The sequence below is a fragment of the Solenopsis invicta genome, chromosome 5, assembly GCF_016802725.1.
Source record: "Solenopsis invicta isolate M01_SB chromosome 5, UNIL_Sinv_3.0, whole genome shotgun sequence".
In the NCBI taxonomy this organism is placed as follows: Eukaryota; Metazoa; Arthropoda; class Insecta; order Hymenoptera; family Formicidae; genus Solenopsis; species Solenopsis invicta.
The window spans coordinates 21,063,839-22,050,157 of record NC_052668.1 but is presented as its reverse complement, the minus strand read 5'-3'; the positions used below and the strand labels follow the sequence as shown (position 1 = coordinate 22,050,157).

Sequence of the window (986,319 nt, the reverse complement as noted above, 5' to 3'; positions counted from 1 at the left end):
AAAATTCTAAACAGGTACATATTTTCTGATCAACTTTAATTATACATTTCCTTGATGTCACAATGGTTAGCACGATTAGAGAAGAAGGTGGTATGACCCTTGTAAGCTACTACAATGTAATTATAATAATAATGATCACTTGCATCTCCCGTTATAGGGGACGAATTCTAGTGATTATGGAATTTTAGTTTATTAGCCCACCGTTCATACAGATGTGCTATTTATATTTATTTTAATTCTAATACTAATCTATAGTTTACGTTATATATATTATAAATTTTCCATATTACGACTAATATATGCGAAACAGTTACGAGTACATACATATATTTGCATATATTGCGCGATATTTTCTTTTTATTTTGAATGAATATATAATTTTATAACTATTTTTAAAAAATAATTTTTTGAGTTTATTTTTACAAAAAGAGAGGCACATTACCATTTTCGTTTCTCTCCGACTCATTATGCCCAATAAATTTATATTTTTATAAATAATATTAGAAATAATAAATATTTCATAAGTTTGAGTCTAAAATTAAATAACACATTGACGAATATGGTCGTCAAGTTTTCAATCTAAAATAATATCGATTGATCAGGTCACGATCGCTTACCGGGATCGCTGCGGGATTTAATGCTCACCATTTAAGAATCTTCCTAGGGATCGAAGTAATTTTCTCAGAACTCTACGAAAGCGCCATCGGAATTAAATCGAAAACGGTCCGGTCCGTTGCTTTGACAAATGAATCGGCACTAATTACCGATACGACTGTCTTGTACACGGGATTATATCCTGAGATGCACCAGCAAGATTAATAGCGTTTCCGCGATGTAATTTGGAAAAAAAAAGAAAACTATAAAGAATGAATGTATGCATAGGAAAAGAGTATGAATATCGAACTGCATAAATCCAACATTTTTCGCGAAGAGCAGTTTGTCCCTCAAACTTTATGAGATAAGTGATAAAGGAATGACTTTCCATTTTTTTGTCGGACGCGAAGGATTACTCCAGAAATATAACTAAAACACCGATATTAGTCTTACAGTCGATATGATGCCTGACTGGCATCTTAATTGTATTTTACAACATTCGTTGATATTACGTCGGACCTTTATCGTTTATCGAATCATTAGTGGATAACTTTTCCTCTTCATTTCCACGATATGATAGTTCTAGTAGAGTTACGCCCTTTTACCTCAACTTTTCGATTACAGCTCGTCAATTACAAGTCTGCGAGTTACCGGATCGCTTGTCGGAACACGAACGTGCACGCACACGCGCACAAAATATCCGCCAACCGATTAACTGCAAAACGCAAACAGCGTGCGATTAATCGCAATTCGACGGCGACGTCAAAGCGACGAAACGGATAGATCGCGACGAAACGCTTCTACTATTCGCCGCAATCGAGACAATACAGCGTTGCAGCACGACAATTGGAATTGCAAAATGTAGAATCGACCCGGCTATATACACTTCCCTCCTTTCTCCCTTTGTCTCTGCAGCTTCGTGTAAGCTCGTCTTCCCATCTGTGCGTTGCGCCTCTGGTCCTCTCCTTTCCGACTCCCCTCATTGAATCCGGGCTTCTATCGATTCTTTATCTCTCGTAAAGAAAGGGAAAAGTGGAGGAGAAGTACGAATGGGAAAAGAGCACAACGATTCTTCAGACTGACTGACTGACTGTTTCCTTCAGGATTTGTGGTGTCTGCATTCACCCTGGGAAGAGGGTGGAAGAAACGGCAGCGGCATACGACGGAGTAGATTCGAGGAGACAGACGTACCGCGCCGGAGAACGGAAGTATTTTGTGTCGATCGCCGGATGTCTTCGCCGTTTGAGGACGACTTTCGACATTTTTCGGTAACGAACGACTGCGCGTTTACGCGCCGTAGTTCTTTCGATTCCGAATGCCAATATGACCGTCTCGCAATCGACGTTGCATTTTGCATGACGCACCGTGCACAATTTATCATTTATCTTTTTGATCTTAAAGATGTGTTACACCCATTTTGAAAATGATGAAAAAATTACAGATTGTTCTATATTGTATTTGAAAATAATACAAAAAATTTATCAATTTTCTGTTTGAATCAAAAATTATTTCAATAGAAAATAAAAATGTACTGTAACAAAAATGTAAAAAAAAACTTAATTTTTAATAAGAAATAAAATAAACAATCTATAAAAAATATCACATTAAATAAAAATATGTTATTTACACAACTGTCATATGCATGTAGTTTATTTAAAATATAAATATTAACACATTTCTAATTTTAATTTATTTCAAAGATTATACGCATAACACATCTTTAGTTATACTTGTTCATATTATTAACAGCGACGATGTTTCTATGCCAGATCGTAATAACGAAACTGTTAAATGTTAAGAGTTAAAAAGCTTCAAATAGATAAAAGACACAGTGGTCTTCCAGTCAACATCAATTTTACTCTGTTTCAGATTCAATAATAAAAATTACATTATTTATTTCTGCTATAAGAACAAAGAATTTTATACGTAACGAAATACCAATATACCACTTTTATAAAGAAATTGAGAAGAATATTCGCTATTCTCGAATATGTCAAGAATAGTCGATTAGCAAAGGGATGGTGGCTCGCCCAAAGGGATGCCGGTGGATTGTGGCATTTTGACGCCTCGTAAAACGCGATTTTATTCGCGACCGAACAAATTGAAACATAAGCCGCTCGTAAGAGGGTCCCTATCTATGGTGCGCGCCCTTCCGTCCTCCAATCCCCGCTCTGCCCATTCGTTTTCCCTTACACGTATTTCTCCCAGATATTTTACAGCGCCGAGTGAAAACGACAAGAACAAGGTTGCGGCGTTCACGCAAGCTTGGGTTATCCATACCGACGCCATTTCGCGAGATGCCGATGTCGTCGATGTGAATTTATCTCTTGCCATGCCTTTTACTATGCCTCGACTGCGTCGTGAAAATTTATTTTTTTTTCTTCCTGCTAAGCGTATAATAATGCCAGAAGAAAGCGCTTAGAAGAAAATACTTTGCCTTTATTCAAATATTTTGCATTCTTTGTAACGATCAATATTAAAGTTTTGCTTTGTCTCGTTATTCTTTGGTTTTTTTTTTTTTAGGTCGCATCCCCATATTTATAGACTTCACTTGTGGTACTATGTAATAAGAATTCATTATGCGAATGAACGAGCGAATGAAGGAGTGAGCAAACAGAAATTGAAAAAGTGGAAAGCTGAAATAGATAGAGAGGAGAAGAGAGAAACAGAAGTAAAGAATATGCTTGTACAAATAGAGAATGTGCTTTTACAAATAGGGAATGTGTGTTTTTACAAATAGAGATTTTAATTTAAAATTTTTGTAATAAAATTTATCGTCAATTTGCAAATTAGTAAAAGCGATTACGCTATATTTTAAGACTTGTGTAAATGTTTTAAGTTATTTTATAACGTCCAATCCGATGGGTTTTTTCTGTGATATATAACAAATTGGGAGTGTTATGAGCATAAATCTCTCTCTATTCGACAATTTTTAAATTATAATAATAGATTATGTAATAAGGGAGCTAGCGTAAGGAAATGAGTAATGTCACATTGATTTTTGTTCAATTCCGAAATTTTTATCATATTATTTAAGCGCATAAAAAAAAATACGAGTATAGGGAGAATCGATGATAGCTGACAACAACGATAACAGGAAGTTGGGTGCGAGATGGGGAGCAGAAGAAAGCGCGCGCCCCAGCACGTACAAACGACGTTACTCGCAGAGTCGGCGAGAAGTCGCCAAATAGCGGGGCACAATTAAGAGAGACGCCCGCCTCGTGAATTAAAAGCGTCAGCCCGCTAAAAGATCAAGAATTCCCTTGTGTTTCCCGCCGTCTTTCTTTTTTTATCCATCGTCTCGCCCGTCTCCACTTTCAGCCTCCGACCCGTTTCGCGCTCAGCCTTCGCGCGGTCTTCCTCGAGCGAGCACCGCCACCTTCCAACAGCCGAAGGGTGAGAGGAGTCTAGGACTGAAAAGAGAGTCCACGAAGCCGGAATGAGGGTGCACTATCAGGGTGGAAGATGAGGAGAGGAGGAGGGGGAGAAAGTTAGGTAGAACGGGCGGCATTCTCATCTTAAGTCTCCTCTTCCTTCTCATTCACAGATTGAAGAGGCCTTTATGACAGGGTACCCCTTTACGGTACGGTTTCGTTGCTATTATACCGTGCATCGGCCGTTCGTTGAGGCGGGAACGGGAGAGAAGAGGGCGCAAGTTGCAACGAGACCGTATATGGTTTTCGGCCTCAAGAAAATGGGCGTTTAGAGGTAGGGATAGAAAGGCAAAAAGCTGTAATACGAAGTAGGCGAAAGAGGGCCGGAGAAGAAGGGTACGAAAGGAGCGAGGGAGGACTGTGCTTTGGACCGCGGACTATTGTCGGGATAATGAAGCCAAGGCGAGATTTCTCCCTTTTCAGCCGCGCGCGGAGAAACGATATCTCGAATGACTGATTATGCGATCCCTTTGGCTGTCTGGGCCGCACGTAGTGCATCGCCGCGAAGTCACGTTGTTACGGGAGACTGGAGGAGAGCCCTCGGATGAGACCTCGGCGTAGTGATCAGTATCGCGCGTAGGGGCTCCTCTTTGAGGGCGAGTTAATTACTGAATTGATTACGGCGAGTGTATTGTGAAGCAGCGGCTGTAACGTGCAATTAGGATAACGAGTACTATTCCGCTGATTTTAATAGGTGGCGGTAGTCACGCGTGTGTTGTTAAGATTACAACTATCTATTTCATTCGCATTAACGCTTAAATCAAGGGATATCGTTTATGTGCAAAGATTATTATGTTGCACTTTACTATAAATATATCTTTTTTTTTTCAAGAAATACGACGTAAAACACGCTATCGTCTCAAAATATACTACGGAACCAGCGGGAAATTTTCTATATACGTTAAAAAATTCGCCAACGAGATATACCGTTCTTCTGAGCGGTAAGCCAAGGTTAAACGCATTGCCATCAGTTTCCCCGGTTTGCGTAAATCACGCCGGGGGACAGTATTAAAAATATACGTAAGTGAAGGAAAAATATATTACTGCGGACCCCTCTTCCATCCTGGTCCCAGCAACGCGGCGTGGCTGAAGGGAAAAGCCTCGCTCAGCCCAAGAAGGATGAGGGGGGAGGGGGAGGGAAGATAGGGGAGGAAGTGGGAAACCGTTGAAACATCGCGGGGGTCTTATTACGCGTGTTGCGCGGTCGAGTTTCACCTATCGCGGACCGTACACTCTCGCATATTTTAAGCCGGCCATTTTTCAGCATTTGCGCTATACGTCTACGTCGAATTTGCATGAGCCAACGATTCGGGACTTGTTCCGGCCAACTTTTGGTGTGTCTCTGTGCGACGCTGCCCGAAAAGCCCCTCGCGGCCGCTTTCTGATGATCGACCGACTACTCTAAACGAGGACTACGGTATCTAGCTACGTGCATACATCTCACACAATTAATAATTTTTTTTATCCTATTCGTCTGTTGATGGAATTAATACTACAAAGAAAAAGAAGCACAGATGGAAACCACAAGCATTGAACGAAACGTAAAACAATTTTATGAAAAGAAAAATATTTTGTGCTTCATATACAGTTTGTCATAGTTTTTATTATAGACTTAATTATATCTCGCGTACGTAATTAATTGGTACTTATTAAATTAAAAAATGCAGTTTTACTTTTTTTATACGCAAGAGTGTTTAATCCTTATGTAATAATTTCACGCGTATACTATCTAATATTATTTACAATCGAATCTTTTCCAATTAATCACAGTGCCACTCGATACGTTTCTAACGAAGGAAATTGAGGTAATATCACTTGGAGAAAATCGCGAAACAAACGTTCCGATATTATCGGCAGACGCGTCGTTTACGGCGGGAGGTCTGCAACGACGCGGCGAACGGGGAAACGATAAATTGTGCAGGATCGCACGTGACATTAAGGTAACACGGTTCCGTGGCAGTCGGAGTTGGTGGACCAGTTGAGAGACACTGGTCTAATCCTAATGCGCGCCGTCTTATTTATGCAGCAGCGCCGTTTCGCACCGCAACGCTGAAGACCTTAACGGCTTTCAATTTCCGTTGGCCATCAATATTATTTAGTTTAGTTTGGACCACCCTCTCGCACACGGGATACCCCGCCGCCCCGTCGGCATGCTCCTCACGCCTCTGCCAAGGAAATTACTTGTCCTCTCCCTCCTTTTCCTCGCGCCGGATCCACTGGCTCCTTTCGCATCCCCTTACCTCCCTTTTCCTCTTACCGTGCAACTCCCACTCGCGATCGCACCGAGTCCTGCACTGTCCTTCATATCTCATGACTCGATATCCCTCGCATCGCCCTGGTTAATAATGGTGAAAAAAGAAAGTTTCATCGGTGAAAGCAGATTTGTCTTCTAGTTTATGCCAAAGGGACGCTTTATTCTCACCAATTCGATTTTTAAAAAGATAAATCTTGTCGTTCTTACGTTGAATTTGAGTAACGTCGAACGATCCTCGCATCAATCAATCTGGCAAGATTCTTAGAAACTGAGATGAATATGAAAAATAATCGTCGAGATATCCGAATTGCGATGTTATTTATATTTTTCATATTATTCTAATAATCAACGCGAAGTGCAATGTTATTAAAAAATTAATGAGACCACTTGTGGACTAAGAAATTTAGTCGGAAAGCGAGAGCTTTTCCGCTGGATATAATTCCTGCCGGGTACTTTCATGGATATTGAATAATATAGTGCTGGTATTAAATAATATCTTTCTTCGTCAAAATGATCCGTATTGGCATAACTAATCCCTATCTTACGGCGCATTATCAGGATTATGCACGTATTATTAATATCCGACAGTAATAGCGAGCGTGTCGCGGAACATATTCCATTAGGTTAAACACTCAAATCCGATAGCTCCCCATCTGGACAGGGGCAAATGCACTTTCTCGCGACTCTACACAATACCCCGCTGCATCCGCATTTCGCCTCGCTGCCCCCCTTCTCTCCGCTTGGTTGCCGATAAAATGGAATTACAAACCAATTCGGTTGGTACGGCCCGCGGTAGAACGAAACGTTTTGCAAGTTCCCACGAAACACGATCGCTTCGGTCGCCCGCCGCCGATTCTGATGTTCCTCTCGTGTGCTACTCTTTCTCGTTCCGCCTCCTCTTTCTATCTTTTGCCATTTCCCTGGCGAGCTACAATATGTGCGTATACTGTTTGCGGTGCGATAAGTAGAACTATTTTCTGTCCATATGTTGGCTACGTGTGTACACAGCCTGCATGAAAGTTTCATCGTAGAGTTATTACGATTAGTCGGAAGAAGGAAAAGGAAAACGCAATCATCTGATGTCAAGCTAAAAAAGTAAAATATCTTCAAAATCGTATAAACGTATGAAGAGAGAACTAAAGAGACAATTAAGTTTCAATCCATCTCGAAATAAAATCTTTTAAGATATAAAGAGTATGAAAAATTTTTAGTAAAATTAAAAAATTTATAACATGAAAATAAACATTGAGAAAAAAGTTATTACTTGAAAGTTGACTAAATTTTCAATTTAATTAAATTTTTTATAGTTCAACTGTTTATATATTTAACTTATAAAGTATTTGTACTTCAATTTAAGAATTTATATGTTTAACTTAACTACATATTTTATTTAAATATGTAAGTACTTGAACTGAAGAAATTCAATCAAGTTGAAAAATTTAGTCAAGTTACCAGCTATTTTTTCTCTTGAGTGTATATACATATGTGTTATATGTCTGTGATATAAGATATATATCACATGTCTCTTATTTACGAGAGATTTTCCTTTTTTCCTTTTTCTTGCTAGATAATATGATGCACACAATGTCTTTATCAATTCCGTTAAACTGAGAAATTTCTGTCTCTACTAGGTTCTCGTTGTTTATTTACATTCGATCGTTCGATTTCTAAACCTGTCGCTCGTAATTCACTGTAACAGGATCCTGAAGCAATTACCCCAAGTTCGAGAGGGGCAGAATACTGATAAGACTTTACGCGCAAAACTTGAACATATAATCTTACAAAGACTCCTAGTTCAAGACAAAACTATGACATAACTATGATAAAACTGAATTACTAGAGAGAAAGAAAGAGAGAGATTTTTTTTCATAAAGGTCTCAATGTTGCATGGAAAATTTTGTATAAAGAAAAATACAAATATTTCAATTAATATTTAAGCAAAATAAATGTGTCGCGAGTGTGTCAAAAAGAAACAAGTGTAAAAATATATTTATAATTTTAAAAAATGTCATAAAATAAAATAACAAAATTTGTTGGCTTGATCTCTACTAAATGAGGATAAAGCTTTTGTTCAATATTTTTCTTTCTGGCACAAAGATTTTTAAGATTCCTTTATTATAAACAATATCAGCTTTGTTAAACGCGATTCTTCGAAGTAATTTTGTTAGAGAAAAACGCGAAATTCATTAAGAACGGCATGACCGCGCACGTTGTTCGGTTATAACAGCATTCATAACAATTTCGCCGAAAAAGGCGCTGTAATTTAATAATCCCCGATTTGGCCGGGATTATACTGGCAAGCAAGAAGAGAACAGGTGCGTCCAAGGCGGCGATGAGCGGGCCGCTTTCCCAGCCGGATTTTTCCGCAATCTGCTTTCGTCGGACCCAGCAAGGGAAAGATGCAGGCCGCATCTCGCTCTCTCGAAGATACTTTCCTCAAACCGATACTGCAAAGACAATAGCATACTCTCTGCGGTGCCGTGATTAAAACAAGTGGGCTAGCCGAATGGCGGCGAGAGGACGGTGGAAAGAAAAAGGGGGTGATGAAAAGCGGGATAGAGAAAGCTGCTCCGTCTTCTCGCGAAGCTGGCAAGGATTGGAAACAGGCGAATCGCGTAGACAGAATTAGAATTATTTTAATAATTAGGCTTTCCAATCTTGTATTTTAATAATTATGTTCATAAAAATTGCACTTATATCGCGCCTGCGATAATTCGAATATCAACGAACGGCAAGAAAATATAGAAATAACTCGTGAAACTGTTCTAAATTTCTGAGATGATTTAATTGGACATCGATTGAGTATTCGCAAATAAATCTAGAGGTATCCATAATATATACTTAGAAATTATTACAAATTCGTTTATTATTAAATCGTTATTTGTAGAGCAACGGAATAATTTCATAAGTAATTATTTTAAGAAAACAGGTAAATTATTTATTATAATTATCATATAATTATCTTTGATTTCATTTGAAAAACAGAATCGCAATTCATCAGTTAAAATCAATATCCCAATAATAATCGGACATGTAGAACTAAGAATGAATTTTTATCAAGATTTACGATATAAAATGATCTAATTTTATTAACGTTAATTTTTACAATATTTACAATGACCTACTTGGAAATATTTTAAAGTATTTAAAGAGATTACAATTAAATTTTAATACTACAAGAAAGATCATTTAAGATTAACGGTAATAAGTGTAAATGCCTGGATATCGGTCACTGGGACATTTATCTTACTCTACTTATTTCTCTACTTTTTCATTTTTCTCATTTACCTCGATTTATCTTAAAATATATTTTTCAGTAATTAAGATAAGACTGTGATATGTATAATACAATTAAAATCGAGAAAATGCCAACGAGCAGCCATAATAAAATCTTACTCGAGTTCTTGCTACTCATTTATTATTTGATATTTATATGCATATACACGGAATGAAAGAAAGTCCAGGTTTAAATGCAGAGGCAATATTTTTTGCAATATTTTGGGAAAGAAAAAGTCTTATTATTGCCATAATAAATATTTGTTAATATTAAGTGTTATTAAATTGATTATCAATTTAATAATGTAATGTTACTATTCTGGTTCTGTTTAAAAATTGCGTTGAGGATCGAAAGTAACGGTAGGCAGTTTGAAGAACTAGAAAATGTATATAAAAATGTATAAGTAATATTATTGTACACCAAGTTTCTGCTATGCTCCGTTCGTGTTAGCCTTTTCTCGATATTAATTGCATTATATATTTTCCCATAAACTCTCCGTATTTCCATTTACATTTCTGAAATTAAATTCCATTAAGCGCGTGTTCAATTCTTATCAATTGTCATTAATGTACTTATAAATGGACTGAATCCAATCGGGCGTAGTAATCAACTGCCGAACATAGCCGGATACACTGCTGGTGCAACATTGACTGGATAACCTGCGCGTCCCCTGCATCCCCTGTGCCTAACACCGCTTGGTCCGTCCGCCCCATCTCCGCCCAACCCCTTTATTATTCCGTTATATGTGTAGATGGTGTACGAGATACCGCATGATCGAATCACGGAGCAGTTCGGACACGATAACCTAATGAACGGACTGAATAATGATCAGGCGACGATTATGCGCTGTCTATTAAATTGATTCGTCCTGCTCTGCGCACTGCCCTGCCAAAAGGAAGGACGACGACGACGACAACGACAAGCAGCGCGCACCGTTAGTCCTTAACGAGCTCTACACAGCAGGATTACGGTGGGAAATCCAATTTGTCTCTTTTAATCCCGTGACCCAGCGCCTCTTTTACTTACCGACAGCAAAGAGTACGGAACGTACGCTGTCCTCGAGGACTCGAGAAATCGCTTTTGTATTTAATTCGTCGTAGCTCTCTGATTCACCTCCTTGACGTGTGAGCGCGGCACGAAAACGACAAAATAAATTTGCCGTTTTTGTCCGAGATGACCGGCAAAAAGACACGTTTGACAATATCGGATTCGAGGATGAAAATAACGCGGTTAAGTACTCGTCGTATAACGTCGCGACGGGCTGCAGAGAATAATTCCCTTATCTATTTTTCGCGCATAACCATTTTCCGGCTTCTCTCAATTAGGCCGGTTAAACGAGGATAGAAAACTAGCGACGTACTCTTCCGGGAATGACGGTAGTATGACGCTGGTCTCCCGCGACCAACGAAAGGCGCAAGTTGTTTCGAGAAGGCATTCTACCGAGGGTCTTAAGTCCGACTTACACGATATCTTTCCCGTACACTCACGGTGCCACTGCATTTTATCCTGCGATACCGTCCTCGTTATTGCAAGTATCTATTAAAATCGTTACAATAGAGCGGCGAAGAGCTGCATTCCACGGTTCTTTCGCGGAAAAGAAGCACGGCGGTGAGTCTTCTTTTTATATATAAACGCGATTATGTGCTTTTATTGCGCATTATATAGATCTACGTAAGAAGCTTGTCGATGCGAAAACGATATAATCCGAAAACGACGATCACGTATGTTAGTTGCTTTAGAATGTGGAAACCTTCTAAAAATGCATGAAATGTAGTTTTTTGACCGAGCAGATCCGATAGCAGGCTCTCGATGGAAAATCAATTATAGCAATCCTGTCCTCTGGGAAAACATTTTATTTATAACGATATTTATTCTAGATAACCTTTTTATTGTATTATATTTTTTGCAAAATTTGAAATATTTTCGTAGTTGCCATCATTGTTGTTTGTCAATAGTTATTTTCTCAATTTCAAAATTTCTTTTCTTTTAAACTATTAATATCTCAATTTCATTGAAATATATATAAAATAACAAAAATCTTTATGAAACATAAATAATATATTATTCTAGAAACAATAACTACAATTCTGTGTTGCGAGTTCTATTTCTGGGATAGCATTTTGTGACAAATTTCGTTTAAATTGATTAAATAACATAAAAAATATTTGGACAATAGACAAATAGATAGAAGGGTTGAAATTGAGAAATAAGAAAAACATCCTAAAGAAATGCAAATTTGGTGTACCGGTATATCCTTTCATTTCCTAATCTTTTCTTCATTACGTAATTTAGAGAACAAATGGTATATAATACCGCATGCTTTTTCAACGTCTGCCGATTCACTTCTCGCGGACGCGGACTAACGGACGGCGGGTTCCAAATTTCCGGACAGCAATTCGTGCAACGGAATTATTTGTGATCTAAGTCGAGGACTTGAACTTCACTGCCCCGAGGCTTCATCGTCCCGGACCGGGCATTTCCGATTTTGATGACAGTCGAAGACAAAGACAATTTTCCACTGAACCCATACATTTACGTGAAATCGCTATACAAATCCGTTTATAAGATTTAATTTCCTCGCGAGAAAATTCGCGTGAAGAATCAGTGTAAAAGAGAGTTTTGACCTTTTGGATATGTGATTTTTTTGTCTCTTATTACAGTGTATCGACACTAACAGATATCACGGTGAATTAAGTATTGAAAAGATAACTATGAAAAAAGTTGATATGATTTGAATCATTTACAGTGATATTTTGTGTCAGTAAAAATAAATCTAGACGAAGAATATTTGTGTCGTGATTATATATACGCGCAGACTATATATACGTTTCAGAGAATAAAAAAGTAGCAAATCAAAATAATACTACCTAATACTATATTCATAGTCCTTTCCTAAGATCGGTTTCTTTCAAGACTATAATACGTTAATACGAATCTGTAATAATTATTCATGATATCTTAAATATAAGAACAAACTATTATCGACCTATCAGAAACATTTGTGATGCATTTAAGAAATTTTTAATATCTTTTACAGCATCTATTATTTTTTTTTTCTTTCCAACACTCACACTATAACCGCATGCAATATTCTAAAATTTACTTTTGCTAATACAAATTAGTAACTACAACTCAAATGGTACTACTTTTTTATAACTATTGATCTCACCTTTACAACAGTAATTTACTGAAAGTATTAACACACTGTAATAAGAGCAATATTATTTCTTTTTTAAAAAGGTCAAAACCTTTGCACTTATCCAATGTTAAACGAAAAGCACGGACAGCAACGCAAATACCATTAACATTGCAATTACATTCCTTCGTTACGTTGCGTTATAGCGTACTCTCCCCCTTTTATGCTGTCGGCATGCATCTCGCAACCTCCGACAATCACTTCGTGCAACGCCGATCGCCATAACGCCCAACTCTTTGCAGCTTCACTTCTCTCAGTTTCTTCCTCTCTTTCTCTCTCTCTCTCTCTCTCTTTGGAAGCGGCGAAGTTCTCGCGTGCCGGAAATTGAAAGTCCGCGACGTGACATCCGGAACGGTAGGTCTTCCGCGACCTCCACAGAAATTTCATATTAACGATTTGAGGGGAAAGGAAGCCGCGCGACTTTATAGACACACCTTCACATTCTTGAATCTCTTTTTCTCTCTTCTTTCTTCCGTCGATGTTCCCTTTTTTTTCTCGCCGCGCATTTCGCGGAGCCGCGCCGCGCCGCGACCCGTCTCCTCTCCGAGACGACACGTCGAGTTTCCCATTAAATTTCCCCTGTCCTTCCCCATTCCTTCCCTCACCCACCACTGTCGATTCGTGCTATCTCGCGGCAACGATCCGCACGTTATAATCGATTCGGCCTGATTTCGGTTAACTGCCGTCATCCAGAGTTTGGCGGCGCGTCCGAACCCCCGCGAGTAAGCCGCGCCGTAGTTGTGTCAGCCATCAAACCCCCCCGTCGCGTTATCCAGCCCACGGAGATGAGAGACGAAGCGTGCGTTTCATCACCGTACTGAAATTATCTCTCGGATTTTCGTCGTTTCTGTACCCATAATATTGTTTAGTGAGCTAAATCGAGTTAACTGGCCTTAAATTAGTTATTTGTCTGTGAACATTTAAATTTGTGCGTTTATTCTATGGGAATAAAATAATAATTACATTTAAAGAGAACTAATATCAAACGGTATTTAAAATTTTAGCTTGTCCTAAAAACATTAAAGAAATGTAAGAATATATATACATAACGATTGCGCAATTCTTCCTATCTCAGGTCATTTATTAATTGTCTGTTATCAAGATTGAATATAACGGCAAGTCCAGAGACAAGTGGCTCTATTTAATACTAAAACGCAGCGCAATTTTCGTATTACGTCCCTCGACCGCTCGCCAGCTCGGCATTAACTCTGCCTGTATGCTGCGGGTGTCTCGCGAGTAACGACTTATGTATGCTCTCGCAGGGAGTAGTGTGTGCATCTGTGTGTCGCGCAAGGGATGAAGGGAGTGAAGGGGGAGTTGAGAGCTGATTGCGTCCGGCCGAGATGATTGCTTTTCGCGTGACTATGCCGACGCATACAGACGCGCGCGTGCTCGCAAACATCGACGTACGTACGTGCGCGTGCGTATTCACACGCACGTGGATCGCGCGCGTGTATTCGCGAGCGATTACCTTCGTGCGAGTGAGCGCACACCATACAGGACGGCGAGGGGGATGTTTCAATATTCCGACAGTTTATTCGTCTGGATCGCTGGACATTCGCTGGACATCGGCTACCAGCGGAAAATCACTTCGATTTTAGTTAACACACCGCCGTTATACGCGCGAAATAACGCGGAATAGTCAGCCGTGTGCTAGCTGCGTGCGCCGCGACCTTTCGTAGCTTTTCCTCGAGTACCAGTGACTTTTAATTTCGAAGATGAGAGAGGAAAAAGTGACGAATCCTTGGTCATGCGACTATGATTATCGTCGCCGAATTATTCAAGGAGATACCTAAAATCAATATTAAAAATTGAAAATCAATAAAATGACAACTTTTCAAAGATTATTTTTTAAACACTTTGATCTTATTTTAATCTTTAAAACGCCGCCACTTTACCAATTTCTAATTTTTAATATTGATTCTAAATTAGTCGATGCACAATCTAATATCATACAATTGCTGCACAACGTAAATAAAAAAAAAAACGAAATTTTTCAATTTAAATGTTGTAAATTATAAAATTTTGTAATATAATTTTTAAATTCAATTTTGGCTGACGATTTGGTTTACTGATTGTAGAAGAATAAAAATATCATTAGCTCTTCACTCAATGTATTCTTATGAAAATTTTCTCTTCTTTGCAGACAACTCAAAAATTATAATTCGTTATTGTTGTGAAAGAGCGAGATATGAAGCAAGAGAATGTATATAACACTCGAGTTTTTTTTTGTCAGCAGACACAAAAGATCACTAGAAGATAGTCAGAACGTTCCTTTAATCTTTATTACCGTATTTTTCCGAAATATAATGACGATTTGCGTAATATATCGAAAAATAAGCGTTGATGGTTATCGTTTCTCGAAACTCGTCTGATTTCTTTCCAATAAAACTGTTTTTTACTTCCGCGTTTCTTGTCTCGACAGCTATTGTCAATTCGCCACGGCTCCGAGATTCATTCGCGACAGCTGACATGCAGCATCGCTCTAAATGAGCTCCCAGTACACGCCTTGGAGACAATCGCGGACGAGTTCGACGTCGCGGATAAGACGTTGCATATCCTGACGTCGCCTGAAATTGATCCTAATCCGCCTGTTCAGTCTCGCTTCCGTCTGCCGGCTCTCCCAAGGTACTTAACGCCAGGACGAAGAAGGATCACGCGCGAGAGAGGAGGGTAGAGAAGAAGTGCGAGGAGGAAAAAAGGAGAGACCATTCAATGGAGAGAAGCGGAGAAAGAGGTTGCGTTTCTCCAACGAGAGGCACTTATATTCGGAGGAGCATCCGGCGCGCGAGCGGTGTCCCGTGCATTATGCATGATACGACGGTGCTTAATGTTCGTTCAAATCATCCCCTGCTCCGCGTTCCATCAACTCCCCGGACTGCGCGATTCCGAATTTTGCCAGGCCGCGTGGACCAGGAAAATGCTAATTGAAGCGTCACCGCAATTACTTTTGAAGACTCTCTTGAAAATCTGTTATTAACTTCCGCCGTTCAGAAAGGGAAAAAGTTTGTCGACCAATCGCTGCTGTGTCCATGGGATTTTAATCGCATACTCGTTTCACTTCCAACAGAAGTCGAAATCTACCGGATAACGTTCCCAACTTCCAATTGTGCGTGAACAGAGGAAATGTTCCGTCAAAGATTTGCGAGGGTTGCATCTTTTATATATTGAAGATGCTGCTGTCGATTTCTATTTTAATTTTGAAAGAATTTATACATTCTTTCCTTTTATTATTCTCTTGAAGAGAAAAATTGGCGCATTTATTTGGTAAGCGCAAAATTGCTAAGTACAGTATAAGAAGTACAAGATATTTCTAAATCCAGCGTTACATTAAGGATTATGAAAATATACGAGTTATATTGCGATTACAGTTGTTACGAGTGCAATCCCTCGTCGTATCGAAATTCCTTCGGAAAAGTCGTTCGCCATTTGCGCGAAATTGTCACGAAACTGTCACTGCAAAATATATAGGACGATAGCAGTTTCCTATATGCTCCGCGGAATATCGCGGATCGCCATTGCGAACCATGCTGGTACCATATATTTTTATCTTGGACGCAAATCGCCGGTTGTCATGGAAATCTACCGCGGCCTGAATATCGATATCAACGCACGTCAACGACGTCGACGAAGTAGAATGAGCCGTCGATTTTAGATTGCGCCTAAATCGCAATCTAAAATCTTCGTGCGTTCATCAGAAATACGCATCGAAACGTGCAGAGATTACCGTGCAAAAAAAAAAATCGTTTATCAACGTAGAACGCATATATCTGGGAATTAATGAAACTAAAGCCTTTTCCCGTATGCGTCGATTTTGTTAGCTCGCAACACTCTTCTTTCCTCGATACGTCGCGACACGCCATAACTTATTTCGTAAAACTTTACCCGTGCGTCTGACTTGATTTACTTCTACTCGTCCTGCTATTTCGAGCACGCTTAGAAATTGCAATGCGTCTTGCACCCATTTCGCGACAGTCACGACTCGATATGTAGGAAATGAAGTGTCCGACCACTCGTATCCGCGTTCCCTATCTCTCTCTCCCTCTCTATTTCTCTCTGGCGCGACTTGTAAAATTCCAGGATGTTCGGGCGGCGAGTAAGTTACACGACGGCCCGCGTACGAAACGAACGAATTAATTATTCATGCACGTCCGACGTCCGACGTCCGAACCAGCGCGCCAGGCCGCGCGCCGCCGTCGTCATTTCGCAGCGGCAGTGCGCGAATCCGGCGCACCGACGTTGTTTAGCATGACTATAGCGCAGCGAGTCATACCTCTGGTACATAAGGAGAACACATTTGCGCCCGCAGACCCGCGGCCGCGCACCCTTTGTACGAACCGTGTCGACGGACGCGCGCGTAATGGCTGTAATTAATGCGACACGCGTCCAATCGAAACACTGCGCGTCGACGTGCCGTGACAACGTCTCTTTTGGAATCCACTCGGTCCCGTTTCCGGCACCTCAATGCGATTGGAGACGCAAGATACGAAATTCAGTGACATGACGCTCGATAGGGGATAGAATCCAATTTTCTAAGATATTTTAAGAAAATATATATATATATATATAATGCACAGTGAATAAACAAAATATCGCGAAAGAGTATCGTGTGTTTTCTCTCGTTTGTAAATTTCTTCAAAACTTTTGTCTGGCAAAATATTGAAACGAGGTGGCTTTGTTAGCGAGCTTAATAAGCTACGACCGATTGCGACGACAAGCATATAAAATAAATTACGTTCCGTCTACCATTGCATGTAACGTCAAGAATATGTATTTACATTTGCATTATTATTACGTTCCAGCAATGGACATGACTATGGGCACTGCCACAACGTTGAAGACGACAAAAAAAAACCCTCGAAACAAAAACTGGGTCAACAACTACATGCAAATCTGCTTTGCATTATTCTCATTTTAGTATCTATTAGCAGGACTTGGCGGAACATCTGCAAAGTTATTCCAAAACTCGTGGACAACATTTAATATTAATTAAATCTTCATTAAATTAATACTGATATTTTGGATTTTTAATTGAGAAACTAAAATAAACATTTTTATGAAATATTATTCTTTTCGGCTCAATACGTAAAGAACATTTCGGTTTAATCTATTTTGCAAATCTCTGTATAAATGTTGATAATTAAATATTTAATTTGTTAATTTTGTCAAAGGTTTAGCTTTTATATCCTTGGGCAAATTTCTACAACTGTTAGTCTCAGTTTGAAAATTATTCCAGCAAGAATAAGGAAATGGAGATGGAATATGCGTGGTAGATCGGCGATCTCTCAGGCCATCTCACGTTCTTCATTTTGCCGCGGATTAAACCACGCTCGGTATCGCGAGATTAAGCGTATGCAGGCGTCCCGGGCTAACTTTACGAGAATCGTTATGGATCAGGTAGGGGACGTGAGCGAGAGTTCCGAAGCAGAGCGGAAGTTTCGACGTTAAATGTTTTTTTAACTCGTATTACTTACAGCGAGAGCTCGGCCGCGCGCCCATCCGCTTGCGCGCGTACCGCGGTACACGTTAAAAGCGGAAAAGTAATAAAGTCAACTTATAAATATTAAAGTTCCCAGTCGCTTCTGCCGTTTCTTCCGAATACTTAATGCCCAAGCGAAATGAGACGCGATATACATCGCGTGCGGTTTCATCGCTCTTTTTTTTACGAATATAACAAATACTCGAATACATTTCTTGATATTTCTCAGAAGCTCATTCCGATATATTCTTGTCTCTCAGGAGAGTAATGCGGGTGTACAAATGCACGAAGCTAACTGTCCGGATACGGGAAATTTTATTTTAAGCTACAAGAAATATAATTTTTTAGGAAAAATTCAATTGGAAGTGAAAACCTTTGCCGGTGATACATTTCAAGAGTATACTTTTAATTTGTAGTATAAAATTAGGTCCCATTATCTTGTGTGTCCAAGCTAAATTAGTTTCGTGACTGTATATAAAGTTATCTTGTTTATTTAATATTGTTTCACAATTTCACCATCTTTTACACACATTTTCAGACTCAAGTCGGAGAAAAAAAAATAGAGCTAAAATAGAATTGGCGCTTTGATGTAATTTTATTTTTATATTTTTATTTATATATAACTTAACCAATACTTAAAATATTTAACTTTTACTCTTCAATTCGATCTTATTAATGTAACGGATCAAGAAATTTTTACAGTTTCATAAGTTTGTTTTCGATGGAAATATATAACACGAATTTTCACTTTCAATCAAATTTTCCTTAAAAAATTATAAAATATCTGGTGAATTCGTAGCATAAAATAAAATAAATATCCCAATATCCTAATATCCGAACAACTAATTTCGTGATTGATCCTATTTACGCAAATTCTGTTACGATATTACATATAATTGAATAGAAAATAAAGTCTTATCATTAAACAAGAAATTTTCTTTGACAAGGAAACTTTTTTGTCACAAATAACACATTTCGATGCGATAAATCGGAAGTGCTGATGTAGACGGGCGGACTGGTCTGGCAGAATTAACGAGAGCAGCGAGGATCGCCGCCTAGATTTCTCGCGTTCGAAAAACCGCGACGAACCCTCACCTTACAAGATCCCATCGATCATCCTCGCCAGGATTCCGGAAGTTACGAAGCGGCGGGGGCACGGCTCGCTCGTTCGGGAATGCCGAACCGTGCAACGCGATACGGCCGGACGCATTTTAAGTAGCGTAACCGTATCGGTGTCCGATCAGAATCGCGTTTCTCGCGCCGTTCTCTCCTTCGCGAACGCCGACCTGAGCTCTTCCTCACCGAGTCACGTTTTTATTTTCTCGCCCGACGCCAGACGCGCAATTGGATAATCAATAACAAAATGCTAATTTTAGTGTTTCAAAAATCTGGACGCATTTATCGGATGATCAGTTATTTTAGCTTATAAGTTGACGTTTTCTTTTGTTTTTTGCTAGTAAATTCTCGTAATATATTCTCGATTGCAAAACATAACCGAGGCCAAACGTAAATAATATTATTAGGATAAATTTAGTTTTTCGATGATTATATCCTATAGCTTAACAATCACATCCTTTTTAAATTTTATTATACAGAATATTACTTTTTAATAAAAAAAAATTATAAATATACTTGTACGTGCATTTAGACACACGCAAAACGAAACTAATTCTATATAATCTCTAATTCTTTGTAGTCTTCTTTTTACGTCTTTATAATTTTATATTCTTTTTTTTTTTAAGTTTAACAATTGAAACTTTATATTTGACTTTCTCGCAAGATATCACCGTTGCGCTTTTCTTCAGATGAATTTCGCAATTGTATCAACTGCAGTCCGCTGATCGTAAATCGTACTGCTGACTCGCGTCTTACTAGATCCCACTTCTTTCACTTCAACCCGCACAGGAAGCCGCAGGATGATCTTCTACGGTTCCACAGCGTATTCCGATGCGATTTCGATATTCGGTAAACAATGGAAGCCTAGCGTCAGACCACTAAGTACGATTTCTATCTGTATCTATCTGACGAAAGAGGAATGGGTGCTCGAAGAGCAGGGAGTAACGGAGAGAACGCGACGGTGGAGCGTTAACAGCGAAAGCAGCAGGAGGCATCGGGAGAGAATCCTTATCCCTCTTATCCTCGCACTTGCGCTGTTTCCATTACGAATCCGGTAGCGAGGATTACCTAACTGAGGAAATTCATCCGAGCGAAAAGAAGAGAGCAGCCTCAGCTTGACCGGCAGACCGATCGATTAGTGGAATAAAACTTCGACGCGATGTGAGAGCCATCGCGCGAATGTAAGATTCTCGAGGCAGTTATGCCAACGAATGGAATTTTCTCATTTTTATAATAACGACAGATCTTTTGATCAATTTCGATTATCTTTTAGCAAAGGTAATGTCGAATGGTATCAATAAAGTGATATCAATCCTTGGCTTATAAATAATTGAAGGAAAAGTTCTTTTAATTAAACTTTGAAGAATTAAATGGTTAATAAAATTACATTTTTGAATTAATTTCAAGGGAAATTGAAGAGAATTTTAAATAGAGATACGCTTACAAAAGTATATGTTGACCAAAATTAAGAAAAATGCAACAAAGTTGGCAGTTTCATAAAAAATAAAAAAAAATCGATTTCACCAAAGAAGAATCGTTAAGAAGACATTTAGTAATTTTGAGTTCTATCTGTATACAATCAAGTACTTTTAGAAATAATGCCATTTCATAGATTAATTCCATAAATTTAGTCTTTGTTATATCTATTGTAATTTCTATTGTCTAACAGCATGATGAAAACTTAACTTCCGCACGCCATTAATTACGCTACTGATAATTGGAAAATTCAATTTGGAAAACGCAATAATTACAATATATGAGCTGTACGTTTAATTTGGTTGCTAAAGTATATATGGTAATTGGCAATCACCGCGTGCATCGATGAGATTTAGAAATAATGTATCGACAATAATATTAAAAATAAGAGAAAGATAATTGTCGCCGGTAATACCTGCCGCGTAAGTTTCAAAATTGTCGTGTAAAGTTGAACGGGGACGATCGTCCATTGCCATGGACGGGAATATTCCGCGGGAATCTTCGACGGAACGATACCGGGACAAGGAAATGTTTCGAGTGGCAAGAGGAAACGTAGACGGAGCACGTCAAAGAGTTATTGGTAATTGCGCCGGCCTTTCTCGGACCATTGCCCCTGATAGCTTCATACTTTACGAAATCGAATGGGAGACCGCATTCGTGTATGTGTACGTGTCTGGCTCCTCTTATATACTGCCCCACTAAAATCTTAGCCCGAACAATAGATAATAGAAGGAATACCGTCGCGGCCAGTACGGAGATGGATCGTCTGCCGCGATATTTAGCTACCTAGCTGACCGTCGTCGCTCTCTTTCCAGACGTACCATTTATAAATTACTCTCAAATGCCTGAGAACCGCTTTGGATTATCAGCGCAACGTCGCCGAAATAGGAAAAAAAAAAAAAAAAAAACAGCTCGTCGACTCATACTAAAATACATAAGGAGTTGTCGCGAAGAAGATTATAGAAACTTATAGTACTCGTTCCAAGTTCCACCGCAGTCTAAGAAACTTTTTTCGATCGTTACTCGGTGAATATTTTTTTCTCTTTTCCTCGTTTCATCGAGAGAACGATCGCAGTTTTCGCATTCGCATTGTTCGCACCTCCCCGTTATCCGTTGTCGCAATTAAGCACGACGACGAAATATGGCGTTCCATCTCGTCCGGTAGCCCGTGACGCAACTGCCGGAACGGGATGGAATTTTTCCCGACTGGACATGGGATGCGGAGCTGTCGCAGTCTTCCCCTGTTGCTTTCCATCTCGTTGGGTCTGGTACGTACGTGAATACACTAAATAATTAGCGAGAAGCATGCGGGTTTCGAGCTGGCAGTTAAGCAGGTCGGTAGGTTACGTAGCAATTTTAAGCGACGACAACGTAAGGACGACGACGACGACGATGGGACGTAGAAAGACGGGAAAGCAGAGCGCAGTGTATACCGAGGATAAGAACCTCTGGCTCCCGCGCTTCCCTCCCAGTAAGTAGATGCTTGTCAGCGGAAACTTAATTAAATATCCAAAGTGGATGCCGGAATTACTACAATTAGTATGACGGTTCTCCTAACCCGTCCCTTATTACCCGGCTAGTCCCGTCCGACCCGTTCGCCGTATTACTACTTAATGTCTAATAAACGTCACGCCAACTCGTCAAGTCGTATGTTATTTCTTCTTTTTCCCCCCACCCCCTCCCCCATCTTCCTGCGCAGTTTCTTCGTTCACGTCGCGACGACGCGCGACGCGTAGGAATTTCGGTGAATATCACGGAGGATGAGCGGGCAGTGAAACTTGGCTAATAGTCGTCATCGTGGCCATTCCTGGCTTTCACGACCGCCAATATCCGCCGATAACTGCCCGTTTAACAAGCAAGCTGAAAAAGGGGGAAGAATGGAGAAAGCGACAGTCGGATATTCAGGAACGTGAAAACTCCGACAAACTCCAGCACAGCGGAAGAACAATGTCTCGCTTAATTGAATCGGTGATTTTAAAAACGCGTCTAGATCTAAAATATCAGCTTCATAGAATTCTCATTTTAATTTCAGCCGCGTGGAGGTTATCGTTTCAAGAATATGAGAACAAACAGTTCTCTTTCACGATCGTTACGATTGCGCGTAACAATGCATTGTAAAATTGAAATTACAATTTGTGTAATGCCGTCTCTGTGATCGAATAATGATTGGCCAGATAAATGTATTCACTGGAAAATCGAGTTTATCGAACATCGAAATAAATTCATAAAGTGCGATGGGAAATGCCGATATAAATATTCATAATAATTCGCATTTAATCCGATACGTATAGCAATCCATTTCGAACCTCCGTATACAAAACGATCATTAGTATCACTTAGCGGTAAATAAAGGTGTATATATCGCGGTTACATTGTAATCTACCGACTTGCAATAACTCCGAATAATAATTTCATAAAAATGCAGCGGTGAAATTGCGATGCATTGTTTGGCGGTTGTGTTTATAACTTTCAATATTAATGTACACGATGAAAGTTTTATCTCCAAGTAATTTTTATTAGAATCGAAGAGGAAGATGGAAAAATCGAGCGGCTTTTGTCTCGTCCGTGACATTTCTCTGCCGATTTAATTGCGGAGAGAAAATTGCCAAGACGAGTACAGGAAAGAGCGAGTTATAAGAGTAATTTATTATCGATGAGCAAACGACGATGTGCCGAAACGATCCCGACGATATTGACAAACGGCTAGAATTTCGCGTTCCGACGTACGCTAATCGATCATTGATATCTCACGCTTCGCGTAATTCGTTCCTTGATTTAAATAAACTTACGTGTCCGCGACGACCGACGATCCCAGATCTCGCTCAAAGACCTAACTTATTTCCGACCTGACCGACTGGCCGAGTGAAAAGTGTTCGGCGATTTGGCACGTTCGCCCACCAATAAATCCTGCTCAAAACATCGATGTAATTCGGATTAGGTTTTCGCACCCCGCATCTCACCCGGACGATTTTCGAATCGGACACCAGTTCGGGCTTAATTCTCGAAACAGTCGTGTCTAGTAATGGGCGTCCAAAATCATTATTTAAAAACTTTCAAAAGATTTAAAATTCATATATTGATTTAAAAGAAAAAATAGAAGAAAAAAGTATTTGAATATTTAGAAACTCATGAAAAAGTTTTGCTTATTTAAATAGTATTATCTTAGAAAAAATTAGAATATATTGAAATTTTTATATTAAAATGGTTGTCTATATCTATATTTATAAAATAAAAAAAAAATTGAAATAATGCAGTAAAGTTTAAAGAGAGAGAGAAACAGAGAAAGAGAAAAAGTAAAACACAAGAATAATATATACACTTAGAGAAAAAATTACTAAATTTTATTAAATATTTGTTTGAATAGTTGCAATAATAATGATAATTGAATTAATAATTCTTACATTAAATAAATAGTTATTTACATTTAGTGCATATTTCATTTCGCACACAAATATTTAATTTTAACTATTCAAATATTTATCAAATATTTAATTTCAGCTATTCAAATATTTATTAAAATTTAGTAATTTTTTATCTCGGTGTATAATAAAAAAATCTTTAATTTCGCGATTTCCAAACATTTTTTAAATTTCGAATAATATTAATTTAACATATGGAATTTTTTTAATGTTTGAAGAGTATTCCTTCACCACATCATCACCTATGCCTCGAAAAAATAGATATATTTATGCAATAGATATATGTATACACGCGCAAATAAAATTGTTAATGACAAATTACTTTTACAAGGCGTTAAATAAGAAAAAGAATGTCTATTTCTAAATTTAGAAATAAGATAAAATGGACAAATGGTCACAAACGAAAAAATAAAAACGATCAGGCGAATGGCGAAAATAACGAGAAAGTTGATACGCGATGGGGTATATGCTACTAGTACCTATTTGGAAACGTAGAGGGTGGATGGGAGAAACAGTTTACAACAGAATATTGTCCCGTGTAATCCGCTCTCCAATATTTCATCAACTTTTCTATTTCTTTTTTTTCCGCGCGGCTTTCTTCGGAAAGGACAAACGTAGGGCCGTCTTTTTCTTACTGTGCAAAAAGTCCAAAGACGTTTCCTTTTTTCTCTTCCTCAATTTTTCTATTATATATAGCGGAAAATAATTGAATTCAATCCGATTACTAATACAGTGTAATAATATCAAAAGTATATTTGACTATATTTTACAGTAATTGGCGTGTATTAAAGATCCATTTCATTTCTCGTCGATGCAACAAGGCATTGCCATCTCGAGATATTGTCAACATAGTTCTCGATGTAAATTATTCCCTTCAAAAAAAAAAAGTCAAAGCGAGACTTTTTTTTACTAATACCTAAAGATCTCGATCTCAATTCCTTTTCCTTTTTGTCGTATTTTATCACTGCTTAAAATCTAACGCTAGCAAAAACCTCATGTAATATGCAAAGGACCGAGAGGGAAACTTAGGCGTGACGGTGTGTTTTCATTACCACCATCTCGGAACGCAGCCGCATGGTAAGGAATTAAAAAATTTAGTACAATCCGCCGCGAGCTATCGCGCGGAAGTCGAGCACCTCCGGTTTGATGGTGGAGGGAAACACGAAAACTGGCGCGCGGCACGGGAGAGAAAAAAATTCGCCGCGTAATTCTGGCATTCGCGGCATAAATGTTACATCTCGCCGGCGAAGTGACTCAGCATCCTGCAAACATCCTCGCGCAGAACGACGTATTTGCGCGACCTATAGCGCTGTAAACGAGCGGCTGTGTGTTGCAATCGAGTGCGATATGAAACTAAATTTCGAAAAAGCTTCGCGCACGATGAGTTAATTGTGTCAACGTGCGTTCGTGTTTTTCCGCGCGTGTTCGTAACAAGGTTCGGCTAATTAATAGAGGGTTGCGAGGATAATTGCCTATTAGCCGAAGCCAATGCCAAATTGGTGTTTTAAATTAAACGTCACGGTCCATCAAAGAAAAGCAAATCGATCGCGACGTGATGGGCAGCTAAAGATTATGTTATATTTAAGAGACGCGCGTGTATTCTCGTCGCGCGCGGACGTTGGCCACAGCGTTGGCCGTTATCGAGTTACGTTGTTCGTAACCCAATTCCATTCGACTTAATTAAAAGCACTATTCTACATCGCATCCTTTATTTATATACGTCGATAGACGTACGTTAAAATTACAAAAAGCGTGAAAACGAGATAGAAATAGACGAGAGAGACTGGCGGAAAAAATAACCGCGAGTAATCCCGCTGATTGTGGTGCCGGAGATATTGTCATAGTTCCCGTGTATTAGAGTGATCTACCGTAAAACGTCCGGCTCGCGACCAGATATTAAACGTCGCTATTAGTCGAGGTAATGAATTTTAAGGGAGATGAGCGGCCGTGCCCATGCAGCCACTCGCTCACCCTCTTCCTCCCTCGCACGTTCCGGGTACTCGACATAAAGGATTGCCCCCGCGAAATTATTTCCTTTATAAATCAGAGGCCATACGTTTCGGCGTCATCCCACCTTATCCCGCCCCGTGCAGACGCCTTCTATTCCGCCTCTCTCGCTTGCAACGTCTCCATGCACCAGGGCCGACAAGAGGGGAGAGAAGTGGTTGAGGTTTATTAACGATATCTTCATGGATGGAAAATTTTGCATCCTTAAGAAAGCTGAAAGAGGAAATTGGAATCCTTCTTTTTTTTATAACAAATTGCTTAGAGATTCGCCCGTAACAATGTGGTTTAACGCTGCTCTAAAGTAATTTAGATGCCTTTTTTCTGGCTGTGCTGCGAGTGAGAGATCGCAACGGAGAGGAAAAGAAAAACATCGCGAGTTTTCAAACCGCGGCTGCGGGCGTTGAAACTTTTTTTTTTGGCTTATGAAATAATGAAAAACCAAATCATTTTCGAGGCTCCTAATTTCCGCGGAAGCTCAGACCGTAATGTATCGCGGCACACTTTGACCTTGGCACCGACAGCTGCGAGTGCCAAGCTGCGTGGAAGATGGGAACAAGGAAGAGAGACACAAGCAAACCGGCGCTACCGCGGTAGGAGAGATCGGCTTGATTTGGCACCAGAATAGTGGGCGCTAGTGGGGATGTAGTAATTTGTCGGCTCGGGGAAGGCGGCTGGCTCCCAGCTGATAACAGGAGCTGGTCCATTCTCCTCTGATTCGACCTCGCGTTACCACGCGTCCTACGACCGATTCTCCCCCGTTCGCTGACGACGACCTCCGCCGTGTCTGTAGTCTCACACCGAGGTACGTCGAGAATCCAGGATAAGATCCTTTTCTCGCGAGCCACGTGAGACGCGCCGTGCCGCGCCGGAGAGACGTCTGGCGAAATGTGTAAGACAGCGGTGAGGGTAGCGGGAGAAAGGAGCTCGGCAAAGGGAAAAGAAGAGTCGCCGGCAGGATTTTCCATAATCGGGCATATTCCCCGGCGTTTACGAGCGACGATAACCCCGGGAAGCCACTTTCTCCGTGGCTCCGCTTTTTATGAAACCTCGTTCGCAGTGTGCTCCCGAAAGGAATTATCATCGTCGTTTGACTAACTCTACTAAATCCGGCGCACACCACTCGAACGGCGGTACGAGAAAAATACATTTGCATTAAATTCGCGGTTTTACTTTCGTTCGTAAAAATGCGTCATTGGTAAGACGTTTCCATTGAATTTCGACAATAACTAATTTCTCAGGTGGAATACAATCGTGGACCCCGGGGGCTGCGGAATATTAATTAATATCAGTCCCTCGACGAGACGTAGGGTGTAGAGAATTATTTCAATCACGAACTACGTGACGGAAGTCATCTTAATTCGAGAAGAATGTACTCGGGCCGAGTTGAGATTCTTGGGCCTGCTGATTGGTTCTGGCAAACAAAGTTAGCTGCCTAATCTTGTTTCCCCGTGCTCCGACTGGTTCTCAAATTCATTCTGCCAGGCTGCATGCGCGTGTATCGGTGTGCGGGCGAGTGAGCGTACACACGGACAGTGTTTCCCAATCAGTTTAGCATTAGCGCGGAAAAGTTCTAATTACTCCGTGTGCGGCGAATAACCATTAGTTCCGCGCGTTTAAAAATTTTTTCACGCCCGCGCTCTCCGCGCCGTTCGCCCGGTGGAATTTCGAGTGCGTACCCACGTAGGTACTGTACGAGCGACGAAATAATTACACATAACCCGATTACACCGCCGAAGTTTGTGTGCTCATTCGGACATTTAGTGTTTAACGTGCCTGTGCGATGATTTAAAGATTTTTGCTTCATTCCGCGGGAACGTTTCTCGTATTTCGAGCGGAATCCATTTCAGGCATTTTCTCTATCAAAGTGATAAAGTGGATATAAATTCTCAATGGCCAAGATTCTGCGTATAACATAAATAATACACTTTATATTAAACAACGGTTTTACGATCACTACTGCCTTTTCCGGGAGAACTTTTCAGCCCGGAAAAGTTCTTCCGGAAATTTTGGAAAGAAATTTTTTCCTCGCCGTATTTTTTCGAGTTTTTCTTTTAAGATAAAAAAATGTCACCTTTATCGTTTTCTACGAAAATGTTTTAAGATTTTTTTCACATTTAAGAGCTCTAATAATTAATTCATCAATAAATCCGCTGTTATTTTCACAGTATCATATTTTTTCATATCTTTCGAAAAAAATGGAAAAATGGATTTTTTTCCTGCATTTTATTTTTCCAGAAAATTAAGAATACATTTACTAATTAAGACTACATTTACTAGTGTTACTTTATTATAACAGAAGTTTTTGTACTTTTTTGTCTTTCAGAAAAAAACGGAAAAAATTGTTTTTTCTATAATTTTATTTTTCTAGAAAATTAAGAATAATCACTATATGAATATATATAAAAAACAAAGAAAATTTTGAAGTGTTTACATTACGTAATCTAAATTATTACAAAATCTAATCTAATAATATCTAATAAATTCATAACTATCTTTTATTTAAAAATAACGTTGCAAAATTTGTAATTATTATCATGATTAAAATATTAAGCCTCCATTGAAAGAAAAATAAGGCATCTTGCTGTTTGCTTTGGAGAAGCCGCATTGACAAAGACGCCAGATTAATCAGGCTTTCCCAATAGTCTGCTTCGTGACGTTTCTTAAGACGCGACGAAATATCCTGTAAGACGCCATTCGACGGGGCCATTCGCGAAGAAGGCGCCGGCTGATTATCGCACCCCAGTCTGGAATAGTAGCAGGCAAGGAGCTTGCAATATGCCTGACGTATGAGCGCGAGTTAAATTAAAGTTTGCCGGCAACGCGGAGGAAACAGGCCGCGGCGCCTTGTTTCAAAGCGCAGCGTTAACTGAAAGCCCAAAGTAATCTCACGTACCGATCCCATCGTGGCTCGTGCCACGGTTTAAACGTTGCGGCGCGGAAAGACGTTATCCGCGATTTTTCTTCTAACAAAGAGCAATTCCGTTCCGCAATTAATTGCCGTCGCGCGCGTCCGTTTCAAACTGCGACCCGCGCTTTAACGGCGCTGATCGTATCTTGTCTTATTTTATACGTATAAGCGGCAGAGAAATTTACTCGGATTGCACACTCAAGTTATATCATCTACGGGCAAACATAGCCGGTAAGCGGCGACGTGCAATTCATATTTTACAACGCGTATACGCTTCAGTACTTGCATGAACATCTTTGTAATAGAATCCTTTGACAAAGTAATAGATAAAGCGTGAGTTGTGTCGAGAAGACGTCAGTGTCTCGCTTTCAACATGCGTTTAAATTAATCTTCAATTAAAGGGCTTTCTCTATTTCAGCGTGCAAAAACAAAGCTGTTTTTACGAACTTTTTTTTAACTACGTACGCGACGGATCAATTTCAAGTTTTGCATATATCTTTAACGATGTGTAAAATAAAAATTGGGAAAAAACATATTAATTTATTTAAAATATATAAAATCATGACAAAGACATTTCTGAGAAAACTGTGAACACGATATTAAAAACTGGACTTAGCATCTTTAGTAAATGTCTATTTATAGGTGATGAATCTTTAAAATTGCTTTACGTACAATTTTCAATCATTTTTTCGCTGTGATAAAAGCAATTTTTTTACATTTATAATGTTAACTTTGAACCGACACCATTTTATTGATAATTTTTCCGTAAAACCTGTCCAAGATAAATATATGTCAAAGATATATGCCACAATAAACGTCATTCGATTCAATATCAATTCAAAGCAGATTTTATTAGAAGCATCTTCATTACCTTTCATTCCCATTTGAATTTTATACATTGTTGAACATATGTAAAATAAGCGTATAAACTTTGAAATCGATCCATCGCGTAGTTAAAAAAAAAAAATAGTCACATTTATGCACGTAGGAATAGAAAAGGCCCCTAATATTTCATTTTCGCAATATTTTATTTTCAGAGAATTAAAACAAACATATGAAATTAAGCTAGACTCTCTTGTATGGGGCGGAAAATAGTTTTTATAAAATTTATTAGTATACGTACAGATTCACCACGACTTTCCCAACTTTATTAGCCTCATCGCTGCACCAATGAATATTTCGTAAACCACGCTACACAGTACACATTTATAAGCTTATGACATTACGGGGTTTCTAATCAGAATTTATATTTCGAAAACATGAAACTTGCATTTCCGGCCGATGTGCAATTATTCCCCCGTCCGCGCGGCGGAAAACACGTGTAATTTTCCACCGAGTTTCTCCGCTATCATTGTCACGCCGACTAACTTTACACGCGTCGACGACCCGCTGTCAGAGTAGCGAGATATCAGACGGTCTGATATCCGACACTGCTTAGACATTCGCTCCTCAAATATTCCTAGGATTTCCGCACTGCTCGGGTCGAGTGACGTCTACACGGCGTGTATGCACGTGAACCTACGCACACGAACTTGCGAATACGCTTCCGGAAACACGAAACATGTCGTACAAACCTGTCCATTAATGGGCTTCCTAATGACGCACTTTTGTACGCCTATTTCGTCATTCTGCAATTACAAGATCAAATTAATTTTATTGTGCAAATATTGATTCACAGACGCCGCTAATTGCATGAAGATATCGTTCGCGTCCCATTAAATATGGCTAATTTAAACAAGTACTCTATCATCTCATGGAAGAAAAAACAATTTTAAAAATCGAAGGCTCGATCAGAGGAGGGAGAGACAATCTTATGAAAGTGAGGGACGAAAAAAGAATTAATGCGCTAGTGTTGAGAAATAGCATTAAGAAAAAGGGGGGACGTTTCGATCGAAATTTAATATTTCGACAATTCTGCGAAACGAGTTCCAAGCGTCATTAATGAACACCATTGTCCACGGCTACCAGTGGCGCAGAATGCGCACGTATACGCATTCTCCTGACTGTCAACTCACTTCCTGCGGGCGCAGAGAGCTTTTTAGCGAACTGTCAAACTCCGCCGAACCACGAATTACTCGTTCCAACACATCCAATGTACTCTCACGCGGAGTGCGGCACAGAGATCAAAGATTCCGGAATTCCGCGGGCACGGACTCGAAACATCGATCCTGGACCACGAAGTACTGAGAGATCGTTGACCGATCGAACTGCCAATCGGGTAGATTCGTGTTCAACAACCAGTAATGTCGAATAATTCGTTAGTGGGCTTTGTCGACAAGATTTTTGCGAAAACATTTCGCCGATCCCGATGATGTTCTTCACATACTTGCATCCACTTCTCGCAAATGTAGAAATAAAATTTTATGAAACTCAAATAATTGTTTTACAATTATCATTTTACAAACAGAATGCGTAGTTTTAAAGCATTAATTCCTTCCAATTATAATGACGAAATTGTAATTTGATAATGGATCGCTTTTGGAAAGAATTCCAATCGCACTTAAATTTGCGAAATCAAATCCACGTTTATTAGATCGGCATATATTTGGGGAAAAAGATCTGAATGAATTATATAATGTTTGAAGATAAAAGAAGATAAAAGTTTTTCATTATTTCAATATTGATTTTACACTTTTCCGATGAAATGTTTTATTAAATTTTCCGACATAGATATGCAAGCAATTTTTTTTTTTCGAAGAACAGCGCAGCACAAGTAATTATTTTTACCCAATTATCCCCTTCGTCGAATACGAGGTGCATCGGGTCATCCGAACGGAAGACTGGCGACAGCTGAGACAACGGAAATAAGATCGCAACCACACCGGTACCTCGTCCCGTCGTTAGGTCAACGTACCATAGTGCGAACGTTAGTGTGCTACTCCTCGCGTAAGTTATGTACGTAATTACGTACGTAACTTATTGTTAGCGCAATGCGTCTATTTATTGCAAAATACACACGTGCGCGGGCGCATTGGAAGTTTCCGAGCTTCCTCGCTCGCCGCAAGCGAGCGCAATTTGTGCTGCAGCTTATTGGCCGGCAGTTAATACTGAAGTTGCGTAACTACGCCCGTTGCGAAAAGGTGTCCCTTTCGCTTCTAAAATAATCACTTTGAAATGTATTCTCTTTGCTGCCCTCTAGTTTTCTTCCGCTTATTTTTGCTAAACTAGAAAATCATATTTTTACAATAACATTACATTATGTTTTTTTCCAAAAATAAATTTATTATAGAAATCTAATTATCCGAGAAAGATTCACACATTTAATAGAGTAAAAGTCTGGCGAAAAACTGATGTAAGTCGATACATTTATTAATGTATATTAAATTATATAAAAATTATAATTGCATGAAATAATATAATATAATAATATAAAAATGTATATTAAATCAAATTACATAAATATGTCATTCCTGCGAAGGGAAGAATTGTAGAATTGAAATAGTGAAGACATCTTGTGGGACATCCGTCAAATTTTGAGTCCCACAAACGTGTGAACGTCTTTTTCAGATTCATATTTAGCATTTCGATATTATCCACGATAGATACAAATTCGATCATCCATTATATTGGAAACGACGATTACATCCAGAGAACGAAAAGAAACCCGAATGTAAAATGAACGTCAGTCGATGGTACAGAGCCTGACCAACGGGTACGTGTTCGCGATCAATACAAGCTTCAGAAGGGAAGTACTACCATCTTCTCGTGATACCTGGAAGCTCGTCATGAGACTGATATATCTGCGGTATTTGTGCTATGCTCCGAATTGTTTGATCGATAACGAAATTAAATACCTTTAGTAGTCCATATCGGCAATCACAGGATGCCGCGAACACAATCGCGGCTTAATTAAATATAAAAAAATTACATTATTTTTAACAAACTCATCGATCTACTACGCGAGGGTGTAAAATATCATAAAATTGTTAAAAATGTCTCATCCATCAAAAGTGAAGCAGCCCAGACATCGCTATTTCATGCAAAAGCTACGTATTGTCGAGGGAACAAAGTACGTTGATTAATATACAAATAATAGAAATAATACAAAAATAAAATTAATATAAAAATATCATACACGTTTTTTAGAAAGATATTTTTCAAACATTATATAAATTTTACTGTTAATATTATTTCGCTTATTAATTTATTATATTAATGCATTCATTCTTTTAATTTGTATCTCACAGAAAATATTTTTTAAATAAATCTCTATTATATTCCATCAAATTATTACTATTATAAATTAATATATAATTTGTCGTATATAATATATAACCTTACTTTAGATGGGAACGTCCTTTTCCTAAATCAAAGGAGTATTGGAAGAAATTTTGCGACGATGAAGAAAAAAGGTTGATTAGAGTAAGAAATTCCTTTCCAAAATCATCTCATCTTCCTATAATTCCTGTTTTGCGCGATTTTGAAACAAATTTTCGAGATATCGTAGATTTTAATGCTTCTTCCGTTCCTCAAGGCTTAGATAAGAACGTACTTCTCGTAGATCCTAAATCCCCAGACGTTTCTTTAACAAGAGACGACGAAAGTGGTCTCCCAAACGTAAGAGAACCAATAGTTAAGATCTCTCCTCCCACGCCATTAAAAAAATCACCGAAAAATGACGCAGTCATGAACGCTAGAACGAACGCAGGGGAACAACACGCGCTTTTTGCTATTCAGAATAAATCTACGATCAAAAAAGTGGATTCGCATAAAGAATCGGAGTCCCTTGATGTTCCTTTCAAAAATTCTATCACACCACATGACGGATCGAGAGATGGAAGGGTGTATTCAAAGAAGACGTGTCCCTTTCACAGGCACGAACCCGCGGTGAAAATTTTCGACGACGATATCGAAAGATATTTGACGGAAGACCCGAGAGCAAGCGTGTCGTCGGGAGAGAAATTGAACAAATTGCCGCATATGCAGGATGCATCTAAATATGACAAAGATAAGAACAGAGTAACTTCTGTCAAGAGCAAGAAGATTATTAAAAGGGTTATTGTTCCACAAAAGGAGTCGGAATATCACTCGAATAATGTTACTGATTTAGCTACAAGTGAAATTGTAGAAGTTGAACCTAAAGATAAGAAAAATGATACGTTAGATAAGCAGTACAATTTAAAATCTGACGTTCGTATATCAAAATTTAAATTTTCTCTCGGAGGAAAATCGATGAAGAAAAGAACGATCATGAAAGATGCACTGAAAACCACATTATCGTTTCAGCCCCAAGATATAGTTAAAGCAACATCCGACAAAGTAATAAATACATCGTTGAATGTAGAGGCTCCTGAAATTCAGGAAAAGTTCAATGAATCAAAATGACGAAATACGGTGCCTCATCATCTTCAAATGCAATTGGAGCAGACGGTCGATAACAGAACGCGGGAATTCTTGAATTATTCGCAACGATGCGCGTATAAGGCATTGAAGCGCTTGACGCTTAACAAAAATCTGAATTTCAAACCCGAAGTGTGGGAGGAAACGTCGTCGGTGAGATCGCGCGCTTCCACCGACAGATCAATAGTAGATACAGACAAGTCAGACGTGGCCGAGAGCGAGAGTCCTGAATCCGGGACCCGCAGCCCAGAATTTCCTTTCTTCCGCGAAATGCAAAGGAGATTAAGAGAAACGTGGGCTGTAAGTATCGGAGAGCAGAGCGTTAAATATAAGCGGTTGAAATCGGGCTCCGGCAAATCCTCTATCGTTCCTGCGAAATCATTGGCGAAGTCCGCCTTCAGCACGAAGTTCGTTAAATACGAAACCTGGAAGAACCAGTCGGCGAACCTCCTAGACGCCATTCCTAGGGTGTCGTGCTTTCGACGCAGAAACCGCGACAGATGTTTATCCTGCATGCATAAATCCCTGCACAAGACGAACGAAACCGAAGTTGTGTCCTCGCGAGCGGCATTGCCAACGGAAATTGATGCGAAAGACGACAGCGAATCGTCCAGTTCCGGCGGACTTTCGGCGGAATTTCGTGAGGAATTGCGAAAGATATTGTATTCCCAGGAAGAGGAAACTCTGAGGTATCCGAAAGTGATTGAAGATGCGTCGAGCAAATCAACATCACCGTCGCTTCAAGTGGAACGAGAAGACATGGAGATTTCGATAAAGATCGATCCAAATCAATCCAAGGGTAAGACACCGAAACCCACTGAAAGCCTGATATCCAAAGATCCGAAGAGGTTAAAAACCACTCCCAGCTTGATTTCGATATCGTCGGATATCGAACGATCAAAAATTTCATCCTCGGAGGCGCATACCTCCGACGAGGAGACGTCATCCCCCCTGGCGCTAGACAATGATCCGTCCCAATACAAAAATATGGCACCTTGCCACCTGCCCACTGTCTTGCTACCCAGCATGGAACCTTTCAGGGTTCTGAGACACAGGAAACCAACTACCATGGAGTCGCGAATCGCGCTCATGGAGAGCGCGGTGTTGACGAAGGAGAAATCCGACGACGAATATTACGACAACGTGAAAACTGCGGACACAACGAAGGAAAGGCCGCCATCGAAAACGACCGGCGACCGGTCGAAAACTGAAAAGACTGGCGTAGGGAAGGATACGAGCTCGAAGACCCCGAGAACCCTCTTGAAAATTAAGTCGCAGCAACAACTGATATCGCCAATCATAGAATCTGCCCAAAAGGGCGAATTGAAGAGAGGATACAGTTGCGCGAGCATCAAGGATTTATTGAAGGATTCTACGAGACGTACGTTCGAGACTTCTCGAAGCGAGGAGGAAGGTGGACGAGGAAAGGTAATCCTCTCGGAGGAGATAGATTCCGCGAAAGGGTCGACTTCCTTCGATTCTGCGAAAGTAGAGGGGCGCGCGGACCTACCGCTGTTGACGATCGCCGAAGTCTCGCAATTTTTAGAGAAAGCGAATCGCGGAGATGTGACGACCGCGAGCATGTTAGAGAGCTTGGCAGACGAGTTCTCTTCGCGGGTGATAAAACAACACGATGCTAGCACGGCAACGGCAAAAAAACGCGCTAAGCTAGCCGCGAGATTAACGAAGTTGCTGGCGGAGTCGAAACGTTATTTGAACCCCGATAAATTCCCAGCTGACCTTATTTTCTCCGCGAAACAGCCTCCAGCTTGCAATTCCCGACTGCTGAGACGTATCCTACCGCTCGATTCCTACAATCTTGTCGCCCCATTATTGGGCATGTCGCCCTGGTACCCGAAAAGAGCTGTACGAAAAGTAGATCTCGCGACCGAGGTGCATTACGAAACGGAAGAAAAGGAAGAAGAAAAAGAAGAAGAAGAGACGGAAGGCGAGATTTCCTTCGATTTGATTGTACGTACGTTTTACGCAAATGCCAGATATTCTGCAATAAATGCTATAATAAATGTACTTTTTTTTTAATGGACTTGGTAATTTTTTAATTTTTAGCATTATAAGGGAGAATTGCTGAAAGGATATTGATCGCCTAAATTCTTATTAATTTCATATTTTTATAAAATATCGTACATTTATTGTATATATAAATTTGCAATTATTATAAAGATTAAATCGATATTTTTATAAAATTAATTAAGTTTTCTAAATCGTATTTTTACAAATTTTATTACAATAAATTATATTAATGTAAAAATGAGTGTGATAATAGTAAACTAATAATTTGATACATAAAAATGAATAAAAATATGTCGATTGCAAAAATAAATTCAAGCCAGTTGCCAGTTTTATTTGACGTCTTCATCTTTTCTCATTTTTTATTGTTATTTATTAATTATTAAATATTTAACTCTTTCTCTCATAAATTATTAATAAAATAAATATTAATTAATGATTTTTTATATTTTTAACCATTTACAATCATAAATTTGATGCCTTCAAAGGTGATACGATTTAGAAGACCCATAAATATGATTTAGATGTAAGGTTTTTCAAATCATATCTTTTGCAGCATGCTTGTAAAGAGCTTTTAACAAATTAATTTGTTGATAAGTCAAATATTGTTATAGAAACATAAACATTAAGTTACAATTTCCAATATTTATTTGCGTACAGTATACCAAATGAAAAATATAATAAAAAATAACTTAAGTATGCATTTGACAACTCTCCCTTATATTTTCAAGGTAATTTTAATTAAATTTCTTTTAATTAAAATTAACTCAATAAAAATTACATTCTCGCTACGTTATATATTTTTTATGTTAAATAAATTGATTATATAAGTCGAGAATAGAAATATAAGACTCTCATTTAATACTATGAATTTTATCGTTGCTCGGAGACAGTCCGCTTTGTCCGTTCGAGAGTTATTAGTTGAGAGTAAGCTTTTATACGCCCGCAGGTGCATCCCCCGACGACCAAAGACATTTCGACGAGCGGAGATGAACATAAAGTAGGTCAAGCCAGATCGAATCCTTATGCTCTCTTTTTGAGGAAACCGCGACGCAAGGTACGATAACGCGAAATAATATTATCGGCCCCGCGCGCCTCCCTATAACTCCATGCAACGAAAGCCATTTCTTATAATACCGAAGAAACCCACCGATCGTCGCAGGTTGTCACTTGGCGTCCTTTAACGGCAGTCGACCTCAAAGGCTACGATCCCGAGGCCACTCTTGAGATGAGGGCCAGAAATATTACGGACAGGATATGCCGTGACTTCTGTGAGTGGTTACGCAGTTTAGGCGACTCCGACAAAGTCATAGACGAGGAGGTCCTCGGAGATATGTTCGAAATTGACTTTACGGGCGAGGCTAGCAGGACGATGGAGGTACAGATAGTAACAAAGTGCACGGGCGCACAGAGTATCGCGGCTCTCGTAAATGCATTCACGCGGGCGCACGCGATAGTCCTATAACAGCGTAACCTCATAATGCGATGCATGATGTAACAACGGTAGCACGCACTTTGAGCGGTGAACCGCACAACGCGGGATTTGAATTATAACTTCAGCGCGATACTAGAAGGCTAGCCCGTTTGTGTGTGCGCGTTTGCGTCTCGTAAATAAAACTCATCGAAGTTTCTCGTGAAAAAAAAATGTTATTAATGTTATTTTTTGTTCCAAAGAGAAAACTGCAATATTCACAGTTAAATTAATGACAGAAATCTGATTATTATAAGATCTTATTTTTGCAATCTGAATATGTCCGAGAGCGATGCATACATATACATACACACGCGTACAGATAACAATTTTATTACTAAGAAAAGCAATTACCCAATTTATTTACTTTTTCTTCTAATAACCATTGATCATCTTTAACAAAGATTTTCTTGATAATTGGATTAAAACACATTCGTAACAAATTTTAGAAAAACTCGTTATCATATGCTCAAAAAAGAATTTATACTCTTTTGAAGAATATTATACAATTGTATCGAAGAAAAATTAAAATAAGAAGCAAAATTGAATATTTATTTTAATATAATATTTTTAATCGGAAAATTAAATTATTAGGACTTGGAATATATTTTGAATAAATTTAATGTTTACGATAAACTTATGAAAGATTTGCGGGTATATGAACTCATGAAATATTTATAATTATGATAATATTTACTTAATTCAAGTAATTTACAGTATGTGTTTTTCTGTGTGTATTTTAAGTAAATATTACTTGTTTCAAATAATTAATTAATAGACTATTATCAAGAACATATTTTGTGTAAATATACCCGTTACTCAAAAATCGAAAATTAAAAATTGATGGCTTTTCTTAGCACAAGAATGACTTTTCCGCGTGCTGAAATTTATAGCAAAAACTTTTTTTTATGAAAAACATTCGATTGTGTTTGCGAAATAGATGTCGATAAGGGAAATGCCAATGGTGCCTAACGAAGTAGCGGCAGCGAGACAATGTCCTGGCGCAGGTGAACTCGCTATGACCAGGAAGCATCTGATCAAAGATGCCAAAGCCGAGAGCAAGCCAGTCAAAACAATGGCGTTTGGCAGCGCGATACCCTGGAAGCTTCAATTTGTACCGCCCAGAAATCGGGTTAGACAGAGATGGCTGCAATGCGAAAACGTGATGTCGGATCTAGAGACGATGGACGTAGTCTGGAAGGGTATAACGCACTTGGAGAGCGTCAGGGCTTTCGCAAAATGGTTCAGCGAACATTCAAAAGTGAGCTTGCCCTCAGCAGCAATTTTTATGCTAAACAATTGTCTTCTTTATCTCGTCATTATATTTTCAGGCTACGCTGCCGGATGCGCTAATGATCGCAATGACCACCGATTCCGCGAAACACGCCGTGGATGACGAGATTCACGAGGCGTATCAGGAAACGAATGTCGAGCAAATTGGCGGCTTTAAGGTCGGCAGCACCCATCAGAGTTTCGTCTCGTCGATGAGTAATTAACAGAAACAGGAGAGATCGGTGCGTGGAAAGAAATTGTCGATGAACCCTCAAAGTTTCGCCATCGCGCCTACGCACACTGGCGCCAAATACGTTGGTGTAACCGATACGACCGCATGATGACACGGCGCAGAACGCCCATTTCCTGTATGCGGCGAACGGTTAACCTCCGTGTTGCCGCCGTGGACGCTTCAATCGCGAACAATTCCCGGGGAAATTTCGACAAACGTTCAATTACCAGACCTAATTTTCTGCTAATGATCGTCGCGTTTCGCGCCCGTCCGGCGTAACGTAGAAATCAAGAATTTCTCGCCGGTGCTTTCCTACCTCGAATTAAAATGTATGGATCATTAAAAGGCGCGAACGGTTACCGGCCCATCATTCCTGATTTGGTGTGTAGATTGGATTAACAGCCCGATTTCTCTCTCTCTCTCTCTCTCTCTCTCTCTCTCTCTCTCTCTCTCTCTCTCTCTCTCTCTCACGCGCTACATATACACGCGCACATACGCACGACAAATTAATTCATTGGCAACGTGGCGCACCGACTAATACTGTATTTCGCTGCTCCAATTATCGATCACTCAAGTTTCATTGCACTGAACTCCATTAAGTACGCGCATGTAATAACTGTAATGTTAATAATGCCATTTCCGTTTATTAATAATAATCTCTTATCAATATGTAACAGACAAGTAATCCGCGAAATATATGTTTTTTTTCACGCTGGAAACAAAAGTTATACGGCGCTTGACACCTTCGATACTTTTCGATTTCGATTAACGAGCCGTTGGTAACGAACGCCATTGCAAACATAGGTAATAATATAAAGTGATCCTATAAAAAGAAGGAATAAAATGACAATGGTGAATAAAAAGCGGGTGGATACCTGGAGCTGAACCATAGAGCCGACGATCTCGCATCGACGAGTTGTCTAGCGAAATAACGCAAACGAGCCGATGAAATATTGGAAACGTATCACGGACGCCGGATGTCCTGACAGTGCTTCTGCTTACGACAGAAAATGCGCCTTAGACCCGCGGCAACGGCGGCAACGAGGAGAAAAAAAAACGAGAGAGCGAGAGAGACGGGGAGATGGAAGAAAAAGCAAAAGCTTGCCTCGTTCGCGATACATCTTCCTTGTTGCGACGTATCTTCCCGCCATAATTTCCTTCTCGTTTTTCCGCGGAATACCGCGATTCAAATTATATCGCGTCAACGAGCGAAGAGTCATTACGAGGCAACGAGGCATCATCAGAGAGTGACATCGTGGCTAAAATCGTGGTTGGAGTTTTAGCCTCAGAGATACGGGTCGGTAAACGAGAGAGTGAGACAGAAAGAGAAAAAGAGAGAGAGAGAGAAAAGAGTAGAAAGAGTCCAGATGCAAGAGAGCGCCGCGCCGGTCTGGACGGGTTCGCCGCGCGCTTCGAATCCGGTTCTTCTCTGTTTGCCTTTAATATTTGTCTAACTTTTTCCCCTCTGCATGTAACGCTGCATCCCTGCATGAAACGCGAAGTATTATTCACGCACACGTATTCGCTAAATATTTGCACGCCCGATGGCACTTATACGGCATACTAAAAATAAAAATAAACGCGATTAACCCGTTTTCCTCAGACGCTTTGTTTGTCCGCGGACTACTTTTCCCAAATAGGATTTTTTAATGCAGACATTGCTCAAGTAATCTTTAACTCGCAGCATTAATTACATGAAAATAGCTGGTTAAAAAAATACAAAGTTCATTAAAGATTGATAGATTACATTAATGTAATCGTTTCATGTTAACTATTAATATATTATTTTTAATTATTATATGTTATTTCGACAGTAAGTTTTTTTTACAGAGCAACAAATCTGGGAAGAAACACCTGATTTGTCGAGAGACAGATATTAGCGTATTTTTCGCTCGTAATAACAAAAACTGTTCAGTCGCCCCGATACTAACGAGGATACTGCTGAAAAATCTCGAACTTGAAAGATACATCCCTTATTGTCTCCTTTTTTTTTTAACCCCTTTCCGAGAGAGAACTGTCTGGTGAGTCACGAACTTTACGAGAAAAAAAGAGAACGAGGGAAAAAGGGCTTTTAAAAAGGAGACAGAAAGGGAATCGGAAGCGCGCCGGTACGTACCGGCGAGTAGAGCTCGACGGAGGGAGGAGAAAGAGGGGGCGAAGAGAGAGTTTAGAGTCATCATTGGCCATTGGCCATCCGTTTCGCTCCACTTGCGACGAAGGATCCCGCTCGACCGAGAAATTTAACAAGGCGCACGCTCTCGACTGACAATAGCCAACTTTCCTGTGACCCCCGCGCGTACCCGGATTTTAATTACTTCAATTTGAACCCCGAGCCCCGCGACGAATACTCCGGCCGCCGAATCTCACGATTTTTCTGTCGGACCGATGGACTCCGTCCGCCGCGAAAATAGAATACGCGATGGACGGTGTTAGACAAAACTGAATTAATCCACCGCACACAGGCGCTGGTTTTCATACGAACGCTGCGCGCGGACCGAGCCTCCCGTTGTTTCACGATTCAGCGATGCGTGCAAAATCATATCGCGCATATATTGTAAACTGCGAGTTAGATCGGTGGATTTTATCACGCACCAGTAATCTCTCGCTCGAGTCTTTCGATCGCGCGCTACCCGCCGTTACTTCCACTAGTTTCGATCACTATTGTCTGATATTACCGATCGTTTATAAATTAAAGTTAAGCCTGCACAACTCGACTTATTCGTCGAGATCGGGGAATATCGGTGCGCAATCGTACCTTGCTGCAATTTTCCCTCGACCGTCCCCCGCCTACGCGCCGTGCGCCTTTTATTGCGTAATACACCGTGAATGTAAAGTAAGATGCGGCCGCTCGCACGCTCGGTGATTATCGTTATCGTTATTGTGCGGCGCACCCTTGGAAAAAAAAGGGAAAAAAACGACACCGGAAGCGACATTTTGGTCACTTTATTCAGTAGCGTTGCACATTCGACAGCGGGCGAGCGACGCGCTCCCGATACCGAGGGAATCCTAAGCGCGTGAGTAATCGAATCGATCGACGCCGTCTGTTTTCTTCCTCTGTCTCCCGTAAAAATACTGGGCACGATTCGGATTCATCTCGCTTTATCCTTGGATTTTTCAGGCGCGTGCGAATATTTCACGAATTCTTTAATTTTTCATACCCACGTATCTTTGTGTAATGACCACTTGATGTAAACTTCTGTTAAAGAGAAGTCCATTTGAGATTAATAGCAAAAAGTAAGACATTTTTATTTAAACATCATCTATCACTCTCAGCTTCAGAGTCTCAAAGTCCCGAAAGTTTCGTTCTGGATCTTAACGAAGTTAAGAATAAAATAAACGACGGAGAAATAGGAAAAGGTTAAATCTAAGGTAATTTCCCGAATGTTAACTGTATTAGTACGTTCCGAAAAGACAATCGGCGAGCTGCGAGATGCATAAAATTAATCGAAATTAACAAAAGAGTGTTCGTAAAATTTAGCAGAGGCAAAGGAGGAAGATGTGGCGAGTCTACGCGATATTCCGCACGCGCATACATTCGTCATAGATACGGAGCTGCAGGGCGATTCGCTTCGTTACCTGCGTCCAATGTACGACAGAGAGTAAAACACACAGTCACATGCACACTCATTCACACAAATCAGACGAGGAGCGCTTCCTGCCGGCTATTCGTGCTCGTTCGATCTATTGTCATAAAGTTTTGCGATGGTGTGCGCGTCGTCAGTGCGGCACCTACGTAAACGTACGACTACAGCGGTGGAGTAACGAATGAGCGCGCGATAATCCATAGAAGCTATCAAATTGAAACCGCAATGCCCACTGCTCATGCTTCTATGACGCGTGGCCTTTTTTCCGTGTTTCTATACATTCCTAATTAAAATTATAAATTTGCTTCTCGTGCCCTTATTGATCTAGAAATACAACGCGCGACGTTATGAGATTCAATTTTCCAGATCCAACAAATTGAATTTTCGGAGGCATTCAAATCTCCGCTGTGGTGAGATTACGATTCTTTTTCCTCCGGGCGCTATGTCTACTAAATTGTTAAGATGCATAGTAGATGATATGAGAACGCGCAAATTAAGCAGAAGATAGATGAAATTTGTGCGAAGCGAAGTAAGCAGTTACGTAAGTGGTACAAGATAAATGAACCTGCAATTTTTCAGACTTTAATTTATTAAATAAATATGCTTTGTACATATCGTTACGTGTATTTTTCAAAACTTGTAGCGATTTTCATTTATATTAATTTCGAAGTAGAGGAGCCAACATTTTCAAAAAATCGCTATTGATCGAGGTGTCTTAGTGATATACATAAGTAATTATCCTATTTAATATATAATCGTTTAAGATCCATTTGCACCGATGCAACTTAATTTTAAACTTGTCTTAACTTGCTCTCTATCTCTTTCTAGTTCAATTAGAATTAGAAAAAGATAGAAAGTTAAACTGAGTGTAAAGTTAAGCGACATTAGTGTAAATCACTTACTAAATCTGTTGAATAATTTTGTCGTGTCAAGGGAAAAAGCAGCAGCGGTGCGGCGGCGCTTGCCATGATTTACCATCGAATTCGGGGAACTTTGCGCGACGCGATTTCGTGCGGAGGATTACCGCTCGTAATGGACTTCGTTCAACATCCGGTCGCATCCGGAAGGCCGCGCCCGTCACGGTTGCCCTCGATGTCGTTACATCAACCGAGCGGCGCGACGAGGAGCACGATTCTTCTGTTTCGCTCGTGCGTCACGTAGTATTATTGTTAAAACTATGCTGCGCCGATGGCAACTACATGTGATTCACCGCGCGGCAGTCTAACAATGTCCTTTGACCTGGTGAGATTCCAGTAAACAGTGGGTGCGAACGAATAAAATTCGAACCGCACTTCGAAACGGAAAGACACCGATCGATTCGCGGAGTGAAGAACTTCCAATTGTTAATACTAATTTTAGCTAACGACATGTGCTCCGAGTGTTCTGTGTACCGATACCTTGCCAGATTTGTGCGCGTATTTTTATCGCGTTCGAGAAGTAATTTAAACCACGTTAATCGCGCGTAGACGAGCTTGAAATCGATCTTGTAATGTTCATATCTCGTTAATGCGACGTGGCCGACGACGTAATTTCTATATCCACGTCCTTTATACGGTTCGGTACAGATGCATAATCTGAATAACCGAAGCAACAGCGCACTGTAATGTGAAGGCAGTGAGCTGTTCCTCGAGTGTGTGTGTGTGTGTATGTATGTGTGCGAGAATGGACATTCAAGTCTTGCAAGCCGCAGCACCGCAAATGCACGTTTCTCCAACTGTTAAGCTCGTCGAGACGCACAGAGAAACTTTACGACGAAGCTATTCGAACGACGGCGAGGACACGTGACCGAGGAGCCTCATCCATTGAACGTAAGCAGAGCAATTAGACTGCAATGAGAGAAAAGGCGCGAGGGAAAAGCATAAAAAATGATTTCTCGAGTCTTCCAGCCGGTTTAACCAAACCCTCCACAGTATTTTAGCCCTTTTGTCACTTCATAGTCTCAGCTGCAGCATGATAATAAGCATTGACATCGTTCAATATCTAGCATGTGTATCGTTTCAACTAATGGCTTTTAAGACGTTTAGATCACGCATTTTTTTTTTGTTATTACAGTTTTCAAGCGTTTACGTATAAGATTAATGATTTTCATCGACTCCCATTTCGTCAAACAATTTGAAATAAGTTTTTTCTAAACCGATATTTTATTGAAACATGCGTTTCCTTTTTAACAAGTTTTTATTTTTGTATATTGACTGTTTCTTGGTAACTGGTGATTCAAAGTTTCAGAATATGTAATTCCATTTAGACTCAAACGGAAATGATTTTGTTATCTGTGCACATCGCGATTTGCTAAAATTTCAGTTTAGTTAGAGCGATCGTTGTTGGCGCGACGATTAATGTTACTATCGAATTAACCTTGGGTTAAGCCGTCGTGTAAATGGAATTGCGAGACGACCGAGCGAATTACCCGGTCGCCTCTAGGGCGGATATTACGCTGCACCGAATTATCGATTGTGAATTCAAAAAGCGGGCGCGCAATCGAGGGGAGTCTGAAGCACGGTGGCTTCCACGTACCATCGAATACTTCGAAAACTTATTACGAACGAAGTCCCAATTAAACTTCCTCCGTGATTACTTCTCTATAGGCAAGCGGTTACAAGAGCCCGCGAAGTCTGCTAAGTATGCAAGACTCTCGATGCAAGGCCTGTGATCTAATTGCGGAGAATTAAAATTGCAAACGTTGACAAATATTTCAAATGTCAGACTGATTTGTTAATTATTTACGAATATTGGTCCAGCTCTCTGCATAAGTTTGTTTGTAACTGCTTGCGTTGTATTATAGACGATTTATATAACGATCAGAAATTGTGATGGCATTTCTATCAAATAATTTAATATCAGTATTAATTTAAAAGAACTTTCTCGATTAAGTCATTTAAATTAATTTCGACATTCTTCTTGTTATAAATAATTATCGTCATTTCTTGCGTATGAAGTACGAGAAAGTCTCAGCAAAGTACGAGGTCGGTTTATAAATAAACTTGGCTTCGTAGAGCCGGATTACATTGTAATATCGTGTCATGCGAGTCGCCGTGGACCGCAAGCGTCTCAGTTGTCCAGTCGTAGGAAAGCTGGATAACGTGGCGCACGGTCCTAGCTCTCTTGTTCCTGTTCGATCCTTCCAGGACTCCGCGAGGTACTTCTCCGCCTGTTTCGTATTGGAATGCGGGTGTTACGGAGAATCCATAGGGAACTCGTACCGTCTGCAGGAGCGGTAGCAACGCGAACAGGCGTCATCGCAGAGAAGGCCGCAAAGTGTATTTACATATCGAGCCTTGGTCAAAGCCTTTACTTTGCGCGGCCGCTCGCCATGCACCCGAGACATTCGCAACACCTAGAGCTCTTATTCAACCGAATTCAGAATGAGCTCGTCCCGCTCGACGCATCACGATGCCAGAATCACCGCAATAATAGTTATCAAGTCAAATTTGCAACGTGTTCTCGATTTCTTCATTAAAATTGTGATACGAAAGTAGAGAAGAGAATCAAAAAATCCAATTTAAAAGGATAGTTGGTGATATGCGATCATTTTTCTTGAAAATACATTTAAAATGTTCGAAAAAATTTTACTAATTTTAAAATAAAAGGCTTGTAATATATTATAAAAGTCGAAAAATAGCATTGAATTGATTAATGATTCATTTATGAGTAAATTAGTTACAGCTCGTGTGTTTTTTCACATTCCTATTAAAGCAAAACAAACTTATGCAGAGAGCTAGACCAATATTCGTAAATAATTAACAAATCAATCTGATATTTGAAATATTTGTCAACGTTTGCAATTTTAATTCTCCGCAATTAGATCACAGGCCTTGCATACTTCGTGTAATTTAAACAAAAACAAATAATTTAAATACAGCCAAATATTATTTCTAACAAATACATAATCGAAACTATTATCTATGTCAATATAAAGAAATATCTAAGTTTTATTTGGCTTGAGTATTATATAAAGTAATCGACTTTACATAAATGTAGAAAAACTTAAAAAATGTATTTATCTCAATTTATTTCTTTATAGCAAAGTAACACTGTTATTATATATGAAAAGATATATGTACGTATATATATAATTTTCAAAGGAGACATTTTTTTAATCGATATTCATATAGCTGACGTCGAGTTTTTCAAAACACTACAATAAAATTCTTTTTAATTAAGTAATTTTTGAGACATGAATTGACGAAGTTCAGGACGCGGGCATGAGCATTATCCAAGGTGTATCGTGAAAGTAGCTGGGTCGGATTTGCACCTCTTGCGTATATGTGTATGTATCACACACACGCGCGCGCGCGCACACAAACGCACACACAGAGATAAGGACCTCACGGTTCGTCATTTCCATAGTATTTAATGACTTCAAATCCTGAGATTCCCGGTGGTACCTGAACTTTGTCAATTCATATCTCGGAAATTACACGGATTTGCTGAAATCGTACAACTTTGTATGATGCATTTTTTTTCTCAACCTTGATTTTACCGGTTTGATACTTTTTCTTCCTCACCCTGTATATTGCTTAAAACCACATCATTCTACTACAAAACTGACGCATACAACAAAATGGAACTTCACCTCGCAGAAATTGGTTTCTCGGCGAGTTTCTAGTGTATCGGAAAATTTTATATTTTTCCCTTTCTATCCCGAGCTATCTATCGGCCGTCGTCACAGTCTCCTTTCTCGAATTTCACATGCATCCTCGACGATCGATTACTCGTCGTGGTGCATTTAACGAGCGGCAACAAAATTGTGATGATAACGTTTGCATTTAGACGGGTAAGAGAAGCCTCGGTAGCCTCGGCAAACGGCGCGTCGACGAGAGTGTGCGGCCCCCGGCACACATTTTTCGCCATTTTCGAAAGCTATAAGCCCGTGGGGTCGGATCAGGGTAAGCATCCCGCGGCGAAAGCCGTGCTTGAACCGGCTCTCTGACAGGCGAAGGGGGGTAATTGCGCGTCGGTGCTGACTTATAGCTTCTAAATCAGTGTCGGCCGGATTCATCCCTTGTGCCATCGCCTCGTGCCAAACAGCCTTTGCGAAACTTTCGGGATAAAATGATGGTCGGTTTCACCGCCGCTCGATTACGTGTCCACCGGACATGCCCACCGATGAGGACGTTGATCGATTTATCGCCAAAAATAATAGGACAGGTCGTACGATCGTCATAAGCGTTAAAATTTCAGAGATACCTAACTACATACTGTATAATAGCATTTCTCCTTTTAGCAAATCAGAAAGATCAAGGCGAGATATCAATCACTCGATCAAATGTATCAATTTATCTCACAAGTCAGATCGTTTTCTTTCATCTGATTTTCAGCGCCCTATCAAAGTCACTGATATCGCAAAACCTTTCGTTACAAAACTCTAATAAGCGATTGCTATCCAACATCCCGCTGATCCGCAAAGATATCCGGGACTATCGTGTTCCATCTGTGGTCGAAGGCGTCGACAGCCATTAAGCCGACCTCGTTGGCAAACAATTAGCCAAGTTTCGATCGTACTCGCTTTCCATCGCGAGCGCGCCGCGAATCTCTCGCGAGAAAGCGAGCCCGAGCGCTTTCGGCGCTCAAGTGGGTGAACTTTATTAAACGATATTTCTCTAATTATCTCCGCGCCAAGCCGTGCAAGGCGCGAGCCTCCACCGTGTAGTTGCCACCATGTTTACGGCGTGTGCTAGGGGGGAGGGGAGGGCGCGTCTCGAAACTGTAAACATTAAAAAGGATCGCGAGGCGCTGAAGTTAGCACCTTCCTAGTTTGCCTCCGCCTTATCCACTTCCTTCTTTTTCCTTTTCCCATCTCCTTCCTCTCTCGCGAAACTGAGGAACTTCCAAGACCCATTTCGAGGAAAAACTTGGAAAATTAAACGCCACGAGGCTGCACCGTCCGTATCGTCCAACGTCGAGGAAAAAAGCAGTGGCAAAACGCTTAATAGTAACGCAGCAAGGCGCCGCTGATTCCTAAGAATTGCGCTCGTGATAATCGTGCATACGTCTCGCGATACAATTCTAATAGTACGGCGCGGTTAACTTTTTAATTGGAAAGAGCATGGAATAAACCATCTGAGAACGACGCCGTCTAATTTTACGAGCACACCTTTCCTGCGAATCGCGCTTTTTCGCTAGAGCCTAGAAGACCCTGCCAGATAACGCGGGGTACATGATATCAAATTGGACTTTTTACTACTTTCCGACAGCATTGAGAACGCGGTAAACGTTGAATTATCAGGCTTTCATCAGAATCGCTGCGAGTCGCTAATCAACTGGCTAAAATCGCGTGATTTAAATAAGTTCATGGTTGAGCCTACCTTGTCGTTATTACATACAAGCCCCGGCACAATCGCGAATGGAAATAGGACGGAATAAAATTAGCGAATGCTCTTCCGAATGCCCAAGTAATTACGTATAATTTATATTACTCACCATTGGTATGCAAATCACCCATACCGCGTGCATGCCCATTATGCCACCTGCCGCGTCAACTTCAATTCTATCGCTTTCAGTTCCTCGCGTCGCTTTCTTTTTTCTCCGCCATCGCGTTGCATTCGAGTTCAGGAATTGTAAGATTGTCTCTGTAAAAAAAAAGTAAAATTTTTGCATCTATATCATAATATATATTTAGCAGTGTTTAAGTTGCGTCGCCGTATCATATGATCCATTTAACATTTAATACATTATATGAAAGAAACTTTTTTGTATAGCGTGACTTTAGCCCGATAGACTTTTTTAATATTTGATGCTATTCGAGAAAAATGCCTGGCTTTAACGATAACTGGCTTGCGATACAGGGAAAGATCCGAAAAAAGTGCTATTAAAAAATTGTTACCTAAAATTGATTAACTGACTCAACAGATAGTTGCATCAAATTATACTTGATATATGATTTAAATAAAGATTAAAAAAATATGATTACAACTAATAACGAATTATTTGCGGTACATTATTTCTAGCAAATATATAATCATAGAATGTCATGTACACTATTCCATTAATACGAAATGAATATTTAAATTTTATTTAGTTTGGACTGGTTGCTAAATATTGCCATAATTAAGGTTCGCCTAAGACAAGTAGACTGCAAATTCGTCAAAGAATCTACCGTTAAAAGGGAAAGGCGGCGAACTTGGGAGAGGACAGGAGCCCGTTATACAACAACGCGAGACACGACACACGACGAGCGACGAGACAGAGAGAACGAGAAAGGATGCTGACGGTAGGACGGAGAGGCGACAGCTTAGATACGGCTGAATTGGTCAGTGGCGTCAGTCTTTTGATCTAAACTAAAATACAAGCCCGAAACAACGGCCAAAGCAAATCTGCTCAAAGTGCCTGCCCTCTTCAAAGTACTTGGTTTCGTCTATCTCGCTTCGCCCCGCGCGATGGCATACCCCAATGACCAATTATCTTTGTATCTTTGCCGATGACAAGCGAACCGCGAGTAAACTGTCAACGGGGGGGAAAGGGTTTAGTACGTGTCGGTCTATCGGATAAGGGGGTTGGTACATCGACTCCCTCCTTCTTTCTCTTTTCCTTTCCCTCTCTCGTTATCTCTCTCGCTTTCTCTCGTCTCTTTTATTCTCCGTCGTTATTTTACCCCTCTCCCTATCCCCCTTCTCTCTCTCCCCTGCAACCACCTCTCGCACGTTACGGCTCGTGCGCGTCCTCTTTTTTTTTTTCCTCTTTTCGCATTCCTAATTTCATTTTCATCGGTCGTCGGTTCTGAGCGCGCGCGCGTTTTGTCGCGCGGATCAGCTGAAACAATGGTTTGCCTCGCGGCGAATTAAATCGAAAGCGAATTAAATCTTTCTGCCACCCTGCGCCGCTCCATCGCCTCGCGCTGTGACTCCTCGTCTTCGACAGAGGTACTTTGAACGTCGAATTTGGGACGAGACTTTAATTGAAGTCCCGCGTGTCTGTTTAATTATACTTCGTTTAATTATTTTTCTTGCGTTGTATACGAAACGCAGATTGTTTTATTATCACTACGACACTCTTAGTATTGTTTAATGGTCTTGTCTATTCTTTTAGAAGAATGTCAAGTACATTAAAGACTACATAATTTAATACTAAATTCGTTTAAAAATATGAATAGCATTTCAGGATTAAATGAAATATTAATATACAAGATAATATTTCGTATAAAATAAATTAGCTTCATAAATCGTTCTTCATATTGCTATTACACATTAGATACTTGAAAATATTCTGTTTTTTTAGGAAAATAAGATGCCGATCAATTCTATTAACGTTGAAAACAATAATACGAATGCAACATTATTGGACCGACGACCATTTGAATATGTATCTTTATCCTCGTTAAAGACGGCCGTCGTTATTTTCGTCGATGAAACAATGGCAGTCTAATGCCACGCAGGAGAGAAACCCTCTCGTACTACCGCGATATGGCTTTAATTCGTGACATCTTATTCGACCGTCTGACGAATCCACTGGTCGTTTGATGTTCACGACCAGCTTCAATATAGTAGCCGGTCAACTGCCGGGTATCCATACACCTCTTCTAAGGGCTTTCGTTCTGATAATGATTAACAAGACGGAAATTAACAAAGAACAGATTGGATCCGTTTAACGCCATTCTCGTTACCCTTTGTCTGGAAATGCTCTACTTACAAATACTTCTGTAATTGCTCGCATCCTTCTGTAGTGTCTATTCAACCTTAAAGTACACTTCGTAATTCTCTCTTGTTACCTCATAGCTTTTTTTAGCAAATTCCATTACCGAGGTATTAGAACGTTTTATCCCGACTTCATTTTTTTATTTCTTATCTTTAATTAGACGAAGTCACCAGGAGATTTGATGCGTGCTAAGTAGCGAAACAAGCTAAGATTCTCTTTAGATAAATTTTTTATAATTCCTTAAATAGCACGATTATTTTGAATTAGTTCTTTTAAATTGCTTTTTTAATCATGCCTTCGTACCTGATTATGCAGCTAAAAAGAATCTTTTATTTTTTAACAATTTCTTCGTTAAATTTCATAGGACGATCAATCATCTCTCTCTCTCTCTCTCTCTCTATCAAAATTGTATAATTTATTTTACCAGCGGCAACGGGTTGATTTATAGGCTAATATTTGATTTTGAGAGGCACAAAAACAATTAAGAAATCAGAATTAAAGCAAAGTGGTATAAGCGTTATTCTACAATCTACATTACTTCCGCAAAATGTAATGTGTTCTAGACAAACTGCGAAATGCGAGAACGGGCCGTTGAACGTTGGACATTAGTATAACGTCGACATGCTTATGGACCCTTAATGTTGCCTTTCATTTAATGTATCCCGTCCAAGACCTAATCCCGTGGTAATAATCCACGTATCCTGCTGCTCGCGTACACAAATCTGTGCAGTAAACCGGGTCAATGACGTGATTCACATTTGTTAGCAGCGGGATAGAATTCACCCTTAGGTGTGTATATATGTACATACTTCTTAACAATGAAACTCCTTGGCTTTAATCAGCGACGATAGAATAGCGATATAATGTTGATAGAAACATTGTACGTACCTGCATCGTTTTAACTGAAATTTAGGCTTCGTATTATTTTACTGCCAAACTTACTGTCGTTTTTAAAATCAATATGAAAAAATAGTAAGCTAATAATTTTATATTTATTCTAAGAATATCATTAAAAAATGGGTATATATATATTTTATAGAAAATTATTCTATTAAAAGTTGTATTCTTATAAAAAACGCATCATACAAAGAGTTAGAAAAAAAAGTTCTAGGGGCAGAACGGTCGCGTAGGTGTGTAAGACGAAGTAAAAAAATAATTCTCGACTTTATCGATGCATTGGCTCTCGTGAATTTTTTACGGAACAAAGTTTCGCGTCAAGGATCGGGCCGTTTCCGTTCGACGGGACTTTGCCACGTTAATTCCGCAGGACGTTACATTAATTCCAAATTGGTTTCGGCCGAGCGGAGATCCTCAGCGTCGCGCCAGGCACGAAGGATCACCGATCCACGGAATACCCGGCTTAGTTCCATCGTAATTACAGGCCAGAACGGGGCTTAGCCTGTCCTTATTTATACGCAAGCTAGGACGCGACGCGACGCGCACGCTGATACTTAATTCCGCTGTTCCCGTACGCCTCATATGCGTTTCTTATTAACTACACGCCGGCGGGCAGTTATTGTTCTCATCTCCGATCAATCCCGCAAGCGATCAAGACTCATTCAAGTGCATCCAATATGTTTGATTAGAGGAAATTGGAAACAATGCGATGTATTCAGATTTTAATGATACACTGCTAAAGGTACAAAAAAAAAACGAGTTGTAATAAGAAGTCATCATGAGAATTTTTATTATATCATATATGATATTAAGAATTTAATCTTTCGAAAGTAAGCAACGACCGGTTAAGATTTAAACTTAATTAAAGTGGCTTTAAGTTCTTTTAAGTTTTCCCCGTTTAAGAAAGTTAAATCCTGAGGAAAATTATATGATCGACTGCTCGAGAATCTGACAAAGTCTACCTGCCATAAGATGTTGTCAAACAAATTTTTCAGGAGTACATCTATCCCTCTTTATCTCCGACGAACAGGGAAGCGAATACACGTTCATTATAGCAGTGAAAGAAGTTTGGGAAATTCCGAGCGCGACTAAGAGAAGCGCTTATAAGAGCGAGTAAGAGTGTCGGAGGATAGGTGGGGGTGTCTTAAGCACCACGTCGCTATATTTAGGACGCATCCTTATCTCCGACGACCCTTCTAACCGCAGTTTTGAATCGCGGCGCGCGCGCCGGCGCTAAGCGCTGGTCTATGTCGGTGGTGATTCCGCGGCGAGAAGGGGTTGCACTTTGTGAGATAGACGTAGATGGCGAATGAGGGGAAACTGAGAACGAGAGAGAGAGAGAGAGAGAGAGAGAGAGAGAGAGAGAGAGAGAGATGCCGTAGAAACGAGAGAAAGCAGAGACTCGGCGAACGATGGGATAACCCCGTGAGTGGTCAAAGGCGTCGGAGCGAGACGGCTGGCGGTCGCGACGAGGGGGATGAAATAGCTCACGGGAGCTAAAGGTGTCGTAATGAAGCTCTGCGAGGATGAAGGATAAAGTGAGATGGCGAATAAATGGAAGGGGTGGCAGGGAGAACGACAAGGACAGAGTATAGATCATCGGTAGGAAAAAGACGGAGAATCAGTCTCCGGGGAAGGAAAGGGGAGAGAAAGAGAGAGATAGAAAAAGAAAAAGATGTAGGACGACGCCGTGAGAGAAAAAAGGAAAGGACGCCGAGGGTTGGAAGGAAAATAGAGAAGGATTGTCACGCTCGCCATTCTGGTGGGGATGAAGGTGGTGGGGTGACGTAGAGCAGTGCGAAATAGGGGGGAGAGAGAGAGAAAGAGAGAGAGCAAAAGGTGAGAACGAAGATAGAACGGAGGTAGCGAGGAGGGGTTGAAACGCGTAGGGACACAGAGCCATAAGAGGGTTGATGGCGGCCGGGGTTGGCCCCAGTAGCACAGTCGCGCGCCAAACTCCCGTAAGAAAGCACGTAACCGGTGGTTCGAACGCTCTCTCGCGCAACCCGCACCTCATGTCGACGGACGGATTTCTTTTTTTTTTTTTCAACGACGACGGGTTCGAAGGTTCATGCCGCTAACCCGCCACCTCCATCACTGCGCACCTTCGCGCCCACATCCGAGGAAGTTGATACTACCTGTGACTATCGTTGGGGCCGGTGACTCAGGACACAACCGGGTTTTTTTTTCTTCTGAAAAGACTAAAGTCTCATCGTGGGACGCTCGAGACGATCGAAGTGGAAGGATGGATTTAACAGGTAAACAGCAATCTATTATTAGATGTTAGACACTTGTAAACAAAGACATCAACCTCGGATGGCTGATGGAACACTGTGACACAGCTGCTGAGAACCTTTATCTGGTTGTCAGCTGACTGATGAGTGTAATTTTCGGATTCGATCTGTCGGTTGTGTAAACATATTTGTTTCAGTAATACTTTTATTTGTACGAGGTATATACTTTTAATGTTAATTATTTCGCCTAAGGAAAGAGAAATTATTGCGAAATATTTAACAACAATTTAATTAAGGAATGGAAATTATACGAGCTTTTTACACGCGCGCACGTTACACGATACACTTCATCAAAAGAGATATTGTAATAAATTCATACCTATCCGAAAGATAGTTTGTATTCGGATTGGTAAAGATTAGATTTATATTTGATAAAAAACGAAGTAAAAAATGTACTAACGAATAGTTATTGATTAGTAATAGATTTACCAACCAATATTTGGTAGAATATTTTTTTTTTTATAAAACGGTCTTCCGGTTTGAAAAAACGTTGCCGAGAGAATCAGTGCGCTCGCCATTAGAAGTTGAGCACGAAACAATCGTGCTCACCGCGTATTTCGTGTTGTCGGCGATGTTTATATCCATATTCATTTTGCGTTGCATTTTGCGTTACTAGCGCCTGACATAATGCAAAAGTTTTTGAACAGCGCCAGATGCGACTCCGTCTACGAGCGGGAAAAACGCGCCCAGCATTTCCTTCACGCTTGTGTGTCGTTCGTTACTGAGAAAGTAGTCTAATTTACCAGAGTGTCTCGTCCGACACAAATTCTGGGAAATCTATCCCCAGCGGCATCCTCGCAACGACGAATGCACAAATGCTTTCTGATTAGCGGAAACTTTCGAAAATCCCATCCCAAAATCTATTTCAATCTTAAGCAGCATTTCGATGCGGTGAGACATAATATTGCATCGTAAAATAAAGCTTCGCCAATCGCGATATAACAATGCGAACGAACTTCTATGCATTGCTGTGACTTAAAATAATTACAAATTCAATAATAAAAAAAAATAATGGTTGAAATTGACTTGATTTTTATCAATCATTATATATATTTAATTGAAAGCACACACGCATATATATATATATATATATATATATATATATATGTGTGTGTGTGTGTGTGTATGCGTGTGTTTTTCAAAACTATACACCTGAATCGTTCTGAAAGAATCGATTTATAATAGCTTGAAAAAACGGATATTAAAATTTCTTTGCGTTAATACGAAAAATTTAGTATTTCATACAATTAATAATAGCTGCTCGAACCTTTATGACGATGATTGCGATTGTGTCAATCGAATCACGCGATAGCGCTATGGCTCGATCTCGTCCATTATCGCGAAACAAAGTAGCCGAGCGAGCTCATTATGTTGCGCGCTGATCGGACGTGTTGCACAAGTGCGACCCAACGCAATATTGTGCCGGGCTGGCAGCGGGTACACGACAATTTGCCTGACGATTCATCGTTTAAGCGTCGTGAGATTAACGCGCTGCACGTGCTGGCAAACGCTGCAAAATTGAATCTTCACAGCACGTTGCAGACTTCTCTCTTCTCGCGCCCTCTCCTTCTCTCTCTCTCTCTCTCTCTCTCTCTCTCTCTCTCTCTCTCTCTCTTTCTTCCATCGACGCAGCTTTAATGTTACTGCTCTTCGACGTGGCAGAGAGATAAACGCATAAACCCTGTGACGGTGACGTCAACGAAAATATGTACGCGTCGATACTTTCGAGCGGCGAGTCTTTGGGACCGTCAGGTGCATCCTTACGCGTGATATATGACGGGGATCATCAAGGGTTCGTCACCGCTACATGTTAACGTACCGTTAAAGCGATTAAGTGCCAATTACGTTCTTACCGCGGCGAAATTACGTGACATGGTTAAACTTCTAATTCGATAAGTGGCAGTTAACTGCGCTCGAGCTGTGTCTGGTGCGCTTCGACGACTGGATGCATTCACTGCTCGTTGTTTGCATCGTACATTCCGTTTGAGTATTTAGCAGCAATCTCTCGAGAGAGTAAGATATCTCTTTCCATGATTACGTAGAAAAACCGAAAAATCGGTCTACGAAGAAATATCATATGTTACAAACGGAAAGATTTAATTGACGCAAAATTCACAAAATTAAGTGATTACGTAAAATTTAACGATCAAAATCATGTACATCAATATAGCAAAATATGTAATGTTTAAGATATTTTTCCCAAATTATGTTAAAACAGTTTTCTCTAAAGTTTTGTATTTATGTTTTTAGAAATGTATTTATTCATTATATTGCTTCATGAATAAATATATTTATTCATGAAGTAATATGATACTTAATAATTTTATAAGTCTCGTGCATTTTATACGTTTGAACTTAATAACTAAGAGATTCAATATTTAAAAAGAGAACGAGTATATCTATGTATATTTGCGCGCGTATGTGTGTGTGTGTGTGTGTGTGTGTGTGTGTGTAAATTTTCTTCTTGAATTACTTCTTTCTCGGTTGGTGCAGCTGTATCTCCATTGTAGATACGACGCTTCTACCCTTCTTTGTTTCTACATTGTTGGTTTTAAGACGTGTCCCATCGTCGCCGTAAAAGTACTCTTAAACTCGGCACAATTTATTTCACCTTATCTCTCTCTCTCCACCTAACTACATCCTCACTCGCGTATCTCGTGCGAGCAACTTTATGTAAAATCATCTACTATCCATATTGCCATTATTTTTCTTTCACCTGCTTAATTACATTTGTAAATTTTCCGTACCGTTTTGCAATTCAACACTTTTTCTCAATCTTCACGCGATCAATGTTTCCTTCAAAAATTATAGTAAGTTATTGCGAAGAACTTGTTAATTGCAGATGCAATAATCTCACGATCGTGTTTCAATTTGTCCCGAATATCCTCGTAATTTATACGCAATTTGTGCTCAACCCTCATGCGCATGATGTAGCATGATGTTTATCGAGCTCTCGAGCAATCTCAAGTTTATCTGATATACAGGGTGTTCCAAATGTCGCGCGTTTTTCTGTTGAAACAGATCACTTTTTAAATTCATATCAAAAAGAATTTTTCGACGAGAAATATTTTATTCAAGAGCATAATAAAAAAAAATTCGTGAACATTCATTGAATATTTACACACTCTCACGCAGGTAGCTTTGAAATTATTTGGAAGCTAATTGAGAGCGACGTTACTGATATCTCGACGCACACGGTAAATAGCCATAAGCGATGGCGGGAGCAAAAAAAAAGGAAAAGGGATAGGAAGAAAAAAAAACGAGCGCAGATATAAGGACGCGGAGAGGACGAGACCGACCTCCGGTAATTTTCATTCCGGAACGAGACAGCGCCGAGGCTCTGAGAGGCTGAAACGTCGTTTAAGGAAATCTTGCCTTAAGTCGAGAGAGGCGTAGCGTTTAACGCAATTGAAGCTCATTTAAAAATCCCATCAAAAATGTACTCGGAAATATCTGCGTGTCCCTGCCACCCTCTCGTGAGGATCATGAACCACCTCCCCCTCCTCCTCCCTGCTACAACTATACCGCCCCCTTACTTAAACCACCCCCGGGGCTATTTCTGCGGCACTGCCGCTTCTACCTTACTATCCACCCTCTTCTTGATCGTCACCCTCGCAGCTACTACCCTTCTCTTCTCAAATACGCGCGTGCGCGCGCGCTTACATACAGCGCAAACGCTTCAGTAGACTTCTTCTTTCTCTCGCTTTCGTCATTCCTTCCCTCGAGCGTCTGACGAACCTTGGAGAGCTCGAAAGAGAAACAGAGTCGGGGGAGCTGTCTGATTGGATTGTAAGCTCGATTTACACTACTTTCGGTTCTCCAGACTTCTTCCTCTCCTTCTCTCTCTCTCTCTCTCTCTCTCTCTCTCTCTCTCTCTCTCTCTCTCGTGAACGCTAGTCGACACGGTCCATCTACGTACCAATTTCGCCAACCGGGGCGTTTTAGGAAGTTAGTGGACGAGCGCGACGCGCCGGGCAATAAAATAACGCTGACGGTGACCGAGTTATAAAGGGACAAGTTACGCGAAAGCTAAATAACGTTTGCTTAACAAACGTTTTTATTTCTCATATTGGGGTTGGAATTTTGCGCGATGCATGTAACGTAGCATTCGCCAAACGGAAAAGTTTGTTGCAAATTTTACATGTAGCTGCAATCAAATCTTTTGCAATTTCAAGATTTATATATAAAAACTAGATGCGAATATTCATGAAGAAAGATGTGAAAAAAGAGAGAAATGCAGTTAGGAATCGTTATACGTGTAAATGCATGTAAAAAAATGTCGTGGAGAAACCTTAGCAACTTTTGGAGAATTAATGCTGGGCCACGATGAGCATTACATCGCAATCAGAGCCATTACGTTTAAAGATACTGCATATTTGCGAGAACAGCGATTAAAACCGCGCGCAGGCCTTCGGCGAAACTTGAACGAATCGCGGCGCGATGGTATCGACAGAAGTATCGACAACTTCGCGCATTCGCGGACATCCGTCGCGCCGTCACAACGTCGCACGGAGTTGAATGACTCGATGATTGCAAAGCATCCAGAAAATTTGTTTTCGCAGTTAATGAAGCACCGCCGTTAACGAACCCATTGTTCACAAGCGGAGTTTTGTTTCTTCGTCCTCGTCCCGATTATACGCTTCGCATTATTCACCGTTAGCGATTAAATGGCAGCTTCGCAACTTACTCATTAACGTGTAAAAGTAGTATAGCTTGCGTGTAACGCAAGATGAAACTCATCCCATAAAAAGATACTTTGGCCCAAAACAGTACTTTGATAAACACCAACGAATATTTACTGAAAATTGTCTGGTATTTGTAGGTGCGAATTAACCTTTTTCAAAAAAAAAAAATCGCAAATTATATTTAGGAAGTATGTCAGACGTGATTATATCGGCAATATCTTGTTTCGCAATCCATTTGCAATTCAAAACTATCCTTTGTCACGTAAATTAACTTTGCAATATTAATTTTATTTAATTTTTATCGCTCATCATCGTATAACTCAAAAAATATTGTAGTTTGAGAAAATAGATTCTGATGATGTTTAACGAAATTGAGATGAGTATAATAATCATAAATTGCTGCTAAACCAAAGCTTAAACTAGTGAGGGAAATGAAAAGAGGAATTGTATCTATTTTCGATTCAATGAGGCTATTATTTAGAATGTAACAATTTTATGTATCTCGATTGTACGGTCAAACAAATATTGCAGCGAATATACCAGTGCAATACTCCCACGTTATAATGTGGGAAAGGCGCTAGCTTTAACAGTAATTATTTTCTAACCACCTGTTCTACTCGTGTTACTTCACCCAGCCAAATTATCTCCTTCGCATCTCACGTAACGGAATAAAACACGATAAGAACTAAATAAAAAAAAGAGCGTTAAATTAAATCTCGACTGTGCAATATGAAGACGTAAATGTGAGTTAACTTGAAAATTTGTTGTAACGCGTTGCTGCGAATCGATTAAGGAATTATATTTGAAGGATTACAATTGTAATAAAATAAAATAGCCACAGTACTTTGTCGATAATCGATCTAAATTGACTATTGACTTTTATCCAAATTAATTTTAAATCTAAATTTTTATATACGAGCACGTGTACGCTACGAACAGTGTTCTTTATCGCTCGCTGCTCATATTTCATCTTATGCTTCATTGCATTTCGGAGCTAATGTAGGCGGGTACAAGGCACAGCGATTATCCACAAGTAGTCAATGGCCGACTTTACACCGGCACGGCGTAGTTCGTACCAGGCGGGGTTTAATATCGCCGAGCTGGCTCGCTTGCGGCGATGTTGTCACTTCTGCAGGCTTCTACCCGGCTGGCAAGTATCTTAATCTTTAATTATCGCCCCTCACCGTTCTTAATTACGCCGTAATTGTAGTTAGATAGCGTATCAGTGTCCTGCGGAAAAAGTTTGACGGCGGACGCCCGTCGATGATGTCGGCGTGAACGACGTCAATTCCAAGACGTCCAATTATCAGGGACTGATTATCGGGCCGGTGAATATATAGGAAAGAGCTAAGGAGGTGAAAGAGGGAGTAGACGATACGGATAGAAAGAGAAATGAGAATGAACGAGCCTCGCCCTCTTCCTGCAGTGAATCTCGCGCAAGGTAGTCGTCGAGTTAATCATCTCACACGGGAAAAAGATCTTCAGATTTTTTAATAACATTTCTCTTAATAATGTTTCCTGACTATGTCACTCGATACTTGAGTTGTTTTTTATGTGAGAGATTTTTATCGCGTAACGTACACGTGGCAATGCCTAAAAGTTCACGATTCTCAGTTACTTGAATATCTTTTATACCTTTACAGAAATGATTATACAGTAATTATTAATTATTTTGAATAATAAAAGCACTGTGTTTAGTGCTTTCAATGCTTAAAATATATACTTCTCATTTTTACTCAATATAAGTAAAATTTAGTGACAAAAATAAGAAATAAATGAAAAATGAGTAATATAGACAAAAATTTAACAGATTATATCTCTTTTTCGTGAGTGCTGATAACACTGAACAAAATCAAGTACAAAAAATTTTCATTTTTTTATTAATTTATAAAGCTATTAATAATGTAATTGTACAATTTTATACTAATTTTTTTTCCTAATGGAAAATTCAAAGAAAAAATATTTTACATTCATTGTATATACATATTTACAATTACTATATAAAGACTAGATATTTTTATAAAATCTATCAAGTTTCCTAAATCACAAATTTTATTATAATAAATAACATTGATGTAAAATTGCTAAATGATAATAGTAAAATTAACCATTGATGTGAATAAAAATGTTAATTACAAAAATAAATTCAAGTCGGATTTATCTCGACACTGTTATGTTCTATTATTGTCATTATAGTGTTAATTACTCATTTTTGTCCCTTTTTCGATAACTAAGAGGATAAATATTAGTTAATAATTTCTTAAATTTACTTTTGTTATTTTAATTTATAAATTCAATACTTTTAAAGGCGATACGATTTAAGAGACCTACAAATACGATTTAAACGACTGCTTGCTTAAAATATCTTTGCAACATATTGCAAAAAAACTTAATAAATTAATTTGTTATTGATGAAAGTTTATCATTATAGTAATGGGTACCTGAAATATCGAGCAATTCCGATAGACAACGGTTGTCCCTGGTGTGAACGTAATTACAACCAAGACAAGAAGGGTACATGGTGACAGCTTACATGTAAATTGCTGCTTAGAGCGTCGATCGTGCCCAACTTTCTATCTTGCCGGCTAGATTAGAAAAAGTAAGGAGCCTCTTACGCGCTTGACTGGTCACGAGTCACCGTGAAGAAAAGGGGATTGAAGGGGAAGAAGAGAGGCTGGAGATGGTTCGCAGGCGTAAAAGAGGATGCAACGAGAGGCCGAGCTTCGAGGTAAATAAGGCGAACAAAGAAAGGGAGAGCGACAAAGAGAGGAGGGTACATAGAGCGAACGAGAATGGAGGACGGCTCGAAGCACGCTAATTCGTTGCCGGGCCGATAATCAAGCGGAATAACGATCGATCTCGCAGCCACTCCACCTAATCTTGCGCGTCTGTCGAAATAAGGAGGGATAGAGCAACGAGAGGGCAACGAGCGGCCTTTCTGCGCACTAACGTTCGTAATTAGTACCCTGTCGTCCGCACGGAGCGTGAAATAACACGCGTAAAATATAATCGCGCCCTCATCGAATACGTAAAACGGATACAGAGTAGTAATCCTGATTCTTGCAGCGTTTCTTAATAATTAAACGTGAATTATATTCATGAATTATATATTAGATGAGCGACAGATCTAAATCTAAAGATAAACTTTTATAAAGTAAAAATCTTATATGTCGCGTTTGAGGAGGAACGTCACTTGACGATTTTGCAAACATTTCTTTAACTGAATACCGACTACGGAGGAGCTGGCGAGACTCCAAGCTGATACGCATGGGTGAATACATAACGTGGCGGAAGAGACGCGTGTTATTGATGTGAACATTCGAATAAATCACAGCATTTAAAAACAGAGTGTTCACTTCTTTATCGGGTCTATCACATTTCTACAAAATTTCTACAAAAGTTCAGCGAATGTGAAAAATCCTTTTTGTGCTAAAAAAATAGAATAAATAGTTTATTCTAGCGTGAATATATTTGAATGTAGTATATGTTCGAGTGTTAGATTATATAAATAAAAAAACAAAAAATTGCGCAACATATCAATTTTTTCGTCTAACGTCAAGTGTGAAATTTCAGTGATTCACAGAAAATAAATTTAAAAATGCCGATAAAAACACAACGTACTCGAAAACAATCTCGATACACGTATCTCAAAGGTATCTCTGATAAAATATCTTTGAAACTTTTATGTTTAATAAAAGACATTGTTCCAAAGACACACGATCTTCACAAGCCCTTTTAAAAAGACATCGGAAAGTTATCTTTTACAAGACATTTTTAAAGCCTGTATAGCTAATCACATAATCAATTCCAATATTTATTGATTAAAATATGGCATAACCAATTTAGATATCATGCAATCTATTCACTATCAGATGTAAAATCTAGCAATCATTTTTATCATTTCGTCAAAATGATACAATGAAGATAACGTTTTGTAAAAAAACTCACAAACAGAAAAGAAGATTATACTTAACAAATCAGTATAGTTTAATATTTACTTGACTTTTCTAAAATCGAAAAAAAATTATTTTTGTATAATACGTTTTTAACATAATAATATTATAAACGTATAATATTTTTTTTAAAATAAGTAATATATATTGCTTCCTTGATAATAATTCCTTATAAAGAATCCTGATGGCATGCATGAGCGTATTCAACGACATTTCACTGGCAGGACAAATCTAATCTATTTAGACATTCTAGACTATCAAGACTTACGACTGTTTCGACGTAACGTATAGTTCTGTAATAAGAACTTACGAGGACGTTGCTTGGCGTGAAATATCCAGCGAAGAGATCGGGAGAGAAAATATCGGACCTATATAGCTATAGCCAATGAACTCTCAGCGACTCGTGGAGCGTCTGTGCGTATAGGCAGCAATCCTATCTACTCGCATACGTCTACTTTCGTTTACGTATTTTCCTTTCCTGCCTGTAAGGCAGGGGATTGAGGACGTTGTGAAAGGAATCGGTGAAGAGCAGAGGGGTCGCCGCCGCCACCGACGATGACGACGACGACGACGACGACGACGACGACGACGACGACGACGACGACGACGACGACGACGACGACGACGAATCGCGTTCGGATGCGGGATGCTGCAACGCTGAATTCAACCGGGTTGATTGATTTCATGGGAAAAATTCCGCGCCAATATGCACACGTATATCTCCTTGCCCGGGGAGAGGAGGTCGAGCCCGTTCGCGTAGCGACGCGAGATTTCGCTGATTCATCCTTGTAATTGTGCAAAATCAAATTGTATAGAAGCGGACTGAGTCGTTCTCGATTAACCAGCATCTATCTCATGATTAACAGATCTCCTTAAGCGCGCGCATAACGCGTAATTATGTATGGAAAACGGTGCGATCGCTCTTCGCCGTTTATCAAATAATCCTTTTTCCATCGACATTCCGACGAGATCGCTTTCATAACGAGTATTAACATTCCATCGTGAAATCGGAGGGATTATAATGCGTAGATGCCACGTGCGCGAAATGAAATAATTTGCAATAAAAGCGCGGACTGTCTCGACGACTCGTCGCTAGTTCACGGTAATCTCTCGCTCTCGCATGGCAGAGAATTTCCCTCCACGTGGCACCTGGGTCAAAGGTCAGCCGGTATGCAAACAGAAATTACCGCGTGGCTAGCATAATCGGATGAGATCAGAGAAGCACGCGTAGCACGCGTCAACAGTCTCGTTTTCTTCATTTCAGCCTCAATTGATCTCCATACAATCACATTCTCCTTTCTTAACGAACCGTGTTGATCTATTGATATAAATAAAAAAGATTTTTCTAATATTTATATGAGTCTGTTGGCGTATATCAAGATTTACTGTTTTATTTAATTCCTTAATATCACATCATTAAATTTTGTATTATATATATTGCATACTAAATTAAACAAAATTCATTAAAATTATTTTATTAATAGCGCATATCAAATTTACTATTTTATTTAATTTTAACATTATTATTAAAATGTGTAATACGTATTACATATTAAATTAACCAGAATGTATTAAAATTATTTTATTAAGAGCGCATATCAAGCGTATACGAATTCCAAGATTATTATCACTTATTTTTTACATTATATCGTAAAAATTTATATCTGCTATGCATTTACTGAATCAACCAAAATTCATTAAAAAATTATTTTATTAAATACTTGACTAGATTTTTTTTTCATTAACGAATAGTACAAAAACACGGAATAAGAGCGATAATCGTTGAATAAATAATTATTAATAATTTTCCAAATAGTTTGCGACAATTGCACGGATATTTGAAAGTGACAGAGCCAGTTGAAAATATGCCGACCACCGGCAGTATCCGTAATGAGGGTTTTAAAGGCGAATGAAATCGCCGACACTAACACTTAAGCTTCTAAAAAATTAAATTCTCTCGTAATGTGTAATGGCGAGCATCGTGGAAAACAGCCGGTGATAAAATTAGAGGCAAAGCCTCTCGAACGCTTGTAAAATTTTATTTTATTCGCCAGCCAGCAATTCAACTCGGACTATTCCTCCAGCTGTGTCTTGCTTGTAACATTCCCTATAAGCGTCCTCCTTTGCCATTCCGGTGCGTAGAATCCATGGAAACCGAGGAGTGTAAACACTCTTAAATAATAATTATCTACATCTATGATGTAAATCACGAACCCCTTTTTATGAAGGGGATTGATAACGCATACATTTGTAGGCAATTACAAATCGGCTTAATGTCATAATTTATAACAAAATATAGCAAACTATAATAAAGAAGTGTAATTAATCTTTCTTCAACGGAGAGATAAATTTCCCTAGAATAAAAATAATTACTAAGGAGTACAGTAAGATACATGAAATTGGCTTCAATTTGCTATTACCGCGGGGTTATTCGCTAGTAATTATGCTGCAGATAATGCATAATTAAAGCCTTTTTCCCCTCTAATGTAACTTTATTATCCCCGTATATCTCGTATGTGGAGTACAAAGAGAGTGAAATCTTCTAAATCTTTCAGACCACAATTTTCTTGTCTAGGAATACCGAAGCGTATCATCGCGTGCGCTCGGATCTTGTTTCTCGAGGAGAGAAACGAAACGATCCGATTTCACCCCACGTATAGGAAACCGATTGTGACTAGAATTGAAATAGAACGTCGCGAAAAGAGGCGGGAGGCGTTCTGTGACGTCGCGTCTTCGATTACGCCGTATGAGAGAAGATTTCCGGGGCCCGTACTACGTATCCAAGGCGTCGTTAGGGGAGTTAAGGGGGTAGCGGGCCACGTTAGCACGTTCACCTTCGCGCGAGGCTCAAATCCCTTACGACCGAAATCACGTCCGTGCGACGCGCGTGCATGCGGAGAGACGATGCATCGGTCTGCGCGCACGCTCACGCGGATTGCGGTCGGAGCGTTGCATAGACGCACCCCCTCTGCTCGCAACCCTTCCTCGTTCCACCGCTTTCTCACCATAGCGACCGCTCGAATACGTCTTCGCGCTAACGTGCACGGGACGTGCCCGTCGTCGGCGTACGTGAAACCGGAATCGCATTCACGTAAATACTCGGCAGTATAACGGGTGCGCGTATAAAGGAGAGCGTATATATGAGATATGAACGGAGTAAAAGCAGAGAGAAAGAGAGAGAGGGAAAGAGAGAGAGAGGCTGTAGATAGCAGGGTAATAGCGAGGAACCATCCGGCAGAAAATCTCTTCCGCTGAATATAGTTCGAGAGGGTATAGTAGACAGGGAGAGAGGGTGAGCATAATATAATGGATATACGCGCGAGCTATCACGCAATGCATACTAAGCTCTTCTGACCGTTCGCAAGTTGCTACGACCTTCGGTGCCGCTTTTTCCAGCCTCTTTCGCCTCGGATTAAGCCGCCGCGTCGCGCTGCGCCGCAGGTCGGATTGTCTTTCAGTTTTGTCGGGATCATCTTTGCGAGACACGTCGGGAAGACGTTTCTCCTCTTGTTCTTGCGACGATTCAGCTTTCTCCATTGCGGACAATCGCCGAGCACGAATCGTGAAATTGCATGCGGTGGTGGTGACGTTTTACCGGTATAATTTCGCGATATATAAATGTCAAGCAACTTTTAATGAGATGCGCCGACATCGTATATTTTATTAACCTTTGAAAGCTAAAGCGATACGCATCCTGCGAAATGGGAGATTACTCGCTCGTCGATAACATTCGCAATTTTATTGTAATCACTAAAGCATATCTCGTACATCGCGAGAATTTTAATATTTCGCGTCATGAAAAGTTAATCTGGTGTAATCACTCTACAGGCATCATCTACGCAAAATAAATACATATTATATATAATTGTAATAGAGATAAAAGGAAGTTGTCCGAAGTGTGCTGCGGTAAATCAATTAAATTAAAATAAAAAGATTTCAGTTTTAAAACTCGCTGAAAATAATAAATTGAAACTTACTAAATCTAGAATTTACGCAACATTGGTAATAATCGATGGAATGAAAAATCGTGGAAACGTTATTCAATCGTATGAATATCGCGACACGGCTGGCAGACTATAATACGCTAAATTTGTCGAATTGTCATTTGCGCATCGTCGCGTCACCCGGGCCCATTCTTTTGTCTATCGTTCGCGTTGTCTATCGAACGTTTCGTGCAATGGTATCGTTATCGCTCGTATCCAATTTCGCGATCCAACCGAAACGATGGATCATTAGGCACGAATTCGACCGTCGAGCCATAAGCAATTAACTACGTCACCCGTTAAGTACAGTCAGTTGGATAAATGTATTTTTGCCATATTTGTTGTAGCGAAAAAATGTTTTTTGTAATCATTATTATCTTTTCGTGCAAAGCGTAAATAAAAAATGATTTTAAAAATTTAGCTTCAGTGGTAAAGGTGAAATGGAGTATTTTATGAAAAATAATATGTTTCGTCACAAAACGAAGAATAATACAATTGATTAAAAGAATACGGATAATCAACGGATCAACGTCCGCTCAATGCACATAAAAAATATGGGTTAAAATTGACGAAAAGCCACCAGAAAGAGACGCTCTCATGGGCTTAAAATTAACCATGAAAACTGTAATGAATTAAATAATTACGCGCATTATCATAGCTGTTAATTTATGCGAAAATAATCCATAGGATAAAACTGTATTTGCTCGTGATAACATCGATAAATATTCATGAATCTTTGAGAATTATTCAAATCTGAAACAGGACGCTATTAACATTAATGCCGGTTACTCATAACCGTCTCCACGAGGAAAGAGCGTTGTCGAATCATTATTCTACCTCATTATCACTCTTAAATTCTTTACAGAGTTCCATGACAAAGTAACGCGAAGTCTGCTTGTTAATTCAATGGAAAATTATTTTTGCATTATATAATACTTTATACTATTGTGTTCACAAAATCGAACGTACTAGTAAAAAATAATAATAATAATAAAACATCACGATAAGTATCTCAATCACGACTCGTATTACATTTTGTTGAAAAAATTATCATTGAAATGCGATTGTATTAATTTGCTCGTATCTTTATAAAAATTTCTGAACGGTACCACGCCCTAAATTCAGAAAAATTAATCATGTCGAAAAAGGTGAATATATTCCATATTTTATTCTACTGTGCTTTCCATCCAGTCGACATCGCATAACTTGCAAACGGCGACCGCGTTTGCGAATTCGTCGAATACCGTCGATAAATTCGCGCGGCACACCGGAAAGCTGTAAATTCGATAAATGCCGCACGCTCTCGCAGGCCGACCAAAGCCGCGGCTCGGTCACCCAGTTCATTCGAAAAAATTAACGCTTAAGCCCGGCCGGATAAAACGCCGCTGAACGACCATTGATCCCCGTAAGCTCTTCAGTCGTGCTCCCTGATATCCGGCGCGGAATCGCGTGTGTATGCGGCGAGATTACACCCACGTCCATGCTACGTGCTCGCCACTTGGACGGGGTGGATCCTGACACGACGGACACGCGTACAGAGCGATTTAAAAAAAGAATCGAAAAATGCAGAGGATACGAACGAAAAATGACTAATTAATGCAGTTTCATATATTTCTACAGAAATATATAGATAATAATTAAAATTATTTCTCACACAGAGCCAGTTAGATATAAACTACGATACGTCATAACGAACAATATCTCATTTGAGATTGAACGCACACTTCTTGTGCATTCACATCAGTCGCTTAATTTAATCGAATCAATAAGCTTACATAGATCAGCTTACGTATAATCGGCTTCCAAACATGAATTGCTTAAGGCTGATTTGCGAATCTACGTTAACTTGACATTTTCCCCAAGTCCTATATGTTAAATTTTAAAATCTTGAATCATATTTTTGGATTATTCTGTATACGCGATCGGTAATTTCCGCGTCTCTCTTTATTCCAGGGCCGTGATCCCTGTACGATCGCGTACATTCTCGTTATCGGCGTGATATTTCAGTTAGCGAACAGTACGAAAGCGCTCTTGCAGGTGCAAAGCAAAAATCGAACGCAATCGTATAAATTTCGCGGCCATAAAGAAAGATTCGTTTGTGCGCGCTTAACGGTTTTAAATCGCGGCAGTTAACCGGGATTGCCACGTAAAACTAGGAAGTATGTTGTCGTTGATGGCTTTTATCGGGACATTGTTATCGATGATTGTCATCGAGCGGGAAAGAGAGGATTGCAAAAAAGATTCGTTTAGTGATTTTAAACGGAAACTCAGAAACAAATTGAATTTTTAAGAAATATGTACATATAATTTACATCGATAATGTCGCGAATTATTATTTCTGCCTGACTCGTATTCGCTGCCTTATTTTTCGTTATTGACTATAATTTCTGATAACGACAATAATCACATCATCGTTAAATCTCTGCTGAAAATAAATTATATAAAATTTGTAAAATTTATGCTCTCTCTTTCTCTCTATTTATCTATCTATCTCTCTCTCTCTCTCTCTCTCCCTCCTTCTCTCCCTGTCTTATTAATAAACGTGACATAATGTTGTGAATAATTATTCAAAGAAATTGATTCTCGAAACTGACTCATTGTCAATCTGATTGAGATTTTACTATAGTATTCTTCCTAATAACAAGGAACAAAGGCACAGTAGCTCGGATTAGAAATGTTCTACTGATGTCTATTGTGATGCAGGACAATAGATTAAGAGCAAAAAATACGGGGAGTTATCAGTATCGAGGCAAGAGGAATACATGATTGTTCCACGGCTCGATAATAAGACGGAACGTGCGATTGGCAAGGGATTTAATGCGAAAGAAATTCACCGATCAAAAGAACGTCCGATATTCTCTTTTAATGTCGCGGAAGAACGCTCTGAATCCAGCATGCCTTCTCTCCTTCTCTCTCTCTCTCTCTCTCTTGCTTCCTCTATCTCTCTCTTTTTCTTCCTCCTCTTTCCTCCTGTCTCGGTCTTTTTCTGTTTCGCTGTTCCGAATGCCCGATGTAGCCTACGCATAATTAAAGTCGTCGCGAACTTAGATTGGCGAGAATTGCGCATCCACTCTTTGGTGAGCGCGCGAGGAAATTGGTGCTTGCAGCTCCAGAGAAACTTCGGCGGGCTCTTTAATTGGGAGAGACGCTGCGCGAGATACCGGAAATGGAAATCGACCTTGAGAGCCGCGGATATGCTTAAAATTTCGTTAAAGCGCTGAAAGGAAAACCGCAGCTTCGCGTTTCGTCAGCCGCGTCGGAATCCATTTCTCGATCACTTCCAAGGATAATGTTCTCTTTCCACGTAAGACGGATTAACGAAGACCGATGGACAGATCGAGTTCTTGCAAGTCCATGTTTTTACCTACTGGGCACAGTATACTATATGGATCTATCTTTTATTTCTAATTTAACTTTCGGAAAATGTACACGATATCTTTTTCAAAGAAAAAAAAATTATTATATATCGATCATGAATTGAAAATATTAAAAGTAAAAAATTATTTTTAATAACGATATAAAATGTCATCCAATAATTCAGTGGAATTTCGAATAAAGGCAGCAACGTAGAAAATTATTGCACGTAGGTGCACTTTTCCAAGAAGAGTTTAATGAGCTCTTTTTGCAGCATTCCAACCCGAATCGACGGCAGTCGGGTACGCGTATTTTCGTTTAGATATAATAATTGAGTGAACGTGACGGGAATCTCTTCTCGGACGCTACGTATTATAGTGAGAACGATTTCCGTGAACGAGGACTTTTTAGCGGGACATTAACAGGAGAGGTGAATACGATTCGTCGATAGAAGGGGGACGGGAAAACGGGTAAAAAGCCGCAGGGGTAACTTCCACGGGATGGAAATAGCAGCACAGGCAGTGGAAGACGGCGGAGAATGTCGCACCTACGACTTCTAGAATCGTAAAATTTGAAATTGCCCCGGGGGCCATTTGCATGCCGCGTTTTGAGGGGACGGTTTGCCGCAAATTTATTCGTCCTCTCTCGTTTCGTGCCCCCATTTTTACCAGTCCTCCTTTTCCTACTTTCGGTCTTCGCACTGGTTTGCAAATAGAATGGGCTCAGTACTTTTAGAGAAACGGAAATGACCCTGAATTCAGAATCTATGAAGCAGACGAGAAGTTTGATTATCATGTATGAGTTCATAAATTTTAAAAAATTCATATCACACGTGTCTTTATTCATACACAAAAAAAGATAATTTTGTTAGGCAAAAATTTATAGAATAATAAAATGTACAAAATTTATAATATCTCTCTATGAAAAATATGTTTCATTAAATTATTTGTTATAAAAATTTTTGTATTAATTTTTGCTAAAGTAAATTTTGGACGAAGATAAGCTTTAATATCACGTTACGCGCGTGCATGTTGCTACAAGTTGTTTTAACGCAACGTTTGAGTTAAACGCGCGCACATTTCGCGGTCTAATTTTAATGTTTGTCAAGAAACACTAAACGCAACGTAATGATGCATTATTCTGCTACGTTAGACGTATAAGATCGCGGCTATGCGACGCGGTGAGTCTAAGTGGAAATTATTTTACGCTTAACAGACTCATTTCGTCAGCGAAGCTGCGATCCGTGAAATTCATCCTTCAAACGAGAGCCTTCACTCGTTTTCCTTACGTTACACTGACGCTGAATTATTCCCCAAATAGAAAGACGTTGCATCTATATTTTGTACACACAGAGAAAGAGTTTGGTGGGAAAAAGAAACAAAGAAAAGAACAAGTGACTTTTTGAGAACGAGGAACAAGAAAAGCGGGTCACGTCGATCGAGCAACATATGAGGAAACGGCGCGCATAGATATCATACGAGAATCGACAATATCACCTCGCGCCTTCGGCTGTTTTCTTATCTATAGAGCCGATCTGCAGGTGCAAGCGGCAGCAATCGCTTGAAAAGCCGATAGGAAGTTGCCACTATCGGCGACAACGACTACCGCCCATCGGCTGTACGATACGTGCCTTTATTGCCGTTAGATAACTCGTTTGAGACTTGCTTGGAGGATTGTTAGCGATCGTGCACGGCAATCTTTACGCTCGGACCGCGAGGCGAAAGCTTCAACCGTATCAATCTTATCGATTGCGATTTGAAACGAGATGTTGCCATTATATCTATGATCTCCTAATTATTGTATTAATATTTTTATTAGTATTAAATGTTTTAAATATATTATCTCGCAAATAGTCACTTGGCTTTCTTTAATAAACGATCACCTGGGGTGAATTTTACATTCCAATTAAAAGTCACTGCTTATACTAACTACAATTGTATATTATTGTTCCATAATTTATTAATATCTAAGGATTTTATGCATTTAGCTTTAATTAATATTTTCTTTCTCTGAGAAAGGGAAAAATTAAGAGTTTAGTTAATAAAACGTTTTTATATCGCGAATTTTTATTGGAATTGTAAAGAATTCGTAAAGAATTATTAGAAAAATAAATATATTATATAATAATATTTTATAGCAATTTAAAATAAGATTAAGAATATTTTGGGTGACTATTTTCAAGATAAAAAGTAAGGAGAAATGAAACAAAACAAATTCTCGATCAGTAACGAAAATTATTGTACTAAGTTTTATTTATTTATTTATTTATTTTGCTGCTGGAGTATAAAATCAGCCCAGGTGATTACTCCCAGGTTATAAATGAGCAATAGATACGCGATATGATAAAGTGATCTGATATGATAAACTGATCATGATTGACTGGTTTTTCTGCTTAAGACGGAATACGCTATAGTATAAGGATTGGCCAGAGTCGCAGTATCTGTCTGAAAATGATTTATACTATTGCGGTCAGCTTAATCCCAGACTTATTCTATATAATATCGATGAACTCGAAAAGGAATTTCGCGAGAGAAAATGGAAGATGTATCTTTTTCTGTAAGTTAAACGCATCAGGATATCTAAATTCATTACCGCTTGTTTCGCGAAGTTTAATTGAATCGCGGAGACGCGGCGGGGGGGTTCTCCGTAAATCCAAAGACAATGGCAGGTAAGGACATTAATACAAGATCTCCCCGCGAGGAACGAAGGAGATAAAGATTGCGAAGTCAGGAAATTAATAAGTGTCTATGCAAATATTTCACGCGCGCGCGGGCAAACCGCTTCTCGCGATTCGGTAATTAAATTTCTAGAGAAAGAGAAAACTGACGTCGAACGGCAGAAAGAGAGAAAGAGAGAGAGAGCAGCCTTCTTACTTAGAAGAAAGAATTATCAACGAGTTTTCGGAATGAAAGTTTCATGCGTAATTTGCGTGCGATAAAATCGCAACAATGATCGCATTGCGAATTTAGGAAAGCCAGAAATATTAATTCCGCGCAGTGGAAAACGTCATCCCGTTGCTTCTGCGACCTCTGCAATTATCCGAGCTCGATGTTTAAATTGCGAAAGTTGAGCGATACTCGCGACCCAAGTTCATTACGATTTTTCACAAAACTCGCAATCAGGTAAATAACTCGATTTCGACCGGCGCAAACTCTTATTGCCCGCGCCATACGATGCGAGTTCTCTTTAGCGTGGCTAACAGGAGTGAGAGATGAAATTACGAATTTATCGATTTAGTAGTTCAAAAACCGGTGGGTAAGACACATTCGCGCGTTTCGCAAGCTCGCCAAAACTGTAAAAAAAACTGGAAAAAAAAGACAGCGATAGAAAAAAGAACATCTCACTTTTCTGCGAAAATCAAGAAAATTTGTCAAATTCTTTTTCCTCGAGATGCATCTCTTTTGTATGCTCGATTTCTATTTTTGTACACAATGGCAAAATGTAATTAAAATACATATCAATCGCGATTTCTATCTCCCGATCAGATTTGTGACAGTCAATCTGACTGAATGATGTAGCCCGACTCAATCCAGAAGTGACAAAACCATTCATAGAAATTGAATACGTCAAGAGTGATACTGGTTAAACTTGCAATTTGATTTCTTCGTACACGCACATTCTACAAGGTTTCTTGAAAATGGAGCACATCTAGAGATATTCTCCATCAATTCTGAATAATTCGATTTCTTCGAGCGTTTCGCTCTACTTTTTATCGAGAATAACTGAGAGACAACAGCGCGATTAAAAAGTGAGGTCGCAATGCGAGTCAACGTCACTTCTTGAATTTGCGGCATGCCGCGCGAGTGTGTGAATTACTGGATACGTGTCGGTGGAGAACAATGACATTAGAACGTAAGGGAGAAGACGAGGGAAGGCTGTCAGATAGTAAAGCCACGATAGCCAGACCGACTCACTATGAGAGAGAACCTGTTACTCAATATATATATTATACATACACATACAAACATATATATTCTCTCTCTCTCTCCACCACTCTCCTCTCCCCCCTCTTTCTCTCTCTTTGCATATAACGCACCCCGTGTGCACAATGCAAGCGATTGCTTGCGACACAAATGCATGGCGTGCATACGTTCTCACTCGCTCGTTCGCTCGTGCACGAGCGAAGCGAGCACAGCGCGAAACGTCGAGCATAGCACGCTCGAATCGTATCTCAAACGGAAGGCGCGCAACGTGCATTGTTTCGCCCGAGCGGCAACGCCTGACGTCGCCGCGACGACATTTCCTTCGCACTTTAAACACCCGCATTGCTCTCTCTCTCTCTCTCTCTCCCCCCCTCTCTCCTTCCCCTTCTCTGGGTTTGCCTCTTCATTCCGGGTATACAGGGTGTTCTCGAGCGTCTGTTCTTCTTTTTTTCAAGAGTACCGAGAGCAAAGAATATCGATATCGGGTAAAATTTGAGTCATTGTAGGAACTCAAAAAATTTAGGTGAATTTTTTCATAGAAAAGGGTTCATAGAAAAGAAATGAAATCTTAACTTTCTTCTATGAACAATTCATTTAACATTACAAAGGCAATTTTCACGAAAAAAATATTTTTTAAACAAAATATATTTTCTTTTTTATCAAAACTCGTTTTTAAAATTACGTTATAATCTTGCTTAAAAAAGTAACAATTTTTACGATAATCAGTGAATATCTAAGTATACAACACATTTCCAATATATAAGTAAAAATGAAATATTTTCGATTCGTCGGGCGAAGCTATGAGTAGCCTAGTAACGAGTTTTCATTAAAAAAAAATTTCTTACACCTGGCGTTAACAGCAATAGCGACAGCAATATCCAAAGACTCAACTCGAAGCCGACGTCTCTCTTTACTTCCTGTTTGCCAGGGCCGGTCACCCCTTCCCGCCGTTTCGCAGCGTAATTTTATTTCTCCGATTTTAAGCGACGCTCGAGGCCCTAATTTCGTTAAATGAGTTGTTTGCTAACTCGGTTAAATTCGTGAGCAGCCAGCCAACCAGCCAGCCAGCCAAGCCAGCCAGCGAGCGAGCTATCTAGGCAGGAGGCAGCAGTCTAGCAGTCAGACAGGCATGCAGCTCTTCCCGGTCGGTCGTCGGTCGACCGACCAACCAGCACCGAACCGGTCGACGGGGTCTCGCACGGGTAATGGTTTGACATGGTTATTGACGTTTCAGGCCGAAATCTAATTATTTGATATACGTGCTTGTCTGCCGTCACTGCGGCATACAGATACGTCAACCATCAACGGTGCTCCTCCCGTTGACCCTCTCTTTCTCTCGCTCACCATCTCCCTGTCGTCACTCTCGCTAGCACTACCCGCTTCCTACGGCTAGTACATGCGGTCATAGCTGCACATGAGCAACAAATTGCCCAAGATGTACCAACACGCTGTTGCTAGATAATTAAGTTACAAATCATGAAGAATTCAAGAAAAATGCTTTTGCTAAACGCAAAAGATGTGGTTTAGATAAATTTTTATTACTTCTCTTTATTACTCACAAGGTGAATTTTTGAGAATCCCACACGTATCAGGTGTAAAATTTTTTCCACAACTTATGTTTTAATAAATTCTAGTGATAATGACAACCCTCTAACAATATATTCGAAAATCGATACACCCTCACGAGAGTCTGAAAAACTTTCACCTAAACACGACGCCGACAAACACTCGAATAGAGCCTATATATTAAGCACGACCAAAGTACAGTTAGTTAGCATCTGATCACAAGAGCGGTCGGTTGCACTACTCCATAACAGCGTTACGTTATAGGCTGGCTCGCAATACGCTTCCCTATCTATCGCTCCTTCTCCGTATACCCTTCCGCTTCCTCTCGACTCGTCTGCAAGGGTGAATCTCGAGGTAACCAACTATTGGGTAGCGACGGTAGTTCGGTATACGTGCACTATATGGCTTTCGCGCGCGCACTACGCGACAGTGTACTTAACATAATTACAGGATGCCGTAGCATTGTTCCACATCACGATGCCTTCGGGACAAACGATAATAAAGGTCGAACTTTGGTCACCAAACCAACCACCGATTTCCGGTTTAATTTACCTGCCTGCGATCGGCACGTTGCCTTTTCCCCTCCCCCTCTTTACACATACACACGCAATCTTTCTGTCCCCTACGCTTCCCCCCCCCCCTCTCTCTAAACAAAAGGTTAATGACCTAATCTTCTAAATCATCAAAATGAGATAGTCCATACATTCACAGCATTTATTTAATGCTAATTAAAACGAATTTTGCTTTATGCTCAAGGAAATTCTTCGGTCTTTTCATAATATAAGAACTTGTTCAAATTTTGAGAATAAGTTTATAATGAATATGTAGACATTCATTTTGTTCATATTTTTTGACCATAAGTCTCATTAAACTTGAAAACGTAATTTTCTACAATAGCATTGAATCTCATGAAAAGAAGAATTTTAAGTAATTTAAGAGCAAACAAAATTAAGAGTTTTGAAAAAATTTCTATTCATAAGAAAGAATAAAGTCTAAAGAACATTTCGGAATTAAAAAGATAAAGTTTTACCATATCACTTTTGCGTAAATATATAATAGAACAAATGTTCATAAATTATATAATTCTTTTTAAACATGACGTCACGCTAGTGAAAATATAATAAAACGATGCTAGTTACTCTATATAACTGTTTAAATCATTATTAAAAATAATTCTTCTTTAATTCAACTTTTTGCACGTCGATATTTATGTTAGAAAGATATTTAAATAATAAGTTATATAATTTTTATTGCTTAAATATACCGTTCGTTATTATTTTGAAAATAGCGATGCTTCTTTATTAAAATATATTATGAATGAAAAAACCTGCGACTCCTCTTCATTTTTTTTTAAGCTGGAGAAACTTTAAATACCACAACAACTGATTTTGTTAGTTTTGATTCCGAAATCAGAATTAGACGGCGAGTTTCGCGAGAGCGATGTATAAAGTTCGCATCTATTCGACACGAAATAAATCAATAGCGGAACTTTAGCTGTCCTTTATTCCAAAGTCGTTCATTACTACGATATACTTAGGTGCGCATCGTCATAGCCTAAGTTCGCAAATGAAGCACAAAGCCGCTGTCTCTTTGACGTCCCCACCTCTGTCTCTTTCTTTTATAATTTTAATCGTTATAACAGCAGATAATGTTTCGAACGAAAGACAGGTCGGCTCTTTACAGGCAGACGAACAGGTTCGCTCGAAATCGATCGCGCTTTTCATCGGCGATCCGGGAGATGAACCGGTCTTCGTCAAAGGACTTCGGGGAAGCGATCGGCCGGATTTTCAGGGAATATCGCGGCAACCTGGATCCATGGCGTCAGCTTTACGCGTATGGAAGTTTAACTGGTTAATGCAACGAAAAAAAAGAGAGCAAAAGAGAGAGAGAGGGAGAGAACGGGGAAGAAAGGGACGATGTACTTTACCGGGTGTCTCTTTCACTCCGACTCGCAACGCTATATTCCTCCACCGTTCTACGCTGACGTTTTTTCTCCCCCCCCCTCCGATATTTTGTCGTCTACTAATAGGAAGACCTGTCAATTGCGCTTTTCACAAAGCTCTCGTTCGGCGCTTATACAAAGAGCTTTTCCGCGGCGAAAGAGCGCGGATGCGCGCGACGCGGCGCGGCGCGTCGCGACGCGTCGCATGCACGCGTTTCCACACGCGTGCTTGCACATTGCATAGGCAGGAAGGACACCCGCGACATGTACACAAATACGCTCATGTTTGTACATATGCATGTGTACACACGTGAAAAAATACGCACGTACGGACACGCGCTCACGCGCAATAGCTCGTGATACAGGGATGGACTTTACGCTCTGATCGCCGCGTGTACCCATGCCCGCCTCCACAGGTCGTCTTTCAGGGAAGTAACATCGTAATTTCATTAGGTATCCCACTCACTGGCTCAGTCGCTCCCTTGTCCCTCTCCCTCTCTCTATCTCTCTTGTGTGCAACGTGCAAACAATGCTTGCCAATCTCTCTCTCTCTCTCTCTTTCTCTCTTGCCTTCCACTCTTTCCCCGAACCATCCCCGTGACCGTCATCGTCGTCATCGTCGCCGGCGACTAGCCTTACCCGTAAGCCAAGCTCGATAACGGACGACGAATAAATCGGGTGCACGTATCGAGTGCGCTTATTAACTCGGTTAACGCGGACGATTAGCGGTTGCTGACGGAATATTTAGCGGACGCAGCTTACAATAATTTCATGTCGCACGTTGCACTCTCGTAATATCATCGTAAGCGCTGATTAAACGCGAGCCGGCCGTAACGATCGCGATGCGATACGGCGACCGCGGTAATTTCGCTGGGAGTATTACGAGCGCAGTAATGGAATCGATAATAATTACACGGCCGTGAGAGCAGCGCAACGCGCCGTTGTCCTCCGGAGAGAGAGCCTTCTTTCAAAGGCTGCCCCATCAGCTTTATCCCTCGGATTGGCGGATTGCACGTGCAGGATGTTAAAACCGAACCGTGATTTCTTTTATACGGGACAGCCCATTTTTACCGGATTAACCGTTAACGGCAAAATCTTTGACGAATTCCGTACTTGTTTATTCCTTAGTGTTGAAGGAAATTAAAAAAGAAACCGATAAAAATGTTGGATGTGCAGGAAGGTTTGATTAAAATTAAATTGTATTACTTTTGAAACTATGTGAAAAGGAAGGTACGCCGTGTCTCTGCAATTAAATCGAATCTAAATAATTACGCGGAGTGTCAACAACTATACCTCATCATCTGCGCTACATTTCTGATCCGATTTTCAGTGTCACAAGCACGTATCAATCTCTCATATATAATGAGATGTTATTCAACTTGTATAATATCAACGTAATAATTCGTAATTCATGTATAAAAAAGAAACGCTGTTAACCTCAAGAGCGGAACATCTGTCACGGCTTTAAATTCATAAAGCATCAGATTATTTTTTCCTGCATCAGCTCCTTCTATATTTCCTCATCTATTCTTAAAACAAGATTATGCTGCAAATTCAATGCTCGCATTTTAATATTAGCTTCCTCGAATTATATATTTTATCATATTAGTTTTCGCAGTAGCAATTCTGTAAAGAAGTTCTCTGCTACACGAGAAATAATTTTGCCTCGCGACACTTTGACACATATCATGCTAAAATTTTTATAACACATGCAGGAAGGTAATATTTATGTCGACAAAATTCTGAATAAGTAAAAATGAAATAAAGATATAATGCAATTTGTTAACCATTGCACCGCTCGGGAATCAATGTGGAAGAAGCATCGGAAGCATCAGGAAGAGGACCAAGTATGGACGCAGACGTCCGGGTTTCGTGACAGGCGAGCCGTTTATAAAACTTGGTTCGTTGTCGACGAAACCTGCACGATCTGCAACCACCTCGGCGATGTGCCAGCGGCGCGTGCATCGCGATGGAGATGCCTCGGATTCTCTCACTCGCGCGTGTGTCGGAAATAACACATGACGCTGAAAACCGCGGGAGCTCAAACAAAATCGTAACGCGTGAAACGCATCGACGCGCGCGTCCGTCATGCGAAGCGGCGCAAATAATACACCATATCGCGAATAAAATGAAGCGGAATACGCGCGAGCATCATGTAAAAGCACGATTCCCTGTGTGCATATATAGGGAAAAATATGGAACGTGGATTAACAAAAGGGAAACGAAAGGCGTAATGAATATTCTCTCGAAATGAAAGAATATACAATTAAGGATAACACATTATTTAGAATACAATCGAAAACAATTTTTCTTTCGCAATGCAACATTCTTTTAACGAGATTGTTATTCATTTTCGACATAAAACTGCACATGGCCGCAATATTCCTTAATAATTAACTTTACGCGTATTACGTTTCTTTACGTCCTTTCCGTAAATATATAAATTACAGTGTACTTGGAACAGATAAAAAGAGAGAGAGAGAGAGAACGTCTCTTTCCAGGATAATAGGATAACGTGGCTATAAAAATCATAGCTTCGTAACATCGACAAGCAGATTTTTAGCTATTTTCGTCTACAATCGGCGAGTACCATTCCGTTCTATTTTGATTAGGAAACGAATTTTATACTTTTTAATATAGTAATTAAATACAAGATAAGTATTTCCCAAGATTGTAACGTACTATACGATATTCCATTATTATTCCATTATTATTCCACTAAACGCTTTATGTGACTCGTAACTTGTTCGATAATACCCCTTTAGAGAGCCCCCGAGAATCCTGATTTTAGGATCTCGAGAACAGATTAATACACGCAGCTTCTTCTCGAAACTGGGTAAGCTCTTAAATTAAATAAATGTTAACTCTTGTTACTGAGCCAAACTTATTGAATTAAAAAGGGGCGCGCAAGCCAAAACGCTGCTTTAAGCAAAATGCATTTCAAGTTTTTATTTTATCTTATAGAATACTTAGGGAGAGAGAGCCACAACTTCATTAACTATTAACAGAGTTTTAGTGGCCCCTCCAGGTATGCTCTAAGATAAAATAAGAACTTGAAATTTATTTTCTTCAAAAAATAATGTTTACGCTCCTTTTTCACAATCGCCGTTGTAGTATATATACATATATATACATATATGCTCATTTGAATTCTAAAATCGATCAAAATTTTTGGCGCAAGTGGGAGACTCTCGTCAAAGATCGCCGCGAATCCCGCAGGATCCTCGACGGTCGGCTCTCGTTAGTTCGTACGACGTAGCAAACGTAGGCGAAACGGATGTTCAAGAAGGGCGGAGCAGCTGATCTAACGAAGTAGCGGGAGGATCACTCGAGGTCTGCTTAGGGGTTTCCTTAACTTGAGATTAACTCGAGGTTAATTCACTTAGGAGGACTTGGCCCAGGCACTGCTCCGGGCTGCTATTAAGTATTACTACTCGGATTAGTATTACCAGTTTACTCGAGTCGTGCCACACGATGCCGCCGCAACGCACCCGCACCGTGTCGTGTGCACCGATCTGCATGCGCTCACGCATATATACAGGAATTTACGCGCGTAACGTTAACATGCCTCGAAGAGTACACCTATAACATTTTCCCCTTTCATTTCCCCTCCCCCTCTCTCTCTTTCTCTCTCTCTCTCCCTCGAAAATGGCTCCCGAGACTATCGTATTTCCCTTAATGATATACTCCGCGTGAGAGACGACTTTTCGGGATTTCACGCGACGCCGCTGTTTTACGGCAAACGCCAAGATAAAGCGGTGTTGCTGTAAAGCGATGCAGTTGCGCGTGGCGTTTCTACAACGCTCAAGGCATTATCGTAGATTGCGTCTTCCTGCTACCTCCAGTGTTGTTCAGTTGGTATGTAGAACAACAACGTCAACTTGTGAGCCGGCAATTATAAAAGGTTTCAGCGAGACGGACCCTGTTTGAACTTCCAACATGCGATTCTTCTTGCCCTTTTTACGCCCAGTTCTTGTATTACGAATATAGAGGTACCCTCAAGTATTTATATGAGTATTTTTATTAATATGAAATATTTATTCATGCTGCTTCTCATAATTCCTACACTTGTTCTTCCTTTGTAGGATTTTAGCATTATGTTATAGCAAGATAGTTTTTTTCAGTATGAAAGAAAAGCGAGATTATGTTATTTGCTTTGTATTGTAAAGAGATATTTCGTAATAAAATTCTGTCGTCAGATGGTATAAACATTTATGTGCTATTCAACCGTATAATTCATATATTTTATTAATTTATTAATTTATTAATCTTGGCCGTAACACGCTTTTTCTTGCGATAAAAGCCCGTCACTATCCATGGACAACTTAAACACTTTGTCCTTTGCACACACAATTTCGCAAAATTTTCTACGTCGACTACCTTTACCTTGTTTATATAGGGATAAAAAATATATTAATATAAAATTTTTACTTACGGTCTACATTTGATAAATACTTATATCTCTGCAAGGTCCGAATATTAAAATATGTTCTAGTACTAAAATCGTTTTCTTTCTCTTGTAAAAAAATTTTAAAAATTCAGTAAAATTCTATTCTAGAAGAAGCTTACTTTTTAAGCCATTTAATTTATGCCATTAATAAGAAAGCTTACGTATCTTCTTATATTCATGTACAATTCCGCAATAAAGATTGCAAAAAGCATTTATATCACCATGATAATAAAATTTTCTAGAAATAAATCGCCACTGTACCTGCAAGCGCCTTAAACAACCTTCGCTCAAGAATTCTGTAATATTTTACGTTCCCTACTTCCTTCTTTCTCTACTCGTTACTCGCATACTCGTCTACCTTGACGCAGGCGTTTTTCCCTTCTCGTCATTTCTGTTCGTTTCTCGACTGCGTTAATTAGAAACGCGTCACGTATTAACCATTAACGGCGGCGACAGACACAGGAGTCTTTTTCGCACGAACCGGCGACATTTGACGGCCGAAATGGCCATCGCTTGGTTACGAGAACTATCGGAAATCATAACGTATCGCCGCGTACACGGCATAATAACGAGGGCCGGTTCGTAATGACAATTGTCTATTACCTGTGGATGGACGAGCGTGACCCCATCCGTAGCGATGGCTACAATATTGCGCCAAGTATGAGATTTTTGAGCAAAGAGTCGATGCAACATTAATCTCTGACCAACACTAGAAATAAAATAATAGCATATATGTCACACGCTATACAAATACAAGTGTCCACGTTCAAAAGATAACGAAACAAAAATGGATTGAATCCTAAATTTATCAAGTCTATAAATTTTATAGACAATACAACTTGAAATAGAGTTTATAAAATGTGGATTCGATGCATTTTTTTTTTGCTCTTTGACCATGCCCCCTTTCGATCGAGCATCCATATTCGGTTTGCTCGAAAATTGCGAGCAAGCATTGATTCGAGGGCCATCACTACTCTGTCTCTATCTCTCTCTCTCTCTTGCTCTCTAGGTGGCTCTTCCGCACGGACGCCGTTCAATACTCACGTATGAATAGCGATGCGAAATCGGACAGCGCCGCGCAAATTCACGATGCACGCCCGGGACTCGTTTAAACGCATCACAAATGGCATGCACCTGCCCAACGAAATCGCCGTGCCAAATAGCGGCCGAGAATTTTTGCGCGCCAACGGCGCCGGTCACTCTCGTGCGTCACAAAGCGCGATCATTTTGACATAAAAACGGAGCAAAAGCGTCAAAATCGTCACAAGTAACCTGATATCGTCAAAGATCGGTACCTATATTATCCGCACTTTGTTTAATGGAACTTTACGGAATTTTAGAGCAATTTATATTTGATTTTTATTTCGGTAGAATGGTGAGGCACTATTTATTCATCAGTAAAAAATTTTTCAATTAAACAGAAGGAGCAAAAGTAGGTAATGTATGTTCTTACTGCATTCCGTATACATTTTCATAAAATGTTTTACGTATAGAAAACATTAGTATCAAATCAAAAGAATATGTCTCATATGTAAGCTAAAATGTATAAAATCTTTAGAATTTTCTTAATAGTTTTAAATTTCAGCAAAATATTTTATATTTTTGTTTAGATATTGCAATAGCCATTTAAGCACAGTATGATTCTTTTGCTAACAATGGTATTAAAAAGTCCTAATTTTTAGTTTAAATATATTATTTTCTTTCGATACATTTTTCCTCTTAATTTATAAAAATTATTAAATAATTATTAAATAATTAAATAAATTATTAAATAAAAATGATTATATTTTTCTTAATAAAGTTATATAAAATTTCTTCATTGTATATTTTTGTTTATATGCGACAACAATTGTTAGTTTTATACAAATCTTTTTCTATATAGAAATTTTTATTTGATTGCAAATGTATTATTTGAAATAAAACTGATGAAAGATTAACTCTTTACAAATGTATGAATGTATCAACTAAATGATTTCACAGCTGTCGAGCGTGCAAAATAAAAAATGTCAGTTGCATTAATTATATCTCTTGTATTAAATATAACAGATTAAATTTGTCTAGATATACATCACAGTAAATAAAATCGAAAGAATAATAAAGAGACGTACGTGAAATATATATAATGTACAATACATATATGTATGTATTTAACCAAATTTACATATAACAGTAGCTTATTTCAATTGTAACATCGCAATTTTCAACGTGTTGTTTCACGAGAGATAAATTCACGTTGCGACAGCGTAAAATTGGGATCATATTTTGTCTCCCGTATCTCGCTTACCAGCGAGAAATAATCAGCGATAATTAAGTTGAATTCCTGAACGCTCTATTATAATCCAAGTTATAAACTGAGAATTAATACCTGAATTAGTGATCGATCAGAAGCGAGAGCAGATTCCGTATATAATCGAACGAAAGACCTTTACTTCTTTCAATTCCCGTTACAAACCGAAAGCGACATCGGCAACGGAAAAAAGGGATCAACGCGGTTCCAGTAGGATGATCAACCGAGAAAAAAAGAGGATCTAACGAGAAAACGAGCAGCGGCGGTAGCGGTGGCAGCGGGTAAGAGCGGCGCGGCGGGCAGATTTCAATTACAAACAGGAACGTATCGCAAAATGGTGGACACTGGGCATAGTATTAAAAGCCGAGCGGACTTGGCTTTTCGGCGCGAACCCCGAGAAGAGAGGAAAAGAATCGGAGTGAGAGAGGACGAACCGCTCTCTTGCATCACTCGCGTTGGCTAGCATTCATCCGTTTCCATTGAGTCGACCTGGGCCGCCGTGCAGCTCTCGCACAATGCCGGGCACTCGCTATTGCGCGCGCGAGAGACCTATTATTTCATCAGCTCGTCCCTTTTCTTCGATCCGCGTATCCGATATATCCGCTCTCCCCCCGCCACGGTATTCCGACCACCCGCCTCGTTTCCCGATCTTCGTCCGACCGTCGATCTTTTTCCTCCTCTTTTCGCATTGCCTACGTCTCTTCGCCTCGTATTTCGCGTTATTAAGGATCATCCTGGACCGCCGACGTCGCCGTTGCAATACGCCCGAGTGAACCGGATCGATTTTCGGCTCGAGACGACGGCAAAATGCACCTGCATCTGCATCTCGCTCGAAGTAAGAGATCAACTTCTATTCTGAGTCACGTTTCCATTCACATTTCACTTTATATTTGGATTTTATCGATATTTATATTTAGAGAGAGAGAGAGAGAGAGAGAGAGAGAGAGAGAGAAACAATCGCACAATTGTGAAAAGTGCAACTACAATCTTATAGTTTCTCTACACACAGAAAAACAATATTAGCATCAAATTTAATTCAATCAAATGGAACCTAATATATTCTATTTAACAATCAATGTTTCATATATAAACAAGAATATATGTTATTTTATAAAACGATTATATGTATAAATGTTGTATATATGTATTTAAAAAATTCTAATTCTTGGTTTAAAAATATTGTATTTTTTTCTATCTGTTACTTTTTTCCTCTAGACAGGAAATTATTAATAATATTTTTCTTGATAAAACTAAATAAAATTTCTTCATAAGCTAATTCAGGTAAATTACGTCTGTTCAACAGTATGTAATCTCATTAAAAAAATAAAGATATTTTTAAAAACATTTTTTTCCATGTACAGCTTCCTCCTATATTAATACTTTACTTTAGACATAAGTATTAATATCCTTAACTCGCCATCCGTGGAACTTTCGAAGCAAAAGAATTCCGTTACTTATTTAATATGAATGAATTCTGCGACGATTCGCGACCCTATCTAATTCTTTGCTCATAAGACTTTCAAAGACGTTCTTATCTTCTCTTCGTCTGCATATTTTATTTTTATTCTTATTGTATACCGCACATTACGCTTACGCTTACTAATCAATTTTCTTTATCTCTTGTCTCCAGGTCAAACAATACTGGCACAGTGACGTTGCAAATTTAGATAAATTTTCTATGTATTACAAAATAAGCAAACCTATTGTGTTTCCTCTCTGTTTAGTTCTATCTCTCAACTTCCTCGTCTCTCTTATGTACACACGTACGCCAACAGGAAGCTGTGATAGCTCTTGACAAGCACGTGACGTTTGCGGCCGTCCCGCTGCCGAGCATGTAATTATCGCATACCGCGTAGGCAGCTAGTTGCATTGCTATCGGCTGTTCTTACTCCCAATGCATTAAGAGTAGTTCGATTGTATTAGAACGCCTGAAATTAAATGTATCTTTTTGGTGTGCCGGCGTATCATCTGAGATTTAACGAATTTTGTAACAAAGTCATAATCACAGTCGCTAAAATATGATATTAGCAATAACAACTTTAATAAAAATCTCCGATTAAATCCACCGTAATATATAATTTAATTAAATGACACACTTTTCATGTATGTATTGTGATAAAAATGTAACTAATCAACAAATGAAATTGTAATTTTTTTATTTTGTTATGCGCGTTTCAGGAAAAGTTTACTGCACCTTTCAATAATGCCGACATGTATGACACAGAATTTATTAAACATATTTTCAAGTTACACTTTACAAAAATAAATAAATATTCGCTACATGTGCGAGAGGTGTATTTTAAAATAAATATTGAATTGATTCGCTAATATTGAAGTCAGATATCTTTAATGTTCCAAGCGCTTCCAATAAATAAAGCCAAAATATTCGAATAACTCCACGATCCTGCGCGCGTGGATCGCGCGCGTAGGTCGTATTAAAAAAATAGTACGATCTCACAGGCTAGGCTTTCGGGGCTGGCTAATCCAGCAATAACGACGCAATAGCGCTCGCAAACGATCTCACATCCGGCCGACTCTTTCCGCATTGGAGAACTTAATTGCACCGTGAGCAGATCGAGAGAAATGCTGGACGTGAACTCGTTCTGTGGTACTCGTGCGGAATCGCGTATTGTCTCCCGACCAGCCCTTCAAGCTCGCTTCGTCGCCCACACGCCTCGTCGGTGCGACACCCCGTACCATCCGCCCCTCACATGTGCGCCGTCCACGGTAACGAACCATCTCGCCATCACCATCACCGACCAGCACCAGCACCAGCACCAGCACCAGCAATGACCGGCTTTACCTCTCACGCGCGCGACAGTAACGTCGTTGTGTGAAAGCCGCTCCTGATCATTCGCGCGTGCTATATTATTTTTACCTCGGCAACTAGAGCGGCGAAACACGTAGCGTTATCAAACAACGGCTTTGTCTAACTTTAATTGAAAATATTGGAATAAATTTTCCAATAGACGTTGCCGATGAAACCACCGCCACCGTCGCTACCGCCACCGCCGTCACCGCGAGCGCATGGCCACCCACCCGACGTAGAGTGAATGGATGACTGAATCGCGCGGGGAAGGATAGAGAATACCGGGGGAGAGAACGAGGGCCCCCGATCAGCATGGAATACCGAGAGATGGGTAGGTAGGTAGGTAAATAGCCCTTTTGCGGGACGAGTTTATATGATGTGGGATTGTGTTGTTCAAAAACGGGACCGCGTGGCCCGTCAACCATTTTTGGACCGATTGATGTCGTGCCGACGCGGCGACGCGGCGACGCCCCGCGCCCGTACCTTCATTCGAATGCGTCAGGTAGATCATGACAGAATCACTGATGCCATAAATGAAATGAACACGTATATACACGGACATTGGTCGCGGTGACAATCGTCGCGTGTTAATGTGTGCGTGTCGAGATAAACGATGAAATCGGTCAGACCGCGAGCGAGCGACGCTAACGCCCGCTGATAATTAATACACGTCTCCGCGTATGTCGCCAAGATCTAATTATCTGGGAAAGGTCGCACTGAAAGAAGGAATATCTTAATACAACAAAATGTTTTACGTTAAATAAAATTTTATAATATTTATAATACCTGCAATCAAGATAAAACATTTTTTAATTAAATATTTATCTTATTTTATTTGTGTAAATAAAATAAAGAAATAATTTTTAATCAAGTATTTTTTTTCTTGCAGTTTCTAGAAAATATTTACTATTAGATAATTTCTAGATAATTAAATCTTTTAATCTAAGAAAACAATTTAATTAAGTTTAATAATATTATTAGCTTATTTGTAAAATTATTAGTTAAATGTAAAAAATATAATATAAAATTAAATTACACTAAAGTAATATGTCCACTTATTTAAAAGTAAATAGCTTTACTTAAACTATTTACAGAATGAACAAATGCCTACATCAAAATACCATACATAATTTTAGGAAAATGTATTTTTTCTTTTATTTCATTTTTCCCCTCAGTGCAACAATCGCATGATAATTTAAGATCGTATAGCCATACCTCTCTCAAGAACAGCAAGTAAATGGGAATAACTTAATAGGTCGTAAGATATAATAAACAGTATATAAAATAAATTACATTATTAACAAACATAAATAATTGAGAAGCTGTACGTAACTGTCATAATTAGATTCTAGTGCTAATTTCTTGTATAATTTTATATATTATAAAATCACCACTTTTATATATATTTTTTTTAAGTACGTGAAACTGTGCGCCAAATAAATTTTCAGATTTAAAACAGTTTCCAAGTTGGGTGTGTATAACATTTTATATAAACATTTTATATTCTTTTCTTTAAGTATCTTTTTTTAATTTATTACGATAAGATAGAAGGGAGAAAGATTATTAAATTGACATAAATAAGGTATTATATTTACCCCAAGGTTGCTCCGCTGGGACCCGATGCCTTCTCCTCTCAGTTCCACTTTGCACTCGCGAAACACTCGCGTTAAATACATTGAAAATGCGCCCGTGGACTAATTAAATATGAGAATCTTTCGCGCAAGCACACTGCGACACTGCCGGTTTATAAGACCCATGATAAAACTTCCAATTCAGAAGGAGTTCCGTGGATCCAACGCCTCGAGTCGACGAGCAGGACACATGCGTACCTGCCTCGAAGAAGGATCAAAAGCTACGCGGAAGAAAACGAAATCAATGCCATTGAATCCGACGCCTCTTGTCTCGCGAAAATCACGTTTAAAATTGACTCAGTCATACGCAGCCAGCGTAAGGTAATTCACCCAGGTAATTCACAAGGGTGCAATACCACAAGCGACGTTACAAGGCTGAGGTGACGAGAGAAGAAGGTACTCATTGCCGATGTCTAACATTCTAGACGAATCAGGAAATGCGATCCAGCCTCTCGACACGAGCGGGACCGCCAAGACTGAGCCTGACCAAATGTCAGATTAAACGTGATTCACACGCTTTAGAATGGTGGACGGCGCGGTGGGATCAAGTAAAACGGGCGAATCCAAGTCGACCGATCCAAATTCTTATCGCTTAGGACCGAACCGATCGTCAGAGACAAAGCGTGTAACCCTCATATCAACATGCCATAACGCAGCCCGGTATTTCCTCGTGCACGGGCACTCGGAATGAGACGTCGCGATGTGCCGTAGCCACTATGCGCAACGTCTCAATGAAGAAATGTCTCGTGTTCAAGTCAAGTAGCGAGGGTGCGATTCCAGGCCCTCGAATTAGGATTTTATCAAATGGGAGTTATAAAAAGTTCATTAGTCCGATACTTAAACGACACTCCCGAAACAAACGCGCGACGCGACGAACCGGCTGCGGTTCGTTTATTTTATTATAAATCGGCGACGATTGGCTTCCTCTCGTCAATGAATTTTTACTTCGAGAAATATCTGTAAAATACGATTAAAATATCCGTTAAATAGGCCAAGTATATTATACACCCTTTACGTTATAAATATTATAAATATGATAATACATAATTAATCCTTGTAAACGTAATTTTGAAATTTACAGTACAACTCTGCCACAAACAAATTTATGCAAATATAATTTTGCAATTACGACATTACCTATGACTATTTCGCGTTTCAAAAACTACAAGTAGTGATCGATAGCTGAAGTAAAAAATGATCGCCATCATTGCTGAGTACTACCATGTACTTTTCGATCATACAATCTCGAAATACACATTAAAAAAAAAAAATTTTACTTAACAAAAAAAATTATTTACTTGGTGAGTCTTAATAGCTTATTTATAATACTTGCAAGTTAAAAACTTTTTATTGAAATATTTATGAAAGTAAAATAAGGAAATAATTTTTAATCAAGTTTTTTTTTCTTGCAGTTCTAGAAAATATTTACTATTAGATAATTTTTATATTCAAGATATTACAAAAACAATTAAATTTTTTGATCTAAAAAAACAATTAAATTAAGTTTAATAATATTATTAACTTAGTTAAATAATGTAAAATAATTATTTCTATGTAAAAAATGTAATAATACAAAATTATATACTTAAGGTAATATGTCTATTTATTTAAAAGTAAATATTTTTACTTAAACAAAACAAACAAATGCTTCTATCAAAATATATGGTTCTAAGAATGTATTTTTTTCATTAAAAAAATTTTTTCCTCAGTGCAGCTATTTTTCACGAACCCTTGGCTGGCCGAACAGCCGTCACGTCCGTCGGAGATCTAACCCGTGGTAATCTAGCTGATGATAAACGGTTGTTGTGCAAAATACGTCAATCCGACGCGATGGCCACTTGTATGGTGAGGGAAATAATTTATATCGCAACAAAGCACGTAAAAATTATGAAAATTTTAAAAGAAATATTACATTAGCTTTAATAAACGTTATTTCTATTAAACTGGACGATGATGAATGAAAGGTATAGTGGCAGCTAAATTTTTTTAATTAAAAATCAACAAAATTTTTTTCTGATCGAAGATTAAAAGATAATCGTCATTCATCAAGTTGCAAAGACAAACAAATTTTAAAAAGTTATTTAATTAAAGTTAGAAACATTTCCTTTTCTATTATAAAATCAATATGATGAATGAAGAAATAAAACCAATCACACTAGTCATCTACTATTCGACACAGGTGACAGAGACTCATCGACGGATTGCAGTGGGCGAAATGACAGATTGGAGAGCAGACCGGAAGCGAGTTCACCGCTCATTTGCGTCAGGATGAAGCCATGCTCAACCCCGATTTCTGCGCCTCCCCGTCTGTCTCTTCTTCCCTTCCAAACCCTCATCCCTCGCGTGCCCCCGCCGTTAACCAGCCCCACTCGATGCCTGGGGCCCGTCGCCGCCGACAGTCGCTTCTTCCCGGGGGCGGGACCAGGCAGAACCGGAAGTGCCCGGATATGAGTTTCCGGCGCGGACAATTTGCAACGCGAAATTGAATGATCGACTTCGATAACCGTCCCAGGGCTGTTCCTACCCAGCAACCGGCTACGCGTATTCCAGGACGGCGCCGTCGCCGTTATGTTGAAAACGAATCGTCGGGCCGCCTCGCCATTACTGCGATTCGTTATCGTCATTACCGGCATCGACGGTGCGTGTGCCGGTCGCTACGGGGGAGGAAGAAAGAGAGCGTGTGGCCAACGGTAATTGTTGCAGTCGCAGTGAATGTCAACGCGGAGGTCTTCTTTTAAACTGGACCGGATCAAGCAATAATAATCGAAAATATACAAAGATAAGTTTGTAATAATTAATAAAAGATTTTCCTGTGAAATGTCTAAATATTTATTTAGATATATGTAAATCTGAAAATAATTTTATTGTCAAAACTTTTTGCAGTTTTGCTTTCATTACACTAGAACGTCTTGCATAATTATTTTGTTACCAATAAAATTAACTTTAAATCTGTATGTAGCTAAATATTTTCGATACTTCAGCGTAATTGTTCATTTCGTCTCACTAGTAATAATAAATACATCATAAAAAAACAAACGGACTACAATAATTAATAGTACACACAGTTAGGTATAGAAATTCGGAATAGATTTAGACTCTCTATCGTCAACTCTATGTTCGATTTCAACTCATTCAATCAATTAATTCTTGTTAATTTCTGCCTATATTTCTCGATATTTATATCTACCATCAATTGAGCGCGATTTTATTAACATTATTGTTACCCGTGTTTAACGGGATTATAGTAATAACGATCAACCATGTTACGCCTCGCAAACCGGTCATGCTTCAGGCAAAGTCAACCTGCGTGTCATCAACGGCGCGTCCACCAGCATGATACAATCGATAATGGCGATTAATAATACGGATATCGCGATTATAATTAGCAGAATCATACGGGCAACGCAACAGGAGGGGGACTCGTCGTTTAGCGCGACAATAAATTTTCGCCGTTATCCGCGTCGGCGATTTGATCGACGTAAATTTCGTCGCAATTAAACGCGCTGCGCGAAACCGCATTTTGACCGAGGTGTCTCTATATATTCAACAATCGCTGCATTGTTTTGTAATATTTCAGCTCGAGGCAGTCCAGAGCGGAACGCCAACGCAGACGGTAATAGCTTGCTTTGATATACGTACAAACTGTGTAACACTTTTTTTCAACGTTGAAGCACCCACGATTTCCGCGCGATTAAAGTGACTGCGATTTGCATTCACAAATGATTTTTTACAAACTAGCTAAATAAAATAGAGAGATGTTAAAATATTCCTTCTCTGCAATATTCCCTACATGGAGGAAAATATTATTCTCGTGCTCAGAAAAGCGATTATTCAATTTTTACTTTTCTTCTTTTACATAACGATTATCTTTGTAAAAAATATCTTGATAACAGTCTGAAAATACTCATCACATTTACATAAAACATATAATATTTTTATTTTAAATAAACTTCTGCGTAACCATAGAAAAATACAAAACATTGTAAATTACTTGAATTAATAAATATTATTTATTTTACAAATTTATCATAAGTTTACCATAGGCATAAAATTTATTCAAAATGCATCTTGAATCCTAGTAACTTTGTATTTATTCAAGAAAATTAAGTCAAAACAAAAATTTGATTTGTTCATTATTCTAACTTTTCTTTCATGCAATTTAATAATATTCTTTGAAAAAGTATAAAGTCCTTTTTACAATATGTAATAAGTTTTTCTAAAATTTAAGACAAGTATATTTTAAGACAATTATCAAAAAAATATTCTTTGTCACAGATAATTTGAAGAAAAAAACAAGTTGAGTAATCGCTTTTCTTAACAGTAGAATTCATATTTTTCTGTGGGTATGTGCAATTATCCATAATCACGAGACTTCGTATAATCATTTCAATTTTCATATTGATTTCCAATGATTATCGTGATGATAGTTCCAAGATATTTCAAGACAATTTTTGCCGCGAATAAAACTGCATGTACTTCCATATGACCGAATTTTTCGGTGTTGCATCGAGCGTGTGTTTCTGGGGAGCAAGCACAAGTGAATAAAAGAAAACTTATCTCTCTCTGTATCTCTCTCTCTCTCTCTCTCTCTCTCTCTCTCTTTCACAAAGGGACATTCGCGCAACGGGCTTTTGTACGATTCGTATCGTCAGTGGTAGTTGGTAGCTGCCTGCAGCTTGCAACGCCATTACCGCCTTGCCTTGCCGGCGACAGAACTGAACTCGAGTGGCACATTATGACTGTTTCTGTCGACTGACGCACCGATAGCGTCACCAGTTTCCACGATTCGTTCAACATAATTCAAACAAAAGTTCCCGAAGTTACGGCCGTTGTGTACTGCAGTCGGCGTCATATGTACCTACGTCGAATCAATGCGCGGGGAATTACAATCCAACGAGGTGAAGGTAAAAGGAAGAGACGCGGTCTGTACTGCGACAAAGATGTTGCTTGGAAGCGATGCTTTAATGTCATCTAAGCGTTATATAAGCTTCATCTGTTTGTTTGATTAGATCTTGCACACAAAGATCTGTAAGATACGTATTTGTTTATCAATCGTTCCGATCTTTTCAACGAAGAAATAACGTGGCGCAATAAATATTAAATTATTTTCAAAATTGATTATTGCGATTATAGAAGAAAGATTATCCAGCACTGCTACTCGCGTTGATAAGAATCAGTTATAATCGATACGTTTGTCGATATCGGAGTGCGCGTTCTTGTTCTGGAGATCAAGAATTTAATTTCCTTTTCTAGCCGCATGTTAAATTGGTAACAAACTGTTCTCGATCCATTTGAACGTGTTCAGCGCGAAACAAACGTGAAGAGGAAAACGGAGAGAAAGAGAAAGAGAAAGAAAGATCGATCAATCACTTCTCGCGTGGAGAAGAAGGTAAAGAGCAATGCGCAAAACGGTACGAATGAATTCTCGGATCTCTAGCGACCTTTTTGCTCTCGTTTCATGCGAGGAGAAGGCAGAGAGATTGACTCCAGCAGAATCGCTTTCTTATAGACGATTAAGCGAGCGAGGTGGGCGGGCGTTTCGCTCTGCCACCGTAAGAAAGAAAGTTTTGCGCGTCAGCCTGCTAAAAATTCAAACGCGCGAATTTCCCCGGGAATAAATTTCCAAGTTTCCCGGCTGAGAACAGCCGAGCAAATACATCGTGCCGAGCTTACCCGGCGCGTCGCCCGTGCAGTCAGCCAGCGCGCGGTCCAACTGGAAAGTTTGGCGCATTGTCGGCGAATAAACGGAAACGATTGTTGTGCGCGACGCTCGCGGAGGGATGGAAGGCTGAAACTTTGCGGACGCGCGCGATGCGCATTTATTGGTACTCGCGATTGGCAACGAATGCGTCTCATCATGCGAGGTGACGTAAGTCAGAATAGCGTGGGAGGCGCGAAATAAAAAGGCGCTTTAACGGAATAACTCATTCAGAAAAAGAGAACGCGAAAACATCGTACAGCACGAAGCAACGAGATACTTCGAATAACAACGAGGAAAGATTATTATGCTTATTCTTATGAGGTATAACGTGCTCTTCAACATTGACATGTAAGAAAAATAAATCGATATCATTGAAATATTCTGTACAAAGAAGTCTCGTTTGATACAAATCGAACAATAAGTAATGTTAATATTTTTATAAAATTATTCTCATAAATATCTAAAGATTATTACAAAAACAGAGATTTTTTAAAAGATAAAAATTTCGTATATACAAATTGATAACCGTCTATCGATTTGAACCCTGATAAATATAATATTCTAACTGCCGCAATAAATATACTAGAAATTATTTGCAAAATTTTGATTAAAGGAAGATCAAAGCAGCCCGTCATGGGACTACAATCGGATATACGTGCATGTGACTGCATGTGGAAACATTACAGCACTTGGTCAATCATGAATTGGATGTGCTTTACGTGAGACTGCTTGTCGTAGTCGGAATAGCTATACCAGTCACGACCAGTCTTAACCACAGAATACCAGTTGCTTCGAATCAGATCACTCGCAACATTGATGGACCGTACGTACATCTCCCGTTTGCATGTCTCATTGTCTCTGTATACCTTCCCCATATTCGTAATGAAGGGACAAACTGAAGTCGACTTATGCTAATTCCTTGCGTGACTGCAAATTAGAGAGTGAAAGTGGAAGTGTTCAACTAAACGTCAATTGTAATGTTCTAAAACTTCTACATCAGAACGTAAAAAATAGATTCCATTTTATATTTTGCGTGTGTGGTATGTACGATGCGATATGATAATTTAAATCATTTTTTTTAAGATTCGAATTATGTAATAATTTAATAATTGTAAAAAATCTCCCTTATACATGTAACAAAATTATTGATAATTACTGATTAGGATGTATTATATAGTACAGTAAGTGAATTGTAAAAAAAGATGAATAAATAATACTAATACATAATAAACATAAATCTTTTCTCTTAATTATACTTAATAAAAAAGATAAATTTAGTGTTGACTTTATTATTTGATAGTGTTATTTGATAATAGTATTTGGTGTATGTTACAAGACATTTATTTTTAAAGAAATACATTCTATGTATGTAACACTTAAATACTTATGAATTGTAAAAGATTCCGATTATTCTATTTCTGTTATCGTTAATCGGATTCTGTTACTTATGCTTACGACCCGATTTCATTTTATTATGTAGCTCATACATATGTGCTTATATAATAATTAATGTTAAAATAATCATAGATAAAAGCCGCCTTATAAAGCACATCATTATGTGCAATATCCTAATGCCTCTCAAAATAATATAATTTCAATTTAATTGGAGTTTAATGAGACTAAACATATGTTAAGGAAGATATAAATTTTATTTTCTATCAATTTATAGTGTAAATAAATGTAAAAGTGCTCTTTCTTTTTTTTATCAATGATGATTTCATATTGTCACATTTGCTTTACAAATGTAAATTCTGTATAAACACATATACTGTTTATAATAATTATATTAACTGATTATACTGATATTTAGACTGATTAATTATATTATCCAAATATATTATCAATGATTAGAAACTACGAAGCAGACAGTATATAAATGTGTTAAATATAATGTATCATTGCAGGAAACATGATTAAAAATTCTACTGTAAGTCCCCTCTCATAATAAATAATGTAACTTTATCGGTAGTAACCTAAATAAGAAGCTATTGCCTTGAATTTGAATGTATGTATTATATTTACAATATAATACATAAATACCAGCCAACGTTCAATCTCGTTCAGTTGCATTCACTCTCGCAAGACACGTCTCTATTAATACAGTTCACGTATTATTGTTCACATATTGTATATATAATTAATTAAACGTTACGCAAAAATGAAACATTTCTTGCTTATTATACCAATTCTATTGATGGCAACTATGAGTTTCTGTGCCAAAATGCATCTGGAGCATGAATGGAAATATTATGAGCTTCTTTGGGAAAGTCCGCAGCACAAAGAGGAAGCGATAAAGTCCGGCAAATACAACGTTAGCGCAGCCTTTTTTTACGATGTAGATAAAGCAGATGGTAAATTGACATTATTCAAAGATTCTAATTTTTTTATAAAAATATGGATACTTTTTACACGAAAGCTTACTAGTATGGTACTAAACGTTATTATGCTCCAAATTTATTGTAATATATTATAATATATTAACAAGACATGTATTTCTAATAACAGAAATTGCGGTTTTTAAATTCTTATAGACGGTAGAATATTTATTACTGCGGTGAGAGACGAGGGTGTACCGGTTGGTTTATTGACAGTAACCGAGAAACGAGGAGAGAGTGGTCCACTTTTGCGTCCCTATCCCGATTGGTCTTGGTATAAAGATGATTGCAAGGGTATTACAGGTGGCGTTTACAATATAGAAGTAAGTATCTTTATCTTTCCAAAGAGAATTATACATTTGATTGTTACGTTAAGATAATAATATGTTAGAGAATATGCCATTATGTGTTAAGCTCACAATAATTATCTGTGAAATTACAATAAAACATAAAATATTTGCATTTTTTAATTATCACAGATTAAATGCAATCATCTGTTCCTTGTGGATGATGGTAGAATTGGATTTGAGCGAGTATGTACACCGCGACTAATGATCTTCGATTTATCAACTAACAAATTGGTTAAACGTGTTATTATCCCATTTGAAATTGCGTATAACAAAACTACCTATGGATTGTTATCTTCAGTTGCCGTTTTGGCTTCACATTGCCAAAATATAAAGGATGAAGCAGTTGTTAGTATAACTTGTAATTAAAGTTAATATATTCTTTTAAATTTAAGAAAATTATTTAGCTAGTAAAAGAGAGACAGAAAGTAAAATTCAAAAACTATTTTAAATATGTATGGTGCACTTTCCGTATTCATGTGAATATTATGTTATATTCCATTTTTCAAATGGATAGGCAACTATAATATTGTATTAATCGCAACTCAGGTATTCATGGCAGACGTGGAAGGTGCTGGTTTAATAGTATATAACGGACGTACTTCTAAGATGTGTAGAGTCGAATCTGATCTTATGAAAATGCCGCCTGACCCTACTTTCGAACTAACAAACGAGACTTATCTTTTGGCGGACACTATCCATGGTTTGGCAATTATTGATACAGGCAAGTACTTTTCTTTCAAGATTATTTATCATGCTTATTACATCATACAGCAGGTTTGCGGATTTTAATTCTAACTTCAGACTCTATAAACTTATTTGCGTCTATCATATTGCAATGATATCTAAAATATTTTTATTGTTTTTCTTATACCCCAAGCAGAACAGGTAGTCATCACGACGTCAAAATAATGTCAAAGTGACTACAACATGATCATTAAAAGTCACTTTTCAATCAATTACGATTCATTTTGATGTCATTTTGACACAATTGTGAATCACTTTGATGTCATTTTGACTTGTTGTTCTGCATGGGACTTGATCATAATTTACGTATACATATGCTTCATGTGTTTGTTTATATAAACAAACACATGAAGCATATGTATACGTAAATTATATATATTTGTTTGTTTATATATATGATGACGATTACGCATAAAAGCGTAAAAAACTTTTACAACTTATATGTAATTTCTAATTTCTGCGGTTATTAACACTTCAATAATTGTTTTAGATTTATATTATGCTCGTTTGTCTGGAAACGCAATACACAAGGTAGATTTTCAGAAGCTAATAGAATGCTCACCACAAGACATTAATCAAGCTAATAAAGAAACTCAATCGCAACTAATAAAAGGTCCGACAACAATGTTAGCGTCTGACAGATGTGCGCTATTTTTTACGGATATAACAAAGACATCTATTATGTGTATAGACGCTAAGAAATTTAACACCATAAAGGAGGTGAGATAACTGAATGTAATTATACTCTGCGTATTAGATTATTTTACAAAATATTTTGGACTTAATAAGCGATTGCTGTTAATGGCAATGCTTAGCATTTTATTATCATAAATGACATTGGTTTTTAGGAAGTTATTGTATATGATCCAAAATTGGAATTTGCAAGTGGGCTGAAGGTCAGACATGGTGAATTATTGGTTTTAACAAACCGATATCATATACATTTAGTTGATAAATTAAATTTAAACGAAATAAACTTCCGTTTTCTTTCAATACCTATTACGGAGATACAAAAGAACACAAATTGCTATTCTTCTTGCAAGAATTAAGGTATCATCATATTTGACTTTTTATAATACTTATATATATTTTGACATATATTGCAATATATGTAATAAAAAAAAAAAATTAAGATATGTATGTCTAATTTTGCAGTTATGTAGCAGGAAATTCTACACATCTGTAGAACCTTTTAAATATATTTCAAATCTACTTTAGAATAATTATAATTTGAGAATAAATTTTCTTAAAATTTCTGTAAACACAGTACGTGATATAATTATTAAGATAAATATAAATAAATATGTTATAAACATTGAATGTTTTATAATAATCAAATAAAATAATTAAGCACAGAATCTAACAGTTGAGCTGCAAGAACGAATCTTGTAAAGATAATATCCACCCAATTCGGCTTAATATTATATTAATTTTGTTACTAATATAACAATCATAATCCTATAACATTTGAACTTTCACTAATATTTTAATATAAAGAATTAAAAATAAGGAAATTTAAATAAAAGAAGAAATAGTTAAATATGAATTTATGTAGTTATAAATCTCATTATGTAAAACATTTTTTCTTCGCATTATCATCAAAATACGATAGAGATGGTAGTATTAACATCTACGAAAAAGGAGTTTACTACGAAATCTCTATAGATATCCTCGTCTTTTGAAATAGATATAGATATTTACCTGTCCGTCTGCGTACGATTTATTTATGCTGATTGTTTCATGCTCGACGGCACTGTCTCGAGCACGATTTTATTTAGCAACGATTTTACTCTTAATGTTGAGCTTAAAGTATCTACATCGACAAATAAAAATTACGAGCGTTTTCGCGCTTAATTTATCTTAGCGTATATTCGCAACAAAACAATAAAAGTTCAGACTTGTATATATATATCTCATAGTCTGTTCGAAAATGGATTTGGTTACTAGTAAAAATAATGCAGTTGGTAGAAATAAAAATTACTGGCGTTGCGTTTCGTTTCTTCCATCAGTAAAATCAATAGATGATCCCAAATAGTCCGAAACGTTATAAATATTTTTAGATTAAAAATTGCGGACATTTTAACGTTATCGCAAGCTTGTAGTAACATTGCAGAAATCTTTTGTAACTTCCGTAAAACATTACAATGTTTTAATATAAGATTTATGCAATATTTCTTCAATCTTTTAGTGCTGGGTTACAAGTTATGATTCGAGCTTTCACTTTTTATAACAAATGTTATTTTAATAATTAATATTATTGCATTACTTAAACTGGCAGTAACCAAATTTATTTTCGAACAGAAGGATAATCGAAGAATAATAGTGAACTGCTGTATTTAAACAAATTACTCAATTAATTTACTCACACACTTATTGCTGCTGCTACTGCTGTATTTCCTTTCCTGTTGATTCTGAAAATATAATAAAAATAAATTATTCATAATTATAAAGAATTTTCGTAATAATTATTTATAGAATAACCCATATTTCTCTATTCTACAATCGACGTACTTGAAAAATTTGTCGTACGACAGAACCAGCCTAACACGAATGGATAAGATGCAAAACACGTAAGAATTGGTGAGAATTCAACTTGTCGCGAAGCAATAGGTGCTAACAAACGTGATTGTTTCTACGCATCATGCTACATAAACAACTTGCGTGTTACTACAATCGTCCGCAAGTGGTGAATATAACTTTCGACAGCGTATACATGCGCTTGAAAATCGCGAAAAGTACGGCACGCCCGGCCAAACAACAAATATAGCGGGACAAGGAGAAACCGAGCGTCCATCCGGCGTGTCACATCAGCCGAGACAGCGACGAGAGTCGTCCGAATGCACACGTGAACATGTTGCGTAGAACACGAAACACTCACTGCCGATTGAAAATCTTGTATCTAACACGATCGCACGACGACTAGGGGCGTTTCATTTAGCATTCCATTATCCGAATGAAGTATCCCAGCGAATACGTGCGCGCGAAATCTTGACGAAGCCACGCGACAATCACATGATGCCTGCGCTTCGTAAACGAATGCGATCACTTCTACATACGACATTGTGTATCGGAGTAACCGTCCGTTGTCACATCGGCACTATCGTATAAATACACAATCGGAACTCGAGATGTAAGTACGAGAAGTGCGAAACCGACACGTCGCATATACAGACACAGGTAACAATGGCGGTGATGCCTGCACCAGCAGTAGCTCGGCGACTGTTGCCGAGCGGCGGCGGAGATAGTCGAGCGGCCGAGTCGTCGCGGTACCTGTTTTACGAGGAGTGGGGAGACGGCCCAGACTGCGCGCACGTGTTCGCTGTCTGACCACGCGACCTTGCGCGGTCAACGACCCGAGGGGCATTTAAATGACGGCGTGCACGCGCACGTCGGGAATGCGGAGACTTTCTCTACTTCGCGCGAGACTACCGCGTCTCTTGATCAATGACTTTGAGAGAGACTTACTTGCATCGTATTACATTACTTTCGTGACTTATTTACAAAGTTGAGTAATTAAAAAATTAAAAGTTAAATAATAAACTTAGTTAATTTTAAATGATTTAATTTTTAACTTTAATCAGTTATTTTTGAAAGACATGAACTTCAATTTATTAATTTTTTTATCTAAATTAAAAATTTGTTTATTTAAAAAAATTACAAAAAAAAATTTTTGAAAAAAGGACAAACGAAGAAAAGAAAGAGTTTAAAGTAAAGAATAAAAGAAAAACAATAGAAAAGCAAATATATACAAAAGAATGATATAAATTTTTAATAAGCTAGATTAAATATAATTTTTTCAAATTTTAATATAAAAAGAAATAAAGATCTATTTAATAAAACATTTTCTTTTCTGTGTTTTAGTAAAAATCATGTAATAGATGGATAAATATTATAAAACGGTTAAAAAAACAGAATAAGTATTAGATTTTATTGTAAAAGAATTAAATACACCACCACTTGTGTTTTATTTAAAAAATAAAGATATTATCATTCCGATTAATTTATTAAAATAATATCACAGTTTTTTATGAAGTAAAGCTACAACTATTTGGGTTTTAGAATAGAAAAATTCTTAAATCAATATACAAAAATACTGTTACTTGAACTTCATTTGTTAAAAGTTGTGCAATAATGTTATATATTTCAAAGAATAATATATCCTTTTTGTAATTAACGCAATTAAAAAATTTCAAACATTTTTTTAACAATACATAACACTTAGAGTAAATTAGATTAAATAATTCTGTGATATCATTATTTTTTTTGAGAATTTATACGTAACTTTAGTTAAAAAAAAAATATTTTTCAAAGTTCACATTTTCTTCAAATTCTAATTACACAGTCTTTGAAAAAAAACAACTTAAAAATTATGCAAACGACATCACTATTATTGTAAAGCACTTAACAATGGGCTTTGAATCTGCAGCGAATTCTGTAATCAAATGCATACACAGAAAAAAATTGCTATTGAATTCACAAGACAAACTTGGAAATATTTTGTTAACGCAATATTAATAAATTTAATATTAATAAGACAAAAAATTAAAAGTAGAGACAGTTACTAATATAGATTACTAATATAGAAGGAATAAAAGAGCGCATTCCACTTGATGCTCGCAAAGCTCTTGGAATCATTCTTGCTGTTCATCGAACATTAAACAAGAACAAATGACACACGCGAGGGTTGCGAGTTTAACGAAGCAGATGGCTTTTGTCTGAGATCGGATGCGGTGGTATTTGGCGTTAGCTCACTGGTATTTACTTGATTGCAAATTGGGGCGGAAATAGCCTGTTCAGGACGATTATACTGCGTGCTCTGGGCAGTTTCTGGTTACGGCTCAGATACACTTCATATTCTTGAACGGTAAGAATTGACAAGATCCAATCGGAGCTCGTAATTTGCTCTATTGTGTATTTGTATCATTGTGTATTCAAATCTTCGCGAATAATAACTAGCGGGCAAAGTTTTTCACAATTAAATGGAAAATAACAAAACCTACATAATGAAGAATCAATATATACAATAATCTTCGGCATAAAAATATGTCAAATATGAAACCGACATTTAATCATACTAATTACTAATATGAATAATAGTAAAATTTTATTATTAATTAAACGGCATTTTATTAGACTCTACTCATTTACAGGATTGAAACTTAATTTGATATAAAATACCTACATTTCCGTTATCATAATGCGTCGCAAATTTTTTAGTTAAAGATAAATTCGAAATATATACATGAACAAGTTCTAAAAAGCTGATCATCTAATATGTTGATGATTTTAAGTCGTACCTTCCATTCAAACTAAATTAAACTGTGCGCCAAGATCACTTCAATTATCGATAAAAACTGAAACAGCGATTGCAATAAAGCGATCTTATGTCGCAACGATCGAGTACAGACGTAGACGGCGCACGCGTTTAATTATTACCATTATTATCCGGCTAATTTGAGTTCGATCGCGTGATAACGACCACTTTGAACGACCAGCTTGCGAGTGTTCGCCATGCTACCCTATGCAAGTCAAGGACGGCTGATTGTTACGTAGGTGGAGAATAATGGGCGGACGAGCATCATCGAAGCGGCAATTACATTCCGATAATCAATAAGCTTTTAATTCCGGCAAGCCTCGATTAACCATGCCCGGTATTTATCGAAGTCGAACGTGATATTTATCGGAGTGCGACGCTGATATTTATTGAGATCGCGACCGCCGTGTTTGTCAACGGACCGATGCGATGGTTCCCGGCCGACGTGTTTGAATCGAAGTCGTTCGACCATCGTCATCGAAATTATTCCGGCGCGTAAGTGATGCGAACTTTTAATCGTCGATATAGTATCAGTATTGATTGACAACGGGAATTGTTTGCTGCAGTAAAATTTTGTATGAACACCGCCCCGAGACAAAGATACGAAATTTCTTGTGCCAATGAACATGAAGAAGTCGGTTCGCGCTGACAACTTGTACAATTTACTATTAAATAATCTTCTATTTTTACACCGAGAAATATGTTTCAGTAATATTACAGCTAGATTGATTCCTACAATTATTTGTACCGTCATTAAATCATAATTCGGCTCAGTAGTAAAAATATAAATCATCATTGAATACGATAGATTCTACACGTGTCTGCTTCAGGATTGAACTTAGCGAGAATGGAAAAATAGAAGATTACGCGATGGCCATAAACGGCAGCTCGCGAAATTGATGGAGATACGTACTTTTATCGACATACTCGAAAAAGACAGACAGCTACAACGCTGAAGCGGGCCGGCCCTCGACAGTTTGATACGGTTTACGGTAAACACATTTCGGTGGCAATCACGTCATGGGGCAAGCAACCAGCAAGCAAGCAAGCAAGCAAGCAAGCAAGACTAGTTGAGCCGAAGAGTACGTGATGCTTCCTAGGTTGGGGAAGGTGCGCGAGTGGTCGCTGAAGAGCTCTTAGCCGACCCTTTGTTGTCCCTGCCATCCCCACTTCTATCATCACGCAAGGGACGACAGTGGGGCTGGTATGGGGGTTAAAGGGTGCCCTCGCTCTTGGCCAAAGGCCTCTGATTTACTTAGCCTATGGAGTGCTCTCTCGGAGACTCGCCCGCGCCAAGAATACCGTGTACCGAGTGTCCGGCGACCATCGTACGATACTTTAATAACGTATGTTAAAGATTAATTGAAAAATTCTAATACACAATTATCAATAGCATAATGAATTTTCGAATTAAGCGATCAAAGTTCGCCAAAACGACATTACGTAAAATACATGTATATCTTTAACAGATAATTTCTATTTAAAATCGTTTTCTACTTATCTATTTTTATCAAACGTACTCTAAATGTAAAATATTTGTTATTATTTATTCTCGTTATATATAAATTTTCTATAAATTTCAAGTAATTTGTGCACTTCGTAATTAATATTCTGTTGCATAATGATACACCAAAATATGCCAATGAATGATCAAATCGGTCAATGATGCATTGATAATAAGCTCTATTTTATGAGCTTTTGTATGTATATGTTCTTGTACGCACAATAAATCGGACTGATGATTATACATATTCCAAATAAATATTTTGAATAATATCCCATCCCATTCATTTGAACTAATCAATGTAATTATATATATATATATTTTAAATTTTATTGTGTGTGTGTGTGTGTGTGTGTGTGTATATATATGTATATGTATTTATTTCATTTTTATTGCTTCCGAAAAGAAAATCAGAAAGAATAAAATTGCGTGATTTTAATAAATCGATAATTACGATTTTAATAACTGAAGGAAATGAGATTAAATTGTCGCAAAAGATGCGGGAACTTAATCTCGTTTGCTCAATTTATGAGAATCATAGAATTTTATTCCCTCTGAAATATGCAAAAAAAATAACAATAATAAATTAATTTATATATTTTTCAATCAATATTTCTAAAATAAATTTTATTTCTTAAATAAACAATATGTTTTAATATGTTTTTATAATTGCTATAAAAATACGTATAAATATATTTTTACAATTATTATAAGAATATATTCTTATAATAATTATAAAAATATATGTATAAATGTATAATATAAATTATTATTATTAGAGAATATATTAAAAAAAAAAATAATTAATTATGAATTATAAATTTTGATTATGTAATTTTTATCCAAAATTAGATTTGCGTAAAATAACTTTAATATAAATAAAAGTAAAATGCAAAAATAATAATTGCCAGATTAATTAATTTATCGATATCCATGTAAGGTTTTTAGCACAAGAACATCAGTAACGTTACGTTAAGTATTGATTTTAACTTTCAATATGTACATAACAATACAAAAAAAGTTGTAACGTAACGTTTAACATGTTCCAATTTTTTTATGCGTTAACATAAGTACTGTTCAAGTACTTTGACATAAGTTTATTGTTACATATATAGATTTAGGTTTAAAATCAGTATTTAACGCATTTTGGGTATTTTTATGCAAAGAGTTGCAGATAAATGAATAATCAAAAAGACAAAATAAGTTAATAAAATAATAAGCAGCAAAAATTGGAGATATAAATAAATACGATATAAATGTAATTATATAAATGGCATAAGCAAAGTAAATTTCACAATTTTAATTCGGTTAACAATGTGGCAATATAATGTTTCGAGATATATTAAAAGGAAGCTCTGCTGACGGCAACAAGAAATTCGTCACAAGAAGGCAAAGGAGAGCAGGAGGCAAAGAGACCAGACAATCCTTTCACGCGGTAAGAAACCTTGTGAGAGCGGAAAAGAATATCACCGAGTCAGTCGGCGCCCTTTGTTTTTCTCGCGCATCTAACGAGGATTTACCGCTGTTACAACTACCCACGTTCTCGGCAGCCGCTACCATCACCGGCACAGCATCGGTGTGAAGATCTCTCGATGCCGAGGAAAAACGCGGGGTATCTCGGTTCCGGCAGGAGTCGTGAGGATAAAGCAACGACGCTGTCTCCCGCAGGAACCAATTTAGGTACGCGCTTGTGGACAGATTTAAATCAAATCAGCCTCACCGCTATATTCGCGAAAATTAATCCGTGACGAGCTGCCCTCTGAGTCTTCTTCTTGGAAGAAAAATAATGTCATTGCAAAAATTCTTAATTTTACAAGATATATATATATATATATATATATATCTTGTAAAATGAAGTCTATATATATATATATATATACATATATATATATATAGTGTGTGTGTGTGTGTGTGTGTGTGTGTGTGTGTGTGTGTGTGTGTGTGTGTGTGTGTGTGTGGAGGGGGGGGGGTGTGGTTAAATCGTTACCATGTACTATTTTTTTTTATTTAATGACGTTTAATGGTAAGTTAGTGCTTTCCGATAAAGAATTAAAAGTAGTAGTTTGTAATGAAAATAAAGGGCTACAAATTCAATTATCTTTTTCTATTTTATTTTAGTAAAGCAAAATACGAAAGAGACAATAGTAACAACCGCGAATCACACAACGTCGAAATATTATTGTTATTTTATTATTTATATTTTTTCAAATTTAACGAGCCTCATTTTTAGAGATGCCTCTATCTATGAGACAATCCGTGTCCATCTACTTATTGACATATATCTCTTTCAATTTTTTATTATCTAACTATTTCATCTAATTGCTCGCAGGATTTTTCTAACCGTAACAATCGTCAAAAGTAACGTGCGGCCAAGGGAGAAATCTCTCGATTTATCGTCGCACTCATCCCTGAGATGCATCGACAATCTTGGCTGATTCGAAAGTCTGCGGTGCAAGAGAAAGAACAAGTAGAAAAGGACGACGGCGATCACGGTCTGGCGCAAGGCGACGAGGCGAAGGAAGCCTTGATATATCCGCCAAACACAAGGGGCCCGAACACCTTGGCGGGATTTATCGGGACTACGGATAATGGATGGCTTCGTGTAGCTACCGAGGACGCTGCTTTTTTAAATAATACAACACAGAACGTTGAAAAATTCCTGACTTTCGCAATAATCGCGGTTACCCGAATAAATGACGGGGACGTATATAATGAAGATTACTGAAAAACCATCAGTTTCGTTTGTTATATTGTTGTGAACGTTACAAATAATTTTGTAAATCTTGTTCCAATCATGCTGCTACGATAAAAGATGAAATATTGTTGTCAGACCAAACTTTAAAATCCTGCTCAAAATTACTTGAAAAGTTTACAACAACAATATGCAGAACGGCTAAGGAACTTTACAATTTTCGTTAATGTATCATATTTCTAATTAATAGTAAGCGTACAATGCGCAGAAATGTGTTTTTAATCTCAAGATAAAAAAATTTGCTTATATAATATATGGATTACTCCACATACCTTCTGTCTCAACTGAATATATGAAATCAAAAGAGGACACGACTATTTTAACGTAAAGATATCAAAGAGCGTAGTTACGACAATAACGACGAAACTCAAAGGATTTCGGCGACTCGGGCTTCAGGTGTAGCACAGTGACGACAGCTTAACAGCCTTAACCAGCTTTCCAGAGTAAATTTACCTCTGAAAAGTAGATTTACACTAAGATTTAAGGGAAAGCAGGAACGGCCGGCATCGGGGCGGATGAACCGCGAGACAAAAACCGCGGAAGCACCGTCGTCGGATTGGATCCACCGCGGGAATGTATTTAATTCGATTGGCCTTTGCCGCCTCTGCCGCCGTCGCCGCCGCCGCGACCGCCGTCAGACTTGTAGCAAGGAGGGCGAGAAGAGCGGGCTTTTATCGAGGAGGGGTGAGAGAACCTCTGTTTCCGCCGGAAATGAGGCCCTCGCTACCATCCCGCGTCGCCCCGCGCCAACGACCTACTCTCATCCCTATCAACCTTTCCTCTCTACTCTTCCTCCCGCCTTCCTCGTCGCTGTCGTCCTTCCTCGCTGTCGTCGTCGAGGATGAAAATCGTATTTATATCCCATCTCTCGCGCGCCCAGGTAAATATTACGAGCGAATGTACGCACCTGCCGCTACGAGCTATGACAAGCGAGATTCACGACGCCGAAAAATCGACGCTCTCGTCGTAACGCTACTCTCAACATGCCGACTCTGGCCACGCTTAGATATTTTTACCATACACTCGAATTTCGAGCATAGCAACGAGAAATTGAATTGGGTAAGAACAGAAATTATTCCGGTTTAATTGCCACAAGAGAGGTGGGTTAGTAAAAAATTTACAATTAAAAATTAGTAATGAGTTTAAAAAGTAATTAAATATTTTGAGGTGAGTTTTGCTGTTGCGTCATAATATGAAGACCGACTTTTATTACAAACTGAAAAAACTTCGTTCGTATAGCTAGATACTTCGGATTTGATTAGGCGCTATTTTAACCCACATTGCATAATGAAGATGTATAAGGTAGACAATTATTTCACTTACAGTGATATCTTAGAAAGTGTAACGATGAGGACATTTATGGATTAAAACCCTTTGTCTTGGATCGGAATTATTGTAAATATGCTGACAATTTTTTGCATATATGTATTTTTTTTTAATTTAATTTTTCTTTACTTCTTTCTGTTGTATCCTAGATAACGCATGTTCGTTTCATATACGTTTTATAAATGTATATAGTTTTATAAAGGACCAATATAAAACGTCATATCAGAAGTTTCTGAAACCATAATTCATGAAATGTAGTTTTTATGCTCCTACACAGTTATATAAGGTTTTATTTTTTCTATTGTAAATAATATATAATTTAATAAACGTTTCTATAAATGGTTTCTTAAATGTATTTTTGCTATAAAAGAAACGTTTTATTTAATGTTTTTCGAGTGGACGTTTTAACTCATAAAAAACATTTTCAGAAATCGGTTATAAAACGTTACGGACAAACGCTTATAAAATATTTTTGAAACGTGTATGAGCTACCTAGAATTTTCGTGACATCTGAAGAATTCGTGCGATTAGATCAATTCTAACAGGTAATTCCATGACACGGTGTACACGAAAATATTGCTGCATCTTCTCGAAAGCCCGTTCACAGAGAGGCGCATTTCATTTCTCATTATAAATGCAAATTAATTTGAACTCTGACATAAAGTAATATAAAATCCGTTCAATGATCCGATCGACCGGACCACCCACGGGTTCTTCTCCGTTACATGCGCTCCTTCCTCGAGAAAGTGAGGACTAAGGGTGAGCTCCCCTCCGATTTTCTTCCCTCACCCGACTATTCATAAGCTATCTTAGAACTGCTGCTTTTCTCTTTTATTTTTTTTGTTTTTATCCCACGCACGAATCCTCGAATAAGGCGGCCGGATCTAGAACCAGACGGCAGAGAATCGAGGTGGAAGAGGCTTACCGTTGCTCTCTCTAGGCGGATGCTCTCCCACCCCTGACCATCCTGCGAGATGTAATTTTCGCTGTATGCCGAGATTAGAAGCCAGTTCGTCGGGGCTACCCCCTGTTCCGCCCGCCTGATAAGTATTGCCTGCCCTGTGCCACTCTCCTGCTGAATGCCCTAGAACTGGAAAAGGGATTCGAGAGATGATCTCGGTACGATCGATCGGCCTTACGATATGACGTCACGAACGACGATGGGTGCCCGTTATATCTCGTTAAGGAGTTACGTATCCACATAGGTGCGGATTTGCGGAATCGCCTTGGACATAATGAAGATCTACTACGACGAACTATGTTAAATAAATGTCATTGCTATTAATACGTCTTAAGGCGAACTATATTATAAGCGCCGTATGATGTCTCGTTTAAACAAAGCCGCGAATAACGGAGGGTATAATTCAACATGGGATTAATTCAACATTGTAAAATATTGATTCGCGTAAGAAATTGATAAGAATTCTTTTCAAGGCGGTTAGAATTTAAGCTATCGGATGAAGAAGAGTATGCGTTTGTGTGGGTGATGAGATATGATTCATAGATAAAAAAAAAAGTACTACTTTTACCCCACACACTCTCTTCGTATTCACTTCGTCCTTGCGATAAAATAGGACGAAACTTTTGCTAGACGAAATCTCTGAAAGATCGGATAATCGGATTAATCGAAATTACGGTTAAAATAATCTATTATAAAAAAGAATTGGTACGGTATTGAGACGAGCTACAATGTTTCAAAATATAACTTCAATAAAAAGTATTAAGACTTACAAAGAATTATTCGCATAAAAAAGTAATGTAATGTTTCCAAGAAATTATTTTTTTTAATGATTATGGGATAATGCGGATAAATCATACCGTAATCATTTATTTTATAAAGCTTAGGATCTATAAATTACATACTTAATATAATTTAATGAAAATTTGAATTAATTTACATCTGCTAGTGAATTAAATTTTATCTGACAATTTTGTTGAGAACATACAAAAAACTTGATACATTTAACTATGCATCTTTCGTTACATTCCTATTTTCACCTATAAACTCGTCGTTTTTCTGTAAGGATTATTTCTGTGTAAGGATTGTTATATCTTCTGTATGGAAAAATAATCTTTCATTTTGAATGCTCTGAATAGCTGAACAAATAGAAATTTGACGTGTACAGTTGAGTATATCCAATTAATGGCCATATCTGTAAATAGAAAAATGATAAAATTGTTACACATTCATATTATTTAATTCTTTTAGAAACTCAAAATTAAATGTAAACTTTATTAAAAATCTGCTTACAAATCTTATTTAAATTTAATATTAATTTTTGGTATTTAAAAAATTAAAAAAATAACATAACAGAAGTTGTATCAACAAAAGTTTAAAGAAATATATAGTAAATTGTGGGAAGAAAATTCATAGGGTTATAGTAAAGAATTTTTAAAAAAATATAGAAAAAAAGAGATAAAAAAGTTAAAGAAAAAAAAGATAAAGGAAAAAAATAAAAACATAGGATAAGAAATCTTTAATGGAATGGAAATGTGATAAAAAAATATAACTTGGAGGTATAAATGTTTAAGATCGTTAGATAAATATGAATAAGTAGCACTGCTATTTAATTATTGTATCAAAAAGAGTGAAATATGGACTGTTTTTGAGAGAAAAAGTGAAAAAAGTAACTTTTCCAATCAATAAAATAGTAATTAAATAACCAATGAAATTTTTTATACAAATTTTTAAAATCAGGCAATTTTGTAAATTTATTCTTATTTTCTTTGAAATCTTTAGATAGCTTAAGATGGCAAATTCTTAAGTACTACAAAATTGTCTTTGAGCTAGTCACAAAAGATCAAGTACGTTCTTTTGCATATTTAGCAATTGTTTTTATTTTTTTCTGATAACAAATTAGATTTTATATCTTTCGGCGATTTAGCATTCTGTTCATGGTGCAAAATAATCAGATGTCGAAACATCAGATCAGTATCCAGGAAGCAAAAAGCAATTGTTATAAAACAAAGTACAAAAATATGAAAAAATAAAACATTTATATTTTACAAATTTTATGTCAGTACAGGAAAAGTCACTATAGGGAACTTATTTTGAATGTAATAATTTTTCAGTGACTTATAAAAAAAAAGTGATTTAAGTGACTAAATGGCAGCTCTATAAATAAGCAAATAAAATAAGAAAATATATGAATGGATTCGTACAGTTAAGAATTATAAAGTGAGTAAATCTTAGAAAAAGCTAAAGTAAATAAATTCTGTTCTAATAAACAAAAATGTACTTACTTCTGAAATTCCCATTCACGATTATCAAGTGGACAGACTTGTCGAGTTTTCAGCCAACGTGAGATACAGTGAAAGTGAAAGGCGTGCTGAGGACAAAACGGTACAGTTATAATAAAATCTAAATAAAAACTTAATAGTATTTGTTATCAAAATACTGATATCAATCTTACATTACATACACCCCAGGCTACTGTGCATTCCTCACTGGTAGCAGACGCCTGGTTCGCTTGACACTCAATGCAGAGATCCATGATATGATTACGACAAATAGCGCAATTGTCCACAACAATATCTGAAAGGTGTATGCAAGAAATTGCATTAGATAGCGTTTCGCTGTACTTACTACTACAAAATGTTTCAGAGCTCGTACAGTTACGATGCTCAATCGTGCTTCTTACCCCAGGCCCATAGTGCCACTGCGTTCCACTGAAACGAACGTGATCACGTTTAATCCAGTGAAAAATAATAATAGGGTACAACGTGGAGCCGAGCGAAATGACAAAGCGTAAACGAGGTTAGGAATTACATTTGCACGTCGCACGGCATCCACGAGTATAGTCGGTCACGCGGTGACTCGCATACGTATCTTTACGCTTACCTTCTTCACCTCGAAACGCTTCTTCTCACCTTTCCCGCTGCTGGAGGTTGGCAGATCGCACTCGTCATCGTCGATCTCCATGGTCGTTGCCATTCTTTAATTTTAAAGCGTCGGACAGAGTCGGATGGAAACAGACCGAGTGGCGCTGCCAGACGCGCGAGATTCTTTACCGGCAACGGCAAGAATCCTCCGAAGGTCAATTCGACCAACAGAATTATTATCGTTCGCGCGTCGGCGCGTCTCGGCGGAAATTTGTATTTGCCCGACGAGTAGTTTGAGAAAAAAGAAAAACGCGATTGGCGCGTCGATGCATTCGCAATCCGTACCCCATCTACACACAGTTGCACGTACATACATACCCCTCGTAATCCTCGGAAACGAGGCCTTTATGATTTCCTTCCAGCTTCCCAATTTCACACGAGATCAAAATATCTTGTTCGAATATACATAAATCCGTCATGCTCGAGAATAATTCGCGGCGCAATCAAGACTCGGATTCAAATTTTATGTGACGAAATTGAAATAATAATGAGCGTCGAAATACGCGCGCCATACCTACATACACACACAGACAAACACACAACACACACACACACACACACACACACACACACAAATGCGTGCGTGTTTTCACGCAAATATTTGATTTTACTTGCAAGTATCTGCAAGAGGCAATATGAAAAACAAGTTATCGATGCCTTCTCGCCGCATTAAAAGTATTTATTGACAACAATGCGTTAATTTGCGACAATTGTGACTCCACTTACCGGAGCCCAGAAAGTTCTTGGCGCCAAGTCCCGGCCGATCCGGTCCGCTCTCGTCGCTCGAAAGATTCGTCGAGCTCGATCACAAAAAGCGAGGGCGATTATACGACACGACGATTGCCCGACATTCATTCGACACTTCCGATACGAATCTATGCGCGGCACTCGCTTTTCAGCGAGAAAATTGTACGAAAGTTGCGGACAAACGCGGGTTCGCCGCGTCCCGGCGCGTAGTAGGCACGAAGTGACGCGCATGACGTAGCAATATGGCGGCGGTTTGCGCAGGCGCAACTGTCGCAGCGCGAAACGACAGCAATCGCGACGAGAAAATAATGCTCGAGTAACATCCTCATTTCGCTCGTTCTCTGATCATTGATTTCATTCTAATGCAAATTAGTTTTAGTCTCTTTAATTTGTCCTTTACCTTCTTCCTGTTCTAAGAATGTTCGAGGAAAGTAAAGAGATTTATACAATTGATCTACATCGATAGAAACGAACAGGACGACGACAGAAAGATCGAAAACGGGAGACTCACATTTTAGGAGTCACGAGTTAGATCGAGATCCAAGACGCGTACTTACAATGTATGTGTACAATGCACATTCGTATTGAGTGAGAACCAGCGCGAACTGACGTTTCGCAAGGCGGCATTTCTCTCTGGCTCCCGCGCTCCTTTCGCCATCCGAGAACGTACGCGCACGCGCTTTTTCGCAATCGCGTGACCGTAGCCAGCAGTGGTCTGACGGGATGACGGGAGTACGGGAGGGAAGACGAGTAGTTGGCACTGTTGGCAGTACTGGCCGGCAAGAAAATGGCGTCACAGTTCCGCGAGAGTATACACGGGCGAGGAACGTGCTTTCACGGCGTCACTAACGCGTCGCGCCTAACATGTAAATAATATACGACAGATCACATACGGTCGTGCTAACGCGAGTTCGTCTTGCTCTCGCTGTGTCGACGCCCTACCGCTTCACTTCGATGAGATTTCGGTGATACGTTTCTAGCTGCGTGTCCGCAATGGCCGACGACTCCGCTCCTCAACCGAAGAGGCGCCAATTGGTAAACAAAGAACGCGCGCGAATCCGGCGTCGGTGCCGCCGACGTCGACGCCGCGTCGAGTGATTACTAATTCTTGAACCGGTAGCATCCACGTGTTGCCTCATCACCACGTGTACCATCTTACAGCGCGAGCGAACCAGGAAGCTGTACACGGACGACTGGACCATAGGCGACGAAGAGATCGAGGGCCGCAGGACGTTCCAGCTTGACGAGAAGATCGAAGGCAAGAAGTACGACCTGAGCAATTTCAGCGGCCTCTTTCGCGAGATGACTGGGCCAGAGCTGAATATGACGTTTCTGCAGAAGCATGGTCTGACAATACCACTGCTGTTCAAGGATAAGTCTGGTCTGGGCTTGCGAGTGCCCAGCTCTAATTTCTCCGTCAACGATGTCAGAACCTGCGTTGGTAAGTTTCAGGTATGGAAGCGAAAGATGTTCGATATGATGATAATAATATTTGTATGTTAGGTTCTAAAAGAATACTGGATGTTATGGACGTTAATACTCAAAAAAATGAAGATATGAGCATGAAGGAGTGGCAGAAGTATTACGAAGATCCCAACAAGGAACGCTTGTTGAATGTGATCTCATTAGAATTTAGTCATACCAAGCTAGAGAACTATGTACAATCGCCCTCGCTGGTGCGACAAGTCGATTGGGTGGACGTTGTATGGCCGAGGCATCTGAAGGATTCCCAAGTAGAATCTACCAATCTTTTAGAAGATATGATGTATCCGAAAGTACAAAAGTACTGCTTAATGTCAGTAAAAGGTTGCTATACTGACTTCCATGTTGATTTTGGTGGTACCAGTGTGTGGTATCATATTCTTCGTGGTGGCAAAATCTTTTGGCTGATTCCACCCACTGAGAGAAACTTGAATCTCTATCAAGAGTGGGTGTTGAGTGGCAAACAGTCGGATGTATTTTTTGGAGATATGGTAGACAGATGTGGTAGGATAAGTCTAACGGCTGGTATGACTTTATTCATACCAACTGGTTGGATACATGCTGTATACACTCCTCAGGACTCTTTGGTCTTTGGTGGCAATTTCCTTCATAGTTTTGGTATAGAGAAGCAATTGAAAGTGGCGCAAGTAGAGGAGCATACAAAAGTACCACAGAAATTCCGATATCCATTCTTTACAGAAATGTTATGGTAAGAATGAATATTGTATTTTGTATTATTACATATAATGCTGCTTTGTACATTGTAAAAGTTTGTGTACTTCCGCAGGTATGTCCTCGAAAGATATGTGCATGTGCTTTTGGGTAGAAGTCACTTGGATATATCTGAATCACAGCGGCAACACTTAGTCCCACAACATCACCAGCATGTACATATCACGCAACTCGAGTTACATGGCTTAAAATCTATAGTAATGTATCTACATTCATTGCCGTCGACGAAGAAGAATGTCCCGGACTTGATACGCGATCCAATTGCCCTCATTCACGACGTTCGAACTTTGGCGGAGCAACATAGACTCGATGATTCAGAAGCAGCTGTAACTGGAAATCCTGTATTACCACCACCACCACCTTTAAGCATCGTCGAAAGGGTATCTATCATTCATTGCATCAAATCGAAACAGATACTTTTGAATATCCCTTATCTAATTTTTTTTTACTCTATAATTTCTTTTTTTTAGGAACGCATGAGAGCAACGAGAAAAAGTTTTGCAAAAATGAGACATCTCTCAGACAAATCCGAAAGAGCATTTCCACGCAGAAGACGCACTAGATGCAAGAAATGTGAGGCTTGCACTAGACAGGATTGTCGGGAATGTGTGTTTTGCCAAGATATGGTCAAGTTTGGAGGTAGTGGTCGTGCTAAGCAAACATGTCTTATGCGCCAATGTCTCAGACCAATGCTTCCTGTTACCTCAGCGTGTAAAGTCTGTCATTTGGATGGCTGGCAACAACCGCCTGCACCATTGACGGGTATGTACTATTTACAGTCAAAATACTTTCATAATTTAAAAAAAATGTAATTAAAAATATAGTAATTTAGAAAAATTTATAAACATACATATTTCTGAATCACTATATTTTGAGAATCTCATTTATTTTTTATTTACTATTGTATTATTACAATATAATTTTATATTGGCAGATTAAAAAAATTTTATATTTTAAATCTTTATAATTTTTATCTTTGATTTAGGCAACTGTTTACTTGATGCTATAGACACTTTGAAGCATTCTTTAATTGGTCAATTTGTAAAATTCTTTGGTCTGATTAGTCATTGAAACGCTTTGAAGCATTTGTAATATCAAGTGGACTACAGCCTTAAATTATATATGTATCTTTTTTTCTTTATAAATTAAATGTTTGAATAATTGCAGGTAAAACCTTTCCTTCAGGACCATCTACTTTGATGGAATGTTCAATTTGTTTCGACATTGTACATCCAGCATGTATAGGTCTGAACTCCAGTGAGATTACGGTGAATGATGATTTACCAAATAGTTGGGAATGTCCACAATGTTGCGAACGAGGTAGAAACTTAGATTATCGACCACGTCAGCAAAGAGGGCGTACACGAAAATTATCGGTATCCAGCGCAGCTTCCTCAGCACCGACCACGGATTCCGAGCGGGCTATGACACCAAGTAAACGATCGAGGCTCGATCCCAACGAGGTAAATAAGTTTTTTTTATAAAGAAATTAGAAATCTTATGTCTATAGTAGAATAATATTTGTGTATTTTTACGCTAGAATCTCTAGATAGCATAAACCGCGTTGTACAGAGTGATGCTGTTTACATTTCACGTGCTTTCGTTTTGGTCAGGCGTGGAACGATTCGCCCGGGGAGCCAGCCGAAGGTGAACAGAGAATGACTCAGCAGCGCACCCAGTTAGCTATGCAATTGATTGCCTCGAGCAGTAGGTCTTTAGTAAGGCCACAAGTAGTGGTTAGACCGGCGCCACCGCCGCCTATTCAAGAAATGGACGGCGAATGTCCAGATGAACAAAATCTTGTTTACAACCAAACAGCGATGCTTGCAGTATTCCGATTTCTTAACATGAAAGATCTGCTTAATTGTGCCTTGGTTTGCCGCACCTGGGCGAGATACAGTATAGATCCCAGTCTGTGGAAGAAACTTGACATGTCGCATTATAATCTTCGTTCCTTACACTTGACGGTTATTATCCGACGACAACCCGAATATCTTTCATTGGACTGGACCAATATCAATAAGATGCAGCTCGCTTGGCTGCTCAGTAGGCTGCCGCAGTTACGAACGTTATCTCTTCAGGGTTGTAGTTGGGCCAGCGTTCGTGCTTTGAAGAGTTGCAGTTGTCCGCCTCTAGAAAAACTAAATCTAAGTTATGTTACTTCTTTCAATGACGTTGTTTTGCAAGAAATTTTGGACTCGCCAACGGATTCGAGGCCCGGCCTTATCGACAAAACATCACGATTGAAACATCTAAAAAATCTATCTCTAGCCGGATGTGATCTCACGGATCGAGGAGTGAGATACGTAGTCCAGAATCTGTCGGATCTTGAAACCTTGGACCTTTCCTCAATCGGCAGGCTCACCGACTCCGGAGTGGCGCATCTCACGTCATTGCCAAATCTAACGTCGCTGAATCTAGCGAACTGTAAGTTGCTCACCGAAACGTCTCTTGATCATCTGTCGAGATGTAAAGTGCTAAAACGTCTTGATCTGCGGCACACAAGTGCTCATGTATCAACGCAAGCAGTCATTAAATTTGCTGCTAAAAGCGAGCATAACTTGCATGTGACGGACGTTAAGTTGGTGGAAGAAAAGAAGAAGATCAAAACTGAATGCATGGATACGTGAAAGAGCATGGCGCTCATATGCGAACTATTGTTCAGTGCAATCCGGTTATCGTTGCGTAAGAATACCGTTTGCAAAGAATTAGAGGCATAATAGTACACCATGTTACGATCAGCGATTATTTATTTTACACGAAAAACTACAGGCATCATCTTTATAATGCAACAGAAAGGACCTGATTAGCATAGAATTTCTCATCAGGTAATACTTATTTTTATCGACATAAGATTAAATGCAATTTTGACAAGAACGATTCCTTCGCAACTTAGATTTCTTACTATTCTTTTCACTTTTCTTGTGGATACTTATATTTTTGATTATGATTTACACATACGTATAAACATACTTTGTTTATATATTTTTCAAAATCACTGAATGTCACTTAAAAAAATACTTTTATTTATTTTGAATAACTGTCTTTACAACAATATCGAAAGAAAGTGTTTATTATTATTTAATGCAATATTAAAATTTGTTGTAAATCTTTGTAACTGAAGTACAAATTTAAATTTCCGTTAAATTAATCAAGAATGTAATTCTGTCACTTTTAAAATTTAATTCAGGAAATTGGTAACTGTGAATTTAACAATAAGGACATTGATAGTTTTCGGAATATGTATTCTCGTGCATATGCACATATGTTATAATTAATATATATATTTACGTAGACTTCTGTATATGCATATATTAATCATGTGCATATACAGATGTATATATAAATAGATATCTTTGTTTATATTTTGCATCATATTCATTCTACGTAATCAAATCTTAAAATTTTACTATAAAATAATGTTGTAAAAAAGATAGTGTTTCTTGAGCCATATTATTTCTTTTGTACTTTATTTTATAATATTTAATGACTTTTAAGATATTTCACTTTTGTCTTTCCTTTACTTAGTGTAGCAGGTCAGGTTGCAAAGGTGATATATACTAAATTTGGACAGGTGTACAAAAATGGATGGCATGTAAGAATTTTGTTAGATCATTATTAGAAACAGTATTTTTTTCTATAGGTTGTGAAAATATAAATTATGCTCGAAAGTATTTCGCACGAATATCTGAACAAATCTCGACCGAGAAGTCATCACAAAAACGATGTCTACTGAATTACACACATACACGTTTATACATGTTATGCGCAGGCATGCATCAAAATATACCGAAATCGACTGTATTGTTGTGTAACATTAATTCGGTGATTTTATGTGATAATCGAAGATAGCATGTACATGCTTTAAATTTTTACTTCCAATCTAATTGCATCTCGTGATCTATGCAAACCAATGTATATAATACTTGCTTTTTATGTATATGCAGTTTTAGTTACATCCTTTTTTTTCTGTATCCTCTTTAAGTGTTCCACTTACAATTTCAAGTAAAAACAACAAAAATGATAAGTGACGATATTGACTTAAGTGCCGTCGTGTATTTCATCAAATTGTGCGTTTCTCTCACTACGTTTCAGCGCATTGAACAACAAATTTATTGGAATCATGCGTATTATGTATTTGTTTCATATTTTAAAGAAGACATGTTGTGGCAATAACCGTTCTCACAAACTTTGCATGTTGCTATTCTTGCGCTGAAGACATTGTCACGAGAAAAAGTCACGTTCTTTTCTTTTTTCTACATCACAGAAATTTTCGTCAATAATTTAACATAAAACAAATCGCCACGATGTAACACTTTGTATAGTACATGTAATCCATGGAGAGCAATAGCGATCTCTAATTCCCAAATATAATTTTGATTTGTAAAAGTCGATTAATTTTCTCCCTTCCTAAGCGATTAATTTTTCCAATTTCAATTCTATAATTTTAAATTGTATAATTAAAAATAAAAATAAAATTTTTCGCTCGAAGAGTTCTATTACCGAAAAGAATGTATGTTCGATTCGTTTTATTTTCATGAAAGAATTTTCCAAGTGTATAAATTTGTTTTGTTTAAATTATCGCGTATGCGAATTTATGAAAGATATACGTATTAGATAATTTAAGATCTAAGATATTTGAATATACCGCGTCGAGCTTTAAAATTTTTATCGATTGAAGCGCCACAGTTTCGTCCGCTATCTTCAGATCATTAAAAGGCGCGGAGCGAGTCGCGGTTTACGGGTAAGTAACAGCAAGTCGCGATCAAGAACTATTGTTAATAAAACGTTCGTTTCACGGAATGCACGAAAACTTTTATTATACTGAATATTAAATTTTATGTCATTCTCTTTTCCGCCTCTGTATTTTCCAACAAATCGTCGCGCGTTGCGCATCGCATAGTTACTCCTACTTTTCATGCATGCGTTGACACGTATGAAAACAAGCTCTGATTAAACGCGGTTAAACGCGCGCGTTTGAGAAAAACGCATTTGATTGGCGTAATTTGTAGAGATGCATGTTTGTAACGCGCGCTGTCAACGCATGCAAGAAAATTGAGATTGAGGGTCTTGATTCGGCATCCTAACCTAACCTTAGCTTGACTCGCGTCGTGTTGCGCGGTAAATCGGAGTGAAGTTGCCGACTTGAAGTTGTCGTCGTCGAAACTTTTGGTCGTTAATGGACATTGTGGAAAGTGTGGAGATGCAGCGGAGCGACGTGACCTCGAATCACGACACGTTTAATTGGGAAATGCGTAATTCGTTCTGTAGCCATTACATTTCGGTAATTAACACGTAGAGAGTGTATGTTTTCGCGTGTGAGGAGCAGCGGCGAAGGATTCAGAGAGGAAAAGCCGGTCTGGAAGGCATCCGGGCAATGATGGCAATGGTGGAACGACATAGCGATCGGGCAATCATGGTTAGTGATCTATCATTTATTTATTTACTCGCGTGATAGTACTCGCTAATCGCTCGATGAGACACACTCATACCGCGTATCTCATCGATCGTGTCAGTAGCAGGATTCTGTAATTCGATAAGACAGTCCGGTATCGTTACATTGTCGTTAGGCAGTTTTTCTAGCATAATGTCTATGCACCGATAGTATAACGATATCGATACTGTCGTTAAGAGTTACAAAATTTTGCTGTAGTGCTGTCTATAATCACAGTAAGAATAGATTATGTGTATCTTCAGTACGTCAGGTACTGAAAAAATCAATTAGCAAAGTATAAAGCAGTTGCCAAATGTCTTTCTTTGTTTCATGCACTTGCCCCCCCCCCTCTCTCTCTCTCTTTCTCTCTCTTTCTCTCTCCCTTTCTCTCTGTTTTATTGTTAACTGTTTTCAAGTCTTGCGTTTTACACTTGATTTATTCTTACTGTCTATGGTTAAGATTTGTAGTTTTGAATTTGTGAAATTAAAATATATTGATGTTTATTCTTATTGTCATTCCCCTAATTCTCACTATTTTTTTGCAGCCCACAGTCCATGACGGTCAGTCTGAAGGATGAGATTAGTCTGAGATTGTTAAAAAATGTTCAGGTGTATCATTCATAATCTCTGATGGATAACGTAGAAAATTATTAACAGATTGGATCAAAGTTGAATAATGACTAGTTAAATAATTGAACATTAATAACTTTCAGTTAAATTAACTTAGTTAATTTTGAATTATTTCATTTTTAACTTTAACTTATTTTAGTTACTTATTTTTGAAATACAAATTTTAATTTATTAACTTTTTTTCTTAAGTTAAAAACTTATCTGTGTAAAAAAAATGTAAAAGAAAAGGCACATTTTGACATAAAAATCAGTATTTCTTTGTTATTTTATATAAACTTAATTTCTAAATAAAATATTTTTGTCTGATGATTTATGTTAGAATTGTTTTAAATAATCTAATTTGAAAACATCACGAATTTTCAATTTAATACGAACAATACTTTTCAAACATAATTTGTAGTTTAACTTAAGTTAATCTGATAACTTAACATAACTTTTAATTGAGTTAGTTTTTTCGTTTATGTAACTTTATTGCAACTACATTAATTTTATAAGCCATAACTTTAACCTCATTTAGTTAAACAATATATAATAATATATAAATATGTTACCCTACACCTAGCTCTGAATATAATTTATACTATTATTAAGATATATTGTTTTTATAGATATTGTAATAAATTTATATAAAGTGATTCAATTATATATGTGCATATATTTAAAACATACTTATAAAATTTAACTTTTATACATATTAGATATACTCATAAAGTTTTTATATTATATGTATTAAGAATAATATGTTACAATACTAGTAAAATAATATATTTTTAAACAATGAACGATTTGTATCAAAAATTTTTAATTATCTCAGACTAATCTTGTTTTTAAGAATAAACATAGATAAATTTTTGGTTGAGAATTTATGTATTGCATTTAAATATTAGAAATTATATTAATATTTAGTTTATGTAACAAAATCAAATTTGTACATTTTTGTTTCAATAGAATAATAACATGTGATAAAGAAAAAGAAAGATAAAGGGTGAAAGAAGCAAAATGTCCCAAAAATTCACTTAGATCAATTATTTGTGGTTGTGTACTTAAAATTTACTCAGACTCATCCAACGTGGATAAAATCTTCTCTGAAATAAAAAAGGCATCTTTTAAGTTACATGTAACGATAAAGATGTAACGTACAGAGTAATATTTTCTATGCTTCGCATAGTCCACGTAGTTTATGATGCTCTGCATGGAAAACATTTTTGCTAGCACAATGTATTTTCGTAGCAAATCTTTGTAAGGTTTAAAAAAGTTTACTGGAGAAATAAGAGATGTTTGAAAAATATTTTCATGAAAGCAAGTTTTAAGACAATTCAAAGATAAAAATCAAATTTTCCTTGTAAAATTTTTCCCGCTTTCTTTATATTCATTTACATTGATAATGATTTGTCTTATGAAACGCATAACGTACATTAACGGCACTAATAATAATTGCGAAATTTTATTTTTCTAAAGATTTATTTATATAATAGTTTTAACATACTTTAGTTTTATTATTTTTATATATATTTTTATTTATATTCCTATAAATTTCGAATGAAAAGTGGTCGCAGTATACTTATCCAAAAATACAGCTGCGATATCTTTAATTGCCATCGAAATATAACTGTATAACATAATTAAAAACAATTTTTTATTCCATCTCGTGAATGTTCTAAAGTTGATGTTCTTTCTTGTGTGAGTGTATGCGATTTATTTATTATTCAGTGATTTCTTAACTACACGTTTCTTTCGTTTCCATTGTATCTTATTGTAGCAAAAATCGACATTGACATAAATCATACATATAATCTGATGAAAAATAATAGATCCTATACTTAATAATTGACAGTCAAACTCGTTCATTCAAAGCGCTGAAAAACGCTAAAATTTCTTAGTTTACATCTTGAATTTGTTTATCATTATATGTAGATTATTTATTACACTTCCTTAATAACTTATTACGAGAATCGCGTTCAATAATAATTTATTAAAAAATATTATATTTGTAATATAACATACAATTGTCTATATTTCAATATATGATATTCATATGCGTAATGCATATTTGTATACGATACAATCTCTGCATGTAGAAACAAGATTTGTTCTCTGTAGCTGCACTGAAATGTATTAAAACTTTCTTCTTCTCACTCTTTCGTCAAATTTTAAATATATATTTATTTCATTTTAAGTCTAGAGAGTGTGCATTAGTTCAGCCACAAAAAACAGATCTATATTCTTCGTTTATGCTGTATTTAGTCTAACCTAGTTCGGCTAAGACAGAATCAAGATCCTCCTGCAGGCTGATACTATCCTCTCGCTGCTTTACCAGGGTGTCTTTAATTCTATCTACTTGCGCCTTCAGCAAGTAGTTGCCTTTTTTCAGAGCTGCCAGTCGTCCTTCGTGCTTCTTCACTCGTTTCTAAAAAGAAGTGGATTATGTTCAAGAACATAATTAAAAATTTGAATTTATATTTTCGTTTGCAGTGACAACTCACTTGCAAAATATTTTTGCGTTTCTCGATAGGCGCTTGATCGTCGTCAGACTCGGAGTCCTCTTCCTCCGATTCTTCAGACTCCGACTCTTCCTCAGTCTCCGTCTCTTCCTCTTCTTCTTCTTCCTCTTCCTCCACTTCTTCTTCTTCGTCGTCGTCAGTATCTCCCATCAGTTTTGCCATTTTATCCACTTGTTTCTGTAGTTGCTTGTATTTTTTCTTTTCTTCTACCAGTAATTTCTGTTGCTGTTTGATCTGCTCCTTCAGCGCGTGCCTCTCTTTCCTGGCGTTCACAGCCTTGTCCCTGTTCAGTCGATTTTTTATATGTTATTTATTGATACGATTTTATATGTTATTTATTGTATTATTGATACGATTACTTATTGCGATTTGAATGGATTTCAAAGACCTAGCACTCACTTGAAATTCTTAATTTTTGTAATAAGAAGTTTGATCTCTCTTTGCGCGCGTTTCTCCGCTCCGGCTTTAGGATCGTCTTCCTCTTCTGAGCTCTCCTCTTCCTCCTCGCTCGTGCTGTGAACATCTTGTTTGTCTATACTCTTTTGCGTCGCAATCCTGGCTATGTCCTTCGCGCTTGGACAACCAGCCAGTGCCATTCCTGAAACATTGTACCATCCCATGTCTTCCCAATCCTCTGCTAACTCCACTATTGGCTCAGTATCAATTGGCGTAAGCTCTTCTTCTAATAAGCAAAGCAAAGAAAAGCAAAGCAAAGAAACGTGATTAGTACAAGCGTTAATAGTGCTAGTAAAAATAATTGAAAAAGAAAATAGTAATATAAATATTAATTTAAAGGATATATCTACAAAAAATATTATTTGAAATGAGTATTTTGTGTAATCAAAATGTAAATGGTATTTAACATTTATATATATATTTATTTGAAATAAGATTTTTATTTTATATATGTCAGAACAAGTTTTTCCTATTTCCTATTATTTATTTACTATTTTCTATTTATCTATTTATAGTAAATAAATAATAAAAAATAGAGAAAATTTAATTATCCATGACATCGAAATGTAAAATAAATATCTTATTTTAAATAAATCTGTGTATAAATGTAAAATAGTATTTTTCTTTTATATTTACAACACAAAATATAAATATTTATTTCGAATCGTAATTTTCATAGATATATTCTTTAAATAAATATTTCTGTTGAATCTATTTCAATTTTTTCCAGCTCTGTTTGATGCGAACCAAAAAAATAGATATGATTTGCAAAGCATAAGAACATTTTTGACATTTTGCTTAAAAAGCAATTAAATTTAAGACGATTAGGGAAAAGATAAGAACGCAGATAAGAACGCCATTAATATCAGAATCATCAGCTTTCAGCGAAGCAAACATTCTTAATTACGCACCAGCTTTCATACGCTTTTCCAGCGCTGCATACATTCTTTTCATTTCTTCCAACTCGTTTTTCATTTTATCTCTTTCTTCGGCGGCAGTGGCGAATTCTTTCTCCGCTTTTTCTGCATCCTTTCTCGCTTGCTGCACTTCCTTTCTCAAAGATTCCGTGAGTTTCTCGTCCTGTTGCTTACTTTCCTGAGTATTCTTTTGTAACTTTAAACGTTCCACTTCTGTCTCGAGATTCAAAACTCTTGCCTGCACATGAAATTATCCCATAAGAAATTGTCTAGCTACTTCTTTAATCTTTTAATCTTTTCGCCATCCAAGTAGATTAATTGTTTTTATATAAGATTATGAATGGCTTCAAGTTGGATAAAGTCTCGGATAAAGTTGACATATAAATTATTAAAAGTTTCTTCCAAAATATGAAATATCTAGTTTCAGTCTTGTTACCTGCAATCGTTTATTGTCTCGTTCCAAGGCTTCTTTGTTTCTAAGTTCTATCGCGAGCATCTGCTTGGTACTTTGCAAATCATCCCTAACGGCATCAATGTCATCCATTTCGTCCTGAATGGTAATGTCATCGACGGGAGCTTCCTCAGCTTTCTGAATCTGTTCTTCAATGGTCATTTGTCGTCGGAATTTTCTCAATCCCTCCAGCATCGGCTTCGAGCGATCATTCGTCTTTACGTTCTTGAGCTTCACACCCACCTGGATCTGTTTCAGCAGCTGATTGTGCATATTCGACTTTTCTGATTCGAATACGAAGTGGGCCTTGCCTGGAGAGAGACAATCAATCAGCATAAAAACACATGTGTTATTACCACTCCATTGCGTTGTTTTAATAGAGAATACGAAGTGTTTACACGAAATATTTAATATATTATCTTATAGCAACAAAGAAGAAATCAGTTTTTAAATCGTAACATAACACAAGAATATAATTTTATTATTTTATATTGCATACGCGTTAGAAATTCAAAAAGGGCGGTCTCAAAGATAGAAATAAATCGTAAAATTGAATTTTTTTATTTATCCTAATAACTGAATCGTTGGACACTTAATCCTGAAAGTTGAAAAAATGGCTACTGGTCTAATGATTATTGTCTTACTTTTTTTGAAATTTATTTGTGTCTAAAGGACAAGTAAATGTAAGAGACACTTCGCTCAGTAGAACATTTCGTTTGATGAACGTGTCACGTGGAATTGTATGAGAAACTTAATTGATACTTAACGTTTTTTTTTATCGACGCACGTATTTTTAACTAGTACGAGTTACCGCCTCTGAATGACGTTCTCGTTTCCCGTCGAGGATGTTGATTCGACGAATGAAAGATCCTGATCGCTGCTCGCTCGCGTAACAAGGGAGAAAGAGGAGGACGGGATATTGATAAACCCATTGAGAAACATGAAGACACCAGTTAATTCAACGGCAATCAATTAACAGTTTAATTAGTCCAACAGTTTAACAATGGACGATGGCCAAACGATGGCTTGTCTATCGACGGGGGTAGAGGTGATTTAGGGACATTGAGGGGAGGGGGCGATAGCGACAGAACAATACTGCTGGCTATTTGCGCTACAAATGAGACGCGGCAGGACGTATTATGTTAATCGAAATTTCTGCTTGCGCATTCGAACGATTGTACTACGTCGCCGATGTCCCTTCAAACGATCACACGAAAAGAGAAAAGTTGAGGAAGAGGAGAAGCACAGTCAGTTTTTCTTTACGACGATTTCTCTTCTTAAAGAGAGGACACTTTCTATAAGGGAGGAAGATACGGTCCCGTAGGCACCCGACGGGGATCGAAGAGATTTCGACGATCACCTGCTGGATCGGCCGTGACCTTGTTCACCCTCTCGATCAGGGGTGCACTCCGGTCGTTACACTTGACGTGCTTGAGCGTCTTGCCGCTCTCGACCTCTTTCATCATGCAAGCCCAATCCGGCCGTTTCCTCGGCCTAGATTTCAATATCTCCAACTTCTGCATTTGGTTATCGTTGAGAGTTGGCAGGTCCTTGAGGATCGTACGACTGGGTGGTGGTGGCGGTGGTCGCGGAGGTGGCGGTGGTGGAAAGTTCGCTCGCGATGAACTCTTCGATAAAGTTGGTGCACCTTAACATACAGAAGGTTCTCGTTATTTAGGGAAAGTGTATACGGCACTATGATTAATAAGAGTCATTATTTATGTCTAAAATAGGGTGCGTAGAAATATCATTTTAATAGGCAAAATTAAGGGATTTTTCACTGATTAAAAATTGTTTCTTTTTTTTTTAGTTTTGCTTATTCCACAAGTATATTTCAAGTTTTATTAAAAAGGAAGACTTTGCGAATTAGTGTCATATTTAACTCTCTCAGTATTTGTGATGCTTCATAAATTTATATTATTGCATTTCGTGTTTTATTTATGTCGCTATTGTCTGATTTGTTTCTAATGAAATTGGAATAAATTTTATCTTGCTTTGCTTCATAAGGTTGTTCTAAATTTCGTAATATCTACAATATCTGATTATTCTATTATTTTATTGATAAATATCCATCACCCAAATAGTTTTTGTTTTAGTAACAATCTGAGAATCAAGAGAGTTCAATATTCAGTGATATCATCCAATGTCTGAGAGGATTAAATATTTGATTGCGAATGATGTAATCTAAGGGAATGGCAATCATTGCTTCTCGTACCTGTGGTGCTCTCACTCTTCGAGAGTGGTATAATGTCACCCCGTGATCGAGATCTATCGATGCGGATCTGTCGTTCGAGCTGCGGCTTCGAACTTGGCTCCTGTCGTCCATTCTCGCGCGGCTTCGCTGGCACCGGTCGGCCACTCGGGATCTTTTCATTATTCGGCTGCTTTGGTATTATCGTGATTTTGCTTTGTTTACGCGGTCCATCTGACGAAGGTGCTGCCGGTTCCGCGGGTTTTGGTACACTCTGTTGGATCGAAAAAAGGGAATACTTGTTTGATTGTAGCGTTAACACGAGTGCAATGAGAACGTTTATTTTAATTTATGTAGCCAATGGTAACTTAACATATTGATTAATCTTAGAAATCGTCATGTGTATACGTATAGATAATAATACACACGTCTAATTTGTATCTATATGATAATAATTATATTTTTTTTTTACAAATTTATATTTTATTCATTACTGATTTTTGTCTTCAAAGATACATTTCTTATTTTATTCCTATTCTATTTATTACACATTTCAATATCTTTCATTAAATTATTAAAATTATATTAAATGGTTTTATTTTTCATTCCATTAACAAGAACTCCGTCACAATTTAACGAATCGAGTTTACGTTTTTGCGGTTACCGACAGCGATGTCTTTTCTCGATTCACAGTTTACGTCACAGTTTTTGTCACATTCTCGCGACGCAAATCAATTTCTCGCGCTTTTTATTTCAATGTGTTTTTTCTAGGATTGCGTTACGTCGAGAAGAGTACGAAAGAATAATCGCACGTCTCACTTAAAGTAGTCTTAATAGAAAATATAGAAAAAAAAAGAATCGTTCTCCTTCCATTCCTCTTCTCTTGATTGTACAAGACAGAAAGGGAGAAGAGAGAGAGAGAGAGAGAAAGCCAAAGAAATTTCTTGGCAAGTCTCGAAGAGTTCGTTTCGCCAACTTTAAATAATCCGCATTGAATTTCGCACTTGAGACGTCACGTTATCCAGTTTTGATCGTCATTAACGTGGAGTTTCCACTTTTTGAAATAAGTGGCTGTCGTAAAATCGCCATTCAACTTTCCGGCTACTCTCGACCACTTCAGACTTTTTGCCATATTTCCTTGTTTTTGTAAGAATTATTCGCCCGAAAATATTACTCATCCGCGAAATCTCTTTCAACATATATTCGTAACGTTGCGTACGCGATTTTCATGCTTCATGCAAAATCGCGATATAAACGCGTTAAGAAACTGGCGGAAGACGCAGCTGGCAAGCCATTTGAAATAGAAACGCGTGTTCTTTAAATAATCGTGACCCAGAGGCTTATATGCGGGCACGCGTACGACGGATCTCACTTTCCTTCTCGTTGGAAAAACGAAATCGCAATTGACAAACACGTGCGGAATGTCCGAAGACTTTAACGAACGGTCATGAACTACTTGCAGCGTACTACGATTTTTCAAATAATAGTTTTTATTCTGTTGTAATTGCAATGATTTGATCAACTGCAATTGATAAATGCAATAAGGTGCAATATTGATAAGTTTAAATTTATATCTATTTATTAAATTTCTGATTAAAACGTTTAACGATATTATTATGAGTAAATGCTAATGAAACAAAAGTAGATGGTGATTTAAAATTAAATAAAGAATTATTAAATCTCAGAATTGAATAAAGAATTGAAAAAGGCGATCTGAAAACTTGCGGTTAATTCTATATTTTACTACTATCACTCGCGCGATGGAAAGATTTAATAAATAATTATGCAATTAGCGTAACGAAATGTAATTGAATTAATGATGGTTAATAATGAATCTGTGATCTGAATTTAATTTGTTGTGTTGATAATTTAAACATGCACGAAACGATTAACAATGTAACGATATAATGTTGAGTCACGCAAAATCTTTGGACGCCATCGCGATTTCAAGCATTGCGTATTTCGCAGATCACGAAATATCAATCTCATAATTTGAACCGTCGCCAGAAGATTGAAAGTAATCACTTGAAAATTTTTCCACGCATAATGCACTGTAAAAAAATAAATAAATGCTGCTGTAGTTGCAGGTGTGTGTGGTTTTCTAATTTGCTTTTATAAAATATCTTCTCTCTAAATCTGATAGAGTGAAGCATTAATCTAAAAGAGTGAAAATTGAGTCTGTGCCATTTTCGAGTAATTTATCATTCTAATAAGAGTATTTACTTCTATAGAGTGAAAATTGAGCCTGCGCAAATTTTCAAGTGATTTTACACTGCGAGATTTAGAGAACTATGAAAGTTTCTAAGTAATTTCATAACGGAAGGGTTTCTTCTTTAACTTGCATCGATTTAATCATTTGAGAGAATTAATTGCATTTCGATTAATTTATGGCTATTTTTGTAACGATGATGCAAAAAGGATGCTTATTGTACAGACTATTGTTCAGACTATTGTTCAATTTTATTGTAAAAAGAATGCATGAGTTTGTAAAACGCGGACTATCAAAGTGCACTGTTTGCATACAACAGAACGTGTGAAACTTCGTGCCACCCGAAATGTTTATCGCGCTTACACGTTGCAAGACACCCACGCCAGCTATTAATATCACGGTCAGTACAGCGAAGTCCGCTGACTTTGAAACCCAATATCTGAATGGAAAAAGACTGCGAAAGCGTGGCCAGCTTCTACCTTGGCTGGAAACAAAGCGTGTTATACGATTTCGACGCAAATAAAAGCCATAATTTTCGCGTTTGAATAAATCTGTTGCCTTCTTCAATCAAATGGCGCGGTAAAATTAATTTTTGTTTTGTAACTTAAACAAATGCGTAGAATCATTTAATATTGCTAACTGTTAGTTTAAAAATAATATTATTTGATCATAAAGTTATCGTTATTTAAAAATAAGAATGTAGAGAAAAATCGTTGAATTATTTAGTAATCGCTTTAATTGCAATATGATAAATTTTTTATAAATTTACTCGCTAGAAACAATTTATTGGCAAGAAGCGTATTTAATATTTATAGCTACAAGAAATATACTTATTGTGATAAAAGTTGAAAAATTTTTTTAAGAAAATTGTATAATTTATTATCTTGCAAAGTAAAATGAAGGATTATCTTACGGATAATTTCTCGTCTTTTATTGCTTCAATTTTTGAGCAAGTTGAAGAAGTTTCTTTATTTCCAAAAATCTATCTCAAAAATGTTTCCGAAGAATCACCAAAATACAATTCGATATTTTATAACAAAGCTATTTTATCATCTTTAAAATAAGAGGGAGGTCTCTCTTGGAACACCCTACTTTGCAAAAAGAAAAAGACAATTTTGGCAAATCACGGCATTGATTTCTTCGAAAATCTCCACCCACCTTCAAGGTGACTTGGGCGAAGGCCGGAACTTCATCAGTCTTCGGTTTAGAGTCCCTGCGGGAGTTGAGGGTCCAGGGAGCGGTGGGCATGGGTAACGGGTTCGGGCCATCCTTGACCCACGGCGGTCGAAAGGTGGTCCTCTGCGGTGGCTGACCACCGGCGCCAGGCATCCTCGCTCAACGTCCTCTCTCACTCCGATAGGGAATAATCCTGCTCCTACTCCACCCTCAAAAACAACGCTCGAAATGTGTCGATCTCGTACGATCGATCGTGCTCGCTTGTATTAACCGATGATTCGTCGCCCGCGGGAAAAACGCAACGGCCCTCGTTGTTCTTCGACGACGATCTTTCCGAGGACGTGCGCGGTGCGCCACTGACGAACTCCTGGACCGATAGGAGGACCGCGATAGGTGGGGACCACGCGTGGGCGAGATCTCTGGCGCGACCCACTTCTCGCAAGAGTGTCTTCTTGGGATCAGGAGTTTCCGATCGTGACTGCACCCTCCCGGAGAAAGATCCTCGATCGTTGACGTGCAGCACCGCGACGCCGATCGACTGCCGCGTTCTCGCGTCTCTCTTACTCGTTCTCTCGTTCAGCTAGAGAGACGACTGCGGATCACAGAGGGTCGAGAATTTTTGCGCGAGTTCGGGAAAGATGGAGACCTGGACCGCGCAACAGGCGGACTGCACCTCCCTAATCGTACGATATTTCCGTCCATGTGACGTCATCGAGAGACGCGAGCCCGAAATAGAAAGACGATTCTCTCCTCCTCTAGGATGCTCTCGGTGACACGTTCGAGGTCTCCACCGCCTCCGCTTCTCGTCGTCAATGTTCTACGACGCATTCCACGTCTGTTTACGATGCAACCGCCGATCATGACTTACTACGAAGGTCGATTGATCTTCACGGTCAGTCAAGTCCTGGTTCCTAATTCTAAAAGCACCTTGAACAGGTGAAATTTGTTTTAATGGAGGAGAACTTTAATAGAAGAAAATTTTTCGATATGTATTTTAATCAAGGTTGTAAAATGTATGCGAGGAGCCAAAAGAACAGTTACTATGCAAAATAGCAATGCAAAAAGTAATAATTTTTATGTACATATTATTAATTTATGTAATCGTTATTGATCACGTCCAAAATTAATTATATTTATTTTTTTTAATTTATTAGACATATGAAATGAAATCGTGCGACTACCAGGCTATACAGAAAGATTATTAATGTGGCATCTCTCTCTCTCTCTCTCTCTCTTATAAAAATTTAACAAGAATTAAATTGTTATTGCAATGTTATCGTTTAAAAAACACATTTTATTTCGTAATTTAATACAAACGTAATAGCTCTGACTATAATTGAAATCTGTTTCATTTTATCAATGCCGTTTATAATCACAATTTTATCACTCATTGTCAGAAGAAGTTTGTCTTAAACCCAAGTTCTATTTCTCGCCATTTAGATATCTATTCTTGAGAGAGGATTGTACGTGCTCTTATTAATAGTTCTGAATCATGTATCACCAGAGTATTGACTCTAAAGTAATTACGTATTGTGTTTCGGAGATATTTTTGACAAAAGTACAGTTATGGGAAGTCTGACTTGTAATTTAAAAATAGATTTTTAACATTAAAGAATTATTTAATATTCTTCTTTATTACGTTATTTTTATTTTCTGTATAGTAATATACAAGACAATTTTTTATATTCCATAGTTATTTACATGCAACACGCAGAGCAATCCTTTGTTAACCTTTTTTAAATACAATGTGAACGATAAATGTTGATGATGTTGAAAATTGTTCTTAATTCTTTAAATAATTTTTTACAATTTTTTATAATTTTTATTTAGTTTATTTAACTTTTTAAACAATTTCGTAAATTTTTATGAATTTTATATAAATTGTAATAGACATATTAAAAAAATTTATATTTTTTCTAGAATTCTTTATATGTGTAAAGTCTGAAATATTTTAAAATATCTAATTATATAATTTCTGAGAAAAAAGTTATAAAATCTAAAACAATTTGAAGTATTTTCAAAAATCTTTATAAAAAATTTTTTAATTTATTAGATTTTAGAAGAAATTATTTTTATCAAAAGAATCAATGACCTATACAGTTATGTAGACTTAACAAACTCAGGATCAATTAAATATTATTAATTCTTGTACTAAAGTCGTACAAATATAAATTGTAAACAATTAATATGACAATTTGTATACAAAATTCGAAAAATTTCTTCTTTTCTTTTTTAATCAACAAATAGTTTGGATAGAGGTTAATTCAAAATATTGCGACTTTATCTTTTATTTAATAAACGTTATTTAATAAACATTTTAAGGTTTTAAAAAGATATGTCGTAAAAAATGTGGAGCAAGAACGTTGTTTCGAAATTATCGTAAAATGATAAGATCATTTTTTACGCACTAAAATTAAGCTCTCTTAGTTTCGAATGTTAACACAAGATTGCGTTACCAGTTTCATGTCGACAGGTAGAGAACAATGGAGAGTGAAACGTGCACGATCGAGAGAAAGACTAGTAATATTTCTTAAATAATAATTTAAGTCCTAAAAAATTAACTTTTTTTGTGAATTATCGGAAAGTTTAAATTTCATCTTAATATATTATAGTATAAAAATTTATATTTTTATATTTAAAAGCTTTATATAATCTTTTATTTACAATCCCAGTTAGCAATGTTTTTTTAAATATTTTTTAAATATTTATTCTTCATTATAACATTTTTTTTTTATATTTAACAAATACTTAAAAAAAAACATTGTCTGCTGATTGAGATGTTTTAATTGTCCACGAATGAACAACTTTGATTTTTCTGCAATCTTGTATAACATTGAATTTAAATTAACGCTATGTATCATCATTATTATATTATAATCATTCAATCTAACTATTATGCGATAAATGCAATTTAACACATTATTTTCCGTTGCAGTTTTTATTTTGTAAAATAAAAATTTTATTGTATTTCACGAAATCTTTCGGATGTAGCGAAATAAGTAGTCGAAATCGTGCCGCATTCGTAAGTGGAAAAAAAGACGGGGCTCCCTTGTTCGCAAAAACGCGTGCAAAGTCGTCAAAGTGAATTAGAATTCTATTATTATCGTCATTATCGCTGGCCCGAAAGTCCCAATTAGGCAGCAAGGGTTCTCCGGGCTCTTTCCTGGAGAAGAGAGGGGACAAAGAATTTCCGAGGAATTTGCGGCGGGTACGGCTAGGTGGTCGCTATTAATCCTCGCGCGTACGCGGTGACAACCACCGAATTAGTCGGGCGATCTGTCAAAAAGTGCATTTCCGTGGGCGGGCGTGCATTATATCCGCTGTCTCGAACGAGAACACATGGCGTTCCGGGCATTCACACGCACGCATTCACGAACGCATTTCCACCGCAAGATGAGAAAAGCGTGCGTATTTCGATTTCGCACTTATCAAAATGAAAAATTCAGATACAAAAAACGTTCTATTGGAAATTGTCATATATTAAAATCTAAGAAAGCAAACTTATTACCTCCTTAAATAATAATTTATTTACTGGAAAAAATGTTGATAATGAAAATAAGTGATTCTGTCAACGAACGGAATCAATGATTAATTTTTTTCAGAATTTTTTTTTCCGTTTCTCTCTTCTTTTTCTTTTAATTTACACATTTCCACATTATTTGAGAATACAATATTTTATCTTTGAACTGTTTTCGGTTTTTTTTTAGCAGTGTAATATCTTTTTACTCAAAGTTCCACAGAGATAATGCGTCTAACTGGCGCATTTTTCGGAGAAATAAAAGCAGTTATTTTCAATTGTATAAAAGCTAAAAAAAAAATAAACGAAACCGTTTGTTTGTATCAGGTCTGTCCAAGTTTTTGCTCGTGAGCAAAATGCCTTCCCTCTACGTCAACGTGAATGAATTGAAGAATAAACCAAAGCAAAGAGAGAGAGAGAGAGATGCTGTGAGGCTCCACCCATACAGGCACGTGTACGTTGTATCATCCGCTGCGGGCAATTGTATCAGAAGTGTTAGCGATTCTGGAACGAGGTAAGAGGCTCCTCCGCTTGATGAAGCTGGAGAGAAGTCTAGTTTATGTTACATATCTTAGATTTCTACGCTATGTATTTCACAGTAGTGCATCCTTTGCTTTATTTTGTCTTATCCCATTTTTACTATTAGAATTGCTTATATCGTGACCCTTTCTTGATTATCGCAAGCTCCCTCTTCTTCCATCTTGCGATATATAATATCTACAAAAGTCCAACTTGCGCCGCGAGACACATGCTCCGTAATATGTACATCGCGAGAGAGTTGCGTGCCCGCTACATTACTCCGGCTGATTCTTTCAAGGCAACGTGCACGAATGTTAGCGTAAGAACCGCGAGGAACGTCCCGTGGCTCTCGTCTCGTCCTTATTCGCGCACTCGGGGTCGTTAAATTTTTTACTCGATTCGGACTCTCGCGGGCTCGCCACGCTCTAGGGACACGCGAGGAGAATATCTCCTTAAGAAAATATCCCGTAGTAGAAAAAATTTCGCCATTCGCTGATTTTTGAGCCCGTCGCTTTATTCCTCGAAAAACGATGCCTTTGCATTTCATGAACGTCGATACGACACATTTGCAAATTACTCTTCTTTAGATATTTTGAATGATACACAATCCTATTTATAAGGGTTGATATTTTTTATCTTCTTTGACTACGCAATTTCTTCGCGAATGAATTGTCCCAATAGTCAACGTGCAAAGCGCCAAATTAATCATTCAAAATAATAATTTAACTCACTTTTTAAAGAACTTACGAAAATTAGAAATTAATTTCAAATTTAATGTTAACTTGGAAGAGATCAGTCTCTTTATTACATACTGTTATATGCTATCTATACTTTATACATACCATTTGTACTTTAAAGAGATTAGTTACTTTATTACATACTTTTATATACCTTTACATATTTCCTTCTAAAAAAGTTTCATATACAAAAAGTGGATTTGATCACTGCCACATCTCACGCGAACGACTTTTACTCAATGTCACGTCGAACGCGCTGTCCCAAAAGTTTCCAGACTTGCGGGAAATTTTTCACGGGAGGGTCTCACGTTACAATCTTCTCGGGAATCGCATTGCCTAGCACTGGCCCGCGAATGCCATAGCCGGCATTTTCAACCCTGAATGTGCACACGTCGCGGTGGAGGAAGGAGTGGAGAAGGAGACGGAGGAAAAGGGCGGCACTCGTAATACATACGTGCATCGTGCGTGCAATGGCCCGTAAAAGCTGACTGGCTGCTCGGCACCCGAGAGAAGAGGGATGCAGTCACGCCAGCTATGTTAATTAAACGCGTTTCTAGCCCCCGCATAGGAAACCGAAGAAAAAAGAAGGAGCCGCGGAAGGAGGAAGAGGAGGAGGAGGAGGAGGAGGAGGAGAAGGAAGAAGACGAATAGAAGCAGGGAGGAGACGGCAGCAAAGGAGCAAAGGAAGAGAGTGCCGGGCTAATAACACGTCCCGTACGACGAACGCACGCCACACGCCCGTCTCTTCTTCTGCTACTTCTTCTTCTTCTCTTCTTCTTCTTCTTCTGCCTCTTGTTCACGCATTGGGGCCGCGCGTCTTTTTGCCGCGGGGGGAATCGAGCGACGCCCGAAAGAATTGAGAGCATGCAGACCGACGGACGACGAGAGCGTCTGAGAAACTTTGTAGGAACTGAAGTGAAGGCAAATTGGAGTATTAATTATCCCGGCGAGAGCGTGTATGGGAAGTCGATTTGCTCTCGCTCTCGCGCGCGACGGACAGAGATTGCGTCTTGACGTCTTCAAAGGGTTGGAAGCTGCCGGCCGCGGCGGCCTTCCCTCGTTCTCGGTTGGGAGGAGTTCTCTGGCAGGGCGGTCTGAACGATCTCGTCCACACGACGTTGACGACGACGACGACGACGACGACGACGACGATGACGACGACGAAGACGACGACCAGCGGGATAATCGCGGTGGCCGGTGGATAAGTTGGCCGGAGCAGAAACTCAAACTGGAAAGAGCATCAGCCGTTTCCAGCGAGATACCGGCCTTTCTTCCGCCGTAAAGCGGAGCGTGTTAATTGCGCATGGTAATTGCCGAGCGACGGGGCGGCTCGTTTGCTATGTGTGGGGTATGTAAGCCCTGATCGAAATTAGCAGGTTCTTAACCGAAAGCGCTGGTAACGTAAGTAACGAGACTAGGCGGGGCAACTGGATATCATGCGATTTCGCTGGTTGCGAAGGAACAGGAAGATGCCTTCTCTGCAGAGAGCGAAAACTTCAGCGACTCGTCAAGCTACTCTCTTCAATGTCGGAAGTCGCTGTCGTTCTTTTGTTTTTGGCGATCTCGCGAATCTTCCTTTGTCCCAAGTCAGACTTGCGCCGCCGCCGCCGCCGCCGCCGCGCCGCGTCGCACGCCGGAAACGGGCGTCCGAATCATCAATTTATTATAACGAGGCGCGTTCGTAGACATTTGTCAGAATATTACGCCGCGCTGTGGTCGTCGGCAATGCGCCACGGCGGTAATAATTCTCGACCTGAGGGCAAACGCGGGGACGCCTCGTTCGTTCGTTCGTTCGTTCGCCGCGAAACAAGTTTTTCGGTAATTTCGCCGGCCGGCTGTCCGCTCGCTGTCCGTCTTTGCTCGCCGCTCTGACAGCGTCCCGTTGCGGATAATCACTTCCTGGGCCTAATGGCCTACAGTAGAAAAAAAGGACCATCCGAAAAACTTGTCGATTGTCCGCGAGAAATTAATCAATATCGCCGCTAATCGCGAACATTCCTGCGATTTGTCAGCACGCTAAAGTCGGCTGTCGCGAACTAATGGCTCTGATGGAGAAATCAGTATTTTTATGAAAAAAAAACCGGAATGTTTTTTCTTTTTGAGAATTTCTAAATCTATTTTTATGATAAACTAATTTAGCGTCTCAGATGCCGAGTTAACTGTAGCGCTAGGATAAAATTGTAGAAATTTTGTCATGTTCGTTAAAACTATCTTAATTTGAAATCTTTTTGTGTGTTTAACGTTTAGAATTAGATTGCGAAACTTCCTCCCCTTTTTCGCATCAAGACCGGATTGTCGAACTTCTCATTGTCAATGTCGGAATTAGATGGCTAAACTTCCTTTGACGATACTCGCCGAAGTTTCATTCCAACAACGTCGGTGTTTTTCCTTCGTATCGTAAAGTTGTATTAACGATTTCCGAAGTTCCCTTGTCGCACAAAAAAAATCGAGAGCGGCTCGAAAGGGCGGTCGAAAGTCGTGCCGTCGACAAATTAGCCGGCAAAGAGCTGCTGGTCATAAGAGGTATCGAGGGGTCGCGGGTACGCCTGTCGTCGTCGATGTCGTTTCAGGGAAACGCACGTGGATCACGAGGGTCGGGGAAAGGAAGCGACAGAGTGCATATGTCCGACGAGAACACTTAATCATCCGGGGAATTTTTCCGTCGACAACTGATTACCCGCTCGAGCCGAATGGCTGATTAACACGTTTTAACGTGCTCTCCCTTCCTCGTGAAAACGATCTGGTCGCGTCGGAAGCCGTCGTCACTTCCGTGACGAACCACGTTATTTTTATCGTGAGCGTGTATTAGTGATGCACGGAAGGCCATAGTTGCCATGTCGTTAGTATGCTTTTAAACTGAATAAGGATATCGGGGAAACTTTTAAGTAGGAAAGGCTCCGTGGGGATTTTAACATGATTCAATCAATAATTAAATCGCTTTAATTAAAATAAGATCAAACGAATCTATTGACATAAGTAATATTTTCAATTTGGAAACTGAATACATTAAAAGTGCTGTGTGTATGAAAAAAATACGCATACAATAAAATTATGCGTATAACTTGGGTATTAATTTTTAGATTAAAAGTTAGCACGTAATGTTTATTTTTAAAAATCAAGATTTATATTCCATTACTTTGATAAGAAAATGGTCTTGGCAAATTTAGACACTTTTTATTCCGTACAGTGGTTAATATGTGAGATCACGGAGTGATGATATCGTGTATCGCACGTGGCTGATCGTTTTTGTCACCCTTTCGCAGCGAACGGTCTTATTACGGGCGCCATTAAATTTCACGCAATTATAAATAATAAATTACAGTATATCGACGCTCACGTTGATAGATGAGGATCCGGCAAAACGACGTATTACAATCAACGTATATTTATTATGCCATAATTAACCGGAAATTGTCGTTACGTTATTAACTAAATAATAATGATGTATCGCGCGACAAATAGATGAAGTGAAACGGCGTCGCGTTATTACAATTATCATTTTACATCGCGTTTCTTTATCTTTTTTTTTGTGCAATTGGAAGCCCGACCGGTAACGACTTGTCCGCAATTTTACAGGCGATACAACGTGTCTAAACAGATCCGTTTCGGAATTCGCGAAACTCGCTAGCGCGATTGCGGCGAAATGATAAATCTTCGTATGTACGGAAATTTCGCGCGCCAGAATTTCCGCCGAAAATTTATTCCTTTCGTTATCGCAGAGTCTCGCGACGGCCTTGAAACGACGATATCACATATCTTTTCGCGCAACCCGCAGATAAATGCCGGCGTCCACGCGACAGCGCAATAATAATTCCGCTAATAAAAAAAGAAAAAGAAAATGGAAGGCAGACAGACGAATGAAACGCGTTACGTTAAACTGGCCCTTTAGATTTATCGATAGCCGTTAATGCTGAATAATACAAAATTATAGGTACATCCGCATTGTTAAGTAATTTTTTTAGTTTTTATCTTACACATTTATTAAAGATCTTAACATATTAATAACATTCTATCGCGTATGCACATCGGAAAGCAATACTTTCTTAAGAATAATGATGAATAATTTATTCACAGAGAATTTGTCCACGGAAAGACATCCTTTTCCCTTTGTTAAGTCGTATTTGGATCACATGATCTTCGAACGGAATAAGTTCGTGCTTTACGATGCCTGAAATAAAGGGCGGCTCTCGATATTCCAGTTGAATGATAATTTTGCAAAAACCGACTTTACCTTAGTAAGCTCAATAATTAGTATTCCGCCTCGCCTAACAATTACAGCGCATTGGCATCGCCGGCGGTTCACTTTCTGACTTCGCGAAGACAGAAGCACGAAGAATATCGCATTTTTTGCGGGCGTGAAGCGATTTTCTCACGATATTCATGTCGAGAGAGATAATTAAACCGTGTCTTTGGGAACCGGCACGAGACGCGGAATTGGCGGTGCACGCAAGGCGATTTTCGCGAGATAGTTTTGCGGTCAGCCTGGTCGCGGTCTTTGAGATTCTAATGCTCTTTGAGTCTTTTTTTTTTTGCTGCTATGCGTTTACCTAGAAATCCATCGTAAGATCCCGCTGCATATTACCTTACGTAACACTTCGGTGAAGGTAGTTGCTCATTGCATATGGATATAAAAATGTAGAAATGTATTAAAAACAAGGGAGAGTAAAATAAAGAACAATAAATATGTGAACATATTTGACGAGAAGCTAAAGTAATAAAAAAAGAAAACTGAATGAAAAGTAGTAATTAAGATGAGGAAGTGAAAGAAAACTTACTTGAAAACTATATCTATTATATAATAACATCGAAACCTAGAAAAGTATAATATATTGATGTACATGCAAATTTTTAAAAATCGAAATTGAGACGGATTTTATATTTTAATTATTTTTAAAAATTGCATTTACAAAAATATTTTCTAATATTTCTATTTAGAATTGATCAATTTAAATTATTTCATGACTATATACATAAAATATTTAAGAACTTGTCAACATTTTTCTTTAACATTTTTAACGTCAATACGTAATCTCGTAATGTCATCCACTGTCTTTGAATACAATCGAATCTTTCCGACTTGAATTAGTTGGTGCGATTGAAATATTATCGTATACTAATGAGAGAGTTTTCCACAAAACGTGGTATCATCGATTAAAAGGGGCCGTTATTAAAATAACTTTTATGGAATTATAATTAACCCGTGGTTTGTACAGTATTGGATGTGGCAATAATTATAGGCTGGACCGCATGATTAATCGCCGCAGGTGCAATAATTTATTGTCCCGATTACTACTACTTCTGCTATTTCAATATTAACATCTTCTTTATTCAGTGATCGCGGTAAACGATAATTAAATATTCGGTTTTTTTAAACTTAGCTTAGCTAAGCTAAAGAAGCTTAGACGTTTGAACTTAAACTTATAAATATAGGAAAAAAGTCGTATAAATATGAATATAAAAATAATAAAAGCGTTCTAAACAAATGCGCATGGTGGCCAGCTTTGATAAAATATCTGAAATTAAAAAGTAAGCAGTTTTTATTACTTACACTTGTCATTATCCGCTTATGAAGGAAATTTTTTTTTAACTTTATTTGTCGCGAAACTGCATGCATTCAAATTTGAAAATTACATTTTTTTTTAAACATTTTGTTCTTTGATATAACTTCAAAAAAATTAAAAATTGGGAAAAGTTTCAGTTATTAGAAATATTGCTTCAAAATTGTTTTTTTAAATTAATTAAATGTAACAATAAAACCACGTTTGAATTGTAGCTTATTATTTTGAAAACTAATGTTTTGAAAAAAACGCATTCAAAGTTTAACAACATTTTTTCAATATAATTTTGCAGTTTACTTTTTTTAAATAAATATTTATATTATCAAAACAGAAACACGTCATCTATTTCTTTGAATAGAATTTTTACACACGATGTTGAAAAACATTTTTTTTTTTTTTTTTCTAGGATCCTATATCCTTTTAATAGAAAATATTTTAATATCTTCGGGCACGCGGTACAATTACGCAGAAATCACATGTATCATATTGATGCGTATTATCTGTAAAGAATTCTCTTTAGCAGATGATTACTCGTGTATATTACTAGGATAAAAGAACTTCTCTCCGAAGTAACTATATATTTGTTCCAACTTCGCTCAATTCTCATCTTCCCTTTCGCGCGCCATAAACACCCACAAGTTATGAAACAATTTTGCGGGGCTCTCTTCGGAATTTTCACGAAACGCAAGCTTGAATCTCGTCGTCGCCGGAAAAGCTTCCTCTCTCCTTCTCCCTTACCCTTCCCTCTGTCTCTTTCTCTCCGCACATCTCGCACGCGAGGACAATTTTAAATATTCCCGTAAAATATCCTTCCGACATTTCGCCCCGATTAAATCCCGTATTCCACGCGCGCGGGCGCAAAGCGATCTAAAAAAAAAACAAAGAAAAAAGAGTGAAGGAGAGAGAGGGGGGGGGGGGAAGAGAAAAAATGAGAAGAGAGAAAAACGAGAGAAAAGTTTTCCCGGGACCTCAATCTCCCTCAAATCCGCACAAAGAGAGCGCAGAGCGGCAGTGCCCGTCGTGCAAATGGCGACTCCGAATTCCCGCGCGCGCTCTCTCAAAGAAAATATATTTATAAAATTCATGCGCCCACGTCGGCGATTCGCGCGCGCTCCGGTTAATCGGTTTCCCGAGGACGTTGATCAATTTCGCCTAGAAAGAAGGCGAGGGATGGAGGAACGAAAGAGGGGGAGGGAGAAAGAGAGAGGAAAGGGCTCTTGCTCTCTCTCTCGAACGAACGAACGAGAGAAAACTTTCCTCTCTCCATCCACGGCCCTTCATCATCGCCTACCCTTTTTTCTTTTCCTCCTTCTGCCACCCTCTATCCGTCGTTCTACACCCATCCCGCGTCCGCCTCTTTCTTTCTTTTTTTTCAAGTCGTCGAAAAAAATGCGCCCTTCGGGCTTAAAGCTCTCGTGGCTTCCGCCGTTTCGATAGATAGAAAGAGAGAGAGAGAGAGAGAGAGAGAGAGAGACGTCGTTTTTCTCTCTTCGCGCTCTCGCCCTTTCTCCCTCTTACCTTTTTTCTTTTTAAGACACGCGAGGCAAAGCTAAGTGCTCGAAAGCTCGAAACCATCTTTCGTCCGCGAGTATTGCGCCCGTACACGCGTAAACAAACGCGCTCTCGATGGATCCGAGCGGCGCGTAGATTCTCTTCTCTCGAATCTCTCATTTTTTTTTTTTTTATTTCTTTCTCTCTTGCCCCGCGCCTCCTCAACCTGTTATGTGGAAAAATAAGTGCACGCAGCAGCACCTAGGCACCCAGAAGAGAGCCCTACGCTCCTCCGGGCGCGCTCCGGCATCTCTCGCCGCGTGTCTCTCCGGTCCTCCTCGCTTTTCCCTTTCTCCCTACACATCCCGCTATCTTCGTTCTTCTGCACCCCCTTATCCACCGTCCCTCTTTCGCTTTCGTGGCGCGCGCGCGCGCGCGCCCGCGCGAGCACACGGGCATGCGACGTGTCTGCGTGCACGTACATTAGGTACCTGAGCGCGTATATATGGGTACCTATCTATAGGTACCAAATGGTAAATGAGAGGGTAGACGCGAGGTCCGGACGCCCGCAGCTAGCGGCGACCCAAAGCTTCGTCTACCGCGGGGCTGTATGTGCCACCGCACGTACCGGGTGGCCGAGAAACGTCGGCATTTTTTTCCACTGGGCGCCGGCAGCGCGAGATACGGCGGGTCGGAGGGAAGAGGGGCATAGGGCGGTTAGAGTCGGCGAGTGGTTACGGCAAGGCCGAAACGCCCTGCAAACGTGAATTCCGTGAGTGCAGCAATTGTGTGTGCGCCAGAGACGGAGTTGCGGCGGCGGTAGAACGACGACGCGCCACGAAATTGAGTTGTTGGATAATACTGATGAACGGCGATCCCGATGTGCGTTAATGATGCGCAGTTGGAATGTTCTCACGTCGATGTGCACGGATACGTGAGATTCGTCGCCGCGTCGCCGCGTCGCTTGGTCCGTAGATCAGACAAAAAATTGCAAAACGAACGGCGCGGAAGAAGAATCGAAAGCGGGGGGCTTAACGGTAAATGGAAAAGAAAAAAATCGACTTATTGAAAAAAAAAGAACGTGCTCTGAAATATCGTTTATTTCAGAATCCTTGTCGTGCAATCAGTCGTGCTCTCACTTCGGAAGCTCGTATTTCTATTGCTTTTCTGCCGGACATGTAACAATGCTAGAGGGAAGTTGAGCTTCTCTCAAATTCTTACTTAATTAGAATTATATAATCTCTGTTCTGTGTTATTGTAATCATAAATTTCGCAATTATCCCATGGTACAGTTACTGCAGTAATGTATTAATTACCTTAGTCAAAGTAACGTTGAAAGCGCTAACATTATCGAAATGCATTAACGCGTTTATCAAATTCCAATATACTCATCGTCGTTCACGTCGCACGAGCGAAATTAATAACAATCGAGGCGTGCATATAAAATCCATAAAACTTTTTCCTGCGCATGCAGTTCGCATCTCGTCGACATCTACGTAATCCAGCGAATCGTTTTGCGAATCGAGTCGAACGTGCGTCGCTACATCCGCAAGACACACAGAGAGTTACAACTGGAAAATTTCGTAGAAAATCCCGGCTTCCGGTCATCGCACGGGACGCGGTCGCGCGGTTATGAAATCGTTAAGCCACAATACCCGATATTGGAGCAACTATTTGCAGTATTTACCGCGCGATGCCGAGCGGACGCATCCAGGATGCAGCGCGGGACACGGATGCACAACGCGTGCGTTCCGCGTGCGCAAATTGGCAATTGGCGCGGCGGCGCGCGCGAGAGAGAGCTCTCGCTCCCGCGCGGAAGCCTACGTTAAAACAAACAAACAGGCGCGCGGGTGGAAAGGAGAGAGGCGAAATGAAAGGCGAGCAATTTTCGCGAAATCGCAAACGGCCCGCGCGCGCGGCCAGAGATGAAAAATTTTCTATATCGCCAACTATTATCGTCGCTTTAGCCGCATTCACGGCCGGCGCGCGTTTTCAATCGCACCGCCCGCTGGCCCGTTGAGTGCATTTTGTTCACAATTCCGCGAACGGGGCTGGGGGTGGAAAAGTGCATCGAGGGCACAGGGCACAGGGAGAGGAGGAGGAGGAGGAGGAGGAGGGGAGCGTGGAGAGATAGAAAAATTGCTACGGCCCGCGCGAAATTTCATATTTTCCCGCCGTACGATGGGCGATAATTCAGAGGCGTACCGAGAGGTGCATCGCGCGATAACGCGTACGCGATAACTCGAGGAAAATGGGGTAGAAACTGCGTTCCCGGGGAAAAAAAGGTCACGCTCGCGCGTACGCCGTATACGGGGTGAGCTCCGAAAATCGCACACCGGGGGACGCGACCGTGTAATTAAATGCGTCCGAGCGAACCGCGAACGTAATCGAACGACCGTCCTGGGAGTCTGTATTACATAAAATGATTCATTTGTATTTATATACGCTTTCGGCGTATATATTTTCCTTAAAAGGGCCCTCATTACGATTTCGATTAAGTCCGCGGCGGATAATCGGCGGCAGATACGCGAAAACCAGTTTAATCGCCTTTTTTGTGCTCGCTACGTACGAAATCGCTGACTTCATTTAATCCGCGTGATTCAATGTAATTACAACAAAGCAGCGGTGCAAAATGCCCTACGATCTTTCAAAGTTATGCCTTGGCCAGCGAAAGACGATTCTCCATACAAAATATTCTCGCAGTGATACAAAAAAGAATGGCAATGCTGTTTAATTTATTTTGTAACATCACCGAATCTTGTAACGTCGCAAGAATGTTGAGATTTAATTTTTCTGTTCATCACACAGTAAAAAATTTATGGATAACATATTATTTCCAAGTAACTGGCTGATTCACGCAACATTACGTTTCATTTTCTTTGAAAATTTCGTATATCTACCGTGTATCTTCAAGAGAATATTCCTGAAATAAGAAAGTATACCCTTTTGCTCTTTCTTTTATCTTTCCATTCCTATTTACCATTACCCTTTCTTTCTTGCGAGTTTGCCTCCAATTTCCTTTGCTTCTTCGTTGAAGAAATGTTTATATCGCGCCACTACCCTCGCGTTAGCTTCACTGCCGCGGGAGTAGCGATGGCGACGACGACGATGCTCTCGTTTCGCAGAGGGCAATCTCCGCGAGAAACCGTACACAATTTTTTTTCGGTCGGTGGAAACCCTGGAAAATCCAGGCGCGAAGAAATCCCGCTGGCTGTCGCCATTTTGCACGCACGTGCGACTAGAGGGCTTTTCGCCCGGTAACGAATGAGGCCGTAGCCGAAGCTGTAAGGCGCAATCTGGCCGGCCGATCTTTCGCGCACTGCGGGATCAGAGCCTGGTGATTCGAATTGATTAACTTCCTCTCTTTCCCGCTCCTACTCCCTCTTTCTCTCCCCTGGCCCTCTCGCTCTCTTTCTCTTTCTCTGTCCTCCCTTTTCAACCTTTTCCCTTCGCCCCAGGTGTAGAACAATAGTTCGTGAGGAAAACGCCACCGCCACGTTTCCACGCGCGAATCGTAATTTCTCCGTGCTACGGGACGATTCGATTTGCATTTCGATACCCGGTCGCAGAGATAAAAAGCGACGGACCGGCTGCCGTTGCTGCTCGTGCACGTCGTTTAGTATCGCCGGTCCGCAATCTCCGTGTCCTCGCGTTCGTTAAATAAATGAAGATTGCGTTCATGTGAGACGCCACGTATTAAATTATGACGCTGCGAACCCCGGTTGCGGTTGCGACCGTAAACCGTGAGGCATTTTAGCCGTCTTCGATTGCGACTGCTCGTGGGCCTGAATCCAATGGTTCCGAGATGCTTGCCGGATTGTTTATAGGAATAACAACTTATCGATTACACCGAGAAGTAACGCAAAACTCTCTAAATACCTCGCGCAGAGAACTTTTTAGGATCAAATTAGAATTCAACCGATTTCTCAAAAAATATAGATTCTGGTTTGGAAATCTATGAAGATTCAAATGAGAAATATAACTTTTTGTAAATTCTAATTGAGAAAATCTAGATCCCATTAACTTTTTCCAGCGTTTTTTTTTTAAATACTTTATTATTTTTTGATTTTTATTTTATATTGGGATTGAGCAAAACATTGATACGTGTAACAAATATATACACTTGTAAAGTATAAATATTAAATATTAAAAATGTTTCATATCTTACTCAATTAATTCTAATATAAAAAATTTTAATACTGAAAGTGTGTGTTTCTTCTTTTTATAAGAAATATTTTCTTCAATTATCATGGCACAATTTGGAGAACGACATGCCACGTTATATGTGTATATACTACAGGTCTTGCTTTAGTCAAATCCGGAGCACGAGTAAGTGCATTCACCATCCCCGTCATTACGTTCGCGTGCTGGAAGTAAGCGGGGTTTAGGACGCGTATGTATTCCGCTCACCTATATATATTCCCACATTAGAATAATGTTCGCGAATGGTCGCTAAGAAAAACGTTAACGCGCGATAAACGTTAGAATATATACCCCACATTAACCAACTGTGTAAGTTATTGCTCTACTAAATAATAAATTCAAGCGACCTGGCAGTTTCAATCGTACGAAAGCGCGATTTACGATGAAGTTTGCGCGGCGCTAGTCGGCTAAACACCCTGGAGACGCGTCTCGCGACCGTACTTCATAAAGCGGCTGCGGGATTACGAGTTAGGAGACCGCCGTGTAACGAGAACTATCGACTACTTTCCCCGCCGTCGCCGTCGCCGTCGCCGCGTCGTTCTCGTTACGCCTCCTCGCGCGACGAGAACGTAAAATATCTCGTCCCGCAATCTTGTCGCGGACGGCCAATCAATTTGCTTGCGGCACGCAGACGGACGGACGAACGAGACCGGGGCCGTGCCGCAATTTGTCGACGACGGGGTGTCGGGATCGACACCTGTTACGATCCTACTTACCGGGGATATTAAGTAGCGTGATGCACGTAGGTCGTAAAACCGTAGGCTCGACCGATGGAATCGCCCTCGACGATCGCCGATAAACAGTCGGTCGAAGGAAAGGCGAATCGTAATTAAAATCGAGCCCGCAATCTGCGATAGGCGCCGCGATACAAATCCAATCGGATCGGATCGGATTGAATTGGATCGGTGGTGGTCGAAATGCCATTTCGTGTCGCGCGACACCTGTCCGACTGTCAGGTTTTTTGTTGTTCGCCGCACACGCGGGACAAAGCGCGGCTGCGGCATGCTCGCGTGTCGTCTTCCGGCATCGCGGCGCGAAGCATCGCGAGCCACCTGAGAACTCTCATTACGCACGCTGCGAATTCGCTGAAAACTCCTCGACGACGGTGACGGACGATTCTCCGTGTGTCGCCACGCGGAAGCAACTCCTTTTCGAGTTTGGACGGTGTGTGATTTAAATCCTTTAGAAACTCCGGCGACAATGACGAAAATGCGTGCCTTTGACACGTGACATAAATTACGTCGGTACAACCGGTGTATTTCGAGTTTGTGCGATTAGAAAATCAAAAATTTATGTCTTGCAATAAACGTATCATAAGTGTTAATAAAATGTAGGCTGTGTTAATGTTCTATTGTATTGTTCTACAGAAAATTATAGAAAAATAAAATATAAAGATACGTAGGACGTAAGGAAAATTTATAGAGAATATATTAAGAATAAAACAAAGACCAAAGACCATATCACTGTCATTCAATGGTTTGCAAGTTGCATTGAAAATCTGCGAAATATTAGATCAAGCTAAGATTAGATAAAGCCTACGTAAAATGTAATTGCAGAGAGTTGAATTTACTTAAACAATGACTTATCTACATCTAATTACATTCTCTTATTAATATATCGACATTTTTTACAATGACGTTATCGCGACATCTCTTTTCTCTCCTTTTAAATAGCGTGGATAAAATGTTTAAATTCTCTGAGCGGTTTTTAAATTAAATTCCTATAAAACCATTTGGAAATCCAAATGACGGTCAAAGGCGCTAAAAATTACGTACAGGCGGAGTGCACGAGTGGTAATAAAGACGATCGAAGTTTCAATGCTGTCTCGTGCGTTAATTAAAAGCGCGAACAAAGCGCGGACCACCCGTTACATCCTTTTGTTTACGATCGCCTCTGCGAAATCGCGTGCTTTATCAATGGCCGAATATTATTCGTCCCTATTATCGTTCGTCGTTAATTCCCCATCGCGGCGGACCTGTCGTGGCAGCGAATTCATAAAAAGATATACGCGCCCGATTTTCCATCAGCGATTTTTGCTTTACGGCCGGCCCGCGCTGTTATCGGACGCCACGAACAATAACACCCCGTAAATAATTGCTAAAAACTGATAGCGTCCGGAACTTGCTCGCGTAGGCGTAAAATGGTGCCTTTTCCGGATGTTCCTATCTTTATCATTAAACGAGCAGTCAAAAATATCTGTGAAGAAAGTGAAATAATATTTTGTTACTCGCGTGTTCCACGTTTAGCGACGTGTGACGCTCTGACTTTTAATAATTCGCATGCGAGAAAATATTTGATGCATTTATAAATTGAGTGCAATTGCGAATTACTGGTATATTTTCACGTGGAACAGATACCTTCATCACACACCAAATCAAACTTATAAAAATTCCATTTTCTTCCGGCGAAAAGGCATTTATCTCTCGCTGAGCAGAACGCAGATCGTCGGTTGACACGCGCGGTGGCATGTGGCACTTTTCTCCGGTCTGCACGTTCCCATGTCCTTAAAACTGGCGTGCTGGCGACATTAAACGGCGCATGATTTATGTGGCAAGCCTAATATTCCGTGGCTCGACAGCCACGCGTTTACCTGCGAGGCAACGGACGGACCCAAGCACCTGTTATCGGTCGTTCAGTATCACTCGATACGATATATTATCAAATCTTGTCCCGTGACCGGAGGTGGTCGAAATGCCATTTCAGAATGGACGACAATTACGAGCCGCGTTATAGTGCTCGGCCAGTGCGAGCCAACGTGTAAATCAAACATAGGGTGTTGCGATACGTACGCGCGTACATTGTATTATACCGTTTATCGCTATTCCCTGCGGTCGAGCATCCGAGAATTATCGTGGATCATTCAATACGTTGCCAAAATTCTCCAAGGCCCTTACACTTTGAGGAAGAAATCATCGTTCGCGTTTCGTATTCTTTACGAGTTACAGCTAGTAAAATACGAACGCGATCGCATGATGCTTAACGTTTTTTTTCTCGTTCGAGCATGTAAAGTAATGTGAAAGGTACCGTTATTAAAGTTCGAGTATGATTGGATAACAATCGATATCAGATTATCATTAAAATTAGAGCGATCGATATAGAGAAATGACGATTCCTTCCTTCTATTTCTAACTCGCAAACTAGCATTCGTTGTTCTCCTTCGTATTGATATATTAATAGAGAATGCAGCAACCGTAAAGTTCGCGGTATCGACTGCACACGCCAATCGTGAAATTTCGCGATGGGAGATCTTGCCTTCGAGATTAAATGAACAGGTAATTTCGGAAAAGAATCCAAGTCGCATGAAACAGTACAATTTTTAAGCATAAAATTACCTCTCATTAAGACATCGCCCAATTGATAAACATCAAAAAGCATTGATATTTTCACTAAATGCCTCGCAAGATCATTTGATATTAATGGATTACGCTACGTGGAAATGTGTACAACTGACAGAAAAATTGTACATAAGAAGGCAATTTTTTCGATTTCACGCGTGCAAGAAATTTTATCTCGAATCTCCGATATTTATTGATCGTTCTGCCAATGTTAGGTGATTCGTAAAGCTTATTCCACTTTGAGGCAAAGTCAGTCGACGTTGCGGTATCGACGGGCATAGGGCATCTCGAGGGAATGTCCGCTCGCGCTAATTTGCGCTCGCTGGGCGCTCAGGTGCTCGTACAGGTGATCGAGTTTCGCGAATCTCGGCTCTGGACACCCGTTATAGCACGACCCGTGTTCCCGTCCACGAACACAGCCGCGCCAGGCCGCGGGACTATATCGGTGTAAGAACGGTCGGTCGATGGGATGAGAGAGAGAGAATCGTCGTCCGGACCCGACGTCTACCCACCGAGTTGATAGGTTGTTCGAGCGAGAGAGCACGAAGGGCGAAAGAGCGAGACGGACGGCAAGCGTGGAGAGGATACGAGACGCAGAAACGACACGGAAGAAGTGCAAGAGAGACGGCGGGAGAGGCGGTCGAGCGGCGAGATAGAATTAGAAGAGGACGTCGACAGACTTCGCCCGGTCGTTGGCGGAGGATGAAGCGAGAAGGGAGGAAAAAGGGAGTACGAGAGAGGGTGGAACCGGGCGCGAACGAAGCGAAGAAGCGCGAGTGCGAGCGAGAGGAAATGCGCGTGGATGCGTTGCGTGCGTATATACGCGTACACGCGTGCACACGCGCGTACAAATGTGCATTCGCGGGTGTGCGTGTGCGTGTGCGTGTGCGTGTGCGTGTACCACACTGCGGGTTGGAGGAGGTGGAGCGAATAAGAGAGAACCGTGTTTCGTTTCGTTCGGCTTCGGCTCGCGGCCTCGGCCCTTTCGTGCTCTCGTCACGAAACCCTGAAGAAGAAGAAGAAGAAGAAGAAGAAGACAACGACGAAGGAGGAGAAGAAGAAGACGAGAGAGGAGGATATCTCTCGCGTACGCGCCGGAAGAAAGAGAAGAAAACCACTGTGGAGGGACGGGCCTTCACGTAGAAATCGTCCTACCGTGCCCTGCTACTACCTGCGATCCCGCGGTGAATCCGCCTTCCTTCCAGGATCCCTTCCTTCCTTCCTTCCTTCCTTCCTGACGCGCTTCTTCCTTCTTCGGTTACCATTCCCTCGTTCTTCTCTTTCACCATCTTCGTCATCTCCTTGCTCTTCGACTTCTTTCACTTCGTTCCTTTTACAAGCGCGAGTCTTTCGAATCTTTCTTTCCTGACGCGTTTCTTTTCACGAAAATCCTAGTCTTTTTCATGGCTGAGAACAGATATAGTTAAAAGGTAACCCCCTTAATTCCGGTGTCTTCCTTTCAAAGTATTGGAAACCGAATTGATTGTGGAAAACTGTCCTGCGTTGTGAGAACACTTGCGGAAAAGTAGAAAAAAAGACTATCTTCCTCGAACGAAAAAGCGTAGCAATACGTGATGTATAACAAATCTACTCGCATAAAAAATGTCTGCATATAGAATTTCTATTATTTTTATATATATTTGTAATCAGTAGATAAAAATTTTAAAACCAATTATTAAATAGTCGCGAATATCAACTTCTTGATATAACTTCGTGAATATTAACTTCTTTTGCGTAATAATCGTATAAAGACACTTTTTTAACTCTTCCTTTTCTAGCTGAGCTATGAATTTCTTTTGATTTCGAGTTTCCGATAAGTATCTTACTTTGTGCTCTTCATTTTTCTTAAATTCTTACTCGTATCTTTTTTTTTTCTTTCTTTCCCCACGGATCACGAGTGGATAATTCTTCTATCCAACAACACAAAACTCGCTCGTTTGTTCCTTTATGGGTGTATTTAGCGTGAAGTTACGCTCTGCTAGAGACTTAATACGTTGCGGGGAAAGCGCAAAACTTCGCGGACTGTTCCCGACAGATCTGCCTTTGGTCGCGGCCTTTTGAGGCGGTTCTTCTTACGAAATCGCAGCCGCGTAGCGTTCTCCGTCTTTGATTTCAGCACGCGCTTCTTAGTTCGCTGCGAGATAAAATGAAAGGCAGCACATTACAAGAAGCAGTCGCAAGAAGCTACAATAACTTGCTGGATTTTTTAAGCTAGGAACTAGTTAGCTTCTGTTTACGAGACACGCGTTGTAATATTATCGTTTACGGCAAAATCAACTTTTACTCTTGACTACATATGATTCCGAAATCTTGCGAAAACGACTATGTAAAAATGTACGCGATTCTCGAAAAAAAAAGAAAAAAATGTTGAGACTTCTATAGATGCATACATTCTCTTTTTACTTTATCTTTATCTCGCAGTTTCTTCTCCCTCGACGATCGTTCTCCGACTTTGCGATATCGAAGAACAATGCGATTCGATGTGCGAACTTTACTATTGTCCCTTCTTTTTCTATATTCGCTTTTACTCGCGATCACAACCCCGCCGTTGTATTTTCGTCTGTCGCTCAGACGTTCTGTTACTATTTAGGAGTTCATTGCTCCGCTTTTCGCAATTGCCTTCTGCCCCTCTTTCACCCTTTGCCTCTCATCATTTTCAGTCTCTATCGATTTCGATACTCCAGTCGAGGACTATTCCATAATTTAGTGTATCGGAAACTGTGCAACAGAATTTTGACACACGCGGTTAAAAATTTCGACGATTTTTCTCTGTATATTTTGATTAAAATGAAAATTAAAATATTGGAGAGAGAAGGATACTTTTTATTTCCAAAAAATTACATTGCGTCATAGAATACAACGACTGTAGTTGTTTATATAATGCCTGGAAAATTGTGATATTGCCCAAGATCTTCTGAGATACGGTCATCATCCATGCTGAAGTTGCGATCGCATTTTTTGTAGGTATCTTATAAAATATCTCTAATACAAAAAACCTTTTTAGCTCGTGATCAACTTGGCAAATTTCCGTACTAGTCAGACAAGCGTCATCCTCGCACGTATCCTGGCAGATCCGCGCGCGATTGGATGTCCCGTTAATCCCTCACCCTTTCTTTTCCCTCGTCTTTTTGTCCTTTTTCTTTACATAAACGCGTTTCGTGCCTGTCGCCCAAAACGCCCCGTTACGTTCCACAAACGAAGCTCGTTCGCATGACGGCGCGGCTTAAGTTTCGCGTTACACGGCGGCGGCCTATCAAGATCAGAAAAATCGATCAGTCTATGAGAACGCTTCCAACTGCGAATTAAAATTGGCCGCCGTCCTTTTTGCTATAACGAAGAGAAGAGAAGAAAGGAGAAGAGAAATATATACAGGTTGTGTCAGTACATTATGGTAGTAGAATTTGAAAACAATTTGAAAATTGAACATTGACTTTTATTATTAAAAAAGTCTCCGACATCAACTACGTCAATTTAAAATTGAAAGTTGTTCGAAAATACGTCTTATGATTTATTTTATTGAAGCTTAATGCGTTAAGATTAAGACTTGAATTTTCAATGTTGAATAACTTTGCGAATTTGATTCAAATTTGAACAAAGAAAGGGTTCTCAAAGTAAAATCACCATATATTTTATGTACACCTTTACTCAGTATGTACACGCGATAGTAAAAAAAAATCACGAGTAAAAATCTTTTTCATGGTTGAGCGAAGCAGTAGATCAAGATTGGACGGCAATAATATACTAATAATAAGCTATATCTTAGTAATTGTCACTTTATCAGTTTAGGAAACACATTGATCGACAGTAATTCGATTCGATAGTAATTCAATCAGAAGCGTATAGGATATCTCGTGAACGTCAAAAGTACTTATTGTAATCCACTTTTTCTTAAAGGCTTGTCGTACGTTTTAGAAATAAGAGGGAATCAATTACCGATGCGGGAATAATTAATCCAAACGTACCTAGCAAGCATAATCGTTCTGCAAATCCATCTTCTCGTTTCTCAAATTCCAAAAGCCTTGTTGCGCTGTCGTAATCCGATCGATTCAATTCATACTGTGCCATTTCGCGCATTTCGTACAAACGCTATGTGCATGTCAATCGACACTCCGGAAAACAAAAACGAAGAAAAAAATACCCTTTACTCTTTGCTCCCCGCCGGGGAAGGGAGGGAAGGCGAGCTGACGAAAAAAAGAGATGTGCGACGGGAAACAAAACTACCACGGGGGGGTGAGAGAGCGAGAGATCGCTCGGGATCGATCAAACAAATCGATCTAACGATCCACGGAGTGTATACGGCTTCGCATACTTCTCTTCGTTAATTGCCTTTTTTTCAACGCCGCGTTTAGGGAGTCGGCCTAAAGAGACGAAGAAGAAAGAGACCCAGCCAGAGGTACGAGGAGCAAGAGAACGGGAGGAACAGGGGGGGGGGGGACAAGGCGCAGGTTCGAAGGAGGGCAGGGCGAGATCGGCTGCTCGAGAAATAGTTTACGGCGCTCCCCGATCGAAGGGAATCGCGTGAAATCGAATTCGTACGCACGTACGACACGCAGGAACGCAAAAGGGTGAGAAGGGCGACGGGTGAGAGGCGGCGGAGGTGGAAAAAATAGAGAAAAGGAATACGGGAGAGAAAGAGCGAAGAGGAGAGAGGGGGGGGGGAGGGAAAGGTGTATTCGAGCGATCGTCAGAGCACGATCCGCGTTGCTTTGAGAACGGCGATCGTCGGCAGCGCGATGACGGGGCTGCTTCTGATACCCGGCGAAAAATAAATGGCGCGCCGCCGCCGCTAGCGAGCTGGCGTGATAAGCGCGACGAGGTGATCCGATCTCGCGCAACGTGTCGGCTCGATCGCGACATTTCCGCGTTATTTCACGGCGTGGGAATTTAACGTTTGAAATACGAGGCAGGGAATAATGTTTAATACAACGAATAGCGTTCGAGAAGAAAAATCACTCTGTCATTCACATTATTTGTTGGAAAAATAATTCAGACGAGATCAAGTATAACGTTGTAATCTCTCGTGTAATCTTTGAAAGCTACGCGTTGTTTATATAGATGTATTTTAAGGTATAAAACGCATTGAATTATGCACATTTTTCTATTTTGATTCTAATAATAATTATCAAATACAGATGTTTTTTTTCGACGATTTAAATTTTATTTACGGAGACAGTTGCGTTAGAGAAAATGAACGCAAGCGAAAATGCTGTAGTTGCAATCACATGACAATGTGAGAGGTAAGAGATTCAGGAGGAATGAAATAACGATCTCTTTCTAAAGTTTTCGACAGAGAGTTTCGATGAAGAGCTTCCTGTCTCCAATCCTCGATTTTCGAGAGCGATCGAAAACGCGTCAAACGATCAGAGAGAAGCGATTTTCTCCCTCCCTCGCTCTGTCTCTGGATTTCGCCGTCGTTTTGTCCGCGTCGACGGCATGTCGTTAGGACGTCGATCGACAGTTACAACGGTGACGAACCTGTCAATGCAGAGAGCAAATAAACATCTGGAAATGTGGGGATTTGAAACTGGAACGCGATGTGCGAACGGAGCGAAAATCAGGAAAACGCAAACATCAAACGAAACTGAATATCCCTGAAGCTCCTGAAAAATGAGCTCGACATAAAAATTAGGACAAATATTAGGCATATGCTCGGTTAATTTTACAAAATTACTCGACGAGCAAAATTACAAAGTATTTTAATATATACGTTATAATTTCACTATTTTCATGTGAATAATATTAACGTTGAATTTTAAATTATTTAACATCTAAATAAAGACAGACAATTTACAAATATTATTTTATATTTATACTTGCTTAGTTATTAAAAATGTGTACTACATTTGTTTGACTATAATAATTATTATCATTTTGCAAATAACAATATATGTAAATTGTGACCAAGTTGCGTTATTCAACAGTCCATTAAATGAAAATTTGTATAAATTTTGTGAGGCGTGGATTCCGCAGGCAATTTTATACGGTGTCACGAACTGAAGCAATATTTCCCGTTTGTGTTCACGCTCGCGTCATCGCCGTGAATGCTATTTTTTTCAAACTATTGCATTGTCTTCGACAATGGTGTAATCGAAGCTCGTAGTGCAATAATTCGGAGAATATTAGATAAACAGCGCTTGTTTACCCCGCGAAGAAAACTCGAAAACGTTATGCGAAAATATGTAATCTCGGCTGGATTTTGTTCTGGAGCCTGGAGCATTTTCATCGTGCGCGATTGCGTCCATGTTGATTTTCCAAGAAATGCGTTGCTGCAGCATTTCGTTCTCTCTTTCTCTTTCTTTCTCTCTCTCTCGCGCGCGCCCACGCCCGCGATCGCGTATGTCAGCGGCAGCGCCTGGATTTTTCAACCAGGCCGGAAAATATTTTTACTTGACGAATGCGCGGGGTAGCGGATATCTAGCAATTTACGACTTTGAACGATCGCTCCTGATCGACATTCGGCTCGAGTACGCCGCATCGCTCGTCTGTCTCTGTACAAATTCGACTATCCAGATCGCCAGAGAGATTTCTTCATAGCGTGTGACACTGCGATTAAGCGTTATCACAAAAAATATGAGACAAGGCAATTTTTATAATATATATTTTACGAGTTGTAAGTTTGCTATTTATTTATTAAAATTCATCATAGCAATAATTTCTGAATAACAGCAGAGCCAAAAAAACTCGTTATGTTTTTTCTATTATCTCTCAATTTTGCTCACGAGATCTTACAAGTAGGCGAGAGTTGCTAAATGATCGCCTATAAATTGTATTTCATTCATATTTTATTTATTTGTACTTAATATGAGCAACATTTTAGTAACAAAAATATGAAATATTTGGTCAGTGTAACCAAAAATAATTTTACTTTTTTTAAATATTTATTAGTAATTATAAAGTTTAGTAAAATTTACAAGATATTTAGAAAAGTAAAATTATTTTTTTATTATAATAACCCATATTTAATACACATTATTTCACTCAACATTTGGTAGCTACTACCAAACTCTTTTTCAGTGCAAGTATCTGAAACATTAGCTACAATTTCCAATGTTCATTTGCGTATAAATTAATATTAAAATATGGGAAATATAATAAAAAGTAGCTTACGTAGCACGCATCTGGAAACTCCCCTTTAATTGCGGTCCCTTTCACGACAAGCATCTCTTACATTTTCGCAATGACCTTCCACGCATCGATGTCTCGTCGATCTTTCGATCTCGGGGAAATGCAATCAGCGGAGTATCCACATAAGAGGAAAATCGTAAAGGTCGTTGTTATAATACGCCGCCTTCTCTCAGTCCTGAATTTTTTTTCTTTCATTTTCTTTACCAATTGCCAACATTGCGTAAGACGGTCGTTCGGGAAGTCAGAGGCGGCGAGAAGCGATAACGACAATCGTCAGCTCGGACTCGTATGCCGGAAAGAAAAGAAAGAGAGAGAAAGGGAGACGGCCTCTCCCACAAAAATCAACGCGGTGGATGCCGCGGCCCGAAGATATCGCGGGCCTTTAGATCCTGTAAAAGTCAAATGGAATTTGCGATTTTCTCCTCACGACGGCTCGCACTTTAATTGCACCGAACAGTCGCTAATTGCATCGAATTTATCGCATGGCGTATTGATATCCGCGCACGAGAGGTCGTCAAGGAGGGCGAGCCCAGGTGCGATGAATGAAATCCGCGACCGGGTGAATGAAGGCACGACATTAGCGCGGCGGCGATCGCAGAAATTCGGTTTTACGCGACGATCGTAAACGCGTCGATGCAACGTCGGACTTTACAGCTCCGAAGGACCAACGCGGTAAAATTTAATGTACGCACCGAAACATTAACGGCGCGAATTGCGAATCTAAATTTATTAATTGGACGTCGGCTCTTTGTCTTGTGTACACACACGCGAGGGGCGGAATAATTAAAAGCTCGTCAACGAAAATTAAAGAGTTTCAGCGTAAATGTTGAAGCTACGAGAAAAAGAGAGAATTCCCGACGTTTGATTCGTCGGGGAGGCGCATCTTTCGGCTGGTAAGGCAAATATTTTAACGGCGGAAGCGCCCTGTATACCCGCTAACTCGCTACGCGAGTATCAAAGCAACACATTTATAGAATCGCATTTTCCGAGGCAAAAAAAAAAGAAACGATTTATTAACAGTCGTGCGCCATTCGAAAGCACTCCGCGAATGCGGTGCCTGTTAGTTTCTAGAAAACGATACTCGCGTTCAAAGGGGTATTTGCGCTTAATTTAAAATCGCGGGGCCGCAATATCGGCAATTAGCGGCGACTACTTTTGACCCCAAAGAGAGTCGCGAATTCAGTTACCGCGTAAATTCCACGTTCGTGCGATATGAAAATCAACGACGAAACAAGAATCGCGTGTATATTTTATATTATATGGCAAAAAGCGCTTTTGCACTATGCGAAATTTGATTCGCTCGATAACCTTTTTTGGACACGCATCAACTCCTAAACTATACACTCCGTCCGGTTAAATATAAATTCGGTTGTTTTTTTTTTTTTTTTTTGGTTTTTCCGTGCTTTTCAAATTTATAGAATTATCCGTCCGTTCGTTTATCCATCTACGAATTGCGCCTCTATTATTTTCCTATATTATATACACTACAATAACGCGTTGCGAAAATAGTTCTGTTCGCGTTTGGAAAATGGATTATCCGAATGAAGATTACGATTACGTATCGTACTCCATCGCGCTACTAATCTACCTCAACGTAGTCGACGTTCTCTTCCTGAGCAAAAATGAGCTGGCTCGGGGTCAAGGGTCAAGCACGAATCGGCAACTACCTGTAATCAGTAGTATGCGCTTTGCGCTCCGATTACGGGAGACACGGCGTTCGTGCGAAAGTAATATCCACTTCCTGACCGCGGACGATTGATTTCCGGTATTGCGTAAGGCAACGGTTATATTGGCGATCCTGAGAGAGAGAGAGAGGGAGAGACACAGAGAGAGACAGAAGGCAAGGCAAGATATAATGATAATTGTTATCTTTGGGTCAGACCACCGGGTCAGGTACGACTATATCTTTACATGTACAAGATTTATCTTTAGGTTGTAGACGAAAGATCATGTGGAACTACTTACTGTGCATTTTATTTTTATTAAAAAAATATTTTTATTCGAAAATTGATTGTTTATGAGATGAAACTAATCATTGCTAAACTCGTTTTTATTAATTGCATTTGCATCAATTGTCGTTTACGAGTTCCTTGAAGGAATATTCGACTAGACAGAGAGAAGAGGAAAATATTTGCGAAATTCGCGAGTTATCCGACGGCGTTAAAACCGTTCGATGATTTTCTTAGGAATGCCGACGATCGTTTCCGCTTTCCGTCGCCAGTAAACGGCGATTCTCCTTTCTGTACGTTTTTTTCTTCTGTTTCTTTTACGATGAAATATTCCGCTGATTGCTACACGGTAGGCATATTTTGAATTTTCCATATCTAAGCTTGAAGAAAATTAGACAGTAATTTTGCTGGAGAACGGTGTGCGAGGAAGAAAAAGAGAGAAAAAGAGAGAAAGAGAACAAGTAGAATTTATCTTGCAAGACTAAGTTCTATCCGCACATGATACATAATTACATCCGGTTGGTAATCCATCATAAAAAATTGATCCAAAATACCGAGTTGCCTAATCACGCATATTTTCCTAGTATTATACAGAAAACTTTACTGTAGGGTGACTCGAACTATTGCGCTAACGCATATCTAATTATGCTAATGGTTTCTCAAACCGTACACGGAAAGAACAGTTTTGTTAAAGTATTTAAAAATTTAATTGAATACAAATTGGTTCTGAAAATAATTTTGTTGTAAATCATCAAAATAATTATGTAGGACGCTCCAGCTGATTGCTAGAATGTCAAAATTTTTTGCTCATCATGCTTGAGTTCCATAATTAATTCGATAATTTAACATAATTTTTACTTTTAGATCTGTATCTGAAACTGAATTTTTATATACTTCAACAAAACTATTGTTTTTGTGTAAATGTTCTCTGTTCACTTTTGCTCAAACGTTAGAAATCATTTGTTATGAATTCTATTTGCAATTAATTAGACAATCTGGTATTCAATTGTAATCTGGACTCAAGTATAAGAAAACTAATCGTAATATGAGTAATACTGTATCATCACGTGGATTTCTGTGTTAGCCGATACGTATTGATCTATTTAATTCTAAATTCGTAATAGAAATGTTAAGATGCGAGCGACGCAGAGCGGAGAATAATCCGAGACGAGAGAAAGAGAGGGGGAGGGGAGAGGAAGACGCGAGCTGCGATAATGAGACAGATATATCGTAATTGGCAGCGATTTCGTTGGCAACTCCGCTCGACGCCTTCGTCTGGGACGGATTATGGAGATGCGCTCCGCGGATCCGCTCCACAAATAATTGCAATTACTCTACGGAATCGACGTAATCCCGCCGCGTTGTTTCTCGCACTCCGCGCTTCGCACGCCGCGATTTAATGGTTTGCGCACACATTAAGATTCAATCTTCGCGGCTAGAATTAGCGCGTGTATCGCGACGCGGTGGATTTCTCGCGCGGGATTGCAAATTTTCAAGGTTCCTTGGCGTAAGCTAAACGGCAAATTTGTTGACACGCAGTCATTAAGCATTCCCGCAAGATACGGTTAAGACATCTGCTTTGCTAAGAGGCGAGATTTTCGAGACATCAATAATCGTACGACTTATTCCTGGAAACGGGAATTTCTCGTTCCAAGGAGAAAAATAAAAAAAAACTACCCTATTTTATTTATTGAGCGAATGTAGCATATTGAAAAAAAGAGTTTTGTAATAATAATTGTTCCATATAATATTATAGTTATTAAGCTTTAATGAAATAATTTCAATTTAATGTTTTGTTAATATAATTAAATATTTAATATCATTTAATAATAATTTAGTAATCGATTAGTTATTATTATCTTTGGTTATTTTAATATAATCACTAAATATTTAATTATATTTATAATTAATTAAACATTTAATTAAAATGATTATCACCAAAACTTAATTATTACCAACTCTTTTTTTTCAGTTCAGTCGCATACAAGCCTTTATTGCCCCGTCGGAAATTCGCTCACCGACGAAGAAGGTTCATCGACGTTGAATCTCTCGTTTCGACTCTCTTCCGATCAGATTTTCTCAACGAGCGCATAACAATCGCGCGCGGGCGCGCACTGATTAGAATTACTCCGGATCCGGAATACATTCCCATTCCCGTTCGCCGATTGTTTCGCGATGCAACCGATTTGAGCGCGCGGGATTTTTCCGGCTCGCATAAATCCTCCGTGGAGCTTAATAGTTTACGCGGCCATTAGATGATCCGATCAGATCTCGCGCGTCGCGAATTAACACGCGTATCGCGTTGTGCCCGTAATTGTCTAGGCGCGATAAAGGACGGCCAGGCGTCGTAATTAATTTTCTATCCCGGTGTTTTGCCGCCTTTTATTAGGCCGCGGTGTAAAAAGGGCCACTGTGACGTCGCGCGCATGATTTGTGATCTCATCAATGCGTGCAAATGATACCCGCATCCTTGCGATATTAATTGATGGCGGCTTCTTATTTGCTCTTTCCAGTCCCGCATTCCGGCCCGCTGTTTTCCAAACAGCAAGCAAGGTGCCCATTATGTTTGCAATGTATGTTAAATTCTTCATTCCAAAGGTGGACGCCAATATTCGCAATTCTTCCATTAATGGGAAATGAATTCGAGTATTGAATAGAAGAATTAATCATTGAAATTAATATGCGAAAGAGTAAGGAGGAAATTAGCTTCGAAAAAACTAAAAGCACAAAATTATCAACGAGGTAAAATTCAGAAAATTGAAAAAAACGAAAACTTTTCGAAGAAAGGGTAGAGCGAGCTATATAATTGTAATTGTACGCACAATTAAAATATAATAAAACTCGCAAATTTAATAACGAAATGGATATCTATCTTTCAAATGTATGAAATTTAATATATTTTAACGTAGAGACATTTCAACCGAGGTCGTGCGAGCACGGACAATAAAAAATATAATGTACGTCTCTCAGGACCGCGTTGCCGAATTACAATTTAGCGATGATCCATAATTAATATGATGATTGCTCGATTCGCCAACGCTAACACCGTGCTTGGCGATTTCCAACTTCCCGTGCTACCCGTGTTACCCGTTTCTATTTGCTCTATTAATTGATAAGGATCTCGTTTCCGCGCTTTCCGGTCGGATTCGCCGGCAAGAATGCTACTAATTGAGCAGTCTCCGTTGCGCGTTGCGCGATCGCGATTACGCCGAATCGGAATAATTTCCATCCCGTAGTTAATCGCGACCAGCTTCACGCGCCGCGGCTTCTTTCGATCGTCGAAACGCATCTGCATAATGCCGCGCGTCGCTCTTCCAGCGAGTGCATCCGCGATGCGGCTCGAGCGCGCTCGCGGTGCCGCTCCAGTTCCTTTCGTTCCCGATACGTCTCGCACGTCCCGTGTGAGAATATAAAGATTCCTCGCGTGAAAGAAAGAAAAACAACAATTTATTAAGAAAAACTAATTAACTTCTTCATTATTATAATCTTAATTGTTTTTTTTCTTTTTTTTCTATTAAAACAAAATCAGAGATTGTTACAGTCATTTATTATCAAACTTCACGCAGAGAGATGCACCTTGGGCACTGCCGAGGTTAATCGTGCATGTAAAGAACACAAGTTTTCCCAGATGCATGCGCTAATGGATGGGGCATCCTTCGTACCGCTCTCGCTGCACTCGTGTGCAGCGCATAGTAGACACGGATGCTCGCGCGCGGCGGCGGCGGCGGCGGCGGCGGCGGCGGCGGCGGCGGCGGCGGCCAGCAACCACGAAGCTCTGCTTCCAAGTGATCGGGAAGGGTGATAATGATCGTGACCAATTTGTTTTCCGCGTGAAACGCCTTCGAGATACAACGTTGCTGCAATTATGATAATGACGTTACGGTAAAAAGCACGACGGACGGACGGACGGACGCGTGATTTATCGCGCTAAGCGTTCACTTCTCCGCCGCGGATCGAATCTCGCGTTCTGGTAAGGGCGCGATCTGTTGCGCGATTCACCCTTCTTCTTCTCCTCCTCCTCCCTTCGCCGACCCGCACGATTCGCGCGAGATCGCCGCTTTTCTGTGGCGATTAGGCAATAGAACCCTCGCGCAACTGACAAATCGGATTCGTGCCCTTTCGGCTTCTTCCTTCTGTGTTACAATGCAAGCAGCGGCGGTCGGTTGCTTCAGATCGTTGTTGCACGAAGCATTGTCTGTCTCTGAAATTCTCGATGAAAATATTCGCTGTTGCTCTTACAATATTGGATAGTCCAAGTTGTATTCTATGTCTGTACCTAGAGGAGAATTGCCAAATGCGACACTATCCAAGTCATTTTTTATTATATTTCTCATTTGATTTAAGCATTAAGTAAATGGAAAGTGCAGCTTGATGTTTCAAATATCTGTTGCTACTTGTACATTAAATCTTTCATCAATAACAAATTAATTTATTATAAATCTTTTTGCAAGCAAAAAATGCAACCTAGTCTCCTAGGCGTATCACCTTTAAAAGTATCGAATTTATGAACAAAAATAATTAAAAGTATAAGAAATCATAGTAATAATAGTTATTTTATTGATTTCATAATCAAATATTTAATAATTTAGAAATAATAATGAAAAGAGATTGAGGCTTGAATTGAATAAAACAGGCTTGAGTTTATTTCTACAACTGTGAGAATATTTAACTTTTAATCGTATCAGTTATTTTAATTTTTTTATCACTTGTCAGTTTTACATCAATATCACTTATTGTAATGAAATTTATGATGGTGTGATTTGGGAAACTTTATAGATTTTATAAAAATGTCAATTTAGTCTTTGTAATAATTGCAAATATGTAATACAGGGAATGTAAAATATTCTACAATAAACTTTTTTTGATGAAAATATAAAAATTCAGAATAAAATTGCACAATTATTATGAATTGCATAAATTGATTAAAAATTAATATCAGTTATATCAAATTTTTTAAAGGTCGTTAGCACGCACAAAACAAGATGTAACTTGTTAAATTTTTGTTCTATATTACTCATTTCTCATTTGCTTCATATTTTTGTCATTAAATGTTGCTTATATTAATTAAAAGTGCAAAATATTAATGAGATACTATTTAGGCGACCGGTATGCATTCAACATTTTTCCCGTACTTTTATAAATTAAAAGTACAGGACTACTGTAAATATCATTATTAAAAACATGTAATAATTTCTTATTTAAATTAATGAACCATCGTTTAACAACTCAATAATTTTTTAGTGTTGAAATGTAGATATTTACAATATCGTGTTGTGAATTTTTTTGTAAATGTTTTTATTTATTCTATACCTTTAATTGATTCCTTTAGTTTATTCCGTACATCGTAAATATATGTAAGTACGTGTTCCCTCTTTGTATGCGAGATATTATTCAAGAAGTTATATTAATTAATAAATTCGGCGCAGATGTAACACGAGATTACGATATCTTAGGCGAGCATCAATTAGCAGCTGGCTTTTATTCGATGTGAGAGTTTTACGATTCTGCTTGCGAATCTACGCCATTTTATCGCGCGTGCGAGAAGGTGAGGATAAAGAATATTGCATATATTTCACGGAGCTCTGGCTCTCTTTGTGGCCGCGCCACGGCCGGATCGCCGCCGTTCCCCATACTAGTGCGTTACCAAACGATAATTATTGCAGCGTGGTGATAGTCACACGAGACGCGGTCGAGCTTAATCCTTTCTCTCGTACGAACGTACCTTCCCTTCGTTTTTAGCGTGTGAGCGTACTGGTTCGGAGCCAATACTATCGTTATTTCGAATCATAATTGAAAATCTCATCTCAATAAAAGATTAAAAACTAATGTATTTGAATTGTATAATATGCGTTTAGAATCAAACGAAAGATTTCACAGAGAGAATTCCTAGAAGAATCGATGGATACGTGGAGATAAAAAAAAACTTTTCTAAAATGAGTAACTTTCGTAACTTAAGTCTAAACGTGACAAATAATCAAATATGGTTGATTATAATTATAATATGTGAGCAATGTTATATAATATCTAAATAAAAACGACTAGCTAGATCCATTTTTAATTCCCTTCCCCTCGGGAAACGAGAGTGGCAAACTGTCGACGTGTCGTTCAGATTATTTCAACGCCGTCGCGACAAGTGCGTTAATCGCTGTTTTAACGCATCTCAAATGTTTGTAACGTGAAATATCGCTTTGTCGCTTGCTGCCAAAGGGCTTGGCTATAGAGTCGGGCTTTAATGATCGCAAACGCTTTATGTATGCGGCGTCGCACCGAGCTCTATGCAAACGATTTTCGATGACTTCACAGCAATATCACGAAATCCGCGAACTCGCCATGCCCTTCTCCACCCTCCTGAGTTTACGCAAAAATTAACCAAACAGCGCTCAAAGGCCGAAGGCACAGTTAATTTCGACACAATATTGAATAAAAATATGTCGGGCAACGTTTTCACAAATTGATGTAAAAAATGAAGGAAAAGAGGGAAAACCGTTAAATTTTGAACTTTGCGAAACGCACATTTAAATGAGCACGATTAGTCAATATATAATATAATATTAACCTATTAAATCTCAGGAGGTTGTTATGCGCTTTTCTGTTTTAAATTCTTGCAACTCGGATTCTAATCAAAATTTTTAGACACCAATTGATAGTTAAAGCTAAAAAGAGTTATTCTTTTTGAAAATTTAGTCGGCAATGAGATAAGATCTGAAAAAAAATATGTAAAAGTTAAAAGAGGAGATAAAAAAAAGAGACCCCCTAACTTTTTATTAACCACTATTCAACAAACAAATGATTTTGACTATCTTCTGGAGTAGAATTTGATATAATCTGTAGACTATTCAAATAATAATTATCCTATTCAAAAAATAGGCAAAATTATTTGTTAAATATTTAACATAGGTTGAGAAAAGTCGGTCTCTTACTATTGTATCTTTACTTAACATTTTTTCCTCCATTATCGCTGACTAGATTTTCAGAAAGACCAACTCTTTTTACTTCTTATTTAAAGATCAATTGCGGCCTTGATTTTGAAGACCCGAGTTATAAGCGTAGCTTTCTTTTCCCTATTTGTTCGCGACATTTCGCAACGGCGAAATGTCGCGAATTTCGGGTATTTTTGTCATCTTATTTTTCATCTAGTTTTGGACGAAAGTTAACGAGGTCGTCACGTAACTCGGTCGTCGTCGCGTTATTCCGTCGTCGTGCCACTGCAAAATGCGCCGAACAAAGGAGGCGCAAGGTAGTTATTACGTGACCGATGGCGCGATACGCCTTGTTGCGATGCCAAATTACGCTTAATGATTTCAATGATCGCGCCGCGTTGAGGTGCATTCCCGGCATTTGCATACGTTCCACACGCAATCGCAACCTAACCTCAGTTCTAGAAAAGGAGAGCGACAAATTTCCTGAAAGAGTAACAGTCTCACATCAAGCAACTTATGTCAGAAGACAGCAACAAATGTACATTCCTTATAAACGAGCGAAAAAGATGAATGACGGTAAGAAAAGCACATGTTCTTCTTGCGATTAGATTACCGAATGCGCAAAGAACGGCAATTAATCATATTCAGTCGAGTATCGATCAAAGGATAAACTTTCCATGAGACATCGTAACTTCATCGTGAAAATCTTTCGCTCTTATGTATAATTTTTCTGTGATTCTTTCTCTCCAAGAGAGAAAGAGAGGAGAATCGTTCCAAGGTTACGGCATATTATGACGTCGGATATCTCTATGGGTTTTCTGCGGCGATTCACGAAAGAAAGCACCGCCGTTCAGAAACACGATGATCGCCATTACTCACGATCAAGCTCTCCCGATCCGGATCGTTCGCTGTTCTCCTACCGGCGGAAACGCACTCGGCGTTCTATTTCAATTCGACGTCATCGTAGCAACAAGTGCATCGTGGCGCCATTAGATCCGTCTCCCTTGCGTGCATAGATATATAAAATATCGCTTCGTAACCACCGTGAATGCGGCTCTCGAGCCGGGAGGGCGTTAATGATCGTGACCAATTTGTTCTCTGCCGTGAAACGCTTTCCCGCGGTGACTACGCCGGAATTTTTGTTCCTGCCGCTGTTTCGCGGTCGCGTTCCTCGTATGCATGTGCAATCCGTGACGAGCGATGAACCAAATCATGCCTCTCTACCGAAAACGCTCGCTGAAAACAGCATCCTAAATTTTACCCGAGATAAAAGAAGTTACCTGTTTTATACGATACATTTATATATATATTTGTATTATAGTTTGTAATTATTTAGAAAGCATTTGTATAGTAATTATTACAGGAAAAGGTAATGGCGATTGCCATGTCGCGGTACCATCGTGCAGTCAGTGTCGCCATGAATCTCGTTTTACAAAGGGACGGGCGACGACGACGGGAAATAAAGAAATTCGACGGAAGCCGGAACATCTTCTTCTCGTGATCTACGACGGGCCGGGCGACACGTGGACAGAAGCCGGCACGAATTCCGGATGCACCTCTCGGGACGGGCGACACACCTAAGCGCGTCGTTCAGATTCTAATCTCGAGGCCATCCCGGGGCACTCGTCTTACTCACAGGCACCGCGACAGTGCATCCTTCGGCTCTGGACTCCGGACCCTGCCTTGCCCACCTCTACGTACTGGGTGGGCCGGTTGACAGTTTTATTACGACGTAGTAGCTTACTTCCCTGTAAATCATCATTTTTTCGCTCGCGCTCGCGCGGCGGCACGTCGAGACGCGTTTTACAACGCGATTTTTTTTTCCGTCCCATCGACGCCGCGACGTCGAATTTAAAAAAAAAAAAACGAGAGCGCGCGATTTATGGACAGCAATTCGCGTCGCGAATTGCGTTCCTGTTATGGAGATGAAAGAGTTCGCGAGTACTCGCGGTAGAATTGCAATTTTCACGAGACAGAAACGTCCTGACAGAAGCAAACACGCCCCTCCCGTTAACTATTTACAATCGCTTTTAAGCAACAGCTTGTATTTTTTTAAATATATGAAAATTTTAATTGAATCCCTTGTAGAGAAGAAAAATTAGAAAAGGAGAAAAGTGAGAAAAGAGAGAACCGATATCAAAAGCACCGTTTCTGAAATGACCGATTCATTAATGTCACTCGACAATATCTAGCCGACAAATTTTCAATAACGAACGAGCGAGTGAACCTCGCTGGCTTCCGTTACGTTTGATTTGTTAGTTGGGCATCGGAGCACCGGAAGCGTTAATTCCCAGGCTGGAAGCGTTGATGTCATAATTTTTCAACGAACATACACACACACACACACACACTTTCTCTCTCTTTCTCTCTTCTCTTCCTCTTTCTCCCGCGAGAAGGGCAGTTTGCACTTCCTGAATGCGTCCAGGGCGGCTACCATCCATCCGTTCGACCTCCAGCGATCCTTTTTGCACCGGTAATAGGTGCGAAATTATATCCTTTCAAACGGCGAGGCTGTCCCTCGGCTCACCCCGTATAATTTTCTGAGGACGAATCATCGTCGCTTCGCATTCCACTTTATCTCTCTCGCTCCCCTTCGCTTCTTTTTACGCTCATTTCCTTCTCTCCGCAACTGCATCGTGGGAGATGTGTGCATCCCGCGAGATAAAGGGAAACGTGTTCCCGCTATCTTAACGAATCCTTTCCGCGGCGATAAATTACAGTAAACGTCGCACGCGCCGAAAGCGCGCGCGATCCTTCGATGACTGCCGGGCTTGAACGATAAATTTACACGCGGGAACATTTCGCTCGTCGCCAAAAAAATTCCGTCGAGATATAAAGTGCCGAAATATAAAATATAATATAAGTTATATAAAAGAAATAATAAGCGCTCACGGAGCACGAAGGCAAACAAACTCACGACCGATAGCATAACTCGCATAACTCGGTTTACGCGCGTCGTAATCGTGAATCATCTATGTTATTGATTCCTCGGGATGCTATAACGAAGCTTTAATATTCGACCCTTGGCGATTTGTATTAACCCTTTCGGTAGTTGTGCCTGCCGCGTATCAACTCTCAACGATGGTTTGATGAAAGTTTAATCGGTGCTTTCGAAATCTCTCTCCATGATGCTAGATAATACGGTACGAATTGAGACCCGCGAGAAACGTGTGTTAAACCGTTTTGCTATGTTTTTTTTTTTTTTTTGCAAACAATTTAAGTTCCGCGAAGCATTTTCTGTGTCGAGATTTTGATTTAAATAACAAATTCAATATCATAAAAGTATTCTACTTCTGTAATTACAATTTCATCTCCATTGAAAATCCATTCGAATTGCAGCTTGCTGGAAAAAAAAAGAGGAAACAAATTTTCCTCCCGTGCGTTAAAATTTTTTTTCTATTTTATGTAGAACTTTCATTCGGAGTTTTGATTGCCACATCAATATTTGCCCGAAAAATTTGTGAAAATGATAATGGCTGATCCGAAAGGTAGCGTAAGGGAAAAAGCGGCCTGGCGGGTTAATCATCGCATGTTAAACACAATTAAATGAATTTCGGTCACGCGGGTTCTTCCTCCGCTGAAAAGTAGTCGACGTCCGCGTATATCGGTGCGTCCATAAAAGTTAAGAATTCCTCATCAGCGTTACAGAGGCGCATCCATAAAGATAACCGTGATGAATACCGGGGCACTTTGTTTCTTATCTTCGCGTTGCGCGCCCGCTAGGAAGTAACACCTGTAAAATACGTTTAGCGCGCGTTCAAAGATACAACGCGAGATAGGAGAACGAGAAGGAGGATGGGGGACCGGTACCTCCGATAACCGGTAGTATTGCTTTTCCGTTTCTGAGACAAGGATGAGCATGGCGTCGATTTTGCCGATCGATTCGAGAACTCGAGAAACGGAAGTAAATTCAATCCAGCCAGGCAGGTGTCAACAATCGTTTCAGAATGATTACCGTCCTTTAGATATCTCCCGAGCAAAGGATACAGAATCGTTATTTTTCGAATTCTTTCTAATTGGATTAGAGTCAGTCTTTCTTTACTGCGAACCCAAGGTAGCAAGGACAATATTTTTTGCGTTTTTCTTAATTTAATCTGGAAATAGAAGAAGTTTCCAGGCTATTCCTCGAAAGCTATGTTTTATAATCCATTATGTGGGTCACATCTCTAAATATTATCAAAAATATAAAAATTGTATAAAGTGTTCTATTATTATGTTAGTGTTCGTATAAAATTTAAACACAATTTTTTTTATTGATTTAAGAGTTATTTAATTTTTGTTTTTATGTGAAATCACGTTTTGTAGTACTTGATCGTAAATTTGATGAGAAAATAGCATTACGAATTTGATCAAATTTTTTACATATACTAATAAAGCTTTATTAAATATTTATGCAAAAGTTCAATTGGATCCACTTATCCGTTTAAAAATTATTTACCTAAAATTGCAATATAATATGATCACTTATATTGCATCGGTTGAATTATTCACTTTGTTCTTTACAGGATGTTTGCGATCAAAATTTATCATCGTTAATCAGGAACAAAAAGGATAAACCTGAGAAGACTGGAGTTTTTAAATTTTGATAACTTCTAGCTGTTTGAGCCAAAACTTCCTTAAAGACTTAAGCTTTGCTTTAACTCACAATAAGTATTAAATAATATATCACTCCTCTTAACTTTATGGGAGCGTAGAGATAGGATTTTCCATTAAAAATTGCCGAAAGTGCATAGATATTCGTCGCGTTTGACTAATCTTGCACATAAAATCGCAAAATCGCTGTAACAGCGATAATAAAAAATAAGAATAAATAAAAGATGTAGTATCGGCCAGTAACTCGTATACGACGTAGTCCCACGTCGCGTATCGACGTAGCCACGTCGTTGCGAGCGTATCTGATAATGCAAATTGCATTTTTACAATCTCTCCCCCCGGCGCTGACGTAATCCGGCGTGCAACCGCGGAAAGAGCCCGTCTCGGCGCTCGTCAGCCCGGAATTTGCCTCTTCGGAGTGCCGACGAGAGAGCCGCCGTGAGACGCGTGTAATCGAGGATTATTTATGGTGCGCGGCGCGTACAGAAAATCTCCGTATCCCGTTGTTTTCTACGAGCGTTATTCTTTACGTTCTCTCCCGACACGCGAATGGCAGCGCGTTACTATTTCAGCCAGAGCGACGCTACAAGTTGATAAAAACGAGAATACGAGACATATCGATACGGCGATAATAATTAATGCGATAACAAAAGTTATCATAAATAAGCGACAGAAGTGTCGTAAAAAGCTGCATCTCAAAAAATGAAGCAGCAGTAAATCTCATTCTGCTTATAAGCTTAGACAGATGATAACAAAAATATATAGTTTTAAAAAAATATAAAAAATATATATGTAAAATTAACGAGGGGGAGGGGGGAATATTATTGTACAATAATCATATTATCCACAATAAAAAAATAATAGAATTGTAAAAAGAAAATAATAACTTTTATCGGAACGGAAGCGTAGGTACATACGTGTTTCTTTAAGTGAGAATTTTTAAATGAAATTCTAATTTTGTTAATTAGAAATGACAGAGCTAGAGTTCAATCGAGTGTATCAGCCTTTTCCATTAACGCGGCGAATAAAAATAACGTTGTGCAACCGGCCCTTATTCCCTCGAACCTTCATCGGGGCGTCAGTCGCGGGATCGTCGTCGTCATCGTCGTCGTCATCGTCGTCGTCATCGTCGTTGTCGGGTCACCAGGCCCCGCGGTAAAAAGCCGCCCCTCGTTTTCTTTCTTCCTCCCTCTCCTGACGCGCGCGTCTCTCGATTTGCCTCGAGTCAAAAGTTACGGACGAACTGACGGACAGGTGACGCAGACGGATGCCGCTCATTTGTCTCGCTTCGAGTGGAGCGAGCGAGATCGTTGGGTAGGGATCGCGGCACGGAAGGAGGCGCGGGGAACGCAGAAAAAAAGAGAGAAAGAGAGAAGGGGAGAGAAAGGGAAAGACAAAGACAAAGAGGAAGAGAAAGAAAGGGGGAGAGAGACGGGACTAAGGGCGGTCGTAGGGAGAGCCGCGTGACCGAGGAGGACGGGAGGAGAGTTTTCGGACGAAGGGGACTCCCCGTCGCGCCGGGGCCTCCCGCTGGCGGCGGTCAATTTGCTGCTCCTTTTTTTCTTATCCGCTCCTTTCTCTCTCCCGCCCCTCCTCAAGGTCCTCTTCTACCTCTCTTTTTCTTCCATTGCGCCAAACTCCCAGCCGCGAGAATCTTCTCTTTCTTCGTTCGTCTTTCTTCCATCGTTTCTTTATTTCCCGTCTGATCTCTCGCCTTCGTGCACTTTCATTCTCTCTCTCTCTCTCTCTCTCTCTCTCTCTTTCAAGAGTTTTTGTTTCTCACTCTTCCAAGTCACAGGTTTTTATTATGCGGCCGATCTTTTTTTCCTCCGAGCGAAACGCGCGACGCGTAATCGCGCCACGCGCAACGATCGCAGCTGGGATTGACGCGGTTCTCGCTCTGGGAACTGACCAGGTCAACTTTTTGGCGAAATTGAGTTGTACGTACCCGCCGATGTAATCTGCGATAAGAGCCGGGCCCTGCCGAGCAAAATTAGGTCAAATCTGCTTTCCGTGTGGCGGCGGATGGACGTTGCATTTTCGGACGTAACGTTTCCATTAGATTTACGTCCGGTTATTTAAAATGCAACTTTTCTTTATTTCTCGAACGTTTGCGCGGAACCAAACGAGCGTTTAAAAGTTATTCTCGTAACGAGTCGTTTCAGAGATTTATGCGATCGACTCGAATAGATGGGGAGGAGCAGCCCCAATCGATAGCCTCTCGATATCGAATGTACGGGGGCCGTCCATGTGATTTTCAAGCGTTTCCTTCCGAAATTCCGTGGGGACTGCTATCGATTACCAGAGGTAAAGTGAATTTTAAACGTAACCAACATGTTGCGATTATGTTGTGATTATTATAATTAGCGCGGCTTGTTATCTCTTTGATCGCAACGGGGAACGCAACGTACATTTAAAATGCTTATACGTATACTCCGTATCGTCGTATACGCGGTTTCCGCCGTGACGCTGCGCCGCAACACGCGCGATGCAACGCGGTGCCGTCGCTGTCTGCGAAATGTACGCCGTTTTCTATACGTCTCTTCTTCTTTTTCTCTTTTTTTTTTGTTTTTTTTTTTTGTTTCGTGTGAACCTCTACATTCGTAATTGCGGAATTTCCGACTCGGCCGACTCGTCTGTACGTATCGATCGCGCTTCCTGCGCTTTTTCATTTATGCTAGTTCAATTTTAAAAGGCGCGTATCGCAGGGAAAAAATAAATCTGAAACATTTTAATATCGAAAAACCTCTCTCTCTCTCTTTCCCTCTCTCTCTCTCCCTTGCAATTAAATCTTGAATTATATTTGTTTTTTTCAAAATACAATAAAGTGGAACTTGAATTAAAAATAAAACGTATTAGATTGTTTCTTTATCTATTAGATTAATTAGACGAACGTGTCGCTATTAATAGCCCGTGTTTTGAAACTAAATCACACGAGGAGTAAAAATACACTTTTTATAGCTTTACTTTTAACAGCCGTAAAATTGGATGGATAGCGTGTGAAAGTCGCGGTTAAACGAGAAATAACAATTTTTAGTATATCTTCGATCTTCCTCTCGAAATATAAGTTCGTCCTCCCGCCGCGCGCCGCCACGCCGACGAACATGTTTCGCGTTCTTACAAAGCGACGACGAACGAGAACGGTCCGATAAGCTACGAAGCGCACTTTTCCTCCTGCGAGAAACCGCATCGCCGCCGTAATGTCCTTAATCCAGGGATGCAGTTTCCACGTTGCATCTCTTTTTCCGGGCGCGGAATGAGGCGAGGCATCCGCCGAACCTCGTTCCCGTTATGACGCCGGTATACGGCGTCGCTTTATTGTCGCCGGCTTTTCAAAGGAATCCAGTCTCGCCGATAACGCGTTCTTCCTCATGGCGCGGAAGTTTCCATCTCCCCGCCCCGTCGGTGTTCGAGAAGCTGAAAAATCCCCGGGAAACACCGAGACCGGGAAAGCTGTGCTGGACCACAGCTGGCTGAGACCACTGGATTCTCTCTCGGTGGCGCTTCTGCATTACGAAACGCGTCGGCGTTTCCGCATTACGGAGGCGTAACGCAAAACGACGTGTTTGATATTAACTCCCGCAGTGATTTGTCCTTATCGCGGAATGAAGGTGTTATCTCGCGACACAAGACCGTGAACAACGCTTTCTATGTAACCCTCCAATTGTGAGATGCTATCTGGTAGCGCTATCTAATTTTGTGATAAAGTTATCGTTTCAATCGGATTCACATTTCAACTAACTAGACAAGATATCTATTTCTACCGTTTCTCAATAGAATCTTAATTAAACTATTAAATACTAATCTGAACGTATATGTTTTACTACAACTTTGAGTTATCTAATTCACTATAAAAATTGCAATTTGCTTTATACATGTATATATTAAAAATGATAGATAATTTATATATATAATAAAAAAATATTAATTGTTTATATATTAAAAAAACACAAAATTAAAGTATTACATGATGCATAAAATATACATAAACTGAAAACATGATAAAATATCAATTTCGATAAAACACAATCAGATATAAGAGCTGATTGAAGATGATTACTGAATTATGTGCTAAGTGACATGGAAAAGGTAACAAATCTGATATTTATAAACCAAAACCGCGATAGTGTCATATAGATATTTTCTTTCTTTACTGTACAATCATATCTAATTGTAATTCAAATGTTTTAAGCAGGAGGATGTTGTCGATATCACGTTCGAAAGATGTACGAATAGTTGCATACAACGTTCTTTTTCCAAACGTGAAGATGCATCGAGTCTCGATAGCATTTCCCGAAAGATACTTGGCTTTTAAATCTATTCAGCTAGGCATCATTTTATTAAGCATAATCTCGATAATTGCAATATTGACAGAAACTTCGTCGGGACTCTTACGTTCTCCGCGACTTTTTAGTCTTTTCCGCGTTTGAATATTTTTATGATAGTCACTTAAAAAAATGATAGATTAATGTTTCATAAAAATGAATTAAATGTTTGAGAAAATACTTGTTTTACGAGGCTCCTAATTAGATACGAGAATTACGTAATTCGTCATTTCTTGGTTTTTCCGATCTCGTCGCCGCTTGTTTTCTTGCGATCCTCGCGGCTGCTCGCGGCATCCCCCGTTGGCCGTGTATCGCGATCGAGATTTTACGCCGCGCCGCCCCTCTAGGAGGCGGAACAAGGCGCATCGCATCGCATCGCATCGCGGCGGCGTATCGCCGCACCGGCGCTATTCCGGCTATTACGCTCGCTTGCCGGCAAATCTTCCTTTTTCGCGCGATCAACGCGGCTACTCGCACGTGAAATCGCTCGTATAGCGAGCCGACACAATACCTCTCGATTCCCGCCGTGCGTCGCAGAAAAGGAAGGCGTCCGCCGCCTTGCCGGCCTCCTTTCCTCTCTGGCAAACGTTATTTCTGCCATTATGTTTACTCACACTTTACTCCTCCTCCTCCTCCTCCGACCTCGTCGCCACACCGGCCGCCTCCCGCTTCCTCGCGCGGTTACGCCGTGGAGGAGGCGTTACGTACAATCCCGTTTTCTCGAATACACGCGCGACCAGGAAGCTCGTTCTCGAGATCTCGTCGTACGCGAACGGGTTCTCGATTCTTCGCGGTCCGTCAGGATGCCCCTCTGTTACGCGGGACGAGCTTGGGACTGTGTACCCAGCGGTTGCGCAGCGCCGTGTCCTTCGACGATATATCGAGGACCGGCGACTTTAGGAAAGGAGGCGCGTTTTCGCGACTTAAAAAAATGGCGATAACAAATCGCGGTAATTAATTCTTGGATTGAATCTTCGAATTAACCGATAACTATCTGAAAAGTCAGGAAATTGAACGGCGTAAGCTAGTACCGCCCTGTACACTTGGTGATACATCAATGCATCGAGTCGCTCTCGCAGCTCTTTCGATCGAGTGCGCGAGCGGGTGTGTTCGTGTAAAGTTAAATTCGAATCGGATGCGCGGGGGCCGTCGGACATAACGTACGCAGATTAGCGTCCGATGATACCGGCGATAATTAATCGGCGTTCTTCCGCGAACAGCGTCGCGCGCGAGCGGCGATCTCGCGTCCCGCCATTTCTTAACATCGGAATTAATAAGCTTCATTATCCGCCACGCTGCCGGTAATTAATTTTCGCCTGTAATTGATATTGGAACGATCGTGCTACCGCGTGTGTCCGTTCATGACGCGTAACTGGGCCTTTTACCATACGGATAATTGTATCCCACCTTTGCGACGCGGCGCCGTGCAAAGACTTTTGCAATGTAATACAATTTTTTCTGCTCAATTTTTGAGTTTTTTTTTGTAATTAATCCAGCAGACGGGGAATGAACGTTGTTGCACATTATACGTCGTTTATATAAGAGATAAGAATGATCTGAATTATATTTTCGTCCCATCAAATATCCGTTGATTTGATCAAATTCATTGGTTAATGTAAGTTTGGCGCAAATATATCATGGAGTTTTCAATTTAATTATTGCTACTGCCACACGAATCTAATTATTGCAAATTATTATCGTGCGTCGATAATGTTATTCATTAATGAGCCAGTAATGCTGATAATTGATTTTATTCGCCAATTACTGCATAAAAGTATTCCTTCCTGTATGCACATTGCCGCCCGTTGTGTGACGCGACGTATTATTTATCATGTAATAACAAAGCTGGTTAGTTTCTAATAATATCAACATCGAGTTAATTAATTACGCGACGATTCGAGCCTAATAAATTTTATAGGTGCGTTTTTATTCGCTTCTTCTTAATGTCCCGGTTAGATTTTTTAATATTTCTCTTAACATCTACCCGGCACTCCTTAATCCTCTTTATGATATATAATTCTAGATGTTTTATAGCAAACCTTTTAAATAATAAGTAATTAAATTTGTATAATACTACGATAACAAATTGAATTTGTGTAATTTACATCATAAGACGATTTTATATAATTTTGGAAATTAATTCGAAAATTAATTTGACGTTAAAATCAGAATGTTAATATTTTACATGACATTTCTGGAAGTGATTAAACCGTCGCGGATTAAATCTCCTAACAAGCATCAATGGTAGTTGATGTCTCAGCTTCTTTAGAGATTGGTGTATCGCTCAATTCTCTTATCGCTCTTCCGCCCCTTTACGTTCAAGAAATTGACAATTCCATGTACCTTGCCTCTTGCGTCCGCTGTTTCTCATCTTTCTGCCTTTTTCTCGTGTTTCACGTCCTTCGGTCCGGCAGCGGCCCCGAGGTCCAAGGGAAGCCCGAGAGACGAGACCTCTCTCTTTCTCTCTCTCGTACTCCTTCTTTCTCACTTGCCGCGACTCCCTCGCTCATCCTCTCTTTTTCTCGCAGGCCAAAGACTTATGGATATCCATAGCAACGAAGTCAAAGCCATTAATAACTCCGGTGGGAACGCCTATCCTCATCTCGTGCCTTTTCTTTTAAAGTCGAGCGTGTGCAACAAACGCTCGTCTCGCTCGAGAGAGAAAGAAAAAAGAGAGAGAAACGCTGAGAAAGAGAGAGAAAGAGAAAGAAGAGAAGGACGAGTACGAGATGTACGGTAAAAGAGAGGAGCAGGAGGAGGAGGAGGACGACCGAGGAAGCGAGGGAGAGAATGAAAGACCGAGAGAGAGAGAGAAAAAAGAGAGAAACAGAGCGAAAGAAGAGAGAGAGAGGAGCCGCGGAACAGGTAGATACGCACCGCGGAATATATTGGAATACCTGAGAAATTTAGTGGCGGGGCACTAAATTTCACCGCCGTGACTTTGCAGGAGGCGATGCTCGCCGCAGGGCGGGAGCCACCGGGCGAAAAATCGTCCCCTCCCCCCCCTCTCTCTTTCCCTTCTGCTCCCCCTTGCCGTCCGCCTTCCGCCCCTGCGGCTACGTGCCCCGCCGGAGATATCGCCCCTTTAGCACCTGCGGCGACGCTGCTCTCGATGAGCAAGAGCCGCATATTGTGCCCCCGTGAAAGCGAAGGAAATATTAATTATCTCGATGCGAAGTAAGCTTGTATCATTCACCATCTAAGCTCGATTCTCAATATATCTAATTCGTTCTACGTCATCGTCCATAGATGGATTTCACGGGACACTATATGTATTATTTATATAAAATTGATAATATATACAATCACAAAGCTAATTGTCCGGACACAGGATGTGGATGTTTATCTTATGCGCTACAAATTTATCAAATATTATAATTTTTTTAGAGAAAACTCAATTGGAAGGATGAAAACCCTTGCCAGTGAGAAATTTTCATCAAAAGCAAACTTGTATTCGCTGACCTGTTATTAACAAAATCAAATTGAAGAATGTATTTACGTCCTTTAAATAAAATGCAACGACGCATCTTCCGTTTTATCTCGATCTTTGTTTTTATTCAAATCTGAATATGTGTGTAAAGATGATAAACTTGTAGCGGAATAATAAACAAAATAAATTTTAATTAAATATACGCATATAATAATTAACATAATTAAATACACGCATTGCGAATGCGCAGGATGAATGAGGGTACGTGACATAAAAATTCAAGATTTTCAACCGCGTCAGAATGATTACGACTGCAGGGATCATTTCTACCTATCTGAAACGATAGCGGGTTTTCAATCCACACGGAAATGAAATTACTGTAATTCCGTCATTTGTAGTTGCTTCAAAGTCGGGAGGGATTTGACATTACCCCCGATGCTGCAATTGCGGTGTGTCTTGCCGTGCACGGTAATGTACGCGTCGCCGGCGTCTATGGTGTGCCGTTAATCGGAAAAGTAATCATAATCAGGCGGGTTGCATAGCTCGTTGCATCGGCGGCGCTGCCCTCATCAGCGAAGCGCAGCGAACGAGTAGCATGCGCATTCCATCGCGCGCCCGTAATTTAGCTCCGGCGAAAATATCATTTCTCCACCCTGCACCCTTCACCACCTCCTCCACCTCCACCTTCCGTGCTCGTCATGCCTCCCTTCTCGGTCTTAGCTTCGTAACGAAAGAAAGAAAGAACGGCACGAGCGAGGAAAAAAATGAGAAATACGCCATCAGCTCCTTCGTTCATTCGTTCATTCCGGCGAACGTTTCCACCCTTCCGCTCCCGCCGCCACGCAACGCAAGTCGGCGCTCCGTTCCGCGCGCGCGAAAAAAAAGCGACGGAGGGAAAAAAAACGAGGAAAGTAATCAACGGCAGGCCGAACGACAGCCGCGTTTGCGACTCGGAAACGACGTCGGCACGGGGGCGAATTTTCATGAAAGCGTTTTCGCTCCGCGCGAAATGAGAGCGCGGGAAAGAGAGCGCGGCGCAGAAACGGGCAAGGAGGAGGAGGGTGGTGGACGCAGCCGACCAGCAACGGAGGTGGACGGCGGATGAAGGGCGGGCGGATAGGGGTGGGTGGTAACGCGGGCGCGCTTGCACTCGATTACGCATTCGATAGACGTTGATTATCGACAAAACACGTCGATTCGACAACACCTGACGATGACGAGCGCACGCGTGCACACGCTGCGCGTACGCGTAGCTGGATGCGTGTACTGGTGCACAGGGGATGGAGGGGGTAGAGTTCGCGATGGACATAAAGTCGCGCGCTGAAGGGATCCAATATACAGTACTATTCATAAGTTACACGCTCGATCAGCGATGAGAGAGAAGCTGGGATAAATATGAGAAAGAATACATAGTTGAAAAATTCTGTGGAAAATCCACCTATATCGTTCGTTCCAAACGGTCCACTGAAATTTTTGCTTAATTTAACGCAAGATGAATATGTCAAAAAGTAAAACAAATATGCGAAAGATTAATACGAAAAATGCAACACTTTGACACAATGCGGAAACAAATTGCGGAAGCACATTTTTTTCCACAGTAAAATTAATGTTATGTTAAATTGACTAGGTACATAAAAAATTCATCGTGAAAACTTTAATAAGAATCAGTGTTAACAAACACGAAATGTTTTTTATTCTGTGTGATAATAGAAGGACTTTCTATCTAAATTATGACTTCGAGATTTAATGAGGAAAGCGATTTTTTTTCTAACGAGATACATGAGTAATTATTATGAAAAAACGGATGATCTTTGTGTTACATCTTTCTCAAATCAAGTTATTTTGATAGAACATGGAAAGATGGGAAATCCAACATTTCTATTTTTCAGGATTCAATGCCGATCGTTCTCCTAGAATCGGTATTCAATTACGAGGCGCGGTCAAGTTGCATTAATGCAACGGGAGATATAAAAAATTATGCGGCCGACGTACGGAACTTTTTGATGCGGTAGGGATTGAACGGCGCGTCACGAAATAAAAGTTGGACGGAGGTAGATAAAAGTCGAAGTATTTCAGTATCATTACCGAAAAGGGCGGTGTCGGCAAGCCGGCTGGGAATTTATGAAGGCCGGCGTGTACGGGCGCGCGTGTACCTGTCCGCGCGTAAAACGATGTATTCACGACGTCGCCGCGTGTTGTAATCCGTAGGAGAAGGCTTGGGTAGGTCCGTTACGACGAGATTATCGTTCGACTGGAATTGTAACTTTCAATGAATCGTAAACATAGTCGGCCGCTCAAGACTAGTGCCGCGCACGAATGTTCCGAGAGCGTCCAACACGATGACGAAGAACTATGTTGAATTACCGATAGTAATAATCTCTTATCATTCCCCGTTATTTTGGTCGAATCGCCACCTCGAACAGCAATATTTTTGGCGAGAATATTGTGTTTGAATAACATATAAAACTAAAAAATGTATCGTATAAACTACATCATATCTTTATTTTTTGCGATTTCTTATTGTTTTTACTTTGATCCTAATATTGCTCGCCTCCTGATTTTTAGTGCATTCTGTCTTCTACTTAACTTTAATCAAATTCGTTGATTATGTATTGAATTAATAATAAGGTCACTATACTAATCAATCAACGAATAGAAATAATTTAGTATATTGTAATACATTTTAAAAAATGATACTTTAATCAAATCTGTACCAAAATTAAATAATTGATAAAAAATATCAATTAATTTGCAATTAATTATTTTGAAGTTTTATTAATTTAGTATTTTGTCTTAAACAGTCATTTATTATTCAGCAACTGGTGCAGTGATCTTATCATTATTGTTATTATTATTTTCAGAGTTTACACATAATTCTTTTATTTTCAAAGTAACTCTATCAGCTTTTATTTATTATCTATCCAAAAATATTAATTTATTTGCTCACTAAAATGAAAGCTATCAAGAGAAACGGCTTCATTAACGAAACTGTATATGTTACCTACGATTTATATTGAGGAATCGTCGGTCGCTTCTCGACGATTCCTCGAGAGCGTTGCCGTGACGGAGTAGCCGAGACCGACGATGTTATTCAAATACGGGAGATTACGCGATCCTCAATCCAGGCGCGCGACGTGGTACCTACCTACCTACCTACCTATCTATCTACCTACTCGACGCGCGCGAGAGAGGTGATCGTAACGGAATATAAAAGCCGCGTGTATTTGTTACTGTACGATCCACGGGCGCCGATTGCCGATAAGACACGTCAATACGGCGATCAGGGAGACGGCTCGTGAGGGAGAGCCGGAGGTGGGCGTTCGTGCGTGGGCGTTCATGCGTGCAGCCGCCAGTCGACGGATGAAGTCGACACTGAGAGGGATAAAACCGCGCGCGAGGGCAGGTACGCCACTTCATTTCGCGTATACACGGAATTCTCGTAATTATCCTCTCGATACCCGACACACAAAGAACACGCGAGTCGCTCCTCTGCCTTCGGAAGAGATGGGAGAAAATCGTGAACGTAAAGCTTGTGACTTCTCACGTTGCGTGTCGATCGAACGCTGTTATGATCAACGTTGTTTCCCTCGTTATTTTTCAATTGCAGTATTAATTATTCTTAGTCACTTTTTAATCATTAAACTTCTGACATTATTTCTCAAGTGTTTCTATTAATTTTATTATTAATTATTAGGGTGTATTATTTTATCTCAAGCTATACCGAATTTTTATCGAATGCCGAAGATTCAATGCGATGGGATCGACGTTCGAGGGAGGGACCACCGTCGATTCGTTTTTCATACATAATTCTTTCAGGGACCTCCTCGATACTCGGAATGGACATTAATCTCTCCATCGACGGAAGCTTCGGGAAACCCTTTCTCCGACCTTGACACGACGTCTATAAATAAAATCTATCGCCGTTAATTAATTCGCAGTACAGCCGCACGGGGCGATCGGTGGAAGAGCCGCTCGGCCTTGATCTGCCCGATCGAGAGAAAAGAGATAGAAAGAAAGAAAGAAAAAGAAAAGAGAGAGATAGAGAGAAACCTCACATATCTAAAATTTAATAATGCAATTCACTGTGCCATCAATACTCTCAAAATAATGAAGCTCGGAAGAATTTAAACTATGCGTATAATATAAAAGATTAGGTACGTCCGTTTGTGGCATTAATAGCGCATATGCCTCTTGTGATAAAAAACGCGGGAGTTTCTTTATAAAGTGGAGCATTGATTCGTCTCAAAGTGAAATGAAGAGTCATGGGAGACCCGGCGTTGATCTAATCGTGCACATCTCGAGATGAGTTAGTTGCCGCCGGATCCATTACAAACTAGACTACTCATTCTCCGTTAATTAATAGAACCGAATTCGAAGAACGGTTTCCGACTCTTTTCTAGAGCAAACACATAAATTTCTTCGAGAAAAAAGTTTGAAAAATATACTCGAATACTTTCTAGGTTTATTGCCTCTCTCTAATAATAATTATATTAAAAAATAGACGCGTCACATTGAAAACATTTTTCTATTATTAAGAAAATATATTATTTTAGTATGATTTCCTATATTTAAAAAAAAATTAGTAAGTATAAAATAATTTCCTCCATAAACTTACGAAATATTTCTTGAAATCGACAAAATGATGCTAAAATAAATATATTTACTTAGTAATAAAATTTTTTTTCAATATATTTTTTCAATGTAGATATTTCCTAAGGAAATAATTGCGAAGTACGCTACTTTCTTAAGTTTTTCTCGTCTACTCGTAAATCTCTTCGCCGTTTGAAGATTTGCACGACGAGATCGCGGAACGAAGGAAGGGAAGCGGAACGCAGAATCGCAGCTGGACTGTCGTCGCGTAGATTGACGAAACGGCATAGTACATCGCACACGGCGTGGGTGTCGATGCATCGCGGGGGGTCGATGCAGGGGTGACTCGAATCCTGCTTTTTACAGGGTGTCCGAACAGCTTGTCGTTGCGCTCGTTGCCCCACCTCCACGTGCGTACGGGGACTCCAGCAGGTTGCCCGTGAGATCCCCCACGGCTTTCGGTCGCTTTGTTCTCGCGTCACCCGCTTCGTCCTTCCGATTATTAGGACCCGGTCTTAACCGCGTGATACCTGTTACGCGCAGGAGTATTAATTCTCGAATGGATCACGCAGGCGGTTGTCCTCTAATCCGATAATCTTGAAGTAGCGGCGTCGAGCTTTCAATCCCGGAACTGTCAGGCTTTCCTCGGTCAGGCTTTCCTCGATTACGCGTGCTCTTATTGTTAGAGAAATTTTTTTTTTTTGCGAATGCGTCGTGAACGAAAAATAGTGTTCGTTGTCATTATGTTAGATTTGTGATTATACAGACGTGCACACTCTTAATCGTGATAATAAGAAAACCCAGGGATATTTTTCAACCGACATGAGTCGCCATTCTTTCAGAATTAAATTCTGTCAGGTGAAGGAATTCTTTTCCCGGGAAGCCGTCCGCGGAAATCTCGAGAGATCGGCGAGGAGATCCGTGTTCATCTCGCGCTTGCAGAGATCTCTCGCGGGACGATTCTCCGCGATCGGTTAATACAATCCCGCTTGTCGCCTGGAGCTTCAGCACACTGCATTCGCAGGAGAGCTCCCTTTATCCCTCTCCGTCTTCCCTCTGCCAATCTCTCGTGCTGGCTCGCGAAACAGCGGGAACAAAACGGAAGAAAGAAAGAGAAGAAGGAGAAGTAAAAGACAAGAGGAAAGAAACGCGCGCAACGTTCTCCATTGCAATTTCGATTTCATTAAAAAATGGAGATGGAGCTTCCAGATGAAGGAACGGGAACGAGAACGAACAGAGGAAAAGGAGATAGGAGGGGGCAGAGAGGGCAGTGGGGTTAGGAATGAATGAAGGACCGGGAAGGGCGGAAGGTGGCGGCGTGTACGAGGAAAGAAAGGAGGCAAGAAAAGGTACGACTGTCGATGGGGCCACATCCGCGCGAACAGAGAAGAAATGGAGTAGGAGAGGGGGACGCAACGCAGCAGCAACAGCAGCAGCAGCACCACCAGCAGCAGCAGCATCAACGGCGGCAGCAGCGGAATACACTACTCGGCCGAGTAGGGTCCTAGGAGGCAGCGTGTGTCGTGTGGCGTGGCCTATCGTGTGTAAAGGTAGCCGGTCGTCGTCGAAAGAGCCCGCAGAAGAAGAAGAAGAGGGCTCAGAGGCCAACTGATCATCGCATGCATTTAAATTGGTTCATTAAAGCCCCCACGGTCCACCCTCCTCCCCCTCGCTTCTCTCCTCAGCCGGCTGCGTCCTCCCCTTCCCCATCTCGTCCCGGTTCTGTTCGCCATCCCGCGCGCTCCCCGTCTCTCCCGCACCATCCACCAGCCACCGTAGAACGACCCTATGGAAAGCCGCAACACGCCGCACCGGTGCGGTGCTCTGCGCTCGTTGCGTGTACACTGGCCGCGCATCCAGCGTCCAATTGCGTGCACTCACACACACACACACACACACACACTCTCTCTCTCTCTCTCTCTCTCTCTCTCTCTCTCTCTTACACACACACGCACACTGGATGTAGCGGGTGACATCCTACTTATCACGCCGACACCGGAGCGGAAGATGCCGCGCGTGAGACATGTTCCGGACTAAGGAAAGTTGCCACGCGCGTCGGATCGCCGTCCCCGACCAATTACGATCCTCGTTCTCCTCTTCACGGAGACAGAACTGTGGAAATTTGATTCTTATCGGGATAACCAGCTGTTGGACGTCTTCGTGGGGGACAGAGAACGTGAATACAAAACCGCGCGCCTTGCGAGAATTAATCGGAGATATATATATATTTAACGACGGTACACGGAAAGGACAATTTTGCTGAAATACTCATCTAAAAATAATTATGCTGAACCATTAAAAATTGTATATTGGATATTATGTTTAAGCTGGTTGCTAAAATGTTAAAATTTTTTGCAGCAGTATCATCGTGCTTGAACGTCTTACATAATTATTTCGATAGTCCAACATAAAATCATTTTCTGATCTGCATCTAGCTAAATTTTTAGACAGTACGAAACAAAATTGTTTTTTCCGTATAGACGAATAAATAATGGAGACGAGAATACTATAAATGACCGTCGCTTAAAATAGTCGTAGCTTCTTCTCCTATCTCGCAAACAGATTGGATTTACGCATAATTTAAAGGAATGAAGAATCCACGATGAAAATAAACACGCGCGAAGTTCTCGTTTCTCTCAATTTCATTCCCTCCGTCGCAATGAGCTCGCCATAAGTGTCTCTATGTGACCGCCGCGTTTCACACGGTGGATCGCGGATCGATCCGCGGCGAGAAATCGCGCGTCTCGCTCCATCTCGGCCGACCGCCGTGCCGTTATCACGCCCGCCTTTTTGTCCCGCGCGGTTAAAACGCGGCGGTTTACAAATTGCGCGGCGAAGATAGAGGGACGGTCGATTACGTTTCCAATATCCTAGATCCCGGCGGGCAAATTGACGGGAAGATTAACGCGGGATTCCGCTGAAGTCGCTGCCTGGCTTGAACCCGTCATTAGATCGCCTCTGCTTCCCCTACTCTCGTAGCCGGACCCGAGATTCCTTAATGCTAACTGTAAAGATCGGAATTCATCTTTCGAAAAACACAGATTTACATATTTGGTAGAAATAAACATATATAATTTATATATCCTTGATAATCAAATAGGAAATCGATAATAACACAAATCATTCTCCAGCTTTTTAATTTTTTGAAAGTGTTTGGGATAATAATAGTTAATGTATTATTTTTCTGATGACTTATACTAATTAGATACGTGTTTTCTCAAAAGTAAAATAAACTAATTTTTATTTCCGTAATGGCAAGTACAATGTTTTCCTTTTTTTTATAAATTGCTGATTCTGATTTTGATCTTTAAAAAATTTGAATTTATCAGAAAAGTATTAAAATTAAATATATAAGAAACTAATTGTGAGAACAGTATGCTTGAAAGTGTAGAATTACTATAAAATAAAATGTAAAATGAACAATATTATTAAAATGAACAATATTATGAAAATTGATCGATATGTGAGCAATACAAATTAGTAAGTGAAGAAGGTCTTATTTTCAAAAAGAATCTTGGTACTTACACATATTTTTTGCGCAAATCTTACAAAATATTCAGTAGTAAAGTATCACGATAAAATACTCAAGGAGGAAGTCCTTAAAAAACGTAATGGACAACAATGCTCTTAGAGTGCTGTAGTCAGGATTTAAAACAGTTCTCATTGATAATGTCGTTTTTTTAGATATTAATAATTTTTTTTATTTTTTTATCTTTTTTTTATCAGTAGAGAACATGAACGATTAGAGATGACAGCATTATCATGTTTTATCAGCCGGAACTCGAATTAATACATTCGTAAAGCTGAATAATAATTTACCGTACTAGATGTTTGATAACTTCATATGCTGATTTTAATATTTTCCCGACAGATTGAATTTTTTTAAAGGTCAGAGTCGGATTCAGTTCAAAAATAACAAAAATAAAAAAAAAACAAAACCATTTTTACTTGTCACTCCGGGGGCAAAAATCGGCCCATTTTACCCACCGTCCTTTTTTCTGCAGTAACGAAGAGTGGTGAGATCGAACGAGAGCGAATCCTCGCGAACGAATGTTCGATGACGCGAAAACTGCCTCGAACGACGAGATTTATTTTCGCTTGTGTACAAACCTGGGAATCCGCGATCGAAAGGTTAATGCACCCCCGCGGTACGCGTCTGATTACCCACTGGAAATGTGCGTGCATGCATCATGCGTGCGTGCGCGCATGTATCACGCGCGGCACGTGCGCTTTCCACGCGTGTGTGCGCACGTGCCCGCCGGTGGTTAATTTTTTAAAAGCGCATCGGTAAAATCGGAACGAGCGTTGAAAAATGTAACGTCCGCTAAAAGAGCCGATTCTAAATAACCATCGTCATCGCCTTGCATACAAAATGCATTAACAATCTGCGCCACGTATCATTTATTGAGAGAGCTTCTGTGCGTACACTTTTTTTTATTTCAGTAAAGATAATTGTAATGTTTGTTTTTATTATCATTGTTTCCTATAATCAATGTTCGCAGAGAAATGAATTGAAAAAAGAATTAGCTACAATTAATATAACTTACCATTGGAAACGTATAATCCTTTTGATTGAGAAGATCAGAAATATTTTTTATGAAAAAAAAAATGTTAAAACAGTTTCAATTTTTCATATTTTCCTACTTTACTCTTCAGCTTTACTTGATAAATGTAACAAACACTTTTGCAAATTTAACAAAAAAATATAATGTATGGAAATTGTTATTTAAAATTCTATAATTCCTAATAATAACGTTTCGATAATCTGATCTTACTCTTTCAGTCTTAACATTTATTCCTGAGTTAAAAATAATTAAATCTTAATATAAATTTAAGATATGTAATGTTTACAACTCTCAGACACAATTCCATTAATCACTTTTGCACCCAGATTTAGAAACTCTCGAGGGGGGAAGGGGGGAAGAGGAGGGAAGGGAGGATGAGGAACACCAACAGTTCCGGGACATCTTGTGTTAAGCTCGCTTACGCCGAGGGGACGCGAACGTGCATATTTCATGCGCCATACAAGTTCGCGCGAACGTGTTCACGAATACGTCGGCGCGCTCGGCGCATGCACAAAAACGAGAGCCTAGACGCGCGGGGTCCCCCCCTCTTGTCGGTCAACGATTGCTCCGCGGCCGCAATTTGTTAAAGGTGGTTAAGGACGAGCGTTCTTGCACGTCCCTGTGCGCGTAGTCTGCCTGCCCGCAGAGCGGCCGGCCGGCCCAGCTTCCCCATTAAGATTCCTCGTGGATCACCGGAACTTCGGCTCCGTCTCTTCTTTGCCGTGTGGTGCTGGACGCGCGTGGTCGGGCGCGCGTACATCCCGCGTGTGCGCCGGCACCTAGATGCTCCTTGAAGGGCGATTACCGCCCGAATTGGCCCCCTTGATCCAGCCAAGGTCGGGTATAATTCGAGCGCATTAGCGTCCATTCTCGTTCCGACGATAGCCCCATGAAATTCCGCGATCGACAGCGTACTCTATTGATCGAGAGCCTGAAATGGATTAACATAAAAAATGTTTATATCAATTCGTCAGTTCGTGGTATCTTCAACGGGACTTTGTCCGGTTCTCGCAGATTTATTGAACCTCTCGACGTCAAAATTATCGACTTGAATCTCTGAATAAATAAGATATTTGTCTACGATTATATATTTATATTCTGTCATTATCGGATCTTGAATATGAATGTCTTTTCTGATAGTTGAATGAATTATTCCAATCGTACAAACAAATCTTGTACCAGTACGACTACAAAAAAAGTTGATAACGAAGTCGCGTTTTTCTTTTTCTTTTTCTTTTTTTGTTACACTTACCAGAACACCATGACCGAATTCATGTTTTCGCCTCATTAATCAATGTCTCCTTTCAGCGTAAATCCTTTCGATCCTTACCATGCAAATGTAGGCATCCCGTATAAGTATCGACGAGTAAAAATACCGGCAACGTTCCAATGTGGGCAGTTCGACTGCCGCTTAAAGAGCGATTACGTTGAAATCGGCCGTTCGATCGAGGCGAGGTTCAAGAGTTTCGGCAAATTAAGATCGAAGGAAGATCGATCCTGCGAGCGTGGACGCTCGAGGAGAAGAACGACGAGAAATTGAAATTTATGCGAGCGTTAAGCATTATAAATCACTTCTATGAAGAGAAAGAAAGAGAAAAACGACGAGATCGGCGTGCGTTTGTGTTAATGCAACTCGACGGAATTGTGTTAGCGGGCCCACGCGATCGGCATGATTAATCGTGTCATTCATCTTCGTCACGTGCGGCTAATGATAACATTATCATATTACGGGAAATTCAATTTATCGAATTGTAAGGTAGAGTCGCGCGATGGCAAGGTGTTAGACGGCAGACAGGGGACAGAGGGGGAAATAGCAAGCACCGAGAGGTGCACGATGATGAAGACTTCACAGGGGGGCACAGCCATTATCCTCGTCGATCTCTCGAAATCGTGCGAGAGTCACTAGAGCTGAATCAACATAGATTACGCGAAGAAAGGAAATAGTAAGATAGAGAGAAGCTTTCGCAGTCGCATACAATATACCAAGTTCCAGAGAAAGATCTTTTAATTAATTTGGTGTCGATTGAAAAAACTCGATATAATTAAATTCAATTTAAAGTTATTTGAATTTTGAAAGTGGATCTCCTTTAATAAAATTATATCACTATTCTTATTTTTGTACTGGAAAAGATTTGTTACATTTTAAATATCATAGTATATGAATGAATTGAATCGAATTAATTTATTTTTATATATGATAATAATCCATGTAATAATTATAAATAATTGTCTATATAAATAATATTATTTTTTTCTGTACTGAATACGAAATATCGATTTTTGTATTTTGTAAAATCTAAAGAATTTTATCTAAAGGATTATTGAAGAAACACGTGTTACTAATAAGATACAGATTTACAAGTTGGCACTTAATGCTAATAACCAATAAAAGATAGATAAATGGAAATCGTCAAATTATCCTATGCTAACAATTGGCCGGCATTCGTCTTGTGAAAAAAATGTTTAACGCAGTTATTGAAGTAAAATATTGACGTTGCGTAACAAGAACGCGGTAACGCTCGCAATGATGGCAACATGATGGACGTAACCGGTAATAGAAAATGTATAACCGCTATCATACTGAATAATAAAAACAAATAGGATTCTCCCGAAGGGATGTATCTCGATACAATCTGGAAAAATGCTCTCGGCTTAAATACGCGGAACTTTCGTCGGACTAATCTACGTTAAAACGTTGCTGATATTCGGGTAAGATAGCTCTAAAAAATACAATTATTTTTACCTCTGTTTTTCCAGGGATAAAATTAGTGGTATTTTTTTTTTAACCATTTTTCTCGCGCGTAAAAATAAGACGCGATTTCAAGCGCACCAGACGATAATTAGCGGCAGATAACGATAGTCGTATTGCACGGCGTTGTCACGGCGTTGATAGTAACTGCTGCATTACTGTTGCTGACAATTATAGATAAAAAAGAATGATAAATAAAATTACCGAACTGCTATGTAACACGTTGCACAGTAAAGAAGTTAAAAAAAAATCTGTCACCAAGTTGAATGCAAATCGAAATTACGGTGACCCTATAAATTCATTATGTTCTTAAAATTACAAGGAGAGTTTCGTAATTCTCATTTCCGAAAAATTTATTTTCTAAATATATTCTGGATCTCATTATGCCAGAGCGAAAGATGTTTTTATGGAATAATAATAGCCTACGTTTTATATAATTTCACAAAATAAATTAGCCCGAGATATTTTTTCTCTACGGAAAATTGACGATTTGATAAATATTTATTAATTTTTAAACACGTACATTTTGGCTACATTTTTAGGCAGTCTTGTGATTCGCTTCTTTAAAGAGCACACGCGATTATCTTATAATGAGTTAGATGATTGAGAAATTAGTTTGCGTGTCGTATCACGAAGTTTCTGAAAAAATATAATCGTGAAAGTTTGAAATTACAATTTTTACAATTTCTTTCCAACTAAAGTTAATATCTAGAATATATATGTAAAATACAGTTTCTCAATCTCAATACTTAATGTTCACGTCTATCGCTCTGACACCTCTTCAGCCTTCCTCCGGCAAAGATGCAACGCCTAATCGTCCAATTCCAGATACCGGACGGCCCCAAACCCTTCGACAAAATTCTTTACAAATCGCGCGAGGTGTCACGCCATGAAACGATCGCGTTACGAGCGTGGAGGGTGGTTACGAGGAGGCGAGGGAACGAGGGCGATGGACAAGGAAACTTTTCCGAAGAGACAGGCCGCGTGACCATGAGCACGCGCGCCCGTTGCCGTCGCTCGCTCGGGCTGTCCGTCATGCCAAGCCCCAGTAGTTACCGTCACGCGGCCGGCCCTGCAATCATCCCCCGGGTCGTTTCCCGGTCCGCACTAACCTCCCTGTCTACCCCCGTCCCGAGCAACCCCTGACTAATCCTGTTCCCTTTGGACTGACGTATAGGTGAGCACGCGATGTACGACGTTTGCACCGAGCAGCACGTGGGAAACGCGAAGTGTGCATCCCCTTCCTTCTTCTCTCTGGCTCTCTCTCTCTCTCTTTCTCTCTCATTCTGCTTTCCTGTCTTTTTCTCGCTCTCATCCACCGCGTCGGAGTCGAGCCTCCCTCGCAACCCTCGGCCTCCTTCGTCACGGGCGCGCAGGGCGAAACATCAACGATCAAGCCAACCATCCTGAACGAACAAGCGGGGGCGGCCAACCCTCGCGGCAGAGAGACGCATGTAACTGCTGCGAGCTGGCCAAGTGTCGGATCGGGGGGTGAACCCGTCCTGGCGGTGGCGTGGTTGGATGCGTGCACGGGACAGCACGCATTCCGCAAGGAAGGAGGGGAGAGGGCGAGAGGGGAAAATATCCGAATTCGGTCTTACAGTGTTTGTCGATGGCCCTTCGGCGCGTTACAGCCACCCTCCCCCCTAAGCGCATGATGGTGCGACGGCGCGGAAGCTCGGTGGAGACTTTGATCGCCTGGATCAAGTGGCTTCTGGTGTTTGTCTAAGAATAATACCCTCTCGTTCTCGTTGAAATTTGTGTTGCGATTGTAACGCGATCGCGTATTCGTTCATGGGGAGGACACGGGGGGAAAGTCGAGATCGGGAGGATAATCGAACGGGAGATTAGGGGATGGAACTCCCGTTATCGTAGATCCGACTGATACCAATAGAGTTAAGGGATTGCGTCTTTTTTTTGCAAAATCGGACTTTATTTGTTTGACGTAAAAAAAAATAACGGAATTTAATGCTGAGCAAGAAAAAGAAATGTGATTGCAGGAGGTGATTATAACTTGTTGTTGGAACGTGCGTATTTCTTAGCACGCGTGAAAAAAGGTATAGATTATATTTTTTTAGACTCTCGCAAAACAGGGAGATCGAAGGGATCGATAGTCACATCTATTCAGGTCGATTTGTTTTACTCCAACAAGTGGCCGCGCGTATCGATCGCGAGAGCGCAATTCCACGCTCGATCGGCTGGTTAGACGACTATATCTCGTCGTTCGAGTTTCGTCGAAGCTCTTGATTACGCCACGAACGCGATCGTTTCCGTGGCGGGGCGCGTACGAAAATATTGATAAACGCCGGTCTGATCGAGGGGAATTGGTAAAAGGGAGAAGAAGATATTTGTGGGTCGATCGACCGGCCGTGGGAGGACGGGAGGACGGGAGAAGAGCGATGCCGTGAGGAGGAGGTAAAGGGAGCTCTGCGCGCGGGACCCCTGCCGAGCAGTTTTGTACCCGGGAGAGGGCACCGCGCCCGAAAAGGGGAACCCCTGTAGTGATAATTAGGGGGCCAAGCGAGTGTTTCTGGTCCCGGTGAGGGTCCTTGAAGTTTCGCCGCCACGACCTCGAAAAAAGGAGCGGCGGATCGCCAGTCATCGTGTTTCACCACCGACGTCCGCCTGCTCCTCTTCCCCGTAACTCCCTCCCCTCTTCCCCCTCGCCGTCTCGCCTCCTTCTACGTTGTATATCGGGGGTGGAACCGACGCGAGAACATCAATTTTTCAGTGCCCCGTCCGACGTATGCCTCTTTCCCTCCTTCTCCTTCTCCTTCTCCTCCTCCTCCTCCTCCTCCTCTTCCTTCTTCGAGATCCTTCGCGTCCGTGGGATTTCCTAGGTCATGGCTCTGTCATCTGGTGCCCGACGGATGATCGTTCCCTTCTCTCCCCATCCTGCCTCAACCCCGGTCGATCACTAGGATCTTCGATCATGGTGCTTTCCGCGCCTTTGGGCCCGGCACACGCCGAGGACGACTACCCTTCTTTTCTTCGAGCGTACCATCTGTCCCCCGATGCCGACCGAGAGGTTGAGACAGGGTTTGTGGCAATTTTCACAGCCATAAGTATAATTATAAATTATGTTTAAAAGTATACGCGGTGTAGATAACTCAGCAGAGATATAGCAATTTACATTTAATGCCTAAAATCACTATGAATCGAGAAATAATTAATTTAATGCGAAACTTATAGAAAAAGTCAATCTTTCGACTATTAACTTAATGTCATTATGATTGTTTAATTGATTGCGATGTTAATTTTAATCAACCAATCCTCTGTCTTCTTATAAGAAGAGCAACTGTGCTCTAATTTGCATATTTAAAATTATGAAATTATATATGTGAACTGGGTAAAGAAACAATAAAAGTCTCTTCTTTTCAAAGCTTGCTTTTTACAGATTTTATATATAAATATTGATTCCTGTCACAAACGTGATGCGAAGCGTTTCTGTATGTATGTTTTATATAACGCGGTTAATCAAAGCATTGTTCTGTTATGTATCCCTTCAAAATCAACAATCCGCACGTTTTATAACCTCGGAGCTAGATTACCCTCTTCGTGCGCAGATCTGCCGAAACGTACGCGCAATTTAATGGCTCACGATCCATTTAATGCGAGAGGGGCCGATATAAAATCGCGAAATGTGGGGAGCCGAGGACTTAGGCGAGGTAATCAAACGAGTGGTAGCTCGATTCCTAATCCTGGTAATAAATACCCCGTGAAGAAGTCGAACGAAGAAAACTTGAGATCTCTTGTGAAACGCTCGACTCTCCGTTTGTGAAAAATTGCCTACGTGTTTGTCGTAGCAGTGAACTCTCAATCTTCAATTCGTGAAATTAATCGCGATCTATATGGTGGTCGTCAAACGAAATTTAATAATCAAATCTAGGATAGCTGTCCCAATTAACTGTCGCTTGCTTTTAAATTTTATAATTTTTAAAATGTATGTAATAAATATGCCTTTTATTGTTATTCAAGTAAAAACTTTAACAGACGAAATAAGAGCATTAAGCGCGCAAATTGATCGATTATTTAAATAAATGCGAGAAATAAAAATATAAACTATACATTGAATCTATTATCAGTGAATGTAAATATTCTAAATATTGCCGCCTCGATTACTATCGTACCTAGCATTGCTTCCCTATTTACTGCCACGCCTTTACTTATGTTTAATATAATAGTCACAGTTTAATATTAAAACATTTTTAATACATGACGCTCTCATACTTTATATTCTAATACTATAATTGACAAAAATGGCAGTAATTGGAATAATTATCCTAGTATTCTACTAACAAATTAATACCGTCCGTCGTGGATTTTTTGAAGCTCAGAGCACTCCTTGAATGATGACGACTTTATTTATAATATATTTTTATATTATACGCACGGAGGCTCTTAATCATTTATCAAATCATTCTGACACGGTGTGGTCTCCAAGGGGACATGCAGGTGCGATATGCCTTCGATTGTTGCGGCAGTCAAACTGTTAAGAATTACCTTATCGCCTTCGCGATCCTCCCCCCGTATGGAGAGAGGGGGTGCAGAAGGATGTCCGTATACCGGCTCGCCGCCACCTGTCCGACGTCACGCGGACACTGTCTGTCGATCACGCAGACGGTCTGTCTTGTCCGGTGCCCTCCGCAACACAGCCGACGGACAGTTCCACTTGATTAACCGAGACTCATGCGTGCGACGCCGTTGGCCCCAACGTGCGCGATCGAAGCTGTCGCGCACGAATTACACGCGGCAGAACAGAATATGCGGAATAGAATCTCATTGCGATCTCCGCTGTCGTAAAAGTTTCTCTTCATCTTCTCACTGTTTTTCAATGAGATGCATTAGACGTGAGTTCATCACTAAATTTAATTCGTCGTGCGCTTCGCCATTATTTTTTCACTATAATTGCAGCGAGTGCATTTCATAAATGTTTTAATAATGATTTATGTTATTAAAAATGTTTTAATAACGATTATTTTTAATCGAATTTAAAGAATTTTTTCTATTGGATAGTGTCATATATATTTGAAATATTAATTAAATAATACGAGTAAGTAGATAAATTATTGTAAAAAGGTTTACTAAAAGTTTATTAAAAATCCAATTAATATTTATTTATAGAAATTTTGTTTTAGTTTTCTTAAAAACTATGGAAATATATAATAAAAAGAAGTAATTACTAAACTTGTAAGAACATAATTGAATGTATAAAATTATATCTCCAGCTGATATTAGAATCTTATAAATTTAATAAGCTTGTATATAAATAATATATAAATTGCACATGTGTGTCAAGAAAGAATTAATTTTCTCTGTTTAATTTTTTTAATCTCTTTCACTACACGTACATATAATTCCTCTTTCCTATTTATTTATATATTTCTAAAAAGCAAAAATTTTGAAATAACGTTTCCATAACACGGTTATATGTTGCTGCATGATAAACGCGTGTCGTACGACGAAAGAATCTCAAACTGATGGTAGCCGGTCAAAGCCACCAGCGTCCGCAAATCGCATGCACTATTATTGCCACCGAAATGCGGCAGCACACCGCGCCTGCCGCATTGTCCGGTCGTCGAGTTTTACGCTCGTTTGCCGGTGTCCGGTGCCACTGATGCGCACCGGGTGTCATGAAAGCGACGGGTCCCGGATCGCAATCCTGCGGTCGAATTGGCGGTAACGTCGTAAGAAACGATGATCCCGAGTGAAAAGAGTTAAACTACGATAGATATTGATCATCGCGCAATTGGATAATTCGTTAAAGATGACATCTTAAGGACGAGTTGATCAGCTAATTAATTCAGCTAGAATTTTGATTATTCGATCTCTATTAAGATTACCTTGAAAAAAAGAGTTTGGTAATAATAATCAAGCTTTGGTAAAATAATTTCAATGAAATGTTTGATTAATATAACCAAATATTTAATAATTATATTAATGGTAATCAATCGGTTACTAAATGTTATCAAATATTTGGTTGCATTGACTAAATATTTAATTTGAATACTTCACCAAAGCTTAGAAACTATCATCTAGGCTTGATTATTGTTACCAAACTATTTTTTTTTCAATGTTTTGATCAATCTATCACGTGCCCAAGTTATGAGCCAACTACGATAACATATTTTCGTAAAATGATCTCAAGCAGAGAACTGATCGCTCTCATGATAAAGTTATTTTGCTGCGAATTCCTCGTCGACGAGGAGAACGGCTTCACGATTTCGATTTCTGCGGGGACCACCACGACGACTATGAAGACGCCGACGGAATCTGGCGGACGCTCGAAGTTTGGAAATTCGTGGGGAGCGATCAGTCACCAGTCGGCGAGATAAATCTGACTCATAAGTTACCGAGGGGGGGTTTACGCCGAGTCCGTGGGCCCGAGGGGTGAACCTATCTACGAGGGGAGGTTCAGGGAGAGGAACGAGAGACAGCCTCGATGTAGCCCGTATCAAGATCTCTTTGCATCTCCGCCGTGCGAAGAGAGGGTGGGCAGGGAACCGAGGAGAGGGACAGAGGGAGGACCACGGGGGTGCTTATCTCTACGTTATTCCCGAAGGGCGAACCCCGTCAGCCTGGGACCCGGCAGATAACGTTCCCCCGCTTCGCGCTATACCCCCGGCCTATACTGGGTGTCGAAGTTGTCGAATTGACTGCACACTCCGACGCGACGCACTCTCGGTAAGAATGTTAAAGTCGCGCGGATGGAGTTGGGGATGCTTAAAGGGGTGCTATCGTAGGCGCGAGAACGCGTTTTGATATGTCGTTCGCGGCCGAAACGACAATTCGTTTATGAGAGGATACAGTTCTCGTCGCTTGATCAATAAGCTTAAATGTGTAATTCTTAAAAAAAAAAACATGTCTGATTTGCAAGCAATGTCCGATTTTAGTATCACAATTAAATATATTTAATTTATTTCATATGTAAGTGGCCAAAAAAATTATGTCTAATAAATAATTTTATATATCAGTTTGATTGAATAATGCAGGTACTTCTTGAAGCATCCAATGATTAGTAATCTGACATTTAATTTAAATGAATTTTATATTAATCGATTTTACTCGAATAAAAAAGACGCGGCTCTTTTCCTTGTGATTATATTCTAATATATAAATATTTTTGGAAGTATTATATATAAAATGGTGGGAAATTCTGCACACGATCATCCTTTCAATCTTCTCGCTGCCACAAGCGTCGTATGAGACGATGTATCCCCGACTTCCGTCATCAAAGACGGATCTTCTCCGCCTCGACGGGGCTACCCAGTATAGATGATCGAGTTTCATTTCTCCGGCGGGACCTGCGCTGCTGGTCGCGCTAAGATAAGCCTCCCTCGCGTCGTCTCTTTTTCTCCCGCATCGTGTCGCGGCTCAGAAGGGTCGTAAGCGCGGGCGCGTGTCAGGGCGTATGTATTCGTGTGCACCGAGACAGAGGGATGGATCGAGTGGGGTGGCCGGTCGTTCGTGAAATAAGCTCCGCGGGGTTTTGGTGGTCGCGCTTTGGGGCGGCTTAGGGCCGCGCACACTCGCCCCGAGTCGAAACGACTGACTGCCGGTCGTCCACCCCCACCCTCGCCTAACCCAGAACGCACCCCCGAAAGGGCCCCCGCGAGCCCAGCTGCCGATGACGTTTCCACGTGGGTACCCGCGAGGCTCGCGTGTTTTCGACGTCGCTCCGATGATTTCGCTCTCTCGCTGCTCTCTCTCTCCCTCTTCCTCTCTCTTTCTATCTCTTTCTCTCTTGAACCGCCCTCTTCTTCTTTTGCCATCCCTCCAGTTCGCTACGGCCGAATTCCGCAATCGCGAATCACGATTACGTCAGTCTCTTGGAAATGAACTGTATAGAGAGCAACGGTAGTAGTTTAATGCGATTGGTAATGATTTGAGAAATTTGTACGATTTTTACTATGACGATGATTAAAAATGTTACTCATTCTTTAACGATTTTGGAAAATATATTTGTAAATATGTACATAAATTTTCTGAAACTTCTCTCGACAATAATTGAGATGAATAAGTTTCTCAGCTTGTCTATTTCAGTGTGAAATTTATATTATTTACGTATTCTTTTTGTACACTACTTTATGCTATATTTATTTGTTACATGTACATAAAATTATGTTATTATCATTTAGTATTTCAACTAGAGCAAAATAGCTATCGCATTTTATATTTCATGTACGTTGATCTTGGGAAATAGTATCTGATTTTATAATACATGTTATTTTGTTCTTGCCGTGCATTTTTACAATTTATATTTCAAGCTTATTTTGTTATTGTTCAGGCCATATTTGTTCCCCTGCCTCTTTAAATATCAAACTTTTAGAGCATTTTTATCTATGTAAACACGCAGTCACATTTGTCGCAAGAGAGAGACTCAGTTTGAACGATTAATCATACGCTCTTGTCTCAAAGCTCCAAGTCCGCATCTTTCTCCTTCTCTGTCTTCTTATGCGATCCTACGCGATATTTCACTCGCCCTGAGGAAGCTATTGCGCGGCATTGATGCCGTAGCGAGACGAGAGGGCCTGTCGATCCGCTTTGACTGCGCATTATCGCGCACCGATCGATTACGCGCCCGTTCCGAGATTCCCGGCTCGATAGTGAACGAACGAACGAACTTACGGTAGCATCACCTCGGGGGCCCGCTCCGTTTGGAATCACCATAAGTGGGGTCCGAGACACGAGACAGTCCGGGGACTCACGACCCCGCGGGGGTCCGCGATACCCCAGATACGTATCGACACCCGCTCGTTCATGGATGGCGCGAGTCGCATGTCGTCCCGAGAGACCCGTTCGACAAGATATGGCCGCGCAGGATCATAACCCAGGTCCATCATATAAACGACTATCGGCCTAGCGGCGGCGGCGGCGGCGGCGGCAGCCTAAGTGGTTTCCGGCTTTTTTCGATTTATAATCGACGGGAGACGATTACCGAGAGAAGGTAGCGTTCCGGGGCCGGTCCTGGGCGCCTACTGTTGGACCTTACCACTGGCCCCGAGGGGATGTTTGATTATTACCCGGCTGCTCTTTCCTGTATACCGCTCCCCCCTCCCCCCTCTTTCTCTCTCTTTCTCTGTTTCTCCCCAGCGATGATCTTTATGGATCAGACATCGGCCGGTAAATTAGCACCTCTTGGAAACCAAGGACAGTCACGAAAAAAATTGCGAATGGATAGCGCTTCAGGAAGTAACGCTCCGGGGATGCCGACAGGACGAAAGCCGCCGACGAAACTTAAACGATAATCCCTTAATATAACATCCTTCTTAACGTTATCCCTCATCGTGTGTCTTATTATAACAGCGAGATAACTTCTTTTGCAAACGTGTATATTATCGTATATCGTGATAATCGTAACAGTTGATATATACAAATTGGGGTAAGTATTATGCACAAGATAATGGACAATTATTGATCATTATTGTCATTATATTTATTTCAAAATAAAAATTTTGCAAAAAGTAAAAGTTTTCGTGCAAACTGCAAGATATCTCTACAATTCCTTTCCTATACTTAATTCTGTTTGATAAAATTTTATATAAAATAAGACATCGTATTTTACGAAAGAGTAAAAAATTTTGATTTAATCACTCTGTAAAATCGTCAATCTTAAAATCTTAGTAGTAAATTTCTTATATTCGGGATTAAATGCTGCAACGTAGCTTCGTACTCTTTGCCACAAGTACGATAACTTCTCGTTGCAAAGAACTCGTATACGTATGAAGGGTTAACGTACTCGGTGATCTCTCTGGCGGATTGCAGTGTCGGCGAAATTCACGCATCGCATGATTTTCTTGGTAAGGCAAGACGGTCGATCGGGGCCCATCCTCGGTCCCGGCCCCGGCGCAAGGTGTGGTTCGCCGCGACGTAACCGGCGTATAAACGCCGCACGGTTTCGGACGTAAGTGGTTTCCGGCTTTTTCGGTTTATAATCGGCCAGCGATTACCGAAGTAGCGTCCCGGGACCGGTCCCCGGGTGCCTACTGTTGAGTTGTCCCCCTTTGACCCTCTTCGTCCCTCACCTCCTCTCATCGCTGGGCACACCTCGCCGCGAGGGGATGCGCGATCGGAGGGATAGCTCTACAGGGCCCTTCAACCACGATCAGATATACTTACGTGGGCAGGCAAACGCTCACCTGATCCCTTATCTCACCTGATGCTATATCGACGCGGCGACACTTCCGACAGGATGCGCTTCTCTGACTAATCGAGGGCGATGAGGAGAAAAAATTGCCCGGGTGTGTCCGAGATGCTTGGCTACCAGCTACGCGGAAGTACCCCCCAGCGTGCACGCGAGATCGTTCTGCTTTGACAATTGGCTTCCTCGGATTTATTAAAATTTTTCGATAGAGAGAGAAAGATAGAAAATTCGTTACACATACAAAAATATTATTAATTTTATATAATATATATTTAGTTATATATTTTATATATACTATACACAGGGAATCTGATAGTTTGGCAGATATATCGAAATTTAATTTACTCTTTCAAGGATTATTGATAATTTAGTCAACGATCAGAGAGCGAAAGTCGAACATTAAAGTTGTGATATTTCAAAAAGTACGATCATTGAATGTCTCGCGGCGTAAACGGGAAGATTCGCATTTCAAGAGTTCGCAAGAGTTCTATCTATATCGTAACTTTTCTAAAGTGCGCGACATATCGTTTCTATCACATTGCCAAAGTGACAAGACTAATGGAGAGAGTTCCGGCATTTCGCGAGAACTCTCCATCGAAAAATACGGATGCTCGTAAGCGTATCGAGTTCCTCAACATTGTAGCCTCTGAAAAATTCTACCTATCACTTTGAAGAGGCCTGTATCGGCTACCCGCGCCCACCGCCGGGTGGCCGTGTAGGTGTACGCAAAGGTAGAAAGAGAGAGCCCTCGCGCTCGCGCGGCATGGGTAAGAGAGAACGACCACGGGTAGGGTGGTTTAATCACGGGGGCTATCACAATCCCTAAGTGGGCTTCCTGCCCGCTTCGGAATTATAGATAATGTCAGATAATAATAACACACCCTGTAGGGGCAGGCCCCGGAGCCCACCAGAGGCAATAAGTATAAGGTAACCTGAGGTGGAAAGAGGGCGGCGGGACGAGGGACGAGGAGGGGCGAGGGAGCCAACTTGGTCGGTGGTGATGGTGGTGGTGGCGACGGCGGCATTGCTGGTGGTGGTGGTGGTGGTATTAGTAGGAGGATAAGTATAGGCTGTGCGAGAGAAGCCAAGTGGGTTGAGGTGGACAGAGGTGGACGTAGGAGGACGTCGAGGAGGGAAGAGGAGGAAGAGAAGAAAGAGAGAGAGAGAGAAAGAGAGTTCGCTTCTTCTTCAGGGTTAGCCTTCTGGTAGAAGCTGGGAGTCGGGAGTCGGGCCCAGCAGTCTGGAGGCCCCATACGTGCCGGGCCACGGGGTCATCCGGGACCCCCGTTTCCCAGCCCCACCCTCTGCGCGCGCTCCCCCGACCTCCGTCCCGTCCGTCGCGCCCCCCATTACTTTTTCTTGCTTCTCGCTCCGCACACCTTCGGCGACCCCGCCACCTTCGCAACGCGGGATATCGCATAACACGGTGTTCCCTCTGCTTCTCTTTCTTCTTCTTCTTCTTCTTCTTCTTCTTCTTGATGTACAGCGTTCCCTCTTCTCTTTCTCGTTGAACGATCGACGATCCGGCGCGACGCGGCTCTTCTTCAAGTTTCCCGTCCACAGAAACGCGCGCCGAGGTGCGATCGCGAAGGTTTTGACAGTTCTCTTCGGGGTTTCTTTAAGGCGGAGGGACGGGAAGGAGCAGCTAGGTGAGAGACAGGTGAGATTTTCAAGGAGATAATCGCCGCGCTCGTTGCCTCCGCGATGTGCATGCGAGACACAATGTGGACGTTCTTGTTGGATCGAGTCTGCGCGAATACCGGCGCCGATGAGCAAACCGGCTGGGAATCTTCAATCGCGATAGCATAACGCAATGCGAACGCATTTTACGCCAGCTTCACAGCCCTAACGGCAATTTTATCCCATCGTCTTCATTTTATATGATTAGTATGTTTGAAAATTATGAAACTTTATTGACTGCTTTATACTTTTTATAATACTAAGTTACACAAAATGTAAATATAAAATTCATATTGTAATTCTTTTCCATACGTACAAACATTCTCTTTCTAAAATTTTATAATCAGAAAAATCTGTCGATACGATTTAATGACAGCTAGATATGTTTCTTCTTCACGTACCGCTTTTCTCGGCGCACTCTTATTTATCGTTCTAACATGTTCGGCCGCAATTATCATCATGGCACAGCTTTTGAATAGTGTTTTTCGTATTAATCGATGTTCCAGAGACTCACGCAATCCAAGGCCCACTCTCGTTTTTGCTCCGCTGACTTTCGAGTGCCGCGCTCGACCCTCCAATCGGCCCGCTGCTCCACCCTTCTTGTCCCTCTTGAGAAACGCCATCAAAACACTTTACATCCCCGACGCCAGTCAGAGACGCTGTATTAATTAGCGCGCAGAAACGCGATTAGACCGTGGCGTTACGCCGCCCTCCACACACTTCGTTCTGCATGAGCATGTGTACGAGTATATGTGCATCCATCCCTCGACGCGTAACGCGCGCAGTAACCCCCGCCATAAAGTGGCGATATGATATTCACCAGCCGACACCCTGGTTCGGGACACCCACTTTTCCGCGGACACCTGTTCGTCCCTCCGACTCGAATTCTATCTTCTCACTCTTTCTCTATCTCTTTCTCTTTCTCGCTTAACCCCCTCTCGTGTATCGTATTTTAAGCGAGTTACAGCCCCCCCGAAAGAGACGGACAGCACTGCGCGAGAAGGAGCCCCATGCGGTGACCCTTTCACCCTCTTCCGTCACGCGTGCCTCTGTCGGAATACAACAGAGGTCTGGGCGGTATGAAAAACGCCGACATAGGGGGTTACACAGATGGGGGGCGTAGCTCCGCGACGATTTCCTACCCCGCGTAAGTGCCGGTGTCTTCTTTACGTCGGCGTACCCGTCGTTACACCGTTTTGTGCGTGCTACCCCCTGACACGGGAGAGTGAGAGGGGGCGTGGTACGAAATTATAACGACGGCCGGTGCAACGGCGGGTAATCGCCGCGGAATCGATGTTACATCCGTGAATGAGGGTGCTAATATTGCTCGGTCTATTGTGACGATTATTACCGCTGAAAATTGGCCCATTGTCGTTTACGTCCGCAGTAAGCACCATTTTTCGGCCTTTCAATACGCTAAAATTTGCTACAACTTTGCAAACGCATCTAATGAGCAAGAGAAGAAATTAGAAGCTTGTATAAATGTTTTAGAAATCTGTGAATGCGTATCTTTAATCGTATTTCATTTCTGTATGTAGACATTTTACGTATTATTTATTATCATTTATGTAATTGCAAGTTCCATTCCGATATCTGTAACCAGAAAGTTAAGTATCAATTTCTTACTTAAATCTAGTTGTGCGAAAAAAATTCTTAGAGAAAGATATATATTGAGAGTTCCACCATTTTTATATATAGTACCAATTATTGAATTTTAATTCCAGACTTTGGATTCTTTTCAAATACTTATAATATTGTATCATTAGTTTTTGGAAAATACTGTTTCATGTCATTAATTGAAGGTTTTCTGAACATACATGAATCATAATCATACTTTAATGTTTGCAATTTTTATATATTCTGACACTTATGATCTTTCATGGTAACAATTAAATAGTAATCTTTCTGATGAACGGACATTCGTCGATCGTTACTGTTATCGGGATATTCTTCCAACAGCGACAAGAGTCGGCGACGCTCGACGGCAATCTCTGCCAAACCACGTTAATCCCCCCATAAGACCCGCTAACACAATTAGGACAACGCGAAACACAATTACCCTCGACGGAGGCACCCCGTGTAGCCAAGCATCCCAGAATTACGAATCGAGAGAGAGAGAGAGAGAGAGAGAGAGAGGGAGAGGAAGGGATAAACGCGCGTTTGCTCGCCACTCTGTCCTGCAATTTCAAACTCTCTTTCAGACGGTCCCCGAATTTACGTCCAGTTATTGGACGCGAACTGGTTTGCCAATGATACGCGCGTCTGACCAGACGATCTAAATCCACTTGCCACTTGCACTCGCGCAAATCGTAACATTAAATGAATTTTTAAATGAGCTTTAAACCTCCATATGTATCTATAACTGCTAAAACCGTCTTGTATATCGCAATGCAGCTCGGATTATAATTAATAAAATAAATGGGATAAAAACGTGATTGGCAGAGAGATGGTTAGATTAATGCTCTTTGACAAAATTAAAAATATATTTCTGTTCGCGCCCCCGAAAATATACGATCATCCTCGTCACTCTTGGGTCGCGGGAAACAGAAGAAATCCATCAAGCGCAATCTAGAGATCGCTGGGTCGTCGAGATTTTCCTGTATTCGGGCTCGAGCAGCCCTAAGGGCAGCGGGTCCGATCGAGAAATCGCGCCGTCATCGCCGATGGACCGTGACGGTAGTACCTGTTGTTAATAAAAACACGAGGTCAAACGCACTGTAACGGGCGTCGTCGTCGCCGGCGCCGCCGCTGCCGCCGCCGCCGCCGCCGCCGCCGTTCGACGAGCGAGTCGGGGGTTGGGGGTTGTGATTCCAGCGGAGTGTACTCTGTCATGCGCCAGGTGCTGGCGGGATCGTCCGCGGGGGCGGGCGTAACGGTGGTGGTGCGGATGCTACGGAAACTTCTAACGGGTGTTCGGAACGGCGGCTCGCCGTTCCCTCGTGGGTGATCCTTTGAATCGTGAAAATAAAACATTGACGAACGCTCGCGGCTGATACAAGGTTCGGATACATACACACACGCCGGTTTTTTGATCACCACCTCCGGCACCCCGCCGCCCCCGACGCGACGTTAAAACACCTGAGCGATCCTGCGAAAATTGGAAGTTAATCCGACTGAGTGCGAGTACGAGAATGCTAATTATGAAACGAGATGTCTCAAGAAAGGGTAACTATTATGAATTTAAAGGTGGATGGAAATGTTTAAGATATTCTTATGTTAAAATAAGGGTCTAAAGGGTTTTCTAAAGGCTTAAAGAGTCTTTTGAGCTAAGAAAAACATCTTAAAAGATTAGAATGTCTCTTGCGCATTTGAAAAACGTCTTAAAGCATTATGTTGTCCTCTTAGAAGTTTATAAGAGATTTAGAATGTCCTTCAGCTATTTGTTTCGTCTGAAATTTGTGATATTCAGATACGGAAAGTATTTGAGGTTTAAAAGGATACTTAATGAACGACAGGACAATAGTGGTAAAGTAGTAAATACTTGGTTGACCAAGTGTGGAAGGTGATAAAACGCAATGTGTTATGTCACGATGATAAAAATCAGATCGCCGCAGGAACACCTTTTATCGAAAAACACGGACACGCCGCGAAAGTTTGAATATTCAAGCTTGGCGTTTGAGCGCAAGCATGCGACGGGGGACGCGTTCGCGGGGGTCGAAGGTTACGTGAAAGACGGCGATGAGGAAGGGTGCAACGCGCGGGGGTGGTCGGTCGAGATTGCGTGCGTTTACAAAGCAAATGGCTTGAAAATAACCGAGCGGCGTGCCCCGTGGGCACCACGGGGAGAAAACGCTCGTCGGGTGCACAAGGGTGGTCCGAGGGTAAAGCTGAGAGCGAGAAAGCGAAGAAGAAAAAGAGGAGAAATAAAACTAAACGAGCGAAAGAGAGGCAGCAGAGAAGAACGAAGAGAGGCCTCGGAGAGAAAGAGAGAAAGCGACGTGTTGTACGACAGGGAGAATCGAAGCCATCCCCCGATAGCAGAGAATCGAGAAGAGGCCCGAGACGCGAGAGGGCGAAAGAGAAAGAGAGAGAGAGAGAGAGAGAGAGAGAGAGAGAGAGAGAATTGTGCGCGGGGAAGAGGTGGGTATAATCGATGCGGACATGTGCAGTTCCCTCGGGGGTAGCAACCCCTAACTCGCCAAACCTATTTATACAACAATGCCCGGTACAATCCCCCTTCCCCCTGTAAACCACCCTCACGTGGACCGCCGTGGCTGCTGTTGCTGCACACTCCACCGCCCCTGCGCGTACACTCGCCCCTCTTTCCCCGTTCCTCCCGCCGCCTTCGAGCCTTCTCTGTTGCCTTCGGTTTATAATCAACCCCTCTTTTTGCCTTTCCCGCTCGCACTCGCTCACGGCTCTCGCTCGCGCGAACGTCGGCCAACCCCTCGACACGAGCGGTTTATCTTGGGGCCCGTGCGAGACCGGAGCTGGTATTTTAAATAGCAAATACTTATCTCGTCGACGAGGGGCGGGCAGGCGCCTTGATAAGCGGGTCGAGAGGGTGCAAGCGCGTATGGGACGATTAAGGGTGGGAATCGCCAAGAAGCTGAGAGATATTCCTTGAATGCGCAGAGCAGAGACATGGATGACAGTCTTGACGTCATTTTTATTTACATGAAGACGCGTGAATGTTTTCCGATTTATCGCCCTTTCAATCGCGCGAGATAACTTGATTTCTGACAATATATATTATTCCTTTTAACATTAGTAATGTTATTAATATTCAATATCGTCGCTATTATATTATGAATATGATTACAATTCAGTGTTATTATTGTGTTACTGTTATTACCAATTGAATACAATTATTGTCGCAAGCATTATTCGCCTTCAAAATGAATTGTTCATGGCAATTTTGCGCGATAAATGTAAATTGTAATAATAAATTTAAATTCAAAAATATCTAAAAAAAAATGATGTGATTATTCCTTTCTTAATACTTAATACTTTGTTGATCAATTCAATTAATTCCTTTGCTCATCTGCGAAAGAATGAGTTTGCGTAGATGCGAATGCATCTCCGAAAATGGAGCTCTGAGCTGTTCCAGAAAATCACGGAAAAATGTACTGTGTTCTAAAGGCAAAATGATAAAGGCGAGCGATATGTGCATTTGCATGCATGTATGGTAATAAGAATGCTACAAGGGCCACCGCGTTTGTGTGAAGCAGCCATATGCATGTATGTATGCATACATGTATGCATTCCGTATACAAGGCGGCACGACACTTCTGATAACGCAAGATAATGTGCAAGAGGGTAAAAATTCATCGAAAAGAAGAACGGAAAGGGGGTGCTATTATCAGGCTTCGTTGAATTGTTGAACTGTATCTTTGATCTGTGACATGAATGAGAAAATCTTTTGTAAAAAGCATTTTGGTCTAATGTAATCATGATTATTTCTAAAAAAAGACTAACACAAATATTGATTTTTTTACATATAAATAATAATAATAATAAGTGGTTTGATATATTAATCGCATGATTGGGTACGAAATTAAAAGTCTACTTCGTCGACAACGTCCGCATTCATATGCCTACGTTAAGATTGTTCCAATTTCCTTATTTCGTGCGTGACGACTCGAATTCTTCTCGAGTAATTTTCGAGACGTTTCTGAACTTTTCAAGAAACCCGAAAATCCCTTTAAGACACGGAGATCTTCAACGTCACTTCAACGATGACGCGTGAAGCCGACAGCCAGCGACGAGCATAAACACGCGGTCGGAATACCTTTGTCTACGTCCACGCTTATCCCGAGAGAGAATAAGAGAGAGAGAGAGAGAGAGAGAGAGAGAGAGAGAGACAGACAGACAGACAGACAGAAAAAATACACTGCGCATATATAGAGAAAGGCACGTTCGCTTTCGCGTTCACGAGAACATGTCACACGTGTAGGCTTAATCCAAGGTAGAAAAGAACGAACTATCGGCCATTGCGACGCGTAAGACAGCGAGCAGCTTGGACGGCTTGTGGGACGTACAGGTAATCCGGATTTTGGATTAGCCTAAGCCCAGACGAAACACCAGGAGGTCGTCCATCCGTTCGCCTGCCTGGACAGACTTCTGGTCTGTCCGTACCCCTCCTTCCCCCCTCGAGTGTTCGCTCGAAGGCAGACGGAAATAAGTACGAGCATCGTGTCACGAGCATTTCTCCTCTTCGTTCCCGATGACAACGTTGCCTCTCGACGTCTCCATTGTGCCGTTCGTCTCGCGTCTGTTGCGGATCGACATCATTCGACTAGCCGTATATCAGCCGAATTTGTAAAGAATCCCAAAAGACGCACGAGCCAAGGAGTCAGGGATTTTTCCACTGGAGATGAAAAAATTTTATACGTAGGACGTACGGACTCATGGAGGAATAAAACTATCGCGATCGTGCGATCGTTGAATCTGTGACGTTTACATCTTCGAGGATGTAATCTCAATTTTTTATAAAGAATCATAGAATTTGCGAAAGGTTCACGAATGACAATATTGAGCACGAGAAATTCGTAAAAAATATTCTTATAAGAAAAATCCCAAGATTCCTATGAAGTATATAATAAAAAATGTAACAATGACATTTTAATAAGTGTGCAGTATGAAGATTGCTAGCCATTAATTTGTAAATATTGAAGACAAATTAAATATGAAATTAAATTTCGATTAATTAAAAAAAATTAAATATGTACAATACGTAAAATAATGCGCATATAGACTCTTGTACGTTAATTTCAATTGGTAAAATCCCTTCCAATGCAGCAAAAAATTGACGAATAAAGAGATGCGTACGTTTAATTATGTGAGTCCTGCTAGAGTCAATAAATAAACTGTGCCTGTGCGATTTCGAAACTAAACAGTTTGTATCAAAGCAACAGTCTAAATCGATCGAATCGCGTAATCAAACAACTGCTATTTCAAAGCGAACGTTTCAGGGAAGAACTTGAAGAACGAAGAGATTCGCGGCCGGTGCTTCGACGATCGGAGGGGTTGGTCCCGGGGGTCAATTCGAAGCTTTGTCGCGTTAATTCGTGCTTGCGAAGGCGCCCGCGGTAAGCGGGGCGTGATTTGTATGGCCTCCTTGCATAATGATGACAGACGGGGGACTTGTTTTGCGACACGTGCGCAGACACGTGAGCGAGTCGGCGGAGCGCGTTGGACTGTGACACGTCGGCGCTTGGCCCTTGGCCCTTGGAACCACCACCCCTTGGGAACCCTTCTTCATCGTCCTGCTCTACATATCTCCTCGAATGTCTCTCCGACGGCTAGATACGCATCGATGAATGTATAGCCAGTATTATCGATGATAAAGATAACGTTCGCGTCGTCGTAAAAATTACTCTCTACGAGACTGGCTCTAAATATAAAATAATTTCCAGACGATGATTCTGCAATTTGCATATTATACACGGAAAGAACGATTTTGCTAAAGCATCTCAAAAATTTAGCTGATCTGAAAACAATGTTGTTAGATAAAAATAATTATGTAGTTTAACCGATTGCAAGAATATTAAAATCTTTTGCAGCATTGCTCATCATACTCGACGTCCTTCATAATTATTTTAATGGATCAACAAAATTATTTTTAGAGCTGTATTTATTATATAATTAAATTTTTAGATACTTTAACAAAATTTTGTTTCTGTATTGAAATCTGGAAAGTATCATTTTAGAAAAAAAGAAATAACTAAAAGAAGAAATAAATAAAAAAAATGCAAAGAAGAAAGAATTTGCCGATATAGTTTCACACTGTCATGACAAACGTTAATTCTCACATGGTTGCCAAAAATTAAATTAATTCAAGACGTTTTATTGTGTTGCTCGTGTAATTAAACAAAATGCAATATGGATATCAAGCCGTTACATGCTTAAGTAGCACAAAAAGAACTCTATCTTTCATTTTCTTCCATAATGATTCAAATTCTGAAATTGTGACGGCTAATAATCAATACCCGATAATCGCAACGAAATTCTGCGAAACTTAATCAAATTTTTATCCTATTGATTTATTTGTTCAATATATAAGTGCGTAAGAATGTCGATCGGCTTGCCTTAGCGTTCTCGTTTTCTTACTCCGTGTAAACGAGGGTAATAGAAGAACACAAGGATATGCGAGGGCCGGGGGTGCGAACCCCCCGGGACGGTTTGTCCCTGCAGGACTCCCACGGGAGACTGTAGGAGTTCCTGGGGCACGGAGGCGGTCCGCACATCTGTCGAATCTCCCGGGATATATCTCGCGGAAGACGCGCAGGACGTATTACACGGAACACCGACGCTGACGCCTCCGTCGTCATCGTTACATGTCGCATGTGCTCGATTCTCCGACTAGATTACATCCCAAACTTTCGCCACATGGACAGAAAAGGAGTGGCATTCAAAAATTCTTCGGAGGGAACAAAGTACTTTTAATGACGTTAAATTATTTCGCGAAAGCATATGTCGAAAAAAAAGACAGAATTGTAGCTCAGCTCTCTGTAGATATTTAAGTATAATAATGCGTACCGAAGAGAAATTAAATTCGATATTATGCTTGTTTTAAAAAGGGTTTCCTAAAAACAACGGAAAAAGAAATGAAATTGAATATCTTACTTACGTTCCTTAAAAACATTTTAGAAAAAAAAAATAGAAATGAGAGACAACTGACTTCGATATAACAACTCATTTCATGAAGGTTTTTTTTAATCAAGTTACAAATTTTCTAAAAAATCAATTCGTTAAAATAAACAAAAAGAAATTAAAGATTTCTGGATTCTTAACGAAATTCCTAAAGAAAAAATATTTCAGAAAAGAAAAATAATAAGAAATAACTGAAGTTTGATAGAATAACTTTTCTCATGAAATTTGCAGTATTAACTACAAATTTTCCGGAAAAATCGGTTCGTTAAAATAAGCAGGAAGGATCCCTAGATTCTTAACGAAATTCCTGTCGGCGCCCCTGCTCTAAACGAAACCTCGTTACTGTTCGTGCACAGCCGTAAACTGCGACATGGGACTACCACCGACTCTGTGCACACACTTAGCGGGTGCACTTGCAACAAGCACCAGGGGTAGGTTCCTGTGTATACACGATGTGTACGCGAAACACATGGGGACATGCACGCGACGGCATCGTTGGCGGCCCCAGCGGGACCGTGTCGAGGATACAGCGCGGAGAACGTCCGTCCGACCCCCGCGGGGCCGCAGAAACACATCAAAATCGAATTCACCAGATGTCCAGGCCGATGCGAGGCGCACCCTTCTCTTTCCCTTTTCTCGGGACACGAGGATGTCGCACTCGCTAACGACGTTCGGGGCAACGTCGGTCGCAGATGCGTTTACGACCAACGATTTGGGGAAGGAAAAGGATTCGACTCACCACCTGAGCTCATCTGCAAGGGCATCTTTCACTGACAAGAAAAAGAAAAGGAAAAAGACGCAGATGAAAGTAACCGAGAAGTTGACGTCGATATTTAGTTGTAATATTGATAATTAATCTAATTATTGGAGTATTTAATAATTAATGATGATACAAAAATAATTTGCTTTGTGGATTAATAGAGTCTAAAATCCCAAAATTTTTCAGTTAAAAATATAAATGATTTTACTAATTAGTTTTTTGCAAAATCTTTTTAGATAATTTATTAATATTTATATTTTTTCTTTCTTCAGATTACTTTTAAAAAAAAACTATTAATGCGTTTAAATCTTTTAAAAATATATTGTTTAAAAATATATTTTTATGAGAGAGAGAAAGAGGAAGATTTGTAAAATTCAATTAAATTACATTCGATATTAAGTATCGATTCAATAAAATTTCTTATTGTGATAAAAGAGAACGGAAAAAGAATTGTATAGAAATTATTTTTAAAAAAACATAAATCGCGACGTGTAGAATAAGAAATGGTAGAATGTAAATGCCGTATTTAACGAAATTTCAGCGGAATTTCAGCGATGGATTTGCAAGCGGGATGTGGCGTCGTTGTTGTAATTCTGTTACGTCATCATATGCGGCGAACGTGTACCTGCTTTTCGCTTTGAATTTTTTCGCGCACGTCATTCCGGTATTTAGCCGGATTGCCTTTTGAATAAGTCCAACGCGCTTTTTGACGAGCGAAAAAAGCGCACGCTGTGCGAGCCGGCCGACACGACGTACGTATGTACGCATACATTTAGCGTGGCGTAACGTAATGCAGCATAATGTGGCACACTTGATTGGCGGCATATAAACGCGACAACTGCACGCGAAAGCTGCGCTCAAAAGCGTATGCAAATATACGCAAGAAATCTGACACAATTTGTAAACTGCACGCCTCTCTCGAATTACCCGCGGAAGAATTGATTTCAGTTTAAAATGGAGAGCCGTCGCAAAATTTCTCGGATCACACCGCGGTTTGAAACTCTCTTCGCGCACGATGGATTGAAACCTTTTCAAACGGACGAGTCATCTCTGCTACTTGATACCTACGATCATTTTGCCGCTTGACAACCAATAATTTCTTCGTCTCGCTAAAGGAGCTATCTGACGCCGCGCGCTACTAACAGGTATGATAAACTGTCTTCGGCGACTTTCTCGGTTCCCCCCCGATACGTGTGTCGAATCCGCGACGAGGTATCGCGTCGCAACTCATTAGGATAATGCTACTGGAATCGTCGTGACGACAGTAACACGCCGAACGACGTCTGTCGACGATGATAATGCATATACGGAAATCGAAGACGGTGACACGCGCGGTTAATAAAAAAACGTAAATCATCACTTACCTCGTAACTTCCGTCATTGGGTGATTTTTCGCGGTCGTTCTACCTTATCTATATCTGATCGCTGTTACACAGATACGTTTTTCTAATTAGCATAAATTGGAACATCCGTTGCGTCAATAATGTTGCCAATCTTCATCTCGAGTGCGATCAAAATTAACTATTGGTGCGACAGGCCTTAAATAGAAAAGATTGGGCCCATTAGATCTTATGAGTAATTCGATTACGCTACGAACGATATTTTCATACACCGAAAAAATTGTATTTTGTTCTTGAGACTAAAAGGACTAAACTTTGCAAACTCTGTTAACAAACATTTTTAATGGATAAGGATACATTCTTTTTTACAATGTTCTTTGATACTAAAAATATTGTTTTTTTTTTGTTAACAAACTTCTGGACAATGACATTTTATGCAGACTATGTTTTATTTGTAATAATTATAATTTGACATAGACAGTGTAATGTTTAATGTTCAAAATCTTAAACATCGTGATATTTTATAATTCTTATTAATTTGTTTTCCAATAAGAAGTTCAAGAAAATCTTTCTGGTGCCTACTTTAGAAGAGACTATTATAAATGTAAGAGAAAATTCTTACAATTTTTTCGGTATAAGGATCAGTCGAAAACAAACATTTACACGAATTCATTGTATTTCAATTCTTTAATTATCTAATTCTTTTTCGTAATTTGCAATTGAGGCAGAATTAATTCAATTACCGGATGGATTACTGTTTCTGTTTACGAAAGAAATAAGGAGGAATTATATGCTTACGCGATGCACCAAATTGTTCATCGCCAAGCAAACAACTAGACATACTCCTCCGTCCTACGAAACGTCACTCGTCCAGCCGAAGGAAAAGCGTCGCGCGGTGGTCAGAAGGAAATGAAATGCACAGCTTCGCATACGGAAATACGAGGTGGTTTATTATAATAGTATTTATAATCGTTATGCGTCGCGGCGGCGCATCTCTTTCCCGATCTGCCTTACTCTCGGTGTTGTGCGTCACGTCACAATACATATACATATATATATATATTTTTTTTTTTACTTCCGGTTCGTAGAGTAAGTCCAGCCGTCTCGCGCAAATCGGCACGCGCGCATTTCAGCAAAGAGAGAGAATAGAATGTGTTTTCTGCGTGTTCCTCGTGTGTATTTACATCGATCTCGCCGCTCTTAACAGATACAAATTACACGTTTCCTATTTATATTTATACTTTAATGATAATATTAGTACAGCGTGTCTCCAAGTGTGTGGATACGTGTATCCGTGTATCTGTTCGTATGCACGTGTGACGTTGCGTGTTAATGTGTATGTACGTGTCTAGCGACCGGTGTACGCGTGTCTTTATCAGGTGTACAACAGCAGATATCTACAGGGTGTCTCCAAAGTAACGTCGAGAAAAGAAATAATAATCAACAGGGAGGGGTACAATATTACACGATAGGGGCCTCTTCGAATTTTATACACAATAATAATAATAATCAATAATTAATAATATTAATAATAATAATAATGAAAATAGTAACGTCGGCGTCGCGGCGCCGAGGTGCGTAATCAATAGAGATAATGAGCGTCGATCGTGCGTCGACGACGATAATCGTGAATCGATAATCACGCACGGATAAACGCTTCGTGTCTGTATCTTACATAAGTGGTATTGCGAGTCGATATTTCACGACGACTCGCAATCGCGATCGCAATGCGAAACGGAAAGGATGGGAGGGACAGGACGAAAAGAAACGGAAAAAACCCGAGGGTGGGAAGGAAAGCAACGAAGCGCCGAGCCTTCCGTCGCCCTCCGGACTCGAAATCGCTGTAGCCGCAGCCGCCGCAGCCGCCGCCGCCGCCGGTTCCTCGCTCTCGCTCTCGCGCTTCGGCGGCGCGCTCTCGCGATCCCGTTTCGGTTTTAGGCGCGCGGGCGGAATTGTTATTATCATAAAAGGGACGTTAATTAAAACTCGTACTACCAGGCGAGCCCTTCGCTCTGCATCTGGTGCGGCTCCAGGAACCCGCCGCCCGCGACGCCGCCGCCACCGCCGCCGCCGCCACCCGGGCCGCCGCCGTTTCCGCCGCCGCCGCCGCTCGGATTACCTTGCCCTCCACCTGGGAACAAGTGAACGCGCACGGCGTCGATGCCAATTAAGATTTAAATCCCACAACGCATAGCGCAGCGCGACGCGACGCGACGGACCCAGCCGGCGGCCGGAAGTCCCGTGAAAGTCTCAGCGAGACAATCCGCCGCTGGCGGTTTATAAATATTAACGCGATATCTGATAGCCGCGCTATACTTTATATGTTTCGTCCTTGTTGCATCTTTTAAATAAAAACTTCACAACTGCCCTCCAACTGTCACCGGTTTTTCTCTTTGTCTTATTTATAGCACGCATGCCACATTCGCCATATTAAAGGCAGTAGATGAAAGTCTCGGTTAACTCTACATGAGTAGCGATAAAATTTCTAAGTAACTCAGTCATAGAAAAGTTTGAATTATTCCGGGTTGGAAAGTGAAGAGTCTTGAATATTTCGATATTTTCGAAAATTTTGAACATCCAGAAAGTCTCGACACTCAAATTACAGGTATCCTACTTACGACGGGGTTACATTCTGAGACTTTGCTCATAAATCGAATTGATCATAAGTCAAATAGCATTTATTTTATATAAATAACGTATACAAAATAATTGTTTCATTATTAAAAACAATTATAATATTCTATTTAGGAAATGACAAGAAAAAAATTTTTTATTGTAATTTTTAATGTAATATTTGATATAATAAAATCAATATTTAACTTAAACACAGATTAACATAAACAAATGATTAAAAAACCATTAAAAAAAAATGTAACTCTTAATATAATATTTAATGTATTATAAAATTAATAAAGTAAGAATAATAGTAAGAATAAATTAATCATTTGGATCATTAGTTAACAAGTGCTTAATCAGCTTCGTTATAATCTACTAGTTTATTTTTAGTCAACAGCATGCTAGTCGAAAATTCGTAAATCGAGGAGATCGTAACAAAAGGATATCTGTAATCCGATGCGATTTGATATATGTTGAATTCATCGATAATTTTGAAATTTAAATGTTATCGTTATCCCATTATCCTTTATTGATATTTATACGTGTGTATTACGTAACATTTGCTGCCATATATTTTAACGAGTACGATAAGAGTGTTTGCGTTGCAAAATTCTCAAACTTGGCTTCGGACTGCCAGAAGCTACGTAAGTTACGTTAAACATGCTGCTTTATAAGTACCATAGTTAATCGCTATCTGCACTTTCCTCAACGAATTAATAACGCGCGTGTATGTGACTTGATTGATACGCCGGTGACAGCCGTATAAGACGCATATGCGTATCTGACGCGCGTTGAAAAAAAAAATGGTGAATTTCAGTCTTAGACGTATCGCGAAAGGTCACGCCATTTGATTGCCAGATCTCAATTATCCGTATGACAGGCTCAGAAGGAAATGACATTCACGCTGCCGTATACTTTGTTGCAGAAAATCCTAACCGGCTAGAAATCCCTGGCGCGTCTTTCGTGTGCACGAAATAGCATTGCGACGGTGTGCGAATGATAGCGCGGCGATGCCGCACGATAAAAATGATACCGCGTGCGAAAGGTTAACAGCAACGTATAATTTTCATTTCAACGTGAAACATTTGAATGGCGTGAAACAGTTTCAATTCGATACCGCGAGCTTAAAGCGCTCCTAATTAACACGACACGGCATGTTCGATATAACAGAGATGTGTATAATAAATCGTCACGAATAATCGTCACGAAACGGTCGAAGTGAACGTTATGTAATCTCTCTTTCCCGGCCATCGTTGATTTCTACTGCCGAAAATCAAATTGAGAAAAATAATTTACACAGATATGAAAATGTAATTGTATAGAAAAAAGGACGATATATCACAAGAAAGTAAAGTGTAGAACCGATGAAAAAAGTTATCCGACGTCTTTAAACGACTTGTGCGGAATATTATTCTTTGGTGCGAGAAGCAGGTCGATCTCCTTCAGGCGCTCACGAGTTAATGGTTGCCGCCGGATCGCGAAAATAACGTTAATAAATCGGCGCGAGCGTAAACATAAAGTCCGCTCGCGGGCAGACCCGAGGTAGATCGGCGATCGCGATTCGGCCGATTTTCGGCGGTAATGGTTACGGAGGGGATATTTCCCTCTTACCTGAAGGTGCCAGGAACTCTCCGGGGCTGCCGCCGGTGGGCGCAGGGGGCCCCTGCCCGGGGGCCCCGTGAGAAATTCCGGAGGGCCGCCCCCCGCGCCCGGAGGTGGGTATTCCCCTGCCACCGCCACTGCGGCTGCCATGCCCGCTAAACTGGCCGGGTCCAGGCCTGTCAGAAACAGATTACGTACTGCTCTCAGAGGGGATCTCGTATCCGCTCGGCCATCTCCGAAACCGGCTGTCATAATTATCGCGGGGGCCTACCTACTTGATTCGAGGTTTATTATAATTACGCGAGATTCCGGGACTAGGCTCTCCGGGCCCAGACTTTCGGTAGAGATCGCCTGTGTTTTTTTTTTTTTTTTTTTTTTTTAAAGTTTTTATACTATCGAGACAAAAGTCAATTAATAAAACAGTGGAATTTTACATGGAAATTTGATTGCGAGCAAGAAGCTATGAAAGATCAATTAAAAACTTGTGCAACGAGAGAGACTTTGACATCTCCCAAGTTTTCGCGATTCTACCTGTTTCAAATACACAAGTCTAGAGTTTATTTTATTCCTAACAGGCTGAAAGGCTATATCGATAATAACGACAACGGTAATCATTCGTGATGGCAGAAAATTCACCTGGATTTCCCGTACCGGCAAAATGCGGTCCATGCGGATGCGGGGGCGGATGCGCGCCGAAGAACTCGTGATGGAAGGCCACCGGGCCGCCGTAGCCGAATTCGAACTTGTCCGGGCCGAAATACGGGAAACCGGGCGGTGGTCCGTCCTCGCCACCGAGGGCGCCCGGGTTCAGGTTCAGCGGGAATCCGCGCATCTTGCGCGAGCCCCCGAAGAAGGGGTTCCTGCCCATCGACGTCAGCTGCTTCAGCCTGCGCTCCTTGCTCCTCTTGTTTTGAAACCAGACCTGAAAGCAGCGAGAGGGCAGACCGGCCGCTTCTTTAATCGCTGAATTATTTAACGATGGTCTTCCTCTTCTTTCGATTTTGTACACGGTTGTCTTACAGCTATAAATTACTCTAAGAATAGGTATTAATATGATAGATTTTCTAACATTGTAAAAAAATATCGGCAGGTTTCTTTTATCTCGTTTTCCGTTTCTTACATTTCGTTAATGCTTATGTTAACCCGTAAATGTGTAGCATTCTGAGATGTGGGCCTCAGAATGCTACGTGATATATCTTACATCATTTTATTCTTCCTTTTACATTCTGGGACACGAGAAAACCGTGGTAAACAATTTTTTTTTATTGGTGTTACATCGTGAATTAACCGCGGCGGTGTTGTCGTGAAATTATTTCCCAGTAAATAATATGACGTCGTCGTGCCGAGTGAATTATTCTCCGGCAAATGGTTTGTCGACGCGGTTTTTTTCCGACTTGTTCGCGACGCCGAAGGATTTCTGAGCGCTGCCTCGCTCTTAACGGCGATTCAGATGCCAGTCGTATAAAAGCGTCGCCGATAGCACGAATCACGATTTTCTTCATAAGCTAAAGAATTTGCTTACGAGTAGCAAAACTCGTAACAAAAACTAACAATAAGAGAGAGGAAGAGTAAATTATTATTCCTATAACAATATTAAATTATTATAATTATTTCATTATTATTATTCAATTATCGACTCCTACATTAAAGATTTTTCCAAGTGCAGCAAGTATAAAATCGTTCTCTTCATTTTATTATGTTTTAACTACAAAACACGGAAATTTTATTTCGGATTTCATTACATCATTCATTACATCAAAATAATTAATTAAATGATAGTGCGATCAGATTCGTGAAGAAACTTTTCGTTGAAGGGAAAATAAATAGATATCGTATAATGGAGAAACAAAAGAAATTTCCCACCTGTATGACTCTCATGGGCAAGCCGGTCTCTTTCGCCAACTGTTCCCTGATGTGCCTGGTGGGCTTCGGGGTCGACGAAAAGGCCGTTTTCAGGATCTCCAATTGTTTCGCCTTTATAGTGGTCCGCGGGCCGCGTCGCTTCGAGCCGGCGCTGCCATCGCCGCTGCCACCGCCGGCGCCGCCGTCTGGGCTCTTGTTTTCCGTCTGACTGTCCCTCGTTTCGGGATCGCCGTCCAGGGAACCTTCAACCGATCGAAGCCGAGTTGCCGCGTCACAATCGTACGATCACCTGGGGCCTATCTCGCGACGAACTCGAGCCGACTCGAGCGGGCTGCTAGCGAAATTGCTCGCTGCGAGAGAAGTTCGTGTCTTTCGCGATAGCGAGTTTCATGTCCGTCCTTTAAATACAATGGCAAGGAACCTAATTCTCGAGAAGATAAAGACACAACTTTTCTGAGACGGTTCGATTCGTTTTCTATTTTTCAAAAAAAAAAAAAAAAAAACACTCGAATCAAATTGCGTCGGAAACCAAAATCAACAACACAGAAAAAAATACTTTTACTGAAGTTCTAAAAATTTAGTTAGATCTGCAAATAGAATATTGTCGAGCCATCAAAATAATTATGTAGGAGACTTTAATTCATTGCTGAAACAAAATTTTTTGCAGCCTTGCTTATTACGTTTGATTATCTACTTAATTGTTTCGACGGTCCAACAAAATTATTTTTAAACCTTTGTCTAGTTATTTTTAGCAGATACTGCGGCGAAAGACCATTCTTTCCGCGTAAGCAAAGAACAAATCGTTTCTTTTTTAAATTATATAGTTTTAACTGTGTAATATAAATAGAATAAATTTTTTTGCAAAATAGATTGATAGATAAAGTAAAAATAAATCGCACTAGGTCGATAATCGTTAGACTTAAGTTTGATTTAGATCGAAATAATGGCTCCTTAATTTGCCCTGTATCTTCTGTATCCTCAAACCCTCAATTTTTAACGGAGACGACGCTGTCATTCGTACACGATTTATAGAGACAAGCTGTGAAGGTATCAGCGTCTGGGTATCAGCGTCTGGAAAAAAAGGCTGACACAATATTTTCAGCGTTACGCCGCACGTTTGTTATTACCCAGTCGTCGATGGCCGAGGGATACAGTCGGTTTCTTAATCCCGAACTATGCGTATCCGCTGACGCGTGACTCGTCGGTAACCCAGAAATGACTTGTCATCCTCAGACACGAGTCATCATTGCGTTACGGGAGTTTCTAAGCGACGCCCGTCGAGTTGCGATCTCTCGTACCGCAACATTGAAGTTAAATTTGAAAAAAAAACGCATTGTCGATCGGGAGGATTGGAAGTCTATCGCACGTACACGCACCTACCGGGTGTCTTTATGAATTTCACCAAAGACGACGTCTGTTTCAATAGCGACACAGTTGCTTATGTCGTTGAAAAACGTTATAAAATTTCAACAACACGCGTATTGTCAATCTTTATGTTACACATAATTCACGATCTATCAAATTTTAATCCAATTTGAATGAAAAAATGTAAGAACCAATCAAAATTGGCAGAACCAATGGATACTTCAGCGCGATTTCAGCGCGAATAGCTTTTCGACGAACGCGCGCGGAGGAATATAAATTGATCGAAGTAATCGTGGCTAAGAGAAGCCACGCGGTAGGTCTGGGACACCCCGTGTATCCCGGTATCTTCATCGGCCGGATCGAGGTAACAACAATCGGAGCCAATCCCCCGGAAGCGATGCGAAACCCCCATCGGATTATCGTGGCTGCTGCCGCGCGCGCACGCTGAAAGCCGTACCCCGCACATCGCGCGCACTGCTAGCATACACGCACGCATACGCACGCGTATATAAGTCCTCGGCTCTGTGCACGATAATCTATATACGTTATACGTATATATGTATACCGGGTAGGTCTTAACCGCGGGACAAAGAAAATGTTTGGACAGTGTCACACCGCACAACGGGGGCCCACCCCTCGTGAAGACGCCCGTGATCGTGGGGCCAACGAGGCGCTGGTTGTGCTGGTTGTGCTGGTTGTACGAGAGCCCGTGCGAGGGTGAGGCTAGGTGGTGTATGGCTAAAGGACCGATTGTTGTGCGCGCGATAAAAGAGCAGGAGCGATATAATGGCTCGAGACGGCTCCCGGCGACTGGCGACGCCCTCGGCAATTCGTGACGTCGCGACGCCGCGAATTCGTGCTCGCGGGGTCTCCAAGACGACATGGCTCGAAGGGTAGCCCGATCAAGCCGCTAATCGATTGCTCTTGATCGAGTTTCGCGTTGTACCGTGTCGGCTAACTTATGGCGCGTGTGAATATATAGTCTTGATTCGTTTGCTGCAATTCGCTGACATGTAAGCGCACGTATATGTAATACATATGGAATGTCTAATCACTATAATCGAGATGACAGCTTAGATATTTCATGCATGCACTTTGCCCTTTATGCTTGGCTGCGCGATATTGACTTTCGTTTACGATCCCTCATTACTTTTCTTTTTGCGAGATTAATCTTTCGTCTTTCGCGTTTGACGTAATAAAGACGTTCTCTTGTTCTACTCAGAAGGTAGTTTGCGCTGCGTAAAACTGTCTATATCATAAAAATATGTATCTTCACTCTACCATTAATATTTATACCGCTTACATATATTACTTGCAAATGCGACTAAAGAGATTAAAAAGAACTTCACACAAGTTATTCGCAGAAAAATATTTACAGCACCTATCGGGTAATCAAAAGAATTTATTTTTTTTTATTCAAAAACTAATAGAATTTTACTTTGTTTATTAAAATAATAGAATTTTCTCCAATGGCTTTCTGACTCACCGGAATAATCGATTTAACTTAATACAAGATTCTTTATACATTCTATCGCATCAAGATAATTCTCATGAATAATATTTTTTCCAAGAGAGAATTGCGCGAGAGAGAACGTCTTTGTCTACTGAGCGTATCGCTGCCGCCGTGATTTCATTGTTTTATCTTAAACCAGGACTTACCTTGATCCTCGGAGTCCTCCTGCTTGCAGGGATCGCCACCGAGAGGTAGTTCGCCGCCGTGGCCGACGGTCTGGTCGCCGGGACCACCCGCACCAATGTTGTGGGTCCCGAGATGAGCGCCGCGAACGGCCGAGTCGTGATGGTGATGGTGGGCACTACCGTCTTCGTCCTCGTCTTCCGATCCCGAGCCCATCAGCGAGTCTCCGCCTGCCGACAGGTTGGACGGTTCTGCTCGTGAACGACGCGAGACACCGGCCTTTTTAATAACATCGACCAACGAACCGCCGATTTCGGAAGGAACGATTGCGACAGCTTTCACATGTAAGGGAAAAAAGAGATTAGTGGCAGCAGCAAGAATCTGCGTGTGATAACTGAATCTTGGCTGTATACAGACTGAAATTTAGATACCACGAGCAGATTCTTGCTGCTGCAACTAATCCTTTTTTTTTCATGTGCATATCGCGACTCGCTCATTTGCACAGAAGCGGAACAAGATACTTTAAACAATAATAAAGTTGCATACGCTGTTAAATAAAAAGATCAAATGTAAACCAATTCTTTGGGTTAAATAACAGTTTGTTAATTTTAACTTCCATGTATATCGAAATTAATTTCAAAACAAATAGTTAAGAGAACCTTATATAATTAACCCATTTCTGTGGTTGAACTGCTTAGTACTTAAAGTAAACAGCGTTTACATTAATGTGTATACATTTAGTAAATAATAGATTAAATGTGAGTCAAATTTGATAATTCTTGAGAGTTAAATTGTTTAACTCTCTTCATTGTTTTAGTTAAATGACAATAGCAATGGTGATGTATAGGAATAATTGAATATAATTCAATATTACGAATTTAACAGTGCATTGTGTAGTTATATATTTAGATAAAAATATTCAAAGTTATAACTTGTGAGATGTCAAAGAAAATATATTTCCAATTTTATTTGCTAATCATAAAGAAATCGTTCATACCGCTTCCATGCAATTATGAAATTGTTCGAAATCAGCGACTGAATTTTCAACATGCAGGAATAAATTACAGATTATCGTGGTATGGATATTATTGATATTCAAACGTAAATAGTTTGATTTAAGTAATTTTTAATTGACGCTCTGCTGGCGCTCTCGCTTGAAAGAAGAGAGATTGCCGACGGCGAAGGAAACATCTGTACGAGATGTTTAAAGAAGAGTCGAATATCCATCGATATCGCGATCGATATTGACATTTGCGTGTAACGTAATTAAAAATGAGTTACTTGCACATACTGACGCAATTGTCCTGCGGTTTATCAAGAGTCTGAAATTGATCAAAAAATACTTGCGTTCCATTAACAAGAAGAATGCCTAGTAACGTCGTAATAAATTAACGCTGCGCGTTCAAAACCTTTAAGAAACAAATTCAAACAATTACGTACTCTTTTTCCGTTATAATTTAATTAGTGCAGCTACCTCAATTGCTAAGTACGTGGTTGCGAGCGGCAAATGGCGCTTTTAAAAGTCGGCTTTTGCCTTCCACATTTAATAACGGCGTTGCGCACGAAATACTCCCCGCGCAATATATTTTACGACCGGGAACCGCCGAAAAAATGGTGTCTCCGAATATTAATCGTCTCTACGAGCATAATTACCGTGCTCTCTCTCGTCTCGCGCGCCGCGCCGCCGAGAGGGAGAACGATGGCAGCGGATTCGACAACCGGCAAATGGCCGAGCGGATGGCAGAGATTAATGTTGAAAAAGTGTCGGGCATCAAGACGGTCATGTCGCTTAATCATCGGCTCGAAATCATCCTGAAGGCTCGCGTCAACATTCTGCCCCCAGTTGCGCGTCGAATTCGTTCTCCACGCGATGAAGATTTCGAGCAGCGTGCCTCCATACCTGCTTCTATTGTTCCCGCCGGTTATCGATAATCAGTAGTTGAGGGGACGGTGGTAAAAAATAAGCGGTGTAAAAGACAGTACGGCAGGTACGAAAGATATATATAATGACTCAATGCACATAACTCGACTAAATATGGATCTATTTAAACCAAGAATAGTTACTCTATATACATATATATTTTTTTTTTGCGTAAACGATCACTTACGAGGTTCTTACACTCCAATTAGTTTCAACAGATTGATAATATAAATGTATGAGTTAGAACTTGTTTCTATTGTCTCACATTGGGTCTCGGAATCTTCGAATGAAAGATTATAGATATGGATTTTGGATTGGTAAAAAAATGTGATGTAAAGTTAATTTTTTCGACACCGGGGGTGTAAAAAAACAGCCTAAATGACTATTCTCAGATTAAATGAACTTGTATAGACCATGCGAAGAGAACGCTTCCTTGTTTCACTTTTACCTTCAGCAATATTACTGCTCTTATTTTGTTCTTTGTGTATAATAATACATTTTATTTTCTACTTTGTTCTCTACTTTTTACACTATTCCTGTTTTGCGATGGCTAATCCTTTTCCGCGAAATCGGGCTATAAAGCGCGCCGGAACCGCCCACGAAAAATCATAGAATCCTTCCGCGAAGGCGGCTTCTCGAAGTTGACATTTGACGCGGCTTTACGGATTCGTTCCTGCATCCGCAGGTATGCGCTCAGGAAAATATATCCCTCGTGAGGCCGCCGCGCCGTCGACAACAACGTCGACGGCGATGACGACGATGCTTCGCGCGAAACTCATCGACAGCGAACCGGCGCGGTGGGCCGAATCGGTCGCGGCCGAGGCGTAAATCATTTCGCGGCGCTCTCCCGCGCTCTCGGCGGCTGTCCCACGACATTGTCTCACGTACAGCGAACGCACAACGGGCTCCCCGAGATCCCCGAGAGAAAAAGACGGCCGGGCGAAGAGAGAGAAGAAAACGGGTTGTCGGTGCGTTTTGCGGTTTCGGCTACGTCGGCAACGGAACGACAAAAGGTTCGCCCCCTGCCTAACGACCTTTCGGTTTTCGTTTCACGGCTTATATACGAGTGGGGCCCTCGTGAAACCGAGCCGGCCAGCCGTCTCTCTCGCGCCTTCGTCTCCATTTCTCTCTGTCTCCCTTCTCGGCCGGTGGTTCACGGTGGCATACGCGCCACGCTGTTTTCACAGCTTGCCGCTTTCTCTCTCTCGTTCGGGGTAGAAACTCCCGTGAAAAACCTGCCCTCTCCGCCCCGCCCTCCTCTCATCCCGCCGGTCCCTCCTTTTTTTTTTTTAAGCTGATCCTGACTCCATGAAATCCGTGGCGGCGTGCGCGTTGAACTGTGACCCCCTCGAGCTCGCCGCTCGAAAAAATAAATCCCGAAATTCTGAGCCACTCGAGAAATGGGTTCCGCCATGGTCTTTGTATAGGAACGCTCGAATTTAAAGGGATATTGATGCCATGTACGTATTTGCATTGCATTAACCGCGTATAAGGAATGTCGATATTTTGTCAATTGTATCTTTCTTGAGATTGCTCATACGTATTTCCAAATATGTTTTGCAACGCGCGCGGATATCCCTTCCGCTTCAATCGGCGTCGAAGCGTCGGCTTGCCGATTCTCCGATAACTCCGACGAACGGGCTGCTTCTTGACTTCGGAATCGGCGAGCGGCGGGCCGCGCGATAATTTATGACGGCCTCTCTTTCTCGCGAGCGGCGGATAAAATTATTTATCGGCGACGGGAACGGAAACGACGGAGGCGATCGTAAAACGCGCTCGCGCGAGATCGGACGGGGGACCCAACGACGGGGAAGACAAGGGGGTCGAGCGCGAGGAGGAGCTGTCGCGATAATACGCCCTACCCTTCTCCGGACAGCGGCGCCGCGTTCCGGTGACAGCGGCGTGGAGATCGATATAATGGAAGGCGATTGTGCGTTGACTTTGTTTGCACACCGAGCCGAGTGTGTGCCAAACGCGATTTCGCGCGAATTTTCGAGCCGCGATCGATCGCCGCGTGCCGCTGACAGCCACGTGCCACGTCGAAATCGCGACGTAGCAGAGCTGGCGCGACGTATTTAGGCCGTGCCGCTGAAGACTGAAACTTTAATATGCCTTTAATACGTCGATGTTTCTAAAATATTCGCTTTTCTCACTCGATTTTATCGGGAAAGGCGGGCATTTTGTCGACTCGGACAAAATAACTTGGACATCTCGGAGATGTCTCTAATTATAGTGCTACAATTGTCCTAACGATTTTAGAGTATCAAATAACCTTTTTATTGGATTCGTTAAAGTACCGGTAAATCTATATCCAATATATAGCCACATCAATAAATATCCATACCCGATACAAGAAATACGAGAGCACGTTAAGAGGTTACAGAACTCATGAAAAGAATGACTCTGAAGTATCTAAAAATTTAATTGAATGCAAATCTGAAAATATAATTTTGTTGGACCATCAAAATAATTTGTAAAGAACGTCCAACGTATAACGAGCAATGCCACAAAAAAATATTGGCATTCTAGCAATTGGTTTAAATGTCTTGCATAATTATGTTTTAATGATCTATAACAAAATTCTTTTCAGATCTGTATCCAACTGAATTTGTAGATACTTTAGCAAAACCGTTCTTTCCCTATAGCGAATTAAAAAATAGGATATTCTTCAACGTCATGTAAAACTTAATTAAAGAGATTTATCCATTTAAATCTTATCTAACTTTTTGGTATTGAAAAATATCCTGTTTTTCGATTCGCTAGGTTCTGTAATTCCTTAATCTGTGTGTACATGTCTAACTTAAAATAAGTAAATAAAATAAATAATATGATTGTCAAATTTCACGCATGCATAAGAAATGGATAATTCTTGAAATAATTATATTATCGATCATCGCGATCATATTATCAGTGATTAGAAGCAGGATGAAATTATTCTCGATATCGATTGGCATACGAACACGGATTTCCTCTGGGTATCGCTTAAATTTAAATCCCGCGACGAATCGATCTGTAAACGGAGCGGACAGTATACACAGACGAACTGTGACACTTTAAAGTACCTCTCCTCTTCGTAGACTAACTTTACTCTCTCGATTCTGTTTGCTGTTTCGATCGTACAATTATTTATTAACTTCGCTATCGATAACAGAAGAACCTAATTATTTGACATCGCTGCAATTTAATCTTCTGCGCGAATTTATTATGCAAACCTAACGTGGTTTTTAACGCAAGATTTAAATATGTTCAAATAAAGGAAAGTAATAATATGATTGCGTCGAGATAATATTGTTATGCGAAGTGACTGAAGGTAATGACGAAAGAGTTGTTTTAGCGGCTTACCGTGGTGACCGTGCACGTGATGCGTGTCCGGCAGCGGTTTGCCCGACAGGTAGTCCTGCTTGCAAACGAATTTGTTGTCGTCCAGGACGTAGAGCTCCTCGCCGGTGCTCATCTGCTTCCGACACACCAGGCAGGTGAAGCAATTCAGGTGGAAAACCTTGTCCCTCGCTTTCCTCACAAGGTCCTGCGGGTTTATCCCTTGGAGACAGCCGCCGCACTTGGTGCCGTATCGCCTAGAAGGACATAATACAGATTTATCGCTGGTGAGCCGATGAAAAGGCGGATAATGAGCGCGTGGGTACCCCAAGTGCCGAAGAACTTGCTCTTGCACCGTAAAAAGATACAAATATCCATTGGAAAAAAAAACATGTTCACTTTAATTCTCTTAAAATCTAAATATAGATTTATTCGCGTTACATACTCCGATCTCTTACTCACTCCAACGCGCTCCAATATGTTTGCGACAAACGTGGAACGCGTTGGAGTGAGTAGGAATATATTGGAGCACACGACCAAACCTTATATAAATGGCAAATCTACATTGGCCCGTATCATAATAAAAATAAACGTGCACACAAAGGAAAATCTCGTTTGGAGAATATCTTTATTTTCGAAATGTTAAATATTGAAATAAAATGACATTAAATAGACGTAATTGGCTTACATGAATTTAATTTGTATAGTTTTATCGAGAAAAATATATATCCTTATTCGGTAATAATTTTCATGAATTGAAAAAATAGCGGAAAGAAAATAATATCTTGATGAACTGAGAATTTTCTAATATTATCAAAACAATCATATTGTGTCTTTAGATGACTATTATAATATTGACACAAAAATATAATCTTTTGCTGATATATTTTAAGATTATCAAATTCTTTAAAGAAGATTAAATTATATACAAGCGACGTTATCCTTGTTTCATACGTAAGAATATAATTTCTTGCTTATACATGAAACAATGATTGTTAAATAACATATATTAGTTTTAATTTGATACTGTTTTTTTTTTCACGCTTAACCATGAGGCTGAAACGTCGTCGCTTGTCCGATGTCAGCTGCGAGTTCACGTTTAATGGCGAAATTTCCGTGGGGGAGGAAAATTTCCGCATTTCTAAACTATAGCTAGACTATAGGTAATCCTATTTAATTTTCCAATTTTTCTTCAAAACTTGTCGAAGTTTCAGAGAGACTTCTTACATGATTGTTAAGAAAGGTTGGTATTAAACACGAAAGGTGTTGAGAGGGAAGTTAATCACAAACATACCTCTGATTCCGCGATTTTTTCGCACTTCCCTTTTTTTCGCGAAGGCGTGATCTATCCCGCGACGTTGTAATTTCGTCGTGGCGCGTTAACGCGAACCCCTAATCATTAAACCGCAAGTATCGCCACGCAACGTGTTATTATCACACGTACGACGCGGCTCTCGATGATTTTTCCCGAGGGAAGGAGGGTGCCATGGATCATATTTCACAGGTCGATAACAGACCTCTCGCGGAAAATAGCGAGGCACAATCTTTTTTTAATCTGCAATTTGCTCCGCAAAACTTCGAAGCATTGTACACCGAAATTATTTTGACGTCGTCCACGGGAAAAATTGGCACACGCCGCGCTCGATAAACGCCTTCGACTGTCCAAGTTGACCGTAGAACGACTACGCTCATAGAATGTGAAAGTTACAAGTTCTGTTTGTAACTCAGTCGGACCGCAAACGTCGATGAAAGAAATACAACGCTTTTAAAGAGATGGCGGTTTAATGTTCCGATCCGGCATAAAGAGCCGGGGCCCTACCGTGTCGTAAAAACGCACCGCCGGTCCGCCCGATATTTTTTTTCCTCCTCGTCGAATCGTTAAGAGCCTTGCTTTTTTTCAGACGCCTTACCGATCTCTCGTTAAACGTTCTTCTACTTCGTCGTTACGTCATCGAAAACTTAAATCATACAAGTGTTATCATAACTGTTGTACAAAGGAGTCTCTCAAAAGTTGCAAAATTATATATAAATTATATATAAATCATATTAAAAAAATTGTATTGAAGTTATAATAAAAGATTAACTAACATTCAGTGCACTAATCAAAAAATGTAAAAATAAATTGGAGAATTAGGAAAGAGGTTATAAATACGTACTGATTACCTACGTCATTAGTATTTTATATTTTCATTTAATGTAAGCAACAATTTAGTGACAAAAATATGAAATAAATGAGAGAGTAATGCAAACAAAAATTTGACAGATTATGTCTTGTTTTGTATTAACAAAAGTTTAAAGGTCTGATGTTAACTTTTTTTTTAATTTGTGTAGCTGATAATATAATTTTATATTAATTTTTTATATTTTAGTAAAAAAATGTAGTATACATATTATAATATTTTACATTCATACATAATACATATTTACAATATAATTATGAAAATGAAATCAATACTTTTATAAACTCTATCAAGTTTTCTAAATAGTAACACCAATTTTATTGTAATATGTGATAATGTATGACAGAAAAAAATATTAATTTATATGAATAAAAATGTCACTTGCAAAAATAAATTCGAGCCAATTTATTTCGACGTCCTTATCTTTTTATTATTATAATTTATTAATTATCAAATATATGATCCTCTTTTTCGATAAATTATTAATAAATATTAATTGATTTTTTATATTTTAAATTATTTTAATTCATAAATTCGATATTTTCAAAGGCGATACGATTCAAAACCCATAGGTACAATTGAAACGGTTGCCCAAATCATATCTTTTGTAGCATATTACAAAAAAAAACTTTTAATAAATTATAATCTGTGAAAGATTAAATATTATAATAATAAGTACCTGAAACATCAAGTTACAATTTCCAATATTTATTTGCGTACAAATCAATACATCAAAATGGAAAATATAATAAAAAAATATTTTAAATGGAGTACGCATCCTCTTTCTTTGTATAATAGAATATTAGACAATATACATAGCTATATATGCATATATATATAAATTAAAATTCTAAATTAAATTTAATAAAATCACATATCACATAAAATTTAAAATTTATAGTTATTAAAAATATAATTGTACACATGAAATACTGAAATTATAAGATGCGATAAACACTGAAATTATAAGATTACAAGAAAAAATAGGCACATTTTACCACTTTTCTGATTGATGCGTTTTTTAATCGAACCGAAACAATCGTCAAATCGACATAGGTATCTTTTTGTGACTGTATCATTACGGTGGCAGAAGCTACACTCTTCTAACTGGCAATCCGGATCGATCTAACTATAGCAATCACGCAATTAATTATAGCAATTAGCCGGGACCCTTAGGGCTGGCGTGTTCCGAGGAGCGGACGTCTCAATCGATTCCCCCCCCTCCCCCCTCCCTATCCCGTCGTTACGCCAACAATAAACAAGTTAAACGCGGATGGCAGATCGCCGGAGAGATCACGAAATCGGTTGCTTATTAGCAATTCGGTAGGCGATACTTATCGATCAGTAGCTTTCGATACTTAGTAATCTACGCCATTAACAGCATCAATCAAAGGAGCTGAGATTAAAAAGCATAAGAGTATTATTTTACGAATATATAAATGTTCAAATTATCTTTTAAATATTTTATTCATATTCTCTCGTTTTATTATTACTCGTTTTATTAAACAATTTATTTTATTTTGTATTTATATTTTTCTGTTTAAAAATAATTTTTTCTGTGAAAAATAACTTTATTATTATTATTATTATTATTTGTAGCTCCGATTTTAAATCCAATCTCTTTTGTTAATTTAATTTAATGTCCACTCCACAAATGGCTACTAAAATTTCAATGCTATCAATTTCTCGCAATCACTAGTTTACAAACGTTAAAATGCATCTGGAAAACGGAAACAAAGGAACAAATATGAAACCGCAGCGTATTGTTGATATTAATCGCTAATTTTTTTTTTTTTTCTTTTAACTTGGATTTCTCATTCAGCAATGTTATTATCGCGCAATCGACCATAAAAAGTACGTACTACTCGTAAAGCACATAGAAATAGGAGGCGCAACGCCGGGGAGCCGTGACCCGGACGCCGCTTGAGAGTCATTGTTAGCCTAATTGTTCTCAGCGTACCTGACGGTCGCGGCGCGTTCGCGCCTAGGAGCGGTGTACATCGACGTTTGAGCGTTTGAGCGCACAATAAATCCCGTGGAATCTCCCTTTATTGACTGCTGCCGGGTGCCGTATCAAGCGACCCAATTCGCCGCGCTTTATTACCAAGTGGACGCGTGACGTCCGACGGGAATGCAAGTGCAGGACGTCTCGCGACGCGCCGCGCCGTTGAGGAAGAAAGGAAACAAAAAAAAAGGGGGGAAGAGAAACGCTTGCTGCGCAACGACGCGACGTTACATTTACGCTTCGTATTTACCGACGACGCGACAACAACGTCGTTAATCGATATTAAACAAATTCATGAACCGCTTGAATTGTTAATGTAAATTGCCCCGCTAATTGTTAACCTTTCAACGCACCTCTAATCCTTGAATGTATTGTTCGAACTCGCGAACGTGCGAACATCGCGACACGCGTGTGATTTAACTCTAGAGTGCCATTATGAGTGAATTTTCACCCAGGTGCTAATTCAAGTTCAATACAGTTTTCGTTATTAAAATGTTCATAGTTTAAAATAAGATTTAATCAGATTTTTTTATACACTGAGAAACAGTGTTGGTTCAGTTATTCTAACACCTTGCAACTTATAAGGTAGAAAAAATCTAAAATAAATTCTTAAAAGTGTAAAAAAAGGCTCTTAATTGTGTGGGTGAATTTTCACCCAGAGTAGTATTAATGTCAGAAAAATATGAGTAGCACTCGAGCTTAAATTAATGGGAAGACTTCCATCTCGCGTAAGCAAAGGAGAAAAGAAGATTGAGCACGGAGAGAGATAAAAATTTTTGTAACTCGTTACACGACAACTAACGTGCGTTGTGAAAATCGTGTGTGACATTGACTCCGAAAGTGTATCGGATGACTAATTTGCCTTTAATGGAAATTAAATATTTCAGCTAATAGAGGCGGGAATGCGCTATACGATGCAAACAATAAATTAAACTACGGCCGCTAAACGAATTAATTATTACAACGTTTCGCGAATGGCGAATTGTGATAGTAAAATAAACGCGTTTCATCACGAGCGTGTCTCTCGTTCGCGATTTTTTTTCCTTTTTTCCGCGTGTCACGTTTACACGCATGCGATCCTAATGAGTTTTCCCGGGATTCGTTTCGATATTAATTATCATCGCGCCGCCGTGTCTCGCGTAAATCCGTAATTCGACACCATCGCCATTTAACAGACGGATAGATCTCAAATGCGCGTGAAGCCGCATTGACGGATCGGCAATTATTCATCACGCTCGTCGCACCCAAGAACTTGACGCAACGCGCGCAGCTTCTTTCTCTAATCCGCTTCGCATACCGCGAGCGTTCCCGTGAGGTTTCCCACCGCAGCCTTTAACCGCCTCTGAAATATTTTACGTCCCGCGGTTGACGTGCATCTCGCGAAAAAGAAGACTGAGAATGGAAAAGAAAGACGGAGAGAAGGAGAGAGAGAGAGAGAGAGAGAGAGAGAGAGAGAAAGTCGCGCACGGAAAATGCGCCGTGTAGCTCAAAGAGATACGGCTCTCTCTTTCTCCTGCCTAGGTGGAGCCCGGTTGCTCGCACACGGCCGGTGAATATCAAAGGTTGCTGCACGTGTCCGCGGCAACATTGTGTTCGCGTATTGCGCCGCGACTTGCCTACGTCGGGGCTTCGTCGTCCATCGTGCTCGAGCACTCCAACTCTCTCCTCTCGTGGGCAAGATGGATATCTCTCGTAAAAGTACGCATTCGAACGCTGATCGAGATTACCTCTCATAAAGACGTGTGTATATAAATGGAATAAGTAAATGTGGGACGAGGAAAGCGTCGCTTTGATTAACGCCTTGAGCTCTTCCTTATCCATAGAGTATATCAATCATGAAAAGGAAAAAGAAAATAGAGAGGAAAATGCTTCCTCTTGCCCTCTTTGTCTTATAAGGTGAAAAGGGAATTATTATCTTAAAATTGCGTCAGGCTGAACTAATGCAAAACAAATAACTACTAGCATGGTGTTATCGTTATCGGAGCGCGAGCGATGCGATTGTACGGCTTGACGGCCCCACATCCTTCTGCAGGAAACAGTGGCACGCAAAAAGTCGCCGATTATCGTCATTGTTGCGTAATACTTTTCGCGTCTAACATTTCGCGACCCGCATTCGCGTTCAGACTAGTTATCGTGATATCGAGTAAACGATAGGCGTCATTCATCAATAAATTCCATCCTTCAATTAAAAATGCTACACTCCGATTACTTTCGGCATTGATATACATTTCTGCAGATAACTAGGAAATGTAAAACAATATAAAACAAAATGACAATTTAAATGCATACTTAGTGTTGAACCGTAACATTAAAAAAAAAAAAAAAAAACCAGAAACTCAAAAGTCAATTTTAAAGTTTCTTTCGCTGAAAGAAAAGTATTTAGTATTTGTGATAATAGAATGGTAAAATAATTATGGTTAGAAGCTCCATTTTTAGAGTTATTACTGTTGTAATGTTAACAGTAACAATGACAAAAGAAATGACTGCAATCACGATAATTTGAATGTAGTTGGCACCAAAGATGACTACAATTTATGATAATTTCATAAATCAAAATTACTTAATTCAACATTTAATCATAGTGACAAATATCACAAATACTTTTCAGTATTCTCTTATCATTTAAGTTTTTATCGAGCGGAGTTTCCTACTTAAAAAAAGAAAAAAAATTATTAAAAATTTACTTTAAACGCACGATTTTTTTTTACTTTGATACAATTATTTTTATAAAAAATTCTTATGGGCATTTCACACCGCGAGTTTATTGGCGGATTCCTACAGAAACCGACCTTGCGATCGATCGCGATCCGTCGATAGCCGATCCCGTTCGATAACAAGAACGGGCAGTTTTCCACAGCAGAAGCCGAGGGAGTGGCCCTTATCGATCAACTCGGATGTCGGATCGCGTGATTGCGAGACGCCGCTCGGCGAGAGCGTCCTGTAATCAGCCGGTCGGCGCGCTTTTTCTCGCCGAACTATCCATCAAGCTGTCCGAATTAACGCTCACGGTCCGGACAACGAAACTATCATCGCGGAAGCTGCGCCGGAGGTGATCTCGGAGGTGCTTTCGACGACGAGGCTAACGACGAGGACGAGGACAATAACGGCCATTGCTACGTCCACAGCTCAGCATCCCTAATTACAGGGATTATTTAATTGATCATAGTAATTAGTCGCGACCGTGCCGACTTCTGCAGGTGCAGCTGCGCCTGGCATTGTACCCTGAGGGGCATCTCTATACTGAATCTTTGTCTCCCTTCTTTCTTTTCTCTCCCAGGAGAAGGTCTTCGTTGGAAAGGAAAAAAAAAATGTTTCAGAAAAGAAGGCCGTAAAAATCATTAATAGAAAGGCTTACGTGGTCCCACGCGTGTCGAGGGGAGGAACGAAACTCGGGGGCGGGAAAGGGTGGAAGCGGGACGAAAGGGGGAATCGGGAGGCTCCCTTTTAAGAAGGAGAGCGTAAAGAGCCGCGTCTGGAATTCCGGCGTGGAGCAAGAAATATAGGACAGGCGGGTCTGGACGGGAAAAAAAGAAAGGGGGTGGGCCCGGGGCGCGATTTGCCACGGACCCGAGAGAGCGGGTACGCGCGTGTGTCCGTGTGATATCGCGGACAGACGGACGAACGGTACGCGTCCCACGGGTACGCCATGGACGAGCCTGGGACGGATGTTCGAGAGGGACCCCTTGTTATTCGCCTCTCTCGCAACGTGGGGAATTACTTCGATCGAAGTCACGAAAGGGGCGCAGCAGGTACCAACGGATGCACTTTGCTCTCGAAAACGATATTAAAAGATACCGTTTAATTGACTAATAATTTTATCAAGCATTAATTTCAGAGATACTTTTATATAAATTCGGTTACTTGATCAAAAATGACGTTTTATGTAACGATCAGGCCAGGTAACAAAATATAAATATTGAGTATAAATGTCACTTAAAATTTTAATAATTTACATCTGTTGTTGACAATGAGAACTTTTGTTTATTATTTTTTTGTTTTTTTTTTATTTTTTATACATGATATCAAAAGAAAGAAAAAGATAAATATTTAAATACAATATAATATTGCTCGTTTTTGCCGCAATAACGGCCTCAACAATTATAAATTTTGAGTTGTCTACAAAGAAAACAGAATTCCAATGAGAATAAAATGGACACAAAGAACTAGTGATGTTTTTATTTTTTTTTTTTAATTAGTAAACCAAATCGTTATACCATAATCATATTAAAAAATTATGTTACAAAATTTTAATTCAAAACATTTAAACTGGAAAATTTTATTTTTTAAGCTATATATATTGTTGTCAAATAAATAAGGCGACATACTTAAATTACATTTTTAATATATAGATATTACAAAAATAATATTTTTTAGTAGGACATGCAGATCTTTCTTTCTTTCTTTCTTTTTCAGTGTACACTGTGCCCATTAAAAAAGAAACTTTCACGCTAAAAAATAAAATAGAAAAACTATTACAAAACTTTAAATCTCCCCAGTACTCCACTTGAACTTGACAAAATTTGCTAAGCAGAAGAATGCATCGTTTAGAAATGAGTCGCTCTTGTCTGTTCTTAGCAAATCTCAATGTCTAAAGTACAATGCCTCTCATGTCTTCCTAATACGTTTTCCCTTTTATATTCTCCTCCATTTTTTTTCTCGCGCGTTACAACCGTGCGAAGATTAGCTCTGTCGTGGGCAAGCCGGTTTAACTCGGCGGCGGCGGCGACTCGAACGCAACGCGGATAATCTTCTGCAAATATAAGAGCGCGGGGAAATAAAAGCGCGTTCGCGGGCAGTGCATACATAACGCGCGGGACATTTCGCCGCGTCGCGCCGCGGGCGCCGATATTTCAAGATACGATATTTTTCGTTTTTCTTCCTTCTATTTTCTTTTTCCCCCCCCCCTCGTTTTCCCTTTCTCCCCTCTCTTTCCCCTTAATCTCCCTTTGCCGTACGCTATCTAACATACGACAGCAGCAGCGGGAAAAAGGGATCACCGGGGGGGACAGCACGATATAAATTTGCTCGACAACGCGGAACAGACAAGTAACCCTTCCACGTGTAAAGTAAGATCCTTCCTCTCGGTCCCTCTTTCTTTTTTCCCCTTGTCTCCTTTTTTCCATTCCTTTTAATTCTTATCATTGCTCGATTTATAATTGGTACGTGGCGTTCCTCTTCTTTCGACTCGAGATATTTATTACTACACGATTTTTAAATGTATTTTTTCCTCTTTGCGTGACGGTATTAAATCGTCGCTGTGATTTTCTATAAAAATCTTGCTTCTTACGTTACGTAATTTAGATATGCATGAATCTTATTAACCTTTATCAAACTTCTTTCACGAACTCGTGCGTTGTCGCCTTGAGTCTAGCTTTAAGACAAAGTCGTACGCTTGCAATTATATTAAGTTGTCAGCTACGTTGTACTTACTTAGTGCATAATCCTCCTTAACGCGGATTTAATCCAGAGGTGAAATAAATCTCACTATCTATTTATGCTCATTATCTTAGATGCTTACGTTTAATTTACTCGTTTAATCCACTCATTATTATATGTATAATTTGTGAAATTACGTAAATTATCTATTTTCTGAATCAAATTGGGAGTAAATACGAGAGTAAGCGGGTAAAAGCATTATTCTTTACTTTATATATTACATTTATTACACCTAACATTTTTTTTATATACCGTCGCACTTTCTAATCACTCTATTCTAGTTAAAAAGAGAAGATTTTGAATTATTGAAAGAGTTTTTATGCAGCTTCTCTGCGATTACATTGAAGAAAGAATTTTATGTAATAATAATCAAGTCTGCAGATGATAGTTATTAAGCTTTCATAAAATAACTTCAATGTAACGTTCCGTTAATAGAATGAAATATTTAGTAATATTTAGTAACCGTTTGGTTTACTATTATCATTATGTTGAATTACTATTAATATAATTAACTAAATATTTGGTTATATTAACTGAACTTTTATCTAATGTTATTTCACCAAAGCTCGATTACTATTGCTAAAATTTTTTCAGTGTATACATCGCAACGTCGCTTCTGTGTTGAAATTATGAACAAATCATCGCGATATTTCCGTCGTCCCCAGCGATTTTCTGCCGCTGATCTCGCGTCGATGTCCTTGCAACACCGAGGATTATTCGCGGCACGAGCGGACTCTAATTAACTGCATCCAATTAGCGTGCGGCGCTCTTCCGCGGCGCGGCGCGGCGTTTTCTTCTTCGGGAAGTGTTTCCCGTAATCGCGGCCACGGGGTTCAAGGTAATGATTGCCGCCGCTGACACCTCCGTTTAAAGCGACCGTAACTCATCGTTGAATTTTCGCCGGTTGAATCCGCGAGATAACTCGCGTACCTGCTTATCGCGCGATCGTGTCTCCTCCGACGATCGCGCGGATATTAATCCGTGAGATATCGGCGATTGCGACCGCGACCGCGCGTCAGAGTACTCGCAGCGGTCGCCGCACATTTGCGTGTAAAAGAGAATGGAAAATAAAAGTTGCCCCGCAACGCGCTGCACAGATCTGGTTTCTACAAATAAGAACGCTATCTTGCGTCGGAATGAAGATAATGTCATTCAAATGGTGCGACAGGTTTGTAGCTTCCTCCGTCGCAAAAGTTACGGTGGAATACATATATTTGCAACTACGCGCGTTACGTATTAGAAAGGAGACAAAAAAAGTTAAATGGCATTCACTTTATCACGTAAAATTACGCAAATATCTCGTAGCGTTCATTTTCTCGGGGCGTGTCGCAGAATTTGTTTACCTCGGATATACCCTAATATTAACACGAGATCAAGGTAAATGATGAGATTAATTCCTACTCCCTGCTACGGGGCTACGTGTAATAGAAAGAATACAATAAATTGCATTAGTTACACGCAGATAAGAAAAATAAAACATTAACGCGCGCGGGAGAGTGTCACTCACGCAACAGCGTCCCTGAAATTCTCACCGGACGTAATTCGCGTTTCTCGTCTGTTTGCACGCATAAAAATGCCTCGCATTCATACATAATCCCTCCGCGTTGTGGTACAGCGAAATGTGGCTCGTGTGTCTCGTTTTAACGGGGCGCGTAACGCGGTGAAAAAAAGGGGGAAAGAAACGAGGGCCTCCGCATAAAATTCAAGAGGCGGAGGCGATAAAGGGTCGCCCTGAATTTAGGCCATTCCTCTCCCGTGCCTTCCCGCCTTCGTATAACCGCTTTTTCTTTTCTTCCCCTTTCTTCTTCTTTTTTTTCCTCTCGATGTCGTCCACTGTCGCATCTCTCTCTCGGCATATAATCGCGGTAACGGATTGCATTTAGCTTTATTATAGTCCTGTCAATTATATATCATTATTTCACCGTTTTTCAACCGGCTCGTTATAGGAGTATAGTAAATGGATTCAAATCGTCCCGTCACTCTCGTCCCTTCGATTCTATCGGCCCTTTCTCTCTTTCTCTCTCTCTCTCTATCTTTACCGTGATTTTATTCCGCTGCATCGCCAAGCCGGTCGTCTCCCGATTATATAGTATTACTTAAACGTTACTTCGGTTTAAGAATTCGTTACCGGGACATTCCGGGAGTGGATTCAAGTTGTCTTTACTATGCCGCTTTTTCCTTCACCTCGTAAAAATGCGATTGGTACCATCGGACTAGCTGTCGCTAACGCGACGCTTTACAGCTAGTAAAACCGCTGTAACTTTCCTCTAGTTGGAAACTTATTACTATTACATTAGTTTCCTCCGCAAGAATCTCTAACAATGTCTTATTCCGCATTGCCGCATAATTATCTAAATTACGCGCAACGCGCCCTCGAAGCCGCGCTGGGACAATACTGAGAACGACTCAATCTTATTCGTACGCGTGATTAATCATTCTCTCAGCTGTTTATAAATGAGCGCGAGCGATTCTTGTTAATCGCGAATAAGAGGGCCCGGCGTGACGCAAGAGAGTCGGTAGTTGGTAAAAACGTTCGCGCACACACAAGCGGGTATACGGCATCGCGATGCTATTGCCAGCGGGCCTTCCTGGAAGGGAAACGGGGGCCCTGAAGAACTGCACCTTCCCTTCCTTCCTCTTCCCACCGATGTTCGCCAACCCTGCGACCCGCGCCGGCCCCGTCACGCCCAACAAACTTCTCCTACGACTCGTAGCGGGCGTCACGCCGCATTTATAATGTTTCCACGTTCGAGTTTCGATGGGTCCACTCCCGCGGAGCCGAGAGTCGAGTGGAAGGACAATGGGCCTGCCACGTCGGCGCCCTTTGCCATGAAAAGCCGCGTCGACGTGTGATCCTTCAATTATCCGACGAAATATCGATATCCGCGCGACCGTGATTTAATATTAAGCAATTTGGAAGGGAAAAAATTCTTGCGAGGAAGATATGAGAAATAAAGAAAGGGAGGAACAGAGGAGAAAGGTCTGAAACTTTGAGATTCTCGGCTTTTTTTTTATCTGCGAGTTTTATTTCGTTCTCATAAAATTCTATCAATCGCCCAGAAGTGAAATCCTTTCATGGGAACGAAATAACTTTTTATAAATAAACAAAATTCAAGTGAAAGAGACAATTTCTAAATTTACTATTGACAACCAAGAGTTTGCGAATTAAGAGGCAGCACTTTTTATGTTTCTTCAATTCGCTGCGAAATCTTCAATTCGCTGCGAAATAATATTCGCGAAAAAAAAGGCTTTTCGTCTTCATTTCACTCGCACGTATCGCTCCCAGTGTTACGCAGAACTGTTGCGAGATCGAGTAACGATTCGCACGCATGTCGCGCGAGGAAAAAAAAAGGGATTCGCAAGTCGCGCCTCAAGTTGCGTCCGTCCCATCGCGTAATTTAGCACCCTCGTAAAACACTAATATCGCCTGCGCAATATTTCCGTCGGTTACCGTCGACGCCGTTACGTAAAGTAACTTCGTGTCCTCGAGGCAAACTGGACCCGCGAGTTTACCCGTCGTATACTTTTCATTCGATCGACATGTGTGCGCGTTGCTTCGTTAGCGGAAAAAAATATATGTTAATTGCGACAGCGCGGCGTCGCGCACAACGCAACATTGTAGCGCACACGACGATCCATGTAACGATCGAGGCAATTATCGGCGGCGATGATGATACCGTAGACCGTCGGCATGTCAATGAGTTATCAATGGCGAGTTCGCGACTCTTTATTTATTACTGTCGCAGACCAGTCGAGCTCGATAATATCTCACCTAAATCAGATTAACTATCAGATTACGTCAAGAGCTAATATAAATAAGTTTAAGGAAACGCGCTATTCGTGAGAGATTGAAAAAGGAAAAAAGTATGAGTAGCTTTTAAAACAATCAGGAATCCACAAATATTATTATCTGAATTTTTGTAGATGCACAATCAGATCAATCACGTTGTTCTAAAAAAAAAATCTGTTCTAATGAAACAATTAAGAAGAGAGATATTAACGAGGTGCAACGAAAAGCGACTAAAGTATGTATATTTCCTTATTCTCAAACACAGATTATAACAGTTTACATTGTGCGGACTTTACAACTGTAACTTCAATCCGAAATAACCTGAATGGGGGGGGGAGATACCGTTAACGAAGCACAACGATAAATCTACGAAATCTGAAGAAGAGGCTGAAAATCCAATACGAAACGCGTAATTTAGCTTTCATAAATAGCTCACGACTGACTTGCCGAGTGCCACAGGTAGAAATCGATAACGTCCGTGAAGCAGCGCCGTCTTGCGCAACCCTGTCGTCGGCCATTGAATTATTCATTCATTAATTTTCGGTAGCTGTCTGCGACAGAGAATCAACGAGCGAGCGACACTCGCCAGTCTGTTCCTTGTACAAAGTCCCGGACCATCGCCGCGCCACGCCGCGCCGCGCCGCCGTCGCCGCCGTCGCCGCCCGGCCGCACATGGATGACACGGTGTGGCGGGATCCGCCGATAATGTTTTCATCAGCATTTTGGCCGTTCGGGAATGGCGGACCGTATTTTAAGGCAATAATTTTCGACGCGGTCGATGGCCCGGTCGGCCGCGCGGCGCGGCGGCGGCGTCGAAACGGGGACATCGGCCCTTTTGATCGTATCCCGAAGAGGCCCGTCGAGGGCCACGCCACGGGGCCATTATCGACCTTTAAGGACCTTGCTGCGACTCGTGGAGACCGGTTACCATAACCGCACGTATAACCGCCTCGCTACGCCGGGAGGAGGACCTCCCGGAGGTGTTATAGAATTCCCCGAGCGCGGCCTCGGGCCGCGGTCGAACGTATTTTTTCCCGCTTCAACGTTACCGTCCTTGACGGTAGAGCATCTCGCTCTTGCACCCCGACGATGCTCGTTAAATGGACTCGACTCGGTGATTCGAACATCCCATTCGAATTAGAATTTCGTGCAGAGCGGAGATAAGGAGAGATGGGAAGAGAAGGGGAGGGAGATTTCGTCGTGATCTCAACTAAACGACACATTTCTCAACTAAACGACACATTTTCGCATATTAAAACGAACAGCTGCCTCTGTTTTAGAGAGTGACTTCGACCAAAATCTGATTGACTTAAGCGCCGATTAACACGTCAAGCAATGCTTACATCTTGTATTATTGACACAATTATCAGTTTTTTATTGTTGTTTGATACACTGAAAAAATGTTTCTTATATCCAAATCATTTCCTTGATTTAAATAAATATTAGTATAAAATAATTAATTTTTAAACCTGGGAAATATTTTTTTACTCAAGAAAACGATGTTAAAATAAATCTGTTTATTTGAACAAATTAACACAATTTTTTCTCAGTTTAGGTATATGAAAGAGAAGATTGAATTAGAAGCGGCATATTGTGTAGTCAAAAATTTTATTAATTAATTGTCGATTAAGCTAATCGGAATTTGGTCAAAACCTAAATCATTTCCTACATCAATTGCATTTAAACGCGTACTTCGATTAGCTGAGTCTAATTCATAAATCGCACAGCTTCCGTCGTGTTCGCGCCGAATTGGCGATGGAAAGACGCAGGGAATCGCGGTGGCCTGCAGTCGCCACGCGTTTTTTTTCCATCGCGGCGTCGATCAGCTGATGAATTTTTCATCGCGCCGGGAGATGCAAAGTAGCTGCCTCGTAAAGTATACAACACGTTCGTTATATATTCGTACGCTCGCTACTACGAACATATCGGAGGCGCGCTCCTCCTTCACCGACCTCTGCGCGTCGTTCCGCGGTACGGTTCCTGGCGCGGTTCCCGCTGGTCACAAAGGGGATCGTTCATCACTTCCAGAAGTCACGAAAGAAGCGGAGTACCTCTCCTCTCTGCGGGACCGCGTCCGGGAACGCGGCGATTTTGTTTGCAAACGATCCGCGCGGTCCGGCTACCGCAGGAAAGTACCGCCGCGAAATTGAATTCGCCACAGCGCGGTGCGGCGAACTCGCCATTTTTCGCCTTGACTAATCGATACGGTGATATCATAGTTCGCCACCCACGTGGAACGGCGAGGATGCGACAGATCTATGGCGGCGTGGCGTCGCGAATAATGAAGGTTGCGGCAACGTTGATTTTTTTTTTCTTTTAGTTATAAACGACTGGGAAAACTAATTATGTTTTGCTCTGCGGATCTACCGTAACGATAATTTGCAGCATCGTTTTAATCGATTTAAAGATTCAAGTTCACAAATTCAGCTCCAAATTTATGCTGTTAACTATGCAATATTGCACAGTTGTGTTTACTTTCCACACGTAAATATAAAAATGTAAATTTGGTACAGTTTTTTATTTATGTATAAATAAAAACATTGTTCATTGATATATATCACTAAGGAACCTTCGAAACAAAATTTTTTTAATGAGATATCGATAGATTATTAGCAAAATCAAAGCAATCAAAACAATTTTTTTAATAACAATAAGACGATGCGACTTCTAGAGAATTAATAACGACAACATTAATGATGTTAATAATATATCACTGATAATACTTACAATCAAATATGAAATACGCATAATAAGAAATAGTAGTAATTTATCACACAACGTAATATGTTTCGATGTGTGTTAGGAATATGTTAATCGTGTAATTTTTCACAAAATTACAAATGCACAAAAGGAAGAAAACGTTTGAGGAGAATGTCCGCAGTCGTGAAATTGTTTGCAACGATGTATCGAGTTATTATTCCTTGGCTAGTTTTACAGCGCGAGACGGGTGTAGGAATAAAGCAACCGCCGAAAACGACGTCGAAAGCAATTTGCTCTACGGGTGTTTGAATTAATCACCGACCATGCTGCCGAGTCGTTTGAATCGCTTCTATGCGCGACGATCATTAATTCAAATCACTAGGTTGAACTACTTTTCCTTCCGGCGAACTTCCGACAACACGAGAGAAGCTTAAGAACCTCCCGAGTGTGATTCGACTTTTGACTTAAAGCAAGTCGCTGATAATCCCCATTTTGGAAATTTCCTTTCTCGTACTACGACGTGTCGCATGTAAGATCCACCGGGGACTCATCGTCGGGCATGTCTCGTGTTTTTCCAAGATAGGCAAAAACGAAAACACGCGTCGCATAGCAAGTTTACAAGTTTTCGTTGCTCGCTTATTCATGACAGCGTATATCTGCGTGCATCGCCATGCAAAAACAAATAGTCGATTTTTTTTTAACTCGGCGTTACTAAAGTGGAGTTTATTAAAATCCGGCTAAGAGCTCGAATCAAATATATGAAATAAACTTTTAAAAATAGTTGAAATTAAATTTAATTCTCGGACCCAAATTGTAAAATTGACATAATTCTCTCGAAAGTTATTTTAAAACTTCTTTTATTACAATAACAGCAATTGTAAAAATAATGCTATGTTTATCACTTAACCGCACCTTTGTTTTCTAGGCCATCACTACACAATAGGTCGTTCGTATCCGTCGTTAATTTTCGTCATTTTTACCAGTATATATGATAAATAATATCGAATGACTTTTTTTATATATACTTTAACATCTCTAGAAATTTAAGTATTATTGATCAATGGAGCTCAATTTGTGTATGATCGAGTGTTTAAAAAAATTGTATATAAATGTTGTAATTATTTACAGTTGTGCGACAAGATATTTCAAAGAAAAGAAATGCGCAGAACAATTGTCCGGAGGTGTGTGTATGTGTATGTGTGTGCGTTAAGTGTTAGAGTACCTAGGATTTGTCATACTCCGGCTTAGTAACGCCGGGTTAAGATCAGACCGAGCGAGACGGCGCCCGCGTTGTTCGACGAGAAAGCGCCAAGGCCTACACTCCGCGAGAGATCCCTTTTTCTCGAATCGCGCCGAACCGTCGCTTAATCACGCAAAAACACCGACGGCTGATCTTTCCCGCGTGATTCATCGTCAATAGATCGTAAACAAGAAGGCGGCTAGAAGATCGGGGAAGGTGCTGGCGAACGGCGAGGAACTCACCGCTCGGTAACGCGAACTTTCGCGGTAGTTTGAGAGAAACGAAAAGGAAAAGGCGCGGGGCACTTTGAAATTTTTATCATTGTACCAATGCAATTGTAAATATATTAGGTACGCTATACGCATTAATTATTGAGCTACGCATACATCGACACTTTATTACGGTGTGTTTCTGATCCTAGTAACTAGCACACAGGGAGACTAGTCACACGTAGTCGATCTATATTCGGTCTATATTGACGCATCTATATTCATTGATGCATATGTATACATACAGATTATTATGAACGAGAGCTCTAATTATATGTTCGATATTTAATAATAGTGCTCGATAATAATAATTTCCTATGCCGGTTAATTAACTTCTAATAATCATTCATTTAGATCATCTTAAAGAGCGTTGGCGCTTTGCAAGAGCAAGTTCCTTAAATGGAATATTGAGATGATTCTATTAAGCATCAATTAATTTTTCCTCCGCAGTATTAACAATTTTCATTTATCTGACTAATGAACGGTGATATTTATTAGAAAATTTGATCAACGTGTTTCACTCGGTAATATCAATTATCGTGAAACTTTACTCTTTCTAAGATAACTGGCTCTCGGTATTATAGCGACGAGTCAGAAGGATAGGATTGGAAGCGCGCGCATACACGTACACAGATAACACGTACCTGAAGAAGTCGTTCCTGCAGAAGAGCTTCGCCTCCCTGGAGAAGCACTTGTCCTGCAACGCGGCTCTGCAGTCGAAACAGCGCACGCACTCGACGTGCCATGCACGGTCCAAAACGTTCAGCAGGTACTGATCCATTATCGGTTTCTCGCATCCTGCACATGACAGGAGCATCGCCAGACCGCGTCTCCCTGTTGAAATTAAAAGAGAACACATTACGCACCTCCGTCTCCATTGGAACCCCGAGGATCTTACGACATGACGTTCAGTCCCGCGGTACAAGTTCGTTCAATATGTATCTCGCTCTTTTAAACTATCTGCTCTTTTTCTCTTTCCCTCCCCCGCCCTCCTCGTCTTTCCAAGATGAAACGCGCGAATCTTTTTGCGCTTCGTCAAACGACTCGATCTGATACATCCAATTCGAGAATTTTCAATTGAAATTTGATGAAATATTAACGGCACGGTTATTAATGCACGCGTAGTGGACACAAACGTTACGTCATTGGTTCCGGGCAAAGCTTAAATTAATATTGGTTCTGCACGCAATGGTGAACATTTCGCTGTAAATATGCGCTACGCATTCCGCGTAACATAACGCCGGCTTTACGCGATTTAATGTAATCGCGGATGCATCGCGAGGTTCAAATCACGGTGAGCGCGTTTCAGTACGTACCCGAGAATATATTCTCTTTCTTTTACGTTTCTAGTACATCCGATGCAACATTCCGCTCTTTAGTAGTGCCGAAAGAATGAAATATCGTTGGCGCTCACGCAACGTTAAATCCGTCTTTCGCGACACGCGTTATTTTATTTATAAATACTAATTTCCGGCTGGTTTCAAAACTCCCGTCGAATAATTATCACAATGGGAACTCGATCGGAATTACGCACGAAATTATCCGCAATGAGTCGAATTAAAATCACATGCAGATACGCAAAGTAAGCGCACGTGGCGATGATTTGTTGTAAAAAAAAAAAATGAGAGAGAAATGGCTTATTAATCGCGCTGAGAGCATTGATCGAAATGTTCGGAAGCCTTTCGAGCGTGGCGTTTTATTTAGAAAGAAGATTAAGCGCTTTCATTGTAAGAGCGCGCGTGCATAACGAGGCGTGCATTGTGCTAGGCTTTTTTGTATATTCGACGGTTAAATCGCCGTACGATCTGGTTGACACAGTCCAGACCGGTGTAAAAATACAACAATGCGACATAATCGCCGTACTAATCACGTAAAGCAGCAACTAATCCGATCCGCGGAAAAAATTCCCGTTTTTACGGGCTGATAAGATTGATGACGAAAGTTGCGTGTTTCTTTTAAGTGTTTCACAGATTCTCTAATTAATTCGGAGCGAACGATTCTTTGAAGGAATCTTGGCAACATATCGCGCATTTTCTTCGCAAATTGCATCAATCTTAGATGGGCAGATATATATCATTTTCATTTCTTTTTGACGCGTTACCGAGAATTGAATACAATTGTGTTTTTTTGTAACTCGTAATTAAAATTTAACTTGAAATATGTAATTTTTAAACAAAGGCAAATAGAGAGAGTTAGCAACTGCAGATGTATGATAATCCTCGAAAGTTTTGCAAACAACGAAATATTTAAATCGTTTCTTAACCTATGATAATACAAACATTGCTACATGTAAATTATGAACCATACATTGTTGAATATAGATAATCGCAATTACCACATCATAATAACAACATTTGGCATTGCGATGATATCTGCATTAGCCAATGCGTACGTGAGCCAAATTTAAGTTTTTCTAAAAACACACAATTTTATTTTACTTATATTATTCTTATATATCGACTATAATATATGATTTACATATAATACTAAACTTATTATTTTACACACATATAATATTCTTTGTGTATTATTTCATATGAATATTTGTCAAGAAATGAAAATAAAATATATCTTAATTTCCCTGAGATACACTTAATATATCTCATTTAAAGATTTTATTAATATCGTAAAATCAATTTTTAGCTTAGCTACAAATACATCGTTAATGATTGAAAATTAAACGTTGACGATTAATGAGCTATAAATAATAAATTGTAGCTAATCAATAAAAAATTGGATAAACACGAGAATTGATTTCGTTAAACAAGTCTTTAAATTCATCAATGGAGCGCACATTTTCAGCCGCAACCCTGTGTATACATCATTCATTGTTATATAACAGTAACGATTAAACATATCAAAAATTTCCGAGCGCTAACTGAGGTTTCAATTACTACCGGGCATCGTTCAGTAATTTAAGCACGGCCATTTGAACAATGTAAAATATCGCGGTTAAAATGTTTACGTTACGATCGTCGAATGGTCAGTTGAAATTTTACCGTTCTGGAGTGCGCTGCGATTGCCTAGCTAACGACGTTCCCTCTAATTCGTAAGAAAGAGGATGCAGGTGAGGTGAGGGGAATTTCGAGCATCGCGACGGGATACCGCGACCATAAATTTCGCGGCGCTTAAACAAAAAGCCGCGGATTATTGCATCGATGAATTTAACGATCGTGCTTCGGCATTTATAGTTGCGCAATTTTTCATCTGACTAATTTCGCGGCCGCTTTTTCACGCGCCTTTTGCGACCAGGCCCCACAGCGAATAATTATAATTCGTCGTTAATTAACATTCGCGAACGAGACTGCTCTTTCACCCTGTGCACTCTCCTATCTTTCCTTCCCTCTCTCTCTCTCTCTCTCTCTCTCTCTCTTTCTCTATACATTTTTTCCTCTCTTTTTCTTTCACTCTGCCATTATCCCTTTTCCTTTTCTTCCCTCCGTTCGCCCTCTCGCCGTTTTTATCGCCATCATTGAGACCCACGGAATTCACCCTTCTCTTCCTTTTTTTCCGTAGTTTCCGCCAATGGGCGGAGTCCCTCTGCCTGGCTGGCAGGGTTGTCAACCTAGCAACCCTCCTCCCACCCTTAAGATCTGACCTTGCGCATCTCATCCCTCTCGCGGAAGGGCGAGAAAGGCGAGGGTGGTATAGAACGGCATCGACGTAGCCCGTGAACGTTCGCAAGTTAACTTCGAGATCGTAAACTATTCCGTGTAATCGACTCGCATGCGCCCCGCCGCCAATGCCTGAAGCTAGCTACCTCTTGACTTGATACAACAAAAACGAATCACCTGGTGGATGTGGCGCAAATCTTAACATTAACGAAAAGCATTTAAAATCACTTATGTATTCAACTATTGATATGATGAATAATTTCACTATTATTGTAATATCTTCTAATTTCTTTCTCTCAAGTTATTCCATTTTATATATATTTGAAAATGATAATTATTAATCTCAGCAAAGACCACACTAAAAATATCTACAAAAAAAAAATAAAATTATTAATATTCACTGAACTTGTTTATCAAGTATCTTGGATGCACGATATTCTATAATATTTCTTATGAAATAATTCACCGAATTTATTTTATGCGTCGATATAGATTTAAAAAGTTTAAAAATTTCTATTATTAAAGGACATTAGAGAAAATCAAAACAGAGGATTTATCAATCACACATGATATGTGTCGCTGCATAAAATTCTAATATAGCAATTAAGATTAAAATACGTTTCCAGATTAATGACATATATTTAACGTAAAGCTGACGTTAGTTTTTTAAATTGTTGCGGCGATTATAGTCATTTAAAGGTATTTTTACAAAAAGAAATTATTGCCGTACGCTCAAGCAGTAAATTGTTATCTAATCACGAAATCAATAACATAAATTAAGGTAACGCGTTTAGGAAACTAATCTCGCGTATAAATACCACGTAGAATTCCGATATTATCGCGTAACGACTTAAATGCTTGAATAACGGTTTTAACGAATATGAGACACACACACAGGGTGTTCACGTGTCACACATCAGTGCCGATTAAAGTAAACTACTCAAACGATACCCAGACAGCACGCATAATTCAAAATTGGAACATAAGACGATTTAAAGACATCTTGGAGATGTCTTTTAGCTTGATATGGTTTAAAGACATCTTTAAGTCGGTATTTAAAAATGTCTAATGCCTCGATTTTGGTGCTGTCTGGATACTGTGTCTTCGACAGAAGCATTAGAAATACTTAAAATAATCCTTAATAATTTTTCTCTTTGACACGTAAATGAAGCCTTAATTTTATGTCTATAATATCTACATATATATATATATACAAGTTTACAGCGTAAAAAAATAATAATCGCAAGATATTTTTAGCTCTTATTCTTACGTTAGTTTGATTGCGAAAAAAAAGGTTTGTAAAATTATTCTCAGTTTTATCAAAATATTTATTCATCCACTAAGTATCGAAATGTCTGTCACTTATGCGATCGCCGATTCCAGTTAGACAACTAACTTCTCGTGTGATTGCCTTTAGTCGGAAAAAATGAGAGACAGGAAACCGTAAGAGAGACCTAGTTAGTTGAATCGCATAAACCAGATTAGGATTAGCGGGACGTGAGACGAAAACCCTGTTAATCCAGCGACATCGGATTACTTAATCCGATTTTTTCTGGCTGGACGTCACTGCTCGCGTCATGCCGGATCTTATTTTGTTCCGTCGGAGGAGACTTTATCGAGATGTCTTTAACATAAATGCCGGAGCAATGACGTAATGGTAAAAAAAATGCCAGAAAATCTTTAATTTAATATTAATGACTAATGCTTCATCACAAGAACATTTAAAAAAATGCTAATCAAAGTTTCTTCTTCATTTGAATGTAAAATATATGAATAAATGAGGCTCAATACGATTATAAATAGCATGATAATATAAGAAGCATCGCGAAATAGGAAGAAGTATCAATGAAAATTTGTATTATTCATGAAGAAATTCTCGATTCTATTTATATCTACATCTCTAATTCTATGTGTTATTCTATTAATTGTATTTATATTTTTAATTCTTACACGCACTTAAAGACAAAGGCCCACACGCTAAACTCACTTTATCAATAAATGCGTATATTTATTTCTGAGAGATGCCATACTATATGTAACGTAAACTGCTAAAGATGCACTTATCGATAAAAATGAGTTGAAAATATAGACCATTATCTCAAGATGAGCTCTTACATAAATGGAAATCAATTTTTCAATGTAATTTTTGACTGATTTAGAGCCGAAACTGACGCTGAAGCAGCGAGAAATCGTTTATGTTTATTCTTATGTACTATATATATATATATATATATATATATGTATGTATGTATGTATGTATGTATGTATGTATGTATGTATGTATGTATGTATAATAAAAACCGTATGTATGTACGTATATACATGTGTATATAAGAGCAACCCCATTTCGACATGCGCGTTCTCATCCCCAGACTCGCAGTTGTCGACGACGCGGAGGGGATGAAGCAGGAGAACGAATTTCAGCGAATTACCTTAATCAGTCTAAGATCGCCTACGTCAGGTGCACCCAGTTTCGGCAAACCACCATCGCGGCGAAAATTACTATTTTCCGAGAGTCGCGCCGGCGGCGAATCGATTCGCCAACTTCGGTGAATCTGAATCGGAGGGACTGGTGGAAAGAGAAAAAGAAGAGAGAAAAATGGAACACTCTCTCAAGAAAATCTTAAGAAGATAGGGCTTCAAAAGTTATCTCGTTAATTGTGTTTAATTAAGGCTAATTTCAGAGATCACATGAATTTTTTGTGACCTACGATAAGAGACATATTTCTCAATGACTTTGCCACAACTGTAAACTGGGTAATCAGTATTTTCCGTTTTCTTTTTAATGAAATGGACGATGAATTAACTCAACAAAAAGAATTGGTTTTATCCAGAGTTTGCGTAACACTGATATAGAAAACAAAATATTTTGAAAAGAATTCTGGAAATATAGAACCGTGTAATAATTTTTGTGTGATCTCCGCGCGCGATAATATAATTCATCAACTCAAATTTATATTTAAACTTACTGATCGATTGGTGCAACTTTTAGCACTTTTAGCACTTCATCTATTTATGTTTCTCATAAATTCTTTTAAGATATATAAAAAGAATAAAGATGATAATGAAAAGAATATTGATTTTCCAAACTATAGACTTTTGTTAATTGCAGAAAAAAGAAAATTGAATATTTTGCGTAATGTACGATAATATTCAATGTTTCTTATTTTAACGCTGCTTATATTACACTATTGTATTCTGAATAGTATTATTATTTATTATGAGTAACGTGTAATTGTGCTGAAAATTTCTCTTAAGAAAAATAATTAATCAAACGTACGTTTTCCATAGTAGGCGCGTGTTTCCGGTTTCGTGTAACAGCTTTGAACTAATTACGCCCGATCATACTCACTTTTACTACTAGATTATTATCCGAGTAATCCGAGCGTTTATTTAAAAGTATGAATAAAACTTTTGCGTGTCACATACAAAATTACACTCGCTCGCTTTCGCACATGTGACAGACTTCACCAAGGCAGGATTTAAATACATTAACATACCTTAAAAAGTTTCCAGCCCTCCCCTGTACCTTGCGAACAACTTCGACGCAAGTCTATCGCGGCGTAAGCGTGTAAAGACACTTCCCCACGTCATTTCGACCCGCGCAATTGCGACGTAGCGAGCGGGAAAAAAAAGTGCGTCGCTCCTTCGATCGCAGCATAGATTTGCATGCATAACGTCGCGCGAATGTATTCTCTATTGAGCGGTTCATTGACTCGTGATCTATTCGTGCGTGCAGCTTCTCACGCGTGACGTTTCTTTCGCAGAGAGGGAGAGAGAGAGAGAGAGAGAGAGAGAGAGAAAGGGAGATGCACGCCCTTCGTTGCGAGATTGATCGAAATGGCACGGCGCTCCCGCGAATGCGGCAACGCGCGAAAATGAGCGGAAAAATCGTTCGCAAAAGTTTCGCATACAGCAACAGGTACTTTGCAGCAACGCGCCTTACCGAGAACTCTCGCGAAGAAACCGGCGGCGACTCGCACAAAAAGTGGTCTTAACTAATAGAGCACTGCGGTTCTAGAAAATACGGTCGAATTTGTTGATGTTGAATCAAGAAAAAAAATACTTTTCAACTTGTAAATTTCAACATTACCACTCAAGTTATATGTATACGCAAGTTTCGAGTTATATTAATTTAAATGTAAATGGAACATACAAATGAAATATGAGGATTAAACTAATAAATTCCAATTATATAAGAAGTAAAATGTCGCTCTTAATTATCGTTCCTCTTTTTTTCTTTCGAGAAAAAAATCTTGGAGACTCGAATCGATTGTCAATCCAAATGTTACGCGTTCCAAAGATATACTTCGGCATCAACAAGGTTGATCCTGTTTCGCGCGTCGCGCGTATCCTGCACGGTTCTCTGGTGCATTAGGCATGACATTGGTCCGACGTTGCGCTATAAGGGATACGTTACTTCGGAATCCATTCTATTTTACGCGAGATGTGCACTACTCGTACAAAAAAGTTGCATGACACGCCTGCGTAAAATAAGTATCGGGAATACGGGAACGATAAGATGAAATGGGGAGTAAAGAATGATCACACTCACGTTTTGCACGCCTTACGATCGTTTTAGAATGCTCAACGCGAACGTTCTCTCATATAGAATTTATAAAATAATATTGATATTTCTCTCGAATTTGTATAAAATATTCGTAACAAGAAAGTATACATATTAGCTATCGATTTTCAAACTATCATATCGGGAATTCTCTCGGTTCACATTTGACGTTCTAAGACAGATGTTTTTGCAACTTCTAACTCATCAACAACCACTATCTATTCTCCACGATGGAAAACGGAAACATTAAGAACATTCCGTCGACCACGTCGTGATTGCGTGTCTGCGTATCGCGATTGCAACCGTATGAGATTTTCATATATCAGAGAGCAGCAGCATTCCCACACGGTATTCTATCGGTAACTATGCGTCGACACTTACTCTTTGACTTTCAAATCTAGGTCCAATTAATCTGCCAACAGGGCAGCGCGCGCGTTATACGTGAAAGCGATGTCGCGCGCGACGTGGGCCATTCGCGGGGCCCGAGGGTACAGTGACTAGTAGATAAACGACGTTCGCATGCTTCTTACCTATGTTACAAGCCTGGGTGACGGGCAGGGGTGCGCAGCAACGCCCGCCAAGGGCCGTGACTCTTATCCGGGGGGTACCAACCCCCGGGGCCCCCTCCCCGCCCCCGGCGCCCCCGTAGCCCTCCACCTCCCCAGCCGCGACCGCGGCCACCCCTGCCCCCACTCCCTCGCCGGGCCCGGGACCACCACCAGGCCCACCTTCGACGGGCCCGTATCGGCCGAACGGTCCCGAGGGCCCCAGTGCACCCACTTTTACTGCGTTGTTATCCCAACGGCCGTTAAATCGCACTTCTCACACTTTCCCCCCCAATGCCAGTAATGCCAGCGTTTACTCTTAACTTGCTTCCTCTCGTCACTCACTGCAAAATTTCCGCCGCGCTTGTTCCGCGCGCGCTGTCCTTGCACTCCTCGCAGCGCGGCACTCTCCGTAACTCGTCTGTTGGTACTCGTCCTGTTGTACACAAAGACAGGGTTGTCAACCTCGGACGGCGCGCGCGTTCTCTCAGCTGTCGTTCTGAGAGCGCCCTGTCGTCCTCATTGCGACCCGAGCCCCGCTTGCTCACCCGTTTGATCTCTTTAACGTCTCTTCCGGAGCAATCTAGAATACCAACGTTCGTTCACTCACAATCTCGCCCGAGGTACATGCATCTTACACGCGGTCATGACGCCGCTCGTTCCAAATATCGCGTCTCAAGCGTACGATGACGCGATGACCGATCTCGGTCCAACGGACCCTTTTCTTTTTACGGATTGCCTCTTTGTTCGGAATAATTCAGCATACAGAAAGGACTCTCGGAACTTGGTCCATGTGCATCGAACAATCTCTCTTTCGAATCTCGCACAACCTCGCGGTAGATCCTCCCGTTTCGTCGACCGTGCCGGCGAATCGACCCCCGAAGATGAGAGAATAGCGGCGGCGGCGACGGCGGCGGCGTCGTGCTTTCGTCGCGTTTGTTTCCTGCGCTCCCAGGGTGATCCCAGGGTGTTCGTCGTGGCGACTTCTGGATCGGTGCGCGAGCCGCTGACCAATGACGCTTTCTTTCTTTTTCTTTTTCGCTCGGCCTGTCTATCTCTCGAGGGGGGACCAGAGATGCCGGCGCACGGCGCGCGATACGTCACGTCACGGCAGCGGCGGAGCGAACACGACGATGACGCGAGCACGCTCGCCTCGAGTTCGCCAGCCAACTGGCTGCACCTGCGGTGTCTGCGAGCGTCCCCCTCTTCGTCTCACCCGAAGTTCCACCAGACTCGCGCAACCGACGTGGAGCTGCAGCTACGCCCATTGGCCACGACCACCGTGGCAAACGTGGTACGGTGGTGTTGGATTGGCCAGCAACGGGAGACACGGGCGTAGCCAAGCCGGAGCGCCGCCAGACATGGCCGTGGAATGGCTGCGGAGCAGCGTTCGCTTGCGAGAGGCGCTTCCGTCGTTGCTACTGCTGCTTCTGCCGCCGTCGCTGCCGCTGGCTGGCTGCTGTTGTTACTGGAAATAGGCTGGTGGTGCTGCCGCCGCCGCCGACGCCACCGCCGACGCCGCCGCCACCGCCGTCGCCGCCACCGCCGTAGCCGCTTGCTTCTCTTCGTCTGACACGCTATCGATCCTGCGGCGTCGCGGGAGACGAGAGGGTAGACCGCCTCGCGAAATGCCACAGGTTTCAGGGAATCTTTACCTTTCGCGCCCGCGAAGTGTGTTCCTCCTCCACCATCACCACCACCTCCTCCTCCTCCTCCTTCTCCTCTTCCCAACCCGCTCTTCGCCTGCCGCGCCACGCCGCACTTCCACCTTGCCATTCTATCTGCTCCTCTGCATCTCTACGTACCTGTCTCTCTTTCTCTCTCTCTCTCTCTCTCTCTCTCTCTCTCTCTCTCTCTCTCTCTCTCTCTCTCTCTCTCTCTCTCTAGATACCGTTCATTGTCTTCTTCCTCTATCGCCCTTTCGCATATGAACATCTACGGCTAATTCCTTTCTCTTCCTCTTTTATCTTCTATCATCACAGATGATTCTCTTTTCCTCTGTTTTCTGTAGCTACCCTATCTATATCACCTTTTAATTTATCTTTCTCTCCCCGTCGCAATGTCGTTATTTCCCTTCGAAATGGGGCGAGCACATGAGATCTCTTCGTTTGCTTGTCGTTGTTGATGACTCGACGTGATATTGTTATCAACGATATTCTCATCTTTCTGTCTTTTGCATCAACCCTCTTAATTTCTTTTCGCCTCTTTTCACTTTCTTCCACGTTACTCCTGCATGCGATCCGCCTTTATTTCTTCCTTTTATCAGCTCATCATCCTTTCTTCCTCTCTTCCCATCCCTCCCTCCTCGCTTCTTTATTCTCCTCTGCCTGTCGATCGTACCTGTTCTTTCGTATACCGCCTTACTCCTGCTTCCTTCATCGTCATCCACAAGCTTTCTTTTCTTTTTTTTGCCCTGCCTTCTGTGCCTCTACCCCGTCATCATTTCTTCTTCTTTTCTCTTTGTCTTCTTTCATCGGTCTGTATCTCTTCCTCAGTTTCTCTTCTTTCTATACATCGTTTTGCGTATCTCCTAGTCGTCGTTCTCTCTTCTGTGCATCCTCCATCTTGTTCTATCTTCTTTCTCTCACAATCGAAAAGAGGGTAGAACAAGATAGAACCTTCTCTCTGTCCTTTCTTAGCCTCCTTTATCCTCCTCTGTATTTCCATTCTCTATTTTCATATTATTTCGATATCTCTCTGTCCTGTTCTATCTTTCCTCATCTTCTTTTACTGCACACGCGCTAGTACGTTCGTGAAATACAGCGTGTTATCGCAGGGTACGAGTACCTAACTGACACGCGCTCCTTTCTATCGATTAAAGGACTCCACGTGCCATTAACCGAGTGGCCGAATGCTGCTGCTACTGCTGCTGCGACAGTCTCGCTTCGCGGACCGAGTCATTGATTGAAGTGTGATGAGTGAACGTGTTTGTCTTATCTCGGAAAATATTTAACGATGAAATATTCAAATTCTATATTTAAGTAGATTAAAACTTTAATCTTAGTTTCTTAGATTTAATCGTTTATCAAAAGGAGAGAGAGAATTTTCACGCGTTAATATATTTATTTGTTTATAGTCTCATTAATTTTGCAAAGAAACTTAGCTTGAAAAAAAATTAAGAAAAAGTTCAGAAAAACTTAAAACAACTTCAGGACATCGCGAGACACCCGTTACAGAACATCGCGAAGGATATTTCACACGAATCGGAGATAAAACCTGCGCACATCGTCGTCGCCTCGCTCGCGCCCACGTTTCTTCCTCCTAATCAGGATCAACGACGGCGGTCCTTAATGGGCTCTCTATCGTACGACCGTAATTCGCCGTAATTAGCCGTAAAAAGAAGCGGCCTCTATAAATTATATTGTTGCGCTCAGTTAGGCTTATTATGAGGGTCGAGGGCGACGGGCTACTGAAAAGCTAATGCGAGATTATTACGGACTCCCGTGAAAAATCGCCCGTTGGTTAGAGGTGTCAATTTGTAACGCGGCGGGAATCAAAACATCGTCACGTTGTCATTTTTTTGTTGGACCGGAAGTTGGCTGGTAACGCCGATCAGAGGCTCGAAGATGTACGAAGACATTCACCCCTCTCCCTACTTTCTTCCCCCCTAGATGCAAGCTGACAGAATTCAGGATTTAACATACGTCTTCTTAATGTCAGTCGATTCAACTTCGCGGTAACAGCGGGTGGTTGCGCTCAGAGAGATTGTATCGTAATTAAAAAACGCCTCACCGAAGGCGGCAATGGATTTAACTACTTCCTGATTCTCGGGAGACTTATAGTAGAGCAGGTTGCGGTCTCTCTCTCTCTCTCTCTCTTTCTCTCTCAAAAAAAACCACATTAAAAAATATTACATTATGCGACACTACCGCAAGTTTGCAGCAACATATGTCACGTTACCGCTGCGAATATTTTCGCCGCAGTATTGCTGATTGCGTTACGCAATTTCTCCGAAGCCGCACACTTGAATATCGCTGTTCGATTATCACAATCTCGCAACGAAAACGTTTCCGCAACATTTTCTGTTCTTACGATTTTTCCATGCCGCAATAAGGGATGAAGTTTTTACGCAATTCGTGCGTCGATCCAAATAAACGGTTATTATAGTGGCCAAACGATAATTAGTGTAATCTAATAGAGAAAAAGACGGGAAAGGAGAGGAACAATCAGTGAAAGAAAGAAAAGAAAAAACGGCGGAGGCGCGTTTTCGACCGTTCATGGCCGTGCTCTAAGACGCGGGGCCGTAACCGACTATTTATTGCGGAGATTATCACGGGCTTCTGTCCATTCGAGATGATATTTACGGCCCCACCGTGTTCGCGGGCGTACGAACGAACGAACGACTTCATTGCAATTGCGCAGCCGGAGGGTATTTATGGTAAGGGCTGCGTTATTAGCGCGGCTAAAACTTTACTGGCCGGAGCTGCTGCAGGCCGGCTCATTTACGGCCGCGCGGCGCCCGTAATCGCATAGTTAGAATTATATGATTACGAGCCGGCACGGTGTGCGTTATCGTCGATAGCCATTGAAATTCTTCAGGCGCCCGGCCCCGCGTAATTCCGCGCGAGCGCGAGGAAGGGAAGGGTACAAAAGAAAGATAGAGAGAGAGAGAGAGAGAGGGGAAGAGTAGGGAGGGCAGAGGCGAAGTTAATTATTAATTGTCGAACGCGCGACGTGTCGTTAGGCAAGTGCAAGTAGCACGACCATATGCGCCTAAGAATCGCGCTATTAACGTCATGAGGCGCGAGATGCTTTGCAGCTGAAGGCGGAAATCGTTTGTAGAAAGAAAAGTTCCTTTAAGTGTCGACGAAACAAATAAAATGTGCATGTATATGATCGAAGAGGTGATAGAAATAATTACGTGTGTGACATGGTTGCAAAGCAATATTGTTTTTTTACTAACTTTAAAATTATATGAAATTAGAATTGAAATAATTTTAAAAGTACACAAAATTACATTTTAAAATAAATTCTTTTTAAAGAACAACTTCTTAAAATAAATTTAGAAATTTAAGTATAATACAATTGAAATATGTGTTTTTGTTAATGTAACAAAAATAAACGTTTCAAAAATATTAATTTAACAATTTTTTTTAAAGAATATAAATTTTTTAAATAAATTTTAAGATCAATTTGCAATATAATTTAACTGCATTCGTGTGGCTGATATGACAAAAACAATAAATATTTTAAAAATTATTGCACACAAAATTTATTATAAAAATTTCATGACAGTTAACGAATTTTTAAGCCGCTTAATCACAAGCTATAATTCTAACATTTTGTTTTTTTACGAGAAATGATTGATACTCATTCTTTTATAAAAATAAAAATATATAAAAGCATTTAAATAAATTCTATAATAAAAATTTTATGCCAAACAAGTACAAGAAGTTAACTTTTTTCAGGAAACAAAAAACTTCTCAGTTTCAAACTGTTTATTATATTAATTAATATTTTAAGGGCCTAAAAACAAGTAAAAAACCTTTGTATTTATTTGATTCTTGTAGAAAAAATTTTATTATTTATTTATATTTATATTTTCCGTTTTTCTGTTTGATTTTTCAGTTAGCAAAATTGTTCACGATGTGACGTTACTAATAGAGAATGATTTGGTGTCATTCAGATAAAAAATATTAACGAGTGAGTTTGATTTTTATAAAAAAAACCTTTGAATTATTTCTATCATTTTTTCGATCATCAAATTTTAATGGTAAATTTCGCCACAAGACATAGAAAACATTTTCACATCAAAGCATTTAACACACTAAGAAAAATGTTTTGTTGTACAACAAATAATTTGCTTAAAATATATATTATATAATTTATAATTGGTTAAAATATATATCATATAATTTATATTTGGTTAAAATATATCGAACAAAACTATTTATTTAATATAAACAAAATTTTGTTGTATAAAATAAAATATTTAGTCGTAGTTAAAAAATGCCTGAATTAAATTGTCGTTACTAATGGCACTAAATTTTTTTTCCAATTGCACGTAATCATATTCTTAAAGTTCTTTCTTAAGAAAGACACTAATGAACTCACGCAATTAAAACTCACGAGTAAAATAATTTCAAACTACATAAAATTAAATTTTAAAATAAATTCAATATTTTCTTTAAAAAGAATTACTTCTTAAAATAAATTTAAGATTTTAATTTAAGCACATTTGGTTGATGTAACAAAAATAATAAATATTTCAAGAGTGTTAAATTAACAATTATTTTAAAGAATATAATTTTTTAAAATAAATTTCAGATTAATTTAATAATGTAATTTAATTGTTTTCGCGCTTTTGATATGACAAAGACAATATTTCATAATTATTACATGCAGAATTATAAAAGATTCGTGACAGTTAATTGATTTTTAACCTGCTTAATCGCGAGCTAATTCTAATACTTTATCAGCGAATAAATCAATATTCGCTTAAGATTAATTTCCTTACGATCAATCGCGCGTGAAATTCATATCAATCGCTCGTGTCACTTTTACTCAAAGATTACTTTCCTAAAGCATAGATATCACGGAGATAAACGGAGCGCGTTTAATATCAGTAACGAATAACGAATAAAATAAGTTAGAAATCACTCACCATTCGCGAGAGCTTCGTCGTCGTCCGGTGTCTCCTCAAGATACTCCTCCATCTCCTCCTCATCTCTCGTCCTTCCGTTGTCGCTCCTCCTCCTTTCTCGCCCTCCCATTGTCGCTCCTCCATGGCGATTACAGAACACTAGCACTGACACTCGCGAAAACGCGATCAGAACGGCATTCTCGAGGCGTTGATAGAGAATACGGTATACACAACATTCACAGCGCGGGGGAGGAACGCGCGGGAAAAACACGGACGTGCTATTCGAGACACTCGCGACATCTCTCAAATCAGCTAGCGAATCTCGTGCGAATCACGGTTTCCAAAGTTCGAAACTCGCGCGGCCAACTTCACTCTATTGCACGGCCAACTATACCCTCGCCTCACCGCGTTTCTTGCCTTTTGGAGCGATAGACGTTATATATGCTCGAATGTTTCGGGGTGAGTGAGATCGGGGCGATTGACATCACGATGAGAAACGCGACAAATGCGACCGCGACGAGCGAGCGTCCGGGGGACACGGTGCTCGCGAGCGTAACCTCTATCCTCTATCCGTCAGCCCTCTGTTGTCAATCGACCCTCGGCACGGCCGAGATCACTCATTGAATCGATGCCGCGATACACGCCGATACACTCACTCCATTATTTGCACTAGATCGAGACGCGGAGCTACTGATCCGAGGCGCCGCGACATTGCTCGATCTCGGAGCAAATCCGTTCCATACCGGCGACGTTTCGTCCGACAGAAAAATTCCAGAGTGACATCGGCAACTTCACTCTGCTTCACATTGTCGTGCGACACGATGCGGATCGATTCGACATCTAATTGCGACTAATTCGAAAGCGCACGATCGATATTCAATATCGTTACGTACCTTTTAACGCGCAAATCCGGCGAGATAAGAGTATTATTGACAAATCTCGAAGCCCCGTATCGCTTCTCGTTATTCTTCGTCATTCCGATTCGCGTACCATTCCACGCTTTCGAGAGATAATAAAAGAGAAAAGAGTTGCGACCAAGCCCCGGCTTGGAACAACGTTCGAGGCGCGCGCGATGTATATCCGGGAGCAGAGGCGTTAAAAAAGCAATTAAACATCGCGATGAGACGATAATGCGCGACTCTCTCCATCCCATTCCGCTCGAGTGTCCCCCGTTCTCCTCGTCCTTCCAATTCTCGTCCCGAGTTGGCAAATTGCGATGGGCGATACCTGCTTCGAGAACAATTCCGACGGCGGTCGATCGTCGAACCGACGGTCTCTAATCGTGACGAATGCAATGGAGAAAACGATCATGTTTCGCGGTCCGCTGTCCGAAAGCAAACGATGGGATACGCACGGAGCGACACACACTGCCACCTGTCCGCTCGAAGGCGCGCGCTCGAGTGATAGCGCGGTAACCTTGAGTAGGTTGCGCACTACGCACGACGCGCCGCGCGGATAAAAACAAACACCCGCCGTCGTGCGTACGTATTTCAGCCTTGAATTCGAAGAAGTAACACCTCAAAAAACATGTACAATATTTAATATGCTGTTTAGGCGCAGATGCTCGAGCGATCGGATGGCTATGTGTATCGTCTCGCAGGCAACAAGTTGATGTTGCTTATCGTCATCTTTTAACATCAAAATTATTTTAACATTTTTGACGATTTTTGACAAGATTTACGAAATTTATTGAAAAATTTATCGTCAATAAATAATACATAAATTTCAAATTTTCTTTTAATTGCGAATTAATTTAATATGTATAAGTAAAAAAAAAAAAACAGCGTCAATTCTTCTATCGGCAAATAAAAAGAAGAGTTTAGAAGAATTCTAGAACGAGAATTATGTGAATATGTTCGAATCTATTTTATAGATTCGAAAGAAATTTTGAAAAATAATTTCAAAATATTACTAAGATATCGTGGATACAACAAAATAGAGAATAAAATCTTTTGAATTCCCATAGAATTGATTCCGTCGATTTCGCGCGTTAAAAATTCATGAAAAGGATACGTGTGAATATCTAGCGTCACTTATTCTTTGTGGAAAATTCATTCGTTATCTACGATCGAAGATTGCACTCTAGAGGAAAACACTTAGTCGGTGCCATTGATGTCTTAATGCGGAACTCGTTCGAATCGCTGTTAAAAAATATACATTGATTATAATCGCGTTTATCGTGAGCACAGACCTCAGATTTAACCGCGATAGTGAGGAAAATTGTGTGGTAGACAGGGTAGACGGGCAGATAATGATCTCGTAATCGGCAATGCTTGTGTATAATTATGACGCCGCCACATGATGCGGTATCATTTTTTGCGCGATACATTTTCATGAAATGGGTGTTACCCTACATCGCGCCGTTATTATTAAGCCGCTGCCGCCGTGGAAGCCGCATAGAACCTTTCGCCGTGCATAACTTACGAAACCATTTCTTCACCTCGCGGAATCGTCTAAATTCCTCCAATATCACGACGATAAACTCTTTCACAGACATAGTTATTTCTCTTGCAAATTTATCTTCATGTGAAAAACGCGCAGAAGATTAGCCTGTATTTTTTGTTAAATATAATAAAATGAAAAAATATATTATTGAAAATACTTAATTGGAAATGTAACGATGCATTAAAGCGAGGGCGATTATGCACGGTCAAGCGACGATTACGAGAAATAATGTTGGGAATGTTAAATCAGTAATTTTATTCAACAGCTTAACAATCGCGGCATGAAAGCCAGCTAAAAATCTTAATGCACATACAGCTGTACAATATAATGTAGCTGTATAATATGTACATTATAACAAAAATATTTAACATTTTTGCAATAAAATATTCTAAGTGCATTATGTTGTACTATCTTGGAATATATCTGGCAGTACTGTATTGTTTCTAAACTAAGAGAGGTCGCATAAATATGTTTCTTTGGGACAATTTGGTTTTTTACCAAGTTTAGCTTGTTTTAAATTTAATATCTTAAGTATTTTTCACAGAGTTTATTTCATATTTTAGAATCCTTATCTCGTATGTATGTCCTTATCTTGTATTACAAAAAAGTAAAAAAACTTTCGGGCGTCAATTTGATTATCAACATACATTAAATAGTCCTTAGTTAAAAGACACATCAAAATACGGTTATATTCTTCTATCAGTATTAGTTATAAGGTCTTTCAATTATTTTGTGTAAAAAATAGAATAAATTCTTCAATATATTATAGTGTGCTTAAGTACGACCTCTCTCAGGTATGCACTATAATCGATTAACTATGTATCATTATTCATGTTTTATACCACATAGAGGTCCTTTTGGATGGTACCCTGTCCATTTTCTATAAGTAACATCCATTGCTCCCTCCACGGCATGATCTATAGGATGTATTATGAAAGGAATGGATGCTAAACCGATAAGCGTGGGGATCCAAGGCTTTTTCCAGGCCACTCTTGTACTTTTTCTCTGCGCGAATTGAACCGCCGCGCAAATCCTATTTATGGTAAAACCAGGAATTATCACCGACGCGAATGCCTGCCATAACATCGTGTCTGACGTGGACAATAAGACGTTCTTGGTTTTCTGTGGGCTAACGTCCGACTGTAACAATCAAAATTATTAAACAGCCAATTATTTCTGTTTTGTTAAATTAAAAATTACCTGGTAGACCTTTACACCCTTGTGCACCGTGTCCGCGAGAACGTATCCGCTCGACAATGCATAACTGAACCATACAATGGACTTTGGTACGAGACTTCTGAATGCTTCTCCAACCTCGTTCGCATAACCTAAAAAAGAATTGCATCTCGTTATAAAAGAATCCTCTTACATATGAAATTCTTTTCAAAATATCATCTGACTTTGTTAATTGCTATTTTATTAATTGCTTTAAAAATAAAATATATTTTTGTGATGCATAACTTTGGTATCGTTCGGAATCGTAAAATAAGAAAAGTATGACAGAAAATTTCAATAACAACACTCGACGATTCTCTTGCCATTACCTAAATATCTTACATAAGTGTCCCGATACAGATCCACTTCTCCCTGGTTGTTCATCATCCAAGAATTTTTGATTTTCCGACTATCTCTCGGACGATGACATAACCTGCACAGCAGACGACACTTCGCGACGTCTAGTATCGAAGAAACTTTTAGCGCAGATGTCAGCGCAGAATATAAAAGATCTATAAAATCTTCTTCTTACTCTTATCTAAGCATTTAGGAACTCTTAAAAGTAACGTTATTTACACGTTGAGGGAAAAATTGGAGTAGAAATACCATTCCAAAAACAGATCGCTAACAACGCTAAACAGCCTGGGAGATTTCGAGAGGTCGATAAGCTCGTGCTTGCAGTTCGATGCATCTATCGATTCATTGATTTTATATCGATATATTGATTTTTCGAGAAACTTAATTATTATTTTTATATTAATTCTACTTTAATTATAATTTTAATTTTTGCCCAACATTTGAATTAATTGTCCTATCTCCTCTTTTTAATTAACCTCTACTTTTGTCAGGCATGACGTCAACTGCAGATAATAATTGCGATTGCGTAATTTTTTAAAAATATTCGATATCCTATAACAATAAACCATAAAATTTAAATATAAAATTACTAATTAACATTTTTAATTAACGAGATTGACAAAATAATGTGCACGTATATGATTATCTTGGTCGTCTCGGAGTTAATATATTAAATTGTTTCTTGCGTTTTCCATTCATCTCACCCTATTTCCATGGTTTCCCTTTCTCCCTCGCTAAGCATCTCCCTCGGTTTCTTCTCGTGTCGCTTGCAAAATGCCGAAAACGGCGACTGCTCAGACCGTACGTCCAGTTAACGCAACCTAACCTCAAACTTGATCGCTCCACGAGTGACGGGAACGTCGCGTTCTTGCTCGCGAGCGATAACTTGAGCGTTATCGGCGATATGGCGGTAGTTCCTCGATAGCTCGCGTCGACAAAGCACACGGAGACTTCCGCGAGATGATAGCCGATCTGGAGTACGCGCGGCTGTATCTCAGTCTGCAGTTCAACGAGGCAGTCTGCTGGTGGTGTTACTACATCCGCGAGATCTCGTGGCAACTGCTGATTGCCCTGCTGGCTTATCTCTGCGTTTGTATTTTCCTCTATGCGGTCCTCAAACGAGTGAACCACGCCGCCTGGCACCTGCCAGGACCGCCCGGCAAGCTCCTCCTGGTCACTGCTCATCCGGATGACGAGGTGATGTTCTTCGGGCCGCTGGTTTACTGGATGGCTCGCTCCAAGGCCAGCGAGATCTACCTGCTGTGCTTATCCATGGGTACATGTCAATAACAGGCCCTTGTCATCCAGGATCGTCGTAGTGACAATCCAGAGTAATCGACAGGAATAAACCAGGCTAGACATTATGCTGTGTCTATTGATGTTTACCAGTGTGCTTGCAGGTGGGGACAGAAAGAGGATAGAAGAGCTATGGGCGTGTACAAAGGTGCTGGGAGTTCCAGAGGCTAATGTTACAATCATTATGTAAGTGTGTCTTACATTACTTGTAAACACTCACACGTGTGTGTTGAATTGTTTAAATATTTTTCTTTTAAAGACTATCATACAAGAAAAGGATTTTCTCTTATAATTTATCTTCAAAATTATGGTGATCGTGATACATGAACTTCAAAGAATTTTACTGTCAATAAAATTTAGTAAAATTTTACTAAAATTTAATTAAGCTATTTTATAATATACTTTAGTTAAATTTTACTAAAATCTAACTAAATTTTATAATATAATTTAGTTAGATTTTACTAAAATATGGACAACATAAATTTCGAAAAATTATTCTAAAATCCATGTTATTCCATGATTTTGAAGATAAATTACACAAAGAAAATTTTCTTTGTGTAAAATCACTTTATTCTAATGGCATATTTAACACGAGTATACTCGTCTAATTTTTACAAGGAAAAATTGGACAATTTTATTCACATGTTAAATATGAGATAAAGATATGATAATATAGAGGTAACTATTTTCTACATATAATATAGTTGAGTGAATGAATTTGTAGGAGCGGCGAGTTGCCAGACGATCAGAGCGTGCAATGGCCAACAGAAACGGTTGCGGAGATCATCTTGCAGTACATAGAAATGTATAAGATTAATGCCGTCGTGACGTTCGATAAATACGGAGTGAGCCGGCACAAGAATCATATCTCCTTATATTTCGCGATCGCCGCATTGTGTATAGAGAAAAAAGTACCTTCTTGTCAGTATCGTTCTCACTTAATTGGCAATACAAATATAGCAGGCTTGTGTAATGTAAGTCTAATCGCGTTCCAGATTGCAAGCTGTATGTGTTAGAGTCCGTTAATATAATCAGGAAGTACATTCAACTCTTAGATTTACCCGTCAGCCTACTCTCGGCCTCGTACTGGTATCTGGTGACGTACGAGCAGAAGCGAACGATCAAAGTAAATCGGAATATTCTCTACCTCGTTATAATTAACTCTCCAGAGCTAACAATAGGTCTACTGGACCTCTCGTTCATTATAAATCTTAAATTCTTATTATTACAATAAATTTAATATTTAATGTTTTTATATACTAAACTATGTCATTTTAGTTCTTTGAAATTAGTTTTTTAAATCATCTTTTAGCCAACACAAATTAAATAAGCCTCATGGATCCAGCGTCAATAACTGTATTATAGATTTTGACGTCAGCTCCAGAGGGTTAATCTTTTAACGTAAATTTCTTTCTTGATACGTATTAATTTTTCTTTTACAGAGTGCCATGACCGCGCATAAGTCCCAGTATGTCTGGTTTCGAAAATTGTATATGATCTTTTCGCGATACACGTTCATCAACACTCTTCAGGAAGTTAGCGCCCTCGACCTGGAGCTGGACCTCCAGTTCGACGAAGACTGAATCTTGATTATGACGAACAAAAAATTGTACAAAATATGTAATTAATGATCAATGTATATACTTTGTCTACTGTGTTAATATAAATTACATAAAATGAAAACTGCGTACTAAAGCTACTCTAGCTAACTATTATGAAAACTTTATGAAATATATATGCAGATACTTTATATAAGAGGGAAATATTTTTTTATTCATTAATGTAATAGAATATACATCGTAATTACTTTCGAACGAGAACGCGGCACGGCGCAATAAATCAGATTTCTCTCCTTAAAAACAGAAAATATACACTGCGTGCCGTTTTATCCTTCTCTATTGTATACAACCTTTTAAAGCTGCATATAAAATTCAAATTGTCATTTGATATGTATATAATTTTACTCATCTAAGGTGTGTATAATAAACTAGAATTACTATTGGTAAAAAAGATCGTATTTCTAATTTAAGTTGCGGGACCCGCAAGGTTTTTCACCCGGTAATCGCACATATGAAAATCAATGGTCATTGTCAAATCATTTGAGCAAGTGATAATATGTGGTGAGTCAAAGCTCGTGATTGTACGCATATTTTTTTTGTGCCACAATGTATTATATAAATTGTAGATTTTTGTTTAGAGTAAAAATTCATTTTTTTTCTACTTTGGCACAAGTAACGTGCATAGAAGAATGTACAACTTCCGTTCCCTTTTCTAGTACTTGATAGGAGAATTTTACTATTCGGAAAAATATATTGCTCTTTTCACAACAAGTCGATACTATACATATACGCAAGTAATAGAGCATCTACGAATATACAGATATTATTCTTTCATAAGCACAATATTACGTTTGCAATATTCAATTTCCACGGAAAGCTGCTTAATGTGAAAAATGAGCTTTTCTCTTATAATTGCACATGAATATTTCTTAGTAAGCATATCGGGAAAATATTCAACTAAAAATTCAATTAACAATCATATTTTAACAATTGTGATATATAAATATGCGATCGTTGTTCGTTTGATTTCTTTATATATCCTAGTTAATAGTTATCTCTTTTCTATTCTATAATTATTTTCCCAGCGTGCTTTAAACGTCCATAATGTAACGAAAATATATGCTTGATAGCCTAGCATGTAAACTATATGTATATATATACGTATATAAAAGAAATCTCTTTTGTAAAAAATCTATCTCAGTTGAAGATATTGTACATGGTACATAGTCCGAGAATTAGAGCCCTAATACCGAAAGATTAGATCGGCAAATAATCTAAAGAGTCGTGAACACTCGCATATAATTATGGCGCGCAATACAGTATGCGCGTGTGCGTACATTGAAAAGTGAAATAAAACAATACTTCCGAGTAAAGAAAAATCTTTGTGCGTTGGAATCTCGCGCATTTTGAATATGCACGTTGACTACATTTCAAATAAAAATACTTATGAGTACGAGTTTATGGAATGATATTGTCGTAAATGCATAACTTACGTCTTGTAGACAAAAATTTCGCGAATGATCTCGATTTGGATCGAGCAATTCACATTGAAGATGAAAATCTCACGACAAAATTCTTATGTGCTTCAATAAACACTTTTTTTTATATAAAACGAAGTAGAAATGCTTACATACGATTACAGTCGTAGATAAAAATGGACGGCATAGAGTTGGTTCCCGCAAGATCCTCGAATCAGTAGACTACCGTAACGGCGCTAGACACACCGCGATGAGCAGAATACCGAATTTAGGTACATAGAGAAGAGGAAGTGATATCCGGAAGAGATATCCAATCGGGTGTAAGGACGATCCACGTGGACAGGTGTGGACGATAGGCTTCCTTACAGGGGATTCATAGTGAAGATCTCGCGGGCCGTGTCCTAGAACCTGTCTTTACCGCGATGAGAGCCAAGAGTACCCATTCCCGGCTGAGGAGAATCTGGATCGGTCGCGTCCTGCAGATACTGTAGCTCTTGCAACTCTTGGAACTTTTCGTGATCTCGTATATGTGCGTAGTTAGCGGATAAGCACATTAGATAGTGTATCAAGCTTAGAATCACGAGTACGCTCCCCGCGGTCGCCAAAATGAACATCACCTCGGCCTTTTCCACGAAATCCTTACAAAAGAGCTTGACTTCCTGGGGTCCGCATACTTTCATATCCTCTATTCGTGTGTTGTTTGGAAACATGAAGCCTGAAACGACACGAATTCGCTTGCTCTTTATCAATTCTAAGTTTTACACAATAACAAATATTTAATAAAAATATATTCAATGCAATATGAATAAAAATATATCGTAAATACATATATAATATTAATACAAATACAGTATAACAAATTAAAACAGACTAGCCATTTTATGATTTTTAAATACAAAGAAAAAATATACAAATTTAAATATAATAATCTATTTCAATTCCAATATGTTTATATCGACCAGCATGTGTCATTATCAATCAGCACATGTAAAATCTTACCAAATTGAGTAAAATCAATGCAGTCGTCAAGAGATTGGACTCAAGAGATTGGACACGTGGATTGCTGCACAAATTCCAAAATATGGTGAATATTAGTGTGGTAATAACCAGGAATGCAAATATCAAAAGCCAAGCTATTTGCAGGATGTAGATGATAGTCATAAACTGGAAATAAAAAGGATGTACATATGAATATAATTTAAATAATTTGAGGGTGGCATAGATATTTTGCCACTAAATAGGAAATATTAAAAAATTTTACATTTTAAATACTTACAACAGCACAGGAGATACGTCCACCCACTCGGGATCTCCATGCACGGTAAACTTTGTGCCTTGTAGCACCAGTTGCAAGACAACCGACACACAAAATCATAAATCCTAAAGCTGCCATACAAGCACCAATTGATGCAAACACCAGCTGCACTGTTCCCAACCATCCAAGACGCAAATGAAACACCTACATTGATCATGTCACATGAGATTTACAAAATCTTCAAATTTGAGAAAAAGTATCAAGCTGCCATGTGATTTACCTGATCCATCATGAGAGAACACAGCAGTGCACCTCTATACATAGTTCCACAGAAGATTCCAACTCCCACGCAGCACATAATGGTTGCAATGAGAGTTGCATACGGCACTCTGGCCATACAATCGTTGCACATGTTCCCTAAACAACAGAATTCCCTTAATTTGTCATTTTGTCATAAGGTATTGTATCCATTTATATATTTTAAAAATAATCACATTATAATTAAAATCTAGATGATACAGTCACGATGTTATATTGTATCACAGTAAATTGTACATATAGATAACTATTGAGATTAATTATAACAGAATTCATCATAATGAGAAGTAAAGCTTGATTTTATTGCATCTACATTTGTTACAAGACTGTGTACCATTTATCATGACATTCCAATGGCATTCTCAGACACTTACTGCAGCTTCGTTCTTTCAAATTTAAACCGTGTAGACTACGCTCGGAAAACCTGTCTAAACTAGCGTTGCTTCCTAAATTTCCGCGTAGCGGCAGACTCTCCCTAGCCTGGCGAAGCTCGCGTAATCTCGTCATAATTACGGGAGCAACACCAAACGATCCGATAGTAACAATAAATGAAGAGCGCGTGGCGAAAGCTGGGCGTTCGGCCAATGACTAAACCATAGCCACCAGCGATCCAGCGATGACTAATCACTTATCTACAGCTCAGCGAGATAACGTGCGACATGCGTCTAAGTATACTCGCTAACGATTCGCGAGTCGTTCATTCATAAACTCGCTAGTGCAAACGTGCCGCTAAGACGCCTTCGACGGAGATAATTAGCGCGTGGCGTTTACTGTTGTCGACTCCTTCGCTTGCATGCGAGCGTCATCCGTCTCTTAATGAAGCTCAACAAGCCGCCTTCGAACTCGTTTGCTGGATCAATTATAATAATTTACAATATTTACATCGTATCGGAATTAGCTCAGTGTTCGTCAATTGGTTTATTTATTTACCGTCAAACGCGCCAAACCTCGCTTAACTCCAATGTTTACAACCGTACAACGCCGTTGTTATGACGCCCACGCGTCGATAACGAAAATCCTAAACCGGATCACGTGCATCACACGATCACGTTAATTTGCAATGGAAGGACGAAAAGGAAGATTTTTGTTGATTAGCGCGACGAACTTACCCATGTTCGCGTCACTTGCTTAGGTTAGCAGAAAGGATGCAGGATGGGCAGCGCCCGTGCGCGTCGTGGAATCCGTAATTACAGCTGCCGTCTCTCACTAATTATCACACGTCCCACGGCCGCGGCAACGAAGGATATCCCACTAATCCCACTTAACGCTCGCAATTGCTGGGCGCAAGACAGAGAAGGCGAATCGAACTGGGGGATTCCAGCGAGTTCTTGTTCCACTAGCTATATATTTGTCCGTATGCTTGCAGAATCGCGATCTCTGTGTTCGCCGAGTACTGTCGCTGGCTTGTTTACCATCTGTCAAAGTCACTTCGGGAGACGGCGCACCGATGAACTGCGCGATCGATCACCTGCGAAGGGTCCTTGGCTTCATAAACGATCCTCTTGCACTTCGACGATCTTATCAATTTTATCACGTACGCGCGTGTGAGCGTTGGATCTCACGGGGAACTTCCACAGGGTATTATCGACAAGAGACGACTCAACATGGCGCGCGTCCGTTACGTTCTGTACGGTGAATGGGATCGTTGCTCCCGCGACGAACGTAGGGCGCGCCGTAGTAAGCGCTCGTCAAATCCGTCATTCCCTTCAATGGAGCGGGGGCTCGGTGGGAGCAACGGTGACCGGCTATGACCCCGATTCGATCGAGGAGTCGCAGTAAGAATAAACGCGCTTAAAGGCGATCGAAGCTCATATTCTTTAACAATTTGACTTGATGATTAAATTTCAGGACGAAAGGATTGCAGGAAGATACAGGAAAAGGAGGGACCTGCTGTAATATTCTTTGAAAATTGAAATTGTCTATTTTCATGGTTACTTAGTTTATTACAAATTCGTTTCTTATTACTGTTCGGCGAGACGAAACAGCGAGACGAAAAATTATATGATTTAAAAATATTAATAATCTTTTATAAATAAAAATAACAATATACCTGTATAATTAATTTGTCACTTTGAGAATTAGGAGATACTGGATTCCACAGAATGCTTCTTTATATATTGCAAATAATGGAAAAATTCTCAATTTAAATCCACTCTTACAAGAATTATTCTCAAAAATTTTCCTTATATACATGTATTTGTATCAACAATTGCTTCTCGTCTTCTTTCTATAAAAATAAATATCGAATTTAAAAAATATCTTGTTCCTCTTCGTTCATTATTTAGCTTTCTCTATCTTTTGTTTTGAATAATTGAATGTTAAAACACTGTGACTTGCATCAGCGACGAGCGACGAGCGACGAGCATACCAAAGATAAGAATATAACTTCTTTATTTTGTTATTTATATACTTAGAAACTATTCATAAAGTTCAAATTTGTATAAGCTATCTATAAATATGTTATTTTATAAATTTATAGCAAGCTTACAGTCCATAGGCAAGAGTAATTTCTTGTACAAAATATTCTGTGTTTTTATGCAGAGCTACCGAATGCCTTTGGGCGTTTTATCCACATAATGCTCGAGAACCATCGGCAATTGTCGGAGCTTTGTCTTTAGGTCTGATTTCTCCAATGTCTGCTGATGATACTTGTTATATTGTGTAACGGTACCGTATTTAGTCTCGTACGTGATGTCACAGGAGTTACAACTTTGCGGATTTCGTATCTATAATAAATTGCAATTGTCGATAAAAAACGATGTCGAACAATTGATTAATAAACTATCGTCAATAATCAATTGTGTAAAGTTAAATTGACAATAACTAAATAAATAAACTCAATTAATAAACTATATTGAGGCAGTAACTTACAGTTATGACGGATTTATCTATGTATTTGATCCTAATATCGCCAGATGGCAATTCTTCAACCGAGTCAATTTTGGTTAATTCTGGTACTTTATTCGAATTATGCATGGAATTTATCTTGCGCGATCTGGAAGTTATTGTCGAGATGACGGAATACATATCGCCGAATGATGGCATCTGAAACCAAAATTTTAATTAATTCAGCAAAACGGAATAATTAGATATTCACTTCGCTACTTACGATTGGGGAACCATTTGTCATATGCGAGACGTTTTCTTTCCCCTGAAAGGGAGAATCATTCAAGGCCGTATTGGGCCGTCGTCCGATTATTGCGGGAAAGTAAGAACACTCAGTGACTGTCTCCAAACTCGTTAGAGCAGATTCCAATAATGAGCAATATTTATAACATTTTGAGTAATCCTCGTAATATTTCTCGAGGTACGACGGAAGTTTATCTTGCGTAAATGTGGCATTGTCATCGATGATCTTCACAACACCGTTCACTCGGATAACCTGAAAAGTATGGAAACATAAAAACTAAATATAAAATACAAACGTTAAATGGAATAGAAAATTTAAATATTGGACGTTAAATTATAAAGTATAAGAATCACGATATTGCGTTCACTTTTTTAGCTTGAGAATATTTTATGTCATACATAACTATAGTTTTTATTTTATCACATATACATAATGCAGAAAAATTAGCAATAGAACATTACCTTTATTCCCTTATTATTGTAAAAACTGACTTCACAATCAGGGTCCGGACCGTTTTCCATGAATAGGCATTTCGAGCTTTGAGTATACAACGTCAACTTCGGGGTTTTCGCTTGAACTAATTTCACGAAACGGGAGGCATACATATATTTCTGATGATGGTACGACGGCAAATTCTCATACGAATACATATTATCGGCACCTCCACTAGGCAATGGGAGAGGTTGCGAGCCAATCTCCACAGTCGTCGTCGGTTTGTACAGAATAATTCGCTGACCATCGCCTGATATTCTACACACCTCGCTTATCTGTTTCTATAATATAAAGAGTAGATATTTTTACGTTTTTACATTTATTATATTAATACTTTATTAAGCCATATTTTTTTATAGAATAATGCAATATTTATATTATAAATTTTGTATCACTCTTCTCTACATACCGTGCTGTTTCTCCGTTTGAGAAACTCAAGGCACACTTCTCCGTTATTTAGAATGGTGAGAATCACGTTCTTCGTTGTGTGTCTGGTAGGCTGTAGTCTGTTGGAATTTAAGGGTGATACTGATAGCTTCGTATTCTTCTGAGTTCTTTCTGCGCTGCGATTCTCTACGTTTTCCTTCTTTGGCTTTTCCACTATTTTCGGTTTCTTGGAGTTGTAAGCATTATAATTGCTATACTGTTCGCTCTGCGAGAACGCTCTATCACGTGGCAGCGGAATGCTCAAAGAATCCTCCTTTGGGCGACAATTGTATTTTGCACTATGGTTCGAGATCATTTTTACAACAGAATTAGATAACGGTTCGCTTCTCACGCTGATCATAGGTATTTTTTTGACCGATTTTCTTTCCTCCGATTGAGATCTTATTTTAGGCTGATGACCACATGATGACAATGTTCTACCAAGTCCAGAATCCATCATGCCATTGGTAAATTGAATTTTGCTTGCACCGTTTCTTTCCTTGAATAAAGGAAACATGAAAAAAAAAAACCCGCTAAGTCCTAATTATTCACAAATCAATCAGATTTTTTTATTCATTATTAATGACTAATATATTTAAATGTTACTTAATGTTAGCTATTACATCTCAAATGCATACAGTCACTTACATTACGTAATCTATTTTTTTCTATGAATGGATGTTTATCAATGTCCGACAAGTGTATTCTGTCTTTCGGATTCTTCTTCAGTAATTTATCTATTAAATCCTTTGCATTGTCTGATAGATGAGATGGTATTTCATAGTCGTCCATGACCACTCGAGTAAGAGTGCCCTTAACCCCGTTAGTCTCAAATGGTGGCTTGCCCACTAATAAAGTATACAACATACATCCCAAGCTCCATACATCTGCTTCTGGCCCATGCGGCGATCTTATAGCAATCTGCAGATTTTCACGGAATGTGAATTTCATGATTCCGCGTATGATATCATGCTCTGTACAATATTTAAGATACTTACTTCGGGCGAAATAAAGTTTGGCGTGCCGCACATAGTCAAATGTTTTTCATCTGGTTTAGTCGACTGTGTGGCTAAGCCAAAATCTGCTATTTTCTGTGACCACAAAAATTAAACTAAAGTAAAAAAAAAACAAATCTTTTATCTTATAAAGATTAGTAAACATCTACATTTTTGGATAAAATATATATGTCAATAATAAAAACCAATATTTTCCAGAAAAAATGATAAAAATGTATCTTTTCTATTAAAAATGATAAAATAAAGAGAAAACAAGAAGTGTCAATTAAATGAGCCATTGAAAGAATTTTCCAATTTAAACTTTACCCAAAATAAAATCCATGATAGATTAGAAACTGAATTTACACAGTAAATAGTTCTTCGTTACAAGATATTAAATGATAAACATGTAACAGCTTTATATTGGTCAAAATTTTTAATTCTTATTGTTACATTCTGTTTATTAAACTAAAAATTAATAAACTTATAATAAATTATAAAACTTAGTAACATTTATATCTCCAGCTTTTTTTAAAAAATATGTATATTTTACATATTAATTTGAATTAAAAGGTTTTATTTTTATAACTTTATTATTATTATTATTATTAATTTGTTATGGTTGGTTTAATTTTTCTTTAAACTTTAAATCAGTAAAATTAGTAAGATTTACCTTTAATTTACTTTTAAAAAAAACTTTTTTAATTAAAGAAAAAAATTTTTTACACAAAATTATATATTTTAGTATTACATATTAGTTATTTTTATAATTCCTGTCAATTCATTTCAATAGGTAAAGATTAAGAAAACAATGAACATTGAAATCTACTATGTTTTTCCCACCCATTGAAATATTTTCTAGGTTTTTTCAACTTTTTTATAAGAATATTTTTCTACATACCACCTGCATATTTTTGGTTAAGAGTACATTGGACAGTGATAAATCTCTGTGAACTATGTTGTGGAAACGGAGATGAAGCAAACCCTGCACTACTTGTTTGATTATGTAAGCAGCTGAAAGAGCACAATTTCGTCATGACTAACTAGAAATTTATAACTTTATCATTTCTCATGTATATCAATATACCTTCTTCCTCAGATAGAGTGCCATGTGCTTGGAGATAGTGCAGAAGGTCTCCATTGTCACATAATTCTAAGACTAGGTACACATAGTGGTCATCTTCGAACCATGTGTACGCCTCTAAGATAGTTGGATGTTTCAATTGTGTGTGTATCTTTATCTCCGCAGTAACTCTATCCTCCATCTTAGCATAATGCATTAATTCCTTGTTTATCTATAGAAATAAATAGGCATTGAAAGAACGAGATATAAATATTGTTCATTTTGGAAGGAGAAGCTTCACAATAAATTGTGCGCCTCTATAATATAACATAATCCAAATATAGATTCAAGCAAAATGTTGCAATCTCAAGAATTGACATTGGCCCAATTTCTTTTACCCAATACTTCGAATCTTATCGAGATTGATCAACAACTACGTGTTCGTGTTTTACACAAGGATCATATTTAAAATGCAAGTGCTCTCAGCAGCAATACAACTGGAGCGATGGACATCTCTTGACTCCAAGAAAGGACAGATAAGAAAATTACCATTTTGATCGCGATTTCCATGTTGTTGTGGCGACATTTCGCCAGGTAGACCATTCCGTAGGCACCCTTACCCAATACACCCAGCACTTCATAACCCTGGGGAAACAAAATAGATGTGGTTTACGGAGTACTCGCGCGTTGCCATGGGACGGTGGCAGCGCAAACGGGCGTAAATTCAAAAAGCTAACCTTAATGTACTTGCTGAAGCCGGCCGAGATGACACAGGGTACCGCATTACGGTGCGGTCGACCGACCGCGGTCGATCGTCGATTACCATCGGTATCGCGACTATAATCTTGCCTTATGCGAAATTCGCCAGTGACGGCATCCGTGGACATGATCTCGTACAGGAAACCGTAAACAACAGCATAATGCCGCGCGCCATATGCAATATCGCCAACTGTCACAAGTGTTGCGTCTCGCGCGTACGCGGTGTAAATGTAATGCACCTAGTACAGTAGGTGCAAGTAGGTGCCATTACATGCCGTTTGTTTTCTGTTCCTGCACTCCCTGAATTAGTGTGCACTTAAAGTGAAATAGATATATATTTGAAAGTTAGTGAAAACAAGAAGGAAATGTTCCAGTGCAGTCTAGTGCAGGAATAGAAAACAAGCCTTTATTATCAGTTGAACTTCATCTATTTCATATTTTAATTTACTTTTATCTTTTGATTTTTAATTGAAAGTAATTATAATTTGGGACATACTTTAAACATAAAATAATAATTTGCATTATAATGCGAAGAATTAAAAGAGCAAAATTAAAAGGGCGCGGGATATGTAATGTCGGCACCATTGTCGCGTGAAGTTGCGCAAGACGAAGCCGTTTCTCGCCAACTTTACGTTTTACAAAACGCAGCGAATGCGGGACGGACGCGGGACGGACCAGCTCTAGAAAAGATATCACAATTCGTTTAATAGGTGAACGAAACTTAAATATTGACTTGGCTTAAATATTTACTACCAGACTAATAAGTGCGTAGTATAGATTCGATGCTTGCGTATCAATAATTCGTGAAAACGCGTATCTCGTAATTGGTCGATCGCAGAGCGCGCGTATCATTGACAACGCGATATTATCGTATTGCTAGTAACGCGAAGAGCGCGTAGCTATTTATCTACAATACGCATATTCTAATCTAAATTAAAAGCGAAATATATATGCGCGGCTGCGGCGCGAGCGCGCGGCGTCGATCTTAATGTGTAAAATTAATTTTGCGGGAAACGATCTGAAGCTGGAACGCCATCTTGATTCTCGTTTACATGTTTGATTCCAGAGCGCGATGGATGTGGAATGACAGATCGGAACTCGGAACCGGAGCGATGAGTAGCGTCGTGATTTGTTTAACAAGTAAGAGAAACAAATATATTGTGAAATACATCAATGCTCATGCATTGGCGACCCATAAAAACGCGTATATCATAGCAATCAATGTACCAAAAGTGCATTGCGCAAATAATTAATTGACAACGCGACGATCATATTATCGGAGTAATGCACGCGGATATCTATTTTTTAATATCTTTTAATGTTAATCTTTTACGCTTCTAAGATGTGACATACGAAATAGTAATATCAACGTCAAAAGAGACGACGTATATTATTTGTCGCAAGATACGCGGATAATGCATTAATGTAAAATTAAGAGCGGGATGCGTAGCGTTGGTCTGAAATGGACCGTGTGGGAGCCGTTTGCGGCATCTTGAGTCCATTCCTGTTTTATTTGCAGAACGCGGCGGACCGGGCAGACTTGGCGGACTTGGCGGACCGAGCGGACCGAGCGGACCGAGCGGACCGGGCGGACCGGGCGAACGCAACGAACCGGGCGGACGCATGCAGCACGAATCGAAACAGGAGCGAGCGGAGCGGCGTCGCTACTCGTTTAACAGGTAAATTCAGTCTCGCTCTCGCATCAATATCTATTGCGAGTTTAATCATCACATAATAGAAATTCTGTAGCCATACCGGTGATACGTACAAACGCGTATTTCGCGATGATTACTCGATTGAAGGTACGTGTATCGCGCTACCTGTTAAATTGATAACGACGATTATATGTATGATTGGATTGCAAGTAAGGCGCGCGGATGTCGAGCTAATATTAATACGCTTCTATAAATGTATAATACGAAATAATAATTGTCATAAACGACAAAGTATATTTGCTACTTGAGACGCGGACCAATGCATAGATGTGAAGTTGAAAGCGGAATAACGTCACAAATGTGGCGTCGCTATGAAGTTGTCCCGCGCGGGAAATAAAGCCGCTTCGTCATCTTAATTGCATTTACTTTTTATTTGCAGAACGAGGCATACGCAAAAAGGATCAACTCCGGAACAAATGGCGTCACGATTTATCTAATTAAGCAAACGATTCATTTAACAATAAGTATGCAAAGTTTACATTAACCATGCATTTATTTTTAAACAACACTTAATTATGGCATAAAACATAGATTCGATACTTGTTTGTGATTCTTGTATTTTAGTAATTTATTTTTATTAAAACTTTATACTTTTGTTACATATCTGTTAAAATTATAAATAAAAAACGATACTTGCATGCAAAAATAATTTTCCCATATATTTATTTTCAATATTATTTTTATTTGAATATTTTTTAATATTTGAATATTTTTTTGTGTTGCAGATCGTATGTATTACAATTCCATTATTGGACATTGTGAGACCATAATCTGAAGAGAAGATTTGACAACTTAGAAATAAATCAGATTGAGGGAGATATCGGGAATCTGTGGAGCAACCTTTTGCGGTAAGCATTACTACTTACATACGTAATATTAATTATTTTTTTCCATTTCTTTAGACATTTTGTTTTACATTTTTAAAAATAATAATTACAGAAAAAAATATTTTAATATAAAACGTCATAAATTTATTTTTATGAAGTTATTCTTTTTAAAAATGTATAATTATAATATTTTAATTTAAAAACGATTAAAAAATTCTATGCATGTAAGAATTATCTTTTGAATCGTTGTTTTGAGAACTACTTTAATAAGGATTATATTTATATGTTACAGATTTATCGTAGTGACGTATGTGTGATAATTCCACTGTTGCGCATCGATTGGTGAGTGATAAAAAAAAATTTACAAATGAGGTAACGAAATTACGAAATATAGTAAGTCACTTTACTTTTTAATAATATTAAAGAAATGTTTTCTACTAAAAATGTTCTTTGAAAAAAATTATGAGTTTAAATAAATAAAATAATTTCCGGACATAATAGTAATTCCATGAATTAAAATTATAGACGCGACATAATAAAAATACGGAATTATTTTTATGTCAATGTATATATTATTATAACTTTAATTCATGGATTTATTATTACGTCGCGATATAATTTTACTTCATCGAATTATTATTATATCGTGCCATAATAAAATTGAACTAAAATTATATCAAGGCATAATAATAATTTGACAAATTAAAACTATATCACAACGATATTAAAGTCGACATAAAAATAATGTTGTATTTCTATTACGTTGCGTCCATTATTTTAATTCGTGAAATTATTATGTCCAGACATAATAAAAATTCGTAATTTTTGTTGTAGCCATAAAAATAATTCTGTCAAGACATAATTTTAATTAGATAAATTAAAATTATGTTATAACGTAATAATGATTCCATTTATTAAAATTATGTAGTGATATAATAATAGTTCCATAAATTAAAATTATGGCGAGACATAATAATAATTCTAAATTATTATTATGTAGTGATATAATTTTAATTGGATAAATTAAAATTATGTTGAGACATTAATAATTTCGTGAATAATAATTACTTTAGAACATAATATTAAATTTAAATTTTTATCGTGATTCACACATAATTAATGAATAAAAATCATGTGTATATCATAATGACGAATTGAATAATATTGAATTGAAAAAAATATAAAACTTTAGTATATACAGAATACGTTTCTGCAATATTTTGCAGAAACGTATATAAAAAAATTAACGCAAAAATACAATTTGTTATGCTCATTTTAAATAATCATAATATGATTATTTAAAATTAAAAGGTTGTTTGCCTGTTTCATTTGGAACTCATGTTAGTGAATACATGAATTACCTACAGAAGATTTATGCTGAGCAATATATAAATTGTAATCTGACAGGTTATTCATATTTCTTATTAGAATACATTAGAAATGCAAACAAAAAAATATAACAAGTATTGTAAGTTTTGTAAAGGACTATAATGGACCTGTATGTACACAATAAGATATTTTATACAGGTTTTGTTAATATAATTAAATTATTTTTTTTAATGTAAACAAGAATATAAAATTTTCTTGAAAGAATATTTTTTCTTTATGTAAGCAAATTATGTCTGTTTATAAATTATTCCAAAAAGATTTTATATACTCGCATATATAAAAAATAATTAATTTTCTATTTAACACTAATATTTTTTGTGTGAGTGCGTTTTGATGAAACTAACAGAATTTCTTATTATTATAATAAAACTTGATATCATTATAATCAGAACGTTTGATAGACTTTACTATAAACTTTGCAAATAATCCTTGTAATTCCTACAATATTTCTGATTCATATATTTTTCAACAAACGTATTGGTTGACTCTATCAGATTTTTAAACAACGTAACAAAACTTTATTTTTTCAGTGTATTTATATTTCTATTTCGTCTTTTTCGTGGTATGCGTACAAGACAGTGCTACTTATCGAAAATAATTTTCGCATTTGCATGGACACATGTGCAATTACGGTATACGATTCAATATTAGAGATCGTTGCAATGTGCACTCTGTCTTCTCGTCACGTTATCAGTTCAAGACCCTGTCTCATTGGACTTAGCGTTCAACCGGCCGATCAGCTGGATTAACCATGATTTTTTGAGCTTGTCGCGGGTTGACAAAAGCACCCCAGAAAGTGCGTCTCCTTTAAGTGACTTGCTGCCGGCGACTATGGCTTGTAAGATACAAGTGTCGTGCGAATCGTGGTTAAGAAAGCTTAGTCGACGTTAGACGTGCGTTAAACGTAACGTAAAAGGCAGAATTCATTCGCAACGGACCCACTATCGATCTCGTATCTATCGCGTTCAAATTGCTGAATTGTTATTTCGTTAATTGCGTAATTAGCAATGTCTCTTGCAGATGCCTCGAGAAGATGCTTGCAGCGCTACAAAATGATTTTTTCAATGCAGAAATTTTTTTTATCTTTATGTATAATTTTTATTTCTATTTTAAGTTTTCATGATAAATGCGCTGCACTAGACATTGTGATTCGTCCAGAAAATAATTTTCGCGTTCGATTGAACACATCTGAAATTATGGGGTACAATTCGGTATCGGAGATCGATGCAATGTGCACTCTGACTTTTCGTTATGTTATCGGTTCAGTGAGACCATGTCTCATTGAACTTACCGTCTAACCGGCCGATCAGCTGGATTAACCACGATTTGTGAGCATGTTGCGGGTTGACAAAAGCACCCCAGAAAGTGCGTCTCCTTTAAGTGACTTGCTGCCGGCGACTATGGCTTGTAAGATACAAGTGTCGTGCGAATCGTGGTTAAGAAAGCTTAGTCGACGTTAGATGTACGTTAAATGTGATTTGGAAAGCAAAACATATTTGCAACGAACTCACTGTCGATCCCGTATCTAACGCGTTTAAATTACTAAATCGTTTTTTTGCGAATTGCGTTACAAGCAATGTCTTTTTCACGTGTCACGAAGAAGATACTTGTAAAGATATAAAATAATTTTTCTAATGTTGAACTTTATCTGTGGAAAAGGGGTCTTGTTGCATCATTTAGAAATTTAGTAGATTCAATCAATATATCTGTTCAAAGACAAGACGAATCAGAAGTGTTGTAAGAATTACCAATTTATAGTTAAATCTATCAAACGTTTAGATTATAATAATCAAAGTTCTATTATAATAACCAGAAATTCTGCTTCTGGTAATTTACTAGAAGAGTGGCCCACTATTCCCCCACTACCGTTTGCCGCTTGACGATCGAGCCGACGATCACGCGGCTGGCGCTCTGCATCAGGAGCGTCTCTGAGTGAAAAATACGCTGGTAGCGTACTATTTGAGTAATTTGTCATAAAAAATTTTCCTTTTTACATAATTTTTATAAATAAAAATTTCTATTATTTACATATATATTTTTTGTAAAAATATAAATGATAATAATATACGATAATTAGAATTAAGATAAGTTTTTACAACAAATTTTTCGAATGGTACGCTACTAGCGTATTTTTTACTCAGAGACGCTCCTGATGCAGAGCGCCTGCCGCGTGATCGACGACTCGACAGTCGAGCGGCGAGCGGCAGTGGGGGGACAGTGGGCGTCGCTTCAAGAATCGGCTCGAAATGAGCAACTAACTCCGAGCAACTATCAAACGTTTAGATTATAATAATCAAAGTTCTATTATAATAACCAGAAATTCTGCTTCTGGTAATTTACTAGAAGCACTCACTCATACAAGTTTTTTCAATATAATCAGATTATTTTTAACATATTAATTATATTATCAAACATGTTTTTTGTAATTTTCTTTTTTTGGAATATATATTTCCTTGATAAACATATTAGAAATTTTTTATTTTTAAAAATTTTAAATTTAATCGTAATTGATTTGTCATTAGTCGAATTATCTGGTTGATATGATGACAACTAGAATAGATTTGGCCGAAATTAATGAAAAATAAGATCAATCTGGCTGGGGCCGGAGTGCGGAGAGGAAGAAAGAAATAATTTATTAAAAGTGGTCGACTCCGACTAAAGGTTTAAGTAACTTCATTTAAATACATTCATATCTCACTCTTCTTCCATATTTATACGTATTAGTACATAATTAGAAACGGAATTGTAATCGTGTAGAAAATTGTATCATGATTAGGATACATTTTTCTTCATACAAAGTATTATGTTCTAATTATAATTATTTTGACTTCATACAAATCTCTTTTTAAATACATCCTCTTAATTAATTTTTTATTTGCTTCAGTGAACTTTCCATGTATGTACAACACTCGTCGACGATTTAAAAGAAAATAAGCGAACCGTAACCGGTTCGTCGCGTCGCGCGTTTGTTTCGGGAGTGCCGTTTAAAGTAATTGGATTTAATTAATCCACGGGCGCAATTTTAGTGTATTTAACGCGAGTGTTCCGCGAGTGCAACGAAACGAGGAGGTTCAATAACTCGGATTTGAGAGGAGGAGGAGGCCTAGGAGGCATCGTGCGTTGGCGTACTTTTGGTTAGTTATTTATTTTTTATATATTATTTAACAAAGAGTAATTTTTTTTATAAAACTACAAGATCTTATACTTCATAAAATAATTCTTTTTAATTATATATTTTTCTCTATTAATATCTATTTAACGTAGAAATAAAATTCAATGAACCAGATAATTGTTATTTAAAATATTAACCATTTAGAGCGCTGCTGTAACTTTTTTTATACTTGTATGTTACAGATTAATATTGCAGGATCTGAGAGGAGGAGGAGGCCTGGGATAGGCATCCGGCCTCAGCGGAGCAACCTTGGGGTAAATATAATTTTTTATTTATAAAAAATTTCTAGTTTTTTTCTTTCTATTTCAATTTTATTCCAACAAATTAAAAATAAAAGAACTTAATGAAAAGCTTTATAAAATTTTATATTGATTATTTTGAGCACAGTTTTAATTATCTTTTATGTATTTGTGTGTTACAGTATCATCGCAGCTTCGTGGCTGATTAACTCCGCTCGTTGCGCATCGGGTGGGTGAGTCAAAAATTAAATTCTATTTTAATAGGTCTATGAAATTTATATTTTAGATATACACAGGAACAATAGCTTTTATAACTGAAACAATTTTCTGTGTAATCTATGGAAAGATTTTTCCGTATAGAAACCTTGTAATTATACGTATTGTTATATATATTAAACTGTATTATATATTATATGTATAATTATATATATTATTTTATCCGTGTTATAAATTATTTCAATACTGTGTAAATATCTTGCGATAACGGATGCTCAAGGAACAGGACACTGAATTTAAGAGTTTGGTAATAGTTGCCAAATGATGGATGAAATAAAATGAAATAATTAAATATTTGGTAATAATGTACTATAAAAATAATTTTACTTTTCCAAATATTTGTAAATTTTAAATTTTATAATACTTGCTAAATATTCAGAAATGTAAAATTATTTTTGCGTATATTAATCAAATATTTAATTTGTATTATTACATTGAATACTTGGTAGCTATTACCAAACTCTTTTTTCAGCGTGTCATCTTGCGATCATAATTTTTATGAGTGAGTGCATCGAATTTTCATAAGTGAGTGCATCGAATTTTGATAATTTGTGATTAGGAAGAGGCCTGTCAGGCATCGGGCATTTATGAAACAATCTTGAGGTGAGTTAAATTATTTGCAACATACATAGATGACGTATGTTTTTTTTATATTTTGTGTATTATATATTTTTAACGCATAATATTAATTACAGGTATTGTAAAAATGACAAAAAATGTAAAAGGCATATAAGTAATCAATAAAAAGAAGTACACTGATTGAAATTGGCTAGAGTGGCCTGTGCAGGATAATTTATTTTTACTAAAATAAGTCTTATTTGAATTTTTTAATTGAAAATATACATACTGACAGAAGAGAGTAAACAATGACATTATATTATGATAATTGAAGAAATGGCATTTCGATACATTTTGACAACTTGTGAGGAGGAAAAAAGTTTAATGTGTTCAAAGTAGGAGAAAGCGTAGAGACCTAGGAGACTTACATTTTCAAACGGAGCAACTTTGAGGTGAATATAAAATATCTTGTATACCTGCGTATTATTAATAAGTCTTGTTTATTTATTCGAATTGTTTTATTTCGATAAACTTGAAATAATTAGAGATGAGTTTTAAAATTTTACAAAAATTTATTTTTATAATGTTCTTTTTCGGAAAATATATGATTATATTAGGAAATATTTATTTTTAAAAAAGAAATTAAAAAATTTGATATGCCGTTATCTTAACCAGTAATTAATTCCAGAATTATCTAAAACGACTAATCGTACAATTTGCAAATCTTTCTTCCATCAATAACAAAAAAATAATAATTGTATATGTTATAATTAATAACATAGAATATATGTCTAACAAGTTATTCATTGATAGAGTCAATTGGAGTTTAGTTAGAATCTTCATCCACGAAGAATCACAGAAACAATGTACTTTAGGGCAACTTTGACAAAATTACTTTGATAATAATTTTGATAAAACTAATTAACAAAATAACATGTATGACTTGTTAAGTTAATCATATATCACTTTGGTTAAACGTACTTTGGACAAAATCATCTTTAAACGAAGAATCAGGAATGGGCGATCAAATTCAGATTAATTTGTTTTCTCCGCGTGTTTTTACATTTCTCGAGCGGTTTATCTCAAGACCATTTTGTTGTATTGTGTTTTTCTTTTTGGAAACAATTTGCATGAAGAAGTGCATAATTGTAATTAAAAGTGCCGAAAGTATGGCTCCGCTGAAGGCCTTTTCTCTCCCTCCGTAAAGAAAAACAATAGTATTTATTTCCTTTCAATTAAGTTAACTAAAACAGGTTTTTAACAATTTGAAGCCGACGAGTTCCAGCGTGCGACACTCTTAACGCGCTCTTACGCACGAAGACGAAGCCTTCTTATAGGATTTCGTCGTAGTCAGCTATCTTATCGGACAGACGGAACCTCCGACCTCTGCGCAACACAGAAAGCATCGGGAGACCTTTAACATCCGATTCTCTCCCTCGTCGTTCGGCCATTCGTCGGTCAGTCAGCAACGGAAACACTTATTTAGCCGCACGCAGTGGACGCTGCACGCTCCTTCTCTCTCCACCTCCATCTTCGTCTCCAATCAAGCCGCCGATCCGCATCCCAGGTTTATCGCCCGGGTGGTTATCGCCGGATATTTTCGCTGCAAGAGATAAAGTTCAACCGTCGCGGCAAGATCTCCATAGATCGCATTTCCGTATAATTTAAGATCTCTCTCAGTGAAACTTTCAAGCATCGGAGGTGACGATAGAAGCCACGAGAACAAGAAATCGGGCAGAGTACAGTGATCGGTGCAAAGATCATTTATCGTGAAAGTTCTTTCTTCCGGTGGTGATTCTCCCGTGAAGATATACTGCCAGGATCGCATATCAGCGAATTTCTGGCGAAACAACAAGGCGAACTTCGACAGATGCACGTCGAGGAATGAGGACCAATCTGTGGTAGAAGCAATCTCGCAAATTCCGGAAGCGAATAAGGGTTGCTTGCCCCCCGGAAACCATGACTGCCAAGGCGATACTACTTCTTGCGCTTGCATGCGCGATAACTGCTGTGCAAGGAGGTAATTATCGATAATTTCCGGCGCTTATGTATTATGCTGTGTACATGTTTATTGCGACGTCCGGTGTTTCATTAATTTGCGCGTAATCGTTACTGAACGACGATGCCCTTTATGACTTCACCAAGGTTTTATTGGACTCGCATTGTAGGAAAATGCTCTCAAAGCGGTCAATGGAAAATGGAAAATGATCCAATTATATGTGTAAAATATTGAGTGACGCTTTACGTTAAAATTTAAATCAATAGAAAAGGAATTTGAATGTACATTATGATTTAATTTAGTTAAGAGCGCTTGAAAATGTATTTATAATTTTCTGTTCGAACAAACGATCCAATTTTAAAAAATTTTAATGAAATTTATTTATTGTTATCAAAATTTATTTATTAAAGTATTTAAAATTGTTTAATATAATATCGTCTAGCTTTGATCAAAGTGTTATTTTTCGAATATTGTAATTTAATGATTTACTTAAAGGAATATAGCGCTTAAAAATGTATTTTTGTTCTTCTCAAACAAATGATGCAATTTTAAAAGATAATAATCAAATTTATTTATTATCAAAATTTATTTATTAAAAAATTTAGGATTGTTTAATAATTTATATTATTTTATTTTTTTGAATAAAATTTAATACAAAAAAATAATTAATATAATGTAGCGTAAGAATAGATATGTGCCAGATGTTTAACATGTGTGTGACTTTTTTTTCGATTTTTTGTTTCCACAGAGATTGCCAAGGACCCATCGCAGTGCGGCCGAACAAAATGCAGGGGTAGGTAATATTTTTAAGCGGATACATTTCACACTGGCACAATTCGACACATTCAGCTATCGTATTTCCATGAGCTTGAGTTACAATCTCTGGAAGGTTGCTGTTTATCCCATGCGTATGAAAGGAGAAACGAAGATCCATTTCATTTTGCACCGACTCACAGTTTTTTTTTTTTTTTTTTTTGTAAAGTCGTTAACGTAGCATTTTTAAGCAACGCATTTTTACATTTTTTTTTTACGTGAATATTCATTTCAAAGAAAAATAATGTACTTTGCACTTTAGTATCCGCAAACCGATTATTTTACGCATCTAAACGTATAAATATTTTGTTAATTATATGAACATTGAAGCAAATTTTCTAATATAAATGATCTATTTTAAGTAATAAAATAGCATTGTAGATTAAATATTCAATAAATTAATTAATACATTATTATTTACATATTATTGATACCCGATATATTATTTATATTATAAAATTTATTATTTGTTATGACTGTAAAATGTTTGTGCTTTAAACCATATCTTTTTACAACTGCATCTGTCAATACTGTTTTTCTTAATAATTTCCTCGTAATTGCTTATCTTTGCAAGCATGCATTTTAAGAATAAATGTCAGAATCCTTCACCTCGATAGACGCACGTACTACGACATAATTCTTGCAATTCATTCACTTTATGCAATAAAAGGAAATAGAAATACATGTATACACATAGAAGGAAATGGTTATTAAGAAAACAGATTATTGATAAATGTGATTGCGCGCGCGTAGAAAGATATTTTTTGAAACACATTTTATTAATAATTTAATTATAGCAAACAATAAATAAATTAATTAATTAATTGTCTTTTAGAGATATTAATATTTATTTTTCTATAATATTTTTTTCTACATGTTTTAATTAACGTTATTACATTTCTATTAAGTTAATCAAATAAGAAGTATTTTATGCGTATTCTAAAGTAAAATAATCACGATACTAAAGTTTAAAAAATGACAATAAATAAAATTTCTCTCCATTTTTTACTTTTTTTCATAGAAAAATTAGTTTTATATTTAATTCAAGAAATTGTTATGTAATATATTGCGCATAAAGAAATGTATTCTATACAATTATTAATAATATTGCGGACACGATATTATTTATCAATATTCCTTTCAGTTCCGTCGGAAAGAAAATTCAAATATCACGAAGATGTTCACTATGTGTATAAGTATTCCGTGGATTTGAGTACGAATCTGGGTTATCATCAGGTGTCGTCTCGTCATTCAAAAAATGATTCAGCTCTGCACATTGACGCTACCCTGTCCGTACATTTCAACAATCCTTGCGAGGGTACTTTAAGAATTCTAAATGCCAGTATCAGCCACGATCGTAGTACGTACAATCCCGAGTTTCCGGATCGCGCTGGCTCCGAGTTCAAGGCCAGCCTCGAGCGTTACACACTGACGTTCACCTTTGACGATGGGCTGATCCATGAACTATGTCCGGATCGGCGTGAGCCGGTCTGGGCATTAAATATCAAACGGGGTGTTCTCTCGATGCTGCAGAACACCATGCGGCGTTTTGACGTGGATCATCGTGGTGACGAGGTAGATGTTTACGGTATCTGCGAAACCAATTATCACTTGTATGAGGCCAAGAAAACCAGTTTGATCGTCAAGAAAAGCAAATACCTGGCTGATTGTCAAAAAGGTCCCAAATACTTTTCCATCGTACAGTCGAATCCTTATCAAAGTCCGCGAAAACAACACCGAGAACATGGGTTATTCCATTCGCGCAGTGATTGCGAGATTACGATCGATCATAATGTCTATGAGAAAGTAGTCTGTGACGAGATGCGAATACTTCAACCGCTCTCCAATGGCAATGAAGCCGGCGCCAGAACGGACTCTCGGGCAATCCTTCAGCTGGTTCAAGAAACGACGGAGAGTTTCAGTCACGAATTCGAAGAGGATGAAGATAATGATGATGAGGAAAAAGATGAGGATAACTTCGTGCAAAGTGCATCTCGCATAAAAAGGACCACGTTGTTGTACGACCACGCGAAGACTTTGAAGACTATGCACGGCGAGTTGCGCACCTCCAGAGACTTACTAAAACATATGTGCAGGCTTGGGAGTACCGACGAGTTGCAGCAGAGATATTCTGAAATATTTACTAATTTCATCCAATCGGCTCGCTTCCTGGATTATCCCTCGTTGTCACAGCTATTCAACAGAGCTAACAGCATTTGCAAAAATGGAAAAAAGCACATTGTCGCAGCACTGCCATATTTAAACAGTAACGCTGCGGTAAAGGTGATGAATGATCTGATAATCAAGAAATACGTCAATGAGGCGACCATCAACGATTGGATCATTACTTTCGCTCTGTTTCCACAACCAGATCAGGAAACCATCAAGGCTCTTTCAAATCTACTGGATTTCCAGCATCAAATTCCTCACGTTCAGTTTATTCTTAGCTACTCTACGATCATTCATACGTACTGCAAAAACAACGATGCCGATTGCATTGATTTGGAGGAGGTAAACGTGCTTCTATCGCATCTTGAACAGAAAATTTCACAAGGTTGCGAACCGAGTTTTCACTCTTCTGATACAATAAAAGAAACGCTCGAAGCTTTGAAAGCAATTGGTAACATGGGACTTGAAACAAAAAGCTTGCGAAGAGAACTGAAGAAATGCATCGACGACACTGGAGGATTCTTACCTATGGAAGCTCGCATCGCAGCCGTCGATGCTTATCGTAGGCTGCCGTCCTGCGAAGAGACTCGGGATGAATTCTTCCTCGATTATTACCGTAATACAACGTTAGACACGGAGATCCGTATTGCCTCTTACTTACAGGTGATGCGTTGCCCCGATTACAACGTTATCAAGACTATTAAGCACACTCTTAAAGTAGAAGAAGTCAATCAAGTTGGTTCTTTCGTATGGAGTCATTTGACAAATCTTTACAACTCTGCCTCGCCTACTAGAGTCGAGATCCAAAGTCTGCTGACGGATCGGGACATTGGCAACAAGTTCAACAGCGACGTTAGAAAGTTCTCGCGTAATTACGAGAACTCCTTTTACTCCGAGGAGTACAATGTTGGCGTGAATTATCAAACGAATCTGATCTTCTCGCCGAAATCATATGTGCCACGATCGCTCACTTTCAATGTGACCGCCGATCTCCTCGGGCAATCTGTGAATCTATTTGAGATCACCGCACGAATGGAAGGCTTCGAATATTACGCGGAGAATCTCTTTGGACCGGATGGCATTTACAGAAACGAACGAATTTCGAATTATCTACAGAATTTTCTCAGACGTTTTAGATCGGCATCGGAGAATGAGAATTATTGGGATGGTGTGAAACGGTTACCGAATGTTATCGACAACAATTTCGATCATCCAAAATTAAGTCTCGGTTACAAGATATTTGGAAACGAATTATTATTTATGATGTTGGACGGTGACAAACAGGTGAGGACTGCACTGGCGAATTTCAATCCTGTGCAGAGAATAAATGAGTTTCTAGCTATGCAGGAGATTCTCTATGAGAAAACCGGGATGTTTTTGGATTCTTCTTATGTAGTACCAATGGGGTCCGGTCTGCCAATTCGTTTGGACCTTGCCGGTTCCGCGGCTTGCTACTTCAAGATATCAAAAATGCTTAACAATGCTCGATTTTCCGATAACCAATTTCAACTCACTGCTAACATCGCTTCCAGTATAAGTGTTGATATGATGAGCACAATGACGGTGGATGCTTTTTATAAATCCGCCGGACTCAAGCTACGAACAAACCTTTATTCTTCTGGAACAATGCAGCTTCATTTGAATCTGAACAGCACCCGTTTAGTGCACGTGAGTCTGGGTTTACCGAACCGCAAGATAGAATTGTTCTCATTAGTCTCGGATGTTGCTCTCGTCAAAAGCAACGGTGGCAATGTTCAAGAGAAACCATTGGGTATCTTGGTAGCCGATCAGAAGAATTCGCGATATCCTGTAATTGTGCCCCAGAATATTGTCAGCAACACTACCTGCAGCTGGGCCGCCTTAGATAGATTAATAGGCTTAAAAATGTGCACCGATTATCAATTTACAAACGTGACTAGGGATCCCGATGCGCCTTATTTCATTTTGAATGGTCTCACGCTTTTCAAAGTTTCCTTGATCAAAGCCGATCCAACCGCAAAAAATTACGTGTTGGAGTATAGCTGGAACAACACCGAGGTATAAAAAAATTCTAACAATTTTTTATTTAATATTTGCGTGTAATTTATTTGTAATAATAATTATGATAATTGAATAATGACGATATTTAATAAAAATTACAATAAAATCGTGATTCTTCGAATATTAAAACATGAAGAAATAAATATTTTTATGACTTTTTTAAACTTTTTTTTTTTAGAAATATAACACGCTTAAATTAATGTTCGACACACCTGGCTCACAGGTGAACAGGGAGATAAGTGCTGTTATCATTTTTGACATAATAAATAATAACGTTTCTGCTTTATTTCATTCGGCTGGTAATTCTCTAATTGCTAAAGGTTAGTGTTTTCTAAATAAATATCTAATTTTCTAAAATAATGAATTGAGGAAGATATTATCATAACATCTATATGTTTTCAGGTGCATATAAACGTACCGAAGATGAGATTTTTATGGATATAGGTTTTGATATTAATGGCACGAAGCACTTAGACGCCAGTCTGGGTTACTCAAGAAAGAAATTCAATCATGGTTATACTTATTATCCTACAGCTCATTTAACTATCAACAATGAACGAGTTGCTGCTCTTTCAGGTATTTCGTTGTATAAGATTTTATTAAATATTAAGCAATTAAAATTGTACACTTATCTAATTTTTTCAAATGTTTTTTTTTTAAATAATCTAATTTTTTCTTTATCATCTTTACATTTTTAAAAATTATAAAATTTTAATTTGCATAATAACATGTAATAATATACTACAATTACATATATTATAAAAAAATTTAGAGAAAATATTTAAATAATTGGAATTGCTAGGTGCCGTTAGAAATGCACAGAAGAACAATATCTCCCAGTTCGACATAGATATGACCTTCCAAACGAAGCGAGTCTGGAGCAAATTGGTTGGTTATATCGTCAGACGTAACAACAGTCTGGCCGGCGATTTTCAGCTGGACTATCAGTTGCAACGTATGCCGAAGAAAGAGACTCTTCACTTGGAGGTTTCGCTGTCCAATCGCTCATCGAAGACGCTAACGCATAAGGCCGCCGAAATAAAATTGCATTCTAGCGCTTATCCGCAACTTAACAATGTAATAAGCGCCTGGTATCAACAAGCGCTCGGTCACTTGGAACTTCATGCCGAAGTGAATTCCAATCCGCATCTTAAGGATGACCGACACAAACTTACGGCGCAACTTATTGTCTCCTATTCGAAGATGTACTTCCAGAATCAAGGCACAAAGGTATCTGCACTGGTATCCATCACCAAACCAATCCAAAATTTGGACCTCAGGATGGGAGTCAATCACCATGTCGTTGGACCCGAATCGAAGACTAATTTGCTCATAAAATACGCTCCAGGTAAGATGAAAAGTCCACATATATAAACAAAATCTTTTCGGCTATAAGAAAAATTCTAGAGATTCTATATTTACAGGCAAGGAGATTAGTTTGTTCGTTAACATCATTATGCCGCGTGGTTTGTTATTCTCTTTGGAAGGTCACACGAACCTGACAATTCCGAACTTTAACTCGATGCTGATCAATGCGCGCATCAATGAACGTTCGCGAAATGAATACGACCTAGATTTCTCCGGAACATGGTTCAGCGGTCACAACATGACTGCGCGTGGCGCTTATACAGATCGATCCGTAGCTGTTATTGTTAATCATCATTTGAAGATGATCGTTAAATCGCCGAGCTTAGTCAGTCCGATTTTGTTTAATTGCCATTTGTATCAGAATCATAGCGATTTCAAAGTCAGTCTATACGCCGAGCAGTTGGACTATGATAAGTACGCCTTTGTACTGAACCACACGGCTTTATCACCAACCAGCTTGATGTCTTACGTGGAAGCGAGATATCGCGGTAACATGTACTCGGCGATGACGCACGTCGACACCATGCGAGAAATTCGCGTAGAGCTACATCTGGACAAATGGCGGGACGTGCATCTGACCCTGAGCGGAATCAACAAAGAAAATCAGAAGGAGTTTGCGGCAGAAATCAAGTGGGACGCTAATAGAGATCCTGCCTTAAAGTTTGGCACGATGTTGCAGCTGAACAGAATGTATCTGATGAATGCAACTTCTCCTGGAATCAAGCGAAGTGCGATGATAACGTTGACCTATCCGGGTCGATTGGTAACAGGTTCTTGTGACTTGATTGTACGCAGTCCACATATTTATCTAGTGGATGTTATCCTGGACTGGGGTATGGAGAATGCGATTAAGGCGTCGATCGGCGCCGACTACGTCGTGCATTCGGAAATGATAACGGTCAAGTTGGAATCGCAATTATTGACGCCTTTTGAAAACTGGAAGAAGACTGCTTTAAATGCAAAGTAAACATGGTTATAATATATGAATTATTTTATATACGCATCAATAAAATATTCAAAAACTGTTGCATTAAGAATAAATAAAAATGTAATAAAATCAATAATAATAATAAAAATAATCATTGTTTTTAACAATAATGAAATAATGTAAAAAATATTCCAATCTTTTGCCTTCAGATATCTGCAACTGTCAAACGAGATCCTAGCCAGTAGCAGCGCTCATTGGAAGGACTCTCAGCATGTGTTGGCGGAGTTTCATGCTAAAGCGAGTGAGCACAAGGATCTGAACGAATGGGCAGCAAACTGCGGCTTAATCAGCACCGTTCACTCCAACTCATGGATAACCGTAAATGTTACCCATAAATTACGCTCGCAAACGGTAGACACACATTTGTTGATTAAATACAATCCTGACAAGACAATCGACGCGCGTAGTATCTGGCATTTAGACAAGCAATCGGACGATGTGTTCAATCTGACCGGAAATATGCATTTGCATTCACCCTTGATAAATTACCAGAAGAGTGAACTTAAATGCCAACTGCGCCTCATGACCAACTGGAAATTCTTTGGTGCGGCCAATTTTGATCTGGATAAACGCAAATACACCGGTCAATTGATTGGCGATCTCGTACACTGGAAGGAGTCCAAGGTAGAATTTAATGTTACTACGCCGCTAGAGAAGTTTGCCTTTGTTCGTGGCAGATTCGGCATGTCGGAAAGTAATCATCATGTGGTGGCGGAAATCGTCACCCCAAGTGGTCCTATAGGCGTTGAGGGATTGTGCCAAATTTTTACTGCTATTCATGACTTCAACGTCAAATTCATGCTGGCGACGCCTCTCGAAGTGCTGCAAAAGGCGCTGGTGGTGGCCAAGCTGAATAGGCGCGAGGCCGACTTTAGGATCGCCTACAATAACATCACGGCTGGCTTTCTCGGCACTTGGCACTATCATAATATCACCGATTTCGATTACAGCTACATAGTGTTCACGCCTCTCGACGGTCTGCAAGAATGCGGCGTGATCACAAGGCTGATCGTAACGCACACGGAGCCGGCGCATATGTTGAGCGTAGATACAGAATTCACGGTAACATTGGCGAAGCTTAAACTCGGCATTAAGGCTAAGGGTGGACCAAAACCACCGCCTGTTAAAATACCACTAAAACCGGGGATTATAAGTTCCACCGAATCGTTAGAAGAGGAAGAAGAGTATGAAGAGGAGGAGGACATGGAAGAGGACGATGGTCTCTATTGGCGAGGAGAAGTGCAGGCAATTTTAACAATTTTAATTTTAACAATTTATGAAAATAAAAACTTGCAACAATCTTATTTTAAGAACTTAAAATTTAAATTAAATACTATTAATTATATAAAAATTTTAATATTAATTTACGATTAAATCGAGAGAAATTAACATTAATTAATTTTAACTTAGAATATATATTTATTCTCTTAAAATATACTTTTAATTAAATGCATGAATACATTTGTTTATTTGTAGATATCGGCCGCAGTAGTGGCAGATATATCAGCTGAGTTGGATATCGATACTGAAGATGATACTTATAAAATATTAGGCATATTACAATTTCCACCCGAAAAAATCGTCATAGACGACAACTTTTTCATGGAAGATATGTTTCATATAAAGAATGATCTACATATTGATCTAACGTTTAGCAATATTAGAGAAATAACAGCGCTAAACGCATTTGTCGTCGATATGGAAAATCTCAACTACCTCATGGACATGAATGTAAACGTCAGAACAAAAGCTAATAAATGGTTCGAGGTAATCTTTTCAATTTAGTATTATTTTGATTTTTTATAACTAATAAAGTGGAAAAAAAATTTATTAAGCGCATAAAATTTTACGCAGACTGGATTTCGCGGCAATTATACGCATCGAGGTAATGGGAAAACTCGAAAGATACATTTTGTGAAATTCGACATAAAGACACCTTTAGAATTTCTCAAAGACATTCGTACTGACGCAATCGTAGCGTTTGAGGGCAATATGCACAGGAGTACACTTATGATTCGTGGAAATCAATTGATCTTGGATGCACACGGAAGTATAAAGGTGACTCTTGCATGATTTTTAAAATTTATAAATAAGTATTTGCAAACATCAAAATAAAAAATTTTACTTTTTTTTCGAATAGGTGGAGCAGGCTTTGTTCGACGGAATGATTTCGATGGCGATCGATTCGCCTGTTATAAAAATACCTAAAACCATGATTGCCGCAAAAAAGGATTTCACCGGAGATAGAAAGCAAATTAACTTTAATGCAAAAATGGAAAAACCTGTATCTAAACATGTAAATTATCAATATTTATTTGTAATTTGTAATTAAAATACAAATATAATAATTATTTTTTATTTATTTTATAGTTGATTTGATTTTTATAAAGATTAAACTAATACTAATTAAATAGAATTAAATTAAAATCTAAGCTGTTACTTTTTCAGATATCTTTTGAATCTGGTTGGCAAGTAGACGACCATCTTGTAAAAGCTTCCGCGAAACTGCAAAGCTGGATAAAAGCTCTAGAATTTTTGGAGACTGACATTCTCTATAGCAACGCGATTCTCATAAATAATACTGCCAAATTAAATGTACACGTGACGCATCTCGGCAATCGAGAGTATCAGTTGACTGGAAACTTAAACAACGGCAAGATCGATGGCGATCTATACACGCCACTGTCGGAGAAACCTCATTTTCAGTTTCACGGTGACTTAAGACAGGTCAACGAATCCATCTATGATGTCAGAGGAGAGTTGAAAGACGAGCTACAAGCGAAATCTTACGATCTCAGCTCTATCATCTTTATGCAAGATAATACTATCAATTCAGTGGATGTGAAAGCAGAACCGAAAAGCGCGAACACCAATCGATTGATTTTGAGACTGAAGAGAAAGAGATATGGTCTTCTATTAGATGTTGATGGTGGTTTATTCAACAGTAGCCTCGATGCAGAGGTAATCAACCATTTGAATTGGCACGTGAGAGCACGCACAGATATCCAGAAGACTAATGTAGAAGTAGATACCTATAAGCTGAACACTTTTATGAGCGTGCAAACAAATGGCAACATTACTTTATATATTCGTGCTGAGACACCCTGGAACGACAGCAGAATCCTGATGGTGAAAGGCAACATGACGTTAACCAATTTGAGTGGCGATGTCCGGCTGGATCAACGATTGAACGACGATCGATGTCACGGAAGCATGCAATGGAAGTTGATCTACATGGAGGATATGCTTGTAAAACTGATCACAGGATACGATACTACGGACCTAGGTAAGAAGGAGTTGTCCACTCAAATGTTTTACAAGAATCCCGGCCGGTTATTCAGGAACATCGACGCGGGCTTCGGTCTCGATATTGATCGAAAGGCGTGGGAATTTGAAACAAACGCGACCATTGGTTTTCGCAATCAGCAAAACATCGATGCGGTGTTCATCATAAAGTTGCCGCCCCCGAATAAGGATGATCATCGATTCCTGATCAGCTATCACACTAATAAAGAGATGCAGGATATTTCTTATGTAGTGGGCTACAATACCGTGCTGTCGAAGAGTAATTACGCTTCCGACGGATCGGTTTGTATATTTTTAATATTAATAGGCAATGAAATTAATCCACAAATATTGCACAAACTTATAATAAGTTAAATTTCAGATTCGAATGGCTACGCGCGACATTAATGGACATTTCCGGCTGACTTGGGGATTATCGTCTATGGCATCTCTCAACAATCTTTTCAATATAACTTTTGATAAGAAAGAGATCATGTTCAAATATTCTCTATTTACGCCTTTAATCCCGCAAGAAGAAACGGTCGTGCTTTTCTTCAACTACAACGCTAATTCCGATAAACAAAATTTGATTAACGCCGATCTTTATTACCCCTCAAGACGGCAGATTGGTACTGCAAGGATATCTTATGAAAGTCTGATTAATGTCAATGGAACTGTTAACACTACGATACCTATGGAACATTTTACATATGTTGGCTGTAATTTTATCGTACTTACCACTCTGTAAGTGAATTTATTATGTGATAAGCAAAATTACAAAAAAAGAAATTAATTTTATCACATAATATTTAAAAATCAAAACTTGTTCATTAATATCAATTATCCTCTTTTAAGAATTTTATTTGTCACAAAAATTTTGCGACATAAAGAAAATATCATTTATATAATTTTTAAGAATGTTTCTTTTATTTTCGTAATGTCTTAACTTCTTTTTTTATATGCAGGAAACAGAATAAAAGATTTGTCGAATTCTTTTGGCCCAACAATACGGCTTTGTTGAACTCCGATTACAATTATCATAGCGAACGATTGGATTCGAATCTAGAAGGCGTTTTGCACGTAGAAGTTCCTTTGCAAGCTCGTCACATTGGTATTTTGAACTACGGCTATAAAAAACGTCCGCAAGTTATTACTGGCCATTCGACCTTAATGTACAATAACCAAAAGGTGCTGGACGCTCAATATAACTCAAAGAGTGAGTCCCGAGCTGGTTTCGACAAGGATAGTATTCAGATCACAGTGGAGAACATTTACAAGCCCATAGGCATTGTCTACGTGAATCAGTTCGAATACAGTGCTGGAAACGAGGGTACGAACTATCCTACTGTGGAGTTCAAACAGGTTAACATCTACCGACTGGACAACAGCTCGGCGTTCAACATCGCTGGCGAGTCCAGAATCCGGACTACCCATACCGGCCAAAATATCCACTTCAAAGCGATGCATTTAAACAAGACGGTTCAGTTGAAGACAGACTATCAGATTTTGTCCGGCGAGTTTGATCAGAACACTTGGCTAAGTCTAGCTGAGGATGCCTGGGTATCATATCACGTGAACATTCTGAACAAGACTACTGAGGACGTGGACAATCAATTTCTTATCCTCAGTATCTCTTACCCGCGACGAAACTTCACCCTAGGCGGCTCCTACAGGATTGCCAATAATGAGATGAACTCCGAAGCGAATTTACAATGGGAACGTGACGACGAGAAGTTGAGGAGTATTGGCGCGGCTTTTGATTGGATGAATATCACTGATACGTCACTGGAGATTGAACAACAAGCTATACTGAGTTTTTATCATCCGACCTTCAAGAAGAACGTTACGTTAAAAGGTGTATTAATGAAAAAAGATTACAGAGATCTGCTAAATGTCGCTTTCACAGCGGATTATTCCAATAATGAGGATAAATTATTGACGTTGTCCGCGTTGCTCAGGGACGAGAGCGACGAATTGAACAAAAAGTATTTTTATAAGATAGCCGGCAAGCACATTAGTACTAAATTGGATCTCGATATTGAAGGATTTGTTCATAGAGAAGGATACGTGCTGCTCGAAACCGTGAATCACGCTCAATACACACGCGGTTACATGCCGAGTGAAACTGGAGAACTTATTGGTCGAATTGACCGAAAATCAAGGGAAATAATCTATCGACGAGTGAACAATGACGCTATTAAATATTTCGCGATTGGCTATTATCCTTCATCTTCTCGATACATCATAAATGGTAGCGTTATCAATACACCGGAACTTAATGCAACTGGCATTTTCTTCTTGGACACGGATGAGGAACTCACTTGGATGATGGTGAATTACACACCCGGTAAATATTACAACATAAAAACTTTCAAGAAAATTAGTAATCTGTCAAAACAAAATATTAAAAATTGTTAAGATTAAAATTGATACTAAATATATTGAAAAAATTGGAAAATTTAAACTATTTTTAATCCAATATGTGTTTTTTGTTTGAATTTATTTTATAAAAAGTTTACGAGCATTTAAAATAAATTTTATGGATTTTTTTTTTATTGCTTCTGTTCTCGGTGTGGTAAGATATTTAAAAAATTAAATTGATAGAATTTTGTCTTCAACTTTTCTTTGATTTTTTAGCTTGATTTATTTTTTTATTTTCAATATTTTCCATTTTATAGATGCGACAGTGAGTTTAAGAATGCACGGCAACATTCCGGATGCTCGAAACGCCATATTTAATATTTGGAGAACCTACGATGACGACTTAAAAATTTCAGATGTTTCTTTCTATTTAAAATTGAATCACTCAAGGCTCGTTACTTCAACTTTACGATGGCGGCCTGAACTTAAAAACGATATTTTTGTAAGACAAATTCATTGAAGACATTCGTTTAATTTAATTATTTATAATTTCAATTTATAATAATAACAGTAATTATCTCATGATTTTGATAGATCACTGTAAAAACGACTTTTAACGACATGTCCGAAAGCGTGGATAAAGATATTGAATATTGGAAGCATTATGTAAAGAACGAAGTAAGAAGTATTATCTTGGATGTGTGGGAGAATGCTCAAGAGGATATCTCGGAATTCCTTGACGATTGGAAGTAAGTAAACTAAAACTAAAAATATTTTATATTTAATACTTATATTATCAGATATATCAGAAAAATATTAATAAAAACAATTGATATAAATAAAATAATGTTATATAATACAATGAAAAAGTATTAAAATATGTGGTAAATATATTATTATTTTTATTATTTAATATTATATAATGTGATGAATTTATATAAAATGTTACGTATATTTTTAATTTTTTTTCTCTGTTCTTTTTAGTGATTTAAAAATTCTCGAGCATGATTTTGAAGATCTTAAAATATATTTGAACGATTCCTACAATGCAAATGATTTTTACATCAAAGATATCGTTGGTTTCGGTATATACGTCATTGATGAATTATCTCTGCGACATCATATTGAATCCCTTCCTAATATCTTCAATGAAATCTGGGAAATAATGGGCGAGTCTGGCCAAGCTCTACGAAATTCGTTGGTTTGGTTGATTGAGACCATCAAGAATGCTTACAATAAGTTATCCGAGATTACAGCTGCTGTGCTGAGAGGCGATTCATTGTCGCAGGTAGCGAGTACAATCGAGAACTTGATCGAAAAGTACGACATATTCATCAAAGACCTGCATGTGTCTTTCATCAAATATATTGAAAATCTCTGGGACACAATTTTCTCATCTATCTCAGACCAATGGTATAGCTTTTTGAAGTTAGTGGAACCTCTATTTATTCGCTTTGTCCATTATGTCGAGACGCTCGTCTGGAAGGCAAGCAAGGAGATGCTGGACTTCTTGTACGACCGTAAGCAAGAGCTCATCGCGTCGCCGTATTTCGATCGCTTCACTAATTTTACCCATGACATCGATAAGGTCTACCGCGATATCAAGGCGAATGATATAGTGACAAATGTGCACAAATATTCAGGGTTGATGATACAGTTTGTAAAGGAGCGCTACTTCGCCTTCGTGCCATTCGGCAAGGAGCTCAAAGATGTCGTGGATGAGATCGTGTTGGAATTGAAAGAGCTCAGGAAACTGCCATCAATTAACTACGCCATGGAGAAGTTTGAACAACTGTATAACAGAATTGGCTATTTCTGCGACTACTTCGAGGTCAAGCTCAAAATAGAGAGTTTCATCCGGTTAGTGCACTCCAAGATGATGGACATTAGTCAAACAGCGCTGGAAGCTGAGAGCCGCTACAGGGAAGCTAAAACCATGTTCATCTTCGATCCTAATGAGGGCTTGATGTGCTTGGAGCAGAAATTACCCATGTCTTGGCACGCCTTCAATCAGACGCCCGAGATCCATGAGATACCGGAGATCAGAGCGATCGCGAATGTTAGGACGTACTTCGTCATCTCGAACACTACTTTCTGGAGTCTTTACTATCAGTACAAGCCATACTCGGAGTTATCGAATTGGTTACCGCCATTTAAAGGTTTGTTTTATAGCCACGGAAGTTCAACAATATTAAAGTTTAGATATAATGTTAAATCAATAAAATTTTAATCACATGAATCTCCGTGAAAAAACGCCACTTCCTTTTTGCTATTTTCATATGCTACGTACATACGTGTGCTACAAAAGATTATTTTTAACAAACGATTCTTACCGTTTTAGCGCAAGCCATGATTATTGGCTCTCAACATTACATTACCTTCGATGGACATTACTTTGACTTTGCTGGAACTTGTACCTATTTGTTAGCAAAGGATTTCGTACACGACACTTTCGCAGTTTTGGTGAAATATGATCAACAAGCCGAGGAAGTTACCCACAAGATTATTGTGCTAATAGGAAACAACGCTATTGAGTTGGATCTCTTTAACGATGTCAGTATTTAATATTTTAATTTATTTTATTGCATGCTAAAAATTAAATCGTTTCAATTAGTTTAAAACTAATTTGAAACATAATTTGCCATAATACATAGAAAATAGCAATATAAAATCTATGAAGTTTATTATTACATTTAATAGCATAATTTATTATTTTAATAATAATACAAAATATTAATTACATCAAATGCTATATGTTATCTAGACGATGAAGCTAATCTCTCAGAAATCAGCGGACGTCACGAGCAATCTGCAGCTGCCAATTGAATTGGATAACAGCACATATGTTTATCAAGTGGAGAACGTGGTGATGGTAGAGCGCAAAAACAACCAATTCCGACTGGAGTGTAACCTTAAGTTTAATCTGTGCACCTTGGAATTATCAGGCTGGTATTATGGGAAGACGGCTGGTCTACTCGGCACGATGAGCAATGAGCAATTTGACGACACTCTAGGATCAAACAAGTTGATTCTTAAGGACACTGGCAGCTTTGCTCATAGCTGGTCCATCGACGAGAACTGTGTCGACACAACGAACTACATCAGTAGGACTGAACAAGAAGACGACACAATATACACGCTCTGCGACGAACTGTTCGTGAATAAAAGCTCAGAATTTGGAGTCTGTTTTAGCGTAATCGATCCAACCAAGTACGTTGATATGTGCCTGAGTAGCCTCACTGAAACCGAGGTGTGCACGGTGGCGATGTCATACATGCAAATGTGCATGTTCCGCGACACTTATCTACGAATACCCGATCGGTGTACCACGTGTGCCATGATAAATGGCAGTCAAGTGTCCGAGGGTCATTTCGAGCGGCTGGAGGGCGATAAAGTGCCACGATCGGCCGATGTGGTGTTCATCGTTGAGGCGAAGAGCTGTAATCGCGACATGAAGCTAAACCTCAGCATGGAGTTGCTGATCACGCAACTCAGTAAGGAGTTGGACGATCAAGGTCTCACGGGTAACCGATGGTCCCTAGTAGCGTTCGGTGGCGACGGAGTGTATGATAGACCAAGAAGTATAGTCCTCGATGGACAGGTCTTCACGAAGAATGTGCCACGCTTTGTTGATTACTTTGATTATGTGCCGATCGGCAGCGGTAGCCAAGATATCTTCGAAGCAATCGGTTTTGCTTCGCGGCTCGTCTTCAGGGCTGGTGTGTCGAAGACCTTCATATTAATACCGTGTTCGCATTGCGAACCGGAAAACCAGACGGTAATCTTAACTCTAAGTTTCATGAGATTTAAGTAATTCTTGAATTATTTAATAATTTCCTCTGATTAATCTTTCACCTTAGCTGGAGTATTCCGTATTACACCAAGTACTACTGGAGCACGACATCACTCTGCACATACTGATGGACGGCGATTTTGAGTTCGAGAAGGAGAAGATCAGTAAGATTTTCTATGGTTTAGACGCGGCCAAATCATACACGAAGAAAGATTCCCGTGTCTTGATCGGTGACGTCGATTTAAGAAGGCAGGCTAAGCTCTCAAAGAACGTGCTAAGCTACTGCACGCCGCTGTCCCTGGAGACGAATGGCACGATATTCAGCGGAAACAAGTTACGTCTTGAGAAATCTGCCTCGATCAAAAAGTTCGCGAGTGTTTTCTCTAAGAGAATCGCTCTCACAGCCGAGCCGAATAAATGCCAATTCTGCGAGTGCACTGCCGACAATAACGGCGTCACGCAGATGGAATGCATGCCATGTATATACCCGACGCCCGTGCATGTGGATTACGTGAGCGTATGTATCATACACGATCTAGAAATATCGAACAAAAAATGTTTGAAAAAATTAAAAAAACCCAAGATATTCTTACGATATATCATGCAGCCATCTGCAATTATCTAGTATATGTTTAATTGAACTATCTCTTTTGCAGGAAACTTTTGAACTCAACGAGTCGCTCTCGATGATGCCACAGTTAGATGATGTAGATTACGGCCAAATCGATATAGAGAACGACTGAAATATAATTAAGGAAACGCCGCACAGTTAGATAATACTAGATGTTAAATAACTCGCTGGTATTAGCCGTATTTATTTATACCTTATAATATAGGTAATATACCTACCTCCCTTTCCAATCCAAAATTTATTTTACAATAAATTGGAATATGAACCTGGTTTATATTAAGAATATCCATTAAAAATATATTTAAAAAAATGAATTTGCACAGTTCTGTGTGCATTATTTCTAAATAACAATTAGAAATTTGATGCCAAATAGATCTTATATTTCATATTCTACGATCACAATTCTTTTACATATAACAATTAAAAAATATGGCTTATGGCAAATCATATTTTAATATGTTGTAAAATATGTTAAAATAAAGCATATGCTATAAAATGAAATATAATATCATGATCGTTGAATATTAAATATTAATGTATAAATTATTTCTAAAGTCAAATTCATAAATTTCATAATAATTGCTGGGATATGAATAGGAATATGTGTAAGGTGGTAAAAATGGTATAATCACCATATAAAAGCACAACACAGGGTCGATATACAAAACTTTTTTGTCTATATATATTATCTGTATATAATGTCTGATACTTATATATATAAAAATTTAATGCAAACCGGGAAATGGCAATTGATTCGCGTTACAATTTCCACGTCTTGAAACACATTTACATTTTATTCCAGAGTGGAACACATGGCGAGTATATCTAAACCCTCTTCGTGAAATCCTTCAATATAACAAAGGAATAAACTCTATAACGCATAAAGTAATTGAAAAAACTTAATAGCCGACGCGGGAACGAAACGTAGGAGACCGCGTTTTTCAAAAACTTTCGATATGGCCGTGATAGATTGAACGTCACAATGCATATTAGTGACGGCGAGACGGAAGAAGAGAACTGACAACGCGATAGCGCGCCCGGCCTCTCAGTTTGGCCACTATAATAACATCAACCTGATCCGTCTGAAAGTGGTCACCTGGTCGTTGTGTCGTGTGCCTGTAGATGATTCGGCGCGTCGGCAAACGTAAATTTCAATTTGTACGCCTCGGCCACCAGCACGCCTATCTCCGAATCCGTCCAGTTTTGCGTGGGCAGGTTTTGTAGCATTAACATCAGCCCCTGCAATCGATTAAAAAATAAAAATTGATCGAGCTTTATCTACAAAATAATAGAGTAAAATTAACGGATATAAATTACTTGAAAATCGGGTTGCAAGAGCAAGTGTCTCCTCCAACGAAGAAGAAAGGCCGCGCATACGTAGAGCTGAAACGAGGCAAATCTGTCGGATTCTGCCAAATACGTGTCCCATAGTCGGATGGTACAATGAAGCGGGATTTCCCTGGTCAACAAATTGTTCATCCACCGAAAGGAGAATTGTAGATAATCTACCCCATGCTGATGCAAATGTTGATGCAACGGCGCTGAAAACGTTACAATAATACGTTGAAGGAAACAGAAAAAATTGATAAACATTTTGTACTAGTACATGTAACAAAATATTCACCATCAATCCTTTGTATCAGCTCCTTCAACTGATTCACTTTATGTTGGATTCCCAACTGAGCAAATATGTAGTTGTCCTGTATACCGTCTAAAAATTTAGATAGGCACCAAAAGCTGTCTGCCTCGATAATGTCGCGTTGCTCCTTCGACAATGACGCCACGTCGTAATTTTCAAGATCTTGCCAAGCTTGTATTGGCACTGCCTCTTGTAGAAAGACCAAGAAGAAAGGTGTCACGAGATCATTCATACCCTACAACAATAGATATACGAATTAATGAATGATACATGAATAATCGCGTAACAAGCTGGATAAAAGATATGCAATTCTATGCTAGAATACCTGGACATAACCAGACGCAGGATGCCTAATAGCCCAAATGTACAGTATTCTCTCGAATATCAGTTGCACTGTCGTCTGCTGGAACAGTGAGATAAGAGGTGACATTCTAGGAATATCGATATGGATCTGACGATACGTATCCTGGAAACCCTCATCACGCTCGACATCATAATACTGCTTGACCAAGTTCCAATAATCCAATCGTTTGCGTTCCAGTGCGGGTTGTCTGCGTTCTAAATTAGCCGGCAAGTATTCCTGCAATGTTATAAACATAGTCGCTTAACCTTTTGCAGTGGTATTTTACCAGGTTTGATTAATACAGTACGTTTATCTTATCTACTTACAGACAATAACCGCCAAGTGACGGAACGCAATTTCGCAGGCACACCTGACCACGATAACTGTCTCAACTCATCTAGATTCAGCACGGATGCTTCCAAAAGTAATTGAAATTTGTCCACTTTACTCTCACCATCTGAACAGATTTACACAAGATTTTTAAATTTCATATTTTAAAGATTTCTGTGAAACGTGTAACAAATAAATACATACCCTGCTCCTTTGAAGGTATAAAAAATTTATTGGGAGCATTTGCCTGTCTCAGCGGCTGTGGTCTACCAGGAAATTGCGTAGGTTTATGTTGAGGTGATACGCTATGTTTCAAATCTGTGTCTTCACCCGAGTGCTGGCTGTTAATCATCTGCGAGTGCAAATTCACGTTGCGTAAATGCAACGGTTGCACTGCCAGCCTCTGAAGGGCTTCTGCCTTTTTCTCCTCGGGGATAATTTCCTGCTGGACCACCTTGGCGTTCGTTTGAGATGGCTGTAAACACTTATTGCCAGATCTGTGACTGTTGATAACGCTAAGGGCTGCTGAGTGACTGACCCTCTTTGATATCTTTACATCCGAGACTGTACAGAATTCATCGTCCCCCGAATCCCATGCATCGTCCACGCTCTCCTGAAAGTCTTGGAAGGAAGTGGAGCCTCCACTTCCACCTGTACTGCTACTGCTGTTAGCAGTACCAGTTAAATTGCCAGATCCAATTGCAGTGGAATTAAACTTGCCATGTCTAACGTCTTGCTTCAGGCTTGGCCTTTGAAGAGATCTCGATTAGTAAGTCAAACCTCAAGTATATAAAAAGCAACATCGTAAGGGAAGTACATACCTCCCTGGTACAGCCCGTGTATTTTTCTTCCAGAAAGACTGATGAGTTGAAATGGCCTGATGGTATCCTTGATTTTCCATAGTGGAAGGAGACCAAGTTAACTCGTACCTGGTAGTCTTTCAATGTGGTTGCTGCAGCATGGATTACTCCTCATACCATTGCAACAATTGTTGAAGATCTATAAGAATCAACAATAGGATTATAACCTTCTTTGTAACATTGCAAGCATCATTGCATCAGAATTTGCATAACAAAATGATGCATATTAGGAAGCACAAGAGTATGTATAATTATAAATTTAATAATTATAATTGTATCAACTATCATATTTTCCAACATAGGCGTTGAACTCACAAACTCAATCTCTGAGGGGTCAAAGAGTGGTACGATTAATTTTACAATCTTGCTAAATTCGCTACACACGTGACGTCGAGCGTAACGTCAAGCGATGTTGTGTCAACGCCTAAACAACTATAATAGCGGTAGGGATGGAGAGAAGTGGAACGGAAGGAGAGGACGGATTCTCCGGAGTAACAGGCGCATCGTCGTAACATATGATTCCCCGATGCACCGACGAGGACGCGCCCGAGTCCGACGCGCCGCGGTTCGTTCCAACAATCGAATCGCACGAACGCACTCCGCGGCGTCGACGGGGGCACACACGTCTACGTGCTGCGCAGAGCAAGAACCTCCAACCGTAGCTGGCCCGTTCACTGGTCGAGGTTATGTTGCGTAAGCCGCGTCAGAATCGGCCGCGCGAGCCGCGGCCGTTGGAAGAGGAGGAGAAGCGTTCCTACATTTCCCGTGCTAGTTGACGATCCCGCGAGGTAAACCGAAGCCAGCAGTCTGGTTTTTCAGCTGGCCACGTCGTCGCGACGACGACGTCGTCGTTGTCGTCGTCAGTTCCGTTGTCGTTGTCACGATAAACTGCGATCTTGCCGGCGCGCGATCGTCGCGTTCCTCGCTCTTCCTCTTTCCGTTGCACGCGCGTCCAGGACGAGGACGCTCCCAAGACGCCGCGATCGGCGCGCGGCGACTCTGCTCGCTCGGGCGAGCAGGTACGCGATTTTGACGTTCGAGTCACGCGAGCGCTGCCGCCACGAGCCGCGGTCTTTCTTTTTGTGCCATTTGTCAGAGCCTCGACCCGTCGGAAAGCGGAGGAACATGCGTTCGAAAGCGAGAGAGACGGAGAGAGAGAAAGAGAGAGAAAACCGTAAGAATGTGCCAAAGGCATTGTCTCATGCCAGGTATTCTCACTGTTATCTCACTATTTATACTTTATCTCTTTTGCGGTTGCACTGATGACGACGCAGCAATAAACTCAATTCAAAATGTTAATGGATGCGTAAGTGCATTTTTGTTCCGTAAAAGATGCATTTACACATAATGCGATGGATTAATCAATGACTTTAAAAACTCATTTATAATTGCTACGTACAACTTTATTTTTTAATTTTTTCTTGTATAAATAAAAAAATATAATAATTTTGTATAATCCTGACCATGTAAAAAATTTGGTTCTGAATTTTTATATGAATTGCAGTATTTTTCAGAAATGATAAGAACGTGTACATTTTTTTCTTAAAATTTTTCATATGTGTGATTTCTGAAATATATTCTAATGTTCTGCGTACAGTAGAAGAATATTAGATATTAGGAATAGTAATTAAAATTCTAGAATCAATTTTCAGTAATAAACATTAAACGTAACGCACAATGGATACGAATAAAACTTAAGACATTTAAATATGTCGTGCAAAATACAATATAATTTATAATTTATCTATGTATTTATTGAGGAAACAGATTCTAAAATTTTAATTCCTATTTCTATATAATATTTAATATTCCTCTATTGTGTATAGGGTCTAAGATTTCTTCATCTTATAATTTTTAAGAAGTATTTGAACTTTTTCACATATTTTATGAAACCTCATCAAAAATTATAAAATAAGAAATCTCTTTATATTTCAGAATTTTATATATATATATTTGAAGAATTCTAAAAAAGAGATATAGATTTTCTCAACATTTCCGAAAAGTGCTTTAATTTGTATAAAAAAATCTAAAAAACTTTATAAAAAGTTAAAAATGATTTTGAAATTTTAAAAAATTCTGAAAAGTTTCATCAGAGAAAATCTGTAAAATAAAAAAACTGGCATCCGATATGTTACATAGAAATATAAAATAATTTTTGAAAAAAATCTATTGATAGATTTTTGGCAGCTAAAAAATGTACCGTTATTTAAAGAATCATTTTATACTTATATTAAACAGATAACTTAGTTTATTGTATATTTTACAAATTTTAGGATTGTTATATTTTTAAAAGAAAACTAAAAAGTAAAGCTGTACGTCAATATATTTTATCATTTTCATAAATGTCGTATAAACAACCCATACAGCACAGAACTTGCAACAATATTGTTGCAACGTTGCAGCAATGTTACAATGTTACAGCAATGTTGCAACAATATTTCTGCAGTTTTCTGTGCTGTATGGGAAGTATCGTAAGCTAGCAAAGCCTTAAAAATGCAATGGAATACGATAGTAGACCGATTGTAGAAATCGAGCAGAACTTCTATACCGTTTCGATGACATAAATTTTATTTAATTAATTCATTTTACGACCACAAACTGGCAGACTCTGGCTTTTGTTAGAGATCTGCTATCGGCAGATTCTGTCGCCAGAACACAATGTAGTATCCTGGAATCTTCCAGCTAACTCGCATCGTGTAAGCACATCGAGTTTACAAGTCAGCATTTTTGCTGAAAAACATCCTTCAAATCTCGAGTATTTTCTTATACACTGAATCGTTTTCTCATGAATCGTTTTCTCAAAGACAAGTCGCAGTATATTGATCATATCCGCTTCATGTGTTGTATAATAAATTACAATTAATATAATTTTATTATATAATTAAAATAAAATATTAATATAATTTTATTATAAATATTCTCGCGAGAATACTTAATTTTTTTTTAAAGATATACATATTTATCAAGATCACGATCAGCGCGTGCACTATGAAAACTTTATTAATAATGTAATTATTTTTATAATTACATTTTTATTGGAAAATTATACGGAAAAAAGATCAGTTGCAACGGCAAGCTTTGTGTAATAGTTATTCACAATCAGTAGTAGACTAAAATTAGCTACTACACCCACATGTAGATTCTTGCTGCTGTAATTAATTGCAACTAATATTTTTCTGTGTACGTGGAATTAAAATGAGTGAGAAGATGGAATAGAAGTAAAAGAAGGATTATCTTGAATGACAAGTTTCTATTAATCACGAATTAATGAAAGAATCTCATAATCAGTGTAACATGTATATAATATGCAATTACAAAAGGCAATATGTAAAACACAATATACTATGTAAATGCAATGTATAATGCAAAGAACGTTAATGACGTAAAGTTGCAAATAACATTCGCGCATTCGAATCAGACTATTATTAGAATTGCATCGAACGTCATATTGGAACGTTTCGTAATACTTTGCTATTAATAATCATATAATTGGAATGGCTCATTATAAAATCGTGAAAATTTTCCTTTATTTATAATCGTACGATCAAGTTATTCGTTGCTGATCTTACTTAATAATCTTTTTTTCTCCAATGAGTTTGCAAAGTATTTTGTAATCCTACTCGTTGGTTCGATAGATTCAACTTTCGTTTTTTTCCGCCATGGCAGAATAACTATGAAGATTGTGAGAAGTGTGAGACAGTATAGTCTATTGTGTTTTTTGTTGAAATTTTTTTTTATAGAAACGCACATCCTCATAAATTTTCTGTGCAAAAAGTTCACTTGGGGCACATTTATTTTTAATATCAGCAGTTTTTATTTGTTATTGGAGTCTTATTTTTTATATCGGATTTTTTTTTATTGGACATTGGGATATTGATTTATTGATTGATAATGATTGTTTTGTAATGATTATTTATTGATTTATTAATTTTAGACTTATCATCAAACATTGAATATTATCTATATAAAATATATTTGAGGTAAATCTATCTTTGATTTTATTAAATCATTTTTTGAATTTCCAGACGCTTTCTCCTGACACTCTTATTTTTTTAAGTCTATAAGATGCAACGTAATCACGTTTGATGTCCTCTGTTTAATATTCTTTAGGGGAGATTATTTTCCGACTGGTGGCCATTATCTCTAATAATGTTGGAGACATTTTTCTTTAAATATGAAGCAGTTTGAGATAAAAATTACTTAAAAAAAGAGAACGTTTGTGATATAGATTAATAATAAAATATTCTCTACGTAAATAACATATAATTTGTTACTATGTTTTCTAGTATGTATATTTAAGAAATCTTAAGAAATCGCTGTAGTTTTCAATTAATTTAGCTTTTTTTTTAGACGCTTCTGGCATATGTTTTTTCAGAAAACATTTGATTAATGATATTGAACGTTGGTTTTAATTTTTTGTATTAGTCATGCAACAGACGTGTTCGAACTAATGATCGTTAGTGTGATTATCGATGCGTATCTAATTTTGAAAGAAGAAAAGGGGGAATAAAAACATCGAAGTTTAATCAAAGTCTCTAGTCTAAAAAATTTACTTATTTTTGAGAATTTTTTAAAGGAAAACTGTTGCACATATTTCCTACGTTTTTACACATCTGCATATTTTTACTAAATATTTACAAATTTTATTATGACTAAATGCTTATTGGTTTTTATGTTACATAAATTTGAAGACAAACACATTTATCAAGTTGGCTGATGTGATTTCTCAGAGATTATAACCAACATTATTGACTTCAACATTTATATATATGTAAAATACACGTCTGTATGTTATATAAAATAAAATTATTGCGATATCCTCTATAAAAGTTTTGAGATAATTAGATAAGAAAAAAATTAATCTTATCATGTTTTAAAAACTGTTAAGAAATGATAGAAATGATAGACAGTTTTTCTATAGTGGGTCAAATGTGGGACTGAAACGAATTACTATAAAATCATGTAAAATTTCAATAAAGTTTAAATCTGTTTCTATCTCTCTAAAATCTTTGGAGTGGAATCCCACTCTAAAAGTGTGAAAATCCTGCCAGTCTTGATAAAGAGTGGCAGAATTTTCACACTTTTAGAGTGGAATTCCACTCTTTTAGATGAAATTCCACTCCAAAAAATTTAGAGAGATCATTTTCTATCATTTTTTGTTTTTTTTTTAACAGAATATTTGTAATTATTGTTTATACATGTTAAATTCAAATTGATTTTGTTACAAAATTGGTACTTGTTTTTTAATACATCGTCAATTTAATAATTTGCAATATTTTTTATTTATCTCAGTTTATGCTTACATTGATGTATTTTACATATGCGCAAAAATTTATAATTTGATAATTTTCTTAATAATTTGTGAGAAATCGTGCTAGTTTGAAAAATTGACGTATATTATAAAAACTAATAAATATTTAACCATACAAAAATTTGTAGATATTTATTAAATATGTACCAGTATTATAGATATGTAAAAACGTAGAAAAATATATGCAGCAGTTTACTTTTTAAAAATTCCCAATAATAGGCAAATTTTTTTGCTCTGTGGATTGGAATAATCAGAATCTTAATCAGAGTTTAATCAAATAAAGATTAGTTTTTTTTTTTTTTTTCACGTCAGATAATAAATTCTCTGTTCATCGCGTACGTTTCGAGAGAACTCCGAGTGCGTCAATAAAATTTGAAAGCATCATTTTTTAATTTAACTCTAGCGCTTTTGTTACGATCCTGGACGCCCGCGCGTGGTCACGTGTCGCCGCTGCCGCCACCGCCGCCGACGAGTACGATGACGAGGACGACTCCGTCGCTGTCAGTGGTGCACGCGACTGCACGCGACGTGCTCGTCGTTACTCGGCCGGCGTTACTCAGCTCGATAATCGACCGCTTCTCGCGGTTCGGGGCAGCCGTGCATCAGCATTCACCCGCGCGTCTCCACGTGATCCTATATCTGGAGCAGCTCCGCGGATGACGCGGGATGGTGACAGCCAGGACGGTGTAGCCCACCTATTCCATTCGGCCTACCCCGTTTCCGTTTCACGGCGACGATCGATTTTCATTACTGCATCCACCCGCGCCCTACGCCTAACGCGCGCACAACTCTCGCCGTTTTTAACGAGGCAGGCAGGCAAGTAGAGGCGGTACATACGCATTATGCTCTATTTTCGGATGAATTATTGATGGAGATCGACCCGCTGTGATTACGCGTATGTACGCGTATTGCGCCCGAGCTCGCAGATCGTTAAGCGAGAATCAAAGATCAGAAGGGAGGGTTGTTGTCGGTCTCGACACGTTTCCCGAGATAATTAATCTGACTATTATCTTGAAAGAGACAAATATGAGTTTATGATAGCTGAATTTATCGTCGGTTTAACGCCACAATGTTGTCCACATTTCGGCAAAAATACTTCTGAAACGCACACATCGAAGTTGCATTCTAGATGGATGGACGAAAATAGACATATCTTTTAAGATATTAACTTGCTGAGTTTCTTGTTACTGTGAATAATAACGGTCGCGAAATATATTATTTACGAAACTGAAGATTTCGATTAAATTTCTTGCAATATCTTGCCAAAAGTCAGTTTGTTATTATCTCGTACGCGTAAATAAAGTAGCAAGAAACAAATATCGCACTGAGAGAAAAAAATATTGCATTTATCATAATTTAATTATAAGTTACAATCGTTTTTGTTGTTAATTATATATTTATAGTTGTTTTAATCACGCAAATTATGATTATTAGTTATACTACGTAAATAATAAGAGAATTTTTAAAAAATAGTTGTATTTACTATAATTGTGATTGAATTTACTATGTAAAAATATTTATTTTACTTTTATCATCCATATTTTGATATTTTATTATATATATAATACTTGAAACTATTATAATTTATAAATATTTTTTATAGAACACTAAACAACAGGTTATTATTATTATTAACATTATATAGCAATAATAACTATAAAAATGAAGCTCTTAATCATAATTATTTTATCATGTTGTTACAATCATACATTTCAAAAACTATTTTTCTCAGTGCGAAAGCTATTTCAGAAATTTTAAAAAATTAGTCATTTAATTTTCTGAAGAGATTAGAGATAAACGTATCTTATACATTGTTTCTTTGTTTTATTTCATTTTTTACGATTAGACAATCTTGGTTTTTTTCGCGCTGTAGATGCAAAAGAAGTCTAGAGGTTTTTTCTTCCTTGTATTATTAAATATTGATTCACATATCTATATCGATAAATTTAATTTCCAACGCGAAATATACAAATCTCGTTTGAAAGAGAGAAGAACAATTTACCGACTTAATCGCGATTTACTTTATTCTCATTGTTTACTCTTGACGAGTAAACGCAATCTTATCATAATCTTATCGAGCCGGGTAGTAGTGATTACCACGTGCTCGCGTGTCGCAGTATATCTGCTTCGAAAGTCGTCTTGAGAAGATACTTTTTACCGGATACTCGTCTCGTGCCATCGTGAACTTCGCGTCCGCGAAACGTCCGCGAAATTCAACGAGTGCGCGCGCTTTCTCTGTCCACCTCCTCCGCCGCTGTCTTCTCTCCACTCCGCTGTGTGCGCGGGTTTAGGAAATGTAGGTCTAGCCTGCCTATACTTTCTTCGTGGCAGTCTACTTTCCACGTGCGGTAGGTCCGAAATCACTTCTCGCCGGCCTCGTCTCAGAAAGGCCTCCTTGTCGCGATTTCGCGAGGCCGTCTTCGCGATCCGGAGCCGTCCTCGGCGTTATCCCTCTTCGAGTGAGTTTCCACGTCCGGAGACGACTCAGCTGCGCCAGGGTGCAGCGGAAAGAGCCTATCGTTCAGTTAGAAGGTCCGCGTCTTTTCACGAAAACCCAAGGACCAGGATAGTTTACGAGTGGAGGTGGAACTGCGTATAAAGTGAACTGTAAAGTGTCATTCGTTCTCGTCTGCTCGTCGCTCTCGAGGAGCTACGACGTTTTATTTTTGTGGGAGATTCTTTAAAGAAAAAATATCCATGGTCTTCTTTTCTTCTAGCATTCTATCGGAACTTTTGTCCGCAAGTTTTCTCCCCTGACGCTTGCGGGGCTTCGCAGCCCCATTTCGATTCGCGGCCGCCGCGGCGGAGTGAAATTGGTGAACAGAATCTGAGGAGGAAGAGAAGGGGGGGAGGGGAGGGAGGAAAGAGCAAGAGGATAAGAAAGTTAAATTGTTTATTATGCGCTAGAATTGAGACGAACTTTCCGTCCGAGGCGATTTCTTTAGTAGAAGATAATTGACGATAATCCCCGTAGCGACAAATGCAAATCGAACGGACGTCATACGCGACGGGGCCGTCTAAAATATATATCTATTCTGCGAATACATTAAAAATTTTAAATTAAAAATATTGTAGAGCGTAGGAGCGTCGCGGGACTAAGAGTTCCGTTTTGCGGAAACCCTTTGCACGCGATCGTGTAACGCAGGCAATGCATTTCTTCATGTTTGTTTCTCTCATGATCTGTAATCATCCGTATAATTACAATCACTACTGTTTGCTAATTACCGGATGTTACTTTTGTCGTAACGTCGTTCATTAGATCAAACAGGCATTTAATAACAACGATGTTTTTGAATGACATGAGCGTTCGTGTTCGCGAAGAGAATGTTCTACAAGCTCTCTACACTAGATTCTACACTAGGCAGCAAACTTTACTTTATCTGCGTTTACCATATATTATCAGTTGATTATATTATCAGTGTTTAGGTCGAGAATCCTTAAAACAGGAAATTATTTTTTAACAGGCGCATCCACGACACCTTCTTGGCGGATCATTAACTTCGTGACTTTCTAAATGTAATTTAAAATCGATTTGCAACTTTCTAAATGTAATATTTTTCACAATGTTTTTTCATCAGCTCCATTCTTTGAGATTTCTCTTAATATGAAACTAGGACACGTTTCTGTAATTTATTTTAAAGTAGTATAACGAACGGTATACCAACTTAATAATTTTCAATATATGATACATGTATATTAATATGTCAATTTAACATAAATCGGTATATTAATATGTATTAACATAGAAATATAATTAAATTAAGTGTTTTATAAAATATCTTATAAACTATTGATTTTTTGATAAATTAATATTTTTATATGTAAAATAATTAGAGGAATTATTTTATGTAAAAAAATCATATAATTTTATTTAAAAAATTGAAATGTTTTTCATACAATCTTGAAAAATTGATTTTTTTTGAAGCTTGATTTTACCATTATTTGTCTTTCTTTAAATCATACAACTTTTATTTGGAATATTTTTTCATAAAAAAACTACTTTTTTTGAGTTATTTGCGATTTTCATATTACGCAAATTAGCCTGTATTGGTATAGATATAGATGTATTGAATTATAAAACAATTTTTACAAATATAGGAATTTTTACAAAGTTATATTATTTGCAGAACAGTTTCCTAACATCAGTTGAAAATGTCGGACGTTGATGGCGATGACGAGGTAGATATTTATTTATGTCTATTAATTTTTTTTCTTTTTTACTTACAAAATTGCATTACATATTTAATATTCAATTTTTTGCATTTCAGTTTCAAGATGCTCAGGAATCATTACCACAGTACGTATACGTACTATAAAACTTGCTTTAATCATTTAATGAATCATTTTATTTGGACAGTAATTGCTACACTTTTTTTGCGGTATTATCTCATATCTCAAATACTTTTTTTAATCTTGTTACTGAGAAGGAAAAAAATTACTTCTTATTATTATTTAAAAAATAAGATTATCAAGAACTATCATTGTCACAATGCATGTCATAATTATTTGCATACTATTTTACATTAATCATTTTTTTTACGCTGCAAACTCATTAAAACGAAAATTTTTGCTTCAGACTCGCGTCTATGGATTTGGATACAGCGATAATGGAAGCGAAAAAGGCGATTCACTGTTTTTTTAACAACGATTTTGATGAGGCGAAAAAGATCATGGAGCCATGGGCGGACAGCAGCATGTACCATTCGCTGGGGACTAGCGTATTTGCGTTTTTAGAGGCGATCCTTACATTTGAACAAGTATTTCAATCATTTATTTCTCCAGTCGCGCTTCGGCGTTTTTTTTTAAGTCGGACAAGAATAGAGTTCTAAAGGTGGTATATTACGTCAGAAAGGATGAGAAAATACCGGTAAATTACGGTAATTTTTCGTATTATTTTTCCGAGAATTTATGAGAATTTATAAAAGTTTGTAATTTCTATAAAATAAAAATAATTTTCCGTTTTCAAATTGTTTTAATGTTTTTATATAGACATATAGTGAATGTTAGATTAATCATCGTAAATTTGATGGTTTATAGTGTTTGATATCGTGGTGGGAATGGGAATATTACTACATACTGCGTTAAGTCCCTAAATTTTGCAAATTTTTCTTACGTGGTAGCATTAATCATACCATAGCAGTAGGAGTTAGCAGTACTCGGTGTAGTTGTAAAACGACGCTTCAAGGGCAATACTAGTCACTAGTTTGTAGCGTTTTTCAAAATGCCGAAACGAAAAAGCATTGTGTGGAAATTTTTTAAAGTAATAGAAAAAGACAAGTGTCTTACAAGTCGTTTGACGACTGAAAGAGCTGGAAAAATGACATACATCTCATTTAATTTGAAATTGGAATTATCGAAAAAAAGTTTTCAAAGAGAAAAACAAAAAAGAATTATGTTTATTACTCCGTGGGATGATAAGGAATTTGGTCTTCAGGCAGAAGAGTTAGAAGCCGAATATGCTGAAGATGAAGAAGAGTATAACTTTGAAGATTTGTCTGACAGTTCTGAAGTTGAAAACTAAAACAGTCTATTCTTATTAAGATTTTACGTTAGAGAAAGAATAGCTATTAATTACTGATAGTTAAAAGAGACCAAAGCAGAGATTAACACTTTGTCATTTATGTAGCTTTAGCTAAGTATAGTTTATCTACTTAGCTCTATTTGTTCGAAAAGTTATTTAGATTTTAACTTATTAATTTAATCGAAAATCAAATAAACTTTTAAATTAATTTAATAGCTTAAATTAATAAGTACTTCTTGCTAATGTAAAATCTTGATAAGAATAAACTTTTATTTTTCAGGAGTCTTATTTGATTTCCGATTAGATTGATAAATTTATAATAATTAACGATATTAATTTTCTGACAGATCAAAACAGTGTGATACAATATGTGATGCTAAAGCAGAGATTACTTTGTTATTTATGTAGCTTTAGCTAAGTATAATTTATCTACTTAGCTCTATTTGTTCGAAAAGTTATTCAGATTTTAACTTATCAGTTTAATCGAAAATTAAATAAATTTTTTAATTAATTTAATAGCTTAAATTAATAGTTATTTTTTTGCTAATGTAAAATCTTTATAAGATTGGACTGTTTTAGTTTTCAAGAGTTTTATTTGATTTTCGATTAGATTGATAAATTTATAATAATTAACGGTATTAATTTTTTGACAAATCAAAACAGTGTGATACATTATGTGATACCAAAGCAGAGATTAATACTTTGTCATTTATGTAGCTTTAGCTAAGTATACTAAAAATAAATTAAATAAATAAAATTAGATTTAAAAATAAATAAAATTATGCAGTTAATTTTAATTTATAACACTTTTATGTTTTTTTATTTAATTATTAAATTTACATATTGTTTTAAGTGAATAAACAACAAATAAACATTGATAATGAATCTTCTCATAAATTTTCGTAAATTTTCGTACTAACGGTATAATACGGGAATATTCTTTGATATCTTCTCCGATTTTATTTTACCGAGAATTTTTAAACTCTAGACAAGAACTGCATGAAATCTTCTTTAACAATTGTATGTTTACAGAAACACATAGAAAAGGCGTCGGAAATGTTAAAGCAGTGTATGAACGTGTGCTCCAAACACCGAAAGCATACCACTATTACGCAGAACATCGGAAAAATAGTCAAGAGGATTAACTATGACACTTACACGAATGGTAATGTGATGCATATATATATATATATATATATATATATACACGTGCAAAACGGCATGCGATATCTTTGTTGCATATCTAATGAATATTATATAACAAAAAATGACATCAAATTTATTATATAATAGTTTTCAATGACAAGGTTTTCATAGAAAGATTCTTATTGATATGTATTATGATATATATTAATCTATATACATATCTCAGACTTTGAGTGATAACAATTAACAGTAAGCTCTTATATAACACACACTAATTACCTTTTTATTAATAAAATTTAATAATTTAACATATAAATGTTAATAGATTTTTTGCTATTGTAAATTTAAATATTAGTAAAACTGTTGTCAAAACATTTTACAAGATGCAATTTTATAGCAACTGATTAACCTGAATGTAGCCAAATAGCTTTTACGTAAAATATCGCGCATGAAAGGAATGACCGAGGATTGATCTTGCAGAGGAAGTGCATGCGGAACTCTGTTATGCCGAGTCGCTCCTTTTAAAATCGATGCTCACGTTTGTGGAGGACGAGACTCTGGTCAGCTTTGTCAAGGCAGGACTGAAAATTCGTACCTGTTTTCTATCGTACAAGTAAATAAGTCACAGCAGACTCTCGTCGGCCTTTTTTCAGTTCCTCAAACAATTCACGATTGTTTGTCTCTCGTAGGGAATGTATGACGATCTTGAAAAGCCGGAAGTGGGGAAATGATATTCACAAAGTGCATTTTGAAAGCGGCGTTCGCATGGGTATTGGCGCATTCAATTTGGTATATACTTATTTATTACTACAAAAAATATTACCGCATATAATTATTAAATTGCATTTTGTTCCAGATGATCTCACTATTACCGGCGCGTGTTATTAAATTGTTAGAATTTATTGGATTTTCTGGTGATAAGGTATAATTACAGATTATATGCTACTTCTAAATCGGAATTGGTGACTTGGAGGGGCGAGGGGGGGGGGAGGACTTTCACTGATTAGTATATTATCACTGAAAAACAGTAAATGTACCATTGAATAATATAGTTATAAGCATAGTACTGAAATTACTATTAACTGTCTTTCAAAATAAATGATACACTGATTTTGATTTAGTGAGATAATTATATATTATATATTAAGAATACATAGTGCGTGTAAAGTTTTATGTATTAACTTGTTAGGAATACGGTCTAACGGAATTGAAAGAGGGCTTCAACGAGAGGAGAGGCTTGCGGCAAGTCCTGTGTGTGATGATTCTGTGTGTGATGATTCTGCTAGCCTACAATTTGATAGTCACCTTTGTACTGAGTCACTCAGATGGTGATCTGGTCTGGTGTGAACAGGTGTTGGAACAAGAGTTGAGCGTCTATCCGAACGGCGTATGGTTCCTGTTCTTCAAGGGAAGATTGGAACTTACGCGAGGTAACTTTGAAGAATGCATAGATTGGTATATAAAGTCATGGAAGAGTCAGAACGTTTGGCCACAATTCCATCATCTCTGTTATTGGGAAATGATGTGGACGCACTGCATTATGCAGCAGTGGAGCAAGGCTGCTACGTACGCCACGTTGCTAGTAAACGAGTCCAATTGGTCGCGTACCGTTTACGTATATCAGAAGGCCGCGATTTTGATTATGCAGAAACCATCGCTCTGGAGCGAGGAGAAACAGATGGTCGACAATCTGATGATGCAGGCGCCGACCTACAAGCAGCGCATCGCTGGCAAATCATTGCCGATGGAAAAGTTTGTGATCAAAAAGGCAGAGCGTTACTTTACACAAAAGAAGAGCCTAGTTGTTCCTATATTTGAGCTTATGTATGTGTGGAATCTGTTCAGGATAATAGGCAAACGGCAAGACGTGATATTAAATATATTCAAGAGGATAGAAGAGGAGGAGAGGGAACTCAAAAAAGCCTCGTATGTTTTTTCACGATTCAAATTTTTATTATGACAGCATTAATCAATAAGATTGTAATACAGATATAATCTGATAAGCAGGTTTCTGCAATCAACATGTATTTTGTTAACAAATTCTATTATATTTTTGTTAACATTTTGTTAACAAAATTTGTAGAAGGTACTTTGCAAAATTTATTTTCGACATATTTTTAGCTATTTGGAAATCTTACAATTATCTTAAATAAAAATGCAATGTTAGTCATAATTTTTTCTTCTGTTATATATGTATAATGAAAATGTGTAATATATTATATAGGAAAAGTGATTATGACACGGATAATGAAGCACTCCTGTTGCTACTGAAAGGTGCCTGTCTACGACAAATGCAGCATCCTTTACTGGCGGAAGAATGTCTGCGGCGCGTTTTACAATTGGAAAAGTCCATCAAGGAGGATACGTATTTACTTCCTTATGCTACTGTGGAATTGGCGTTATTGGCACGAGATCAAGGCGATATTCAGTTAGCTATAGGCTTTTTGGAAGATGCCAAGTTAGTTTAAATATTACGTTACATATTTAATATTGTTAGTTTTTATATTGAAGTTTAATTGCGTATAAATTTCAGAAAAAACTACACGGGCTACTTATTAGAATCTAGATTGCACTTCAGAATACATTCGGATTTGATGGTACTAACCGACAAGAAAATCAACAATCACACGATGAAGAAGCACGATCATCAGCTACAAACGGCTATTACTGCCAATAATAGCGTCATTATCGCGGGTCCAAGTGCCGACGAAATTAAGACATAGGAACGTCGTAAAGCTTATCGGAGATCTACTTATCCTAACTTACATAGATACCTTCCTAATATCGTCCTTTTGTATTTTCCTATGTCATATTGTACATATGACGAGGACTCTTTTTGCGAAAACGGACCGGACGATTTTTTTTATAACTTCTCTTTATGAAATATCTTTAATGGCCTTGTCTGTAACTTTCGTCTGGTTTCGTTTTCTGTAGAGTCCAAGGATTTCACTAGATCTCTGTCGAAGATTAGGCACATTTTTTAGCGCTTGATATTAATGTATAAATTATTTTCTTTAACGAGAAGATTGGTGAGATAGTAATATATAAAAATAATATTTTGTAGCGACTATAATGTTGATACATATAAATTATGTCTTGTGCGGAAAAAATAAGAATGTAAGGCTCTTGTGAAATTTTACAAGGATCAGCATTTTGTAGCGATTAGTTACCTAATATACATAAAATGGATTATTATGTACATAAATTATTTCCTTTACAGAAGATCGGCAACGTTCCAATGTGATCTGTGATTGTTCTATTGTAATTGATGAAAGATTATTATAAATAATCTTGTTATGAGTCTGTAAATACATGAACGCGGTCGGAGATTGTGTGAACGAAAAAATAAAATGGAATCAGAGTAATATTATTCTTCCGAGTAATTTTTTTAAATTATATTTTATTTATTTTTTGAAACAGGAATTAAATTATGTTTGAGATAAAAAAATTAAATTGTAAAATAAATTATTTAAGTTATTAAAAAATTATATATATTTATAATATATGATACAAATTATTTTAAAGTCTATTATGCATTTTTATTATAGATAATTGTAATATACATATGTACAATTATCTTATACATACTATTAATTATATTTTATGTATACATGTATATGTATACAATGATCCCAGATTGTATGGTTTTCTGACGCATGTCTAATAATAACAGCACAGTAGCGTATATGTGATTCGGAAAAATTTAATATTGTTCCACTCCTCACAGGAATAGAATGGGAAATATCAAAAAATATTGTACAAACATTTTTATAAAATAAATAAGACAAGTTATTGATAATATAACGATTCGAGTTTATTAATTCTTTGCGTTTGCAGCCGATATATCTTACGTGAATCTTATACTTCCAACTTTTCCTAATACAATATAAAAATAATACAATATACAAATATATTTTATACAAAGCGTTTAACACGTTTTATACATTTAATTGTAATTATTAATAATGATTATAATTATAATTACTATTATTAGTACAAATAAAAATAAAATTGCAATAGGTCTTATAAAATGTGTTTTAGATGAAATTTAAGCACAAGTTTATGTTCAGGCAGCATGTGGTGGATGTGGCACCTAGTTGGTTGTGAGCAATTATAAATATATCGTAATTATACAGCGTAATTTTCATAATTTGAAAATTCCAATAAAAGTCTTCACATCCTAGGGATTTTATCCAACAGTATTTTATTACCAGAAAGTTTCCCCAAGACGTAAAGGTTATGTCAAATTCGCGTGCACGATGTGAAGTGATGTAAATTACGCAGAAAACTCATGATAATTGCAGTTATTGCAGTTAAACGTGCTTCGTTCTGAGAGAAAAAAAGGCAGCACAATGTCTTTACGTTCATGTAAGATTTCATTTATGTTGACGTTAGTTTGCTAATATATTAGTAATGATTTAAACTATGCTCTTGTAATCTTTATCTTCCGTTTTGTCTCGTGAATTTTATTTACACCAAATGCTGAATACTGAATGCAATTTTTTGCAATTAATAACAATGAATATAAATTAACATACAAGATGATATTTTATTATGATTTTTTACTGTAAAAATGACTTGAAATTGACTTTATTTGGTAATTAACTTGTCAAGTATTTTATTAATATTTTATTAATGTGGGTAGATGTATTAATTTGTTCTTGTTTGACGTATGAAAAAGAAAATTAGATTAAAATCAATGAATTGTACAATTAGGAACTTTGCTGTTCTAACAAAAATAATTCTGCCAATTAAATCTATCACAGCCGATTTCAAGCTGAGTTTGGTCAAAGATCTTTAAAAGTTTAGCAAATGTACTGATTGCAGATTTACTTTTGAGGGGAATTTGCAAAACACATGGCAGAAAATTTGGCACAGCTGTCAAGGTGAAAGATGAACAAGCTGCTCAAGTGTGTTCATTTCGTACAACAGAAAGCAATCCAGTTAATCACAATGCAGATCACATTGCTAGATTCTATTCAATGCCAACGGACATTCAGCAGCAACTTTTTTTGCACAGTGGTTTCCCTCGTTTATTTGCAAAGCAAGTCACCACTTTCCAAGAATGTGCAATATTAATCAGACAACCTGCTATTGAAATTATATCTTACCTTGGTCAAGCAGATTATACAAGACCAGTCAATAAATATGTGTTATGTATCCTTTTCAAATGGAAAGTACCCCTTTGTTTTATATTGCAATATTATAAAACCATCCTATTTTTTCAATGCTTGATTTTATTGCTTATACATGGTTTTTATCATTTTCTCAAAATTTTTACATTAATGGGGACACCTTTCAGAAATACTGAGAAAGTCTACATTTTTTCTTAGCATTTTTTCATATAATTATGAAGTAACTTTTGATGAAATATTCTAAGATTTTTTAAATTTCTCATCCTATAATTTCTAAAAAGGTACTTAAAATTTTTTTTAATTTTATAAGATTTTCTCAGGAATTAAAGATGGAGAAATTTAAAAAATCTTAGGATATTTCTTATACATGAAGAACTTACATATGATGAACGTATGTATGAAAAATTTTTAAAAAGGCAAAGTTTCTAATATTTTATAAAAGTGTTTTAATTCATATAAACAATTTGAACAAATTTTATAATAAGAAGTTATAAAACTATACCAATTTTTTTTAAAAAAAGATGAAAAATTTTAAGAAAAGTTTTTGCCAAGAATTTTTATGTTAAAAAAGTATTGATATTTTTATATATAAAGAAATCCTTAACGATATTAAATAGATGGGAAAAATGGAACAGGAAAAAGTATTATATTGAGTCACATATTACATTATGCCCTCGTACAGAAATATGTACTTGTTCACGTACATTGGGGTATGCTATATTTTTATATAAATGATGTAGTATTTTTTATTTCAGCGTCATAATTGTTCTAATTGTCGTTTGTTCCTCAGCTGCACATTGGTTCAAAGACATGAAGGAAGTAGCGAATTCTGTATTATCCCCAGGCTGTATGGATCTGCCAATTGACGCTGGAATGTGGTTGAAACATTTCAAGACTCAAAACTCAAATTTACTTTCACAATTAGATGTATGTGTATCCCGAGACATTATTTTGCCAGCTGTATCTAATGTGCGCTTGCTTTGCAGCTCAAAACAACTAAGGATTATACATGGAATCAACGCGAAATGACCTCTCAAGGTACTCCTATCTTAGAATTCATCGATTTTGGCATAAACCGCATGAAGTATGCTTGTGGCGTGGTGGACGCATTGATACGGGAACTGAAACTCGCCAGTACAGCAGGAAAGTGCAAGACAATGGTCGTAATTGATGGATTTAACGCGTTTACTTCGAATCATACGCGCATATATGATGACAACAAGGTGATGGTTTTGCCTAAGCAAGTCACGCTGGCGAGACCGTTCCTTGATTTAACGAAAGACGATTGGTGTAATGGTGCAGTTGTATTAACAGTAGACGCAAGGGCGAATAAGGTATGCATAACTTGTTTTACATGATTAGGCGATTATTTTATCCGAATAAAATTAAATCTAATTATTTGGATTCAGAGAAGAAAACAGTACTGTTTTACATTAAAAATCAGGAATTTTCAGCGTGGATTGGTAATAGGAAAAATATCTTATTTTTAGGAACGACGAGAATCCCATCTTCCCAGATATTTGCTTGGCAAAGAGGGTTTTGAGCATTTGGATCCCTTCATACCTGTTTTAGTTGAAAATTACAACATCGCGGAATTCGACAGTATGATAGAATACTATAAGGATCGCAAATGGATTAGAAATATCACACCCAGTGGTCAAAAAGAATTAGAATTAATATCAAATAAAAATCCATTGGCCTTGTTGGAGCAATGTAAATTCATGTAAAATTGAACATTGAAATATTTATAATAAAATTTTGAAGCTCTTAGCACTTTTCACTTTTTATTAAGGTTATTTGGTTATTGAAAATAATTTATTTTCAATCGCAAAATTTTTTAAATAATTTTTTTTTTATTAATAAGGTAATTTTAAAGTGTTAAAAAAACCATTGCTTTCGATGTTTCATGCTGCTTTATTAAAAGGTCATACATAATAATAACAAAAATAATAATCCACACACCAAAATATGTTCTAACGTCTTATGTTGATAACATTAAGAATATAGATATAATATATGTTACATGAACAGTAATTATCTTTTGTAAGATAATATAGTATAAGTTGAAAATATAAAGTTAGGTACAATACAGATATAATGAAGTATTATTGATACGCGATTTGTTAAGAATAAATTTAAAGTTCAAATTTTAAAAACAAAATTATAGAACATGCAAAATAAAATCAGCATATTAAAAAAGACATACAAGATGAGTCTAATAAAAAGTTCACCATGTTTTTCTCGGCAATGATTAGAGAAAAGGGGAAAGAATGGTAGGACATTGAAGTAATTTAGCTTTTTTTACTCTTGTCCAAATATCTTCCAAAAAATATCATAGAAAGAATAAAAAAAACATATTTCGCGAAACAATGATTTAAAAATTAGAAGAAGCCTAAATAAGCTTCATGAAGATTACATGCATAGATCAACACGACAAATATTTTAAACATTGTAATAATAAAAAAAGTTTCAAATTTTTAGTTCAATTTTTTGGGTTTATCGACATTAGTTGAATTAAATGAACTTTTTATTATATTTACCCTTGTATAATTAATAATAATTACAAACTATTATATAAACTATTGAAAGCATAGACGATGTTATTTTACTGTTTTTTTACATAAACTATTATTAACTAAAGTTTTAGCCCCATTCTCTTAATAACGGCGTACCACCGGATGTATTATATCCAGTGCTTTATCGATGTCACCATTTTGTGTAACTAATAGATGGGTGAGCCATGAACCATCGTTAGAGAATCCCATTGCCATCATCGCTTCTACGGCTCGTTGGATCTTAGGATTTGGATGATACACCTCGTGTCTTTCTTCAGGTAAGGATGGATAGATTTTCTGATTTGACGGCGTTTTCTCTGGTTCTGCCATGGGTGCTGTCGGTACAGATGGTGTAGTCTGCAAGATGAGGTATTCTGAATACGTGATACGTACACACATGCATAAAAGATTCAGAATGTATGAAGTTGCCACTATACTATACTATTAACATAATGATGCTACCTCTTAAACTAAATAGATTTCAATCCTGTCAGAATTAAAAGTGTTTTTTGATATTGGTAAAGAAAGTGAACTCTATCAGCTCTTCAAATTCTGAATCCTTTATAAGATCTGGTACATGTCAAATTATTATAAATATAAATTCTTAATTATAACCTAAATCCCAATTTCTTAATATTGTGCTTAGAAAGCAACATTTATGACTACATATATTTTAAATTTAATTTAATATCATGATATTTTTAATTATATTTTATTAATTCTGCTTATTCTAGTTATCTACTGTTTATTTTACATATATGAGGAGCATACCTGCTTAGGCGTTGTTCCACTTCCATTCAAGGAGGAGGAAGTAGATGAAGCGCGGCTGATATCGGGACTTTCACGTTGTATCATTGTCCATTCCTCAGCTTCGGCTGCTTGTTCAGCAGAGGTTGTTGCAACAGCGGCCGATTCCTTTTGTATCGATGCATTATCTGTTGAAGGAACAGCTGCAGGACTTACAGAATCGTCACGCAGCTTCTTTCCTTCACCGGGAAATTTCTTAGTGGAGTCCTCCGAAGACGCGCGGGGCTCAGGTTTTTGCGTGCTAGTCTTCTGCGTGTTTTCTGCGGGCTTCTTAGTGGAATCGTTATCGGCCATCACGGTGACGTTGATACCAAGTGGATCCAGGAACTGCGAGATGTTGGCGATGTTGTCCTCGACGATCTTTAACAATTGTGAGAAAGAGTGCCTGGTTGCTTCCTGCTGAGAATCCTCCGTTGCCTCGGTCGCCGCCTCTGCAGATGGTTCTCTGTGTTGCTCCTTAGTCCGCTTCTGCTCGTGACTTTCGTCTGACGGAGCAGTAAACATATCTATTATGCAATTCTCCACTAAGTTTACGACAGATGGATCAAAAAGGCCAAATTTACCATCTGCGCTGAACGCCGGACAGCCACTTCGCTTACTCTTGTGGTGGTATTTACGCTCTTCCTCTTTGTAATGCTGCGCCGACTTCTTCATGAACTTGCGCACGTGGTGAGCAAGACGGCGGCCATGGTAGCTCGACCACTCGATCGGCTGTGTCATGCGGACCATGTAATGCTCCGGATGATTGCCGAGCGACATACAATCATTGCATAAATCATAATCTGGACATTCCATGCACTTGAAACGAAAACCATGGATATCCTTGTCACATACGTCACATACCACACCAGGATGCAGTATTTTTTCTATCTTTGACATGTCCAATGCTTCTCGTTCTGACAGCGGGGAGATGTATAGTTTGTAGATATCTTTGTGCCCCATCTCCTGCAATGCAATCTCCAATTCTTCGTTTGTAGATATGGTAATGGCCTCATTTTCATCATCTATCAATAAAAAAAGATGAGTTGAATATAAGATAAACAGCAAGCATTTTGCTAACAAACAATAGTCACTGTGTTATAATAACTTTATTCCTTTACATCCTTTGTAAGATAATGCTGTAAAATATATATTCATAAGACCTTGACTGTGCAAAAATTAATATATTAAAACTTGTTCGAGATGTTCTTTGGACTCAATTTGTATGGTAAAACAAACAGAAAAAATAAACTATATATTAAACTATATTTAAACAATATCAAATATCCTGTGTTAAATTTTAAAACCTTTTTGGAATCAAATACATTAAATGCAAATTGACCTTAACAATAAGTCTATTCTTTTCAGGTAAACTCACATTTTATCCTTTCTCTTTCTTTTCACTAAAAAAAAGGAAAAATGAACCATGCAAGAGAAGTTCATTAAAAAAAAACAAAAAAAAACAGGTATAATTGTTGTGAGCACATTTGTAGATAGCAGTAATATCTTTTGCTTTTTAAATAAAACTATTAAACTGTTAAAGATAACAAAACACAAATGTCTTTGTCTTCGAAGAAATATGGTTATCGAATTAGATGACCAGAAGTTTTTTTTGTTTACTTTATTTGTATATGTCCAAATTGGAGGTAGAATCGGCAAAATAGGAAAAATCATCTAAATCAATATGATCTAGATTAATATGCGTTAAATGTTAGTTAGCTGACAAATACAACGCACAACGTCGAGTGTTAGATAATGTGCATTTGATAAATGTTGATCGCTGATGTTAAGTGAATCATGTTGACGCACGTTCTCATAGACACAAAAAACTTACCTTTCCAGGTGATGAGGAAATTCTTGCTTCGCAGGCTCGGAAAGATGGTTTGCAATTTCTCGCGCAGATACACGAAATTCGTCGCGACGTCAGCGTCGACGCCGAATCTGCGCACTTCCGTATGGTTCCATGGTGCAGGATTCTCATTTACTAGATACACCTTGAAGCTCAGCTTCGCCATTGTCACTTCGATTTAAAAACGTTGAAATGGAGAGAGAACGTTCTCGAAGAAACTTCGATCGAAATATCGCCGTGTGCGATCGCTTTTTCCTCTCTTTCCGCTTTCTCGTCTGACCTTACCACCTCATGAATCGCACGTCGTTTGTCGAGACGACGCTGCGGTCGCTGGCTTTTATATGCAATCGATAATCCACTGAAAGCGGAAAACGTTCGCAGCGCTACGCGCATCTAGACGCCGGAGTCATTTCCGGTGACCTCACCACGCGCGCTAATTCTTGATCCTTCTATCGTCTTGTTTCTCGAAATTTCTTTCATTTTTTTCTCCGTGACGGAGATCCGAAATTCGGACATGTCGGTGAACAAAAGTTTTTCTCCGGAAACTCGACGATTTTGGGACGAGAAAGGAATTTTCTAGCCGGACGGATTCGAACGGTGGAAGTTAGCGAGAACACCGCCATTTGAATGAGTTTGCCTATTTTGACAGACAGCAACCACGTGACGTGACGGTACTCATATTGTATACGATGATTCATAGCGTCGTTTCGTTGTGTTATATCGCAATTGCGTCATGAAACATAATATGACTTGAACAAGTTTTTTCAAGTTAAACTAACAGATGTATAAAATTCAACGTTTTATTACTTTATTGTTTAAGGAATATTTTTCGCACTTGAGGATGTGTAAAACAATTGAATCAGTCCCATCTCTGATTGATAAAAATTTACGCATTATCGATTTTTAAGAATTTTTGGTTTTGCATTAAAAATGATTGTAACAATAAACAATGCGTATAATAATTTGATTAATAATTTAATAGTATTTTTTTCAAAACTGTAGGATGGCAGATTAAAAATATACTTTATAATTAATTTTATAATGTACATTTTGTTTAATTGTTATATTTACACGAGAAACAAAACAATTTTGCTAAAGTATCGAAAAATTTAGTTGGATATAAATCTGAAAATAATTTTGTTAGACTATTAAAATAATTACGAAGAAATTTAAGTATAATGAGCAGTGCTACAAAAAGTTTTAACTTAATTAATTTAAATGAGCTTTAACTTCAACTAATTGTTTTTAAAACTTATACACTTTAATTTATTAACTTTTTTCTTAAATTAAAAATTAGTTTATGTAAAAAATAAAAATTCTCATATAAAAAACACTATACTTATTTTATTTCATACTTAATTTACAAATAAAATAATAATTAATTTGATAACCTATATATTGTTTAATTAGAGTAATCTAATATAAAAAAATTATGTCTTATTTATCTAATACAAACAATACTTTTTAGAATTAACTTTTAATATAACTTACGTTAATTAATTTTATCTTAACGCAAATTTAACTAAATTACTTTTTTATTCATGCAACTTTTAACGTAACTAAATTTTGTAAATTATTAACTTTAATTTAATTTACTTAAACAAATATTAATTTATTTAACTCTCTTTCTGGAAATAATACTAAAAGATAAACAGTATTAAACAGTAATAATTTAATATTTTTAAAAAAGGTCACTCACATAATACACATATTTAAATAATGGTTCACATAATGAAACATTATGCGTATATAATGTTTTATTATAACCAATTTCTTTTTTCTTGTTTAATGTATTTATTAATAATTTCTAATATCGTTTATTTTTATGCATTTCTTATTTTAGTATATCTATTCGGTACTATAGCTTATTCTCTGTACACATTTATTGCTATAAACTGGATAGACAGCTTTTCAGAGAAGTATTGCAACAGACAATTCCAGAAGCGTCTAGAAATGTCTGGAAAGTAACGGAAAAGTGCGCATTCATTCGCTACGATTTTGTGGAGTGACGCGCGCACGACTCATGTTTTCTAGATCAATCCAGAAGCTTCTTTTTCCACATCCCAGAACTGAACTTGTTGCATGGCTCATCCTTTCTCTTTTATTTTTCACATTAGAGAGAAAAAGAGAAAGGATAAATCGTGCGAGGAGTTCAGTTCTAGGATGTAAAGAAAGAACAAACCGTGTATTACTTTATAACTGTACGTGGACGACAGATGTCGCGTTTATGTAACTTTTGTTGCACATTCGCGTTATTATGAATAACGAGGTAACGATAAAGCGAAAGCCATCGCATTATTCCGCATAGTTATAAATAAATGCACCGTGACTAAAGAAGACTTTGCTGGGATGCCGCATTGCGTTGCATCATCTCTCTTTCGACGAAAACTTCAAAATAATTGCATTTTTTAAATATCTTTCGTGAAAGAAGAAGTAAAACGAAGGTAGCGGCGTAGTAAAGGTAGTTACTGATAGAAAAAATTTCCAATGTTTAAAAATCATAGTTTATAATTACTTATAAATATAAAAATAAAAGCACTTACGTAAGAAAAGAGTAACGCAAGCGCTTACGAGTTAAGCAAAGCTATTAATTTATTATTTTAAAAATAATATAAATACGTAGCTAAAACTAAAGAAGCGTCTACAACGTAATTGTTACGATGCTGCGATGGACCAATCAGAAAAGAAAAAAAACCATTCTCTTTTTTTGTTCGGTCCCTCGCAGCGTAACATCGTAACGATCGCATTGTAGGCGCTGTCTAATTGATTTATAAATTGAAATTATTTAAAAAGTTAGCTTTTAGACTTTGACTCGGAAAATATTAGAAAACGTCAATAAAAGTAATGGTATTATAATTCTTGCGAATGACGTTGTTAATAGTTTATTCCCTTGCATTGATATCATAATTAAGTAAATCCACAATGTTGTAGAACCAACGAATTGTTTGTCCAATTGTCGCTGAATCATTTATGCCATGATGATTACTAGGCGAATTTGATGATGATAGCCAGCTCTCCCTGGTCGCGATCGATGAATCATGTCACAGGCATAAACTTCGAAAGTAATCGAAGCGCTGTCCAGAAAGCAATTGTACAAACAGATGTGACAGATGTATATAAACACATTATCAGCCTAATGTCACTCTCTGTATTTTTCTTGAATGTTTTTATAATTGATTATAGCGTAAAAATATTGTTTATATTGTAAAAATATTGCGCAACATTTCTGATGATTTATTTAATTTATTTTGTTTTTTTATTTACTTTTCAAAATCTGAAATTGTGAGACTAGACATATTAACTAGATTAGATACTACATATATTAGGTATATTATCAGATTTATGTAAAGATACGAAGAATGTATATAAATTTTAAACAAATTTTGTATAGATCTAATACATAAATATATTTTAAATATATAAACTCTCTTTTATTTTCCCGGCAAATTGCAAAATTATTTTTTTGAAATAGATGGGAAATTAGACATTTTATACATATATAATACATACTTATAATATATTACGTAAAATATCTGATTTGATCTAGTTTGAGAAAATGATTACTATTATTTTTAGAGGAAATAAAGGAAAGTAAAAAATTGTACTGTGTCCATCAACCGCACTCAATAATGTTCACTCTGACAAACGCATGTTTAAGATGCGATCTGCCGATCGTTTCTAATCGTAATTTTCTAATGGTGCTGATATCAGTCGGTGCATATACGCTCTCGGAATATACATTTGACGCCGCATTATAAATTTAAATGTGCATTTTCCGCATGGACGTATCCAGGGTCGAATATATAGAACGTCGATATTTTAATATTCATCGATGACTTGTAAAATAAATAATTTTAGTAGAAATCTGGTGTTGTATTTATATTCACTTTTGTATCAAATGACGCAATGCACATCTTATCTCAGAATTAATTGTACTTATCTCAATATCTCTAGGCTTATTCATCGTTTGATATAAATACTTTTAGAATATTTAATGAAAAGATATTCCTACTGTATTTACTGTGACGTTAATAACCAAAGAGGATTACATCTCAATTAACTGAGTATTTTTTCAGATCTTATATTAATTATTATTCAATATAAATATTTTTAAGAGGATATTGTTGATTAGTTTAACATAGTGTAAGGAGAAGGAAGACGATTAAAGGAGATTATCTAAGAGTCTGATCGGTCACATTGATTATACGTCGCAAAAGCCTCAATTACGCTATCTAAAGCGCTCGATATACACCTGTACGTTCCTGCATTTACTCTGTATTACTCGACAGACGTTTGTCCTGCTTAGCGGGAATTTCAGCGGTTTAGTTGGTCTCTTCGGACTATCGTGCTCTAAACCCTCAACCAATTTTCCAGCAGTGACGAAATGAGATTAACGCTCTGTTCGGTATGCTCGATGCTTTTTATTCTTCTTGGCACTTCAGCAGAGATTCGCGTCAACGTTGACGTTTTCGTCGACGTCATACTGGGCGTTCGGAAATTTTATTCTGCTGCGTCCGTTTTATTTGCCCATCCTGGTGACAAGTGCGGAAATTACGGTGGTCAGTTCAAAGTATTTTCCAATTTTGTGTAATTTAAATTTGATTAATTTAAAAAGCAATTATACGAATTAGTGCTTTGCTAATTTGAGTATTAAAGGATTATACAGCAAGTCTGTTTCTTTTTTTGAAAAATTTGATGAAATTTTCAAAGTTTTAAATATCCATATAATTGAGCTGATTTTGCAAAATTCTTATTGCAGATTTGCAAATCACGCATTTGATACACGCGAGCTCTCGCTTGCTGGCCCGACACTACATAATGACTGCGGACTTGCGCTTCAATAAATTACGGATGTCACTCAGGTACTACCGTCAAATAGTCCAGCCCGTCACCGTCGTTATTCTGCCCGACTTCGAGGCCTACCTAGAATTCGCCGAGGCCACTAAGACCTATCCCATGTCCTTTCCGGTGTGGTTCATGTTATTTCTCTACACCCCGGACAACAGCACCCACGACCACTGTCACAAGCCGATCGGTAATCCCTTCAATTTGGCGTTCGACACGCAGATGCTGGTGTTGTGTCACAATGATGCAATCCTACGGGAATGGTACTCTGTCAAGGGCGAAACCGTAAAAATCTTTGACCTGGCGGAATGGAGAGGCGACGAGGGATTCATTCCTCTGACGAATCTGTCCCTCTACGATCGGAGGAAAGACATGGAAGGAATTGTTCTACGAGCGGTCTCGGTCAAGGTACTTAATTAAACTTGATATATTCTTCTCTATATGTGATAGCGCAATTGCGTTGTTATAACAGAAATCCGCTATTTCAAAATTCTTAATAAAATTAATAACCGTGAAACAAATTTTCTGTTTATTATTCTATTTATTATTATAATTAATCGATATTAAGCATTTTCAGGATTTGTCGATTTCGACGAAGTTTGGTCGGAATTACGTGGCTACTATGTATGGAAAAGTATTGGAGGAGCTTACGTGCTCTCTTAACTTCACCTTGAAGATTGTTACGGAACTGAATGAGCATGGTCTGTGGAATAAGGAGAATCGCAGCTGGTCTGGAGTGATGGGCGAGATCGTATCGGGTCGTGCGGATCTCGGTATAGCCGATATGTCGATGACGAGTTTTCGGGTACGCTTCGTCGATTTCACGCTGCCATTGATCATATCTAGAAACACTCTGTACATCAAGCAGCCGGGAATATGTGGTGTCAAGTGGCTCGGTTATTTTCAGGTAATATGATTGATTAACATTAAAATTATGAGTTTATCCTTATCTCCGCTTCGAAAATAATAGGTGAGGGTTGCCTAATGCGTCAGCCACTTAAATTATACAACCTCAATTTTTTTCTGATTACCAAATATAAACAACGGCTAATGTTGAAGGTACGAGATAAATGAGCAATGAGAAATATAGACAAAAAACTTTCATACCACTTAAATTGTACCTTTTATGATATATTACATCGTGAAAAAGCTTATAACAAATTAACTTGGCAAATAAAGTTAAACATATAATAGTAAATATTTGAAATATCAAACTATAAGACAATTTCCAATATTAAAATTGATTTAATATTGAATTGTGCCATACTTTGCGTGCAAATTAATATTAAATAAGAAATATAAAATATTTCGAGTAATACTTTATGTGGCAACTTCTCCCAATGTATCGGAATAGTTTCTTTTTAAACTTATTGTTAGTAAGCTCGATTTGATTTGAACCAGAACTTATTTTTGAACTTGTACAACAGACTTTTAATTTGTGCACCTGGGCTACGATTATCACCCTGATAGCAATCGCGCCGCTTCTTTTAACTTTCATGAAAATGTATCGTGAATCTCGGAGCACCGATCTGATGGATCTGATCTCTGAGAATTTCATCTGCATTTGGGGTATCTTCTGCCAGCAGGCGCTTATAGGTATTAATATAAATTCTACAATTTTTGAAGCAATTTTAATTAAATATTCGGCTAATAAAATATTTCTAAGGTATCTTAGGACTACTCTCTTCGCTTTTCAGGAAGAGACTGAAATAAATTTTAATTAAATTAAGAGTTAAGTTTGACATTGGACTCTATTTTCCTCTTTCTCAAAAGTTGATCAAAGTTTTAATTAAATTCTTTCCTCCAGAGTTTCCGAAACGTACGTCACTGCGCGTTGCGTATTTTACGATATTCTTGACGGCGGTGCTGATAACTGCTCACTATTCGGCGGCGTTGGTTTGTTTCCTAACGGCGTGCATTCGTGTCCTGCCTTTTCAGACGCTGGAGGAATTCGTCGACGATGGTAGATATAAATTAATCGTTCCACGCGGCAGTTCTGACTACGACATAATCTCCGTAAGTTTATCCAACGATCAAGAAGCCCGACTTTCACTTTTGTTCGTACACCTTTTGAGCGATCGAAGTTATATCATAATTCGTTGCATTCGGTAATATGGGATTACGATCACGTTTAATATAATATCTACCGGTTTCGATAAACATAGATAATTTATGTTATACAAGAACTTATTATATTTTTAGTTTCAGACAAAATACGAGGCGTCGACGAAACTTTTCTCAGTAAAATTGATGAAATTGATGAAGGACGAATCGGAACTGCCGACAAATTTAATCGATGGCTTTATTCAAGTACAATTGACAATTTACATTTTTACGTACAATATCAAGACAAGTGCAATACGCAATCAATTTTAATAATATAGCTGCCTAATTTTTTATTTCCATGAAATTACTAAATTTTTATTAATCCATGCTTGAAAAATTCTTTATATAATCAGTTATATACTACGTCTTCAGGTATGTACAGAGAGAAAGGTTGCTTATATGGTGCTGGGCGCTTTGAAAAAAAGTGTAGAAATGGAGATACCATGCAAATTGTCGAGCATCCACACCGAGAGAATGGACAATTTAGGAATGATTCTGTCTAAACGCAACCCGTACACGGACGTGATAAATTATCAGTAGGTATCACGAAACGATTGTCCTTTCTGCATCGGACTTTTTCTGATTGATAAAAATGTCTTACCAGTTTACAGAAATTTTTTATCAACGGTATGATGATGCGTCTGAAGGATACGAGATTTTTGTCGCGATCAATTGAAAGCAAGACTTACGAGCCGGTCCGTTTGGTTAACGTCATCCCAATTTTGGCAATTCTTGGTGGAGGTATTATTATAAGTATCGCGGTGCTGATTATAGAAAATATTCATTATCGATCGAAAAAAAAGGCACAGAAAGTCTTCTATCCTTCCAGAAAAATATTTATTACAAAATATAATTATTGAGATAAAACTTACAATTTAATTTAACTTTAATTGAACTGTTGATTAAAGTGACTTATTCGTGCGTGCGTGTGTGTATGTGTATATATAAGCTTGTAGATTTGTAATTAATTATTATTGATATTTAAAGTTTTCTTTACTCTAATTACAATATATCTGTAATTTTTAAACGTTGCAATAAATGTATTTACAGAGTATTATTAATTTTAAAGTTTAAGCATAATAATTATATATAAATTATATTGTGAATTATATTTATATAATTACATGGCGTGCTGACATAAAATAAAAATTGAAAAATTTTTTTTAGCGAGAGAAAAGGCTAGAACTACTTTTCAAAACCGTTTTATAGTTTTATTTGCTGAAAAACATTTTTTTTGTTAAACATTTTTCAAAATATTTGATATAAGAAATTAAATAATTATCGAGAATATAATAGCCAAGAAACGCTTTTTATCTGTTCTATGTTTTTTTGCATAATCAAACTTGCTCTTGTTTTTATGCATCAAGCTGAAAACTAAGACACATCGACATATTTGAAATAGCAGCATCGTGGGTGATAAGTAATGTCGGCTACGGGAAGCTTAACGATGGCAAATAATTCATCGATTTGTCGGATGATTCGCCGATAAAAATTGTACCGTCGCGTATCTCTATGTAATTTGTAATAATGCTGCGCGCGGCCACATCACCCGGTGACACTTTTTCGCCCCCAAGATCATGGGATTTGATAAATCCCCGTTCGCGATGATCGCCTTTCAGTCACGCGTTCGCACCCTCTTGAATCGCAGTACTCTCATTCTTTCCTTTGATCTTCAGCCACGTTTTTCTATAAAGGATTCCGCGACACATTATTATGTTTAGTAAAATTTGGAAATTAAGATATATTTGTTGTTTTTCTTCATTCTCTGTTTCTTTTTTACTTTAATACAAGAATTAAATTTTTGATCCAAATTAATTTATCAACTGTGTTCAACTGCACAAAATAGATTTGTGTTTTTTTTGTTTTTTTTACAGTAATCGTTTATACTAATGTTTGTTTTCAACTGTGCTTTGCGCAATGAAATATATGGCGGCGCGATCAATCACGATACTCTTCCTCGTATTGAGTATCAAACCGACAAAAGGAATAGACATTAATTATTTCCGACTGATCAACGACGTCCACAGATATTATCGCACGTCATGTATTATTTTTGTGCGGTCAAGCAATTACGGTAAGTACTAGGAATAATTTCCGGCTATCGTCCCATACATCGCATTTTTAGTCAACCTGATGAAAAGAAAGTTTCCGCGAATTTTTGAATAAATATTGAATCAAAATTTCACGTGCAAATTTTAGTTCTATTATTTAATATTAAAGATGCTTGCGGATAGCAAAGTTAAATTATAATTAATGATTATTATTTGGTGAAATAATTATATATATATATATATATATATATATATACAAAATACGTTATTAAATAATACGATATTAAATAATTCAATATCATTTAATTGAAAAAATAGTTATTGTGCTTTAATTAAATTAAATTATAAAATATTATATTAATTATGACAACATTTTATATCAATTTTACATTAATATTGTTTTTAATTATTTTCTTTAACTTCAGCGACATATATGTACATTTAATTTTTTAAATCTTAATATTGCTGCTAAATGAATAATACAAAAAAATTTACAATAGTATTTTCAATTTTTTAAAATTCTTTTCTGTATTATTGTGAATTTAAGTTAAATAAAATGTAACTAAATAATAAACTAAATTAATTTCTTTTAACTTTAAAAATTTTTAAAATCCTTCAAGAAATTAAATATGAATAACATAGTTATGGTCTAGAGAACATTTAATGGCAATAATAAGTGAGTGAAATGTAATATTATTTTCAATGGAAATTATCACAGATTTGAACATGACGACACTGGTGCACACGTGGTCTCGCGAATTCTCACGGCAGCGAGTCATGACCGTGACTATAACTTTCTCGGACTTGACGAGTAAGTATAATGAATACCAGGAAAATGTTACACGGCCGTTGTTCGTCGTTCTCCTCGACACCACGGAGACTATGGGCGAATTTGTTGAGACTACAAGAAGCATAAAACCCATGTCCTTCCCTATCTGGCTTGTTGTGTTCCTTCAACGTTCTGGAAATCCTCTCGAGAAGTATTGCAGACATCCTACCGATAACGTATTCAACGTAAACTTCAGCACCCAAATGCTGGTCCTTTGCTACGATCATCCAATCTTGGTCGAGTGGTACGCTATTCGCGATAATCGCACCAGAACATTTGATCTGGCCACGTGGTCTCCCGATAGAGGTCTGATTTTGAAGACGCGAAAGAACCTCTACGCCAGGAGGAGCGATATGTTCGGCGACGTTGTACGTGTGATATCTGTGAACGTAAGTTTTTATCTTTCTCGAGAGCTCCTCCGTGCGTTACTCTAACGTACGAATCAGAGCATAAGCTACGATTTTGTAGGAAATAGTTTCCTTAAAAAAAAGTCGCCTTGCAGTTCGTTATGAAATCAATGTTAAAACTTAATGATGATAAGCTTGTAAACATAGACGTCAATTGACTTGACAATTCTGTTAACAAATGCTCGAAGAACTCGCCTCTAGTCTCACTGAAGAACGGTACGATGAGCGGGTTTCTCGGTTTGCTGCTGATAGAACTCAGCAAAGTAATGAACTTTACGGTGAAAATTCTGGATCCGGTGGATGGATTCGGCTGGTGGAATCGGCAAAAAAATGGTTGGACAGGTGCGATCGGCCAATTGATAGCCGACGAAGCTGATGTCGGTGTCTCTGCGTTTACAATGACGACTAGCAGATTAAAGGTCGTTGACTTTACGATTCCATTGATACGCTCGCATTACCGTCTCTATTTTAAGCAACCCGTTACTACCTACGTCCAATGGTCCTTGTACATAAAGGTAATAATGATGTTTGGGAATGATATACGTATATTAATTAGTTATAATTATACTATATAAAAACTATACGCAAACTAATTATCTAAAATTTTGTAAATAAATAGTTGATTTCTTCCACTGATAAAATCTAGGTATTTAGCTCCGGAATTTGGATATCAATAGCATTGATAATAATAATCGCTTCTATTATATTGACTGTTATGAAGACAAAAGGATTCTCGTTATCCTTAATATGCGAAAATTATATTAATGTTTGGGGCATTTATTGTCAGCAGGGTTTGCCAGGTAATCTTTACTAGATATTTAATATTTATCTAGTATAATTTTTCCGTATTTTATTAATGACGCAATTAATGTATTAACCTATGTTGTACATGTTAACACCTCTATTATATATTTTGCACTAGAATATAATGCACAATGTACATTACATATATATATATATTTTTTTATATGATTACAGTTTTTCCTAAAGAGTCACCAATGAGATTGGCTGTTCTCTCAATTTACGTTTCGTCGATAATAATGCTGTCCGTCTACTCCGCATCGTTTATCAGTTACTTAGCTCTTTGCACGCCCAAATTGCCTTTTTCCACTCTGCAGGGTTACGTTGAGGATGGCTCATACAAATTAATCGTTCTGCAAAACAGCGCTGAGTACGATGTCCCTAGCGTGAGTAAATTGTTATTTAAAGCTTAGAAATTACTTTGCGCAACAGCGACTTATCAGTCGCAAAAATTTCGGTTGAAGATAACAATCTCGCAATTGTATAACTGAGGAAAATTTTAAAAGTATTAAACAAAAATCTTAGTAATTTAGTAATTTTGTTTAGAAAATTAGGTATTTTTTAACTTAACTTTATTTATTGAAACTATGTTACTTCTTAAGTTTTTTAATATGTAAGTATTATTGGCAATAGTTTATAAAAAGATATTTTGTCTATATAATTAAAAAAAAAAATTTTTTTTTAATTTTCTTAAATTTTACAGCGTGTCAAGGATCCTGTATTCATTAAAATGTATGATTTACTTGAAAACAGGAAGAATTTACCTTTATCATTGTCGGAGGGATTTAAACAAGTTAGCAATACTTAATTAATTATTGGCATTAATTTCATTAATTAATTAAATTGATTCATGTCAATTCTCATGCAGATCTGCGAACGGACGGATTTGGCATTTTACACGACGGAGGTGTTCAAGGAGGCTATAAACATTTATATACAATGTAGGGTTGTATATATTGATACTGGAAGAATAGATAATATGGCGATAACTCTAACAAAAGGAAATCCTTACACTAATTTCATGAATTATCAGTAAGTCCCCCTTAAAAATACACATTTATATACTTATAAAGAGAAATATTTAATGTGTGTATATATATATATATATATATATATATATATATATATATATATATATATATATATACATTCTTTATATTAAATGTTTGATACTTATAAGTGTGGAGCGTTTATTATTGTTAATCTGTAAGAATACAATTTTTGAGGTAAAATTTTTTTTCTATTTTTATAAGCTTATGACAATTTTATTAAATTTTAATATTATTGAAATGATTAAACTTAAAAGAAAATTGTGCATTACATTTAGACTGAATCACTTAATTATGACTACGTTTTTCATTTCAAGAACATTTTAAACTTAAATATTTTTAAACATCTTTTATATTTTTCAGCTTGCGGCGATTTCAACTTAATGGCATTATGAGCAAGTTGAAGGAAAAATATCTTATAAGAAGTGATCCTCCGCGTAAGGTAATATTCGGAAACGTCGAATTGAGCGATGTAATGTCAATTTTGACGGTAGTGATAGGTAGTATGATTCTCGCACTATTTATCTTGATAATCGAGAAAGTGTATTATTCATTTAAAACTCGATCTGTAAGTACCAAACTGTCCATTAAAAAGTTTAATTATAGTCTCAACATAAAGAACAAATTGCAAAAGGAAAACAATGATAAAAAACTATTTCAAGAATTTAATAATAGACCGATTGGATATTGGCCATAATAAAAAATCTTTTGCAAATGTTAGGTTTTGGATATTCGAGAATTGTTTGTAAAACAGTACTTGTAACATACAATTATTTATTTTCTTAGAATTATTACTGTATTTTTTCTACAAATCTTTAAAAAGATATCATGCCAGAACACGTTTATATTACGTCATTTTATACACAGAGCTTTGTCTGGGCTGTCTCAACCACCTCTTCAATTGCGATCTTAAATTATGACTAATAAATATTAAATAAGTATCCTCTGACTTGTATCAAATATACTCTCCAGATAAGAATAAATGTATTAGTCACTGAAAATAAATAGTCTGATTTTTAGTGAATAATCTGATATACTTATAACTATATCATTCAGTGACATACCGTCTTTTGATGACAATACTTTGATTTGGTCAATGAAATCGTTTTCTTAATCGAATACACTGAAAAACAATGAATAGTCACTGATGATTACAGTTATAAGTACAACATTGCAAACTAGTAAGATTTTATTGATACAGATATAGACAGTATTGTATAAAGAATTGCATTATATTATAATAAATTTATTTCCTTATGTTACCAAGTTGTATGCTGTAAAACATAAATTCATGAAAAAATCGACTACATAAGAACTAATATACTAAAATTTGTTTTAGATACTTATGCTCGATTTTCATTTAGTAAAAAGAAAAATAAAGAATAGATTGTATTCAGAATTATAATAAAATATCCTGTATTAAATTTTAAAACCTTTCTGATCGTCAGTTTAAATTGTAATAAATGCTTAATAATTTATCATTAATTATTATATATTTCTAGACATTTGTAACAGGTTTTGATTGTTGAATAATTAAACTGTTTATGATACCAAATACGCAGATATCTTTGTCTTCAATGCACTGCAAATAAGAATAAAAGAAAGTATGTAGAATAGCTGTATTTAACGAAGAATTCTGAATTCGATTTCTTTTGCTATTTAAAACATTAAACATATTATTAGTTGGCAAGAGATAATCGCACATCCTCAAGCTTTGAGTATAACATACAAGATCTTTGATAATATAGAACCTTTTGATAAATAATACATTGATTGCTGACAACAGCAAACCTTGTTATTATGTTCTCCGAGGAGAAAATGAAAAACAACATGGATTATAAACTAGATACTCGGATCCGATAAATTCCTATTCGCGATGATCATCCTTCAGTCACCCGTTCGCACCCTTCAGTCGTGGTACTCTCACATTTTTTCCATTAACCCTCAGGCAGTGATAACAATGTTTTTTATTTTAAAAAATTCTGCAAATCATAGTTAGAATTTTTAGTAGGATGTGCAAATTAGAATAACGATTGGATTGTGTCTCTCTATTCCACTTGTTACAATTTACATAACAGATAATTCTTTGTACACAATTTATCGATTATTTATCGTAACAATAATTCAACGGGACGAAGTAGATATTTATTTTATATACAATAATATTTTACTTGCGTTCCTGCTTGCACTCTGCGCTTTGTGAAATGAAGTACATGACATCGCAATCGATCGCAGTACTTTTCCTCATGCTGAGCAGCAAACTGTTGACAGAGGGAATAGACATTAACAATTATTTCCGACTGATCAACGATGTTCACAGATACTATCGCACGACGCGTATTATTTTTGTGATATCTAGCAAATATGGTAAGTATAGAAAATAGTTTCCAGCAATCCTTTCTCATATAGCACCAATTAGTTTCTGACGAAAAGAAAGTTACCGATAACTTTTAAACAAATGTTGAATAATTTTACGTGTAAATTATTTTAGGTCTAAACGATATTATTTAATGTTAAAGGTATTTGTGAATAGTAAAGTTAAATTGAAAATTATTGATTATTATGGTTTAAAAATAATTTAATAATATTAACACATTATTAATGCAATATTATATAAAAAAATAAATAATTACTTATTTATTACTTATTGGGATTTTAACTATGGCGACCTCAATAAAGATATTTCAAGTCTATGTTCATACTACACACTCATATTTGAGAGTGTAGTATGAACATAGACATATATGGAATATCCTCATTAGAGCGGCTATAGTTAAAATTCCAATAATGAAATAATTTTATGCAGATATCAATTAATTATTTAACTTTACAGATATACGTACATATTCAGTTCTTAATACATTCTAATATTGCTATTAAGTAAATGATGAATAAATTTATCACAAAATTTTCAATTTTTAAAAATTCTTTTTTTAATTTTATTTTGTAAATTTAAATAAAAAGTATTAACTAAAATATAAGAAAAAAAATATCAAATCACTTTTAACATTAAAAATTCATCCATCAAGAAATTACATATTCATCTCATTTATGATTTAGAGAATATCTAATAGTGACGACACAAATTCTAAGTGAAATGCCGTGGATATCACAGATTTGAACATGACGACACTGGTGCACACGTGGACCCGAAAATTCTCACAGCACCGAGTTATGACTGTGACTAGAACTTTATCGGATCTGATGAGCGAGTACAAGGGGTACCAGCAGAACATCACGCGGCCGTTGTTCGTCATTCTTCTCGACACCGAGCAGACTATGATCGAGTTTAGCGTGACCACGAAGACCATAAAACCTATATCTTTCCCCTTCTGGCTCGTTATATTTCTTCAGCATCTTGGAAATAATCCTCTCGAAGAGTACTGCAGACATCCTACTGATAATGTATTTAACGTGGATTTTGGCACTCAGATGTTGGTCCTGTGCTACGATCGCCCAAACCTGGTCGAATGGTATGCCATTCGTGATAATCGCACCAGAACATTCGATCTAGCCACATGGACTCCCGACAAAGGTCTAATCTTGAAGACGCTGGAGAACGTTTACGCCAGGAGAAGCGACATGTTCGGCGACGTTATACGCGTGGGATCAGTAACCGTAAGTTTTAGTTTTTCTCAATCACCGTCATGAACTATTCTAACGTTGTAAAAAGCCAGAAATGGTCGTGAGCGACGACTTTTTAAGAAATAGTCGTTGCTCGCAAATTGTCATAATATTAGAATTTAGCGATGATCAATAAAAATAGATATAGACGAAAATTAACGTGAGATTTTTGTTAATAAATCCTCAAAGACGTCCCCGCTGGTCACACATAAGAATGATGGTACGCTCGGCGGATATCTTGGTACGCTGCTGACACAACTCAGCAAAGAGATGAATTTCACGGTAAAGTTTTTGAATCCGGTTGAGGCATTTGGCTGGTTGAATGAAGAGGGGACAGCTTGGACAGGTGTGATCGGCCAATTAATGGCTGATGAAGTTGATCTCGGCGTATCCGCGTTTACGAGGACAACCCGCAGACAAAATGTCGTCGACTTCACGATACCATTGACACGCTCGCATTATCGTCTCTATTATAAGGAGGTTAAAATTAACGAAGTGAACTGGTCCACGTACTTTAGGGTAATAATGACTTTTATTATTGGTGTATATCAAATATATAGTGTTAAATGTATTAATATTAGATATATTAAACTAATATTAAGTATAATGTTACGTATTTATTAAATTTGTATAATTATAAAATTATGAAAATTTAGAATTACACAAAGACTTTAAAGGCCAGTAAAACTATGCTGTACAAAAATACTTAATTCTGTATCTATACATATAATAAAATTAAAAATAAAATTATTAAAAATAAAATTAATATGTAAATTTTTTTAAGTTTGTTTAAATATATCTTTTTCTAAGAAAAGAAATAGCGTTAAGCTATTGTATTGTTAAGTTATTATGTAATTAAAGATTCCGTGCGCAAATAACAAAATTCATATAATAAATTATAATAAATAACTTTTTTCATCCACAATAAATTTTCTAGGCATTCAGCTTTGAAGTTTGGATATCATTAGTAATAATAATAGTTATCGCTACAATTATGTTGACTATTATGAAGGCAAAGGAGTTCTCGATAAATTTAATATTCGAAAACTATATTAAGGTTTGGGGAATTTATTGTCAACAGAGTCTGCCAGGTAAAGTTTACAATAGATGCTTAATATTTTATATAGCATAATTTTTCCATACTGTTAACTGCATACTGACTTTTTATGCAATTAATGCTTCAATATATGTCATATATGCTAAAATGTATATATTTGATTCTAGAATATAACGCATGTACATATTTTTTATGCGATCACAGGATTTCCTAAAGATTCACCAATGAGGTTGGCTTTTCTCTCGATTTATGCTTCATCAATAGTAACTTTGTCCATGTATTCTGCCTCTGCGATCAGCTATATCACGCTGTCTACTACGCACAAATCGCTTTTTACTACTTTGGAAGGTTTCGTTAAGGATGGTTCTTATAAATTTCTCGTATTGCTAAACAGCGCTGAATACGACCTTCCTAGTGTGAGTCTGCTTTAGAAAGTCTAGAAATTACATTGAGCAATTTATTAGTTGTAAAAATTTTAAATAAAAGTTTTATTGCGAATAATGCAGCCTCGCAATTATATTGCATGAAATTTTGAAATCATTTCACAATGTAAATAAATCTTAATAATTTAATAATCTAGTGTAAAGAACTTGAAAATAATTTTAAATATTAGAGAAGTTAATTTTATATTTGTTTCTATACTTTGAAAATATTTTATATTTTCATAATCAAAATATCACCGACAAGAGTTTATAAAGAATATATTCTATCCTGATTATATAATTAGAAAGAAATTTTATTATTCATCTTTTTATTTATCTTTTTCAAATTTTGCAGCGTACTAAGGACCCCGTGTTCATTAAACTGTATACATTAAAGGATGATAGAAAGAATTTACCAGCAACATTGTATGAAGGATTCGAACAAGTTAGCAATTTTAGATGATTATTAAAATTAACGGGATTAATTTAAATAAGTTGATTCACGTTATTCTTATGCAGATCTGCAGACGACCAAATGTCGCATTTTATACGACGATTTTGAACACAGCTTCCTTGGATCTTAATCTGAAATGTACGATAGGATATATTGGCTCTGGAAGAATCGATAATATGGGACTAATGCTACAGAAAGGTAGTCCGTACACTAGGTTCATAAATTATCAGTAAGTTTCAAGAATATATATTTATATAATTATAAAGAGATATGCTTCATTATTTAATGTAAATTTATTATTAAAGTAATATATACTTGTCATAAACTTTACTATTAAGTTGTTTCATGCTTGTAAATGTCGAGCGTTTATTACTGCATATCTTAAATTGACAAATTTTATTAATATTGTTAATGTGCAAAATTTATTTTTTAATAACTTTTAAGTTAAAAATTCTACATTTTGTCTTATATTTATAAGAATACGACAATGTCATTAATTTTTAATAATGTCAAAATTTTTAAATACAAAAAATGATGTATTTTTGTTGAATTACTTACAGTTACTTTTATTTTTTCAAGAATAAATTTTTAATATGTTTCATATTTTTTAGATTGCGGCGATTTAACCTTAATGGTGTTATGAACAAGTTGAAAAATGAATATATGTCACCAAATGTTCCTTTCAGTGGGACTGTTTTCGAAAATGTCAGTCTTGTAGACGTAACGCCGATTTTGACCATAGTGTTAGGAAGTATGATCCTAGCACTATTTATCTTGATATTCGAAAAAATATATAATTCGTTTAAAACTCGACTTGAAAAGAAGTTGTTTAGAGACATTAAAAAATTTAATAATACTGTCAACATAAGGAATAAATTGCAAAAGAGAAACAGTGATCTAAATCCAATACTTAAAAAATTTGATTATAGTAGACCGTTTGGATATTTGCCATAACAAAAAGAAAAGAACTGCTTTGAATGTTAAGTATATACAAAGACGTAAAATAATATCTACGATATATAATCACGTTTATAAATTTATGTATTAAGTGTAATAAAACATTTTAAGATTTATCACGTTGTTTTGGAAAAAAACAAATATTTTATAGAATTTTATAAAATTTATATTTATATTAGATAACAATTTAATAAATAGCGGAAATTTGATTACGTAATTTTCGTGTCTCCCGAAATCTCCGACAAAACGTCAGAGTTATCCGAATAACATATTTCTTGGGAGGTCTTTGCATGTGCATAAAACTAGGAGTTGCCATCCTTTTTGTTATGCATCTCACACCCGCTTTTCACTTTTCCACGCATTCGTGCTGACGTTCTCATTGTATGACGATTGAGATCTGTGTAAAACTAATATACTGAAATTTGTTTTAGATATTTTTATGCTCGATGCCCATTTAGTAAAAAGGAAAAACAAAGAATAGATTATTATTGTATATGCTATGTTAAATTTTAAAGACTTTTTGATCATCAATTTTAAATCACAGTAAGAGTTCAATAATTTATTATTATACATATTTATAGACAGTTGTAACAGGTTTTGTTTCTTGAATAATTGAACTGTTAACAAGGCATGTACGTAGATATAATTTTTATCTTTAATGCACTGCAAATAAAAACTAAAAAGGTATGTATAAAAAACTGTATGTATAATTGTTTAAGAAAGAGTTCTGAATTTGATTTTTTTTCTGTTATTAAATACATTAAATATGTTATTAGTTGCGAAAGATAATCGCACATCTTTATTCTTTGGATATAATGTACAAGATCTTTGATGATACACAAGCATTTCATAAACAATATCGATTTCTGACGTCAGCAAACCGTTATTATGCTCTTCGAGGAGAAAATGATAAATAACATGGATTACAAACTAGATCGTCGGATCCGATAAATTTCTATTCGCGATGATCGTCCTTCAGTCATTCGTTCGTATCGTTCAATCGTGGTACTTTCACGTTATTTCCATTAAACTTCAAGCGCCGAGCCACGTTTTTCATTTTAAAGGATTCAACGATTCATTGTTATCTTTAGTAAGATTTGCTTAGGATACTGATTCGATTGTGTTTGTTTATTTTTATTTGTTTCATAAGGAAAAATTCCTTGCACATAATTTTCATTTATTATGTACGCAACGATATTCATCTAGATAAAATAGATATTTATGTTTTAGTATGTAGTTTTTAAAGCTGAAAAAAAACCATTTTTTTCTTAATCTTTAGTGGATTTTCTTGGTAAATTTTTCAAATACATTTTGCTTTATCCGAAAAAATCTGCGGAAAAATTAAAAAACTCTGATTTTTTTCGAGCTTTTAAAACTAGGTATATTTTTTATACAGTTATAATTGTTTACTCAAGTTTTTGCTTTTGTTTTGCGCTTCGTGAAATGAAATGTATGATATCGCGATCGATCACAATACTTTTCCTCGTGTTGAGCACCAAATCGCTGACAGAAGGAATAGACATCAACAATTATTTCCTACTGATCAACGATGTTCACAGATATTATCGCACATCGTGTATTATTTTCGTGAGATCTGACAAATACGGTAAGTATAGAAAATAATTTCCGGCAATTCTTTCTCATATTGTATCAGTTAGCTTGTTATTAGCTTGTGAAAATAACGTTTCCACTAATTTTCCAACAAATATTGAGTAATTTTATTTGCAAATTATTTTAGTCTTACATGATATTATTTAACGTTAAAGATATATATATATATATATATATATATATATGTCTATGTATATATATATATATATATATATATATATATATGTCTTGTATATGCATAGGTTTAATTTTTTAAACATTCTGTGATTGCTGCTTAATAATAAGATGAATAAATTAATCACAGACTTTTCAATTTTGTAGAATTTCTTTTTCTTGTGAATTTGAGAAAGTAAATTGAATGAAATGTAAAAAGCAATTGAATCATTTTTTTAACTTTAAAAATTCATCCTTTAAGAAATTATTTTTTTATCTCATTTGCGGTTTAGACAATATTTAATATTAACAACATAAATTTTAAATAAAATGCCGTGTTTAATATGAATATCACAGATTTGAACATGACGGCACCGGTGTATACGTGGTCTTACAAACTCTCACAGCAGCGAGTCATGACTGCAACCAGAACTTTCTCGGACTTGACGAGCGAGTACGATAGGTACCAGAAGAATATCACGCGGCCGTTGTTCGTCGTTCTTCTCGATACCGAAGAGACCATGATCGAGTTTAGCGTGACCACGAAGACCATAAAACCTATGTCTTTTCCCTTCTGGCTCGTTATGTTTCTTCAGTTTCCTGGAAATCCTCTCGAAAAGTACTGCAAACACCCTACCAATAATGTATTCAACGTGGACTTCGGTACCCAGATGCTAGTCCTGTGCTACGATCGCCCAAATTTGATCGAGTGGTACGCCATTCGTGATAATCGTACCAGAACGTTCGATCTAGCTACGTGGTCTCCCGACACAGGTATGATTTTGAGGACGCTGGAGCATATCTACGTCAGGAGAAGCGACATGTTCGGCGACGTAATGCGCGTGGGGTCAGTAAGCGTAAGTTTTTACGATTATTGTCATACTCTGACGTTGCAAATTAGAAATAATTATAAGCAATATTTGAAAAAATAATTGCTTCGTAAGTTATCATGATATTAGATTTTAACGATGGTTAATAAGTAAATTAACTTGAATTTTGTTAATAAATGTTCGAAGAACTCACCACTGATCTCGCACGAGAATCATACGCTTGGCGGAATGTTTGGTGCGCTGCTGACTGGTGCGCTGCTGACAGAACTTAGCAAAGTGATGAATTTTACGGTAAAAGTTCTGGATCCATTAGAGGGATTTGGCGCGTTGAATGAGCACAGGACAGGTTGGACAGGTGTAGTTGGTCAAATACTAACCAACGAAGCCGATTTTGGCGTCTCCTCGTTTACGAGGACAATCGAGAGACAAGATGTCGTTGACTTTACGGTAACATTGATACGGTCGAAGTACTACCTCTTTTATAAGCAGGCAGATATCGATGACGTGACCTGGTCCACGTACTTTAGAGTAATCATTTTCATTATTAATGTATATTAATTAGCATTAAGTGTATTAATTTTAGGTATATATTAAAATTGTATAATCTATAATTATAAAATTGCAAACACTTGAAACTACATTAAGGATTTTAAAGCTCAATAAGACTATATTATATATTAAGAGAAAAAATTTACTAAATTTTAATATATATGTTTGAATAATACTGAAACATTATTTATTTACCCAAATTTTTACTTTATAAGAAAAAGTTATTACTTGAATTAAATTAGTGTTTTTTATACTAAATAATTTTATATTTATACATTTAGTAAATATTTCATTAAGATTATTGTAATAAATATTTATTAAAATTTATTAATTTTTTTCTCACTGCATAAAGACTCAATTCTGTACTTGCATATATAATAAAATTAAAAATAATTATCTAAGATTATTTTAATACATATTTTTTTCAGAAGAAAAACATTAAGATAATTTACGTAATTAAAAACTCCGCACGCGTATAACAAAGCTCAATAGAATAAATAGCTTTTATCTTATACTATGTATTTTCTAGACATTCAGCTTTGAAGTGTGGATATCAATAGTAATATTAATAATAATCGCTACAATTATTTTGACTATTATGAAGACAAAGCGATTTTCGACGACTTCAATATTCGAAAACTATACTAAAGTTTGGGGCATTTATTGTCAGCAGAGTCTACCAGGTAACGTTTACTATAGATACTTAATATTTATCTGACACATCTTTTCCATATTGTTAGTGACGTTTGATGTAATTAATGTATCAATATATATTATATATGCTAACATATATACATATTTGTTTCTAAAGCCTAACGCATGTATATTTATTTTATGCGATCACAGATTTTCCCAAAGAGTCACCAATGAGATTGGTTTTTCTTTCGGTCTATGTTTCATCGATAACAGCTATGGCCATGTATTCCGCTTCGGTAATCAGCTCTCTCGCGACTTCTACGCCTAAATTGCTTTTTTCTTCTATGGAAGATTTCGTTAACGATGGTTCTTACAAATTTCTCGTAGCGTTAAACAGCGCCGAGTACGAACTTCCTAAAGTGAGTTCGAATTTTTTAAAACCTAAAAATTACGTTGCACAATTTATTATTTGTAAAAATTTTAAATAAAATTTTTATTGTGAATAAAAATAGTCTCGCCATTATATGTAATTGACAAGATTTTGAAAGCATTACATAATGTAAACAAACCTTAGTAATTTAATAATTTTATTTAAAGAATTTGACAATAATTTTAAACTAGAAAACTTAATTTTATCTGTTTCTCAAATATTTTATATCATTATAACACAAATATTATTGGTAAGAGCTTATAAAAAGCATAATCTATTCCGATTATATTTTTCATAACTGAAAAGAAAAAACAATTTTTTTATTTATCTTTTTCAAATTTTACAGAATACCAAGGATGCCGTGTTCATTAAACTGTATACATTAAGGGATAAAAAAAAGTATTTACCTTCGTCGTTGTTGGAAGGACTTAAACAAGTTAGCAATTTCACATAATTTATAAAATCAATTGCATTGATTTAAGTTGTTTTATGTCATTCTTCTATAGATATGCAATCGAGAACGCGTGGCGTTTTACACAACGGAGTTTCACAAAGAATCTTTGCATTATAAAATGCAATGTACGACAGGACGTGTTTCTACTGGAAGATATTCTAATATAGGATTTATATTAGCAAAAGGAAGTCCTTACACTAGTTTTATAAATTATCAGTAAGTCCCAAGTATACATATTTATAATATAATAAAGAGATATGCTTTATTATCCTATGTAAATTTATTATTAAAGAGACGATATCATATTTTTTAGTATTAAAGGGCTGCTGAAGTGACACATCTTCAGCATCCCTTTAAGTTGTTTGATGCTTGTAACTGTCAAATATTTATTACTAAATATTGTAAATCGATTGATTTGATTAATATCCTAAATGCGTAAAAATGTAACTTTTTAGTCATTTTTAACTTAAAATTCCATGTTTTGTCTTATATTTATAAGAATATGACAAGAATATTATTATTTTAAATCTTGTTGAAATTATGAAATTACAAAAAATTGTGTATTCAGATTGAATCACTTACGATTACTTTTATTTTCAAGAATAAATACTTTGAATATCTTTCACATTTTTTAGCCTTCGGCGATTTAGAGTTCAAGGTGTTATCAGCAAGTTGAAGAATGAACATATGCGAGCAAATGTTCCTCTAAGTGAGACTATTTTCGAAAATGTTAATTTGCAAGCAGTAGCGCCAATTTTGACCATAGTGATAGGAAGTATGATCCTAGCACTATTTATCTTGATAATCGAGAAACTGTATTATTCGTTTAAAACTCGATCTGAAAACAACAAACTGTTCATTAAAAAATTTAGTAATAATCTCAAAGTAAAGAATAAATTTCAAAAGAGTAACATTGATTTAAATCTAATGCTTAAAGAATTTTATTATAATAGACCATTTGGATATTTGCCATAACAAAAAAAAAAGAATTGCTTTGAATGTTAGGTATATACAAGAACGTAAAATAATATTTGCGATATGTAATCACGTTTATTAATTTATTTAGTATTTTCTTACATATCATTAAATTGCTCACAGATCTTTGTATGGGCTGTTTCAATTACCTTTTAAATTCTGGATAATAAATATTGAACAGATTTTGGTTTCACGATCTATTAATAATAAATGCAAGTTGAATAGTTGCTATTGACACACTAACAACACTCTGACTTGTATTTATTATACCGTATGTATTATGTAAAAAAGGTTTTTATTATATTATAATAGCTTTATTTTCTTATATTATAATACTAAATTGTATACTGTAAAACATAAATTCATAAGATGTTTGATTGTAAGAACTAATATATTGGAATTTGTTTTAAATGCTTTTATGCTCGAGTCCCATTTAGTAAAAAGGAAAAAAAAGTAAATAGATTGTGTATAGGATTATTATCGAATACGCTATGTTAAATTTTAAAGCCTTTCCGATCATCAATTTAAATTGCATTGAAAGCTTAATAATTTATTATTAACCATTATACATTTATAGACAGTTGTAACAGGTTTTGCTTCTTGAATAATTAAACTGTTCATGATAAACGAGGCATATACACAGACATCTTTGTCTTCAATAAACAGCAAATAAAAGAATAAAAGAAAATATGTAGAAAATTTAAGCATGTGAGTAGTTGAAGAAAAAATCTGAATTTGATTTCTTTTTGCTATTAAATATGTTAAACGTGTTATTAGTTGGCAAAAGATAATCGCACATTCTCATGCTTTGAATAAAGCATAATACACAAGATTTTTGATATAGTATTAGTCTTTGAATAATAATATCGATTGCTGTTAACAGCAAACCTTGTCATGTTTTCCAAGGAGAAAATAATATACAACATGGATTACGAACTAAATCGTCGGAGCCAATTAATTCTCATTCGCGATGCTTGCACTTCAGTCATCCGTTAGTATTCTTCCATCATCAAGCCACGTTTTTCATTTTAAAGGATTCTGCGATTTATTGTTATTTTTAGTAAGATTTGCCATTTAGACTGATTCGATTGTGTCTGTCCATTCTCACATGTTTCACAAGGGATAATTTCTTGTACATAATTTATTATTAATTATTTACGTAACAATGTCCATCTTGACGAAACAAATATTTATGTTTCAGTATAGTTTTAAAAGCTTGGAAAAATCGTATTTCTCTCATTTTTTTCTGTGGAATTTCTTGATTGTATATAAATTTTTTCAATAAATTTTGTTTTATTGAAAAGTAATCAAGAAAATCTGCTGCAAAATTGAGAAGCTTCAATTTTTTTCGAACTTTTAAAACTATATTTTTAATACAGTAATAGTTTACCTGAGTTCCTGCTTTCATTCTGAGCTTTGTGAAATGAAGTACATGACACCACGATTGATCGCAATACTCTTCGTGCTGAGCAGTAAACCGCTTACAGACGGAATAGACATCAACAATTATTTCCGACTGATCAACGACGTTCACAGATACTATCGCACGTCGTGTATTATTTTCGTGAGATCTAGCAAATACGGTAAGTATAGAATATAGTTTCCGGCAATCCTTTCTCATATTGCACTAGTTAATTTGTTATTATAGCTAGCGCAAAGAAAGTGTTTATGCTAACTTTCAAACAAATATTAATTTCATTTGCAAATTATTTTAGTACTACAAGATATTATTTAATGTTAAAGATATCTGCCGACAGTAAAGTTAAATTATAAATTATAAATTAATGATTACTGTGTTTAAAAATGGTTGAATAATTATTAACAACACGTTATAAAATAATTCAATATTTTTTTATTGAAAAATAAATAATTATGTGTTATTAAATTTATAATAGAATCATTTTATACAGATACTATTTAATTATATGCTTTAACTTCAGAGATGTACATATATGTTCAGTTTTTAAAATTCTAATATTGCTACTAAGTTATATGATGAATAAATTCATCATAAAATTTTTAATTTTGTAAAATTCTTTTCTTTGTTTTATTTTGTAGATTTAAATAAAAAGTACTGAATAAAATGTTTAAAAAAGCACTAAATTACTTCTAACTTTAAAAATTTCTCCTATAAGAAATTATTTTTTTATCTTATTTGCGGTTTAGACAATATTTAATATTAACAACACAAATTTTAAGTGAAATGCCGTGTTTGATATGGATATCACAGATTTGAACATGACGACACTGGTGCACACGTGGTCCCGAAAATTCTCACAGCAACGAGTCATGACTGTGACCAGAACTTTCTTGGATTTGATGAACGAGTACAAGGGGTACCAGCAGACTGTCACGCGACCGTTGTTCGTCGTTCTCCTCGACATCGAGGAGACCATGAGCGAGTTTGCTATGATCACGAAGACCATAAAACCTATATCTTTCCCCTTCTGGCTCGTTATGTTTCTTCAGTATCCTGGAAATCCCCTCGAGAAATATTGCAGATATCCTAGCAATAATATATTTAACGTGGATTTTGGCACTCAGATGCTGGTCCTCTGTTACGACTGCTCAAACCTAGTCGAATGGTACGCCATTCACGATAATCGAACCAGAACGTTCGATCTAGCTACATGGTCTTCCGATAAAGGTCTGATTTTGAGGACGCTAGAGAATTTCTACGGCAGAAGAAGCAACATGTTTGGCGACGTTATACGTGTGGCGTCAGTAAGCGTAAGTTCGTGCTTTTCTCGATCACTGTCGTGAGTTAATCTAACGTTACAAAAAATCAGAAAAGTTTGTGAGCGATGATCTTTTAAAAAAGAGTCGTCTTGCAAATTGTCACGATATTAGAATTTAGTGATGATCAATAGATAGATGCAATAGGCGTAGATTAACGTGACATTTTTGTTGATACATGCTCGAAGAAGTGGTCGCCATTGGTCTCACATGAGAATAGTATGCTCGGGGGATATCTTGGTATGTTGCTGACAGAACTCAGCAAAGAGATGAATTTTACGGTAAAGCTTTTGGATCCGGAGAAGGCATTTGGCTGGTTTAATGAACAACGGACAGGTTGGACAGGTGTGATCAACCAATTAATTGTTAACGAAGCTGATCTCGGCGTCTCCTCGTTTACGTTGAAACACCGCAGACTAAATGTCGTCGACTTCACGTTACCATTGATACGGTCGACATATCGCCTTTATTTTAAACAACCCGATATCGATGACGTGAACTGGTCCATGTACTTCATGGTAATAATGATCTTTATAATTGATGTATATTAAAGAGCATCAAGTGTATTAATATTAGGTTAATGTATGTTAAAGTTGTACAATTTTATACAGTTACGAAAATTTCTTCTCTTTATCTTTATCTTTTTCCGTATTTAAAAACTCCTTTCTTCTTTCTCCTATTATTTTTTATTATTTTATTTCTTTTCTTTTTTATATTCAACGTTTTATAATATCTATCCGTCTATTACATGTGATTTTTCCTGAAAGACAAGAAAAAAAAAAATATTTTATTAAATAATCTCCCTAAAAGTTATAGCGATAGTCTCGCGCAGCGAAAGAAACTCCGCTCACCCAAGGCGCGCGTGCACGCCGGTTAAAAGCCCCTACTCGGGTCTTTGACCGCACGTGATCACGTGAGACAGGCGCACGTGCTTGCCGTCTGGGCCGCCTCCCCACTCTTCGTCGGCCGAGGATAGTGGGGAGGCGGCCCAGACGGAACGCACGTGCCTGTCTGACGGGGCCGTGCTGCGGTCAATAACCCGAGTGGGAAGGCTTTAAACGGCATGCACGCGGCTAAGCGGAGTCTCTCACTGCGCGAGACTAGCACAACTTTCAGAGAAAACTTGCATCACACCGCGTTACAAATTCTTGTAACTTTATAATTTTATAATTATAAAATTATTACAATTTATTATTACAATTTATTTATTATTACAATTTGCACAAAAATTTTAAAGACTAGTAAAACTATGCTAAACAAAGATTTAGTTCTATACGTGCACATATAATAAAATTAGAAGTAAAATTATTTAAGTTTATTTAAATATATCTTTTTCTGAAAAGAGAGAAGTAGCGTTAAAATTATTTACGTAGATTTTGTACACGGATAACGCAATTTATTACAATAAATAACTTCTTACTTTCTTTGATAAATTTTCTAGGCATTCAGCTTCGAAGTTTGGATATCATTAATAATATTAATAATTATTGCTACAATTATGTTGACTATTATGCAGACAAAGAAATTCTCGATAAATTTAATATTTGAAAACTATATTAAAGTTTGGGGGATTTATTGCCAGCAGAGTCTGCCAGGTAACTATAGATACTTAATATTTATGTAGTATAATTTTTCCCATATTGTTTTATACAGTTATATATGCTAAAATATGTATATTTGGCTTTAAAACCTAACGCATGTATATATATATATTTTATACAATTACAGGATTTCCTAAAGAGTCACCAATAAGAATGGCTTTTCTTTCGATTTATGTTTCATCGATAATAACTATGGCTATATATTCTGCCTCGGTGATCAGCTATTTAACGACTTCTACGCAAAAATTGGTTTTTTCCACTTTGGATGAATTTGTTGTGGATGGCTCTTTCAAATTTCTCGTATTGCTAAACAGCGCGGAGTACGATCTTCCTAGTGTGAGTCTGCTTTAAAGACTAAAAAAATTACGTTGAGCAATTTATCAATTGTAAAAATTTTAATTGAAAGTTTGAATAAGCGAATAAAGACAGTCTCGTAGTTATAGTTTATAAAATTTTGAAATTATTACACAATGTAAATAAATGTTAGCAATTTTATTTATAGAATTTGGAAATAATTTTAAACATTAGAGAAGATAATTTTATCTGTTTCTATAGTTCTTAAATATTTTATATTCTTATAACGCAAATATTACTTTCGCTAGAGTTTATAAAGTTTACACATATTCTATTTTGATAATATTATTGGAAAAATTGTGTATTTATTTTTTTCAAATTTTACAGAATATTAAAGACCCCTTGTTTATTAAACTGTATACATTAAGAGATGAAAGGAAGAATTTACCAGCAACATTGTCGGAAGGATTCAAACAAGTAAGCAATATTACATAATTAATGAAATCATTGGCATTAATTTAAATAAATCGGTTGACGTCATTCTTATGCAGATCTGCGAACGACAAAATGTGGCGTTTTACACCTCAAAGTTGAACAAAGAGTCTTCTCAACTTAATCTGCAATGTACGATAGGATATGTTAATTCTGGAAGAATCGAGGATATTGCACTAATACTACCAAAAGGAAGTCCTTACACTAGGTTCATAAATTATCAGTAAGTCTTAAGTATACATATTTATATACTTTTAAGACGGAATGTTTCATTATTTAATGTAAATTTATTATTAATCCTTTGTTCGAAAATAAGTTTGATTATTAAAAGTAAAAATAATGCAATTGGTAGAAGTGAAAATTACTGACGTTGCGTTTAGTTTCTTCCAACAGTAAAGTCAATAGACGATCTCGAATAGTTCGAAACGTCATAAAGATTTTCAGGTTCAAAATTGCGGACATTTAAACGTTACCGCAAGCTTGTAGTAACATTGTAGAAATCTTTTATAACTTTCATACAATATTACAATGTTTCAATGTAATGTTTATGCAACGTTTTTTTAATTTTTCAATGCTGGCTTATGACTCTAACCTTCACTTTTTATAACAAATGTTATATTAATGATTAATATTATTAAAATATGGATTTTTTTATTTTAACCTTTTTCCCTTCTTTTTTCCTTTCTTCTCTTCATCTTCACCTTTTTTCCATATTTAAAAACTGTTTTCTTCCTTTTTCTTTCACTTTTTATTATTTTATTTCTTTTTTTTATATCCAACGTTTTTATAATGTCTATTACATGTGGCTTTTCCTGGGTGACAGAAAAGAAAATAATATTTTATTAAATAAATTTTTATTTCCATATCAAAATTTTAAAATATTACACCTAATCCAGCGATTATTAATAAATTGTAATAATTTTTTTAAAAAAAGAAAAAATGAAGGGAAAGAATTTAAAATGAAAAAAATCTATATTTTAATAATATATTTATAAGTATGTAACAATGTCATTAATTTTTAATAGTGTTGAAATTCTGAAATACAAAAAAATGCTACATTACGCTCAGATTGCATCACTTACGATTACTTTATTTTTTCAAGTACAAATACTTTAAATATCTTTCATATTTTTTAGCTTGCGGCGATTTAGGTTTAATGGTATTCTGAGCAAATTGGAGAATGAATATATACCAAGAAATGTTCCTCTGCGTCAGACTATTTACAAAAATGTGAATTTGCAAGCAGTAACGCCGATTTTAACAATAGTAATATCTAGTATGATTCTCGCATTATTTATCTTGATAATTGAAAAATTGCATTATTTATTTAAAACTCGATCCAAAAACAATGAACTGTTCAATCAAACATTTAGCCATAATCTCGACATAAAGAATAAATTGCAAATAATAAACAAAGATTTAAATCTAAATTTAAAGAATTTTATTATAATAAACAGATTGGATATTGACCATAATGAGAAAAAAAACTGCTTTGAATGCTAGATATATACAAACAAAACAATACGTTATCACGTTTATCAATTCATGTGTAATTTTAAGATATATTATAGCATGTTGTTTTGGAAGAAAACAAATATTTTATGCAATTTTAATTTATATTAGATTACAATTTAATAAATAGCGAGAGTTTGATAACGCAATTTTTGAAATGCTCAAAAAATTATAAAAAATTATAAAAACGATATTCAGATGTGTATGCAGGCACGAATTAGGCTTTGTGTCTCCCAAAAAACGTCAGAGTTATCTGAATAACATATTTCCTGATAGATCTTTGGAGGTGCATAGAAGTAGTTGTTCTTTTGTTATGTATCACATACCCGCTTTTTATTCTTCACGTAGTCTTACCTAGGTTTTCATTGTTCTACGACTTAAAGGTCTCAATAAACAATAGCCAATAAACGTCGATGCATTTTACTGGAAAATTGAAATAACTTTTCTTGTACCTATACCTACAACCTCTTAGCTGTGATTCCTTAGTAATAAGGATGATCTTTCGTGGCTCCAATAAAATAAATCTGGTATTTCTCGCTGCAAATTGCTTTTTTCATCGAATATTTTATCGCTATGTTAAATTTTAAAACCTTGTTAATCATCAATTTGAACCGCAGTGAAAGCTTAATAATATATCATTAATCATTATATATTTATAGACAGTTGTAACAGGTTGTTTCTTGAATAATTAAACTGTTCATAATAACGAGACATACACGTAGATGCCTTTATCTTCAATGCACTGTATAAAATATAAAACAAAATATATAAAAAAAATTAATTAATCAGTGTTTAAAAAAGTGTTCTGAATTCGATAATTTTCTGCTATTAAATATTTTAATAATGTTATTAAATGGTAAAAGATAATCACACATTTTCTTGTTTTGGATATAACATACAAGATCTTTGATAATATATAAACGATGATATAAATAATATTGATTGCTGACGTCAGCAAACCTCGTTATTGTGTTCTCTGAAGAAAAAATGATAAACAACATGAATTACGAACTAGATTCTCGGATCCGATAAATTCCCATTCGTGATGATCATCCGTCAGTCTGTTCGTATTCTTGAATAGTGGTACTCTTAGATTTTGATCAATTTTTAGGCGTCGTATCACTTTTTCCATTTTAAAGGATTCTGTGATTTATTGTTATTTTTAGTAAACTTTGCCACTTAAGACATACTGATTCAATTGCGTCTGTTCATTCTCGTCTTTTTCAATTTACATAAATGATAGTTCTTTGCACCAAATTTATCATTAATTATTTACGTAACGATACCCATTTGAACAAAACAGATATTTATATTTTAGTTTTAAAATCTTAGAAAAATCGTTTTTTTTTCAATTTTTCCATAAATTTTTTTAGTTATACTTGAATTACTCCAATAAATTTTGAAAAATTGAAAAGTTCCAAATTTTCCGAGTTTTTAAAACTATATTTTTTATACGGTAATAGTTTATTTGAGTTCTTGCTTTCATTCTGTGCTTTTTGAAATGAAATACTTGACATTACAATCGATCGCAATAATCTTTTTCGTGTTGTGCACCAAACCGTTGACAGAGGGAGTAGATATCAACAATTATTTTCGACTGATCACCGACGTTCACAGATATTATCTCACCTCGTGTGTTATTTTTGTGAGATCTGACATATATGGTAAGTATAGGGAATAGTTTCCGGCAGTCTCCTTTTTCATATTGCATTAGTTAACTTATTATCTAGCAAAAAGAAGGTTTCTGCTAACTTTCAAACAAATATTGAGTAATTTTACGTGCAAATTATTTTAGTATCTACGTTATACTAGTATTTAACGTTAAAGATATCTGCGAATAGTAAAGTTAAATTAAAAATTACTGTGGTTTAAAAAAGGTTGAATAATTATTAATAACGTTAATAAATAATTACAGAGAAAGAACAATTTTGCTGAAGTGCTGATTTAAAAATAATTATATTGAATCAATGCAAAAAATTGCATTAAATATTTAATATGTTTTTCTAATATTTTATTGATCTATTATACAATGCCACAGATTTGAACATGAAGACATTAATACATACATGGTCTCGCAAACTCTCACAGCAACGAGTCATGACTGTGACCAGAACGTTCTCAGATTTGACAAACGAGTACAACGGGTACGTGAACAATGTCACGCGGCCGTTGTTCGTCGTCTTCCTCGACACCGTGGAGACCATGAGGGAGTTTAGCGCGATCACAGAGACCATAAAACCTATGTCTTTCCCCTTCTGGCTCGTTATGTTTCTTCAGCATTCTCTCGAAAAGTATTGCAAACGTCCTACTGATAATGTATTCAACGTGGACTTTGGCACTCAGATGCTGGTCCTGTGCTATGATCGTCCAAACCTGGCCGAATGGTATGCCATTCGCCACAATATCACCAGAACGTTCGATTTAGCCACATGGTCTTCCGACAGAGGTTTGATCTTGAAGACGTCAGACAACTTCTTTGCCAGGAGAAGCGACATGTTCGGCGGCGTAATGCGCGTGGGGTCAGTAAGAGTAAGTTTTTGTTTTTACGATCACCATCACGAGCTAACATTGTAAAAAATAAAAAAAAATTGTGAGCAACAATCTCTTAAAAAGTAATCGTTTCACAAATTTTTATGATATTGTATTTTAACACTAGAACGATGGCCGCGGTCAAAATGACCGTTTGTTTTTTGTATTAACTTTATAATTAATCTATGGTTTGTAGAATCTAATTTTGTGATTGTGCATGAAGTTTACTTATATAAAAGTTAAAAAAAAGAAACTGATTAATTATAAAGGAACTAAGTAACATGATTTTTTCAATTGCACGTTTTTCGTGAGAAATTGTACTGTAGTTCTAGTGTTAAAGATAACCAATAGGTAGATGTAAGCGTAGATTAACGTGATAATTCTGTTTATAAATGCTCGAAGAACTCGCCACTGGTCTCGTATGAGAATGGTATGCTCGGTGGATTTCTTGGTGCGCTGCTGATAGAACTTAGCAAAGTGATGAATTTCACGATAAAGCTTGTGGATCCAGTGGAGACATTTGGCGCGTTGAATGAAAAGACGGCAGTCTGGACAGGTGTCATTGGTCAACTAATAGCTGACGAAGCTGATCTCGGCGTATCCGCGTTTACGAGGACAACCCAAAGACAAGGTTTCGTCGACTTTACCATATCATTGACACGATCAAAATACTACCTCTATTTTAAGCAGTCTGATAAGAAGGATGTGGACTGGGCCATGTCTTTTAAAGTAATAATAATCTTTATTATTGGTTTATATTAATTAGCATTAAAATTATACAATAATCTGTAACTATAAAATGAAATCAAAGGCTTTAAGGACTAATAAGATTGTGCTATAAAGTGACTATATTATACTTGTTTATATCATAAAATTAAAAAAGTTATTTAAAATTATTTATGTATATCTTTATTTGAGAAGAAAAGTAGTGTTAAGATAATTTACGTAACTAAAGACTCCGCATGCGCGTGTAACAAAATTCAATATAATAAATAACTTCTTTCTGTCACTTATATATCTTCTAGGCATTTAGCTTTGAAGTATGGATATCAATAGTAATATTAAAAATAATCGCTACAATTATATTGACTATTATGAAGACGAAGGGATTCTCGATAAATTTAATATTCGAAAACTATATTAATGTTTGGGGCATTTTGTGCCAGCAGAGTCTACCAGGTAACGTTTCTCACATAATAAATATTTATCTTTTATAATTTATAAATTTTGTCAGTGACGTTTCATGCAATTAATGCATTAATATATGTCATATATACTAACATATGTAGTATTTGGCTCTCTGTAGAATATAACGCATATTTGTATATGTATAATGTTTTATACGATCATAGTATTGCCCAAAGAAATACCAATGAGATTGGCTTTTTTATCGTTGTGTATTACATCGATAGTAACTGTGGCTATGTATTCCGCTTCGGTGATTAGCTATCTCACGAGTTCTATGCCCGAATTGCGTTTTACCTCTTTGGAACATTTCGTTAAAGATAGCTCTTACAAATTTCTCGTACTGCAAAACGGCGCTGAGCTCGAGCTTTCTAGTGTAAGTCCGTTATTACTTAATGCTTAGAAATTACATTGCATAATTTATTAGTTGTAAAAATTAAATTGGAATTTTGATCGTGAATAAAAACGATCTCGCGATTATAGTCTATGAAGTTTTGAAATCGTTATATGATGTAAACAAATCTTGGTAATTTAGTAATTTTGTTTAGAGAATTTGGAAATATATATATATATATATAATTTTAAACATTAAAAAACTTAATTTGATCTGCTTTTATAGTTCTCAAATATTTTATATCTTTATAACGCAAATATTACTAGTGATAATTTATAAGGAATATAATTTTTTATATTTTCTAATTTATTATATTTATAAGTCTGATTATATGAGTAGAAAAAAAAACAATGACTTTTTATTTATCTTTCAAATTTTGCAGCACGTTACGGACTCTGTATTTATTAAACTATATGCATTAAGGGACGTTGAACATCGCTTGCCTGCAACATTGTCGGAAGGATTTAAACAAGTTAGCAGTTTTATGTAATTAATGTAATTAACGGTATAAAATTAAGTTAATTTACGTTATTTTTATATGCAGATCTGTGAGCGAGAGAAGGTGGCGTTTTACACGACGGAATTGAACCGAATATCTTTGAATAATGAAATACAATGTACGATCGGATATATCAGTTCTGGAAGAATCGATAATATGGCACTAATGCTAGCGAAAGGAAGTCCTTACACCAAGTTTATAAATTATCAGTAAGTCTCACATATACATATTTATACTTATAAAAATATATGTTTTATTATTGAAGGTAAATTTATTAGAGGAAAGACGGCGGTCGTGGAATATATCTGGGATGGTTGAACATCATGATAGCTTTAATTCGCATTGAATTCTAATAGCAAACGTTAACATTTATTTTTTATACAGTCTATTTAGACATTGTACGATGGTCATTAGTTTTTCCGCAATTTCCTCCTTTCCTCTGTTAAAAGACTGTGTCATATTCTTTACTATTAAGTTGTTTGATGTTTGTAACTTTCAAATGTTTATTATTGCATATTGTAAATCGATGAATTTTATTAATATTGTTAATGCGTGAGATTAATAATTTTTAAGTTAAAAATTTGTGTTTTACTTATAAAGATTCGACAATATCATTAATTTTTAATATTGAAATTATGAAATCACAAAGAAATGATACATTACATTTAGATTGAATTATTTACAATTACTTCATTGTTTAAGGACAAGTATTTTAAATATCTTCCACATTTTTTAGCCTTCGGCGATTTAAAGTCCAAGGTGTTATGAGCAAGTTGAAGAATGAATATTTGCCAAAAAATATTCCTCATCACGATACTATTTTTGTTAAAGTCAGTTTGTTCGAGGTAACGCCGATTTTGACGATAGTGGCAGGTAGTATGATGGTCGCACTATTTATCTTAATAATCGAAAAAGTGTATTATTCGTTTAAAACTCGATCTAAAAACAACAAACTGTTTATTAAAAAATTTAGTCATAATCTTGACGTAAAGAATAAATGTCAAAGGAAAAATAATGATCTAAATCAAATATTTAAAGAATTTTATTATAATAGACCATTTGGATATTGGCCATAACACAGAAAAAAAGAACTGCTTTGAATGCTAGGTATATACAAAGACGTAAAACAGTATTTGCAATATGTAATAAAAGTTATTAATCTATTTAGCAAGTATAATAAAATATTTTAAAATTTATCTTACTGTTTTGGAAAAAAACAAATATTTCATAGAATTTATATTAGATTATAATTTGTATTAATATAATATAAATTATAATAAATAGCGGGAATTTAATAACGTAATTTTTAAAAAGCTCCAAAAATCATAAAATAGTTAGATTAATGGAATTTCACGTCTCTCGAAACTTTCGAAAAATTGTCAGAGTTATCTGAATAACATGTTTTGCTGGTAGATTCTTGAAGATGCATAAATGTGGGAATCGTTACTCCATTTGGTATGCATCAAATCTTTGCTTTTCATTCTTCCATGTATTCTTGCCGATGTTCTCATTGTTTGATGATTGAAACTTCCAACGAACGATAGTCAATAAACGATGCATTCAACTGGGATACAGTTACTTGCCTTCTGTACCTATTTCTGCAACCTCTGGCCGAATGTGATTTCCTCGTAATCGGGACGATCTTTTGTGTTTCCTGTAAGATATACTTGCCAATTCTACCATTTGTTTTCTCTTATTCAACATAGTTTTTTGATAACTCTGATGATTTTTCGTGAAATACATATTACAACATTTGTCTAACTTTTTTTGAAGGCATTCTATTCTTTTAAGAATTTTGATCATCTTTTTAAGAGGACGTAATAAAATTCACGCTGTCTCTGTTATATAATCTAATATTATAAATATATTATAATTGTACTTCTTTACAATTCTTATATAGGATTCAGGAATATATTGTAATCGCTATAAAATAATATCGTAGATACTCAATTTTTTATTATGTAGGATTGTTTGACCAAAAGAGCGAATTTCTTTTAATATTTACTTTTTATATTTTAAATATTAGTCCATTATTTTTACACAGCTTTTTAGATACTTGATATTATTAGTTGTATTATTGTAATATATAATAATTATTTACATAACTATAAATAAAATATAATTATTAATTATAAATACAATTTATAATTGTGATATTTATAAATTGTTATTTAACATTATTACCTTCAACTTATGTCTACAAAAATGATTGTTTCATCTATTATATTAGATTTACTAACTTTGATAATAATAGTGTCTATATTATCGGTAAGCGGAAGTTCGCATCCGCAGCTTGCAGTTTCTTGCAGCAGTCGATTCGATACGCACTCAGGTGGCATCGCCGGCGGGCGCAACGGATGCGAGCAAGCACGCGCTTACATTTCCGCTTTATGTTTGACCGGAAGTGACCTTTGCCTCATTAGAAAAACCTGCATGCACCCATCAATCTCGACAATCGTCCCATACATGGCGTACTATCGGTTCAGTATACGTACAATATATCTACATCGTATACGTATGTACATCATGAGCCGCCTTTACCGTTGTACCAAAGCTAGCAACGACGGCGTTGATTATCCATTACGGAAATGAACGCATCTTCGCGAGTACCACCAATCAGCGACAAATTAAACGCGATTTTCACGCAATGGTTATAGCGTGACAACAGTCGGGAGATTGCTTCTTCTATTACTGCACTGGCCTCATTAGGTTGTAATTATGTGGGAAAGAATTAAAAAATTTATAGGTCTTCTTTTAGTGTCGAAATACATGACAAAGTCTTAAAAAGAAGCGTTTTCTTCTTTCAGACGCGGTTTGCAATGCAAACGTGTAAACCACAATGATCGCGACCGTAAGAAGAACCGTAGCGGTTACGCAACACACAACGAAAAATACAGCTTACCGATAATAAATATTTATATTTTATTTTACTTTGTCATGAATTCAATCATTTGTTTTCTTTTCACTCTTTCAATTTATTTTTTCTTTCTTCACTAATTCAATTTCTAATTTTCTTTTTAAAGCAAAAGGAAATATGGAAACTTTGCTATTTCCTTGGTGCATTTCCGGAGAAACGATTTGATGAAATAAAAAGAAGCATTCGGTAGCTGAATGGGACGCGACTGCACTGCGAGACGATTTAATGATGCATCTTCGCGCGGACGGCCTCGAAATGCACTTCGCGATTGTCTATTATCGCTCGCAAGGATCGATGTGTCTGTCGTTCTAGGAGGAAAACAAGAATCTTCGACTGGCCTCTCTCTTGTCGCACATGATAGTCATTGTTGGCGCGTTGTGTCATCTGTGGGCTTGTCCAGAACGCCATTACATCTCTCGTCTTACGACGAAAGAGCGAATTACACAGAGAGAGCCGATCGTAACAATAACAATAATTGCGATCCAGGAAACAATAACGTTCGGTAACGATGATTGTTGTTGGAGAAAACAATGCTGGTGATGATGATGATGACAACGGGTGAGGTCTCGCCCGAGAAATGAAGCCATAAAATCGTACAATAACTCTTTCCTTTGTTATTCGTATCGGTAGTATCTATTCATTGCAAGTGGTTTAGAGAGAGTTTTTACGTTACACAGATAAATAAATTTTTTATTTATTTACATAAATAAATAATAATCTTTAAGATAAATGATATTTAAATACATTAATATATCATATAAACTAATAAATATATTTATAAAAAACTTTATGAGTTATCGTAGAATTATATTAAAACTACAGCTTATTACTACTACAGGCTTATTTGATAGCAGAATTAAAAGAGTTTTTGTCGAAATTAAATAAAATAAAAACCCTTATCATTGACGTATGATATATGATAGCAAACTATTGCAATATTTTATCTGGAATATAGTATTACTTGAATAACGATTTAATGACTTTTTTATGGAAATTATATGTATTTGTTATGCGCTCAAATAATTTCAAAGTATAATATTTCCAAGGTAGCCCGGTGCTAACTATGACAATAGCATTTCTACCTTAACGAAGAGAGTAATTTGCATCCGGCAAGATCGGAAACTCGATGACTTCTTAAGTAAATTCACTGAAACCTCTTCGGCCACTGCGAAGCTCATTAACACGTATCCGAGAGCGTAGGAAGATGTTAACTATGTGCTATATCATTCGTTCTTATGCGACACTGCCATCAATTGATGGTTTTTAGAAGAAGCAGCGATCAGCGCGACGAATAAAATCCAATAAAATCGTAAGTCGTTGTCCCCGATATGTCGGGAGACTGTGATCGGGGAACCATCTAATCGTTCTATTATTAGATATAAAGGAGCGTCTGATAACTTGATTAGTCTTTTGAAGATACTCTATAAGCGTATCAATTTTTCTTTTCATCAATCTCATGAGCCAAATGGTACGGTTAGTAGGTCGTAAATAATTGACGTAATGTATGCTGTTACGCGGCAGAAAAGCAATATAATTAGTTCATATTTATGATGAAGGTATTATGCAGTCATTAATTATATAAAATATTTGATACCGCAATATAACTAATATTAAACTAATAACATTGAACTGTAGTAATGTTATTAATTTGTAGATTAAACGTTATATGTTAACATATGTACGTATTATATAAATATCATTGGTAATTGTAGGTTCGACGTAACTAGTGTATTCTCGTACGTATTTTTTTCCAACATTTTTGATTTAAATTATATCGAGAAAAAAAAACGAGCGTTTAATTTCTATTTAGTTCGCAGATTGCGCCACACAATTCTGTTTTCTTGATTAATCGATTAATATACGTTTATATATGTATACGTTTACTCGCTGTTTTCGTGAAACTCTTCATTTGTCACGAAGGACGTGATGGTCATTCGACGCTCTATTCAATGTCAGAATCGAAAGAGCTGCGGACGTATCGCTCGATCAGCATAGTAATCCAAGTACCATTGCGAAACGCTCGTAAAAGCGCTTAATTGCCGTGGCACGTTTTTATCCAAAATAGGCGATCATCAAGACCCTCGACGCATACAACAGGCTATTTTTTTTTCTTTATCTCTGAAGGACGTACCGGAAAGACTCCTCTCTTTCTCTCGCTCACCCGTTATATTCCATGTCGCCGTTTATACTTGCAATTTTTATTTTTATTTGATGTAATCAACATTTTTCGCGATTAATGTTGCCTTTCACGTTTCTTTATCATTCTCACAGGCACTTTACATTGACGGAGAAATAAATCCGCTCGAATCTCCGTCTCATTTCCCTTCTCTCTCTCTTTCTCTCTCATCAACGTTGGCGGAGGCGACCCACGTATACCGGGTGTCGCGTGGGTGTGGACCACGTACGTATGTGTTCGCACGCACAGTGGGGGCATGATGCCGATGTGGTGCCCCACCGCCGTCGCTGCCGTGGCGGAATGGAATGGAAAGGAAAAGAGCTGTACCTACTGCTGCCTATCCGCCTGCCGTAGACACGATTATGTTTCGTGTCTGACGAACCCATTCAGTGCTTCTCACGGCACGGGGGCACATGGTGCGGTCGCGGGCCGCAAACGGTCTCTCCGCGAATGGTGCATGCACGCGAGCCGCGCGACCAAGGAGTGCAACGAGTTCCGAAAGATAAGCCCCATCGAGGAGGTCGAAGGATAAAGTGGACGGACGAGAGTTGAGCGGTTCAGTGAGAAGAGTAACATTAAATTGTAAAAAAATAGGAGACGAAAAGACATTGAAAGCGTGTTATTTAATTTTTTGAAAGGATTAAGCTTGTCAACGAGATCAAAGAGATATGCCGAAGTACACGTTGTAAAGTGCAATAATATATAAAAAATTACAACAAAATTTATAGAAAACCGGAAAATTAAAAAAAAAGTGAGATTATACTGTAGTAAAATAGAAATAGTAACAAAATGAGACAAAGAGACTAAACGAGCAGGTGTCGCGCAAGATAAGTGTGCGTCATTCTTTTTAATAAAATTCTGATCTGAAGATAGCAAAGGCGGAAAAAAGCAGCGCATATTCGGGAGAGAAGACGCGGGAGGAGAAACTGCGCCGCGGCGATCCTCGTGCGAGCGCAGTCCGCGCGCACTTTCGGAGAGAGAGAGATTCGGCGCGTGTCCGGCGCGATGTGAAAAGCCAGCCGGTTCCGTGCTAATTATGACAGCGCGCGATGCGCGTGAAACGTTCTTGTCGATAAAGTTCTGCAAGGCCCCCGTGCCCGAGAGTCCCGTCGATTCCGTGCTCTCTTCTTCCGGCCGCGCGTGCTGAAAGTCCTTAAATAGTGCTATCGCGTATCCAAACGTCCGAGCCCAGGGAGATAAGAGAAGAGGAAGAGAACTGCAGTCGCGCGCGGCGAAGCGCGATCCGCGTTCCCGGAGGCCGAGCCAGCGAAAATTGGCGACTCACGATCTTAGGATCGCTCGGCTGTCGTGAAGGTAATTAAACCTAATTAGCGAAATTTTAGTCGGAACTAATTGTATTATTACGGAGGAGGAAGCGCATTCCCGGGCGTCGGTAGTTTGCATTTCGTGCGGATCGTTTATCATGAATGGAGGAGAAGCTAATTGTCGAAAGAGAGTAAATTTATGCGCTATCGGCGCGGTGCATCGGTGCATCGGTGCTTTTTTTTTCTTTTGCAGCGCGTTCGAAGCCCAAGCAGTTAACGAACGAGAAAGAAGCTGGCGCGGATGCATACGAAAACAAATAAAATTCGATGCGGTAATTCGCGCCGGAGAAAGCATAGCAATCGAATGGAAATTGAACGTAACGCAGCGACGGATTCTGCATAATTCGAAGGAGAAGGTGAAACGAACGAAGCGGTCAGATAGCGCGTAACGTTTAGATAGGAATTCGAAAGTCACTTAGAGATTTCCGAATCAATCGGCGATCCGCGGATTCACCGATCTCACGAACGTTGTAACGATTTGCTCGCGCTCCGTTATGGGCAAGAGGAAAAAAGATACGGTAACAAATTAGTGGTTAAGGACGAGATTACAGACAAGGTAAAAAGCGCGCGGACTTGTAAATCAGTCAGTTCTTACTCACGGAAGTCGGACCGCGGCGGCTTCCGAAGCGTGGAGCAGTCGACGCGCGGTGGTGCGCGCTGTAAAATAGCATAGAGATGCGATCAGAAACTTTAATTGAACCGTTATGATCGTTCCCGTCGCCGACGTGGAAAGTTACGCAATCCCGTAGCCTTAGGCCCCGAGGCTGACGATAATTATTTCGTGTGTAAATCGCAAAGTACTGTCACGCGAGATATAAATTGTGCGTCATTTTTTTTATCGCCGGAAAGATAAGTCGCAACGTTACGCGAAACGTCGCTCTTTCGACGTGATCGAAACAATCAGTGATAAATCAAGGTAAATTTAAAGAAAGAATGGCTCACGTGAGATTTTTAATTAGCGAGAGTCTCATCGCCTTGCGGTTCACGTGGTATACAGTGGTCTTTAAACAGGCAACGGCGCGAGTTGCGTTACACACGGGCGAATTACGTTTAATTCGATTACATCACTCCCCCGTAAGAAGCGGTCTTCGGCAGTCGGAGGATCGTAAATGTCGGGGGCAGAGCGCGAGGCGCGCTTTACACGACTTTCTGGGACTGGATCGCCGTTGCTGTTGCACGACTAACCGACGCAGAATGCAGCGGCGACGGGAACGGTTCGCTGTCGGTTCTCATCCACTTACGCGAAATTGGATCACTCCGCGGTCCGTTCGGAATGGCTATAATTCGCGGAGGAAGTCGATCCGCTAAGTTTCACACGGAGATTGACGGAGAGATGCGATTCGCATTATGCCGCGCGCCGACGTAATCAAAGTGCGACGTCCGAGTGGAAGGGAACAGCTCCGCGTGCGCAATCATTAGACACGGCAGTTAAATATAGACATCTCGGGAAATTACTCTCTCGGTTAGGTGTACGAGAATCGAGAAAAAAGCACACGCTGTCATCTCCCTGTTGTAAACGAGCGGGGACAAATGGGCCGCCGCGTGCACGCTTCCTCGGCTCAAATAAAAACGTTATTACCGGTACTAATAATAGGAAACATCTTTTTTATGGATATAGCATCTGGGTGTACATAATAAATTGTTTAGGAAGTTAAGTCGCAGGAAATTAATTTATGCTACAAATTTATTAAATATTACAATTTTTTAGGGAGCGCTCGATTGGAAGTAAAAATCCTTGGCAGTGATGCACCTCCATCAAATGCTTTGTAGCATTAAATAAACTTAACTTCCAATGTTTCGTGTGTCCGGAAATTAGTTTTGTGACTGTACACACTGTTAAACTCGTGTCAGACTATGCATTGAAGATTAAGGATTGCGAATTGGAGACTGGAATTCAACCAATCGGAACGAAATCGATAAAAAATAAAATTATCTGATTGGTAAGACTCTAATCTTCAATCCTCAATCTCCAATGCATAGTCTGATACAGACTTTACGTAACTTGTTTTTTTTTTCTGCATTTATCAGCATCGTTCCTTTTAATCTATGCATTCTTCCGTCATTCCGAAGTTAGAGAGTCCCTCGCGCGCCTTATACAGAGAGCGAGGTGAAATTGGGTCAGCGTTTTGCGTTAACGCAACTGAGTCTTATTTGAATTACCAACGTTGAGATAATTCTTTATTCCAACTTATTCACGGATCGATCCACTTAGACGTGATGGCGGGCAACGCCGCCGCCTCGGCCTACTCGATTAACAAAGAGCGGCGAGAATGGGAGCAACGTACTGCCATTACGCGTGGAAAGCCGTAAAATGATCCGCTCGTGATGGCGTACTAATGGAAAATGCATGAATTTTCTTGTGTTGCAGATCTAACGAGAGAGAGAGACCGGCGGCCGCGACCGCGAGTTACAGCTAGCAGGATTTTCCCGTTATCGAAGAATCAACGCGGAAAACGAAGAGAAAAAGGGGCGATTCGTCCGACGAGATTTTGTGAATCTCACGGTTTCCTGGAGCTAATCTCACGAGCCGAATCGCACGCATAAATAAAATAGGTAAATTCGAGCGAATCACTCACCTTTTCTCCATTTCTTTCTTTCTATCGCTCGGAATGCTGCCGGAAGTGTAAAAGCGTCTACGTGCGCGATGGACGATTTCGAATTTTGCTCGGCCGAGTCTCGAGCACGCGGGAAACGACGTTTATTCCGTTACTAACGTACGAGGTTTACGCGTTTATTCGCTTCTTCGTAGGAGCGAGCGAGTCTGACGCGGCGTGACTGATTCGCGGATTTAGGCGCATCGACGGCGATGATGATCGTTTGGTCAGTTAAAGTGAACGTGACTGCCGCGGATAAGTGCCAATGTGGTCCGTAGATAGCGAATAAAATGAAATTCTGCATCGTATTTCCTTTCACGTTAGCAATCAAATTGTATATGTACAATTTTCGTGTGAGAGTAGAACGTAAACCAAATAGTCAGTCTTCGTGAAGAAAGAAAGCAAATTTTGAAATAAATCTTTTCTGTTGTTATTCATTACATTATCTTTTGTAAGCGTGACTTGAAAGTTACGTACTTATATCTATATTTTTTAATCTTAATAATTCAATTAATGTTTTCTAGGTAGCACGATCTCTTTATAAGCAAGAAAAATCCGGTTACAGAGAAGTAAGAAAGAAAGAAATTATTGACATTTTTATTAATGTTACGCAAAATTGTTTAATGAAGAAAAGTGCCGCAAATTCTATGGAAAAAAGAACAAATCTTAATTTTAATTTTTTTGTTTTATCTCACGTATTATTTTATTTTAGAAGGGTAATAAAAATAGTATGAATTTACACACACACGCGCACCTGCAAAATTGATTACAATGATTAAATAATTATATCGCCGATTAGTCATTCGAAAAATAAATTTCTGGATCTAAAATAACTTTGTCGGGATCGTCTAGGATTAACGATCAGCTGGTAGTCACGCTTGTCGCTAATTAATAATGAATTCAAGACAAGTCCAACGGTACACCTGGCTGGTATTCAACCTGAATTACGAGGCATACTATCCCTAATTATGTCCGTTATCGTGAAACGTTTCGGAAAGTTTCGCGCTTTTGTTTTCTTCGTTAACTCATGCGATTTATCATAATAGAATCTAATTATACCTAGCGGGACCGTGTGCTCGCCGGTGAGCTGCAAGTATTTCATTACCATACGTAAGTATCGTGTCATGTAACAGGTACGCGGAGAACCGCAGATTTTATCATTTCAAATTAACGGTCCGTTAGACGTTAACTTTACGGCATTGACAATTGCGGTAAAGAACATCGCAAGTCGCGGACTAGTTTTCGCTCGCGGGCCTGAAGCTCGCGTAGCGTGCAAAGACAAAACATCTAGCCATTGCATCATGGAGCTTATATCACGTTGACGACGGTAATTGCATAGTAATTGTCGATTTAATCGATCTATCTCGATCGCAGGAGGCATCGCGCGGAGCCGATCGCTCCCGCTGGCCATTTATGGGCTCTTGAGAAAAAGAGAGAAAGAGAGAGACACCCAACTGTCAACCCTCGATCTCTGCACACACCATCGAATGATTCTCGATCCCTACGCGCGGTTGCGATTAGAATGCAACCGTGTTCGACACAGCTTGGACGACCGCAGCGTGCAACTCCCACACGCGCGCAGAGACGAGCGCTAGTTGCGCGAGTTGCAAAATGTGCGCGGCCGGGTGTCGCTGCCCACATGCGTTGCGTTGCGTTGCGTGGCATAACACCCACATGAAACGCAGCTACCACGGTAATCCTCCGGAAAACCGTGACACGTTCCCATTGATTATAGACTGGCATATTTTTTTTAACAAAAAAAAGAAATCTTAGCGACTCGTTGTGCGCGTGCATTTCCTGAGGAAACGTTACGTCGTTCAAGACAGCAATTTTCATTCAGCGTGGTCGGCGATATTTGAACGTTCACGGAACGACCTTGCGAGAGCTGGAGCCGACGCACGTTTGCGCGGCAGGTTTGCGGTAAAAGCCGCCCGGTGTTCTCTCATCGCACCGTATAAGTCTGCCGCGAGGATCGAACGGCGGGTGTTGTGCAAAGTAAATTAACAAACGAGACTCAAAAATCGGACGGTCTTGCGAATCAAATTAACTCACCGGCGTCGATACGCGTGAATGCGGCAGGTAGCAAAAACCAACATTTTTTTCTTTTCTCTCTTTATTAAAGAAGAGAAAAAAAGAGTTTTGGAAAGCGTTGTGGTGTTTCGCAAAGGTTGTGTAACATTGTAAGATATAAAACAACGCTTTAATAAAACGTTTTATAAAATCTAAAAAAAAAAATATTTTTAAGCAATACACAATTTTGTATTGTTAAAAAAAAACGAGAGAAAAGAAGAGAAGAAGGTCGCAAAGAGAAAAGCGAATTTGCCGGACACTGAATGAATGTATTCATTAATTCCTAACGAGTTATTATTTTGTCATTCTGGAATTAGGATAGTTTAGCCATTTTGGAATTTATTACAAGTGCATTAATTCAAAAAATGTAAAAGACAAGATTAAGTCTGTAAGCGAACGAATGTTCGTCTTTGAGCTCGTTTCGCGATAGAAAATTTTGCTCGAACGACTAGAATTACATCAACGTGTCCGGTCGGGCGTGAGCTTTGTTCCATAACGGCATTAAAGTTTCACCGCTATAATTTGCATAGATTAACGTCGATGTGAGGGCCATTATTAATTCCATGGTGGCGGGCTAAATCATTGCGTATCGATCAACGAACAGGGCTATCATACAGAGAGCGGCGGATCGTTTCGTACGACTTTCCGCTTTTATAGCTCTATTTGGCTCTTCCGTTACCTACCCAATAATTAACAATCTTGCTGACAGAGATTTGATTTTAGTTGCCTTGAGAGTTATTATTATAATCTTAATGGTACATTTTAATAGTGCGTTTTGTTCACGTAATAATAATCTTGACGTAGTTAAGTCTTTTCCCGTAATCGTATCTTTTATACGTTTTGAGATAACGTTTATATTTGGTGAAAGATAATATTGAGTTCTCGCTCCGTCTTTGTGAAGATAATCGTTTTGAAATCGATAGAGTCAATCGAGATATATATAATTTAAGAATCTCGTTGTATATTATTATATTGCATTAGTCTTGTTGAAAATGTTTTTCCGCCAGCTCTTGATATCCTTTATGCATTTTGCAATATTTCGATAATATACATATACATATAAATACAAATGCATATATTTTGAAATTTATATATGTATAAATATTATTTTCTTAGATATACAGAGAAAAAATGAGTTTACTAATTTAGCTAAGCATAGGTCTAAAAATAATTTTGTTGGATCATCAAAATAATTATAGAGAACTCTCAAGCATCAAGAACAATGCAGTAAAATGTTCTGACACTCTAGCAATCAGCTTGAGCATTCTACATAATTGTTTTAATGGTTTAACAAAATTACCTTCAGACCTGTATCCAGCTAAATTTTTAGTGAAACCGTCCTTGTAGTTATTCTATATTTTTAAGTTACACAATGTTAAATTTCAGTACTCATTTGATATTTAAATTTTCAGATAAACAACAATCTTTTTGGATAATCTTCACTCTTACCGGTGACGAAAAGAAACGATTAAAATAGACGAGGAAAAGATGGTGTATCGAGGCAGTTTGCAGACGGACGATCCCAGGGATGCACCGAGATTGGTTCGGGTGTCTCCTCTACGCAGCAGCAGATCCGCCAATCCCAGCCCGAATTCGCGGGTTGTCACGTCCGTCAAGGGCCCGAATTACAACAACTCGTTCGTGACGCCGATTGACGCCAGTCGGGCGCGTATAATCGAGGAGAGGCGATTAGGACGGGAGCGGGATATCGAGTCGGTCGAGAAGGTAATCATGAGGACTACCGGCATGAAGATCGGCGCACCCAAGCTGCGCAACATCAGTCAGATCCGCGAGACTGTCTTCTTGGATCAATCGCTCACGCCGATCGACAAGATCGGCAAATCAGACTCGAAGAATCGACCGCGTAGCGTTGCTACGGGTCTCGAGGATGGCAGCGTCAGGATATCGAGGACTCATAACTCTCTGCTGGCGGACCTGAAGGATTTGGAGAGGCTGAGGAACACTCCACCAACGCAACGGAATCATAGAGGTCCTTCACAGAGACCGGAATTACTGCTGTCAATCTCGAACAAGAGGAATGACGCGCCGACCTCGGCCAAAATCCGATCAGATATCTTTAAGATCCAGCAGATGTTCCACCAGCAGATGTTCCACTCAACGGATTCTTCGTCCAGGACAACAAGCAAGAACAGCAATGACAGAAAGCTCAAGAGCGATTCGGAGAGAGAGCCAAAGAAACCAGGCACAGAGATCAATAGAACCCGGTTGCTGGCGCAGAAACTTTTAGAGGCGTCCAGAAGTAATCGGGAGTCGTTGAAGGATCGATACAACAATCCGAAGAACGTGTCTAACAAGATGTCGAGTAAGAACGGAAAAGCGTCGAATAAAATTCTCCAAGAGATTCCGGAGAAAACTCTAAGAGGCAAGCAAAAGCAGAAGGAAGAAGCGAATTCGGAGGATCATCCGCGTCCTCCCGCTCGCAGAAGAAGAAACTCAAAGAATTGGGGTTGGAAGGACACAGGTTACTCCACGGATGGAAGTAACCCGCGCTACGAGTCGGAGAGCCGAGATGATCGTGATTTTGATCGCAGGGAGGACTTGTCGAACGGAGGAGCAAGTGCGGAAGAGAATTCTAAAGCAACTTCTAATCTGGAAAGACCGGATATTCTGGATGGACTCTTGAGAGAGTCCGATCAACAGCTGGCAAACCTGAAGAGCGATCTTGGCGAGAGGGAACGCTCACGCAGTCACTGGCGAGGATTCGTGCAATCTATGAGACTACACGACGTGGAGCTTCATTCTGATAGCGAAGACCAGCGGAAAGGTGAGTTCGAGCTAATCCTGTGCATCTCGCGTGTGAGCAAAATATACAAGTAATGGAAGGTAGACGATGTATAACAACAAAGGAAAGCGTTTAGAAATAAACTGCACAGATTGAATAGCCAAAAATGCGAAGCAAACGCTTGTTAAAAAATTTATTTTTTTTAATTTATAGATTTATTTAGCTCGCTGCAATAAGTTGCGCGTAATTTTGACTGAAAATACATTTAAAGCATGATAAATTAAAGTGTGAAAGATAATTTATCAAATTTCTCTTTTTATCAGTTTTATATAATTTATAACGGCTTCAGAGCTTTAAAGAGGACATAGCAAAGGATGTTTACTCGGTTACACGGTATTGTCCCGCATTTCCTGGATTCTGTCTTTATCTCACGTTCAACGTAAAGCTTGTTGAAGTTTATCGGCTTAATGCCCGCAGGCCGTTAAATGTTTGACGTACCGTTTGAAGGAAAGGGGCGCGTTTTATAAGCCAGCAGATTTAATTAGCGACGTTTGTCGAGGTGTTTAAAATGCCAAGTACAACTGGCATTTTCATTGATCCCTCAGGGACCGTGGCACCCCTATTTTTAAACCCTCCCTCACGCACGCACGCTTGTTCGTATTACTACCGCAGGTCAGGGTAGTGTGTCCCCAATATAGAGTGTGTGCATGTTCCCCTGACATATGTCACTATATATGGATTTAACAGACGCATGGAGTGTCTCTTCTCTGGTACCGCAGTGAAAGTTCCGAGCTGATGACGGTCCTGATCTTTTCCAGCACTCGGTTGTGTATAGAATACCCCTGGGGAGCCTGTACTTATGCAAATGGCGATATAAGATCGAACCTTATGCCCCTCGAACACGAGATTTACGACTCGAAATATCATTGCATTTATTCACTCGTTACGCATAAATAATCTTACCTTTATCTGTGATTTTTTTTTTAAGTTAAAGATGAATAGGAGAAAGAAGACGTAGGATCAATTGGATTTTAATTTATGATAAGAACCTCGTTGATATTTAAAAATGACAAAATTAATTAGATAAGCCGAAAGTTACCTCAAATCGTCCGATTTGATTAGATTAGAAATTAGTGTTGCTTTCCATCTACGGTCTACGACACCGATTGCTTGATTCGGTAAATGCCGAAAGTGTCGGTATGTTCTCACGGGTAATACTTCCAGGAAATTTTCTGGTTCTTCGTATGTGAATGCGTGCGGAATGACGCTGCCGTCACCTTTAGTTATGCGCAACATATAAAAAGGTATTCCAACGTAGCAGCGTACCTTGCACCGCTCTTTTATCCTAGCTAAGCATTCTTATCTGCGACTTATCATCTTACATGTAGACTCACTATATCTCCGCTTGCATACGTCCCCGCCCGTACGTATGACTCAAGAATGTTGATACACGGCGTAATTCTCAAACAGGAAAGTTGATTGATATTTACGTTTACGAAATAAAATAAGATAAAGGGAATTAATTTAGATTTAACTGAAAATTAACGGTCAAATCTATAAGCTTTATTTGCGAATATTTAATCTTACTCAACAAGAAATTGTACGGAAAGAAGATGTGTTTCTTTCAAAGTCTCCATGACGTGTTTTCATTTTACTTAAAAGATATTTTATTTTTTTTTTTGGTACTACGTTAAATAAAAATAATCTTAATCGAGCGTATAAAATATTTACTGTACAAATGTAGCTTTTCCTTCTTCGAGCGACGTCGCGAAGAATTTGCGTTGTGTTGGCAAAATAGATATCGTTATGCTGACCGTACATAATCTGCGTGCAATGTGCGCGAAGCCGACGTTCTCTGTTTCTTTAGCAAAGGTTCGTGAAGCAACGCCTCGGAAAAAATTCCTGAATCAAAGGATCTCGGGTCGTCGGTGGCCGCGTAAGGGTTAATCCTTTCGCGTCGCGGTGAAATACCGCGTTTACGCTTGAGCCTTACACCCATGCCCGGCTGACTGCCACGCTCGAATACCTGGCTGTAAGCGTAATGCCGCGCTTTCGTACCGAAAGCCAGAAGAGGGGCAGGTTTCTCCCTCGCGTCGCGATAATTCGCATTCTCACGCCGCCGCGAAAGTTTTCATACGTAAAACGAGGAGAGAACGCGCACAATTAATGATCTGATGACACGCAATCATTTTTATCCGTCAGTCTCAGCGAGATTCGCGATTCGATTGTATAAACATTGGGAAGTGCGAACAATTTCTGAGACCAAAAATCAAATAAAATTATTCTTTTGCAAAATAAATGAAATTATTTTTTAATGACGTACGTGTAAAACTAGTAATAATTTTTTTTTGACAAAAATCTGAAAAAATTAATTAGACCACAGCTACATCGACTTGAATTAATTTGCAGCAATTAAATTATATAAAGGTGCAAAAAGTAAGTTTGATTACGTTATAACGTCGCGTCGTTTCTTCATTGATTTTATAAGCAAACAATTATTTTCTGATACCGATCAGCGCAAATATAGATTATCCGATATTACGAGACTAAGCGGCTTTACACGCCTATGCAATAATTTTTTTACAACACGCTTAATATCACGCTAATCTCGTGTAAATCTCCCAGCGACGGCACGCGAAGGCGGTAGAACCAATCCCGGCGATCATGAGAGAGCGGAAAGGTCGTATATAACAAATTCTAGACACAATAGGGCGCATCGACGACAACCGCGATCGATATCGCCGTACGATGCATCGTAACCGAATTCTTTTTCACACGCACGCACGCATGCACGCGGTAGCACGCATTTCCCTTATACAGGGTGCTCTAAAATCCTTGATCTAAATTTTAACGGAAAGTTGAATCTTTTTCTCTGCACAAATTTGATAAAATTATTTGTAGCGAGTTTTCAACACTTGACATAAAATATTTTACTAATTAAACTTGATTACAATTTTAATAAAACTAAGTTTATATAAATTTTTGAATAAAATTACCTGAATTTTTTATTCTCTAAAAAAAATTTTATTAGATAAGAAGCGTGATTGTTTTCTCGTTTATTATAATTGTTCGACAAATTTTCATACCTCAACAATTCTATTAAGAAAAAATTTTGAATTTATTATTAAGTCAATTATTAAATATAAAATTAAAAATTATGTTTTTCATATTAACTCTACAGTTTATTGTTCAACATTTACATATTCTACAGCAACTTTTAAGTTATTTTTTATTTAATTTATTTTCAGTTTTTATTTCTCTATACAAAAGTGTAAGTTTCAGTGAGATCCTGAGGGAAAAAAATTTAGCTTCGAGGAAATGAGTTCTCGTTCTCTATTTCTTTTCTCGCATCTTAGTTTGTAAAATATCGATTCCCATTCAGCCGAGAAAAAGCTGACTCCAGATTCCTTGAGAGATTCGTCTGTATTAGAGGACCGACACCCCGTATAGGCCCTGGCGGCCCTTGCCCTTGAGTCTACGCCCTAATATTGATCCGGAGCATCCCCCACCACGATGGGTCACATTGGTACGATCCCCCCTTTTTCCATGACCCCGTCGTTGGGGGCCGTTGGTCTTCCATACATCGTTTCTGATGCGCTACATCGGCAGTGTAAACGTGACTGTCAAACCGTTAACACTTTGCAGACCGATCAATCGATAGTGTCGTTCGTTCAACGCGGGTCTCCTCGTTTTCCTTCTCCTTTTTCCCTCCTCCTTCTCCTCATCCTCAGCTTCCTCCGCCTTCTCTTGCAACCCGTCGCAATGCCGCCCTATGTAACGAAATATCTCAGTGCGGATGCGACCACGCGGTAGGATACACGCGCTCCGTTGCTGCCGGCGGATATGGTGCTTTGCGACGTCTGTGACAGCAAAGGTGAGGGCGATTTCTTTTTATTTATTTTAATGAGGAGGAGGGTGGTCCTGGAAGGTAAGAGGGTGAAATATTGTTAGAGAGGAGACTCTTTTTCTATGGTCTTTAGCTTGGTGACCTTGGAATTCTGAGTTACTCCTTGGGGGCGAATGCGTTCAAAAATTTTAAGTTTTGTTGGGGATGACTGTTGAGGTTTCAGAGGAAATTTGCGATGAGAATAATAGACTAATATTCTATTCTTTCATAGTTATTAAGTGATGATTTAATTTGTTTGTCGATTCATAGGGAAAAAATAATTTTGTTAAAATGTTTAAAAATTTAATTACGAATATAGATATAAAAATAATTTTATTTGACTATCAAAATAATTATGTAGAACCTTCAAATCAATTGCTAGAATGCTATAACTTTTTGCAGCATTGCTCATAATGTACGTTTCTCATAATTATTTTAATAATCCAACAAAATTATTTTCAGTTCTATATTCAAGTAAATTTTTAGATACTTTAACAAAATCATTCTTTTCATGTATCATTAATTAAAGTTAAATTATTTTTTAAGAAAAATGTATCAATTTTTTTTATAACTGATTGGCATTTTTATTCTCGAGAAAAATGTAAACTTTGGAAATCTCGGATTTTAATTAATTACTTTATAATCATTACATTTCACGTGGGAATTGTCGTGAAAATTCTGTAAAAAATCTCAAGTCAATTCAAATTAATAAATTTGATGATCTTGAAGTAAAAAAATCTTCAAGATGTTATAGAGATAAATTAATGCAAACTTGTTTTTCGCGATTATATTAATTGATGTCATTACCGAAGCATGCGTTATCAGATTTCCAAGGAAAGTGTCGGCGTCGTTCATTTTGCTTTGCGAAGAAATTCAGCAAACAAAGAGAAAGCTCTCGACGCCGGGGGTTAACAGGAAGTTGCGGAACCCTTGTTGGAAACGCGGAATTTCCGCAGTGCGGGTGAGGAAATATATAACCGATCGCGTGACTCGCACGACGTGCGGACTTGACCCTTGACACATGGAAAGGTGAGATTTTACGACCTTATGCAACGCCACCGCGAAGATAATTTTGCGCGAGATGGCAGATGATCTTCTATTAAATATGGCGTCGCGAGAACGGATCCGTAAATATTTCATAGTTAATTAGGCGCACTTGACGAGATGAATTATATTTAACATAATCCTGCTTCTCATATACAGGGTGGCGTGTGGGAAAACGGCTCGAGTTTAATGTCGACGTTGGAGATTACTGCCTTTTAATAATAAAAATTATTAAAGGGTTAGTATACTTTTGCGTTTAGCAAAAATGTAACAAAGTGCAAGAATTTGAGAATTCTGCATGTAATTTGAATTATCAGTTAGATTTTTATTTGTTTGCCAAAAATTTATTAAATAGAGAAGGATGATTGATCTTTCTCATCTAATATAATTTGAAAATCTTAACAATATAAACAGAAAAATTTTTGATTTATCAAATCAACTGTTACTAAATTTAATATTGAATACTGCGACTTCCATGTTATGCATGTAGTTTATCATTCATAGTTACAGTAATAGCAGTAATAATAATAATTTACGACGTAATTTAAATCTTAAAAAAATGAAAATCCAAATATACATTTGCCGGTTTTTATTTATTTTATAACGCGACGACGAGATATGAATGGAGGATGTAAATCGCGACTGAGATGATTTATAATCCGCGTGATAAGGCCTTTCATGATCATTATACTAATCGATACTGATTTGCTGTGCTGTTTGCCCATCCATTTGTAAGCAGTATGCACCGGCAAAGGTGAGAGAAATCTGCGATGCTCGCGTGGTAAATGCCTGACATTTTCATCCTGTCGCGCATGAATAAACATGGGACCGTTTTCTCGAAAGTGAACACTGCTGACTCTGATTTGTCATCTTAAAAAAGCGGTCCGATTTCTCCATGAATGTCACAATTAATAATCGGTATTAATTAGTACATATCCCACTCTTTGCTTATTTCACTAAAATTCTGATTATAGGATTATTTCTATGCTCGTTGAAATTTTGCAGTAGACTCTACTGCAACTCTTTAAAGAATTAAACTTCCGTACGTTCCTCTGCGATCAATGATCCGTTTAATGTCCCACGCTCTTTGGAACCGACCGCGTTTAACGAGGCTTCGGGAGTGTCGCGATCGAGAACAATGCCGTTCGGCAGCGCAGCGAAAGTTTCTATTTACGGGCACACGGTGTACGGACATGTCGCACGTACCGTGGACCGTAGGATGACTGTGCGTCATGCCGAGAGGAGTCAGATTAAAACGGCAGACTAAGCGGCTCTGGAGATTACGAGGGCCGGTCGGACTCGGCGTAAACAAGCCTTGTTATGTGCTTAATTACGGGCACTCTGGGACACGCATGGGCATGCGTGCACGTTGAGAGAACCTTCGTTTTGCCTCACTCCAAATGTCCAAGTGTCCTTCATATACTCTGGGATATGTTTACGGAATGGTGTACTTAACGTAAAATTTACGTCGCATACATTTTCAAAACAGTCGGCAGACGAGTCGCTTCTCCTTTCTGCGTCTTACTGCATTTTTCGAGTTATCGTAGTTCATTAAGCTTCTCGAATTGCAGCGCAAAACTCGGAGGCCATTCGGTGACTTTTGCTCGACTGGCCGTGATAACATCCCCGATACTCGCACCCCTGTTTATACTTAATAAGAGATAATGCCGAGTTAATCAATATAATGCGGGCTTTGTGCGCGCCTTTGGCATCGCGTAAAATTATGCGGAGGAATCGCGATACGTATCCACCGTTTCCGCTCTCGTATTCAGCGTGACCTATTTTAATATGAAATATTTAATAACTGGCAAGCGAGGAGAAATAAGACGCGAAAATCTTTTTAATAACTTGTAGGTCTTACTCCCTTTTATTTATTTTATTAGAGAAGAGCAATTGGTTATTAATAGTTTGAATCGTACTTATGTTAATATTTGTTAAATCATATCGCTTCTGAAGATATTAAATTTATGAATTAAAATTAATAAAAAATATAAGGAATCGTTAATTAATATTTATTTTAATAATAGTTTATCAAAGAAAAGATGAAATAATTAATAATTAAATTGATCGACAATTAAAATTAATTTTTTTTTAAATGTCAGCACGTGCAAAATGTTAAATTTTTGTCTATATTACTCATTTATTATTTCACATTTTTATCATTAAATGTTGATAAAACATTGACGAAGTATGATTTGTATGATAAGTGATCAATACACATTTAATAATTTTTCTCCATTACGCAGCACATAGCTTAGGTAAATGAACAAGATAAAAAAAATAAATATAAAATATTTACCAGGCAATAAAATAATGATGATTGTAATGAGACATTTAGCGCAATATTGAATAACAGAGGAAGTTTGTTGGACAGATTTTATGCAGCAGACAGGCGCCTGCTTATCGCAGCTTGCATTCAACGCGAGAAAAAATTTTTATCGAAAGAAAAGTTGTATGCAATGTTGTACTATACATCTCTCGCTGTATGATTCGGATAACATCCTCTTTGCCATTAAAATTTAATTGCACGCATAATGAGCAGCTCGACGGTCGTGCAAATAATGGCGCGCGGTATTAACACTGACGATTTTAATCGTTGGAAATTAGAGAGATTGCGTAATCTCCTTGCGACATATCTGCCGGCAATTAAAAATTAGAGGCGAGAGCACCTCCCTGAGGCTCCCTGCTGTCTCGCACGTGTGCCGCTGGAAATTACCGTTATTACGCCGCTGAGATGAAACGCAACGGACAGTTTGATCATGGCACCTTGAATCAATATGCGTATGCATGTAATTCGTCGCGTGTCACATGTGCTTGTTACTCCAGATCACTCCAGATCTTATTTTACTCTCGCGCTTCCGTGAAAAAATATTTTTTTTTACAGAGGAGCATTCTTCTTTTTCGCACTTTATACGCGTCTTCTGTAATAATTTCATGGGAAGAGAAAGCCGAATGTCTTTTCCCACAGAAGCACCGAAAGTTTGCCTTCCGAATCGCGAGAATCATGGGCTTTGGAGTATCGCCGAATTACATCGCAGACTGACAAATTGCCGCGGTGGCGATGTAATCCGATCGACGCGGCGGTCGGACGGTACCAAATTATTACTTGCGCGGTTCCCGCGCGGCTGTGCGACCGCGACATAATGGCGAGATTCCCGGAAGACGCGGTGCATCGGATGGCATTTTCATGGGAAACGAGAGAAAGAGAGAGAAAGAATGAGAGAAGAAGGTCGACATTTGCTTTTATTCGCGTCGCGGGAGTCGTGCGTGACAATTCGCAGCGCTGCGCGTGATGACATTAGGCCGGTGGTGAAGCTTCGTGGTGTTGCCAAGACGTTGTTGGTCACGCGATAGTGCCGGAGATGATAGTTCCTCGGGTTAAACGACACGCCTCGAATCGAACCCGCGAGAGAAAGGCAGAAGTTTCGGATTACTTGACCGCCTGGTTTAACCTTAGAGACTGTTCCTCGTTCGGCCTTATTAATGAAACCGAAACGATCTCTCTCTTCTCTCCGTTGCCTGAGGGAGGCAAGTCTGGACGGTTTGATGAAGCCATCAGTTTCCACGAGCTTCTCTTTCGTATTATGCGAAATCGTGTGAAAATTTGATTCTCCACGCTTTGGACAACTGTGGAGTTTGAAAATTGAATAATAAAAAACCTTTTCTAATAATCTTTTGTTTAGGAATGAAATTAATTTAGTAGAAGCATTTTTTGCAAGGTCACTATAATTTGAGCAAAGACTGCTAATGATGAAGAATTTTTTTAATTACAGGAAGCTTATAATTAATTTTGTTAGCAATTCGTACATATTACATTAAAATAATTTTTATACTAATTTAATTTATCTAATTGAAAAAAAATAATTTTTGTAAAAAACAACGATATAAATAAACTGCATCAATTTATGCGTTTTTTCGGTTCTCAGGCCTCAGTGTTTATTTGTACAGGAAGTTTGCGGTTTCTTTGAGCCACTTGTACTTGGGAGATATTCGCGGTTAGCGGAATGGACCGGAAGCTCGAACGGTAGTTATCCGGCTGATTGAAATTCGGCGTAAAGATAGAACTTCCTGTCTGAATGATCTTTTTCTTGGTCAGCGAACGTTGACACCACTGCTCAATTAATGTTCGCATGACCATTTAAGCAACGCGGCATTTAGTGAGCTATATTAACAGTGGAAGAAGTATCATTTTCTTAATATTTTAGTGTCAACGTGTATTTAGAATTTGCATTAACATTTCGAATTTGTATTTATCAACGTATATTTGGAAGGCATATACTAAATTCTAATATAATTATATCAATATTAATTTATTACACAAAGAAAATACTGTAGTAAAAATTACAATAACATTTTTGCTATTCAGAAAAATATAATGTTTAATTTTATGTCATAAAACTTGAAAATCACAATATCACATTATTACTAATGCTACACTGAGAAAAAAATACTTAAAAATTTATTTGTTGGATATAATATTTATTTCATTGAAATAAATCTATATTTAAATACAATGAAATAAAATTTTATTTAGATAAATTGTATAATAAGAAAAATGTGATACATTTTACAGAAATTTTGTCATCATGCTCATAAATTTTTTTAACTTATTTCTTTTAATATTAAAAAATAAATATCAAAGTAACATTTACTTCCTGATATTTCGTTTTTTTTTCTCACTCTCATAAACTCATAGAGAATGTACGAAAATTTATTGCGAATATTATTGTTCCAACTAAATTCAAATTTAGAAAATAAACATATATTTAAATGCAATCTAAATTTTGAGACATATTTTTTTTGTGCATGTGAACAGTACAGCTGTTAAATATTAGTATTTAACAATTTGATAATTTCAGTTTTGCGACAGAGTAACTTGTGACGACGCAGTAACACAGGTACCTGAAAGCGTTAGTTTCAATAGAATGTCGCTACAATGGAGACGATGGTGAACACCCGTCAAAAGTCATTCACGTCACGCTGTGCTCGTACCCATAATTCGTTTACATTTTGCTAAGTGCGTTCGCATTCTCTCACGTATCTCAACGGAGAATACCTGCCTGGATATAAAAGCTAAGGCGTTGAACGTAATTTATTTTCCGCGCCATAATATCGCGAATCCCTCGGTTTCCTTGTTCGCCACCGCGATCTTTTTTTTGTCCATTCATGGACGCGCGTTCCTATAGTTGGTGGAAATCTTACGAGGCCGGTAGTTTCTACTTCTTTACATTTCGACGAGTTTACTGACTCACACAGAGCTTCTCTGACGCGCATTTGCTTCATCTTTGCAGAACACTTACCTAGACTTCTTCGTCTTCCTGTTCGCTTCCATCTTCAATTGGTCTACCATGTTTAATCGTTTACTTTAATCTATTCATTCACTCTATTTGCAATTGCACCTGTGGATGCATATCCCGCTTTTGCATAAGTGATTTTTGCTATAAATAGATTTTACGTTATTCTTTTTGGTTTTCATCTTCAACACTTCTTGGCTTACAAAATGTTTGCGCGCGCAGTTACTCTTCCAATACTTGAAAATTTTCACATTTTGTTCGGAAAAAGAACACGATTTATTATCGATCTTCAGAGACTCGATTTTACTTCCCTAAAAGAAATAAAAGGGTTTCTTTTAACGTATCAGTACGTTTCTGCATTTACAAATACCGAAGACAGCAAATGATCGTAACGGTAATCCTTCGAGAACGGATGTTAGATATTTTTTCTTGCCCACATAAATATCATGCGTGAGTGTTTATGTACGGCCTCGAGCTGAACGAACGCGATATGATACAACGCAGATACATGAAAACGATTTCGTCGATATGTCTAGCGGAAATGCGAAACATTGCCTTACGGCAACTGCCATTCGCTGTCACGTCATCGTCGATCTCAATCGCGTCGTTAAAGACACGCCGGAACAACTGCCGGCACGGCAATGTTTTTTTTGTCGCTTCCCATTAGATACGATGCATTTTTACCAATCCAATAAAAATTAACACGTCTGTGACTTTTAAATTGCAATGATCTAAAAAGATTAGATCAGGTGTGCCCAATATTTTACCATCAAATAAAGTTGATATTATTTTTCTGTCGCTATCAATTTTTAAAACGTATATTAAAATGAGATTTTGTGAAAGACCACGCATTCGCAAATTTAAATTGATCCAATCACGCTGAAATGACGACAATGTACATACACATACACAGGAGGCGCGTAATCGCGGTTGCAGCGGCGACGCCGAGGTTGAGAACTCGCATAATTGGAGTCAACGATGCGTACCGCGCGGCCTCGGCCATTGTCTGCGTACAGTTACTCGATTATACCGCGGACACGTTCCGAACAATTCGCACCGTCGACAAAAGTGCGCCGCTGAAATGTCGCGGTGTCGCGGACAATGGGGCCGGGCGGTGCGCTTGGTAATATTACGCGATGAAAGTTATTGGAGAAGTACCGTCTGAAAAGATGACAATATCTACACTCTTCCCACTTCTCCCGCGACGACGGCAATAGGAGATTTGCATGAGAATAAGAAGAAGAAGATTTGTATAAGTCATTGCGTTGCGCAAAGAAGCTCAACGCTGACGATGGAGGAGACAGACGGTTGAATTAAAACGGATTCATAGAGATTTATTTATATTACGATTTTGGAGGGATTAAAAATTCTATCTTATGCAAATGGACTCTCTCTCCTGTTATTTTAAATCTGTTGTAATATAAGGGAATCTTACCGATTCACGGTTGCTTAACTTAACGTTGCGCTTCTGAACCGCGAAAGCCATAAATTTAGTTTCGCCAAAACTTTCCGACGTTCGATGAGAGCTGATGCGATATTTGCTATAACTAAATTAGATAATTTGATATCTTTTCGATATCGGTGATAGTTTTACTAAAAACTATTTTATGCATATGTTCTTCGACATGCTGATAATACAACGGGCGGTTCGCCATGCGTAGTTTGTTGGTGATAACGATTTTGTCAACGTTAGCCATATGGCGAAGTAAATTGCATCTCACATTAGCGCTACGTGTAAAAGGTAAACTTAAAGTGAATTAAAATGAAATAAAACTAAGGCAAGATAAATAAAGTCAATTATTATTTTAATATAACGTAATTGATCTATGAAGATCAATTATAAATCTCAATACACATGAAAGTTGAAAATAACAAAATTGACTCGAGGAATTGGTTTAAAGTTGATTGTTTAATATTTGAAATAAAATAGTGTAATCATGAAACGATTAGAACATTGAAGAATTTTATTATAATTTTAATAAAAAATTTATTATATGTTTTTAGTGAAATTTTTCGAAGTTTATGTCGTTACATAATGATCCTGACTTTGATAATAAATTCTAAGAAGAAATTCTCTCTTTGTACGCCGTGTATTAGTATCACACGTCGTTAAAGACTAATCTACAATGCGTTCCTTGCTTCCTGTCTCTTGCTCTTTGCTGTTGCCTTTTTCTCTCTTCGCGCACTATTTTATCAAGAACCGTGTTTCTTGTCACGTGTTTCTTGTCTCTTTCGGAGTTCGTTAACTTCTATCTGGTCAATATCGATAAAGCAGTGCTCGAAGTGGCAACATTGAGCACATTGTAGATTAGCATTAAATGCCTGTCAATTGCAGTTCAAACGTCATTAGGGTTACGGGGTGCGGCATGCCTCTCCTACCAGTCTTGGAGCTTGTTTTCGATATGCAGCGAGCGCAATTCCCGCTGATTCAGCCGTTTCCTTCCACTCGTACGCAATCCCGCGATGAACCTGCGCGCGACACGCGATATCATTATCAGCAACGCGGAGCAACGCACCGACGACTCCGCGACGCGTCATTGACCTTGCTCGAAATAAGAATAGCTCGGTACAGCCACGAGCGGATTATGCCACGCTTTTCCGTGCAGACGCGAGCTTGCGGAGAGCGAGAGGGAAAGTGAGCTTCGTTACGTTGCCGTCGTCGGCGGGTGGTGACGCAACGCTGTCGTGACCGTGAGGGATGAATTTAACCAGTCGAGGCACGAACGTGAAACGAAAGGTCCCTTGGACGTGAGCCATCTGTCCCCGTCATCTCGCTTTTGTAATAAGGAACGCTATTAACATCGTAATACAAAGGAACTCACGTCCAACGCTAACTGCGAACTCCGTTCGTCCCTGTAATTATTTTATAACATCCTTACAACTGAATTAAGGAACGGCGTTGCATGATAGAAATGAAAATTGTAATTTCCGTCGACTTGACGACGACTTTAAATTAATACTTGCCGCGCCTTGCTGTCTTTCAGTAAGTACTGTCTCGCGAATTCTCTTCCTCTGCACTTTGAAATTATCGCCATCTTCGCACAATTATTGAAATTATCTCTATTGTGTCGGATCAATGCCTTAGACTTTTTTTTTTATATTCGTCGAGAAGAATTGAAAGCGAAATCGAAGCAAGATTGCCACGGAATTCGGCACTGCCCTCTCTTCCACTTAAAGAGAACTGGTTCAATTTCCCTTTCAAAGAACCTCGATCTCCTAACTTCGTTTAATATACTAAACTGGATGAAAGAGCGACGAATCTCGTTTCGAATCAGCATGGGGCACTCCCTTCGCTTAGGATTTTGAAGGCTCGCGTGCGCAGGCCTCCTCTCTCCGCATTTCTCATGCGTGCCTTTCTGGAATTGGTCGTGACCGAGCGGAGCTACTTATACGGGGTACCGTTTACGCATTCCTCTCGCGTTGGTCTACTCTACGCGCCGCAACTGTGTACCCTACGGGCCCCGTCCTGTTCCCGTCACCGCGCGCGCGCGCGTGTCTCCGTCTTCCTTCCTTCACTCGAGAGGGAAACGCTTTTTCGACTCTTTTTCTGCGCGCTGACGTGTACTAGAAGAATGCTCGGGTTCCCGCAAATGCCGTCACGTTGCTTTATGCAAGTCAAACTTGACAATAACGTCGGTTTTATCGCGATCAAGCGACTCCTTTTTGCGCTGAGCTACCCGATCGTTTAATTGCGTGGTAACGTTTAATCGATAGGTCTGGTGATTTAATCGCCGTTGTATAACAATGTTTTTTGTCGTCGTCTAAGTTCAGGGTGAGGCGCGAGGCGAGTAAAATAATAATACTCCGCGATGTTAAACGTCGAGTTTCCGGGACAAGTGAAGTGGAAAGCCGGGAATTAAAGACAGCTCGCAGAGGTGCTCACGAGTGCTTACACCAGTTCTTATATACAAAAATTCTACGACATTTTAATTTGCAAAATGCTCTCTTTAGTTTGTCTCTTATTTCTCTTAAAACTCCAGAAAAATAAAAGTTTATTACGTCATTCCCAAAGCGCTCGCGTTTAAGAATTTTTTCGTAGTTCTCAAATCACGAAACTGAACGCCACTTAAACATTTCTTCGTTTCATCAAATTTTCACGTTGCCGTGCAATTATTTTTATGGCAACATTTTTGTAAAGCGTAGAATAAATTTCCATCGTCCATTGTGGATAAAAAGTGTCTATATTAATTTAAATATGACGGAGGCAAACTATCCTCGTTTCAGAATCGCGAAACCAAGTGGCTTTCGCCTTTGCCGTTTCAATGGCAGCGCAAATTCCCATCGAGGGCGGCCACTTACTTCGAACGCACCACAGGGGCCAGGGCCCGTCGGGGCCCCCCGAGACACAATGAGCAATAGAAGAAACATTCTCCTGACTTGACCTCACGCATGGCGTGTCACTTAAGTCACGCATACGCACGTAGCTCGTGCTCGCTGGCGTGTGCACATGCTGGCTGCGTATATATGCGTGTACGCGTACTTGCGTGCGCGCCTCTTTAAAGTGCGTTTATCGTCGCCCGCCGACAGCTCGCCGTCCACGTTTATTTATTTATGTACGAGCACGTATGTAAGTTGATAAAATGGAGCACCGTCCGTGCGCGATAATCTTCTGCAGTAAGATTGATAATGTCGGTGAATGATCTTCAGACGAACAAAATGATACTTGAGAACCGAGTTTTAATTTAAGAGAGAGAGAGAAAGAGAGAGAGAGAGAGAGAGAGAGAGAGAAATATTTGAAGAAAGTGACATTATAAATATTGCTTGTTTAAGAAATAAAAAACTTTGTTAATTAAAGTCTCACAATTTTGATATCTAGATTTTTTGGCGTAATTAAATGAGAGAATAAAAAACAATACTAACTCGTCCATAATTAATTTTATTATCTTATCTCTTCCGTCAGTTATTTTTACATGCAGATATTTCAAGCTCACAAGGAGAAGAGAACGTGGAAGAAGCATGTGTGTGCGAATGTGCTGGCGTAATAAGAGTGGAAAGAGGGCCGAAGAGATTGGCTGAAGAAAATTTAGTCATTCTTTAGTGTAATTGGCTTTTGATACCGATTATTACCGTTCGACAGTTGTTGCGCCTCTCAGAACTTCTGTGTGTGCGTCTACTTTCATGCAAATTCATGCATGGAAGACACGCTCACACTGTTGCGAAGAATAATGTGTCCCATCCTGACCATGAGGCATACGAGTGCAACGGCGCGTAGGGTGTGCACGCAGCCGTGATGTACATTAATAGGCGCGTACATGCGTGTGCGTGTATAAATTTGTGTGTGTGTATGCACGTTGTGCGTGGACGACACACGTGCTCGTAAGTCCCTGAGCGAAAGAGACCGCTCGTATTCTGACGCACACCAAGGAGCTCCCACAATCAGTACACGATCCGTCTGCAGTTTGTACACGATGGTCCGTTAACAAAAGGACCATCGTGCCTTCCCTTCAAATGAGATTCCCATTTGCTTCTCCGAGATTTATACAAATATTTTTTAAACTCATCAACGTGCGCAACATTTGGTAATTATATAAACCTGATGTAAATTATTATAAAAAAATTTGTCTCATAATTAAATTTGTTTGAAATTAAATGAGAAATAACATTTTGTAATTTACTTAAAGTTTTAATCGTAACTTGCAACGATTCTTAGATTCAGTCGTTCGTATTCAAAATCTCTGTGCTCCGATTTTATATTTAGAAACAATTATTTTTAACAATGCGTGATACAGAAAAAGATACATGTTACAGACAATGCATCATAGATAATGTTAGTAAAGTGTAAATTCTTAGTATTAAAAAATTATAATTTCGACTTTTTTTTATTTTTTGAAGTATATGAATCTAGGTATATGCATATAACTTGATTTAAAAAATGCTGTAACATTTTAATAAAATAAAAATTACTAAAATAAAATAAATAAATAATAATTTATAAAAAAATTTTCAATTTGGATCAGCTGAAAGGCAATACTTTTGTTCGGTATCACCAAGTATGTACAGGTAAGAGAGCCGCGCACGTGTGGTGTGCACGCCGGTACACGCACACGCATATGACGCCTAACGTACGACAACGTGAACGTGAAGCCCGAGAGGGCCTTTCAGTCCATGTCGAGACTGCGCGCAGTATAGACCCCGCGATTTCCGAAACGGAGACTCGGTTGTCAAAGGCGATCAAAGAAGCGCAGTGGCGCGCGATCACGAGGATTCGTCTCGCGTCGCCGAAGGATCGAAGGACGATCGATGACCCTGGACATCGATCCCGCGGTACGCTCGGTCGGTGACCAATCAGTGATTTTTCTGCCGAGTCGAGATGTTGGCATGCGTCATCGACTTTTTCTACTTCTACGCCGAATTGCTGCGCTTGGAGTTGCAAGTGACGATACGGCCAAACGAGTACAAACTTTCTGTGAGAAAGGAAGTTACTTTATAAAAGAATAATGCCAAGGAGGAAAAAAGAATAATCGTGATAAATCTAGTGCTGGTACCGGAAAATAATTTTACATTCTGTAAAGACGCTATCCATTTGAATTTGCACTGAATCCCAAAATTAAATCTAAATTTGGAAAAATCTTTACAAATGTTATTTATTACGAGGAAAAATTATTTGGACGAAACTCGTAGGATTTGCTCCTCTAAAGGATGCTGTCGAGACAGGGGAGATTTAAATTTCCGACGACGGGATTCGATTCCCCATAGTCTACGACTTCCTCATAGATCGATACTGATTTGCATGGTGCTTCGTGGATGCCAGCAAACGTTAATTACGTTTCCCTCCGCAAGGAACCTTCATTAACGGAACTGTCTTGTACCGGAATGAAATTGTCTTATCGATCCTGCATTAGATTATCCTGGAGACAAAGACGTTGGAACAATCAGTGTGACAGTGATAGTGTGAATCAAATGAAATGTAATTAAGAGACCCGCGAAGAGAAACTTCCAAGGGTCTGCCAAAGGATGTACAAGACATTCAATAGTATCTCCATTTTTTCTAGAAAAAAAATATAATATGGACAAGATATTCCATCTTTTTTTGTAAAATTTGCCAAGAGCGATGTCAAGCACTTTACCTTCAACGCTACATCAGTTCTTGAAACATTTCAGGGTTACACAAAGTTCAAGTGACACATCAGGCCAAACTACGTCCACTCTGTGTAAAGTGTTCCAGGAATGCTTGTAGTTGAAATAAAACTCCGAAAGATATCCACTTCTTCGCGAGAGCTTCTCAGGGATCTCCGATTGGAGGAGTTTTTTCACTTTGATATCCAGTGTCATAAAACACCTTGAAGGCGATATAAAAATTTGGTAGCGGCGTCGAAGCCGATGTCATAATCTTTCATCGTGCGTGGTGAGCTGACGCTAACGAAGCAGCCAATTAGGCGTCCCACCGGTGTGCATGGTTTTGTATATATATGCATACTTAAATATATACATAAGGTAGCCGAAAGAGTGGGTATCGGCGAGCGCAACGTCCGCTCGGCGCGGCACAGCGCGGAAAAAAGGCCTCGTAAAATCGGGCGCATCCGGAGATACGAGAAGTGAAAGTGCGTTTTGCACAAGATGATGGTAACCCCGTCCACGGGATAACGGCAAACAGCAGCAGGTGTCAGTGTATCGCTGCGACGAGCACCGGCGTCATCGTTGACGGTCGGAGCGGTCGCGCAAACTGGATTTTAATAGCCGCGTTAATTTTCGAATCCCACCACACACTCGGCTGGACGGAAAGAGCTCGTCATTGTCCTTAAATAATTCATGACACCGTGACGGTGCGTGCGACTGCGCGCGCGAGACGCGCGTTATGCTCCGGTTTTCTTCAAGGCCGTGGATACGTCGAGGGTGCGGAAGAAGGAAGTGGGGTTTATCCCCGCGGAACTGATGTTGCTTCGCGCTTGGTCTCGTCGTCTTCCGGCCACGTGGACGCTGCGGGGAGGACATGGAAACTATATTGAATTGTAATTACACAGAATTGGATTATACTGTAGCTCGCAACGAGAGGTGTAATTGACTCGATGGAATGTGCGCGCCGGAATGAGGAATTGACGTTTGGAGACGCCGTAATTAGCGTGACGAGGGTACAGCGCGTGACAGAGATGCCTTTAAGTCACTTTCTTTCTCGACGGTTCCTTGAAAATTTAATGCGTTCATGAGTTGACATGATAGGCATTTAAGTTTCCTCGTCAAGAGCGGTAGAAAACTTGCAATTCGTGAAATTCTTGTTTAAAAAGGAGAAAGATTTTAATAACTATTTCTTTGTTTGTCGTGCACTGAGAAAAAAAAAGTTGTTAACTTGATTAAAATTTTCAACTTGATTTTTTTCAATTAAAGTATTTATGTATTTAAATTAAATATATAAATGCTTAAATAAAAGTTCAAGTATTTTATGTATTTGAATTAAATACATAAATACTTGAACTGAAAAAATTTAATCACGTTGAAAATTTTAATCAAATTACAACTATTTTTCTCAGTGTGGCAGATTTGGACAATTTTTTTATTAGTGGAAGTTAATAATATTCACGTATAATGATACGAACAACGTGATAAAAAATTTTTTTGAGATAAACATTATTATTTTTTACTTATAATTACAAATAAAGAAGATAAAAAGAAGAAAAAACAAACTCTTCTGTTTCCCAGCCATAAGAGGCTTCAGAAGAAAAAAGTTCCTTTCATTCTTTATAAGCGTGGTCGGTCGTGCTGGAAAATAATAAAATGCATTTTGCGACTACGTTGCTGCAATAAAAAATCGAATTGAATGGAATGTGATGGCGAGAAAAAAACTTCTTAACGATGAGCATAATTATTCCACGGTTATTATTCCTGAAAAGAAATAAAGAAGGAAAAAAATGCACCCTTTCGCTCTTCCTATAAGCTTTTTAAAAAAAGAATTCTCGTTCTCTATAAGAATGGTTACGTATGGTCGTGCTGGAACGTCAAATAAAAATAAAATTAAATTAAATGAAGAAAAAATTTTGTGATTACATTGCTGTAATAAAAGATCGAATTTGTATGAAATGTCATAGCCGAAACACAGTAGCGTTATCACTTAGTTGAATCGCTGTTATTTTATTTTGGAGCAGCAGCGATTCAAATATCTACGATCAGCACACTTTGTATTTGTGCACGAGTCATCGTACGCGTAGCGTTGTTTTGCTCTCGATAATGTCCTATCGTTACCGTTACACCCATGCACGCCGTGACGCGCCTTTTCGTCAGTCCCGGACTCGTTATCTGTGCGTAAATAGAAAGATGTCGTGCCACCTCGCAGGGAAGAGATAAGTGTTTCCGGTCGTTAAAGCCTGACGGCCGGGAAGCGGAACGGTGTGTTTTTCTTCCTTCTTTTTTCTTTATTTTTTTTTAGAAACGATATGCCCGGGAGTTTTCGATGTAGCGAGGACCAACGGCGCCAAGAGACGCATTCCGAGTTCTATTTTTTTCGTTTCTTTTTTTAGACCTGAACCTGTGGAATAAGAGTATCAGTCAGCGCTGGCGGAAGCTGCGGCGAAGATGCTCCGTGCAGGAGTCGTCGGAACCGCAGGAGGCGCTGATACAGGGTGGCGGGACTCACGGTGTCATACACGCGGTGAGATCAACGCCGGCAAGCAGAGAAGCCTCGCCGGCCGCGAAGAGTCTTCAAGGCGATGGTAACTCGCCGAAGAAACTGCTGCAAACTAGTTCTCTGAGGTTGCCAGGTGAGCTTGAATTGACCTGAAACAAAATCCTCATAATGTCCATTAAAGCCACTTATTTATGATAAATATAATAATTAAACAAATTGAAGTTAGTAACTGAAAGTTAAACTGAACATTAAAATAAATATATTTTAGCTTTTTGGCATATAAGAGCCATTATGTCAAATATTTATACATTGCACATATATTTTATAGCCAAATTTGCTTGCAGGCACGACGAAGGGCATCGCCGATATCCAGCACGTGCTTCGTAGTAAGTTCAGCAAGATAAACGCTGGCATCAGGAAGCGAAAAGCACTAAGCGTGACAGAAGTGTTCCCCCCGCAAAAAGACAATGCCTCGAATTTCTACGTGCCGAGTCCACTCACCTCGTCTTCCAGCCAGCCTTTCGAGGACGGTCGTTACGATTCGAGTGAGCCCACGTCTCTGCCACCGTACCCCTATCACGATAACTTGGAGACCCTGGCGGAGAGCAGCATTCCGAACTCACCCCATTGCAACGGCAATAGCTTCGCTTACTCCCAGGACGGCTACGAGCAGAAAGACCTCTACGAGAATGTGATGTTCCCGAGGTCCTCGCCGTCTTCCTGTTCAAGAACTCGGCCTCCTCTCCAACGCAGCAATTCGGAAAATCGCGAGGCCAGTGTGCACGATCACTGTTACGAGAACGTGCGCTTTCAACGAGCCGGTGCTCAACGAGACGATCTAGCTTCGGGAAGCCCGTACGCGGGTAGACACTTGGCCAGGAGCAACTCCGAGACCAGGGACCACTCGTACGAGAACGTACAATTCCTGAATGCGAAGATTAGGAACCAGTCGGAGCCGTCGTTCGAGGAGATACACATACCCAGAGTGACGCCCAGAAAGAGATCCATCGACTTTAAGGTCGGCGGACAGGTGAATAATTATTCAGGCGAAGCCACGTTGAGCTCCGGTAGTGGTAACAAGGAAGATGCGCCGGTCAGTCTGGGTACGGAGAGAAGTTCTAGCAAGAGAAACCCGAGGAGGCTTAATAGCAGAAGCGTAGCGAATATTCCTAGCTCTTCAGGCGCAAACTTGAAGACTTGGCAAGTGAGTAAATGCTAATGAAAGAAAGGATTTCTATTGAAGCTTCACTAGCGTCTAATTTGAATTGCCGTGAAGATTTGATTAAGAAACTAAAATAGCGATTAAAATAGTTAACGAAGAGTTTAAGAGTTAGTCAGATGTTCGAAATCAAATATATCTTGAGTATTATTATAATTTGACATACGTTTGCAAATTTTGCTGCGGTTTCAGTACAATGCAAACTTTCTTTCAGGGTACTCAAGACGCCGACGAAGGTTTGAACACGGACTCAGAGCTCGAGGACATTGATGAGGCAGCCGAGGGAGAAGAATCGCGTTTTTGTACCTTGCCAAGACCTACTAAGAGTGGCGCATCCTTTACGATACTGACAGCCAGATTTCTCAAGGGTCCTGGGCACAAGGGACTCGGCTTCAGTATCGTCGGCGGTACCGACAGTCCTCGCGGAAATATGGGGATCTATGTGAAAACCGTATTTCCTAATGGCCAAGCTGCTGACTTAGGCACTGTTAAAGAAGGTAAAGCTTATATCTGACAAGTTAATCTCATGAATCTTCAAATCTCTAAACCTTTTTTTTAATTTTAGTAATCCAAGAAAAAAAATCTTTTCCATACAACAATCTCTTTTCTCTGAATCTCTTCCTCCTTTTTTGAACGATATTTGAAATAATTATTAATTAAAAAATGAAATAATTGTTAATTCTTTTATGTAAACTGATTATTAATCAAATTAAGTTATCAATAGATTTTTATTATTTGAATGCAAACTCTAAAAATTAATTTATGAATAATAATCATTTGATGCTTTCAAATAAAATGCAGATATATTTAAAAATTACTTGTTAAAGGCTTCTGTGATGATTTCTAAAAATTGCTTTACAATAGTTTTTTTATTGTATTATAATATTTATTATTACATCACCATTTTTCCAATTAACATATACATATACATGTACATTTCACGAAATATATATTTTTCATATATTTCATAAATTTGTTGTAATTGCAGGGGACGAAATTTTGTCAATAAATTCGAAACCTCTTCACGGTATGACTCACGCCGAAGCGATCGCTGAATTTAAATCCGTGAAGGCCGGGGATGTTGTCCTACATGTGGGACGTCGAATAAACAAGAAGAAGAAAGAAACTTTAACCCTGGCACCGGTTAATACCTCCGTCCCGAGGCAACCAGTCACGTGAATTTGTGTAAAAAAACGTCGCAATGATTCCGTTGCTGAAGTTTTACGAATCTTTCACCCTTTGAAGAACATTTATAATGTAGCAATATCGATCATTATTGCTGGCAATAATACGCGAAAAGTTGTGACAAACTGTGGCGTGATTTACCTTCTTAAGCTTTGTGAAACAAAATTGCATCAAACTTGTATCTTAGATTTTAATGTTGTATCTCGCTTTCGTTTTATTTCGCTAAAAGCGAGGTAAAGTTGTGTAAGCGCAAAATTTCGTACATGGACGATTTATGTGGATTATAGAGTCGATAAATTCTTTTAACAAGTATTTGAAGTAAGTACTATATGTTTTTAAATGCTTTCTTATAGCATTTTTTTACATTTTTCTTTTTTTTTTGCTATTTCAGATACGAAAATTGAACAGAAAATTGCAACCAAATCCGACTACTTTTCTATATAATTCAATTATATATTTATTGGAAGAAATGCAGCTAAAAAAAAAAATGCAAAGTAATGTTTGTCTCATGAATAAGAATGATATTTAAAGGCGAAATGATAAATTTATTTGCACGTATTTTCAACTACAATAAATTTTGACAAATTTATAAAAATTTTTCACCCACGTTTATACATATCTGAAATTAAAAACTTAGATGAGGAAAACGGAATGCTCTTACAATTGCGAGATTTTCGTTTTACCTTTTCGATATATGTATAAGGATGATAAAAAAAAAAAGATTAGATGCTCTTTATTAATATATCTACATGTGAAAAGGGCGAGTTGGGAAAAACAAAGTCTCACTTTCACTTGACAAACATAATCAAATGGTGAGGCAAATGCTGTCGAATCAAAACGCGTTTTAATTGTACGATCAATCTACTCGGTATATTAAGCATTAATATTTATCGATAAACTCATAATCATTGTCTAACGTTATCTATTAGGAACATCGATATAATGAAGGATCATTGAAGCTTTCGATTAAATCGCATCTTCTCATGTTTACTTATACATAAAGATGGAAAATAGATGAATTAAATGTACCGAGACAAATTCGGCTGCTAACGAAACACAATACAACGCAACGAAGTCCTCCAATTAGCAATTAACAGACGATTTATTTTTGTAAAGCGAACAAAAACGTTTCGCGATTTTTGTACAGTTAATGACGAACGAAGCGATGTTTATTAATGTGTGTATGCCGAATCAACGAAGTGAACGGAATCGAACGTGTGTCAATTGCACGATGGAGATTATCTCTAATGAGTCAAGTAATACATCTAATGAAATCGTAAAAATCTGACTTCCAAGGGAAATGCAGGACTAATTAAAAGTGACAAAAGAACAATTAAATTTTTGCTGAATGTTTTATCAAATAACCAAGAACAACAGTAATAAAGTAACTTTTTTTTATATCCAATTGTTATATCAGTTTTTTGTTATTACAATAACAAAAAAATAATTTTATAATACTAATAATAATTTTACAATAATTCAGTATGCTTAATGAAATCTTGCCTTTTGTCATTTTTATCTATTCTGAAATTTTCTTTACGCAGGCCCGTGCAATTAGGCATACGACAGGAAACCCAAAGCCCGAACTTTATTGCAGAGTTAGAGAAGGAATTATTTTTTAACTGTAGACTAACGAAGATCGTCCAAAGATGAAGCCCAAAAAATATTTTTACTACAAAGGCGAAAACATTGCATAGAGAAAGCGCATATCTATATATTATACATATAGTATATATATATTTTGATCGAGCAAGAGACGAGTTTACTTTAAAAGGGAAGTAACATTATTAGTATCTAGTCGATTTGTAATATTTTCGTTTTTGAGAGCCCATTCTATAGTCACAATGAGAGAAAAACGAGAGAAGAAATTTTTTATACATACATATAGCTATATACATGGTGATAAACACACATGATTATATATTTCTTATATCGATTTTTCAAGGTGTAATAAATTGTATAATCGATCGGTAGATTAATGATTAGAATTTAGGACCGCCGCGCTAATTCGACAAAGGTAATGTACGCTCCGCACAATAAAACATTTTTAAATTAAATTGGAGTATTAATTCCAGGGAAATTCCTTCTGTTTGTTAAATCTTGTGATTTTACTCTATGATATTAAATAAATAATATACAAATATAATAATATTTGCTTCTTGGAAATGTATATTTATGTAAATCTCATGTATGTAAATTTATGAAGAAATTTAATTATAACAATATTAAAATGAAATTAAAATGCCATACAAAAAATTTAAGGTCCCTTCACTCTCCAGAGTTGTGTTAAAAATTTTTAAAAAGATTTGTATTTTAAAAAGAAGGGTTATATGAGAATTGAAATATGTGAGAAACCTTCAAAAAATTTTCAAAGTTATTAGAAAAATATGTTCGATAATAAGAAATAAATGGCATGGAAAAGTGCCAGGTATGTCTTACCGGAGCCACAAAGGATCGCCTTCATTGTTGTCCATTGAGAACTTCGAGCAATGTGAACACTGGTAGGAATGCGGTGGAAGGGCGTAAAACGGAAGTTCAATACGTGCCAAATGGATTGGTAAATTCCATTTCTGGAATATCTTCAAGTATCTCCAGGCAAAAATATTATCTGACACGCATTATCATATTTATATAAAATATAATATTTATATAAAATATATACATAAATATAAAGCATATAAAATTACAAATAGAATTCTGTTTTGAAATCCGACGCAAATTGTAGATTTAAAGCAAGTTTGAAATTCTTTTGCAAAAATAAAAATTGTAATGTAAGTTGCATGTAAGAGCAGAGTGAAGAAAACTTTCAGAAAGCATATCTATTTTATTTACTGTTCCAAGTTATGCCTCCTAAAATTTTTGTTTACGCATCTGTCACTTTCTCCTTACATTCGACTTTCGCTCTGATTTTCATTTTTTGCCAGAATTAAGATGTGTTGAAAAATAATTATTAATTAAATTGTTGAGGATTTTATGTATAATTATATACTCACTGATTGTGAGTCTGTTATTTATATATTGTGATATGCGTCTAGAAAATTAACAGACAGTTAATCGTTGGATTATTCCACTACTTGATGACATAATCATTGCAGGATTTTAGATATTATCAAACAATTAAACACAACAATGTATGCACAATTATGTTATGGATAGTACTAAAACGATATAATTACGGAGGAGGGAGGGTGAGCGGAAGTATTAATTTTACATTAGCCATTAGCCTGTTGGAGTTTGCAAGACCTCGTTATGATATCTATCTCGATGAATATAATATAATTATTAGCTACAAATTTATCTCTAATTTCATATTAATATGAGCTTATTTTATTATATTGCTTTCTTGCTGAAATCATGCTGAACTCTGTCAGAAATTCTCTTAAATTAAAATTTTGAATAAAATTTTTATTAGGCTAATGCAAAATTAATTATTGTAAATGTTAAAATGTTTATAACTGCAATGGTCAAGAGTACTTAAAACACAAATAAATATATACATAAAAATATATTTAAATATTTTAAATACATTTTCATTTCAAAATGATTTGTTTCTAAAAATCTTCACAAATTGTTCGAAAATTCTTAATAAACGATTTTACTTTTCGTGTTTCAGCGCATTGAACTTTGGCTGCTAGCTTTGCAATAAGTTTGCCAATATTATACTAAATCTCCGTAATAATAAGTAAAAAGCTTAAAAATTCCTGATTTTAGAAATGTTGAAATACAATTTTGGTAAAAATTTTTTCAACGATATTTAGAGTATTTTGAAGTGTCTGCATTGTGATGTTCAATGCGCTGAAAGTAAACGCTCGAAATGCGAATTTTTTACAAGTGCAAAGACAAATAATTAATGTAAATTAATTACTCGGCTATTGTCTGAGTATTACGTAAGGCGTGTCTTAGAGACCGCGTTGCGTAATTAAATAAGGTATATGCGCGTAAGGCTGCGGCAAGGAGCGGCAATCAACGCTTGCTTTAATAATATGTGGCTGAAATACCGTCACTTTAATTGAGCCGCAATTGCGTCGCAATTGTTGCGATTGCGCAATTAAATGGTACCCTATTCGACGTGGCAGGATAAACGCTTACGACTTCCGAGATGAAGAATATAGGAATTCCTGACACTCGGCTCGCTCATTTTGCTCGTAGCTCAAATTCTTCACGGCCACAATTTTATAAATTTACAATCGTTTCCTACCGCTTTAAGTTAAAATACGTCGCTATCGCTTCAAATTAAAACATGTTGCGATACTAATCTTGCGATAGACATTCTTTGTTAAGACGATGCAATTATACAAATCTAAAACGAAAGACGTCCTGCGAGCGGCTAAAAAAAACTAATGATGCTTTAACGAATTCTTTAGACGTCTTTCAGACACGTTTCGAACGTACATATTGCTTGCTACTAAATTGACTAGGCTATTTATCTGTAAGAGGTTCGTGGCACGTTTTATGGAAAAAAACGTGAAATATGTGCTAGAACTGCTCATCATGCTGCTTCGTAATCATCACACTTGTAGCTCACAGCCGGTTACGTATGCTCGCAGAAACAGACAACAATGTCACTCTGTTGTGGAATTATCGTTCAACAAATGTATATTTGCGATCTGAGTATTTCCCTCTTTGTATCTCGCTCCTTGGCATCATTTTATCATTTCTCGCTCGGTTTTGCGAGCCACTTTGAGTTATATAACGCCTAGAAGCGAGGTGTTCAAATTGTTTTGACAAGCGCAAAGCACCCAATTCTCTTATCCCGTAATAAGAAAATTAGGGATTGTTAAAAGTTTTTTACACTACGTGTGTATGTGTTGGTATGCATGCGATGACTTTAGTTCTATATTTCAAATTTACCTTTCACTTATCCGTAGCAGTATGGATACTTAATTGAGTATATAAAGAAGAACGCTAACGCCAGGAGCAACGATCCGCTTAGATCACCCAGTGCTGTCAAATACGGGATCGCCGAATTGTCGGGATCGATTTTGTACCTCCACATCGCGTGAATAATTATATGCGCGATGTACAACAGAATCATCACCTGAAAAAAAGAAATCCTCGTTATGCTTTTGTTTCCGTACACCTCAAAATCGAAATACAATTATTTGTAGTTGACTTACTTGTACTATGGAAACAACTATATAAGAGATTACGAAATATGCATTTAGCGTGCAATGGCCCGGGTTTAAAGCATCGGCTATAAAGACGAAGATCAGTTGACCGGGGAACACCAGACTGACGAGCAATCTTGCAGTCTTCGCGTATGGCGCTGTTTGTAAAAAAAAGCTTTAGATATATCAAACATTTTCCAGCATTAAAAATTTCTATATAAGCAATTTCAAGAAAAAAGATTCTTTAATATCTTTATTACTATTAAAAAAAATGTATTTTTCTTTCTACTTAAACAAGAAAACATATGTGTAGATGAGATAAGAAAATTCCAGTACAAGAACATAAATATAAAATGTCAATATAGATACAGATAAGTTTCGACGAAAATTGAAAAAATTTTGAAATAGTAATTTTGAAGAATATTTTTCTAATAGATCATAGAGTACTTTCTTCTGCATGGAATTATACGTACATCCAGCGAACAGCGCGGCCCACGGAGTCACCCAAATTTTGCCGTGCGGCGGCAGAATTCCTATGATAGAAGACTGGTGCAACATGGTTGACATTCGAGACGATTGCACCGATACTAAATTACCGCCAATTCCGTTAATGACCGGTTGAAAGACTTCGGATCCTTTGTAAGAATCAATCATGCTCTCGAGGACTAATCCACCCACACTAAAGACAACGTAGTAGTAAAAATAAATAAAATTTTTAAGTAAAAGGAAATAAAACACTTAAGCGAAATAATAAACAGATTATAATTTAACAATGATATATTGTAATTAAAAAATAAAATTAAAAATTAATAAAATAAATTAATAATATAATTGCTTAAGAAAGGAATTGAATATTCACAGGTAAACAACTTGGTCAATTGGATAAAGTCCTTTGAAAAATTGTAAAGCCAAAGTAAAATGCCATTTCTGCTACTAACCCACTGATCAGAAGGGCAGACAGGATAGGCACCCAACCGGACTTCAATACGTTTCTCGTGTATTTGTTCTTCAATACGATTACAATCCAAATTGGTAAAAGAATTATGAACCCTGCGAAAACGACGTACAGTATCCAGTCTTGTGTGTTTACTATTCTAATGTAGAATTCTGATGCAATGGTGGAGAGAATACTGATGGACACAACATCGCCGATAGAGGCGGCCAGAGGAGTCGCCACGTTGTCCGGATTCATTTTGTATCGATGGGATAACATGATCACGGCGATCATGACGAAGTCTGCGGAGAAGAGACAATTTTGTTAACAATTTTAAATTTTACTTATCAAAACATTTTAGTACATCTGTAATACTTAAGTCAATTAAGAATGGACTAATTAAGAAAATGTACGTTACGGTTAAATATCAAATTTAACAATTTAGGAATTAGAAAAAAATCAAGAAATAAGAAAATTATAATAAAATGAAAAGAACCACTCTAGTTTAAAGATTTAGTTTATAATAAACCTTAACAACATTATAAATATATAGAGAAAGAAGGAGGGGAGAGAATTTATATGAATGTTGAATTATTCTTGCAGTTAGTGATACTACATCTGTTGTAATAACATATTTAACGATTGCATGATTACAGAATCCGATGCTCTACATGCTAATGAAATATTCATTTTATATATTAGAAATGGAAATTAAAGATACATTGTAATACATTGTAAATGGAAATTAAAGATACATTTTAATACGTTGTAATTGATAATCATTTCAAGCTTACAATGTTATGACTAGAAAAATGGAACATTGATAATAGGCAACATAAATTAAAAATGTAGAACACAATAATACACAAATGCATATAATTTTTTATTAAAAGCAAAAAAATTTTTGCAACAATGAAAAGATCCGTGATACTAAGAAAGAAACAGATCTTTCTATATGAACAACGCCTGTATAAAAAAAGTCTCTCTATCAAGCATATCTTTATCATTTATGATTAGTTATCGCTGATAATATCTATTAATACAATGATTGAATCTGCGACAGCAGTCGTTATTAATGCTAATTGCTGATAAATACATAGTTACCTCAAAAGGGAGTGTCGATTCGTGGGAGCTTAGCGCATAAAGGCGTGCATTAGCTGGTTTAGTGTTTAATGAGCATATCGACAAGAGGATGATCTTACCCAAGATAAAACAAGAGCTGGTCGCTGTGCACATACACGAGACCGCTAGCAGCAACGCGTGCTCCCATTCGAAATCATTCCCATTGAGCTGGCCTACCGCCATGCCGAAAATTGACAGACAGATGGCCGCGACGATCGCCTGAACCTGCACCAAGGCGATGTTCCCGACGATCATCTTGATGATCTCCCGTCGGCTGGTCATGTTGCCCAAGTTCGCTTGGGTTGACAGCCGTGACGCCAAACACATATCGAGATTACCTTTCAGACCCTGCAGCGCCGTAGTCAGGATCATTAGTTGAGGGACTTTTAAAAAAGCGGGCATGGTCTGAAATCAGATATTAATAAATTAGAATGTATATAAATTATAATATATCAAAGTAAATGTTATCATTACTTTGATCGCCGTGTAAAATCAAAGAATGGATTAGAAAGAAGAAAGAATGTTATACTGATTGACGGGTAAGCATGCATTGCGATAAGATTATAGAAACAAAAGCTATTTTTTTTTTACATTTATAAGCACTTATACAATACTTTCAATTTTGTCTCTTGGCAGAGTTTAAAAAAGTTTATCTGACTCTATTTACAGAAAAAGCTTATCGGCTCTTGCAGGATAAAACGTGACAAAAGCGTGGCACTATTAATTTGAATTAAAGAAAGAAGTAATTAGAATTACAAAAGTTTGAGACACACGGTATATAATTAATGTGTTATTCATTATTATCATGACACATATTGTTAACGAGTTAATTCATCGCATCCGGACTTTTTAAAGAAGTTTTGAGATATCATATATAATCCGCGATAAGAATTGATTATTTTGCTTTCATGTGATCGAATGATCGAGGATAAATTGTTCGACAAAATGTATACCTGTAATCTCCATCTTAAATCTACGTGAGGTCGATATTAAAAATGTGAACGACACTCGAGTGTTTATGTAATCGGGTCGGTGTAGTATTAAGAGTACGATACCGTATCATATCAATAAAACGCATTCGGTAAATATTGAGCATTAATGTCGACATCGTCTTTGATAGTAGCAAATTATTTTTCCATCTTCGGACAAGAATAAATATTTTCACAAAAATATATGTAGCGTAAGAAAAAGACGGAGAGGAAAAGGATAAAGAAATGGACTTTAGTCTCTCTTCCACAATACGGGAAGTTTACTTTGGGGAGAACCCTTACCTTCGCAGTAGTAAGGACGCGACCTGCGCCGATGGTGCCTAGACCAGCGATGAGGAATGGTAACGACACCTGCATGATCGTGTGATACCATTTTTCATTTATGATAACCTTGTCGTCTTTGTGGTCGTTTGGGTCCTTACGACGTTCCGCATCGGGATCCAGGATAGCGTCGTCCGATGAAATCGTGACTACGGAACTGGATAGCGAACCCTTTCCGTTTAATCCGTCGGGCGTGTCTTTTTGGTCCATCTTGTCAATGCCGGATGTCTTCAAGCCGGCTGTTGACGTATCGGTACATGTTAAAAGAATCCCACTCAACAGTTGGAGAATATTCAAGCGGAGGTCGCAATCTCTCTCTCTTTCTCTCTCTCAATCAATGTTCTAAATAATCGGATCACGCTAAAATTGAGATACGAATAAATAAATTTGTCGATCGAATTTGTCGATATGTTTACGATAATTACTGGCTGCGAGATTTGAATGCCGATCGCGTAAGCTTTCTTTGAAAAAATTGTACCACGCATTCTTTAAACTGTCGGTCGCATAACTCTTTTCTGTGATTGAGCTAGCGCAATTAAGACTCACTCGGTTAATTCTACATGAGCTTTAGAAGAGAAGGAAGATTTGGCTCACTGACGGTCGGTCTCCTGGTGATTGTCAACATTCTCGCGCGTCATCTTTGTGTAAACAAACTCGTGCTCCGCAAAGGTACGTAAACGACGCAAGGTGATTACTGAACTGAACGTCTCTTCTCTCTGCGTCGACACTATAAACCGGCGCTAATTCATGGTACTCTGGATTCCGACGGTTGTGAAACAGTCAGCGGGTAGAAATCATCAGCAAACTACCGCTCCGTAATCGTTATAATCGTCAGTCTGTGCCGATCTTTCCCCACCATATCCGCGAGCGATTTGTCACACCGTGACGACGATTAGTTTGTTCTCTTCCTGTAGGTACGAAATAGGCGCGAATTTCACGATGCGGAGCGACATGGACGGACAATAATGTCATCAATTACACTGTCGGAATTTGCCTCAATCCAAACAGCACCGGATAAATTCCCTTGTAGCAAGAGACACGGCAATGTCGTAGCGCAAGTATATTTTATTGAGATAATTCGTTCTCTCGTATTTGGTTGTTTATTAATGGACAAAATGTTAAATGCTCTTCGTCGCGTCAAACAATTTCGTGCGTCATGTAAGTTTTACGCTGACGCGACGTCGTGTTTAGTCTGCATGAATATGCAACTATTTTCAGTCGAAGGCCGCAATCCAATTTGGTGACTAATTATTATTTTATTGCTTATACAACTTTTACGCAACGGCAAGTAGATAAGAATGGAAATGTGGCAGTAGTGAGAAGGTCATGTAAAAATTGATAAATAAATTTCAAGTTACAAAAAAACTATTGGCCTTGTAACAAAATTCATTTAACTTGCATTGCTTCAATAATATATATATTTTTTACTCTAAATTTACTTTTATTTTTGCCTCGCCTATTATTTGCATGCTCGAGTGTCAGCTAATAAAAAATTTCGAGCTGTCATGAAAAATCGAAACTCTTTTAATTCTATTCAAATAAATTCAAACTTCAATGTCACAGACATACGCGGATGCAGTTTTTATCTTTACTCGCGGCGATCGAAACTGATCGATACTGTTATTGACGTAAGAATTTATGTTGCTGTAATACTCAATAATGTATGATATCTAAGCCGAATGCTTTTTCTATGCAAATTTTTCAACTTCCTTCAGTCTTCCTTCGTTAACGTCGTGGAAGACTTTCCAGATTAGCATTTAATCGCATAAAAAAATCAACCGTGCAAGGATAAGTGCGCGTACACGCTCATTCTCGTTCCGAGTTAATCTCGCAACTTTTCTTACCAGCGACTTTCTGCACGATGACAGGCTCCGGGTTGATGTCCACGCCCAATTTCTTATCAGTCATGTTTATGTTGTCGAATTTCAGCGAATAGTTTGACATTGATAGACGGGATATAGTGAAAGCTTGATCCTTGATTTTTCCAACGTCATTCGCCGGGTGCGAGACGTTGTCATTGCTACTTCTCCTATTGTCATCTGGTGGCGTGAGACCGATGCCGTTCACCATCGTCGGCTCAATCTCCGAGTCCGGAAAAGCGACCATATCTGAAAGCCAATGGTTCAAGTAAATGGAAGCCTTATTCTGATCTATATTCGAGATATTTGCAAAATTCTCGATACAATTTGAAACGCCGAAAATCATATACTTAAATGGAGAAAACATAATAGTTTCCGAAAAAAGCAATTAATTTAATATGTATTTGCAATAAAACTTGAAGCTTGAAAATTGGTGAAAATTAATGGATAATAATGTAGTGGCTAGATACATTACAAAGTTAGAAGAAGTTTGCCAAAATTGTATATCATCTCACTTAAAAATTCACACTTTGTAGCTGAATTGCAGAAAAGATAAATGGCGTAGATTTTCATAATAATATGCAATGATCACAATACTGTTGGAACTAAGTAAATAGAATTAAAGTTTTCTTGTCGCTCTTGTCTGTAGATTAGATAAACAAAGTTCTACGAAAAAGTTTAGTCTCATAAATCTCATCGCGACGTTGCCTAGACACAACTTTAGCTATCTTAATATAAATGATTGTTGTGTATTTTATTATATTTTATTATGACATAAAGAATTTAAAAATATTTTTCAATTTGATTTATAAGCCAACGTGATGCAATTTCGGCAACCTTCTCTTAAAATTACATTACACTCTCATTTTTTTTTTTCCATCGCAAGTGTTCATTCTCAGCGCTTCATTTATCTTCGATAAATATGCAAAGGCTGTGCCTGACGCCAGTAACATGACAATTATTTTACAAATAGAAATTTTACTTTAAAGTAAAAGGAGATACATTTAAAAGAGCTCGATTAAAGAAACAAGTATTGCGATTTAATTTATAATTTTTACAGTTGCAAAACACGAGACAAAATTGCTCGTAATTTTGAACATGACTAAATTTGAAAATTCCATGAAGATTTTTCAATATTATTTCTCTTTTTTTGATGCGTTCGTGTTGCAGTAAAACCTATCATAAAATGAGGAAAGATTTAAGGGAAGACCCCGCGCAAAGTACACATGCACCTACCGAATTCGCTGCTGGCCCACGGTGTTACAATAGCCCGTTCGGCAGACCTTAGGATCAACCTGCGACAATCTCACGTCGGATCTGCCTGTTTCCGCAATCTTCGACCTACAACAACTAAAAATACACAATGGCACGTTATAGATCATCTAGGCTATCTGAAAAATTGTTTGTCGTCATTGTCAGGTAATCAAATGATTTGCGCGCGTTATCGTGAACTCGCATACTAGCGATTTTAACACCGTTATCTCACCGACGGCTTATCGCGGCTATTGAAGCCACCGCAATTGCATATCTAGTCGAGACCATCGCGCTTATCGGGGGGGGAAGAAGAGGTAGAAGAAAGGAAGTGACTAACGACGGGGGTCGTAAAATATAAAAGTGCGAGGACTAGAGAAATGAGAGGAGGTCAGGAATCCGAGAATCATGATTACACAAGCGCATCGTTCGCGCGCATTCTTCGGAAATGTGAACTAGATACCGCGAGATTTTCGAATCCGCTTGAATCCGATCCGCGGTTTTCGCGAGCGGAAACCCGAGAACTCGTGCGCTCGCCGCGGAACACTTACGAACGTATAAAATCTATTTATAAAACGATAGGATATAAACCTAATTGTTTGCCGATGCCGTAATTTGTAATCAACTAGAACTGTTCGCCAGACAGAAGCAATCGATACCTAATCATGACTAACAGTTTAGCGTGTGTGCTTTCGCACAATATGAGTTGTGAGTCGTCCGTAAAAATAGTCGCAAGCGTACCGTTATGACGCGTTTCTACCTGTTCAAAGTTATTAGACCCTGCAACATTTAAGTGCTTTTAAATTAAGAATCTTGTAAAGAATTCTAATAAGTAACAAGAGCAATTACTCTTTGTCAATCGGCCAAGTTTCTTTGCCTGTAATTTTTGAATTTTAAATTCATAAGTCTATATGTGCTCGCGATTAATATAATTATTGAAAGATAATTTTAGTAAAAATAACATATTTCTTTTTCCATGTTTTAAAGAGTTTAAAAAAAAATTACATACGCACATCACGTATCAATTTTTTTTGCTTTAATTTTATTATTTTCACATATTTTTTAATAAAGAATAAAAAATTCTATTAAACAGCCAAAGCAATTATTATTTATTTATCTACAATCAAAGTTTCTTTGCTTGTAATCTTTAAATTTTAATTTTTCTTAAATATAATGTGTTGAATTTTAATTTTTCTCAAATATAAGCACGCGACTGATTATTATAATTGTTTAAAAAAGATGAGCAACTTTATTAAAAATAACAGTTTTTTCCAGATACTATAATTTTAAGGAAATTACATCAAATTTCTTCTGCTCTACTTTACATTTCATTTCTTTCATACATTTTTAAATAAATATAGAAAGAGTCTGGAGCAGCACTTTTAACGGAACGCTTCACCTAACTAAACGCATCTTTCTTTATCAGGTCATATTTGTCGATGATTAAAGTAGCTGAAATAGCTTTTGAAATATCCTTAAGTTGTATTATTGATATCAGAGTTCATCTGTGGTAATTGATAGCGATAATCGTAAACGGTCAAGTCGTTGCTCCGACCAACGGGCTCGTCGGTGTTCCTGACACTTCGTGTAATGCAATATGCAGAATCAGCGGGAGCGTCGCGACTTAATCTGATCGCACGTTTGGGGTGATAGATGCAACTGAAGCTCTCTCGCGTCGCGACTTGATCTGATCGCACGTGTCGCGGGAACTAAATTACGCGTACGCCTCTTGTTACAAAATGTCTACAAAGGACTTTGAGATGTTTGATTCACAAAAATTGGAGATAGGTTCGATTTACATCTCGCAAAGTAAATCGCGCTAACCGATTTAGCGATTTATCAAATTTCGGAAAAATCAAAGCTCGAAGGAGATAAATATAATAATAGATGGGAGAAATAGTAGAGATAACGAAAGAAACAATAATTAATATTTAAGCAATAATTATTAAGAGATAATTTAATTTTTCCGCGTTACACACATATCTGTCAAATTTAATTTAATGAACAAAATAAATAAATGACGGTCATCATTTAATGTTGATAGATAGCGTATAACGTTAATTATGTCCGCTAACTATAATTTAATAACGGAGAAAATAAGTAATTGATGATTATTAAATTAAGTTTGATAGATTGCTGCCTCTAATATTATTTATTTTAATACGTATGTGTGCTCTCTTGTAATTTTTTATCTACGATTATTTCTTTTGTACAATGAATTAAATTAGATGTAAATTAATAATTACAGTGACAGTGACTTAAATTCTGCGCTTAATCATGCGTTTTGATATCTCGGAATATGTAATTATCGAATATTTCACAAACATTATTTCATGTCAAAAAATATTTTTCATGATATGATATTATATTAAAATTTTATCCAATCTAGTACTCATGAAAAAGCAAACGATATTCGTAAACAGATAAATCCTTCTACTTCAGACTTTGTTCCAGATAATTGCTTGTATCGTACGAGATAATCATTTTTGAAATTTGCGGAGCAGTTCCTCCATCTTGTCATGGCATTAATATTAATTCTTCTTGAAGTCATTGATATTAATTATGTCACCGCGTTCATTTAAAAAAGCTCTAAATATTAATTTGCAAATTAGACATTACTTCATTATTCTTTATCAGTCGCTGTCAAGAATTATCGCAACTATTAATTTTTATATCTGTTTCGAACAATACTTTAAAAGCATGCCACAGTTATTTTTACAATTCTTTGTTCGTTTTATATTTATTTTAAATCTGCTATTTTTTTGTATTAAAGTGTATCAATAATTCAATTGCTTAGTTTTTGCGGTACACGAAGATGCTTTCAGATACTTTCGCGGGTGCTTTTTTTCCACCGCGCGAGAGTTAATTTCTACCTTTCAGAGTGAAAGTACAAAAATCTTCCTTACACTTATCAATAATCAACAGCCCATTTATCTGACTGTCGAGACTTTGTGAAAATTCAACAACAAAGCTCTTAGGATTACACCTACATTGCTGATAAAAAAAGGCAAGATTAATCTTGATATCGTGTTACTTACGTAGAAAGCTCACATCGAATTTGCGCCAGCGTGTCGAAGTTCACCGATGGACCTCTCGTTCCTGGAGAGTCCGTTGACGTTGAAGACGGTACCAGTTTGGACGACGGTCTCAGTACCGATTTGCGAGCGAATGTCCCACGACCCCCAAGCTCTACTCGCGTTTTTCCGCGAGAATCGCGTGAAGTCGCTCGCGACAAGTTCGAGTACTCTGTTGGGATTTCCAGTGTTGTTAAGTATCTTGCGCCACTAGACCAGAATGAGTCCGGTTCTCGAGCGCGTTTGATTTTCGGAGCGTACAAAGGTGTCCGCGTATCGCGCGCGGTTCAGCTTGACTGATAAAAGGAAGCCGCAGCTCGATTGTCAGTACTCCTACTCGTCTTCGTCGGGCGCTCGTGCGTCTACCTCGTCGTGACGACGTATGCACGTGCGCTATCTCGTAGGCGGTAGGTGGGAGCTCGAGGAAATTCTAAGGCGGATCGTGTGTGCTTAAAAATTGATCGTAAGCGACTCGGAAATTCATCGGACTTCCCCGCCTGACCTTCGATACTGACAATTCGATTCCGGGTTTGATTCGCGTTACACGACAGTCAAGTGTTATTAGGAATTACGGGATATACGAGATGTTAGACTGCAGGAATTCCTTTACGTAATTCAACAAAATTCGCGAATTACACTTTTTTTTCTGAGAAAAAAGATAAATTCAATAAATGTATAATGAATATTTAATGTTGTTTGCAAAGCGTCTTATCATGTACTATAAAACTTTCGTTATCGAGATAGCGATAGTGCACTTTTTACTTTACTTCGTCACGTCTATAGTTATTCATGTTATTCAAAACTTTACATTAGACGGCATTCATTTTTTACAAATATTTTTAAAAGTTTAGAGAGAATCGATTATGGCCGTTGTGGCAATCTCAGTGATGAAATAAAATTTTCTTAAACTGTAAGACATATGGCGTTTTAGTGTTTGCACAGTAGAAAGCATTGAAAGGGTTATCCTTGAAGTAATCTATCAATCAAATGTCGGTGACAGTTTACTCGCAAAATTTATTAGCTTTTTTCCTCTTGAGAAAATAATTTTGAGTTATTAACGTGAATTTCATAAAAATGATTAAAAATTGGTACAAATAATATTACAATATAAAAAAAGAGTACCTAGAATTAGTCCAATCATGCACAAAAAGAATTACTATCAAATCAACGATTCATGGTTTCATATATATAAGCAAGCATGTAACATCTTCTTGGAAGAATTTATAATCTTAAACGTATAATTTGCTTACATGAAGAAATAAAATTATTATGTCTGTTTAAGGTTATAAATGCTTCCAAGATTTTATATTTTGCTTATACATATGTAAAACAATAAATTATTAATTTAATATTAATTTTTTTCTGTGTGGGTATCTCGCGTCTGATTATTTGCCCATTTATTTAAAGTGATTTAAATAATTTCCGAAAATTTATTATACTTTCAAAAACAAATGCTTATGATACTTTTTAAAGAAAAAAAAAAGTAGTATAATTACATTTTTAAAAAGACTTTTCTATTTTCTCTGTGAAATTTTCCTCATTTTTCAATAATAGATAGATTGATAATGACTAAGTCTAAAATGCAATTTTTCATAATTTAATGGAAATTAAAATAGAAGGAAACTGGTTGCCGTACATTCTCTTAATAAACTAAAGACTCATACACATTAACAAAGTATAAATGTAATAAATTAACTGAATAAACGGTGATCATTTTTCTGCTATTCATCAATATGAGTAATATGAAGTCAGATTTAATATCAAGACGTCAGTCTCGCACTATTATTCAGTCAATCACCTAATGCAAATCGCTCATTGGTATTCCTTCCATTGAGAATCTTATTCTTAAAAATACGGACATATGTATACTATATGTGAGATCTTTAAATTTGGCAGGTATTTGACCTTCAAGGCATTTTGCAGAAAGATCCTTATTCTAGACCTTCGGTCTCCGAAAGCAAGGATTTTCTACAACAAAAATGGACAGAATAAACAGACCGTCGACGACTTGCGTGTTTGACATGCCCGAATCGCGTGTCTTCAATTATCTTTGGCAGTCGATATCGAATGCGGAGCGCGTAAAACTTTTATTGTCTTGCGACAACAAGCGGCGTTGATGATTATTACTTAAGTGACGTAAGCGATACTGCATGGCGCGGTTTGCGTCACGGAGAATTGTTAATCAAGTTTTAGGATATTTATTACAAAATGTCCGTCATAGTGCGCTACGAAAAATGAGTCATAAATCGATCTGTGCACTATTATGCACGCAACTTGATGTAATATTTTTAACAATATAAAACAAGTACATAGAATAGAAGTACTGACCTCGGTCTTGACTAAGCTTCACGACGACGTGCTTGAGGAGGTTGAAATTACAAGCAGAATTTACCTGAGGTGTAGCTGCTACGAGCGACGAGCGAGAACTGAATCTGTTTGAATCTGAGTCTAAGACAAGCTTAGTTTCTTGAGCAGCAAGGGATTTTCTTTTAACAACAAAATTCTCTGTAGGCATGACAAAACAAATATTGTATTAGTTAAGGTATTTGTGACTAAAAGTTACAAGTTTCAAAAGAAAAAAAGAATAGTCAAACACAATAGCCGAAAAAGAACAAAAAAAAATGTAATTGATGTATAACGTAGAATCTATTATCGGATTGGAAATTTTATTTGTCAGCAACGTTCTGAGAAAGATTAAAGTGATGAACTTTATTCTATTTCCTAGAAGATAATTTTTCTTATTTTTACGTTCTTTTCCTTGTTTAATAAATTTTTGATTCTTTGAAAGTATGTTATCTGTTGAATCTTGATAAGTAAGTTAGAATAAAAAAAGAAAGAATTAACTTTAAACAAATTAAAATTTATTAATAATTATATTAATATCAAAGTTAGACTTAATAATAAAGAAATTTTTAAATTAGAAAAATTTTCAAGATTTAAAAAAAATCTTGTACTTGTTGAAAATTATTAATATTAAACAAAATAAACTTTTTTTTTGTTGTAAAAATTTATGCATTTAAAATAATTTTAATGGATTTTTGAACCATAATTATTTCTTCTATTATATAATAACATTTCAAAGTATACTTTCTAAAGAAAAAGCAGACTTTTTTCAAAAAGTGTTCGAAGAATATGTCTCTTTGTGTTTTAGACATCTTTTTTCCTTTTAAATTATATAAATTTCATTGAAAAAGTCATACAATTAGCGTAATATATAATATTGAATAGAGCAAAAGAGGGCCTTTTCTCAGGTCAAATATGTACGCCAAAGGAAAAAACCATTTCCTTCAAGTCATCAGGTAAAATAATTATTTTCTTTGGATACAAAAAGACATAGAGCACAATTGCATTCCATGCATCATTTTACGTATACACTCGCATATTGTTATAATATAATGATTGTATTCTATGTACATTTCAAAAATTAAAAATTGAAAATTGAAACTATATAATGGAATTAAAATAAAGAAAAGTTTTTAAGAAGAATTTTTAGAAAATTTGTAGACTGAAAATGTTTCCTTATGAAAACTTCAAAAAGATTAAAATATTAAATGAAAGACACGCACAAATTGCAAACAAAACGTGCTATAAATAATAATAAATCAATGAGAATTATTACGTTGAATATTGAGGCATGTGACAAGCACGTCACCTCGTACTTATGTTTAACGTTAACTTTAAGTCCGCTATTAATCAAATGATATATACGAACTTAATTCTTCCGCGCGTATGTCCCATGAATATTGTATTGTCTGCGACGTCGGCTACGCGTTTGGCAAACCGAACACGCAAACGCGGTTTTACGCAAGATTCACGGTTTCTTCGTGACCGTCAAAACTGGGGAAACACCTCCGGGCATCGCAGGTCGATTATAAATCGTTTCTAATTATACGCCGACGATTACGCGTGCTCTGTCGTCATCCGGAGGCAGCGACGCCACTTTGGGTCGCGAATGGTCATTAATAACAATTGCACTTGTTGAGTTTAGACTAGTAATTTTGATTGATAACTATATAACTTGACCGGAATCAAGAAACGTTTTGAGAAAAAACACTTTGTATTGCGATGTAATTGTAAATCTTTTTTTTTGTGAAAAATAACATATTATTTAAAATTCTTAGTTAATGATAATCTTGGTATTGGCATCATTTATAATAATAAACTTTAATTATTATTAAATTTTAATAATTATTGTTATTAGAGTATAATTCTGTTTTAACTTCTCTCTCGTTTAAGAAAATATCTTAATTTCATTGTTCAAGGAAATATGTATGCGTCAGAAGAAAATACGTTTTCTTTTGACATATATTTCTTTGAACAATGAGAGAGTAATAAAGTCGTTTTGTATTTCTTTTGTTCTGCATATCTGAATAATAAACTTTTTCCACTAATAATAACCTATAAAATTATTTTCAGTTGTCTATAAATTAGTGAAGCTTAGTTTTATAGTAAAGTAACTCTAATATAGAAATGTTCTTTCTTCAAATTGAAAAGTATGATGAATATGGAAAGTACAACAAGATGTTCGTAAACATTTAGAATTAATATGAATGGTAGTTTTGCTCGTAAATATAATATATAGTAATATATAGTAATAAATAATTGAGATAAGATCTACATATACGCGATGAAATAAGAACTTCTGTTTTTTCTTGATTAAAAAAAATTTTTCTTAAAGAGGAAGTTTCCTTAATAATTACTCAATTACATTCTTCGAGATCACATTCGGTGATGAATGTACGTACATAATGCAGTTAAAAAGTAATTTGTAATCATTATCTCCACGAATGTTTCGACTTATATATTAGATGATATCGCATGTGCGTGTATTCGTAATGAGCTGCGCTGAACACTTGTCATACGGATTTATTCGATTCGTTACGAATGTTAAGCTATTTCATTAATCTGAATTTACTGGTATTATAATTATTGAAATGTTATTAATCGTAAGATAACATGGATGATGTTGCGTTATCTAAACTCTACAAAATCACCATTGACTCAATATTATTTTTATCGCGAGTCTTGCCAATCGTTGACGACATTGTCAAATACCGCGGCGAAGACTTTTTAGCTAAATGAATTTTTCATATCGAGTCTTCATTCGCTACGATAAACTATTGTGAAAGTAACGAGTTTACTAACTGAGATTGTGTACCGGTATCGATCCGCGGCTGCGATTGCAACACGACTCCGATATCCGTCTGGAGAATGCATCCTCTCACACGCTTCGTCGTGACGTGCATTCGCATGTCGCGGAGAATATTTTTTTCGTCTAGTATGCCGAATACATGGTTAATGAAACACGATAAGCGTGAGACTTGAGACGCACGAATTGTAGTTGTTGGTCGACGACATTAAACTTACTGGTGCTGTAGAACCGATTAATCCGTGAACAAATAACAATAAACCGCGAGCTAGCTGGCAACACTCGTTCGAAAGAATATGATTTAAGCTACATTTTAAAACACAAGAATTTATGATCAATGGATCCTACATTTATGTAGACATTCACAATGTTGCAAGTTTTGTCTAATAATTATTAAATCCTTAAAATTTTGAAAACGTTTTCTAATAATCATTATATTTACAAAATTTAAAAAATTTTTTCTTTTAATGAGAAATTTCTTGGTACATCAAATTTTAATATAAGCTTTTAGTATTAAAAATTTAATTACTTTGTTACAACATTCTTTAGCCTTCTGCAAAAAAAAAAATATTAAAAATTCTTTTGTATCAGAAAGACTGTAATTGGTAATAAGAGCAAATTTCGTGGATACTTGCAAATAATTGCGATTTCATTAAACAGTAAACGTCTTGCTTGTATATTTTGATATGAATTCTCCGAATATATTACTATTAGGCGTAAAAAATTATGTTTCGCAACATTTTGAAATCGCTGTCGATGATTTGCATATGTATACACGACTTATGATATACTTTACAATCGTATTTACCAAAGGAAAATGAGCCTGGGATATTTATTGGATTTACAGCCGTCTAGAATGTGCGATAAAGCAGTTGTAAAATTTGTTTACATTGTATAGCATTCGGTGTGGCAAGCTACATAAATGAGAAGCGTGATATGTACAGCTTTCGCAACAGTAATATAAAAGATTTTCAACGACGATAAACGTCGATAACGCGACAAGAGTTAGGCTCATTAATTATCCAAATATCACCCTAATTATTAATACAAATACGCGTTTTGTTAATTTCAAGTGTGTCGTGGTAGTTGATAATGTCTTTTCTAAATAATGTCACGCAGTTAAATTACATAATGATGTCACATTCCTATATTTTATCTCGGAAATATCGTAGATACTCGAAATTCTACAGCTTTCAGATAATACGTTGCATTTGGATAATAATCACAACGGAAATTACACGATGATAAGATTCTTAAAAGAAAGTACGTGCGCGCTCTGGTGCGCGTCTTCCGTCCGTCTCATTTCATTTCACCGATGCGAAACGATAATAAAAGTCGAAGTACAGTCGTTCCACAAAAATATAAACGTATAAATGTACGGATACAAATACAAAGCTAAACGTCATTACCATTGTGTTAACTCTCGGGATGTGACGCATGCGATTCCCCTGTTTATTTTCCGCTCGTTTTTCCAGTGGAACAACAAGCAACTTTGATTTCTCACGATGGATATCGAAAGAGATACGCGTCGCGACGCGCCTTCTCGCTGGAAGCACATCCAGTCGCGGTTAGGTCGGATATAATATTAGGTCAAAGGCTCGAGATGAAGATCAACCGGCAGGTGGTCACGTATTTATTTTACGATTGCGTAAATAATTACAGCGAGGCTTGCGTCCCGGGACTTTTCGCGGGAACTCCTCCAACGTTCGATCTCGTGATCAGCTCGGCAATTTTTCCTGATATCTAATAACAACAATGCCATCGATTTCTGCGACTATTTGTTGTATAACGTCATTGTGTCTGCTGCATTTTGTGTGTGCGCGTACGTAATCTAATTTTGCAAAAACATTTATCTCTCTGTTTATTTCTTTGTTTGCGTGCGGTAACGAGCGAATTCGACGTATCGGGCATGTTTTCCATCGCGCGCGGGTTTGCAGTTCGACGCACAAGATCGGAATTCTTCGCGCGTCATTGTGCCATTGATAAGATTCCTGGACTGAAGTAACGCGACCTGAAATGTACATGGGAAATGCTCCGGTGGAAATAAAACGCGTATCGTTTGAGGAAATTACGATTGTCGCTTTGACGACTCTCATAAGATAAATAAATAAATAAATAAATAAAATTTTATATTTCTCCTTTTAAATTAAAAAATATCTTCTCATAGACCCACAATATTTATTCTTTTAAACAGAGTATTACGTTATTGTATATTAATTATCTGAGCAATACACAATTAGAGTCATAACATTTTCCAAAATTCGTAATCAGTAAAAATTAATTTTTGTGTTAAATTATAGTTTCATGTAATTTATTTTGTGCAGAAGAAAACTACGACAGCGTTTTCTGTAAAAGGTCTGCCATGAGCGCAGTTTCCAAGATTATTATATAAAACAGGAAATGGTCTTCTATCGCGCGTTGCATCAAAGATTTAGAAAGGTATATAAAAAATGTAATTGTGTTTTGTTATGTAGGAGGTATAGGAGAGGAGATTATATTATTTGATTTTTATCATTAGCTATACAACATGGTAAAAATTGATCGTAATTATGACGCAATTGATTTGTCGATTAATATCTTTTTCCACCATTGTTACTTGTCAGTTTTATCAGGCGTGTGATTTATCGTTATTTTTATCGATATTCTTCTACTTTAATGTAGAGAAGTGCCATTTTATTTGATAACTGTTTACGTGCGTAGTATTATCATTTAGGTTAAACAAATTGTTATAATACAACAAATAATAATAACGAAACTTTATTTTCAGGAACACTCGCTGAAAACTCAATTTATTACACAAAATTCTGTCATGTTAATAGATCTATGTCATTTTTCTTTTAAATTCAGTATTTTTAGTAGTTGTCTTCTCGTTATTTTACATTTATTTTTTTCACTGCGATTCTTAATCTCCAGAATATGTATTCGAATTTCTTTTCAACATTTCTTGTAAAAATATGTTGGGGGGAGGATGAAAGAACAACAAGCTTAATGTTTGTTAGACTATATTATTGGACGTGTCCAACTATTCTCGGCTAACAAATAATATTTATCGACGAACAATCTCTATGAACTTACAATGTAATTTTGATTTTGAATATTTTGATTTTGAATTTCTCCTTCTCCTACGCCACTTTCTTTTCCCTCTCACACACTTTGTACCCTCAGTCGCTCGTCGGCGATCAGGCCAACGGGCCGCCCTCGAAAAAAATGCACGTGCACGAAGGAGAGAGATATACATATAAGTAAGGTGCAGAGATGCACGCGAAAGGAATTACCTCTATGACGAAATCGTCGTCACGATCGTACGTGAATTTCAAAAATATCTCTCGATCGAAGGTAAAAATACTTTTTTTGACACCAAAGCACAGCACACTCTCCGTCCATATCACATATCTAATTTGTGTAAAAGAAATAGCGGCCGTCGTTTTACGTATTAAATTTATTTACGTATCAAATATCTTGGTCTATATATCTCTCTATCGATTTGGCTTTTCAATTAAAATACTACATATGTCAAGTACAAATAGATTTGTATACGAGTTAAGGTTTCGAGTGACTGATATACAGTCTTTTACACAAATCAGTTACAGAAGACGCGTGCACTCTCTCGCAATAGTTTTTTTCATTCTAATTAATTTAATCATACACACATCATATTACTCTCAGTTCTTCATATATATATTTATATATTTATCTTTATATATATATATATATATATATATATATATATATATATATATATATATATATATATATATATATATATATATCTCACAGATATAGATACACAATAATTCTTAACCTCAGTTAGATCGTACTAAACTTACCGTTTGCCACTTCCTGAAAATATCAAAACGAAAACGTCATAGAGAATACGGTATAAACACTATAATTATATTATCGCATAAATATTTATAAATATATACGGTAGATGAAAGCATTATAATAGGAACGTTCGTTTTGCTGCTGCTGCTTCTTAACGCTAAATTACACTTAAGGTGGGAGGGGGGTGACGATTACCGTAATGAATCGATCGATATTGTTTACGAAACTCTCGTGTCACGTACAAAAGCTAACGTACGATATATCTGCGTGAGTCTTATCGATCTAAAACGTTGGCAGAATATTTGAAAACTAATTCGTCCTCGAGAAGAACTTTGGCAAAAATATACGACAGGACCCGTTAATGATGTGATTCGTCGTCCTTCGCAAAGATAGACACGCAATGTTGACGTCAATTCAACATTATAATGAAAATGAATTAAAATGATTACCCGATTGTTTTACGTTCCAAAATTATTAATGGAAAGTCCAAATGAAGAATCTAGAAAGATTTGCGTTCTAATCGTCACGAAAAGCGCTATGGCATCTGTTCTAGTTTGATTATGTTCATCACACATTTGCGTAGCAGTAAGTATTAGATAATACATGTTAAATCTTCGATGTACATTTATGCTTTTTTGACAACCAGACAAAATGATGTTCTGCAGTCGAAAGATAAGGCGGAAATTACTCGTCACACAGTTTCATCGTGCGATTACAGTCTTTTGATTTTATGCTTTTCGGTAAGTTTACACTTGTCAGTAGTGTAGCATTGCGTACACCTCGCAATAGCTATAGCCTGTAAAGTAATATAGAAAATTATGGTGACTCTTCTCGGCGGGTTTATGTACATATCCTAATTCACACACTCTGGTAAATATTTAATAATTCGTCGCGTGTAAGTATGTGTGTGTGTGTGTGTGTGTGTGTGTGTGTGTGTAGTATGTGTGTGTGTGTGTGTGTGTGTGTGTGTTCAACCCGATATCATCACACTTGTACTTTTTTCTTTGTTTACCCAGTAGACAAGTTTAATTATGCTATTCTCGTGGTCGGTCAAGGAAAGGAGGACCCTGAATCGTGATGCTTACGATCATATTAATTTATAAGTACCTATCGCCCTGTCGACTAGATTTCTCCTTGCGGTATCGCCCCGTCGATTTAATCTAATTTTGATTATCCTCGAAACTTACACATTGTACATGTACATGCGTTACGTATTACGTGTCTTAACTCTATATTATCCTCTTAAAATAATGCTTAATTTTACAACGTCGCGCACCGCGCACATGTACGACCGCGTCTGTATCGAATTGATAAGCGAAAGAAAAAAAAACACAGATTTTTAAAAAGTTAAGACAAATATCGCTTATAAAAGAAATGTTTAATTCTGAGATATTAAAATATTTTTACTCGTGTTACCGTTTCTGAAATACTTGAAAATATTTCAGTTTTATAATCGGTGTTTAGATTTAAAACATTTTAAGTACTTGAAAAACAAACAGAAATAAAACATTTTAACATCTTAAAGTTAAACACTTCTCTTTCGAGTGTTTCTAGGAATAGCACGTGAGACAAAATTAACGTAAGATCATATATATTTATGACCGTAGATATTTTACTATTTTTCAATCTCCACGTTTCTCGCTCCAAGTGTATTTTGCAATGAAATATTCAAGCAATTTTTATCTTCTCGACAGAACAATTAATTTTTATTCGAAATTGTTACGTAAAAAACAGTAATATCGTTTCGACAATACTACGCTTCTTTCGCTCACCAATTGAATGAGGTGTATCGATGTGTGCGCGCGCGAATAGGATACGGTTGGTCCAGTTCTATCCAACGTTGTTCGACGTAACGAGTCTACTTCGACCGGACTAACCTGACGTGTCGCTCGATAAAGCTCAATTTAGGAACCTAGGCGTTTACAATGTAATAGGAACTGAATTTTCTTCGCGCGACGCGAACCTTCGTCGCCGTCGTCGTCGATGCGCAAGGTCATCTTTGATAAACGCCCGCGATAACCGCGACGTTTCTTCACGCGAGCGCTCCACGCGCGTCATCTCCGCAGATGTCTGAGTAAAGATAAATTTGTAAAAATTCATTGCTGAGGTAGCCACGCGATTCCTGAGGACTGGTATTCCGTAGTTACGTCATCCGAACGTTATTACAATATCAGCAACATCTATACGGGGTGTTGAAGATAGTGGTTAGGAAATTTCCAAAGGCGCTCGTCTCAAGAAATCAAAGGAAGCAACAAAAATCAACTTATCGTTTTCTCGCGTTTCGATGACGTAATTTATTTTGCAGGAAAATTACTGCAAAATTATTATTTTATAAATTACTGAATCTTGTAAATTGATTTCTTGTAAAAGCAAAAATTGATGTAATTAAGATGATTTGAGGATACTCGCTCTCAAAAAACAAGTGTCTAATTTTAAAACATTAAAATTTAATTTTGCGTCTCCGTTTTCAAATACTTAAAAATGTTTTAGTTTCCAATGATGTTTAAAACACAAAAACGTTTAAAAAGTAATAAAACTAAAATTTAACAGTTTAAATATTTTAGTGTTTTAAACTCAAATACTATTTAAAGTTAAAATATTTTTAAAAAGCGGAGACAAAAATAAAACATTTTAATATCCTGGAATGAAACATTTCTTATTTGAGTATACAGCAGTTACGGCTATTTCAACTCAAAATTTAAATATTACTGCATTGTAAAATTTATTAAGCAATTTTTTCTTATTATTCTGGATATTTCGTGTGCGTACTGCAATAATTGGCGCTTGTAATTACGCTCCCATGGTCATTATTGTCTTAAGCTCATTGAAGTTTGAAGTAATTGCATATTCGAGTTTTCCGAGCTATTAATGGAAACAATCGATTAATTGTCGTTAATAAGCATCGTCTTACTACGAATCATTTAAGAAAAAAAACGAGAATAAAACGCAACTAAAGAAAACGTGTTAAATAAATTACCATCACTTCGCTCGGTGTCGTTCTTTGGGTGATTTTAATAATTATGCATTATTTACATGCATTGCTTTTTTATAATAAATACAGCTCAAGTTGATATGAGATAGTGATCATTATCGATATATAATATTTTGTCGATTTTTACTCATAAACGAGTTAAAATTCTTTTCTAAAAAAATTTTTTCTCTGTTATATACAAAAATATATTAATATTATTTTATTTTAATGTTTTTAATTTTAATGTTACTCAACAATTTTAAATTTATCCACAAAAGCTGAGAAATTTTTATTAATTTAAATTTATATCCGTATTTATATCCGTTTTTATATCTGTATGATAAATGATAATTATTTTTTAGAAAATCAAAATGTACTTTCGACCTTCATCGAATTAAGATTCCATTAAGATAAAAAATTAATCAAGATAAATATTGAATTAATTAAAAAAAATCGTTTCCGATTTATCTCGGTTTATCTCTCGATAAAAATTTACGATACATATATTCGCGCAATGAAATCTCAAACAAATTTCCACCCTCCGCAAGTTTCCCAAAGTTTAACTCTCGCCATTATATTACTTTTTCTTCTTTAAAAAGAAGAGCTAAAAAACGCGACACGTGTCACACAAGGGCCCGCCCCTGGAGTCTCTATGTTCCTCTCACGTGGCTCAACCCTAATTTTACGAATTCCGCGGTGTTTTATAAACTTTTTTTTTAACGCCAGTTCTTCACGATCGACGCGTTTCACCCATCTGGCATCGTCAGTCGTTGCGAAAGGGGCCGTGCAGACCTAACAATAGCGAATACACGCTAAGCCGACGGCGGTGCAAGATGGGGAGATAGAGAAGCGAAATCTTATAAAGGATTTCCAAAATATTGTGTAAATCGGCTAGGAGGGGAGGGGGGAGGGAGACGTGCCAGCTGAAAATTTGGGGTGAAATCCGTTGAAATGGGGAAAACGCGTACGCGCACCCGGCACGTGGACACAGCGCTAAATAAATAAAGGGTTGTGTGCGCGAGGCATATTCACCTCCCTTGCCATTGAGGGTGCATACAGACGCACGACCGCACAATGCTCCCGTTTTCAACCCTTCGATTCCCGTTTCGCGGATTCTCCGCTTTCACCCTTCTCGTGAAATCGCTCGGCTGGAAACGCGGTGGTGCGACTCGCGACGCGAGTTCGAGAAATCGTGAAAGGGTTCCTCCACGCCACGCCGGGACAACTGTTTTTGATTCTTTTCTTCTCACTTTTTTTTGCATGATATCGAAGGGTTTGCTTGGTAAATCGCGGTACAGCATTCACGAAGTATCGACGTCCCCGCTTCACTATTGTTCTGAATTTACGATGGATCGCGTCAAACTTATTCGACGATGAATTCGGAGTTAAGGATCAATGTTTCAGCTAAACATTTACTATACAAAAGTTATCGAAATTTAAAAACCGCTTCTAAGATTTATTTTTTACAACAACAAAACATTTTAATATACTTTCTCATCAAATTTGCAAATAAATATAAAAAGCTTTTTCATCATAAAAAACAAAAGCAAACAGAACATTAAATAACTTTTAAACCACCAAAGGAATTGTGCTCAAATTTTACGTACATAGTCAAACGTAGTAATAGAACAATCTTTAAACTTTTTATATTTTTGGCGATGCTTGAGATGTGACATTATAATATATATTCATAAGGTTGAATTGCCGGACAGAATTGAAATATGAACGCGGATTTTAATCGTCTTTTTTATACTTTAAATATACAGTTTTATTTGATCGTTAATCATAATGTATTTTATAAATCAGAAATCTAAAAATAATTCTTTCTTCAGATTGTAAAGTCTAATCAGTTAATGATTTTGGATTACGAAATTGATTACGATAATTATTTTCGATACGATTATTTATTCTCAAGGATAACGATATCGTACACGGTTGTTTGCGATAATTTTTTCGTTTACGCAATTAAGATTTCATAGTCCGTTGAATTTAATAACAAACGTTGAAACGACTCAATATTTATCATTGTCCGTTCTTAATTAATTATCGCTCAATTGTAAAAATACCACTAATTGCAAACTGATTACCAGAAATTAATTGAATAAAGAATCGAGCAACAGAATGCGAAATCTACACAAGAAACGCGAAAGTGACGAAATTATGGATTTCATCTCTGCATGAATAGAGTCTATTGAAAAAAATAAATTGTGTCTTAGAAATGCTATAAATTTGTTACGAGGCATGCGACGTAAACAGTATTGATTAATTGCTTTCAGTTTCCTTGAAACTGTTATAAATAACTTCGATGCTGGATTTTCTTCTTCAAATTAGATCTTGCGTCTTCAATCGCGAGGTTTTTACGAGGTTCTTTTCTCCGCGGGGAAAAGCATTTCATCGACCTTCGTTTCTAATTGTGTGGATTTCTTTGATCGTCCAAAACGTCGATTGCGGCCGCGGAGAAGTTTCAGAACGGAGAAAAGGATGCGGATACGACAGCGGGGGTGGACAGCCGTCGCGATGGTGGTGGTGATGGTTATAACGGCGGTGGTGAAATTATTACTGGAGAATAAAATTTCTTTGGCGAAAGGCGATAGGGAAGGAACGTGAACGCGGAGGGGTAGGATTGCGAAACGGCCAGTCCAAGTAGGAGCGAAGGGCGGAATTGAGAGGGGGAGGCTTTGATAATTGCAATCCACTTCCTCGGGATATAAGCTGCGGTGGTTGATGAGGTAAGGGAAACAGGATGGATCGTATTGGATAAATGAAGGGGCGAATGGTTCGATACCTTTTTCTGAAATTTGCTTTGGATCTTGGTTTGGCGGTCCTTTTGTAAATAAATGACGAGGAAACAAAACGATCACGATTATTGTATTCGACGAGGGTAGAACGCGGCATGGGAAACGAAAGACGGAATGGCGGTCGTCTGAAAGTAAGCTGGAGAGCGGCTTGTAAATTTTAAGATTCGAGTTTTAGAGAAGCGCATCTCGCGCTGTAGAAACTTGCTTGTTTTTTTCAATATAATCAGGGTGTGTCAAAATCTTTAATGTTGAAAGTAGGAATTAATATACAAATGTGTTTAACGACCAAGATATACATTAAAATTTGACTCTAATGAAATTTTTTCAAATACTTTTATAATTTTTGTATAATATGAATCATTATAATAACTGAATTAAATATTTTATATTAAAAATATTTTAACAAAGTGAACGTATTTAACCCTTGCAAATGTTATACCTTTAGGAATATGATTCATTCCTTCTCGCCGAAAGGTAAAGCGAGATCCGGTAAGATCAGTGAGATCCACGAATCAACATCCTCGAGTTTTTTATCGCGCGATAACGAACGATAACGAAATACTCTCCATCTTTTGTCTACACGGGCAAAGAACGTCACCCTCGAGCAACGTTTCCTCCGTCATTTTCGGGGCTCTTGGAAACCGCAAGATATTATTGATTTTTATACACATCCCCGTCACACTAAGGACGTCGACGTGTGTGTCCGTGGGTGGACATCCGTTTTTCGAGCGTGTGCACGCGCGTACGTCTGTGTGTTTACGTAGAGACGCAGGGGTGGGCTAGGGCCTGTGTGTCATTTACTCATCGGTCGGTCGTCGCTCGGTGCGAGAGGGACGACGAGTCCTTCCGCCTTCCCTTTTCAAACCGACTCGACTCCACCATCAAGCGAAAGGAAAACTTTTATGTGGCGCAAGCGCCTTCGTCTCCCATCGACTTTGTGTGTTTCCTTCTGATTGAAAACCGTCGTACCCGCTTTTCCTTTCGTTCGTCCTTTCCGTTCGATAGCTCTCTGCTATCGGAACGGAAAATAATGTCCGTCGTTGATTATAGACTATGAAATTCTCAATAAGCAATTTTTGATATTAAACAATAATTTTTCCTTTTTTTTACACTTTGAATAAAGCATAGCTCAAATGTTATACAATTACAGAGCAGAACATAATACGTTTATTTAAATTTTAAAATTAGCGATGAGTGTGTAATTGATTTTTTTTTCATATACCATATATTGGAATTTTTCTTAATGACATACATATTCTTCAAATATGTAACATTTTCTAAATGATTTCATTATTAAAAATATTTAATGCGACATAATTAAAACCTTGTTGTTTTAACTTTCTATTTAATTTGTGTAAAACAAGGTAAAAAAGTTACATTCAATAAATACTATTTTTTTCTCTGTTGAAACTTCCACTTTCAAATGAACAAAAAATACTCCGAGGGGCGCGTGTAATTTGTCAAATTTAACTTGTTTGAGATATCATTTGTCACTGGTGGTAAAAAGGCACCCTAGGAACGACACCCTTAAAAAACAAAAACCGATGAGTTGGCGGCAGTCTAACAGCCGCCCATCAAACTCTGAATCGGGTAACTTGATATCTTAAAACGAGCGTGTGAAGCCGATGTAATTCTGGTGAGTTCGAATTTCGATGCTTCGATAGAGATACGAGAATAATCTCTGTATTTATTGGTGAAACAAACACCGTTCTTAACATGAAATACGTTCTCCCCCGGTTGCAGTATCGATAATTGCTGAAATCATAAACAAAAAAATTGTGCAGATCGACTAAAAGTATGAAACATATTGCACGAAGGACGAAAAAAATAAAGCGAGGGAACGAAAATGAAAGAAAGACGAAAATAAATTTTTATTCATAAGTTTTCTTCGATCACACGTATATAAATAAATAATTGCGAGAACTCGGGCGCGCGTGTACTTAAAAAAAAATATAAAATAACAAAAATAATATGTGTCTTTTATCGTTTCACGCAGTCTTATATATATATAAAAAAAAAATATGCGATTGGTCTAACGACAAAAATCGATTATGCTGGTAATCGAGATTAATGTCGTCTTGATTACATCGTGTGACTAGATCAGGTATAGGAATTTGTAAATCGCTTCCAAAATGACTAGACATGCTAATTAATTCCCCTAATTTCACGAAATATACATTCTATATCGTATGCACTTGTCAAAAGCGCGTACGATAGTACGTCCCCGTTGTTATCGTACACGGATTACACGGTGTACACTTAGGTGTATACGTAAATTCATGCTCGTATCGTTCACATACGAAATACACTTAACCTACGACCTTCTTAATTTAATTAATAATATATATATTAATGAACAATATATATATATATATATATACTTTGCATAATTTTGTTTGGTTTACGGGTAAAATTTTGATTTTGCGCTCAATTACGTTACGAAGGCAATGCTGATTTTGGGCATGCGAGCCGTTAAGATTTCTCTCGGAACTTTATTATAATCTCCCCTCTTACTCTCTTTGGTTTCGACATGCGTCGACATTCGTGGTTAACTGATACAATTAGCGATCGTCCGGAACTCCAAATTGTAAGACATATTGTAGGTTGAGAAAAAAGTTAATTGGATATCAATATCGATGTGAATGAAACTAATTTTCAGTTTCCCATAACGATGAGTAATTGTTTTGAACAAATAAGACTTTGGTGCTCGATAAAGAGGACGATAGTCATATTTCCATTCGAGAGAATTCAACATTACACAGTGAAATTTTTTAAATTAAACCATATCCTTAAAAATGATAAAAGTAATATTTGTCTAATAATCATCCTTGTCGTCAGATTGTTTGGCATTCAATGATATTTCGATCTGTCAAATATATCTGAATTTTTCTCTGATATTTTATATCCGATGACCGTTGTGCCTCTCGCATCGAAAAGCGCCAAAGAAGAATTACTTCGTATCCGTCACGATCGCTTGACTTCCCCGACGTCGTCCGGATTTTGTCATTCATCCCTCTGCGCGTGCCCTCTCCTCCTTTCGAATAATTAAATTCGGCATCCCCGGCGCGTAACGCGTTATGCGCACGGGCCATTAAGTGCACAATACGCGTATCTGCATCGGACACAATTAAGAGCGGGGTCGAGGTAGAGCCGTTTTGCATGGACGTACGCGTTTCGCGTGTCACCGCGCGCGTCGCGCACGTGGGGTAAGAAAAATAGACGAACCCAGGGCAAAGCGGGGGTAGGAGCGCGAAGGGTGGGACGCCGTGTTCTTCCCTCACCCCATCCCGGGTCGTTTCGTTCTCGAAAGTTTTTCGGAAAAATCCCCGCCAAGGTCGCGACCTCTTTCCTCCTCTCTGACCTTCTCGCCAGAGGGGGGGACCAGATGGTGGTGGCCCATTTTGTCCGGGCCCGTCTCGCCGGCACGACAATGCCGGCTAAAAATTCGTTTTTCCCCAACGAAATTCGCTCCTTCTCCCTCCGTCCAGCGACCGCTTCCACTTCTTCCTTTTCCATTTTTCTCTCTTTCTCTCTCTCTCTGTCCCTCTCATTCCTACTCCCTCGATGGATTTGCGTAATGGCCGATTGCCTCTCTCCTCCCCTAAGTCATATTAATGCACGCGTGTGCGCATACTAATTCAGACGAATTTTCGGCAATGCCCGGCATCGATGTATGCGTGTGCTCCGTTAAATGACGCGGTTCTCGAATTTCAGCTGCGTGCGCGCGCGCGGGGAAAACTTTTATGGCCCCTGAGACAAAAACCGGCTCGTGCCATGGAAATCGTCCCGGAATAAATCATTGCCGTCTCTGACAGCGCCGAATTCGCATTACCAGAACGCGACGAGCGCCGAATGTCGCATTTCAGTGGGAAGCGATCCGTGTTATTTATCGCTTTGCATGTTACTTCTTGACAGCAGTCGGAGCGATCTCCTTTTACGGAGCGTAATTTATATTTTCGCATGTGTTTTTCCGTCAACCTAAATTTTTAGCATTTTATCACGCAATTGCAAAGTCAATTATCATACCGATAATTCATTAATTAAACACGTAGTTTTGCATTTGTCCAATTTCTTAAAATATGTATAAGTATAATTATTTCCGAAAATACATGTAAATTAATTCACATTTGATTCTGAGTCTAATCACAAAATATCTCCTTTTCGTCATGCTGCACCACGATTTTATGCTATACTTGTTTTTAGGAGATTTTTCCAAATTAGTTAAATAGCGGATAAAATCTGCTAAAATTTTGTCTCTGACAATTTTTTGGAAAAAAATATTTGCACTCCAAATATTGCTCGGTAAGTAAAGAGAGCGTGATTGCACTGAGTAAGCAGAGTTATTATTTTACGATAGAGCAAGGGCAGCGCGTCGCGTGGGCGGAAATGCATCGTGCATGTTTGTTCATCGTGGAGGGATGGGCACACCGGTGTGCTACGTGAAACGCGTTTGGGAAGCTAGGCAATTCAGAACGGCTGCACGCCCAGCTATCGAGAGTGTGGTCATTGCGGCAACAGCTGTTCTTTCGAGCAATTCTTTCGATCGAACTCGAGCGTTGACGAAGAAATCGTTGAAAATTTTGCGCAATATTCGTATGAATATTCTATTGAGATTCATGTCAATTTTTTATCGATCGCAATTTGCATTTTCATTTATTTAATCTTTACGACAATCTCTAAGCCAGTATTTAAATATTTCAATCGTTTCCTCTTTTTCTTCCTGGAAACTTTTTAGAGGGGCACGATACTGTAAAATTATCTTTAAAACCACATTAAACTTTATATTTTGCGTCATGTAACAGTCATGTCTATAATGGATTTCGTGATAAATATTTATGGCACATTTCCGTGAAATAATTCCGCAGCTATTCGCGACTCAAGGAAAAGACTCGCAATTGCGACGTTACTTGGGGAAGAGATCGGCTATTACACGTCACGATCGAGAGAGACAGTACACCTGACAGAAACCACATTTATTATAATCGTAACAGATCGGCCCGTCCATACATTTTTGGATATATATCTTATCGAGACCTGCGTGGTAACGAGGAAGTTCGCGGGTAACGCGTTTTCTCAAGCTGCAAAGGCACGAGGTTCGAAACAGCTTTCAAGGAGGAACTTTTATTTCGGACTGGACGTGTCCGCGGCATTTACCGACTAGGCTAGGTAACTCTTAGTTAAATAATCCGAGTGTGCTATATAGTTTTCGTATGTAGCTCATACTTCTATAAATCGGGGGGGGGGGAGCGTTCGTCGAATATTCGAATAGATCGAGCTTGGTCGTTTCGCGACCCCGTCGCCCAAGACGGTCGGGCGAGGAAGGGGCCGATCGTTATATTGATATATCCGCGGTATATTTATGAGACGCGCATTATATCTCATTATAAGTTAAAAATTATTTAAAGTCTATGTAATGCGTTGGCTGTGTATACGATTGTACTTTTTGTTGCGGGTTATACTGTGTCCACCCCTGAGTTGGTTGGCGATTCTCTCTCTCGGCACATTGATACCCCATTACCTCCGTTATCGTTTTTGTCATGCCCTCGTCCTCTTGGCTGCACACGTCGCGACGATAATTAGCGTTAGGTCACGTCTAATTAGCGCCGCCAGACGGTCTCTCGGAGTCTAGCGTATTCTATTTGTGTATGATAAATATCTCTCTAAATTTTCCCTATCTCTGAGAAAACTCTCTTCTTATTCACGTAAATATACAATATATATTTATATATAAAATATTGACTAGAACCGTCGCGAAAGAAAAAGTCGAAAAAGTCGAAAAGACGGTGAATGGATTTAGTGCCAATCGAATGCTCGCTCTTATCTTGCGTAATTTTTTTTTTCTTTTTGGTTCACTTGTGCGGAAGCAAAATCGATGCTAAAGCAAGAGAAATAAACGAAATAAAATGCGGAGCAAAGAGAGTAGAAGCTTCTTGATATCAAGGAGCCTATCGCGTTTAAAATAGGAACTTTGTCGATCACCCGTTCGTGTTTTAATTAGTTACGATTAAGTATTTACAAGAGTATATAACGAGTATGTTCCCTATGTATATACTTAGAACAATAATAACAATCTCGTTTTGTTATTTTTCTCGGAGGTTTTCCCTTCCGAAGGAGATCGTTTCGGTTAGCTAAATTCGTCGCCTTCGAGAACTATTTCAAAATAAAATACGTGTAAACGAGTCCCACTCCTTGTTGCTTCAGAACGATCTCCTTGTGTTTCGAGCATGCAAGTTAGTAATGTATTAGAAAATATGTGAAGCAATCTTGCGTCCCGGCGAGCTGTTTGAGACGAAATACCACCAGGTGGGATTATTCTTTTGCAAAGATAATATTGTAATTGAAATACGCGGATTTTAAATCGATTAATGCCTAAGAAAATAATTTAAAAACTTCCTTCTATTTATAATAATTACTTTCTCAAACATTGAATGGCTTTAAAATCATTTTTCACGTGATACAAAATTAGCTTCAAAGAAAAAGAATAATCTCGTCTGTCCGGTATCGTGTCAATTCGACTATTTTGATCTTGTTTTATTAATTTGCAACATGGAACCGGAGGACTCACTTAATCAATAATAGGAAAACCTGTAAAAATCGCTAGAGATACGTAAAAATTAGTGGAACGTCAAAGTATTATAATGCAAATAACACTTGCCGTCTGGCTGCTCGTCTTACATGATAAATAGGAACCGATACCACGTGCTCGGGTCGCAGATGCAGATGCTGCCGCTCTCCCAAGATGCTGACGCGAGGTAATATGATCGCGATTTAAACTCAGGCGGGGGTGAGAGTGAAGGAGGCGGTGAGGACATTGCTGATTCTGGACTTGACCGGCAAGTAGACCAGAGCCGGCGCGAATCTCTTCGCCGAACTAGACTCGGCGCCCATCTGCATCAAATCCTGCTCCTCGATCAGGAACGGCTGCATGATAGTCTTGTCGGGATTCGAATTCATATCCTGCGGCATCGCGTAACAGGCCGGCATCTTCTGCTTGTTCGCCACGTCTTTCAAGGTCTTGCTGAGCTCGGCGATCACGCTTTCCGTCGGATCGCCTATCGTTTTATGATCCTTCCGCACGTGCTTCTTGATGCGATTCAGATTCGTCGTTGCGTAGCCGCACTGGGCGCACTTGTACACGCCCTGAGGTGTCACCTGCACCGCGGTGTCATCCTGCCGCTGGTTTTTTGCAGGTTCAATAACATTTCGATCGGTTTGAGGACTGTATCCCACACAATCTTCTTTTGTATCCAAATCAGTTCTTTCCTTGACGTCGCTCGCCTTAACGTCAATGTCCGATCTAAAATTATTCATGAGAGGATGATGGAACTGCGACAACAGAGAGGGAATTTGATGCTTGGCGAGTAGATGTTGATTAAGCAGCTCCGGCTGATGGAAGTCGTGCGAGCATATTGGGCATTGCAACGCTCGATCCCCCTCGAGATTCTCTTGAGGATTCACGTGGGATCGTTCGTGAAGAAAGAGAAAAGGTAGCACAGGCGTCGTAAAGTTGCAATAACCGCAGCGATAGTTCTTTAATTGATGCTCCTCGGATGAGGAACCAAGAAGATTGGACAGCATCTGATTTCCCAAGCTCGTGTAATCGACAGGCTTGACCTGATGGGTGACTTCGAACCCATTGGGAATTTTTAGGTTTGATGTTTGCTGCGTGTTCTTCGTCGAAGCGATGCTTCTGCCGCTGGTTCTGGACGTCGCTTGATACTGCTGCTCCATTTCGCGCCATTTGTCGATCCCTGCTTTGCCGTGGTCGCCCATCAGGTGAGCCTTCAGCCACTTGATGCTGCGGAACCTTCGACTGCAGATCGGACATACCTCGGTGAAATGAGTAAAGTATCTATGACTGAGATCACCCAATTGCTCCGGTTTCAGCGTCGAGTCCTCGGCATTGGGAACGTCATAGGATTCTTGCTTGTTCGACGCCGATCCCGACGACGTGTTCTCGTCGACAATCCCATGGGTGTTGTGCTTGTGGACTCGCAGAAAATATTTGCTGCACAGCTCTTTATTGCAGATGTTGCAGATGACTCCGCCAATCTGCGCGCCGTTCTCGATCTCGATGCCGTGCATCCGCTGCATGTGCGTCTTCATGAAGTACTTGTTGCACAGCTCCTTGTTGCAAATCTCACAGTAGCTCGACGTGGGGGTCAGTGACGACACCTTCTTCTCTGTCATCGTCGTCGTTTGGCCGCTCGGAGTCTGACTGGTCGGCGTCGAACTGGCGGAAGAGGCGATTACCGTTGGCGGAAGTGTCGGCAGAGTAATAGCGGTGGACACGATGGGTTGATGCTCCTCGCTAATGTGTCTCCTCAGGGCGTCTTGACTAGGATAATCCTTCTCACAGAGAGTGCAGAAAACGGTCGAAATAACCGTGGGTGACTTCTGTGGCGACGACGTGGTTTCATCACCGACGACACCGTGTTCGGTTGCCATGTGAACGCGCAGGGCCGACCTCGAATCGCATTCTCTACTACAGACGGCGCAGGATAATCCCTTACCAGAATCCAGGCCATTCAGTTGCATAATCATCGTCTGCAGCTTCTGAAGGTCCTCTGATATCGTGTCAGTGCGCTGATCAGAGTTATTCAGATCGTATTCTTGTTTCGGCGACCCGCGTTCTTCACTTTCGTGCAACTTCCTGCAATGCGCTTGATACAGGTCAATCGTTTGGAAACGAATATCGCAGGATTTGCACTCGTACTCCTCGCCGCTGCGATCGTTGGATTCCGTCCCGGTGGCGGCTTCAGACACGATCAAGTTTAACGGACTTGTTTGCACCTGGTGCCAAGTGGTGACGGCTGTGCCAGGATTGCTGGGCGATCTCTCAGTGTCCTGCACGACGATGCCGTGCCGTTTCATTTTATGCGTGCGCAGAAAATATTTGTTACAGTACTCCTTGCAGCATATCTCGCAGAACGCCTCGGGATTCAAAACTCCCAGGCGGCGTAGAAGGTCGGCGCTGAAACCGGAATCGCGCGCTTGCTGGATAGATTGGGGCGATAGGTGCCTCGGGGCCGGCATAAAGGTCGCATCCTCCTGTTCGACGCCGTATTCCTGCTTCATGAACGCCTCCATACCGCTGGGGCTGTCGCGCGGCGTCACTCGATCATCCTCACTTTGCGACACAGAGATCTGCTGACCGTCTAACTGCTGATCTATCGGCGAGTCGTTGTGCGTTTTTGGTTTATGCTTCTTCGCGGAATCTTCGTTGCGGAAACGCTTCTGCGGCGGAGTCGAGGGCGACTCCAGTTTTACGCTCGCGTTACCTGCATGAAAATTTGTGACAGCAAACACGTTGCCGCCGGAGATATTGAGAGATTCCGTGGTTGGCGTCGGCGAGTCAACATAGATCCCGTGTTTGTTGGCCTTGTGCGTCTTCAGGAAGTATTTGTTGCAAAACTCTTTGTTGCACATGTCACAATACGCGTCCGGATTGAAGATCTTGACCGGCACAGGACCAAGGGAGGATCTAGGGAGCTGAGGATCGGCAAGGGGAAAATTTGGCAAGGGTAGGTACTGCGCGAGGGTGCCCGGAAAAGTCGAGAGCGCCTGAAGGTGATTGGTCATCGTGACGATCTGATTGACCGGGCCCGACCACGATTCATCGCTCTGCGGCTGCATCTGCGTCTGCGATTGCACGTGCTGCTGGCTGCTGGACGCCAGCCACGTGGACGCGAAGTTCTTAACGCTTAAAAGGCTAACAGGACTTTCGTTAGTCGGGTCCAGCTGCTGCGCCGGCTCTACCTTGATAGAGACAGCTGGCGTCACCTGACTCGCGCCACCGTGCTCGCCGTCCACGTGGACATTGAGCGTCTCGCCGCTGTCGAAGAGCCGGCCGCAGTGCTGGCAACGGAACTCGTTGTTCAGATTCTCGTCTTTCGATGACGGCGAGTGGTGATGGTGATGGTGGTAGTGGTGGTGGTGTTGTTGGTGGTGATGGTCGTTGCTCAGCAACGGCGATCGCGACGACGGCTTACCTTCGAGGTCCTCGTCCTCACGCTTGTCCTCGCGCGCATCCTCGTGCAAGCCCGCGAGGCCAGACGAGACTCTTACCGGGGTGGTCTGTTTCCGACGCTTTTTCGGCCCGGCGTCAGCGGAATCACTGCGAACGCGCTTCCAGACGTCGCGTTCGCCGCAGCTCGAACCGTCGCTGTCCAGCTCCGTCATCTCCGCCGCCGTCGTGGGCTCGTACGACGATGTCATGCTCGATGACATCTCGGTAGATCTCACGCGACCAGCCCGTTCTTCCTCAGATGTTGCCCGTCTATCAAAAAACAGATAAATTTTTCGCGTTTAAAAAATTATAAAAAACGATCTTGATAAAGTTTTTTTTTGTGAAACAAACTCATGAAACTAACAGTTTTCTATAAAGCTTGTCTTTTACCTCTTTCTTCAACGTAGCTTCGAAATAAATACGGATGAGAATTATTTTGATGTAATATATATCAAAAATAGACAACCATAACGGCCTGTGTGTAATTATTATTATACGTTTTGAATTTTGTATAAAATAATTGTGAAATATTCTTATATTTGCGTATTATTCTTTTAATCGTTGGAAGTTTCATTTTTATAGGTATTATTACTGTAAGATTAATAATAATCTTATATTTATAGCTCTATCAATTATGAAAAAATTTAATATAAATTATAATAATTTTAAATATCAATAGTAATATTTTAAGATATTAATAATAAAAATAAAATAAATATTTTTTATGCAGTAAATGCAATCATAATTGTAAATAATACAACTATTTTTTTATATTTGTTTACTATTTACGTACTAGGTAATAATAACTAAAAACTATAATTTACATGGTTGAAGCAACGATAAAGATAGTACCGAAAATGAGTATGAATTATAGTTAAATTATAATTGCAACCATTTTTTCAGTGCGCAAGACTTAAAATTTGTACATACAATCTACATGTTTATAAAAAAGTTTGTCAATCCTTAAGTTAGATCTTTTATTATTATCTCTTTTAATAATTTAATTAACGCTCAGGCCTGAGAAAGCGTTATACAAAGGATGATTTTCAAGATAAATATAAATTCTCCGAATGTTGTCTCGCGAGCGCGGAAAATTGGGAATGTTTGTCAAAGCGAACATTAATTCGGCAGGCAGAGCATAATGATTTCGACCGATCTGAAGGGAGACGGTAGAGTTGGGCCGGCTAACGAGCACTTCGTACCGCTGGAAGACGCACGCAAAACTTGACAAACGAGACATGGTGAACGAGACACCCTCGCTCGCGCGCGATGGACATGCGGTCTCGAAAAAGGGAGACGCGGGATATCGGACGAGAGGAAGGGGACATGGTGGACACCCTCTCATGACTCATATTATACGTCCACCCCACGTATTCGGGGAATTCGGAGGATAGTACGAATATGCATTTCAGAATGCGCGGTGTAATTACTAATTCAGGATGACAGCCTTGTATCGCGAATGTAAGTGGACGGTACACGGTCAGTGAACCCTGAACGATATTCTGCCATTGTGTCCGGCCGTGCGTGATACACGCGTGAGAAAGATCGCGTGAGCGGTGCGTGCACAAGTTCGAAAACATTTCAACGCAATGATTCTTATGCTTAGGCTCCCTGTTATCGCGATTGCCGATGTTGCGAAGGGAAAGAAAATTGCTGCAGAAGTTTGTCGACTATCTACTGCGATTCAGGGATTCGTATTTGACGCTTATTATAAACATGATTTTATTTTATTTTATTAAGTATCATGTTTTTAATATTTATTAAATAGTGCAAACTATAAAACAAATTAATTAATAATTTTACAATGTTGGTCCGGCCTTTTATTTGTCCGTTCGTCTGCAAGATTTCTCAGAAACAGTTTAACTTTTTCAAATTTTGCTTTCGATCAATAAATACTGAAGAATCTTATAGCTTCATCGAAACAAAACATGCGTCAAATCACATAAATAGCTCAAAGATCAAAGTCAATAAAAATTTTTTAATAGAGTTTTTCCAATTATTAAAGTTCGCTATACTATTTTCTGCATTCGTTGCAAATGGTTCATTGTATAATATGATTGGAGAGACTAATAATAATAAAGGTATGTTAATTAGAATAATTATATCAAAGTCCACTGATAAGGTGTTTTCAAATATCTGCGAATATTTGCGCGAAGAACTTTTGCGTGATCTATGCTTTTAACATCCGGGATTTTATGAAATATCAGAATGACGAATGCAATTAACACTTCGTGAAGTTCTCACCCGTAGGATACACAGGTCCTCGTGTTTCAAACGTCTTCGTTTCATGACCGATGAGCCGTAGAAATTGCTCCCGTGTTGAAATGTGATACTCCAAAAAGCACACGTGTCGAATCACGGGTAGCCTTGTCACACATTTCTCGCGACTGCAAAAACTTCGCGACACTTCGTAAAATTCAAAAGATGGCACAGTCCACGACAGGGCAACCGCCTCGCCTTCTGGCCGTTATTGGCACGTGGCGTCACCGAGGGTGAGTGAACTGCGTGAACCTCGGATGCCGTTGGTCAGCCTCACCCTCTTCGGCGGAGATATTTCCATTTTCGCGTCGTCGCCGAGCTCTCTCTTTCGCGAGAATGAAGAGATCGAAGTCGCCGTTCGAAATTTCCTCATTCGGTATTGAACTTCGTCGGATCGATGAGATTCGCAAAGAGATGAGAAATTCGTGATAACGGAACTGACGACAAGATAATGTTAAAACACGAGAGCACAAAGAAGAAACGAAGAAAAAATGACAATTTGAAATGTGGCTTCTAATCGAGAGATCAGGTATTCGCGTGCCTGACCTCTGAGGCCCTCGTCAGCTTTGAATTCTACCACGTTACTGTTAGGTATAGGCACGGTGGCCTACGAAGGGTCCGTCACTGTTTTCATGTCCCTACTACCTTCGGAGACCGCGATACAAATCTCCCCACCCCGCTCCATCATCCCCGTATTTTGCTTCATTCTGCGGATAAATAATTTCCGGATTTAGTCCTGAGTGTGACGAACGCGTTCACGTGGAAGTGATATTTAAAAAAAATTCAATTTTGCGTCATTTTTACCTTTTGCGCGATATCAACGAGCTTTAAATAATTTTGTCACACTTAATCGTAATATTTATATGCGCGCGCCCGTACGCGACCGACTAGATAAATATATTTAATCATAATATATTTAATCATTGGGCAAAATTATATGCCTAATAAAATTTTCATAAGTTTTATACCTTCCGTCTGTACGCTTTTGAGCTACGTTGATTATTATTCAATAATAAAAATTTTATGACAAAACTGATAAATGTAATATGACATAATTAAATTGACAATCAATTTAATATTACTAGTTATTAAAGATATTAAAGTAATATACGACAATATTTACATCGTAAATCGTATATTAAAGTACTATATGGTATCTTGAATTATTATACGAGATTTTTGTATACTGTAATATTTTCTTTTATAGAAAATCGAAAGTTGTTTTCCTGAGAATTTAGTTGGGCGCAATTTTCCTCGTGACACTTAAATATCTGACATTTAATTTAATAACTTCGTGTTGCGTAGGTGTTATGAAATAGGTAAGTTTACTTTCATCGGAACGTATTAAACTTCGCTAAATCGAACGAGTAGAGATTGCGAAGCTTGTACAGACGTTTCGTGATAAAAGATTTATCATCGGTAAGAAATTATATCGCCATATAGCACATCAGATAAATACGGAGATTTTTACGCTTTGATAAAGATTCGTGCTAATAATATATAATATAATACTATATTTAACGCACGTTTTATCGTCTCTTACTATTATTAGAAATTTGTAATAAAAATTCTTTGTGATATTGGATGTAGAGATAAAACCGATAATAAATCACGTTCTCACATCACATTTTAAATGGAGATGTTTCTTTTGCTGACGCAGAGATGTGCAAGCAGAAATATGTTCCTTCCGGTTCTATCCGGCGCGTGTATCGTCTTACAACTTGCATGTAAGAAGAATTGCTTATTGATGCCGAATGAGAGATGTGCTATTCGTAAACCGAAGATACTTTGTTTTAACAGGTGATTTGAGAACGTAATTTAGCAATAATTCAAGCGATTGTTAGTTCAATTAACAATTGAAGTTAATATACAATAGTAGATTAAAAAATGTTCGAGAACAATTCAAATTATATATTTATAATATATATTCTTATCACATAACTCTCTAAATTAAATGATTTGCTAAGTTCGTAATTTTGTATATAACTAAAATTTGTTTTTGTATTTTTAATATTGGTGTAAACTGCATAATTTTTAAAATTTATTCTACTTGAAAGATATTGATAATTTCTGTTATACTATTATATTTTCTCTTTTTTATTACAATTTTATTATAATTACATGTAAATATGCTTAATTGCTTATACTAGTTAGTTATTATTTTTGGCAATTATACTATAAAATGCAACTTTTTTAGAAAATACGTTTTAAATATTTAAAAAGCAACGATTACCTCACAAAGTTGTTTTTCGCTCTCGGTTCGTCTAAAAAGAACAGCGGTTATTATTCGCAGTGTGTGCATGTGCGCGTGTCGACGGAAATTGGATTATGCGAGGGTTGTACAGCAATTGCTGACGCACGTCATAGCGAGAGATAGGTATAGAGGTAGAGAACGGGACAGACCGAGGGTTCCGCGAAACCCGCGTGTTTCTCTATGCAACCTTTGACAGATTTTCCAAAAATACGCGTAAATACGCCCGTATGTTCGCGCAAGGGCAGGAAGCTCCGACATTGTGGAAACTCACTGTCGAAATCGGATGAATGATAGAGAGGGGTGGTGATCCGATCCGGCGGGGTAGTTCGCCGTTTGCGAAAGGGTGTTGGCGAAAAACACATGCCAGAAGCGCGAACAGAGAGATGGATAGTATCGTTATTTATTACGGGCTCCGGGATAGGATTTTTCTAAGCGTCAAGAGAGAGAGAGAATTAAGATGAAACGAGACTTATTGTAATATTGTTACACCTCGTTCGTCAGATTTTCTTTGACTCGTGTGGGTGGCGCGCGCGAACGTGTGGGTGTTGAACGACAAACAACGTTGCACCCCCGCGAAATAATAGATGAACGTCAAGGGTATTTTCGTAGGGCGCTTTCGTTATAGCTTGACCGACAAAATTCATCGGCGGGTTAATAATTCTAATAAAGTACGAAGTGACTTGACGCGCGCAATTCGAGCGAGTAACGACACGTCGCGTTACCAATTTGTATTAAAATAAAAGAGGTAAAGAATCTTATACATTGAAATATGTCAAACTCGCTATTACCGTGTGTCACGGTCTGACATTTATCGCTCCATTTTTAAACCATAAAATTTAATGATCATCAATATATTACATAAATATACAGTATCGGTAAACACAATTCTTTTACGATAATATGCGTTGCTGATTTAATTGTGATTTGCGAGAAACTAAATGTCAGCATCTTTTTGATACGTGTCATATTTAAAACAGAATAATAATCTCTAATACATTTCAACCTTACATCTTCCAAAATTTGATTTGTACCATTTCAAAGGGAGATAATTAACTCATACGACAAAAAGTTGTCCGATGTCATTTGTATAAAGCCTGATTAAAACAAGCGTGAAAGCAGGTCGACGAAAGCAAGCGAGAGACGGCAAATCAATCGAACCTAAGGCGAAGCAATAAAAGCCCGGGGACATCAAACGGATCCAGATAGAGAGCGAGAAAGAGAGAGATAGAGAGAGAGAAAGAGAACAGAATCAATAGCGGGTATGGACAGTGAATTATGAAAGCATCGTGGCTCTCTTTCGCAAAAAAGTCGAAAGAAAAGCTCGCGCGAACTTTTCGCGTCGATTGGCCCGGTGCTCGAGCGGGCACGCATGTCCTTATATGCGGTGCGTGTGCGTGCGTGCCGCGTGGGCGTGTGCGGATACACGCGGCTCCTGCGTTTATGTGTGATTTCAGTAGAGGCCTATTGATCGAGCGGCGAACTTCGGCGGTTCGCACACGCGCATAAGTCTTCCCGTAAACAAGACAAATATCATCGCGCCAGTCCCTGAAAATCCACCCGCCCATCCACCCGCGCACCTACCCTTCGACGTCCTGAAACGTGCGTTTGACGCGATTCGTCGCTGGTCTCTCTCTCTCTCTTTCTCTCGAGCCTCGAACGGATCGACTTTGGCTGCCGCCGAAATGTCAATGTAAACGATTACGGAGGATTTGATGCCATAAAATAAAATATATGGCCTTCGCTTTTAGTAGTTTTCTAACTGCGATTCTTATACAAATGAATAAATGATAACTTTCACATTGGATTGAAAAGTTTAGTGTATCAAGAGAATTCGCACACAAATTATGTTCAAAATCCATTTTATTTATATCCTTGACTTTTCTTCTCGTATAAGAAACTGTTATATCACGATATAATTTATGTTCAAGCGGCAAAATGTAATATTGATAAATTATATGTGTATGCTGTAGTGAAATTATAAATAATTTTTCATAAATTTCAACGATTTTATATCTCACGTTCTTTATCTAAATATTTTTATACATTATTCACAAACACATAGCAGCGTTTGAATTAAGAACAAAATTTTTTTTTTATATATTAACTTCCGTTTATATATTAACAATCGTTGAATATAGACATAAATATAAATTCGTGATTTTGTAAAACAGATTTCTCATCGATCAAAATATATTTAAGCTTATACGTGTAAGATAAGAAAATCACAAAGAGCAAACCGTCTTAAATTGCAGAGTGTATCGAGGAGCTAAGCGTGGCGGTTAGCTCACTCGGCGGGAGCTCGCACACGAATCTGTTACACGGTATGGTAAAAGGTGTGATTCGCATAAAGGTGGGGATCGCGGAAGGTTGGATCTGCGCAATGCGTGTCGCCGGATGAACCACGTGGAGTATTCACATGCAAAAGACGTCGCGGCGAGGAATACACTCGGTCGGTCGGTCGGTCGGCACTCTTAGTTCACCCCGAAAGGGGAGCGGTGCAGTGTCGTTTTGCGCATTCGACAGATCGGAGGACCTGTTCCGAAGAATCTGGAAATACGGGAACGTTGAGTTTAAGTCTCGCGTCGGTCAGTAACGAGGCGATCCGATCGAGCGCAAAAATCCTTTTCCAGAGTAAAGAGGAATTTTATCGTGTCACCTTGTTTTATCGCATCACCTTGTTTTTATCGCGCCGCCTTTCCCGATTATAGTAATTCTACGCGTGACGGACGACTAAACTTTTTAAATTGCCAATAGATTACCGCGCGCGCCGTAGCGATAGAATCTATCATTTGAGTGTTGAACGGTTCCGGGAGAAACGTTCAATTAGATAAAAATCTCAACGTTTACACGAAGAGATTTAGATCTTTCAGATTACTATTTGATTTTCGAATATTTTTCGACCGAATAATTTTTTTGAACAGTTTGACTTTAACATTTTTTGGCAAAGGGCTGCTTCGTTTATTTACGAGCGTCAGTGAGCGCGGCAAGAACTAAAATCAGCGAAACTGTATCCGGTCTTTTGACGTACATACATACGTGGCGTCGCGAAACAGCTGAACGTAATCGTTGATATGATAATTCCGATGATTGCCACGACGAAAGATTGCACTCACCCTGATCAGCAGCGCGATGCGTGGACGTAAAACCATCCCAGAAAATCACGGCTCGTCGACGATCCCTCGTTATTATCCATTTGTTAAGCACCGACGAGGCGTCTGGACGTGCGTGCCGGCGGTAACGCGACGATAACACCACTTTGTTCACCGCGCACTGGAAAGCTGTGAGGAGGAGGGTGGAATAATGGCAGATCGCGCGCTGTGCCGATGGCGAGGTGACGATAATTAAGGAGCAAAACGGAAAAAAGAAGAAGAAAGATATATCATGGCGGCGCGCGACGATACGGGGTAGAAGAAGAATCGCCCGCGGCCTCGGCTACTTACTATTGTTTTGACCATCGTGCCACGATGGCGGCCATACTTGATATGAGAAAGTATCCCCCACATTGTCCGCGACCATCCACTAATTCCCCCATACACCCCCGCGCTGATTCAACCCTCCAGCCCGCCGTAGCCGCCGCACCCCCGTCTCCGCGTTCCACAATTCAACGTCCTTCCCTCACGGAGTTACCCCTCTGCTTGCCTGCCTGCCCGCCACCCCCGCGTTTCCTTTCAAAGTCAGGGCCGACGCCTTTCTACGAACGGATAGGCTCCCTTCTTTCTCGTTTCACCGACTCTCAAATTTTCTCTTACTTCGTACATATATTCGTTGTCGAACAATATGATCTTCTCCCTCACTTTGCAAAATATTTTCAGGAAGAAATTTCGAAATAAATGAGAAATTGGAAAATAATTAATGTTTCTTTAGCGGACAAGACAAATGTATTTTCCAGCAAGAAAATATCTTTCTATTGTTCCCATCAAAAATTGTAGGCTTTCCAATTGACTAAGATGATATTAAAATGTATTACAAATCGATTTGGTATGCATGAGAAATATTTTATGTATGAAGAGAAGAAAAGCAGAAGCAAACGAGAATATAATACAGCTACACATTACGTATGAGACACGCTCCATCTTATCTCCGCGGCACATGTGTTATATCTCGTGTAGAGGAAAGTAACAAAAGTCATTAGTGGTAAAAAAAAGCTCGGGGACTTGGATAACGGCCAGCCATCACTGTCGCGGAGCTCCTTCGTCAAGGCACTTCCTCCTCTTCCGAAGTTACGCACCTGCACACACGTGTGCTGAAAAAAACACGCGCGCGCACACGCACGCACACGCACACAGCCGTAAGAAACATCGTCCTCGCGACCCAGCACGAGCAGTCTTTTACCCCAGTTCACAGTTCCCCTCGGGTAACACTGAGGTCTTTTGAGGGGACGGAAGGGCGGGGGTGTCGGAGCGAAAGGGAAAGGGGATTTGCGGGGCGGAGAGGCGGGAGAGGAGAGGAAACGGCGACGAAGAGGAGAGAAAGGCAGAAAAGGGGGATGAAAGGAAAGAGAGGCGGGTGTGTGGGGTGGCACTTTTACTGGTCACTTGGAATTCGCTGCTCCCACCACCGATGGCATTAGAATCCCCTTCCCTCTCGTCCGCGCTTTCACCCTCTACCCCGTGTCCCCCTTTCGACCGTGGTTCTGGTCCCGTGTCACCCCGCCTAGAGGCTCCAACTGTCCACCCTCGCGCGGCAAATTAGTTTAGCCTCACGAACAAGTTCGAGCCAGCCCGAACCTCCTCTCAGGACCTTCCTCCACAAAGAAAACGACACACAGGCTCTTCCTTAAAACGTCCGAGCCTACGGAAAAGTGGCTTTTTCCCGTGACGGACCGCTCTCGATATCGATTATCGCGTATCGTTTGCGCCTGAATTCCGCTTCGAACGAAATTGTATTATTTATTATTGATAATTTCATTTTTATTGAATAAAATTGCTGATACGAATGTGGGCAATCAAATACGCATGTAAACATAAATTTAATGATCTAAAGAAATAGGAAGAGGTTCCAAAGTTTTTAGTTTGAAGCCTCTTCCTATTACTTTATATCATTAAGTTTACGTTTACATTTATATTCGAATTTCTTTAGTTAAAAAATGTTTTGTCAGCCAGAAGCGAGCCGACTAGCAAATATGTGCAATGATAATAATAAAAGAATTAAAAGATACATAAAGAACGGTAGTGGAATTATAAATGACGTAAAGCAGGACACCGATAATACCTTTGTACGATGTGGATCAAAAACCACTATACCTTCGTTCAAGAATGCATAATTTAAGAGACAAATTGAGGCAGTTGGGCGCAAACGTCCATGCGTACGGGGGGCGTTCCGCATCTGCGGTCACGCACTTGTCACGCGATTCTACATACAGTATTGATAACGATAATGAAGCTGGTGGTTTGCATCGGTTCCTGCAAATTAATGGCATTACGCGACCACTACCGGGACCTAGCCCGATAATTTTCATGAGGTATCTGAGTGATAATCCATGAGGGCCTATGCCGGTGCATGTATTCCCATCAACTATCGTTTCCCTTTAAAATGCAACAGAATTGTATCTAACGATTAGATTAATTCATTTGGCATCTATAAGTAAAAGCACCAACTGTTCGTATAGTGCTCATATAATTAATTGCATTAATGGAAAGACTCTACATTTAATTTTAATTAGATCTTTATTTGAAAGCTTGGTGATGCAAGAAGTTACTTATGGTTTTTAGTATTATATTGCGATACGGAAAAAATACGATTTTTTTAAGTATTTAAAGTTTAGCTAGATACAGAGTTAAAAATAATGTTGTTGGTCAATCAAAATAATTATTTAGGACGCTTTAACATGATGAGCAATGCTGCAAAAAAATGTTGACATTGCAGCAACTACTTTGAGTGTTCTACATAATTATTTTGATGATTAAAATTATTTTTAAGTCTGTATTTAGCTAAATTTTTAGAGACTTAATAAAACCATTCTTTTTGTGTATATTTTAAATATTTAATTAAAATAGTTGTAAAAATTTTGTCATAATTGTACTTTTATTAAGAATTAATTTTTTCTATCAGAATTTAAGATATTATATGTCACGTAAGTTAAAAAAAATTCCCTCATGTGAAGTTTGGTAGAGACGCACGAGTGAGGAGACCTTTCATAGTTTTTGCTTCCTTCGGATGATCGAATTATGCGGTAAAAAAGTGGACGAGTAGCCGTGTCGCATGACTACGTGTCATACGGATGATTGCGGAATAAGCGGCTGTCCGTGGAAAAAATAAGGGCTCCCTCCCTTCGAAATGCAATATGGCAAGAATGCAAAAACTGGATTTCGAAAATCCAAGAATTCACGTTTGATTTTAAAAGGAAGAAAAAGAATGTATAAATTTCAACTTTTTTAACGTTACACTTCGACTTTTCTTTTAATTTCTTTTAAATTGTGTTATTACTTTACGCAGTAATCAAAGAATGGAAATAAGTAACAAGTAACGCCGTTACTCATTAATACCATTGCTCTTTTATAATAACGATTTGATAATGACGTTACATTTTTTTATACACTGAGAAAAAGAAGTTGTTATATTGATTCAATTTCTTTAATTCAAGTATTTATGTATTTAACTCAAATACATTAAAATATTTGAATTTTAATTTAAACATTTTTATATTTAATTTGAACTTCGATTTAGTTAGCTTAAATACATAAATACTTGAAATGAAGAAATTTAAGCAACTTAAAAATTTTAATCAAGTTAACTTTTTTCTCAGTGTAATAGTAATGGTAAGACCAGGGTTGGAATAAGTCACTTTTGACAATCACTTATTAACATTATTTAGTGTTACTCATTAAAAAATATTAATTTGTAACTTTATTCGTTACAAAGCAAATTACTTTTTTCAACGAGTAACGCACAACAACAAGTGTTTATCAAAAATGACTATTCCAATTTTGGTGTTACAATTAATTATCGTTATAAAAAATTATAACTATCAAATCGTTATTATAAAAAGATAAAAATCGCGATGATTCATTACTTGTAACTCATTTCCCATCCCTGGCAGTATTTATCACGCATGATTTTACATGTAACATAATTTATTATTATAATTATTTTACCTCAAAAAGATTACCGGAGCAGCACAATTTTAGCGAAGATAACGTGGATCATTAAGTGAATGAAATTTTCCAAAGATACGATGACGCGCGTACGTGTACATTTCGAGCGTCGTGATAACATTATACGTCACAATACGTTCGTAAAATTCCGTCGGTCCCCCACAGCGAAATAGACACAACTTCCGAGTTGCCATAAACGCCCGTTTATCATCGCAACGCGCCGAACGATGTTTCATCCTGAGGTCGCGCTATTCTCTTCGACACCGAGTTTGATTTCACGCTTTGTCGTTCATGATACGATAACACTTTTGGGGATACCCTGCGTTCTATCGGACGATCGCCACGCGATGACCGATGCACACCAGTGGGCAGATGCCGGACATCGGCAGCCGGTCGTTTGAAAAAAAAAAATCGGGCAAAAAGTTGAATTTTTCGATTGTCCGTAGTATAAAAGGCAAGCACGAAAAGCATCACCGTGAAACATAATCGCCAAAACGTCCCGGATCAATTCGGTATTATTAGCTCGAGCCGAAGGAGGGTCGTCCATTACTGGACAGCTGGACAATGGTCGCTCCGCGGCCGATTTTTATCCCTCGCTCCGCAACTTCCCGTTTTCCGCCCTGGAAAGCGCCCTCGTTCCAATATTCATTCGACGCGGCACCGATACTTCAATTCGTTCTCACTTAGATAAAAGTTTCGCGGTTTTATTCTTATTTATCGCCACGCCTTCGAGACGGAGTCTCGTCGAGAAGACGACAGAAAATAACAGCTTGATTGGAAAGTTCCATTCTAAAGTGCGAACGTTCGATGCACCGTTTGGATTATTTATTGCGATAATCTGTAATGACTCACATTTGATTTAAAACGTGAATGCGTTTTTATTTCTCCGCAGAGTATCGATCTGCAGTGATACACACGGAAAGAGCAATTTTGTTGCAACACAGATCTAAAAATAATTATGTTTAATAACGTTGAAAATAATTATGCTAAATAATTATATTAAACTATTTAAAAAATTGTATGTTTAACTTGATAACTAGAATATCAAAACTATTTGCAGCAACATTATCATGTTTGGGTCCTACAAAATTATTTTGATGGCCCAATATAAAATTATTTTCTGATATTTATCTAATCATATTTTTAGATGCTACAGTAAAATTGTTCTTTCCATGTAGAGAAAATAACATGTGTATTATAGAAAAGCGTATTCCGTGTAGTGAATGTAGCGCACAGAGTTGTGCGTCTGCTTTTCGTGCCAAAGACCTGGATTCAATTTTGATTGTTCAGAAACATCTGATTTTTTATTCTCTTGCTACCTCTCAGAAGACAATGGCAAATTACCAAGAGTATCTTGTCATGAGAATCCTTCTAAATTAGGCCGTTCAAAACCGGCGATTTAACTGTAGGTCCCATATATACTTATATGTATATAACTAATTGCAATTTCATCATTATAATCATTGATATACAAATAGAATGATAATTATTGTTTTAATTCTTCGTTCGGCTTACAAGCAATACTTTTATTTTAAAGGTAAATATAAATAACAAATAATTTTTTTTAAGATCAAACTTTTAACAAATTAATTTTAGTGGTGCATCTCAGAAGCAAAATTATTATTTGTTACATTCAGTTAAAAGCTTATATAAACGTATTATAAATGTAAAAATGTATATAAAATATATTAAGTATTAATAATTTTGTATTTTGTATTTTGTTAAATATTAAAAACTGAGACAGATCACGTTTATTTTATTTACTTTATAATATCGGAAAGAAATATCGGAAAAAAGAAAAAAGAAAATTTTGAATTTAAAGCTAACTGTTGAACATTTTATTAACTCATTGGTATCCTTCTTTGCTTTTATCTACAAAAGATTAATGACGAAATTTTATTATCTAAAGCCATAATTAATTACCAAATACTGTATTTAATAAGCAATTATTTAAAACATTGTACCCTCTATAACTAATTATTTTTTACATGTAATACGAAAGAAGTCTAAGAGCAGTTGTGATGTAAACTTTAAATTTGGAGCGTTTCTATATGTCTGTAAAATATGGACATTGAACTACGTAGACAATGTTTGTAAATCCTATAGGTAATGCCTATAATTTTGTGGATAAACTAAAAATATACAATTATTAAAAAATAAAAAAGTATAAAATGTAATAAAAATACTTTTAATAAAATTTAATATAATTTAAATAATAGCCACTGTTCAAGAAATCTGAATCTTTCATGATCCATTCATTATTATTTAGATTACATGAATGATAAATAGTTTAGATTGTACACATGAAATGTGAATTATTTATATTTTACGCGTAAACATAAATCCTGTACCTAAGAGGCCACAGCAGTGATTTACCTATAACTTTACTTTGAAGCGCCTCTATGGCATCAACATGTAGATATTAAACTACGTAGTCCAATGCCTTTGAAATCCTTAGGTAAAGTCCACGATTCTGTGGTTCTTCTCCGCGTTATAACCAGGTGCAAGGTTGTGCCATAAATTTCAAGATTACACTTACATGGATTTATGGCAAACTATTATACCTTTTAATAGCATAAAAGAAATGTTTTCTAATATAAATGTTAAAAAAAAATAAATTGTTTCAAAAGAATTATAAGTTTAAATAAATAAATAATGTTTGAACATAATAGTAATTTCATGGATTAAAATTATAAACGCAACATAATAAAACTACGGAATTATTTTTACATCAATACATAATTTTAATTTAAGGAATTATTATTACGTCGCAACATAAATTTTATTTGTCGAATTATTTTTATGGCTTGATACAATTTTAATTCATTTAATTATTATTATGTCGTAACATAATAAAAATAATTCAGAATTTTTATTATGTCCTGACATAATTTTAATTCGTCAAATTATTATTATGTCTGGACATAATTTTAATTATTTATTTGAAGTCATAAGTTTTTTAAAATTATTTTCTTAATATTTATGTTAGAACATTTTTTTATGCTATTAAAAAATAAAATGGCTTGTCATAATTATTTACACTGAGAGGAAAAATTCTTAAATTTAAATAAATATTTATTTTATGTATTTAAATAATTATTCGTATAAATCATTTGCCTCTTTTTTTCTAAATATTAAATTTCGTAAGTTCTTCTTATAAACTTTAATTAAATAAATATGTTATTAGTACTATTTAAATAATTTATTTTATTATTCAAACCAGTAATATTTACAAAAAAATAATTTCACATGTTTGAAGCAAATAAGTTATTTAAATAGTATAAAAAAAAACATATTAATTTAATTTTAGTAATTTTTTTCTCTGAGCATTGTTTACATTATGTTACACGAATCATGTAGACAGTATAAACAGTATAAATTATTATAAACTGGATAATATATTACAGAAAAAGTACTTAAACTATAAAAATATTATTTTACCTGACTTTAGTATTGATACAATAAAATATATAATTAATATACATATAATTAAAATTAATAAAATATATTTTTTATTATTTCTAAAAATATCTGAATCTAAATCTTCTACAATTTTCTATAAATTGATCTATGATTAATTATTGCTTACGCAGATGATACGTAAAACACAGTTTACGTTGTGTACACGTAATGTAGATTATTCGTTTTTATTGTAAATTATTTTTGAAATGACCAACCAAGAATTAAGTGGATTAGATAGACAAAAACGAACAATAAATCTGACAAACAACTTTGTCTATTTAACCTACCTTACTCCTGGACTATCTACGAATTTATACATATTGTCAGGATTTGTGAGCATTGAGCTATGTAGTATTTAATAAAATAATATATTTACCGAGCTGCTGCTTCATGGATGGCGTCCTTTCACCGGTAATCTGCTAACATTTCGTTGCCGTTTGTCATTCTGCTGTTTCCGACCCGCACATTGAATTACGACACACTGCGCTCGATACTTTATTCGGTATTACCGACATTATGCGGATATCGCGAGACGCGTGCAAAAGTTCAATTTATTGCGATGCAACAGATACTAATATATTACGCGAAGAAGCACTTTATGAATACGATTATTTCAACGCAACTTAAGTCGATCGTTCGTTATCGACACCGTCTCGACACCGTGCATAATTTACACTTGAAAAATGCGAAAAACAAGGAGCGCCTGACCAGAGATAGATTTAAATAAATTTGCCGCGGCAAGAAGAAAATGGCCGACTCGTGACGTCATGTGACGTCATCTGATACAGCGAGACAGCGACGAAAAGCATTCGAATAAACGTTCACGTAGACGCAACAGACGAAGACAAAATGACGCGTTTTTCCTCGAGAACATTCTATTAAATACAAGCTATCTATATCGACGATTAGCGGCGTCTCATTTAATTCGCGACATTTTACTGCGCGAATTAAGCCACCCTCCTTTCGGAATATTCACGGAATACGCGCGCGGAAAAGCTCGACTCGGAACGATACGACGAAGACACCGCGCTTTTGGCGAAGATCATTTTTACACACAACGCAATCACTCGCGTATAAAGACAGTACCGTTCATTATCATATTTGATACTTGAGCGATCGTATTTTACGTATAATTCTAGCGCGAAACACGCAGGAGGAAGCAGCGGACAAGTGGCGGTCGCAAAACAAGCGTGGTGGCAGCAGCTACTACGCACAGTACGCACTACGCGGCGTACGTGACGGTGCTAGCGGCGACGGCGCTCGGCCGTCTCCGCCGCTGCTCGGCAGCGTTCGGCCGGCACCGCTCGACGAGCCGGGCTCAGCTGCTGTCGCCGCCGCCATATTGCCTCACATTCTACCGGCGAGCGGCTGGACGCCACGTGCTCCTCGCGTGTTTCGAGTGCTCGTATTGTGCGGAAATACGATCGCGAGCGTACCGAATGTGCGTCGTAGCGAACAGTATCGTCGTGATGCGTGAGTGAGTAGCAGTGTTGCGTGTACCAACGACCTTCCGCCTTTGCAAAACGCGCCGCGAGCTTGTCGTGTCGCTTCGAGTTTTGGCGCGCGCGTATTCGCCGGTAAGAACGCGCAGTAGAATATCGCGAACGTCGAATGTGAGACGCTACCAATCGTTGTGTGATATCAGCTCGGTGGAACATTCTCGAACGGGAGAACGAGCCGTCTCGTCTTCGCCCATGTATCTACGCGAACGGGTAGTCGGCCGGCTCTCGTTGTCCCGGGCTTTTCACATGACGTCACGTGACGTCACGCCAGTTTTTCCTTGCAATACATTTACTTACATGCATCGCTGGTCGGGCGTAACGTACGTTTCGCGTTTTTCGAGTGTAAATTGTACATAAATACGATGTCGGGAGTAACGGACAGTCGCCTTAACGTTCAAATTGCGGTGTGACGCGTAGAAATGATCGTACTTGTAAGACGTTTCCACATGGGATATGTCAGTACCTGTTGCGTCGCAATAACTTGCACATTCGCACGCGTACGTGTACACGCGGCATCCGCGTGATGTCAACAGTGCCGGATAAACATTGAACGATCATCGTGTCGTCATTTAATATTCGGTCTTGAGAATGAGCTGGGAGTAATAGACAATCGCTTTAACGCGCGAATTGTGGCGTAACGCGTAGAAATAATCGTTCTTGTAAGACGCTTTCTCGTGGAATACCTGTTGCGTCGCGATAATTTACATTTTTGCACGCGTTCGTGTTCATGCGATATCTGCGTGATGACAAAGTGCCGAATCGGACAATCGTCGCGCGTGTCGTCATTTAATGTGCGCAGAGTAGCAGAATGACGAATGACAACGAGATGACGGCAGAATTCCACGAGAAAGCGGCAGAATTCCACGAGAAGGCGGCATCCATGGAGCAGCAACTCGGTAAGTTTATTATTTTATTAATTATTACTTGAGGTGCATTCTTATACGCAGCACGCTGTGACAACAAAGATTTCACGTGATTTGCACTTCACCTCTTCTCTTTTTCTATGTTTCATAGTAAGGGAAGGAAGATGAACCGTGAATCACGTGATACATTTACTGTCGCAGCGTGCCGCATATGAAAAAGTTACCTTGAGTCAATGTTGTAAATCTTGTGATAATCCAGAAGTGAGGCGAGTTAAACAGACAAAGGTGTCTGTCAGATTTATTGTTCGTCTTTGTTTATCTAAACCATCTCGCTTCTGGTTGATGACTCCAGATATAATGTATGAATAGTCTTATTTTACGTGTATACAACTTACAATGTATTTTACATGTCTATCTAACAATAAGCAAGAGTCAATCGTCCAGTTCAAAAGATTCAGAGGCCATAAAAAATAGTAAAAATTATATATTTTTTTAAACATATATTTTTACAAATACTAAAATCAGATGTATTATTTTTATAATTTATTTACTTTTTCTCTATACTGCGTTATTCAATTTATGATTTACATTGCTTAGATTGTATAAAAGGTTGGTATAAACAATTCATAAACAATCCATTTAGACATAATTTTTCTTCAAATTTACTACGACATAATATTCCGTTTGATCATAGCACGAAAGAAAATTAATTACGAAATTGTGAGCATTATCTACAGATTTTGTAAACAATCTCTGAGCTTTTGACCATTTCTATCGTCGGTAACGTAGGACACGCGAGTACTTATCTATTGATACGATCTGCCGATAACAGCTTGCCGAGGTCGCTACTGGCGTCAGTTCATTCCGGCCGGCGTCAGTTCAAGATTCGCGTCGCGACAATTTTCGAACGTTACAAAACTCGCTTAACCTTCCGTTTTTCCATTCGAGTGGCAGCTTCGATCGTTTAAACGAGCGATACATCACGAACGGCAAGCCCTTCGGCCCTTCGGCCCTCCGGTCTTGAGGTAAGAGCCCTTCCTCTTTTCCTTTCTTCGCTTCGAGTGAATCGCATAGCAATGGCGTCTGGCGCGGGCGCGCGCGAGCTCTTCAATAAAAGGGACAAGAGCGGGACGCGGAAAATAGCGTTACTTGATCCAGTTACGATCGTAAGGCGATTCTTGAATAGTCAAGGGCCCGGGAGCGTCAGACGCGCGCATACAAAAGGCGCGCACACACACATACGTACGCACACACTCTCGCACGCGCGCGGCGCGACGATGACTCCCTTTGTGTCGAGAGCGACGCGAGGCACAAAAAAGCGGGCTTTCATAGACGCGCTAAAATATTCATTGTCTGAAAATGGGCGTTTGTCAGAGAGAGTGTGTACAGCCTTTGCCGGCGCGTCTTCTTTCTCTCTTCTCTTTCTCTCCCTCAAGAGCACCTCAAAACATGGTTCTGAGACGCGCGAAGGTGCCCCGTTATATCCCAAGGCGCGGAGTCCGTTTCCGAGGAAAGAGAGACGCGAAAAGAAGTCAGTTAGTTCTCGCACAGTCGCCCCAGAAATTCAATATCTTATTACTCGAACAGCGTAATGAGCAGAATGAGCCTTCACCCGCTTTTCTCCTTTCTCTTCTTAAATCCCCTCACCGTTGTCGCAATCGTGCAGTCGATAACCGTGATAATCCACGCGGCCCGCGATGAGCCTGATATCGTCCGATTCTCCCCCCGTTCGTTCGATGAGAGAACTTTTCTAATAATAAAGTCCGCGGGAATCTCTCGTATCGGACGATTAGACGGGGCTTCGTGGAGTCGCGAAGTTTCCGCGGTGTGCCCCGCTTCCGTTCTTCTCTTCCGCCGTATTAGTATTCTTCTCCGTCAGTTTGCCGTGTCACTCGCGGAAGTTTCTAATATCCCTCGTATTATCGCATCCCCTCCCACCCCTCGCGCTTCTATCCCCGTTCGTGGATTCTTTAAGTCGATTCGAAAACTATTAACTCGCCGCCTTTCTCTCTCTCTCTCTCTCTCTCTCTCTCTCTTTCTCTCTTTCTTTCTCATTCCCGCTTTTCCAATATCGAATAGAATACAGATTTTTCCATAAAGAATTTCAGAGATAGGGTAATTGTTTCAATTACTGCCAGCGTCCCAATTATCGCTGCTCTCAATTGTAGTATTAGAATATTTATTATCTTATATTTTTATTTCTTTCGTTACATTTAAATAATCAGTTTTCAAGCTTGTTACTATTATTTTATCTTAACATTATATCTTAACATTTTTATTTCGATTAAAATGAAAAAAATATTTAAAAAATAAAAAAAATAAGCATATCTAATGTGTGTAATATGTGCTTAAGGCGGAAATAATTGAAATGTTTACCTTAGAGTATAAAATTTGAAATATAACAAAACATGATATTGCATCTTTCTTCTCTATATAAATGTCTTCAAAGAATTTTTTCATTTATGCTTATATATTCTACTCTGTTCAATTACGAGGGATCAGCAAGCGTACTGATTTATTTGTTATTAAATTATATAGTCACGAATATAAATTATATAATTATATACAGAAATTGTTGGTATTGATCCAGAAATGACATGTCCATTCAGCATATCGTTCTCTCATCCATATGCGATATGCGGTTGAATAACCTACATGGATTTTGTTCCACATACGCAACACTTTGTATATTTCATTAGTAGATGCTTGGTAATCGTGTTAATTATTGGCGAGATTACGACAGAATGAAACGAGCTGCTGGTCCTTTGCCAGCGCACCGACAGAGCCGCGACAGCGTAACATTTCTCTCGGTTCATTAATGTAATTGAGAGGGTATCGCGAAATAATTGCGCGCGACCAGGTTTCGCGGAATTAAATATATTTCATTCTCCGATTAATCAGCGAAGTTGAAATGTTTCGCCGCTCGCGGGTATTGTACGCGAGCCACGCGTTTCGCCATTAAAACGCGTAACGAAATTGAATAGACGTACTACTGACCGCATTAATACAATTATAAAGCAATCGCCGTTACGAGAGCGCGATCTAAGCTGAAATGAAACGGAGTAAAATATGGAAACGCGGCCCGGAGGCAATGCAATTTTAATCACCCGCCGGTGAAACGAAACCACATTAAAAACGACTGGCCAACTCGTTGCATTAGCGAAAAAAAAAGTTTCGATGTGTTCTCGGTATTTTCAGAAACGAACAAGCGAAAGGTAGACTTTTATATCAGTCAGACTTTTCTCCAACATTATTATTTTTTTTTTTAAATAAAAATACATTTACACAAATTATATTTATTATTTAAATGTATATAAATTCGAGATTTTGATTTTCTGTCTCTTCTCTCTTCTTTTTCTCTTGACATTTATGGATAAATTGAAAATAAGAAAAATCAAAAATACATTCCTTATTGTTTCCTCTGATATTTCGCGTGGTGAATGTCAGGGTCGGCAAGAATCTCTTTGGATCGCGCGCAATTGTGTCGGGGATAGCCCTAGGGCGTAGCGGGATCGAAAAGGGTAACGTCTCGGTTGTATCGCGGTGCATCCCGCTGGGTCGTCGCTTCCTTGCGATGGGGCACGTTGTCTCCTTCGGAGAATATGGATATTATGCATGAATAAGGACGGAAGTACCCTCCTGTGCGTCCCCATCTCGCGCCTAACCCTCTCAGTTGGCTAATTCGGGGATATGTGCCCCTCTGGCGCAGTCGGCTGGCTGCACCTGAAAATCTGCATGCGCAAGCACGGCGACCTACGTGTTTGCGAACGTGCGGAGTGTTCGATAACGGTGGTGAGCTGCTGGCCCCGCAGAATTTTTTATTCTACTAGCACGTACTATAGCGTATTTAGAAAAGCGGGGGCTTGCCGGAAGCAATGAGTGTTTGAGTCCCTCTTTTAAAACTTTTCAAGTAGATTGATCGTGAAAAGATTCAAGTTGTTTCGAATATTAATAATCTCTCGAAATGCAGGATTTTTTAAGTCTTGAGAAATTCTTTGAAGTGTTTTAAATTTTTTAAGAGTCTAGTCTTGAAAGTTTGTCCTTTGAATGTTTGAAAATTAAAATTTAACATATTAAAAAAATAGTATTATTTTTTAGGTGTAAAATCGAATTTGATTTAAAATCGTAAGAAAAAATGATATGAAATAAATTAGATTAGGGGAGAGTTACTACATGCATATCGGTCGTTTCATCTAATTAATATTTTTACTTGATAAAAAAATATAGAAAATTAAAATATACAAAAAAAAAACATTTGATAAAAATATAAATGAGAACTGAATAATAGACAAAAATTTAGAAGATTACATCTTATTTTGCATATGTTAACATTAAAAAAATTAGATGTCAACTAATTAATTTCTGATTAGTTTATATAGCTGATAATAATATTGAATTTTTATATTTTCTTAAAAGAAGATTCAAATTATTTTACATTTATTGCATATACGCAATTTATTATAAAAATGATAAAAATGAAATATTAAATCAATATTTTTACAACATTTATCAAGTTTCCTTTGTATCACCACGAATTTTATTACAATAAATGGCATTAATATAAGGATGAGTTAACAGTAAAATTAAAATATGAATAAAAATGTGTCAATTGCAAAAATAAATTTTATCCAGTTTTATTTCGCTGTCCTTATCTTTTCATTTTAGTGCTATTTAATTATTAAATATTGAACCCTTTTTCGATAATAAATTATCAATAGAATAAGTATTAACGATTTTTTTTATATTTTTAATTATAAGTTAAAATAATTTATTTTAATTTATAATTTTGAAGATACGATTTAGGAAACCTACAGAATACAATTTAAACGACCGGTTGCTTACATCGTAATTTTTGCAACATATTGAAAAAAGACTTATAATAAATTTACTTGTTATTTGTGAAAGATTAAACATTGTATAAATAATTATTTTGTACTTATTAGATATATTTAAAATTTGCTAAAATTTTTAATATTTATTTGCATATAAATCAGTATACCAAATGGAAAATATTATGAAAAATAATATAATAAAAATAACGTAAGTGACGTGCATTTAGCAACTCTCCTATTTTTAAGACGTTCCAAACTTTTTTGTGTAATTTTTAATATTTTAATATTTAAAGACTTTCAAGAAGTTTGAAATTCTCAAGAGAGATTTTCGAAGAGAGATCTTCAGAAGATTTTTGATTTTTCATAATATTCGAAACAATTCTAAATTTTTATAGTACATTTGAAATATATTCAACGTATTAGATCTCATCATCATTCATTAACTTCTTCTGGACTGCGTTCCAGTATAACGTTCGTCGTGATACGCATCTAAAAAAGGCTCGACTACGACCAAAGTTGGTTAACGTTAACCAGTCGAATCTTCTTTTTCTTGGTACTCTGCCGGTCCAGATAACGGCGTAACGTAAACTGGTCTCGGCTCGATGGAGACTTGCAACGTTATCGATGCTACGTAGCATAAGTAGCATTGCGGGATTTAATATCGCGCTCTGAGTCTCGCGCTCCGATACGCCGATCGAATATTTATCGAATGAGCACGGTAAAAGTAAGTACGTTTGAAATAGCGATTCGATGGAGATCGCGTATCGTATCGCGAGTCGAAACGATGTAACTCCACTTCTCGATACACTTCTCATCGCGTAAGAAACAACATCAAAGCGGAATTGACGTTTTTATTGGGTTAGCGATACTTGAATTGGATTTCATCTGGATAAAATCCTCGTCGGCCTGTTCTCTTGTCCTCCTCGCGATCGGAAATCCGTTCGGGCGCGCCTACATCGCGTAAACATTCCGCTTCGACGACGTCGGCCGTACTAAAACGCCGATACGCCGTGGACTTGCGTTTCTGCAGTGGACGCAGCACAGCGGGGATGCACCATCCGCGTGCATCGACCGGCTATTTTTTCGGGAGTATCGGTCGCGCTCGCGAATCGAAACCGTCGTCCGAAACCGGCGCGGTTCGCGCAGATGGAATCGATTTCCGATTCGGACGAGACTTCTCTCTATGATGAACTATGAGCGACCGTAGGGTCGTAAAGGTAGAAAATGATAACGAAAGAGAAAGAGCGAGAGAAGGGATGAGGGTGTACGATGACAACGTACTGGTTGAGGAACGAGGAACTGGAACACCGAGGGTGAATCCAACACCAGATTCACGTGGCGTGCGTACCGCTATTCAGAATCATGCGGCATGGCTCGTAAATGGAATAATCAGTGACACGAGGGAACATAGAATACGTTGTTGTCCTGGTTCTCTCCCGCACCATCTCTCGCGTCCTTCTCTTCTTCTACTTCGTCTTCTCTCTCTCTCTCTCTCTCTCTCTCTCTCTCTCGCTGCTGCCTCTCCTCACCCTGTCTGAAAACGGTGTCGTGTCCGTTGTTGCTCCCTATGGAACCGTGCTCTCACTTTTCTCCCCTCCCCCTCTCTCTCTCTCTCTTTCTCTCTCCTGTTCCTCGTGACAATTCGCGCAGGTGTAGCGATGAATAATCAGTGACTCGATGCGTCTCGAAGTCGCGAAGTTAACTATTGAAAACGGGGAACAATGATAGTCGAAATTACCATTTCATTGTGATAGGAAACATCGATATTTTGAAGTGTAATTTAAATACCCATCTCCCCGAATCCTTTCCTTCATTTGTACAAGAAACACAAGTTGCTTTCACACACATTACTGTTAATTTTATAGCTGACAAGCTATGAATATTTATAATCTTCCAATGCTTAGAACTATTCTGAGATTCAAAGATATTATGTTTTTATTTCAACTTTGATTTTTGCAATTGTACGTTCTTTCAAAACTGTGTAATTATTGTTTATTGGCATTTAAAGATAGAAAATTATATATTTGACTGCGTGTACAAGATTGAAAACTAAATGATATGGACAAATTAGGAATGCAAACGTTGAAAGTATATCTTTGATTTTATTTCGAACAGATGTTATTTTACGATAAATTTTTTTGATCTTTTTCGATTGCAAAGGTACTTGTTTCTAAACTTATGATAGATGATGACATCTTATGAAATTCTCCAGAAAATATTTGCTTGGAAAAAGTATATTAAAGAATTTCTGATTGAGAGAGGAAAATAAATTCAGTAATAACATCTTGTGATACTTTCAATATGTACGATCCATCGATTATTAAAGTAGGTAGCCATTAATGTCCAAGTAAGCTCATACGCGTGTATTAGATTCGAAAGATTTTAATGGAAAATGTCGCGTTCGGAAGGATTAGCCGTCAAATCCCTTCGGGAATATCCTTTCAAAGAAGGCGCGACACATTGGCCGTAAACGATCCTTAATTAGGTCGTCTCTATTATGTTAATAGGATTTATGCCTGCAGTAGTGAGAGTCTCCGCTGGAGAGTTAATCTCCGGACTCGTGTAGGTCAACTATGGCAGCCACCGTGATCCACGAGGACTCTCGATCAAGAATAATGCGCGACAGGAAGGCGCGCTCGCGAGATGGAAATGGAAAATTCCCACGGCTCGTCGATACGGGGACGAGCAGAGGGGAGAGACAGCAGAAGAAGGGACGACCTTCCCCGAGGGAAGGGTGGAACTCTGAGACGTAAATTGCAAATGTTCCGGAGAACTGGATAATCGGATAATCAGCCAGACTGTTCCGTCTCCTCTCTTCGCTCCGCATCGCGTCGCCGCCATTTCCAATACTCCGCTTTTCTCGAGACATCGGCCAATTGAGTCGGGATGAGTTACGGCGGGATAAAAGTCAACGCTACTTTCGGTAAGTGGCTTGTTGCTGTTCTGACAATACGTCACATTTACCTCCTGTATTGTTTAAATCAACAATTTTTGCTTTTGAGTAGAATCCCCGCGCTTTGTATCTCATATAAATTAGAGAAATACATTTTGTAAAAATATGTCGCTGTACGTGAAACAGTGATGTAAGCGTTTAATCTAATAGCTCTGATAGAAAGATACTCGAGGATACACCTGCACTGCTGAAAGTCAAACAGTCGTACTTTACTTGAGTCGATTTCACTTGCTGCGTATTATACCGTCGTTACATAGAATTTAATTAAATTATCGTATAACGCGAGAAGTGCAAGAGCTCACATTATTCGAATATTATTACGTCGCGGAAATTCGATCGCATGTAAGATCATGAACGTCGCGGTTAGATTTACTCGCGTGCGTGTTGAAGGTTTTCACAAGAATTTCTATCGTCAAAAATCTCTTTTCCGCGATTATATTCGTGAAGTGCCAAGGCAGGCAAGTTGTACAGTCTTTATTTTGCGGTCTGCTATCCATCTTCGTGAATCGCGTCGCGTGTGTGCAAAGTACAAGCAACGGGAGAGGCTGTTATGTCACGGGGATGTTGCAGCAGACAGTGAGTGATATAAATTGCAATACTCTTATTCTCTTATCATTTATTATTTTATTGAAGTATTTATTATGATAGTCACAAAATTATATTAAACAATTGGTACTTTTCCAAGAAAATTAATCTCACAGTTGCTTATACAATAAACTTTAGTACAAATGTCGGAGAATATTGATATTGATGTTTGATAATAATAATAATTCCAAAATAATTATCTTTTTCTCGAGATTTTAGCTCTGAAAACAATGCTTGATAAATCTTTAGAGAAGCAATTTCTTTCTTAACAGACTTACTTTCGGTGCTATGGAGCGCAAGAATTTTAAATAAAAAAAGAAAACTCAATATTTTGCAATGCAATACACAGAAGAGTAAAAGGATAGTTTGTTATAGTACGCGAGCGTTTTATAGGTACAATTAAAAGGATCGTAAATCCGCAGATAACAATTATTATGTTTCATGCACCCACGCAAAATCTTTCCCTCTCTCTCTCGTCTTCTCTTCGTTTTCGCAACAATTAATTGGAAATCGCGTTCGAGCAACCTCTATCCTTTATTTCGCAAATATTCACCTCGTTAATAACAGGCAATCCTTTTTTCTCTTCGTGAATTTTACTGTTATTTTGTTTTTACAACGATAAACTCTACGGGCAAAATGTGAAAATAACCGGCGATGTTTTTCGGTAATAATCGGCAGTACAAGAAAAGTCGGTGAGGAAGTTATAAAACCGTTCGATTGCAGTTCGACTTTTTCGTACGTGGAACAGATATCGTTCTATTATTGAGCCGGTATGTCTCATAGTTTGCGATGTTCAATATCGTGGGCCGCAGACCGCAGGCCGCAAACCGAGAATCCAGGGGAGAATTCGCGCAATGGGTGTACTCGCAGGGGTACTGCTGATTGGTTTGGACCGGCTCGCGCATTTAAATTTGATCGAACGCGCTTCATTTCCATCCGGACAGAAAGATAGAGGTGGGGAAAACCGAGCGCCCGAGTATCTTCACCGAGGAGCTTATCTTGCCCGGTTTCCGCGCCGTCGATAATGTTTGACTTTGATTTCATCTGAAATTACTTCGCGACTTTGCCACCATATATTGACCTGTGTTGGCACTTTACTTGCAGCGCGCAAACTTGCGATCTCGGTGCTCATTGTTAAGGCGTTAAATGAAAAGAGTTTTTTTTTTTTTAGATTACTTCTCGAATTAACATCATTGAGAAATGAACCAATTGATAGACGATAAACGATATTTCTCTAAATTCATCTGCTTTCTGAAATTATTTGTTTAGTACAACCTGTGTGTGCAAAGTGATTCAATGTCACGTATTGCTCTTATCTTTTCATCTTATCTTCCCTTACGTCACGCGCGAACGCATTTTGGATCGCGGGTGCACGACAAACGGTAAAGGTACGATCGAATGGCAACTGATAACTCGTAGTCATTAGTGATAACAACTTTGGGCACGACGAATCGTTCTGCATCGCAGAACTGTCTGCAACTGTCAACTGCACTGTTCGAGATAAACTTTTGCCCGTCTACCTCCGGCCAATGAACTTCTTCTCGCGCGTTTTCCTCGCGCTTTTTTTGTCATCTTTTTATCAAAACCTTACTGAAAAAGACTGTCGCTGTAGTCTCTCATTGTATTTTCTCACACATAATTTTTTACGTATAAGCTTTAAAAAAAAACCGATGTTTATGCATTTTACTTAGGAAAATTATGAAGTTGACGTAAAATTATTAGAGGTTTGTGTACATACATATTTTATTTTTCATTATTCAGATGTTTCAGAGAGAGAGAGAGAGAGAGAGAGAGAGAGAGAGAGAGAGAGAGAGAGAGAGAGAGAGAGAGAGTGTGTGTGTGTGTGTTTGTTTAACGTTCGATCGATAAATTGTTCCTCGAATAAATTACATACTGGAGAAGCTTTGGTAATTTTGCATCAATGGGTGACTCATTGTAGATGAAAATTGAAAATTGATTAAATTGAAACTGTTTAGTCTTTCACCATTTAATTACAAATTTGCACATGTCACGTTTCAGTATTATTAAGAAACACAAAAGGTTTATGAAATTTAAAAACAATATTTTGCGAAATTAAAGTAAAATTGCACCGTGAGCACTTGTTCGCATCTAAAGAGAAATTTTTTTTTTCAATCCCTTGTCAAAGAACTCTGATTTTTCTAACTTTAATACAAAACTTGATGATGAGAATTTTTTTTACATCTTAGTTCTCGAGTCGAATTAGTTTGATATACTTTTGAAATTATATTTAATATTAAATTGAGTGTCAAGTAATTTTATCAAACTAAATATCATAAATATACATAACTTTTTAACTTTTTACTTTCTAGAACTTTGCACTGGATAAAAGTTGAAACGTTGAGAAGTAAATGTTACTTATGGTATTTTATTTAATATTTATCGCTTATAAAGATTTGACTGTGACAACGGAATGTACATTTCTATGAAATATTTATTTCATTTTTCTTATTAATTAGTTTATTTGCAAGGAATAAAATTTCATTTTGCCGTATTTAAATAAAGATTTATTTTGGTGAAATAAACATTACAAATAAATTTTTAAGTATCACTTTTTAGTGTGTCAAGTTTCATAGAACCATAATGTTTCTACCTACTAACGTTTTCCATATTAATTAAACTAATGTTTAATTAGAGGTCCCACGTTTTATCAAGTTTTATATTAAAGATTATAATTTATATTATTACCGTCGAAGATATCTCGAATTCGCCGCGGTCGCTATCCTTATCTGCGCGAGGAAGCGGGTCGCAAATTTGCATCCGAAACTCGCGCGGCCTCGTAAGGGTTGATGCACCGTTAGACAAAACATCATCGTCCTCGTTGCGCAATACAAGCGCTATGGGAAGATGTACGCGGAGATGCGTGAGCTGATGCGGCCGGGGGTAGTCGCACGGAAGCCCTTTGTTCGCCGAGATATCTCGCCGGCTCTCTCGTCTTTTCGCCATCCGATGCATTCGCCGGAGCGTGGTCATAGTATGCAAATGATTACGGCTGCCGCGTTTATTAGGGCTGCCATAAATCCTGGCCGAAGTAGAGGAGGTGGTTGTTGCCGTCGCCGCTGCCGCCGCCACCGCCGTCGTCGTCGTCGACGTCGTCTTCTCGCTACGACGAGGGTTTGACTGCGGCAGCGGCAGTTCCTCTCAAAGGACGAGCTCTAATGTCACGCAGACGGAAGGGTCCTGAAGGTATGACGGCATGCAGACGGCGAGGATGTCTCTGCGTCAGAATGCGACGTTTACTAATACCCGAATATTAATAAACAAAACTTCAAATTAATTAATCTTGCTACGCGTACACTCGCAACAGACTGGTTTGTCTCACGAAAAGTTTTGTTAGGATCTAAATAATTCTACAGAATAAAGAGATAAGTCTTTTTTTTTTAATTAAAAAGAAAAGACCGGAACGAATAAGCGCCAGGACGTTTGAGATAATCTCATGAATATTCTGGTAATTTGTTTTATTTTGCGTGTTTTATATGCAAAATAACTAAAAGCATCGCGTTGTTTATTACTTGCTACTTGAAAATAATCGTGTTTTGTAAATGTATCGTGTGACAGAGAAAAAATAATATTAAATTTTTTCAAAGGAATCTCAGATTAATGCGGAAAAAAATTTTATTTTCGTTGTTTTTGCGATTTTATAATATTTATGATTAAACTTAATTATTGTTTTTCCGTTTTTGAAGTTTTAGTTGAAAAATTGATTTATTGAAAAATTGATTGAACGAGGAATAAGAATTCTTCGAGTTCATTTTTAAATAACAAATTCCGAAATTGCGATAATTAAATTTTAAAATAATTAAGAAAGAATATCAAAGCTAAGTTCACGTAGGTAATCAAAGTAAGAAACGTTACTTCATTGCATCCTGCACCCGCGTGACATACATATACCGATTTAACGAGACTATCAAAATTATTTGGTTCGTCCGTTCGTTTAATCGTAATAAAGAAACGAGCGAGATACAATCTTCACAATTATGGATGGGAGTGCTACAAAGGAAGTGCTCGAGCTTCCGTTAGTAAACTGCATGAACTATGTAACTTTGCGCGGAAACAACATCGCTGCGATCGCCTCCGGTCAAGCCTCCAATTACATTGTGTAATTGGATAGTAAGGGAATGGCTACATCGAGCAACTACCGTTTCGAATGATCACGTCGCGCTTTGTACGATTAATTGTTATTGGAACGAGTAAAAATAATTGGGTACAGGAACGTGCTATTCTTGATACTTGATGGAGAAGACTTAAGTTGGTCTTACGTCCTTTCGCCTCGTATCTAATTAAAAGAATTCTTACTAGTGGCAAACAATACTTCTGGGAAAAAAAATAACGTGTCTGTTTTGCGCTAGCTAAAAAATATAATTATTACAATTATTTGTAGATTGCGCACATACTTTTTCCTATTCTATTTATCGTTCAAGTTCATCAAAAATTGTTAAAACAAGAGTATATTTCCTGTTCCGTGGAAAAGATGTTGCACGAAGACGAGCTTACGCTCTAAAGACATCAGACCTTTTTATCTGCATCTCCGTCTCTCGTTCTCGCTTTTCTTTTATTTCTTTTACGCTATTCTCCATCTCGTCCACCCTCGCCACCCTGCCGTCGACGGTTTCTAGGTGTCTCCGTTGCGGCCAACCGTCGGAATCGCTTCTTTTGCTCTTTTCCTCGTCGCGCGATATCGTTTTCTTTGTCGTGCTTTCTTTTTCTCTCTCTCTTTCTCTCTGTCTTTTTTCCGTGTTTTTTCCCCTTTTTCCGCATCCGGTCCGCTTCAGACAATTGGACGCGGTCCTCCGGAGAGAAACGGATAACGATCGGTTGGATTCCGCGATAATTGCTGAAGACTTCGCTTCCACTTTGCAGATGCAGACAGACTACGATTCCGCGGCCGAACGAATGCATTTTAATCCCGCGGTCCTCGGAGATTCGCTTGCTGATTCGATCCCCGGATTTTCTCGATGTTTATTGTTTTCACATCGATACCCGCACGGATTTCTACCGTTGTTCGCGAACATCTTATTCTTCTTTTTAGAATTACAACAGACATCCAAAGTCCAATCTTCAATTTGTTTTAAATTATAAAATTTACGCACAGATGAAAGATTATAAACGTGTGGAATAATATTATTTAATTAAATATTTAATATAAGCAGTAATTGGATCAAATGGAACAGGGAAAATATCGCCTAATCTGTAATAGTGATGAGAATACTCGTAATTTTTGTTTTACATTTTTCTAAAAATTATGAACACGCAAAATTCTTAATCGGATTCATATAGGCAATACTCAATTTTTTTTCTGCATTACTTGCGTGATCAAAATTGCACGGCTTTATTTATCATTCCCGGAGGAAGCATACCGCTAAAATTACTCGTGCTTGGACGGATTAATGACGCACCTCAAATACGTTATATTCGCTCCCGCCAATTTCGGCCCCAATCAACATCAATCTGATGGATTTCGCACCAGTCATATTTTAGTTTCCATCACTGAGCTCGCAGAATATTTCATTTTAATTGCACACGTCAAATATTCCAGTTTGTTTCTTACTTTGGAAACAAGTATATTTTAAATCAAAGAGAGTCTTGCAGTTTTGAAAGGAAAATATGAGGCGTGCAACAAATTTCGCTGTGCAAAATGCAAATTTATTATGAAAACTCGCTAGAGTCGAAAACGGGGATCAATGTAGCGTTTCTCTCGCCCTGCGCAAAGAGAGAGCTTGATTTGACTGTAATGTTTAACATTGCTTATTAGTATCGCGCAAATACACTTTATCCCGCTATAATTTCGTCGTATTGACATTCGCGAGTGAAATTATAAATTACACCGTGGAAAAGAGCTATTAAAATCCCGCGAGAGAGAAGCGAATCGGTGGGCGTGTTTAAGGCGGACAAGCGCGACGGTGTTCGCGTCCGTGCAATTACCGCGCGCGCTAATGACGTTTTTAATATTCCCGGCCGCGTTAATTGCCGGCATTTCTCGTTGATGCGAGCGCGGAGAGATACCGCCGTTATCCAAAGAGTACGGAAATCCCGGAAACGTGTCGCCGGTCGAATCCCGCGGTAATGCGAAGTAACCGTTCCGAATGGAGTCGGTTAGGGATTTACGGCTCGCTTTATGGAGAAAGTTCGGTGCACGAACGTATAGACTCCAAGGGATCATTATGACTGTTTACGCCCCTCGGGCGTAACGGCACGATTCGGCGTTTGGAATTGCGTACGCGTTGTGCATTTTATCGTGCCAGTGTTATTAAATGCTTTTGCAATCACGTAAACGGATACGCGGACGGATACGACTACGGGGTTGCGGGAGGGGTGGCGAATGAGAAGGGTGACAAAGAGTTTCGTGAGCTCGTTAAATTGCTATTGGAGTGACGCGCGGTCGGCTTTATTTGTCGCCTCGTAGCGTTACGGAAACATAATCGAAACTGACACACTCGCGATTGCGCGTTTAAATAATCTCGGGGCCGGGGTTATCGGTCGCAACGCAACGCAACGCAACGCAACGCAACGCAATGCAACGCAACGCGCACTCCGTCCACTTCATCCCCCGTCGGCCAGCGTTACCGGGTAATTATTGTAGGTCGGTACAGCGCCCGGTTAATTACAGAGCGACACACCTACGCTCGTGCGCATGCGAGCGAGCCATCTGATACGTATGACGAGAAACGAAATCACTCGGCCGGATTTCGCAGCCTTCGGATTCTATCGGAACGGTCTTTCATCTCCTCTTGAAGGGCTGCGGCGAGAAGTCGTAGTATCTCGAAAAGATTTCTTTACCTTCGGAAACTGGAAACTAGAAATATTACTTTATTCAAAAGTTAAATAATTAATATTTAAGAATGTCCATTTTTATGTAAAGAGAAGCTGTGGATAAAAGGAAATAACACATTAGACCACCGCGATGTAGGTTTAGTCTCGTTTCTTCTGTTCTAAAATTAAAAATTTTACGTTCCGCCGTTCTTTGTTTTACGGCAGCGCGCTAACATTACGTCTTTCCCGCTGCATATTTTAATTAGATTCTGAGGTGGTCTGGTTTACGCGCGCCAGTGTCGCTTGAATATTCCATACCGCTGGGTCATCGGCTCGCGCAATATGGCCTCCATTGCCTGATAATTATTAGGGAGGGCTTCAGCCCTCGACGCCCCTTTGTAGGTGCGAGGCGCTCGCTTGGACGAAATAGGGCCGTAAAGGGGCTGTTCTCGTTGAGATGGGAGCGAGCAGGAGAGAAATTTCGCGCGTGTACGAGCTCTCCTTGGTGGCTAGATGTTTAAGGTCACTGGAGATCAACTTTAGCGTACGGGAATTGCTGGCAAATTTTTACAGTGCTGTGATATATTCCATTAAAATTGTTATTAATTTGTGTAGCAGCAATGTTGCCTGAAAGATAAAATTATGCGTATAACATTTTGAACGACAAAATTATGAAAGCTATTCGTAAAATCACCATCATACAAATACAGTCGTAATTGCATGAAAAATTGACATTTTCCTTTTAACTTGCGGGATTAGAAACGCATAAGGCGAGTACATTAAATAGCTCGCGAAGGAAATTAAATTTTTGTCTTGCGAAAAACTCGGAGCAATTATTTTTTTTCTCCCGAAGTGCAATATTCATGCAATTGTGTGATATAATTACTTACACAGAATTTGCGCGCTCGGACAGTTTGCGTGTTCGTTCCGGACAATTGCAAAGAGGTCGTAATAAATGTCGAGTACTCCGGTAGATAATAGCTCACGTTGTACAAAAAGAAAGAAGAATTTAAATAATTTTATTTCACCTCGCACACACGGTATAATATTTTAAAAAATTGGATCGAAAATTCTCGTCGTAATGCACGAATGGTTAATAATTATCGTTAATCAGATATTGATTTGCGCGGTATTTAATGCAAATATTTAATATTGTAATTATTCTTCGCGAGAAACATATTACGCTGCGGTAATAATTTTCACGAAGAAAAGTTGTTAAATTTTGCAAATAATCACAGAGGAAAATATAGTAATTCTTCCTCTCTCTCTTTACTTTTGCTTCCTCAAACTCTTACTGAATCTGCAGTTTGCTAATTAAGACGGAATAAAATCATCGAAAGATAGACAACTAAATGGAGCAGATATGAAGGAAGCTTAGAAACTCAGGAACCATCGGTGCGAAATAATCGTGTAATATATAATATTTGAAGACGTTGCCACAACTTTGCATTTTGCTCTAAGAATCCTCGTTTATCTCTTTTTGCTTTTGTTTTTGTCTCTATCTCTTTATTATTTTCTTATATTATCATATTGTCGTCCTTATATTAAAATTATTTTTTTAATATAAGTAAAATATACATGGAATATTAAAATTATATTTAGATGAAACGTTTATATAAATTTGCGGAAAGTTTTAAAATAATTTTTCAATATGTCCTAAATATTAATATTATAGACAAAAAATGGGTTGCAGCTAAATTATAATAATTCTTTCAAGAAGAATTGCTTCTTAGCATTAAAACACACGTTTTAAATGCGTTTAATTAAAATTACAATACTTTGTCTTACGAAGGAAGAGGATAGGAAATAATATTCGTGTCAGTAGTTCTCTACTTTTGGGGCAGTGAAATTAATACAGACCCCAGTAGACAGTAAAGGGTAAAGTCAAATTCCCGTGGATGGCGGTGCGAATTCGGCACGAAACGAAGAGCGTGGAGTGCTAGCAGCAACGGCAGAGGTTGACCGAAGAGAGGAGAGTCGCAATGGAGAATGAGAGCGACGAAGAGGAAAGGAAGCGGTGGATGGGTGGCTGCAGCCCATCGGAGGGAGGAGGAGGAGGAGGAGGAGGAGGCAAATGGAGGGGGAGGGGGATGAAGAGGGCAGAATTTCGCGCGTGCTCGGCTTCATCCCTCTCGATTGCCGCCACCGCCGCTGCCGCCGCCGCCACCGCTGGATGCTGAGGGTAGCTGGACCGCGCGCGTAAGGTGTCAGTTCTGCGCGCGATCTCCTCCCTGAAGGTGTCAACCTGCTCGCGATCTTCTCCAACGTGTTCGCCCGAGTGGTCACGCACGCTCCCCCGCGAGTCTTCTCACCTCTTCCAATCGTCCTCTCGTCCGCTCTTCCGTCTCGTTTTCTCCCCGCGGTTTGACGACGAGCTGTTGTGAAACGAAGCTCTCAGTGAAAAGCTCCGAGGGTCCCCTTCTGGACGCGGGCAGGGAAAGGCACACGTTTGAGTCTGACACGTGACACGCTTTTGCTGGCGACTATCATGCTGGCCGGGATCTTCGAGGGCAACAATGTACGTGAAAAATCACGCTCGCGCTTAGGAAGTTTAGTCGCGTGCGTGCTGTATTTTCTCTCTTGGCAATGTGCACGCAGCCGTGGAATCGGGGAGAGAGAGAAAGAGAGCGACGTTAGTGGTCGTGTCTATCAAGAAGAGAGAAACAAGATTGTCGGATATGCAGCATTAATACCAGAATACACGAGATCGTCATTTAAATTGTTCAGTGCTTTTTAACAAATTTTGAAGTTTGCACCTCTGTAAACAAATAATTGCAAGTAATATTGATCTTGCGAGTTATAAGAGAAAAATATTTTTTGGACGATGAAGATATACATGAAGATATTTTATGATCTTCAATGAGAAGATATTCGTTGAGGATATTTTTTTTTTTTTTGTAAGTCGACGTTAGAATAATCTGATGAAATTAAAATGCAAGCTATTTTAGATATTCTGGTATTAATTATAAAGATCTTAACAGCAGTTTACATTGTTAAAGCAAGGAATACGTTATATACGCATGTTATTTACGCATGTTAATATCTAAAGTCTCAGTTGCTTGCTAAAACAATTAGTTATTCTTCGATTATCGCATCTCAATATCTTATCAAGCGCGAATTATAGCATTTAACGTTTCGCATTTCGTTCAAATGTTACTCGGTCCTTATTCCGTCGATCTTTCACAAAGCACGAGGGTGAGGGAGAATTGTGCTCGTGATGTCGATAATTGCACATTATGGTAGCAGGTGTTATGACATATCGATATGTCTATATGTTCTATTTCGCATTACAGATTCTGTGCCCGTGATGTTATAATATTACTGACGCTGTCTATTTCATATTTCTCCTTTTTGTCATGTTTAATAACGCAAATGAAGGCATGAGATTTTTCCCCACGTTTGTTATCCTCCCCGAATACTTTTTTGATTAAATTTTTCACACATACTTTTCCTGCGCATATCTTTGCACACCTGCCTACGCATTCATTATTTCTGACCCTAAGGTCTCGTTTTTTTAGCATCATTCATTCATGTTATTTTCAAAAAAAACTAAAAATATGATCTCGCCAATTCTTTATTTAAATTGCATCGGGGAATTGCACTTAATTTAAATTAATCTCAATTGCATTTGTATCATTTCTTAATTATAAAGGTGTCAAAATTGAAAATAAAGTTTACTTTTTAATTTAGTATCAACTATGACTACGGCAACAGCGTATATTCAATCGTGTTATTCATATGAGACGCATAATTAAATCATGTCAAGTGCAAGATGTGAATACGATTCTTACAAGTATAGGTATTTCAATGACACTCGCACGTTATGCATCAGCATGCTCGACGAGCACATTTCGCGTTCATAACTGTGTTTCTTTCTTATTATCATATTAACCAAGCGTATTTTTTCTAAGAAAACGTGGATTCCGGTGTTATACAATACTTTGAAAAAGCCGGCGGAAAAGTCTCGTTGCGCTAACATGCGGATTAAACATTTGCTCTTTGCGCGTCGGGATATTCCACGTTAATAATGCAACGCGAATGAACATCGTTAGCGAATTTATTCTACGACGTGCTCGAATAAAGAGAATTATCGTAGGCAGATACGGCGGGTCGTATATCGCCGAGGCAGGCTCCTCAGGTGGCGATAATTCATCAGACTCGAGTAACTTGACCGCTCTCTTTGCGAATGATTAATTAATGTCAGAGGCAGCGCTCGCTCTCGTTCTCAATTTTCTCTCCTCTCTATCAGCCGTCGCGATGGCTGTTCGATAATTTTTATTATTCCAGCCGGCACTATTTCGCGATTTATGCCATGTCGATCTCACGGTCAGAACTTCAAAATACGGGGAAAAAGTAATAAATCGCTTTTATCTTCATCATGCTGTGGCGGATCGAAAAAAGCTTTCGAAGGATTGTAAAAAAAGCTAATAAAAAATTAATCGGCTACTTTTATTATTTCAGAGACGTGACGTTTACGAATTATGACACTGAAATATATAATTGCACAGTATTTTATAAAAATTCATTTTCTTTTCCATAGTATATGTATATACATATGTATGTATATATATATATATATATATATATATATATATATATATATATATATGTATGAGAATGGAATAGCAGTGGTTTTAGTGGTTCGCCACTAGAATTTATATGTTCTTCAATCAAATAAATTAATACAATTTATTGTATGACAACAGCGCTGTCAGTCAGTCGTTTAAATTACTTTTTGTCATCTTTTTTTGTCAAGTTATCAAAAAGTTATTATCATCCAAATTTGGTCACTCTATTGGATAACTTTTTTCTTGAATTGATTTTTTTTGTAAAATATAAACGTTCTATTTTATTATTGTTGCTCGTTTGATAACATTTTATTTGGGTTCACAATGTTTCAGTATCTGATTATTTTACACGGCAATTGAAAACTAGACCCTTGCAGCTGATATAAAATTTATTACGCTGCCGCAAAAAAAATGCAAAGAAAGCAATTGCTAAACGTACAAAAAATGTTTGGTTTTTTGCGATTAGCTTGGAGTAGAGTTTATTGTCACTAAATACTCAATTTTTCGCTAATCGTGGACACTTTATCATACTAAAAAGATATTTCTAAGCGTAACTTTTATTTAATTTTTAATTTCTTTTGTTCTCACAAAAATAAATTTATTTATTTTTATGTGGCCGAATATTTTGACGACTTTCCAGCTGCAAACATAAACATTTATTTAGTTATTGAGTCTTTTTATTTTAATAAAACTATGTATTTTATTTAATGAAATTCCGAGGTACTCGCATTGTATGTTCAAACTTCTGTTCTTCCCTTATTATAAACTTCGAAATACTATGAAAAGAATATGTAAGGATATTAAAAAATAAATCTAGGAAAAATAAGTTATTTTTTTTGCTTAAAAAATTTGATTAAAATTTTTTAATTATTTTGATGCCTGAAATTACTTTTTTGTCATTTTTTTTTTTATCAAGAAATAGTCACTATTTCACTTTTTTTGACCCGATAGCAGTGCTATCGGGTCAAAAAACTAGATAGCAGTGCTTCTGTACGTAATTACAAATTAATTACATTAAGTCTGGCGATCACTTAGCGATTACCTCACATTTTTATTCTTGCAATTTCTTTTTAAATAACACGTCTTTCTAGTGAGATTAACAGCTTTCACACTCGACAGCTGGGAGTTGTCTGTTAATGGTTACCTTGAAAGTTGAGTTATCTATCAATAATCTCTACCATCCATCCTCCACTTCGACTTTTCGCGATTTATTAAAGGTATCGTTCGTACTTCGCTCGTATTTCGTTTTTACGTTCAGCGTCGATATCGCCTTTCGGCGGTTATTTACCTTCAAAAAGAGCGTAGCCTGCGGAACCACCCTTCCGGTTTTTACGCTTGGAGAGGTCTTTGCTTTGGCCCCTTTGTTTCTTACCTCGTGTCTCTGAATAAAACACACACGCGTATGGGATGAAAATGAGCTCGCCCGAGTCTACAGTCCGTTTACTGCGCCAAAAACTGGAACGAACTCAATAACCTGGTTTAAGCATCTCGTCGGCCGCGAGTACGTAACTACTCGAGTGACGTTTTACTGGGACAGAGAAACATTTTAGCGTGCGTTTGATGTTGCCCTATGGAGAGAGAATTATTAATATAAACAATTCAAAGAGAAGTCTGCGCTACCAGATCTGCTGGACCACATTGTTCGCGGAAACTAATCTTGTCTTGAAATTCTTGTTTTTCTCCGTGTTATCTCTGTTAAGGGTAAATTCATCTTTTAACGTAGTAAATGCAGTTATATGAAACGCCGTTATCGGATTTGTGGGTAAATTCCTTATTACAAAGATTCTATTCAATTATGTCGAGACGTTCCAATTTCTAAAACTTTACAATAATCTGTGTCTTTTAAATAACCTCATTACGAATACACTTCAATTACAAAAATTGAACTTTTAGTCTCGCGACGATTTGAAATAATAACAGAGATCGTATTTTTTACCCAACGATACAGAAAAATCATAAAATACACAAGTTTATACGCGCTGGTGCACCGCCATATTCGTTCCAGTTTGTGCTACGGTAAACTGGAGTTAGAGTCTAAATGAAATCGCTCCGAATTTTCGTGTTTTTTTTTCTATCTGGCAGGAATGACTTGAACGCAAAATAAGCGTTAAAAATATCAAAAAACATTGTCGTCAACATATTATAATTAATGGCAATTTAGTTTATATTTCGAGCAATTTTTAAAATTTATCTTTCTTAAAATTTGAAAAAAGCTTTTGGGTAAATATAATTAGCAGTAAGACAGCAGTAGCAATTTGAATAGTTTATTTTAAATCCTTTTGCGTACATAAATTACATTTTATTTAATATAAAGAACATTTTATTTAATTTGAATAATATGGTTATTTTTTTAAGAATTTATATTAAATATTTTATGGGTCTAGACTAGATGATTGTACATTATGTGTACTATAAATATAATTTATGCAAACATACGTGTGTAAGCATGCACAAATAAAATAAAAAAAAATTGTATTTTATAATATTATTATTGTGTTAACTCGGCTGATTTATATTGTCCGACAGTTATTGTCGTTTTAAGAAAATCTTTGCGAAAGTCTCATATGTCGACAAATCGATGAAAATATCGTCAATTGCAGCAGATGAAATTTCGCGTAATTCTCGAAATTTTTCGTAGGATAAGCATGACAGTCTTGCTGTAACATTTCCCGGTAACATTTCGGCATATGTGCGCTCCCGCTCGCAAAGCCTGTAAAGTACTTTTTGTTTATCGCTGTTATACAGGGATATATAGCTTCGCGCAAGCGTTCGAGGTATTTTTTCATTAAACGCGAATTTGACTCAAACAGAAACGCACAGATGGTCCGCGCGAACGCGGAAATAACATTTTGCGGCCCGTGCGGTGCGGCTTCGCGCAAGGAAATCGAATTGCGAGAGCTCGGAAGGGATTCCGTTAGCTGTTTTTCAGCGGCCAAAAAAAAAATTAGAGGACGCGGTGGCGGTTCTGTTCGCGTTAATTGCTTTAACCGGTTCGCGTTTCCCGCAATTGACGGCCTCGCAATTCGCGCTTATTATATCCGCGACTCTCCTGCCTTCTGACGCGCGATACGCATGCGTCAGCTTTTCAATTCTTTTGACTTTCGCGTTCCATTGTTTTCTGCAAAATTGATCAATTTGAATGAGAGGACAAGGCATCGTTATCCGCGCGCGGGTATATCAAATACGGAGGGAATCCAATTTAGGTAAATGAGAATGAAATATCACTCGTCCGAATAAATTCGATCAAAAGTAGCGCGGCATTCTGTATGGCTCTCCAGATAAATTCTTTTGAGATCGATCGGACAAAGCCACGTTACATCGAAACTTGGCGATTTCACCTTTATCCCCGGCGTGGAAATCAGTTTCATTTAACGTAGCGAACGTCAGAGAGTCTCGCAGCGCGTTTTATTTGAGAACTTTATCGACGGATTGACCGGATTCTCCGATTCTACGAAAAGAGGAAATTTCTTATGCGTCTCTTCTCGCGTGGAAATAAGGATCCGAAGCGATTCCCGCGTATCGGGATTCTACTTTCAAACACGTAAACTCGGTCTTTCTTCGTCGTTGACTCGAGCCGCGGTGAAACGTTATTCCGCTCTCGCGAGAAGGGAAAATACCGCGTTGAATGACCTTAATCGGACCATAAATACATAACGCCGTTAAACGCGTTGTCGTCCAATCCTTTTGCATGATATTCTAATCGGATCCGCGATCGTAAAAGGAGCGGAAAATGCATTGCGAGAGAAAGCGGAAGATCGCGTAAAATTGATTGACCTTTCAGCATTCCGCGGATGCCGGCAACTTATAAAACTTCTTAACCAGCCACTCGAAGAAAGAGTTTTCTCGTCGCTCCTTTTTTACCGTCCGCCCCCATAAGAAATGGAGAAAGCAAGAGAAACTCTCTCTCGCTCCCCTTTTCTCTCCATTTTCGTTCCTCTTCGTCTCCCTCTTGCCGCGCGTTTCCGTTTCCCCTTGTTTCACTAGACCCAACCGTCGCCCCGTATCCGCTTCCGTTGAATTTTACTACGGAAAGTTTGTGCGGATCTCACGGAGCAGAGTATGAATAATCCAAGAAATTATACCATGAGATCCAACTGAGGATCCATCGAACGTTGCTCCGCGAGGGCACTCCACGCTTTAACGATTACCTTACGCAAACTACGATTGACAAATAAAAATTAATGGAATCCCAAGTGTAAATTTACGTAACCTGGTTATATTTTTAAAAATATCTGTATTTATTAATGAGAGAGAGAGAGAGAGAGAGAGAGAGAGAGAGAGAGAGAGAGCTGCTTTTATATCTCTTTCGCGTTATGAACCTTAGCTTAAATTCAAAAGGCTCTTGAGACTAGTACAGACTTTTAGGAGCTAAGCTATTTAAGATCGCGACACGTTACGCGTAAGGATTAAACGTTGGCGAAAGCTCGAGCCCTCCTTGCTGATGACACCCTAAAATTTAAGCGCCGTGGTATTCTGGAACAAGGATAGCTTCTCTTTGACAGCGAACATTAGAACAAGAGTATCTAACTACGTTGCTAAATTGTATCAGAAGGCCGCGTTAATAGCATAATGGAATATCCTGGTAGTGCGCGTTTCGCAATGGATGTCCGAATAACTTCTCCATGAATATCCAAGGTATCCGTTTATCGATCCCGCGGCGCAACTCTTCCTTCGTCACGTCCCTTAAAAAATTCCTCTCAGGCGCGCGTAATTACCGCCGGACTCGTTAACACGCGAATCAGGAGAATCCATGAAAAAAAGTGCTCGCAATAGGATATCCATTAATACCCGACGAGAGATCTGTCGCGCGGATTAAAAGCGAGCCGCTTGCGCAGATGGACGAGAGATTTGTCGAGAGCGTGCTAGACAGATCGATGTTACATTCTCGACGCGAAACAGAGAGAAAGAGAAAGAGAGGCGGGAAAGGGGGGAAAGTGGAAGCGAGAAGGGGGAGAGAGAGAGAGAGAATCTTTTTAAAAAGGGGGGGGATGGATACGTCAAACGAATAGTTTATTAGAATATAGGTCGCGCGGAATTACACGACGCGCGTATTTTGCTGCTCGCGCCCGGCTGTGCCGAGCCCGGGGCGAATTCCTCGCATGTACGCGCGCGCATAACTAACGCGTTTCAATTGGGGTCGTGCAAAAAGGACGGGCACGTGGGCGTGCGCGTTTTTCATACGCCACGTGTAACAACGCCGCTATATCATGAAGCGGTATCGTAGAAGCGTGTACATCATCTCACGGCGCATGCCGCAATTTATGAAAGGAGTTTCTTTATTGAACAGAACAGTAAAGTCTTTTCATGGGCGAACATCACCTTCGTAATTTCCGATTCTTCCTCGGAAATGACCTGGCCTCGATTCTTTGGAATTATGTGTTTGGTAATAGAACTGAGGAAAAAGGCTGAAATATTCGAAATATTCGAAAACTGTTACTCGTGACGTTTTCTCCAATATTTATTGGTTATAAAAAAATTTAATTACAATGACGAAATATACATTTCTGCGAAATATACTATTTTTTTATTAATTGTTTTATTTGCTAGGAATAAAATTTTATTTCACCGTATTTAAATGAAGATCTATTTCAGTGAAATATTCCACAAATAAATTTTTAAATATCTTTTTCTCAATACTAGAGAATTTGTTTTTATTATATAGATAAAACTTTGACGTTTGATGATATAAAGAAATAAAGAATGCCTTTAAAGTCTCAATTTTAATTTCAATCATGTAAATTCTGTGAATCTGAGTTGGTGAATTTAAGATTAATTTTTCTCTCGAAGGAAATGAGAATTCTTATTTATTGTAATTATTTAATCTCGGCATAAAATATACTCGCAAGTGATTTAATATTTACTTGCTAAATTTATTTGATTCAAATATAAATTATATTCTGCAAAAGAGGTATGAAATAAGTTTGAAAACAATTTTTGGTTCAATTTTAAATTGCTGAAACGTTCGAATTTAAATTTGGCGCGAGTGGGATGCAATCAACATTTTGTTGAAGAAAAGATGACTACAAATTTGTGTAAAACTCGTGGATGAAAGGAATGATGATGCATTGAAAGCGCATTTAATCCAGCGATCGATTATTACGGCGTGCAAATTTCCTGAGAAATGTAATTTCGTTGCAATTTTTGCGAAATTTGCGGTCGTCGGTTGCAATGACACAACCGTGTCTACGGGATTTTACGTATATATGTACAACTACAGGATTACGTATCCGCTTTACATTAATTACGCAACTCAATCTCGGGGATTTAATTTGTTTTCAATTTATTCCCGCTTTCTCCCTTTCTCTCTCTTGCTCTTCTTTAAGAGCACAATTGAGGAGAGCGAATCTCTCTCTTTCTCTCTCTTGATAGAAGAGGTTTATCTCGTTCCACGTTTAAACCCTTTTTTTTAGCCCATCGCAATATATTTTTTATCTCTCACTTGTACGCAAACGTTAAATTATACGCATTCAATTTTCTTACTAATAGTTTGTGCGGTGCTCTGTAGAACACGATTTAAGTCTGCAGTTGAAATTATTGAAATTCTTGAAGGATTCTTCAAATACAGTCCATTCTAGTCACGGATCACAAACATGAATTTTAGATTTATTTTTAATATATAAATTTGACATGGAATGGGGTTAATTCCGGGCGAGTGCGAGCGCGGTATAATTGCATAGGGTCACGCGGCCGGGACGTATTCAACGCGAACGCGTTTCGTAACTGGTCGTTCCCACGCTGCGGTACCGGCCGCGGATCGATACATCGAAACGGTCATATCCGACTCCATAATTCAGCGCGTTTATTACGTAATCCTTTAATTCACGCCGATATAAATTAGAATAAGCCGCTCGACGGGGCGGAGGCTGTCCGAGTGGATCTTCGTGTCCGGGGATATCTGCGTGCGTAACGATTCGAGCGTGCGATAGCGCGCTCGCAGGAGCGTGATTTATCGCACGGCGAAGGAGACGGCGATAATTCTTTGGCCGGCCTGACGCGCGCGATCCGTGCATACGAATTCGACGTGCGCTCATCACGTTTGATAAGCTTCCGGAGATATAATTCATTCGCTTGTCGCAGACGTGCGTCCCCATCTGAAATCTGTTAAAGCTACGCTCCGTCCCTCTCTCTTCATCGCTCGTTACGCAACAGTCGAGGCTTAAAGCCGAATTGCGTCAGCGTGAACAATTTAAATCTGGCTGAATAATTCAATGTAATTAAGATCATTGTCGAGTGACATTTGCATTTGCAAACAGGAAAAGATTTAATCCCAATTAACGTTAATTGACGTCAGTGCCACTTTTCCTGGAAATCAAATTCTATATATTTTATAAAATAAACTGTGATATATCATATATTGCAAATTATTGAGGAAAGTTGTTACAATCTTAGAGTTGAAACATGGTAGAAACCGCGGCGTGGGATGTATCTTTGCAGAAACATGTTAAAAATAGATTGGGAAAGAAATATATCTGTACTTTCAAACTTCTCCTCTGAGAATCACGCACCAACAAAGTTTACTTTTGGAAAACTCCAAGGACCTAATTACACCTTAAATATCTTTCACCTGAACATTCTCATCGTTTTCTCGTGTCTTTATTTCTTCGAGTTTCAGAGGCATAACTAACAAATTTTCTTTATAAAACTTTCAAGAAATTTCATAAATTTCGGATTTGTGGTAAAAACCAATAAACTTGTGGAAATAAATATTAAAATCATTCCATTATTCTTATATTACTTAAAATTATTATTAATTAAAGAAGCTTTTTAACTCTCGTTTTATATGTTATGAATTTTATCGAACGATAACTTTTGTTGTATGGCAAAATCCTTTGATAACCGTGACTTTAACCTCATTATCCATTTTTAATTGTCTCTAACAATTGTCTATTGATTTAAATATTTTTTAAGCATTTTATCATTGCGATTATGCGGGGAGAAATGACGTTGTAAAGAGCGGGAGCGGCGAAAGCGTATGCTTCTCTTGCTTCGCGTGCATAAACCGCCTTAATGCACCTATCGTGAGAGTGTATCATCGCTCTCTGCAAATGACATCTCCACCATTCATCGTTCCTTATCCGTGTTTTGTCCATTGTGCCGTCGCGCGCAACAAAAGCGCTTTAACGATTTAATAGAGAGAAAGAGAGAGAGAGAGAAAGAAAGGGAGACTCCTTTTGCTCTACTCGCGATTTTCCGTGGCCGCTGGACCTCGAAACTTGCTCGCCACTTCTCCACGTAGATTCTTCCTTGCCGTCTCTTCATCGCACGCGAATTACACCGGTAAAAGTAAATAACCACGCGCCGATTGTAATTATCATACGTTAATTACAATTCTAATGGCGATGCGAATACATTTCATCATCTCTATCTCTCTCCATCCCATCCGACTCTTTCTTTACATCGAAAGGCACCGCGTTGCATTAATTAACGCGCTACCATTTATTGTAATATCTGTATGCGCTGTATAGTGCAGTGACGTCACTTTGAAACACGATATCCACCTTTGAAACCGTATATTGCGTTCGCTCGTAATTGTACCGACAATGAGCGCGCGCGTTCTGAAACTCGGTAATCGATTAGCGCAAACGCGTTTCTCTGTGCATGCGGATGTACGCGCGCGCGCGTATGCGTACGTGTGCGCTGCTGGCACAAGTTTGTACGTCAGATCGGAAATACAGGTGAATTAATCACGAATAGTAATGAATTTTCATGGCAAACGGCTGAATTTTTTCCGGGCGTTAATTTCGCGCGTCGCGGAGGAAATCGCGAAACGTGATGACCATTTAGAAATATCGGGCGTTACTCGAGCTCTGAATTTTTTTTCCATTAGAGGTGTACTCGTATCTTTCATCATCGACGAACATTATTATTGCGCGACGAAAACCCTCTCGCGCGTTTCTTCGTCGCTTTATTTTCGACGTCGAAACTTCTTAATTCCATAATTAATCTTCCATTAACTCGAGACCCGCACGAATCCTTCGACGCTTTTAGCGCCTCGTCGATTATCGAACGATCCCCTCCTGGCCTCTGTCGGGACATTTTGCCACGTATTCAATAAGAGCGGCATTCGAGATGGGTTAAAAGTAACCCTCCCCTCCTCTCCCCCCGTCCTGCATCCACCTCGCGCGCATAAACCGCCTTAATGCACCCTCGGTAGCAGGCCATTACACCACGCATCCCCGCGTTCTCTCCTACCCCCGCTTTTCGGTTGCATAGCACTCGCGCATGCACACGGTATGCACGCAACCATCTAGACACACATGCCAGCCTCCCTGTACACGTATAAACCACCACCTCCTGCACTTTACGCATATTTACGCCGTATCGACCAGGTAGTGGTAGTAGGTGAAATTTACACTACCGTGGCTGATACATTATTTCCACGAGCATTAACGCGCCGACATTATTGCACTCTCCCCAACCTCACTCCGTTTCAACCCGACTCGTGGTCCTATCCTTCCCTCCTCTCGAACCGACCGTCGGGAATTGCTCGACTTCCCCCGACAATGGATCATCATGTCTTCGTACGTGTCGGTGAAAGGAAAAAATTCGCCCGCTAGCAAGGCTGCGAAAGCTTGAATATCGCTTCTCGAGGATGTATGCTGCCGCTTGTCCTTTGTCGTCGGAGATCGCGCTTTAGAATAGCTCGTTTTCATCGTACAATCCGTTCCCCGTGACGAGCAGCTAGCGATATTGCGCTCGCGGCCAATGTATTCCCGTGAAATATGAAGAAAATTATTTTCTTGGATAATCAGTTGCGACCATCGTGGTGATTTTTATGCTAAACTTGACAGAAATAGGAAAGTAAATTTACGTTGTAACGAAAAAAGATGTAAGGAAAAAATATGTATGCGGGAATATGCATAAGAAGAGAATGTAAAATTTTTATTTTTTCCATTAGGAACGAAATATATTTTTCCGATCGTGTTATTTTCCGCAATATCCCACACAAACTATTCTTTTCGGATTCCCCGTTTTTAATATATAATATCTTTCATGTGTGTATGTATGTTTGCATTGTTGCATATACTCATATATCGCAGGAAAATTAGTTATTAAAAAGCACGGAGATTTTTAAGCCATTAATTCGCGACAAGTGAGAACTTTAACGATTCCCAATCTCGGGATTGCGTATATTCGCGTCCACTAATTATTTATCCTGTCTCTTTTTCTCTTATACGGTGATATTCGTTCGACAGGCAAATTCCGATACCCCGAGATCCCTCCTTTCCGGCGTGAGAGACGGTGGAATGAATTTTCACTCTGCAATGTTGATGGCTGTGGAACATACGTCGATACCTTTTATTGGCGCCTGCTTCTCGTGTCGTCACCCACTCATATTTTTCCCGAGCAATGTATGTTCTCTTTTGCTCACGCTTCGTCTCTTTTTCCTCTGAAAATTCAACACCGAACTCTATGTAACTGGGGACGTTTTAACTGCCGATAGTGCCTACAAAGATATTGTGATCTGAGACAATATTTACCGGATAGATATGCGAAAACACGTGATAAAATCAAAATTAACAGAAATTTAATCAAGTACAACGTTGTGCTAAATTTAAAAGTCCACATGTTGAAACCGTTTGTCGAATACATCAAAATCTATATATAAATTTATTCTTTAACAAATTAAATACCAATATTTGCTAGACGCGCATTGTTTCTTTACAATCCAAAGAAATCTTCTGTAACTTTCAGCATTGAGAAATTTTTTTCTTCAAAACATGAAAAAAATTACTATCAAAATTTATCGTCGTTATTTTAATATTTCTGACATGGCGCAAAGTGAGAACTGTAAGAATGCTTCGGAGGCCTTCTTGTAAGTTTTGAAATGGTTTTGAACATGACCGGCATCCTCGAACAGATCGGGCGATCTATTTTTGTATTTGATCTATGCTCATCAGTATGCATGCATGTTGCAAGTTGCGACCACTTACAGACATCGAACAGTCGCAAGTAGTTTCGGAACTTTACTCGCGCGATCGGGCACACCCCCGATATTGGAATTCATAAATAATTCCGAAAGCTGCGGCGACTGTATACTGAGCTCTTCTATCCGATGTGAAACGCCGAGGGGAGAAGATATCGCTTCGGTGCATCTCGTTCGCGTAATTTGAATACAGTAAGGCCTTCGACATTGCCATCGCCCGCGTGAGAAACATCAGGTTGCAATTTCTTTTTAGAAAATGCTCATTTCTTAGAAAACAGTATTATAAATAATAAAGAGAGCCATATTGTGTTACTTATGATACATTTCGTAAAATTAAATTCGAATATTTTAGACAGATATGTCAAATACACGTCGTGTTTATCGTAAATTTTATAAAAATTATGAACATTTTGTTGGAGCGTAATAATAATATTCGTAATATTTAATCTATTAAACGCCAATTCCTTAAGGATTACAAATTTATCATGAGAACACAATTGTTTAGAAAATACACAAAATTATTTAAATGAATATTAAATTCTGATTTTTCAGAGAGCAGCATGAAATGAAATTATTTTCTCTAGATGTTATATTATGAGATTTCCATGCTTTAAAAAATTATTTACTTCCGCAACTTTTCGATTCCATATTCTTCCGTGGAAACATTTGCTACCAACTGCGTGAAAACTTTCGAGCACCTGTTATTACAGTTTCATAGATTCGATAAAACAAGATAAAAAATTTATTCCATAAAGAAGATCATTGTTTAAAATAAGTTTGTGAGGCACGGGTACTTCGATATTGCGTGTGTAACTCGAAACGGCTACACGACTCGCGTAACTGGCGTACTTAACTACGGCGCGTTAACTTCATTGCTGTTACTTCTAAAATTTCATTCCGAAGTTTCACGACTCGACACGACGAAGCTTACGGAAATCGTAACAATTGCCCAACGCCTTACACGGAGAAAAGTTCATTTGAAGCTCTCTCGGAATAATTAGTAATATTTTCGTCTATCATTACGAAAAATTATTTTAAATACGATAATTTATACTATATTAAAAACAGTCGATTTTCTTCACTGTGTATCCTTCGTGTAATAATATTACGACATTTCTTATGACGAAAGTTTTATTCGAAAAAATCTTAACTCATCGCGCGATGAAGACGTACTGCTTGCCGTTTTCTCATTGCGGTGTATCTCCTTATACATGATTGTACGATTTTTAAAAAATTTTTTATTTTTTTTTTCATTGGAGTGTTTTCGAAGATCTTTTAAAATGCACGTTTAAATGGCTGATGGCCAAACCTACAGTGTATTATGCGAGTCGATAATTAATCACGCTGTTTTCGCAGTAGATTACGAATTTCTCGATGCAGAGCGTTTGCAAGAGTGTACTTTATATCCATGCGCTTATTTTTAGTTAAGACATCTGGCAAGTGTAGAGAAAAGATATTCTTTCTATCTGTTTCATCTTCCTCTTTACATACATGCACGGCATTGAACAGCGTAGTGCGCCATATATACTTTGCAAGTTTCCTCCAAGTTTCGCAATTCTCGTGCGATTTTATCCCTTTCTCGGAATATTAACAAAAAAACTTGGCAAAGCTGCGAAGCAATTTACGAGCACAACGAGAGATTTTTTATTTCTCTTTTCCCCCGATTTTTTTTTTATTTTCTTGAGCGAAGCGATAAAAGCGAGAACTCCCGATGGAGTGGTCGAAACGCAATTTTTGCAGAACTTTGGTCCTTTCTGCGCAAACTTTTGGCGCTGATACTTTTTCAAATCGATTGAATTACGGAGGAGTACCTTCCATCGAAGTATTTCAATGCGCTCTTTAAAAAGCGCATTAAAGGATCACAAAGTTGGGCACTCCGCCGTTTAGCCCATGAGATTCTATAAGAATAAGAATAAGAATCGCAAACTTTCGCCGATGAAATATTGGACAGCGATATATACAGCGGCGATATTCAATAATATTATCAGGTATTACGTTACGTGAAAACCAATTGTCGAAAAATTGGCTGGAAGCTTTATAATAAAAATGTCAGAAATAATATGTCATATTTTTAGACAGTAACATATCGTATTTATTATAATTTCGTTATTGTGTATTTTTATCAATATATTTATTTCTCAAAGCATTTCGCACGATAATATTTTTTTTAAGTTTTACAGTTTTTTAAATTTTATATTTTTATAGTTTTATATTTTTAAATTTTATATTTTTAAATTTTATATTTTGTATAAAGTTTAGTGTTTTAATTTTATAAAATTTTTCAGTTTTTTTTATACTTTTCTATTTTAGTAATTAGGGATATAGTTTTTCCGCACAGATTTCTGCTGTTAATCGCAATCTTCATCGCGAGTTTCCAAATCTGGGTACCGCGAGGCATTTTCGTGTCTAATCAATAATCGAAAATATTTATCGGACATTCGCGTCGGATAACTTCTCTACGGAATCGTTTAAAATGCGATTCGCGGCGAATTTCCTTGCCTACGAGCAACCGCCTATTTTTTACCGATCGACTGCAAAACTGACTGTGGTTCCCCGAGGACACGCGACGACGTTTCCGTATTTTTAGGACAATTCAACGACGAGGGCTATAAAATGAAACGGCGTGAATTTCTCAGGAATGGCCGTGAGGGTTTCGTCGCTTTTATCACCACCGATAATCTCTCTTTCTCTCTCTTGTATAATACAGGGTTGGGCAGAGGAACCTGACACATTTTAATAACCACTTGCGCGGCCGCTATTAATCGGAAGAGGTTGAAACTCCGGGAGAATAAACTAGACACTTGAAGGTTTTTTTTTGTTTATTTACCACAAATTATATCGGCTAAATGATGGCCGTTACAAGCAATACAATTTTCGAGGCGTTTTTCGAAATTATCATACACTTTTTTCAACATCGCTGGCTTTATTTCTGCAATTTCTCTCCGAATATTGGCTCTCAGCTGGTCCAAGGTTCGAGGTTTGTTAGCGTAGACACGTTGCTTCAAATAGCCCCACAAAAAGAAGTCGCACACTGAGAGATCGGGCGAACGTGGTGGCCATGGAAACTCAGTGTTGCTTAATCGAGCTGCATAGTCGGTATATTTCAATTCCTGGGTTATGAGAATTTTGTAGGGATGAAAATTTATCGCTTTCAACATTCTGCTAAACGATCGACGAGACATTCCGAGAGCTTGAGCATGTTTACCGGCAGAACGGCGTGGACTTCGTTGCAAAGAGGTGCGAACGCGTGTCTCATTTTCAGGGGTTCTTACCGTTCTTGGTTGCCCTGGAGGCTTTTGTTTCGTGGCTGTGGCTGTTTGTCGGAAGTTTTTGACCCACAGATTCACAGAATTATGAGAGGGAACCGGATCTCGTGGACGAAGAGAATATTCAATACGAAAATCGCGAATTGCTTGAACGTAGGACTGAGTTATGAAAAAACGCTCGCAAACGAACGCGCGTTGTTGCGGCGGCCACTTCTCCATACTGGAACTGTACTGATATGTAAACATAAACCTTCAACCATCTATTTTTCGCTCCCGGAGTTACAGCGCCCTCTTTTCACTTGGAGGGGAATAACGATTTTTTAAAATGTGTCAGGTTTTTCTGCCCAACCCTGTATATCTCTTTCTCTCTCACTTGTCTCTCTCCTTTGCAAAAAAAATATATCTTCCTCCATGAAGAGACGCAAGCAAGTTTTCCTTCGCCCTTTAACACGAGCACGTATAGAAGTTGATCCACTTAGGACATGAAACATGATTATAGCGGAAATTAGGGTAGCTACGTAGGACGCCACCAGGAATAAATTGGACAAGTTGGGAGGATATAGGATTTCTCTCATATTTTTCCTACCAAGAGTAAAGTAATAAATTAACTATTGATGCTTTCTCATTTTTGATTGAATTTTTTAATTTTATTTGTTACCGAATGAAATAACTATGACTAATTTGAAGACTTACAATTTTTACGAGAATTCATTAGTTACAAGATTAATGAAGCTTCCTTTAATACTGAAGTTTTACGAGAATATAAGATTACTCTTATCATGTTTTATAGAACCCGAATCACAAGTTTTTATGAGGTAATTACAGGATGATTAAATATACTAAATTATTATATCTGTGTATTACATAAAACTTTTTAAACATTGGGATATTTTCTTTTAGTATCATAGATTGGCTCACACGTATGAGAAATATTATATATGTAATTTAATTAAAATGTCTATAAAAATTTTGGTTAAAATTGAGTTTGAAAATTCTATTACATGTAATTGGATTAATTTCTGGAGAGTTCAGGCGTGCTGCCGGGATGAAATTTCTCATTTGTCACTCGCGATATTAAGTCAAAATTGAAGGCCCGTTTCGAGGAGCACTCGATCAAAGCGACATATAACGTGTTGCTAAGTTTCTCCTCGCGTTTTAAATTTGCGCGTTGTCGCTCCATCGCGCGGGCGATCCATCATCTTCTTGTCGGCGAAAACTCGAGCTCGCGACTAATACGAAGCAACCGTCCTCCCTGTTTCGCTATCCCATTTCGCACCAAGAGTAATGCGCATACCCGATGAAACCAACAGTAGCCATAACTTCGCTGCCGCGAGACTGACTGAGAGCCAAATAAATGACTAAATATTCCACGCGGCTTGAGAAGCGCACGCTCGTCGGTCAAAATCAGACGGGGTTCAGAGAATGCAAATGCGATATAAATCAGAACGTAATATGATACGCGGAATATGAATGTAATATGATTATTATCATATGTCTACGTGATTAGATACAAGGAAAAAAATGGAGATGTCTTCTGAACGAATTTTTACTAAATCACGTTTATTTATCTTTTGCGGTCACAACAATGACATGTTTAAATTATTTTATTCCGGGAATAGTCATTCATTTTTTTTTACATTAATTACTTTGAGTTTTATATTCCATTTCTATACTCCAAAAGCCATTGTCGTTATTAAATATGTTATTAAATACATACTGTATATTATTAATATAAATGGTTTATTTTTATTATATAAATATAAAATTTACATATATGAAGTACTTTTTAATAAAAATAAACATTTAAAAAACAAACTTTTCTTATTGTATGAACAAAAGTATCAATAGCTTATAATACTTTTTCAGTAAATCTCATTCAAACTCACAGTTATTTCGAATTTATAATATAAACTTGTTTTTATTTTTATTATATTATAAATTTTTGTATTATAAATTTTTAATAAAATCATACTAATTGACTTTGATTGATTTTATACCGTAAAGGATCACCTAAGGTGATTTCTATATCCTAGTTTTTAACAAATTGGTATTAAAAATGTATAGCTTATTTTTTTGTACAAATTGAGTCTTGAAATCTTCGAATAAAAGACAAATACAGATTTTGAATTAGTATAAAAAATGTGTTGTGACATGAATTTTATTTTTTCTGACATTTAAACACATTACTTCAAGTGACTATTTTCGGGCTGACGATCGTATATTTTGCATCTACTGTTTTAGTGCATTTTCTGTACTTGTACTTTGACACAACTTTAATTACTTTATTATTTTATTGTCAAGTATTTTTGAGTTATACTCTGTATATTCGCAAAGGACGTGCATGACGCGGCAGTCAATTCACGTTTCACAGACGATCATTCGCCTGATGCCAACCCGCGTTCCAATATCCGAGCTATAATTTTAATGAAATTCCTGGGAACATATAGCGGTCTCCGAATTTCAATCTTTTATATAATAAAAAAAAAGAAAAAAAACGGGTCACCTCTTCAAGCGGGCGGAGAATGCCTCACGATGCTGCTGATATTTTAGTTTTCCTCGGTCCAGGAACGCGGTCAAAGTGGCGCTCACTGGAAAAAAAAAACGAAATATCCCGAAACAGAAAATAGCGCTCGCTGGAAGGAAGTGTACGGATAAAAATTCCCGGAGGATAATAGGAATTTTTCGCCGAGATAAACGCGCGTCGCGTGTTCGAAGCGGAGCTTATGCAATCGAAGCGCACCGTCAGTATTCATATGGAAACGCAAAACGGAGCAAAACTGAGGCCAAGCCGTAATCCATTCGAAATCGATAGTTTAATAATCCTGCTTCGCACTGAAATCTGCAGCATATCTCTGAATCGTGTAATGTTCGACGCCTTTTTAAATTTGGAGCAAAGCGTAAATAAATTAGTTAAATTCGGACAGATTTGAATTTCAATTATCTTAACGATGCAAATTTTCTGCAAAAAGGAACGACACTAATTTAAATTAATCAGTTGTGAACCGCACCAACGCCGTGTTAATTGCGAGAATGCAATTTCAATTTGGGCTATCATTAGTACGTATTGACTCGCTGCATTTAGTAGAATTACGCATTAATAATTTACTATTATGTAGACAACAACAACAGCAACTGCAAAGTAACGAATATCTAGCCGACTGCTTATTGTTACACGCACAGTCATTTAATAGCAATTTCGTAGCAGGCAGGTGCTCGTTTAATTCGCGCATTTACGATTAATTCTGTCGAGATAATGGTCCCAGTTCCTTTCTCCCGTCTCCCTCCCCGAGACGAGGTAATTACTTTAGTGTATTTGCCATGCCCCGATGTATGAGAATATTTCGCCATGTTCTAGAACGTATATATGATTCGCGCGTTAATTAATATCCCTTCGCGAACCGCGGGCGTTGCAAGATTTATAGCTCGCGAGGTGTAGCAGAAATTTTCCTGACGCGCGGAATGAAATGTGGAATTACTATGCCAAGGGCCTTAGTACGCCGTTTACGCTAGCTATGGCGGGAATATGAGAGAGGCGGTACAGAACTCTCACGGCGCGCGGCGGCAGCTGGTGCCCGCGAAAGTTCCACACGTTTCGGCGGCGTCATGGGATTTTTGCTTGTTCATGTCCGCCTGATGAATTAAGATCCCGCCAGCAATAATTTCTCAAAGGCTTCTTTCCGTCTCAAGAACGTTGCCGGTAAAGGAACGGAGAATGTCTCGTATTACGGTTGCATATTATTTAAATAATACTCGATATAATAGTACTCTGAACTCCACGAATATCGTATTGCGCTGTAAAACGAGAAGAATTAAAAAGCGAAATTATGATCGATGTTGCAAGTATATTTAACCATTAGAAGATTGAAGGTCTATATAGAAAAATACCAATTCTACTGCAGACAAGCGGTTACTCAATTATTTTTATTTTTTTTAGTAAGTTATTTTTAACAAAGAATATTTCCTCGATAATTATTTTAAAATATAATTTAAAAAATTTATATATATTTTTTTAAATTATATTTTTTTGAAGAATGTAAAATTGTAACGAAAAAAATCTGAATAATAAGTAAATCGAATTTTTATTTTAATTTGAAATTTTTTGGTATAAAGTATTAAATTACTAAGATTTAGAATATATTTTGAATAAATTTTATGCTTATGAAATTGTGATTGATTTGCGGATATATAAACTTATGAAATATTTAAAGTAATATTTACTTTTTTATCCACAGTAATTTACAGTATATATTTTTTTTCTATGAACTTTTCTACTTACACAAAAATTTATTTGAAGTAAATGAAGTATGCAGTTTAAGTATATTAAATATTAAGAAAACTATTCTTTGTAAAGATATCCATTACGAAAAGAAGAAAAACTAAAATTTGAATAATCGCTTTTTTCAACAGGAGAATGATTTTTCTACGTGTACTGTTTCTATTACTGAAGACAGAAAGTTGATGTGTACGCTGAAATAATTATCCATTATACTTTCTTAATGTACTCATTATTATTGACTTGCACTACTGATCCGACTAACGGTTAGAAGAGACAATAAAATCCTCGTCATTTATCTTCGGAGTGTCTGCCGCATTCTCGGAGACACAGACGGTCTTAGCAACCGTTCTAATCCTCGTAATTTCTTATTACGATGCAAAGGTCCAATATTGTGCCCGCGTCGTAAGACACCTCGGAGCGATGGTAGGGCACGTGAGAGAAAAAGCATCGTCTGCGCGAAGGGAGGACGTGGATAGATGAATGAGCGTGGTGGCGAAGAAGGAGCCAAGGGAGCGCGAAGAGGAACCCGGGAATAAGAACTCGCAAGGGGTGGCGAGCGAGTCGTCGCGCCCGGCGCGCCCGTTGGAAGAATACACTCTTGATGCCGGTGATGATGGTGGTGGCGTCGTCGGGATGGGATAAAACCATCACCGTCGTCTTTTTTCGTTGTTGTTGTCGCCGCGGCGCGTTTCCTCCGCTTCCATTAAACCGACCAGTATTAATTCCACCGTCGCGACAGCGAGTGAATACACCTGTGCGAGACACCGAGACCTTTGCACCTGGCTTAATGCGGCCGGATAAAAACGTATATCTTTGACTATACTCGCGCTAATGATCCGCGTTGCATACCATTTTTTTTTTTCGTCGCTCGCAAATACGCGCAAAAGCACGTTCGAACTCTGAAAATTCCTTCAGCTTTTTATTTAACTAACGTTGTATACCTGTTTGCAAACTTACTTCATGCTACTACAAATTGCTCATGCAGAATTACCGAGAAATGTTTTAATAGCACAGATAGCATATTAGAAAGTTCGGAATTAACTTTGCAGCTCTCTCCACATTGGGTATTTCCCCTCGTGATTATTCCTCATCTCAAAATTCACCGAGTACACTCAACAATTAAAATATTTTCTCACATTAGCGAAATGTCATCGTAGGTAATTTTATTTCGCTCATTCGTCTAACCGTGTTTCAACCCCCCTATGTTTTCAGTAGTACATTAACCTTGCGCGGGTCGCGTGCTGCCGCGTAGATATAATCTCGCGACAATTTGGACTGAGCCGAAAGTTATAAAACAAGTCGTAAATCCGCGAATTCGCTGCGGCTTATGAGGGCGGAATCTGCATCTGGCTCGTGGCACGGAAATGCTGTATTATTCATGCGAATAATCTCACAAAGGAGATACGTGAGGGCGGGCACCCGCGCAAATCGGAACGCACCAAGCAGTCGATATTTTCGCGATTATTCGTTCGACGTGCGCGCATGCCGCAATTTGATTCATCGCACCTAAGGCCGATCCTTATAGAATATTCTCCGAATCCCCCCGGGCGTGAGCAAGTGATTTAGTAAGGCGAGTTTACGGTGCCGTTTTGTTACCGCTGCCGCGTGAATTATACACGAGTCGGACTCCTCGCATTCGGGCACGTATACACCTAATTCCCCATCCACGTTACCGCGCCTTTAAACATGAACGCCGCCGCGGCGTTACGTTTAATATCGCGTTACGCGCTTACGCAAACCGTAACGCGTTAATTAGTTTTGTAGCTCGCGCGTAGAACGCTGCGAAACTGTATCGGAGTTGGATTCTGCACCCTCCCTAGATAATATCGCAGAATCTTGAGAAGCTTACGGCACATTTTTAAGGATGCGTGCGTTATATTTTAAAGCACTATTAAACATATATAAATATTTTCTAGATTGTTCTATTATTATGTTTGAGTATCCTTGTGAAATTTGAGCTGAGATTCTCTTATTGATTTAAAATTTATTTAATTTTTTTGTTCATGTGTGTGTGTGTGTGTGTGTGCTCTTAAGAGAGATTCTTGCGATTCTAAAATCGTATTTTGTAATATTTATTTGTCATTATTGTCATTTTTGATTAAAAAAACCTATAAGTGCTTGTAGTTTTTAAATTTTCAACTTTTAGTATTGTGTAATCAGAATATTCTTTATTCGACTTTTCGACCTAATTAATTCAATCGTTACCAACAAAAAAATGTCTTATTTTTTAAAAATAAACTATAACATAAATAAAGAAGAATATTTGCATTTTTGCTTTTTAAAATTTAAAGTTAATTAACTGCTGTAATCAAATATCACTTGATCATATTTGGGATGTGCAGATCGACTGTACTATTTTTTCCTTCTTTATCGTATTCTATTCAAGAGCGTGTCTTTGATCGAGTATCTTCGACAGCTTCGACATTTTGCTTGGAAATAACTGGGTCATAGGCCCTGTGTGTATTATTAAGTCCAATTCGATTCGATCGATTTTTCTTCGTCTGTTTTTTCGCTTGTCCGATTTTCGCGTCTTGCCGTGAGGAAATGGTACGTCGGACACTCGATATCTCGTTCGTAAACTTAATTGTGAGCGGGAATTGCTTTTTGGTGGTCTGTTTCATCGATGATGTTCGGATAAGAACATTTTCACGCAACAGAGAAGACTCGCTTGGTTTTTTCTAGACAAGAACCAACCTTTAGGATATATTTTTTGAATTTTTTTCTTTATTCAGGAATTTAAAATTTTAAATTATTCTTTTGCGTTGGTAACTCTAAGAATGTTCAAGTTATTTTAGAACATATATATCTCGACTAGCAAGCACAAAGGATTAACTTAAATAAAAGTCTTTTTGAGTTAATTTTCTTTTCTTTTAGAAAAATATTCTTGTATTTTGACAGACTCTAAGCGAGTTATTTATTAAGAGTTATTCTTTTTCTGTATTTTACGTAGATGAGAATAAACAATTTCATTCTATTTTTCTTATAATGTTATTACTTCCATGTCACATTAATGAAAATATTATATCATTGATCTTAATGAGATAATATTAACGAGTTACGTTTAATCGATAATATAAAGAAACTTAAGAGCAAAAAAAATAATTCAGATATTTTTACTCTGAAAAACGTTTATTTTATTTTATTTTTTTTTAATTAATACTTTTTCTTCCTACATTGAGTGGGATACAAGTGCCGCCCTTTATACCTGTCTCGCGAGGTGTATGAGTAGAAGCTCGAAAAATATTCAGCAAAGAAATAACCGGAGACGAACAGCGGCAGAAGAACTACATCTTCGCGTTCGTTCGTGTATACACGCGAACGAAGTGCATACAGGCTGTATAGGTCATCCTTTGGCTTTGCCGTGATGCAACCGCGGCGCCGTGAAGCGAATCGAATGCTCCAGATTCGGTCTCTTTGAATGAAGTCCGTAAAGGACATGGTAAAAAACGCGAGCATTTTTATCTCTATAAAAAGAACGTTGCTCAATATGCAGGGATGAACACCTTGGCATCGAGTAACTCGCACTTTTACGATCGCAGATCGGCGTTCTGTTCAACGGTTATCGATATGTCTTACGTAAACTTTACCTCCCTGCTGACGCTTACATTCAGAATTTCTTTATTTTCTTTCGCAGCGATTGAAACCATATGCTTCAGCATAGGATTTTATAAATTTTTGTGCGAATTAACATTTCTCAATGCATGAAAATTTGATTTTTTCGTTATCTTTTTGCAGAAAGAAGAATTTAAATTTCTTACGAATTTTATTTCCCACTGATGTATTCTTCAGATGCTTCAAAAATATTTAAAGAATTTTTATATAAATTAGTTTTCAAGTTTAAATTTTTCTATTTTATCATCTGATTATTAATATTATAATATATTTGTATAATATATTATAATATATAAGAAAAATCGACAAATAATAATAATAAAAGTATTATATTGCACTTTATTTTACGATGGATGAAAAAAAGTAATCTTTATAATTGGAAAGATTGTAGAATGTGTAGAAGCTTTAATTATCTTTTTTCTGATAAAGAGATATCGAAAGTTCAATTTCTTGACTTGAACGCCAAAATCAAGTGTTTAACCGTTATCTTGTATTAACATTAAGAAAAATCCCTATATTAATTTGCGAATCCTTAAATTCAGCGAGGCCTGTTCAAGGACCTCGGCGAGGTCGAGGACCTCCGCGGCTCGCGTCGAATGGCAAAAAGCGCGCGCGCAAATGCGAGAGGGCATTTCCGATACTCCAAGCAGCAAGCTGGCGTAGCACGCATGTTTCACGATTATGTACGTCGCTCGACGTGCACCGTCTGGGAGGACTTTCATTGAGCGGACAAGCCCCCAGGCACAGATTTGAGAGGGAGGAAAAAAAAATTGTCGATACGGGGCGTAGAGGATTGGCATGCAAGTGGAATGGGGTTGGCTGGTATCGAGGGTGAAAGGGGACTGGTACGAGGACGAGGTTGGACGTGGAACGGGCAGTCTGCCAGGAAAGTGGACGGGGGTTGAGGAGAAATCGAAAGGTAGGATGGGGCTCGCACAGCGAGGACGGGGACAGACAACGGTTTTGTGTTGAAAGGTGAGAGGAAGAGATCTAGAGAGAGAGAGAGAGAGAGAGAAAGAGAGAGAAAGAGCGAGAGGAAAAGGGAAGTGGGAAGGCAGGGATCGGAGTTGGCTCCGGGATAGCGGGATAGCGGGATAGCGGACGGGTTGATTGATTGGGCACGCTTGTATTGTTTCAGGAGGAAGCTGAATCGACGTAACGCTCCACGCCAGGATGGCCGGTTGGCCGTTCAGCACCGCGCTGCTGTTCAGCATCCTCATCCTTGTTCGCGGTAAGTAAGAACATGAGAGGGCTGTGTCTCTAGTGCTGAGCGAATCCAATTGGATGGGCCGTGCCTATGCAAATGATCCGGTTGCCGTCTCGCGTGCGCTCGTTACGATGGTAATTCAGCCGCGCTCTTTAAAAATCAATTTCTTTAGCTTTAAATCGCTCGGGTTTACCATCGGGTTCGGCTTTGACGGTTAAATTTAATGAATCCTTGAAATGCGAGATGGTAACCTACGGTGGAAGGACTCGCAATGCTCTCGCTGGTAATTAATATAGAACGTACTCTATCTCAAATGTTGCGCGAGGTAGAAGACGACGTTGCGGTGCCACAGTAATTTGACAATTGGTATCATCAATTATTTTGCAGTTGAAATAAAAAGTTTATTACGTTGTCTTGGAAATACGTGCTTTTCCAAATATTTGACAGAAATGGTGGAATTGTTATAAAATTTGAGTAATATAGTAAGTTACAAAGCATTGCATCAGGAATTACGCGTTCTCTTCTCTACGACAGCGAGCGTGACACGGCTATTAGATCGCACATAAAGTTTAACAGTGTCATATGATTGCATACACGCACGCGCGCGTGACAATGCGAGGTATGCTGTACGTGTAATCTACGTCGCGAATGCGCATACAGCTGCTTTCGCGTGGAAATAAACGCGTCGGCCTATTACTTGCGTTCTACAATTCAAATGCATGCGTTCGCAACGTGTCCTCTACATTCTGTAACGAGATTCGACTAATTTGCGATTACATTCGCGAGCGTTCTCCACATCGTAGAAATAAACGCGAAGCATGTTATGTAAAATGTCCGATGAGAAATGCAGACTCCGAAATTGTTATTATTTATGAGATATTATTGCAAGGAAAGAATGGTTGAAGTGTATCTAAAAAATTAGTTGAATACAGATCTGAAAATAATTATTGTCAGCATACCATTAAAATAATTATGTAGGATGTACAAGCTAGTCGCTAGAGTGTCAACATTTTTCACAGCACTGGTCATCACGAGCGTCTCACATAATTATTTTAATAAAATTATCTTTTGATGTGTATCTAGCTAAATTTTTAAATATTTCAGCAGAAATACTTCCGTTCTTTCCGTAGACTCCGAATATTGTTAAACTCTTGTTAAATTACAAATCATGAATTACGTGGACCAGGCGTATTTCTGGTAGAAAAACAGATAAAAATTTGCATTAGGCAGAGCTACACGATGTGTGAAATTTCTCTTTTTTTTTCCTTTTTTTTTCACAAAAACGGTAGAAAAGTATATCTATAATTTTAACGTTACTGTAGATAGAAAGTGGACTTATATTTAAAAAATTTGAAAATATTTTATATCAAATCAAAATCATGCAAGAATATTGATTTTTTTTTTAACGTTGACTACCTGCGACGCATTCGAGTTTTTCGCGACAGTGAATCCACTGTAATTAGTCGCGATGCGAATCGTGGTTTCGCGCAAACGATTCGCACAGGCCGATCGTATTTTTTACTCGATTTTTGTGGCCGGCCGCGTAACGGCTCGCTTTACAGGCGCTTACAGGCGTATTCGTTACCTTCCAAACACACAATGCCGTCCTCCCTTTCGACACGAGCACGGTTACCGGGTGCGGCCGCGAAATCTCTCGTTTTGCGGGGGTGCCCCGAAGTGTCCCGGGGTGTCCGATTGATTTTCTGCCACTTCGCAGTCTCTCGCTCGCTCGATGTCGAGCCCGGCTCGAAAGCGCGTGACGAAAGCGGATCCGCCGCGCGGCGCGGCATCCGCTTAAATTATGGCCCCAACGGCAGTTTCGTTTATTCCGGAATCCATTATCCCGCTGGAGCAACGGGGCAACTTTCAGGCGCAATTTGTAACCCTACCCCCCACCATACAGTTACTTCTCGCTCGCGCGCTTTGTAATCGAGAGGGTGCCGCGCGCGCACACGTCGTTTCCAACATCGTCCAACTTTAGCCATTAATAACTTTCCTTTTCGTCGAATTTCCTGATCGTTAAACTGGCACATCCGCCCGGCAGCTTCGTCGATCATCAGTGACGGCAAGGACCGTTCTCGGGGAAGTTGCGCGTCTTTGGGATCGAAGACGACAACGTCAATGTGCTTCCTTGGATGTTACACTCGCTTCCACGTCGCGATATAATCGAACGCTTCTAACTTAGTTTCTTAATGTCTTATAATCTTGCCGAGATAAATTAACGGGATGTTGAATGGATAGAATTGCATTAATGATTTATTTTTTAATTTAATAACACTCGCTGAATTAAAATGTTATAGATTTGTATTTCATTTATATTTAGCTATTTAGATATTACTGCATTTGAAAATAAATGATAATAAATCTGATTGGGGAAAATTGGGGTTTAAAGTAAGAAGGATAAGTTGTAACAAAGATATAAGAGCATAAAAAAAGAAGTTTGTTACGGCGATTATTACGAATTTTCATCTTTTATGCTTTCATATTTTGTTCATAATATTTATTTTATATAGATGTTGCAACTTATCCCTGTTACTTTTAATCCCGGTCTCCCCCAATCTGAGCTTAATTGAGCTATAGACAGAAAACTCATTTTCGTCGGGACGTTCATTTCTGTATTAATTGCATTACGTTGCAATTATGTCAGGGAAAAATGTCAACCGGCTGCATCGGGCTCGCATTTTCGCGCTGCACCTTTGCGACACGGCGTTCCCGATTACTTCGGCCTCCGGTAACGTTCCTGTCACTCGTAATAGCGCGCTCGACTTTATTTATTGCGCTCCTATAAACGTCCCGAGCGGCATTAAACCGCCAATAAATTCAGCGTGTTTCATCGAATGACGATCCGACGTCGCGTTCGACAGGGTCGCAGATGTCCTCGTAGTTGCGCGCAGTGTCCCGCGATGCACCGGTTATTCATTACATTTCTCGCTTATCGGCAGCTTCCAAATCTCACGTTTTATTTTGTATTAAATCTAGATTTAACTATTACGACCTGGATAATCCGAAAAGACACTTTAGAAAAAAAAGAATTGCTAAGATTCAGAGAAATAAATTTCCACATTTTAAATTTACTAGAGATTCACAAATTACAGCTAAACATTTAAGCAAAATTTTTCAAGATGCTTTCTTTTTATTAATCTAAACTTGAAGTTAAATAAAGTGCAACTGCAAGACTGTTGCTATTTTTCTTGACTTTTTGATTTTATAATTCAATAGATTTATTATTGTCGATTTCATCTGATTTATTCAATGAAGTTGTTCAAAGTGATGTTACAATCTGTGATTTAGTGATAAGTAGCAGCATTTCTCTCTTGAAAATTTCGTGTTACTTCATACCTCTCAATTACACTGTTCTTTCATTGACGATCGAACAGCAAGCATTTATTTTATTCTTCAGGTTTTGCGATATTATTCTCAGACGCGAAGAATCTGCAAAAATTTTAGAATTTGCGCCTTGTATCTGTATTAGTTGAATCGTAAAGTCTGTCTTCCAATTCTTTGCATTTTCGCCACCCTCGCTCACCGAGTCTATTCGCCGCATTGTCATTCTTTGCAGGTATGCATGCATACCATCTGACGAGGAATATGTGAAATAAGAGACGATCAGTGAGAAGAAAAGAAAGGATGGTGAACGGAGGCGTAAGCAATTTCCGAAAGAAGAATAGTAGAAAAAAAAGCGACAGACGGGGAGAAAGAGAGAACAAAGAGAAATGAGATGGAAGAGCACGGTGTGATTTGGCAGGTAGTCGCAGTTCGATCAAGGGGATGAAGGATACGTAGAAATGGGAAAAGAGAAAGAACGGAACCGGGGAGCAGAGACGCGAAAAAAGACGGGCAGGCGAGAGGGAGGGTGGGATGAGGAGAAACGTTTGGCCGTGTCGTGAAACTGCGGTGTTAGGTGGCGATGTTCTGTGGCTCGAGCCAAAGTTGGAAGCGAAGGTGGCGGCGGCGGCGGCGGTGGTGGTGGTGGTGGTGGTGGTGGTGGTGGTGAAGACGGGCAGATCGGGGATACGAGACCGCTTTCTTAAAGATGCGAGTCGGAGCGCACTTGTTGCGCCGCGAAGTGGAGGGCGAGGAGAAGGTCGACTGCGAGGGCCGTGGAAAGAAACGACCATCGTGAGGGGGCGGCGCGGGACTCACCGGGGTTGTGGGACGAGGGAAAGATAGCCGGGGTGGTGGCGAAAGGTTGGAGCGGAGAAAGGAATGAGTACGAATCGAATTGATTCTCTTTCACGGGCCGGCATTACTTTCCTTTACTGCCGTCCGACTCCTGACCGGGTAGCTTGCGGCCACCCCTTTCGCCTTTCCAACCTTGCGTTATTTATTTACCGGCCGTCGTGTACGTGGAAGCCCGTAAAAGACGATATGTCCTGCTTTGATATTCGACATTCACTTACGTCGATTCACTTGCGCTTCTTCTTCGTTTTTTCTGATCATTTTGAGATGCTGAAAGCACTTCTCTCGATATCGGTTGAGAGTATTGAGTACCGATATCACAAAGGTAACTCTGATAGAGGATTTCTTATTGGGATTCCTCGCGGAACATCTTTAGGGCCTCAATCGACGCTCAAACGAGCAATAACGATCACCCTGTATCGTCGATGCGGAATATCGTTCGGAGTAAAAGACGATAATGGCGACACGAAGATTCTCCGAGTGACGTTTATAGACTTTCGATCGTTTTAACACCTGAGAACTGCCAATTACGTTAATATCGATCGACTGTGATTGGTTTTTTTACTGCTCAAGTTTTTTTTTTATGTGCCTCATGGTTCCTTAGAATTCAAAGTTGGCATTATATGTCCATATTGTATTACTTTACGAATTGTGACGATGCAACGAATATCACGAGATGTGGAATACATTGCTTCCTAGAACAATTGAGATTTGTAATTGTCACATCATGACAATCTCACAGTTAACGACTCGCGAGCACATCAATGCATTGATCATTTATCGAAATTATATTTCGCGTTTTTCTTCTATGAAGTCTTAAAACAGTATTTAAAATGCATGTAATTAATTATTATTTCCACGAGTAATTGTTGTACAAACGTCACGAAGAAACGGTGGTGAAAGAAAGCAAGAGACTTGCTTGGAGAGCAAGAGAAGGAACCTAGGCGGTATCGAACGGGAGCGGAGCAATTGCGCGATGAATAACTTATTCTTTATTCATTTTTTACCGGTGGAATTATTCGTTTGAATTAATTTATTTTAAAAGATATGGAAATATCAAGGAAGGAAAATTTCTTTATGATACGAATAACAGAGTAGAATTTATATCGAGTTTAAAAAATAAAAAAATATACATAAATTGGTAGATATGTGAGCATATCATCATTCTATATGATAGATGAACTTTAATTGCTTTACAACTAAAAAGCTATTGCGATTTTCACATTTTTATATCAGAATTTTTTATTTGATTCCTCCAACACACTATTAAAGAATTAAAGTATCGTAATTCTTCGAAATATCAAATATAATAATTAATAACGCAAACATTTTTTTTAATAATTTTTTTTCTTTTAATAAAAAAGTGTGATGATATTAATGACGTGTGAAAAAATGTTTAAGTTTCGAACACGATTGAAATAACCACGCGATCGAAAAGGGAGAATAATTTGAGGATGAAAATGTTTGACCCATTTTTATATAATTGATACTTATTTCATTCATTACGGTGTAATATGCAAACGCGATATGTGTAAACATCGTTAGCGGATAACGATTAATATTTTATAATTATCGGAATTCTCAATTCCCTATACAAATTCCAATGTGATTTGGCTTGATTGACTAACATTCCAGATTAAGAACTTATTTTGCATGCAGCGTAATTATTTTTTCTTTCTAACTTGCGTTTTATTTGTAATTTATAGTCATAATGATAATTGACTGTTTTATAACGATATGCTTTTTTTTACGATTTATATATTTTTTAATTTGCCAGAATAGAACCAAGATATTCGACATTACTATGTCGCAAATACAGTTTGAAAATCTATAATTTATAATAATTTATTTAATTCCAAAAGTTCTTAAACGACATTTAGTAATTAAATTTTTAATTTATTCCCGATAAAATTTTGTCTGTTTATCAAGTACTTATTAATATGCATTCTACCTACTTTCGTATACGTTTTAGAAATATATTTGGCCGATTTATCATGTTTGGATAGATCAAATAAATCAGTAGTCTGATAGTCTATTTTCTTTAGTGACAGAACCATTAACTATTAAAAGTATTAAAATTAATTACAAATTGGATATTTTAAGATACTAAATATTTTAATTGCTGAAATATTTAATGTTTATAAGTAAAATTAAAATATGCTCCGATACATAAAACCGTCAAAGTAAAATAATAAAAAATGAAATTATTCCTATAAATAAAAATAAATATTTCTATATTATCTTATGCTGTAGAATTGCAAAGCGACATGGCAATCTTAAGGCGTTGAAACGAACCTTGCCTTTTCTAGTCAGTTGAATTCGTGCTTTCAACGTTATTAATCGCGCGGCGGAATTGAGAGGGCAGTTACTTGCGGTAGTAGCGGTCCATTGAACCTTCGGCTCGAGAGAATTCACCACGTTACTTATTTATCAGACACGTACGTGTCTCCGTGTGCGCGTACATGTGCGCGAAGCACACTTCCGTGCGTTTAAAGAACCGTGCGGACGAGAATCGCCTCGTGGGAAAAAGGCACTTTCCGCGCGGCCAAGATAGAATCAGGGAGTCGCGGCGATTGGATTGGAGCCTCGACGAAAAACTTATTGGGATTCCTTGCGGATATAAAGGCTCTATGGGAGTCCTCCGTCAAAGGCTCGACGGGAGATTGATCGATAGCTCCGGTCTCGCACCGATATTAACCTTCGCTCTCGAAATTATTCGTTTTATCCGACCGCGCGCGAATCTTTATTCGACGATATTACATATTACTCCGCGTCGTGAATATTAATTTCACGCGATGTTGCACCGCGCGCGTAATTACGGAAGCGGAGTCGCAAATATAGCTGACTAAATGCACACGATGACATTTTTCGCAACATGGGGGCGAAAATAAATTAGGTCGTTGAACACGAGTGCGATTTTCCGGTTAATATATCCTTTTCCTCTTTTTTCCCTGGAAATTAATTAAATTTAATTAATATTAAATATCAGAACTTTTATGGCACACATTTTGTTTCATAAATAGATATTATCTTAATTAGCATTGCAGTTATAGCCGCATTTATTGCGGCCTGATTATGTTACTTAATTAATTCGGCCATTCTTTTATCTTTTTTTTTACATTCTATATTATGCATTTTTAATTACGAATTCCTTGTTTTAATTAAATTAATATTAAAGTGTAATAGGAAATATTTTCGGAGAGAAAGAAATCCATCTTACATCGAGAAAAAGAAACGAAACGCTCCGCTTCAGATGACAAGATTTCGTTGCCTCATGGTGGAAGTCGAATGCGACAAGAGCGTGGAAAAAGCGATGACATTTTGGAAACGACGTTGAGACAGTCAGTTGATTTCCGTTCGGCCGACATACGATCAGAATCGACGTTTCTCCCATCGCGAGGGGAGGGTAATCTATCTGATAGCGAAACCGGCGCGGCCATAAATATCGTAGCAAGCGGAGCGCCTCGATTTTCCTTCTCGTAAATATGCGACTACGTCCGCGTGAAAAATCTCACCGAGAGAACGCTCTCTCGGGTTTTATCTTTCCTCACCCGCCGCCGCTTATACCGTAGTTTCTTTGCTTCTCTTTCGTAACATCGCGCATCGCCTACCCACAGCCCTTTGCTCGCGAATGTAATAGTGCTTCTCTGTGTCTGTTATCAAACACGCAGACGAACCTTATGCATCGAGCCTCCATTATATTACGCGTAAGATAAAATCAGATTATATTTTTTTATTTCGATTATAGACTAGACTCGATGAACATTCTTAATGACTCAATTATTGCTGGGTATATCTCGATAAACGCCGTGTTTTTCTACATTTTTTGTGGAAATGAAAAAAAAATAAATGAAAAAATTATATTGCAGTTACGCACGCGTAATTTTGTGTGTCGATCTAGCAAAATACATACATTTTATTTATTTTATCTTATTTTTGCACGATTTATTTTTGAATACGGGAAATACATTTCGCGATTTTATATCGCGGGACGGACGTCATATTTGGTTTTGCGATATTTTACATATGCCAAGAGCACTCGACATGGAATTATTGCGTTACGCATTTTTAACGTAAAGGGATGTTCCGTGAGCGAGCGCACCCCTGGATGCGTTATCGTCAATTTCGTGGCGCCCTATAGGGCTGCAGATTGTGGCTTCGTCTATAATGCGACGGCGGACGCGTCGCAAATTAGAATGACGCGGAGCTTGCGCACTACGTACATCACGGGAGAAATTCGCGGTGACACTTTATTGATTTCAAGATTATCGCGGTTCTGCCGGTGGTGGCACATGACTTTGTCGATGAGAGGATGAGAAAGAGGAGCAGAAGGAATAGGAAGAGGAGGTGGAGGAGGAGAAGTCGATTCGGGTGAGAAAAAGTAGAGGAGGACGACGGTGACGGTGAGGTTGACTGAGGATATTGTATCCGCGAGTTCGTAATTGCAACTCTCTTCTCCATGCGATATCTGCAGGGATTTCCATTTGCGCGAGAAACGTCAATCGCGAGATGTATTATTATGCGTCGCGAAAGTTTATCGACTCCGTGCAAACGATCCTCCGCTTCCGTCATCGATTGTCCTTTCTTTGCGCCGTCAATTCCGATCATGTTTGTGTCTACTGGCACGATAGAATTAGCTTAAAATATGCAGATTAAAGCACCATTTTTTAAAATTATCCTGTTCCCATATTTTTAATTTAATTTTTGGTGAAACAGGTGGCGTATGATATATACTCCAAGATATAAATTTTTCTAACTTTTTATTTTTAAAAATTAAAGAGTTTATTTTGTTTTATTTTTATATCTCAAGGGACAAGAATCGACGTTATGAATAGTGGAACAGCTGTCGTACTAAATTATACTTATGGCGGAGTATAATTTAGTAGAAAGGGTAACATGGGGTTTGAGATATCCCACATGGTTTGTCATGTTGACTTTTTCCACCTGGTTTGTATAAGATTAATTGAGATGAAATAATCGTTTAATATAAGGCATTTAAATTTTAGATGGCATGTATTTAAATTAAAAAAAAAAAATTAAATTTAAAAAAAAATTTTAAATATTACAATCTTTTCGCAAATTTTTTACAATATTTTTGCAAATAATTATTGCTCATGTTTAGCTGCCGATTATTCTTCTTTTAAGCGTAATGGATAAAATAAAGTTTAAAATTTATTTAAATGTTATTTTATATAAATATATACAATTAAACAATTGGATCGAAACGATTGGAATTCATTTTGAATAGTTCCGTAACACATATTCAGATAGATATTTATTTAGGTCTGACATCCTTTTATTAAATTTGCCATATTACAATTAATAATAACTAATCCAGATAGTTACTAATAATTGCTAATTGACATTGAAAAATGAGAGCGTTCTGCTATAACATAAATCTCATGCAAACGCCGGCTGGCAGCTGAAAATATGTTCTCCAATATCAATGCATCGCTTCCGCCGTCAAAACTAATAATGTTTACGAACTCATACATGCAGACAGAAAAGATTAATATTCCCAGTTCTCTCTCTCTCTCTCTCTCTCTCTCTCTCTCTCTCTCTCTCTACGCTCGTCCACGTCAAATGTTGTTACAAATTGCACGGCGACTATTTATTCGTCCAAAATGCATGTAGCTTGGAAAATACATTGTGTTCTATCACACGCGAATTTTTCCATCTTAGACAATGTATTTGCATGTGCACTGTTTGCGGAGAGTTATCATATGTTTCAGCGGAATGAGATAATATGAAAGTATGAAGTGCAGCAATGTGTACATTAACAACCGCATAGTGAATCTGTTGAACGTGCAATTTAATACTGTGCGAAACGGTATCCATTCCGAATTACTTGTGTGTGAACAATCGTTACAATCGATTATGTATTTATCTCGAAATAATCGAATTACAAAAACAAATCACATTCTCAAATTTACATATAATCTCATTCCTACAAACAATTTTCCGATTGAAATGAATAATGGTTTATCGGGATTGATTTAGGTCGTACAGATTTAATTTGGACGACATTAGCCTGCACGAATGCAGTAGCCTTGCGTACCGGTACGCTCCGCGTCTTCACGTCACGTCCCGATCGATCGGGACAAACAAAGCCGCTCGCGATCCGTTATTCGACGATTTCTCACGATAACGGACGGTCTATCCCGCTTTATCCGGACCTTCCGGCCGGGGTGAACTTTCATAAAAGAATTCAAATTAGCCGACCACGTCGGAATTTAACTATCCCCCGGGTCGGCGGGGCTGGCTGATGAAATTTTCGCTTCGGAGTATTGAACCCGCGTGCACCGCTCTCTCCTCTGTTCGTCCGCTCTTCTCTCGGTCGATCGAAGTCGACGTGTGCCTTATTTTTATACTATCGATCTAGCCCGCTTTGACGTCGGACCTTGCATTATTCAGCGTTTCCTTCTCAGCTCGCGAGCTTTCGTTCTCGTCGTACATACACAGGACGTTAAACACACAGGATGGTACTCTCGCCTTAATCCCGACCGTGCACGTCACCCGTCTCGACTACTTGCACCACCGACACGGTATTAATTATTTCAGTAAATTGCGTTCCGCGAGACGGTCGATTTTTCCACGGATAATCCGGCAAATAGAATTTGATGTCCTTTATTTTTCGCAGGATTGGCGCGAAGACTATTTCTCTCCCTTACGCGCAATCTATTAATCCCGAGATCCGACGAAGAGAAGAACAGATAAACTCAATCGTGTGCTGAAAAAAGAGTTTGGTAATAGCTATCAAATGTTGAGTGAAATAATACCAATTAAATAATTCGTTAATATAATCAAAAATAATTTTACTCACTCAATATATTTTTTAATAGTACCAAACATAATAATATAACCATGCGTTTATACCAAAATAATGTGCGCTTCGTAATTAATTTATTTTTGTCTTGCTGCAATGATAACATTTCTGAATATGCAATGTTGCATAATCCTATTTTCAGTTGAAAATATTTTTATACATCTCAGTACGCGGATTTACATTAACGTTAAATATAATTAATTATTACGTAGAACCTGTTTGGGGCTCGTTAGTCTATTTTAATCCTATTATATTAATGTATAATATATTAATATATTAATCTATTTTATACACGACTAATGATGAGATAATCAAATATTATCAATTTTGTGACTGTAAGCGTGGATATACTTTTACCGAGTGCACTAAAGAAATGCAGGCAGGATATCTTTAGGATATGGCGATGACGAACCGCGTTTGCACGTGACACGTACTTGCACGTTCTTTCTCGCGTAAAACGTAGGTAAACGTATCGCATGCAACATGTGCACCCGATGGCTGATAAACATGTCACGCCATTCAGTGTCAGAATTATCTAGATCGCGGCTGATACTTATACTTTCTGTGCACTATTGTATTCGGGACGTTTTCGCAATACATTTTAAGAACGCGTTTTCTTCGGAAAACTCTAAACGAAGTTTGTAACGTAATCTCTTGATTTGTCCTAAATATAAATCACTTTTCTGACGAGTCCCAAAATCGTGAACTTGTTTACGATCATATTTGAAAGATTATGTAATAGAGAGTTACATGAGAAATTGCATTTCATTTCAATGCGGCTTTCCTCACGAGAGTCCTTTGAAAATGCATTTCCCAGGGAAATCTCAGCTTGTAGACGCGCGTTGATTATCGCCGCATCGTGGCGCGTTTGCTCTGCCTTGCACAAAGTGTTAGGTAAACAAGTTCGTATCGTGCCCTTGTTTCTCGCTGACGTCGGATGAGATGCCGCGGACAAGTATTGCGGATAAAGCGCGAAACCTACCGTGTTAACTGCGCGACAGTTTCAACGGTGAATATTATTTCGTTTACATAATATGAATTTTGTTGGTTTTACCTGATAAACACTCTATTCCGTGGCGAAAAACGATTGCGAATCATATTCCCACAACGAATTTCCGCGCGATGCACACTCTCCCGAATTAATTATGATTATATTTCTGTAACGTGGAGCATTCCCAAGTGATTGCAACTTCAATTGCAACTTCGCTGCTTTATCTCTATCAAATGCCCGCGTCGGTGTTGCTCGCTGTATCGCTGGATGCATCAATATTGATTAGCGTCGACCATGATTAATTAAATTTGCGCTCGATGTCTGTGCTACGAGTGGATCCAGTGGAGAAGAGAATTCTAAATCCAGTCGATCGATGCACATATAAGAACGTATACAAGAAAGTCCATATAGAGTTTTTTTTTTATCTCTGTACAAGTATATCACACTGTTATTAAGTGAACATTAATGAGCAAAAAAAATTATACATTATTATAAAAAGTGTTAATCTTTTATATTGCTTCTGTATATGACTGTACTGTATCGTTTCTGATAACTTTTTTATTTGCGTTTTCTGAAAGTTTATATGTATATAGAATTTTTCTATTATTCATTGTTATATCAGAAATTGCAGTTAGAAAATCGATTAACTTTTATAAATTTGTTACTGGCAAGAAAATTGTTCATAAAATTCTCTACGAAGGTCGGTTTAATTCTTTTTATATACTTTTTTTTATTAAATTTTTATATTAAGTTCTCATTTTTAAAACATAGAAAGAAGAGTACATCTGCTCCCTCGCAGCACATATACTTCTATATTTAAACACGTTGATCTCTTCGGCCGAATGTTAAGCCGATAAATTTTCTCGACAGCCTCTCCTAACCACATGCGGGACGCGTCGGTATCAATGCATAAATGGAATGCTATTCCGGCGTCAATTGCCGGATTCGTGATCTTCGCAAAGCGGGCGACACTTAACGAAAGCGCTGCTGAAAGGAGCGACGATAAATGACTGGTGCGCGGTCGCATTTTTGCCAGGTTAAAAGTAAAAATCGAGCGGCTCTTTTACCACTCGCGTTCCCGTTTTCTCTATTTAAAGGAGGATCCCTGAGATCAAAGGAAATCAAAGGTATATACACTTACTTTCGTGCTCATAGGAAGAACACGTTTCTACGATTTGCAGCAATCGATTCTCTTTTCATTTTTTTCTTTACCGACACATTGCACAGCTTTTCCGAAAGGAAAAACTGTTTATTATTCTTTGACGAAATAAACATTACTTCTTTTGTTAATTGATTCATTTGTCCAACTTGCTGAAACGCGCGTAATTATCGAGAAACATGGAACGCAGAGAATATTCTGAACAATATTCGTTTTATCCGGTCTTTCATGAGGGAAACCTTTCCGCGTGTTTATCGTCGGTGGCGTAAATAGTGGATTATTCCCGTTTGGACTACTCTCGTAATTACGAATCGCTTTTGCGAATGGTGCAGCTTCGAAATATGCACTTTAACAAATTACAAAATATTTGTGTAATTTTGCAAACTGATGCAATGCACGCAGCGGACTCGATGCGTTCTTAATTTCAATGCGAAAAGAGAGAGATCCGTTTCATTTCAATCATCGTTTTCGTTAATCTCGAGGTCTTTGCAAGCACAGTGTCGACGTATTTCTTTTTCAAACCCAATGAAAGAGAGAGAGAGAGAGAGAGAGAGAGAGAGAATATCAAGCGCCGCCGCTGTGTGCCGCTTTAAAACTTTTAGAGAGAACGTTCTCTCTTTAGTGCGCCCGGCCGAGATTTCCGGGCGTGAATTTACATAAACGTGCCGCTCAATTTAGCGACTGCCAACGGAAACGGATAAAAAACAATACTCGCGAAGTTATCCTACGCACAACGCACGTTGGCAAAGCGTTGGCAAAGTTCTTTTATTTTTAACCCTCAGAACTGCATCGTAAATTGCACGTCAGAAATCTCTCTGTTACATGGCTAAAGTGTTGGGAGTAAAAAAAAAAAGGTTTGACTGTATCGCGCTGTGACATTTGCTTGCTTTCAGAATTTTTAAAAATGTCTCGGTATTACACATGTATTCAGAAAACGAAGCAATTAGTATTTAATCTTCCTTCTCACATATTTTACATGGTATATGTACGTTACAAGATAGATATAAATTTGTTAAACGCTTGTCTTGCAATATATTTTTATTGAAAGTTCTTTCCAATTAATAAAACGATATCTACGAAAAAAAAAAGAAAACAAGTCTGCACTAACAAAACAAGTTTACAGGACGTTTTATGTGAGGACTCTGAGGAAAATATTGCCGGCGATGAGAAATACGGTAATATGACTTATTCAGGTCGGCCGATATTTCTGTTAATTCGTAATAATTGCCGCTCCAATTACCGTGCCGATCATGCTACATTGTATAGAATATTGAAGATGCGTCGTATATAGCACCACGTCGAACAGTTCCTCGGTATTGTTCACGGCGCGAAATTATTGGAAACGAGCTGAAGTATACACGGCTGCGCCATTAAACCTTCACGACGTAACAAAGACGATTGTAGTAAGCTCATATCGTTACGACGTGCATGATGAATGAATTACACGTCCGTATAACGTAACGTATACATTAATTATTCATTTCCGTTCCAATAATTTGGTATTGCAGCATACGTTCAGCAAGTCAGATTGATTTTCCTCAATACGTTTCCTGTGCATAAAGTCGCGTATTTGACAATGTTTTTCTTACTTAAAAATCACAGTGGTATTCCAAGTAGTTAAGGTAAATGCTTAGTAATCGGACATTTTGTAATACGGTATTAAAATTGTTGAATTTTTTAAGGATTTACGATATAAAGTATTTTAATTATACAATTAATTGAAATCTAAAAAGTTTTTGTTAACCTACAAAAAAAATTTAAAAAAAAATTTTAATTGTTCCGAAAGTAATAAAAAACTTATAAAGCATCTGAATGAACCAATATCCGGACAATCTAAAATTCTTAATGCTTATTGCGTCTCGTATTAAATATTTGTTCTCATATTGTTTATAAAAAAAATATCTTAACAAATACACAATATTTTGTAAAAGAATTTAAAAACATAAAAATATAAACGCTGATCTAATTGTATAAAAACATTTTTTTTTTATTTTTATAATATTTAAAATATCTTTAAGTATTCAAAAAATACAATTAAATTTTAATGTTATAAAAAACATTTAAGATTAATAAAAATAATTTCTGTATAAGTGTCCGGATATAGAAACATGTTCGATCACTGAGACATATTACCTTACTGATTCTTATAATCATTCGTTCCTCTTATCATCTATTTCATTTTAGTTCATAGCAATTAATGATAGTACGTTATGTCGCTAATACATGAGTTATGTAGAAATCGCAAACGAAATGTTACACCTGCTTTCTTGTAATTAGGCTGAATTTCTCGCAGACTTCGACAAATTCCGTCGGGTGTAAAATCGTTATTGAAAGATTCGCGACGTCGATGATCGTCGGGGCGCCATTGCGCTAAATTCTCAATCGAGTTACGATCTCTCCAAACGAGACCGGCAGGAAATCGAGTTACACAGTCGGGTATGGTGCGGCATCGCAGAGTCGAAAACTTCGCCGGCGTTCTCAGCGTTCTCGGCGTCTCGTCGTCGTCGTCGTCGGCGTCGCGACGACGTCGTCGCGTTCACCCCGGATGTTACCACCGTCGTTCTCTCGAGGTCTTCGGCGGCGGAGTTTCGACTTTTGACACGTTCCGTACGTAGCGAATGCTACGTGTCTCCTTTAACTTCGTCGGTGCGTCGGTGTGCAGTGCCCGTTCGCGGCATGCTTGTTAACCAGTTAAAGCCATTGTGACCGAGCACGAGACGTCGCGAATTGGTTGCACGGCGGCGCCTAAGAGACGCATCCGGTAATGTCCTAGAACGTCGCGACGTCGCCGAGCATCATCGTCAATTTGTTCAGTAAGTTTCCGAAGCACACACAAGTTGCGCGAACAGCATTGCCAAATTTTCAAAATACTTGGTTGGAAAAGAGAGAAATCTGGGAGTTATATTACGTGGAGAGTAAAAGGGGTTTTAATCTAGCAGCAATAAAAAATTGATGAAAAACAATAAGAAGTATACTTATTTAATCAAAAATATATTAAATCAATAAACATGTATATACATTATTTGTTTAATTATTCAGAGAATTGTAGTAATGTTGCAAGTAGTTACAAACTGTCGTAATCAGCCATTTTACTTTGTGACCTAACAAACTTCGATACAGAATTACGTGTGTGTGTGTTACATCGTCACGCAAATGTGTATTTGTATATAAGTATATAATTTTGTATAGAAATACATTTTATAATATTATTATACTATACAAATTATTATTTATTTGATAACTCAGAAAAATAGTAGCATCGTAAGTAGTTAAAGACATCAGTGGTCAGCTATTTCTTTTCACCTAGTAAACTTTGTTATAGAACCAAGAGTAATTATCACGTAAACGATTTTGAAGATAGGTATTTTTTTTTTAACAATACAGCGTGTTATGATAAAAAATAATATACCACAAATATACTATTATTATATACATGCATTTTTATATTTTCTATATAATTAATAGGCTTTTTTGAATATAAAATAATGCAGTGCTCTTTGAAAAGCGAAATGAAAGTAAAACTTTAATCTCATCAGAATATCTAATCTTGTATCGCTTGAATGCAATACGGAGTTTTTAACTCGCCGTTACCTTCTTTGTTCTCTCAAAAACTTCTTTAATTGAATAACTACTATCCCAATTCACGATTCGATATAAATTCTTTCTTTCTCACGGTCTCTTTCTTCTTTATAGAAACAATAACATTTTATTAAGGGCAACTTTCTACTCTTACGTCGCATGAAATTAAAATACCACTCCAAACTCGTTACTTTCCGGAAGTTTCGCGATATTGATTAAAACGATCTACAAAGAAACAGTCTGAAATCGATTATCTTTGTGCAAAGAAGTTTCTTTAAATATTCGTTTAAACATTTCTCTATTTTGCTTATTAATCCCGAAGCGCAATTAATCTTCAATTATTATAATAGAAGTGATGGCACAAAGAAAAAAAAAGAATATTGAAATGACTGTGCGACATGATATTCAAATTGCCATCTAATTTAACAGCATAATTAGATGGAAGGAAAATGAGGAAAAGTCTTAAAAAGAAAGATAACTTAATGAAACATTTTTAGTTTGTAGCTTGTTTTATTAATTAGCATTTTATGTGATATTTTATTTCATGAATAATTTATGAAGTTACATCGATTCTGTAAAGTTTCCAGTTTCATAAAATATCGTGCCGTCAACAATCGAGCCCTTGATCACGATCGATGGATTGTCAAGCCTGTCTGAAGGATTCATTCTTAACCCTTTGCTTCTATAGAACTACTTTTTTTTTTATACGCCCGCAGTTAACTTGAGACTGGTCGACACTTCTCTCCGAGTCGACGGTAGAGGTCGATGGGCGAGATGAAACGCGTCGGGAACAACGAGGGCCCGGAGGGCCTCTGAAAAAAAAGGGTGATTATATCTAGGAAAGAAGGGCGGGGTGCACAAGCTTTATCAGCATCAACCCCAGTAGGGTGAGCTTGAGAATTCTCCCATGGCGTAGAGTCGATGATTAACAAGACCCGGCTGTCGAGTCACTTGGGTCGACCGCTATCGTCGTTCTCGTCATCATCGTTTCGACCTTCTCCGGTTAACGCCGAGGGTTAATTGTTAACGAGAAAAGTTCGCATTTACGAATGCGAGTGTGTCTCAATACTATCAATGACTACAGGCGGACTAGCAGACGGGCAAAGACCGTCGTCGTCTCTTTCCGTTTTTGCAGTTCGATCGACCACGTTAATAAACGTCACGAGTCGAGCTATCAGCGCTGACCGTCTCTCGACTCTTTACGAGCTCCCTTCTGGTCCACCCTCCTCCCCCCCAGACTGGTATCGACTCACGTATTGTTCGTCACGCGGTATTCGTCCCCATACACTGCCACTCCGCCATCGGTACTCGAAGCGATCTCTCTTCGCGATGTTGTTGGTTACAGCACGAACAATCGAGTCTCTCCTCTCTGTCTCTCTCTTCATTTTTACTATTTGCACGTCGATTTACGTGATCCGTTTCACGTGCCGTTTCTCTATTTTTCTTTTTTTTAATTTCTCTTTCGAAATAACTAACGCTTTATTACGCTTATCAGAAATGTGTTATAGTTTAAAAATTTGACATTTATCATGAATTTATTATAGCCAGAAATAGGTAAAAAAAGTATAAAAATACTGAATTGGCGATAATCTGTAATGTTGACATTTAGGTTACATACGTATCTTTTTTATTTTTGTTTTTATATTGATAATGGATTTTTTTTTTTACATTTTCTGTAGGTGATTTTTTTAAATACGATAAATTTCTATCTTTTTCTACCTCTTTCCTGTTTTCCTCTTCTGTTTGTCTGTCGCTCTTGCTGTCAACCGACGATGTTTTGACGTTTGTTTTGAAATTGTTACTAATTGGAACGCCATGAAGTTTTTTCGCACATCGGTTCTTGTTGTTACCAGAATTGTACCAAATGTTAAAAAAATAATTATCTGCGACGCGACGGCGACGGGCAGATGACTTTTATTGAAATTTTCATTACTGAAACTAGCAAAGCGCACTTTCCTTAAAATAATCGCAATTGCAACCCGTGTGACTTTCTCAAAATTCAAACATTCGACTTAATGCTGTCAACTTAATATGATAATTGACCTGTTAATTAGAAACATAATATTTGAAATTTAACAAAAGTTGGAAATCATTGTCGGTTAAATTATAGAATGAACGACATATCATCCGTTATCTATATTTTCTTCTTTTTCGATATCGGAAAATGTTACGGGTAGTGTATATATCTCGCGAGAGTATTTTCTTGGAACAGGAAAGGGGAGAATAATCCGAGCGTATCCTTCCAGAACGAGAATGTCCTGAAAATATCTTGATCGATATTCTGGAAATGTTCTCCACAAGGGGCAAAATATTCTAAGAATATCTTGCAACAGCGCAAGATATATTCCCAGACTACACTTCAAGAATATTTTTTGTGTAACATGATATCCCCAAGAGAATAGGATGGCGTTATGTCTTGCTAATTATAAGAGACCTTTATGAAGCTGTACATCGTTGCGTGATTTGTCTCTTGGCGTGTGTGCGCGGTAGGTTGGCGTTTAATTACAAATAATTAACCTGATTCTACAATTAGCCGTTGGTATGCGCGAACGGCTGTTCGCGTTTCGCTCGTTCGGCTACGCTTTTCACGCGACATGAGAATTAACCGCTCGGCTAACGAGTAGATTTGGTTCTACCTGTACTGAGAATGTTCGCGAAAGAGAGAGGACGGAAGGGGCACGAGGAGTGGAGGAACTCCGGGTTGCGCTAAGAGTATAAGTGTACGTGGGAGTACGTGGGACGGGATGCCGGAGGATTCCGCAGCGCTCCTCATTTCTGCCACTGTCGAGAGAGGGTTGAGTTTCCTATGGTTTAATTGGGCGCGAAATCATTTCCGATGCAATACGCGCGCGGACGCAGCCGCGATGTCGAGTAATCACCGTAAAAGCTCGGCTTTCCTTCTCTCCAACTCCTCTCTCTCTCTCTCTCTCTCTCTCTCTCTCGCTGTCTCTCTCTTTCTCTCCATTCTCTCATCATCTACTTGCTCTACCACGATCTCCCCCTTTAGCCTTACTCTCTCGTTGAATAGAAGAAACCACCGAGCTTCCAATCATTGCGTATACTATCGCGGTCGAGTGTGCATCTGTCGATGTTGCGCATTCCAATCGATGATGCATTCGAGATGCATTCAGTGTGATTAAAACGGTTACTCGACTACAAAGGGCGGCGTTATTATTTTTGACGGTGCGATGTTAACTGTTAACAGTTGAAAATGTATTACATTCTCAAACTATACGATTTAAAATGATAGATACAGTAAAAATATAAAAATGATATTTTTTTTAATTTGATTTAATAGTTTTGATTTTTACATTAATATTTTTTAAATTAAGCTAAAATTTCTTTAGGGGAACTGTACGTAATTTGCAATAAACTTTGCTTTGATAGGATTTTGGAAATTCAATTAATTTCGCGTTCGATTATTGCAGATTTTTTTATTTTCCATCGCATAAGAAACGATAATTACGTTATACACGCGATTTAATTCGAATAACCGCCAATAATTTCGCATAATTGCCGCCAGCGAAATGGTGCGGCATTAATTTTAATACTGATTAAGCTGTATACACATACAAGTGTCGTCCGTTCTCCGTGGATTCGCTGTTTCGGCAATTACGTCGCATTTACATGCGGAAATTGGCGAGGCGTTCTTTTATTTGCTCCATCACGACATCGCCCCGATATAATGCAGTCCGTTGTCATCGTAACGCATCGCGTAATGCGAGCTTAAACGCGCGTAAACACGCGCAGCGCGATGCGTTCGATGAGACTGCACCGGATACCCCACCCCGCCCGTGACGGCCACAGAGCGGAAATGCGCCAATCGCGCGCCATCATCGTCGGGCTTTGGATTTCCGATATTCCGTAATTTCCGAATGGTGGCCGCGCCAGCAGCCGTAGGTAGGCGCCATTAAAGCCGCGTCCTAGTACATGCACTGGATGCAAAATTAATTACGGTTAAATGCGCACTGGATCGTTATTTCGACCAAATGAAAACGCGGCGCACCACGATTTTGCCGAAAATGTCACGACCATTCTTTTTCGTAAATCGTACCGCGGAGAGACGAACATTATATTATAATTAACACGCTCTTTTGCAACGTTGAGTTTCTCGATTAACTCGAAATATTCTTTTGCTAGGGCCAAAATTAAATCATTTTTGTCTGTGACATAATTTTCTTCATATTTTTATGAAATAAAGGACACATCTCGTAGTGACATTCTTAAAATTAAAAATTATGTTTATAAACGCAAACTATAATTTTTTCTGTCAAGCATCTCTATTAATCGTTCTGTCAATATAACAACAAAGTTTTTTTTATTAAGTTTAAGTTCTCGAAAGATTAATTTTAAATCTGTTTATTACACAATTTTTAGATTTATGTTTATAAATTCTTCATACATTTCGAAAAATTTAGTAGCATTAAATATTACATGTTTCAAGTTTTAGTTCAACCACATTTTATTATATTTAGGGGTACCTTAATATTCGGGGTATCAATCAATTGAGTATCAATCGAGCCAGACAAAATTGCATTGTCTCCACGGGGGCATTCTAATCGTGTTCTATCGCTGCCGCTCTGGACACAGAGAATTACAGTCATCCCGAACTCTATCGAACACGAGCATGTCGAAATGTATCTGCATATATATGTATTGGCACACACTATTCCCGCCCTTTAATCATCGGCGTTAACATCGCGACAGTCTCTCGAGTTTGCCGTGCGAACGACGACGCTCGTCCATCGCGTATCGCGATAACACCCATGCGATGGAACGCGATCCCACGCGGTGATACGCGGGACGCGCGATATATCAGGGTGCTTGAAATCGGAAGTCGGGAGCGTGGGTGGATGGGTAGCCGTGAGTAAGCGTGATTACAACGGTGGCGCGGGTGTATCGTGATGCTTTGCCCCTGGTAACCTAGGCGGACATTGCGCGCACGGTTTGTAGTCTCTACGCGAGCTGTCCGACATTCTAACGTAGCGTTAACAGCTTTGTATTTCATAGTTGAAAGGCTGACTGGCGTCGCCGTCGGACTCCGATAGCCGAGCGCGACCGGTCAGAAGTCACCTTCTTCGAAGTTCATCTTAGAGTGCTCCGCGATGCACTTGCAACTAGGAAGAAAGAAATAGAGATAGAGAGAGAGAGAGAGAGAGCATCATAGAAAAGGATATAAAAATAGATAACATGTAAAAATTATCCCTTTTTGAGTATTAAATCAGCATGCCATTGAAGATTAATTTTGAGTGCATATTATATTTGACTTTAATATGATAGAGAATACACAATTTGCCTTGGATGAAAATTTGAAATATCGAAATGCTATTTGCACCTCTTTCAGGGAAAATGTCGAAGCACGCGATGAATACAATTCGCGTTTATATCACTTGGTGTTGCAGAATGTAAAATAAAATATAAAGTAGGACGTGCTAAATTTACGAGAGACCGAAAATGTCCTAACTATTACATCCGCGATCTTACTAATAATTTTATGAAAAGTATTAATTCTGTTGCGGGAATTTGATTTCCTCATTTTATTATTTCATTAATATTCTATTTTCTTCTGGTTTATAGGGGACATTGTTTCAATTGCGCGATCGATTACTGTCTCGGTTATTTTCGCTCGAAGTGCATTCGAGGTGCCTTGCCTCAACACCGTTGTTCGGATTGATTATGTCATTTGCCCAGGTCGTTCGCCCCATTTGTCTTGGTTATACGAGTTCGTTCGAACGAACAAATGAACGGCAGGAAAATAGCTCGCCGGCCGGGCTGAATCGTCGCGTAAAGCGGCGCGTTGCGTCTGTCGTTATCAGCAGTCGACTGCAATCATCTCGCGAAGAGCGGCTTGCGCAGCTGCTACCCTCTATTCGGAGTCTTCTTTATGCGCGCAATTTACTCTAAGCAAATTAACATTGATCCACATCCGCGCGTTCAACTTTTGTTCATTCGAGTACTCGATTTTTGCGAGGGAGTAGGTTATTAAAGGGTTGTTTGCGACTGTCAACGCATCGTGTGTATACAATAAATTAACTATTCATGAAACTATTCATTTTCATAATAATTTCGATTGTTTGTTGTTATAATAGCACCGAACTGTATAGTTTCAGGAATAGTTAATTTAATAGATTCTATTTAAACAACGCAATAATAATAATTTAACATTTATTTAAACAACGCAATAATAATAATTTAACATTTATTTAAATGATGCAATGATAAAAATTTTTAATATCACATATTTTTAAAAATAATTAAGACACGAAGTCGTCTAAGAGTCACACGAATACAGTGCATACTATTGTGATAACATAAAATCAAAATTTTTGAGAATGGATAGTTTTATGAGTAGTTAATTTAGTATATTGTATATACTTAAATATTAATGATAAAAAGTTTAATGTCATATGTGTTTAGAAATGATTAAGATACGAGATCGTCTAAAAGCCATACAATGTGGAATAAATTTGAAGCCGTTACTGCTGTTACCGCGGCGAATGGTATCGTGCGAAAATCCAATTAACCTACATGCACCTCGTAAAAGTATATATCGGAGCGGCATGCCGCCCTGCCCGAGGCGATGCGTTTTTATTTGTGCGTATTTCATTCGAAGAGCGTATTATTTCGTGATGAAAATTCATTCACCGCGCGAGTTAATCCTTTTGCACCTAGCGCGGATGACGAGCGTATTTTTTCGTCATTTGCAAATACGCAAACGTGTAGTTTTGCAGTCACTCAGCGTTGTTGCCTCCAGTTCATGCGATACGTTTCAGATTATGATTTCAGTTATTTAGCACATCATCGTGAAAAATAGAAAATAATCAAGGTGTTTTTTTTCGAATTTTCCACAATGTAATAGAGCCCGTAAAAAATTCAAATTTTTATTTTTGAACAAAGCTATGAAAAAAATTAAATCAGATTTGATTGGTGTAATGAAATTAGGGGAGAGTTATCGAATTTGTACCAATTTTTTATTATATATACTATTTGGTATTGATTTGTATGCAAATGAACCTTAGAAACTGTAGCTTGATGTTTCATGTATAGTCGTGAGCTAAAAGGTAGCAACACATTTTTTTTTATGGTAGATGGTTTGATGCTTAATTGGTTGGATCCACAGGTAAGAACCAATGACGTTCGCCGTTTAATGAGCAAGTCTACATTTCAAAAACAATCGAAGAAAATGTGTTGCAACCTTTTAGCTCACGACTATACCTATTACTGCTCACTACATGTTTAATCTTTCACCAATAACAAATTAATTTATAATAAGTCTTTTCACAATATATTGCATTAAAATTGTTAATAATATAACAAATCTTTAATAAATTCTTATTAATAATTAATTAAAAAGAAGATTATAAATTTAATAACTGATAAATAATAATGAGAAGGTAAAAATGTCGAAATAAAATTAACATAAATTTATTTTTGTAATATTGACATTTTTATTTATATTAGTTATTGGTTTCATTATTATTATCAGCCTTATATTAATATTATTATTTTTGGTTAATTAATATTGTTGATTGTAATAACATTTGTAGTACAATTTAAGGGAACTTGAATGATTTCAAAAAAATGTCGATTTAATCTTTATAAGAATTATATATATGTAATATACAATGAAAATATGAAATATTCTACAATAAACCTTCTTTTATGAAAGTATAAAAATTTAAAATAAAATTCCACGATTATATACATTATTAGTTACGTAAATTAATAAAAAATTATTATCAGTTGTATCTGACTTTATTGTTATTGCGAACAGACTGTTAAATTTTTATCTATTTTATTAATTTATAACTTTTCATTTATTTTATATTTTTGTTACTATATGTTGTTTATATTAAAAATATAAAATATTGATGAGAGGCAGGATTTCAACAACTCTCCCTTAATAAAGTGGCGGGACGTAAAGTGAGAAAACCGATAAACGTGCTACCGAAGAAATTCTGTGGATCGTTCCTAGAAGAATTAATTTCATATCGCATTTTAACGTCGATCCATCATTGGCGATTGCCACTAAACGAAACGTCGGCGTCTTCGTGCGGCGCGAAAATGCGAGCGTGAGTAAACGGACGTCACGAACGTGACTCGACTTGGCCGCTAAATTATGTCACGTCGTCGACGATCGGAGCGGCATAAATTTCTGTCGCGCGCTGAAACGCGCGGCGAAAACGGTCGCGGAAACGAGGGGCTGGGAGAAAACGCGTTTGTAAAATATACCTTAAATAAGAATACTTATTCTCGTTATATCTATCCCCCGTTGCGCGGAGACCCGCGCGCAAAGGTTCACTCGCGCGTGAAATCTCCTTCTCGGCCGGTGCGGCGAGAGTGAAACGTCATTTGCTTCGCCGCGAGATTTATAAGAACCGTGTAATCAACGAGCAGGTAGCCGTTTCCGGGAATCTCGCGCTCCGCCGATGCGCGTTTAATCGTCGAAATTAAATCTTCACCGCGGACGAACTTGGCGAGTTCAACTTCACGCGCGCGACAGAGAGAGAGAGAGGAAAAGAGAGAGGGAGAGAGAGAACGTGAAAATTACAGCGGGAGTATACCTCTCTTGGGGGTTACAACGAGGGGATAAGCGACGTAACTGGGCGTTTAACTCACTCGGTAGCGTTCGATAAAAAAAAAAGGGGAAAAAGAGAGATGAAAAAAGGAAGAGTAAAAAATAAGAGTAAAAAAAAGGGAAAAAAGTGTAACGCGACATGAATGCGTAATCTAGAGCGTGTACGGATCCGCGAAGGTATAATAACCGAGCCGTCACCCAATTTATCCCGTAGAGCTCGATACGAGATTGGAATGGCTTCGCGGGAGAAAAGGTGATAGAGGATAGGAAAAAAAAAGAATCGGCAAATACTCGCGATGCCGATGCATGTGGTCTTTTTCCGAGTGACTCCGGTGCAGTCTTTTTTTTTGCACACCTGGAGCACCCCTCCATCCGCGCGCTTAAGAGTTGGCGTTTTAAATGGATCCGCCACCGATGGTTTTACGCGTCTCCGTTGTCTATGTGGAAATAATTGCGATCGGCTTTGACAACCGGTCGAATGCGAACGACAGGTAGATATCCTCCGAACGTGTACGTACTATGAGTGCGCAATGAAAGAAAGGCGGCCGACAGATTGTCGCAGACAGCGAACGAAATTTAAGAGTTACTCCGGGACAAAATGGAAAAATAACGCTGCATTCGTCGATTCGTGTGAAATGTCCGCCTAGGATATATAACTCCAATTACTCCCGCTATTTCAATTGTAGAATAAAAAGTATGACAGCGTTATATATTAAAAATGTTTTAATGTTAAACTAAGACTATTATATAAACATAAGTAAATGATAGTACACGAAAACGATAAATAGGAAAGTAATATTAGATGCAGTGACATGCAGTAACGAGGGAAGGAAAAAGGGACAGCTTTCAGAATATTGATTACAATAATAAGTTCATACTTTGCATTTTTAATTTTTTTATTATATATTTATAATATATTATTTAAAATAATTTTAGCTCATGTTGCTTTTATTTTGTGTATATTAAAATTTTTACTTGAATGAAAATGAAGAAGAATGTTTATTATATATTTAAAGAGCTACAAAAATAAGCATATTAACTGCTTCTATATACTTAAACGTCAGTAATTGGGATACTTCCTCTTGTGCATTTATTGATTGATGCGAAATGCAACATGTCACGAGAGAGAGAGAGAGAGAGAGAGAGAGAGAGAGAGAGAGAGAGAGAGAGAGAGAGAGAGAGTAGTATGTACATACACGTTACATGTACTTGTTCTTATGCGGTGTCTCGGCAAAGCTACGTCTAACAATCGCTATCGACCAAAACGCGGAGAATGTACTGCGCGAGTGAGATGTACACACGAATGTGAGATGTAGCGATACATCGGGATAAACGCGGTTTTCCGTGCGTGGAAGCCTCTATACGCTCGTACGTAGGCATACATGTACTCTCTCGGATTCACCCGCACATAAATACCCACACCAGTCGATGCCCCGCAGCCGATATGTAGGTGTATTATTTCGCCGGGGCATCAGGCACCGTTCCTGTTCCAGACACGAAATTAAAGCGATCGATCGCCGTTGCACCGGATGCACCATGCTGGAAGATATCCGCGCCGATCGGCCCAAATTGACGAGCAATTGACGATTTATCCGCAAATCTCTCGATGCAAATTGATTCTATTTTGCGACCAAAATTGCCAAGGAGCGCATTACGTATCGCGCGTTTTAGTCTGTCGCGAATACCTATATTTTTACACTTTTCTCAAAAATTTTTCGTTGGTTATTTTACGGGAAATTTTAAATGGCAATTTTGGTCCGGGCAATAATATATCTGACATAATACTAAATATAAATAATTTTTCTACTCTTTATTATCAATTAATTAATAACATCGTGAATATTAATAATTTAAATGTAATATGTATTACGCGTTTAATTAGAGCTCCGTGGTGAATTCACATTTACCATGTATAATTATATAAAACTCTTTTCTTGTTAAAAGAGATTGAAACTTGCCATGAATAATGCAAGGAAGGTTTAATAAAATGCTTAATTACTTTAGAGTCGATTATTTTTTTTTAATCTCTAAAAAACGAATTTTATGTATAATTTTAAATATTAATGCAAATTTCTATAATAATATGATGCCACAAATTATCATGTCGTACAATATATGTAAGGATTACACGTTTCTAGTGCACTCGGCTTGAAAATGATCAGCTACCGGTATTATCGTGATATACTCGTACGCGAAAATCAATACAGTTTTCCAGAGGAATGAATTTCCTGCGGCAGATACACAGCGAGATAGAGAGAAAGGGAAGGAGAAAGAGAGAGAGAGAGAGAGAGAGAGAAATTGTTCCATCGAAAGTCCGATTATATGTGATTCGAGGGCAAAATGGCAACAATAATTGGTGACGCATAACATTATGCGCCCGTTATATCGTATCGCGCCGCACGAAAATTCAAAATTTAATCGAGAAACGTGTGGTATAAGCGTTTGTTGCCGCCGTGGTCTTTAAAAGGAAATAATCATCGCACGTTGTAATTAAAATTACGTAGGTATTATTTCTACAATTAAAATTATTTCGTTGCCTGTATATGCAAATTTAGTGGGACATAAAATTTGCTTCTATAATTGTATGAACTATATTATTTTTTCGTGACTCAAAAAATGAATTTTGTTTATAATTAATTAAAAAATATATATTAGTTACGTGCTGCGTAAAATTAACGTTTTTTGTTGCTATAAAGGTGGGCTGGCGGGTAGTTTTATGCGTCGACGAGCGCGCTGCGAATTATTTCGGCGATATATCGTAGATAAATCGGAAATGAAAATGCATTCGGTTCGACAACAATGAGACGAGGAGAGATTGTAACGTATGGTGAACGCACTTTGTAACATTCCTGTAAACGAATGAAAATCATTCTGCCGCATTTTACACATTGCGAATGAAAGAGTGCGCGTCGACAGCTCTCGTTAGCCATTTCTCCTGTTCGTGCGTTCTATTTAAGAACAATTGATATTTACGCCAATTAACGTGAAAGGCGAATTAACGAGCTGAACGTAACAAAAATATTGCTAACAACAATATCCATGCTCGTATTTTGCTCACTCATTTGGACAAATTATTAGACGAAAGAGACTGATAATTAATCCGTAGTTGGATGAATGTTGAAATACCGTTATATGAGTGTCAGAATATAAAGGAGAGTTGTTGAATGCTGGTCGTCTAAATCGATTACTAACCTCGTCAATATTTTATATTTTTACTTTATATAAGCAACATTTATTGACAAAATACGAAGATGAGAAATGAATAACGTACTTACATATATAAAATTTCAACAGATTTCGTGCTCTTGTTTTGTGAATGCTAACAATAATAAAAAAATTCAGGTACAACTAATATTAATTTTTGATCAATTTATTTAGCCGACAATCATGCAATTTTATACTGAATTTTTATATTTTCATAAAAGATTTATTGTAGAATATTTTAGATTTATTGTATACATTTTACAGTTATATATTAAAAATTAAATGAAAAATAATTAAGTTATGAATATTTTTATTTATAACAAATGCAAGAATGTATTTTCACTTTTATTTCAATGTTTTTATCTTTTATTATTGTTATGTATTAATTATTAAATATTTGATTTAAATCGTATTTTTGCAGCATGTTGCCAAAAAACGTATAATATATTAATTTCTTATTGTCGAAAAATTAAACTTTATTGCTACATGTTCTACATGTAATACATCAGGCTATAATTTATTTGCGTACAAGTCGGTACCAAATGGGAAATACAATAAAAAGCATTTTAAGTAGTACGCATTTGGCAACTTTCTCCTATTCTAAAATCAGCGTACTCCACAGGAAAGTTTTTTCAGATAAAAAAGTATCGTACGTTTATCCAGTATGTACCCTATTATAATTCTCATGACAAGCGACAAAGTCTCATTCTATCAATCACAACGACGGCGTTTGAATTCGCGCTGTGTTTTTCAATGCGACGCGGTGCATTTAGTAACCGGCTGGTTATTGTTTCTCAGCCGCCAGTTCGACGGCTCGTGCTGCGCCCTTATAGCAGTAATAGGGTTTCGGCGTGACGCTGAATTTTCATGAAACCGCCGCGGATCGTGTCCGGTGTGGAATAACGTGCGGCGCCGGCTTTTCCGAGTGAAGCGGGAATAAATTTTCGCGATTTGGACACAGAGAACAGTGCGGCGCGGCGCGGCGGGCTCTAGCACAATATGCGGACGCTTCCTCCGAATATGAGAGCACCGAACCGGCAAAACGACCGATCGGACTAAAACGAATTCGCGATTCAACCGGAATACATCGCCGCGGCCATTCAAAGTCGTTCTTCGCGAATTAATCGAGGCCCGCGCATGTGAATGTGAAATTGTTCGCATCTTTATGACTGAACGACAGACGAGAAGTCGCACGATAGAATGTTTCAGAATAAAATGCAGGAATTCTTTTTAACACTGTACATACATAATATAATTAAAATTTCACATGTGTATTGAAATAATTAATAATATTTCTAAAGGATATTTAAACATGCACAATTTAGAATTTGTTAAAGAATAAATTATTGCCGTGTGCATATAGATCATATCATAATATTGACGTCAATAATAATTATCTAACGAATATCTTTCCACGTATCTGGGATTACTATTAAGCTCGATCACACGATAACGAAACTAATCCGATGAAAAGGATAATTGCCATCGATTGCGATGATTATGAAAGGCGGTCAATCTGGGATTTTATCACAAAGTATAATGTTGGCGTAGGATAATCAATCTGCGCTCGCGTCGAATAATTATCCGCTCGCGTGTTGCCACGATATCGATTCTTTTGAATTTCAATTAAGCGCGCGCAGAGAGACGTGGAGGGTCCTCTCACGAGCCTGTCATTCTGCGGTCGATGACTGGCAAAATGAGAGTGCAATCGCGAGTCCTTTATGACAAAGACATAAAAGTCGCGGAAAAAAAGTTGATCTCTGTGATCGTCACCGATGATCATCGGTATACCGACAAATCAAGGCCACTCGAAAGGAGGTATGGGAAAAAAGAGGGAACAAAAGTTCCTCGCTAAAACGAGTGCCTGTATATAGTGCTCTTTATGACGAGATCCGTCCAAGTTTCATCGACGGAAGTTTACCGTTCAATTCATTGATGCACTTAACTTCAATTTTGAGTCTTTAAGAATCACGATTTGATTCGGTCAATGGAATAGAGTAAACGAGTAATGTAGCAAGAAATAGTGATGGATGATAAACAATTGGAGAATATGCATATATATAAATTATAAGAGAGAGAGAGAGAGAGAGAGAGAGAGGAAAATTAATTTTTATAATAATTTTTTATAAACTTAAAGCAGGAGAAATTGGAGGAAAGAAGTTTTGCTGAAGTATCTGAAAACTTAGTTAGATATAAATTAAAAAATAATTTTGTTGGACTATCAAAATAATGAGCAAGGCTGCAATAAGTTCTGACGTTCTAGCATCAATTTGAGTTTCCTAGAAAAAGTATTTTTCAAATCTATGTGTATCCAACTAATTTTTTAGCTGCTTCAGCAAAAAGATTGTCCGAAGGGATTGAGAAGGTGAAGCGTGGAGGCTGTCGCCAATCGATATAGGGCCAGCAGGGCACACGGTCGCCCTAATGAGCAAGCATGCGTGTAGGAGACGTGACTCAGTCCCAGGGGACTGCGTTAATTCCGGGAGACCTGATTAATCGTAAACAGGACTATCGTGCAAATAGGCGCGAGATAACCCGGCCGTTCCGCGTCCCACCTATCTGCCGGCATGTCCTCTCACGCGCTCCATAATGCATCCTGATGGTGGTGGACGCTTCGATCGGCCCCATTCCTAGATACGGAGTTAAGTCCATGGAGCATGAGAGAGAGAGAGAGAGAGAGAGAGAGAGAGAGAGAGAGCAACGGCAAAGCGGTGCAGTAGGATCCTATCGATTTAATTACGATCGATCCATCAAGCCCAGGATATTCTCCTGTACCGATGGTGGCACGAAACGGCCGAGCGGTCGCATCGTCGGCGGCTTGCCCTAAATCTCGAAAATGTACGTCTCGTGATCGCACCGCACGATCGCCGCGCGCGCCAGTTTCGCCGGTAGAACGCGACAATGATATTTCCGATTTTCTTTGGATAAAAGGGAATATTTCAAGCGAAATGATTTCATCGTACAAAGCATGAAAAAAATCGAGGACGAAAAAATACGTTATATTTTTGTAGCGCGCGGAAAAATATTTGCGGTATATTTATACGAGATAAAATAATATTTGCGTTTCTTTTACGCATTAAAGAAAAATATTTGCGATATTTCTGTACAACTGCAAGATATTAGAAGCGTATGTGCATTCTTAACAGACAGATATTGCCGAGTGCATTCATCGTACAATCGCGTCTGTTTGAGACAACGAGCAATCCGCCAAACAAATGCACGACTCGTAATTACATAATGGATTTTCTCTAGCCAGTGTATAACGTTCAGTGCATCATAATACGGGGCCTCGTTTACGATGATAAATTGCGTAACGGCGCGGCGGTTGCGCATCGCGCTGCATCCCCAGGAAGTTTATGGATGACCGAGTTGCATCACCCGGCTGTATCGCGACGTAAATGTATCGTGACGTCGACGATGGAAAATGTCTCGATGCGTCGAGAACAAGTTTACGTCGTATCGCTCTATCAACAATTTACAGGGGTCATTGAGAAAAGTCTTGTGTGCCCCTGTCCTTGGAAAACTCCCCTTTCCTTGTATCGTTCCTCGTTTCGTGGCAAAGAGAAAGAGAGCGAACGCGCGCGCAAGCCGACTATTAAATTGCAAAATAACTGACCGTGCTATCGAGATGATAGAAAAAAATAGAGAATGTGAAAGTTGGACAGAGGAAGAGAGAGGGGGGGGGGTAGAGGTAGGAACAATTTAAAGGCGATAGTATGATTTGCTCGCACACGGCGGTGGCGGCGGCGGCGGCTCCATCGTTCATTGAGCAACGACTCTATCGATATCGGTTTTTATTCTCTTTTTGCGTGCCATATCTATCCGAGGGAAACTGCTCGAACATTTTGTATTTTATCCCAGACATCCACGTGGAATTCCGTGGAGAGAATCTTTATCGCGCGAGAGAGAGGAAGAAGTGAAAATTCTTTTGTCAATTGACGTCGAATGATCCTTATAACGCGCGCTTAGTGCGTTTTATTGCGTTTCCAGCTGGGATTTCGAAGGCGGAGAGTATGACATTTCGAAAAATCACCTCCTTGGACGACGGCTTTATTGGACATTGGGGGAGAAAGACACCTTTGTGCTGTTTTATCACGTCAAGTGACGTACATGTAAAACGAGACTGTTCTTCGTACGCTTGACGCTATTACTCTCTGCCTTTCGACGATGCAATTTGGAAGCTGTCGTCTGATGGGATCTCAGGGCAAAGTCTGATTTTTATGCACTTATTACTTTCACGCTCATCACTTTCGGGAAAATCGGGCGCAAGTACCGATGGCGAATGGTCGACTGCATCAAATCGAAGTTTATTTTCCTTTCCAATTTTTATCGTGTATTTTTTCACGCTTGGTCGAATAAATCGATTGACGTAAAAACTATGTATAAGAGCAAGGATTAAAAATACTCGGGGCGCAATAGGAGATTGTTGTCTTTATGAACAATACGTTGCAAACGATATTTATTTTAAATTGATTTTATGCATTTTTTGTAGTCGATCGTTTAAGCAAGAACATTTTTTTTCTCGCTTCTTTTTTATTTTTTATCTTTACGTATTGATCTTTAGCTTTTTATATTTATATTTACGTTGTTCTTTTTCCTACCAGAGCGATACGTTTTTTGATGCGATGTTTCGGCCTTTACCGCGCTCATCGCCGCACTATTCCGCGTTATTCATTCATTCGGGATAAAGTCCGACGCGCGGTGGGTAACGAAAAAAATATCGCGCCGCGCTGTACACGTTTTCACATCGCGCGAGCGTAGCCGAGTAATAGCGGTAGCTGAGTTTTGCAAATAGGCGGCAGCGTAATATCGCGCGTAGATAAAAAACGCCCTCGACTCGCGCTGCATTAAATTCACGTGATAAGGAAACAGGGAGAAGGAAAAGAAAAAGGAGAGCGCGCGATGAAGAAATTCACCCTACGCGCCGTGGTCGCCCTTTTAATTGTATTTGGCGCAATTAACGACGCGCCGCAACGCGTAACGAACTATACATTCGCTGCACGGATGGTCGCGAATGCGCATTCACGCCTGGCTCTCTCCGTCCTTCCCGTTCTCCGGGAATATATTGTATTCCGTCCAGCGATTGAAAATAATTTATAATTATGGCTACGGTTACACGGCGCAAATGCCAATTAGAGTGCGAAACGAGAAACACGGATGCATTTTCGGCGTGATAACGCCTGCAAAATGTCCATCATTGAATTTCACCATCGACACTGGATTTCACTCTAAATGCACTCTTGCGATAATAACTTTAATTCGCGTGTAATATTTTCGATGTAATACACGGGCACTCGACGACCGTATGATTTAATAATCGAATTTTTTCGGTTTTTCCAATGAGAATATTATATATGTTATATATGTATATATATATAGACATGTTAGATATTGACTAGATTACAGTAATCAAATTTAAAAAGATTATTTTGATTCTTGTCAACGCAACGATGCATTTTTTCGTCAGATGTCGAGCTGCTTATCTCGCGTGATTCCCGAAGCTTTTAGGACGTCATAAAAAATTTCCAGTCGATTTGCATTTACGTATCAGAACTCTTGTTCGTCCGCTCGCATAGCTCGATTAGAATTATTGATTCCAATAAGCGGAAGCGTCTGCGATAAAGCCAGATAAGTCAGAGGAATTCTCTTCGAGTTACGAACGCATAATAACTAGCCGATCGGAAGTAATTGCCATCTGGGACGCGTCGGTCCGAAGTTATCAGGAATACCAATGAATGCGGAAGTTTATCAGCGAACGCGATTATTAAATCGACACTTCGGAGAAAATATCTTCTTGATCTGAATAATTTTCATTTATCTTTCCCTTCTCTTATCTTTCATCCGATCTTCTTACCAGAAGTCGATACTGTAATCGAAAGTCCTCTTTCTAGGGGCATTGATTCAAGAACACTTTGAATATCGTCTTTTATGCCAGTCCAGTAATTATCTCTTAAATGTTCAGTATAATACTTGAGCAGTGGGACACCCTCTATTTGTATATCTGTATCTTTCTCTCTCATATCTAAGTCACAATGATCTGTTTCCTACGCTTGGGGGAATTCAACCCGACTATTTAATAAATTATCTCCTCTTTCTCTAGCTTCCTCTTATTTCCTTTACGGCGGCTTTTATCGCGAGTTCATTCAGTGCTGCTATAAGTAATGAATTTCTTTCGAGTTACACAACCCTTCCGCCTGCTCTATTCTTTCTCCTCCCCATGATGCACACCGACATGCCCATCTTGCGGTTTTTTTCGCACCACTGCTGCTTTCGCGGATCGATTTTCCATTGTATCGCGGCATAGAAATATTCCCAAAGTGCTTCGCGTACAGCCATAGAGCATTATGCTAATTTGACATGTTAGCGCCATGGATGGCGACGAATAAACGTTGTGGCTTGAAAGATAAGATCGTAGATTTTTATTCGCGTCTGAATAAAAATTTTTTAGAATAGAATTTAAAACATCTAAACATTTGGAAGAATTGAGCCGAGTCATTTTATATATTATTTCTGATAGTTTTATTATGATTCTTTAAATGTGTTTTTATTTGCTGCATTGATACATATTTTGCGAATGCGAATTTAAAGCTTAGAAACGTTAAGCGACAGGCGAAAGGATTCGTTCAAGAAACAGGTTAGTAAAGCATTAATCGGGCGGATTAACTCCGCTAAGAGGGGAGATTAAGAAAGTTACTCCCGGCAGCGAAAGAACTTAAAGCCACTATTTGCTGCTAAGCAGTTTACGGAAGAACGGTCCGACGATGTCGTCAAACGGTTCCTCTTCTGCACAACGCGCACAACTTTTTCTGTTCTTCTCTCTTTCTCTCTCTCTCTCTCTCTCTCTCTCTCTCTCTCTTTCTCTCTCTCTTCCTCAGAGACATTCCGCTCTTAGAACAAAGAACTCTAAGAGAGGATCAGCCGCATTGTGTGTCTTTTCGCCAACTTTGAGACGATTTTCCGAAGCGTTCGGCAGATGCTATCTCCTCGTACTCGTGTTCGTCAATAAGCGTTTTGTAGAATATTTATTTTTTTCTTACTTTCAAATTCTCTTTTTTTCTCGCATACAAGATTTAAGAAATATTTAAAAAGTGTTAATTATAATTTAAAATTAATTTGAGATTTCTTTGAGATTAGCCATAAAATGTATCTCTCTACTCTATAACAATAATTTATTTTATTGTATTGATAGAATCGCGTGTCAGTCCGATAAGATAAAGCTTCATGTTTCGGACGATAGACCAAATTCCGTTTGGTTCACGAAACTTGCCTTTGTCGCAACAGTTATCTCGATTTACTGCGGTTGACATCGCAACGTCGAACTTGTCGAAAAACTTTGGAACTCGCTTGATCGTAACGTGAAGCGCAAACGACAAATAGGAGGGCATCAAGTTAACTAACGATCATCGAAGACACTTGGATCACTGTTGAGATCCAACTTTACTACGCATGTGTCTATACACCTTTCATTTGTGCGCAAATATACATATAAAGTTGTTGGGTAATTCACGATCTAATTCGAAAATATAATTTTCTCTGTAGAACATGGCTACCTTTACTTTTTCAGTGCTGTATATATTTGCAACGTTCATTTTCCACGCTTAAATGTTTCAGTAAATTAGAAATCTGTGCAGTTTAGTTGAACTTGGAAATTGAAAATGGAAGTCTTGGTTAGCATTGATCACTGAAATACATCACCAAAGAAACTAAACGTGGAAAACAATTTTTTTTTTAATATAATAAATTTTTTATTAGAAAAATTTTTAAGTAAAATCAGTAAAAAAAAGTTTTCTTTTAATGTCTATTACAATGTAGCCTCTAGACAATAAGTTTAACAATTGATAATTTCAAGACATTGATGATTTTGTAAATTTTTATTATTATAAAGTAAAAGCCGAATTGAAAGCTAATTCGAAGCGACAAAATTCACTTTACGTGAAAAAAAAATCGTATAATAAATCGCGTCGTGATGGTATTTATTTCACCAGCAGTAAGGCAAAATGCGAGACTAAAGTCGGACAGCGTGCGATTCGTGGGATTTGCGTCCGTCACGGATATGTACTGACCGCGAATACCATATCCCGTGGGAAGCTTAGGAACCATTTAGCATAGTTTCCAAAGGGGAAGGATTTCAAAATGATTGACAGATCGCGCAAACGGGCCTTTGCTAAACCGCAACGTTTCGGGCTCGCGCTCTTGCGTAAAGGAGGGGTTCGCCGAAATACGCGCGTGCATTCCTCCGGGTATCGTGATCTATTTGCTTCGAGTTTCGCGATATTATAAATCGATTTAGTATGATAATGCGACTCGTACGCGCGCCAATATTCTCGTGTGCGTACGTCAAGTGTGATGGTGATTGGGTGGATGAAGGATAGAAAGCAACGGATTAATTTGCCTGGAATACACTTCTACCTGTTCTCCTTCTGCTCTCTCTCTCTCTCTCTCTCTCCCTCTTCTCTTGTCGCCTTCTCTGTATATCTCATGCCTCGCTTCTTCGTAGGTCTTCCTTTTTCTCCGGTATACCTCTCTCTCCCTTTGACATTCCTCCTTCGACCTGGGAGGAGAAGCACTCGCAGTCATTTTCTCCATTTTGCGATTCGATTTCCGCCGATATTGCTGCCGTCTCGCTAGATTCTTCTATTCGGTCGGATGAAGACGCTGCCGAGGGAGATATGTTCGCTCGCGATGGAGAAAAAGAGAGAGAAAGAGATGAAGGGAATCAATGGAATCGAGACGGAAAATTGGTACGTTTGGTACGAGAGAGGAGAGAAAGAGAGGAAGCTAGATGCAGGATGGATGCGAGAAACGCGCGAATGCGCTGGTGCACGGGGGTAGAGACGGATGAACGAGCGGACAGACGTATAACGAAACCATCGAGGCGACGTCGACTAATTTCATCGCCGACGTCGTCTCCTTTTTGTTTGCGTTTTTTGCACCGACTCCGATCGTGGCGCTCGAACGAATATGCGGTGCATACATGCATGCAGCGTCTCGTGCAAACGAAGCCACCTGCTTTATGTGATCCGCGTAAGACGTAAAGCGTCGTTATCATACCCCGTAGCATATTTTATTGGAGGCTAACTTGATTAATTTTTAATTCGCGCCTGATCATGTCACACGCGAAATTGAGTACTTACACAGAAAAATTCTCGTTCTAAGAAAAGCGATTACAATTTTAATTTTCTTTTTTTAATAATGCTTATTTTTACAAATGTTTTCTTAATATATTCTGGACGTAAGATATTGTTCATTTACTTGAAAGTAACATTTATTTAAATCGAACTTCCGTGTACACGCAGAAAAATATATATACGCACAGAAAGAACGGTTTTGTTAAAGTTTCTAAAAATGTAAATGGATGCAGATCTGAAAATAATTTCGTTGGACCATCAAAATAACTATAAAGAATTTAAACATGATGAGTAATGCCACAATTGGATATTCTTGTAACTAGCTTGAGCATCCTGTCATAACTATTTTGATGATCTGAATTATTTTCAGATTTGTAATTTTTAGATACTTCAGCAAAACCGTTCTTTTTGTGCAGAATCACTTCAATTAAGTAAATATTACTTAATTGAAATGATTGAAGTGAATAAACGTTATTTCTTTTACAAATATTTGCAAATCTGTCGAGTTCATCATAAGCATCAAATTCATTCAGAAAATATTGTGAATCTTAGTAATTTAATATTTTAATGATATTTTAAACAATAATATATCTACAAGACTGTAAAGTGTATTTAAATCAGGAAATCAACGTCAAGTGAATCAATGATTTATATTTTAGTATCACAAAGCAAAGTAATAGTATGTAAATGTAATTTAGTATTTTTTCAAAAAGAATGGTGTTTCATATTAAGAATGTCGTCCATTAAGCGTTTTCCAATGCATATATTTTCCATATCGGATTTTTTATTCGGTTACATGCACATCAAAACATTTTCCTTAGAATAACAGAATGTTACATTTAAACAGTAAACAAATAATAATAAGATTAATTGTACAAAAATACGAAGAATCCGTGATACAAATCCGTTTTACTTGTCCATTAAAGTCAGACATTTATTTTAAACGCAATATTCGAAGCCGATATTTATTTCACGTGTATCGGGGAATATCGGAATTTGTTATATACCGAGTAACGGATAAAATGGAGTGTATGCAGTCGGTGGTTGCATACCTCTTGTAATTGTTTTAGCGTGTCTGCGTCCTAAATTTCAGAGGAGTATCGGAATTTTAATACAGTCGTGGCGATGTTAATAAACGCGCGAGGCAATCTTCCACGTGGACTTTTCATGAGGCAACATCTGCTGCGGTTTTACCCGAATTTGCTGAAATTATTTTACTAAATACGGGTTGCGTTACGGCATTTGTATTTGAAGCGACGGGGACAAATTTCAATTAGAAACAAAATGAGAAAAGAATTTCAGAAATTTGATATATGTTGCGATATCAATATGTTACGTATATTGACTATTATTGGTATAACGGGACATGGAATTTTCGTAAAAATACACACGTAAATTAATGTAATTGAACGTGGCGTCAAATGTCGCGAAATATTAAATTTTCATAAGAATAGAAGACACTACCCTTAAAATAAAATTAATTGATTCCGTTTCTATAAATCAAATCCGCAGTTCTTTATCAGTAGCTATTCTTTGTTCGTAACGAATGTGACTTTCTACGTATGACGTGTTATCTATACACATATATCAGCGAGATATTCAAGCGAGATCTTCAAGCTCGAGGGAATAACTAGATTTTACGCGAAGCGGCCGATCTTTTTCCGCGACGATACGTCTCGCTCGTTCGTCCGGCTGTTCGTACAGGAGACAAAAATCGGCCAACCGCATCGCCGGCTGGCCGATTTTCCGGTATCGAAAAATCACGGACGCTCGCGTTTTTTTTTCACTCGGCGCGCGGCGTCGCCGTATTGTTTTTATGAAGTGATGCAGGCTGCTGCTGGATTTGACGAGATTGGAACGAAACCCGTCACGCCGAAGTCGATGGCTCCGCCGTGGATTGATCCGCCTCACGGCTCTATTCGACAGTTTACTGCTGCGTGTTCGTGTATTTATGTGCATGTGCTGATGCGTGTTTACGTACGTACGTGTGTATGCGTATACATCAATCGGTTGGACCAATCGGACCTCTCGGTGCAACGGGGTCGCAGTGCGATTGGTATTGTGCGCCATAACCGAGGGTGAAATTAACCGTGATTCCAGATCAAACGCTCCTAAACTCTAAGCGCGCGCCGAAATCCGAATCGGTGACATCGCCGATCTGCAATGCGGCCTCGACTGCGAGTTCATATACATATGTATATACAGAGCGAAGGGTATATAACGTACAACACGTACGCAGGCACAAAGGGCGAAATCGGTTCGTCCTACAATCTGAGAAGCTCCGCGTAAGCGTAACTCAAGTCTAAGAGTTGCAATATTGGAAAAGTTGTGCCGATTAAGGTTTTCAATCTTGAAAAAAAAAATGAAATGGGCTTTCAATTGTTTTCATATGTGAACGTAAACGTTGAAATATCAGGCGTAATAACATAAATCTTCGACAAGGAACGTCGCGTCGATAAGTCGATCGAGAAGACCATAATTTCCAGTTTCACGTGGAGTTTGAAGATGTTGCTTTATGGAATATTGAAACTCTCTTTCCATTCGATATGTGAAAATATAACAAAGCACATATTTCTCTGCGGATCTGAGAAGTGTGTTCCGAAGGAATATTTCGTTCGGATATAGGTACGTACGTAGCGGAGGTGCACGAAGGAAGAAAAACAAGCTAATTCGTTCTTGCGGAGAAACTTTCATTTAATTGTTGGGAATTACACGGGAGGGAATAGCGTAATCAGATTTGTCAGCATTTACATTGCGGCAAATGATATCGCGAGAGATTCACACTCCTTTACATAATATTGAATTATTCACCATGTGGAAAGTTCTATACCAGTAGAACGAACGCGGGATATTCCCTTGGGGCGAGTATCCAAGATAATCGCGCCTGCCATAATGTATATTGTACGATGTTTTTGCTGGCAGCCCTTTGATTATTATTGCCGTTAGTTAAACTTTAGTTTAATTCCAGCTATGATCGACGATCCGTGTTTAGTTGAATTTTGATCGGTGATTGCCCAGCGATGCAAGTTTATCTAAAGATCACTGGAGTTGAACAGCGTAACTATATATAAATCGCATTATCGATCTCGAAGTCGATATTAAGTAATACTCATTAATATTGACAGATTCTAGCTGCAGGAAATTAATGTCTTGATGTGGATACTCGTATCTATGCATATTTCATTGTGTTTCCGCGAGTTTAGACCGTAATAATATGTGTATAATTAGGAGTGTAATGTAATAATTATAGGAGTATAATAATAGTTTAGTTTTTCTATTGTGATTAAGTTTGTTCATTGATAGGAACGTTACCGAGATAAAGAAATGATAAGGGAGCAAATGGCGTATACGCATTCGAATGGCTCTAACTTTAATATTTCTATTGTCAGATTTGCAAATTGTTGATCTTTTTATTGCATAAAGCTTTGTTTATTTATATGGTGTTTATTTTCTTTTGTTAACGCAATATATTTCAAATTATCAAATTTTATCTTTTATGTATAATCCATTTTTCTGGATTATATTTCGATGTATGTTTTATGCCGTATATGAATGCGATGTGTCAAACTCTTGATACTGAAAAATGGGCCGTGTATTCAGTGAAATCATATTATTATTTACTGCTATTTACATTTATATTTTATATGAAAAGCCAGTTTTTTATTTAAATGTGTTCTATTATTATAAATTCTTTTTTTAAATAATTCTCTTAATTAATGCATCTGCAATGGCGCGAAAAAGAAGTGTTTAATTTTAAAACATTAAAATAATTTATTTTTGTGTCCATTTTTTAAAACATTTTAATATGTTTAAATATTCTAAATCGAACAATGAAAATGTTAAATATAAGTGAAGGAAACGCCAGTAGCAGATTGGATTTATCTGGTCTAATAATAATTTTGCATGAATAATACAATTCCAAACATTTTTCTAATGAGTTGTTCAAAGTGATATTTTTGATTAAGGTGATATTTTTTGCAATAAAATTTTTTATAATATTCTGTAAGGTGCATTAGCATTAATTTGCTAATTTAATTTATGATATTACATATTCTGGTTCAAGCTTTATTTCAAGACCGATAAATAATTAATTGATGCGCAATTTGCTCGGAATTGCAAAATTATTATTAAGATATTTTGATCGATATTAGTGCTTCTTTAATTTATGTTTAAAAATGTTGTAATTATACATTAATTATACATTAATTAAATCTAACTGACATTTAGATTTGAAACATCTTAAAATATTTAAAACAGTAGAGATAAAACATTGTAATATCTAAAATATTTCTTTTTTGAGTTTGATTTAATCGCAATGCGAAAACTTGCAATGACACCTTGCAAAAGCTCGACACGAAAACATGCGCGAAACCGAAGCTTGCGCAAATTACTGCGCAGTTCCTTAAGTCAACATTCCGTAGCTGCAGCTTAAATTTAAGCCGTGCCCGGCGACTATAGCATCTTAATTACAATTTAACGCCCCTTAATTTACCAGCAGCGAGGTTTGCCCCATGCCGCACAGTTTCTCCGACCGAACGCTTCTGCAAACAGTTCATTGCAGATCTAGAAATAATATCGCGATGCTATATAACGCTAGATAAGAAATTCTGATTACTCAGACTTTCCGTGACTTAATCCACGTTGCTGAAGCTGTGCTTAATCACACTTCCAGATTTTATCTCGGCGCTTGTTTCGTTTAGACACCAACTATATAGCGTATTTTAAAGAGAAAGGAATAATCGTAAACTTCATATTCTTAATTTAGAAGTAATAAAGAAAATTATATATTTTTGTGGAAATATTGTTTGTAACAGTAATGTTATGACTAATATGCGTGTATCTACTATTCATCTACAGCAAAATGAGTTTGATTTGAATATTTTAGAAAATATTAAAAATTAATTAATATCTTTTTAAGAGAGATTATAAATTATTTTTAATAATTATTAAATGATTATAATGACTAGCGATCAATTCTTATAAACAATATATTTATAGATTAATTGTGGCTAATTCTAGATAAATTTTACAAATATTTCTTAAAATGAAAGAAAAAATTACGTAAATGAAATTAGCATACGTATGAAAGATACATTCATGGAGAAAATTTAATTTTAAATTATTTAAATTATTTATTAACTAAAGTTTTCTAAAATATATCTTATCACATTTAAAATACCTTTCGCGCGCGCGTAAGAACTCTTCAAATAAAATTAACGTACCAGAAAACTACTTAAATCGCGGAATCATCAATTCCTCGATTCTGCGAAACGTTTGCATTTGTGAAACCGTCGGTCGTCATTCCAGAACGACCCTGTTGAGAACGATCCGTCTTAGCCGATATATCAGATCGAAAGGCGCCGACGACAACGCGACGACGACGACGACGACGACGACGACGACGACGACGACGACGACGACAATGACGTTGACGCGCGCGATAAGAACCGGATAAGAAAGGGCGACCGAGAGAGAGAAGATGGATAGATAGATAGCCAGCGCGTCTGACGACGACGACGACAGTCCCTTAATTCGTCACCGACGGTTCCGTCAGTACCGTGATAATGCGCCGGAGGCTGATGTACCTTCGTTGAACAGTGGGTGAGGACGCGCATCTGTAATTAATCAGAGAAGCGACGTCGAGAATGCAGGGCAGAGCAACCACCCTCGCGGCGACCATCCCGGCGGCGCGGCGGCGACGGTGGCTGTAACGTTTACACAGTCAACGCGGTTCTATGCAACCGGATGCATATCCGCACCTGCACCTGCAGTGCGGTGTAGACGTTGTATCGTACGACAGGGAAACCGGATATGTATGTATGTACTGGCTGGGGCTGATGTCCCGGAAAAGAGGGAGCTCCGAGCATAATTGCACATCGGCATACATGCACGGAGCGTACATGCAACCCGCGTGACGACGTCTCGTTACCGCGTGAACAATGCGTGCGTCCGTATCGTCCGTCGCACGAGGTAAACCATGATCTTTACATTTGCAAAGAGACCACGAAGGCATAGTTACTTTAATTAAGAATTGATGATAAACTTAATCGCGATAAGCGTGCATATATAAAGTACAACGGGTAGAACTAATTTTAACCGCGATATACGCAGAAATGTATTCTAATAAAAAAAGCAATTATTCAATTTTTAGTTTTCCTTCTTTTCTTTTTTTAAGTCACAGCTATTTTTACGAAGAATGTTTTCTCCAAGTCAATTCAAATATATGTACATTTATTATTTACTTTAAATAATTTTTTTGTGCATACTCTATAAATTACTTGAATTAAGTAAATATCATTTATTTCACAAATGTTTTATAAGTTTATCGTAAGCATTAAATTTATTCAAAACATCTTAGCATAATTTAATAAATCTTTAATCAAAAATATTAAATAAAAGTAAAACTTTGATTAGCATATTAATCTAACTTTCTTTTATGCCTACAATTTTATAATAGTCTTTGAAGAAGACTTATAAATTCTTTCTTTAAATATATAATGAGCTTTTCTAAAATTTGTGTTAAGTACATTTTAAGATTATTATTAAAAAATGATTCTTTGTTAAAGAGAAGCGTTACTAGAAGGAAGAAAGTACATTGACTAATTGCTTTTCTTAGCAGTAGCATTGATGTTTTTTCGTGTGCACTGCGAAAGAAAGACACAACTGAATGTTTTATATTCTGGGTGTTTTATTCACAATAACCTCATCAAGGAGATTTATGGTGATCTTTTTATCATACATTTTTTTGTTAAACTCATAATTATCTATAGTCTGCAAAGTATGAGCTATTAAAGCCATAAGCGCAGGCCGGAGATGTAAGATGCATCACAGGACGGTGCACGTGACTACGGCGTGTAAATGATGCTACAGCGTAATTACAATGTATATGGGGAAGAAACTTTCTCGCACCCGGAACTCAAACTTTCACAGTGAGCACATAATGTACAGCCTGCAGAAAATTACCCGTCTTCTTCTTTGCTCAAATTATGTGATAAATCGAGTCTAGTCACAGCTTAAATGGAATCTTTCATTATTAGCGAATAATTGACACGCAGGCACACATATTAGACGAATCTTATTCCTTTTAATGATACTTCTACCAAAATTAATTAATTTCTATTTCATTGTAAAGAGAAAAAAGTTAATGATTAGAATATCTATGAGAATGCTCGATACATATATTTTTTTATTTAAAGATAGAACCTTTACGTGAACTTAGTCGTCACTAATTAACATTTCACGATTAAACGATGATCATTAACCAGCAGCGCGAACTCTATGATTAATTAACTCTTGTTTATCCGATGTATATGCTTGTTCGCGAGGGCACGTGCACAACGGAATTGAATACAGCGGCTATCTCGCGCGTACACCTGGGAGGCGAAAAGGGAACGAGATGGGAGTGCAAGTGCATCTAAATGCGGGGAGACCGTACGCATCCAAACGCACCATCTACGGCGCGTCGATGTGTACTCATTTGTGCGACAATTCTCGAAGCACTCTCGCGGCGGCACCGAGCGCAGTCGTAATTATATCGCCAAGTAAATTGCACGCAATTCGCGTTAAACGTTAACATCGCGACGTATTACGGCGGTATGTGCAATCGGAGTGTACCAGACGTCGCAACTTTTAGCTCCGCTGATTACCTTTAAAACTTACGCTTCGCGATAATTTCACCTCGAGTATCTTACTTGTGTTTCGCAATAATTTTGGCTCAAATATTCAATCGAGCTTAACGACTGGATGAAGACATTAATAATAAAATTTCACGTACGATTCATAAATAATTGCATCGTTGAGCAACTGCTCTGAAATTCCGATGATCAATTTGCCGCAACGCTTCAATGTTGAATTAACGATTCTGGCGTTAACATAATGAAAACCATGTCTACCTTAGGTCGAACATGGTATGTATTGAGGCCGAAGTGGTCGAAGGCGAGGCCGACATAGTACGTAGCCGAATGAAAATGGAGTGGATAATGCGTGCCCATCGCGCACCGACGGTGTTCCGAGAGCAACTGTAACACCGCGATATAATGCACCGCACCGCGAGGGTCATTAGGTCAGATGCATAAACGCGGATGGCTTTCAATTCGCCCGGCTAATGGCCGAGCCGAAGATCACCACGCGAAGAGCTCGAGAGCAAGGAGAGTGGCCTTTCTACAAATTATACGCAATTCCGAATCAGCAGAATTGGGATGAATGTTTATTGCGACTGGTGATTATTATTAGTTTACGTCAACGATCAACATTTATTCGTATTTTGAATCAATATGTTTCCGTAATTAAATGGCATTACCAGCAGCGCATTGATTTGTTTGCCATGACGTACGTACATAGTTTACGTAAAACGTTAAAAATATTTGTTCATTATTATTAATTTCCCATTAGTGCAGAATAGCGCTTGGATCGTGTTAGAAATGGAATTGGGGGCATAAACGGCGCGGGCATTCGATTATTGTTGCGCTCGTTTATTTTCCCGCTGCACGATTCTCGCGTAAATGTAAATGCGAGATTGCCCAACGTCACGTGAGAGCATCGAACGCGGTACGGGCGGACGGTGGGCGGCGGCAGGGTGGTCCGTGGGGGTGAGCTGGAGCGTGCGAAATTGCGTATATGTAAATGCGGTGCACATAACAATGGTGCATTATTGTATGCCGATGCGGTGGGTTGCGTCGCTCTCGGCGGACGCGGCCAACGTCCAATGCGCATCTAATGCGTCGAGATGCGCGGACAGTGACGAAAATATTTCATTTCCAAACTGCATTGTTCGCTCGTTTCAGCCTGACTTTCAAAGATAACGTGATCACGAAATAACTTTGTATCTCTGTACACAAAACACTTGAGAAATTTTAATCTTTTGTGGTCCAAAGCACAATTTCACGAATGACCGAAGATTAAGTATTTTATTCTCAACTTTATCTATAAATTAAGATATTTGTGAAAATTCTAAAAATATAGTTTGCTGATTGCAGTCGGCACAGGGATGTTTGAAGAATTATTCAAAAGGTAAAATGGGCCGATTTTTGTCCCAGAAAGCAAGTATAAACGATACGTTTCTTTTTTTTTGTATTTTTGAACTGCCAAATCTAATTTTGACCTTTAATACATTTTAATTTGACAGAAAAGTATTATAATTTATTAAAATCTTTGACAAAGATGGCCCATTTTATTCATTGTTCTTTCTAAATTTTCTAAGCTAACTCAATACAACAGCCGAGTCCAGCTCCACATATAGAATTGCAAAAAAAATCAATAAAAGGAAACGCCCGGCCGATATTTCTATATATCGCATCTATATTCAGAAAATGATAAAGTAATTTGCGGGTTTGTCATAGGATCGATTGCAAGGTACACGTACGCAGAGAAGCGCAGTCGAACGATTACAGAGAGGGTCGCAGATGCCGCGGTTTAATCCGCCGGCTTAATTGGATTTTTATTCGTGTCGGAGCCGTTCTCTAAACCGATGGCAATTTTCAGAGCGCGGAAATGGAATTCATTATGATCGAGCGAATCGCGTTCCTCCTTTGTCGGTTGCGCAGTCAGAGTCGCGAAATGTACGCAGCTGGTGCATGCACGATGGTACACAACTTGTACATACATAATCGTAACTCGTACACGTTGAACGTCCTCGAATAGGTAGCCATCGGCTCTCAAGCGCGCGACAACGAGGAAGACCAAGATGGTTAAAGCAAGCATGGAATGGCGCGCGCTCGAATTACGGTGTTTCAGATGACTCGCAAAGACGGAATAGAGACCGTTAAACTCGGCAAACATTGCATTGCTCTGTCGCGGTCTCTACCCCCGTCTGTCGTTTACAAAAATGTCGCCCAGGACAATGGAAGGAAACGTTTGTACTCCGGATATTTAGTTGCGCAAACGTTACGTCAGTCGGATTATATCATATTTCCCGCTTGCTTGCGGCAGTTCTTTGATGTTTGCTTGTGAAAGGAAGTTATGCGCTTTCTCGGGGTGTTCTTCCAAACTGTTTCACATGACATACATTCGTACAGTGCAACGCAGGACGGTATTTTTCTGAACGCGAAGAGCGATTAACACTTTTCTTAATAATTTTGCATTTTCTTTATTTTCTTTGTGCGTCAACATAATTTAAGGTATTATAATCAATTATAATAAAATATTGAAATAAAATAACAAATTGGAATTTTGTATAAAGCCATTGGCAGCAATCAAGTTTTTTTTTAATTTAAAAATTTATTTAATTACCCGGTTGTAAAAGTTGCACGATTATTTTTCACTCGTAATTAATTATAATTTCATCAAGTAAAATGACAAGACGCGTAATAAAGTTCTTGCATGTTCTATATTACACGTAAAATTTACATGCCGTGCAAATAATTTCTTGAAGCTGCAACCGCATGCGACGGCGATGTTCAGGTGTGAATACGCGTTTTCAGCGGAGTTAGGATGACGCGCGACTAGCGATTCCCACGCAAATTTCCCCTCTAACGAAGCAAAAGTTCGTTAGCATCGACTGCAGGCTACCACCGAGTGAGTGTCGCTCGCTACGCATAGTAGGAAGCCGCTCGCATCCGAGAGACGAGGGCGCGTCATCCGGTATCGTTGCAGGGATGCAAAAGACAAGAGCGGTAACCGTGAGGGGGAGAGAAGGGACAGGAGATGCGAGATGGCGCGTGTATAAACGCGACATAGAGACGATGTGCCGGTGCATAGCTATAAGCCGGGATGGAGCAGGTGCATCGGGGGTTGTAGAACGCAGGAAGCGCCGTGCATAAACGTTTGGCCCTGCCTGTATGCGTACGTGTACACGTGTACGCGTATACGTGACGTACTGTATCGGGGTGCTGCGCGCCATGTATCGCGACGTTCTCTAGGCAAAACGACGTCCAGGTTATCAAACTACCGTTCATGCATAATGCACTGATCTCCGCAGGTACCTCCTGCGCTCTCTTTCCCTTTCTCTCCGCGTATCTCCTGGCCTCTATCTCGTTTAATCCCCCCTCCCCCCTCTCTCTCTCCTTTCTCCTCACTTCGAGCGAAGTCCTCGTCGATCGTCAGAAAACAAGGTTCCCGAGTTCCGGGGACAAAGCTGCGGAAGTGCTGGCATCAGCTGCGGCGGAGATCCTCTATCAGATTTCCTCCGCTGCACTGAGCGAACGGGCGGTAAAGAAGGGAGGAATAGGAAAATGCAGCGATCGTGCAAGACGAAGTAGGGTACACTTGCATGCGTTGTCAAACACGTATACACGTGCATGAGCATTTTACTGACGGTGGGAGAAACGGCCGAATCGAGTAACAATTTCCAATCGAATTTCTCTTCTCCGCGTATATATTTACAAGTGATAAAATAATTGATACGGTACTCAGAATGATATAAGAAAATCTATTTTGTGTTAAAACTAAATTGATTTAGCTGAACAATTTTATTTTTGTGTTGATTATTGTAATATCTTTTTGTTATTATTTAATTATTGTAAGTATTTATCATAAAGGTGATTTTAATTTGACAGTATTTACAATCTGCTACTAAACTTATGATACAAGAATAATTGATTTTATTACGAATGTTTTTATTTTTGTGTTAATTATTATAATGCCTTTTTGTTATTATTTAATCATTGTAGGTATTTGTCGTAAAGATGATTTTAAGTTTACAGTATTTACAATCTGCTACTAAACTCAAGATACAAGAATAATTTGTTTTATTACGAATTCATTAGAGAATCAATTTATGATTCTCTTTATTTATTCTCTCTTTATTTATTAATGCCTTTATTTATTAATAATCGTTTATTAATGCGATTATATCGGCGGTATAATTTCTTCTAAAACATTTATAGGAGATATGAGAAATTTCTCATAACTGTTATATTTCCCAGAACCGCAAATTTCTCTAATTTAATGCAAATTGAAGTAATACATTTAATTTAATTTACGTGCGCGTCCAGATTTGTTGATGATACTGCGCGAGAGAGATACTGTCACAAACGGGTTAATAACTTCGTTATGTTATCTTCCAACTGGATATGCTCTCATTCGACGGGGCAGGAAACCGAAGATAGAAATGAGAGAGTGAAAGAGGACACGCGGTAGGTGTGCGCACCGTCGAGCGCGATATACGTTTTATTGCCGATGAAAAGACGGCTTGCCCGAATCCGTAGTAGTAACTGGAGCGATCAATCCGTTAGATCCCTCTTCCACGGCATTTTTATTCTCGATACCTGTGAAAGAGAGAGAGAGAGGAGTCTTTTCGTCCGGATTCGACGACCCGCAATCCCGTGCCTTTTAACATTATATGAAAATCGGATAATTTCGTCCTTTTTCTCTGTTTCTTTTTTTTTTATCGTACCGACATCATCTCATCTCTCGAGAGAATCGATGTCTCTTATAATTGAGCCGCAATCTCATTTCCTACTTGTCGATACACCGAATAATTTTCAAGCGAAGTTTGTTTTCTTGATATTTTCAGATTCTTCAAATTCTAAAATTTATATTAATTCAAATAAAATTTTTCCGGAAAATTACTTTTAATACTTGAAATTTTTAGTTTTGCCCATTTATGTTTTTATAATAATTCGAAATAGACTCTCACAGGAAAGAATAAATGTTTGCGTCTAAAAGTAGAAAATAATTTTTCTAAACAATTGTTTGTATATTCTTTATGTCGCAATGTCTTGTAACGGAGGATGAACGGATAGATATCAAATATACGTGATTCGATATTCGATGCAGACGGAGAACGACTGAATCGACATTATTGCTGCATCTCGAATGGATGGTTTTCTCGAGCGTATGCTTTTTAAAATCGTGGCATCGTCTCAGTACATTTTCCACCGTAATGCCCATATTCTACGCATTTTCTACGCGATGTATCGCGTGCCTTTTGCGTATTTTACAATCTAAACTCCTTACTCTGAATACGTCCTGAATGTTGCATAAACCATCGTATCTCAACTTCGTGGCGGAACATTTCTCTCGTCTTTTGAGCCGCGTAAAAATTGGCAGAGATTTATGGGAAATTGTTTTCCCGCTGCGCGCCACGCGAAATGTGCCTGCCACTGTTCCGAAAACTATGCGGGATTATTCCCGCAGCGAGAGAAAACGATTTAGATGCGCATTCCTCCGCGAAAGTAAGATTTCGCGACTGCAAGACGGCAAACTTGAAAAGTTCAATGTACTAAATGTACCCTAGTCTTTAAGCGTCAGATTGAAGTTTCGAAGAAGAAAAATGAAGTTTGTTCGAATTTAAAAATGAATACTTTCATTTGTATTAGATTGTTGCGAAATGTTTGCGCTTTTTCACTTTTGTTAAAGTCCATCTGTATTAAATAAAGCCAGAAAATTAAAGAAAAAGAGACTTTGAAATGGGATTGCAAAATTCCTCTCTAAATGGAAAGAAATAGTATACCGAAGCAATTTTCCCTCAATTCTATTGAAATTTTATTTTCAACTCTATCTGACAAATGTGGCAAATATTTTGCATCGGTTTAATATTTTGTTTACTTCAAAACACATCGCGTCTCCAACATTTTGCTTGTAACTCGCAGATAGTTTTTAATATCTCTCAATACTTGAGAGAAATCATTCCACATATTTTGGACAAGATTAAAACTAAAATTAGCAGCGTCAAAGGAATTTCTATTTACATTTCGTTTGTACGAGGAAAATCGTTTTTTTTTCTCAACGTTTCATTTTTCCTGTTTCAGGACGGGGAGTGGTGCTGGACAGCCAAGGGCCGGTGCTGGTCTCAGAGCCGCGCTCGAGCGTGGAGTTCTCGAACGACACCGGGGCAATGATCCACTGCTCGGCCCACGGCAGTCCCTCGCCGAGGATCGACTGGCTGATGGGCGACGGCTCGCCGGTCCTGCCGATACCGAACATCCGTGAGATGCTGGTGAATGGCTCTATGTACTTTCTGCCGTTCGGCGCGGAGAGCTACCGGCACGACGTACACTCGGCCGTCTATCGGTGCCAGGCGTCGAATAGCGTCGGCAAGGTGCTCGGCCGTGAAATCACGGTGAAGGCCGGTAAGAGAGAAAGCGTCTCCTTTATTTCTCCCTCTCGATCCCATCTCACCGTGCTCCTCGGTCTCTCGGTCTCTTCCGGCCGATTGAACCTTCACCATCCTTTAAAGCCCCGCTTCGCCGTACGTACGACGACGGAAAAAAGACGAGGCGGACTATTGCGCGACCGATAGCGTGGCATGCAATTTTGCGAGCTTCACGTACGACCTTGCATTTTTGCTCGAGTCAAGAATCACTAATTTTACACGAAACGATTTTGCTCGAATATAAAAAAAATTGATGCAAATATCTGAAAACAATTTCGTTGGATCATTGAAATAATTACGCAGAACGTAATAACCAATTTAAGAGTTTATCAAAATTATTTTCAAATTTCGATCTAGCTACAAATTTTTAAATAATCAAAAACCAATAATTTTGTGTAATTATTTTGTCATTATAAACCTAAACCTTTATCAGCATATAGTCAAATTTAATTTTTAATAAATAGTTTGGTTATTATATATTAATTTTTACTCAATTTTAATTATTTTTTTACCTGTCTCTTTAGTAAAGAGTGCTCCGACTTTAAATTTGTCGATAATAAAATTAAGAAACACTCCAGATAATGGCAAAATGAATATTTGAACAATCACATAATTATATTCGTGTCGCCGCTTCAATAGACGTGAAACACACGGTCTGCGCCAAGTAATGTGGTGAAAATAATGGGATCCATTGGGGCCCCTCGACGTGTTAAAATTACACGCGACTTCCCTGAAAAGTTGCGACGGACATATAACTCCTCAGAAGCACGAAAGTTTCACGCTCTATAAACATGCCGCAATTTGAAAATTCTAGATTTGTTTCAGTAGTAAATAATACACAAGCGCGAGAGTTGTTCGCGCTTCAAGATGTCTCAAGATGTGCCGGATATTTTTATCCTTCCGTATCTGTCGCGAGGCGCTAAACCGACATTTCCGCCAGAATCTCAAACTGTTCAGATTTGACAAATTAAAATATATTTCTATGAGATTAAGTTAACAATCTATTTATTGCAATTCTGCTCATTTATTTGCATTTACACTGTAAAAACGTTACAACTATTATGGTAGGTAATTTTGCGATCCATTGTTTAAGTATATTTATACATGTAAAAATAAAGTTACATCTTATAAATATAATTATTTATCTTATCTTTTTTACAATAATTAATTTGCAAAAGTGGATTTAGAATTAAAGCTAAATTTATAGACATATTTACATAATAATTTGCCAACTAATAACAATTTTTTTTAAGCTATGTGTACGAACGTAAAAATGCAAATCATATATGTACGATACTACCATTGTGTAATATTACAAAAATTTGTATACATTTACATAAAAACTGAAAAATATGCTACTGTTATCATAATTTTTTATCTAATATGAAGACATATTTGTATAATTAAAGGTAAAATTACTAATTTTTGTAAAAATACACAATTTTATGCATTTCCACTGTAAAGTGTAATTTTTACATATTATATGTAATTTCCTTTTTTACATTGTATTGATGCAATAAACATTATAGTCATGAAAAATATCGCACATATCGTTGAAATATCACGTACGGTTTAAATTCTTTCAACGTTGACCGAAATTTCCGCAATTTTCAAGCATGACAACAATTGATTGGTGCGCGTTTCGCCGTCGTAAAAATTCGTTATCTAAAATCTCATTGAACGCTTACTTCTCGGATGTATTTAATGTCAATCCCGAGACGGTAGAGCAATGGTAATTCGTTGCAAAGTTGAAAGTTCAACGATCAATTTTGCGCGTTTCGAATGCCACACGAGGTACACGCCGGCGGAAAATCAACAGTCTTTGGCATTATCAGATCGTGCCGTCCCCTTTCCGGGGAGGTTCCCGCCTCCGCCTCCGTTAAACGCAATCGACCGTTCTCCGGAATGACGTTTTAAACCCACGACTCCAGACGCCGGAGGGTGGCAAGAATGATCGCGCGCTCGGGCAGAGCCAAGCCAACTACATTTATCGCGGAGCGGCGGCCCTCCTCTTTTCCACTCGCTTTTCCCCCCCATCTGCCGTCGCCGCCGTGGTAAATGGATGGCACTAAACTCACGCTCGCTTATAGCTAACAACCTTGCGCCAAGATCAAGACTCGCGACTTGTCGCCAAAGTACGTAGGATGCATTTATGCACGTGTAGAGATTGCCCCGAAAATGATGTAAGAAATGGAAGCTGCGGTCCAGCGAGAGAGAGAGAGAGAGAGAAGGGATAAAAACAAATTTGCTAATGTATTAAAACAAGCCAGCAATTATTACAGTTTTGTAATGTTAATTAACGAGATGAGAAACACGAACCTTTTTCCTCTCTTCGTAAACTCGCGCAAAACAATCATAATTTTTAGCCGTTAATTGCACTTAGTGGGACACACACACATACACCCCCACACACACACACATTTGTAATTTTTATAACTGCGTATAATATTTTACAGCCGCGCACGTTACGCGGTTTTTGATAGTTTCACGGCGTAATTCTTCTTAATTAGCCGCGCGAAATTTATCGCCGAGCGTAAGTAGAAACAGACCGCCGCACCGTATATTTCGTTCGGACACGAAACGAGAACTCCTGGGTGGAGAAAATCCAGCGCGCTGAGATATCGAACGAATTTCGCGGATGAAAGATTGGGCGCGTCAGTAATTTTACGAGGAATGTATCGACCGATCGACACGTTCCCCGGGCCGTCCAATGTACGTCGCGCGTGACAAACGATCGCGCGATTTCTTCGCCTCCCGGTTTGCTGTTAAGAATCGCACTTGGCCCCGCTGAGAATCGCTTATCGCATTTAGCGGGTCGCGAATCGGAAATTTTCTATCTGTCGAGAGGAAATTCCTCTGGGAATTGAAGGAGTAGATTATTCGTTGTGGAAGATTGGACGACGACGCGAAAATCGTGAAAATATCGTACAAGTTGCGAAGGGCGCTAATTGCCGAAACTGCCTGAGTAAGAAGCCGCCAGTATTTAAGAGAACAATGAGAGCGGCGGGAAATAAAGTGCCGAGCTGCAATGTTAATAATGCGCCTTTTAGCGTTAATGTGTCTCGCTGGTCTTCTTTAAAAATGTTAATTAACGATAGAATGCTGAAAGCTTAGTTGGTAGTAAACAGCACGAGTGATAAGCGCAATGTACACCCACATCACGTGTCTCTGGCGAAAATTACGCCCGTCCATTATCGAATATCAAATTTTTAGGAATAATGATATTAATGAGAAAAATTCTTTCTCTGATAATTAAATATTTTCGCTGCAGTGTTATATCGTTTATCAATTTATACTGTTGATTATACTTGTAATTGAATTTCAACTAATAATTAACTGCTTGAAGATTATTAATTTCTACCATTTATAAATTTAAATGCATTATTTAAATTAAAAAAATATGTATATTCGAATTAGTATTATTTAAAGTAAGAGCTTGTTTATTCAATTTGTCTTTAAATTCGCAATTCACCGATGATTTCGGAAATGGGTAAATTTTGCCGATGGGGAATTCGATTCTACTTTTGTCAAAGAACAGGAGGTATTATTAATCATGCGGACAGCAGAAACGGCGGTTGTCTTCCGATCCCGGAAGCTCGACCCGGGAGAGGAATATTCATCACTCGAATCCGACGTTGCTTATAGAACAGCTCCGATATATCGTCGCGCGAAACACACCACTCCTACCATCTCCTTAAACCATCATATCCGTGCCTCCGCTTCCTCATCTCCGTGTCCGCGCCTCTGCCGAGAGATTAACATGCATCGCGATCGTTGACACGACGGGAGAGATCCGTCACTATACAGAGTAAATTTTGGAGGGAGAGCTCGCTCGCTATTCGCATCGCCGAAATTTCTCGGGATTGAAAGGACGAATCTCGAACGAAACAAAACGCCGTGAAGTTGTTGCGCGTCGAAGGGAGGAGGATCTCTCTTCCGGGACCGTTCTTTTCCATTTTTCCGGCGGTATTATTCTCGCGAATACGACATCCCGTTTCATGACGATATAACCTTTTCCCTTCTGCTCCTTTTCTTTCCCTTTCCCTCTCTCTCTCTCTTTCTTCGCTATATTTTTTCATTGTCCCGAGCGCTTTTGTCGCGTACTGCGACATGGCGGTCCATCTCTTGCTCTCTCCTGCCATTCCCCCCCCCTCCCCCTTTCCGGCATTTATTCCACGCTCAAGCGGCCATAACTATTCTTTTTTCAGTGGTACGCCAGAAGTACGAGGTACAAGTGCGAGACGCTTACGTCTTGGCGGGTAACACAGGGGTGCTCAGGTGCGAGATACCAGCCTTCGTCAAGGAGTACGTCGCGGTCACATCCTGGCTGAAAGACTCGGCCTTTAACATTTACCCGTCCGCGGAGAGCGGTGAGTGCAATTACTACTAGTCGCCCGCCTTACATGAGAGCGAAATATCATGTCAATCCGGGCTACACACATTTCCCGGATATAACGATGGTTGTCGTATTTTCAGCGAAAAATCGAAGTTGAAACTCGATTTCCTTCCGCGTTGCTTTCTGATGTTTTTCAACTCATTGATCATGTCGTAGCGTTATCTTGGGTTCCTAGAAACGACTTCTACCTTCGTCTATTTTAGGATATTGTTTTTTATATACGAGAAATTTATTATCTCTCATAGAATTATCTTGAATTTCTAAAAATAATTTTTATTTTTGTGTGTTCTTTTTTTTGTTTTTATCTTTTTTTTTAGCAAAGTAATGAGTTTTATTCGGAAAGAATTATTTTACTGAAGTATCTCAAAAAAAAATAACTGGATCTGAAAATACTTTTATCTGAATTAGATCATCAAAGTAATTACGAAAGACATTTCTAATGAATGATGCAGCAAATTCAACATTTTAGTAATCAACTTGGTCTGATAAATATTTTAACGAGATTTGACAAAATTATCTTTAGATATCTATTCAGTTAAATTATTTTTAGATATTTTAGTAAAACCTTTTCGTATTTTCACAAAATTTTGATGTCACTGCGTTCTTCTTTTCTTCGAAACGCTCGTTAGAAGCAATCTATTTTTATCAAATAATTATGAATCTTCGAGCACAACAATGTGCTAGATAGAAATTCAAGTAGCAAATATGAGAAAGCAGGCGAACTCTTCCCTTTATTTGCACGGGTCACGTGTACCGAACGGTAGACAGAACACACGTGAGATCGCTATGCGTTACGTCGGTCCAATTATCACTCGAGTTAATTAGAATCCGAGAGTGCGATTCGAGAGTCCACGTACACACACACACACACACATATCACTACGAATATTCTCGCTGTCCTATGCGAATCTCGAATGGATAAATTGCAACATTATGAAACACCGGTACCGCAGATGGGTACGTAACGTTGTATAGAGAGTAGCGGAGGATGGCGATAAAACGCGTTGCATTTCTTTTTTAGAAATGGCTTTTTTTATGCCACTCGTCTTACCTAATAGCTCTCGATGGGGTTCCGCGTTTGCTGCACACGTGAACGACATTCCTTGAAACTGAAACTCTGTAGTTCGTTCGCTCATAAACTTTTACTTCGTAAAGCCTTAGGCTGATTGAATTGTCATGTTGCATTGAAACGTCGAAGGTAATTGGACACGCGATAGCGTGTGTATGTAAATAAATTTAGTATCTGCGGGATAATTTGCAATAATTATAATATCCTGTTGATAATTAAATTTTTGAAAATAGATTTTATGAACGTTAAAGAACGAATTATAGACTTAAAATAAAGCTACTACAGTTAAGCCATAATGGCTTAAAATACTAGTTATCTATAGGATTATAGTTATTTTTATTTGCTATCATGATTTCCAGTTTATGTCATCTTTCTTGAGAACGAAACTCGCAATTTATCGTGCAAAACGCACGAATTTTCTTGAAACGAATTCAACCGCTTTTACAATTTTGTCCCTGAGGTCACCGAGAAGTCAAGTGCCTGATGCACAGTAAAAACTTTTCTAAATTCGTTTTCTCGCGTCATAATGGAAGCATTGTGTCCTCGCTATCGCGCGAGATCTTGTGCCGACTCGGTCGTGGAAGAACGAGGACGACGACGACGACGACGAAACGTGACGCATTGTTGTCGTGTTTCGATCGTTACTACGTGGCTTTTTAAATCACCACGTGCGTGGCATAAACGCGAAAGTCTCTTCATCTCTTTAGTTCTACTCTCCCGCCCTCGTCGAAAAATTTGCCTCGAATTCACCGACGCGTATTCCCTCCTCCGCGATAAATTACAGCCCGGCGAATAAACGAAGAACTTTCTCGCACCGGCACGCCCGACCTGTTCGATGCCCCGCGTACCGAAAGTTTTCCGAGTGATTCGTTTTCCATTTAGAGGCAGGTACCTCTGCGCGCGCCTTTAGAACCTCGTCTTTCCCGCTTCCCAGATTGGATTTTCCTCTCTCCGGACTGCGCGAGACGCGAATCGCGTTTGATTTAATCCGAGGATTTGTCGCCTGCCCGACAAACGTAAGGAACGGTTCGCTTATGAAGTTTAATCGTCTTCGGAAACAGTCGCGCGAGCTCGCGTTTGCACTCGCTTTAGATTTACTCTCCGTAAGGGAATAAGGCGCTCACCGCTCTTCCGCGAAATACTCTGTACCAATGTAAGCTGCCTCGGGATAAACGTGAGAAATTTTCGCTGAACGGATTCTGTGATTAAATCGACGGATCATTTGTCTATTTTTATTTTCGATCAAAATTATTCAGCTTTTCGAAGAATAATTATGAATTGTAATTATGCGATCAACATTTTCGGGCATGCTAAAATTATTTTAACATAATAATTACGGAAAATTAAGAGAGAGTTACCATATATACGTTCCACTCAAGTTATTATTTATTATATTTGCCATTTGATATTATAATAATTTGTACGTAAATGAATGTTGGAAATTATAGCTTGATATTTCAAGTACCAATGTAAATGATACTATAATATTTAACCTTCCACCAACAATTAATTTATTATAAGCTTTTGTAACGTGCTACGAAAGATACAATTTAAGTCACCGGTCACCTAAATCATTCACGAGTTTTTTAATAATTTTCTAATCATACAACCTTAAGAAATATTGACTTTATAAATTAAAATAATTAAAGGTACAATGAATTAATAATTAATATTTATCTTATTAATATTTGACCGAAAAAAGGATCAAATATTTAATAATTAGTAAATAATAATGTAAAGGTAAGGACGTAAGAAAAAAAAACTGACTTGAAGTTATTATAAAAAAAAAATATAACTTGTTAAATAAATTAAGTAACCATATTATTCATTTCGTATTTATTTCATATTTTTATCATGAAATGTTGCTTATGTTGAGTAAAAATATAAAATATTGATGAGATATGATTTAGGCGACTGGGGAATATGCACATTCAGCAACTCTCCCCTAATAATTAATTTGAGACTGTTAAACTTGGCGTTATCGTGACCAGGGGTTTTGACTCTCCGACTTGGAAACTTGCAAACTTTTCAAAGACAGGAGATATATGACAAAGATATCTTTTTATCTGTAGTAGAAAGTTTACTCTTAATTCCGGAGCCAAAGAGATATATGACGGGTATATATGTAGGTAAAAAATCTTTTAGACATACCGCACTCGTTCGTTGCACAGAGCACAGTCGTTTATGGAGAGTGTAACCGAGCAGCACAGATCATTCTCTTGAAACACTCCGCTCGGTTATTAGTTTCACGTAAGCCGCGAGCGACGCATACCGGGTGTATCGACGTTTCGGGAGTCGACATGAAGTGCCGGTGGATGACTACCCGGATGCAGCCAACTCCAACACGAAATGTTCCACCGCAATGCAAATTAGCTCGGGCTACTTGTCTATGGAAACGTCGAACTATCCTTGCCGCAGCAGCCGCTCCGACGTCTCGCTCATTTGTCTGCGACCACTTCGCAAATGCGCATTCAGTAGTAGCATGCGAGAAAGGTCAGACGGGAGCGCAAACTCCGCCTTTACATATTTCGCCGTAATAATTATTGGTATGGAATATTGCAATGCTAATTGTCGCAGGAACGTTAAGTAATTGCGCTGTCGTAATGTTATCAGGTATCATGGCATGATAATTTAATGGAAATGGGGAAATGGAGATCTCGATGATCTCGATTTTTTTACTTTACGGATGATAGATTCTATTTACATTGAATCGCATTTTGCAATTAGATTTGCAATTAGATTTGGCGCTGTCATTTCGCATTTCACGATTATGCGATTCCGTAGTAGATTTTGTAGCGTGTAATCTGTATCGTAATTATCAGTCCGGAAAGTTGAAGTATAATGCAAATTCTTTTATGACGCTGACGCTGACTATCGCCGACGGAAATCCCGAACCGCGCTGCACCGCGGTGTCCATGTTATGACACCATTATTATCTTTTCTTTTTTTTACCCCTTTTTACCTCGGGCACGTTTTTTTATTTGCCCATGGTTTGCTCCATTTAATAAATACACATCCATTATATCTTTTTGCAAAATTTTGGAAGGACAAAATGCATATTTTACAAATAATGCATTCTCTCTTTGAAAAAAAAAACTTTTATTATACTTTACTAATTTGCTTTGACACACTAGCAAAATGATTTTTAAACAAATGATGTAGTGAATAGCAACGATGTTATATTATACAGAAATTTTGTTGCAATAAGTTCTACTTAATTATTTAATTTTTGTTTCATTTATGTTGGAGATTTTCTCTTGCATGTGATTAATATTTTTTTTTGTGTTAATTCTTAAGTTTAAATTATGAAGCGCGGATGTTTAGTAGAGGTGAAAATTTGCCAAAAGTATATGTTTCCACGTTCACGAAGAGAGTTTTTCCGCTTTGCATTACGGTACGTCCTTTTCCTATAAAAGCGCTATCTTAAGCAGCTTTTGTTTTTCATTCTTTTTATTCTTATTCCCATCTCTCTTCGTTCATTATATTTAATTTCGTGTTTTTCCTGCGATTATTTTTCGTACTAATAACTCAGATATTTTTACCAGCATAAGAATGTGTTTGCAATTACACATTTATTTATGTATATGTTATCTGCTCAGTGAAAGAACGTGTTTATTTATCTGAATGCCATTTAAAATATAACTAATTATCGTTTGCTTATCTAACTGTAAAGTAAACTTTTTTTCCGTAATTATTTTTTGCTTGTCCCTAAATGTGCATTTTTTTAACGATCAAATTAATTTATCGTACATGTAAATTTATAACGGGATGAATCGGTTAATTATTCTTTTTTATTCGTGAGATATTATTCTCTTCCAGCAAGATACACGATATCATTGCACGAGAGAGCATCCGACACAAGTACCATCGATAAGCGTCTAAATTTTTCATATGTAAGCGGTAGGGACGACGATGCCTCTTTCTGCACGAGGATAAGCTTGCAAAAGATAGCTGAATAATACGTATAGTGAGAACAGCCGTGCTTTCGTTCACTAGTCCTTTCATCGCGTCCTGAAATCCCCTTTCAAGTAAAGCAAAAGTAATCATCTTGGATTTTTCATCAAGTAAAAGCGCGAGACTAAACTCGTGAATTTTAAAGTCAACTTTTACTTCTTTTTCAGGGCTGGATATTTAAACGGAATAAGCTACGAATTCGGCATGTATGGTTTATTAAAAATTTAGTTTATATTGTAAGTTTGGGGTCATTTATGTCAAGCGGGATACAGCGCGAATAATTTTATCTGCGTACATTCTGACATCTCTCGCCTCATTCTCTAAATAATTTGTTTAAAACACTGACGTATACATACGATATTAGCGCTCGACAGGATATTTCTTTGCGTTGTTAATCGTAATTACGAAAAGTTAACACCGCCATTTGGAACTTCATCGCCATCGTACGCTTGAAAAATTAATCTGGCGAAACGCAATTTGACAACGTCTCCGTTTTAACCTCCGTAAAACGAAAGTTTGCGTACTTTGTCCCGGCGAACTTAAGTGAAGTCGCAATAAGTCGCGGACGCGGGAGGCAAAGTAGCGCACTTACCAGCATTCCGTGAAGTCATGAAAGAATTGTGCTTGCACCGCACTAGAAAGCATAACGAAAAATACCTTAACGTCCGCGCAAATAAATGGTGCAACATAATTTTCTTTAATCACCATTTCCGCGCTCTTAATGGTTCTCAAGTCCCACTCTGTGACTCGTTTTTGCAAAGAGACTAACGTTTTCTTGGTGAAAATTTCTACGCGTGAATATAAATTAAACATAAATACGCGCGTAATCGGTGACTTTCTAATGTTTCTGATTTGCTGTCTCACATTTAGTCTTACACGCAACGAATAACAAAGCCGCTTTATTGACAATGATTGCTGCAGTAATGCAATTCTCGCGGACTCGAGGTCGATTTACCGCAGTTCCCGCGAGTGACGAACGACGCACGTGGGAACGGAACGAACTTTCCTTAAAAATCCGCGGATTCGTGTTTCGCACACGACACTCCAGAGAGAATCCACTCGCGGCCGGAATAAATCCAGCGCGCGAGATATATTTCGGTAATAATCGGCGTATACATAAATCATCCGCGCGCTCAGGCCGACGCCATCACGAAGGAAATTGTAATTCTCGTCTTGTGTTGCATTCTCATTCGTCGAAGCATTTCAACCTCTTCATTTCGCTTTTAATTTACATTTTTTAGACAGTTCTAAACAAATTTTTTAATTAAAAAATAAGAGTGATAATTAAGAGATGGAAATTTTCACGTTAAAATAAGACATAGATGTACGCGTAGGAAAAAGTTTTGGTGATAAAATTTGAGAGTTTTTAATGCGATTTATTATTTATACGGGATCTAACAGCATATTATGTTACGTATAAAGCAGAAGATGCAGTAGCCATTAACCAGCATTATCCCGCCGGATATTAGAGCAACGCAAATGGGCATAAGTTCTGATACGCTTGTTGATTAAACTTGCATTTAAGCTGATTAACACTCAACAGGGTTATCTGCTCTGGTATGAGAGATATATCGAATAGACACATTACGTCACTGCATATATATTGGTTCGAAAGCAGATTACGTTTAATATTACACACGATTGCGGATAATGCATTTTGTATTTGGATTATTTCTCTCGAACTTAGAAATATCAATACATACATATATATATATATATATATATATATATATATACTACTGTGTCCAAAAAGTAAGGTGACATTGCATTTATTTCGAAAATTCTTTATTTATTCTTGCAAATCAATTTCGTCCCCTTCAAAGTAATCCCCCCTGATATAATACACTTATTCCAACGGATTTTCCAATCTTCGAAACAGTTGTAATAATCGATTTCAGGAATGGCCTTTAGCTCCTTCTTCGCAGCGGCTTGAATCTCTTCTATCGACTCGAAACGGTGATTCGTGATTTTTTAACCAAAAACTCGACTAATATCGTTCCACAACCACCGTATTCACCTGATTTGGCTCCATGCGACTTCTGGCTATTCAGCAAACTCAAGCAAGTCGATAGAAGAGATTCAAGCCGCTGCGAAGAAGGAGCTAAAGGCCATTCCTGAAATCGATTATTACAACTGTTTCGAAGATTGGAAAATCCGTTGGAATAAGTGTATTATATCAGGGGGGGATTACTTTGAAGGGGACGAAATTGATTTGTAAGAATAAATAAAGAATTTTCGAAATAAATGCAATGTCACCTTACTTTTTGGACACAGTAGTATATATATAACTAATTATAATGTTAAAATATAATTTATGTAAAATATGTTAATAGGTGTAATCATATAGTCTCAATTTATATATCTTATAATTAAATTTATATATTTTACGTCTGTAATTATAATAATAACTTATATCTCAAAAATCTCTTATTTATTCATGCACATAAAATTTTATTAAAAATATTGGATAAAATATATATAGAAATACGGTTGACCACATGTGGGTGTAAACTTTAATTAATTTATTCGACGCATAGGAAATTTCACATATATTGGTAATTCGCGGTTTTCATGGGCACAATCTCGCTTGTGGCGTGCATTCGTCGTTCCTCAGTTTTACGGTGAAGCCGTATCTCTCTATTACATCGTATACATTTTCCAGATTCGCTGTCGAGAGGAATCTCATGTTTTCCGCACGCCAATTAGATCATAGGCAATGCGTTTGCTTTCTGTTTTGCTCTCAATCTTTAGATTTATTATACGCCAGCATACTGGCATTCACTCGACGTCTATTCGGTCGTGTATTATTCCAAAAATATTCGTTACGGTGATAGCGGCTAAATCGTTGCGCCATCAACCAAATAGACGACGCTCGGCTATTGCTGGCGTTTCGTAGAGAGCCCGCGGCGGTCCGTCGCGATTTGCGAACTCCCAAACATGATCCATTACGTTTATTAGTGCAAGATTGTGCTTGCACATGAATCTCGTAGCTGTATTAAAGTCTCCCTCAGGAATAACAGAGATTTCTCTCATAGCAATTTCTCTTCTCCCTTTGTCTTTAAATGTTGATAAATTTCCTTGTTAATTAATATTGATTATGAAATTACCTAAATTTTGATTGTGTGTCTACATGAATTTTACTAATGACAAAATTAAATTTTGTATAGCTTTAGCATTTTGAGAAATTGCATAATAAATAGATCAAGTAGATATTAATAATTCTATGGATTAATGCGACAACGAGGAATATAATGCAGTTACAGAAATAAACGTAAAATTTTACTACCTTTGTTTATTGATAGTACTTTTTAATCGTTTAATAGAAAGATTGGTTAATGACAAAATTGCATCAAGTATTACATGTTTTACTGTTTGTCTTGAAATTCATTATTTTCTCTGCTTACCGAATGAATAAGTAGTTTATACCTACGTTTAGTCAGCCAATAATTATAGAGAAAATTAAACATTTCAACATATTTTAATATTAATAGAATATCTTTTTTTTTTATAAATCGCCGAGAGATTAAAACATAATTGCAAATTCTAATTAGTACAATAATGAACTTTTCATATACTTTATAATATAAAAATAACATTAATTAAAATTGAATTTTAACAAACGTTTTATCGAAAAACGAAGCGCAACTAAAGTTAATTTTATATTAAATTCTGTCAAAGTGAAAACTATCAGAAATAAAGCAGGTACATGACATGATCTAATTACGTATTTGATCATTGGCCAGAATCGATTATTAACAAGCTCGAGATAAATTTTAACCCATATGACCTATGGGTACTTTGAACCCCGCTTAAGCATGCCAAGTATTTCTCGTGCCCGACGGCACGATTGCCGTGCATAATCATTCCGGGGCGGCGCACAATGAGCGGACAAAACGCCGAAGAATCCCTCGCGCTCGAGTTATTTTTATTACGATCGATTCATTGCTCTCTCGTCCCTTTCCTTTTATCATGGTCGCCCATCCATTTCTCTTACCCCTTTCCCTCTCATGCGGCGGCAATACGGCCGGCATTCATCGTCGTATGCAGCCGGCGGGCGCCGGCGGTATGCACCGCCATTGCGCCGCGCGAGCCGATCTTAAGGTAACCAGACTTACGTGCATTCCTACTCGCACCTCTCTGTTCCCTCTTCTCCATCCAACGCATTTCAACGGCTGGAATTCCGCGCAATTTACCCCGTTATAAACGTGTATGCGCGGCGAGGATGTTCGCGGCGCCAACAACGAAATATTGACATTGCCGGCGTGGCGCGGCGCGGATACGGACGCATCGGCGAAAAATGCACTCGTTTGAACGTCGTAGATATGATGGACGCGGTAAGAGGAAGGGACGAGGGAGAAACTGGCGGGCATGATGGGCGAGACTGTGAGATATTTTCGCGCGATGCATTTTTCCACGGAGTCACGCGTGCACGCGGCCGACATGCTTACGGACGCGGAAAACGCCGGCGCGCCGTCGTGATATACGTACGTACAACACCCGTCTCCCTGGGCGCGGCTGCGGAAAAAAGCTAGTAATCGCGACCGCAGTGAATTTCCGGCCCGAGGGGAAAAAGAATCATTGGACGCGACTCTCATTTACCGCATTTCCGTCCGCTGGATTTCTAAATTGTGTCGTGCGATGCGAGTAGTACATCCGCGGATCGCTTGGCTTCCTAAACGAACGCGACACATAGAAGATGCGAAATTTCGCGGATACGAAATCTCTCTCCATCGAGTCGCCGAAGCGTATTTTTTAACACAGAGACCGAGTCATCTTCCTTCTCGCGTGAGAAATTTCAACCGAAAAATATTTCCGGTATGATTTGACGTAAAAAACTGAAACGTTCCGAAAAGTTTCAGAGGTTTCAAGCAGCAATAATTAACGCAGAAACCTTGCACATTAATGGAAAGCTATGTAACGTTTACGTATGAGATCGTTGATAAGCTGCATATCACAGTGTAACTCACGTGAATTTTAATAAAGATGATAAATTGCTCATATCTCCAGAACGACTTTATTTACGAAGGCAAATAAAAAAAAAAAAAACTGAAGAACGGTGTAATATAAATTTTATTTATCGCAAAAAATATTACGCAAGCAAAATGTGCATCGGGACTCTCCGCATTCCGCGCATTGTTTAGCGAGGAAATTTAAAATTTTCCAATAACGAAGTGTTCTTCATGTTACTCGCTTTGATTAATTCCCATAATGCGGAATGTCAAGTGCGTGGAATAGGTTGAACGAGGAAATGGAGTGGCCCGTTGGTACGATTGTCATTTCGAGAAAGATAACTGAAAACTCTTCGTGGCCGAAGAGCTTTCGGAGAATTGGCCTTTCACGGTATAGGCCCATTAAATTCCTACAGGGTTTGATTAACGTTCATTCAATGTCGAGCATTCAACGTTGGCGCACCTGAATCCAAGTCCGACGTGTTCTATCGACCGTTCAATCATCTGACAGGAAATTAATTCATTATGATCTCTCTCTCTCTTTCTCTCTCTCTCTTTCTTTCTCCTTCCCCCCGTCTCTTTCTCTCTTTTTATTTATTTATCTCTTTTTTTGCGCTGTATCGTGTTATATCTTTAATTTTTCATTAATACATATCGCGAACAGTGAACGAAATTTCGCTATATTAATTGCGATTAATATAGCGCACGTGTAATTACGCACAATTGGTCGATTGTTATTGCGTTTGTATTATGCTATATTTGATGCTTTTGCACAGTTCGATAACAAACATGTTTTTCGCGTATCTAGAATTCTCTGGAAAAAAAAAAAACTTTACTTTGCATTCTCTGTGAGATCAATGTGTTTTAAAATATAAATTTTATCGCAAAAATCGAACGTTTTGTACGGGGAATGTTGTTAATTAACGACTGTTAAGATAAAAAAAATTGTCATTCTATATTTTCAATAAACTTTTTTATATGTAAATTTTGCGTCTAAATCGAGGATGACTCGTAATAATTCTATTCTATGAATACACAATAAACACATGTGTTTTTCAGATTATTGATTTGAACAACAAGTTATTGACTGCGTTTATATTTTGCCAATACGTTCATATTTTATAAACCTGTACCATTTGTGTATTTATTAAATATGGCGGACAGCTGCATTAAGAGATGGAAACTGGAAGAGAGGATGAGGGAGAGAAAATATACTTCCATTTTGCATACATTCATTTTGTGTACGCGGAGTTTTAATTATTAATTTATTATTGAAATTTTCATTAATGCAGTAATATAAAAGATTACTCGGCTTCTTACAGTCTGTATTGAAAACGGCATGAACAACTCGTAATCTCTACGTCAAAATTATTATTAATAAGTTAAATTACTAATAAATTAAAACTCGTGATTGAGTGTCTTTGTAATTTCAATAGAAAATTTAATAGTGTTACGCTTTTAATAGAGAGAGAGAGAGAGAGAGAGAGAGAGAGAGAAACATCAGAATGCCTATTTAAAATCTCTTTAAATAATTTTTCGAAGCTTTATCCTCGGGGATACAATGGGAGGCACGAGCGCGTGCAACAAGGATCGTCAGTGGAATTCACTCGAGAGGCGTTAATCTTTTTTTTTTTTAACGGCGCATCCACCGTTTTAAGCCACCGAGTGTTCTAACGGGCACGCTCTCGCCGTCCAGCGGTTACGCTCGAATTTTTACGAGTATTGATTCTCACTCGCGCCGATACTTTTCCTTTTTGCGTTCCAACGCGTCGAGCGTGGCCCTGCTGCTGATCGTTCGTTTTACACACAGGGACGCTCGCACGGAGACTGCCCCTTTATTACGAGGGATCTAGTTGCGGGAATCATTTTCTCCGCTGGCTACTATTGTTTCTCGCGACGCAATTTTTATAGTCGACCGCTTCCGCGCGCGAAATTCGCTCGCGCACTTTTCCATTAAAGAAATTTCCATATTAATGGAAGTCCAACGGAGACGACAGCCGCGAATACGGAAGGGAGAACGAGAAAGCGGTCCGTCGAGTCAATGAAAAATGCGTCACACTGAGTGTTTCGTGGAGTTCATGTCACATGTTAGTGGTGAGCAGGTCGAGATGAATTTGAAAATAATTTTTCCTCCGTCGCCGTTTCCGAATTTATGCGAATACTCGTCTCATTTTTTAAATTTAATGTACACACGCACTAGTATATAATTATTCTAATACAATACACCAGTTTAATTGTACGAAATACATAGTGTCTGAATTTATAGTAGAATTATCTGCAGTAATGTAATTCTGCCTCATCTTTTTTTTTTTTAATTTGATGTCTTGTGCAAAATCGTACGAAATGTGATCAATCATCTAATTTTTGCTTATTGCTGGTGATATTTTTGTGCGATTTTTCCACAAAGAGAAATCTTTTGCTTCACATATATCAGCGAAATTATAGACGAACACTGCAGACAAAATGTTGTGTTCTTCCGAGCGATATCACTGACATCGTCGCTGTTTCTGCTTGCAGGCGAAAAGCACCATATGCTGCCCACCGGAGAACTGCTCATCTTCTCGGTGACTCCCGCCGATGCTCACTCGACGTACCGATGCCGCACTGTACATCACGTTACCGGTGACACCGTAGAAAGTTCCTCGTACGCCCGGCTTGTGGTTACCGGTAAGTCCTCGTAGGACGTTCGTGAGTCCATCAACTCGAATCTCTTCGAGTGGAAGTACGGGAATCCTCTCTCGATTCCAAGCGAGCTTCGAGATTGCCCAAGTTGAGAAAAGGAAGATTCCAAGTTAACGATAAGCATGTAAAGGGCTGTCTGAATAATAAGACATTAATTATGCAGTAATTAACATGCCGAAGGTGTAACGGTAGCAATTTTTAGGAATACTTTGATAAGGGTGCCAATTAATTTTTTGAGAACGGTAGCTGTTTAACAAAGTAATTCATGAAAGCCTTTTTCTAAAGTTTTTCAGCGTAGCAGAATTTTCTGAATCAGATTTTTTTTTAATTCTATTCACCGTGCAGGTCCATTATTTTTAATTTTTTATTTTTAACTTCAGATTCGAGGCATTATCAAGTTATCCTGTAGGCCAAGTTACGTGAAAATTGAACGAACAGTTTACAAAATAAAATCCAAACGGGCGCGCCCGTCCTCCAAAGGGTTAAAAGAAATTTCAATATTGATCTTCCTTATTTTCGCACAGCGCAATGCAGAGCCTCGTTGCTATTCGTTTTTAGACAAGTTTTTCTACATCTATACACAGCATGTTTTTTATTCACAAAATTTAATATTTTGAAATATTTTTTGGCGTATTAATTTTGATATTTCAAATCTAACATTTTTCTCTCGAAAATACTAAAAAGATGTAAATGCGCGTCTTTCGCAGCGCTCACGGCCCATGCATAAACATTCCCTCAGTGATCTCTTACATCTCACTAATCCCTTATGCCCGTTACGTTTCACGTGTTCAGGGCAAAACGTTCTGGCGGCATAATTGTGATCCACCCTGTACGTGAGCGGCCGTTCATCCGTAGCATTTCTCGGGGATGCCCAGCCGCGGGGTATCTCTCGCGTTTTGTGCATCTACTTAACTAAACACGTTTATGCAACGACTCTCTCTCTCTCTCTCTCTCTCTCTCTCTCTCTTTCTTGCACGCTTGCTTCTGCGCACACAGCGTGATGCATTGTTGCGCATTTCCCGCACACCGCCAACCTCCGACTAGATCGGCCTCCTCTTCGGCCTCCGGTCGCACGTGGCGCTTTCTTCATGAATAAATCATGAGTGTCCGAAATGCTAATGGCCGAAATGTCCGCCGACGATATTTCTGCCGACCGTTTGAGCCAAGTGCTCCGACATTGCCGAAAATACGTTCGGTATTTGAAGGGACAACGGCGGGCTGCACCTGCGATGTCGCATGCGAACAGATTCGAGAAAATCGTCTAATTTTCATCGAATTTATTAGATATTCCTTTCATGGAAATATTGATCTTAATACGGAAATTTCTTCTCTCCTCAGTTTATCCGACAATTTTATTGAACCGTATCTTTTCAACGTTATTTAAATATTTCTTTTTTTTTTTAATTTATCTTTGCAATTTTTCGCAAACTGAAGAGCTCACTCAAATCACTGTTTACATCTTATAAAAATATAACGTTAGAAAAGATTTTGCCTTAGTCATAATTAATTTGACAAGAGTGACTCTCGTCGCTTATCTTCTTTATTCAGCCTTAGCCTTTGCGGTATACCGTGTTTATAGAAACCGTTCCGGGTAATGGCACAAAGGATGTCTGACGATCTTGTCACGGGAAACTCGGTAATTTCGATCGGTGCTATAACGGACGATCTCGTCACGAGAACTCGATAGTTTCGCTGGCGCGCCTCACTCAGTGCGCCATGGAGATGCTAACTGATAAGGTATAAAATGGGTCGAACGCGGATGAGAACTACGGAACAATAGGAAGCTAATGATGAGAGTGCGCCGTCTTGTCTATTTTGATCGTACGCGCTAAAGCTGATAAGATGGCGAAGGAAACGTCGGATGAGCATATTGTTCGCTTCCTATCGACATCACTCGCTATTAAATTAACGCTTTGTGCGAACTTGAGAGGTATCACGGACGCGAGTTGTACAAAATTCCGGGGATGCACAAAGTGTCGGTAATTCTCTTTCACTAAGTATCCTTAGTTCTTAAGTATCCTAGAAACTTCAATTATTTCATCGTAATCTTATAAAATACGAAATTGTCATGTCGCTGATTAAGAAGCGAAATTGACAAGTTAATAGTTATTCAAGGAGATGAATTTATTATTTAGCTTATTAGGTATCCTTCTACTTAGGAGTTTTTGGTCGATATGCTGTTAACTAGTACATTATAATTATGCATTCGTTATCCAAATTAAGTGTTAATTTTGTAATAGCAAATATTATATTGAAAACGAGAAAATTTTGTTTCGTTTAATTTTTTAAGTAGAAGTCTATAATGTCGTTTTAGTAACAAAATAATTACTTTACTTAGTATATAATGTACCAACAATATATATCAAAATGATATTTAACTTACGATCGAAATCTCAGAAAGTAACTTTGTATTATAAGAAGGATATCCATATATCGTTAACACGATTGAACAATCGAAAGCAAACAATACTTTCTATATCGTATCCATGATAAAAAATAAGTTTTCCGTGAGCACGTAAAAGCTATCAGTGAGAAATTGATGGCAAATCGACGCGGCCGCGACGAAAGAGCCTTAGCGGCGCTTAGTTGAGTCAGTTCCTTGTTTTCGCGGTTCAGCGTCCTCCCGCCTCTTTTTGCTATCACCTACAACGCCATTATTCGCCCCCGTATTTTTCGCGCGACCTCTCGCCGCTCTTTCTTCTTCCCTCCGTTGCTTTTCGTGCCAGCGACACGTCCGAGTTATAACACTTCGCCGCCGCATTTTAGAGAAGCGCAGCCTTTTAGGCGAGGCGCGGTGGCATCCATTAAAAAAAAGCTGGGAGGCAGCTGGTGCGCGCGAATCGCGGATCATTTAGAACTAAAATTTTTAAGGCCACGCAAAAAGCGTCGCCTGAAATGCCGTCGATCACGCGAAGTGATATCGATATCCCTCCACAATTTTTAAGCTTACCTTGTCGTGGAAGAAAATTAGTCTACGAGAGCACCCGAGACTGTTTGCGAGACGATTGTTTGCCAAACGGATGGATGGAATTTAATATCCAGTCTTCGCCAACATCCGATACTTTACAATGCTTCCGCCGCGTAGCTTTTTCGCCAAAGTGAACTAACACACGGAAATATTTACCTTTCGTTGTGCGTCGAAGAAGAATAAAATTTTCGCATGCGAGAAATTTTGAAAGCCCATCTATACTCGCGTGTCTCGCAAGAGAATTAACTGCGAGGACCTAAAAGTTTATTTGAAATTTATTTTAGAGATTTTAGGAAATCTCTAAAATAAAGAGGTTTAATTCTTTTTTTCTGCAAACTTTGATATACTATATTGGAACAGAAGTAGAGTTGTTTAAGTAAAGTTCAAACACAATGTTTACTTTTGTACATAAATTTATGTAATCGCAACATATATATGCCGCCACAAATTTTTATCTCAACTCAATATTATTAAGAGCCGGAATTTTCTCGTCGGTTTTACGTTAATTTTCAGTTAACAAGATTATTTGACACACGGCCAACCAGGGGAGAATACCTAACATCTAATTTAACACGACTCGGGAAAATCGCGTGCGAAAAAAGACACCATTTGGCATCCGGACATACATTAATTAAGATCGCTGGAATTTCTCCAACGCTCTCAGTTCAGCTTTCAGACCAAAAGCTCGTCCAAACCAAAAAACCGTAGCAAACTTTTTTCCGTAGCGAGAACGCATCGCGAGGATTGCCAGACTTTACGAAGAGCACTGAAAGTTAAATTTACGGTGAATTCTCATTAAGCAGACGAGGCGTGCGTTCTCGTAACTGGGAAAGCGCACCGGAAGGTATCTAACTATCGACGATAATAATGTCAGGGCTAGATCTCCGCCGAAAGTTGGTCGGCAAGATAGAGCAAGAGTCATATCGAGATAGTCGACGGCTCCTTTATGGCTGCGATTCGCATCGCAGTGGAACAAGTCGAGGACAGGTCGGACGTTAAACCGAGCGTTAAATTAGTTCGACGGCCGAATAGTTCCCGGTGAGTTTAGCATCTTCGCCGCCTTCGGTCGGCGAGGTGATCTCGTTCTCTCGAGGGCGTCTTTTTGCATCGATAGGGAAAGAGATAGACGGGCGGAGAGGGTGAGAGAGGGAGAAGGAGAAAGAACACGAGAGAGAACTTGGTACGCTGCGCGCCGCGACGTCGAATCGACGCTTTTCTCCAACTTGGGGATGGGAGAGACACCAGCCAAAATCCCGTGTGCAATTCACATTGCGGTCCCGAATAGTCCGCCGCTGGGGGTACGCGAAACTTGCGCGATTCCCTTTTATTTACGACCTGGCTCCGTGCGGAATATTCGGAAAAATTTCGCGAACCAAGTAAGCGCGTCGTGAACAGACGACAAGCTTCTGGAGCATAAGTTCCGCGTGATGAACAATGTCGAGACTTGGGCTTTGTTTGAGGGAAAAACAGAAGAATTTATCAAGTTTTGCAGTGACACAATAAAAAACATACACGTGTGTTAAATAATATTAATTAAATAATATACAGCCAAGAGTAGAAAAAAATAATCTAAAATTATAACTCTCTTGTCTCTCCCATAAAAAAGAAAAAAACATGTACATGCATCTATATATTTATTTTTATAAAAATATTTTAATTAAAATGTCTGTACATTATATTTTGACGTGTTAGTTATCGCGTAATTCTTGGTAATCAAAAGCGTACGTATGAAAGGTACGATGTAATAACACAAACAAGAAAGATGTGTATATATACGTACATATGTATATACGTATATATATGTATATATCTAGGGATTTTATACAGTAAATTTATAATGCAATTTTGTTCATCGGATTTGGACCCTGATCCGTTTAGTTGCAAAATTTATTTTGACATTTTAACGATTTTTTTTTATGACGAATTCTAGATAAATTGTTGTTTTGACAAAAATCAAACATCCAGTTAATCTCGGTTGAATGCACGCGGCAATTAGTATTAAAACTAGTCTCGAAACTGAAGCGTCGGTAATTCTTGTATGGTTTTAAATTTTTTATTATCAAATTGTGAATGTATATTCTTGTACTTCTTTTTGATTATTTAAATATTTATTATTTAAGTATTATGTAACACATGTTATACAGCGGTTGTGGTCAATGTTGAATTAGTTCTCTTAAATTTAAATTGGATAAAATAATATCAAATCAAGACACGAATGGACAATCATTTAATTTAGTTAGATTGAATTTGATTGAAATTTTTATGAAAATTTGGTTTGAAAACATGAAGCTTAAAAGTGTAGTTAAAAAATATCGCAGCATTTATAGCGATGAAAGTAGGCAATGCTGCGTATCATTCTTTTGCAAAATTGTTTGGCGTTTAAGTGCCTGAAAAACATCTTTCTGAAGAGTTTTAATTAAATTTTTTCCCTTAAGTCCGCATATAATCCAGCTGAGTTAAACGCCATTCAGAGAAGTCTTCATTACGTTCTACGGTGAGGAGGACGTTTCTCGAACGCTCTGCTTTCCCTCCCTTTTTTTACAACTCGCTATCGCCGCGTTTTACAAAACTCAGCGTGGACGGGGTATCGCTTTACTTTGGCGTCTGTCTGTCTGCCTGCTTGTCCGTCCGTCTGTTGGCGCGAATTCCGCCGAGTCGCGACTTCCTAACTTCCGGCTAATTAAACTTTCGTTGCTCGATATTAAATTCTGCCGATGTTGCTCTCGAAACGCGATGAATCGAGAGCGCCGTCTTTGCATCGTTCGTCTTTCCTCCTTCTTCTCTCGCTTCTTCTTCTTCTCTCTCCTTTCTTTCCGCGGAAAACGCATTTGAAAATTTACCCTCGCTTCTCTTACCCACGTTCTCCATTTCCCCCGAGTGACCCACGAACTCGCGGAAATTCGCGGAACAACTTGGAGGATGGGCTTTTATTGGACCTCCGTGGCTTCTCGCCGGTCAATGGCGGCGGGGTCGGCGAGGAAACGGGAGGAATAAAGGGGGTGAGAGGGTGAGAGAAAGAAGAGCGTACCCAGCGGAGGTCGCCTTATTGGCGGGGATGGCGGAAGAAACACGACGAAAACGCTAAGTGCAATCCGCAGAGCCGCCGATGCAACCGCGCGCGCTGTGTGCAGCAACGTCGGCAAGAAACAATGCAGCCGTCACAGCTCCGCGCCCTTATCGAGCTACCGCCAACCATCCAACCCCGATATCTTTGGTAGATCTCCACGTTGGCATACCAAAGTAGTAGTTTCCGCCACTGCGGTTATAAGGAATCCCCCACGTGCTGCCATCACATTACAATAAAGTTCTCTTATTAAACTTTAAGTATAAGGAAATCTTAGATTTTATCATGATACGGAGTTGAAATTCTCACTTTTCGTATATTATTCGTGGCGTCTTGCATTATTCATAAAAAGTTTGATCAAATTTGCAATTATGGATGCACTAGATTTTATACAGGGAATAGACAAAATAATGTGTGAACACCCAAAGAGAAATATATATTTTGTTATCAAGAGACAATATTCCATTGGTAACTATTCAAGCATTGTAGTACAAATTATTTTGAACAAGGATAAAATTTATTAAGAACAAAAGGTACACTGAGAAAAAAAATGCTGTAATGTGAATTAAAACGGAGTTTGATTCAATTAAACGTCGAATTACGGGCTGTCATATATATAATATGTAGTTTATACAAGTAAAATTTATTCAATTATATTTGTTGTCTTTACTTTTAATCTTTTTGTTTCATTAATACTGTTATTAAATTAACAAAATATTTCTAATTGGATTGATGTTGAATCAACAGCATTTTTTCTCTGTGTAGATTAATTTTTTATGAATAGAATAAGTAGTATATTTTTTTTATAGGTGTTTACATTATTTTGTTCATTTTCTGTATACTAAGAGGCCGTGGGAAAAGTCTTTGATCGCGTGAAACGATTTATTCCGATTTAAAGGAAAATATCAATGTTACATCTGGCGTTCGCTGTCGTGTGCCTGTCGCTCATTTAAGCGCATTGGCGAGATCGCGGCGGAGGATTTGGCAACGAAAGAGATAGATAAAGATAGAAGGAGAGAGAGAGAGAGAGAGAGAGAGAGAGAGCGCGCGCGCTCTCTCGCGAGCTTTACGTATTCTGCCTTTTCTTCTCGTATTTACCTTCGCGTATTACACACGCGCGTGCGACGACGTCGTCGTAAAGCCGGCATAATTCAATGCAAACAGCAAGAGGCAGAAACGCTCGAAAATACAACGTCGCGCGCAACGCTGAAGAGCGAAAGTATACGCGCGAGCAAACTGCATAAACGGTGACAATTATTTTCGCAAACAACACAGCGCGCGGACTTGCGCGCGAATAGAAATAAAGGATGTAATTCTGGGAACGCTTGTTAAATTCGGTGCGTACCACGCTTACACGTGAGGGAGGAAATCGGTGTTTCCACGCCTCTATTTAACTGTGATTCACTTTATCTCGCATTTTATTTTCCTTTACTCTCGGATCGTGGACACACCGAGGCATATCGCGTTTTTATTCCGATCGCTCAGCCGTTTTCGCTAATCTGTAACCGGCTGTGTAACGTACTCCGATAATTTCTCAATTTTGCAACGGGCAAAGAACGAACGGATTCTCTTTCCCAGAATTATCGCGAATAAAGTATTTCGCATTAGCGGAATAAGTTTCGAGCTGTGCACGTTAAATTATATTGGTTTTTTAGCGTAATGCCGCGACCGCCGCCGCCGCCGCTGCTGCCGCCGCCGTCGTCGTCGTCGTCGTTGTCGTATCGTGTGCCGTACAATAGCGCCGCGGGGCCAAAGTCATAATTAAGTTTCTCTTTTTGTGTTCAGGGCAAGTTACTCGTTCCCGCTCTTTCGCGTAATATACGTCTAGAAATGAATTATCGGGCCATCCGGGCGACCGGGCGCAATTTAATGCAAAGACAGCGCTATCACGCTGTCCCGCGGCTAATCAATTGCGGCGTAAAGATAATAATTTAATCGAGCAAGTAACGAGTGGTATTATTTCGCTCGCCCTGTGAACCGGCGATTAAAATTGTTCGTTCGCTTTTATATGGAAAATTCGCGCTAGACCCTAGCTCCAAAGGAATCCGAAACACTCGCCGATAAATTATCGCTCTGACGTCGACTTTTTTGTAAAATAATTTATCCGTGACGTAACGCGGGGCAATGTATGGCTTTGTCCGACAGTAGAGATTTTGAGCGGAATGACATTTTTCGCGACTATAAATTGTTAATGGAATGGTGATTTTACTGCAAATATGCGTTAAAATATGCAAGTATAGTACAGCGACGAAAAAAATGATTATTGAACCGGCGATTCGGAAGGTTCCACAGGCAAATATTACGAGTATTTTTACACTTTAAATTTTAATATCTGATATATTTCATGAAACGTGAAAAATTCTTTTTAATGTAGGAATTGTTGGTATCGAGGATTGCGACGGAAATATTAATTGGATCGATACTTGATAAGCGCTTGAAAATTTCGCTTTTATTCGAGAATCACTCGACTCCTTTCCGTGGATAACCAAATTTTGCGGAATACTTTGGTTGAAATTCGGTGGCTGAAAATGACTCTGGTCACAGAACCCCGACTAACTCGAGTAGCTCTTATTCCAGGATATAAATCGCTGTTATTATCTCGAGCAATATCGCGACGGCGACGCGTATACGTGCGCCTCCGGGCGCAAATTGCACGCGGCGGGTATCGCGTCGTGACCCGAATTCCGAAGCAATCAGCAGGATGACATTAAATTATATATGCGTACCATGGACTACGGAGCGTCCGGGACTTAGGTGGTGTAATATGGTTATGCCGATAATGCATGCGCGATTAATTCCATGAGTGTCCCTTATCTACATAAATTATTAAACTTACCTTAAGCTAAAATTACTTTAAAGATTCGAATCGCCTGACATCTGACACTGCTCGGCGCTTTTGAAATTCGCAAGCGTCACCTGAGGCCATTTTGTATTAACTTAACTAAATTTCCGACTATAATCTTTGTTCCCAGCGCTGTGTTTCAGACTTACGGAAAAAAATCTCTGTGTCTCTTACTCGAGATTAATTACGAAAATCGCTTCAAATCTACGGCCTAATTAGTCACGATTTGTATCTTCGAGATAGGAAAGGAGAAGGTTGCTTAGCAGCAAAATGAAATTGGTAAGGAAAAAAACGCGAAATTTGTGAGAAATTCGTTCTATAATGCGCGATAAGAGACCTCGCACGGTTAATTAGCGTCAACTTTATTATGGCGAGGTCGTTTGTTCTGGACAAATACACGAGCGCGAATCAGAGGGAGCAGAACTGCCAACACTATTTGAATTTCGCTTTGACGACGATACACACGCGCCGGGTGTATATTTAATAGAGTCTTAATTGGAGTCACCGGCTCGAGAGCTTTAATTGGACATCGCGTGCGATGAGAAAGCGAGAGCGAGAGAGACAGAGAACATGGGACATACTAACCGTTCTGTGGTTTCTGCATACTCTCTCTCTCTCCCTCTCTCTTTCTCTCTCCCTCTCTCTTTTTCTCTCTTCCCCTGTCTCTTTTTGTCTCTCTTTTCAATTCACTCTTTTATCTATACAATCGAAAAACAGGCCGCATGATTTTTTTCCGATCCGAAATGTGTGCAGAACTTGATTTTGCGTTACGTAATCGATAAATGACGACTCAAAGATGTTCCAAACGTGTGTTTAAATGTGATAGTTATTAATCCACGAAATAATGCTCCTGAAACGGTATACTACTCCAAATCTATCTGGTTTAGTTCTTGATCTTTTTTGTGCGTGTTCTATACATTTTTATACATTTTTTTATACATTAAAAAAAATAACTTGTCTCCAAAATTATACGAAAAATTTGCATAAAACATCTCATTGCCTTTATCATAAAAAAAAATGTATATAACATGCGTTTTACTTTATTTAATTATATGCAACATACAAACATCGCCATTTGTGCAGTTGACGAATTTTCTATAAAAATAGCTTCTCTGTTATTGAGCCGCTATTTTAATTACAAAAGTCTGCACCATGTATTAAATTTAATATAATATATACAATTATATTTTGTAATATATATATTATTCATAATCTTATTGACGTTTGATCGTCAAACTAAAATCATTTGCAAGTAAACCAAGTGACTTTGCATTATATCGTTTGTAAAATTACTCGTGACTCGACGATATTTCTCTTTGACATTTACATGTCGTTGGTGTATGATAGAGTGTGTCATTAATCGACATCTGTTGATGAACTTCGGTAATGGAGAGTCTGGGATAAAATTCGCTTTTAAAATCGCCGAATCATGTCGCAGTAGCATTCTTTTTGTTCCGCGTTAACGAGAACGCTGACATGTTTGAAGTGTAAGGCAGGCGCACGTTGCATACCATATAATAAAAAGTTGCCGACATGTTGAGACGACGTATGCACCAACCGATGTGGCATTTTGCTGTCATGCATGCCGAAAATGAAAGCTTTTCGAGTTTTCTGTCGTGCCGAGAATTCGCATGTTAAACATTTTCAACGATCAAGGGAGATGACGTTGTCAAAGAAAAGAAGCGTACGCAAAACAATGCAGAATGTTAATTATAAAAATGATAAAAATTATACTTTTTATTTGTCTCCCTTTTCAGAAATATTTGCATATTATAATTGTATATTGTGCAAGATTTGCCGAGCACTATAAAGATATATATTAAAGCATGGAAAATACTCTCCGCATTTACTCTCGGAATTTTCGAGGATTTGTCAGGGAACTTTCATCGCCGGACGCGTGCAGCAAATGTAGTTGTGACACTTGCAACAGCGCGCCTCGAGGCCATATTTTTTTGTTTGCACGAGCGAGGACGACGACGACGGCGGCGGCGGTGGCGGCGACGACGACGACGACGATGCCGGCGACAGCGACAACGTTGACGTCGAGGGGCGTAAGTCGGGATGTAAATAGCGTAAAAACTTTTCGACGTGCATATGCACGAAATACCGGTGCACCGAACAAGGATATGAACAAGGGTGTGGTGGCAGTGGTGTTGTGCAGGAATATGGCAACTCGAATTGCACAGTGCTATAGAGAGAACAGAAAGCAAGAGAGCGAGCGAGAGAGAATAAACGTGAGAGAGAAGGGGACGTTGGATTGGAGAGGGTGTATGCACCAAAGAGGAGCACGAGAGGGATGGAGGGAGAGAGAGAGAGAGAGAGAGAAAGAGATACAGAGGGTGCAAGATCGAGCGAGACAAGTCGCGGGGGCGAGAGCGAGAGCGAGATAGAGGTACCGCGACGATCAATACGCCATCAGCTTAAATTACAATAATAACGCCGGCCAGACAAAGCGCCATTATAAAATAGTGCGGCCGTAAAAGGCCGCGGCGTCGCGCTGTCCGAGACTGGTCCAGGGATAAACCCTCGTCTCGGGGAGGATAGAGAAGGAAGGGTGAAAAAGGGAGAAACGCTTAATCGTTGCTAAGAGGAGAAATAAAACGCTCGTTATTCGGCGGGCTGTACCCACTTACCAACCCTCTCCGTGTTCACGCGAGCTGACGCTCGTTTCGTCGTCGTCATCGTCGTCATCGTCGTCAATATTGCTTTCTCTTCGTCCGGGACGCCGCCGGTAAATTCGACCTCTTCGCGGCTGGACAAAATTGCCTTCGACATTGTCATCGACTTGATGGAGCTCGGTTTATTGATTCTATTAGCCGCGATAAAACCGCGCGCTCTGAAATTTACACGCGGATTTCACTGAATACGACGCGCGCATGCTGTTACCACGTGAAAGAGGGGGATTTACATTCATTTCCTGAGTGTCTCTCTTTCTCCGCATTTTCGAGAGATTGCGCTGGATTTCGGGATATCGATGGTTTTGTCTATTAAAAAGAAAAGTGAACTTTCGCACACATTTTCGATGCGTTACTGTATTTTAATTTTTAACTTCTTGTGCCGGCGCCGCGTGAACCCTCTAATGGCCAGTGTTGCACATTTGCAACGTTCATTTTCGACGCATAAATATAAAAATGTATCAGTGAGCTCGGGATCTATACATTTTAATTATTAAAAATTGAAAATGAAAGTGTACGTAACATCGATCACTGAAATATAACCGAAAAAGCTAAGCGTCGGAAAAAATCGAAATAAAAAAAAATAAAATAAAATATCGATAAACTTTTTTTACTTGCAAGATATTTTAAAATCAGTCAAAAATGTTTTGCGACAATAAAAGACAATGCGTGATCTAGAGAGTTAATTACAACATACGGATTTAACTGAAATAAATTGTTAAAGATTGTTCTTACAAATAAACGCACAAATAGAGGCACAGTTCAGAAAGATGAATATCCGATCGCGGAATACCATTAAAAATGTCTAAAGCTTCAGAATGGCATTAAAATGGCAAGATTAATAGCGGCAAGAAGTATCGGATTTGAAACTTTCAGGGAAGTTTCGCTTTGGGAAAAGTGCGGGACAATGTTCCGCGATTTTTACGTTATGTACATTAAAAAGTTAACGCGGGGATCTCTGTCTGCTCAACCAACTCCGCGGAGATTTCTTTCTTAACGACTTCCCGGGAAGGGCACGTATATCGTAAAATATCCCGCGGAGAATCGTCCGGAACGAAATCAGCGGGAGAAGCGCGTTTTCAGAACCTTAAATTTCCGCGATCCCGCGTTCTCTCTCGTCTAAGAGAACGGAGAACGCGCATCGCGCGAGCGCACGCTTGTTGACTAATAATTCATTAACACTCACACAACAGTGTATGAGTCCATAATAATTTGCATACGTTGAATTTCGTTAGGTAAATACACGCGCTGGTTAACATGCATTAATAATGCGCACGGCCGATAATCGGATATTTCTGAAAATTTGCTGCATTATTAATACGACCGCGTACATACGTCTAAATTGTGGTTTATCGCGTGTGCGTATGTCATCAATTTAAATATATTTGAATATCAGCGAAAAAAGCGTACCCTCCACTTTACAGAAAGCCTCGTAGTCACGGGCAGGTGTGCGATTAATATTACTGTAATATCGGCGTTATCGTACCGTTATCGAACATGAAAATTTAGTCATTATTCGAATTTATTTAAAGGCTTGTAAATTAAGATATATTATCAATCCTTCGACTCTCGGCATGATATCGCGCAATTTCACAATTTTCGTATATTCTCGCCATTGTAACGGACAACAATGGAAAATCCTAATTACACAGAAAATTAGCTTCGAGCACTGCCGAAGCTCGTCGGTCTTGCTCATCGCCGTAGTAAATTAGCATGTTATTATTAAGTATAAGCGTATTAGAGAATCTAGTCAAAAGCTTACATAAGCTCACGGTTTACGTTCGGAAGAAGACTATCTTTATTGTGCATACGCGATATAATTCGAGGCACGTGTGAAGCTCGAATCTATCACATTATGAAAATGAAACTTTTCTCAATCCGGTTCTTCCTTTCTTCCTGTTTCAGAGCACCGAAACTCGTCGCCGCCGCGATTCAACGAGCGGGTGAATCCTGGTCCGATCCGTACCGGCGAGACAATCGTGCTGTCGTGCATCTCGCAGGGTAACCCGCCACCAACGTACCTCTGGTTCCGCGAATCCGTCTCGGGCACAACGATGGTCTTCAATTCGGAGAGGATACACGCGCGTGCCGGCGTTCTGGTGCTGCAGCCGGCCCGGGCCGAGGACGCCGGCAGATACGTCTGCCACGCGAACAACACCGCCGGTTCCGAGCGAGTCGAGCTGGAAGTCACCATCATAAGCAGCCTTTCCATCCATCTGGCGCCTCAACAGGTTCGTCATTCAACCTTTTCTTTTTCTTTTTTTCCCTCTCTCGACCGGAACAACGACGCTTTCATGCGGACGACCTAATTCACATATCTATTCGCGTACGTCTTATCGTCTTTTCCATTTTGTTTTTTCTCTTGCTCTTTCAGGCGAGAGAATAGAAATATCAGTCGCTCAGTTTCTATCTCGATCTAAAAACTTGATAAAATTGACCGACTATTGACAATTTTGATAGTCAATTTAAGTCAACATTTTGGTTAAAAATTTTTACATTTATACAAAAAACCAGTTTTGTTTAAGTATTTAAAAATTAAGATAGATACAGATCTAAAAATTTCGAATTAAAATAATTACGTATAGTATAACACTCCAAGCGTGTAATGAGCAACAAGTTTTAAGATTCTAATCACCAGCTTGATCCTACATAATTATTTTGTGGTTCTAACAAAATTATTATATTTGTATCTAGAGTTAATTTCTCATAGGGAATTTTAAAACTGTTCACTCTGTATATTACAAGTATTTATTAAAACAAATTTAGTACTTTTTATATTTTTTTAGAATGATAACAATTTTCTCTGAATTCTTTATATTGGAAATATTTTTCTCTCTTTGAAATACGGATGACACTATAGAAAAGTTTATCTTAAGCTTTAGTTTTATGGTATTAGGAAATATTTAAAATACCTTAAAACTGAAAAATTGTGAAACATCGAGCACAAGTTTAAAATGAATTTAACGCGAGAAATTGACAGACAAAGCCATAGCAAAGTGAGAAAGAATTTTAGCGCAACTTTTAATGCTTCGGGGATAAAACACAAAGATTGGCTGGTTTAACAGCAAAAATATTGCTTTCATGTGAATGCTCGAAAGCTGAAGTTTCTAAATGTGCGTAGATTTTACTTTGTTGCGCTTTACACATAATTACGCAACAAAATACAAATTGTAGTTTATATTAACAGGCATGCAAATTAACTCTAGTCTCTTTCGAGGCGTAAAATGGTACGCAAACACTCGCAACGGAGCGACGTTTGAGCTTCGCTTTCCCAAATAATGTTCGAATCTAAGTTTTGATTGTTATAGCGCGCACCTTTGTTCAGCGTAATCGCAATAGAATATAGCCAGCTATTTCGATTTGAGCAAAGTTAAACCCAAGTTCATCCCGTTAGTCCGAACGAGATAGTGGACTTTGGACAATCTCCAGATAATTGGGTCGAACATCAACGTTACATCACAGTTCCTCCATCCATCTTGCGCCAGTGTCGGTTTACATGCATTTCCTCTCTCCCGAGTTTCACAAACAAATGTAATCTTTCTTCTTTTCTTTTTTTATATACTACATTACGCGGTCGCGTTTTGGCTGCGTCTAAGATTTCATCTCGTACCATCACCGTGACACCAACTTCGCAAGCATTTATACGATCTGGTTTTGCAATAACTATTTATCATCTTGACTGTTGCAATAATCCGAAATAGACTTCTATTCTGGAATGAATCATGCTGGATTGCAAAGCGGATAAGAGCGAAGAGAATTATCGTCATACATTTTCGGGGCTCATGAATAAAATCCATTTCATCCCGCTGAAGCCTTAAATCCAAGTAATTTTATCGATCTCTTCGGAATCGATGCAAAATCCGCTTGCGCTATCTCTTCCATTTAAGATTCGTCGTCAGGAGGTAAATAAATGACAATCATTATTCCGGCTGTCATCGCGCATGACGGTCTACGCTTGGCTTCCCATTGAATGGATTAAGAATTTCGAGGCGACGCTTCTCGACGATATCGACGATAATCTTTTCCGTTCATGTAGCGCACGGTTTCCTTCGCCCTCGTCCCTCTCCGTTTCTTCAACTTTTCCGAACTAGCAGCTCCTCTTGAATGCGTTGTCGCAAATGACTCGGGCGTTTCTATTGTCCGCTCTTTTCCCTCGATCTCCGATCCAGGTCGACAATTGTCGCCAGTTTCCCCGAGGGGAAGGGGGGCGTGAGGAGGCGCGGTCAGAATCTGCATTTTACTTATCGCCATTTGGCAAGATTTCGCGAAATTTACTTTTACCTCGAAATTTTCACGCTCCGACGTTGACGACGGCATTTAGGAACTAAATCGGTATTTATCTTGAAAATGCAGCAAGTTCTATCGAATTGCACTATAAGCACTTACCTTGCCAGTTACGATCACGCTTCTTGAGAGACTTTAAAATCCGATTGAACAGTCATTTAAGAGAACACGCGTTTTCATAAGTTCAAAAATCATTTTCAGAATTCAGCGATATTATTATATATTTTACAATAATTTAACTTTTAGTTAAAATTTTCACGAAAAAAACTGTCTTCTTAATATAAGAAATAACTATCGTCCATAAATATTGCATTGAAAAAATAATTTTCACTTCCTATTGTTTCGATTCTTATTATGAAAACATTGCACGAAATATTTGCGAAAACATTTTGAGCAACTTTTGACGCCGCATTTTGATTCCGCTCTTAGATCAGGGGTCGATATAATTGCCAATATCTTGGCACGAGCTAATCTTGATATCGTTGGAAAGCTAAGATTCTAGCACTTTCAACGAGTTCAACGCCGCTTATCTTGGACAATTGATTTCCGAGATATCGTCGATTAATTACGAAAATAAAATTAATTTTGCCCTTCAGGATCTCTGTCCTGAGACGAGATTTTAATCGAGATCACGAGCGGACGTAATCGACAATATCTCCGCATAAAAAAATCGCAGGGAGATAATCTTGATCTCGTTCAAAAGCCGAAACTTTGGCGTTTCGAATGAGTATAAGATCGCTTATCTCGGATGACTAGTTCGCGAGATGTTGGCGATGATAATAAAACTTAAATCAAATTTGCTTCAATCTCGAATAAAAGTAGAATATTGTTTTAATTAATTATATTATTGCTTTACGCCAAATTTTATTTTTGTATTCAAAGAAGATTTAAACTATACAGTTTTAATATTTATACTCCTACTTACAAGTCGAAAATTAATGTCTCAATATTTTTTTAACGAAGAAACTTGCTTCAGATTAATTAAAGTCCAAAAAAATCGGAATTCTGAAGTAACTTGTTCTATGATTAAATGTTTATTCATAATTTCTTTGCATTATTATTGTAAAAGCGTTCAGTTCTACTTGCAAATTTATAGGCACTGTCATCACGCAGGGTGACGGTTCGTTGCCTCAATTTTGTTAAGTAATCAAGAAAGTTCTACGAACCTCTTTTTTTTCTCTGTCTTCTCTAAAGCGAGCTATAGATGGAGCCAAATTTTCTCCGAGGCAACTCCAAATAAATTCAAGCCGACTCCGATGTTAAGCGATTAATTCTCAGCGACGTAGATAATTGAGGATCGCGCGCACTAGCACAGTAAACAGCGGCACAGGCAGGAGACCCGGAAGTGTGATTGTTCGCCCGTGATGCTGCATATAAAACATTACACTTCATCCGTGATCATGATGAATCTTGAAGTTGTCCCGGCCACTTATTCCCCGAGTCAAATTACCGTTCACCTCTAGGATATCAGACTTCGTTCCGCAATCTCGTCGACTCCCTTGCATGAAAGTTCCTTACAAATGTCGCCAACTTCCGGAAACGATCCCGCCGTTACCTGGAAGAAATTCTACTTCCGGCTTGTTAAGATTTTCGCACGTTCTTTTGGGCACTGGGAGCTAGAAGTTTATTTCTTTAACTGTTATCATTCTTTGATTTTTATTACTCCATAGTGTCCTTTGCTCTTTTTTTTAGCTTCTCTGGATTGTTTTATTACGTTTTATTATAAATTTATTTATATATTTGCGAAAATAAATATTATGATTTAATATATTTCATATTTAAGGAAGCTATAACTGAGACCGGTAGCTCAATACATTCTCATTTTATCTCGATCCGTGGCCGTGTTTTACATCATGAAAAATTACTATTCTCTGATGAGATAGTGCACTCCAACGGTAGCTCTCTACGATCTTTATGAAGCTCGCGCTTCAGGGGCGGGTTATTGACGATCGAAGTAGTTGCGACCGATAACACACAGACCGAGATATTGAAGCGCCCGCGCGAAAATCGGTGTGTAATAAATGCTCCAGGCGCGCGCAAACTATTTCACTGTCAATTACCAGCTGATGGATCACACTCCTGTCTCGATTCGCCGAGACGAATCGGTGTATTACGTACCTACCCTATCCTGAAAAGTCGACTGCATTCCGGGTCGATCGACGCCTCGCGAAAAACGCAAGGAAAAGCAGAAACGGGTGGGACAGGATGGAAAATGTCAGTAAAGTGTCGCTGTCCGAGGGAAAACGCGAGAAAGTGGTCGGTATTCTTCCATCTGGAGCGGACAGCTTGGACATATATAAAAGAAGGACGAATACATATTGGTAAATGGTGCGCGGTGACGAGGGCTGCTAGGCGTCATCGTGAGAGAGAGAGAGAGCGACAGATGCATCGGCGAGAGTCGCAGGGGGCTGGAAATGGTGAAATGCTATTCATTCCCCGGAAGCTTTCCGTATAACTTTCGCGGTCATCAACGGAAGAACGTTTATACCAGGATTCTCTCGCGTATACGGGGTGTCCCGTTTGCGCCGGTATTACCGATCGATTTCTAGATCCGTGTCATTCAAGCTCATCTTCTCTTCACTCCAATTTGATTGGCTGGCATCATGTATTATGCTGAAACAATTAATTATCTCTGTACATATTAAAAATGCCTGGGACTAAAAAATTTTGTGAATATAATTTAAAATTAAATAAGAAACGAGATTGTTTCAATTTGAGAAACGCTATTTTAATGTATTTTAATTGTAATAATGTAAATAATGATTGACAAGCTTGATTTTATTTGAAAGACATCAATTGATTAAAAATTTCGCAAATGAAAGTCGGAAGCGAGGAATCTGGGACACTCCGTATATGTCGGCTGTCTTTCGCCTTTGCAATTTCGTTCCATTAGCGCGTCAAACCGTCTTCCTGCTTTATTGGCGGAAACCGCAGCTTTTTATCGCGCACAACGCAGCTTCCGGCACTATGGCGAAGTTAATAATCGCTAGCTTTTCAGCGAATTGCACCAGACGCCGTCAACTTATATCTACCGTTCGACATTTCGGGAGGATTAATTGAACATGTGAACTCGAATCTTGCGCGTTCCATTTAGCCTCCGGACAAGTTTTGATGTGATTTCTGAAATTCAAAGATGCATTTTATTGGTGTGTGAAAAAGATTTTTGTTTTCATTAATTTTCTTTATTAAGAAAATAAAAGCAAGTAAGATGAAACTTTTGTGGAAATATTTATCAATTCATCAGATGCTAAACGAAGGTATTTAAAATTTTTAATGGCGTTACTTCAAAAGTGCATGTTCTAATAATTTATTATCCATATTTATTAAATACACAAAATAAAATTTTAGCCTTTCAGAATTTAAATTTTTTATCTTACAATTTGATAGGCTACATTGCTGCTTTTTTCGTCTCTTTATCGTTTTAGAAGTTATCGGAAATGAAACCGAACAAGTTTAATACACTCTCGCCCTTGTTTAACAGCAATCCTCTTATTTGTCCCCGCGTTTTTCCCTTCTGAAAAAAAGGTGGACATAACAATTGCGCGACGCGGATTTCAAAGAAAATTTCATGTACGTCGCGCGTGTATACGTTTATTGTTACTCTGAAACAAGGCGTCTCCGCGTGTCGTAAATATACTTACGCGCAGACCGTAAAAAGATGAGAGACAGACCACAAAGAAGGTTGGCATGAGGAGAGTAAGAAGGAGACGGAACCGACGTTAGCTCGTCTTAGCTCGTTTTATGAATCTCCCTTCGAGCATCTTTAAAGGAACCATCGCGACCGCGGTTTTATCCCTTTTCTTTCTTCTCCGAGTTTCCTCCGCGCGTTTTTTTCCGAGGACGAGGACCGTGTCAAAGGATATTTAAAAAGTCGACGATTCGAAAGAAAGTTTTCCCTTAGAATCGTGAAACAAAGGCGGCCACCGAGTTGAGGCGCGCGATCCTCCTTTTAACAGTAATCCTTTAATGATCGCGGTCGGTTCGACGTGTAAGAGTCATTTCTCGACTCGCGTGATTGCTGCGTTTCTGTCATATTAAAAGCAACGATGCGCTTAATTCTCTACTTCCATAATTATTAATAATTTTTGAAGATATTCTTTATTATTAAAAGAAAATTTATTTCATATATTAATATTAAAAGTATTATCCAATAATGTTAAAAAAAATAATTAAAAATAAGAATACTAAAATATTAATAATATTAAAAATAATAAAATATATTATTTATATTAAAACTGTTTAATATTAAACTATACATAGAAATTTAGCATGGTAAATAACAGAAGATTCTTTTATTTAATTTTCATGTATTTATAAGAGACTGCTACTCGTACAGCATTGGTCAGAGTAATTATGCAACGTTAAATGCATATGTGCACCAGGGAGAAAGTTAATCTTATTAAAGCTTAACTTTGCGAAAGCCGATGCGGTTCTCTAATCCGTGCATTCCTGATCGACGCAACCGGTGCGGCAATCATAAGGTTTAAACCAGTTGATTCTCTCGGGCTCTCAGTCCGCTTATCGTGGCAATGCTTTTTGCTCGGAGATCGAGAGCGAGTCGAACGGCTGGCAAGTGCTCCTCGTTCGCGAATTCTTGGTCGAAGTGGTTGCGGAATTCGCATCCGTGATGCAGCGAGCATCGCGATGCGGCTGCATCCCATTGCATCCCCAGACGTGCACACGTATGCACGCGCGCTCGAACATGCACGCCGCATAATCGAAATGCGCTGTTCGTGACCCCCTTCTCGGTTTATCCCTCCACCTTCTCCCTTCATCCTTTTGTCTACTCCGCTGTCTCTCTTTCTCTCTCTCTCTCTCTCGCTCTTCTATCTACTCTCTCGGGGGTAAACGAGCATCCTTAATAATGCGCAAGACCGATTCTATTCCGGATCAAAGGATCCCATCTACGTTCGATCGCCAAGTTAAGCGGCTCAAGATGGATATGGAAATTCCGGCGGGAGGCCGATTTAATGGATCACCCTATATTATTCCGCGAATTCCTGGCGCGTATCCTTGTCTGATGGTACACGATCTCATCTACCCTGCTCCGGGAAGACTTCAATTAAATGCTTCAGATCGATCTCGAGAAATCGTTATCGACGATTAATATTATTCGATTAATATCGGATGCCAAGGGAACTTGGTGCGACTTAAATATGACATGGAATATTTTTAAAAATATATTTTAAACAATATGTAATATGATATTTGAAATGTACGAGAAGTTTATTTTCTGTAAACAGTGAGTTTTTCAATTGCACTGAAAATATGACGGGATATTGTAGAGTAATATGCTCAATTTTATTGCTGTACTATTTCTAAATTGAAAACAAAATTTATCCACTACTCAAAAGCCGTTAAAGCCAGATTTTTCATTAATTTGCATCTCAATTACGTTGATATACTTTTAAAGGAGAGTAGCACGACGGTCAAAGGGCGCGTGATTAAATTAGCTTTTCGAATGCGAGATTGGAAATTCCATCGGGCCACTTGGGTTAATTGTACGAGTACGTCCGTCCAATTTCTAATTCAATATACGACGACTGTGTCCTCGCATTCTCATCGGCACGTACACATTACGTTTCGATGTATCGGAGATGTGCGAGTCCGCATTGAGATCGCATTTGCGTTAATTTTTTAATTGCGTGATGATTGAATAATTGACGATTAAAACTTGTTTCATCCTCTGCCGCAAAATTCAGAATACGCAAATTGAGTATATGTTTTATATTAGTATATGTATAGATTTCACGATTTTATTTCCGAAAATTGAACTTTACACATCACAAATTCGCACAATGAAATGGTTAAATTTTTATTTGCAATGTCACGTTTAACATACATACGTGCAATATGCACATGTAGAACATACACATAATACATACACTGAACTCTTAATCGTAAATATTATATTACATTTCGTGTATCATATTTCTGTTGTATCACAGATTATAATCAAATATTACATTACATTTTGTTGCATCGTGTGACGTATCATGGTTTCAATCTTTGTATTCCCATTCAAGAGTCTATTTCAACCCAAGAGATAATAGCTATAATTTTCTTTAAAAACACGATATTATAAAATTGTTACCTAGATCAACCGAAGTATATTTAAAAAAAAATGTATGAAATCTAAATTGCGCTAGTGAGAAAAAAGAAAATATTTATATTTCTCCGAGAAATAACTGTTGAACAACTACTTTTAAAAAATAACACTCAAGGATGATACGTATCTTTGCATTCTTATTCAAGGGTTTTCCGATTTGACTTAAGTAGTGTGTAAATTTTAATGAAATATAAAATTTAATTACAAAGACTCAAAGTTAATGGTACAAAATAAAAAAATTTAATTGAAATAAAATTTTTATTTAAAAAAAAACTTGACGCTGTGCTAAACCTCCAATTACACTAAAGTTTTGCATTGTGCGCCATGATATTTATACATTTATATATTTTTCGTGAATTCTAGGTGACCGTGGATCTGGGAAAGGACGCAGAATTTCAGTGCTCCGTTACCGGTCAGCCACATCCGGTGATCTCTTGGGCGAAGGACGGTCTTCCCGTGCGGGAGGGATCGTCGGGTAGAAGTAAAGTTACGGGTAACGACGGTTCGACGTTGCGTATATCTTCAATCGTCAGAGACGACAAAGGGATGTACCAGTGCTTCGCCAAAAACGACTACGAGATGGTACAGGCCACGGCCGAATTACGTTTGGGAGGTAAGTTGGTTCAATTCCGTTTTTCATGCACTTTCAAACTCTTCAATTGGTCATGTAATATTAAAAATCAGTATAAACACACAGTATCCAAAAAAATACGGATCGCTCTTAATTGATTTAAATCGCGGTTAATTAACGTTGGTCACGAGGCAAAATATGATACTTTTTGTAGTTTAAATATTATATGCTTAAATAAATTAATCTTATTTTTTTTATTTAAATAATCTTGCTGATTCAATTGCGTTTGCATCTCTCTCTTTTCTACTAATCTTCTTTTAAACTTTGTGCATGTTTGTTTAAAACATGAAAACTGGGAAATTCCCGAGTTGCCGTGGACGCATCATAGCGAGTGTATTTAAAATACTACATGTAGAAATCGGGATGGATTAGCATGACTGTGAGAGCCAGCTACCGCGCAACTTTGGCGAAGTTTTATGAAAGTTCCTTCTAGGAAATAATAAGGCTAAATTAAGGCTATTAACGGTACACCATTAACCGACGATGGAAGACTCTATCGCCAAAGTTTTGTCTCCGCTCTCCCTCTTTTTGCGACCTTTTGCAACTTTTACCGGCCGCTCTATAAAAGTATAACTCCGTCGAATACATAGACGCACTGCCTAGAAGCCATCTTATTACGCTACTAAATGGCGACGTATTTTTAATTATGAACGACGTTCATTCACGGCGCATCGTGCTATTATTATCCAATTACGCGTGAAATACGATAAGAAGCATTTTAAGACGGTTCAAAGAAGGATAACGATTAGTCAAAGGTTACGTAAAAGGTTAAATTATTAATTGATTTTTATATTATTTCTTTTATTTCCTCATACGAGCTATGCTAACTGTTATAAAAAGAATATATTATTCATTTTAATTCGAGAAATCTTTCCAACTAAATCCCGAATATATTTCCGTCCAAATTCAAGATTTCCCGTATCCACACAAGTACTTGGAGGCACACTCACACGGGGATCCTCAGGGGACATACCTATATCGTCTCTTTCTCCGTTTCGTTGCCAGCCAAGTTCTCGTTCAGTAGGTTCAATCGCGAATCAATTGTTCCGAAAGCTCAAACATTTTCGCTGATCGACGTATTGTGTCGATATAGGTATTCGCACACCTATAGATCGACGAAGGAAAATAAGGGTTTGAGCTAGAGGAATTCGCTAGGAAATACCGCGGCGAGAGATTGACGGGGTGAACGGAGAAACGCGGTCGGGCGCGGAGGCCCAGGACAAAAAGGGGGATGAAAGGGAAAGAAAAAGCGGAGAAATGCTTAACGAGGGTGATGCATAATGGAGAAAGGAGAAATCCACTAGCCGCCGTGCCGCGAAATAAATACCTGCCATTTGTCTTAGTCAGGGGGTCGGCCGGCCGGCCGAAGGGAGAGAATGGAAGGGGAGGATGGCTGGCGAAAAGAGGACGAACGAGTATCGCGCGCTGCAAACGAAGACGCGTGAGCGGAGACGAATGGCGATTCTGGACGAATATTCCGTCGTCGCCGTTGTCGTCTTTAAAACGGCTGAGACGATGGGCGGCATTTTCGCGCGACATAATCCATTACCTTAAACGACCGCTGTCGCTTTCTCGACCGTCTTAAGATGCCTGCGCACACGAAGCGAGCGAGAACGAATGCGAGCCCTCGGACCTTCACATTAGTTCCCGCCGTCTCCGTTCCGTTTGGATTAAACGGATTATAAATGGAGACAACTCGGCTGATATAAAAAGCTGGGTTATTCGAAAGAATTCGAAGCAACCGTAGAATCAAGAATTTGTAACGTATTTAAAAATGTAGAGATCCCCTTTTCCCCCCGCGAGTCTCGAAGATTTTATCTACGTGCGCTCGAAACTTTATTTATACTTTTTAAATTCTGAATAAAAGAGAGGAAAGAATGGTCGAAGGAGAATGTCAAAACTCCTTAGCGCGACGAATTGTAAATCTTTTATTTTAAGTGGATATTTTTACACAGAAAAAATTGTTTTGCTAAAGGTATTTAAAAATTTACCTGAATATAGATCTGAAGATAATTTTGGTAATGAATATTAATATTGATAGTAAAACTGTCAAAGTAATTTATGCAGGATGCTCAAAACTTGGACTTTAGAATGACTAGACCGGTTAGAATGTTAAAGCTTTTTGTAATGTTGCTTGTCATGTTCGAGCATCCATTATAATTATTTTAATGAACCAACAAAATTATTTTCAGATCTGTATCTGAGTAAAATTTTTGATCCTTGAATCGTTCTTTCTGTGTACGTAATCACTGAAGAGTTTTGAAGGAATATCACATTAATACTTTTTCAATTCTCTTTATCAACTTTTTTTTAACGCAATAGATAAAGTGCACGTAGATCAACGAACAGTCCGTCTAATTCAAACCCTTTTTCGCAGTTGCGTTTAATAAATCAGTGTTCTATATATAGAATGCTCGAAAACAAAATTCCTGAAATATTTCAACCCTTTTTGAAAATGGAACATATGAAAATTCCACTGATCGTTTTTATTGCAATTAAACGATATTCCGATGAAAAAGCTGCCGGCGGCGTTCGAAAAGTGGGACGCATCACGATGAAACGACGGGATCGTGCTTTAAATCGCCAGCAGCAGCAGTAACAGCAGCGCGCGCGCGCGCAGCCACCCGGCGTTTTCCGACTTTTTCCTTTTCTCCGCAAAAAGAGCGAAAATAATTTATTTCAGATGGCGGTATGAATTCGCCGAGTATTAAGTTGCGATTTTCGCGCGATATATTTATTCGAGAGTGCGGTGTCTGTTCGCATATACATTTGCTCGAGTTGCGAGACGCGCGATTCTCGTGTGACTTGTTCAACTCGTCGTTGAACTGTCACCGCTGCAGCGCGCGATAGATGTCTTTCTGAGCAATTTGCGAGTACGTTTAATGCGATTTGCCAGTACAGCTTGTGTCATCTTCATCGTCGTCGTCGTCGTCGTCGTCGTCGTCGTCGTCGTCGTCGCGACGCGAAATACGGAATAATTGAACAGGCTGGTAATCCTCTTATGTAACAAAAACGAGAATCAAAGAGGCGAGGCTCCGTAATGATCGCGTAAACCGTGCGTAGAATTGAGAAAACTGGGATGGGATAGGGAAAATACGTTGTATACGCGAGAGGGAAGGAATCCTCGGTTTTTCCTTGATTTTCGTTCGATCGAACAAAGGAAGCGCGATAGAAACGAATGCGCCAATAAAACTGTGTTGGGAAACTGCTGATTCGCGACGAAATAGGCACTTTTGAGCGCGAGCCAAATGAGAGTCGTAACCGAATCGCTGCTAAGAGCAAAATTTCCCCCGGCGCGATTGTAATTTCTAACGATCGAGATTGTTTTTACGTAAATCGGAGACACGAGAGGCGCGCGGTTGCGTTCACGTAAATTAGAGATCGTGACCGTTGTTGCAATTTTGTTTCTAACTATTTGAAAGAAAAAGCTCTTGGATCGTAAAAGCACATCTTAAAAATGAAAGGCGCAAATTGGTCGCTGGCACTCTTCCAGCATCCAACGGAATGCTTAACTGAAATTTCGAATCGACTACTATTATATATCGGAGGGAGCGGAGCCGTCTTCATCATTTTATCGCTTCCTGCACCTTAATCGGTACCAACCACTTGCACCATTCGATTAAAGGTAAAATCGCGCGAGTCGTAAAAGGTCGGAAACTTCGTGGGGCACTTTTAGTATCTCTTAAAAGAAACTAATAATAATAATAATAGTGAAGAATATCGTAGTTGCTTCGGGACGCGCCGCGTCGCCTCTCCCGCAGGCGTGCGGCGCGTCGACAATCTGGGTTAATTAATTTCACTTAACGATTTTCCGTCTCTTTCTGAATCGCAGGCGGTTGGTGCAGACGGTGGTGGAGGCATAGCTTTAAATCGCGGTTAGTACTAAGCGACGTTGATGTAATAGGGTCTCGGGTTAAGTTGCGCACCGATAGTCGGGGTTAACTAATCCTGGATTATATATATAGCGATTCTCTGCGTCTTGCCAGATTAGGGAAACAGAGTATCGTATTGTACCTACCTGCGGAATATTCGTATTCGCTTGGACAATTCCCGAATCTACACTTATCTGCAATTACTTTGCGAACAGTACGTATTTCGTTTAATTGTAGTTATTCTGTAGATAATATAGATAGCATAAATTAAAATAATTCTTTTTTTTACTCGCGTTTATTTTAATCGTAATTTCATCAGAAAGTTGTAAAAGTCTTCTCACTAGTTTCGTAATTAATTTGTTTCACGGATGTAACAAATTTCAGAAACATCTGTATACCGTTGAAATTTTATTTTTAATTCATTGCCACGGAATTCTGACGCTACCCTATCATTGATATTTTGATGATACTTTCGCCGCTCTTTACGCACTCGTGAATTTCACGATAACGCGATATTAAACGCGAGACTGGGCCGGGCTCGCGGAACGTTAAATTATTTTCCGGCCCCGATTCTGGCAAACTTCCACTTTGTTGACGGCGCGACGCGCGATCGAATCGGCGGCGCAGTCGGGGTAAATAACGAGAGCTCGGCGGAATCATCGGTCTCAATGAATTGCAGGCAGCGCGCGCTGTTTGCATGCATTAATGACACAAAGCCCCGGAACGTGTAATAGCCCGGCCGGTCGACCGGCGCGGCGCGGCGCGGCGCGGCGTAATCGCTCGCGACAAAGTCGCGCGAACGATGTCGATGGCGGGATCGACATTGTCGGGCGACACTCGTCGCTGCAAATCTGTCAAGGATTATACCAATCCTCCGCGCATGAAAGCGATACACGCACGATCGACGTATAAGCCGCCAAAAACTAATGGAAACGTTTCGCGCGTATCGACAGGGCGGGGTGGAGGGGGATACGAGAGCTTGGTATTGCAGCGAGAAAAATGGTAGGAATGATGCAGCGCTTCGAAACAAGCACTTAATTTCAATGGCAGGTTCTTTGACCAGTTTGAAGTTGATTAGCCTTTAATGAAAATGTCAGGCTTCTCTAATAGTTCTCGAGTTATAAACGAGCGAAAATGAAGAGCTTTCCGAAAGTAGGTCGCGTCTTTGCTTGATAGAACCAGGTCCAGAATTGCGTCACGAGGCCAGTAATCATCGTTACCTGTATTAATTATGTACTTAACTTTGTGTCACCTCGCGTTACTATGTGTTCACTTCTGTTGATAAATTAATGAGACCGAGGCGTACGTTAGAATAGAAGACGTGTCAAACTACCACGTGGAGAAATTGGAGTTGCGACAGCTTTCGCGAGACTAGAACCTTCTTCAGGTTGCGTAAGCTAGTGTCTTACGTTCGTCCCATTTGGGAATTTAATAAATCCATTTTGCAAACCTGGATTTTGGAAAATCTTAGGAAAGCCCGAGGCTTTCGGTATGCGCTTCGAGGGATCGATCCGTACGGAAAGAACCGTTTTGCTAGAGCATCTAAAAATTTAGCTGAATCTGAAAAGAATTATGAAGTATGTTCAAGCATGATGAGCTCAATGCTACAAAAAAATGTTGATGTTCCATGCCATCAGCCTAAGCGTAAATTCGATTCGCCGGCCGGCTTTCGGGGGTGGTGGACAGTCGCACCGACCAACGAAAACGTAACTCGGTCGCGGGCTTGTTGTCGACAACAATAAGTGACGTCGCACGAGCGATTCACGGGCAACGGAACTCGGCGACCGCGAATGCGGGGCGTGGCACGCGATGCGTACAGAAGGGAGCATTCTGATTTACGCTGTAGGGGCAAACAGCCGCCTCGAATCAACTCGACCCGGCCATCCACCCCCGTTCGTCCGCGCGCGCTCGGGGGTTATTGTCGGCTCTATAATTTGGGGTTAATTCACCGGGCGGCACTCGAGTTCAGGCGTCAAACCGCAGATCGATAGTTCCGCCCGCGCGCACCGTCGGGGTTGTCATGTAAATGTTGCGTGCATAATATCCCCTCTCCTGCTTGCCCGCCGCCGCCTTGCGGCGTCCCAGGGCCATTTCCACGGCGATGACCGCCGCAGGCGGGCCTCCGCGCTATCTCTCCGTGCTGCGTGCTGCATGAACGCGCGTATGCGCAACGCTGAATGTACCTGATTCAGGCGGCACTCTGGCATTCCAGCGGAAGCTGACTCGCATTCTCCGCGATAGTCGCCGCGAGTTGCTGGCTATCACGGCCCGAGACAGCTCCCGAGAATGAATCGCCGGTGTTTACTTACTGTCGCAAAATTGCCATCCCTGATTTGGATCGATCTAATTAAAGCTTTGAGCTTGAAGCTTTGAATGTGAATCGATTGCGATTGATTATCGTAGTCACTCTGCAAAATTACTTTTATACAATTTCTCCTGTTTATATTTGCAAGAATTTTTCTTTAGTTTATCTCAGTGTCGCGCATTTGTCTAGAGGCACGAGTTTGTTTGGGAAAGTAGCGGTTTGAAAAATTCTCTCGTTCTCTCCTTCTCTCTTTCTCATGCTTGTTCCGCGCGACGACAATTTCAAGAAAATCCAAGAATATCGTACGGAGATTTTCTCTGAATATTTCCCGCCGTTTGCGCGAGTTACGCGCATATATGTAGGGTAGATTTAGACGAGTTGCTGCGCGAAGTATGCCGCAATTTCAAAATTTCTACAGCTGCAACTGGTTGCGCAACCGATGTGGTTTACCTGTGGTTATACTGTTACGTAATCCAGTGAGTGAAAGTAAACACTCTTTCTGCTATCATAAAATCACAACACCTCCAGTTATTGTCGCGGCTTTTATGTTAAAAATTTTATTATTTCATATAAAAACTAAGATCCAATATGATTATTAGATCGTAATTTCAAAAAATGGAATATATTTCTCGTGATATAGAAATATAATTAATATTTCAGAAAGTATTAATAAATCAACCTCGCAAGCATTAAATTTATTAAGAGCATCAATTCATCAAGTAAGAATTCAATTATATTAAATACGAAAATAGGTCATTCAATCAAAGATAAATTTTGACGATATCTAAAATCTCAGCTTAACTAATTAAAACTGATTAAATCAGCTTCCAAAAGTATTTAGTATCATACATCATTTTCTTTCTTTTTTTTTTATTTTTTTTTATTTTATTCTGAGCAATGAATTCTATTTCACGAGTAAATTACTTTTCGACAACTGTGGATTTCTAGACGCTGCACCCCAACTTCTGTACAAGTTTATCGAGCAGACGATGCAGCCCGGCCCCTCGGTGTCGCTCAAGTGCATTGCGATGGGTAACCCTACGCCGCACTTTTCCTGGACATTGGATGGGTTTCCTCTTCCGCAAAACGACAGGTAGGACAAGCAAGTTTTTCTCGCGTAAACGTCTCTTCGGAAAAGATGGGGAAACACGGGCGCGGTATCCCGAAACTCGATCCGCTGCTCGATTCCTTTCTTTCGTCGGACCAAGGTTTATGACACCAAAGTATCGACGGACGATGCACGCGCGGGGAGATTATTCGCGGTTATTAACCCCGGGGTATTACGCGAGATCGGGAAATCGCTGTGGAAGCCGGGCTTCCATCCGGAATAGGCGAGTCCCGTGGGAGAGAGCCTCGATAGGCCCCCGCGGGCTTCGATTCTCTGAACCAATTGAGAGGAAAATTACCAATCACGCTGTTCAGTCTGGACGTTTTTAAAAGCCGGCCGGATGGATTTAACGGGCGTTCGCATAAGTCGAGGATAACTGACGACAGGGAAAAGATAATTTCACATTTCCGCGGTTCGTGCTGGCGAATGATTACCGCCAGCGGCGCGATCGCGATAAGAATCATCTTATCGGGAAAGGGGAATCGCGCGTTACGAGGAGAGTGTCTTTCTCCAATGTCCGACGTAAGAAACAAATCTCGTGTAGTTGATAAATATCTAAAAAATTAAACCTCTAAGTAAAATAAAAATTTATCGATTTAGTTTGAAAATAGTTTCTAAAAAAAAAAAATAATGATAAACGTTTTGTTTTGCGCATGGTAAATTTGAGTTTACCTTTATATACTATGTTTTGAAACATTGAGTTTCTTTGAACGTCATACCTTATTTTATAATATGAAAGAAGTTCAAAGAAATGTAAAAAAGTTTAATTATTTCTGAGGACTCCTTCCAGACGTGTAATTTAACGAACGACAAAAGGGTCTTATAGCGCGGGTCGTCGACACTATCGAGCTACGCTCCGCGCGAAAACAGGGTCGGGTAGTTTTCTCACCGGCGGAAAATCGCTGTCGGCACTTGGCAGATAGGCTAGCGAAACCGATTTGCTTGCAGATTCATGATAGGCCAGTACGTGACGGTGCACGGCGACGTGATATCCCACGTGAACATAAGCGCCGTGCGGGTGGAGGACGGCGGCGAATACAGGTGCTCGGCGGTGAATCGCGTCGCGAAGGCGCATCACGCCGCCCGGCTCAACATTTACGGGCTGCCTCATGTGCGAGCGATGGGAAACTACGCCGCTGTGGCCGGCGAGACGACCGTCATAAAGTGTCCCGTTGCAGGCTTCCCGATCGCCAGCATTACCTGGGAGAAAGGTTCGCCCTCATGCCAATCATGGTTTCCCATTTTTATGTTAAGAAACCTGACCTGTTGTATTTTATTTTTCCAAAAAATATACGCTACCTCAAAGCACTAAATGGTGGTCCATTGTTCACATCGTCGTTGTAAAAATAACGGCGTTTTTACATATCGTGGTTGTCCACGAACGTAGATTTGATTTTTTCGAAAAATCTGATCTCTCCATGAGAAATTTTATAAACAATTGTTGAATGATTTTCTTTTTTTATTATATCCCGGAGTGTATATCTAACTGGATTAATTTCTACGGCTTTTTTAAAAATCATGATAGAAAAAAGTGGCGGAAGAAAATTTTTCGCTGCTTACTAATTTATAACATGTCTTTTTTTAATAAGATTACTTTTTTAATGTAAACCGATTCTACTTATCAATTACTCAAAAGTACAGTTACTATATCATCTTGTATATTACAAATTGAAAAGGCAGAAAAGAGAAAAAATACAAGTAATATGATTTTTTTTTATATCGAGAGATTTTTTCTTTACTATTTTATTGCTCGCGATACTTCCAACCACGAATTTTCAGAGAACTTTATCGCGAAATTGAATTATCCAATTTATTCGATATTAAAAATTTGTCGCCTCGACATTGTGGCGAAACCTATCATATATATAATATCTCGATATACTTTTCGATTTATACGCTGACATACTTTTGTATTTTATATTGCGTGTATGTCATCATATTTTCTATAAAATACAAAAGCTCAACTAAAGTCGGTCATATCCAATTAAAAAAAAAATGTCCATAATTTTAAAACATACATTTTTTTAATATCTTGGTTTATTGATTTATCACGAACTTTGTTTCAGCCATGCGCAATTATATTCGTCTCAATTTCGCGCTTAGATAAAACGTTTTTGTAGTCGCAGTACATGACGCGAGCAATTATTCTGAAGCCTCTTCATCGCGTGGGTGAACCGCGAAACCAACCCGTTTTTCTCGCTTTTATGAAGTCCACTGACGTCTACGTGCTGCTCCTCTTATTTGTCCGACCAAACACCACGGCTGTGGATGATGGAATTAAACGTGCTCGCGAAGATTAAAATGCTCGGGATACGAGGAACGCATAAACAAGCGGCCGCGCCGCGTCTTCGACCTGGGAAAAGTCGCGCTTTTTTCAGGGAAATTTCTCTCGTCTTCGTTGGGGATCTTTCCTCGCGATAGCGCGAGGTGAAGCTAGCCGAGTGCTTTTTTTCCGAACTTCTCGCGTTCCTCGGCGCGGACGAAAGCGGACTGACGCGTAATACCGAGAGAAGGCGTGGGAAATTCTTTTATTTCAACCGAGATCACAGCCGTCCCGCCCGCGGCAAACTTCAAGCGTTTCCTTCTCGTAATAATGAACTCGACTTCGAGGAAGTTTCAAACGATCGTTCCGCCAACTTTCTTCACCCCTCGACGTCGCACGATAGCGCGACCGCGCGCGATCACCTACGGCCATTTGGTCCATTAGGCATCGCGGCACAGGGCACACAGTGCTTTTTAAGGATCTACGAAAATGTCTAGTAGCTGTACAAAGAACTTACCGGCTTCATATTTTTATTTTTACTTTTATTTTTATTTTTATATTATACACTTTACGTTACATTTAGATGTAAAATACAATGCAGCATGTATATAATTTTGTTTTACCTTATTGCCTTTTTATACGTAAGTATTACTTTTATTTTAAGTATTTCGTAGAAAATTCTTAAGCTATGATTTTTATAAAAAATATATATTATTTATAATTACACATTCTAAAAATGTATATGCGTAATGATATGGATTTAATATTATTTGGTATTTTTATGTAATTCTCACCATGTTTATTATATATTAATTGATTAATTATACAATTTAAATTATATATATAATTATATATTAATTATATTTTTAAAAATGTTTTTTTCTTGTCATGTGGTATTTATATCAACGTCAACGTAATAAGAATTATATAATTATTTTTTAATTACATGTTTTTAGTATTATATATATTTTAAGTTATATTTTGTGTTTGTCTTTGAATATATATTTTGTATTATCATTTATTGTCTTTCAGTATTCATGTGTCTAATATAGTAAAGTAAACAGTTGCACGTTGCGCGCGCTGCTATTTTCGTGTTCATCTGCTTCCTAAAGTATAGGCAACTTTCCTTCAGCAGCATTTCAAAGTCGGTTGCCGACTATGGAAGCATATTGAACACTCGACTGCGTCGCTGTGACGTCGCCAGTATGGTGCAAAATCAGTGGAAAACCGCATTTCCACAATGCCACGGTCGCACGGATCGTGCGGCGCGCAATGGAAAGCAAATGCATAATTTAAACTCAAATATCGCACCTCCACTGGGCCGCGTGACTTTCGATTAATAAACCTCGTACTTTGGCTGCAGGTGAAGAAAAACACTTTTGTGATTATGATTTCAACTCGAGTTCAAATATAAGACTGCTGAAAACTGCATTTTCTGGTGAACTATTTCAAACATTATGCATAATATCCGTAGCTGAAATGAATGATTAAAAAATGCATTCTATTACAGAATTAATCTATTAATTCTCAATTTTGTTACTTTAAATAATTAATAGTTACAAATTCTAGTTTACAACTGTAATTATAAATAATCATAATTTATAAGTTTATTAACAGAAAAAATGTTTAATTTTAAAATTGAACGTTTATTTCTTATCTTAGCTTTTTAAATACTTGAAAATATGCTGAAACACCTTTAACAGTTTCAAACGTTTTAGTATTTTAAGTCTAAACATTATTTGAAACTAAAATATTTTTAAATATTAAAAAAATGTGTGGAGACAAGAAATGAAATTTAGAATTTCAATATTTTATAAAATTAAACACTTTTATGAGTGTTATTGCATTGATTTAATGTTATTTTTTCGGTTTGATAATGTCTCAAACACAGTTCGTCGCTCTCTTCGAATCGTTTGCAACAGATTTTACTTGCATCTCACTGCATCACTGCCTTTGCATATCACTGCAAAGAAGTTGTCAAAATATGAAACGTGCTGCACTTTCTCCTCGCAGATGGTCAAATATTACCGACCAGCCGACGTCAAGAGGTATCTACGAATGGCACGCTGGTGCTGCATCGAGTCGACAGCAGCACCGATCGCGGCGCATACACGTGCACCGCGAAGAACAAGCAGGGTCGCTCCGACTCGCAGACCATTCACATAGAAGTCAAAGGTAAAGTCATCTCGCTCCTGCATACGCACCCATCCTTTCACCCCTTTTTCCTTCCACGCACGAAAATTGGAACAACAGTCCCGCAAAACTGTACATAGAAAGAATGATTTTGCTAAAGTATTTAAATATTTAGTTGCCTACAGAGATCTGAAAATAATTTTATTAAACCATCGAAATAATTATAATGGATGTTTGAATAATGTTGCAAAAAAACTTTGACATTCTAGCAATCAGTTTGAGAGTCCAACATAGTTATTTTTATGATCTAACAAAATTATTTTTATCAGATCTATATCCAACCTTTAAATACTTTAGTAAAACCGTTTTTTCCGTGTGTACGTGCAAAAATTTATTATGAGTATTAAAAATATTAACAAAAATGTTTTACTCAAAATAAATAATTACTAACCAAATAAATACCGTTAGTATTAAATTTCTTTAAAAGTGACGTTTACACGCAATGAACGATTTTTGAAAGTATCTAAAAATTTGATTAGATTACAGATCGGAAAATAATTTTGTTAGACCATGAAAATAATTACGAAGAGAGTTGAAACTATGCTACAAAAAATTGACGAGCAAACAATTTAATTGTCTTACGTAATTATTTGATGGTTTGAAAAAAATTATTTTCTGTATCGAGCTAAATTTTGAGATTCTTTTGCAAAACCGTTCTTTCCGTGCAGTCGTCGTTTGATGGCGACGGCGATCTGCTCTACTGGGATTTTTCGTGGCGGAACCAACCGTCGATGTAATCACGACGAAGTGCTTTCACGATGAATTGCCGGGACGTCGGTCGACTTATCGGAAGAAATCGTTCGACGACGCATCACGTCGTTCGCACATTTGCCACGCACCGTTAAACACGAGTGCGAGACTCGTCGTGTTTTCTGTTTGGTTGCTCTCTCGCCGGTCGCACTTCGATTTGGAAAATATTCGATAGCGATTTGGGTATGAATCGTAACGGAACGTGCAACAACGACATACATCATTCGGCGAGGAATACAAATGTCGTTCGGTACGAGTTATCGCGGAGTTTAGAATAGCAAGCGCCTAATAAAAGAATATCGTATCGATATGAAATGTGGTCGATGTATCTTTCTTCGTAGGGGAATTTTAAATTGATAGCTGTGCACGGAATCGCGGACGTTTTGTGGATTTTTATCCCGCGCATCGGAGCGAACGACAATTTTCCTCTCGATACGTGTCATACCGGCTTGATACCACGGAGAATCGCCGTAGGAGCGAAGGAAAATTTGTAGCGCTTCACGTGTATAATATAGCGCGTTCCCGTGAGTATAATGCAGACGGAGGGTAGATGGAAAAACTACAAGCATATGTTTTATTTTGTCGAGATCGAACGGGACTTCTCCGCGACTCGTGCATGATAGAGAGTGCGGTGAACTTTCTGTGATTTAAAAAGAAATCCCCGCGTCGCCGTCGCTTCATTCCTGCCTCTCGTACTTCTCCATTCGGCTGTAAGACTTCTCTTTCGAAGCACTGGAATATTTCGAGAGATAAATTATTTCAAAAAGCACTTCCATGCATTTATATTCTTAATATCTGTGAAGGACAGATTTATTGTCGTCCTGATACATTAACAATGACTATATCGTAAGTAATAATTGTTTCAAAATTATGGAAAATCTATGAATCCTTCTCAATTATACAAAGTCTCAAAAGTTTATTAACTTATAATTATCGTATTAATTCAAATGACATTAAGAGATCGAAACGTTCGTGAAAGTTTATTACAAATTGAGAAGATAGAGATCTTTTTCTCCGCAATAATCAGACATTTTTTCTACTGCGATAATAATGTGAACATGCAAAATTTATTATCGCGTCAATTAATTAGGAATATTCTCTGTTAAATAATATGATTTAATACTGGAATGTCTTCTAACGAATTTTCTAAGGGCATGCAGTGTTTAAAAATGTAGATGGTACAATTTGATCGATATTATTTTAAAAGCTTTCTTAGATTAATGACAATTTCAGATGCATGGCTTTTACGCTGCGATCACGCCGAGCAAAGAGCACGCAGGTAGGATATGTGCTCGCAACTTTTTTTTCGAGAAAATTAGGTCGCGCAATATTGAAACTCCTCAAGTGCCACCTATCCGAATCTTTTGAGTTCGAGAGGATATTGAATCGTAAAAATTGAAAACATACTAAGTATTTCCACTAAGTAGTTTTAGCTATTTCATGTAACGTTGCAAATGTAAAAATTCTGTAACGTTTCCATTCGGCAAAATAAGCAATCTCGAAGTTTAATAAATATCAATTCTATCATATCAATTCTATAACTGAAAAATAGTTCAGCATTCATTCATAACAATCGAATCTGTAGTGTTGCTATCTGTCAGACATCGAAAGATAATCACGTAAATGATTGTCCATTAACTCTTAGACGTTCACCAAGATTCTTTCTTCTCTCGACTCAACTTCTTCTGGCGCGACGCGACCCCCGACGACGATCGCACGTCGTCGCGATGTGAAATAAACTCTCGTACTTCCTGTAATTTGCAGTACCGCCTAAAATCGATCCGTTTAGCTTTCCCGACAATATCCAGGCGGGTGCGCGGGTACACGTGACCTGCGCGGTCAGCGAGGGCGATTCACCCTTGAAGATCACCTGGTTGAAAGACGGCAGGCCGTTGAAGACGAGGGAGGCCACCACGCATCAGATCGGCGAGTTCGATCTCGCGTTGAGGATACAGAGCGCGTCGACCGCGCATAACGGCAACTATACTTGCGTGGCGAGCAACGATGCCGCCAAGACGTCTCGCACGGCGTCCCTCCTGGTCCATGGTACGCAGCAATCGGCCAAACCGTCAGATGCCATGTCGGGTACCGTCCCTCCCCACCTCCTCACAGCCTCCTCTATCCCCTTCCGAATCTCCCGTTTGAACAGAAAAAATCGATGCAATTCTGCATCATTCAGCGAATTGGATTTATTTTATTTTTAATTTCACTTATCGAGATATGAAAAAAATCTTTGTTTTTTATTACGTCTCGATTTGCATTTATCATTGTACGACATTTGGGCTGTAACAATTAGGAGAATCTTAATCTTGTCGTTATGCAGTTTGAAAAAGTTGTTTCCGAAATATCAGCGATTTATTTGTGATTTTTTTCGAATCGATCTCCGTAGTCGAGCAACAGCCGGTTTTTACTTCCTTAGCGGATGCGGCACGCTCGGTTCTTTTTCCTCCGAGTTTATTCCGCTAAAAGCTCTCTTCCCGCACTCGGCGGATATGCGTGTTCCCATTGGCGGCTCGCTTGCCGAGTACCACGATCGTATAACGAGAGAAATAGGGAAAAGGGCGATGATTGCTATTAATCGACGCGCAATTTCCGTGCCAAGCGAGAACACTTGACCGCGCGAATCTCGCATACAAAACGCGAAAGAGGAATTCCGGGATGGAAAAATAACCATCGTGACTTTGATGGCAAAGTGAAAAGCGGATATTCCCGTGCAAACCTTCCTCGACTCGTCGAAATGATCTGATCGCCCTTTTCCCAGGCGCGAAACAACGGGATTCGATCGGACGTGATTAAAACGAAGAAGCGAGAAACTTCGCCGAAGATTAAGCGGTCGTAATGGGTCCCTCTGCAATTGCATCGAGCCACCGTTCTATTAGAGAGAAAGCATGAAAATAGAGGCGAGAGATGTTTATCGCTCGAAAAGTGAAAAGAAAGAGACCGCATGTACGCGCGCGCGCGCGCGTGTCGATGCGCGAATGTGTATTATTATACGAGTACAATCTCTCGTCAACAGACGAGACATGCCTCCAGCTACCAGCGCGTTTACATTTCCCCATTTCGTGGACGAGGGTGGTGTGCGCATTAAAAGCGCCCCTTCTTTCGACGAGTAAATCGCTGCAAGCGAAACGACGAACGAAGCCTCTGTCGACGACGAGCGAATGAGCACTACGCACGAATGAATCGCCTAGGGGTGATTACTGCGTTTCGTTGACAAAGCAAAGAACAAACAGGGGTGACGGATCGCATCTTCTTTGCGTCTCCTACGCATTTATTTGATTCGTGATTCAACGTACGTGACGGATGATGAAATTAACTTACGAGCGGCATCGTCAAGAATCAATTTCTTCTTAACTTATTCTGTTTATATCTTCTTCACTCCCTCGTGAATTACGATGAGTTTTCAGAAGCTTAGAACGCTAGGAGGCTAAAAAATTGGAATTGATTTCAATTGATTACGCTCTTAGGAAAACCTCTTTTAAATCCACTTTTAAATCGTTTCTTGCACGATCGTGCATGAAAGATTTCGATTTGGCTTTTTAAAATCACAAGCTCTCGTCGCGCATTCGTTATTTTAATCCGAGAATAGTTATCGGGAATGTTATTTACACCCCACTGTCGGAGAAATGTAGTTCGCGTGAAGGCAAATTTTTTTATTGGCTCAAAATCTACTATATAGCTATATTAAAAAGTATTATAAACTATTCATATTTTTATATTTATATACAATATTTAATAATTTTGCAAAAGCAAATATAAATAAGTTTATGCGATAGCTACTTTGCCTTATTTTAAATTGCTATAAGGTGGATGTTACGTAATATATTTCGTTTTTTTTTCTAATTATTTTTTACGGATACAATTATACATATACAACAGTCTCAAAGAAAATCCGCAATATAAAAGCGTTTTATTAATTGATTTATTTCTTAGAAATACTGTTATAATAAGCTGCTTAATGTGCTTTTTTCATTTGTTTAATATTTTTTCTATTTCTCCTTGCTTCTTTCAGAAAATATTAAATCTATATAGATAATGTTTTTTATAGATATTAATAAATTCTACACCAATCAATAATATATACAATATAATAGTCGATAACGACTTTTAACCGAGATGTAAATTTTAATTACTTCAGCTGATCGTTCATGCAAAACAAAAAAAAAAAGAAATGAGGTGATTATTCCCGGATTAAAATTTTGAGCACTCTCGTCGTGCATTCATTATTTTAATCTGAAGAGATCCCAGCACCTGCCTAAGTTAACGTCACGTGCTCGCTATCGATAACGTCGGGCACCAATTAAGGACCGTCGACCACCAAATTATCTTCGGTGAGGGAGAGAACTCTCGCGTCTCGCGTCTCCGCTCTACTTGCCGAAACTATGCGACGAAATTTATCACGCGGCGTCTCCGGCAAGAGAAGCTTCTTTGTTACCTCACCCGAGAACCCGTTCTCCATGCCGCGTCCAACCTCTTGTCCTTTGCTATTCCCTTCCCCTCCCCTCCTCTCTCTCTCTCTCTCTCCATCCTTGTACATGTATATGAGCATTTATATACATATGTATCGTCGCGTATATATGCGCGACAGACCTCTTTGGGCATTACTCACGTTACGCTGCGCTATCTGGTTCCCTCTACCCGCGCGGTTCCTCAATTATTCTCAAACAACCGCCCACGTTCTGTTCTAATACCCTCGAGGCTCTCGCGTTCCCCTCTTTCCGTACGTACATACGTATCGCGCACGGTGCAACGAGGCAAGTTATTATTAGCGTTCCGCGGCATTACGCTCGTTGCGACGTACTCTACTCTGTCCCCCGTGTGTCCCCTTGTCGAAAAGTCGACAACCGGGCACCAGAACAAGAGATCCCCTTCTCGCTCCGCTTGATTGTTTTCGTCGTTCGTGTATCTCGTGGAATTCGCGAGCGCCAAAACGCACGAGAGGCACGCATACCTCCGTTCCACTCGAAACTCGGAAACGTAGTTCATGCCGCCATCATGGGTCGTAACCCTTTCGTCGTTGCTGATGTAGCAAGATATCGTGAATTGTTCTCGATTTGCGTGGATAATAACGGTTAATAAAAAGGAATGCGAGTAAAATGGAATAAATGATTATTTGCGTTACGGAAAAATTCGTGGAAAAATAAACGAATGGAGAATAAATTTAAAATACGCGTTTCGTGTGAGTGAATATCATTAATATTAACCGCGCGCGAGTCGAGAGCAGCGCGTATCTCGCTATCTCGTTCGACGTTGATGGAATAATGCAATATTTCTTGCTGCGTTATTTTAATTTCGTCTCTCTGTCCTTAATTCAATATTATTTTAATTCCAGTACAAATACACTTACGCGACCACACAACAAATACGACACGTATCGCCGGGAGATAATTAAATGTCACTCCCGAGGTCTGCCTAACGATCAATACCTAATTCCGTCTATAATGATGGAATCATGTAAGTCGAATGTCACGAATATTGGCGACTATCTTTGGCGCAATATCTTCTTCCTTATAATTTTAGACATTATTAGCAATACTTATCACATTAACGTCGCTCACTTCATTCGATAACAAGATGAAAAAAGGTCTGAGACCCGTTATATTTTGGCGTTCAGAGATTTCTCAGATTGACTACACGACCGAACGCCACCAACGTTGTTAATCGACCCGTGAAACTAGCGACGTATCCAACTACAACTAATCTTAGTGCTTGATCGAATTGCGCGAATCAGTTTCTGATTAGACGGTGGAGGCAAGTTTCATTCTGCGCGACAAAGCAATACGCCAAATCGATCGTATGACTGTATTATTTTGCGAGCTGTCTCTCGCGTTGAGTTAAGCTAAGATTTCCCAAGCTTCGCTCTAGGTGACGACGTCCAGGATGAAAGCACAGAGCAACGAGCAGCCGGCAGCAGGAGAAGGCTATCCGGATAAATTCGTTTATGCTCACACTCACAATCACCTGTTTCTCTTTCTCTTTTTGTGCAGTTCCGCCCACGATAGCCCCTTTTAGCTTTAAGAAGGACTTGTCGGAGGGTCTGCGGGCCCAGGTGACCTGTATGGTCGAGAAGGGCGATCCGCCGTTCACGATCATCTGGTCGAAGGACGGCGAGCAGATTTCCGCTTCCGGCACGGCGGCCGCCGCCTACGGGCCCGCCGCCGCAGCCGCCGCTGCTGGAACCATTAACGATCTCCGACAACACTCGCAGATACCACCTGGGCTGCGCGTAACCAACATTGACGCCCATTCCAGCGCCATAGTTATCGAGCGCGTCACCGCCGCGCACACCGGCAACTATACTTGCCTGGCGCGCAATTCGGTGGCCGAGGTCCTCTGGACGGCCGAATTGATCGTTCGTGGTAAAGTAAAGATACCGCACCGCGCGGAAAACGCACCGAGTCTGTGTTTTTTCCTTTTTTTTCTCTCTCTTTTTCTCTCACGTCACTGTTTTGCACCTGGCAGCGCACCATTGTCTCCGATACAGCGGCAACGGGCGAACAAATTTGGAGAGCGAAGAAAACTTATCAAAAAATTATTCATAAAGCTTTAGATTTTTTCGAAAGAATGTTCAAGGAAAAAAAAATTAAAACTGTACCGTATTGAATGCCAATTTGAAAAATTGAGTTCAATTGGGCCGTTCACGCTGATAAAGTACAATTTGAATTTTGAATTGTTTTTATATAACGATACTGAATTTTTATTCAAATGATATAATACATATTTTTATTAGTTTTTTATTACGCGCTGTTTACTTTGTGACAATATTTCTAGTTCGAGAAAATACTTGAGCCTTTGTTTTACGACGATCAGCGATGTCTGACCATAGCGTCTTTATTTACTACTGACTGAATAGCCAGACTATGCAGCTTGCGGGATTAAAATAAATTACCGCGATATAGGAGGTGAGATTTATTTTCTGGCGGTCGTGCCAAGGATTTACGAAACAGAGATCAACAAGTTTGCGAGATTTAAATGCCGAGTCATTAAAATGCCTCCGATTTTATTCAGCCCGCGGCTGTTGTATCGTCGTCACGTAAGCGCAGCCGCAGCCGCCGCAGCAGCAGCAGCCGCCATCGCAGCCGTCGGTCGGAAAATAGCATGAAGTAAGAGTCAAGCACTAGGGCTGCACTCGGATTTTGCGGATACCCAGATATCGCGACGAGGATATCGACGGATATCGAGTTCGCGCTCGCGCTTGACGCGCGCGGCTTTTTGCTCGTTCCGCGAAGAAATATCTTCTGAATTTTACGAAGTAATATCCGTTTCGTGAAATGTAATACGCTGTTAAACGCGGAGGCATCGCAATTACATTACTATTAGTAACGTGAAGCTGACAGTGACAGTAAAAGTTGCATCGAGTCCTTCCTTCTTTCTCTCTCTCTCTCTCTCTCTCTCTCTCTCTCTCTCTCTCTCTCTCTCTCTCTTTTTCTCTCGCAGTTTCTCCAATATCGTTTGTTCACGACATTATACAATCGCGATATAATTAATTGCTTTTATACGATATAATTAACTAGTGCTCATGAATGTTCTAGAGGGAAGTGCATAAGAGATTTGAGAAACATTTGATTCGAAAAGTTTTAAATGGAAAATTTATTTAAATAAAGAGTCCAGCTAGAAATATTATATAAATTATGACGAAACAAAAACAAAAATATTTTAGTAATTTAGTTATGTTCGTAATTATATATTATCAGGGTTGGGTAAATTGATTTTTTTAAACTAAATTACGTTAAAATTGGTGACTTAATTAATTTAGCTCTTTTAAAAATTGCGTGAACTGAAGCTAAAGGCGAAGTGTTAAAATTAAATTAAATGAAAAATTAATTTTAAAAAGCATTGAATTAAAATATCATAATTTTCCAAAATTATATTGCTTTAAATAATAAAACAATTGATATATAGATTATCAAATGAATTTATTTGTAAATTGAGTTTTATATGGCATAACAAGTATTGTTTTTTACATGAAAATGTATTTTTTATATTTATACATAAATTTTAATTTACAATAAAAATTATGAATTAAAATTTTTGTTTTAAAAATAACAAGTTGAAATTAAAAATAAATTTATTTAAAATTAACTAAGTTAAGAGTTATTACTTTTTAACTTTTTAATTTATTACCCAACTCTGTATGTTATAAATTGTTATATAATATATATTGCTGATTATTATCTAATTTTATTACTAAATATTTAAGTACTGAACAAGGTTCTATTACATTATTATTCCGTACTGTAAAATGCAAATTTAGTCTGTCTGAAATAGTTTTGTTATTTATTTTTCTGTACAACTTTTCTGTCGCTTAAAGCCACTCGACCGACACTTTCAATATCTGACAGATCTCTCTTGGGTAATATACTCTGGGTAATACTCTCGCGAATATAATCCACGTATCGCGCTTGAAAATGTTTCGAGTCGAGGTATATCCCCAATAATATTTTTTTCAGTTCCAATATTTCGGTATTTTACGTTTTACACGCCGTGTCTTCTTTTTTACAGAGAAAATATTTTTTGATGATATCCTGTGAAATTCGTTCATTAAATTCGAGATAGTTTGCGTGCGAAATTTTTTGGAAAGCGTATCGGGCGCGCGAGCGTTAGCCGGATATTCACAAGAGACAATTCGCCATTCGGATGAGCGAACAACGACATCGTTCAGATAAACGCAGCTCTAGAGTCTTTTTTACGAGATGATATGCGCGAAATGACGAAGCAGCAGCAGCAGCAGCAGCAGCCGCCGCCGCCACCGCCGCACAGCCAGCAAAGCCCGTCGCACCAACGCACTTGAGCACAGCATAATATAGCGTTATTTTACACCACGGATCACTCCGTAATATATTTTCTATCTAGATACATATCTAGCAACAACGGATGCACCGTTCAACTTGCACCTCTCACTCTCTGCCCCTTATCACGATAATTAAGTACTGCGATCGCATATACTCTCCGCATTAATTCCGCGTGTGTCAAACGCAACAGCCCTCTGACACCGCTCTCGAGACAGTGTTGGACATTAATCGATTAATTTACTTGTTAACTACAATAATTGACTAGAAATGTTAAACAAACGTAATTAATGTAATTAGTAGAATTAATTATCAAATAATTTTTATATAATTAATCGATTGAGTTTTCTCTTAACTAAAATAATTGATTAAAAATTAGTGGCAAGTATCACGATTGATTTAATCGATTATTGAAATAAATCAAGAATGTATTTGTCATATCAAAAAAATATTCAAATTGATATTACTTGGTAAATTATTTTATATATTATATTAATTAATATAGTACTATTTAGCTATTATTTAATACTATAAATTAGTGATTAAAGCCAAAGATTAATAATTAGCGATTATTTTTATTAATAATTTATTATATTTTATTAGTAATTTATTATTTTTATATTAGTGATTAATTATATGTCAACAATTGATTGAACAAATCGCAAATACATTCATTTATTTTAAATTGAAAACAATAAATAACTATTTCCACTCGTATATAGCGAAACTCATCCGATTATATTTTAATCAATATATTTTACTGATTAAAAAATTTAATTACTTTAAGCCTAAGAGATTTTAAAGCAACTAAAGATTTTAATAATTTATTATAGCAAAGAATAAAATTTGTAGTCGTAATTATGAATTAATAAGTAAATAGGACATGTCTAACCCTGTCTCGAGAACTATAAAAATAATTTAACAATGAATAGTATCTTATTTAAATAAGAAATGCTTTAAAAAGATGAACTCTTTAACGTATCAATTGGCATATCATTGCGTCAGATGCCGCTGAATCATGTGCTAGGACACAGTAAGATCTTAGAAAAGGAGAGATATGTGAAAATGAAAGAACGAGAAATGAAATCTCGACCGATATAACGTCCATGCGCTTGTCGGTATTCAACACGATCGCAGTAGCCCAGAATGAAATATGTACTGCATGCGAGGGCCAATACGGCCACTTCACGAAAGTCGGCTTCGCATATATAGCACTACTCCATCTTGAGCCACGACGAGCCAGCAGCAGCAACGGCAGCAGCAGCAGCAGTAGCAGCAGCAGCAGCGGCAGCAGCAGCAATCTTGTAGTTCAATTTGAAGCACCGACTCACGTTCACTTCACCCAGCACACGCATATCTGCACTGACACGTTTTTCACTTTATTTTTCTCTTATTTGGCCCCCGAGCGCCACTAATCCCTTGGCACCGACTTCCCGATGTGACGCTCGCACCTCGTGTTTCGTTTCCTTCTTTCATTTCCTCTTTTTTTTCTTTTCTTTTCCCCTGTTCTTTTACCAAAAATTCGTATGCCGTCTATGCACCACGCCTCGTACCGAAACGAATCGGTCTCGTTTGATCCGAACGTTCACCGGAATAATCGATTCTCAATGCAAAGTCATTATTGAATTAAGAGGAACGAAGGATCGCAAAGGGTCACATTTATCGGATTTACATTAATAGACAATCAAATGCTGCAGTCACAGTATTTAAATTTAAGAAGCGGAAAGTTCAAGTATGTTCCCCAGCCCTTGAATGCAATTTTAAAAATACAGTACTTCCGGAAAGGCTGTTATTTCTCTCACTAAAGTAAATTGTAACGGTAAGTCCATGTTTTTTTATTATCGCGCGTGCTACTGCTTTGTAAATTTTATTATCGAACACGTTTGATTGCCGCACGATCATTCGGTGGGAAACAACAGACTTGTTCACGCAGCTCGATTTTCGCAGTACTATACACGTTTAAGTGTTCCCCTTTATCCGCTCGACCCTTCGATTATTAATCACGATAGAACGATAATATGCATGCGAGCGCACAAATGCGCGACGCATTATGCAAATCAATGCGCGAGTAATTCGGCGCGCAAACGTTCGGCTCAGGCGGGACGCGCATTTTGCGCACCTTGTGCATATTTGTACGCAACAATTGATCGTGCACATTCTCGTACGTGGTATTGAATTCAGCACAGCACCGATTTATCATATCACGTGCACATCGCTCTGCTCTCTGTGGTCATCACGGTGTTTATCGCCGATGTTATTTTACCATTTGTCGCTGATGGAAAAATCTCTCTGTCGCGCGCGCACGTTTCGCACCGTTACTCCTCCGCACTTTTCACCCTTTATTCCACCTCTACATCTCTTTTCCGTCTGTCTCTTTGTCGCGAGACAGAGACGCAGAAACGGAGAGGAAAGGCGTGGCGAAAGCAATCCGCCAATACATTTGGCGGACAATCCATAATTATTACCAGCGAAAGTTTCGCACCGTTTGTCCGCAATTCCGAGAGGACGACACTCCAGCCCATCTCCCTCGCGCACCTTCAAATCCTATTTCCCTTTACTTTCGCGGCAGCTAAAGTAGGAAGTTGCAGTAGGCCAATCCTCTCCCCGGAAACTTTTCGCTCTTGCCTCAGCGCAATAAGCTTAGACAAACGCACGACGATGAGGTCCGGGAGACCACCCCTGCGCGATTTCAATGTCCTCGATAAAACGCGACGTCATCAAGATCGAAAGTCTATGTTGCGTGATAAACAATTCAACTTTCCTCTTGAATTAATTGACATACTTTTTTTAATTAATTGTCAAAATTTACGCATAAATATCTTGCTCAAATATTTGTCTCTCATCGATAAAAATTTGATTTTACATAATTGTATTTTACATAATTGAAGTTTTTCAATCGTTAATTGAGAATAAAATTGAAATTTTTCGCGATGCGAAGGAAGTAGGTGGAAAGATATGATTTTCGTCATCCGTGCGGATTTGGAGCACGATCGGAGCTTCCGGGCCACGTCGTTGTAGTAGCCGTCGCGTAACGAGATCCGTGACAATCGATTAATGATCGCGTATTGTGGGTCAGTGCCGCCACGGTGGGTGGTGGAGCCGCAGGACGCCCGTGCGTCGGAGGGAATGCCCCGATTGAGTTTGCATTGTCACGCCGACGGCTTCCCACCGCCGTTGGTCACATGGCGACGTGGCAGCGGCAAGAAACCCGGCAATTATCACGACATAGCCAGCCACGAGCACATGCAGGACCTGAGAATACACTCCAACGGCTCGCTCGTGTTCGGCCGGGTCCAGGAAGATCACGAGGGCTTTTATCTGTGCGAGGCTATGAACGGCATCGGAGCTGGACTCAGTAAAGTCGTTTATCTTACCGTCAACGGTACGTATCAATTTTAATTCCATGTGTTCTTAATTAAGGTTAATTTTAAAGTTGCTGATAAAGTTAACTCAGCTTTTTAGTAATTAATATAAATAATTATCAGGTTTTCCTCAATTTTTACTAGTTCACCGCAATTATACATATGAATTATTTTTTTAAAAATTATATAAAAATATTTATAGTTTTTTTTTTTTATAAAAACCAACAATTCTTATCTAGAAATATTCTATAACAACACAAAATGAATGAAATCTCATCAGGCTTTTCATAATAATGGAAATATATAAAAATTATTCGATTATTATCTCTTTGTAATATCTATTCTTTTTATAATCTAATGTAATTGTCAAAAGAGAATTTAATAACGAGAAATGTAATTTTTTTTTACAATAGAAGCGTTATTAAATCTCCCATTACTATCTACAGTTACAGAAAATACTTTAGCGCTAAAGCTTCGTGATAAAATATCTCTCTTCCTCATAATTCCTCTTAGAAAGATTAGTCTTCTACTAATTGGTGATTAACCCTAATTGGATCTCGCTGAAACTTTAGGTATTATCAACAGTGTGACGATTGATGTAGTCTATTTGATCCACTTTATCCTTTTAAGACATTAAGAAAATATTTTTCATGAAATAATCGAATTGGCCGAATTTTCAAAATGTAATCTGGTTTTAAAACATTAACAATGATAATTATTTAATAATCTTATCAAATTCGTATCATTTCTTTAATTTTTTTTGTTTTTCAATCTTTGTTTCTTAATTGTGTACGCTGTAAACTTTTAAATTTTACCTAATTTTGAAGTAAATTATGCGAGCAGTGAGCTGTATGATTAGTAACACACTAATTACATTGATTTGTTTAAAAATATAATTTATAATGCAAAACTAAGTTACAATTTATAATCAAATAAATAATTTAATAACGTAATTTAATCTTAATCTCTTTTAAGCTTTTTCTATTTTCATTAATCTCATCGAACTGTATTTTCTTATTGGTTATCAATCCCATTTTAGATGGCTTACAATTCGTGATCAAAATAAAATTTTATTTATAGTTTTATGTACAGAGCAAAATACGAAAAACACTAAAAACAGATGTGTACAAGTATTTTAAAATCTGTGAAAAACAAAATTATAAATAGAATATTTTGAACTAAATCACTCACTGAAAAATAACTCAAAAATTTAATTTTATAATACAGAGTTTACTCGTTTATTTTAAGACGATTGTGTTTTAACTAAAATAACCCTGTTTCAACTATCGATTGTACATAAATAACTGACTTATAAATAAAATTTGACTCTGATACAGTCCCCGCGCATTTTGTGGAAAAGCATCGGAATCAGACAGCGAGGCTGGGCTCGAATGCCTCGCTGCGTTGCGAGGCGAAGGGCGACCATCCTTTGAAGATAGTCTGGAAGAAAGCAGGCTCCCAATTGGATCCTAAGCTTCCCGACTATCGTTATACTCTGAAGGAGGACAACACCACCGACGGCGTAGTCAGCATTCTCGGCTTCGTCAGCACCAGCCGCGAGGACAGCGGAAGGTACTTTTGCATCGCGTCCAACGCTTACGGCCGCGACGAGATGACGGTTCACCTTTATATTCAAGGTACTTGTACTCTTTATTCAAGTCCGATAAATTATCTAGGTTTCGATGGAAGCTCTTTGGAGAATCGTCGACAATCGAATATTTAATACGAAAATTTAATATTATAATTGATATGCAAGAGGCAAGATTTAATAATGTTGTCAATATTACAACAAGAGACACAATAATGAAAATAACATTGATACTGCCGTACTGGGTATTAACGTTGGCATTTCGTGATCGTTTGTCCTCTGTCGAGAATAGGAGATAGTCGATGGAGTCCATGAAATTATTGCGAAGCGAGTTATCGTGATGATGCCTTCGGGGCGTCAGTCGGTCGGTTGTTTGTGCGTAACGCTGTTCTGCTGGATGTAATTATCGTAATGTATACAGGCACTCGACAACGCGCGTCCATTTAATTTAATGTACGTCCGTGCAAGTACGCGCACGACGAGACAGATGAGCCGCTGGCCCGCGCTCTCTATGTGTTCTCCAAAATGAGATACGCTTCGAGCGGGCGTATTGCGCCGGATAACCCGTGAAATATGCATAATGTGGGTGCACGACAATCGTGCCATAACTGAAAATTATTCCATTGGACGCGATGCGCGCCGGAATTAGGCGAAAATCCCCAACTAATTGCCGAACTCTAATTTCGCGCGGTGAAACATTTTAATTCGGCGGGTAACGCGAAAATCAGACCGGTGATATTTAAATTCTCGCGTTAAATGTTGAAATTACATTTGTGTCAGTCAAGCTTTTATTATTATCATTATAAAAGCGTTATAATGCTCTTCCTCAAATGCCCTGCAAAATAATACGTTTAAAAGATTATTTGTCGTGACTGCAAGTGATACAAATAGTACACAGAAAATTTAATGTGCATCACCTGTGATAAATCTCGATAACGAAGAAAATAATTTGATATTAATGAATCAATTCTTAGAAGATATGTGAAAAAATGTGAGAAATGGCACGTTGATTAAAAGAGACATTTGTCAAGAGGCAAAATATTGTTTAAGCGTTAAAAATTTCAACTTTAAGAGGAATTCCACAAAATCCTATTGATGTACAGAGCCCCCAGATTTTCCACGGAATCTTCACGTAATCGAAAAAGGCAGTCGTCACATTAATCTTGGCTGGACAACTAGTCAAGATGGAAACAGTCCAATTACCCAGTACATAATCGAGTACAAAACCGAATCAGGTAAGCATAACCGTAGTAATTGAAAAAATCGAATTTCTACGAGATTTCATATTATATTTAGGAGAATGTTAATATAAAACAAAGAATTCAAAAAATTGATAAATATATTAAAAGTTGATAAAATTATAAAAAATATATAGTATAATTAAAAATAGATTGAAGAGAAGAATCTGATTTGTACAAAATTATATATCATTTCTGGTTCTATTCTCGATCACAAACATTGAAAACAATAGAAATATTAAAAACTTCTAAAATTTCCAGAATATTATATTACAAGTCAAAGCTGATAAATGTCACTCCGTAGATTGGTACAAGTATGATAGTAATTCCACCTGATTGACGTTTTCGTTAATCGGATCATTATATCGCAAAATGATTTGAAATTAATTTTGTAGAAGTATGGCACGACCACACGTTTCACACAACGGTACCGGGGACACGTGCTCGCGGCCACGTGAGCGGTTTGCGTCCTGCGGTCACTTACCAGTTCCGGATGTACGCGGACAACGAACTGGGTCGGAGTCAAGCGAGCGACGTAGGTATCGGGGACAGGTCGAACATTTACAAGTCAAATCGCACCCCCCGTCGGACGAACGTTTCCTCGCCGGCCGGTCGCGGCCAGTCGTCATCCCCCTTCCCCGTTGAGAATTAAAACAATCGAGGACACTGATGTGTGACAGGAATCGAGCCTGATCGATATTCCCGTGCGCGTAAAAAAAAGGCCATCTCGCCCCGAAACGAATCCCTCTCCCCGGAGTCGCCTCTCGACTCGGATGCGTCGTTGGCCTGGATTTAAATTGCGCTCTGCGTTGCCCTTTCGGACGTATCGATTTCTCTCGCACCTTTTTTTTCTTCTACGGAAAAATATTTGCTCGCACGTTTAAGGACGCGCGGCCTATGAAACATCCGCCGCGATGCTTCGAAATAAAAGGAGCTTTCGGAGCGTATCCAGCCGAACTCGTTCTATTCCTACGGATTCTTCGTAATCGGCACGTTTCCTTAAATACGACGTCACAGCTAGCATTCTTATACATGTAACACTTGTACGTACTTTTCCAACAAGTTTGAAATTTATATTTGTTTTATAAAAGAATTTAAGCCATCTTTATTTTGTGATTCAAATTGGCTGCGGATGAAAATTGTGAAACACTTTAAAAGTTCGGTAATTAACAGGAGGGGGGGGGAGGGGGAGGAAAGAGTACGCAATGAAAGCGGCGAAAGTGAGCGAACTCTCTAAAGTATTCAAAGGAGGGCTTTACGGGCTTTTCAGATTTTAGAGACGACAACTGAGGGGGAGAAGCCAGGCGGACCGCCGCGAAATCTCAAAGTAGAGCCCATCAGCTCGACCGAGTTCAACGTCACCTGGGATCCGCCCGATCATGATTTATGGAACGGCGAGATACTCGGTTATCATGTCGGCTACAAGGAACACAGGTAACGACCGAAAACACCACCGTTATTTTAACGACGCCCCTCGACAGATAGGGGTTTGTTTCCTCACTCGCGCGAGCGCGCGCGCACACGCACACAGAACTCCAACTTCCTGTATTTCAGTCCACAGAGCTGATACCGTAGAATTCACGCGCCATTAATAAACGACGAGCTATCTCGGGGTCAGTTATTTATCCGCCTGGGGCAACGCTGACAAATCCTCGAAAAACTATAGGCTTTTTTACGGCCACGTTTTTGTTACATCCCACCAAACGCATTTTTATTATTGTAGTGCTTTTATAAAAAACAAGTTAAATGCGTCGATTTTTTCTTCAATATTTCTAGAATGCTAATTGTTATTAACTGTTCTAAGTATAATTAGATCGATATGAATTCGATAATGTAGCTTAGTGTCGCTGTATTTTTTATCATTCTTAGATTCATCTCCATTCTTATGTATAGATTTTTAATCTACATTTTAATTTAATATCTATACCATTTGCATAATTCTTTTCACTTATTTCTTATTTTATAAACCGCGGATTCTGGAATAATTATTCAAAAGGCGAAATTTTTGTTTATTTTTTCTTTCCTCTTCTTACTTTTACTTTTTTTCTATATATTATTGAATTTATATAATTCTTGAAAAAAATATCTATATATGAAATTGCGATTCTATTTCAAGATATTTTTTTACCTTGTCATTTTCTGTCGAGCATGTCATGTACATAAATCCACATTATCTTTACATTTTTCATACGGTAATCTAATACCGAGTTTCGCCACTGAAACTTTGGAACAAAGTTTGAGGTTAAAAGGAGACATTTGACACCCTTTCGGCAAACTAATTAATCACACGAGCCAGGTGTAACGGACGCTCTCGCGAAATTCAGGTTGGGGGCGGAGCAGTACACGTATAAAACCGTGGAAAGACGGATCTCGACAGCGAGCGTCGCTCTGGGTTTGGCAAGAACGTCCATGCCCGGACGTCAGCATCACTTGACGAACTTGAAGAAGTTCACGCGTTACAGCGTGGTCGTTCAAGCATTCAACGCCCTCGGACCAGGTCCCATGACGCAGGAATTTGTGGCGTCAACCCTCGAGGACGGTAAGTGACCGTAAAAAAAAAAATATATACGGCGTCAATCGATATTTACTTATTTCTAATTAAGCAAGCGTTCGTTAAGGATATCGAAAAGCACGACAATAATATTTTAATTTTAACATAAAATAAAATATGTACCATAAAAATCAGTTTTTAAGAATCCCCGATAGTGTTATTTTAGCTTTGCATACACTTTAAATTCTTATAAAGTTTTTATTTGATTAATAATTACCTCTGACTTTTCGTCAATTTTCATTATAAAAATTTGTCTTACGGAAATAAAAATGTAATGTATTCTATTTATGTTTAAATATTTTATTTTTATTTTTATCTTAAACTACCGAAGAACACTTGATATGACACTTGTACGTATAACGTACGTTTTTAAATAATCGTGTAGTAATGTTTCTCGTTATTATTAAGATTAAGATGACACTTTTTCTCACATTGTATTTAGTTATTTTTTTTTCTTCGAATTATACGGTACAAAATATTGAAAATATTTCAATGCAGTCTCAATTAATAATTTAAAAATAATATTTTATTAATTGTAAATAAAGATAGAAGCCAAACCGGTCCCTTTGGCGGTTCAATATTAAATTGTACCTTTGTTATTGAAATTAATTTCGTTGAGCATCGATGAAGTAACGCATTCATCGAAGCTTCCATGACGAATCGAGCAACGACGATAAATATGCACATCGGCGCGAACGGAATTAACATATTCGGCGCGATCGATCGGCGCTCTCGCGAGCTCGGGAGAGCGAAGTTCTCGTCTAGACGTCTATTTTCGCGTCGGGACTCGACCCGAGAAGCTTCAAAAATTCATGAAGAGAATAATATTCGCGCCTTCTCGCGAGCCTATCACGAATTCCGCCATGAATACCGACCGCATGCGGCGCGCCGCGGCTGCACGGCGCTTCTCGGATAAATAATAAATTCAGATGCCGCATCCGCGCTCGCAAATAACTTCTTTAATCCTATACCCGCCGGATGGGCGGACCCGACGAAACTTCTAAGTGCACTCCGATATTTTCGATCGTGGGTGGGCAAACATTCACCGCGACTCGCGACGGCATCGTACCTCTTTAAAAACTTTTCACCTGAACCCCCTTTTGAAACGTTCCATGCGTATAGTCACGTTGCCCTCGAATATACGATGAATATCGACGTTTTAAATGCTATACGAGTTTTATGAGCCGCGCCGTTCATATTTCTTCGATCATTGCAATCGTAAAAATATATTAAAATATTGCATATTCAATTCAACGTTCTATTTTAATTTTTTATTAAAATTAATTTTATTAAAATTAACGTACGAATGAATATCTATGTCAATATATTAGATTGCTATTATTATTAATTTGTAATTGAGCGTTGCGTCACTTTCAATTTCTGCTATTTTAATTAGTTTCATTTTAACATATTAAAATATTATATTAATAAATTTTCAATTTTATAATTTATTAATTTTATATAGCAAATCTCGTTTTTAAACAATTTACAGATATTAAATAACAAAATATCTGTATTATACGCGTATAATTTTGAGAAGCAAAGGTCATTCGCAGACCTTTAGATAAAACTTAAAATTTTTCTAGTTCCGAGCAGCCCTCCTCAGGATGTGCGTTGTACCGCGCTCTCGTCGACGTCCTTACAAGTCTCCTGGGAATCTCCGCCTGACTCCAGTCTGAACGGGATCCTGAAAGGTTACAAGGTCATGTGGGAAAACACAGACGCGCTGACGGAGTCTGTCAAACCGGAGATGAAAATTACCACCGCACTGACGGTGGTGCTCCACAGCTTGGAGAAGTACACCAACTATTCTATCCAAGTCGTGGCGTACACCAGAACTGGTGACGGCGTCGCTTCATCGCCTCTCTATTGCGTGACCGAAGAGGACCTGCCGGAGATGCCGGCCGACGTCAAGGCGGTCGTCAACTCGGCCACGTCTATCATCGTCTCCTGGCAGCCGCCCCTGAAAAGCAACGGCAACATCACCTCCTACAACGTGCACATCCGCGGATTGGGACCGGAGAGCAAGTGGCACAGGAGGGCTCTGCCGCCGTATCAGACCAGCTACCAGGCTGAGGACCTGCACAAGAGGAGCCAGTACGAATTTACGATTGCGGCGGTCACTTCGGTCGGCGAAGGACCGCAAACCCCGTCCATCACGGTCTCACCTTCCAGTGAAGGTAACGGGATTATCTCTTATTTCAAATTAGTTTTGAAATCATTTTGTTTGCGTAAATAAATCTTAATCTTAAAATACATTGAGAAAAAAATCGAAGTATTAACAAGTAAATGTTACTTGTGACATTTTCTTCAATATTTATTGATTATAAAACATTTAATTGTGATGACAATATATATATATAATTTTTTTATTAATTGTTTTATTTGCTAAGAATAAAATTTTATTTTATTTAAAAATAAAGATTTATTTTGATATATCCCCCCAAAAAAACTTTTAAGTATCTTTTTCTCAGTGTACTAAAAACAGTATCTACGTTCAGAATATTATGATCATCTTATTTTTACGCGTATGTCGATATGTTTTTGTACTCCATGCACTTCCGATACCCCGAAGATTACGAGAGCGCGATAGTAGTTTGTAACGTTAGTATATTGAAAATATGCAACTTTACTTTAGTCATGAAAGTTGGAGTTTCCAGAAGTTGCCTTTCGGCACACAAATTGGACTAGTTACGAAAGTTAGGTTTTCGAAGCACCGTTCACTTGCCCATCGTATAAACATCCGTTTCCCGGGCTAAACGAATTGTCTACAGACGACTAGTAACGAGATACCGAGCGCCGTACTTATGTTTGTTAATGAGTCGGGCGTGCTTTTTATTTTCTTCCTCCAGCTTCGGCGAAGTCTCCGTAAACTCTTTACCACCAACTTTAAATCTTTCCCGTCAGCAAACAACACTTTCTCCAAGTTTGTTCCGCACGCTTGATAAAAGTTAACTTGGACGGCTACGATTATCGCGTCGCGTCTCGATAAGGGCTCGCTGACTTTCTCTATTACAGTTCGCGCCGCCATATATTCGTTCGGCACCACACTGATCGTACCGTGGAAGCAAGATGTGACACTGCCCTGTCAAAGCGTGGGCAAGCCCGAGCCCTCGGTTATCTGGAAGCAATCGGGAAAGGGTCAGATAGTCAAGCCTTCCGCCAGGGTGTCCCTCCATCCCGATGGATCCTTGCAAATCACCGAGCTTCACAGGGAGGATAGCGGAAATTACACTTGCTTCGTGGAGAATCGCCATGGCTCCGATCAAATAACTCATCGCTTAACCGTACAAGGTACAAATGCAATTTTCATTTTTCTCAAATAATTACCAAAGATTTATTCTCGAGTAATATAATGTTATTTGCTTCTATATTTAATTTTAGAAATAAACTGTTGAGGAAACTGATTGACAAAAATTAATTTATAAAATTAAATTTAATTAGAAAATTAATAATTTAATAAAATTACTTGTAAAAAAAATATAGGTATTAGTTATTAACTAAAATTAAATTATAATTGCTTTAATGTGCAGTTGTTTATTAATTATTAACTCGCAAATTTTATTATTTGGTCTATGTACTCTGCATTATTGTTTTAAAAATACAGAATGAATTTTGAATATTAATATTACTAATATTAATATTAAAACCTTATTTTTTAAATGACTTTTGTTGGGAAAATAAAATGTTACTATTAATATTATTATAATGAGAGATATCGCATGAATTTTCTTTCAAGAATTCGCAACGAACAGTCAAAATGTATCGTAGGAAAATCCATAAATCAAAATTTGTCTTTTTCAGTTCCACCTGCGGCGCCGTTATTACACGCGACCAGCACCAGCAGCAATTCGATTAACGTGCAGTGGAAAAACAGCGACGATGGCGGTTCGCCGATCCGCGGCTACATTTTACATTACAAGCGCGAGTCCGGCGAGTGGGAGGAATTCAAAGTGTCGCACAAAATGAGCAGCTTCGTCTTGTCGCGGCTCTGGTGCGGCAACGACTATCAAATGTACCTGACGGCGTACAATCGCATCGGCATGGGCAGACCTAGCGAAATCGTCAAGGCAACCACAAAGGGTTCAAAGCCAGACGAGTCGCCCGGAACTGGCGACAAGTTTGTTACAGTCAATGTTTCGTGGATCACTCTGCACCTCAGCACGTGGAACGACGGAGGATGTCCGATAACTTTCTTCGAGTTGGAGTACAGAAAGAGCGGCGAGGGGATCTGGACACTGGTTTCAAATAATATAGAGGTAGACATTTTATTTCATTATATATATTTGTGTGTGTGTGTGTGTAAATAAAAAGAATTACTCTTCTCTTTCTCTTATAAAAGTGTAACAAATTTTTTTATCAATTTATTATCAATTTTTTCTTAAACGTTGAGGTAAACTGGTATTTGTTACAAATTCGTCACTGGTATTTGTCACAATTTTAGCACATCATGTTTCTTTACAATATAATTAAATTTCAAATTATAAAGGATTTTATAATAAAAAGTGTTTTTTATTATCAAAAATGAAATAAAAAATATCATTTGACATTCTTATTATGAAACAATGGTCTTTAAATAAAGCAGAACTAATTAAAAAATAAAATGGCAAGAAATGGGACAACTTGTATAAAAATATTATTAAAAATTTTAATTATAATCTCATAGATTTTTTTTATAGAGTTTTAATTACAGATTTTTTATAAAGAAAAGCGTTAACAAATTCTCTCTCCTTTAATAACATATAATATTGCTAAAATATTGATACCAATTTCTTTTAAAGACGACTTAATATTTTACACGCAACTATACGGGACTACGACGGACTATACACGAGTTGCATATTGCTGTGCAGGTACAAAAGACGTATACTCTGAGCGAATTGCAGCCAGGGACCACTTATGACATTCGCATAAGGGCCCACAACAATGCCGGCTCGTCAGTGGCCGAGTACAAGATAACGACGTTGCAGCCGCACATTAGCACGACTATGTCCGCCATCGAAATCGATCATTACATTCCTCAGCACACCTCTGTGTATTCGGATCTGAAGCTCATCGTACCTTTGGTGCTAAGTTCGTTCGCGGTCATCGCTGCGGCCGGTGCCGTCTTCTACTGCTTCCGCAAACGTTAGTTCGTCATACATACATAAAGTTTTCTACATTTAAGATCGTAAATAGCAAGAGAAACTTTTTAAACAGTTGAACAAATAAATAATACAAATAATATGAGTAACACAAAAAAAGTATGAATAAAAATATAAAAATAATTAAAGTTTGTGATACGATTGAGTAACGCAATTCTTGCGAAATATTGTCAATCGACAGAAGAATTGATTGCGCCGTTTAACTTTAAATCTACAATTATATCTTAAGATATTAATTGCAGGTCCGTTTATGGGCGACATCGGAAGCCTGCACGACGCGCAAACCGCGGCCGCCCTAGACAATAAGCAGAACATGGAGCAGCGCGAGCAATATTACGCCACCGTGCGAAAACCATTACGCTCGCCAATCCACGAGATGGCCACGCTCGAGAAAATACCAGGTGAGATAAACACATCAATACACGTCGAAAAGATCAAATCCGTTCTTTTTCTCGATTTTTAAAAAATCGACAATGATATAAAACAAATTTCCGGGATAAGGTTCTTACTGGTTCTTTTCCTCCCTCTCTTTGTCTCTCTCTCTCTCTCTCTCTCTCTCTCTCTCTGTCTCTCTTTCTACGGGAAATTGCGCAAAAAGCAGACGATTGCGGCCCGGAAGTCACTATTAACGAATCGCCATTAAACATGCTTGTAGAATATTCGGAAGATATCTACCCGTACGCCACGTTCCAGCTGGAGGAAAGCGTTCCTGCAGGAGGCGACAGCCGCTGCAATTCTGCCGCGCCTCTTCAGACCTTTGTCTATCACGACCCTCGTCTCTCCGCTGCCGATACCCTTCAGTTACGAGAGGTATCGTCCGCTGATCTATCGTTGTTAGAATCGTCGCACTTTTCACCGCACGTTTCTGTCCCGTGCAATTTCGACTGCGTAATGTATTCTACCTTCTCGACTCTAATTCTTGTTTCGCTTGATTTGTTCTTCTAACTTTTCTTTTACGACTGAAGAACTTCGCTCAATTTAACCAAAACAGCAATTCACATTTAACGCTCACTTTTTAAGATAAAATAAATTAGATTTAAAGAGAAATTCTAGGCATCCTTGTATTAAAAACAAATTTTTTAATCCTTTTTAAATCTTCTAGACTTATTTAATTTATTATATTCTTTTACACGGAGGATCGAATTCACGATTTCAAGTTCTATAACGATATATAGCAAGTATACATTTATTATTCAATCAGAGACAAACGTGCGGGAAGAAACGCGCGAGCATGATGATCTATCACCGCTTTTATCATTCACCATTTTCATACATATTCCCGGCTTTGTTACACCTGCGATAATTGCATGCGCACCCAGTGATCAGTGCACCGAGATCGCCTTACCCTTGCGACACAAGTTGGAACCCTTAGCCCTTTCCTGTGCGAATATACTTAGGTCACTCGCACTCGCATGCTCGATGTGAGTTTATCCGAATTTTTCATCCCGCGCGCTTGATCAGTATGACATTATCACGAATTTTAATTAGCGCGCAAACCTTCCTGGTCTTTTCTCTATCAATTCGGAAACGCGGACTTCTCTGGTCTTCTTTATTTTCAACGGCGACATCATGACGCCGATTAAAGTGAGTATATCGTTGCGACTGCTGGTCCCATCGTTTCGTTTCGCGAGTGTTCTGAGGCGGCTCGCGAATCGAGGAGTTGAAGTATTGATTAGAGCAGACTGGACCTACCGAACACGCCGTTCGCTATTCACTTATTTGCATCTGTCGCCGAGTCTCATCGTAGATTTATTTAATAGCTGTAGCATAAAACTCTCTCATGATTCATCGCATCGCTCCCGCGACTCCTAGTTCGACGAAGTAGAATAGAGTTTCTGTAGAGATGGTGAAGCTCGTTACTCTTTCTCTCCACAACTGGTAGAGAAGAAATAAAATATGTATACGTTTTTGGCGCGACCATCACTTCATAATTCGTTGTCGAAGAGAGCTTTTGTCTCTTTTTCATTAATAACGGATAAAATATGTTTTTATGTCTCTATTTAATGACGAATAACGTCTTGATTTCTGTTGAAAGTTGATCGCAATGAATTATAAGAGAAATTTATTTTGATAAAATTAAATGTGTGCATAAATGTGATAGATAGTTGAATTTTAATAAATGAGAATTTCTGTTTTTACGAGAGAATATTGGGATCTTTTTAATTTGCAACTGTCCCCAAGAATCGTCCGCTTGAATAGCGAACATCTTTCGCTCTCGAGATTTCCGTTGACTCGCTCCTTGAATGTAGCAATCCCGAGAAAAATTATTGACCTGGTCAGGCGTATAGTCGCGATCCTCGACGATTCTGCTCTAATCTTGAGGTCGCTTCTCGTGCGATCCGGTCGGAAATGCGGTGGATGCGCGATACGCGGTGTGCCATCTCATGGAAACCAATTCCGTCTGATTGCAGTCGGATTGCAACCGGTACACTAAGGTGCGCGGAGGCCGTTCGTCCTCTGCGCCGTTGCACAAAGCGCACAAGGTCAGTCAGGGCAAGTCCGAGTCGGAGGAGTACGACACCCTGGGCTCGGACAGCGACACGGAAGTCGGGACCAGCAGCCGAACCGAGTCTTCCAATCACCTCGTCGATTCGCACCACTCGGCATCTGCGGCCGACTCGCGCGTCCACAGTATGCAATATTTTCACCTCTTTCTGTCTTTCTCTTTCTTTTTTTTTCTTTCTCTGTGTTTCTGTCTCTCTTCTCCTCAGGAGTGTAGCAGTAGGACAGAAGGCAGCTTCTTGAACTAGAAGCGAAAAGGACTCTAGGTTCTTTTTTTTTCATTCTTTTTTTCGACACGCGATTCTCGCTGCAGATTCAGTCCTACAATTTTTGCTTCCAGACCCGAAAATCCTACGCTACGCTCCAGTTTCCGTTTCCGCAAGGCCTTCCACTGCTTCTGACTGCGAGCACTTTCATGCCGTTCGATATCGTACACATAAAAGTTCGAGGGCCACGGTAACGCGTGCATGCTTGTTTGTTTTCCCGAATCAATATGTGGAATGCGATATACGCTTCCTTGGTCGCAGTCTTGTCGCACGAACCAACTGTTATGCATCGCGTAATGTAGCTCCACGAACGCGATTATGTTTGAATTAGGAATAAGAGAAAACAAAGGAAAAACATTTGCTTACAGACTTCCTGTACCATGGACCAGAATCTAGCACGTCTACAGAACCCTCACCGATTTTTGAGAGAAAATCGTTTCCTGGAAGGGGAAGACCCAAGTAAGTTTACCGGCATTAACTCATTACTATATGTAAAAATAGAATTCACTCTTTCGAAGAATATTACAAAATCGAAGAAAAGCCAGAATAATGAACAAATCAAATTTTTATTTCAACTTAATATTTTTATTTAAACTTAAATTTGCATTCTTAAATTCGTAAATTCCTAAACGTCGCAACAATTTGCAAGGTGAAAGAAAAGTCCGTTTGCATTCAGGATGTTACAGTTGGCGCGTCATACCAGCGAGGAGGCCCGTGCCAACTTCGGGCCAATCTCCGGGTTTGGCCATCCCAAGCACCAGTCGGGCAATTCCTGTGCCAATCGGGACCAGGAGCGTGACGGATCAGGAAACCTGTTCGTCCCCAAGCTGGACCCACCCTCGGGGTTCTCCGACGCGTTTGAGCTAAGCGAGGCCGAGTGCGACTTCGATCGCGGTCACAGCCAACGAAACGTCCGTGACTTCGTAATCGCGGTGTAAATAGCGTGTAAAAGCCTCCGACGCATACGCGGGAATCCCGTCGTAAGGTAAAAGAGAAAAGAAGAAATTAAAAGTAAATGACGAGAGAAGAGAAAGAAGAAGTATAATAAAGTATAAGAGGAAAAATCGCGCGAGAATTTATGTAAACCGCGGTCCGTCGTTTCGTTAATGCGAATTGGCGCCTCGCGTCCGATCGCCACAGCCACTCGAGTGATATTATAATTCCACGTGCTCCTTCGTCCTGCTCTCCCGGCCTACGTCGGCGAGAAACGCGTCCGTCAGCACAACGACCACGTGCTCCGTAAACTGCCACCGGCAGATCTCTGGCGAGATCGATCCAAACGTCAAGATTATTTCTCGGCTTAAGTACTTTAGGGCTACGATTAGGCGAACGATCGCGAACGCGCTGCGATTGATCGTATAACACAAAGTTAAGTTTAACGAGAGAGAGAGAGAGAGAGAGAGAGAGAGAGAGAGACAGAGAGAGTCTATAAGCTGCCGTTTATCGGTTCCGCTCCGGTAGAACCGCCAAGTTATACGCATCGCGTCGTTCGAGTACTCGTGCGAGTGCTTGAGCGAAGCGAGTCGAGTGCTCTACGTTGTTGTCTGTTCTAATATCGTGGCGCGAGAAAAGAATCGAGCGTTTCGACGACGACGAAAACCGTGTAAAACTGCCACGTTTTATTCCACGCTCCGTATAATTAATCCTAGTTAGTTAAAATGGCGGCGCTACACGCGCGATCCGCATCCACCTCGGATTTCTTCCCTCCACGCGACCGTCTTCTACTGCGCGGGTATCTGCCTACGATTTGCCGAAGCACGCGAACACGTACCACCCCGCCTACAGTCTTCTGATTATTACAATAGCGAAAATACGACGCGAAGCGCGCGACAACTGTAATTAAGCTGTAAGATTCTAACGGTAACTGCCATCTTACTCTATTACGAAGCGACCAACGACCGCGAAGAGATCTTACTCTATTACGATCGACCAAAAACACCCTCGCGAATCGTTCTCCGACGATTGCACGTGTCTCTGGCGCGAGACACTCGTACATGCATATCGAAGCGAGCAATACGCGACCTCCGAACATTTTTCCTTGTCTTCCAGTCATTCACGTCGATTCGATCCATTCATCGCGATCCATTAATCGAAACGCACCATCTTCCGCTTCTCCACGAAGAGTGTTACCGTACGTGTCTAAGTAAAGAGAAAGTAACGCGATCATTCGTCGTTGTCGTCAGTGTCGTTGTAACTTACCCGAGAGACTGAAAGAAGCATCGTAGTTTAGGTTTACACGCGAGGTCTGTCGCAAGCGGCGCTCGCAGATCTCTGCGGTTAGCGTGAAAGCTGAAAGAGAGTTTGCAACGTCAGTAAAGGAAGACGCCGTTGTACGCGCGAGTGTTGCTAGAGGAACGTCGAATGCGACGGACGTCGAGCGTAAACCTAGTCTTAGTAGACGAGTTACCACGTAGCGTAAACATAACGGCCGAACGTAATGTCTGTAAGCTATCTATTACTACTGTACCCGTTGTACACCTCGCTCATCACAAACTGCCACGTACATCACGTGTCATCTGAAACCCAGCCCTCCCCTTTCCCCTTTCCCCTTTCCTTCCTCTGGCCTTCTGAAAGAAGAAGCTAAGAAGAAAAGATAGAAGAAAACGCAAACGCGATGCTAATCTGCGTCGATTAACGACCGACGGACCCCGAAGATGATGATAATGATGATGAAGATGATGATGATGATGATGATGATGATGACGGTGTGAGAAATTATTAAAATTGAAAGAAAAGAGCCGCTGTTTCACGAGTGTTATCGCAGCCTTCGTGACACTACGTGTTGCCATCGAATCAGTTTTGTCGTCACCCGTTGGCTGGTTGGATTACCGTGTCACACTCAGTCGGGGGTGACAATGATTTTTCGGTCGTCCGGTTTAAGTCCTCGAACTCCCATACCTCCCCCATGTTATTTCGGCCCTCGAGTCATTCGCGCGAGGTGGAAGAAAGCGAAAGGAGTCGCCCTGTTGATAATATATCGTCTATCTTTACGACACACAAAATGATTTACCACGAAATTCGTACTATTGTGTTTTAGACGACTTTAGATTGTTTATATTCTATTTACTTTGTAAAATATACAACACTAATTCCATATTGGAAACGTGCTCGTCTCGTGCCTGTGTGTTTCTTTACCCATCTGTTTGTCTGTCTTTCCCGTCCTGTCCTAATAAAATCTGTCTTAATTATTAATGTATTTTGTAGATATTAATGTTGATTAATGCAATACACAATTTTTAAAACCGCTCCTTTTTTTATTTATAAAATAATATTGATTTTTTCATAGTTCTGATTGATGCTATATATTTATTTCATAACATCATCATGGAAAACAGAAATTTTAATTTAACTTGAATGTTAACAGAGTTAATTTTATTCATTACAAATAGTTTGATCTCAATTTGGCTTCAAAAGATAAAAAATATCGTAACACACTTAACTTGAGTTTGCAAATTGATACTGCACATAAAAAAGGAATGAACAATTAAGTTTTTCTAATTTGACGCGCTGATCTTTTACATTTTTTAGAAATTTTTTTAGGAAAATGGATAAATATTTTTCGCTTTTCTAATTTTTATTATTACGTGAAGATTAATTTCCTTTTTTCAAATAAAAAATATGAATAATAATTTATTAACAATAGATTCATTTGATCTCTGTATGGTTCATCAATGATTAAGATTCCGGAACATTTGCGAATAGACTGAAATTAAAAATTCAAACGTTATTTTCAGAACTTTTATGACTATTGTCAAAACTAAAATTTTTTTTGTCTAATAAATAAATAGCACTTGTTAAAAAGTCTATTTTTAATTTACTTTATGTTTTTCTGAGCTGCAAAAAAAAATAAAAAATAAATTTATTAAGATAATTTTTGTTTCAACAACAGAAGCAAAAGCTTTGAATAAACATGTGATTGATTTTGATTTAATAAATTCTTTAATTTATTGACAGTGAATATGATTAAGTGCTTGAAGATAATTATTATCTGTTTTCATATTCTTTTTTCTGAAGTAATCTTACAACGATTTAATTTATAAATGAATTATCAGCTATCAATTATTTAAGAAGATTAAATTAAATTAAATTATATCACATATGACATAGTCTATGAAAAGATTATTAATTTCGTCGCTGTAACAATCGATTAGTCTTAAAAGGATATACAGCCGCACAATCCTCTCAATTCGCACGGATTCGCAAACGTGTTTATGCATGTGTGTGTATTCATGTTAAGGTATACACTGTAAGGGTGAAACAGTCCACCCGGGCATGCGCCAGGCTTCCTCTCCCTTCAGATACTATGAGCGGTGGTGTCTACGGCGGTGGTAAGTACGCGGAGCCGCGCTCCATAATTATTTCGACTAGAAAAAGAATATATTTTATACGTCATACTAATTCCACGGGATTGTCTGTGATTATCACGCTAGACGAGGTAGGTGCTATTATCTTCGACGTCGGACACCAAAGCCTCCGCGTGGGATATGGCGGCGAGGACACACCGAAGGCCGAGATCCCGACGACCCTCGGGGTGTGGGAGGAACCCGCCGACCCCAGCGGGATTGACTGTAACAACATCACCAGGAAGCAGTATAACATCGACGTCACGGCGATTCAAGTGCGAAAGAAAGGTACGCCATTTTATTCCCATTTACAGATTGTGAAGCGTCAACGCTTATTAAATATAATTATATAAAATATAATTAAATATATGATTGGCTCATCAAAAGCGAGAGCGTTTTACATTATCTCTCTTTTGTATTTTATGTGACAGTCCACGCATGCGGTAATAATACTTTTATCGATTAATAAATTACAGAAAGCGATATTCCAATCATTGACATCCCGACGAATGTTATTTAAATAGCAAAACAAATTCCCGCGATTTTTTTGAATCACATTATTGAAATTAATGTTAAGTTCTGTCGAAATTAACGTCGGAATATAGAAAACAGAATTTTATACAGTACAATTTTGTACGTAATAATTACAGAGTAACGAGTAAATATTTTTTTCGTGATATTAAACATAGTCAACTACATGAGTTTTAAAAATTCGTTTTAGAGTTCTCTTTCAACAAAATCTCGTATAAAACAATTTTATTTCATTTTTTTTATAAAATTTTTTTAATTGCATCAGGAAATGTTTTGTATAAAATATTTTGTTATATAAAAGTTATATGTATATGCAAAATATCAGATGTAAATATTTATTGTCAAAAAGAATTTATTTATGATTAATTGAATTTAGTAGAATTTAATACAATCAATGAAATTACATCAGCAAATCTTTTTTTCTGAATGTTATAGTAAAAATTAAATAATTATTCCAATAATTTTTGCCACTCTTAGGAGTGATTTATAATTTATTAGAGTGGCAAATTATTAAAAAATAATTGCTCAAGCTTGATTTTTACTTCTTTAAAGTGACGTTTCACTCTATTAGAGATTTAGATTTAGATACTACTCACTCTCTGTTAGAACTTTCGCAATATTAAAACGTTCTATTTAATAATTCGATAAATGTATTTTAATCTAGATATGGAGGTAGTGAGCCTGATGAAGGACGGCATGATTGACGACTGGGACATGTTCGAGCGACTGACCGAGTACACGTACAAGCAACGATTGCACGCCTTAGCTGAGCACCATCCGATCCTAATGACCGAGTGCCCGTGGAACACGAGACTGAAGCGCGAGAAGTTGCTGGAGCTGATGTTCGAGAAATTCAATGTACCGGCCATGTACATCTGCAAGAACGCTGTGTTGGCCGCTTATGCGAACGGCAGATCTACGGCGATGGTCGTGGACAGCGGTGCCACGCACACCAGTGCGGTGCCGGTCCACGATGGTTACGTTATCACCCAAGGGATCGTCAAGAGCCCCTTGGGCGGCGACTTCATCACCATGCAATGTAGACAATTCTTTGAGGAGAAGGATATCGAGTTAGTACCAGCTTGTCTTGTCGCCAGCAAAGGTAAACGATAACTTGTGAACGATGAAAGAAATACAAAAGATCTAAATTTTGAAATATTTCAACAAAATCTTTAAAAAATTCCGTCCATGTAATTTAGATTCCAACGGGGAATTCTGTCGTAATTAAAAAAATTTCTATTAATTCAGGATGTTTTTTCAGATGTAGTACGAGAGAGAGATCCACCTCGCTGGACGAAACGGCCAGGACCGCAACCAACGTCGTCTTGGCTGAGCTACATGGTGCGAGAGGTGTTGCAGGACTTTCAGATGAACTGTCTACAAGTGTCAGACAGTCCCTATGACGAAGACATGGCGAACACTCTACCTATGAAGCATTTCGAATTTCCGACTGGTTATAATGATGATTTTGGATCAGTGAGACTTATGATACCCGAAGCTCTCTTCGACCCTAGCAACGTCAAGGGTGTGGGCGCGAGTATTTTAGGGGTTGGTCCTTTGGTCACCACAAGTGTCGGAATGTGCGATATGGATATCAGACCGGTACGTACCTTTGCAATTAAATTTATATTATGCAGAAAATCGTTTATTTTGATCAAGTTAAATTACTGATCATCTACTCGAATCAATTTTGCTTTTGATTACGTAGTCGTGCCATAAATAAATTCTATCCCTGAGAAAAAAGAATTTATTTCATAGAGACATCTGTGTTGTAGAGTCTATATGGCAGCGTGGTGGTAACCGGTGGCAACTCTTGTCTTCAGGGATTTAGTGAAAGACTGAATCGGGACTTAGCTAGTAAGACCCCGCCGGTAAGCTTGTTCTCTCGTAACTCACATTAATTTACTTATTATCAAGTTTCGAGTTCTCTCAATGCAACTTTTGTTTGCAGAGTATGAGACTGAAAATAATCAGCGCAAATAGTTCGAGCGAGAGACGTTATGGTGCCTGGATCGGCGGCTCGATCCTCAGTTCCTTGGGCTCGTTCCAGCAAATGTGGCTGTCGCGTCAGGAATACGAAGAATCCGGCAAACTTATTTTGGAAAGATGCGCGTAATTCATTATCAATGGATGAATTATCAATGGATAAATCATGGTATGCGGACGCGTTCCGTTTTTAGTAAATTCATTATCTTCTTAATTTAATTAAAAATTGCTTTCCAAATAACACAAAAGACCTCCGAAAAACGTGAATTTAAATGAAAATTCGTCTAGACAATTAAAGTATTTTTCTAATTTGTACATTTTTGTGTTATTTGGATATTTTTATAATTATCATGTACTGATACAATGAAAGGAGAGCGACTCATTTTCAGTCTGATCGGAAATGCTAATCAAATTTCTAATGGTCATAGCCCCATAAAGGACACAACATGGTGTAATGGCTTACGTCTTAAAATAAATTCTACACCATAGCTTATGCGTGATGCAAACATTAGAAACGATTGACGTAATAGCGACGGTGTAACATAAACCGTCCTCGTGAGCAACAACTATCAAACTCTGAAGCGCCTACAAATTTAAGGATACTGCTAAAGCGTTATCAACACACTGAAAAAGAATTTGGTAATAATAATAATTTAGTCTAATTGATAGTTATTAAGCTTTGATGAAATAGTTTTAATTAAATATTCAGCTAATATAATCAAATACTAAATAATATTTAATAACTGTTTAGAAACTATTTAGTAATCGATTGGCTACTATTAATATAATTACTAAATATTTGGTTATATATGTATTAATCAAACATTTAATTGAAATTATTTCACCAGAACTTATTATTACCAAATTATTCCTTTTTCCGTGTAAAAACGTAGATAGTGTGCTAAAGTTTCTTCGCGATCTGATGAATTCAGATAATTTTTCACGATAAAGGATGTTTCCTCGTAATCTTGCGCACCTATAATTAGCAAGATTTGCGATTAATCAGAAACACCTTGTATAACGCATAAATCGCGAACAAGCAATGTTTAATCGACAACTCGCTTAGACGCCAATGTTAGATAGACGTACACGTATAACACGCGCGGCTTATAAGAATACAGTTCCTAATTGCTCCGTGAATCTTCCATATATCGTATCTTAGAAGAGAAGAATCACTTCCCATTCCACACGGAAAAAAAAAGAGATTGGTTGCAATAACAATCTGTGTGTTGTATAACTGAAATTTAGCTAGCACATAAATTCTCTTCCTGCTGTAACCGTTCTTTTTTTTCTGTGCAGCAAACATAGATAGAGATTTATCACACAATAAATCTTTCTTATTTTACGAGATTATTTATTTTGATTAAATATTTATTTGCTGTGGGCACAAAATACTTGGTTTATACATCGAGATAATAGATAACGACATATCCATTATTGCAATTGTCCTCATTCTAAGTTATCCTTGAAAAAAGTAACATTATCGTAACGTAATAAAAGTAATAATCTTTAGCATTATATACTCGCTATTTACGTCCTGCTAAAAATAGTAGTAAAAATATCATCACACGTGTGTCACGCATTAATCTTAGAACTACATACACATTTTTATATATGCGGACTACGTACGGGTTTCTCGAATTCACTTGGATATTTTTATATATGTGATTCTGGTAAAAAAATATATTTTTTGACAAATCTTTCTTCGGGTGAATATCAGATATTGTAAAATGTGAGATCACGGTTCTAATTCACTTGCTAAATTAATAAAAAACAGAAATTTAAACTTGAAGAAATTTTCAAGAATATTAGTGACTCGAAATTCTTCTCGAGTCTCGCAGATTCTGAAATGTGTGTGTAGTTCTAGGTTTAAGAAGCTGGCTAGATATTTTCTTAAGAAAGAAACATTGCTCGAAATGCGAAAGGCAACCGGCGGAGTGTAAAACAGCACTGACAATAGCACAGTTCAAAAAGTAGCAACTTAAAATTCCATAGTAAATAAATTCTTATTTTTTAAATCGCTCATCTTTTAATCACTACTTCATATATTTTACATAATTAAACGTTCTATTTATAATTTTTTATATAAATGAAAAATTCATAACATTTACCTATATCAAATATTATACGAACTTAGACCTTTGTAGAACAAAAACACGTTGAGTTGCTGCTTTCTTGGATTGTATCGTCGAAACAATCATACACTCCAGCAAGACAAAAATGTATTTACCATCTTGACGGCCTCAACAGCCACTTTATTAAAATCGACATAAATGTCTATAATACTCACAATCACAATCTCTCAATCAAAAGAGACATAAGAATAGTATCGATATATCAAAGTAGAAACGTGGTAGTTCAAACTAGTAATTTTTATATCTAATCTCAAGTGAATAAGGAGACGGTGTAATCCAAGTGCGTTATTTCTAATTCGGTAAGGTCAATTCGTTACTGTAGCTACTAATACTGAGATAACTTCTCGAATTTACGAGCGATCAATTCTCGATGGTGCGGAATCGCTTACGGCTTACGGTGCACGAAACTACTTGAGCATCTCGACGCAGCAAGTCGGAAATATTATAACGATATAAAGATCAACAATTAATAATAATCTCAGAGTATATCTACGGTATCGGGAAGCACTAAACGAGACTACAGTACAAGTCAAAATTTAGATACGCTATAGAAAAGAAAAAAAACAGACCTGTAGTACAATTTCCAAAATTTAGATACAGCATAAAAACAAACGGGCCTACAGTACAACGCGGGATCTAGATATAATTACTTTAGAAGAGATTTGTTTCGTCCAGCGAAAATGCAGATGGTTTTTTCGTATACTATATTACGTGCTACGTCGCCGTATAATGTATTATGTATATTTAATGCGACATGTATTGCAGTACGCCCTGTTCCTAATCTTTTAAACGTTTATACCGAATAAAGCACGAACCTTTGTAATACGTTGTAATCAAAACTGCTTCTGAAATTAATTTGGAAAGTTTCTGCACGCGAGCGGCACGGTTGTGGCTTTAGAAATGTCATATAATCCAACATCAATAATTATAAAAATAGTATTAAATAGTTATAAAATTGTGTAGAAAATTCACCATCGTACCGCTTGCATCTTAAAAGTTTGCTCTGCTGATTTTTCCCTTTTTTTTTCATTTTCCTCAAAATTTCGTAGATTTGCTCCAATAGAGTTAAAAGATTAATCAGGTAGAAACGTCAATCGTTTCATGATCCCACAAACGCGCGGTCAAGCAGTTACATTTAATCTACGTGTAATTGCTTAATTAAATAAAAGAAACGAGTTGTGCTATCTTCGCCTCTAATCGACATGTTACGTTGAGGAACTTTCGAGAGCAAAAGTTTCCGCGAGCGGAAACTTTATTATCACTAGCGGCCGAATTACCGCGATATTTAGCTGCCCAATCGCTTCGGTTGTGGTAACTTGCAAATGGAATTGTGAACAGGCATGGACAGCCATCCGGCCAACGCGATTCCAATCGAGTCGGCCATCGTCGCGATTCCCAGAGAAGCTTCGCGATCTTCCTTCGGAATCTACAAAAGATTTCATGCCTGATTAATTTTAAGTCGCGAAAAATGTCGCTAAATAATGACAAAATATACTTTACTACTTTAAGTTGCAGAAAAACTTGACGCATTCTTTTTTTATCGTTTGTAATTTTAAATTATTTCTTCCCATTAGAAGTACCGAGATTATTATTGATCACTTCTATCTTTTTTAGATTACATTTTTTATGTAAAAAATAGGATTCTGAAATTCTTTAACTTTTCAACAATCATGCCCTTTATACTGATGAAATATCTCATTTTTAATCATATTTTTTATTCTCATAATAATTTAGTCATTTGGTTCTTTTAGTGAGTAAGAAATATAAGTACACAATACTTCTGTGTAAAATAAAGAAATAACATCATTACCTCGGTCGACATCCGGAAGAACGTGTTCACGTATGATCCACCGCCAAGCAGACCTTCCCACAGTACAAGGGCAAAAACGATCCATATGTTCGGTATATAATAGTAGAGAGTCTCGAAGAGCAGGATTATAACGTTAGCGAACTGAAAGAAACAAACAATTTAGAACACAGTAAGTCCTGGTCAATACATACGTCTGTTATATGATACTATCCATATTTTTTAATTTGACTTTCTAATTTTCTTTAGAAGTTTTATTCATTACCTGCAACACGGACATTATCCAAATCTTGTTAATGGTGACTATGTTTACCGACGATCTTGAGATAAATACACCTATCTGGTAGTCCACTTGGAGCCATCTGTATTGTTCGTCGTGTGTCAACCAAATGCCATCAAATTCGATAAGCTCGTACTACAAACAGAGTCGCTTGCTTAGTTAATAGCTTGTAAAATTAATAAGTCAGATAATGATTCGCAATGACAAAACTGATACAAACGGTGCCCGACGACGTAACTTCTGCATGCATTTCTCTCTTAAAAAATTAAAATAAAAAATTGATTTGATTTAACAAGAACTCCTATAGCACAAATGGAGTGGAATAATATTACGTAACGTTAACAGGAAGAAATAGACAATTGTAACAACACAGACTATACAGACTATACAGAAGTACGTATAAAGAGACATTATAGCGAAATATCGTTACCAGACCCTGATTGATGAAGTATTCGAACAGGTAAACCAGCCCGAGTGGTATCATATACTTCAGCAAGCCGGGCACCATATTGATCTTGTCCCTGAAGGTCTTCTTGGGAACCTTGATGATCTGTTCTTGACTGTCGATACCGTTCTTGGTGATCGGAATTTTGGTGTGCGCTGGGTGTTTGAGAATACCCCAGAAAGTAATTGCCTGCAAGAGTGGCACGGCCAGCATGACTAGCAACGTATGCTCGGTATCTAACACCATGGTGAGCCCGGCGTAGGACACAGCGCCGATCACCCCAGCACCGCCAGTGCCCGATGACCATGTCGAGATCACTTGCCTGCGAGAGAATTAACAAATTAATGATAAGAAAATTCCGAGGTCATATCAAGCAACTAAAAAGCCGATAAAATAAAGAAGAATTCAATACAAAGAAGTAGAAATTAAATTTAATGTAAGCTCATTTTACAGTTTCCGCATTTCGGATCATCTGACGTTAGTCTTCAAAGTAAGCTTACTTGTTATCTAGTTATCTAACGAGTGTTTGTATTACGCGACTCTTCCGCTTCCGTAATCGTCTAGAGTGACACGTTACTATAACATCTCGGACAACGGACGGATAATTTATAACGCGAGTCGTCTTACGTTTTACAAGAAAGTAATTAGTGTTCAGCAGTCGTAATTGTTATTTTGCACCGGACGTTCACGGTGCGATTATAGATGTATCTATGTACGCATGTTGGCCAAACGCCAAGCGTGCGGCTTTACATCTTATTTTTCTGTATATGAAAATCGAGCGCGTACGGTTTATCATGTTTCGTGTATAAGCAGATCTGAAAGACTGCTTCGCCGGCATTGCATTATCTTATCGCTCTCGGTCGCAACTGTCTAAACGTCAATACCACACAGTCAGTACTTTGAAAATACATACATCCATAGCAACAGATGCCAAAATCCGGCTTTCAAATACTGTTGTCTCATAAAACGTTGAGCTGAGAGATTTAAACATCCTTCGACAGTTCTACCTTACATTTTATTACACGCTTAAAATCTTAATTCTATTTATGTCTCCCGCTGCTTCCAAAGAACCACTGAAGCATAGAAAATTATAATATTCCCAGAAAAAGAACTATTTTTTATTTTATTAGAGATGAGTAAGTTAATATTTTTTTAAATTAAATTAATTACCTACAAAATTAATTCAGTTAAAAGTTTCATGAACAAACAATTAAATTAGTTAAAAGTTGCGTTAAAATTAAATTAACTTAGTTAATTTTGAAAAATACGATTTATATTAAATTACAATGTTGTGATATTTTTAAATTAGGTTATTCTAAATAGTAAAATAATAATTACCACATGACCTACATCAAATAAATTTAATATAATTCTAAATTTAATATTTATTTGCAAATTAAGTTTACACAAAATAACAAAGAAATATCGTTTTAATATAGAAATGTATTATTTTCTTTTATATTTTTGTATTACACAGATAAATTTTAATTTAAGAAAAAAAGTTAAAGTTTATGTGTTTTAAAAATAATTAGTTAAAGTTAAAAAATAACTATCTTTTTAACTAATTATTTCTCAATCCTGCACTTATACGCGCATCTGTATAAATATAAATTATACAGCTAAATGCAGCTAAATTTATATAAAAAATCTATGCAGCGAAAAGCTATTGAATTTATGTATATATTCGGATCGGATGTTATAAGAACTTATAAGAAGTTTTAATTTAGGGTATGTGAAACAAGCGAAAATAAGTATAACACACCTGTAATGTGACAGTAATAAATGGAGTATGCACACTTACTTGGAAAACTGGTTACTGTACTGGAGCATGGTAACTTCACCCAAGCCGGAGGAGAGCGACGTTACGACGACGCCCAGAATGGCAAGCCATTCGGTAGTGCTCAACGACACCATAAGGAATCCTGCAGCGGAAAATAACACACAGGTAGCCAGTCGAGCACTGTAATTAATGAGTCGATTGTTCGATTAGCATTTCGACTGACGGTTGGAGCCGGCCGCTTGCACAACCGCGGGAAGGACTTACGCGAAATCCGAGGCTCCGTCGTGCGCCGGATGAGTGAGGTTTTTTTTTTTTTAAAAAAGAAGGAAATACAGACAGTAAGGAACATTCGGATGACACGCTAGATTTTGATTAATTGTTCGTGCAATTTGTGTTTTTTTAAACAAATTTAGAATTTCGCTTCTTTAAAATATGTATGCATAAAATAAAACATCATTTATTATTGATCTAATTAGCTAAATGGTACCAAAAAAATTATTTTATACGATAGAAACTCATTACATTATACAGATAAATTTTCCATTACACGTATAATATAATGAAGACGATTAATTAAATACTGCCAATTAAGTTAGATCTAGTTATATCGCTTTTATTACCTTTGTTTGTATTTTATTTTAGGATAATTAAGAGTGCATACGTTATTATCAAGATTGTCGTCCAATCATCGCGATGTAAGTTAATCTTAGCGTTACTTTTATCGCTGTCATCTTTCTGATAATTATGGAGCATCCATGCGTGAAAACTCTGCAGGTGTCCAAATAAGAATTTTAATCTTAAAGGAAAAGTGTGTGTGTGTGTGTGTGTGTGTGTGTGTGTGTGTGTGTGTGTGTGTGTGTGTGTGTGTGTGTTCGCGAATATTAATGCAGTAAATTGCGTAAGGAGGAAAATCGCGTAGGATCTGAAAGACAATACAAATGTTTTACGAATAAAACAAGTGAGTTACACATCGCGTTTAGTCATGTCGTCATTCCAATTAATGAGAGCAAAACATGGAATTTCATAAAAGATATTTCATTTTGCAGTGCTCACTGGCTTTATTCCGATAAATAATCACAGGATAACGCTAAGGTGCACAAGAAAGCACTTGGTAGCGTTATATGGCTGAAAGAAGAAAAGAAGAAATAAAGATGGATACTCACTGCACTAAAAATGGTAAAAACGGCGCCGTGATTTTGATCGCCAGTGCTGGCAGAATGTCCGCCAAAAGTATAGCACCGGTCGAAACCGTGTTGCATGTGCGAATTCCCGTCGTGTTCGTAACGTTTGTGCTTGGCGTGACATCCTAGAAAAATCGGAAGCACACATGCAATTCAATTGCTATTATGTTATTCATTTTTAATAAAAATTAAAGAAAAATATTCCAAAAATTTTTTTGAAAAAAAGAAGAAAAGATTTTTTTAGGAATTTAATTCGAGTATTTTCTTCTCTTCAAAAATTTTTTATGATGCATTAAAAATCTCGTTTTGCAATTTTTATATTTCTCTTACGATAAATTTACATGAACATATAAAAATAATTTTGTTTTATGTAATAAAGTAATGTAATCAAGAATGTAAAAAGTAATTGGACATTTCGCGAGTACGACGTTTTGCATGGACTAATTGTCGTTGCTGCTTTCTGGTTTACGTAATATATCGATCATAAATATAACACATTGAAAGGACATTGGTTGCACAATACGGTTGTCTCGTGCTGCATTATCGTGCTGCATGACACGTTTTTTCTCGTTCAGGAATCCGACTGCACGACATGAATTATTAAAACATGATTTTCCTCATTTGAGACGAAGGCGAATCATTACGTTGTTAAACAGGTCATTACGTATCATCTTTTCTATGGATCATGTTTAATTTATTGCTAGATTGCGGCGTAGATCTGAATGATTAATTAATAGAACTCGCAGTTTGCTTTAACGCTCGTCTATTGCTATCATTAGAAAATTTTCCATGGAACCTCCACGAGCATTTAATTACTTATCAGACTGGTATCGTATATCCGCAAGAATTTAATCGATACACAAGTGGTTAGATCACGCCATTAACCCATTACACAAAATTAAATATTACCAATTGACATTTTGATCTACGCAAAATTACAAAAAATAAAAAGAAGAAAATATCCGTTATCTACTAATTATGTAGATAATTTAATTGCAGTTATATGCTAATTTAATTGCAGTTACCTTTCGCAAATATTCGAGATTTATTTCTACGTTAAAAACGACGAATGGTAACTAATGTGACTTTTTAATTCTTATTTAATGTTAAATTAATTATAATTATTAATTAACTAAAATATAAATTAATGGCAATTAATCAGTAAATAATAGATTTGCTATATCATAATTGACATAAGTCTTGCGTGTATCCATCGATAAAATATCTTACGCCAACTTTATTAAGACGCATTATCGAATACTGTTTTACACGTATTGTTTGAATTGACGGATAAGAAATAATTTTCAAGAAAATGTGGAAATATCTCTGTATCCGATAAAAAAAATGTTATTAATCGTGTAAAAGTTAATTTAATACAATTATCGTAAAGAATATTTTTTCTTTGTAGAAATTTTATCCAGAAAATGAAAATGCGAAAATATTTTCAAAATTTGAAAAAGAAAGAAGAGAAATGCGACGCGAAATTGGCAGATCTTTGAAAATTTATGTCACAAATGATCGCTCTTTTGTGATGAAAAGGAAGTAGTTCACGATATCTTCACGATGCACCCGATGAACCTGATACTATTGTTAGTCATATTATTGTTATCTAGAGCAGACAACAATGCGGTGAGTTCATCCATGAGATAATACCATCTCTATTTCTCATAAGTTTCAAAGATAAGCTCAAATGTTCCATTTACTCTTAAAAGATTAATGCAGAGAATTTTCAAAATTAATGTCATGACTTTAATCGAATTATTTCGAAATATTTTCGCATGTATTTTCTTAAATATAAAATCTTAATCTAAAAGATAGTTATAATTATAAATTATAGTAATTACTTTTTTGTTTATTAAAAAGACATTTAAATTGTATCTTGATATCAAAATTATTAAAATTCTTCCTAAATAATTTTTAGGAAATTTCCTAATTTGATCAGAGCATATAATATTTTGGCTTAATATAATAATAAGTTATAACAATGTAAGTTTTAAGTTTATTCCCAAGTTTTGTCGATCTGCAGATTTAAGTATCCAGTTTCCCTCGCGACAGATAACCGAGAGTCACAGAGCTACTCACTGAATCAGAGCTACTCACCTCACCGAACTTGGTCTGGAGGATGTCGTGGGCTGCGCTGAGCATCACGACGTAACCGTAATTGTTGCACAGACCCAGAATCCAGTAGGCTAACAGATTGCGCCATCGTGACTTCTTCAAGATAGCTTCTTCGTCGAAAACATTGTTGGCCGCATGCGAATTCGTCAGACTGTTTTTACCCATCTTGAAGACCAGTTTGAAGAAGGGTCGCCTCTCTTTTTACTACTATCGGCCTAATCCTGCTCTCTTCGTCTTCTTTTCTTTCTCCACGTTTCTTTTCTCTTTTTATCGTTTCGTCTCTCTTCCTCTGTCTATCTATCCTTGTTACTTCGATACCGTTCCAGTCCCTTCCTTATTCCTCTTTCGGGACACGTGAGCGTCTGCTAAATCGGTTTGCTACTCAAACTTGTTGGTTTCTTTCTTTCTATCTTTTCTTCTGTCGGTCTGTCTCTTTCTCTCTCACTTTCCTTTTTCCACTCGCCGTCGCTTATTCTATAGCCGTCGTGAATACCGTCTCGTCTTCGGCTTCTCCGAGTCGGGAGACTCCGACCTGGCAGCTGCTTCTTCTTTTAGAACGAATTTAACAGCATTTGAGTTTCGAGAGATTTTTTGGTTTGTAGGATTATCGCAAGATATAATAAGAATAATTTCGTTTATTCAACAACAATATCGTTCTTTGGCTCACGTTCTCAAGTGTACAGTTAATGACTGGCGCTGACTGACTCGGTGTTTTTCTAATAATGAACTTTGCATAAAATGGTGCACTAAGTTCAATAGACTTCCTTCTTCGTAGATTACACTGGGTCAATTTAAAATGTGACCAGTGTATATATTGTTTCTTTTAATTCTGCAAGTCTTTTACTGATCTTTTATAATAATTGTCTTAAATCACAGTTAGATTGTACTTGCTGGTGAGAAATCACATAACAAGTCGCACAGCCTTTTTCTCTTGTAAGCGAGACAATATCTTCTCGCGATAGAGAAAAGTACCTTAATTCTTTTACGAGCTCTCGGATAGTATAGTCACCAGTGATTAATGAAGATACCTCAGCGAGTGAATCATTCACTGAACACGTGGCACCAAGTTCAACGTTCTTCCTTCATAAATAGAGAAAATATTCCATCCGAAAGTAAGTACCACAAATGTCTCGAACGATCGTCATCGAATATCTGTCATTGACATTCAATCGTCTGCAGCTTTCTCGCAAATTTCGTCTTCCACCGGCGCGCGATGTACGCGCGACTTTACCATTTAAATCCACGACCTATGATGCACTGCTGGATATACTTCTTCCCAAGGATGACGCCAGTTGCGATTCCCACTTTCAGTTCCTTTCTCCCTCCACGGTACGTGCTCACCCCAGCTTCGAGAAGCTGCTCCAATCTTAGCTTCCACTCAGGCCACCTCGATCGCTCACGCGTTAATGTAAGCAGTTTATGAATGCACTTCTTTCAGGATGCATCAGTAGGTTACTGTTTGTTGCCGCCGATGAATTTTAAATCGCGCAATTTTTTCGATGGATCGATTTATTTCTGTATCTTGTATCTTGCAATTTTAGAATCGCGCCAGATTCTGAAAATTTGAGGCAGACGAAGGGTGATTGAAGATAAAGATTGCTTCGCCGATTAATCTGGATATCTGTAGTGGGTGGTATCTGCTCTCGAATGTGGTTTTTGCGTAGGTCGAGCGAATCCCTTGAAAAGTCCAGTGGTGCAGGCTATTAATGAGAAAGACTGCGTGTGAGCGGGATAATTACAATTGCAAATTGAACGCGACGAATTGCTGATGTATTAGCAAATATTTCGTGCTCTTAGCTCGCGTTCATAGCAGGAAATTTAAATCGCGCTTCGCGATTTTAAAATAGAGTATGCAGTTTAAGACAAATAAAAATATATTAATATTTATACTTACCATTATATATTTTATATAATGATAAAAAGTATTTTCGTACATGTGCATTATGTCATATGAATTCCTCTTCAGTAATATTCTATTTACATTTTTATATTTAGAACCTACTACAATAATATTCTATTTACATTTTTATATTTAGACCACTCCTACTTATATTCTTGCATAAACTCACCGTGATCGTATTTAATAATTATGTCTAATACTGTCAACTGCCTCTGTAGTTAAGTGATACTAAACTGCATTTTCTATGCGTCTATTCAAGGATAGCGTTATCATAACGTTTTCGCACGGACGAGCACGAGGAAACCCAAGACGTGTTCCATTCGTATTGCGTTATTTAATTTCCCTAACATTCAAACAAGCACAAATAACTTAGCTTGTGAATCACGTAATGCGCGTGTGCACTTTTGAAGAAATTATAAATTTAAATATCGAGGAATTTTGAAATATTGTACAATTGTTTTTGCGCGTTAAAATTTTTTCACAAAATTTTTTTTACAGAAGTGACGCTTTACGAAGAGACTTAAATCGCGAACCGCGAATTGAGGACACTGATTCAAAAATTATGAAATACGCGAAGTACGCACATGACATGTAAATAATTTTAAACGATGATACATGTAAAATTTAAAAATTTCCGATATACAAATATTCCGTTTGATTTTTTTCTTCTCTTTATTTATCAATATTTTTTGCGTTATAAATTTTTCCGTTATCTTCCATGTTCATTGCCAAGCAATTCGTAAGAGATAGCGCGGATTACGAAACGCGTTATCTAAAAAAAGAGAGAAAACAAAATTTAAGCAAAACAGACTTTCCAGAATAATTATAAATTTTGTTTTCCAAACGGAGCCTATTTCATCTGCTGAAAATTGGATGACGGATAAAACGGCAAGTGCATCGCAAAACACATGTCGACACCAATGGTTTTCCTTTTGCTTCGCTTTCTCAAATTTCCAATTTAAATCTTTTTATTGTATCGAGACATAAAATTCAAATAATACGATTCGCGCACACGTTTTGTTATCTCGTGTCTCTCGCGAGTTTATTGTATTTATATTATCACTTCTTTTATCGCGTTAGCCGTTAGTCGTGATCTTGTCATCAATTTTTTTCCACAAAGTAATCCACATCCGGTCGACATTTTGCATTCCCGATGTCGGTTCACGCTTCTTATCACGATTCGTGTCCGTTATCCATAACGGATAACGACTCATCGTTACACAGTTTGCAACGACGACTTTTTGACACATGACTGGCGTGTGCTTTGTACGAGCCGGTTACACTTGACCTACCTTCAACAATATTCATACTGCCGGTTATGCAGTACAATCATGACAGTGTTACCATATTGAGAAAGGAAGCCCGTTGGATTGAATGAAACTCGGTCAAACGAGATCTCAGGCTGAATCGCTTGAATAAGCACGTTTAATCTTTAGTACGAAAACTTTGGATTGACTCATAAATATGATCATATCATAATGCAATTTATAAAAGTTATTATTGCGCCGCAAAATACGTTCAAAGAACGATTGTTTGAATGGTTTGTTTGCTCGAATTGTTCTTTTTTTTTCTTACTACATATCAACTGTATTTCTTCCGCAGTGTTATCACTTTAATTACTTAAAAACATTGCTTGCGATAAGACAAGCTATATAATTTTACTTCTTCCAATCGAAAGACAGTATAAAATTGATATCAACACGCCAGGGCAATGTCACGTTTTTTAATAAAAAGGAATATAGTATAAATATATACGATATAAAAAATATAAACTGATATTGAAATATAATGTTGCGCGAATTGATATTATTTCTCAGGGTGGTATGCAACAATAAAATGTAATATAAAATGATATACTGTAATATAAAATAATGTTTTTTTTGTCAATATATCAAATTATGACTGAGACAAAAATTTGAAGCTACATTTTATAGATACTCATTAAATTGAGTCTAAACGAATCTGATTACCTCGTAATAGCTAGCATTTAATATTAAAAGTTTCGTCTAACATTACAAATCTAATATTATTAGTCTTTGTAAAACAAAGACTTACTCGATGAGGAACGAATCCACGGTGACGACTCAAATAGATTGGCCTGGCCGTTATTTGTTTATGGCTGCACTTTTATCGTTTCGCTCCCAAATTGTCCTATTAAATTTAATAATAGAAAGTGATCAAAAACATTTGTTTGATCCATTACCTTGACTCTCACATTCGATAAACGATAATTAAATTTCGTATTATCTGAATTATATGAATAATAAAAACTTTCAATATAAAAAGCTCTAATTAAAAACATACTTTTTATATTAAGTATTGTTATTTTTAAAAATATGAATTTTATATTCAATTTTTATACGATGCGTAAAGAGAATAAAAAATTAATTTTAGTGTTAAAGTGTATTATAGAGTTAAATGACAGTGGATTTTTCTTTTCTTAGTACACATAATTTTTTAATAATCGTGTAAGACACTCAAAATTCGTCTGAAGTGTTCAGCGAAAGACAGATCAAAGAGTCTCTTACACAATAATGTTTTCAAGATATCACAAATACACTCACAGCATGAAACCAGCAGGTGATATCACAAAGACGGTAGCATATGGCTTCGAATCGCTGAAATAGTCTCGGAGACAGAGGTGATTACTGTTTGAAAAATTGCGAAGTGTCTTCAGAAAGTTTAGAAATAATTTAATTGTCATCAAAATTTAATAACACAATCGATAAACAGATAAGAGCCGCGATCGAGTTGCCGCGACAAGCACTAGCTCCGGAATAAATGAATTCTTGACGAAAACGACACATATACCGTCGACGTAAGCGCAACCAGTCGGTAGAATGGACAATGAGTATTTCAGTTTTGAACGGCTCTGAATAGTTCACGATGCGAACGGACGTTTAGTTGGCTTTTGACCGTCAAGCTGATCGGAGCTGAGCAGTTGATGATGATAACGCGATCGGAAAGAAAAAAAAAGAAGAAAGAATAAAAAAAAGTTTTTTCAAAGATAATGCGTAACGAAACAAATACATTGAAATTTAATTAACTAAAAATTGAAACGTTAGACAATATAGAAAAAAAAGGAAAAATAAAAAGATTTTTTATTGATTTGTAAAATAAATCTTTTAATAAAAATTTAAAAAAAATGAAGCTAAATAAATCGATATGTGATAAGCTTGAAAAATGAAAAAAAAAAACTAAATGTAACAGTATGCTATTATAAAAAAAGGAGCAATTAAAGAAAGGATGACATTTTTAGTAAAAATAAGTGTAATGAAATGAAAAAGTATAGAAATATGGTTAAAACCAATTTTTGTTATAAATAATAAAAAATATTTAATAAAAAATTTGATATATATAATAAAAATGCAACATTACTCGATTTAACAAACGCGAAACTCAGCCATTTCTACCCCATGTGCGCAATTGTCACTCGGTCATTTTTGCAAATATTTAATAGCGTCATTATTTTTAATATTTAATAGCGTCATTGTTTTAAATATTTAATAGCGTTATTATTTTAAATTTACGGTACGACCGATCACAAATTTGGTCTGCATATTCCTTAAGATAAATGTGTACTTTTCTTTAAAAATATTCTTGTTTTTTGTTCATTACTGTAAAAGATATTTAATACATTTCGTATATGCATTTGACAGACGAGAGAAATAAAAAATGATGTTAGTCATACATTGCTTCAAGAAATCGTGATAACATGATAAAACGATCGATGTGGGCTTCGATAAAACTGTATCCGAATGACGTGCGACATTACTAGTAAATAACAATAATAAAAGATAAGGAATAAAGACGTATTCGTCCTGCCTTACGAAATTTCAAAAGTTACACTTTGAGATTGAAAAACATTGAGAATCTACTTGCGCAACGAAGTAAAGACTTTGATTACGGATTTATGATAATTCGAGGAATAATGTATTCTAATATCACTATATTAGTATGATCGAGGAGTATCAACATGGCATTGATGATTCAATGACACTTCCTAGAAAAAAAAGGCCATGGTTCACTGCAAACCTTCGGTCATAAGCGTGACATTGTACGCATGATATTAAGACAAACTCAATTAAATTCTGTAAGCATAATACAATATCTCTTCAATCTCTTATACGACTGTCTATAAAAAAGAAGCCTATTATGCGTTGGTAAAAAAAAATCGTTAAATATTTTCAAGTAACTATAGCGAAACTTTTTCGTACACTTATGCTTCTAATTTTTAATTTAAAAAGATATTTACAAAAAGAAGAAACAATGTACGTAATCGTACAATATGCTTCTGATATCATTATGCGATAAAAATTGTTTTTCTTTGTTGAGTTATATGAAACCGACCACCAAATGATGCAATATTTGTTGAGTAATAAATTCTTGGAACGTGTTTCTATCTAAGTATATTAATGCCACAAAATTTCGATAAATATATTTTTAATGTGTATATATGTCTAATTATTTTAAATTTTAATACACAAATTATATTTATATAAATTTAAATTAATAAAAATTAATATATTGCATAAAATCGTTAAAAAAGATATGAAATCTTGACTAAGTAAATCTCGATTATATTTCAATTTAACTTAATGCGCGAAGTCTGATGTATCTGTAGTACTTCTGAGATTGATAAAACGGTTAAGTGATTAATGTGATAATAAATCAAGATAAGGATTTAATTAAAAGTTTTAGCACTTATTCTTGCGTTATTTCTTTGATATTGTGTACTAATTATTAGCAATTTGTAAATTGATAATAAAAATGTCAATTTCAAATTAACATGTTAAACAAGAAATTTTAAAGTAAAAATTTTGTTGATAATTGAAGTAAATTGTATAAATGAAATGAATAATCAAGCGGGGAAAAACAAAGTATTTCATGTTGCTCATATGCATAAAACTGACGTGATACATAATTATTTACATTAATTAAATATAATTAGAAGCTCATAATATAATTTTTTTTAATTATGAATTTACAAATAATACAAATACAATGTCTCTGAATATAAGGAGGACAACATTTTATATGTAATGCTGTAATAAATTATTATATAACAAAATAAACAGAAAGACATGTTTAATATCTTCTATTATTAAAAAAAAATATTTCTATAAAGCATTTAATCATTTAATCACAGAGTAATTAAAAATGATTGGATTTTCTTCAGTTCTGTAAATATTTTAATGTTTTTGCTTTTGTTACTTGTTGTTTTAAAAATTAAAATAAATTAATAGAAAAAAGGTAGAAATCCAATAACTTCTAAATAAAAAATTGAGATTAAATTTTCTATTAAATATTGTCAAATAGCATTACGAAACTGTCAGTATTAATCGAATAATTTAAATAACATGCAAATTACTTTAACATTCAATTATGATTATATATGTAACAAGTAAAATTGTCTACAAGATTTGATTCGGTCGACGTATCTGTCTGTTTCTTTTTTAATCCGGTAAGATAAGAATTTTCAGAAATTATTTCACTCAAAAGATAGATTTTATTAAATTTACTTATTTCTTGCGCCAATGATATCTCTATTTTTTATACAGTCTTCTATATATTACGCAGATCTTAAAAGTTGCGGTGCTAAGAGATAAAACTTAAATGTTACAAATTAAATTTCAAAATTATAAAAGTTTCATTTTTTATTGGCACTGAAAATAACTATGCCTTAATCATGTATAATTAAAAACTATAGTAAAACTACAGTAAAAATGTATATAAGCAACATCATTTAATAGATGGAATTTTGTTCTACAGTAAAGCGATATGAGCTACTGCATCTTGCGAATTTAATAAGCATTAGCAATCCAGTGTAGTATATAGAAGTCTTGTGATTTCTTTTATAAGAAGCATTGTTACTCTGTGGACTGATGGGCTCTCGTAGGAAGTGGCAAGACTGTGTCGCCTGCCATCAGCGATCCATGACTGAAAACTTGCGTCTCCGCCGATACTCCCCTGGACGAAGTTGCCAAGTGACTGCTCCGCATCCTTTTAATCGGCTGTCGTCCTTTGATCATATTGTACCATCCTCTTTGACGTTTCGCGAGAGGACTTGTGTCCGATGCGAGAGCAATAGGATCTTCCTTCGGGGACATCTCGCGAGCCCGCTTTCCAGGACGAACTGGGCTGTTGCTAGCGTTGCTGGATGAGTTTTGCGAGGATGTTAATTCTTCGACTACCCCTTGCTGCTTGTTCATCTCGATGCTCCTCGATGGTATTTTCAAGCCTGAAACTAAAGTTTCGAAAGAAATTAGAGACTTGAGTTGCTTATCTCTCAATTGCTTGAACAATCGATTCGTGAATAATTGAAACTTTTACTGACCAGAGAGACTTCTGAAGGCGTGCTTCATAGCTTGCGCGACAGCCGACAGAAATCCACTATTATTACTATTTTCACTATTCCGCACAACGGATGTCGAAGAAGACGACGGAAGCTGTTCGTGATTCATTATCGTTGTTGGATTGTTCATAGAATAGCTCTCGACACTCTCGACACTCATCTTCATTGTCGTCACAGACCTTCTACGGACATTAGCAGACTCGGTTGCATTCGAAGATGATTGACGATTTGCTAATATGAGTTGCTCCTGCAACTTCTTCAGACCAGAACTGATCAGAGGCATCAGATCAGTGGACAGTCCTCCTGAGTTGCTCTCCATCAGCACCATCATTAGCACTCTGTTGGAATCTCGTTGATTTGACATCGATAGATCCTTGTTGCTTTCTTCAGGATCTCGATTCTCTTTTTTCACATTCTTCGAGTTGTCATAAATAATCTTGATTTGTGAGTTGTTTAAAAAATTCTCTAAGGGTTGTACTAAAATCTTTTTATTCTTATCTTCCGCTTGGTTGTCATTTGTATTCATTTTATCTTCCACGATGCTCGTGTCTCTCATACTGTTCACATCTTCGGTATTCTTTGCGTCCTTTGCGCCTTTTTCTGTAACCTTCACCTTTTGCGCGTTGAACTTATTGTGAGCGTCATGAAACTCCTCCTCTTCTTCGTCCATGTTGAGAACAGTCCGCACACAGGACTCCATCAAGCTCCCAATTTCTGCCGCGGTTTTATAATGATCGGAAAATCTCACCTTCTTTACATTGTCCTCGTGGTTGTCGTTTGACTGCTGTGAGTCCTGCAGAGTGTTGCAAGGCTGCGTCAGGTCCATAGCTACGGCAGTCGTTGTTTCAAGTACGTTTTCCATTATCTTCTTGGTCTCATTATCCGGAGTCTTCTCTTGCTCTTCCATGATAGTCAGTTTTCTACCGGAATTGCTCCTAGGAAATTCTTCGGAACAAGTTCTAAAGGGTGTCTCTTCGTTTGAATTATGCAGCAGGACACTAAAAAACTGCGTATTGCTCAATTGTATCTTTGAGATCGACGTGATCTGTGTGATCGACGGTGAGTTCTTGGGCGTCTTCAAGTTGAATTCCGGCAAGGGCGTCTCAAATTCGGTCTTTGGGCCAATAAACATAGGCGTGCTGGTCTTCCGATAGATTTCTGGTGGTGTACTAAACCTGCTACCGTCGCAGTCGCTCTCGCTTATAGAACACTGCTTTGGCTTCTTTTCTAGATACTGGTAACCGAGCGGTGATTTCAGATAATGCCAACGTTTTCAGATAATGCCAACGTTCATACCACTTGCACGGAGCTGAAGTTTTATTTAAAAACGTAGAATTAATATATTTATCATAGAAAATATTTTACGAATGTATATACCGAATATTGAACAAACATATAAGAAGTCTATTCGCGGGGAACAGACTTGAACTCATTATTTACACATAATGTAGAGATTGTAATAGGAGAATAAAGAAATTTAAATTTATAATTTATATAAGAGAGCTTGCAATATTTCATATACTTTATATTCTTATATATTTTAATTTCAACTTGATTTCGCGAGTTATTAATGAACTGTCGGATCTTAATATTAGCTCGCTTCACGAATTACCGATGGATTTGAAATTTTCTCTGGACTCAAATAAATCACCGCACAGACGACAACGCAACGGCAAATGCTTCTCCACTATGTGGCACAACAATTTCTCGTCCTCCAGATTCAGTTTTGCGGATTCGAAATGTCGCACCGGCAGTGTCTCAATAGCGCATAGAGCACAATCGGCATTGACGTTGGGATGCACTTGGTTCACGTGGCGATCGCGACATTTTGCACAGCAAAACGTCTTCTTGCAAAACCGACAGACGCATCCCGCTTGTCCAAATTGAAAGATCTTCGGAAATTGATATGCAGCGCTTTTACTAAATACCTTGTCTTTCAGATACATGTCCAGATGTGATTGCCGAAACAAACGGGTGTTTACTAACCGAACGACTGTTCAACGAACAGTTATGTCGTGGGATAATAACAGTGTAAAAGGACAAATACACACACACACACACACACACACACACACAAAGTAGGAATGTACGAAAATAAAGGTTTATGTGATTCTTTAAACAGTACTTCTTATATTCTCAGTAATTTGTAATTATAGTTTGACAAACCTCAAGAAACACTTGAAACATAAAACAAATCTCATTTACAGCTAAATATTAAAAAATTAAAAAATTTGTACTTTATTTTTTATTTAAACTTAGAAAAAGAATTTTTGTATTTTTTTTTAGATAAACTAAAAAATGAAGAAATTATTCATGAAATGGAACAATTAACGATTTTTATTTAAATATTCAATTTCTAAAAATTAAACCAGTAAATCAAAATCAGAATAAAGGTTTTTAAGATAATAAAAATTTTTGTATGTTTATTTAACAATTAACATAAAACAAAATTGAAATAAAAAGAAGGAAACGGCTTCGTAAGAGTTATTCAGTTATTATCTTCCATAACTTTTTTTTCTTTAGAAACAAATTATTATAATATATCGATATTCATTTCTTCGTTATTTCCATCTTTCGTGAAGAAAAGAAAAAAAAATAAACTATCTAACTTGTTGTTATCAGAAACGAAAATTTTCAGATATATAAATTTTGTAATCCATCGAGAACCTCCTCATCATCTTCACTTTGCGTAATGCTCGCGGATGTACTTGGCTTATTGTCGGAATCATTATTTGAATTCAATAGCCATTTGATCGCAGATATTGACGACACGTTTTCTTTATCGATCGCCGCTATGATATCAGGCTGGCTAAAATCGTCATTAGAAGCGCTTTTCTCAGCCCTTCTCCTGCTTAATAATAATGCTTCCTCGTAGGGTGGTGCTATGGGAACTTGCACCGGTTCGTGGTATGTATACTCCTTATCTTGATACTGAAAACATTTACAAGCAATATAGAATCAAAGCATAATGGAAAAAAAAAAAATATATATATATATATTTAGTAAATATATATATATATATATATAAAAAGTAAAAAAAGCACAAAAGATTTCTAAACTCATTTATTTCACAGTTAAACGAGAATATGATAATGTTATACTCACGTTCAGCGGATAACACATATCGGAATCGGGCTGACTGAGATCACCACACACGATGAACGGGACGACGATTCTGTCCACTCCAGTCAGTTGCTCAAAATTGCATGGTTCGTTCGTCATCCAAGGATTCAGCATATTTGGCGTGTAACCTTCGGGCGGACTGTAATCCTTACAGACCACAAACGCTTCGATGCTCGAATTACGCGAACTGCTGGGTTTCGTGCAGTAGACGTAAGGGAAGAATATTCTCAATTGAGCGTACAGAAACGTTACATCCTTGGCACGAAAGATTTTTGCAACAAACGTTCCGCCAGGTCTCAGGATGTGCGTAGCTATGTTCAAAGCGGCCAGTAGCAGCTGCGACTGAATGAATATATCCATATCGTGCAGACCGGTCACTGTGAACAAAATAAAATTTTATGATAGCAAACACTGTAAATTTATTAATTACTCAAATAAATCTGTTGAGGTTTTCTAGCTAAAAAAAAGGAGTGATATAAAAAACAATACCATCGGGTGCACCATCGCACACCACCAAATCCGCTCGAGTATTATCGAAGTGTGCAATGATCTCCTTTGCCGTGTTGGTGTTAGTAATGTCACCTTGCAGCTGAATAACTCCTTCCAAAGGTGCCATCGCTTGCAAATCAACCGCCACAATCTTTGGTGGAGACGCAGAACCTTTCTCTGAAGCCTTCTCGTAATTCTCCCTGTAAAACAGAAATATACAATGGTTTATTACACAATAAGAAAAATGTGTTCTACATTAGCTGTTATATATCATAGATCTTTTATTTGGTCTTTTACAAAGTTTATTTACTTTAACTTGCGAGCTAAGACCTGGCTCCAGCTTCCAGGCGCCGCACATAGATCCACTGCTTTGGACACTCCTGAAAGAGAAAAAATATTCTTATAATAAGTACGAAAACTTATTTCTATATTTATGATTAATTTATTATTAGTAATTAGATCTGAAATTTTTTTTATTATACAAGCATTATTTTAGTTTAAATAAAAAAGGGGTAATAAAATAAAAAAATTGAATTGAAAAGAAATTATTAATTGTTGCAGTATGGACCATCAAAAATATGGCACTCCGAGTCAATTTGGAGCAGCTTGAAGGCACTCCGGGCTCGCCATCCTTCTTCCTTCGCTTTTCTATAATATATGTCACGCTTGTCTTTCGAGGTCTTTCCCATTGTCTATGTTTTTAAAATTAAAATTTCTGTTGCATAAAAGTGTCTGAAATTTAAAAGAAAACTTTTGTTAAATTTAAATCACCTTTAACTTATTTTTTGTAATCTGATAATTTCTTTTAAGTACTTACAGTGTTTCCAACTTTTTAAATGTATACATATATTTAAATCTCACAGTATTTAATAAACAATTATTGTAGGTTATGTTCTAAGGTAGTAAGTAACAGAGTGACTGCAAGCGACTGTGGAGTACTGTGGACAGTATGGATATTGACTGTTCAATATTATTGGCAATCGGCATGTTCACTCTCATGTCTCAGGTAGTATTTCAGACTACAGGATTTTTTTACGCATGCGTAATAGGATAGTATAGTACATATACGTCAAAAAATATTGGTATTATTATGCCCTTTATAAGATAGAATAAGAAATAAAATAAGAAAAGGTAGAACAGAAAATAAAATATTAAAAGGTACAATGTAACAATTGTTATTAAAAAAAAATAATATAAGTAATTGACAACACGTATAACAGTAAAAACATTAAAATTATATTGAGTTCCATTGAGTTCCATTTTGCAGTCTTCTAAATACGAACCTGCTCAAGCAGTCACGTGACCTGCTGTGAACATTTACGCATGCGTCGGAGAACAATTCTGTATTCTGAATGAATTATTGTTCTAGTTTTACTGCGCATGTCTGAACATCCCGACATATCACATGTGAGCACGTGCTGTCGTCGTGTGGTAGCATTGCTAAATGTGAGGTTATGTGGCACAGGGTTATCAACTCTTGTTATTAATAAAGCGATAGCGTTTTCTTCTTGATACAAAAATAAGGTGAGCTGCATTAACGAGATGTTATCTTTATTCTGTCCACTGTCGAAGTATCAGTTTGCAAGTATTTTTTTGATTATCATTCAGCAACTAGTGCAATGACTTTAATCTATTCGTCTCATTTTCGAACGATCGGATGCAATAATGCTGATCTATTGAATGCTTTTTTTTCTAGAAAACAACGTTAAAATGTCATCGTGGAAGAAAGCGACGAAGACGAACCAGAAAACCCATCGGGAACGTCACCAGCCAGAGGCCCGTAAACATTTAGGACTGCTGGAGAAAAAGAAAGATTACATCGCCAGAGCCAGAGACTTTCAGGAGAAACGGGCGACTATCAAGCTTCTGAGGAAACGCGCACTGAACAAGAATCCGGATGAGTTTCACTTTCATATGATCAATTCCAAGGTGATGGATGGAGTTCATCGGGAGAAAGACAAGGAGGATAAGCACACACCCGAACAGATCAAATTGCTGGAAACGCGGGATCTCAAATACGTGGCGTTCAAGAGGAATATTGAAGCAAGAAAGGTAGACAAGCTGCAAAGTCAGTTGCATATGATTGACACAGTTAACGAGACACCAAATCAGCACATCTTTTTCCTAAACGATGACACCGAGATAAAGAATTTTAATCCTGCTGAGAGACTGGGCACACACCCGGCACTTCTCTCCAGACGTACCAATCGACCGACATTGAATGCGATTAAGAGCATGAAGTTGCCAGAGTTAGATGACAAAACTATCACTAAATTTGAACAGAAGAAACACATGGCTTATAAAGAACTCGAGAAGAGAGTCGATAGAGAACGCGAACTCACGATCGTGCAGCAGAAGCTGGAAATACGTAGAGCACTAAAAGACAAGAAGACCAGGAAACCGAAACTGGTGAAACCTGGTTCGAAAGATACTGCTCCAATTTATAAGTGGAAGTTTGAGAGAAAACGATAGTTTATTTATATATTATAGAATTCTTAATAATTAGAATTAATAATATTATTAATTTTATTTATGAATATGGAGTAAAGATTTATATTTCGATATAATTCTTTCATTCCTTCCGTTATAATATTATTTTAACACTTATGATCAGTCGATAATAAAAATTGTGTTTTTCAAGCGTAAATTTCATAATTAAAAAATCATTTTATTTAATAATAATTTAATAATAAAATGATGAAATTAATTCTTAATTTGTGTTATTAATATTTGTTATACTAACATAATAGAAACGTAATATTTAAATATAATAATTGAACAAGAATACATAAAATATGGAAAAATATTATCAATTCGAGAAAAATGTCTTACTTATTTAGTTCTTATTTTGCTATTTACTGTTCTATAACTCGTAAAATTTATCTCTTTAATATTTTTAATTCCGCTTACTAATTATTTTCTTCAATATTATTTTGCTAATTATTTTTTTCAGTATTCCGCCGTTACTTGTTATCTTTCTGTTCACAATAATCACAATTATGATCGTCATTTAATTGGCGTTATTTCTTCGGAAAAATCGATTTCGAATATTTAGGTCTCCTCAATTTCTTCTAGTCTTCCGCTTGTTTCCGTAACATTCATTTCCGATTTTGCATAATCGTCATTTCGCTTGATGCCGCTTCTGTTGCTGATGCTTCTGTCACTGGCATTTCTGTCACTGACGCTTCTGTTACTGGCATTTCAGTCACTGACGCTTCAGTCATTGCCATTTCTGTTACTGACGCTTCTGTCACTGATGCTTCTGTCACTGGCATTTCTGTCACTGACGCTTCTGTCACTGACGCTTCTGTCATTGGCATTTCTGTCACTGACGCTTCTGTCATTGGCATTTCTGTCATTGATGCTTCTGTCACTGGCATTTCTGTCGCCACTTCTGTCATCGGTGATGGTTCGCTTCCTGCGGCGGACGTTACTTCGATCGCTGTTCTTAAATCGACGTCAGTCGACATCATCGGCAATTCCATTGATATGCTTATACAATCGTAATTGATCTGCCAAAGTTGTTTCTTGGCGTAAATATCGAGGCGAAGGCAAGCTGTAATCGAGCTGTATAAAATGATTCATATCTTTAGAAATTGTAGAACAAATTGGAAATAAATATCTACACTAAAAAACCTATTTATTGAATAAACAAAAAGTTATTGAATTAATTAAATCTTTTGTTTGCATATGAACAAACAAATGCTTTGATTGACGGAACAAAACAATTTAATTAAAAAATTTAGTATAATATTAACATAAAAATTAAATAAAATTTAAATAAAAGATACTAATCAAGAATATAATTTTTTATCATTAAGAATTTTATTCACTAAATCAAGTTGTTTACTCATTTCTAAACAAGAAAAATTGATTCAATAAAATGTTGTTTTATTCGATAAAATGGGTTTTTCATTGTGTGGAGATAAGCTAGATAGTAACAGTGAAATAGGAAAATAATTTTAAGAATCTCAAATTGAATTAACTGTTCAAGAAAAAATTTGGATTTTTTTCTTTCGATCACGGATTACTAACTTTGACCAAATAATTATTTTAACACATACCTAGGAAATTGATGGAGCTTCAAAATATTGACACATGCAGTTGAAAAACGGCAACCAGGAACGTACACGCAAAACTGGATCGGCCTGAAATCTGTAAAATAAATTCACAGAAATGCTAATATAATGATTTTTCTAAATTTTTTCGCTAATATAATATGATTATAATAAATATCTAAAGAGCGCTTAATATTAAAAAATTCTAAGTTTTGATTTTAAAATGTTATTTTTTTCATGTAGCATTATGTTTTTAATGCTATATAATCTTATTTCAATATTTAACATTTTGAAAAGAAAGATATTCTCAAAACAAGAATGTTCTTTTATTCTGTGTACTCTCAGATTCACACAGATTAAAATCGAAAATACTAACTCGTAACTGTTTTGGTACTGACTGTATCCGAACTCAAAGCGACATCCACATTTAATCCGTTCCTCTGATACGTGAAATTGACACACACTATAACAGATACAGTAGTTTAATTCTTGATTTAATATCAATTTTTTTAACAACGATTTTAAATATCAAGTTAAATTTTATAAACTTACGATTTTTCTCCTGTCTAGTATATAAAATCATCACGCTTTGGCAACAAGAGCAGGAAAAAGACATCGAGCAGTTGCATGGTTGCCGAGTAGTCAAAATCGTGTTATGCATAAGAAATCCTCTTGCTATGTTTGTACCTAATAAATGTTTTCTCTATTAATGTTTTAAAATATAAATTCATGAAAATCAATAAAATATATTTCAATTATTGTTGAAGTTAAAGTTTCCATTTAATTCCATTTAGTTAAGTATCTCCCTGAATATTAATATTACATTTGGAAAGAAATAAAATTTTCTCATATTATGATTAAAAGTTAAACTAATTGCTAGCACTAACTTTTATTAGCAAGGATAATTTCGCGAACGAGACACAACCAGATAAAGACGAGAGCACCAATGCTACGCAGATCCATATTTACACTTATTACGTTAATTAGCAAAAGTACGCGCGTTCGTCGTAATTACATTAACTTATTAACGAGTTCCAACAACGTCTCGTTTTACACTAAATGCTTTTTGCTCTTTCACGTTTCACCCGCCGTTCAACCACGGGATGCAATCACGAGCCATTGTATTGTGAACCTTTAGAAAATATCCGGAACGTTTTTGTCCACTTTAAATTATATATGGGCGTGAAATTCACTATTATGTTTGTACACACAGCATTTCCTACGATGAATGAGATAAAAAAATAACGCACGCTCTTCAAAAGAGTGCACGTTGTACATTATACTGAAAATGTTATGTACATCTTTTTTTATATTATTTAATATTAAAAAATTACTTAGATAAAAAAGTATTGTCGCTCGATATCTACAGAAAGAAATATTATACGCATTAAAAAGATATACAATTCCGCTCTCTTGTAATAAAACATCACGTTTAAATAGTTTTTTGTGTGCGTTTATTTATATTAAAAGTAATGATAATGAGCATGCATAAATGGCACATAATTTATAATATCATTATTATCTGTCTTAAAAATTATTTTTAAAATATATCGTCATCGTCGTCGTCATCGTCATCGTCATCGTCCTCATCATCATAATCTTCATTATCGTCCGCATCTTCCGGAAAAAGTTCAATTTGACCCAAACCACCTCCATCCTCGGGTTTCAACAGAGCTAATCCGTTTGAACCGAATCTAAGACAATCTAAACTAACCTGTGGAAATAAACGAAATCGGACAAAATAATATAAAGTAAATTATTTATACATGATTATTTATACATAATAAGATGTGCAATTTTTTATTTGTGTTAAATTTGAAAGTATATATGTGTAGCAATGACATTCTTTATGTTTAATTCTTTAGGTTCTCAAATCTGACCTTAAACAGTGTAGTATCCTGGAATTTTCCTTCCATATTGAGACACAGATGAATATTTCTGCCTTGGAAATATATATTATAAAATTTAACGCATGCCCTGACAATCGGTAGTCTTGGAACAGGAACACATATCGGTCTAGGATTCTTTCCTATAAGGATACAACAAGGTAAATTAAGGAAGAATATAATGACTTATTTCTTTCGTTTATAAATTTTTTAATTAATTTGTTTGTATATTGAAGAAAGTCTAATAAAAAATAATAAGAATAAGCATAGATGATAGTTACTAAACGCTAATTTTACTTTTCTAATTAATTCCAAATGATTGATTATGTTATATTGGAGAACATTTACTAAATATTACATCACTACACTAAACAAAATACATTAGATAGCTATTGTTAAACTTTTTTTCGTGCTTACCAGAAACAGTCCTTGTATAAAGAACTCTGTCGTTCATCATGATTTTGGCGGTGAAGCTAAACTCATCGGGATCGTATGTGATATTCACGCAGGCTTTTTGTTTCCATGTATCATACAATATTCTTGAACAACATCCGCAGACACCACCGCTACACTGACAGGGTCTTTGTCTGGTCGCGGTGACGGTGCCGTTTTCTGAAGTTGAAGAATTCGTGGCCTGCCTCAATAGTATCTTCACTTGCTTCAGATCTTCCGGCGAACTAAAGAAACTTCCGAGTTCACCGCTAATGATTTCTCCCGTCGTTAAACTTTCGTCGTTGCTCGATTCTGGGTGCGAGCATGATTGTGCGAGGATGGTGATCAATAGCAACCAGCAGGCGGCTCTCATTTTTGCGTTCCTGATCTGGTCCAACGTTCAATCGAGACAAGAGGACATCTCCTCGAGATGTGCTTCCTTGCTGGGCGATTGAAACTCGACTGGCCGGTTAACGGACACTTTGTACTGACCCAGTTTTGCGGTGAAATTTAGGCTTGGCTCGCTCGCCCGCATTTTGTAATTGACTAGAACTTGTCATGGAGAAGCGATAGGATTCTTTGGAAATGCTGTCTCCAATATCTATGACTTCAATACGGCGAGGATGTAAAATTATTTTATCTCAGTGTGATGTAAGGTTAATTATTCGTTAAAAATAAAATTCTAATATTCTGCCCAGATATTAATAACGCAAAGTTCTCGAAAAAAATGTTGTTGAAGCAAAGCTTTATTTAATAAGACGAAGAAACATAATCTAACTTGTTATAGGTAATACTTACATACATTAAGTATTTTATTTAATAACGAGACAAACTTCGCGTATTACATGTACATTTTATATATGTATATATGTATATGTTTGTATCACAAATACATGCATGTATACAACAATAAATAAAATATATTAACTACGATGATATAATAAATACATTTACAGTATAATAATATTTTTTTATATGCATACAACATTACAATTTTACAGATATTACAGCTTCAACTGGCCGATGATATTTTCCTCCTCAAGCGTCATATTCCAAGTATGATTGTTTGGAAATTCAATTGGCTCAAAGTCCACTTGGTCATATATTTCCGGTCCGTTCACTTCTGGTTGGATCGCAAGGGGGACGTTACTACCATTTTCGGGCTTCATCCAAGCGATTCCATCCGCGCCAAGTTTTATGCAATCGAAATGCACAATCAGAAGCGGCCAAGTTGATAACACACGTATCTCGAAATCAACGCATGCATGCAGATTATTGCCGTCCACGGAGATATCGAAGATACGCACGCAGAAATTGGCGAATGGAGGATATGGCACGCAAAACACTGGTGGATTCCTAACTGTAAATTAATTTTTACATCATGCAATTAATGTACGCATAAACGTAAATTACAACAGATTCAATTTAATTAAAAGTTGAAAGCCCATTAACAATAAATTTTGCGAAAAGTTTACATAATTGATTTATAGGAATTAATTTTTTAATTTTATCGAAAAGCGGAAATGGCCGAAGAGTATCTAATATTATTTTTACCAGGAGAATACAGATAATTATCTTAAATAGAAAAATATATTATGCAAAAATTATTGAATGCTACTCACAAGATATAGGACCTGCAGCAAGAATTTCTCTCTCGTTTATTACAAGATTTAACTTGAAGGCGAGGTCTTGAGGGTAAAATATTACATTACCGCAAGCATGACGCTCAAAATTTATTCTAGTTATGTTGATACTACTGCAGCAGCTACACGTGAAATTATGATTGCAGGCGCATTCTACACCACGGAAACCAATCCCAAGAAAAGGATTACGACCGATCTTCTCCAGTGCACCGGTCAATGTCAATCCCGTGTTCGGATTGTAGAATGTCAACGGAATGTTGAGTTTGGTTACATCTGAAAGAAATAACACTTAAAGAATGTATCAAAAATGTAAAAGAATAAAGAATACGTCTTTTTCTCTGTAAAAAATTACAATTGTTTACTTTTTAAAAAAAGTAACTATATTTTACAAAGATAAGTAGAAAACAAATATAATTTATCTGAAAAAAAAACAATATGTAAATTAGTTAAATGTGGTTTGACTTTAAGTCATTCATTTTCGCGTAAGAATTGTATTTATTTTTATAATAATATATAACGCTTTACTATTAAATATAATATTGTTTTATTATTTTTGCAATATAATAATTGTATATTTGCCATCTAACAAAAATATATTTCTTGTTTATAATTTGTTACTATAATTATACAAGCAACAGAATTTAAACGGAAGTTCCACATATCTTTGAAAGTAACGTTTTTTATCTCAGCAAAAATGCACTGTTAATTTTTCTGTAAATGTTTATTATTAAACTGTTAGAAGGTAATTGTAAAAAGATTATATTTTTAGACATTTCATCGTTCTAATTACCGATATGATTATTGAAGTAATTGTTGGCAGAACTGTTCTGGAGTTCTAAGGCCAGAAGAAATACTAGAAGCCACTTAGATAACATGATCGATGTTGCTCGACCTGCACGTTACAATGCCAACGGAAGACTGACAATTGGGCACGTTGGACCAGGTATAAGACGCAGAGACGCCTGGTTCATTAATTATGCATCAACTTTCCATACAAGGTAAATAAGAATGCTCGAATAAAAATTGTCGCCATTAAGTAACGTTTTACGACGCAAAGAGTAATCGGAGACAAAGCTGTAAACCTACTTTTACTTTTGCTAAAAATATAAGACATTTGCTAATAATGTAATTCAAAAATAATTATTAAATCCATGAAAAGTTCAATAACCCAAAAATTGGAAAAAATTTATAACTTTGTAAAAATATGTAGCTCGTGGAAATTGGATTAGTTATTTTTTTGTTTTAACAAGAAAATAATAAATACACATATTTTCAAAATAAATTTTTCCATATTTTTATTTATATTTTTAGCTTTACATTCTATTTATATTTTAAAATTATAAGATGTGACATCAAGATATCAGCTCTTGATTTTTAAATTTAATAATAAGAATATATTAATTTAATATAATGTTATCTAAAATGATACATTAGACTATAATTTATTCAGGTGCTCTAACGTTTCGTTTCACATTATTTCGTCATTTAAGAAAATATTAGAGATAAGAATCTGTTTTCTTAAAGCACGTGCGTTATTATCACGACTGAATCATTACATTCAATGCTTGTTTACCTACTAGAATAAAACTTTTATCTTTAATGTGTCGTAAGACATTGTTGCTCAATATCAAATCTTATAGATCTTTATTTTTACGCACGAAGAAAGCTTAAGTAAACGATTACTGTAAAAATAAATGTAAATTAGACTTCTATTCAATAAATTGTTATTACTAATTTAAATTTGATTATAATAAAAATTTAATAATAAGAAATAAAATTAATAATTATAGGAGGCACATAATATGTAATGCAATATGTACATAACGCGTTATATTTATTTATTTATTACAGAGTCAATAAATAACTTAATAAATACATAAATCATAAATATTCATTTGCTCCTAATAAATAACGTTAAACTAATCGAGCAATTTATTATGGCTGAGGTCACAAACAATATATAAGTATAAGTCTTCCTTATAAACAGTATCATTTTAAATTCTCGTATGTTTAAGAATCTCTTCTTAGAATCTTGTTTCCGAGACATGAAAATCTTCTACGCAATTCTATTTGAGCCTCCTCTTAAGAAAGTTCTTCGACCTTCGCTGTAAAATCCCGTATCAGTCTCCACATTATTCAATAAATAAAGAATTAACTACGTAAAAAAAAACAAGATAATTGTGATAGCGACGTAAACCGCTCATTTTCCAACAATAAAATTAGTTAACAGATATTTCAAAATTAATGACCTTTTGCAACGGTTTATCGTTGTGAAACAATTGGGATATCGTGATAACACGCAACCATGATTTTAAAGCGCTATCACGAAATTACGCGCCAAGAAAAGTTGACTCTTGTAATCTTATCGTTAAAAAATAGGTTGCACTGTCACAATTATACCAATCCCGAATCTTCGACGATGCTCCGCTGATCTGAACAAAACGCTTCAAGTTTTGTTGAGCCAACGAATTCATGGCCAGATAAGAAGGAGCTTTCTTCGACTTCGAATTATCCTACTGACTGGTGCGACACTCTTTTCAAAGCCTCGTGATCTTGCTTTGACGATTTTCATTGGAATGCCTCTTCCTGGCAAGAAATTCAAGTTCGTAATCCTCATCGTCGTGCTCGTGGACGTTTGTCTGATTGGTCTTCGTGCCCTCCTTGCTTTTCTTACTTTTCCCAGTACCCATAAGAGCACTCAACATGGTATCTTCTTCCTCGTCGTCGTCGTCATCATCAATCAAATCGGCAAGGTCCTCGGCCTTTTCTTCCTCATCGTCGTCATGGTCAGCATGCTTCTCATCGTCCAGTTTATCTTCGTCCTCCTCGTCTTCGTCTTCGTCATCGTCTTTGTCATCGTCATCATCGTCGAGAATTTCGTCGTCTTCATCGTCATCGATATCTTCGTCATCATCGTCCAAAATGTCATCGTCGTCATCATCGTCTTCATCGTCCTCGTCCTTGATGGGTTTCTTCCCTGGCTTCACAGGATCATGAATAGCATTAACGCTAGCCGATGTTACTGTAGGTTTCTTTTTGTCTCCCACGACTCCCTTCTTCACTTTAATGACAGTCGACGTTTTATTGGGTTTTGTAGTATACACGATTTTGTTAGAGGGTTCCGTGATTTGTTCCTGGTTCTCGTCAGTGTTGTCTTCGGTGTTGCTCTCGAACAGTCCCGTATGTTCTTCTTCTTCTTGTTCTTCTTCTTCTTCTTCTTCTTCTTCTTCTCCTCCTCCTTCTTCTGCCTTGAACGGTTCTTGGGTGTCGTTCTCCTCATAGTTACTGTCCTGTTCGTCGGGGGAAAGGGGTAACTCATGATCCTCTAACGATGAGGGAGTCGTTGGCCGCGGTAGAATCGGTATAGTGAATTCCAGCAAAGGCGGCGCAGTGGTTATTCTATCTCTCGTTGGCTCCTCATCATCGCCAGTAAAGATATCCAGCAGAGCACTGAAGCCTAATAGGTCGTCCTCATCGTCCTCATCGTCTGATTCCTGTACTTCATCAACTGTAGAGGCATCGGGGACGGAATTCTGACTGGGACTTTCATCTTCATCGTCGTCGTCGTCATCCGCACCAAGCCCGAAAAAATCATCATCATCATCATCTTCCTCTGACGCTTCTGTCTCGACAGTCGGAAGTGGCTCGGCCGGTCGAAGTTTCAGACCATCTGGGCCAAATCTGAAATTCATAAATAAATTGCGAAATATTGCTTACGATAAAATTGTAACAAACAATTATATATTAAATCATTTTAACTTTTTTCCTTAGAAATTCTTGTATCTGTATATAAATTAGGTAAAAGAAAATTTAGATCTATTACTGTTACACTTTTACTGACAAGTACCTGAAGCAACTAACACGAAGAGTAGCTTCCAATTCGGTAGGAGACTGTAATTCCAGACCGAGGCATGCTTTAAAATGATTCTTCGCGTCACGTTGAATGGAATAAATTCTGCCACAGAAATGAGTGAAGCCACCTGGTAGCGGTACGCATACAGGCTTTGGATTCTTTCCTAAAATTCGCAATGTATGATGCATGTTGAGCTTGATATAATTCTTTTAAAATTTCTAAATAATATACCTCTGATAAGCAAAGTAAAATATCTAATCGAAACGGTTCTATTAAAGTGAGTTACCAGAGATATCTTCAGCAACGCATTTTAAGAGACGCCTCATATCTCAATATTATTTAGTTGAATTAATATATATTTTTATCTAAATTAAAGTTAATAACTTATACAATTAATTTTGTTACATTAAAAGTAACAAAAATCCAATAACTCAGTTAAAAGTTACATTTAGATTAAGTTAAGTTTAAAGTCATAATTAATTTTTTTAAAAACGTTGCTTATATTAAATTATAAATTTGTAATTTTTTTAAAAATTATATTATAAAACAATTATAATATGGATCATCAAATAAATTTAATATTTTATTTGTAAATTAAATTTATGTAAATGATAAAAAAATATTGTTTTTTATGTCGGAATGTATTCTTTCTTTTTACGTAGATAAATTTTTAACTCGAAAAAAAATTAAATTAATGAATTAAAGTTTACATTTTTTTAAAATAATTAAAGTTAAAAATTAAATGATTTGAAAATAACTAAATTAAAAGTTATTAGATTACTTTTTAATTTTATTTAACTTTGTTTAACTTTTTTAATTAGCTACTATGTATTCAACCTTGACATTATTATGGGCCATGATATCTAAAATCTGTATAGTTCAAACAAATCGAGGTCGTCAAACATGATAAAAAAAAACTGAACACACTCGACGTCAACCTCGAAAAATTATCTGTACAAATACTTTCGCTCCGTTAGACTGACACAAATTCGTCGAGTGGCGCCTGCACGTTACCGCGCGTTGACTTCGTAATCCATTTTTTCACGAACGCATACCGGAGAAATCGATCTCGCGCATACGGAACTGGTACGATAATGTGAAATTTGTCCGATGTAACGGGGCAAAAATATTTTTTTTTCTTTCAAGGAGTTATTGCGCGCATAGTTTCACGTTCTTTAAAAGGAAGTAAAAGTTTCAAGCACTATGTGCGCGTACTCGACGAGTCCCATTGACAATGACACACACACGCTGGGTGAAAGTCGGATTATAGCTTCCTGGACGTTACGCTAATATGTATCCTTCGAACGTTGATTCACACGCAATTAACACACTTTTCTCGTTAATACTGTCAACGCGCAGTACACGTGCGTGCTTTATTTTTTTGTAAAAGGCACGCGATGTTAATTGTCCACTAAACAAAGAGAAACATTGTTCTCAACGTCATTTATCAAGCCTAGTTCTTTGTATAATAGGTATTATTTCAAACTACAATTGAAAACATATTAAATAATTGAGAAATTATATTCACGAGATCTATCAATAATTATTTAATGATGTAACTTTGTGTATATGTTTAACAATGTATTTTTTTTTTTTTGTTTCGTAATATCACATAAAATTACGCTTTCAAAAGACTTGACATTCATTTAAAATTTTTTCTGTAATAAATAATTTATAAGAGATATATTGATTAGTCAGAGGAAGTGGCAAGGGGAGAAGTGTTAATCGTCACCGTTACTGATTACCGTTAACGATAGTGCTGGTTAATATGTTGTCGCCGAAGCTCAATTGAACTGCCAAATTGTCACCCTGAAGATACTGCAGCGAGGCGCATCCTAGAGTTTCAGATACAGAAATTCTTTCATCAGTAACATAATACATTCATAAAAAATATAACGTAATAAATTTTAATATGGAAAAATTTTAATATGGAAAAGTAAACTCTATTATAGACATAATATATGGCATGACACACTATATGTAACAGTTAATCAGACAAGACGTTAATGAAGATAACAAACGCATTATATGTGCGTTCCCGCATTGCACTTTCATTTTTCGAGCACAATTACGTTGCGTGATAATTACCCGGTCCTTTCAGCTGCACTAGCGGTATGTGAAAGTCCCGACAGCAATTACAGATATTCTCGTTGCAGGTGCAATATCGGTTTACGCTATCGGTTGCCTGTTTCAGCGACATTGTCGTTAAGTCTATGTCGCTCTGTTTCACGTTATTTGTGGCACGAGCCACCCGATGCAACGCCTCATTGCGATCTGCAAGCATTTTAATTTATACTTTAGATGATCTATGATTCGTATCGGAAAATTCAGGATAGAATCCTATTCATAATTTTATTTTAAAATTACAAAAAAAATTTTGTAATTAAATTGTACACAATTAAAATTAAAACTCAATGAAATATACATATAAAATTATTTAAAAGATTCTATTCTAAAATTGAACGAAAATTACAGATAGACTTTAAACAACATGATTATTACTCTTTTTATATTCATATATACGTAATCGAGTCTGTATCAAAATTTTTAAATATTCGAAATCTTCACTATTTATTTTTGCTTTCTTATTAATTATTTTCTTTTCAAATTTGTGTCTCACCAATTACTCGACCGTAAGCCGCAAAAGCCACCAACAAGAGGATCAGCAACAATTCGAAAATCGTCGACAGTCGCATCCTTCCGCTATTCTAGAAACAATGCCAAGAGTATATAATGCTGGCGTTATTATACTGTGACAAATGCTCATCTCGTATGTAATGGCACGTACGTTCTAATCTCATTCACAGTTTCTTTCAACCAATCCCGATGAAGGTGCGACAATAGAAACTATAAAAGCGTTAAAAGATTTTACGCGCGTGCCGAAACAGACATCAGAGACTACAGCAAGACTTATTTGTAATTAATGCGTTTTTCGTAATATGTATTTTTTCAATTAACATATACTTGCAAAGTAAAAGTTTTCTTAAGCCATTCAATCTCCATTAACAAACATGTCTAAAGCTTTTAGGTCTTTTTGAAATGCAATAATTTTAATTTTAGTTTTAGAAATCTCTCAGCATAGTTATTTTACATTTCACTACTTTTCAGCGACTTTTGAAATAACGCTACTCAATTTTACGCAGAGTGCGTTTAGCTTCCTATTCACAAAGAGTACATTAAAAATGAAAGACTGCGTTGGACGTGTGTTTCTTCCTTCATAATTATTTCTGCCACTTTCCGATGATTATCCCATAGTCTTTGTTGGCGAACAATAGAGACCGTTCCGCTCATCAATCGTCGAGATAGAGCGAGAAAGATAATTTTGTACCTTTCTGCCTTTCCTGATTCATTAAAACATCTCTACTAGAACCACCGCGACATTTTCATTTGTCACATAAACAATCCGTCAAGTCGTCCCAGACGCGGCTTTACGCGCGAACCGTATTCTCCTTCCGGTTACAAACGTGAGTTCCTCTCGTACGCCAGCGACCGGTTGACCCAAATCCCGGTCACGGTCAAAGGCGTGCGCGTAGGAAAGACGCTTATTCGAGAGTCTCGACTGGTAGACTTTAGTAGCACGACCGAGGAGACGCGCGCGGCTTTACGCACGGGACAAACAAACTCGTGTCACCGTTATAAAGCACGTTACATATGGTCAAGGTGATGGAACACGGTCGAGGCTATATACTTGGACGTGTCTTCCATGAGATTGATTCCTCGCGCGTCTTTGTGTCCCGTGCAGAGATCGAATCGCGGAAGTGACAGTGCGAGAAGTTTGATTCAGCACAAATGGTGATTCATGAAATTATTTCTAGGACTCGCTTTATCCATTTGCTCTTGTTACAGACTTCTTTATACAATTTTTGAGAGAAGGTAGAAAGTAGACAGTAAATATTGTAAGTGAATAATATGTGTTAATTAATTACGTGTGCCGGATCTAGATTGTATTACTTCAATTTAATATATGACGTTTAATTCTTGAATAAATTAAATATTAAATGACATGAATTTTACGTAAACTCTTACATTAATTAATGTCAAACATGTGGTTCTATTAAAGGTAACGTAGAAGCCGTTCAAAAAACGTATATTACTTTGTGAAGGAATTGTTTATATGAAGAAGCACGTCTTGTGCTTAAAGAATCAATTGCAACGTGAGGGTAATTGATTCTTTAACGAACGACTTCTCGTTTTTATCGCGGCGCGCTTTCCAGTTTCTCAAACCCGGCAAACGGACAAATTGTAGTTGACTCTACCCACCTGTGGGTCGTTGAGAAGAAATCCGAGGGGGCAGCCGTGCTCGTGCTCTCCTGTCTCCTGCACCCTACGGCTCTTTTTCCCTGACTCTTCGTCTTACGGAGGCCAATGTCCAACTGAAGATGCCGCCCAACTCCCCCCAAGGTTTCTTTAAAAGTCGGTCAGGCCACCACCACCTGTCCGCCGGGCCGCTGCTAGGATTATTAAACATTCTAATGCGCTACATTCTAATGCGCTCTAGGTAAATCAGAGGTGGCCCCACGCCAACCACGTCGCGTCGTTCGCTTCCGATTCTACGTCGTCCTTTATCGGACTACGACGCGACGGCGCGGCGTCGCCGTCGTCCCGACGACGAAAGCGGGAAGTCCACTTTTCCATCTCTCCGCGAACCGGTACCAGGCGCACGCGGCGCACACGAATGAATGAAGATTGTTCCGGATGATTCAACTCGCACGAAAATATCCGCGGGAGAGGGGAAAGTCACGCTGGTGACTTCCGACATCCTTTAATTGCATCCGGATTCCAGCAGAAAAAGCGACAAGCCGCCCCGGGGACGATCCTCGCGATACTCTTATCCGAATTTGTTTAAATTGTTATCACAAATAGTTGAATGGCATATGAAATATTCTGAAAAATATTTCAAGGCGATGTACGCGCAAAAAAATTTATCAAAGTATTAGATTTTAAAAAATGTCATCTTTCAGCGAAATTAAATCATTTACTCTCTAATATTCAGGATTTAATTTTGTGAGATTAAATTTTACATACTTCATTTTTTTTCTTATATAAGTCAATGTTTTATATTACAAATTAAAATAATAATTTAAATCTTACATATGATTTAATTCCATTTTATGGACACTGTAGGTACTAATTAATTTACAGCCGCTATAATAACGTGTGACCTACTGCCGATGAAACTATATCGATGACTCGTAGTGCATCTACAATTAGCGCAAGTGACATCAATTCTTTATTCGCATTGCACATACTAATTGCTTTGACATCCATATCATCGTTTCATATACACAGTTCCTGGTAAGCAATAAATCTCTTTGAAATCTGTCGAACACCTGTTGAAAGATAACGTATGTGAACAAAGAGAAGTATCCACACAAAAGTTTAATCGTTCTTTAGAATCTTCTTTGTTATAGTAATAATAAAATTATAATTATTATAAATATAAATTTATAATATAAACTAAAAGTTTTATATGTAATATACATATATGTATATAATTATATGCGTAATAAATTACTGCAGTTCCAATTGTTTTAGCCTCGAAAAGACTGGTAGCTTCATCCTCAATAGAAAATTAGAAATTGACGTACAGTAATGAGAGTTGACATCATTAATCGATTTATTTCAATTCCTCTAAATATTTTCTAATTTTTGTGTCAAACTGCGATCAACCGACACCATAAATTTGTGCCAGTCGCGAATACCACGGTTCGCGACACAAATTCTAACTGAAGACCCACTTTCGTGCGCGTCCAGTCTCTCGCGGGAGTTTCGCCGTCGTACGAGAGAAGAAAGAGAAGAGAAATATCCGGAACTCAACGAACGACACGAGTGCAGCGCGAAATTAATGCAGGTGCTCGCTCGTATGTACGTTCGTACATTCGTTCATTTGTTTGTATGTTCGTTCGTTCGCCTCCGATCGATCCGCGGAATCGTGTTTTGGCGGTTAAGGAGGGGCCTTTCTCCGGTTAGTGGGTCGAAGAAAGTAGTGGCCAGGAGTGGTTCACCTTGGTTAATATTTGTTCGTTCATTCCCCGATACTCGGCCGGGTCGCCGATAGCGATGGCATCAAGCTTATCGCGAGTAGTTGCTATCGCATCGGAACGTGATACTCCATCTCTTTAACGATACTTCGAGAGACAATAGCTTATAAATAGAAGGAAAACTTTAGTACTCAAAATTCAAATATGTTTCTAGTGAAGAGATTCTGAATTCTAACGTTTAAATGTATCTTAAACGTTAGCCAGACTTTTAACCATTATAATAAAAAATAATTGTTGTAAATATATGATAAACACTTGGATGAAAATTGTTCTCCGGCGCGGTGTTTTAAAAGCCAGAAGAATGCAAACTTGTTTAACGATAGACTCGTGCGGAAGTTAGTGTAGCACATCCCGATTTGATCCCATCGATATCCGGAAGCTATCTCGAAGATGATAATTTGATCTTCGGGGGGTTCCTAAGTCGATGAACGAGACGCGCGACCCGGAAATATGTGGGCCATTCCGATCCAGCGGGGAGCAAACGAGTTTTTACGTAACGTCGTGGGATAATCGTTGTTCGATCGGACGCTGCGTCCCGGCTTCCCTCTGCAGTTGCATCGCGTCGCGGGAGTGAAGAAATGGAAAAGAGAGGAGGATCGCGAGCGCGATCCCGACAAGTACTGCCGCACTTGTCAATGCAATTAGATCCGCAATTAAGGCGGAGTAACCACTTGTTCGTGACATTGACGTCTGGCGATGTTGACGCACGACGCTATTATTTGCGCAATTATCTAACGATCATTTCCGTGCGGCGATGATCGATGACAGAGCGATTTACGAGCGAGTCGCTTCCGATCGTCGTTCCCTCGTCTGACGTAATTCCGAAAGCTCCGGGGGAGAAATCGATTTCTTTCTTCGGCCCGACGTATTTTTGAGATTGTGACGAGAAATCGTAATCTACATTTCGTGACCTCGTCCCGTGGCTTCGTCGCCAACGCGCCACTCGATATACTATATTTCGCGCGCGTTTCTAACGCAAAAAAGGTAAATAAATAAATTTTACAAGCGAATAGAGAAAGTCGCTGTTATAACGAATCGGGCCTATTTCAGAAAGGAATGTTCCCCTTCGAGGGAGAATGTCTTTTCACTCGGCCCATTCCGCGGTCACGTCAACACACATTTCGCTCCGTTTCTCGTTTCTGATAGTCACGCGTGGCGAACCGCGCCCACGCGTCCAGAAAAAGGAAGATATCAAGAACGCGACACGCTGTGCAATCGATAGGACGGTATCGTAAGTGATTTTGCAGTTGGCGAGTCGGAGACCGTGACTTTTCTTCAAACGGTGAAAGCCGACGAGAGGATTCTCGAGTGAAAAAAAGAAGGAGAAGTACCCGCGCGTTATTAAATTAGAAAACATTCGTGCGCGAAGTAAGACGAGCCTTTTTGGGCACATTACACGTACGTGTTAGAAAGTGCTTTTTTTTGTTTGCGGAAGTTTTATGCAGGTAATCCGTACGGAAACTTAGAGAGCAAGAAGTCAGCAATGCATCGATAATTAAATTCGAAATTGGAACGTTTGGTAATCTCGCAAAGTTTACGCCGGAGATTTCAATGCATGGACGATACAATTGCACGTGTTTACCACGAGTATAATTGTGTTCAACAAAATACTAAAATAAAATATCTTCAACATGCATTTTTTATTTTATTTTTGGTACTTTAGTGCGAATGAATTTATCCATTGATAAATAAAATGACGGTCTCAACTATGGGATATTTGAAGTTGAAATAATTTAATTCCTGTAAATTTAATGTTAAAATATTTAAAAAGTTTGTTAATGTCAATGTAAATAATAAATATTATAATTTCAAATAAAACTCTTATATAAATAAAACTCTTTAAAAAACCGATTGTAAATTTTGAAAAAAATATTTAAAAATGTTCATATATAAATTCCGTTATCAACATAATTAATTTTTAATACAAGATATAATACAAATTTTAGGAAATTACAATTTATCATTTTTTTGAGTCGCGGATAAAAAATTGTGACAATGGCATTTGAATGCAATGGGATTTTACTTTGTTTCGCAACAAAGACTCAGAGTGGAAGAGCGTGAAAACACCTCGAGATACCCCACAAAGAATTTTCAAAGAGAAAAGATGTACACTTCCATTTTTTCCGCTTTCGCCAAAATTTCCAGAAAAATGCAGCGCTAGCCGTTGTATCTGAAATCTAAAGCTTTGATGATCACAAAGGAAAACCGTCTTCAAGATCATTCAGCATCGCGGATGATAATCCCCGAAGAGTAGCTCAATGCCTTCTGTCCCCCATTCGTAGCCCTATGTCGACGCGGCGCGGCGCCGACGGCCGGCGCTCGCGAGTTATTCCCCCCGAGTATCAGGCTGACGGAGGAAGGAGGTCACCCGGTCACCCAGATGAGGTTCCTTGCCCGCCGTTTGTTGCCCCCTCGTCGCGTCGCATCGCGCGCCGACGGTGGCCGGTCGGGGTGCCCCACCGACACGACGGTCCTGACCAATCCTGTCCCCTGTTTTCGTGCCGACCGCCGAACCGGTCGACGATCCGGCACCCGCGATACCGGCGCCGTGTCCAGATTTAAGCTTCTTCTTTGCCGGGCAGGATCTCCGAAGATCTCCTCACTCGCGCGTTAAGTTAACTTTGCACCATCCGTCACTCGCGCGGTCACAGCAACGCGATAGATCCTGATCCGACTGCTGCTCGACCGAGGGATCGAGCGCGATCGTTCTTCGCCGTCAAGGAAACGGCCCTGTTGAGCGAACAGTAATTTTTGGGAAACGCACACTATGGCTGTGAAGGCCACGATCCTGGTGTTGATGGTCACCCTGGTGGTCGTCGCGTCCGCTGGATTACTCGGTGAGCTATTCGGGGCAAAACACGGCGATTAAGAATGGCTGGTGCGAAAATTCGAGTTCGCGCGGGTGATCGCGACGCGCGCCGGAGATTTCAATGCGCGGATACGAACGCACGTGTTTACCAACCTCGGTGCAACGCGACGGCGCGACAGCGATTGTTGTTTCGTATCGTTCACGTGATAATCGCGATTGCAAAAAAGAGATTACGTGACTGATTACTTTCTATTTGTTTAGAACGTCTATCAGCGTTTAATTCGCTTTGCCGCGAAGTAAAGATAATTTAAATATAGTAGTTTATTATTGGTATAAATAATTTTTTACAGTGTGTTATTTGTCAAAAAATATTACTGAGTTTTATTACAGAGAGAAAAGAGCTACTTTTCTCAATGTAATATATTTAAAATTTTAATTTCTGTTACATTTTCTATTTTTAAAAAAACTAATTTTTGGATTTAGAATTACATTCGGATTAACGTTCCGTTTCAAATTAATGTAAAAGTGTTCGATGTAAGAGTGTTACGATGACAGTTTAAATTAGAAACGTTTTCTAATTTCACTTTCATCTCACGCCACTCGATTTTATACTCCCTTTGTCTCCATTGTCGATCGTCGACCTAGCCATAAAAATCTAACAAAGGATGCCCTCAAAACTGTCATTCGGCCACTCGGTCTTGACAATGCGCGAGAAAGTCCGATGGAAATCCATACATTGGCACACTTAACACCCAGGTGTAGCTCCCCGATTCATGAAGGTGGGCATGAACGTTTCAAATGTCACAGTCTGATTCGTCATTCCTCCGAGAGAGAACCCAAAGGAAACTTTTACGACGCGGCGGAGAAACGCGTAGAAATTTGGCTCCCATTTGACTTTCGATCGGCGGCGCGACTTTCGTTTCGTTCCGATTTCTCTATTCCGAGTTTCTCTGCCGCGCGCGTCCCTTATCTCACAAATACACACACGCGCGCACGCGCGCACACATACACACACATGCGTTTCCTGCTCGCAGAGACCCTACTCTCGTTACTCTCGTGGGATCTTCCGGAGGTCGAGGCGAGATCGACCACGCCGCAGTCCAAGTGCCTGTGCCAGACGTCCGGCTGTCTCTGCTGCATCGATCTGAACTTGACGGCCACGATTGATCTAGGTGGGCCGGCATGTGTCAACATCAAGCAAAAGGAACAGAATATCTCATTGAACTTGAGCTACGGCGACAATCCACTTCACAATGCTACAATAAAGATTGGCAAGTAGTCAAATCGTAATACATAGAAAAAAAAAATATCAAATATTACAATCAAATTAAAATTAATATATTTTATTTACCAATCATCATGTTTCGTACAGAAACAAAAAATATTATATTCTCTCTGGTTTATACATAATTCAATTTTTGTTTAAAGAATTGATTAATCTTAAATTTTAGTAAAGTATTTTTAATTTTTTCATTTCAGTAATTTATAATAATTACTAATTATTATGCTAAAGAGCACAATGATTGCTTTGATAAGAATAGTATTGAAAAATTTTTTATTCTTGATTTATACAGATATTGTTCTTTTCTATTTCATATTTTTTTCTTTCAACTTATAAAAATAATTATGGATTAATATAAATATATATTTTTTAAAATTAAACTATACAAAATTTCTTCATGTAAACAAATTATGTCTGCTTAACGTTATATAATTTTATTGTAATATTTAAATATGCAATAACTTGCAACTTAAATTATTTGAATAAACTTATGCGTTAAATTGACAAAAGTTTAATTAAAAAAAATAATATAAGTTTAAATATTTAAAAATTTTTCTATTTATACATTTCATGTTCCGATTTGTGTTTATTACAATGTCTTTGCTTTTTTTTATCAAATAAATGACAAACTGATTAGATTAAATTTGTCATCGTCGAATTTATATTCTTGCAGCAAACGCGGTCAACAAACCGACATGCATGAACCTGTTGTCAGATCTGGCGCAGATTTGTGCGCGATTTACATCGGTGAAACAATCTGATGTCGGTGGCTACGATGGCTGCATGGTAATCGAGCCGGCTTTGTTGGGCGCGCCGCAAGCCACGTACCACATAGGGTGCTTCAACTTTTATCAGGGTGTTCGACAAGTAGAAGTCTCCGCGTAGGTATCTTTGCGATCTAGTTAAAAACGTTTGCGAAATACGAAAAAAATCTCTTACTTTTTTTTCCTAATATTTCCTCGCAGCATCACGGAGACGACGGAGCCCGCCAACAACGCAGACGAAGAGGATGATACCCTGAACACCGACGAACTGATTGCCGCGGTGTCCGCCAGCGCCGAGCAGGGTATCGCGTTGTTCACTCAATGGCTGGGTCTCAACTTGAATCCAAAGCTGAATCTCACGAGCAAGGAGAACGGACAATCATCGGAGGACCATCATCAACAGCAAATGACGAATAATGGAAGAACATTGGAACCACCGACTGACGTGTCTTCAAGATTTGCTCGCAACATGGGTGATATCATTCAGAACGAGAAGAGTGACGAGCGCTTCAAGCAGCTGTTGAGCGCCCAAGACAATGTCCTGAAAGGTTCAGCGACTATCGGGCAGTCCCAAGGCGCGGAGACCACGTTTGTTTATTCCAGGCCAAGCGATGTAATGACCGAGAAAAACGCGACCGAAGAAACCAAGAGGAAGCTCGAAGCGGAGGCTGTGGTGCCGCTACATCGAGTCGTGGTGCCGAAGGAATCTAGAAGAGGGGGACGGGCGTACAACATTCATCAGCACGTCAACGAGATCTGAGCTACGTCGTGTAGTCGGTGCTTCGTGCAGGAGACCGCTGCCGACTCCTTCCTTTAGAACTAGAGTGCCGCACGTAGACTACACTCATACGTATGCACGCGGAGCTGGGCGATGGAGAGAAGATTTCATCGTTTCGTTCGATCATCTCACTCGTCATAGGGTGACACATAACTGCGGTAATTCAATCTTCGCGATCAGTAAAGATCGTGATTCTCGATAATATCACGGAGCTCTGACAATGCTGTAAATCAGTATCATTTCAATTTACGGTAGCAAAATAAGATTATATCTTAGCATCGTAATTCAATCTTTGATAGCATCTCCGTCTTTCGATAGTAGCACAATTACTGTCATCATATCCATATCGTTTTTATACTGCACTATAGCACACGAGAAATCAAATTTTCTTAATTTTAATATAAAGCTATATAAAGTTTATTGATAATTGTTTGTTGATAATTTTAACAACTATTTATAGAATGTGTGAAGAGATAATTTCCACAAGCTTTATTTATAGATTACTAAACTATAAAGTTTTGTTATTATAATAATCAGTTTGCTGCTCCCAAAATGTCGAATTTTATTATTTATGAAAAAAGATGGCTAACATAGTGACACTAAATTGTAAGTCAAGTATACAAAATATACAATATACATTGTATATTTCTTCATTTTTCTTGGCTTAAAATTAATATTTATAAATCAGTAATCATTTATTAGTATTTAACAAAAGTGCATTCTAAGGTAAAAATATGAAAAATCTAGAGATTTAAGCTATCATATTAAATTTAAACTTTAATATTTTGCAAGCTACGCAAAGTATTATTTCAGTAAATTTTGTAAAACGATTCATAGAACTTGAAGCTATTCAGAGAGACACCGATTTAATATTTTGGAAGTAAAAACCAAGAATTCTACATAACAAGGAATTCACAGTGCAAAAACATATTATAAACACTGTATTAATTCAAATAAAAAATATTTTGAATAAATTTTATATATACACACATTATCAAAAATAATGCATCCTTCATTTATAAAATCCGACATTTTGACTACACAAACCCAATAATTTTAATTATCAACAAAATATACATCGACAAGCGTTATTCCGATTTATTTTATAATTATTTATACTCGCTCAGCTCCTCCAGTATGATCTCCCGCGATTGTGATCAATGTTTACTCTCGATTTCACTTCGAAATCGTTCCTTCTTGCGCGACGATGTACTAATTCTTCGATAATTACTCACAAGATTTTGACTAAACGTACGATTGATTTCTACGTTTTACTGGAAACTTAGTTGATCAGTTGCTAACTAACTACAAGCGATTTACTTACTTTAAAATTAAAATAAAGATTCGACGACAATTAGTTCTAAGAAATCAGGAGTTGTTCATCAACTAGCTTAGGCATTTTCATCGTGCGTATTTTGCGTTTCTTATTTTTCAAGCCCATCGACACTATAATAAATTCAGAGAAAATACAACGACAGTTTGATATCATCCGTGTACATACAAAGGTACTAAATAGTGAACGAAATAGGCTATACAACTGTCGTAAGGATATGCAATTATTCCGCATGTGACATGGAAATAATAAATAAAAAAATAAAATATTCATCATTCTTCATGTTTGTCTTGATCGTCGACTTAAAGTTCCCCTTTTCCTCTCCTCCTCCTCCTTTTTTTATCTCTTCTATTAATTTCTGTACTTTTCATCGGGCGTGGGTAGGGCAGAGAGGAACTTGAAAGCGGTCACGCTTCGAGTTTAGGTGCGAACATTTCGTGGTTTTCAGTGGTGCTATGTCGATATTACGGTTCTCTTCCATACTATGTGCAGGAGCAGAGAGAAACCTGAGAGGCGCCATGCCAGCGTTTTTCCAATCTCTGTCCGGTTGGTACTCTTTTCAATCTATATGGTTGACGTATTTTTTCCATTACTTTCCAGTTTCAGATAAATGTTATAGAGCATAAAATGGTCATCTCCTGATTATACCAGTTCGACCTCGAGGAATATCGTCGAGGCTAGGTGGAAGATAAAAAAAATTTTAAAAAAAATGTCATATTTTTTATTACACAATCTAATAGCTGGTTTCAAGAGCTGTTCAAATAATAAAGTTATTTTTTCTTTATTACTTTCCTTTTTTCCATTTTTTCTTTATTACTAAGTTATTGCGTTTAACTCCGTAGCACTCCACAGCACACTGTAGCACTCCGTAGCACTCCGTAACATTTCGCGAAATATATAAGTTTTACATAAAAGTGTTTCAGATAAAAGTTATAAGGCATGAAATAGTCTATCTACTGATGATACCAGTGATCTTGAGGGACATCGCCTAGGCTAGGTGGAGGACAAATAAATTTTTATAAAAATTTGTCTATGTTCACCCGGACATAGATTGAAAAAAAATACGTCAACCGGACATAATTTAAACAATACGTTTACAGAACATAGATTAAAATAAAATACGTCAAACGGACATAGATTGAAAGAAATACGTCAACGTAGTATAAAATGTTTCTTTAAATAACGATTGCTTTATTATTAAAGAACCAAATTTTCTCCGTTACTATTAAATACCTTTTTTAAGTAAAAATAAATATGCAAAATATGGGTATAATTGTATTGATGTGTATTAATGTTAAATTTAATCAAAATAATTCAGACTATAATAAATGAAAAATTACGCGAACATAGACGTAATTAATCATTTGTGCAGACACGTATTAGATTTTATCGACGGCAAAATGGATGTTAGTACGAACAACACCTGACAACAATACGGGTGTTTCGGATCGTTATAAGAAAAAAGCCAGCGAGGCCCGTCTCAGGTTCCTCTCTGCTTTACATTTTAGTTTCGTCAAGATAGCTAGAACGAAATATCGCATCGTGTGCCATTAGCTTTACTTGGAGCATCTTTACTCAGCTTTACCTGAATTCTACGTACATAATAGCAGAGGGTAGCGTCAGTTGCACACGTGATGCTGTGTGATTACTTAAAAACGTACGAATAAAACAAAGTAAGTAGTGTTAATTTTTTTTTATATCTATTTCGACATACTTAAATGTATATTTATTGCATTAATAATGTATGGACAATTTTAGAATGGAAAATAGAAGCCAGGAGAGCGAGAACCCACATGAAACAGTGATATTGGTTTTCAATGAAGAGAGATTCGAAGTTAAAAAGCAAAACCTAATCGACAAAAGTCAGTATTTTGCTGCGCGTTTGTCTGGAAACTATCGAGATCATCTTCAGACGGAACTCGTTATCGACTTTGATATTCCTTTGATTTCGTTACAGGTTAGTTGATTGCAACGAAAGCAATTCTTGTTTGATTCGCCTATTCAAAAATAAAATCTTTTTGAATGGACAAATCATGTTTTTCCTATAGAAATAAATTAAGCACATTCATATTGAAAGTTGTTTGTATAGTAATCCAGTTGCATATAGTAATCCATGTATATTCCTATATAAGAATCCATATGGAATGATATAATAAGTTTGTTCTTTTTCCATATCTTATAACTGAACTCGCATGATTTATCTTTTCTCTTTTTCTTTCCAATGTGAAAAGAAGAAGAGGGAAGATGAACCGTACAAGTTCAGTTCTGAGATATGAAAAAAGAACAAACCTAATATTTCTTGTAGACATTTGTACTAAAAATTGTAATTTGCGCTTATTTTTACATACAAATTTAAGAAGAAAATCCTATGTAGAAATTTTCATATAATTTTTCTTATAGCCTATATGATTTGCTACATATGTACGTATAGAAAAACGGTCTAAGCTGTAGTCGCCAATGTTTGATGTCAAAGATCGAACGGGAAACTCCGTGATAATCCATAAATTCTGCGTTAATAAATGTGATGATAGAACAGTTTAATAAATTTCAAAAAGAAGAAACACATATATTTAAGATGTATCTTTCATTATTAAATATAAAGTTACAGTTCTTATTGATTCTTACATATGCAAAGCATAAAACTAAAAATAACTTTTTTGTGTTACTTTAAATATGATATATCAAATAATAATATTGTTACATATATGTTGATAAAATATAGCCAGAATTCTACTTTACATAATAATATATAAAGTGGCTACTAATAATAAATAATGCGCACGTGCACAACGTAAACTTTGTAGCAGTTAAGAACTAATATACGCATAACATGAACTTATAGTCGCAACCTTTTCGATAAAATAAATATAATTATATGTAAATTGTTTTATTGTACAACTAAATTATTAAAATAATAATTTTATAGGATTTCATTGATTGGATAAGCAATGATGACGAAAATGATATATCGGCAAAAATGATAAATTACAATACTAAAGAATTTGATTGTATCCTTGATCTGTTGAAGTTAAGTTGTATATTTGTAGCAGATAACTTAGAAAATATTGTAACCGACTGGCTTGAAAATAATATATCACCAAAACATGCAATTGACATTTGGTTACTATCACAAGAATTGAATATTAATACGCTACGAGATTGTTCTTTGGCTGTTTGTTTAGACCGTTTTGATGAACTGCCACTCACATCAATTTACGAATTGTCGAAGGAAAATCTTCTAAAGTTAATCGGAAACATTAATATAAGATCTTCAACGTCTTATTTAAGTGACATTGCACAAAAATGGATGAAACATCATGACGTAAGTATATTATCTTTGAAAACTTTAGTAATAGTTGTCGTAGTAATGGGAGCAAGTGGGACTATATCAGTTCTTATACGTCACTTCGATTTAAAGAGTTTCTTTGTAACTCTTATTAAAATGTGTGTTCAAATTCGCGAACTGTCATTTATCACATGTCTCTAGTTTTTATACAGAACTAAATACAAGACATGTATTTTGTATTATTTTTGAAATTATATTACTTTTGAAATAAGATTTTAAAAGTAAAGTAATATAACCTTGGAAATAACCTAAGGCAAAAATTATATTTTAATACATTTAATATTCTACGTATAATAAAATTACTCTGTTTTTGTAGGATTTTACAATTCCTTTAGATATCATAAAAAATAAAGAAACAAAAATTTTACATAGTGTTATATCGTACGATAGAACACTAAAGAGTGATGAAATTAACAGTGAGCAATTTATTTATTGCTGGGATGGTAAAGAATTTTTTGAACTTACCTCATTCAAATATCCCAAAAATATTATTGATGCTAGTACTGGAAAAAATGCATTAAAAGGAATGCAGATTATTTGCAGAAGTATGCAATCTGTTTTTTTTTTTGTTGTTTTTTTTATATATAAAGTAAAAATGTTGTTTATTGATTAAATATGTTTTTTTTTTTTTAGGATACGATTTATATCTTTGTGGTGGAGAATTTGGAATTGGTTCGGGAAAGTTTAACACATATGTGTGGCGTTATTCTTTGATATCTAAGAAATGGTATTTGGAGACAGTGTAAGTATCACACCGCTTAAGTAGATAATTGTTATGTTACCTGTTAAAATAATCTTTACAAATATTTCAGTATGCCAACTAAGAGAAGGCACATGATTGCTGCGTTTGTGAAAAACAAATTAGTACTTATGGGTGGTGTGGGACAGTATCGAGAAAAACTGGATAGTGTTGACATCTATGATATCTACACAGGTAATTTGAATATGCAACTACATAATGCATATTTTATTGATATAATATGCAAGACACAATAATTAACTTTAGTATAATAATTCTGAACAAAGATTATTACATATAATTTTTCACGTATAGATTATATCTTACGATTGCGTCTTATAATTATTATTTATGAATTTGGCCTTGAAATTACTTTTAACATTATAAATAGATAGTATTTTATTATAATAATTTTTGCTCTTGTATTTGAATGTAAAGATAATATATCCGGTATATGTATATTGTAGATGCCAAATGCAAAAATATCTGTAGATTTTATCATTGTTTCTGAACATTAGTATTATTTTGATAATACAGGTGAATGGGTGCTGGAATGTACGAAAATACCTCGTCAATTTGTCAGTGTTCCTCAACATTTTGTTTTTGATGAGAAAGTAATCGTATATATTTTTGATATGACTCTCTATATTTATTCTCCTGATAAAAATGCATGGGACATGGAATTAGATTTTATTACCCAATTAAATAATGGATTAATAACGTGTAGGACTATGCCATGTTACTTTGGTAATTATTATAATTTATGCATTATATGGGTGTGAAAAAAATTTTAACTCACATTATTACGTTTTGCAGATATAAATTATAATGAAAACGATTATAAAGGTACTTTAATTTTAAAAATTGTCACGGAGGTATACAACAAAGAAGATAATCTTAAAACAGACTGTTCATTGCCAATTTGTTATAATGGCATTTGCCCATGCCATAAAGCGCATATAATACATCAAAATCATTTCGATATGATTTACATCCATAAACGAATAGACCCATACAAGATGTCATTGAATCCAATACTATTATGTACAAGTTTTAAAACTAAACCTGAAATGATACAGTTTCAAGATATTCCCATACAAGAATGCCATCAAAATAAGATTCTTTCGTGTTACACGGACGTACGTTATAATCATCTAATGCATCCAGCTCAGCTGCACACGACGAACCTGGATCACGCTTAATTTGTGTAAAAACTTTCCAGCCTATTTGTCTTGACACATTTTGATGATAACAATTTCAAAGTTGCCGGCATGTTGCTGGCTGTCTAAAGTTATGAAGGTATCAATTTGCCAACAAACGCGGACTGCTACAATTCTGATAACAACACATAGGTAATATATTTGCGAGCAGTATGCCAGCAACAAACATGATGCTATTTCACGTTGTTTTGTAATAATTATTACAAATGCCGAATAATATTTAATAATTGTATAAATTTTACTATGTATAAGTGTTTGTAAATATATGTGATTTTTATGTAAAACATAGATGAACATTTTCCGTTGTCTTTTCTTCTTTTACGATATGATTTTTCTTCTTCAATGCCATACAGCTCAAATCGGACCTGAAAAAGATATCACGGTTAGTTACAATTTTTATGGAAAAAATTGTAGATTTTTAATTCAATCTTTATACTTTGGAGAATCAAATTTTGTTTTGAAACTGTTACTGTTTGAAAGTCTTACCTTCAAAGTATGATGCTGTACTGTGATCCTAAGTTGGGAATCTTGAGATTAAATTAATATTTTGATTCTATTTATTTCTCTCATGAATATTTTCCTAGTCAACAATTCTAATCTCATACATACAAAAGGAAGTGACATTTCTAAAAATCGAATCTTTTTTCCTTGATAAGTGTGTACTAATACAATTTATGATTTTTATACTAGTTATATTAAATAAATACTTTTCTCAATGTTTATGCCGATTACTTTCATTATCAAAAAAAGAAAAGCTTACCACAGACCTTTTCTCATTGAGACCTTCAATATAAATGCAAACACTAATTCAGAGGCAAATAAGGGAAAATTAATAAAAAAACTATACTTACAATGTACGTTAGTAAAACACGATGGTGTAATTACTATTATAGCAGACTCATTTTTAATTATACGTTTTATTTTATCGTAAATTTTCTCGGAAGCAGTCTTCAAACAAGTAAAACACGACGGTGCGTACCATTAATATGGAATAATGGGGCACATCGCGACAGAATCGCGACAAAATACTTGCATGCTCAATCTAATGCCATCGAAGGATTTTCTCAGCTAGATTCTTGGATGATGATATTAAAAACGTATGTTAAGATGTTCGAGGATGCTGGCAGTCTCACCGGGAAAATCACGTTCGCGGGCATCAATAACCTACGGGATGCTCATTTTTCTTTGTCTCTTTTTTGCGGATGCTACCGCGATGTGCCCGTTAAGTAGTTGCGTGTACTCGAATGTGTGCCGAGTCGTGTAATACAGCAAAGCCGAATATTTTAGCGTAAGTTGCGCGTGCTATCCGTAATGCTTGTGTGCGGATTCTCGTGGCGAATTCGAATTCTCGTCGTGACAGCGTCCCGACGTTTCGCGCGGATCATGCAACATCATGACAAACACACAGGAAGAAAATACAGCGTTCCAAAATAATTTACATACAGAATACGCGAAATAGAGAGAAAGAGAGAGAGAGAGAGAAAGAGACAGATTTAATGTTAGTCTTCCAGTTCCCTCTTCCTTTCTGTACAGGGGGACGTCATATATTCTAAAAACGTTCGCTGCAGCCGAGCTGCTGTGGCTCGACTCTTCACTCGCATCGCGACTCTTCACTCGCATCGCGTACATTTCGGTTAAATTTCGCAAAAGCAGAGAGGCCAGAAAGTGTGGAAAAGCGCGGTAACGATCGCTCGGAGATTATTACGGCGTCCACGTGTCAAACGCGTGCGAGAGCGGTGAAGATATACTCTTCTTGGAGAACGTATTCATAACAGATCCATCGAAATGTACACGTGCCCTTTGATATTCGTGAAACGATCTAGAAACGTGTTCTCCGCGAAGAATGTATCAGAGGTGCTCTAATTCGGTCGTCGACCGCGATGATAACTCGACGTGTAGCCCGGTATCAAGATCGATTTCACAGCTCGCCGGGATTGACGACGTTGAGGGCGAACGCCGAGTTCGTCTCGCCCTTCTGGCCGATCGCACGCGCCAAATATTGACCAACGTCGCTGGCCGTGCACGTCTTAATGCCAAACTCGAAGGACGTGCTGCCGTCCGAGCTGAAGTGGTATCTGCTGCTTGTTTCGGGAATCGCCTTGCCATCCTTCAACCAAGTCACTGGAAAATTCATAACATTAGTGATAACAGTTTAATCGCTGCTTAACAAATCGTAGGAAAAGAAAGTGCAAGAATTATATAAAAAATCACTTAAATTATTTGGACTTTTTATATTATTTACTTAAATTACTATTACTAAATTATTTACCTTTCAAAGGCGCGGTATCAGTCTTGCACGTGAAAGTAACCGACTCGCCTTCACTCACTGTTGCAGACTGCGGGAATGTCGCGAACGCTGGGCTTTTCGGCTCTTCGTTTGCAGCTGGAAGAGATGTAGAACGGAAATTAAAATGCTGTCGCTCGTGGTGTTTTCTGTTAAACGATTGAATCATTGACAATCTTTTACCGAGTACGCTTAACGTGCACGACGAGTAGCTCTCTCCTGCGTCGTTGAAAGCTTCGCACGTGTAAGTGCCGGAGTCCTCGGGGAATATCTCGGCGATGATTAGCTTGTAGATGTTAGCCTCGCTAGTGTACTGGAAGTCCTTGCTGGGCTTGATCTCTTTGTTGTTGTGCAGCCACACCACGTCAAATTTCTTCGCGCCGATTATTCGACAGCTGAGCGTCACAGCCTCGCCATCTTTCACGTATTTGCTCGTTAAGTGATCGACGATCTTCGGTGATTTGTCATCGCCCTGCTTCTTTCCGGCGGCGTGTTCACCAGCTGAAAAGAGAAACTGGACTAAGCCCTATGTTCCCCATATTTATCTTCTCATGAAATACAATAAAATAATATTAAAAAGTAAAGTAAAAATTAAAATAAAGGACAATATTAAATTCCCCCTTAAATCAGATTAAATTATATTTAACTAAGTTAACTTTTTTAGATTAATTGTTGTGATAAGAATTGTTCTTACGTTTTATGGTCAGTTTGCAGGATGTCGTGTCGCTGCCGATGCTGTTAGTCGCAAGACACGCGTACTCGCCTTCGTCCTCGGGGAATACCTCGTTGATCGTAAGAGTAGCTATCCCATTCTTATATTTTAGATCAACAATCTCCGACGAACTCAGCATCTATAGAAGAATTTATTGCACACATAATAATCGCTAATAGAAGAGTTTCTTTGGTATTGTGATTTTAATGCACATTTATAGAAATAATTGTAATCATTGCTTTTATACTTAATAAATTGCACAACAATTTTATACATCAATTTAATAATAGTGAACGAATGTATTTCGCGGACTTGTGCATCTACCTTGCCATCTTTACTCCAAGTAATTTGCGGCTCCGGATCGCCGTCGACTTTGGCCGTGAGTTCCAAATGTTCGCCATCATTGATCGTGAGATTCCTTAACTTTTGAGTAAACTGCGGTGGTCTCATCGAATCGTCCGAAGGCTCTTCAATATATTTATATAAAAGTAAGTATTACGAAATATTTTTTACAATAAATTGTTTACAATGTTTTGAAATACTTTTTAGCATTATTATTAAAATTAATTATCAATTTAATTTCAGATATTATTTATAATTTCTGTTGTGTACATAATTGTGTTTCAAGTCAGACAACTTGTATCGGTACGCAGTTTATATTATAGGACTGAAAAAATGATATTTTTTTTCCTTTAGATTTATTCACAGTCGGTTTAATATTAACTCATTGATTAAATATTTCATGCTTACGGATGAGTTCTTTCGTGGTGCTCCTAGATCGAGATGGACTGCCGGTGGTATCGAGCTTCGAGCCGTATTTCTTTATGCTCCGTTTGTCAGACGAATCATTTATTTTAACATTAGAGCTGTCCTAAAATTGCATCCAAAAATGTATCAGCAATAGTTCTTATTTAATTAACAAATATGATTTGATATTATTCTCTTTGTACCTTATACGAGGAAGAGGTGGAACTGTGTTTGCCATTGTATGAAGAAGTGGAGCTTGAATAGCCTTGCTTGGTTGTAGAACTAAAGCCACTATAATCGCTGGACTTGTGAACTGTCACGATCGGTGGCGGTGCCGGTTTCAATGGTTGCTCAATAAACTTTCGATCTTAAACCATAATTATATTATTTTTAAAATAAATCTAAATACGTTTAGAACATAACTTTTAATAATAAAGAAAAAGAAGTGCAAATAGCAAACAGAGTACATTCTTAAACAGCTTTACCTCCGGAATGTAGGAGATTGTGCACTAATTTTATTTGCTCCTCCGTTTCTCCAGTGCCTACAAACAAATGCTCAATCAAGTTTGTTAGCAAAGTCAATATAAATTATACAAACAATATTATTAATCTTATCAAATATAAATTAATCAAAGAAATTTATTTTAAAATATCAATTATATTTTTTTAACTTTAAAATTAATTATCTCAAATTATTAACATAAGTATTGCGTTCATTAAACTAATTCTCATAGATTCTCATCTTTTAATTTAACATTTTTTTCAATCGATATTTAATAACTGATTTATTTCGTACCTTCTACGATAACTACGCAACTGGTCTCGTCTTTGCCATGTTTGTTCGTAGCCACACAACGATATTTGCCACTGTCCTCCGGCTTGCAGTCAACAATCTCCATCGTGACGACGCCATCGGCATTGCTCATGGGATAATTATATTTAGACAATTCCTCTCTGTCCTTGTACCATTTCACGGTGGGTGGTGGATTGCCAGCAAGACAGCAGAGCAACTTGCAAGTCTGTCTGATCTGAATAACGCGTGGTCGCAGCAGGAACGTGAAGCTCGGCGCCGACTCGATAGTCTCTAGCCATACGTTGTAGCCAAGCGGTTCTCGTCTGCGTACAGGCTGCAACTCGGGCCTATACTTGGGAATTTCTCTCGGCAGTGCTGAAAATGTAAAAAAATAAAAGAATTATATATACAGAAATATTTTTTTCTTATATTTATAAATGTAAAGCAAATAAAGATACAATGATTGATTGTATTTTCGTCAATTAGATTGCTTAAGCATAATCAAATAATTCAGTGAAAAAAAATGATCATGTATACATAGGATCATTTAAAATTAATACTTCTCCTAAATTTAAATATAATTTAAATTATAGCTATCTAAATGTTTAAAAAAATTAGAAATCGATATCAAACTACGTTAAAAATTACAATTTTCTCTTAAAACTATGTAATTGCAGAGTGTATATAAAATTCTGATATAAATACTTACGTTGTACATTAAGGAACACGACTTCTTCGCGATAGCCATAATGATTCTCCGCTCGTATAATATACTCCCCTCTGTCTTCCAATTTGACTCTGTTAATAATAAAGGTATAATCGTCGCCGTGATACCTCTTCATGAATTTCACGGATTGCCGTAGCTCTTGATTATTGTGTGACCAAGACAAAGTTGGTGCCGCGATCGCAATCACGCGACAAGTGAACTTCACACTCTGTCCTTCGTATGCGAACGCGCTCTGTGGTTTGATGACAAATCTGGGCGCTGCTTGTCGGCGGTCTACAAAAATATGATTAATTTAAGAATTACACATACTTTCCGGACAATACCGTTATGTCTTCTACAAAAATTAATTACGTATTAATTTTTGTACTTACCGAAGCAAGAATCGTAAATTCTGTATTTCTCGATTAAAAGTTTCCTGAGCGATGAGTACTCGGCTAGGCGGCCGATGGGAAGAACGTACTTGTCCCAGTTTTCATATTTGGCACGCAATCTATCCCTGATGTTGAGGTAACGACTGTTGGCGATTGGATTGGTCCACTTGCTATGATCGCCGGTCAACCATGGGTGAAGGAGACACTCGTGCGCAGTCATGCGCTTCCTAAAGGACAAGAACACAGTAATATAAATGAAATAATAACATAGAATAACACGAAGAAAAGAGAAGGAATCTGTGAGTAGAACAGTAAAACGTACTCTTTGTTTTTAACGAGTAGCCGTCTGATGAAATCTTTTCCCTCCTCGGAAACGTCGCGGAATGCCTCCTCGTCGAAGTCCCAGTCGCATGCCTTCACATTTTTCAAGGTCTCAATGTCGTTGTCACCGGCGAACGGCGAAAGGCCGCTCAATCTATGCAAACGATGCATGCTAATCGATAAAGTTTCTCTTTTTTTTAATAAAATTATATTCAATACAAATGTAAAATGTGTCAGATATTTAATTTCAGAGTTTTTCGATATATTATATTATAGATATATCATAATTGAAATCGATAACGGAATAAAAAAAATATACTCTAAGAAACGCGAAATATATACTATATAAAATATATTTGCTTCTTTCAGCTATTTGACAAAAAATTTACTTACAGAACATAAGCGAGTACACCGCAGGCCCACATATCGGTGTAAAAACCGACTGGCTCACGTTCGACAATTTCGGGAGCAGCAAACTCGGCTGTGCCCGTACTGATCTTTACTACTTCATTTGGATCAAGTTTAGTAGCTAGACCGAAATCGATCAGTTTCACATTCGTACTGTTGCGAGTTTGACACATAATGTTCTCGGGTTTAATATCTAAAAACAATCACGTGTTTGTTGCATTAAGACGATACATTTAATAAATTAGCTTATAAATATTAATGTTAAATATCAATTATCTCTTACCGAGATGAATGATGTTCTTCTCGTGCATATGTTTAACGCCCTCACAGATCTGTCTCATATAATTGATGACTTCTGCCTCGGACATGGTGTAACCCTCGGCTGTGATCCTTTCGAACAATTCGCCTCCAGATAAGCTAACGAGACAAATGATCGAGATCAAGAATAACGCAAACCCGCCATCGGATTTAATAGCAAACAATTCTTCTGTCAAAATAGATACTTACAACTCAAAGATCAGCACCATTTCATCGTCGTCCTCAAAGGCGTCGTGCAAATTGATCAGCTTTGGATGGTGCAGCTGATTCATAATATCGATCTCTTTCCTGATTAGCTCCTTCTCCATCACGTGCGACACCGGGATGAACTTGGCGGCAAAAATATTACCAGTAGCCCTTTCGCGGCAGCGATGCACCACGCCGAACGCACCCGTGCCAATTTCTTCCAAGATATCGTACTTGTCATAAACTGATGTGTGCTTGATCTCAACCGGCTGCGGCACAAACTTGCTGTACACGTCGAACACAAATTGGTCGTAGTCGCGTGGTTTCTCATCCTCGCGGCCGCGTATTTTCTTGCCGCTTGCATCCACCTCGTACTCCTTCTTCTTAAACTCGCGCTTGATCACGCCCTTCGTGGTGATCAGCGGCGTTACCTCGCTCGGGTCAGAACGGCCATAGATATTCTCCGCACATACTCGGAAATCGTACTGCTGTCCGGGGCTAAGACCGGTCACTGCAAGCGTGCAGAAGCGAGTGTTGCCGGCACGGATCCAGCTACTCATCGGATGCTCACGCTTCTCTACCACGTAGTTGGTGATGTTGCTGCCGCCGTCCCAAACTGGTGGCTTCCAACTGACTGCCAACGAGTCGTGACCGATATTATCCACCTGCGGGAACCTAGGTGGGTCTGGACGATCGCTGATCTGGATCTTGATGATAGCCGTGTCCTGGCCGAGATCATTTTCGGCGGAGATGCGGTACGGACCGGAATCCAATCGGCTACCGTCGCGTATGGTCAACACGGCGTGTCGTTCTTTTACTTCAACAGCGTAATGTCCTCCGGACTCGATCACCTCGCCCTCGCGCACCCATGTAATTTTCGGCTTCGGATAGCCAGTAAATGGTATTTTGATAACAACGTTCACGCCCTTATCGAAGAAGGCAGTGTCTCGGAAACGCGGCGGTACATTCAGCTTCGGCGGTGTCTTGATGAAGAGCTCAGCTTTGGTGGATTTCACGCCGCACTTATTCGCCGCACGGCAGAAATATTCATCGGCATCTTCGCCGAATACGTCGTGGATGATGAGATTGTGAGTATCTCCTTCGGAATAGATATTGTAACGGCTACCGCTCACAATTTCGCGGGCGCCCTTGAACCATGTGATATTTGGTCTCGGCGTGCCGATAATCTTGCAGTGGAAATGAGCGTTGTGATTCTGAACGCAATTCACCTGATGGAAAAATTAAAAAGAAGCTAATTACTGTTTGCGTCAAATTGTATTCTTTTGAGTCTTAATTATAATAATTGCTTACAATGAAGAAACTGAAAAATACAAACCTTTTGTAAAGGTTGGATGATTTCTGGAGGCTTCGCCGCTTGTGGATCGACGATTTTCACGGAAGTTGAGGCCTGCGATTCAGGACTAAGCCCTGCAACGTTTTGAGCAAATACTCGAAACTCGTATTGTCTTCCCTCGATCAGGTTGCTAATATTGATTTGCGTCGGAAGACAAATGCTGACGTTCACGCGCTGCCATGCCTGACTGCCAACTTCTTTCTTATCGATCCAGTAACCTTGAATCTTGGCTCCGCCATCCGTTTCTGGTTTCTCCCATGATAGATTGACGAAATCACCACCCACCTCAATAACTTTGGGTGTACCGGGCGGTCCCGGTGGATCAAATGGCGCCTTTGCCTTGATCGGGTTGGTACCCTCCAACGGTGGGCCCATGCCATTGTCGTTGGCGGCCATCACCCGGAAGAGATACTCCTGGCCCTCGGTAAGACCTTGCACTACAAAGGTTGTATCTTTGCAGAAGGATGACACAATGATCCAGTGAGTGAGGCTGATGTCGCGACGCTCCACCACGTAGTGAGTGACACGAAGACCGCCATCGTATTTGGGCGGATGCCAAGACAAGGTGCACGTGTGTTTGTCAATATCGGAAACGTCAAGCGGTCCAGTTGGCGGTCCAGGCAATCCAGTGATGTACACTGTGAAGGACGCGCTGACGCTGCCGCTGTCGTTCGAGATAGACAGATCGTAAGTTCCGGCATCGTCCTTTTGGACATCCTTAATAAAGATAATGAGATACTCGTCGAACACAGTGTATTTGATGTGGGTGGTCTCCACGATCTGGCGACCGTCCTTCTTCAGAGTCACCTCCATTGGTTGATCGCCGCTGTAATATATCTTGATCTTCGTGTTATCACCTTCTGGCAAATAGAGATCGCCCGGCATGCGTTCAATACGCGGCGGTGTGCCGATCTTTAGCCTGCACGTAGTTGTAGCGATACCAAGTGGGTTCGAGATTTGACAACTATAGTCACCGTCATCCGCGTCCCATACTTCGGATATCACCAATCTATAGATACCATTTATCGCCTCAGCGCGGAAGCGACCACCTAAGGTGATTTCGCGGCCATTCTTTAGCCACCTAAACAAATTTAAATTTATAATAATATCAGATCAAAGTTTTACTAAGCAAAAAATTTAAATAATATTTTATCTAATAATAAAAAATAAAAAACTAGCAAATGTTAAATAAATGTTATTTCTGCTAACCTGGCTGTCGGCAATGGTTTACCCGTAGCCTCGCATTCGAGGACGAGGGTCTTGCCAAGTGGTATAATCTGACTAATGGGTAGATTTCTGATAAACTCCGGTTTCTCACCACCTTCGATTTCACAGATTTTCACCGGGGTGGTGCACGAACTTGGCTCGGATCTGCCAGCCGCGTTCACTGCGAAGATCCTGAACTCATAATCGCCCCGCTCGATCAGATGCATGACTGTGTACTCGGTATGACTGTGTACTCGGTATCGACGACATTGTATTCGTTGCACTTGGCCCACATCGCGCTGCCCACTTCGCGCTTCTCAATCACGTAGCCGGTGATCCTGCTGCCGCCGTCAGACACGGGCGGTTCCCATCGTAGATCAACATAATTCTTACCAACTTTGATGACCTGTGGCGTGCCAGGTGGCGATGGTACATTGAACTTGCTCTTGAGCCTAAACGGTGCGGAAGGCGGACTTGGCTTACTGAAACCAGCCGCGTTCTTTGCACGAATTCTGAACTCATACTCGTGGCCGCTCATCAGACCGTAACACACGTATGTAGTATCTTTGAAAAGGTAGTCATTTGCCACGCGCCATTGTTTGTCCTCAGTAGGGTCACGGAATTCAATCTTGTAACCCTGTAATTGATATTTTATATTAATATAATACAGAATATTATTAAAGAGATATTAACATCAAAGGAATTAACAATTAAAATAAATTTTGAAATTCGAGAAATATATCTGATGTTGACTATTTATCAACAGTATGTAACATTTTGATATATTATATTAATATTTGAAATATTATATTAATCACAACTAAGTATAATATGTCTTTTTTTTATGCACCTGAATGCGAGAGCCACCGTCGGACAATGGTCTCGTCCAAACCACCGTAGCATTCGAGGTATCCCAGTCGATGACTCGAGGCTGTCCAGGCGGATCCGGCACCGTGAATGGGAACTTGGCCGTTATCGGTTCGTCAGCTTGCAGCGGGTCGGATATACCGTACTGGTTTTCCGCTCTTACACGGAAGTTGTAGGTGCGATTCGGTTCTAAACCGATCACATCGTAATGCGTGCTTCTTACAAAACTGCTGAGTTTCACCCAGAACTGAAAGAAATCCAAAAGAAAAATAGAGTTGTCTGTCCGATATCGTATTTTATATCCTAAGAAAAAAACTAATGTTGGAATATTTAAAATTTTTTAAAGAGAAACTTACACCAGCCGGATCTAGTTTTTCGACGATGTAATTTGTGATTGGCGAACCACCATCGTCGAAGGGCGGTTTCCACGCCAGCGTGCAGGTTTCCGGAGTAATATCGGAAATGTCCAAAGGCGCTAGAGGCGGCGATGGTTTGTCTAAGAAGAAAATAATCTTATAATACAGTTTACATGTATTTGTAGACATCAAAGTAGGAAATCAAAATTTTTCGAAGTTAGTATTCAAATACAATTGTATCAGAAATTTAAATTCAAGGTACAGTTTTAAGAAAAATGATGGATTAAAAATTAATGATTGATGAATAAAGTAAAAACTTACCGACAACGAGGACCTTGCACGAGGCAGAGTCAGTGCCGACGCTGTTCGTAAGATATATTGTGTATGTGCCAGTGTCAGATCTCTTTGCCTTCTTGTTAATAAACTGCGAGGCTACATCGGTCGTCTCAAACTTGATTCTTTCATCGGTGAGAACTTCCTCGCCATTGATAGACCAATTCGGTCTCGGTTTAGGATTGGCCGTATATGGCACCGTGATGGTGAACGGTTCTCCAGCGATTACGGTCATGTCGCGGATGCTAAGGTCGCTGGTGATCTTCGGTGGGACTGTAATAAAACAATTACCATAAATTACATTCAAATATCATTAATTTATGAAGAATTAATGATAATAAAATCTTTTTAGAAGAAAAAACTTGAACAATTTAATTCTATATGTACTTAATTCCATTATTAATTAAAATTTTTTATGTGTGATAAAAATTTTTTATTTTACATATATAGTAAAAAATTTTAATTTAGCAGAAAAATATAATTAAAAATTATATTCTTCTTTATTTGTAAAATAAAATATTTTTAAGTAAGGTATATTTACATGGTGCAGCGCTGGCGCGAATAATATCAGAGTTGGAGCTCCATGGTCCCCGACCGGCGGCATTTTCCGCAGCTACGCGGAACTCGTAATCATGGTTTTCGATCAATCCAGTAACCCTATAAAATTGAAGAAGAGAATGATTAAAACCAGAACCATTAAAATCAGAAGCTATATAAGAATACGTAGTAACACAGATCATTTACTTGTAAGTGGTGTCGTGCACTAAAGACGGAGTAGCCTTGACCCACTTGTCCTCGTTCAAGAGACGCTTCTCGATGACGTAACCGAGGATCGGCGAGCCACCGTCGTGACGAGGTTTGGTCCAGGTAATAGTGATGCTGTCTTCGGTGGTCTCCACACCACGAGGTGTGCCGGGTGCACCTGGCGGATCAAACGGATGCCGTGCCTTGATGGGATCAATTGTCGTCGCTGGATCTGACGTGCCATACTGATTCTCCGCCATCACACGGAATTCGTAGACTTGACCAACCGTTAAATTCCTGACTCGCACAAATGGTGTCGTGACGTAACTGCTCACCTGCAAATTTAGAAATTCCGGTTTTATAATCAAATTAAAATCAAATTTAGCACACATCCCTGTAGCACGCGATTATGTGCGCTATCGGAAAAAAGATTTTATTTTGGGAATATATTGGATTTCAAGAATATGTTAAAGTATTATAGGCAGGTTTAAGTATTATAGGATGTAAATTATATTTTTAAAAAAAGGTATATTATATTTTTTAATAAAATGTATTTTTAATAAAATGTTTTAACTTCTGATATGATTTTTCCGTCCTTTCAGTCTATTAAACAACTCCCGAAAAATAATGAAATTAATGTCAAATCGATATCAATTTTATGTTGATATTAACATCCAAATAGCATCAAAATTCGAATATTTTAACATTTTTAACATCGATGTAGACGTCAAATTTGATCTCATTTCAACCATCAAAATGATATCGATTTGATGTCGATTCGACTTATCATTTCTCCTTGAAATGTTATGCTAATTTCCCTAATTAATTTTTCTCTCGTTTTTTAAATTTACAATAATGATCTTGATATTTCATACCTTGGACCACGTTGCGGCCTTCGGTTCTTTCTTCTCGATCACGTAGTTAGTGACATCAGCACCACCGTTATCCTTGGGCGGATTCCAGAAGAGGGTCAAGGCATCACCAGCGAATTCGTCCGCGCGGAGATTCTCTGGCGGGCTAGGACGATCGAGGACCTTAACATTGACGGTAGCTGTGTCAAAACCGGATGAGTTGCGCAGCTGAAGTCTGTACTGCCCTCCATCCGAACGTTTCGCATTCTTCACTACCAGGCTACAGTAAAATATTAATCATTAATATAACACCATGTGACATTAAATTTTATCGTGATAAATTCATGCTTTTAATTTCTGATTAACTATGATTAAAAACGAGTGAATATTTTCCATCGTTCTTTATCAATTTTTTAAAATAGGTATTAATCTTTGTTAATTAACTATTATGAAAAATTTTAAATTTAAATATTTTATATAATCAAAAGTTTCTTTTTAATTAACATAACTATAATATAATTTTTATCATAATATTATATTTTCCTTAAGTAAACTTTAAAAGTTAACTTAAAAGTTACTTAATAAGAAAACTCATAAAAGCTTCACATTCCTTTTTTAATCTTTATTTCCTTAGAAGTTTATAATTCCAAAAACACAAACCTGGCGAAGTCATCAGCCAGCTGTTGATGCACGCGTGGGTCAGTTTCATCCTTAACAACGTCGTTGGCGAACCACGTGGCGGTCGGTTTGGGGAAGCCAATGTAAGGCACATGAATAGAGAAGTCTTCGCCGGCGCGAACGGTGATATCGCGAACTCCACCGAGATCCATGACTGGTTTATTAGGTTGTTCCTCGATGACAATCGGATTGCTGGGTCGGCTCGGGTCGCTGCTACCGACGTCATTCACCGCAAACACTCTAAAGAGATACTCCTCACCCTCTTTCAGCTTCGGTACGGTGTACACGTTGCTTGGTATGGGCGCGCCGTTTACATCTGACCAGTCATCATCACCTTTGGCCTTCTTCTGAATGATGTATCCACGAATCTTTGAGCCACCGTCGCTTCGCGGTGGTCGCCAGCTTAGAGTCACCGAATCCTTGGTGATCCTGTCCGCCTTGGGCGGCTCAGGCGCATCAGGACGTACTAGAATGATAATAATATAACTAAATATTATAGAAGATATAGTGATATAATAATCAATACTAATAATTAATATATACTTACGGCGTTGATGTCCAGCTGTGATTGGCTCAGTAGGTTTGCTGGGTTTACCAGGTCCAGCCTCGTTGACAGCGATGACTCTAAACTCGTATCGCGAACCCTCGTGAAGATCCTGCACAGTGAACGTCGTGTTTGGCGTCGGGTAGTTGTTGACCTTCAACCATTCGCCGCCACGCTCGCGTCTTTCCACATAATAACCTGAAGAAAATAGTATGTAATGTGCAAATAGTATGTAATGTGAATCATACGTAAAATATAAATTTTAGCACAATATTTCCATATGAAAAAATTAAAAAATTAAAATTTTTAATAATTTTGAGAAAGTTTTTTTAAATCATGAATCTAATATGATGTTAAATAATAAAACAGTAATCTTTGATTGCTTAACAGGCAAATAATTATAAATTAATTTATTGCAATAACTTACCAGTGATAGGTTTTCCTCCGGTATTGATAGGCGGGTTCCATGCAAGGCTGCAGCTGTTGGGAGTGTAACCAAGGATGTCAGGCTGGCTTGGCGCATCTGGCGGATCATACGGACTCTTGGCGATCACGGGTTTGCCCTCCAAGGGCTCCGACACGCCGTACATGTTCTCGGCGCGGACTCTGAAGACATATTTTTTGCCTTCAGTCAAGCCCTTCGCCGTGAAACTCGTCCTGGGAACGTATCCAGGCACTTGTCGCCAATTGTCAGAACCGTAATCTGAAACTTCGACAATGTAATTTGTGATGTCGGATCCGCCGTTGTCCGCCGGTGGGTTCCAGGAGAGTCCAACGGATTCCTGCGTCGTGCCAGTGTATTGCAAAGGTCCTTGAGGTGGTCCAGGCTTGTCTACCACTATTACTTCGATATCGGCCGAATCTTTTCCATGCTCGTTCGTCGCGGTTACGGTGTACATACCGCCATCATCTCGTACGGACTTCTCGATCAGTAGCTGCGTTCGATCACTCTTGGTCTCAGTCTAAAGATATATTAATAATAAGAAAATACGTACACAATAAAAAAATAAAGATTAAAATTATATTATACAAAAAATTAAAAAAGAGTTAAAAGAAGTACTGAAGAGATTAAGAATAAAATTTAAAATTTATCCTCTATTAAATATAAAAAAAAAACGTTATGGAATAAAATGTTTACAGAAAAATGCTTCACGACAATTAATAAAAACAATTTCAAAAAATATTTAACAAATTAATTCAATTCATAAATTTCAATCAAATTGATTTGATAAAAAGATGATATTATTACAGTTCTAAAACAAATGGGAAGTAAACTTACAGATATGCGAAGAGTTTCCATGAGTGATTTTCCATCCTTGGTCCATTCAATCTTCGGCGTGGGTGCACCAGATAATGGTATGTTGACGTTAATCGGTTCTCCAGCGCGCACCTTGATCTTGCGTCCAATCAATGCGTCCAAATTAAGCTTCGGTTTTTCCTTCATGGGTTTAGCCGTGAACACAGACGAGGTCTCGCTCGGTTTTCCAGCGCCTGCTGCGTTTATGGCTGACACACGATACTCATACTGATGACCCTCGGTCACATGGTCATCGTAATACTCAGGATATCTGACGGGTTCTTTGTTCTGCTTTATCCAGCGACCTGTAGCGCGATCACGACGTTCCACGTCGTAACCAATGATCTTGGAACCACCATTGCTAATGGGCGGGGTCCATTTGATCTTGATGTGATCTTTGTCAGCGTCCACGCATTCTGGCTTACCGGGTTGCCCAGGAGCCACTAAATTAATGGAATAATATGTTAACGAAAGTAGAGAAAACAGAAAAAAACTAACGGTTAGACAAACATAAATCTCTATAAATTAATAAATTTATAATTTACATGTGCTCAAAATTCAGTATTATAATAAAATATTAATATTCGTAATTATATTTAAAAAGTCAAAAATAATTTTTAATTCTTAAAAATTGTTTCTGAAAATATTTAAATATGTAATTAATAAAGTTGTAATAATTCTAAAATTATTTATATTGTCAGATATTATATGCATATGCCGTTTTATAACATTAGAGCAATTGTAATTTAGGATCTTAATGAGTTAATGTGTTATTAATAGTACACACCAAATTGATTCTTGGCAACAACAGATCGATCAGTGGTCAATGGCTCAGAGCGACCTTGAAGATTTTCCGCAGATACGCGGAATTCATATGTGGTTCCCTCGAGTAGTCTCGGTACAGTGGCGTGATTATACTTAGGATTAACATGTGTAACTGCCGGTACCCAGCCGCCACCATGTGTGAGATCACGTTTTTCGATGACGTATCCACTGTAAAAAAAATAGATTAAATTTATATGAAAAATATAATTAAATACATAAATTATTTTATCGTTTCTCACACATATCTATTATACAATTTGTGACACAAATTGTCATAGAACTTATAATTTCTAATATGACGATTTTGTTACGTATAATTATAATTTAATAATAATATTTTTAATAAAAGAGATAACACAAAAGAAATTTTTATAAATTCAAAAATAAATCAAAATTTAGTTTATGGATAATGTTTTCCAAATATTGAAGTTTACTTACGTAAGTTCGCTGCCTCCATTATCCTTGGGTGGCTTCCATGAAAGTGTGACGGACTGGCTGGTGATTTCCTCGTACTGTAAAGGACCTTCCGGAGGTCCAGGTTTATCTAGGACGGTAACTTGGAAGCTGCCTTCATCTATACCACTGCTGTTTTTCAATAATAGGTGATACAATCCCGAATCGGTTCTTTTAGCATTAACAATATGCACGATCGTATGATAGCCGATCGATGTGATCGTCGTCCTGTCGTTGGAGGTCAATTCATTGCTTCCTACGCTCCATGTCACCTCCGGCGTCGGTTCGCCAATGAAGTCGATATCCACGTGGAAGATAAGTCCAGCTTTAATACGAACGTCCTGCAAGGGCGTCTTGATCTTCGGAGCCACTAGAAGAATAATTTAAAAAAAAGATTTTTTTTTTAATTAAATGCTAATAAAGTTAAATGCTATAAAGTTGGAAAATATTTATACTTTTGCTAGAATTTTTTTTATTGAATTATCTTTTGAAATTAATTAAAAAAAATTTAACTTACGATAACGAGGTTTGGCAGTGACGAGGTCGCTGGGTTCTGACGGTTCGGACTGACCGGCGGCATTGACAGCGATCACACGGAATTCATATTCCTGGCCTTCTGTCAGATCTGGAACAGTGGTGCTATTTTGTCCAGCCGGTACGTGTACCGCGTTTACCCAGTACGGGCTACCCTTCTCCTTCTTCTGAACAATGTAACCCGTGATTGGTGATCCGCCGTCGTTCTTCGGCACTGGCCATTGCAGATCCACGTGGTCTTTATCCCAATCAGTAATCTGCGGTTTGCCAGGCGCGTCTGGTTCATCTGAAAATCATAAACGCATTTATTAACAACAGTATCATTATATTTTTAGTGTTAAGTGTTCAAATTTATTTTTAGGATTTATGGTACACAAATGAAATTTTAATACTTTTAACGTTACTTTCACTTAGATTTTATATATATATATATATATATATATATATATATATATTTCTTTTTTTTTTAAAGTCACTCACCAAACTCATTCTTCGCGATGATGCTCTTCGTAGTCTCGAGCGGATCTGATTCTCCGATATTGTTAACAGCCTTGACACGGAATAGATATTCTTTGCGATGAATCAGACGGTTGACTTCGTGACTCAGCACCATGCTCATGCCAGCATCGGACCAAGTTCCACGAGACATATCCATCTTTTCGATAACGTAGTGCAGAATAGGGCTGCCGCCGTCGTCGAGAGGATGTCCCCATGTCAAATGGCAACCCTCTTTAGTGACATTGGTGACATCCAAAGGTTTCTCTGGAGGCGCTGGTCTGTCGAGAACTGTGACCCTCGCGCTGGCACTGAAAATTTAACGTCATCGTTTGTTCAATCATCAAGAATATAATGAAATCATAATTACGCAGGCGACTTGTTGAAGTAACACAATTAAATTGTTATAAAAAAGTCTAATTGAAAGTTTTCTCTAATTATTTTTCAATATTAAAATTTTTTTATATTTTATTTTATTATTCACTAAAATTATTTTTAAATAAGCATTTAACAAATATTATTTGATTGATATGCTCGAAATTTTTGTGTCCAAATTAAAATGGTATAATCTTATTAAAGAATAAAAATTGATATTGTTTCTATCAACTATAATTTTTTGATTTTTCGATACCTGAAGCTACCGTGCTCGTTCTCCAAAGTTAGAGTGTAACGTCCAGTATCGCCACGGACAGAAAATGGAATCTCGAAGGTAGTTTCAGTGTTGGTGGTATACATTTCGTGACGAGAATCAGATACAATCTGAACACCATCGCGATTCCACGTTGCCTTCGGTTTAGGTGATGCCACGATAGGAATGTTGTAGCTGATCTTCTGACCGGCGCGAACCGTCAAATCATTCAGCAAGTGCGTGTCAAACGAAGGAGCAACTGCAATTATAATAAAAAGAAAAATTATAAATAGTATTATTAACAAAAGAAAAATAATTGTTAAAAAAAACAAATTGTCAAAAAATTCTCATTAAGGCATTTGTATAAAAAAATAGGTATTCTCTTGAAAGAATATTATGCATATACAATTTTTTATGAAAAATTTTGATTTTCTTGCAATAAAACTTTTTTTTTCTAAAATAATTTAATTATCTAGTGCTAATTTTAACAAAGGCTCCAACTTACTGAAACGAGGTTTGGCAACGACCGGCGACGACGCCTCGGATGGTTCACCAGGTCCACCCTTATTTACAGCGATGACTCTAAACTCATATTCTTGTCCCTCGGTCAGATCAGGTACTCTGGCGCTTGTCTTATCTCCAGGTACTTCGGCGGCCTTTTCCCATTGCCCGAAACGAGGTCGCTTCTCGATGATGTAACCGGTTATGGGCGATCCACCGTCTTTCTTGGGCGGTGTCCATTCAAGATCCACATGATCCTTGTCCCAGTCAGTGGCGACTGGCGTGCCAGGTTTATCAGGCTTGGCAAACGGATCCTTGGCGGTGATGGTATCCATTCCCGTCAACGGCTGAGACTCGCCCTGCTTGTTGACCGCTCGCACACGGAACTGATAGTCATGTCCTTCAATCAGATGGCCCACCTGCGCTGAGGTGGTGTTAGCCTCAGCCACAGGCACCCAACGCATGTTCTCTGTATCCATTTTCTCGACCTGGTAGTATTGGATTTCAGAACCACCGTCGTCTTTAGGCGGCCGCCACTTCAGCTGGCAGCCATTTTTCGTGACATTGTCGATCTTCAGCGGACCCTCCGGCGGCGACGGCACGTCCATCACGTTCACCGTTAACGTGGCAGAGTCTTTACCATTAACGTTCTTAGCCACGAGGGTGTAGACACCGGAATCGGAACGTTTCGCCTCCATCACGCGTACTTTGGTGTTATAATCCTCGTTGATGATTTTGATACGATCGCTTGCCATCACTACGGAGTCCTTTAGTGACCACTCTTTGCTTGGAGGCGGCTCGCCAATCACCGGCACGTCGAAGTCGAAGAAACCACCGGCGCGCACTTTTACGTCCAACATGTACTTTCTGTCGATCTTCGGTGGGACTAAACACAAAATATAGAATATAATTAATTATTCGTTATTAATTAAATTCTAAATGCATGACTTGAAAATAAAAATAATTTTAATAGTTTCTTTAGTTTAATTTTTAACTTTTATATTATAAAAATATTGTAAAGTTCAATATTCAATCAAATCAAATTTTTGAAATATATATAAAAAATTTGATAAATTCGCAAAAACTTACGGTTCTTGGGTCGCGCTACATGGGACTTAGACGCCTCCGATGGTTCGCCAGGACCAGCCTTGTTGACGGCTCTCACGCGGAATTCGTATGGAGTTCCTTCGACCAGGTCGTTGACTCTGCCGCGGTTCGTGTCGCCATCGACTTCCGCACACTTTTCCCATGTAGGACTGTACTTATCGCGTTTTTCGATGATGTAACCAGTGATCGGTGATCCACCGTCTTCATCAGGGCGGCTCCATTGAAGTTCAACAAAGTCCCTGTCATAATCAACCACCTCTGGCGTACCTGGCTTTCCTGGTTCGTCTATGAAAGATAAAATAATATAAAAATACATGAAAATATAATATTTTTTTAATTTTCAAATTTTAGAACATAATAAATTATAATTTTGATAATTATTTTGAAACTACGACACTCAAATGTTTACTTAAGACTATATCAAATTATTGCTTCATTAAAAATTTGTCTTACCGAAGGGATTCTTCGCCTCGATGCCCTGCATAGCAGTGAGAGGTTCAGATTTACCCTGCTTGTTGACTGCCCTCACTCTAAACTTGTACTTGTGTCCTGGCGTCAGGCCTTCCACCTGCAGATTCGTTTCTGGTCCGTCAGTTTCCCCAGCCGGCACCCAACGACCTGTGGCCTCGTCCATCTTTTCCACAACGTATTTCTCAATCGGCTGGCCGCCGTCGTCCTCAGGCGGCTTCCACGTGAGCTTGCAGCCCTCGGCGTGTACATCGGATGTACGGAGCGGACCTTGCGGTGGACTCGGCTTGTCCAGCACAGTCACCTTGACGACCGCCTCATCCCGGCCATTAATATTCTCAGCGATGACAGTGTATTTACCAGATTCCGCACGCGTAGCCATCCGGACGTTCAAACTAGTATTATAGTCCACGTGCTTGACTTTAACGCGATCGGTCGGCCGGACTTCCTTGCCGTTCAACATCCATTTGGTGGTTGGCGGTGGCTCGCCTGTTACCTTGCAGTCGAAGTTGAAGTTTTGACCGGCCTTGATCTTCACCTCGATCAGATTGGTGCGATCAATCCTAGGTGCAAGATTGCGCGGTTTGGCGATGATGGTCGGCGTAGCATCTGACGGTTCACCAGGGCCAGCCTTATTCACAGCGCGCACACGGAACTCGTATGGTTGGCCTTCAATAAGATCCGGTACAGTGGCGAATGTTTCATCCGCAGGCACCTCCAGTGCCTTCTCCCATTCGCCGTACTTGTCTTTCTTCTCAATTACGTAACCAGTGATCGGTGAACCGCCATCGTTCTCCGGTGGAGTCCATTTCAGATCAACGTGGTCCTTATCCCAGTCAGTGGCTCGAAGATCACCCGGTTTACCTGGTTCGTCTGCAAATAAATACGAAAATAGATTTGATCTTGATTCCCTTAGATAAAAAATAACATCGTTCTTTAAATTATATTTTGTACTTTATACTTGCGTCAACGTTTTGTATAATTTTTATTTATGATGTTTGATTGGCATACCGAATGGATTCTTGGCCACTATTGTTTGCTCCGCTTCCAAAGGTTTTGATTCGCCCTCGGCGTTGACCGCAGCCACCCGGAAGAGATACTCCTTGCCAGGTGTTAGACCCGTCACTTCAATATCTATAATAAATAATTCATTTTAAATATACGCTGTAAATCAAATTATGTTTCAAAGTATCGAATATATAGCTGAAAAACTCTATTAATAAAAAATAAAAAATCTTTTATATTTTTTAATACAAAATGTAATAAATATAATAGAAGCGATTTATTTCGTATTATTTAAATAAATAATTTAATAGCACATGTTTCATTCTATTAATCAATTTCAAATCTAGCCACTTACTCGGTTCGGTAGAACGTCCGCAGGGTACCCAACATCCGGTTTCCGGGTCCATCTTATCCACTTGGTAATATTCGATGGGTGTGCCGCCGTCGTCTTTAGGTCTCTTCCACTTCAATTTGCATCCTTCCTTGTGCACATCCGACACCTGAAGCGGTCCCTCAGGCGGCGTCGGCTTGTCCGTCACCGTCACCTGCACCGTCACAGAGTCCTTGCCTGAAGAATTGCTGGCGGTGACAGTGTAATCGCCACTGTCGTCCCGCGACACCGGACGTATGCTGAATTTGGTATTGTAGTCGGTGTTGTCGATCTGCACCTTGCGATCGGAGTGAAGCGGTATCGCGCCGTAACGCCACTCGATGTGTGGCGGCGGCTCACCGATCACGTTGGCATCGAACTTTAGCATTGAGCCAGCGGACAGGGTAACGTCCCTCAAATTGCGCCTGTCGATCTTCGGGGCCACTGCGACGAATGATTGCATGATTAGATGCCAATATCAGATTTAGGCAAGCACGCGGTTCATTGAGATTATTTTTGGAACGTGCGTACGTTTTGTGGCAATGATACAAGGATTACTGTCCTATTATAGATCAATCGCTTGTGTAATTAAGATGTTAGATGTGAACGTCAATTACTAAGGAAATATTGTATTTATTATAATTCTTACACAATATAAAAATTTTCAAAACAAAAATTACAACTAAACTAAATATAAATTATTATAATGGCCAAAAAAATTATATAATAGTTTCTTTATCATAGTTATAATTGCAAAGACAATAATACTGTCATATATTTAAAAAGTATTTCTAACGTATGCATATTTCTATCTATACATTTTATATTTTATATTCTAATTAATTTCTACGATTTTTTGGAATTTTTCAAGAAACAAAAATTATTCCAAAATATGGTATGTACTTACAGAAACGCGGCTTAGCAGTAAACGTCTTGCTTGCTTCGCCAGGTTCCGACTGGCCAGCCTTATTTACGGCGATCACACGGAACTGATAATCGTTGCCTTCTATCAGACCGTGTACCAAAGCTTTAGTAACTGGAGTCGCGGTCTCCAAAGCCTTTTCCCACATGGTACTGTATTTGTCTTTTTTCTCGATGATGTAGCCCGTGATAGGTGAACCACCATCGCTAACAGGTTCCTTCCAGGCGAGTTCAACTTGATTGGCCGTCCAGTCGACCGGCTCCGGTGCTCCAGGTGCAGTTGGTACAGCTATAAAAAATAATTAATATAATAAAATTAAAAGTTAATATTATTTAAAGAAATAGGAAGCAAAAGAAGTAAGCAGAAAAAGCAAGATATACTAAAATTATTTTAGAAATCCAATTAATAATTTATGAATTAATAAATATATTGTATGCTATACATTTCTGTGACGATATCTAAAAGTATTAACAATTCAAACAGATTAATTATATTTATCAAAGATGTTACTGACAGATATTAAATGTATTATTGATTACTTTCAAATAAAGAATACTCTACTACTTACTAAATGGATCTTTCGCTACGATAGAGCTAAAGGTCTCCAATGGTTCAGATTCTCCTTCTTTGTTGAGTGCCTTGACTCGGAATTTGTATTCGTGTCCAGGTGTAAGCCCATCCACCTTCATCTCAGGGCCAGTAGTTTTACCGACTGGTAACCAGACACCGGTCTCCGGATCAAACTTCTCCACGAGATAGCCTTCGATCGGTTCTCCACCATCGTCCTTGGGTTTCTTCCATTTAAGCGTGCACCCTTCTTTGTGCACATCGGATACCTCCAATGGTCCTTCCGGTTTGCCAGGCTTAGCTGATAAATAAATTTAGATTAATTGTTACGTAAAAAAAAAAGATTACACGCAAAGGATCAATTTTTACAAATTGTTACATATTAAATACATCTATATTAAATATATTTAATATTTGACAAAGAAAGGAAATGGATTAAAATAATTCGTTTATCATAGACTAAAAATTATTTTTTAAAATTATATACATAACTTATAAATTGTGTGGAAAACTTGTAAAATATTAATTTATAAAAATTACTCACAAACGACGGTGACTTCGACTTCGGCAGTGTCGGAACCGTGCTGATTGATTGCTGTGATCTTATAAGTGCCGCTATCTTTGCGTTCGGGCTTGTCATTGAAGAACTTGCTGTTGTAAGGCACATTTTGTATTCTGCGGTGTGTAGTTTGCTGAATACTCTTATTATTGATCACCCACGTAACGTCTGGCGGTGGTTCGCCAATAATCTTAACGTCGAAGTGGAACGCTTCGTTTTCACGCACGGTTATGTCGCGTAGATTTCGTCTGTCGATCTTTGGCGGAACTAAACAATTAAAAAAGATAATTGCCATCACCAAATCTCTTCCTTATACCTATTAATATTTTTTAACAATTTTTATTTCTAACAAAAATTTTTACATTAAAAACTTTTTTAATTCGAGATTTTTGATTCAGATTTTTATTAAGAGAAAAAAATCATCGTTCATTAAAAGTTTTAAATATTATTTAGCGGAAGATGCAAAAAATTTAATTAAAATATTTTTATAAAAAGACTCACGTCTTCGACTCTTGGCTGTAATCGGTTTGCTGGCGTCGGATGGTTCACCAGGACCGGCGGCGTTGACGGCCTTGACCCTGAACTCATATTCGACGCCCTCGTCGAGATTGTCGACGCGACCCTTGCAATCCGGCCCAGTCTCGCACGCCTTGATCCACTTGGGCGCACCCTTCTCCCGCTTCTCGATCACGTATCCAGTGATTGGAGATCCGCCGTCTTTCAACGGCGGGGTCCATCGCAAGTCTACGTGATCCTTGTCCCAATCGGTCGCCTCCGGACGTCCTGGTGCACCAGGTTCGTCTATGGTACGTAAATAAAACTAATGTTATCTGTCCAAACTGAGAAAAGCAAATAGAAGACGTTTCGAGAAAAAAAAATTAATAACTGTTAAAATCTGATTAATTAAAGTTTTTTCGAGTCCGACGGTTGTATAGTATCAAAGCAGATTTGCATTCGAGTACGATCTTTACTAAAAACAATATAAAAGTTAAATAAAAGAGAATAGATTTGACAGATTAGAAATCTTACCAAACGGATTCTTGGCGACAATTCCGTACTCGGTCTCCAACGGTTCGGATTCTCCTTCCGCGTTTACAGCCGCAACTCGGAACTTGTATTCTTGTCCGGGCACAAGATTCTCCACTGCCATCGTAGGTTCCTTGGTGCGTGCGACTGGAATCCATCTACCAGTCTCTGTGTCCATCTTCTCGACTACGTAGTGATCCAAAGGCGCACCACCGTCGTCCGCAGGCGGATTCCATTTGAGAGTACAGCCCTCCTTATGTACATCAGAAACCTTGAGCGGTCCTTCGGGCTTGCTAGGCTTGTCCAACACCAGAATTTCGATGGACGCCTCATCTTTGCCGGAGCTGTTCTCCGCCTTCAAAGTCAGCGTGCCGCAATGCGCCCTAGTCGCCGCTGAGACCACGAACTTGGTTTTATAGTCCTCTGTTTCGATGGTCAGAACATTGCCGGATTCCTGCTTGGCCTTGTTCAAAAACCAAGTCTTGCTTGGCGGCGGTTCACCTGTAACCTTAACATCCAACCGAATGACATTGCCAGCTTTGATCGTAATATCCTTCAGATTCGTGCGATCGATCTTAGGCGCAGCGTAACGATCCTTGGCGATCAGAGTATCACTGGGCTCGCTAGGCTTGCTCTGACCTCCTTTATTCACAGCCTTAACTCGGAATTGATATTTCTGACCTTCTACAAGATCTGGGACTTTAGCTTCGGTTTTGTTGCCTGGAACTTCCGCAGCTTTCTGCCACTTGCCGTATTGATCCTTCTTTTCAATTATATATTTCTCAATAGGAGCACCGCCATCTTTCTTTGGAGCTTTCCATTTCAGATCCACGTGATTCTTCGACCAATCCTTCAACTCGGGCTTGCTGGGTGCATCAGGTTCAGCTTTAATTAGAATAAAATGTTTTAGAAAGTGTAATATTATAAATAATACAAAAAATGAATTAAAGCTTTAAAATAAATTTCTAATTAATGCTTTATGATAAGTACATTTCTTGAATTATTATAATATAGTTAAAAAAAAACTCCAAAAATTAATTGCAAGGAATAATGAAAATAAATGCAATATTTACAATAAGGATTTTTGGCAGTCGTCGGTATGGACGTTTCCAGAGGTTCGGATTCGCCCTCAGAGTTGACAGCTTTGACACGGAATTGATAATCTTTGCCTTCATTCAAACCAGATACGTCTGCCTCTGGAGTCTTGCTAGTTCCGCATGGCACCCAACGTCCAGTATCTACATCCATCCTCTCGATGACATAATGATCAACCGGTTCGCCACCGTCGTCATCGGGTTTGTCCCATTTCAGTTTACAACCCTCGGCCGTCACGTCGGATACTTCGAGCGGTCCTTTTGGTTTGCTAGGTTTACTCAAAACCTGATAAACATCAAGATAATATGATAATCAATGATTATATTTAATGCTCTAATGATTTCGTATTTTTCATAGAAATTAATATACATAATTAATTTTGCGAAGCAATTTACAAACCTGAAGCTCAACATCGACCTGATCAGTGCCGCTATCGTTCTTAGCGATGACGGTGTAAGTGCCAGCATCCGAACGCTGAAGCTTGTTAAGAACAAACATAGTATGATAATCCTCGTTCTCAATCTTGAGTCGATCCATGCTCTTTAGTATCGTGTCCTTAAGTTTCCACGTAACGACTGGTGGCGGTTCACCCTTGATGTCAGCTTCGAGTCGTAGCATCTGGCCAATTCGCATGACTTTCTTATGGAGATTCTTGCGATCGATATGCGGCGCCACTGTAAATAACAAAAATTTTTTTAAAATTAGATATACATTATTATATTCAAGAAATAAATGCTTCTAAAGTCAAATATAAATCTTACAGAATCGAGGCTTGGCCACGACACTCTTTGAGGTATCGCTGGGTTCACCAGGTCCAGCCCTATTGACAGCCACGATTCTGAATTCATATTCGTGACCCTCTTGAATACCATCGGTCACTTTAGCAACAGTGCGCTCTCCCGGCACTTTAGCGACGTCCACCCACTGTCTACCCTCTTTGTCTCGCATTTGTACGATGTATTTTTCGATCGGCGCACCGCCGTCGTCCTTGGGCGGAGTCCATTCGAGGTCGACGAAATCCTTGTCCCAGTTTTTGAGCTCTGGTCGACCAGGCTTGCCCGGTTCGTCTAAAGTAAAAAAAATATATCATAATAAGTGCAATGAATACGTAAATACTAGGGGTGTGTGGATACCCGAGATTTCGGATACCCGTAAGTTTCGGGTACCTGAATTTTTTCGGGTGCCTGAATTTTACAAACTTTCGGGTTTTGACCCGATCCCGAAAAAAAAATCCCGACCCGACCCGAAACTCGGGTACCCGTAATTTCGGATACTCGCACACCCCTAGTAAATACATATATAATATATTATTTGAAGATTAAACTCATTTTCTAAGTTTTCAAACAAATTCCAAAGCATACCAAATGGATTCTTGGCTATAATAGACTTGTCTGCTTCCAGATCGTCTGATTCTCCTTCTCTATTGACGGCTTTCACACGGAATTTATACGGTTTGCCCTCCTGCAAGCCGGTGATAGTCGCTTCAGGTTCGGTACTACGACCGCAAGGTACCCATTGTCCTGTAAGAGGATCCAACTTCTCGATCTCGTAGTATTCGACCGGTGAACCACCGTCGTCTTCGGGTTTGTCCCATTTGAGTTTGCAACCGTGTTTGTTAACATCGCTCACTTCCAAAGGACCCTGAATTGCAAAGAAGACGCTTAATCCTACTATCAAATTTTTTAAACAATTTATTCACTAGATAATTAGAATAAATATTTATTATTATTTTACATACTTCACATCTTATTTAACAAAGATTTAATTAAAATAATTCAATTTTTAATTTTTATAAATAATATGCATAATTTATAAGCAAATGATATTAAATGTTAGATTCTTACCTTTGGTTTGCTAGGCTTGCCAAGAACAGTAATTTCTACTTCGGCAGTATCTTCGCCAACTTCGTTCTTCGCGTTGATCACGTATTTACCAGTGTGTGCGCGTTTAGTTTTTAGAATAATGAATTTTGTGTTGTAATCAACGTTATCGATTCGTATTGTGTCGTCTGATACAAGTTCCTTGTCTTTGAAGGTCCAAGTGACTTTTGGTGGCGGTTCGCCAATTATGTTTACGTCCAGGGTTACTGTAAGACCAACCTTTACCGTTATGGCTTGCAGATTCGTGCGATCGATGAACGGTTTCACTGTAAAATAAAAATTAAGATCTCTTTGATAAATCTACCCATTTTCACACAAAATAAATTCAACATAAAAAAAATTTAATTTAAATAAATAGTAATTAAATAAATAGTAAATAAATAGAACTTCATAATTTTTCTATAATCTTATTTGTACAATAATTTCTTCAAAAACGCAATATATTTTTTGTCTCTATTAAACAACTGTCACTTATTAAACATTTTTAAAATAACACTTACGCCAACGAGCTTTAGCAGTGTGTGGATTCGTAGCCTCGCTGGGTTCACCAGGGCCAGCCTTATTGACGGCACGTACTCTGAATTGATATTGATTGCCTTCTTCTAAACGTGGAACTGTGCCAGCACATACAGGTCCTTGCACTTCGGCAGCCTTGACGAAATTAGCACCAAATTTATCCTTCATCTCAATAATATATCCGGTAATCGGTGCACCACCATCCCTTATCGGCGGCTCCCACTTGAGTTTTACCATATTCTCCGACCAATCGACAATCTCTGGAAGTCCAGGCGCCGCTGGAGCATCTAAAACATTCCAAGAAGTACCTCATCATTTTCCTATTCTTCTTTAACATTAAATAAAATTATAAAATAAATATCGTTTTAATATCGCGTCAATCTTTGATGTTTTTATAATACACCTTTGATATTCTTATAATATAATGTTGATAAAATGTAATAATGTAATAATATCTTTAATTAAATTTTTTTATGGCAAAAGTAAAGGAGATTTTTGTTGATTACGGTATATTTAAAATTATTCGATCCAAAATAGAATTACGTACAAAAATAAATACGTATGCGAACGCATTGTAATTAAAATTAGAATACTATACCGTATGGATTCTTAGCTACGATGCCAACGTCAGTTTGCAGAGGTTCTGATTCTCCCTCTTCGTTCACAGCCTTCACACGGAATTCGTACTTATGGCCGGGTTCCAAACCGGTAACCGTGTGCTCAGTTTTTTCAGGATCCACGATACCGGCTGGTACCCAACGACCTGTCGTCACGTCCATCTTTTCTACTAGGTAACTGGACAGAGGAAGTCCACCGTCGTCTTTCGGCTTGCTCCATTTCAATTTGCAGCCCTCCTTGTGCACATCGCTTACTTCCAGCGGTCCCTCCGGCTTTCCAGGTTTATCTGCATAATTGCACAAAGTTTTATAGCATAAATATGTTGTAAATATCATACTTCTGGATTGACAATTTAGCCTAATATAATTTATATTACTTAATTTCAATATTTATTATTCAATTAAAAAAAAATATGTAAGGTTTGCTTATATTATGCATTTGTAATTTCAACATAAAATAAAATATTTTGAATATTTTATAAAGTATAAAGAATTTTTTTTTAGACATTTAAGTTGATATAGATACAAAATATATTCAAGTTTATATTTACCAAGGATATTAATCTCTACATCGGCTTCATCTTGTCCAGAGTCGTTCACAGCCTTAATGGTATATTTCCCAGTTAATTTCCGAGTGGTGTTTGTTAACTGGATCTTAGTGAGGTAGTCTTCATTATCGATCTTTACGTTGGCACCAGTTTGGAGCGGCGCATCGGCAAAACTCCATGTAACTGTTGGAGGAGGTTCACCTTCAACATCGACTTCCAACTTCACCAATTGACCTGCCCTTACTTTGATAGTCTGCAGTTTATCACGGTTGATGTGTGGTTTCACTACAAAAAAATATTTATACAATATTATCTTGAATTATTTCGTGATAATTAAAAATGCGAATTTAATATTTATTCACGTTTCTCCTCTTCTATAAAATACAATACATTAAATTTTATTAGAGAAAAATTTTTAATCAAAATAAAAATTAAAAATAAAGTTTAAAATAAATTCAACATTAATTTTATCTTAAAATTAATTCTAATTGTAATTCTAAATTGTAATTCAATGTACTGTCTAATTTACAATTATCAAATAGTTCTAATTTTTTGTATAATTAAAAGTTATATTTAGTTTCAATTAGTTAATTAAATTGAGAAACTCACAGAATCTTGCTTTTGCAACATGCGGTTTGGTCGGGTCGCTGGGCTCCGATGGTCCAGCCTTATTAACAGCACGAACACGGAATTGGTAAGTGGAACCCTTCTTCAAGCCAGTAACACGACCTTTCGGTTGCGGCGAGTCAGTGACAAGAGCTTCTTCCCATTGCGAGGAAGGTTTCTCCTTCTTTTCAATAATGTAACCAGTGATCGGCGCACCGCCCATGTCTTTGGGAGGTTCCCATTTGAGATCGACGCGATCGACGTCCCAATCTTCGAATTCCGGTGTTCCAGGCTTGCTTGTGACATCTATTAGAAAAACGTATTTAGATTAATTTTTAATAATCTCTATATTTAATTTGTTTTATTTTGCACTTATTTATTTTTATACATACTTTTACTTGTTCAAAAAATTTATTTTATTCAAAATTTTTTTATCAATTTAATTTTATTATTATTTAACTTACCGTAAGGGTTCTTCGCGAGTGTGGAACCGTCTGACACGAGCGGCTCCGATTCTCCTTCCTCGTTCAAAGCCTTTACTCTAAACTCATACTCATGTCCCTCCTGAAGACCCTTTATGTCCATCTCGGTATCCGCCGTACGACCGACCGGTATCCATCTGCCTGTCGATTTATCGAGTTTCTCCACTTGGTATCCAGTAACCGGCTTACCACCATCGTCTTCCGGTTTGCCCCATTTCAGTTTGCAGCCGTTCTTCGTGACGTCCGCCACTTTAAGCGGTCCCTTTGGCTTTCCGGGAGCAGCTGTATATAAGAAACAAAACATGCAATTTCAAATAGAATTTAAAATAAAAAAAAGAGAAGAATTTTATAATTTATTCTGTCACACATTTTAAAAAATATTAGACATTTATTACACACATAATATCGTCACTTCGACTTCTGCCTCGTCTTCGCCATGAGGATTGACAGCCTTGATTTTCCACACGCCAGTGTTTTTGCGTAAGCTATCGGTGATGGTGAGCTTCGTGTTATAGTCAACGTTAACAATCTCTATGTTCTCGCCGGATTTTACTTCACTACCCGCGTGATACCATTTGATCTCCGGCGGTGGCTCACCACGCACATCCACGTCGTACTTGACGGTTTTGCCCGCTCGTACGACAATCGGTTTCAAGTTTGTTCTGTCGATTCTCGGTTTCACTGAAGCAAAAAAATTATAGAACAAAATATTATTTTTAATTTCTATTTATCAAAATAGAGATCAGTTTTAAAATGTTACAATCCTTACAATATTTTTCCTTTTATGTTAATTATTATTAATTAATTATAATATATAAACAACCATAATTATATTATAAGTATATATATTTAACAAAAACTCACGAGCTTTGTGTTTGCAGATTTGCATCTTTGACGCGTCTGATGGAGGCGAAGGACCAGCTTTGTTTACGGCGATGACTCGGAACTGGTACTCGCCCTTTTCCTTTAGATCGGGTACTTTGCCTTCAAGTTGATTTCCAGGGACTTCAATAGCCTTTTCCCAATCAGGCTTGTACCGATCTTTTTTCTCGATAATGTATTTCTCGATCGGCGCTCCTCCATCGAAATCTGGCGGAGTCCATTTCAAGCTTACAGATTCATTATCGTAATCGGTGACTTCAGGCGTTCCAGGCTTCAAAGGTTCGTCTGAAAAAAATTATTTAATATAAATTTAAATTCATAGCGTATGTACTTTACATTTAGCGTTTAAATTATTGTTTAATATTTTTGAATTTAAAATTTAAATTAAGATCTTAAAAACATAATTGCGCAAAAGTTAAAATATTGGTTGTCATCTCCATTAAAAAAAATTTACGATATAGTAATCAAGGAATTTAACATTAAATAGATTAACAAACAGAGATACTAGAAATATTAAATTATTAAGTATATTTAATATAAAAAAATATCGTACCATACGGATTCTTGGCAACAACGCCGCGTTCGCTCACTAGAGGCTCCGAATCGCCCTCATCATTGACAGCCGTCACTCGGAACTTGTACTCGCTACCAGGATTCAAGCCGGTGACTTCAAATTCTGTGTTTGGCGAGTTTCCAGGCACTTTACCGACTCTGACCCATTTACCAGTTTTTGTGTCCATTTTTTCGATTTCGTACTCTTTAATCGGAACACCACCGTCATCCTCCGGCTTTTCCCATTTCACTTTGGCCGAAGTATTGGTAACATCAGTGACTTCCAGAGGTCCTTTAGGAGCATCCGGTTTTCCTGTGAAAGAAAAAGTTTGATTATGAAGACATTTTTTTTATTTAAGATTCTTTTTTATCTTAAAATCGATTCGTGTAACTGATTAAAAAATTAGAGAATAGATAAAATACTAATCAATAACCTATTAAATTATTAGTAAATTATTATTCTTATATACAGGACATAAAAAAAATTAAATTTGAAAATTGGGCTTACCGAGAACGGTGAGTTCAACGGTTTCTTCATCTTTGCCGTTAGCGTTCTCAGCAATCAGTGTGTACTTTCCAGTATCTTTGCGCATCGCATTCACGATCGAAAAGTCTGTATGATATTCGACATTGTCAATCTTGATGCGTTCGGTGGTAGTCAACGGGATGTTGTCTCTCCAAATCCATCTTGTCTCTGGCGGAGGTTCACCAGATACATCCACAGACCATTTGTGAGTGCGACCAGCTTTGATGATGACCGATTTGAAATTGGTTCGGTCAATTCTTGGTCTCACTGAAAATTTTTCCAATTTGAGAGATTGTTAAATTCACAAATCTAATAAATAATATCTATATATAATTCAAAATCAATAATATAAAAATGTTGTAAATTATGAAAATTCTATGTGATGATTCTATGAATTCATGAATCACGAATACTTACGATTTCTGTGCTTGCAGATGTGATTATCCGTGGCATCACTAGGCTCACCAGCACCGGCCTTGTTGTGAGCACGAACGCGGAATTGATAAACCATCTTCTCCTTGAGACCTTCTACTTTAGCCTCGGGCGTCGAGTCGGTAGTCTTCATTACCTCGACCCAATCAATGGCGAATTTATCTTTCATCTCAACGGTATAATGAGTGATCGGTCTGCCACCGTCGCTCGACGGTTTCTCCCATTTCAAAGACACACTGACATTATCATAGTCGAAGATTTGTGGCTTGCCAGGCTTACCAGGCTCATCTGTTAAGAATATTATATAAAATTAACTCAAAAAAATTAATCAAATTAAATTGTGATAATTTAGTTATGTCATCTAATTTTATTTTGCTTATTATAATTTCTCCTTATAAAATAATTTTGTTAATTATCAATTTCCATTCGGAAAAACTATTAATCATTAAAAATGTCAAATATATCATTACCGTAAGGATTTTTCGCGACGATGGCTTCCTCAACCTCCAAAGGTTCGGATTCGCCTTCTTTATTGACTGCCTTAACACGGAACTTATATTTCTTCTTGGGTGTTAAACCAGGGAACGTAAAAACTTTCTCAAGGGGACCAGTTTCTCCAGCTGGAATCCATCGCCCAGTGTCCAAATCCATTTTTTCCAATACGTAGCCTGTGATTTCAGTACCGCCATTATCTTCCGGCGTGTTCCACTTGACTTTGACATGATCAGAACGGACTTCTTCCACTTTGAGAGGTCCTAGTGGAATCGATGGCTTATCTGTAAAAAGATAATAAGTTTATGAGATGTAACATAAATTTCAATTAACGCTCTTTTATTTATGATAAAATAAACAAATCTTTTTTTTTGCAAATCAGTTCAAATTAATTGCTTTAACTTCAATTTTTTATTTTCCTTAATTAAATAAAAATATTTAATTTTGTAAATTAAATATTTATTGAGCTATACATATACTATTTACTATAAATTTTTATGTAAAATTTCATTAAAAATTTATTTTGATTTAATCAAAAACAAAAAAATGTTTGCTTGGAAATTGCGAGATATTAACAAGATCACTCACCAAGAACAACGACATCAGCAACGCTCTCGCAGGTGCCGGAACTGTTCGTCAATACCAATTTATATTTTCCAGAATCGGGTCTGGTGGTCTTCCTGACTGTCAGCACGGTATTTCTCTCGTATTTGTCGATCGTAAGCCTTTCGGCCGCGTCCTGGACGAGTTCCTTTTGGCCTAAGTACCAATGCACCTCCGGTTCCGGCTCGCCGGCATATTTGATATCGTACTTGATAACTTGGCCCTTCTTGACGACCAAATTTGTGAGTCCATCGCCGACGATATATGGCTTAACAAATCGGCACTTGGCAATAATTGGTTTAGTGGCGTCAGACGGTTCACCAGGACCTGCTTTGTTCACCGCTCGTATTCTGAACTCGTACTGGGTACCTTCTTTGAGACCGTCGATAGTCGCTTGAGTCACATCACCCTCGATTTCCTTGCCCGTCACCCATTCCTTTCCAAATTTCTCTTTGTACTCGATTACGTAGCCGGTGATCGGTGCACCGCCGTCATTATCGGGCTTCGTCCATGTCAGATCAGCGTGATCCTTGTCCCAATCGGTTACCTCGACATTCGTAGGCTTGCCCGGTTCATCTGGAAGATACAGGAATATCTTCGTTTGTCTTCTTTTACTGATTTATTGACATATTTACAAATTGCGAAATAAGTATTAGAAATTAAATTGCTACATTTAAATTTTACATTTAAATCATTTTCTATAATTTTTAAGAAAAAGATTTCATTGTAGGTAGTGTAAATTTCAATCTAAATCTTTTATATAAATTTGAATTTGAATGCAAAAATTTACCCCATGGATCTTTGGCTAAGACGGGCTTGCCGAACATCGCCGGTTCGCTGGAACCAAGTTTATTTACAGCCCGTATGCGGAATTTGTATTCCTTCTTCGCAACTAGATCTTCAACCTTGTAGGAGCACTTCTCGCCTGGCATGACTTCACCCACGCTGTCCCATTGAGCCTTCAAACTGAGATCAAGACGCTCAATGACGTACTTCATGATGGGTGAGCCACCATCATCTTTTGATGGCTTGAAGGACACGACGCAAGAATTCTGGAATATCTCGTTGACTTCGACGTCGTACGGCGCAGACGGGACGTCTAAAAAAAAAATTTATAAATAAAAGGAAGTAAAAGACAAGATTTTACATACAGAAAACTTTATAAAAATACAAACCTTGCATAACGATATTGACATCCTTCACTTCCTCACCCTGGTTATTGCTGATCTTTATTTGATAGATACCAGACGATTCGCGTTGGGGTTTCTTGATCTTATACGTGATTTTATCCTCGCCAACGACAACCTCAACGTCTTTGAGAGGTAGTGGTTTGCCGTCCTTCATCAGCTTCGCTTCCACTGGACTCTGCTTGGTGCCATCAACTGCGGAAACCGCAAATATAAATTTTCCATTTTACAATTCAACGTTTGTACACCACAGCTACTTTTATTACATCATGCATAAGATATAAACCATTACCTTTGAAAGGCACAACAAAGACCAGCGGGGCACTGCAGGGTCCTTCGACTTTGTCGGGAAAGTCAACGATTGGCTTGCTTTCACCCTTCTTCACGGTGAGCTTGCAGCTGCTCGTCAGCTGACCGCTCTCGCACATAATCTCACCGTCGTCCGTCATTTCCACTTTATTGAAGATCAACTGATGTTTACCGCCGCCCAAATTCTTGACCTCCACTCTCTCGTTGGGCTCGATCTTCTCGCCGTTGAAATAAAATACAGCCGGCGCGGTCTGATCCTGAAGCTCAACGTCGAGCACCAATTTCTCTCTCTCCACAGCAACGGTGTCCTTCAGCTTCTTGTTGAAACGATTAGCATCTGTAATTTCCAAAAAAAGATACATAATCAATCTTCTTCTAAAAAATTAAGGGTACATTAAAAAATTTGATGCACTTACAGTTAATCACGATTTCAGCTTCAGTCTTGTCCGCATTGCTCACGCAAGAATAGAGTCCGGCGTCCGTGACTTTACAGTCTTTAATGATGAGCTTACGCTTCCTACCTTCTTCCTTGATTTGCACCCTAGCGCAAAAAAAATTATAAAAAATTAAAAACAAATATTATAAAAATATTGATCATTAATTTAATTAATAATTTAATAATAATTTAAAAAATAATTCTCTCTATTAATACCTTTTGTCAGGCGTGATCGCCTGGTCACCTTTGAACCACTGGACATCACCCGCGGCATCATCCAATTCACAAAGTAAGGTCAAAGTTTCCTTTTCTACCAGTTGCTGGTGTTTCAGCACTTTGACGAACTTGTAAGGATATTCTAAAAAAAAGCATGATTAAGTAAAAATTTGAAGTTTTAGATAAATATTGCAAGAGTTGTAATTGAATTGAATTATTGCAATTTGTAATAATAATGCCTACCGACTACAGTAAGGATAGTTTCGGTCTTGTCCGTCTGCTTGTTTATTTTGCAAGTATACTCGCCGCTGTCTTCGAGAGTTGCATTTCTGATCGCCAGCCGACACACGCCGGACATGTCTTTAGAAATACTGTATTGGTCTCCATCCTAAAAATAATAAAATTTTTTTAATAATACTGAAATTTTCTAAATAATAAAAATTTTTTCGAGTTTTTAGCGTGATGATTTACCTCAAGTTTCGTTTTGCCTTTGTACCAGGAAATTTGCGCCATATTAGAGCTGACTGTACATTCCATGTAAGTTTCATGTTTGGTAAAACCGCTAGTCTTCTTCGACAATGGCTTCACGAACGTATACGTTGGATCAGGTTCTAAAATTTCAAAACACAATTTTTTTTTATGTAAAAATTTGATTCTCAGAAAGAGAAGATTTATCCAAAATATATTATTACGTACCATCTACATTAAGGAAACCTGTACTAGATATGCCGGAAATTTCGATTGTATATTTTCCAGTGTCTTCGACTTTGGGTCCACTAATGATGAGCTGATAGCAGTCCTCTTCGTTTTTGAATTTGTATTTTGCCGATGGGAATAATTCCTGCAAAAAAGAAGCAAATTATTTAGTGTCAGTTGCTTCCGTTTTTAACTTTGTCTTTTAATTATAAAATACGTGATATAAAATATTTTAATTAATTATAGTGTACAAAAATAAAACTATATAATTAAATAGCAACTATTTCTGACTTACGTCCTTTCGGAAGAACCATTTAGGTTTGCAGTTTGGTTTCGAAAAGTTTGCTTCGAAGGTAACCTTCTTGTCTTTGCCTTCTTTGGCATACTGGTCCACCAGTGGTTTTAGGAAACTTTCTTGTTTCTGCGAAAAAAAGATCGATTGTAAATCATATTCGGAGATTCAGCTGAAAAATCCAAGTAGTATTGTTCAACATCGACAGCGATCGCTTTGCCAGGCTATAAAAAAAGGTAGTAGAAAAAATCGGCGAAAAACTTAAAAAATAACGTCGCTGCCTCCCCGTACAAGCAGAGGAATGGAAGGCGTGGACAATAAAAAAAAAGAAACAGAGACAAAGTCTCTATAAGGATTGTAAAAAAGGAAATTCTAGATAAAAAATTTGCAAAAAGTTCGGTCAATCGTTCGTCGACAGAGCTGGCTGGACAAGCTTGTTTTCAAGCTTGTGATTTGTCATGCTTAGTATTGTTAACATCTGATGTTAAACGATTTTGAGAAGAACAAGAGTATGTAAGTTTCCTTGAAAAAGATAAAAAAATTCGCCATTGCTTGAGCAAAAGGCGCAAAAAGATAGTTGCTGGAGAAGGCATTGCTTATGATACATTTAAGAGACGACACCAATGAAAAAAAATATTATTATTATTATGTCAGGGATACTCCAACTGTGAATATTTTATCTAACGTTTAAATCAATTTAATTCTAAAAGAATATATTTAATAAATGTATAAAACGTTTAAAGAAGTTCATTTTTTAACAATAATGCTTAATATTAAAGTTTGCATAATTTATTTTAACTTTTAATTAACAATTCAAGAAATATTTCAATAAAATATATTAAACTTGTAATTTTATTTATCAATAATAATTTAATATAATTTAATTACTATAAAAAAAAATTAATTTTTTGTAATTGTTTAAATTAACAATTCTTTTATAAGGAAAATTTATCACAGATAGGATCCCCTCCAGTAAATTTTAAAATTAAACAAAGTATTCTTTCAGAAAATAAAAGAAGGATTAAAGAAAATGAAGTTATAGATCGAGCCAAAAGATGTAAAAGAAGCGAATTTCATCTTAAGTAATTAATAAAATAAGATTTTTATTAATCGAAGAAATAACAGTAAGATTTGGGGCGAGACGATTAATTTGGACAAGAGAGTCATCGAGAGAAAGAGCAAGTTCTCGAGCAAGTCAAAGAAAGAATATAGATAGATCGTCGAGTTTCGGAAGACTGTCGAGGCAACAGCGACAGGCATACAGACAGTCAATATCACGTGAAATTATTGGAGAGTTCGATTCACGTGAGAATCGGTCCAACCTCCGTCTTGATGAAGTGATGCAGGGTTGGCCAGTCGGGTATTAATTCGGCCAGAGACGGCCTACGCGATCCACTATTCTAGAAACAAGAAAAGGCATATCCGCGATCACAGCACCTTCCCGAAACACATCGTGTCGATCTTGCTCGCTGATCGTTTTCAGCGGAGAGCCACGGAGGACTTTTACTTCGAATTTAGCTGTCATTGTTAGCCCTGGCTTCATAAGTTTCGAATTTTCTGAATAAACCGTCGCTACTCGTCATTATGAGTTATGCATGATTAACTATGGTTACAATTATTATAAATAATTATAATAATTACTAAATTATGTTAAGTTGCTACAAAATACTGTCAAAAAGTACTACATTAAGTATTATTAAACATAACGTATGATTATTATTACAAAATGTTAAATTATTTGAATGTCGCAAATATTACTATTTTTAGTAGAAATGTTTTCTATTTTTTTCTTTTGCGTTGAAATTCTGCAGTTTTTTAGATAAGTGAGTCACCATAACTCAACAGAGCAAAGTGCGATGACAAGAAATGTTATTTGAATATTCTATATAACTTGTTTAAGTAATGAGACTTGTCTAATTGATTTGACTAATAATCTACATGTTATGTATTTTAGTTCAAAAACATTCATGAAAGCGTGTACATGCGTGATGATAAGCATATGTGAGATTTATTTTTAATCAAGCTAAGCATGAAGAGCATAGGTAAATTCAGTTGCAGTTTGTTAATTTTTAATTAACCTGCAACAAGAATTCACACGAACATTATCAACTTTATATTCGCGCCTCTATTTCATAGTTTCCTAAAATTTTTGGAGATTATTTAAAAAAGCGCAGGCCAAAGGGATCTCGTAAATACTCGCAAGAATTTTAAAATATTCTTCGAAAAAGTTACATATTGTAATATAATTTTATCGTGCTTTTATTAAAATTAATCGGAACAAACGCAATATAAAATTCTTGCGAATAACTGACTGGCTTTTGTTTTCATTGATTTATTCGGTTTACATCCTTAGTCGGATTGATGTAACACCTGCCGTAATAAGACAAAGAGATCAATCATAGTTACTTTAAATGCCTACATCGCGCAAGAACCGACCTCTTTGCTGTGTTACAACAACACAATTTCTATGTCTTATCTCGTTCAAAGGGTCAAGTTTAGAAAATCCAAAGAACACGGAGGTATTCTGGCAAATTATAAGTATCGAAGAAATCTTATCTCTATATTTCCTAATTCGTACAACTTTAAACAACTAAAATAATTTTTTATGCACAATGTCTAAATAATCATGTGATATTTAAGTTTAATTAACCAGAATACCGCGCAAAGGAAGTTGCGGGGCAGTTCTGCTCTCTGTTTCGTGGCTTTTTGGAAACTTAGGATGCACTGCTTTAAGATTTTTTTTTCGCGAACCTTCTCCTTGGCGTGTGCCGCTAGTTTTGGCCAGTCGACGATTAGCTCCTGCAAACTTGGCCTGCGCTGAATGTCGAAGATGTCCTGCATGCCCGGCACACACACATCATGGTTAATGCCACTCTTATACAATTAGCCAAATGCCGATCAAAGAACTCTGATTTAAAGGATACATTCAAATAGAAATTTATTTAAAAATGAAAAAAAATAAAAAAGAAAGATGGTACTTAATTAATTTCTATTCGATTTTATAAAGCACTTGCTATTATCGATGTGCATCTTACTGTTAAGTACTTTTTATTTACAGCTATAAAATCAATTATATCAGAGTTCTTATTTTTTCCTATAATACTTCTACACGTTTAGAGATAATGCTTTTCTCCTAATGTGAGGAGTGTCATGCAAAAGATTCGAAACAATGCCAATTTCGTCACACATTTTATCAACAGTTTACATTCTTTCCTCTATTAGAGATTTTCAGACTTTTCAGTTACGTTAATTATCGTGCTTGCTTGTTAATAGAGAAATGTGTGATAAATGTAAAGATATACAGCTAGCCCTCAGTGTGCACATAACAAAATAATCTCCACAATATAATTTTCATACATTTTATAAAAAGCAAATATTAATCTTAAATTTTTATCAACTCTTAGCACTAAAGTCAGATGTAGATCTAGAATTTAAGTAATAACTCAAAGAGACAAAGAGGGATAGATGTAGTTCAAAAAGTGTAGCATTAACTCTAAACCATACATAAAAGTGCGTACGTTAAAAATGAGAAGAGAAAGTTACATCGCTTGCGCGACGAAATCGAGGCAGGGAGAGGAGTAAAGAACTTACATGGCATGGTCAAAATTTAGATAATGCCACTAGAATAGGGTTTCAAATTTTTTAATAACGATCAGAAGATCATTGTGCAAATGTTTTCTACTTTCTAGTTATCATTATAAAATTATTCATTTTCATTATTATTTTAATCTAAGTTTAATATTAAAAAAAAAAAATAAAGTAGATTGTGAGATTGTTCTAATGTCTCGTTAGCGTTTTAAAACCGTCATAGTGTCATCGCTATTACAGGATTTATTATGTGGATCGCTCGGAAAAGAAACCTTGAGCCAGCTCCAGTTAGTTTCACCCTTCCTGACGAGGGAAATTCGAAAGACCTCCACACCCGCTGTCAAGATGACTATATCCTCGCCGTCTTGGAACCAGCTCGATCCGTGCAGTTCGTTTCCTAGCGACTAGGAGACAGAGGTACAAAGAAGAGAAGAAGAAGAAGAGAGAGAGAGAGAGAGAGAGAGAGAGGGAGAAACAGAGAGAAAGGAACAGGCAGAAAATGCGCTCTGAGAACTTCAAAATATACCATCTTCAAAAATTATATTTCTAAGCTGCCTTTAGCTATGCTAAATGAAAAAAACATTATTTTATATATTTATTTAATTATCTCTTTATCTAGAATATATATTATTCTATTTTATCATTTTAAATAGAAAGTTAAAAATATTTATCAATTTCTCTTTATTTGCATTTTTCTCTAATTAGACAGAAAATCTTAATTGTTGCGATATAATTGTCAAATAAAAATAAAAAGGGAAAAGAGAATTTAAATTAGAACGTGGATCCATTAAGATAGCGGATAGTCCAACATGCGGTGTTAGATTTATATTGCATATCTAACATCGATGTGTCACCTATTTTCACATTTATAAAGACATCATCAGGCTGTTAATAAACGTGCTGAAATCGCATTCGCGCCCATTGTTTGTACTACATTGATGGTGATTGTAAATATGATGCGTATTGGCTTCATTTAATAAAAATATTACGCGAAACAATTTTATTAAACTTTTAAAATTGAAGATATAAGTTGAATAATATTTATATAAAAGTAACTCCATGTTGATTAAAAATTTAACTTAATAACTTAATAATTTGTCTGCATATAGTTTATATCATTTGTATGTATTTTTTAGTATAAAGTAAAATGGATACACATACCCTTTCTACTTTCTTCAACGCCGGCATTGGTTTCTCGACTTCCTTCAAATCTACTTTTTCTTGTTCGGCCTCTTCTCGCCCCCATTTCTGATATTTCCTCTTCTTCAACATAGCACGGAAGTCCATGCCACTGGCGTCTGTTATAAAATTCATACAACAAATTACAATTTGCACTACAGAGGAAATTTTGAGCCATCACGTTTTTCAAGTTGGAATATATTGAAAATATATTTAATGCTATATAATACCCAAATTTTTCCAATATAAGTAAATAAAATAGAAAAAGCTTGATGCGTTGAATGTTGATGTTTCTTATTCAGTGTTCAAGCTCTGAAAGAAGCCGACTCACCGGAAACATAGAGCTGCATCTCAGCGGAATCCTCGCCACGGAATCCTCGCCATGGATGTTACTCACGACGATCTTGTAAGTGCCCTCGTCGTTGGGCTTCGTCTTCCTCATGCAGAGGGTGATCGTGTTGGTCTCCGAGTCCGTGAGGAACTTGAAGCGACCACCTTCGATGATCTCGGTGATGCCCTTGTAGAACTTGAAAGTTGGCGCGGGGTTGCCCTCCACCGCGACGGTGAGATACGCCGTCGAGTCTGTCAAGAATTAATAATACTCGTAGAATTAACATTTTTAAAGCACTTTCATATTTTTTATTTTACGACAACAATTGAACAGTTATCCTAGTATCAAAAACAATTTAACAACGTAAGACATTGTTATTATCACTGCGATTAGTAAGACATTGTTATTATCACTGCGATTATATTAATTTTGGGACAATCATTTTCTCATTTTATAGAAACAAAATGCAATACCTTCGACGGCGGAGTACGATTCCTGGACATCAACGATCTGGGGTGGTCCACCTGGTCCAACATCTCGCAGAGGTGTGCTAGGTAAATTGATCCTATTCTCGAGGTCCGCCACGCTGGGTCTTCTGATGTCCGCTGTGCTCGGACGACGACGCTGCACCATTCAAATAAAAATGTGAGCAAGATTTACACGCATTTTACTGTCGCGTTAACATAGACATTAAAAAGCTTTTGAATAAAAGCGAGAAAATTTTAAGCACGGCGCGCGACGACTTCCGTTGATGACATAAATTAAAAGTTTGACTTTGATGATAAATCAATGTAATGAGGATCAAAGAAACGCAAATTGCTATTTGTTGTAGTTAATAATACGTACCTAATAATATTACACAAAAAATGACAGTTAGATGAATATTTAGTTATTTTCTACAAGCGCTTCTTCTGATCTTAATTTTCACCTCGCAACGATAAAAACTGATTATATTATTTCTTTGCAAAACAGAAGTTAATGAAAAAGTAAAAAAAAATGGAAGTCGCCGTTATTGCTTGAAAAATCTGCAGCGCTCATGCGACTTTGCATATTTCTTTTACATTTTAATTACTTACGTTTATTCACATTTAATTGTTGTGAGTTAATATTATTTACAATTGAAAATTAATTCACATTATTAATCAGCATTTCAAACATTAGTTCACAAGTGTTAGTCACTGAGTGAGTTTCAATAGTATTAGTGACAATGCTAAAAACACGTTCTTTTCTCAGAATACATTGATTAGCAAGATGGGATCGATAAACAATGGATATTTTCACGTGATGACTTTCTGTGGCAAATTTTTCAATCGCGGTTTCAAGAACTTTTCTTACTTATTCCAACGACAGTTCCGTAAAATTAGCAAACTAATTACTGTCCTATTATTAATCTTTTTAAATCTAACTGTTTTTAATCTTCAAGTTAATTAAATTTTCATATTTCATTTATATGTTTTTAGAAAATTATTTCCAAAATTTTTAACAACATTAACTTACTTGCTTTTTATAAATAATTTATGCTAAAAATAATTAACTAAATCTCTAAGTAAGAATTTCTTGAATACGCATAATCGGACAGAGGGCACAGAAAGAGAATGTATTAATTGGATGAATAAGAAATCGATGAAAGCAGGAAAATGTAATTTCAACATTTCTCAAAAATGAGACTAGTTTAATAACAAAAAATATAAATGATACCAAAGTCAATTTACGTAGATATTTTTATATCATTCCTGCTTTCAACGTTAGAAACAAATGAGTGATGCTCGTTGATGAAATTCGTGTTCTTACGATAATGAGAATGCGATATTCGTGCGTCGATGCACACTCAGCGCATGAAATCGTGTCAAAATTTGTCACAATATGTGAATCGCAAAGCGAAAGTGCGAATCACGAGTTACACGTTACAGGATAAGAATTTTAAGTCGGAACATAATAGTTAAGTATTCTTTATATAAAATTATCAGTCAGGAGACTTTCAGACGGGATTATATAAATTGCACGAGAGGGGACAATCTTAGGCAGAATTAAGAAAATATAAAATATCAATTGAAAACAATTAAAAAACAGTTCTCTTTTATAATTATCACAAATTAGATTTAATACTGTAATATTATATAACACTAAATTAAACCATTTTTTTATAACTAATTATCCCAGCTAGTGCAAGCTAATTTTATTTTATCAATCTACGATAGGAATCGTTAGCTATATTTTTGGCCTGTCCTCGCAAGCCGATGTTAGAATACGAAAATATATTAATTTAAGAAAAATAGTTTAAGGTACAGAAAGTTGGGGAAAAGAAAAAGAAACGTGGATTCGATATGATGTGTATGACATGAATGACTTTTAATGTTCTGGCGATGAAATGATTGCTTACTTCGTGAACCAATCTGATCCTCGTCAATTAAATTGTCGTTCGAATATTCGTCTAATCGGGAAATTCAGTTATCAGGATTATTTACAAAGAGACACGTTACAATATCTACACGATGTGCACAAATACGATGTCGTACATGTACGAATTGGAATGATAGTATGATTGCATAAGTATAGTTTTCTTTTTTTTTTAAGACATCGTATTCGTGACGATGAAAATGAGAACATTTCGATCGAATCTATTGACACATATAGTGTGAGCACGATAAATATTTACACCTATACATAAAGTTCTACATGAATAAGTTATTTCACACATATATATTCTTGACATAGAAGAGCAAACCGCTCGGTTTCAAATCTATCGCAGTGACATGCAAAATTGCAGAAGAGAACCGGAATCTCCAACGTCGACCTTTCAAAAGAGCAAAATTATCATAAAAATTGTTGCAAAATATGTTTCAAAATATGTGCAATTTAAAAATTATTTGCGTAAATAATGAATTATTTTTAACAAAAATATAATTACATTATTAGATATTAAAATAAAATTCATAAAAATAATCTTACGAAATAAATTTTTAGATATTTTATTTCACTCGTTGGAGTATACCGTGAACGCTAAAATAAAGTTACACCACTGCGACAAGTCCGACACCGAGTCGTACTGCGACTACTTAATTCTTAATGGTGGTAGTTCTCGTATGAACAATTTTTTCGAAGCACAATAAAATTAATAGAAAATGCGTTAGCAATTTTCCCTCACAAATTATTTGTAACGACAAAGTTAATTCCAATTTCTTACCACCATTACAATTACATCTAAACTGCATCTATACAGCCACTATAAAATGTACAGGTGTATCCGCTCGAACTAATAAGCAGAATTTCCGCAACGCGACCGTAATGAGCTTCTTCAGGCGTTACGCACATTGAATCGACTCATATGTGTTTTTAATTTTAATTACAAGATTTGCATAAATCGATACAATGCGAAAAAAAAAACACCGTCTGCAAGCGCATTTCGTCGACGTTAACTGTCGCGAGAAAGTGCTCTTTGCAAAATATTTATAGAACAAACAGGTTTAGAATAACATCCAAAAATTTTATTTGTACGAAATTAACTAGTTTACCAACAATCTCTTCTTAGCAGAAATGTGAAGAGAAATTAGGCAGACTATCTATAACGTAAGAAAATTTCTGACACAGCTTGACTGAAATTAATGTCGATACAGTTTTTTATTTAGAATGGGGTACCAAATTTTCATTAATAAATATTCAAAATTTTTATTAATCCAATTTCTAAACGAGACTTTTGGAAGTTATTCAAAGACATCCTGTATAATATCCAAATTTTAAGCACGCAATAAATAAGAAAATAATATCAAGATAACGTATGTATAAACGTGTATAATACAAAATAATATAAAAATATACATATGCGTACACGCACAACAGAGATATTGTGCTAACCTCTTTTTCTTGCAGCGCGCCTGGTCGGCCGAGCTTAGTCTGTGTGTGGGGTGCGTGAAAAAATAAAAGATGAGATAGAGACAGAGAGGTAGAGACAGAAAGGGGGGACAGAAAGAGATTAGAATTTTCAATTTCCAAAGGGGGGCGGGGGGCTCACCCGAGGTGGGCTCTTATCCTGGGAGTGCTCGATATAATAGGGGGTGGGGAATATGATTCATTTTTCGATATGTGAGAGAAAAGAAAACTCAGATTATTGATCAGTAAATTACTTGCCAATATGCTTTCGCGAACATATAATATTAAGAGATATTAAACCGATATTAAGAATTACGGTAATTAAACCGCAGTGGTTGAAAAAAAATAGCGGCTAGCGTGTTTACAGTAGCGGCAGCAGCAGCAGCGACAACCTCAAAAACCTCAATTAAAAACATGTCGCAGAATTATTTTTTTTTATTATTAATATCATCATCGTGTCATGTCGTCATTATTATTATTATTAATATTATTATTGCCGTCCCGTGGTAACGCGTAGCGTTGCTTTTGCCTCTCTCACCGGGGACCTTTCCCTTGCCAAATACGTTTTTAGTTTTCGTTTTAGTTACTGGGCATTTTTTTATTATTTTATCTTTCTCTGGGCGGACATAGGGACAAAACACGACGCTTAAAAATCATGAGGGTTCGGGCGTGGGCGCAGAAAAATACAAAAATCCAAAAAGGGTGATCGGTGTCCGTGAGATAAAAAAGAAAAAGAAATAGAGCAATATATGAAACAGAAGATTGCTGGTGACGGTACTCTGAGCAGGTAAGCTTTGTGTTATAGCGAACACAAATCTCACCTTTGTTTCCAACACCTCACCGGGCCGTAACCTTCCCAACTGTAAAAATCACAGAGACGAACACATGAGGGTCAAGTGACTGCTCGTCATCGTAGAGATATTCCTCTCGTCGCTTTTGTTAACGCGGACTTTTGTTAACGCTTCCCGATTAACTTTTACACAAGGCGGACATCAAAATACCTTTTCTCTTTTACAGAAACGATCGGCAAAAAGCGATGATTCCGAAAATGGAAAACAAAAATGCTCCTGCGTTGCTGGCTTCGCTGTTTCTGTTAAAAGTTAAGGGGCGAGAACTGGCTCTTTTTGCCGGATTAAAAAAAATAGGGCTGCTTTTATTATTCGCTCGGGGGAGGAAGAAGGGGGCAGAGTCTCGGTAAGTATCCGAGGATATACGGATTCGAAGAATGAAAGTCGGGGGTTGGTAGGACGAGGGGAAATCGCGGTAGACGAACACAAACGGGGGCTAATGGCTGTTTCGAGGCTCGCCTTACCGACGTTGCGACGGCTTGTGCGTTTGCATTTTTGTGCGGTGCATTGCCAGTCAGTAGAGTGCGATTCGGCAGTGCGCGGTGTCAGCTAATACGTCAGCATGAGTTTACGTCAGTATGAGAGCAACCAGATCGCGCACGATCGTATGAGAGTTGAATCTCTTGAAGAACGAATCGCCATTCTCGTAAGAATAATTCGAGAACTGCATTTCGATTATCTCAAATCTTTCACGTCGAATTCTTCATTATATTCATACAAATTACTACTATAATTTCATCGTAATTTTATATACGTTCGTTGCTTCGTAAATTAATTGGAATGTAATATAATTATTATAATTATTATTTTTAATATATTATTATTAATTTTTTTACAACATGAAGGTTTGAGATAGTCGATTAAAGAAGCGAGGGCATATCAGTGGTCGAGATCATAATTTTATCTCAATTATCTCATTGCAGTTATCACTGCATCAATGTATTACACACATATCTTACAAGTAAAAAGTTTGAAAATATTTGTGATTTTTTGCATCTTATGAAAAGTTAAATAGTTAAATCTCTGAAAAAAAATTATAGAGGCGTTTTCAATTTTGTTTCTTACTTATTTTTTGTTAAATTATATAAAATCAAAAATTGATATTTTTGCAATATCTTCAAGCAAGTTTGTTCGATCAGATCCCTGGCGTTCTCACTTTCGCGCGACACTTAAGCGCTCGAATTTGTCTGATTCACGGAATGTGAAGCGATAATTCAATTTCGATAGCGATGCACATTTGACTGCTGGCAAAAACAAGATAACAATTAAGTATTTCACGGATGATGAGGCCGCTTGGTCGTCAAGCATGATTCACATGTCTCTTCGTCGCACTGCTCGAGATATTAATTAACGCCGATGTCTGTCTACGGCGGCGCAATGCTTGCCAAGATCATCCAGTGATCTATCGGGTGAAGATGTACGCCAGCGAAAACTCAAAATCTTGTATGCGAGTGATTAACTGACAACTCGACGCGCTCACGGACAAGCCCTGGCTTCTTCCGTTCTCCTCATTTCGCATTAATAATTAATATTATTGTTATTATTATTATTATTATTGTCGTCAAGAGTGGCAGTATGCATAGACTCGGTTGCAACAGATCCGTGCCAGATGCAGAGATGCATTCGTTTTTTACTCGCTGGTCAAATGTTGGATTATGTATATCGAAACATCGAAAGACACGTGCGAGAGTTTCGCCCAAACATCTTTTACTTTAACAAATTAAATATCAGAATCTTCCAAATACCTATTAAGAAATATGTTGAAAAATATATTTCTTAAAAACAAAAGATGTTGGAACTCTCCCACGTGAATTAAAGTTTCCCGCACGTCATCGTCGGGAATTTAACTCCCGGCAATTTGAAGCTTGCTTATTAATCGAGTGATCGATCATTAATATACTTTATTAATTTAATATTAATATCATAATAATATGATTAATGTTATCGTTGTAAAGTGTGCACGATTAAATTCGGAACGATGCGTGCGGATTTCGTGCATCGTGTACCATAAAGTACGATCACAGTGAGTAAATAGTAGTAACGAGCAGGCAAGATCAGGCAAAGAGAATCATGATTGCAAGACTTCGCCGTACTAATAAGAAAAACAGTCCACTTGCTTTCTCTCGTAGCACAGATGTTTGGATCAGATTTTCTTTGCCTGATAACTCCGGTGAGTGTGTACGAAAGAGTGTGTGAGAGAAGTAAGTAGAATAAGTGCGTTTGGTAGTCGAGTAAGGTTGCAGACGAGACATTCGCTTCCGCGTTTTTTTTTCTCAGCGATTTATCTCACCTTGCGCTCGTCCACCACCTCGCCGGGACGAAGCTTCCTATGCTCCTATGGACCAAATCTCTATTAACCACTACTGCGAGGTAAGGGTGATTCGTATGTGCACGTGTGTGTTTGTGTTTTGCGTGTGTACACAATGTAACGATGCTGCAACATGTCTACGTCGTATAACATGATCGTGTTGGTGTTTTAGCCTACCACCCTGTTGAACGTATCGAAACACGTTCCTCGCTTTATCTTTATCTTGAAACCGAACCAAGTTTTCTCGGGAAATCGACTAAAATTAATTACATCAACGGCAAGTTGTGCGCCTGCTTAATTTTAGTTACTTTAATTAATGCTGTTCTGCTATTTTCATTCTTGAAAATAGCTCTAGTTATAAGCAAGTCAAGTTAAGATTTGATAAAACTGTAACGCTAATTATAATTCATAAAAAATTATTTTAAGACAAAATTTATTACACCTTCTGTGAGATGCTATCACAGAAGGTGTAATAAAATATCTGATATACGGGGAACGTCTTTGATCGTTTCGCTCTCAGCTGAGGTAATCCACACATAATCGGCAATTATCCGTGTTTCTTCGACGTTCTTCTTCAGGTAGCGTCCATTTAGTTCTTCAAGAATTCTCTCTTGCTTCGGTAAGTTGCTATTGATCTTGGGTATCCTCAATATTATCGCATTGTAGAGGGTTGCTTTCCATTCTCTTTTTCTTTTTAAAAGGAATGCTTTGACGACGTAAAATAATCGGATTCGATTTTTCTCGAAGGAGAAAGGGACGAGAGGGAAGGAAGGAGTATGCTTCAGAAGCTGGTCAACTCTGGATCTTTCACTGATGTCAGGGACACTAAATCTAAATCTCACGCCTTGCTCACTCTAAAACGCGACGTGCGTCACTCGACGAGCTCGTCGTCGGGGATTCACGACGCGTATCTATCACGAGTACGATCACTAAGACCATCACTGGACTTACACTATAAAACTCAAAAAAAAAGCTACAAAAAATCCTAGGCCAGTAGCCAGTCTACCTACTTGTTCGTCGAGTGTCTTACGCGACTCGTTAATTATCTACCTAATGGGACTCGTACTTTGCACTCTGAAATATATTGAGTATAACGTAACATATTGTGTAATACACAAAACGATCCATAATTTTATATATTAAAATAATTTTAAAAAAATTTAATAAATTTGTATCAAAAATATGAGTTATTAATTCAATAAAAGATATTGAAATAAACATATTTTGATTAATCAATGTGTATATTCAAGAGTGCAAAGTGCGTCGTATCACTCACTTTGCTTTACGATGGAATAACAAATAATTGAAAATAAAAGCAATTTTCTTGATAATGATGCAATGACAAAGAAGACATCAGTCCTTAATGAAGCCTTAATATTGATTTGTGATTTAATATTCCGCTAGAATAAATCTATCACGTTAGAGTCATTTATTTCTGGATTTTGAAGCTAATTGGAACAATGTCTGGCGATTTGACAAAGTTCTTCCAATAAATTAACAAGTTCAGTAACGATCCTTAGTCATCGGTAAGTTTCTGCAAAGCAAACTGGGTGATCTCACATGAGCGCATAAGAATGCAACAAAATTTTTAGCTCAAATTTAGCTAAAATTCTGTAATAGCTTAATAATTAAATTAATTTTTGCTTTAATATTCAAATCGGAATACAAATTCTATTTGCAAATAATATAATACGTTAGTGTCACTTGTCTTATAATTTAAAATTTGTAAATTAAAGTTAAAATACATTATTTTTTAACTTAAAGATTTAGAGAAACTAAATCAGAACGTTTAAATAAGTTACTTTTTTTGTCTCTATTACATTCTTCAGCTCGGTCCCCTACAAGGTAGTCTATATAATTTCACGATCACACAGTACATTCCGTAACATACCTCGTCACTAATGATCAAGCTGGGCCTTCGACCCAGTTCCTCGGGTGGTATGAGCGAACCACGTCGACTGCTAGTACCGCTTCCGGGTGCTAAAGAGCCCTTCCTGCTGCCGACCGGTGTCACGTCCTTGATAACTTCGATCTTGGGCGTCTCCGGCGCTTTAATCTCCGGTAACTTCGGCTACGATGATCGAAAATTGATTGATTAATAGCGCTTTCTTTCTATCAAGTCCGTTTAAAAGATTAAGCGAAAAGTTAAAGCTCTTTTAAATTTTGATAATTAATTTAGTATATTTTTGGATTACATGTCAGTAAATTAATCTTTTTCTTTTTAATTGACAGAAAAAAACGTTTAACTCTATACGTTTCATTAATAACAAATAATTTAGATAAATGCATAAATAAAAATCCATTTTCTTCACATAATTAATTGAAGAAATGATGTATGATGTAAATATATTATTAGACAAACACATTATATTTTTAAAAATATTTAAATATTCATAAATTAATGAAGCTAAACAGAATCACAGTTACATTAACCAAGCTTTGATAACTTTCAGCTTAATCCACAAATACACTTTAATTATTTCTTAATTAATAAAAAACCACTACTCGATGAAGACTCAAAACAAATTTCACGATAATTTCTTCGAAATCGGGGGCTCGCGTTAACACAATAATTTAACACGGTCGCGTACGTAGGGCGATTACGACTGACCCTGCGATTCAAATCCAAGTTGCCATTAGGTCGGTCGTAATAAAGCCGAAAATAGCAATCGACGTTTTCCCCATCCTCGACGGCGATGACGACGACGAAGACGAGTAACCGATTTTCAGGGGGATGATATACGAGCATTTATCAGCCAAAATAGTTCTGTCGCGAGTGCGGCGTCGCGCGTTGCAGAGGAGGCATTCATCGCTTGCCAAGGCAAGATTCGGACCAGCTGATTATTACCCCTTTTCATTTTCTTCCCTGCCCCCTGTCCATTCGCAACGTTAATTGCGATTATGCAGGTGGTGCGAGGATATTTATGGCGCGGGGGACACGTTTTCAATGAGAACGGAAAATAAAGTTGATTTTTGTGCTAAAATACCATTTTGTCCCAGTTCTAAAAAAGATCGCGCTGCTAAAGGTTTATTATTAAATGTATTGTTGCACGAGTTACTTATTTTGAAAACAATTCGATTTTAAAATTAAATAAAGTATAAAAATAATATAAATTAGACAGTCAAAAAAAAATAAAATAAAAGCATTCTTGGTTGCTTCGAGTAATTCTACGCATTATAAATATTGATTAAAAAAAAATATCTTAACTTGAAATATAATTATTATATAGCATCAAAACATAACACAAATATAATAATAATAAAATTATTTATATTGTATATATAAAATCGTATTCCTTCGTTGTGCACCTGTACACGGGACATCCTGTACATCTGCATAACTATCTTATTTTTAGACGTGCAATTCTTTAAAAATTCGCCGTCCTTCCAAGCTTACCAAACGGGCGACGTGCGTTTGCACCTCAGCTATAATTAAACCGTACGTAAATCGAGCGTAAAAATTAATTATCCTGAACCGCGTATCGCGAAACTCAATCAAAACGTCCTCGAGTAACATAGCATTGCGAAACTCGCAGGATTTCTCGTGCGAGTTTGGCAATTTGGCAAAATCATATTTTATCTCCGTTATTAATAAATGACAATTGCTCACCTTAGAATCAAATTTCTGCACGGCGATATGAAAATAAAGAAAGCATTATTAATAAAAAATTTAATTGATATTTGAATTAACTTATTCGCAAATTTTCTTCATAACTGACTTTGGATTTTTTTTTATAAATCATTGATACATTTAATGTAGCTTTAGTATTTCTTAAATTAATATTTAATATACATTTTTAATTATTTCAATAAGCAAAATTATGTAACATTGTTCGTGTACAGAGATTTTTTATTGCTTTCTTACCTGCGTGACCGGTCTATCTAGTTTCGTCTTGTCGCGAGGAACGTAATCGCCGAAATCAAATTCCTGAGGTTTCTCCAGAACGGCCCTTTCGTAATCCGGAATCTCCGGGAGCTCGTAGTTCGTCTCCTTCGCCCCCTTTGCTGCCTTCGTCTTCTTCGCATCGAGCTTTTCTGCCTTCTCAGTTTTCTGCATAATAAATAATAAGCGATATAGAATCGAAGAGACTGTCAAGAGGATCAACACCGTTACGTGTCAGACACAATGCTGGTTTAATCCCCGTACAAATTGCCAGTAGCAAGAAAGAAATAAGTATAACCTTGCAATTAAGAGTACAGTAAAGAAAGATGTGTAAAGATAGAGGAAATTAAAAGATACCAATCTTTCAAAAAAGACTTTTTTGCGTCATATTAATACGATAGATTAAGTGTAAATCACAGAAGAGTTAGAACATATTTTGAGAGTTAGAACACATCGGAAAAGATGAGTGCAGCGTAGAGCTTGGAAATATGCCGCATTATGTACATATGTCGAGAATATAAATATTATACAGAGAAAAGTGTAAAATAAAAGATTATTTAGAGAAAAAACGTATAATTAATTTCATTTGCATTAAGAACAGTGAAGAAAGAGTGAGAAAAATATTTTGACGTACGTATAGAAACAGAAATGCGCACAAATATATTTCGGCGCTGTTTAATAGTGCGAAATTAGACTGCTGCAAATTGAAGTTTAAAGAGAAAGTTTAAAGACACAGAGAGCGCGACATAAAGATTTGCGCAGCAAGATCGCGCGTTGATTCCCTTCAGCGGGACTACCTTAAGTTCCACCTTGCCATTTTCAGCCTTCTGAGGCTGTTTCGCATCCTTTGTAACGGGTTTAAGCTGAATCCCCTGAAAGCTTTCGGTTTTTACTTCCTGTTTCGGTGGTAAACGGGATTTCGGTTTGGTCTCGATGGCGTCCTTCGGCTGTATTAATACATCATTGTTAAAAAAAAAAAACAAGCTTCATGTGAGGTATCTATATGTTCGCTTCGCGATATATCAAAATCAGATCTAGAGAAGCGAGGAATGCACAAAACTCTCTAATCTAATACTATTAATTCAATAATACTACTCAAATCTCATAATAGTAAATATTAAATCAAGCATTCACATCTAATTTCTACAACTAATTTCGTTATGTTTCTACGTCTACTAGGAACGGTATATATTGGACGTTACTTTGAACAATTGCCGATAGATATGACAAGAGAAATAAAATTACCTTAAGCTCCACTTTCTCTTGAGTTTTCTTCTCCTCCTCCAGTTTCTGTAACAAATAAAAATTTGACATTAATAACATTTACATCTTTTTCTTCTGTACAAGTATATACAATAGTTTGAAAATATTTGTAAAAAAAAAAAAAATTAAAAATTTTTTACTTTCTCAAAATATTATAAATTAGACTATTTTAAAAACATTTGTTTATATCGTGTTTGTAATTCTTATCAAATTCTACATAAATTTTTTTGTAAAAATTGTTATTACCTTGACAGACTTAAGACTTTTTCTGGTTTCCTCTTCCTTCTGCAAACAAAAACATGAAAACTAAATAACTTCATTTATTAATAAAATTTGTACAATGTTTTAATTTATGTAAATGTAAATATTAGTTGCATATATATTGTATATGTGTTTTATCGGGTATATATCTTTGATTCTACTGGTTTAAGCATAAGTTTTGATGCAGGTTCCTCTATAAATAGCAAAACCCTGCTTTAATTCAATGTGCATTTTTTTGAATATTATACATATTGTATTAATTATATTAAATTATATTAATTTTATATTAATTATTATATTAATTATATTAATTGTTTGAGTATTTGAATGATTTTGTTATGAATTAAGGTGTGTGAAATGGTGATATTCTGCTTTTGTTAATGATTTTTATGCATTTTAATAATAGGTACATTTTATATAGAATATTATTATAGTTTAGAAGATGTGAGTCTTTCTTTCTCAATATTGATTTAAAATGATGAACGATTTGTGAAAGATTTATATCTTTTGAATTAGTATTCGTAATATTTAGCTTGTTAATGTTTCTTTTAATATACTTTTTAATTTTTAGTAAAAATTTTTATTTTGGTAAACGTGTAATAAGTATTCGGTATACCTTTATTTCATCCGGTTTGAGCTTCGCCTTTGGCGCTTCCTAAAAGTGTACGATTGCTTTAAAAAGTATCTCTTGTTCGCCAAATTTCTTGCATATTTTTCTTTCGTCAACCGCGAGTTAAACTTATATAAATGTACTGTGACATAATGCAAATTTAAATATACCTTTACTTCCTCTGGTTTAGGTTTGGCCTTTGGTGCCTCCTAAAAATGTACGTGTAAAGTGTTAACGTCTTATTTTTTATGCTAACAATTGTGATATGATTAAAATCGATTATTAAATTTGGTAATAAAATGTGTGATACAAAAAGTGTTTCGTGTACCTTTGGTTCGTCTGGTTTAGGTTTGGCTTCCTAAAAGTGTACGAGTAATGTTTAATAGTGTTCCTCATTTGCTATCTTTTCTATTGTAATCTTATTGTATTCCTTCTCTGTTACTTGTGCAAGAAAATATTATTGCAAAATGTATATGGTATATTGAATATACCTTTACTTCCTCTGGTTTAGGTTTGATCTTCGGTTCTTCCTAAAAGTGTACGTGTAAAATGTTAATGTCTTACTTTTCAGAGCTAAGAGTTGTGATATGACTGAACCGATTATTAAATTTGATAGTAAAATGTGTGATACAAAAAGTGTTTCGTGTACCTTCTGTTCGACTGGTTTAGGCTTAACCTTCGGTTCTTCCTAAAAGTGCACATGTAACATATTAATATCTTACTTTTCAGAGCTAAGAGTTGTGATATGACTAAACTGATTATTAAATTTGGTAGTAAAATGTATGATACAAAAATGTTTCGTGTACCTTCGGTTCGTCTAGTTTAGGCTTGGCTTCCTAAAAGTGTACGACTAATGTTTAATAGTGTTCTTCATTTGCTATCTTTTTTAATTTTATTGTATTCTCTCTCTGTTACTTGTACAAGTATATATTGTTGCATGTGTGTAGTATATGATTGGGTATACCTTTATTTCCTCTGCTTTGGGTTTGGCTTTCGGTTCCACCTAAAAATGTTCAAAATGTGTGTGAGTGTAGACGAAAATGTTTTGAGTTATACATTTATGGCACGTGGTTAATGCAACTGGTGCTTATTTTTCAAGTGTGGCATAGTATTAGAAAAGAGCATTATATTTTATGAATTATATTTTATGCTTTAATTGTCGCAATTTATTATTTATTATTATATATTAGCTGTAAATGTTAATCGCGAGCGCATAAATTGTTACGTATGAAAATACGGCAACACTGTAATTGTTTTATTGTATATACCTTTGCCTCTTCCGGTTTAGGCTTGGCTGCTTCCTATAATGTAATAATAGTGTTTTTAAAATTCGTGTCTTTTAAATATAAATTTAACATTTTATATTTTATTTAATGAAAGTTTGAATGTAATTATAAGAAAAATAAAATATTAAAAATAATCACGTTAAAAATTTTCTAAGTATTTGCTTGTGTTTTCGTGTACCTTCGGTGTTTCTCGTTTTTCGAGAGTTTTCGGTTTTGTGGTCGGTTCCTCTTTCTAAAAGATATTTATACATTATGAGATTTTTTTATATTGCAAAGTGTTTTCTATTTAAAAATGTGTATAAAAAACATATAAAAATAGATACAGATATAATTAATAAATAAATATGTAAGTACTTTTTATTCTATACATTTTTGCATAAAAAATTTGCATATTAATGTTAGTACAATCTTTTAAAGCATAGCAATGCAGTGATTAATAACAAATACTTATAATTAGTATGCATACAAATAATCATAAATATTATTTTATTCCCTATACAGAGATATAAAATTTATTACAATAAGATAAAGAGTTTATTATTAAAAAAATGTATCTTTCAGTTCTTTATAATAGTGATATGTATTGTTAATATGTAATTGTGTACCTTAGATTCATCAGTGGATTTAGGTTTTTTCTTCTTTGGTTTCAAGACTGGTTCTTGATCCTAAACAATATTTATAATCAACATAATTGTAGATATTTAGAAGAAGAACAGAAAGAAGAAAAGCAGCAAGAGAAGAAGAAAACGGTTACCATAAAGAGACAGAAGAAATGACAGATGAAAATTGCGCCAATAGTTAACTGAACGAGAGATGTCACATCTACGAAGATCTCAATAGACAGCTTCGAATATAGCTTAGAGAAAGTGAAGAATTGTGTGCATCGAAGATTATGTGCAAGAAGAATAAAGAGTTATCGAAGATTATGCGACCAGATGAGTAAAAAGAGTCAATGATTAGCACTGACAGGAGAAAATGAAGATCGCTTTTATACCTCGGATCCTTCCGTTGACTTAGTCGAAGATTTACGTCTGGTGGACACCTTTTTCTATAATTGTACACAAATATGATAAAATAAAGCCGCAAAAGTAAAGAGTGTAAAGTGTGTCTTGTGTGTATGTAAAGTAAAATTTTTGCCATTTAGTACCTTAGGCACTTCTTCCTTGTCAAGTGTAGAATTAGTATCTTTGCTCTAAAATAAAAAAATAAAGAAAATTATATTATTCTGTGCCGTATTTGAATGCGTGCGATTGTGTGTGTAAAAATGTACCTTCGCCTCTTTGGATTTGATCTCGCCTATTTCATGTTCGGGTATATCGCTCTCCTAAAAATATTGAAGAATAAAATCTTTCGAAAAATCTCACATTTGATTTCTTTTTAATTCTTCGCAAATGGATAAAAGATGTATAAATAAAGCAACAGCGTTTTATGTAAATATTAAATAATTAAATATGACTGTAGAAATGTCGGATGTGTTGTAAATGTATGAGTGTGAAAAATGTATACCCTGGACTCTTTGGATTTGCTTATGCTGTTCCTAGATTTAGATGCAAATTTAGGTACAGATGCGGGTTCCTACGAGAAAAATTAAAAAAAAATCCGTCAAACATTGTACATTCGCGTGTATTCGCGCGAATAGAAGTGTAATTTTTAAATAATATATGAATACTTTTATACCTCAACTTTATCCCCGATTTTAAACGGCGCAACTTTGGAAACTGAGTCCTAAAAGATACCGATAAGTTATGGTCCACCCAGTGAATAACAAAAGTAGAAATAAATATATTTGCAATTCGCATGTACCTCCAATTTTCTGATAGATTTAGGCGCGTCATCCTCGGTTCTCGAAGCCCAGATATCCTACGATCGCGTATTATTTTATTACATAAATTGAAAATGTGATCATAAAAAAATTTAATGCACTGTACATGTGTATCTTATACCTCAATATCATCATCAGATTCGTGCGTTTGCGGTTTAACGGTAGGTAACAAAGTGTCCTAAAAAAATATATAAAATAAACAATTGTTTCTCCAATGCGAGTACTTTGTATGGAATTAATTTCTATTTTTATTTATTAATTTATTTCATCATACGTGCGTATGATGTTGTGTACGCGTATGTATACCTTGTCGATAGTAACAGAATTTGGTTCGACGGATTTCGGCGCCCATACATCCTAAAATAATATATCAATTAAAAAAAATAAATAAATAAAATAAGTTTTGTTATCATCCATAAGTACTGTCTAACTAACATAATTATAATGCGTGTAATAAGTTTTGACGTCGTGGCAGTGTGGGAATTTGAGTGGCGTATCTACGGTACACGCGGCATCCTAAAATAACAGCATACTTAATTTTTACGTGAGTGTAAGATACGAAAGTGTATGAGCTGAAGAAGTGAAGCGAAGCAAAGTGTTACATGTATTTGTGTATTTTCGTGTACCTCGTGGTGTGGAACGTATCTATCGTCATGTTTTCTCAACTTCGGCGCCAATTTATCCTAAAATTTTAATAACGTATTGTAACGTATTCAATACAGAAATTGTGTTTCAATACAATTCTCTACCTCGTTACTTTGCGCGGGCTTGATATCACGCGCATTTATTTTGTCCAAAGATATTTTATCCGCTTCAGTTTGATCGTCAGGTTTAGACACGCGTCTCTTAATTATCGGCGTATCCTATGATTATAATAACTCTTTAAAACTGTATTTGCTATTTTATAGACTTAATTTCAAATATGTGAGATGTCATGTCATGTACCTCGTCTGTTTTGTGTGGTATATTTTCACGTTCTCTCCGTTTGGACCAAATATCCTGGAAGTGTGTCAACGTTAAAAAAAATAAATAAATAAAAATTATACGGCGTGATGTGTAATGTAATGTGTAATATGTAATGTTTAATGTGTACCTCGATTTTTTCGTCAGATTGACGACGGGATGATTTATCCTTAGGTTTCGATAAATCCTAAAATAATATTATATTTAGAACATTACTCCCCCTTTTTAAATATGTGCTATTCGTGTATAATATTTAATTAATATATTAATTTGCATACTTTGACGTATGTTTTAGAATCAGTATCGTGTTCTTTCGGTTTGCTCGACCAAACGTCCTACAATATTAATATTGTAAAAACCTTTTAGAAATTTATGTATTTTTAATCACGATATATGTGCGAGCATGATGTAAGTGTAAATACCTCTATTTTTTCATCAGGTTTGTGTGGACGAATTTTATGTGTAAGTGTGTCATGTGTCTTATCTTTTATCACTTCGTCAGGTTTTTGTATTTTAGCCGTAGGTGTGTCACGTAGAAGTGTCTTCTTGTCTTTCAGCTCTTCATCAGGTTTGTGTGATTGTATTTTAGTTGTAAGTGTATCGTGTAAAAGTGCCTTATCTTTTGGCATGTTCTAAAATATTATTTAAGATGTCATTATTATTTTCTATGTTACCCTATTGAATCTAATTATATAAGTATGATAAATAATAACTGTATTTGCATACTTTATCATGTGTCTTAGAATCGACATCACGTTCTTTCGGCTTAGTTAAAATATCCTAAAAAATATTGTGTTTTAAAAGTATATATAACAAAGGCCTCACAAATATAAAATGTAACATATACCTTAATTTCTTTCTGCGAATCTATTTTATGTGTAGGAGTGTCACGAGACAAGGTCTTATCTTTTGTAACATTATCAGATTTATGTGGAAGTACTTTACTAGGCGTATCACGTAAACGCGCTTTTTCTTTCGAAGTATCCTATAATATAACATATTTAAAATTTTATAATCTCTTCTAAACAGAGAGATTCCACTATTTGCAAATTTATAATTTAAAAAAAGTTTTTATATAAAATTTAATAAAATAAACATAAAATAAAATTACGTAATTCATAATTTAAATATATACACATATTTTTCATGCTTTTTGGCATCGCTATTGCATTCTGCTCGTCAAAATATTCTTAAAAAATTTATGTGTTAAAAATGTATAACTTGTGTTACACACAGTTAACTTATGCAAGTCAATAATAAAATAACCTATACCTCAATCTCTTCGTCTGATTTTTGTGGATGTGTTTTATGTGTGTCACGAGAAAGTGTTTTATCTATTGGAAGATCGTCGGATTTATATGAAAGTGTTCGACTCGTAAATGTGCCAGGCAAATATGTTTTCTTTTTTGAAGCATCCTAAAATAACATTTGAAAGTATATAATCTCTTCTATAGATATTCCAATTATTCATAAATAATATCTAAAATTTAAACTCGCATACTTTGTCGTCTTTTTTGGAGTCAGTATCGCGTTCTTTACTCGCCCAAATGTCCTAAACAGATTGATAATTTGAAAATATGTTATTGCCTAACTAGTGTGTTATAGGTTAAATATTCTATACCTCAATCGCTTCATCTGATTTCTGCGGATGTATTATACGTGTATCACGAGAAAATGTTTTATCTATTGGAAGATTGTCGGATTTATGTAAAAGTGTTCTACTTGTAGGTGTGTCGCGCAAGTGTGTTTTCTCTTTCGGGGCATCCTAAAATAATATATTTGAAGTTTTATAATCCCTTCTAAAGAGATTACCACTATTTGCAAATAATATCCAAAATTTAAACTCGCATACTTTGTCGCGTTTCTTGGAGTCACTATCACGTGCTTTACTTGCCCAAATGTCCTAAACAAATTGACGATTTCAAAATACTATTTGTACCTATCTAGCGTGTTGTACAATAATTATTCTATACCTCAATTTCTTCATCTGATTTCTGCGGATGTATTTTACGCGTATCACGAGAAATTGGAAGATCGTCGGATTTATGTGAAAGTGTTCTACTTGTAGGTGTGTCGCGCAAGTGTGTTTTCTCTTTCGGAACATCCTAAAATAACACATTTGAAGTTTTATAATTCCGTCTAAAAAAACTCCAACTATTCGTAAATAATATTTAAAATTTAAATGTATATGCATACTTTGTCCTGTTTTTTGTCAGTATCGCTATCTTTACTCGCCCCAATGTCCTAAACAGATTGACGATTTGAAAATATGCTACTCTTGTCTAGCCAGTATGCTATAAAATAAATATTATATACCTCAATCTCTTCATCCGATTTCTGCGGATGTGTCTTATTTGCGGCTTTATCGTGTAATAATATTTTATCTTTTGGTTTGTCTTCTGATTTTCGACGTGGTTGTGTGGTATCTGCGGGTGTGTAAGGTTTGCGTGTTTTATCTGATGATCTATCCTAAAATAAAAAAATATTATGTTCGAAATATCATATTCTTTTTGAACTGAAGTGTGTACTGTTACGTAGTATATTCGCATACTCTATAATATGGCGCAGATTCGTTATCACGTTCTCCGGGATTGTGAATGCTCCAAGCGTCCTAGAATTATTAGCGTCGATAAAGTACGCAACGTTCGTAAATACATTTCGTTGCCGTTATAATAACTGATATGTATGCAATATAATCTTTTATATACCTCACGTTCATCATCCGAATCGCGTACGCGTGGCTTAATTGCGGCTTGAGATGTAACCTAAAACGTTAGCATAACTTCTTTTATCGGAAATATCATAATATTTTTGCAATTTTAAGAAAACTACATTTTGTCAAATATATTCAACGTGTAGCACGAGATACACTTTAAAAGAAATTTAATTTTAAGATATTAAAAGATGTGTGTGTTTTTCCACTGTCTCCGTTTTTTAAATACTTCTTTTAATTTTAAAAAATGTTTAGATTTAAAACACTAAAACATTTTAAAGCTGTTAAAGATTTCAGTTTTAAAAGTTTTAATTTTAAATTTAAATACGGTTTAAAACTAAAACATTTTTAAGTATTTAAACAACGGAGGTAGAAGTAAAACATTTTAATATTTTAAAATTAAACTCTTCTTTTTTGAATATATGTACCTTCGGTTTATGATCAGACCCACGTACAGAAGAAGTTACTCCAAATGTCGCGGTTTCCTACAAAATTTTATGTTTCTATATCGCGTTTCTCAAGATGCATAAATGCAGCAATATATGCGCCACGTACCTCATAACGTCTTACCAATTTACTATCGCGCTCTAAAGTCTTAGATGACCGAACGTCCTAAAATCAAGTGTAATGTGTATGCTGATCTAATGAACGACGCATGATTGAGAGTAGTATTGTGTTGTTATGTACCTGAATATCGTCGTTGGATTTGTGTGTATGTGGCTTGATCTTCGTTGTGAGTGTATGCTAAAAAAATATTTATTTCGTTACAAAATTAAAAGAAAAATAAAATAAAATAATTAATGCAATTAAAATGTGTAAGTGTACCTCGTCTTCAATCATTTGCGAAATGGCTCTTGTCCTGAATGCGGACATGTCCTGCAATGACGCGAGATAAAATACTCTCGTCTATTTATTTTACACAAAATCTAATAACTGCACGAATGTCGAATCTCGATGTTTAACGTATAATATAAGAACATTCTATCTTCCCTATTATTTTTATTGTTTTACAGAACTAGAACTTTAAAATCTTATTAATTATATTGTTTCGCAGATAAATTTATATTTTTAAATAAATTTACGTTATTTTTTTTTTATTGTAAAATTAATTGCACATTAAAAGCTTGAAAAATCAAACCTACAAATAAAATTATTTTCAAAAGCTGCTCGTAAAAATATAAAAGACAAATTACCTAATTTGCATTAATACAGACGAATTTGGCAAACAATAAAATTATACATCAAGCTATTAATCTAATATCTATACAAATACTAAGTAATTAATTTCTAATAAAATACTGAAACCCCTTCTTATGTTTATTTTGAGAAGGTAAACAATTCACTCATACTATACTTACTTTATTCTTCCAAAAATTATTATTAATAACAACTAATCAATTAATCAACAACAAAATATTTATTTTGTTAGCACAATATATAACCGGTTATAAATGGCAATATATTCCTTCTTACCTTATCGATCGCTTTCTTCTTTTCTACGATAGAAGATCGTCTGCTCTCTACTTTGACTTCTTCTTCGACTTTTTCGGTCTGAGATGTGTAAAACATAAATTAAAAGTCGATTGATATAAATTTTTTAATTTTTAACAATTTATAATATAATACTTTCAAACAAATTTTTTTATTAAGACAAAGCTAATTAAAGTAAACTTGAAATTATTATATTAAATTATTTCAATTAAAATCACTTTATTGATAATAAATATATTTTAATTTTTATTTTAGTCTAGTCAATGAAATATATGTTTTTATCAAAATATCAATTTTGTGAATTATTTGTAATTGTTTTTGATAATGTCTGCATGTATGTGTGTATGTGTGTGTAAAGTATATGTATATGTATGTGTACCTTCTGTATAGAAAGACGTCGTGGTGTGTCGGTGCCATCATCGATTATCTATACAATAAGTATAAAATAAATAAAAATAATTTGTATTTGCATTTTACTTTGTATCTAATGGTACAGAATAAATTTTCCAAAACTATAAGCTTTTATACAAAATTTAATATTATAAAATCTCACACATACCTTTCCTTCGATCTTGACAATCGAACTACGACGGCTTTCTGTCTTTATTTCTTCCACCTGAAAGATAAAAATTGTTATATAAAATCTATTTTTTAACTGGTTATTTAAAAAATATAAAATACAATCAATGCTAACCCTGCTGACTGATTCCTTGCGACTCGCCACGGTTTTCTCGGGTTTAGGAGTAGTTTCTCGAGACACCTAGACATATATAAGTAATAATATTAAATGTATGGCACAAATTGATGAAATCAATCTACAATAAATAAAATAGCAGTATCGTATGTGGAGATAATATACAACATAAGATATAAAAATTAAGAGAGTGAGTTGTGATCATACCTCTTTGGATTCGGGCTCTTTCTTCTTTATAATCTTCTTCTAAAAAAATAATTAATATTTAAAGATAAAAAATTGAAAAACAGATTATTAATCAATAAATGAAACTTGTGTTTATCTACTTAATTGTGTTTACCTTTTCTTCTTCCTTTTTGTCTTCAATTTTCTCGCCAGGTTTCTTCTATAAATTAATAAAATATGTATTAAAATATAATTTTATATTAAAATATAAAATTAAATATACAATAACTTTAATTCAATCAGTAGACAATGTTTTTTAAATATTTAAAAAATATATTTAAAAGACACTGTCTACTAATTGGGAAGTGGACTATTCGTTATATTATTTGAATTATAATATTTAATAAACATTTTCAATAAAAAATTTACATTTTATATTACCTTAATAGATTTCCTTTCTTCGACGTTATTCACGATTTCTTCGTCCTTCTACATGTAAAGAAGTAATATAATATTAGCAAAATACTTCCTCCATTTAATTTAAAACAGTATCAGAGATATGTTTACAGCATAAATGTAATATAAAATTATTTTTACATTTAACTAGCAGCAAGTATCTCGTTTTTATCTCAAAATTGTTCATGCACAAAAATACACACAATATAAATCACACACAGAAAAAGTCAAGCATGTAAGAATTCGCATTGGAAAATAAAGAGTTAAATTTTGCAGAATTGGATAGATTCGAAGGAACCAGCTTCTGGGATTTGGAAAGAAATATGACATCTGAAAAAGTTCTTGGAAAACTTGCGTTTCTTAAGCAAAAGGAAATAAATATCAAAGCGGTTGTTTAAACGTGCGCATAAGATCGTTCGAAGAAACTTAGCGGATAAGCCAAGATTAAGTGGGTGCTGCAAAAAATAAAGTAATATAAGCAAATCTGTATGGCATAAACACAATTGATATTAATCGCATAAAGATAATTTTGCGTAGCAAGATGACCTCTTATATTAAAAAAAAACTAAAAACTATTTGCTGTGGTTTATAAACGAATATTATTTTGCAGAATTAGCTAAAATATTTCGCCAAAGCCTCAAGCTTCAGAGCACAGTAGTATTCGTTCGAGCGGATCAAAGCTGTTTTTCGAGTGCATACATTACCGACATTCGAGTGTCTGATATCTTATGCTCACCTGTAAGATCTCCATTTTCTGAAACAGAATACATCAGGACCTTTATTCTTCTTTCGTAATTTTTTTATATTAAACTTAGCATTACATTCTTTATATACGTAGTCAATCATATCATTTATCAACAATTTATTCATTATATATTTTGTATCTATGGAATACTATCTATAGAAAATTTGCATTTAAGCTTTCATGCATATTGTAAACCACACAGTACATATGTAAACATCAAGGTAAAGGTATGACACAAATGACAAGAAAGATAAATGCAAACAAAACAGTGGGTAAAATAATAAACAGGAAGCCACAAATAATAAATAATTATTATCACAATGTGTCGTGTCCTGATCATGTACTGTTTTCTTTCGTAAAAACTTACACTTGATCCTCAACTTAAAAAATTAAAAAGAAATAATTAAATCTCGTACCTTCCCAACCCCTGGTTTGTCGATACCATTCGGTTTCAAATTGGGCTTATCCTTAAAAATAACAAGAAAAAAAATAAATCCTACGAAGACATGATTTTCACAATTTGAAAGAAAAGAGAAAGAAGAGAAGAGATCTAATTAGAAGAAATAGTAGCGTGTAATAAATTATAAAAGTAGTAACGTTAATAATAATTTTATTTTATAAGTACTTGAAAAATAAAATTATCTGTTTTATTATAAAAAATAATACATGGTTAAATTATTATTAAATAAGTACAGAAATTTTATATAAATTGATAAATAATGAAATCTGTGTATTAGTGTTGATATATGTTTGTGTATATGTGTACCTCGACGCGAGAAACGATTTCAGAATCTGATTCTTCGAGAATGGCTTCTGTGCTAATAACGCTGGATTCAATTACACTCACCACTTCTTCCTCCTCCTCCTCCTCCTCCTCGTATTCTTCTGATCCCTCATCATCATTGTCGCTCCACATTATTACCTTATATATCGAGATATTATTTTTCAAATGTCGCGTCGAGGAATCAAAAGATCAATCGTTTTTGCAAATTATACAGCAAACGCTCTTAATGTAATATTTTTCATTAATTTACTTGCATTTTTTAATACATATAATTAATTATACAAAAATAATTATTTAAAACTAAAATTTTTTTCTTTCCTTATTTTTCAATATATTACTCTTTTGTTATAATCGTTACCTTTAAATAATTGCAAGTACAAAAAGAGCAAAGTGTAATAAATTTTGCAAAATGATTAATCTTTTTGTATTTTTGTATCAAGTTGATGTGGTCAGTGTAAGAGTATTTGTTAATCACAAGAAGATAACGTAACAAAAGGAATAACAGAACAACAGGAAACGGTTTAAAATAAAATAAAATTTTAATTGATCTTCTCATCTCAGCGGCTACCTTCTTTTCCTCTTTCTTTTCTTCGATTTTCTTTTCCTCTTTTTTCTCCACCTTTTTCTCTTCCTTCTTTTCCTCTTTCTTTTCCACCTTTTTCTCTTCCTTCTTTTCCTCCTCTTTCTTCTCTTCTTTCTTCTCAACCTTCTTCTTCTTCTTCTCTTCCTCCTCCTCATCCTTTTTCTTTTCCTCTTTCTTCTGTAATTTAATGAGGGAATGGCATGCAATATTGGGGAATGTATCTCAATAATTTTTAATTTAGTAAGAGTACAATTGTTTAATCATATTAAAATTTTTTCAGTTTAGTTTCACACTCGTCTGAAACAATTTTTTTCAATGGGGTACTCGGATAAATTTACAATTATTTACAATACAATTTACGTTATAATTCAATGAAGTAAAGGGGTAACAATTACAATTTAAATTCAACATGCTGATTTTTCACATAAAATGCAAATTCTTTGCAATGTATTAGTTATAGGAAATGTAAATTCTTCTTTGCCATATATTAATTATATTGGAATATGAAATTATACAAGGTCATAAAAAATAATAGAAGAAACTTACATTTATATATTGTAATCTAAAATTTGATTAAATAAAATTGCCTACCTTGACAACGAGACGAGCTGATGATTCGTCTTGCCCGAATTCGTTGCTTACGACAACTTTATATGTTCCTGATAATTCTGTCGATGATGAGGTAATAGTTAATTTCATATCCAGACCATTGAAAGAGATCATAATGTCCTTTGACGCTTTGATGACCGTTGAATCTCTACAATTATATGTAATCATAAAGATTATTATAATATTACATCCAGTTTAATTTATGTAATATTGGCAATTTGTATTCTTGTATTTCTATGATAAAAAATGTCTAAATAAAATTAAATATTATATCTTTGTATCGCAAAAATTAGTAAATTATTTAAAATGCAATTTTTATATTAAACACGTACCTAGACCATGTGACAGTAACCTTTCGATCTTGCGTTGCAAGAGTGGCAACAAGCTCGACTGTCTTACCTTCCTCGACAGTCTGAAAATGAAAAAGAGCACAAAACAATCAATTAACAAAAGAACTTTATTTAAATAATAATATCTTTTTATCTTAATGAATCAAATAAAAAGTCGCTGCACTTGGAATACTAAGAGAAATACTCACAATTGATTTGAGGCCGGTAACAATTTTTGGTTTTTCTCCTTTCTCCTCTGGAATTTCCGTCACTTCCACTACTTGCGACGTGGCTTCGCCCTTTTCGTTACGTGCCACTAATTTGTACGTGCCTTTGTCTGTCGTCGTCATTTGTTCAATTTCAAGTTTCACGGCAAATTCACCCTATTCAAAGAAATCCACTGATCAAAATTCATATAATAATTTTTTAATAATAATTACGTCATCAATCATGACTGAATAATATTACAAACGTAAGAAAAAATAATTCTGCTCTCCTACTTTTGTTAAACTCTAAATAAATTTCTTTTTTATACTAATTTATTTTGATATAGAATAGTTTTATTGTGGAACTCACTTCTTTGACTTGTTCGACATGCAACTTGTGTCTATTATCCTCTTTAACAGCTTGAGTCTCCTTGAACCATGTGCAGTCGGGCGCAAATTGAGAAAGAACATGACATTCAATTACGATTGTCTTCTTCTTAACAATTTTCACTACCTTTGGTTTCTCCTTAATTACAGGTACAACTAAAATCACAATCGAAAAATTCAATAACATTTTACTTTAAAATTTATTTTTACAATCTGTATATTTTTTTAAACACTTATTATTAAAAACTAAAAATTTTTATTCATTATATTTTGATAAATATAAATTCATTTATCAATAATTTAATATCTTTCAAGCGTATTATAAAAATATTCTTATAAAAGCTAAACGTAATCAAAGCGAAAGTTTAATTATTAAATCTAAATAAATTAATTCATATTAACTAAAAATTTAATTAGATTACTATCGTACTAAATAATGTTTTATACAAGAAATGCAAACTTACTTTCAACGTTTAGCGTAAGATTGGCATTAAGTTCACCAAGTTCATTTTTAATGTTACACTTGTAAAGGCCAGAATCGTCCGGTCCAGGATCATTCAAAGTCAATTTAATATAATAAATATCATCCTGCTCTTGAACAATGTTGATGGAGATCTTCGAGGACTCTTGTACCACTTTACCGGCATGGGTCCACGTAATCTGCGGCTTCGGCTTCGCCTTCACCTTGCAATCCATGATGACAAGCTTGCCCTTGTTTTGTGACTGTATCCGCGGTTTTTCTACAAACGTCGGCCCATCTCCCTCCGGTTCTGGTTCCGCCTCGATATTCAGATTCAGATTGGCATTGCTCTCGCCATACTCGTTCTTCACGTGACATCTGTAAGTACCGCCGTCCGGTGCCGATGGGTCCTATTGTCGAAAAACATTTAAGAAAGATTTAAAATTAAAAAAGTTATTTGTACATTATTCAGAATCAAATATCTGAAAATTTGAAGAACAAAAATTTGCAATTTAAAGAAAGTCATTAGTCAGTTACCTTTATTTCCATGATAAGTTCATATATATCCTCTTCGACCGTTTTGGTTTTGATCGAGATCTTCGATGATTCCTTGACCACGTTGGTACCGCGGAACCACGTGACCTCTGGCTTGGGATTCGCCTTGCACTTGCACTTCATGGTGATCAGCGTGCCGGTCTCGTTCGGGATGATGCGAGGTTTCTCGATGAAGGACGGAGCGCAACCCGCGCCCTCCTCTGCATCTTGGAAAGATCCACGGTTAGACGTCGTCGGTGAAGACGCGAGTAACGCTTCTGGGTGCGCAGCGGGACACCAGAAACGCAATTTCCGCCGCGGTCGCGGGTCATCGTTGACCCACGACCGCGGCTCACGATGACGTTAGTCGTGTTGTTGGCAGCTCAATGAGTTATGAAGCGAAGATACAGAGACTTCACGATTGGTTAGCAGTAGCGCGGCTGATGTGCTTACCTGATAAATCGACCTATCGCCAATGATCGCGATCGTTCACCGAGAAAAATCGCTTGTTCACCCTTACCGCGCGCGTTCATAGAATGCATTGTGCGCGAAGAAGACACGAGGAAAGTCGATAGGATTCATCATGGACAAAGTCGACGAGAGGGATTTCATTGTCCGAGCAATTTGCAATTTTGAACAAAAAATTACTTAAAAAATTAATATTATAAATACATAAAATAAAAGATGTATTTGCATTACACTTAGCGTTGCATTTAGCGTTGCTGCTCTTATATCTTTATTTGACCGTAACTGTTCACAAATAAAAAATTAATAATTTTTCTTATAATTTTTGAAGTGAGTATTGATGTGCGATAAAAATCTCGGAGTGTCAATAAAAGCCCTCTCATACGCTTCAAGGGGGACTTGCCTTGGAAGTTGAGGGAGATGTTGGCGTTACTCTCGCCGAAGTTGTTAAAGGCGTTGCAACGGTAATTCCCACCGTCAGCCTTGGTCGGATTCGAGATCTCGAGGGTCAGCAGATACGTATCCTTGCCGGTGGCCTTACGTGACATCTTCACGCGTTTACTGTCGGCAATCGTTTTTTGACCTTGGTACCACGTTATGTCGGGTACCGGATGTGCCTCCAGGATGCATTCCATGATGAGTAAATCACCCTCCTGGCGGATCGTCGGTTTCTTCGGGAAGCGCGGCGGCTTACCGTCCGGTATTCTGTGTAAATCGACACGTCAGACGAAATTCGTCGAATTTCTGATCGATCGAACGCAGAATCTAAAACCATCTCGGTGGACACCGTTGTTTCTCATCTGCCGGCCACGCCACACGATATCTCCGAAAACGCGACGCGATGTTATAAACATAGTAAAAATCGCAGGCTTTCTTTTAATCACGAATCTTAATTTGTCAAAATCCTAAATGACAGTTTTATATATTTCTAACTCATCTTCTGTTTATGCAGGCATTCGTAAATTTATAAAAGGTGTAAATGGATGTAAATTATTATGAAAAGACTGCAAGCATGTATAAAGAAAGAAATTTTTGCGCTTGGATAATAATTTTAACAAAAATTTCCAGAATTAGAAAAAGAGTGATTTAAATGTGTTGTGTACGAATACCTGCATTTATAATACGATAAACTAACTTTCAACTTCGATTTTATAATTATACGTTTGTCGGGATTTAGTTATATATGTCACAATGCAACATGCGCAACCGACGGTAAACGTAAAGAATTCTTAGTATTCTGAAGTATTTCTTCAGAAGCATAATATACTTTATGTTTAACGACCTTACCACAAATAAAAAGCAATCCAAGTTCGACTTTTATTACAACTACTATTATTCTTGCATTGCAACTTATTGGGAAATAAGTTAAATTATCGCTGTACTTTTGTGCAGCGCAACACATCGAACAAAAATTGCAATGCAAGTTTCCATCGCGCCGCGTCGAATCGAACAAAAGCGCGACTGTCGAATCGTGGCACGGCAGGATAATGTCCCGAGGACGAATCGTCTCTCGATGCCTACTTGAGCCTGTCGCCACCCTCGAAGTTCAAATTAATGGTCGCCACCCCCTGGCCGTGCTTGTTCTTCGCCACGGCTCTGTACTCGCCCGCATCCCCCTTCGCCACATTGTCGATCCTCAGCCTCGCGAGATGGTACAGCTTCTGATCGAGTTCCAGCGACGTGTTGAATCGTCCGCCGTCTTTCACTTCCTCGGTACCGTGATACCTACGATCGCCGCCAACGTGCCAAGTCGAAGCCAGAATATTGACTTACATCGCGGATCGCGCGCTCGGAAGTGCACGTCGTGCTCCAGCGTTTGTGAACTTTGGCACGAGATATATTATCGAAATTATCTTGATAATCGCACATATAAGTTATCAAGGATACAAAGTAATGCATTGTAAGTAACAATAATGACGTTACAATTTTTGATAATCGTAACTAAAATATTTATCTCAATGCACTTTTGTAATTATACGTCTTCTAAAATTGTAAAATAATTTTTAATTAACCTTTTTCAAAAGGTTTACTTTGATACACTATTTTTTTATATTTTTTAAATTTTATTAATTCAATCCGATAATCTAACACAATTTTCCAATGCTACTTCCTTGCGCGCGTCGCGGATTTCAAGGCCTTACCACTTGACACTCGGTTTCGGATCGCCGACAAGTCGGCATTCGAAGGTGATGGTGTTACCGTCGTCGGATTGTCTAATCACCGGTCGTTCGGTGAATGTAGGTTTAATACCGTCATCCGGTACGGGTGCCTCGTCGCCTACGTTCGACACAAACGATCGACATATCGAAAATTGTTCGTACACACGCCTGCTTGCTTACTCAATCCTTTCGCTGCAATAGTTAGTGATAGACACTAGACAGCGTCGTCGCATCTCTAAATCAAAGGTACCGTTCCGTAAAAAAAATTAATTTCAATTAAATTTAACACAAGTATCTTAAGATGAGAAGAAACGTTCAAAAAATATAAACTTTCTTTATTTTTTCTAAACTACTTACCGTTTAAATATTCTTTACATTTAAAAAAAAATAAGAAAAGAAAGAAAATGTTATATTCAAACCAACTTCCAATTAAATTTTATAAATAAATTTTAAATATACAAGAAATGATTCAGCAGCGAAAGGTTTAAATACGCGAAGCATTTTACAGTTCGATGCGAGATCGGGAGTCACGTATCGATTTGGCTAAAGAAGAGTGTCGCAGTTTAGTTAATCTATATGATATTCAATCTTTACGTGATCGGATTTACTTCGTGTATTTGTATCGTCGCATAATAACAAGAGTACCGAAACCAACGTTCAGGAATATACGTTCAAAAAATTACGATTCTTGTAGATCGACGTCTTGTGAATTAGGTTGCTCTCTCTACTCTCCTTCCGTCTATTCGCAATGTTTCGCTTGGTGGATTATAAAATTGTGCTCTTGAAAAATGTCACCTGCTCCATTTCTCTTGTACGGTTTTGACGGATGCGCGCGCGGTTAAGTGAAAGTAGGAACACTGCATAGTTATGCACAAGCATTTCGTCAAACGCTGTTTGCGAGTGAGTGAGTGGTGTAACATGTACGACCGTTTGACACGATATAACTGTTCGATCGCATTAATCGAGTTATTGTTAACTGAGAAATTTCAATTTCATCATTCCATCGCCAATAATTAGGATGTATCATTAAAATCGCGAATACGAGGAAGTTGTTTGTTGGTGTGTTTCCATGTTGTGTCGATTAAAATACATGGTATTAATCAGTGAATATATACAATATGACAGAACAACACATAATTTCAAACATTTCTGTTTTACTGATAAAAAAATTTCTACGAGCGAATTAGCCGATGAAAATGACTAGTGAAGCATGTGACGAAGACATATGTATGTGAGTATGTACAATATTAGAATCGTCATCATTAACTACATATTTTAATGTTTCTCAAGAACATTTCCGTACTTGCCAGTTTTAATTCTATAAACGTCAATTCTATAGATTGGAATAATTCCAAACTGCACTTGATAATTTTCTCTTACGTGTAAATAATTTTTGTAAAAATATTATTAGTATAACATATAAAACGCGGCTGTGTTGAGATGCAACTAATAGAATTGCCAAACTTGATTCTGTAATCATGTAGTGCTATGTTTCACTTCAAAGTATCAGTATTTAATTTTGTGTAACTGCAGCCAAAAGGAATGAAATATTTATTGATAAAATTGAAGCTAAACACGTATGCAAGTAAGAAAATATGTATCGTTAGCAAATCTAACCACCACAGAAATTTTATATAATTGCGTTTGCGTGTGTGAATGTGGATGGTGCGTCCGAAGACCGCTGGTGGCACAGTCGGAGGCTTCTCGCAAATGTTCACACACGGCAAACATGATCGTGATGAATAGAGAGAAAAGATGTCATCGAAGCAACCTAACGAAGCGTCAATAATGTTTAAAGCTAATCTATGATCACATCTCGTGCATCAGTACAGACGGTTCTGAGACGCAAGCGCGTCTCCAATCGGCGCGCGAGATGTGATTTGAATTAATACGTGATTGAAGCAGCAGTACACGCGTTGTTACAAGTTGATTATTCTGGTCCGCTCTCTACGCAACTTTTTTACGGTGCAAAATTCGTGAGAGACAAACAACAAATGTGTTTCTCTCGCAAAAGAAAAATGTCGTTTAGTCGATTAAGATCAAATCAACGGGCTGTATATCGTGGCTCGCGTCGAGCCGATATCGATACGTGCTCATCGCTCGACCGAGACAAACCATTAAAAAATAAAGGTTTTCGGCATAGATAGCATTTATAATGAAAGAGTAAAAAGAGACTGAAGAATGGACTGTTGAGATGGAACGGAAAAAAATTAAATATATAGTAAACTGCGGATATACATTGGTGTAGAGTCGACATGAAGGATACAGATAAACAGGGCAGAGAATTGAGATGAAGAAGAGAGTCAGAAATGAAAGAGAATCATCGATATACATCCCGAGTGAGAATGTGAGAGAAAAGTTGAGGAGTGGCGCCGATGATCCACTTTGTTTTCCGCTTCAAGACAGCGCGGAAAGAAATCAGGGGAAATATATTCGCTACTGTAGAATGTTAATCAAGCGTTATTAAATATTCATTAAAAAATTATTTAAAAAATTTTAAGAACATTTCTAGAGAATAAATAATAAAAATTACAGTGAACTTTTCTCGACAATACAAAAATTAATTGTTTCAAAGTGCCTGCTTATATGATATTGAAAAATAAATTGAAGTTATGAATAACTTTTCAACCTAACACGTGAGGAAACTTATCGTTAATAAAATAATCACTAAGCGTGTACTAAAAAATTAAGCAGGTGGATGTTAAAACGTAAAGCGGATCATCGGTCAAAGTATTTGTTGGTTTGTGATTATTTATCGTCAAAAACGTCAGATACTTACTATCGAAATTCAGGGAAATCGTGGCGTTAGACTCGCCAAGCTCGTTCTTCGCCGTGACCTTATATTTGCCAGCATCCTCGACGGTCACATTTTTTATTTCCAGTGTAGCGAAGTACGAGTGGCCATCTTTATCGACGGTCAGCTAAAATTCATGGTTCGACAATCATTATTATGGAGGCTAAATTAATTGTTTCTCGTACGCTCCTAATATATTCCTCGTAAAAAAATGAAGAAATTAAATGCTAATATTACTATTCTTTTAATTTATATTACTTTAAGATTATAAGATATTATACTAGGTGGATTATAATCGGAATCGACGAAAACCTTGTGCCTTGACGAATCTTTGACCATGTTCCCGCTATGAAACCATGTAATTTTCGGCGTGGGATCGGCTGTAATGCGACACTCGAACAGCAACCGTTTGCCGTCGTCCTCCTGTCTAATCGCAGGCTTCTTCGCGAAAGTCGGCGCGATGCCGTCAATTTGTCTGCAAGCGCAAAAATAAACGTCGCACGAGTCTGAAAATGCGTTCACGCAAATTTATCGTTCGCTAAAGTGTTGATCGTCGAGCCGATTGAATTAAATCGCGGTAAATTGACGCAAAAATTTAGATCATTACATCACAAACATACTGTAACGTATCGCTGATTACTTTTATCTTCGGCGACGATCTCATTTCCATCGATCAATGCGTTAGCGAAACGAAGAACAAGATTACATCAGTCGTTAGTAAATCGCATGCTTTAAGTCGCAAATGCACACGCAATGTGGCTAAAAAATCAGTACAAAGAATTAATTCTGGAATGAGTACGACTCCTTCTAGAGATATTATTAATAAACAAAGATGAAAAAGAAGATAATATTTGGGCGAATAAGAGAAGAACAGCTTATGCTGCCGCTGTGAGATTTACCGCGCTTTTCGCGGATTGCTGCCAGAAATAACTCTTGTTTTGATTAGTCGATGCTTCCTGACGAGAGAAGGCTCGTCCAACAGCTTATTCTGATGGCGATCCGACGGTTAACAACCACTTTAAGATCCGGTACATCGTCATTATAATCGATACTACTGTCTTTCTTGGCGCCAATACTTTTATCAACAGTTAAACATTTGATGCACAAAAAGTTGATTCAAATTTATTTTAAATTAAATATAATTACTAAGACAACGTTCTTTTGTGATGAAATTTTTACTCGTTCCTTTACTTCTCTCAAAAAGAGTCAAAATTAATGGTTTATTGTAAAAATCAATCAAACAATTAATTACCTTGCCTTCTAATCTATTATATAAACTTACAGATCTTTAATGATATATAATATTCATTCTATAATAAATTAGAAATAAAATTACTCTTCCGATCGTCTCTCTTTAAATTATTCTTTACAACGAAATCGAACGATTCGTATTTCAATCATCGATATTTCTTCTCGCAAATTGAGAGTCAGAACGAGAGGCACGTGCCTAACACTCCTATGCCGAATGGACCATAAGTGCATTAGCACGGGTGCACGTTACAGCTAAGTTTAGCGAGGCAGGAGGCTGCAGCTGTGTGTATTTTCTCTCGACTTTCATTCTCGTCAATCGTAGATCGATTCGATTCTCGTAAGTTGCAAATTTTTGATCTCCATTTTGATCCAATTTGCCTTTTTGAATTTGTTCACCAGAACGCGACAAAATCTTAATCCTCGTCTAAAGCGCTTCTCAGATTCCGCGCAAATACGTTCTATGCATACGGATGAATTATTTCTCGCAGTTGACCGAATTTTTTTCGGCGCGCATCATGGAACGCGAACTGCGACACGTTTCGGGAGACGCATAAAAGCGGAAAGGCTCGTGTTACTTTTAGAAATTCACGGGAATCACGTCTGTCGATGCGATCCGAAAATACAGCTTCTCGTCGTGTCGTCGCCGCCGACTCGAGACAGAACCCGTCGAGAACACTCTCGACCCAGTTTCAAATTATCGTCGAAAATCGTTAAAGTCGCAACAAGACGCGGGAATAACTGCAAGCGGCATGCGAAAAGAGATTCGAAAACTGATAAATGCTTTCCGCTCGTGGAAATTGCACAAAAATCATGTAATTTACTAGCTGTGCTGGGTACAGTGAATCGCTGTTATTATAATTAAAAGAATAGCTTCCCTCAAACTATTTTATAATTGTGAAATTATTAAGAAATGCTCCTTTTTTTCGAAATATATCAAATGTATAAAATAATACAAAAAATGTAACTGTAATTTTAAAATTTTATACATACTAAGACTGTAATTTACTATGCAAATTAAAAAACATAAATGAACATTTCTACAATTATTATTTTTAATTCCAATTTTTATACTTTTTTTGTCACTTTCTTTTACTTTTGAACGAAAGAAACGGTAAAAGTATTTAAAATTTTAAGCGATTACAGATTTCAAATAATTATGTAGGATATTCAAGTATAAAGAGAAAGAGTGAAAAACTTTTGATAATCTAGTAATTAATTTTATTATCCTACACAATTATTTTACTCCAATAAAATTATTTTCAGATCTATAGCTAAATTTTGAGACATTTTAGCAAAACTGTGTAGATTTTATATCAAAGTACAGTTATATAGTTTAATCAATCATCTACCTTTTCTCTTTCTCCGTTCATTCTTAATCACAGTTAAGATATAGATAAATCATAGTTCTGGTAAGATTTAATGGCTTCTCTCTCACGAGAGACAACGTCCGAAATAATCCGACCACTTTGTGACCGGATTGCGCGTGCAAGACACGAGCGGTGTCCAAAACTAGAAGACCTTAATTCTATTTCCATCCGCATTCGCGTTTGTGGTTCTATCTGCGTGGGTGGATCGGTAAGAAGCGGTCGATCGTCCAGCTAACGTGCAGCGAGTCGTGATTTCTATCGGATTGCGCGTGGTGCGTGGCGCGAACGCGACCGAAAATAGCGGACATACCGCGACGGTTATTCTCGGTCAGGCCAATTTAACAGGCACTCGAACGTTATCGGCCGATAGCATAGCACTAGTAAATAATACACCGAAGAGATTTTATATGTAACGTTCACATGAGGCAAGGAACTTCCTAAAATTTTGCATTAAAATTTTGCTCTCACTATGTTCTTAATAAAGAATTTGTAATCGATTTTATTTGTGAAGAATTAAATAGGAATATAATTCAATGGAAAAATTATTTGATATTAAATTGTATAGAAGTTAAAAAACTCTTCAAACTTTCAAAAAACACACGAAAGAATAAAAGTACATGTTATGGCACTCGTTTTCTTTGATGTTATCGTCATATCTGATATTTTCCTTCATTAAGATTGTAAAAAGGTGGTATAAAATTAGTTTTATGATAACAAATCAATCATCAATTTGGCAATTACGACAGTTATAAAACAGCGTATGCTCTCACCCTCTTCCAACTGATTGATCGGCAGCTAAAATCATGAATGAAAAACGAAAGACAACGAAATAAGCGACAAATGCAAAAACAGACAAAAATAGAGCAGAAAAAATATACGATGACGAAATAATAATAGAAACGCATTAGTGCTTAAGCGTGAAGAGTAAGACAAGTTAATTAAACAGAGCCTGGAGAAGCGACAAATGAGTCTTCCGCTCGGTACAAACTTTACCGACTTACTTCTCTCTAGGCTCATCCATTGCTAGAAAAATATAAGGGCAAAATGTTAATCAAGAAACGATCTAATTTACAAAAATTTTAGATAAAAATAATAATGCAAATTTATATCAAAAATAAATATTTAAGTCTGTCAAAATTTGTACTTTATAAATTAAAAACAAAATCAATTAATTCATTATTATAGCAAAAACTAATTTTTATGCAAAAAATAAATTTATATTTTTAATAACATTCATTTCACTAGCGTTTATTAATTTTAATCATGATTTAATTAATTGTTCTCCTATTTTAGAAAATTCAAAGTAGATGAAAACAAATGTATTAAAACCGTATATGAAGGTCTGGCGCACAAGCTAACTTATATAATTCCGTAATATGTGTAATGACTAATGACATTTTTCTAAAAATATTGTTACACAGAAAAAACAATACAAACTAATATACGTATATTCTATTTAATTTATATAATTTAAAAAATTGTATGCTTGCTTATATGAAAGAAACAATGATACAATTTTGTTTATACATATACAATTTAATCTTCTTTAAAGAATTTAATAATCTTAAATTTCAGCAAAATTTTATATTTTCAATATTACAATAATCATTTATAAAACACAACATAATTGTTTTGACAATAATAGTGATAAAAATTCCAATTCTTGGTTTGAAGACATTATTATTTTCTACTTAATATTTTTTCTTCTCAACTTACAAAAATTGTTATTAAATAATGAGAATATATTTTACTCGATAAAATTGTACATAATTTCTTCAAGTAAACAAATTACGTTCGTTTAAATATAATCTTGTTTCAATATTTAATATTTCGAAGATAAAGATCTTCTCAAAATAAAAATGTTCTTCTGTGTATTATTTCGAGAAATGTAATTAGGAAATAGAAAGGAAAACGTAAGATATAAACACTTACGACTAAAGTTGAGGTTGATAGACGCAGCGACCTCGCCCATTTTGTTCTTCGCCTTGACCTTGTAGAGGCCTGCATCGGTCTCGATGACATCATCGAGTTCGAGCACCACCAGGAACTTGTTAGTCCCGACACTCTGCACTTTGAAGTTGGTCCTGTCATCCTCGGAGAGCTCGGTCTCGCCGCGGAACCAGGCGATGTCGGGTTTAGGTGAGCTCACCAGCTGACACTCGAATATCAGCCGATTGCCGTCGTCCTCCTGCCGCAGTTGCGGCTTTTGCGTAAAACTGGGCGCGAAGTCGTCGGCGACCCCCATTGTGGAGGCACGCCTTCGCACCTGCCTCTACAACGAGATCCGGAAGATCCGATCCCGTTTACACCCGCGATCCAAGAAAGGAAACAAGTTTCTTCTCCCAGTTCGTCGGTTCAAATGGCGCCGGCCTGCGGCACCATCCAACCTTTTTCTGTCGCGGATTTCTCCTGAGCTCGACGTCCACCTTTACAGTCGCCTCTTACAGATTTTTGAAATTACTAGAAACAAAAGAACATAATGTTAGTATGGAATTTAATAGCCAGAATGTTCTAAGTTTTAACGGCCGAAGTGCAGTAGATTTCACTTTTTAAATAAAGCTTCCATGACTCTAAGTTTATTACATTCCTTTCTTACTTAGTTTTTATTTCTTAATCATAGAATACACACTAGCGCAGTTTGGTCATTAAATAATCCTAAGATACCTTGTATAGGAAGTGAAGTTAATTTCTTCAGGAAGATTAAATAGAGAAAATTGAAACATTAGATCGTGTATTCATTTTAATATTGTCTAGAATAAATATTAATTTTCGTTGTTATCATAGAAGCATTATGCTTGTTCAGATTTCATGCAGAACAATACACCTAATAATGTTGAGACCATAGAGGTGATGCGCATAAAAATTCAATGTTCATCAATGCACGTGGTAGCAAAGGTGTTAACATTAATTTAAAGATCTATATAAAAAAATAATTAGAAAAAATAATAATAAATAAAATAGCTTTTTAAAAAGTTGCTTTCAGGATAGATTAAAAAAAAAAATATTAGCCATCTGTTGTAGTGAGTTGATATTTTCCCAGACAAAAATGAAATATAACTTCCTTATAGAATTTCTTAATTTTCAATTAATAAATAATTAGTAATTAATTCGCCACTGAAATTGTGTCGAAGAAAATCAAATTATTTTAACACGAAGTTTACCTAGAAGGCTTTTACCGGACAATGACTACCTCGATATCGAGATTACTATTGTATAACTTTGCTTTGACCAATACTACTAGTATTCCCAGTTCAGAGTTCGGATTGACGACATCGATTATACCTCGAGTCTAGTCACCGTGGTTCAGTAAACCTTGGCAGCCTGAGTTGCTGTCACCTGTAGTTGCTTCAATCGCGGCTATTTTTGTACGGATACCTATACTTAGCCTTCTTTAGCGTTGCCTTACGACAACGGAACCACGTTTCTACTTGCGTTGATATTCAGTCAAGATGAATGAAGCACGTATGACAACGAAGAGACTTAATGTGAAAACAATTTTTAAGTCTCAATCATTACGAATTGTGAAAAGAATCAGTCATACGATAAAACGGTGAAAACGTTGGAAGAAATATCAATTACTAAAATAAAGCTTTCGTCTTGGAATTAAGCGCGACTTTGTCGCTGTAATCGGTCTTCGAGGGAACGATCGCCAGGAAATGGCAAAACGCAGTGACTCTTCGGTCGCGACAGTGAAAAAAAACGTTCAGGAATGATTTATTGCGTGCGATAAATTCAAAATAGATGTTTACGTAATTTAAGGAAATACCGAACGATCGTCGTATGTCTCGTATTCTCGCGGTAAGCGAGCGAAACCCGAAATTGCTCTTCATCTCTTGGCTGTAGATCGCGACTTTGCGCTTACGATTTTCAGCTGTTGAAAACGTGAATCCTTCCAAAATAATACCACGATAAATAACGCACAGGCGTGCTGACTGTTTCAATATGATTTATCATGTATTCCGGTGCCCCCGGTAATATATTTTGTCAAACATCTGTATTTTTAAATCATTCTGAAAGCAGCGAAGTTTATTAAAAATTGTGTCTTTCATTAAAGTTCAATAATTTAAATGTTATAATAATGTACATGTAAAATTAATAAAATAATTAGAAATATTTTAGACTCTTTCTTCTTCTTCCCCCCTCTCTCTATCTCTAATAGTCATCTAGACAATAAGATATACAATCCTATCGGTGACCATTATGATCAATGGTCGCTCTACATAAATTTTTTTTTAGCGTAATAAGCACTATTACGTTCCACGAAGAAAGTATAGATACCGATTCTCTTTTGCAGAGATGCGAAATCTAAAATATGAATTGAAAATTATTTTCGTGTCGGTCTAATAATAATTTCGCGTGCGAAATACTGCGGCGGGGAATGAGCGACGCCTGCTTTTCCTCAATTCGCCGCGTCGAAAGGACCTCATAATTTACGAGTGTCGGGCCTATTTTCGGCAGGTACCAAGGCGGCGGTGGCGACGGCGACGACGGGCCACCCGGACCACGCTGCCGATGTACAGGACCATTAACCGGCCCCCGTTCAACTGCAAATTGAGCGCGGCGGACGGCGAATTTTCGCGGAATTCGCGCGCGACTCTCGCTCTCCAAGCTCGAGCGAGTATTTTCCCGCGAGACCCCAAGGCCGAGGGAACGGTAAGGTGACGTAAGACCACTATTATTAATGCGGCTCTTGGCTCGAAAATAGGTTGGGACAGTTATCTTGGTAATCGGTTATTATGTTTGGCATCTAACCGTGGAAGCCGCGTACATTTGGGTCGCGATACAACCCGTCGGATGTAATATATTCGCGTGCAACTCGGGACAATCGTTCCTTTGAGACCCGTGGCATCGCGCGACGCCTTCAAGTGCCAGAAGTGTCGATTTGCCTAGGCGATCACCCAGCTATGTGACTAGATCACTTTCGCGTGACGTATCGCGTGACGTGACTAAACGCACGATGACACCGGTCTTCTGCACCTGTTTCTCTCTCGCAACTTCATTGTATACATATCTTCTAGTAACAAGTGCTGAACGTCCAACGTCGCTTCAATCACAATTAGTGGAAATTCTTATTATCAGAAATTATTAAACTGGAATTTTGTTCAACTAAAATAGCGTTTGTAATTAATTGAAAAGTAATAAAATTAAATGTAAAGTTCGTTATTTCGATCTGCGTACGGTTACAAAATAAATGATGCATCTGCAAATGTAGAAACAATCGACCAACATTCTATTTTAATTAGTTCTTTTATCCATAAATAAGAAAAATTATTTTTGAGATTCTGTGCTGAGTAATCTTCATGAATATGACAGAATGATACTCCAAGCTTGAGCTCGAGCAACTCTACTATTTGTATAGTTTTCAATAATATTATAAATAGAAGCATGAGATAATGTTCGTTTTAAACTTGATCGAGAAGCTTTGCAAATGCTGACGATAGGTGACAATCGTTTCAGAAGATATGAATTAGCTCCGCATGACGTGTGCTGGGAGAAGACTGCCAAGTGCAAGGGTAGGCGTTGGGACACGAGACGATATCCTTCCGGTAACGTGAGATTCGCGTAATTGGTCGGTTGCCACCGTGCCGCAAAATTGTGAAACAAATCATCCTATTATGTCAGCTCCAGCCAGGCGATGGAAATATGATACGCCTGGCTCCTCCGCTCGCACTTATTTCAAAAACTGCCAGATAAACAAGTCATAGCACATATCAAAAGATAAAGGAGCCACCGATCTGACAACATCGATGTTAAACATGTCAAATGAAATTCAATGTTTCAACGCTTCCATCATTTTGTTTTTTTTTTCTCACGAAGAAAACACTCTAGAGACGCACCTGCTAAAATTTTACTTAACGAAAATAAGGAAATAAATATATGATCATTGGAAAAGTTAAGTTTTCTAACAAATTTTTACAAGTGCATTAGTTCGGGGAGGCGATCTAATGTCGACACACGATTCTACGACCAGTGGTTGATCTTTTTAGACGAGACCGAACAGATGCGAGGGAGGGCTTAACGGACCGACGAAACGACATACAAAACGGACGGACCAAGTATTACAACGTCACAGTAAGACTTGGCAAGTGGCCTCCACATGCATTCCCGAGATTACTGCACTTCGTAACAGTCCGTTCGCATTCCTCCGCCTCTTTTGCCCGTTGTTTGATTTTCACGCCGCAGTTGTCATCCGATGATATATCTTTCAAAAAGAAACAAACGCAAAAGCGTTGATCAAATACGAAATAACATTTTTAAATATTCATTTTACAAATCTTAATAAAAATGCACTAAATTTAAAAAATTTTAATAATCCTTTTACTAATTTAAAAGTGTAATACAACAATTTTCTTGATTTTTACATTAAAAGAAACATTTGCTTTTGAATTCATAATATGCATTTGATTTTCAAAAACTAAATTGACTTGCTTTTTTACTTGAAGTAAACATAATAGTTTAAGCACAGCTGTTTATTAATAAAGAAATGATCTGAAGTCTTATGCATTTCATAATAAATATTGTTCATGTCTTTCAATAAAAAATTTATTTATACATACAAAAGGAGAAAATGATCAAAAGTCGAAACTAGATCTTCGAAAGTTGTGCCATTGTTTTGAATAATATGATACTATTTAAAAAAAAAAATGAATATGATACTATTTTTACAGAAAAATGACAAATAATTTTTAGAATTGCGATTTAGGCAAATATTCGAAAAGTATGCTATTTAAATCCTCGAATGTGTCTGCGCATTGTGCGTAAGAGAATGTCGGCATCCAACTGACCTAATATTTTTGCAGGCTATATAGAAAGAGTTGCTTCACTTTGGCATAATTTTGCCAGCTATTTGTGATACAATACATATTTGTTGACACTGTGACCCAATATAAATGTAACACTTTGACATTAAGCACAAAAAGAAACAAATTCATAGGAAAATTCATAGAAAAATATAAGAAATACTAGGTGTTCACATTATAATTAAAAAAGTTGAAAGAATATAAAAGATATAAAAGATATAAAAGATAAAATAAGAGAATTTACACAGAAAAGTGGAAATTAAAAATGGGGCACGGCAGTATAGTGTAAACTGTTCAAATTTCATAATAAGTCAATAAGTATGACACTGAATCAGCATCGTTAAAAAGGCACGATTACTTTTTGGCATAAAGTTTTGAGTCACGTGCATCGAACAAAATCTCCTTGCGTCATTATAAATTTACGAGACAGTTCATGTAACTGCTCTAGCATGTAACGTGCAAAACAATTATTAAGATAATGAAATTTTTTAATATTAATATTTTTATATTTTTGTCAGAATTTGTACTATAAATATACTATGAATGTTGTTACTACATGCAACAATATAATTTTCAATACCGCATTTATTTTAGTCAAATTAATTGTATTTTTAATCGTGACTAATACGTGTTGTAGCCCACACACTTTTAGAAATCATGCATAATCCAAAAATATTTAGCGATCTATATAATGTATTGCATTGTGATTCACGTTTTAACATGCTTCTTCCAAGAATACAATTCTGGTCTAATTTTAAGAAAAATTACAATTTAAAAATACATTATAACATTAAATTTAAAATAAAACGTCAAAAACGTTTTAAGTATCGTTGCCATTATTAAATCATTACTTCAGTATACAATAAATTTATTTCTTGATTAGAAAGAAAATAAATTACAATAATATTTTTCGGGTTACATTTTTTGAGATAACCAAAAATTTAATTTTTAGGATCGTTTTCTGAAATTTTTGACGTTATTTTAGGAACTTTTGTCACATAACGATGATTCATCTCTCAATAGTATTTCACGCTCAAGGTGAAGTCACATCCGGAACTGAACTCTACTCACGAGGGTTATAATTATTAGTCGTACGATGCATTTTTGCAGGCGCACTCTACCATGCCTATACTACTGACCGCATTACTTGCGACGCATCGCGCATCTATTTTCGCCGACTGACTCAAACGAGCAGCAGCACTAAAATCACCGATCGACGTCCCGATCTATCCGCGATAAAACGCGAGAAATCCTGTAAACAAGCGTTTGCATTCGCACTTTTTGGCAGAAAGCGATGAAACGTTTGGCCACAAAAAGCGAAGATTATGTTAAATAACGTCGCAGTGGTGAAAGATTCGCTTGGCCCATTTATATCTCAACGTTTCTAGATTATTTACGCGATACCGTAGAAAACAAAATGAGAATGTCAACGGTGCATTCAATTTATACAAATTTATAAATACAAATTTAGACGTGATAAATAATTGCAATAAATTTTAGCAATACCGTAGCGATTTAGATTATAGCGTAAAAACATCTTTCAATTTTTGTCGACCGTATTAAAATGTGTTTATTATTATTAGAGACGATAAATCTACGCACTTGATTATATTAATAAAATATACATGAAAGTTATTTAAGGTCAGCCACTAAATAATTAGTCAGCCATTTAATATGTCCTACAATACTTGAGGGTCAAGAATACGCTTTCTAGGCCAGTCTTCTGTTGTGAGTTAACTAGAGCAGCCTTGAACAACTAGTCAATGAAATAGGGCTGCTAAGAAAAAGAATTAATGCTGATATATATCGATCGATTGCAACATGATTACAAAGTTTATTATTAAATTATTTAATAAAGATTGTAAAAATGCATATTTTCAAATAATTTTTTTATAATGCTAGTATTTATATTATTAAAATTTAAGAGTTACAATATTACTTTTGTGACTTTTTTCATCTTTTTTTATTAAAAAGAAAATCACTGATTAATTATGCGCAAAGAGCAAATTTGTCAGTACAACTCATTAGACAATGGCAAACACCGCCAAGAATAATATGGTTACTTCATACTAACAACTAACTCTGATGATCAACAGGTGAACCGAGTCGCTTGGCTGACATTGCAACAATGCATCCAAAAATACATTAATATAAACACATCAAGTGATTGTCGATTAAAATGTTATATGTCATGCTTCATTATAATGTAATGTATGTTAATTATAATATACAATTTAAATAAACACATTTGCATCTAATAAATTATTTGACCATGGAATAATTACAGAAACCTTTCTAATCTTTTTAAGGAAAGATTCTTGGAAGAATTTTTGAAGATTCAAGTAAAATCGTAAATTAATAATTATTAAAATATAATTAAAATAAAATATCTATTTATTAAAATGTAATTTAACTAAAAGGTATTTTAAATTTTTATGGAATTAAATTTATTCTTTGCATTGACCTACATTTTATATCAAATACTCAATATTAATAAATATATTGTTGTTAAAAATAAATATATATTCTCATATTTATATGTTTAATTTGACATGAATTAATGTGTAATAGTATAGATATTAAAATGTGTAAATCTTGCAAAAGAAAATTATTTTACTTATCGCTAACGATCAGATTAATTATATTTAATATCGATTGGAAATAATCGTATCTTTAGATTCTTTCGTACGTAAGTCGCGTAGATTTACCTTCTGTTCACGTTTTTAACCGATTCAAACCAACTTCTCCAGAATCAACGAGTCTCGCGGAACTCGCAGTATGCGGGATATTTTTAAAACGCTCGGGCACTCTGGGATTCTCATCGATCGCCAAATTAAACGAAAGGAATTATAGCATCTTAAGAGAATTCTTTCCTCGGAAGATTTAAAAGCTTCTAGCACATCTGATGCAAAGTATGCAATATTATATCATTATTAGAAAAAGCGATAAAGGAAAAACATCTACTTTAATTGTTTATTAAAAATTATACGTGGCAATGATATACCTGAATATTTCTGTAAATTGCATGATTAAAATCACAATTGGACTGAGATGGTACGGACTGAGATGGTACAGGTAGAAACGGATAAATAAGATTTTCCTATTAATGCCTTCCAAAATTAACGCATAAAAACGAGCCACGGAAGAACGAGGAGAGGAAATCGACGAGAAGACGAGGCGGCAAATGATGCGTTAGACAAAGTGTCGGACGGTGACGTGAAGATGGACGGAACGACGTATGGAACAACGACACGGACGAAAAGATGGTCGTACGAACGACGAACCGCTCCTCACGTTACGCCCTCCTAAAAATAAGTGGACTCCGAGCCTAGATACCTAGATAGTAGTCTACGAATAGTCGCCGTCGCCGCGATGGAACTCGTGGCGATTAGTCATGTGAAGTAGGATCGCCGAGAATCGCGTCTACACCGTGAGCTTATTGGAAACGGGGGTTGGAGTTTTTTATAATCACTAACTGGTAGTGCCTTACAATCAAATAATTAGACACAACAGAAAACAGTGATGAAATAATCGAAGAAATTATTGCGAAACTGACAAAGAGAAATGTAACTACTGAGAGAAATTAACGCCTTGTTTATTATATGAATGGCTGAATATTAGAATCTATTTAGAAAATTTACTAGCCTAATTTACACTCCAAAATGAAACAAAAAGTACCACCATAAAAAAATTTCTTGCTTTTGCAATTTACATTTTTAATCTTTCCTGAAAATTCATAATACGTAAATAGAAATCGTTAAAGGTGGCAATTTTTATGTCGAAATCATCGTAAAAATGCTGGAATATATTCAATAAAATTTCACCTAATTACTAGACTAATTTTTATATATTTCTAAGTTAACGTTAATTTAATTTTTGAAACAGAAGGATGATAATGCTATAGGCTAAAGATTGCTATAGCATTTAAAAGCAGAAGAAGCAACCCTGTATCTGTGCTTATAAATTTCATTCTAAAATGCAAAATGGATTGTCAAATTGTAGAAGTAATAAGCTTCTTTTAGGGATAACGACTGATCTACGGGTATAACTAGATCTGTCGTGAGAGCGTGACATACCTCCTAAATCCACTTGTCCCTTCATTTACCCCTGGTAAATCACTCGTAGGGATAAACGTGTGCGAAACCGAGAAAGTCCGTCACTTGTTGCTCACATTTCGGCACTGATTCACACACTCCTCCTTGATGAGACAACGTTAACAACATTAACAGACGAATGGAAGAAAGAGGGAATTCAAAGGGAGCTTGGTCACTTGGGCAAAGTGTGAAGAGAAATTGCACTAACACGCGTGAAATCGAAAATCGTCACGTACGCTCTCTTGCAGCCACACAACGTGCACATCCGCGCATCCAACGCATCATCGAGAGACTTACTTGAAACGTCTCCGGGAGAGGATGAGCGCTTTTTCCTTCCAAAGGTGCGAGTCCCAGCACCTGGTTGAACTTTTTTTCTCGGACACCCACGACAACGGCGAGTGGTCGCTTATCCCTAGATCACTTCCAACCACCCCGAGGCAGACAACGAGACGCACACACTTGACTTGAAAAACTCAGCTCGAAATTTTAATAAACTTGCGCGAGAACAAAATAGAGCAGATTAAGAGGAACTTTTTTTCTTGTTTTATTTTTTTCAGATTCGATCGTCTTCGTCTTGAGTCGTCGTCGTCGTCGTCACTCGTCGTGTGGTCGCTCGTCGCTGTCTCGCTTCTTGTCTCTCGTATCCTACTCTCTTTTTACTTGCACGGAGTGTCTCTATCGGCCGTCCCAATCGTTGGGGCCCCGCGCGCCGACTAAACGCGCGAGGTGTTGCGAAGTTACCTCGAGGTTGGAGTTTCGCCCACTACCACGACCACCACTACCGTTGCTCACTACTACATCATACTCGAAATCCTTACATCCCCGCAAGTCATACGCACGCCTACGCTTTCGCGGGCGCCGCGACGCTCTGTGTAATATACCAAATGCACGAAGTTACGTCCGATAAGTGATAACGGTGCAACCCGGTCAAGCGTTCTCTACACGATGCTGTAAGCGGACAGTTGCTAATCTACTAAAAATTCCACCGTAATAATATTGTAATATCTGGCTCATTTTCTATCATGATTTCGAGAGGTTGGATGATGATACTCAAACGTTAACTAAACATTTTGAAACCTTCTTCTAAAATTCTATTGCTTCCTAATATAGCTTCATAAATAATATGATATTTTATAAACTATTAAATAATACTTTTTTTAAATGTTTAATAACGATTGCTACATGAACATTGAATAAATGAAAATGCTTATAAAGGAAAACAATCAAATATCTTCCTACGATTTTAATAACATAAATTTTTAAATATAGATAAAGATGAGAGACATGTACAAGGTATATTCTCAAAATTTGTAAATTCATTCCTTGCAAATTTTAAAATTTTTCAGGAATTTTAATCAAAATTCCAGGTAAGGAAATTTTAAAATGTAGCTTTGAAAAAAATTGATTTTATTACACACGCGCTTCTTAACATTCTTTAAACGTGTAATCACAAAGAAAAGTCACTTAAAAGTTGAATATGAAATTGAGAAATAATATCAACTAATGCCAAACGATAATCTATATAAAATGTGTATACAATATAAAATAATTTTGTCAGGAAGATATAAAATTTAAATTTAGAAGTAAAACTTCAAAAATTTTCAGAACTAGTAATAAAATTTCCAGAAAAATCTCTGATTCCAAAGGGCACAGTCTCAAATTTCTCCCTAATTTTCCAAGTTTTTCATATTTAATAATACATAAAAAATAACTAACCAAAAGATTGGTGTGCTGATCTCTCTCAGGCTTCCTCCTCCTCTCAGATCCAGGTTTCTCTCGGCAATTCGCACACTGAGAAATATCTATAACACACTATTGAGATTGATTAAATAGACATTATACACTCTGTATATGTTGCAAATATTACTTACCCCAAGGTTGCCTTCCAAACTTCTTCTTTTTCCTCTTTCTCTTCCTTTTCCTCTTCCTCAGATCATCGTGATTCGGTGCACTCACTCACTCGCAAAAATACGGAATCAATCGCATGCGATTGGGTACTAAAATTCCCTTTTGATAAAATGTCCAGGTCCACTGAAGAAAAGACTTTAGTAATAGCTATTGCCAAACTCTTTTTTCCAGTGACCTTATGTTTGATCCTGCGCAGGAGATGTAAAAAACATTCAAATATAATGAGAAAAATTATTACTGACTCACCGACCGATGCGCAACGAGCGGAGTTACTCAGCCACGAAGCTACGATGATTACTGTAACAGACAAACATAAAATTTATAAATTAAAATTGCCCTCAAAATAATAAATGCTTCAAATGTTAATTCTAACAGACACATCAAACTCTTAAAATTTAAATTGTAATTAAATATTTAATAATTTAATCATAACCAAAAAATAAGAAATATTTACCCCAAGGTTGCTCCGCTGAAGCCTGATGCCTCCCCCAGGCCTCCTCCTCCTCTCAGTGTCCTCAAGGTTGTCCTCTTCCACTTATTGCACAGGCGGAACACTCGCGAATAATGCACTAAATTTGCGCGCGTGGACTTATTATTTATAAAGTTTTTCGCGCGACACTGAGGCACTTCGGGTTTATAAAACCCATGATACGAGTTCCCATTCAGAGAGATTCCCGTAGATTCAGCACCCCGAGTCGGCGAGTAGGACGCACGCGTACCCGCCCCCAAAAAGGGTAAGCCCCACGCGGAAGAAAACGAAATCAATGGTTGAATTCCTACGCCTCTTGTCTCACAAAATCACGTCTAAAATTGACTCGTTCATACGCCCAGCCAACGGATCATCGAGATCAGTCCCACTGGATCTTATATCCAAGCGGCGTCGACAAGACACTCCGGCAGGACGAGAGAAGAAGGTACTCATTGCCGACGTCTAGCATTTTAGACGAATCAGGAAATGAGAGCCAGCCTCTCGTCACAAGCTTAACCTACAAGGCCAAGTTCTGACCAAGTCAGATTAAACGTGATTCACCTAGCTCGAACCCTAGATCCAAAGAATCTAAAAACGGTATCAAGGATCTAAGAAAGCCTTAGGATGGTGGACGAGAGCAAGAGAAACGTGCGAATCCAAGGCAACTGATCCGAACTCTTACCACTTAGGACCGAACCGATCGTCAGAGACAGAGCGTGTAACCTCACACAACCAGACAACCGCGCAACATGCACACGGGGCATGTCGTACATGCGGCCCGGCATTACCTCGTGCACGGGCACTCGGCATAGAACGTCGCGGTGCGCCGTCTTTCTTAGCCACCATGCGCAACGCCCCAGAGAGAAGATATCCACTGCCAAGCAGCGGGGGTGCGATTCCCGGCCCTCGAACTAGGAGTCTATCAAATGGGAGTTATAGAAAAAAAGTCTATTTAGTCCAATATTTAAACGGCACTTCCGAGACAAACGCGCGACGCGACGAACCGGCTGCGGTTCGTTTATTTCACAATTATTCGGCGATGGACGTTAGCTTCTTCTCATCGATTTGTACACCGAGAAATATCTATAACACACTAATGAGATTGATTAGATAGACATTATACGCTCTGTATATATTGCAAATATTACTTATCCCAAGATTGCCTTCCAGACTTCTTTTTTTTCCTCTTCCTCTTCCTCAGGTCGTCATGATTCGGTACACTCACTCGCGAAAATACGGAACCGATCGCGCGCAATTGGGTACTAGAATTCCCCTTCGATAAAATATCCAGGTCCACTGAAGAAAAGACTTTAGTAATAGCTATTGCCAAACTCTTTCTTCCAGTGACCTTACGTTTAATCCTGCGCAGGATATGTGAAAAACATTCAAATATGAGAAAAATTATTACTGACTCACCGACCGATGCGCAACGAGCGGAGTTACTCAGCCACGAAGCTACGATGATTACTGTAACAGACAAACATAAAATTTATAAATTAAAATTGCCCTCAAAATAATAAATGCTTCAAATGTTAATTCTAACAGACACATCAAACTCTTAAAATTTAAATTGTAATTAAATATTTAGTTATTTAATCATAACCAAAAAATAAGAAATATTTACCCCAAGGTTGCTCCGCTGAAGCATGATGCCTTCCCCAGGCCTCCTCCTCCTCTCAGTGTCCTCAAGGTTGTCCTCTTTCACTTGTTGCACACGCGGAACACTCGCGAATAATACACTAAATTTGCGCGCGTGGACTTATTATTTATAAAGTTTTTCGCGCGACACTGCGGCACTTCGGGTTTATAAAACCCATGATACGAGTTCCCATTCATAGGGATTCCCGTGGATTCAGCACCCCGAGTCGGCAAGTAGAACGCACGCGTACCCACCCCCGAATAAGGGTAAGACCCACGCGGAAGAAAACGAAATCAATGGTATTGAATTCCTACGCCTCTTGTCTCACAAAAATCACGTCTAAAATTGACTCGTTCATACGCCCAGCCAACGGATCATCGAGATCAGTCCCACTGGATCTTATATCCAAGCGGCGTCGACAAGACACTCCGGCAGGACGAGAGAAGAAGGTACTCATTGCCGATGTCTAGCATTTTAGACGAATCAGGAAATGAGAGCCAGCCTCTCGTCACAAGCTTAACCTACAAGGCCAAGTTCTGACCAAGTCAGATTAAACGTGATTCACCTAGCTCGAACCCTAGATCCAAAGAATCTAAAAACGGTATCAAGGATCTAAGAAAGCCTTAGGATGGTGGACGAGAGCAAGAGAAACGTGCGAATCCAAGGCAACTGATCCGAACTCTTACCACTTAGGACCGAACCGATCGTCAGAGACAGAGCGTGTAACCTCACACAACCAGACAACCGCGCAACATGCACACGGGGCATGTCGTACATGCGGCCCGGCATTACCTCGTGCACGGGCACTCGGCATGGAACGTCGCGGTGCGCCGTCTTTCTTAGCCACCATGCGCAACGCCCCAGAGAGAAGATATCCACTGCCAAGCAGCAGGGGTGCGATTCCCGGCCCTCGAACTAGGAGTCTATCAAATGGGAGTTATAAAAAAAAAGTCTATTTAGTCCAATATTTAAACGGCACTCCCGAGACAAACGCGCGACGCGACGAACCGGCTGCGGTTCGTTTATTTCACAATTATTCGGCGATGGACGTTAGCTTCTTCTCATCGATTTGTACACCGAGGAATATCTATAACACACCATTGAGATTGATTAGACTTTATACACCACATAAACATTATTAGATAGATGTTATTAAAATATAAACAAAAATAAAAGACATATTCAGGGTGTCCACTCAAAATTTGTAAATTTATTTCTTGAAAATTCCAGGATTTTCTATAAATTTTTATCAAAATTCCAAGTAAAGAGAACTTTTGAATGTAACTTTAAAATAAATTTATTTTATTTTACACGCACTTTTCTTTAAATATATAATCACAAAGAAAAGTCACTTAAGAGTTGAATATTAAATTAGTAAATGATATCAACTAATGCCATACATTAATCTGTATATAATATATATACAATATAAAATAACTTTGTCCAAAAAATATAAAATTTAAGTTTAAAAGTAAAACTTCAAAAATTTTCAGAACAAGCAATAAAATTTTCAGAAAATCTCTGATTCCAAAGAACAGTTTCAAATCCTTGACTCGAGGTTCTTTCATATAGTGAATACTCTGCATACATTTTTTTTATAAGTGCACCCCTTTGAAAAACTCGGGTATTTTTTTCGAAGCAAATATCATCAAAACTGTAAAAGATACAAAAATAGTTTTAAATAAAAGTTGAAAAGTCTTAAGGCTTTATAAAAATATTTTAATAATAATAGGAATAATTTTTTTAAGTAAGCAATATTTTTCAAAGGGATGTTTTATTTCCTTAACATACGTATTTCTTATTTATTTTTACCTATACTTTAATATATTTACGAAGTTTATTAAAATAGGAAAAAAACACTTGATTGAATTCCCTTGTCAATCGCATATTTCTTTAACGGATATAAATACGGAAAATGTATTTATCGTATCACTTAAATCACTAAATATTTATTCCTTTCTTATCTCTATACAAAATCTTTACGATTATGCAAAATGTAGTTCATTGCAACAATATTGTGCAACAAAAAGTATCATTGGCGAATTATCCAAGGTCAGAGCATCGCGAGCCTCAAGAAAGCGCCGACAGACATGTGCAGTCAGTGAAGAGAGGATGAGAAAAAGCATTTATTACACGCTATACTTCTTTCGTAATCAGCGCACGCGTGACCCACTGAGATTCATCTTAGTTCTTATATCTGGTGCATCACTGTTACACAATAATGTTTGCTTTCATATAATAAAATCAGAAAAATAACGAAGACGACAATGAATTATATGAAAAAAAAATGCGAATTAAATAAATTCGCACAAATAAAATGTTCTATACGCTTATGAAATTACATATGATGTAATCAGAATTAATTTAATATCAAAGACTACTATAATTTTAATAAAGAATTTAAATAGCTCTCCATTAATTTAAAATTTTTATTAGAATACGTAAACGTCAGAACCTTCCGTAATAATTTTATATTCAAGCATGATAATAAACTGCTTTAAAAATTAAAATCCGAAGTTACTCATACCCTTTATTTATTCAAATCTTTTTTTAACATTGTATTTATATATGGCCAAATATACGCGGCGTTACGCTCAGCGCATTGACGCGACTTCGTCATTTGCGTGTTCTATTTCTTGTCACTAGCGTGTTTGTCATATGGACACGGCCGTCGGCAACGAATCTAAAAATGAACTCGCGCTATCGACAGTAGAACTAAATGACTGGCGAAAAGTCATCGGAATGGAATCTCTCACGTTGGCGTCCCCGTGATGAAATTAGATAGCACCGCGACACCCGCGCATAACATTTTTTCTCAACTCCAGATAGAAAGGGGTTGAAAAAGAATAAAAATAAGTTACACGCATCGATCGAATCATACGTTTTCGAGCCCAGAGAGAGACATGTGGAATCGATGGCAAGAAATAAACGATAAAATCTTGTCTACAATGTTACGAAACCTAAAGATTTTAAGTGCTTTTAGTCTGTTAATGTCGTCATGTTTACTCGTGCAAATTACATATGTCATGCAAAATGTCCGTCCCCTATATTTCGGAAACGTTTCAAAGTTATAAAAAACCGCGAAAGACACGTTCGATTATTTCGAAATCTCAAAAGAGTCTCTTAAAAGAGTAGCCTTTCCAAATGATCGACATATACTTTACATAATTTTCATAATTGTAAATAATTTCTGAAATATAGAAAGTGGGGACTTTATAAACACCCTGCATAAATATATGACAAATGTTTTACGTAATTATAATATTCACACTCATTAAGCCTGGAGTAAACGTTTTAGAAAAATTTTTTAAATTATCTTTAATCAATATTATCTTTATCAAATATTACCTAAATCTTTAATCAAATTTATCATTAAAATTGAAATTGTAAAATGTCTTCTATGCGTGATTATTGTGTAATTTTTTATGTAAACGTTTTAGATTACTGCTAAAGATTAGCTAGAGACTCGCAAATAGAAGTTACGATTAAATAAGAGACTGCTAGTTTACTTTGGACGTCTAACTAGATGTAATTGCCACTCGACGTATAACGTTTAACTAAAATAACAAGAGAATAAAACAGAGTACACAGAATATTCAAAATTCAACAACAGCAAATACCACTGCCTCGACAATTTAAAGGAAATAGAATATCCAAACTGCAGTTGAGTATTTACTTATCTACACCTTAAATTACGTCGATTAATTCTAATCGAGATTTGTAAAAATCGAAGAGATACACAAGAGATCATTTATCTTTCATCCTCGCGAGACGATTCTTTCGTACAAGAGACGTTTAATTGCAGTGATAATTTTAGAAATCTCTTCTCCTGATATAAGCGGACGTTACAGCCATAACTCAACGTTGAGAGACCGCGCGAAATGACTTTGTATATCCTGACAAACATATTTCCTCAAACCATCCATGAAATGTTACAACGAGGGTCTTGAGCAACGACGTAATTACACACGAGTTACTTATCTTTTTCTTTTACGGTCTACGGTCGGTTTATCGTAGACTGCGAAAACAGAGTTATGTGTCACCATACCGCCTTCGTTAGATTTGATTTACCGATATCTCGAAGAAAAGCAACGTCACAAAAATTTCTCTCACTCCAGCTAGATAATTTAGTGGAATATATAAAAAAATATATCTTAAATCACGAAAGAGCAACGACGATCGTTCGATTACTGTCAAAACATCGTTAACTTCCACGTACAAATCGGATTTCATTGAAAATAAATGGGATTTTTCTAAACTACAAGAAATATTTAGGAAAAAACTTAAATTTTGGAACAAAAGTATAAATAATTAAAAATTCAAATTATTTAAAATCAAGTGTCATAAATATTGCAGAATTATTCAACACGCAATTACTCATCTGTATTTGATAAGCATTTAACAAATTTAACATATGTATAATTGTTAAAAATGCTCCCTGCTGTTGTCATTTTAATTAAGCACAGCGCAAACTTTCGCCTTTAATTGTTTGAATTAATTTATTAAAGAGAATCACGCGGTTATACGTTATTCATAACAATGTGTACGCTTCGCGTTCAACTGGAAAGTGATATAGTGATGTTCTTGTTAAGATCACTTAAAAGAAAGAACACCAAAGAAGACGAAATAAAAGAGAGAAAGAATAAGAGAAAAATTACCAACGGAGAAATCTCACGCGAAGCGTCGAGACGCAAGTCTCTCTCAGTTCTGGCAAACCGGGCACTTTTCTAAATATACACGATCGCCCCTCACCAGCGAATCTATCTTTACGTATTAGAATCTATACCTAACAACTCTGAGAGCATCTTTTCTAAGTCAAGTTATCGCATAACTTTATCTGAAAATTAAACAAATTCTCAATTTAATCTTTCCCAGTAAGATACAAAATAGATGTTTGAACATCATAAAAGATTTGCTGTTCCGAAAATGTAAACGTATAATATAGATATATTAATATAATTTTATAAATTTATATAAAATAAAATAGTATTTAATTCATTAATTAGTTAATTTCCTGCAATTAATTATTGTAAAAATATTATCAGATAATCCAAAGACAAGTTACAAAAACAAGATTTTTTTAAAATATCTTTACAATTTTGCAATACAGCCTTAATTTTAATTAATTGAAAATTGTTGTAACTTCAATTATAAAGTATTCGTGTGTAAGATTTAAATTTATCTTGAAACAATAAACATGTAAGAGTCTGAGTATTTTAAAATCAACTAACTTGCGAAACTTCTGCTGTTGTGTTAAAATACAAGAGAATGACGTCAAAGAGAGAAACTATAGCTCAAATAGCGAACAATTGTTAAAATGGCTAGATTAATTTACAAAAAAACCACTATGTAACACATTGTAGATTTTTAACCGGTCGAATTTTAACCAAATTATTATTATTCTTTTTTTTTATTATCAAGTCTGTGTGCAACAATTTGTTTGAAAATATCGTCCTAAGAAGAGAATATTCTCTGATATATTTCGTCTCCTAGAACGGTAAAGTATTAATACCATTTCCAATGCAACCTCGAACTAATATACGATCGAAAATACGGGGTTCGCTAAAGAGAAATAAGCAAATCGCGAGACCCGACGGCGTAAATCATACTTTCACAGAAGCCAGACCTGTATTTATAGTTGTTTCTTCAATTTATATTTTAGAATCAACTCTGAAGTATTTAAATTAAAATATTATATTATTAAAAATAAATTATAAAAGTTATTTTAATTTATGACAAACAACTGATGATTGATACAATATTTGAACGTATAACTGATTAATTCTATTATAATTTATATAAAAATATTTATATGATGATTTTTATTTCTTTCAAGTAAAATAAAATTATATTACCAATGAATTCCGAAATAAATACTAAAATTGCTCATTGAAACTATTTAATAAAGTATGCATGAAACTATTTATTAAACCATTTCTTCCATGTAACAAATCTGTATCATAAATAATAAAAAAATTTTGAAGAAGGAATCTAAACAACGCAGAGATTAAACAAAAAGAAGACTGCTCATAACGGAAAAGACCAATTGTTTGTAAGAATATTAGAGATTTTATACACCTTGCGTTCTATTATATATTTGATAAAAGTAGATCTTAATATCAAAATCTATTTACAGAACTCACATATCTAATTTGAATTGAACTCTTCGACAAAATTCTATCCATAAATATATTTGTTGAAATCAAGGCAAAAAAATGTTAAAAAGGACCTTGGTAATTAAAATACATGTAAATGCGTCGTCCATTTCATCAAGAGCGCATCCTAAATGCAATCAACGGTGAGAAATAAATAAAATAAGATTAACATGAGATTCAGAGCAGCGTTCAGCATCGCAAAGATTTTTCATGCCTCGTATACGCAACTTGAAATCTGTAATGCAGCATGAAATCTCGTTTGAACCAAATAGCACAGACATGACGAATATAAACATTGTGTGATCTCATTTTCACTCTTATTTACGTTTGCATCATTTAGTGATCCAAAAAATCACTAACATCTTAAAATACTTATTTCTAGGCAAAAAATAGTATTATTGTAATTTCGATAAATTCTTGTACAATGTATTTACAGCTATTTTTATTCAAATATCAAATATTTAAATTGCTGCGAGAACTTTAACAAAAATCACACTTTTCAATTTTTTACATATATTAATCTCTAAAATTAAGTTAATAATACAAAATACGGATTTATGTTAATCCATATTTCACTAATTTAATTGATCATTAATTTTCTAAAAATTCAATAAAACTTTGACACTGAAAAATAGCGTTAACGATTTGGATTTTCTCGAGATTTTATGCAATACACATATAATCACAATATATACACGTAATTAATAACAATAAACTAAATTATCCATTAATCAAACATTAAGTAAATGTTACGCTAAATTTGCAATTTATGATTTGATCATCAAAAGCCGCTTGCGCGAAAAATGCCTGTTACGAGGAAATCGTTAACCGATTTCGACTTTACGCAGCCGGCGGCACACTTGTTTGCTCCTTTATCACATTTTCTCCCGAGAGCAAGAGCGCGAGAGTTCGAGAGTGGGCGAACAGCCCGAGTATATGGAACAGCCGTTCTAAACTTAGTTGTCGGTCCGCTCTGGAAATAGATGTTATGAGTGCGAGGACAGGACAAGACACTGGCCTATTATATTTGCTTCAGTGTCTCACCCGTACGATCGGCAAGGAACACCATAACATCGATATTACACTCGCCAATTTATGCAGATGCTAGCGATCAAGCGATCGAACATTGCAAAATACATCATCCACATACAATATCACGATTTCGATATCGAGACCAATTTTATGACAAGAAGAGAAGTTAAGGACATTCTAGTTAAACAAGACAAAATAATTAAGACATATAAAATACAATATATCACAATAAATATATACTTGTACTAAATTAACTATATTTGTAATTAATTGTATATACACATTTTTCAGTACCTTTTCTTCACATGTTAGGTCACTTCTGAATTTAATTTTCATTATCTTACGAGTATAAAAAAATTCTTCAATGACTCTTACATAATATTTCAACATTTTTAAAAAGTACTTATTCATTTAAAACAAAAGTATATAAATATTATAACTATTACAGTGCTTTGAGTTTTCTAAAACAAGAAATTTGCAGGACAAAATTATAGACTCAAGCGTACAGAGTGTTAATAATAATTTACGAGTAGACAAATTGGTAGAGTGCTGCAAGATTTATTTTGACGTTAAGTAACCTGAAAATTTTCTCGTAAAGGTTCATAAATATTTATTGATATAGATCCAACTCGTTTCTAACGCAAATCTCTAACTATAGTTGTCAAAGTATCGAAATCTCGGAATAATGTCAAATGCTCATTTACGCGAGATAAATGATCAAATGTTCGACGGATCGCGGAGTTGTCTCGAGAACTCGGATGCTTCTTGAAAAAGCTGCCTCTGCATTCTGTGAAAAAAATGTAATCAACTAGGAGATACAATATTTTTTCAGAAATCTAAGTTTATGTAGAGATGGATTTAAAAGGTCTCCAAAGCACAGAAGCATATTCGACGCTGGCGGCGCGGCGGCGCTCGAGACGTCCGATCATAAAGCGTTTTTACTACTTACGATGGCGCGTAATGGTCCGAGAAACATTAAAATCTTAGTGAATACGACGCCTGTGTTGACGAATCAATTTATTCGACTGCTGTTAAATTTGAGAAGACTGAAAAAATTTGACTATAAAAATTAATAACAAGAATTGGTACAAACATTCTTTAGACAATTGCACAAACAGACACGCATGATAACTTCTTTAATTCTAATATTTTACAATTGTTTAATAAATAACTTGCAATATAAAGTTTCAATTATCATATTAATAATAAATCGTATTCATATTTTAAGGAATTCATATATAACTTAAAACGATATAGAAATACGATCGATTTTTTCTATAGATATTCTTTCTCTTCCAGTTTCTTTCTTTTTTTTTCTACTTATTAGATTTATTAAATTTATGAAATGTTAACAAATCTTATTTTTCAAAGAAATGTTCTCTTTTTTATACTTAGTTAAAATTTAATAAGTATTTCAATAAAAAATGTGAAACAGAGAAAATGCAAACAATAATTGAAATAAAGTTTACTCAAAAAAGCTTTTTTTAATATTCCTTGAAAAATTATTTTAACAATAAACTAATGAGAATGAATAAAGTTGTGTTGACTTTTACAATTTATGTATTAGTCTCTACAACTCTATAAGCAACCTGTGACAAATTTGAGCGATAAAATTTTGAAATCATAAAAACTGCGGCTTATAAAATTAAAGAACGCGCTCGATATTGGGAATGGAGACGATCGGCACGATTCCAGAAAGCCGGCAATCCCCGATAATCTCGAAATAACGCTTCTCTCCTGTTCTCCCTCGGTCCTTCTCGTCTCTCTCATCCACGGAACAAGCATCGGTATTTTTGGTGCCCGACACGAAGGAGACGAGCGCGCGAGGCCCGCAAGAAAGACGGCGTCGAAGAGGCTACGAGGGGAGAGAAAAGGTGGAACTCCCAGATAGAGAGAGGAGAGAGAGGAGGGAGAGAGAGAGAGAGAGAGAGAGAGAGAGAGAGAGAGAGACACGCCGAACATCATCGTGAAAACGGCTAGCGCCGTCGCTAGCGGGCGTAACTTGAGAGCCTCGCGGACCCCGCGACCATATATGTCCGCCTGTCGTTCTCTCTTTCTCACTCGCACCGCTCGTCACGACATCGCGGTATCTTTCTCGTGCAGCATCCACCCGCTCGCTGGACCACGACGTGACGATCTCCTCGCATCTCGCTCGATATCGACGCAGATATGTCAATATCGGAGCGTCATAGCAACATTGCAAATATCGTATAATTTTATGAATATCAGACATTTTATTACGAAACATCTGCAAAGTGTTACATTTTATTTATAACAATTCTCTCGAAAATCGCTACCAGATATCAAATATATTCTTTGTTAATTATTGGCGTATGATAGAAAGATGTCGCGTAATTATTGTATTGATATCTGATATCCTGAAGCATCTAAAGGAAAAAAGAATGAACATATTCTATTTTATGCCGTGTAATATTTTCTGCTTTTTATATTTGAATTACGTAATGACAGCTCCGTTCTGGCTCCAGACTATTGATATTTTTTTTATAGCTCACACATGCATATATACACACACAATTACAAGACTCTAAATCTTTTATTTTATATCGTTGTAGAACAAAACTGCAGATGCCTAATTTTAAATAACCGCAATTTTCAGTATTGCAATTGACAATTATAAACATTTTGTACTTGCAATTTTTTTTTAAACTATTATTTGCGATTTTTTCTAATCTCTAAATTTAAAAAAAATAGATTAAACATATCAAAATTAAGAAGTTTGCACCTTCTTTCAGAACAAAATGCATGTACAAGTTAAAAATTGATCACAAAAAAGTATCTATACACTCAAGGTATATTTTCAGTAAAAATAAACAATAAAAATAAGAATTTTTCACAAAAATATACTAACGATTACTCAACTAACGATTACTCACTCTTAATATTCTTTCGGTAAAAAGCGGAATATTCAAAATCATGAGAGCAATTAACATAAAAACATTAAATAAAATTTTACGTTATATTTTTAATAATTTCTATGATCGATAGAGCATGCAGCGTGATAAACATGGATCTTCAATAGCTTGATCAACGCACTCGATCGACAAAACAGTGAAAGAAATATAGATCGTGGCGCCACTTACCTGACTCTGTCGACTCTTGCTCTACTGACAAAGAAACATTCTATTTAAAAATATCTTGAAAATTGATCTACTGAAAAGAAAACTAATCTAATGTTAATTTAAAAATCACAAAAATTCCAAACATTTTTCAACATTAGTATGAAAATAACTGTAAAAATAAATATGTTAATAAAATTTATGAAAATTTATGAATAAAATGCACAATTCAAAAATTCTAAAAAAATTCATTGAGAATCAAAAATTAAGCTCTTGTAAATTATTGAAAAAATCAAAGAAACCAAGGATCGTTGGGATCGTATGTTTAAGAGGACAAGTCACAGACATTAAAAATACCCCGTTTTACACATGTACATAAATACATGTAATTTTATAACTAATCTTATCGTCAAACATAATGCTTATAATTAATGCTTATACAATAACGTTGGACATAATGTGCGAAGATCGTAACATGTGTACTTGGCTATTTAACATGTGCGTATGTATACGTGCGCGTTATATACATTCCAAGATTCAGTGCAACAATCACACACATAGGATCTACGTATCGATTAAAATCGTTCGAAAAGTCGTTACAAAGTTGAAAGATCCTTGTTTCCGTCGAGTAAAAATAATATTATATTTATGCGTTGGATGATCGATACGAATAAGTTGAGATATTCGCTACCAATTCATATCGACCAACTAAAGTCAACAATATGAATATTTTTAAAGTTTAACAGCCCGCGCATTTATCTAAATCTAACTCGCTAATAATCAAGTCTTTATCCATAAACATTTGCTGATGAATATTCACTTTTAAAGATTGCACCACTATGAAGAAGCAACGTACACAAAAGAATGCGTAGGTTTCGTGCCGATAATTACAGCGAGTGAATCTTATTGCACGAAAGATTTGTTTGCGCAGACAATTATCATTAGCCGCTCTCCCTGTATCTGATTGTTGCACCTGCCCTGATGCACGACAATCTAATATTTACAGGAGCCGGTGTGAATAGAATTCCTCAAGATCCTACGAAACAAGAAAAAAAAAAGAATAAAAGAAAAGATACAAAAGGAAGAGAGTCCACACGTTTCTCATTTAAAATCGATGAACGAGAGCTCGCAATGTTACTCGAAACCTAAATTGGATCCTAAATGTCACACTAGCAACTATTCGTTTTCCTGTTTATTTTAATCGCAAGTTTAGTAATGAATCGTTTATTTTGCAAGCAATTAAAATAGCGATTTCAGAAATTCCTGCTAAAAATAATTCATTAAACCGTGACTGAGCTGAAATAATTTTTTTAAACAGCTTTCAAGGCCAGTTCTTCTTTCTCAATTTTATTTTTATCAATGCTGGATCTATACTGCTCGCAAAATAAACGCAATGTACGTTACAAATTAAACAAACCATATGACGTCTGCGTTCTCTAACCACATTATAGATTAAATTAAATAGATTAAATGACGCCTACAAATTTTAAGTACACATAGAAACCTTGCAAAATATCGTTAGAATAAAATTTGTTTTATGTAAATTCTTTTTCCTGTCGCATTTCTCGTTCCAAAGCGCATTTGCATTAGTGTCATTAAGACATTAAACTGCTTGCCATGTCTGTCTGAAACAAAACAGAAATATCGCATAAAGAAATTGATTATCGAAAAGTATGCTCCTCAAGCCGATCCCACGCTGCTATTATCGCATACCTAATCAATATTTTGTTCTTAAAATTAGGTGTAGTACATAAAATGCAAGATGTCAAAAAATTTCCAATACTCTTACAAACGATTGGTCTCCTTTACGAACAAACCAATCTTATTTCTGTGTAATCTATGTTTTTTAAATTCCTTGTTCAAAATGAGACACACTGTCATAAAATTCAATCCGGCTTTAATAACGTCTATTTTTAAATCTAACATTCGAGTTACTCGAGACTTGCACCAATTCTTCAATTGCAATCGTCCAAGTCAATCAGAGATCTCGTAAGGCAGAATTCTTTCCGACAAGACATTTACCACTCACTTTACATGGTTACCGTGCGACGCTTTTTTTACCGCAAGAATATATGTATATCGCGGTATGCGTACAAATGCGCTATTTTCGTTCACCAAACTCTCCGCGCGAATGGGTGCCTCGTTATTATACTTTCACTTGGGTAAGCCGCTGAATGACATAACGGTCTACACACACCAGATGTAATTAGCACAGAATATAACAGGTACATGCGTATGCGTACACGTGATTTTATTAACATTATTAGCCGCTCACACTCGCTCGCTTTTAAAATATGAAAGAAAACGCAAGAGACAACAAAGGAGAACTTAATTCTCAAGAAGATGTTTTCTGAAGAAAAGAAATTAAGTTAACCCTAATGCTGCTGCTACTACCGCATATGTCGTAATTGCAAGACAAATTATTGAAATTTGTACCATTTCGAAATTACAGCGATTTTAAAGAACCACATTCTCTAATCGAATCATTCACCCGAAAAATTAATTCGTACAGAATTTAATGGTAGATATTGGCAACACGAAAGCAAACTGCCATTTTAACAGAAAGCATTTGACGAAAGCATACTATTAACGAAATGTCAAACTTATTTTTAAAACAACTATAAAAAGATAAAATTTAAATGTGATTGATATCTTCGAAGCGAACGGTGACAAATCGAATATGATTAATATTTTGATATAATAAACATTTCTGAAGGTTTCGATGGACAAAATGACGGAAGAGAAAAGTAATGAGACCTTGTCACACAACAAGGAAAATATAGTTCGTAATATGCTATCGTTGTAACCACGTGGCTACTAACACTTTCCGATAACGATCCTATGCATCTCAAATTAAGACTTGGACCTTGTTAGGATTAATCCAGCAAATTAACGAAGCTCCGTTCATTCGACTATATGCGTATTTATGTAAACAAGGCATAATCTATGCGCAATCTTATATATCTCGGAACGTGGAACACGACGCCTGCGCGCTCTCAGCAGGTGAATGCCTAACGACGACGAAAACGACAGCGATAATTGAAGGTTGCGCAACGTGTCGTCGTAATATTTAGCGACGAGAGTCTCGAGTTATGTACCCAACTTTTCCGCGAATCTCACCGCGAGAAGTGCCGAGGAGTAAAGCGAAGGTGTGGAATCCCTAAAGGCGGATTCTCTCTCCCGTTGCCATTGTAACGACGACATTCCTTACTCCATCGATTACGCAACGCCTCTGCATTCGACGAGTCGGTTTATCGGAGGCACGTCACGAACGCGAGTTATAAATTTCAGTACGCCCGTACCTGTTTGTCGAACCACTCTTATCGTCGCTCCGTGATAATATTCGCCCCGAGAAAGCCGCACGTGCTTAATTGATTTCGTTCCGTTCGAAATAAGCATTTCGCGCGTACGCTTCGAGCGAAGCGATATTCCGAGGGACGTGTCCACTTCTAAATTTATTTCCATTATGGACGCAGCACATTTTCAATGTCTATTTTACATTAAGTTTTATAGGCACTTAGTAAGATACGTGAATAGAAATGAAGACTCTCTGTTTCTGTCCTATTATATTCATTACCGTTGAGTAAGTTTCAAGTTTTTGTTGCGCATCTTTAATGCAACTTTTTTTTTCTTCTCTCGTATTACACGTGGCGCATGTAAAAAAATGCATTTAACTAGCTAGCACGGGTTCTCCCCACGGGACATGTGACAATAAACGACCATGGCAATCGCGTTAATCGGAAACTATAATTAAAGAAAAAGAAATGCGGAAACGAGGAATGATACGACGAAAAGTGAGAGGCTGGAAACAAGGCCGTACAAGGCCGTACTAGGTTGTACTAAAAAGTTAAACGATCTTGGTTTAATTTTTGTAAAAATTTAACTTTACCTCCTCTTTTCATGTTGCACTCAAAGTCTCAAATTTTTTAAAAAACTCCAATGAAATTATCAAGAGTATCGAGAAACGTTTGTCCCGACGATTATTAAATGCATCGATAAGACACGCAACGACATTGTATTAATCACGAGGCAATATTCACATCCTATCACCTGAGATAACTAGGCCGTTAAGCTGGCAATTAAATTGCAACTACAGTTGAGTTGAACTGGTCCGATTAGTCACTAACGCTATATTTTTATCAAGTATGATACCTTTTCTTATCAAAAAATATGCGATTAGACTATTGTCTCTTATTATCTTCTTTGAGAACAAAATCACGAATAAAAATCACATCGTTCGATATGATCATAGTAGAACATTAAAAGTAAACAAATGTAAGAAATGTATTTTAGAGAACTAGAGAGAAAATTTAGGAACCTTTGCGAATTAGTTTGACCCTGTATCGTACGTCGAATTATCAGTATTACTTGTTTAGACAATAACTGCCATATGAAATTATTTAACCAGGGCAATTATTTCCTGTAATGAGAAAGTGAATCACGAAATGCGCACGCATTGTTATGCCCGCATTAATCGTAATGCTTCAATTAATTGGTTTAAGTACCGAATCGGCTCTGAACGAAATACGAGACATGATGCATCGTAATTTATAACATTCACGGATGTTCAATTCCTGTGAGTCGATCCGCCCGGTGTTGCAACGCACGCAAGGTAAAAAGACGACTCGCGTCCTGAATTCGATAACGGAGATTAACCGAGACTCGTCCGATGTCTGGCTATACTTTCTCCCAGAACGCGCTCGTCCTTGGACCGCGCGACGGGCGACTGACTGACTTCATAGACCCATTGCAGCCAGCACGCGAGGAACGTCCGTCCTTGCGCGCGAGTATCTCACAGCCGTGCCGCGACTACCAAACCGAAACTAGGAATCCCCGAATGCAACGTCGAAATTGACATTCACGCATTTTGCAACGGCCGTTCGACTCACGCGAACATTATTTACGCTTCGCGCACGATTATCGAAAGATTCCGCGCGCATCGAATTCTTCGTGTGTCGACATCAAGTGCTGTCATCCTGGCAACCGTGTTAATCCCCATTACACAGCCTTAACCGAGAGCGGCTGCAATAAATCGAACGGTAAGTCGAACCGATTAGCGTTCGCGAAATGAAAGACAGGTGTTTAAGAGGCCTAGAATTCTTTTCGAATAATCGAACGTTTGTTATGATTTCAATTTACAAACGCTGAGTTAACTCCCTATGATTTATTGAACACGCTCCGTTAATTAATCATTTGGTCCGTTGGTCAATTAAAATGTGATCTCGAGATAAATTTTCAAATTGTTAACATACAATATGGGAATATTTATATCAAAAGTTACTTCTCATTTACGCGGAATTGGGAATTAGAAACCGTCTTTAACCAGCGAAGAATTCGTATGATCGACGTAACGTTCAAGACGATTACTACATCAGGAGACGGTGATCAATTCTCGCCGGAGAAAGTCGTGGGAAGAAGCGACGAACGGATCTCCCGAATTTAACGGACGAGACGGTGCTTAGAATAATATGACGACACCGTGGATAATCGAGTTGAAAGAGTGAGATTTAATTATTCACTAATCGGGAAGCGTTGAAATTAATTACAACAGGAACACTTTTAAGACTACATTGTTACTCCGGGAAGAAAACGATATTCTCGGGCTACCATGTAATTATGATAACGGTTGTAAAAAGGAAAAAAAAACTAATGATCTAAAATAAAAGTGGCAAATGCGCAATTTTCTTTAAAAAACAAAAAACTCTTCATAATTTTATAGCTCTATATTAAATGTTGAAATAGACTGGTGACTCGAAGTCTGTCGCAACTTCCGGCGCGGAAGCGACAAAGATTGCACATGTAAATTCACCTGTGAACTAAAAATTAACAGTGTACTCATACAAACAGCATTTCTCCTTTCATTATCCTAATATTCTCCGTAGTATCCTTTCGCTGCGGATAAATGTAATGTATGTTACGATATCGACGTCAATGCTTGGCGTCCACGATAGTGTCTAAACAATCGTGTATTTATTACGACAACAATTTGATCGGTTACAACAAAATGCATTACATCGTAGGAAGGAAAACCATCGTCGTCGCCGTCGTCGAACGCTCGACGATGATAACGATACGATAAGAAGAGAGGAATAAAGGAATAAAGGATTACCGAGTAACAGGAGAGGATGCGAGTCTACAGTTTCTGCACGATGTCGAATTTGTCCTTGAAGCCGATCGTCTCCTTCTTCGGGTCAAACTTTTTGCGTTGTGCCAGCATCTCCCTGAGTTCCTTCGCACTCATCGTCAGATTCAGGCCCTGGGATTTGGGCTCGCTGTTGTTCGCACCATCCCCGACAGCCAGGCTGCCGTTACCCGTGCCATGTACGTGATTCACGTCGCCGTTTCCGTTTTCCCGCATATTGGACTCTTTGCCGCCGGTCGTCATTTGCGCAACTGTCGTACTGTCGCTGTGCGCCGTGTCGTTGGAGTTGATAGACTTCTGCGTGCTCTGAAACGAAAAGGAAAAAAATGCTTCAGAAGTGAAATGCCTGCTTCGTAAGAAAAATATATTTACGCATCGTAATAATTAAGATAAAATATTAAATAAAATAAAATATTAAGTATATTATAATAAAATATATTTATATACTATATAAAATAAGAAAGCAGCGCGTATGTGGTAACATCAGTCCACAAAGTAGTATTCGTTAAAAGAAATGTAAGCAGATACGGAAGTTATATGCAACTTAGAGTCAAGATACATTAGATTTCATCATGTATAACTTTATATAATTTTATTATTAAAAAAATTTTTTTTAATGGTTGACTATAATTTACTGTAATAGTATCTAGATAAAGATCGCACGCTCTCCACGTCCGCGTTACGGAGGCGGAGAAACGGAACGGGACGAGATATTTCTTTTAAGCCGAATGACACTGCGATTTTTTTGACGTTTCGCCCGTGTTGGTGCGCAACCTTCTGCGGCGTGCAGTTTTTGTCTGCGCATACGGTCGGATTCACAAGCGCCTAATGTACAGATTTAACGAGAAACGAGTTTCCGCCCGAGTATCTTCGCGATTGTATCGCCACCGCCGCGCGCCGCGGCCAGTATCGCGTCCGACGAGTACGCGAGAGTTTGGATAAAGATCGCTGCCCCGCCGCGGAGAGATACTTATAATGACCTTGGATCCTGATGCAATTCTGAACGGTACTTAAAGGAATTCCATTACTCGGCGTCATGCACGACGATGGAGAGAACCGGTTTTCCCCGTGCCGCGCGAACCGTTTAAATCCCTCCGAAATAATGTTAGTCGGCTATCGCTACGACGGCCGCTACAGTCCTACATACTGAATTTCACGTACGACTGGCTTTCAGTATTCCAAATTATCGTATATAGCCATGCGGTTACTTATTTCGTCGCGATACGATGCCATAAACGTATCCTTTTGCTTTCCCCGCCGGTAACAATCTATATCCCGGTAATCGAATGTGAGCGTAATTAAAGTAATAACTAGATCCAGGACGAGGTATATAACGGTACATAGATAGCGAAATTTCACTAATAAAAAGAGAGCTGTCACTACAAATCTCCGACTAGAAAAAGAATAATTAACTAAATTTTGTAATTTTATTCATTTTTTTTCAGTTCAAGTATCTATGTATTTAACTTAAATACAGAAATACTTGAATTAAAAAAATTTAATCAAGTTGAAAAATTTAGTAAAATTAACAACTTTTTCTTAATGATGTCATACCATAATCTACAATTAATCTTAATAAATAAATAAATATAGTAAAACACTAAAAAACCTGCACATTAATTTGTTTTTAGGATCAATTTTGTTGACAAAAATTAATTGCAAAAATTTTCCAAGTTTTCTTTTCTATTCGATATAAAAATGATTAGATATTATTCAAGCTTAACGCGATTTTGCTCGATGATACACATATAAGAAATTAGGATTCAAATAAAGAACAAGACTGAGTCACAGTGTTGGTTTTGTCACGTTTCTGCATAAAGCCTGGCTTTATGCTGCATTATCGCAATATCTTCGGTATCTTCGCTCACGGAGACTTTCGTGCATACTGCATACAACTTTTTTATCCTGTTGCTGTTGACGCAACGGCTCTATAAAACTGCAAGAATCTGTGCCATGAGACAGTGACGACCGTGAACGCTTCGCGCGAGTCTTCTTTTCGCGAATTTTTTCTTTTGTGAACTCGATCGCGATCGAAACGTATCCGTAATTTCGTCAGAATTTTAATTTTAAATCTGCAGATTCGAGCCTCAAAGTCTATACAATCAGATTTTAATTACATGCTGACGTTAACGTTTTTGTCTTATCCAAATATCAATTTTTTCTTTAGTCTTATCAAGCATATATATATATATATATATATGCAAGAATAATTTGCGTACTTTTGTATTGGTTGTAAATTCACCTGTACTCTTTAGGGCAAAGCAACGTGTAATTTCTCGCACGCGTATACTGACGCAAGAATGAAATCGCCGATCGAGGGGGAGAACATTCTGAAACTAGCAACGCGCATATCGCGCTTCAAACAGGCGTTTATCGTCGAGTTACGCAGACAAGTATTTAATTATATCTATGCGAGGGAGCATGGTGCAACGCTCGTTTCCTTCTTGGAAGGGGAATCCCCGTTATCTGCATACGTATTCAGACGAGACGTGCACGGGTTTTTGGCACGCTTTTCTATAAAATCGTTCTAGATTGAAGGCACGGAAATGGAATAAGATCGAATAACGGAATTCGAGATGCTACCCTCACTGTTATCATCGCATTACATTAAATTTTATTGATTTACGTAATAAACGAGTGAGAGCTTAAAAGACACACAATTTTATCTTTTTAGAAAAGATGAATGATAAAAAAATAAATGTAACGTATATCTCAAATGCTTATCAAGATTATGTTATTAAGAATATATATGCGAATAGCTTATCACACTGAAAAAAAAAAAACGACAAGTTTATATTGGAAAATATATGAGACACTATTTTGCATTTATTGACGTTTCGCTAGTCACGTTATGCAAAAGAAGCAGGAAACATCCTATTTCGATATGGAAAACGCAAGATGGCTATTAATTGTATCGGGAGTACAATTCGCAATTGTACATAAATTGTCACAAATCCTCTGTTATGCAATTGATTTGTGCGTCATTTTTAAAATATCATTTGTCACTCACCGACACACGATGCGCAGCAGCGGAGTTTTCAACGTCAACCTGTAAAACACAAATAAATATAATTCACATTCTAGTATGGTAATTAATCCGCAATAATTAATATTGCTACTTGAATTGAACAAGTTACAGACATTATAATTGCTTCATTTTCATTCAGTTTCAGATTCATGCCTTCACCTTCTTGTCCTCGCTCGTTCGATATCTTATTTTTCAGTTAGAATAATGTTCGCTTTCGCACATCTGACCTGAAATAATTATATTTTGGGCTCTAGCTTTAATATTACATATTGTCTGTCAGTATGCGAATTTGAAACTGTTAACTGGTGATAGAGTGAAAATAAAGAGTTTATTGCAATTGTAATGTCTGTAGCTTGTTCAATTCAAGCAGCAATATTAATTACTGCGGATTAATTAACCTACTATAATGTGAATTATATTTATTTGTATTTTACAGGTCGACATTGAAAACTCCACTGCTGCGCATCGTGTGTCAGTGAGTGACAAATAATATTTTAATCTAGTAATGAATTAATTTAGTAATGAAAATTCTCTTAACAAGATGATTTACAAAACATGTGACAAATAGAATCTAGAGTGGAATGTTTCATAAAATTCTTGATACAAGCAAAAATATCGCTTTTATATTTTTTATAAAATAAAACAGATAAACATTAATATAAAAATGATTAATAGTTACTTTAAAATATTATAAGTTTTTTTTATTTAATAATATGTAATTCCTTTTCAACCTTTATAAAAAGTATATAACTTTTTTAATTAGCTTTACGAAGAATTTACATATTTGTAAATGAATTTCGGTCGCATACATTATTACTGCCTACGATAAAGGAGAATCTTTCGATTGTCTACCTCCCATGCATTCTATTATCATAACTAGTATGTTAACCTCATAAAAAAACAAAGTTCCATCCTTCGTTCTGTTGTTTACCATATTCATAAATCTACCTAGATAAAGAGTAATTATCTTGCAATAATGTCTATCGCGACAAATCTTGAAAATTTATTTCTTGCCTAATTGTATTCTTATTCAATTTCTAACATTTTATTAAAATATAAAGTTTTCTCATCTGCAATGGCTGCATATCTTGTAAACTCCATAAATATAATACTTTTATCAAATTATAAATTAATCTACATTAATCTGTGCATCTATCATAAATTAACCTAATCGTTTTTTTTTTAATGGCTGATGTAAACAAAAACTCTCTAACATTAAGAAATATTGTTTTTCTAAGCATGTAAAACAAATATATACGTAATATGACCGTGATGCGGGCAATCACGTCTCAGCGGATCGACATGAACGCGGAATTTACGTAACGCCGTGAAAATCGCCGGAAGTGAGAACTTGTAGGCGAGAGAGACGGCGATCTTCTGATCGAAAGAAAGTTTGCGTGCATTTGCTCGATGTCCATTGTATAGAAAATATTTGGATTCTGAATCTCGCGGAAATTGATCAACGCCATAAAACGCATCGGCGCGTCCTCCAAAAACGCGACTTCCTGCGATTAATGACGTAACGGCTCGCATCCGAGAGTCGCGTATTGTTGCCGGCGTAGGTGCACTCGTACTGATAACAACTTAAACAAACAATGGACATATGTTACCGAGTATATATAACTTCTAGAACGCGAGATAGTGTTGGAATTTTTCGAGAGAGTTTGTTAGAAAAGTCGCGCGAGCGTCATGAGAAAAACACGAAATAAAATTGGAGAAATCGCGGAAGAAGTAAGTAAATAGCGAGACCTGAAATTTTTTTTATCCGCAATTATCTTACTTGATCGACAACAACCGTCGTTTCGATATATTCGCTTCGAATTGTAAACAACTTTTACATTGCATTTCTGATATAGCGTTGAGCGTACGGACATGAGGAAGATAATGGCCATTCGCGCCGCAAGATGTTGTAATTTATTCTGCAAAAAAAAAAGAGCGAGCCATCACTATTTTTCGTATGCGAGCTCTCCGATCGCAGCAGCTGGAATGACTCATTCCCCACCGCGTGGCACGATAAGACACGCATAACTACCATGAATTCGTTCCATTCGAGCGATCCTTTTCCTCCTTGAACGCAGCTCCGCTGCTATTATTGTATTGCATAGCAAGACGGATTCTCGCATGAAACCGAGAGTTATTGAAATCTCACCGTTCGAAAATATTCGCATCTCGCTCTCGCGCATTCCCGTATCTCGAAGAAATTAATTATTTCTGTTCTATATATCTATTCAGCGGAAAATCTACCGATCGAAACGCATTTCAAATTAAAGAATTGGATGTAGTAGTAAAAAAGCACTTCTATTATCGTCGCGACCCTGAAGCACTCATAATCGACATGCAAGAACTATAAAACGATATATCAGATTTATGGCGGCGGATAAGATTAAGCACGGCTCGATCGTGAAACGAGCGAGTTTTCGCGTTCAATTCGCTGCGATTTTCACGACTGACCGGCGGAATGTTACGAGGAATACGCAAAAGCATTGTCGTGTAAGTATTGTCGAGACAAGATTGCAACAATCGTGGAGGCTATGATAACGATATCGCCGAGATAGGGGAGAACACGAGAGATAGGGGAGATAGTGAGAGAAACGACGAAAGATAGAGAGCAAAAGAGCCTACGAGATGCACTTCATCAGTTTCTTCTCGTGTTCTCACGTAAATGCAAACGGATTGTTACAAGTCGTTTCGTAATTAATGTAATTATGTCGCTTAATTAGAAGAAAGTATTTCATATAAATAATCGATTTCCCACTTGCGTCATTTGGAATAATGTCAGGTCGTGTATTTTAATGCGATTTTATACGTTACTTCAAGTTAAACTAATTAGACGTAAAAAAATGTTCCGCATTAGATCAATATTAATTAGTCAGTATTATACACCATTTTCTAACGTCTTGTAACATATAATTTAATACTCACTTCTAATTTGGTTTTTATCAATTATTTCCTGAATATATTCTTCTGCAACTCTTCATATTGTAACTCGCAGAAAAAGTAGCTGAAGGTTTTTTTTTTACTGACAATATGTTTACGAGCGAATTGTTTTTTGATGCGTGATTCAAGATGGATATATAGATACCTTTAGATTAAAGCCATTTAACTCCGATGACGTGTAGTTAAAAATTAGCCAGCGCTTTCTCTATTATCCTCTTACGCATCCCCTTTGCACTATAATCTTGCCAATTCTCGCCGACAAGACGAAATCCCCGCGACGTTAAAGGGTTAAACGAAATGGATAAACTGCGGCTCGCGAGCGTCCGCCTCTATATAAATGAATTATTATCTGGACAATGGCGCGTATGTAAGCGGGATATTAATAACGATATACGTCATCACCTTTTGTCTCTATCTGGAGACAGAACCGCGAAGTTACGAATTTAAAATAGAAGTTTACCAAATGCTGATCCCATACTTGAAAAATTCTAGAGTCAAGTATGAGTATGATCGAATTGTTATCTGCATTGCAGTCACATGGAATGCATTAAGCATATTTGTGTAGAAATATTTACTCCTCGTCGACATATAATGCATCTTCATTAGTTTTCATATTTTTCACGTGACAATAGAAATTTTCCGACCATAAACATTTAATTATTACTGCATTTTATGAATTTTATTCTTTTTAAATATCAAAAAAGAAATTTTTCAAAAATAATAAAATATTCTAAAAAGGGACAGATTTCAGATATCTTAGATTTTTTTTCTTATAAAATGTTTTTCGTTTGAAAAAGGAATAAAATTCCATTAAAATATCTTTCAATTAAAGCAAAAAGTTACTTGAAAAGAATTAAAAAATGCGCTTTTATAATAGCGTTCGCTAATCAATTATTAGACGCGATCGGAAGCAGGAAATATCAAACAGTAATTTTTATTGTCGTGAATAGGTCGAGAATCCGTCCGTTGGCACGTGCAAATCAGCAGTAAAGCTTCCGCTTATTCAGCATGATTCAATCACATTTCATTCATCCCCGTGGCACGATTACATTCGTGAATACTCCTGTGACTTCGAGAAGCGGTATAATGCCGACTCGTGATGGCGTTTAAGCACGTGCCGAGATGATATAATCGCGTGTTATTTCAAGGTTACGCAAAAATTGTTACACAATAGCATATAATGATTGCTATTGTGATATTTAAAAATGATTAATAAGTACACACAAAAGATAAATTTTTTCAATTATAAAATAGAGATAAAGAGGCAAAAATTAAAGGTTCTCTATCAAGATCAACATCAAGATAATACAATAATTAATTTATTTTTATTTTAATATTATGATAATATTATGAAATTATGATAATTATAACATGGCTGTTGAGCTTGTTTGTAAACAACATGCTCAAGAGCGAAACATTTCTCGATGCGTTCGAAAACGTCGATTGAACCCGTCTCATATTTCAGACGCGATAGGGGTTATTCACATTCCTTTCGCGTAATAAACACGCGCTTGCGACACGCGAGACCGCATACGTACACAACACATCACCTGCTAATTAAAACCGATGCGACAAGTCGCGATCGTGTTGAAACCACTGCTCCGACGTTAGATGCGACTCTCGATCATGATACTTCGTATTTCGTAACACGGTGTAACACATCCAATCGATACACTCTGCAATTTTGTTAATATAATTATTAATTGCTGCTTGAAAGTTCAAACGTTGGTCATTCACTCACGCAACTTGTGAACAGATAACGAACTCGCGACTAACGTTACCAGTGCAGCTTATAGCGAGAACAAATGTAATTCAGTGGCCTAGAAATAAAAGAAAGGGTATGTCACAAATGCAGACACGTTCGTCCTTCAGTAATTCGTCCTTCTATCTCCGAGTCGTAATACAGTCAATTGTCCTGATTATAAAATATATATCGACCATATGTATCTGCTTGCAATCTACGAAATGAGGGAAAAATGTTCGATAAAGAAAAGTCGCCTAGAAGGAAAATCCGCTTTAACGTTGCTTTTATGTAAGGTAAATAAACACAATGACTAAACATGTTTTTATTAAATAGCTATAAATTTTTGTTGACACCTCAAAATTTATCATCATCAGCAAAACATTTTTCTAAGTGGTATTTTAATGACGTTCTTAAATTTGTATTTCGTATTTAAAGAAAAATTTCAAAAATAAATTTATACCTCACAAATAAATTTTTAAATATCTTTTTTTCAATGTGAACAATAATTGGGAACGCGTAGTACCTATTTAGGACAAGCATGTAGAACATTAAAGATGAGCGTTAAATTGTTCTGATATTGATTCATTCAGATGCCCTTATTTTAGGAATAATTTAGACATTTTTTTGCATTTTCTATGTTAATAACAATTCATATTTTATATTTCAATTAATTACATAGTTATACGTCATCTTTTATCGTAAATGTTTACAAAAATTTAACAATCTTGGCTCTGCGTCGTTACATGTCCAGTTACTGGGACATTTACCTTTCATCGTGCATTTTACGCGACGAGCAAGTCTCTTTCGCATTTCTGCCTTATTGCTGAGATCCAAGCAAATACAGATGTTACCATGTGGTGGCATCATCAGCTCAGTTTAGGTAGCGTTTACTCGATTATTCACGTAAGCTCGGTGAATGTGTCGTAATAAATGCAAAAATGTCGTTACTGATAAGAAGAAAGATGGCGATGATAATTCGACACGAATGCCGGCATTATTACTATTTACCGAGTGACAATTTGTGTCAATTAACCCCTTTGTCCCCAATTATATCACCGTTAGTGGAATTAAGAGTTATGAGACGAAGAGTTATGAATAATGTTATTTCATTTTAATGATAGTATAAATTCTCATTGAAAATAAAGCTTTTAATTCTTCAAGGATTAACAAAGAAAAATTGAACGACGCAGTATCGAAAGATTGCGTAAACGAATGATGATATAAGGAAGAGCACAGCGGTAAAGATAATTATTTCTACATAAACAGGATAAAAATATAGCTTGCCAATAATGATTTATGAGAAATTGTGTCACGTAGACATCTTGCAATCTGTCCGTATTAAAATTTTTATAACACGTTTAGCCTTGAATAAAGGCGCAGAGTTTATAATATACATAATGACTTGAATAAATTCAAATGCATATACAAATTGAAAATCATACAGTCAATTTTTTTACGTCAATATATCTGTAGATATTCACATATAAATACATGTATTTATAACATATTGATTTATTTATTTATTTATTTACAGATTTAAATTACAAATTAATATTAATCAATAAAATAATCAAGAGATCAAAGAAACACCCAAGAATTGTATAATCATGTAACTTTTCAACAATTTGAACTTCAATTTTCAATTAAATTTTCAAGTCTTTGCAAAGTATGACTGTGATTCACTCGAATTACCATATTTTATCTTTCGATCGAGGCCGCATCTTTCCACGTAACTGATAATAATGCAAGAGACATGACGCGTCTCTTGTGCGATGAGAAATCAGCGCAAAATAATCGCACGGCACGATTGACGAAGGGAAAAAAATCGCGATTTCTCGTTTTATTAGTCAGCTGACGGGTACGGGCAAAGAGATGCGTCATCGCCGAGAGAGGATGCATCGATGGGAAAATGAGGTAGACGTCATTACGGACGCTTGCGCAATCGTTTCCCTGAAATAGGATTTTGACGATCCGTACCTTAAATCGTTTCCTGCCTCGCGTCATTAACTCGACTCGATAATCCACATAAGTGCGCGGCTCGATACACGGACGTCTCTTATCGTCGTAACGTCGTGATTACCGCGGTGCAAATCGCAGCAGAACCGATTATGATCATAAAAATATTTATGAACCTGCAGATCTCCGCGCAACCGTAAATATCAAACGCGTGTATGTACACTCATACAAATTAAACGCGCGTGAAATAAATATAGCACTTGAGATTGTAAAGTTCATCGTACAAATGCGAATTAAATCGAGTAATATCGTGTGAGATAAAATACAAATTTTATGTGACAATACTGCTCACGCGTGCCGCAGAGACTTTGCAAATAATCTATTAAAAATATACTGAAAGAGAGAGTTTGGTAACGACTATTAAATGATAAGCGAAATAATGCCAATTAAATGTAGTTTAGTTAATATAACTAAAAAAATTTTACTTTTCTAAATAATAAGTATTATCAAATGATTAGTTATATTATTATGTTTGGCAATACTAAATATTTAAAAAAGTATTTTTCATTATATTAATCAAATATTAAATTTGTATTATTTCTCTCAACATTTAATAGTTACACTGCAAATCCAAGTGTGTAAAATACGTCACTTTTTACTTGCATTGTTTACGCAATAAATTAATTTTATTACATGCAATTTTTGTACTTTTTACACGCTTAGACGTGTATTAATATTAAATTAAACGTCTAAGCGTATAAAAAGTACAAAAATTACATAAATATGTAAAAAGTGACTACATAATTTTACGCACAAGTAAATGTATTACCAAACACTTTTACAGCGAAGAAAAAAATTTAATGAATTTTATACCGTTAATATTATATATAAATAAAATATTATATATAAATTATATACAACTACTTTTTATATCGCAAACTTGCCAAGGAGAGAAAGCAAGAGCAAATCTCTTTTGTATCTTACTATCGGATTTCTATTCCGACAACTTTTACTGCAACACATCGATCATCGAAATGGCTAAAAGAACAGAGCGACGGCAAGACTGTTCCGCGGAGAAATAACTAATTACGACACGATGACGTGTGTGTATATTCAATAGCGCGCACCTGCTTGTATTTTATAAAAGCCTGTGTACAAAAACCTGAATGCTTGCACGCTACAACGTAAAAAAAATAGCATGATGAGCACGGGTGTTTAACGAGTAATTATCAACTCATATATCTCCAACAAATGTTCAAAATAAATATGTCGTAATGTATAAAATATGTAAAATACACAAATAAATTTATAAAAAATATTTCGTGACTTGAAAGAAAGGAAATTAGAAAGGAACTCAAAGGAAACAAAACAGACGTCATTTCTTGCAGTTTTTGCGATGATAAATCCAATGATGCTAGTTGAAATTACTTCACATGACAAAAGCACATAAAAAAAATCGAGAAAACGCGTGGCGTTGCAGGATTTTCATAAAATATAGAATATCATACATATATATATATATATATATATATATATATATATAAAATGTACATTAAAAAAAATTTACTAAATTTACTAACTTTTAATAAATATTTGTTTGTATATTTACAAGAAAGTATTTACTTGCTGACATAAATATTTAATCAATAAAAAAACTAATAGTTAAATTTAATTAGTTGTTCTTTTACTGAATAAACGTATATTTACATTTAGTAAATATTTTCTTGCAAATGTACAAATTTAATAAAATTTAGAAATTTTTTACAATGTATTTATTAGCAACAATATCACGATCATGCATTTGCATAACGTGTTCGAGGCGACCTTCCCTCACCCAATCGTGCAAGTACACAAAAACTATCCATAGCGCTATTAAATACAGCATAAATTGTATAAAATATTATGTACTTTTAATGTCAGAACATGATGTGTCACAAACGCACATCGGTCTTGTAGCGATCCGTCTTGCAAATGACTATACGCGTTTTTTCTATTTAAATTCTATTTTTTATCAGTGTTCTTGTCATGTAACGTAATTTTAATAAGCACTATCGGACCGCTCGTCTTAAAAACTATAAGAAATAATGTCTATTTTACTTTTTCCGAACACAGTAAAAGCAGACTTTTTCATGATAACTTTTGTTTGTTAAAGTACAACATCTCATTTTCGTACGTTTAACCTAATTATGTATAATACGCCTTGTATTACTGTCTGTCTTGTATTATACAGTTACTAAGATTACCGTCGATAGCGGTGTATTGCGGTGCCGCACGCGTTGCATGCGTGCCAGACACTTTCTAGTTAGCGTGAACACGTAAACACGAGAGCAGCGACGACGACGACGATGAATCCAACAGGTGGACCCGCGTCGCAACTCGGATAAATTCCACACGAATGCCATGGATTCCTTCGGTGCAGGCGCGTCGTCTCCCGGGACTTTCGCAGCCGAAGAAAACGCCGATTAACCGATGCGTTCACCTTAACATGCGCTAACTACTTTTCTTCTCCTCCCTACCCCCCATCCCTTCTCTTTCATTTACTTAAATATATTTCACATTTTCAATAGAGAACAAAATAAAAAAAATATAAGCGACAGATTGCGGTTGCACAATAAAATGTTTGTTTTATTTTTAATTGTTATCGCCAAAGATGAGAGGAAAAGTATACTCATTTCTATTCTCCATTCTAAGTCTTCTGGATCAATTTGTAAAATAAGAATAAAATGTTATTTACTCTATTTCCTTTTCATAACGCAGTTTGCACTACTTCCGCGTTCATATTTCCAATTCACGAATTTGAATCAGTGTGCATTTATATTTATTCAAAAGAACGACCCGTTCATTATTCGTATGCCACTCATTACTCGCATGGAATTTATAATTTACTGTACTGCACTGTATGTTATTTCGAACGGTCTTCTATTAATAATAATTATCTCGTTTTCAAGAAAAGACTTCAAGCTATTCTGAGTACATCTTTTTTCTCATTGTAAACAGAAAAACATTATTCTCATAGTAAGAAATGCAATTATTATTTTTTTCTTTTTATAAGATTATCTTTGCAAACAATATTTTCTTCATAACAGTCTTAAAATACACTTATCGTTTGTTTGACACAAATAATATTTATTTAAAATTAACGTCAGTGTACATACAAAAAAAATACATGCTCAAATTAAAAAAACAATTATTTTAAATATTTCACCAGATCATATGTCTGCAAATAAGTTAATCATAAATATCAGATTTATATTCAAAATATATTTTAAAATATATTCAAATCTTAAAAATTTACTTCAATCAAGAATATTCAGCTAAAACAACAGTTATTTGTTTTGTTTGTTATTCTTGACACTTTTCTCCGCAATTTTATAATATTCTTTAAAAAAGTGTAAACTTTTATCAGTATGTGATAATAAATTTTTCTAAATTTCATAATTAATATATTTTAAATCAATTCAACAAAATAGTCTTTGTTAAAGATAACCAATTGTTACTACAAGAAAAAAATTAATCGAGAAATTGCTTTTCTTAGAGTAGATTTTAATTTTTTTTCTGTACATGCGTTATTAAAAAATTCACAATTTTATAATTTTCTTTGAAAGAAGATAAATTTTTTTCAACATAATTTTTTTTTAATTTTGTGACAAGTATATTTTAAGACAATTATCAAGAAAATAGTCTTTGTTAAACCATTTTTTACTAAAAGTAAAAGTAAATTGAGCAATCTCTTTTCTCTTAGAATAGAAGTGATGTTTTTTTTTTACTGAATACGTTATTAAAGAAGCAACTTCAACATCTATTCACAAGATTCGTTTACGTAAAAATAAATGAGTTTTGAGATAAAATCAGATCAAAGCACATCGACTTCTAAGCGAAAACAATTTATTTTTCAACGATAATAGACCCATTTACCGTGCGAAAATTAATGAATCCTGAGATCAAATTAAAATGCACACCAAGTGATTTGCCATTTAAATTGTGAAAAACACTTAAAACACAGATGCGTATGCAAACATGTTTTCTCGTCGGTACACTTGGCGCTTTGTTTTTATTTTATTGAGCCGTGTTTCTAGAACTGTAATTTTCCATTGGAAGGATAACATTATGCAACAGAAACGAATAGAAAAGTTCCCGGACTCGGGAGAGTTGCGTGATAATGGGTCGATCAATTAATTATATCTCTTGATCGATAGAATATCCGCGCATACGCGTATTATTATTAAAGATAGACTGCGAACATTAAATGCGATTTAAACAAAAGGCCAGCAATCTAGTCGAACACATCGACAACTTCTAAAACCGTGTATAGAATCGACGATTATACGAAATTACTCCGAAAGAAAAGGGAAGCCTTTCGGCACTTACCTCGTCAACGGAGCAGTTGCTGCCGTCGGAACGGTCCTCCACGCTGTTGGGATTCCTTTCCGGCGTCTTGATCACCTTGATGTTCGACATGGTGCCCTTGATAACGATGTTGTTGTCCCTGAAGTAATCGTCGGCCTCCTGGTCGACCACCAGCAGCTTGGTCTCGTTGGCGAATGCTTTGATGCGCTCGACCACCTGGTTGTGCGTCTCGTTCGCGATGTCGATCTCGTTAACCTCAATTATCCGGTCGCCCTGGCGCAGACCGGCCGCCTGGCTCGGCGAGCCCTCGTCCACCTTGCCGATGAACTGGCCGTTCTTGCCCTTCTGCGCGTGCAGATTGAAGCCGTAACCGTTGAAATCGTCCCACTTGACGATGTGGCAGAGCCGGGCGCACGGCACCTTATCGTCCTTGAAGGAGGACATCGCGGCGCGTCGATCTCACTCTCGACCGAGGGCAAGGGGGAATAACGAACACGAATCTGCGCCGGATTCACTGCCGGACCGACACCACCGACCGCACTGCACCGAGGAACGCGCGAAACGCGAAAGTCACGCGCAAGCCTAGACGAGATGGGACGAGACGGGCTGAGAGAACACACCGCGAGGTAGCGGCAGACAGGTAAACGCGCGCGCGCGCATACACACGATCACACGGCGCAGCCAAAGTACGTATGCGACGAAGTTACCGGCGACAGGCGCGGGCAGGCGCGGGCGCGATGGGCGCGATGAGGAGTGCCGAAGGCTGCCGAGCGCCGCCGAGCGCCACCGAGCGGACCTCTCACCCCTCTCGGCCTCGGGCCTCCGACGGCGGCCGACGATCGCCGAACCGAGCCGACCTCACGCGGCCGCGGCGAGCCGAGAGAATTTTCGATGATTTTCGATCAATTTCTCGTCTTCCCCTTTGTCTTCCTCCTTCCCCCTCGCTCCTTCTTGCTACTGCGTTCTTCGCGTTGAACGTCCGTCGAATTGAATATCTCCCTCCCGCCGCTGACTCTTTACTTTTTTTTCCACAAAGATTGAACTGCGGGGAGTGCCTTGCATTCGTTGATCGCGTCTCTTGACTTCGCACTCCGCAAACACCGCTATGTAAAGTTGATTTAACACACGCACGCGCGATTTAAGTGTGTCAATCGAAAATTGGGATCGTCGAGCACGACAGAGAAGGAATCCGAGCGATGCGCGCTGACACGCGGAACGAATTATCAAAGCGAGAAGCGCGAGACGAGTGTTAGACGACGCGACAACGCGCGAAAGTGAACGTTCGGTCGTAGACTGTGAAGGCAGTTACCTCTCGCGGCAGGTGTGCGAAGCTCTTCGCGCTGCCCTGCAGGTTGTGCCCGTCGGCAGTGCTGCGAAAAAATTGAAATGGATTCAGATTGATTTAAAAAATTTATCTAAAATAGTACTATTTGAAATAAAGTATTTTATGCAATTAATATAAAAAAATAAATAACATTTAACATTTGCATATATATTTAACTTAGTAAATAAATTTTCTTTCGGACGAATGGCATGTAAAATCCTAAGAAAAAAACTTGCGATAACTTATCGACAATAAATGAACATGTATAGATAAGTGAGAAACGTTTTAGCGCATGAAAAATTAAACGCGACGATAAATTAACCGCGACATTTTATGTACCTTCCTAATCTCCCTCTTCCTCCCTCTGAAAAATTCGCTTTACTAAAACGTGACGTTCTTAACGTGCAATCATGTTTCTTTCAATGTAGCTGTTATGATTAATTACCAACGCGCGTTCTACGAGCATGCTGATTTGGCGCTTTTTTCTACGAAATGCATACGCATGAAACGAGTCGCGTAATTATTGTAATGCGGAGGCGGTGATGCAATCGCGTCGGCGTAACATCGTCGATTTAAACGGACATGATTGCATCACGATAAAAAGGTGAGTTGTAAAACCCGCGAATCCGTGATAAAATGAGGCGACAATAAAAGTGGGCGCGCCATCGCGCAAAGGAGATCCTTTCGTGCGAAGCGCAATTAAGGTATCAAAAAATTTATTGACGTACGTAACGTTTCTTTAACAAAAAAATTAATCTATCATTTATTATTATTATTATGCTTTTAAATAATATAAATTATTAAAAAATCATAAATTTAAAATATACTTTTTCAATTAAACCATTCCTATAAGCACACAATATTCCTAAAATATTAAATGAATATTAAAAATTAAAATAATATTAAAATAATATTCCAACAATATAATTCAATATTTTTAATATTATTTTAATCTTATGGGAATATTGTGTTAATGTCATATGTCCGTTTTTACTTAATATTTGTAGTATAGTACGTGTTATATTCAATATCTGTGAAAATTATAACAGCATTGTTTTTATTTTAAAAAGTGATGTAAATTTTTATAAATAAATCCATAAACTATATAATTATTAGATTTAAAAGTTATAATATTTCCGATAATTTAAAATATTAAAAAGGAAACAGTACAAAATAAAAAAATCTGAAAAATGTTTAAAATATGTCTTAAAATATATTTTTATAAAATCTAAGTGGTGATATCTTTAACTTTTTTTTAAATAAAATTCAAGTAATATTATTTTAATATTTCCATTGAAAAATCGTTATATCCATTAACCAATGGATGTATTTAATTTAAAAAAGTTTCAACAGAATATATAACATTTAATTTCAAAGAATTAAAGAGAAAACAGAAATGAGAAAATTTTATTAAAATAAAAAATTTTTTATGTACAAAAACTTGGCGCTGCTAAATGAAAAAAACAATGAAAAGAATTGAAATAAGAGAGAATGCGATAAATGTGTCACTTGCAAGACATAAAAGCGTTATAAAAGCGATTACGGGAAGTATTTAAAGAAATTTAAAATTAAATTTCTTTAACATTTAAATATCATTGTACGTCATTATAATTTTCTAAATTGTCATACTGATGTTAATGAAAATTTACAGCGTTTTGAACCAAAGATTCCATTAAATGATTACGAAATAATGAAGATAAATGGTACATAGCAATTAGGATGCAGCGTATCACCTCGCCACTTCCGTTCTTCGGCAATCTTTTGCAGGCAATTGCGCGGAATGTTGTAATAAAGCGTAATAAAACCGCTTAACGCAGCTTTGTAACCGCAATTATCTCCTCTGATCTCTCCGTAAACATGGTGGACAAGCCTAGCTTTGAATTACAAAAACTCGTTATTAATCTAATGACACTGTCATACGCGGACTAATCGCAAAAACAGCCGACTGTTTCTTTAAATTGCAAAAAAATTTATATCAAAATTTTGCTACGACTGATAACAAAATCAATATTTCTGATAGTAATTAGCAGTGATCATGATCATTTTTCGCACTAATCACACTCGCTGCTTGTATCAATTCTGTTAATTCAAAGCATAGTGTCGATCATAAGAATTATTTGCGCACACGTGTAAAAAATAATTCAAATTAAATTAAAAGTGATATTTATTGCATAAAAATCAATACGTAATATATTAGAATATATCCAAGAAAGCATTAAATAATTGTTATGCTCAAATACATTTCACGTTGATGATGTGGCAGTTCCGTCAAATAAACTTTGTGCAAACATAGCGTGTACAATTATTTATTTAAGAAAAAAATTCTTATTTGAAATGTTTTTATCATTGATTCAGTTTTGGCAACTTTTAACTGAAAATTCAAAGCGTTTTCAAAAATATTTCTTACTTAGAATACTTACTTAAAAATATTTCTTACTCTGAATATTAAAACAGAATTGTACAAATTCTATCTAGGAAATTAATTATCATATGCATTTGTTCTAGGAAATTAATTATCAAGTACATTTGTTTATGTACTTGTATTAATATTGTTCTTGTCACAAAAATCGTGCTGATTGTTATATCATGGTTGCATGTACTAAAAGAATTTGAGGTATACGAAGCATTTCTCATAATTGTAGCAGTATAATTCTTATCGATGTGACGATCGCAAGCTACGAATGGCTTAATTAACGCTTCGTTCAGGATATGGTTAATCAGACGTATAAGAGATGAATGGGAAATCTGGTACGAAGGCCAGAAAACTGCTTGCAATTAGAACTAATATGCGCGTAAATTTTAATGTTAGATCTATTATCTTGATGCATTTTTTATTGTGTACTCAAAGTCGAATCTAGTATACTATTCTAAGGGGAATGTTATATGTATTTTTAAAATTTTTTAATTTTATAATCCCTTAAAAATTGAGTTATAATATTTTATGAAAACATTAATTAATTTGGGATTAATTAATTTTTTATACTCTAGTTAAAAACCATTATTATTAATTACATATTGTATATTATTGATAATATCTAAGAACATGTATATAGAGTTAATCAATATTTTCTGAAAAAGTAAGGAGAAATCAAGAAAATGTTAAACAAACGAAAAAGCACATTAAGCAACTTATCAGTTTATTTCTAAAAAATAAAATCAATTAAAACGCTTTTATTGCCAATTTTTGTTGAAAGTGTATAATTAAATTAAGTAAAGAACAGTTATTTAAAAAAAGAAACGTATATAACGTTTATTTTATAGCAATTTAAAATAAGTCAGTAAATCGCTATTATATAAATATATTTATATTGTATTTTTTCTTGCAGAATTATAAATAATGGTTTATTTTTATTGTATTAAATAAATATAAAAACTGTATATAAAAATCTTTTTTATAAAAATTAACTTTTAAAGAATCATGATTTAAACTTTTGTATTTTTATTTTAATATTATCTATACGTTTTTATTTTATTAATACTAAAGTCAGATATATTGAGGTTATAATTTAATTACATTTTCTGTATTGTGCTATCAAATTTATAATAATTTACATGTATTTGTATTATCTACGTGAAAAAGATTCGTATAAATGCATAATGTAAACAATACATAAATAATCCATGTAGATATAATTTTGAAATTAACATCATAATCCTAGCTATAATAAGCAGCAACATTTCTACCAGAGTTGGTAAAAGTCATGTTTTAAATATATTTTAAAATCATGATTCAAACATTATTTTTAAACATATTATGTACTTAAAACGTATTTAAAATGTGTTTAAAATAAGATTTTTACGCGCGGCTGACGAAGAGATGTGAAGGTAGGCGCGCATCGGGTTCCGTTCAGTCCGCACCTGGCGCGTCGATCGCACGGCGGATACAGTTAGCGGTTGTTCGAAGGCGCGGCGGCGCGCCGTGGTACAGTCGTCGCGAAGCGAGAGGTGTACGGTGAACGTCTGACTGCCGACGTGACTCTCGGTAGTGCTGGATAGTGCGGAGTTGGGTGAGCGAACGAGCAAACGAGGCGGTTGGCCAGTGCGCGAGGCACGACCGCGTGATGCGAATGTTCCCTCGCAGCGCGCCGCGTGTCGCCAAAGCGTCGTCGTAGTGGTCGTCGCGACGAAAGTGCAACGGCGACCAATAGAGAGTCGGCGAGCGCCGCGATTCCGTCGTACGGGCAGCAAAAGGAGGCCCAGACAATCTCAAAATGTGGAGCCCGACGCACGTTCAGGTGACAGGTGAGCACGAACGGCGATATCGCGACGACGGGCGTCGGAATGACGAGACGTCTCTCTCTCCCCCCTCCTCTCACTTTTCGACAGGTGGTCGCACGGTACGACCACTCGGACGCACCACGGAGGAATGTGCGTCTTGTAATTCGATTGTTACAAGGCATGAATATGTATAGATGCGCGTGTGTGTATATGTATATATATATATGTATGTTGGAGGTTACGTGTCTCTCGTGTTCGCGGAAAACTAGGCGAGCGAAACCTCGCAGCCTCGGTCGCCGTTGCTACCGTCGCCGTCGCCAGGAATGTATTCGAAGCCGTCTGAACCCCGAGCGCCGTATCGTTGAGACGTAGAAACCGCGTCACGGAACGTTACCTCGTATTCGTGACACGGCGGATCTCTGGACACTTTCCAAAAGCATAATCACGGCTTTGTTCTTTTTCCACGCTCCAGGACTGAACTTGCACGATTCTTCCCTCCTTGTTTTTCTCTTCATCTTTGGAGAGAAAAAAAATAGAATAAATTGCACGAAAAATTCCTGGATTATGAAAAAAAGAACAAACCTCACTTTAATGTCAAGAAAGAAATTTTAGAAAAGGAGAGAATAGAAATTAGATAAAATTCCTGAGTGATTTGTTCCTCTTTTTTGGAAAGAATCAAGAGATAAATTTTCAGGAAATATCAGTTAACAATATAAACATATGTTGTACGTAGCCATTACATTGTTCAGCGTGATATTATAACATTGATGTTATATTAATTGCACTTGAGGAAAAATAATTACGTTTAGTTGAATAATGATCAAATGAATTTTTGTAGTTACTGGTATCAAAAACTTAAATTTAACAAACATTTGGTTGTTGCTGGCTACAGGTTTGATCAAAATAACTACATATTACATTTAGTATTTAGAACTACAAAATTCATTTGATTACTAACTAAACGTTTGGTCTGTCTCACCAAATCTTTCACTGTTGTGCACTGAGAAAAAAAATTCTAATATGAATATGAATAATATGAATTAAAACGTGATTTGATTCAATTAAACGTCGAATCACGGGCTGTTACTAATATAGTACTTGATTCAACTAATTGTAAATTTTATTCATTCAACTATATTTGTCATTGTCTTTACTTTTAATCTTTTCGTTTCATTAGTACTGTTATTGAATCGACAAAATATTTCCAATCAGACTGATGCTGTTGATTCAACAGCATTTTTTTCTCAGTGTGTTTACCCGGTTCTCAGCTCAACCAGATCGTTTCTTCTCCCTCCTAAAAATTCTGATCGGTAATCTTATCAGTAACGTAAACGACACCACGATTTAGCGTCAATCGGAGGATGCGTCATCAGACTGATCGGGTTTATATCTTTCTCTTTATCTTAAATCGAAGGAGACGCGAAGAGCGAAACAGCGTGCAAGAAGATAGGCTGTCGCGCGATGTGTCATCGTGTCATCGCTGCACCTTGGTGCATGCAGAGCGTGTTATTTAAAGACCGTCTGAGAATGCGTCGCTCAGGAAAAACAACTTCCTCTTTTTCGCACATTGCACTCTCACGGTCGAGACGCGTTAGATCCTTCGAGAGATCCTTCGACCAGTCGACCCTCCAACTTGGCCAATTGCATTTGTTTTGTTCACGTGGTAAAAAGAATTGCACAACCGCATATCTCGCGGAATCTTACTTTGTATTCGTCACGCGCCGGATATCTGGACACTTTCCAAGAGTATAATTACATCGGCATTATAAATGGGATTCTATAGAAAGAGATTATACCAAAGTTCGGTAAACTTTCAACATGCATTCCGCGTGCAACTTACCATTTGTAATTCTTGCAAGTTATATAATTATCTAGACAATAAAGTTACAGATTATCAAAAATACTAAAACTTGAATCATATAATTTTCCGTTTTACAAACAACACGTGTCCGGTAAGATAATTTTTTCATCGTTGATAATTTATGAAATGGTATTATCTCTGGGGACAGAGTAATTGAAGAACTGTATTATTTATCTTGTTTATTTTTATCTCCCTGATTTCCTTGACTTCTCGAGATTATCATAAGATCGTAATTTTTTGCACGGTTTGTAACGACTTCTAGCAATAATTTCAATTAACTGCCGCAATTAAACGCGATGCAATTATGCGACTGCATTGCTCCAGCCGGGAATGAAGCGTTAGCTCGCGGAAATACGTTACTTCTACCTGCCTGATGAATACTGTATTGCGTGAAAGAATTTATCGTTATGTTAAAATGAAATTTTACTGAAATTTTCGAATAGCGAGCCCTCGCGTGGTATACCCAATGATGCATCCTGCGTACTATTAAATATAACATTTCAAAACAATTGTATTACTCATCGGTTGTAGGAATGTTGATGACGGTTTTTAAAACACGCGTATATCGTCTCTGATAATCTCAATTTAATCTCCAGATAAATTTCTTTTTTCCTATTCTTGTTAGTCTGCCTCTCGTTCCTCTTAAACAACAGTTTAATCGTCGATGATTTATTGCGATCTTCCAACTTTCGGTGTGCAGTTTGCCAAGTTTTTAATTAGAATACACCGTTCACCGCGAATCGATCATGGAGATAACGGCCCTGTTACCGAGAGTGTGGCTTAATGCGCGAAAGCGTGCGTGCATTAGAGCACCTGTCCTCCTAATTAGCGCGCGCGAAACTTTTACCTTCGGACGTTTGCGGGTGTCAAATCGACAGTATCGCGGCCGAGAATCGCCGTTGCAACGCACAACGTGTACACGGGGAGAAGGAAAACCGGACATCTGTGCTCGAAATGAGGTGCGAATCTGGAGTTTCCCCAGGATAATTCAAAATGAACATTTCTCTGAGCACTTCCCCGAAAAAGCCTAAAGTCGAAATGAATTTTTGAAAACATGTGCATCTGTGATCGAGTTCTATCTAATAACACGTAAAAGATGTGTCATAAAATTGTCGCAGAGTAAAAATAAATAATAGTTCTTGTACCCACTTGCGCCACATGTTGTTAGAGTTTAGATTTAATTATAAATCTTTGTCTCGCAATTTTCTTGAGTGACAAGTTCCCAACTCTTTCGTATCTCGCTGCGAAATAAACGACGCGTGAAAGCATGTTTAGCGGCTATTCCATGCTCCCCTTTCCTTTGCTTTTGCATTAAGTATTTCACTGATCGGACCGGATCCAAGATCGCGAGATTCAAATAGGAAAGATCCTCAATTTTACGTCCTGATTATTATTGCCGGTGCAATTTAAAATATTCTTACAGAATTTATAAAATTGGCAAATATAAAATATAAAATTAACGCAGGAATTTCCCCCAAAATGTTAACGATGAATTCGAGGGACCTTCACACATGAAAAATATCAGTTCTACTGCTAAGCAAAGCAATTGCTCAATTCAAGTCAATACCATGAGTGTATTTTAAGTCTATTATCAAGAACATATTTTTTGTAAAGATAATCGTTAAAAGAAGAGAACACCTAACTAAAATTAAGTAATCTTTTTTTCTTAGCACGAAAATGATATTTTTTCTCTACGTGCAGAAAATCTCTTGACTTGTAAAGGCTCGGTCAAGTAATTTAGTCGCGTGTCGTCAGATCATCGCGATCGCAGCCACTAAGTTGCTGAGACGCACGAAGCGTTGAAAAATGCCTCTATCAGACTAAACGGTATTTGACTGCGGCTTCATTGCGGCAGTGACTTCGAGTCCAATCTCAACTCTAATCCGACCGTGAAGCAGGATGCATTGGGAGAGTCGGTTCTCTCGGTTCTCCTCTTTCGGTGCAGAGAAATCGGGGAATATGCTACCTCCTTACACCTCATACATCTATTATGGTTCATCGCCGTTGCGCGTGTGAGAACGAGGAAGTGCCTCCAACAGTTATTCGGTAACGCTCCGTGTTATACGGACTAACGGATTACTGTTGGAAGAAAGACGCACATGGGTCTGTTCTTCTTTTCTTTTTTTTTTATTGCAGACATTTATTCCGTAACCATTTTATGAGATCTTGCGAATTATGTAAATTCAGAGTTCAAGTTTTACAATAATGCACATGTAAAGGTCATTATTGTGATACAATAACTCACAACCAGAGCATACTACTGAAATTAAAGAATTTTCTATAAAAATCAAACAAATCTTTTTTTTTTTTTTTTTTATTGATAGCACCAAATCATTCTCTTTCACAGCATCTTTCAGTCATGTCGCAAACAATTTTGTCTCGGCAAGAATCAAACAGAAAACATGAAATAAAATACTAAATAATAAACATAAAATTTTCAAGAAGTAAAGATTTTTTGTGTTTGTTTTTTTTTTTGTAAATTGGTTCTCAAAATATTAATCGAAGTCTACAATTTTATTCTTATACGTATTACATATCCGGAAAAAAAATTACAATTTTTACATAATAAACGGTTTAAAAATGAGAAATTTTTTTTGTTATTTAGCTTTTTGAACTTATTTAATTTTTGTAAAAAATCTTTCGATAACAGAAATTTAATTAATATAATGAAAAAACAAATAAGTAAAATATTTTTTTACTTTCTGCTGCAATTCTTTATTTTCTAATCTTAATCTTTTTCGTGCACGAATATATTATTTTTTTTTATAGCTTGATTGAAAATTAACGTGATGAGATAAAGAGACGATCCTCGTTTGTAAATTGTTAGAAAATGCTGGGAATACTGTAACCGTGTGATTTCATTGTTTAAATTCCGTATTTTGGTCAAGGTTTTGCAGAAATTGCACAAAGACTTAATAAATTATATAAATGAATTTCTTTCTCTCTCTCTCTTTCTCTCTCTCTCTCTCTCTCTCTCTCTCTCTCGCAGAGTTGTAGAAATTGATTTTTTTTATTAAATTAAATTCAGGCTACTGGCTTATAGAAATAATTTAGTTATGTTAAAAGTTGCGTTGGGATTAAATTAAATTCAGTTAAATTAAAAGTTAATTTTGAAGCGCTTTATTTTTAGATTTATTAAATTAAAATTTTATAATTTTTTTTAAATTACATTATTCTAAATAACAAAATAATTACAATATGAATCACATCAAATAAAATTAATATTTATTTATAAATTAGTGTAAAACAAATTAAAAAATTATTTTTATACAATTTATAATTTTTTTTAAGTAAATAATTTTTTTAAGAAAAAAGTTAAAGCTTTTAAAAATAATTAGTTGAAGTTAGAAATTAATTTTTTAACTTTATTATTTAACATTAATGAAATTATTTTAATCAAATTATTTCTTTATATTTATGTATACATTGCGCATCTGTGAACTGTTTAAAAATATCGTTTATACAAAAATAAAAATTTCTACTAGTTATATTTAAATTGATGCTCTTTATATTTAAATACCATTGTATCGTAAACATTAAAGGAATAAACGGCATAAAAACTGATAAAACTGATTTCTCGGAATCACGAAACCAATGGGCGGTAACTGATATATGCTTGCAGCATAACTTTTACTCTGATATAAGCGAGAGCGATTATGCGCGAAAGCCATAACGTGAGATTTTCTCGTGAGCACAGGTTGTGGAAAGTCGATTGAAAGAAAAAAAAGTAGAGGTGTGCGAGAGCTGTTAAAGAAATTTCTGTTTTCACGAGGACTTAACGCCTTGCTTTACAACATTAATATTTAAATACGAGTACACGGTATAAAATAATTGAAGACGCAGCATTTTTTTACGTATCTGTTTATTTATAATGATGACATGAAGCAGTTCGAACTGAAAGATTTCAATCAAATTATTTGTTCAGTTAATAATGTATTTTGTACTCTTTCTCTTTAACATGTATTAGATAAAAGTAACATAAATATACTCATAATATGCATAAACGAGATATCATTTGATGTAACTCAATCCTTATTTTGCTTTTATTAATACTGACATTTCATTTTTATTGTTTACAGTTCAGAAGGCCAAGGACTTGCTGACTAAAGGAAAACACAGTGAGTACAATATTTTTGATTGCATTTGCAGAATTTTTGTTATCGACTCTCTTGTTTATAAGAATTTATTAAGTATACATATATGCAAGAAGATATGCATTTTATATAAATATGCAACATTTAAACTAATGTGAAAAAAAAATTAAATTATAAAGAACCTTTAATCTCCTAATGCCTGAAGTATCCTGAACACAATAACACTTTAAAATCTCTCAGTAATTCAGCTGTCATCTGTTTTCTCTCATTTATTGATGCGTGCATCATCACGTTTCTTACCTACCTATCACGTTATTCACGTGTTTGTGTCGATATCGAGTGACCTCGTATTCCGCGACTATTTTAGGTCATGAATCATCCGGTTTTCGCTGGCAAAGCGATCTGAGTTTGCAAAACAATGCGTACAAATTTTCATACGTCGTTATGTCAAACAAAACTCGCGAATTTCGTTCAAGGCGAAATACGTAATTCTGTTACTTCAGCGAAATTATAAAATAATGTGATTTGTCGCAAAATTTTACATCATTTTACGCATTAGGAAAACAGCGCTTTGCTGAAGTTAAGTAACGAAATGTCAAGCTGTTTTTAGAAAAATATTTCATAAAGTAAAACTGTGCTACTTATTTTAAAAATTAGAAATGTAGAAACAAAGTTACGGAGGTAAGTACAAATGATAAAGTTTATTTTCTAATTTTGTCTATTTGAAGAAGATAATTGACATAGGAATTTTTCATGTTTTTAATGCTTGATGGAACTTTTACAACTTGGCACTGCAGCTGCAACCAATACAACATGAGCGCGTATGTTGTCTTCTCGACCTAATAATCAGTGTAATTGCGCGACGAATTAATGACTTCCCGATGTGCGTCCGCGATACACGGCGTTGTGACATTACTGTATTTATTAGTTGCAATGTAAAATAAGCAAACACAGCGCCGCTAACGAGAGAACATACATTATGATAGGTTAATGATAGGTTCTTGCATCTGTGGAAAGATATAAATTAGAAGCGCATCGATAGCGCATCATATGTCGGGTTAAATTACGTTTCATTACCTACATACGAAACGGAATTGAATTACTTTATTTCTATCATATCAATTTCTATTTATATATAATTTTATTTTATTAGCATGCAAACTCTAATGAACGTGCACAAAGTAATTGACGCTTTTCAGTTAAAATTAAAATCGAAAAAATCGGAACTGAATTTTTTTTATCAATTTCTTACGATGATGTTCCTGCAACGATCGAGAGTAGACGTATTTTCTTACCGGGTGAAACCTTTGATTCCCGTTACACACACCTCGTTAATCTCCTGACCTCGCTCCCAGTTGACCGATCCTCGCCCACGTCGCGAAACGACCGAATTATGAATGTACCGTACACAGAGACCAACGATTGCTTCGTGACGATCGCACTCGGCAAGGAAAAGTACCAGACGTCGGTGAAAGAAAAGGCTACCAAGGACGTGGAATGGCACGAGGAATGCGAGCTGATGATCCCGGAGCAGGGAAATACCGCGGAAATCGTCCTCACCGCTCTGCACCGTAACTTCCTGGGTGTCGACGAGTTTCTCGGCACCGTCAACATACCACTCTCCAGCTTTGACGTGTACGAGAGGCCCAAGAATCGATGGTGCGTTTGCGATAGCGTTAATTGCAAATTGCATTTCATGCAAATCTCTCCCACACTTCCCGCCTACAGAAAAAAATGCTCGGGAAAGAGAAACCATCGCGTTTTGTAGAGTATCGCTTATCTCATTAATCGCTCAACATTCCTTTTTACATTCTTAAAGCGTGATGCTATGAACGACCATTCGCCTTATGTGGCAATAAGTTTTTGTTATATGATTTCTTTCTTACAGTACAATTCATTTTCTAACTTACTTTTATTCGCGTGCTATTTGTTATTTTCATATATTATTAACAAATAACAAGATTTTGATTATTGGAATTAATTAAGATGTAAAATTTGTGCTTTACGAAGACACATTTTGTTGTAATAAATTTGTGAGGGATTAAATGCGCTTGTATTAGGTACACTCTTAACAGCAAGCCAGGCAAAGAGAACACGAAAGAGAGAGGCGCGCTTGAAGTGAAGATCGGCTTTATTGTAAAGGCTGGAAGTCTAACCGACCTAAGTAAAAAGGAACGTCACAAAAGCTCCTTGGGACAATTGTCCACAGCCGCACAGTCAATCGGCGGCAGCTTGCTTAGTATCGGCAGCCTTGAGAAACGCAAGGGCCTCAAAAAATTAGCCAAGTCCATCGGGAACAAAGTCAAAGGTAAGAGCAAGAATCGACTCGATGGAAATAATCTGGACGAGAAGGATGAGCGTGAATTCAAAATCACGCGACAGGAACCGGGTGAAGCTGATCCCGGAGTTATCAGCGAGGATGAAGATGAATTCACGGTAAGTGGAGACTAGCTACATCCTAATCATGATGTCAATGTTTATATTTAATTGAGCTATTTAATTAATATTTGTAATAATACTGAGATAATAATTTAATAATAAATTTTAATATATTGGCTTTATTAAAATTTGTAATAATTAATTCTGAGAAAGGAGATTCGATTAATTTTATTATGTCTATACCAGTAAGTATATTTTAAAGATATGTAAAAGTAATGAATTGAATAAATACAATAAATAGTAATAAATTTGTTCGTTGGACATAATTTCAGTTATTTTAATCTGTTTTAGTTTGACGATCTATCTCACAAAAGCTCAGCCTCGTCGCTGAACGCACCCGTGCACTCGGGTGTTAACAGCGGTAATACAAATGGCATCTCGAATGGCTCGCAGAGCAATGTCTTCAGTGAGATACACACGCCTCCAGCGCCAATTAACGCTGCTCCAAGCAAACCGCCACGATTTGCCATGAGCGCGTCTGCTACGAATCTGTCGAAGGCCGACAATTTGACGAAAGACGATGAGTGGGGTTTGAAGCTCTATGGCAAGCAGGCGAGCAACGTGCCTAAAAGGTAAAGTATTTAAAGACATTTTGAACAGGTTTATCTTAAAAAAAAATAGGAAAAGAATAGAAAGGTAGCTATAACGCATTTTACGATCCAGTAAATACTTAGCAGCAATGAAATTATTACATCAAATGAAAATGTAAATAGATTTGTTAAATAAAACTTGTAAATATAATAAAGCAATATTGTGCGTATTGTACTCGTCAGATGGGGAAGCAAGCCTAAAATCGTAGTGGACGAGCCGCAGGATAACAAGCGCGACGTATCGCCTATTCGTTCATCATCTCCGATCACATCGAGATTGAAAGATCTTCCGGAGCCGCCCAGTCCGGCACCGAGAGAAATTCTTCATCCGAGGAATAAGGATGAGAAACTTGCCGCGAGTAAAGAAAAGCTCATAAAAGAAGATAAGCTGAAGGATAAGAAGGACGATAAATACGATCTACGAAGTCTCAAAGAGGAAAAACACGCGAAGAAAGACAAGAAAAAGGAGAGTAAATTCAGAGATGCCAACGATGAGAACCATTTGTCTTCCGAAAGGATCATCATCGGCGGCGAGGACGCCGTTAAGAATGCTGCGAATTCCAAGAGTCGCTTGCCGCACGAGGTCCTTAATCAATTCGAGGGAAAATCGAGAGAAGTAAATATCAAGGCATAAAAACGTTTTTTTTTTTTAACCTAAATAATTTTTACCAATATTTTCCTATTGAATAGAGAAATGTAAATAGAAGAAATATAATCATTACTTTTTTCAAGAAATAGATTTTTTAAAGCAAGACAAAATTATCGTTTAATTAAATTAAATGTTTTATTCCAAACAAACTATTTCATTTGCAGGATCTAATAGAACTGGCCTTGCAACTGCAAACACAAGTCATGGAGAAGAACAAAAGACTCAGCGATCTAGAAGATTATATCGATGCATTGCTGTTACGCGTAATTGAATGTTCTCCACGATTACTTCAGAATCCGTATCAAAGGCGATTGTCATCCCCCGGAAATCAGTAGATCGATAAGAATCGTGACGATGAAGCTAATCTTCACTTGGGGATTATTCGCTTTTAATGCCTCAGTGATACTTATATGTAGACATGACTGACGAGTCGCAAGTGGCTATTTGTTATTAACATTGCTCTATATTTTAATTTATTTTCTTTTACGCATTATAACCTGAAGAAAAAGATATAACGTTCTCGCAATAGCGTTACGAAATTTATTTTTCCGTATTTATTTATAAATCCCGCGAGAATAGTTATAGGATATCCAAGTGATAATAAGTAATATATTCACTTATTATCAAGAGCCAGTTTATTAATGATACGAACAAAGAATATGGTGTGGATACCGGTTGAAAATGGTTTGCATTTCACGTAATTCCCCGTCTTCCTAGTAAACATAAAACCGAAAGTTGAAGTTCAAAAATTCGTGTTCGTTTGCGATTGATTTCCGTCCAATGACATTTGCAAAGAAACACAGCGAACACGACTGTATCTTTCTTCTGTTACTGTCTATTATGAATTAACTATATCTAAGAACACATTTTATAAGATAGATGAAAAAGTTCTAATGGGGCGAGAAGCTTCGCGAAATAAACACAGGAAAATACGTGCCTTCCGTCTTGTACATGTATGCACTTGTATTAAATCGAATTATGCCTTGTTAATCAAAGCACTGTTTAATTACAAGCATTAATAAATAAAGATAATATATAAATGTCTGACGTGATATATATACAACATGTGTATATGACGCAATAAATCTCAAATGTTCGAATTATTATATGATTTTTTTGAGAATATTTATAATTAACAAATAATATTAAATAAATTTTGAATTTTATACCTTCGTTCCGCATATCTCACGTTTTACTATTTTTCGTTTTATCTAATTTTCATGATTGAATAATTTCAGGTATTAATTGAAAAACTGATGCTATATTAATTTATTCAACTTTAATCATTTCTGATATATATATTTATTAAAATAATTGCAACATTTTAACACAGTTTATTGCATTTTTATCATCTCGAACTTTTGTATTGCGATTATCGAGAGTGAAACTCGTTGAGTTGAATCGCAGAAGTCGAGTTTAAATTGCTCCAAACTTCTCGCAATTGATACCACTCGGAAGAGAATCTCCCGCGCAAAACTAATGGCGGATGTCTCGTAGAATGTCGGTCACTTTACAATCCCGCGCGATCTGTTTCCCATCCGAAATTGTCGAAATGCAGTGAATCTACACCTTCGATGTACAATCATCGCAGGGTACGTGTTGTTTCAGTATTAATTACAGATCAGCATACTGACTACGTTTACACGTCGTTCATTAATCGGATTTAGTAACAAACTTGTAGTTTGTAGTTCTAACCACCGATGTAAAATGTATAAACTCTAGTTAAATCCTGTTTTATACCAAATCGAATTTAGCTGACACGTATACGACATTTTACGTCAGTAGTTATACGTACATACATGTTACTAAATCCGATTAACAAACGACGTGTAAATGTAGCCACTGTTGTTTCAATCTTACTATCAAAAATATTTTGGATAAAATTTATAATACCATGCAAAATCTATTTAAGACTCGGCCTTGTTTAATAAGCTTCGTAAATTTGTTCCGTTAAAAATACAGATCTTTTTATTTATACATCTGCAAGGATTCTGTTGTGTATCACACAACTTGATGAAAATAATAAAAGTGAACAAATTCACTAGATATTGAAATTATAAATATTTTTGTAAATTTGCGAATGAAAAAGAAACTTTTATTCTATATCGCCGATGTTTCGTGCAACGTCACGTTGAAATTCCACCTATTCGAAGGTCAAATTCGTTTGCGACACGGATCTCGAGCTTCGAAAACGTATCAGCATACTCTTGATTTGACGCTGGCGCTGGCGTTGACGCTCGCGGCTGCTCGCGGCACTCGTGCTCGGGAAGTCGGGACTGTCGGGAGGGATTGGAGGGATGCGCACGTAGGGCGATTGACAAGTCCTTCCGCCGCTTTGCGTGTCCCGTGTGCGATTTCCAGGACCAACCTATCGCAACGATCGCACGACAATGACTGACGGCACCGGGAACGAGGATTCCACGGCGTTCAACTCCATATCCGGTAAGCCGTCTGTACTCCGCCGCGCGACACCGGCCTTTTGAGGTTAAGTTCGATCAGATGTGTCACGGAACAGCGGGTTTTTCGGATGAGCTCGTACTTTTCGCCGGGACTTTGGCTCTCGAGTGACGATCAATTAACCCAGTCCGTTTCTTGTTGCGAAGCAAAGCTTTTCGGTTTGCGTAAAACCCGCGAAGGCAGTCACCCATACCGGATATTCAAGTTTATACGCGTACCATGTGCTTCAGACTTCGTGTCCATCGATCCATCTGCGATCTCGTCCGCGGTAGTTGCCACGTTATTTCGTTGCATCGCGATGGCACGAGAAAGATCCTTCGCAGCTTTTCTTTTGAAATAAACCTTGAAACAATCGTGTTACAGATCCAGGCAAGGCCAACGCCGGCACAGCGGGTGCAGTAGTTTTATATTCGACCGCACAAGCATGGCGAGCCCAGTTCCACCGCAGTCTCACACGTACCAGCGTCTCGGAGTCGTCGGACGAGGAGGAGGAGGAGAATCTATCTCAGTATCAATTCGAGGATGACTTGGAGTACCTCAGGTCGCTCGATCCAAGAGATTGGAAGGATCAGGACCACTACGCTGTTCTAGGCTTGAAAGATCTCAGGCACCGGGCGACCGAAGATCTTATCAAAAGAGCTTGTATGTAAAATATATCTTAAGAAATGTAAATTTCTTGTGACACTAATTTGAGATTAATATATCTAATATATGGATTGTAGACAAACTAAAGATACTGAAACATCATCCCGATAAGCGTAAGGCGATGGGCGAGGAAATCCGACCAGACGATGATTACTTTACATGTATAACTCGTGCCTGGGAGACTCTCGGGAGTCAGGCGAAGAGGCGAAGCTATGACAGTGTGGATCCTTATTTCAATGACAGTTTACCAGAGGAGAAGGACTGTCGAACCAACTTTTACGAGGTGCTGGGTAAATCATTCAAAGAAAACTCACGGTGGTCCGTGAAGAAACCCGTGCCGCGATTGGGCGGGCCATTCACGCCACGAGAGAAGGTAGAACAGTTCTACTCGTTCTGGTATGACTTCGATTCCTGGCGCGAATACTCGTACCTCGACGAGGAAGACAAGGAAAGTGGTCAAGAGTAAGTACGACGAATCACAGGGTTTTCTACGTGGAAAATTGCAGAGTAGTTTTTTTTACAACAAAATTAATTGCAGCCGGGACATGCGCAAATGGATCGAGAAGAAGAACAAAGCCACCAGAGCAAAACGGAAAAAAGAAGAGATGGCGCGAATACGCACTTTAGTGGACATGGCTTACAATATAGATCCTAGGATAAAGAAATTTCAGCAAGAGGATAAGGAGAAGAAAAACGCTGTGAAAAGGGCGAAGCAGGAGGCAGCGAAAGCCAGGCAACAGGAAGAAGAGAGAATAGCGCGGGATGCGGCGGAGAAAGAAAGATTGGAGAGAGAGAAGAAAGAATCCGAGGAAAGGGCGAAGCAAGATGCACTGAAACAGGAACGAGAGGTGCAAAAGAAGGCGTTGCGCAAAGAAAGAAAGGCGTTTAGAGATTTTTGCAAGGCTAACGATTACTTTGCCAAAAACTCGGAAGAGAGTCTCCGGCACATGGAGAGCGTAGAGAAGATCTGCGAACTGTTCAAGCTCGTGCAGCTTGAAAAGGCAATGAAGAATCTTCAGACTAATGGCAGAACTGCATTTTTGAATATTGTTGAAGAAGCTGAACGAAGAATCGAAGCGGAACGCCGGGTTAATGTGATTAATAATGACGCGAAAAATACACCCGATAAACAGATTAAGACTTGTACCGCACCTTGGAGCGAGAACGATTTGCAACTGTTGATAAAAGCAGTCAATTTGTTCCCTGCCGGTACCAATCAACGTTGGGAAGTAGTGGCGAATTTCATCAATCAACACAGCAGTTCCACCAGTGGAGTCACCCGCGACGCCAAGGAGGTTCTGGCAAAGGCCAAGAGTCTGCAGTCAACTGATTTTAGCAAATCGAGTTTAAAAGAACAGGCAAATAAGAAAGCCTTTGACAACTTCATTGCCGAGAAAAAAAGTAAAGAAATTATTGAAGAAAGAATGCCAGCTGTTACGGAGCGTCTAGACCATCCAATCGCGAACGGCGTCGCCGCCGAAGCTAAAGAGGCGAAAAAGGAATCGGCACCGTGGACACCAGGTGAACAGAAACTCCTGGAACAGGCACTGAAGACTTATCCTACAACGGTCCCAGACAGATGGGATCAGATCGCGGCATGTATACCCACTAGAACGAAAAAGGAATGCATGAAAAGATACAAGGTAAGCATTAAGAAAAAAAGGTCTGTTACATATCTTATATCATTATGTTCACAAATGCTAGTATACAATCTTGGAGTTTTATGTAATATTAAATTAAACATCATTATGCTTGATTTCTTTTTTTTTAACAAAAGAAAAATTAAAAGCGTTATTTGAGATAATTAAATGTTTACATATCAATATGTATATTAAATATTGCTTTAACAAATAATGAATAAAAAATAACATTTAATTTAATATAATTTAATAATCAGTATTAATTTAACGAATGAACAATCATGCTACAAAATATGCTTTTTTCTCTTTGTTGCAGGAATTAGTCGAGCTCGTGAAAGCGAAGAAGGCGGCGCAAGTGACAAAATAATATTAACTGTACGCTAAGCTCGAAATTTCCTTCTAACTTATTGAACTCTAGTTCAATTTCGCGATTCCGAAGCAATGGCTATTTCGTTCCTTGAAACGGAATTCTTCCCTAGAGAATTTTAAACAAAATTTAAGACTGGAAGACAAGAACCTTAGCTTACTCATTGAGTGCCAGTTCGCGTGCATACTTGTGCCTTGCTACAGTCGATACGTGCACAAATTAGTTGCACGGCATACAGAGAAATTCGACGTGTTTTGTTCAGTCGATTCCACGATACGTTTTATTCCTATGCGCCGTAACATCTTGAACGTACACTTGAAGCCGTGCTGCTACCCGACCATTACTTCCGTAAAGATGATGCTTATGAAATAGGAAGATCTCTTATGTTTTTATTTGGCAACATATGAATTTTTGCGACCGACTTACACTTCATATTGTAAGTACTGTAAAAAGAGGAGCTGCTGGCGCCACGCAGAGGCAACGGCTAGAGGAGAACAATGGACTTTATAAATAAACGAGAATGTTTGGAAAAGGATGTCCCTTGGATAAAAATGCCTGTTGAAGAGTGTTCCCGTATTCCTGTTCCGTGAGTACTGTTCCTTTTCCATGAATACTGATTTATCCTGATCATATGAATCCTTTTCTATGATTATATGTATGAATATTTTGAATGAAAGAAAATATTATTTAATATTTCAAGAGAAAAAAATTTTCTCTTAGTTTATGAAAATAATTTTATTTTCAATGCATCTGTGAATGATATTTTCTAAATCTTATGATTATCCGTTAAAAAAAGAACATTTTTTTTAGCGGAATTATTTTTCAAATGCAATGATAGGATTTCGAAAAAATTTTGTTTTTGAAGTCACCGTTTAATTTTATATATTTCTTTTTTTTTTTTTTCACTTCATATTTCAACATTCAAAGTTCAGAATATCCCATATGGCGTTACGCAATGTTATAAACTTACGCGAACGGTGAAATATAATGAACATGCGTTTTTCTACAAACCCGCAATGTCTGTACGCCACTAAAATCTAACAGAGTAGGATATAATTATTGTGCACTTTATCCCATTATCACACACTATACGCCATCCTCCCTTCTATTGGGAAGTTTCTCGTTCTCCGTCACATTTATACTCAATATTACTATTATTATTATAATTAATATTAATTCCCAGCTATTAATACCAATTTTCTTTTATTTCGAACGAAGTTCGAGCATTATTCGTAACAAATAGATTAAAAATAAACTTAATACAGTAGAAATACGCGATTGGTCCTACGAATCCTCCATCTTCGATTCTTCGCGCATTTTATGAAAACACATTTATTTCTGTATATCTATACGGAATACTTTAGATCAAGCAAATAATATTTTAGGACAAACTTTAATAAGTGTCGCCTCGGCACCTTTTTAAATTTCTCTCAGCTAATTGGAATCAAGTTTTTTCAAATCGCAATTTGTATCAATTTCTTGATTTTAAATTATGCTATTCTCGATCGTACATTCTCCCTTTCTCCGTCGTTTTTCAGTCTCACAAAATGAAAAATATTGGTCTTTCTACACGCAATTACATTATTTTATTTACGATAAACTTCGTAATAAGATACGACGTGTATTTTTGCATTATCTATTTATTAATTGTTTATCGTAAAAGACGAATTTGACGCGTTTCGTTGTAAACTGTATTCGATTATAAAACGATATAAAAAAACAGCCGTTAACGATGTCGCTATTAAAACGTTGAAAAATTGACTATTCTATTGCGCATAAACGAAGCCGCGTCTATCTCACCAGCAAAATATTTTTTCAATCTTAATCTTAGGTAATCTGTGTTTTAAACTGCGAATAATCTATCCACCTTTCGTCTAATTATTTTCACCATTTAATCGCCAGATGATCATCTTGTAGAGTCCAACGCCGATATCTTTCCTCTTTCTGAAAATTTCAAAATCCTAACGAAATACGCACGTTTATGCGTATATATATATATATATACATATATGTGTGTGTGTGTGTGTGTGTATTTGTCGATTATGAACAAAAAAGATCGATTGCACGAGGTTTTAATTGCTATGACAATTTTTATTCAGACATCATAAGATATAAACAGACTTCGGATTTTTAAACATTAGTGGTTCTGGGCCGTGTGGCGCTCCATTTATTTTTTTTTTATTTTCATGTTTCTTTTGTATCTCTTCTGTCCGCGAGAGACGAGAGAAACAGACGGCGACCTATATTACCTTACAGAGCGTAAAAAATTCTGCCGCTACTTGTGGTCGTATTTACGGACCCGTAGTCTCTGTAATTTACACTTACTGCATCATCCAACTCTTGTCTAAAAATTTGGCATATGTATGCATATGTATGTATACTATATGTTTTATAATAACGACTTTGCGTTATCACTTAAGATAAAAGAAACTAAATGGAAGAACGGAAGGTCAGTTAAGTGAAATTAATATATAGAGCGTCAAACGTGGAATATGCAACGCAATCGACAGTTAAAGAGATAGAATCAAAGATGAGAAACGAGAGAAAAAAATCTTTGATCGTTCGTATATCGTGCGATTTACGAATCGATCGTCGATGCAAACAAAGATTCTTCGATTTATAGTACAAGGATAAAGCGATATATGAAAGAAACGGAAAACGGTAAGGCGGGAAATAGATTGGCGAGTTGTACATGGGAAAATTCATGAAGAGAAGATACGTGGAGAGTGGAGTTCGCATTGGTCGTAGACAAGCCAGATGGCTTTCGAGGAACGTGTTTCTGAAAGTATTCCAAACTAGTAGTCCGTAGTAATTCGTATAACAATTAAAACCGATTTGTCAATCGTCCAACGTTCGCTCGAAATCGGCGAAACTAAGTCTCGTTAAATATTAGATTCTAATTGGTTCTACACGTTCTCTCCACGTTGCATTCTTTTTTTTTTATTTTCCTTTTTTTACGATTTGAGATAGTACAAACGGGAAAAATTGAAGCATTACACGACAAATCTCCAGAACCACACCGATTGACGAGTACTTATAAAATTTATGAGAGTTTAAAAATTTGTCAACGTCTATAAGTTAACATTTACGTAGTTAGTTTTAGTGTCTATGCACCCACCAGTTTCCAATCTCACGTTTCTGCGTACCCCAAAGTCACTCGAATGACACACATCGATTTCTAATATTGCGATCGGATTTAATCTGAGATTGCATTGCTGCGGCTGCGGCGGTTTTTTTGTCGGCTGCGTTCTTTTACGAGTGAACTCTTTGTGCGTGAAAAGAGGGACCCGCGAAAGAGGGACCCGCGCTATTTCCAAACGATTTACTCCAAATTTCGCATGAAGACGCGTTTTAATTCGAGCTATTTTTTACTTATACCCTTTTTCACATTTCATACAGTTATAACATTACATTGTATATACGTCCAATTATTAGAAGTTAATTCCGATTAATTTTACAATTTTTATTTTGGTTTAATTTAATTCCGTCTTTAAATAAACTTTCATAATTGTTTTGCAAAGTTAACGAATTTCGATCAGTGTTATTAATTACTTAGCACAACAGAATATTGCCGAGATTAAACGTTAGCCAATTGGCTGAGAAACTTTTTGCTTAGCTCATCGTTAATTACAAATCACCGGTAAATCCCTCATAAGCGGCGCGCGTCTCCCGGAGATGAGACTGTCGGAAATATTTATGAAGTGGCTCTTTATAAAGCTCTCTGTATCATTGAGCATGCACTTGAGTGGGTGTAATTATGGATTGAGATAAAGAGAGAAAGAGAGAGAGAGAGAGAGAGAAAGAGATTCGTGATTCAGATCTTTGCATGTCCGATCATCACACATCCGAGTTTACATTTTACATAATAAAAATCATGTATCGCGTGACCGCATCGGTTTTCCGAGAGGAAAAAGATCCGCGTATTATTTTATCTATTTATTCCCGTTACGCCTTACCCGCCCCCCCCCGTCCGCCCCTTACTCTCGTTTGTATAGAGATTGCCACCTAAAGATATAATATATATTTATATATATATACATATATATGTATATTAATATAATCTCGAATCTCTCGCAGCGCTAGTTTATCGGCCATTCATTCTCACGCATTTCAGCGGAAATATACGCGCGCAACGGTGTTATGTACACAATTACAAATACGAATAATAATATCTATATATATATATATATATAATATATATATATATATATATATATATATATATATAGATATGTCGTCACAACATATCGTTTCAGTAGTGTACAACACACTCGACTTGCAGCTCTCTCTCCTCGCGCAATAATAATTCGCAATAATAGTCGTTTACTTTGTCTAAGTTGATAAAAGTCTTTCTCTGGTCCGAAAGAAGTTATAGATACTTAGGCACTTGTTATCTCATCTAGAATTCATATACGTATGAATCATGAGTAGTAATTATCGTGCTAGTAACCGGTAATCATCGGAACAAGGACAACGAGAGTAATCAATAATGAGAACAATAAGAGCGATCATCCGCCGGCGTGTTTTTCATCCCCTTTTAACTCTTTACGACCCAAATTTTTTTAGCACTTTTTTTGTTTAACTTTCTCGTGTGGTTTACCTTGTATAGAAGAGAGATATTTACTGTCCAATAGGAAATTATGGTGAGTTGATAAAAAGTTATCACGTCAGAATACTCTTACAAGATAATAATAAATATTCTATAAAGTGTCATAAAGAGTTAAAACAGATAGCGAGCTTTGTAAAAGAAAACATTAGATCATTGTAAAAATAGACGAATTAAGATAATGGAGAAAAACAAATTTTTATTTTGTAAAATTCGACTTATGATCCCTAATATAAAAGATTTTAAAAGTTCACAGATGTTTCTCGATTTTTGTATCTCTTTATTTTAATACCGATACCGTACGGAGGGAATTTACTTTAATATATCTTATAATAATTCTGAGAGAAGAATTTACTTTCTGAACTTCTACTTAATTGTTCCCAGACACTTTTTGTACACCTTAAACTAAATGCTATTTCAAGAATTTTAAAGCCAATCGCTAAAATTGATGATTGATGAAAAAAATTATAGTTTCATAAAACTTACCGTTTCTTTCATTTTAATTCGTCTATTTTCTGCATGGAGTACACGCGGCGTTCGCCATATATCGTCCTCGATCAGGACGAGTCGATCCAAAAACGGAGATCAACGTTAAACGGGAACAATGGCAAATCTCTAGAGGACTGTTTCTAGAGAAGTAAACTCAATTCCATTGGGAGCCCGGAATGCTCCGTCGATTTTAATCTCGCGATTGTTTGACGTTAAAAAACAAAGCTTCGCGCCGCGACAATTCTTGATCATTTTGATCTTTGCGGCGAATATACATCTTAAAAGTCTATAATATCCTTGTGCCTAAACGAACAGCAATTTACGCCGCTCGATCGTAACTCGCACGCATCTTGCCCGAGATATCGCGCCAAGTTAGGAATCGCGAGCGACTCGCGTGACTCAAAAATGCTAGATGAACACCCGCGTTTGGTTAGAAAATATTCGCTCGAACGAAAATATGCGTTCATTGGTGTCCGAGCGTACGGGATGGACATCTCAACGTCGAGCGATCGTTCTTCGTCGCGACTTTGTCTCGCTTTTTCTCTCCCCTACACTAAGCCAGCATTTTATCTCTCTGAAATGACATTTTTCGATCCGCACCTAATTACAATTATATATATATATATATTTATATATCTATATATTCAGAACAATTTATAAAGCGTCCTCGTGCTTTTAGAGCAACAACAACAACGGCGATTAAACCCGCGCGGTCTGAATCCATCGAATTTTGCGCGATCGATTCAGATCCCGTCGGAAGTCGCGGTAATTCTTCGTAGTTACTTCATGTTAACTGACGATCGGTCCTTCAGCGACTACTCCCGATAAGGGGGAGTAGGAATTTTCGGGTTACGTGGACGATGTTTGCGTCACGAGCGTCTTCTCGTCCTGCTAGGACGGTGGCTGTCGCTGTTGCTGTTGTTGCTGCTGCTGCTGCGGCTGTTGTTGCTGCTGTTGCTGCTGCTGTCGGTTACTGCCGCGACGAAAGCTGGAAGAGTGCAGCGGGCGATAGACCGGCTGACTCGGTGGCTGCTCTTGTAGCGGCTGGTAACCGATGCCAGTCGTGGCCTGTTGCTGGCTGCTCCACGGTTGCAGCTGCTGCTGTTGCTGCTGCTCCGTGCCTTGCTGCAACTGGTAGGATAGCGACTGGCCGCGTCGCTCCTGCAAAAGTAACTGGTGGGCAGCCTGATCCATCTCCTCGCGCGTCATATCCAGAGCCTCTTGCATCTCGCGCGACGTGTACCGTACGAAATCTGGATCACAGAATTTACCCAAACCTTGCTCCACCAGAACCTGAAAAGCGTACGGAGCAGCGCGGATATTATCAAAATTATTTTGAAGTTTCAAATTATCCCTTATTCGAAAACTCACCCGACCGACGAGACTCTCCGCGCTCCCAATGACCCCGAAGTTTGGTTTCCGGTCCGCAGGACTACCGGGCATACTGTGGGACAGGCGCTCTGCGCCGATGCTTCCGTTACTCTCTATGGTCCAGGGAACTGATGAACGAGGAGAGGCGTCAGAGTGTTAGCTCGAATCAGTCATACCCTGTTTCCTTATCGCTTTCGATTCGCTTTTGGCGAAAGGCCTTTTGCGTTAGCGAGCATAGCGCACACAAACGTTTAGTGATGCACGAGTGCTTCTTTCAAGCTTCGCGAAAATTACTGGTGTTAGATGTGTAAATCGAATTGCAGTTAAGAATAAAGCGTTAGGTAACAAACTTGTTAGTTCGAAAGCTGACAGAGCGCGTGCTTCGAGCAGCGGTTGACCACCTGAGCAACACTTTGCTTCGTGTCCACGTCTCTCTTCGTATGTTCTTTGTGACAATCCCTCTCAAGAGATTTTATCGTGCAGAGATTGTTCGAATGAAAAATGATTGTACCATGTTATATATTAAACTGCCTGATTTCAGGAAAATAGATTTTATGTTAGGTGCATTCGATTTTCATTCGATGAAATTATTTTGACTGTTTGACTTTTTTACATTACAGTAATCATTAAAACTTATTTTTTGATTAGGAAAGAAATAATAAATAATTCTTTATGTTATGATAAAAATTATAAAAATTTGAAAAAATTAAGTAGATTATAAATTTAATCAATTAATAAAGTAATTGCTCGGAATTTATATTATGCAATATTTTTATATTGCATAATATATTTATATTAGTGAAATCAGAATGAGAGCTAATTATTCAATATTTAAAAAATTATCGATCTCAAAAGATCAGTATAAAATATTGCAAAAATCTTTTTTAGAAAATTATAAATTAATTAAATCTTAATAATTTTATTAAAAAATTATAAAAAAATTTTTAAGCATGTATAAATAACAAAAACATAAATTTAATCCTAAACAAAACGAAACAAGAAATTTCCCCGTAATTTGAACGTACAACAATATTTTATTCATATTAATCTTTTGCGATCGATTTTATCAAATTTTTACCTAATATAAATTCCGTGCATAGTTACTTGAATATTTTATGAAAGCTTAAAACACAGAATTTGTAAATCCTAACAGCGTTACATATAATTCCTTCTCGAAAAGAATGTGTGAGAAATCTCGTAATAAAACATAATTTATAAATTATTCCAAGTGTTTGGAAAAATAATGTACCATGATATATGTACAGTATACGATTCGCAAAGGATTCGCGTGCTTTAGTCACCTCTGCCGTGGTAGGACGACGCTCGATGTGACAAGCAGGAGGCGCAGACGCGCCATTGTCGCGAATCGACGTTGGCGAGGAAGCCGGCCACGGCGATCGCCTGATTCTGTGCCATTTTAAGGCCGTTGGCGACGGTACGTATGCCAGGGCTCGACGACGCAGCGGCACCGGTCGCGGATCCTGCCGTCGTTGTGGATGCATCGGCTGCATCCCGCGACCGGAAGCTCGCCGGAGCCGACTTGCCACCGGCAGTCGCAGCATCGCGACGGGCCTTGGCCTGGCGTTTCGACGACCGACCGCCCAGCACGGTAACATGGGGTTTTCCTGTCGTGCCCCGCGCTACACCACCCTCCGAGTGCGGGTTCCACCTGCCGGAATCGCTCGATCCGCTTCCGGTTGTGTCTTCGTCGTCATCTAGGGCTACGTGCGAGGACACGGGGACGTTTTATCAATGGAACACAAACCTAATCGCGCCTATTTTTTGTGAATCAGTCTTACTGTGCTGGCGAACGCGATGAAATTTTGTTGAATCACGTTAAGAAAGATACATATAATAGTTGAAACGTATAAATAATTATCTTAATTTGATACGCTGTCAATGTTGTTCATTCTAATGTTAATGATTTTTTTTATCGTACGTTTCATCTTCCTATAATTTTATGAATTTATTTTGCCAAATATTACTGCAATTTTTAATTTTTCCATGATTTATTCATGAACGTTTATATTAAATGCCCGAGAGAATTTAGTTAAAGTGAAATATGAATTATATATAAATTAATGAATGAAGAGAGCAAAAGGTCAGCAATCTACACAGCGCCAGCACAGTGACAAGAGAGTTGTTGCGACCGATTAAAACCGGCGTTCCCGTACCGTGATTGCTCCAGGCTGCGCAATCGACGCAGCAGCCCCGCGACGCGTAGGTATAATAACAGTTCGTCCCGTTTGACGAGGAAGCGGGGCTTGAGCTTGTCGCGGTGGTCGAGGTGTTCGCGCTCGTGGTGCACGACGCAGTGATCGTCGTCGTCGCGACGCTCGAACCACTCGTCGTGCCGGCCGCCGCGGATGCTGCTGCGGTTGCTGCGGTGGCTGTCGTCGCTGCCGTTGCTGCCGCTGCAGCGACGGAGGTGTGCACGGTGGTGTCGGTGCTCGGGGTGCCGGTGGACGTGGACGACGGGTTCCGTCGCGGCGGAGGCGTGGGTGGCGTCAACTGCCGCTCGATTCCGTCCTGAAGACTGCACGAGCGTGCACACGCACACGCGGAGTAGGAAAGAAAAGCGTAACGGCCATTCTTAGTACGTTAATGCGCGTACGCATGACAGATCCATGCACCCCCGAAAGCCTCGGGATATTTTATTTCAAATGAGGATGCTCTAAACGAGAGTCTTGAAATGACGTAGAAAAAATTTCTCGTCTGAGATGATGCACGCATTAGATATTATAACAAATTTTTTTATTTGAGTAACGGTTGTTCATGGTGTCTAATGTGATAGTTTTTCTCTTCTCATTTCAGCTCCCTTATCTATTATTTCATTTTTTATAATAGATTTAATTATTCACGATTTTTTAAGAAGAAAGTGATATATATTATTTGATCAAATAATTGAAGGTAATTAAAAAAAAAAAATATTTTGAAAAAGATTATTATTTTTTATGAGTTGAAATGAGCCTAAATCATTTTTTTCATCTAGAGGCATTTGGAGGTGCTCAACAAGCATTATCATCAATAGCGATAATCTACGATTAGTAGTAGTACAAACAACATGCGATCAGCCGGGCATAAATGTCATCACACGCGGGACTCAAATGCATCCTTTTTGTGTTTCGAAATACATGTGCGACCCGCGCATTTAATCTTCGTAACCTTGCAAATCGACTCCCGTTTAACCGGTTTTTACGCGAATATCATTCCCGATTTCTTGTGAAAACGTAGTTGAACGGGATTCTCGAGGCGTGATTAATGAAAAAACACATGCAGCCGCGTAGAGCAAGCAATGTGAATCAACAAAAAAAAAAAAAAATATGATGGAAAGCCAGCTACTGATCGCCCTAACTTGTCTTACCATATTCGTTATTGGGATGGAGATAGTTCCCCCTACCCGATCCACTGAAACGGTACGATAGTAAACAGAAAAGCGAAAGGGATAATGAGAGATGATACGATCGACCCGCTCTAAGAGGCGAAATAAATAATTTTTTGCAAGTGGGAAAATTTTGCAAAAAATTGCATAAAAATTTTGAAGGTCCAAAGATCGTGTCATCGATCAATCGTGCCATCTATTTTTTTTTTTTTTAATTATTTGCACATTATCGCGCGCGCGCGTCCAATACAAATAAAAAGTAATTAAATGAAACTGACGCAGCGTCCTTTCTCGACTATGTGAATTTACGAGATTTATTTTATCTCGTAATATAACGAGCCAATTAAAAAATTAAATTGATGAGCGTCTTGCATGCACTATGACGTGATATACCGAGAAAGAGAGAGAAAATAAGATCGTTGTAAGAAATAATAATTATCGTTTATACACGAACGAGACATGATAATCTAACAGAAATAGGGTACTCGCTGTAATTTATCGTTCGCTCGCTCGTACTGTACGCGTTCTGTACTTACTCGACCACTTTGTAAGACGGCTGTTGCGCCGAATTGCCGAAAGCAGCGAGCGGTCTCAGGGGTATATTCTCTTCAACGCCCGTTAGTCGCAAATCAGTTCCTATCTGGTTCATCGCACCATCACTTAGACCACTGTACGATTAATTTTTTTTTTAAATACATTGATATATAAATAATTACTTAATATACAATTAATTAATAGTTGAGCTAACACAATTTAATAAATTAACCTAATGCTTTTTGTGAAAGGTATATAACTCGTAAGATATTTTGAAAACAACTTGGAATTTAATTTCCATTTTTTTAACACGTTATAAATTATATCCTAATTATATCTTACTTAAGATTATGTAAATTATATATCAATGAAAACATGTGAAATAATTACCCCGCTATATTTGGCACAATTTGATGAGTGATTTGTTTGGTGATATCCGTGACGGCGCTCCTCCGTAACGAGGCATACGGTAGAAAATCTATGGAATTGGTCGGGGAAGCCTGTAACAAAGCTTTTGATTAGATCACAATCAGCGGGAGAGAAACCTACGTTAAAACGTTACGTGCCTTTACAGTGGTAGAGTTGACCTTTAGCGATTTCGCCCTGTGGAAACCGTGGTGCCCTTTTCGCATACTGGACCACACGCTGCCAAAGAGCGAATGGTTTCTCTGAAAATTTTATTAAATAATTAATTGCGTAATATACGTTTAAATTGTAGAAATTATTTCATTGTTATTTAATAAGCTTCTTGAATATAAGACACATGATCGCTGATCTCACCCTATGCATAGGTTCCGGATTGTCGTCGAGAAGTTCTTCCAAATTACCGGAAATTGCGCGTTTCAATTCGGGGCCAGCTTCGTGTAACGTTCTTAACCCAGCCTTTAAATTAAAATTGCGTGCAACAAAGAATATTATTTATAAAATGTCCAAACATGTGATCCTAAGCTCTAAACATATTTTCTCCTAAACTTTAAAATAGTCTAATCACCTGAAGGGTCACAGTGTTGAGACAATCTCTATCGCCGTCCTTCATTTCCTGTTCTTTGCGTTTCTTGAATCGACGGAAATAGTCCTGGATGAGGAAGGTTGCGTAAAATTTGCCGACCGTCACCTCGTCATCCACTGGAAAGATCGACTCAAAGTGTAAATTTAATTCCACACAGAAAAACAAATTTTACGATGGAGGAACGCTTACCTCCGGGCGGTGGTACCACTTGATCTAGAAGCTTCGGACTAGTCCTCTTCCAGATCTTCTTGATCACCGCCCTGAGTTCGGCATTTGCGTCATCAATATTACCCTCCGTCTTGATTCTCAGCGATGTCCTCACGACGGCAAACAAAGTCGCGTTGAACAACACGGTACCATCGCTGTTTAGCGGCATGTTCATTGAGACGAGTCTCTGAATTTTTAATTTTGAGATTAGGAACGATTTTGTTAATTTGAACTTGAAAACAATTTTCTTAGTTTATTCATTAAATATGAGTCACGAGTTTATCTACTAGAGTCTGACATTACACTACAAAATTTACATCGAACACAGTGTAAATAATTTTTCTCTCCTGCAACTCTATAGATCTATAATTATATTATTGGTCTTATTTGCTAACCTTACAAGCTACTCTATGAGGACACAGCTTTCCAAAACCCAAAGGCGGTGATATTTTCCTTAGTAACGTTACCACGTCGAGATGTTTAATGCGCCCTTTGGCGTCGGGGTCGTACTCGGACCACAGGCGAATAAATTCGTCCAAGTGGTGCGGCCCGAGAATCGACCAATCTCTCGTCAAGTAGTCAAAGTTGTCCATGATAACGGCGACGAAAAGATTGATAATCTGTTTTTCGCAAAATACACACATTAAATTTAGAAGCTCTGTCAAAGATTTAAATAGCAAATAAAACTAATGTGATAAGAAGATAAAGCGAGATGCACTTACGAGAAATGAACAGAGCACATAGAAGGATATGAAATACGGAAATGCAATGTCCGACCCGCAGTTGTCCTTGCCTTCATCGAATGAGTCGCTCTCTTTATCACATTCAACTCCCTCTTTCGACGAAGTATCCATCATTATTTCTTGCCACGCCTCGCCTATAGTAACAAACAATCAATCGATCATGATTTTTTCAATGTTATGTTTATCTTTGATAATTAATTATGACACCTTGCAATTACATATTTTAACTATCAAAATTTTTATTGAAAAAGTTGCGTATCGATTACTGTTAAGCGAATGCTAATCCGAAAATTCGACCAATTGTATCATTTTTATCTTTTAATAACAAATATTTTAAATTAAATAAAATATACATACCTGTTGCCGATCTAAATAGAACCAACACGGCTTGCGGAAAGGACTGGAAATTATTATTGCGATTTATTTCCGTCTCGTCATTTATCGCGATCTTTCCGAAGACCTAAAAAGAAGCGTCGTTCGTTTGAACTACCGTTGTTTGTATGATGCACGTGTTTTTCCATCGATCGGTATTGCTTACCTGCATGCCTATTACAGCGTAAATGAAAAAGAGCATTATAATAAGAAGGGCGACATAGGGCAGGGCCTGAAAGGATTTAATAAACGTCCATAAAAGTGTTCGGATACCCTCCCCTCTGCTCAGTAGCTTAACCAATCTCATTACGCGAAACAGCCTGAAGAAATTGATGGAAAAGAGGTTGCTTCCAGGCTAAAAAGATGACAAAATAGTTTAATGACAGTTTTACTTCCGTCTCTTAAATATAATCGTGAATATTGCTTTAGATACTCGATCAATGTCAAGCATCATGGAAGTATACTTACGCTAACCTCCGAATAAACAATGTCGATAAAACTTCCGAGCACGATAATAAAGTCGAAAACGTTCCACGCATCGCCGAAGTAATTCTGCAAATTAATAATGAACTTGCTTACAAATAATTAATTAATGTTGATATAAAGTGAAATTAAAAATTAAATATTTTGAACGAATGTGAAATGTAAAAGAACACACATAGATTTATACACAGATACGAGATTTGCACCTTAAATCGAAATGCAGCCAACTTAAACACAAACTCAAGCGCGAACACAGCGGTGAAGATCATGTTGAGAACGTCCAGGATATCCGTGTAAAGTGGCGGTTGTCGATAAAATTTCATCGCGAGCGTTAAAGTGTTGATCATAATTAGCATGAATATCGTGTATTCAAACGGCTGGGAGGTGACGAACCACCAGACTTTGTACTGTATTCGATGCTTTGGTATGTAGCGACGCACTGGCTTAGCTTTCAGCGCGAACTCGATGCAATTTCTCTGCAGAAAGAAACGATTATTAATTCTTTACGATGGAATTTTTGTGTGACTTTCGAACTCCTTAGTTCTAAACATTTTGTTATCAAAGAAAATTATAATGGAATTATATAGTGATACTTTATTCCCATTATTTTCAAGTTTATTATTTTTTGTTAATTTTGTTGTATAATACATATATATAGGGTGAGATATTTAAATTGAGATACTATAATTAAATATCTTACAAAGTTAGAATACGAAGCATTTTTGTGTTTCAACAAATGTTTCATAATTTTCAAGGAAAAGTTATATGGGACAAATAATAGTAAAATCAATTTTTTGAAAAAATCGAACTTTTTAAGTTGCCTTCATATAAGTCATTGATTTAAAAAAAATAGAATTATATGATTTTTTTTACGTACAAAGAAAATAACATACAGTTGTTTTTTAAAACAATTATGCGATTTGTAATCTGTAATCTTTACATATTGCAAACATATATTTAACATATCTTTATTGATAAGCAACTTGGTTTTTTACACTAATTAATTCATTATTTTTTGCACAAAAGTATTAAGATGCAATTATTAAAAAATTAATAATTTATAAGATATTTTATACTTTATGATACAAAGTATGATAAAGTATAAAATATCTCGTAAACTATTGATTTTTCAATAACTTTATCTAATACTCTTATATGTCGAATAATTAGAGGAATTATATTATGTAAAAAAAAATTCTCCATTTAAAAAATGGCGATGACGTTTACACCTTAAAAACTGATGTTTTTAAAAAAATTGATTTTACTATTAGTTTCCCTTCAGATTATAATCTGAAGGGAAACGTTGATTTCTAAAATGTTTTCTTTCCAAGATATTCGAGCATCTCAATTTAAATACCTCACCCTGTATATATATTTTTATTAATTTTTTAATTAAATTTAATAGCTTGTACGTCTTGTACAAATGGGGATTATTCTTGAAGTATATATAATTTCGTTATGATATTAGTACCATTGAACACAGTAATTAAATTATTAATTCAACTCTCGCGCGATTCACCTGATTTTTATCGAGCTCGCAGTTTTTGTACTCTTGCTCGCCTTCATTTTGAAAGGTGACAATAACGAAACCGACGAAGATGTTCACCATGAAGAATGCGATGATGATAATGTAGATGATGTAGTAGGCGGCCACTATCGGCCGAAAATTATGAATTGGTCCACGGTTTTCTTTATTTGAGTCGATTGACCAATCTAATAATCTGTCAGCAGACACGAGAAACGGCGATAAGTATTAGATATGTTACACTTATAACTACAATAATTAACATATTTATTTATATATCTATTTTCTTAATATTGTTGACAAAATTATGTAACGAAATATTATATGAAAGACAGGATATTAGTCGACACAAAGAATAACAAACCACAGAGAAAGTAATAAGAAAGGAAAAGATGTAAGAAGAGTTCTCTTAATGGAAACTCTGTTATGTCGACATTGAGATTGCTGTAAAAGCAAAGTTTGCATAAGTAGCCTTTTGTACTGAATTTAATGTATTGAATGTAACTCAATAGAGATATCAAAACAGCATACCTTCTGAACGTAAAATACAAAATATACTTACGATGGCCAACCTTCGAAAGTCGAGACCGTAAAAAGGGTCAACATCGCTTTGGCAACGTTATCGAAGTGAAATCTCTGCTGTAACCATTCTCTCTGTCTTACGGACGGTTTGTTAAAATTGCCGTCTGGGAATTCCAAAAAAGTACCCCTGGAAAGGAGAGTTTTCTTGCACCGTATTCTAAATATGTATAGCCTATTTGAATCTTTAAATTGTCCGTGAATTAATGAGAAACTTTGTTATTTCCGTCACTACGTTTAAAGTATTTTTAAATTGGATATCTCTCGTCAATATATTATACGCAAGATTACTAATAATTTTTAAAGATTCGTAGCTTTCGCAATTCTTACATTAGACTTTCGATTGAGCAAAATTTAAATTATTTTATTAATTTATAATGTAATCGTAACTTACTGGCATTCGATCTCCGTCATTTTCGATCCATCAGTACAATAGAAAAACTTGCCCTACACAACACAAGAAGTCTATCAATTTCGATCGTTTGTTAACGTGCCCGTTAAAACGGAGCTAGAATTTACGCAACATGTTAAAGCTGCGGACGACACGCTAGCGTTCTTGAAATTCAATTTGCCATTCACCACGCTAAACAATTACTTTTCGCGCGAATACATAATTTACGCACATACAAGTAATTATCTGTTCGATAATCGATTAAATATGAAATATAGCACTAGTTTACAAGGTTTTGTGCAAGAGCATTGGAAGCTATTTTAGATCAGGAAGAATTATTTTTTTACGCTGAGCCCAAATTTGCCATCAAATTTTCATTAGATTTTTGAGGTATAGAAAAAACATTTTTTTTTCTTCTAATATTTAGTGAAGTTTTATTAAAAACAAATCAGAAATGTTGAGTGTTTAATTTGCATGAAAATTTTGATATGAAAAAGTAAATGTAAATAGGCAAATTTTTACAACGGTTTTGTGATTATGACAGTCCTTTTTTCCAATAACGTCCCAATGATATCTTGTCCTTTGCGTAGAATTTAAAATCTCAAAGATCGCCAGCATGTGACGGGTTACACATCAGCTGTAAATCGGCCATTCTTGCGGTAGCATTGTCAGCGGCAACAACAACGAGACGTGATCGAGCAAAGTAAGATAGTGTTAACGTGAGGCAGAAACGTAGTATGGTAAAAAAGAAACATTCCTCGTTGGCACGTGCATACATATGTACAACAAAGTACGGAGCGATGCGTGGGGTTCCTCGACCAATTTCGCAACCACGTCCAACGTATAAATAAGCGTTTTGTCGCACTTGGTAGTACACTGACATCGAGTGCATAAGCACGCTGAGGGAGAGGTGTCGGTGAACAGGTCCTTCGCCCTCCCCTCGCCTTGAAACCTGCGTCGCGACCATGTGGACAGAGCGAGCTGCGAGACGGTGCAATAATTGCGAGGAACACCCTCTCCAGTCTTTCAAATTTTTACGTTTGCGCAAAATTAATGCGTAAACTCCATGTCGCAACTCTTGTCGCTTATACGATTCACTCGATGTATCAAAATTTCATAAAAGTAACGATATATAAAGTCTCGCGCGATACAAAAAGAAAAATTGTAATAGCTAGAAAGATTTAAATTTGATAACAATTGTCTCGTTTAACAATTAACATGAAATACGATTAGAATTATATCATAAATTTAGAAACATCAGTGGTACAGCGACGCAGAAATAAATAATAATAATAATATTAATTTTAAATAGCTTTATCCTCAAGTCTCGCGTGAATTCACGGAGTGATACAGCAATTACAGTAATTATTCGAGAAGATAATGTGTCATTTTCTGCAAAAGAGATGCTCGGAAACATGGCGAAGGTGTATTTTCAATGGACGCTATTATTGCACCTCGACGCTTTAAAGGGTTGCAGTCTATAGACGCACGCGTGTAATGCGCCCTGTAATGCTCTCGATGAAATCGTCATGTCTACGTGACTGCTCCATTATCCGTCGACATGGCGCGCTCGCGTGGGCTCGGACACGACATGGGAAAAAAAGCACGAACAATGGGCCACCGTGACGCGCCAAATTGTACTAATTGCCACCTACGTAAAACGAGCTGGTGCGGGCCAAAATAACGAAACAGGTTGAAATAACAACGCAGCCCACCTATCCCCGCTGACACAACACAGCTGACGATTTTGTTGTCGCCCTCCCTCCCTTCTCCTCTGCCTCCTTCCTTCTTTTTGTATATAATCCATAATTGCTTGCAAGTAAAAAAGCACAGGCGTCGTACGTGTCGCGGCTCGTGCAGAAGCAGCACTATCGTCATATTCGCGCGACATATATGTATCTTCTATTCTCCTATCTCGTTTATTTTAACATAATTTTCTCTTCTTCACGTCGCATCTCGTGACTCAGACATGCTTCACGTATCTCTTTTCTTTGCGTATGTTGATAAAAAATGACGTTTATGCGTGAATATTCAGATAAAAATGTTTTTACAGCTTGTAGAATAAACGATCATTATGAGCGATATTAATGTATTCATCGAACATCGCCAAGCGACGCTTATGTTGCTCCTGAGAAAAACTCGGACGAATTTAATTCACTTCCATAATGTTATCTTCTCTTTTTTAAATAATTACTAGAGAAACTCTATGTCTAATGGACAGTTAATTTTATGTGACTATCCACACTTCAATATTAACTTATTAGGAAACATTATCTCACAATTTCGTTTTATCGAATATTTTTCCATGTTTTGGTAATTTGCTATTTCTCTTAGTTTTCATCTTCGTAGCATGACCGTTTCGATATATGTGATAATTTTAACGAAGAGATTTTAACGCGAATAATTGTTATTACGAATGTATGCTAATTAATTTCAACGTGTGACGCGTTAGATATTCCGTAAAGTATTAACGACCCAATGCTTCATCTGGTAAATTAAATTTATCGCCTTCCTAAGAAATCATATTTAATTAACTGTTCCCTTTGATTACAAAATTTTTTTTTTATCTGTATATATTTTTTGTTACATATTATTTTATCAAACCGAGCTTTATCAGATCGAGCGCACTGACTGATGTTTCTTCTAAATATAGTTTTAATATATAGCTTCTATTATACGTAACTCGTACTCTGATAAAGTAATATTCTCGTGAAGTCATCCACGAAAATGTCAATTCAAATATAGTTACGCGATCAAGATAGACAGGAATGTGAAAATTCCGCAACTTGTAAATCTGATTGTTATCTTCCGATTATTATCCTCGCAACGACCGTTTGCTTGACGTTAAAAAAAAAAAACCCAAGTTATCCGAAATTTCATGCAACACGTTAGGCGAACCGCAACCACGAGTGTATCTACATATAACTTTTTAATCCGCATTGAATATCCTTCTATTAGCAATTACATCATCGTGATGCAAGCAGACTTATTTGTCACATTAATAAGCGTTATTCGGGGAAGTAGAATGACAATATTTCGCATTCAATCAAAACTCGGGAAGGTGGAGCGATATTGATTTTAAAACAATGTTCACGGGGAATCGTACGGCCGTCGTGACTGCGAATCTCATTCCACTTCCACTGTGTGAATATGAATGTATTGTAGCAAAGTCGGGAGGAGTCTCGCGCAAAGTACGCGGAAGTACGTCGGAACTTCTATGTGAACATCTAAGTGGAGCTACCCGCTAATGCGTCTCGAGTCCCGATCGAGTCGCACGTGAGTAACTTTAGCACTATTTCATACTTTGCGAATACTATGAAACATAACGCTGTCTTGCGAACATCTGTGTGATCTCTCTACGCGGCTGCTCGTACAATCTATCTTTCATCTAAGCCCTAAGTTCAGCTTCACAGCCTCTATTCTTCCTCATGGAATCGTGTGAGTCGTGGAGAAAACTGGTGTTTAGTCAGTTTTAATCGTGACAAAGCGAGACGAACGATTATTCATTTTAGCAAAAACATATAAAAAAATCACCATTTAAATCAGCTTTCGAGTAAAGAAGTTTGAAATTGTAAAGTTATTTTTAACAATTTTTATTTATAAAAATCTCATTACTATTAAAAAAGATAATTTAGTACTTTTTATTAATTATCAATTTTTGAAATAAATCAATACTCGAGTAATTAATTTGATAACTACAAAGAGTCTTTATTAATAATAAATCCATTTTCATTTTATTATTAATTATATAATTTGCTACAATTTAATTGATGCTATTTCATCATGTATCGAGTGCCATTATACTAAAGTTCGCCTCGTTCTATCACATCGTCACGTGTAACTCGTGGTTTCGGTGCACGTGGACGACCAGCATGCACTACGACTAAAGCTTCATTCTCACATATAGCGAAACTGACATGCCTGGTTAAGGGGGTGTTAATCTTTAAACGGGAGAAGGAAGAGGTATACGATATATGGCGATATGATATGCGTATCGTTGGTTGTGTGACGAATAAATATATATGTACAAAAAATATAGATATAAATATATAGTTTGCACGTTGACGTATAATTATATATACACGACAATCTCGCCTGTTTTTTTTTTTTTTTTTTTTTTTTTGTTAAAAGCGTTAATTGTTAATAACAGCGTTACCGTGCTCGAGGGTTGTAAAAAGGAAGACGTATAGAAAGAGAGAGAGAGAGAGAGAGAGAGAGAGAGAGAGAGATCGGCAGCAACGAGACACACGTGCATACATCCGTGGGGTAATCCGTCATCATATTTCCGTGTCTTTCCGGCCGTCAGGATCGCGCGCGATACCGCGATAATTAATGATCGACGGCACGATGATCGATACGTCACGCAGATAATCGGATAATGCCCGTCGTATCGAGCAGAGATAATTTCGCAGCAAAAGGAACCTTTCGGGCAGGAAGTTTCCGTCGTTGGAACGTGTCTGTGTAATATCATTCACTACGTTATTACATTAGAAACTTCGCAACGTGTCCGAAGTCACTGTGATATTGTAAAATGTCATGCCTTGCTGCTGATACGATCTCTTGTACGATTTAGGATCAAATTAAAAATAAAATGGGAAATGAGGATTCTCAAAATGGATTTTGGCAAAATTTACGAGTGTCTCTTCTATCAAAAAAAAGATAAAAAAGTGATATTATAAAAAATATTTTATAAATTTTTTTTTGCTTGTCTAATTCGAATAAAAATTGAAGAGTCACAATGTTGCAAAACATAGATCAGACAGATAGGACTAACTTTTTAACATTATTATTATTTAACATTTCTTTGTTTTATTTTCTTCGCTGAATAATTCCATTTAAAAACTCTGATATTAATATAAGTATTTTACGATATTATCGTTAATATCCCGGATAAAATTATGTAAGAAGCGATCAAGTATATTATCCGATATTATCGTAAAAATTTCATTTAACAGAGAAAAAATATTTAACATTTTGTATAAAATTAATTATTTGTAATAATTAATTAACGTTTTGCGATATCACGTGGCAACCATTACACACTATTTACCATCGCTCTCCATATTTCGCTTCGGAAAATTTGGTCGCCGAAGGTGCTCTACTGGAAATTTACCATTGCCGCCGTGGGCAACGGAAGTGAACGTGGGTGCAAGGAATGGAGAGGATAGAAAGAAAATAGGAGGGTAAGGTGAAACAGAGAACAAGATAAAAGAGAGAGAGAGAGAGAGAGAGAGAGAAAGTGGTAACGCAATCTCGTTCGCTTAGTAAGCTTTCTAAGTGGATGGCTGGATGTCTCTTTACCTTAAACAGCTGTACCCCGATAACAGCAAACATGAACTGTAGGAGATAGGTGACCAACATAATGTTGCCGATCGTTTTAATGGCGACAATCACACACTTCACTACGTACTTTTTCACGTAGCGTTTTCGGTTGCGGACGAGCAGGGCGAGCGAGCACAGCGGGGAACACGTGGGGTGGTGAGAGAGTGAGAGAGAACAAAAAAAAAGAGAGTAGCATTAATTGAGGGTGGCATCACTCCAAGGGGCTGGGGGCAAGGGGCGGGGATCTGTGGGGTCCTTCGGGTGGTGGAAGTTCTCGCCACGATTTCAATTTTTTCTTATTCATATCGTACGTTCGCTTAATCGTCTCGTTCGCGTTCTCATTCGCCCGTAGCGTTTATAGCCTCGCTATCCTTGATCTATCCTCTCTCGTATGTGGTGCCTGTTTTTTATTCTACAAATTTCTCACGCGCGGCAATACACGACTGATCGATTCCTTCGAAAGTTGCGCGGCTTCTCTTTATTTCCTCTCGATTTCTCCGGGTTCCCCTCTCCTCTCGGAGATCTTTGATTTTTCTCTTTTATCTGCGATTTTTTTTTAGTTTTATTCCTTTTGTTCTCGTCGCGTGTACTAAGCCCTCGCCATCCCATCTAACCCATCAGTGCTCGATGTTTTTTCTCGGCAATGCACTTATGGGACTCTTGGGGGCGGAAAAACCTCGGCGTTTCTTCAAAAGTTGATTTTATACGCGTGATCACGAGCGTACTCGGTTACATCTGTGGATTCGTGTGGGATATCGCTTGTTCGAATCGCTTTTCGATAGGATTCGCATTTGCCGCTAGTAAACGTTTATCGTTTCGATTGTATACACTTATACCTCGAAGATAAAAAGTTAAAATTAAAGTGTTCTGAGAAATTCTACGAAGAAGTAATAACGCGGATGTCATGGCAATATTATATTTGTTTTATTGATTAATAACACTATCTAAATAACTCGATGTAAATTCTCTCGTTTGTTTATCATAAAAGTATATTCTGCAATACGAAACATCATCTTGCCAATATAACTATCACCGAAATATTCTTTCTTTCATTCGATTCATTTAAATGTCGTTTATTTCTACACAAAAAAACACAAGTAGGAAAATGTTTTTTATTTTTGGGAACAATATCTCAATCTGATCCACGCAATGAAAATCGCATCGCAAAATTGGTAGAAAGCTTCGCTGCTCTCTGCGAAGCTATCGTAAAAATTTCATTCAAACTCGTCGGGCATCAGTGTCGTAACGGTTATTGCCTTTTCTCATGCCTGCACAACTGCTACATTGTGGTCGCAGCCCGCCTTTGGGGGCGACACATTTTCACCCTCTCGCACCCCGTCAAACGAGAAGTCGTTACCAGGCACTTGCGAATTAACGGGGCTAGCTTACGCTTAGCTACTTCTGTGACACTCAATACTGTGTCGCATACTTGTGTTTGTACGTATATGTGCGTGTGAAGGAATATGTGATGGTAGGGCGATCGATACACATGAAACTACGAGCGATATATATATATATATATATATATGTGTGTATATAGAGAAAGAAATATATATATATATATATATGTATGTATATATAAATATAGATAGAGAGATAGATATATGTATATATATATGTATAGATTGGTAAATAGATAGATAGATAGATAGATAGATAGATAGGTAGATAGATAGACAGATAGATTGATAGATAGATAGATAGATATAATGTCGGGCTGAACGACTTGTCTCTCTTGCTTAAGATTAATAATCAGAACAAGCTATAAATATATAAAGATAGTCTAGAATGTCAACTATTCTATCATCTTCTATATTACACTATATCTTCCTTCATTGTACTAGTAAGCGCCGAATTCCACATTCCGATATTCTCGATCAGTTTCGCGAACATCATCTCCTGTCGATCGTGTTCGATGGCGATAGATTGTATCCTTTATCGAGCGAAGAACCTTAATATCTTTTATGAAGCATTGATACTCTTATTCGCAAGTGTTTAAGAAACTCTGCAAATTCTTGGAAAATTAATAGTACTTGTAAAACTTTGCAAGAAGAGAAGCGAGCAAGTTCGATAAAGGATTAGAACGATTGCAGAACGATAGTTACAGGAGTTTTCCGTGGTATATAAAATTAAATGCAATTAAATTCGCGATTTGCAACGCCTGATTTAACCTGACTGATATTGATTCGCCTAACCGCTTCCATCGAGCTTGCTTAATAAGCAAGCTTATCCGATTTCATCCAAATTTCCTATTTTTTATCGATCTCGATTGTCTCATTTCAATAACAACAGCCAAACGTTCTATTTAATGTTAAAAAGTTTGGTTGATTTCTTCATATTCTTGATTTCTAAAAAGTGAATTTTAGCAGTCACGAATTTTAAAAACATACTTGATATCGTTTTGCCTTAGTCTATTTTTTAAAAATAAAAATATTGTTTTAAGAAACATTCGTAGCATTTTATGTTCAATCGAAAACGAAATAAAGTCACGAGATAAAAACGGACAATTGAGATCGACGATCTCCAAGCCTATGAAAACGGATGGAGAAAGAAATTGCCGTGGTGCTTCCTTTTGCAGCAATTATGGGTCTGTGCGCGTGTGTAGGGACTGCTTTTCGTGATCTTTTCCCCTTTCGACTGTCCGACGGCGAAGTCCCGCGGCGAGTGTGGCGCTTACGAGAAAACAATGCCCTTTTCCTCTTCTCCTCCACCTTTCTCTCTCGTGTTAATATAGCGGCACACCACTGCAATGCTTAGCCGGTACAAGCATGCAATTCTCAAACATCCTACTACCAGTCATAAAATCACGAAGTCTGCGTTACTTTCTATTTCTTTTTTGATGGGTGGGTGGATGTGTACGTGTAAAAATATAAATATCAAAGGAATTAGTACACTCTTGGAGGCCTGCTTGTATTTTGCGTAAATGTTAGTATATATGCATGTGTGTATGCGTATCTCTGGGATCTATATGTGTACGTGGGAAGATCGGCACCGCTCCAACAACGTTGAAGGATTACCTTGGATAATCATAAAAGTAGCTATATATTTTTATAGACAGATTTTCTTCGTTTATAGTGATACATTACATCGAGATCTAAATAATTCATAGCGTTCTATATATGAAGCACATATTTCCAAGAAAAATAAAAATATTTTAGATATATCGAGATGATGTATCTAAATTTCTCCGTTTTTATTAATTTTATTTGATAATCTTTGCGCGATTTTCAAGATGCCGATCCACCTTTTGAAGCGCATTAAAAAATATTCGTGTTGTAAGTATACAATCAAGTAATTAAATATACATTATATTTTATTTATTTAAGGTCAATATATTTTGAAATAAATATCACGAGGTATAAAGAACTTTTCCGAATTCATACTATAAAAAATAATTAACTTTCAATGTTCCAAAGTTCTCTTTTTTTTTAACTTCTGCAAGTTTTTTATTGATTGTTATTTTAAACATTCATCCATTTGCGGTTTGAAATTCAGCTTATCATGTGGATAATAATATTATTAAAGACTTTTTTCAGCTTTGAAAATAAAAAATCACGCAATTATGTCAGTTTTTTTCATTTTCCAGTTGAAGAAAGTTAAAAAATTATATCAGGTGATAAATGTCTTATATAGTCCTTTGCAAAAATATATTCCTACATTGAGAAAAGTTCGAATATTTTTTATTCACTATAGATAGATATTCTGATGTGAGAGAGAATGGATGTGTGAACTTGTATGTGTATTGTTACTGTAATTGTTTCGTATCGCCTCTGTAGTCTATCGAGCCTCGAGTAGCAAACAATCTCGTAATGGCAAAAAGAAGAGAGAGAGAGAAAGAGAGATATAATATATAAAACAGGTAGATCGTAGATGTCCAACTGATAGGAGTAATAAACGAAGAAACGAAAATCAATGCCGAAAGAGCAAAGGCATGTTAGATCTTGCGTAAAGCCGCTTTTCTTTTCTCATTTTTTTTTACACTCGACTATCCCCGATCTGCTTTTGAGCTACCGTCTCATCTCCCCCCGGTCGCTCGTCCACTACATATACATATATTAAATTACATTGGCGTGGCACGATTTATTATGACAAGAGAGCCAATGAAGTAATTGAGACCATTGAATAAAAGGAGTAATACCGCAATCTTTCAATAATAACATAATTATTACTATATACAGTGTAAGTAATTATAAAAATTATAATCATTTGATAGTTATTAGGAAAATATGAAGAGATTGCAGATAATTTTTTCATTAAAAAGTTATCGCGTTATCCATTTTGTTCAAGAATTTTAAATGCTTTACTTGATCTGATATCTTTATATATTAATCAGGTTTTTCCTTTTTTTCATTACGCGCTATTTTTTTGTTGCTATAATTATATTCACTAACTGTTTAAAACACGGAATAAATTTTGGCAAATAATTTTTGATACCCAAAATTTTTCTGACGAGATATACATATGTCTAAACATTATTCGATTCTCTGAAAGCGGTATAAATATATCGAATCAAATGTGTTGATATTAAAGCTACCAAAAAAATACATAGAGAAAATTTGTTGTCGAAAAATCGCATTTTAATAACAAAACTATTGTTTTTCTTTTACCGCTCTGAACAAAATTGTTTATATTTATATCTATTTCAAAAATTGCTACAAAGTGCAATACTTTTTTTGAAATTTTTGTAGACAATAATTTGATAAAAACGATATGTATTCTTTCTTTCTATTTTTTTATTTTCCCAAAATAATAATAGCGATATTTTTTTCTTGCTAAAACTATCAACAAATAATATCAATATGATTCAATTTTAATGTACTGCAGTTTTTAAAAAATTGTTCGAAACAGCATGCATATATATTAATTTTATTATGATTTAAAATTGTAAAATCATGCTATTTAACCAAGGGAACGATAAATTATATTTTACATAATTAAACAGATTGGTACGAGTGAAAACTAGAAAACTGAGAACTGCTTTCACACCAAACCCGAGAGAAAGAAAGAGAAAAAGAGACAGAAATATGTTATTTTAACATAGACGTGATATTATAACGTTTAAATAATCTGGTTAACTTGATAGAGCTTGTTGGATAAAATCAAAATAAAATTCACTCGCGCGTTTTTCCAAAGTTTTGAAGTACTTATCTCGGCCTTGGGCTATGTATATGTGATGCAATAAAATTCAATGAAACTGAAATTTTATCGCACACGCGACACATACACCCATAAAAAAAAATTTTTTTTTTTCTTACGTCTCTACACACTTGACAAATTTTTCAAGGCATAATTTTAAACGAGTATTGATTTGAATTTTTATAAATATATTATCTAAAGAACATAAAATATAGTGGCAAAATGAATGATTCAAAACACTCGGCGTGAGTATTGAATGAGCAACGTCGATGTAAAATTGATTTATCGAACAATAAAAAGCAAATTGTCAAATTGGCCTTCGGCAAACGAGGCGCTTAAAAGATCCCATATAAGTGTGAACAAAGAATACGATCGTGGCCTCAGTGAGAGGTTTCGGGGAGAGTGTCGAGACAAGAAACCCAATTATGAGTAAGTTACACGCAAAAGACAATTTGTTTCATAAGGGGAGGTACCCAAAGATGTTTTTATCAGAGAAAACAACATTCGCCTCGTGCTCGCACCCCTCGACGATTATTTTCCACGTGCCGCAGCCGCACGGGCGCGCATCGATTACTGTCGATATCGAAGATTGAGACATAGACGCTCTAATTACACGATGCGTTCGTTAATTCCACAACTTTGTTCCGCTTCATTCACGCAAACCAGGGATGATATTGATTAGTAGCAAAGTAGACTTTTTACAGCTTTTTGCGACAGTCAAAATAATTAATAAAATTTATTCAAAGTATATATTCACACATGTGTATCAAGTGCGCAAAACAGTGATAAAAATTTCGTGCGTGTGTTTAAAAATTTGTGATAAAAATCTGCAAAATCCGAGTAGTGCAAAAATTTGATATGAAAAAACACATAATTATCGATGATAAAAAACTTTAATCTAACTATAAAGCCGCAAAAGCTTATTTATAAGGCAAAAGCTTGAACGCGCGTGTCGTCAGTTTTGATTCATATTTTCTCAAAAAAAAGAAAAAAAAAGGAAAATCCTAGTCGCATTTTTCCATCAAGAATTCTATTAATCATTTCTAAATTAAGATCTTTAAGATACAATCGATTTTTGCAACAAGCTGAAAATAATCGTCGAAGAAGCTGCCGAAATATCGAAAGGCGTTGACTCAGGTTGACAGTAGTCGTAGTAGTGGTAATGAATTTGATGATGGTGAATTGAATTTCTGGTTGCATTAAGAAATGTATGGATAAACGAATGAACAAATGTTGAAAACGGATCTTGAAAAAGAGAGAAAGGGAGATAGAGAGAAAGAGAAAGAGAGAAAAAAGAGAGGGTAGATTTGAGGCTGAGATTTTAAGAGGGTTTTTTTGGGGTTGTTCGTGGAGTGTAGTCGACTGGTAATAATATATTTACGCCACTCTAATGTATACTATAAGAGATTCGGAAGAGAACTTTCTTGGGACCGTATCGATATATCTAGGCCCGATAATCCTACCTTGAAGAGTTGTACGCCAATGACGGCGAACACGAACTGCAGGAGGCTGGTGACGAGGACTATGTTTCCGATAGTCTTTACCGCTACGATGACGCACTGTACTACGTGCTGGGTTCATAATATTAATCATAATATATATTCGCCCTTTATAATAGAGAGATATGGAAATTATATACGCGCAATAATATCACGCTTATTTCATTTGTCGTATTTTCTCAAATTCAGCTTTTTTGAATCGCGATAGCGGTTTTTTCGTTGAAACCCAGTAAAATCTCTCTTTAAGATTTTAATGAATATTCACGAGACGAATTTCTTAATTAAAATTTAAAATATGTCAATGCATTTTGCAATATATGAAAAAATCTATAGAGACATTGTTGCATCAATCATTTCATATTGGTCAAGAAAATATTGATGATAAATAATATTTTATCGATAGTAATAAATAAATCCTTCGCGTAATAACAGTTGTCGCGTGTTGATTCCCGCGTAACGAGAGTCTTCGATACATATACGGGGATGAAATAAATCTTGTTTCGTTGTTAACGTCATTTTTCTGGAGTTAGCTCGGCGCTCTTCCACCATTTGTGTGAATAATTGCAATTACGCGTACGCTTGGCGATCAACGTCGAACTAACGAAAGCGACTCTTTAATCTAGCTGGCTAGTGGGCATTACGGTATATTATGCCTTTGGCATATTATTATTATTTTACATACTACGGTAGGGCGTATGCTGTGAACTGGGCCAGTTTCAACGAACTTAGAAGTAGGTGAGACAAATGAAAGAGATACCTTTAATCCCTTAGCGCGATTGATGGCACGCAGCGGCCTCAGCACACGAAGCACTCGGAGCACTTTGATAAAAGAGAATGCGCCAGGTCTGCAAATAAAAAAAATAAATAATGATATCGATATAAAGCAAGTCAAATGTAACAAACAAATATTTTTAATAATTTGACAATCTTTAAAGTAGTTGAAACTTTTTTTAAAGAAACTGCCTTAGAATTTAATGACGACATTTGCGTTCTTCTTGTAAAAAGTTGCACGATTACAATTGTAATTAATTAAAAAGAACAACTTTGTCTTGTGACTTTTTCATTTTTTTTACTTTACAAGACTAGATTTTTTTATGTCAGGATATTAATATAAAATACAATCGTACTTGGCTGCCATGGAAACGAGAGAAGCGACTACGACGAGAAGATCGAGCAGATTGAAAGCCGATCGGCAAAACGCGCCCTCGTGTAAGATGAAGCCGTATGAGACCATTTTTAGGCAGATTTCGATCGTGAAAATAGCAGTGAAGAAAATGTCGAAGTGTCCCAATATCTATAACATAAAGCGCACACAAATTATTCCATTAGCTATATCTTGAACAGATATTTCAATAGTTTTAAAACTAAAAGACTATAAAAACAATTTATCTTGCGATTAAATACATCATTTCTATCCGTCTTGGTTCTCAATGGATCTTCGGCAGCCAACATGGCAGAAGAAATCATAATGCACATCAATATCATGTTGCCGAAGTAACTGTGATTACAAAACCAATGGCAGAATACGCGAAACCTGCAAAACACGATCGAAAAGAAATGATTTAGAGTGATGAAAAGAAAGAAAAGATTAGAAAAGTTTAATCAAACTATTTTTATTTTTATAATTAAGACAGTTGAAATAGTTCTTTGAAAAGCTTTTATACCTATTAGTGCTTGAAAAAATAAAGAATGCCGAACCGACTGGGATCGGTTCTTTCTTGACGGGCGCGTTGTACTCGGACATTCTTCGCGGTCTAGCCGTCACTTCCCGTCCATCATCTGTAAAAAAAAATGATCTCTTTTCTTGTTTTTACAGTTTTACCGAATTTCATTTTACTCGCTTGATAACTTTTTTAACGGGGAATATCGAGATCTTGGAACAATTGGATGAATTAAGAATCTTCCTTTTTTTCATTTCAATTATTAGTTCCTGAAAAACAAGACAATCAGATTAATTAATATGTACCTTGCGTTTCTTCTGGCTCACATTCCTCCTCTTCCTCTTCCTCCACTTCCTCGTCGGATTCAACGTTGATTCGCACTTTATGCGTATTCATATCTTCACTTTTCTCTGACCTGCATAATAAGCAATAATTACTCGATATAAGTTATGTTCTAAATTTGTTCTTTTAAAATAGATATTTTTTAATTTAATTTTAATTTTTTACTTTTTTAATTTGCTTTAGAAATCTAAAGAATATAGAAAAGTATTTAAATAAAAGATACTACATTTTTTCAATATACAATATCTTACGAGGAAGAAGATAAAGTTCTTCAATTATCTTCAAATACTAAAAGAATTTAGTATTCATAAAAGCAGTATTAAGTAACAATTAAGCTTTCTAATGAATGGGACTTGAGAACAAAAAAACTTAACGAAAATTGCAATAATGAACTGCTATGTGTATTTAGTCCTTAAATTACGATTATCGACTTTTGCGAATTCTCTTGAGCTTCACGAATCCTAATAACGTTGCATAAGGAAGGGTGCGTAATAACGTTCTTCAATCTCGTTAATGTAATAACGTACTTCGTTATATTACAACTGCGGAAGAAAGCTTACGTTTCGGTATCGAGTGCAGCCTCATAGTCCTCCATTGTCTCGTTAGGATCGTGTTCGAGATCTGTACCAGCGCCCTCATCCTCTCCTTCGATCCCCTCGCCACCGTCATCGCCAGCTTCACCGCTGAGTTCGTCCCTTGCCAGCGACCCACTGCGAGATTTATTTTTCTCGGCCTGTAGGGGTAGAGGAGGGTAGTTTATCTGCCAAGTGATTTGGTCAAAGGTAACAGACGATTGCGCAATCAGTAGCAACGGTCTCGCACAAAAAATATCCCAGTGAAATGCAATAACAACCAGAAAGAAATCTGGGGATATAATACTATTGATTGAAATAAGATACATAGGACATTACTTCGATAAAAGTCAAGTCCATTGATTTAACCAATGAAATTTTTATTTGATTTTAATCGAGTTTTCATTGATTTTTTTCTCTACATTTTAAATATCTCACACATGACAAGTCCATTGAGTCCCTTCATTACGTCTGTCAAAAAAATAATCTGGAATTAATTAAAGGATTTATTGGAGAACACAAATTACATTTATGTTAAATAATGTCAAATAAAATATTTGTTCTCGGACTAATTAAAATCTATAACTAACATGTGTCCCCCGATGATTAATATCATTATCATGCAAAGCTCTCGCTACGAGTCGATAACGCACGCGCATTCGTAAATATTAACATAAAGTATATCAGTACACACACAAATATTTGATTTATTGTTATCGTGACGTATTTGTCAAATTCCCAAGTCAATTACGTCTCGTTAATTGCTCTTGTGTAAGGCACAATTTGTCCATTGTTCGCGAGAAAACGCGAATTCGTCGGTATCGCTTTCTACGTGTAAAATCGAAAGACGGTATGAATATTGGCAGTAAAAAGTTCGATGCGAGAGCGAGAGCAATAAACTTTTTTTATTCACAATCTGATTGTGACTCGAAAGCGCAACTAGCGTTGCAACAAGGCTGCAACTTTTTTTTATTGCTTATAAAAAGCGCCGTTAGTAAACAATAATACGATCCGTATATTCGATTCAAACATTAATTCCATTTCAAACATTTTATACATTTTATTTTTCCATTAAAGACAGAATGAAATGTTAAAAAAAAATTATATATTCCCCTATGTGTGACAATTACAAAAAAAGTGCTTGACACGTAAACAAATTGGAAAACTGCTGAATACACAGTGTATAGCGTTATACTTATGACTAACAGGACGTACATCTCATACATTAAAGGAGCGTACGCATGAAACTTTAGACGATCATAATTTTCGCCGCGTAATCAACAGTTTTTCCTTAATGTTGTTTAGTTGTTATCCACAAACATGATTAATCAGCTTTCGAACTTTGCTGCTGTGGTTTTAAACTACCTTACGAGTGAAATTGCATTGCTTGCGTCGCGTAACTTTCGTGAATTGCAACGGCTGCACATTCACGATGAAAGAAGCCTGACGTTGCACAGGCAATTCTCTGGTCTCCGTATAACACTTGTATTCATTTGATCAGTTCCATGTCAATTTAGATCAATTTTAGCTTAGGGGGGTAAAATTAGAGATTGACCAAGTTATCTGTCATTAAAAATAAATAGGATGTTCTGGGATGTTCTGGGATATTATGTGTTTGACGTTATTTATATGTTGGATCTCTTATTTTGAAATTACTGTATGTCACATATGTTTCTTCGGTGAATTAATATTATTAGAACGATCGATTTCACGTGATAAAATCCTTACCGAATTATAGGAAGAGAATTAGAACAGCTCTTTTTATCGCTCTTTATACGCACGAGCATTAAACGTGACGTTCATTTACTCTCACTCGAGGATAGGCGTCGTCTTGTCGTCAGCAGTCTTCAGTTTCATTCGAGCAGACTCGTATTGTCCGTAAATGTGCATCGTAATATTCACCACTCGCAAATGCTTTGCATGCGATGTAAAGACGCACTTCTCCCGAGAAATCGTGCGGCCGAATTAGCCTGATCGTTTATGGAAATCCGGAGGAAACAACTCGTTCAAGAGTTATGCGACTCCGTAATTCTCGTAGTAAGGCGATACGTATATAATTTATTACTTCCCCGCGTTCTCTTGTGTCAAGGTCTTACTTATATCGAGAGGCAACATATAATTGTGTTTTTTCATTAATTTAATGGAAGGATAAAGTGTGTCATTCAATAGAGAAGAAAAATAAAGAACATTCTAATATAATATTGTGTACATTGTACCAAACAGAAGTAAAAGTTATTATGAGTTATTATTATTATTATTATAGATTATTAATTGTTATTATAACAGATTTTTAAAAGAATACGATTTTTGTTAATGAGAAACACGAACCTTCATTGACAAAATAGGGAGAAGATAATTTTCTTAATAAAGTGAATTTATAATGACCTATTGTGCATATATAATATTATTTATAATATTATGTTTAGTGCTCAAAATCATCGGCAATCTAATATAGTATGTATCTATGTTCATTATCGTGTGCATACTGTGTGTACGCTGTACAATCAAACTTACCTCCTCCTCGGCCTCCTTTTCGATGGCAGTCAGGGACTCGGCATCAGCGAGATTGTCGACGGCGATAGCCAAGAACACGTTCAAGAGAATATCTGCATTGCTATCTTCGTCAAGGATTGATTAAAATTTATTAAATCTGTCCGAATCGATATCACACTGCGCGGAAAGAGGAAGAAACGATTGTTTCGTCGCCAAGTTGTCTTTTCGATAAAAGGATACAATTACCGCATATGAAGAGGATAATGAAATAAACACAGGCGAGCACCCCGAAGCTGGAAACACCGCCATAAGCTTGGATTCCGACGTACATCACAGCGTTCCAATCCTCGCCGGTTAATATCTAGATATGCAAAAGCCGAGCGTGCCACATTATTTTTAGAACCGAGAAGAAAAATAGAGATGCAGAAATAAGAAATCAAATCAATCTCGGAGTCTTCGTAATAAATCAAGAATGCAATTTTGCGAATGGAATTTTACGGAATTGTATTTGAGTTTCTTTCTTCGTAGTATGGTTATATACCTGAAATACGGTGAGCAAGCTCTGCCAAAAACTGTCAAAATTGTGACGCTCTTTTACCTCCGTGTGATTGAAATTGAACTTTCCACCGAAGACCTATTTAAAAGATAAATTTTAAAACGACGTTTGCGTTATTAACATCACGTTATTACGAATACTTGACGCTGAATCTACCTGCATGCCCAAAAGTGCGAAGATCACGATGAAAAGGAAAAGCAGAAGCAACAGCGAGGCAATCGATTGTATCGAGTTCAATAAAGAGGCCACTAAATTCGACAGTGATCTCCAATATCTGTGAACAAAAGGATAACGCAAATTCAATTTTATTGCGCCTGCTTGTTTCGCACATATTAAAATTTAACTTATTTTCTTCAAAGATACTGCCATGTAACATTATATTCATAATTTTGCAGAGTTGGAATAGACGTACATTTTATAAAGAAATCTGTACTCACTTCGTTACTTTAAATACCCTGAGCAGCCGGACGCAACGAAGTACGGAAACGCCAAGAGGCGGCATTACTTTTGTACGTGTAAGTATCAGTTCGGTAATCGAGCCGATCACGACGAAGCAATCGAAACGATTGAACAACGAGACGAAATAACCCTGCGAAGTAAATAACAATGCTTGAGGTTTAATAGATGTCTTTTTAATGCTTTTTAACAAAATACCGCATATGTTTTTATTTCACTAGGTATTTCCGTGCCTTGTTAATATAAAGATGTATATCAATAATTATAAATAATGAATATTAATTGAGCGATGTAATGTTGATTAATTTCATCGTAATTTCGAGTATCGAAGAATTTAGAAAATGCTCCTACGACACTCACCTGAAAGCCTAAACTGTACATTTTTAACATCATCTCCATGGAGAACAGCACGATGAAAAACATATTCGTAATTTCTGGTGGCAAAAGAAGAGAACTCGTGTTACGAGACGCATTATTGAAGGCGTTGGGGCGGGCGTATAATTAAAGGCAAACAACAAGTCGTCGTTATTACCACAGAGTAGCGCGACGCACGATGATATTTACCTTGAAATGTGTCCAACCATGGCGGCTGACCGTAGTGTTCCGTGGCGAGAACACCAGTATTCAAGAAGACCAGAACTATGATGAGCCAATAGAAGACCTGGGACTTCACAGCCTTTCTACAGGCTCTTCGCATCCGCCTGTTCACTCTGCGAATCGTCGCAGCACAATGCGGCATGTAGTTTAAACTTGGCTTGTATACACAAACGCTTAGAGGATCTTTAAGCTTGTCAGATAAATGACGCTTTGATCTCTCTACTACGACGTTTCTCAATACGCGAAAATGCTTTCTACAGTCTATTATTTGCGACAATGATTATTGCGAGAGATTATTTCTTTCTTAAAATGAACTTTAAATGGCTTTAAAACTGGAAGATTTTGAAAGGCGATTTTCAGAGTCGAGATTTACCTACCTGTCGAAATCCCGTTTCTTCTTTTTCCAAACGGACTCCTGTTGGATCCCTTCTTCGTCACCCTCCAATTGGTCCGTACTCTCTATTTCGTTCTGCTGCTTAGCTATGTAATATTAAACGTTCAAACTCAGTCAATTAATTAGAAACCCTCAACTAGGGAGGGAAAGTTATTTCATCACGTGGAATTGGATTTGGAGTGAACAACTTCTCAAATTTAATTTACACACTCCTACACGCGCTTGCATAAATGTACGATATATATTGCAATTAGATAAAATTCTCTGGTTTATCCAATTACTATATATAATTATTTTTGCTATATACGTATTTTCTCTATCTTATCATAAGTAGATTATCTTTAATAAATATCGTTATAAATTTTCAATATTATTTTCAATAAATATCTCTATACATAGATAAATATTCTAAGCCGGTTACTCAAAGAATATTGTCTTAATTATAATCTTACGATACATTCATTTACTTGGAACAACTAATATTTACTTCAAATAAACTTCTGTGTATACACAAAAAAATACACACTGTAAATTACTTAAATTTACATTATTTAACATAAATAATGTAAATTATTTTACAAATATTTCACAAGTTTATAAGCATTAAATTATTTAATATTTAAGTCAAAAATAATAAGTTAAAACAAAATTTCCGTTTGTTTATTATTTTGACTTTTCTTTGATACAATTTTGGTATTTCTTCGAAAAAGTATAAAAATTTTTTTTTAGTATACGAATGAGTTTTTTTTAAATTTATAATTAAACACATATTTTAAAACAAATATCAAGAAAATACTTTTTGTTAAAGCTTTTCGGAGTATACTTATTTAAAAAAAGACGGAGTCTTCTTTTCTTAGCAATAAAATTTTCTCTTTGCACATACGTACTTTTTCCATCTTGCATCATTTTTGGCTCGTCAGTCTCCGGCTCGATGTCCTCGGCTTGCGTTATCCAGTCGAGGTAACCCCTGAGATCATCCTCGATCTGTTGTTTCTCCCTGAGCTTGTGAAAGTCGCCACGCGCCTTTGCCTTCTCTCTCTCCTTGGAAAATTCACTGCACGAAAGCGGGATAAGTGCATGTACGGTTGCGTCGCGTCGTAATTAAAGGTACGGCGCACGAGACGCGTAATTGGGACATTCAAAGGCAATGAAACGGAAATCGAGAAACGCGCGTGAAAAGAGATCGTCTTTATTTGACCGCACTTCTTCGAACTCGTTCAAACGAGGACAAGTACAACGTAAATACGTCTATGTTTCGTATCTGGAAACATCCAGCGAAACATTTCTCCTCCGACAATTTTTCTTCTTTTATGCGACAAATAGAACGGAATTGATTCGTGTCACTAAGGATCTAATTATCCTGAGGACAACACTTCTTGATGAACGCGCATCTCAATAAAGTTTGAGACCGTTCCGCTATAAATTTTGAATTTTTTTTCATGATTAATCAGGATGTTTACTATCGAGAAAAACCGAGATAACCTAGAATTTTCAAGGAATTTTTTTTTATCCTTAAAATTCATGGATTTTTATGGGATTTTATGTACTCAAGAAAATGTTAATTTTGCTTTTAAATTTTAATTCTATCTCTTTCTGACAAAATTGTTTCTTTGATTTTTTTTCTTGATAATATAAATGTAAAATATCGACAATCGATTAACAATAAATGGCATGCATTTTTTGTGATTATCTTTGTGATTAAGGAACATTAAAGGATATAATAAAAGTTATTGTATTATAAAAAAATTTTTTAATTTTACCTGGAATTCTGAATAAAATTTCTGAAAAATTCGAGAATTCTTAGAGATTTCTTTTACAAAATTTAAATAAATATCCCGTTATTGTCCAATTCTTTTTATCAAATCTTTTTATTGAATCTCGAAACATTAATAAACGTGTATCTCTGGTATCGACACTTTGACTGGTCTTCAAAATGTATTTCAAACGTGCATTTTTGTTATGCTTCCGATAAGGGTTGCGCGCGTGGCGTTAAGCGGCGGATAAAACGTAAAAAGGGAAGGAAGTTAAATCGCGCTTGTCATCGATATCGTTTTCACGCTTCAATTAGCCACGTATCCTTTATCGATACGCAGCGGAGTGTGTGCGTGTATATGTGGTATCATCCTAAGAAAGAAATATTTTTATCTCGGTCCCTTGCCTCTCCCCTCCCCTTCCTCCGCCCCCTCATCAAGGATTACAGAACTTTGCAAGGATAGATGTCACAAGCCGCTTCATAAGCCGGATTAAAGCGATCTTTAAAGAATTGCTTTAAGGATCGCGGAAGTTTGAAAGCTTATTATCTCGTTCTATCGGTAAATATCGGTAAATTGATCTATTCGTAGATAAAACACGTGATATTCATTCTATTATTGCCAATATTTTGTGAAATTTAATTAATCAAATAAGAACTGCAATCCTTGGATTTCAATTTATTTTTTTCGTGACAACGACAGTCTGTAGAATAAATTTTCCGTCGGTACTTACCCGGACAACACACCGAGAATTAGATTCATCACGAAGAAAGCCCCAAAGATGACCATCGAAATGAAGTATATCCACTGCCACGTACTTCCCATTGCATCCTCGATCTAGATAAAACACAATTGTGTATAGATTAAATATTTAATATAGTGCAGTACAGAATATTATAGGAATGCATGAGCATCCGTATTCTTTTTTGTTTAATCCTTGATTAAGTGAGATTATTAGATACACAATTATGCAGCGACTTTACATTATAAAGCACGTCCGTCCAGCCCTCGAGGGTGATGCATTGGAAGACCGTGAGCATGGCCAGTCCGAAATTATCGAAATTCGTAATGCCGAAGTTAGGACCTTCCCAGAACTGTTTGCTGCATACGTAGTTAGATCCGACTTGAGAGCAATCATAGCCGCCATCGCCACATGGTATCGGTTTTGGCATCATCTCGTCTGTGATATAAAAGTAAATCAAATTTTTTTAATTCCGGCGGGATAACGGTAATTGCGGAGCGTAATAATGTCGGCACTCTGAAACTTCTAATTGGCTCGAGTCGGCCGAGTAAACAAGAGTTTAACGTATCATAATAACATGTTAAAATGTTTGCACATTTTTCCACGTATATATTATGCAAAGCGGCTTGAGACCAGCACCTTTCTCCATTAACAGTAAGGCGACTTGCCTTTCTATCTCGCGCTTCTCCGATATGTACACAGGTCGTTTAAAGGAGCTCTGTTAAACTCGTTGCTTTGTTAAACTTTAAATTACGTTGGCTTGACACCGCCAACACGATAAATCGTATCTGTATCTCTTATCAAATTAAAATAATGAACGTAATTGCTAGCTAATTATCTTATCCATTATAGCAGTACGTAAATACAGGACAAAGAAGTATCGAAAGCGCAATTAAAATAACGATTAATTTATATAAATTAATTTTAATTAGACAAAGCAATTAATCTAATTAATTGTTAAAATTAATATTGATTTCTCTACAATCTCCTATGTGATACATAAAAATACGTAATAGAATATATTGTACACAAATAACTAAACTATTAAGTAATTAATAAAAATTAATTCTACTCAGCTAGAATAATCAATTATCAGTTGTTTAATTAAAATTAAACTTGAAAGGCTTCTGTATATAGTAAACTAGAGAGTTATTAGGAAATTTATAAGAAAAATGTGTAATTACTAAACATATTCTCTCTCTGTCTCTCTTCGTATTTTTTTTTGCACATTCCTGTAAATCAGCTGTTCATAGTACGAGTGGTACTATGGCAATTCACGTGTGCGCTTTTGCACTAATAATAATTAAATGTTAGTTGTGCATCCGTGCCTCAGTTGAATTGTATTTAAAATAGCCGTCCCGACGGAAAGTGTGTTTTGGGGCTAAACCGGAAATTCCTCTTGGGAGCTTTCTCCCCGGATCAACGTATCCAATTTTTTTGTTTTAATTACCAAGAGACAATCTAGAAACGTCTGCAATTGTGCAATAATTCAACGGTTTTCGTGACATTTCACATTGTTGCTCTCGTTAATTTTTTATTTGGCTACTTGATAGTGAACAAAAGGCAAATGCAGATAAATTTTTTATATATCAAAAAGTCATGATGTAAATTTTAGTGCCATGATTATTTAAAAATTTGTTGTAGCCTCATGAATAAGTATTTTATTTTTTAAACATAAAACCAGAAAACTATATAAATTTTTTTAGAAAATTTATATTACATGAAATAACTATTACATATATATGTATATTTATTAATATTAATATAAATGTCTACTTCTACACGATATTATTTTAGGTATACACGTATAGAATCTTTTGAAAATGATTATTTACTTTTCGAGAGATAATTTTAGCTTAAATATCATGAAGAATTTAACAGAATTATGTCAAATGCAATTGTACAATGTACAATTCTTAGTGCAATTAAATATTATTTTTAATCATACATTAAATAAGTTAGTTATAAAGTAATGTTAGAAAAATATGAAAATTGAGCTTTTCTGAAGATCCAAGTCCTCTATCTAAGAAGTATTCAAGATACAGTTTAAGAGCACCGACAAAGAGCATCCTCAATTACCGTCATGAGAACTTTGTTGCATATATTAAATTTATATTGGAAAAATCTTGAAATATACAGAATGCACTTACTGGTTATATTGTGCCGGCACGTTTTATGCAACTTCCCGGAGAACAGCTCGAGGCCGATGATGGCGTAAATGATGATGACGAAGAGAACTAATAAAGCAATGTGCAAAAGTGGTACCATCGCCCTCAAAATTGAGTTTAGGACCACCTGAAGACCTATGCAGATGAATTTATTTTTATTAATTATGTGTCATTTTCATTAATGTCTAAAACTGCAACACACTTGAGAAACAAATTATTACTCAAATCTCATTTATAAATTGTGTCCAAATTTTGTTAATTTTTATTATGATCTTTCTTTCTGTTTATTCATGAAAATAAAATTATCCAATCACGTTTACATTAACATTTTGAACGGTCTTAATATTTTGAAAATCTTACTTGGAACACCGGAAACCAGCCTAAGAGGACGTAGAACACGAAACGCCCTTAAGGCCTTGACGTCGAAACCCTTCATGAATGTCGCTAACACCGTGCTTATCATTCTGCAAAGAGGAACGCAAAAAATGTTTCCATATAACAGACGAGGATTAATGACTTGATGATAAAATGGAGACTTGATAATGAGGGCTGCGAAAGTCATTTTCCCAGAACATAATTTGTCCCTGAAGAAAAGAGCTTTATGTGCCAAGGCTAATAGCACTATAAACACCCTAGCGGTATTTACGGGAACATTTATGAGGCATAAAAATGAGGGGTGAGAAGAAAAAAAAATTTTCTGCAATAAATAAGACTCCCTGAAAAAGGGAAACTAGCTTTCTAGTATCCTTTTGTCTTCGACACGTATGTACAATCTTTTGTGTCACGCTTTTAAATTGCGATGTTCTCGCGGATATTCGACGAACGTGACGTCGTCGCAAACGAGCCGAGATAAAGGTTGAATCGTTAACCGGAAGGAAACGATCGCAATGGATGAGACAATTTCGAATGTTACCGGCGGTGGCATTTTCCTCGTGCATTAGGCTGCATGTCATTTGAATAATGGCCCACTAGTAATGGTCGACTAGAAAGGGGGGGGGGGAGAGGGGAATGGGAAAATGGATGTGTGCAGCATGTTCTCTCTCATGGGACCGATTAAGATGGATCGATTCACCGTATCGTTAATCGAAAACGATAAAGTTATCGATCGACAAGTCAGATATATGCGAAACGCTCGCCTTCGAAACAGGTAGTTACGCCTGTCGATCGGAATCCACCGTAATCCGGGATAGACTTTATGAACAATCCGCGCTACTTGCTGCGGAAATAAATTCGCATCGCGGATCATTAACCGGGAAAACAGCGGGGGGTTGGTCGACATGCTCTGTTTGTCAAACTTCTCCGATGTTTTACGTGCACACACGTGCATCCACGCTGGGTTCTCTCGTCTCTTTATCCTGTAAAAATCGATGATCGTGCGTAAATAGGGTACCATTATTTACGTCATGTATACATAGTCCGTTACGATATTGTGGTAGTAATGATTGCGTAAAGGCGTATCGAGACCCAACGCCGATATTCAGCTTACATAGTACCGTTTCCATTTGTGTAACAAGAGATGTTACAATCGCATTTAATGATTTTTGATACCTTTTATCCGCAAATCTACCGCAAGTGGAATTAATTTTTTTCTTTATGGAACATTGAAGAAACATGATATTATTTTTTTTAAGAAAACAAGGCGTAAGATAAATGTTTCAGTAACCGGGATATCTAAATAATGTAAAATCAAAATTGTTGAATTTTTGGAAAGATGTTACAACATAAAATGATGTAACTACTGAATATAATCAATTAGAACATGAAATACAAAACCTTATTATACTTAACATATAAAATGCTTATTAACGTAAAATACGAAAATCTTTTAAATTATTTTGAAAATAATAAAAATTTGTAAAGTATCTGAAATATCTTAATGAATCAAATACTTATTTTTATTCTTAACATATATTTACAAAATAAATAAAAAAAAGATTATCTTGGCAAATACATAATTTCCTAAAAAAAAAATTAAGAATTATCAAGATAAACTTTAACCTGGTTCTACAACAAATTTATTTTTTTTTACATTAATTTTTATAATATTTAAAATAACTCATCTTAGAAATATCTTAAAGTATTTAAAGATTACAATCAAAATTTTAATATTATAAAAAAACACATTTAAGATTAATGATAATAAGCTTCCATATAAGTGTCCTAATACAGGGATATGTTCAGTCACTGAAACGTTTATTTTATTGCGTAAAATTCTGTTAAGTACCTTGTAGAGATGTGATTTAGCGATCACGAATGTAAATCCCACGTGTAGAATCAATCCGCGAAATATTAAGTGTGGTGGGAGTTATCAACGCTTAACCGTGTGAAAAGGGACAGATCCATTAAAGTATTATCGACTTAAGCGGCACTCGTAAAATTTCAATCCCCGATTCGCGCGCTTGTTGTACCCCGCTGGATTTAATTTACACGCGCGAATCGTAACATTATGTCTATCGTATAAGAATGTTCCGTCGATTTCCCACCTATCGGTTTTGCAATAATTCGGCTGGTAATTCCGTCATCTCGTCGCAACGAACGTCGAGGAAGAAATTTTCGAGCAATATTTCCTTCCTTCCGGCGCCGCCGTCTTCGCCCTCGTTCGACGCGCCAATTTCACTTTATTTACGCTTCGCGAAATACATGGCCGGACCGACTCGTTCGTAAAGCTCGGCGCTTAAATCAATTTTATTTCCGTAGCTTCGGACGCTCTCGCGCATACTCGCGTTTTTATGAAATAAATGCGACGCGCAGCTTCCGTGTTTGTTCGCAGCGCGAGTTTCACAATTTTCACTCTACTTTTTTTTTTTAATATGTACACGAAAACACGAAAATACAATAACTCCGTGAAGAATAACTTCGTTTATGTGCTTCCAGCATAATCGATATTTAATAGAGCGAGTGCGAAATCGCTTTATTATTTATGAGACTCGTTTTTAACTCCTATAAATATTAAAGTTTCACTGATGAAGGCTTTTTAGACTGCCCTAGCAAACTCTGTCGATATTCTCCGCCGTAAAACAAAATTATGTATTTTAATATGTTTTTAATTCCATTGAAAATATTTATTAGATATAATTAGAAATATTATAACTCGCCCGTCGTTATGTCCAATATTGTATCTACGATAAGCGAACGTCAAACTCGAGTTGTACTACTTGTCGCTGCGCCTTAACGTTCATCGAACGTCATCGACAGTGTGTGCACTGGGAAGACATCACCAGGTGTAAACTATCCACCGCCTAAGTGTATATAATCGCCACGCATTATCGATTACGTCGGCATTGGTCCAATTAACTTGCACTCGATATAGGTTGTTAGCTATCTTCGTCGACGCTCGCCCACCGGCCATCGAATTCGGGGAAGAGCGAGTGTATTATTAAACGACGTCGGGGATATTATTGCTATAAGGGTGCTTCAAGGGCGCGATTTTTTAACAGTTTCCATTCATTAGAAAATTCATGAGGAAAGATGGATGAATCTGGGGGGAAAACGACGGCTAAATCTCTCTCCTGAAATGTGATAGAGAGCGAATAAAAATTGGATGAAAGAAGTTGTTTAATTTTATTATAATAGTTTAACTCGGATCCAAGAGATTCAGTCAATATCCTTTGAAATCCGCCTAAAGAGACGCTCAGCGAAGGGGACGAGAGTTTCAAGGTTAATGTACTCACCCAATCACGACTATCGTGAAATCCAGCAAGTTCCAGCCGTTGCGGAGGTAAGCTCCTGGATGCGCGGCGAAGCCGTAAGCTATGATCTTCATCACGCACTCCACCGTAAAAATCACAAGAAAAATGTACTCTATCTTCTCCTGCAACACCAGAGGAAAAATCGCCGTGAAAAATATGAAGGGAGGTGCACTGGCGTAGATCGATCGCTTCTAAAAGAACCTTTGAGGAAGGTTACAAATAGAAAGGCCTCACGTGCGCTGCCGTCTTAGCGTCGGAAAGAGGCCACTTTGATTGATAAGCGTCAAGCTGAAAGACACTTTCGCAATTTTCGATCCTGCGACACGTCGGTTCGGCGTCAACGGGGGTGGCAATTAAAGCAAGCGGTGGAAACAAATGGCGGCGGACTGCAATTAAAAACGCACGAGACCGAGAACACAATGTTTCGCGCGCACGTACACGGACGTCTTCGTTAAACATTTAAAGCACGAGCGTCGCGGTTGCAGTTGGATTACGGCGAGTTACGACGAGAACGTGATCGACGCTAACCGCTCGGGAAAAGGGGTGTCAACGCTCACCGATATTTTTTTCAAAGACTTGCAATATTTTTTTATTTACAAACGCGAATAACCTGTTGCGCTATTCTTTCTTAGAAAATTTCTCATCTCGCTCTAACGTGATTAGATACTGCGATAACAAGAACCTTAGCAAAACTCTCTTCCAAATTTCGAAACTTTAACCAACTCATTATATGAAGCCACGAAATTAATTAATTATCATGTCATAAATGTTCAACTATGCAAAAACTGTATAACATTGTTTGGAACTTGTTTCTGGATATCTCTTTTTTTAATGATAATCAATTACGGAGGATTAATAAATTTAATAATCCCAACAAAATTAAACCACGGATTGAACGGTTTTGCTAAAGTATCTAAAAATATAAAAAACTAACTACAAAGCTGTAACATAAAATTTAATAATTCTGTCAGACTATCAACGTAATTATGTAGAATAACCAAGCTGGTTACTAAAATATTCAAATTTGTTTGCATTGTTCATTATACTTGAGCGTCCTGCGTAATTATTTTGATGGCCCAGCAAAACTATTTTCAAATCTGTATCTATTTAAATTTTTAAATACTTGAGCAAAATTATTCTTTTTGTGAATTTATTATAATTTCACTCAATGTAATTTAAGCACAGAATCGAATTGATTAAGAACAAGAAAAAAACGCAAAAGCAGATATGTATTTTATAAAGCGCACTGACCGAGTGTAAAATTAATTTTTCGATCTCAATCACTCGTCATTAGCGCGTCGACAATAGTATCGACAATAGCATTGCCGGCTATCGCACAAAAGGATTAATCGACGCATAACGTTGTGCTTGCGGCGGGCAGGGTAAGAACGACACAGGCCTTGGTGAGAAAAACAAGCGAAACAAAAGGAAGAAGCGGTGGGTTAAAAATAAGGCTGAAGAGCACTCGCTTGTACACATCAGAGGTAGGGAAAAAAGCCGCTGCGCGCGAGAAGGCGCACAGGGGTGGTGGATGTTAAAAGGGAAGTTGAAAGGCGCGAACACGGCCACAGAGAGGACACGAACCCTCCCTTTTTTCTTTTTTTTTCTCTTTCTCCCGCGCGCGGCATCCATTATGTTTAATTTCCGAAATCGATCGATTATTGGCCCGCTCAAATAGGCTCGAAGCGCACATTATATCGCCAGCCGCTCGTATTGCTCGCCGATGTGTGACACGTGGGCGCCGCATTACATCACTTTGAAGACGCGAAGTAGAAAATAAAGTAGAATGTGAGGCGGAACCCTTCTAAAAGTTTTGATGGCGCGTTGTCTTCTTTCATATTTTATTATTTATTCTATATCTTGCTTTATCTTGCTTTTGAAAATCTGAATATTATCTATTCATTTAGCACTTTAGACACGAAGGTAGCGTGAACTTTTGAATCTCTTGCTTTTAAATCTCAAGTGTTATTTCGTGATTATTCTTTTCACTCACAAAGTATATGACACGTTATTTTATTAAGTCCTAAAGTTAATAGAAATTAGAAATTATTTTGTTGTTGAAAAAACACATTAAATAACTATATTTGAAAAAAAAGTGAAAGAATAGGAATTAAATATTAATATAGTTGTATTTTTCATTAGTTTTATTTGCTAAAGTTTAATTTCCATAAACATACGAATAAATGAAACTTCTTTAATTAATTATTTATCTCTTCTTCAAATCACACTTTCACATACATTCCATTATTGCAATGATATTTTTCATTAGAAAATGCATTGTAATATTTCTGTGCCGTGTGCAGTTTTCTACTAATTGTAAGTCACACGAGCGTTAAACACACATACCCGTCATATGAGCGAAATATGAGAAGAGCAGGTGATAAAGCCAGAAAGATGAAAATTACTCGCAAGTGCACTTGCCGAATAATAAATTCGTCGCGTTATTAAACATCCGAATCGCATTCGACCAACGAATATTTTATCATTGTCCATAACAGATGAAACTGTTCGATTTGTCTCGTATAATTTTGCAACTGCTGCACTACATACAGCAGTTAATACTTGAAGAGAGAGAGAGAAACTTTCGGCACTCCACATTCCGTTAATCGTAATTATTTTGTGATCAAATGTTACGATTGATTAACATTACATACGTTTTGTGAAAATTATTGTAGTTAAAAGCTAATGTTTACGAAAACTTGCTACTGAATTTGCATTTTTAGTTTAAACTCAGTGCTAAAAAAAAAAGTTAAATTTTGTTACCTAAAAAATAAGATAAAAAAATAAGATATTCATGAAAATGTTCACATGCTCAGAAGTTACACATATTGCAATTTTCTAATATAATTTCATAATCTTGTGGCGATAAAAGATATCGAAGTTGCTGGAGTTTTACCGCGTTCGATCGAGTTGGACGAAGAATGAAAAAGTTTTTAAAGTTTTTAAAGATTGATCTTAAGGTTTGCGACTTTTTTCGTCCAAATTCGAATTTTCTCCCGGAGAGACTATCTTCTCTTTCTTCCCTTCCAGGGATGCTAAAAATATTTCCTAACCAAAAAAATGCAACAAAAAATAAAATAATATAGAAAGAATACGGCATAAAAAAATAAAATGATAAGACATGTAATTCTGTCAAGATTTCGATACAGCAAATAGTTATCTATAAAAAAATTCCTACGAAAGAAATTTGCCATCTAATTAATAAGGATTTAAATATTGTACTTTTCACGCAATATTAACTATCTCGGATGTGTACATGTATATACCGTATATGATTTACTCTAGTTTTAAAACATTTCTTCAAACCTTTTCTGCCGCTTAGCTATTTTAGAAATGTATTTATTCCCGATCTTGGTGAAAGTTTTAAGTGAAATTAATCGGGCTTATGCGAATCGATATTTTTATGTTCAATAATTAACGAACGTAACGCTATCACAGCTGACTTAGCATTATACAGTCAGCTTTCCGCGAATTTCCCGTTGGCCTAATCTCGGCAAAGTTTCCTCCCGGTATTAATTAGCGCAAGGGATGCCCTTTGAGTGACGCAAAACGAAGTCACACCCTTTGGCAAGGCACAACAACGGCTCGATCCCACTTTAGCACGTGCATAATGTGACGCAAAACTGAATTTCGAGTTGTTATCGAGCAGCTGCTCTGTGCATACAGGCGAATGGGCAATCCCTACGTATAGAGTTCTGTCGCTGCGCGAACCGAATCTCTGCGAGTCTTATCTGCAAATGAGCTTGAGTAGTTTCCGAATATCTGCAATTACAAATGACTTTTGAAGTGGCGAGAGGGGGAGGAAAGTTCTCGATTAATTTTCGCGTTAAAGCGGCCTACATGTGAATTGTGTTTTCCGATTATAGTACGCCGGGACAGCATACACACCGATGTTGAGCAAGATTGAACAATTATTGAACTTTCAGCTTGAATAAGTTTCATGCCACCAACCCTACATGCCGTCTCGGAATCGATAATTCAATAGAGGTTCGTGTGGTTCGTTGAACGGAACCGCCACTCTTATTGTTGCAAGAGGCACCCTCCAATTTAGACATATGTACGCATATATATGTACACATATATATGTACATATATATATATATATACATATGTACGCATATATATGTACACATATATATGTACATATATATATATATATATATTACAATCAGTAAAATTGCTTTATTTCGTATTCAGCGAAATTGCACAAAAGAATTCCCAGCAGCGCCATTCATAACGAGATGATTGTTATTCACTCGCGATTATTTTTAATCCTTTTCGAGCTTTCTATTTTTACATATATATACGAATCAATCAAAGTGACATACAATACGCATTGAATTATTGAATTTAACAATTAAAAAATAGAATTTTCTAATTTTTGCTACTAAAGAAAATGATATAATTTTATTTAGATATTTAAATTTTTTATTAAGGACACGCTAAACAGTCTTAAAAATTAAAGCGATAATTATGAATAAGTACTAATACTCACCAAGTACTAATACTCACCAAGTACTGATTGGTCAGATTGGAATCGTTATAGGGATACGGTGTGTAAACGGCCAGAGCGACGCAATTCGCAAATATCGTCAGAAGGATGAGCCATTCGAAGGGTCTGCGAAATGACATTGATAAAATCGAGTCGATTAAGGAAAATAGATACAGAATGATCATTCGCGCGTTAACTCTTTCGTCGCAGTTTGTTGCCAATATTTACCCTAATATCAACATGGTATCGAACATGGAATTAGGGTCAATCTGGAGAAGAGAGCGGTTTAATGTCAAACGCGATTAATGTCAGGTTTGCAAATATCGTTGATATTGGACGCGATCTCTGAACTTTGATATTTAATTCTCCGCCATCGGAGGCCAACAATTATCTCGCTAATTACGAAAGAAGTACGCGAGGGCAAAAGGATACTTCCACTCGACGACGCTGATGCACATTTTCCTAAGAGGGTTCGTGAGGGTCAGGCAGAAGAGCGCCCGAACGGGTCGGTCGGGTGGCGGCTTACCCCCCCGTCTGACGGGCCTCTTCTGGGCCGCCTTGGAGGCAGCGGCGGCGGCGCCGGCGGCACCGGGGCCCGTCTGCGATGGCGCCGGCTGCATATTCGCCAGTTGCGTCCATCCGGGTTAGGTTGCTGACCGGCATTGGGGGGGGTCGCGATGTAGGGGGTCGCGGCAATCGGCTGGGCCCCCGGCAGCCGAGCAGGTGGGCCCAACGCCGAGCCCCCATCCCCCCCCGTGCTCATCGGTCGCTGGTGTCGAGCTCCGTGCTTCCTGTGCTACGACGACCACGATCGCACGTTCTTCTTCTTCTTCTTCTCCCACGACGACGCTCCAGGGATTGCTGCCTAGCCACGCAGATGGCGGCGATCGACGCCGATCGACGCGGTGTCTCAGAGGCCCACCACCACGCGCTGCAGCTCGCCGGCATGCTACGGCACTGGGCTGCTACGAAGCTCCCTCCGTGACCTGCGACGAAAGGTTGAGGTTCATGAGAGAGAACGAGAGAAAGAGAATAAGAGCTCTTTCGACCGCGTAACGCTCGACTGCGAGTGCATCGCGCTGAGTATTCTATAAATTGTAATTATTCATGAGCGAACGTCGCGATGCATTCACAAGCGCGCGAGCGATGTGCACTTTATGAAAACATTCCCAACAAACGCACGCGCCTAATCATCAATACTTATAAAAATTGACTTTTCTATTTATGTTGCAACGAAAATAATTTTAGCATTTGAACGTAGGTGGAGGAGGACAAATTTCGCGATTTTTTTTTTATTTATGTTATTTTACAAATTAGTTGATAATTAGCTGATAATTCTCTCTCAAATCTTATAGTTCCAAATACAAATTGCATCGATTGAATAATAGATTAATCCTAGAATATTACTTATATTTTTCTTAAATTAACATTGTTCTAGAAAAATTCACGCATATAACTAATCCATAAGTAGGTGCGTGACTTTTTCGACTTGTTTTTATTTTTCTTCGCAAATATAAACGGATGTTTTAATAAAATAATTTTCAAACAAAAAATTTGTTAAAATACATATTTCTAAAAATATTTTGATAATATTATTTACGTAATATTTAATTAGTAAATTTACAGCTTGCGATTAGTTTGATTTGTACATGAACGTGCTTACGAATTAAAACTTTATTTTACATTTAAAAAATTTTTTTTTATTTCTTTTACTTTATAAACTAAAACAATAACTGAATTAATACTATTTTTTATTTTATGAATTGTTGCAATAACTGAATTAACGTTGTTTTAATGCAAAAAAAATCTTATTAAATACCTATTATTTTAAACTATCAAAATTTTATAATAACAAACATTGTATTAAATTTTAAATTAACATTCAATCAGCGGACAATGTTTTTTAAATGGTTTCTAAATATTTAAAAAAATGTTAAAAAACATTGTCCACTGATTGGAAACTTTGGATGAAAATTCACCCACAGTAGCACTCTAAGGTTAAATTAGCGCCTTTATCCGGAACAAGATTTTGCTCTAATATGTATAATAAGATGAAACTGGGATTTCAAAACGTACGAAACACGTAGCAAGAAGAAAGTAGATTAAATATTATATAGAAAAGCGAGAAAAAAAAATAAAAGACGCGCAAGCAGACACGCAAAATTGGCGATTCCACGCGTTCTATCCGGAAAAAGCGAAAGATATTCCAAGCAATTCGAAAATCCGCCGATCTCAAACGACTCAATTATATCTTTGACGGTGCAAATCCGCCAGCGGAAGCAACGTGTACAATGCATTGGGGGTCGCGCAGCTTTCGCCCCCGATCCGGGAAGGATAATACATAACGGCGCGGGCTTTCGATTGCGCCGCGGGTACAATAAAAAGATAACAGGGCTGCCGAATGAAAAGAACTCGATTATTTCGGGCGCAGCAGCCTTCCAACCGATCATGGCGCTATACCTATCAGCCGCGGTATTTTCTGCAGAAAATCTGATCATTTATTTCTCTCAATTGCGAGAAACGTTGAGAGTGGCCGAAAATTTGCTACGCCGTTAATGGAATAATAAGATTAATTCGCTCCCGAGATTCGCGCGGTTATACCTTTGGTTTTTACATTTTTCCAAACAATAGAAAGATTATTTCATTCCGGTCTCTCATTTTCCTTATTTCAGAAATATTTTATACATCAATGACAATTAATTATACCCATTTTTGGATCACAATTAAATCATAAACTCCCTTGAACTCCTCGGGTATATATCTGTATTATTGATCGTGTGACGAAGAGATGCAAAGAAGATAAGTCCTTCGCATTAAGCAAACATGATTGCGGTGAAAAATTGCGGAACGCGTTATCAACGGCACATTTATTCTATCCTTTTCAAGTTCCTCCGCCGGAATCGGCAAATCCACGTAAATTGGATGCGGATCACGCGCGGTAGCACGACAATTACTCGCGATAGAAATCAATAGATAACGTTACAATAGTAACGATTACGCTACAATACAAATGGTCGATGCTTCTCCGACCTCGTAATCCTACCATTATCGCGCACAATAAATCCCTCCTGGTGAGGACCACCGTTGCAGCGGACAATTCTTCGATAATTTAACGAGTGCGTCAGCTTTTTTAACAATTTTCTTGCCACAGAAAGCTCGCGAAATCCACGTTTAAAAGTTGGCGTGATCGATTTCGGCTGATCCGTCCCGTAAATCTGCGGCTGCCCATCGATAATCCGCACCGGATAAAATCACGATAACCTTTTGAGGCTAAACCTCGACTGATAGGGTAATTCTGAAATAGACGGTCATGTCTTTCGAAATAGTCACACGTTAAAATATTTGCTTAAAGCTCCCGTGAACGACAAATTTTTGAAGCTTTGCTAAATAAACGCAAAACCGCATGCGAAACAAAAATGATGTATAAAAAAAAATTTACAAATATTTATACAATTAAAAATGTATTTTACTTACGTACATGAAAACAAATTTATTTTAATTTTCTCCATTAAAATATTTTATTAATGTGATATGCGTAATTGTTATTTAAAAATTTTGTTACATATACTCTTTATCTTATTTTATTTCTCACACATTGCATTCTCTTATTTAATTCATTTTATTAAAACAATATTATTGAGATATTTTATATTGATGCATATATTATTTTATTATTAGTGTATTATTAAACTGACTTCCTCTCTTGCGTTCATTTGCCTGAAAAATCATTGAAAGTGTCGCAAAAAAATCCAATGCTTTACGTGGCGGATGCACGAAACAACCTTCGTCGCCGAGCAGCACATTCATCCGAAGGAAACGGCTGCAAGATAGACAGAGAGAGAAAGAGAGAGAGAGAGAGACTGGGGCCTGGGATTTATAGCCGAGTCCGTGCTATATTTAGTGTGCCTAAATACTAGAAAGCTCTACCTACGGACGTGTTTCTCGCCTCGTCCTGCCTCGTGTCGCGACACGTCGTGAACTTGTCTGTGATCTAATCGCCTCCGTCGTCTCCACTTTGAGCCACAATACGATTCCGTGGAACGCTCCAGTAACGAATTGTATCGCCTCGCGCACGAAATATTCCGCGGCGTATCTCGTTACGTTGCGTTTTGTTCGAGCCACTTTGTCTTCTAGGTATTGTTCTTGAGAGCAAACAGCGCATCTCGCGGCATAATTCCACTCAACTTCGTGAAAGGGAAAGGGAACGCGCGTATCATTCTACAGATTATTTAAATCGGTAGAGAAATGGAGGACACCTTATCTATTATTAATTATTCGCGATTTGGGTTGAGAGGACCCCTGTGATTCAGAATGACGAAATGGAATGCAATAGGCGTACATTTATAGATAGCAATGAGGCACGTAACTAGAAATGAGTCATACAATTTCTAGTATTGGCATAATTCTACAAAGCCTCACGACAACCGTGTGTGCGTTGATTCTTTAACTTGTAAATCTCTGTATCGCTCTATTGTCGTGTAAAGAGAAGGAGAGCGAGAATCAATTCAATTTCTTTTATTAATATATTTTTTAATTTGTTTGGCTTCAATTTAATAATATCATATTTAACGTATTATTCGTATATGTAGAGCGGGACAAATAAATCCAACCGTAAATATGTAAATTAAGCGCGTGAAGGCGCATAATTAAATCCACATCAAATTAATCCCGCGGTCAATTTAAACGTGATATATTTAAAAAATAAAGATTACTTTGTGACGAACATGAATTATTATTAAGCGCAGTACTTTTTATTCGCTCCGCAACACAACTTGCTCAATTGAAAATTATTTATAGACGTATTATATATAAATTAGAAAGATGAAAACAAGTTTTTCGTAATAATTTGATACATCAAAGTCTGGGAATGTATCTTATACGTTTCATACCATTAAACATTGATGTTTAATGGTAGCTCCCTTATATACACGTAACCAAAGCTAATGCATAATCCGCATCCAAAGTGCACGGGGCAAATCTTCAAAGCATCATTATCCGACCCTTCCAAATCGCGCTTGTAGCATTTAATCAAGATTGATCCCGAGATATCCTGATGCAGGCTTCGTTTATCCGCACCACCGCCGCGGCTCCGCATTGTCTGTTAATCCCATCGTCCGTGTCTTTTACTATATACGCGGATGCAGGTATGTGTGCATGCGTGCTATGTATCTCTGTGCATCTCGCTTCGAGATGCTTCTGCCAACTTGGGCATTTACTGAATTATGCAGCAGGAATCTTTGGCCGTGCGAATAAATGATTCACCGAAAATTCGCGAACAGTTTCAGAGTCACCGTCGCAGCTGTCGAGGCGCGTGAATCCCCGCGAGCGCATCGTACAGCGACGCCCGATACAACGCGACTCGATTTGCATTACTTCATGCGACACGCGATTGAGATTGCGGGTGCTTAAAATCTGTGATTAGATTTAGGCGCAGCTGCGCCGTCAACTTCGATTACCTCTGATTCAGACATTATCTGCTAATTTAAGCAGCTCCTGTATTTGACAGTTTACAGCTATGATAGAAACAAGTATTTTTGTAATTACGTATATGATTAATATAATAGATTGCTACTATTATTAATTGGTAATAATTCAATAGGCTTTTCGAATATTTAAATATTTGAATCGATACGGGCGAGGAGGCCTTCGTGAGTATTCGTGCACATTTTTCATTTCCATTTTAATTTAATTTAATTTTCAACATTAAGTTTTAAAAGACTCCTACGCGTTTTTCTGTTTTATTTAAATCCTTTTAACTTAGATTTTAATCAAACTTTTTAAATAACAAGTGATATTTAATTACCCTTTACCCTCTTTCCGCTCTTTTGAATATAATTTTTATTATAGATTACTCAATAATTATAGATTACTCAATAATTATAAATTATTTTACTCAAAAAAAAAAAATAAAATTATTTATTCAGTTAAAGATTTATCAGTAAAAAGGCAAAGACCTCTAACTTCTTTGATCTCTACTTTGAACATTTGTATCTTTTATCCAAATGCCCTATCGATTAGATTTTCAAAAAAGTAAATCTGTCTATCTTTAAATACCAATTGTGGTCTGACAATTTTGATTAGAACTCGAATTATAAAAACTTTTAAAACGAAAAAGCGCAGAGGCCTCTTAGGACTTAATAGATTAATATATTCGTTACATTATTATTATTATTATTATTATTATTTTATTTATTATATATCATAAAAATACGACTAGTATTGTACATATTTATTTTCTTTACAAATGTCATGAATCTCATTATCATAATGATTGCCATTAGGTTTCGTACTAAGCAATAAAGTAAATAAATCGGACGAAAGCTACCTGTTAAGAGGAAAATGTAATTTTCGTGACAGTTTTCGCCCGATAACGAAAAAATTCCACGGTTACTGCCGGCCGAAGCGGCGGCGACCGATCGATTGTCTTTGCGTCCACGAATAATACGCTCCGGATGAAATCACTTTAACGAAACACTTTAACGAGACGCTGTCAATCGCGGTCGAGTATCGCTCGATATAGTATATATAACTGCGTATTCTATTCTGCCGCTGTATGTGTATCGGTGCATCGCGTTTAGAAGTTCTCTCGAAGTGGCACTCCCGGGGATATTTTTACCCCTAGACTTCGTGTCCGGGCATTCGTCAAGATCGTCGAACTGCTCTTTTATCTCTCGCTCAAAGTGCGTTTTATAATTCACTTTCTCTCTTTCTCTCTCGATCATGTATAACTATCTCTTTACTGCTTTCACGTTGCGATCGCAATCGGTCGGGTTAAATACACGTGCAATGATCTACAAACTCGATTTATATTTAATTCCGACCGCGTAGTTTTGTGTTTTGTACCGGAGACAATTTTAATAAACATCAACAACTTTACAATATTTTATTTTAACAAGATGCATGTAAATTAATCATCCGGAAAGAATATAAAAATAATTCCTTCTATTCCCAGAGAATTATGCGCTTTGAAAATACGGAAATAACTTCACAAGGATATTATACATAAAACTCTATAGTTGAATTCCATTCGAATAATGTTAATACAAATCCCAATGGAAAACTTTGTAAGAATAATAGTATCGCGCAAGGAAGTTACGTAGCGAGTTATAGTAAAAAAAAATGAATCGCTAATTTTCCAGTAATTTTATTTTCCTGTCAATCGAAGCGCGACGCGGAGCTTCGTGACATTTGCACATTTTATTTACATAAACAAAGTAAAAGGTGTTCAGTAATGATATATTATAAATAACCGCGATGTGCTTCTTCGCAGCCACAGAGAGATCGCAGTTATGTATTATTTGCATTATCGCATTATACATATCGCATATAGGTGCGTACATATTACCCGTCACTTTATCGGAAAACTCATTCAAGGATCTCCGTTTGTCGATGACGTTTATCCGAGGCGATAATATGTCACGCTGATACCTCGCATACGTATATATAAATAGCTAAATACTTGACGATGCACTTGCAACTTGAGAAATTTATTTCGCCGATTGATGGATCGCCAGATTATCCTTTTAAATCCACAACATCAATAATCTTGAAGTGTGAAGTTTTTTTTTTCTCCATTTGTAACACGTAATTTTTAGAGACACTTCAGATTACTTATAGATATTATTAGCAATTAAGTTATTTAATAGCTGTGATTTTAAATGGGGGATATATTAAATAAAAAACAAATTTTAATTATATTATATAAAAATATAAAGATTGAATTTTCCCAAATTATTTCATAATCAAGAATCCAAATTTCACAAATGAATTAGCCAAAAATTCAAAAAGATTTCCTAATAAATGATTCATCTTAATAAACAGAGTTATAGATGTGTAAAAAAAAGGTCTAACGTTAGTTCTAAGAAAAATATCTATAAAAAGCGACAGTGTTTGTCGTGAACGAGTGAAATAACAGGATGCCGATGGCAAAGGGGGGATTGCCTATGTGCACGTACAAAACCGAGTGGGAGGTATCTAAAAATAGCTCGAACTCTGGGTCACGAAGCCGAGATCATTTGGGACGATCTAGCCTGCGATACTCCGAGAAACGGGCGTTTCACCTTCCTAAGGGAGACGCACGTGACGACACGTAGATGAGTGATTGAGTTTGCGAGGGGAACGATTATGGACGAGACCCAGAAAACTGTAGATGATGTAAAAATAAATCACAAGGCAATGATAAGAGTGTTAATTTACGTGATTCAGTAGGATTCAATATTCCTAGAGCAAGCGAGTAAATTACATGCATTAAACCTTTCAAAAGCGATGATTTTAATATTTCCGCGATCATCCTTCTTCACCGAGGTTGCAAGATTGATTTGATGTTAATTTAATATATTCCAAGACTTGATTCTCATAATCAATTATTATTTACTTCATTTTTGTACGGAATATACTTTTTAATTATATTGATTTACATTACTTTCCATTCGTTCAATTTAGCCGATCAAAGTGATTTTAAAATCGTTTGCACAAAAATGAATAAAAGCGTAGGAGAGGCTGTTTCATTTTCCCACAATCTTGCTTTAAAAGTTAGAGCAGGAGCACAGACTTTTGCATAACGCATAAAAGAATTAATTAATCAGAGTTCTTCATTTCTTTTCTGAAAAAAAAATTAAGGATTCCGATTAATTGAATCTTTTATGCGTTATGCGTTATGTAAAAATTTATGCTCTTGCTCTTAGCAGTTCCTGGAAAAGAAAAAGAAGAACCGAAATAGCATAGATCGAGTACGTCAAGTAAGCGAGCAATCGATTATCTCATTAAGCTCGAGGAAATTTCTGTCGCGTGCGACGATACGAACGCGATTTGACGTAGCTGTGGCGCGTACTTAGGTGCAAATAATTCGCGTTTGCTCGACGTCGATTCCAGGATTTCGGCTTTCGCGTTACGAGCGGAAACTTAGCCAAGTGGAAGGCAGGGATTTACTTAGTCAGATAGTTGAAGGAACCGCAGCGGAATTGTCGGGGCCATAGTTCGCGGCGTTCGTTCGCGGCGTTCCGACTGGTCACTGATAAGTGCATTCCTGCACGCTTGCACTCATTCGCCACGGTCGGCGGAGACCGGCGTTATATTTGCCGTCGCACTTTGTAGCGAACATTACTGTAAACTGCATTTTGGCAGCCGACATTCGCATAATGTTGGCTCGCGAAACCGAATCACCTTCGCGCAAATATACTCCCTGTATACGCCTCGCCGCTTATTTCGGACTGACATCGCCTGGTTCGTCGAAGGAAAGCCCATTTATCAATTTGCATATTGATGACGATGTCTTTTGTTTTATTTCTCTCGTTTGTGCAAAAGTAAGTTTGCAAAGCGAGTTTTCCAACTTGTTGAAAAGATAAAGAAGTCTGGAGCTATTCTATATAGGTTGCTGCTCCGTAGACAGTCAGACTGTATAGACATTTTATGTATTTTGAATATGTAGTAAATTTTCGTAAATATTTTTTTTGAGATCGTACAAACATTTGTTAATTAAAAATTTATTACATCTTGTTTATTTTGGAACTTAGTGCTGATATTTCTTGTGTAATTTTACAATAAAGAATTTCTTGCAAAGAAATAATGATCATCGAACAAAATAAGGTTTGTCTTTAATTAATTGTTCTTTTTTATACATTGGTCTATGTTCTCTTATCATTGTTTAAATTTGTAAATTTTGCTAAAACATTTATTAACAATTAGAGGTGTTCTATATCACGGCTATGACTTGAATTTTTTTTTTATAAGAACGACCCCGCTGCTTTTGCAGCTAAAAAATTTCATCCTTTTTTACTTTTTTTTTATCGAATTACACTATTTTTGTCGGAGTGTCAAAGTACTATGGACAATGTTCCTTTGTCTTCCCTGAGGACAATTGATCTCTTTTACCATTTCTCAAACTCCCGAAAGTTCGTAGACGACGCGCATTATCGGAATAGCTCGGCCTAGCTTCAAGAGCCCTCTCCCTCTTCTATCGCCAAATGTCGGCTCTGTCTCATTTTCCCATTATTCACATTCCCATTTATCTATCATGCCAACCAAGTGTAGCTAAAACTATCGACGTACTTAGCTCCGTCTTCATTCCAAATTTTCCTCTACGACATGGAATTACTATTACAGAGAATTACAATTCCAAGTTATCATTAATTTACATAAAAAAAGTTACGGTGAGAGAACGGTAGAATGTAGAGAGTAAGAGGGAAAGCGAAGGACGTAGCTTTAAGTTTTAGGGCAGTAGCCCTGACAACGGTTGTCAACCTTCCGAAGTGTCGACCTACTTTCCGTTTCTTGACGCGTGTAAGTCCTCCCGTGTCATGAAATCGAGTTCCTCATTCCAGCAAAAATTTGGTTTTCGTTTAGAGCAATTTGTAAGGTAAATCAAAAGTTATGTAACAACTTGAAAAGGTCATTGTGTGGGAGAAAAGGTCGAAAGAAATCTCATTAGTGATTGCGTAAGGATTTCCGTATATTAATTTCTCTTTTATCAAAGAGCACAATCTCTGCTTGTTATCGCCAGAGAAATAATAATTTCTTTTGTAATTGGCACGCCCTCGTGCATTTCGCTATTAAGTTTTCTTTCGGTTTTTTAAGTGTCTCACAAATTAAATAATTTTTAATAATATTCCATGTCCAATTTCTGCGTTCAATTCGTCGTCTTTAATTGTGACATAAAATTATATCATTGTTACAATCATTGTTGCATGATTGCATTGTATTGACTGTATAGCTAATATACGGAAATATCGATTTATAGTTTAGGTGAATTTAATTTCTCTTTCAGAGTTTAAAATCAATTTTCAAATTAATCAATCTACGTTATCTGACATTATTGTTTTTTAAAAGTTTTAAATTTCTTGAAAATAAAAATTATACAATGTATGGTAGAGATGTGCAATGGAAGGTAGAGATGTGCAAAATATTCGGATTTGAACCTCTAAGATTCAAATCTGATCTAGAAACAAATTTTGAATCTAAGAATTTCAAATTTTTAATAACGTGTATTGACAACATTATAAACTTATACTTAAAATAACTTGATATTTCTCATATAATTAATTATTTTTCTTACATAGTAATCTTTTTTTCATAATGTCTTAAAATTCAACTTGACAATTAATTAAAAGTTGTGTTTTAATTCGATTCGATTCGAATAAAATGTTAATTCGGTTCGATTCGAATTCAAGCAAAAGAATGATGTTCGATTTGATTTGATTCAGCGTCAAAATATCTTGATTCGCCCATCTCTAATGCAATGCAATTTAAAAGTCAGTAATTTAACAGTTTAAACTGACTATTAGAGTTTCCTTCTACTAATTTTCTTCTGCCTCTACTAGAATTTTTTTCCATTTCGAATTTTTTGCCATTTTTTTGATTTTCTATAAAATTAGTTACTATATATTTTTCTTTTGAATTTCATCATCGTCCACTAGCGATTCTCTGGAATAGAGCTGCTTCTTCAATGCCGCGAAAGGTTTCTTCCGCCAAAAGTCGATCGATATCTCCAAGGTGAAATGTCGGCGGTCTCGAGGCAGTAGATCGCGCTGACAGGAGAGGAAATACTATTTCCCATTCGATTAGCTCGTCGCGACGGCGGCGGCGACAGCGGTGGTAGCCGCAGGTGAAAAGACAAGTATCGTCTATAATCGAAACTTCGATTTTGTCTGCATCGAAATTTGACTGGCATTGAACTCGTTTTCACAACGGAAAGTGGCAGTAAATATAGCAGGAGATACGCAAGATATCGCAAATGATTCTGTACATATTCTCTCTGCACAGAATTTTTATTTTTATTGTATTGCAAAGATCAGATCATTCAATATCTTGATAATTACATCCAAAATTTAAAAATGAACAAAAATATAAAATTAAATAGGAATTAAATAAAGTTTTTATCAAAATTAAATATTAAAATCGTGCATATCTACTTAAAAAAAAAAAACCATTTAATTGTGCCGGACAGTAGATTTTATGCGACAAATATATCAGCTTTGTGAGTTTGGGTCATGATAATCCAAAGATAAATGGTTTGGTGAGGCGCATGAACTAAGAGAACGGAAATTTATAATCTCCGCATTACGAATTTAATTGCCGTGCGGAATTTCCTCGAGTCTCGGTCGCTTGTCGTACCGTGCAGTAACATTTAAAAGAGTCCATAATTTCATCCGCGTATAATATCGCGGATCAGCCTTCCGCGCGCTACGGGATTATGTTAAACGTCGCATCCGCCTAGACATCGTATTTTTCTCCGAGACTTTACTTGCCGAACACCGAGAGCTGAGATATATATACCGATGGCGCTTAATCGCGTAGTTAGCCGAGCTATTATGAAAATCCCCCGTCCCTCCCTCCCCCCCTCCTATTAAATTTGCCTTTCTTAAATCACGTTGAAATTGAGCTTAACGCGCGCGATATCGGTTACTACCGTGATAAGGAAACATTCTTCCGAATCGAAGCAAGTCCTGGTCATTAATCTTTCGCACCATTTTCTTACAGTCTAATCTAATTTAATTAAAGTCACTCTAATGATGATTTCCAATGTAAACTTAGCAAGAAGCGAAACGAGAGCAAGATAAATGTCTTCGACCTTTGCTGAAACAAAAAAAAAAGAATGCTACCGTATATAAATTACAATAGTTCATAAAGTATTAATCAGTGAATTCATAAATTCTTATTTAAAATGGACTGTTTTCGTACTATTTTGCTTATCTTTCAAATATACGATTTAATTTCTTAAGATATTCATTAGATGGAGACTTTTTATAGTTTCCACGTCATCGCACGGTTGGCAATTAATTTGTTAAGAAACAAGAACGGGTGGGTTGTGAAAATTCTATTGTCGCGTGTCCGACTTACGTATGAAAATATCGCGCCTTTTTACCGCACTACGCCGCGAATGCTTTTTAAGCGATTCCGGTTGTCAGCTGCAACGATAAATTCCCATTATTCTCGAAAAAGCTTCTCCCAACTCGGCCACGCGCCACGCGGACACATTTGCGCAACGAATTTTCACGCAAGCGACAAATCCGTTTTATTATTTTTTTTTTTTCGCAACAAGCAACCCGACGCTTCTCTCACGACCCCGCACGAAGGCTGGAGTCGTTTTCGCGTACCTCTTTGTACATCTTTAAATACATGCCAATATTTTGTTACGTTATTAATTTGAATAGGTCAAAGTTCTTCAGCGAGTTTGAAAACTGCAGAGTTCCTTCATCCGCTCTTCGTGAATTTACTCGCGCGACACGTTATCCCGTTTCATGCGGAAAAGCACTGTCTGATACCGAGAGAGAGACATAAAAATTGCGGAAATGATTTCGCCGCTGTAACAATATTATGCATGCGAGAACGTACTTGCGATTGCGATCTACATGCATAACACGTGCACCTTGCTGGCGCCGTATGCAGTTCGCGATTCCCGAGGTCAACAGATCTCGCCTTCGCGAACGCGATACCGAGAATGTTGCATGGCGTAAAATGACGTAATAATTTACTTGCTACATTAATCAAACCGAATGACAAAACATACATTATTGAGTAATCGCGTTTGCAAATGAGCGATATCATTAGCTATGTACAAAAAAAAAAAATTTTAATACAAACTTTTTATAGTGAATCCGTTTCCAATTCGCCCGCAATTTAACATTACTCATCACTTCCTTCGCCAAAAATATAATTGTTTTTACCGATTAACATAAGTAATGTGTATAACACAATTAAAATCGAGAGAAGAGCAACGAAAGACCACAGCAGGATTTTAGTGCTCTGTAATATTTTTTTATGTAATTTTATATACATTTTCTAGTTCTTTTAAGTTGCACGCCGTTACTTTTGATCTTGAAATGCAGTTTTCAAATTAAATCAAAATAATAATATAACAGTAAATTAATACACTGATGCTAATAAGCATCTCTAATCATATGATGTTAATAAACATCTTAAAACTGTACAAAGAAAACTCGTTGCGAAAAATATTATCTCAGGCAGGATAATCTTTTTTTTTCATCAAAATGTAAGCATTTTTGAAACAAGAAAAATTCGGGCGAAAACCGTGATTCTCTAGTAAATTGATGGAACCGATGCGGTTGACACGGCGATCTAGTTCCCGATACGGCTCAGTTGATTGACCTCGAAGCTAAATTTGCCTAGCAATCGCAACTAAACAGGCGCGTACCTAGTTACTATACTATCGACATATTTTGGCTCACAGTTATTGGGTAAATCTAAATGTGTATACATAAGCGCGAATAACCTGCTAAAATCTGCATCAAGTAGCTTAGGAAACTTAACGTTAATGACCACTTTCGTTTACCGAAAGATGCCTTCTCTTTAAATAATTCTTTCCCTCTCGCGTTAAGTTCCAAGCATCTTTCGATAAGCTTCTCTTTCTATAAAATGTACATTTCTAATTTACATAGAATAAGCTCTTGAATTCTTAAAATTCACTTTGAATTCGTTACGCTACGTTTTAACTATATGGAAAGTCGATTAAACTCGCGAAGTCTACGTGCCAAGAAATTCGCAGCTAACAGTCGCCACTGTTTTTACAATGTGTGGTGATTATGCGAACTCATTTTCATGAGAGAGCGAGAGAGTGAGAGACTGAGAGGGAAGTCGACCGAGTTTTCTCGGTCCTTTGTGCCCGTTTCGCCGCATCGCTAATCGGAAAACGGATGCATCCACACTGACGGAGCGTAGTTTAGCCGATGAATCAAAACGTAGTTTGTGTGTCGGCGGTGGGTAATGTATCGCGCGAGGCTCGTCGAGTATGTAAAGAAGCTGCTGGCATCGCACGTAGTAGTTCGAACAAACTGCATATTGATAGCGTACCTCTCTTTCTCTTTCTCTCTCTCGCTCTCTCCCGGCGACACGTGTCGGCCGGTGCATAGCGAGCCGAGAGTAAATGTATCTGTCATTAGAGCGCAAAATAAGCGCTACCGTCATCGGCCAGCTCGTCAGGAATTGGCCGAAGAGACGACTCGCTACTCCCTCGGCTTTTCCCTGGCGTAAGCAGACCGCGAGAGACAGAGCATTGTAAATTAATTCCGATTCCCTCCCTTCCCCTCCCCATCCCTCCCCTCTCCTCTCGCTGATAGAAAGACGGTGACGGTATAATCTTTTAACCTTTTCTAAAATCGAAAACGGATGAATAAATATGAATGTATCGTAAATATATCCATATTTATTTAATGCACTGGTCGCAAATTAAAAATGAAACGCTATTTTAATCATTGATTTTTAAATTTATTACTTTATCGTTATTAAAAGAGTCGTTATTCTCGGAGGTATTTCCGCTTTCAGTACTATTTTTATATCCTTTTGGGAATTTCTTTTTAAAAAATGTATAAGAGAGCTTTAAACTTGATACATTTATCTTTGATGTTTGAATATTGTTCACAAATTTTCTCAAACATTAGGAAAGATATCTTTGGCAAATATTTGCAAGTATAAATGTGTCAAAAAAAATATCAGCTCATTGTTGTCGCGATTCAAGATGCATAAATTATTTGAAATAAAAAATTAAAAGAAATTTTTAATCTATACAAATGTAGTTCTTGTCCAATATAATCAAATTAAAAAATTGATTTGTTTAAAAAAACAGCAGTTTCGAAAAAAAATCTTTTTCTCTGCTCTTTTTAAAGTTTCTCCTTACTGAAAAAAATCGAATAGATAGAACGTTTATTTGATTGTAGGTCGGACGAGAGACAGGTATGTTGTGAATACCTGCTAAAAATGTTGAGTCAATTGAATTAAAACTAGATGAGTTATCGTGGCAACAGTTTTTTAAAAATGTTATTTCGAAAAAAGCGTTTAAATTTTTGCAAACAGTTTACACGTTAATAAAAACATTTCTGTCCGTTACCTTTAATCTGCTCTCTTTCTCTCTTTCTCTCAAGGTTCAAACTATTAAAAAAATGTCAAAAAATAATAATTGATCTTTCAAAATCTATACACAAAAAAAATTATTTTTAAATTAACAATTATATTCTCACATATAGAGTATAAAATCTCTTTGAAAGATAATTGAAAAATCTTGAAAGAATTTGATAATTTTAAACAAACATAACTTGCTTACATGAAGAATTTTATTTCTTTATGTAAGCAAGTTATGTCCGTTTAAAATTATCAAATTCTTTCAAGATTTTATGATTGCTTATATATATGAGAATGTGATTATTGATTTGAGAACAATTTTTTTTATGCAAAAGAGAGAATATCTTTTTAATTCAATATATTCCAATATTATATTAGCAGTTAGTGTGCTATTGTTATATATATATATATATATATGAATCTTCCGAGACGTAAATATCTTCGCGACACGATGGGTGCAAAGTAGGTCGAGGAGGATCCCGTGTCCGTCCTTCATAAGGCACGTCTGTCCACTGCCATCCGTCACTACTACGAGGTTGACGAGTAGAAAAACACGGAATGCCGTCAGACCCTGTAGGATCGAATTATCGTACTTGATTGAGAGACAGCCTAATGCAATTCGCCAATTTGTTTCGTGACCGCACGTGACCACGCTCGTTAAGACACCTCGGGCCGGTCACGCCGCGTGCCGTCGACTTAATGAAATTCATTAATCCAGCCAGTGTGCATTCCGCAGGGAGGTTCGCGCGAGCGCAAGGTCACTCGGCGATCCGCGCTCGCGAGCGCATTCTCAAACGACAGAAAGCTCCTTATCCCTTTTAATAGTCCCTTTAACCGGCAATGCCATTCACTCTCTTTGAAACTGTCGCAACGTGGACAGCTTTATCGTACCTGATCTTTCTTTATTGTACAGCCTTCGCGCGCTGGACTGGCGCGGCTTAGCGCGAGAACTATAATGCAGATGACATTTTGTTCAAAGCGCCTGTGCGTTTAAAGTTGAAAACAATTTGAAGAGAGCCAATTACGAGCCATTCGAATAATTTGTTTAAAGTCATTTAGAAACTTTAAAACGCTTGAGAAACGTTTGGACATTCTAAAAAATTCACGTTGACATCAAAATTAGTTATTACTTTTTATAAACAATCTTAATAAATTTTATACATTTGTAATATGTTTATTCGTTTTAACTCTCATTTATTACATTTCCACATTTATTAGTTGATTAAGAATTAACGCGTCGTAAATTAGTCTTATCACAGAAGATATCTCTTTTCCTTTAATGAAAACCTGGAATCCCTTTCTCAAGCTTGATACTTAGCTTCTTTTATTTAACAGCTGTATTATCTGATATGACACGATCTCGTGATTCGTAATTCAAAGATGTCTGTTTAATTTTCATGGAACTTCTTTTACGCGAGAAGTCGGGAATTTGTAATAACGAGTGCGAAACGGCGTTGTAAAAAAATAATTCGAGAAGAACAGCGTCGATATCGCGTATTTCATCGAATGTTTGTTTTATGATAGATTAGATAGTTTTATCGAATTAATGAAACGCGCGGCGACGAGATATCGAATGTCTCTCCGGTGCCAGCGAATACGACGTTCTCGACGGAATCTAGTTAAAAGAATGTATCTCGATGTAAATTTTGCGGTACGGTCGAACGTAAACGTTTACCGTAAAACAGACGCGCGAAACTTCGGAACGAGGCCGATGCCGTTCTTCTCGGAGCTGCAACTTTCAGGGCACTTTTTCGCCACGTTGTTTATGAAACGAGTGTATTGGCTGAAACATCTGCCGCCGAAATGATTCAAGTTTTGAAATGTTCGGATTCGTCTCCATTCGGTTACCTTCTTTAATGTCGATCTGTCGACTGATTAGTGATCGTGATACATTTCAACGATCAAGAAGATAAGTTTTTTGTAATTTAAATTTTCATGCATCATTTCTCTCCAATTTTTTTATAATTATTTGTTCAAATTAATAGATACGGAGTGTTCAGAAATCGTTAAAGCGTTCTTTAATTTTGCAATACTAATTTCAACTTTAAGAATATTTAAAGAAGAATTAATTTTAATCATCTTTCGAACTTGAAGGGATTTTTGATGAGCTATTATTTTTTTACTTAGAATCCCAGCGTTCTTTTAATTGAATTTCAATCGAATTTGTGCTTTATATTATTATTTAATATAATGGGTTTAACATAAAACGAAAATAAATACCGAAATGTCGAAGTTGAAAATTAAAGGATCATCGACCTATTTTATGTAAAGACCCGCCAAGTTAAACGACCTCGCAAAATGTTAGACGCGAGGACGAGAGTCGTCTTATATAATCTCATCAATTTTCTTTGGATAGTATAACAAACGAATAAATGTAACCGAGGATTTCTATATTGAGAATTCTTAGAAAATCATCAAAACACGAATTTTCGTATTTCTCACGTTCAGTCAGCGAAAAGGATCATTCCAATGACGTGACACTGTGATCTTCAATCAAGCTCAAATTTGTCTCGAAACTTAGCAGCACTTCCGCTGTTCTAAAATTAAAAGAAATGTCGAGCCTCCTCCAATTACTTATCAAATACCTCTTAAATTTTCGCGAAACTTTTCCTATGCGAGAAATCGGGAATCCGTAATAACGAGAGTGTCGCATCGTTAGCGAAGCTCCGGAGCACGCTCTCCGGACCACGATCTTCGCGCGGATCTCGCGATCAATCGGTCGTCACGTACATTCCTCCGATCTTCGCGCATTTTCGCGAAAACGATTCAAACGCACGACGTCCGGACCAGCATTAAAATAACAGAATTTTCATAAAATTTCATCAATCTCCGATTCGGATTCCGCGAAGATCAGAATCGCGATTCTGTCAATTTTCAACATCACTTCCATCGATCTTTGAGAGAACGACTCTCCGAGCTCTCCGTCGATCATCCTTGACGAGAAACGATAGGAGGATCGCACCAGATCGCACCAGATCGCACCAGATCGCACTTACCACATATCTTCCTCGGCGGCGGAGCACGACGATTGCGTTGCGTATCACGTGAGCCGCCGGGCGTATCCGCTCGTCATATCCGCGCGTTCACTCGCACTCGCACTCGCACGCGCGCGAGATCGCTCACTGCTGCCTCGCCACCCGCTTCGCGCGCGCGAGAGAGAGAAGAATCGGCCTTTCCTCCCGCCTCGCTCCCGGCGCTTCTGCGGTCCTCCCGGTCGTGTCGCCGCGCCGCCGGTCTCTCTCTCTCGCGCCCCGGCGCCGCTTTCGTGTGGGTCTCGACGCAGGGCGCAACGCACCCTCTTCGCCCGCGAGAAGCCTCGCTTCCTCCCCCTCCCCCTTCCCGCTCCGTTCGAACGCGCGTGTGTATCTCGCCCAACAACACGCCTCTCCCTCGTGGTGCTACGTCGCGGCCGCTCGCTACCTCCTGGACACGGGGCACGAGACCAACACCAGCCACCAAGACCACTACTACCACCAGCGATCACCACCACCACACCACACCACCACCACCGCCACCAGGCACGACGACGACCGGTGCACTACTACGATAGAAGACGTGGGGAAAACCGAGCGCGGGCGCACCACCGTCACACGTTCCGCCACCACTCCTTTTCACTTCTTCTATTTAGCTCTCTCCCTTCTATTTAGCTTGTCCCTCTCTTTCTCTCCCTCTCCCTCTCTCTTTTCCTCTCTATGGACTTCTCTTTTCGTTCCTCTTCTCGCAACCTTCTATCTCCATCCTGCTGCCTCCTTCTGCTATCTCGGTCCCTCGCTTCTCTCGATGCGGCCTCTCCTGCCTCGTATAAACTTATAAATAGATATCTAGGTGCGTTCTATTATATTTATATATACGCGGCTCTCTCTCTCTTTCTCGCACACACGCGCTAACAAGAGAGAGAGAGAGGGGGGGGGGGAGAAAGAGAGAGCGCGAGCACGACACCGCTCTCTCGTTTGAGGTAAAGAGCACCGATTCCGCGTGCGTGCGTGCGTGCGCGTTGCGCGTTTCCTCTACATATACGGCATCCCCGAGAGGAGCAGCACGCACCCTTCCCGCTGTATCGGACTCTCGGTGTACGAAGAGGGATACCCAGCAATGAAATTCGCGCCCGGCGCGCTCAACCACTACTTTCCGCGCGAGAATGAGCCGAGAGGAAGAAGAGGAGCCGTTTGACCACGATGTCGACAACGGCGTCAAAGCGGCGGCGTCTATGATCGTTGGAATCGGATCAATCCCGGATTTTCTTCCCCTTTCTTTAACCCTTGCGTTGTTTTTTTTTTGTGCTCTCGAGAAGAACGACGACGATAAGAACGACGACGATCACGGGAGGGAAAATCTTCTTCACCCCTTTCGTCGAGTCTCGTTTCCTCGCCGATTCCCTTGCGAACTCTTCACCCTCTCGTCTTTTCACGATACCTCCCCCTCGACCTCGCCACCCTTCGCGGCTCACGGCGAGCAACCCCGATGTCACTGCACCGCTCTCTGTCTCGCTCGAGCACCCGTACGGCCAGTGCTCCCTTCTCCTATATATGCGCGCATTCCACCGCGTTGGGGTCTCGCCCCGCGTACACGTTTCTTCTCGGTGGCGCGCGCCGGAATAGTCTCAAATCCGGCGAACGATTTTCAGCGCGACGGGTCGACCACGACCGCCGTCGTCCGACCGGAGCGAGCGAAGAGCGGAGAACCTGTTTTCCACGGGCGCGACGCACAGGCTGGACGGTGTGAACAGCACACGACGACACTCCACGCTCTCCGCGCTCGGACGATATGCCGCCGGCACGACGCCAGCGACGCCTGGCGTCGCGACGCCCACCCCGCTCCCGCCCGTTGCGAGACGCCGCGCGGCGAAGCGACGCGAGCGCGTGCGAGCGCTATAGCCGAGCAGGGTAACTGTAGTGAATGTATTCCCAACTCCCGTGCCGGAGCAGTGGCGGATTTTAAATGGGATGCTTGAGGAAAACTGAGAGGAGCCCTCTTCTCACCCTTCCATGTTAAATTTACTTGTTAAATTTGTAATGATATTCATTTTCATATAGTTTTCAACGATAATTCACAATCGTGTCGCAAGTCCTTTCTTCCTTTCAACGTCTTTCTTCGTGTCGCCGGTATATCAGTAGTTATTGCTAGTAGAAATCAGACAAGTGGTAAAGACCATATAGGGAGTAGCCAGTAGCATGTGACACTTGCAGTCAGACGCAACGCAGTAGTAAAACTTCATATGTTGTTTCGCGGAACCTAGATTCGAAACTTTTTATCTTCCAATCTAGACAATACAAACTTATATTATTTCTTTGATTTACGTGCGAAATTAATTATTATTCCTTACAATGCAATGTGATAAAGGTTTATTAAATATATTATTGGCACGATCACGAGTAACGCGCGTTCGATTCATCTATTTAAAGTGGTTTAAAAAATTCACGAATATACTTTTAAGTTTCTAGAACACATTTTTATACTTCTTAAAAATAAATAAATAAATAAATTGTAGTATATAAAAAAAATAATCTGTGTAATAAATCTGTATAAATGAGATCAGTAAAGAAAGTTTATAACAAAATTCCAGTAGTACAATGCGGTATAAGATCTGACAAATGGATGTGACATAATTACAAACTTATATAACTTAAATGCAAACTACAAAATTACATAATTAATGCAAATTTTTCCTCGAGCCAGTGACTCCCTACCATTGTTGATGTACTATATAATACTTCCTACGAAGTTGCGATACTATTGCATTCGCGTGTAATTTCTTCTATGAACTTGATTACATTTTTTTTTATATCCTTGTTACAACAAGAATAATCAGAAACATCCTTTTTTTCTTGAATTTTTTTAGACATAGTAATTAGAGGTAAAAAAAAAAATAATTTTACTCTCCTCGTGATTTTCGTCAATTAGAGCGTGCAGGATTAGACAAAAGGAATGAGATAGGTAACGAGACGGAAGGAAAACCGGCGAGATATGGGCGAGTCGGCGGATCACGCGTGTAAGGAAAACACTTCCTCGGTGGGACGCCGGCGACGGCGACGGCGACGGCGACGACGACGGTGGTCGGCGGAAAAATTTATTTTCGACCCATTTCAGTCGACCCACTTTCGCGATCGCGCACACCGCGTAAGGGGGGACTGCCGAGTTTACTCTTCGTGGCTCGCGGGGCACAGAGGCGGATGATTTAGCAAAGAACGCCTCGTTCTTTGTCGCACCGTCCTCCGACATCCTCTCGCCCTTTGCAATGAAACGCGATTATCATTGTCTCCTTCGAGGGGGAGATAGAAAAAAGAAAGGAACGGCAAAACTATAATTAATACAAATAGATGGACACTTGTGTCGGCTCTCTGCGATACGGAAATAAACTTGGATAAAATTCTCATAATTAACTTTCGCACGCGCAATTATTTTTAAGTAATGTAAGATGTATTTAAATGTACATGTATAACTATTATCTAACTCATATATAACTAAATTTTATTTTTTATTATCGCATAAATATTTTCATTCCTCACAAAATGTGGAAAGTGTGATTATCGTTTTATAATGGTTTGTTTAAAACGTAAAACGCAAAGCGTGAACGTACGGTGAGTTTCGAGAAAGAAAAAGTTAAAACGAGATAACCGTTCACGTTTTCCTACGAGTTTAGGTTTTTTTCGTGTCCATTTTAAGGGTATAAATTCCGTCGTTTAGCGTTACCTGAGAACGAAATTTACTTGCTAAACGGGGGATCAAAAATCAAATAAGCTTGTTGCTCTATTTTCATCTCACGTGCCAATACCTCGTTCTTAATTTTTCTACACCCCAAGAGAATTACATCTTTAAATAAAAATTTTTTTAAAGAAGAGTATCGTTATATAATCGATCAAATAATAACTGACGTGATAATAAATACAATATCAATTTAAATAAAGATTTTGTGAGTAATAATGTTTTATGCAAAAAATAGATTGTTTATAACAGAAAAAAAACTGCTCGAGAATATTATTATCATCGCAATAAAACATGACATAGAAAGTTGAATTTAATGAGCTAAACAAATAAAATCAAAATATTATTAGATGATAAAATTTATCGATATTTATCGACGATAATTATTTGTAGAGTAGCATACACATTTTGTCTCAGAGAAATTAGGATAAAATGTAACGAGAAGTGTCGCTTAACGTTATTATTGTTATCGAGTATTACCGCGTAAGGGACGCGTATTTTTATAGAATGTGTACGATCGATCACGAAATTACGCCGTAAGAAATATCAGTTTACGAGCAGTTTAAGTCTCTCTTCGGTTCTGCTGCACGCTCCCCCCTTCTCTCTCTCTCTCTCTTTTGATATTATGTAAAGTCGCAGAGACAGAAATATTATTCGTAAAAAAAAGAACACTGGCAGTACGACTGCCGTGCGACAAAATAAGAACCGCCTCGCAATATCCGCTAGTATTCGCGCTATAGGAAAAAAAATTGAACGAATAAATATTAACAGTAAAAAATAAATTAAATTTGATTGATCAATATGACGAATTAAAATGTGAGTATATTAATTGGAAATGATAAAAAGTATAAAATATCGCTGTCGGTGATAAAAGGAACTACTTCCAAAATGCATTGATTCAAATTAATGGGTAATTACCGCGATGGTATTTTCAATATCACTCAACGTGTTCATGTAAAAATATTGAGACCAACGTTTGTTATTAGTCATGTTTGCCGTTATATAAAATTATCTACATGAAGAAATGATTTATCTTACTTTTATTTAAATTATTAGAATATATATTATCTCCATCTTTATTTTAGATAAAAAAAAGTGTTAAATTTCAGATTATCGAAATTAATATGAACAGCAATAGATATAAAATATTGCTTCAACCTCCAAGTTACCAATTATCCTAATAAAATTTTTTTAAATGATAACAACAGATTGCTCAAATTGGAAAACAGCACTGTGTAAAAATCGGTCCAAAACTATTGTAAAAGTAGTTAGACATTTTGTACAAAGAACTTCGCCAGAGTCATTATAATGTAAATTGTAAGTTATATATTTCCTCTATATTTTTCTCAATTTCGATTTACATATTGATCCAAATTAAAAGAGAAACTTTTAGTCAAATTGAATTATTTAAAGGACTCTTATTTTACATCTTATCTTTATGTAGATAATTTGAAGTTATCTAAGCGCAACCCTGCAAATAGTGCAACGTTTCATTTTGATCAATTATCGATTTGCTTAAGCAATTTAACATGAGAACGGCGGCATTCGGTAATACGTACGTTTATCAACGTTTCAACATCGGGTAGAGCAATTATTTTCTAGAGCCGGACGGCGTCGCGGAGAATTTGCGAATCGTTCCCCGGTAACCGCTTCCTATCCAGCAGCTACCGCGGTCCGGCAGTGTGCGGTCTACCTCCAATGTCTTCCCTAAATATACGATCGGTCGACGGATAACGTCCCTGCTAAACGCCATGCGGAGGAAACTTGCCGCGAGAGATCGACCCTCTTTGCGCGCGTTGTCTATCTACGACGGCGGCGTATACTTGCACTGCATAATGGAACCATGTAGGTCACACCCGGGGAGATGTGTGCGTGTCGACACACAGCAACATTCTCGACGCCACCCGTAACCGACCGTCACGCAATAATAGGCGTACACGCCGGCGATTTAATATTATCCGACGAGGAGGCGAACGCCGCGGCCGCCTCGTCTCGCGTTGTCTCCTCTTCCGCGACGGCAAACAGGCTCGCGTGATTCTCATTTCGATCCCCGTTGCTGACGCCAGAGGAGCAATTGGAAAGAGAGTTTTTAATCGCGTCCCGTCGCTCCCGCGGTCCCGACGCTGGATTGACACCGAATGGATCCTGATCGATCGACTGCGCCAACGTAAACGGGGCAAGGGAAATTAATTTACCACGTCTCGCGTCTGCGTGAGCGAATTTGAACCAATTTTACTCGCAGGAAAATCGAAGCTGTAGCAAAAAGTTTGCGGTGCGATGTCAATCCATTGTCTTCGAATCGCGTCGGAAAAGTCGAAGCAGATAAACTCTCGAGACGCTAAAAGATAAGCTCTCGCTTGGAAAAACTTAAATGGACACGAGAGTATGCCGCCTTTCTTTCGAGATTATTCATGCAGAACGAAATTAGATAATTATACGGTATTGTACAAACGGTGAGCGTTTTATGCGTCAACCAACATTTCTTGGAAAGCATTCTCGACGTGCTCGCGACATTACACACGCGATCGCGTATTTACGAGGCGATACGTTCCCGTTTGATCGGTCGCGCGAAAGAAGTCCGGAAGTCGCGTTAAAATTCCGTCCCGCAGCATCCGCGCCCGCAGAATGTACACGCGCGGAATGCATACACGGGTTTATTCCCTATCTGATGAGCAGTCAATTCCCGCAAACGAGTCCTGTCTGCTCCTCGCTCTGTTCGCGCGCTTCGCAATAATAGAAGAAAAGTTGGTCGAACTGTATCGACTTTCCGGAAAGCCGTGCGAGAGCCGTGTATTTTAGTAGATGACGGTACATTGTTAGTATCCGCTTGAGTAAACGTTATTTATCACTTCTAGCTGGTCCACTAATAAAATACAGCCAACGCTGTGTAAGTGGCTGTAAGACGAATTTATCGATGATTTGATTGATTAAATTTATATACATAAAAATATTAATTTCACTGCTAAAAAAAGCGATTGCTTTTTTTTAGTATTGGTTATCTTTAACAAAAAATATTTTCTTGATAGTTGTCTTAAAATGTCATCACAAGTATTAGAAAAGAAAACCGAGGAAAAAGTCATTATCATCTCAAAAAAAGAATTTGTACTTTTTATTATAAAATATTATTAAAAAAAGTTAGAATAACAAGCAAATCGAATTTGTTTTAATTTAATATTCTTGATCGCAGTATTAAATTATTAGATTCAGAATATATTTTGAATAAATCTGATGCTTATGATACAAATATGATAGATGCAAATATATAAACTTATAAAACGTAATTAAACAAAGATTAACGACCATTAACGAACAGATTAAAAAAAAATTATTTAATATGCCATGATATTCATTTATTCAAGTGTATATGTATATTAAATATTAAACGTTTCGATGGCGAGCATGAGTTGATTCCAATTATTAAATGAGAGCCGAAATTGATGTCAATAATATTATTACATTAATAAAATTTGTCTTGTTTAATGAACAGAAGCGATAATGAGAAGTGCAAAATACACAATTATGTAAAGAAAAACCATTGCTGGACTATCTGTTCTTGATGAAATCTCCTTTAAGGTTCTTTATATACTTCGATCTAGTATTTTAAGAAAATATTCTTTGTAAAGATAACTGTTATTTAAAAAAAGAAGACTAAATAACTTTAGATTTAAATGTTAAGAAAAATACTCTAGTACTAAGAAAAGTGATTACTTAATAATAATCGCTTTCCTAGAATTCTCTATCCTTCCAAGACCTTTAAAAGAGTAATTCTTCAAAATGATCGAATACATATTTCGTGGTTTTTTATAATTTTGAGCCGTTTTTGAAGTATAGGGGTGAGAACAGACTTTATAGATATCCTATATATGCACGATCATTAATAATAAATAATTTCTTAAATATAAATATGTCTTAATAAATGACACACCGCAAATGGGCGCAAATCAAATTTGATTAAAATCTTCATTAATTTTATTAATCATCTCAATAAAGATATTTACTTTATACGTAACGTGCGAAGTTTGGACAGAAAAAAGATTTATTAAGGTTATAGAGCGAAATTTAATGTAATATCAGAAGGCGCAATTTCTCGTTTAGTTTTGGAAAGAAATATTACAGTGAAAGAGGCAAGCGTTTCTCAAATGTTTTCTTTGACTTATAACGAGACAGATGGTGGCTGTGGTCCACTTGACGCTACAAATGCTTCGAAGCGTTTGATTGATTAATCGGAACAAAGAATTTTACGAATTGACCAATCAAAGACCAATCAAAGAATGCTTCGAAGCGTTTGTAGCATCAAGTGAAACGTAGCCAGAGTCTGAAATAATGGGGAGAAACTTGATTACGTTTATGCGCTTCATTTATTATGGTTCCTTAATCCGTAGAAAATAATAATGACAATGTACATTTCTATATATTTGTTGCTCAACAAATAAGGTATTATGTATAATTACAATGTACGCGCCACGGGCGGCCGTGAGTTTTCTACGAAAGAAAAGAAATTCGCTTTCCTCCTTCTTCTTTCTTCTTCGTCGCGCGGCTCTCGGAGGAGAAACAAAATATCATCCTCCTCGATACATACACGAAATTTGTCTATAACAATGATCGTTTGCAGCACAGAGGGGTGCAACTTGCAATTTTCTTATCCTTCTTACTCTCACGAGCGATTAATCGAAACGTACGAATTAACATCATTCTCCTAATGGCAGTGAGACAAAAATTCTGCCGATAACGAATAGGGGAGAAAGCGTCGCATGCGACGAATTAAAAGGAAAAACTCAAACACAATGATGTATTGCTGTGGTTCGAGAACTAAATGTTACGACGCAAAACTTTTGTTGTGCATAAAAAAAGAGCGTTTCTAGAAATTTCTATATATCCGGGATATCCGTTTCCTTTTTTCTTTCTCTTCTCTTGTAAAAAAAAAAACCATTTTGAGTCGATCACGTAATGACTCGCATAATCATCTGCAAATAGTGAGTAAAAGGGAAAATCGAGTGAAAATCTTCTCTCGGGCGTATTTCGTAGAAAATATCTCGAAATGGGCCGTTATGATCACGCAACGTTAACAAAGGATTATTAAAATTACAAGGATCATTAAAAAATTGTGATTTAATGGATTTATTTTTTTAGAATTTATTTTTCAGATATATTTATATAAAATGTATAGAGGAAAAAGGAGTAAGAGAGAGATTAATATCTCTTTTTTAAGATCTATGAACATTATAACTGTATAGTCTTTTTTTCTTAAGAAAAAAACTATATTCAATGAGAATTGTTCATTCAGAAATTTAGTGAAATAATACACATTAATTAAAAAAGCCATTTATATGGTCAATATTGATTAAAATTAATTTAATTTTCCCGCACTTTCATTATCTTTGTCCGACTAATCAGTTATCATTAAATGTACAATTCAATGTACAATCAATATACAAATAATTTTTCTATACCACTGTGTGTTTTACACTCAAGCAATTTTCTCTAGAACAAAAATCAATGAACCGCACAATACCTATTGTATTCTTTGCAGTTTTTCATCGCTATATGACACAATAGAAAATCGTTTCTCGTGATTCTCTATAGTTCGCTTGATACGTAACAAGAATTTTCTCTTTTATTATTTGTTAAACGCTTATTCTTATATTAAAAACAATTTTTATATTAAAAACAACTATGATCGGCGTTGAACAGTAACGGCCCATTCATCAAATAAAATCGGCATTTTAAATCTCAGAATATAATAAACAAGTGTCGTCGTGTGCGTCGCTCTTTTACTTTATATGGGACATCTTCCAAATTACGCAATATCACATTTCAGATTTTGAAAATTTCAATGATTTCTACCAAATAAGTGTTCCAATAAAGTAAGAAATCAAATTAGACATAAAGTAATATTGTTTTTTCAATTTTTTTTAAACACTGGAGATCAATTTCGATTAAATTACCCTGTGAAAAAATCTCGTTAGTGAAACTTTTGAATGCGATATTATTATCTTTTCAACTTGACAAAAATAAAACTCGTATTCTGCATTTTTTCGTTATTAAATTAGAAAAAAAAACTTGATAATTTATTTGATGCAGAATAAAATTGTACATCAAATAAATTTTTAATTTGATATCGAAAAAATTTTAAACAACACAAGTTTTATTTTTCCAATTCTTATGTATCGCAGTTTCGTCTGTAACAAAAGTAATGTGAAACAGATGATCTCATGCGCAAGGGCGCGTTTCATCCCCTCATTTGCGATGTGGATTCTGATATTCTAACGGCGTGTTATATAACGAAAACGTTGCCGCGAATGAAACCCTCTTTCTTATAATATTTTATTACTACAGTATCGTGTGACCGGTGTATTCCGTATACAATGGTATATGCAATGCGGTGCCTGCCTGCGATTCGCATTGAAAGACATTGTAATACACCAAAAATCAGAATATATATATATATATATATATATATATATATATATATATATGTGTATATATATATATTTATATTTGTATATATATATACGTTAATATATATATATATAAACTTCTTATAATATATGTATAAGCACTATTTACAATGTTCTCCACATGATATTTTTGACCCTTCGTTCGAGAATAGCGATTATAAGTGCTACCTAATATTTAGCTAAATCTTTTTTAATCAATTAGATTATTATTATTATACATAGTATAAGTATAGGGATCCTCCTCCTTCGTCCTTCTCCGTTCTGAAATACTTTGGAAAGTAGCGATTCGAAACTAAAATACAATTTGTAAGATTTAATTTGACTACGTTTATCTCACGAAGTCCAAGATCGATACAATCTTGCATATACAATATAGTTTGTCCAAATGGTTAGTTAGAGAAAAAAAATGTGAAAAGAAAAGAGTAAGGCTTTTTGAAAATTAAATGTGATCCGATATTAAGAATTATGAGCGTACGCAAAGGAGAGGCAGGGAGGAATGTTTGCCACCCTTTCCCTAAATTTTGGCGAGGAGAAAATTAAATTAAAATGATTTTTATGAAAAAATAAATACTCCTTGGCCAACGTTTTATTCCCAAAGAAGGATTAAACTTTAAAAGAGAAAAACTTACTTTAAAAAATATTGGAACTAACAGAGATATTAGAAGAAATTGAAACTTTCTTCCTGCATGCCCTGCCCATTTCCTTAGCTCAAAGAATACCATTGTGTACAATGAGTACCATTAAAAAGTCTTTCAGTACATTGCAAAGGCTGAAAATCTAATTGCTGTTAACAATTAGAAAATTGCGTCAACAAACTATGCATACTAAGTGTACGTAGAAAAATGGTGCTAGCGATAAAAAAGACCCAGATAGCAATGCATTCCTGGCACATAAAGAGAAATATATATTTACTACAAATTTTCGTTTGGTTGCAATCACGTTGCTATAGTGAAGATATAATGAAGATGTTAATCCCTTCGTATAGAGCAACCTAAAAGCAACAAAAAGGAAACTGTTTCCCAGGCAACTGAAGAGAAACAGGGTATAGAACTTATTAATATAAAATTTCCAGTAATTTGGTATAAAGTTGCATACACGGTATGCGTTGCTGGCAATATCTTAAACAGAATCGGAAGCCGCTTTCCTCAAAAAAGATGACAACTTAGCAACGCATTTTTATCAAATTGATAGCAACATGCGAGAAACTTGATATCTGGGGAAGTATTAAGAAAGTTCGCTAAAGAAAACTTAACCTCAATATAAGAATCAATCAATTTTGTATGAAGATGAATTTTGGCCCTTTTTTATTGAAATCCTAGGTACGCCCATATTAAAAATGGAAAATTTTCCCAAAATTATATGTTTAACTTGGCTCTAATTAAATTATTAAGTGGAATTATTTCTTCAGTATAGCTAAAGCACTTCATTAATCTCTATGAAACTATACGAGGCTTAGTATTCACGGATAAGTATTCACGTACTATAGCTCTGATTTGTACGCGGTATTTGACTCTACATGGGAGAAACATTTACGTGCATGAGCTAAAACTTCTTCCACCTACGCGTTTTGTCACTTACGACATCTCCATAGGCCCTCAGAGATTCGTTGTTATTACAAGAATAAGACATATAACTGTTAAAAGATTTAAATAATGGAAACTACAAGAGAGATAGAGACAGAGAGATGAAAAAGAATGAGAGAGATAGGGAGAAACTGTAGCAATGCTTGTTCTATCACTAAATCAAGTTTAATCTGTGAAAAGTATCTTCAAGTTCGATATGAACTCGCTGTCACATGTCATAGGACGAGGAGGCCTAACTTTCTGGATTTTTCGTTTTTAATTACGTTAATTAAAAAGATAGTCTATATGTATTATAATGAAATCGATATCATACGCGCGTCATGACGATGAGGGGGAGGGGACAAGTCGAGGGAACGGAGGCAGGTGGTATTATAGCTGTTAAGAGTGCGTTAAATCGATGGTGCGTGTCTCGTTGCCGAGAATCAAGCGTAATCTTTTCATGGGCGGTGGCGGCGGGTCGAGGTTCAATTCGCGCGATTTCTTATGCCGTCTCTCGCGATCCCTGCTCTTGTGCTTCTTTCGGCGTTTGCGCCTCTCCAGTCCCTCGACGCGCAACACCTCATACTCTGGCTCGTAGCTGTCCTCACTCAGGCCGCTGGTGCCAGACTCTACGATATCGTCTAGCACCGGCGACCGTTTCATGCGCAAGGTCAGCTTCAGTCCACCGGTCCTCTCCGGTGTGACAGGGCAAACTCGACAATCGCTCGAATTGCTCGTTCGCCATTGGCACTCGGACGAGGTTGTGCTTGATTTTCGCGTACTGCCATTATTTTCATAAGCTGTCAATCTAACAGAAGATCCCTTCAATTTACATACTTGACTTAAAATAAAACTTCTCTAAAGTACAGCATTTCGAAATATTACAAATTCAATTCACGTTTATGTTCTAAATGGTAAAAATAATTTTATACATTAACAATTCATTGCATATTTACCGCTCCAAACTCCTTTCGACATCACAGTTTCCTCTCGTCTGAAGACCACTATTGGATTCCGCGCCAGATTCACTCTGAGCCACGGATGGAGGCCACGGTTCCTCCGGGATCAGCACTGGCGGTTCGGCTTTATTGTACTCGTCATTGCATTGCATCTCCTGTACCGGTGACACCACTATTGAGGAGGAAGATGCGTGGCGAGATTCGTGTTTGCCGCGTCTTATCAATATGCCAATATCTTCCAGATTGCTCTCTTTCTCACTAAACTCATAGATATCGCCCTGGATGCCTGAATCGTCATCAGCCTCCCCTATCTCGGCTGTCGCCGATCTCTGCCGATCTCTCCTCTGACTCTTTGTAGATTTGTTCTTGTTCTTCCTCTTGCCATGACCCTTTGAATCTTCCCTCCCACCTTCCATTAAAATTCCAAACTTGGACTTGGCGCTCGAGAGCCTCTTTTGCAACTTGCGAGACGACTTCAAACACGCGTCTAAAGCGAGATCTTTTCGTCTAGATCTCTTTAACGCGGGATCCTCCAAATTCGTGTGACCAGCTATATCGTTATGATAGTTCGTAATCTGTATGTTACTAAAGACCGTCGCGTTATTTCCTTCCGTAACATTTATTCTGGAGTCCATTTCCGTCGCGCATAACATCGTCATCCCGGATTTTACGTCAGGCTCGACATACGCATCACTTTTCGTCACAATATTCTCTTCTTCCTCCTGGTTCAAAACTGTATAACATTTTAAAACGTTTTCGGTATTAGCTTCTGTCTCTAAAATTCCTTCAGAGTTCAATCCACAAAACTCTACACTGTTTGAGCGACTCGCCACCGATGCGTCGATGGCGATCGGACTCTCGGAGCCTTCACTCTCCACTTCCTTTTCTATATCATACTTTTGCACCACGATTACTTTCGCGGAGTTTAAATCGTAACATTCGTCATCCGACCGAGAGCTCGTTTCGTGTAAAATGTCACTCTCTCGGAAATCAGCCTGCAACGTTAGCCTTTTCTTTTCCTCAACCGACAAATCGTCATCTTCAAATTCATAAGACGACTCCTCGTTCGGCGTCTTGCGATCGTCTCGCTCGTCCGTCGAAGAAAGTCGCTTACCATGGGATTTAGAACGTTTGTTAACGCAATTCACCTGTTCAGCCACGTCACAAGGATCGTTCATGCCTTCCTTATGCCGAACGGGCGATGAAGAATGATGGTAGTCCCTCGAACGACAATTCGTATCCTCGGGAATCAATTCTACGGTATGTAAGCGTTGTTGTACATGGATTTGAGACGTGGAACTTAATCGGATTGAATCACAGGCGTTTGTACTATAATGTCCCTTTTTGTAATTGGAAGAATTAACGTTATCTACTGTCTCAGGCTCGACCTCTGCGGTGAGATTCGGTATTCCCCGTTCGTCTTCCACCGGGTCGTTATCACCGTTCGATTCACCGAGGTTTTGAACCTCCATCAGTCGCAGCGGACAGGCGTCCTCGTTTGATTCCTTTACCACGGTACGCTGCCGTGATTGTTTCACGCAGAAATCGCGATCTACCTGCGATGCGTTCGGCAGATGATGCTTTTGCAGTCGCGAATACAAATTCTCCTTGTGCACTGGTACTCTATCAGAGTCTTCCTTTCGATGACCGATATCTACCACTTCCGTGTCTTTCACAATGGGATTACTAAGACAGGACGATGCAGACTTTATACCGACTTTCCCTTTCTTTGACTCCGTTCTCTTGTGAAGTCTATATGAAATCAAAATTAAGAATCAATCTAAAATTATATTAATAGACGTAAAGTATTTAATCATACAAAAGAGCCTAATAAACTACCTGGACGCTCTGAGCGACTGAGTATTCTTGATGGTGTTTCCGTCACCAGAATTGCTGTCGAACTTGCACATTTGTTTGTTACGGAGACTCCTCGTGACGGAAGTTGTGATCATGGAAGGATGAGCTCGAGTTTGTAGCACATTCTCGCCGTTATTGATCACCGGCTGCTGCTGATTGATATCCGAGAAACGACAGCCTTGCGCGATCAGCAGCTCGGCATCATACTTTGTGAGCCCTTTGCGCCGCAACTCTTTCATACTGAGTGACTGCGGCGCGACTGCCGCATTTCCGACAAGAACCGTGTTTCGCTCGGTGAGAGCGGTATCGGCTTGCTGCTTATTCCTGTTCAATGGCTGCTGTCGATGCTTGGTTCGATTGATTCGATTGTCTGTTTCTCTCAAACGATAACCTACGAAAATAGAAAAAATAGATAAGTCACAAAGTTGACAAATCCTGGCAAAGAGGAATGGTTTTTTAGCATGTAAATGTACCAGACGATAACTCCTCGCCCGGCTTCTGGCTCGCAAAAGCACCGGTTCTTCGCCTCTCGCAAGTCTCACACTCGCAGTAACAGTTGCTATCACCAAAGAAATCTTCTCCGTAGAAGCAGGTGATTTCTTCACCTATCTCGATATCGCGCAACACCTTAACACACGCCGTGTCCCTTCCCGTCGCCACAAACTGCGAAAATAATATTCACGTTTATTTACGTAATAATTCTTACACAATCATGTATCGAATTTCAGGCGTCCGTTACTTACCTTGCAGTTCGCTCTACAGTCATGGTTTATATATGCCGCCGGTCCCAACCATAATTGAGCGCAATTCTTTCGACAACTAAACATCACAGAGAAGTCATTTTTCCCAGGATGTAGCAACGCAGCTTCTTCCTAAAAAAACAAACATACAAAGAGAAATAAAGATAATTTGCATTAAAAAAGTTAAAAAAAAAATAGAAACAATGATAAAACAGTTCAACTCAAAGTATTCCTTTTTGTACACTTTGCAAAATTCTAACCTTTTCACTGAGCTCTGCTATGCAACCGACGAGACAGGAAATTTTGTCGTGCTTCATCCATTTTCGGGTAGCGCATATCTTGGCACCCTTTTGTCCCTCTAAGCTGTATCTGTAGCATGCCTCGATGGCAAAACCGGAATCCTTATCAAAAACTCGCAGGTATCGCTTAATCTGTAAAAGAAAATAACTATTGCATATACAAACGATTTATTGCAACATCAAAAGCAACAAACTTCTTGTTAAAACAAAACAATAAATGATTTCAAAGTGATGTTACTATACATCTATATAACTTACGTGATTCTCTAGATTGATTTGCTGTTGTTTAGATTTTGTGTGGGGAAGCCGCGCACCCCAGTCACCACCCATCAATTTTTTGTATGCCTTTTCATAATTTTGAGTTTGGATAAATTCACAGATGATTTTTCGAAGCTCGTCCTTATTCGCCTTTAACGGCCTGTATCTGTTGAATAGAATGGACTTTAGTAAACAGCTCTTACAAATAACTCACAAGTACATCAATATAATCGAACGTTAGTACCTGATATTCATCTTATGAGTGGTAAATCCTAGATAGGGATCCAGCACGAGGGATGTAGCCAAGTCGTCATTGTCGGAGAGCTCTTTGGGTGTCATTCCACATCCTCCACCAGTGTTGGGTTGCATCTTTGCACCCACAGTGCCACCTAACCTTCGCTCCTGCTTTCTTACTGCAGTTGCTGAGGCTTGAATCGACAAGCAGTAGTCCACCACCATTCTGCGACGCTGACTTTCACTGAAAAAAGGACACAAAATGGAGCATGAAATGGAATGTGAAAGAAAAGGAAAGAAAGCGCTTTTGCGAGAAGAGCTCTTCTCTTCCTCTAATACAGCTGCGTTAATAGATTAACAAGTTAATATACATTTAGGTCTAAATTCATAGATATTTTTCAAATCTCAAGTTTATCTTTGTCTAGCGTATGACAAAACGTAGTACGCGAAACAAAGACAAACTGATCTTGAGATCTGAGAAAGACTATGAATTCGGATTTTAATGTATCTCAGGCCCAATTTTTCATTATCCAGTTAACTTGTGGTTAAACTTAACCTGATGTTTTATCCAATGAGCTTCACTCATGATGATGCCATAAGCGAAGCTCATTGGTTGAAACACCAGCTTAAGTTTAACTACAAGTTAACCAGATAATGAAAAACTGGGCCTCTATGTAACTCTAATGCACTTTTAACGTTTTGGAGGTTAATGTATCTCAGATGAAACTCTATCGAAACTTCGGGCTTGGTGATGCACGTTGCATCGCTATTGTCCCACGCAACTTCTCGGCGCAACCAATTCGGAAAGCACCATCATGATCACACCTATGACTCGGGAGTGAAGGCACGCGCGATCCAGAACACTATGCCACACGGATACACAGCATTGTTCTTGATTCCGAGCGTCGCGACCAGTTCCGTCGGGGAGATCTAGCGACGTTTTTCAGAGCGATATCATTCCGCGTCGCCCGATAACATTCTTTCACCGTAACCTACTCAGCTGTTACTCAGGTGTCAAAAACACCGCTCGGCTCGAGAGCAACCATGTCGCCCCCTGCCCTCCCTACCGTCCTCCCGCTCCCTCCCCCGCCGCCCTTTAAACGCACACGCCCGATTCTCCTCGCGACGCTATCGCGTCCACGTTGTTCGGCTACGAAAGGCCACCCTCCTGGCCACCGCCAGGCCTGAACCTGACCCTGAACCTGAGCCCCCGAGGCCGAATCCCGAGCCCACCGAAAGCCGAGCCGTCCGCTCGAGGAAGGTGAGGGCGCGACGTCCGCCGCGATGCTCCGAGCCCCGTGTGGGTCCTTTAAACACGCCGTCTCCCAGAACGGTATCTCCCCGATCCCCGTGGGACGCGATAGCGGCGGCGGCGTCGCTTCTCGCTTCGCGATCGGGGCATCGGGGTTGCGTCCCCCCCTCGGAAGTCAGCGCCGCGGACGGGACGATCAGCCTCGTCGGGTCCCTTCGTATCGACCGGGACACGGCGACGGCGGCGGCGGCGGCAGCCTATAGGCGGACCCGTAGGCGCGCGTCGACATAACGGTCCTCTCCTTCTCGGAGGAGGACCGCTCGTCGCAACACTCGCAACGCGACGTCTCGTCTGAGGACGAGGACGACGACAACGTCGGAATGCTGTACTCGAAAACGCGCTACTAATGGCGGGGGCGGAAGAGAAGGCAAGAGACTTTGCGGGCCATAGAATGTTCCTTTTTTTTTTTCCTTATACCTGAGGTAGCCGTCATCGACGGCGACGATGACGACGATGACGACGAAGCGTTACTTACCGCGAAGATGCTCTCCCGAGAACGGACCTCTCGCATCTTGCGGTCGGTCGGGCTCCTAGAGCTAGAGCGGTGCGGTGACGTGCCTCGCGCGTCGCGCCGGAGACGCGCTCGCGGTAGCTATCATGGCTGGGCAGTATCCGAACGAGGAGGCTCGGGAGGATCGCCACGGCACGGCACGACAAGACACAGCACAGCACAGCACAGTGCGACGCGACGCGACGCGATCCACAGCGCACACTTTCCCTCTGCTCCGTGCTCCGTCGCGTGTGCGTACGCAACGAGAACGCGCGTCCTCACGGTACCCACTCTCGTACGTGCTCGACGTGCACTCTCGCAACTGCTCGACGACTGCGAATAGAGACGGTGACGAGCGACGGAGCACGGAGCCGTGTTATCGCGTCGATTCGCGTCCGCTTCCTCAGCAATACGCTCTTAAGTCCGTTTCTTCCGCTTCCTCGTGCGAAAAACGAACAAGAGAGAAAGATAGAAGCAGAGAATAGGAATAAAATAGAGAGAGAGGGGGGGGGAGGTCGAATATCAATCGTGGCCGCGGGGCGATTTCATATTTTGGGATGCCGTCGCAACGTCGGGGGCCCCGCGTCCTTCCGCGCTGTTCGGAATTACCTACGAGAGCACCAGGCCGCGATTTACACCCTGGCGATATCTCCTCTCGCTCCCTTCTCGCGTCGCTCGTCGTCACGCGATTCACGCGAATCTCCGTGCTCCGAATCTCTCCGAATGTTCCGATGTCGCGGAACAATGCCGCTGCCGCATGAAACGATCAACAATCGCGGATCGTTCGAGATTCTTCCGACGGCAGCGAAATCGTTCGCGTCGGCCCCACGGTCTAGGGACTCTCGGACGGACAAATCCTAGGGACTATCGCTCGCGCGGCGATCGAGACGCGACCCTGCGTCTCCATGGCAACTTCACACAGGTGACGCCGCGTCGCGTCGCGTCGCTTCGTCTCTCTCGCGCACATTCTTATAACTCTTGTAACTTAACCTAGATGATTTTCTGAAAAATACGATTTGTTTGCAATGAAACGCACTCTTTCTTCTCTCGATTAAATGTTTAGAAAATTGTATTATCATTTTAATAATATCTTGAAAAAGCATCAATCTTATAAGCAACAGTAGCAATCTAATTTTATTCTGTATATTATACTTTTTTACATAAAAATACAGATTTTCAAGACTTCTTTCATGTCCATTTTATCCATTCACCAATGTAAATTAACTTCAATCTCGATTTAATTTACTCTTAATCTTTTTCTGATTCAAAGTAGACAACATTATTCTGACATAGAAATAAGGTGCGGGGTGTGGAAGGAAAATTTTTTTTTCCTCGAATTTTTAAAGGGGCCCAGCAATTTCTCGAGCCAAGCTTGCTTGATAATGATAGAAATGTGAACGATAAACGAATGATATTGAGATCTGTTGCTTGAGATTCTCCAAAAATGTTTGCACTTAAACCGAGATAAATATAACGCTTGGGCGTTGGAGAGAGAAAAAGCGGAGATTCCAAGTGCAAAGAGTGCAAGCAACATGAATAAACCTATACTTCTTTCTTTAGAGATACATACATTACATACATATACCGCCTCGCGAGAAACTCGATTGCCAGTCATTGCCAGTATCACTCGTTGTGCGCGACTGGCTGGACCTGGTGATCGTGTCTGTTTTATCGCCTGAGATAAAAAGCACGTGGCCGCGCCGAAGAGAAGTTTTTCACGCAGACGACGATCGTGATGACGACGGAGAGCGTCGTCGGGCCGATCGTGGGCACGGAAGTGCCCCACGTGTCGAGCGAGAATGGCCGCGGAAGTATCATGGACGGCGCGATCGATTTCATCGCCGGTTCACTCGGTAAATGTCCGGGTGATTCCTGATTTTTTTATTTACTTACGGATACCCCCCATGTCGAGATAGCGTTCAGACTTTGACCGAACTCCGATTAATTTAAAGTGATCAATTCCTTGCTGCTTTCTAACTTACATTTCCAATTCATTATCCCTAATTTAATACAACTTTAAATCGATGATTAACAATCTAGTAATACCATACAGTTGATATAAATAAAATTATAAATCTTGTATTTGTTTGAAAAGATAAATTCGTGATGTATTATGTAATTCGAAATTTTGCTGCAAGCATAATTTTGAATTGTCGAATTGACCACTAAGCTCGGTTGAATCTAATCTTTCTTTTCATATATTGAACAAAAGATCGATTGTTCTGTTAATGTTAACCAAATGACAGTTAAACGGCAACAATTAAGATACAATGGATGATAAATCGATCGGCGATTTAATTAATCGCACAGTTTACTCGAGCGCAAGCAAAAGTTGCGTCACGTGAGGATGAATCTCGCGGCGTTCGTAGCAAAACAGTTCTAAAGTTAGTAGAAAACAAAATGTTTCGAGAAAAAGGATATTCTCTCTACAAATGCAAAGTGTACAAATGAAAAACTGCAAAGTATGAACATAGAAAATGAGATTTAAAAATGAAAATTGGAGGCTTTGTTCTTTTTTAATTTCTCTTTCAAACAAAGCTCCATTTAAAATTTGTCCATTTAAAATTTGTCAATATTACTACATAAAACTCAGATTATTATTAATACATTTAAAATAAATTATTTTGTTGCATGCGTTTTGCAACATTGATTGCCAAACATAGTTTATCCACTGTTTTTCATGAAATTATATATTTTAATATTAAAACAAAAATAACATATAAATGTTTAACTTTAATAGATTCCTTGGGAAGATAACGGTAGTATCAGTCAGTATCCTGTAACGTTATCTTCCAGGTAAATACCCGACTGATAAATCCAAATAACTTCTAATCATTTTAACTGGCATGTGATTACGTTCTTACACATCATCTTAATGCATTATTTAAACAATAATATGTTTGACGTTTTTGTGCAGCGAGCAATCTTTGACGCAATTTTTCCAATAAAGTTTGTGAATATTATAAACATTTACAAAATTTACAGACATTTTTAATTTGCTGTCAACATTGTCAAGAAAATTTATTAATAAATTGATAAAATTAAAAAAACAATTTTTTATAAACTTTATAAATAATTACAATATTATATAAGCTTTATAAATTAATTTTTTAAATTATAATATTAATTTTTTCAAGATTTTATCAATTATCAATTAATTATCTACAGTCTTTATCAAACAAATTTAGATATTAAATTTCCTTCAACACATTCTTTAACCGCACTAAATATGAAAAAAATATTTTCATATTTTTTATCTGTAAATAGAAATTACTTACGCGCACACACACACACACACACACACATATTACTTGTTAGTAAAATGATTTTTACAAAAATATTTAAGAACACCCTATAAAAGGGTCTCAACGTTTTTGCACACAGATTCAATTTTTATTTAACAGGCGGTGTAGCACTCGTTTACGTAGGTCAACCGTTAGACACGGTGAAAGTAAAGATGCAGACTTTTCCGTCCATGTACAAAGGCATGGTAAATTGCTTTTTGCGTACATTAAAGACTGATGGTATCGCGAGGGGTTTGTATGCCGGTACGATTCCGGCGATAGTCGCTAATGTAGCGGAGAACTCGGTATTGTTCGCAGCGTACGGCGGATGTCAAAAGGCAATTGCTCATTTGTCAGGTAAATAGTAAATTGCGATATTTAACATATAAATTAATATATAAGTATGAATTGTTTTTAAGTCAATATATAATCTACCTTCCTTTTTTCACAGGTGTGCAGAATGTGAAAGAGCTAAGCTCCTTCAGCAATGCCTGGGCTGGTTTCTTTGCCGCATTCTTTTCCTCGCTAACGCTATGCCCGACGGAACTGATAAAATGCAAGCTGCAGGCTATGAAGGAAGTCGAACAGACGCAAGCATTAAAATCTACCACAGGAAAATACATGGTAATAGTGTCCAACAAATGTTTTGATTATTTTGATGGCAATTTTTAAGTGACCGTCATTATTTCTTTAGAAATCTGGTATAGGACCATGGAGTTTAACGAAGCAGATTCTTAAGGAGGAAGGTGTAAGAGGCATGTTCAGGGGTCTGACGTCAACCATAGCTCGCGAAATGCCAGGTTATTTCTTTTTCTTTGGCGGCTATGAAGCCACGAGGGAGTTGCTAGCTGCAAAGGGTCAGAACAGGGATGACATTGGCTGGCAAAAGACGATGGTGGCTGGCGCAGTCGGTGGCGCGATGCTCTGGCTAGCAATATTTCCAGCAGACGTTGTTAAAAGTAGAATACAGGTATATTTTTAATTGAAAAGATGAGTTTGCATGTGTCATAAAACTGAACAATCGTGTGTCTGTTTTTCAACATTTTTCTTATAACAAAACTATCTGGTTCAGGTGCAGAATTTGAAAACACCCACTTTGATAGTTTTCAAAGATATCGCACGAAAAGAAGGTATTGGTGCGTTGTACAATGGACTGATACCGACCTTAATCAGAACAGTACCAGCGACCGCAACATTGTTCGTCACTGTCGAATATACAAAGAAACTTATGCACAACTATTTCTAAAATCGATTTTAACATTTCCGTTTCCTCGTGACCTGATAGATATCTCCCAAGATATCTTAAATTACGCGCAAAAGTACTACTTCTAAACAATGTGTAAAATCATATATTACGCAAATTTAATGTCGCCTAAGTCTGTAAATATAAGAAAATGATGTATATACAATGTAATATAAGAAATATTTTATATTACACAAGAAATATTTTTCCCAATAAAAGATATACAAGAGGTCCTATTTTGCGACGTATTTTGCGCGCTATTATACAGTATTGAATATTTTTGACGCATTATCTCGAAACACTAGCTTTTCGAGGTAATCACATTTCTCCTGTGATGATTTATATGCGTCCCAAGAGACATGTGATATCTGTAAAATAAATTGTCTTACGTTATAATTACTATTACAATTAATGCAATTTATTATTAAAATCATTCTAATTAAAAACACTAAGACTAATTTTAGAAATGTCAGTATGCTAATTGTGGTTGACTAAATTGCACTTCACGGTATTCACATTATACTATTTTTTAAAAAGAAACAGAGAGAATTGGTTTATTTTAAATAGAATATCTTAAGTATTCATTGAAAATTATAAAGATAGTGCTTTGCATTTTTATTATCGTTAGTGTTAGCATAGATTGATATAACTATTTCTTACAAAACTTACCATGATTGGTGTGTAGCCAATTATGGACAATTGCCTTAGTTTTGCAGCTAAGGCTCCAGTAAGTGTACCACAATTCCTCACTAATAATCCGTGATGACCCATGACAAGAGCGATCCACCTGACATTTTTCGAATTCTCGTTTACGCGTTTAATTTCATTTGTTTTAAACTGCGATAAAAATGTCTCTGATGGCACAAGCTGATTTTGCTCGTTCAGACAGAAAATAATGTCTTGCGGCGTAAAGTGCGGTAATGCACGAGTGGTCGATATATTCGACGTAGTATTAAACAATTTCTGTATAAAAATAGAAATATTTTATGAAAGAACATACAAGCAAAAAAAAGATTATATTCTTTACGCGACGATATTTGTATATACCTGACACGTTGCCAGCACGTCTGTGAAAAGCAAATTCGCCCGAGTTGATTCATGTGAACCAGTAGTCAGAAATAGGTCATAATATTTCTGTGATTACAAAATTTATTAATATGTATTATCTCTCCTTGAACTTGTACGACGTATGGCGAATAATTCAACCGTAAACGATGGATTTTTTTTTTTATACATACCTTCTCTAGAAAACTTCTAACGGTGGATTTAAGGAACGGACCATCGTATTCGGGTACTTCTATTTGAAGGCTATAATCCAGTACACAGTATTCACGAGAAAGAAAATGATAATTGCCATGGCAGGCCTTGTTTATGTGTTCAGGCGCCATAACGTGTTTGATCAGATCCGTGGGATATACATTTTGTGTTGCCATGTATCCTAAAATACGTGCGGCAACATGTGGAAATCTATCACAGGACAATTTTGTAAATGTTTTTGATTGACAAAATTTATTTAGAACCAAAAACGGAGAATGATTTTCAAATACTGCGACTGTAAGAATCGTATTATTACTGGATAATTACTTTGCTATTTCGGCTGCTCGAGTAGTATCCCAAGTGGCTCTTAATTCCTTGATTACGTTCTCATAAACGCTATTGCTCGAATCAATATTAAGAATACTAAAGGTATAGAGAAATCTTTCAAGATCCTTCAATCTCGCGGTCTGCACTTCCTTATTTAATCTGGAATATTGTATCAATCCTAAGTATCACTTATCACGAATATATATGGTAATTAACGAATGCAAGAAAAACAACATGTACCTCATAATTATTCTATCTATAAATGTTTTGTTGTACACGGCGACTCTCCCACATGCTTGCGCGATATGCGCCAGAGACATCAACGTATAACGCGGCTCATACGGCGTCAGAACTTTCAATAAATCTATAAGTGGTTTGACTTCTGTAAGCTGCATGCTGTATCTGAAAGTTAAATTAGAAGATAAAACACAATAACTGCAAATCAAACACTCAGCACGTTGATTTTATCTTACCGTATTAATTTTATGAGGCCTGCAATACTGACAGTATCAACCATATCTATCTCTGCTATAGTTCTTTGGATGATACGAGACAGAAAATCTTTGTTTCTGATTTTCGTGCTGGTCTTGAAGAAACCTAATGCAACTATAGCCAGCTCATTGATTGACAATTCATCCATACATTGTTCCAAATGAAACTCAAGCTCATACATGTTTATAGGTGGCTTTCGATATATGTTTAAAAAGAATAAAATCTGGACCAAGTGCTCAGGTTTAAGTTTTTTAGGTCTGTTGCCTAGATACCTAATAGAATACCATACGTATTGTGAATAAAATTGAGAAGGAACACCATGTATATGCTTGGACGTTATTTGATACATTATGTCACAGAGATACAACATCTTTTCTGTAGGCAATCGCGAAAAACGCATCATGCATTCCCTGTCTATCCGTCCGCAGAGATTGTTATAAAAGTTGCAATTTTTCATATGACTACTGAATGGTACCAAGTGCTGCATAATCGTTATCAGATCATCATTGGTCAGATTTTGCACCTTTAGAGTATCAAAGGCTTTCGTGTACTGGAGTGGTTCAATCTTCTCGTTGTTACGACAAATGTTGTAGGACAATTTCTTGACGGCAGACACTGTCTCGACGTTCGTCATCGAACTCCAATCCTTCTCCAAGATCTCCAATGCTTCACTGTTCGTAACGTGAGAGTACGTCGTCTTCGGCTGCATCACGGTATTCGCGTACTTTAACGAGTTCAGGAAGAGAGTGTGGGCATACGTGTTCTCCGGTATCTTCTCTGGGCCAACGTCGTCGTCGTCGTCGTTCTTATTAGCGGTGACAGCAGCAGGTGTCGTGAAGCCTTGAGCCTTTTGCGAATCGATCCATGCTGCGCTCGGGGTGCTGCGTCCACGTTTTGGTATCACGCTGAGTACCAGGCGCGAGTGATTGTTGTTGTCACAGCCTAGTCTCAACAACACCGGGTACGCGGCCCGTAGGCGAACTAACCTCTGTACGAACACGCTCATCGCGAAAGACGAGCGGAAGATTATTATTCTTACTGCGAAGATGATTCGAACGTGTCCGCCAAAAGGAGCTCACTATTCGAAATTTTCAGCACAAATCTTCAATAGCAGATTTGTTCCTCGTTTCTTTTTAACGGTTTTTGCCTCCACTGGTTGAGGGAGGTTATGTTGCATTTCACTCTTTGTTAAAAATTTGAGGTTAGGGTACGTTATTCACAAAATCTCTCGACCTGTCACCTTGCAGCGTGAAGCTTATGATGGCCATTTCAATCTTGGAATTGCAAGCACAATTTCTCCTTTTAATTTTTATTTTAAAATATTTTTTATTCCATTAATTTACTTTATAAAAATAATAAAAACAATTTATTTAATTGTCATAGCAATTTTCATAGTAATAAAAACTGGTTTTCGTTTCACAAAAAAGCAATTTAGTTTGCCGAAAAAATTATGTTTTTTGAAAATGATTAATTTACTTTTTTTATTTAAAAAAATATTTTAAGTTTAATATAAAAATGTTTCGTGGATTTCACTATAAAAATTTTGCGTCAATTAAATGGATAGAAATAAATCGCATATCCCGGTGGAAAAATTTTTATGCAATTTTAATGAAAGTGTGATGACACTTTGTTGAATTTTATGTTTATTTTATGTTTATTTTGGAACATTATTTTTATTTTATAAAAATTTTATTAATTTATTTGTTTCAATAAAATATCGTTAAAATTTATCATTATGAAGGAATATTTGCGATTTATTATTGATATTTAAAAATATCATTACTTTTATTATAAAAATTTATTGTAATAAAAAATGTCGTTAATTGATCACAGTATCAGTGGTTTTTTGTTTCAAATTCTCATTAACATATATGTCATCTGGTTTTCATTAAAAGCAAAAAATTTTTCCAAAAAATGTAACTAAAATTTTATTGTATTTTATTGAAATTTCATCAAGTTAAGTTCATAGAAATTTCATTAAAATTTTTCTATTAGGATACCAATCTCCAAGTTTGAAAAACATAGATTCATAAAATATTACAAAATGTCTTCCTATCTAATTAACTTTTACTTTTTACCCTACGAAGAAGATAATAGAAATAATGTGGTAATCTGTAAAAATAATGGTAATCTCTAATAGCAACGTACATGATGGTAACATCGCAGGCTTCATTTCTTCAAAAAGATTCACAATTTCCACAGCAATAAATATATCGATGACATGATCGAAGTTTATTGGTTGTGTGACGCATTAATTAATACACGTTTGGTTGCTGCACCGAAATTATATACGCATGATGTAACACAAGCCTTCTCCTTTTTTTTATCAAGTATGTACATATATTTATTTGAAATATAATTAAAACACAATTTCGAACAACATATATAATTATCATCTCTTTACATCTCTTTATATACAATACCTCGATTGTGGTCGATTACGTACGGAATATCACATGCGCATCTCGCACATAAATGCGCATATAAGATTAAGGACAATTAATTACGGACTTTAATCATTCCAACGCAAGAATTAAATAAAGAATTCGCAGAAAATAACAATCGGGAAAATAATTTAAAATTTAATAACGTTTATAATTTAATTTATCGCTCAGTCTCGAGATTATTGACAGATGCACATGAGAGTCGAGCTGAAGTATATCACACCAGTTAAAGGAGCAAGGATTATGTGACAAGTGGTGTGAATTCTCCGCCTTATTAATTCTCGTAAAATCGATCGAATTAAAAATGATACTATTTAAAGCGTTCATTTTTCTACGCGACATTTAAGATTATAACGGGGTGCTTAAAGGGTTGAGCGCGAGAGACATCGTAATTATTTCACGTGCGGATGTTATAATTGCTTTTCTACAAGATCGAGACAATAAATTGGCCTCTTCCATTGTGCGATTGAAGTGTTTATTATCGAAAGTCAAAGTGCTAACAACATGCGGGTGCGCACGTATTTTATTATCGCTGCCAGATTTGCGAGGAAATGACGAAAAAGTAGGAGACGATATATCAGGGAAAACACGATGGAATTAAGCCGGATAATATAATAAAAGTTAATTAAATGGACGAGTAATATGTCTGAAAAGTTGTCGATCGGTCAGTCATCTCTGTGCGAATCGCGTCGACATAATTCAGTAATCGTTGAATCAATAGTCATCCAAATATACATCCCTCGAGTCTTCCATCCGCATCCTCCCCTTGCGCGAATGGAGGGATTCAGAGTTCGAAGGATGAACTTCATTGTCCCTGTAGGGAGTCTAAAATAAACAAGAAAGCTTCGTCAATTATTTTTATATAAATACATATTGGTCAAAATTCATGAATTCTCTTTCAGCTTAAATTAATTCATTATAAATGCATATCGGTCAAAATTCATGAATGCTTTTTCAACTTTAATTAATTCATTTAATTATTATTACCTATATAAGCATTACTTTTATTAAAATTTATTAAAATTTATGAAATAAATGAAAAATCTTAAAAAGGGACAGGGAGAAAGAAATTATAATTATTTGATTTAATACTTAATTTATTAATTTTTTTGCATATAATTTTAATCATTTATTTAATTACTGCTAGGTGAAACTTTATAAATTTTAATTCTGTAATCAAATATTTTTATAAAAAGCCAACTTTAAAATATTGGGTCAGTTATATCTTTTAGTTATATCTTTTAGTTATATCTTACAAAAAATATTGTAAACTAAGAAGAAACTGATCAATCAAATAAAAAAAAAATTAAATTAAATTTCTATTCTTCCCCCTTTTCCTTTTCTCTTATTTTTATTTATTTTAAAATTATTTGATATTTTGTATTTTTTTTATCTTTTCGTTCTTTTTCTATACATTATTTTTGTTACTAAACTATACATAGTGTGTCTCTGGTGTCTTGAGGGGACTGGTTCTAGAGCGTCAAATAAATAACTATTCATTCATTCATTCATTCATTCATTATATTCATTCATTCTCCTTTATAAACGTTGTAACTTTGCCGAATAACAAAAGCTTTTACTTACGTCGTCAAGGATTGCGATCAAGAATTTCATCCTGGGTAATTCCTTGGGGAACCTGCACTCTCCTTCTTCGCAGTTCAGAGCGCGCATGATAGGCAATGGTGTCAAACGTTTTCTTGCCTGTGTACCTCGGCAATTCGGGTGAAAAGGTTCTTGCCTGTAAAAACGATCCCAATTGTATTTTACGCGTTTTTCCTAATGATACAAGGAAAAAAAGAACTAAACTTGTGAATTCGACACTTACTCGCAATTTGCCGCGTAGACACAAGACTGATAGCAAAGGAATACGGCGAATATAATTAAAGTTCGCAGCATACACTTCTGAAAAAGAATTAAGATTATTTTATAATTTCTTTATTATAGATCATTATTTAAATGAGGAATTTACCTTTATAGTGTTTCAAAAATTTTTACAAAGAATTTTGTCAAAGTCATTATAATGTGAGTTCTATATTCTTTCTAGACTTTTCAACTTTGATTTTTATTGCATATTGATCCAAATAAAAAGAAAAACATTTTTTGGCAATTGAATTATTTATAGAACTATTTAAATGTTTCGAAGAACTAAAAAAATAAAAATTTATAATGTATGAATACATTCCAAATTGTTCTGTTCAACAGTGACATTGTCCTAAAATTATCTAAATAAAATAATATATAATTTTTATCTTTCATCTAAGTAAATTTAAAATTTTCTTTATCTTATCTACGAAAAATTGATATGTAATGCATCTTATGTTTATCTAAATAATTTTAAATTATCTAAACGCAACCCACTATTTGTCGCAGAAACTTTGCAATTTTACTTTGTTCTAAATCTCTTAACATTTTCATTTATTAATAACTCCTAATTGTGAGTTATAAGTTATCCGCTTGAAAGGTCAGAGTGTTTGTCCGGTACGTAAGAGTAATCAAGAGGGGGAAGAATGATTTGTGCGAAGTTATCGACAAAATTTTAATGAACTCGTAATGAGTTTGCAGCGCAAAGTGCAGCAATCAACGCTAAGCCGACTTTAACTGGATCAACACGGCCAAATTGATGTCGTCGTCGCGAAAGAGAGGATCGTTTCTTCCGGAAGCGCGTAGCGAATTGTGTCTGCTTTTATCGTCGATGAAATCAACCGATTTCTACGCGACACGAGACGCGGAAAGGTATCTTTATGAGGGAGTGAAAAATAGAATTGGTCCTAATGAGTGATAGAAAGGTCACTTTGTTTGACACTACGACCGAGCGGCGGACAGTGGTCGTTCTTTCGCGACGATCCAGTGCGAAATCGATATTCCAGATGCTATTTATTTGCCGACGCTGCGGAAACGACGTGAGAAACACCCGCCATTCGCGTCGACCAATTTGCAGCGTCGTTGTTATTATTTCTTCTGGAGACATTCTCGTTGCGAGGGTCGCCTACGCTTCCTGGGCTTTACTCGATTTTCCGCTCGCGACCGCGCGCTGACAAAGGGAAAAGGTCGGTAGAGAGGAAGCGACGTTGTCGAATGAGTTTTGAAGGCGGGTTCGTCCCAAGCTTCACATCCCGTGCGTAAAGCTGATCTAATTTTGAATTTCATTTTACCAATGCCAACGTAAATCGTATCTAATATTTGCGTGATATCGTATATTCAACGATATCGCGTTCGGTCGCGTTTAGTGCTAAGCGACGCCGAGTGACGATGAGTGTTACGTAATGGAGCAGCCGATGGACTGATTGTTGCGTAAAGTTCTGCCATCAGATCGGAAAACTGTTCGATTCCAACTTAATTCTTCGGTGACGATGTAATCTATATTTGTACGAGCTGTGACTTCGGCATCTTTTATAACGGAGAGTCCTTCGAGTCTCTCTTGCAACAGAATTTTTATCACAATGCAAGAGGACGTTTATAAATGTTTATAAAAATAGACTTTAAACAATATCTTTCTCTTCGCATTAAGAAACTCCAATGTGACTGTAAAAATTCGAAAAATATTGTAATTTTATAAATTCAAGCCTGAATCTCGACCCTGCAAAGTGTGCGGATTAGCCTTTAAAATTTTTTTAAATCTTAAAAAAAATTAATCTTATATAAAATAATTTTGATAAAATATCAGAAATTTCTTAAAAAAGATACAAATTATTTAATTTTACTTCCAATTTTCAAATTTTTCAAGAAAACTTCTTCGACTAATAGTACTCAGAGAGAAAGAGAAGTTCACAAGTGAATTGTAATAAAAATAAAAAGATACGATGCGACGGGACGAAAAGTGTTTTTCCACGAGAATTCAGTGTTATCGCTTATTTATTTTAATACTTTTTCCTCTCTATCGTTGTCCGAGTCCCCATTATTGTCGCTTCTCGACGTGATTGAACGCACCGATCACGTAGCACACACGTCGTAAAGTGCCATCTCGTAAGAGCGTTTTTGGAATACGAAAATGAATTCCCTCGTTCCTGGGGAACACTCCCTTAAAAAAACCCCAGCATAAATATTGCCGTCGAGATTATTTCTCTTTTATAGACGATCAATGAATAGGTTGCATCTCGCGAGCGACGTGTATTAATTTCTCTCTATCCTTTTCCTCCTTTCCTAGCTCTTTCTTGCAAACTTGTCCGAACCCTACAATGGAGTATCTCAAGCACATTTTTTCTACTCTTGGAGTCGATGTACATATAGCACGTCAAAATGTTTCTCATTTTGCTTTTTGCAGAGTCTAATTTATAGAGTCCAATATAGACACTTATCTTTTGTTTTTTTTTTACATTTTACATTCTTAAGCATTGTACTGAAGTATTCTATAAATTACTTATTATTTTTATTAAAACATTATTAAAAATATTTCAAAGTGATGCGAGAGAACGAAAGAAATAAATCCTCGCTAATAAAAACGAAAGAATTAAAACGTTTTGCATATGGGGTATTATGCTATCTTTTTATATACGTAATAGTTTATTACGTTTTTTCTCAGAAAAAATAAAACTTATCTAATAACGGTAATGTTGAAGATAATCTCTTAATTGCACAAGACACAAATTAGTTGTGGAATTATGCAAGCAATTGCAGAAAATGTCAAGTTTTATGTGGAGAGAGTATAAAAAATTTTTTCTATTGCGTTCTATTCGTCAAACTTCTTCTTTCCTTTAAAACTACAATTATAATAATTTAGATTAAACGCTTAATTCTAATCGCTCGATTCTGATTCGAGCTGATTCTAATCGATAAATAGTATTGTATAGTTCTCTACGTAGACTTCACACAGGGAAGGTGACACGAGGGGAGATGATACACATTTCAAAGTCGCTGCTCGATTGTTATCGCGCGAGAAGTTCTATTATGCAATAACAGTTTAGCGCGATACCTGATAAGCGAGATAATTCTTAACATCGCTTCCGGATATATTCCTTCCCTTATTCGTACTATAATTGGACATAATAAGGAAAATATCACACGATCACGAGAGAGAAGATATTCTTGAGATATTTAGTTTATTAAATTTTCGCCAAATCATCCGATGAATCATTGAATTGTAAAGATTTTACAGTGATCTACTTATATTTTGTATTATTAAGTAAGTTGCGAAAATTGTTATAAATACACAGTAATAAAATGCTAATTCCACACTTTTGTATGTCCCAGAAAGACCACTCTAAATTTTAAGTTAAAATAACACTTATTTTAACTTAATAACTTAAAATAAGAGTTATTTTAACTTAACTTTTGAGCTATTTTAACTTAAAATTTAGAGTGGACTTTCTGGGACATTTTATTTTTTACTGTGTAGCTAGAAACACGTGCGCGTTCATTCATGTTTCGTGTGATTTGACCTATGTACGAATGTGTGGAAATATTACTTGGTATTCGCGTATTAACATAACGTAAAATTTATCAAAGAGCCCACTCGATGGGAATAGGCAGTGCCGATGACGGAACAAGCACGATAATAATGTAGCGCACAGCCGATTTTAGTTAATTGGTGGCCATCGTAATTGCGGAAATTATGCAAATGGATTGCTACGCGTTTAATAAGGTTCAGTTCTCGTAACTCGAAAATCGATTCAATTACACGTGATACATCGAGCATCTAGCATCTTTTCTCTTGAGAAAATCGTATTTCTAATTTCTTAGAAAATTATGATAAAGAAATTAATTACATTACATTTTTATTAGTGATGTCGTAATACGAAAATCGTCGACTTTACAAAATAAATTTAGCGAAAACGTAAAAGTTATAGTTAATTTTGATAAGTTCTATTGTCAATGTCTTCTTAAATATCCAGGCTCAAAGTACTCGAAAGGGTCGAAATACTGAATGCGGATTGCCTAGTTGTACCAAGAGTAAGTATCACGGACGTATTGTTAACTTAATTAGAGGACAATGTTTATCAAGGGATAGCACGTCTGTTAAAAAACACCGCGTTATTAGAGACTCCGAGAGTCGTGTCGACAAAAACAAATAAGAATTAACGTGACATGATCACGATTCTTCGCGATACTTTGGCCTTGAGGACGATATTAATTATTAAACAACACGTAGTGCGTGGACAACCTTAACTCGCATCCGTCTTCGTTTATGGATGGCACGATGCCGAGTGTCGACCACTCATCCTTGTTAATCTGGTTGCAGGGGACATGTATGCGTGTGTATGTGTGTGATCTCATTTTTGAAAACAGCGCAGCCTTAATTTCCCACAGTCTTGTTTAGCTCGTTTGCTCGAAACATTTTGCAGCCACGCGGAATCGCGTAGGACGATCCAGCTAGATTTGGGACGATGTTTGTTCTTTGTCAAAAGGTCACAATTGATACACGATATATGGATATCTTTCAATCATCAGATGAATAATTTATGTTCGTTATATATTCGTCCACAGCGACAATTACAATTATTGAACGGGCGCAATACGATCGTAAACTAGTAATGATTTCAGTGGTATAATCCCTCATACACGGAAACAGGTCTTTCACGTTCGAGTTTCAACGATATTGTTATCAATCTTTTTACGGGTAAAAATCAGCATAATTATGCACGTGTAGAACTTTATATTTAAGTATAGTAATTCGACATTAGAAATGTAAATTAATGCGGTTGAAGAAGGACAAGTATGTCCGAAACGTTCCGCTAACTGTATCTTGGTTGTTAAGATTAAACTAAATTGTAATTCAAAAAACCAAAGGAGCTCGTTCTCAGTCTTATATCATTCATTGGATATCGTTATCAATTCGTAAAAAAATATGATTCTAATAATGGTGCACATTCATTAGCAATTGCAATTTTCTTTTATTATTAGTTTACTTTGCTTTACGTACTTCTTCCCCAACTGGCATAAAATACTTTTGTAATATAAATGGAAAGATCAATAACTAAATAGCGAGTAAAATTTTACTTGTTATTCGTTTATTTTTCCATTTATTGCTTTGCATATGACGAACTTAATTGTCTTTTATTTATTATTTAGTATTTATTATTTATTATTTAGTACACACTGATCTTATAATGCGTAACACTGTATCTTTTAAATATTATTATTTTAACTTTAGATTTATTTATTTTTATTTTGATAAACACACAACATGACTTTTAACAAATGGATAAATGCAAACTACAAAATTACAGAAGCAATATCTAAGTTATATTTAAAAAGAATTTTTGCTCACTATTTGGTCATTCCTATCTTTTCATTTATTGCTTTACATATAACAAGCTCTTTTATTTATTACTTCCTGTAATATTTTATAGTTTGTCCCAGGCGAATATTTTTAAATGAATATTCTAACATTGTTATAGAAATATAAATCTTCTTCTAATTAATAATTGAATAATATTACGTACGTTACTGTGAAATATTTTCCAAATTTGATTTTTTAGATTTTTAAATATTCTTATAAAATAGAATTTACAAAATAATGGTTACAATCATTTGCGTCAAAATCATTCGCGCGTAATAATTTTAAATAATGTTGTTAGAATATTTCTATACTTTTAAAAACATATAAGAATATTCTTAGAATATCTACTTATCTTTTTGAAAAAAAAAGACTTTTACGAATATTCTATCTTCCTAGTGGAAGATTGTCAGATGTTCCATGAACTAATACGTGCTGGTGGTCAATTATTTTAGTTATAAATTATTACAAAAGCAAACATGTACAATCACAAAAAGAAAAGTCTTGAATATAGAAGATATTTGTTAATAATTAACATTATTAGCACATTTTCCATTTCACCGCACCGCATTAATAATATATAAGAGCGATAATTTTGAATTGAGCATCATTTGAAAAAGCTTAATACAAATTCGGTCCTACGCAAGTTCATTAAGCTATCATTTAATTAAGTACCGAAAGTCAGTCTGATTAGGTACACTGTAAACAGCAATATATAGAACAATTTGCATGCAGAACTCGAATGAATTGTAAATAGATAAACAATATTGCATATATTTATGCGATGATAAGCAGCAGCCTAACAAACGGTAAATAAAATCAACGAATAATCAAATGTGACATTAAGACGGACCAAACGGGAGGCATTTACGTCATATTTAGAAAATTCAAGAGAATTTATTTACACATATTTAAATCTTGCATCAGCATTTTACAGAAGGACGATTATTTCGTTCTGAAGCTTAGCTCACAATCAGTTAATATAAATTACAATCAGGAGTTTATTTATATTTTATTACAACATAATTAAAAAGAAATTTGATTCTACTTTTTTTCCTTTGATATCCCGGAATGTATTGATCTTTTGCGTTTTTTTTCCACGAATAAAAGTTAACGGAAAAAATTAATTTTACCATTGAGTATAGTTTTTAATGGTAGCACGTTTTTCTCCGAAATCTGTAGACTTCAATATTGAACAGATGTCTTTACAGGAAGTTCGTAATTTTTACGCGCTGCCGTTTTAATCGCCCTCTTATTGTTTTTTTTATGACGATATCAATTACCAAGGTCAGTAGATCGGTGCGTACGGACACTCGTTATTTTCGGGGGAACTTTATCCACTGTTTGTGCATGCTAATGGTAGTGAGTCTCACGCAAAAATGAACGTTTAAAAACGAAGTGTCGCATACGCAAAAATTAATACAATTTTGTACGCGACTTTCAGGATTATCTGCAGTATTAAATGCCGACATTTCATGCCGACGTTTCACACAGAGTTTTCCGCATCGCGTAAGTTCAATTACATTTTATTCCTCCGCGATGCGTCTATCTCAGCCGATATTGTTTCGCTTTGCAGTATAATTTATGAGGCCATTATGCTCGTTTTGCGTAGTCGCGGTGGTTTATTTCTCGCGCAACGCCAGAGAAATAAATTTTTCTCCGATGTTCCGTTTTCGACAACAACATCTCCTCTCTTAAGTGAATTTAATCGTTTCGCAGACGTTTGCGTTCGCGAACAGTAACGAATTGGTATTTTTATTTCTTTTTTTTTTCAGCACGACATAATTTGCAATTGCACTTACATATGGACTTCACTTATGCGATGTAACGAAAATTCTTTGGCAGCATTTATTATCATCGAAACACAAGAAAACGCGGTAGAAATTTATCACGTAATATGGACTCGCTTCTAGCAAGGAAGATTTTAGAGTTTCTTTGAAATTTAGAGACAATTCTGAACTGAAAATAAAAGAATGCAAGAGACAAAAGAGAAGCAGGAATTGCGGTTAGCTCTAGCTAAGAACTTTAATGTAAAATGTCGAAAGATCGCCACAAACGATGACCTCCATTTTATTTAAAATTGGTCAAAGGATCGACTTCTAAGGTACTGTTCGGGTGCATCTTGCGTATTCACTATAAAATAAAATCGAAAATTTAATCAGCTCTCTATCTTGAATCTATCTTCGTATTTGCTACATTTGGGCAAGTGGAAAAGGATGGAGGCGAAAGAAATTTCGCTCGAATCTCAATCCTTGCGTGGAAATGCATGGTTCATCTGCCGTCTTGCATCACTTCACGAGCATAAAGAGAATAGGAAGGTGGGAAGAAGGTGGGAATAAAAGGGCAGTGTGATGAAATAGTCTCAAGTATATGCGCGCCTCTGCATCCATAATTCATAAATACTTTACGATTACTCAACGTTCGAAGATCTCCCTCCGGAGGAAGCGGGACGTCACCGTGAGTTTCTTCTGTCGGCTTGATGCTGACAAACGATCCCTGACTCGATTTGGCCGCGTAATCACGCGGCAGATTCGCCCATTTGTTCGATCGTGGCTTTATTGGCGAGTTAATGACACGCGGTTTCGAGTGCGTAGGCGTTATCGGGAGGTAGAGAACTGAGTAGGGAAACTAACGAGAAAGCGATGTGGAGAAGAGTGCGAGATGGAGGAGAGACAGAGAGAGAGAGAGAGAGAGAGAGAGAGAGACGAGTTGTCCTTAATCCTTAGTTCTAATCTTCAAGTTATCATTTATTCTAACAAGAGAATTTTTTGAAGACAACAGATTGCATAGATTAAAAAACAGCGCGATATAATTGTTGCCCCAAAACTATAAGTGGCTCGAGAACTTTTACAAAGATCTTTGTCAGTCAGTACATGAGTTATCCTCTATATTTGTCAACTTTGATTTTTATTTGCGTATTGAAATCACAAGAAAAACATTTTCTGTCAGTTTGAATTATTTCAAGTGCTGTTGTTTTTAAAAAATAAAAATTTAGAAATATCATAAAAATATCAATATATTATTTTTACGTCCTAAATTATTTTGTTCAACTGCGACATTGTCTTATAATCATCCGTATAAAGTGATCTAATTTTATCTTTTATCTTTTATCTATAAATTTAAAATGAAATCATTATCTTATTTAAGTTACATTTACATGTAATTTATTTTGTTTTTATCTGAATAATTTTAAGTTAATTAAAAATAATTTGATAGAAACATTGGAAACGTCACGCGGGGGGAGAGCGAGAGGTACCGGTAAATCGCTCGCGGTAACATTTCGGATGTGGGACGTCGTGGCGTCTCTCCGTCTGGTGGCATACAAAAAGCGTCGTGGACGTCCCTCCTACACTTTTCCTCTTCGCCGTTTCCCCTCCGCTGTACCAATCGTCACTGGTCGTCACCGAGCCGTCTGTCGATTCGTTTTTCCCCATCTTATCATCGTAACGCGATTGAAATCGCGTGGTAACGGTGGTGGTGGTTCTCGTTCTTCAACGCTCCCTCATTCATTAATTACCGCGCGATATATCTCCTTTTTTTCTCGATCATCCCGTTCCTCCCTCGCGATAAAGGGTTCGCCCGGGTCTTTCGACGATTGCCTTAATATCTATAGATTATCGTCGTACCTCATAAAGACAAAGCTGCAGGAACATCACGAAGGGGGATGATTTTTACTGAGCTATCGACTCGCTTCATTCAAGACTGTTTTCTCTTAAAAGTCGGTCAGCTCTCCGAATCGTCGGAGTGTTTTTCTAAATAATCTTTTAAATCTCTTTATTTCTCGGCCGGCATGGAATGTCAAATATTATTACTTTATGCCAAATGATAAAATGATTTTTTATCCTTTTTCGTTTATTATGTCTACATCGTTAGCTACGCTTTATTGCTTTTAATTTAGCTTAGTGTTTAGCTTCTACCGATAATAACGTAGGCGAGAGGACTCTACGATTAACAGATTGACGTGAAGACGTTCAAGAAAATACTATCTTGGAAAAAAAACACTTGGCTGACGAGGAGGTATCTTTGGGAATTTAACGTTAACGAAAACACTCGTCGTAAAATTCACGAAACCACCGCATAGTTTCGTTCACGGCCGCCGTACACATATGTGTCTAACTGGCAGCGAGTAAAGAAACTTTATGCATTCTCTGGCGACTACTCGGACCCGACGTAATGTCTCCAACATCCGCAATGGTTACATTTGCCCTTTGATACGTGTATGCGGTTCGTTAGTTCCGGTCGACAATACACATACGGTGTATGCAATTCGCAAAACTAACTTACAGCTTGATACGTGACTAAGAAACGCGAAGGACAAAGCTCAAAGATTTTGACGATAAAAGGGAATCTCTACTTGTGTTAAATGTTTGAGAAGCTCATGAATAATTAACTCTCGACAATATCATAAACATCCTAGGTAGCAAGCGGACAATTTGACCGTCACAATGTTCAAAGTCTCAAAATGACGACAAATAATAGCAGTTTACTATATAGGATATGATTATAATTTAATAAATAATTATTTATAATTCTGTTAAATTTTATTACGAACAAATTGACATAATCTTCTAAATTTAATAACTAATATTTATTGAAAATTTTTATGATAGTGTTGCTAAATATTTTATTCCTTAGAAGTGAATTATAATTGTGCAAATAATGTATCATATTATTTTATATCATGCATTTTAAAATGTATTTTTTCCTAAAATGCGTGTTATATTTTTTTAATTAGGCAATTTTTAAATTTGTCATTTTTAATTCAGTTTAACAAGTTCACGACAGTATAATCTGTAAAATGTGACATTTCGCGTACTATAGGACACACTGCTACAGCGGCGATGATGTCAAGCTCGTAGCCTATTCGACAAACTGTTGCTGCGAACGCGATGACACATATTGTCAGAAGTCTCGCCCAATCAACATCCGTTTTACGCCGGTTTTTTCCTTTGACGTGACTCAATTCGGAAAAGTGTCGCAAACCCCATGACAGAACCATTTTAAAGTGCCCTTTCAATCGCAAATGCAAAGATATGTCCGAACGAATAATTCGCGGATTACAACGTATCCGAGAACACGGTGCATAGTTCTGTCAGTTTAATTGTAAATATCAGTTTGTCAAGTGTAAGCTGTAAAGAAATATTTCAACGTATTTCAATTTGATAAAAGCGAACATGAATATGATGGAACGTGAACCTTGCATGTCATTGCGGGAGTTAAAAAACTCAGATACGTACTATTACTTAGGATACTTTCTCTATTTATGTATTTATCTATCTATCTATCTCTCGTTGTTACGCAAAAATTATTTGAAATGTCACCGATCTCATCGGACGGTAATGCAACGTGCGGGGCAGTAATTCGGAAATTTCGCGGGAATATCTCCTCGCGAGTGTACGTTACGAGTAGTGGTGCTTCAGCGAAACGAGATACACTTTTCCGCTCTCGGTTTGAATTGCTTCCTCGCTGTAGATGCAAAACTAAAACTCGGAAACGCGCATTCCACGTTCGGACCTAATCTTCTATAAACAAACCGCTCTCCAAATTTTCCCTTCACCGCACTTTTCTCTATTATCCCTGAGATATTTCTTTTTTATTTTCTATTCCGTAGAAACTACTCTCATTGTTATGATCGTGAAAATAAATTTTTCCTCGTTTCGTTTTAAAGAAAAGAAATCAATATCATTTGCAATTAAACACCAACCGGTCTTTGTGTTTCTCCAAACTACTACTCATGAGAGGGGTTCAAAGCAAAGACGAAAAAAGATTGAAAAATGGAGAAAAAGAAAAGTCCGCTCGTAGAGCAGACATTGGTTAACGATTAATTAAATTACTGAATAATACTCACCATCGTCATCTCGCTGTTGAGGGAACTTTCCGCTGTGTTGTCTCTTGCTGTGTAACCACGGTAGCACTGGTTCCGTTTGTCTTCGGGGGTTCGTCTTCTGTTCCTCTTCTTCACGGAGCTCGATACGAGTGACGACTATTGCCGGGCGATTGGTGGACCGTAGAGCGGGGATGATCCTCGCGGTTGGTAGCAGGGGGGTACGTTTCGGTACCGCGAAATAGCCAGAGGAGACCAGAGCTCTGAGAGTGTCGAGGTCAGAGGGCGAATGATTGGTTGTACTCGCGCGGGCTACATTTATACCGCGGACTCGTTCCCTCTTTCTCTCTCTCTCTCTCATCCCCCTCGCTACTCTTTCCCACCCCCTACTCACTCCTATCCCCCCGTTCTTCGTAGAGAGAGCAAGAGCAGATCGGCTCTCTCTGGATCGGCTCTCTCTGGTGGGCGCCACGTATCCACCACCACCGTCGCCGATGGATGTACGCATTCCTCCTCTGCTTGTCCTCCTGCTCGAGGGTGCGTATCCTGGCACCGTATCCTTTTTACGTCACCGTCACCGCTGCGATCTCCACCCAAAAGGTATGAGCATAGAGAGAAAGATAGATAGATAGATAGATAGATAGATAGATAGATAGATAGAGAGAGAGAGAGAGAGAGAGAGAGAGAGAGAGAGAGAGAGAGAGATAAAGAGCGGGGGTTGAATTTCGTTCGCGCAAAACTGAAATGAAAAGTTGCAGACTGAAAGATAAAGACGTGATTGTTGCAGCTACAAGGGCGGACGTACATGCTTCCGGTACAAACGGCTCGTAAATAACGTCTTTACAAGAGTATAAGGGGATTTTCATTATCGTAGCGTGAAGGGTAACGGTGATAAACAGCGGAATATACAGTTACAACTTCGGCTTTCCTTCGAATGCATTATCGATGGCCTGAGGCTCTTTTCAGTTTTCAGAAAAAATAAGGTACTTTGCCGCCGCGGAATATTATCCTATTGTTGAGAAAACCAAGATAAATTGTACAGTTTCGACTTTGACATTTCTGCTTGAATTTTACCAAATGTAAGCAGTCAAAAATTACAGTGTTTTTGTAATTTTGCCCTTTTACAAAATAAAGAGAGATCTTTTCTATCTTGTGGCAAAAAATTTTGTACTTTTATTCGCACATTCCAAATTCTGTTAATAATGGAAAGTGTATTTTTTTGATATATCAAAATTTTTATAGATATAGCTATTTCTGAACGATTGTATACGAGGTAATAAAATTTTAGCTTTCTGTCAATTTCTGAACTATCATACGAGGTTATATTCCTTTTATCAAATATATATTTATAGCCTAGCTTTTATCAAATTTATTAACTTTTTTTTCTTTTTGCCTTAAAAATATTATATTTCACAAAGAAGGATAAGATGCAGATATCTTATAAAGTAATAAAAAAAAATGAGAGATTTATTTTGATTTTCTTCTCTAATATCTTCGTAATTTTGTATAGACATTTTTCAAAGAAAATATCGAAAAATATAATTATTTTCGAATCTGCTATCATAAAATTGCGATACCCTTTGATTATCGGGGTTAAAGTGACGCCAGTTGCGTTGCCGAGATTTCATCGTAGTAAATCGAAGGCAAAAATTATGATAGATCATGGCTTTGTTTAAGACAAATTATACACTTCACTTGTCGAGACATACGCGACGACCGTGAACGCACATTTAGTGCAATTACGACGCCGCGAATGATGCACACCCACAAAGACGCAGCAACAAAATATTACGAGATATCGATGTGATCCGCGGAGCGCGAAAGGTTATTCTTAAGAATCGCAATCTCTCTGACGAGAATCACCGTTGCTTACGCGGGATTTGTACGCACATACAAACGAACGTTGATTTCACAATCTATGTACATAACCGCAATTCCATTCACAGTGATGCAAGAAAATCCTGCGAGCTCACTTCCAAAGGAAAAACGCTCGAGTTCCCTTTTTCTAATTTTTGCCACCGACCTGCTACGTCATACAAAAGTTTCCACGAAAAAAAGTTTTCGAGATTTCATAATGTACTTTATAAGCAACGAGGTGAGACTTCTCGTGATCCTTTATGACGAGATTTATTTGCGATCTTCATCAGTATTATACAATAGTTATATCTTTATTATTGTGGATTTGAATTTCTCTTCGACAAACATTCACGTAGCAATCACGGAATTTTGATCAATCGATAAAAAATAATTAACGTTCGCTCATGTGGCCCAGTCAAAGAGCACAAACGATACTTGTCAATACAACGCGAAACTTATTTTCACGATTAACGCCTTGGTTTCGTCCCAACTTGGAATCCCAGTAGTACGAATAAATGTATACACCGACAGGTAGCACATATGATGAATGATGTTACATTCCCTGGCGAAAATAAAGCGTAAAGCTTAAATTGGAATATCGAAATACTTGTACGACCTTCGTGTGACGCTTCAAAAAATTTTCTATTTTTGCCACGATTGTAATTGCGAAAAAATTGCAATTATACAAGAATTTACTTTTATTTTGAAATTTAATAGTAACACTATATTTTATAGCAACGTGAAAATACTGAGAGAATAAAATGATTGCAATCACCATAATTTAACTATAATTTATAATCATTTTTTCTTAATTAATGAATGATTTGGAATTGGAGATTTATGTAATCATATTTAGACATATAATATTTGAAAAGATTCGAATCAACCGATATGATAAAATTATGCATGAATAATACATGCTTCGTCACGGCCATCGCATTGATTTGACTTATAAACGTTATAAACGCAATAGTTTACGCATTTTCCCAATGGCTAGCTAGATTAATTAAGACAACCGACCATCTCTACGTGCTGTGCGAGCCATGATACGATTTTTAACGTATTGACTTTTCAAGGTCTTAATACATCAAATACGCATGACTCGCAATTGCCATTTGATGATTGCTATGATCGAATAGTATAAATAGCAAAATTCCGGTATATTCCGATTAATTTCAGACACATGTGCATCATAGGCACATCAATCGTATCAATAAAGCGATATAGTAAACGTATGATAACTGAGAACACTAGGCGAATCTATGCGTATTTATGAACATGTAGAAATTATGCTGATTTCGATGCAATGCCTTACCGATAAGGCGTTGCGATAAAATGCATTATTAATTGAAATCGTAATGCTTTCCCAAAGATAACGGTTCGCTGGATAAACGATATAACTGTCGTCACTGGGTACATCATACGAGACTGTTTATTGTACTCGTTAAATTTGTTTTTACTTCTCGTCTCTCTTCGATTTGTTATTTCTGTCAATGAGGAAATTCTGTTACTTACTCATTAAATGACGAATAAAAATGTCATAAGAATTGTGTCTCTTCACGGATATGACATTTTTATTTTGACCTTAATTAATTCCAGATTTTATAAAATTAAAAGAATTAAGTAAAGCAGCTTAAAACTTTTATGATATCTCCTTATTCTCAAAGTTTGTAACGTTGTAATTAATAAAATAAAAATCAATTTTACATACTTTTTAATTATTTATAACTTTGATCTGAAGCCCGCTGTCTATTATAACTTTATCAGCCATCGTGCAATAAATTTCTCTCTTTTAACTTATAAGAAATTAAGTAATGAACAAGCGCGATTGCTAATGTGCGCGTCAACGAGAGGCGAGAAACAGACTTCGTGGCGCCTTCCGTTTCTAATTTCTTCTCAGAATCTACATAATTCGGTATTCATAAATGGAATCGTTACAGAGGCGTTTATCTTTGTTAACGATAAGTACAATGTCTTTTCAAAGCGCTTGTATATCCTTTACTCCATTTCCCCAACTCGCCGGCGGGCATTCCAGCGGCTTGCCGATCCGATTAACATCGCTTTATGCAATTTTTATCGTAATTATTGAGCAGACGCACATTCAAAGAGAAGCTCTGCTACCGTGTAATGTTGCACCGCTTGTTTTTATTAAATGAGCTGCGTAATTGTACTCTAAGACAGATTGAGTCATAAATTTACATGCAATTAGCGATTGTCTAAAACGAAGATTTAATCCGCATTAAAATTATTATGTACAGCTATTTATAGACGTACTTTTAACTCACTTGTCGATTTTTAAGTGTTGCGATAGTGGTAATTTTGTGATAAATCCTCGACAAAAAAAAATAAATCTATTTCAATTTGTAAATGTCAATCATAAAAATTTCTTAAGATTGAAGAAATAAAATTATTTTTCAAAATAAAGCTGCTTTTTTGCTTTTTCGCAATTTATTATCAATATCGTATTTTATTTCCACGTAACAAAGATGATAGGTTATTCAGAAACATCAGACAACATGATTGCATTCTGGTAACGTCATATGTTATAATATTTTGTTTTCAAACTTCTGTAAATATCTTTATAGATTCGCGTAGGAGAAAGTAACATTGTCTCTCTTCATCCATCAAACGTAGAAGTTACAAAGTGAATTTTACAATTTTTTGTTAAATTCATGCGACGACGTTAGATTTTTCGCTCTTTCTTTTTTAGATATATTGCAAAGAAAGATGCTATCGCTTTGATTCACTTTGCAAAAGAGAATTAAGATATCACTCAAAAGGTATCACACAAACCTATTACTTTCTCTTACTAGAGGTAAAGAGACAGAGCGAGAGAGAGAGACAGAATATTTCGATGATTTGAAAGCAGTCTTAAACGTTAGCCGCACAGGTCACCGACGTTATTCATTTTAATTTCAAAGACAAATTATTTTCCAAAATTAAAAAGTGTTTGACTTGATATCTATGCTTAAACCTTGTGACGAGATCTTTGAGATTACATAAACTTCTCTTCAACATTTACTTGAAGAAAAAAATGTACACTGAAAGAATAAACTATTATCAAATTTGATAAAGTTACCAAATCCTTGTTTTAGTGCAATGTAATTAATAATTTAGTGATCCAACAATTATATTATCGTATTTGTATTTTCAACAAAATCATTCTTTCCATTTCTTGTAGTGAAACCATTATATTTCCATCAAATGACTAATGTCTAATAATAAATATATTGAAATTATTCATTCATTACTTTTGAATTTGAGAATGTACATTTGAGGATGTATAATACTCATGTACATCTTCAAATTCAAATACTAACTTTCATTTTCAACTCCAATTGTGAATGTGACAAACGTTGTACAATTTTTTAAATTAAAACTAAATTATTTTAATGGAGAAATAGTCAAACTTTAGCGGCGTGTTTCTACGACTGTGCGGTATAATTTCGCGCTCCGGTCTTTCATAGTTTCTTCAATAAGTGAGCGAATTGCAACTGCGACTTTCCTAAGAACTTCCTAAGACTTTCCTGAATCTAGCAGTCGATCTTACGCAACTCGGCGAACCGGCTCTGGTTGACAATCGATCACTGAATGATTGCCGATTACAGCACGCGTAATAGAAGTACATCGATCGCGAACCTTTGCCTTTTCCTTTGCCACCCTCGGCAATGTAACTCGTCATTCAATTTATTAATCAACATTATTATGTAATGCAATGTAATGCGGATCCTATAAATTAGTAAAAGTTTACTTTTCCTAATATTTTTTTCGTCGATCTTTTAATCAGACGTTCTTTTTTCCTTTAAAACCAAAAAATCTTTTAATTCTTAAATATAAAAAACCGCAGTCAAGGGATGTTGACAATGAAAACATTAAGGATGTCAAATAAAATTGTATCTTTTAGAAAAGTCGATAGTTAATATTAAAAGTAGTTAAGTGATTGTTTAAACAACTGACTTTGCTATTATTATAATTTTTGAAAGATTAATAAATCTGTAAACTAAAACATCTTAGTACATGACGCATTTTATTCGCATTTGTTCCCGCTCATTACACTTTTTCAGCTCTTTATTTCTCACTTTTATAGCTTATGTCTCTCCCAACCTTGAAACCAAATGTTATCGTGACCACACAAAGGATTTCCTTTCCTCGGCGTCCTTCCCATTCCTGATCGAACAAATAAAGATTGAAAAACGAAGAGACGGATTTTTTTCTAATGGGGCGGAACCGACGCGACGGGGAGGGTCAATCCGCAAGTTTCTGATAGACAGCTTATATACAACATATGTGTATCGCGTGCTCTTATACGGTTGTGTGAGCTTTGCGTGGGTGCTGGCGCCGGTCGTTCATTCCGCGTGCATCGCGAACTTTATAGATTCTCGGAGCCGCAGCGGATTTCTCTGCGTAATCCTGTGGCCTCCAAAAATTGCGGCGTCACACTCGATCCTCCGTCGGCTCCGCTGTCTATCGAAGGGGGACTAAGAAAAAGATGAACTAGAAGTGGATCGCGCGGATGGCAAGGGTCGATGACTTCGATACTCAATCGCGGTAACGACGAGTTCCTCTCGATCGCGAAATTTACGACGTTATTTCGCACGTCTCAATCTTTTATTAAGGGACTTTCGAGATGCACGTGAAACGTGAAAATTTAATGGATTTAAAGCTGATAATCGGATGTCTTTCGGCTCGGTTTGAAAGCATTTTTAAGACGCAGCAACTTAAAAACGACAGTTCTCTATTGTTCCCCAAAGGTTTTAAGTTTTTTCAACATATCAATGTGGAAAATTATTCTACCTGCGAAAATCGAAAGAGAGAAAGAGACCTTCTTTAATTTAATAATCTCTATTTCGCCCTTTTAATCCAGTTTTTAAATTTTATTTACGTATTTCATATATAATCCTCTTTTCCGCTGAGCCTCAATCAAGCAATAAGATATTCTATGCCCTAGGGGAGGTCGTAAGCACGCATAAACGCGCACGGCTCGAATTACTCGCCTCTCCTATAGAGTACCTAACTATGACGATCGTTCTAACAATAAAGCGATATTTGCCTTTTCGGATAAACGATCCAGCCAGTTTCTTTCGGAAATCAACTTGTCGACCAAACTCGAACGTATTTTTAGGAGTACGCGCCTAAAATAAATCTGCCTACGCGACATTGGACGCTTAATAAAATATATATCTAAAACTATTATATATAAATATATAATAATTATTGTTTTACATATATTTGCTTTTTAATAAAATAGATTAGGTTTTTATTCTATCAATTTCATCAAACAAAAGGACTTAGTAAAAATTGAAATATCGAGAAATTAAAATATAGAGAACGCAATTAAAAGGAACCGCTTGAAAGAGATGAAAAAATCATCAATTATTTTAGTTCATATTGAAAGTCAGCCGTTATAATGAGTCAACAAACCGAATCTATTCATTTAAAAACAAATAATCTATAGGTAATAATTATGCCTAGATAGAACACAAAAGCATAACAAAATTAAAATGACGTCAAGTAGAAGTCATTTTAGGAAAAATCTATAATGATGCTACGGAGTGCTACGAATGAATTTTTGATGATAATTTTGTTATAAATTTTTGATACAATTTAAGAAATTTTTACAATAATTTAAAAATGCTTTTTTCTAGTTAAAAAAACTATTAAATTATTTCATAAAATTCATTTAATGTAATTTTTGTAATTTTTCAAAATCATTTTAAAATACCTTCTATTTGATATCTTCATCTTATTATTTTTTTGTCTCACCTGTGTTATTTTTATTCTTATTTTTCTAATTGTTCCTGAGCTAAATGTTTATAGCATTTATAAAATTTATTTATAAAATCATCATGTGTCATGTTTATATGAATAGCAAATGTATGTAAATATTCACAAGATGTTGCTAAATTTAAAATGATAGCGGATCAGTCTTCTCTCTGCGGAAAAAAATTTATACGTGATCCACGACGCGCGAGAAAAGAGCTTTGTAGCGTCATCTACCATCCTGATGATTAACTCATGTATAAACTCATATATAACGCAGCTTGTTAATCTCCAAGTGATTGTAGATGTCGCGATAGGCGAAAAAAATAAACAACCACTCTGTAACGTCCCGCGTCCCATGTCTCATGCTTCACTCTTTCGTCGTCAACAATCAGAAGAAGTAAGAGCGCACCTGTGTATGCTAAGGGTTGCCGTACAGTGACGTGATCGAGCGGCATTGAGGAAAAAGGATCAGCGAAAGAACGCGGTGCAGAAGGAAACACGTGAATTCGTGCGAAGAAACAACGCTTGCTTCTGAATCTCGCGTCTCGTCTTGAGATCAAAAAGGTAATCGACTACCCTAAGATTACGTCCTGGTTAAGGGATGATACACCGCGCGAAATGAGAACATCGACAGTTATTCGGTACATGCAATAAAATGGAATGACGAGCAACGAGAATAACATATAATAAAATGGCGAATCGGGATTGCGAAGGAAGTTAGGTTAGGGTTGTTTGCGTAAACGTTGCCTGTGCTGTGTTTGCCTCGCGCACACGAAAAAAACGCTTGCGTATGATTGGAAATACTTTTTCAATCATTAAAAGATATCGGAAAGATGGATCGGGATCATTCTTTCTTATGAGATCGTTTTTATGCATTTTGTGCATCACAAAATGGAAGTCAGTTAAGTCTAGGTACACATGTACTATAAAAGAAGGGAGCTTTGTTTAAGTACATGAATGGATTTTCCTTTCCCGGTTTTTTCCTCTCTTCCCCACTGAACTCTTCATTATTTTGTATGTCTAGAAATATACAAAATAATTTTGGAATACTTTCTGTCCAATTAAATTTTTGTCTTTAAATTGTTAATTGTTTTGTCAAAAAATTAACAAAGGAAGGAATAAAATTAGTTTAGAAATATACTGGAATAATTTAGAATGGCTTAAATCGAGTCTAGAGTAGTCTAGAAATATACAAAATAATTTCAATAATTTTCTTCAATTTTTTGTCTTATTTAAATTATTGTAAATTATATTGTCATATTTAACTATGGAAAAAAATAAAACTAGAAATATAAGTATGAGAACTAAAGAATTTAAAGAATAGTCTAAAAATAGAGTATTATAGAAATGATTTCAAGAATTTTTATCTATTAACCTTTTGTAAATAGGTAGAGAGACAATGACATAGCAGGTAACAAAGAAATGCAAGATTAGAAATCTTGTTCTGAAAAAGAAAACTAAAAAATATTATTTAAATCTTAAAGTTTATTCTTTTACATTCCTATTAAGGGTCAACATATTTCTTAAGGATTTAACTAACATAAATTTAAGTATATCAATAAACAATATATAAATGATGAATGATTAGGATGTTGTTAGCACCCTACCTATTTACTTAAGGGTTAAGCTTAAGTTACTAAGTACTTTGTCAAAAACTTAAGAGTAAAAATAAAATATCTTGTAGCATGCTATTTGCGAAAGAATCTTGTATCATAAAAGCAGCTTCAAAGCTTTACTTTGACTTATAATTTTTAATTTGTATTTTTGCAGATGCCTAATATTAAGCTACAGAGCTCCGATGGTGAGGTGTTTGAGGTTGATGTTGAGATCGCTAAATGTTCGGTAACCATCAAGACTATGTTGGAGGATCTTGGCATGGACGAGGATGAAGAGGAGGTTGTGCCCTTGCCGAATGTTAATTCGGCAATCTTGAGAAAGGTTATACAGTGGGCCACCTATCATAAGGATGATCCGCCACCACCAGAGGATGACGAGAACAAAGAGAAGCGTACCGATGATATTAGTTCTTGGGATGCGGACTTTTTGAAGGTTAGTGTCTTTAATGAATGCTGAATCTAACAATAAAGCCAAAAACTTAATCTTTTTAAATCACGATTTTCTAAATAAAATTTAAGTATCAAGCAACAAAAAATATAATTTTTACAATGGAGTAAACACTTTGTCTATTTTAATTTTCTTTTTACAAAAAATTTGCCAAGTCTCATTTTGATTGATTTAGGTTTATATTAAGTACTCCTTTAATATGTTCTATGTCAATTGTATAAACATCTACATCCAGTTCTACTGGACTCTTGTTAGCTCTTTATTAGTCTTTCAATATTATTAAAAATTTAATTATTGTATTAAATTCTAAAAATTTAATACGTGTTTTATTTGCTTAGGTGGATCAAGGCACTCTCTTCGAACTGATCTTGGCAGCTAACTACCTCGATATTAAAGGACTTTTGGATGTCACATGCAAAACCGTCGCTAATATGATCAAAGGCAAGACGCCCGAAGAGATTCGTAAGACATTTAACATCAAGAATGATTTTACGGCTTCTGAGGAAGAACAAGTACGCAAGGAGAATGAATGGTGCGAGGAGAAATAGATGAGAACGCGATTTCTTAAAGTCGCGAAAAGTCTTTTAAATGTTAAATAATTCATCTTTGCGTTACTAGAATGTCGAACTTAAACAGAGCTCCTTGCAATTACTTTAATAAATTTTTCACCCAGTGGCGCAATTTTTTTTTTCAAAGAATAAAATTAACTGTGTATCAAAATCAAATAAGTATGCAAATAATTATGCGAATATGTATCACGTAGGTCCATTGTTATTTATTTCAAATAAAAATAGAATAATGTAAATTACTTTGTGAAATATAGACTTACACACTTCACATTTTAAGATCCGTTAGAATCCTTGGATATTGTCAGTAAAATTCAAGGATAATATAATGTTAACTTTGAATCTTCTTGTTTACAAGCTTCTAGCATACGACTTTAGACAACGCTAATGATTTTATATAGTATAATATTACAAATTTATATTTAAGAATATGTATGTACACACGTGGTTTAAAATTATTAATAAACCTAAAAGTAATTATTTATACTTTTATATCTTCTACTCACCCCGAACCCTTTGAAAATAGATTAAGTTTAAATACAAACTATTATTAGCCAACTAAATTGGGTGTACTTTGCAAGTTACAATTCTTTTTCTGTAACTCTTGCAAGTAATATAAGTTGAGAACCCTTGTTCGTGTTTCCTAACCTCAATATCAAAACAATCTGCAAGAAGGCTCAATTTAAATAAATGCTCAATATCTCTTGGTTTTATCTGTATTATGAAAACAATTATTTTAATATTATTTAATTGTCAAAGGAATTAAATTTTATTAATGCCAGTGGGTACGTTAGATTTATACTATGAGCCAAGCAGGTGAGTATTAGTAATTATTTATATAATATATAAATTTGGTTTATTTATAATAAAAAAAATAACATTAATTATTAAATATATACGATACACGGAATTATTTAGAGTTTCTTACGTTCTTTCAGCTGATTGTACTGAAAGATTAAAGACACAAAGAGACAGAGATGATTCGCAAACTTTACACAATGCATGCAATTGGACTTATCTTGACAAACTAGCTATAGAATATCACGATTTGGAAAATGTTAAGATTATAAGTTACAGAGAACTGAAAGCAGCGAAAGAAATAGTTTTTAGTTATTTGAAATGCATTGAATATCCTGAATTTATTGGCATCGACTTTGACATCTTGGAATGCTGTGTACCTTCTTTAATGCTTGGGTAAAATCCAATTATGTCGAGCATTTAATTAGATATTGTTATGGATATTTATCTTTTAAATTTCTTTTTCTTTTATAGAATCCTCGACAGTGGACATGCTTTTTTCAATATACCTACAGATCCACTGGGGTATACAGAGATATTTGCTTTTTTAAATTTAAAATATATTTTTACAAGATCTGTAACGTCCAACAGAAAAATCATATGTCAATTCGATATTCATGGACAGTTGATATATTTAACAAAATTAGTAGATGTCCAAGAAATTCCCAATAATAGAAAATATCATTTTGCATATGCAATTACTACTTCAGGATCGACTGGAGTACCAAAAGTTGTCAAAGTGCCTCATCCTTGTATATTACCTAATATTACAGATTTAAGAAGAATTTTGAATATAATAAGCTCTGATAAAATCGCACAACTAACGAATTTTACTTTTGATCCTAGTGTTATTGAAATTTTCTTAAGTCTTTGTTGTGCTGCAACCTTATTCATGGTTTCAAAAGCATTAAAGAATAAAGCTGATAGGTGAATAAATAAATAATTGTTAAAAGAAAAAAAGATAAATTTATACTACATAAATATAAATATTTTTTTAGGCTCTTAGAAGAAATATTCCATGCTCGTGTAACAGTTCTTCAAATCACTCCGTCGCTTCTCTTTCACCAGTGGTCCACCGAACGCTTGAAAACAACAATTTTGGACAAAGATTCTGAACTAAAAGTTCTTCTTTTGGGCGGAGAACCGTTCCCTAACAAGAAATTGCTATCGGAAACAAGTCATCCATTGAATACTACACGAGTATTTAATATCTATGGCATAACTGAAGTCTCATGTTGGTCTAGTATTAATGAAATCGATAAAAATAACGTGGATGAGCCTTGTCTAGGTGAACCTTTATCAGAAACTATATTTCAAATCAAGAATGAAGATAACGAAGTAATTAGGGGCGATGGTAGCCTTTATGTCGGTTAGTTTTTAACTTTACAAATATGTGTGAAATATTTTTTATGAAATTCTCTCATTTTTATATAATTTTTTATAATTTGTGTTTTTATTATTTTTTAATATTTGTCTTTAATAGGAAGCACCACTAGGATTTGTATTGTTGGAAATGAAACTGAGGAAGATTTGAATAAGCCAATTTTTCGTGATACTGGCGATGTCGTTTCGGTAAATTTTCAAATTAATTATTCAGAGAGATTAAATGCCATAATTTATCTAAGATTGTTTTCCACAATAGGGGTGAATCTATTCAAATTGTTACTTTTGTTTTCTTAGATAGATGATCAAGATAGAATATTTTATAAAGGAAGACGAAATAATATTGTAAAAAGATTTGGAAATAAGGTGAATTTGCGAGAGCTCGAAAGAGCCGTAACGGAATTGAGTTTTGTACGAAATTGTGCTACGTTCTGGGATGTAGAAAGCCATAAATTATATTTATGTTTAGCCACAGACATGAAAGGAGAATTCTCTAAATTGAAAGATGATATAATGTCACACTTAAAGATATTACCAGCGATTTATAAACCCGACAAGATAATTAAAGTAGAACGCTTTAGTTTTACTACCAATGGAAAAATTTGTCAGACATCGCTGAGAGAAATATGTAGAAACTCCGAAACAGAAGTTAATATAAATAACATAAATTTGAATATTGATGCGAATGAAATATTTGAAAACTTATGGAACAATTATACAAGATCTAAAGATGCTAGTTTTTTAATGTCCGGCGGTACGTCAATAGCGGCACTTCATATCTCAAGTGCTGTTGCTCAAGCCTTTAATAGAGAATTTCCCGAATTAATTGGTATGTTGCTAAAAGATTCTACATTCGACGAATGCGTCAGTTATATCAAAAGTACTTTAATTAGCCAAGATTGCGGTAAGACTGTTAGTCGTTCCATTGATGTATCTCTTAATAGTTCTTCCAAGAATATACTTGATACAGAAGATTACGTAATAAAACAGCCGTTGCGAAAAAAATTTCCACTATTGTCAAATGAGAAGTATTCTTATGAATGGTACAAATGCAGAGGAAAAATTTATGGTAATGCATTAGGAGAAAAAAATATCAAATCTTTCTTAGAAAATATATCAAACGTTGAAGTACTGGCGACCTATAATTTGCAGAAGTGCGTCGATGCTTCGCCAACTGTATATCGTTATTCCGCGTAAGAATGATTTTGAGGAAATTATTTTTTAATAAAAAATGTAGAACGATTCTTAATCGAATTCAGCCATATTTCAGAAAATGAATCTAAAGTTTAAAATAATATAACGTTCGTTTATTTCTAGAGCGGAATTGTACGTAACAGTAGCTTCACATTCCGGTATTGTATGTACTGTTAATTTGTTGAAAATCGATAATGCGCCATATGAAGTAAAACTACCGGATAGAATAGAAGCTTCCGTTTTAGTCCTAAGCAATTTTCACGGAATTGTAGGTAAGCCCCTTTGATATTGACATTGAATTTTAATGATTAATATTTAATAAATGACATAATAAATGTTTCTAATTGCAGGTTGTTATGATGGATACATTTATTGTATCCATTTAAAAACTGGTGACATAATTTGGAAATTTCAAACGCAGGATATGGTTAAGTGTACGGCAATAACGTGTGTACAAGGAAACAAGATGTTTGTGGGTTCTTACGATTTCTATGTATATTGCCTTTCCACGGAAGTAAGTGGCATTATTAAATCAAGTAAGGAACTTGATATGAATAAGGCCCACTTAATTTTATTTTTTTGAACCCTATTTAATAGTTTTTAAAAACAAAATAAATTAGTGGGTCTTATACAGGTGCCTTATAATTATTATCCATGTCAACATTATTAATTAAAATTATGATAAATTATTTATGTTTTAACTGTAAAATACATTATCCCATAGGATGGTACTCAGATTTGGAAAACTAAAGCAAGTCAAGGTGGAATCTGTGCTACCGGTTGTCTTCATCATCAATCAACTTCGATTCTTTTTGGGACATTAGACGGCTCGTGCCTGGCCTTAGAGCAATCCTCGGGACGTATTCTGTGGAAAAGTAAATTGCAGGATCCGATATTTGTCGCGCCTGTTGTTCTCCGGACTGGATATGTCTTATTTTGTTCTGTAGCTGGAATTTTATGTTGTTTTGATATCGAAACTGATTGTCAGGTAAACGTACATCTTCCTTTGTTATCGCTCGATGTAGCCCAACGACTTTTCTTATTGTAGATATGGCAGTATGTGATATATGGTAATGTATTTTCATATCCTGTGATATGGACTCCTGAATCTATGGTGGATGATGAATACATCGTATTGGCTAGCCATAATCAAAATTTATACTGTTTAGAACTGCCACAAAAAACAGTCAAAGAAAATGAGCCAAAATTGAGATATATGTTACAACTGCAGTCGCCTATTTTTGGGACTTCTTGGTGTGAAGGTGGATATATGTTTGTGGCATGTACAAACGGTATTTTCAAGGTGTTTGATCTTCTAGAAGGCAAATTGTTAGCGACCAAGCAATTTCCCGGCGAAACATTCTCTTCGCCAGTCGTTCATAACAATTTTGCTGTCTTGGGATGTAGAGACAATAATTTATATGTTTTGAAACTTAGTTGAATGTGGTACATGAAAATCTGCACTGAAAGTGATTATTTGTATTAGACTTCTTTTATCCTTTGATTTTTAAGCGAGACTTAGTCGGAATTGCAAACATACACGGTTAATACAATATCGTTTATTCCATTCAGCTCTCTTGTGTTACAAGTTGATGGATAATGATGTATCTGTTGCAATTGAGACAAGTGTTATCTGAGTATACCCGTTTCCTCGCCAAATTTTTCGTACGTGATGTGAAATTGTGTGTGCCCATCGTAACCCATGCGAGAGTGCAAGTAAAACATGAATCTAGGAAAACGACCAATTCATTTTTTTCTCCTTGATACGTTCTCCTTGACATACGCCGTTAATTGATAATTAATTGATCGATGTGCATGCGAACGTTCGCGCTCACTTACTCTTTTCTTATCAGGTAACAATACAATAATGATTTATTATGCAAATAAAGTAGTTCGAATCTCAAGCTCACACGAAACAACAATATTTCAACGATTCCATTTTCTCAATATTTTATATATATATATATATATATATATATATATATATATATATATGTATATATATGTATATGTATACATATCTTTTTTGTAATATATAATATATATATATACTATGTGGATCTATATAATATATCTATATAATGAAATGCTTGGCCGCTCCGGATATCCTTCTTCGTTTCAATGTTTCGATATCCTTCATTTTTTTTCGTTTTTTTCTCATTTACTACCGACTTTGTCTCAAGCGTGTATGAATATGCAACTTTCCTATTCCTAATTTCGTTTCTGAACATACATTGAAGATATCTAATCGTGCTATCGATAGTTACGTTTCGTTTTCTAAAGCGAGCGTTTCTTTAACGAGAAAAACGGATATGGAAGATGAAACATAGTTACAATTATGTACATGAGTACACATCGAATAATGCATATCTTGTTATCTCTAATTTTGCTACAGGGTCAATAAAGAAAGGAAACTTATCAATGGAACATCTTCAACCGCTCATTTAGCAATTCGCACAATATTATATCATTGTTCGATTTTGCTCAAAATAATAAATGCAACTTAGACAACTTAAAATTAACGTCCAAATATAAATTTTTTCTGATTCACAACCTAGAGACTTTTCAGAAGTATCTCTATATCTATAGGAATTACCAATGCTAATTTAAACAGAAATATTATGACTCTTATACTGCATCAATCATCAGTTTAACAATAGATTGTAGCTTTTGTAGCAACATGATGTCACTACAGTACCTGTAAACTTTTTTTGTACAATGCGATCTGCCGATAAACGTTTCACTTATTAATATATATTAAAATATGGTACATACGTATTGTATATACGCTACGACGACTCAATTACCTTAAATTTCTTTTTCTTTTATTATTTCCTGTTCCAATGTATATTGGCAGATTGGATTCATGTTTCATGTAAAATATAAATTTATAAGAGGCTCTAACCTTATATAATCCAGTTCGAAATCGTAGAAATAGAGTCCGAATCTTTTTCCGTGTGAATGTGGAGAATTCGTGCGCTTCGGATAGGACTGTGTTGCAGAGACGAGATTAGGAGGATAGGGTGAGACAGAGAAAAATTTGATAGAGAGAATTTTTAGCCAACTTTGCCTCCATTTTCCATCCTCTATCAAAGAGAATCTACATAACTAGGCACAGGTCTGCTCGCAGCATAACTTGTTCCGTGGTATCTGCCTTGAGACACTGTCGCATGCCGACGTAATCGTCGGCAATCGTCGAACGATGTTTCTTTTTTTACTCGAATACGCAAATACACTGGGCGCTTCGATTTATCCTCATAATGTGTGATGTGTATGCACGCGCGCATTTCGCGATTACGGTTACTGATCCCAGTCTCCTTGATCAAGCTTGATCTTGTTACAGTCAAACTCTTCGCCAGTAGCGCGCTTGAATATATCGAGCACGTCTAAGCAAGTGGTTTCGAAATGCGTGGTAGCATCGTAACTGGTGGATATGAATATCTGGCTATTAAGACCATCATCTATCGGCACCATGTAATCGGAGATGCTGATAAATTTCTGTTTGATAGGACCAAGCAGGTCCAGACCGGGTTTAATCTCGACCTCCGGGTTATCCGTCTCCACCGTGGTCGAGACCATAGCGATGAACCAGCCTTTTGCCGCAACTTGATGAGTATACGATACGAGAGACACATATATATCGGAATTACGGCCGACCTGAAAAAAGAAAAAATATTTGATTAAAGATATGATAAAATTATATATATATATTTGATTAAAGATATGATAAAATTTTATATATATATATATAATAACAAGTTCGCGCATCTGTGCGAATAAGTGGCTTAAAAGATTAGAAATTTTAAAGATTTTTGTAATAAAAATTAAAGAAGAGATTGCACATCAGAGTTCATTGATATTATTGAGTCATATATACGAGATAAAATTGATTATCAATTACCTGTTTCTGAGGAATGATAATTTGCGTGGATAATGCGTCAGCTGTGTTGGCTATAGGATGATCCATGAGGCATATGCATCTTATCACTTGACCGACCTTCTTCACGCGATCAGATACGTACGTAGGATCACAAAAAACTTGTTTGCATTGAGCTACTTCATCGCCGGAACGAACGCCAACCACCTGGTCAAAGTAACAATTAATTTCAATGACTAAGTGCAAGTTTAGTTATAAAGATACTGCAAATATGACACTTACCTTGCCATCCTTCATAACGATTTCATCGATCGGCTTATCCAGCATGTATGTGCCACCAAAAATAGCGCTAAGACGCGCGAAGCCCTGAGGAAGTTCGCCTAAACCGTACATCGGATAAAGATACGGCGATTTTCCGTACCGAGCTAAACTGTCGCTATACAGTTTGATTCTCCTAATAGTGGTTATCGCAGTTTGGCCTATGTAGTCGTCATCCCTAATTAAAACATAAATACTCTTTAAAGATAGATGTATAAATATTTGGCACATATTTATTTTTGTAATACAAATTTTAAAATAGGAGAGAAAAATATCATTTTATAGGTTTTTTAATTTCACAATAAATTAGTCACTCTAAAAACTCAGTCTTTGTCAATTATTACCTGTACAACGCTAACGCGTGTCCAGTGAAGTCCTGCGTATTCTTATCCAGGCTGAACTTGTTGTACAGTGCGCTCATGTTGTTGTTGAAGGGATCGAAGCCATCCCACGACTTGGGATCATCCTCCTGCATGTTTTGGACCCACATGAGGAAGCTACGGAACCGCCGTTTTTCGAACAAACCCATCAGATCGCTGGTCAGGGCCTCCTGTTGATCGATTGGGACCTTCGAGATCTTGCCAGACTTGTATACATATGAGCCCTCCACCGACTTGAACTCCAAGTAACGTGTCACACCTGTGTGAATGAGCAGCTTGACGAGAAGACCATTCGCCATCAGGAATTTTGGTATCAAGTCAACATTCCAATCCCGACCGCGGCCATAGCTCTCGTCCGGTGATGGAGCCTTGAATTTGCTAAACAACACAAGCATTATAATTAAAAACGGATATTTACGAAACTTGATCTAAATTACAAATGTGTTATATCCTTTGAAAATAACATAAATGACAAGTACAACAATGTCCGATAAAATGAAATTAAATTCAATTATATTTAATTAAAGTAATTGCTTTTTAGAGTGATTAAAGCCATTAAATGTCTGTCCCTGTTTTCTAATTCCCATATGGGATTTGTGTTACGAAGATACTTTGAAGTACCGGGGCACGAAAATACGTAGAAAGATAAGACACGACAGTGTCGACCATTAAGTTCAGATGATTTCCATCATTCGCAATTAAAAGGTTCGAGTCGGACTTCCGCTTCCGTGGACTTTATCTGCGTTCAGAAACCGCGACAGCGAATTATCAGGGAAAATTATTTCTGTACGAGACTGCTGCGTCGGGACGGTGTTAATTTTGTTCGCGAGTATAGCTTACGTTGACAATTCGTTCGTAAATGATGATTGAGCGACATCATAGCGCGAAACCAAGGACAGCAATTTATTGACAATGATAGGCGGATTAGCAACGCACGATAATTTATTGACGGCTCGTGTTGTTCGCTTTTCGTTATTGGTTTCTCCGTCCCAATGCAACGGCCCGTAAGAAGCGTTGCAACGTAAATACGTTTTAATTTACAGTTTATCCGACTATTCCTTACAATCATTCGTATCGATTAGTTTTATTTTTGCCTAGATTCATCGTAAATCTCATTTAAATTTGTCGTTCCTGGCAGATGAAAAGAACGCTACGCAGTAGCGGTTTATCCGTACATCTTAATTGCCTCTCTCTCCCACTTGTATGGGTTCATTGGATTCGTTGCATTCGCAATCGCGAGACGTCCACAGGTAAACGGAAAGTCCACTGGAACTCGCGTGTCGTTGCACGTTCAACATGCGTTTCTCGCGATCTTTTTACACGAGGCACATAATTACGTGCAATCTTCGGAACGGCCGTCGTTCCGCTTTCCATCTGCATTCGGTGCGAGTGGTGTAAAGTCCTCCTTCTTTCCCTCGAACGGACGGACAAACTTTCATGCTGGCGCGAGGCTGTATACAAGGGAACATAACGGACGGTGTCGAGTGTCGGCAACAGGATATCCGCGCTTTTCAGGTGACGCCGCGCCTCTCGGTGAAATGCGAACCCTATAAAAGGCCAGGCAGCGAAAGGACGGAAAACGGAGGAGAGTTGAGAGGTAGAAGACCCTAATCGCGAACTTTTGACATTTTATCGCGCCTTTTTATTTAACGCAATTATCGCGCAGCCAAGAGAGAGCCGCGGTGAGAGGAATGCGAAAAACAACGTGCAGCAATATTATTTCGAGCATTATCTCTCTCCTCCATCGTAATAACAGCGTCCGATCTCTAATTACATAAACGAGATGCCCAGCTTCCACTGCAACGACAAGAAAATTCCATGAATAAATCAATTGAAATCGGAGCAAATCGGTTGGCAAATATTCTATAACTACTTTGTGTTAACATTTAGCGTTGCACGTTTTATGCGTTGAAATATTTAACGTAGAAAACAATGACAAAAGTAATGGCTTTTATGAAATTAACTCGGACTTAAAGATCGATGAGATGGGAGCTGGATATTCAGCGTAATGCGGAAATCTCGCGAAGGAAATTTGTATGTGTAACCGGAGGAGAAAAGAGAAGGATGGTGAAGGTAATTGCCGCGGAGATTCGAAGTTTGATCGTGTTTCCTGCGTAATTAGTGCTGTAACGCGATAAATGTCGAGAACAGCGGTATTCTGAGTTGCTCAGAATTATGGAAAAACGTCCACCGCACGATAAGCCGCAAATTAACACGTGCGTGGATCGAATGTTTTTGCACACCGTTTCGTTTATCGTGAGTTTTTCAATAATCAAAGACAATCGTCGACAATGGAATCACGTGTGTTCCACGTCACGTGCATCGATGAAAAAAAACTCAAATAATTAACTGCGCAAAATAATAAATAATAAAAATTGCAAAAAATTCCAGTAGAAATAAAATTTTGAAAAAATAAAATAAGAAAAAACACAAAAAATGAGAGAAAAATAAAAATAATAAAATAAAAAATTATTTATTTTGTTATATGCAAATTTATTCAAAATATATTTCTAAATCGGAATAATTGAATGCTTCAATCAAGAATATCTAGTTAAAATAAAAATTTGATTTGCTTATTTTGATTTTTCTTCGATAGAATTTTTTATAATATTCTTCGAAAAGCATAAATTCCATTTTTTGAATATATGATACGATTTTTCTAAAATTCGTCTTAAATGAGATTTTAAGACTAATTATCATGAACATATTCTTTATTAAATAATTGATTTTTTTCAGCAGCAGAATTAATATTTTTCTATTTATCTGTAATGCATCAATAATATAAATTTTTATTGCAAAGAACATAGTGTAAACTCTTCTTTGTGTATTTTAAACAAAACGTGTGTTAATCAAAGAGAAAGGAAAAGACTAGCGGTGTAGAGAGTGCAGCTGAGAAGCGCCAGCGCGGAATACCGCAGTGAAGCGTGGACGAACTGTCGTGGATGAAGAGTGACGTTTCAGAGAATCGCGAGAGAAATTGCGCGACGAGGGAAGTCATTAAGGAGAATTTAGAATTTAACACAGGTCAAATCATTACGCGGCAGCGCCACGACGAACAATTTCGCCACGTTCGATCGAGCGGTTCTCTCTCTCTCTCTCTCTCTCTCGGAGGAAGAGAAGGAGGAACGAAGCAGGGAAGGGCGGACTCTCTTCTTCCCCTCTCCTTCCTGCACTCGAGTGTAATCGTTGCGAAGGCCGATGGTTCCGAACTTTCCGCTGTTCGTTCGTGCGGTCGGTAGCAACGACCGGAATTCGTAATTAGCGTCTCTTCGCTGCTGAACGCGACATTAGTTTCTGCTCCAAAATATCAATGTATAAATAAATTCGTTTCATTTCCGCGTCGTCTATTCCGTGGTTTATCTCCTCTCCTTGTGTTTCCAATGCAAATAGATCTTAGTCTGTTCTTTTCGACTGAACTTCTCATATAGTTTAGCTTTTCTCTATCTCTCCAGTGTGAAAAAGATGAACTGCGCAAGAAGTTTGGCTGAAAAGAACAGCCTATTGTTTTATTTTAAATAGAAAAAACGCAAATAAAACTCTCCTTAGCTTATCATTGATAAACTTTTTATGAAGGACAACGTCCAATCTACTTCATTTCGAGTGCAAAAAGTGCAATATGTAAAGAAGAGATTGGCTAATCCTGTCGACGTCAGAATGAGAATGCATTTCGCGGATAATCTCTGCGTAGAATCGTTTTGGAAAGGATTATTACGCCGTTGCCTAGAGTGATTTTTCTTGGTTAACCACGTGGAAATAAAACCGCGAAGATTACGCGCGGGTTCTTGTTGCCGATTCGATTAATCGCGGAGAGGAGAAGTAAAAGCGCGACTCGCCACGTTTGGACAATTCGCGCGCGCGGCGGGAATGCGGGCTCGGGAATCGATACGCTTCCCCCCCTCGCTCGTATGCGGCGCAGTTCCGACGATACGCTACGTTCCCCGTGGGAACGTATTTTCACCTTTCTTAACCCGCTAATGTCACTCTAATTCTCACCCCTTTCATACAGATCGGCGCGATTTCGATCGATCGAAGGGAAGGAAAAGAAACAAAATCGATATCCGCAATCGCACCGTGTCACGTCGCCCCAATTGTCGACGACGACAACGGTTTCCCGCCGGGGGGCGGACGAAGGCAGGAAGGAGGGAGAAGAGGGAGAGGGGCGGATTCGCTCAACGTAACTGAGACATTTGACGAACGGTATAGGGAATCGTGTTTTAATACCGGAGAGACGTCTTCTTTTCAGACGTTCTCTGGATTTTCGCTCGAGAGAAAAAGAGGAAGAAAAGGAGACGGGTGGAAAAGACGAGAGTATCTACCTGAACAGATCTTCGAGGGGCGTGATGGAGGCAGACTCGCCGCCGTAGTACTTGTTGCGGTCGATGTGTAGCACCCGCTTGCCGCTGACGGAGAGCATACCCGAGAGGATGCATTCCTTCAGGCCGGTGCCGAGGACGATCGCGTCGTACTCTTCATTCATGTTTGTGTCAGAGGGGCAGATGGAAGTGGACGAGGAAGAGGAAGGCGGAGTGCTCGAGTCCTCTTGACGGAGTGTCGCGCGACTTGAACGCCAAGTGTACTACTACCCGTCAACTCTCTCGCTCTCCCTTGCGATGCCACGGGCTCTTCTTTCCCGTTCTCACTCGGTCTGCCGCGTGTCCCACGACACCACTGAGAAAATGCTGTCCGGGACGACTGCTACGTGACACGACTTTGCACGGCACGGTTCGGCACAGCACGACACGGCTGACACGGCGTGGCGCGGAACGAAACGGAAGGAAGACCAGCTCTTTCGCTCGTTTTGCTCTGTCGACGGTGATCGGGTGATGGCGCGGTGGCAACGACGATGTGGTGGCGGTGACGACGGCGGCGACTGACGTCTAACTTTCCCCTAGACTCCCGCGTGTCACGCCGACGCGTTGCGAAACGGCATTAAAGTTAAAGAGACGCGCGCGTGGCTAATTCGTTATTTACCTTTGCTTCACGAGCGACTAATTACCATCATGTTTCTGAGATGAAAATTCTTTTTTTCTAACCGGAAAAGAGAATTGTGAGACAGAAGGAACATCGACTGCAATCAGATTGTCGCGATAATAATGAGCTCTCTTTCTCAACTTATAACAAAAGTGCGATAGATTTATGATCTTGTCTAAAGATTTATGACGTTTGTTTTCTGACTGGCATTCTACATACGGCGGATTGTAAATTTGCTGAATTTACCACGATTGTTTATCAAGGCAAATAGATTCATTATACCATAATTGTAATTGTTATTTATCCATATTTATTGCCGATATTAAATCCTTCGATAAAGATGCAGTTATAAAACTATAAGTAATTGACAACGATGTAATTATAAAAAATAATTTGTGAGGAAGAGGTATTTATCAAATTTTCCGAAACATATACTAATTATCGACCTAATAATAAATATTAATCTAATTAGTATTACGCGTAGAATTTTCTCATTTTTATAGATAAGCAGCTAATTCAAGATGACAAATGGCGGATGTTTAGCTTCAACCAATTAGAACTCGAATAGACTGTCGCTTTTGCAGAATGCGGCTTGCGTTTTATAGTGACATTTCGCGTTCCCGCTCTTCCTAGGGATTTTTCATATTTCTCGTCCGCGATCTCGCGTCGCTAGATGTCGTCGACTTCGCGGCGATTCGCGATTCGCATCTCGTTGCGACGTCGACGGCCGACGGCGTGTTGGTAAGTTCGAGATGTCACTGTCAGTACGTGCACGGCAACAGAGTGGAGTGGATGTCTTGTCGGTCTCGTTGGGGTCGTCGGACGTATCGGATGGTATCGGAGCAACGTTTGGCAACGCGATCGCGCTTATCAGTCGTGGCGAATCGGCCGCGATAACGCGCTCGCGAAACGTCGAGGTGAGTTCGTCGATGCGCGAATTTTTAAACCAAAAGATTAAGGAAAAGAGAGAGAGAGAGAAAAAGAGAATCCGCGCGTACCTGATGCGCTCGCCGATCGCGACTGCGAGCTCCACGGAGAGGAGAGATCGGCGAGTACGTCAAAATTGATTTTTACACCACGGTGTTTGCCGTACGCATACGTGATTCATCCTTCTTGCCGCGGATTTTCCTAAGTTTACGCGCGCGCGACGCGGAGAGATGTGAGTGCGCCTCTCAGACGAATTTGGGACAAGACGCCATCCGCTTTCAACGAGGCCACGTGGACCGCACGTCGGGAGGCAGGAAAATGTGAGATCTTCCTCCTTCCTTCCTCCCCCTGTCCTCTTTCTTTTTGATCCTTCCGCGCGTTACACAGCCGATCGCAGGCGCAAGCGCGCGTAAACTTTTTCCTCGTTTCCTCTGTGGAACGACATCCTTTACGGGAAAGTCAGCCGCATTATGGAATCACCGGTTTTCGACCATTTCCCTTACTGATCGATCGCGCGATTTTGCCACGGGAGTGGGAACTCGAACAGATGGGATGATTCCAATTTTGGAAAGATCGCGATCGACGCGAAGCGACCTACGAGTGTGCTTTTCAAGTCGTGAAAAACCAAAGGCGAAAGGTTCTTAGTGAGAATTGTGTGATGCATCTAGCTAATTAGATTTTGTAATAGGAAGCAGAGATACGCGTTAAGAAAGACTCGTAACTTGAAGCAATTTTAAGCTCTAGTTCGTTCTCGTTAAATTTCATGAGTTTACTCGTGATGAATCGGTCGCGATGCGACTGAAAAGGCAGGGAAAAGCTTACACTTTGCAACGTCGTAAAGTAACGGTTAATTCGCTTGAACGCAATCGCGTAAAATTGCCTCTCGGCTCTTAGCAAGAGGGCATTCTTTCGCATAAATTGTCTCGATTTATGATTCGGATCTTCTTAAATATCTTTGTGATCAAATAAATTTGTGATTTATTGTAAAAGTTTAAAAGTGGATGAAATACGATATAACATTATTAGTATCTAATACAATGAAATGAAAAATCGTCGTGCAAGAAACACGATAAAACAGTACATGATGTAATAAGATGATGTATAAGATGACAAATATGATATAAATTTATGTTCCTCCGCCTTACTGCGACTGGAGAACATTCGTTTGGTTCTGCAAACGCTCTTCTATTTTACCAAGTATTTGCTTCACGTAAAAATGTCAGTCTTATTATTTGTCAAGGGACGTCTCTCGTCGATTTATTTCGCTGACGGGGCGGTAATAATACGCGCGACTAGAATTACACGACTCTGGCCAAAAAAAAAGATTGATCCTTGTATTTGAGTGGGATTCCAGCGATGTTCGAGAACGTCGCTCGTAATTTATTCACTTACGTGCATTTCGGAAATTCGACTAACGATCGCGTATGCCTCGTTATCATCGTCAACTGACTGAAAAACGAGTGTTGAAGAAATTTGCAATATTACCTAGCTATATTGTATACTAATATTCGCCTTTATTTTTAAACGGACATTTATATGCAAGATTAATAAAGTAGAAAGTAAGAATTACGAGTGGCTTGAACCAAATGAGTATTCATAAAAATTTCTCAAGTGTTACAAGCTTTATTTAGGTAATCCAAATGTTGCACAACTCATTTTCAGTAATAAATATTTCGCTTCAAAACACAAACGCAATTTAAGTAATGTAATTAGTCTCGCGAATTACAAGATATATTTTAGGTATCCCATCTGGATTTCGTTATGTTTTATATAAGAGAGAGAGAGAGAGAGAGAGAGAGAGAGATTTTGTTACACTCGTTGCGTTTATTTCGATGATCAGAAAAGTCGCTCTTACGTCAACTAGGAAAAACGACGAGTAAATCTCCTCGTATTATCACGTTAAATATCGATACCGAAGTCACGTAAAACAAATAAACTAAGCTGTGTTTGATCTTTGATCTTAGCTCTTACTCGGAACGACTTTATGCTAAACTTCCATTAAAATTTTTTCATAACCTAATTTTTGTCTGAGAAAATTAATTTTTTATTTTAAATCTTCAAACAAAATCTTCAAAAATTCACTTTAACTTTAAAAAGTCAATAAATTGTTAATGCTTTTAAAATTCTAAAGCGTTCGGAAATATCAGAGAAAGCGTTAAAATTAGCCGAAGTATCTACTCGAAAAGATTTAAATTCTGCGAAGTATCTTAATCAATGCATAGATATTTACCGATAATGGATTGTTAAAACAATCGAGACTCCGTTGGTGGTGATTTTTGAAAGATTAATCTCAGATAGTCTCTTTAAGAAGAGCCCCGATGATCGACAGCAGGCGATACCGTATTTTTCTTTGACAGTCGCTCCAATCGTCCTAACGACAGCAAACTCGATAAAACGTTAATGGTTAAAGGAGTCGCTCGCGAGTAAACGGGTGACCCAATTTAGTAACCGCTCGATTTTTTTCTACCCTTGATACTTGGTTTACATTCGGTAGCGATTTGCGCGCAGAGAGAAGGGTGCCCGTGCCATCGATCGAGCACACACCGGAATCTCGTTCATCGCACTGCACGCACACGCGACCGCGCGATTGCACTCATTAGCGCATGCACACGTGTACGCACGATGGAAACGACAACCCATGACACGCATTCCGTCCCGCGCTTCTTCGTACTCGAATTAGATACACGTCCGGGCGCGAATTAAAGCTACGGTAAATATAATAATAATGGAAGTTGAATGCCGCGCGCTAAATAGAAACGATATAAATCAAATTTTCCTTTTAAAATATACTTTTAAAGGTATCTGCAACATTATGTATTTTTAGTCATGGAAAATTTTAAGTTTTTCATCGTTATATCTATATCGTACTGTGTATCGCACGGAGATAAGATCTTTATATTCACGTAGCACGTTTTGATGTAGCACTGCTTTGTGTAAGAAAAATAATATTACCCTTGAAGCTCGTGGAAGATAGATGGTCAGGATAAAGATCAACATTAGTAGGAAATTGTCCAAGATCGAAGTAAACAATGTTTCTATCGTTAATTGAAGCCAGCTCAATCTATATTTCTATATGTCTCTACTAACTCGTCAATCATATTAATTTAAATATTATTCTCGTATCGCGCTGCTGTTGTTCAGTATCGAGGTCCGAGTTAATAGCCGAGTCTTCAACGTCAGTAAGAAATTAGAAAGAAAGAAGCCTATCCTTTGTGCTCAAATCGCAGTATCGATCGCTTATCAGAATTATCGGCGAGTGTGTCAGCCGAAGAGTACATTTTTGTATCAACCTCGCAAACGAACGATAAGCGTTCTCTGGCAATATCTCTTCTCATATACAGGGTGTACCTGTCTGATTAATTTCATTTTCTTTTAATGGTAAATACTGCACGCGAGCTGCAAATTTATCCTTTGAAGAGTGCTACACTTGGATTATTTTTCAGTGTGGGAGGCTATCAAGATCAATCCGGATGCCATACTGGTTTCGAAATGGTGTCTGAAAATAACGCGGTATTTCCGAGAACACTTTAAGTTCCTGCCTCGTGCAGACTTTGGGGCAAAGAATTTTCTCTGACCAATGCGTCCGATGCATTTTTTGCACAGCGATGGTTGACTTTAGTTATCTATCCAGGATATCCGATAGGCGTTCTCTACACATGGCGTTTTCCAAGATTCGCCTTATATCGAGGGGGAGCGAATTCCCTCCTATCTTTTTTTATCTGATAAGAATGCGAAATTGTGCTAAATCTCGCAATGCTACTGGCATAAATCTCGACAGCTGGATTTCGATTTTCCATAAAATCGATAAATCAATTTAGAACCAATTTTACGCCTAGTTTTGACTACGCCGTGGTATTATGAAATATTCTTATGGACTTGCCAATTATCTAGAAATTACCAAATATCGTTGTATCACATTAATAAATCAGGCGGGAGTTAATGAATTATAAATGTCACGTATGACGTATAGGAAAATGTTTGCCCGATAAGATCGATTTATAGAATTATTAATACAGGTTCGACGAACGTGCGACATGTGGATACGTCTGATTATGATGTATGAGGCATAGCAAATATGACGTATTTTCGAACGGATGTTATAACGTGCCAATTTCCGTTTTAACGTTTATTTCTGAGTCGCTATTAACGACTATCACAACGTTTACATGGTCACACCGATAGAAAGCTCAGATAAAATTTTGTTATCATTGTTATATTCAATATCGAATATTATTTAAAATAATATTCGTACTTTAATAGATGAAAATATAAAATGTATGCATATATAAAAATAAATTGAATTTTACCAATTCCTGAAAACATATAAAAAAACAACATTTTCATGTCATTTTTAAGATGTTTAAATATAAAGTTTTTAATTCGCAGCAACTATACCGCGGTATAATTTGGTATAAAACTGCACGATTGCGTCAGTTCGCGATTGTATTTGCGTATTCTGTTTGGAAGGAACACGCGGTGATGCACGCACGATTGTTATTCCGGATACATAGGCGCGAATGATTCGTCAGTCGCGAGTAAGCAAACGCCTGGCGGAAAGAATAATACGAACGAACAAATTTCCAGTTAAGCAGTCAGAAAGCACAACTGGGGAACGTACTGTCGTAGGCCAAGAACGCGAGTACGAATTATCTTTCTAGTGCGATCGAAGAAGATTGAGCACTCGCTTTCGTATCGATTCCACAAATTCTGATTACGATACAATTTCATCTAGTTGCGGATAAAGGTGCGGCGGAATATTACATCGTGGGCTAGACCAAACAATCGATTATTAGCTACGATGAAAGTCCAACATTCTATTTAACGATGTCAATAATATGCTACCGTTTATCAGTAATTTGATAACAGAAAATTCTATGTATACCAAAATAAAATATGACTTAACTTGAATTTGAATCTTAAAGAATATCTTATCTCAGTATTAAAATTTTAATAAATTTATAATCATTAATTTAAATCAAAAGTTAAAAGATAAATTGTAAAACATGAAAAGTTTTTTTATAATTTTTGGTATAGAAAAAAAAATATATTATTTACATTCTATTTAATAATTGTGGTCTTCTTTGAAAATCTCTTTTTCTCTGATCGTTAATAATCTAATCGCTAATTTACGTAAAGTAAATTAAGAGTATTCGGGACATATAAGATAGTCAACCGATAGTCAACCGATTGTCATTAAAGCCTGCAGGATTTACTCTGCACTCATCGTTTCACACGTCTACGAATTCTTTTTCCACATTACGTATGTGCACAGATGTGCCAGCATGTCCGAGGACGACGCGCAGGAAGCAGCCAGCGAGGAGATCGAAAGACAGGGGTCTCTCTACGTGTTCCCGAGTTCGGGTCGCCCCAGCTGCACGACGACATCGTCCTCGTCATCGTCGATCTCAACGGTGCCTCTCCAGCCACCGCCGCTGTCTTTCCTTCACGATGGTTCCATCACGACGTCGAGCACGACAGTGACGACCAGCGTGACGACGACGATGACGAGCACGTCAAAAAACAGCAACGGCGACGAGGACGAGGACGCAGTAGAGGAAGTCAGCTCGCCGGCCAGGAGGGCAGCCTTCCCGAAAACGCACGCGAGATCGGCGAGCCACGGTGGTGTCTTAGCAGATGGCACGACCGGATGGCAGACCTACGGGTCCTTCCTGGGCCCGTTGACGATGGTGGGAAGCGCCTCGTCCGCGGGTCGACCGTCGGCGTTGAAGAAGCCGGGTCATCAGAGAGCCTTCAGTCAGGGCCAGGTGGCGGACGTGACGCAGGGCCAATCAGTCGTAACGGGACACCACCGTGTCGGATCCAGAACGGATTTTATCCTCCCGCCAGGTCACAGGGAGGATGGCAGGCCGCCTACTGCCGGCAGGATGCCTTCCTTTCGCGGCCATTCCCGTCAAGCCTCCAGGTATGAAGCGAGATAATACAATTTATCATTGATAAAGATCCGACTGATAAAGATTATCGGACAACGGAATAACACTGCACTAGTAACAGACAGATAGCAGTCTACGGAACTGATGTTACAGTTATACGTGAAATTTAAAGATAACATCTATTTGTTCAGCTGAAACTTTCTTCGATAAACATTTGTCGATAACAAACGTAAAATATTAAACTTTTATATCATAATAAGGAAAAAGAAAAGGAATTTTATTTGCTGTAACACAGAGATATTTGACAAATTATTGGATGCAATAAAAAGTATGATTTTATCTGTGGGTTATAGTAAAAATTTGTCATTTGTTCAAAATTATTTATACTTTTTATTGGTAATATTAATATTAATCGCTTCGACATAAAGTACGATTCATCACTGAATTACGATTGAATGAATGCGAAACTTTAAGTGCTTTTAAAGTGTTAAATTACGATATTTTTTTGAAAAGCGATATTTTATATACGCAGAAAACAGGATGCTAAGACGCGGACTTTGCCATAACTGTTTATAGATCGGAGTCTATATACACGATAAGACGTAGCGTCGCGCCTCCATGGTGGAGGAGACTATGGGCTCATTGTTTCGGCTCGCTGCCAGAGGAACCCCGTTTAAGAACAATAGTGCCGAATCACTTAGTCCCTCCGAAGACGCCGAAGAGTCAGCATCCCAACGGGAACAGGATGGACAATAGGTGAGAACAAGAGAGATAAGAGGGATACGTTTCATGTTTGCCGTCATTTATATAAAATTATCTAGTTAAAAAACTGACTTTATCTTATCTTTACCTAGCTTATTGGAATGTACATTATCTCCATCTTTGTTTTACATAAAGAAAGTATTATCTTTTTTTAAATTATTTAAATTAATATGAATAAGTATGAAGTATTGTTCTTAGTTTCAACCTCCAAGTTATCATTTAGCTTAACGAGAATTTTTTTTTAAGTGATAACAGATTACACTCGTCAGAAAATAGTAGCGCAATTTAAAAATTGTCCTAAAATTATAAGTTGGAAAATTTTTACAACAAACTCTATCAGTTGTTATAACGTGAATTATATATTCCTTCTGTATTTTTCAATTGAATTATTTGAAACGCTCTTGTTTAAAAAAAATATTTATAAATAAAAATATGAATATATTATTTTTATATCCTAAATTGTTTTTGCTTTTTTAATAGTGATATATATATTTTAAAATTTCGAGAAAAAATCTCGATAAAATAATATGTAATTTTACCTGATTTTTATCTAGACCATTTAAAATTATCTAACCGTACTCCGTACGGTCCATTCAGACGGTCCGTCGTCTTACGCGCTCGTTTCTTCTTCAGAGTACGCACAACCAAGTACACAGCGCTGAGCTTCCTACCTCGTAATTTGCTAGAGCAATTCCACCGCGTGGCCAATCTATACTTCATCTTTATCGTACTACTCAATTGGGTGCCAGCTATAAACGCGTTCGGCAAGGAGGTCGCGATGATCCCCGTGGTATTTGTTCTGGGTGTTACGGCGCTTAAGGACTTCTTCGAAGATCGCCGACGGCTTGCCAGTGACCGGCGTGTGAACAATTCCACCTGTCGCGTCTACGTTAGGTGAGTGCAATATCGCAACTGTATACAACAAAGTATATAGCATACGGCTCGTCTAAGCACGGGCAGCCCCTGCTTTCCTCGGCAGAAACCTCCGCGGAAAAGCGTATAGAGATAACTCAAGTTTTACGAGTATCGTAAAAAAGTCAATATAATATTGCGCGCCTATTTGCGAATTACACGTGGAGTCCAGTAAGAAACGGATGTCGATGAAATGCGTAGAACAATAATGTGCCCATTACGTGAAAGCTACCAAGATATTAGAAGAATGTGAAATTTGAATAATGAAGCAAGAATAACTAAGTGTCGAAAGCTTCAGTTTTATCTCTAATAATAATGAGCTATATTATTCTACTGTTACGTATTATGCACGGGCTTCATGATACGTACATGTATGTATTATATGTGTTGTGTGTACAACACAATGTGTGAATACAAGGTTGAAAAGGACATATAATTTTTCAATCGGATCAGCCTTGCGCTCGTTTATCCTTACTCGTATAACCGCGAGAGTCGTCGCTTCGTTAGAATCCTTGCGCGGCAACGGAATCCGATAGATCGATTCCAATAAGACCGACAATTCCAGATATGTAGGTCACGTACATGTGAACGCAAACGCGCGCGAGCGAACGGTCGGCTCGCATTGCGGTCGAGCATGGTGAAGAAAGTGTCCTGTACCGTTCTTTTTCCACGAAAGGTTCCCCCGTACCATACGTCCGTATGCGACGCGACCGATACGACGACGTTCTAATTCGTTCGCGTTAACGTTATTTACGTTTAATACCGATCGACGTGTCTCGCAGCGAGTCCGGCGCAACGGGATTGCTGTCAACACGTTTGCAATGATTTTAATCGACGCGAGATGGTTTAGATACCGCGTATTATACGTTGACGCGCGTTAACACTTCGCCATTCGTCGTCCGAGCACGTGCGCTTATTTCGCCGTTTATGCATCCGAAATGCCCGGCAAACGATCGCGTCACGAAGAGGTTGTTGCACACGCGATCGAATCAGATAGAATTTGCCGCGGCCGATACGCTTGCGCTGATAAACGCGTATGTACGCATGCCACGTGGTTGGTTGCAGCACAACGCGAAGCTTGGATTACATAGCCGAAGGGGGCAACGAACTCCGAAATATCGTCTCGTGACTTGCAACAATTTTGGGGATGACAACCGAATCTATTAATGCTAATTTCAATCTTATCCTGTCGAGGTAAAGACTCGCGATTTATGTTTTTCATAGTTTAAAAGGGGCAATTTAATTAACAAGTAATTAAGTGTAGAGATTATTGCTATTACGGTCTGCGATTATTTAAGAAGACTCTTAGCTAGCTAAAAAAGAATTGATGATTTACAAATTTATCTTGACTAATGACTATTTATATCGATGTGAATTAATGAAAAACTGATACCTTTGAAAAATATTGAGAAGAAATTGAATTGATAAAAAACCTGTTTTTTTTACAGAATAAAACATTGTTTTTTTTTTAATTAAAACATGTTTTAAATAAAAAATAATATTTGAAAAATACATTTAAATACGTAATATCTATAATACGTGATGTCTATAATAAATATATAATTTACAAACTTTTGTATACAATTATGACAATCTTACATTATATATTTTGTTTTAATATAAGAATTTAATAAGTAATAATTATTTCTAAATTTAGTTTTATTTCTGCGTAAAAATTTCAAAAATATAAAAAAATGTTTTGATTATATATTATTATATTGTAATATGATGGCTACGTTCAAGCAGAAAAAACTGCAACTCTAATTTTTAAGAGTTTAAATTTTATAAAAAGAAACATTAAAAAATAAATTTATATTAATGTAATTAAATATTTGTCATATCTGATATAAAAGTAATATTATTTAATTGGTAAAAAAATCCATATCTCGATTTAATAGAAACTCTGGTAATATGAATATTATAATTTAATAATGTATTGAACCAAAGATATAGTATTTTTATGTCTTCATACTTATGTGCTTTGAATATTATTATAAGACTTTTATTTTATAAATAAGTTAATTTTTTGATAATATTTACGAGAAATAAAAATAAACATACGAATATTATTCCCTTAAAATCTATGTGTTTAATTCTTTTCTTTAAAAAAAAAACATATTTTTAACATTTGTTTTAAACACGTTTAAAACATGTTTAAAACAAATGTTTGTCTAAAGCAGTACAACGTTTAAAACATGTTTTAAATATAAATGTTTCAAACATAACAATCCTGGAAAAAACAAAGTTTACTTTTATGTAACTAAAATAACCTTCTTAATTCTTCTACATCTGCGAATTCGTATGAAAGCTAACAGCAGGTTTTTATTCTGTCTCGCATAATTATAATTTTGTTCAATTGCAGTTAGTCTATCTAATCGTTCGTTCGTTTCGATCGTTCGTGCGACCGCGACGTGGGCACTTTTGCGATCGTCACGAACCCTCCTTATTCATAATGCAACGTAATCGGAAAATTGATCGATGACCTAGCAATTCCGATACGACGCCTCCCCGGATTTCACTGGGCGACCTTGCCCTTCGACATGTCTCGTCACATCCTGTATGTCGATTCCTTTTCAACATTAATTCGCATTCCCGATCACGCTCTCATATCAAGATTTATGATTTGTACAGCTGAGTTGATTTCGTGATTTCGGTGTGCGACGATCTCGCCAGTAATTATGATTAAAAAAATAATCGCGTTATCACGATAATATATCTGTTTACTCGTTTATTCATCAGCGCAGGAAAAAATATTCCAATCGTTACACAGTTGACACGATTGTTATACAGATTTTTGATGCAGGCGCGATGCCTACCTATACCGATGTACTCGCGTGTTTTCTATCGGGAAGGACGATCGATTCAAAATTACGTTGGCGGCTGTCGACGGCGATTCTTGCAGTCGTGACTACACGCGCGTGCTCTAATCGTTCAACTCTAGCGTTTTCTGAACGCAACGTATCCGCATAATAGTGCGAGCAATTCCACTCGCGCGCTCTCCCTTTTCCTCTTACATTCACGGCCAGGCCGAGTCTGATCCGTCTCGTGCGCCGAAGGCCTTGACATTCGCATTTATTGCCATTACCCTTTTTTATCTCGTCTCATGGCGCGTGCCATTACAATCTGTCCATTCCACTTGTTAGTCTATCGATATATTTTTATTGCAATTACGCGCCCGCTCCTTCACGCCTTTGCGAGGCGCCACATGCCAATATTTTTCGAGAACGCATATGTGTACGAGTATATGCGTGCAACTTTGATGGACCCTTTTTTTTTAAATCACGAGATTAATTTTTTCCATTTGTTTAATAACTGGTTTAATAACTGTAAATAATTCGTCGTTTAATATAGAATTTGCTCCTTCATTTGCGTGACTTCTTCAAAATTAACATAATAATTATACAATCTACTTTTGTTCAAAATAGATTGTATAATTATTTGCTACACGATGCGGTGCACACTTGATCGTTACTCTGTGTTTTAATATTCAATTTCTTGTTATTTATCTGTCGTTACAAGATTTATTTTTAAATTTCAATAAATGCTTTATTCTATTTTATGTTATAAATTAAAGTGTCCAAGAATTGTTGATAATAAAAAATTGTTTTCCTTTGATTTATAACCATTAAATTGAACTTCGTGATTTACCTCCGCAAAAATCAACCTAGAATACTATTAAAATCACAACAAAACAAAACTTTTTCTGACTCTATCTGAACAAATCTTGCAAGGTTCGCGTGTATGAGTCGTTAATCATCGCACTTGCCTTGCCTATTTGACACCGATTGTGCGAAATGTACAGCTATTGACCTTCGCCGATTGTTTCTTTGTTGTGGCATTGCATTAAAACTTCTAAATCCGAAGCCGTAAAACCACCTACTCCACATCCCATTTTAGAAGCTTCGTTCCGCGTGAGAATCGTCGACGAAACAGATATACCTTTCGCAACGCGAAACAACTTTCAAGCATACGTTATTCAATACGGTGATAATGTTCTTGCATTACAATGCTACTACGTAAAGAATCTTGTGCATGGGATTTAACCGAACCTGAAAATAAATCCAACCGCGACGGGAAGGCACACATTCAGCCCTTTTTTCTTCTTGCAAAGCTTCCGAGTGCCGTTAAACCGGCAAATGATGTCATCGGTTACGTCACGCGAGATGCGGGTGTAATGTGTACGTGCCTGCGTATCCCAACCATATCGTTTCTCCGAAACGCGTTCGAGGTCTTGAAATATCGACAAATGACCAGCAAATCCGTATATGAAAGTATATTGTGGGAAATGTTTAACATAAACAATCCAGCGTAAAAGATACAATTCAAAATGTTTGACTAATATGTTTTAACCGCATAATAATTGTCTTCGTTCTCCGTATTTGAAACAATACGCAAGTTCCTCACGATTTGTTCCATTTCATCAAAGTAAATCTTTTTAAACTAAAAGGGAATTGTAATTTAATGATTTTTAATTTGAAAGATTTTTTGCAAAAACGTTTAAGTATAGACATAAAAAATGATAAAATTATTTCTAAATAATAACTAATTTTAAATAAATTAATGAATGAACTATACTATAGACAAAAAGTAGAATTTTATGAGTGATTTAATCTATTGTCCCTTCACGGTATTAGAATCTTACATTTGTTAATTTGAAACAACGTAAACAAAGTGCCAAAATGATAACTCGAAAAACTTAAAACCTTTCCACGTTGAAATATCGTAGAAGTTCCGTGAATTTTGATAACAATAAGTAACTGCTAAGTATCCTTGACTTGTTATCTCTTGCAATTATGGTGCACTTAAAAATTATCCTAGAATTATAATATGCAGCTGGTGATAACAAGCACGGCGCCAGTGTACGCGGTACGTTTAATCACTTGAATACGTGCACTAAAAAATATTGTGCATTTGTGGAAAATTAAAAAAACATTTCAGAAATCGCTGAACAACAAATATTCACGATAAATTAATAGCCCCACTTTAATGTAGCATACATGTGCTGAGAAACGCATTTATGCTGCTTACGTAATGCATCGCAAAAAAAACCTTATGTATTTTATCGGCCTATGTTTAGTGGACATTGTTTTTGCAGCATTGTGTTATATTCGTGGACGGATTATATAGAATTCACTGGATTTTAACGCTGCATTATGTATTGTGATAATTATGACATCAGATGTCGCGTATATGTAATTGCATAATTAGCTCATGTATCCGCGTGCATCGAATACCCACGTGTCTCGTTCCCTCGCGCGCGCGGGGACACAAAGATACAAATCCGCGACAAAAAGGAAACACCGTTTAATCGTGACATCGATACGACACAGGATGCATAATGCATGCGTTTACATTTTACTATGATTTATGTCATACTAAACGCGGCGAAAAAACGAGTGGTACAAAGGCAAGAATAGTGTCTTTCTGTTAGCTTCCACGGCGAACAAAAGTATTTGCTTCAATGCTTCATTTAGACTCGTCTAAGATGGCCTTGTAAAAATATTCTCGTGTTCTTTAAATAAATTCCCGCTTTCATTCATCAATCGTAAATCCACTGCGCTCAAATATCAAAACGAAGATCGTTTGCCGCGAGGACCCGCGGTATTTCAAGGTCGTCTCCAGCGATCGTCCCGTCGTCGTCGTCTCAATTTTGTTCCGATTAAATGAGAGTGGAACGTGACGATGGCGTCCAAGGTCGTACGACCTTGGATGCCGTTGTGCTTTAATTAAAGAAATATCGTCAACTAACTGTTTCGTCATATCCAGAGAGCAACTCGAGAGAGATGAATCTTTCTTGAATTAGCCATGTAAGGTCGCCTCGAGGCCTATCGTCACGATTCCATACCGAGAGCTCGGAGAGTAATAGGAAATTATATTTTCACGAGATTCTTTCGCAAGTCAGTTTCGTATCAATATTTTGTGCATCAATCCTTGGCTTAGTTATTAGATATAGAAAGTTGATTAAAGTATAACGTGTTTTCTAGGTCATCCGAGTGATTTGCTTAATATTCCACACGGCATTAAAAATTAAGCAAGAAAAAACAAAGGCAACGAAACGTGGGTGGTAAAAAAAATTAAAAGTTACTTTTTTTAACTTTTTATCATACTGTTCATTACTCACGATGATTCATTAATTTTCCGTTTCGGTAGGCATGCAAATAATAATTACTTATTGCCGAATGCACATGTCTCGCTGTGCAAACAACGTTAGTTTCGATCTTAACAAACATTTGCATTCAAAGCAATGTCCATTTTTTTGCGGTGATGACAGCAAGGTAGTGTCTTTTATATCTACGTAGTTTTTTATATCTACAATGTAAGATTTCGTCGATTGCCTTTGTTAAATAAGACGCTTATATAAATTTCTTATGTAAATTTCATTCGCCGAATCAATTTTTAAGTGCCAGAGACATAAATGTTTAAATATTATTTGACTCTAATAATAGAATAACAGTGCATAGAAATAGAAATTATTTACTTGATTTGAAAACAGAGTGACACGACACACATATTTCACATGTATGTGTGATAAGTCTAGCTTATTAAATAAAACAGACCACGCTTTATTAGAGAAATGTTAACAGTCTCCTAGTCATCGAGTGTACCATACAATCAGATCTTTATTGCGAAACGCAATATGCAATTTGCGTAATTGCGGTCGCTGAAATTAAGAAACATCGCAGTTGTAAGCGTACTTTATTTGTCGCGCGCAACTTTTTAATTGCATTATTTTGTTAAATCACTCGTAATGATTACATAATTGCGTTTTTAGCGTTGTCTAAATAGCGCTTGAAACTTGTGCCAGAGTGTTTTTTTTGACGGGATTTTTCGCGGTTTCATTGTAGCGAGGGCGACAGATATATAAAGGCAGCATGGAAGGATGTCAAGGTGGGTGACCTGGTTCACCTCTCGAACAACGAACTGGTACCGGCTGATCTTTTGCTTTTGCGAAGCAGTGATCCTCAGGGATTAGCTTACCTTGATACGTGCAACCTCGACGGTGAGTCCAATCTGAAGCAGCGCCAGGTTGTCCGGGGTTTTCTCGATCTGCAGGATACCTTCCAGCCTTCCAAGTTCCGATCGGTAGTCGAAGTCGATCAGCCAAGTACTAGAATATATAGGTAAATACTATGGTTACTTATTGTGTGTTAAAATTAGAATTTTTTTTATTATTTTTAAGAAATTTAAAAATAAATTGATGACCCATCAATTTAAAAAAAAATTCTTGCCATTTTTAACGCAACTTTTGATTTGATGTTTTTGCAATTTATCTGAGAAATCGACTCATCACAATGCTGTTTATTGCTGTGATAACGTTTAGACGGAATTAACCAGATTACCAGAAAATGATCTCATTGACGCGTCTGTTAGGTTTCACGGCGCCGTGGTGCACCCAAACGGCGGTAGGGTGCCCGTGTCCACGGAAAATCTTTTACTCAGGGAATGCGTTTTAAAAAATACCGACTTCGTCGAAGGAATAGTCATATACGCCGGTCACGAGACTAAAGCGTTACTGAATAATGGTGGACCTAGGTACAAGGTAAATGCTAAAAGAAATGAATATTTAACTTCGGAACATTTAAAATAATTGAATAAATGTTTATTTTCTAGTTCATTTGTCTTACACTATGTATTAGATCTCAATGTCTTTTTCAATAGTTTTACTAATTGTAAGTCAGGTTCTTAAGCATTATTGATACCTGTTGACTGTGCAATTTTTGTAACTTTTTGCTATATTTTTTTATTGTTAGACACAGCAATAGTCATTATTACTATATTATTATTATTATTATTATTAAAGAAATGTTTCTTCAAATTTTTGAGATGCAATATGTTTTCAGCGTTCTCGTCTGGAAAGATACATGAACAGGGACGTGAAATGGTGCGTGGTGATACTATTGGTACTATGCGTGATCGGTGCGTTTGGCTGCCGATTTTGGCTATCTACGTACACGAGTTTGTCAACGGTACCGTTTCTGCCGGTGCCGCAAGAACCGTTTTACGAGAGCTTACTGACCTTCCTGACATTTGTCATAATATTTCAAGTGATGATACCGCTGAGCCTGTACGTGACGATCGAGATGGCTAAGGTGGGACAGGTGTACCACATTGGCCACGACCCGGCCCTCCATGACACGGAAACCGGCCGTAAGGCAGAGTGCCGCGCGCTGAATATCACGGAAGAACTAGGCCAAGTGAGTGCGGCAATTTATATTAGATAAATTTACACGAGTATTTTACGCGATCAATATTACGAAAATTCTGTCTCTCGAAAAAAGAGTGGAAATTAAACATTTGTGTTCCACCTTAAAACTTTTTTTGTACACTTTTAATAAAAGTAATCATTAATTAATTTAATATTTAAACGTTATGAGATCGTTCTTGTTATTTTTAGCATTTTCCTGCATTGTTTTTTGGACACAAAATTTTGCAAAATAATATACAATATATAGATAAAAATATTACTGAAAATACAAAAAAAAATTATTACTTGGAATATTATTGAATGACAGGTACAGTACGTCTTTTCTGACAAGACCGGGACTCTTACGGAGAACAAAATGCTATTTAGGAGATGCGTGGTGGGCGGTCAAGATTATTCGCATATCGGCGACAACGAGAATCTACTTCCGTGTTCACGGCTTAAGGAGGACCTGCTCATAGGTACATATCGACATCGCTTACAGGAGTTTCTTGTTGTCTTAGCCACGTGTAACACGGTTGTTGTAAATTCTCAACCGCATCACGATAATATGAACTCTAGCGGGGTCATCGAGGAACCTCAGAAAAATGGAACTATGAGGTTTGTATACGTTAAATCAATGAAGAAATGAAAAAGAATAAAACACATTTGTTTCGTCTTTGATGAAAAAAGAAGATAATTACGACTACTTTGTGGAGAGATTATTTCTATCAGCGCATTTGTCAAGAATTTTTCTTAACGAAATTAACATTGAGGTATTCAACAGATTGATGGAAACGAACGAGAGCTCATTTCCAACCATGAATTCTCCACCCGTACCGCTGTCTCCGAGCAACAGAGCTGTTCGCACTTTATCTCCAGTATCACCAGTAATTAGTACAGCAAATACATTTGACGATAATTCGAAATTCCCGTTTAAAATTTCTAGGTTGGTATATTGCTCGGAGTTGCACAGGATACGATATTAAGGTATTTATAATATTAAGGTATTTATAACGGAGTGATATCTTTGTAGACCGAAGTTGCTGAACGTAACGTCGATACCGAGTCTAGGCATCGGACTGTTGGGACGGAAATTTTCGCCGGAAGGACCGAAGGGACGCAGCCCGGACGCGAAGAATGGCGACGAATTATTGCAGACCCCGGCGATCTATGAGGCGGAAAGTCCGGACGAACTAGCGTTAGTTCACGCGGCCCGCGCTTACGACATCAAGCTAGTGAAACGAACGCCTCGGAGCGCAATGGTGTCTTTTCCAGACAAGTCGACGCTCGCGTTCGAGATACTTCATGTAAGTGGTTACGAGCAATTAGTTTTTGCTCGCAAAAACATAAACGGCGGAATATGATTCACTGTTATCGTTCCTTGAACTCTTGCAGGTGCTGCCGTTTGACTCGAACAGGAAATGTATGTCTGTACTGCTCAGACATCCTCACACTGGCGAAATAGTGCTGTACAGCAAGGGTGCTGATACGACGATGCTGCCGGCGCTCTCGTCGAACGACGAGAACAACATCGCCTCAGCAAGTATCCAACAGTATCTGCAATCGTATGCGCGTCAAGGTCTGCGTACGCTGGTGATGGCGAAGAGAATGCTAACGGAGCAAGAGTATGAGACGTGGCGACAGAAGCACGACGAAGTGGAGGTGGCAACGGAGAATCGCGAACGTCGCATACGCGATTCGTACGCGATGCTAGAGTCACACTTGACGTTATTAGGTGCGACTGGTATCGAGGACAAACTCCAGGTCGGCGTGCCCGAGACAATGGCTGCTCTAGTCGCCGCCGGGATCGTCGTGTGGGTTCTGACAGGTTCGTGGAAACTCACTCACTCGCGAGCCGGTGCGCAATCGCGGCAAACCGGTTTAACATCGGCAAGCATTATTTTTAGTGCGATCATCTGAGAGAGAAATATATGCGAGGTTTCGCATTGAATTGTAAATGCCTTTCCCTCATATAGCCAGCATTTTGCCTCCATCGTTACATAAACGCCGTTATATAAAGACGATGGATATAAAAATTATAGAGGCGAACATATCGAAAGCCAATAAAAAGTAAACATCCCTCGATATCAGTCCGTGTTCTTGAACGTAATTAGCGCGCGTTAATGCGAGTTCCACGTCACGTTGCACGGTCGCGTTTTCCGTTTCAGGGGACAAACCGGAGACCGCGGTGAACGTGGCGTACTCGGCGCAGCTCTTCTCGCCGGCCATGCAGCTGTTACAGCTGCAGGCGAGATCGAAATCTGTGGCGGAGACCCTTATACATGGCTACCTGGAGTCGGCGCGCAAGGAGAACAACAGTCATTTACAGTCGGGGATGATGGGCATCGCGGATCCTGCTGGCATATACAACCACGATTCCGCCGAGAGAGACGCGCACAGGATCGGCAATCCGTGGCGGCAACGCGCACTTGTCGTCGACGGCAAGACGTTGACCGTGATTCTGGATCCGCGATCGGGCCTGATCGGCCCGTTCCTCGAACTCACGAAAATGTGCTCTAGCGTCTTAGCCTGTCGCGCTACGCCGTTGCAAAAGGTAACGGACATTGCGATAACATTCATATAAACTTAAGCTGCGAGTTAAAGTTTACGAGTAGTGACACAAGGAAGAATAATCAAATTTGTTTTACTTCACAGGCATACATTGTTCGCATCGTTAAAAAGCAATTGGGCATGAGAACGTTGGCAATAGGCGACGGCGCGAACGACGTTAGCATGATACAGACCGCCGACGTGGGTGTCGGAATTTCGGGGCGAGAAGGAACGCAAGCTGTAATGGCAGCGGATTTCGCCATTTCCCGATTTCCTATGCTCAGCCGGCTCCTCCTTCTACACGGCCACTGGTGTTACGACCGTCTTGCCAGAATGATTTTATATTTCTTTTACAAGAACGCTACTTTTGTCTTCCTCATATTCTGGTTTCAAGCAAGTATCGAATGAACATAAAGAGAAAAGTATAAAAATAAGTAAAAATTTCTCTAGATGAAATATTTATCATTTCAAGCAGAGTACTTTGAGAATTCATTTATAATAATGTATACTTTTTTTCTACAGCTATTTTGCGGTTTTTCCGGTGCTGTAATGATAGACCAAATATATTTAATGCTGTACAACTTGTTGTTTACTTCGCTGCCGCCTCTCGCCTTGGGCATTTACGATCGAGTCGCCAAGGCTCGCATATTACTTTCAGCACCGGAATTATATACGAGAGGACGTTTGGGGCTGGTGTATCAGTCGCATTCGTTTTGGCTCACGATCGTCGACGCTCTTTACCAAAGTATCGTCATATTTTTTATTACCAAAGAGGTTGGTATAACGTTTCGGACTCGCTAGAAATGTTCGTATACGGTATATGATAAATACCCGTTATTTTTTAGGTTTATCACGATTCAGTTATCGACATATGGGAATTCGGAACGACTATTATGACAACATGTATCGTCGTCATGCTAGCTCATGCTGCTATAGAAACTAGATCTTGGGTAAGTAAGAATAAATGAAGATTTTTAACTATGTAAAAGGAAAGAGAAACATGTCACGGACATTATATGTCGCGTCGTATCGTATTTCAGACTATAATCCATGTTGGTGCCATTTTCGGTTCCTTGGTCATTTTTTTCGGATTTTGCTTATTTTATAATGCCGTTTGCGTCAATTGCATGGGCCTACCTGGATCCTTCTGGATAATGGAAAAGGCCTTTACACATATCACATATTGGTTGACAGTGGGACTTACTTCTGTTCTTGCCTTAATGCCTAAGTAAGTTTGCCTTATGCAACTACAATAATTGTACGAGCAGTATTAATTCAAATCTGCAAAGATAAAACTACCGGATTTCTAGTTATTTAATCGATTAAAAAATTATTTTCTGTCCTTTTCTGATTTATTTTAAACTTTATTTATAATCCCATATGAATATAAATTAGTATAATTACTTTAAATGTATTAATTGAATTCAATCAAATATTGAATATACTTTTTTAATTAAATTGTGATTTGATGTAAATTGTGCTATTTCTCTGCTACCTCTTTAGCAATGAATTAATAATTTAATTAATTTTCAATGAGTATCACATTCAATTCTTTTTTATAATCAAAGGTTAGTGTACAAGGCGATACAAACTACTATCGCACCAGATGCTATACACGTTGTTTCGCGGCGGATTGCTGCGAAAAGCGGTGGTCAAGTTCGTCGGCAGCGTATTAGTAATCAAAGAGGTGAAATCAACTTTATCGCTGGATGGTCACGCTCTTCGCAACACGCTACTATCAGGTATACCGCCAGTTACATCCATAACTATCTAATTATTCTAAATGATATTCATGAGTTCCATACTGTTCGCTCTTTCGAGTGTAATGTAACATTAATTATTCATTGCAGACCCAGTAGCTACAGAAGCAAAAGCAACGCTCTCACGACTATCGTCGCGTGACAAGTGTAATCAGATCAAGATGAAGCGTATCCATTTCATTAACTCGAAAATCTGACCAAACACCGAAAAAAGGGGAAGCGACTTTTCGCGACTGTCGCGAACCTCCTCGAAAGCTATGCGTTACTTTACCGATCAAGGGAGAATCTTCTAACCTTTGGAAATCGTTTGCATTGACAATCTTGTCTAACAACTAACTACATTAATTATTTCTGGTTGACGATTTCTTAGTCCCCTGTATTATTTCTTAGTTGTAGTTCTAATGTACATATGAAAGGAAAACTAGTTGAATCGTGGTTAGTATTAACGGGCGTGAAAATTTGTGCTTGTTACTATCGAATCATGCAATATAGATTATTGAAGAGCGTCGAAACTTCGTCGTTCGAGATGCAATGTGCGTCATTGTGTGCCCATAGGGGCGGTTCTCGTTGCCGATATTGCGATAACTAACACTACATTGCCATTTTCGAATTCGAGTTATCGCGGCTGATTTAAAATCGAGGGGCCTTAAATCTCAGATCGTTCGTTGCATTTAATGGCTGTGACTTCTAGGGACCAAGACTGTGCGTGGTAATTGTGTTATTGAACCAGACAAATCGGATTCGAGTGAAAATCTATGTTGCGTTACTTCATGTATTTCTTCTTTATTTTTTTTTTCGACCTAGAACTTCACTCGAACGCGCGTATCTGTGACTTCTACTTTCGAGCGGACCGTATGGAAGACCAACGTCAGAGACAGATGAACATGTATACCGTTTTAGTTTATTCATATGCCTTCGAAAATAAATGTACAAAAATGTTGTAAAAAGAGTGCAAAGTATATATATATGTGTGTACATACAAGATGTTCCGCAAGATGTATTTTATAACCGTTGAGAGAAATAGATTTTATATATTGAAACGATTTATTTTCTAAGTTTTTAGTTATGGTGTTACGAAACGTCGTTATTCGTAAGATGAAACAGGAAGCAGGCGCGGACGATTAAAGAGCCGTGACTGCGCCGAGTTTCTCCTATTTCCGGTCGATCTGTGAGATCAAAGTAATGTCTCAAATTATGATGTAAAGATACACACGAGCTTTGTTATATCTACTGTTGTGTTATTACCTGTTGTAATACCAGAGAAAATATTGTGAGATGATTTAGAAATTTTAATTTGGATAATGCATATGAATGTTATATTGATAACACGCTATCCGTGCTATCTATAGTATTTTGATAATGAACGGATTATTGCTGTATGCGTTTACCAATGTAAAGAGAACATTAAAAAAAGAGAGAAATCAACCGGCAACTTGTCTGTGTTATGTTTCTGCTAACAACCCATCAATATTTTATCTAGTCGTTCCAATATAAACATCTAATCATCTGTCATCACGTAAGTAATGTACAGGGTGTCCCGATTCTAAATGTCAACATTTCGGGAGCGTATAAGGGATCAATTAAGGAAAATTTTTTAAGATTTGTCCATTTTTGTTTCGTTTAAAAAAAAAATACATTTCTTCATTTATTTATTGCTTATTTGAATTTAATGTTAAAAGGAGAAATTATTATGTATAAGCTAGATAAATAAATAAGTAAAAAAAATTTTGCAATTTTCTCTAAAACAAAGTAAAATGAGCAAATCGCTTTTATTTTTAGTTTATCGATCTTTCAGATGTTCACGAAATTTTGAGATAAATTCGGGATACCATGTATACAAGTCTAATGTGTATATTCGATCAAATGTCATCCATTAGCAAATTTGGTGAGCCAAGCCAAAACAAATAAAAAATTTCTTTGTATTTGCATGCATAGGTTTACAAACCTGTGCGGGTACAGAGCTATTTTTTAAATAAAAGCAAAAGTGAAAGATAAAAAAACAGGATAAATCAATAA

The 986,319-nt window shown here is 37.5% G+C and overlaps 52 protein-coding genes and 7 long non-coding RNA genes across 94 annotated transcripts; 31 read left to right on the top strand and 28 right to left on the bottom strand.

The window, feature by feature from the left end:
* Positions 1–33,814: 33,814 nt before the first annotated feature.
* On the top strand, positions 33,815–39,913 carry LOC120357698. The gene is made up of 5 exons (XM_039448924.1): positions 33,815–36,471; positions 37,478–37,585; positions 37,691–37,906; positions 38,940–39,260; positions 39,331–39,913. Exons 1-5 carry the CDS (start codon positions 34,513–34,515, stop codon positions 39,493–39,495), a joined length of 2,769 nt encoding a protein of 922 aa, XP_039304858.1. The 5' UTR covers positions 33,815–34,512; the 3' UTR covers positions 39,496–39,913.
* A 13,937-nt stretch (positions 39,914–53,850) lies between these two features.
* On the top strand, positions 53,851–63,307 carry LOC113003558. Of its 2 annotated transcripts, XR_005574701.1 has the most exons (3): positions 53,966–54,873; positions 60,598–61,035; positions 62,026–63,307. XR_005574701.1 is itself a non-coding variant. In XM_026133474.2 (2 exons), exons 1-2 carry the CDS (start codon positions 54,687–54,689, stop codon positions 60,762–60,764), a joined length of 363 nt encoding a protein of 120 aa, XP_025989259.1. In that variant the 5' UTR covers positions 53,851–54,686; the 3' UTR covers positions 60,765–61,527. The 2 variants fall into 2 exon arrangements, 1 of the variants encoding a protein (XP_025989259.1); XM_026133474.2 differs by lacking the exon at positions 62,026–63,307 and having other exon boundaries at positions 53,851–54,873; positions 60,589–61,527.
* A 23,045-nt stretch (positions 63,308–86,352) lies between these two features.
* Positions 86,353–93,395, top strand: LOC120356787. Its single transcript, XR_003268557.2, has 3 exons — positions 86,353–88,192; positions 91,202–91,337; positions 91,672–93,395. It is a non-coding gene; the product is annotated as an uncharacterized LOC120356787 (long non-coding RNA).
* Positions 93,396–97,351: 3,956 nt separating this feature from the next.
* Positions 97,352–100,607, top strand: LOC105195313 (major royal jelly protein 1). Its single transcript, XM_026133535.2, has 7 exons — positions 97,352–97,544; positions 97,725–97,891; positions 98,048–98,263; positions 98,465–98,639; positions 99,153–99,382; positions 99,511–99,712; positions 99,818–100,607. Exons 1-6 carry the CDS (start codon positions 97,352–97,354, stop codon positions 99,709–99,711), a joined length of 1,182 nt encoding a protein of 393 aa, XP_025989320.1. The 3' UTR covers position 99,712; positions 99,818–100,607.
* Positions 100,604–114,843, bottom strand: LOC120357858. The gene is made up of 2 exons (XM_039449638.1): positions 114,167–114,843; positions 100,604–101,073 (listed from the first exon to the last, which is right to left on the bottom strand). The coding sequence occupies exons 1-2, from the start codon at positions 114,416–114,418 to the stop codon at positions 101,008–101,010; spliced, it is 318 nt and encodes a 105-aa protein (XP_039305572.1). The 5' UTR covers positions 114,419–114,843; the 3' UTR covers positions 100,604–101,007.
* On the bottom strand, positions 111,367–113,578 carry LOC105195164 (RING-box protein 1A). Its single transcript, XM_011160443.3, has 5 exons — positions 113,400–113,578; positions 113,200–113,227; positions 112,972–113,093; positions 112,802–112,887; positions 111,367–111,711 (listed from the first exon to the last, which is right to left on the bottom strand). Exons 1-5 carry the CDS (start codon positions 113,490–113,492, stop codon positions 111,699–111,701), a joined length of 342 nt encoding a protein of 113 aa, XP_011158745.1. The 5' UTR covers positions 113,493–113,578; the 3' UTR covers positions 111,367–111,698.
* Positions 114,844–114,941: 98 nt separating the features above from the next.
* Positions 114,942–120,790, top strand: LOC105195163 (jmjC domain-containing histone demethylation protein 1). The gene is made up of 7 exons (XM_011160441.3): positions 114,942–115,222; positions 115,349–115,628; positions 115,691–116,378; positions 116,457–116,781; positions 116,872–117,163; positions 117,569–117,864; positions 118,015–120,790. Exons 1-7 carry the CDS (start codon positions 115,181–115,183, stop codon positions 119,029–119,031), a joined length of 2,940 nt encoding a protein of 979 aa, XP_011158743.1. The 5' UTR covers positions 114,942–115,180; the 3' UTR covers positions 119,032–120,790.
* A 119-nt stretch (positions 120,791–120,909) lies between these two features.
* Positions 120,910–136,625, top strand: LOC105195161. Its single transcript, XM_026133463.2, has 3 exons — positions 120,910–121,820; positions 122,381–122,396; positions 136,211–136,625. Exons 1-3 carry the CDS (start codon positions 121,779–121,781, stop codon positions 136,399–136,401), a joined length of 249 nt encoding a protein of 82 aa, XP_025989248.2. The 5' UTR covers positions 120,910–121,778; the 3' UTR covers positions 136,402–136,625.
* LOC105195160 (FK506-binding protein 5) lies at positions 123,908–133,016 on the bottom strand. 2 transcript variants are annotated; one of them, XM_039449637.1, is made up of 8 exons: positions 132,349–133,016; positions 129,006–129,255; positions 128,151–128,438; positions 126,776–127,101; positions 126,334–126,577; positions 125,366–125,648; positions 124,949–125,249; positions 123,908–124,872 (listed from the first exon to the last, which is right to left on the bottom strand). In XM_039449637.1, exons 1-8 carry the CDS (start codon positions 132,517–132,519, stop codon positions 124,711–124,713), a joined length of 2,025 nt encoding a protein of 674 aa, XP_039305571.1. In that variant the 5' UTR covers positions 132,520–133,016; the 3' UTR covers positions 123,908–124,710. The 2 variants fall into 2 exon arrangements, with proteins under 2 accessions (XP_039305571.1, XP_011158737.1); XM_011160435.3 differs by having other exon boundaries at positions 125,366–125,564; positions 132,349–133,011.
* A 78,795-nt stretch (positions 136,626–215,420) lies between the features above and the next one.
* Positions 215,421–263,165, bottom strand: LOC105195162 (LIM/homeobox protein Lhx5). Its single transcript, XM_011160436.3, is given in 9 exon segments — positions 215,421–216,622; positions 218,719–218,772; positions 218,775–218,885; positions 219,346–219,631; positions 220,573–220,814; positions 223,597–223,824; positions 228,837–229,069; positions 247,077–247,266; positions 261,763–263,165. Coding segments are annotated over 9 exon segments (1,593 nt in total). The 5' UTR covers positions 261,872–263,165; the 3' UTR covers positions 215,421–216,482.
* A 1,252-nt stretch (positions 263,166–264,417) lies between these two features.
* On the bottom strand, positions 264,418–266,591 carry LOC105195157 (mitochondrial fission process protein 1). 2 transcript variants are annotated; one of them, XM_011160433.3, is made up of 4 exons: positions 266,463–266,591; positions 265,731–265,834; positions 265,387–265,514; positions 264,418–265,326 (listed from the first exon to the last, which is right to left on the bottom strand). In XM_011160433.3, the coding sequence occupies exons 1-4, from the start codon at positions 266,498–266,500 to the stop codon at positions 265,012–265,014; spliced, it is 585 nt and encodes a 194-aa protein (XP_011158735.2). In that variant the 5' UTR covers positions 266,501–266,591; the 3' UTR covers positions 264,418–265,011. The 2 variants fall into 2 exon arrangements, with proteins under 2 accessions (XP_011158735.2, XP_039305570.1); XM_039449636.1 differs by lacking the exon at positions 266,463–266,591 and adding an exon at positions 266,008–266,125 and having other exon boundaries at positions 265,731–265,913.
* Positions 266,592–266,642: 51 nt separating this feature from the next.
* Positions 266,643–268,916, top strand: LOC105195159 (N-acetylglucosaminyl-phosphatidylinositol de-N-acetylase). The gene is made up of 5 exons (XM_011160434.3): positions 266,643–267,034; positions 267,159–267,240; positions 267,779–267,975; positions 268,050–268,180; positions 268,497–268,916. The coding sequence occupies exons 1-5, from the start codon at positions 266,719–266,721 to the stop codon at positions 268,635–268,637; spliced, it is 867 nt and encodes a 288-aa protein (XP_011158736.1). The 5' UTR covers positions 266,643–266,718; the 3' UTR covers positions 268,638–268,916.
* Positions 268,807–272,349, bottom strand: LOC105195155 (neuronal membrane glycoprotein M6-a). Its single transcript, XM_011160429.3, is given in 6 exon segments — positions 268,807–270,806; positions 271,091–271,148; positions 271,151–271,255; positions 271,368–271,550; positions 271,627–271,763; positions 272,039–272,349. Coding segments are annotated over 6 exon segments (930 nt in total). The 5' UTR covers positions 272,172–272,349; the 3' UTR covers positions 268,807–270,492.
* Positions 272,350–272,754: 405 nt separating this feature from the next.
* On the top strand, positions 272,755–273,922 carry LOC113003567. Its single transcript, XR_003268563.2, has 2 exons — positions 272,755–273,439; positions 273,513–273,922. It is a non-coding gene; the product is annotated as an uncharacterized LOC113003567 (long non-coding RNA).
* LOC105195156 (serine/threonine-protein kinase PLK4) lies at positions 273,587–278,730 on the bottom strand. Of its 2 annotated transcripts, XR_003268562.2 has the most exons (12): positions 278,508–278,730; positions 278,320–278,415; positions 277,795–278,002; positions 277,609–277,721; positions 276,711–276,803; positions 276,361–276,633; positions 275,696–276,211; positions 275,256–275,567; positions 274,774–275,046; positions 274,536–274,709; positions 274,153–274,390; positions 273,587–273,891 (listed from the first exon to the last, which is right to left on the bottom strand). XR_003268562.2 is itself a non-coding variant. In XM_011160431.3 (11 exons), the coding sequence occupies exons 1-11, from the start codon at positions 278,655–278,657 to the stop codon at positions 274,208–274,210; spliced, it is 2,391 nt and encodes a 796-aa protein (XP_011158733.3). In that variant the 5' UTR covers positions 278,658–278,730; the 3' UTR covers positions 274,039–274,207. The 2 variants fall into 2 exon arrangements, 1 of the variants encoding a protein (XP_011158733.3); XM_011160431.3 differs by lacking the exon at positions 273,587–273,891 and having other exon boundaries at positions 274,039–274,390.
* Positions 278,731–279,455: 725 nt separating this feature from the next.
* Positions 279,456–285,864, top strand: LOC113003568. 2 transcript variants are annotated; one of them, XR_003268564.2, is made up of 7 exons: positions 279,586–279,669; positions 280,049–280,208; positions 280,624–280,708; positions 280,970–281,092; positions 281,364–281,413; positions 285,345–285,594; positions 285,815–285,864. XR_003268564.2 is itself a non-coding variant. In XM_039449635.1 (5 exons), exons 1-3 carry the CDS (start codon positions 279,582–279,584, stop codon positions 280,679–280,681), a joined length of 306 nt encoding a protein of 101 aa, XP_039305569.1. In that variant the 5' UTR covers positions 279,456–279,581; the 3' UTR covers positions 280,682–280,708; positions 280,970–281,092; positions 281,364–281,518. The 2 variants fall into 2 exon arrangements, 1 of the variants encoding a protein (XP_039305569.1); XM_039449635.1 differs by lacking the exons at positions 285,345–285,594; positions 285,815–285,864 and having other exon boundaries at positions 279,456–279,669; positions 281,364–281,518.
* Positions 285,865–288,105: 2,241 nt separating this feature from the next.
* LOC105195312 lies at positions 288,106–306,466 on the top strand. Its single transcript, XM_026133536.2, has 21 exons — positions 288,106–288,725; positions 289,453–289,497; positions 290,662–293,723; positions 293,905–294,046; positions 294,129–294,302; positions 294,529–295,074; positions 295,151–296,057; positions 296,232–297,327; positions 297,559–297,849; positions 297,937–298,140; positions 298,223–298,378; positions 298,531–299,670; positions 299,750–300,111; positions 300,333–301,714; positions 302,046–302,230; positions 302,323–302,477; positions 302,713–303,887; positions 304,070–304,281; positions 304,493–305,506; positions 305,589–306,038; positions 306,178–306,466. The coding sequence occupies exons 1-21, from the start codon at positions 288,665–288,667 to the stop codon at positions 306,262–306,264; spliced, it is 12,846 nt and encodes a 4,281-aa protein (XP_025989321.2). The 5' UTR covers positions 288,106–288,664; the 3' UTR covers positions 306,265–306,466.
* Positions 306,467–306,812: 346 nt separating this feature from the next.
* On the bottom strand, positions 306,813–309,462 carry LOC105195154 (TBC1 domain family member 22B). The gene is made up of 7 exons (XM_011160427.3): positions 309,286–309,462; positions 308,669–309,213; positions 308,461–308,591; positions 308,117–308,371; positions 307,777–308,026; positions 307,470–307,693; positions 306,813–307,391 (listed from the first exon to the last, which is right to left on the bottom strand). The coding sequence occupies exons 1-7, from the start codon at positions 309,363–309,365 to the stop codon at positions 307,245–307,247; spliced, it is 1,632 nt and encodes a 543-aa protein (XP_011158729.2). The 5' UTR covers positions 309,366–309,462; the 3' UTR covers positions 306,813–307,244.
* Positions 309,463–310,400: 938 nt separating this feature from the next.
* Positions 310,401–324,672, top strand: LOC105195311 (tetratricopeptide repeat protein 39B). Of its 7 annotated transcripts, none has more exons than XM_039449630.1 (12): positions 316,967–316,983; positions 318,100–318,151; positions 318,763–318,814; positions 318,904–318,932; positions 319,212–319,392; positions 321,189–321,321; positions 321,783–321,915; positions 321,992–322,091; positions 322,159–322,224; positions 322,492–323,228; positions 323,527–323,760; positions 323,836–324,672. In XM_039449630.1, the coding sequence occupies exons 3-12, from the start codon at positions 318,788–318,790 to the stop codon at positions 324,023–324,025; spliced, it is 1,830 nt and encodes a 609-aa protein (XP_039305564.1). In that variant the 5' UTR covers positions 316,967–316,983; positions 318,100–318,151; positions 318,763–318,787; the 3' UTR covers positions 324,026–324,672. The 7 variants fall into 7 exon arrangements, with proteins under 7 accessions (XP_039305566.1, XP_039305568.1, XP_039305567.1 ...); XM_039449631.1 differs by having other exon boundaries at positions 316,981–317,094; XM_039449629.1 differs by lacking the exon at positions 316,967–316,983 and adding an exon at positions 316,991–317,242 and having other exon boundaries at positions 317,353–318,151.
* An 839-nt stretch (positions 324,673–325,511) lies between these two features.
* On the top strand, positions 325,512–328,210 carry LOC105195153 (28S ribosomal protein S29, mitochondrial). The gene is made up of 6 exons (XM_011160426.3): positions 325,512–325,670; positions 326,130–326,459; positions 327,055–327,147; positions 327,228–327,364; positions 327,424–327,771; positions 327,928–328,210. Exons 1-6 carry the CDS (start codon positions 325,655–325,657, stop codon positions 328,162–328,164), a joined length of 1,161 nt encoding a protein of 386 aa, XP_011158728.2. The 5' UTR covers positions 325,512–325,654; the 3' UTR covers positions 328,165–328,210.
* Positions 328,211–328,331: 121 nt separating this feature from the next.
* LOC105195152 (sequestosome-1) lies at positions 328,332–331,960 on the bottom strand. Of its 2 annotated transcripts, XM_011160424.2 has the most exons (4): positions 331,613–331,959; positions 330,363–330,803; positions 329,764–330,284; positions 328,332–329,349 (listed from the first exon to the last, which is right to left on the bottom strand). In XM_011160424.2, the coding sequence occupies exons 1-4, from the start codon at positions 331,791–331,793 to the stop codon at positions 329,095–329,097; spliced, it is 1,398 nt and encodes a 465-aa protein (XP_011158726.2). In that variant the 5' UTR covers positions 331,794–331,959; the 3' UTR covers positions 328,332–329,094. The 2 variants fall into 2 exon arrangements, with proteins under 2 accessions (XP_011158726.2, XP_011158725.2); XM_011160423.2 differs by having other exon boundaries at positions 329,764–330,803; positions 331,613–331,960.
* Positions 331,961–335,782: 3,822 nt separating this feature from the next.
* Positions 335,783–339,522, top strand: LOC105195310 (glutamate receptor 1). Its single transcript, XM_039449588.1, has 8 exons — positions 335,783–336,186; positions 336,387–336,880; positions 337,050–337,379; positions 337,900–338,068; positions 338,280–338,488; positions 338,681–338,782; positions 338,951–339,114; positions 339,183–339,522. Exons 1-8 carry the CDS (start codon positions 336,012–336,014, stop codon positions 339,436–339,438), a joined length of 1,899 nt encoding a protein of 632 aa, XP_039305522.1. The 5' UTR covers positions 335,783–336,011; the 3' UTR covers positions 339,439–339,522.
* Positions 339,523–346,703: 7,181 nt separating this feature from the next.
* On the top strand, positions 346,704–350,320 carry LOC120357862 (glutamate receptor ionotropic, delta-2-like). Its single transcript, XM_039449643.1, has 7 exons — positions 346,704–347,333; positions 347,529–347,858; positions 348,277–348,430; positions 348,601–348,812; positions 349,174–349,263; positions 349,338–349,501; positions 349,884–350,320. The coding sequence occupies exons 1-7, from the start codon at positions 346,839–346,841 to the stop codon at positions 350,224–350,226; spliced, it is 1,788 nt and encodes a 595-aa protein (XP_039305577.1). The 5' UTR covers positions 346,704–346,838; the 3' UTR covers positions 350,227–350,320.
* Positions 350,321–351,367: 1,047 nt separating this feature from the next.
* On the top strand, positions 351,368–356,514 carry LOC120357943 (glutamate receptor 1-like). The gene is made up of 8 exons (XM_039450004.1): positions 351,368–351,835; positions 352,351–352,850; positions 353,010–353,351; positions 353,902–354,055; positions 354,219–354,427; positions 354,785–354,874; positions 354,945–355,108; positions 355,528–356,514. Exons 1-8 carry the CDS (start codon positions 351,673–351,675, stop codon positions 355,865–355,867), a joined length of 1,962 nt encoding a protein of 653 aa, XP_039305938.1. The 5' UTR covers positions 351,368–351,672; the 3' UTR covers positions 355,868–356,514.
* Positions 356,515–357,291: 777 nt separating this feature from the next.
* Positions 357,292–362,860, top strand: LOC120357769 (glutamate receptor ionotropic, delta-1-like). The gene is made up of 8 exons (XM_039449257.1): positions 357,292–357,450; positions 358,071–358,597; positions 358,792–359,121; positions 360,045–360,198; positions 360,332–360,540; positions 360,936–361,213; positions 362,127–362,390; positions 362,713–362,860. Exons 1-8 carry the CDS (start codon positions 357,300–357,302, stop codon positions 362,858–362,860), a joined length of 2,061 nt encoding a protein of 686 aa, XP_039305191.1. The 5' UTR covers positions 357,292–357,299.
* A 1,719-nt stretch (positions 362,861–364,579) lies between these two features.
* LOC120357867 (glutamate receptor ionotropic, delta-2-like) lies at positions 364,580–368,307 on the top strand. Its single transcript, XM_039449657.1, has 7 exons — positions 364,580–365,031; positions 365,434–365,760; positions 366,057–366,210; positions 366,384–366,592; positions 366,993–367,082; positions 367,155–367,318; positions 367,846–368,307. Exons 1-7 carry the CDS (start codon positions 364,600–364,602, stop codon positions 368,183–368,185), a joined length of 1,716 nt encoding a protein of 571 aa, XP_039305591.1. The 5' UTR covers positions 364,580–364,599; the 3' UTR covers positions 368,186–368,307.
* A 4,266-nt stretch (positions 368,308–372,573) lies between these two features.
* LOC105195151 lies at positions 372,574–405,175 on the top strand. 2 transcript variants are annotated; one of them, XR_005574749.1, is made up of 8 exons: positions 372,574–373,516; positions 375,896–376,080; positions 379,604–380,976; positions 400,608–400,847; positions 401,059–401,918; positions 402,148–402,430; positions 402,922–403,436; positions 403,510–405,175. XR_005574749.1 is itself a non-coding variant. In XM_011160422.3 (7 exons), exons 3-7 carry the CDS (start codon positions 379,680–379,682, stop codon positions 403,110–403,112), a joined length of 2,871 nt encoding a protein of 956 aa, XP_011158724.2. In that variant the 5' UTR covers positions 372,574–373,516; positions 375,896–376,080; positions 379,604–379,679; the 3' UTR covers positions 403,113–405,175. The 2 variants fall into 2 exon arrangements, 1 of the variants encoding a protein (XP_011158724.2); XM_011160422.3 differs by having other exon boundaries at positions 402,922–405,175.
* Positions 405,176–405,739: 564 nt separating this feature from the next.
* LOC105195150 (solute carrier family 41 member 1) lies at positions 405,740–418,289 on the bottom strand. Of its 4 annotated transcripts, XM_011160416.3 has the most exons (10): positions 417,741–418,289; positions 414,688–414,801; positions 413,437–413,700; positions 411,554–411,831; positions 410,363–410,687; positions 409,165–409,462; positions 408,700–408,905; positions 408,236–408,384; positions 407,970–408,156; positions 405,740–407,814 (listed from the first exon to the last, which is right to left on the bottom strand). In XM_011160416.3, the coding sequence occupies exons 3-9, from the start codon at positions 413,696–413,698 to the stop codon at positions 407,977–407,979; spliced, it is 1,698 nt and encodes a 565-aa protein (XP_011158718.2). In that variant the 5' UTR covers positions 413,699–413,700; positions 414,688–414,801; positions 417,741–418,289; the 3' UTR covers positions 405,740–407,814; positions 407,970–407,976. The 4 variants fall into 4 exon arrangements, with proteins under 4 accessions (XP_011158718.2, XP_011158721.1, XP_011158722.1 ...); XM_011160419.3 differs by lacking the exons at positions 414,688–414,801; positions 417,741–418,289 and adding an exon at positions 412,139–412,500 and having other exon boundaries at positions 405,740–408,156; positions 411,554–411,952; positions 413,437–413,570; XM_011160420.3 differs by lacking the exons at positions 414,688–414,801; positions 417,741–418,289 and adding an exon at positions 412,139–412,500 and having other exon boundaries at positions 405,740–408,156; positions 413,437–413,570.
* A 7,621-nt stretch (positions 418,290–425,910) lies between these two features.
* LOC105195149 lies at positions 425,911–458,905 on the bottom strand. Of its 2 annotated transcripts, XM_039449988.1 has the most exons (3): positions 450,482–452,315; positions 450,155–450,356; positions 425,911–442,798 (listed from the first exon to the last, which is right to left on the bottom strand). In XM_039449988.1, the coding sequence occupies exon 3, from the start codon at positions 442,747–442,749 to the stop codon at positions 439,294–439,296; it is 3,456 nt and encodes a 1,151-aa protein (XP_039305922.1). In that variant the 5' UTR covers positions 442,750–442,798; positions 450,155–450,356; positions 450,482–452,315; the 3' UTR covers positions 425,911–439,293. The 2 variants fall into 2 exon arrangements, with proteins under 2 accessions (XP_039305922.1, XP_011158715.1); XM_011160413.3 differs by lacking the exons at positions 450,155–450,356; positions 450,482–452,315 and adding an exon at positions 457,974–458,905.
* A 41-nt stretch (positions 458,906–458,946) lies between these two features.
* LOC105195147 (Down syndrome cell adhesion molecule-like protein Dscam2) lies at positions 458,947–635,293 on the top strand. 6 transcript variants are annotated; one of them, XM_011160412.3, is made up of 27 exons: positions 458,947–459,995; positions 467,302–467,717; positions 502,888–502,980; positions 554,289–554,609; positions 558,841–559,002; positions 571,518–571,667; positions 585,137–585,462; positions 593,988–594,237; positions 601,381–601,525; positions 602,489–602,751; positions 605,817–605,978; positions 612,734–613,105; positions 618,612–618,917; positions 620,235–620,534; positions 621,589–621,720; positions 622,119–622,258; positions 622,994–623,157; positions 624,048–624,262; positions 625,861–626,454; positions 627,293–627,568; positions 628,079–628,533; positions 629,128–629,401; positions 629,661–629,819; positions 630,074–630,228; positions 631,830–632,049; positions 632,555–632,645; positions 632,863–635,293. In XM_011160412.3, exons 3-27 carry the CDS (start codon positions 502,923–502,925, stop codon positions 633,122–633,124), a joined length of 5,952 nt encoding a protein of 1,983 aa, XP_011158714.1. In that variant the 5' UTR covers positions 458,947–459,995; positions 467,302–467,717; positions 502,888–502,922; the 3' UTR covers positions 633,125–635,293. The 6 variants fall into 6 exon arrangements, with proteins under 6 accessions (XP_011158714.1, XP_025989250.1, XP_039305921.1 ...); XM_026133466.2 differs by lacking the exon at positions 612,734–613,105 and adding an exon at positions 608,511–608,792 and having other exon boundaries at positions 458,948–459,995; XM_026133465.2 differs by lacking the exon at positions 467,302–467,717.
* Positions 635,294–636,348: 1,055 nt separating this feature from the next.
* LOC105195306 (actin-like protein 6B) lies at positions 636,349–641,789 on the top strand. Its single transcript, XM_011160680.3, has 6 exons — positions 636,349–636,514; positions 636,617–636,817; positions 637,725–638,162; positions 638,322–638,662; positions 638,836–638,931; positions 639,012–641,789. Exons 1-6 carry the CDS (start codon positions 636,490–636,492, stop codon positions 639,174–639,176), a joined length of 1,266 nt encoding a protein of 421 aa, XP_011158982.1. The 5' UTR covers positions 636,349–636,489; the 3' UTR covers positions 639,177–641,789.
* LOC105195146 (battenin) lies at positions 641,272–650,234 on the bottom strand. Its single transcript, XM_011160411.3, has 7 exons — positions 648,775–650,234; positions 646,657–646,799; positions 645,515–645,673; positions 643,699–644,035; positions 643,254–643,403; positions 642,992–643,132; positions 641,272–642,607 (listed from the first exon to the last, which is right to left on the bottom strand). The coding sequence occupies exons 1-7, from the start codon at positions 648,955–648,957 to the stop codon at positions 642,467–642,469; spliced, it is 1,254 nt and encodes a 417-aa protein (XP_011158713.1). The 5' UTR covers positions 648,958–650,234; the 3' UTR covers positions 641,272–642,466.
* LOC120357731 lies at positions 643,034–643,477 on the top strand. Its single transcript, XR_005574754.1, has 2 exons — positions 643,034–643,160; positions 643,238–643,477. It is a non-coding gene; the product is annotated as an uncharacterized LOC120357731 (long non-coding RNA).
* A 124-nt stretch (positions 650,235–650,358) lies between the features above and the next one.
* Positions 650,359–653,748, bottom strand: LOC120357730. The gene is made up of 3 exons (XR_005574753.1): positions 653,257–653,748; positions 652,748–652,843; positions 650,359–650,492 (listed from the first exon to the last, which is right to left on the bottom strand). It is a non-coding gene; the product is annotated as an uncharacterized LOC120357730 (long non-coding RNA).
* Positions 653,749–656,181: 2,433 nt separating this feature from the next.
* LOC105195145 lies at positions 656,182–659,141 on the bottom strand. Its single transcript, XM_011160409.3, is given in 4 exon segments — positions 656,182–656,939; positions 657,030–658,316; positions 658,318–658,356; positions 658,660–659,141. Coding segments are annotated over 4 exon segments (2,037 nt in total). The 5' UTR covers positions 658,994–659,141; the 3' UTR covers positions 656,182–656,562.
* A 16-nt stretch (positions 659,142–659,157) lies between these two features.
* LOC105195144 (putative tRNA (cytidine(32)/guanosine(34)-2'-O)-methyltransferase) lies at positions 659,158–661,651 on the bottom strand. Its single transcript, XM_011160408.3, has 6 exons — positions 661,477–661,651; positions 661,228–661,391; positions 660,970–661,039; positions 660,660–660,859; positions 660,153–660,547; positions 659,158–659,978 (listed from the first exon to the last, which is right to left on the bottom strand). Exons 2-6 carry the CDS (start codon positions 661,346–661,348, stop codon positions 659,682–659,684), a joined length of 1,083 nt encoding a protein of 360 aa, XP_011158710.2. The 5' UTR covers positions 661,349–661,391; positions 661,477–661,651; the 3' UTR covers positions 659,158–659,681.
* A 372-nt stretch (positions 661,652–662,023) lies between these two features.
* LOC105195143 (probable U3 small nucleolar RNA-associated protein 11) lies at positions 662,024–663,226 on the top strand. Its single transcript, XM_011160407.3, has 2 exons — positions 662,024–662,183; positions 662,356–663,226. Exon 2 carries the CDS (start codon positions 662,370–662,372, stop codon positions 663,129–663,131), a length of 762 nt encoding a protein of 253 aa, XP_011158709.1. The 5' UTR covers positions 662,024–662,183; positions 662,356–662,369; the 3' UTR covers positions 663,132–663,226.
* Positions 663,227–663,546: 320 nt separating this feature from the next.
* Positions 663,547–666,083, bottom strand: LOC120357795. Its single transcript, XM_039449330.1, has 5 exons — positions 665,605–666,083; positions 665,270–665,404; positions 665,094–665,180; positions 664,724–664,814; positions 663,547–664,226 (listed from the first exon to the last, which is right to left on the bottom strand). The coding sequence occupies exons 1-5, from the start codon at positions 665,678–665,680 to the stop codon at positions 663,758–663,760; spliced, it is 858 nt and encodes a 285-aa protein (XP_039305264.1). The 5' UTR covers positions 665,681–666,083; the 3' UTR covers positions 663,547–663,757.
* Positions 666,084–666,154: 71 nt separating this feature from the next.
* LOC105195142 lies at positions 666,155–667,463 on the bottom strand. The gene is made up of 3 exons (XM_011160406.3): positions 667,021–667,463; positions 666,598–666,746; positions 666,155–666,431 (listed from the first exon to the last, which is right to left on the bottom strand). Exons 1-3 carry the CDS (start codon positions 667,406–667,408, stop codon positions 666,258–666,260), a joined length of 711 nt encoding a protein of 236 aa, XP_011158708.1. The 5' UTR covers positions 667,409–667,463; the 3' UTR covers positions 666,155–666,257.
* A 255-nt stretch (positions 667,464–667,718) lies between these two features.
* On the top strand, positions 667,719–668,962 carry LOC120357796. The gene is made up of 3 exons (XR_005574804.1): positions 667,719–667,822; positions 668,037–668,730; positions 668,825–668,962. It is a non-coding gene; the product is annotated as an uncharacterized LOC120357796 (long non-coding RNA).
* On the bottom strand, positions 667,816–669,746 carry LOC105195304. Its single transcript, XM_039449331.1, has 3 exons — positions 669,469–669,746; positions 668,658–668,951; positions 667,816–668,395 (listed from the first exon to the last, which is right to left on the bottom strand). Exons 1-3 carry the CDS (start codon positions 669,551–669,553, stop codon positions 668,040–668,042), a joined length of 735 nt encoding a protein of 244 aa, XP_039305265.1. The 5' UTR covers positions 669,554–669,746; the 3' UTR covers positions 667,816–668,039.
* Positions 669,747–670,495: 749 nt separating this feature from the next.
* On the bottom strand, positions 670,496–676,972 carry LOC105195141 (protein PFC0760c). Of its 2 annotated transcripts, none has more exons than XM_039449329.1 (6): positions 676,792–676,972; positions 675,152–675,234; positions 674,620–674,805; positions 674,277–674,366; positions 672,526–672,694; positions 670,496–672,359 (listed from the first exon to the last, which is right to left on the bottom strand). In XM_039449329.1, exons 2-6 carry the CDS (start codon positions 675,225–675,227, stop codon positions 671,216–671,218), a joined length of 1,665 nt encoding a protein of 554 aa, XP_039305263.1. In that variant the 5' UTR covers positions 675,228–675,234; positions 676,792–676,972; the 3' UTR covers positions 670,496–671,215. The 2 variants fall into 2 exon arrangements, with proteins under 2 accessions (XP_039305263.1, XP_011158706.1); XM_011160404.3 differs by having other exon boundaries at positions 675,152–675,239; positions 676,792–676,971.
* A 4,104-nt stretch (positions 676,973–681,076) lies between these two features.
* On the top strand, positions 681,077–685,818 carry LOC105195140. The gene is made up of 4 exons (XM_011160403.2): positions 681,077–681,409; positions 682,416–682,652; positions 683,337–683,544; positions 683,629–685,818. The coding sequence occupies exons 1-4, from the start codon at positions 681,340–681,342 to the stop codon at positions 684,185–684,187; spliced, it is 1,074 nt and encodes a 357-aa protein (XP_011158705.2). The 5' UTR covers positions 681,077–681,339; the 3' UTR covers positions 684,188–685,818.
* Positions 685,819–686,965: 1,147 nt separating this feature from the next.
* Positions 686,966–691,141, top strand: LOC105195139. Its single transcript, XM_011160402.3, has 8 exons — positions 686,966–687,211; positions 687,297–687,495; positions 688,465–688,860; positions 689,201–689,429; positions 689,518–689,626; positions 689,697–689,818; positions 690,161–690,370; positions 690,440–691,141. Exons 2-8 carry the CDS (start codon positions 687,298–687,300, stop codon positions 690,823–690,825), a joined length of 1,650 nt encoding a protein of 549 aa, XP_011158704.2. The 5' UTR covers positions 686,966–687,211; position 687,297; the 3' UTR covers positions 690,826–691,141.
* Positions 691,142–691,741: 600 nt separating this feature from the next.
* LOC105195136 (twitchin) lies at positions 691,742–779,810 on the bottom strand. The gene is given in 147 exon segments (XM_039449994.1): positions 691,742–692,964; positions 693,113–693,226; positions 693,311–693,628; positions 693,822–693,978; positions 694,164–694,306; positions 694,590–694,710; positions 694,790–694,953; positions 695,072–695,128; positions 695,383–695,754; positions 696,089–696,379; positions 696,478–696,704; positions 696,800–696,952; positions 697,192–697,399; positions 697,490–697,623; positions 697,714–698,939; positions 699,047–700,145; positions 700,274–700,527; positions 700,530–700,907; positions 701,121–701,384; positions 701,494–701,633; positions 701,815–702,099; positions 702,368–702,483; positions 702,571–702,905; positions 703,446–703,701; positions 704,082–704,565; positions 704,647–704,841; positions 705,071–705,605; positions 705,923–706,383; positions 706,728–706,933; positions 707,204–707,588; positions 707,736–708,038; positions 708,233–708,558; positions 708,879–709,134; positions 709,381–710,262; positions 710,466–710,768; positions 710,937–711,824; positions 711,963–712,085; positions 712,312–712,770; positions 713,234–713,536; positions 713,817–714,116; positions 714,360–714,641; positions 714,876–715,175; positions 715,404–716,285; positions 716,474–716,780; positions 716,895–717,169; positions 717,257–717,562; positions 717,857–718,136; positions 718,340–718,641; positions 718,876–719,178; positions 719,490–719,795; positions 720,060–720,341; positions 720,666–720,968; positions 721,127–721,426; positions 721,544–721,825; positions 722,009–722,311; positions 722,580–722,891; positions 723,087–723,371; positions 723,522–723,824; positions 724,007–724,312; positions 724,617–725,207; positions 725,422–725,730; positions 725,807–726,013; positions 726,111–726,464; positions 726,544–726,668; positions 726,780–726,921; positions 727,023–727,167; positions 727,251–727,390; positions 727,476–727,620; positions 727,771–727,896; positions 732,517–732,653; positions 732,866–732,914; positions 732,917–733,116; positions 733,339–733,489; positions 736,718–736,756; positions 737,554–737,592; positions 739,871–739,915; positions 741,780–741,959; positions 743,499–743,513; positions 743,754–743,939; positions 744,569–744,718; positions 745,017–745,061; positions 745,281–745,319; positions 745,912–745,950; positions 746,076–746,114; positions 746,234–746,263; positions 746,397–746,435; positions 746,555–746,593; positions 746,712–746,741; positions 746,870–746,908; positions 747,174–747,206; positions 747,370–747,423; positions 747,797–747,856; positions 748,186–748,239; positions 748,339–748,383; positions 748,462–748,515; positions 748,698–748,766; positions 748,869–748,916; positions 748,995–749,051; positions 749,135–749,191; positions 749,320–749,370; positions 749,449–749,529; positions 749,640–749,696; positions 749,763–749,876; positions 749,959–750,012; positions 750,107–750,163; positions 750,255–750,311; positions 750,399–750,608; positions 750,703–750,756; positions 750,824–750,961; positions 751,249–751,392; positions 751,478–751,528; positions 751,598–751,741; positions 751,829–751,879; positions 751,950–752,081; positions 752,173–752,220; positions 752,293–752,445; positions 752,528–752,587; positions 752,685–752,741; positions 753,118–753,174; positions 753,245–753,301; positions 753,377–753,433; positions 753,515–753,565; positions 754,163–754,240; positions 754,560–754,607; positions 754,740–754,796; positions 754,875–754,940; positions 755,082–755,120; positions 755,215–755,259; positions 755,481–755,528; positions 756,232–756,249; positions 756,657–756,707; positions 757,007–757,162; positions 757,593–757,784; positions 758,199–758,364; positions 758,549–758,628; positions 758,755–758,928; positions 759,122–759,294; positions 759,603–760,008; positions 760,136–760,353; positions 761,001–761,302; positions 762,119–762,322; positions 762,739–762,874; positions 765,536–765,677; positions 765,863–766,025; positions 769,170–769,191; positions 770,101–770,628; positions 779,360–779,810. Coding segments are annotated over 146 exon segments (29,220 nt in total). The 5' UTR covers positions 770,414–770,628; positions 779,360–779,810; the 3' UTR covers positions 691,742–692,761.
* A 974-nt stretch (positions 779,811–780,784) lies between these two features.
* LOC120357940 lies at positions 780,785–788,737 on the bottom strand. Its single transcript, XR_005574937.1, has 4 exons — positions 787,737–788,737; positions 783,064–784,165; positions 781,425–782,906; positions 780,785–781,267 (listed from the first exon to the last, which is right to left on the bottom strand). It is a non-coding gene; the product is annotated as an uncharacterized LOC120357940 (long non-coding RNA).
* Positions 788,738–793,696: 4,959 nt separating this feature from the next.
* Positions 793,697–814,756, bottom strand: LOC105195134 (Na(+)/H(+) exchange regulatory cofactor NHE-RF1). Of its 5 annotated transcripts, none has more exons than XM_011160397.3 (4): positions 813,518–814,756; positions 802,495–802,533; positions 799,452–799,790; positions 793,697–794,967 (listed from the first exon to the last, which is right to left on the bottom strand). In XM_011160397.3, exons 1-3 carry the CDS (start codon positions 813,938–813,940, stop codon positions 799,476–799,478), a joined length of 777 nt encoding a protein of 258 aa, XP_011158699.1. In that variant the 5' UTR covers positions 813,941–814,756; the 3' UTR covers positions 793,697–794,967; positions 799,452–799,475. The 5 variants fall into 5 exon arrangements, with proteins under 5 accessions (XP_011158699.1, XP_025989242.1, XP_011158701.1 ...); XM_026133457.2 differs by having other exon boundaries at positions 793,697–794,963; XM_011160399.3 differs by lacking the exon at positions 802,495–802,533 and having other exon boundaries at positions 793,697–794,963; positions 813,518–814,736.
* On the bottom strand, positions 803,687–805,588 carry LOC113003557. The gene is made up of 2 exons (XR_003268554.2): positions 804,545–805,588; positions 803,687–804,431 (listed from the first exon to the last, which is right to left on the bottom strand). It is a non-coding gene; the product is annotated as an uncharacterized LOC113003557 (long non-coding RNA).
* Positions 814,757–818,681: 3,925 nt separating the features above from the next.
* LOC105195133 (rab11 family-interacting protein 2) lies at positions 818,682–829,777 on the top strand. The gene is made up of 7 exons (XM_011160395.3): positions 818,682–819,062; positions 824,979–825,017; positions 826,406–826,652; positions 827,054–827,429; positions 827,724–828,004; positions 828,206–828,638; positions 828,836–829,777. Exons 1-7 carry the CDS (start codon positions 819,032–819,034, stop codon positions 829,004–829,006), a joined length of 1,578 nt encoding a protein of 525 aa, XP_011158697.1. The 5' UTR covers positions 818,682–819,031; the 3' UTR covers positions 829,007–829,777.
* Positions 829,778–830,860: 1,083 nt separating this feature from the next.
* On the top strand, positions 830,861–834,315 carry LOC105195132 (dnaJ homolog subfamily C member 2). 2 transcript variants are annotated; one of them, XM_026133497.2, is made up of 5 exons: positions 830,861–831,113; positions 831,492–831,770; positions 831,851–832,235; positions 832,312–833,416; positions 833,730–834,315. In XM_026133497.2, exons 1-5 carry the CDS (start codon positions 831,062–831,064, stop codon positions 833,778–833,780), a joined length of 1,872 nt encoding a protein of 623 aa, XP_025989282.1. In that variant the 5' UTR covers positions 830,861–831,061; the 3' UTR covers positions 833,781–834,315. The 2 variants fall into 2 exon arrangements, with proteins under 2 accessions (XP_025989282.1, XP_039305781.1); XM_039449847.1 differs by lacking the exon at positions 830,861–831,113 and adding an exon at positions 831,151–831,396.
* A 2,797-nt stretch (positions 834,316–837,112) lies between these two features.
* Positions 837,113–901,489, bottom strand: LOC105195131 (muscle calcium channel subunit alpha-1). Its single transcript, XM_039449845.1, is given in 44 exon segments — positions 837,113–840,168; positions 840,247–840,374; positions 841,548–841,967; positions 842,421–842,782; positions 844,165–844,296; positions 844,553–844,662; positions 844,729–844,830; positions 844,943–845,044; positions 845,154–845,287; positions 845,361–845,565; positions 845,774–845,998; positions 846,101–846,255; positions 846,479–846,581; positions 846,660–846,848; positions 846,962–847,045; positions 847,183–847,452; positions 848,496–848,697; positions 849,064–849,210; positions 849,475–849,527; positions 861,393–861,500; positions 862,186–862,273; positions 862,556–862,722; positions 862,833–862,962; positions 863,093–863,207; positions 863,395–863,504; positions 863,992–864,164; positions 866,518–866,609; positions 866,737–866,857; positions 867,038–867,130; positions 867,209–867,326; positions 867,490–867,641; positions 867,869–867,942; positions 868,073–868,218; positions 868,483–868,585; positions 869,387–869,553; positions 870,984–871,087; positions 871,234–871,430; positions 873,143–873,295; positions 873,521–873,624; positions 876,832–876,971; positions 881,362–881,467; positions 881,774–881,987; positions 881,990–882,327; positions 900,187–901,489. Coding segments are annotated over 43 exon segments (6,615 nt in total). The 5' UTR covers positions 882,105–882,327; positions 900,187–901,489; the 3' UTR covers positions 837,113–839,766.
* Positions 901,490–908,231: 6,742 nt separating this feature from the next.
* Positions 908,232–919,764, bottom strand: LOC105195127 (histone-lysine N-methyltransferase KMT5B-A). Of its 5 annotated transcripts, none has more exons than XM_011160382.3 (9): positions 919,632–919,764; positions 916,270–916,503; positions 916,026–916,191; positions 915,729–915,899; positions 915,472–915,600; positions 915,202–915,391; positions 914,711–915,119; positions 912,869–914,623; positions 908,232–912,720 (listed from the first exon to the last, which is right to left on the bottom strand). In XM_011160382.3, exons 1-9 carry the CDS (start codon positions 919,640–919,642, stop codon positions 912,312–912,314), a joined length of 3,474 nt encoding a protein of 1,157 aa, XP_011158684.1. In that variant the 5' UTR covers positions 919,643–919,764; the 3' UTR covers positions 908,232–912,311. The 5 variants fall into 5 exon arrangements, with proteins under 5 accessions (XP_011158684.1, XP_011158685.1, XP_025989279.1 ...); XM_011160383.3 differs by lacking the exon at positions 919,632–919,764 and adding an exon at positions 918,047–918,845; XM_026133494.2 differs by lacking the exon at positions 919,632–919,764 and adding an exon at positions 916,949–917,478.
* On the top strand, positions 919,683–922,818 carry LOC105195129 (mitochondrial ornithine transporter 1). 2 transcript variants are annotated; one of them, XM_026133495.2, is made up of 6 exons: positions 919,778–919,914; positions 920,802–920,857; positions 921,466–921,702; positions 921,797–921,969; positions 922,040–922,315; positions 922,418–922,818. In XM_026133495.2, exons 3-6 carry the CDS (start codon positions 921,519–921,521, stop codon positions 922,589–922,591), a joined length of 807 nt encoding a protein of 268 aa, XP_025989280.1. In that variant the 5' UTR covers positions 919,778–919,914; positions 920,802–920,857; positions 921,466–921,518; the 3' UTR covers positions 922,592–922,818. The 2 variants fall into 2 exon arrangements, with proteins under 2 accessions (XP_011158692.1, XP_025989280.1); XM_011160390.3 differs by lacking the exon at positions 920,802–920,857 and having other exon boundaries at positions 919,683–919,914.
* Positions 922,300–925,882, bottom strand: LOC105195130. Its single transcript, XM_011160391.3, has 7 exons — positions 924,646–925,882; positions 924,413–924,574; positions 924,173–924,331; positions 923,827–924,055; positions 923,636–923,722; positions 923,258–923,551; positions 922,300–922,956 (listed from the first exon to the last, which is right to left on the bottom strand). The coding sequence occupies exons 1-7, from the start codon at positions 925,668–925,670 to the stop codon at positions 922,849–922,851; spliced, it is 2,064 nt and encodes a 687-aa protein (XP_011158693.2). The 5' UTR covers positions 925,671–925,882; the 3' UTR covers positions 922,300–922,848.
* Positions 925,883–926,813: 931 nt separating this feature from the next.
* Positions 926,814–940,508, bottom strand: LOC105195126. The gene is made up of 4 exons (XM_011160380.3): positions 940,170–940,508; positions 928,934–929,010; positions 928,693–928,846; positions 926,814–927,933 (listed from the first exon to the last, which is right to left on the bottom strand). The coding sequence occupies exons 1-4, from the start codon at positions 940,176–940,178 to the stop codon at positions 927,823–927,825; spliced, it is 351 nt and encodes a 116-aa protein (XP_011158682.1). The 5' UTR covers positions 940,179–940,508; the 3' UTR covers positions 926,814–927,822.
* Positions 940,509–948,092: 7,584 nt separating this feature from the next.
* LOC105195125 (S-phase kinase-associated protein 1) lies at positions 948,093–950,634 on the top strand. Its single transcript, XM_011160378.3, has 3 exons — positions 948,093–948,329; positions 949,536–949,814; positions 950,168–950,634. Exons 2-3 carry the CDS (start codon positions 949,536–949,538, stop codon positions 950,375–950,377), a joined length of 489 nt encoding a protein of 162 aa, XP_011158680.1. The 5' UTR covers positions 948,093–948,329; the 3' UTR covers positions 950,378–950,634.
* Positions 950,635–950,907: 273 nt separating this feature from the next.
* LOC105195124 (beta-alanine-activating enzyme) lies at positions 950,908–955,674 on the top strand. The gene is made up of 10 exons (XM_011160377.3): positions 950,908–951,211; positions 951,334–951,589; positions 951,668–952,120; positions 952,192–952,562; positions 952,677–952,765; positions 952,874–953,769; positions 953,894–954,042; positions 954,121–954,284; positions 954,495–954,758; positions 954,819–955,674. Exons 1-10 carry the CDS (start codon positions 951,199–951,201, stop codon positions 955,209–955,211), a joined length of 3,048 nt encoding a protein of 1,015 aa, XP_011158679.1. The 5' UTR covers positions 950,908–951,198; the 3' UTR covers positions 955,212–955,674.
* Positions 955,315–963,198, bottom strand: LOC105195302 (rab GDP dissociation inhibitor beta). The gene is made up of 5 exons (XM_026133501.2): positions 962,662–963,198; positions 958,310–958,723; positions 957,930–958,143; positions 957,672–957,854; positions 955,315–957,427 (listed from the first exon to the last, which is right to left on the bottom strand). Exons 1-5 carry the CDS (start codon positions 962,820–962,822, stop codon positions 957,071–957,073), a joined length of 1,329 nt encoding a protein of 442 aa, XP_025989286.1. The 5' UTR covers positions 962,823–963,198; the 3' UTR covers positions 955,315–957,070.
* Positions 963,199–964,094: 896 nt separating this feature from the next.
* Positions 964,095–985,735, top strand: LOC105195123 (probable phospholipid-transporting ATPase VD). Of its 3 annotated transcripts, none has more exons than XM_026133543.2 (18): positions 964,095–964,563; positions 969,516–970,166; positions 970,711–970,890; positions 971,530–971,790; positions 978,654–978,929; positions 979,180–979,348; positions 979,650–980,003; positions 980,322–980,611; positions 980,778–980,939; positions 981,027–981,300; positions 981,389–981,821; positions 982,162–982,547; positions 982,649–982,936; positions 983,066–983,317; positions 983,389–983,493; positions 983,584–983,771; positions 984,112–984,285; positions 984,394–985,735. In XM_026133543.2, exons 2-18 carry the CDS (start codon positions 969,526–969,528, stop codon positions 984,443–984,445), a joined length of 4,485 nt encoding a protein of 1,494 aa, XP_025989328.2. In that variant the 5' UTR covers positions 964,095–964,563; positions 969,516–969,525; the 3' UTR covers positions 984,446–985,735. The 3 variants fall into 3 exon arrangements, 2 of the variants coding, with proteins under 2 accessions (XP_025989328.2, XP_011158678.2); XM_011160376.3 differs by having other exon boundaries at positions 964,099–964,233; XR_005574923.1 differs by lacking the exon at positions 983,584–983,771 and having other exon boundaries at positions 964,099–964,233.
* Positions 985,736–986,319: the final 584 nt, after the last annotated feature.

Coding starts and splice junctions, on each gene's coding strand:
- LOC120357698 (XM_039448924.1), top strand. CDS start 34,513: ATGCAATTGGAGCAGACGGTCGATAACAGAACGCGGGAATTCTTGAAT. Junction 36,472..37,477: donor AGATTTCCTTCGATTTGATT/GTACGTACGTTT, acceptor ATACGCCCGCAG/GTGCATCCCCCGACGACCAA. Junction 37,586..37,690: donor TGAGGAAACCGCGACGCAAG/GTACGATAACGC, acceptor CGATCGTCGCAG/GTTGTCACTTGGCGTCCTTT.
- LOC120357795 (XM_039449330.1), bottom strand. CDS start 665,680: ATGGATCTGCGTAGCATTGGTGCTCTCGTCTTTATCTGGTTGTGTCTC. Junction 665,405..665,604: donor AATTATCCTTGCTAATAAAA/GTTAGTGCTAGC, acceptor AACATTTATTAG/GTACAAACATAGCAAGAGGA. Junction 665,181..665,269: donor TACTAGACAGGAGAAAAATC/GTAAGTTTATAA, acceptor TATCTGTTATAG/TGTGTGTCAATTTCACGTAT.
- LOC105195163 (XM_011160441.3), top strand. CDS start 115,181: ATGGCCGACGACTCCGCTCCTCAACCGAAGAGGCGCCAATTG. Junction 115,629..115,690: donor CGATGTCAGAACCTGCGTTG/GTAAGTTTCAGG, acceptor TTTGTATGTTAG/GTTCTAAAAGAATACTGGAT. Junction 117,164..117,568: donor ACCGCCTGCACCATTGACGG/GTATGTACTATT, acceptor GAATAATTGCAG/GTAAAACCTTTCCTTCAGGA.
- LOC120357858 (XM_039449638.1), bottom strand. CDS start 114,418: ATGCGCGTCACTTCGTGCCTACTACGCGCCGGGACGCGGCGAACCCGC. Junction 101,074..114,166: donor CAAGAACTTTCTGGGCTCCG/GTAAGTGGAGTC, acceptor TTATATTTTCAG/AATCAACAGGAAAGGAAATA.
- LOC105195150 (XM_011160416.3), bottom strand. CDS start 413,698: ATGGTCGCTTTTCCGGACTCGGAGATTGAGCCGACGATGGTGAACGGC. Junction 411,832..413,436: donor CATCGTGCAGAAAGTCGCTG/GTAAGAAAAGTT, acceptor ATACGTCAACAG/CCGGCTTGAAGACATCCGGC. Junction 408,385..408,699: donor GGCCGCGCTGTTCGCTGGAT/GTACGTATAATT, acceptor TTTTACAAACAG/CGCCATACGCGAAGACTGCA.
- LOC105195133 (XM_011160395.3), top strand. CDS start 819,032: ATGTGGAGCCCGACGCACGTTCAGGTGACAG. Junction 819,063..824,978: donor GACGCACGTTCAGGTGACAG/GTGAGCACGAAC, acceptor TATTGTTTACAG/TTCAGAAGGCCAAGGACTTG. Junction 828,639..828,835: donor TCGAGGGAAAATCGAGAGAA/GTAAATATCAAG, acceptor TTTCATTTGCAG/GATCTAATAGAACTGGCCTT.
- LOC120357769 (XM_039449257.1), top strand. CDS start 357,300: ATGACACCACGATTGATCGCAATACTCTTCGTGCTGAGCAGTAAACCG. Junction 357,451..358,070: donor CGTGAGATCTAGCAAATACG/GTAAGTATAGAA, acceptor ATTTTAAGTGAA/ATGCCGTGTTTGATATGGAT. Junction 361,214..362,126: donor ACTAGGTTCATAAATTATCA/GTAAGTCTTAAG, acceptor CATATTTTTTAG/CTTGCGGCGATTTAGGTTTA.
- LOC105195124 (XM_011160377.3), top strand. Junction 952,766..952,873: donor ATACTGGCGATGTCGTTTCG/GTAAATTTTCAA, acceptor TTGTTTTCTTAG/ATAGATGATCAAGATAGAAT. Junction 953,770..953,893: donor ACTGTATATCGTTATTCCGC/GTAAGAATGATT, acceptor GTTTATTTCTAG/AGCGGAATTGTACGTAACAG.
- LOC105195126 (XM_011160380.3), bottom strand. Junction 928,847..928,933: donor GTCTACGCGGCAAATTGCGA/GTAAGTGTCGAA, acceptor TCGTTTTTACAG/GCAAGAACCTTTTCACCCGA. Junction 927,934..928,692: donor TGATCGCAATCCTTGACGAC/GTAAGTAAAAGC, acceptor TGTTTATTTTAG/ACTCCCTACAGGGACAATGA.
- LOC120357867 (XM_039449657.1), top strand. CDS start 364,600: ATGACTGTGACCAGAACGTTCTCAGATTTGACAAACGAGTACAACGGG. Junction 365,761..366,056: donor ACTGGGCCATGTCTTTTAAA/GTAATAATAATC, acceptor TATATCTTCTAG/GCATTTAGCTTTGAAGTATG. Junction 366,593..366,992: donor CTGAGCTCGAGCTTTCTAGT/GTAAGTCCGTTA, acceptor CAAATTTTGCAG/CACGTTACGGACTCTGTATT.
- LOC105195134 (XM_011160397.3), bottom strand. CDS start 813,940: ATGTCCTCCTTCAAGGACGATAAGGTGCCGTGCGCCCGGCTCTGCCAC. Junction 802,534..813,517: donor GCAACTGCTCCGTTGACGAG/GTAAGTGCCGAA, acceptor TGTGTTTTACAG/GTTGACGTTGAAAACTCCGC. Junction 799,791..802,494: donor CTGCTGCGCATCGTGTGTCG/GTGAGTGACAAA, acceptor TTTTCGTTTCAG/AGCACGCAGAAGTCTATCAA.
- LOC120357862 (XM_039449643.1), top strand. CDS start 346,839: ATGACGACACTGGTGCACACGTGGACCCGAAAATTCTCACAGCACCGA. Junction 347,334..347,528: donor TACGCGTGGGATCAGTAACC/GTAAGTTTTAGT, acceptor AAATCCTCAAAG/ACGTCCCCGCTGGTCACACA. Junction 347,859..348,276: donor ACTGGTCCACGTACTTTAGG/GTAATAATGACT, acceptor TAAATTTTCTAG/GCATTCAGCTTTGAAGTTTG.
- LOC105195310 (XM_039449588.1), top strand. CDS start 336,012: ATGAGATTAACGCTCTGTTCGGTATGCTCGATGCTTTTTATTCTTCTT. Junction 338,069..338,279: donor CTGCCAGCAGGCGCTTATAG/GTATTAATATAA, acceptor TCTTTCCTCCAG/AGTTTCCGAAACGTACGTCA. Junction 338,489..338,680: donor CTGACTACGACATAATCTCC/GTAAGTTTATCC, acceptor TTTTAGTTTCAG/ACAAAATACGAGGCGTCGAC.
- LOC105195143 (XM_011160407.3), top strand. CDS start 662,370: ATGTCATCGTGGAAGAAAGCGACGAAGACGAACCAGAAAACCCATCGG.
- LOC105195146 (XM_011160411.3), bottom strand. CDS start 648,957: ATGGGTAAAAACAGTCTGACGAATTCGCATGCGGCCAACAATGTTTTC. Junction 643,133..643,253: donor GGATAATGTCCGTGTTGCAG/GTAATGAATAAA, acceptor TGTTTCTTTCAG/TTCGCTAACGTTATAATCCT. Junction 642,608..642,991: donor TCTTCCGGATGTCGACCGAG/GTAATGATGTTA, acceptor AATCTTTTGTAG/ATTCCGAAGGAAGATCGCGA.
- LOC105195149 (XM_011160413.3), bottom strand. CDS start 442,749: ATGTCATCGAGCATGACATCGTCGTACGAGCCCACGACGGCGGCGGAG.
- LOC105195161 (XM_026133463.2), top strand. CDS start 121,779: ATGATGGCAATGGTGGAACGACATAGCGATCGGGCAATCATG.
- LOC105195160 (XM_039449637.1), bottom strand. CDS start 132,519: ATGCCTGGCGCCGGTGGTCAGCCACCGCAGAGGACCACCTTTCGACCG. Junction 129,256..132,348: donor TCGCCCAAGTCACCTTGAAG/GTGGGTGGAGAT, acceptor TCGATCCAACAG/AGTGTACCAAAACCCGCGGA. Junction 128,439..129,005: donor GAAGAGTGAGAGCACCACAG/GTACGAGAAGCA, acceptor CTGTATGTTAAG/GTGCACCAACTTTATCGAAG.
- LOC120357943 (XM_039450004.1), top strand. CDS start 351,673: ATGAAATGTATGATATCGCGATCGATCACAATACTTTTCCTCGTGTTG. Junction 351,836..352,350: donor CGTGAGATCTGACAAATACG/GTAAGTATAGAA, acceptor TGAATATCACAG/ATTTGAACATGACGGCACCG. Junction 354,875..354,944: donor TGTTGGAAGGACTTAAACAA/GTTAGCAATTTC, acceptor ATTCTTCTATAG/ATATGCAATCGAGAACGCGT.
- LOC105195139 (XM_011160402.3), top strand. CDS start 687,298: ATGGAAAATAGAAGCCAGGAGAGCGAGAACCCACATGAAACAGTGATA. Junction 689,627..689,696: donor AAATGGTATTTGGAGACAGT/GTAAGTATCACA, acceptor CAAATATTTCAG/TATGCCAACTAAGAGAAGGC. Junction 689,819..690,160: donor CATCTATGATATCTACACAG/GTAATTTGAATA, acceptor TTGATAATACAG/GTGAATGGGTGCTGGAATGT.
- LOC105195153 (XM_011160426.3), top strand. Junction 327,148..327,227: donor ACTTGTTCACGTACATTGGG/GTATGCTATATT, acceptor TTTGTTCCTCAG/CTGCACATTGGTTCAAAGAC. Junction 327,772..327,927: donor TAGACGCAAGGGCGAATAAG/GTATGCATAACT, acceptor TCTTATTTTTAG/GAACGACGAGAATCCCATCT.
- LOC105195313 (XM_026133535.2), top strand. CDS start 97,352: ATGAAACATTTCTTGCTTATTATACCAATTCTATTGATGGCAACTATG. Junction 98,264..98,464: donor ATATAAAGGATGAAGCAGTT/GTTAGTATAACT, acceptor ATCGCAACTCAG/GTATTCATGGCAGACGTGGA. Junction 99,383..99,510: donor AATTTAACACCATAAAGGAG/GTGAGATAACTG, acceptor ATTGGTTTTTAG/GAAGTTATTGTATATGATCC.
- LOC105195311 (XM_039449632.1), top strand. CDS start 318,788: ATGTCGGACGTTGATGGCGATGACGAG. Junction 319,393..321,188: donor CGATCCTTACATTTGAACAA/GTATTTCAATCA, acceptor GTATGTTTACAG/AAACACATAGAAAAGGCGTC. Junction 323,229..323,526: donor AGGGAACTCAAAAAAGCCTC/GTATGTTTTTTC, acceptor TATATTATATAG/GAAAAGTGATTATGACACGG.
- LOC105195304 (XM_039449331.1), bottom strand. CDS start 669,553: ATGTTATCTAAGTGGCTTCTAGTATTTCTTCTGGCCTTAGAACTCCAG. Junction 668,952..669,468: donor TTACTTCAATAATCATATCG/GTAATTAGAACG, acceptor TATTTCTTTCAG/ATGTAACCAAACTCAACATT. Junction 668,396..668,657: donor TGCTGCAGGTCCTATATCTT/GTGAGTAGCATT, acceptor ATTAATTTACAG/TTAGGAATCCACCAGTGTTT.
- LOC105195154 (XM_011160427.3), bottom strand. CDS start 309,365: ATGGAAAATCAAGGATACCATCAGGCCATTTCAACTCATCAGTCTTTC. Junction 308,027..308,116: donor CTGCGTCTGGTTATGTCCAG/GTATTCTAGCAT, acceptor CTATTGTTGTAG/GGTATGAATGATCTCGTGAC. Junction 307,694..307,776: donor GCTGATACAAAGGATTGATG/GTGAATATTTTG, acceptor TAACGTTTTCAG/CGCCGTTGCATCAACATTTG.
- LOC105195312 (XM_026133536.2), top strand. CDS start 288,665: ATGACTGCCAAGGCGATACTACTTCTTGCGCTTGCATGCGCGATAACT. Junction 289,498..290,661: donor CGGCCGAACAAAATGCAGGG/GTAGGTAATATT, acceptor TATTCCTTTCAG/TTCCGTCGGAAAGAAAATTC. Junction 295,075..295,150: donor GCTCATAAAATACGCTCCAG/GTAAGATGAAAA, acceptor CTATATTTACAG/GCAAGGAGATTAGTTTGTTC.
- LOC105195132 (XM_026133497.2), top strand. CDS start 831,062: ATGACTGACGGCACCGGGAACGAGGATTCCACGGCGTTCAACTCCATA. Junction 831,114..831,491: donor GGCGTTCAACTCCATATCCG/GTAAGCCGTCTG, acceptor ATCGTGTTACAG/ATCCAGGCAAGGCCAACGCC. Junction 831,771..831,850: donor AGATCTTATCAAAAGAGCTT/GTATGTAAAATA, acceptor TATGGATTGTAG/ACAAACTAAAGATACTGAAA.
- LOC105195164 (XM_011160443.3), bottom strand. CDS start 113,492: ATGGCAACGACCATGGAGATCGACGATGACGAGTGCGATCTGCCAACC. Junction 113,228..113,399: donor AGCGTTTCGAGGTGAAGAAG/GTAAGCGTAAAG, acceptor CGTTCGTTTCAG/TGGAACGCAGTGGCACTATG. Junction 112,888..112,971: donor TAGCCTGGGGTGTATGTAAT/GTAAGATTGATA, acceptor TTTTGTCCTCAG/CACGCCTTTCACTTTCACTG.
- LOC105195141 (XM_039449329.1), bottom strand. CDS start 675,227: ATGCGACTGTCGACGATTTTCGAATTGTTGCTGATCCTCTTGTTGGTG. Junction 674,367..674,619: donor AGTGCAGCTGAAAGGACCGG/GTAATTATCACG, acceptor CTGAAACTCTAG/GATGCGCCTCGCTGCAGTAT. Junction 672,695..674,276: donor AACCAGCACTATCGTTAACG/GTAATCAGTAAC, acceptor TGCGAATTTTAG/GAAAGAATCCAAAGCCTGTA.
- LOC105195123 (XM_026133543.2), top strand. CDS start 969,526: ATGTCCGAGGACGACGCGCAGGAAGCAGCCAGCGAGGAGATCGAAAGA. Junction 980,004..980,321: donor TCACGGAAGAACTAGGCCAA/GTGAGTGCGGCA, acceptor ATTGAATGACAG/GTACAGTACGTCTTTTCTGA. Junction 983,494..983,583: donor CTATAGAAACTAGATCTTGG/GTAAGTAAGAAT, acceptor ATCGTATTTCAG/ACTATAATCCATGTTGGTGC.
- LOC113003568 (XM_039449635.1), top strand. CDS start 279,582: ATGTTTGATTCCAGAGCGCGATGGATGTGGAATGACAGATCGGAACTC. Junction 279,670..280,048: donor CGTCGTGATTTGTTTAACAA/GTAAGAGAAACA, acceptor TTTTATTTGCAG/AACGCGGCGGACCGGGCAGA. Junction 280,209..280,623: donor CGTCGCTACTCGTTTAACAG/GTAAATTCAGTC, acceptor TTTTATTTGCAG/AACGAGGCATACGCAAAAAG.
- LOC105195159 (XM_011160434.3), top strand. CDS start 266,719: ATGATAGCCGATCTGGAGTACGCGCGGCTGTATCTCAGTCTGCAGTTC. Junction 267,035..267,158: donor CCTGCTGTGCTTATCCATGG/GTACATGTCAAT, acceptor GTGTGCTTGCAG/GTGGGGACAGAAAGAGGATA. Junction 268,181..268,496: donor AGCAGAAGCGAACGATCAAA/GTAAATCGGAAT, acceptor TTTCTTTTACAG/AGTGCCATGACCGCGCATAA.
- LOC113003558 (XM_026133474.2), top strand. CDS start 54,687: ATGCCGCTAACCCGCCACCTCCATCACTGCGCACCTTCGCGCCCACAT. Junction 54,874..60,588: donor TGGAAGGATGGATTTAACAG/GTAAACAGCAAT, acceptor TGCATTTCGGAG/CTAATGTAGGCGGGTACAAG.
- LOC105195127 (XM_011160382.3), bottom strand. Junction 915,120..915,201: donor GGGCGAGGAGTTATCGTCTG/GTACATTTACAT, acceptor CTATTTTCGTAG/GTTATCGTTTGAGAGAAACA. Junction 912,721..912,868: donor GTCGAAAGGAGTTTGGAGCG/GTAAATATGCAA, acceptor ATCTTCTGTTAG/ATTGACAGCTTATGAAAATA.
- LOC105195306 (XM_011160680.3), top strand. CDS start 636,490: ATGAGCGGTGGTGTCTACGGCGGTG. Junction 636,515..636,616: donor CGGTGGTGTCTACGGCGGTG/GTAAGTACGCGG, acceptor TTATCACGCTAG/ACGAGGTAGGTGCTATTATC. Junction 638,163..638,321: donor TTGTCTTGTCGCCAGCAAAG/GTAAACGATAAC, acceptor ATGTTTTTTCAG/ATGTAGTACGAGAGAGAGAT.
- LOC105195147 (XM_026133465.2), top strand. CDS start 502,923: ATGGCCGGTTGGCCGTTCAGCACCGCGCTGCTGTTCAGCATCCTCATC. Junction 613,106..618,611: donor GGCCGAATTGATCGTTCGTG/GTAAAGTAAAGA, acceptor ATTGTGGGTCAG/TGCCGCCACGGTGGGTGGTG. Junction 629,402..629,660: donor CTTCTACTGCTTCCGCAAAC/GTTAGTTCGTCA, acceptor TATTAATTGCAG/GTCCGTTTATGGGCGACATC.
- LOC105195129 (XM_011160390.3), top strand. CDS start 919,797: ATGACGACGGAGAGCGTCGTCGGGCCGATCGTGGGCACGGAAGTGCCC. Junction 921,703..921,796: donor GGCAATTGCTCATTTGTCAG/GTAAATAGTAAA, acceptor CTTTTTTCACAG/GTGTGCAGAATGTGAAAGAG. Junction 921,970..922,039: donor CTACCACAGGAAAATACATG/GTAATAGTGTCC, acceptor TTATTTCTTTAG/AAATCTGGTATAGGACCATG.
- LOC105195125 (XM_011160378.3), top strand. CDS start 949,536: ATGCCTAATATTAAGCTACAGAGCTCCGATGGTGAGGTGTTTGAGGTT. Junction 949,815..950,167: donor GGGATGCGGACTTTTTGAAG/GTTAGTGTCTTT, acceptor TTATTTGCTTAG/GTGGATCAAGGCACTCTCTT.
- LOC105195156 (XM_011160431.3), bottom strand. CDS start 278,657: ATGTCCACGGATGCCGTCACTGGCGAATTTCGCATAAGGCAAGATTAT. Junction 275,568..275,695: donor TCAAACGGAGAAACAGCACG/GTATGTAGAGAA, acceptor TTTATATTATAG/AAACAGATAAGCGAGGTGTG. Junction 274,710..274,773: donor TGACAAATGGTTCCCCAATC/GTAAGTAGCGAA, acceptor TTTTGGTTTCAG/ATGCCATCATTCGGCGATAT.
- LOC105195144 (XM_011160408.3), bottom strand. CDS start 661,348: ATGGGAAAGACCTCGAAAGACAAGCGTGACATATATTATAGAAAAGCG. Junction 661,040..661,227: donor GGAGTGCCATATTTTTGATG/GTCCATACTGCA, acceptor TTTCTCTTTCAG/GAGTGTCCAAAGCAGTGGAT. Junction 659,979..660,152: donor ATATGTGTTATCCGCTGAAC/GTGAGTATAACA, acceptor AAATGTTTTCAG/TATCAAGATAAGGAGTATAC.
- LOC105195157 (XM_039449636.1), bottom strand. CDS start 266,092: ATGCATCGAACTGCAAGCACGAGCTTATCGACCTCTCGAAATCTCCCA. Junction 265,914..266,007: donor AGCGATCTGTTTTTGGAATG/GTATTTCTACTC, acceptor AAGATTTTATAG/ATCTTTTATATTCTGCGCTG. Junction 265,515..265,730: donor CACTTATGTAAGATATTTAG/GTAATGGCAAGA, acceptor ATTCTTTTTTAG/GTTATGCGAACGAGGTTGGA.
- LOC105195302 (XM_026133501.2), bottom strand. CDS start 962,822: ATGAATGAAGAGTACGACGCGATCGTCCTCGGCACCGGCCTGAAGGAA. Junction 957,855..957,929: donor TCGTTATGAAGGATGGCAAG/GTAAGTGTCATA, acceptor TACTTTGACCAG/GTGGTTGGCGTTCGTTCCGG. Junction 957,428..957,671: donor TTATCATTCCTCAGAAACAG/GTAATTGATAAT, acceptor TTCTTTTTTCAG/GTCGGCCGTAATTCCGATAT.
- LOC105195130 (XM_011160391.3), bottom strand. CDS start 925,670: ATGAGCGTGTTCGTACAGAGGTTAGTTCGCCTACGGGCCGCGTACCCG. Junction 924,575..924,645: donor GGCCTCATAAAATTAATACG/GTAAGATAAAAT, acceptor TTTAACTTTCAG/ATACAGCATGCAGCTTACAG. Junction 922,957..923,257: donor TTGGCTACACACCAATCATG/GTAAGTTTTGTA, acceptor TTTATTTTACAG/ATATCACATGTCTCTTGGGA.
- LOC105195142 (XM_011160406.3), bottom strand. CDS start 667,408: ATGAGAGCCGCCTGCTGGTTGCTATTGATCACCATCCTCGCACAATCA. Junction 666,747..667,020: donor TTATACAAGGACTGTTTCTG/GTAAGCACGAAA, acceptor GTATCCTTATAG/GAAAGAATCCTAGACCGATA. Junction 666,432..666,597: donor AGGATACTACACTGTTTAAG/GTCAGATTTGAG, acceptor TTATTTCCACAG/GTTAGTTTAGATTGTCTTAG.
- LOC105195140 (XM_011160403.2), top strand. CDS start 681,340: ATGGCTGTGAAGGCCACGATCCTGGTGTTGATGGTCACCCTGGTGGTC. Junction 682,653..683,336: donor CAATGCTACAATAAAGATTG/GCAAGTAGTCAA, acceptor ATATTCTTGCAG/CAAACGCGGTCAACAAACCG. Junction 683,545..683,628: donor CGACAAGTAGAAGTCTCCGC/GTAGGTATCTTT, acceptor ATTTCCTCGCAG/CATCACGGAGACGACGGAGC.
- LOC105195151 (XM_011160422.3), top strand. CDS start 379,680: ATGGTGTATCGAGGCAGTTTGCAGACGGACGATCCCAGGGATGCACCG. Junction 401,919..402,147: donor CAAACTTGAAGACTTGGCAA/GTGAGTAAATGC, acceptor ACTTTCTTTCAG/GGTACTCAAGACGCCGACGA. Junction 402,431..402,921: donor CTTAGGCACTGTTAAAGAAG/GTAAAGCTTATA, acceptor TTGTAATTGCAG/GGGACGAAATTTTGTCAATA.
- LOC105195152 (XM_011160423.2), bottom strand. CDS start 331,793: ATGGCGAAGCTGAGCTTCAAGGTGTATCTAGTAAATGAGAATCCTGCA. Junction 330,804..331,612: donor TTTCCTCATCACCTGGAAAG/GTAAGTTTTTTG, acceptor TTTTATTGATAG/ATGATGAAAATGAGGCCATT. Junction 329,350..329,763: donor GTGGAACAACGCCTAAGCAG/GTATGCTCCTCA, acceptor CTCATCTTGCAG/ACTACACCATCTGTACCGAC.